This window comes from Artibeus jamaicensis, unplaced genomic scaffold (assembly GCF_021234435.1).
Source record: "Artibeus jamaicensis isolate MK-2021 breed Jamaican fruit bat unplaced genomic scaffold, CSHL_Jam_final scaffold_537, whole genome shotgun sequence".
NCBI lineage: Eukaryota > Metazoa > Chordata > Mammalia > Chiroptera > Phyllostomidae > Artibeus > Artibeus jamaicensis.
The window spans coordinates 33,183,077-34,307,339 of record NW_026522047.1 but is presented as its reverse complement, the minus strand read 5'-3'; the positions used below and the strand labels follow the sequence as shown (position 1 = coordinate 34,307,339).

The 1,124,263-nt window shown below is 37.2% G+C and overlaps 3 protein-coding genes and 3 long non-coding RNA genes across 13 annotated transcripts; 4 read left to right on the top strand and 2 right to left on the bottom strand.

The window, feature by feature from the left end:
• The first annotated feature begins 6,492 nt into the window (after window positions 1-6,492).
• On the top strand, window positions 6,493-9,787 carry HMGB2 (high mobility group box 2). 2 transcript variants are annotated; one of them, XM_037156381.2, is made up of 5 exons: window positions 6,493-6,627; window positions 7,221-7,389; window positions 7,594-7,739; window positions 7,821-7,995; window positions 8,741-9,787. In XM_037156381.2, exons 2-5 carry the CDS (start codon window positions 7,240-7,242, stop codon window positions 8,891-8,893), a joined length of 624 nt encoding a protein of 207 aa, XP_037012276.1. In that variant the 5' UTR covers window positions 6,493-6,627; window positions 7,221-7,239; the 3' UTR covers window positions 8,894-9,787. The 2 variants fall into 2 exon arrangements, with proteins under 2 accessions (XP_037012276.1, XP_037012278.1); XM_037156383.2 differs by lacking the exon at window positions 6,493-6,627 and adding an exon at window positions 6,672-6,949.
• Window positions 9,788-18,891: 9,104 nt separating this feature from the next.
• Window positions 18,892-140,627, bottom strand: GALNT7 (polypeptide N-acetylgalactosaminyltransferase 7). Of its 2 annotated transcripts, none has more exons than XM_053658491.1 (12): window positions 140,423-140,627; window positions 72,511-72,971; window positions 45,424-45,590; window positions 40,973-41,103; window positions 40,649-40,728; window positions 38,423-38,605; window positions 35,231-35,348; window positions 33,617-33,739; window positions 30,060-30,278; window positions 26,260-26,358; window positions 25,434-25,562; window positions 18,892-21,289 (listed from the first exon to the last, which is right to left on the bottom strand). In XM_053658491.1, the coding sequence occupies exons 1-12, from the start codon at window positions 140,546-140,548 to the stop codon at window positions 21,152-21,154; spliced, it is 1,974 nt and encodes a 657-aa protein (XP_053514466.1). In that variant the 5' UTR covers window positions 140,549-140,627; the 3' UTR covers window positions 18,892-21,151. The 2 variants fall into 2 exon arrangements, with proteins under 2 accessions (XP_053514466.1, XP_053514465.1); XM_053658490.1 differs by lacking the exon at window positions 38,423-38,605 and adding an exon at window positions 38,101-38,283 and having other exon boundaries at window positions 140,423-140,626.
• LOC119057559 (uncharacterized) lies at window positions 76,019-135,526 on the top strand. 6 transcript variants are annotated; one of them, XR_008390290.1, is made up of 4 exons: window positions 76,019-76,240; window positions 78,912-79,068; window positions 116,599-116,719; window positions 135,138-135,526. It is a non-coding gene; the product is annotated as an uncharacterized LOC119057559 (long non-coding RNA). The 6 variants fall into 6 exon arrangements; XR_005084113.2 differs by lacking the exon at window positions 135,138-135,526 and adding an exon at window positions 119,535-119,940; XR_005084112.2 differs by lacking the exon at window positions 135,138-135,526 and adding an exon at window positions 117,858-118,396.
• Window positions 140,450-171,114, top strand: LOC128626360 (uncharacterized). Its single transcript, XR_008390293.1, has 3 exons — window positions 140,450-140,520; window positions 168,540-168,746; window positions 169,368-171,114. It is a non-coding gene; the product is annotated as an uncharacterized LOC128626360 (long non-coding RNA).
• Window positions 171,115-223,840: 52,726 nt separating this feature from the next.
• Window positions 223,841-1,095,991, bottom strand: GALNTL6 (polypeptide N-acetylgalactosaminyltransferase like 6). The gene is made up of 12 exons (XM_037155041.2): window positions 1,095,854-1,095,991; window positions 777,351-777,459; window positions 728,188-728,326; window positions 717,104-717,270; window positions 389,410-389,595; window positions 385,496-385,679; window positions 313,671-313,788; window positions 297,537-297,644; window positions 272,425-272,646; window positions 248,187-248,303; window positions 239,751-239,900; window positions 223,841-224,008 (listed from the first exon to the last, which is right to left on the bottom strand). Exons 1-12 carry the CDS (start codon window positions 1,095,989-1,095,991, stop codon window positions 223,841-223,843), a joined length of 1,806 nt encoding a protein of 601 aa, XP_037010936.1.
• Window positions 261,961-290,194, top strand: LOC119056571 (uncharacterized). Its single transcript, XR_005083902.2, has 3 exons — window positions 261,961-262,126; window positions 281,117-281,231; window positions 290,122-290,194. It is a non-coding gene; the product is annotated as an uncharacterized LOC119056571 (long non-coding RNA).
• Window positions 1,095,992-1,124,263: the final 28,272 nt, after the last annotated feature.

Below are 1,124,263 nucleotides of genomic sequence, written 5' to 3'. Positions count from 1 at the left end.
CTACTCAAGAGTAGCATTCTGCCCTGGCTGGTGTAGCTCAGTGGATTGAGCGCGGGCCTGCGAACCACACGATCGCGGTTCGATTCCCAGTCAGGGCACATGCCTGGGTTGCAGGCCGGTTCCCTGCAGGCCAGTTCCCAGCAGGGGACACACAAAAGGCAACCATACATTGATGTTTCTCTCCCTCTCTCCTTCCCCCCTTCCCCTCTAAAGATAAATAAATAATAAAATATTTTTAAAAAAAAGAGTAGCATTCTCACAACTAGTTGGAACCAACAAAAATCTATCAATAACATTCCTAGTCAAGGTATTTTTTAAAATATTTTATTTATTTATTTTTCAAGAGAGGGGAAGGGAAGGAGAAAGAGTGGGAGAGAAGTATCAATGTATGGTTGCCTCTCATGGGTCCCCTGCTGGGAACTGGCCTGCAACCCAGGCATGTGCGCTTACTGGGAATCGAACCGTGATATTCTGGTTCACAGGCCCACACTCAATCCACTGAGCTACACCAGCCAGGGCGATTGTTAGTTTTTAAGTGTATGAAATACTCTTGTTATACTATATCATAATGTCATAGCATTATCCATAGTACTCAGGGCCAGGTGCTTGAGAATTAAACCTCACTTGCCAGTTGCTAGACTGTGCTGGTTATTTGTTGTCTTTCAGTTCCTTTCTCTTGCTCTTTCCTCTGTACTGCAAGGGTACTGGAATCCTTAAAAAAAAAAAAAAAATTCCCAGACTCACTTGTCAGTTGGTCTCACATTCAGTTTTGCTAATGGGAGATCAAAAAGCAAGAGGAGGACAAGAAGGCATTTTTCTTCTTCAGGCTCCAGTAGCCTCAGCAGCACTGAGCTTCTCTGCCTCCAAGAATAGGGAGCTGGCTGAAGTCAACTGGCTTCTTGAGAAGTAGGGAACAGTTTAATCATGCAACAGTTATGTTTTGAAAGCCTCAGAGGCACAGCATTTGTGGCTTTTGTATAACACCACTTTCTCTTTTGTCCCCCCCCCCCCCAGTGCTAGGATGGTAGTTTTTCTTGTACTTACCTCTAGATAACAATACCACCAACTTTTTGCTCCTTCAGCCCTTCTGTAAGGATTTCCTCAACAGTAAAGGTAATAACATTCCCTCTGAAATACCCAAAGTGTTCTTCTTTTCCTGACTGGACATTAAGTGATACTGTGACCATGGGCTATTCTCTTTGCCTAACTGACTTCTATCATATGAAATAGTATACCTCTTTCATTGGATTATTAGGAGGATTAAATGGATTAATATTTTTAGAGTACTTAGAACAGTGCCTGGCACAAAGCAGAGACTGTGTTTGTTAAATAAATGGTATTTTTCATACTCTATTTTAAAATACATATGGCATTAGCAATACAATTTATAAAAGCTAATGTCCTGTTCCATATAGCTATCCCTTCATGCAGCCAACTCAATAATCTTCTCTTGTTATCACTGCTTAACACTATCACTTCCCTACCTCTCATGCCTGTCTTATTCCTATTCATCTCTTCTTTCATAAAACAGTATATATGTTTTTCACAGTATCTGTCTCTCACTTGCTATAGATATTGACATTTTAGAGGTCTGTAGGATTCAATATTTTTATGAAATTATTGTATTTTAGGATGCTTCAGTGGTGAGAGGGATATGCTGGGTGGAAAGCAGTACTGAAAGTGGGACACAATAGGTTATATTAGAACCTGAAGATGAATCCAGAATCTTCACAGTGGGGTGTCAGTGCCCTCATGTAGAAGAAAGGCTTGAGAAATAGATTCTTTTGGTTAAATTGTGTCTCCATTAAGACTAATTGTGTCTACATTAAGACCATCTTACATTTGTATGGAGTTATTTCATTGACTTCTGTTTTCGGATATTGAAAATATACTTGATTTTGATCTCATACTCAGCAGGTAGAGCAGACTCAGATTTTAGAGCCACATTTACTCCATTCCCAAAATCCTGAAGACACCTCAACTCCCTGCCCTGAATAGTGGAAATGAGATAGGCCTAGTGATTACTGAATAGACAGAATTCTGCTGTCTGTACAAGAATAGAACCATTGTCCAGACAATTGGTTTCAGAAATTCCTAGAATTTCTGTTGAAGTTTTTAATAAAGATCAGTACTTCAACTTTTACTGTTCTTTAATCTTTCAGCTTGTCCTACAGTGTAAATACTTCTTTTTATTAATTAGTCCAGTCTTCAACTATGCATAAGTGTTATTTTTAATCTGATTAGACTAATTCTAGATTTTATATTTAGATATTTTCAAAGTACATCTGAAAATATATCATTCATGAACATATTTTAAAATACAATGAAACTAAGCATAATATGAAAATTAGGGGATAAAGTTGTAAATATGTTACCTTTATATTTATGTGTATTCACTTTTTTCTTTTAGAAGATTCTGGCACAATTCTCTATGCTCCCAGTGAGAATTCAGCCCATCTGTGTTGAAAATAGATCTTTATGTATGTTTAGGTGTCCTCTAGTTTCCAACTAATTGTGCTAACCCCACACAATTGCCAAAAACTTGCTAAATTCTCTTTCCCTTTCTAAAAGTCCTTATGCCTGGGCCTAGTGAGACTGATTCTCAGTTCCAGGCCTAAAATCTACAAATTGTTCCCCAAATCATCAGTACACCTATAAGGAGCCTTTCCCTGTCTGGAATTTTAGTCTGGATCACTTTCTGATTGCTTTAACAGATTTCCAATGTATGTAAAAACATGAATTTTGTAATTTGTCCTTTTTCCCCTAATTGTGGCAGTGGAGGCTTTTAGAAAGTATGTAAATAACTTTTTTGTGGACATTTTTTAGTATATACTGATTCACAAAAACAGTTATCAGCTTTTTTTTTAAGAAAAAACAAAAGTAACTTGGCTTACCATTTTTTCATTGAAAATGCTAGTGGTGGATGAAAGGTATTTTTTTGTTTGATGTTTCTTAACCTGAATTTTAATTTTTTTCACAAAAATATTGTTTAACTACATCATTAAGTTGAATATCCAAAGTGAGTATGCAGTTAGGTCTCAGAACCAGCGAGGCCTAAATGAATGTGCCCCATAAATGAATGTGCCTGTTTGATAATAATACTTCATTATGTTTGTCCTCTTCCTCTCATTGCCTTTAAAATAACTTGAAAATATTAAATTCCAACGTAAGATTTATCTTTGAGAAGCTAATGTGTCTGCAGAGTAATGGTTTCAGTTTTTTACATTAACTATGCAAATTGAGAGAACAATACTTATTTTATATGCAACTAATCTTATATGCAATACACTATATTTTGGCTATGAGTTAATAAAAATAATTATTGAGAATTTATTTACTGTTCTGTGGTGGGAGAATTTACAAAATATGTATAATGACATTTTCTTTCTCTCAGGGTTTTACAATCTGGTTTGATGATCAGGCTATGAAAAGTCCAAATTCTTAGACTGACAGAGTAAATGATATGAATTTCAGTAGCTAGCAAAATCCAGATGATTTCTACACAATCCTGCTAGAGATAAATTCCAATTTACAGAATAGGATAGGGGACCTACTTTGGAAACAGCTTCAAACCTAACTCATAATTAGTTTATTGATAAATATTTATGTTACAATCCATGAGATACTAAATTCAGGCAAAGTTTGGCAAATAAAGTGACATATCAGTATCATCTTGGGGGGAAAACTCTGGTAAGATCATTTTACTAAAAGACTAAGACGACTGACCAATATTGTGTATCCAAAGTTTGGTCTATTACATTTGGATAGCTATAAACTTTTATTTCATTAAATACTGTTTTGAAGTAACAGGGCTCATAACTAATTGGTATTCATAACCAAGGAATTTCCTAGAACCCAAGTTACCTTTTTAAATTTTAATTATCTCTTGAACACCTAACAATTGCAAAGTTAAAATATTCATTTCCCCATATTATGATCACATATTCACAGAATGATAGAATCATACACCTTAAACACTGAATGATATTTCAGAAATTATCCTCTGAATGTCATTTTACAATTTCTCAATCAAAAGCCTAGAAATATTAAGTATACTGTGCAAAATCACAAGCCTTTGCTGGATTTTAATTTATACATTTTTTAAATGAACACTTTCTTTTTTATCATCATTAAGATGTATCATTTTAATAAAAATAAAATTGGAAAATTATTTTTAGGATATATTAAGTTGATGTGTTTCTGAAAAGAAATGGTTCTAAAGTTGAGTTTTAGAAATACAATCTTATTTTCCAACTAGAAGCAACAAGATGAGAAACACCAGAAGAAATACCTTTAGTGTTGCTTCTTTATAGGACATTTCGGTTTTCCGATAGCTATAACAGTATGCCAAGTAATTCATAATAGTGAACTAGGCTTCTTGTGTATTTAATCCATCTTTTCAGAACAACATTTGGGATGAGATTTTTTTTGTTTGTGGTATCAGATTCTGTATATAATTGTTATTTTAAAAAGGGCTTATTCTATGACCAACAACTGTCTTTATCATACTTAAACCTTATTTCATTTATCTCTTCACTGTGTATCTCAGTGTTACTTCTAGGTCAGGAAGTACAGCATGAGAGTAAAGTCTTGACCTCAATGTTAAAAGCAGATTAAATATAGAAATGTTTTCCTGTCCTCTGCTGTGATGGAGTAAAGAATGTAAATTGTTGTTGTCTGGGTGGGCTGTAAGGGAAGGATCTATTCCAGGCCTTTCTCTTTCCCTTGTAGATGGCCACCTTCTCTTTGTGTGTTTTCACATCATCTTGCCTGTATGGCTGTATCTGTGCCCAAATTTTCCATTTTTATAAGGATACCAGTCATATTGGATTAGGGACCTCCCAGCTTCAGTATGACCTCAACTAATTACATCTGCAATGGCCCTATTCTCAAATAAAGTCAGTTCCAATTGTGCTATAAAAGCACATAAAATGCAAACTGACAAAATAAACCATACTACATTATTTAAATAGCAATAAAGAGATCGCCAATAATTACACCTTTCAAATTTATTTTTAAATTCAGTAGCATTAATTAGGTACAGGGATAATAGGGCCGTGCAACTAATATCTTTCAAAGAAAAATACATTTAAAAAATTGAGTTTTCCTCAGTAAACTTAGATTAATAGCTGCTGCTTCTGAGGTTCTATTGAGTACAATTACTGATTACAAAACAAGCAAGAATACACAGTCCAACAAAGCCAGTGAACTTATTGTGAAAATAACAGACTGTTATTTTCATATATACAACTAAATACAACTAAATACAACACAGAAATAGAGAACTGTCAGTGAAACTACTCCTACCCTGGAGAAAGCAGCTTGTGACTCTAGAAAACACTAAGTAGTTTTGGTGCCCTTCGATCGGCCACTAACACGAAGTTAACTTAGGCTTGGAGGAGTCTGTAAAATGCTGCTGCTTGGAGCTTGGTGAATACATGCAATTGGGGGTGCGGAGCAACGTCCACATTGCTTTGATCGGAGTCTCAAATGGATCTTTGACATTTACAACTTTTTAAGTACTGTCACATCAGAGGCACAAGACAGCGCAGAACGAGGCAGAACGAGGTGTCAGCTAGGCCACCAAAGGTGGCGAGGTCACCAGGGCTTCGACCCCTACCTGCTGCGGTCGGATGGGCGGGCCCCAGCCCTGCGGCCACAGCCGGGAATCCGGACCCGGACAGTAGGGGTGGGGCTGGGGGGAGGCCGCCCGCCTCCGCCCCACGGGGACCCCGTTGTTTACCTCTCAGTATTTGACACCGGGGACAAAGGGGTCAGGGAGGGAGGGACCTCCCAAGGGAAACATCAAGACAGAAAGCGCCTTACTTTTTCAGGTCGATTTGTAACAGCCCCGCAGAGGCGAGACCAGCTGTCCTCCCGCGCCCTTTCCCAGGTCCCCAGCCAGCTGACATCCTTTGGTTCCACCCCACCCTCAGCGACGACGGGTGGGCCTGGGCAACGGGTGCGCAGAGTAAGCTCCTCAGACCTTCCCCCTTTATTATTCTGTGCACGGGGCACGGGAGAAACAGGACGTGGACAATGCTCGGGGCAGGGCAGGCTGCTTCTGTTTTCTCAGCGACAGTAAACCGAGTCGCCCCCCGCCCCCACCTCCACCTTGAGAACGACCCCCGTGCTCGCGATTTGGTATTTTTAAATCTGGCGGGGCTTCTCCTCTCGGGCCAACCACTCCTCCACGTTTATTGCCCTAGCCAGTCAGCGTCAGGCCCGCCATTTTTCAAACCCTCTTCCTGCCGCCAATCAAGATGGAGCAGTACATTCCTCTCCCGACCGGTTCTAACGGGTCTGGGAGTTAACGACCTGGGCGACCCACCGAACCTGCTAGGCTGGGGGTGGAGGGACGGGCCCGGCGAGACACCCACCAATAGGAAACCTCCACTGAGAGGGGGCGGGGCTTATCAGAGTTTGAATACTCACCAGATCCAATCAGAGAGGTGCGGGTGTGGCCTGTGGTCCTGCTCGTCAAGTTGCCGTGGCGCGGAGAAGTCTGCAAAACAACAGCCTGAGGATTGGGTAAGCGATAAACCAGTTCACGCCGGAGCCCAGCGAGAGACGCGTCTCCGCCGGAACCTGCTACTTGGTGGGACGCTGAGGAAAACCGACCACCAGGCAAGAATCCCCTTCGACCCCGCTGGGGTTTGTGGGCCGGCTGCCCCCGTCCCGCACAGCCTTCCAGCCGTAGTGGGCGCTGGGCCCTCGGGGTTCGCCCCGGCGAGCGCAATCGGGGTTGCGGGCCGGTGAGGGCCCCAGGCTGTTGAGAGCGGGCGGGAAACTCGTCCGGGCCCGGTTCCGGGTTTGTTTTTTTTTTTTTTTAATGCCGGTCACGAGGCGACAGCTTTGAGTAGGGCTCGCGACGTGGAAGCCGGGGGACATTTCTGTCCGGAAGGGGTTTCGAGGGCGCCTGCGGCGTTCCCTTCCTCCGCGCGGGCCGGTGAGCGGGCGGCGGCGGCGACTCCGGCTTCGGAGAGGGACTTAACTCAGTCGCACGGGAGGCGTCTCAGCTGGGACTGTTTGGGTCGGGCCTCCTGCGCGGGAGCGTGTGCGCGGCGGGGGTGTCGCCGCGACCCCGGGGGCGGGCGGTCCGGCGGGGGAGCCGGGCTCCGGCGGCTGCTCGCGCGGAGGGGGGGCGACGCGGGCGGGCGCGGGTTTGGGCGGGAAGCCGAGCCCCGCCGGCGCCCACCCCCGGGCTTTGGTCCCTCCAGGTGGACGTCGTCTGTCACCATGGCTAAAGGCGACCCCAACAAGCCGAGGGGCAAGATGTCCTCGTACGCCTTCTTCGTGCAGACCTGCCGGGAAGAGCACAAGAAGAAGCACCCAGACTCCTCCGTCAACTTCTCCGAGTTCTCCAAGAAATGCTCGGAGAGATGGAAGGTGAGGCGGGCGGGCGCCGGGCCGAGCTTTGCAGGTGCGTCGGGGCTGGGCCGCGCGTGCAGCGGGCGGCGGGCTCGCAGCGTGCAGCTCCCCGTCCCGCCGGCTCGCTGAGTCTCTGAGTTTTAGGCAGACCGCCTTCGGTTTTTGTTGAGTTTAAGAGCTTTCAGTTCTGCTGCGTTTTGACTGCGCTTTTCATGCTCACAGACCATGTCTGCGAAGGAAAAGTCCAAGTTCGAAGATATGGCCAAGAGCGACAAAGCCCGCTATGACAGGGAGATGAAAAATTACGTGCCTCCCAAAGGCGATAAGAAAGGAAAGAAGAAAGATCCCAATGCTCCTAAAAGACCTCCGTAAGTTTCTTTATTTTTTTAAATCACTTGGAGTTGCTCTGGATTTTCACTCAGTTTATTAACTTTGTTACTTCCTTTCAGATCTGCCTTCTTCCTGTTTTGCTCTGAACATCGCCCAAAGATCAAAAGTGAACACCCTGGTTTATCCATTGGGGATACTGCAAAAAAATTGGGTGAAATGTGGTCTGAACAGTCAGCCAAAGATAAGCAACCATATGAACAAAAAGCAGCTAAACTGAAGGAGAAGTATGAAAAGGTACACTGTTTAAAGACAGGGTTGAAATTAGGTAGATAATTTCTGAGTAAGTATGTCAGAAGTAGATATAAACTGTAGAAAGTTGGGAAGTTTAGATAATCTTACATTAATGGTTATCAGCTGTTTTTGAAAAGGCCTGATGAAAATTGTACACTCAGGCAATACAAGCTAATTGAGAAATCTCCTTTCTTATATTTTTCTTTGCTACTTTATTGAATTTCTTGAGGCGACATTGGTTAATAATTATATAGGTTTCAGGTGTGTAATTCTGTAGTGCATTCTTTGCGATTGTATTGTGTGTTAACCACCTCAAATTAAGACCCCTCCTTTCACCATTTATCACCCCCATAACTCTCTCCTACTTAAACCAGTGTATGTAGCACTGGTGGGTTCTTGCATATAGACTCATTTGTGGTTATGTAGGTCCCTTAGTTTGAAAAGGTGGAAGACCAGATGTATTTTATGTAGGTGTGTCTAAATGTGAAGTTGAAGGGGCAGGGGATGCTAGTGTGGCACAAATAGGTGTTTGATAGAGTACTGACCTTGATCTAATACTACCCCATCATTTTACATCATTAGCTTTTTAAGGCCTAGAAGTATCAAGTGGTCTCAAAACTGAGACGAGATAAATTTTGAGACAGTCACAAGGATTATTGGTCAATAATCTTAGCTTGTTTACAACTTAGTGGTTTTCAGTTGAGAAATTACACCGGATGCTGATTGTATTTTCTTGACAATATTTCAGGATATTGCTGCATACCGTGCCAAAGGCAAAAGTGAAGTGGGAAAGAAGGGACCTGGCAGGCCAACAGGCTCAAAGAAGAAGAATGAACCGGAAGATGAGGAGGAGGAAGAAGAGGAAGAGGATGAGGAGGAAGAGGATGAAGATGAAGAATAAAAGGCTCCAGCAGTGATGCATGTGGAGTATGTGTGTGCTCAGGCAATTGTTTTGCTAAGAATGTGAATTCAAGTGCAGCTCAATATTAGCTTCAGTATAAAAACTGTACAGATTTTTGTATAGCTGGTAAGATTCTACGTAGAGAAAATACTTTTTTCAAAGTGCAGGTTGTAGCTTTTTGAGGGGGCTACTACATACAGTTAGATTTTAAGGCTTTGGATGTTAAATGTTTCTAAATATTTAATGGTTTCTTTAATTTCTTGACTTGTGTATGGTAGCACAGCAAACTTATAGGAATTAGTATCAATAAGTTTTGGGGTTTTTTTAGAATGTTGGCATTTTGTTTTATAAAAAATTTTGTAATAAAATTATGTATATTATTTCTATTGTGTTTGTCTTAATATGCTAACTTTTACTTTAAAAAATATTTAGGGTCTGGAACCATGTCCGCTTTTTTGTATTTCTGTCTAATAGTACTTAGACACACTTGAGTTAGTAAAATATTTGGCTAAAAGAAAATCAGTATGTTCATGTTCATATTTATAAAATGTTCTATAAAAATCAGTTCTGGAATTTAAAGAATTTGGAAAACTTACGCAGTTTTAAAAAATGAATGTTCTTGACATTTCTAATAATAGCTAACCTGTCCACCACTCGGTATTTTTGTTTTTGAACCTACAGTTTATTTTGAGGACAACTTTAATATGAGACAGAAACTAGTACAGTGAATCTATATCTAAAAACACAAAGTTAAAAAACAGACTACTGAGGTGAATTTTGAGATAAATCTAAAAATTAGTGGTCTTAAGCTTTAGATAGAATTCTGGGTCTCCTAAGAGCGATTGTGATGTCATAACAAATTTCATTAGACTTACACAAGGGGATGATTTTTTTTTTAAAGAAATGTTCATTTGAGGAAACGGTTGGCTTGTATTTAGATAACTTTTAAATAGTTATTGGAGTCTTAGTGAAAATTGACTATTTGTTGGTAGTTTCATAGTTAAACCTGACAATCTTTGTTACCTATGAAGTTTTAAAATAGCCAAAATTCTTACCCAACCATGGGAGTCTTGGTTGTATATTTTAAGCCATATTTGGAATAAGTATTCAGTGTAAATATATACCAATGTTTTAATTAGAAGTGAGGTATAATGACCAGAGCAAATTGACTCAAGTAAAATCTTCAGACCTTTTTATGATAGTTTGCTGTTAATCATATTCTAATGGTTACAGGTATAAAGAGGTATTTTTTGCTGATCATGAAACGAAAACTAATTTTATGTTTTTAAAAAATATTTTCTGGTGTTATGTGGCTTAACACTAAAAAATTGGTGGTGTTATTTTAGGGATATACCTAGGTCTGGATCCCAGTTCCCAGCTCTACCAAATACTAGCTGCATGAACTTTACCTTTGAGCTTGTTTCTCCCCATTTTTAATAATGGACTGAACTACTTCAGTGTTTTAATGATTAAATTAGAATGTTATAAAGTATTGAAAACAATACCTAGAACATAGAATGTTAAATAGGAGTTTGTAAAATTGAAATACAGTGAAAGTGTTTCCTTAAGGATTTTTATAGCTATGCATTAGATCAAGGAGGCAGACCTATCGGGTTCCTTGTCACTTTTGTTTGAGGTGGAAGGGGTTTGTAATGGCTTTCATTGTGTTCTTTATATAGACTCTTAAGTTTCCAAGCTAAGAATAACTTCTCTTGATCAAGAGCTGTTCCAGAATAAGCTCAGGATTTGAGATGAGTCTTCAAGTTTGATATTTTGTAAGTAAATCAAAATTTCAAATTCCTCTGAAAGATGATTAGACCAGTAAGTTTCCAAGACCAGGAGACTTCAAGTAGTATGATAGTTATGTTGGAAACATAATGAAATAGGGATTAGAATGAGGTTCTAGCCCAGACCAGCCTGTCTTGGTGGGTATGTTTATGAAAACACTTTTTAAAAATAGTTGATAATGGGACAAAATATAAAAGGGCTATGTATTGGATAGTTCATATTCTTGATTACCAGCTATCTGGTCGATTCAGGACAACTATTGCAATAACTTATCCTTCAACTTAAGTGTATGTACATCAGTGTTGCTTTGTTGCTTAAGTGGAAGCTTACTAGATGTACTCTTGTGCCCCTTATTCTCATCATTATAGAGATTGTTTTTACATTCATTTAATTAGCTGCATAGTACCCCATTGAACATTTATACATGTTAAAAAGTTAGGTTTTGGGGGTTTTTTGCTTTAAGGACAATATTGTGAACATCCTTGTATGTGGTTTCAAAAAACTTGGTTTGTACATTTTAAAATTTGCTAATTATGATAGAATCTGTACCTGCTATATGCTAGAAAACTGCCCTGATGCTTTTGTTAACTTACTGAAGCCTGCCAAAATTTCTCTCAGTAGAAGCTGTACCTCATACAAACTCCATAGCAGTGTTTTGGAGTGCCTATTTCCTCGTCTTGGCAACATAATAGTTCTCAAACCTAATCTTTGCTATTCTGGTATGTTAAAAGTGGTTCCTCCTATTAATTTAGCTTATTTTTGTTTAAAAGCCATTTGTATTTCCTGTGCTTTTTTTCTCTCATGGGTCTTTCTATTGGTAATCCGTGGGAATTAAGGAAAATGACCCTTTGTGACATACATTGGAAATATTTTTGTCTTTGATTTTTTTTTTTACTTTATGATGCTTTTGTCCTGCAAAGGTTTTTATGTAGGCAAATTCTTTATGGACCTTGGGAGGCCTTTCTCACTCAAAGATTATAAAAATAGTCTTCACTTTCAAAAATTGTTAAATTATTTGATCCTTTTGGAATTAATTTTGGTGTAAGGACTGAGGTAGGGGCTCAAATTTATTTCTAGATGGTAGCCATTACTTTTAGTCTAGTAATCCAGGGGTCCCGAACCTCCAGGCCATGGACCCACACTGGTCAGCCTGTTAGTAAAGGGGTGCACAGCAGGAGGTGACTTGAATGTAATATGCTTGAATTATCTCAGAACCATGCCTGCCCACCTCCCCTCCCTGGGTCCGAAGAAAAATTGTCTTCCATAAAATGGATCCCTGGTGCCAAAATGGTTGGGGACCTCTGCTGTAATCTATAAAAAATGGTGCTGATCCTTTGATATACATGGGCCCTAAGATCCTAAGGGCCCATGTATATCAAAGCAGTCACTTGCAGGCTTAATAGATGACAGTACACCTTTTAAGTATTTTTGCTTTGAACAACATTTATTCTAAGTAAATCAAGCTTAGCTTATGGTAGTACAAATAAAGCATTATCTGAAACCCTGCTTTCTATTATATATACTGCTGAAAATGTTTTACAAAGCAGCAATGATTTGATTTTTTGTGAAATAGAAGGAAACTAAAGGAGCTATGTCGCCACTGCGTAAGATTGAGTCCTTTTAAAATAAAACATATCTCTTAGAAATCAGCCATTTGTGGACTAATTCTCATGAGATTACTGCTGGAGACTGATTAGATGAGGTAAAGTGAGGAACATAACAACCAAGTAAGTTCTCTGAGGACAGTTAATTGTTTACTTTGCATACTGTGGTCTTTTACCTGTAGTTTCATTTCCCACTGTTTCAGTTACCTGTGGTCAAAAGCATTAAAAGGAAAATTCCAGATGATAATTTGTAAGTTTTAAAGTGCACTCCCATTCTGAGTAGCATAATGAAATCTCTTAAGCTACCCTCACCCCCATTCAGTCCCAGCTGGATGCCCAAATCATTCCTTTGTCCAGCGTATCAACTAGTACATGTTACCTGCTCATTAGTCACTTAGCTGTCAGAGAGAGAGACCACTTTCACATAACACCGTTACAACTTCTATTGTTAACCTCTTACTGTGTCTAATATGTAAACTCATAGGTATGCATTTACAGGAGAAAAAGACAGTATGTATAGGATTACTATCTATAGTTTAAGCCATCTGCTGGGGGTCTTGGAATATATCCTCCACATATAAGAGGGGACTGTGGTACTATATACCTAGTGCCAGAAACATTAGGTTTTCTGCAAATATTTGTAAACAAATGCTTGAAATAGAGCGGGACAGCCACTATTTAGCACAGTCCTATTTGGATGGAAATGTGGGTCTAGGATTCCTAAATCTCCAAATTTCCAAGTGGAGCTAGAAATGTAGAATTTAAAAATATAAAATCTGATTGTAAATATTAACAATGCATTCAAATGTCCAATGAAAGAAAACATGTCTATTGGTAAGATTCTGAACAAGGGTAACCAATTTGTCACTTCTATTCCAATATAAATAGCATAGGTGAGTATAAGATTATTAATATTTACCTGAGAGGATTGTTGAGAAAAGTTGTGTATACCTTCCAGCTAAACATTGTTTTTATTGTTTAAGAAACCCTTTCCCTGATTGGAAACTCATCTGTCTTTCCAATAGTAAACATATAGACATTGTTTCTGAGGTTGTAATGGAATTTCATTGTACTCCTAGGCCTTTGTTCTTCAGGATTTACAGTGCAGACTTCTCTCTTAAACTCATCCTGGGAGTTAATATCTGTAGAATATTGGTGTGGGAGCAGTTAAGTTGCCACATTAAAAAGGTTGAAAAATAACTTCTAAGTAATATGTAGCATCATATTTCAGAACTGGAAATGCTCTTTATATCAATTAGACCAGTCTCCCTTTTTCAGGAAGATGTGGTCAACCATGACAATGTCCTGGGGCAGTTTGTAAGAGATAATAACTCACATTTACAGGCTGTTTGATTCTCCACATTTTCCCATTAGAGATGGCTTAAAGAACAAATTAAAATACAAACATACAAAAGGAAAAACAAGGTTATGACAGAAATTAAGAGTAAGGTGATGAAGGCTTTTTTTTTTTTTTTAAGATCTTTATCTATCTTCAGAGGGGAAGGGAAGGAGAGAGGGAGATAAATATCAAGGTATGGTTGCCTCTCATGTGTCCCCTGCTGGGAACTGGCCTGCAACCCAGGCATGTGCCATGACTGGGAATGGAACCGCGATACTCTGGTTTGCAGGCCTGTGCTCAATCCACTGAGCTATACCAGCCAGGGCTGTGATGAAGGCTTTTTTATCTGGGAATCAGGTCAGAGTTGGGCTGCTGCTTTTTGGTTTAGTAACATCAGACAAGCTGTGTAACCTTTTACTTCCCTCATGTAAAAAAATTTTTTGAGGATTAAATAAGGCAATGAATTTAAGACACTTAAGACCAGAAATAGTAAATACCCAATAAATTGGCATGTTAAAAGTATACATGCCAATATAGTAAAAAGTATATATACCAACATACATGGATTAATAGTTTTTGTGATAAAAATAGCAGATTCAGTTTTGAAATTCTTTTTTTTTAAATTTATTTTCCTTTTAATTTAATTTCCTTCTCCTTTAGAGGAGAAGGAAAGGAGAGAAATTCAATGTATGGTTGGTTCTCGTGAGTCCCCTGTTGGGAACTGGCCTGCAACCCAGGCATGTGCCCTGACTGGGAATCGAACTGCGATTGTGTGGCAGGCCCACGCTCAATCCACTGAGCTATACCAGCCAGGGTTCAGTTTTGAAATTCTTGACAGTCAAGGAAGGGTGGGAAAATACAGTTACATAGAAAATGCATAGAAATTCCTCCCACGGGGTTCAGAGGATATTGAGTATTTGAATTGTATGTGACCTTGACTTCAATACTGAATTTGTGAACTTGGACAAATTATGTAACCCTCTCTAGCACATGTAAATGGGTTGACTTTGTTTAATTGTAGCTGCTTTTGATTTTAAAGAAAGTGCTGAGTACATTTAGAAATTGCCTTTGTCCTTCAGTAGTATCCTACTGACTTTATAACTAGTTCATTCGTGTTCATTGCAGTATAATAGTCCATTGTATGATTATACCACAGTTTATCACTTCTCCTGTTCATGGGTATTTAGGTTGTTCCAGGAGCTTTTGGTATTGTAAATGGCAGTGCTGTAAAAATTCCTGTGCAGGTCTTCTGGTATTCAAGTACATTTCCCTCCAGTAACCTGCCTGGTAAACTCCAGCTGTGTAAGCAGCCCCAAACTTCCCTTCTGCGTCCTTAGCAGTATCACTACTGTTTAAGCTCCACTTTCCTGTATCATGTTTGGCTGACGGACATGGTAAACCTGGGGTTCACCTTGTGTGCTTCCTTTTTCTCAAGTACCTTACTCTGTTTTGTCTATTTTACAACTGAAAATATCTACCCCATATATTTTGTCCAGTTTTACAGCTGTTTAGGGCAAGAGGGTAAGTCCAACACTATGTTATGTGTGGTCAGACACAGAAGTCTATTCATCTCTATTTTCTACCGAAAGTTTTTTGTTTGGGGCATTTAATCATTAATGCAGCTAGAATTTATTTGCTCATGTCAGAGCCCCAAGACAAATTTCATAATTTAAAAAACACATTTTCAAGATGCATTTAGTTCTATCCAAGGGTTAAATCGGTCCACTGCAAACTACATTCTACACATGCTATACAAATGGGGTGAAGTAGGTAACAGTTTATTCCCTTATGGATAACCACTTCAGCCTGAATTTAAGAAGAGGAAGTTTGACTTTTGAATGTCATTTCTTCACTTGTAAAGTGGGGGTAATATCTCACATATGAAGCACAGGTACACACAGCCTTTATAGAAGATGTGCAGTGTAGCTGTCCTGATTATTGACAGATGGTAGCTAATATTTACATTACCCTGACTATATGCAAGAACCATTCTAAGCATTTTATGTTGGTTAACTTAGTCCTAGTAAAAATCCCATGAAATAAGCACTATTATTACCCCCATTTTACAAAAGGGAAAACTGAGGCATAGAGGTTACATAACTTATCCAAAGTCAGACAAGTGAATTGAGGGCTAGCCTGCGAACCAAAGGGTCACTGGTCAATTCCTAGTCTAGGGCATGTGCCTGGATTGTGGGCCAGGTCTACAGTAGGGGGCGTACCAGGGGCAACCACACATTGCTGTTTCTCTCTTTCTCCTTCCCTTCTAAAATTAAAATCTTAAAAAAAGTCAGACAAGTAACTTGTTAGTGGAACAGGGTTTCTAATACAGATAAGTCTACCATATCATACTACTATTCAGATAATCAGATTATAACATCAGTCTATTTTGAAAATTACAGAATCCTTCATCCCACCTCTGTTCAGATGTGGGTGCCAGGCCTGATATACTTAGAAAACTGACATCCAACAACCTCAATTAGGGGCATTTCAAAAATTTAAAAAATGAGAACTCCAAAGCAATTACTGAATTTGGAGGCAGTCCTTCCTTTAATCTCTAATTCCAGGGACACTTTCTACCAGATCATTCTGACTCTTGTCCATTTTCTTACAACAGATCGATTCTAATAAATAATATACATTTTCATAATGTGCAATAGTTTTTAAGTGCTTTCACATGGGTCAATTTTCACATACCCAACTTGGCCTACTAGATATCTGGCTCAGGTCAGGTACTTGTCATATTTTTCATTGAATTATAAGTGGATTTTTTTCCCCAATTACATTCTGTCTATAAAAGAAAATTCATCCCAAGATTCCTGTGAGAGACTATCTTAAGAAATATGTGAGCCCTCATTTTCTCCAGTCTGGAGCTATGTCACTTTTTCATATTTCTTAGGCAAAGAAGCTGAGAAGTCAAAGACACAGCAGTAGCCTCGTCAGTTTAGAGTAAGCTTCCCAAATCAATGCAGTCACTTACTTGGATGTTAGTTGCCATAGCTTCTTGAGATCTCTTGTTGTGCCACAGTGTCCTATAGTCTATTTTTAACTTCATTTTGATAGGTTTCCCTTCTTTCTACCCACTGGGTCTTTAAGGAATTTTGACTTAAAAGAAATGTTTGCTTTCAACAGGCATTATATTGTAGAATACGCTGTCAAAAAAGATATATTTATGTTGGTGAGATTTTTAAAATCAGTAAGTGATGTTTAAAAATTTGCTATATGCAAAAAGAAAAATAAAATATCTGGGAATAAACCTAACCAAAGAGGTAAAAGACCTGTATACAGAAAACTACACAGCACTGAAGAAAGAAATCAGGGAAGACACAAACAAATGGAAACATATACCGTGTTCATGGATTGGAAGAATTAACATCATCAAAATGTCCATACTACCCAAAGCAATATACAGATTCAATGCAATACCTATTAAAGTACCAATGGCGTATTTCACAGACATAGAACAAACACTTCAAAAATTTATATGGAATCATAAACGAGCCCGAATAGCAGCTGCTCTTTTGAGAAAGAAAAAGTAGGAGGGATCACAATACCTGATATCAAACTGTATTACAAAGCCACTGTAATCAAAACAGCCTGGTACTGGCATAAAAACAGGCACATAGACCAATGGAACAGAACAGAGAGCCCAGAAATCAACCCAACTCTCTACAGTCAATTAATATTCGACAAAGGGGGCAGTAACATAAAATGGAGTAAAGATAGCCTCTTCAGCAAATGGTGTTGGGAGAACTGGACAGCTACGTGCAAAAAAATGAAACTTGAGCACCAACTTACACCATACACCAAAATAAATTCAAGGTGGATAAAAGACTTAAATATAAGCCATGACACCATTAAAGTCCTAGAGGAGAACATTGGCAAGAAAATCTCAGATATTCCAAGCAGCAACATTTTTACGGATATGTCCCCTAGAGCAAGGAATATAAAGGAAAGAATAAACAAATGGGATCTCATCAAAATAAAAAGCTTCTGCAGGGCTAAAGAAAACAGTATTAAATTAGCAAGACAACCAACTGTATGGGAAAACATATTTGCCAATGATACCTCGGACAAAGGTTTAATTTCCAAAATATACAAAGAACTTACACAACTCCACTCCAGGAAGACATCGAACCCAATTAAAAAATGGGAAAAGGACTTGAACAGACACTTCTCTAAAGAGGACATACAGAATATCCAGAGACACATGAAGAGATGCTCAATATCGTTAGCTATCAAAGAAATGCAAATTAAAACCACAATGAGATACCACTTTACACCAGTCAGGATGGCTATAATAGACAAAGCAACAAACAACAAATGTTGGAGAGGGTGTGGGGAAAAGGGGACCTTAGTTCACTATTGGTGGGATTGCAGACTGGTACAACCATTATGGAAAACAGTATGGAATTTTCTCAGAAAAATAAAAATCGACCTGCCTTTTGACCCAGCAATTCCACTGCTAGGATTATACCCCAAGAATCCTAAAACATCAATTTCAAAGAACCTATGCACCACAATGTTCATAGCAGCACAATTTACAATAGCCAAGAGTTGGAAGCAACCTAGGTGCCCATCAGTAAACGAATGGATCAAAAAATTGTGGTACATATACACAATGGAATTCTATGCAGCAGAGAGAAAGGAGCTACTACCCTTTGCAACAACATGGATGGAACTGGAAAGCATTATGCTGAGTGAAATAGGCCAGGCATTGAAGGACAAATACCATATGATCTCACCTTTGACAGGAAGCTAAAGAATAAAACAAACAAGCAAACAGAACAAAAACAAAGACGCTGAAATAGAGAACAAGTGGGCAGCGACCAGAGGGGAGAGGGAAGGGAACTGAAGGGGAAAAAGGGGGAGGGATTTTGAGGAACAAGTATGAAAGACACAGAGATGAGGACTGGGGGGGGAATGGGAGGGAGGGGGGAGACCGGGCGGGGGGGGGTGGGGTGGGATGGGAGAAATAGATTAAAAAAAAATGTACTTGAAAAGTAACTAAATAAAATTTATATTAAAAAATAAATAAATAAATAATAAAAATTTGCTATACATAGGGATCTTGAGATAGGTAAGCTCTGAGTATTTTACGCACAGTGTAAGTAGAATTCTAACCAACACTCAAGCACATATTCAACATTTAACTATGGTTAATGATATTCTAGCTATTATGTTAGTTTATCTTATGGACAATAAAATGAACTTATTTCAAATGTACAGTGTTTAGATTTAGAAATGATCACAAGTACTAAAAAACCCCATGAATTAAAATACAGTATTTTATTTTTTCTCACCTAAAAAACAAGCAACCCAGAATTAAGATATACATAAACCTCTCAAATTTATCCCTAATAAAATTTTGAATATTTATACAATTTCTACAGAAACATACAGTGTATCAAAATTTGCACAAATCAAATTTATAAAATGTGTAGAAATGCATAGTGATATTATCAACTTACAAAGCAAGGATATGGGAATTATTTCCAAAGCAGCCTACAGTAGAAAATAGTCATTATGGCAGCAGTTTCTGATGGTTTTTTGTTTGGTAAGGTTTCTGATTTCAATATAGAGAATCATTTTCATAGAGTATCTTAATGAATTGCACAAAATACCCATTTAAAATTTACATGCACATTTCATGTGCTACCTTTTTAGGCCTATGCATAGTTAACAAGGTTATAATCTATTCAACAAGAAAAATGGAGCCTATTTACCCATACAGGTAATTAAAGTACCAATTCTCTTACTTTCTTTTTTATAGTTGATTTATTTTGCAATTATATAAGCATATAAATGTTTTCCTTTTAAAACATCCCTAGAGGTGAATGAAAAGTTAAAATGATTGATCATAGATCAGTAGCAAAATACAAATTGACAATTCAAAATTATAAATAAAACTCTGTTTAGGGTGTTTAACTGATTCTCCAAATTTAAGGACTGAGCTTGAAGAAACAAATTTGTAGGCTTTTCTTTAACAAATGTAGGTTATTTTTTTCTTTTATGCCCTTTAATTAAAAATATTTCCCTCTGGCAGTAGTTTGTGAATTCCTTTCACTGTAACAATATCATGATTACAGGACCGAAAATGCTTAATTTACTTGCCATTTCCCACCTCATGTCATTTCCAACCCAAAATCAACATAGCATTTTAATATTTTGAGCAATAAAAGACTATTTAGAAATTAAAATCTAACTGACCATTTGAAATATTTGGTTTTCATAAACTTTTAATAAATGTTTAAATCCAAACAAGTCTCTTCACTGGAAAAATACTAATAGGAATATGCTTCCTAAAAAAAATTAAGAAATGCTAGGAAAATAACATCTAATCTAACAGAAAGTTTGTATTTGTTAATGAACTGTATTTTTAAATAGCCTTTTTTTAATTTTTAAAAATGTGAAGGGAATTTCATTTGGATGTAGATATAAATGAAACATCCACTCACTCTTGGCTTGAAAGGTTGCACAGCTTAGGTTATCATAATGCACAGGAACTTCGTAAGGCTTAATCTAATCTAACAAGGGCTTGGAAATTCTTACCTCAGTCCGAATGAATCTTTGATGTGTTTGTTGCTTTTGTTACTCCCATTTCAAGATTTCAAACAGGGTTATTTATCGTTTTCTATAATGACAGGTATTGGGGAAAAGTAAAGCCCAAATGTCAACAGGCAATTTTTCTCTGGTTGGTACACCCACTTACTTGCTCTCTTAGGAGTTGGTATCAGCAGAGGGCACTGGGAATGCCAGCAAGTAAGGGGCTTAATGCCACACAATCTCCAATCCTATGGACAAATCGCGGGATATTTCCTATTGTCATTTTTTCCCAAGCCATACAACATGCAATTTCAGAACAAAGGGTAGTACTTAAATTCATTTCTGAGTAGTAAAAGTATTCCTCATACCGGTGACAATTCCATTACTATCATCTTATAAATTTCATCGAAAGCTCTTGAAATATATACTGAGAAATGAAAGAGGCACTAAATGTGTTGAAATTCACCTTTCAAAAAAGCAGCATGACTGTGAAGGAAGGCCACCTTGGCTAATAACCTGTGGCAGTGCTTCAAAACAATGTAAAATTAAATAAAGACGAACAGGTTGATAATCACCAAGTCATATATGCAAGTCTGGTTACTCCAACCTTTTTTCAAGTGTGTTAAAAAAAAAAAAATCAAACTGCCTTTCAGACCCCTGAGTGTAATCCCAAAGAAGACAACAATGCTTTTAACTCTGTTCTAAACAGAGCTAAATGCACAAATTACCAACATCATCTTAAAACAAAACAAAAAAAGGATGTAAACATCTACAAAGTTTAAGGTAAAAGCAGTTTTGTAAACAGTAACTGCAGATGATAATGTTATTGTAAAATCACAGTTTCTCAATGTTCTTCGAACTGATCAGGAGGTTCTGGGTTTGGAGCTGTACAGAGTTAATAATAGTTGCAGCAGGTTTCAGGCGGTTTTCAGTCCTGTGATAATTTACGTGTCAGTAGGTAGGTTATTGGTTCCTTTGATTCTTCTACATACTATGGATGTTATTCATTTCCCACTTTTGAGTCATTTTACTGGAGTCACAACTGGCGAGGAATACTTGATGGAGGACGTCGGAACGGTCTAAGCACTTTCCTGAAGGAATGTGAGTAAATCTGTGCAGGCTCTGGAAAACACAGGAAAAGAAGTTTTAAATGTGTACTTTTTTGATGTCATTGAGATTAGAAGTCATTATTCGGCTTTCATATGAAGTTAATTCAAATCAGTAGGCTGTCTTTTCGTTTTGGTGATGGTTTCCTTTGCTCTGAAAAAACTTTTTGGTTCGATGGAGTCCCACTCATTTCTTTTTTCTTTTGTTTCCCTTACCTGAGGACACATACCCAAAAAAATACTATGAGCATGTCAGAGGGCTACTGCCTATGTTTTCTTTTAGGGGCTTCATGGTTTCAAGCCTTACATTTAAGTTTTTCATCTATTTTAAGTTTAGTCTTCTATATGGTGTAAGACAGTGACCTAGTTTTTTTTTCACATGTATCTGTTCAGTTTTCCCAACACAATTTACTTTAGAGACTCTTGACCCCATTGTATATTCTTGCCCCCCATCATAGATTAATTACCCAAATAGGTATGGGTATATTTCTGTTCCATTACAAAATAGTCATAGGGGATGTAAAGTACAGCCTAGGAAATACAGTCAATAATAACTATAATAACTATGTATGTATAGTACAAGGTGGGTACTAGACTTATGGGAGGGAATCACTTTGTAAGTTATATAAATGTCTAACCACTATGCTGTACAACTGAAACTAATATAATATTGAATGACAACCATACTTGAAAAATAAAAATAAAGAAGATGATGATACTGCAAGCAAAATGGACAGGCTTCAACCAACCAAACTTACATCTGACTTTGGATTTCTCAATTGCCAGTCTTCGAAGTGCTTTTATTGTTTATACAAGTGCATATGACTTACAAGTCACAGTGTACTGTTGGGACCTCAAATTCAGTGTAAACAAACCAAAATTCATTGTATTTTCCTCCAAATCTATTTCTCTAGTTCCTATTCTGACTAATACCATCAGCTTTTCCAGTCCTCAGGACAGAAGCATTCATGCTGCACTTTCTCTCCCTCTCCCCCTCCCTTCCTGTTAAGAAGTCATGATATTTGCAGTGTCTTTGGCAAGCATCCTCCCATCCCCGCCACACATGCCTCAGGATAACCCTCATCATCTGTCCTAGGTTTCTTCACATAGTTCAGGGCTTCTCAGATGGGGGTACTCAGACCATCTAAGATTCTGTCTGTAAGGTGAAAGCTACTTTCATAATACAAAGATCCCATTTGTCTTTTTCATTGTATTGACATTTATACGGATGGTGCAAAAGCAATGGTGGGTAAAAGTGCTGGCACCACAGCATAAATTAAGCAGTGACACAAAACTGCTAGTCACGTTCTTTGTGGCCACACGTGCACAGTTAAAAAAAAGTCAGTTTCACTTAAGAATGTCCTTGATGAAGCAGAAGTTATTCGTTTTATTAAAACTTGACCCTTGAGTATACTTAAAATATTCCATAAGATGAAATGGCAAATATGCATAAAACGCTTCTGTAGAGTGAAGTACTACCATGGTTATTCTGAAGGAAAGAACATCGCAATTATTTGACTTGAGAGTCCAACTAGCTGCTTTTTCCACAGTATGTTATTTTGGAAGTGAAAGGTCAACTCACAGACAAACTATAATTATTCAAACTTGGGACTCTGTAGACATTTTCTTGAATGAAGTGAGCCTGTCCCTTCAAGGAAAAAACACCCCACAAAAAACAAATCCACAAATCTGACAGTATTTGTTGCCATTTATACAATTTGAGTTTTCAAACAAAAATTAGGAATTTTTGAAAACTGTAACCACTACTGTGAACTTGATAGCTTCCTTATACTCATATTTTTTGAAATTGTACAATGAAATGTATCAACATTTGGAAAATCATAACTTAGTAGACCAATTTTCCAAATGAACAACATGATGTTTCAAGGGACGACATGGGTAAAGGAGTAATTCAAAGCGTAAGACAGACCAACAGATTTTATTTAACATTAGAAAGAATGTTGACTTATATGGTTTTAGATTCTACATTGCAAATAGCGTTTAAGAAACTATCACTTATTGACTTGTGTAGCATTGAAGAACAGTCACAATGACCTGAAAAGGCAATTAAATTACTCGTCTCTTTTCCAATTGCACGTGTATGTGAGGCTGGATTTTCCTCATATACATCAACTAAAAGAACAATATATATCAGTTGAATGCAGAAGCAGTATGAGAATTCAGCTGCCTTCTATTAAACCAGATATTAAAGGGATTTGCAGAACTATAAAACAATGTCATTCTTCTTACTATTTTTGGAAAAGTAGTTATTATTTATGAAAAGTGTTATTTATATTCACATGTAGTAGGGCTAGTGTGTTTTACATAAGTTATAAATTAATACATAAATATCTGTAAAATTTCTCAGACTTCATTTACAATTTAGGATAAATTGTTAGCTGTAATCTACATAAACAAAATCCTTGTGAGGAGAATCTCCACAATTTTTAGGAGTACACACGGAATCCAGAGACGGGGTGTTCGAGAACTTCTGATGATGCTTAAGAGTTCATACTTCACCATGTTTCCAGAATTATTCCCCTAAAAGTATCCACTGTTTCCTATCATTGAATTCCTCAAATAATGTCAACCGTTCTCCAAAACTTACAACATGAAGTACAATGTTCTTTCACGTGGAGGGCGATTTAGGGACACTATACTAAATGTGATTCCTAGAATTTCCTATGCACTTTCATGCCATGCTTTTGCTCATCCACTTTTCATATTTGTCCTCCGTAAAAAGCCTTTATAAACCTCAGTGATACTTCCTATATAAAACTCATCAGAAATAATTCCTCCTAATAATCTCTATTCTGCTGTGCTATGGTATTATGCTTATTTTTATTTCTGTATTTTTTCCTTCTCTCCTATTGTAGCATGATGTGCTTTAGCTATTTTTTGAAGTCATGACATCATCAGGCAACAGGGTACAGGGGTGGGCAAAAGTAGGTTTAAGTATCTACTTTCGTTGGTTATTGGTTAAATTACCAGACACCATTACTTAAAAGATAACGCATAATTAAGGATAATAAATAATAAGAAGACAAATAATATGAATAAATAATAATGCAAAAATAAGCTCTGTGTTTCACACTCACAACTGTAAACCTACTTTTGCCCACCCCTGTATATTTAGTAATGTTTGATAGCACAAATTTGGTCCTGCACCCTTTAAAATATCTAATCTATTACTTCTCAAAAGTAGTTTCTGATCTTTTAGCCTCCTTTTAGTACTTTATTCATATTGTTCTTACTGACCCGTATCACTTACTGTTATTATTCATTTCTTTGTGGAAATAAATGCTCTGTTCTTCAAAATTTATGTTGATTTTCTTTTTCCTAACTTGTTACTAAAAAAAAAATCACCTGACACATACTCACCTCTTCACAGTCATTACCTATGAATGCTGATGACTGGGAATATTAAGCTGGGTCATAATAACACCTGCATGGCAAACGCTTCCACAACAGAGTATTATAAAAATAGTAAATGAATAAATAAAGTTGAGGGTTGCCAGGTTCTTTCAGTTTGAGGCAGCGTTCCCAACTTTATGTTTTACAATAAATTTATTTTAGCCAAGTCTAGACTTTGAGAATTATAAAATGTATAAAGCCCTTAATATGTTGGAATTCTCAATTTGGCATAGGATGCTGAATATTCACAGCTAAAAGAGAAGAACTGTTCCCTCCCAGAGTGTCAGCTAAATAAGTAAATATGACCTTTAAAGCATGAAACAGGCAACATTTATCTAACTTCTGTATTTTCCCAAAAGCAATAAGGAAGTTGTGAAGGCCTAGCTTTAGGTGTTATTGGTCTGTCTCTAACTCCACCTGCTGGACAACATGAAATATAAACGCAGTATTTTTTATGTTACATCTATTTATCCTCACAGATTTCCCCGGGTTTCAGAAATTAGTGGGTCTTCGTGGACACCTTGTGACCTCATTACATGAAATACTGCACCAGAGAATAAAAGCGATGCTTCACTATGGAACAATGAGTCACTAGCATGCTGGAAAATAAAATGACTAAATGACAGTGGAATACAAGTCAATTTGAATGCTGGTTTTAAGATTTATACACCCAAATTCTACATGACAGCTGTTATTAAAACCAAATAGCATATACTTATTATTTCCTAAGTTGAAATGCAGAATACCTTGAAGTACTGCCATTCCTTAAATTCATTTAGGTTGCAGTGTGTAATCATGATTTTTGATCCATCAGGCCCCTTTGTCAAACACTGGTCATACTGCATGAGTTGATTAGCTTCATTGATTCGGAAAAGCTATTAAAAAAAGAAGTAAAAAAATAACAGGCACCTTCTCTGCTGATATACAAAAACGAATAAACTCAACAGCTATCCTATTTTTCTATAATTTTTTGTATGTTCAGAACTATAAGTCCAAAGACAGGAAATATATTCATTCTGATATGAGGCAAAACCTGCACTCACACCTGAAGGATTATGTTCGTTAGCCTTTCAGGTGTACAATGGGTCATTAACACACATCTATCATGTACCAGCAATGTGAGAATATAAAAAAGTGAAAACAGACCTGATGTTCACAATCTAAATTAAAGGCAAGAAAAATACATAAAGTAGGGAAATAGAATAGTAAAATATACACTATTGGCATAACATTCCAGCATATTGAGAGGAAATGTGTAATACTGAATAATGTTTGCAAATGAAATTGTTAGGGAGCTAGGCTTACATAGTTAGAGTCTCACGCAAGATTATAGTCTTAAGTCTTAGACAAAAATTCTAGATTCTGATTGCTTGTATGAAAAGCAATACTGCCATTATACCCTTGTTTAACAGAAAGATTTAGCATTGTTAGTTTCTTCACAGAATGTTTTTACTTTGTTACTTTCCCAAACAAACACTATCACCAAACTGAAAAGCAAAAGAAACCCCGTGCCCCATAAGCCTGGCAGTTCTCACTGAAGAAGCAATTTCAATGTGCGAGGAGGTTATTTACCTGATTCCCTCCCATCCGGTGGCAGGGTCCCAGCTCCACAAAGCCTCCGTTTGTCCTCCCCATGCTATCAATGCAGTAAACGGTTTCAAAGCCTCTGATCTAAAAAAATGAACCAAGAACAATAAGGCAGGCAACCATTTAGTTTTTACTAAGTCCTAACATGAGAGTAAAAGACTTTCACAGTGGAAATCTGGGTATGCGTAATGCCAGGTTATTACTGTATTGTCTGTCTCGGAGTAGTTTAGAGCACAGCACTCATCTTTCAAATAATTTATGGTCTTTAAGTCAATATTGGAACGAGCTCATTCTGACAAAGGGCATTGGACTATACAGATTTTGATAAAATACTACAGAAGAAATTAAAAGACACTATTGAATACAGTCTCAAATTCATGATAATTCATGTGAGTGAGAAGCGAACAGTTACCCAACTGCAGTGGTCAGAGACGCTGGCTCTGGACGTCCAGACCACAACTGAGTTTTTACGGTAACTCCCAAATGGCTACGTGGCACATTAGGCAGCTGTCTCCAGGAACCAGGGGGACAAAGTTACAAGAACTGGATAATGTAAGTGAAAAGCCAACACAGGTTTCCACCTTAGAAATGCATGTTTTGTATAAAAATAATCTTTCTCCTTTTTGGAAATATTATATATCTCAATTATAAATTACCATGGTATTTGGGTAAAATGTTTTATTCATCCAGTCAGTATATATTGACTGAGTACCTGGGACAATATAAGAGCTTTAGAAGATACAAAGAGAAGCAAGTCATGGTCCTGAGGACCCTCAGGTCTGTAGGGAAGCTGAGGGCTAAGTGTCAGTCCGGACGAAGGGGGGCATAAACATGTGGAGGAAGGAGCTTCTCCTGCCCCCATGGAGTAACTGGTGTGGGCTGACCCTGGAATGTGCAGGGAGGACAGAGAAGGGAAGTGCAAGGTGCTGGGGAGAGAATGGAAAGCGGTTAAAGTGAAGATATAGTCAGAGTGAGACTGCAAAGGGAAGACTGAAAATTCCACCTACTTGTTTACTTCTGCATTTATTTACTCATCAAATATTAAGGGAGTACTGTGTCAGGTATATTGTAGGCTCTGACATACTTGTGAACAAAATAAAGATCTTTGCCCAGTGAGCTTATATTCTAGGGAAGGAAAGACAGAATAGAAGGGAAAACCATAATGGATATGTTAGTTAGAAAGGGATGGGTTTTCCCTGGCTGGCGTGGCTCAGTGGATCGAGTGCCAGTCTGTGAACCAAAGGGCTGCAGATTTGATTCCCAGTTAGGGGGCCGTGTAAGAGGCAACCACACATTGATGTTTCTCTCCGTCTTTCTCTCCCTCCCTTCCCCACTCTCTAGAACTAAATAAGTAAAATCTTTTTTAAAAAAGTGAAAGGTGCCATGAAGAGAAAAGGACAAAAGCAAGTTAACGGGGTGTGTGTCTAGGAGTGTTTGGGGGATAGCAGGGGGGATCTCATTGAGAAAGTGACATTTAAGCAGACTTGAGGTATACGTATGAGTTAGCCACACATGCCCAGGGAAAGCACTCCAGGGAAAGGCTTCCCACATTAAGTAAGGAGGACAAAGGGGCTGCATTAAGTGAGGAGTAATGGTAGCAGGTGAGGCTAGAGAGGAATGGGACTGGACACGCTGGCCCGAGAGGGCGCTAGAAAGGACTCTGCCTCCCCCCCCCGGCCCCCCCGCCGAGGGCAAGGAGCTGTCACTGCAGGTTTCTAACAGAGGAGTAACAGGACCACTTCAAAAAGGTCACCCTGACTGCTGTGTTTAGAACAGGATGTAGGAAGGCAAAGGTAGCCTCAGTGAGATGTGGTGGCTTAGGCCAGAGTAAGAAAGGGTTGGAGCCTGCGTCTAAATGTAAAGTGAGAGGGAGGGAAAGGATTCAAAATAGACTGCACAGCTTTGGCCTGAGCAGTCAGCAAAGGCAGGCTGGAGAAGGGACACAGGAGGTCAGAGCTGGATAAGGCGAGTTTGAAATGTGTATCAGACATTCAAGTGGAGAAGCCAAGCAGGCAGTTGGATATACTTGTCCGAGCTCTGGGAGGGTGATTTAGGTTGAAGGTAGAAATTGGAGTCGTCTGCTTGTAGATGGTTTTAAAGCCATGAGACTGGACATGGTCACTGAGACAATTTTCTCCTTTTACACAGAAGGCAACTATACTAGTTAGGTGTTCTTGGAGGTTAAAAGATGACCAAAAATGGAGTCTGAACTGCCAGGGGCTATGGTCTAGTCGGGACATAACACACAGAGATGAAATAAGTGTACAGGAAAAAAGGCAGTAAAACAAGAGGTGCAGAGAGAGTAGCAGAGTGTCCTTTGTTGGCTTCTATTCCCAAGCTTGAGATGGTAGAGTTCTTTCAGAATGGATCTTGTCTTCCTTTTTCTATCTATATTTTTCTCATTCGGTCCCACAAAACAATCTGCCTGGTGGTGGCTGCAAACACACATCCTTAGACGTATATTTGGCGTGTGTCCCGGGTTTCAGTATCATCAATACGCAGCTTATCATCTATTTGACAGCCCCACTGGGCCATTCACAAGTCCAGAACTCCAAGAGAAAGCTTGCTATCCCCACCCCGAGCATAAATCAAATCATGCTACCTTTCTGTTTAAAACCTTCGTATGACTTTCCACGACACTTAGGATAGCAGGCCCCCTCCTCATCTGCCTGCCACTCCGCCTGATTTACTCTGCTCTTTTCTGCTTATCAAACATGCAAAGCATTTCCTGACTCAGAGCCTTTAAAGTCACCATTTTATTTACCTGGAACACTCTCCTGGCTCTCTCATTTCTGAGCTCTTCATTATTCAGATCTCAGGTTAAATGTTACCTCCTCAGAGAAGCCTTCTCTACCTGGTCCCTACATCGTCTTGGACATCACCTGCTTATTTCCATTATGGCCCTTACCTCCATCTATCATCATCATGAAAACATTTTCCCTGTTGCTTTGTTTTTGTCTCTCATCCACTGGCATGCAAGGTCCCTGAGGAAAATGACCTCATTCGTCTTGTTTTCTGTCTAGAAGAGTGACCGAGACATAGTAGGCCCTCAACCAATATTTGCTGGACACAAAATTAAACAAAAGAATGTAGAATAGAAATTTCATGGCATGTTTAGTATAGTTGTGAGGTAGCATCTGCAAGGGTGGATGAGTGAGAAATGCTCCCACTTACAAAGGCAAGTTTGAAGAAAGGACAACACAGATCAATGCCATTGATTTTAATCATTTTCAATCGCCATCCATTGACTCCTTTACTTGGCAAGCACTGTCTGAGTGCCTACTGTATATGGGGGCGTCTGCATTAGTTCACTGGAACACAGTGGTGAACAAGCACTTATAGACTGGCTGAGAGAGGGGCAGTTTTGTGTAATGAAAACTCATGAAAAATCGCAGGACTGAGACTTTCTGATGGGAGTGGGAAAGAATAAGAAAGGCTTTTCAGGACTGGTGATCTCTACATTGAGAGCAATAGGATAAGTTGGAATTAGCCAAGAAAGGGAGTCAGATGGAAGGAAAGAGAAGTGGCAGGAGCTAGAGAGAGGACGGCCTTTCTTTCCAACTAGAAAGACCCACATGCAAAGGATGAGAAGAGGAGACACGGGGCTGGGTATCAGGACAGTTGTAACTGCCTGGTGGAAAGGAGGGGGAAGTTACCAAATGGTTTTTACCCAAACTTTCCTCCAAGAATTCTTCTCTTTCATTCACTTCCATCTCTCTCTGCTTTCCCCCAAACTCGGTCTCCAAACACACACACTTTGAGATCTGAATATTGCTGATACTTACTTCTCCCCAGTCAACATTTTTGGGTGGCAAAGGGTAGTGTGAGGTGATATCATAAGCAATTTCTTCCATGAACCATTTGAAACTCTTGCAGTTGTGATCTTCTCGAAATTTTTTCAGCTCCGAGATGTCCCCGTACGCTAACGCCTTAGATTCAGGACGACTAGCATAGAAGTAGTCTTTATACTCATCCCACCAAACCTCTACAACTCTAACGTAATTCTGTAAAAAAGACAGTGACTACCATGAGACAAATAAAAATATCTGTAATATCATAAACAGCTTATCTTAGACATATGAAATATGACCAACATAAAACAAACTTATTTCAGTAAGACCTAATATTTAATTCGACAACGAATGCAGCTGAGCTAATGACTATAGTATGTCAACAGCCAAGGATAAAATCGTCATGCATGTTCAACTAAAAAGTGGTAGACACAGACTCTTCGCTGCGAGAGCACATATCTCAGTCTCAGAGAATATATTCTATCCTGCTTCTAATGGAAGAAATGGTTACCTAGAGAGGGTTTGTGAGAGGCTGACTAGATGCTGATACTCCTCCCAGAATTATCTCCATACTACTAGTACACGTAGGGAAAAATCCCATTTCAAAACCATCATGAAAAACAATAGCTCTGTTTAATAAAACACATTTTTGTAAGTGGCTTTGTTCATCTTCTTATAACCATAATAAGACCATTTCACCATAACCCAGAATCAACTGGGTATTTTCCGCACTTAGTGCAAATCAGTGGGCATTGTGATAACTGGCAAAGATTTAACTTGTAGGGTTTTACTGAAGGCTGCCTGTAGGCAAAAATATATATGACAGATTTAGTACATACTCAATCTAGCCCCTTGGCCTTCTCTATCATGCATAAGCAAACTTTGTGGATAAAGGGCCAGAGGGTAAGTATTTTGGGCTTAGTGGGCATACAGCTTCTGTTGCAACTACTCAACTTGCTGAAAAGGTAGCCACAGGCCATGTATAAACAAATGGGTGTGAGCTGTGCTCCAATACACCTTGATTTACTACAAAGGGCTGGATCTGGCCCATGGGCTATAGTAGTCGACCTTGTTTTACATCAGCAGTAGGAAAACCTAGCATTCTGTTACATTTTTTTTCTGGACTACGAGATAACTTTGAAAGGATGAATATGCTCTTGCAAAAGCCAGTGGCTTCAACAAAGTTTTAAGCAGCAGTATCCTAAAAGAGCGTGAGATATTATAGCTAAGTATTTTGAATCCTTGTAAACCCACCCAGAATTAGACATAATCCATGTTTTCTAGATACTAATGAATGTGAAAGATTAAGTATATATGCATAGGGTTATAGCATCAAAAAGAAGGAACATTTGTTCGGGGTGGAGAGGGCCAGAGAGGCACCATGGGGGGATGCTGGATGGCTCAATCGAGAAAGGTTAGTTAGGTGAGACTCAAATAGGGGGCAAGCAGAAATGCAAATGAAGAGTCACAAATCAAGGTGCATTTGGACTCCTCCAAGTGGTTTAGCATAAATGAAATACAGGGTTCAAAGGGAAAACATGCCTCACTTTCTTCACTTTAAGATGAGAATAACCAGAGTCTTTATCTTGTGGTGTGTTATAAAAATTTTAAAAACGTATGGAAAGCATTTAGATTTGTGCCTGGTACCTAGTAGGCAATCGACAAGGGTTAGAGATTATTAATATTATTTATATTTTATATGAGAGGCAGCAAAAGGTTTTAAGCAGGTAACAAACATCAGATTTAATTTTCAAGGGAATAACACTGGTGGTCTGTGGAGGATGGACGGAAGGACATGAAGCTGATGGCCACGTGGGAGGCTGTTTAATATCCGTGGGAGAGATTTGAAGACTGGCACTAAGCACAGTAAGCAATGGATTTAAGAGGTATGTGTGAGGTAGATTTATCAGAGTTTCGTAAGGTGAGAGGTGAGTTACACAACCCTAACATGCCCCCTAGGTTTCATTCATGGGAGAATAGAATTCATGGGAGAATAGAATTCATGGGAGAAAAGAATATGGGAAAAGGAATCATTTTGGAGAGAATTTTGGAGGAATCATTTTGGAATCATTTTGGAGGGAATAGAGAATTCATGGGAGAAAAGAATATGGGAAAAGGAATCATTTTGGAGGAAAAGTTTAAAAGTTTGACTATGCTGACACTGAAATATCTAGGAGGATAATTTTAGAAGACAACTGATCATGGTCTGAAGCTCCGAGAAGACAAGTGGGCTGGGGAAGTCGACCCGGGCCATTGGCGCCCTGGTGACGGAAGTGCCGGGCGCTAAAACTGGAGAAACGAAAGTGCCTGGCATGTTGGAGGCACTCGCTGAGGGCCTGCTGGACAGGACATCCCTGGGTAGTTTTCACGAGAGCTACCTCTAATTTTTAGAGTGGGTGAGTATTTCCTTCTCCTCTTTTCCTATCAGCATAGAATCATCTGCTTGAATCATCTGACTTTCATCAGCTCTTCACGTTGGGGGATCAGACTCAAAGGTCAGGTTCTTTTCCTGCATCGGCAGTCAGGTCTGGGGTTGATCTGGTGCATCCTGGTTTCCGTGTGGGGATGTTAACCTCACCCCCTGTTGTAGCTGGGACGCTAGTTCAGCACTTCTGAGATAATCTGGCCAGTTAGAAAGCTCTGCGTTTGTTCTTAAAGCCCAGCTATCTCCACCTCCATCACCTTTTGGAAACTGTCCCAAGTTGCATCTACAGCCAATAATCACCTTCCTTCCACCCTTGACTTGGCTGAGGACTCCAGACAAGGAAAGGCACCAGAGTTAGAGGGTCCCAGAACTTAGGACAACAGCCCCCCAAAGATACTTCAAAGTTGTGCTGTCAAGGCCAGGGGCCGGTGGCCTCCAGGCAAAGGGACATTTGGCCCCTCTCGGAAGGTTCCCTGGTTTGTCCCTGGTCTGAGGAACAAAAGACATGAATCTTTTGCAAGCACTGTTCAAAATTTGCTTGTTTACTACAAAAACTCAATATAATTAATTTTTTTAAGCTGAAAAAAAAAAAAACCCACCATCCAGCACAGTACATTTTGGGAAGATGTCTGTAGTACATGTTGCTGGGAAATTAGGTCTTGCAGGATACGGCTGTTTGTCATTTTGATGTATTTAAAATAAATACATACGTTAAAAGACATTTTACTCATTTGTGACTCATGGGAGCTCATGTTTTTTCCTTTCCACTGCCTTCCTACAGGGTGTCAGTGCTTTTTGAATTTACCTGCGTTGTCTTCTGGAGAACATTCAATACGGACTCCTTAATCCGAGTGAGATACAATGAATAATCTTTTTTTGTTGTTTTTTTAAAAAATATATTTGATTAATTATGCCATTACAGTTGTTCTAATCCCCCCTTCATAATCTCAAAGAACAATAAGATGTTTCAAGAATAAGTCTAGCCTAAGGTAAATGTGAGGCTGTGTTGGATTGCTTAAGAGATTTCCCCACTCAGTGAGCTGACATTCACTTGACTGCCGCAGCATGTGGTACGGACATGTCAGTTCCCTAGCCTTCTCCACTTCCAGCCAAAAGACTTACATACCTTCAGAGTTGGAGAAGACCCAACATAAATGGGTGGAGGGTTCCCTTGCCAGCCCTCAAGACGGTAGATATGTCCCACACGAGAACAGGGGACAAACAGTAATTTGCCACCACACTGCCATATCTGTCAAGGAAAACACATATGAAAGTTGTTTCAAATGCCAAAATAAATTGCAGCTGAAAATTCATCTTATAACTGTGAATCTAAAAGCTTAATTAGATATGGCGTCCACGGGGAATTTATTAACTACACAAATCTTAAAGTAACTCGCTTGTTTTCCAAACTCATATAACCCCAAAGCAGGCAGTAAGGAAGGCAGTATGCACGGCTGCTTACGGGCCTCCTCCTATGCGGTGGTGGCTCCAGCAAACTTCTTCCAGGGTAACCCTGCCAAACCATGCAGAGTCTCCATTCCTAACATCATTCGTCATTTCTATTGCTAGTATATTTCCCACCTGGGTGATTATTATAATAATCTCCTGCCTGGCTTCTTCACCTCTGGCTTCTCTCTCTTCAATGCTATCCTCATTTATAGCAAGCGATTATTCTAGCCGAAGAGCAGCTTTGGGTCATGTTATTCCCTTGCTTAATATCGTCAATGGGTTTCCATTGCTTATCAAATTAGGTAAAAATCTCTTAGCTCAGCAGGAAAGGCTCTCTTCAATGTGGTGCTAACGCACCTGCCCACTTTATCTTCTTGATGTCCCTGTCTCATTCATGCTGTCGGATTCTGCCCAAAATATGTTCCTTACTGTATCCTGAACACATCATGTTTCACCTTTGTACCTCTCCCTATTCTATTTGCTCGGAAGACTCCCTCCCCTGCTTTTATCTCTGCTTATTGATACCATGCCCATCTTTCTCGTTCTGCCTCAAACTCTACCTCCAGTAGGATGCTGTTTCTTAATCACACCAACCAAATGGCATTCTACCTTATCATCATACTATGAATTTGAATATAATGTTAATCTCTTACGGATTGTGAGTTCCTTGAGAGCAAAGCCCAAGTTATTCTCCTTCCTCACAGCACTAAGCACTGGACATTTAAGACAAGGTAATGCATATTTGTTTAACTCAAACTGTGACACACAGTAGGTTTTTGTCTCTCTTTTGGGAAATGGGCATGGAAGGTGTTAGTGCTCCAGTGATGGGGGAGCTGCAGAAAGGCAGCTCCAGGTCAGTCTGAGGACGCACAGTCGTTGTTGGGATCTGCTTCTGCCCGGAAGCATGTCCTACAGTAATAAAGCGTAACTATGTCAGGGGCTGGTCAAATGTGGCCCCAACACATGCAGATTCTCCAAAGGGCTTCTATAACAAAAGGCTCCAATGTACAGAAAGCCTCAGGCAGGGGAATGAGGAGGTGTTTTTTATTGCTGAAGCTTGCTGGCCTCAATTTTACAGTGGAGCCATGTAAACGTGTAGTAAGTCTGGAGCTTGCATTCTGCCTTATTGTCCTTCAAAGGCATACATTTTTGCTAGTCATTCCTTATAATTTAGAGAAATGCTTTAAATAGTTATTCCACTCCACCCCCCGCGAAGAACCCAGCCCTTATTTGAAAGTCACAAAAGTCAGCCACTACATAGAAAACATCATTTGTTTAAATGAACTGTTACCTTGTATGAGATCTCAAAGTTTTCTCCGCCCCAGATCTGGAGACCTGGATCATACAGACCCAATTCAAAGAAGAACTCTCGTTCAATGGCAAATAATCCACCAGCCATGGCTGGGGACCTAAAAAAAAGAAACACTTCAATAACTATTGAAGACAACCCCCTTCACCAACAGACAGCAAGCTTTTTTGGAATGCAATCTAACTAATGCATAGAAGAGACAGAACTGATGGCTAAACATTAAGAAATTATAAAGCCCTTGCGAAATGATCTTTTCATATTTCCTTAATGAATTTACCAAAATTTCTCATTGAAATAGAATTATATAGCTCATTAAAAATTAGAGCATCGCATCATTTCACCATTAGAGGGCGCCTTGGTTCTTTTGTTGATTTAAATATTAAGCCTTCAGATTTAGTAAACGTAGAATTTTCTCTTTCACTCCTAAAAATCCTGAGCCACACAAGTCCTGGTCTGCTAACTGCTCCCACAATGATTCATGAGTCATTATGGGATGAGCAAAACCATACACCATGGAAGCAGTCTGTCATTTTTTAATTTTATAGCTCTGGGGCTTGCCAAATAGGGTGTAATTCATCTCAGAACCGTCACAGTTCATTCAGAGTTTGCAAATGTAGTACAGAAATGACACGGAAGAAACAGACTGAGCTATTTACCAGGCCAGGAGGTAGGACTGCTGGCTGGTAATTTGTACAACTTCTTGACTGGAATCTTGAATTTGCTACTTTTTAGGGACAAGGGCAAAAACATTTGGTAGCTTTTTAGGGACAAGCCACTCCTATCATTAGAAGTGACAGGAAAATAATTTACATTCTGTTGCCTGCCTCCCCTACCTGAACAATTAATTATTAATTCATCATGATTCTTAAGGAGATGCCTCCATTAGAGTACCTTCTACATCATCACATCTAATATTCAATTTATCACTAATTCCTCTTAATTCTACCCTGAAGATATATTTTGAAACTGTCCACCTCTTTCCGACTTCACCACACTGCCACTGCTTGGACTGTTGCAGTAACTTTATAACTTGTGTCCTTAGTTCTATTCTGTCCACATCCAAGTCTACCTGCCCAGCAGGCAGAGGGGACCCGACATGGGTCCCCTGCTGCCAGCCTCTCTCCACTCTGAGGCTCAGCTGGCTCCCTTGTTCTGAGTTCTTTGCCGCTCTCCTGGTGCCTTGAACTTGCCAAACTCCTTTCTGTCTCAGGACCTTGATCTATGCTGTCCATTCTCCTGAAAGGTTCTTCCTCCTCCTCTACAGGGTTGACTCCTCATCCTTTGGGTCTCAGCTCTAATGACACTTTGGCAAGTGGGCCATTCTTGGTCCTCCAGGCTGGATGAGGCATTTTTCTTCACACCACTTGTTGCAGTTGCTATTCCAGAGTTATTTGTGTAGTTTTCTGTTTAATTTCTGTCTCACCCACTGTATTTTAAGTGCCACTAGGGAACTGATCTTTTAAAAACTTATTCCCAGGAAAGACTGCTTGGCACACAGTAAATGCTCATTAAATATTTGTCAAGTGGACAAATAATGAATCAAGTAATATATTCAATATTAAAGAAAAATCACATTGTGGCCAAGTTATTCTCTTGTTCCCTTTCTCCTTAAAGTATACTGTCTAACTCACAAAACATTAGCACTATTACATTTTTGGCTATATTTCTTTGTCACATTTCTTTAACTGCCATTTAAAATTATTATAACTTTGCCTGTTTGATCTTTAAATACATTCCCACTTACCTCAGTATATATTTGAAAATGCATCTTAACACGAAAACCAGTGAGTCTTTTAAAGAGAAATTTCTCTTAAAATTTTCTAGCCCACTGGAAAAAAATGTCTTTACTAGCCGATGGAATTGTCAGGAATAAAGAATACAATCATTACCTCTTTTTTTCTTCTTCTAGAATTATGTTAGTCGGGTAAGCAAGTAAGCAGTAAGTTCCTGCACCATTTTGAAAAATAACTTCAAAGAGAAATTTGGAAAATGTCAAATTAAACTTGAAGTTCTAGAATTTCTTTATGTTTGCCATCACGACATGCCCAAATCCCACCAGCATTTGCATGACATTGGAAACACCTTCCCCAAACAGAGTTCTAATATTATCAATAGTGTAACAGGGAAAGAGAGACCAAAAGCAGAACCATAAGATCGGAAAAATGAAATTAGACATATTTAGAAGCCTATACTAACATTTGACGAGCATTTCATTTGGAGTCACTCCTTTGGAACACAGTCAAATGTTCCCGATAAAGGACCCCAAAGAATACGACAGCATACATTGTTCTATTTGAAGAGCCCCACCAGGGGACAGAAGCTGATTCTGGAATACGGTTTCCTTTTAATCAAGAGCTCTTCTGAGAAGGAAGCAATAAAGGAGTCTAGGTAGCATTTGCCAAAGTCATGTATTTTTATTAATTAATATAACTGGTATAAAATTAGTATGTAAGAGTTAGCACATAAAATAAAAGGAAGAACCACCCCCCAAAATCTCTTGCTATTGCTTTTACTGCCAACATAATACCCAATGCATTAAAGTGGATATTAAACTTGAATTACGAGTAATTTATGCATTGTAAATGTACAGAACGATTGTTCTTTGTTCTCTTGCATTTGGAATTAATGCCTTATAATACCCCCCCTTCCCTCCAAAAAGTGGAACCTGCATTTAGGGAGAAAACAATCACAAAGAAGCTAATGTGAATTTCAACTGAAATAGCGCAAGGAAAGAAGTCCTCAGAATCTAAACAACATCTACAGTTTTAATAACAAGTGTTTTAGCTTAGCAAGAAGTTAATAGGTTAGCAGCAACAGGAGGAAAGAAAACATGTAAGTGATTTAGTGATTACCGATATGGTTCGGTTTTTGTCTTTCTCACTCTCTTCTCTTGAGGGGTCAGAGGCACCCGTTTCCAGAGCATACTCCAATCCCATGCTCCTCGGGCATACCCATCTTCGTCACCACCCCCTTGGGGCACAATTTCATATGTGTTGCCACTTATGACATCTATGATCGGCACAGTGCAAATGGTTCTGTATGGCAGCGACGATGGCGGCAAAGATGAAATGGAAGGGTGTGTATGGACCCACATGGGAATACAAGTGCATGGGGAAGGAAAAAAAAGTACTTAGATAAACATTCCACGGAAGAAAATAAAGGAGTAATGTTTACCGATAAGGTTCAGTTTTATGTTTTCTTTTGGCCTTTTCCTTGTGGCTTAGAGGAATACGTTTCCACAGTAAACTCCAGTCCCAGGCCCCTCTGGCAAAACCATCTTCATCCCCACCTTGCTGTGGTTCAATGGAATAATCATTCCCATCTATGTAATCTATTAGAGGCACAGTACATGTAGTTCTGAAACATTTACAGAAAATGAAAAAGCATTTAAGAACCCAACAACTGACTAGTGTGGCATGCCTCGCTATATTTTCTCTTTGTCATTGATTAAAAAAATTTTTTTTTGTTTTGGTTTGTTTTTTGCACCAGGGGACTTCAACATCTAATGGGAAGTCGAAGTAAATGAGTGTTCTACAAAAGTCAAGGAGCTGCTTTCATAAGGAAAAGACAGAGGAGACTTGTCCCTCAGCTTGCAGACAAATATCAGGGACAAAAAGCCATGTCTTTTAGCTTAATAGTGTCTTCTCATTTCCACGTTGGTCCTACAGGCAACTTTTTCTTGGCAGTTTTTTATTGTTTACAAGATTTTCCTGCTTACTACTTTTACTCCTTAACCCTCCGTTATAAAACAAGTTTGTGTGCGTGTGTGGGGTGTCCACCTTTATACATTTATCTGTATAAAAAAGATAATACCTGCTATATTTTTAGTACTTCTCCCAATTCTTTGTTGCTTTCCATTTCTTTGGGAGCAGTTATTATAAAAATCTGTTTCTGTACTTTTTCTTGATCTTTTTTTCATATCCTTTTCTATTGCAAAAAAAAAGCAGCTTTCATTACAAAAAAAGAATTCTGTATTGTATTCTCGGTTTTCAAAAAAAATGAGGGAAAAAAATCCCTTAAAACCTAAAGAACTCAGGTGTAGCTTGAGAATTTGGAGCAAAAAATAACATCCATTGTATTTGACTTCAGGAAAATGCTAGTACTGTACGACTAATTGGGTGCAGCGTCAACTCTGCAAAGATAATTTGGTCCCCTGCTTGTTCCAGAGATCGTCTTATCAAGGAGGATTTGAAAATGCATTTCCTAAAATGGAGGTTGCAGCGTTTCATAGTCATGTTGAGGTGCTTTTTAGATATTTAGAAACCAAGGATAAGGGGAAATGTACAGGGCTTAACATTTTGATATGGTAGAAGTGGATTTGAGAAAGCTGTGTTATTATTCCCTCTGGAGTAATTCCCACGGGACAGTGGACGGTCACTGTGGGGCATGTGGGACTCCCAGGAAATCCTGTGAAAAACCACTTCTTTCCCCAGAGGACAGCCAGTCTTCACCTGGAGAGGGGAAGGTTTATTCTCTTTCCTCACTTCTCATGAGTCTCAGATTTCTTAATGAATGGTACAGCATTAAGGTGTCCCAGAGAGATCTCGGTTTGACAGTTTATTAGCTGTCTGATTTGGGGCAAATTAATTAACTTCTCCAAGCCTCAGTATCCTCTTCAGTACAATAGAGATAATAATGCTATCTCACAGGAGTGCTGTGAGGATTACATCAGACATGTGAAAAATGTTTATTAGAGGCCTTCACAGTAAGTCCTCTGATGATTAAACCTTCCAAGGTCTTTCTTTGACACATGCCTTTCACCACAGGGTTATGTCTCATCTGCCTAGATTCTGAAATAGACAGAATTCTGGACTAAAAGCAAAGAAGGCTTTTGGAACTACGAGGGGAATACTGCCTTCCCTTGCTTCAGATATTTCTGCAAACTTAATGGGGATCACCACATTTCTATGGTATAGTTGCCTGTTTCCAAACTTTAAAGTTTCTAGGAACCCCAAACTTTGGCACAAGTAACAACTGGTCCTTGAAGTGATCATTAAAAAGGGCACTAAAAACCCCAATTGTTATAATTTCAAACATTGCTCCTTCAAATCTTTGAAACTGTTACTATGGCATTGAAGGAGCAATTAATAATTACTCTTAGCAAAAATAATTACGCTTAGCGTTCGCTTTTGGAGCTAGAAGAAGTCTCTAAACCACAGATCCTTCTTGAATCAGACACCCGAGGCTTATCCCGGATGTCCAACTGCCTGCATCTGAATTAGCCCCAAGTATCAGTCTAGCTCCACCCCAGGAAACAACTGGCTGAGGGATAACACTCAAAACAGAGCACTCGACAGACTGCGTGGACCTGGAATCCGAAGAATGAGAGTGTTATTTGTCCTTCTAGAACGAAGTTTACTTTTCAACCAGGAAAGCAAAAAAGCAAGGTGATGTTGTTACCTGTCCTTAGAAATGGGAGCTACAAGTGGGGCGTACCAGTTAACTGCCACCTCACAGTGGGCATCAAGGTATATCAAAACCTTAAAAAAAAAAGAGGCAAGGTGAAAGAGCACTTATATATGGTACATCATATATTATACACAATTTAAAATGAGATGCTATAAGTTAGCATTAGAGTCAATCTTGACATTAAAGTTTTTTCTGTTTAGACCCCCATTTTCATTTCAATCTAAAAAAAAAGGTACTTAAAATGCATATGATCATTTAGTTATCAAACCCAAAATGATGACATTGTAGATGTCAATAATATCAAATGTTTCCTACCTGTCCAAGTTTAGCCTTCTGGGCACCAATACTTCGTGCTTGAATTAAACCTTCCCTTCTCTCATTTCGAAATACCTTCACTAGGCCATTCCACAGCTTAATATAGTCATCTAATTTTTCTTTTAAGTGTTCTGTGAATAAAAATTCAATCAGCATTATAAATTTTATTTATATATATATAACCAATTAAACTATTATTTTTCTCAAGAAACAGAGCAAGGGAAAGGTAGTTCAGACAGTCAGTGATTTTACACAGACCAGAATAATCTAGAGGGAAGAAAGGTGAAGGTTATTTTTAAGTTAAATTTTGAGTTTAATATGCCTACAGAGAATTGGTGAGCCTGAGAATAATCAACCATCTCTCCAAACATTAAAATAAATTTTGACTATGTCAAATGACATACAAACAAAAATTTTTTTAACTTAAAAAAATTAAAAATTAAAATTCACACATTAGCCTCATATCTAAAAGCTTTCGGGCATATTTTGTTTGCTTTTGGCAGAAGCAAGAGTCCAGGATTTCTGAAGACACATTGTATGACTTCTGTGAAATCCACAAAGGGTATAGGTAAACACTGGCTTCTGGGCCATCTTTCAGAAGCACAGCCCGTGCCCAGGTTGTCGTCTTGGTGTGATAAATACACTTCCCATCATGCCGGCAAAAAACAACTCAGAGATCCCGTTTTCTTTGCATTTTAAGCATTGACAGGAATATGTGTGCAGGTGTATTTACGAATAAGTATTATTTGTATATATACAAATACTCATAAATATTCATATATAAATATAAATAATATTTATAACAAATAAATAGCTAGATAAATAAATAAATAAATAAATAAATATTTGCAATTTGGTAGAAAAAATTCGTGCCATAAAAACAAAATATGTTTGCCGAAGTTTCCATCTTGCCTTCCCGGCTGCAAGAGAACAGTTTTTGTTTGTATCCCTATGAGCCCTTGGTGTTTGGCTCATCGCAGCAGCTCCTGGGTCATTAAAGATGTTTCTTGTGGGCACAAAAATTATTTTTAAATTGTTTAAAATTTTGGCCCACAAATACAAAAGCATGGCTGTATTTAGTGACGAGTTAGTGGTTAAATGGGCAAATCAGACTGTACTTAACACTTTACTCATTTTTAGGGAACTTATAAATGACCAAGACACCCACACAGGATATTCAACGTTGAGAACAAAACAATTTTGCTTTTTCTATTCTGGCATCCAGTTTTAATGACAATTATAAAGAAAATCCTCATGATAATTATATTCCCTCCCCCCCAAATCTAAGTAATTTTCTCTTCACTTTCTTAAGAAGCTCTTACCTTCCTTATTTCATCCCAATATAGTCCAATTTTTTCTAAGCCCCTTCTGAATTGTACAAAGTGCTTTTTTGAATACACAATTTAAATAAATTGTTAACAAATTTTTATGGCCAGAAACAAGTTGATGGCCTGTTCTTCAAATTTAGATGTTTAGTAAAGGGAAGTTGGTGAATCAAATGACTTCTGGCTGCTCTGAAATCTCACACTGTGGCAGACTGTACTGTATTAATGTTCAGAATATTCACTGCCCTTCCCTGGGGGGTGATTATCCTCCCCAACCCACTGATGTCAGGCTGAGCCATGTGCCTTGCCCTGGCCAATGAGAAGGGGGTGGAGATGACTTGAGGTAGTACTTGTAAGCAGAACTGTTAAACTCCCACCAGTGCTTCGCCATGTCCTTCTTTCTCTCTGCCTCTTAGGCAGGTAATGTCTGAGATCAGGTTTCTGCTCTGCCAGCCTGGGCCCTGCAGTGACGATGTAGGATGGAGCAGAGCTGACCAGGAGAGAACATGTCGCATGAGCGAGAGGACCGCAGTATGAGCGAGAGAACCCAGTGTGAACGAGAGAACCGCAGTGTGAACAAGAGAACCGCAGTGTGAACGAGAGAACCGTACTATAGCCCTTTGTTGTTATATGAGAGTGTGGGATGCATTTTACCCTCACCCCACGCAGCCTCAGCTGTTGATGCACACACGAACGGGGGTGTGCTCTGTTAAAAGGCTCCAAACCTTGTTTTGAGAGGATGCTCTAATTTCTAGAAACCCAAAGGAGCAGCCAGCTCCTTTGTGAGGATTCATTGTACATGAGCAAATGAAAATTTATGACTCAAAGTTCTACTTTCTGAATCCATTAGGGGGGGAAAGCACACAAAATTTTCACTCCAGGCAGATTTACCAAAGACTATGTACTTTTACTGAGGATGGGGCTGACACATTGTAAAGTTGTTCTGAAAATGGGAAAATGAATGAAAGACCTCTGTATTTCTGTACTTATGAATGCCTGTAAGCTAAGCAGATCCTGCATGTGGTTGATTTTAAAATATGTTACAAGAGACTAAATATTAGAGGTACGTAACAACAAAAGGTCTGATCACCAAAACTCAAGTAAATTGGACAAAAAAATTAAATCCAAGATTCTGTTCATCTTTTCTAGGGCCAAGCAGTTATTTTTGGATGGCAGATACCTTTTGATGTATCTTCATATTTGTTTAGAATATGCTAAGATTTTACTTGTGTTAATAGGATAGGGCTTCTTAAAAATCAGGAAAATCACAGACATGGGAGTTTTCAGTCATTCTTATAGATTTAGGTTTTTCTAAATCTAAAATATTTTTGGTATCAACAGTATCATGTAAAACATTTTAAATATAAGATGGGGCAAAAGTAAGGTTACAGTTGTGAGTATATGAAACACAGAGTTTATGCTTTGCTAATTATTATTTTATTTTCCATATGAACAACTATAAACACACTTTTGCCCCCCTCTGTATTTATCTTGAGACAGGAAGTGTGTTATGTATTTTTTTTATTTTTAAAGATTTTTATTTATTTATTTTTAAAGAGAGGGGAAGGAAGAGAGAAGGAGAGGGAGAGAAACATCAATGTGTGAGAGAAACATTGATTGATTGAGCCCCAAATGGGGACCCGGCCACAACCCAGGCAAGTGCTCTGACCGAGAATCAAACAAGCAACCCTAGGCTTTGAGGCACAAGGCAGAACCAACTGGGCCATGCTAACTGGGGCAGGACTAGTGTTTTAATGAATACATTCCTGTCACAGAAAATTGCAACCCAGGTGAGATGTCTAAGCTAAAGGAACTTGATATGACTAAAAAAGTTAAAGTTATGCAATTTCTAGTGTAATTAAAAATGATCAGTTGAAAAGAAGTGACTAAGCTAAACAAAGACGAGGGGTAAAGGAAATAGACCATATTCCTATTTATTCTCCATGCTAACCGATGTGTACAAGTTCAAGACCTGGTCATGTCCTTGCATAAACAGTAGAGATTTATCCAGACTGCAAGAGTTCTAAATTAAGTTTTGGAGGAAACTTTTGTAAAGCCATTTCAAATGGTATTTTCATGCTTCCTATGTTCTGTTTTCTGACATATAGTCAGTGGCGTTACTAGTTGTACACAAAAATTGTCTGCAAACTTATTTGCAAAAAGCAAATATCCCGTCTTTAGTCAAGTTTCGAAGGATTCAATTCAGCTCTGTGACAAGCAAAGAAGAATAGATACCCAAATCTGGGTTTCAGCCTCACATTTTTATTCAGGATGCCGGTTTAGGGTCTGAGGTATAGCATTATCTGTCTTTTTATAATCATGTCATTAAGAAGATACCTTCAGCTTACAGTAATTTATCTATTTGAAGAAAAAATGTTAACTTAAACCTACTTATCTGGAGAATCAATGCCCAATTTCTTTCTTAACAAGTTGAACTAAGACTAACCAGTGCATCCCTACATGCGATAATAGCTACCTCCTTAAAGAAAATAAAAAATAAAATACAGTGTCCTTGTATGCAATACACGAAATCAAAGACAGAACAAAATAAACTTCAGCAGGTACTTTCTATTATAAATAAAAATAGTCCATGGTCTCTGGTCAAATTCAATACCGTATCATTGTTAAAAGGCAAACTGCAGGCTATTAAACAGGTATATGGACTTCTGTGACAAGTGTGGATGGAGTACCAGGTGCCATACAATATACATGCATACATTTTTTAAGTCTTTCAATAAATTACCTCCAAGACTAAATTTTTGCAAAATCCAAGGCCCCCAAAATTGGTATAGTATAAAAAAGTGGTTAAATACACAATTATTAGCCTGAAGCTTTGATTTGAGCCGTTAATTACCATCTCTGTAACTGCCGGTTAGTTACTTAACATTTCTGAGCCTCATGTAAAATGAGGGTAATAACAATATTCACTTATAAAGGTTCTATGGCCAGGATTAAATAAAATAATTCACATAAAATGCTTGGTACAGTACCAACTTGCTGATAAGAGATGCTACCAATAGATGCTAACTATTCATTTTTAAGGAGAAATTAGTTTGAAATCACATTTTGCAGTTAATCATGATTAGTTTATTTCATGGAAAAAAATGTCAATTCCATAGCTGTTACCTTTATTGCTGAAATCATCAATTAACACAATTTCTGCTAAATACTTCCTTGGAGTCCTTTTAATGACACTGTGGACTGTTCTCATGAGGGTCGACCAGCCCTCATTGTGGAAGACGATGACGACGCTGGAGGTGAGCAGGTTTTCGTCATAGTGCCAGTACCTGCACCTGCAAAAGGACATTTTCACCACATGTACTTAGAGGTCATCTACAATGCCTGCTTCTGAACTTGATGCGATTATGTTTTCTGATTGCAATAAACATTACTGACTTAACTAAGGTAAGTGAATGAAAATACAACATTTTATATTTTAACAGAAACACAAGGTAGAAGAGAGAAGCTGCCATCAGATGAAGTTGTTCACAGACAAAGCTACTTCCTAACCACTGGCACTTTTTCTGTGACTAGAGAACTAGTTTGTGAATTTATACTTCTCAGCTGGGATGCTTAACATATTACCTACAGATATCAGGTTTGTTTGTTTGTTTTTCATGATTTAGAGCTCAGTACAATTTCCTTTTTAAGACTTGAGCTTCTGATGCAAGGCATTTAATGTCACCTGCTGCTAATAAATTACTATATAACAGTGTTTGAAAACTATCCTATCAATAATATAGCTAAAATATTAAGAAAAAAAATGAAGGCTAAACAGTGGCATGTAGCAGGCATTCAAAAATTAACTTGAATAAATAAAGACCTTATATTATTGTAGAGTTACTAGATCCACTAAAGAAGGATCTTTAGCTATTCAACACAGAATTATCTGAGACTGTAACAGGGTTCAAGTTTCCAGAAGCCTTTTTCTACTTGGAAGGAAACTCAAAACAGGGCCTAAAGACTCAAGGAGCCAGGGAAGGCTCAGTGAGTTTCATAGAAGTGTGATGCATATATGCACATACATACACCTATATCTCTGTGTGTATATCTTATGTGTATGCATACCCACATATTTTGTATTTTTGTTTGGTAATGGGCAGAGAACAAGGTAGTAAGAACAAGAGGGACAAATGAGGAAAATTTGAGACCCATGTTCTTTTATAGAGGTTAATTTTGTACTTGGAGTCTATTACATTCTCCTTGATAAGTAGAAGGAAAAGCTTCCCCCCCTAGCCCTCAGCCAAAACTTTCCATGAATTAGTGGATAAGCTTATTCTCAAGATTAAATTTAAAACCATAAAAGCAGTCCTGGCTAGTGTGGCTCAGTGGATTGAGTGCTGGCCTGCGAACCAAAAGGTCGCTGGTTCAATGACCATGCCTGGGGCACATGCCTGGCTTGCAGGCCAGGTCCATAGCAGGGGCACCCCAGACGCAACCACACATTGATGTTTCTCTCCTATTTCTCCTTTCCCCTCTCTCTAAAAATAAATAAGTAAAATCTAAAAAAAACCCAGAAAAGCAATAATTCACATTATCAGCCTGATAACCTATACCACCATTTAGAATAGTAACTGTTACCTAAAATAGGGCCTGGCCCAAAACAGATGGAGACAACTTTTTCTCCAGGTCATTATTTACTTCTCAAAAGTGTTCTCAATTGTGTTCTTAGATGCTGTTCTAGAAGCACAGGCTGAATCTGGTAATGCATCTGCATTTTCTCACTGAATGAGTAAGTAATAGGTACCTACTCTGCCCATGCTCTGAGCTGAGCACCGGAGCCGCAACATCGAGGAAGACACTGCCCTTATGAAGCCAACAGTCCTATAGGAGTCACGTGACATGAAACAAATATTTGTACTTTCCCTGAATGTGTTGGTGGAAAAACCTGGGTGTACCTGACTGGTGGACCCCACTTGTCCTCAAGACATGGATCAGAAAGGCCTCCCGTAGCCAGTGCTGGACGGTGAAAACTGAAGGATGATAAACAAAGTTTCGAACCCAAAGAAGTAGGGAGGGAGTTGGGAGGAAAAGATAAAAAGCACAAGAATGAATTGTGTGCATATGATTCAGAAATTATAAGAACTTTAAAAATAAATAGATGGAAGATCTATATCTTCCATTCGACTATGAAAAATAAACATAAGTTAAAGAAAAAACATTGTAAGAAAGGGCATTTGCTGTATAACAGCAAATAACAGCAAATACTTATGTCCCAGGCACTATTCTATTTACTTTACTTTTATTAACTTATTTGATCTGCCAACACCACTATGAGGATACTGCTATTTTACAGATGAGGGAATGGAGGCTCAGAGATAATGACTTGCCTAAGATCAGACTATTAAATTATGAAGTCAGGAAATAAACTTTGGCCCATATCAAGTTTTTTAGAATTCTTGTTAAACATGAACAAGAGAAAAATAAAAAAATACTAGCTATGTCTATACGTAAGTGGTTAAAAATTGATCTAAGCACTGATACTGACACTGAATATCAGTTCCGTACCAGGCACCTGTAGAGCTTATTGTTATGTGACGAGAGTACTCTTCCTTCCACCTTTTCCTGCCTTTTTTCCCCAGGAGATACCCCAGGAGTGGGGAAGGAATGGTGGGCTATGTTACCCTTCAACAACCAGCTGAACAAAGAGGGCTTTTTAAAGCTGAGAGGGGCCAACTGGTCTTTCAGAATAACAAGTCAAAAATGTAGTAGTGGAGGAATTCAGATCAACTAACCTGGGCAGAGCAAGGTGTGTCTGATTTTTAGATGGGTAGGGCAATAATCCCCCTCCCTTCCAAACGATCTGTGACCCATACAGAGCCTCAGGCAGCATTTTTCTGATTTTCTGTTGTGAAATGAGGCCATTGGGTAGAGTACACAGTAGAGCTTATCACATACAAAACCTTGATGTTATTACGACTTAGTATGGAGAGAAGCACCCACAGCATTGAGGTAAAACCCCCTATTTCTCATCTTTTCTCTCACTTTACTGGCAGAGATTTATAATAGGTTCTATAAAGAAGGAAGACCAACTGAAAGTAGAATGCCACATTCAAACATATGGATTATGGTACAGACTTTTGACTAATTTCTGCTCTTTGGCACCTCATTTTCCAAGAGAGCTTCTAAATCCTCTAACATCAAGGGCAGTAGTGTCTTAGCTTTATTACAGAACTGTTCTGGTTGCAAACATCCACATTCAGGTTACAGGCTAGCAATGATTAAAGTCATAAAGCTATTCTTACAGTAATTTTACTGAACACTTTCATGGTAACTGTATGGGCCAGGTGCTTGGTATCAGAAAAAAAGATGAGAATAAAGAATTTTCCTAGTGACTTTTCTGTAACTGAACAAGTAGATTTCAAAACCAAAAATGAAATGCCTGTGAATAATTTACTTGCTTTCTGTCTGTGCCAGCTATATTTTTTATCATCTGTAGTTTGATCTAAAGCCTTGTTGTACTTAGACTTTATCAACAGATAATTCAGTAGACTATGAAAAGCAACATTTTTAGGTGGTAAGTTCCTGCACTCCATATGTACTATCACTAATCTACAGTAATGTGTGTGTGTGTACACACTTGCATATTTTTGTGTGGAAGCTACTCATCGTGCCCATTTTAAAGGCTGTATCTTCCTTCTAGATCATTCCCTGAGAGTCTCAATGAAGAGTCATTTGGGAGTCTTTTCTTTAATTCTGCTTCTATCATAAAGACTATTCTTTAGGCATAGGAGAGAATTTCTCAATCTGGGAAACACTGATTTATTTTTAAACTACCTGTTTTTATTTTGAAATAAACTGAAAATCTTTCCTGTGCCCATCTAAAAGCACTTTTACCTATTCTCATGATAAAAGGAAGTAGAAAATGCTTACAACTTATATGAAGCAGTGCTGACACCCAAGGGATTAATAAATCAGTAATATAGACTATAACATTTAACTTGGCATCCAGAAACCAATATATATATATGATCAATGAAAGGAGAATTACCACGGTTAAACCCATTCACTAAAGCTCAATGGACTGGGGGAGTGGATCTTACCCAAGTATTCAGTTCCTATGCACTTTGACCGGAATGATTCAAATTAAACTCCTTGAGAACACGCTTTGGTAGATTTTATTCCTTACGGTTCATTACACACAGCAAAATAAAGACTCTGAGCATCAGAAAAATGTATAAATTAATCTTCCTGATCACCTGGATGTGCTCCATTTTGTCAATGTATTTTCCAGAAAAGATTGTTATAATAACTCATAACATTGTCAACATAATAGGACAAACTATAACCATTAATTAGTCTGGCTATATATTCCTTTGAATATATAATTTAAAATTAAGTCAGCACTATATTGTTTTGCAAACATATTATATTGCTACTCACAAGTCCCTGGAACCTATCTCCTCAAAGTCTTATTAGGCCCAGTGTTTCTCCTTTTGTTCCTTTCAGTTGAATTCAGCACCATATACCATATTTACATTTATTTTTGGTTTAGGAGCACGTCTAGCATGGTTCTGCTCTCTTTGACAGTTTTGTCAAATTGCGAATATAACCACTCCTCCCAACTTTCTCTGTGTTCAAAATTGGATTAGTAAGATCGCTATCCCTGTATCTACTGTTTACATGAACAAATATGAGGTCAAATATAATGCTTTACAACGATGTGTAATCCATGAGCGTTTGCTATCACACCATTCTTCAATTTCGTCTCACTCCACTATCATTCACACAACATCTCTTTATCTGTCCACAGGGATCCGAAGACTGCTCAAATATCCTGCTAAATCAAGATGTAGTAGGTATCACACAGTGTCCTGATCCACTAACGTAAGCTCCTGTCTTTTTTTAGATACAGTTACTTAGTTTGGTTTGTCTCCTTTTCATAGACTGTGCTGGCACTACTTTTTAAGTATGTATTAGGTGATTCCCCCCTAGAATTGTAACAGTACATCAGTGTCAGGTTTCCAGGACCAAACTTTCTCTTTCCCCTTTGGAAAACATGAGGCAATATTTTCCCATCTCCAGTTTCCTAAAAGCTCTCCTCTTCCCCACAGTGCCTCTGGATTACTGACAGCACTTTCTCTCAAACACATCTGGTACGTTCCTCAATATCTAGTCCTATGAGAGGCTTTAAAGGTCTCAACAAATTTAATGTATTCGAGTGCTTTCTTATTCCGTGCCCATTATATCTGGATTTAACTCCCTCTTAGTCTGTTGGCTATAAAACTTTCAATATGGAGACCACTCCTGCAGAGCGCTAAGAAAGAAACAGAAGTATTTTACATAGCTGTTTTCTCTCATGTTAAAATATAACGTGCCCTAATAATCTGCCTACTCGGCCTTTTCTTTATTTTACTCCAAAGAGATTATTTTTAAATGTAAAAACTTTTGTTATCTTTGGCAGACACCACTTGGATGCATGTCTGGAATGCCTTCTGCTTCTCTGAAAGCTGCCCACCACTCGCGGTGCAGCCCAGGTCCCCTCCTATTTACACGAAGGTTACTGAGTGGAAGAGACCAACCGCATGTTGTCATCTCCAGTCCAGCAGGATGGACTAACAGGGAACACCTGCCCAAGCTGGGCCAATCGGAGGCCCTCTCCTTGGACTTGGGCCTGAGACTCTAGCTGGTTTCTATTGGGCTCTCTCTTTTTTTTTAGTTCTGTTTCACTTTATTTCTTATGGTTTTATTTTTTCACATTTTTTATTGTTTTTTATTATTGTTCAAGTACAGTGTCTGCCTTTTCCCCCTACCACTCCCTCCCACCCCAGCCATCTCCCCTCCTCCAATTCCATCCCACCCTTGGTTTTGTCCTTGTGTCCTTTATAGTTGTTCCTGAAAACCCTGCCCCCTTCCTCCCCCATTATCCCCTCCCACCTCCCCTCTATTTGGCTCTCTTGAATGATTGATCACATGAGGCAAGGATGGAGCAACTATTTTTATGGAGAAGCAGAGAAAGAGAGAAGTAGAGATGAGAGTTAATAAACTCTCAGAGAGGAAGAGCATATGACTTTGGTTCTCAATTTTCCATTTCCTGGTTCCTGATCTTGGGTTTTACGAGATACTCCTATATCCTTTCAGTTAGTTGTCCATAACCCTCACCCCAACCCTTTTCAACTAACTGAGTAGATTTGATTCTGGCACATAATCTATGTCTAGCATGCTACTTTTGATATTTTTGTAAATTTTAGTGTATTATGTGTATGTCCTCATAGAATTAAACAGAGCTTTTCATCATTTTTAATCAACAAATCTATTTAATGTATTAAATATTAACAAAAAGGAGAACAACAAGTCTTTCACTTCTGCTCTGCTGGGGTTGAAGTCAAAATCAATGAACACAGATTAATGGTTGGTTCTGCACAAGTTTTGCAGGTACACCACCTTTCAGGATATAACTAGGTAATGGACAGAGTACAGCTGTTTGCCACTCTTGTTTTGGAGTGTACTGGCTGGTGCTATGACTGGAAGGTAGGAAACCAGAACAGCTATGAATATATGGCCCACTGGTGGCTTTAGCTCACTATGCCCATAATCTTTATCAGTTCTACCCTCTCAATCAGCAAAATCTAAATTAAAACCAAACACATGCTTGCCACCTGCGCAACATTTTAAGACAAATGCCCTCCAGTTGCAACCAGGTAGCTGCACCTAAACTTCTCCTGGGATGGGTTTCATTGTCTGAGGCAGAGAGTTGAGGTCTAAAGGTTTATTTCATGTCCAAATAATCCATGTGTTGGAGGGAAGGGGGAAAGGAAATTCATAGCAGAGCAGAATGGCCAGGACCAGAAACTCTCTGGCCCACCCTGGCTGACTGCTAAGGGAAGAAACTACAAAAAGAACTTCAAAAAAACACTGCTTTATGTAACAAAGAATAACACAATTATCTGCCTAGACCATTTGTGGCTTCCTGTGACCTAAGGCTCTGTGAAAAGCTTTATACCTGTATTTATTTCCACTTTCTCTAGACTTCTCTGAGGTAGCCGTTTCCTAGCAGCTGCTCAGTAAGGGGGAGACAGCTGTCCAGTCATTAGCCAAGACAGCTCAGCTGTCAATGATCCTCAAACACAGACAGAGAACGGTTGGAATTCACAGCTCCAAACAGCCAGAGGCTTCCTAAAGGCTCACCCCATCCCTGGACCACTCCGCTTGCACTTTCCGCAGCAACCTTAAATAATGTGATAGAGTCTGGGGCAGAAAAATTCACAAACGGCTTTAGAGAACACCTCCATCTCAGCCGTCCTGCTGATGCTCCTTTCCATTTGGGGTCCCGCTAAGCCAACCAGGTACGGTTGGGGGGGATGTCTCTATCTTCAGCTACTAGACAGATGTAGGAGAGAACTTGACAGTTGACAGGTGTCAAGAGTGATTACACAGGGATGATTATATGTCCCTTTGGCGAGGACATTAGTGGCATCAGGGACCTGAGGCTGAGGAGTTAGTGAGCACCTGTGGTGTGGGCACAGTGAAAAGCCCACTGTAGTGAACCACAGAGAAGGAACCCAAATGCCTGCCCACGAGGAATCCATGAAGACAATGTGCTCCCAAGTCCATGTTCAACAATCCTGGCTGACTCCCAGAACGAGTTGGGGAAAACTTGAGGAAGCTAAAATTCTAGCACAGGGGAGCCAACTAAATGGTGTCTTTGCTATTATTCATTGTGTTATCATTTTATCCAAGTCTGGAGAAACAGGGTGCTAAGAGCTCTGAGAGTGTCCACAGCACTGCCACACACATCCGAGTTTCACGGTAACTCTGTGAGGCAGGTGGAACAGTCCTCAGTATTATTTATTCTGTATATAAGGAGACAGAGGCGACATCAGGTTATGATTTACTCAAAGCCACAGTGACAGAGGCGAGATTTAAAATTAAACCTTTAAATGCCTTCCCCTAAACCACTGTTTTACTAAGAATTAAATAACAAATAACGTGCTTCAATAGAATAGGAACATGAATTCCTTATTTTCACTCGGTGCCCAGGGAATACACGGCCACCAACACAGTAAATGCACACAGCTCTGTGGACTTCTGCCTGGCTTTAAGGATCAAGAATACTAAACACCTTGGGGCAAAATAAGAATGTCGAACTATGTCATTAGATTGCTGTCTTCAAATATCCTTTTTTTTTGAAAAGGAAAACACACTCAGACAGGTGCATCCACTTTATGATCTAAATGTCAAACCACAATTTAGAAAAAAATTCTGGCAGGGTATCCTAGAACCAGACATACGTTCTCACACATTTCTTCAAAACTCCCTGGGAAAGTAAAAGGAACATTTCATAGTATGAGCCATATGTTTATAGCTATATTGGACTCTCATTTCAAATGAGCTTCCATACCATAGTCTAGTTTTACCGAAGTACCAGACTATCAAACACCAATAAATTTCGGCTGAAACAACAACCGCTAACAGGATTAAGGATCAAAATGAGGTGCCATGGCATAGATAAAACAGAATGAATCACTATAGGTTTGCGTCTGCTACAGTTCTTAATTTATGTGGCACCTTATTCCATGAAGAACTTTAGGCAGTTTACAGAGACACACAGTATGGCACAATATTACAAAAAGTAAAAATAGGAGGGGAAATATGGGTAAAGAAAGCTTGAGGAAGAAAAGGTGGTAGCAAGAATGAGGTATTAAAAATGCACACCAGCCCTGGCTGGTGTGGCTTAGGAGACTGAGTGCCAGTCTGTGAGCCGAAAGGTCACTGGTTCTATTCCTGGTTAGGGCACATGCCTGGGTTGCAGGCCAGGTCCCTGGCTGGGGGTCTGTGAGAGGCAACTGATCACCATTTCTCTCCATCTCTTTCTTCCTCCTTTCCCCTCTAAAAAAAGAGAAATCTTTAAAAAATTAAAAATGCATACCAAAGAGCCAAGGCCTCTCGTGTGCAAACTCTGGGGCACCACTCACAACGACTACACCACGAACAGCACCATCCTGAATTGGGTGATATGGTGGCCTTGGGTGCCCTCTGCGTCCATATTTATTATGGGTAGGTCACAACTCGGCTTCAATTTTCTGACAGGAAAACCTGGTCAGGGCTGTATTTAAAAAATCAGTTGTTCAGAAGAAGTTCAATATTCTTGGTGTGAAAACCAGATGGGACTTTTTCCTAGGGGGCTTCCTTATGGTAAATGCAATAATGAGTTTCACGGGGCCTGTCTCTCATGGAGGCTGTCAATGGAGACCAATGGCATTATACCAAAGTATAAGTCAGCAAAAACACTTGTGCAGCAACCAAGTTGGGAATTTAAGTTCAACACAGATTTGAAAATCACACTTTGCAAACATTCCTTAAAATGTTTACTGAGTCATCTCCTATTCCCTGTTTCACCACTCAGTGAGAGATTATATGTCTTCTCAATGCACTCTAATTACAATAAGGAAATCATACTGACCATATGGAGAACTTGTATTTCCAAAAGCAAATTTTGACTTTGAAGAAAAGGTATAAACTTACAGTGGCAGCACAGTAAATTTAGCTTGGCGCTAGTAAATAATTTTCTAGCAGAGAATCACTAGATACTGAAGGTGTTACCAATATAAGCCGTATAATATTTACTTATGGAAGTCTTAAACATCGATACTCATGCTTCTACAAAATGAAGAGATGCATGAGATCATTTTTTGAAGGTTCTCCACTGTAAAACTCTGAATATAGATGTGGGAAAGACTACAAATCTGTAATAGTTAGCATTTACTAATTCACAGAATAGGCAATTTCTGGGGCTAATAAGAATACATTAACTATGTTTAGTAATTCATCTTATTAAAAGTGGTAGGAAGCCAGTTGTTCATTTAGCATTTAACCTAATGGATAGAGATGAGATGTTTAATAAATATTGCCGAGCAGAAAATATGGTGATAGCATTTCAAGAAATCATTAGTCTACCTTGTTTCTTACATTAATTGAATTATTTTTACTTCTCTCTTACACCTTTGCTTCATTGTAATTTTCCAGAAAATCAAATCCTCTTTAGGCTAATGAGTCACCAAAAGTGAGGTGGGGTTAGTTATCCAAAAGGTTATGACCCCAAAGTGGGACAGTACTATAAGGTAAGAAAAGAGTATGTTAATTCTTACACTGAAGAAGGCAGATGCCAGGAAATCTCACAGCACAATTTTGGAAAACATTTTAGTTCCTGAAATCTGGCAAGGAATGGAAGGACTGAACACATGAACATTCTAAGGGAGGTACAGTCCATTGTCAACTTGAGGCAGCATATTATCAATTTGTTACCTTTTCTCCACAGAGTCCCTGGGTTTCCAATGGGTCTACAGACACCCACGTGCAAGGGAGACTATTGTTTAAAAAAAGAGAGAAAAAGAAAAGAAAAAGGGCAAAACAAGTTGAAGGTGAAAGCTGATAGGCCAGGTGGACCAGGGAAATGGCGGACAGCAGAGGGCCTACTCCAGAGTCCAAAACATACCAAGTTAAACGAAACAGTTTTTCACCCTTTGATCTAGCAATTGCACTAGGAGTCTGTCCTGTTGAAATAAGCAATGGTGGTTGCAAAGACTGAGCCACCAGCTTGTTCATCACAGCACCATTTACAATAGTGAGGAACTAACTCAAATGTCAGGACTGGAGAAAGCAACTGTGGCCACTCATGCTGTGGAATATCTATGTGAAAAAAAAATCCTACTTTGGTGATAGGTGGTTTTTATTTTCGTCTTTAAAATGGTCTGCTAAACACAAAAATAAAATAAAAATAAAAATATAAAAGTAAAATAAAAATGCTACTCAAGTCTGCTACAGGTGAACAGAACATTACTTGGCAGCTTCATAATCAGTAAACCCCTGACACTTCCTTTCTTATTCAAACAATCACAGTAAGACTTTCCCTCGAACCAGAGCCTCACCTCATTCACAGAATTAGACCAAACTCTGGCATTCACTTTGTCGGTGACTTTGCTGGAAAGCATTTATTCTAAGAAGCTAAGGGCACATTTTCAAACAACATCACTATTTATACCCATTCTCATTTTGATTCAATAGCAGGCTATTTGACACATTTGCAAATTATAGAGACTGAAGGTCTCTGCATTTCATTTCTGCCAGTTTTTTCCCCTCCTGATACGAGCTTGTTATTCCGTCTAATTACATGACCCTTCCAGATAGTTGCCATGGTGTCACATTGACGGAGCCAGCGCCCGCACAGGCCAAGAATGCTGCGATTTCTCGGAGAGCTGAAGCAGCAAGAAGCAACGATAAATGTGCTCAAGTGGGAAAGGGAAACGCAAACAAAAATATAAGAGCTCTATTGGAAAGATCTTTTATGAGGGTCAGTTGCCAACTTTCAGAAGTTTATAAATCCAAATAGAAAAGCCAGCTCTTCTGGGCTCCAGTCAAATGTTTCCAATGCTATTATTGTGTTTAATTATCACCAGTTTAGAAATAAATAAAGTATTTCATGGAGTGGAAAAATTATACCTCTTGAAAACTTACCAAAAGCTATAGAAATCCTACATATTCTGAAGCAGCTTTTCAAAAATCTAGACATTCTGAAGCAATCAGGATATGTTCAATTATGTTTTTTAAGAGTAAAAGGTTTAAATTCCTTGAAATGGACATCATTACGTGACAATCTAAAACAACCACACAGAAGCCATACATTGAACTGACTTTTGGTCCCTCTGCTGCCATGTGCTCCTCTGCTTTGCCCCAGATTAGAGTCTGGGCAAGGACCCATATGCTTATTTTTATACTAAAGGCTTCAAGGAAAGAAGGAAGCTGTTCCTGCAGCTCCCTCATTACCGGAGACATTAGACAGTAGAACACTTAAAATTTTTATTCACAAAACACTGTCAACAACAACAATAAAAGGCTTTAAAAAATCAAGTTGCTAAACTCAAGACCTCAGGAACAATTTAATTGATCCCCTGGCAACCGCAAGCCTTGTTTTCTCGAGCTGGTATCAATTTGTTAAATCCTTGACCCTGGGGAGCACAGACAACTGAAAAGGTCACTGTTACAGGGGGAAGCGACTTTGCTTATATATAGTTACCTCCAACTATTCCCACTTTAGTTTTCAAGATTTCTCCATGAAATGACCCACATCCTTACACAGTGCCAATCATAGTACCTCTGTGCCTCTGCAGAAGTGTTAAAATTGTGGCTGTACTTTCAAGTACACTTTATTAGATTTTATATTTCCAGGTTCCAGAAATATGCACACATTTGTATTATCTTGCTCTTTTCCTCACAGGACTTCTGTAAACAACTTTCCCACAATCAGCTGCAGGGGAAGAATCTCTGGCTTTACAGATCCCAAGAGCATGTGAAACTCCCCAGTAGCATGCCTGCAAAAGTAGTAACTTTTGATCCTCAAACACCATTCATTTATTTTCCTGCATTATTCCAACTGGACTTTCTGGCCATGGTCTACTAGGCTTTGTTTTATGTTTCTTTGAGACCAAGATTGAAGTAAGAAACAGGTGTGGTAGTCTCTTGTTTATATGCTACCTGGGAAGAATTTAAATCACCCACCTTGAAAAGAATGCCACTCTAATTGTAATAACTTTGTGATTTGGCAAGATAAAAATAAACGCTAATGTGAAAATTAAAAATAAAAAACAAGGCAAAAAAATCACTTCTCTTGAGGGGGAGGCAAGATAGAATCTAAAGTAGTAAGGGTTTAGTAAGGAACTATTAACATAGTTAATACATTATTTTCAGATGAAAGTCTGGTCTAGTTAGCATGAAATTAAACAGATTCAATACAGCATCTAACCGTTTAGGTAAGGTGATGAACTTGAGGCCTGAGTATAAGGTACTATCACATTTACATGATCATCAGGACCTTTGAAATTCACATTAGGTCTGCTAATCAACAGAGACTATGTCAGCACTAAACTTAATAAATATTCCAACATAGCAGAAACCGCCTATGTTGCATCGGTCACACCACCGACTGCAGCAGCCTCTGCTGAGCACACCTTGGCTTGATTCCAACATCCTCCCCGAACCCATTTTAGCAGTAAGACATTGCAAAGGAGGCAGGGGGTGAGGCCGGGAAGGAGAAAGGAAAGACGAATTATGGGAGTACACTGAATAATAACTAGGCCAGTTTGTTTCTGTTCTTTGAATGGAAACACTTAAAAGTCTATGCTTTTGGGTCTTGATATTTCTAAAAGCCATTATCATATTTTTTGGCATAAATTAACAGGTAAAAATATCTTGTCTATTAGAATTACCATTTTAAGTGTTACTGAGATCTGCATTTACTATAATGAGGTACTGGACTATATAATGGGGAATTAATTATATACCAAATATTCCTGTGATTAATCTGCACTCCATATTCAAATATACAAAAATGCAGTGGATTATTATTCATGGATTCTCTATTTGTCTACTCCCTGAAATGTATCTGTCAGCCCGGAGTCAGTACTTGGGACAGTTCTGCAGTCATTTGAGAAGATGCACAGAGCAGAGGAAAATGAGAGCCATAATTTGAGTTGCCTGTGTGCAGGGACAAGATGATGCCCCTGCCTTCTTGCTTCCACTCTGATGCTATAAACAGTATCCTTTTCATAGTTGATTCAATGCCACATTTTTCTCATTTCTGTGCTTCTGGTTGTTGGTTTTGTGGCTCCAAGCCATAGTGCTGACGTGCAGCCAAGTGTTCCTCACCATCAGAAGGCTGTGATACGACTTATGGAGAAAACGGGTGTGTTATATAGGCTTCCCACAGGTGTGAGTTCTAGTACTGATGGCCAAGAGTTCAGTTACAACTCAACGATAAATACGGTGTTTAAACAGAAACACACATAAACCAGGGATGTGTGTTGATCAGTTGTCAAAGATGTGACCAGAGACTCACAGGAACCTAAGCCTGTACTTCCCCAAGGGGTAATGCTTCTGCACTCCTAATCTAGTGTTCATAATAACTTTATAGTCGTTACTGGTATTTCATCAATAAGAAAGGTCAGCTACAAAGTCTGCACCCTTTTGGACTCCCACTATCAAGGGTAAGCACGCTAGGGGGATGAATTTCTATTCCAGGGGCAAGGGCTTCCTGGTTTCCAATGTAACCTGCAAGATGTAAGAGAGAGACCATGGCATTTTCTCCACTAAAACAACTATGCCAGAAAATGAAACTTTAATCAATAAGGTCATAAAAAGTCAGGACAAGTCAGGAATATTCTGTCAAATATTCAGGGATGGCTTGTATAAAAATGTGTCTTGAAAACTACAGGAAGCTGTCAACCCCCACCCAGAAACCCCCAAACAAAGCAGTGAGAGTATGAGAGAGAACGCGTGCTTCACAACTGGGCAGCAGCAGTAACCAAGAGCGGGCCACAGGGAATGAGCCCGTTCCACTGACAAACTTCCCCTTTAAAGGACAATGTGGTCTCTCGCTTAGATGTCAGTCTAAGCTACAAAGCTTCTTAGAAGAAATGTAGGGTAAAACTGGAAAACAGATGTATATTTTTATAAATGACAAAGGTGTTTATTATTATAAAGTATTTGTTTACATACTAAACACTATAGCCCTAATGTATCTTAATTTTTCCTTTGCTTCCCTAAGTGATATGAATTATAGACTTAGTCCAGTGGGGCCCACATTCCCTACTATTTGGTGAATATTTGCTTTTATTCTCTTTATCACATTTCATATTCACAATAACTTTATGAGCCAAATATTACCCATATTTGTCAGAAGATGCAAGCAAAGCTCTCTACATGTTAGTTACCATTCTCTTTTCAGCTCTGTGTGAGATCCCAAGGTATACCTCATGTGCACTCAAGAACTCAGTACCCTCAGGTACCATGTAGTAGCCCTTTTTATTCTAACTCAGGCTCACCAAGGTGGCACCCTTGGGGTCAGCAAAGGGGTCTATGATGCTGCTCCCACTGTTGAGCCTATTCTAAGGCAAGGCCACTGCCCTGGTGCTTGCCAGTCTGTGCCATGGCCTTGCTTTCCTGTCATTGCCGAGCCCACGGGATGGTGATCTGCCACAAGTTTGACATATCCTCAAGTGTGGAAAATTGCCCTCCCCGAGTTCTACAGGCATTTTGGGAAAATCTCTTTCACAGCATCACCTTAGCATCCAAGTAAAAGTTTCTCATGCTGGCCTGGAGTATGACCTAAGTAACAGGCATAAATGGTAAAATGTGTCCACTTCCTTAACATCTGCCTTGGGAGAACACCTTGGTGTCTTTCTGCTCTCTTCTTACAATGGCTCTTTGCAACTTTGATTTTAGCAGTGGCCTTTGCTACAATACAAACAATTGGAATTTTAAGTGATCACATTTAAAGAGAGAGTCACTTTGGGATTGATTAACACACTTCTGGTGCTATGTAAAATTTTTATTACTATAAAAATGTTTCATGAATGCAAATATTACATTTAAAATGACTGCTCTGGTAAACAGACTCCCCTGATCCTTTCTCTGGTCTGATGCAAGGCCCTGGAAGGCAGGGACTCACTCCTGGCAGTCACGAATCCTGGAGAGTCACTACTCATTAGACTTGAGGTTCCGTATCTGCAGAATAAAGCCATAGCACTAAGTGACTGCTCTGGTCCCTTTTAGCTCTAAAATTCTAGGAGTCTAAGAAACATTTACTATATTATAAGTAAGGTTTGCAGTGTGTAAGCCATTCCCATGAAAATGGCCATGCAACTCCCAAAGTGCAATATTCCACCTCTGGCGCCCGTCCATCGGATCAGCCCTTTATCTACGCCATTTGAGGAGTGAGAGGAAAGCAAAGAACTGGACTCGGAGGATGGCAGTGGAAGAGGCGGAAACTAGGAATGGGACTGCAGGAAGAATTCAAGGCAGCTCTAGACTGAGGGAGAGAGGAAGCGGGAGAAGGGAGCAGAGAGGGGGAGAAGCGCCTCCACCACCGCCCCTGCTACACACAGCTGCATGGGCTTGCTGCTCGCCAGGTGCCAGCAGGGGCCATCCATGTCACAAGCCTTACAGCACTTAGAAAACAGAACAAATTCTTATGTTCTAAAACTCATGAATATGTGTATACAAAAGTATAGAGAAAGCACATGACAAATATTCACCACATAGTAGCTGCCCCTGGAAAGGGAGAAAGGGATCTTTGAATTCTTGGGTGACGTGGCCAGATGGGTTTCTTCCACCCTGTGCAGCTGGCATACATAAGGGACAACAGGAGACATTCTCACAACAGGATTACATCCCGAAGATGCTAGAAGGGTTGAGCTCGGCAATGTAAAATAGCTGGCTGTCTTCTAGATAATCCATCTTGGTCCCCTTCCTGCTTCTGAGAAATCAAAGAAGGCTGAGCCTGGTATCCTGGCAGCCAGTCTGCTGTTCTGTCTGCCAGGCCGGGCACAGGCGTCAGGGTTCAGGGTCTGGACTGGACACCAAGTACAAGTTTTGTTGCTGAAGAGCTGGAATCGAAGCGGGGCTTGCCTCTGCACGGACACTACATAGCGAAGTTAATAGACATCACACCTATTGTTACTTTCCAGGAAGAGCTGTCAGACCTGGCCCGGGCCCAGGGGCTGCCAGGCCTCTCAGTCCTTCCAGGAAGCAGGAAGAGGCAAAACCCAAACAGAAAGCAGTCCGCTGAGCCAGAGGGATAACAGCTGCACACCAGCTGCACGCTGGCTGCTTCTATTCAGCTTTTGTATCTAGATGAACATTGTGAAAGACCCAGGGGGTAAGACAGAAACATAGAAAAAATGAATTTTAAAATGAAAGAGACCTTGGAAGACATCTGGTCTAGTGTTTTCCAGCCTGGGTTGAGGAGCCAGGGAAGTGCAAAGAACCAAAGCATAGAGGTCGCCTAGGAAGTCACTTGAAGAAAGCTTTCTGGGGATTCTGTGGCTAAAACAAGTTAAAGACACTGATAAATCCCACCTCTGTTATTTATATTGTGTTACAACCCCTCCCCACAACATTACCTTAATTGAACTTTTAGAGCAGTGATTCTTCATTCATCAGGGGCGATTTTGCCCTACAGGGTGACATGTGACAAAGTCTGGAGACCTTTTGGGTGTCACGACCAGGGGCAGGGGGGGTGCATGTGTTACTGGTATCTGGTGGGTAGATTCCAGAGATGATGCTAAACAGCCTACATGTACAGTCATCATGACAAAGAACGCCAGTGCCGAGACTAAGAAATTCTGTCTTAGAGACAGGAAACAATTCTACAACAATGAGATATAAAGCCGTTGCCTGTTACATTTCCTACTTTTGATTTTCTCTTAAAAAATTAAGGTCCTGGAGTGTACTGGAGCGTACCCCTTAGACATCAGTCTGGCATCACTAAGGAGGCAATGCGGTGCGGGAGCCGCATTTGAACCCCCGTGTCGCCAGCTCCTACGTGAGCTTCAGGTCATCTACTGCTCTGAGCCTCGGTTCCACCATCTAAAAATATGATGAAAAAGATATATGCTGTTTCAATATGGATTAAATATTGGAGATAGTATATTACAGAACCCAGCACACTGCCAGACACACAGTAGGTGTTTACTGTCATTTACTGAGGACCTTCTGTCTTACGGGAGCCAAGCACCATCAGTGACAGAGCTAATTACACGGAAATGGAAGACACAGCTTTTCCCTCATTTACAGCAAGCGAGAAGTATTTCCCCCAAACCATATAAACAAGTGTAAAAGTTGCCCTAGGGCTGGAACCTGCCTTTCTGTGTCATTTTACATCTATAGGATAGTTCTGGTACAGCCTTAATTCCAGCCCTTCCTCTCCCCAGCCCTAATGCCTGGCTTATGACAGTGAAGACAGAGATCAGCACCACAATGACAGAATATGACAGAAGGTCAAGAAACAGCCAAACCCTAATCTAGGTGTTTTCATTTTCTGCTGAGAAAATAGATGACTCTTTGGTTTAAATGAGAACATCTGATGCTACTTTTCTAGTAAGTCATGTCTCATACAGACTTCAAACAAACAAACAAACAAACAAACAAACAAACAAACAAACAAAGCTTTCAGGAGTTTCTCTCCCACAGTCTCATTCAGAGAAGAAACCAGGACGGCTCCGTGCCAGCAGCTGAGCATGTTCTGGCTCTGGAGGGAGCTCCTGCCTCACAAACGGAGAGACGCAGCAGCACCCGCAGCAGCTGCGGTGGCTTGTTCACATTCTTGTTCACGGAAGACTTTACAACTCTTTCCTTTAAAGTGACAGCTGCGTATCTCTGGGGTCTTCAGAACTCATAGTTTAGATTCTCAAATCTTTCTCCAGAGCCCCTTATCCTGGGTTTTTGATTTGCTCACTGGGACTTGCTATTCTTGAGAAAGCATGGATGTTTTTCTTTTGATGAAAATAGCACAGCTTATTCTAAAATAAGTTACTAAGTTATTAAAAATGTGATTTTTCCTCCTACACATTAACTACCAGATTCAATGAAGAGGAAAAGTGAAACTATGACCCATTTCCCAGTGATACACTACAAGAAATTACTGTACTTTTTAGTGTGTTCACCTTATGTCATAAGAATGATGAGTTGTTTATTATATACTAAGTATGTTTTTTAAATATTCAGCTTAAAATGAGCAAAAGTAAGTATAAGTGCATTCAAGAAGTTTTACAACAAGTTATTCAAAATTACTACTTCTATAATCATTGGGTAAGAAGATCACTTGCACCGATGACCCTGTTTTACAGCTCCTTCCAAGGACTTGCCTTTCCCCTGGGGAAGCCACCCAACTGCCCCAGATGTGGAGGCGTGGGCATCAGTTAAAACGCACGTGGCTCCTGAGAGGAAGGATGGCTTTGACCTGGTTCATCCACATGTAAAGACTGTTCTCTCCACCTGCCCCCACCAATTCTACTCTTTGCTTTTCTCCAAAACTAGTCCTTCCACCAGATGTTCCAGAGAGAAACATCTACAAGTATCTCTGTGGAAGTGAGGAGGCTGCTGTCCCGGGTTTTTACAGCCTATTACAGCGGAAGTGAGGCCTGGCTCCAAACCGGTCGGTTTATTCTAGACATGAGGCCCAATGTGAGTTCTCACTTGCTGAGTGCTGTCTACATTTTAGAGTAGTTGCTGTGCTTCTAGAATACATGGAGAAGTTGGGGTTTTTCTTGTTCTTTAGTGTTTTTTTTAAAAGATTTTATTTATTTCTCTTTAGAGGGGAAGGGAAGGAGAGAGGGAGAGAAATATCAATGTATGGTTGCCTCTCATGCGTCCCCTGCTGGGAACTGGCCTGCAACCCAGGCATGTGCCCTGACTGCGAATCAGACCGTGATCCTTTGATTCGCAGGCCCGCGCTCAATCCGCTGAGCTACACCAGCCAGGGCTCTTTAGTGTTGCTTTATGCTTGGCTTAACAACTAACCAGCAAACCAGTTTCACACGACTTACTAATTTTTAAATGTGGAGAACAGCTTATATTACAATTTTGCAGTCATACTATGTCCAGTGCCCAGCAGTCTGGCTTCAGGTACCCTTTAGGTACAACACAGACACTTCGGCTACCATGCCATAAACAATTTTTGTTCCTGATAAACCTTCTCTTTTGTCAAATCATGCTTTTAAAAAAGGAAAGGAAGTAACCAGTAGGATTTAAAGGAAAGACAGTGAGCAAACCAGACCACTCAAAACTTAGGGAACTCTGGGGCCAGAGCCCTGAGGAGAATCAATCAACGTAGTTAAAATCACCACTGACATGTGCAGTCTGCACCGCAAACCTTTAAACCCAGGGATTTGTGTTTTCCTTTTTGTAGGTCCTTGGAGACATTCGCTTCTAATACTGAGTAAGTTTACCAAAATTAAGAGTATGATCTAGAAAGAGCCCTTTCCATCAATCAACTGCCTCTCTGCTTCTCCGGATGCTCTGGCAGCTCCCCCTACAGCTCAGCAGAGTGGCAAGTGCTGCATATCTTGAGGCCTCCAGACTCCTTCCATTTCCTGCACTAAAGAGAAATACTTCTGCAGGACCCTCAGCGTCTTTTCCTTAGTCTTCATAACTATATTGCTATGGGGGTCACTTTAACTGCAAGAAACCTGGCCCCTGACCACATATCACACACACTGACACCCAGGAGGAAATCCAGGAGCCACGAGGACTTCCACACTGACTTGATACCCTTTCCCTAGTCCCTGCACACAGGAGAGCCCGTGTGCACCAAGCAGACACACATCAGATAACAGGCTGTGTCTAGTGGCCCTGCCTGCATCTACTGGTCTAGGCTGAGTTACCAGAGGGGGTCATGCCAACCTCCTGCAGGAGGGGCTTGTGTTCGGACACCCACGTGGCACTGTGGTCTGTCTGGGTTTACTGGCAGAGGCTCTCTCTGGTGAGGAATTAACAACCTTTGAGCAGAGAGCAATGACTAAACACCCTGAGATGACTGTTCGCTCCGAAACCGAGATGCTCCAGTGAGAGAGGGCACAAAACCACACCCTTTAGTCTCTGTGTCAGTGCTCCCGAGGGCTGGGAAACTTAGCCCGAAAAAAAGTCAAGGTTTTCCTGAAATTGCCTGTCACTGGTGTGGGACTTCACAGGATAATCTCATTGTGCCCTCATAAATAGTTTTCTAACTAGCCTCCAGGGAATTCACTCTGAATTCCTAGCTGGGGGAGGGGGGTGGGGGCAGGACTGCTAAACAAGCAAAAAAACAAAAACAAAACCCAAAATAAACAACTTGAATTTCTCATTGTTCCAATCAGGCATACTTATATTTTTATAACACTGGTGGTGGGATTCAGGGGGTAGGGAGGAGAAAGGGAGGGGAAATGAAGCTAAGTGTCTTTTTAATACTGCAACTTGGAAGATGACTGGGGATGGGAAGGACCTTATCGACCACCACAGGAGGTCTCTGCATTAGAAGAATGTTTCCACCAAGGGACGTGAGCCGCCCTGAAACTCTATCAAGGAGAGAGGGGGATTTGAGATTGCTGCTACTTTCTAATGGTGGCTCAGAGGGACGAATGACCTCTAGTTCCATTTTTTAGAGGCTTACTCTATGAATGCGGCACCTCTATAAACCGCTGTGGAAACTGGTGTGACACAGTGCAATCCCGAAGTGTAATGTATGTGTGCGTGTGTTTGTGTCTATATGTGTGTTAAGAAGAAGGAAGAAAGGAGGCATCAGAACACAATTTTTCTTGAAAGTGAATCTGGAAAACCTCTGAACTCACAAAAAGTAGCTTCTAAGAGTAAAATTTTCAGGCCAGTTAGAAAATAATAATTTTTGGACATAAAAGAAGCAACATGTCCATTATGGGTCATCTGAAACCAATTTCAAGTGTGCTTCCTACAGATTACACCTAAGGCTACCAAACTGCAGTTTGAAAAATGAGACATTTTTTGGGATCTCTATGAGAGGAAAGGATCTCATGTCAGTAATTGTGACCAGTGTAGTTTGGATTATATAGAACCAGCATCTTTTTAAAAAGATTTTATTTATTTATTTTTGGAGAGATGGGGAAGAGAAGGAGAAAGAGGAGAGAAACATCAATGTGTGGTTGCCCCTCAAGTGCCCCCTACTGGGGGGACCTGGCCCACAACCCAGGCACATACCCTGACTGGGAATTGAACCGGCAACCCTTTGGTTCATAGGCTGATGTGCAATCCACTGAGCCACACTGGCCAGGGTTGAACAACCTTTTATTCTGATCATAGAAACTGGGACAAAGTACTGAAATATTTATGCATATATGTGATCCATATATGTATGTGTGTATATGATGTAGATATTATAATGACTTGTTTTAATCTTTTTGAGATGTTCCTTAGAGTTTCAATTAGCTTTACCTGAAACCCATGGGTTAGGATATGTAGAAACTGAAATTAAAAAAGAATCTATAGCATTTCAGTTAAATCAATGTTTTGAAAATAGCATCTATTCTATAATTGCAGCGTTATTTTCTAAACAAAGGAATCAAAGACAACCTTTAACATGGATAGAGAAAGTAAAAAGCTCATTACCATAATTCACCTTAAATAAAATTAGAATATGAAAATCAGTGTTTTGGAATCAGGTAAAAAGAGAATTACCTAGGGTATAAGCCGTAAGTGCAAATGTAAAATATCTTTTTTGTTTGTTTTTTATTTTGAAAATTTTTATTTATTTATTTTTAGAGAGAAGGGAAGGCAGGGAGAGAAACATCAGTGTGAGAGGAGACACCGATCAGCTGCCTCTCACACGTCCCCATATGGGGACCTGGCCCACAACCCAGGCACGTGCCCTGACCAGGAATCAAACTGGAAAACTTTCAGTTCACAGGCTGTTGCTCAGTCCACTGACCCACACCAGCCAGGGCTTAAATGTAAAATGTCTTTAAAAAAAAACCCCTCAATTTCCCATGGGCAACTTTAAGAAAGTTATTAATACTTAATCATGTTAATATCTGCATAGCTCTTAGATTTTTTGAAGCACCTTAATGTCTATTATTTCACTTTGAAAGTGCAACTAAGATAGTTTTCTACAAAATAGAAGTGTAACACATATGTAGGTAGGAGGGAAGGTTAAATATTAAAAGCAGGTGGGTTTTTTCAATAAGTCAAAATACTTAATTCATTTGTTTGAAACAAAATTGTTGGGATTATATACCTCTGATTGTCTTCTTGGGCCAAAAAAAGGCAAACATAATTTCCATGCGTTTGTATCAGCAGTTAGTTCACAGTAATGGAAATAAAATCCCAACCTTTATAAGAAAAACATCTAATATATTCGCTAATAGAACTTCCCACCTCTTCTCACGAACAAGCTCTGTGTGAATTCACCTAAAAGCCAGGGAACGAACTGATTCAGGGAACCAAATTTTGGGCAGAGAAGCCTGTTCCATTCCTTCCAGCCTATTTCTGTTAATGGCACCATTCTTCATGTCACTGTGCCTCAGAGCTTCGGATTGACCTTTAATTCCTCCCTCTTCTTGATCAGCTGCCAGGGCCTACTGATGCCAACCCTTCTGTTCTCTCATTTCTCTGGTCTGTAACCTTCACTGAAGTTTCTACTCTAATGCTGCCAACCCCCGATCCACTCGAGGCATCTCTACCACTCTGATAGGCCTAAAGTTCCCTTTATAAGGCTCCAGTGGGTCTTCCCTGACTACCAGATTCAGTTCAGGCTTTGTAAATGGAACTGCTGTCTCCTAAACATGATCCTACCTATCAGCTTTGTTTCTCTACACACACGTCCTGATCCAAAGAATTGATGCCACTTGCTTTCCTCTTAGTCAATGCCTATCTTCATGTCTTCGACACTTGTAAGCTCCTCCTGGGGGAACTCTACTCATCCTTCAGGGTCTGTCTCTAGTGTCCCCTCCATGAATCCTGTTCTGGCTCCCCTGTAACTCCATCTGGCTTCCCATTCTCCTGAACCATGCCATTTTGCTCATGCCTCTGCTATCGCTCTCATGTTATGGTAGTCTTTCCCTCCTCTCCAGGGGCAGATGACGAGGCCCTCAAAGGCAGGGAGTATTATCTTCTCATTGTTGCATCCGCTGATGGGCTAGCACAGTGTCTTTTGTATTGGACATACTCAATATCTGTTGAACTCCAAAGAAAATCATGTATGTTTTTTTTAATAGAAAATAAGTGTGAAGACAAGTGAAGTCATTCTTGGATCAAGTCTTTGAAAGAGAAGTAGGCCTCCAGTTCACTCAAAATACTGTTACTCACTCTTAACAAGTAATCAACAGCCAGTAAATTACTCAGCCAGAGACTGTAACTCAAAGCTGTAACACATATAACTATGAGTCACCCCAGCAGCTGGGAAGTTCTGTCCTGCTTGTAAGGAAGAGAACATTCATCTGAAAAGATGATGGAACAGCCACAAAAACGGACAAGTTAACCACAGTGTCAGATGTCACAGCTGGACCAACTGTCCACGGCAGTGGTTTCTAAGCATGGCAGGTGGCTCATTTACATGCCTGACAGAGGCAAGAGGACAAGGCTGGTAAGGCCTATATTCTACAGCTTCAGAAAGTCAGCAGCGCCAGGCCAGCCCCTGCTGGGCTCCTTGCAGCATATTCTCCGTGAGGGATGAGCAGGAGGGAGGCCGTGTGCCAGTGACATGGATGTAGGCTCCGCTGCCAACAAGTTGCCAGTAAAAGCAGAGAAGTGCTGATATGCATATTAGATAATGTGCAAAACTTAGAGGTGTTTTCTTTGTTGTTGGCTTTTTCTTTCAGAGAAAATTTTTATCATTGTCCACGTTCTAGTTTATGAATAACTCTCCATAGAAATTGTTCACTCATCTACACTGAATTTTAAGTGTTCAAAGAGGAATGAAGCCTGTTCCATTGTTTAAAGCGCAAGGAAGGATCAAGTTTAAAAAATAATCTGGATTCAGTTTTTGAAAAGTGTCTGGGGGGTTATTATGTTTGACTATGTTGAGGTATAAAATATTTTTTCTCCCTAGAACTTTAAAGGGGTTTAAGAGCATTTACTAAGATAGTCTTGGGTCCTTTTATTTGATTGGAGACACATACTTACAGGGATGATACCAAAAATATGCAATAACTCTATTTCTAGACACTGATCCAGTTGCACGAGAAAAAGGGGCATGGGGAATGCTTGGCAAGGCAGGGGAGAAGTAAGAAAGGCACAGAAAAGAAAAAAGGAGAGGAAGAGAAGAGAAGGGGGAAGGAAGAGAAAAAGAAAAAGGAAAGGAAGAGAAAAAAAGAAAGAGAAAAGGTGAAGAAAGCAGACATGCTACTACTCTCAGGAGCTTATCATCTAATAAGAAAGGTAGTCAATAAACAACTAAACAAACCAATATCTAATTATAAAACTTGATACATACTATGGAAGAAATGGCCAGAGGGCTATAACAGAAAACAAAGCAACACATTAGCAAATTAGCAGCATGGTTAGGGATGTGTGACTAGAACCTAAAGGATGGAAAGGAGCCAGCCTTAAGAAGGGAAAAACTGTTCACTGAGGAGGGCACAGCACGTGCAAGGAACCGGGAGAAGCCAACACAGCTAGAGCACTGTGGGCAAGGAGCATCTCGGTCGAGGAGATTGGCCAGGCAGGGAAGGGTCATGGCAAAGGGGCTGCTTCTGGTTAGGAGTCTGGGCTTTAGTCAAGTGCACTGGCAAGGCACAGTGGTTTTGGATAAGTTGCATTTGTGGGTTCAAACACGATACTGGCTTCTGTGTGAGTAAGGAAGCAAGCGTAGAGATAAAGAGACCAGAAAAAAGGCTCTTGTAGGATGCAGAGAGCGATGGTGGCATGGACTTGGGTGGCAGTGGTGGAGGTAAAAAGAAAAGGACGCTCAGAGATGATCTGAGACCTCTTTTGGTGGAAGGACCAAGAGGCCTTGTGGAGAGAATGGATGTGAGAGGCAAAGGAGAGAGAGGCACAGAGGATGACTCGAATCCTGTGCACGGCTCTGTCTTGAATGTCATTTCATTTTCTTGGCATAGTTCTTACATAGAAAAATAAGCTAGACTTATACTGGTGTTTTAAAAGACATATCTTTTATAAATAATTCATGTGCTAAAATCCCAGTTTCTACGTGAAGCTCACCCTGTGACTGTAACACTGCACTGAGGTGTGCTGACATACCTGGAGGTGTAGCACGGTGGAAAGGGAAGGGGCTCGCACAGCAGAGCCCCTTGGGTTGAATCACAGCTTTGCCATTCCGCTAGGCAAACACAAAGAAGGCACAGCTCTAAGCCTCAGACTTCACATACACAGGTAAGAACTCTCTCCCAGTTTGCTTGTGAGAATTAAATAAGATAACTTTATAGTTAATTCCTGGAGTGCAGTGGTAAGTCAGTAAGTGTTAAAATCCCCCTTTCCCTTCTGTTACAGTGATGAGAGCACCATCAATAGTTTCTCAGAGAGCCAGCCTTCTGTAGCCGAGATGAGTGCTGCGGCTGAGCGCTGTGTTTTAGGTAACTGGGACACATTCTGGAGGAGGGATGCAGACCCTGCTATGGGTCCCTAAGGATACCTGCTTGGCGATTCTAGCTGCATAATAACTATCCTCCCTCCCGCCCCCACCTAGAAGGGTTGCCAAAGAAAATACAGGACACCCAGTTAAATTTGGATTTAAGATAAACAAATTTTTTTTCAGTATAAATAGGTTCTACTGTAGACTATTGGGGACATACTTAAACTAAATAAATGTTTTTCATTGTTACCTGAAATTCAAACTTAACCAAGCAATTGCTACTTTTATTTGTGAATATGGCAGCTGTACAACTGGCCAAATGTCTACTTTGATTAGGAATAAATTGCTCCAAGGTTCTTCCTTCACAGTCCTTTGAGATGCTCTAACTCTTCTCCGTATAAGAGGTCACGCCTCCCACCATCATGGCTCTATACTTCTATGCCTTTTTTTTCATGTATTTCCTTCACCCCTCTCACTCTGACCAATAAAATATGCATGTCCAAAGGCTACTGAATAGCACTATATCAGGGACAAAGTCGACTGGATAACAGAATTTTACTCTGTGGTCATGAAGAATGCTCCTGCTGTGTGCACGCATGCACATGCTGTGTTAGCCTTTACAGTAAAGATTTCTTAATAATGTGTCATTAGGAATACATTTAGAGAGTTTTTCTAGTAGCAGTGAGTTAAATATGCACCCATGTTAATGGACACCATTTAGATCCTGGAAGAGTAGAATCGGTTATTGAATAAACTGAAAGAGCAAGGTTTTGAGTTCATTCAATAATCACCATCTATCCAAAGCTGAGATTTAGATATCCTACATTTTTAATTAAACTCTACCAGCACATGAAAAGAATTTGAAAAGTGTAGGCCATAGTTTTACCAGTCTGAGTACTCTTTTGCATACTCAGGAGTTTCAGTGTTGAGGCAAAAAATTAAAGGAAATCTAAATATCTAGTTAATTATATGAGATATCTAGAGCAATGTTGCTATTTGCTATTTGTCCACAACAAAAAAGGAGCTAGATCCAGAATGAAAAGCAATACACCAAGAAAATTTTGTTATGAAGAAATCATTAGTGGAACTAAACAATTTGACAGCCGATTTACTTCCTGGTGCAGCTCATGTTTTCACTGTGGACTAGTAGCAAAAAATTCACAACCTGGTGCCAGTCTGGGGGGCAGATTTTGAGTAGGGCTCAGGAGGAAGATCCCAGAATTTTATGCCATACGTTCAACATCACCGCACAAACAGAGAGATCTCTTCCTTCTGGTCATTTTGCAGACCAACGATCCTCTGATTTCCTTAAAATAAAGGCATAAATATTTTCTCCATTCTAAGCATCTAACTAAACATCTATCAAAACAATAGCTGCCCCAATTTTAGAAAGAATGTGTGCTTACTCTTCTTGTCGTAAGTCATTGACGCTGCGGTCCAGTGAGATCATGTCACTTGCCACCATGTTAAATCCAAACTCTTTAATGCTGGCTTGAACTGCATGTTTGAATTCTGGTCCCAAAACCAATGGCTTGGCTTTCTCTCCAGGGCCACCAACCACTCCAGGAGGCTCAGGTTCTTTGGGTTCAAAGTTACCAAGGATCCCTGGGCGGAGCACAGGATCACGGTAGGTGAATGTCTGAGGCTTAAAAGTGAGATACTGCCTCTGCATTATGTCTTTCTGGTTCTCTCCTCCAGCATGGCGCTCTTGTTCATTTTTGGCCTTGTTTTTTCTTCTAATAGACTCTAAGTCCACTTCTACTCCTTCAACATGAGGCCAGGGTACCACAGGTTTGAATCTGTCATCCCCAGGAACTAGTCCATTGCCTCCACGGTTAGGCATGGGGTTATTGACATCTCTGTCTTCCTATACAAAAGGGAGGGGGATATACAATGAGTACATGAAGGCAAACCACAGCAGAGTTTATTATGATATCAATTTTCATTCATGTTTTCAAAAAGGCGGAGGCAACAGTAAAATGGTTTAAAGCATCATACAGAAGCAGGCCAGTAATCAGGACTTCCCATTAGACGGTGTCTTTCAGGGAGGGAAGAGCATGCCAAGAAGTAGACTATTTCCCTGTCTCACCATTCCAAAACAAATGAATGGATGCGATTTTTCCTTCTCCCCTTCTAAACCTAACTCTCTACCAAAGACTCTTAATAAAGCACATTATTGTGCGCTAGAGCAATGAGGTTCTGGGACCTTTAACAAAAACAGACATTGAATAGGTCATGTTGCACAATATGTGGTTTCCCCAGCTTCCTGGTGTACAATAAATATAGCTTTGTGTCAGTGATGTAGCCATATGGTGGCAGTGGTCTTAGATGTCACCCATCACTAGGCTGGCTTCATGCCCCTAATGGCAGAGGAACGAGGCAGGGATATGCATTCAACGGTCCCAATTTATTATATTCTATTCGGTAAGACCTCAGCTGAATGGAGAGCTATTTTTAAAAAAGCTGTAATAACTGTAACCAAGTCAGTTTGGGCTTTTCAATCATACCCAAAACCTAATTTGCTCCATTCCAGAGGGAATCCAGGTAAAAACAGATTTTGTGTGTAAGGGGACTTGGTAAAGTCTGCCCTCTTTCCTGCTTGAAGCCTCTTCGTCACATAGCAGATCTTTTTGTCCGAGATCCAGAGCGCTTTTGCTTGTATGTGAAATTTTTGCTAAACCTGTACTATTCTCTGCTTGAAGCAGCACTGTCACCATAAACATCACCCCAGTGGCTTTAAAAAATAATGATGTCCCACCCCCAGACTTTGTGATGTAATTGGTCTGGGCATTCATATTTTTAAAAGCTCCCCTGGTGATTTCACCATGCATCCGAACCTGAGAACCTCTCTAGCTTATAGGGAGAGCTGCCATAATTAGAGAAGGGGATTACTGAGTATGCTTAGTCCAGCAAGAGGCAAGGTGAACTCAGAACTACTACAAAATAGGCTGATGGTCTGCCACCCCACTCCACACTAAGAAGATGGGATCCTTTAAAAGAGTCAAAAGAGAATTAGTGCCATCTGACCAAAATGCTTTTATAGTGATAGAGCTAGATTCAAAATAGAGTTTAAAACTCTGTTTTAAAAGGTACAGAAGTAAGGCTCTAGGTGTGATGCTAACAGTTTATTTAGGAATAAAAATTTCTTTTTAGAAAGTCAAGTTAGCTCAGAGGTGAATTTAGTTGATGTTGACATTTTGGTAAGGACTAGCCTAGAACTGATTCCAGAGAGTTCAGAAATGAAATTTAAAATTTTATCTCTTTATTTAGTTAATGTAAGCATATGATAAAAAATTCAAAGGATTCAAAAGGGCAGAGAGTACAAAGCAAATTGTCCTGCCTTCTCTTCTATAGAGGCCGTCATAGCCAGCAGTTTCTTGTAAGTCTTTCTAGATGTTATTAATATATGCTTATACAAACACACGTGTGTATATAACAAGAGAATTTTCTGTGGACATGGGACGTAGATTTTAATTGATGGGAATACATATGATGTGACAACTGGTCAAAAGGTAAATTCAAGGAACAGACAAATATATAAATGTCAAGAATATTGCAAAGAAGGAGTGTTCCTAACCACTTCCGGTCTGGTGCTGCCAGATTGGAATAGATGTTTGGTTAAGCAGAATCTTAAAATTAAAAAAAAATACTGCAAAGAATTAAAAATAGATGCAGAACTGGTAAAATTATTTGCTATCCAGAGGGCAGTAACCAATTGCATTCCCCAGTACACAGTTTCCTTTTCAATGGACAAGAACTTTTGCATTACTGTCAGTTTCTATTACTTACGGGATCGTAAAACAGTCAGAGGTGATAAAAGTGCAAGATAACCTAGAAAGCTGAGTCAGACAGAACACCCAGTACTCCCCTTGGTCCATTTCAAAGTTGTTCCACAATTTTCCTCCAATAACACATAATGAAATATAAAGTGCAACACTCAGCCTGATTCTTTAAATATGATGCCTTTCCCCAGCCGTGTGTTGTGAGTAGATAAGGCTTTTGGATCAGGACTTTCTGGTCTGCACACCCTCCAGGAGACACTTAGCTGGAAACTGACCTGTGAGCCCTACTAAGGGTCACAGGTGAAAAGGTACAAGGTAGTCCTGCCAGAAATTCTTGTAGTCATGAAGGACAGAAGGTTGTCATAAGCATTAACTCATACTAAGGTGTGGAAGCCAAGCACGACTGTAACAGAGAGGTAGGCACTGAAGCTGAGAAGTGATTGTAATGATGGAAAGAGTATCCATTTCTCCAATTTACCTCCTGGCTATTTCCAAAATTATAGTCACTTATGGCAGTGTTGTAAACCAATTAAAATAGAGAAATCATGATAAAACTCAAGATATTGGACCCAGGTTGTTGACTATGAATCAAATATAACACAAAAAAGAGAAACACATTCTCCTCAACTTCAATTTTTTTCATCAAGGCTGCAGTGTATCAGTAACTGGGGAGGTAAAAAATGAGGGAGGAAAAAATGGGGAGGAAAGAAATGGCAAAAAATATAGAAAAGTAGATCATCAGATGTCAGCATCCATAACCATGGCAATCCACCATGTAGCCTAATATTCCACAGGGAAAAAATTACATATTGGAAGGGTATGGAGTACGATAGTACATGAAATCAAGGTAGCCAAATTGTGAAATACACAGTATGGTGTAGGTTGGCCTATGCTAACACGGAAATTGCAAATGTAAGTATTTCTCAAATTCAGCCACCTCATTGAGACTATTTAATGGACTCAAACTTCAAGCGTATTGTCCTCCAAAATTGTTTTGATCTTTTTTTGACTTAAGGGTTCTTTGTCTAAATTTTAACTGTTGGTTAATATTCACAGTTCTGTTAAAAGTCTACCTGTTACTTTACCCTCATTCTGGGTTATCTCATTTTCTTCCAAACCAGGTGACCTGATTTGTACCCATCATTCCTATATCCATTTCCTCAGCCCACACCACACTTCTGTTCTTTGGACCTTACAGTCAACTGCTTCCTGAACATTTCTACTTATACCAAGCTGGTACCTCAATTTAAGGTACCCCAAACTGGACTTATCATCAACCCCACATCACAAACCTGTTTCAATTGCTGTCCTTCCTATGTTGGGGACTGGAGCCACCATCCACTCGACTGATCAGGTACAACCCTGCATTTCACCGTCACTTCTTGTTTCTCTTTTAACTGTCCTGCTGACATCCAACCACTCACTAACTCCTGCCGATTCTATCACCGGTGTAGCTCCTGAATCTGACCACTTCTCTCCGCCACCCTGACTGTGACTGCCTTAGTTCAGACCATGCTCATCTCTTAACGGGATTCCTACAACAACAATAATAATGATGATGATTACAAACTTACACTATGGTCTAAGTGCTTTGTATGTTAACTTATTTAATCCCACAAGTTAGGTTCCGTGATTACCATCCCTATTTTACAGACACAAAATCAGGCAGGAAAGTTACTAATATTGGAATCATTACATGGTAGGGTCAAAATTTGAATCCAGGCGGTCTGACTCAAGAGCCTGTGCGTTTAACCACTGTGTTTCAGTGCTTCTCCTTCTAACACATGTACTTACTATCTCTTTTCATTATTTTTTCTACTCAGCAGCAATGGTGACTTCTAAAATTGAAATACGAACATGTCACTCCCCCTGCTTACAATATGTCACCACTGGTCCTCTTTCCTATGGAGAATTTACCCTGCTTAACAAGGTTGATAAGGCTTTGCAGGCTCCAGCCTGCACTTACAGCTCCACCATATCCACTAGAGCAGGGATTGGTTAACTTTTCCTGTAAAGGGCCAAGTAGTAAACATTTGCAGGCCATAGGGTCTCTGTTGCAATGATTTAAGTCTTCCATTAGGTGCAAAAGCAGCCACAGACGATATGTAAATGAATGGATATGACTGCATTCCAATAACAGTTTATTTACAAGGACAGGCAGTAGGGATGATCTGGCCCCTAAGCCCTGCACTAGCCTCTAAGCCCTATAAAAGGGTAAGGATCATGCTTATCGCCGTTGCATTCCCGACGCTCACCCTGGCTTGCAAATTCTCAGTAAAAATTTAAGGAATAAATAAATGAATCCTAAACTTGCTTCTTTGGATATGAGAGAGATTCTCAGAAGAAAAGGGAAAGAGAGAATGAAGAATATGAAATGGGAAAGAAGGATTTAAAAAACCTTCCTGGCAAAATTATGAATTCAGTAAAGGAATGGGACATAACTTTACATTCTATGCACAGTACTGTACCCTTAATAATGCTATGCAATACTCACTAGAAAAACTGAATTTGCTCCCTTCTCAAAGCCTGTATGTCATTAAATTTGAAGGCAAAACCAAATATGAGAATTGTCTGTCTTGTCCCAAATCAATTAAGAATAATCATGTCAAATCTTAATGTTATATGATTTGAAGAATGGCTGTAAAGCGGTATAATCCCTCAACTCCCCTGAGAAGGAAAATTCCTCCTTCCTAAGAATGAATGAAAATGTGCAGATGCCTTTCTGACTCACTGGTACTGTGATACCTTCATAGGCACCAATGATTTACTGTGCAGTTTAAAATGAATGAGTCACTGGTGACTAGAAATGGAAAAGAGAATTGGCAGATAATCTTCTATGATCAGTATGTTCATAAAGGTGGAAATGTACTAAAAAATACAATCACTTACCACCAGGTGGAAATACGGGATTATCGGAAATTGGGTCAGACTACTCATTTTACATCTTACAATTTACTAAATTCCTCCCTCACCTCGTATCTTACTTATGACTGGTATTTGTCCAGGATGGCCATGCCTTGGTAGAAATGATACGAACATGAAGGGATTTTGAAAAACGCCTTTAGAGTAAATGAAAGCACTATAGGCTTGTTTGGATTTGACATTATAGGTAAACCCTGGAAAAATAAACTCTTAATGATAAGCTTCTGCAGTTACGTGACCTCTTCAATTAAAATTTAGCTTCAGCAAGTGGCCACTGCTAATAAGATGTACACTATTTGGTTATCATTCTGCATAAGTCACAGAATTTAAAAACCTTAGTCATATCTAATTCTATGACTTAAAAACTGCCTTGATAAAAAAAATAAAATCTTACTTAGAAAAATCACATCAGCACCCTTTCTCTAGCTGCACTTACTCACCTTGAAGGAGGAGAAGAAATGGGCAGAGGGAGCAGGGACGGAGACGGTAAAAACAAACAGGTGCTGGACAAGAAACCTCTTTGCTTCAGAAGAACCAGGGTTAGCATGTAGGCTGGGCCTCCCAGACTCTTACCAAACTGTGGCAGGATGTGGGTGGGAGCATGGGGTGCTCTAGCCTCAGTACCTTTGTTTCTCTCTGGTTACCTAGAGCTGGATTCTGAGCTGATTTGTCCCCTGCTGACTTTATGCTAAAAACTGTCTGAAGAGCTTCTTGCTCCTTTCAGAGGACTGAGCGTTGACTGCACTGGGAGTCAGTGGCCCTGTCCGGCATGGGAGGAGGGACACAGGTCCAGTAATTCCTCCCTGCTTAATCAGGGTTTAAAATGGATACACCTAAGATTAAACAGACGCCTTACCAGTCCTTGAATAGTTAGGATGTCTTCCCTCATGGAAAAGGACCCTATTTTCAGTACATTTAAAGACCCATAAACTAGGAAGAGATTTAAGGCCAGGGGCAATGTCTCTATTGGCAACTAGGGTAGAATTGAAAATAAAGGTGTGGGTTATCAGCAAGAAAAAATATTACACTCTCATAGAAGAATTATCTCCTGAAAGAAATAGACTCAGGATGAATTCCTATTCTTCTTCTCGTTCTTTTCCTAGGTACCAGACCAGCAGATAAGCCAAAGGGTAACAGAATGGAGAAAACAGCATGGTTGACATCACATTAACAGCTCCACCAAAGGAAATCAGGTCAGCAACTCCAGTGCTATATATTAGACTTTGGCAGAGGAACCACCAGTCCGAGGCGAAATACACAGTAAGTCTGCCTGACCCAGATTTACTCTAGGTACTGAAACAAACAGAGACTCTGGACTGCAGAGAGCTGCTATTACATAACAGCTAATCGTGACTCCTTTTATTATTTGTTTTCTTTAAAAACTTAGGATATACTATGGCAACCACAGTCACAAATGGATAAGTAAGTGGTGCATTTTTAAGCATCTACTGGAAACATTTTACCAGGTTCATAAAAGGGCACTTTGAATCAATTAAATGCCACCCCTCCTTAACCAAATAAGCAAAATGTAAAATACAGGGTATAATTCAGATCTATTCTGTACTATTGTGAATAAATGGATATTAATAGGTGTCTTCCTTAAAATTTGACTATATTTTGCCGCTTCAATTCCCAGTCAGGGCACATGCCTGGGTTGCCTGGCAGCTACTCAGTAGTGGGGATGTGAGAGTCAACCGACGGATGTTTTTCTCCTCTTTCTCTTGCCTGTCCACTCTAAGAAATAAAAACAATTAAAAAAAAAAAACAAAGAAATCCAAAAAAACCTTTTGAAGGTGATCTAAGGTTATCTACCCTTTCCGACGCCAGGAATGAGCCCTGCTGCCTGGAGTGGTGGTTTAGGCTGCTCCAGCCACCTCTTTGGGGCCTCTCCCTTGGGAGGCTGTGAATCCCTTGGAGCAGAAGGCAAAGGCCTGCGCTGTCAGCCCAGCAAGGCTTTTTCTTCCAGGTAAATGACAAAATCTGGAGGCTTGGAGTGAAACGCTGATTCCTTCCAAGCATTTAAAATCATCCAAGAAACCCAACAAGAGTTAAAAGGTTTCTTCCCACCAGGTTAACTTATTTTCAATTTAATATTTATTAAAATACTGAAACATGTTTCAAATGTTCTGTATTTTGACAATAATTATGCATTGATGGTATCTGAAGTTATAAATTAGTGAGTCTAATTTCTATGGTCATTTCTATGTTAAGCATATAGACATTACAGTAAGTTCTCGATATTTAATAGCATTCCTATTATTGAAGTTTATATGTATTAGTTTTCTTTTTATCTCTATGGGAAGGCATCTCTTTACTCAGGGTTCAGGAAAATTACTCAACTGACAGGAAATATTACCTTTATTTCACTAGAACCCATACTTAATGAGTACGTATGACTTTCTTCATAGCATGTACATTTACTTAAAATGCTTCAGAGATAAGAGGCTATACTAAAAATAAAAACTTCCAAAGTATAAAGATATTCTGGTTTTTATGTTTGATCTTTTATACTGAAGATTATTCCAGTGATTAGGTATAGTTTAAAAATGGTTTTGACATCATTAGTATGAGTAATGAAGTCCATTACATTTCCTCAGAAGAAACAGTATAATTTAAAACAAAATTTAGTTCACCCAACCTAAAGTGATCAAATTGCTTAAAATTATGATAAAATTAAAAATGTCTGAAAACCATGTTAATACACTGCATTTTTTAAAGGTATCAGGTTGTAAACTGCAAATTTCTTGGTAATAAAACCCCAATTTTCAACATATAAATTAAAATTACAACTGAAATAGGGGAGATTTCACACAAATTCCATCTCCGTTTAACACTATAATCTCGAATGTTCTATTTTCAACAGTCCAGTGAATATTTCTAGCACCATTCTTCCCACAATGCCTCAGTACCTGTTTACACACTTCTCCCCGGTTGGACTGAGGACTCTTTGAGATGGTGACAGTGTGTTACTTATCTGTGTGTCCCAAGCACCGAGCAGACAGTAGGTACTCAGAGTGTCTTTCTTCATGGACTAAGGCGATGGAGAATGCCCAGCTGGGGGTCATCTATTGTTACCTTGGGAATATAAACTGACTTTGGATCCACTGTCTTATGTCACTGCTTGGCTTGGTTTAAGTTAGCATTTTGGGAATCCAAATAAGATGACTAAAAAACATTATTCTCCCTACAAATCTAAAATTTGAATAATCCTTTTTTTAGTTTCTTCTCTTCTTCACATTTGGATAAAAGATGCGTGTCTGCAAGTGAAATTTAGAACATGAGCTCTTTATTTAAACATGAGAAAGTAAATCTTTGGGTGTTAGTCTTGGTCTTCTAGGCCAATTTATCTTGCAAATGTTTTTCTACTAAATTTGGTCCTTGTTATAAATGTTATAGGATAGAAATTCTAAGCCAGGTCAGAAAAATATCAGGTAATACTTATGGGAGAACAAATTAAAAGAAAAAATGGAAGGACCAAACTACAGGTTAATATCTACAGTAGGGAAAAACACCAACAAACTGATTATTATTTTACAAAAACTTTTATTTGTAAGATGGTATAATTGTCCAGATCAAAGTTACAGTATTATCATAGACAGCTAACCAAAAATATATGAAACACACGAAATTTGAACATATTTATCAAATCCAAATAATTTCTGTTTTACAGTTCATGCCACGGCTCATGCACTGAATCATGTATATACTTTACAGGTTGAAAAAGTCTTTCTTATTGCAAATATTTAATATTAAATCTTTAGCTGATGAGAAATGAGTTTTAAGAATCAAACATGAGGCCCTGGCTGGTGTCGCTCAGTGGATTAAGTGCAGGCCTGCAAACCAAAGGGTTGCCGGTTCGATTCCCAGTCAGAGCACATGCATGGGTTGTGGGCCAGGTCCCCAGTAGGGGGCACACGAGAGGCAACCACACACTGATGTTTCACTCCCCTCTTTCTCCCTCCCTTGCCCTCTCTCTAAAAATAAATAAAATCTTTAAAAAAATAAATCAAATATGAGTATAAAACAAATGATCAATAAATAATTTTGTAGTATATTTCAAAAGGTGATAAAGCTTATTTGTCAAACTGATGCCACTGTTATTTCAGTGGTGCGAGCACAGATGTTAAGACAGTGTTATATGTATAGGGTACACCAGTGTCATTTGCAAGCTCCATCTCCCACAGGAAGTAAAAGGCAGATTATAATACTTGTAAAATGTATGAAATATATCTAACATATATATTTTAACATATATCATAAAAAGATATAGTGGGTAGATCTTAACTTGCTCTGTTTGGGAGCTAAGGAATTACTGGATTTTTAAAAAGAAAGCTCTGGGTGTTATTTTCATTCTAAAAAAAACCCTGTAAGTTACAGAAACTATTTTAATAAAATTGTCAATATTTTGTAGTAAATACTTTATCTGGTTATTTCTACTAAATGACCTGTCTGACCATAAGAAAGGTATTGGAGAATAAGTGAGGAGAAGAAAATAGGAGAGCAAAGCAATGAAAGAAAGATTATAAAATAAAATCTGTGAAGATTTTTAAACACATGAATAATTTATATACGTATATATATTATGTATGCACAAGGAGAAAATATAGATTTTAAAACCAAAAAGCACTGTGGGATAAGAAATAAGAAACTAACCCTGCTGAATAAGAACAATCACAGCATTTCATCAGGTGAAGAAAGGAGGGACTACTTAAAAGCTGAAGTCATTGAAAATGAGGTCCCAGCTGCTCCTCTCCTGCCCACTCACATAACATTGTGGAACTTTCTCCCAGCTTGTGCCAATCAAGTCTACTTTCTTAAAAGCTAAAAATCTCCTTCTTTTCTAGATCATCTGTAAAATATTTTAAAAGAGCAATCCCAACATCTACCCTTGGGTCCAAAGTGTTAACATAAATACAAAAACAAAAACAAAAAAACCGGAGGAAGTGCTTATTGAGTCCTACCCTTTGAGTCTTGTTTCCAGTAACAATGCTTTTCATAATATCATCCCAGCCAAAGCCCAACTGTTCGATTCTAATTCTGCTTCACATCTGGCAATCCCAGTAAGATCTCATAATGATTTCCAAAGCTTCCTGAAAACTTTATCAGAAATTACATCACCAACAGAATCATCAATAATTGTTAGGATAGTAAGGAAAAAATGTTTTCCTGAGTGAGAGCAGAATGAGGTCAAATGTGGTATTTGTGTTGGGAGCGAATGTTTGTAATACCCTTTTGAAAGCTGAAAAAGCAATGTCCTATTATCCCTCTAGGGGAGAAATTCTACAATGAATACATCACTCACTCCCACATGAAATGTTACTCCTTTTTGCAGCTGGAAATGCATGAAACATCTTTTCCTCTAGTGCTTCTTTGCTTTGCCCTGAAGCTTTCATAACAGCTCATGAACAAGTATTGCAATGTGGGGCTTGGAACACATACATTTTGATTGGTTTAAGAATCCCTTGCCAATCTCAAAAGAAAAAAAAACTCACCTCAAAAAAAATTCCTCAAAGTTTTCAGGGCAGATTCATCAATTTTAAGTGTGGAGCAACATTTTACTACTGAGTCCTGACTAGAATCCCATTTTAGGAGGGTGTGACAAGGAAACATAACTATGTGAGACAGAAGAAACATATTCCGAGAAGATCAAGGTTATTTATGTAATAAACTTGACATTTTACTGCTCAACTATCAACACGCCTGATCTCTCTCTCAGGAGTGTGTGCTTAGCCAGCGACAGACACTGTAGTTTGTCAAGAGTGTTATTTGGCATTCAGGTTAGTATTTATATACATTATTAAAAGATAAATGTACTGTCCTTTTAGTCATCTGAATATCTATTACAGGTCTAATACCTGCCAGGTACTCTCCAAAGTACTGTTATATGAAAAGGCCCTGCTTCTAAGGGAGTCTCAGCCTGGGGGAAGAGATGCTCGAGGAGGCTGTGATATGATCTACATTTCAAAGCCAGCGACACTCCCCAGCACAGAGATGATGGGAAGGGTTGATAGGTAAGGACATGAGGATGGGGGTTTGGCAGCCATTCTGGACTGAGGCAAAGGCACAAAAGCATAAAAGAACATGTAATATTCAGAGAACTCCAAATGGTTTGGTGTAACAAGTACAGGGGACATATGGGGACGTGGCAGTAGATGAGACTCGAGATTCTGGCAGTGCCTCAGAGTGCCTCTTAAGAAATGCCAGGAGGTTCAGACTTTATCCTCTTAGAAATGGGAGCCGTGAAAGGGGAGCGTGCCAGATCAGGGCTGAATTTTGGAAGGAGTATTCTGATGGAGCAAATGAACAGAAAGAGGAGCTGAGATGTTTTCAGATGGATAAGAAAAATATTTGGAAATAAAATACTGGGAAAGCAATGTGGGAGAGAATTTCAAGAAAGGAGTGGTCAACAGGGCTAAAAATTGCAGGCATGTTGTTAAATTAATGAGAATTCCAAGGCCTGAAGGTGTAGGCAAGGCAAGTATTTTAGTCTCAGCTCTACAGCATGACTCACTCACCAGCTCTGTAATACACACACGCAGGAGGCCCTGAGAACATGGGCCTAGAGGGGCCTCGGGACTGCTCACAATTAACTCCCATCCAGCTGGAGAGAGAAATATTCTCCAATTCTCTATCATCTAGAATGCTACAGGCATTCTGAGATCCTCTTGTTCTGCCCTAGGCATTTGAAAGAAAAGTCTGACTGATGGATTAACAAACATGTATTGAATACTTCCTCTACCAGGCTTAGAGGGATGAGCCAATACACCTCTGCTCTCATGGAGCTCTCTGTCAGTGGGAGCAACAATAATCAAAGAATCACACAAATATGGCGCTGCGAAACCTGTTCAGGGGGTGCATCTCACCTAGGGATTCAGGGAAGGCTTCCTTGAGAATGAAGGATTACTGAGCAGAGATCTGAAGCTAAACTAGGCGGAGAGGGGAGGGAAGGTCCAGGTAGAGAATATTCTGTGCGAAGTCCCTACAGCAAGAAGGCCTATGGTAGGATTTCACTCCTGTGGAATATAAAACAAAAAAGGGATGAACAATTAAGAATAGAGTTTCCAAGTGACCCTGGAACCTCTAACCCCAGGTTTGAAAGCATCTATTTGCAAAGATATATGAAGCTCTGTGTTCACTGCAGCATTATTCATGGTGGTCAAGACCAAACAACCAACTGTCCTTCAATAGAAGACTGGATGAAGAAGATGTGGTCCATATATACAGTGGAATACTACTCAGCCGTAAGATGAAATATTGCTGTTTATGATGCTATGGATGGATCTTGAGAGTATCATGCTAACAGAACAAAATGAAACAAAATAAACTCAGAAATTCTGACAACAGAATGGTGGTTACTAGAGAGGGTGGAGGATGGGGGATGGCAAATTGGACAGGGGGGTCATATGCACGGTAATGAAAGGAAACCAGACTTTTGATTGTAAGCATGCAATGCAGAGATCAAACTGTAAAGTTGTTTTCTGAAATTTATATAATATTATTAACCATTGTCACCACAATACATTCCATTGAAAAGACATAAAGCTCTTGCTAAACAAGAACAAAAAAGGCCCATGGTAAGTAAGGACTAAATGTGGCTGGAGAGCAGTCAGGGTGACCCGGTGGGGGTAAGGCTGAGGCTAGGTGGCAGCCACACCACGCAGGGGCTGGTCTTCATGGTAATGCATGTGGTCTTAACAAGAACAATGAACAGCCACTTCATAGTTTTAATGCTCCTGGAAGGGAGGGGGCATTTTGAAAAGAGCCTACTGGCTGAGGAGTCAGAGAACACACTGGAAGGAGGCCAGAGTGGACGAGGGCTCATTAGGAAATGATGAAATTTAATAATGGACAGGATATGACTGGTGAAGGAGACGAAGGTGTCAAGAATGACTTTAAGGTTTCTAATTTGCACATCTGGATGCTATTTATGGAAAGAGAAAACACTGAAAAGGTCGGAATTGAAGATGACAAATTCCTTTTCCGATGCTGAATTTGAAGTGCTTCTGAAATGTTCAAGAGAAGATGGAAACGTATATTAGGTATCTCAGTGAAGTGGTCTGGACTGGAGAATAGAAATCTGGCAGACATCTTGGTAGCTAATAACTGACATAAGGACCTGGATGAGTCTATTTATGGAGAGATTATAAAGTGAGAAGAGGGGAGGACCGTGGACTCTGCCTTGAGGACGACAATGAGACTACCAAGGAGAGAGAGAACTGGTCCAACATGTTAGAAGAAAACCCCAAATTGAAACTGTGTGTTTAAGACAGAGGGAACAGTCAATAGTGTCCAGTGCTGTTGAGAAGCCAAGTGAGAGGACTGGACTTGTTTAGCGGATGCTGACTGCTAACTTCAGTGAGTGCTGTCTGATGGTGTAATGGGGTCAAGGGCCCAACAGGAGAGGGTGCAGGTGCAGAGTTAGGAGACGTGGTGCAAACAAAAATAAGCAGCGTTTGTGACAACTCTGCCTGTTGGGGGAAGAAGAGAAATGGAGAGGTACCTGGGGAAAATAAGGTGAAGTGAGGGAATTGTTTGTTTGTCTGTCATTAATGGGAAAGTCTTCATCATTTTTAAAGAAAGACAAGGGCTAGGTATTAAAATACACGTGAGAGAAGGAGTAATCAAAGGCAGAAAGTTCCTGAGAATGTGGGGTGGGAAGGAGCCAAAGCAGGCGTGGGAGTGGCCTGGCCAGGAGGAGGGCGGTCCCTCTCCTGAAACAGGAAGAAAGGGATCCAGTGCAGACACAGGTACTCTTCTCTTCCGTGGAACCCAGACTCTCACCACTGGTGTCTGAGCTACTCCAACAGTCTCCCCATTTCGACTACTCTCCACAACAGATTACAATCAGGCTTGCCTGTGTCAAACACTGCTTTCACAGTGTATGTTAGGGACTTCTTTGTTAAAAATTGACAGGCTCTACATCTTTTTTCTAACACATCAGACTTAAAATCCTTTGCGTGGCCTTTAATGTCACCCATTTTTATTCACTCAAGCTGTCCCCTGGACTCCAGTCAGGCAGACCCCTCAGGAGATCATAAAACAGCATTCTCTGGCTATTATCAACAAGACAAGAAATAACAAGTGTTGGAGAGGTTGTAGAGAAAAGGGACCTCTCATACATGGCTGGTGGGAATGCAGACTGGAACAACCACTATGGAAATGAGTACGGAGGTTTCTCAAAAAATTAAGGATAGAGTTTCCAAGTGACCCTGGAACCTCTAACCTCATGTTTGAAATCATCTATTTGCAAAGCTATATGCAGCTCTCGTGTTCACTGCAGCATTATTCATGGTGGCCAAGACCAAACAACCAAGTGTCCTTCAATAGAAGACTGGATGAAGATGTGGTCCATATATACAGTGGAATAAATACTACTCAGCCGTAAGATGAAATGTTGCCATTCATGACAATATGGATGGATCTTGAGAGTATCATGCTAAGTGAAATGAGTCAGAAAAGGTCAAAAACCATATGATTTCACTCATATATGTAAGATATAAAACTGAAAGCAATAAACAAACAAAACCTCATAGACACAGACAACAGTATGGTGGCTAGCAGAGGAAAGGAGAAGAGGTCAAAGGAACAAGGTCGAATATATGAAGACAAGGAGACTTGACTTTGAGTGGTAAATACATAATGCAATACTAAACAGATGATGTATTGTAGAACTGTACACTCGAAACCTCTGTAATTTTACTGTTACCCTGATAAATTTAATAAAACTTTAAAAACAGCATTCTCAGCTCTGCCTCTAGAGTTTGGCTCAGGTTGTCAACCTTGGCGCACAGCAATGCCCTGGCTTCCTCCTCTCTGTTCTTTCTAGGTTCAGGTCCAATTCCTTTGATAAAGACTCAGCCCCTGTCATCTGTTCTAGTTCCAGTGATATCTTCCTCTTTTATTAATTTCTCTTCCTTAATACTTTTATAATCCTCTAATCATCCTATGTGTTACTTTTTTCTTCCTCAACCAGATTAAAAGCTTTAGTTGAGGAGAGTTTTATACAGTCTTTTACTCCTTTAAGAGTTTCTAGTGTGTATCTTCTTTTCTACTAAATTCTCTGCCGTTTTGATTTCCCTTATTCCTACACCCATATACCAAACAGTCATACCTATTCATTACGAAACATGATGTTTCCTGGGCTCCCTATTTCCAAAGGGGCGTGTACTTTATGTTACTTTTTTATTTTTATCTCAGTTGTACCACTATGGCAGCTTTGGGTTGCTGAGGTCTGTTGGAATGTGTCAGAGCCACTAAACTTAGCACGTCTGATTGACTGGTTTCCCTCAGCTAATGGATAGAATTGCTTTCTGTTGCTACCCCGCTGCTATGGTTCCTTCTCCCAAAGTGCCAGAAAGAGGTTCTAGAAATGAAATGATCTCTCTGTTTATAAGGTATTCTAGAAGGAAAGTAATTATGAAACCAGTTGTTAACTATTTTCCTCTCTCCAGAGTGGGAGGCACCCATAAGTTTTTCATTACTTTTAGATGTAAAAGTGGTAACTATCCTGAAGATTTTTAAAATGCAAAAACCTAAATATATTCCTTATAATCCCTGTTAATTTCAGTAAGTTCATTTCAATAAAATCTGCTTTATTTTCAAATTGATACAATGCTATTAACTAGAATTAGTAATAAAATAGTTCAGAAAGGGCGAGTAATAAACCATTCAGAAATGGCTAAACTTCTGAAACTACTACATTTCCAATTAGGACTTCAAAAACTAGTAATAACTTACAAGGAAGCCCACTAGTCTAGGTAAATATCAGGATATAGGAAAATGTAATACCTTAGAATGGTATACTCATCTCACGATCTTATTTCTACAGAGCAAAATAGAAAGTTATTTTCAGTTAGTCAATTTAGCATATGTAAATGTTACGCTGAGCCACTATGCTGGTTATTCTTATTTCACAGAAACACTAAATGGTTTTCAAAAATCTCTTTGTCTGCCATTGACAAACGAAGTAGTAAAATAAAGTTTTCAAACTGACACTAAGAAAGAGGTACACCATTTCTGTTCCCTGAAGCACCTTGGTATTCCTGAAGGGCATTCTCAGTTGTGATCACAAATAGGTCTCATTACGGTCACATTTTCAACACATTTCTTGCTCTTACTGCAGGCTATGCTTGTTGCTAGGCTTATAAAAAGCTAAATGGCAGGATGACCTGAAGAAACATAAAAGCTCTTTTTATAAACACACATCAGTGGTTCTTAACCTTTTTAGAGTGACAACAATCTTGGACCCTCTCCTAGAAAAGAAAAGTACCAACAGTATAATGTTGATAGAGTCCTTTGTAGAACCATCTGGCTGTATGTATCCAAAGCCTCAAAAACGTTCATTCCTTCTGATTACACAATTTCAGACTAAATGGCAGAATGACCCCAAGAAACATAAAATCTTTTTATAACCACACATCAGTGGTTCTTAACCTTTTTAGCGTGACAACAATGTAGTGCCCTCTCCCAGAGGAAAAACAGACAAACAGCATAATGTTGGTAGAGTCCTTTGTAGAACCATCTGGCTGTATGTATCCAAAGCCTCGGAAACATCCATTCCTTCTGATTACACAAGTTTCCAAACTGGAAATATATGCTACAGAGATCATTCTAATTACAGAAAAGATATTATGCATAAATGTTCCCTGCAGTACACACTAGCAAATAAACTAGCTACAAACAAAAGGTCTATAGTAAGAGAACAGCCAAGAAACTTATCCCGTACTTACACAACTGAATATTACAGAGCTATACAAGTATTTAAGAAAAATAATTCTTGTGGAAAATCCTTATGATATAATGTTAGTTTTTAAAAAGCAGGACGCACACATTGACTACATATATTGATTATACTTTATGATTTCAAATATGAAAAAAGGCATAGATATGACTAGAAGGAAAGAAAGTTAAAAGTAGGACTTGCCTCTGGCGGTGAGATTTTAGATGATAGTTTTTCTTACCTCATGGTTTTCCTTATTTTCTATATTGAGGATAGTTATATGAAGTTTTTAAAAATTGTTAAGGTTCTTGTTTCAAAAATTATTTATTGAACCAAATGACTGTTTAGAAAGCAGTGTATGTAAGTGGAGTTTTTTTCCCCACAAGGTTCTACATCACAGTAAGCTATAAAGTTTGCTGACTGCCCAAGAGATCACAGTACACCATTAATGATAAAACAAAGAGAGAATACACATCAAGCGCAGCTGAGAGAAGGCTCTGAGAAATAATACTTATGATCACAGTGAATTGAACTGAGTGTTCACACACAGGGAAGAACTAGGAATATTCTTCATTTGAGGACATAACCAAACTTTAGGTAACATCAAAAAAAAAACAACTCCAGATTTTACTGAATTTTTTATAAAAGACACCCAAAAAAAGCCTACCCCCCAGAATGTAGTAAATTCAATTATTTCTTAAAGATTTTATTTATTTATCTTTAGAAGGGAAGGGAACGAGAGGAGAGAAACAGCAATGTATGGTTGCCTTTCGTGTGTGTCCCCCCCCCCCCCCAGAACTGGCCTGCAACCCAGGCATGTGCCCTGACTGGGAGTTGAACCTCGATCCCTTGGTTCCCAGGCCCGCGCTCAATCCACTGAGCTACACCAGCCAGGGCTGAATTCAATTAATCACTCAATTGCCAATTGTCAATCACTTAAAAGCAGAGTGAATTTCATCTAAAATAAGGCACTCCTGCAGTGAGGCACAAGTCCTACCTGGAATAGTCCTTTATGTGAAGATGATCTTTTCAAAAAACAACAAATTGATTATGATACTGTGTTCTCTATTGATCTCTCCTACTTATACCTGCTCCTGGTTCATCTTTGAGATACACCTTTAAAAGGAGTTAAATTTAAAAATTTTTAATTATATTAAAATATTAAAGAGGTTAAATTAAAAGTCCTTATCTTGATTTCTCTCCAAAGCAGGTAAGTATTCATGGCAAATTAGAAGAGGAAATTAAAAAGAATGGTTGGATTTTAGCATTAATTTTGAGGTCATTTAAAAAATTATATTGTCTTTTAACCACATTAAAATATATTTGACATGTACCTCATTTTAAAGCATTTCACTTCTAGTTTAGACAACGTTATAAAGCAAAAAAAGTATGTTGTTGGCTGCCAAAATTCAGTGCACTGAGAAATGATTAAGTGGGCTGGGATGGGAGTAAAAGACAGAAAACTGTACTTGAACAACAATGAAAACAAATAAATTAAAAAAAAACTATACAACACACATACTGGAAGTATTTCAAGATCTCCCAGGAAAAACAAAAGCCAGAGATATATCTTCAAAGTAAGACAATAGCAAGAGTATGTTAATGATACACGATTCAAATGGAAGAGAAGCAGGCATTGCTTTGCAGAGAGCACTCATCCCCTTACACAAGGCATGAGGGTCACCAGGCAGAAGGTATGTGGCATCCACAGATCCAAAGGGTGGAGTACATCTCTGTGAGCCAGGGTGTGGGGGGCAGGCATAACAGAGCAGGCATCCCTCTGCCTCCTCCTTCACAGAGAGGACAGACCGTTGGGACAAGCAGGGAGGAGGCCAAGAAAGCAAGGACCTTTCTTCCTCAGAGAATCACGGGATGAAGAATGGATGCTGAGTGTTAAAGAGTGTTTTAACAAAGAAGGGTTTGAAGTACAACAGTTCCCAAAAGTGATTTACAAGTGCTGAGGCTTGGATAAAATTTTCATTAAAGGATGATTCTCACTGTGAAAAAATATATATATTACTATTGTCAATAAAAGATCCAGAGCTAGGCCCTGGCTGGTGTAGCCTAGTGGTTGAGCTTAGGCGGAGAACCAAAGGGTCGCTGGTTCAATTCCCAGTCAGGGCACATGCCTGGGTTGCAGGCCAGGTCCCCAGTGGGGGCCATGTGAGAGGCAACTGCACACTGATGTTTCTCTCCCTCTCTGTCTTCCTCCCTTCCTCTCTCTCTAAAAATAAATAAATAAAATCTTTAAAAAAAAAAGATCCAGAGCTAGAAACTAGCAGTCTGGTGGTTCGACCTTAGTGGAGATTTTATTGAAAACACTGATGGACATTGTTCACAGCTCTAAAAGAGGAGTCCGGAATTCCAGTTCCAGCCCATGTCTTCCACTAATTAGCTCTAAAATCTCAGAGAAATCACAGTTCACTCCTTGGTAAAATGGGGGAAATAATAAGTATTCAACCTCACTGCTGTCAAGAGGATCAGGTGAGATAATGCCTGAGAGAGCATTTTACATGAAAAGACGAACTTAACTATAATAGATTTAGAAGGGGTAGGGGTAATTGAAAATTTCTAAAGAAGTGTTCAGCAGGTAAAAATTTTGACAGTTTCAGATCCATAATTTTAAAAAAAAATAGCTGACTTCAAAACAAACCAATACCAAACGTGAGTACGGGACACAGATTACTACAAAGTTGAGATCTTCCCTTGACACAAAGGCTGCATGCGGGCAGACGTTTACTGAGGGACTGCTAACCCCCTGCTGGTGCTGCCCAACGGCATGACTACAGAACCGTGTCACGCACACTGTCCTTCAGGAGGCCGATCCAGAAGGTAAAGGCAGCATTGAAAACCTTTAAAGCAATCCGATAGCCTAATTTTGTTTCTAAACCAAATGAGGGCTTATATTTTATATGTTTTTAACATGTCCATTTTTTCCTACTACTTCACTTGTGCAGAAGTACTAATTTGTGACTGGATAGAAATAAAAGAAGTAAACAAAAAAAAACTGTGGTTCCTCAGCACAGAGTTTGAGAACTGGTACTATAAAGCATGAAGCAATGAAAACAAAGTGTCTGCCCCTTTTATGACTCCTGGTAAAATTTAAGCATACCTCACACTAGAGCAATCTCTTTGCACAGTAGTAATTAAAGAGTGGGTGGAGCCAAAGAGTCTGAATGACAACACCGAGGAAACCACAATTAGTGTCCTTGCCTCTATGACAAAGTCTGATGCGACAGCAAAACTTGCCAGCATTTGAGTCACAGCTGTATTTTAAAACTGGTGTATGCCTCTTACCTTTTTCAAATAAAGCCAGTCAATTTAATAGCTATTTAATAGCTAATACTATTGGATCATTAATGAAATATTAAAGCTCTCATAAGTCAAATGCTAAGTAAGAAATCCCCCAAGTCTGAGTCTAGAAACTTCTTTAGAATGTAGTTTTGTTATTTCTATTTAAAGTTCTAAACTTCAATTAATCTCATAAAAATGAATTTTCTTACAAAAAAAATCACCTTTCTTACATACATAGAATGAGATATTACTCAGCCCTAAAAAGAATGACATTTTAGCATTTGCAACAGCATGGATGGACCTAGAGGGTATTATGCTAAGTGAAATAAGTCAGTCAAAGAAAAACAAATACTATTATGATTTCACTTGTAAGTGGAATCCAAAGAAAAATAAATAAACAAAATTGACATGAGCACATAAATACAAAGAACAGACTGATGGATGCCAGAGGGGACAGAAGTTGAGGGGCTGGGTGAACAAGGGAAAGAGATTAAGAAGTACAAATAGGTAGTTACAAAATATTCACAGGGATGTACACTACAGCGTAGGAAATACAGTCAATAATATTTTAATAACAATGCATGGTACCAGGTGGGCACTGGAAATACTGGGGGGAGCACTTTGTCTGACCACTGTGCCATACACCTGAAACTAGTACAAAATATTGAATATAAACTGTAATTTTTGAAAAGTCACCCTTCCCAATGGAAAAAACATGGGCTAAAGACCTTAACAGGCACCTCACCAAAGAAGGTATATAAATGAGAAAGAAGCACATGAAAAGATGCTCCACATCATACGTCATCAGGAAAATGCAAATTAGAACGAGATTCCACACCATACCTATTAGAATGATCAGAATCCAAACACTGACAACACCAAATGCTGGTGAGGATAAGGAACAACAGCAGCTCTTGCTCATTGCTGGTAGGAATGCAAAATGGTACAGACACTTTGGAAGATGGTTTGGTGTTTCTTTCTTCCTCCCTCCCTCCCTCCCTTCCTTCCTTTCTATCTAAGGTGGTTTCTTATAAAACTAAACATGTTCTTACCATGTGATCCAGCAGTCAGTCTTTGGCATTTACCCAGAGCAGCTGAAAATTTATGTCTACACAAAAACCTGCACACAGCTATTTATAGCAGCTATATTCACAATAATTGTCAAACTTGGAAGCAACCAAGATGTCCTTCAGTGGGTGGGTGAATGGATAAATAAACCGTGGTACATAAGGACAATGGAATATATTTAAGTACTAAAAAGAAATGAGCTTTCAAGTCATGAAAGAACATGGAGAAATCTTAAATGCATCTTACTAAGAGGCCAGTTGTAAAAGGCTGTGATTCCAACTATATGACATTTAGGAAAAGGCAAAACCATAGAGACAGTGAAATTGGTGGTTGCTGGGGCAGGAGTAGAAAGGAATGAATAGGTGGAGCACAGAGGATTTTTAGGGCTGTGAAAATATTCTGTATGATACTATAATGGCCGATAGGTGCCTAAAACTGCTCTAAAAATTTAAAGTCTAGTTTTTAAAAACCCTCTAATTTAATTTCATTTATTAATTAGCCTCTCACCAAAGGATTATGTCTCTGTACTAGTATGATTGGTAGCTCTACTCTACTTGAAAAGTTCAGCTCAGTATTGGTTGTTTCTTTACTATGTTTGTGTTATATTTTATTACTGGGCTAGAGAATAACTTCATAAAGGAAAACACTTTTTACATCTTTGTATTGCTATAACTGTAGGACCTAACAGATCTGTAGGAAGATAGATGTTGATGAAAAGAAGTAAAATATAACAACCAAAATGACCTAGCATTTGGAAGCCAGTGGCGCTTGGAGAGAAGGGACCATGCCTCACTATCTTTGACTACTGAGCACCTAGCATGGAGCAGTATCAGCAGGGGTCAGTGAATGCTTGTTGAATACAATGAGTGAGCGAAAGAATGAATGAGTAGGAGCACTGGGCAACTGCCAAAATTTAAAAGTATACATATTTACAACGAATTCTGAGCAGAAAAATGTTATTTTATTATTATTATTTGTACTGGATACTACCAGTCCAGAATCAAGACAACAGAATAATACAGCTCAACCTAAAAAGAAACAGGAAATATAAGTGGCTGAGAAACCTGTCCAATTGCTCTTTTTAAATTAAGTATATAGAATTTCCTTCAAATAGCCCTCCATTGAAACACACTCACATCCTTCTCAATGGCCATTGCTAGATGTTGTTTCTATAGCAAAGGAAACAAAATATTCCAGAAGTTTAAAGTATGATACTATCTTGTTGTCCATAATAAAGCTTTTTAGCTTATAGAAAACCTTTCTCACATTTAGTCAATTAGAGAAGTAGTGAGAATGAAACTATTCACTGAATGCCAAATCCCAACAATATTGTCTAAGCCTGGAGCAGTTGAATAAGATTCATTTTTTTTAAAATATCAGAAAACGTCTATGCTAAAACTTGGGGATAGACCAGAATCCATAATCTGTCTTTATTATAATTTAGACTTTTTAGGAAACTCTGCCAAGCCCAATGAATAGCACAAGTTATTGGAATTTAATTTGTCTTCCTACCATGTCTCTAGAAGCCAGGAGAAAATTTAATGAAGTGATTCAGTTAGAGAAATTAAGGTTATTATGAAACTTAATCAGAGAACTCTCAAGAGCCTGATGGCTTTATGATGGTATTTTATAAATGACTGTTACCACCCTTAGCCATTTCTTTTCCCTTTAAGATAGAGCATCTAAATAGTAGGGGCAAAGTTTATCAACAAAATCCTTAATGACAGAATAAAGCCCAGCTGCCAAACACCTGTGCCTCACCAAATCTGCACAGAAGTTCACTGTGTATTAAATTGCATCCTCGGTCCTGGCTGGTGTGGCTCAGTGGATTGAGTGCTGGCCTGGGGACCGAAAGTCATCGAATGGATCCACAGTCAGGGCACAGGCCTGGGTTGCAGGCCAAGTCCCCAGGTCGGGGCATATGAGAGGCAACTGATTGATGCTTCTCTCCCTCTCTTTTCCCCTTCCTTCTACTCTCTACAAATAAATAAATAAAATCTTAAAAAACACACAATTTCACTTAAAAAATTAATATGGCTGTGGGTCTTGAAGTACAGATGGGTAAGTACGGGTAGAAATGTTTAAGAAAAAAATACAAATGGCAAAACCACTTCCTTCTATCATTTAGGCAAAGAAACGTAGAAGACTACATTCAAAACTTTAGGAAATGCAGGTATTAAATCCAACTGAAATAAGAAGGCCATGCAAGGTAATCTTGGTAGTTTTTCTTTTTCTTTTAGAAAAATGGTTTTAAAATGTGTGGCCTAAAACATATTTTTCACTTCAATCTTACATCCTTGCAGATGTCAGATATTTACTAGTTAGTAGGGCAAATGAACAGATAATTGCCACAAGAAATAAAAACAATTTAAAAAATTAAAATAGGGTATACTGGGTCAGGCAAAGTAACATTACTGAGTGTGGTCGGCAGGGCACGCGAATGTCTCGCAGGAGATGGACAGTGATGGGCACACTTCACCTAAGATGCCATGTGGTGTGTTCCAGGGTGATACTGTTATGTCACAGAATTATATGCTCATGATTTTGTAACAAAAGATTTTTATGTAATAAAAAAGGGGTGTTGCTTGTGCTGGACTCTGTATAAAACTTCATTTATTTAAATTCTACTGATTTGGAATTGTTTATTACCTACGAGTTTTAAGTTTACCTTTGCGCTTTTTATAAAGTGTTTACTAAAGTAAATCAGTGGCTGGAAAAATATCATAGGAGGGAAAAGTTAACACACTAAAGCATCTCACTACATGGAAACAACATGTGGACATCATTCTCAGTAATCATTAAAGCCAGTCTCAAAAAACTGAATGTTTGTAAAAATGCAGTTGCTATTGTCTAGCCCAATCCTAATTACTACGAAAGAACTGTAGTAATTCTAGTTTCAAAAGAATGGTAGTTTTTATGTGGTTCTATAATTCTAACATTTCATTAACTAGACATGAGCTTCACAGGTTATGGTAATTCAAAGTGGGAGAGTTTGACTGTGTCACGTACCTGAAGAAGCCTTGAGAGTGGCGCCCTGTCGATGACAGTAAAACCTAAAGCACTATTCAATTTCTGTAATAAAATGACCTTGCTTCCTGATTTTTTATTAAGGATTTCATTTTCATGTCATTTTATCTTTCTCATAAGTAAAGACTGAAGGAATGTTTTAGTTTGATGCCTTTTGTAAGCTTGTCCAAACAGATTCATACAGGCTTTTTAAAATTGTTTTATTGTGCTTGTTGTTTTAAATACAAAATTATTGCCTTTATAGCTAGAGAAAGATACTAATATTACTGCTGCTGGAACTGTAATTCCAGCCCCTGCATCAACTCTAGAAATTCCTTTCTGGCCTCAAGTGTTGCGTGCCCACAGGATTGTCAGGATGTCCCCACAAAGGACTCTGTGAGCCCAATGAGGTGGCACATCCAGCACTGCACCGGTGTTGGAGCGGCAGTGGGCCCTCCCCCAGCTAGCAGCTCCGGTCCTCACTCAGTCCAGCTCCCCTAGGACTCGAGGGTATTAAACAGAAAAACTGGGATTTGCGGGGACTACTCAGAACCTCTTGGATAGATGGATTTGCTCCTGCAACCTGCCTTCTTTGTGCACCTGCCACATCCCTGGTGGACTTACTCTGGAGACAGCAGGGACAAAATCATAGCACCTGTCTCCTAGGAGCTAAGATTCTGGTCTGGGTGGGAAAAGAAAGCAGGCAATTAGGATAGGGTTTCAGAAAGGAATGGGTCCACGCGTCCAAACCACAAGTTGGCTGCGTGAACTGGCATCTGGCCATCACCGAGATAGCCAGTGTATTCCTGAAGTACGACTTTGGGCTCAGTGCCAGGATGTGCTAGTACTGCCTCTGGTATTAGAGAGGTGTTGAATAATATTTTGGAAAATGCTCTCCAACTACTGATGCTGGAAGGAATGTAATGAAAAAAAGTCCATGAAGCTGTAAGTTTGGAGCAAATGAAAGGTAAGGGTGACAGGTTATTACTTGATTCCGTTAAGGCATTCTACAAACACTCAGCTGCCAAGTGCCTGTAATCTGACTCTACCAGGTTTGAGAATCTGATTTGGATTCCTGGTTGGAACAGCTCTACTCAGAGTGTACAATAATGTGTACATGTACCAAGCATTTCACTTTTCCCAAGGGCTCATCTGGGTCTGTCTGACCCCTTTTTGTTTGAAGATTTCTAAAAATCTGGTATTTTCTTAGTGCCCTTGGCCTCCTGTAGAGTCAATTTAATCACACTGGAACTGTACTCTTTCTCCTGGCACAATACTTTGTGTCTCCAGGGAAAGGCTATTAGAGATAAGCCTGAAACTACTGTGACCTTACAGGGTGATCTGGGTCAAATCATAAGTTAATGACTTCTCAAAATAAAACTTCTTAGGTTATCAAAGTCCAAAGGCTGAAACACTTATCAGAACACGCACTCTTTTATTAAAGAGTTTTTAAAGAGCCTTGTATCCATCCTGTCTTTTGAAGTAAACTTTATTGTTTAAGGAAACAACCCTTGAACTTATACTAAAATATCAAGATTAAATATAGTCTAATGATCACATGTTAGTTACATCTCGCAACAACCCACTCCCCCCAAAAACACTGTGTTATATGTTACCGTCAGTGGCATCCTGATCGTTTTGCACACCAGATATTGTTTGAGAATTAGCAAATTTGCCTGGAGCAATAGAAAAGCCTCTAGATTAACTTTATACAGTCAAATATACAACATCGGGAAAGTGCAGGGGCCAACAATTCAGAATCCCATGGTGGAAGAATCCATTTCAACTTATCTAAGAGTCCTCAGACTAAAATCAAAGTTGCTTTAAAAAATTATGAAGAATCCTTTTCAATAGTAATAGGAGATAATATTTATGTAGTTCATTTAAGGAGAAAAAAAGGCTTTTAAAGCTAAAGTTGGTAAATACAACAGATTTGATGTGCTATATGCTTATTGGTGTTTTAGAATTTATTAGAACAGTTGCATTTTTGTAATTAATAAGAACTTTATTACAAAGTTTTTGGTTGACAGCCTTTTAAAAATTACTAACAGATAATCATCACATAGTTATCAAATGACAGTTTTCAGGATGTGTGAAAACTGGCCCCTCATTTGATTGTAAAGTACAATACATAAAAACATTAATCTGTAACTCTTCTAAAAAAATGTATAGTTATTCATATTTGTCCATCACAATCCAATTGCATTGCAGACTACTGCTCACTGCCTGGCCAGTTTTATAAACATTGCCGTAGAATCACGACTCTTTTTTTCTTGCCAGCTTTCAGCCTAGTCATCCTTGCCATTCTCAAATGGCAAATCCTCAGCGTCTCAAAAACTCCCAGGCATACGGGGAACCATTCCTCATGAGGGAAATCTTAATAGCACACAGAGTTGAGGATCAAGTTTATCAGTTTTAATTCTGCAATAAAACTATTGTCCTGCCCTTGCCAGTGTGGCTCAGCTGGTTGGAGTACCAGCCTGTAGACCAGAAGGTTGAGGGTTTGGTTTCCGGTCAGGGCAAGTTCGAGAAGGCAACCATTCAATGTTTTTCCCTCATATGGATGTTTCTGTCTGTCTGTCTGTCTCTCTCTCTCAAAGCAATGAAAAATATGTCTTCGGGTGAGTGGGAAAAACAAAATAAAACTGTCCAGCATGAAAAAAACCCCACTGGATTAGAAGAGAAATGATATTTGTTCTTGTTTAGATAAAATACTAAGACTACATCAGAGCATTCCCAATAAGAAGTCTTCTGTTCATCATTTGGTCAAGTTAAAATTATTAATGAAGTATGTACATGTTCTCATATATTTAATATATCAGAAGTCAACGAAGAACAACCTACATTACGTATATGATTATATCCATTTACCCAAAGGAGAATTTTCCCTGAAGTGATCAAGTATGTGGTGCCAAGTGTAGCATTTTCCATGAAAGGTGTTTTAAAAATTCAGCTACTATATTCAGTTATAAGGAACCAATTTTGAAGAAATAATTGTTCTCTATTTAATGCCCACTGACAGACAAACAGGAGGAAATACAGATAGTACTCTGAGACACTGGAGTTGGGCTGCTACTGTCCTTGTGCCGCTGCACTTATAAACCCAGCAGACACATCTCCGAGTATTTTTAAATCATTTTGTTATAGCCTATCACATCTTAATATGCAACACATTCCAACAGAGAAGTCAGTGCAGCCAGTGAGAAAGGAAAGTCAGCTCAGTGGGTCAGAAAGACAGTGGCAAACCAGAAGGAATCTCTATGTGACCTGGAGTTAATCCCTTGATCTCTCCGATCTCCGCCTTCATTTTTCATTTGTAGGAAAAGAATGACAAGCAAAACTGCAGAGACAGTAAAAAAGATCAGTGGCAGAGGGGATGAGAAGGTGGAACACAGAGGAGTTTGAGGGCTGTGAAAATACGATGTAAAATGCTAAATGATGAATACATGTCATTTTGTATGTGTCCAAACCTGTAGGGTGTGTAACACTGAGAGTGAATTCTAATGTAAACTTGCGACCCTTGTGTGATTACATCAATGCAGGTTCATCAGTTCTAACTAATACACCACCACGCTGGGAGGGGATGTTCATCACGGAGAGCCTGGGCGTGTTTGGAGGTGGTGAGCAGGAAGCATATGGGAAATCTGTGTACTCTTCTCAATTTTTCTGTGAACCTAAAACTACTGTAAAAAAGTTACCTTTAAAAAGAAAGATAATCTAGATAATCTAAACTCTAGAGTTAAATGGAAGGTACATAACCATCCTAATTATTGCTGAAAATCTGTTTAAACAGTCTAGAACTTTAAAATGCTTTTAAAAAGTGTAGTGGTTATTTGCAGAACACTGTGGGTGCCATTATTTTATTTAATAGGTCTTGTTAATTACTCACAATTTGTACTGACTTAAACTGACTTTTAAAAAGCAAGGATATCAATGAATGAACTATGAAAATATTTTGTTGTTAAATTCATTTGTCTTAATACTGTTGGATAATCCTTTAGTTTAGCCACTTTAGACAAAATTAGTGTTAAAAAGCAAACTTTTAAAATATATTTTATTGATTATGCCATTACAGTTGTGCCATTTCCCCCCTTCATTCCCCTCCACTCTGCACACCCCCCACCATTCCCCCCCTTTAGTTCATGACCACATGTCTCAAGATCTTTAGATTCTATATTTCCCCTACTATTCTTACCCTCCCCCTATCTACTTTCTACCTACCATCTATGCTACTTATTTTCTGTACCTTCTCCCCCCTTCTCCTCCTCCCACTCCCCTGTTGCTAACCCTCCATGTGATCTCCATTTCTATGGTTCCACTCCTGATCTAGCTGTCTGCTTAGTTTGCTTTTATTTTAGGTGTGGTTGCTAATAAAAAGCAAACATTTTTTAAAGAAAGCAAACATTTTTTCTCCATATCTTCAACTCATCTAAAATAATCCTGGCATTACCTTTGGGTGACCTTGCTGAGATTTATGACCTTTCAGTGCAGTACTGTGCAATGCTGCTCTTGTCAGCCCAGTGAGAGGGAGAAGCAATCCGTTGTGACTCACCCTATAAAGAATCCCCATAAAATTACAGAGCAGTCAACCATATTGCTGCTGATATCTGGCAGGCTTGTCATTAAAGATATGAAATTTTAACTTGAAAACTCGAGAGTTGAATGTGTTTTTCACACTTTAAAATTGACAGGTTGAAGAACTTTTATATTAGGTCATGATGTCCAGAGATACATTCAGATCAGCACAACAGACCTGACTGTTATTTCAATATAGATTTTTAGAAGCAGTTTCAAAATAGTAGCCCGGAATGTTACAGACTAATGCTAATGTCTTAAAAGACATCAAGAGAATGGAAGTACATACAAAGGCTACACAGTCATGCTCATCACAATGAAACGTCAGATAACAAGAGCATTCAGACAATGTGTATGAGCAGCATGAGCTTCTACACGCACCGTTACGGTATTTTACATTTGATTTTCTGGTAATCTAAAATTTCCTTTTGTTGCCAGTCCCTTTCTTGTTATTGAAAACCTATCTATAATACTAGCATTCTTTCTTACCGAGGATGTTAAAAAGTGATCATGAGCGTGATATAGCATAAAGGACGCCGGGTTTGTCACTGGAGGACTCAGATTTGTGTCACGGCTATCCACTACTGGAAGCATTCAGTCATACGTAAAATTAAAAATGAAAAAACTGGACTAGCTGTGGTTTTAATTGAAGGTATTTACTGGTCAGAATCACCTATCTACCTTCTTCAAAACACACAGGCACAGCCTTATACAGAGGATTTTTACCTCGGGAGACCCAGTGGGGATTCACACAGGAATGTGTATTTTGAAAAAGTTTCCAGGTGCTTTCATACAAGCATTCCTAGAGGTAAGAACTTCTAGAGATAGTTATTTTCGGTCCAAGGACAAAGTAAGATAATCCAAAACGTACAAGCAAGATCATCTCACAGGTGGCTCTGGAGCACTTGAAATGTGGCTGGTCCAGAGTGAGGTGGTGTAAGTATAAAATGCAAACCAGATTTCAAAGGAAAAATTTTAAAGTATTTCAATATTTTATATAGAATACAGATATTACTTTGGATACACTGAGTTAAATATTTTAAAAGTTAATTTTACCTGGGGTTTTTAAACTTCTTAACGTGGCTACTAGAATTTTTAAATCATATATGTGACCTGCATGTATTTTTTGTTGGAGAGCACCAGAATGGAGTTTTAGTAAAGTATCGTCTACAGAAAACATGCATTTTTGACATTTTAATTTTTTTGTTGGAGAATAAAAAAAAAGCACGTGACTAATACAGCAAATGCAAAAAAAAGAAACAATGTGAGTGATTTTCTGCTATTCTTGGCTTCCGATAGATTTGTGCAAAAGTGACTATTTTTCACTTCACTCTTAGTATGTTCACCAGGGAGTCCCTGCAGGTGAGTTTCCGATGGCTGAAACTCTACTCACCTCAAACATGGGATCCGTGCCCACAGAGACTCCAAAGCACAGGTCTCCTGGCACCCTTCCTGCCAGGAAACAAGGACTCATTCTTCTGGAGGGAATGAGTCATGTTCATGCTGCAGTGTCTCTGTGTAAATCTAACTAAATAAGTATTTCTCGAATTGCTAGATGCACCGTTCTGCCTGAGCACAGAGGTCAGGAGCTTTCTGTGCTCACGCCAGGGAAGGGAAGGCCAAGGATGGGTTGGCAGATGGGGTGGGAAGGAACCTTTGGTACTGGCCTCAAGGGCATCTACGCACTCTGAGGGAGGCAGTGTTGAAGGCTGGGGAGATTGCCAGAGATAAGGAAAGCAGATTAGGTACCCGGAGGTACTGGCAGGTGACAGGTGGAGGAAGCACACCTGCAGTGTTGTTAGTGAAATCTGGCTAAGTGACCACTTCCCTTTTGGCTCCAAGTCACTACACAAATATGTCAGTGAAGGTGTATGTTCACAAAATCAGAAAGGGCTACAGTTAATGGCAAGGTGTTGTGTTTTTTAAACTTAGTCTTGGGAGTGAGTGACATCAAAACCTAGACGGGAGAGGGAACCAGTGTAACATAGAAGTTCAACTCCTGCCCAGTGGGGAAAAAAATACTGAAAAAGAGCTAAGACATGGACTGACCTATTGCAACCTCATTCAAAATGTATAATAATGCAAAAAGAAATGTTTCTTGCAGAAGGGAAGCAAGAACACAATATCAGCTCAGGATATTTGGAAAAAGGAAGAGCATTGATAGGCAATGGAGGAGAGATCTGTCCTCCAGATATTAAAATAAATTCTGAAATCACAACAACTAAGTTTGCCAGCAGTGTAGATTAATGGCAGGTTAATGAAACAAAGTTCAGAAACAGACATGAATATTTGTATTGATAAGAGTTTAGTATTTAATAAAAGGCAGGACTTCAAAAGTTTGGATTACTTAATGAATGATATTGGAGCAACTGGCTAACCACTGGACAAAAAACAGATGTCTAACTATTCCACCTACCAAAATATATTCTGGAAGTTAACTAAGATTTAAATGTAAGAAAGAATTCATACAAGTACTGAAAGAAGACAATCTTAAATTAAAGGACTTTCTAAACACAGCACCAAAGGTAGAAGGCAAAAAAATCATTTGTAGGTTTTGATTGCAGAAAAAATTTTAAAGTCTGTACATCTAAAGCCACTATAAAGTTCAATTCCAAATCGCAGGCCAGGCACAGCTGCCTTTTGTCTTCCTGAGTACCCACTTAAAAGACAGGTATGGGGAGGAAAAACTGAACTAGAGAAGAGAAAGCCAGAGGGCAGAAAGGAGTCTTTCTGGAAGACAGGAAGCAGATGCGTGCTGGCTGGAAGATGAGCCAGGCTGAAAGAGAGGTCGTGGAGATGGGCGCTAGTCCTGTGCAGACTACAGAGGAGAGGGAAGCTTCTGGAAAAGCTCTGAACTCAAGAGCTTCCAGGTGCAGACTGACAAGAGAGAGAAGGGGAGCCGAAAGGGAAGAGGTGCTAATATTCTCATTTTATAAAATGGGGAGTCAAGAGATGCTGCTGAATGGTGATGAGATAAAGGATCAGGTGCCTTATTTCAAGTCCTGAACCTAAAATAAGAGAAGAACTTTTGTACAATTTCAACTATTAGTTTAATGAGAGGTTAACAGAAAAGGGTAGACCAAATTTGCACCTTTCATATCCCAGAGTAAATAGGAATTTTCTATTGTTAAATCAATGGTAAGAGTTGTGTATTTTCTAGCTATAGCATAGACTGTAGTTTTTCATTTTTAGTTTTTTAAATCTTCTGTAATCATGAATCATATTTTAATTTTAAAATACCACAAATAAAGACAAAAACGGAGGAAAATATTTGTAATGTCTATAGTTACCCGTGTTAATATTCTAAAATACTAGCCCCACCCCCCCCAAATTTCTTACAATTCAGTAGAAAAAAATAGGCATATCTATGAAAAATAAGGAAAAACAAATAGCATATTTACAAAAAATATTCAACTGGTTAATAAGTAAATTTTAAAAGTGTTTGACTTCACTAGTAATTAAAAATTTTAAAAACAATGAGATTTCTTTCTTTACCTATAAAATTAATAAATCTGAAATTATAATATCCAATATTGGTGACATTTTCAGTTACTGGTAGAAGAGTAAATTTATATAACTTTTCTAAAAAGCAAATTATTTATTAGAATTTTACATACCCTTTGACCCAAAAGGCCCATCCTAAGGAAATCATGAGGCTATCGATGATGGGATTAGAAGCAACTTAGTCATTCCTCTTGTGTTACTTTAAAAATAAAAAAGAAACCAGAAAGGGGCAAATGCAGTGTGTAAGAATGCGCACAAGGAATTAGCCACATCTCATCTCAGAAGTGTTTACAACAGCGGAGGTGGGAAGCAACCCAAATAGAGGTTTGGCTTCATAATTTTACTACTAAATGATGTGGAAAGTATTTAATGACATGGAAAATAGCTTTCAGAGGAAAACTCAGACTGCTAAACTATAGAGGTAAAATGAGCCTTCCCTTTAAAAAAGTATATATGAAAAATATACGCACAGATGTGGAAAAATGTTGGAAGTGACATATAACAAAATTTAGCAAGTTATCTTTAGGTGGTAATTGTTATTTTATTCATTTTTGTATTTTTAATAGAGTTTATTATTTTTGAATTCGGGAAATTGTTTATGATGGGCATTCTCATGGACCACTGACATTTTGGGGTAGCACTCTCATGAACAACCCGAGTGACAAGGAAACAGGCTCCCTCTGGAGAAAGTTCTGGAGTCCACTACACAGTCCTAGGTTCTGAAAATCGTTATAATTGGGACAGCAATGAGGAAGGAGTGAGGAAAAGGCAAATAATCCTATTCCAGATTCAAGTCAACATGTGAGGTAATACAGATAAAGACACGCCCACACAGACTCCACTGGAGGGAGGGGGAGGGTAGGCCCCAGCAGACGTGAGCAGGAGAGGCAAGTGGAGAAGCTGATGCTGGTCACAGTGACAGAAGCAAAGCCCCCTCCTTCCAGAGAAGGCCCAGGGAGCAACCGAGGCAGGTCTCCAAAGACAGTGGCAGCCAGAGACAGTGTCACATCTTGCCTGCAAGCCGAGTTCTGTAACTCCGAAATCACTCCTTTGGGAAGAAGGCTCCGGACTGGCTGCTAAGCACAGTCTTTCCTTGTCCCATCCCCCCACCCCCAGCCAGAGACCTCCAGGGAACAGTGCCCATTGTGCAGGTGAGAGGACAACTCCCCCTCATCCTCCGGTGTCCCCTTCTGTTTCCCACTTCTTAGAACATAGGAAGAGGGAGAACGCACCAGAAAACCCACACAGTGACCTAGGTTTGAAACCTGGCTGTATGACTTCACGGTTTTGTGACTGGAAAGACAGTGAAACTTTCTGAACCTCAGCTTCTTCATTTTGTACAGTTAGGATAATAATGGTACCTCCCTCAAGAGGCTGCTGTGAAATAAAAACAAACTCCTAGTGTGTATTCAACAAACTGATAGCTTTTATTAGGAAATATCAGACAGTATCCAACCAAGGGCCAGATTATGAGATGATACAAATGCTGTAAAAGGCCAGGAAAAGGAAAAAAATCATTGTGAGCCACAACAGAATGATTAGGCAAAGTTTCCTGGAACAAGCAGAGGATGTGAACTAGACTTTGACAGCCAAATAAGGATTGAAGAGGCAGGGAGAAAAGTGAAGAGAGTCATTGAAGAAAAAGCAACTGCGTGCAAGATCAAAGACTGGAGGACAGACCCTACCCGTAGCCACTGCAGACCACAGGAGGAACCAGCTCACAGGTTCTCCTCCCTCCCCTGTCCACCGAACTTGGGGAGGAGTCCGGTGCTTCCTGACTTCTGCCATGTCTGTTGCAGGGCTGGACTCAAAAGGATCTGTGCTTCCCTTTCAGAGAACTCTCATTTGCCCTGCATGTCTGAGTAGCTTTCTTAAATGCCAGGCCACATTCCTGACACTGGGAACAAACAAGAAAAAGCGCTTTAAATAATGTGTGCTTCCCAAGTTTTCAGAAATATAGAAGTGTTACCGTTTGACCAAAAAAAAGTATACAGTAACAAGTTTGCTATGACATGGCAATAATCATGATCAGATAGAAGAAAAAGCAATGAATATGAACAAAAAAATTAGATCTCCTAATAAACAATTCATAATGACAGAATTTTCTTTGTGTGTGTGTGTTTTTAAGAAAGATTTTCCTGTCTGCTTCTCTTTATAAGATCAGGCATCCATTTACAATAAAACTATCACTTTTCTCAAAACTTCCAAAGCCACTCGGAGACAAAGACGTCTGAAGGCTATCTTTCTATTAAGACAAGGCCACCAAATGGCATCCTACGGGGAATCCGTGAAAGGTGTTTTTGGGGTTCTGGACCACCCAGCTGAAGCACTGTAAGCCAATGACCATGGAAGGTTGGAACACACAATCAGTAATGACTAGAAAAAGGGTGCTTTTTCTAAGATGTCCTCTTTGATATCACATGTCGGTCATCAGCCTGAATGTGAGCTGGCAATTTCATTAAGTTAATACAATGTTAAACAAAATCCTATACACTATTCTAGTTTGGCTCAATATAGAAACAGAATATAACCCAATTCTCTCTTCTCAAAATAGACTATATTCTAGTCATACAAATAGCTGTGAACTCATTCAAAGTACTTAAGAGTTTTCTCTTTATTTTTATCTGGATTCCATAAGGCGGCAAGGTGCATTGGAAACAGCAAGTACTTTGCAATTAATCATATTTGGGTTTATATTAACACTTTTCTCTCCCATTCCCACCTGTGTGACTCTGACCAGATCTGTAATGAGTTAATTCATTAATATAATAATCCTAGCTAGAACTGTCAAGGATATGAGGTGGCCTACCTACAAACATATGGGAAAAATAAAAGATTTAAAATATCAGACAGAAAAGGGAAATAAGGCAGGAAATTGGGGAAAAGAAGACAACCACAAAATTCATTCTAAAAGGTATTATACAGTTACTACAAGTAAAAAATTGGGCTCTGATCTTTAAACAAAATAAAACAAAATCAAAATTAATTTACAAAACCATTAGGAAAATACTTAATCTGAACAAAGTTATTTGAGGTGGATAGTATCATAGATCTTGAAGATGTATTATAAGAATTAAGTCTTCTATGAAATCCCTACCACACAGCTGTCCCATAAATGTTCACTTTGTTCCTTTCCCTTAAGCTTTTCAGTGATACAACTCTCTATTTTCAGCTATAGCTCAAAAGTGATATTTGAGAAATGCTCCTCTAATCCTTTTATCATTCAGAATATTAATTTTATCTCGCTGAAATTAAAACCCAGATTCAATATACAATATGATTTAGAATCTCAGGATCATAGAATATTTGTACAAAAAGTGGAATTAACTATAGCCTGCAAAATAATTTGCTTCAACATCCTTTATGAGAATACACTCACCTCCCACTCTTTATCATACTCTAAAGACCAGATAGCCTTAAATTAAAAAAAAGAATAATAAAACTGCTATCAGCAAGCTGTGGAGAATATATGCCATTCAAGTAACTAGAATAACAGTCTTGCACATAGAATCCTAAAATAATATGTAGGAGGTTGTCAGCTCTCTGACATTAGTTTGTTAATTAGGGAGATCCTAATTAACACACTAATATGTCAAGTGAGATAATAATTTTTTCTTTTTTTTAAAGATTTTATTGATTTATTTTTAGAGAGGAAAGGAGAGGGAGCGAAACATCAATGTGTGGTTGCCTCTCACGCGACCCCTACTGGGGACCTGGCCTGCAATCCAGGCACGTGCCCTGACTAGGAATTGAACTAGTGGACCCTTTGGTTCACAGGCTGGCAATCAATCCACCGAGCCACATCAGCCAGGGCCCTTTTTCTTTTTTTCTTTTTAAAGTAGAAACCTACAGATTTTGGAAAGCAGCCTCCAAGAACAAATTAGTTTTACTACATGGCAACACATATGACACATAAGGATAACTGAAAATAACTTTAAAACAAATTAACCTCAGTGGCTTTCTTTCTGCCTTAAATAATCAACGAGCAATCTGGGTTGCTATAATGGAAAGACCTGACATTTCATTCTCTTGGCATAAAACTGTCATGTTACAAAAGGTGAGTGACTTTCGATAGAATGCAATTAGACTAATTTCCAAAGGGCTGTTGCATAAGTTACATATATAAATAATTAGCTAAATGGATTCTTCATGTACAAATAGTATTTTAATATTTTCTTCAGCTTTATAAAAATCTTATTGTATTTATCTAAATGGTCAGGAAAAGAGTTCTTCAGGTTTTCATTGTTTGCAGCAACGGAGACTTTCCTATTCTATATGTGGATTGCCAATTTTCTAAGAATTAGACATCTATAAAACGCTATAACTGTTCCAGATTAATTTTAACTGTTGTTGACTCCAAAGGAACTAAATGGTATGTCATTTAGTGCCTTAAGATCACTTGGAATAATCCATTATTATTGCAGAACCATGATCCTCATGTAACCTAATCCTGCCAGCAAATGGCTGGTTGCAGACCCTGATGTGGTCTACACCATCCTCAACCCTATCAGCACCTCTCTCTCCTTGCTGAAAACAGAAGATAATCAAACTTAAGACTTATAAATTCTCAAGGACTTTTTTTTAATTAAAAAAGTTAATTTGGGTAGAAAACAGATCAAGCAAGTTTTAATCTCCTTTGCTGGGTAAGGATAGTGTGTATATGGTGGGTGAGGATGTATGAGACAATCATAGGCAAACCTGGGCCCCCTTAAGAGAGAATGAAAGACAGCCAGGCATCTGGGCTGTGCCACGGCCCTAGGCAGTCTTCCATGATGAAGGTAACAGTGACCATGAAAATGATTGTGACGGAAGTAGCACACCACCATCATCTAGTTTAGCAAGTGGTGCTGTGTTCCAGGCACTGTTCTAAGGCTTTTCTACTCCCAGGGTCCCTAATATTTAGTCACAGAGGTTCAATAACTTTGCCCACAGTCATAAAGCAAGTATGCGTAGTTGGTCCGAAGGTTGCAGGTTATTGTTAAGCTGATAAAGCAAGTATGCGGCAGAGCCGGACTTGGGCAGTTTGGCTCTCGCCTCAATCACTGCAACTGGCCACCTCCATCCTGTAGCTGCTGGCTTGTCCCTGAAATGCTGCCTCTTTCTCCTCTGAATGATTCTGTTCTGTCAAATGGAACTGTGCTCTCAGTGTCTCTAGCACATAATGCTGAAAAAAGATGAACTCTATATAACATACACAAAATCCAGACGAGGAACTCCTTCCTATACCTGTGCTCTTTTTCCATATTTTTCCTCAGTATCCCCCAGAGAACACAAATTCCTTTTTTGGTTTCTTTTTCTTCCCAGAAGGCTCTACCCTTGGAGATTTTGGGAAGCGCAGTTCACTCGTACCAACTTGTACACTCCCAGTTTTTCACACTCCAACTCAGATATTACCCATCCAAGAGGCCTTTAATGATCCTTCAATTAAAATAGGTCTTACTTCTTACCTACACCATCACACTGATTTATGATAAAGTATTCATCACTGTCTGAAATCAGCACTGCAGTCTTTTTACCTCACCACCTCCCCCAGTTCTCCCTGAAGCAGCCTATAATACAGTCTATGACATATAGCAAATTTGCAAACATTGTTTACTAAACACAACAAGATTAAAGTTAAACCAATTTCTTCAAGACTTTATAGACTTGTGAATCCTTAAGACAGGGATGTAATAAGCAGTTTTCACCAAACTTATCTGGCAATTGCTTATCCTTTTAACAGATCCCCTCCCACTAGAACACTCTGAGGGGCCACACAGAGATGTATCTCCTCTATGAGTGATTCTGTGGGCACTCCTTTCAGAAGCAGTCTTCTCCCAACCCTTTCTTCTCTAAAGAGACAGGCTCAGTAAGATCACTGAAGCACATCACCAAACCACAGTGTTAGGAAGAGAATCCAGGGCCACAAGGCCCTGATTTGCATGGTAACTTATTTGCATGCCTCTCACTTGATAAACTTCCCACCTTCCCCCGACAAACTAAGCAAGACTCCTCTCCTTTTTCACATTTTTATGAGTCTAAAAACTTAAAATCAACCCTTCCCCCACACTGGCAAAAAAAGAGGAGAGCTTTTCCTTTAGATGTTTTTCTGAACAGGAGAACAGATAATAATAGACAAATGCAAGAAAGTGTTTTACTCTCAACTAAAAGTATTGGCTTGTATACGCTGCTTCTCTTCATTGTATCACTTTCCACAGTTGTGATGTTATGGAAATTGGGGTTTATATTCCTGGAGACCACGTCTCACTTTCCCCCTTTCCTTCCTCACATACAGAGTCCTCAGCTTCTGCTACACCAACTACATCTGCTTCCTTCTTCCTCTAACCACTCCCCAGAATGCAATGGGGGTGAGAGAGGTCAGGAATCTACCTTGTAAATGACTCATTAGACTCCACTTAATCCTCTTGGCAGCCCTGTGAAGGTGGCAAAATCTCCATTTTACATATGAGGGGAGGGTGAGGCTCTGGAAGGTTAGGTAACAGCATGCCCCAATTCACTAGGAGCTAAGAGCATACGTAGATCAGGGATTAAATTCAGAACTTTCTGGCTCCCAAACCTATCCTCCTCCCACTGTCGCACACTCCACTTCATCTCCCACCTCCTCTGTAACCAGAGCCAGGGCGTGGGGATGACCCCGAGTGAGGAGAGCGGTGTGGCTAGCCGTCCAGCACACCTCTCCCTCGTCTATTTGTGCTCACACTGCTGCTGGTACAATTCCCAGACGAGAAGAAACTATGGTGAGAGTTCTTGTTCTCTTTTTTAATATTTAAGAACTTGGACTTGGAATCTAAGCTCAAAACAAAATAAGAACATCTCTGATGACTAAGTTGTATAATCATTTTTCATCTCCTTACAGGAGAGATTTGAGAAATAAGAGAAAAGACTTTTTCACATTTCTGAGTTAGGAAATGAATTATTTTTACCATAAATGTCTGGTCCAGGGATCAAAGCCATCCCTAGCCCCTCTTTTTTCCTCATGTACATGAAATCTCTTTACTGTTCTAGGATAACCGCCTGCAGATGCAGTAGAAATTTATTAAAGCGTAGGTTACAGGAATCCTGCAGAGCAGTACTGTTTTGTTTAAGACAGGAATATCATTTCAGTGATAAGAGTCTAAAATTCTGGGGTTGTTTTCCAGAGTCTGCAAAAAAAAAAAAAACAGCCATTCATGATATTAGATCCCTGCTGCCTATATCTTGGATACTTCTAAATGGCAAAGTTCCTTCTGTTTCCCTGCAAAAACAAAAACAGAAAAAGACAATCTAAAAAAATTCACCTTCTCTGAAACACAAATGCCTCTCCAATGCACCTCTACATGTCTGGGCAAAGAACCCACTTTAAGACGCACTGATCTGGTGTTTAAACAACAGGAACGCAGGAAGAGTACAGCAGGAGGCAACGCAAAGTCTGCAACGTGGGGAGGGCTCTGCGCTTAGGCCCTTATTAGACTGCTGCACCACGGTCACCCAGCTAATTTGTTTTCATGACAACCAAACAATGACCTTCCAATTACCAACAAACGGTGCCTATCTCTGCTCCCAATTCCAAGTTCTTTTTAGGTCTTGGGGAACACATCCAAGCTTTCATTTTAAACAACTTCAGATTCTCTTTATTATAAAAATGTGAACTAGGAAACTATAATTTTGTTTTATGTAACGTAATGTAATGAATTGTCCAAGAGTTCATTTTTTCCTATTAGTTAGGGAATTATTAAATAACTATAAATATCTCATTCATGTCTGACAGCAAGTACAGGAAGCAACTGGGGCAATTAGTAATTTCCATATTAACTTGAAGGCAGCTATTCTTGGCACATTTTAGGTTTAGAGTTTAAATTAAAATGTCAACATAAGCCACATGGTGATGTGTTTTCTTTTCCCTCATTATTAAATCCCACATGATATTTTTGAAAGCTTCATTGGATTCCATGCCAGATCTAGTGTTATTGTCTAGGAGATTGATTATACATCTGAGTAAACCAAGCGTAGGTTCCTCTTCCTGTCATACAAGTCATCAACTTATTTGAATAGCTGTTTAAGAGGGACAACAATCATAGTAAGCACAGAATAAAACAGAAATTCTTAACAGTAATTACAGATTGTGCAAAGAGATTAATCGGGGTAAAGGCATGGGGAAGTGGAGGGTGTGTTTTCATGCCACTTTCGTTTCTTTGCTGGGTGATCCTAAGATCCTGGAGACCCACCTCAAGTATTTAAAGGTCTTCTGGAATGGAAAAACACTAGACTCAGAGAACTGCTCCAAATACGAAACTCACGTCAAAGTGAGCCTTGGACTAGAGCCAGTCACTCGGATCCCCTCCAACCTTTGGAAGATTGTTCATACACTTTAAGAAATAAATAAATTTAGTCACAACTACTTAGAGAAGAGGCAAATTTGAAAAGTACATTTTGTATTTCGGCCTTAACATTAAAGGAAGGAAATGACTTTATAAATACTTCATGTGTATGGGAAATAAAACCTTACGGATAAACTGAGTTTTTATGATTAAACCAGCACTGAAAATGAACATATGCCACTGATTCACTGGTTCTAGGTTGAAATTGAGCTGAGAAAATCTAAGCCACAAGTTCTCAGGCTTCAAGGCTCAGTCTGGGAGCTCCTACAGCTGAAAGCCAGACCACATTTATCTCCTGTAAGATAAAATCCTAATCAAAGACTCATAGGAAACCACCTCCAAAAAAGTGCTCAGATTGAAATACTAATATTAGTTTCATTTTATTATAGGCAGACATCATCTCTCCCTTGTTTCTGAACATAATACATTTTTAAATTTATGTTTGAAGCCACAGAATATCACTGTGATTGTGAAAGTGTTGGCAAAAAAAGTTGCCAACAGCTTTCCAAACTTTTATGTAAGTTGCGATGTGGTATATACTAACCTTGGAGCAGTGAGACAGGCTTTCCAAGTTGATAAGTAAATTGCCTTCTTTAAATTTAAACTGTCACTTCAAACAACCCAAGGCGTATATAAAACATGACTCTATAAATACTGTATATTAACATGTTACATTAAATATGACAATAAGAACTCCAATTAGTTTACATCATTAGTCTCCTTAATGCTTTGAACACTCTGTACCCTAAGTGAATACCACAAAATAAATAATAAAGTCATGAAGTAACCAGTTGAACCATTAAGGAAATATTTAGACGGTTCCTATATTATCAAAAAGAAATCCATTTACAAATAGGAAAGTTGAACACTAAGTCTAATTGTTTTCATTCTATAACTTCCTAAGCATATGAAGAACATTTATATTAACCAAAAACTCAGAGTAAATAAGGCAACAAATTTTAAGTATTGTTAACAACTAAGTATGTTTAGCCTTTTTAAAAACAAAAGCGTCTACAGTTTTTTGGTACAATCATCTATTTTATAAGACCCTCAGATAATCTCCTTTGTAAATGACAGAATTATATCTAACTCATTAAATTCATATTCTTTAGAAATCAAGTTAAAATACTTAACCAATTTTTTTTTAAGTTTTGGGTTTTTGGTTAAAGCAAATGTGCTACTCATGAACAAAAATGCCTACCGTTTGAGGTTAGTAATTCCTTTTCTCTATTTTGCTGCCTTCTGTGTTATCATTCATTTACATAAAAATTTCTACAAGTATCATATTTTATGTGCTATATAAGGTCATAATGCATATCACAGTTAATGATTCTATTTTTTAATTTTTTAAAATTATTTTAATGATTCTTTACTGTCAAGAAACCAGAAAGTCAGGCATCTTTAAAAATGATAGAAAAACCAAATTTGCTTATACAAAAACATGCTTCATCTTCTTTGAGGTGGGCAGAACAGACAGAGGTAGCAACAAGGAGACATAAAGGACTGGGCAGCAAATTCCTGTGTGTGATGTAAGGGCCCTGCTCAAAGATCATCCTCTCTGGTTCATATATGACATTTCCATGACAGTACTTCTTTTAAGCTAAAGCAGGAGATTATTTCTCTATGGTGTGTATGTTATTCTAAAACAATTTCAGTATTAAGTTACAGAAGCCCATTTAAGATAGCTTAAGCAAACTGGTATTTATTGTAAGAATTTTGCCAAACGTCATGAAACCTAACTTGCAAGAAGAACAGGTAAGCCTTATAAAAACTAGAAGGCCCCCCCAGGCTGAAGTAGAGTCTTTTTGTCTGTCTGTCCCTCTTCATAAACATCTTTCATTTCTGCTTTTGGAAAGAAAGACTACCTCATGCCTTTCTCTGATGATTGGTTTCTTTGGCAGGACTTTGAGATTCTCTTCCCCCATCATTTAGCCTGGTATGTAACTCTGATGCTTAGGAGCTGCCTGACCACAGTGCTCTGTCTACAGACCAACTGTACACCTGCCCTAGTGGTCAATGTCACCTAAACCAAAAATCCCAGGACCACAAATATGATTGACCTAGCTTAGACACCCCTGTTCCAATTAGCTGCATCCATGGGACAGGGTTATTCCTCCCAAACTACAGACCGGGAAGGAGAACTGAGACCAAGATGTGGCTTAAGATGTTACAAGGTCCCTTGAATTATAATGTTACACACAGGATAACATTAAACACTGGTACCAACAGGAAAACTAAGAGAGTAAAGCTAAGACAGTTGCATTTTTATTCTTTCCCTATCATTAACTATGCTGCCTTTCAAGGCAATGATGATAACTGAAGAATTCAACTATACATTTAAAGGAGTTCCCATCAGACTGTCAGTGGATTTCTCAAAAGAGACCTTACAGGCAAGAAGGGGCTGGAAAGAAATATTCCCAGTCATGAAATCCAAAGACCTACAACTAATATTGCTCTATCCAGCAAAGCTTTCATTGAGAATGGAAGGGCAGATAAAGTGCTTCTCAGATAAGATCAAATTCAAGGAGTTCATCATCACCAAGCCCTTATTATATGAAATGTTAAAGGGAATTATCTAAGAAAAAGAAGATAAAAAATATGAACAGTGAAAGGACAGCAAACTCACAGTTATTACCAACCACACCTAAAACAAAAGCAAACTAAAAGTACAGCTAGATCAGGAGCAGAAACATAGAAATGAAGATCTCATGGAGGGTTAGCAATAGGGGAGTGGGTGGAGGAGAAGGGGGGAGAAGGTACAGAAAATAAGTAGCATAGACGGTAGGTAGAAAATAGATGGGGGGGCAAGAATAGTATGGGAAATGTAGAATCTAAAGAACTTGAGACACGTGATCATAAACTAAAGCAGGGGAATGGTGGGGGCAGGGGAGTGCAGGGTGGAGGAGAGTGAAGGGGGGAATAGAACAACTGTAACGGCATAATCAATAAAATCAAATAAAATTTTAAAAATTTACTTTAAAAAAAGTGACATTACATGACCCCTTCTTGTGGTGTGGCAGCCAGGACATCTTTCACTGTGTGGCGATTCTCATACCGATCATGATAGCCTTTCATATAAGTAGTGTGGTGGTGCAGGGGGGGCCACATACAGAAACCAGAAATTGTTCTGTGAGGGACAACTAATATAAAAACAGGAATGAGGCAGCTTCAAATTAAAAATAAAGTAAAAAATAATAGTACTTATTTAACTTATAAAAGTGACTTATCTCAGCAAGCATATGCTTTCTATACTTTTCGAAAGTACAGAAAATCATACCAGACCAGAGTGGGAGGGAAGATGCTTAATTCCGAAACAAGAAGACTCCCATGAAGTCAAAAAACAGGACTTTTCAGGACAACTAAATCATCCTTTTTCCTACAGCAAATAGTAAATATATAGCATATGTCACCTTAATAATTATCTCCCTTCCTCTTAAATTTGTAGTTTCTACTTGCTCCCCTCCCCCACGATCCACACCTACACACATTCCTCCCTCAGACTGGCCAAGTCCGACTTTAGAAGAGGAGCCCAGAGTTAATTCTCCTCCCTGGGCCTGCTCTTTTCCACTTTGCAGGTACCGTTCATTCTGTTTTAGTACTTAACACATAACACCCTTCCTCATGTGCATCTTCTATCACGAACTAGGTGGTTATTTCCCCTGAGGACAGAGACTGCATCTTAGTCAGCTTTGTATCCTCAGGGCCCAACACAATGCAAGACACCAGAAAAGTCTAAGTGGCTTTTTTAAAAAAATGAATCACAGACACTAGAAATAAACAAATTCAAGAAAGGCTTGAAGAAATTTATGAAGGGTAGTTTCGGAATGGGTTTTGAGAAGAAAGGCAGGAAAATCCAAGCTGCATCCCTCACCTACGAGGATGAAAGAATGGAAGTCATGCTCTCATGCATAGAAATAGCCGTGGCACCGGTACAAGACAGAATGAATACAAGACCACTGGGCGGGCCACCGTTCTCTCACTGGACTGCCTGACTCTAAACCTTCCAACACAAACTTTCCAAAGGAAAACCTTATCTCCAGCACTGCATAGGGTATTAAACTGTCCTCTCTTACCTCCAAACCCACCCTTCTATTGTATATTCTACTCTATGGCCTGGAACTCTGCAGACATTTCTCCTTTGCCAACTACCTGCCAATAGGCTTTGCCAATAGGGGTTTCTAGAGGGAGACGGGCTGGCAGAAGAGATCATTGTTCTTTGCTTGCTGTCAAAGTCAAGGCACTTCACCATGGCAGTTGGAGTGGTTCTGGTTTCTAGCATTTATCTAACCCGGTTCCATCCCCCAAACAGCCTCATTACATTCTAGAGATGCAACTGGCGACTGGCTAGGGTCTTGCCAGTCCATCCCCGGTGACCTGACCCCCAACTTGCAGGGCCCTTCCTGTGAACTTCTAAACTCGAATTATCACAAGCTCTCCATTTTCCTACCTCCATCAACCTGAGGGTGGTAGCTCTTCTTGCAATCACTATCTCTGTTTCCCCAATCTTCCCCTTCTTGTTTTCTCAGATCTCCAATACATTCTGCCCACTGTGAGACCTACCTCTTACTGCAGCTATGCGAATCCAGACTTTTGCTACCTCCTCCAATGACCCATAACCCTTTCCATGGCCCCTTGACTGTCAAAGGTAAGGAGCCTGAGAATGACCTCGTGATACCACATCTTCACCAGCTGTGCAAATTCCACATCTTCTCTACAATTCTGAGAGAGGATAAGCATCTGATCCAGGGAGTAGGAACAGTTCCAGCTGGCAGAAAAAAAAACCCAAGAAACCACTGACTCTATCAACAGTTAAACAAAATAGGCAGAATTTTAATAATCCATCATAATTCCATGTGATATCAATTTAACAAATACCTTTCTAACAAACAGTTAGAAAGCACTGCTTGGTGATAATGGGTACATAAGAGAAACTTAAAACCTGGACCTGATGATGTGAATTCAGCAAACAAGTCCGAAAAGAGTTTTGGAACCACTGGTTAATAAAGTAATACAAAAATGAAGAAATTATATGTTTGGGCGAGGCTACAAATCCTACACCAGATACAAAGATTGTGCTGATCTTTATAGAGAAGTTAAGAGGAACAAAAATTTGAGCTAATGTGACTTTTGACTCCTGCTTTTTCAACTTCATCATTAAAAAACTTATATGCTATTACGTTGTGGCCAAGACTGCTAGTTCTCCAAATATCCTTTCTCTCCTTCTCGCTCTTTAATTAACCACCTCCTAACCACTGACTTTCAGCTTTGCACACAGCCACTCAGAATAAAGATACATTCTCAACTTCCCTCAGAATGACTATTTTTTGGCCAGTGGAATGAGACTGAAAGTGACATGTACAGAGGGAGGAAGCAAACACCCCCGTTTCCTTCCCACTGCGGAGTGTGGACAAGGTGTCGAAATCTCAGACCACACAAATGAGAGCAACTGTCTAGGAATAACAGAGTAACAATGGAGAAGGGGCGTGGATCCCTGATGATGCCATAGTCTGTAGGAGAAAAAAAAACCCTAACTTTTTAGATGTTTATTATAGAAGTGAAATTTATATTTTAATGATAGAAACCCCAAACATCTAGTTACCACCCCTTAACATTCACACAGAGCCAAAGAGCCCACTGATAATGGAACTATTGGCCTGCCCTTCCCGTGTTTCCCCAGGGAAAGCTGGGGTCGTGGTGAAAATCATCTGTGACCCAGCAGGTACCACACAAAGACTTCCAGAGGCATTGTGCACACACTGAAGGTGGCGTGGAAGCAGTCAAGACAGATGGTGTTAATTTTGTACACAGAAGTTCCTTTGAGCAAAGGAAGAATATCCATGATTACTGCAGGGAGTTTCCAGAAGAAAAGGTGGCACTTTCCCCGTAAACTTTATTAGACTCATATTTTAAGAAGCTTCACTTAATCCTGCCTATGCAGAAAAATGTATCCATGTAACATACAAGATACGGCTTTGGTGTTTTATGTGCCTGCAAAATGTTTATTTGGCTTGGCAGACATGTTTGGACATGAGTTTCCAGTACCCGAAATGCAATTTAAACACTGCATATCTGTCTATTTCTATATGAATATCAACCTAATAGCTACTCGAACCATCTGTCTCACCACCAAAGTCAAGGAACCACTTTGTGGTGATTCTCTGCGACAAGAGAAAAATTCTGAAGTGTCCTAAATTAAATTACAGCAGTCCAGAGAGTGAGAGAAAGAGACAAGATCTATGGACCAATTAACGACAGACTGATCACGTCCCCGGAAGTACTGGTGCCTTGAATCAACTTCAGGCAGCTCATCTAAAACAAGCGGTAGACCAACCACGGGATGCCACCATCCTACCTACGCATGAACCTGCAAAACTGACGCCTGCAACCGATCCAAAGCTGTAAATATTTCTTCCTAATGGACTGTGCTTCTTCTATCCTAGAACTGCTCCCGCTTCACCTTTTCCCACCCTCATGTGTAGTCAGTAGAAATTCTTTCAAAACTACTTACATCTGCCTTCCCAGAACATAGTGTATAAAAGAGTCCATAGACTCCAGGCAGGCAGACATGTTGCCTTCTTCATCTGGCCCTGCTGCTGCTGGTGGGCTACGCTGCGTGACCTTATTCAGGTTAGCATTTGGCTCAATAAAACTCTTCTTTCAGAAAAGCGTTTGGACTGTGAAAATTTTTGTTTAACACCTGTATAAAAGAAATTCCTAAATATAAAAGCATATTCAAGGGGGCAAGATGTAGGAGGCTGCCTAGCAGGGGCTGTTCTAAGAAACCTATTTTAACTGACCAGTAGGAACTTTCTATAATTGTGAAATACCATGTATGAGAATTTGCAACAGAACAGAAATCATTTTTGATGAATAATACAGCCAGATCAGAGACCTGTGTCCCACTGGAAAGCAATAGGGAGTGTGACTATTCATGTCAGTGTTTTGTTAATTGATTACATGAGTTGCTCAACTCTAAGGATTAAGAATGAACTGTAGGTCTCACTCTGGGGGGTCATGACCAAGAGACAATGGGTATTCGTCAACTGAACAAAAGCCACTAGAACTTGAACTGCTCTTCTCTAGGGTAGTAAGACCAGAGGCTAATCAGCAAGGGTCCAAGGGAGTAGTTAATATAGGGCCTGCCTTCAAGCAGCTTAGGGACCAACTGGGGAAGCAGCCAAGTGCTAAGGAGTATTATGGCTATTCATAATCATGCATCATAATGAGGAACCTTTCTGAGTCTGGAAATAATGGTGTGGTCTGAAGTTGTTAAAGAAAGCTTCAGAGAAGAGGAAACTTGGAAGGACATGGAAACGTGAGATTTAAGGGAGCTTGGTGATATGCCAAACAGGAACACAGAGTAATGGCCTCCAGGCAGAATTTGGCAAGCCCGGGCAGCCAGATGCCCGCCCTATCATCTATCCACATCTGTCCACAAAGCACAGCCAGTAACATCACCCAGGTCACTCCCTCACTTCCACTCAGCTCTTAGCAAACTCTTTTCTCGGGGCAACAGAATTCTTTTAAGTCTGAATCAGTGACCAGATTAGTTTGTGAAAGATGGGCTAAAATCTTAAAGTTTATTTTCCGTGGGACTATTCAGAGCTTTAACATACCAATATGCACTGTGAATCCTTGAGGGGTTGATACAGCACTCAACACTTCTCAACCTTATTGGCCCAAGAACCTTTTTTAAAGTAATTCCTGCTATGCATCTTGGTTCACAGAACACAGCTCAAGAAGTGCTATTGGGGTGACGAATCCTGGCTGAGAGAGGGGCTCTGAGGTCGGCCTAGGTTGGAACTCTGATTCCATTACCTACAAGGCCAAATGACCTCACGTGGCGGACCCTGGCCAACAGAGTCCACCTGTTGTGGCTGACGATGAGAATGAATGCACAGGCGACAACAATCCTGTGGAGAAAAAGTGAACGAACGACACAATTACTCCCTCAAGAGGGGAGCGCTCCGACCCTTGCCTAGACAGGCTTTTATTGTTTCCTGGGGTCTTACATCAGAGAAAGATTTATTATCTATCACATAGAATATTACTGTCTACATTCTAGGTACAATCAAGAAAATGAAAATAACATGCAGAGGGGAATGACAATGAGCTGATTAGCTCTGTCCTTGGGAGAACTCACACAGGCTTTGGAAATTACCTTGAAGACAGACAATACACATTTGTTGTTTTAGACCAGGGTGAGGGAGTTTTAGCAAGAGCAAGCCATACAATCTGTATGCATTTTCTAGGCCTGATTCCCACGGGAAAACTTGGTTTAAAGGTCTGGCTCCTGCCCACCACTTCGCTTCTGTAGGTTTTCCATACAGAGCTGAGTCACATTTGCCAGACTTAAACAAACCAGTCCCCTACAACCTCCGACAAGGCATTTAACTTTTCTAAGCTGCAAATTTCCTTATCTGTAAAATTGGCAGAAGATGAAATTGAGACTATAAATATGCCTCGTAGAAGGCACCATAAAAAGTCAATAGAAGTCCCTTCCTAGCATTTGATGCTTACCCATCAAATTTCAGACTAGAATTTGGCTCCCTTCATGGGTAGAAAGAAACAGTGCTGATCTGTTATATTATCCTATACATGTGTGTAAAATAATATGCAAACAAGATGTGTATGTGAATTTAAAGTAAGACTCGTGGACATAGAAAAGAAGTCACCTCATTGTGTAAACAGGTAGAGTCCAACCATGCAGTGACTAAAAGAAAAGGCGTAATTTTCATTTTTATTTTTTAAAATGTTTATAATATGGAGAAAAATATTTGAGAAAATACGAAGTAGTTGAGTTCAATAAGTAGAAAGAAAAATTCTTCACAAGAGTAGGAAAAAATGAATAAATAAAATTCACAGTGTGTTTACTGTGCAGCATAATTAACCCGTGGCAGTGACTTAGATATGTGGATACTTAGTCTCTAGGCAGTGATTCAAAAGCTTGGGAGTGTTCAGGAACCTGGTTAGGATAAGGAAGGCAAAGGATAAGGAAGAGATAGTGAAACAAGAAACAGCCAGGAAAAACTGCTCTTCCGGTGTAGCTCTCCCTTCACATCACTTCTGTTTTTCTCCACCTAAGTGTTGGCTTAGCCAGGAAGCACCCAAAATTAGTTCCAACAGCAACTTTTATAACCATCTTATAAAACTCAGAATCATACTGTGTGTTTTTTAAGAAGCAGGTGGAAAATTATTTTGCAAATGTGCTGTACACAACAATTTAAGATTTTTTTTCCTTAAACCACCCCAATGCTAAAATGGCCAGATATTAAAAGTTTACCAAACAGTATGTATTCTAGGAACAATATATAAATTAAAGTGTCTCTACGGTAAAATAAACAAGGCAATCCACAGAGTTTATGGGTAACTACATATACTTAATGACTACATATACTTAAATTTGGGCAAGTAACACGCCAAACAGATCATGATTATTAGCTTTAAATAAGATGGATAATAGCTGATTTTTAGTTTCTAATTTGCTTTCACTTTTTAATATTTTCTGCAATGAGCATACATTAAATTTAGAAAAACAATATATTTTTAAAGCAAATACACGACAGTGTTATCCTCTTACCTCCTTTTAGATTATTGGTGCAATAAAGAACATAACTTTTAAGGCAAATGCCTAAAAGTCCGGGAAAAAATATGCCACCCCTTTTTACTTATAATTCAAAATAATGAATGCATAACAAGTTTTCATGACTTAATTATTTTCTTTTTTTTAACCCTTCTTGAAATGCTGTACAAATTATCATGCTCACCCAAGAAGGGAAAACGACGTGTAAAACTGCAGGTGAAGGAGCCCGTCCCAGGAGCCCTGCCAGGCTGAGCCTGATGGAAGCACAGGGGCATCGCTAGGAAGTACATCTTGTGTCGACTTTGCGGGCAGGAAAAGGAGGCCTGGAGAAGTGAAGTCACCAGGTGAAGCTCCCTAAAGATATTAACAGTGTTTACACCAGGATTTTAGCCCGTGTCAGAGTCCACGTGTACTTGTACCCTGCAGTCATGTCAGCTTTTATTTTTAATCCACCAGGTTGTCCTTGGGGAGCCGCATATCACACTGCAAGAACATTAAACATCACGTAATTTCCTTGGGTTGTTTAGTGTTCATGCGGATTAATATTCAGAATTACCAACCCAGCTATTTTGAAAAAGAAGAAACATGTATGTGGTTTAGATACTCTCATCCTTCCTACTTCCCCGTACCCCCAACACAAATGGTTGGCCTAAACGATACCTTGTAATACAGCAACGCTCCGCCCTTTAGCGAGCACACCCTCTTCTTCCTACACTCAAGCCCTAGTAAAGAATACTACAGTCGACTTCAATGTACCTTCCCTAGGAATCTTTTTTATTAATTATGGCCTTATTTAGGTTTTTCAATTTCTCAATAAGACAGTGACCAAAAAAAGCCAACAAAAAAAACCCCACCACTAAAATATCAGATTATTCCAAAACCATGAGATCGCTGATCTCTTGAACTTCAACAGAGTGTATGTCTCTTACTTGACTAGCATATAATTTACATAACCACAGACATTATTAGCACTGACACAACAGCAGCAGAAGCAGGAGAAGGGTGGGCTCATAGCAACTTCCCCAGCGGTCTAGCTTCGACCTCTGCTACTTCCTGGTAACTAGCCCTCAGTGAAATCCTGAGTTTAGTATTCCGGAGCTGTAGCTTCTGTTACATATATAAAATATTTTAATTCATTACGCTGACTGGGACAGGAAGAATTTAAAGCAGCATCGCCAACTCATACAAATGTAGTACTTGTATTCATAGATGACCATGGAATTCACTCAGGAATTATAGTAATCCAAGTCCTAAATGATACTAGCTTTACCTCCTCAAAATTATTTTTTTCTCTTTTCTTTTTGCAACTTACTGATCTTCGCTCCTAGCAGCAGGTTAGGCATTTAATGACACTGTCCTTTCAAGATTCCAGGTGCCACTGGTGTACCAATCACCCCTTAAACATATTTAAATGAGGTCATGCCACACGCTGCTGCAGAGCAAATGAAGAGAATTCAATCAACCTAAGGCCTCTCTGGGCAGGAAGCTGATTTCCAAATGATAATAAGCAGATGGAAATGCAGAACAGTTCCCATGCCTTTTGCTTTACCACATCCCAGTTAAAGGACGACAGGTTTCGTTTTGTCATTTTATTTTCTTGGGTGTCAGTCATCTGCTACAAATATTTTGTTAGAAAATTTTAATTGAATTTATTGGGGTGACATTGGTTTATAAAATTATACAGATTTCAGGTGTACAATTCTATAACCCATCATCTGTTTACTGTGTTGCATGTTAAACACACCAAACCAATTTTCCTCCCATCACCATTTATGTTTTTAAATGTACATTTGTGATATCCTAAATGAAAATGGCTAGGAAGATCAGTACTGGCCCATGGATTCAGTACATCAAATAAGTAAATCAAATATATATCTAGGTGGAAGGCACTAGAAATAAATCAGAAACCTGACTTAATAAGGTCCTGTATCTTTTCTCATCAGTGTTACTCCTTTACTCTGAGGAGTGAACCAATGACAGTCACCTGATTAAGAGGTGGTGGAAACAGAGAGGAGATTAAAAGTTCCACTTTCAGAATTTTAACACTTCAAAGCAACAACACTTCTAAATCTGTTGCTCAGTTTTTAAAAAAAAAAGTTATCAGAAAAACTTTTTATTTAGTCATTTAAATTTGATTTGATTTTCATCATTGCATATATGAGGCAAAATTAATTTTAAGCTGTCTGTGCCAACCAAGGACAATCTGCAGTCCTCTGACAAAAGGAATCTCAGGCAAGGAAACCAAATCTTTCTTCCTTTCCTAGTCACTTCACAGGAAGCAACAGCTCCTTTAAAGCATTTTGTTTACAAAGTGAAGCATGTGGGAGGAGTTGTGGGGAGCGGACACACAGAAGTTACACAGAGAGCATCAAGTTTTTAAAAAGTTCATTATACCTACTCTTACAAACTAACTACTTTATTTCATCACAGAGTTATGGGTAGGACAGAGGACTGTGAAGCTCCAATTAACTGTACAGAAATGAATTGAAGTATATTCAGAAAATGCACCCTGTGTGTGTTAGAAAATTCTGAGTAAGCTGCTAGCCTCATCCTTCAAAAGCTACACGCTGTGTGTCCAAATAGCAGGCTTGGACGTCAGTTCACCCGGCTACATGACGGGCATTTTTAACCTTGAAGGAATCCTTCTCACATTTAGCACCCACTGGGACCCAAGGAAACTGACCATCCACTCCACAAATATCTCAGAATGGAATCCTCTGTCCAGAGGGAGAAAAAAAAAAGTTAAATAGATTGCAGTTATTTTCATGAAGTACTTAAGGCATAGAAGGAAAGGTATTGCAGTTCATTAGAAAACAAAAATACTGAAAAATTATCTATATATTATCCTTATAGTTGTTACCTTAAGTTTCTCATTTTCTACAGTATTAAAAACCTATTCCTTAATCGCCACAACAATTTCCTTTTAGCTACTTTCTGCATTTTATCAGCCCTTCCAAGTCATAAATCATCACACAAAACATTTTACTTTGAAACACAAGTACCTGATAGTATTTAAAATTAAAAGAAAAAAGTATGTGCAAATCAGAATACATGTTTCAAGCCATTCACTTAATCGCCAAAGTGACTTTTGTCAACATATAACGAAGATTCTAACATTTACTTTTCTCTTGGTGTTACCAGTTAATTGAGCAAGGGTCAAGGATGATAACTGCCTCTTAAGAAAGAAACATGATTGCACCACTGTGAAGCTATTAGACTGTCTGGCGGCGATTTTCTTCAATCTAGTCACCCATATAGGATGCTCAAACCAGACTGGCTGGCACTCTTCTTGTGGTAGTAATTTATGGAAAGTAAAATGAAGCCATATTCTTTCAAACATTCCTCAGATGTCAAAGAGGATGCTGGGAAAATAATCGCAGCAGACTGAGGTAGTATATGCATATTTTGACCTGTACTTTGGATGATAACAGTTCTTTCCTCGAGATCAGGAAATGGGAAAAAGTGTAGTACTTTGGGCCCTATTATCTTTGAAGTTTTGATAATTGCTCTTCAAAATTTCTTAACCACTGTGCTACATTTGTTTTAAAATGTGTGTCAGGTTTTAGAGTCTAAATGGTAACTAAGAAAGGAAGAGTAAGAGTTATCTTCATTTCACACAGAAGATATATTTCCATAAAATACCAAGCGATTTGGAAATCACCCTCTTTTAGCACAATTTTAGAAAGCAAGATTTTAGAAAACTATTTACTAAAAGTGTTTTTTCTCTTTACCACCCACTAGAACTTCTCTGGACTGTAAGCAAATTTATTTTAATTGACCACCATAGTAAAAACATTCTCCTCCAACCTGCTTTAACAAATACTGAACTTAGAATTTCCTCTGAGGACATCATGCAGAGAGCAACAGTTAATGAAACCGCATGCCTTTATTTCCAAACTCTACCAGTCTTTGCTTAAATGTTAAAATGTAATTATATATTTTAAGTGAACCAAATTTTCAATCTTGACAGTGATATTTCAGTTTAAAAATAAAACACCCCACCATAGGAGAAAAACCTACATATGTAAAGTAATAAGATTTCAGTCATTTCCAGACCATTACATTAAAAAGCACTTTATAGTCATTTATTCTGTACCATAATTGAGAGCTTATTTGCCAAAAAAATGTAATGGATTTTTTTATTCATTTTAAATCACCCTGGCAAGAGCTAGCAGACTTTTGAACAGTAGGTTTTAAACACTTTTTTTTTCAAAAGAAAAACCTGTAGTTGGTTAGAGCATCATTTCAATACTCCAAGGTTATAGGTTCAATCCCTGGTCAGGGCAGACACAAGGATTAACCTGACAGGTGTGGCTCAGTTGTTTGGATGTGGTCCCACAAAGTGAAAGGTCACCAGCTGGATTAACAGGACTCATGCCTGGGTTGCAGGTTCGGTCCCCAGGAGAGGCAACCAAGCGACGGATGTTTTTCTTCCACATCAATGTTCTGTTCCCTTTCTCTCTCCCTTCCCCTCTTTCTAAAAATAACAAAATCTTTAAAAAAAGGAGTTAACCAATGAATGCACATATAAGTAGAACAACAAATCAATGTTTCTCTTCCTCTTTCTCTCTCCAAAAAAAATCAAGAAAAAAAATTGTAGAACCTTGAAAACATTATAAAGACAACAAATACTGATAAGATGTGCATAGGACACCTTGCTATATTAAAGATTAAAAGACTAATTTTATGGGATTCATAAGAAAATAATGATCGGACTGTTTGATACAAATTTCCAGAAGAAATATTAAGGGAAGGTGTTGGATTTACATCATCTCCAAGTAAACATCATTATAAAATATACCTAATAAGCCAAGTACTTTAGAAAATGTCTAGGTTAGGTACATGGGGTGATATTGACAAAAGACTTCAGTATCATATATTGCATTGTAAGTTTTTGTTGGCAAATATTTTCCATCACAAATGCCTATTTTTATAGCAGCATTAAACAATCAAGCAAATTAAAATCTTTTTTTTAATTGTATTTTATTGATTATGCTATTATAGTTCTTCTGACTTTTCTCCCTTTGCCCCACAATCCTCACACCATTGTTCATGTCCATGGGTCATGCATGTAAGTTTTTTGGCTACTCTTTCCCATACTGTACTTTACATCCCCATGGCTGTTTTGTAAGCACCTATTTGTACTTCTTAATCCCCTCACCTCTTCACCTATTCCTCCACACCCTCCTCAAATCTAGCAACCATCAAAATGCTCTATATCCATGATTCTATTTGTTTTTCTCATTTGCCTAGTTTGTTTTTTTTAGATTCAATTGCTGATAGACTTGAATGTTTTGCTGTTTTATTGTTCATAGTTTTGATTTTTTTCTTAAATAAATCCAGTTAACATTTCATATAATAGTAGTTTGGTGATGACAAACTCCTTAATTTTTTCTTGTCTGGGAAGCTCTTTATCTGCCCTTCCATTCTAAGTGGTCTCTTTAGCTGGGTAGAGCAATCTTGGCTATCGGTCCCCGCTTTTCATGACTTTGAATATTTCTTGCTAATCCCTTCTAGCCTGCAAAGTTTCTTTTGAGAAATCAACTGACAGTCTGATGGGAACCTCTCTGTAGATAACTAACTTCTTTTGCTGCTCTTAAGAGTCTCATTTTATCTTTAACCTTTGCATTTTAACTATGATGTGTCTTAGAGTGAGCCTCTTTGCATCCATCTTGTTCGGGACTCTCTGTGCTTCCTGGCCTTGCATGTCTATTTCCTTCACCAAATTAGGGAAGAAGTTTTCTTTCATTATTTTTTCAAATAGATGTCCAATTCCTTGGTCTCTCTCCTCCATTTCTGGCCCCCCTATGATGCAAATGCTGGTTGTCCCAGAGGCTGCTTATATTACCCTCACTTTTTAAAAAATTCTTTTTTCTTCTTGTTATGATTAATTGTTCTTTGCTTCTTTATGTTTCTTATCATTGATTTGATTCTGGGCTTCGTTCACTCTACTGTTGTTTCCCGGTAAATTGCTCTTCATTTCAATTAGTGTGCCCTTAGTTTGTGACTGAATCTTTTTTTATGCTGCTGAGGTCCTCACTAAGTTCCTTGAGCATCCTTATAACCAGTGTTTTGAACTCTGCATCTGATAGATTGCTTACCTCCATTTTGTTTTGCTCTTTTTCTGGGGTTTTGACCTGTTCTTTCATTTGGGCTGTTTCTTATCTCCTCATTTTGGCAGCCTCCCTGTGTTTGTTTCTATGTATTAGGTAGAGCTGCTTTGACTCCGTGTCTTGGGAGTGTGGCCTAATATAGTGGATGTCCTATAGGATCCAGTGGCACGGCCTCCCTTATCACCCAAGCTGGATGCTCGAGGTAGAACCTTTGTGTGGGCTGAGTACACCCTCCTCTTATAGTTGCGCCTTGGTTGCTGATGGCAGCGAAGGGATTTTCCCAGGCCAGTCAGAAGCGAAGGTTGGCTGTGACTATTTACCATCAACCTCCGCCCTCCATGGAGGATCAGCTAGCTGTGCAGGAGCAGGATGGTGGTGTTCCAACATGGTCTGTAGTTGTCCACTGGGTGCACTGGCCTGGTCACTGGTGTTGCAGGCCAAGGTCAACTCCCACCTGTGTTTTGTCCAGGGCCACCTGGCCTGAGCTATAAAGCCATCTGAGATGGCTGCTACTTGTGCTGGGCTTGGAGTTTCCCAGGTGAAGCCAGGCTGAAAATCTAGGCTGGCTGCTGTGAGTGCTGGGCCTGGGACTCACAGAGGCCAGCTGTTACTTGTTTGATAGGATTTAGGAAGTTGTGAAGCATGAGCCAGACCAGCCATTCCTACTGAAAAGCAGCTTGGGTGGTCCCATAAGTTGGGTGGGATGGAGTCTCCGAGGATCTCCAGAGTGGGTTGAACTGTGTTAGCCAGGTTGATGGAGTCTCAGACATGGCACCAGCTTGCCAGCTCTGTGGGAGGAGGGTTTAGAACAGGAACAATGGCCTCTACTTGCCCTGATGCCAGACACTTCGGTTTCTCCCTGTTTACCACTGGTGCCTTTCGAGCTGCTACCCTGGTGCTGGAGCTGAGAGGGAGTGAGTCTGAGTGAGTCTGTGTGTGGGTTCTTTAAGAGGAACTGCTTAAGGCTCCAGCAGTTTCTTTCGGTGACTCAATCCCCGCTGGTTTTTGCAGAAGTTGTGGGGACTTACCTTCCTGGCACTGGAACCCTGGGCTGAGGGGTCTGGTGTGGAGCTAGGAGTCCTCGCTCCCAAGATATTCCTCCCAAATTTTTATCCACCACACGTGGGTGAGGGACCAGCCGGTTCTGCATCTGTACCACTCCTACCAGTCTGGATGGATGTGGTTTCTTTAATTCTGTAGTTGTCAGACTCCCATTCAACTCAATTTCTGATGGTTCTGAGTGATGACTGTTCTATATTTTAGCTGTAAGTTTGAAGCGGCTGTGTGAAGAGGTAAGCCATGTCTGCCTATATCACTGTCTTGACCAGACCTTCCAAAGAAAAATATCTTAATTGACTTAACCCCAATAAACTGTTCCTCAGTCATTTTGAAAGGTTTGTACAACTATTATACTATAAATCTAAATAGAAATATAACCTACATATCATGTTCCTCCCTTCCAGTTTTCTGTATCTGAATATCTTTGTCCAGATTATCTTTGACATATTCTGGCAAAATGAAATGTGTATGACTCACTTAAGTATACTGATCCTTTTGTTTTGTGCTAGAACCCTAGCACAAAAATAGTGAATTATTTTTCCATAATAGATGTTCATAAACTATAAATGAAATGTTTACTTCAAATTCCAACAGACTAGAATTATTTCAAGTGCAACAGTAAATGATGACAAGGAATGAATCTTCAGAGCACTTCAAACACCACGGCTCAGGATCTTCAGTTTTTATAACAGTACAATTGTATCTTATTGCTCTATTGTTTTCTACTTATCCCTTTTAAAGAATTTTTCAAAAAAAATTCTCACAGGAACCTAAAGATAGTGTGCTGATGTTACACTATTATTTCTTAGCAATTGTTCATCCTTAAAATTCTGTAAAATTGTTCAGAAGCATCTCATACTAAGATGCTTGAGAACCTAAGTCTACGGTTTCACTTTGATAGCAAAACTCAATGAGTCAGATTGAAACAAGGCTTCCAGCTGGAAAAGGGTTAGGCATTCACACAGTTGTGAAAGCAAGTTGTAAACCTTCCTCACATCAAAGAGAATACCTATCATGGTTTAAAAATTTTTTAATATTTGGTGTTTTTATTAAAAAGGACAACCAGGAGTCTAAGGATAATTACAGACCATTTAATAAACAGAAATGCTGGCATAGCCACCTTTTCTGTGACAAAAGTTTAGGCAGTTTCTCAGTTAATGTCTATTTAAGACACACTCTTTAATTAATTCCAAGTATTTTATAAAGTATACACATACTCGTGAATATATATTTTCACAGTAAGTACCTCCACAGTTAAGCACTAAACCATATTATGAAATATCTTACAAAGAACTACAAATGCTAAAATTATGTTTAAGCCAAATAATCATTAAGCATGTTAACTTTACTCTTGAAGAGAGTAGCAAACTTCTTGAGGCCCTGGTGTATTCTAAAACCCAGGGTCTCGATAAAAGATTAAAGATGAAAAAACTGATTAGGTCATCCATCTATTCTAGTCTCAAATAGAACTGCTCCCAATAGTATGTGATTTAATTTTAATTCATCCAGTTTAAAATATCCTTGGTAATAACCAATTCCAATTGCTTTGCTTGGAAGCCTATTAGCAAACGAGTCGGTATTGATGTAATTCTGCAGCTAATTGCACCTTCTAGGTTTGGGAAACCAGGGTGTTTTGCAGCAAGTCTATAAACCTAATTAGATAATGCAAAGTTAATTTTTTTCCTCAAGTTTCGCTGTACCAGTTCTTATACTCAGTGAACTCAATCAGGTCTCCCTGTTGACATGTGTTAAATATTTCTCAGAGAAAATGCTTAAAAATGCAAGGAAGACAGTGAGGCCCAGAAGAGGACTTATAATGGAGCAGACATGAGGACATTTCTCATTTTGAAATATTCAGGATTCTTAGCAACGGAAAGTTAGTTCTTTCCTCTCCAGAAAAGATTAAGCCCTGGGTAATTACAGCTTTGCTCGTCTCAGTGTTGCTTTCGGGATCACTGTTTGAACTAGACCTTGGTGGCAGACCTCATTCGTTAGCTCACATCACTATAGGGCTGAGCACATTGCTCTTCTCGTTTTTCTTTTCCAACTTCAAATATTAAAGTGTTGTTCTAATCACAGCTTTACAAGTTACTGGGTTTCAGACTAAAAGAATACAAAAATGCCTACTGTGTATTATAAGCATATTTTAATATAATGCCTACATGGCATATACTATATATTATCTATTATCACAACTACATGATTACGAGTCAACTTAAAATACACAGAGTGGGGCAAAAGTAGGTTTACAGTTGTGAGTATGAAAAACAAAGAGTTTATTCTTATATTATTATTTATTGTACTATTTTCCATACAATCGACTGTAAATCCACTTTCACCCCACCCTCTGTAACATAAGTATTTACTCACACACACAGAGCGGTGGGTGTGGGGAGGTGAAGGCAGGAAAGCTATAACCCCAAGTGGGTTACGTTCCTCTTCAATAATTACTGTTCCCTAATAAAACCCTTCCTTCACCATTTGAACTTCTTTTTCACGTGACCCAGTTTTCCTAGGTCCTCTTATTCCCTGAGATGCCAATGAAGATGCTACTGAGGGCCTTCTCAGGTACCATTGCTTAGTTTGGCAGGCAGGTAAACTTGCTTCCACAGGCACTTGCTGCATCTGAATTCTAATCAGATCTCACTCAAACACTGCAGTATCTGAAAGTGCTGATGGTCCCACCTTTAAATACCTTTTGCCCATGTTTCTTAGGGGGCGATACTCTCTACTGCACTTCGCTTCTGCCTGTGCCTTCTTCCATCTCTCCCTTCCCAGCACCTAAAGTAAGTCACTTTCCATGTTTCTTTTTTCCTGCCCCTGTATCTCTCCTCCATCTACATGCAAATTTTTTTGGTTTTGCAGCCTGCAAATCTATACATTTTCGACACCAGTGCTTCTCAAAGGGTGATCCCAGGACCACTAGCATCAGCATCACCCAGGAGCGAGTTAGATTTGCAAACTATCTGCCCCACCCAGGCCAGATGAATTGGAAAATCTGGGTTTGCGGCTGAGTAATCTGTGTCTTAACACATTCTCTAGGTGATTCTGATGACTGCTGAAGTTGAGACTCACTGCTTCAGACAGTTCTGGTGATTCTGACAGCAGCCTTCCCTTCCTACTCCATCCAGTAGGGTTCCTCCTCCCATCAGCTACACTGGGTAGTTCTACTTTTACACTCTCTCTCTGCCCATTCATTTTCTTGGTCCCTCTCCTAGGTTACTTAGGTCTCATCATCTCCTACAGACACTGCTCCCCTCACTACAATTTAGCCTGCACTGGATTCCAGATCATTCCTTGCTCCCTGGTTCTGTCCATTCACAGTGTTCAGATTCTATTATCCTTTCTAGGATCCTCTCCTCCACTCCCCTTTCCAATCTTCCAGCCTTGCAGTCCCGAGGACTGGCTTCAGTCTTTCATGCTTTTGCACGTAGCACTTTCTTCCTTCCCACCCGCCCTCAGACGAGCTCTCTGAGAGCACCGAGCCCTGCAGACTAGATGCTGCTTGCTCCATGATCCCGCAGGACCCAGTCGACTTCGTTAATATAGTTTTTGTCTCTTTATGTGCGCAACTGCTATGTGTGCATCTGGCCCACAAACCTGTGGCCAAAAGAACTTACTATCCAATTTGTTTATCTAATTTGTCATCCAACCCAAAGCCCTGCCTACACCTGCAAGCTCATCAAGTACTGTATTCCCTCCAAACTCAGGGTTCTCATCACTTTAGCCTTCTATCTGTTCCTCAAACATGACAGCCCCCGTTACAAACTCAGGGGCTTCTCACTTCGTGTTCCCTCTGCCTGAGCCACTCCTTCTCAGCACTGCACTGCAGGCTTATTCTCTTTAGGCCTCACTTTCCTTGACCTTCCCTGAGTGGTGCCTGCTGCCTCCTTCTCTTTCACATTATCCTGCATTGTCTTCAAGTGATTGTTGCTATTTGAAATGACCTCTCTATTGTTTCTATGTCTCCCTTTCAATGTAGTCCATGGGGTCTCATCTGTGTTGTTAAAAACCATAGGGTAGGGTCAGAGAGCAAAGCTCTGGAGTCAAAAAACATCTGAGACGACCCCTGGCTCTACCACTTCCTAAGTAAAGGACTTTGGGCAAAGACTCTACCTCTCTGTAACTCAATGGCCTCATCTATAAAGTGAGCAGTGTATCAGATTTGCATTAGGGGGTTACTGTTACAATTAAACAACATAATACATGTAGAACAGTCACTTCTTTCATAGCCTCAAGCTATGTTCATTGTATTCTAGAAATTTTAAATTCTCTACCACGTGGCAAAAGTAGGTTTACAGCTGTATGTGAGTTTATTCATTTATCATTATTGATTATTGTATTATTTTCCATACAATGACTGTAAATCTACTTTTGCCCCACCCTGTATTTAACTCTTTTTTCCTTCTTTCAGATTATACACACATTCTTCAAGAATGAAAATCAGCAAAATATAAACAAAGAAACGATCTTGGTTAAAATTGAAGATTACAATCTTTTTCCTACATTCAATAGCCATTCAAATCTTTTTATAACTCTGAAGTTAGAATTTACAAATACTCTGTTTACAAATGGCCTAAGTCAGAATTCTGATTTTATTCATGATGCATTATTTTCTCTCTCCGTTTCCAATTTACTATTAAATGATCTCATGCAGCTTATATTGAACCCAAATTGTTGCCCACACCTTATCTCCCATTCCACCCGGCTAGCCTAATCACAAAATAGTTACCACCCAAACTCGACTGTCCAACAGTTTTCATTCTTTCTTTGCCAGTTATTGTGTTCTCCCTGAGTGGATTTTCTAAATCACCAACTGGTTTGCCCGTCAATGTGCCATATCCTCGTGGTAGCTCTCACAGTATTTCCTTATACAGCCAGGATTGAGGAACAGGAAAAGGAACACAGGCCACATCACTATTGCATCTTTTTCTTCAACTGGGATGTAATCCCTTGAGAGCAGGGACTTTTACTGCAACAGAGTCTTACTGGAGGGAAAGGGGGAGCGGTGTGGTGGTTAACAGGTCTGTGCTTCATTTTTCAATCACCAGGTGGAAAAGAACTTCCACGGAATGGACAGACACAGCAATCTCAGGAATGTTTGCATTTTCAGGCATCCTGACCTATGAGAGTCCTGATTGAATGGTTCATCACCTTGGAGATGAGAGGGATACTCCATGAGCAGGAAACATGAATCCTGCTTCCAAACAGCTCAGTTTAGTGGTTTACAGGCATCTTTAAGAAACACAAAAGCTTTGAGTCTTAACTCAGAAGAATATATGTATATATAAAAGTCTTCATTAGGGGAGGGGTGGGGGAAAAGGCAGAAAACTGTACTTGAACAACAATAAAAAATGATGTTAAAAAAAGTCTGCATTAACTTCAGGGGGCTACAAATCTTGAATTTATTATACTTGGTAAGGGGGAGTTTTTTGTTTGTTTGGTGGCTTTTTTTGGTTTGTTTGGGTTTTTTTTTATTTGTTTGTTTTATTATGGGGTTAAGGGAGGACAGCAAAATAGAACAAGAACCAATCCCAGCCATTTTGCCTGGAGAACTGAGGCAAAAGTGACCACTTCAGACTTCAGACACTATATTCTTTTGCTAAGTGATAGCTCCATCCATAATAGTATAAATGGCACTTCCATTTGAAATAAAATCTCATGGTCAAGGGCAGAGTTTTTCAGGTTGCAACCAATCATTACTGAATTAAAATGGCTTTAATAGGGTGGAACTTGACTGTGGCAGGGTAATCATACACACCCTTGTTTAAGTAAGTGATGCTCCTTTCGACCCATCTTAGCTTGCCTGTCACGTAAAACTCCTCTGCTTAGGAATGATTCCGGAGTCAGTCCTACCATGTATGCTCTGGACCTAAGGGCTGCAATGGTTCGACTACAGTAGCGACAATGCAGAATCATCCGCTTGCATGCGGCTTCACACCAGAACTGAATCTGCAGGAACAGAACCACTAAAGATCTTTCAACATTTCCATCGCAAACCTTTATTTTCAGAGGCTTGTGATGTAACTTTGAACGCTCACTTATGGATAAATCTGGGATACATGGTCTGGGAGATACTATAATGTAGTTAATGAAAGAAACTTTTTGTACTTTGCAAGTGCTAAGCAGATGTTCTTAATAAATGCTGACCTTAAAATATCCAGAGGACGGAGCCTTAAAAAATAAACTTTCTCATAACCATAAAATATGACATAAGAATGTGTGAAATTTGTCTTCAGAGCTTTCAGTAATATAACAGGCAATCTATCATCCTAAGCCTCCTGAGACTTTCTTCTCCTTCACTCCCACATTCAATCACCTAGACCTGTTGACTTTGCATCTTTAAACTCTCGAATCAATTTACTTTTCTCACTTCCACTGTCACCCTGCCAATCCAAGCAACATCCCGTCCCGCCTGAACTATTATTACAACATCCAGCAGGACTCCTACTATCTGTTCTTGCTCCAAACCGATTCATACTTTCTCTAGGCAGCCAGAGCAATCATTTCAAGACACAAAGCTCATCACGTCTCTCTGCTCCTTAAAAATCCTTTAATGGCTTCTCCACTGCTCAGAGACCTCATCCTGAGGATGGTGTACAAGACCCGCACTTAGCTTTGCGTCCTCACTCAACCTCCCCTCTCACTTTCCACATTCTAAGTATGTTGATCTTCCAGGGCCTCCGTTCACCATGCTATCTCCACCTCGGGACCTTCTCACAACCCAAAACTCACTCTTTAGTGACCTTTAATGACCAAGCTCCTCCATTTTCTTAGCACTCTCCCCTGCCATGGTTTTTCTTCACAGCATGCAGCCCAGTTTTTACTGATTTGTAAGGTCTTGATTAGTGTCTCCCTGCCACCCCCCACCCCGACTAGACTGCTAGATCCTTAAGGTTAGGGGCAAAGAGGTTTCTTCAACAACTAGCACTGATACACAGTAGGCACTCAAAAATGTCTGGTGACTATAAAAATTGTACACAGCAGAGTACAACCTGAAGAGTAAAATCATTTTGTGCACCATTCATCTCAGTGAAACAGAAAGAGGCCCAGAGATAGAAGGAAGAAATGAAACATGTTTTTCTTGTCTTGACCATGAATAATGCATTTTGCAATAGTGACTGGACCAATCTACTGCAAGGAAGTAATCCAGGTAAAAAAAGGACCAGGCTGCAACAGACTTTAGTGTTGAGAACAATGAAAGCACAATAAAAGTGGCACAGGGTGGAACCATGAGTATACGTTTGCCAGAAGAGAGGCAGAACCTGTATTTGATAAACTGGATTTTCTATCCCATCTCAGGCCATTTATAGGAATCCAAAAAAAGTCCGTATGTGGATCAGCATTAAAGGAGAGGCAGGTGTCTCACAGAGGGTGGAGGACCTGCAATCATAATCAAAGGAAAAGAACCGGAGGGGTAAGGGAAACTGGGGAGTCAGAATCTCAGTACTGGTCAGAATGTTCCAGAAAGAAGATACTTTTCTACTCTTTTATCTCAGGAACTCTTAGTTTAGTTTTCATTAATGGGAGGCAATAGTTCTTTTATTTAAGCTCTTATGACTTACAATCTATATTCTATACCTTAGTTACTGCTGCCTGCGAAGTTGATAAAAGGGTTTGGCTCTTCTGATCTGTAAGCATCCTTTTCAATATTAATTATGTTTAAAAGTCTTACAGCTAGCTTGTCTTTGGCAAATGAAATTACATTGGATCCACTGACCAAGTTTATGAAGTAGAGCCTTGAACTGCTTAATGATGAATGAGGATAACTTCTGAGAAATGTTTCCATATTAGATTTCATCACTGTGCAAATATCACAGAGTGCACTCACACAAACTAGGTGGTACAGCCTATCGCACACCTCGGCTGTATGGGATAACCTGTTGCCCCTAGCCTACAGGCCCGCTCAGCATGTTACTGTACAAAACAACAGGAGATTAAATCAAGCCCAAGAGAAAATGATGTGATCAAGAGACGTGGTAAACAGGAGATGGATCCTGCTGCTGCCAGCATAACACCACCTAATGTTTTAGGGCACATTTTTTAAATAAGTCAAAATAGTACACTGTAAAATAATGATAAACAGTGTAGTACAGTAGTACAGAAACCAGTAGTACAGCTGTTTATTATCAAGTATTATGTACTGTATAGAATTTTATGTGCTATACTTTCATCTGACCAGCAGTGCAGGTTTGTTTACTCTGGGACCAAAATCACAGGAGTAATGTGGTGTGCTGTGAGGTTACCATGGCTGCCACGTCACTAGGTGACGGGCTCCATTATAATTTTGCAGGATCACTGTCCTACCTGGGGTCGGTGGTTGACTGCAATGCCATTATGCAGATGAGTGTAATTTGGACCAAAAATCAAGCTATCACCACCTCCCTACAGTTATTAAATAGGCACTATGGCTCAGTACTTACATATCAGCACAAATAAAATGTATTCAAGAGTTGGGTATTGGTGCTGATGCTCCACCACTGCTTTAGAAGACTTGCCATCTGAACATAGTTTTGACAGTTCTTCTCAATTTCTCTCTCAGAAAATGGGGTTTGAACATTTGTAAAAAGCCATTTTCCCACACAAAACAAACTCTCAACTAATTGTAATATTCAATATTTCTTGGTCAATAAATCATTTTTAAAGTAAAATCATAAAAAGGTCACCACCACTCCATGAGAGCTGAGAGGCTTAAAACCACAAACATGTCGAAAAGCAAACGTTGGTACTTTTTAATTAACTTGAACCTAGATGACTTCAATGGGAATCCACCCCCCAGATATTAAAAAATATTCCACTGCTGTAAAGACTTTAATACTAAAATGTAAGACTAAATCCAACGATCATACTGGCAGGAACTGATAAGGAAATTTCTTCCTGGGATTCCCATTCAAGAAAGGAAGTCTTCTCACTCAACTCCCTAAAGCTAACTTTCCAGAAGGAAAGTTAATCAAGATCACTCAGATGCAGTGCAGAAAATATCTGAGAAAGGCACTTCACAACTGAGCACAACTCTTCCAATGGCCCCTGGCCACTCGGTGGCCCTGCACTTCTCACGCCCTCCCTCACCCCCAAGGGCAGCGGGCCCAGGGGACGACCCCTTGGTCCCGAATTAGGAGGGAGGGGTGTGCAGTACATTTAAGGAGGTGCAGGTCAGGCTACTGGGACAGGCGGCACGCGGCCAACCTGCTGTGACCCAGCACAGTCACCACGAAGCCACAGTACCCGCGACCCCTTGTCGGGGCGGCTCCGGGTTAACCAATGTTCCGATTCCGAGAAGCCTGGCTAAACCCTTGAAAGCCAGAGTGTCGAGGCTAACACTCGCTCCTCGTGCAACAGACAAATGCGTCCCAGCGGAGCCGCGGGGAGCTCGGCGCCCCTCAGCGTCGGGCAGAGAGAGCAGGCAGCCGGCGCCGGCACAAGTTAGTTTTCGGGCCGAGCAGCCCCGCTGCAGCCCGGGAAGAAGAACCGGCTCACATCCCCGGGACAGGACGTAGCTCGCTGAACTAGGGCATCCCCAGGAGGGGTGGGGACTGGACCGGAGAGCCAGCCGGGGACGCCCTTCTGCCCGCCCCCCTCCCCGTCCCCAACGCATCAACCGCCCTCCCGCCGCCGGGAAACGAAAGGAAGGGCTAGTCCAGGGCGAGGCCTCGGCCGAACGCCGCACCCCGTCTACCGGCCACCGGAGTGGAGGGGGAGGCGGCGCCGACCGTAGGAGTCGGAGGCGGGGCACCATCTCCCTCCCACTGCCCAGCGGGCCGCAGGCTGGGGGAAACCCCGGGCTGCGGGCAACCTCGGACGGGCGGCGGCAGAAGGAAAGGCTGGACCCAGGGGCCTGGTCCGGACCTGTAGTGATGGCAGCGGCGACACATCTCGTCTCCTTTAGGCCTGCCCGTGCCACAGGCCGCAGCCTGGACCAACCCCGCGTCCCCCGGCCGTGACTGCAGCGGTCCCAGCCGGGTGGAGACCCGGGCTGGGCGGCCGCGCCCCCCGCCCGCCCCCAGGGACCCCGCTCTCTTCCCGCTCCGCCCAGCAGTCCCGGCGTGGAGCCAGCAGCCCGAGCGGCATCCGCAGCGCCGGGAGCAGCGGCGGAGCCCGGGGCGGGGAAGCGCGGGAGGAAGGGGCGGCGAGGGGGCGGGCCCGCGGCGGGCAGCCGGGACGGAGTGCGTGGGGCTCGGCGCCCCCGGTCCGCCCGCGCTGCGCCAGCACCACCTGCGGAGCTGCAGCGCCAACGCCGCGCCCGACCCCGCCGCCGCTCCCGGCTCCCGCCACTCGCGCGCGCAAACAAAACAAGTTGCTGGTCGCCGCCGCCGGAGGGGGCGGGCGGGTTACTCACCCTCATCCTGCTCTGCGGGCTCGGGTCGTCCAGCCTCGGGGACAGGGAAGACCAGAGGACCACTAGCCCCAGGAAGCTCCCCACCACCAGCAAACTGCGTAAGATGAATCCAATCTTCAGCCTCATCTTCCTCCGGCGGTTAGAGACACACAGCCGGGCGCAGCCGCCGCCACAGCTCTCCCCTCCCTCCTTCCCCCTCCTCCGGCTCTCCTCCTCCTTCCCCCACCCCTGCCGCTCAGGCTGCCGCCCTCTCCGCTGCCTGCCCTTTCCAGCTCTCGATCCGGAACTCCCCTCAGCTCTACCTTCCCCCGGGCCCTTCCGTCCCCCCCTTCCCTGCGGCCCCGCGCCTCGGACCGCGCTCCGCAGCCGCTTTACTCCCCCTCCTCCGGCGGCCTCCGCAGAGATCCAACCGACCCGTGCGTCTCGCTCTTCTAATCTTCCTTCTGTCTACCTGCCCTGGTGCAGATCCGCAGTCCCCTTCTTCTCTCTCTCACTGTGCACACGTATCTGCTTCGCAAGCCTCCGTTACCTTGTAACTAACTTAATACTTTCTCCAGGTCTGGTCCTCAGCTTTAGCCTTTGCCCACAGCTCAGCTCTTAAAGCTTCCAGATTGCCAAACTTTTATTGTAATTCTGGGCCATAACTCTGTCCTTAACGCCCGCGTCCTGCAGGATCCCCCAGCCTGCCGCCCCCCTCCCGCGGTCCGGGAGCTGCTAGGACTGCCCCTCTCTCTCCTACACCCTCTCCCCCAGCCTCCCGCCGCTCCGCTTGCAGGAAGCAAACCAGGAAGTCGGGGCTACCGCTGCTGCTGCTGCAGCAGCTCCACGTGGCTGATTTATAGCTGGAAGGATTTTTTTTTCCTTATTGATTGTTCTTGCTTTTTCACACGGCTCTTTAAGGAGGTGAATTTGTAACCAAAAGGCCCGAGTGGGATGTGCAAATATCACTGAAAAGGAGGAGCTCACTTGGAATGCTCTTTCTCTTGAGCTGATGACAAGAAAGCCAATATTTTGGCAATAAGCAATATCAACCTTGTTAATGGGCTTGTAAGTTTCTGTTCTGAGGACCTGCTTTTGCCACTTGATGGAGGTTCCTTGATTCCTGTTTTTCAAACCCTTTCTCTGCCTGAGACATCAGTTACAAAGGAAAGGATATTGACAAATGCTTAGCCAAATGCCGCACCCCAAAGAAATAACTCGTTCCCGAATCTCCCAATACAGATGTCTTTACTGTATGGCCAAGTGTATGTAATTACGTTGTTAGTGTGATATAACCTAAACTGCCTAATTTAAGTTAAACAGAATGTTTAATATCTTAAGCTTCAGGATGGTGAAAGTTGATCCTTTTTTCTAACATCTCATATTTGCAAGTACTTTAAAACAAGTAAATAATTTAACTTCTTTCAATGAAATAGATATTTTTTCCCTTTTTGTTGAATTTACTGGGGTGGCACTGGTTAACAAAATTACACAGGTTTCAGGTACAAAATTCCACAACCCATCATCTGTACACTGTATTGTGTGTTCACCACTCCAATCTCCATCCACCATTTATTCTCCCCAGACCCTCCTCCACCTCCCCCATCACTTCACTGTTGTTCATGACCATGAGTTTCTTCTCTCTTTTTTTTCTTCTTTGCTCTTGAATCATCAAGATGAATAAAGAATAGTACCAAACGAACCTCACCAGCTTCTTTGTTTGGGTTACACTACCTTGCATATTGGAGAATTCTGTAAATGCCATAATTTAAAAATTTCCACAAAATACTTGAGGCGATATTGTCATGAACAACATGGGGAAATGTAGAATGGGTGACATAATTAGATATAACCTTGGTTGGCTGAATAACTGTACATAGTATTTCATGAAAGCCCAGCATATAGAGAGCACCTGGGGGGGGAGGTCAGTGATCCAACACAAATCGTGGTCTGACTCAGCATTTATATCAACCACTAGTTAAAAAACAGTTACTTTTAAGTATGAGATAAGGGAGACTTTGATAACCTTTTTTTTTTCTGGAAAACGTCTGGAATGTTTTACTGATAAAGTGCTGGATAATATTAAAAACTCATGCCCCACTCCTGGATGATGGATGACTCATGTCCATGTCAGCACCCAAGAATCATCTGTTAATGAGCACTCTGGTGATTGGATCCAGGTAATGTGGACACCACCTTTGGAGAAACACTGTATGGAAGGGTTACTTGGGGAAAGATTATATAGATAACATTAGAAGGCAGGAATAAGGAGGACTCTGAAAAAGTACCTTGAACAGACTGGGCTTGAAACAGGAGACCTTCAAGAGATAGTATTCTGATAATATGAGGGAATAATTGCATTTGAAATCTGTAGACGAAGTCCGCTAGAAGTAATTAACATTTTGTGCCTTCATTTTCACAGAGAAGACAAATTTTCACTGGTAGAAAATAGGAAGCTTTATTTTTCCAATCGTGAGTGTGGTTGGGCAGGTATGAAAGGTCAAAGTGGTACTTATCACAACAGTGATTGGAATTGTTCTTGGGCAGAGAATAAATAGCATTTTGGGAAGATTCCGCCACCCCACTTAGTTTTACACAGAAAAGTTTTAAAATGTGTGATAGGACACAAGGTTAGATGCTGAGGGATGGTTATATAGTTGTACAACCCTATGCTTTTCTGAGTCCTAACAATGTTTAAAAGAAACCAAAAGTATAACAAAATTATGCCTGTTGCAGTGTTTTGCTAGGAGGCAGCCTCTGTAGAGTTGACACAACTTTGTTTAGAAAATGAGCTACATTCAAAACCCAGGTCAGGGTCAGTCACATAACCTCCAAGAAGCTATGACAGTTATCTATCACATAGTGATTGCAATACCCCAATACTGTCAAAAGGAATAATGGAGGTCAAATATAATACACATGCCAATATAAAGTACAGAAAATGTAATGAGCGAGTCTCATTTGCATGTGATATAATTTCTTTTTTCTTTATGAATGCCACAGTTATCCTATGACAGGGATTATGATGCCGGAATGCTTCTGGTTCTCTAGACCAGGGTTCATATAGGAAGAGGGGAGAGACTAGACCTGAACTGGAGGGACATAGGAGATGGCCAAGAGAGTGTTGTCTTCTGCCAGGTTATGGGGTCACATGTAGTGGTTGGTGTCAAGGTGCCTTCAGCTATGAGGCCAACTGTGGGTTCAGGAGCAAGATAATGGGAGAGAAGAGACTTAAGTGCCTAGGGCATGAAAGATGCTTTATATTTGTTATTTAATCTTTACATGACCTGTGTATTCCTTTTTTTCAAGCTGGAATTCAAAGCAGGCTTTTCTAACCTCAGAGTTCTTGCCACTACAAATAATACTCCTTGCCAAACTGTATTAGCTTTCTGGGCCGGGAATATAAATACATGTACTCAGGATGCAAAAGGTCAGGGCCTAAAGATTTTTTTTTAGTTTTTCATTCTTTCCTTCACCTGTTCTGTTGGAGCCCCACTGAAAGGAATTGTGCCCCTTCCTGGGTCGCAGCCCAAAGGTGTGGAACCCTCCCTGGATCTCTCGCCACTCTTTTCTCTCCGCTGCAGCCAAGCTGGACTTACAGGTTTCTGCGTCTTGAACTCCTTTGCCTTCAGACATTTGTACATGGGGGTTCTTTTTGCTTCAAGCGACACCTTAACAAAAAGCTTTTCCCACACCCCCTCCCCTGTCCTTATTCCCCATGTCTCTCCCCACCCATACACTGGGATAGTTACCATGCTGGGTGCTTCCCTCTCCTTCCCTAATAATCACCACAACCTTGTAATTGCTTAATTTTTTTCTTCTCCCAGATAAAAGTACATGGGGGTAGAGCCGTGTCCATCCAGTGTACCACTGCATCCCTATGTTTAGTGTATGCAGAGGTTCAATAAGTATTTTTTGATAAAATGCTGAATAAATAATTGGGTTGAGACTATAAAGAGAAGATGAAACTTCCAAGAGGAGTCAGGGCTGTTTCAACTATTGTTTCTCCTTACATGGAGGCTTTATTTAATTAGAAAATGGATTATTTTACATGTCTTCATCATCATTACCCTGTTGGCAGTTGTTTCTTATTCTGCATCCTACTATGGCGACTCAGGATTAAGAAGAAAGTGATTGTTAGATTTAAATTCAGATATTTGTATTTACTGAGGTCTCAAACCAAAGAAAGAAATGGAGTTATATTGAAATGGGAACGTGTAGCCCTGGGCAATTACTATCTGCAACCAAATATTCCTTTTAACTATGTCTGGTCACCAAGAACTCTGGTTAAAATAGAATTGGTGACATATAGTTTAACAGTTCAATATTCTATAAACCATTGAATCATGTCTTTTAGAGAACACCAGTAGTAGTATTTTCAAGCTAATGATGTATTTTACAGTTTAGAAAAGAATCACTATTTAGATATTTTTAAAAAGTGTTTGTAATTTAAGTTTGTTAAAAGATACATTGATTTGGGGATGATCACTTCATAATTTACATAAATGTCTAATCACTGTATTGCACACCTGAAACTAATATATGTCAACTAAAAAATTTTAAAAAACATATACTGATTTTATGTCGTGTTTGTTCATCGTATTACTGCATAACAAATTACCCCAGCACTTAGCACTTTAAAAAGTGACTTTTGTTATTTTACACAGTTTCTGAAGGTCAGGAATCCAGCACTGGCTTGGCTGGGTACTTCTGGCTCAGAGTCTCAGAGACCTTGTCATCTGGGTGTCAGCTGAATTACGATCATGTCATGGCTCAGCAAGCCTGGAGAACCTAATTCCAAGTTCATTTCCAAGGCTAACAGGCAAACCTCAGTTCCTCACTGGCTATTAGTGGGGAACTTTCTTGTCATGTGGGCTTTCCCAGGGCTGCTCATGACATGGCTGCTGGCTTTCTCCAGAGTGAAAGATCTGAGGTACGAGGCAGAGCAGAGGAGAATTCAAGACAGAAGACGTGGCCTGGTACAGTGTGGGAGGGAGTGCACAGGGTACGAATAAACCGAGGTGGGAGTCATTGGAGGCCATTGTCTGGGTCAGGAAACTCAGTTTTTAAAAAATTATTATTTGTAGTAATTCACTTAACATTATGATGTGGTCAAGTCTTTCAGTAAGAACCTCAATCTTAAATAATTCTTTCTGATTATCTTGCAAAAAAATATCACTCTGTATACTGTCTTCATCTGTAAAATGAAGGAGTTGGACCAAATGGTCTTTGACATGCCCTCCCATAGTGCAATTTTGAGATCGTCCTGTGATGTTAATATGTGGTTGGGACTTTTACATTTATACTCGTGTGGAACACAACAAAGTCAAATCCTGCCTTTGTATATTTTTTTCCTGACATGGGTGTCCATTTCTATCAAAAGCTTAAGGGATGGAGAATTCCCAAGTTGTGCTTATCTGGAATAAAAGACTTGTCACTTGGACTTCCATTTCATGTAATGTTTTGAAGACAAACAATTTATTTAAGAGTCCTCATAGATTTAACACTGTAGAACACTACCTCTTCATAATTCAGCACTGTTTTCAGACTCCCATAATTCAGAAGCGCTGTTCTGATTTAATCATTTAAGAGGTGATTGAAACAAATTTCATCTCTTACTACTCTTGTTTGGAACCTCTTCAGCAGCTTCCCAGTGCTCTTAAAATGAAATTCGAAGTCCTCTCGTTATTACAAAGACCTCTGTGAGTTTGCTGCTGCTTTGTTTCACAGCCTCATGGCTGGTCAGCCACCTCCCCTTTTCCAACTTAAACTATAGCTACCTTGGCCTCTCCATTTCTGGAACAGGCCAAATTCTCTCTCACTTCCAAGCATCCACGCACATTATAGTCATGTACAGTGTAGCATCTTGGTCAACAAGAGACCGCATGAACAAAGATGGTGCACTATGTACCCTCGGTGTGCAGTAGGCTGTCCCATCTGGGTCTACGTAATGCAGTCTGTGATGTTCCCACAAGCATAAAATCACCTAGTGATGCATTTCTCAGAAAATATCCCCATCATTTAGTGGCACATGACTATATTCCCTTACCTGGAATTTAGTTTCATCAAAAACTACCCCCTACTAAACTCTTGATCATGCTTCAGATTTCAATTTATGCATCAGTTCTTTCAGAAACCCCTGATTCTTTTCAGACCCCACCCTTTGCTGGTTTAGGAGCACCGGCTTCCCAGTCTCTCGTCGCCCTGTCTACACTTTTTCTCGGGGCCTGCAGAGCTCTACGTTGTAATTGCTTATTCAATAGTCTGCCACCTTCATTAGACCAAGTTTCTTAAGGGCAAGGACCATGTTCTCATTATTTGTCATGATATTCCTCGATATTCACAGCCTGCTCAGTATTTGAGAGTGAATGAGTGAAAATAAATTTTTTTATGTTTGCTCCATGTTTTAAGCATAGGCAAGCTTGGGAGGCATTTGTAATACAAGATGTATTGCATTTATGTAAATAAAGAGAAAATGTACATGTTCACTGTTTAGCTGTTAGAAAATAACTAAAGAAAAGGCGACATTCCTGGGAATCAGCAAGCTGATATATGATAATAGAAAGTATGATAATAGAAAATAGATAATAATAACTGTGATAATAGAAAAATAAAAGGTTTGGAATTACCCACTATCTACCCCCTGTCCAAGCTCTAATTCCTGAATCGTTTAAGATAATCTCTCTGCAGATCTCGCCACATTCTGTACCTCGTTTTATTTCTATGCAATTCTGTTTATTTCCTCTGAAATGTCTGAAAAGGCTTCTAGGCACAGTCCATTGCTAAAAATAACTCATCTTTTTTTTTTAAATAACAAATAAAAAAATGTCAGGTTGTCCTGTCACTAAAAACTAAAAGTCTTAGAAACTGAAGCTCCCTTCTCGCTACACAGTTGCCCCCACTCCATCCAAGACATGAAATTCTTTGCCTTGGTTCCCTAATCTTTCATTTTAATGTCTTTATAGAACTTGATCATGTGTATAGAAGGGGGATACTTTTTCTTCCCCATGCTTTAATAACTTCAAATTAACATATTAAAAGGCAATAATATCTAAATGGCTTACACAAGTATTTTAGGGGTAGATGGCTTTGCCCTTATTTAGTAGCTGGGAAAGGAAGGTACACTGTTCTGAGGTGTGATGTGGCCAACGTGAGTACTAGAATGTCTAGATAACAAACTAATAGCCAAAGCAGAGATTTATATATGCACCAATTGTAGTAGGATTTATAGTAATACCTTGACAAATTTCAGTTACAAAGATTTTTTTCAGGTCACTTAACCACACTCTGCTGAGAACTTGAGTCTTTCTTCAGTGAATTTCATACCTTAATTTCATGAAATTTCAGTACTGGAAGGGAAATTAGTATTCTGTTAGAGGCTAGTCACATCTCTCATTGTACATGTGCCAGGTTGCGGCCTCTGCCCCTCACCGACATAGCCTCTTTCCATTTAACCCCTGGTGCATCAAAGTTCTGCTCTAAGAGATTATCAGTATTCCCAAAAAAGACTAGCTTGTCTTGAAGGTATCAAGTTCCCACATTAAAGAATGTGAGATTCTGGGCGATGCATTTTGCTGAAGCTGCGGCATGACCACAATGAACAGAGCTGGATAAACAGGATCTGTGGAGGGGTGCGAAGATGCGTAGCCCAGAGGGAAGGAGCCAAGCTGGAGGGACATTCTCCTGCTTGTCCAAGGCCAACGCGACAGCCTAAAAGGCACGTGACAGGAACAACAGAGAAATACTTGCAGGTCTTCTAGATGTTCATTGGTTAGTTACAAATAATTTTATTTTTTATAAGGGTTATTTTTAGTAAGGGGCTATGCCTAGAGGCTCTTTCAGACACTTCAGAGGAGAGAAGCAAAGTTGCATACAAATGAAGTAACTGAGGTACAGGCTACCCAGAGATCTGCAGAGATTATTCTACATGATCCAGGAATTAGAGTACGTAGGGAGAACTAGTCAGGAACTAGGGAGAACTAGATAGGAACTAGGGAGAACTAGTCAGGAACTAGGGAGAACTAGTCAGGAACTAGGGAGAACTAGTCAGGAACTAGGGAGAACTAGAATCAGAAGTAGACAGGGAGTATGTAGCCAGTCATCTCAAACCTCAGATTTTCTAACATTGTCATACTTCATCTTGCTGATGCCTGGAAATTTTCCTTGGTGATTTTCTAATAGCTGAACAAGGAACAAGGACATGTGTCTATTTGAATGTGTGGCTCTATGTTAAATAACTATTTGGAGAGTTACACCAGGGAAATGTGCGCCAAGAGTGCTGCTCTTCAAAGGAGCTCAAAGTACTGTCGTTTAGATAAATGTACCTTTTGGGATGTTGCAGAGAGTTTTGAATTTGAATTTGAATTGCATTTATTTTCAGAGAATGGTCTTTGAGGACCTGGTTTTACGGGATGACTTCTATTTCTTAAACTACGTACAATGATTTTTAAAATGGAGTAATTTTCTATGATCTTTTATTGTATATAGATATTTCTATTTATTTAACATATTTTTTAAAACTAGAATTTTCTTTTTTTAAAGATTTTCTTTCTTTATTTTTAGAGAGGGGAGAAGGGAAGGAGAAAGAGAGGGAGAGAAACATCAATGTGTGGTTGCCTCTTGCACGCCCCCTGCTGGGGGCCTGGCCTGCAGCCCAGGCATGTGCCCTGACTGGGAATCAAACTGGTGACCCTTCAGTTTGCAGGCCGGCACTCAATCCACTGAGCCACACCAGCCAGGGCTTATTTGACATATTTTTGAACATGTGGCATCTGCTAGCTATTGTTTTATGTGATGGGATACAGAGGTAAACTGACAGCAGAAATTCCTGCCTTGATGGAGTCAGGCAGTAAACCACATATGTAAACTACTGTTATTGAATAAACAGGCGAATCACTTATATGCCAACCATTTTTCTGAATTTACAAAGATTAGTGCGTTTGTTTAGATAGCATTGTATAACGGGATAATGCCATGGGGTGAAATAAAGCAGGGGCATAGGATGCTAGGTAGAAGAGGGGGAAGGTTTCAATTTTAAATAATCTGAGAAATTCTCATTGAGAAGATGATATCTGAGTGAACCAGAAGGGATGATGGAACATCCAAATGGATTTCTGAGAGGAGACGGCTCCAAGCAGAAGGAGCAGCAAGAACAAGGGGTTTAACAAAAATCACTCCTGCTGATTTTAGGAAAAGCAAGGACAGTAAGGACAGCTATAGGTGCTAAAGTGAGGGGTGGAGGATCATTGGGGTGTAGTAATGACTGTGGCTTTAATTTCGACAGAGGTGGGAAACCACTGACAATGCACAGGGGAACAGTGTGCACGACCTAGCTTCTGTCTAAATAGGATCACAGCCTCTGGCTTCTTGGCTTGGTACAGAAAGGAGCAAAGGGAAAAGCAAGGGCTAGTTAGGAGCTTATTTTAATAGTTCAGATGGGCTACCGTGATAGCATGGTTGAGGGTTATGAGAGTGGAGGTGCTTATAATTGGTCAGAATACGGGTATATTTTGATTATTCTTCAACAATATGGTTCCAAATGATTGATCTTTTTGTTTTGCTTCCATACTCTCTGTAAGTAGTTAATAACCTATAGAACAAACACTTAGAATGCCCCGGCAGCACACATTATTTTAAGAAACCGTGTAAGTGATTATGCAGCAATTTGTTGTAGAGTATCACCTACAATAGATTTTCAAGTGGAACAACCTGTATTAGGAAATAAAGCCTCCCGTGCAACAATGGAAGGTTAGGTGCCAGGATCCACTGATCTGATGAAAAAAATTGAAAATGCCAGGGAAAACGTTTCAAATATTTCCGAACGCATCCCTGGGTAATAGGAAAATAAAGAATACTCATGTCAAAAGACAAAGTAAAGGAGTAAACCGATCTCTGAAGCTGGCTTTTGCTTTAAGGGCTTTGGCCAAACCTGAGGTACCTGAGGATCATTTATACTCTGACTTTAATGGTTTAGGAACAGAAAACAAATTCAGAGCCCACCCCAAAATGGGAAGTCTAATAGGACTTAACAATTCAGAATCTCTTAAAGGGCTCCAACCTGGAGGTGAGAGAGAATGCAAATGGACCCAGTTTCCTTATCTCCTGAAGAGAAACCTCCTTCTGCATGTACCCCACACCATCCAAGAAGTTAATGACCATAAATTGGCTGTCATGCTAGGTAGCAGCCAGAATTCACACAAGTCGGTTGGCTAGAAAACCATCCAACCAAGAATTTAGTTTAAAGCAGTTCCAGACCAATAGCGTCACCTCTGAAAAGCAAATACAAATCTTTTTAGAAAGAATCCTCAGCACTTCACACTTTAGAAAATGCTCCTGTGAACACTAAGTAAATGAGTAACTCACAGTTAAAAATTACTGAATACCCACGAGGGTACTACTGGCCCCCACGAGGGGTGGGGCAGCAGAAACAATATATTGCACATTTGCTGCATTAAAAAATGTGGCCATTAGAATTGTTAGACATGATATGAAATAATCATGGTTAATGCATTTCAAGATGTGAAGAACTCTGAAGAGCTAAGTAAAATTGAGAAAAGACCCAATTTCCAGAAATAAAAAATATAAATAATTTCTTAAATATTATGGATGGATTAAATAGCACATTAGAATTGTTATTGGAATTTTCTCATCTCTTGGCTTTTGGGAAGACAGGTTCCCTTCCTGTCTTTCAGGCCCCTCATTCTCAGTCTCTGTCACCGATTCACTGATTCTATTATCTAAAAAGACAGCATCATTTAAAATTCAGTTCCAGTTCTTTTTCTTCTCCTCTATTTTTATTCTTTGCCAGGATTAACCCATTTGCAAGGTTTTGACTGTGCTAGTAATTGCCACGCTTAAACTTCCAATGCAGAGTTGTTTTCTGAACATTGGACTGCAAGGTGTTTCCTTCGTAGATGTTCTATTGGTACTTCAAAGTCAGCATTTCCAGAGTGGAATTCATTTATTTTCCCACCAACTCTGCTATTCTTCCTAGGCTCCCGATTTAGCCATTGGCACTTAAAAAGAAATTTCTGTGATGTCTTCCATGATTTCTTCCACTTTTTTCTTCCGGATTTACTTATTAACAAGTCAGGGCCACTCCGTCGTGGACATTTCCTTTTGCACCAACTCCCCCTGCTATGATTCAGGGTCCCTTGCAATTTTCCCATCACATTCTCGCCTTCTACTCTCTGGTTTCTTAAAACTATTCTTACCACTACTAAAATTATTTTTCTACCATATAAGTCCAATTGTATCACTCCTGGAGGAAAAACCTTTAGTGGTTCACCCTTAAAGGTAGCAATTCATTGCATCCTGGAAAGTATAATCCCCTCAAATAAAGCTCTAAAGCACAATGTGAGTGACCTGCTGGGAGTCCATCTGCGGGTTGTAGGTTTCATGGACTTTTCTAACACTGAGTGTTAGAACACTAGGTAGGTGGTGAAGGAGAAGATTCTGCAGCACCTTAATAGGTATGTCCTTGATAGAAAATTTGTCTTATAAGACAAAATTATCCACAGCAACCTACCTCCCTGCTTTAGATTTGCAAAGTGGCTCTAAGTGAAATCAAGTACATCCATCCACACAACAGGTTGGTTGACCACTGGATAAAGACCTCATTGGAAATTAAGTAAACTAAAAAAAGTCAAAATCGGGCCCAGAGAAAAGTTGCTACAAAACAAGGGAACAGGAGCTTGGAAGTTTTTAAGACTTGGAGGAAGATCATAAATAAATTAAGGTAGTGTCAAAATAATTGCTGTGACAACTCCAAAACGTCAGGGGCTCAGTCAGTCCCTTACTCTCTGTGAGCAGGTTGAGGAGTTGGGAAGGGACTCGGCCCTGCATAGCCCTTTAGGGACCCAGGCCCTTCCCATTCAGTGTTTCTGCCATTCCCAGAGGAGTCCAAGTCCCCCACTGGATTCTTTGCACACAGCTGGCTATGTCAGGGAAAAAGAGCACTGTGTAGGATCTCCAAGGATGTGTTTTCAGGACTCAGCCACGTCTCTATTGGTAGGCGAATTGTTAAGTGGTAATTTGATTTTTCAAATCATGTTTTAGAAAATACTTGGTAAGATTGGCAAATGGAAATAATAGGATGTTAAATGGGGAAAAACAGATAGAAAAGTAAATGCCCTTTGTTTGTAACTCTGTTAATAAAAGAAGTAATATTTTCATTTTTAAAAGACTGTAAGGAAATAACCTATGAGCATCTTGATCTCTATTTGAATGGTGAGATTATTGGAAATATCAATATTTTCTTATCTAAATTACTAATAATGAAAGAGTTACTTATTAAGATGAATGTCATAAAAATTTTAAAAGAAAGTGATGCGTTTTTAAAGGATTTCTATGTTCCTGGATATTACCTATCAGAGGCCTTATACATAGTAGACATTTAATATATATTCAAGATTGAACCGTTATGACTGAATAAAATAATCAAATGGAAGAACTCTAAGAACAAAATGTTAAGAAACTATTATTTCCCTGTGATGCTATTTAAATGTGGTAGCTGACAAGCCATATTACCACACTTTATTTTTAGTACCTTGATTTTGATTTTTGTAACACTTAAATCCTATGGTAGGTGTGATAGCAATACTAATGAATTAAGTATATTAGTGTTTCCTAAACTTTATTCATCTTTCTATCATTTATACTGTTTTTAGTCATACCTAGAGGAATATGTATATTCTTGCTTCAATATTTTTATTAAAATTGTATACTTTTAGAAACTTAAATTTAGCTTTGCACTGAACAATGGTACTAGTAAAATCAGAGAATCGTGCTATTAATTTTTCTACACATATTAAAATAATTATCAAAATTGAAAGTATTTGCATTCTACTTAATCATCCATTCTAACCCCATGTTTACTACAGTTTTGAAATAACTGACCGTGTTATATTTACCTAATTTAATGTTTTAGATTCAAGCTTCTCTGTATGTTTGGGGACCATGAACTATGCAGGTTTTGCCTACTTGACAGAATATCTACTTTCATGATTTATGATATAGTTTTTTGATTTATGTTCACATACAGGTATCAAAAAGTGACTGTTAGTAGGTGCTATATATAGACTAAGATATTTTTTAACAATTAATTTTTTCAAACAATGATTACTCTCTCTCCCCACACCCACCCAGTTTCCCATGAAAGCCCACTCATATGACACAGAATTTTTTGTGGTAAAACATAGTAAGTTAGTTAATGTATGAAACTGTTTTAAATACCAGAATTTTTTTTGTTTGCACATAGCTTGAATGAGTAAAATAGAGAAGAAACTACTGTTTCTTGAGATCATAATCCTCTTTCCAGGGATGATAAGTATCAACAACAAAACCTGGTCATTAATGTTATTCTTGGATGAAGGCTTCTTAATGTATGACAAAGAAAAGACAGTTTTTGAGTTTTGTAATACTTAAAAAAATACAGAAGGAGGTGTAGAACTACCTCTGAGGAATTCCTTAAAATAGGGACCTGTCTGGGATGATTTACATGTTGGGTCAAAGGAGGGGTATGATTCCTTGGTTATTTCTGGCCTTGTGGTTATTATTCGTAAGTCTCCCATTTTTTTAAAAATCCAAGTATTAAAAAAGGGGTGGTGACAAAGCAAGACAAAGTGAAGTCAGCAAAATAATAAACGAGACCCAGGGACAAGCAGAATGGATTACATTAGCGAGGTTAGGGTGTAGAACCTACAAGATTTTCTTTTCCTAGGTTTTTAAAAGAAAACAAAAATCCTCAGAACAAATGCCATCTGCAAAAACTCTGAAGGCTCTACCTCCCAGAACAACAACTGAATGATGAACATTAGCATTCCTTGTGAGGCACGGCCTTTTGGAATGAGCCCTTTCCTGAATACTGATGACCATAAACACATTAGCTGAGCTATTTGTTATTATCACAAATTAGATGTGACTGAGTTTCTATTACATATGCTCATTCCATCATATGATTCATCCATTGGGTGGATTTTAATTATTGAACCAAGAAATGAATAATTGGAAAGGAGGACACTAAGAAAAAATATCAATCTCTCTGCATTGTCCTACTAGTGTGGAACTATGAATTGCCTTTCTTTTCCTTTTGATATCTCACAAGAAATATTCTTACATCTACAAGATAAAGGTAAAGAGGAAAGAAATAGAGGAATAAAACATTCAGGATTGAAGGCCCACAGGAAATCTTCTATTTATCCCTTCTATTTCACAGGCTTGAACTCTAACCCCTATCATATGTAGCTTCAGCGATCAAATACCCTGCTATCCTGTTCTCCCTCTCCTTTAAGAGTATCTGATCTTTTCTGTCCTTAATCTATGATTTAAACAGCCTGTTCATGTGCTCCTCTAAATGCCTCATCTTTTTTGAAGTTGCATATAACCTATAAATAATAAATGGTAAATTTGGTCTCAGTTTTGACCGACCTCATTAGACGTTAAATGGGAATCACAGAGACCCACAAATGTACATTTGAGTTGTTTGGGTGCTGAAGCATAATGGCTACAGTTCATAAATAAAATACTAGAAATGATTCTATCTTGCACGGACTGCCAGGGAAGCAACAGACAGATGCTCCCCTTGGCTCACTTTGGCCAGTAAGCTGGAGAAATCACTGGGCTGTGCAACCCCAAGAGGCAGAGGTACAGACTGGCCTGTTAACACTGTGACAGTTCCAGCTGCACAGCCCAGGGCAGTCCTTGCACTGCTGTGTGTGATGGCTATTGCTTTATTGTTGGTCTTTGCAGCTATGGTGCATAAATAACAGTCATCTTGAGGGGCACCAAAGTACCTCTCCTCAATTTATCATAGTGTAAGACTCTCTTACCTTCATAAACTATGATACGAGCACACTGAATTAAGCTATTTTCTTGTGTCATGGGAAGAGGGGTACCAGGACCAAGTGACTGTGCTTGTAATAAGATTTGAACCCATTTCTACACACTCCTAGTCCAGGCTTCCATTTACTCTGTGCAAGGTACTATTTCAGGAATCATGAAGGCATGATTCCTTTGATCAGTGTAATTAAGTAGCTGTAAACTGAGCACAGGCCCTGGAGATACAGTGGTGAACAAGAGAAAAAGCCTCTGCTTTCAGAAAGGTTATAGGCCCAGAGGGAAGGTAGACATTTAGTTATATGATATGTATTGTAAGAGACTCTTCAGATCCAGTACACAATGCCATGGACAGACCTAATCTAGATCATCGCAAAAGGCCTCCTGAAAGAAGTGGTGTTTAAGAGGAGAATGACAGACTGACAGACAAATAGGTGTTGCCCCATCAAGGAGGTAGCTGGGAAGGAGAACGTCCCGAATGCCTGAGAGGAGATAAAGGAATAGAAAAAAGTCCCTATGGCTGGTGTGAATGTTCCAGGGTGGGTACCAGGTAAACCAGGAATTTTAGAAGTAATCCTAGGGACAGTGGGAAAGGGTGACAGAAACCATTTCGGCTGTCAATGGGTGGATTTGAGAGCCACAGAGAGGCTTAGCATTGACCAGAGTATACATGGTTCAGCTTAGAGTCACACACCTCATCTTCTCTGATAATGCTAAGAATATACCTATATTTATTTTCCTAAAAGTAGAGTGGGAGAAAGAGAAGTCAGTACTCTCCTGCTGGTACCATCCTTCAATTTATTCAGTATCTTTCCATTGAATAGCTGCTATATTCAAGGGCATGTAACACCTTGTACCAGGCATTATTAAAGAATGAACCAGCAAGTGAACATGTAATGAGTGTCTGCTTAACCATTACACTCCTAGAGTTGCAGTTATTGCAGGGCCTTATTTGTAGTAATCTGATGGGAAGATAAGACAAAACAAAATTAAACAATGGAACCTGTCTACAAACATATTACACTTAATGTTTCAATAAACAACTACGTTGATATCAGGATTAAATCCAAGGATAAGAGAATTTTTGGTTTATTTAAAAAAAAAAAGATTCAAAAAAGCCCTGGCTGATGTAGCTCAGTGGATTGAGCACGGGCTGCGAACCAGTCAGGGCACATACCTGGGTTGCAGGCCAGTTTCCGGCAGGGGACTCATGAGAGGCAACCATTCATTGATATTTCTCTCCTTCTCTTCCTCCCTCTCCGAAAATCAATAAAATAAAACCTGAAAAAAGATTAAGAGTAAGTTTCAGTTTATGCTATCAAATTACTTTCTGCTTAAAAATATGAGTGCATATCACATGCCAGACATATGAGGGATACAAACTGAGGATATTGTTGTTGTCCTTGAGGAGCTTACAGACAAGAAAACAAATACTCTATTTGGACATATGAACTGTGCATCTCTGAGCTATAGGCAGATGAGCAAATACATCATCGTTAGATGTGCTGTGGAAAAGGAGTTAGAGCAAGGTGAGCAACTTTGTAAACCTATTTAATTTGATCCTTCACACTGCCAAAATGAGAGAAATGCTTTTCTTGCATTTTCCCCCCATTGACACAATTTTAAATAAAATGATTGAAATCCAACACATTCCTGTTTTCTTCTAAAATTTTCTAAATAGAATAAGAGGTCTAATAAAATTATAAAAGTGACCCATCATTTCTAGTTTGAGGAATTAACTTTTTTAATCAGAAAAGGAATAGGTAGAAAATGATACCCCCCAAAACTGTTTTAATCATCAGGTGACATGTTTAGTATAATGAGACAGTTTTCTATTAGCACAGATTAAGGAAAACCAACTAATGGATTAGGCCCTGGAAAACGTCATGAGAATGTCCAGTTTGCTTTCCTTTCTTTAAAAGACTTAAATAACCTATTTATAGTTTTAAAAGCATCTGTACAGCTTTCTTGAAATGGCTTCTGGTTGTATTTGGAACATGCAAAGGTATTATAAGTCTCATTATATATATGCTTTTATTGATGTATTCATTCAACAAATATTGAGCGACTAATTGCCAGACTGAGGAGACCCAGTCCTGCTCTTGGCAGATTACCACCTGGAAAATCTGAGTGGAATCATTAGTGGTAATTGAAAGTGTTTCTTTTGTCTGGCCAATTTCCTCACTACTAACTTTAACAAAAATTTAAGGTTACGTTTTGTAAGTATTTTAAAATATCCTTTTTTTTTCCTAGTGGAATTGTTTGAAAAGACTTTTTCTGAGTGTCTTCCTTTGAATCTTCTGCAGCAATGGCTCACATTATGACTTACCAAGGAGATACACTGCCATGGAATAAAGGAAGGAGGGAGGGAAGGAAGGAAATATCAATGAACCATAACTACCAACGAAGTTATAGATAATGTATAACAACCACCAAAAATTTGGGGGAGCAGCAATTTGAGAGAAAGAAGGAAAAGTGAGATTATATATAGAATTGTACAGCAAATCAGAATTGTTTTTTTAATGAGAGTTGGAAAAAGAGAAGTTTAATAATTCACCAGTGCAACCTAAGGAAAAATCCCCAATTACATAAGCTAAGAATTAAGATCTTAAATTGAATATGTTATCAAGAGGAAATAACTTACTGCAATTCCTTAATTCATCATTAAATGAAATTTCAGCCACCAATTGCCTTGTGAAGTATACCAAGTGACTAAGAACTGTGCCTTGCCAAGAAATAGGGCAATTAAAGAAATGATTACAAAAATATGTAATGTCTTATTTCATGAGTCATTCACTGCTTAATAACAAAACCAAAGAAAATCAAGGAAAAAGTAGTTTAAATCTATTGAACTAGAGGTTTTAGATTTATTTTGCTTCTCTAATTTTGAAATTTCAGCATTAGAAATCAGAATTTTTCATTATATTTCTGTTATTTTCAGTCTTGAGTGACAGATGATTGGATTCATTATATTGTATATGGAGATTTTAAAATGAAATTATTTTATTTCCTGCATTTTTATAATAAAATGGTGATTGCACAGATAGAAGGTGCTATGAATAAGAATTTACACCTGCGTACAAGTAGGCATTTTTAAAAACAGTACATCACTTTAAATATGCATTTTCCTACTTCAGCATCAGTGAGTTGAAAGAAGAGCTCTGCCATTTAGTGTTTCCATAACTTGCATTTACTGATCACTCAGAGTTTGAGCACAGGTGGTTTTTTTAGTACCACAGCCTCACTCGATGACTCACAACAGCTCCAAAGTAGTCCTTTTCCTCTCATCTACCACCCAGTTCAAAGCTTATTCCATAGTTTTAAGATTTAGTAAAGTCTCTTCTTATTTGTATGCGTTTAAAGAATAACTGTGTCATGGCATAAAAATGCAAGAAAATTATAAAGAGAGGAACTGAATACTAGAGTTTTGCAGGAGTGGTCATCAGAGCTCACACTCCTACTTTCCGGGGAGACTATTGGGGGTGCTTTGTATACACTACCGTGTGCTCACCATACTCCATCTGATTTTCTTCCTGGGCACATGGCTCTACTACATTACCCAGATTCTCTTATTGGGAGCATGTGGCTGATTCTGGAAATTATGCACACTACTTGTGGACGTGGACCCTAAATACCATTTTGCACAGTCCTTCAAGTTCTGTCTTCTTTTTTTTTTTTTTTTTAAAAAAAACCATCTTCAGAATTCAGGGGAAGACAAAAGTTAAGGGAATAGAAGAGGCACTCTGAGGAAGTATGTGGAATAGTTTCCCCTCCTCCCTCCCATTGTATTTACATTGCAGTGTGACTTGAACAAGAAATTAATCTATATTGTATTATACCCATAAGGTTTGGGGTCATTTATGATAATAGTTAATACACAATGAATAATTCAGTTGGTAAAAGAAGATGGTAGGTAGGAGAATGAGAAAGCAAATATTTTTGCTTTATAGTTTGCTACGAACGCCAATATTACTCCACATGGAATGAATATGGCAATGGCAAACCCACATAATATAAGTGTCAGATATAAACAAGAAGTGAGCAAACCAATGGAATAAGCTTTGCCCACACATACAGCTGCTAACTTCCCCTTGGGAACCAACTGTTCATCTCTGCCACTCAACATTTCCCTCTTGATTATCTAGTTTTACTACCCTGTGTTCCTGTTCCAAGTCATTAAAATCATTTTCTGCTTTTCATAAATTGTTGATAATCGCTTCTGTGAAATTAATGAATTTGCAAGGGTAGGAAGATAGAAGCTATTATTTCAACATAGAAATAAAAGCCAGCTTTAAAAATTGTAATTTTGTTATTATAAAAATTAACATTCCCTTCTGTCTTTTTTCTTACTAAATATTGCCGTGTTACAATGCTATGGTACTCAAAACCAAAACAGTGATGATGCCACAGTACAATGGTCGATGGATTGAAATAGAAGACCCAGAAGTATGTTCAAGAAGACTCAGAAGTATAGTGTATTCAAGTAACTATCATTTTTCATATCCTATGTTTTTATATATGTGTGCATGTATATCTACATATATATAGAGAGAGAGATATGGGTAGATTTCTGAGCCTTCTATATCAGTGAACATCTGCTCCCTATATTGTTTTATTCCCTCCTCTTTTTTTTTGAAATGCCATACTATGATAGCAATGCCTCCAAAGTGGCTCCCAGTGTTCCCCACCTCCTATGCCCTCCCTGTGTGGTCTCCTTCCACTTTGTTCTAGGGTCATGAGTAGTACAACGCAGCAGAAGTAACGGTGTCATTAGATTATAAAGACTGCGGTTTCCACCTTAGACTCTCACACCCTGTCCCTTGAATCACTCACTCTGGGGAAGCAGCAGGTATTGTGAGAGGGAGCTCAAGCTGCGCCACTCCGAGGGAGGCACGTGAGATAATGATTGTTCATTGTTTCAAGCTTTTCTGTTAAATTTTAGGTACTGTGTTCACAATAGATCATTAAAACACATAGCATATAAACAAAAGCAATAAAAGCAAGATAGGTCAATGATTAGTGGATTAGATGATTTGACAAGTTTTGACATTTCTGTTTCATCTTGTTTTTCTTAAATTAATTCCTATACTAAAGTGTGTTAAAAGTGGTTATCAGCAGGACATTAGAAAAATTAACAATTAACTTTAGGAACTAAAGTGTAACCACAGTATTATTTTTTGTTTTATTAGACTCATTAAACAGTATTACAGTGTATTTGTTTCTATAACAAAACATGTTATTGGACTCTTTGGGGAAAAAGCTACTTCAAATTAGTCTGAAAACTCTTTTTTTTTTAGCAGTGTGTAACAATTATAATTGCCTAGTAGAACTTCCTGTGAGATGGACTGACTTTAAAATATCCTTAAGCATAATATTATAAATAAACAAGTTTTTTTTCAGTACTTGAAGATAGTTTCAGATAGTTTCATCTTGTGAACATCCTCTTTTAGCTTACGAAGATTTACAATCTCTGCCATTATTCTTGGTATAAAAATAAATTTTAATAGCATACCTGTATGAGTTCCAACAATTTCTGAATTCGAGAAGCCCCAGATAAGAAAGCTTCATTATGTACAAAGGAACTGGAAAGGCTAAAACCCCAAATGATGAGTCAGGAGACAGTTTCCAGCGGTTGGTGTCCCAGCCAGGATGACACCTGCCATGTTCTCCATGTTCCACTGAGGTTGAAATCCAGCTTTTGGTCCCGAATTGTCTCCGTCTTGGCCATAGCAGCAATTTCACTCCCTCACTCATTTCCCCTCCCCTGGAAAGACTAGGGACAATGGATTTTTTTTTGGAAAAAGAATGAAAATGGATCCCTAGTTCACAACATTAAAACAAGAAATAAAATCTCAGATGAATTGAGAGTTTACATATGTAAGTCAAAACTCTAAGAATTTTAGATGTAAACATAGAGATTATTTGTATGACCCTGGGAGAATTTCTTCATCAAAACACAAAAATTGCAAATCATGAAGGAAAGGATCAGAAAATTTGACCACATTGTGAACTCTCTCTCTCTTGCTCTTAGATAATATGTCGCTAATAATTTTTAGAGAAAGCAATATGACTGGTAAGTTTCATTGTTTTTGCAATCTTTTAAAAGATTTTATTTATTTATTTTTAGAGAGAGGTGAAGGGAAGGAGGAAGAAAGGGAGAGAAACATTAATGTGTGGTTGCTTCTCACCCCACTGGGGACCTGGCCCACAACCCAGGCATGTGCTCTGACTGGGAATCAAGCTGATGACCCTTTGGTTCACAGGCCTGTGCTCAGTCCACTGAGCCACACCAGCCAGAGTGCTATTTTTGCAATTTTTGTATGAACTTTAGAAATACAAAATCAGAGATCTGGATCTAAATCAATTTTTTGTTTGTTTCTTGGTTTTAATGGTAGTCATACCCTTATTTTTCTCATTCATGTGTGTCTTATGTCCTGAATTGTCTCAATTATTTTTTGTACTATGGTATCTTTGTAAGTTACATCAAAACTAATAAAGTAGAGAATAAATAAATAAATGTTGGACAAACCTTTAGATTCAGTTTATGCTCCCAACAACTAAGTATTTATAACGCCAGCCTTCAAAAAATTATAAAAAATTTTGTAATAAACAACAAAGAATTTATGGGGACTTTATGACACTAATGAAGCAAATATGGGTAAATCTCTAACCAAATCTGTTCTGGAATATTTGAACATCCTACAGTCTCAGAGACAGAATACCAAGTCTATCAGGAAGAGAGAATATTTTCTAGTCATCTAAGGATTCAATTTGTCAAATTATCTTATTAATTTCTATCAGACTGTGCTTTATATTGCATGTGCTAAATTGGCAGAATAACGTACTCAGACTTTACCTGAGCTCTCTGGAAGCCCTTTCAGAATACTAAGGAGGCTAAGGGAACAGCTTTTGTTCTTCACAATTCAATTTTGTTTTACGATGCAGAAGTTACAAAGCTTTCATCAACAATTACTGACTACTTTCATTGTCGTCCCAATGTGGGAGTTCTGAAAGACTGTTTGAAATTCATTCAAGTAACAGGGAAGAGTGCACAGTGCAGCCTTCTGTGCTGAACAAAGAAATAAGAGAAAAATATTCACTTCTATCAAAGGTGCAAGCAATAAAGCATCAACACAAACAAGACAGGCAAAAACCAGAAAGCCTGTAGGAAGCCATGAAAGGAAGATCAAAATCAGGTTCTTCACAGGTGAATGTTATAAAGGAAATGCAATATTATTTGCAACAGAATTTTTTCTAAAAGAAAGATGAGCCTGAATAGGCGATTAGCCAGATCCTTCTCACCAACTGAGTTCCAGACAATGGTTTAATTGACAAAGACTCCAATGGCACCATGTAAGCACCGAGAAGAAGAGTCCCCAAAAGTGTTCTGCCACCGTCACATTCAGGTCAACCCAAACCATCCACAACCAACAAGTTCCTAAAACTTAATTTATTGAAAAGCCACGAGTGGCTCATATTTTTCCCATGAAAATATGGATGAGATGGATTGTGGGTGAAGGCACGTGGGAAATATTCCAAAGATTGCTTAATAACCACTTATTGCAGTTAATTAATGTCATCTTAGCAGCTGAGACAATTCCAACCCACGCCCACACCGTTATCGTCTTATTCATACCCTCAGAGGCCTAAGTACGTATTTTATGTCAATATCCCTCCATTACCAAAGCACAAAATGATGTATGTCTTTAAAATAGTGAAATGTCTAATTAGAGAATGTATTCAAGATTTATAATGACACCTGACAGATAATATAAAAACTTCCTAAATTGAATGCATTATCATAAGTTGTTCAATGGATCATATTAGCATAAATGTCAAAGTAAGATTCTGAACACCCGAAGGGAACATTGCTTTGGGAGGGGAAAATATAATTAGTGAATAGTGATCCTGTGGTAACCAGTAGGGTGGTTCACAAACACCAGGCTGTGTTTCTCCACATACAGTAGAGTTGAATTTACCTGTGCACTTGGAATTGGGTGTGGCAAGTAATTTCTCTGAGTAGAGAAAGTGAAAGAATGCATGTTTGGACATCAACATCAAGAATGAAATACAAACAGGTTTCCAGCCTCAATTTTGTTTTATGTAAATAAAATAGTACTAGTAGTTGCAAGGAGAAAGATACCCCAGACTGTGTAAATTTATTTGAATTTAAAAAGATGGAACTGGCAAAGCAGAAGGTGAGATGGTGCACATTCCAGTCCACAATCACTGGGAGAATGCTAGCCACGTCGGGCAGCCTTCAAGCATTATTCTGCATTTATTTCTATCAAATGAATAAGAAAAATATTAGGGAGTTTTTTTTAAAGTAATTTATTCCTTCTCCGTTTGGATTGTGATATTTATCCTCCTGACTAGAAATGAACCAGGGCAGCAACTTGGGAGTTCCTTAGTTTACTTATTATTCAAATTGAAATTCTTTTGTAGATACCACTGACTTTATTGAAAGTTTATTATTATTTTAATGTTATGAGGGAAAAAATCTTGTTGAGCCTGTTTAAAGCTATGTCGCGAGTATTTAGAATAGTGCCCAGAATAAGTAGACCGAAAATATTTTTTGAATGAATGAAAGAATTGATATTTTTGCTAGTGTTCATCAACTTCAAGGTCAGTGTTAGTTAACAGTCTGGTGTGGCCCTCCCAAAACCCCAATACCATTTTAAATTGCAATAACAGAAGTGTCAGGTCTAGGACAAATGAAGAATGTAATTCATTCTACCCTTCTTAACCTTCTGGAGGATAATATTTAGTTCATTCTAGTACCACACACCAAGCAGTCATTACTAAATTCTATTGCAGTGTTTCTCTAACTTTTTTTTATAGCATGGTAATCCCAAAAATAATACTTGTAGGATACAAGGGGGTAAAAAAAAAAAGCCTTGCTGGGCCAATTGTAGGGCTGAGGGACTGAGATGCTGTCATGTTTCTCATAGAGAATCCTTTATTTCTAACAAAAGTTGCTATTTAAATGCTGATAATGAAAAAATATTTATATGACAGAGAAGAGAGATTAAAAACAGAAAAACAACTCTAAAACCTGCTGCGGTCCACAGGAAAGAACATAAGAACCAATGCAGTGCTTTCGCACACCCTGAAAGCCATGACACCCACAGAAGATAATAACATTACAATTTGGCACACCTGTAACACACTTTTTGTGAAACTCTGGTCTGCTGCATCAGAAGAAAAATGCCTGGGATGGAAGGAGGGGGCTGGAAGCCACAGCATTCGTGATCATGCGAGTCACAAGTAACTCAGGACCTCCAAGGTCTGGCACCTTCATGCATGGAACTAATTCAATCCATTGAACAACCATATGGGATGGATGTTATTTCTTCTACTTTTTCCTTAAGAAAACTGAGGCTGCCCTGGCTGGTTGTAGCTCAGTGGATTGAGCGCCGGCCTGCAAACCAAAGGATCATGGTTTGATTGCCAGTCAGGGCTCATGCCTGGGTTGCAGGCCAGTTCCCAGCAGGGGACCCACGAGAGGCAACCATACATTGATATTTCTCTTCCTCTCTCCTTTTCTTCCCCTCTAAAGATAATAAAAAATGTAAAAACCAAACAAACTGAGGCTTAGGGACATTTCATGTTATATCCAGGTCTGTGGAAGAGGTAAATAGTAGAGCCAGATTTTGACGCTAAAACTGAAGCCAAAGCCCTTGTTGTTTCATCTGCAAACAGGAAGACATAAAGGGCTTATGTGTACAAAACTGTCTTCAAATGTTTAAGGGCCCCATGTGGCAGGGAGAGTGGAAATTTCTGATGCTTCAAGAGGTCAATCTAGGACTAAGAGAGGGATCACGAAGGAAGGCAGACAGACTTCATTTTTCAATATGGAAGAAATGATTATCTTATGAAGGTAGACTTTCCCACCCCAGATGGTATTCAGCAAGTGATTACATCTCAGGGAACTTTAGAGGAGACTCCTGCTTGGATGATCTCTTCTTTAATTCCAGCTTCAAGTTTATGTGATCTTATACTATGTAAAAAGCATGAGAGGATTTGGTTAGAAATACTGTTTCTCTTACACAAACTTTTCAAGGAAGGATTTGTATTTTATACTAACTGCATTTCCAAGAGAGCTGCTTCAATGGTTCTCCAAAGAATTTACAAGTGCCTTCTTAGAAGACTTCCCTCTTATTCTGGAGCTTCCAGGACCTGGTCAGTAATACGTCCATTCTGAAAAATCAAAATACAGCCTTAAACCTTACCCCATCAGCAGCACTGGAATAGGACAAAGAAGATTTATTACAGTCAGTCCTCAGTCCTTCCCAAAGAAGTGCATGGACATCAGTCAAGAAATCTCAGAATCTATGGATTGTCCTGTTTTGCAGAATCTTTTAAGTAACTTTTATTGTGAGATCATTGGGGGTTGTGTGTGTGCATGTGTGTAAGAGAAAACACTGTATTTATTTTCAGATTTCCTCCTCTGTTCTACTACTTTATTTAAGGGGAAAGAATACACCTTCATTTTCCCACCACCTCTTTGATAAATATACTCCCATTTTCTGCTTTGGAATAGCAACTATTCACATGAATTGAGGATTCCCTAAGAAGAATATTTTTGTCTTGAGAGAGCATGTGAGGATTAAAATAAAGCATTTTCCACTGACCAGTGTGGAGGAACTGCAGAGCCAGGCAGTGTTTCTGGGGCTGTTGGCCGTCGTCGTTCTCTCGGCCTTCACCCCCTTTCTTTCTCTCTTCCTCTTCTTCCTTTAGGTCAGGGCAGTTGGTGCCCCACTGAACTCCCAGCCCCGTGAGGCATCTGAGATGACTCTGGAACTACAGCTGTTATCCCCTTGATTCTTCCTTCCCCAAACTGAAGGTGACTGAGAGAAAAACCTAAACCATCACAGTGAAGGAACTTCTAGATAGGGACGTGATCTTTTTAATTACTTCCCAAGATCTCCCTTTTCCTTAGTTATAGGTATCTTTCATTTTAAGGAAGGAAGAATGATTGAAGCAGAGGGAAAATCTAGTGGATCTGAATTCGAGATAATTTTGTCACTGATAGCATTAATCACTTGTTTAATGGAGGTGAGGATATCAGTATCAATACAATTTGCAGAAAGATGTCTACCTAGGTAAAATATCTGTATAGTTTATCTTCTGTTCCATCTTTCTTATCATTTAGAAAAATCTAGGTACATAGGAGGTGATCAGTAAATGGTTCTTTAATAAAAAATTATATCATATGATGGGAGATCATTGTAATGTTACAATCTTTGATACTCATATATTGAGAGAAATGCTTCACAAGTGAAACCATCTTAAAACTGAAGTCCTTTCAGTTCATTCGATCCATTGGTAAGAATCTAAGAGAGACTCAACATGTACCTAATTTTATTTAATAACAAGAGGGCTAGTAATTTCTTCTTTGATGAAGCCAGAAAGTAACACAGCATTTAAGGGTATATATTTAGGATTCAGACTGCCAGACTCCAGCTCCTCACTTATCAGCTCTACCACATTGAACAAATTTCTTATCTAGTTTCCCTCATCTATCAAATGGGGATAACCCATAGGACTATTAGAAGGACTTAAAGGGATAAATCTTGTAAAGTACTTAGCATAGTGCCTGACACATAGTGAGTATCAAATAAATGTTAACTATTATTATTATCATCATTAATCTGTCATCTATAAAATAAAGGAAATAGATAATATAGGGAAGTGTAACACTTTTAAATGAGAAGGTAATTTGGCTGCCTTCCCTATGTCTGCACTTAATGGTTTTTGAGATTACTATGTATTTTTTTATATCTGTACATGCTTCAGTACATATAGGAAAATATTACCACTATAGAGAAATACACACAAAATGGTTAAATGCTTTGTAAAATATTGTAAAATCTTAAGGCTATTTCTTTTTTTTGTCCCTCAAAGTAGGTTTTCTATTGCAAACACATATGCTGTCTTTAGAAAGTACCATCACCGTCTTTTATTCAATACTGAAACCTCTGTTATTGTGAAGTCTGGAGGCATCACACCGTGGCAGTTTGTAAATGGATTGAGGTGTTTCTAAGAAGCATTGGCAGAGATCAGAATATTATCCTAGAAAGTAAGAAAAGAATACTATGTAAATAGAGTTGGAAATCTCTTTGTGTAGAACTGACAGTTCAGTACCTTCACATTAACAATCTTCCACATGCTGAAGTTGTTCAAGTTCAAGACAATCCCTGCTGAATTAGTTCAATTAGCATGATGTGGGCTGAAGAGCAAGGTTACATACATCCTCGTCGAGAAAGCAATGTCATTTTTTATTAGTTTTCAGATTCTTTCAGTTAGATTTCCACTGGGGTATTTTTTAAACAACATTTAAATTTAACTTCTTGTTCACCTTTCTCGCTACTTGTTTTTGTCTAGCATAATTTTATGTCTTCAGGTGCATATAAATTATGTATGTATCCATATGATTTTCTTTCTACATCTCCATGCTGTGTTTTAAGTGAAGAGTTATGAAGGAATATTAAATAAGTTGAGAACAAAACCAAGGGAAATGCAATATAGTTGTGTGTGTTTGATAATACCAACCATCAAGTATTACTGGACTCAGCTGAAAAAAATATGAGACATTCTGTATCTTCCTTCACCAGTTGCTTATTTCAAATCACCCTCTGGCAAGATTATTTCCTAGAAGATGTGGTTCTGTAATGTAACCTTTTCTCACCTCTAATCTCCCTGGCCCCCTTGCTCCCAATACTGGGTAATTTGACTAAATCATAACACAATTTGTTAGCAGGATGGAAACAGGACTAAACGAGTGTGGGATCGTCTCTTATGCCAGTGGATAAATTGCCAAGTGTGATTTCTCCATATCGAACACATTTGCAAATCAAAACCTGCAGCGGCTGCAGAAAAGTAGACATCACCAGACTCACGTTTTACATTCATTTTAAGCCACAAATCTTTTGAGTGTCTTTTAAGTCCACAGATACAATTATATATCTCATTCCATTCCATTCCAGAGAGTAAGAGAAACTGCCACACTTGCACTATTCTATCTAACAATTCATGTCTTCAGCACGCCTTTCTCAAAGGCCCACCTCACCCTTAATCTTCTCCAAAAGCCCTAAAACACATGCATTTTTTTTAGATGGAGAGAAGGTTTTAGTCTGAAATCCCCAACTTTGCATTTTTATCTTCAACATCTTCTCTCCATAGGGAGGAAACCCTTTCTTGGCATTCAACTAAAAAAAAATAGAAAAGGTATTTCAAGTCTAACTTCATCTTACATGTCTTTATATGACCCAACACCTGTTTCTTTTTTCTATCCTCACAGTTGGCCATATGACTTTTGTGTTAAAAATTATACCTCATTCATCACAGAGTTAGAGATAAGAAAAAGTGTCCATCAAGGGTGTTGTGAAGGAAACCATCTGCCGACTTGATTTGACTGGCTTCCAAGGAGGTGCAAAGGAATACATTTCAGTGGCCTGCAGCATTGACAGAACAAGACCACGGGGAATTAAGTCAACTGTAGAAAATGGTAAGTGCTTTTATTTCTCTCTAAGACCTAAACCTACTTCTGCACTTCTACTAGAATCTTTAATTTCTTTTGCTTTGGCAATGAAAGAAAACACGCTCTCATGTAACAATTACCTGTAGAACAACTGTTCAGTAATGTGGTTAAAATGGTGTGTTTGGAATCTGAAAATCAAGAATGGTTTTGCATTACAATCTTTAACAATTCTCTTATTCTCTTGGTGTCCTGTGAGTTGATTTATCTTTCTGTAAAATATACTCTACCTTACAGACCACTGCAGTAAGAATAGAAAAATGTCTTTGAGATGTCTCAGCATAGTGTTTTTTTGTATGAAAGTTTTAAAGGCTTTTTTTAAGGATCGAAATTTTATTTACTTGCAGTTATCTGATGTCCCTGTGTGTCCACAACCTCAGCTACGGACATGACTTCATACTATTTTTTGTCACCCATATGAAAAATTAGATCTTGAATAGCCATTGAGGGTCTTCCTGTTTTATTTTAATGTAATACTTCTATTACCAGCAGTTTCACTTCTTTCCTAGATTCTTTCCTAGAGTATACTGTCTAAACTCTTCTCCAGTGATGATAAAACAAGCTAGTGTTGATCAATCTTTCTTTATACAGATATGTTCAAGACTCTTAATGATCCCTGGTGCTTTCACAACAAAGAATTCAACCATCAGCTCTCCAAAAAGGCCACTTGAGCTCCAGGGCTTGAGGAGGCCGGCCAGCCGCTGGGTGGTGTGAGACAGCTCCCCTCTGCAGAAGACCAGTTATGCGCCCACTCGGGGACAGCAGCCTGAGCCAGTAACCGGTCTGAGACGGATGGAGCTCCGCAGGCCCTACAGGCCCCTGTGGCTAAAGCGTCCCGGTCACTCTCACGGAAGTCCTGCCACCAGCCCCACAGGTCTAGGGCTCCACACTGACCCAGTGGTCTGAGCAAAGGCATTTTTTTGGTCCCTCCAGAGACAGACAAGAAAGGAAAAGGAAAAGTTCAGTGTGTGTTCATAGCACAGCTATATTTCGGGACATATATTTAAATTGTTTTTTTAAATTTTCACCTAAGGAAATTTTTTTTCATTGCTTTCAGAGAGAGAGAGAGAGGGAGAAAAGGGAGAGAAAGAAACATCAATGCAAGAGAGAAACACCAATCAGAGTTGATTGGTTGCCTCCCATACGTGTTTGGACTGTGGATCAAACCCATGGCCTAGGAATGTGTCCTGACTGGGAATCAAACCCGAAACCTTTTGGTTATAGGACAACACTCCAATCCACTGAGCCACACCACCCGGGCCTGATTCATATGTTGTTAATACCATGATGTTAATACCAAGTTACTCTGGGCAAATAGTGTTTTGGCTTTGACAACTGAGGCTCTATGGTTAGATCCCATAGACCTTCCCTTCAATCAGCAGAGATCAAAATATTTTTGTAAATACTCTAAATCCATTCAATTTAAACCTGTTTATTTAAAGGCCACTGTTACTGTAGAGAAAGCACGGGGATGTGAAAAGGTGATTGTCAAGGGCTTTCTTATTATAAGCTGACCCCAGATCTGAAGGCAGTAGGATGAGATGAGGAGACGCGGGCAGGCAAGTGGCTTGCTTCTGCTTCCAGTGGCTCCACTTTCCCTGTCTCCTCCCCCGTGTGCCAGTCTATTCACAGGCATCAGGCTGGAAGCAACTTTAGCCACATAAGTAATGATGGGGAGCAGGTTTTTTAGGAAATGAGGAAGGTGTAGTGGCAACTGAGGTAAACCCTCTACCCTAGCAGAAAATTTCCATTTGAAAAACGTGGCTTTCTTCTCTTTTCAAGGTTTTAATGAAATTGTTTGAGGATTGACTGGATGAGTTTCTTAGTTATTTTTTGTTTGTTTTTATGAGTATTGACCTTAGGAGCTCAAAGAGCTGGTCTCTTCTGTAAAGCACTAAGAGATTATTCCCATTGTCTTGTGTGAAGTTAAGTATTTTGTAGCAAATGTATACACGCAGTGAACAGAAGGGATAGTCTCATTTTACATTTGCGTTGTCTCTTAATGCTAACAGTAAATGCAAAACAGGTACTGAAAAAAGCCTAAAGCACTTATAGCAGGGATGACACATCAGGAGTTGTTATAATGACTTAATAATTAAGGGTTGGCTGAGAATCGTGTTGAACTCAGGAGGACTGTTCAGCATCAGCACCTTTAAAAGTTCAACAGTTAAGCTGACTTGCTTTGTTACATCTTGTCCAGAACTGAAAACACTCTTTTAGTTCATGTTTCCTTGTTCCCAGCCTGCTCATTTTACCAAATGACATGATTAACGACTCTGGCAAGTTTTGACTTGCCTTCTGTTAAGAGGTTGTTTTTTATGTGTTTTCTATTAAATGTCTTTTGCCCCCATCTTAAGCTATCAATGATGTTACAAATTTTTTATAAAATAAAATGCTTAGGTCGTATAGGTCTTTATTTTATAAAGTTATATTGACCACATCTACTGTAATTCTTTTTATTATCAGCACTGAATTACCATTTGGGAGGAAGTTAACAAAACAGACTCAAACTAAGTTAAAAATCCTTCCAAAGACCCAAAATTACAAACCAATTTTTACCGATAAGAATTTGCAGAAGGGTAGAAGTTTAATTTCTTCTTCCCAAAGCTAAAATTTCAGTTCACTTCTTTTATTCTCTCCTCTCCACCTTTTAAAAAATTTGTCTTTGATACGATTTCCAAGCCACGTGTACTATTCTTGCTTGCACTTAAAGGCTATAATTAAGTCTTTTGTTTGTTCTGACTGCAATTCATTCCTGGCAATGGGTAAGAGCTAAGAGAGTGCTTCTGCCGTTCTTCCCGCAATGAAAGGTGAAGGTAACAGCAGAAAGATTACTAGCTTTTCTAATGTGAATCATAATACATATGACAAAACAAACTCACCTTAATATAAAATGGGATGTAGAATTTTATTTCATCAGCCACCTGTCAAGCTAACCCACTTATAAATTCTAAAATGTTATTGATGTTTCCATTTTCATTCTCAAAAAACATCACATTTTGAATGACACATTCTTTCTTGGGGTGCTGTGTACTTTCACTTTTATAATGCAATTACTAGACTGTGTTACAAATTGCTTCATTTCTTCCAGTCTGTTTTTTTTTAAGGTCAGAACTAGTGCTGGGAAAAACACCCTTCTTTCTGGTGACTTTCATGCAATGTCGAGTCATGTTTATTATGAAGGATTACATTCATCACTGGGAAAAATAAAACTGACCTCATTGTTTTAGGCTTAGTGCAAGATTAGGTGTCTAGTAAACATCTAAAAAAAAGTCCTTAGCCACCTGAAAAACAACCGAAAATCTTTAGATGAATGTTATTTATTATTAACTCTTCTGCAATTCGGCAACCAAGAACTAAACTTTGAGATGTTAGGATTATAAAGTGGGTCAGGAAGTGGGAATGAAAGCCAGCTCCAGACCCTTTGTCCTGCGTTTCACTGGCCAGATGAAAAAGCGGGTATAGCCTTTATCTTAAAGGACACAGTCTCTCCATTCAGTTTTTCTGGGATCGATCCCACAGACTTCACAGTTCTCTGCCTACTACTGAAGGCCCCTGCGATGTGCCCTTTTCTTATCTGAACTGATTTACTTCTACATGGCTCTACTTCCGTCAGCCCTTCGTGAATGCGCCTGCTTACTCCTGCGTCTTTGCCGATGCTCTGCCCTGTGCCCCCACATAACGCTGTCTGGAATTCTGCTCCCCACCCTTCTGTGTTCCTTCCTTTAGAGTTCAGCTCACATCAATCTCTTCCTCCTCTGAACTCCAAAACATGTATCTGTACTATTTTATATTTTTAAACTTGGTTTTAATATGACTTTATGTTACATACCCCTTATGAATGATATTTTATATTGATACTTTTATATCCACCAACAGCAACACAATTGTTTAAATGTCTTGTTTAGGTGAAAGGTCAAAAGTGGTAAATGAGCTTGTTTTGTTCCTTTGTCCATCACCCCAGTTCTGGTGATTCGAACTGGAGACTGTGGTGCCTCGCCCCACCTCCAATGCACATGCTGAAGCCCAAATCCCCAATGTATAGGGAGGTAAGCCCTATGGGAGGGAGGTAAATAGGTCATGAGGGTGGAGCCCTCATAAATGGGATTAGTGCTCTTATAGAAAATACAGGAGAGATGTTGCGCTCCACCAAGTGAGAATATTACAGGAAGGCGACTGTCCATCAACCAAGAAGAGCTCTCTCACCAGCGACCTGACCTTGCTGGCACTCTGATCTCAGACTTCCAGCTTCCAGAAGTATAAGAAATAAGTGTTTGTTGTTTAAGCCACCCAGTCTATGGTATTTTTGTTAGACAACCTGAACTGGCTAAGATACTAAGCAAATGAGTCAGGCATAGTACAGCCAGAGAACCTCAAGTAGGTGGTTTCATAGAAATGATTTAACGTGGGGAACTGTTTACAAAGGTGTCAAGAGAGAGAAAGGCAGACAGCAAATAGTGAAGTCACGTATTAGCAACAGCAAGAAGTTGCCAGTACCTCCAGGGCTGGAGGGACAAAAAGAGGAGGCCGTTTTACCAAAGTTTAGGTGCTGGGGGGTTTTTTTGGCCCAAACTGAGGCCACCAAGGGTAGGGGTGACCTGGGGAAAGCGGGACTGCAGAGGAGACAACCACCCCTGGAAACAATGGCCAAAGTGAGAAATGAAGGAGAAGCACAGTCTGTCTTCTTCCCACCTCCCTACTCCAAACTCCTGCCAGTGACTCTTAGTGGCCAAATTACCCAGAAGCCAATTGGCAGAGAAGCCAGGGCAAGGGCAAGGGCAAGGTGTTCTGCAGAAATCAACCCACTGCATTTCAGAACCATGCAGGGGAAGCAGAGGAAAGAGACGTAAGAGTAAATGATAACACATCATAGGCCAGAATTGAACAGATTAAAATCTGTTTTACATGTGGTGAAACTACAAAGAGTTCAAAATCAGTCATGATGTGTTTCCAATATCTTTACTAAAGCTATTATTTTGGAATGATTGCAATAATTTAGACTTCTTAAATCATAATTTCTAATTCATTTTATTTTATTATAAATGACTAAAAAACACCAAGTCTCCTTTCTATCTTTGGTCTGTTTCAAAAAGATTGCAACTATTCTGGCATCTGTTACCTCTAAAGTATAAATGACAAAATATAGCTCCTAAAAACCTAGTCCCCTAAATTCTAGCTGCTCCCCCACTTATATCTATTACATGAATTTTCCATCTGTTAACATGTTGAAAATTAATCTTTTTAAAAAGATTTTATTTATTTATCTTTAGAGGAGAAGGGAAGGAGAGAGGGAGAGAAACGTCAATGTATGGTTGCCTCTTGTGTGTCCCCTGCTGGGACCTGGCCTGCAATCCAGGCATGTGCCCTGACTGGGAATCAAATTGTGATCCTTTGGTTTGCAGGCCTGTGCTCAATCCACTCAGGTACACAAATCAGGGCTAATGTCATCCTTATTAGCAGAGATTTTTCTTGTGAAAGTAACAGAAATCCAACTCAAACTAGCTTAAGCAAGTAGGAAATGAACTGGCTTAATATAATGGGAAATCTAAATCTTATATTTCAGGTGTCGTTGGATCCAGGAGCTTAAAAGCACTTGAAATCTCTCTCTCTATGTGTGTGTGTGCATATATGTGTGTTTCGCTTGCCTTCATTTGATTTAATTTTTAGACAGGCTGCATGTGTGACTAGTGTAGAATTCTAGGAGGAACTCTGATTGATCTGCTGGGATCAAGTGCTCACCTGGACATCCATTCATTAAGGCTAAATCCACAGTGGGTTCTGATTCTCCAGATCTAGTTCAGGAAAATGCCTTTTGGGTGGAGTGGAGGGTGTGATCTTCTCCATCCAAACCACATTTGCAGTTTGAGGAGGTGGTTCTTTCCAAAGAAAGGGAGACTGAAAAGATAAAAACCTCCATTTACTATACTCTTTCTATCTCCTAATATCAACTTCTTTAAATGGTTTTAGTTTAGCTATTGTAATTTTGTCAATCATGCACGGTAAAAACTGCCTGCTCCCTATATCTTGCCTCCAGAGCTGATAAATCATCAAATCTTATTCCTTATTCTTTGACAATAATTCTGTTACCTTTGCTTTTATTTTCATGGTCACTACCTTAATTTAGACCAGATTTTCTCACCCAGGGCAGTGTTGACAATGTGGGCTGGATGATGCTTTGTTGTGTGGTGTTCTCCTGTGCACTGTAGGATGTTTCCTGCATCCCTGGTTGCTACCTAATGGATAGCATGAGCCTCACACTGTGTGACAACTCAAAATGTCTCCAGACATTGCAAATGTCACCTGGGAGGGCAGAATATCCTCTGGTTAGGACTTTTGATTTAGAAACTTGTTATATTACACTTGGGCTATTGTGATAGTCTTTTCACTAGCGTTCCTGATCCCATCATCTATCCTTTTACTTGTATGTTCATTCAGTATTGCCACAATAGTATTATTAAAGCACAACATTGATTATAAAAATCCTTCAAAAGTTTTCCTCTCAATTTGTCTTTACTGTTGGCTGAATAAAGACCAGATTCTGACTTACATAGTAAAATCTATGACCTATTACTACTCAGCTAAATGTAAGAGAGTATGTTCCACTCAAACTGGACTACCCATTGTTCTGTGCTGATGCTTGTGTCTTCGAAGTTGTCAGTCCTGCTGCTTTGTAGGCCAGCAGTGTCTTCTCTCAACTCGACTTGTCAAACTCTCAAATTCCTCTGTGTCCTATAAAACCCATCTCCAGTGCTACCTTCTCTTCTCCTCCAGGAAGTCCTCCTTGTATCTTCTTCCTTTGTCCCCAGTACAGCCTTATCCCCATCTGCTCTCACCTGTTACAACACTCATTGCATGTTGGCTTTTGTCACCCATTTGACTTACAGCATTGTTATTGTTTATGCTGATATCATTCCTGCTGAAGGAAGAAGATTGAAATATGTGATACTATCTTTGATATTACTACTTAGATGTGTCTTAGGGCAAGTTATACACGTTCCTGTGTGTGGTTCCCCGATAAGTTTAATGGAGATAGTCAAACTTTTCCAGCCTATCTCACTTGTTTTTTGAGAATAAAATAAATAAGATGAATTCATCTCATAGAGATAATACCAACGACTACATAGTCCTTATTGGAATTGTCATCAGATTCACTGCGACTTGCTGTATAGATGGTCAATATACATTTGGTAATGGGTGTGGAAGCGAGAAGAATTATTTGTGGATGGGACCAGCATAGAGACCATCCTGGTATTTTGTGTTTTCACTTAGATATTAAGCTGGTTGTCATAGTTATAAGGGTGGTAGAAAAAAATTGAAGGGGTTGTGGAAAGGTAAATAACGTGGGCACTTTAACAAGTAGTCTGGTAGTTTCTCAAATAGCTTAGCATACAATTACCAGATGACACAGTAATTTCACCCCTAGGCATTTACCCCAGTCCACACAAAAACTAGTCCAAAAGTTTTCACAGCAGTATTATTCATCTTAGCCAAAATGTGAAAACAACCCAAATGTCTATCAACTGATGACTGGATAGATAAAATGTGGTGTGTTCTCTCAACAAATCATTATTCTGCCACAGAAAGGAATGAAGCTCTTTATATGTGGCAGAATAGATCAACCTCATTATGCTAAGTGAAAGAAGACCGTCACAATAAATCTCATATTACTGGTTTGGGCCATTTATACGAAATGGCCCAAACAGGTAAATCCATATAGACCAAAACTAGGTTAGTGATTGTTAAGGTTGGGAAGGGTGAATATAAGGGACAAAGGAATGATATTTCAAGGGTATTGGAGTCTCTTTTTTGAGGTGACAAAAGTGTTCTAAAATCAACTGTGCTGATGGTTGCACATAAGTGTCCTATACTAACCCCTACTGAATTGGACACTTTAAATGGGAGTGGTATATGCTATATAAATTCTATTTCAATAAAGCTGTCATTTAACAAAGCAAAACTCTAGAACCAACCATCCAAAAAAGAGGAGCCCACAGCCTACCAACCTCTGTTCCAATTTTGCAAATCAAATCAGGTAAGTTAATCAAAGACTAAACGTTAAGCCCAGGGGTTGTGCTGGCTTTGGTATTTGTCCTTTGTTTGATCCCAGTTCATTCCTACCTGGCAAAATCTGTGTTCTGCTTTCTCTGCATCTGTCTTCCTATTTGATGATGAACTTTGTGACTTATAGATCCATAGAATCCTGTTAACTTGCCAATACCAATTCTCTGTTTTTAATTTAGCTATGTCTGGTTGTCAAAACAGTTTTACTATAAAGGACTATATTTATAGTAGGATACGACTATAGAAGAGAAAAACCCATGCTTCTAAAGCATAGGGAACACTTGAATGGCATTTATTTCTGCCAATGCACTTGAGCTGGGGCCAAAGAGTTATACACAAGAAAGTTATGCGGACCGTGAACTTTTGTTGTGAGAGTTATCCTCTCTGTGCATACTCAGACACATGCTAAGACTACCACTGAATTGCTGAAGAGATTTTATTCTCTGTGTAATGCATAGATTGTTCTACACAGATGCAATTTCATTTTTTTGGCTCATTTCTTTCTCTAAGTATAACAGGAATGTGTGAGCTTCCCAGCCTTTCCCTGTGGATGGATGTTCTAACCTACACAAGTCAATTAGGAAGTTTGGCCTTCCTGCCTCTTTTGTAAATATCCTCTCTGGGATTGCTGACATTCTAGATTTCTTGTCTGACACGCTGGTCTCTGTGTCTCAGCACTTCTTTCTCTGCTCTTCTTTCTCTTGGTGCCAGAGAGAATGGGAAGGAGAAGACTCCTTTACTTTTCCCCTTGCTCCCTTGACCCTTTAGCTTCTTCAGTCAGAAAACATCAGGTGACATGGCATATGTAATATTTATCAAAACACAGTAACAGCAATAACTGGAAAATTAATACCAACGTTTATTGAGCATGGTGATTCACCATTTATCACGTTGGCTGCCCTACTGGATCTCAGCAACTCTGTGAATATGTACCATTATTGTGCCTGTTTTCCAGGGAAGTAAACCAAGTTTGAGTTTGGTGAAGCCACTTGCTACAGGTAGAGCTAAGGGTTTAATTTGGGCAGCTTCACCAAATGCCTTTAGCTCCTGCCAAAGTTCAAGTTCTAAGTGGTTTGGGATTTTGTTTTTACGAATGAAGGAATGACCATATGAGGCAGTCTTTTACAACATTTGTGCCCACATGTTGGACTTCTGCTGATGCTCCAGACTGCTTCTACATTTCTCCACTCTGCTTTGTACACCCAGAGATTGACCTTGGACTAGGTCAATGGCTCCTTTACGCTTTGCCCTCAATGGCAGCATTAGCAGGAGATTGGATGGAGGAAGGGGAGAGGGGCCACCTCCCTCCTGCCTTATCACTGCCCACTGGCTGAGTCCCCATGTTTCAGGTGCCAAGCTCCTGTCAAATGGGTCTCTCCACTCAGCACTGTTGGTCTCTGGGTTATGGTACCATTTTCTCCTTTGCTTAGAGGTGGTAATACCTGTTGTACTCTTGTCAGCACTTATCTCTTGTGGTTTCCCTACACCCCACTCACACCTTTGCAAGTAGATTCTTTATTAAACTCTCCTTGAATATCCCTGTTAGGAGCAAGCCATTCGTTTTGGGATCCTAACTGATCCAGTCCCTATGGGCATTCCCCCATCCCTGACCTGGTTCCTCCTTCAGTCCACCACCCCTGCACCCTGTCACTTGGCCCCTGGGTAATCTCTGCTCTGAAGCTTCCACAGAAGGAGAATGTTCAACTCTTGTTCTTTCTTGAGTCCTGCAGTTTCAGCCATAAGCCTTATTAACTAATTACACCTCTCAAGGACATACAGTAATTATTAGCTCAGTGACAATATGGCCTCACTTAATCTGAAGAAAGATATTTCTCTTATTACCAAGGCCATGGCTCAGAAATGCAGAAATAGTGGGTCTTCATTATTGTGCCTAAAACCATCAGATTAAGATTGTTTTCTGCTCTCTTTTGGGCCCTAGAAATACAAACAGAAGCCTATAATACCTTTTAGTGGCTCCCTGGAGAATGTTACCAACTGTGATAAAACTATTTTGATTTAGAATTTGGAGGTGGGGATTTAGAGACATGCTTACCAGTTCTTTGTCATTCATAAGTAAATTGAGACGAGCAATTTGGCTTCTCTGGTAATGTCTTTTTGCTTTGTCTCCCCCCGCCAAATTCTGAATATAAGAGTAAATATGCAGTTCTAGGAAAGATCTTTAGAGATGTACCTAATTCATATTTGAAGGATCAAAAATCTTTTTTTTGCAGTAAGTCACAGGTGATGGCCAGGGGTTTCCCTGGTGGGGGGAAGAGTTTGTGCAAAGACACGGAGGCAGGAGAAAGCGTGGGAAGTGTGAGAAACCAAACATAGTCCTGCGCGAGTCCCAGGGCTTATGCCGTTCAAACATCCTCAGATAACAAGGGCGAGAGATCAGATATGGCGTCAGGAAGGCCACCTGGGTTGGGCACAGCTAACATCTGTTTTGGTTGGTTAGCGTCATCCCTGCACTGATATATATGCACACACAGTTAATGTATGCATATAGGTATTTTTGTTCCAGGGCCCTTGCTTTACAAGGTTATGTCTTTAATAGTACTCCTGCTCTTTGAGTTCTGGATTTCTACCTCGATTACTGTATTCTCACGAACCATTTAAGATGACCTCTTCTCCCCTGGCAGTCTAAAGTGATTTTTCCATCCACGTCATCTCTGAGACTTCTTGAACCTTCCTTTTCAGCTGTCAGAATCAGTTCCCCTTAAGGATCTTTGAAGAACTCTTCAGACTTTTCTGCTTGGAGGAAATTCCTTTTAAGTTTCAGAAGACGGCTGGCTGTATTAAAGGAAGCGCTGAAATGTTTGAAGACTGTTCCAGAATTTGTGAGTTCATTTTAGTTTTAATTTTAGCCCTTGAATTACGTCTGTAATATACACCAGTTTGCAAGACTAGCAGATATCCCAGCTGATTTCTGCGGCAGGCACCAGTGTTCTTCCTATCGGCTGCTCTCTGAGCCAAACAGCTGTGCTTTGAATCTGCTCAGCAGGCACCTGCTGTGTCTGCCGCCCCGCAGAACATGTTCCTGCCTCGGTGCCACACCTGGAAGCCCAGAGTGTCACTGGACAAGCCAAACTAGGTTGGTGCATACCACAGAAAGGTCTGGCATTGCCCCTTCCTGGGCACACCTGGAACTCACAGATTTCTGAAAGTGATTTGCCAAAATAAGTCTCTCTGTAGAGTTAGAGGTCTGAGACATGCCTTCTTAATGTGAAGATTTAGCTATGTTTGGAAAATTCTTTCTTTGTTACAGGCTGAAATACTCATTTATAAGTCTATGGAGGCTGCAAATTATCACTAAGCTTGTATCATCACCATCATCATCATTTTCTTTTTTTTAAACAAGATTTATTTATTTATTTTTAGAGAGAGGAGAAGAGAGAGAGAGAAACATTGATACGGGGGAGAAGCACTGACCAGTTGCCTTGCATAGGCTCCCTGGATTGCAATCCAGGCACGTGCCAATTGAACCAGCAACCTTTCACTTTGCAGGATGACACTCAGCCAATGGAACCGTAGCAGTCAGGGCCACCATTATTTTCATTTTGCTGGAAAATCAGCTTTGGAACCACTGCAGAATAAGCAATTGCCAAAGTTCATGTTCCAAAGAGTACCTTTCATGTTCCACTCTTGTTTCCAGAGTCACAATCTCTGTGACTTAGATTTTGCCAAATTCATACCAAGGAAAAAAGCTAGAAAGTTCACTCTGCTTTTGCCTAGTCTACCCGGTAAGCAACGATGAGTTAATTCAACAAGTATTTATTAAGCCCGTTCCAAGTGCCAGACACTGGCGATACAGTCCTGCCTGGGCTGTGACTAGTCTCAGGGCAGCTTGGGGGGATTCTGGAGAAGGTGTTGGTCCGCTGACTTTACAGATTTGTAAGTTTACCCCCTTTTCAGTGATTTGAGCAGAAGACTTACAGAGCACTTCAGGTCATGAAAAAACAAACAAACAAACAAAAAAAACGGCTACTTTCTTTCCATGGAGCTGTAGACATTGGGGGTTTGAAAGGGATTTGGCAATCCTGTGGTCATGCTTTTTCAGAACTGTCTCCTTTTTCTTTCATTCCCACGGACTTTTACATACCCGGGGTTAGATATACCCTCATCACAGTCTAAGTTCCTGGAAAGTGGGCTGGGACATATTGATTGTAGTATTTGGTTTAGTAGCAGATGTGCTATAAATGCTCAAAATGAGTTGGTAAATGATTGCCTGAAAGAATAGTTTCTGAGAAGTAAATGATTTGCTCAAGGTGAAACATCGGTCACAGATTAAGTCTCAGATTCAAATTCTCTGGCTGGTTGAATCCAGGGCCTTTTCTGTTCCATTATTTGTATTGCACTTAGAAATGGAATACTCAGGTGAGTCTGAGCTAGCGTAAGAGCCTACTTAGAAAGAGACTGGAGTGGGGGGAAGGCTGGGAAGCAGGTAACAGAGATAAAGTGAAACAAAAGGAAGCATGTTAAACTTTAAAGATATCCATTTAGAGACTAGGGTTGATAGTACCTAAATTTTATTCCTTATCAAATAGAGATTTATTTTCTCCTATAAGCTAGGCATGGGAGCTAATTACACTGCATTTCATTTTCAGTAATTTTCAGTAATTTCCAAAATGAGATATTTGATTAATTGTGATTTTCTATTACTTAATTTTTAATCAAATAATTATCTTTCTACCCTTCTATTGGAAGCCTCTGAGGTATGTTCTCAGGGTCTTTGCACTACTTAGAGCACAATGTGAAAACTCTAGTCCATCCGATCAGTTTTTGGTTCAGAAACTGAGACCCAGAGGTCCTTGTCACAAAGATTATAGAAAACAGAACTCAAGAAGACCCTGAATTTGGTCACCAGCCAAGTTCTTTTTCTGCAAATCTTAAGATACTATTTAAAATATACTTGCTGTGCAATTTCTGTGTGTACTGCATTAATATGTAATTAGGACCACTTAGGCCCAGTAATGAGAAAGCCCAAAGGGTAACAGGCAGGTCCAGGCAGACCAGCTGAATCACCGTGAATTACTGCCTCCTCATAATGAAAGCATGTAACAAATTGAGAATTTGTGGGTGAGGTCAAATAAAATTAAAAACAAATGCTTGGCACAATATGGGAAAGGCTCAGGAAGAATTTTGAAAAAAATAAAAACAATGTTCTAAATTTTTCTGGTGAGAAATTTAGGGAGAAGAATCTTGCTAATCTGATGAAAACGTTTCTGTTATGATGCCATTTTTGCAAAACACAATTAAAGACACACATACATTGTGAAAGAGTACATATACTGAATCCTTTATAGAGGTTGTCTTGGAGGGCAGAATTATAAGGCACTCTTGTTCACTATTTTTAATTCCTATTAATTCCTCTTTGAATGGTAAAGACCACAAAAGTTCCAGAAACGATCAACAAACAAGTGTTGGCGAGAATGTGGAGGAAAGGGAACCCTAGTGCACTGTTGGTGGGAATGCAGATTGGTGAAGCCACTGTGGGAAACAATACAGTTTCCTAAAAAAAATAATAATAACTGCACTATGACACAATGATTTCAATAAAGAAACCCACACACTAATTAAAAAGAATATATGTGCCCATATGGTCACTGCAGCATTATTTTCAATAGCCAACATATAGAAGTAGTCCAAGTGCCCATCAGTAAATGAGTAGATAAAAAAGCTTTGGTACTCCATTAACACAATGGAGTACTATTTGGCCATAAAAAAGAAGGAAAGTTCACCTTTTGTGACAGCATGAATAGATGTGGAGAGTATTATGCTAAGTGAAATAAGCTAGTCAGAGAAAGACAAGTACCATACAATTTCTCTTATATGTGGAATGTAATGAACAAAATAAACTAACAAAATAGAAGCAGACTCAGATACAGAGGACAGACTGTTGGCTGTCAGAGGGGAGGGGCTTGGAGGGCTGGCTGAAATAGGTGAAGGGAATGAGTGAAAAGCCCCCGCAAACTCACAGAGTCAGGCAACAGGACGACGACTGCAAGAGGGAAAGTGGAGTCGGGGACCAGGTAGCAGAGGGTAAAGAAGAGATAAATGGTGATAGAAGGAGATGGCTCTGGGTGGTGAACACAAAATGCAAGATACTGATGATGCATCATAGAACTGTAAACTTGAACCTACAAAATTGTATTAACCAATGTCACCTCAGTAAATTCAATAAAAGTTTTTTTTTAATTCCCCAAACAATAGATTTACCTAGTTTTTAAATTTTGTTGCAGAAACTTTAAAAATAACAACTTTCTAAGAATTCTATTTAAGCAAACACTCATTGGAGCACCTATTATGAGCATAAACTCAGGACAGTGTGTGAAGGAGAGTCGTTAAAACCTGTCATGTATGAAAGAGGTGTAAGTATTGTGCTGTGAGGATGGAGGGCCCGGTGATGGCTTTCAGCCAAAGGTAATATTGGAGCAAAGACTTGAAGCGTGAGGAGGATTTCCTGAAGAAGCGAGCAGAGGAGATTTCTCCTTTCAGCCTGAGAGAACAGCATGAGCCCCATGAACATGTGACGGCACCCAGTCTTCTGAGGACAGAATTGCTGATTCCTGTGCATGAAGCATATCCTCTTGAGTGAGAAAACGAGCACTTGATGTAAAGAGCTTGAACGTTACGCTAAAAAACCTGGCAGTTCGGTAGGGATCAGGAAGCCGTAGGAAGCTTCATGATGAAGGACAATGATACCATTTTACTTGTATGTTTGAAGAGTAATAATAATTATATATGTGTACCGTTTTGTAATAAGTCCTTTTAAGCAAATGTTTTCTAAAACCTAGAATTTTGACAATCGAGTATTCAAAGGGGAGGGGAAGACCAACTAAAATACTAGTTTTAAGTTTTAAATAACCTCCTCCATGTTTCTTGTCTTTTTAAAATTACTCCAAGTCTTTCTACCCCTCCTGAGTGATCTTACATTCCTGGTTGCTTTCCACAGCTCAGTGTTGTCAAATAGCTCAAATTTTGAGAGAAGAAAACCCTGCTGTATGTGGGGAGAAAATTATTTGATATCTTTGTATAGGTAAGTATGCAGTATTGACCAAGAGAAGGAGTTGGATATCTAAACATTGTTTCAGAAATCTCCATTTCTACTAAAGTAAAGGGCCCTGGAATGCTGTGTGTTAGGACTCAGTTAATTTAATCAACTCCTGAAGCCAAACTGCTTAGAGTTTTCCCAAAGTAGCCATTGATACCTGAGCAACCCAAACAGAAGGAGGAGGCTATATATATATATATATATATATATATATATATATATATATACACACACACACACATATATATATATATATAGTTTCTCTTTGTCTTATAACCTGTTTCTCCTTTCCGTTTCAGTATTTATTTTCAGGCTCAGGCACACAAGTACATGTAGTTTTCAAGATTTAAGTGCTCATATCCACTTCATACTGTTTTTAGAGTGTGACTCTCAATGTATGAATGCATTTAGAAGAATTACTTGTATGTGTGTATCAAGATCGTGAGGACATTAAATATAATACACACACGAACATGCCTGCCTTATTTTAACCTTGAGACGTTTCTCCTGCCTTATAAACAAGACAGGCTTCCTTCCTCTGAGTCTCCTTAACTTAAATATTTCAATGTGTTCTGAGGTTGTCTTATTCCCAGTACCTGTCACTGAGTGCTGAGCTCGAACTCTGCCTATTTTAAGCTCTAACTACTTTCACTTAAATTTGCAAGTCATTATTACCCCCTTGAACTTGAAATGCACATTTCTTTAAGTGAAAAAAATCACACTCAAGTGAGTCAACTTATGTATAAATATAAGCAACCTTACAGTCAAGGAAATCTAAACTAACCAATCTTGTATTAGCTCTAATCTGAACATATCACACATATATTTGAGGCTGCAACATTCCTACTATAACATAACAACTAAAAATACTACCTGTGTGCCTGAGGATAAGCGATGATTGTTGTAAGAACCATAATTTAAACTTTATGTTTGTGGACATAAATCTCAGCTCTGTTTCTGCCTAAGCCATAACTTCAACAGAAAAAAGTGTTGCATATTGTAATAATAGCATTTGACCTGATTCTGAGCTATTAAAGTCCCCATCTATTTTTCCAGATATAGTTGTGCATGAAAATGTCCCCAACATAGGACAGCAGCTAGACAGCGTGGCCTCTCAGCGTGAGCATTGTTTGACTGCAGCGTGAATACACAGAGAAAGACAGATCGAACCGTCACTGATGCATGAGGATTTTCAAGGAGAAAGAAATGAAGAAAGGAAAGGAATAACACTTGGAGGTGTCTGTGCACTCTGTGTATAAAAATGATATTTATCTTGAAAATAGCTATGAGCATAAACCGTGGTGGCTTTTTGTTCTTTTTTTTTCTTCAGAATTCAAAGCATCTGGCTCTGGCACTGAAAAAGGGGTTCAACTTCTCACAACACCAGAGTCCTGACCTGTGGAGTGAAGATAATGATGCCTTTCAGGGTTTTTGTGAAGACGGAAGGATATAATATGGGTAAGATCCTTAGCACACACCTGTGCATGCCACACGTAGGTACTTCATAAGGGGTGGTTAGTATTGTTGAAGAGACTGCATCAAAGCAAAAGAATAATGATTACAAAGAGACAGAAGCCTAGTTTGCACAGATCCCATGTGCCTGATACATTAGACAATGCTCTAAAGAATAATTCTGAGGCAAAATCACATTATATGTATATATGTGTGTGTTTGTGTGTATATAAATATATGTAATATATATAATATATATTAAAGGAAAAATCACATAAATATATGTATTATATATATAATCATTCTCTCTTCCCCCTCAGTATGTGTGTATGTATAGCTAACTATATAGATATAGATATAGATATAGATATAGATATAGATATAGATATAGATATAGATATATTACTTGAGCAGTCACTTTGTATTAAGCATTATCTTAGTATATTAGCTATCTACTGCTGTAGATACAAAACCTAATGGCTTAAAACATATTTATTATCCTATAGTTTCTGGGGGCTAGGAATCTGGGCAATGTTCAAGTGGGTCCTCTGCTTCAAGGTCTTTTACAGGCCACAGTCCAGGCATAGGCCAGAGCTGGAGCCTCATCTGAAGGCTCTGCTGTGGAAGGGTTTTCTTCTAAGCTCACAAGGTTATTGGCAAAATCCAATTCCTTGTGGGCTGCTGGACTGGGGATTTCAATTTCCAGCGGTTGCTGGCTGGCACTGCCCTCAATTCCCTGTGATGTAAGTCCTCCAGTGTGGCAGCTTGTGTGTGTGTGTGTGTGTGTGTGTGTGTGTGTGTGTTTAATTAACACATGCAAGCCAAGGAAGCAGTAGAGAAAGGCAGAAATCTCAGTTTCCTGTAACCTAATCGTAGGAGTGGCATCCATCACTTTTGCTGCACTTTATTGGTTAGAAGCAATAAACCAATTAGTTAAGTGACTCACAGGGCCCACACACACTCAAGGGGGAGAGATGGCACAAGGGTGTGAATACCAGGAAGTGGGAATTATGGAAGAGCATTTGGAGTCTGCCTGCTATGGTAGCTAACATGGAAATAACAGAAATTATAATTGAAGAAAAAATGAACATAGTACTTACCCTGTGCCATGCACTTCGACATTTATTGTTCATTAATCCTCCCAACAGCCCTATGAAGTAGAAGTATTATCCTTGTTTTCATAATAAAGATACTTGTCCAAGGTTACACAGCTGGTGAGTGGTGGTAGACCTGCGGTTTGACCCTTGACATTCTAATCCCAGTGTCATTATTCTTAACCATTATTCCACACTGCATATACTCTATAGCTGTATAACATAATTATAGTTAATGCTTTATTGACAAACATGGTCGATTTTAGTTTATTTCTCATTTTCTATATTTTTAAAGGAGTTGTCTGATTATTAATAATCTTACATGAAATGGAAATGTTCTGAGTAGAAGAGAGAATATTTGTGCCGTTCGGTCTGTGATACTTTCCTTCCCTCATTTTTGCAGCTGAGTTGAGCACAGCAGAATTAGGGTAGTATATATGGGGCAGTTGCTGAATGATTCAAGATTTAATTATGTTTCCATATTACTAGTTTCCTGAGAACCAAAAATGCTCAGAAATATTTGCTGGGAGCAGAACAACATCCCCAAGCTCCTGAGATGATATTAGAATTTTTGCTTTCAGAGTGGCACCCAGATACATTTGAATAAGCCATTGGTTTGGGGTGAATGGTTTTCAGTGACAGAGTTAAGCAGCATTTGTTTCAAGAGGGATTGTTTTGGTCCCTATTAGAGCTTAGTTACAATCCTCTGAGTTACCACTTGGTAAATTTTCTGTATTTAAGTCAACCTCTGCCTACTATTAAGAGTCCCCTTAGTTTTCTGCCAAGTCTACTTCTATTATTTTAAAGCCAGTTTCATATTTTTTGTTGTGTAACCTCTCCCTTTACTAAATAAAATAGCAATAGAATGGAGATGTCTGTATGACTCCAATAGAACATCTCTTCCTACTCAGTCAAAATTGTTTGGTTGTTCTGAATTATACTGTTTCTCCCCACAGGATGCTTGATTTATTAGAACAGACTGTTACAATAGTCCTCTTTATTTCTAGGTCCACTGTATATCTTCATTGGTTTTGATGCTGAGAATTGAATATACATGACCAGAGATTCTCCACCTGCATACACACATGAGACGCAAGCAAGGAAGAGAGGTCTCACCAGAAACAACACTGCTGGCACCTTGATCTTGAACTTCTAGCCCCTGGCACTGTGAGCAATAAGTGTCTATTGTTTAAGCCATACAGTCTGTGGTATTCTGTTATGGCAACCCTAACAGACTAATGCAGATGCCTGTCCAATTCATCTCTCCATCTCCTGTAACACTGTCCTCATTGCCCCTTTTCTCTAAGTTGGTAGCAAGTGTGCCATGAAACCCTGCCCCCTAAACACAGTCATATCCCTGCTGTTCGCACTTGATTCAAGCTTGTCCAACAGATTCACTCTTGTGGGAATTCGAAACAAGGACTCTGGAGCTCTGGCTAATTTTGATGAGATGACTTAACAGAGAGAGAATTTGACACTTAGGCTGTGGTGACCTTGTATACACTGACCCAGAGAAAGTAGGTCCTTTGGGAGAAAGAAAAAAATAAAGCTGATGTGAAGAGAGAAGAAATAAAAATTAAAGAGAGTGGTCTCAGAGAGAGAGGAGTGACCTTGTTTATGGACTTCATAGTTTTTGTCTTTCCGTTTCTTGAGAGATCCTGCTCAAGCTTTGTACTTGATTTTCATGAAATACTTTTGATGCCTTATAAAAATTCCTCTTTATTCATCTATTTCTAGGCAGTTTCTGTTTCTTACAACCTAAGGATTTCTTAATAAGACATATGGGAACATGTATAATTAAGGCCTAAAGCATGAATTAAGTACAAATCCCATAATAAACAGAAGGTCAGTTCATTAAATTTTCTAATCATTCTCCCTTGCTGTGAAAATAATAGGAATTTTATTTTTAATCCATGACAGTTATAGATCTCTATTTAGTTCAGTTATTTTGATTGCTTGTTCATTTTCTACATTATAAGTTTTTCTAAAGAAGAACCTCTCTGTGATCTATAACAAGGATGGGGAGAATATATTCCATTTATCCATTTTTTAAAAATTATTGAGTATGTACTTTGGAGAAGTTCTGGACTTAATCTTGGGCAAACAAATTTGAATTAGACCTTATTTCTATGTTAAGTATTTCATGATACCTGGTGGAGATAGACACAAGGCGCCCATGCAAACTGGTACTGCATGCAAACGGTTCATTATGTAACTCCAGTGGGCACATTCAAGATTACTATGAACAGTGCTCCCTGGGATATGTAATATGCACCATTCATAAGCAAATGTGGAGTTCTGAAACTGCTGAGCATAAGGTTAGGTGATTACTGCTATAAAATGTATGAACAAGTCATGTGGGTCATAAATTATTCTGCCTGGAAGGGGGAGAAGATAAAGAGGTCAATGAAGTTGATACTGAAGATGAGACATTTGACATCTGAATACAGCACAATCAGAGGCAAGAACATTTCTAGCGTAGGGGGTAACACGTATAAAGGCACAGTGGTGTCAAAAAATGCATGTTGGGAATAGTAGAGTAAGGATTTTTGAAAATTTGCTCAACCATAGAAGCAAAGAATGCCGGTAAAAACTAAATTAACTAAAAGCTTGTAACAAACCAAGGAGTGTTTAGTCAAGAAAAATGGTAGAATTTCAAAACAAAACCAGTAAGGCCTGTGACATTTTTACTTGCCATAATCCTACCTCCCTCTCCTAGCCTGCTGTAGCCTTTAAAACCAACAGCTTCTTAACTATTGTATCATAGCAACATCAGCAAACACTGGTGAGGTGGAGGGGGCGGAGCGGGGAGAACAGCTTTGGAACTGCCCAAAACTTCATCCCCAAAGAATTATCACTACTTGACTTGTCGGGCGGCTCACTGAAGAGCTCCATTTTCTGGGCTTGTTTTTATTTGATCTGATTCAGAGCACTCTCTCTGCATGACAATTCCTGCTTGCAAGGCAAGTTTAACTCACAGGATAAAAAATAGTCAATAGATGTTTAAACATGTGATATATATATATATATATATATATATATATATACACACACACACACACATATACACAAATACATACTACTCAGCCATAGAAGATGAAATACTGCAATTTGTGACAATATGGATGGTTCTTGAGGAATATAATACTAAGCAAAATAAGTCAGAGGGAAAAAGACAAGAACCATATGCTTTCACTCATATGTGGGATATAAAGCTGAAACTCATAGATACAGGCAACAGTGTCTATGGTGGCTATCAGAGGGGAGAAGGCGCGGAGGAGGGAGAAAAGGGTCAAACGAGGTTAAAACATCTGATGATGGAAGGACACTTGACTTTAGATGGTGAACACTCAATGCAGTATAGACATGATCTATTATAGAATCATATACTTAAAATTTTTATAATCGTATTAACCAATGTCACATCAATAAATTTAATACAATTTTTTTAAAAAGCAGTCAACAAAAATTACCCCTAGAATGCAGACTGGTGCAGCCACTGTGGAAAGCAGTATGGATATATCTCAAAATATTTAAAATTGATTTGCCTTTTGACCCAGCTATACCACTTCTGGGTATATATATGAAGAAACCCAAAACACTAATTTGAAAGAACATAAGCACCTCTACATTCATTGCAGCATTATTTACAATTGATATAGAAGCAGCCCAAGTGTCCATCAGTGGATGAGTGGATAAAACAGCTGCGGGACTTTTACATAATAGGATACTACTCAGCCATAAAAAAAAATAAATTTTACCCTTTGCAACAGTATGGATGGACCTGGAGAACCTTATACTAAGTGAGATAAGCCAGTCAGAGAAAGACAAGTACCATATGATTTCACTCATATGTGGAATCTAATGAACAGACTGAACCAACAAGGAAAATGGGGACAGACTCATAGATGGGGAGCAGGCTGACCACTGGATATGGGAGATGAGGGAGTAGGACTGAGCAAAAAGGAAAAAGGACTCATACATGTGGACAAAAGCATGGTGACTTCTGGGGGGGAGGGAGGTATAAGGGGACTAAATGGCAATGGAAAAAATACAATAAAGATTAAATTAAAAAGGAAAGAAATTGCCCCTAGTAAGTTCAGATGTTGGTCTTACTAGACAAATACTTTAAACCACCCATTATGAATGCAGAGTGAGGCAAAAGTAAGTTTATAGTGGTGAGTATGTGAAACATTAGAGTTTTTTCTTGTATTATTATTAATTTATTATATTATTTTTCATACAAACAACTATAAACCTACTTTTGCCCCACTCTGTATGTTCAAAGAATATCCCTCATTTAGGATGTTATGAATTATTATGAGAAACAAGAGGCCAAATAAATGGATGAAATAATAGGCTAAGAAATTTCTGTGTTGCAGGGCCTATTCGTACCCTTCCTGTGCTAAGAAACATTGTGACTGTGCAACAGTGGGACATTACAGGCATTTTCCAAACTTCTTTGACCGTAGGAACAAAATGTCAGAAAATACAGCTTATGAGAATGGTATTGATTCTTTACACATAGTTTAAGAAATATAGGTCTTGACTATGACCTCCTGTAATAGGGTAATTTCTAAGATAGCAATACTGTCTTACCTAATTTGCATGTTGCTAATACAATGTCCTGTGCATTGTACATGTTCTGTGATTGTTTACTGAAGGAATAAACCTAAGAAGAGAGGCGAGAGGGAAAGAACCAAGTTAGAGGAAGAGTCTTTAGCCTGCTTTAATAAAATTCTAAAGACAAGTGATAAAGACTCTTCCTTACCACCCTCTCTCCCCCTTACCCAGTCTGGCTATCCCATCTCCCTGCATCTGTATTAGTTGCCATATCCTTCCCACCTAGGACCCAACGCAGACCTCACAAAAGCACTTTGAATTTTAGCATCACCCTTCACTATTGCCTATCTTCTGCTGGTACCTCAGGTGAATCCAGATGCACTTGAAGGTCTTATTTAACTCTCAGGTGGGATCTGATGCACTGACATCTCAATTCAGGTTTCTAGTACTTTGCTAATCCCAACCCTGGAAGATCACCCTGAAGATGCAGGTTTCCCTCCACTTCTTTCCTCTCTGTGGTACTTCAGGGAAGGAGGAATTACTGTGCTTGGGCAACTCAAGCTGTGCCATAGAGACGCCTGTCTCAGCCTAATTGGAATATGTATTTCAAAGAGAGGTTTCTGAATTAAACTGACATACATAATATCTCTTCCAAACACTTGTACAATTGACTGTTGAACAATGCGGGGATTAAGGGTGTGAACCTCTCATGCAGTCAAAAACCCACGTACAATTTTTGACTTGCCCAAAACATCACGAATAGTCTAGTGATCAGAAGACTTACCAGTAACATAAACAGTCTATTAGCACATCATTTGTATATTGCATGCATTATATTCTGTACTCTTACAACAAAGTAAGGTAGAGAATATAAAATGTTATGAAAAAATTATAAAGAGGAGAAAATATATTCACAATATTTCTTTTAAAAAAATCTGTGTGTATGTGAACCTGTGTGGTTCAAAGCCATGCTATCCAGGACTTGACTGTGGTTTCAAGTTCGTGTCACCTGTACTCCGCACCCCTCTCCCTTTCTCCACTCTCCTGTGCAGCCGAAGGTTAAACTAAGTGGCAGAACAAGAGAGGGAATCTTTTAAAACAATAGTTAGTGTGAGTAGGATGAGACTCAGTAATGGAAGATATCCTAACTAGAGCAGGGCGCCCACCCTAGTTTTAGAAACAATGTAATATTATGTTTGAAAGACTTCATCCAAGTATTTTTGCTGACAAGGGGAGAGCGCTGAGGTTTTAAAGAATTCAGTGAAAAGAAAAGGGTAAGAAAGTAATGCTAAAAAGGAAAATATAAAGACATTGAAATCCTAATAGTTGTGATGCAAATCAACCTTATGTAAATGTAGAAACTTACTATAAGTTCTTTAGAGCTCTCTGATAAATGTGCATTTAAGCACAATAGTCAATTTTCTAGGAAACATCTTTATAGTCTATTTTGAAGCAGACCTTTTGAATAAGACAATCAAAAATGTTTGTTCTGATAATGAACAATAAGATTGCAACTTGAAGAAATCAGCAATTGAGAGAGAGAGCAACTTGACCAAATATGAAAAGATAAAGAGAATTCCAGTGGTTTGCTTTCACTGACAGAGTATCTGGAACATTTTAAGGGCGCTGTCAAGAGAGCTATTCTTGACATTTAATTCAACTTCTCAACAGGTGCCCCCCTCTCTTGGTTGCTCGGGAGAAACTCTCAAGGTCCAGAGAGTGGTTGGAGTGAAGTCATTGGAGAAGAGCGGAGAGTGGTCACTGATGATTGACAGGTCAGACAGCCCTTCTCCCACCAGTCAAGGGTGGCCCTTGGCTGTTCTTTGTCCTTCTGAGAAACAGGACAACACTGATCAACTTCAAGGGCAAAAAATACACCTCACAATGAAAAACAAGCATGTGGAGGGTCTCAAAACTCAGAGTTAGGGAAGGTGCCAAAAATACTGAGGCAACAATCACAATGCAGTGAAGATGGAGTAAGCAAGCACTGGGCAGGAAGGGCGGGGACAAAGTAAAATGAACCGAATCTGGTGAAAGAAGACAGGAAGGCTGAAGAAAAACATGATGATCATAAAGATAATACAGACCCATATGTATCCAATTCCCATTTCTGCATGTAAACATCAAATTTGACAGCTGTTTGCCGAACAGAAACTCAGTAAGGGATGTGTCAAGTCTGAAGGGTGCGATGTCCATCTGAGTTTAATTTGAGATTATAATTGTGCATTACTGTCTCTTTAAATCTGCATAGGATTGTGGACTTTAAGGACTTACTTACATTTAATCATCATAGGGTTATTAAGCTTAAAATGTTTGCATTGCTTTTCCTATCACTAAATGAAACAACACAATTTGCACTTCCTTTCTGCTATGTCCCAAACTGTGAGGGGTCTAAGCTTTTACTCTCCATAAAAGACAAGTTAGCCTGCCCCGGTTCTATATACGTGTATTAACAGGAGGGCACAAGACTCTGGGTCAGCAAAGGAGGCTGTTGGTTACAGCACAAACAGTGCTCAGAGAAGCATAGTCCCCAGATGATGATGTGAGGAAGGTCAGATGTTACCTGTGCATTCAGGGAGAGTACCTCATAAGAAAAGAACCCCAAATTAGCAAACTCTTAGCGAAAAGGAATTGTTGGGCCCTCTTTCCATTCTCCCCAATATGGAGACAGAGATTCGTTATACTGGAAAGTAAGCAAAGGGGTCTGAGTGGAAAAGCAAATGTCCCTGGGTGCCTCTGGCGAGGCACAAGTCTAAATCTCTCCAGATGCTCGCACTCTTTGTACCTCTCAGGCTGTCCTTTGTCCTTCTGAGAAACAGGACAACACTGATCAACTTCAAGGGCAAAAAATACACCTCACAATGAAAAACAAGCATGTGGAGGGTCTCAAAACTCAGAGTTAGGGAAGGTGCCAAAAATATTGAGGCAACAATCACAATGCAGAGAAGATGGAGTAAGCAAGCACTGGGCAGGAAGGGTGGGGACAAAGTAAAATGAAGGACAGCTCCTCACAGCTGTCCTTCACTCAGAAGGCTGGGGCCTTGCAGGAAAGCAAGAAATCCAGGGAGAATTGTCTCCCAACACGTTCAACTTCTCAATAACCAGGTTGAATTGTATGTTTTCCTTTTTAAAAAAAAGTTAAGATTTTCTTAACTTCTATTTCTTTTTGTCACCATTTTTGACAACTTCTTCTTTTCACACTTACAAGTTTTCATATTTTTATTGCACAGTTAAAGTCTTTCCCCAAGACTGACTCTTTTTGTGTGTTCTTTGATTTCATTATTTACTGACTATTAAAAACATTATATGATGCAATAGAACAGTCAACCAGTATAAAAGTATATAAAATATCCTTCAAAATCCCATTATCCAGTGATAACTGGGTACCTAAATGCACTTATGGAGATACAGTATTTTATGTCGACGAGGTCATTACCCAGCAGTGCTGAGATTTTTTTTTGTTATGCCATTGACTTATTTTCATGTCAGTTAATATAAAATGACAGCATGCTGTTTAATGTTTGAATTCAACTCCCCATTGATACCACACACTTTTAAAATGATAGTCAGAACCAACCCTGGAAGAGAAAGTGGGCATCAGAAGTTGCTTCTTCAGCCTAAAATTGTTTTGTAATAGTAAGTTACCTGCCCCGTCTTTAAGAACCAAAAAGCTCTTCTACAAAACCTGGTATCTCCCCAGGCCAGCGCAGGAGACTTTCCTCTTTGTAGGGCTTAAGCATAAACTGAAACTAATGACCTACATTTCACAAGGACTCAGCCTTCATCTTTCATCTTTGCTCCTCAAGACGGAACAGCTCATGGATTTAATAGAGCCCCCTGGCATATAATGTAGCCCCTTCCCTAGCTTGCTTCTTTGTTTCTCTTAATTCACTAGCAGCTCTGCTTCCTGCCCTGATGGCAGAACATGGTGCTTTGTCCATCATCTTTCTACCATACATATCAAGCTTTATACTATGATTTATATAAAAATTTATTAACAGTGTTAGTGGCCTCGAGTGCTTCTTTCCTTTCTCTCTTTAACACTTTATTTACAATATACTTGTTTCTTTAACTTATTGACTTTTCCAGCAAATGACATTAAAAACCAAAAGTTTTCTCAGAGAATTTTCGAAGTTTCCAAGTACAAAGCCATTAGGATATAAACACAGAATGTCTTCTGCTTAGTGTCTTATTTATACCATGTGCTATAGAGTGAATGTTTGTGTTCCCCCAAATTTCATGTGTTAGAACCTAATCCCCAATGTGATGCTACTTTGAGATGGGGTGTCTGGTAGGTAATTTGGTCCTGAAGGCAGATCCCTTCCGAATGGATTAGTCCCTTATAAAGGAGACCTGAGGGAGCTCCCTTGCCTCTTCCTTCCATGTGAGGTTATACCATTTGAGTCTGGGAAGACACCGTTTATGAGGAAGGTGGTCATTACCAGATACTGAATTCTCGTGTCTTGGTTATACACTTTCCAGGATCCAGAACTATAAAAAGTAAATTTCTGTTGTCTATAAGCAACTTAGTTTATAGTATTTTGTTATAGCAGCCCAAAGAGATTAAAACCACTCATTTTTAAGGTCTAAGGTTTCAAAAAATTCATTTGAATAAGCAAATAAATTTATATTGAATAAGCAAATTAATTTATATAAATAGGCCTACATGTTCATATAAGCTATTCATATAAATGAATCACCTTCCTTCACAAGTTGCATTCTCAGGAAAGCAGACTCTGTCATGGATTTTAGTGGGCAGGATATTAATGAAGAATTGTCCCTAGGATTGGTTCCTAAAGAGGGGAGAGAAAGAAGCAGAATAGGGTGATCAAGCTGTGATGCTGATCAATGGCAGTCTCAGTCTGTGGGGCACTATGGAACTAGAACGGTCCTTCAAAATTGTCCTCAGGTGTGTCAAGGCGGCTGGCCTTTCTTGCACTGAACTATCACTGGATATAGGCTGCAGGCTACCCTGGGTGTGACTGTGGGTAAGCCTCTCTTTCCAGCCGAGGCAGTCCCTGAAAAATCCATCAGCTGAAGACCCACAGCACTCCCAGCAGCTGAGGTTGCTTCACTGGCTGCCAGGGATGTGGGCAGCACATCATGAGATCCAGCACCACTCCCTTAGCATTAGTCCTCTCTACAACAGTACCCTCCTGGCCCATTCATGCTGTTGCAAATGGTAAGATTTCATTCTTTCCCATGGCCAAATAACATTCCATTGGATATCTGTACATAGCTTTTTTATCCACTTGTCTATTGATGGGCTCTTGGGCACAAATGCCACATGATTTCACTTATTTGTGGATCTAAAGAACAATATAAACAAACAAAACAGAAACAGACTCATAGATACAGAGAACAGACTGATGGTTGTTGGAGAGGAGGTGGGTTGAGGGTCTGGGTGGGAAAGGTGAAGGGATTGAGGAGTGCAGATTGGTAGTTTCGAAACAGTCATGGAGATGCAAAGTGCAGCATAGGAAACATATGCAGTAATATTGTAACAACTGTGTATGGTACGGCTGGGTACTGGAAACATCGAGGGGAACACTATAAAGTATATGATTGTCTAATACACTGTATACATTAAACACCAAATAATATTGAATATAAACTGTAACAAAAATTTGAAAAAGAATTACTTCTTTCTATACATTGTTCTGGAAACAATTCTTTGAAATGCTCCTTTTAAAAATGATTTTTTTTCCTTTTCTTGTGGAAAGGAAGAAATTTCAGTCTATCATTATTCCTATGCCTCCCATCACCCTTTATTCTCTGCTTGCATCCTTCAAATGTGCGTAGAAAATCCTTCCATCCTGCTTGATTTTTACCTTCTCATCAGTCTTGATTCTGTTGATAAAATTATTACTTGAGTGTTGTCCTTTAATGTTTTACTCCAGGACTTTACTTTTGTTTTTTCTAGCTTGTCCTTGAGGAATATCCTAGTGTCTGGGGATGTTTACTTTGCTCTTTAAACTCTTTGGCTCTGTGCTTTCTGTTGAGTGTTTTCTCCGTATCATGTTTTAGTAGGTCCCCTTGTCTCCTGGCACACTGACGGGATAGAGCCCCTCATTCCTTTATATCACTTCTCTTACATTTTCAGTTTCTTCCAGTCCTGACAAGGATTTTCTTGTTTTTCATTGATGAAACTCCCATTTCAGTAAGTTTAATAAATAAATGAAATAGAAGTCCTTATGTGAATATATTCTGGAATTCAGACCAGTCTGAACTCATGGGTTGGGCTGTAAGAAGTCCATCTGCATGGACTCCATCAACGTGATGTAGAGGCATTTTCCTTGGGAAAGGAATGGAGGGGGTGGCCAGGTCTGTGTCTTTGATTTGTTAGAGCGACCCACCCACGGCTGAATTTTACAGAGAGAAGGGCTCCTCCAAAGGGAAGCTGAAACAGCAGTAATCACAGGGACACTGCTGGCCCTCTCTGGGGCCAAGGTCCCAGTCCCCTCATCCCCTCAGAACGTGACCTTATTTGAAGCAGGGTCACTGCAGATGAAATCGGTTAAGTTAGATGAGGTCATCCTGGAATAGTGCGGTCCCCTCCGCCAATGTCACTGGGGATATTCTTCCACTGCAGACCTACAATACTTTTTTCTTCTTTTTTCCCTATGACTTCTTTGAATGTTCTCACCTCATTTCATTCTTCTTCTAGCAGTTTGCAAAGCTGTTTCTTTTGAAGTAAATATGTTTTGATTACTTTTCTTTGGTAAATATAGTGCTTGTTCATCTTTACCCATTTTATTCCTTTTCACACTTTCACAACCTCAAGTCCATTTAAAAATTGTAAATAATCTACATCTCCTCTGGAAATCCTTCCTTATGACTTTCTTCCCTTGGACACTGTTTGTTTCCATTCTCACCCTTGAATATGACAGTGTTTGGCTTGAGCCCTCCATCTCCCTTCTCCCCTCCCCCGACTTTTTAAATGACAAATTCACCAGCATTTTGCATGACATATCTTCTTTGTGATCAAAGTTTCTCATGAATATTCTCTTGCACTATTTCCCCCAATGAACTTAGTGAAAACAAATAGGCGAAAATCAGTAAAACTACGGCTTTGGGGGAAATCTTACAGTTTGAATTTTTCACTTTTCACTAAGTAGTATTAGTTTAATGCCAACACAGACTATCATGAAAGTCATACTGATTAGCCATAAATGCCATGTAGTAAAAACAAAATATTAAGACTTCATTATTTTTCAGTATGGTGCAGTAATATTCTTTAAAGTATTACTAATTTCACGGCCTCAATATTTATCTCCAGAGAAACTTTGTACTTCATGATGGTTTTTATTGTTAGTTTCCCCCTCATCTTGAAAAATTATCAAGCCACAGTGGAAAAACTAGCTTTAAAAACTTTTACTTTGATCTTACATTTTATTTTAATGATCTTAAAGTTTTTTGAAAGTTTTGCAGACATCACGGTAGAAACCAAAAAGCTTGGGAGGCTATTAATATTTTAGTGTCTCAAGTTCATGTGGGAATGTTAATTCCACTTACCAAAGAAATGTTCATTATGACTCATTATGATTAAGACCTTGTAACTGTGGAGATGTGCAAGTGAGAAAATATGCTATTATAGATATATTGAGAATCAAATCCAAATATACCAGCTGAATAGATGGTGATTATGAGTCTCTGAATAATTTCCCTTGAAAGTCTTATTTTAAACGTTAAACTTGGACATGGACTTTTTCAAAAAAAGTGGAATACTATCCAAATTTGCTTCTGAGATTATCTGGCCAGGTCTGTAACAGGTGCTTTAACTATCTTAGAATTTATTAAACAAAAATGTAATCTTTCAAACAGTACATTGACTTTGTGTTTTTGAAGGCATGATTATGTCATTTCAGAGGGTCTTGATGAAAGAAACAATAGATTCAGAAGAACAAGGGAAAAAGGCCTGGAAAGGTAGAAGCTGAGACTTTGGGGTTGCCTTGGGGATGGAGCTCTTGGGGGAGGAGGGGGTCAGTCACTTTTTCATACCTATGTACCTCTGGGGTAAGAGACAGAATTGATGTTTTCCTTTCACCTCATTCCTGTCTCTGTATCCACAGTCTTGTTGAAAATCATCCTTCATTGAGCCACACATCTTTTGGCTAGTCTAGCCTCGCAGGTAACTTCTTGAAAGATTTGTTGTCTACACTTACTTTAGCCACTCCCTTACTTCTCAATCAACACACTTTGAAGTTCTTTCTGCTCTTTTGTAAGGATGACTCTTATTACAATAAAAAATAACCTTTCATGTCTCTAATCCAGCAGGCTTATTTTAATCCTCTCTGAAACCTTGGCTTCTGTGAAGCCACTCTTTTGATTTTCCTCTTCTCTATCTTTGCTGACTTACTTCACATTCTCTCCTTAGATAATCTCATCCATTCTTAGGTCTTCACCACCAATATTCTGATTCAATACCATTATCTCACAAATCTCACTTACAGGATAAATATGCAATTTTCCAACCATTATATATACCCAGTCTCCAAAGTACCTCAGATTTAACATTTCTAAGCTAAACGCCACCAACATCACCACCACCAACACCAACACCCCAAGCCTGTTCACACTAGGGTTTTTCCTCCCTCAGTGACTATCATCACTATTTATCTATTTGTAGAAAGAAGCTTAAAATGAAGAACTCATCCTTGACACCTTCATCTTCTTTATTATCTGTAATCCAAAATAGAATTAAATCCTGTTAGTTTCATGTCTATTTTCTTCTACCTCCACTGCCAACATCCTAAATCTAGGCTATCCTTATGTCCCTCCTAAGCTATTACTGCAGCCCCATAACTATCTCTCTGCATCTACTCCTGCTCCTCTCTAACTTCTTCTCCAAGTTGCAGAAAATGTGATCTTTTAAAAATACATGTCTGTTGTCATTGCTTTCCTGCTAATTATCTTTGAATGATTCTCTATTGCTTTAAGAAAAAAATAAAATCATTTACATGCATGGCATCTAGCATTTCTTCAGCCTCACCTCTCACTCTGCTCTTGCTGCCATGACTTCTTCAGCTCCTCATATGCTCCACGATCCTCTACCCGAGGGCGTTTTTCATCTATATTTCTTGTTCCTTGGATGTTCTTCCCCATTCCTCATTCTGGCTGCCTTCATTAATAACTCATTGGGAAATGTCTCAGAATAACCCTTTCAGAGACCTGAAGGCCTTCCTTCTCTGCTATAAAAATATTTTCTTCTAATGAAAAACAGATGGGATCCAAAGTGTCCACTGTCCGTTGCTCTTAGCAAGTTATACCAAAATCTGTAATTCCTTTCCCCAGAAGAGAAAATGCAATACCTGAAGAATGTCTTGCTTAAAGACATTCTTTTGCTTATGTTCTTATTTTTTGTTTTAGAGATTTTGCTTGCTTGGGTTTTATTAGAGAAGGCAATAAAGAGAATCAAAATGCCTTTTCCATTTCTTCCTTTTGTATAGCCCATCAGCACTGCAGAGGTGCAAGCATTTGCAGTGATATCCAAAATCCTACAAATGATGGAAGTTTCTCACTTCCAGATAGAGAGCTGAAAGCAGTGGAAATAATATCATTTTTGTTTGAGAGGCTACAAAGGGATCATAAAACCCTTTTTACTGGTTCCTCTCTCTCTTAGGGCTTTGATACTTTCATCACCTTATCTTAATTTTTTAACATCATGCTTAAGCTGGCAGATCCTAAAAACACTTCCACTCACTTTTTGGCACTCAGATAAAATGCCATTTCTTTGAGAAAACCTTTCCTGAGTCTGTAGACAAGATCAGGTTCTCCAGTGCATGCTCCCATAGCACACAGTGGTTTTACTTTAAGGCAGTTATTCCATTTGTTGTTATAAAATTGTGAGGTTCTTTGATTGATACCTGACTTCTTTATAAGAATGCTAGTACCGAAAGAGTAGGAACCATATTTGCATGGCTCACCACTGTTCTTCCAGGGGCCAGAATAGTGTTGGCTAATGCTGGGATCTTGATAAATATTGCTTGAATGTATGAATAAGTGAATCAATGAATGTAAAAAATAGACTAGGCCTTTTGTTCATTATTTATCCGTCCAGGTGAGTAGTGTTAGAAATGTAGAATCATAATCTGAAAATCCTGTTATAATTTTTTATAATAGCTGATTTATACTTAAACATTTTAAATACACATTTTGGGGAAAGCTCCCCAAAGACAGAAAACAGCATTAAAATAGAGAAAATTTATTTGTGGCCTTAAAGCATAATTATTTAGAGACACTCTTTCTCTTTGGTTCTCTTTCTGTGTTATCTGTTAGAAGAACTGGACCCTCTGTGTTACGTGAACCTGTGCATGCTTCATGCAGTCCTTTCCAGAGTCCACCTATATGGACTGAGCTTTGTTGGTTGTGCTCTCTGTTTGTAAAACCTGCTGTTCTCTCTCTCTCTCTCTCTCTCTTCTCGTGACAAACATCTCCTGTATTCCCAATAATTCACTTTCTTCCAGGTGCTGCTATTACTTCCCAGCATGTCCCGTTATTGCCACATGGCCTGATTTTGTGCTCTTAATGTTCCTTCTGTGGATCTTGTTCTGTCTCTACTCTTTGTGTGACAAATGCCTGCTCAGCTGGCCTCCTCCTCAGAAGTGGGCTGCCTTCAGCATGACAGCAGGACTTCTGAACAAGCTGCATTCCAGACTGATGTCGAAGAGCTTGCCCTTCCATCTGCTTTAGGGAAGAAACGTACAAATGTGAACCCGACCTTGAATTCCAAAGTAGCATTTTGGAAGTAAACAAAATGACTAGGTATTTTTTGCAGCATAGTAACTCTCTCACTAATGCCACTGAGTGCATGCTAACAAGCAATTTATTTAATAAGCTTTTACATCATCTCATCCATTTTCACACCTTTCCCTCATTTGTGCAGCACTCAGCATTCCTCCTACATGATGAAGAATTCAATAAACTGCGCCTTCTTTTTTCTTCCTATGATTCTTGGTTATTCTCCCTTTTAAAAAATCTCACGTTTAGCCCCTGAACTTGACATACCTGTTTTTGTTGTTCTTGTACTAACAACTTGTATTTCCTCTTCTGAAAATTCTCTCTTCTGTTTTACGTGCTGGGTGATTAATGTCTTCGGTGACCTGCTTGGCTGCTGGAACAGATTCCACGGACTGCTGCTCCCACTGGCTGCTACCCATTCCCATCAACCAGGGGGATCCAGACACGGATCGAGCCAGATTAGTTTTATTTTTCTCCCAAGAAATTTCAAACCAAACTTTCATGGGGTTTGACATAGTTTGGAATGAGTAAGTTTTGAGTATGAGTAAATTTGGGATGTTTGTTGTGCAACGAAAGACTTTGATCTCTCATTATTTTATTTTTTAGAATAAGAAGGCCAATATTCAAACATTTATATGAAGATGTTCATTTTTAGGAAGATATTTTGTTTGCTATTTATATTACTATGGGTACTTGAACATCTCTCTGAACCCCTAGATGTTTTAATGGGTACTCTCTTTCTTTCTTTTTTTAATTTTAATTGTTGTTCAAGTACAGTTTTCTGTCTTTTACTCCCATCCCAGCCCACCCACCCAGCCCTCTCCCTCCCTCCCATTTCTACCTCTTCCTAGTTTTTGTCCATGTGTCCTTTATACTTGTTCCTGCAAACCTTTCCCCTTTTTCCCTGAAATTCCCTCCCCTCCCCACTCTGGTCACTTTTAGCCTGTTCTCAATATCAGTGTCTTTGATCATATTTTGCTTGTTTGTTTGTTTTGCCGATTAGGTTCATGTTAAAGGTGAGATCATGTGGCATTGCCATGATAAACAAAGCAACAAACAACAAGTGTTGGAGAGGTTGTGGAGAAATGGGAACCCTAGTGTATTGTTGGTGGGAATGCAGACTGGTACAACCACTATGGAAAACGGTATGGGATTTTCTCAGAAAACTAAAAATGGATCTTCCCAATGGATATTTTCTTAATGTCACATGATAAATTTAAAATTCTATAGCAGAATAAGAAAAATGGCAACCTGGTCTCCACCTAGCTGCAAATGAATAATTTGAATAATACATAGGTCCCAATGTTGCCTCACCTATGGCCTATTTGTGGCTGCTGTGGACCTGGTGGAATCTCTGACTCTCCCCCCACTCCTGTTGTAATTAAAGTGTGTGCAATGGCAGCTACTTCCCTTATTTCACCACTGAGTACATCCTCCTTCCCGCTTTCCTCCTCATACTACCATTCCCGTCAGCATTAAGGTACATCGAAGCAGAGGTTGTTTTGTAACAAGCAGAGTCTATATCTGATTGAGGCTATTTTGTTCCCTTGTAATATGTGAAATGTTCTCACAATTTTCCTGAAATGCCCCAATTCTTCAAATTTGATTTCTTTTATTGATTCTAGAGAGGGAGGGATGGAGGGGAAAAGAGAGAGAAGGAAACATTGATTATGAGAGAGACGCATAGATTAGTTCCTCCTTGCATATATGCCCCAACTGGCGGCTGAACTTGCAACCCAGGCATGTGCCCTGACCCAGAATCAATCCTGTGACCTTTTGGTTTGTGGGACAACACCCAATCAATGGAGCCATACCGGCTGGGGCAAAATGCCCTAATTCTTGTCATTCAGGTTTAGTAGGTAATCAGATTTGAGCTGCCCACTATTTCAGCTAAGGTATTGGGCTTATGAATTGTTTATCAAATTATTCAGTTGCAGCTAGGTGGAGACTGGGATGCCATTTTTCTTATTCTGCTATAGAATTTTAAATTTATCATGTGACATTAAAAAATACCCATTTAAAATATCTACCATGGATCTTTTAAATTTTACTGTGAACTATTGCTTACAAATGCACAGTAACATGTTTTCACAAAAGTATAGGTTTCAATTAGTCTGCTCCCCTTTAAATTCAGGGACAGCATAGTTGTACAAAACAGGAACGCAGCTACCCAGAAGTCTTCATCCACGATCCTCCAGATGTAGCAAACATATAATTCTACCTTGAAACATCCTCTAGATTGTGTAACCATGAACTTGGAACATTTTGTTTCAATTCAGTGAGGTTGGAGCTAAAGACAAATTGTAACATTTTCACTCTTTAATCAATTCAGAAACTGCATATTTTAGGTTCCTCTGGAGAATTAATTAAATATTCAGTCATTTTAAAACTGGATTGTTGAAGGGAAAATTGTGATTAAATAAGACTTTTGCTGTAAGAGACACTCCGAAACTTCAGTCTAGAATATATCATGTAGGAGGAAGTGTAACAAGCAGTCTCTCACCTTCGGGCTTCTGAGTTTCTCCAGATGTCTCCTGTGCTCATTTCCCCCCTGGTAATTATAGTAATGTTTGGGAAAAGATGATCCAGTGTCACCGACCTAGAGATGCAGTCAGCACAGCGACAGTGTCGGGGAGTGAGCACTTTGCAGATGAGACTGTGGCTCTGACTTTGCAAGGTAGTGTTGTGTGACCTCTATTGACAGCTCCCTTTCTCAGCTGGGATGCCTCTGTGAAGTGGATACATTCAGATAATTAGTAGCGATTTGTGAGAAGAAACAGAACCCTGGTAACCTATTGGACTGGACTAGTGAATTTTTATGCGAAGAGAAATGCTTGGAATTTTCTCATTTTATTTGATATCATAGACCTGTATTATTTTCCCCAGGTAATGTGTTAAAGAATGCATATGTGTGTGTGTGTGTGTTTCCATGAATTGGTTTTAAGATGCATAACTTTAATGCTAACAAGATGCCAAGTATATACCCAATTAATGTATTTATTCAGTACTCTTATTTTTTAAGTATGCAGACTCAACAAAAAACTGTATTTAATTTCACTTTCTTGCCCAAACATGTTGGCTCTTACCTGAGAATGTACTTGGCAACAATAGTGACTTAGATTTTAGGGTATTTATTCTGTCAGGCTCTGGATTAACTGCTTCAAATACTTATGCCATTTCACCCTGACAAGCTCCTAAAACCTACTTTACAACTGAGCAAACACGTTTGGCCTATGACTACTTTAATGAGGAGGAACAGTTCTGAGCTTGATTCACCAGCATGAAGCCCAGGCTGGCATGAACTGGAAGTGAATGGAGCACGCTGCCGCTGGAGCCCTACCCAGCCTGGCCTGCAGGGGCGTCGAAAGTAAGTCCTTCTGGTGGGAGGATTTCTTTCTTTTTAAAGATTTTATTTATTTATCTTTAGAGGGGAAGGAGAGAAGGAGAGAAACATCAATGTATGGTTGCCTTTCATGCATCCCCTGCTGGGAACTGGCCTGCAGGGAACCAGCCTGCAACCCAGGCATGTGCCCTGACTGGGAATTGAATGGTGGGAGGATTTCTGAGTAGCACTTGTTTGCTCTCTGGTAAGTCTGGAAAGGGGAAGGACCTTATGACAACATGTTTTACACAGGTCGTGATTAATGGATATTGGCTTGGGTTCCTAATAATCATGGATTTACGGAAGACCTTATACACAGCATCCCCTACAATTTGCTCTGAGAAAGGACTCCCTTTATACTAAGTTAACAAAGGTAATGAGTTCAAGGTTAGTCATTTGTTGAACTTTACATGTTCCCCATCATCCAGAAGCAGCTGGCTCTATTGAAAGGCCTACTGAGAATTTATTTATGTTGCTAGAGAGGATGTAACATCTGCTAAGGTGTTTCTGAAGCCTTTCACTATATGGCAATTAGAATCTTGAGAGAAAGAAATCTTTTTGTAATTCGCCTCATGATGGCTGAGCTCAGAGGGGATGGAGGCAGCTTCCATTGTCCAGCATAACCTTGCGTGTGGCTCAGAGCAACTCCCCTCTCTCAGTTCCCATCCATTTCATCACCTGGTTCTGCTGTTGACTCTCTGAGCTCTCTAATATCCTACAGTAAATTCCTTTTCTGCTTAAGTTTCCCAGTGTAATTCTTGCAACCAAGAATATTGGCTGCTAGAGGTAGATATGATTACCCCATCTTCAACTGGGGAGAGGGGTGGCCAGTCACTGAAAAGTTACATGAATTGGCTGGTGGGCACACAGAGAATATCAGGACTGAAATTTGAACCCAAATCTGCTTGCTGCTGAACTTGTACTGTGGGACACGACTCTTGTTAGTTAAAAATAGAAAATATTACTAAGACTAGTTTGTAATTACTATAGTTTTTAGGGAATTCTTAGCTTAAGGGCACAAAGGATTCATGTGGTAGGTTGACACCCAACGATTGAGGCTACGGGTAGAAAAAATCAAGTCATGTTGATGAATAAAAGATGTCTGTGCCGTTGCTTTCAACACACAATCATTGCTGAAGTTTGTTGTCAGTGAGAGGTCCATCGCCGTCCTTCCGAAGAGTCTAGAGCCGGTGGTGGTATCTTCCACTTCTCTGCTTACCAGTGACCTGCCTCTTTCCTGCACACGCCGCCTGTTTTCACCTCACTTCCTCTAGAACCAGCTTCTTGTGTTGATTCCCACCATAGACTTTTTCTTCTTCAACAGGAATGTTAGACAATTATTTCCTGCGAATCTTACTCTTTTACAAGGGGGTTTTCCCATCTAAAGAACTGGAGAAATTGGTTGGTGGTGAAGCCTGACACTTACAACCCTCCTGAAGAGATGTCTCATGGTTATTCCTGGGGAGTTGTTTCTCTATGTGGCAGCTCTTTCCATCAGAGACATTAAATTTAAATTTCTCTTTCCTGAATTTCACCCCGATTTATTGCTTCTTTTCAGCTCAGTAATGACTCTGACTGTTGTTTACACTCTGCGGACACTTTCAATGACAATCACGTCTTCTCTTGGTTGCTACTCAGCAGAACTAAGCATTTTAGAATTCTTTAATCATTTCTTTTCAGACGTCAGTCTCTTTTCATATGTCAGTCAGATTTTCGCTCTCCTCTTATCTTCCTTCAGCTTTAGCCCAAATGGAAGGATGATTAGCAGGATTTGTCCTGCTTCTGGGAAGATTTTACAAGGGGTTGCGAAAAAAAAATTATGAGGATTTTAGAAGACCAAAATCTAACCCATTAAATTCCACTATTGCCTGGGCCAAAATCCTTGTTCAAAAATCCCTTTTATACCAAGTTGGCTTGTGATAATGGTTAATTGCAAGGCATTGATACAAAACTGAGATGAAGTTTGTTTTTCCCTGCCTGCCGCTCTTTCCCTCAGGCTGTGAATCTCAAATGATAATGTAGAATCATAGTTTTTAGTTATCTTCTTGTGCTTAACTTCAGGCAATGCTACTTATCTTCAAATTCATGGTAGAATTCTTTAAATGTATCTGAAAGGGCTTATTGCTATTTTAATAAGCATCGCTCTTTTCAAACAGGTATCTCTCTTGCCAGAGATAGCCTCTGTGATCCTGAAATGTCTGTCTCCTCTGGGATCTAATGTTAATTTTTGCAGCTGGCTTGTTATCCAGTGCTGTTTTTTGCTTTGCTTTAAGGCAGCCACCCAGGACTATTTATCATGTACTGTACAGTTTAGCTGCCTGTAAAGATTGGGCCCAGACTATTTACTTACTGGATTGGAAAAAAATGGGCAGTTGTGAATAATAGTCTTCTTTTTTCAATCGCTGGTACAGCTGGCAGCTGACCCACCAGGTTGTAAAATATCAGTGAGCTTATACCTGCCCTACGTCTTTTTTAAGAGAAATTTAAAATAGTGAATGAAAAATGGGAGACTGCTTAGTGTGGGTGGAGTGATTGCCACCTGGTTAGTTAACATTTGATAATTAGGAGTTTGAATCTGGCTTTATTAAAAGCATTTCCCTGAGGAGACTAAACTGGATTCTTCACTGGGTTGCTTTTTTTCATCAGCATATTGGAATGGAATGACCAGACTCCCATTTTTCAATAGGCTGTGCACAGTTTTCTCAGGACTTTCCTTGGGATGAAAGCCAACCTGACTCTTTCTGTCCTTCTACTCTGCCACTAGAGCTCAGAGGTCCTAGAAGTAAAGCAGAGAAGGGCCGGGGACTAAATTCATGAGCAACTCCCTGAGGCAGCAGTCCCTAGTCTTTGTGCAGTGGTGACAATGACGGATAGCCTTCACAGGCCTGCTGTTTGCTTATTGTCAGAGTCAGGAATGTCCTCAATTCTCAGGACTGGCTGTAACTGTCTCCCTTTCTCACGCTACTCAGAAAGCATATCAGAACACAGTGAGTAAGGATGATTTTATTTTAGGAAAAACTTCAGAAATGTTGGAGCTTTATATATTATTAAAAATTAATAGGGATACCCGAAGAGACTCAACAATGATTTGATAACTTTCGCCTTTCCCTGCTTCCTTGTCAGAATTTCAAGGGTGAAAAGTTCTCTTTTATCAGCTGGCTGGGGCTAGAGGGCAATTTGGAGGAAAAGGAAAGAGAGATATTTTCCACTCCCATGGATATGTAATTCTAGTTTCCTCCCTATACTGAAGATAACCAGATATTTTTATATTGTAAAAAAGAAAGAGTTCAAAAGTACTTAGGATTTTCTTATGGAATAAAAGTGAAAGAGGTCAAAAGTACTCAATATCCTATTCTGTGAGCAATAACTAGTCATGTACTAAAAACAATAGTAAAAGACAGTGAGATTACTATTAAGAGCGATTTTCCTTTAAACATTACATCTGGCTGTAGTTTTGCAATCTGATAAGCAGATTTCCAGCCTGCCGGCAAGGTTTACAGAGTATATGACTAGACTCTCTGTGAATTTGATTATTTAAACAGCTTCCTAGGGGAAAAACTCTGCCATGAAGTGTTATTATAGAGTTTTGAGAACTTGTATGAGTGGTGTCTCTAGTGTAGTCACTCAATAAGTGTTTGATGAATGAGCAAATGTATTGATAGCTGATAGAATTAATATATTGCCAGTCACTTGTGGTATCTGAGAGTTCCCTGTAATTCATCACCTCATTTTTGTATGGTGTGTAGATAGTCTTACCTTCTCCAGAGTAACATCACCAATGACTACCCTATCCCAACCCTGCCAAAGAAGGGAAATGCATTCCACATTCTCCAGATTAAATTCTTACGACTTAGCATGGTTCACTTTTATACTTTATTTTTTATTATAAAATCACAGAATTTTCTTTTTATAGAGAACTTTAGAGTACAATATAACATAGTAATGAATATTCCAAATTATAGATATCAAGTCTTCTATCGGTGGTTAAATAGCTAATTAGTAACAAAGTTTAACTTCAATAAGATTAGGTTTGGTAGCTTTAGGAATTACAAACAAAAACAAAAATGGCTTTGCTACATGTCTGTTAAGCCTCATTCCTCTTGTGGTTATTTAGAAGAATAAGTAGAGTTGGCCAAATGTAATGTGCATTAAAGAAGTTTAAGATGTGAATTCACATCAGGTCGAAATGATGGCAACTAGGAAATTACCACATCCATTACTTTTGATTATTTTTCATTTGTGTGATTCAGTAGTATAAGCAAAATGTAGTCAAGTTTGCAGGTCAGGAACAGTCAGTAAATCTTCAGTTACTTCTGAAGCCTTTACTGATTGCGTTACAACCCAGTGTTTGCCTTGGACTTGCCTCCTGCTTCAGTGTCATTCATTTCTTGTCGCTTAATTAGTTTTAGAAATCACTCCAAAAAGCTCTCCAACCACAGATGCCTGCTGATAACGTACTCACATGGCTTCTCCTGTTTCATCCTCTCCCTGAGCTCCCGATGCCCCATGGCTCCCTGGAAATCATCAGTACTCATTCCAGTAACAACGCAGAGACCAAAAACTCTTGCACAATGGCACCTTTCTGCCTTAGCTTTTCTGAGGCTAAGTCAATAAGATACAGTCATGGATAATGTAACCATTAGGATATGTTCTAGAAATGTGTCATTAGTTGATTTCATTGTTATGCGAACATCGCAGAATTTACTTACACAAACCCAGATGATATAGCCTACTACACACCTAGGCTGCATGGTTTATATAGACTATTGCTCCTAGGCTACATGCCTATAGCACATGTTACTGTACAAAACGACATGCGATTAAGTAAGCACAAGAGACAATGATGTAGTCAAGAGATGCAGTAAACCCAGGATATATGAGGTTGCTGCTGGTGTAACAAGGCGTACTGCTTTACAGCAAACTTCTTTTCTGTAAGTAGGAAGAGTATAATCTAAAATAACAATAAAAATATTATAATAGTACAGATGGCTAACAGACATGTGAAAAGATGCTCAACATCTCTAGTCATCAGAGAAATTCAAATCAAAACCACAATGAGATACCACTTCATACCTGTCAGAATGGCTATTATCAACAAAACAAATGAGTGTTAGAGAGGGTGTGGAGAAAAGGGAACCTTCATGCACTATTGGTTGGGTTGTAAATTGGTGCAGTCACTGTGGAAAACAGTGTGGAAGTTTCTCAAACAAAAATAGAACTACTACGTGACCCAGCAATTCCACTTTTGGGTATTTATCCAAAGAAATCCAAAACAGTAATTTCAAAAGATATACACACCCTTATTTATGTTTATTGCAGTATTACTTACAAAATCCAAGATATGGAAGCAACCTAAATGTCCATCAATAGGTGAATGGATAAAGAAGATGTGAGATATATTTATATATATGATTTATACATCAGTATAAATCAGATACATACTGTATACACTGATTTATACATCAGTATATTTATATACATACATGTATATAAAAATATATAGTTTGTCACTGAGCATAACATCATGTGTATACACACACACACACACATATACACGCTGGTGTATAAATCAGTATAAAAAAGAATGAAATCTTGCCACTTGCTGCATCACAGATAGATCTAGAAGGTATCACGCTAAGTGAAAAAAGTCAGACAAGGAAGACAAATACCATATTATTTCACTTGCATGTGGAACCTAAAAAACAATAAATGAACAATCAAAACAGAAACAAATTCATAGGTACAGAAAACAAACTGATGGTTGCTAGATGAGAGGATGGTTGGGGGGATGGGAGAAAAAGGTGAAGGGATTAAGAACAAGATGTCAGTTGTAAAAGTGGGCACAGGGATGTAAAGTACAGCATAGGGAATATTGTAATAACTAAGTATGGTGTCAGATGTATACTAGACTTATTGGGGTAATCACTTCATAACTTATTTGAATATATAATCACTGGCCTGTACACCTGAAACTACTATAATATTGTATGTCAACTGTGACTGAAAATTAAACAATAAAAATATAAGAAAAAACATTTTGTATAGTAAATACGTAAACCAGTAGCATAGTTGTTTATCATCATTATCAAGTATTATGTACTGTACATAATTGTATGTGCTATACTCTTATACTATGGACAGAACAGTAGGTTTATTTACACTAACATTACCACGAACTCATGAGGAATGCTTTTGCCCTACAACCTTACAAAGGCTATGGCATCACTAAACGACAGAAATTTTTCAGCTTCATTATAATCCTACACTTGATCTTAGCCAAAAGGCTGAGAAGCGATCCATTACAATCCTAATCGGACCACCATTTTATATGTGGTTTGTCACTGAGTGTAACATCCGTTATATGGCACATGACTGTATGACATATCAATATTTGCCATTTCCACCAAAAAATAGAAATAGCATATATACCTTGTATACTTATCAGCTGGTACTGGATCTGCTTTTTCCTTCCTACATTCCTTTTTCTAACCAATGACACTGCCTGGTGAATGTCATTACCACATCCATTTAGAAAGGGGTAAAAACATCATCAGGAGCTGAGAAGGAGGACGGTAGTTTCTCTAAGATCTGTGCTCCTTCCACTGGGGAAACTGTGCAGGGGAGAGTTAAGGCGGTTCAGACTGTTAGAGATTCGGTGTAGTTAGTGATTTACTCTCTCCTTTGCAGACTTTTCCTGTCTATTGCCTAAGTGTCTATTTTGATGTCCTCTTTATTCCCCTTGGGGCAGCAATTATAAAACAACTCACCATATTACCCAAAATGTCCAGTGAAGGTGTACTTCTTATGCATTAGAGTGTGGGCTTCCATTTATATTACTTGTTTCCTTCTTTTGGTCTCTCTTGTTCTGTATCTTTTGTCCCCCCTTTGCTCTCCATTTTCAAGGTTGAGTAATGGCAAATACTGAGAGCAGTACAAGGAAATAGATGTTCTTCCTGCCATGTACTCATTCAACAAGAATTTTAAGCATATAAAATATATCCATATTTTAGGTAAACTGACTTTAGTCTCTATAGGTCTATTACTGGACTAGCATTTAGAAGCTGTATATTTGTTTGTTTGGCTTTGTTTGTTTCTTTGGCTGGTTTGTTTGTTATAAACCAGATGATTTATTGTCTCCTTGTTTTTGCTGGGGCTGCAATCTAGCTTGCCAGGAACAAACCCTGTAGAAAATAGCTTCATTTCATAGCAGCCTTCTCCTAATTCCGTTTGTCTCAGGATGCAGTAAAATTGAACAAATACAGCTCATCCCACATTCTGAAGATGGGGCACATTTATCAGGTAAGTCTGTCGGCATTATTACCACACTTTGGTAGAGGAATTAGCCCTGGTGCATTGCAAAACCAAGCAAGTAAATTAGCAATAAAAACTTAATGTCTTCTTCACTATTTTGCTCTATTGTTGAATTCCTGACAGCAGGCTCCTTCCAAAACCTTCATTCATCAAGACAACACAATTCTATTGGCAATCTACATAAAACAAACTAGAAAATAGCAATTTTAATATTGTGGGAGATATTAAATAATTCAATTGCTTTATAAGTTTTACTTTGCTTTTTAATTAAATGTACACAATTGCATATGAAAATGGAAGACTATGTTTCCTATTTAAAGCACTTGGTAAGATTTTGACTTATAGTTTCTAAATTAAGCTATTATGGTGTTATTTTGATAGCCTGATTTGACAAACCAATATTTTAGGGCCATTTTCAAGCAATAAATAGCCTAGATACTATAATTTGACAATAATAGAGCTTCATGCCTAAACTCAAAAAATAGCAAATAGAACCACATAGCCTGGATGACTTCCCAGTAAAAGAGTCTAAGAAACCCAAGTCCACTTTGTGAACCCTGAAGGAGCAGGATATGCCACCCCAAAATATGACACTTCTGGCCAAACAATTATTTTGAGCTAAGGCATTTGAGTACCTGAAATCCTTTTCCTGCCTAAATGCCCAGCCTCCCAAAAGAACTCAATTGTCATAACTCTCCACCCCTAGAAGAATTTTAATCTTCCTTTCTTGGAGACAGAAGTTGGCCCCACAGGCAGATTGTCACAGATTATTGTGTCTCCCATCTCTTCTCCTAAGGGCCCACTCCTGCTTCTAAAAAGTCATTTGGTTTTCCGTACATGCTCCTTCTCCCCTGCTCCCCTTCTAAGTCATTTGTTCTCTCAGAAGTGTCCCTCTGCCCATCTCTTCCCTGCTCAGATGGTATGTAAGCCCCAGATTCTAACTGCCTCTGTGACTCACTTTCTTTGTGAACTCCTGTGCATAATAAATAATTAAATCTGTTTTTTCTCTTGTTGCTCTCTTTCATCGGTTTAATTTGCAGGCCCCCCAAACTCAACTTTCTAAGAGTAGATGAAAAGTCTTCTTCTTCCTAACACAACTCCTAAATGTTAACTATGTGGGTCCCATCTTGATATTTTGTCTTACCTGCGACTCTTTTGTTTGTGTCTTTAAGAAGAGGATGAGTAGATGTCCCAGTTTTCTTAATTCTGGTTTTCATCTGTTTTCCCTCCATAACGACAACTCATTTCACTCTCAAAAATTATCTGGTTTGTATATGGTCACACTATCTAAGCATCTTTGCTAAACTAGAAGCTGCTTGAGGACAGATTTTCATGACATAGTAACACACTTAATTTACATTTTGTCTGCAAGTTACATGGCAATACTTTGTTCATGATCATATTTCACCATTACCACAATCCTTTGAGCGAGACTTACCCCATTAAAGATTTAGCTGGTTTCACCAACAGACACTGAAAAGACTCTCAACTTCACTATGAAGGAAATGCAAATCAAAACCACATTATCAATAAGACAAGTGCTGGAGAGGATGTGGAGATAAAGAAATCCTCACAGACTGCTGCTGAGAATATGAATTGGTGTAGCTGCTATGAAAAACAGTAGGGAGATTCCTCAACCAATTAAGAATAGAGCTACCATATGACCCAGCAATCCCTCTCCTGGGTATCCACCTCTAAAATTTGAAAACATTTATTTGTAAAGATATTTGTACCCATATGATCATTGTGGCATTATTTTTTAAAAGACTTTATTTATTTATTTTTAGAGAGAGGGGAAGGGAGGGAGAAAGAGAGGGAAACATCAGTGCGTGGTTGCCTCTTGTGTGCCCTCTACTGGGGACCTGGCCCACAACCTAGGCATGTACCCTGACTGGGATTTGAAATAGATTCTTTGGTTTCCAGGCCAGCACTCAATCCACTGAGCCACATCAGCCAGGGCATTGTGGCATTATCCATGGTAGCGAAGACATGGAAACAACCAAAGTATCCTTCGGTAGATGATTGGATAAAGAAGATGTAGAACATATATAAAATCGATTTCTACTCAGCCCGGAGAAGACATGAATTATTGCCATTTGCAACAACATGGGTGGATCATTAGAGTATTATAATAGGTGAATAAGTCAGAAAAGGATAAAAATCATATGATTTTACTTATATATGGGATGTGAAATTGAAAGCAACAAATGCACAAACAAACAAAAATAACTCAGACACGGACAGCAGTATGGCGGTTCCCAGAGAGTATGGTGGTTTGAGGTGAAGAGGGTCCCATACATGGTGACAGAAGGAGACTGGACTTTGGGTGGTGAACACACAGTGTACTTACAGATGATGAATGATAGAATTGTACTCTTGAAACTTACATAATCTTATGAACCAATGTCCCAAGGAATTTAATTCAAGAAAACATTTAGCCAGTTTCAAATGAGAGAGAAAGGATGCTACTAGGAAAAGAATCTCATTTTTTTTTTTTTGGCAACTAAACAGACATTTTTTTCTAGCTATTGTACCTTTTGGTCTAATGTGAAGCTTCACTTTTACGGGTACTCAACAAACATTTATTGAATTAAATTTAGAGAGAAAACGTTGAGTCCTTAGAGAAAGAGAACAACCTGCTGACATTGCCTGAAACAGTTTTTTCTCATTTGGAAGAAGAGACATAAAGAATGATGTCAAGGAAAATAAGGGATTTTGCTGTTCTAACATTTCTCTTTACCCTAGCAAGATGCTCTGACTTCCTCAAGTCACCAAAAGGATTACACTGATCTGATGTTCTATTGATAACTTCCTTTTTTTAGAGCGTTTACTCAGAACTCATGGAAATAGGGAGCAATTAAAAAGGAAAGAAGAGGTGCAGACTAATTTCTCAAGGAGCATTGCTAAGATCCTAGCATCTTGGCCAGTGACTCAGGTCTGGTAGCAGAGTGCAGTCTGTTGCCGAGCTCCAGCGCAGAGACATTTGTCCTCATGCTAAGAAGCTGCCACCCTAGCTGCAGCTCATTTTGTCCCTCTGCCTTTCTCCCTGGCCATCACTGCCTCGCCCCCACAGGCAGTGCTCTGGCAGCCCACCGATGTCTGAGGAATGCAGGAATAAGGTCATTAGCTCTCCTCCAGTTTAGACTTTCCTGTCATTCACAATAAAAGAACCTCGACTCTGTGCCCTTTCTCAAGCAGAGGCATTTATTACCCAGATGAATTGCCCCAGAGAGTGTTTTATTTTAAACATTTCAGTGATTCTGCATAGTTATTTAATCCCGGTTTGTGCTCCTATTCTTCACTAATCCTCGCCTTCCGAAGGCAAGCGGGCTGGAAGGATGTGTGTGTGCTGGTAGAGTCTGACCCTCGCCGGTCGCTCGAGGGTTGATATTGATGAGAAGTGGCACCTTGCTTCAAGTGCAGCATTTCTTTTGTGAGATTATTTCTTTGACAACTCAGTCTCTCTGACACTTCCCTGCTGCTTCCACCAGGACATTAACAAAATTATCTTCAGGAAAATAAAGCACGACCGTTTCTCCTCACTCTCTGCCGGGTTTCCATCTCCTCCAATTCCTTCTTTACCAGGATGGGGAGTGTTGTTTTCAGACTTCAGTTTCTGACTAGTTTTAACAAGAATTGCAATTCTCATGATAGAAGTTGACTCTTTCGATTTGGGACCCACGGTCTAGGTTTTGGCCCTAAGAGGACTTTTTGCATCTACTGTATATTTCTTCTCCACAAAATCCGAACACATTTAGTTTGGCTTATTGGCACATCACCACATTATACGCCCTTTCACAAATCGTTTGCTGGGTGATGGAAATCTGAAGAGCAAGCATCAGTAGAGCAAAATGCCTTTTATGCATCCTTAGTGTGCAGACACACATACGCAAAACCCTGAAAAACGGTTGAAAAAAAAACAAAAGGCAATTTGGAGGTGTTCCTCTGTGTGTCCTTAGAAGCTGAAATTCAAATAAACTGGAAAAAAAATCCCAATTAACTTTTATATTTGAATACAGAGGGAGAGGGAGGTAATATACTTTAAAAAAAACTTAGTATTTATTTTCAATGCAAAAAAGGTTACAAACCTGAGGGAACCACAGTTTCAACATGATAGAAATATGAAGCTTTTCTTTACTTTCTGAGACCATTTCTAATGCAGTTACTGAACTGAGTTGAACATAGTGAGATATTGTTCCACTTAAAAGGCTTTTAATTAAACTTGCAGCGGTCTTCAAATACGAGAGGAACTATAGCTCGGCCCCATTTGCACTATGTATTTGAAATGAGGTTGGCCATGTGTTTGCCACCAAAATGTGATGTTTCTTTTCTAAAGACCGAATTCAAGATAAAGCATAGTCTGGGCTAGGAGGGCTGAGATACTGAAGAACTATGTTTCATAAATTATTTAAAGATACCATACTCTCCTTTGATTTTCAGTACAATTCAATGGTAGTATGAATTTCACTAACAGCTGAGAGGAAGGAACAATAATAATTAAATTATTAATGTGATGTTCAATGCCAGGCACTTAATGGTAGGGATCTTGATCTATTCATTATACTTTAATTGGGAAAGGTCAGTGATTAAAAAGATATTCACTACGATACCATCATACTGCCTGTTCTTGGTCTTCCAGCTCTGTGATCCTGATTTGAAGAGCTTTGAAAGAGTAACTTTCTTCTGGCCATGAATATTTATTGAACTGAGTTACACTCATCTGGATTTTTAGTGAGTTGGGGTTTTATCATTTCCAATAGATAGCTTTTAAATATGATAAATGGTTTCTAAACACATTCAACATTAACAAGATTATCTTTAAAAAGGTTTTTTTTTCAAAATGGTGAGACTATTAATCCAAGTCAAAGCATGGATCCCAGATCATCAGAATTAGCACCACCGAGAAACTTGTTAGAAATGTGAATTCTTGGGCTCCATCCCAGATTGAATGGATAGAAACAGGGTGTGCGGCCCAGTGTGTTCACCACTTGTGCTGTAACCATCTCTCCAGGTGTTTGAATGCTAATGTTTAATAACCACTGGTCTAATAAGAGCTAGAAGGCTTCTGAAACAAAGTGCTCTTGTGTGCTTCTCTCAGTGTAAATTTACCTCTGGATTACAATGGACCATTCCTTTATGCATTTGCAATCCCTATATGTGAGCAAGATGACCATGGCAGAGAATGAACTTGGGTTTACTAGTGGTAAGACATTCAGAGTGGAGCAAAAAGCAATTTATTACCTCTTTCAATTGTAGAATAATCTGTACCTAGCAGCCTTATGAAGAAATTCGGATTTAGTAGCTATGGGGTAAGGCCTAGTTAGCTACCCATTTAGCAAGTGCCCCCAGAAGTAATAAACCTCCACAGAGAGAAGTCACATGAGTGCATTTAGAATCTCAAATGGCCAAGAGATGAACTGGGCAGGACAGGATGCAGAAATAAGACCACTGAAAGAAGGTCCATTTGGAGGCTTATTGCAAAGTTTTTGCTTGGTGGCTGTTTTTTGTCCCCGAAGGCTGAATCCATGAATAATCACAAAGGACACAATTTTCAGTTTAGGATTTGCCAACCAGAACTATGCATCTAGCTTTAGTTGATCACTTCTTTTCTTTAGAGTACCCTGAAGATCATCCTATTAAGAGAGAATTCAGTTTGTTGTTCTTACTTCAATGAAGTGATAGGAAAAACAGTGAAAACACGCAGGTATGGAAAAGAGCAAATGTGATTGAGGGGTTATGAACATGGCCCCCCAAGCAGTGACTGCTCATAGTACTTTGAAGTCACTCAATACATGTCATATTAGATTTTGCTGTGGACTAATGACCTTCTGGTGAGGTATGAAGTACCATGGAGAGTCTAAGGGGCTGAGAACTAAGTACCAAAAGGCCTGTATTCTTGTCCCGGCTCTGCTCTTAACATGTATGACATTGACCTGGTGAACCCCTTGGCTCTGAGTCCTCCAGTTTCTCCTTAAGGATAGTCATGTTATGAGCATCAGATAGAATGTCTGCCTATCTATCTATCATCTATCTATCTATCTATCTATCTATCTATCTATCTATCTATCTATCATCATCTATCTTTACCCCTTACCATAATACTGAGAATTAATAATATGGCTAATACTGAAGATCTGTTTTTAGGTTGAAAGAGTAAAAAAACTACATAGTTGATTCCAAATTAAGTTTTTAAATTGTGAATATTTTAGTTACAATTGTCTTAATTCAGCAAAGAGACTTAGATAGGTATAAGAACTCTTGTTAAAAGGGTTCCATTAGGCAACTTGCAACGAAACATGTGAATGCAATGGACAATTATGGATATGACTCGTTTGACCCGGTCCTGTGTGAAGGGAGGGGGTGAGACTGGCCAACTTCTTGGAGACTGCAGGCATTAATAAGTAAAGGACATTTTAACTTTCCCTAGAGGAACTGTGAAGTAGCAGGCTGGTGCATTATAGATAGAGCAACCGTATAATCTCCTGTCCAAACTAGGACATTTTTAAGAGTAAAATGGGGCACTACCATATTTGCTGTGTACAATGTGCACTTTTTTGTCCAAATTTTTGAGGGAAAAATAAAGATGCTCATTGTACATGGGAGTAATGATTACATGATGACCCCCTGTATAATGCACACAAAATGTGGGTGTGCATTGTACATGGCAAAAATATGGTATTAATAATTACAGAGGACAAAGCAGGAATGTCCTTGGTACACCAGGACCTATTTCACTTAGTTCTAAACAGCCCTCCCCAAGGTGAGTAAAAGGCCAGAACAAAATCACCTACAATACGATTATGAAATGTAGCCGGCCTTTCTGTACCGAGGTGGGAAACATCACTACGGGGCTGAGCAAATGGGGAGAGGGGCAGACTGTGGAAACCTTGGGAAGCTATTTTGGGGTGAGCTGTAGGGGGAAACCTCAGGCAGGAAGGACAGGAGAAATGCCCCCAGGCTTCTCCGAAGTACCATGTGCCTCAGCTGTTTTCTGCCGAGAAGCCACAGTACCAGACACACCAGCCTGTGCGTCAAATGGGGAGATGAGTGACTGCGAATAAAAGCTTCAGGCCAATGTCAAGTCTACCAAATAGAGCTGCAAACAGCTCCCAGTTCTGCAAGCAAAGGCTACGGACATAAATCAAAGAGCAATCTTCCAATGTCCGCAGTGTGGGGAAGACTGGCCACTTGTCACGCTTCAGTGTTCTCGCCACGGTTTCACACATGGACAGTAATTACAGTCAGCAGTGTCATCTGAGAGTTATGGTGGCAAGGGTAGAGCTTGTCAATGAGCTGAATGGAGAAGATTATGTGCACTCATGTCTAAAATACAATTTACCTCTCACCATTTATATCTACTCCCAGAATCATAGGGATCAGTTAAATGTACTTTCCCTTGGAGGTCTTCCTTCTCAAGAGGTACATAAAATGTCTTATTTCCATGTGTTATTTCCTTATCTCAGGCACCTGTTTATGAAAGCTTACTGCAGCCTTCCTAAACAATTTCCCAGGTATAAACCAAGGTTTATAATAATCACATAGTATTATCAGAATGGTTTTAAATTCCAAATAACATAACTTGGTAGCATTTGGAGACCAGAAGTGTCCATCGCTGGGAAAGATACTGTAACACTTTAGATGGGAAGTCAAAAGCTGCAGGTATGTCAAAGTCTTGCCATTAATTCTGTTCTGGTCATCAGGTGTGCAAAGTCCTGGGCAAGAAATGTCATACAGTGGTGGGTGTGGTCTTCCATGACTGGATTGTGGGCTTCATAATCAAAGTGTCATTGGCTCCTTTGATAGGTCTGACATAAACTTTAATAGTGCTGGTCTTTCCAACAAAATATTCATTTTTGCTATCCTTATGGAGATAGTTATAAAAGGATTAAAAATGTTTTTTATAAGATTTTATTTATTTATCTTTAGAGAGGAAGGGAAGGAGAGAGGGAGAGAAACATCAATGTATGGTTGCCGTTCATGTGTCCCCTGCTGGGAGCTGGCCTGCAGTGAACCGGCCTGCAACCCAGGCATCTGCCCTTACTGGGAATCAAACCGAAATTGTCTGGTTTGCAGGCCCGTGCTCAATCCACTGAGCTACACCAGCCAGGGCTGGATTACAAAATGTTTTTCATGTGAGGGCAAGAATCACAAGATAGCTATTTATATGATCTTTATTTACTTTTTGGCTGTTTTTGTGTACAAAATAAAACATATAATTGCCCCTAAAAAAATGGTGTCAGGTGTTGGCATTGGTTTTATGTTTTGCCAGAACATGAACAGAATGGGACTAACATTCTCCTTCATTGACTATAAACCCATTTTTAATATGTTTTGCATTTATTATATAAAGTTATATGTCATCAATTTGTAAAATATTCCTGCAACTTGCATTATTCACTGAGGCCTCTGTATACTGAATACATTTAAAAACAGTCAGTGATCATATTAATATTTTTAACTAACTAAAGTAACATAGATGCCAGTACATCGTTATTGCCATGGTACTAATCCAGCCTTGGAACAGAATATAAATCCCACAATTAGTCCACAACTGCTATCAGCACAGGCATTTCTCAGTAAACACATAAAAAGGATTTTTAAAATGAACTGTTTTCTAACTTCTGACAGGCCATTTCTTCTTTTGGGGAAGTAGCATTTTCTGAAGCCAGATTAACTTTATATCTTTCCTCCCATTTCGATAAAAGGGTTGGTCAGTCTTGTACTGTTCAACACTGAATCACGTTATTTCTAGGAAAGAGAATCTTTCTGAAAACTGTTCGGTCCTCATTGCCAAATCAATATACCAACACATGAAATTTTTTACTTTTCAGAATGGCAATAGTGGTAATTCAAGTAAGCAGAGCCCCGACCTTTGGTAGTATGGGAAATTTCTCCTGAAATGTGCTTATTGGCAGTGCCTTGCTCTTCAGCTTTTGGGTAGATTCTTTTGGTCTCATTTTATTCTATTGGGATGGTCCCCATTTGCAAACATTGAACAATTTCTTGGCAGTTGGCAGTTCAAAGTTTTGATTTTGGCTTTGATTATCTTATGCTCCTCTCCAGCTGTTTTCTTAATTTTGTTACTTTACATCCTTTGACTCTGAGATTAAATCCAAGAGATAGCCCCTCTGAAATCAGGACACCAATTTTTGTTGATCCTGGGGGTTACAGTAAAATGTGTAGCACCCGGGCTTTCTCCAAAGACAGCACCGAACATGTGTGGTTGGCTTCCAGCGATGAGAGCATCGTAACATACGGCCGTCTAGGGTGCAGAGCCCAAGGCTGGCTCTTGGGTGGAAGTGTAAATAGCAGTCAACTGTTTAATGATATAATGTGGATTTTTATAGGCTCATCTACTTCTAGGACCAGATCGCTCTCTGAACACTTGTGGTAAAGCTTTACCCCGTCTCCGGAACTGCACAACACACAGGTTAATTTCGTACTATTGATTTTCTCTACTATGCATCTTGAAAAGTTCAAGATCTCTTGACTGACTCAAAAAAAAAAAAAACCACCCCAAAACTGTGACTGTCAGTTTAAAGAGAAGAGTTCTTCAAAAGAATGCTTGAAAAATCAGTCAAGATAACAAAATAGCTCTTCCCCAACTATTAGCAGGGCAGTTCAACTGGACATTTTGATTAGATTTTAAGGAGAGGACAAAACCACGAATATTTACAGGGAGAGTTTCCATATATTAAAGTTTCTGAACATGAAGGCGTCCCCAGGGAGGCATGGTATTTCATCTAACAACTGAAAACTGCAGGTCAAATCAGAGTAATAATCAGAACCACCTCGGGCCACGGAGTAAGGCAACACAAAACAGGAGAAAGAGCACGGGAGTGGGGTCAGAAGACCCACCTCCCCTGCCAGGAGAGAGGACCACCCTCTCTGGGTTTTTGTTATTCATCTGTAAAAACAATTCTAGAATTCATATATCCATGATATGCATCCTCTAGATCCAAGACAATGTACACATTTTTATCAACAAGAAAACCAAAGTCAAAGAAAACAATGAAGGTAAAATAAAAACCTCTTTCTACCTGAAAAAACTTGAGAAATGTATAATAAACACGATTTTTGCCTCTAAAGAGCCATCTTGATTCCTATACATTCATCTCTCATTTCCATTATTGTTAAAAAGCGAAATAAAAATTATTTTAAGATGAAATGTCCCATTTAGTTTTTTTAATCATTTCTTTCTTTCCCCCTGAAATATTGTCTCATTTACAGAAAATGGCGTCAGATGCACTATTAATGGAAATTCCTCCTGCACACTTCCAAGTAAAACAAAAACATCATTAGTATCAATGCTATAATGCAAAAAAGTCTAAAACCATACAAATAAAACACTTCTATGTCTCAAGGACTGATCAAACAGAACTGAAGTGAACTAAGACATTTTCACACATTGCTTGGAGTGTAGATTTATTTGGGTTTAAGAATCTCCTTAAATAAATTACATCAATCTCACTCCCTTTCCTTCCTTAATAAAAATTATAACTGGACAAACATCAGACTTTTAAAATTCTAAAAAATAATAGAAAAGTAAAAATAGCTTTCCTAAGGAAATCCCTCTCCTAAAGTCTTACATGGTTTTGCTGCTTCTGGGAAATCTTTTTCTTTGGAGTAACTTGGAAGCATAGTGCTCTTTTTCTTGCTTTTAAACTGGAGTCATACAAGGGCACTGAATGAGAACTTCAGCTGATTGATGGAGCATGACTTCTTATAAACAATAACTTACTTCTGCTCTAAAAGGAAAATGGGCAATGCAAGAATAGAAACACTGGAAGTTCATTCCATGGTGTAATTTAAGTCTTGTATTATATAGCACACCTTCATTAAAAAACTAAATGAAACAAAACAAGAAAAGAGAATGGTGTGAGCACTCTAAAATCATCTGCAGCACTTTTAAGGGTTAAACCTGCTTAACCCATTCTTAGTTGGAGAATGGCACCAAAGAGTACAGCTCACCCCTTCAGCGTGGCTAGTCCTACACCGCGGTATCTTCAGGTTGTCAGAGCCATCATGCACTCTATTTCCACCCCCCTCCCACCCGAATGACAGGATCCATTCATAGCTACTCACTACTGCAGGGTTTGACCTGAGAAATGCTAGGATTTAATAACTCAGCAGTTGTTTTGAAAAGTCCCTAAATAATCCTCGCCCTTGGCCAGCAAGGGAACTGCTAGTCTCAAGTGCTCAGAAGCAGCTGGTGAGGTTCTCAGCCAAGTTCTTCCGATACAGGAAGTGCTCCAGGACAACCTACTTGGATGCGGCATTTACAAAACTTGAAACCAGGCTTCCTAGATCTAGGAAATGATATTCCTGACTCCTCGGACCCGGATGCTGGCAAAAATTCAGCTTTTAGAATCTGTAGGTAATCACTCTTTTTTTTTCTTCTTTCTTTCTAGGAGCTGGCATGATGGTTAAATTTTTCTAAAACAGTTGTATTGATATGTTCAAAAATCCACTGCTGAGTCTCAGATAGAGGGTCACATCTGGCCATGAAAATCTTCTTCTCTGCAGGGTTGCAATCCATGCAGCTGTTGCTCACAGGGTGGAACAGTGTTCTGTCCTGGAGAGATCAGAAAGAAACGGCTGACATAATACATGTTGAATGGTCAGAACCCAAAATACACAGAGGAAGTGAAATATTCCTGTTTATATTTCAGTCTATACCCATAGTGTGAAAAACAGACTATGTCCCAAAGCAAACAATAGCACGCTGAGTTGCCACATGGAACATGGTTTCTTGGAATCCATTGGTACTAGGTAAGGCCTCCAAACAGGTTCAATCAGATGCATTCATTCATTTATTGATTTTTTAAAAAAAGAAATCCATCATTTTCTACTCTGTGGTAGGCATTTTGCTTTTCTCCTTGGGTTTTGAAGATATAAGCACGTGAAGTTGCTTTTCAAGGAGTTAACAATAGTTAATAATCTAGTTATTGGGGAGAGGTGTATATACAAAAACGATCATTTTTGTCTAAAACAACAGCAGCACACACATGCAATCAGAAGAGTCATAATTTTTCTTGCCCTTGTTCTGAGCCTCTAACCAGAAAGAGAAATACAAAAGAATATAGGAAGTAAATCAGCAAGGTGCTCAGTTGCCCTAATTGGAAGATGAATATGGGTCAGGGGATAAGTGAGTGACACGCGGGCAATATTTCAATATGTGGCCTCAATTTACTAGCACTTGAACTTCAGTCTCTTCTCAATCTCTTTATTGCCATTCCTGTGGTGCAGTTCTCATTGTTTTCTGTAAAGTGGAGGAGGCAATGTCTACTTCTTTTAAGAAAAGGTCACTAAGTACAAGACAAAGATAACAGCTCTGTGAATGAAAGGTACAACAGGGGTACATGTGGGGAGCAAGCTCACTGTCTGAATAGGGTTTATTAACACACACCCCTTTTTATTGTGCAAAATGGAAAGAGAAAGTTAATGCCGAGAGAAAAAGACACTTTCTTAACTAGTTATAAAACATTGTCTCTTACAATGTCTATGCTAAAAAAGAAAAGTGCCAATAACATGTAAAAACTTCCCCAAGTTACTGCTTAAATTTTAGGATCCCATAATGCTTTATTATCTAGCTTGGGAAATGTTTAGAGGTTCTGATTATTTTCTGTAACTGGGGAATATTAGATTTGCAATGCTTTTAGAATTTAGGAGGTTTTCAGGTGCCTTGTGTAAACACTTCTGGATTGCTCCTGTATGTTAAAAGACTCCACTAGCTAATATTTAATGTCCTTTTAGAGCCCGGGTGTTTGCATAGTTATGCGCTATGTGAAGGAAGGAAGAAGAAAAGAAAATAGGCAGCTGCCAGCAATTTAGTTTTCACATTTCTATTTTCAGTGTAAACAAAGAGCTGTGCCTAAGACAAAGGCTCACTCTTCTGTTCTCTAACTTTTCCTGGGTTTATTGTGGATTTTACTTTCCTTACACAAAGAGGCCTCCTTCCCACTTTCTTCTCCCAACCTGCTTTGCTAGCTAACTGGCTGCTGCTCTTTGACTCTAGACGTTCTGAGGAGCTCTCTCCCACGCTGGACAGAAGGAGCAGATTCTGGGAGGAAGGAGAGTGCCCGGCAGCTCACCCCACACCCCGCCCTCTTGGGGTCTGTTCTTGCTATCACAGATCCCTTCTGTCTGACAGCCACCTGGCTCCTTGGGCAGCAGTATCCTTTACCTTGTTGCTTTCGTCCTTGCCAGCATCTCTCATGCTCTGTCTCCTACCAGGTTAGCTGCATGGGCCTAATGTATTTAGATGAGTTTTGAGCAGAGCATTCTTAAGCTGCTAAAATTCATGAAAATTAGTTCTATGGACCTGCTAAATTCTAATACACTCAGTTCCATGTATAAGTACTTCATTCCTCCCTTAACTGTCTGTATTCCTCCCTATTGTTACCTTTATCAATAGCTGACAATAGCTCCATGTGTTTGCAGTTTCCCTCCAAACACATATTTCCATGAAAGCTTAAAAAATGAGAAGAGGAGTAGAATATGTTTCTGTTCTCTTCCCTTCACCAGTTTGTGTACCTCAGTGTGAAAGCACAAGCTGAACCAGATTTTCTGAACATTTTATTTTTTCCAACCCTATTTTCGGAGCCATAAGGTGATCATATTTTTGCAAATCTCAACTTGGAACACATGCTCTGACAAATGCAGGTATACTAATGGGGCCAACGAGGCAGGGTATGCAAATTCACCCCTACCCTGAAAAGTCCAGAATGTGTTTGCTGTTACTGGACTTTATGTTCTCATTAAAGTGGAAAAGTTGAATTTCCTAAATCTATCTATGCCTGAGAAGCTTTATCAGAAAAGTGAGGGGGTAGGTGAGGTCAATGTCTAAAGTCTCTCCCAGCCATAAAATTGAATGATGCACATCTTATTCCCAAGTTCACTCGTGACAGAGACAAATGACGGAACATCCAACAAGAGACTATCAACATAAGCAGTGGACCAGCAGATTGATTGCTCTCTGGTTGCAGGCTGAATTCTGCTCACCCTAGTCTTTGCAGTAACCAGTTCATCCTAGAGGTGATGCTTCTGGAAATGTCTTCGGCCTTCCCCAGAGCATGCATTTTCCACTTTTGACCTTGGAGGTTACATAATTGTCATCTTTATGTTTTTACTCAGCTGAACTTTTCAATGATTAAATGTTTTTACTGATGCTTTTCCTGGCTGGAATTAAGTCAACGAATTGAGTAATCATTGGTGAATATGGTCTCTTGCTCTGTGACAGCTCCTTACTCCTCTGCCCTTCATGTCCCCGGTCATGACAGTAGTTGACTGTAACAGAACCAAACCCAGTTTTTCTTTGGAACAGACTTCTCAGTGCTTTGGCAAGTTGTCCATAACAATCCTCCTTAAAGGGCTCTTTTCACTGACTGTTCTTTGTTTAGTCCTGAGAGAAGGCATAGCATGTGCTCTGGCTGTTCAAAATGTAATTGCAATGAACTGCCTCTCCTGTACTCCTCCCACCTTCCCTGACAGCTTCCTCTCTTGTTTTTACTTGCTTTTGTTTTTGCCTAAGAAATTAGAAATCCTTGAGCAGGACATGAAAAAGTTCCAGGTTTATAAATCTGCCCTTCATGGTCAAATCAGGTCAGGCGAAGTGCCTGGGTGCTGGCCAAGCAGTCCACGCGTGAAAGGCGTGGGTGGGATTTTTCAGGTAGCTCCTTTGAAAGGGGTGCCTCTTCCAAGTGGGTCTGCGATTTGATTGGTTTCTGTGTTCTACTTTGTGGTGTTTGCAAGCCAGCATTAAATTTTATTAGACTCTATACTTTCATAGGGTCTGAACCCTGAAAGAATGAGCACAATGTAGGAAACCTTCCACACTGTGTTTAGAGTCATAAAAAACCAAACACCACAGATGCAAAGATGATAAAACAGGTGGGTGAGTTCCTGATGTATGGGAAGATGGTTCTGAAAGGACAACTTCACTCTGTGGGTGGGGAGGCAACCCAGTGCCGGGGAAAGGGCTGGACCTTGTTCCACAGGGAATGTGGGTCAAATTGCAGTCATGCCCCGTACTGTTGTGTGACCTTAAACAGTTACTTAATTCACTGAGCCTCAGCTTCCTCATCTGTAAAATATAGGCATCATATTGCTTCACAAATTTGTTGTGAGGATAAGAGTTAACATATGTAAAATCACCGGCGCAGTGTCCTACATAGAGTAAATAATAGTGATTCTGTTATTTACTCTATGTAGGTAATACTCTATTCTAGTCAGTAATAGTGATTCTACTCCCCACTTCTCTTAACTTATTTCTAGTCAGGGAGTATTTCCCAATTCTAAAAAAATCAGAGCGCACTCAGCACCTGGTCTGAGACTAGCCATTCAAGACCAAATTGAATTTTCTGAAATCCTGGCAAAATAGAATTTGCAAAAATTAGTACCTGCCTTTACTTGCTATCTAGTTTGATAAACCAGTGTCTTCTGTGTTAAGTGAAAGGGCTTATTGAGCAAAAGTCATTGATGGCTCTAGAACAAGCTCTTCTGCGTAATTTGATCAGTTTGTATATGATCTATGGATTTAAGCCAGTTCCTTGAAATATAACATTATTCAGGTCAGTTGAGTTGCCTCTTCTTTTCTGATATGTATTCAGAGTTAGACATAGAAAGGTAACACAAGATGTGTTTCCCCTGACTCAAGAAGTTGGGGAAACCAATAGGTAATCAAGAAATGTTTGAAGTAAAAAAGTATCAATACAAGGGGGACTAGAATGGATTAAGATGTTTCAGACATAGGGAAGAACCTGTGAAAAGAGAAATGTAAAATAACATGTACATCTATGCATTCAATTTATTCAACAAAAATTTGTTAAGTGCCTACTATTTCTCAGGCACTGTATTAGGTAGTTAGAATATATTGATGACCTTAATAAAACAAAATAATTCCCTTCTTTCTGGAACTTGCATGTTAGAGAGAGGGATATGGGGTGGAGTGGTAGGACAGTGAGGCACGGACAATAAATGATGAGCAGAATAGGTAAAATGTACAATCAGTGTGCAAATTTAAATAGGGTGGCAAGGGTAAACCTCAGTGAGAAGGTAACATCTGGGTAATCTTGAAGGAGGTGAAAAAATTAGCCATGCAAATATCTGGGGGAAGAGAGTTCCAGACACAGGTAGCAGCCAGTGCAAATGTTCTAAGCAAGAATACAGAGGCCTGGCAGGGGTGGCTCAGTAGACTGAGCACCAGCCTGTGAACCAAAAGGTCACCAGTTCGATTCCCAGTCAGGGTACATGCCTGGGTTTCAGGCTGTCCCCAGTTGGTAGCATGCGAGAGGCAACTGATCCAACTGATCTATGTATCTCTTGCATGTTGCTCTTTCTCTCCCTCTTTTTTCTCCTTTCCCCTCTTGCTAAAAGTAAATAAATAAAATATTAGAAAAAGAGAGAGAGGGTGCACAGGGATAGGTTAGAAGCAAGAAGGCCAGAGTGACGAAAACTTGCTGGGGGCGGCAAGTCACTTGGTATGGCTGGGACACAAGTCACTTGGTATGGCTGGGACACAAGGAGCAAGCTGGAGAGTCCCAGATAATGATATCATAAAGAGAATCATGGAGGGACTGGGGTACCAGACTAAAGTTTGGTTTTTCATGCAAGTGTGTGTAGGGGGTGGGCAGTGGTCATTGGAGGATTTAAAACATTGGAGTGGAGCCACAGGATGTATATTTTGGGGGGGTGGTGCTAGTGGGGGAGAGAAGAATGGGGCAGGAAGGAAGGCCTTGGAATATACCCATGAGAATAGTAGGTGGCTACAGCAATCATCTGTATTTAAGCTTAGGCAAAAGCAAAAGCAAGGAAGGATGAATTGGAGGCGATCCAAGAAATGATGTGAGAAATATTTGAGAAGCAATATATAGGGCTGTCTGATTAATGGGATATGGGGGTGGAGGGGAGGTGGAGGGAAGACGTGGATGATTAGAGGAAAAGCAGTGTTGAGGTAAGAAATGCCGAAAAAGGAACAGGATTGGGCTAGCAATGACAATGATTTCTGTTTGAGCTACAGGGAGTAGGAGACTTTTGGAAACATCCAGGTTTAGATGCTCCGTGAGCAGCTGGACATAGACTGGACCCCAGGATAGCTCCTCAGTGTAAAGGAGGTAGAACTGAACTGCTCCGTCCTATTGACTATTCTCTTCTGTGTACCATACATGAAAAAATAATGTTTTTGTGAGAGAGGACTCCTCAGATCCAATGCCGTTCGTCTCTAACACAAATGTGGGAGAATGAAGGTTTGGAATTATGAGACTAGTTTGAATCCTAGTTTATCTCTGACTATCCTCTTTGATGGTCACTTAGTTTGTGAGGGATTTAGGTTTTCTATCTGCAGAATGAATGGGGTGGGAGGAGGAAAGTGGGATGAGATAAGGGATAAAAATATCTGCCCTCCCACACCCTAGGGTTGTGGTAAAGGACAGGGTAGATATGTGAATATCCTGTGAGTTCTGGAAGAGAGACAAATTAGGTAGGTTTCGTCTGCCTGTTTGTACTGCTGGCATCTGGGAGAATGCAAATAACCCCTTGACAGGCATAACAAGGAGAAGGCAGTCTTATTATATATTTTTCCCATTTTTTATTTGACAGGTAGAATTCCCCACAGAGGAGAAAACTGGCCTTGCATCAGTGGCTAATTTGGCCAGTCATAGTTAACGTTTCTTTTTTTTTTTTTTTACAAGTTTTATTTTGTAGACTCTATTTTTTTTACATTTTATTTTATTTATTTATTTTTAGAGAGGGGAAGAGGGGAAGAGAGGGAGAGAAATATCAATGTGTGGTTGCCTCTCACATGGCCACCACTAGGGACCTGGCCTGTGCCCTGACTGGGAATTGAACCAGCAACCCTTTGGTTTGCAGCCCAAGCTCAATCCACTGAGCTATGCCAGCCGGGGCAGCTGTTAGTGTCTCGACAGAGCTCTGTGGCGTGTGCCCTGAGGCAGTGACAGCTGTGGTGGACCTCCTCTGCTCTTCCCACAGGCTCTTCCAGGATACAGGCAAGTGGTCTGCACGAGTGTGTCCTCAATTCTCCTCAGCAAAGCCAGGCTCATTTAAAAAAAAATTTATTCTGATTTATATTCCTGCCTTTCAGACCATTCAGAGACTACCTGGTTTCTTAGCTAAATTCTTAACATGGCCTACAAGGTCTTCTATGGCCCCACCCCTGGCCAGATGTCTGTCCTTCTAGTTCAAATTTTCCCTTACACTCCTAAATAGATTCTCTTTGACCTCCCAAGAAAACTGAAATGTTGCCTACCTCAGGATCTTTGCACAAACCGATCTTTTTTTCTAACACTTCTTCACTTTCTAATTCCTACTCATCTTTTAAGTCTCCCCTGAAAAGCTTGTCTGAGAAGCCTTGCTTACCTCTCTGACCTGAGTAGAGCCTGGTGTCTTGTGTTCTCATATTGTCCTGTACACTTAATGTATCTAATTATTTTGGTCTGCTTGCCCACTAGACTGAAAATTCCCAGTGTAGAGAAAGCCCATTTGTTCTATAGCTCATTTCCGTCTGTCCATAGCTTTTGATCTCTCCTTAGTAAACGTTCCGGGAGTCATGTGAACACCACAGTAGCTGCTATTTATTGAATATGTATCTGTGTGTGGCAGTGCTAAACCCAGGTCTTTTCATTGTTATCTACCTAAGCTGTTGAGCAATCTGAAGGACTAGCGAACGTGGACAAACGGGAGCTAGGTTCACTTACTCATCCCACAAATACTGATTAAGTACCTCCTATGTGCCAAGCAGTGTTTTAGGTTTTTCAGGAAAGAAAGCAGAGAAACATCCCTGGTCTCATGGAATTTACATTCTGATATTTAGTGATAGCTAAACTAGTATAGAAACATGATGAATCAACCCATCTCTTCTGTGTATGTAAATTTGGAGAGCTAAAATCAAATCAGAAGATAATTTGTTGAGCACATTGAATAGAATAGCTAACATTAATTGATCTCTTATTAAGTACCATGTCCTAGGTTCATTTCAATTTCGTATAATCATCACAATAATCTTCTAAGGTAGAAACTATTATTCCCATTTTTAAGTGAGGAATAAACACATAGTAATATCCCAAGACGCCAGAGTTAGTACCCACAGTAAAGCCAGAGCTCAAATCTCAGGTCCCCAGGACCCAGAGCTTGTGCTCCTGACCTTGGAGTTGCTTCATTCCTCTCCTTGCCTGAGCCAATTCACAGTCCTGCTCCAACCCCATACCTGCCCAGTAGGGAGAAATTGTTCTAATTAGCAAACTAATTTAATTTTTTATAGTTCCAGTTATTAAGGTCCTTTTGTTTGCCAGTCTAGATCTTGGCAGCCATTCAACTCAGGGAGCCTTTACCCTTATGTTAGAGGCTGCGCTGGTCTGTGATGAAGCTTTTTCTTCCCCTAGGGACCAGAGAATGGCAGCGGATCATGCTAGGTGAAATGGTAACCGGTATGGATATTGGCTAAGTTACCCAAAGATGGCAAAAGTTAAAAGTTCGTGATGACTAAGCGACTGCAGCTAGGTTAGACATACAGATGAAAACAATGGGGAGATTGTGTGATTGATTGAAAAGGGAGCTTCAGCGCCAGGATGAAAACGTTCCCCTCCTGGGAGTCATCCTCCCCCTTCTTTGACAAGGCGGTTGAATCATCAATTTGAATTGAAAATCATAATCTCGTAGGGTGTTATGACTGAAGCCTCCTACTGCAAATAGGGGTATGATGCAGACAGTGTGCATACGGTTTTCAACAAGGTGTTTGAAAAGACCATCTTTGTTTTCTTGTGGTCAAGCTAGAGAAATGTGGGCTGTAAGATATTGGTATTAGGTGAATTTGTATCTAGTTGAGTAACTTCTTCCAAATGATGCTCATGATGGATCCATGTCACCTCCATTATACAGGAGAGGGCTCAGTTCCAGGCCTTGTGCTTTGGGATCAACAGCTTATAGATCAGGGCCTGACTGCACGCTGTGATGGAGACCAAACTAGTTCGCTTGCTCATAAGTTGCAAAAAGACTCAAAATCCAGCTTGGGATAAATCTGGTGAGGTAGAACTTAATAGAAACAAATGAATAACTACACAAGTATGAAAGATGAACTATACAGGTATGATATCGCAGAGATGTGTCTGTGTTGCAAAATATGAGAAAAGGCTGTGGGTTACTGTAATACTGAAAGCTCATTAAGAAGCCAAGTATATAAAGTTAAGGCAGAAAATCAACCAACTCAAGCTAAATGAGGAGAAGTATACTGCTCATAACCCAAGGGTACTATGAGCTGTTGACAAAGGGTACTAGAAACTCTTTCTGCTTTTGGGGGGGTTAAAACACACCTAGAATATTGTATTCTGTTTTGAGTATCATCACTCTCTAGGACTATCTGGAGTATGTTAAGACTGAGTGCCCAGGAGGTTAATTGAAGTAGAACCAAATGAAGTCATAAAGAGCAGTGGCAAGAAACGGGGTCATTTAATCAGAAGTAAAGAGTAAAGATCAGGTAAGTGTAGTTCAAATATTTGGGAGCTGCCTTCAGCAAGATGGATTAAATTTAATCCTGTGTGGTCGCCAAGGGCAGGAACAAGCTTTTTAATTCTTGTGACTATCGGGAATGGGTGGGCTGGCCTCGGAGGACGTGGTTGCCTCAGTCCAGGACTTTGCAGTGAGGCTACATATATCAATACCAAAGTTGAATTATATGCCTTTTAATTAAACTCTTTGTATACATTTTCCTTGTTTTTTTTTTTCATCCAGAATCAATAGCTAACCAAAATGATTTAAAAATAACAAGCTTGCGGCCTTCCATCTGGTATCTCTGTTGACCAGCAGGATTTCATGGGCAGAGAGGCCAAAGCCTTGGCATGTATCATAAGCTACAACAAATCGTCAAATGCAGATACATGCCAAAAATTGCACCCACTCACTTTTTAAGCCAGTATGACTGGCACTGTTATCAACTTAGCCCGAAAGGTACATTTTTATCAGTGTTTCCTGTTTGTTGTTATTTTTAAGCTCTTTTTATGGAAGTTAAATGATAAGAACACCCTAGTTAGCAATGAAGAAAAATAATTTAAATCTTTCAGTTGGGGTCATTGGAGAGGCTGTGTTCGTGGTTCTAAGACAAAGAGATGTGTTAAGTTTTATCCAGCACAGCTTGGGGTTCATAAAAGAGAAAATTATTTCAATAATTGAATCCCGTGGTTCTTAAAGTTATTTAAAGAATACTTATTTAGGAACTTCTGCACATTAGATATTATGCAGGCCATATAGAAATGCAAGAGAAAGTTTCCATCCTTATGTAGTTAACTGACTGGGCAGGATACAATGTCATAGGTACACAGAAAGGAACAAAATGATATAGGAACACAGTGGAAGGCCCAACTCCACCCAGGGGCCAGGTGAAGAAAGTAGGGGGAAGTTAGAACTAGAAAAACGATTCTCCATCCAACCGCTCATTCAGACACATTTGGAGCTCTCCTAACATGCCAGAACCCAGGTCTCAGCCTCCAGGTTTCTCCAGCAGCACACTGCCTTAACAAGTATACTTTTGCACATCTTGGTCCCTGGTGCTTCCTATTGTTTGATACTTATTCTTTTCCTTCCTTAACATTTTCTTGGCCCTTTCATTTCCATATAAATTTCAGAATCAGTTGGTCGATTTCCACAAATAAACCTGTGGGATTTTATTAGTTTTGCATTAAATCATACACCCATGTGTGAACTGACATCTTCGCCATGACATCTTATTGTCCTAAATAGACTGCTTGGTCAAAGATGTTTTATATGTTTTAACTCGTTAAAAATTAAAAAAATTCTCTTAGTGATGGTTCCTGGTTTTCTGTGCAAAGGTCTTACACATGTATTGTGAGGTTTATTCCTATTTGATGCTTCTCGTGGTGATCAAATGGAATCATTTTTGAATTTCATTTTCTATTTTTTTTGTTGCCAGTATACAGACAACTGACTTTCTTTATCTTATTTGCAGGACTATGCTAAAGTGAACTTATTAATAGTTTAAATGTATAACTTTTTGGATGTTTTATATACCTAATATGTCAACTGTGACTGGTGTGTTTAATTTCTTCACTTCCAACTCATACATTTTAATTGCTTGATTTTGCCTGATTGCTTTAGGTAGGCTCTCCTGTGCAATGATAAATAAAATTGATGATAGCAGGCATCTCATTTTATCCCCAGACTCTGGAGGACAACTTTAACCTTCCACCACTGAGAGTGATGGCTGTTGTGGGTTTTTGGATATACCTCTGATTAGATCATGTTGATTAGATTATGTTAGTTTATCATTGTCAGTTTACTTTCTGTCTGTCTAAGACTATTGAGTCAGATGGTAAAAACTTGGGGACTCATAAACAGACCCATGGATATAAGGCCCCTTGGCTTATGAGAAAGGTGCTGCTTCTGTAGAGTGGGAAAAAGATGGTTTTAATAAATGGCAATTGATCTAATAAATATAAATTTAAAAAAGAATAAATCTCCTCTTACATTGTACACATAAAAATAGTTCATGAAACTATATACCAGAATGTACTAGAAGATTAAACAATGAAGCTTCCAAAGACAACTTAGAAGTCTATCTCTGTGGCTTTGGTGTGGGCAAAGATTTCCTAAACAGGACACAAAAAAACGCTAATTGTGAAGAACGACTCTTCATCAAGATATGCCACAGGAAAGAAAAGGGAAGACATTGATCAGAATAAGATGTTTACAATACATACATCTAACACAGAACTGGTATGGATGTGTATATGTGTCTATCTATCATCACAAAAATATGCAAAAGAAAAGCCAGACAACCAATGTTAAAAACAATCAGTAGGCTCACATTGTTCATGAAGATAACATTCAAAGCTGCTAACAAACACGTGACGCCACACTACAACCACAGAATGAAACGAGGAACTGAAATAGAAATTGATGCTGCCAAGTGCTGGTGAGGACTGTGGACCAATTGGGTTCTCAGGGAGAATCTGTGCGGCTCTTTAGGCCCCACCCATTTTCCCAGTACACACTCGCCCAACTTCCAGGAGTTGGCCACCCTCTCTGCTTGCCTCAGGGCTTTCTCTGATTTTAAGAATAGCTCTCTTTGTGACAGCAGTAGCCCAGAGGTATCAGAGAGTAAACTGCCCTTCCCCCAGGAATAATCCTAACCAAGAACTGTGTGGAGTGGTGTGTAAATGCCCTCACTCCCTTGTTCTCGATGTGTCTGCCATACCCTTTCCCGAGACCTTCAGCAGGCTTGAGCCCGGCTGCCTACAGTGATGCTTCCTAGACGGTGCATTTTTTTTGGATAGTCTACTTTTTATTGACTACCATAATGTCTCCATGTCACTTCCCCAGTTCCTACCAAGATTTTTGGGGGCCATCTCCAAAACAAGCCACTTGTACTCAAATTCTCAGTTCAGGGTATAAATCTGGGGAAACTAAATAAAAAAAATGTTCACTTAAAAATAAAGAGACATAGGTGATAACTCTGAATTTCCAGGGGGTATTACAAGAGTTGATTTCACTTAGGATGGGTTGTTGTAGTGAGACGGTGTATCAGGATATACCTCACTGCTACTTTCAATGCAAAAAGCACATTTGCCAAATACACAGATGTAAATTTGATCACGGCATCAGAAACGGTGTTGGAAATTTTACGTGGTTTATCTCACTTAATTATCTTCCCTATTATCGTTGATGAGGAAGTTGAAAATCATAAGTGCAAAATAACCTTTTCGAAATCACATTACAGTTTCAGGGTGAACCAGGATGTGTTAGGAGGTCTGATAGGCATGTCTTACGTTTACCAGATTGTGAAGGGTCAGGATAAGAAGTGAGAGTGAAGGTTCTGTATTTTTTATTCAATGGCAAACCAGGTGAAGTTGTGAAACACAAGAACACAAGGACCAGATGTTTTAGAAATTCCCTCTGACTTCAGGATGGAAGGGGGTCAGAGGGGAAAGGACAGGAGGCTGGGCGACCCTTTAGGGAGCTATTGCAACAACCCAGGGCGAAGCTGTGAAGGGCAGCAACAGGGGCAGGGCCTGAGGAAACCGCAAGGAGAGGATGGATTTTTCGGCTCTCAGCCGGGGGAGGGGATTGACAAGCTCACTGACCAAGTAGATGCAGGGGTGGAAGAAGAGGGAAGACAGTTTCTCGTTTCAGATGTTGGTGGATGATTTAAATATTTTTACTGAGGTCACTTCAACAGTTCCTTGTTCTTGTAACAGGGGTCCCCCTGGTGGTAAAAGAAAACCAAGAATGGGATTTCTTATTCTGGGGACCTGCTTGCATGGATGGCATCCAGTTGTGCAACTGAACCTGGGCACAAGACCCTTGTACAGGAATCCCCTTCTTGTTTTGTGTGTGGCAGCAAGGACCCACACACAAAGAGAACTGAAAGCTGGAGGTGGTGGCGGGGGCGGGGGTGGGGAGTGAAGGTGGTTAAAACATACAAACGCCCAGGCATGAGATGAGTAAGTTCTGAGGATGTAATGTACAGCAGGGTGATTATAGTTAACAATGCTGTATTGTATACTTGAAAGTTGCTGAGACAGTAGATCCTAAAACTTCTCATCACAAGAAAAACAAATTTGTAATTATGTGAGGTTATGGGTGTTTAACTAAACTTATGGTGGTAATCATGTTGTGATATATACATATATCCAATTGTTATGTTGTATACCTTAGAGACATACAATGTTTGGGGGGAAATCTTCCTGGACTAACAACTGAGAGCTGGTGGCTGCAGACGGGTCAGAAAGCGAGGCCTGACAACAACCTTCACCCACATAAGCTTCTGGCCAAGAAATCTCCATGTAGCCCAGGATGGGGCTGGCTGCTATGTGGTGCTGAATCCAACAGGCACTGGGAGCTCACTCATTACTGATCTGATTTCTTAAGAGCATGGCAGAGGAAAGTGAGGAAACTTTAAAGTCGGATACACCTGCCTCCGAATGTTGGCCCTGCCACAAATCTGCTAGTATGTTTCTTCCTCTCTGAATTATACCCGATGGTACCTGGGTGGTTGTGACGTTTGAAGGAACTTGTGTAAAGCACTGGCCCTATGCCTCCTTAACGGTTGGAGGTAATGATTACCTTAGGAGCTCAGGAATGATCCACTGAGGTCCTTTGGGACCTCAGGTAGGAGGGTCTTTGGGAATCCCGTTTATTCATGACTCTGCTAATAAAAATGAGGCAACTCCAAAGCTGACTCAAAATACTGCTAACCTGTCTGAAGCTCCCAGGGCCCAGTAGTGAATCTAAACACACAAGGCAGAATCCCAGAGACCTCTCTCTCTGTGTGGTTTCTCTCTAAATGCCTCGGGAATAGTCTTTGAAACAGACAAGAAGGTTTTTCTAAAACAGGTACATTGGAATAGGCCTGAGTCATCCACTAAGATGAGATATTTCAGAAAATTTCTATTTCGAGCCTGTGGCATGTTTCTGATTATGTATAAATACCTTGCTTGTTATATAAATACATGGTGAGTGTAACTTTTTGCTAAGCAATGCAAAGCAAATAGCCACAAGAAGGTCTGAGAAAAGAGCCACAGGGTAATTGCACCTAGTGGTCTCCTTTCACAGGTGCCTGAGGACCCTGGAAAAGTTTAAGTGTTACAGCTGTGAGTTACCTCTTGAAGTCAGCACAGCTACATTGTCTTCTCAGGAGCCCTGCGTGCATAGGTATTAGTTGGTCTTAGCCATACATAAGCTTTTGTAAGCTCTCTAATGAAAACAACTGCATTTTCTGGGTTTAACTGCACAGTATTGAGCATTCTGTCTCTTGTGCTATAAATGTACAGTCATGAGCAGCAGGTTGCTAATTAGGGACCACCAGCCTGTTAGGCAAATGCTGAATCAGGTATTTCACTGAGGTGCCCAGAAAGTGACTTCTCAAAGGTCAGACTTAAAAACACACACACACACACACACACACACACACACACACACACACACACATCCCCCAACAAACAACAACAAAAATTCTTTTCACACCACACATAGTTTGGGTCACAGTGAACAGTAAAGGGTTTGACAAGATTAATTATTGATGATGTACTTCATAAGGAAAACAGTGAAGTTCTCCTATTGTAGTAATTCCCCCATATCATGTCCAATGCCATATTCTTATTAGCTCCTTTGATTTTAAATTGTTTTGTAGAGAGGTATAACACCTGCCATTTCATATTTTTACTGGACATGTGACCATAACCTGCCAGATAACATGGTGGTATAACAGAGTGGAGTTTCAGGCACCAGAGAGCTTATTACATGAGGGAATAGGTATCAGAACCAGGGGTGGCTCCGTGTTGATTCTCTGCAGTTTTCCCATTTACTTTCTGTCATTTTAGGGAATGCTGATGTTACTTCGGCCACAGGACAGCCAAAGCTCCTGATTAAAGCGGTGGTTATGACATTTTTCCTATAGTCTGGGCTAAGGTTGGATTATGTCGGAGTGTGAAAGGCAAACAGAGGGCGGGCTGCTTCCGCCTGGCTCTGAAGGCTGCCTGCAGCTGTATGAACTTGAGGGGCCGGATGACGCTTCTGAAGTGTTTGCTAACTGGGACGTAAGTCCCACTTTAAAGAATTTAAAAAAATTGTACAGTATTCATAATAAAGATATTTTAAAATAAAAGTTTAATCCATCCTTATTTTATCAAGTCAATAAAATGTGATATTTGCTTTTGAACTATTTTTCCTATCATTAAATGTTAATTGTATCATTCTTTAAACTTCTACATTCTCCAAATAAGTTCTCCTTTGTGATACTTAGGCAGGATTTTGGCCAAATTACAAATAGCTCACTTTCTTTATAAGGGCTTCAACAATTACATCTACATAAATGTATAATTATTTATGTAAATGTACTTCTCTTAACCAAGACAGTTCCAAAGCATAGGAGTCTCAGCTATATAACAAATGAATAGATTTGTTAATCTCTCTGTGTGTATGTGAGAGAAAGAGAGAGAAAAAATTGGGATTCCTAAAAAGTACACATATATTCATGTGGTCATTGGGTTTGTGGTCCTTCCATTTGAGAGTTGTCTGGGTTATGACTTGTCCCTTCCCTGTAGTGCTAGCGTTCTGGTTCAAAGCCATTTTTCAGTCCAACCGGCTGTGATGGGTGTACGCATAACAAGCAAAGCCAAAAGCGTGTCACTTCCACACAATCTATCTTTCCCCTGATCTCCAAGTGTGTGAGCCAAATATGTGTATGCCCATGTCCAGGTAACAAGTTCCATCACACGGTGTGTTTTAAATGAAAACTTCGAGTTAGCATTAGCCTGGCACTTGGAGAACGCCCGCAGCGAGCTGACTCTTACCTTCCGGTGTCCCCAGAGCTGGTTCCCCTTCATGCCATGACAGTCATAGAGAGTGACGGAGCTGTGGTGTGAGATGGCATCAAAGCAGAACTTCCGGGTGTGCAGCGGCTCCCCAGGTCGAATATCTTCTCTCCATCCAAAAGTAAAGAGCTACCAAAGCGACGACAGCAGAAAAGCTGCAGTGAGTTTAATTTGGAGAGATTCGAGAACAAGGGGAGCAATTTAGATTTTATGACTTACAGAGAAAAACTGTCTCGTGATAACAGAGGTGTCGAGACAAGCATGTGTCACAAGGTGCTGGAGCAGTGAGAGCTGCACCTTTGGGTGCCAAAAATGCAAATGAAGAGTTTCCAGGTAGGTGCTAGAAATAACAGAGGAGTGTATGAAGACAGGGAAGAAGGAGGTAGAAGAAGAACTCTCTGATGAAGTTCTTTACATTCTTCGTCTTGATAAAATGCTACTGGGTAAAATGCTGCACAGTTAGCCTAAATGAGTAGATTAATTGAAAAAAGACCAGAAGTATGGTTGAGTTGTGTTGAAGCTAGCAACTTAAAAAGTTTGATTTAAATGAAAGCTAAGCTTGATGAAGTAAAGAATAGGCAAATTAATTTCTTTGGGTTCACATTCTGAACTGTACCTCACAATAAGTAGTTCACACACACACACACACACACACACACACACACACACACACACACACACACACTTCTCTTCCCCAAACTGAAACAAGTCTCATGAACTTATATTTATCTTTACTGCCTTTAATAGACTCTGATATTCCATCAGACCTTATCCTATCCTAGTCTATTCTACCATATTCAACCCATTCTATTATTTTTTAAATGCTGTTTAGGATGTACTACATTAATTATACAATGTATTAAGTTTCAACACCCCCCCCCCACATTCTTGTAGGGACATGGTTTTTTCTTGAGTTTGACCTGGACAATTGCTAGAGGGGTGCAGTAGAAATAAGTCTTTAAGTGGGAAAATAGACTAGATGAGACATGATTAATTCCAAGTTTAAGTTTATTGAGGTTATATGAATCTTACTGTAGGACTTAAGGCAGGCCTAGTTGTTTAAAGCCAAACTGGGAATTGCAAAGTAAAGAGGTGTCAAGGGGCCCCTGCTGACATACAAACAAGCACAACCAACAGGGCCCTCAGTATATTTCAGTTTTTAAGTCCTACCCAGGGAAGAAAACGTAGAGAATCTGGCAAAATTCTGGAGATGACTAACAAAAACAGTTCAATGGTGGGGAAACTGCAGAAAACTTGAAAGAACTGGGTAAGCGGTCTGAAGAAAATCAGAAAGAAATTCTCTAAATACAACATATGGAAGCTGGAAGCAGATTGAGTAGTGGCAAGTGGCTATAATTTGTTTCCCCAGAGACAGGACAGAGAGAATGTTTTGAATAGAAGGACAAAGGATTTTTAGGTTGGGCACTCAAAATTAATTCACAAAGAGGAGTTGTGTGGTCTCTTTTCCTTGAGCGTCTTTGTTTGTCTGTTTAAATATGATTATGGACTAAGGCAATTTTAGATTCATTCAAATTCTGTGCAGGAGAATGACTCCCCAAGGACAAATGTCTACTCAGCGCTTCTGATTTTGATCACTGCCCTCCACGCAGACCTCCAAGCTCCTGCTATCGTAGAACTCTATCCTGCCCACATCCTCTTTTACCTCTCTCTTCAACAGAGCTGTTGTCCGGGGCTCTCCTTGGACCACCCCCCTTGCACCTTTCCTGGCTGGTCTGAAATATTCTCAGTGGTTCAGCTCTTGACAATGTGCTAATAACTCATCCTCTGTATTACATCCAACTCCATGTAGGATTTTCCAACTGCATGTTCCAGGGACATCTCAGATGCAACACATCCTAAATTTAATTGATTTTCTTCCCTTGTTAGCCTCTTTATACTCTTATATTGTGTTTTAGCTGGTGGTCATATCATTCAATTTGTCAATCTGAGAGTCTTTCATCTTTAACCCTTTTGTCTCCCACTAATCATCATTTGTCTTCATCTAATCAATTCCCAAGCCTGGTCATTTTTGTCTTCTAAATATTGCTGAAAAGATGTCTTCCTTTCTATTTCCACTATCATTGCTCTCCAGATTTCTTGTCTGGACTACCAAAATGACCTCCTAAACAGTTTCATCCCTACCTTCCTTTTTAAATTCCTTCCTGTCTGTCCTCAGTAGCCTCCAGAGAATTCTGTTTGAAACGTCTATTTGGCCTTGTCACCTCTCAACCCCAAATCCCACGATATTTTTATATAAGCCTTAGAGAATAAAGTTCAAACTCTTTTTTTTAACTTTATTTATTTATTTTTTAGATTTTATTTATCTTTAGAAGGGAAGGGAAAGAGAGAGGGAGAGAAATATCAATGTATGGTTGCTTTTCATGTGTCCCCTGCTGGGAAATGACCCCTGCTGAGAACTGGCTTGCAACCCAGGCATGTGCCCTGACTGGGAATCGAACCGCGATCCTTTGGTTCGCAGGCTCGTGCTCAATCCACTGAGCCACACCAGCCAGGGCCCTCAAACTCTTTAACATGTAAAGAACTCTCCACAATCTGGTTTTGCCATTTTTTCCCCAGCTGCGTCTCTTCCCTTTTGTCTGTGTTCCAGCCACAAGAAAACATATAGTCCCTTGCACTAACTGGGCTATATTTTCCCTTCTGTGGCTCTGTTCAGGACAGTCCCTCTGGCTGGAAGGCCAACTTTCACCAGCCAACCTAGTGAAGGCTCATTGGTTTTATGACATTCGGTTCAGCTGTCCACTCATCCAAGCAGCCTTCCTCTTCGAACCCCTTACTTCTCGCCACTGCTTGCTTTTACTTCATCACGTTTGCCCATTTATGTTTCTGTTCATCTCACTAGACAGTGAGCTCTTTAATGGCAGGAAACATATCTTCTTTCATCTTTGCGTTCCCAGCAATCTGAACAACTCATGACACATAATAAATGTTCAATGCAATTTCTACCAAATAAATAAAAACTTGCACTTGTTATATCAACGGAGAGTGTATTGGGATAGCTGTCAAAATGAAGGAATTGATCCTTTTTTTGTCCCTCAGATTTCTTCTGTTTGTGTCTAATCACAACAATATCAAACACACTATTATTTGTCAAAATTTCATCTATAAGGATTCTAGGCTCAGTTACCGATTGTTTCCTGGCCTATAAGCGTGCCATTGGCATTGATTAAATCTTTATTTCATTTAAATATCAAGGTTCCTTGTTACTGCAAGCCAACCAAACAATGCAGGAACCAGTGGTCTTTACTGGTTTATCCAGTTCCCTCTCTGTTGCTGTCTCCTGCCTTTCTGATTATCCCATTTCGGTTTTTATACACCAAGTCTTCACTTAACATCATCAAAACCAACTTTACCATAGGCTAATTGATTAAAAAAGAGTTCCTACGGCAACTCATCCACATTATAGTCCAACCACGTTGAACAAAACAACGTGATTTGAGGACCTGTTGTTCCCTTAGAAGACCAGAGGCAAAAGGGACTGCAGTCATTTCCTAGCACAGTCTCATACAGTGGGCGAAAATCCATCCTGCAAAGGTCAAATGGGTTTACAGACAGTTTTTCTTGCTTATTACTTTCTGACATTTTACTTGTCTTACACTTAATAAATTGATCTGTTAGGTTCAAACGAATACCTATGTTAGGGCAGACTTACGCAGAATTGTCTCTGGCAAATTTATTCATGTTTTGTCACAATTATATATCAGGAAAATAAAAGTCTTAGGGGCCTTTTATTTCTAGCTTCTAGGTGTGTTATTATAGATTTGTAGACTGATTGTTAGCTTGTGCTCTTTGTAGATTTGTAGATTTGTAGACTGATTGTTAGCTTGTGCTCTTCTTCAGTGTTTTATGTATTATTGCTTTTGTTATTACCTGGTGATTACCTTCCTGCATCCCATGTGATATATCTTCAGATTATACCAATTGTTTTACTCTGCTGCCTCTACCATTAGCTAAATTTTTTCTCTTATGCTTTTGAAATGCATGCAATTGCCATTTATCTTGTCCTAATGGCCATGTCAAACCGATCAGGCAGCGAGCGTTTCATTCATTAGGCACACTTTTCTGTGTGCGCTCTTGTCACGGCAGAAACAAGCAGACATTATGAAAGCATTGTCACTGCTCACATTGGGTGGTGTTATTATGACATTCACAGTTTGTCTTCTACCCTTGGGCTGTTCCTTACACAAAGAAGAATTTAGATTTCCCAGAAAATAACTCCTGATTCTTTGTCAATCTCCAATCCTTCAATTTTAGGGCAAATCGATGTTAATTTCTCCACTTTCTTTCTTTTAATTGATACTTTTAAATATAGATTCAGAATGATACGTAACTCATATCTTTGCTTTAACGTTGATTTGGTATGTGTAATGCTGCCCGTGTCTGTGTTGTTTGACATGAATAAGCCCACTAGACTCAGTACTGCAAATAGGACGCTTATTATCGTAATCTTGTTACCTGATTTGGGAGGATTAAACATGTTTTTCTCTCTGTGGGTGGTATGACCGAGATCCAGTGTTGTGTGGTTGGCAGCTATCTGAGATCTGCAGCGTGCTCTGTCCAGAGAGTGAGACTATGTCCCAGAATCCATCCTTTGACCACGTGCAGGCACCTGCTTCCGCCCCGGTTTGCACATCGCCTTTCCAGGTCTTTGAAAGGGGACATTGGTCTGCTACCTCAGCAAGACCAAGGCCCGCTCCGCTCTGCCGCAGTCAGCGCTTCCTCCGCCCCCCCCCAAGGTATTACAGCCTGCTGCCTGGCCAGGGAGCCCCAGGGCCCCTCTGCTCCTCTGCCCCAGCCCCTCCCCTCCGCTTTCTTCTGGGGGATTCTTGCTATAATGGCAGTGGGGAGTATCCTTTCGGGACCTATGGTCTTAGTTTGGTCTCATTTGAGTTTTCTTTTTTGGTCTGCAGCACATGATGCTGCAGGGGTATCAAACGGCTAAACAGAGGGCCCTGAAAAATGAACCACGGACGTTTGCTTCCTTCACAGAAGCCAAATTAGTCATTAGTCACTGGTGCTCTGCAACAAAAGCAACTTTCTCATCTATCAACACTTGAATCTAAAAAACAAAATTAGTGAACGAGCAGAACAGAAACAGACTCATAGATACAGAGAACAGTTTGATGGTTGCCAGAGGGAGTGGGGTTGGGGGATGGGTGAGAAAGGTGAAGGGATTAAGAAGTACAAATTGGTTGTTACAGAACAGCCATGGGAATGTAAAGTGTAGCATAGGAAATATAGTCAATAATATTCTAATAACTGTGTATGGTGTCAGCTGGGTGTTAGATTTATCGGGAAGATCACTGAGTAAGGTACATGACGTCTAACCATTGATGTGCCCGCCTGGTCTTGTACGTCAACTATAATTGAAAAATAAAAAATGATTAATGGAAAAAATTAAAAACAAAAAGAATACTTCAGGACTGCTATTCTAACTGGTAGTTTCTCTGCCTTTGAACTTGATGTATTTCCAATGCAATGAATTCACTCAGCAGTTTTCTAAGGTCTTAGTAAGACTAATGACTGTGAGCTCAATGGGAGTGTTCCTCTGTCATGCATTTTTTGGCAGTGTTTTGCCAGTTACCCTTCATCCAATTGTTCTGCTTCGTGTGTGTCTGTGTTGCAGAGTAAAGTTTGAACTTGTCTTCACTGTTTGGACACAGTGGTAATAAATATTTTTTCCTCAACTAAAAAAAAATAGAGAAGTGCTTCAATAGATGCTTCTTTAGTTTCCCTGTGACCATTGCATGTATTTATTCATTTCTTTTATTTGTGCCATTCAAAAAGGATCATTTTAACTCTAATAAGTGTCCCTCTTGTGTTCTATAAATGCTTTTGAGTTAAAAAGACTACTATAAATTTCCTGTCCTGATACACTTCTTCTCTTATTCAGGAGTTGAAGTCTAAATATAAGTGAGTGAAACCTAATTCTTATGAATCATTGAGTAATATATCGAATAAAGCTTACGGTTAATCACTGGAAAACAAAGCAGCTTGTAATGTTTTCACATCCAAGTCAATATAGTGTGATACATATTTCAGATATGATTTATTTTCCACCTCCTGTAAACTTTGTTCAATCTTCCTGTAGCTCCGTTTGCAGTCTCTAGAGACTACAAATCTTTTTAAAGAGATTTATTAACTGGTCACCTCCACATCTTATGTCTGCTTGTCTAGTGCTTCCCTCTGCTGGTTATTTCTTGAATTACATGCCATAGATGTTCACAGTTTTGTCTGAGGGGTGAGGAAAATGAAACAATTTTAAAAGTGTATGCCACAGAGTTGGTTTTATATCAATTTATTTTCAGTAATTAAATAAAATCTGAATCCCAGGTCATATTTCATTCTAGAACATTTCAAGGGATGGAAATATTAATCCCGAGTTGGGCATTCAAGTGTGCATACCTGACATCAACCAGGTGCCTAGGTGTGTTTCCTGGTTGGGCTGAATAGAGATGACACAGCGGGATTAGCCCTTCAGACAAAGATTTTCTAATGGCATGCTCCTTTTTCTTTTCTCTTTTTAAAACATGACCTTTTCCTCTAAAGATGTCAGTCTTCCTGACATGCCTCTGAAGCCTTCTCTCTTGCTCTCAGGCTGAAGTCAGAAATGCATCTTGGAGGTAACAGGCCAACACTGTATCTCACATCCCTGGTAGCACCCCTGTGGTGCTCATAGAAAGAGACAGAAAAAGGAGAAGGCGAATCAGCTTGTACTGACATTTCATTCCTATCAGTGAGTCCTGGAGCTGCGGTCTTCTTTCAAGCCTGTCTGATACGCGTCCACGCGCTACAGGATGTGTATGAGGGAATGATGAATCAATCGTGTTCGGTATGTGGCAGCTGCCTTGGGCCTGAGAGAGAGTGCTACTTTGGTATTTTTCATAATGCTCTCCAGGGAGAGGCACTGGGAGAAGGCAAAGGGGAAAGTATATTTACTCTGTCCCTACCACAGGTGTGAGAGGCTATTATATCTTAGACATGATTTATTCTCATAATTACCCTGTTTGTGAGATGGGTTACTGTCTCTACTTAAAGATGGAGGAGTGACAGTTTTGAAAGATTTAATAACTTCACAAGGATACACAGGTCAAACCGGTTGACATCTACGTTGGCCTGATGGCAGGGCTCTTCTAGAACATCATGACCTTGTGGGACGAGTACAAGGACAAAATTACTGGCTAGGGCACGGGGGGGCATTGCTGGTTCAGTGACTGACTGCATTAGTTCTTGACTGTGCTGTGGACTTGATCCACTGATACTTTCCTGCTGCTCTGCACTGTCGTGCGGGCTAGAGGAGGGGCAGGAGGGGTCAGTGGGGAGGGTGCTGCCACCATGCTGAATCGCAGCACCCCTGAGCACTCTGCAAGGCCCTGGGCTGCACAGGGTGGGTCTTTACTAGTATAAACGTGATAGACACTTGAGGGAGATGGCAAACAGAACAGAACACAACAAATACTTCACTGGAAATTGCTTGTCTACTACTTTGGTTTCCAGAAGAGAGGCAGTATAGACAATTCCAAGAACGAGAATGCACAAGGAAGACATACTATCCTGAACTTGGAATATATTCTTTTCTAGAGGGAGAGAGGGGAGCAGCCTCCGGGGAAGAAGCTTTAACTGTACCTGTACATTGTGTTGTTTTAAAGAATATAGAAATGACTATACATACTTGTTAAACCTGCATGGGAAGTATATAAATGTCTACTATAATATTTTCGTGGTTTTCTATTTGAAATATTTCACAATTAAAAATTAAAGCGGTAGAAAGGGGCAGATATGAGTCTACCCCTGTCTTGTTTTCTTTTACAGATGACAGGGTGTGAGGAGAGCCCCTTCCAAGGGCTGTCATGTTTCAAAGTGGGTCAGATATCACACCCCACTTCATAAACTGAGTCGCACTGAAATGGTTTTTCAGTCGAAAGCAATAAATAGTCTTAAAAGATCCTATGAAGTTTATCTTGGGTGTTATTGCCTCAAAGTTAATCTTTCATGTGTAAGTTTACAAACTCCTACAACAACAAGAGGCATATGCAAAGTATTCTTTTCAATATACAGCTGGAGGGGAGGCACGAGATTAAAGTCACAGAAACTTACGGAATAACAAAGAGTCTTTCATTAAAACCATGAAATTTGGTTGGAAGAATCCCATAGCATTTTACATGCTTTTTACAGTTTGAAAACTGTCATTCTGGGGAAGGAAATACATTTCTAACATCCTTTCTATGATTTAAAGCACATTTTCATACCTTATCTCATTTGATTAGCACCACTGCTCCGACGAGGAACGGAAACCAAGAAGTGAAGCAAGATCCCATCTTGGATCCGTCCCCACTGACACCCGCCCCGCCTGCCGCAGCCCCACCCCCGGCGCATGACTTCTGGGAGCTGACGTACCTGTTCGTGCGACCACGTCCTCTCAGAACCGTCCTTGACACAGATGTCCAGCCTGAGCTCGGTGCCTGTGGCTCCGTGTTTGCTGTCCACGCAAAGGTTGGCTGCCACGTTTCGAATCTGCGGAGAGAAGGAACAGTGGGCCTGAGGCCATGTCTTTCTGCACCTCGACCTCCTGACCATTCTGGTATCGATGCAGTAGATGGGTTTTTGTGCGTGATTTTATGATTACTGAGCGATGCCTTAAATTTATGGCAATTTATGGAGAAAGCAAGGGAATAAAAATAGCATGGTCCAGTCTTTATGTAAAAGAACGTGAGCTGGAAGGACACGGAAACTGTGGCTGACTGCGGCGGGGGAATGTGTGATTGCAACATAGGGGGCAGCAGAGAGCTCATGACTTTCCTAAAATGGGAGCTTTTTCTTCTTCAGGTAGTCCTTGACGTGGGATGTAGCTTCTTGTTCAAAAGCATCTTCTACCATTTCCACCTTAACGAGGGAAGAGATCCGGAACGAGGCAGGTGATGCAGGTGAAGTGTGAACTGAAAAAGTGAATCACTGAGCGTGATTCTGAGCAGGACGTGGTGACCTTGAAATTGCAGTTTGCCCAGGATAGTCTCGGTCTATACCTAGGCCTGGCTGATATATTAAAAAATGTCACCCTAGAGGCTTAGCAAAACAGCGAATACAGTACTGTTGGTACAATGCTATGCTAGATAAAGATTCTGTACGTAAAGTTTGAACTTTGAAAAGTTGCAGAATTTTAAAAAAGACAGAAAATTCTTTACAATGATTATATTAACACTGATACAAGAAACTGAATTGTTAGGGGTGGGAAAAGGATGAACTATGAAAAGTAAGAACATTAGGCACAGCCACAGGAGGTGTGGACACAGGCGTGTCCTTCAGATCTTCCTTCCTGAATATCTCGCCCATTCTCCTATTAGCATCAGAACCACAGCCTGGAGCAGAGTTGAATAGTTTCTAGTTTGTTACTTAGGCCTGCTTGTTTAGATAAGCTTAAATGGTCTCAATCTTTTTTGTGCCTTTAGGTAGTCCTGGATTGTACTAATCCCTTTAGGTCCAGTTAAGAATAGAAACAAGAACAGAATGTACTCCTCTCTGCTGATGACTCCAGTGAAGGTTCTTTTGCCCAGAGTGTGTAGAGAGGGTAAAGAGTCTGCCCACAACAGAAGATGCCTGATCTGGGCCTGTTCTTATTGGGGCGGCAGAATGAGACAGAGAAAAGGTTGTTAGGAGACACACTGGCTACCATGAAGGGAATAAATGATGCTGGGACGAGGTGGGTGGAGAGGCCTGTTTCACACTTCACTTCTTTTAGGAGTAGATGTTGGTGTGATGTCATTCAGGAAGGGGTCACTGTGGGTACCGGTTTCCTTGTTCAGGGAATTTGGCCACTGTTTGGGTTCATCTTGCACTATTGGACCTCGATAACAGGGAAGGTGAAATAAGGTAGCGCACAGGGCAACAGCTCTCAACCTAGTTTGGCCTACAGACCTCTCTGAGAATCCGAGGAAAGCTAGGACCTGCTTGTAAAAACAAACGCACTGTAAGTAAACACACACAAGCACATTTACACTCATTTCCCTGGAAAGCATAGACTCCGAATTTGAACTCTGAATTAGGAAAAATGCTTGCCTTGCACGCCTTGCAGACTAACTGCATTCCTCCATTTAGCGGCATAGGAAATCCTGAAAGACAGCGAGTGAACTTGGCCCGTGTCAAGTGCCTTCAATTCTCTCTCACTCCTTTTACTTTTTCTTGCCTTCTTCAAACAAGTACTAGGGAAGAACTGCACTACAGAATTTGGGGAGCCAACGTTAAAACCTGCCTTTTGTAAAGCCAGTTGTCTTGGTGTGTGAGAGTTTCTTCAGTGAAATAGAGTCACCCAGCAGGTCAAAAGTCCGATTTTGCTGTTGCTGCCTTGGGCCCGGTGTGCTCTGTGAAGCTCCTATTTGATCTCATTGGAGTTAGCGCAGGGTGTCTATTTCTAAGGCTGTCTTTCAACCCGGGAGCCGCCTGACACAGAGCTCTGGGCCAGGCTGTGTTTTCACTCTTAGAACGTTTAACTCGCAGACACTTGTCTTAGAGAACCAGAATTAGCTTACGCCAAAGACATCTCTGGGTGCTCCTCTTCACTCTACTCGAGTCCAGGAGCTCTGAATGACATTTTGGAAAAAAGCAGCTGCTTACAGGTTTCTGGCAGTATGGCCACAGAGGTTTTGTGAACACAGATTTTGTTCCCCTTTATCACTGGAGGGGCTTTGCTCTTGGAAAAGGGGGATATAGGGAAGAAAAGGACAAACACAAGCCAGGGACACGGACTGGCAAATCTGCCAGATCTGCCTGTGAATTCACACCCAAACCTCTCGGAGACCTTGTTCTGTTTCTAAATGCTCTGAGCTGGGAAGATGCTCTGGCAGGAATGGAGGAGGCCCATTTTCTGACCATTTGCATTTTCTAAATTCTCACTCAAATGGCATCTGTGTAGACAATGGAATCAACCTGTTTGGAAACCAGATTTCAAGTTTCGAAGCCCTAATTGTCAACATCTGTGTAAATTCCAGAAAGTAGTGGTGCCAGAAAGGAGGTGCTGGGAGTTCAACACAGGACACAGTCTTGGATACAAGAGTAACATCAGGCAATTCCCACATGCTTCTCCCCCTTTTCTATTTGCAACTCCCCAGCACACATTCCTCTCCTCTCCTCTCGCTCACCAACACCACCCCCTCCTAATAAACAGCTAAATAAAATTCCGGTAGCACTGATTCTAATACATGTTTATTCCTTTGAAAAAAGTTTTAAAAGTGTAGACCAGAAAATTTAGGAACGTTTTATACTGTTTCAACACAGGCTCTGTGCCTGTGGCCAAACGTAAAACAGTTCACACACACACTCCAAAGCTAGGACACAGAGCTGAGTGCATCTATGTATGGCAAGTTAGGTCATTTTCAGTCTTTATTTCTTTGAATTCCTGCGTCAGGGTTCAGCATCATTAAAACTGCCAAGGAATCCGGAGAGACACCAAACATGATTAGAAAGCAAGGTAGTGCTTGACTAGGAGTGGGAGGAAAGAAGGAGAAACCTGGGAAAAAGGAATCAGGACTTGCGACAGGATTAGGAGATTATCTCCTCTCAGTGAGGATTAGGTCTGGCAGAGAGTCCAGGATTTCTTAGGTATGCAAGAGAAGTCAGGCTCAGCTGGAACATATTTGCTGTTTTTGTTTTTTCCTCCCGAACACAGGAGGTTTTCTGACATAGGTACAAGAGATGGGGACTGTGATATAAATGTCAAGGTGGCGAGTAGTAAGTGTTCGGTAGGCAATTTAAGTGGTTGTTAGAGGGACCAGCCTCTGTTCAGCAAATGGGAGAACACTGTTTGCTAATTTCCCAATAGTACTGGGGTCTTTTCACTAAGAAGTAGTGGGTTCATGATTCATTCAACAAACATTTAGCCTAGTCGCTGTGTTAGATACTGGGTATACAGTGAAAAATAAATAACTGGTTACCTACTTTGTAAAAGTTTTTGGTCCTGTGAGGACATTAGAGAGGAAGAAAGGTTTGAGACTACCAGTATTGCTGGCTGTGAATTTCTAATGCTGCCGAAGGAACCAAGAAGCTTCCCTTTGTGGACTGCAGTTGACTCTAGAACGCAAACTGATGTGCAGCTAGAAAGAAGGGAGATGCTAGTGCTATGGGGAGAGAGAATTGTGGAGGGGGGGCGGGGCAGGCCTGGGCTCTGCTCACCAGGCACAGATGAGTTTTCCTACAATCTAGCCACACAAGCCTTTTCAAACCTCAGTTCATCTATGTATCCACATTTAGGACGTCAGCACTTAAGGGGTGCTTCTGAATAAGAGGCACTTTCACAGGTACTGATGGAGATCCAAAGACAAAGCAAAAACAGTTTCTGCTCTCAAGGAGCCCACAGTTTTATTGGGCCACATCGCTTTGAAGGCATTTGATGAGATACTAAATTCGAAGTGAGAACTGACGAATTTTGAGCACTTGGAACACTCTACACAACTGATGACTTTGGAAGGGGCTCTGGAGGATGCACAGATCCGAATCTAGAGTGAAGTGACAGAAGGACAATGTAGCCTTAGGGGTGCAACAGATACATAAATCCGGAGATTTGACAGTGTCAGGCATTTTGAGGGGAACGGCTCATGCTTGGTATGGCTCAGAGGGTTTGTAAAATGAGGACAAGCATGCCTTGGTGGGTAGCTGGGGAGACTAAACTGGTATGTGCAAAGTGCTTGCACAGTGTTGGGTACTTTAGAAGTGGTCAGTAAATGTTAGCTACTATTTATTTGTTTGCTCATTTTTTCCAGTTGAATCAACCATACTGGTAATTGTGGTCATGTCATAGACAGATCACATTCCTATTGTACTATGAAATATCCCCCGAAGGCCTTCAAATTAAAAAAAAAAAAAAAGACTGCTACTAAACAAGCTGTGGCCTCAAACTCCAGATTTATTTTTCCATTTGGATCACCTGTTAATCTCAATAATGTCATAAACAGCCACTTAAGATCTCAGTCTGGCAACTTGGATGTCATGCTGGGTGTACCCATATCCCCCCTCTCTCCCAGTCAATTAGCTGACTCTGTCCTGAATGTCCCACTCCTTTCTTCTCCTTTCCACTCTCACACAGCTTCAACATCTCTTCATGGGCTTTGAAAGAATTCTAGTAAAATATATGTATTATATTTTGTTGTGTTTAATGAGCACCAATGTTTTTGTGAATATTATACATGAGATTATTATACCCGTTATTGTATCCATGGTATGTAATCATTATGCCCATGTATATTGCACATCCTTATTTTTCCCTCAAAAATTTGGGTAAAACTCTGCACATTATACATGGGAAAATATGGTAGCATGAATTTTGCCGTTTTAACCATTTTTAAGAGTAAAACTCAACCATATTAGGTACATTCAAAATTCTGTGTAACCATCACCATTACCTATTTTCAAGGTGTTTTCAGCACTTCAAACAGCAACTCTATAATCATTAAGCAATAACTTCCCCAGTTTCTCCGCTCCCAGTAACCTCTATTCTGCTGACTCTATGAATTTGACTGTTCTGGATACCTCAGTAAGTGGGCCCATGCATGTGCCATGCTTATTTCACTTAACAATGTTTTAAGGTACATCCACATTGTAGTGTGTATTAGAACTTTGTTCCTTTTTAAAGCTGAATAATATTTCATTGTATGTAATATCTCTATTTCTGTATCTACATCTGTCTATCTTTATATCTACATATCAGTCGCATTTGGTTTTTCAATTCATCCATTGATGGACACTTTCTCCCAGCTTTACTGAGGTATTATAACCTATGTACACTTTAGGTGTACAATGGGATGATTTGATACTCGTAAGTATTATGAAATGGTTACCACAATAAGATTAGTTAACACCTCCAACCTGTCATATAATTACCATTTTTTATGGAGATATCATTTAAGATTTACTGTCTTAACAACTTTCAAGTATTGTCAGTTATAATTACTATGTTGTGCATTACACCCCTAGAATAAATTCATCTTACAGTCTGTACCCTTTGGCCAACATTCTTTTATTATTTTTAACTCCCAGTCCTGGCAACCACCATTTTATTCTTTATTTCTATGCATTCCACATTTGTAGATTCTACATATAAATGAGATCATAAAGTGTTTGTCTTTTTCTGTCTGATTTGTTTCACTCGGCATAATGCTCTTAAGGTCCATCCATGTTGTCTCAAAAGGCAAAGATTTTCTTCTATTATATGGCTGAATAGTATTTCATTATATGTATGATATGTAATGTATATAGATGAATTTGATGTGAGGATAAATATGATTATATATAGCTTATATTAGTGTTTGACCCATATTAAATGCTCAATAAATGTTAGTTTCATAGTAATATTAGTTGTGGTAATTTTAGGATGCAGTGAGAAATGAGACTGGGACGTAGATTCATGCCATTCTGTGAAGGACCTTAGGGGTTGAGAAAAGGAATGTAGACCTTCTTTGTTGGCAAAGAGAATTATTAGAACTACTGGAAAGAAACACTTGTTTGAGATAGGACAGTCTGGTGTTAATGGGAAAGATGGATGAAGAGATGGGCAATTGTAAGCATGGGCAGTAGTAGCTCTAACTGAAAATGAGTATCTGGGGCATGGTAGTGACAGCGACAGAACATAGCCAAAGAACGTATGTATTCAAAGAAAGCCATGTGTTCCAGATGCATTTTTTAGATAGCATTTATAGGTCTGGACAACTCTTTACATGTAGATAATAAAGAAGACATGCTGGATTTGAGGTGTCTTCGTGACACCTGTAGGTAACACCTAGAAGTCTGGATTTTGGACAAGAGGTCAGGGTGAAAAATGTAGCACATTGCCTCTCAACTCCAAACCCGTCCCTCTTTACCTTGCTTTCTGCTACTTGGGATGGACCCTGCAGACATTTTTCCTAGTCAACAGCTCAGCTACAGTTTTAGATTTCAACAGTGGAGGGTGCTGCATCTTTTAACGAATGTCTTAACTTATAAAATTCCAGCCAGTTTTCTCCTGGAGTGCTATTTTATGAATATGAACACTTCTCCAGATGCTTAGATTCACCTATGAACTGCCAATAAATCTAAGATTTGCTTGAGTTCCAGTATAATCATGAAAAGCCACTTTCAACATTATCCCCGAAGCCAAGGTCAATAGCCCCAGGCATTAAAAATAAAGCAACTTTTTAGTATACTTGAAAAACTACTCACACAACAGTGTCCAGATAAAATAATTCTTTCGAGTTCAGGTCAGATCATTGAAATATGGGAAGGTTTAAAAGCTTGCCTAATAAGGAGATGTTAAGCTCTTGGGTAACATTTAAGGACCCTTAGTTAATGAAGATCTGCAGTTGAAATCATAGGGCTGATTCTGAGAAAGATGTAATTCTCTGACCCTGGACAAGATTGCAGCAAAATCCCTGAGATGCATGATAATTTGTGAGCTTTTAAAGTTTTTCAGAGAAGTAGATTCTCTTGAACTTATTCTTGAGTTTAATAGCCATCCTTCTAAGGAAGGTCAGCAAATTGTCCTTATTTTCAAGTAAGGTAATTCAGGGTCTGAGTTTTTAATTGTAAATTTTCATCACTGTTAAGCATAGTCAGCATATTAGAAGAGGTCCATTGGTTTTTTCAGGGAAAAATGTGGACATGCCAAGTGGCATTTCGGGATACTACATGGCCATGTAACATTTATGAGACCTTTTATGGTCTAACTACTTCCCTGAAATTTTTTCTGTGGGACTAAGGTTATGAAGCCATATCATTTCCATTTAGTAAAGAACACAGTAGTGATAAAATATATTTCCACCCTCCTTCTTACCTCCTGCCACAAAATCAAACACACAGGAAGGAGAGATAATGAGCTGTGAAAGTCTAGCCTTAAAATTCTGAGTCACATTGACCAGCATGCCGTCACTATGTCCCGTAGCAAGGGACATTCATGTAAAACTAGTGGTGAAAACAAATGAATATTCCCTATGAAAAAGCAAATGTACTGCCTTTGAACCTGTGATGATAGAAACTCCACCCTGCAGTACCACCTTATGTAAAAATAAGTCTAATAATTTCAAAATGCTTGAATGCTCTGGTTGGCTTTTTGAACAATAATCTCACATTTACTTCTAATCTAAGCATTTTACATAATTCCCTCTTCTCAAATTCTTAACTGTGAAAGTAGTTCATCATGCCAGACTCAATGGGTGAATAGTTCCGAGAATGAAGTGGTTGGGGTTTTATGAGATTGTGATATAAAAATGGTAGTTGCCAAAAGCAAGAGTTATTCTTCCTGTGGGAGAGAGGGGGGCTTTATGTCTCCCTGAAAATACAGCAGAACAAGACAAAAACAAAAAGTGGGACAGAAAAGGTCTTAAGGAAAGTCAACATTAGTCTAGTTCTGGTGTAGTGAATCTGGGTATATGTACAAGCTCAACAGCCAGTCCAGGCTGGTTCAAGTTACCTGACACCCTACAAACTTTGAGAGGCCAAGGGCTGTGTTCTGTGTCTGGCAGGGTCTTACAGGTTACTTCAAACCAGTGAAGCTTCTTGGGCAGAAGCCATGCCTTACTTAATTAGTTCTGGAGCTCCAGCTCCTGGCATAGATGTTAGTGTATAATGTAATCATCAGCAAGGGCTGCCATAGCAAAATGCCATTGACTGGGCGGGTTACACAACGGAAACTTCCTTCTCACTTCCGGAGGCTAGAAGTCTGCCATGGAAGTATCAGTAGGTTTGGTCTCCTCTGAGGCCTCTCTCCTTGGCTTTAAGATCTCAGCCTTGTCACTGTGTCCTCACATGGCTTGTTTTCTGTGCATCCACATGCCTTGTGCCTCTTCTTATTAAGAAAACTCCAATCCTGCTGGCTGAGGGCCCCATTTTTATGACGCTATTCAATGTTAGTTACCTCCTTAGAGGCCTTATGTCCAAGTATAGTTACATTGTTGAAAGGTTAAAGCTTCAACACACAAACTTTGGGTTGAAACAAGCCTATAATATATAATACTCAATAATTACCTTTTAAGTAAGCAAAAATGTTCACTATTTTTCTAGGTAGTTTCTCTGCTGATGAATGAGAGGGGTCACAAAAACAGCCATTTATTACTATGCTTGGAATTTATTTTAGGGTTTTATAAAGATGCTTCACCAAGCATTGGATTTTTCAAATGATTTTAAGAGAATTTATTGCTCAGTCCTTTTTTGGGGTGTGTTTAATATCCCCTCTCTGTTACTACACACATACCAGGCCTATTTGGGAGATTGCTAGAGTCTCAAAGCCTCTTGCTCACCTCATCTCCCAAATCCCTCACCCAAGTCCTGACTCATCTTCTCTTATTGCTGGAATTAGGTCATGGGCAAAGCTCCAGCAATGACTTTTGAGCCACCAGGAGTCCTCCAGCTGAATGTGATCCTTGTCTGCTTTATATTTTGAACCTGGTCTTAATTTTTTTCATTCAAGATTGTCAGTATCATTTTCTGTAAGTGATTTTTAACTTCTTTTGGGTCACAGACTGACTGTCTTAAAAAAATCTGATGAAATCTATGGACTCTCCAGAAAAATGTTCAAATATGCATATGCAAATTATTCTTTCTTTATATATCCGGTGGCCCGTAAACACTGTCTCATGTGTTAATTACACATGTAGCTTTTCCCCCATCCTTCCTTCAACACACAGACCCACACGAGTTTAGGGTTTGTGGTTTGGAATACATGATGCGATACCTTCTCTATACCCATGGACATTGGTAGACAAGAAAATGGCTGTAGTTTTTGCTTAAAAAATCGAAATAAAAGCTGAGAAGTATCTTATGCAAAAACAATTATCCTTTTAAACCAGGGCCTCCTGAATGATTTAGGTACAGTGTTGCCTCTTCCATCATTTGTAATGCAAATCAGGGTTTCCATAGCAGTAAATAATAGTACCCAACATTTAATGGAGAGCTTGCCCTTGGCTGTGTAAACCTTTCCATAAATCATTTCATTTAATCCTCACAACAACTCTATGAGGTTCAACTCTTATATTCTTATTTTGCAGTGAGGAAACCCAGGTGTGTTCATTTTCTGTATCTGCTGTAACAAATCAGCACAAACCTGGAGACTTGAAGCCAATGAAAGGTATTTCCCTCACAGTGTTGGAGGTCAAAGTCCAAAATTGGGGTGTTGGCTAGGCTGTACTGCCTTTGAAAAGTCTGAGGGAAATTTCATTCTGTGCTTCTTTCAGCTTCTCCTTAGCTAGTGGTCACTCACTCCAGTCTGCCTCAGTCTTCACATGGCCTTCTCCTCTTCTCTTTGCATTTCTTCTGTGCTTCTTATGAGGACTCTTATCACAGGACTTAGGGTCCACCTAGATAGTTCAGGATGATCTCATTTTGATGTTATTAACTCCATCAGCAAACTCCCCCCCCCCCTTTTTTCAAATAAAGTAACTTTCACGGGCTCTGGAAATTTTGATGTGGATAAATCTTGCTGGCCATCATTCAACCTGCTACATAAAGCATAGGCAGGTTATAGTACATCAGTGGTGAATCTGGGGTTCTTACTCTTATGCTGGAGCCTTAAGACCCTGTAATAACCTCACACTTGATAACTGTTGACTTCAGAACCTCTTCTGGGCTTACTCTCAGTCAGAGGGAGAGTGGTACCATGTGCTAACTGGCCACTTGCTGAGAGAGCTGGGCCCAGTTATGTATCAGTCCTAGTTCTAGAGGAACTATGAAACTGCAAAGAAATAAAGAGTCTGAAGCCAGGACAACAGAGCCAAATATTGCTTGAGGCACAGAGTGCCGAGATCTCGTGTCCCTCCTTGCTTTCTCCAGTAAGGGGCTCCATGGGAATCAAGAAGAGAAAGGACTTGGAAGCGTCTCGGAAGCCTGCTAGGCCGTGTCTGGGTCCTGCTTGGCCAGAAGGGCAGTGCTCCTGTAGAAATATTTGGCAAAAGTATCATGCATATTGAAAGAAGTTAAAGAACATAAATAAGTGGAAGCAAAGACATCCCATGTTCATATATTGGAAGACAATCTTATTAAGATATTAATACTACCTAAAGCAATCTATAGTTCATGCTTATCGAAATCTCAATAATATTTTTGCCAAAGTAAAAAGAAATAATTCTTACATTTATATGAATTCTCAAGAGATCTTGACTAGACAACACAATTTTGGGGAAAAAGAGAACAAAGTTGGAGAACCCACACTTTCTGATTTTAAAACTTACCCTAATGCTACAGTAATCAAAATAGTTGGTCCAAACCAATGGAATAGAAAGCCCAGAAATACACCCTCCCATATAAGGTCAAATGCTTTTCATTTTCCAGAAAGGTGGCAAGATCATTCTTTGGAAGAAAAGAGTCTTTTCAACAAATGGTTTTGGGAAAACTGAATATCCTCATGCAAAAGAATAAAGTTAGACCCTTACCTTACATCATGTACAAAACTTCACTTAAAATGGATCAAAGACCTGAATGTAAAAGGTAAAAAACTACACGACTTTTAGAAGAAACCATAAGAGAAAAAACTTCATGGCATTGAATTTGACAATGATTCTTGGGTGTGACACCAAAAGCACAAGTAACAGAAGAAAAGATTATAAGCGAACTTCATTAAAATGAAAAACTTTTGTGTATCAAAGAACACTCTTAGCAGTGTGTAAGGTACATAATAAGATAAAATACTTGCAAACCATTAATCTCATATCTTATAAGGAATTAATATCCAGAGTCTATACAGAGCTCCTAAAACTCAACAACAACAAAAAAGCAAACAATCCAAGTCAGAAATGGTCCAAAGACAGACACTTCTCCAGAGAAGACCCACGAATGGCCTATAAGCACATGGAATGATGTTCACCATCACTAATCATTAGGGAAATGAGAATCAAAACCAGGAATATTGAAATATCCCTTTACATTCATTAGGATTGTTATAAAACAAAACAGAAAACAACAAGTCTTGGTGAGGATGTGGAGAAACTGAACATTTGCGTATTGCTGGTGGGAATATAAAATGCACGGTGATTGTGGATGACAGTATGGCAGTGCCTAAGAGTTAAACATAGAATCGCCATGTCGTTTACAATCCTATTGTGTGGGTATATACACAACATAATTGATAGCTAAGGCTTGAACATTTATTTGTATTCATAGCAACATTATTCACAATATCCAAAACATGGAAATGAGCCAAGTATCCTTTAATGAATTAATGGGCAAACAAAATGTTGGGTATATACATATCATGGGATATTATTCAGACTTAAAAATAGATGAACTTCTCATACATGCTGTAACATAGATGAACCCTGAAGACATGCTAAGTGAAATAAGCCAGACCTGAAAGTACAGACATTGTATGATTCTACTTGTATGAGGTACCTGAAACAGTCAGATTCATAGAAACAGGAAAAAAAACCAACCCAGAGGTTACCAGAGGCTAGGGGGAGAGGGGTAGGGAATTACTTAATGGGCACAGAGTTCCAGCTTAGGGTGCTGAGAGGTTCTGGAGATGGATGTTGGTGACAGTTACATAACAACATAAATGTACTTAATGCCACTAAATTGTACACTTAAAATGGTTAAAAAGGTGAATTTTATGTTATGATTATTTTACCGTAATTTGAAGAAATGCAGTGTGTATTCAGTGGTGATGGGGACATTGCATTTGCTCTCTGTGAATCCATAAAGGAGAAGCAGCCAGGCTGCGGGGTCTGGAGGGGGTCGGGGGGTCATCCTAGGCAGGACCGGATTCCTTTGCATTGGAATAGGTCTTAGAGGAGCCTTGTCTCAATAGGGCTTCTGAGTAAATTCAATTTTCTCTATGTATTTAGAACATTACATCTCACACAAACAATGTATTTCACCTCCATTTTACACATAAGAAAAAGTTTCAAAAATACATAGTGTTATATATTCTATGATGGTGAATAGTTGTGTTAGGAGAGAGAACTGTCTAGAAATTCCCCCAAAAGACTGGGATTACTTCCGAGGACAGAGAGGAAGTTAAAAACAGATATGGGTAGTTGCAAGCGGTAGGTATTTTATTTTATTTTTATTCTGCCCCCTTCTAATCTTGCTTTACTTGAGATTAAATACCTTTAAATTCACACTATCTTCTTCAGAAACTAAATAAAATTGTTCTGTTTAAGGTACAACTCCAGCAGTCCCAGCCAAGCTTTCCAGCTGTATCACCCATGTTTTTAACCAAGAAGGGCAGCTCGAAGTGTTCCTAAAACCAGAAGACACTTTATGAAGCTGGAAGAGGCAAAATCTGTTTTTAAATTTGTCAGCAATTTTCTTTTTTTTTTTTTTAGTTTCTTTTTTTTTTAAATTTATTTAGTTATTTTTCAAGTACAGTTTTTTGTCTATTTTTCCCATCCCAGCCTCCCCTGCCCCTTTCTCCCCACCTCCCTCCCCTTTCCTCCCCCCCCTTAGTTCTCGTCCCTGTGTCCTTCCTATTTGTTCCTCCAAATCCCTCCCCCTTTTTCCCCTTAACACCCCTTCCTTCTCCCCTCTTGTCACTATCCCCTTGTTCTCTATTTCAGTGTCTTTGTTTTTTGGGGTTTTTTTTTTCTGCTTACTTGTTTGTTTTGTTGTTTAGCTTCCTGTTAAAGGTGAGATCATATGGTATTTGTCTTTCAGCACCTGGCCTATTTCACTCAGCATAATGCTTTTGGAGAAGGGGAGCTACAAAGAGAGAAGAAAGGAGTATTTGAAAAATGTGATTCTTACATACCTCTGCTCAGTGTAACCCAGGTGTAGGCTAGATATGAACTTGAATTCCTCACCCTCCCCATCTTTTGCTCATTTCACATGTCATGACTGAGCCTGACACTATTGCAAGAAATCGTTTTCATATTCAGCTTTTTAAGATTTAGTTTGCATCTTCTACCCAAAGTAGTTTTTTGCAAATTGAATCTTTGAGGGGAGACAGAAACAATTTTCTTTCGGGAGAAAATATTTACTCATTTCACTTTGGCAGGGAAGAGAATTAAATGTGACTTTTCTTTTTCTTTGGGTTACTTTAAATTTTAATTATCAATAACTATAACATGGACAAAAACTAAGGGGGTGGAAATGGGAGGGAGGTGGGGAGCACTGAGGGGTGGGCTGGGATGGGAGTAAAAGACAGAAAACTGTACTTGAACAACAATTAAATAAATAAAATTTAAAACTCTATGACATATATAGAATTATTATCTTTGGGCAGGTAATTTTTGAATCATTTGGCTTTGAGATGGCCAGAGGTGGTTAAAACCACAACAACTCCAGTGATGCTGTGAGCCATTAATTTCGATATGCAAGTTACAGCCAGTACCACCATCACTGTCCGCGCTGACAGGGAACTTCTGATGATGACTTGCCATATGCCAGACACTGAGGTAAGCACTTTACATGAATTACTACAGTTGAACCTCCTCAACAAATTCTGTGATGGGGGACTATTATTCTCATTTTACTGCTGAGGAAACAGAGATTAACTTGCCTGATTTCAACACATCCAGTAAATGTTAGAGCTGGAATTTGAACAAAGAGAGGTGCCAAGGAATTTGGTCAAACCAAGGGTGTGTACTGACCTATGGGAAATGGAGAACAATAGCCACTTTCTGTTTATCACTGTATTTGCCACAACGTTGCACATTGTGTTTTCTATGTGGTGGCATGAGCTAGATTTGAGTTCGTGTGAATGAGCAAAGCCTAAAGGATAGTTAGCACTGTGTTAAGTATTTCCCATTTTAATTTGTAAGTTGTTGCATTGTGGCATTTTATGGACTCATTTTCATGCACTTATATTAGGTAGCCTGTTAAAATAAGAGGGTGAGTTGTGGATTTTTGGTGAGCACTGCATTTTTGGGGCAGCGCACAAGCTACAGGACCTGGGAATACTGAAGAACAACATGTTCCAATTCTGCTTTGTCCTGCCATGACGTGGTCATGATGACGTGGTCATGATGATGTGGTCTCATTGGATGTTCTTCTACACATTACAGAGGGTTTCCAGAAAACTCCTTCAAGTGAGCTTTCTGTTCCTCAAAATGTTGACAGCAGTTCACCCTCATTATAGCACGATGCTATAGCCCTTCAGCCACGTGAAAGCAACAGCTGTGTCTGACGTGCTCACCTTTTATCCCTTGTGATGAGCATGGTGCCTGGCTCATTAGTATGTACTCATGGAAAAAGATGAATAAAAATGAACACCTGATAGATTGGATAATAGCTAAGTGAGGTCACATGAAGGGGGCAGGGTGGCCAGCAAAATTCTATAACAACCCATCCAATGGATCAGCAGAGAGGAACAGAAAGACTGTGGTGATTAGAAGAGGTTGTTATTCAGTAATGGGAGGACAGACAAGTGACTGAGAAGTAAGTGGGGGTGCCGTCCAAATGCCAACCACCTGCTGCACACATCCCCATCCCGAGGGCAGGGTTGTTCTTGGGATGGAGCTGAAGGTGGGAGGTTATGCCAACAGACTTTGAGTGTTGTTTCTTTTGGCCAACCAAACCATTGACATCCCTGGTATTATTAGTATTCTCTTCATCTTTCTTTTGATTGCAGGCTCATCAAACAACATTTTGACTCCTATCTAGTCTGTTTACACAGAGAGAATGTTCTGATATGGATTTCACAATTTCCCTTCACTGTTCTCCTTGAAAGTGATTTATCATACAAAATCAATAGAGAGATTTGCAATCAAACTTTGGTGCATGCATGGCATTCTGAGGCCAAATGTGCTGGTTTTATCCACAAGAGGATTTCTGAGCTCTGTGACAGGAGGTTTCTCAGAAAGACTCTTGGGAAAAGTAATCCCTGAGTTCTTGAATATTTATAACTTTTTCGATGGGCTTCATACTTGAAGCCTAGTTTGGTTGAATATAAAATCTTTGGCTCATACTTTATTGTCTGGAGCATATTTACAAGGTTGTTCCATTGTTTTCTGGCAAAAAATGTGCTTCAAAGTCTGACTTAGTTTTCAGGGTTTTTTTCTTGGATGCATAAAATTGTTTTTCTTCATTTAAAAATAGAACAGTTTTATTAGAAATGTTTCACTGTTGATGGTTCATAGTTGAACTTTTCAGATAACAGCCTTCTAACATGTAGATGTTAATCTTGTTGTGAAGATTTTCTGAATTATAGTCTTATATATTTCTTGTCTTTCACTGGGGCAACATTTTTCTTTGGGAATTTATGTTAGATTTTCTTTATATCTCCGTTCAATTCTTTGATAGAATCTTTTTATCCCTTTATTTATTTTTATTTTATTAATTTCACTCTTTTTCCTTCTGGCCTCAATACGGTGTCTTCCATGGTCTCTATTTGCTTCTTTGTTCTTAATTTGGTCTTCATTTGCAAAATATTTTTCTTTCTGTTCTTCTCTTTTTTTTCCATTTCTGAGTTTCCAGATCTTTTCTCACACCATCGTGTTTCATATCATCCTAGTCATCCCCTTTCTGAACTGTTCTAATTCTGACTGGTATGAATTACAGTTCTGATTGTTTTTAAGATTTTTTAGCTTATTTTGAAATCCTGTGTTATAATTTTCATCTTTGTGTCCACATTTGTAGTATGTTCTCATTATCTGTCGGAACTATTTGGTTCATTTTTATCTTTATTCTTGTCATACCCTGGTATGGGGTTTTATTGACATCTATTTTTATTTTCCACATATAAATGAAATAATTTTCTTGGATGACTAGAGGTAAATTTCTCTATAGGAATCTCTTCTTTGCTGTTACCATGACATAGTAAAAAAATACGGCCTCTTATAGATCACTTCTCTGTCTCTCAGGGCTATGGAGGATTCGCAAATGCTTCTTGCCTCTAACTCTGTGTTGCCTGTAAAGGGCTAAGAGTCCTTCTTTCCAGAGCAGCGCTGTTACCTTTAAATGCGTTTGTTGTTCAGGACTTTCTGGGCTCTGTCTCAGACACCTCCTTCTCTGGTATTCGAAGCTTTCGTCTCCCTGGAATCTGTAGTGTTTCATTTTGTCTTTATCGATCAGCAGGGCTTTTTTCCTCTTATTTTAAGGTAGAGGAAGGGAGGGAAAAAGAATGAGTCCTTGTCTTTCCAAAAGGGAGTATTTTGGAGTGTTTCTGAGTCACATGTGGGCTAAGCCTGCTTCAGCATAGTTTAAATTCTCATGGCCCCTACTGGCCTCCTATGCTTTCTTTGTACTTGTCCTCAGCATCAAGCCTGCGAGGACAGTCTTTGATTTTCACTGGTAATTTTCAGATTTGATTGCTTTAGGTTCTCTCCTGAAAAGGATCCTCTCCTTTAGGGGTGAATATTTGTTGATTTTGAGTTGTAGCTTGTGGAATTGTCAACATCCCTGTCCTCTGTTTTTCCCCTGCCAACTCCTCATCAGTGCTGATCCCATACCAAGCTTGCTGCTGTCTGCTGTTCAGGTTACATGAACTTATACTAAGGAGTTTTGGGGGATATGCATGTTGTATGTATTTTTTTTGCTATCCTATGTGTTCTGTCTGGTTTTCATGATTAAGCAAAAGCATACTGCTGCCATGCTTCCAGCATTGGAAATCCCAGTATATTTTAAAGCAAGTCTATAGTGGAAAATTTAGCTTTTTATTTCTGGTATCACACCATATGGATTTTTACTATTTCCAATAGAACGGCAGTATTGGAATGTTAGAATATGGAACAAAGCTGCTTGCTGCAAACTTGTATGTAATTCAGGCAAAAATCATAGGCAAAGAGCTTGGATGTGTGTAACTTGGGTTCAGAACAAGACTGGGAAAACTAATTTGTCTTCCTCATTTTAGGGATTGGTCTAGAGAGTTAAGCTCCTCCTGAGATTATCTTGTTACATTATTTTCTCTTTGTAATGAACCTAAAGGATAGGACACTTTATTTATAAGTTGAACAACAAATAGGCATCACATCAGGCAAATGGCTATGTAGGTCACCCCCAAAAAGGGCAGGAACTAAGCTGTGAGCTTGTTTAGCTAAATACCACTGGGTTGCTGATTAGACAAAAATAGAATTCTAGTAAATCTGAGCTGGTGAAAGTTAATTCCTATGTCTCAATTTCAATAGGAAGAAATCTAATCAAATAGATACAAATGAAAAAAAAAAGATAAGTGTGAGAAAACAAAACACAGAGAAAGAATTTGGCCATGGAGGCCACCTTTGACAGGAGGGCTTCTGTCACATCTTAAAGCAAACAGAGATAGTTATGTCCCAAGTCTCTCACTAAATCTAAGACCGACGGATGACCTTTGGTTTCCCCAAATGCATCTACTGTGGATTTAAGGGACAGCTCACCTTTAAGCAGTTGAGGCACTGTGCTTTCCAAGTTTGGAACAGGGCCAGTCAGGACCTACTAGTGCTAAAAGGACAGCTCAGTACATTGCAAGGACACTTAGAGGTATGTTGCTCTTGTTGTTAACTAGTGCCTGCCTGTAAGTGATTAAAGCCACATCTACGCCCAACGATGCATCCAGGGATCAGTCTGACTCACTTCGAATTGATTCCCAGCACTTTCTCACTTTTATTCCAGGACCCTAAGTATTTTTCTTATTTTTTTTTTCTGTGCTTATACTTGTCCTCCACCTGTGGGTGGTGACTGGATTTTTAAGGCAAACTGTGGGCCATCTCACAGAAGGCAACTGGGCATTTTGTTAAAGAGTGGGTAAGGCGGAGGTATTCTTATATCCATCACTGGAACAATTGTATTGAATTTGTTTATCAGTGCCGTCTCTCTGAGGCTGCAGATTAGATATCCTGCTGTGATAATGGAAGGATTCTCAAACTCTATTAATTTTGTATAATTTTTGGAAGTGGAAAGGTAGCAATTGTCACTGGAAATTAAACATTAAGGTGAATTCATGTAGGTTAACATGCACTTAAAATGTCACTTACTTCTGTCACCTGAACTCCAAAAGCTGTATAGTTATGTGTGTAAACATATGTCAATAGGAAACTATATTTTAAGGAAGACCAAAATAAATAGGAAAGACAAAGTTTTGTTTGAAATACAAAGGAAGAAAATTAAATCTGTGAGCTCCGAAATACCTCTGATTCCATTATGACTTGGGTCAAATTGCTACAGTTGAGAAGATGTCTAGTTTGCTCAGCTGGGAACGTGGAACTAAAATTGGGTTCATCATAAGATACTTAAGCTTGTCTTCAACTGTCTCAATTGTTGAGAACTCAGCAAACACATAGTAAAATCTGAAAGGATAATGTGAATCTTTATTTGTCCTTACCTTTTCTCAACCTTGTTGTTGAGCTCCAGAGAGATGAATTAGCATCGTGCAGTGGCATTGCCTCTGCCTGAGTACATAAATGACAGATTGAGACAGCTCTAATACAGCCAGAGAATGACAAAGCATCTCTGAATGAATGCTTAATTTAAAGATCCGGTTTAGATAAACAGCAGTTGAATGGCAAGGATAATCCCTGCATAGTTGACAGAGGAGTAGCAGGACAATCTGACTTTGCACCTTCCCGAGTTGCCAGACTAGGTTTCAGGGGAAGGTGGGAAAATGGCCATTGCTCTTCCAAGAGAATGTGAGAGAACCTCACTCATTGTGCAGAAGGTGCTGGCATTATACAGCAACAGACAAGATCACATCCTCAGATGGACTTTAAAATAATGCAGCTCCTAGTCTTGAACTTCCTTTCATGTAAGCTGATATGGAGAAATTTAAAGAGCCTGTGTATGGGAAGTACATTAGAAGAAAGGAAACAAATTAAAAGAAGATGAGAGCAGCCCAAACCAGAGGAGGCGACCAGCAGTTATTTAGGGTGCCTGTCTTTGTGAATGTTCCATAATTCAGGGTGACATTAATTTTGAGGAAGAAATTTAAATAGCAGCCGAAGTAGTTCGGTATTGAGATGAATTTTTAAAATAAAGATTTAAAAAAAGTTCTGCACAATTGCAAGATGACACGCGGATGGGCCAAGATTGGCACATTGAGGGCAGTAAGCAGACACCTCATAAAAGAATTTATGGCGCGGGTTGGAAAAGGCATGTTTGTCTATTGTACCACTTTTATTCACTCTTACACATGGTATTTGGGATTCTGCAGAAGTTTTCTTTTTTGACTATAAAAGAGTGCTAAAAATGACTTTGGCAAATTCATGAATTCTAAGGAGGGAAGGAGTAAGAAGAAAAAAATAATAAGAGATTCTATTTCTTTTATTTAGCATTTCGACTCAGAAAAAGATCTTCTACATGTGCATGATTTAAGAGAAGTTTTCCAATATAAATCTGCCCTTATCCTGTCCAACACAGCACCGTGGAAAAGCATATCAATTTTATTTGAATAGCACTAGGGGTGTTGGAATTATTACACAGCTCAGACTTTCATTTATTCTCTTTGGGGCCTGCATCCTTTCTACTCCACTCAGGACCCTTGTGCACCAGAGGGTGGAATGACTTCTGGAGAGAAATTCTCTATCAGATGTGACTTTAATATCTTCTTGTCTTTTAAGCAGGAAGCTAACCGGGAGAGTTTGGAAATTGTCAGAACAGAGAATTCTTACTTTTGGAGCTTTTCCTTTTCCCCAGTAGGACTTCCAAAGAGAGTATTCCATGTCTTGTTTGACTATCATGTGGACCATAGATCTGACAGTTGATCAGAATCAATCACCCAACATGCGTTATTTGAACCTGTCTTCCTGGCCAAGCTTTCCAGTGAGGTGGACTTTGTGAGGACAGGTATAGAAACTTTTTCCCGTGTAGTAAAGCACAGTGCACACTCAGCACGCCTGTTCTTTGAAAGTGTGTGAGCAGAGCAGTGAATGGGGAAGAGAACAATAGGGAGTCAGAACCCTTCATTCATTCATTCATTCAACAAATATTTATTGAGTACCTACTATAGGCCAAACACTTTTTTAAGCTGTTGGAGAGCAGTAGTAACTCCAGAAATCACCAAATTCCTGTACCATGGAGCTGGCTTTCTATTGGGTGAGAGAGAAGAGAAATACAGTAGATACATACATTAGCTAGCTTGTTATATAATGAGGAATGATGAGGAGAACAACGAAGCAGGGAAGGGGGATTGGAAGTGTGTCAGTGTGAGAATCCATGTGTTTGTGCATTGCTGCACACGATAGAGAGTGACCTTTACTGAGATGATGTTTTGAGTAAGAACCTGAAGGAAATGAGGAAAGGAGCCATATGATTTCTGAGACTCAAGGATTCTAAGAAGAAGAAATAGCGAGTGCAAAGGCCCTGGGGCAGAACTGTGCCTGGCCAGTTGGAGGACCAGTGATGAGACCAGTGTGCCTAGAAAAGAGTGAGCCAGAGGCGAATACTAAGAGATGAGGTTAGAGGGCTTACAATATGGGGTAGGTCATTTATGGTGTTGATAAGGGCTTTGGTTTTGACCATGAAAACGATTTGTGTTTTACCCCAAGAGAGAAGTAGCTATTGAAAGGTTTTAAATAGAGGAGGGGCCTTGTCTACCATTTTCAGTGGACTATGTTGAGACTAAACTGAAGGGGGAAAAGGGCAGAAGCAGAGAGGTAAGTTCGGAGGCCAGCACAGTAATGCAGCTGAACTTGTTAGGGAACTGAGTAGCGGTTTATAGGCTGTTTAAGGTCTATAACATATCCTTTACAAACCGAGTTTCAACTACAAGAGCCAAACATTGCCTAAGCACTTCTTTGTTTATCCAGAATCAGGCTGGCACAGAGAAGCAGGTGGAAAGCTGTTCTAAGTACCAATGCCTAAAACAGCAAGTTACCCTGCTTCTTGGCACAGGTCTCCCATAAAGAATTCTCATGTTTACTTTGCTGGACATTTGTGGTTCCTTCCTATAGCTGCTTTAAAAAACCCCCCACACGGTCTGCATTTCCTTTTTGACTTTCTTACTAAAACAACAATTGACATTTATTTAGGAGCTTTGCCCATTCTAACAATGAAAGTTTATAGGAAATTAAACAGTCCTCTCATATACTAGATTGGATCCCTGAACAGAAAAACAGGCATTAGTAAAACAACTGGTGAAATCTGAATAAAGTCTGTAGTTTAAGTAATAGTGTTTTACAAACGTTAATTACTTAGTTCAAATATACTGTGGCTAATGTGGCAAACATATGATGTTAACATTAGAAGAAGTGAAGTGAAGGGCATAGGTGAACTTTGCAACTTTTCTGTTAGTTTAAAATTATTAGAAAATAAAACATTTATTTTCTACAAAGCCCCGTCAGAGGGAAAAGAAAACACAGGAGTGAAACTTTGAAAGAAAATTTTTTTGAGATAAAATGGTCAACAAGTATACTCTGAACATTTAGTCATTTTTGTCCACTATTAAGAAGTAGGTGTTACCACCAATAAATAGTAAGAAAATAGTCTTTCTTTTCCATCATTTCACGTAGATTAAGCTGCATTTCAAACCCTTCACCTGTCTCTTGATTTAAATGTACATGCATTACATTCATTGCCAGGGATCTATTTTGCTTAGAAAATATCTAGTTTTCAAAACAAGTTACCAGGCAAACCCTTGTCACAGGCTGATTTCCTCTCATTCTGCCTCCCTTCATTCCCTGTCTTCATTCTGGCTCTGCAGCACACACGCCTTCGCTAAGCACACGTGACTCAATGCAGCTGGCCCCTGACCTAGCTCCCCATTTTCGGAAGTGCTGGGGAAGGAAATCTGCCATCACGTTAAAAAAAAAACCAAACAAACAAACCCTGATCTTCTCAATTTGAGTGCTTCGATCAGGAATGATGAATGCAAATATCCCTACAGGCCAGGCAAGCCAGGCGTAAGGTGTGAAGTAATCAAGAGCAGTGGATAAAAACAGTCTGGCATATGCTCCTTTGCCTTAGAATGGATCTTATTTTGATTCTCCCTGGGAAGTTGTGTCTTTCCAGAATGTCAATGGAAGCTCGAGTCTGTTTCCAAGTGAGGCGCTTTGGAAAGACTGGTTATAGTTTAAGTCAGGTAATGTGGAAAAATGTGGCCAGTTGCAGTTTAAAGTTGTGACCAGGAAGGAATAAAATTTTATATTTCCATATAAGGCAGAGAAAAGATGGATGAGATTTTAATCCAGCTGCAAATCACACAATAATGCTGTGGGGTTTTCACAAGTTTTTCTCAGTTACTAATGCAAGACCGTTCAAATTAGCGTAGAAACAGGACAGATGTAACTTTCATCAAAAAGCTCTAGAAAGGAACTGGCCTGCTTATCAGGTAACAAATTCCTTTGTTTTACAATGCGTTAGACCAGGGGTGGCAAACACGAGGCCTGCGGCCCCCATCCGGCCCTCCACCTCGTTTTATCCAGCCCGGCACCTTGTTTCTACCCGGCGGCAGAGCTGAGCTCTCGCTTGACTGTTAAGGAGTTGTTACATTTATACCATCCTAACATTACATTCAACCCTTTGAAGGCAACCGTGAAGCTGAAATGGCCTCCCCATGAAAATGAGTTTGATGCCCCTGTGTTAGACTGAGGAGTTCTTTCTGGAGTGTACTTTACGTTTCCACTGTTGTAAATTAAGCCCTGGATAAATAGCTAAAACTAATACCAGCAGATTAATATTACTAATATTCCAGGGAAGTTCTAATGACATGTTTAGGATGCAAAGGATTAGACCAAATTACTGATTTAAGTTTCCAGGATGAGGACCACACACATGTGAAAAAGATATTAGGAGGTCCATGGAGCGTGTGGGGATGGCCTTGACTCCTTTATGTCTGTGCTATCTGACTCAAATAAAGAACATCTTTTTGGACCCTCTCAGCAAAACAAGCAGTGCACATGTAACCTGATGAACACATTTTCTACAGGAGCTGGGAGAGTTCCCCCAGGAACGCTGCCTCAGTGCTCTGACCTCCTACTATGCCCTGGGGCCACCTGTTTCCAGGGCTCTGTCAGGCCACAGACACTAACTAGACAAAGGCATGACCTGCCCCACCCCACCAGACCAAGGACGATGCAGGAAAGGGTCCTCCAAAGCAAGCGCCAACAGTCAACACCTGACTTCATAACCTTCTGCTAAAAGCAGATTAAGTCGCTAGGATCCTACGCACCCTACCCAAATTCGGTTCTCGCTTTAGCACACTCTCTTCTATGGGGCCAAGGTGACAGTAAGAGTATTGAATGGAATCGAACCAGCACAACAGTCCTTTCTGTGCCAAAGAGGGACACGCAAAGGGCTCAGAGGTGGAGAGCTTAGTGCTTACTTAAGGAACGGACAGGGCTTCTGCACGTGTCCCAGTTGTCGGTGTTCTGGAAACGCATTTCCTCACAATTTTGCATAGCACACCCTGGTTAGGAAGATGGGTGAGCCCCTCTGTAACCATGTCCTTGTATATCCAAATAGCGACATGTGCATGGAGGTCAGTGAGGGATTGTATCACAGACCCTTGTATATGCAGTAGCATGACAGGTGTTTCCATTCTCCACAAACTCTTATGGTAATTTCAGTAATCTCAAGTAAAAACACTTTCCAGGTGTATTTAACAATCCATTTGGGGCATCAACAGTGGACAAGAATTCTAGGTGGGGTTATAGAGGCTGAAAGCTGAATGCTCACCCCCAACGATTTTTACAAAGGTTGAACATTCTTTTAGCCCAGGTAATTCAAGCTAATCTGACTTGGCTGCTGGGCAAAAGAGTGGAGGGTTTTAGCAGCCCCTCCCACCTCCTGAGGCTGGGAGAGATGGTCACACTAAAGTAAGAGCAGTGTTCACGCAGCTGATCCTCACCTCTCCCCAGGCGGCGGGTGGGGGCTCCACAGGAGGGTAGTACTTGGGCACATCCCAGGCCACTGCAGCCATGAACCATTTGAAGTCCTTGCACTTGAGCTGTTTGCGTAACTCCTTCTGGGCAGAGATGTCCCCTGTGGAGAGGTGCCTGTACTCTGGGCGTCGCTGGTAAATGTACTCAGCAAATTCATCCATCCAGGTCTCAGCCACTCGCTTCAAGTTCTGTGCAGCAGAAAAGATTGTCATTTATTGGTCTGTGCCCTCAAAGGGTGATTGTAGTTGTACTAGAAATCGAAAAAAGAAAAGTAAAAGAAATCACGCAAGCGCAGGTCACTCTAGTTGGCGGCTTACTAACAGTATGAGTTTTCGTAACTACAAAAGGTATGATATGATTAGTCCAAGGCTTTGCATGTATTTCTATTTCTGGCATAGAAGTGAGTTGCCAATTAGATAATTAATTAAAGCCAGGAAAAGTTCAGTTTGCAATTATACCAATTTTCTTACCCCTCCTGTTACTTCATAATTATAAAAATTATTTTTCACATAGAAATAAAGGGGTTGAAGCTGGAGATAATGAAGTTCCTGTTAGGTATGAAATTGCTTAAACTGTTTCAAGGAACAGTCAGGGATCTTGCTAAGAATGAGGACAAAGAAGCTGATATTATTTTCTCCCAATGACAGAGAGAACCCAGCATTGCTAAATTCAAGACCGTGTGTTCTGATGATACTTTATACATGGGACATGAATACCAAGCAGACTTAGTAATTTACTGCACAAGGAAGCTGAGTGAAAGGAAGCACCAAGTAGCTAGTCTTCTCCACAGGTGTTCCCAGGGGATGAAGGAAAAGGAGGGTTGATGGAAGGGAAACAATACACTCCTTAGGGGCATGAGAGTGCATGGTTTCAGGATGGAAAGTTCAGCCCCTTTGTCAGTTTTGAGATTCCTTGCATAAGAACAGTACATATGGTCATCTGTACCTGCATCACGGGAGTGGTTGTAGGATTAAATAGAGTAACAATGTTAAGTGCTTTAGAATAGTACCTGGCACAGAATAGGCAGTAAGCATATGAGAGCTATTATTATTATTAATAAGTGTGCGGCACTGGAAATCAAAGAGCTGGGTGTTGGGTTTGGCCGCAGATGAGCTGAGTTGTGCCTGCGGTCTGTGAGAAGGGCTTCAGAGGAGATGAGATGTTCTTGGACATTCCTTCAGCTCTATGATGCTAAGCAGTAGAGAAAACAACCGCATTGTCTTGAAGAGATCACTTCTCATGCCCCCAAGTTGCAGGTCAGTTTCATAGGCTGGTGTCCCATAGGCTATGGTTCTCCTCGTTTTGTGTTTAAAATTCCTTAAGTGCTCAGTTGGTGTGAACATTCACCCTGTCTGGTTTTTCATTTGCATTGGAAGAGAAAAAGAGCAGAAAGGCTGGGAACTTTAGGAAGATCCAGAGATGTATCTAAAGTAAAAACTAGTGATATTTAGGAAATCATTTTATCTTAAAAATTGCTGCAGAATCCTAATTAAGGCCTGGCACCATACCCAGAGGTCTGCTGGATTTGGAGACGAGGTCTCCAAATATTTTCTTTCTTATGGGATTGTGCTTCTTTCTTGTTCTGTCCCTCCAGCCCTCCCCCCAGGGTCCCCATGGGCCTCTCTCCCATTTGACCTCCTCACCTTCTGTGGATTCCTTCATTAGTTATGGTCAGCGGTGGGCACGAAGCAGGGCTCAATTAATATAGTAAGACGCAGAGAAGAGACAATGTTACAAAGACTACCCTGATTTCTTGGTTGCCTCTGCATTCCTTTTTTCCTAAGATTCCTAGCACCAAAAGTGTAAGACTTATTGTGTGAGAAAATGATTGCCTGATGGATACCCCATAGACATGGCTTTGCTCAAAATGCTTCCCATTCCTCTGACTTCAGTTTACCCTGACAGAAGCTCAGAGTCGATGTTGTTTTGTAATATTCTAGCCTTTGCCACAGATTCTGAACTGCCTGATTTGTTTGGGGAAAGAAAAGGAAACAAGTGATGTTTTGAGGCTCCTAGTCTGGGATGGTACCATGTACCACAGACTTATATAACATCTAAGTGTGTGTTTTCAGTACCATTTTGCCATTTACTTTTTATTCTGACAAGTATTCTAGATGAATGCACTTTATTTCCATTTGTCCTTGGAGAGAACATTTTTTATAATTAACAAAAGATTCAAAGATAGAATGAAAAATTAGTCAATAATAAAACTATATATGAAATTACGTTTTAGCTGTAGTTCTAACCTTTATCCTAAACTTTAATTATTATGTAAAGTAAAAATATTTAATTTTCACTTACTTTATTCTTCTCTGATAAACAAAAATGAATAAAGGAAGGGGGATAGCAAAAAGCATAGACAAAGAGATAAACTGTCCAGTAATAATGAGAAAGTGCCTTTATTAAGTAGAGGCACACATTTCCAAAAATGATTTGTCACTAAGATCCAACCTGACTTAAGTAAATAAGCACTTTAAGATTGTAAATGCTATTAACTTAGGAATAGATTTTTTTAAATTAAAAGGCCCAGCACCTCAAATGATTCCAAGCACAGGTGTGTATTCATCTGGGTGTGCTAATTGTTGGTTTAATAATAGATCATATTATAAAATGAATGTGAACAATTTTCTAGCATGGCCTGTATCTACCAACAAAGGCACTGAAACAGAAATATTTTTTAAAGCGCTGTTATTAAAGGATAGATATTGTTGCTTTGGGTTTTAGAAATAGAAATAGAAATTATTGTGAAACTCAAAGAGAAACTGACTAGTCCAGGTGCATTCACTTGGAAATGGTTTGAAGGGTCATGACAAATGTTAGCCAGAGTTAAGTGCCAACAACATTAGGGAAGCTGCAGTAGAGTTGATTGGGGACTAGCCAGGTAGCGTTTGCATCACGTTCTTTTCAAATTGAAATACAGTTGGTTATGGGTTAGGGTTGCTGACTTCTCAAACACTCCAAAGAATGCAGCAGGATCATGGGCATTTCCAGGGATAATGTGAAATTGTAGATTCCTTTTTTTGTAGCTTTTCAGGAGATAAGAGAAACAGCATAATAGTTGCAAAAACTGCAATAGCTAGTTTTCTTCCAGCAATGAGTGTTATATAAGCATTTAAACATAAATACAACATCCTGGCCATTCTCTAATATTCCTGATGCCCCATTAGGCATCTTCTATTATAGATACTCTACTTTTCTGAGTGGAATTTCCCATCAGGAGAAAATTTCTAAAGTGTCGATTGTGGTAGTCAAGGAATAGTCCTCACCCCAAAATATTCCAGCCAAATAATATCATTCTGAAGTCATCATTCTGGAAATAACAATACGCTGTGTTAATTTGCCAGTCTCATCGTGAGTCAACACTTAGGTTTTTGGAAAATATTGGAAACACAGCTGAGAAGTATTACAAGAAGTTGCAAGGAAAGTTTCATGGGTCTTTTCTTGATTATAGAATAAATCCACCCACTCCAGGAACTAGTATAGTATATTGTATACACATTTGAGTTCACTGAAGCATTTACATAGGAATACATATGTACACATTCAAATACATGGAGGTAATAGGGTAGGGGCAAAGCAATATTCCTCGCTTAAACATTCATAGCCGTGTACACGTTTACAGAATTATAAAACTGAGACTTCCCAATAACATCTCCTGCCAGAGACTGTAACAAAGAAAAATAAGTCAATCTGAGGTCTCCCTGATATTGAATGGACATTGATGGAGGCAGTAAGATGCCAAAAAATAGTTATCGAGAGGAAAGAAAGAGTAAAGTATGGGCCCTGGGAGATGGATACCCAAACTTGTTTACTCCCACACAGAAGCTGGATCCATAAAAGTTGCCTTGTATACACAGAGCCAGGTGTTATCTGGGATTCCTGTTTTTTTAGAGATTTAAATACAATTGTTTCACCCACAAGTCACACATTCTTATCTTCCCCAAGACATGTGTGGATTCCCAGGGGTGTGTGCTCACACATTCATCCACTATTTCCTGTTCTGGGATCCGCCCTTCCTCCTGGCACCTTGACCTGGGCTCTCTGGCTACTCTGTCCTGAAGAGCTGAGTGGGTGACAGGTGATTCTCCATGCTTCTCAAACACACCTAAGGTAGATCAAGCCACGCACAGTGAAGATTTTAAGGAAGCGGGAGAGACTAGGAGAGACAGCAGTGCAGCCGATGATGGAAGACGGCATATTTGACTTCTTTAATGGTCTTCGGTTGCTATAAAGAATTTCACAGAAGGGACCAAAATTCTGCCATCCGAAGGTGCTTTTGAGGGTGTTGATTTTAAGTGCATATATTCAACTTAGACTTTTCCCTGTTAATCTGTCTTTACTAATTTGGTTAGTAGCCCAGCCAGAAGAACTTAGAAGGTGGAGTGCTCCTAACCATGTACAGATTGATGCCTCGCAATTTGAATTGAGTTTTGCTTAAATAAACTCTTAAAATTTTTAATATGCATCAGTTGATCTCTTAACACATGGAACACGCTTATACTGCAAATATTGCTTATCCAAAATTCACATTTATCTGGGTGTCCTATATTTCTGTTTGCTAAATCTGGCAACCTGACTTCCAACGTACAATAAATGTGTACAGTATTGTGCTCCATGACTGTTTTTGAATTCACTACCTGACTGTATATGCAGAATCTGGCATATTTTGATGCTGTTGCCAACACCCAGTGAATATTTTGCTTCCGTGGAAATTACTCCAGGGATGTTTCAAGGGCTCTGCAGAGAAGGCTGCCATAACCCACCGTTGATCTCAATATGCTGCACACAGTCCCACTGATTTTCTGTTTAAATCAAGTGGGATCCTGCTGGCCCCTATCTGTGAAGCAAGCAGGGAAGCAGCCATGTCACATAAGATAACAGCAGTGCTAATTGGCAGCTAGAAGGGGGGGCTCTGCAAAGCCAGAAGGGGCAGTTTAGGGCTTACTGTTAACATCAGTCTGAACATAAGGAGGTGAAGGCTCCCTGTCTCCCCACCTCAGGCTGGGTTCCATTCGGGCTCTGAGTGTTGTGTGGACAGAGGAGACTGGGGGAAAAGGCCCAGTCCCATTCAAGGTGGACTCAGGAAATTTTACCTGCTGGGGTTATTCCCGGCATGGAAGTTCAAGAAAGACAGTTACTGAAGCTGACAAATACTTACAAAATATTTTTTGTACAGAAGATAAATAAAGAATTTCTCTATTTTTAAAAGCTATAGACTTTCATAATTTGGGAATCATAAGTTAAATGAAAACTGTTATTCTGAGCACCTTCTATGCACAAGACATTGCTAACATCCTCTGTTTTTATGACACTCATCTGTGGTTCCTTGTGTATCTGAACACATCCCACTATTCAACCCAAACTGATATTAATCTCTCATTTCTTTGTGTGGCTCTAACATTTATTAACACACTTAATTTAACACATTCAGCCTTGTATCAGAGATCTTTAGAGTTCAAGTCCTGTTTTCTCTGCACCATCCAACACTAAATCTTCCTTTACTGCTAATAATCATCAGGTCTTTGAATTGATATTTTACCAGGACAATTAAGTCACACTTTTGCTTCAGTTCATAAGAACAGATTTCCAGCTCTGACTGATCATCTTTATTGCGCAGCACGAGGAAAACAGATTGTTCCATTATACCTGCTTGTTCATGAAACTGCATAAATCGATCCACTAATTATTTTTTCTCCAGCAACATTTTAGATCCTACTGTTCGATCATTAAAAAAAAAAATACAATCCTCATTCAGTTTCTCGGCATTTTATTTGGGACTTGATTGTTTCTCGGGCTACGAGGCTGCCCCACGACGCCTGCGCATCACCTGGGCCATCTCGCCTCAGGAGCACGCTTCTGTTTCTCAGTGCAGGTGCAGTGCTGACCTGGGCACTGGCGTGACCCCAGTCCCCATGCTGTGCTGGTGTCAATATTAAGCTATTGTATTACAGTGGACTTAGTCATCTACTTCTCTTTCTTCAGCTCTCCCCTCCTCCCGCCCCTGCATTTTCTGTGTTGAGTTCCCCCCAGATACTGCTGATAGCTGGCAGAGCCAATGTCACCCAGAAAGGCTTTGTCACACTCTATCAAGGAATTGCATCACTCTCCCAAGACTTTAAAAATTCTGCTTTGATTTAAATGCATTTCTCTCCTCCTCTTTGAAGCCTGAGATTACTTTAGTAGCTCCAGAGCCCCCCCCCCCAAAGCGCTCTTATCATTGATAATGCGATAATGTCATCATGCATACAGCTCAAAAGAGAATCTCTTTAGGAAAGCCTCTACCTCACTGCAATTATTCAGCCCAGCGTTCTTCTCTGATCTGAAGACGCCTTTGAAGTCAGTGGGAAGCCTTCAGCAGAATCCAGCACTGAAAGAGAGGCTTCACTGACAGGCAGTTTCCTTTCTCTTTTTCCTCAAAGACTGTGTGAGCTGTTTGCTAGTGATTACCTGCTCTTGGCTGTTTTAATGTAACTTAATTATATCTCTATCACATTTTTTGGGCTAATATTTTGGATACTTATGGTAGTGTGTCTGATGGCATTTAATGCAGTCAAATTATATAACTATACACCTCATTTAAAAATGTATGTAAGCCTAATTTTAAAAATAGTTTCTTGAGGAATAATGATAGACAATAGACTGCTCATATTTAAAGTGTACAATTTGGTGCATTTTGACACATGTATTAGTGAAACCATGGCCATGATTGAGATAATGAATATATCCATCACCTCTAAATATTCCGGCCTGCCTCTTTGAAATCCCTTTTCAAATCTCCTTTCTTTGATACCTTTACAAATCCCAGGCAGCCACTGATCTACTAAACTTTTTAAAAATTTATATTAATGTTGGCAGTGATATCGACTCTTGGTTCAGCAGCCTTGGTTTTTGAGTTCATCAGAAAAGAATTCAGAGCCACAAACTCCTGCATGAGAGGAAAGTCACTGAGGCAGAAGCAGTGAGCCAATTGGGCTGCACGGACTCAGGAAACAAGTTTGAGAAGCAAAATAAGGGCCCTCAGAGCTTAGGAGAAGGAAAGCAAAGATACAAAGGAAAGAAGACCTTCCTTCTTGTGCCTGAAGAAGGAAGGTGTATGCTCTAGGGAGAGAGCATATGCTGGGTCTTTTGTCTCAAGGGTTTTTATCTGTTTTCGAAAGTCAGGTATTTTAGAGAATGTCTCAGGGGAGGATCTCAACAGAATATTCACCAGCTTTCTAGGTCTGAGACATCAAAATGAGCATATTGTGTCAGGGTCATGATCCCTACTGATTGGTTGGCACTAGGTATGAGGTCATTGGTCATTGCACCTTGTCCAGATGCCAGCCATGGCTGCTTTGTCTGGTTTTGCTGATTTTCTGGGCTTGGAGCTGAAAGAAAACTAAGGCCTAGATGTTATCTATAGTTTGACCAAAATCTGTCTCTGCGGTCAACAGATCCAAGGCTTTGTTGCTAAGGTTATATGATCTTGATCAGAAGAACCTCATTATCCTGAGGGCTTAATGCCTCATTGGTTGTACTAAGTACAACTTACTTACTTTTGCTAAGTAAGTTTTCTGGCTTCTTACTATCTTACCTCATTAAGACTAATTTTTAAAGATCGGTTTTAGGTTCACAGCAAAATTGAAGGGCAGGTATTGAAATTTTTTCATCTACTCTTAGCATCCACTCAGGCATAGGGTTAGAGTGAAGTATTTGTTATAATTTATGAACCTACACTGACATATCATAATTGCCCAGAGTTCATAGTTTATATGTGGGTGCACTCTGGGTGCTATATGCTGATTTACTTTTTGTCACTACAATTTAGTTTGCATTTTCTAAAATTTTGTATAAATGAATCACAGAGTATGTGGTCTTTTTGTCTGGCTCCTTTAACCAGAATAATTATTCTGAGGTTTATCCATGGAGTTGCATATATATTCCTATTTATTGGATTCCATACTATGGCTGTACCACAACTTCTTTAACCATGTACCACCTGAGAAACATCTGGGTTATTACTAGTATGGGGCTATTTCACATAATACTGCTGTAAACAATCTTGTGTACATCTTTGTGCACATACTGACTTCCACTTATGTTGGCTATGTATCTGAAATAGACTGGTTGGGTCATGTGTTCGGCAGTCTAACTCTAAGTGAAGATGCTAAACTGTTTTCCTAAGTGGTTGTATCATTTTACATTTCCATCAATATTCCAGTTCCATCACAACCTCTCCAGAAACTCAGTACGGTCAGTCTTTTTCATTTCTGTCATTTTAAAAGTGGGTGGTGGTATCTCATTATAATTTTAATTTACATTCCCTGATAAATAATTATGCTGTGCCTTTTCATGTAATTATTTACTACATATCTTATTTGGTGATGTATCTTTTTAAATATTTTTGTCCATTTAAAAACTTGAGCTTTTTTATTATTGGATTTTGACAACTCTTTATATATCTGAGATACAAGTTCTTTGTCAGAAATGTGATTTGTCAATATCTTCTCCAAGTTCATGTTTTGTCTTTTTATTGTCTTAACAATGCCCTTTAAAGGGAAGGAGGTCTTTATTTCAGTTAGCTCCAACTTACCAATTTTTATTTAGGGACAAGTGCTTATGGTGTCATATTTAAGAAATTTGCCCAACCTCACAATTTTTCTTCATATTTTTTTCTAGAAGTGTTTGACCAGATGCAAGAATCTCTTTCTGGACTCCATATTTTCTTCCACTTGTCCAATAGCTGCCAACCTATGGTTATGATTACCATAGATTTTTAATGTCTTCAAATCAGGTAATGTAAGCTCTATAAGATTTGTTCTTTATCAAAGCTGTTTTGGGTAGTATAGGTCCTTTGCATTTGTGGATGAATTTTAAAATCAGGTTGCCTAATTTTTATGTGGTAAAATGTATGATAGTATAAATTTGCCTTTTAACCATTTTAAATGTGCAGTTCGTTGGCATTAAGACGCTCCCAATAGCACAGTTCAGGTTTTAGTTACTATGATATATTAACTGTGAGTAACTGCATAAAGAATAAATGTTGCTGTTAGCTCCTCAGGGCACAAATCATTACATAAATTACAGATTAAAGGGAATCAAAGTTTAATCACTCTGAAGCTGTCCTTTTTGAGATAATGATTTTAAGCTGTTTATTAAAAAGCAAGACTCAGAAAGAAGTTTTGACACTCCCTCCCCAACCCCTACCCTTTCCTGTCCAAGAGATTCAGACAGAAAAGCCTGCATCAGGAAAGAAATATTAGGATGTTCTCCTTAGCCTACTTTGAATGAACTATGTTAGAAAGGACTTCAGGCAGGGGCCGCTGGCCAGATACTCTCTGTGTCCCATTGCTCCTGAGCTGCATAGCAAGAACTTTTTGCCATGTGTGACCTGCTCCACCTCAACTACCTATAAGTCTCCCATTTTCACTTCTGAAACTTAAGATCCCATTCCCCATACTTTTCTCCTTTGTCCAAAAATGTCTTATGTATCCAATGTTGCCTCACTGTCTTTGGAATTTTCACGCTTTTGTGGATCCCACCAATGTGCATGTATTAAAACTTGATTTTCTCCTGTTAATCTGTCTCTGTCCATTTCATTATTATAGCCCAGCCTAGCAGAATTTAGAAGGTGGAAAAATTATTAATGTTTTTGGTTCCCACAAGATGCACAGTATGATCAGTGATCAATTGCATCATATTCTTTCAAAGTCTGTTGGTGCTTGGTCATTGCCATCTGTTACCCAGCTCACATAGGCAGCAAAGCACATGGTGGTGTTGCATCCTTGATTCCCACCAAGAACCCTCACTACACTTCACAAACATGGATAACTGAAAAGGCAGAATTGGCCAACGAAGATGAAAGAGCAGCAAAAACCCAAAGTTGATAACGCTAAAAGTGAACTTCAAATAGGATTCCTAGAACAAGCGACTGACGATGAGAATGTTGACATTGCTGTTATTCGAGAGACTGTAGGTATGCAGCCAGGACACTTAGTGAGGGGGCATTCATTGCCATGAAGGAGGAATGGCTTGTGGTGCAAAGGATGAAGCTGTCTTCCTAAATTGAAACTGCAGACCCATTAAACACTAACACCCCATTCCGCCTTCCCTCAGCCCCTGGCAGCGACCATTCTACTTTATGTCTCTATGAATTTGACTGCTCTAGGTACCTCATGTGAGTAGAATTGTACAGTATCCATCCTTTTGTGACTGGCTTATTTCACTTAGCATAAGGTCTTCAAGTTTATCCATTTTGTAGTATCTTTCAGAATTTCTTTCCTTTATATGGCTGAATAATGATCCACCATATTTTGCTAATCCACTTATCTATCATTGGACACTTGGTTGCTTCTACACTTTAATAAATATTATACACACATGTGTACAAATATGTTTGAATTCTTGCTTTCAATTCTTTTTTTGTACACATCCAGAAGTGAAATTGCTGGGTTTTTAATTTTTTGAGCCACACAGTGGCTGCATCATTTAACAATTCCACCATGCACAAGGGTTTTAATTTCTCTATGTCCTTTCTAACATTTGTTTTATTAAAAAAAATAGTCATCCTAATGGGTCTGAGGTAGTATCTTATAATGAGTTTGTTTTGTATTTCCCTAAAGATTAGTGATGTTTAGCATCTTTTCATGTGCTTATTAACCATTTGTATATCTTCTTTGGAGATATGTCTATTCAAGTCCTTTGCCCATTTTAAAATCAGGTTTTTGTTGTTGTTGCTTTTGTTATTGAATGTAGGAGTTCTTTAAATTTCCTGGATATTAACCTTTTATCAGTTACTTGAGAATAATATTTCCATTCTGTGAACTGCATTTTCACTCTGTTGATAGTGACCTTGGATGCACAAGCTTGCCTAATATTTAAGCTTCAAATAGGCCACTTGACGTAGTCATGTTCCTCTGTAATAAAGTCAGGCTAAATGTTGCTGATGAAGGACGGTTAAACAGAAACAACTGTATTAGTTATCTATTGATATGCAATGAATTACCCAGAAATGGCATGGCTTAAAACAATAATAAGTATTTTTTAACTTTCACAGTTTCCATGTGGCAGGAACTTGATAGTGGTTTGGCAAGCAACCTGGCTTGGAATTTCAGTCAAACTCTGGTTGGGGAAGCAGTCATCTTAAGCTTTAAATGGGGCTGAAAGGTGTCCCCCATGTGACTCACACACATGTCTGACAAAACTGGTGCTTGCCATATTGGTAGAAGGACTCCCTTCTTCCTGCGTGGAGCTCCACATCAGGCTGCTTGGGTGTCGTCATGACATGATAGTCATCCAAGAATCATGATGGAATCTGTGATGCCTTATATGACTTAACCTCAGAAGCAAAAAAAAACAGGATGATTGGACAAAATTGAAAGTATGGGTTTTGTTTTGTTTTGCCTTGTTTTATTTGTTTTCATCCTTAAGATTATTATTTGGCTGAATTGAGGATCAGAAGGTGATGGAATTCTTTTTCATGACTGATTTCTTGATTTTCTGAGAACGTGGAGATAACCAGAAGCTCTTGGCATTATTAAAGGTGGGCCAAGGTAAACAGAGGTCTTTTGTGTTTAGGTGAGGGTGTATGGCCCACACCTAGGAGATCCTGTCTGAGTCTATCTAGGACTCAGAGAAGTTCTGGCACTTTGAGGACTGGTTTCTCCAGAGATAGCACCACAAGCTAGAAAGTGATGCTCTTACTAAGGGGTGTTGGGATGTGGCTTCTCCAATGGCTTCAGAGGCAAGAGACTGAGGCAAGTGAAGCAAGTAGAAGAAGCCAATTATAGGTGCTACAGAGTAGGTACTACATCTGACAAATGATGACAAAAGAGAATGTCAGCATGTGGATGGAAGCCTTTTGGGGATGTCTAGGGACCCCTGGGTGTCCACTACTGGCAACCCAGCTAATGGTATTCTCAGCTATCACAACTTGCATGTAAAAACAGTATGATCTTGAAGACTTCTGCCAAAATGGAGGCGTAGGTAGAAACACTCTGCCTTCTCTCACAACCAAGTTTAAAAACAACAAAGTTTTAGCAACAAAAATGCAGCCAAACCACAGAAAATTGAACTACATGGAAGTCTGACAACAACGAACCCTTCAGCCAAACTGGTAAGAGGGGCAGAGCCAGCAGCAGAGTGAGGTCGGGCAGGAAAGAGCTACCAGACTGACCGGCGCATGACCCAGTCGGGCAGGCAGTGGGTGGATCCCAGGTGTGGAGTAGCAGTGGGCAGACCCACTGAGGGCTGACTCCAGTCACACATTCGTGCACAGATATACCGGCGAAGGAGCCAGCAGTGAGACAGACCATGCAGGCCCCAGCGGTGGGAAGCAGCAGAGGGGACCACTATTGTCCCTCTCTGACCCCGCCCCTGCATACAGCATCACAAACCAGCGACCTGGGTGGCCCTGCCCTGGTGAACATCTAAGGCTACGCTCCTCATACCTAACAGGCGCAAACAGAGCAAAACATTATGGCTAAAGAAGAACAGCTCAAAGCCCCAGAGCCAATAACTCTAAGTGATGAAGAAATAGCCAAACTCTCAGATGCACAGTTTAAAACACTGGTGATCAGGATGCTCACAGAACTAGTTGATTTTAGTCACAAATTAGAGGAACATATGAAGGCTAAGCTAATTGAAATGAAGGGAAATGCATAGGAAACCAATAGTAATGGAAAGGAAACTGGGACTCAAATCAAGGGAGTAGACCAGAAGGAAGAAAAAAAATGACCAAATAGAAAAGGATGAAGACACAAGAATTCAAAAAAATGAGGAGAGGTTTAGGAACCTCCAGGACATCTTTAAATGTTCCAACATCCGAATTATAGGGGTACCAGAAGGGGAAGAGGAACAGCCATGAGTGGAAAATTTATTTGAACGAATAGTTAAGGAGAACTTCCCCAATCTGGCAAAGGAAATAGACTTCCAGGAAATCCAGGAAGCTTAGAGTCCCAAAGAAGTTGGACCCAAGAAGGAACACACCAAGGCACATCATCATTATATTAGCCAAGATGAAAATGAAGGAGAGAATCCTAGAAGCAGCAAGAGATAAGGGGACAGTCACCTACTGCTGCGGTCCAGCGGCAGCGGGTCTAAGGGTCCCCTCGAGGTGAAGGTAGGAGTCGGCGCGGAAATCAGGCAACTACACAGCTCAAGGCAGGTGATGCTCTGAAGACCTTTATTGAAAGTAAGGCTGAAGCTTTTATACTATTCTAGCTGGCAAGTGATTTCAGCTGGCAAGCGATTTCGGATTCATTGGCTTTTGCAGTTACTGTTACTATGCTTCTTGGTCTGAACAGGAACTTGGCTGTCTGCCTTGGTTAGGCTGTTGCAGGGGGCCTATTCTTATTCTGCGTTTTAGATATGTCTAAAATTGACTCGGGGGGGTGGGTAAACATGCCCTTCATGCCACGTCCACCAGGTTGGAAAATGCTTCTTTGAAGTCTTGGACCTCCCCTCCTGACTTTGTCAAGGAAGGGATCCAACTGTGGATGTGGCAACCTGCAAAGGAGTTCCCATCAGACTGTCAGCGGATTTCTCAAAAGAGACCTTACAGGCAAGAAGGGGCTGGAAAGAAGTATTCCAAGTCATGAAATCCAAAGACCTACAACCAAGATTAATCTATCCAGCAAAGCTTTCATTGAGAATGAAAGGGCAGATAAAGTGCTTCTCAGATAAGGTCAAATTCAAGGAGTTCATCATCACCAAGCCCTTATTATATGAAATGTTAAAGGGACTTATCTAAGAAAAAGAAGATTAAAAATGTGAACAGTGAAAGGACAGCAAACTCACAGTTATTAACAACCACACCTAAAACAAAAGCAAACTAAGAGGACAGCAGCAAACTAAGAGGACAGCTAGATCAGGAGCAGAACCATAAAAATGAAGATCACATGGAGGGTTAGCAACAGGGGAGTGGGAGAAGGAGAAGGGGGGAGAAGGTGCAGAAAATAAGTAGCATAGATGTTAGGTAGAAAATCGATAGTGGGAGGACAAGAATAGTAGGGGAAATATAGAATGTAAAGAACTTGAGACACATGTTCATGAACTAAAGGGGGGGGGGAATGGTGGGGGAGGGGGTGTGCAGGGTGGAGGGGAATGAAGGGGGGAATAGAACAACTATAATGGCGTAATCAGTAATATATATATAAACAGTATGGTATTATTTGTAGATGATTATTATTGACATATTGTCTATTTTTTTTCAAAATAAATCACAATCAGCATTTTCTAACCTTCAGGCAAAGAGAATACTAAGTATTTTATTCTTTCACAAGACCATCCCCAGCAAGTGTTCAAACTGTGGTTAAACCAAATGGTGCCAGAGTATTTATTCCATTTGTCATTAGGAGAGCCAGCTTGGCAGAAAATCCCTATGTTTTTAATAACTTATGCAGGGTCCTTAGATTGAAATTATATCTGTTCAAAATTTAGGCAACCTGTGACATTTTATTTTTATAAACCATTTTCAGAATTAAAATTGTGAAAGCTTCCAGACACCACAAAGCTGCCATTTGGTTTTAGACTATTTCTCGGTTTACAGAATAATGTTAAATGACATCAAAAAGGAGATATAGTTGGGCTGGAATTACAGTGGAAAATGGGATTCTTGCCAGGAACTAATAAACTATTAGAATCAAGGGTGATTAGAATGGAAGTGAAGTAGTGGAGGCCTCAAGCACAGTCTTGCTGTGCGTTTACACATCTCTTGGTAAGATGCTAATTCTCCTGAATGAGTCCCTCCTCTCCAGGTGCTTCTGTGGCTTACTGATCCAGTGGCAGTCCCAAAAGGCAAAGGTATAAAATGACCAGCACTGCTTCCTCATGCAAGGGTTGCATTTTTGGCTGAGATGATGGCATGCTAAAATATTTTAACTTGCTTAAGTTTCAATAGCTTAGGTTTATAGCAGCAGCAGGGACCTATTGTCTAAGTAAGCTTTCCTCCTTTCCCAGGCTCCACTGGGATCCTGACTATAGGGAAATGTTCACTTCTAATGAGAATAATGATAAGAATGCAATTATAATACCCCCTAGTCCACAAATAAGACTCACTGTGTAGTTTGTTGCCTAAGTGCTTTGAAAAAAGAAAGGTATAGAAATGCTGAATGCAACATAAAGTGCCAAGGTGTTCTGGGTAGGTAAAAAGTAACTAAAAGCAGTCTGGAAAAGGCACTGTAGGAAAGAAATCATGAATCTCATTAAGAATGAAGGGGCCTGAATAGACACTTCTCCAAAGAGGATGTACAAGACGGTCAATAGACATATGAAAAGATGATCAACATCACTAATCATCTGAGAAATGCAAATTAAAACTGCAATGAGATATCACCTTATACCTGTCAGAATGGCTATAATAAATAAATCAACAAAAAAGTACTTATGAAGATGTGGAGAAAGGGGAACCCTTTTGCGCTGTTGGTGGAAATGCAGACTGGTGCAGTCACTGTGGAAAGCAGTATGGAGATACTTCCATAAAAATAGATCTGCCTTTTGACCCAGCAATTCCACTTCTGGAAATATATCCAAAGGAACCCAACACTAATGTGAAAGAACGTAAGCACCCCTATGTTCATTGCAGTGTCATTTTCAATCACCAAGTAATGGAAACAACCCAAGTGTTCATCAGTAGATGAGTGGATAAAACAACTATGGGACATTTACACAATGGAATACTACTCAGCCATAAAAAAAAAGAAAATTTTACCCTTTGTGACAGTATGGGTGGACCTGGAGAATATTATGCTAAGTGAAATAAGCCAGTCAGAGAAAAACAAATACCATATGATTTATTCATATGTAGAATCTAATGAACAAACTGAACTAACAAGCGAAATAAAGACAGACTCATAGAGAGAGAGCAGGATAACAGCTAAGGGTGAGGGGAGATTAGGGGTGAAGGGATTGAGCAACAAGGGAAAAGGTCTCATGGGCATGGACAATAGTGTGGTGATTGTTGGGGAGAGGAAGGTGTAAGGGGACTAAATGATAATGGAAAAAATAAAAAAGTTAAGAAAAAAGAAAAAAGAAATAATTTTATTAAGAATGGCAAAATGAAAGTAATGATTAATTATGGCAACTAATTACCATGTAGGATTACCATTTAAATATTAAATTTATAAAAATCTTCCAATAGGCTTAACAAAGAAAATAATGTGAAATGTTGGTTTTCTCTAGATAGACAGCAAGTGCTAAAGACTATCCCCATAGCCTGGGAGTTAATTACCTGGCTCATTTACAACCTCTGCTTTGCACACTAGAAAGCATCAGATAACTGATTCATAAGTCATAGCTGAGCTGAAACTTGGGAAAGCACTGAGAAAGACTTGAAATAAACATACTGAGCAAAAGGCTTCAATATTGGAAGAAAGATATCATCTGTGGGAGTTTGAGGAGGGAAAAGCAAATAAATAGGAGAAAACCAAACTATTGAATAAAATTAGTTTTGAGAAGTTTTATAGGAAATTGCTGTGTTTTAAAGTAATGTTGTCCTAACCCCACATTTTTCAATGATGTTTCCAAATGGCAAGAGACTGAACCTGTCAGGGACTTGTTTCATTTTCTTTTTCAGTTTCTTATGTTTGGTGTGACAATTCTATGCTTTACCTCTATACTGTTCAAAAAATTTAAAGACAATGCGTGATTGTATTGTTATTTGTTAAGCAAACAGACAAAAAATAGATGGATACATACTTAAAAAAGATTCTAATGCTACTGAGAAATTATGGGAACAAAAGAGGGTCAAGCATTGGGAAATAAATGTGTGTTTCCTGTTTTTTCATCTCTTCTGTCTAGACCTGTTGGCAGAGAGAACAGTTTTACTTTGCCTTCTATTCCTCACATGCAAAACAAACATGAAATGCCCAGTATTCAAACAGGGAAAGCATTACAGGGTTGGTACATGTGCTTTGCCATGTACCAAGACATCTCTAATGTGGGCAACATCCTTAGGAGGTGAGGTGACATTCCATTACAAAGGGATGGCTTGATGTAAGTAGAAAGGTCCGATGTTTATCAGTTAAGGATGTATAACATGCTCTCTGCCAGCAATTTCCCACCTTTCCCATCTCATGGCACACAAACTAATTACTAGAATTCTGTGACATAGTAAAAAAAAATTTTTTTCCATCTGACAAAAAATATAGGTGTAATTTTGATTCATTCACACCATATGGCTATTGTTCAGTTGGCTGTTGTAATTTTTTTTAATTTGACAATTTAAAGGAAAAGAGGTCAGTGTCCCTGACAGAGAGTCAGGTATTGCAGGTTGTAAAAGTTCTCGTGACACACTAGTTGAAAATTGCTGCTCTGTGTAATTTCTGTTTGACACATAGTAGGCACTTGATATACATCTACTGAAGAATTTCTCCAGCCTGAGCCTTTGATGAGGTTAGAGATAAACTTGATCTTTATAGCATGCAATGGACTTATATATGAATGATTTATTAAATCATTATTGTTGTATAATAAACATGATTGATTTTTAGGGAGGCTGTCGTGAAGAATAATGAAGTGTTATTTATGGAAGACATTTAAATTTCTCAAGCAAAAAGTTCCATTTAAATAGATGATATTATATTTTAAAATGTGGCCAAAAGGGGAGAGAAATAACCACATGATTACAGTATGTGAATTATCTTTCATTCTTGTCACAATACTGAACAGTCTTATTTCTCTTGAAGGGGTTCAGGATAGGCCTCCTCAAGACGTGTGACTTTGGCATGTGGATTATTTCAAACTGAAGGCAACTGAGACTCTGTAAGCTCCTGAGACACTTTTATATCTTCCTTGAAGGATTTAAATCAGGGGCCCTGTCCATAATGAATTATCACTAGCAATAACCTTCAGTGACCAATCAGTAGGGTAGGACAAATGTCAAATTCCTGAATGTCTGCTCTTCTTTTCATCCTGAAAATGACCTCACTCTCCTCCGAAGTCCTTGAGGTGCCTTGCCTCATCTCTAGCTCAGAAGGCCATCCATCTGTATTTTCCCTTTCTGACACAGAACCACTCGTGCATGTGGGGTCTTCAACTCTCTCATGTATGTGGGGTTTCATATGTACATATATAATTAAATTGGGTTATTTTCTCCTGCTAATCTGTTACGTAGATTCATTTGTTAGGCTAGTCAAAAGAACCCTGAAGAATGGAGCCAAGTTGCTTTCTCCTCCGTAGCTTTTTTGTCATGTCATAAAAATAATTAGTAATAGTTATTGTTTTTAGAGGAATTGCTTCTGTACAGAAGTTCTAGCCATTTGGGCATACTAAGCCTTTGGAGAATTCATCATTTCCTGCTTTTGGGGAGGAAGTTTGTGATAGGCCACTGTGTCCCTGAACTCAAGGATCGTTTCCAATAAAGCATCTGAACTCTATAGTTTGAAGAGCAGCAGAAAGAAGTGCTGGCTGCTGGTGATGGCTAAGGTTGTTACGCTACAGCTCTTATTTGCTGGGCAGTTTTATGGGAGGAAACTGATTTACAATCATCAAGGGAGAAAGGTCAATTTGTAGGCTGTAGATTTACCATTCATCACTGCATTTTATAGCCTCATTGGTGATTTTATTTCCTGATATCAAACTAGTCACTTTGGTCTTATGAAGGCTTTTCCTCAACTGATACATTTTTCTGACATAAACAAGGGAGAGCTGCACATGTCGGAAAGTGTATTCTTCCATTTCAGCTACATGAGGCAGGGATAGCTGATTCCCTGTGAGCAGTGAGGAAGTACTCAATAATCAACTTGGGGTGGTGTGACTTTGACATTGAAATACCTGCCCTCCTGTTCCTCTTCCACCCCTTCTCTACACCTCCTTCCACTCCCACCAATTTCAAGACTCTGAGCTAATCCATGGAGTCAATAGGGCTGGATGCCAACATGAAGAAAGGCACTTTGGGAGAAGTAATCTCACAGTTGACAGAGGCAAAACCACCATTCTCCCTCAGACCTCAGATCTAACCTTGGTGTCCATGCAGTTTTAATAACTGTAGGAAATCTTCAAAGATCATTGCTTCCTGCCAAGAAACCCTAGGTAATTATATAAAGTCAAAACCATTTGCAACTTGCACACAGATCACACTGTAGTTTATAGGATCATTAAATATAATCTGATAAATAGAATAGATATTGCTGTACATATTAAAAATGCTGTGTTAGCTATGATATATACTTCCTCTTCCTTTGAATCACAATCCCAATGAGAACATTATAAACTACATATAAATAAATAAACTATATGAAATGCAGATCTAACTCCATAGTGAGTTGGATTATTTTTGTTTAACTCATCTCTCTGGCTCACGATGTTTGGATTATCATATAGAGATTGCTGGATTCGACCTTTCTGTCATAGTCAGTCACTAGTTATAAGAAGTTAAGGCTTGTGCTTATTTTTTTCATCATTTACATTTCCAGGGCCTGTCATGGTGCTTGGCATGATAAATATTTTCTTCAGGAATGAATTTTATTGGTAAAGAAAATCTGGCAAAATCTTTTTTTTTTTGTGGGCTCTCAAATTCTAGACGGGAAGTCTGCACGCGTCCCCTAGATCTGGCTCTCCCTGACGTCACGTAAAGCTGTCATGTGTAGCCCACTGTGTCTAAACCAGTCTCCCCATCTTCCCCTTTCCTCACACCCCTGTATTCGTCCTGATACTATGCACTCAGACACTGCCATGAAAACCTCATGGTCAAATTGGACATCTTTCTCCTTGCAAAATATGACAAGTCAATAAAAGTGCTCTAGGAAGTTTTGTTTACAAATGTTTCTTGCATTCGGAATGTTACTTAATTTAGTCTTTCTCCCATTTAGTATTTACTTGTTGGTTGATCTTCCCATTTTACTCCACTTTTATCCCGGCACTTCCTGTTCAAAAACCATGAGTCCCTTACTACATTCTGTTAGCAAAAGGTGTGCCCCTTGGTCTGCATGCAGGGTTCCCCAGGATGGGTCTCCAGTGCATGGCCCAATTTAACTCCAGGGGTCGCAAACACAACCCTTTGTCACTCTTCGTGCCTTCTCCTTCCTACCCGGGGTTTGGCTCATGTTGGAGCCCCTGCCCTATCTGTCCCAGCTGCTCCTGTTTATTCCAAACCTTCCTATACGAAACAATACTGCAGGTGGGTTGAGCCTTGGGCAGCCAGGCCTCAGTTTACAGTCCTAGCTCTACTCACTTAACATTTAACCCCTCTCCCTTTTAAAGTGAGTTACATTTCCAAGTACTATAGGTCATCCTGTACAACTGAATTCTTAAGGGATTTGACTTCTTTGGTTTTATAGCTCTTATCCTGAAGCTTGGATAACAGTTGCCATAAAATGCAAGATGAAATTTTAGAACATTAAATGTTATCAATACCACATTGGGTGCCAGTGGCAAAACACAGGATAATACAGTACCCTGGTTTACATTTTCTGGTGTTCCTTATACTCTTAGGGTGAAGCTGGGTCCAGTTTTGTCTCCTGTGCAGTCCTCCCTCCCCTTGGAGCTAAGGAGCACAGCAGTGTGAGCCCCCAGGACTGCCTCACTCACAGTCGGCAGGGCTGTCCTCTGCTGACTTGAGACCCTCCTGGGGACACTCCCACGGGTGAAGTCACTCCTGTGGGTGAAGTCACTCCCATGGGGACTGCTATTGTACTTCAGTTAGCTGGTATGGTTAGCCATGGGGTGACTGCTCAGCAGCTCTGTCACGTCCCTGCTGGTAGAGCCACCTGTCTCTAGTCCAGTAGCTTTAATTGTCCCCATACATGGGAGTCACAGAGTAGTCTGGGAGGTGTAATTGCTGTTCTTTCAGCAGAGTTCTTGGTTCATGCCACAACCTGTGAAATGAAGGGTCTCGTTAAAGAAGCTTCCACCCACTTGTCACTCAGCCACCTCTTTGGTTTTGCAAAGTGTTGCTCAGCAAAAGGCTCGATGTAAAGTCCATTTGCTGAGTAGCTGCTGACTCTTCAGTGACAAAGGGAAGTCAGTCCATCCCAAGGAAGAGATGACTGTCACTACAGTCCTGGGGACTTTCTGGTCCACCTACAACCTGAGGGGTGAGTACCCCTTCCCTTGGGGACTGGCTGTTTGTTCTGGTAATAAGATACCATGACTGTGTTGATGCTGGCCCCCTGCTGACTCAGCAATAACAGGCAGTTTTATTCATATTGGTGAACTCTGATTCTCAGATGAAGGTGAATCATAAATCATCTACCATGTCTCCGATTTTTGTGCTTTGTGGAAACAGACATAAGGATGTTAACTTTCACTTTTACCAAATAGGACATTAATAAAAATCTACTATCTTGTGTTCTTCAATAAAGCAGAAAAAACCTATAATCATCACATTAAAAAAGATGTTATTAAATGGAATAGATTTAGCTTTATGATTTCTATTTTTTTTTCAGTTCCCTAGGGCTGGATGAAAAATGGGCCAGGAACTGGCTCTGGTCATGGGTCATGAGTTTGGGAACCATTATTATATGAACCTTGTTGAAGGCCCTGTTTCTACGCATCAGCTCTGGTACTGGTCCCCTCCTCTTCCCTATACAGATCCATATATTTATAGTACAGTAAACAATTATTTATTGTCTAGTATTGTCCTCTAATGGTTTCATGTGTGAATACCTTCTTTTCCAACCAGACTGTAATGCTAGGTAAATAGAAGGCACTGAACAAGTAACTTTTTGAAATTTTTTTATGATACATACCTGTATGTTGTTTAGAGGACTGTCAGCTGTTCGAATACACATGTACACGTGTGTGTGTGTGTGTCTGCATGTTTTGGATTCTGCTGCAATTCTTAATTCACACAGGTGTATAAATGAAATGTGCACAGTTTTGAAGAATTAAACGGGCTTTTTAAAATAAGAAAACAATCTTTTGGAGTTAATGCTTCATCTTTGCCTACATTTCCTAATGAGGCTTTCTCATCCTAATGAGAAAGATGAACTATATATTGAGTAGACAAGGCCCTGCATTTGAACTATTTCTAAAGCCTCTCATCATTTTTGATGATTTAGTAATCAGGCAGGTTGGAACTGGTAGTTGAGCTCTCCCACAAAATATCAGATTTCTCTTTCATTTTCATGTACTTTTTAATTTAAAAAAACCATAAAAGTTTCCTTAGAGTGACAGTGAAGCTTCTAACATTTGTAACTTCCTAATTGCTCTCACTGTTTAGGAAAAAAATGAGTCCTCAAGTAAAACTTAAGTGGAAAAGATTAAAATTCAGAATTATAGACTTTTTATTTGAATGAATGCTCACTATTTGCAGGAAATTTTATCTGTCAGCTATAGCTTCCCTATATTTGTCAGTCCTTGAAAAAGTACTTAATTTCTTTCTCAAAAATATATGAAGAGTTTTATTATTTGAAAATAAGCCCTTTGGATTGGCATGACTCCCTCCACCCCCCCAACCCCTCAGTTTTACTCTGCTTTTGACTATAAGCTGAGCACACACCATCCATGTTACAAATGAATGATTCAGCCTGGGGACATGCTGGAGAACATATGAGTGAACAAAACGAATAAGTGACAGAGCATCATTATCTTCGGGAAATTTTTAACTGCTATGATTTATGATGTAATTTACATGGTTGATTTGTGATATGTGCTCAAGGCTGTTCAATTGTTTACCTTTTTGTGAATTCTTGTTGTTTTCCTGAATGAGTTCTCACATTCATATGTATCAAGTCTTCTGACTAAATAAAATCATCTTTTCTTACCCATGACACAGCTCTTTAATCACATTATAATTTTGTGTTTGGACTCTTTTCCTTAAATAATATATTTCTATTTCTACTTAGTGGAGTAAATTGTTAGTGCCTGATTAATATTTTGAGGGGGGAAGGATAATATGACTTTTTCCCTTCAAGGAGTATGCACTATGACTTCACTCTGTGAGAGAGATTATGAGTGCGGCTAAAGAAAAACAGATACTTTTGGTAAAAAAATCTCAGAATGGGAGTAAGGAAAGATCTTACTTCCCCCAAAACAATCACTATAAATGTAAATTTTATTATACCTAATTAAAATGTTTAAGTTTTAATAAACATTTCTAGTTGTAGTTTTCCTGATTAATAACTTCTGTCAACAAATATTTGTTGAGTGTCTACCAAGCCTTGTTCTACGTGCTGGGAGTATTGTACTACAGTCCCCTTTATTCGTGGGGGATACTTCCAAGACCCCCCGGGGATGTCCAAAATCATGGATGGTACAAAACCCTATATATATTATGTTTTTTTCTATACATACATATACTTTATGGCTTTTCTTTGGCACACCCAAATTGCAGTTCGGTGCCATTATTGAGTAAACCGATGGCTACTTGAACACAGGCACTGTGGTACTGTAACATAGACCTGGTAACGAAGACAGCTACCAAGTGAGTAACCCAGGGTAGGGTGTCGTGGTGGGGGTGGGTTAGCATATAGAGTGTAGACAAAATGAACTGTGCAAGATTTCATCACTGTACTTACGGTGATGAACAACTTAAAACTTATAAATTGTCCGTTTCTGGAATTTTTAATTTAATATTTTCCAACTAAGGTTGACCATGAGTAACTGAAACATTGGAGAATGAAACCATGGATAAGCGGGGGATGGAGGGTGGGGGAGTGGGGGTGGGGGTAGAGGGGTGGGGGGGACTGCTGTAGCAAAAAACAGAAAAAGCTCTGCCTTTGTGTGGTTGCTATTCTAATGAATCCCGATGAGCTAGTATATATTCTTAAAAAGCTTGTTATGTGAGTTTCCTGAGTTTTATACAAAAGACTCAGATATTTATATATTGCAGCCTAACTAGTAAAGGAACCAAAATGAATAATTTTGGGTTTGATTCTTAGGGCAGCATAGTGCACGGGGGGTGTGGAAAAACACCCTTTTAGTAGATTTGGCATCTGAGCAAGTAGCAGGTGTGTGCTATGGTGAGTAAAACTAATGCAGCTATGAAGAAAGAGTAGGAGACCATTCTGCGTGGCGTGGGCCCAGCCGCCAAAGGCAAACATTTACTGCAAAGTAACTAAAATCCATGCAAAATCTTCCGAGGATGAGTGCAACCGGTTCAACCACTTTTGACCTTTTCATTTGCAAATATCCCTCTTCTGTGATGTTATTAGTGGCATTGGCTCCTTTGTTTCCTGTGAAAGGCAATCACCTAAAGCAACCTGTACGTAGTAAATGAGGACCATCATGTCCAATGCCGAGAAACCCAATAAAGGCCAGTTCAGCAAGGGCCCTGGCTTTTGCTCCCCTTGAGAGAAAAGCCATGCTGTCCCTTTTCCTCCACCAGACTCAGTAGTCTGTGTGAATGTCTCATTTCATACATAATGACATGGACACTGCGGGCTGGTGTCCACATCGGAAAGTAACACGGAACACAGAAATGGTCAGGACTGTTTTCAGAAGACCTGTGACTATGTCTTCCCAGACATGTATGAAAACATTCTGAAAGGCCAGAGAGAAAAAGCGTCCTTGCCTTTGATTTAAGACAAAGGATTTTTCAAAACAATAACTGAAATAGAAAGTTGGACTTGGTCAGTTTTGGAGGTTTGAGGCTGGGATAAAACTTTAGGCGGAGCTGGTCCTAGTCACAGGTGAGAAGAAGGCAGAGTTGGGCATTCTCCTTTCCCCACCTCCTATTACCCCTTTCTCCCTCTGACTTATGATGTCTCCTGTTCTGCTCCAGGTGGCAGGAGGCAAGTACTGGACCTTCGTTCCAAAGGCCTGAGCTTAAACTCCTCCTCTGCTATTTATCCCTCAGGTGAGTGGGAACAAACCACTTTGTTAAGCCTCCGTTTTCTCATCTATAACATGAAGATAAGAATACCAACTTCAGATAGTAATTGTGAAGATTAAACAAACTGTATGCGAAAGTGCTTTGAAAGGATTAACAACAAGAATTAGCATAGTAGCTAATATATCCTCAAGGAATGGCAATGAAATGCTGAGAAACACAGAAACTCTACACTAAAGCCTGGAAATGGAATGGCAAGTGGTGGAAGTTTTATTTCAGTGAGGTGTTTCTGTCAGACTGGGTCCTAAATTATAGTACATGTGAAGCTTCTTCCTCTGCCTGCAAAAAAGGCTTATCCAGCCCTGTTTGCCCAGATCCCCAGTTACTCACTCTAGCCAGGCTGGTCCCGGATGGAACTTTATAAGGGACGTACTTCCTGTAGATATGGCCAACTCTAGAACATGGAACGTCGAACATTTCTCCTCCACACATCCAAACCTAAAGAGAGGAAGTTTAAATGTATAAAAAAATCCCCATAAAATTTCATGCAAAAAAGGAATTATCAGTAAGATTCAAAAACATCTTAAAAATCTCTTCAAGTTTCAAAATGAATATTTTCTATTTATTATAAATGGGTAAACAAGAAAGGGAACCGTATTAAAAAAACCCACATTCATAAAAGTATAGAACCAAAATACTAGCATAATAATTTAATTGCCATAGACATCTTGGCATTATTTTTATTCTAGTAGAATTTTATTATAATTATTACACTGAACTGAAATTTAATGTCTAGACATCTTATTTATATAGATACTTGTTTTGACACTCTTGTGAAATTATTTGAAGAACATTAGAATTTAAATGTCAATTAAAAAATTTAAATGATAAAAAATGGAATTTCTAAAATAGATGAATAAATTAAGGAACACAGATGTACCCATACTTGAAGTCACATCTAGATTCTGAAATTTTCAGTAAAGCTCATCTTAAAAATTATAGTTGTACTCTAATTTTCCCCACCATTGGTTTTTTCTTAGGTAGAGAAAATAATTGGTTAGTGATGTGGACACAGGAAATATTACGTTTGAGCTTTGTGTTAAAATGCTGTGCTTACTTAGTAACAAAAATTAATTGGTTATATTTTATCATGACTACGTACTTAAACACACACGTAATCATGGTTTTATATCTAACAGACTGCTTGCTATAAAAGGACAAATTATCAAAACAAAAATCGAGCTTCATATAGACTAGATTTTTAGCTATTTTCATTTTAAGAAAAAGATGAAAAAGAGTTAGTTACTACAATGGTTAGTTTTATATGTCAGGCTCACTACAGTGTCTAGATATTTGGTCAAACATTATTCAGGATATTTGTATAAGGGTGTTTTTTTAAATGAGATTAACATTTAAATTGGTGGATTTTGAGTAAAGCAGATTACAATGGAGATGGATCTCATCTAAATAGGTCAAGGACTTAATAGAACAAAGACTAAGCCCTTCCAAGGCAAGAAAGAACTCTGTCAGCTGTCTGCCTGGACTGGAGCTTTAGTTTTTCTTTGGGTCTTCAACCTGCTGGTCTACCTCACAGGTTTTGGACTTACAAATCTTCTCAATTGTGTGAGTTAATTCACTGAAATAAATCTCTTTCTTTCTATACACTTCTTGTTGACTCTGTTTCTCTGAAGAACACTGACTAATACAGATGCATAGATTGCTTTAAAGTAGAACACTGAAAGGAAGAAAGAGAATTGTATATATCTTAACTTAAACTTGCTTCCAATTTCTTTTGTTAAGAGAAATGACACCCCATGGAAGACTGGTGAACAAATAGTCATTAGACTGAATGGAAATCCAAGGGGAAAGCAATTCAGTTATTAAAACAACCCCCAGTTGCTCTAAATGAGTTCAGGACTACTCATGGTATCAATTTTAACTTGATGGGGTATTTATTAATGTTTTGGATCAAAACATCAGAAGTATGCATGCATGATATGAACCCTACCACAATCTCCAATAAATCAAAATTCATGTCTCCTATAGACTACGTACTTCTAAGTCTTAAAATTATTCCCATCAGAAGTTTTTTTTTTATACACAAGTCAAATTCAGGAACTTATGTCCAGATTTTTTAAAGATAAATTCAGTGTTAAAAGAACTATAGAATCTCGTAACTCATGACTTCATATTGTCATTATTATCACTTAAAACATAAATCTGAGTATTCATGCCTCCATTTAAAATCCTTCAGTGGTTTTCTATCGCTGTTAGGGTAAAGTTTCAGTTCCTCCATAAAAGTTTCCAAGGCTGTCTGTTACCTGGCCTTTGATTATGTAACTCTAAATTGCCCTCTCTTGTCCCTAACTCTCTCCCCTTCCTGGGATATTTTTAATTCCTTAGGAAGCACCAAATTTCCCTCCCCAGGGCTGACTGCCATAAATTTTTCTCTCCAAAGAAATTCTCCATCCCTATTCTCCCCCCTACCCTTCCTTCCTCTTGTCTTTCCTCTTTATTTTCCAGATTTCAGCTTCACTATCACAACCGAGCTCCTAGACTTGGTTAGGACTTCTACTTTATATACTTTGGCATCACATTTCTCTTTTACATAATTCACTGAGTCAACAAATAAACAGTGAATGCTTACGAGGTGCTTGGCCTTGTTCACCATGCTGGAGCTATGATGTGTGAGCACTTCAAAGTTATGAGCACATGGAGCTTTCTTTGAAGTGGAGATTTAAGACAATTGCAATTAAGCAATTTATTTGTGTGTTTGCATCATGATTTGTGGAGTGTTTGTCTTCCCTCACTAGGCTATAATTTCCATAAGTATTTTATTCATTATTATATCTTTAGCTACTCAACTTCAGCTACTCAAATAAAAATTTGTTGAGTAGTTGATATGATCACCTCTTGTTTCAACTATACTACCACTTATGCAAACATTTTATGGCCCTTCCAATGTAATGGTGCTTCTTACAACCTCGGGGCCAACTTGCTTTTCACTCTAAGCACACCGAATGCATTGTTTCTAATTGTAGAGTTATTTTGGTTTCTATACCGCAGATATCACCAGGCACATCTTTATTTTTTTGCAGTCTTACAACAACAGTGCCTATTTCGGTAGTGTCATCCTGACACATTAGAGCAGCAGTTTCAAATGGTGTTCCATGAGAGTTTTTAAAACACGCAATACTTGACTATTTAGTCAGGGCACAGACTTCTTTTCCTTTAGATCATCAAATAAAAAATTTATAACAGCCAACACAAGAGTCGTCTGGTGTGAATGAATCAAAATATACCTATTTTTTGTCAATAGGCAAGAAATATATTTTTGTGTGTGCTGCAGAATATTACTAATTAGTGCATGTGTGACATGAGATGAAAAAGGTCGACAATCACTGCAGTAGAGAGGCATGTTTAGGTAATTAGGTGGGAACCTTATTCCTTTGGAAAACACATCTATTGTGGCATTTATCAAATCCTATATTTATTATAAAAGATGTAGTTCATATTTTTAAAAGATTTCTTGTTAGTATAATGTGATGATATTCTGAAAAATGTCTATGGCATTGTCATACTTCAATATTCAGTTCTTGGAGAAATGTGTTAGATTTATAAATAACGTGTCTTATTTTGACAACATAAATATTTTAAAGCAATGTTATCTTACCCATGATTGAACACAAAGCATTTTTCCCCATAATGTAGTTAAAATTGACTAAATAATTGAATGCTTGCTTTAGTTTTTAAATCACTTTCATTATCAGCCACACATTGGAATTTAGACTTAGAGAATGTTAAATTGAATGGAATCATACAATTATACTGGTCACACAGAATATGAAATTACTTTCAGTAGGAAATTGATTGTCAGGAGGATAATAAGAAAACATTACTATCAGATATAAGATGAAACATAATATACTATATGGATACAATCTAAATTCTCAAAAAATGTGTTAATGTATTCACTTGCAAAATGTGCTGTCTCTCTCATTTTTTTTCATACTTTATACCCCTTTCTCTGCTCAAGCTACTATGTGATCTTATCTTTTCCTCCAACACGCCAGTTATTCCCCCACCTCAGGGCATTCGTACTGACTGTTCCCTCTATCTGGGATTCTTTTCCAGACACATGGCTAACTCCCCCATCTCCTTCAAGTCCTAAATCCTAAGGACTCCTCCAAGTCCTTTTGCCCTAAATACTCTCTCATCCTGCACTCAGTTCTCATGACCCTACTTTGAAAAACATCTTATGACTAGGTAAACAATTACTTTGCTATTTATCTAGAAATTAAAATATTAATTGTTAACCTAAAAAGCTTTGGACTGTATATACTGAAAAGGGCCACGTCTGTCATGACACTGTTTTTCCCACTAGATGTAGTAAAGCCGTTCCTTTTGGCCTGACTTCTACAAAATGGTAACAGTTGAACCCGCATACATCTTTGCTTTGCTTCACTCTCATAAACTTGGGTTTTCAGATTATTCTTTGAGATCAGGAGAAAAGAAAAGTTTATTTTGATCTTTCCTGACTTCCTTTTCTATTTGTTGATTGGCACATACTAAACACAGACATTGGGCAATGTACCCATAGTCTTTAATGAAGATATGGTAGTTGTTAATCTCAGGGAAAAGCTCTGGTTTCTTAAGCTATTTGCATAGGATTAAGCTATTTCCAAAGTCAGAAATGCTGTGTTATGTCAGTATAGAAGATATTGTGCCCAATCTATTTTGCATTTAATGAACTTCAAGAGGTCCGGGTGGGGAATAGCGGAGCTTCAGAGGGGACGCTGCACAGATGATCACTACTTTGACGATGCTGTGTTTGTATTGCAGCAACTCTAAACTGTCTTAAAAACAGTGATTCTAAAACAGCGATTAGTGTGGAGCCTGGAACAGAAAAACGGATAGGTCGCTTTTTGGTTCATTGGAAAATTAAGTCTTGGGAAGGGAAGAATGGATTTAAACATTTTAATAGTGCTTTTTCAGGTAAAATACTATGGTTAAGGACAGACTCCCTCATTTCCTTTCATTCATTATGCTACAGTTTAGAAGGTGCATTAGAGGAAATATGTTTGCTTTTTACCATTATTTCCATATGCCTCCAGATTTTGTATCTAATTGCTTAAATTTCTGGATTCACCATCTGCTAAAAACAAGAAAAAGTTTTTTAAAAAAACTTTTGTTTATGAGAGAAGGTGAAGGGATTAGCCAAAGAGCACATATGCATAATTCATAGACGTAGACAACAGTGGGAAGGGAGGGTGGGGAATGAGCGCAGGCAGGCAAAAGGGGGAAAAACGGGGACATCTATAATAGAGTCAACAACAAAATTAAAAAAAATTAAAAGCTTTAAAAAATTGGCTTTCTGTAACGGAACCACATTTCTGTTCTTTAGGGAAATTTGCAAACGGAATTCTGCTTTGCTCCTGAGTTGGGCTGTCAATCATACCAGCTTCCTAATGGCAGGAGTGGGAACATGACTCAGGCCAGTCTAATGAAGTCTTCCCTTGTGGTTTCATCGGATCGAAATGACCTTTCTGTTGGTAAATTAGGAAATAAAAGCCTGAGGGTGGAAGGAGAGTCTGTCAGGGGGAACAAAGCCGACACACCAGAGGCAGGGGAAGACATGCAGAGAAAGGGTCCTGGTAGCCTCTGGGGCCCACTCATTTCCTTGACTTCTTCACGGTTGTGCACGTGAGCGTCCTGTCCCATTTTCCCTTTTCCTCTACGTTAGGCAATTGGGTTTCTATCTTCCAGTGAGCTAGAGAATCCACAGTAAAAAAACTTTTTTTTAACAGTGAAAGTTTCAGTATTTAGGAGAACCAAGGGTGTATTTTGAAAAAGCACAGCAGTCAAAACTATTCAGCTGAATACCATTATGACAAAAACTTTAGGGGAGTGAAGGGTTTTTAAAGCTTCGGTTCACAGTCAATTATTATTTTTTTTAGCAATATTCAGTACAAAGAAATGGCATCCAAATAAAGAAATTGGAGCACTTTTCAAAGATCATAATGGCATTTACATGTTATTTTTTTATCTTGAGGAGAAGTTGATATACTTTTATGATGTGAAATAATGGAAAGAACACTTTGGACTGGGGTTTGAATTGGGAAAGTTACTGCCTTTTATGCATCTCTTTTTCTTTTTTTTTGTCATCTCAGTTTCACCTTCTGAAAAGTTGTAGAAATGTGGCTCCTTCATAAGGTGGTTGTAAACACTAGGTTACATAATGCACATAGCACACTCATGTGGCACTTAATAGATGCTCAAGAATGGTGGCCGTATGGACACCATTAGTGGACAACTTTCAGTTTCTGGGATGGTGGGGACCATAGAGAGTGGTTATTGTATATCCACATGTTGACCTCTATGAGAGGGGTCAGGTCTATGACAACAGGCAAGTTTGTGAATGTGTGTGGGGGGCGGAGAAGAGAAGGACTGTATCCTCAATTGTGGCTCTCACAGTCTGGGGAGGAGGAGGGAGTTGTGGACCTTGTCTAGTGTTGCTTGTTGACCTTGATGTAGAATGTAAAAATCAAATCCTTAGACCTCTACAGTTGATGTGTGTATATACTATGAGGTTTTCTATGGTATTGTCACTAAGATATGGGTGAGGGGCTTAAGAATTGTATAGAGGGTTTTTTGTAACTTTCTATACAATTTTGAGATGGGGGCAAGCTGACTTGCTTTATATAAACTTACACACCAGGAGCATTAGAGTAATTGTATTATATTTTATTTTTCTTGTTAGAAGAAAATAGCAACTAGAAAAATACAAAAATTTGAAGAAAATCTCACTATTGAAAAAAGATTTCAATAGGAAGTCACATTGACCTTAATACAGATACTGAATGCTGCGTAAATTGTTATATCTTGCTCACTTTACAACTATCTATAAAAACGAACATAAAATTAAACAGGGAATTAGGAGAATGCCATCAGACATAAAGGAAGTAACTACTGGGAGGGATTCAGACTTGCCGCTAGGCTTATGTCTAATGGACATAAAATTTAACTCGAAAATGCTCTGTTACACCTGAGGTACCTTTTGCTGGGTAATTGAAATGAATCTCAGACTAGCTGGTGAGACATTTAGCAGCTGTTTCTGTTTATCTTTGAGTTTCTGAATGAGTTTAGAGTCATTTTAATATTTTCTTTGGAAGATCAATTCTGGGCATGTTGAATTAAAATGGTTATTTTTATGTCACCTAGGTAAATACTGCAGGGGGAAAAACCCACAGGAACAACGTCAGATACTTCCTTGTGTGCCTGAAGGTGCGCGGTGTGCAGAGAAAGGCTCCTGTCACATTTCAGACGCAAATTCAACCACACTTTGAGGTACTCTGCATGCTCAAAAGTTAGAAGAGGTCTCTAATAAAGCTGTCTCAGAAAAGCAATGAGAAGGTATATAAAATATTTTAGAACCATTCTTAGCATAAAAAGGATTTCTAATGAGCACTTCTTATAAGGCTGAATTTATTTCTAACAAAACCATTTGTACTAACTATTATGATAGTTTATAGAGAGATGGAGAGAGGGGAAAAAATCTACTTGTAAAATGAGGTTGAGCTGTCTTTTTGGGGAGGCAAATAAACTATTTTAGAAGTTTGAATTAAACACCCTGTGAGGTTTTTGTATTTTTCAGACACCTATGGAGAAAGTGGAAAATGCTCATTAATTAAAGCTTGTTATTCTATTTATCTGTTTTGCCTTATGAACTAGAAGCACTTTGTTTGACTCCCACTCACTCCAGATTTCATGTTACCACTATTGGGATTGCATTAAATTTATGAGGATGCTTAGGGAGAATTATCTTTATAAATTTTCATGTGTTTAAGCCGTTTTGTGTGTGCCTCAGTAGCCTTATAACTGCACTTCATGACTAGTTATGTAGGATATTTCTTAAGTTTATTCCTAGTTTGTTTTTTCCCTACTATTGTGCATGGTGTCTTCTTTTGGGGTTGTTATTTGTGTATGTAAAGGCTATTCCTTTCTGCATATTTATCTTTACTACCCCACACCTGCACAGACTTTCTACCCAGGCAACTCAACTTCTTATTGGTCATAGTAGTTTTTCAGCAGGTTCCCTGTATTGTACAGGTAGGTATATGGTGATATTATTTGCAATTAATGAAAACTTTTTCTCCTCCTTTCCAGTTTTTATATCTTATATTATCTCTTGTCTAACTGAATTACCTACTACCTCCAGAATAATATTAAGTAATATTTTCATGGAAAAACCATATTTTTATTCAGCTGGCTGATGGCTTTTGAGTTGATAAGCACTATACACATGCATAGCAATATTTTATTTATTTTTCTAAATATTTTATTTATTTATTTTTAGACAGAGGGGAAGGGAAGGAGAAGGAGAGGGAGAGAAACATCAATGTGTGGTTGCCTTTCATGTGCCCCACTGGGGACCTGGCCTGCAACGCAGGCATGTGCCCTGACTGGGAATTGAACCAGTGACACTTTGGTTTGCAGGCTGGTGCTCAATCCAATGAGCCACACCAGCCAGGAGTATAGTAATATTTTAGTCATGATAAGTATTAAATATTCTGTTCAAAACAAATTTCGAGGTTTACCAAATGCCTTTACCTATGGAGGTGACTATATTCTTTCAAATGTATTATTAATGTGTATTACATTAATGTTGTGTTACGCAGTTCAGTACTGAAACACATCCATGAAAGCTGCACTAACTTTGGTGTATTAGTGTTTGGAAATCTTTTATTATTTTTTTAATTTTAGTATTTACAAGTAAAATATGTCTGCATTTTTGAAATTTTGTGCTATCTTGGCCAGAGTTTGCTATTAATATTATGCTAGTTTTATAACCGGTTCGGAAGACTTTTTTTCTTTTCTGACATGAGAGGAGCAGAGGAGATGGGATGCCCTCCTTTGTGTTGCTTTGACTATGACCTTCGCTTCAGTGATGGTACCTGTTTCTTCTTCATTATGTCCCGACTGCTACACTGTCTTTCTCACCTATTTGCCTTGTCTTTCGATGTTTTGCCTAATCTCATAAAGTTCAGCATTTCATATTATCTTATAGACTCAATGACTTCATTAATATTTTCCAAAAATTTCTAACCAGGTGTAGCAACATTGTTTTGGTGAGTTTTCTTCATTTCTCCTGGTCCTGTCTTCTTTTTTCTTGTATTTCTCTGTGCTACTTCCTTTAAAAATTATTATTATTCATCTTTGAATAGAGGGGATTATCCTTACCAATTATTCACCCAATGATGCAAAATTTGTGTATAATTGAATCATTTTAGGCTTTTATTTGTCTGCATCCAATAAAGATTGGCTGTTGCAAGGCTGCTATTGATACTGAGTATCTTGCCTCTGATCTGCCTCACTAACAGGCTGCTTCCTACACATATGGCTGGTCTGGTAACACCTCTTCTGGAACTGTCCCCAACCTCCCATTTGCTGCTTCTCTTGTGTACTAAACTCAATCCAGGGAAGCTCTGGCCATCAGCAATTGCACATGTTGCTATTATTTCAAACAAGTGATTATGGGTTTCCCCTTAGGATGTGCTGATTACTTGGAAAGTGGAGATATGCTGACTTCAAGTGAGAGTTGTAGCTGGGATCATTCCATCTTCCTGTCCCCTGTTGTAACATCATTGATTTTACCTTCACTTCCTTGATAACCTTCTTTATATATTTTGGATGGGGAATAAGACCTATGATAATTTGTCAAAGAAACAGGGTTTGGATTTTTTGTTGTTCTTCTTCTTTCTTATTCTCCTTTTTGTTTTGAGTGATCTCTAAGGGGAGATGCTTGTCCATTTTAAAACTGTAAATATATTATAATTATTTAACACTCAGTTGTTGAACTATAACTGCACTTAAATATTTTTTTGTTTGATGGCCATGTACCTTGTAGAAAAATGTTGAATTTAACTAATTTGTGGGCTTACTATTTTTGGTTTTCCAAGTACCAATAAATAAAATCCAGGTTCATTCTTGAGAAGCTCCAAGTGATGATGAGCTCTAGAATATCTGGTTTACTGAGCCATGGCAATCTTAGATTGTTGGATCTTTTCTCGTTTGATTAGGAACTGAGCATTCTGTACTCCATGATTAGTCCCTGTTGTGTATATTCAATTTTTGTTGAATAATTGGTGCATTTTGAAGATAGTAAAGTTTAAATTTTCCATTAAATCATAACAAGAGAAGTCGGCCTTCATATTTAATAAAAATCAGATAGGCAGAAACTACATTGCCTTTTTAAAGTAGTTTCATGATAGTGACAGTAGCCACTTTTTCACCAAGGGGGAAAAAACTCTATTTTTCCAGCTAAGGGAAATTAGGCTAATGGTTTTGAGAGAAAACCTGAATTCTAATTGTCACTTTGATATTAAGTAAAATCCTTTTACTTATAAAATAGAAATTATATTTTTTACCTTGCATTAGTGTTGAGTGGGATTAAAATTAAATTCAATGGTTTAAGTGCTAACTCATTACTTGTTCTTGTTAAGGGACCAGATAATATTATTACCACCAGAGGAAGAATAGAATGTCCAGAGCTTTGGGACACAGCTTCATGTAAGGATTTTATAAGTCATAAAGGAATAGAAATTATAATTCATAAATGGGTAGAAAGTAAACAATCTGTGTATTAAAATCTCAGATTTACTTGAGTCCCTTTAAGCTATATAGGCTTAATGGTGTGTGGCAGAATTATAACTTGAAACATTCACTTGGTTATGCTCAATGTGTTATCCACCTTCTATTTTTACTCCAGAAGCATTTTCTTTTCCAGTCACACCAACATAGAAGCAAATATTTAAAGAAACCCAGAGGCTTATTTTAAGATTGATTTTTTTTTCCTTTAGAGACTACATGAGATTGGGCCTGGGGAAGGAAAAAGATGTGACAAGTAGTGAAGAAAGGAAATGGTCTGTAGGACCAGGGTGCAGAGGAGACGAGACACCACAGCCAACTCTCTCCAGACTCATCACGCTAGACACTGGCCATTCAAAACCCATGGGTACCTACCTGTGAGCCTGCTGACACAGGTCAGGCCACTGGGACCCCTGGGTAGGGATGAAGCCCAGGAGGGACAGCTAAACCTAGACCAGATCCTGAATGAGGGGGAAATTTGCCTTTTTGACAACATAACAGTGAACTGCCTCTGAGCGTTTCCTATCTCTCTCTAGACAGAAGGTTTTTGACAGGAAGGACTGATCTCTGTTCAATCAATTTAATGTATTAACCATTACTCTCCATTCCTTCCATAAACATATTGAATTGCATTCATATTATAGTGAACCCATGCTGAATACATGTTCTGTCAAATACAATTGGAATTTTTTGTCTACAATAGTTAACTTACATGATTACTTCAAAGGCAGTGAGTTCATTTCTTTCCAAATGTGATTATGCTAGTTTTTCAAAAATGGTAATTATGTAATTTAATTAAATACCACTTAAACTGATGAAATATGGTTATGAAAAGAGAAGGAATTTTTGGTCATGTCAAAACTAATTCAAGTAGTTAGAAAGGTTTGAGTTGTTAAAAACTGCTGTCAAATTAGATGTGGGCAAAGTAACAATAAAAGGTTAAGTAAAAATCATTAAAAATTCAGAAGGATTTTATTATTGCATTAAGATAAACTCTTATTCTGATTTACAAGAACCCAAACTCGAACTCACAGATAACGCACTAGGGGTGTGGTTTATGCTCCCCGACTTCAGTGCAGTTGGTGGACCCACACAAAGAGGGGCTCTTCTGCATTAGAAAATTGGTGACTAAAAGTCCATTTTTCTGTTTTACTTTAGATGAAATTCTTAACATGTTTTTTTGCTTGAATTGCTCTTTATGTTTAATGGGTGAAATATTCATCTCAATTCTACTTGATCCAATGGCTTCTACCAGGTTTCCTTTGCATTTTTGTGCAGAATCTAGCTTGCATGGTTCATGGACTCCTGGTAAAGGTTGCTGATTAATATTTGTAGAGAAGATAAACAAATTTCTCAGCAACAGAGCGAAGTCTGACTGGTTAGTTAAAATTGCTGCAATAAATAGGCACAGAAGTGGAAGTATAAATTCCTATGTTCTGGGATATAAAGAGAGACACTATTTAAATTGGTTTGCAGTGTACATTGAGGCAGGAAGGTTAGGCATGTAATTGATGGAAGGTTTCATGGTGTATGGTTCAGCTTGTTCATTTGATTTGTGTGGTAATTAGGAACAATTGTGAACTTGTAGGAGGAGAGAATAAAGCAACTCAGGGAAAAATGAATGAAATGTGGAGGTAGATTAAAAGAGGAGAAAGAGTAGACAAAGGGAGGGTAACAAAGAGGCTCTCGTATATATCCTAAGTTATGACTGTGTGTATGGAAATAAAATATATTCCAAACAATACTGAGGACAAGTAATGGTGGCAAATTAATTCTCAAGCTGCTACTGAAGAGTAAGTTCCTTCACAGTGGGACTTTTCTTACATTTATCTTTGAATCTCAAGAGCTTAGTGCAGAATTGGCACATTGTAGTCAATAAATAAATGTCTGTTAAATGACTTAATGACCGAAGAGCTGAAAGATTGTGAGACATAAGTCAAAGTTTTCTTAAATGTCTGAACATTAAGCTCAGTGTGTGGGAAGGACAGCAGCAGAAGACAAAGGTGATCGTGGTGTGCAATACTTCACTAAGAGTGGTTTTTGAAATAGGCTGTGTGGGGCTGACAGGTTTGGTAGACTCACTCCAGGACATCTTGTCCCACATTAATCTCATCTGGAGCCATGAACAATTCTCTACAGCTAAGGTTGGTGATTAAGAACTCTTCCTAGACTATAAAATGGCCCAAGAAATATTGGATCATTGTGGAACCATACTGATAAGCTCCTGGGGCTGAAGAAGGGCAGCCCAAACCTAATTTAAGGCTCTTCTACACAGATCTAAACTTTATGTTCCATGCCAGAGAATTCTGTGGAATAGAGTCAGTCAGTCCATGGGCTTCATTCTAAATTTTGTGGTGCCTGATTGGTGTTTTTTGCTCACTTTTATTTTCTGAGAAGAGCTTTTAGCAATTGGCGGACAGATCTTTTGAAAATGCTAACATTTGGACTTTGATCTTTGGAAAATGGATATGAAAACACACTCTGGAAAATCAGAGACTCAATGATTTTAACATTATTTCAGCAACTTAAGTGGTACACAATATTTAAAGATGTGGGTTATCTCTTTTATGCCACACTGTGCTGGCTGTGTTGATTTCCAGGTGCCATTCTAAATTGAGTACCTGGACCAATGCCTGACACAAATTAGATGCTCCATAAAAGCTTGTTGAATGACTGACTAAATGTTTCTACTCCCAAGCAGTTGCTGGCTGACCTAGCAACATTTGGAAGGACAGCTGGATAATTCTGGGCGATCTAGGAGTTCAGATTCATACTAAACCATACTAACAATGGGGCACAGTGCAGACAGATTATTTTTCTGGAGAGATCTTTTCCTCAATGGACCCTTGAAAATTACACTGTTGGCTTTTATGCTGTGGTATTAAATTTACTCATTTAATTAGATGTTAGAAGAAGGAAGGAACAATTTTTAGAGAGGAAAAGAATTGAGGAACACTTTTAATCAAATACTGTTTGAACCAAAATTAAGCCCTTTATATAAAGCAGAGCTCTCTGGAAATACTTTTATACGGTGATGGAATATTGTCATCAATTCTGGTGCATTGATTCTTTGGTTGAAATGTGAAAAACTAGCAAAGATGTCTGATAAGGACCCTAGATGGAAATCTTTTGAATTAGAGCTTTTAAGTTCTAGACTTCAAATACTTTCTATATTATGGTATGAGATACACTAGTGAACTCTCAGTTATCCACACATTTCCCAAAGCTTAAGTGCTGACCAGTGTATATCTTGAAGTGTTTTATGCTGTAAAATTAATCACAATTTATGGAATATGTCCAAAAATGCAGACATTTGATTTTTCACTTTTATTTTAAATGGTATTGTGTAATACCATTTAACCCAGATTTTGTATATAATTCTTTTGATTCTTTTCACACAGAGAAAATTCTTATTACTCCAATGATAGTTCTATTAAGCTTGTTTAAGTTTGTCCTCCTTGTGTTACAAATGCTAATAAGGAGGGACAGGAACCCCAAGGTCATCACACAATAGTGAGAAGAATGAAGGGATATGTCTAAAACGAGACCCTGTACAACATGACATAGTTGTCACCGAAGAAGCTGCCTTCCCAACCAAGCAACCCAGGGCAATTTAGTCCTGAACTCACAGCACTGTTGCCATGGTTTCTAGACAAAGTCGACAGGGCTGCATTCCAATTATATCTGTCAGAATGACAGATAACTAAAATATTGAAAATGGGGTAATGAAATCTCAGGTCACCCAGAAGAGATGCGATAGTTACAAGTGACAGAGAAGTGAGAGATGCAAGTTTAGGTGGGTTCAGAAAATACCTTTGTGATTTCACATACAAATGTATATTCTGCAAACTCTCCTGCTGTTCAATGGCAAGTTTATCCACCATTCAGTTCATTATTCAAAACCAGGCATCATCTGCTTAATAGACATGTTCTTTACAATATTTTAAACTTAAAGAATTCATGCATTAAGAGAATTTAAGAAAAAATTTTCTTGAGCGGTGAAAATAAAAAGAATCCCTTGAATTCTGATGATAGTGCAGACACAGCAATGCTATTTTTATCTTTAATGCTTCCGGTTGAAGGCGTTATTGTAAACTTTGCACCCAGCTTTAGTCAATATCTGCTGACCAGCGGTATTTTGCCAGGGGCGTCAGGAAGTTGGTTGCTTTGCTATTAGACTACAATGGAGACACTTGCTTCTGTTCAATGAGAGGAGCAATTAGGTAGAGATCAGTGGATTTTAGAATGCTGTTGGTTGGTATGACTTGGGTGTCAGAGATTCACGTTTCTGCATCTCTGCAATTAAGCAGAAATGGAGCATTTTAATCCCTAAGTGACAATGGGTCATTTATTCAATCTTTAAAAGTTAAAAATAAGTTAATCTAAAATCTTTAAAACTTAAAAAATCTCAGTTTCTCCATCAGTAAGTAGAGTAATAACTAGGTCTCAGGGCTGTGATTCCAAATTAGATAATGCATATAAAACACTTAGCTCAGCATCTGGTTCATACCACAGGTAAAGGTAGCAGATACTATTTCTATCATTATTACTCTATTATTATTACCTCCTATTATAGATAATGTGACAGTGTGCATCTATAATGGAGAAACCCAAATGACACTGGTAAATGCAAGGATTTAAAACCATGTATTTATAAGAAGGTTAAGAAAAAAGGTAGTTTACGTGTGACATTAGATGTATCTGGAAGATGGTAAAGGAAAAGCACTAGATTGATAAATGGTATTTCAAGGATTACTGGCAGCATAGTGAGATAGAAAATTCTAGATGTCTTGAAGCCTCAGTCATGCCTCCTGAGTACCCCTTTGTGGGTATTTATTTTGTGACACTTTGAGGACAACATATCATTTCTGTTAACACATTGAGTATAGCTGTTACAATTCCATAAAAATCAGTTTTGATCATTTTTTATACATCAGTTCAAAAAGTTTAGCTGTGTTCCTAAGTTTGACTTATGCTATATTCAGAATACATTTTTTTTTGCTCAGCAAGAATTGATTTCATTTCACAATGGAAATAATTAGGAAAAGCTGATTTATTATACTTAATAAGAGATTTCTATAAGATAAATCTCGCAAGAATCAATGTTTCCTCTACATAAAGAGGAACAGTGATAATGTAAAAAGTGTTTTTTTCTGGTTTGAGACTGCTTTCAGGAAAAAATCTTTTGCAGGTTGGCAGTACAACCTTTTGCACAGTTTATTTTGCTCTGTTTATGTTGTCTTCACATGTTGTGGTAAAGTTTTCTCATTTATAAACCCTAAAATCTGATATTCTACCATAAACATATATGTGATCAAGTATATCATTTTACTGAGTGTTTATGACCAAAGCAAGTAGATACCTGGGCAATGTCAGATAAAAATAATTTAAAATGTTTGCTTATTTTGCAATTACATAAAAATAGCCTTCATTTGTGATTCATCATTTGAAAGTACTCTTTTGTTACTGAAATTTTGGAATAACTGGTTATGATAAAAATGTACAGTGCTATTTCTAGAACAAATAGAAAGGGCAAGAGCTCCAATAAATTTAACTTCTTTCATCTTTATTCTTCTATCCCTATTTTCTAAGCGCTTCAGAACAAATGCACTTGTCAGGGAGCAGCAGCTCTGAGGGTAAAAAGCAAGTTTCCAACCTGCAAATGGGATCTTGAATTATTTCTACTATGCATTTTTTAATGGCATGGCTCCGTCTCACTGAAACATCAGAAGGAACTAGCTTATCTCACCCCAAAGCTGGCTTGGGAAAGCAACATGTCTATTTTCATCCTGTCATCTCACAAAACGAAATAATGACATTCTATCGGGCTCATCAAAATTCTGTAGACATAGTGTGAAGAGGGTCTTGGCGGCTTACCTTAAAAGAGATTTCATACTGTTCTCCTCCCCAGATTTCTAAACCTGGATCATAGCCACCTAACTCCCAAAACCATTTTCGGTTCACAGCAAAGAGACCTCCAGCCATAACAGGAGACCTGGAAATGAATAAAATAATCTTTAAAGGATGATGAACATCAAGGGCAATGGTGTTTTGTTTGAAAAAAAAAAGAAGCAAATTCAAGGTATTTTCAGTGGTCAACTGCATCAAGTTTTTTGGCACTAGTTTTCTGTAAGTAGTTGTAAGGCTGGCTCTCGTATGGTCTGTAATTGCTCTTGGAATTCTCACAAGCTTTAAACTTGGCAGTTCAGGTTGTAATGCCACTAATGCCCTGTAGAGGCACACTTGCACCCTAGGTTTATCATTAGAGAGACATACATGATTATTAGTGACTGATATATTGAGAAATGTCACTCAATTTTATGGCTTTTCCTCAAAGTGAAAGGGACATTATTCTGTAAGACAGATAAAAGTATAGAAATTGTTGTAGACAATATGCCAAAGCTGGAATTTAAACTAGTTCCTTTCTGCTTAATTATATATATTTTTAAGGCTTTCTCTGCCTTTCCAAGAGATATTTCTTTTGGTCACAAAAAATAATTATTTAGCCCTGACTGGTAAAGCTCAGTGGATTGAGTGCGGGCCTGTGAACCAAAGGATCACAGTTTGATTCCCAGTCAGGGCACATTCCTGGGTTGCAGACCAATTCCCAGCAGGGAATGCACGAGAGGCAACTGTACATTGATATTTCTCTCCCTGTCTCCTTCCCTTCCCCTCTAAAGATAAATAAATAAAATCTTTTAAAAATTGTTCAGTATTCCATTTCTGCTAAGATGCATTGTATACATGTTCCTATATAATAAAATAATTTAAAATAGTTGGGCACAACTCTAAAAATTTGTAGTTCCAACATAGTTTTTGTTTTTTGAGAACTCACCATGGGCCGGGCTCTTGGCTAAGAGCTTCATCCTATTCCCTTGATTAATCCTCACAGCAACCCTATGAATATCATCCCTACGTTACTGTTTGAAGAAACAGGCAGAGGGAGGTTAAAAACTTCAACCCAAGGTTGAAGTCAGTGTGTGGTGACCTTGGGGCCCAGAACCTCTGAGTTCAAAGCCTTCGAGATCTTTCCCACACTGTTTCTCTTTCAGTGTTTGGGGGTGAAGAGAGGAAACCACAAACTGATGTAGTTGGATCCAAACTGATCAGTTTGGATATAAAGCAATTAGAGAACACCCTATGTGGAAAAAGCAGATCTATAAACACACACAGCACAGTGTTTGTGACAGTTTTGAAAAAGTTTTTGAAACAAAGGATATTGATAAATAAGGGTATAGGCATTAAAGCTTGAAGATACACATTTAAAAATATGTATAAACATATTAGACAGCAATTTACAGACCCACTGAAGACTTGCTCTTGGTAATGTTAAATATGGCACTTAAGCAATATGAACCTGAACTTAAGTGTATTGTATATTTCAATGACTTTATATGCTTAGCTGGTACTTGGCCTACTTCAGTGTAAGAGTCTTTTTTAGTATTCAGACTTTACGTAGATGGAAAGATGACATGGCAGAGGGAAAGAGGGATTGATTTTTCCCCTGGGAAAGTGAGCGGGATAAAAAAAAACCTCAGACAGGTTTTTAGTTTGAGAAAAAAAAAACAAATATACCTTCCTATATTTGGTAGAACCAAATATACCTTCCTTTATCCCTTTCTGAAGCACCCCAATCTTTTTCTATTTTCCATGCATTGAATTTCAAAGGTGAATTATAACTGTAGCTGGAACAAATTCAGATTGTCACATGTACTGGGTACAGCTCACAATGAACACATTGTTACAGTATAACCCTTGCTTCTGTAGGGTTTGGGCATAAGTGATCAGAAATTCTCAATCCTGTTTGACCTGAACCACAAACAGAAAGATCTTAAGTCATTCCAATATATTAATCGTGTAAAAAAATAAGTCCAAAGTGTATCAAAATTTTACTGTACAGAATTAATCTCAAAACTAGAAATATCATGGCTACAGAATTAATATAGATATTGGGAAAGAGAAAGTCCTACAGTGAATTTTTTTATTGTAGGTAATTTTTTTGGAAATATAATGTCTTGTTTTCTTAATGAGTTTGTGAAAAAAAACCAAACCATGTAGTATATTTTAGGCTAATTTTAGACAAAATATAATAAATTCAAATGGATCCTCTTACCTTTGTTGATGTTTTTACCAAGGCCCAAATAAATTAGTGTTTCCTATATTGATTAATGTGAATGACTGATAGAAATAAACTTTTGATTTATGTATGTATTTACTCATATTTGTTCACTGATCTTTTAAATAGTGTAATTGAAACACAGCTGATATACAATGAATTGCACACTTTTAAAGTGTACAATTTGGTAAGTTCTGACTTCAGTGTGTATACCCTTGGTTAGCCACCACCATTTTTAAGAAAAAGAACATATTCCCCATCCCAAAACTTTCCTGATTATAATCCCGCCCTCCTGACCCTCCCTTCGTGCCTTTCCGTTAGGCAACTGATGATCGCTATAAATTAATTTACATTTTCTTTATTTTTATATGAATGGAATCTTATAGTATCTACTTTTTCAGGGAGTCTTGTTTCTTATATTTGACATCATTGAAATTCATCAATGTTTTAGCATGTGTTACTAATTCATTCTGTTTTTTAATTGCTGAGTGGTAGTATTCTGTTTTCATGGATAAACCACAGTTTGATTATCCATTCACCTATTGATGAACGTTTGGCTTATCTCCAATTTTGAGATGCTATAAATGTTGTGTATGAATCTTGGTGTGGACATATTCTCTCATTTCTTCTATAAAAATGCCCAGGAGTGGAATGGCTAGATCATATATTTTTAACCTTTAAAGAAACTGGCAAACTGTTTTCCAAAGCATTAGTATCATTTTATATTTTCACCAGCAGTGTTTGAGTTGCAGTTGTTCTGTATCTTCTTCCATAGTTGATGTGGCCAGTCTTTTGAAATTCAGTATTGTAACAGGAATGTAATATTATCTTCTTATGGCTTATTTTTCATTTTCATAATGATTAATACTGTTGAGTATGTTTGTGTCATTTTTCTATTGCTTCATAGTCAGGCTGGCTACAGTTTTATCAATTTTATTGATCTGTTTAAAGAACTAGTTTTTGGTTTCATTGATTTTCCTTTGTTTTTCTGTTTTCTATTTCACTGGTTTCCCTTTGGTTTTATTATTTTAATTCATCTACTTACTTTGTATTTAATTTTCTCTTCCTTTCCTAGTTAGTTAAGTTGGCAGCTGAGATGATTGATTATAGTCTTTACTTTTATTCTAATATAGGTACTTAGTACTATAAATATCCCTTAAATTCTGCTGTAGCAGAATCCCCCCCCACAAAAATGAAATGAAATGAAATGTAAAAATTTACATTTTCATTATGTTCAAAATAATTCCTAATTTCTCTTTTTTGACCTTTGGTTTATACAGAAGTGTAAAATTTAATTTCCAAATATTTGGGCATTTGTTTGAGACCTTTCAGTTATTAATTCTCATTTAATTCCATTGTTGTTAGAGAATATACTTTGTATGACTTGAATCCTTTTATAATTGACTTTTTAATGGCTCAGAATATGGTCTCAGAATATGGTAAATGTTTCATGTGTGTTTGAAAAGAATATGTATTCTGTTGCTGTGGTCTACAAATATTTATTAGGTAAAGTTAGTTGATAGTGTTCAAGTCTTCTACATTCTTATTGATTTTCTGTCTCCTTGTTCCATCAATTATTGAGAGAAGGATTGAAATATATGACTATAATCCTGGATTTGCTTACTTCTTTTTGCTTTTCTATCAGTTTTTTTTTGTTTCATGTATTTTGTAGCTCTGTTAATAAGTGCATAAATATTTAGGATTTTCATATGCTCCTGATAAATTAACCTCATTATCATTCAAAGTACTTTTGTCATCCTTGGTAATATTCTTGGCTCTGACATCTACTTTGTCTTGATATTAATATAGCCACTTCTATGTTCTTTATCTATATTTTATTTTTCTTTCTTTTATTCTCTAATCACTAGCATTTATCTTTTCACTCTAGTTTTTAAACTAATTGTGTGTTTACAGTTAAAGTGGTTTTCTTCTAGGCAGCATATATTTGCACCTCGCTGTTCTACAGCCTTTGCCGTTGCGTTGGTTAGATCACTTGTACTACGCGGTTAGGCATGTGGCCAGCTGTAAATCTACCACTTTTGTTTCCTATTGGTCCTATTTATTGTTTCTTTTTTCTTATTTCTCTGTCTGCTTTTTGATTAACTGAATATTTTTCATGATTCCATTTGGCATTCTTTCTTTTTTTTAATAATTTTATTTATTTATCTTTAGAGGGGAAGGGAAGGAGAGAGGGAGAGAAACATCAATGTATGGTTGCCTTTCATGCGTTCCCTGCTGGGAACTGGCCTGCAGGGAACCGGCCTGCAACCCAGGTATGTGCCCTGATTGGGAATCAAACTGCGATTGTCTGGTTCGCAGGCCTGCACTCAATCCACTGAGCTACACCGGCCAGGGCTGGCATTCTTTCTTGACTTAACAAAAACTCCTTGCTTTGTTATTATAGTGGTTGCTGCAGGGTTTATATCACACATCTTTATTTTTATCACAGTTTACCTTCCAGTGACATTATGCCACTGCATATAGATTATAAGAACTTTATCATACATTTTATTTTGCATGTGCTACAAATCCCGTATTATATTATCTTTTTGTTTAAGTAGTCAATTGTCTTTTTAAAAGATTTAAATAATAACATTTCACATATGTAAAATTACAGTATGAACACCATTTCTTATTTCTTAATTCTTTTATTTAGACACATATTTCTGTCCAGTATTAATTCTCTTCTGCCTACAGAACTTCCTTTAATACAAGTTGTAGTGGGAGTGTGTTGTGAGGGGGGCTTTTATTTTTTGCATATCTGAAAACATCATTTTTGTGTCTACACTTTTAAAAGATACTTTCGTTGGCTATTGCTAAGTTCATAGCTTTTTTTCTTTCATTTGTCTAAATATGTTGTTCACTCTCTTCTCACTTGAGAAATGTGTTGTTATTTTTATTTTTATTTTTTTCTGTAGGTAAAGAGCCTTTACTCCTCTGGCTGTTTTGAAGATCTTCTCTATATTATTGAATTTTGTTAAGCCATGACTTAGCCCAGTTTCTTCTGCTTGTAAGTACTCGAGTTTCTTGGATTTGTAGACAGAGTTTTCATAGAATTTGGACAATTTTTTTACCATTATGTCTTCCAATATTCTTTTTTCTCTTTTCTTTCAGATCCTTCAGAAACTCCAATTACACATTTTGTCCATTTTTAAAATTTACTCTTTGTGTTTCTTTTTGGATAGTTTCTACTGCTCTATCTTCAAATTTACTAATCTTTTTTGCAATGTCCAATCTGCTGATCATCCCATCCAATGACTTTTTCATCTCACACATTATATTTTTACCTTGAGTATTTCATTTTTTAAAAATATTTTACACGTCTGTACTAAACTGAACATATAGTTTTAATGTTCTTGGCTCCTCATTCTTAGTCACTTCTTAGTTTCAATTGATTGAATTACCTACTCATCATGGGCCATATTTTGCTGCTTCTTTGCATACCTGGTAACTTTTTATGGGAGTCTAGAACTTTTAAATTTGGGGGTATTGAACATTTTGGTATTCTTTTAAAGACTTTTGAGCTTTGTTCTGGGATGCAGTTACATTACTTGGAAACAGTCTGACCCTTTCGGCTTTCCTCTTAAGATTTATTAGGTATGACCGAAGCAGTACACAATCTAGGGCAAATTACTCACTACCCATAAGGGAAGATCTGTCTTTTGTGTGTTGAGTTGCAAATCATCAGGTTTTTTAGTTTGGCTTGTGGGGACACCCACTACTCTCAGTCTGCATATGTCTTGTACACATGACTTCTAATTCTCTTGAGTGGTTCTTTTCCCAATCTTGGGTAATTTCTTCAACACATGTGCTCTTATCAGCACTCTGATGAGCATTCAGGGGATACCTTCGCAGATCTTCAAAGCACTCTCTGGGTCGCTCTCTTCTTGTGGTGTTCTGCCCTTGAAACTCTAGTTGTGCAATTGTGCCCAGACTCTCGGCTCCACGTCAACCCAGCCGGGGCCCTACCTACGTTCTTCTTCCTTACACCGCAACCTGGAAACTCCCTCAAGTTTATTCTTGAGAGAGAATTAACTCCAACCACCTCAATTGCTGGTGCGATTGTAGGGCTCGCTTTATTATTTTCCATCTCTCAGGGGTCAGTGTCCTTCATTGCCAGATGGTGAATGTCTTAAAAAGTGCTGTTTCATATATTTTACTTCTTTAGGTGGCAGGGTAAATTTGCCCTGTGTTATTCCATCTTGTTCAGATATGGAAGTCCACAGAACTATCATTATTTTTACTTTAAAACATTTAGAATATTAATTTATTTTGAATGGATAATACATTTACATGTTTATAAAATTCTTGCTTCTCTCTCTATCCCTTGCCACTCTATTTCTCTTGTTACAAATAACCATTTATATTTCTTGGGCATCCTTCCAGATATTTATGCTCACATAAGCAAAAAAACATATATCTTCTTTTTTCCTTTTCTAAACAGATTATTGCCTGCTATACACAGTATCCCTTACTTAATTTTAAAAATTTGCTTTATTTTTTAAAACTACCTAATATATTCTGACAATCATTTATGTTGAAAAGAGCTACCTTGTTCTATTTTTAAACACCTGCCCATTATTCCATTACATGCAGACATATATGTGTATACAATATATGCATATGTGTAATATGTACACATATACATATGTGGATAATGTATACATATATGTGAACATTTAAATTATTTTAAATATTTTGCTATTTTGGAATTCCTACAACAAATAGCTTTGTACAGACATAATTTCCACATGAGTGCAAGTATATCTTTAGGATAAACTCCTAGAAAGTGCTATTCTCAGTTGCTATAAAGAATAAAAGTATGAAATTGATTTACTTTTCCACCTCTGGAAATTAAAAGTTTATTATAAATTGTGTTCTAACCTGAAGCTTTAGTTTATGTTTCATACCAATCCAAGCCCAGTGATTTAGGGCCTGACAAAATAGGAGAAGAATTAAATAAAAGTAGCAAACCTACTGAGAAATTATAAATCTATCATAAAGTATTATGACACTTTGGAAAGTATATTTCAGTCTACAGATGACAACTGCCAGGGACATGTCATTATTATGACAATATTTGGAGAGGAATGGTTTAAAAGTTTCACAGGGTAAATGACTTTAAAAAATCAAAAGGAAGGGGAGTAAAGGGTGGGTTTGACATTCAAGGAAGGTTGTGTACCAAGGCCCTGACTTGGGAAGATTAGTGACAAGAAAGGGAAGCAGGCCAGTCCTGCTGAAGCCGGAGCATGAGGAGGGTACGCACGCGAAGTGCCCAGTGTCGTGTCCTCACTGAAAGTTCCCACTGGCGCATGAAAGAGGCATTGTCAGTGGAACACCACACATCATCAGTACATTAATCACGACTTGTTCTTTCCCTCTGACGGTCACCACCCTTCTCATTTCAAGCACAAAGCAAGCCAGGACATCAGCCTCAGTCATTTTTATAGTGTGGCAAGGAGAAGCTGCTGAAAGACTAATAGAAGGTGTTTCTTCTGTTGTAGGGGAATCTAAGCAGCCTGAAGAGACTGTGCAAGGTGTCTAAGAGGGGAAGGAGAGGAAGCAGTAGACTCCTCAACCAAAGGCTGTGAAGTCTTGAGTGATGGAGGTCCCACCTTGCTCCATGGAGGTGCCCTTGGAGAGGTCAAGTTCTCCTTGTGTAACACCTGAGGAGGCTATGACCCATGCACTGGGATACTTGGCCTTGACAAACTTTACTTTGCATGAAATTGTCATAATTGCTGAATGTGAATAAAGCCAGTGGCTTGGGCAGTGCCCAAGTGATGACAACCACTGTGAACTGACAACTTTGATCAGAATGACAACTCTGATAACTTGGCCTGAGTAGGATTGGGAACCATTGCCCTTCCTGAGAAGAAGGAATTGCCATGAGAAGACAGACTCAATTTCCTACTACTTTGCTGAAGGAGACTCAGAGTTGGATTTAAATTGCTCTGAAGACAATTTAATATTGTGCAATATCATGCACAACTGAGTTAAAATTCCTACCCCGCCACACAAATATGAGTTAACTATTGTGCAGTATTTCACTGAAGTCAAGAGAAGACAAATGACTGTATTTCCTCATACATTAAAGCAAAACATGTTAATGTGTCATGTTATTTTCCCCTCAGAGTAAGTGAAAAAGAGCAGTTTATTATTTTCAGCATGTTCTGCTGCTCTCTGTTTTCTATCTTAAATACAATATTAGGTGCTTGAAACCCTCCCTATTGGTTCTATTTCCCACACTCTCTCATTTATTTATCTTTATATCCCTAGTTTTGTTTTGTTTTTTGCCAAAAATATTCTTGCTGGTTTAGCCTGGGAATGTTAACACACTGTAGACATAGTTCATGTTGGCTCATTATCCATGAAACTTTCGACATATTAATGTACTTTATGAATAATGCTCCTAATGTGACAAATCAAGTTTTGAGTTTTGCTATTAAAAAATACCTGTCATCCTTGAGATGCCTTTTAAAATGAATGTAACCATAAAGCAACATATTCTTATGGAAGATTCTGTATTCTTCAGGCCATAGAAATATAACTTTTGTAATCCTTAATGGAAATCAATTTTTTCTATATTAAGCCTATTGAACTAGGTAATAAATATGCTTTCCTCTTTACTTATGGTAAACTAATTTACTTTTTTTACATCAATTTTTATATTTGAAACTTTGCTGACTTTAATTCACGATGCTATAATGTACAAGAGTACTAGAACCATTCTTTACTTGAAATACTCTTCACGTTCTCATTTGCAAAAGCACTTTTCAAAGAGTATATAGCTGGTTGTCTTTGGCAAATAAGAATGTAGTTTGTAATGCTTGTAGCCTCACCCTGTGATTCTCACAGCATTCTGAGGAGCTACTGATTTTCCTGAGACTCTCTACTGCACATGTTAACTATACTCACCCCCTATATGTGGGGAAAAAAAGTACTGGAGTTAAAAAAAAAATAAAAGCTTTCTCCAGGAGGTTTTTGCCTATTTTCATGCATTTTCAGAGATAAAGTATTATTTCAAATTTTATTGCAGCATATGCATGTGTCCTTTGTAGGTTAGAATAATTTTAAAAATCACACTGTGTGGCCAGTGGAGTCCTTCTGTTGTGGCTGACAATGAGAATGAATATATAGGCGACAACATTCCTGTGGAGAAAAAAGGAACTACTCTCTCAAGGGGAGAGTGCCTATGGATGCCTTGGCCACTCCCTCAAGAGGGGAGCGCTCCTATCCTTGCCTAGACAGGCTTTTATTGTTTTCCTCTGGTCTTACATCAGAGAAAGATTTATTATCTATTACATAGAATATTATTGTCTACATTTTAGGTACAATCAAGGAAATGAAAATATTATGCAGAGGGGAATGGTGATAAGCTGATTAGCTCTGTCCTTGGCAAAATTCACACAGGCTTTGGAAATTACCTTGAAGATAGACAATACACATCTATTGTTTTAGACCAGGGTGATGGAGTTTTAGCAAGAGCAAGCCATAACAGTCTGTATGCATTTTCTAGGCCTGATTCCCACGGGAAAACTCGGTTTGCAGGTCTGGCTCCTCCTGCCCACCACTTCGCTTCTGTAGGTTTTCCATACAGAGCTGAGTCACATTTGCCAAACCAAAACAAACTGGTCTCCTACAACACTGAAAGATAAATATACAAAAATATTTATTTAAAAAATTTACTAACAGTTAAAATTTTGGTACAGAAATCTGAAAGAAACTTCAATTTGGCCTCTTAGAAAATAACTTATCTCTCAATTTTCATTCAGATTAGTGGTATAGGGAGAATTCCAGACACGTGAGTTACAATATGAATTTGATCAGAAGTAAAATGGCACAATTCACTCAGCTCTGCATCAATGTAAGTCAATCAACATAAAGATGAACCACATAATTTTCAATTATGTAACTAGCAATTTTTATTGGGCCATGACTGAACAATTTCAGCTAAAATATAATTAATTAGGATTCAATTGTTGATTAAAATGGTAGTGTACATTAAAACATAATTTTTTTCTAAAAACTTTACTCTTTGAAGTACTAAATAATTACTTAATTAGAATTTTGAAACAGTGGGCTAAGTAGCTACTAATGAAGTCATTTATATTATTTCCTTTCCAAAATAATGCTTTTCTTTTTGGCATAATTTTCTGACTTTTTATTGTGTGATGAGGACTAGGGGGGTCAGGGAGGAATGTGAGCCTCTGTTATGCAAAGAGGTGGTCCCAGGAGGGGCCAAGAAGGAAGGAGGCCCTGGGCAGGGAGAAAGGGGTCCTCTTTGCCACACCAGGATGCGGAGTGGAGGGACCAAGGAGCTATGTTTTATCCTGACTCATCCACTTTGGGACTTTGGCTGTGTAAGAGGAGAAGTGGCCCTGATAACAGACAAACTGAAGAGAACTGGGTAAGGGGAAGAGGTTTAGCCCTGAGGATGCTGGCCTGTGCGTGGGGCCGGCAGAGCCAAGTAAACCAAGGCTTCTGCTCTCTGCTCTCTATGGTCTGAGGAGTCCTACCGGACATGTGACTGGGATCAATGGCTGAGAACAGTGATTTTCAACCTTTTCATCTCATGGCACGCATAAAGTAATTACTAAAATTCTGCAGCACACCAAATACTGTATTTGTTGCTTGTTTAGAAAAAAATAGGCATAGTTTTGATTCATTCCACTGGAAAACTGTTGTTGTGTTGGCTGTTGTCACTTTTTTTTTGGTGACAATCTAAGGGAAAAGAGGTCAGCACTCCTGACTATACCCAGGTATTGCATGTTTAAAAAATTCTTGTTTCACATCTATTGAAAATCATTGTCTTGGCATCATTGATCATTGCAGTTCTCACTTCATCTGCTAGGCTACACCAGACTGTGGAATTTATTTATTTATTTTTTATTTTTGAGAGAGGGACAGGAAGGAAAAGAGTGGAGAGAAGGGAGGTTTTTTAAACAGGAACAAGTGGCAGCAGCAAAAGTCACAATGGAGAGTTTTCTGCTTTTCTTGCTGAGAGGCAAAAGTTACTTGGACTGTATCCTAGAAATGAGGGATTGTTTGGCTTACCAAGTAGAAGAGAGTCTTTAAGTGTAACACAAGGAACAAAGGATCTCACATTTATGAAGTTTAAATATTAAAAGGCGTATGACCTTATGCTAGACTGGAACATTAGTGGTCCCAGTGAATCATGGCTTCTTGCATTCATGCCCTTGTATGCTACATTCCCACATTCATTTCCTCGGCCATGTGACTTGGTTTAGCTAATTCAACAAATGTGGTACAAAAGGAGGCCTAGTCCACTGGGACCTGCACTCTCTCCTATATCTAGATACCTGCTGCCTGTGAAGAAGGCTGGGCTAGCCTGTTGTAAATGCGTGGCCCAGGTGACAAAAAGCACCAGTGATATCAAGTGAGACTATCTTAGACCATCCGGCTCCAGGTGAGCCCCCAGATGACTACTGCCACGTTGTGACCCAGGTATAGGTTGACCATCTGTCTTGTTTTGCCTGAGACTGATGGGTTTCCTAAGAGGCTAGACTTTCTATGGGAAAACTGGACAGTCCCAGGCCAACCAAAGTCAGGTGTCCATCCCCTGAAGAACCATTCAGTAGAGCTTAGTAAATTTCAGAAGCTCAGAATTGTGAGCCAACAAAATGCTTGCTGTTTGAAGCCACTAAATTCTGGGATGGTCTGTTATACACACATGGACAGCTGATAACAGATCTCATTTTGAATCCCAAGCTCTTAAAGAGGATGTATTATAGCAATTTCATCATGTTACTGTTAAGTGATAACGATATTTGATAGAGACAGGATTTTTGTTAGTTTCCTAATTTCTAAGGTCTGACATAAACATTTTTTAGGCTTATTTAAAAAATTATGTTCACTAATAGCCTTGATATATTGCAATGTATAAGTGGTTTTTAGAGGTGCTCAAAATGAAAGGGAAAAAAGGCTTTCCTTTCAAAAATAACTTTATATTTTTCTAGATTTCCAAATGCAAATGTTAGTGTTTAGAAAAGCAATGGTAGAAAAGGAGTCAGGGCCAAGTAGTTATCCAAAAGCAGGTGGCAGGATTATGACTTGCCAGCTTTTTGAATGAAGTCAGGAGAAAAACAAAATGATAAATCATAGTACAAATTTTGGACTACTTTGTGACATGGATTGTAATTTTCTCAGAAACACATGAAATACTATGTAATGGTTTAAAGGGTTTTATAAAATTGCTTATGTTTTTCCTTGCTTACTTCATACTTAGCATAGTGTAGACTACCCTGGGAAAAGGTCATAGAGAGTTGATGGAGGAAGAAATCTTGTGGATGTACAAGTTTTATGGGGCATTAAACCATTTCTACTACAGCCATAAAAATAGTGTGATGGCCTTGGTTTCATATTCCACGGAAGCTGGTGGTTCTGATGTTTCTCAGAATATGGCTGCCTTCATGTCTCTGGGAGTTAGTTCTGTTCTAAAACAAGATGGAACAGAAAACTCTCGATGTCAAGGGCTATGCCACCAACTGTCTCAGTGGATACAGGGAAATGGAAAAAACGTGCTAATTATTCTTTCAGAGTTAGTCTATTATAGTTATGTGACTAACATGTTGCGTCCCTCAACTACTGTTCTGTGGCCAGAATGGTGTGTGTTATGCATGTGTTTGTGTACGTGCAAGTGGAGGACCTACCAAAAATGGGGACCAGGTTCATTGTTTCCAAACACCTTCCCTCACCCCTAATCCTGTGTGAATAGAGCTGGTATTTGCTGCTAAGTGTACCCTTTAAGTAGGTGCATGCTAAACAACATACTGGGAATGCTCATACCCCCCTCCTCAAAATGCAGAATATACCTGACCTCCCCAGTGAAACCTCTTCAAAGGTTTGGGATCATATAAAGTGTAAATGTGACAGCTTACTTTCCTAAATCACTTTCTGTCCATTTTGCTCTTTGAGCAGTAAGAGGGACAGGAAACTTGGCTCAAAGTTTCATTCTAGATTTCCTTTTATATTGCAAAATTCTGTCCCCAGTAAAATCACTCTGTAATTTATATTGAATTCATTCATTTCTAATTTCTAAATGCCTGCATATCAGAATAATGACCATAGTGATCGTTTCAATCGTTAATCCTTTCATTATATAGTCTAAACATTGCAAACTCTTTCTGCCCGAAGGGCCAAATAAAGTTACGTTAACACTAAATAATCAGATTACAATGGTCTTGCAAAAAGTCCTTGGGTCCTTCCGCCTTTATTCTCCTGCCCACAAGAATTTTTCAGTTGTCTAGGCCTCCCTAGGGGTATCGACAGTGTTCTCAGGAGCAAGTTTACTTACGCTTTTCTGGCCCAGCCCATGAAGTCAGCTGGCTGTCGTGCCTGGTGCCAGTCCCCTTCACGAGAAAGCTGTCCCACCAGCCCAGGTCATGCTTTGCTGGTGGTTCCCTTAAATGAGCCCGCCAAAGCAAAGTTGCCTTGGGGCTAGGCCTTGTGCCACGTAACCTGTCCTGCAGGTGAGCTCCAAAGCCACACCACTCATGCTCACAATTTCAGTCTTTTACCAACACAATTCTTTCTGCTTCTGAAACTAACCTCACTCTCCATGGGGCCACCATCCAGCTAACAGTAGGCAGATGCTAATTTATCACCTTGAGATTATATATATTCTCCTCTCTGTGTCCCAGAATCTTCAGCTATTTTCTGAATGTTTATATTCTCCACAAATTCCCGTGTTGAAACCTAACCCTTTCAGTGATGGTGTTAGGATGGAGGGTCTCTGGGAGGTGATTAGATCTCGAGGGCAGAGTCCTCATGAATGAGATTAGTGTCCTTGTAAAAGCAGTTTAAGAAAGCTCCCTTGCCCCTTCAACCATGTGAAAACACGGCAAGAAGACTGAAGTCTGCAGCCCAGGAGAGGGCCTTTCCCAGAGCATTGCCCATGCTCATGCTCTGATTTGGACTCCCAGCCTCCAAAACTCTGAGAAATAAGTTCTGTTGTGTATAAGCCATTCAGTCTATGGGATTTAGTTATAGCAGCCCTGATAGACTAAGACATCTTCCTCTCTTCTTTAGCTTAAAAAAATCTGCCAGCCCTATACTTATTATATTGCCAGCCTGCCTGTACAGTGACTCTCTGAATCCCAGTTTGGGCCCAGAAAAAACATCTTGCTTCTCTTACATACAATACAGGTTAGATTTCATAAAATTGTCAGGATGGAGACTTCGAAGCCTTCCTGTTTTCTGTTATTTGTTCTTCAATGTGACTTTTCCTCCTTCCCCAAATCCCTATTTTGCCACAGATGCACCCTCAGGTTCTCACGCACTGATGATGAGCGCCCATCCCTGATGCTCCTCATCTTGCATCTATTCTAGTCTATCAGGTTCCAGGTTCCCTTACACTCTGCCATCCACCCCTGGAATGACTCTTGTTCAGTGCTCTACCCCTCCTTGTCTAGGCTCTTATCGCTCATGTCAACACCAACAGCAGAAGGAACACAGTCGTACTGTGAAATGGCAGAGCAAACCACTTGTTTCATCAGCAAAGGGGACTGTTCAGAGCTAAAAATCTCAAGTGCATAGTAGGGAGCCTTTCTTCTTGGGTACAAATACAACTTTTCATTCCAGGGATAAATGCTGGCTATTAAAATCCAAGCCTGGATGAAACTGCAGGAAAACTTGTTTTATGCTTCATTTACTTAATAAACATTTGACAATTTCTTCTTGTGAAAACATTACCCCTTTGTCTTGGAAAGGAATGCAAAATATGCTTTTTCTCTTTGGCACTGATTGCAACTCAAAGGCAATTTTTGTCTCATTTCCTAGTATTTTATATCAATCTACAATTGACTGCAAGTGGCATGGATTTTTAATGCCTCTTATTAAACCATTACCTTTTAATAAATTCACACTGAATATCTACCCCCTATTTAATGGCCTTAATTCCTTAAAAAGAAAAATAAGCAAAAGAAAACAGATACTTAGGAAAAGAAATATTAAGAAAAAAGGCTGTTATCATAATTTATTTTTAAAAATGCAGATAAAAGCATTATCTTGTTTTCCCCTCCAGGCCAAGCCTATCCATAAAGAAGTTGTAGAACTTCTTTGGCAGGAGAGAAAAAGAACACCCTCAGTGTGTTCTGCACCTGAATCTATCCCTGCCTCTCGCACATTCTACAGCAGCTTTCAAACACATTGATGGATTCTTAGACCCTTTTATATTTGAGATGCGGAGCCTAGGACCCTGCCCCTGAACCTGGTTGGGATTATGACTAACCCATGGAGAATGGCAAGTTGACCCTTGTTGGCTTCCAGCGTGGTTTGTGAAAAACCACACACTTATCTTGTTCATTGGAATATCTGCTCATGGAGCTCTGAGCTGCCACATGAGAGTCCAGCCAACACTGCCACTCCCAAGGTGGGAGGAAGCACAGGAGGCATAGAGGAGCCATGTGGAGGTGCTCTGATCCCTTTCTTGCTTATGCAAGTTTGGAATGTCCTTTGGTCTTAACAAATACTCTCTTCCTTAACTTCCTAAGTGTGGGGGTGACTTTGCCCGCAATTCCCCTCGTCCGCCATGCGTGAAAGTAACACTACAAAGACATGATCCACTTGGGGAGGAGAGGTGGCCAATTTCTCAGGGGAAAAAGGCCAGGAGCCCCTTCCTCCAGAGGCTTTTATTGGGTTGTGATACACAGGAATATAGGCGGCAAGGATCAATGACATTTCAAAGAAATCTGAGGGCTTTGTCTGAGTCATTGTCTGTCCAGAAAGGGGGTTGCAGAAACTTTGGGAGACATACTCATTTCCTCCTCGGATCCTTATCATATGAATGAAAGCACTCTTAGCAAAGCAGGTTTCACAGGACTTTTAGGAATTCTTTCTTATGCCCGATCACCCCAGATCCCACTTTAGCCGGGCAAGGGGCTGCACCATCTCCCCCATCATAGGTTTTCAGGCTTAAGTGGATTAAAGCCAGGAAGTGCTTCTCCCAGAGGACATGGGGACTCAGGCTATGTCTGAATAGCTGGGGGTGGAGGGTAGGTCCATCACTCCCTCTTTGTTGCAGCCCCCCGAGTCCTTCCATGATGACCTCCCAAGTGATCATGTCTGGCTTAGGTTGCCCCTCTCTGTATGAGGAGTCTTACCTGTCTCTGACTAACCGACCAAGCTTTGGGGGCAGGGGAGGAAGCAGAGGCAGTGTTTGCTACCAGAGACAAGCTTTGTCTCCTTGTGACTTGCATTCCAGAGGTTGATCACTCAGCCTTAGCCATGGGGGGTAGTTACAATTCCCGAAACCAGGCAGAGCGGTTCCCAACACCTAAGTTATTATTATTATTTTTAGAATAGATCTTTAAAGAATTTATGTTCATTTTCTTAAACTAATAATTTAAAAAAATAGCAAAATATAAATTAATTCTTGGCACTAAATCTATGCTACATTATCCATTGCTATGTAACAAAGCACCTCAACATTCAATGATATAAAACATGCAATACTTGGGGGACATACTTACATTACAGTAGTATTTGTTATTTATCCGACTTTAACCAAGCATTCTACATTTCATCTGGCAACCCTAGGATACAGAAGCTCTCTTTTTTATAGTGCCCCTATGTCAATATCAGAAAAGGAATTTGCTTGGCTTTGCTTCTGCCTTTTACAAAGCATGATACGAAATACAGGCCATCTCTGTGGTCAGTGCAGCAGGGCTTGTTACCAGAAGCAGGGAATATGGGAAGACTTTCTGGGCTGCCTCAGCTATTACACACTCTCTAGTATCTCACCCTCCCTTTGAAAACTAGAAGAATAAAGCCACTTAAAACTGTGGGCTTATGTAACCACCAGATTTATTGGCTAACTTCTTTATAATTTTAGAGAATGAAGGTGATTATTTCTATTGGCTTTTTGGCATCAAGCTTATAAGATATTGCCTTAATCAGTGCAGGTTGCTATAATTAAGTGCTATAGACACGGTGGCTCATAAACAACAGAAAGTTATTTCTCATGATACTGGAGACAGAGGAGTCTGAGATCAGGCTGCCAGCATGGTTGGATTTTGGTGAGGATTCTCTTCTTGGTTGCAGACTGCTTACCTCTCGTTACATCCTCTCATTGCGGAAAGGAGGCTGGAGGGCTCTCTGGGGTCTTTTTTATAAAGGCATTGATTCTATTCATCAGGGTTCCATCTTCATAACCCAATTACCTCCCAAAGACTCCACCTCCTAATACTATCACACTGCAAGTTAAGATTTCAGCGTATGCCTTTTTGGGGAACACAGACATTCAGTCCATAACAGGTATTGAGATGTGCCGAGGACTTCTGTCATCAGTACTTAACAGATGGCCGAGGAGGAAGCTGAAAGAGTCTACTCCTTTGTAGTTCAGCACAACAATTACTGAGAACCTATGTTCAAGATACTGAATGCTGGAGGCAAAAATGGACCTTTCTGTCCCTGTGGTGCTGGGGTTAGTGGAGAAGACACATGGAATCAATATAATGCAGTGTGGAAAATGATGGAGTCTATAACACACTTTATGCTATTGCCAGAGGGCTGTGTACCTTAATGAGGGTGTGACAGTGGGATGCAAGAACATATGTAAAGCCCGTGACACATCCCTCACTGGTAAAATATAGAAAAAGCACAAAGGAAGGTGGGTCAGCATAACCCTATCTGGAGAACGTAGGTGTCGGGTTCACATCCTGCATGAGAATAATAAGTGAGACACAGGATGGCAACCTCCAGGAAGATGCCTAACCCTGGTCCAGTTGCCCCTCACTCACGGCGGAGTCTCCTGAACCAGGTAAGTACATGCTCAACTTCCTGACAGGCCAGTTGGAATGTTCAGGGACCTGGGGAAATCAGACACGGGCAGTTATCTCCAGAGGAAGGGAGAGAAGCTGGGAGTTGGACGGCTGAGTGGAGAAGACATTTGAGAAGGCCTTTCTGTGGTTTATGGCCAGGCAGCAGAAGAAATGAATGTTGAGGAAAACTCCATGGAGAGAGGGAGAAATTCTGTGAATAAAGGCAAATGCGCTCTTTTCTGCCAGATTTCTTTTTTTTTCTTTTCTTCCCCTTCCCTTTCTCTTCCCTTCCCTCCCCTTTCCTCTCCTTTATTTTTGTATCTGTGAGCCAGCAAATGAAACACTCTGGGACTGAACAAAAAGTTAAAATTAAAATCCAATATGCAAATATACCCCCAATTGTACTTGTGGGTTTTGAAATTTGGTTTTTATGGGTCCAGAGAATACCATACTTGTTCACATGGGATTTATTCCCTTATCCTTTCTGAGTAAGTGTTTTCTTGTCTTTGTTTTGGCTACATTTCTCTATTAACCCTAAGATTAATTTATCATGTACCTATAATCAGGTTAAAGACTTATTATCTATAAACCATACATTTTTTTGTCATGGTCTGGTCTGAATTGTTTAATTACCTTCACAAACCAGCAGGACCCAGTTTATTCTACAGTTCACACTTTCCTGTGACCTGTTCTGTTGCATCTAACACTTTGGGGAACAAACTTCTGATTTTGAATCTAACAACTGCCTATAAAACTCTCCCCATAAAAGGGACGAAAGAAGGCATGCACATAGGCCCCGAGACAAATGAAAGGATAGTGCCCATTATAGTCTAGTGCTGTAAAATACAGAAGAAATGGGTTCTTTACTCTGGTGTAATATAGATACTATAAAGTTTTAACTCCTCCTGTAATAAAAAATGCATAATTATAGCAGTTACAGGACAATATAGATATTGGTCCAAATTGTAGGGACTCTCTTTGATTGCTAGGGTTTTTATGGTCCTTAAACTTAACTATGGTTCCCAAAGAGAGGGATAGGGGACATTGGGATTTCTGTCTTTTTAGACAACTGGTTATAATGACAAGGGAGGTCACCTGGACATACATAATTCAGGACAAATACCAGGGTGTGTGGACTGAGGGAATAGAGAAGGAAAATTATGAAATAAGTCAGGAATAAGTCACTCTGCTCCGTGAGTGGCCCATGTCTGTCATTGTCTACCTGGATGGGTGTGTCCAGAGACTTTGAGGGGTGACTAACATGCTGTGAATGTATTGATAGGTACGCATAACTAGAGCAGAGTGCAGAGTCAGCTTCACAGACCTTATACAGTGAGAATGGAGGGGGAAGGTGTTTGTAGAGAACAATCGTAGTAGTTGTCAGTAGCTGATGGTAGGTGCATAGGCTGTCATGAAAACAGACACACATCGCAGGGTCTGCTCACATGCAATTGAAACTCAGATAACATCAAACATACATTTGAACTCTGTTCAAACCGAATGGTGCAGATTGGGCATAGAGTAATGGTTAAGAACATGGACTTGGGAGGCAGATTGCATGGGTTCAAGTCTTTTCTATTCAACAGAACTTGGGCAAGTTCCTTACTATCTCTGACTCGGTTTCCTTATCTGTAAAATTGTGCTGTTAGTGATAGATGACACCTATGTTGTGAGAACCAGTGTTTGTTCATTAAAGCACCTAGAATGTTGCACAGTGAGCTTTCAATGTTGACTATTGTGACAGTCTGTGGGGATATGAGGCTAGGTAAAAATTTCACAGAGCTCAGAGAGCCAGCTCATGTGAAATAATTTTTAAAAAGTTTTTATTAGGATTTCTAAAAATATTTTATTTATTTATCTTTAGAGGGGAAGGGAAGGAGAGAGGAAGAGAAATATCAATGTATGGTTGTCTCTGGTGAGTCCCCTGCCAGGAACTGGCCTGCAACCCAGGCATGTGCCCTGACCCAGAATGGAACCATGATCCTTTGGTTTGCAGACCCGTGCTCAATCCACTGAGCTACACCAGCCAGGGCTTGAAATATTTTTTTTTTGTTTCGACTTCATGTTGAAAGCAGAATTTGGAAAATTCTGTAACATTATATTTCTTTTTGAGGTGAGTGCTTTTCATACACAACTTTTATTCATTTTAAGGTGGTACCCATCACCAGATTTATCGAACTTGGCATAGCTGATCTTATACTTCATGCTCACCAACAGCCTGGTTTGGACGAACTATGTTTCCTTCCTCTCTCACAACTGGGGGTCCTTCCTGATGCCCAGAGCAACGCTACAATGATGGGCTTAAGCCAGTGGGGTTTTTGTCCTAAGCTGCAGCAATTTGTTTCATTCCATTTTGTTTTCACTGAAATGCTCTCATTCTTCTTTATGTTTTGGCCTAAATTCATAAATTTATTCAAAATGACTCAATGTGTTCTAAATCCTTAGCATAGTGGATGCATCAGTGTGGTTCCTGCACTATACTGTGTAGTTGCGCTTAGCATGTTTTCTGTGACGGGACGAATATCTAGTCTACATCCTTCCAAGAATTCCGGTTCATTTCACAGGACATGGTTCTACTCCATGTCATGCCATGCTACTCCTTTCCAATTCATGGCACACAACAGGTGTGGTAGAAACTACAAGATAAGCAAGCAGGGTCTCTTTTCAAAAGTTTATGATTTAGTATCAGATTTGGAATTTGGGTGACAAATACTAAAGATTTCAAAAAGTGCAGAGTAGATATTTCTAAGTTAGCTCCTCAGTGGTCTTTGCAATTACAATGAAACAGTCCACAGGAATTCAGCCTTAGAAGCAGCTTGTGCCCCATTGGGTAGGCCCCCTTTCCCGATGGAACACGCTTTCCATGGGCCCTGCAAGTGCTCTGAAATAGCTCCCGGCTGCTTCTCCTCTGCAGAATTGTCTTTGGCTGAAGGGAGCTGTCTTGTCTTGAGAGGCCTGAGAGGTTACACCCCCTTCTCAGGGATCGCCACTGGTAGGCTGACAAGTGGGTGAAAAAGCCCAGCCTCCTTATCTTGGGGGAGGGAGACCCTCCCTGACCCTCAGGGAAGGTCAGCTGTATGTGTGATTTATGCTTCCGACCCCTTGGGATCAGGCCACACCCTCCTTGGCTCTTTCTCCTGCCTTATCCATTTCCTCTGCTACCTCATAGGTTTTTCCTGAAGCAACCTCTGCAAGAAATGAAATGCACCCAAATCCATCTCAAGCTCTGCTTGTAGAAAATTCCATCTAAATCAGTTTCCTGTTTATTGTTCAGTTTAGGGATTTATAATAGGAAGCATTGATTTATATTCATTACATTAAGTTCCTAAAGATTTTATATTTTAAACTTACTTGTGGCTAGAAATTATTTATACTAGGGTAGGATTCTTTTCTCCCCTTGACTAAAACCCATTTTCTTATCCACATCTGATTTTTTGGGACAGGTCTATGCCTTCCAGCATAGAATGCCATCAAATTTACCAAAGGAATCAGTGAGCTCCATTTGGAATCCAGTCCAGTATTCAACGTCTGCACAGTCAGTAAAATAAACAAAGCATTCCTACAAATTAACAAGTTGTCAGGTAGCATGCCAACTGGATATGCTATGATGTTCCTGACATAGTGGCCAGAATACGTTTTAGAAGGAAGACTTGTGTTTCCCAAGTTCACACTCTTCAGTGCCCTGAGGTTGCAGAAATAAAAAAAGTACTCCATATTTTGGCTTTGTGTAATGCATGGATGGTCAGGTCTTCTATACATGATTTCACCTGATGCTTTAATTAGGGAGAACATACAAATGTTGTTTTTGTGCAGGAACTGGATCCACAAGTTTGCATCATTACATGCTTCAGATAGAAATTTCAGAGACAGGACCCAAGGCAGGCTGTCTGGTTCCCACTGATAAAATATATATTCTATCAGTGAAATAGTGAGAGAAAGTCACATTTTTATTTTCCCTACTAATTCTTAAAATATAAAGAGCTACCAAAGACCCACTGATACGTGGTTCCAAGGTAATATACATTTTAAAAGCAGGTTTTCTCTGTTATAAAAAAGGCAGAAAAATTAACATCTGTCTGCCTAGATTCTCTCTTCTTAGGAAATTTTTATATAATATATTCATAGCCTTTAAAAAAAATCTCCCTAAATGTTGTAATCTTTTCTTCTCCCTAGCTCACAAAGATGCTGAGAAGATGAAGTGTCAGAAGGATCTTCCAGGTGCTTTGACCTGCTTGGGGAGGCTTCTCCATTTTTGCTGGGTGGTATTAGCTCTAAGAGCCTGTGATTATTATGTAGTGTTGCTATAGAATTTCCCAGATTTGAATCATTGATCTGTTTATATATCCCTTCAGGGATGGTAAATTGTAGTCACCAGGTCAAGCTTGGTTTCTAAATATTCTGTTTGGGCTATAAATAGAACAGAAAATTGCTTGTAATTCCTTCTGTTCATTGCTATATTCTGATAACACAAAAAAGAGCTTGAACATCCTTTTTCTGGTCTTTGTAATATGGCATTTGTCAGACACACTGGGGGGGGGGATTAAATATACAGAGAGCGTGTGGAAGAAAAGACTCTGCCCCCAATTCCCTATGTGCACTAATTCCTATTAAGTATTGCTTAAACTTCATTGTGTGTTTCAAATGCCATTACTCTGTTGTCACCCCAATTGTAGGGTTCAGATAACCATAGTTTGAAGGCATGTTTACCTCTCTGTGTGGGCATCATGTTCTCTGTTTTCTGGAGCTAAAAAGAGAAAGCTATTCATTGCACTGGATGTCCTGGGTCACAGGTATACTTGTCTGTACACAAAGAGAGGAAGTCAGTCACATGACAGGGCCTGATAGAGTCTGGAAAATTAAAGCTTTGCTGACAGGCCTTAGTCAAACAAAGAAGGAAGTGGTCAGAATGTGTACCCTACTCTCATCTGTCCCCATCACACTCCTCAGGTGATATAGGCTGAGAATTAAATAGACAAACCAACAAAACCACTAAAGGGATGTTTAACTCAATGGCTGCTTAGGAGGCTCATTTCTCTGGCCTCATCCTGCTCACTGCTACTGTGTTCCTGATGGCCTGATGCATAAGATAAGCTCTTCTCCTTGGTCTGGAAATCCTTCACCCTCTGTGGTTTTCTAACTGTCCCTTGTGGTATACACCATCTCTGCCCTCTAAAACATTTATCTACCAAGCTAAATGTTTTTTACCCTGGCACCTACCAAGCTGTGTCAGGAACTGCACTCCATACTACAGGGGGTCAGTCACTTTATAACAGGGGAGGCAAACACATTCATTATAGGATATCTGTATGTAGGGTGGTTTTACATCCCATTTGTCCTGGGCAGTCTGAGTTTATGCCTATGGCCCATGGTGGTTATTAATAGCATCAACTTTTATGGTTACTATTTTTATCCTCACCTGAGGATATCATTTTCTTGCTTTTAGAGAAAAAGGAAGGGAAAGAAAGAAACATCAATTCGATGCCTCCCATATGCACCTGGACTGGAAGTAGAACCAGCAGTCTTTCTGTTATGGGATGGTATTCCAACAAACTGAGCCATCCTGGCCAGGGCCTCACTTTTATTCTTGAGTGCCTGTGTTTGGACAGTGAATTAATGTTATGTCAAATTTAGTATTCTCAGAAGATACTGGAAATTCCATTTCTTCCAGATAGCTATGTAACTCAGACCCTTAGAAGCAAGATTTTATGTATTCCCACGAAGCTTGGAAATACACCTGCTACAGCATCTCCTACCCAACTATTACCTGTACGCTACTTGAGAGCTAGGTCTTCATTCTCAGATGTCCATTTAGTCTTAATTGGTTTAGGACTAAGAAAGAGGGCCCTGAGTTTTTTATTGAAATGATTATTAAATATGTGGCACAGGCTGATAAAGGTGTGGGTTAATTAAGAAAAGTATTCCAGAGGAAGAAATTGTTGATCAGAGCCTTGAAGGGTGAGTAGGAATTGGCCAGGGAAAGAAGGACACACTTCGGACAGAGAACCAGCTTATTAACAGCAGGAGTTATAAGAAATCACAGTACTTTAGTTGCTATGGAAGAATGTTAGCGTGTAAAGGGTTTGGCCAAAGATGAGTTGGGAAGTAGTAAGTACAATATAGTAAGTAGTAAGTAAATTAGTGAGGGGAGGTTCTTTACATAACACTGAGAAATTTGGATTTTGTTAAGTAAGAGCAACAATAACTATAATTGATCAAATACTTAATTATATGTCAGGCACTAGGTTAAGTTCTTTGAATGCTCTATCTCAATTTGTCCTCACAGTTCCCAAGGGAGTTAGATACAGCTGTTATCCCCATTTCCCACATGAGAAGACCCAGGTTGGAGAAAGTTTACTGATCTGATTGATGCCACATGGTTGAATTTGGATTTGAACCAAGAGAATTTGACACTAAAGCCTAGCATATTCTTTTCCTCCATCTTTCTCTTCTTCTTTTAATCTCTCTTAGATATATAAATACAAACACCCCCCCATCACAGAGTTAAAAAAGAACCATTGAAAGAGTTAAAGCTGGAAAGTGAGATGATCAGATTGCTATTTTAGAAAGACAACCTTGGTGAGAGGGGAATGGAATTTGGATTTAGATAGCAGGAACAGGGGCATCCGGCTAGGAGGTTGTTCCAGGCATCCAGGTGGTAAGGATGTGAACCTGGTCCAAGGCAGATGCAGTGAAGATGTTGAACAGAGAATGGATCCAAGAGATTCTGAGGACATAGAATCAAGAGTATTTGAAATGGTGGTTGAAAAGTTTTGTTTCACTATTTTTGGACATGAGATGGTGCAAGTCCTTGAAACTGGGAATCAGGTTTGTAAACAGGTTTGATGATGAATTTAGTTTGGAGCATGTTTGGCTTGAGCTGTCTGTGCAATATCTACATAGATTTGTTAAGTAGGTAGTTGACTATGCGGGACTGAGACTCAAGAAAAAGACTGGGGATAGCGGTACAGATGTAGAACTCATCAGGGTGAAATCAGATGAAATGATCCAGGATGGAGCTACAGAGAAGAAAACAGGCAATAAAAATTCATACTAGAGGTTGCTGGGAAGGGGTAAAGGAAGGAGAAAAGCAGGAGGACAACCAAGATAAAATTATGTCACGAAACACAAGGCAGGAGATGTAAGTATATGATTATCTAACCACTATGCTCTACACTTGAAACTAATACTAAATAATATTGAATTTCAACTATAATTGGAACATACAATTAAAAAAAAACAAGGGAGAGGATATATAAAAAAGAGATGATGAATTAAGACAAAAGGTGGAAAGAGAGCAACATAATCTAGCTTCTACGAAAGGAAGAAAATTCTATTATTTATAAAAGTGAGCTAAGTATGTCTTAAAAATAATTAAACAGATTTTTATGAGTTTATTACAAAGCTAAATTGGTACTTCAGGACATCAGAATTATAGTTGCTATGCAGCTCCTCAGTCAACTCTAATGGTATGTGACTACTGATACTTACCTTACTTTAAACCTAGTAGTCCCACTGATTGAAAGTTTTTGCCTTTGGGAGGCAGAAAGACTTTGGCCAACATTTTTGCAAGTGTCATCCAAACTGGGTTTCACTTTTGACTCCACTGAGTGAGATTCTGCATGTTATCAGGAATATAGCTTCACAGTACTGGGCACTGGGGATTTCTGAGCAAATCGTGTTTATCTTGATGTCATAACCCCAGTTCATCTGGATGAAATAGTGCAGTGTTGGCATTTTCATGGAATGGGTCACGAGACCCAGATAAAGAAAAATTGAAGTTATTGTGCCCCAGTGTCCCAGTCCTTTTTCTATGACAGCAGTTTTGTCTTTGTCCTTGATATAGATACTTGAAACACTCAAGTCTAATGAATTTTCTGCTCTGTCTGGATATGTTCCCTTGGCAGCACATGGCAAACTTGAAAAAATATTGTGAAGGTTATCAGAGGTTAATAGCTTCTCAACTTTCTTTTTTCTAGGGAGATAACAAAACCCAAATCTTGTCATGCAAGGAGATCCAATCATGTCACTATAATTACAACAGTGACACTATATGGATATGGTCCCACTAAAAATTTGCCTTTAAGAGTTTTATTTTGTTTTTGTTGATACCAACTTCCTTCCAAAATTATTTGAAATATTTTAAATAAAGTATAAAGATGTAATAATACAAATATAGTTAAAATAGAAATAGAACATCAGAATAAAAGAAAATAAGTATTTATTCTATAATCTCAATTTAATATATGTGATATGCCTTAACATTACTTCTAGCTTTGAGATTCTTAGTAAACTAAGATAAACTTTATTCTCAGTATCTGAAAGTGTTATTGGTTAATAATTTCCCATTAACCTTGTAAAGTAAATAGATGACTTGGATGTATTTCATAGCTGAAGCTGAAATAGAGATATCATAGTTTTTCTGAGGGAAATACCACACTATAATAATGACAGAATGGACCCATATAAAATTACTTGTGTCACTTTTTAAATATGGATGGACTATTTGTATTTAATTTTGTATATCATTCTAATGCTTCTTAAATTGTTCCTTCCTCCTTCCTTAGGATGTCTCCAGCACTGTAAGCCATTCCTTAGCTTACTAGGTGGGCTCTAGCCTACTTATTTACAATTTGGCTGCTGTTGTCTGAATGTTTTTGACCCCACCCCAAATTCACATGTTGAAATCCTAACCTCCAAAAAGTATGGCGTTAGGAAGTAGGACCTTAGGGAGGGTTAACTCATGAGGGTGAAACCTTTATGAATGGAATTAGTACCTGCCACTATGTGAGGACACAGACAGAAGTATTCTGGCTTTCACGAGAAGGTGACCATGGTGGCACATTGACCTTTGACTTCACATCCTCTAGAACTGTGAGGAATAAGTTTCTACGGTTTATAAGCTCCCAGGTTTGTGGTAGTTTGTTATAGCAGCTTGAACTAAGACATTGGCTATGAGAAGGCAGAGAATATCGACGGACAATGCAGCTGGTTTACTATGTGCTCTTAGGAAGGAGGTATAGTACAGGCTGAGTAATAAAGAGTCAGAGAAGAGAAGAGAGTGCGGGGGGGGGAGGGTATTTCTAAGCCAGGAAGACAGAGCTTGTTGGTAGGGATGAACAAAAGTTCAAAATCCATAGCAGGCCTGCCACCTGGCTCACTCTTCCATGTAATCTATGGAAGATTACCTCTCTTCCTACACAATTTGAACACGTCATTGATTGCACCATGGTAACCATGGCTGGCTTATTTAGGCACTTAGAACTAACACTGAAACTATCTGGGAAGTGGAAGTCTCTGCTGAGTAGATGCTTTGAAATAGGCCCAAGTGACAGAAAAAACACATACAAAAAATAAATAAAGCCAAGCCATGCAATACACTCACAGGATGAATCTTGTCTGAGTGGCAGAACAGGTGAGTTTAGGCATATGCTATGGATAAAGTGGAAAGTGCATGTCTCACCAGGTTATCCTTAACTTTTCTCTAACAGTGCATTTCAGGGGATTCTAGAGTATTTTTCTCTGCTGAAAAAAGTTTATAAATATTAGTTTGTATGTCCTATCAATCATTTTTAAGAACATAGTCTTCATTTTTCATCTCTAAAGAAAATAACATCCAAGTTTCTGTTCTGCAAGCTAAATACAATGCCTTGAGCTACAGACAGTGTTTCCGTTGTTATCGATACTGTTTCTGTCAGAGCAACGTTTATATGTGAAGAGCCCATGTGGGATTTTGTATTTAATTAAGTACTGCATTCATGAAGCAAAAACAGTCAAAATCTTCAGGGAAAGATTATTTCCAAGTTGGTAAGTAAAGGTTGCTAAATAATAGTACAAAAATCATGTGTAGAAGCACAAATGCCTCGGTACATTACCAATGATTCAAGCCTCATTAATATGATTTGGTTTTCATTGCTATATTTTAATAACAATTTTGGGCATCATTTATATATCTCTGCTCCTCATAAATATAATTTAGGAGAATCTTCCCTTAATTCATTTATGAAAACTGGCATAACACTGAGCTTATATTCTACATACTAGTTATTAGTTTTTCTGGTTTCCATAGCACCTCTCTGGAGAACATCTTGTTGTTTAATAAGTACATTGCGAGACACGTCCACTTGATGTTCTCTTTTGAAACAAGGAACAGGTGTTCTGAGTCAGAAAGCCTGATTTTTTATTTTTATTTTTGTAAAAGGCTGGGGAAATTTAAATTGAGTAAATATGCTTTTTCATTTTGAAATGAAGATTAATCAACAGGGTCCAATTGTAGGCAATTGCTAAGGGGTCTTCTCATGATGTATTTGAAAGCAATTAGATGTTAGTTTTTTGGTTTTTTTTTGTCATTATCCTCTACTAGGTTTTCTTAAACATAAAAAGCTGTCTAATTTCACAGCACTTGAACAAATTAAAATATTAATGCTATATTATGTAGTAAAATATACTACAGTTTATAAGCATCTGAGAAAGAGGTTGTCTCTTGCTTCAGACTGGTTATAATCTTACAAGTGCACAAGATATGTACAAACAGAAATAGGTACAGAACTTATACAGAAGTGTGTAAGAGAATATACATCCTACAAATAACAGGATGAGCCCTCTAGGATTTAAAATCTGGTCTATTTCAAAGTATGTCTTTGAAGATGATAACAAAATTTTATTATCTTTATTATTATGACTTTATCCATTTGTGATATTTAAAGATAAGAAATAACTGGGCACTTCCGCCAAGATGGAGGCATAGGTGGAAGCACTGCACCTTCTCACACAACCAAGTTTAAAAACAACAAAGTTTTAGCAAAAAAATGCAGCCAAACCATAGAAAATTGAACTACATGGAAGTTTGACAATAACGAACCCTTCAGCCAAACTGGTAAGAGGGGCAGAGGCAGCAGCAGAGTGGAGTCGGGCAGGAAAGTTCCAACAGACTGACCTGGGTGCGTGACCCAGGTGCTCCAGCAACAGTGGGTGGATCCCAGGTGTGGAGAAGCGGGCGGACCCACTGAGGGCACAAAGCGGCGGTCTGAGGGCTGACCGTGGTCACACATTTGCGTGCAGATAAACCAGTGAAGGATCGAGTGGTGAGACAGACTGTCCAGGCCCCAGTGGCGGGAAGTAGCAGAGGGGACCACCACTGTCCCTCTCTGACCCGCCCCCATATACAATGTCACAAACTGGCGACCTGGGTGCCTCTCTCTGACCCGCCCCCACATACAGCGTCACAAACCAGAGACCTGGGTGGCCCTACCTTGGCGAACATCTAAGGCTACGCTCCTCATACCTAACAGGCACGAACAGATCAAAACATGGCTCAGGAACAACTCAGAGCCCCAGAGCTGATAAATCTAAGCAATGAAGAAATAGCCAAACTTTCAGATGCACAGTTCAAAACACTGGTGATCAGGATGCTTACAGAACTGGTCAATTTTAGTCACAAATTAGAGGAACATATGAAAGCTAAACTAATTGAAATGAAGGGACATACACAGGAAACCAATAGTAATGGAAAGAAAACTGGGACTCAAATCAAAGGAATGGACCAGAAGGGGGAAAAATGACCAAACAGAAAAGGATGAAGAAACAGGAAATCAAAAAAATGTGGAGAGGCTCAGGAACCTCCAGGACATCTTTAAATGCTCCAACATTCAAATTATAGGGTTACTGGAAAGGGAAGAAGAACAGCCATGAGTGGAAAACTTATTTGAACAAATAATAAAGGAGAACTTCCCCAATCTGGCAAAGGCAATAGACTTCCAGGAAATCCAGGAAGCTCAGAGAGTCCCAAAGAAGTTGGACCCAAGAAGGAACACACCAAGGCACATCATAATTACATTAGCGGAGACTAAAATGAAGGAGAGAATCCTAGAAGCAGCAAGAGATAAGGGGACAGTCACCTACAAAGGAGTTCCCATCAGACTGTCAGCAGATTTCTCAAAAGAGACCTTACAGGCAAGAAGGGGCTGGAAAGAAGTATTTCAAGTCATGAAATCCAAAGACCTACATCCAAGATTGATCTATCCAGCAAAGCTTTCATTTAGAATGGAAGGGCAGATAAAGTGCTTCTCAGATAAGATCAAATTTGAGGAGTTCATCATCACCAAGCCCTTATTATATGAAATGTTAAAGGGACTTATCTAAGAAAAAGAAGATAAAAAATATGAACAGTGAAAGGACTGCAAACTCACAGTTATCAACAACCACACTTAAAACAAAAGCAAACTAAGAGGACAGCTAGATCAGGAGCAGAACCATAGAAAAGAAGAACACATAGAGGGTTAGCAACAGGGGAGTGGGAGGAGGAGAAGGGGGGAGAAGGTACAGAAAATAAGTAGCATAGACGGTAGGTAGAAAATAGATAGGGGGGAGGGCAAGAATAGTATGGGAAATACAGAATGTAAAGAACTTGAGACACGTGGTCATAAACTAAAGGGGGGGTAATGGTGGGGGAGGGGGTGTGCATGGCGGAGGGGAATGAAGGGGGAATAGAACAACTGTAATGGCATAATCAATAAAATATATTTTAAAAACTTATAAAACTCAACAAAAAAATGAAGATAAGAAATAACTGATAACATTTATTAAACTACTCCAGACAAGGTACTGTTCTTACTGTCTTGTAAGATTTTATTTTATTTAATTCTTACTGTCTGGTTTTATCTTATTTAATTCTCATAATAACCCCAGGAAGAAAATAAAGCACAGAGCAGCTTTAAAGTTTTGGAGCCTCTGCTCTTGGCAGCTCTGGTACCTGAGAACGGTGAGACCTAGAGTTATCACTGCAGGGACACCTGTGCATGCGCCCAAACATGTCAAATTGTATACATTAAATACGTCAAGCTTTTTGTATATCTATTCGACTTCAATAAAACTGTTATAAAAATAAAAATAACAAGTAAAAAAAAAGGGATCAATTTGTCAAACATGGTCAGGTATTTTTCTTTCTTTTAAATCCTCATGCAAGGATATGCTTTTTTGATTTTAGAGAGAGAGGAAGGTGGGCAGGGGACAGAGAAACATCAATGAGAGAGAAAGAGAGAGAGATCAAGGTGAGCGAACCATCATTCGGATGCTCCCTTGTAGCCCCTGACCAGGGATCTAACCTGTCACTTAAGTATGTGCTCTAACCAGGGATTGAACCCACAAATCTTTTTTGGATGATGCTCTTACCAACTGAGCCACCCAGCCAGGGCCGTGTTGGGATATTTTGTTTTCATGTACACTTCCTCTAATAGGCTCCACACTTGTTTTAGGCTAAAACAGCCAGGGTGTCCTTGATCTAAGCTTGTCTGATGTTGTGATCAGATAACTGGTAATTCAACTACTTATATGATTCTCTTTTTCTATCTCAAATATTCAGACTAGTTGTCAACCCAACCCCACTTCCTCTGTGCTGTGTTGAACAGGCCATGGGCATGCCAATTTTTATTAAGCAGATACCACCATGTCTCCTGATTTCCCTCCTTGCGGGTTCCTTCAACTTAAAAAAAAATAGAAAACATAAAATTAAAAGCTATAAGTATTTGTCCTGCCAAGTTGCAATTTGAAATAGCAGCAGGCAACACATATTGCTGTCTACTTTCTCTTCAACTTTTGCAATCATATCAGCTCAGGAGCTCAGTATAATTCCTGTGTGGCTCAGGTGAGTATATGAAACTAATTGGCATGTTATAAATGAACTTAATCTAGCAAACAAAGAAAAACAACAGATAAGATATCAGTACCACTTTTTTTTTCTGGAGCCCTGTGTTATCAAGGAGTGTGCTGACCAGCTTTTTGAAATAAAATACCTTCATTGAAGTAAACGGAGAAAATCTCGTTCAGGCTATAGCATTACTATGCTTGTAATTATTGGAGGAGATTAGCTGGGAGTTTCTCACTACCTTTACCTGGATAGACTGCTGTGTATTGCTACTCTGACTTTTTCTCTGCTATACTTGACCCACATGAAATAGAATTGGAATGGCTGCTGAGATCTAGGGGATGTGGAAAAATGCCTTTATTGTTAAGCTTACTTTTTTTATGCTGAAGGAGTTGAAAGTAAATTATAGTTACCTTTCATTTTCATTCCTAAATATCTAGCTGTGCATCTTCAAAAAGAAAAAAATCCCTACAAAGTTAAAAATAGTATTGTTATTATTAACAAAATTTATAACAATTCCTTTCTAGACTCTAATACCCTGTCCCTATTCAAATATCCGCAGTTTTCCACAAATATCTTATGTGGATGCCTTGCTCAAACCAGAATTGAACCCAGAACCACACTTTTCCTCTGATCATTATGTTATTTTTTTTTAAATCGAATTCTTCCTTTTCCATTACACTGACCTGCTGAAGAGAGTGGATCTTTTGTTCTATAGAATTTCCCACCTAATGTGTTTGCCTGGTTGCAGCCTTTTGGTATTGTTTAGAATGTTCTTCTATTCCCTGGAAATTAGATTTAAACATTTTCAGTTAAAATACCCTCTGTATACTTCTCACTGCATCATACAAGGAGGTGCACAGAATCTGATTGTCTCATCGAGCTCAGTTTGACCTGTGTGTTAGGAAAGTGACAGCACGGTCTCTTAATTGTAGAGTTATGCCAGAAAGGCATCTGTGTACTGTTACTTTGGTACCAGACGAATAACCAGTCCTCCATCAATCATTCACCTGATAGCTAAACCAAAGGAGAACCTTGCTCGAATCAATAATTTCACTAGGGTTTACATAATAACTTTTGAAAGAGGACTCAGTCTATGCCTTCATCCTCTCTTGCAGCTGGTTACAGTGGCCTCCTGACTGGTTTTCAGCTGTTCTTCCTCACCCCTACAACTTACTGTTCACATGACAGCCAGCAGGTCTCCTGGAACGTCAGTCATATCATGTCACTCTTTTGCTGAAATCCTCCAATGGTCATGTCATGTCATGTCACACAAAGCCCCCAGCCTTCCCCCTGACTGGCCCACAAGGCTCCTTGTGTCTTGACTGCCAGCTCACTTTCTGGTTCCACCTGCCACCACCTCTGTTTTCTCCTCACTCTCTGTGCCAGCTACACTGGCCTCTATGCTGCTCCTAGAACACCCAGACTGGTCCCAGGCCACGGTTTCTTTTGAAATTGCTGTACCCTCTGTTATTTGTGTGGGTTGCTCCATCACTTCAGGTTTCTTCTCAAGTGACATCATAGAGAGAGGACTTCCTGAACACCCTGTTGAAAATAACTCCCCAACCCTTCTACCTATCCTTTCCATCTCCTTCCCTTGCTCATATCTCCTCATAACACTTATATTTTTAGCAGGTTATCTTCACTCCTCTGGATGGCTCCCACCTGAAGTATGAGCTCTGTGAGAGCAGGCACATTGCCCATTTCATTTACTTCTTTGTCCCCAGCTCAGAGCATAATGTCAAAGTTGGCACACAGTGAACAGTGATCGAACAAATGACTGTAGATTCAGTGAAAGTGGCCTTTTAAAATTGAGAATAGTTGCTTCTTTTTCAGAGGAGACACCTGGCTAAAGGGAATATCACCTCTCTTATATCATGCTTTTTCCTGAGCTGCTGAAAGGTGCATTTTGGGAAATTGCATTTATATAATTTCCATAAAGCACAACTCAAGAGATTCTTCTCAAGGACACAGGCTCTTTTTCCAGCTTAGAACTCTTCAGGAGGGAGGTAGGAATCAAGCGAACTCCATTTGTTTTATATTTTTAAAGAACTGCCTGCGGAGTAATCAGGGACAACAGGTCACTGGTGATTAGTCCCCAGTTACCCTGAGCCCATCCCTACCAAGGGCAAGTGAATCACAGTCAAGAGCAATTTCCTTCCTCAAAGTCAAGGTTTGCCTCATCAGGGGTTATTTTTATACTTCTTAGCAGGCTCATGAGTAGAACTTAAATTCAGAGAATTGGTTTTATCCCATTCAAGGTACATGATAAGGAACTCATGTACCTTATCAAAAATTCTGACCACCCATATATCTCAATGACATGACCCCAGCAAAATTTCTCAAAAAGAACAATAAACTATATGTATTTTTTGGATAGTCTGAAAATGCCCATTCTCTTTAAGCTCTGTCCCTTGCCTTCAAATCCTGATGCTTTGCATATCTATGTTGATATATGGATGTAATAGGTCTTTCCTCCAGGACCCTTCCCATGTGTCCCACAGCGATCCTGATTTAGACAGATGGGGGCTTACAGGTTGGTAAGTGAATGAGACATATGGCTAATGATGTGGCTGGCTTGTGTTTGGCCAAAAAGCTGGAGGTGAGACTGATTATTTCCCTTTGATCAGGCCATCAGTAATACTCTTAGAGACAGTCCCCCTCTCTTCTTCTGTGGACACACACTGCCCTACTCTAGGCTTCAGGGAAAAGGAAATAAAAGGTAATTATAATATTTCATTTACTTCCTGCCCACGGGGATTAACATGAAAGTCCAATGCAATTACATGGTGACAGCAATGAAGACTGAAGCCAGTGGAACTGCCTGTCTCTGCCACACAGAGCAGGTTATCCGGTTACCTCTGGACAGCAATTTCTAGAAAATCCCGTAATTAGGTTGTGAAATGGTGGCAAATGGGATGAACTGAAGAGGCAGATGTGTGGCCCAAAGTAATTTGGTTTCTACTAGAATGTGCTGCAACCCACATCCCTTCTATTTATTAAAGCCCTATAACATACCATGTTATGCTATTATGGAGGGTAATGGGGAGTCAGGCACTTAACTATAATGAAATTAGATTGCCCCTTGCCTGTACCAGAGGCACAGTGACATTTTCTTGTAAAAGCAGTGAAAGTGGTTTCTCAAAAATAGACTTCACAAAAAAACCCCCACTGAATCCACTTCACTATAAAGAATAAAAAAGCTAAAAGCTGATGAGGTTGGACATTTTATTGTCCCTCTGTATTATGTGCTCTTAATTCTAAGCCGTTGTAAAGCCAGGCGGGTAGAGAAGAAGAAGCCACAGTCAGTGAACTTTCATGTATCATCAGCCTATGAAGAGAAAGAGGCCTATTCCTAGGAAGCGAGCAACTGCAGACATTAGCAGTTCTGCTTTGCAATTATGGTCCTGACTTCAGATGTTTTCTTCAGTTTACATTGTCTTCTCAAATCCCCTGTTAAAGCGTGAATACAGAAGGACAAACAAGTGAAAAGACTAGAAAATAAGCACCTATGTAATTAATACAATATTTTAAATCATTTGAAAGACTTAGGGGATGTATGATCTCTGTGTTAGGTTATACAATACGAAAACAACTGATTTCCTTGTTTTATCCCATTTTTATTCCCCCTTTTGTCAAACTGATCTATCTGGAGCTTTTGAGCCATATCAGATTTCAGATGTGAGTTGGTCTAATCACTCACCGAATAAAGTAACAACATCAGGAATCATCAAGTGGTCAGAAGAAAGATAATACGTAATCATCCATTTAAAAATCAGTGGGACGGACAGGGTAGGCTGATTAGAAATTGACGCTAAGTGAGAGTAACAATACAGCTGATGAATCAGTTTTCAGTAAATGAAGCCAAATACAGTATTGTTTCAGGAACTATGGCCTTCGGAGAGGCAAATCAACTACCTGCCCTTGGCAAGTGGTATCACACAGCTTTGTGCAGGGCCACTGGGGAGGAGATGCTGGTGGGGACCGGGCCCACCAGAGACCGAGATTGAAAACCAGCTGACACACCATAATTGCACCATAGACAGTGGGAAGGTTGCTGCAAATCAGGATCCAGGCCTCTCAGAAGCAGAAGAGAAGCGCTTTAGCCACAACAAAGGAGCTGAATCGCCCAACCTGCAGAGTGAAGCCTGGGGATGTGGCCTTGGCAGAGCGGAGCTGTGGGAAAATGAAATGGTCCAGGTGGAGAAAATTCAAGAACGCAGGTAGAAATTGCATTATATGGCTGGTAATATAATGTGATGCAGTATCTTTTAAAAAGCAAATATCCCAGGGCTGAAAGCTCTTGAGAGAAATTTATAATTCACATTCAGAAACCCTTAGGAAGTGGACTCAGATCAGATGGCAGAACTGAGACATCAGGAGTTCCAGTGAGATTTCATGACCTTGAGTCTGGTTAGGACCAGGCACGGGTCCCTCTTTCTGAAGCCCTGGGCATTGGTGTAGTCTTCTCAGAATGTGTGCTATACTCCCTATTATTTAAACAATTTAATGTTTATTTATAATTTTTAAGTGAGAAAAATTTATTTTAATTTCTTTTTTAAATATATTTTATTGATTATGCCATTACAGTTGTCCTATTTCCCCCCTTCATTCCCCTCCACCCTGCACACCCCCTCCCCTACCATTACCCCCCCTTTAGTTTATAACCACGTGTCTCAAGTTCTTTACATTCTGTATTTCCCATACTATTCTTGCCCTCCCCCCTATCTATTTTCTACCTACCGTCTATGCTACTTATTTTCTGTACCTTCTCCCCCCTTCTCCTTCTCCCACTCCCCTGTTGCTAACCCTCTAGGGAGAAAGCAGGAAAGCAACAATGAGAAGAAGATATTAATTCTAATTAGGAAGGTCAGGGAAATTTTCATAGGGGGAGAAAGTTTAATTTGATGTTGAACACTGGAGAGGGTTTTTATAAGTGGTTATAGAATGGCGAGATACATTCAAGTTGAAAGGAGCAACTTGGAAGATTAAAACAATTAGGGTATTCTGATATGATGGGTGTAGAAGCAGTCCCTGTTAGGAGACAGCAAGTCGTAATGGTGTTTGAAGAATGGATAAGCCTCCCTAGGTCCTCTTCTGTAACCTGCGGTTTCCTGAAATTTATCATTCATTTTAGTCTTTTGGGGTTCTATCCACTTAATGAAGAATTTTTTTGACTTCATAATATTTATAATTATATTCTTGTAGGAGATAAAAAGATGCAGAAGGCATTTTCTGTGTTTAAAGAGCTTAAAATTCATTCAGAGACACTCAGAGGAAACTCATACAGTCCAAGCGCCAACTGAGTGTGCAGGTGAGTTTTTACAGCGTGTTAGGGTGGGATATAGGCTGGGGGAGATGGGAAGGCACCGTGCAGCTGGGGAGGCTTGTACTTGGCTTGAAGAAAGGTGGGAACCAGGAAACGCACTGAGGAAGAGGCAAAGCATTCTAGGAAGGAAGGCATATGGGATATTTGAATAAAAGTGTTTGACTTAAGTATAAGCGAATATATTTGAAAGAAAAATTTGGGCCAGGTTATGCAGGTTCTTAAATGGTTAGCTAGCAATTTTGGCAACTGCATTGTAAGAAATCATTGGAAGTTACTGAGGAAAGGCTAAAAGAAAAACATGAAAACAGAGAGCTAGAGAGGCTATTAGAGGTCATTCAATCTTCTCCCCTCATTTTATGAAGAGATGAAATCACTTTGCCAATGCTATAGAAGACATTTGGCAGAGTCTGCTTGGGAAACCAGGTTTCCATAAAGCAAAGACATAAAATTATATTAGGAATATAAATCCAGCATAAATTCATTCTCATAATGCTCTTTCACAATACAAAAATATATTACCTGAGTGGCAGAATGCAATACGCTATTAGCACTACTTGGTTTATTTTATTAGTTAGTCACCTTGTAAGGTCATAATATTAGGCAATTAGGTGAGTGGTTGTGGGAGAGTTAAAGCCATTAAACACAAGCTGCTGTCCTGGGAGATCGGATATTCACAACCATGGTAGGACGACTCATGATTTTCAGGAATTGGCGGGTGAGCCCTGGGTACTCAGAGAGATTACAAGATTCAAAAGAGGAGGTAGGAGTGAAATCTTTCACACAATTTTCTCTTCCTGTGTGTGGTGACACCACTGGGGTGTGTGGAGACAATTTGGCTGTGGGGTCAACCCAACTGAATTTTCCTGCTTTATCACTTATAAAATGTAGAGCAATAGACACAGTTAATTGACTTTTTCCAAACTTGACTGAGATTTTCACTCAGTAAACTGGGAATAATCATGCCTACCACAGGATTACTTAGTGTGGCAGACAGAGTCGCAGGTGGGTCCTATGAGCTCTGCCCCTGGTGTTCACACCCTTGTGTAACCAGCTCCCCGTGTGTGTGACAGGGTCAGTGTATTGGTCTGCTCAGGCTGCCGTAACAAGACACCATCTACAGGGTCGCTGAAACAGTGAACGGTAATTTCTCACAGTTCTGGAGACTGGGATGTCTCCAAGCACAGACGTAACACATCAAGCAAGAGTAATCCAGCTTCTCTTCTGAAGGATGCTCTCAGCATGAAGGAGAAAGGCTGTAGGAGGTAGCATTTTTCCAGCAAGGAGTTAAATGACATTTTTATTAAGCCCCTAAGACTGTAAACAACCTGAGTTAGTATAAGGCCTGCTTCTCCCTCACCGCACTCCAATCTATAGTGGTTGCACCTAATTTATTTTCTTAAAAAAATTTTAATGATTCTTCATCAGCAGTATAATTTAAATGGCTTTACAAAGTCTCTGCCATTCATGTTGAGATTTGTATGCAGACGAAAAACAAGAGAATTTATTGTTTTTCTACAAAACCACATAGTATCTTTTATTTTGGAGGAAAATATTACATACTATAAACATATATGCCTGTTCAACACATTTATTTTATTAATGTTTACTGAAAATAAATCATGTGTTCTATTCTTATTGAATATATTTTAAGATGAGTGGAAACTTTCCATTTGTCCATTCACCTATCTACTCTCCCATTTACTTATTCAGCCTTTTTTTGAACTGGGGACTATTGGGGCCATGTGGTGAATAAGACAGAGTCTTACATTTGTAAAACTAATGCTATTTAACCTTTTGCATCTCGTTTTGAATAGAAAACCTTTAATTTGTCTCATTATTTTCTGAAGTGTCCCTTTAACTGGGATTGTAAGAGCTAGTTCTTTGTTCCAAATCTCTAGTATACATCTAAGCCCTTCTCCAGGCACCACAATCCTCATCAATTTTTCTTGGAAAAACAGTTCTTTCTTTAAAAAGAGAGCAATGCACAATAGAGAAAAAGTAGGTTTATAGTTGTTGACATGAAAACTAGTGCAATAATTAAAGCATAATAATACAAGAATAAACTGCGTTTTGCATACTCACAACTGTAAATCTACTTTTACCACATGCTGTATACAGAACTGAAATCTTGCCCTACAGACCCACAGTACAATGCCCACTGGGATGTAAGATGTTTGTGGCTCCCTAGTCTCACCTTCTAAAGTTTCCTCCCATTAGTTGCTCTCAGGAGAGATGACACCAACAGTACGTCTCAGTAGTGATTCTCTTCAGCTGTGACTTCTGGAGCAGACTTTTGGTGACCATCCTAAGGATGATGAATATCATTGGCAAATACACTCAGTGGAGGCTGGTGGAAGAAAAATCCCATGGCTGGTCTGGTCACTGGCGATAACTGCTCTCAATTTGCACATTTTCTGCTGGAGTGGCAAACCACGGCAAGGGATTTCTACCCGAGGTTCCTGCTGGCAGCCAGGCAAGAATCCTCACTTCCTATTACTTTCAGTGACTTTTGCCTCTCAGAAAGGACCAGCCCAGAAAAGTTATCTGAATGGGCTATGCTATATCTTCTGAAGTCTGAGAAAATTTCAAAAACAGCCCTTATGATGTGCATTAGATAGTGTCACACTGGCGTATGAGCCCCTTAAGCTCCCTGGGTTGTGTCAAACTCTTTCATGACTCACAATGAGCTTGTACACCTGCTATGGGGGGTCACGAGAAGCCAGCAACTAATCTCCTTTTCCAGGAAACTAGGAAATTTCCAGTTCTATTCATTCTTTCATTTAACTCTTTTCTTTAGTGTCTACTCTAAGAACGATGAGGGCTATAATGGTATATTACTATAATAGTAATATAACTCTATTATAAAGTTTTCTAAGAGTAAAATATTAATATATTAGATTAAATATATTGGTATCCTCACAAAACTGTAACTATAACTTGTAGTAAAGACATTGTAATGAAAGGGAAACGGGATGCTATGACAGAAGAGAATGATAGGAAGACGGTTGAGATAAGGCTGCCTTGGGGAAGTGGCATTTAAGTCAGAACTGAAAGGCTTGCAGGCCAGTGGTATCTTTATTCAGGAACTGGAGCAATGCAAGAGGCCAGGTCAGGGTCATGGATACCAGACACAGGTCATGAATATTGAGATGATTTAAAGATATTCAATGGCAACTGGACAGATCAATTCTATCCAAAGAAATCTAGTTCAAAATAGAAATTTAGACCAAGATATAAATGTGAGTGTCATTTTTATGTACATGATAATTAAAACCATATGATATTTATAATAAAATTGCCCAGGGAGATGGTGAAGTATAAACAGATAGAGTGTTTCTCAGACTACACCTTAAGTAGTCCCAAACTTATGGCTAGTGAAGAAATTTGGAAAATGTAAAAACCCTATGTAGAGTTCCCCAATCATACATTTTCCATGGAAGATTTTCAATGGAAGATCTCCAAGGAGAACTCTAGATCTCCTATGGTACATATATTGGCAAATTGATTTATATAGACATCCTTATATCCTTACAAAAAGTGAGGGAAAATGAAATAATATTTATGTGAACATCAAGTTAATGTCTATCTTTTTTATTAGACTAAAAACTCAATGAAAGCAGAAAATGTCTCATTTCCTCATCTAATTTCTAACACTTATGAGAGTGGCTAGCCCATTTAGGAACCCAGTAAATATCTGCTAAAAAATCCATCCATCACAACCCCTGGGAATAATACAGTAATTCAAACAGATGAAGTAAGATTAAGTGACTCAGCAAAAAGAAATACTTAGAATAATCATAATACTTATATACACACACATGCAGACAAACACACACACAGGAAATTCATCTGTTCACAAAAAGTTTGGCACAAACTTTCACATTATTTTTATATTTTAATTTTGTCTATCTGGGCTGGGATAAATAGTTAAATATGAATATTTCATCATTGAAGGGTTCTATAATGAAATAGAATATATTGATAGATCCAAAAAGAGAAAAGAAAGGCAAAATATACATCTGGGGGCAAGATAATTGGTAAGAAGTTGTAAGCCCAGTAGAATCATCTTCAATAAATTCCTCAAGGTCAATGCAACACCATGTCTACATGTCTGCCCTCGAAACGACAGACCTCTTAGATAAAATTTGGTTTGTGGTTGCTACAGGTCAAGTGGCTGCTGGGAAGCTGCAGGCAAAAGGAAATGCAACCCCTTTGTTATTGTCCTTCCATGCCAAAGCATAAAAAAGTCGTTGTGACTTATATTTGCAGAACATTTTTTTTCACTGTGTATTTATCAGAAACCTAAGGCAACATGAAGAGAGAGAGAGGGAGAAAAGAGGAAGGAGAGGAGAAGGAGGAGAAGGAGGAGAAGGAGGAGAAGAAGGAGAAGAAGGAGAAGGAGAAGAGGAGGAGGAGGAGAGAGAAGGTGAGGAGAGAAATTCTATATATTGTAAGACAAAAAAAGTTATCATTTTATTTAGGAAATGGTTATATATGGAGCATAAAACCCCTTCAAATTGTTGTAGTATATGTTATATTTGAGGTTGGATTTATCAGAAATATTAATATTCAAAATTTCCTATTTATCAATGATTGAATCCCCACAGTATGCATGGCACTATCATAGGTAGATATAGTATGTGTTAACTGATCTGTACATTAGCAGTGATGATAGCAATAGTTTTAACTCCTTCATTATAAATGAAAGGTTTGTTGCAGAGCTTCACACATACTACTAGGTTAGTAATTTCACATGACAACTGTTATCACAACAACTGAAATTCACTATATTAGCATGGCCTCATTTCTCCTTCCTATATGACAGAAAAATGTCTCACTGTTACTGTTGAATAATACTCTTTGGGGGTTAAATTCACAATTGCCCTAATTGTTTTATGGGTTTCAGAATGTGAGCATTTATCCTGAAAATTGTATAACAGAAGATAGATAATAAACTGATTATGTTCTGATTCTGCTTGTCAGTTGTTTAGAACTCAAAATGTATTTTTTCATAGAATCATTATAGTATCAGATCTGATGATATTGAAGTAACACTATTATTATATTTTCTGAGGTTTATGTCTCTATTAAAGTTTTAAGGTTTGTGTTAAAGAGACTTCTAGTATTTGGCCTAGGGAACGCATTGGCTATCGTAATTTTTTTTCTAGGAAAGTGACAAATTTAAAGCAGAGATACTGGGAATATATACTCTCCCCTCTCTGGGTAGCATTAGTACTGGGGACCAGGGCCAGGAGTTTGAGCACTTATGACTGATAAATCTTTACAGGTGCAACAGAAAAATACCCTTTGGGGAGTTCAATCTCCAGGTATTCTTTTCGGGGACACAGAGAGCCTTCTCCCCCGCGGGCAAGAGGAACTTTATGCCTAGACTTCTACGGAGTCACAGCCTCAGAGAAGGTTCCCAACACCCCAGGTCTTGGTGGTCATGCTGCTGTGTGACACCGCCCCCTAGCGGACGCCTAGATTCAGTCAATGCCTCAATAACTAGATTGTGGTAGAGGAATGAAATGTCCCTTCTGAGACCAGGTAACAAGATTGTGGCTTCTTCCTTGGGTGCTTGCTCTCTTCCTCGCCCTTCTGAAAGACGCTGTCTGCCATATTATAAGACAACAAAAATAAAGTGGCAGTCTATTCTCTTCAGTTTTTAAGTGCACTTAGAAGTAAATCTAGAACAGTGGCCTGTCTTACATAAAAAAAAGCAAAATTTTCTTTTTAGGATAATTACAAAATTTTAAGAGACATTTTCCACTGTGGAAAACCAAAAAATAAAAAAATAAAAACAAAATACTAACCATTCACAAACTCACCCTCCAAAGATAATTGTTTTTAACATTTTTGAGTATTTCTGTCTAATCTTTTTCTTTTTGTTAAGTTGTTGAGAAGTAATACCATAAACAATATACTTTTAAAGACTGAACTTTCCATGAAAAGCATTTTCCATATTGTTTTAAACTCTTACGAGACATGAGACGTATTCTATTCCATCATTTGACTATATCATGATTTACTTATCCCCCTATTTCTGGAATTTAGACTGTTCCACAAGCTTTACTATTATAAACACACTTGTTTATAAATCTTTGTGCTGAGCCAAAGAGTGTGACTGTTTTGAAAACTTTCAATTTTCCAAATTTTAGAAGGATGAAAACTTTACACAAATTTACATCCCTACAGTCAATATATGAACTTACCTGTTTCCCTTGCACTGAAAATTAACAGAAAAACAAACCCTCTAATTTGATGGTCAAAAAACACTCATTGTGTTCACAAATCATTTTTCATAGGTTAAAGGTTCATTGCAGTCCACCGAAGGTCCCTGTTAATGAGGCTTTATTGTAGCTACAAATAGTGAGAGGCAGAAAGATCAAACTAAAAGCTAGTAAAATTAATAGTCACTAAATTGGTATCATGTCAATGATTTTTGAAGGTAGAACTTAATCATATATTACTGCTAATAATGTTCCTATTCAAAGCCAACATCAGGGAGAGTAACTTTGTCTTATTTTGCAAATTAAAAATTTCAGCTCTTATCTGGAAACCCACTTCCTCCCGTGCACCCCCCACACACACAGTCCAGTGTATTTCTAAGTGTGGTGAGCGAGGCATCCACATGAGAAAAGCACAGAAATGAAGTGCTCCTGGAGTCTACTTAAAATCTATTGGATTAATATCTCTGGGGCCTAGGATATATGCTTTTATTTTTAACAATCGATTCTTATGTGCATGTGAGTAAGGTTACTTTAATTTTAGTTTTATTTCATCTTTGCTTTAAATTTTACTTTCTGTGAGTGAAGACGTTACCTTCCATTTTACTTTTATGCAAAACCCATAGCTCTTCCCAGAAGTTAACAAGTCTCTGGTGAATCTAATGTAAACTGGCAATACGGAGCTGCCTATGAAATACTTACATAATTGACCTGTGGGAACTACAGTGAGAACATCACCATATTTGGCATCCTTTTGATTTAAACACGGTTTGCTAAATCAGCTTCTCATAGAAAAGAATGTTAATTGTCATACACTGAAATGCACACTATCGCCACTTTGCCTGACGAAGAAAAGAGACCTTCTCGTTTTAGACATTTTAAGGAAGGAGATTTAGGATAACCTAGGAAAAATAAATTTAATTTGAAACCCTCACCGACCCTGATATATCACTAAAATCCCGTGCAGAGACTCAAGAAACATTAGCTCTGGAAGGAGATTTGTGTTGGAGTTGTGGCTCTGCTGCTTGCTAGCTGTAAGGGACTGAGCAGTGAGTGTACGTCTGAGACTCAGTTGTTCCCCTGTGAAATGGGGATATAACAGCTGCCATACAACCCCACAAGGTGGTTGTGAAGATGAAGTGAGACAGCAGGTGACTGTGATTTTGAGTCTCAGCAGTTGTGATGACCAGTACTCCTGTCCTAGAAATCATGACTGGGCCTGGTGGAAGGTCAAGTCGTATAAGGCTCAATGTGTCCAGTATGAATGAACCAAGACCTTACTTTGTAAAATTTAAGCCGTCTCTTTTCTGTCATTTGTCTTTCCAAATTCAGGCTATCAACCATTATTTTTAAATGGCTTTTAACCTGCATAATTAGGAGTTACTTCAAGGATATTTGTCATTTCTTTTGTGATGCATCCCATGATTATTAGTATTTTGGAGATTTTTGAAAAGCAAGGCTGCTGCCGTTGAGGTTTCTGTGTTTAACTCTCCAGAGAAAGCCAAAAGGCGGTGATTTTTAAAACACCAGGTCATGGAAGAAGGTGCTGAATGAGTAACCCGACTTTCATAAGAAAGGAAAAGTAAACATTTTCTGGCTCTCGGAGGTCATGCTTTGCTTTCCCTGAGTGCAAGAGGCTGTTAGCTGTCATGTTAAAAGCAGAGTAAATGGACAATAAAGCAACACTTTGCAGGGTGTGTTCATGTTCGTTAGGGGTTGTTCACAGAAGGTCTTATAGCAGCTGTTTCTCAAGCCACTTTCAAGTACACAGCTGAGGGCTGGGATGCAGCAATCGCAGGGAAGGGCGATGCTGGAAAGAGACAGAAGAGAAGAGAAGAGAGTGGGAAGTGAGACAGGGCAGACGTTTTGGCTTATAATCAAGCACATCCATTTATAATGGCATTTTTCCCCTGGACCTGAACCTGCCGTTGAAATGAAAAAAGTAATAAAGTGAAAACGTAGTGTCCTTGTGAGGGCTGGGGGTCGAGGAGAGGGGTGTCAGTCACAGGGCACCTTTGACAAGGATCTCATTTATATTTGAACCCATTCCTGGAGGGTGAGCTTGCCCCTGGCTGGGGACAATTGTCAGGTAACAAATAATAGAGACAAAGAGTGAGTGCATTTGCCAAGTCAAGGAGTGAGCCCAGCAGGGGCCGTTATTCCCTGTCCTTTGCTCCTGTTGCCAAAAAGCTGGCATTGCCCCTCAATGTGAGAGTTGTTCTTGGTTATAGTAAAAACAACTCTGAGGTCCTTCTTTTTTTCTTTTTCACCAAGAATAATTTATAACCCTGTCTTTCCCCGTGACAAATTCGTATAATTTCACTGCCATGAAAAAGATGGCATAAAGGAAAACCTCTTACATCCTTCCCTGCAAAGTTCTGCAATCTTAGCCATAAAAGAGATGTCTGCTTGCTGAATTTAATCAATTATTCATGGGCTGAAGGCTTTAATCATTTTTTAGAAATTAAATTTGTCTTCAAAGAGCAGATTATGATATCACGATCATTGTACACTGTAAACTGGGGTTTCCTAGAATTGGCATCAAGGCTCTAAAAGTAGAATCAGATATATAATGGGATTCACTCATAACGTGTGGGCTTAAAACTGGAGAATATGATCTCTCTTTATTTGGACTGAAGCTCTTGTACACCCTCAGGGGCGCTCTAAAAGAATATCTCGGAGGAGGACAATGAGTCCCTTTAAGTCATGAAGGTTTATAAAAGAAAGTCCAAGATCATAGCTACAGCTGTGCTAATGGTCAGATGCTGCTTTTTATATTTCTGGGGATTTTGTAGACTGTCTAAGGTGGTACAATTGAAATCCATCCTAATTAACAATTAGGATGGATCCCAGTGAGGGTGATGTTAACCCATTTTAGGTTCAGTATAGTTTCTAGACTAAGCACATTTTAGATAGCTCTAAATATCTAAGTTAACTTTGAGATCATGTGTTTGGGAACACAGAAATACCACACTTGAGAATGTTTCTGTTACTTTTGAATTCTGACTTCGGGTGACTCACATAATTATGGAAGAACTAGTTTTCTCATTGGTAAAAGGGAATAAGTGAGCCTGGCCTAACTCACAGAGATGTCATGCAAAGATTTGAAGATATAAAAGGCCTAGAACAGTGCTTGGCACGCGGTGGGGGCTCATGAATGGTAGAGGGCATTTGTTATCTAAAAGTGCTTTGAATGTGTAATGCCAGGATAGTTACTAATGATGCAGTGAATTTACACTAAAGAATTAGAGAACTGGTAGCAGACAGTGGCTCAGAGATCACACTTTGATGCTGTACTGGGAAGTCATTTAGAAGGTATGTGACCTTGAGCAAGATATTTGACCTTATTGTCATTTCCTTTGTTCATCAGTTGAAAGGGATTAATAATAGTACTAATTTACAGAGTTACTATGAGGATTACGTGAGCTGATACATATAGAACCCCTGAGTCCATAAACCCTAGGTTGATCTTGGCTATTGTTATTATCATCATCATTGTTCTTCTCCTATTCAATACAGCAGTCTCCAGTATCATATTCCCCGGGACCACGGTCACCAGTGCAAGAAAGCTAAGGCCATGGCTCATTTAAAAAATTCACTCAAGAAATGCTGATTCTGGTACCACGTTTTTTAGGAAGTCCTTGGAATCACCCCTAGAGAAGGGAAGCAAAAGAAGCAGGATTGATTACAGGGAGAATTGGACTGCCTGAATGAATGGAGGTCAGTGTGCCCCACAGGGAACACGTGTTGGGCATACACAGTCATGCCTTTACTCAGCCATTGGCTGTGGGCCACCCTGGGAGGGGCAATGCTTGAGCAAGAGTGTCGAGTCGGTCGATGAGGGCATCCCTCCTAGCAGCTAGAGCAACATGTTTTTCCTTGAAGGGGAATCTGGGCAGCACATATCTTTGTCACGGAAATACTCATTTGCCAGGACTGAGACAGTTATGTTTGTACTATTTTAAACATCTGTATTTCTTTCATATAGTCTGCAATGCTGTATGAGTGGTGCTCTGTATTCATTGATCCATTCAATGAACTCTAAGCTGCTAGAGGGCAGGTATTGCATTTCAGTTCACCTTCATCTCCCAAGTTCCTAAGATAGTGCTCCGTGCTCAATAAATGTTATTGTGTGAATAAGTAAGTGATTGGCTAAATGGTGAAGGGCACAGAGGAAGGTTCAGGGGAATGACTAGTGGAACACAGAAGAGAATGATACATATGGTCTTACCTGATAGGAGTTATACTGTACAATGTAGGATATTGGGCGGGGGGTGTGGAGAAGGGAAATGCTTATTAACCTTGGTGCCAGAGTGTAAGGGCTTAAAATGGATTCAGCTGATGGAATTTAAAACTGAGCCTGAAGAAGAATTTGAACTTAGTATTTAGAGACTTACCATGTGATAACCAATGGATTAAGAATAAAAAAGTGCCTTAAAATAGCCACAAATTTTGGGTTAAAATACATTATTAACTGTACCTTCACTCCTTAAGAAATCAGGGTATTGTGGAAAACAAACACAAAAATTTGCTGTGATGTGTTTAGATTTATTTTATGGGCTGTTTGTATAGCTTACTTAATAAAAATATGCTTATGTTTACTACTAAGAATATTTAAAAATATGAAAGTATTTTGAAGCATTTGCCTCTGACTCTGGCACTTGAATTAAATTCATACCTAGAAAAAAATAAGACAACTAAATCTTGTTCAGAAATTTGTGTGTTAATATTATGTCTTTTGTTTAAAATGATCTTGAAAACTACAAATGTTCACATGAAAAGAATCTTTTGTTCACATGAAAAGAATCATAAAAAAGGTGTGAACCAAGAGAATCTTTTGCTACATGTCAAGAAATTATCCTTTCTAATTAAAAAAAGGAAAGAGTCGTATTTCTATGGGTAGAAGTTTTAAATTTTATGATGTTTAGACCATTCTCTCTTTGCCTCAAAGGTGATTCAACATTTTGAAACAGGAATCGTATTTTCAGGACCAGCTAAGCATGCTAAAACTTCACTGAAACATCAATTCTACCTCCTACAAGGATTGCGGGTTGTAGCAGCTCTGCAGTCCGGAAACAATAGGACCAATGACAAAAATCTGTCAGACCACAGCAACTCCAAAAATTGTGCTGAAATAGTTCACAGAAAAGAATTTTAAATACCATCTCAGATGTTACAGAAACATACACACACTTCACTATCTTCAGTTCTCTGTGCTCCTGTGACTCTATAATGGCTCATAGTTTAACCAAGACTCTTATAAGAGAATTTTTACTTAAATTAGGCTCTTAGCTGAAGGTCATGGTCATTAGCAGACACTAAAGGCATAGTATTTTAGGATTCTATACTGTCACTAGCATTACATAAATTTAATATTGTCTGGGAAATAGATTAGCACCTTGATCAGGTAGTCCTGATTCTTCAATACTTATGTCCTCCATGAAATATCAGAAGTAATGACTCTGGCCGTCACTTTTCTACACCTGCTGTGTCTCAGCTTAGACCTGTGTCCTGGGATCTCCCCTAAAGGGTGTGTGTTGCAGACCCTTCCTCTCAGTTCATTCACACCTTTCTATTGAAGTAAGAAATGAACTTTTATCTGCAATATTCTCTTTATTAAGAACTCTCTGGCCATTATAACAATTTGCAATAAATACCTCCAAATGAAAAAGCCAGTTACTCTTTTTGTAGCATGTATAATGAAGCAAACTCTAAATTAGTTAGGCTTTCCTCTTTTATTGATAGATTCTCTAGTTGGATAATCTAATTTGACATTCTTCCCTCGCCCCTATTCCCTCTGGGGACAGGTTAATGTAATTACCTGGAAATTTCTCTAAATCCCAAATTTAATGACTACCGTTTATTATAATCAGGCTCTCAAAGAGCATTTTTCAAAGTGTAAACAGGCTTCTAGTAGAGTCTTTGGTGACTGTAGAAATTATTCATATATGTCTGAGGAAATCACTGTCAGTAGAGAGGAGAAAGACATGAGAAATAATAAGGAATTTCCAAATACCGTGTCTCATACTTCTGTGTTTGACACTGCCTCACCTCCCAGAAATTTACACTCTTTAAGAATTGTATTTCATGCTCCTTACAAACCAGGGACTCTGGCTGCATACAAAAGAAACCCCTCTGTCTAACTTAAACAGTGGAGGAATTTTGTTAGAAGGACCTCAGGTGGTTCCAGAATTGTTCATGTGCAGAACAAGGTAGAAAATAAGAGAGTGCAGTTTTGGCTAAGACCCAGCCCCGTCCTCCCACCCCGCCCCCACCTTCCTGCCCCTCTGTCCCCCACCCCACCAGCTGACAGCTGGGAAGGACAGCCCCCATGGGCACATCCCTGAAAACACATTGCTGCATGCTGGACTCTGCCCACCTGGACACTTGTCCTGTCCTGGGCTCCTTACTCCTGACTCCTCCCCCTGTTGCTGCTGACACTGTGAATGATCTTTGTCTGCCCCTGAGCACATGATCCATTCTTTCAAGGCTCAAAATTCCCGTTGACCTCAACTAGACCACAAGTACAGCTGGGGAGGAGGCAAGAACTGAGAGCTTGCTCCCTCTGGCCCTACCAGTCCCCTACTTCCCTCCTTGAAATTTCCAAATATAGGAAGTATGTTACCATGCTGTGCAAACATACACTGACAAAAGTCTACTAGATCCAGTTGCAATTTTGGAGCCATTCCTTTCAAAAGTGGATGTAGAGAAAATAAGGGTAGTGGATCTCTATATCTAAAGGCAGATGCACTGAGTTCTGCTGTCATCGCTGGCTTGCAGAATCCATGTAGGACTACGATATCAAGAAGAGTGTTGATAATGATGATAATTACAGAGGGTGAAATCCTCAGAATTTCTTGACAAGTTAGTAACCCCCATGAAGGTAGTTTTAAACTATTGAGATTGATTATTCAATCAGTCAGTTGTCCTTTTCTTATTTATATTCTCTGGCTGTCATTAATCCAACAATATTGTACTTAGAATTATATTTGCCATAGGGAGTTGAATTAGTACAGGAAGAAGTTAAATTTCACAGTGAGTAAATGTTGCTCCTTTTTACTGGGAGTGTGAGCAACACCATTGGCCCCAAGTTGAAAATGTTTTTTTTCTTATTCCTCTCATCTTTTGTAGAGTTCCCACCCAGCAGATATTTGTAAAATGCTTCCTATATGTATGAAGAGAATCATCCTTTGAGTTTTTTCTTTTCCATTGCATGATCCTTATTTTTGTATTACTCACTTTTCCTCTCGTTCATAATATTTTTTACTTTGGTATTTTGGGTAAAATAGTAGAAATATAACAATAAATGTACATTATCAGTCACAAATGACCTATGGAAAAAGCATCAATTTATGATCTGCTATATATAGTCATTAAGACATTGACGTTGGCATCATGGGGATAGAGAGATGATGAGATATGATCCTAGACCATAAATATGTGAATATTTAAAGAAAATTGAAGCAATTTTTTCTACTAACCTCCTGGCAAAAACAAGAATTGGAGAGAGAGAGGCCCCAAATCCACCTACGCACAATTCGGCATAAAGCTGGCGGCGCTGTATGCCCAATAATTATTTTGCTTATTGCCTTTGGCACATAGGCCCTAGATAACTGAGGTTGATGGAAGATTTTATATCCTGTCTATGAAAGTCAAATGTATAATAGGTTAGAGGGTTTTTCCATGTTTGGATGGTTGGCAAAAGTCTTTTTTCACAAGGGTAACTTTCCTAAGTAAAATAATCAAGACACATGATTTGCTGATTGATGCAGAGGGAGGTGCTTTAATGAATTATTGAAGCACTGGGCTCAGGTCTGCTTCTCTGGGACCGAGCACAGATTTACTGCTTAGCAATTAGACCATCCATATTTCTGCCCAGTTGACCATAATTAAAATAATTTTATTCTTGGTTTGATACTGGGAATTAAAACTCACACCTCAGTTGCCTGGTAAAAGGTTTTCAAGGCTAATAGCACGAGACATGAGGGTTTTAAAATGCCAGTCTGTGTACTTCCTCTGAATATAGAATTCCTCAATCATTCATGTCTGATTAAAGTTGCATTTGGCTAATTGATAATGACTTTTCAATTAGGTAAAAGCATATTTTATTTAGAAATTACATTTATTTACATCGATTTTTCTCCTCTTCAGGATGTCTGGGCTTCTGTTTCCAATTTGATCTAATTGCCAAAACTCATAGGAAGCCTTTGCCAGGGCAACTGACAGCCGGTCCCCAGACACGGGCTGATAGAATCAGGCTTTGGAGCAAGGCATTGCATAAAATCACACAATTATTTTTGAGAAATACACAGTAAACTCTCCCAGTCCCCATAAGGATATCACGGTGACATTAAACTTGGTGTGAATGAGGGCAAATGAAAGCCAACAGCTTGTGGATCATGATCTTTGCTGGTTGGGCTGTTCACAAGAATTTCTCCAGGTAAGGAAAACTATCGCACAAGTTACATTCATTTTGATGATTTGTCTTTTCTGTGGATCACTGCAGAAGTAAGGAAGGGCCGTGTGGAATGAAGTGGACAGATGGATGAGCTGGGCAGCCTCCTACTGTCCACCTGCTAGGGACTGGAATAGAGATCTTTTCCCGTTCTTCTGGGGGCTCAAGGAAGGAGACAGAGCTGTTTCTGCCATTGGCCTTGCCAGGCGGGAGATGTGGCCCTGTTACTCCTGAGGAAACCGTGGCTCCAGCTGCCAAAGTGTCATCGGGTAGAAGTTGACTCTTCATTAGCCCAGCTGAGCATTGGGGAGTCAATGGCATAGCTGGCCTTCTGGGATCTGTATGTTTCTAGGACAAAAAGTGACTTCTGTGGAAGTCTTGTCAGCTCTATTTTAGAACGGCAATCATGTATTCAGGGAGATAATCCTGTGTGGGGAAGTAATGACCAGTCTTGTCTGTCTTACCTCTCTCTACCTTATCTCTTGCATCCGTCCTATTTTTCCCATTTCCAGAGCCACAATCATAATTGGCCTCATTCTGTACCCAGCATTCATTTCTTGACCAATCTAAGTGCCTTTAGTTTATTTCAATTCCACCTGTTCTGGACTTTGTACTCTGTTGCCAGAGTTTTCCTAAAAACACAAATGGGATCCTACAGCCTGCTGCTCAGTACTCTCCTATAATTTTATTTAAACAATAAATTCTAGAATTTTAGATTAAATTTAGATATACCACACACTTGTGGACTCCACCATTGTTCTGGCTTTAACACTGACAATAACAATTCCCCGGGCTGTCGATGATCCACTCAAACCAGGTCACTCATCTCTGCCTGAACCTAACTCCACATCTGCTCAGAATACTGCCTATAGCTGGCATGGCTTCATCCTTCCCCTCCACCCTTTCAACATCTCCTGGTCCTTCCAGGTCCAAATTAAGGCAGCCATCACCAGATGGAGGTTCCTAGCACCAGCTTATGTAAAGCAGTTGATCACATGTTATTTTGTGGGTTATCATCAGTGCATCTCTCACTTGCTCGCTCTGTTAATAATTCCCTCACCAGGGGAAGAGACTTTCAGTGCATCATTAGAGACGCAATGCAGCACAGGCGGTGTGTTGGCCGGTGAGAACCTGGCAGGGTGCGATCAGAAAACTGCTGTATGGCTCTCCCATCACTGCTGTCGAACACTTCTTGTCAGGCTACCCTTCCTGCCCCTTGGCGACCTCTTGAGCTGGTTCCAGATCTTTAGCTACAGATGAATCCAGCCAGGACAGTTTCCTCTATAGGTATTTTAAAAACCTCATTCAATCAGAAAGAAAAACTTTTAATTTTTCATCCAATTCAAACAAGTCCCACTTGTGGTCCTGACACAAACCATCAAGAAGTTAGAGAAAGATGTCTTTTTATTCTCCTTCTGCATTTTCTCTCTTCACTTTTCTCCTGGCTGCCCGGGATCAAAAGAGGAGGAATCAGAGGAAAGAGCCAAGGGCCACTTGACTCAGCTGGTCCTGGTTGTCCATCCCTCTTGGCTGTGGGGTTTCTTTGGTCACGAGAGAAGCCCAAGCGCTGGCTCTCTCTCAGTCAGGCTGTGAGTATGTGAATGTGAGCACGTGAGTGTGTGTGTGTAAGGGGTGTTACCGACCAGGACAAAGATGCTGACACTATGGATGCATTTCTCTGGCATGTTGGTCTCTTGGGACCACCTCCCGTAACTCCTGTCCCAGCAGTGCAACCCATCTCTTTATTTCCTACACTGAATGCTTCCAAGAAAGCACAAGCCTGGTTCTCTATCCACTTGGCCCACGAGGAATCTCCCTGTCTTTGTCCTGACAAAGGACAAAAGCAGCAAAAGTGCGGGCTTCTCCCTCAGTTTCCCATTCTTTTCTTGTCGTGAGCAGCTCAGCCACACTCCAGCCTCCAGACCCCCCCACACGACTGCCCCCACCAGGCCTGCTTCCCCGGCCTGGCCACTTTTGGGCCGCGTGATGCTCTCTGGGACACTCTTCCTTGCCCCTCCAAAGGGGACCCCCAATGGGCAGATGTTTTCCTGTAACCCAGCTGGCTAACCAGACTGAACAGAGAATAAAATGCCTCTCCCCTTGTAATCCCTCTTCTCAGTGCCTTTAAGAGGTCCTCGGGGCCGGGGGGGGGGGGGCTTTCTCTCTTAAACTGGGGTGGGGAGCGGAAGCAGACTCCTCCCGTCTCACAGATGTTCAGCGTTTCTCCAAAGAAAGAAAAAGGTTTTGCTATTTACTGATAATAAAAAATGCCTCCTGTTTTGAGGTTTAAACCATAATTTCTAGGTATCAGGAAAAGTCCTTTGTAACATTCCATTACTGCAGAATGGGACTCGTATTAGAGTCCTTCTTCAGGGGAGAGAGTAATGACCCTCATTCACACTAGATGTAAGTGACTGGTACTTGGTCAGATCAATCCTTCTGACTAATCTGGATGGGGCTCAAGTGTGAGGGAATGAGGAGCCTGAAAAGGACAGGGAGGCGGTGGGGGAGGAACGCCAGATGGCAGCGGGCTGCCTGACACGCTTCTCAGGTCATGGGGGCAGAGGTCACCTGCTCCGGTTTCCTTAGCCCCTGTCCTCTGGGACCTTACTGGGCGACGGGGAAAGATGCCTCCTCCAGTTTGTCTGCTGTGTCAAGGCTTCCTGGTATCTGCTGAGAGCAATATCTTCAGAATGACGAATGGTTATAATTTCTCCCTTAAATTACAGTTTTCCCACAAACTGTCAACCTAAGGTTTCCAGAATATTGAGAATCAAAAATATTGGGCACTTTAATTTTAAAACTTGACCTACTGAGGAACTTGTGTGAGCTGGATGTTATATATTCAGATGGGAGTCTGGTCTTGTGGCCAGGAATAACAGACACTAATTATAGTGTCGTAGTGGGTAACACTACACACACACACACACACACACACACACACACACATCCCTGTGATCTGTGGGGCCGCCTGTCGCAGCTTCTCTCGCCCTGGCAGTAATGCCTGGGGCAGGAGCAGCTGTGGTCCCAGCTGGGACAAGTCCAGTCTTTTGTGAGCTGGTGAGACCAGCACAGCCTGCAGCCATGGTTCTTTCCTGTTGGTCTTGGAAGAGGAAGCCATCCAGATGGGAGAAGCAGAGACTAGAGACACAAGTGAGTCCAGATGGTGTTCAAGGCTCAGGTCCAGCTGTTCCAGAAGCGAGGCCCTTGTCCTTTCTGCAACCAGGTTATGTGAACCCACATAAGGAAAGGAAAAGATCTCCTTTCCACCGAGATCTTTTGGGTTCTGGTCCTTTGAAAGGAAAAGGCCCTAAACCAAGCACACGGGACGCTGAGTTGGTTAGAAGGTGACTTTGGCTACAACTCATTTTCCTGTTTTTCTGGTTTTGAGCAACATATTTCACTTTCTAATTCTCCTGCTTTCTTTTTAGAACATTTTTAAATAGCATTTCCCACAAATGGGAAGAGCCTGGAGTCGGGAGTTCTGGGTTTAGGTTCTGCTTCAACAACTAGTTGACCACGTGACTTTGAACAAGACACTGAGATACCCATTTCCTCACACGTTAAATAGATATTATAGTACTTTAAAAGGGCTGCTCAGGAAACTGTTGGGGGTGTCCAATAGAAAATACAAGTAAAATTAATTTGCAAACTATACATTGCTAGACAAACGTGGGGTGTCACTATTCATGCTAGCGACAGCATTTTTCAATACTATTTTGAAGAAAAATTACATAGTTATTTGGTGGTGTTTGAAAAAACCATTTTGATACTTTGGAGAAAATACTATGAAAACATATATATCTTCTCTACACTTCCTGATAGGCTAAGAGAAATTCACTTGGGTAATTAAGCGTCCAGTTCTAGAAGGTAAAAGGTTGCTTTAGAGATACATATTTTAGTATGAATTTGTTTAAATGAAGACAATTTTTGAACATCATATATCTAGTTCAGCTCTAAAGGAATGGGTGTTTTCCTGGAGGAGGAGACAGGTGAACCCATGCTGAAATAACAGACATTTGGTGAGCAGTGTAGGTTGGGTGCTTTAGGGGTGGCTTTGAGTTTCATTTGCCAGGATATCAGTTGTTTTGTAGTGTGCGGACGAGGAAAACAGAATGTGAGAAGTGAATAAAGAAGAAGTGTCTCCTTAACATCCCAGCAAAGAGCTGGTCTTATTCTCACTTCTAAGGGATATAATAAGACATGCTTTCAATGGAAAGAAGGCCCCAGATTAAGCTCCACTCTAACTACCCACCCACACCCTCATCCAACTTTGGGAGCAGAGCTGGTGGGATGCAAGTCTGCCGAGGAGCGACACTCATCCGATCCTGTGCCTGGGTCACACACTTGCTGAGGACGGCGGGGACTGGCCCAAGGGACTGGCCCCAGTGAGGTCTGCTCTTCAGAGAGGCAGTTTTGAGTTCGTTCAACCACACATCTTACTAAATCAGGGCTTGCTACTGGTAGAGAGACAATACAAAGTCAATTGAAAGCCCTTTAGAATCTCCAAAAGCATTAGGGTGGTCCAATTCCAAATACAAAACATGTATTGGTGGAACTACATTCTAAGTCTGTTTAAAATCCCCATTCAGCTTTGTCAAAAACCTGGGAGTAAATAATGAACTTTCCACAAGCCCCACACAATGTTCTTTGAAGCAGGCAGAGTTTAGCATTATCAATTTCGTATTACAGATCTTGGTGCCTGAGAACCACCCCCGTTGCTGGGGAGTGGGGCCAGACAGGCCTGGGTGCAAATCTTGGTTCTGCCGCTTAACTGTGTGACCTTGAGTGTCCATGGGTCTTCATTTTTCTCACCAGTTAAATGAAGGTAATAATGATTAGCTGGAGGACTGTCTTGAGAATTAAAGTCGATGAAAGGAAAACACTTGGGATAGTAACTGGCAGTCAGAGGAAGCTCAACAAAGGACGGAAGCCGTTCTAGTCACTAGGATTAGTGGCTTTTTGACCTTTGGGGATGCAGTTGTGGGTCCCACAGCTGGGGAGATGGGCCACAGTAACACCTCCTCGGATACACATGCCCTCCCTCAGCGGTAAACAGCTCCTGGACAGACAGCCTCTGAGGTCACTTTAGACGATTTTAGTGCTTAGATACACACTTAGGACATTACCAACCATCAAGGTCAATACTGTTGTGTTTTATTGAGGAGGAGTCTAAGGCCAGAGAAGCAAAGTAATTTTCCAAGAGGACAAATTAAGCATGTGGCCAACCTGGGCCAGCAGTAATGGCCCCCGTGGCTGGCCCTTCACAACTGGCCAGAGCCTGATACTCTACTCCCATTTCACACCCATTGCCATTAGTGCTTTACACAGCTCCCTTCCCCTGGAAATCGTTTGTTCTCCTTTGTGTCCCCGACACTCACTCACCACCTTCCTTTTTTCATGCTAATCTTTGAAGGATCTCACTCCCTCCAGTTTGCTCTGCCCCAGGCCAGTGCAGAGTGCACATTGACTGCACACACATCAGCGTGTCCTGGGTGTGTGTGCCTGGGTCTCCACCAGCAGACCAGTGGAGAGAGGGGAGATAAGCCTTCCATTATTTCTTACCACGCTGGGTTCTAGATCACAGTGAATTAACAGCAACCCCAGGGTCCGCCCAGGAAACGCTCATTATTCCTGCGGCAAATCAGTGAACCCAGGCCTTTTGATTGCCACTTTTGTCTTCTCCCATTTACCTCTTTGTACCTCCCTGAAGTGTCCTTGAGCATTTCCGGATCTATCTCTTTCTGTCTCCTCATTCTTTCAGGAAAAGTTGCAAGCGGGGAGAGCAGAAAGAGCTTGCCACTGCAACTTACCTCTAAAGAATGCCACAGGGTGGCTGCTTGATAATTTTACAATCAAGGTTTATTTTGTCTTTTTTTTTAATTTGGGACACTTTAGACATTTGTCCTGGAAGCTATTTGTCTTGATTTACACAGTGCGCATCACCATTAAGAATCAAAACCTCTGCAAAAACAAGGATTTCCACTTTTTGTCTGTGCTTTCTTTCACAATGATTTACCTCTCTTACCAGCAGGTGGCGGTATAACACAAACAATCGTCAGAGCAAATTGTGGTTTGGACTGTTTTAGGCTCGGATTAGCATCACAGCAACAGGGGTCTCCTAGGTTCGATTTCTACAGTAATTCTAAGATAAAAAGATAGGGCCTCTCCAAGGGTTTGATCTGTCAGTCATCTCTACTGCCAATCCTCAGCTATTTCCTTAGGCGGGAACATTTAGCCCTGGTTACATGAGGATTCTACTACACCTGGCACTGGAAAACAAAATAAAGGAAGAACTTCAGGAAAAAATTCTCTTTAACTGTTTTAGTATATGCATTAGTCTTAATGAATTTTTCTCTATATTAGATTCGCTATATTTTGGTAGTTAAGGTGAAATTATTTGGGCTGTAGATGTGACTTCAGTTGAGAAGTCTCTAGTCTTCCCATGGAATTCATTAGAATGTGTGTAAGTTCTAGATAGCTTATGTAGAACAAAAATCAATATGTATCTCTATTGGGTCATGTGTCTTTCAGGGAATTCTTTCAGCTGCCCAGAATTTCAGTTCATTTTATGAACTTAGCACAGTCTATAGAATTAGATTTTTTAAATTTAGCTTTTAAGATTTTGTTTAGTTATCCATAACTTCTAGGGAATTTAAAAAATAAAACTGAGAGGAAATATTCATCAAGCCAAGAAGAATCATATGTTCAGGGAGCCAAGAAATAGTGTTCAGAGTGTGCTTAGGGGAAATTTTGGATGCCAAGAATGAAAGATTAGAGGCACGTGAGCACGTTGGAAATCTATTACATAAAGGACATGTCTATTATTTATTATTCTCTGAAAGGGCGAAGAATAGAAAATTGCCCAATTGTGATTAATAAAAGTCATTATTTATGGTATTCCAATTCACTTGGTATAAACATGCATTTTAATGTCTTTAGTGTATTTTCCCATTTTGGATGCAAAAAAAAATCTATCTATTGTGGATACAGCCCCTGTATCTCCACTTACTGCTAATACATATTTTAACACCTATTTCCATTGTGGGTCAGAAAGTAGGCAACAGGCACCAGAGCCTGACTAGCAACAAGGTCCCAAGAGATGAGCAGAAGGACTGATCCAGCCCAGAGCATCCCTGCAAATGCCAGCTCTTCACTTATGTCCTCAAACGGGCAAGACTCACTCAGTGTCTGTGTCAGCAGTCGCAGTGCGCAGTGGAAAAGACTCAGCCAGCCAGACAGGCAGACGGGCTCTCTGCTGACACCTCTGTAGACCGAGCTCTCTCTCTTTTTCTCCCTCTCTCTCTATCCCTCTCTCTCTCTCTCTCTCTCTCTCTCTCACACACACACACACACACACACACACACACACACACACATTTTCTTCTTGCAATACTACATTTAGAGGGATGGTGAATATCTTTGCATTCATGTCTTATTTTGTAACTTTTCTTTTCTGGGTTCCATGTCACGCACACACAGAGGGAGTACCCTGTGACGATGGAAGATTGGAGTGACTTACCTACAAACTGAAGAACACAGGAAGCTACTAGAAGCCAGGAGAGAGACTCTGACCAACAAAAGGCAGTTTATTAGAATGAATGGGTGGATGGTGTGCTTAGTCAGCCTGGGGGCACGAGAGTAGGCCTTCCAGGTGAGCCTGCACCTGTGTGGGCAAGAGCCAAATGTTCTTGCATTTTGTGGGAAAGGACAAGTGGTAGATAAGTGAGAGTTCAGATCTAGAGGACCAGACAGGGATAATCATAATGTAAGTGAAAAAGGACACGTCTCTGAGCTTTGGGGCTGGACCGACCAAAGCAAGACACCAGTTAGACAGTGCAACTGGGTGTCCAGGAGCAGCACTTAGCAAGAGCTCAGAACTCAGGGGTGAATCTGAGGAAGGGTGGCTGTACCACACCAAGGGACCAGACAGAGACGTGACAACCATGGACATTAAGGTAGGGGTCTAGTGAGAACAAAACCTCTTTTGAAAGATTTGCTACATTCAGTCTGAATCCAGCAGAAGCTGGCTGAGCCAGAGGAAACTCCAGATGACCCCTCTCCCCCACTGTGACCCTCTCAGTATTAAATACACCATCCTGGGGAGGAGGCGGGAAGATACTTGTGCTGAGCAACTTGGAAAGGAAAACAATCCTGGTGTGGGATTTGATTTTTGAATGGACTGACTTTGAATTGAAACTGACTGAAATTTACCTGTAAGGGACTGAGCTTGAGATCAAAAGGAGTTTACTTGGGAGAGGGAGGGTTCACTGCTGTCAGGAAAGAGGGGCTGTGCTCTGACCAACTGGGGATGTTCCCCTCCCCACAGGATGGGCAGTCCCTGGGGCTGACGGGATGTGCCCACTAGCCACTGCACACCTCTTGTAAATGGGCACTTGAGTTTGCACTATTCTCTAAGCAAATGATTCTGAGCCTGTGTCTAAGGCCTTTGGCTCTCTCTTTTCTGATTCTTTTTCCTTGGACTCCCCTCCAGGGGTTTGGAGTTTATATCTGAGGGCTGAGGGGTGGACAAAGAATGGCTATTTGGTGGATGGAGCATGTCCACAGGCTGTGGAGGGGCAGACAGGATGAGCGGGGAGGGAAAGGGATCAGCCATGGCGGGTGCATCACCGCCACTGCCAGAACGAGCTGTGGAGCTTCAAGGAGGAGTTCTACACGGAAACTGGACTTCCAGGTGCATTTGCAGGTGTATTTATCAATGTAGGAGGAGGGAACAAAATTCAGTAGTTGGCTAGTTTGATTAATGACTTCTGAATGGTCAGACACGTGCCCTCTTGCCCTGGGCCCTGCATGTGCCGGGAGCAGCAGGCCTGCTGCTCTGGGGAGACAGAGCTCAGGGGCTCCACTGAGCTGAGTCATAAGGAAGGTTCCCTGTGTGCACATTTGTGTTCTGTGTGTTTGAAACCAGTGATATATTCTAAGATTACTGTCTATGAAGTGATGTGTGCAACTGTAAAAAAGTACAATTTAATTTTTGGAGCTCTGTGAAGCAAAGGAGAAATACTGAGCAAGTGCACTCTCTTCTCTAACTTTTAAATTTGTGGAGTGGGGAGGGTCCGGTGGTGGGAAATATTGCCAGCTCCATGCCGACACCCCGTTGACGCAGACCCCGACTTTCTCCTACCAGCCACAGCCTTTCCCCTCCATTGCTGTCCTCAGCCCTGCTTCTTCTTTTTTGGCTTACCCTGTAGCCCTTCCTCTCATTTGCATTTCTACCTGGGCCTTGGTGGCTCAGTTTCTCCTCTGTGCACCACTTCTAGAAGTCCTGGGTGAGTCTTCCTCTGAGTCAACGGCAGCTGGGGGGACCCTCTGGCCTTGGGAATCTCCTGCCCCTCTGCCCTGGCTCCTCTGATTCCACAAGCAAGATCCGTGCCCTGTTCACTCCCCTCATCTCCCTTTATGCTTCTTACTGACGGAAGAACAAGCCAAAATGCAGAAGGAAAACAACCAACATCTGGGTGTCGCCACAGAGTTCCAGAACTGAAGATCTGGAAGGTGCCCTTGAGGTCAGTTGAGGTCAGACACTGCCGCCTGGACATGCAGAGTCCCCACGGCCCAGCCAGCACAAGGCCGTCCCTCATGACAGGTGGCTCGGATCTTTGTTTTCCCAACGGATTAGGCCACGTCCTCTCCCTTCTTCAAGAGTTCACTCTACCCAATTTTTACAGACACTCCAAGACATAGAAATACTCTTTTCTCCTTAACATATTTCCAGATGGATCTACCCTAAGAAATATTAGACCAAAAATGGTTCTCGTTCCTGCCATTTGCCATTATAACCATCACTTGAATACTTCTTCGAAGAAGGGAATGGGGGGGGGTCTTGCCTGAAATTAGTGCCTCTGAGGATGTGGCCTCACTGTAGACCCTGCCCCAGGACCTTGCATGACTGGGGTTCCTCCCTTATGAAAAAGGCCCCAGGAGCTCCCGTGCCCCTCCCGCCGGGTGAGGACACAGCAGGAAGACAGCTGTCTGTGAACCAGGAAGCGGGCTCCCAACAGACACCAAGTCTGCCAGCACCTTGACCTTGGACTTGCCATCCTCCAAAACTGTAAGAACCAACTTTCGGTTGTTTATAAACCACCCACTACGCAGTATTTCATTAGAGCAGCCTGAACAAAGACACTCACCCACGCCCCCACTTGGCCTGGAATGAAGACGGCCCATCTCAGCAGACATCCGAGGTTCTCTCTCTTTCTCACTCCTATTATTCACAGCTACCCACTTTTTTAGAAAAAGCAATTTAAAGAGATTTACAAGCAAGATTTATACAGTGATGCATCACTGATGACAGGAAGATGTGTTGAGAATTGGGTGGCTAGGCGATTGTTCCCAGAGGAAACCTCACAGAGGGCACGTACACAGACCTGGACGGCACAGCCCACGACACCCCAGGCCGCGCGGTGCAGCCTGGGCTACGAGCCTGTACAGCACGTCACTGCACCGAACGCCGGAGGCCACTGCAACACAGCGATACGCGCTTGTGAATCAAAACAAACCTAAACATAGGAAATTTATTGTAAAAATACATAATCAGTAACATAGTAGCTTATTATCAAGAATTATGTAATTGTATAAGGGGGGTGTCCCAAAACCCCTCTGGAATTGACTTATAAAACTTGTGTATTATTTATTCTTACATGTTTAAACTTCGGCCACCTTCAAAGTCCTCTCCATCTGATGCAATACCCCCACTGAGATGTTTTTTCCACTGCTCACAACAGTTTTCGAACTTGTCGAGTTTGGCGCCTTTTAGTGCTTCTGCTGGTTTTGGTTTCACCGTGTCCACATTGCTAAAGGGTTTCCCTCTTGAGGACTTTTTTCATTAGGGAAACAAAACAAAGCTGCTCGGGGCAAGATTGGGTGAATAGGAAGGGCGGGACGGGGCAGTCATGTCATTTTTTGTCAAAAACTGCTGAACGCTCAGCATGGTGTGGGCAGGTGCTCTCATCAGTCACCCCTCATGAAATAGGCAAATGTGTTGAATGAGTCTTCAAAAAAAATTCACTGAAGCTGAAGGCAGCCTCTCACAACAACGCCAGCTGGTACTCTGATACAGATGGGTTCCTAGAACACCCACCTAGTGGGGAGAAGCCTGTACTACAAGGGGCCCACCCTCCAGAAGATAATTCCAGTGTTTTGGGGTCCCCACTTGTAAGTACTAAAAAACATAGGTTTTTTAATGCCAGAATTACCACAAACATATGTGTAACACATGTAGACAGCGACGATGTCACTAAGTGATAAGACTTTTCAGCTCTGTTATAATTTTGTGAGACCATTGTATATGTGGTCCATCATTGACCAAAATGTTGTTATGTGGTACATGATTGTGTTATCTCCATATACATGATGATAACACAATCATCATCGCTGTAATTATCATAATAACATAAGATACCAATACAATGCGAATGATAATAAAATTATATCTACCTCTGTGGCAGAGAAATTCAGGACTGGAGACTTTCAGTTGGCCCGCAGTCCTGGCCTTTGGGTCACATTATAAACCTTTCTGTCCTCTGACTCTTTGCTTAGGTCAAGCCTCCCCTCAGCACCACCAGACCACTGACCACTGATTCCTGGATACAAATTGGAGTTTTTATCATTTCTCCTAATACAAACTTTCGAGGCTGCATCAGAAGACCCCCATGTACAGTTTAGGTTTCGTACTTGGACTTCCCGATCTGTACATGTTCTCCAAGCTTGTCATTACACTTATCCACCCTCCAGTTCTAAGATCATGACCTCCACCAAGTCCACTGGCCCATCACCGCCCTACCTTCACCATGGCCTTTCGGGTGCCTCCCTTGCAGCCCACTAACCACACTGGGTTCCAGCTGGTGTCTGTAGACAGACATCCCTAGACTCTTATCACATTTTGGTATTTGTTAGAAATAGGCAGAACTGAAAGATCAATGCCATCACCTAATTAAGAACTGGCTTCTTTTGTTAAAGATACCATTATCTCCTGAATTGTGGTCTTAAAAATGTTTTCGATTGTCAATTTCATGTAAATGATTCCAGGAAAGCCTTTTGCTACCAGATGGCTTTTTCTAAAACATTCCTTTATCATCTCCCTTCTACATGAAGAATAAAGGCTTTCTGAAGTTTGGTCTAATGCACAATTTTTTTTCTTTACTCTCTCACACTCCCCTTCGAGAAGCTCCACTGCATTCAAACCCGTCCGTGGTGGACTCCCACACATACCGTGCTCGGTAAGTGCCAGTGTGGTACTGCACCAGGGCAGTTTCCTTGGCTGGTATCCTTTCCCGGAAGGCTGTTACATCTTCTTCAAATAGATCTCCCTTCTTGGACCATTTCCACTCCTGAACTTCATATTTCTTTCATCCGTTCAGTAAAGATATTGAGTGTCTGTTGTGTGCAGGTACTAGGTACTAGCGATTCAGTGCTGAAGAAAGTAAATAAACCAGCCCCCCCTGCCTGTGTGGAGCTTCCATTTTAGTATCAATGCTAGCAATGATTAGAGGGGAGTAAAAAGGAGTTGACTTGAGGGGGGAAACAAAGGGGATAGCAGAGCTGCAGCAGAAACTTTAGCAATGGAGCCTCAGGTAGGAAAACAAAGCTGGACACTTCCTTCTCTGCTGGGAAGGAAGGTGGAAGTTGGTGAATGGCAGAGAATTCTGTTAAATTCTGCCGTGCTCCAGTACGGTGCATTTGGGGCAGAATATATGTTGTTGAACCTTGGATACTAGGAAGGGGAGTGGTGACAATATTTACATGGGATCACAGATGTTTCCTCTGTAGCTAAATACAAGCAGAACTTTGATGAAAGGAGGCTAAGGAGCCAGAGACAGGAGATCTGGACACGGTGTGATGATATTACAGAGCACAGAACCCAAAACCCAGTCCAGACGAGAGGGAATGTAGGTGGCTCTTGAGGGGCGGGGGAGGGGCACAGCAAACAGTCATTATACTTGTGATAGAAAGATGGACTCAGAAGATATTTGTGGGAAGCATAGGAAAGTGGTTAAGGTTGAAAGAACAGGTAAAGGGACACAAAAATTCATCACTCCAAGTTTGTGAACTTCAGGTCTTTGACACATAGGCAGCCATTGCTAAGTTTGAAGTGGTGCAAGTTTATCAATAATTACTGAATGGCACTGGAGGTCTCGAGGTGATGGGGGGATATTGCCCAGAGGGGCTTGGGGTGAAGGATTCAGTCCTAGCCCGGCTCTGGAGGAGCTGACAAACCTGGTATCAGTGAATGAGGACCAGGAATGAGAGTCAGAAGTCCAAGGTTGAAGAGAAGATGTTACCAAAGAAACAAAGATGGGGCAGTTAGAACAAAAGTCACAGTAAGAGTAAGGGTTCTACCTAGGCCACAGTCCTGAATGATGGGCAGACAGGGATAAAATTCTATCTCAGGTCAAAGGACTAGGTTTTACCTCCTTTTGAAATAGCATAACCTACCAGGTCTCCTGGGATGGGGTTAACCTTAAGGGCAGTAGGGGCAGAAATAAGGTTTGACAGTCCAAACACAGGGTTAGAAATCAGAAAGAGAGCACCTCAAAGTAGAGCCGCCCCAGGAAACCAGAGATCTTGAGAGAGCAAGGCAAAGAAAGACAAGTAGGACAGTGCCAGTGGAATGATGGCCGTGACCGTTATTAAGGGATTAATTTTGCTAGTGTGATGCTGGATGCTAAAAAAAGGAGAAAGCAATAGGGAGCACCTTGTCCACTGGGTGAAGGAGGAAAGAGTCATTTTGGGGGAATCTATATAGACAAGGCAAAAATATTCTCACAACCCCTGGGTGAAAATTGTTGATCAGATGGTCATTCCCCCAGAAAGCCAAAGAGCCTGGCCAGCCGGCACCGAGGAGGACTCTTCAAAGGGGAGAGATGGGTAACTAAGAAGTTCGCTTGGGAACATCTCTGCCTGCGATGCACAGTTAAACCCAAAAAGAAGTCTGCAACAGAGATGTGTTTGGGGCTTTTGAGGGAGGTTGGTTTTTTCAATGTTTTGATTAGTTTTTAAGACCCTTGAGCCATTTCTGTTATTCTCACCCTTTTGCAGATTAGAACAGCATTTAGAAACTTGACAAGATTTTTTTCCCTAAACATTTCGTCCTTTTGCAGTTGTCAAATATTGAATTAGATCTTGTTATAAACAGACTAGAAGCTGGCATTGTTGACATTTCCCTTCATTAGGCAGAAACTAAAAGCTGACATTTCAACCTATCGGCTCTGGGGTGGTCTACCAATGAGAACAACTGTAGGGAGAATGAGGCAATCTGTTTCCTTTCCTGCTCTCATTACAGGCTCACTAATGAAATATGAATTGATAAAACTATTTCACTTAATGGGTGTCGAAGCTTCTCTTCAAAAGGAGAGAAAAAATATTGATTAAGTGGAGGATTTAAAGTTTGAATGCTTTAAAGAAGGCATTGATTTGAATCTAATGAGATTATTGATTAGACCTAAGATTTGATATCTGAATGAGTGAATGAAGATGTTGATTGGAGTCCTGATTTTGCCTCTTAAATTTCTTTGATTCTCACTTTCTTTATTTGCAAATTTGGGAAAATAACAATAGCTTCTTTACCTACATCAAAATATTATTACAAGGGGTCACACAGTTAGTGCAGTGAAGTGCTTTCCATAATGTGGAGCACTCAACCAATGGGACTTGACAACATAGGATATTTGGTTAGATTAATTGAGAGACTTCTGGAATAACGTGAAGTTGAGGTGAGATCTGCGGTTGAGATTTTGGAAAACTGAAGTCCAATTTTCCTCTCCTGGAACTCATCACTAGACTAAATCAATGAGTATATTTTCTAACATAATGACCTCAAAAATTTGAAACTACATTTTCACAACCTTAGTAGAGAATCATCTGGTTGGGATTGAGGTAGCTCATACTCTGGTAATTTGGATGCATCAATTTGACCTTTTGAGGAAAAGTTTGGGAATAACTGCTTGAAGGTTGCAGCAACATTTGTAAGAACAATGGTGTAGTCTGAGTAGTAGAATATAAACAAAGTCCTCCCACTCTACCAAACTCATACTCCAAGCTTTAAAGGTGGCCCAGTAGGGCTGGGCAGAAATAAAAGAGAAGATGAGCAATACTCGGTTCAACTGAGAAGTGAAAATAGAGAAGACCTTAAAAGTGACCCTTTTTCTTTGCCTCCTACCCTACAGTCACAGTTTGACCAGCCTCTATTTCCATGGGGAATCACCTTCATTCCTTACTAATTGTGATTAAGTTCAGAATGACCAATATTAGGTCAAAATTCACACAGAAAAAGTTTTGAGTAAGAGATTATCTTAAGTTTGAAATTCTGAGTAAGCAAAGGTACAGTTCAATCCCCATCAGAATTTACTGTATTATCATTGATTTCATAGACTTGAGACAAATATTAAGTGAGTTAGTAACCTAAGCAAATTTCCTAGCCCAATGCCTGCCTCATAGTAGCAGCCCTTCAGCAACTCTTACTTTTCTCCCCACGACCATGGTGTGGAAGAAAGAATGCCACACAGAGTAGTGAGACAGCAACCCTAGGTTCTAGGAGGAGCTACTCAATTAATTAATTGTGACACTGGGTAAGTCCCTTAGGCTCTGTAGTAATGATTTGAATTGTCTCCAAAGTTTCTCCTCACTTGATAGACTTAGGACTATTTGCACTTTTTTCCTGATTCAATTCTACTCTAAACTTAAATTTAGCATAACATTATATTTGTTACCCAAGGGGCACTGACGTTGCCTACAGTGTTGGCCATACTCCTGTGTAGAAAAGAGACCTAGTTCCCAGGAATCTCTCTGCTCTCTGTCCCTTGAGAGAACAAGAGGAGACACTGGAAGGCATTCTATTTCCTTGTGACAGGGACATGATTCTCTGTAACAGAGAGGTCAAATTTTATCTCCTTTAGCATGGGCTGTGCTTCACATTCCTGAGTTGCAGAATCAGCCCATAAGGATTCTACACTTGGCCCTTACACCCTCAGGGGGTCTTCGGTTTTTGAAGTGCCAACCTTTAGGTGCCTTACAATAGGTCACGGACATTGCAATCCCTGTCCTCGGATGTTTCCGGGCCTACAGGAGGGGCCACTGAATCCAAACGGATGTGTGTGGGGACACGAGTTTCTGGGAAAATAAATGGGCATTTGTGGCCTCTGAGGTCCATGCCCCCATGGGTGGAAATACTTATGTCTAAAATTCTGGAAATCGGTTGGTGCTGCACAGAAATGGGAAACAGAGAATGTCTGTCCTCACTTATGGTGTGTGTACAAATTCTGTCCGTGATGATCAAAACTCTCAGATTTAGAAGTCCCAAGTAATTGTGAAGATCTGTCTGAGGGAGAGTGTGACAAAATAAAGGTAATTTCTCTACAATTCAAAGACAGGATGGGGTGAATTCTGAAAAACACGGCGAGCCTGCGAAATTGGATGGGCTGCTGAATTGACTACCTAGCAAAAGGAAGCATGATCGCTAGCAACAAGTACAAATTCCCTAGAAATTAACTTTATTTTGATGGTTGACAGACTCTTATATTAAGGCCTGAGTACTGGATATACTGGATGGACTATTTCACACTACCCCTGTAAATGAGTTGAGCAAACAAGGATGAAGAGTGCAGTAGTCAAGAGAGTTTACATTGGCTGAACGATGACATCAAAGCGCATGCTCTTTCTCCGGGTTCTGGAGGACCTGGGGATACAACTCGAGGTCCTTCGCTTGAGAGGAGGTAGTGTTTCTGTTTTCCCCCCTTCTTGGGAGGGGTAGGCATAGTAGCCATTTTCAAATTTTTGACAGCTTTATCATCAAAGAGGAATTAGACTTTCCCATGTCTCAAATAGGAATATTTGAGATTGAGGAGACAAATTTTTCTTAATACAAGAGAAAAGGGTTTCTCTGTCAGTTAGCCTAATGGCACACGCTGTCTTTGGAGGTAGCAAATGTTACATCCTGATGAATTTAAGAAGATGCTGGTCATCTCTCAGACATTGTCTGGTGCCTGCTTCCACTAAAGGGAAGTTGGACAAAGTAACTTCTTCTGGTCCCCTCTAAACTTTTAGGTACCAAGATACTGTTGGAGAAGTTAGTGGTCAGATGCAAATAAACATCTTCCCCTGTGTCATCACAACTGGAGGAACAGAGTAGGTTTTGTCATACAGAAAAAGCTTGCATTTCTAAGTGTCCGATTGAGAGACAAACCAGGAATAAGTCTTCTAAAAACCATGAATAACAAGAGTTTCCTAAAAGCATTACCCTGTAAAATAAGCCATCAGAGAAGGAGAATATTTTATTTTTTAAAAAAGACAATCGTTATCCAATGCACCCAATTCAATCAGAATTGTGTCTGCCACATAACAACTTGAACTATGAATATCGAGTTTTCTCCCATTTTCTGGGTGCAGTCTGTCTGAAAGAGCCCTTTGCAGATAAAAGTCATTCTTTTCTCCTGTTCAAAGGCATCTATGAGCCTTCCTTTTTCTTTCTAGTCAGAGCAATGAAGGTTTTGATTCTCAGTTACGAATTTAGTAGACTTTGAGCTCTGTTAATGAGCTATAATAAAAAGTACAGTTTATATCGTGACCCAGGATCATTTATGCATTGTAAATGAAATCAACTATTTGAGAAGTAATACTTATCCTTACATAATAGTATAATACTCTGAAACTTTCACCTCAGTAATGAAATACTGTCTGTGCCCCACTAATTTCACGGGCTTTGCAGGGTGAAAAACACAGCCGTAGTCAATAGTTACAGTCACTGAAAACCTCAAATAACAGCGGAATTAATGAGAGAATGCAGGTCTTGTCACTTAGGCCATCTGACCAACTTGCTACCAAGGGGTAATGTTTGCACAATTGCATGAAAAGTCCCAGGGTTTGCCGTTCATTTCTGTATTACTCTTGGGTTCCTTTGTTCCTATCATTTTCACCGCTTCTCCCCCTCCTCCCAGAGAAAACTTGTATATCCTTTGAAGCAGCCACTTGAAACATTAAATGCTGTGAGAGATAAATAGATAGACCGCATTCCTTCTGTGAATCTTAAAGCTTTACATCGAGAGAAGCAAATTTTAGCCTAAAGCGTATCTGTTTATGAGCACATGCAGGTGACTGCTGATAATGGAATTGCTTATATATCCCTCAGAGGTGTTTGGGTAACCATTATTTTATTATCAGGCAGGCAAAAACAGTCTTGAACATCAAAGTGGACACCTCCTGGAAGCTACATTTATTATAAAAGGCTAAAGTGTCCACATTCATAGGAATCAAAGGGACTTAAAACAGAAAGGCAGTTGGATTCAAAGCCGAATGCAGTTCTGGAGAGGACAGCAACCACCTAAGTAGGTGGCAGGAACAAGAGGTAATTTAATTCTGAGAAGTACCGATTCTGCCAGCCTCTGCCGCAGCAAGGTGCCTGATGTTGTGATAGCCACAACCAGGGTCTGCCCGACAAACATTCCAACTGTCAGTGCAGGGACTGAGAATGCTTTTAAAATGTTCACCATTGGAAATCTCCTTGAGCATTCTCTGAACTCTTTTGCAGAAGGGAGGAGCTCCTCTTAGAAGGACATTGCAACTCAGTCCCGCTGCAGTATTTGAAAAGCCATCCTGGATGAATTTGAGCCCTTAACCCATAGCAACCTCAGAAAGTAACAACTAGACAGGCTATTCTGTCCACTGCCACCCAATTACTGTTCCGCTGTATTTAAGGACCTTTTGTATCTTCCCCCAGTTTGGCTCTAAATCCTCCCATCAGCCCCTTTCCCAGGAAGATAGCCTGAAGAGTATCTCTCTGCTGGGCTGGTTTTGAGTGTTTAATAGAAACTCCTCCACTTAGATCACTAAACTTTTATAATAGTTTCAAATATCCTTGAAGTCTTGGCCAGAGCATTTGGAAAAGTAACAAAGGGCCTTCCTATTTCTTCTCAAAAACTCTCCAGCAGTTTGAGAGTCTGAAGAGACCTAACCTCAGGCATTTTGCTTAAAGAGAATACTTCATATTATTTTTATAAAAGATGACTTCTATCCCTTTTTTTCAGGCTAACATCTTCTGAAATCCCCTTTGCTTTCCGAACAGTTTATCTTCTGAGAGACTAGAAAATATTTTCCTGGTGTTTGTCAAATGATAGTTGCAATTTAAAGTATTACTGTTGCAGAAGTGGTATCGTACCTGGGAGCATCTCTACTGAAAACCTTCATGGCCAATATTATTAATGAAAAGACACTACTGATTGTAATGCTATAAAACGGACTCTTAGAGAGTGTGCAAAGCCTTGGTCACATTTTTCCTGCACTGAGAATAATAGGTCAATAGTAGTAAAATTATAAATGTTTTAATGAGATCAAAAGGTGTAGTAATAAGGATGAAATAACAGTATGCCTTGGGCAATCTGCAGGCTAGCTTTTGGAAAAATGTATTATTTACCATTAATGGTTCTAATAGTTTATCAAAATAAGCTCTGTGTTGTGCTGTTCTCTTTTTCTTGATATGCATGAATTTTTTACTAAAAAAAGGAAGAATTCAGCTTTATAGAAATCAATAGATTATTGTAAATTCTTATCTATGTGAGACTTAAATCAGTGGCAGGGTTATCAAAGACTATTTACTCTGGATACATCAATTTGATTGATTTCCCCACAGTAAGTTAGGAGATCACCTATTCAGAAGCACTGCTTTTCTTATAAAAGAGCAATTCCCAACAGGGTGAGAACATAGGCTTAAATAGTATAAAATACTATTTTGTATTTTACATCATATCCCCCCCAAAGAAGAGTGAAGTAGTTAATTTAAACAATCCTCTAGGGAAAAATAAAAAGAATAGAGAGAACTGAACTTATGAAGAAAACTAAGAGCATATCAAAAGGAAACTATGCATTCCTTTGCCATGCATTTTCCGTTAACCCTACATTTCCCTGATATTCACATCTGCACACTCTCTCACGCTCAGCAAAGGTCGAGAAGAGTCACCCATGCACCTAGGACTGCCTGTAATTTTTCTATAGCGTGTAGGTCTGCCCGTTCTCCAAGGCTTTGCACTGGTTGCCACCTGTTTCATCCCATTTTATCAGAGATCATTTTTCTCATGGGTCCCATGAGTTCCCTGCCATGAGTTCCCTGCCCTCTCTCCCTGGGCCCCTCCCTCAGCTGCTACTCACTCAAAAGGGTCGCTGGGATCTGCCCTCTGGAGCTCTGGAGGGATGGGGATTCTTTTGTAGTACATTTCCCAGTCGAAGGCGCCTCGCATGGCGTCCCCAGCTTGCGCCTCATACCCAAAGTGATTGTGGTCAATGACATCGATCATGGGGCACACGATGGTTTTGTGGTTTAGTGCAATTTGGTCTGAAAAATGAAAGCACAAAATAGGAAATGACACACCTGCCTGGGTCATCTATCATTTTTTCAGCAAAGAGAAGCCTATGGATCCCTCCTGATGCTTCATGCTTGCAGCCGGGTTTGAACGCAGTCCATTTGAACCCTGGACTCCCTGTGATGGGACAGCGACTAGGCAATACTGGTGTGTCGTTTTTTTTTTTTTCTTTTTGAGGAAGCTGTGTCCCAGGGAGACTTGCAGAAAGTCCATTTAGCTTTACCTCTGTCACATTTCTGCTCTGACCTGTCCCCAATCTGTCATTCTATGGTGCATCCAGCGTGTGTGGGATAGAAACAGAAACTTGTGTTCTTCCAAGCATAAGGCTACAGCCTGCTGAGAAAATATTGGCCTGCTTTCTGGAGGTTCCAAAATGTAAATATTTAACTTGATGGCTTTTTCAGGATCTAATCTTACAGTGGCTATTGCCCCTAAAACGCTGACAGTTCACATACACAATTCTTTGCTCTCAGGCTTACAGAGATTTTGCCAAGCCCTATCTTGCAAGTGTTTTTCTTTTATTTTTTTCATATAGACTCTGTTTATCAAAGCTATACATTTTCATCTTCTCTCATCATATCCAAAAATATTTTAGATGGCCTGATACTACTGCTACTATTCCTGCTACTATGACATTCTTGAACATCTATTAAGGGATTTGTGCTTATGCTATTTCTAATCCTCCTTAGCAATGCTGTAAAGTGGCTATTACTATCATTTCCAATTTATGTATAGGAGGGAGCTGACCTCAGAGAAGTTAAATAACTTGTCAGAGGTCACTTATCGTTTGAGAGCAAGAACCACGCTGCAGCTGCAGCTTAGCCCTCCCACCCTGAACACCGGGGTCTTTCCTGTTTGCCCTCATGCTTCTCATGCAGCAGAAAGGTCACATCTTCCTGAGTTCCAGCTCCTTTCTTTTCCACGTAGATTTTAGTATCACGAGACATTAACAGCTGGTACAGGGAGCTGGTGTTCGCTTACTCTGCTCACCTAATACAGCTACATGTAAAGTATTTTCTTCCCAAGAATGTGATTTAATCAAGATTTATTATAACAAACTAATTCTATCTGACGGGCAGAACTTTTAAGTTTGACCATCTGCTCTGTGGTTATATGGAAGACCTGATGTGGCATGTGGAATAAAACACACTTAAATATCTTTTAAAAAACCATACTGTGTAGAATTAATGAGGGCTGGCTCTTTCAGGATCATTCTTTTGCTGGCACTGATAAGCCAGGGTGCAGAAACCACAGAATCCTTTGGAAGATCTCCCCTCCACATCTGTCTGACTTTTCACTTATTCATTTGTTCGTCTGTTCATTCATTCATTCCTTCAAACTTGACAACTATTTATTAAATAGAAATTATTTGTCTGTCACTTTTCTAGGTTTTGAGACTATTGCAGTCAATAACAACCACAAAAATCCATGTCTTCTGGAGTGGAACAAAGAAAACAATATACATAATAAATAACTAAGTTATATTGTGTTCTAGAAGGTGACAAATGTGATGGAAAGGAAATAACACAGGGTAAGGGGAATGTGGAATGCTGACATGAGGAAAGGGTCACAGTTTTAGATAGCATAGTCTCAGGGAGCCTGGGGGTCACCTTCATCTTATTTTAGCCAATTGGAAGACAGAGGGGACCCCCCAGCACTATAAGTTAATCTTCACCAAGGGCTCTGTAAGTACCCATTTGCACCTGAGGGAGTCTTATCATGAACTTGAATCTTTATCTGAATGGTGCCCCCCCCCCCATGTGGCTTTGACAGAGGAGACTATGACTTGTGTGTCCAAAATATTTCTTCTAACACTGCTGCAGGTGTGTTAGTATTAAGGTTTCAGTGACTTTCTTCAGTCAAATTCAGAATCAGGTTGATTTACAAGTTCCTTGACCAGCAAGGAGTCCCAAGGTGACCCAAAGAGAATGAGTCTGTTAAATTAACTGTCAACCTTCCCTTCAAATTTCCTTTCAGTCCTCATCCAGCTGCACTAGCTTAGAGTGAAAGCAGCATGACTAATTTTTCATCTAAGACTTATGCCTACATTTCAATTTCCAGGGATCAAACAAACGGACTCTTAATGGGAAATTGAAATTCAGGTATAATCCCAAGGTGAAAAATGAACCAAAGATCCGTGTGACTCCGCCTGGTTTTTCATTTTGGAGGATGTGTCAGGGCACTGATAAAGGAAAATAAAAAAAGATAGTGATCCTGAACTGGAATCATTTCTTATCCATCAGGCCTACAGGAAATGAAATGCTTTAATGAGAAAAAGTGGGGTTTTTTTTCCTTTTCCTTTTTTCCCTTCTTTTTTTTTCTTGTTAGATTCATACAAACAATGAGAAGCTTGGTAACCGACGTTTAGGGATTTCTCTGATTCATAAATAAGTTAGGTCCTTGGCTGACTGGAGTATTCAACACCATATGGATCAGATTCAGTTTGGGGCATCTCACTGTTGCTGATGAAACTCTAAATTGCTCTGTCCTCGGACAAGGCATTTTTAATGAAAAGCTCAGAGGAGCCTGTGGCTGCGGGTGTACAGAGACGTTCCCCGCAATTAGGATGGCTGGGCAGTCGGTCGTCAGTGTAGGAGTGTGTGGGTCGGGTGGGCGATGCGGTTGGGGCGGTAGCGGGTTGTTGCCTACTCTTGCTCCTGTATAGTTTCATTGGGTTTTTTCTCCTGCGTCTCTTACTAATGGCTCTTTGCTGGTTCTAGCTGAAATCCTGCCCAGTAGCCCACAGCAAATCATTGTTTCTGATTGTGAAGGCAGTTCTTACCGGTTTTACCTCCGAAGTCAGGGATATACTCACAATAAAAGTTGAATTAGTGAAATCTGGAAAAATAGGAAGGAGTACAATATGTGCCTGGTGGGAATTTTTAGAAACATATATTTTTTTTCAGGCTTACAATTTGTTTCCTATCTGCTACTGGATTTCATATCTGACTTCACTGTGAAATTTAAAAACACAGTCAAGCTCAAACTGAGCCACACATTTGTTTCCTACCTTGAAGGACTTCTAGTTTTTTTTCTCTCTCATTCGTAATGGTTCAAGTGCGATGTGACAGAGAGAGTCTCTTTTCCTCCTTGTGTCATTGGTGAGCAGTCAAGAGGTATCATCCGGATGGCAGCCCTGAGTGTCGGAGGGACTGCTCTGATACGGGGCATTATGTATGTAGGGACCCAGGCTGGTGCCAGGAGTGGGACGTGCTGGAGTCGTAAGTCCTAGAAAAATGTCACTTACAATCCGACCATGTTCTGGTGCTGAATATTTTTTTCCTCCTATAATCCTGTAATAAACGCTAAACTGTGTGTGGGTGAATTTTTTTCTCTGTGTGTGAATTTTAATCTTACTGTATTTTTTTTGAATACCTTTTCCTTTTAGCATTTACCCAGTGGATACAGCTGCAATCAAAGAGCACATCTAAGATAAATGAAACCTTTTCAGACCTTAGGATAGATCGCAGATGGTATTATCTACAAATGTCAACTTTAATGCAGTTTTCTAATTACCTATTTGTCCTCAGCAGGGGTTAAGGCAAAATTCAAGGTTCCCATAGTACAAATTGAAGTGGGGGCGGTGGTCTCTAGCCTGTGTTGGTTGCAAACTAAGTAGAAGCAAACCACAGAGTCCCTGGGAAAGAAGGCAAATCCCGCGCCCTGCCGATCCCAGGAGGCTGCTGCGGAGTCTGTACTCACTGAGGAGCGGGGGCAGCCAGTTCACGTTGACCTCGCAGTGGGAGTCCAGGAACGTCAGGACTTCTCCCCTCGCCATCGAAGCCCCCAAGAGTCGGGTCCGGATGAGCCCTTCCCTTTTCTTGGTGCGAACAATCCTTACTTTGGAAAAGCGGGCCATGTATTCCTCTAACTTATCCTTCAAGTGTTCTAGGAAGGAAGTGGAGAATACACAGAGAGAACACGAAACGTTACTTGTAGCAGAATCACTCACAGGGGGTGTTATTATGCACGGAGGGTGTGTGAACAGTGAGTCGGAGCTTGTGTCCATTTTTTTTCCTCTTCATTTTGAAAGGAGATGCTAAGATTTTATGCTGAGAGGGTTTTGTATTTTAGTTGCCAAAATGCTCCACAAACCACACACACTGCCTGTTGAACACTGTGGTGGACGCTGACACACTGGCCAGCGGCCACTGTGCTGGACCCTGGCCAGCACTGGCAAAAAGGACACCATGACATCGCAACCCCCCACCCCCAGCCCCTGCAGATTCCAGTGAGATGAACATTACAGCTTATGGGCTCCTTTCAACAGAGGGCTCTTTCCAGCAAAGCCTTTGCCTAGTCATTTGTACTTTTGAAGAGAAATTGCATTTCCAGAATGAGGAATGCCTTTGAATGCTCAGCCTGAAAAATAATAAATTTTCCATTTTTTGGGTGAGATTTTGATAATCATCATCTTGTATTTATTGCAGATTTAAAGAAAAAAGGTTTTGACCAACAATAAACAAACACATATGGCTCTATAGTAGTATTCCTCTAGCTTATCCTTCCTTGCCTCTCTCGGCTTTGAGACGGGCAGCTGTGTACCTGTCTCAAATAGGTAACTAGAAGGCCCACCTCTGGCGCTCTCCCTTTGGCTTGCTTCTCCCCTATTATGCCCCTGCGTAAGCTACAAAGAAAGATTCCAGAGGGCTACACAACACAGCACCACCCGTGAAGATGCCTGCAGCTCTACTATCTCATAAGGAAAACAAAGCCGAGACCTGCCATCCAGTTGCTCAAAGTCAGTGACAGGGATGAGTGATGAAGAGCTCTGTGCGTGCCTGCCTTGGACGGCCTGCATTCCGTCAGGACCACCCACAGTAATAAATGTCTAAGAAACCTTCATCATCTCATCACTGTCATTTATTCAGGCACTGGAATCCTCTGTATCACCAATGAACAAACCAGTGTCATTTTATAAGTTTGTAAGATCAGTTGTTGGGACTGCAGAACGCATTGTATCATGAAAACAGTGTCTTGACAGTCATTGGGGACTGAAAATAGATCACAAACATTTGTTGAACCCATTAAGAGTTCTTTAAATCCTCATTGTTCCTTTTTCAAAGGTACTACTACGTACTCCTTTGACGGTCTGGGCACATTGCTTCTTCCTTCCTGAACCCTAAGGATGGATGGGGCCTTTCTTGGGGGAATAGGAGGAGGAAGGGGAGAGGAGGAGAAATTCCCTGGAGCTGCCTAAGAGGAAGCGGCCCCAGGTGACAGTCCCTTCCCAGGTGTTCTAAGTTGAGCATCGAGGGGCTCAGTCACCTGGGAGAGGTCATTCCAACTTTGGATTAGACTTCCACATGTTTTAGTTTTTAGGTAAGTCTCTGGCATTCCGTGGGGTCTATGTCCACCTTCCTTTCCCTCTATGCACATTTTCTGATTGTGCATATTTTTATTTTATCAAAGAGCATATGCACAAGGGGACTGACTCCAAACAGAGCCCGTGGAATGTTCAGATCAATTCCTCTAGTTTGAACTTCATGGTAACAATAATTGGGTTGCTTTGCTTCAGAATAATGACCTAGCTGACTGCCCTTTTGAGGGGTCCCCTTTCTCCTAGTAGTTCAGTTGTAACATCTAATTACCCATAACTCCCAGTGAAGACAGGGGTCATCAGTCTAATTACCAAATTAGATGCTCACACAAGGGAGCTGCTGGGCATGGTGGAGATGGTGTTCATCAAAAACACCGTGCGTTTCTTTTCTGTGAACAAGTTTTAGATTCATTTCTAAGATATATAACATTTTTCCAAGCATTTTATGATTTTTAAGTCATCATGAGAAGGCATCTGTGAATAAATGAAAATAACCTGAATATAATTTATAGTTTGCAATTATTCTGTTTATAGAATGGAGGGGGGGAATAGAACAAATGTAATGGCATAATCAATAAAATAAAAAAATAAAAATAAAGAAAATGTTTAAAAAAACTCAAAAAAAAGAAAACTATAGAATGAGAACTTAATATTTTCTAAGTAGAATCATACCTTACTTGTCTTTTTGTGATTGGCTTATAACATGGTGTCATGTGCATCAGAATTTCCTTGCTTTTTAAGGCTTAACGATATATTCCACTGTATGTATAGACCACATTTTGATGATCCATTCATCGTTAGTGGGCATTCAGGATGTTGCTACCTTTTGGCCGTTGTGAATCATGCTGTGAGGAACATTCATACACAAATATCCCTCCGAGACTCCACCTTCAATTCTCTTGCATATATTCTTTAGCTATATGTGCCCAGCAGTGGAATTGCGAGATCATATGGTAATTGTATTTTTATTTTTTTTAGGAACCCTGGTACTGTTTTCCACATTAGCTGTACCATTTACATTCCTACAGTGGTGTCATCAGTTCTGAAGTTCCTGTGAACCCTCTGTAAAATGTGCATTTTGGTTGAATGTGGAAAAAAAAAACAACTCTAGTAAGTGCCTTGAGAACTACAAAAAAAAATTTCCCAAAGTCACTCTTTCTAATTCACTAAACACCAGATTTTGTATAGAGAAAGGAAAGTCTGAGTACTGGCAATGACAAATAGTTTTAATATAGAAGAGCAGCTTTCAAAGCGGGAAAATAGCACAAATACCAAAGTTTCAGCACTAACACTGCATAGGAAAAGCCCCTCCAGAACTTGTTTCTTTTTGCCTCACTGCAAAGCAGAGGAATCGAGAACACCGTACTTTCCAGTCCGAATGGGCCCCGCGATGACAAGCAGAGTGGGTAACATCTGGTTTGCGCATGTCCGCGCCAACTCCGCTCTGCAAGCCTCGCCTCCTGTAACCTCAGGGGTGTGGCCTGCGGTCTGCACCCGGTGACCAGCCGTCTGGCCTCTGTCCACACTTAGCCTTCCTTCTTCATCATAAATTATATCAGGGAACCAAATGGCACTTTGTAATTAATTACCTTAATGAATTAATTATTCCCTCCACATTTACCAATATATTTTTAATTATCTTCTTTCACTCTTCCAAGAAAACTCAGTCCTTAACTTCTATAGTTCCCTTCATTTCTAAGTGTGTAAAAAATGTACATTGCATAAGATACTCTATCTTGAGATATGGGGTACATAAAATATAAATTATCTTCTGGAGGGTGGGCCCCTTGTAGGACAGGCTTCTCTGACTAGGTGAGTGTTCTAGGAACCCATCTGTATCAGTGTACCAGCTGGCAGTGTTGTGAGAGGCTGCATTTGGCCTCAGTGAATTTTTTTTTGAAGACTTTCAAAGCGTTTGCTCATTTCATGATGGGTGATTTCCAAACACACCTGTCCACAGTGCACTGAGTGTTCAGCAGTTTTCGACCAAAAAAAGAGCAGGACCCTCATGCCCAACCCTCCCTATTCACTCGATCTCGCACCAAGCAACTTGTTTTTTCTTTTGCTAGAGGAAAAAAGTCTCAAAGGGAAAAGTTTTGCTAATGTGAAAGAGGTGAAACAAAAAATGGCAGAAGCACTAAAAAGCATCAGAATCAATCAGTTTAAAAACAGTTTCGAGCAGTAGAAAAAATGTCTCAATAGGTGTATGGCATCAGATGGAGAGTACTTTGAAGTGACTGAAGCTTAAACATGTAAGAATAAAGATACATTTTTTATAAATAAAAAAGGTCGAAAGAACTAACATATTTATACTTTTACCCTCTGAAGTTTTAATGGTAAAAGTCCCATGTATAAATTTCATGATTCTATGAGTAATTCAATAGCTTCCTAGAGTATTTTGCTGAACACCCTGTTATGTGATTTTTACACTGATTCATATTCTGTCCTTAATACTACCATTAATTATTGAGTTTACTGTACATGCTCACACATTTATACTTGGATAAGTAGCATTTGATGAGCAAGTTTGACTCTTAATGACCGTCTCTAGAAATTAGAATTGAGTGAGTTTTCCCTATAAAAATAATAAATTTTCTGTAACTTGTTTTCTTAAGAAAAAAATCAGGATAAATGAAAACTCTGGGCAAAATAATTGCAGAGTAATTGCGAGCCACACTTGTGGGGCTGTTAATGAGGTGAAATCACAGCCTCCCAGTGAAACCAAATGCTGAATGGGACAAACTGGAAGATACAGGAAATCTACCTCTGAAATTAAGGGATTCATAAGTACATTGAACCATTTTTTAAAACTCAAAGTGAAGGGGAAAAAAGCCGGAATGCTTGAGAAAGGGATAAATTGATCTTTAGCATTAAAAAGAAAAGCACAAAATTTAGGCAGAGCAAAAACCAAAAACAAATACAAATGAGCTCTAAAATGCCATAGAACAGCACAGATATCAAATGAAGGCAATAAAATCTATGGCCTTTTGAAAGTACTTTCAATTCTGTGGGGTTTTTTTTTTTTCATTTTGGAAAGATGTTAGTGTAATTCACATTTACATGCTAAGGTCATTTGGTTCAGCTTCCTCCAAAGCATCCACGGGACTACAGGGTGGGAATGGTACATGGGTAGAGTAATAGGAACCTTCGTCTCAAATTAGCATGGATGTGAGTGACTGAATTATGTCCCTAGTGAGCATTGAAACAGCCATAAAGACTTTGGGGGTTTGACTTGGCTTCACAATAAATAAAGATAAATTGGTAAGAATTCTTCTAAACAGTTACTGTGAGAAAAATGCTGTGTCAAAATTCCAATTTAGATGAGATCAGAACTAAATTAAATATCTGGGAATTGGTCCTGTCCCCAAGGCTACCCAAAACTCTGAGTTTCTAATGATATTCTTGTACCGTGATATTGGAGGAGGCAGGTAGGAAATGGGCTGTCTGCCTTCGTTGAGGATAATGGACCTGCTAAAGGTCGGTTCTCTCAAGGCATTGCTCCATGTCTTGATAATGCTATTAAAGAATAAGAAGGAAGGGACCCTATAAAATCATTGTTTCAGTTTAATATTTAAAAAAATATTAAGAGTACTGAAAGTATGTCTTATGTTTTTTGAATGAAAAAAACCCTCGGTAGAATAAATAGCAAAATATGACAAAGTAATACATGAACATAATAACAATGATGATTATGTCCACAGGAGTTCTTGTAATATCTATTCTACTATATTTGTATATGAATTTATTAGGTTCTTATTTTACAAATGAGGAAAATGATACTCGCAAATGAGGAAGGTGGGGGCCAGAAAGGGTAAGAATTTGCCTTTGATTATACAATAAAAGAGTACCTGGAACACTGTAAGTACTCAATAAGTGTTAGCAATGATATATCAGGGGGAAAAAAAGTTTTATCCCAAGTGTACTTATCAAGAATCTTCTGAGTACAAGTGAATTTAATACAGGAAATAAAGTGCTTATAGTAATAATATACAACTATTATAGATGGCCCAAAACATTTAGGAAAGTGGAAAGAAGGGGAAAAAACTGCTGAGCTTTATCACTGAAAGTCAATCACTCTTCATAAGCCAGACAGAGAAAGACAAACACTGCATGGTTTCACTTACATGTGGAATCTTACAAAAAATGTCCAATTCTTTGAGACAGAGAGTAGAAAAGTGGTTGCCAGGAGCTGAGGAGGGGAGGCAATAGGGGAGAATTGGTGAAAGTTACACACTCTCAGCTGTAAGACAAATGAGGTCTCAGGATCAAATGTAAAACATGTGACTTTGGTTGGTAACATTGTATTTGTATAATTAAATTTTGCTCAGAGTGGAGGATGCTTCTGCCTGCCTGCCCCTCCCCACCAAAGGTAACTAACTATGTGAGGTGATGGACCTGTTTGTTAACCAGCCTGATGGAGAGAGTCCTTTTGCAATGTGGAACTACTGCATATCAAATCATCACATTGTACACTCTAAATATCTTGCAGTTTCGTGTCAATTATACCTCAGTGGAACTGAAAAAAAGGTCACTATTCATGTTTTCCTTTAATTTTTCTGCTAATACTTAGGGCCTACTTGTTCTTTAAATCAACATGACATATTCCATGTTGTTATCTGAAAATGCTGTTTTAAATGTGCCACCATTTGGCCTTATTTTTGATTCAGGTTGTTTACAGGACTACAGTTATTACTATAATAATGAACACATAATGAATATTTGGACAACTGTTTCCTGAATCCACATTATTCCTGAGGAGAAATTTCAAGAACTGAAACTACAGCATCACAGGGTACGTGCCCGTCTAAGGGAAAACATTGTACAACAGTATGTAATTAGAGAGACTGCGAACTCTGCCTTCACGCGCTGCAGGAGTCCAAGAATCTGGAGTGGCCGAGACCATCCATTCTCCTCTTTGCTGAGAGAGCACTGAGGCTGCTTCTCACACTGCCAACCTGCCAAACCGCTGGCACCTCTCCTCACTGCACGCTCTCCCTTCTCTCCTGAAGATGGAACAGACCGGCTGTGCCCCTCCTCAGGCCACCCTCTCATCTGTGCACTTGATCCCACCTGTTGTCATCTGCTCAAGAGCACGGGTCCTGTTGGTGTCCCATCTCTTCCCTGGACCATCCTCAGTTGTGGGCTTTTCACTGAGATGTCTTTCTTCAAGCACAAATGCGCAATTTTTCTGAAACAGAAAACCTTTGACCCCCACCCTCCTTCAGCGTCTGCCCCAGTCACCTACTCCAGTTTTCAGCAGGGTGTTTTGTGGAGGAGTGGTCTGGACTTGCAGTCTCCACTTCATCTCTTCTCATTCTCTTGTTGTTTGTTTGTTTTTCAATTATAGTTTGTATTCAACATTATTTTGTAATAGTTTCAGGCCTACAGCATGATGGTTAGATAACCACATACTTTATGAAGTGTTCCCCCCAATATTTCTAGTATTTCCCTGGCACCATACGCAGTTATTACAATATTATTGACTGTATTCCCTATGTTGTGCTTTACATCCCCATGGCTACTCTATTACTACCAGTTTGTAGTTCTCAAAATCTTCCTCATCTTTTTCGCTCAGTCCCCCAAACCCCTTTCACTTTGGCAACCATCAGTCTGTTCTCTGTACCTATGAGTTTGTGGCTGTTTTGTTTGTTTCTTTATATTGTTCTTTAGATTCCACATATAGTGGAAATCCCATGGTATTTGTCTTTCTCTGCCTGACTTATTTGCCTTCCCATAATACCCTGTAGGCCCATCTGTGCTGTCTCCAATGGCACGATTTCATTTGCTTAAGGCTATTCTCTCTCAAATCCATACCTTTTAATTCATTCATTCCAGACAGTCGGGTATCTGTACAAATACCATGATCATTTACCTTTAGAGACAGGCAGAAATTTTGTTCCAGGGGGACTCTTCTGCCAAGACATAGCTCTTGTTTAGACTCAGCGGGAAAGGGATGTGGTGTGAGAACTGAATGTGGAGCCGGAGTAGGAAAGGACAGGGGTCAACACGGAGGAAATGATTTTGACTTCACTGACAGAGAAGAGGAGACAGGTTCCGAGGCACATGGGTCTAATTGTGAGCTCAGAGCACTTTTGTGGTCCCTGCAGGGTTAATTCTATCCAAGACTCGTGCTTTGCAATATATCCAGGAAGGTGGGGGGTTATGAAGAAAGATATAGGTCCTGGAAAATGTCTCCAGTGGTGAAAGCCCCTCGCCTGAGTAATTGAAAGCTAAACTGGACCAAGCACTATGAAATATAATTTGGCCCTCTTCTCCAGGGAATGGAGAAAATGACCTAATAGGTCTTTTCCATCTCTGCTTCCCCTGACCTCTGGCTGTTAACATCACTTTTCCTCGTTATGTCAGAATGAATTGCCTATTTACCACTGAACTCTGGGAAGCATTTTTTTCCTCCCCCGGTAAGACAACAACCTGGCACTTGCTACATGCACTTCATTTCAACTTAATCAATGTGCCAAACGTCGTTCTGAAATAGGTATTATTATTTTCAGGAAATTTAGCTTACTTGCTGGGTATATGGTTCCTCTCCACTGTCAAGCTGGAGTGCTCCCAAGTTTCAGAAGAAATTCCCAAGAGAATGTAAAATATATTAGCAAAATGGGAATGAAAATGAAGCGATGTGGCCTTTAAATTGCCAGTAACCCGCATCGCAGGGTCATTTATTAGTGCTGAAGCCTCCTCAGCCCAGTTTGTTTGCCTCGAAAATAAAAACAGAGAAACCCTGATGCGGGGTGACGGCATTTATACGCTACAGTATTGCATGCATTTTTCTTTCTTGGGCAGAAAGAAGGAATGGAAGTCATTTAAATATCTTACCGAGAAATAAATGGTGTTTCCTGGAGATTTTATATATGTACACACACATATATCCATACATTGATACATATATGTATCTATCACTTTCATCACTAAGATTAAGGGAAAAGTGACAGTTTGTAATATACCAAAACAAAAACATTGTTTTCTGCACAGTCTTGATTAAATGAGGCAATAAATCATATGTCTAAAACATGCCAAGCATCTGCCAAAGCACGAGTTGTCTCACAAAATGACGAGAATAGAATTGCGGAGCAGTAGGCATTTTATAGGCTGTCACTGATGTGACAAGTAATGATAAAGGGCAGCATTGTGTCTCCTCTCCTGATAGTCCAGCCACATATTTTCTACTGCAATTCTTTTGTTTGGCCATCTTTATCTTCATTTGAATGGTCTGCATTTCCTTGAGCTGCAGCAAAGATATATATTTTCCCTGCTAATGATGTGTCTCCCAGTCCCGGGATGATTTTCGTGCTTGATGCAAGTCCTCCACAGAGGGGGCCCCCATCAGTCAGTGTCCTGCAAGTGGAGCCGGCCACGACATTGACTTTTCCTACGCTCGGCAGACAGACGAGCCCAGCATGCTAGTGTCTCATGGAGGCTCCCATCTCAGGAGAGATGTGTTTTCCCCATTACTGTGTACGGGTTGTTCAGCCTGTAAATTCTGCCTACCAACATCTGTGTTAGACCAAGTCCCTGTTTCTGATTCTGAGACAAGCCTTTCTGCTTATTTCATTAAGAGGAGAGTAGACAAATACAAATCTATTTAAATGAATCAGTAAAACTACAAATTACCAGGTTTAGCTCATTTCTGAAAATGCAGCGCCTCTCTTTGAACAACCAGCCTGTGACCAGTAACGTAATGCAAACTATGGGAGATGCAGTGGGAGAAGGCACACACCTCACAGCTGGGGAGTGCACGAACTCAGCAGGGGTATAGAGTGCATCTGCGGCTGTGAAAACAGTTCATACCTCAAAACAGGGTTCACTTATCTGAGATGTTCAGTGTAGGTACTATAAGGATTCTTCAGAAAGGGTGGGTCCTGGACCTTGAATTGATTAAGATTTATACAGAAGAAGAAAGAAAGGTGAAGCTTAAGAAATGAAATAATAAAGAGGCAGGAAGTAGCAGTCATGAAATGCACCCTTATTATAAAAACAAAAAGAAAACAAAATGACAGGTCAACCAACCAGCCAAACAACAAGAACCCCTGCTTGGGTATCACCTTAGAAATGGATGCTAAACTGTGCAACTATGTGACTCAGAAGGAAGCCAAAAACAATCTGTGATCTCCAACTCCACTTTTTTTTTTCCTTTAGAGACTATAATTTCTTATTCTTTCATTTTCAAATTGTTCTTCTTAGAGATAGGTAATACACCACACTGGCAAACTACTTAATACAAAAAGGTATATATTGAAAAATAAATCCTACCTCATACCTCCAGTACCCCATTGTTCTTCTTACCAGAATTAATCCCTTTTACTAGTTTTTTCTCTATATTTTTGGATATTTCAGGCATATAGAATTGCATATATATGTATTTTATGTATAATAGACACTTATTTGTATATATTATTATATTATGTATTCTTTATATAGAATTTCTCAATTATAAGAAATTCATTTGTATAGTATAATAAATAATATGATTTATATTTTATAAAAATCATTTGTATATAACATAGATACTATATACGTTTGTGTACAAACATATATACACATATACACACACATATATTATCTATATGCCTAAAACATCACTTAATACTATATACATTAATTTTTACCATAATATTTGAAATTCCAAGGGGTGTTCTTTTGAAAATCTGGTGCTTTATTATTCTACAGCTCATTTTGTACCAAGCAATAGTTTTAATTTTTAACATATGAGTCTGGTGAATTCTCACAAAATCTACCTAAAAATCATCACAGCAAGAATCATGAAATGTCTCAAATGGTCCGATACTGTCAGGTCGGCCTGTGAAAGGCACCGCCGGGGACAAGCCAAAGCAGCCCCTGGAGCTTGTCCCACCCAGGCCCCGTGACCTCTGTACCAGAGTTGCATGGGCGGGAGCTGGCCATGATTTTGAACAAAAGTTAACTCTTGGTAAGATGTCAAGAAGAGACACCAATATTGCAAATCCTAGGTGCCTTTTTATTTCTTTAAGTCCAGAGCTAAACCTGAACGGGGACAATAGAGGCAAGTCATGAAGAATTGAATTCAAATACTTTTGTCCATGTTACGTGAAATGCCACCTTCAGAAAGATGCCTGTAGATTACATCAGGAAGTTTTCTCTGATAATGAGTTTTGAATAAACTTTAGGGTCATGATTGAATATTAACTTTTCTCTTTTTGGACAAGGAACAGAGACAACTTAAACTAGCTCAAGCAAAAGACGTGTTTCATGGAACCCCAAAGCATGAAAGATTGCCCTAAGGTTTATCTTCATTTTACAGATTAGGAAACTTAGAATTATAGCGAATAAGCAACCAGTCCAAGGTTTTAGGTCTCTAGTCCACATAAAGCAGGCCGAGCCAGATAAAACAATCAAAGGACAAAATTTTGAAAACAAGTTTCCTTATTGATGAAAACAATAAACACATTATATTTCTCCAATATATAAAGTAGTACTTGTCAAATTTCTGCACTTTAATACAGTGTTTCAAAAGGAACACAAAAGCAATTCCTTATCTCTTGTCTGTCTCACTTTCCTCCCCTGTAAAACTGCTCTTGCCATATGGCATTTATTGGTTTAGAACAATTATTGAGTGGTTTACATTTACAGTGTACTTGCCGGATCATATGTCAGTCCTTCCCAACTAGTCTATGAGTACTTGGTATAATGCCTAGCAGATAGTAGGCACTTGGAGGATGATGGTTAATTGAGGTAAAGTTGAACTGCAGTAGCCCCTTGCACATCTAAGAGGCAAATACATATTTTTTCTTCCGTCTGAGCTAAGGTGTGGAATGGCATTGTGATTTGAAACAGGAGTTTGAGAAACACTGATGAGATTTCTAGAGTGGGCGCCTCCATAATTAGGCATTTCATTTGAAAAGCAGTCGAGGGCAAATTGTGGCAGACACTGAATGCCAGGTTAAATAAGGAATCTATCTAGCAGATAACAGGGAATCAGCAGTGAGTCATAGCAACATGCTCTGTAGTCTTACTGATAAAAGGTGATAAGGCCTTGAATTAGGGTGGTAATATTTTGAAAAAACAATCAGCAAATGTAATGAATCTGAAAATTTTCACTTAGGAAAGGACCCCATCTTCCTTATTTTTAGTAAAGGTAATGAGGACTAGAGAGAACAAGAAACTTGTCTGTAATCATGTAACTAGTAGTAGAACTGGGATTTTAATTCTAGTTTATTAGCTAGGTATGTCAGTGTTAAACTGAAGAGTCTGAGATAGTCTCCCTTCTAGAATTAGGTGCTCATCCTTGCTCTAAGGAATGAAACAGCTCTCTACGGAGAATAGCACTTATTGTCACCGCTGTAAACTTGCGGTACCGTTCTGCACATCTCTGAGGCCAGGCAAGTCATTGTCTGGCCCTTGGGCAAGTTCTGCTCCCCAAACAATCTGTGCCAGTCAATTCTACCATATTTCTCATTCATATATAATCTGTGGTCACTGAACAATACATATATGCCCAAATATATCTACTTTCTCTCTATCCCCTAGCTACTTAATGCATGCACTGTGTTTGTTTCTTCTCTTGAACACCCCTCTTCCCCATTGTTTCAGCTTCATCCTCATAGCCCTTGCTCTGTCATACATGAATCTCTACATGCTCAACATTACAAGACACCTCCTTAACCTCTCCCTCTGTTTCAGAGGATATAACTCACAATCGCCTTAGAAGACATCCTCAGAAGCAGCTACATTCCATGAAATATAAAATAATTTTACATTCCATGTCTTCAGGGACCAAGAAGGAGGCATTCTTTGTATTGCTGTCAAGTGCTTATTTTTCTAGTCCTGTCTTAGATAGCTCGGGCTGCTACAACAAAATACCATTGTTGGGGTGGCTTAAATAAACAAATTTATTTCTTATAGTTCTTGAGGCTGAAATATTTGAGATTAGGGTGCTGGCCATTTCTGTTTCTGGTGAGTCTCTTTCTGGGGTGCAGACACCCACCTCGCTCTGTGCTCACATGGCAGAGAGACACCTCTGGTCTCTCTTCCTCTTTTTACGTGAACACTAATCCCATAATCAGTGTCCCACACTTATAAATGAATCTAAAACTAATTACTTCCTGAAGACTCCACCTCCAAATATCATCACATTGGGAGTCAGGGCTTTGACATGTTAATTTTGGAATAACCCAAATGTTCAGTCCACAACAAGTCATAAACTGAACCTACAAAAAACTGACCAGCCTTTGACACTCAGCTATATATTTGATTTGTCTCCTTCACTGTTATTTATCAACTTATTGATTACTCTTCTCAACTGAGGATGCTGGGACCAGAATGACTTCAAAATCTGCCTAAATAATTCATCTCACAACTTCCTTTCCTGGACTTCAATAACACAGGTATTTGTTAAACTTATGCCACCACATCTGTGTCTTGCCCTCACTCCAATCTGCTCCATTACAGAAGAATAATAATTCTAGTGTCTGAATCTCAGACCACCTTCTTCTATGATCTGATTTGTCTTGTTTCTTGACCTTCTGCACCCATACCATTTTCTTCCAACCCAATTGTTTTTCTCCTGGTACCTAATCCTTTTCTATGCAGCATGAAGTCCATGGGTCACCACCTGAAGCAGCAGCATCTGCCCCCTTGGCCCCACATTTCCTCCACACACTTTGCCAGACAGACTTCAACTCTAGATAATAATTCTGTGTTTAGATGATACACCTAAACCCAGATGGCAGAGTTAATGCTAAAGAAAATGTAATGTCTGTGCTTATGGGAACCACAACCAATGGACATAGTTCAGTCTCAGATGGGCCCTGAGAAACAAAAGTCACACCTCTCTCATGCTGGTAGAGCTTCCTATTTGCTTTGATGAGTAACCTTCACTTGTCTCCTCAAGCATCTATTCAGTTACTATTCTTCACTCTACCCATCAAAATGTTGACTCCTAGTTTTCAGTGGAGGTTAAAATTGATTTCAGCTTCTCACTAGACTGTGAGCTCCTTGAAGTCAGGGAACCTGTTTTACTCATTTTTATACCCTTGTCACAGTGCTTGGCATATTTTACACTCTCAATAAATATTGAATAAATTTACCTTTTCCCTATGCATAAACTGATTGGCATCAACACCCAAACTTAGCCATTATTAGAAGATATGTTTATCTGCCTCATGGGACCAACTTATTTGCCTACACACAAAACCTCTTCTCTTGTTGTCTTCCAGACACCTTGTTCCATTAGTTACCACCTCTCTCTTATGCATTCAAGTTTTCCCTCTATTAGGTGTTTTGTTAGCTATAAATATTTTCAAATGTCTCTGGTATGAGATAAACTAATAAAAATATTCTTTTAAAATCTGAATTTCTCTTTAGTTAACACAAAATGTTCTACTTTCCATCAGCTCTAAAATCATTGATAAGATTATCTTTCCTCCTACTGTGACCTGGCTTCAACCTCAGCCTCTGTTTGGAAACTGTCACAATGACCTCCAGTTGTCAAAGCCACCACGCATGTTCAAGTCCTTGCCTCACTGAAATTTGGCACTTCCAAAATTTTTTCTTGGCCTCTATAATTTTATGTTTTAGGTCACTTCTCAGTTTCCATATGGGCTCCTCTTCTGCACTTCAACCTGTAAATGTCAGAGACGCCTCTTCTCACTCATCTCCCCGGTAGTTTCAGCTGACCCCAAACTATATCTAGAACTTAAGACTTTATATTACAACACATTGTCTTTGTGTTGTAATAGGTGCTAATGGTGGGGAATATTGCTTTAAAGACCAAACAACCGCTAAGTTTTGAGATGATCTATTTCAGGGTTTCTTAGTGTTTTTGGCATTTTGTGCTTGGTAAGCCTTTGTTATGGGGGCTGTTGTGATGCTTAGCACATCACTGACTTTTACCCACTAGATGCCAGTAGTACCTCTGTGTTGTGATAACCAAAATTAACTCCAGACATTGCCAAATGTCTCCTGCAGGGCAAAATTGCTCCCCTTGTTAAGAAACACTAATCTATCTGAAAGGGGCTAATAACAATGAGTAAAGGAGGAATGACTAGTTCATTGTATTGTTAGGTTCCAGAAATGGGCTCAAATTTCAAATTAGTCTGATCATGTTTTGAATTAAATCTGTATGTCTTGAAATTTGCACTTCTCTTTACCCTTGCTACTTCCATTGACTTTGCCACTTATTTGGCAACATTTCCTGGAAATTAAATTTTCCTCTCTTTGTTCTGTGATTTGTTTTCCATGGAATATAGGTAGCAGTGGTGGGAAACCTTAACAGCAGCCTGGAATAGATGGTACTTGTGGAAAAGGGGTGGGGATTGCTGATAGTTGACCAATCACAAAAGAAGGAAAATACAACTTTTCAGGGGGACAGCTGCAACTGAACCTAATTCACTTTTTTTTTGATAAATTACTGAAACTTGCAATGACTTGGTGTCTTGATGCATGTGAATTCAACTAATATGAAAATAGGATTTACCTTAGTAAAATTTTGAACCTTCACTACTTTTCATTGATATCTTCTTTAGATTAAATGCAAATTTAAGTCTTCCCCATATTAACAGACTGTGCATATCCCATAAGAACATGCCCTTCCAGAACACCTTGGCAAAGGTCCTCTCTCTGCCTGCTTTTAAGTTTGCTTCTTAAAAGCAAAGTTGACAGTGAACCAGTCATTGAGAGAAGGGACACACTTGTGAAAGTCTGGGAAAGAATCGATGTCTTTAGAGTCATACACATCAGCAATGCAGATTGAAGAGTTTGCCTATTTAGAATGAGTAGACAAAAACAAAATAAAATGTAAAATAAGAACAAAATACATCATCTCAGCCAAATATTTATTATATGAAAGAATCTTATAAATTAGAAATCCTTTTCCTTTCATGAGATGATGCTTAAGTAGGTTAAACAAATTCTTCAAAGAGAAGGTAAGAAATATATTGTACTCATCGGACCACAAAATGAATGGTGACAATTATTTGCTACTTAAAATTTGATGGAAACTTCACATTTTGCAAACCTCTGCATTGAGTGCTGTAGATACAGACAATAGGAAAATACTCACGTTTGAAAAAAAACCTTAGAGCTTTCTGTAAAGGATTTATGATTTTTGAGATTTCTTAAAGCAGCTCAGTTGCCATGGCTGGCAGACAGCCAGCTGATTAGAGAGAATTAGAGTTCACGTCTTTTTTTCCCCCCATGAGTGTTTCTAGTTTGCCCTAATTTAGAGTCATTGGATTTTTCTTCCTAGAAAATTCAAGGCACGCAATTCCCCCTTTCAATTCAACTATGAAGCTATTAACTGGGCAATAGTGGAACAAGGTTCCCCTTAAATGATTCTGACATTCTTCAGAAGCAAGACTACTGATCACCTTTAATCTTAATGGATTGGAACTAATTTCTGAAGACCCAAAGTTTCCTCAACTGGAAAGAAAATAAATTATAAGAAACAGCAACAAAAACCCACAAACAGTAAACATAAGCTCCAGAGACTAAAAGTCATGTCTTAACCAAACAGATGATCAGAGATGATTAATGCCTTGGACATACACTCTCTCTGGAAAACTATTTAGAAATTCTTTTGATGTAGCACTCACATGAATTCAACCTTAAAAAGGCAACTGTTTCCCATCACTCTGTGTTCTCCGTCCATTTTATTTTTTCTTACTGTTACGATCATCTGACATACACTGTAGCTTTTTTACTTTATAAACCTTTAAACTTTTTAACATTTAAATTTATTTATAGTAACACTTAAAACATAAACAAGTTTACATTTTTATAAAATATTTTTCTTTCTCTCCTTACTTTATAAGCATTTTGCTATTTTTAACATTATGTATTTACCTTTAAATACTTTTGTTGTTGTTAAAAATTAAGACACACACTGCTTAGGCCCACACAGAGTCGGGGTCTCCAGTGTCACCGTGTCCCACCTCCACATCTTGTCCCACAGGAGGGTCTTCAGGCGCAGTGACACACACAGAACTCCTATGATAGCACTGCCTTCCCCTGGACCACCTCCTGGGGGGCCTGCCTGCGGCCCCTCTTTTCAGTGATAGGTCCATGGTGTTTCTTTTCCTTCATCATAGATTTGCTCTGTATTAATGAAAACCTTTTGATGTTGAAGTTTATTATTTACAACCTTTTAAAGAGACCGTTAAGGTCTGGAAAACCTTCTGCCCTTCACTGTGAGTTTTCTTGGGGTTCTTTTTCTTCTGCAGTTTTTTTTTTGTGTTGCCTCTTCTTTAGCCATGTGTTCCTGTCCCAGTTCTAACAATTCTGCATTAGTCAGTTCCTCAGGAAGCACCTCTATGCTTCCCCAATGTCATCCTCATGCACGCTCAGGTTAAAGTTGTTGACCATGTCAACGACAGCCTTGTTGATTGTTGCAACCTCCTCGTCCTTGGCAAATCCTTTGCAGTCATGGATGAATCCCTTGTGTGTCTTCTTCCAGATGCCATTTATATATTCCTTTGTAACATCACCCCAAGCCCAAGCAAGGTCCTTGCTGCAATCATAGATGTTGTGATCCTTTCAGAATTGCACCTTTTCAGTGTCTTCCTCAGTGGCAACAATAGCCTGGGAAAAGGTCCTCCTCAGGTGGTGGGCCTTAAAGGATGCTATAACTCTTTGGTCCATTGGTTGGATCTAAGAGGTGGGATAGGAGGCAGAAACACCCCTTTGATATTGGGCTGAAGGTCACTAATAAAAGGAGGCTATCTAAGAGCATTATCAACAATAAGCAAATTAGTGAAAGGTATGTTATTCTCCAAACAGTACCTTTTTTCGTTTTGCTGGCATCACAATGTAGGAGGGCCTCTTGGAGGTTCCTGTAGGATGAGGACAGTGTGTGGTTGCTTGAAGGACCTGGGGTTCTCACCATGCCAGATCACAGAGGGTTTCCATTTGCAGACCGCACCACCACCCTCAAGCAAGGTTAACAACTCCAAACCTGGCTTTGGCTTGGCCTCGCTATGGGTAAAAGTCCTTTCAGGCATTTGTTTCCAGAATAGGGAGGCTTCATCTATAATGAATAGTTGCTCTGCCAAGTAATTCCTTCACAGGCAACTTATCTGGAGTTTCCAAAAATTCTTCAGCAGCCTTCCCATCAGCACTAGCAGACTTACCACTCATTTTCACATTGCTTAATGAATAGCAATTCTTGAATTATTTAAACCACCCAGAACTAGCAGTAAATTCAACACCTACTCTTGTCCAGCCTTTTCTCTTAACAACACCAAGAAACATTTGCTTTGGCCATGATCTTCATGGTGCTGAGAGGAACATGCTTCTGTGTGTGGTCTACAGTACAGGTTATCAGAACCTCTCCATGTCTGATACAGGCCCTTCTGGCATTTTTGTTAGTCTCGTTGCCTTCACTGGAAGAGATCCTTGGGCAGCTTCTGTCATTTTGCTCTCGTTTTTCCACATCACAGCTGTGGTGGAATGGGACATGCCTGGCCATCAGTGATTTTCCACCTTCGTGGTCCTTAATGACTTTAACTTCATATCCAGGTCCGCCACTTGATGTGGCCTCTTACTGGCCACATTTGCAGTAGATTCGGTATGCACAGGGTGATGATGAACAGAATAACAAGAGAGAAAATCAAGCAGAAGAGAAAATGACACAATCAAGAAACACGGTAAACATGGGATGTAGGAGTTTGCTGGTGCATAATATGGCCTCCTGTTCTAGAGCAAGCTGAGGTTTTACAAGCAGAAAGAGCATACTCTAAGATGATGATAAAAAGTATAGCAACACATCAGTCACTAACATGGTCATTTACTATCACTATCAAGTATTTTATACTGTATGTAATTGTATGTGTTATATACTTTTATTCGACTGGAAGTGCAGGTTCATTTATAGCAAAGTCATCACAAACATGTGAGCGATGCATTGTCCTATGACACTGACACTAAGATGGCTATGGTGTCACCACACGGTAAGAATTTTTCAGCCTTATTGTAATCTTAGGGACTACCATGGTGTATGGTCCATTATTGACAAAAACATCATTATGTAGTACATGACTGTAATAAAAAATTATAATGATATCTGAATGGTCTACTGAGTCAGTGATAATAAGTAAAAGGTGGTAAATAGTTGGAAAGTCTTATTATTTTTACTTGGTGATCAAATAGATACAATTTCAGCAAGTATGGTTGTACAACTATAATTATCCCTAAACTTTGCATGTTTCTCAGAGACTCCTCCAAATATTTAAAGGATAAGACAACTGGCATCCAGGATTGCCCTTGACTTTGTTTTCAGGTGGTTTCATGGAGCCATGGCCTTTTGGTAAAAACGTAGGTGACTTCATATACCTAAGAAGATATGTGAATATGTTATCTGAAATAGAATCACATCATGCTGAAGGCCAGTTTCCTCTTGGCTGAAGGTTGGGGTTGCCATGAATGCACTGTTGAGCCCAAACACAGAGCTTGTTCCATTGTGCAACACTGCACAAGGCAGGCATCCTTCACAACTTCCACACAGTGCCTGGATCTGCACCACGTTAAGTTCTCTATAGAAGGTCTACTTGGGAATTTCAGGGGTCCTTTCCACCCTAAATCTAAGATTTCTTGGTCTTAAAACCAATGCTTTAGGATGGACAAACCCTAGGGTGAAACCTCCTCCTCCCATAATTCTCACTCCCGGTGTTTGCGCCTTGTATTATCTCCTGCCTTTGAATGTGGGCACAACCTGTGATTTGCTTCTAACCACTAGACTACGGCAAAGGTGATGGATTGTCACTCATGGGATTAGGTTGCTTTACATGAGACCTCATTTTAGAATTGAGAGGGATGCTCCCAGCTAGCTGGCTTGTAAAGTATGTAACCATGTTGAGGAAGCCCATATGGAAAGGAACTTTAGGCGGACTCTAGTTACTAGGATTGCCTCCAGCTGATGGAGAGCAAGAAGTTGGGGTCCCCAACTCTAACAGCTGGAAGGAATGAATTCTGCCAATTACCCAAGTGAGCTTGGAAGAAGATTAATTCCCAGTCAACCCTCCAGATAAAAATTTAGCTTGCATATTGGTGCAGCCACAAGGGAAAACAATAGGGAAATTCTTTAAAAAATTAAAAATAGAACCATCATATGACTTAGCAGTTTCACTTCTGGGTATTTATCTCAATGAATTAAAATACTAATTTGAAAAGATACATGTACCCTTATTTATCATAGCCAAAATATGAAAGCTACTTAGGTGTCCATGTTCAGATGAGTGTATGAAAGAAGATGTGGTATATATGTACAGTGGATCATTATTCAGCCATAAAACATGGAATCCTAACCATTAGAAATAACCAATAGAAATAAACACAATAGAAAAAACTCACAGATACAGAGAACAAACTAATGGTCGTCAGATGGGGAGTTAGGGCGATGGGCTAAAAAAGTGAAAAGGACCAAGAGGTATACACTGCCAGTTACAAAGTAAGTCACAGTGATGTGAAGTGCTTCACACAGCACATAGTCAATACTATTGTAACAACTGCGCACAATGGTGACAGATGGTTCCTGGACGTATTGTGGTGACCACTTTGGAAGGCATTAAAAAATCTAATCCATGTGTTGTATACTTAAAATTAATATAATACATCAACTATAATGAAAACACAAAAATAAAGTAATAAATTAAATCTAAAAAGAAAGAATTGAGCTTGGCTGACACCTTCATCTCAGCCATGTAAGACCCTGGGTTCTGCCCCAGAACCCAGCTAAGTTGTGGATCCCTGAACAGCTGTGACAGGACTGGTGGGTGCTGCTTTAAGCTGCTCAGCTAAAGGTAATTCATCACGCAGCTAATGAAACTAATGTAAGAGTTTAAAACATCAACGTAAGGAACTAAGTGTTTAAATTTCAGAGTTGGGGGAGTATCCTGGTATTTTTACTACTCTGCTCCTGCCATGCATTCGGGAAAGAGACACCTGTACCTCGAAATTACCTGAGACTGGCTCACGTCTGCCGAAAATAGGAACACCAGCAGCTGCTGCCAGAGGGCTGTTATTTTTTTTTTCTAATAATTTGTAGCTTAAAAAGACAAGTGTCCGACCTTGCGCTGCATTGACTAGCTAAGTAAGCTGAAACGGAACTTGCTTGTTAGGGCCCAGTTAACATCTCTTATGCAGACTTTCTTACACCATCTGCCTTCAGCAGTTCAACTGTCTGTACGTCTGTATGTCTATAGGAATCTGACAGATTAATCTGAGATTAGCACTATATTTGATCAAGGGGTGTTGGGATATTGATAAAATGTTGTGGACTTGAGTGGACAGTAAAGACAAGGAAATGCAACAGAGGGATAAAGAAGAAATGTAGGGCAAGAGAGATTTCACAGATGACTTCCAGCCAAGGTGCCTGCAGATTCATGTGTGCTCAGTTACACTTGTTTCTCGTTATTTCCTCTGCTGCCTCTGGCTTTTCCTACATGAGTGCCCCCAAAAGAACCACTCCTAGTCAGCTGACAGATTTAGGTTGATTCCCTTGCTGTTCCATCACTCCTCCTCTGAGGTTCTGTTTCTCCAATTATACGTTGCCTATTTATGCTGTGCAACTTTATTAGAGTGGAGGGGGGTATAAATGGAAGAGAAAATTAAGAACTCACAATTCAATGAGGAGTAAAAATAAAAGTGTTCTCCCCAAATATCTGGGAATCAAGTGGGTAGTCTTAATGGGCATGGACAAATCATATGTAAATGTGTGATTCACTATAGTTACTTATCCTCTTCTAATCGCTCAAGAATTAGAAAAATCAAAGAATGATTTGGGGAGTTTATGACAGCATCTAAAAAAATATGTATACTTCATTACAAACACATGCTCAAGTCCCCCCCCCCCTTACCCGTTTGATCTCAGATACATCACTAGATATGGCTGGGTCTCTGTCTCCTAATCTGTAATTGAAGGCATTGCAAACCCAGTGCCCTGAAGTTGAACTGTGGTTCCATTGTGATTATAATGCAGAATTTACAGAGTTTTTTGAAGGCTGAAATGAGAAAACAGACTTTCCATTGTATCTGACCCACAGTAGGTGCTTAGCGAATTTATATAATAATACCTTTCCCGTTCCTTTCTCTTGCTTTCTAGTATAAATTGTAGATTTTCTATCTATGATTTGATAGGGAGGCAGAAAAACAACCCAGACATTATTTGAAAATAAGTTGAGATTTCCTAAGAAGGAAGTGATATTTTTCTCACAACTGAGCAGTTACATTTTATATATGTTTACAAATGGGTCTGTCTCTTTCTGAGCATCACAACCCATAACTGCAACATGCAGGCAATGAGACCCACATGGGTGATTCCCGAGGTGATAGTGCTACATTCAGTTCAGTTGGGACTTTGAACACACACATATGGCATAGTTAGTTCTCTTTATTTCCCAGGTTGTGACAATGACAGTGTTGTTTATTGCTTTCCATTGTCCTGTTATTTATTGTCACAACAATAAGGACACAGCCACTTTGTAATTATGTAGCAGAAGAGCTTAGCAAAAGGCATTGCATGAATACAAATTAGAATTCTCATATAAATTGTTTCCGACAGTAAGTGGTGTTGGCCTTTGATAGATTCAATTTATTGCGTTCTAAGTGCAGGATTGATTGTTAGTATCTAGATATCACTTATTTAATAGAGACATCCTTTCTGTATTATGAGTCATTCACACAATTCCAACAAACTGCCAAGCACATTCAAATGTCTACTGAAAAATGGGTGGCCCAGTGACATCTACCACAAAACACAGAATTATTTATTCTACCTGCCATAAATGTTATGTGAAGACAGAATAATGAAAGGTAGTTCTTGTAATCTAGGGACATATGATTTAAGTCTGGAGGTGCAATAATCCACATGTAGCCACAATATGTTCATGATATATAACAGCTAAATTGGTGGTTGAGACTGTAAATTCTGTTCGTGTCTAGAGGAGGTGAATTAATGATTAAAAACAGCTAGAGCAACAGTTTCATTGAGAAGCAGAACCCCAAAGAGTTTGTTTTTTTATAGGGAGAATAAAGTGCCAATGTGCAAAATATTTCTAAAGGTGACTTTTGACATTGCCATGCATGTTTAAATCCCTTGCAGTTTGCCACAGTTTGGGAATCTAGCCACCATATAAAACTTTAGGGGAAAGGCAAGGGCCACCACCCAAACTGGACAACTTCAGTGCATTGCAGGAGAGTAAAGCTGAGTTGTTCCCTTCCGTGCTGCTCGCTGCGAAGGACTAATGGTGCCAGGCACAGTCCTTTCTCTAACCCCTCAGTTACTCCAGTTCAAATTTTTAGAGACTACATTTCAGATACTACTCTCTGTAAAATTGCTTTCCCCATTCTTGTCCTACCTCCTGACTAGCCCTTGGCCTTGGTAGTTCTTTTTTTTTCTGTCCTCACCCAAGGATATGTCATTGATTTGAGAGAGAGAGAGAGAGAGAGAGAGAGACATCGATGTGAGAAACACCCATTGGTTGCCTCTCATATGCGGACAAGCAAGGATCAAACAAAACTATAACCTAGGTAGGTGCCCTGACTGGGAATTAAACCTGTAATCCTTTGATATACAGGACAACATTCCAATCCACTTAGCTACCCAGCCAGGCAGCCTTGGTAATACTTGTTGACCTTGTACTACTTGATAGTTCTCCTGAGATCGTATCATCATAACACACACACACACACACACACACACACACACCCCTTTCTAATTGTTTCCCTACTGGAATATGAGCTCCACATGGAGAAACATTTTGGTTTTTTTCACTACTATACCCAGATCCTAGAAGAACACCTTGGACATAATAAGTGCTCAAGAAGTATTTGTTTAGTGAATGAATACAGCATGAAATTAATGTTTCAAAAGGACATCAGAAGGACAGAGATGTCCTAAGAACACGGTGGTTTGCACATATGTACATATTAGTAATGCCTTTGTTCATGCTCTTCAGATGACTGAAACTTCACCTTCCAACATCTGGAAGTCTGATCTGGCATACGTGCCAGGCATACACATCGCCCTGGCACTGCCGGCGTGATGATTAGCAGAGGAGGAGTTTCTGCCACTAATCTGGCCTTGTAGATGGACCCACATCATCCTCAGGGCTTCTGGGAATGGCGGGGGATCCGGCCCATTGTACCGACTGAAGTGAGATCTCTGGGCTCATTGTTACTCCATTTGAATGTCCCTTTCCTATTAATACACAACTAGGCAACCGAACAAGTGAAAATCCCATTGTTCTCCATCCAACTGCCTTTGCCAGCACTATAAAAAGGCAAAGTATGTATATATTTTTGAATGATTACAAAAGACCCATAGTCCACAGTGGGTTAAAACTGCTGAAAGCCCATATGCAAAAAGCTACAATGACTAAGATTTACTGACAGCAGTTGTGACAATGGAGAATAATTTTCTTTAAGCTAATTCAAATGATCTTTGGAGTGGTCGTTTGTAGCAGTGAATAGTTTCCTGCTGCAGTCAAAGAGTGGACGAATTTTTCTCTCCATCATGGAGCTAAACCAAACACACATGGAAGCTTACTTGGGACAGCAGGAAAAGAAATGTGGGAGACACATATCTCATTAAAAGACACTCATTTCTCTGTTCTCGAACTAATGGGCCATGCTCTTACTTCACTGCATAATGAGGGAAACATCAGTGCATAATTAGGCATCACCTTATGACAGCATGAGCCATTAATCTAACAATAATTTTAAAGGTTGTCATGGAAGGCAGGCTCAGGTTTATTCTTGGATTTTTTCTTTTTAATAGTATAAGCTGCTAGGTAGTGAAACTCTGGAAAAAGAAGCATCAAGCCTAAAATATCAGAATATATCTTTTTGATGGAACTAATATGTCTATTCATCCTTACAGGTTGTCATTTCTATTCAGAATTGCCTTCAAGATTTTTTTTGGGGGGTGCATCTCAGTGCTGAAAGGATTTTTACCTACTGCAAAGAGATGAATGAAATTAGAAACTTTAAGCTATTGGTTAAGTCTGGGTAAAAATTTGGACAAGTAAATTTCACCACTTTTGGTTTATCTCTCCTCAATCATAATCTATATGAAGACTTAATGCATCGAACTCATTTGTATATAGTATTAAAATAGCTTGTAGATGTGAAGTTTTAAATCAATATTTTAATTCGGTCTAAAACATAAGAGATTTGGCTAGTTTAATTGTTTCACAATTTATTGCCTTGAAATTACTGAGAATTCTTTAGCCTAGAGATTTTCCTGAGCCGCTTTCCTGGAAGCTTTAAATTTTTAAAATTATTTCACTGTGGATGACTGCAATGTCTATTTCACTCCCACCAACAAAGCACCACTCTCACGCAGCCTCAGAACCTGCAATTTCAGTTCTCTGTGTCGTTGCCTTTACGAGTGGAACATTACTGCTCAACTGAGTGTTGAAGTCCCTCTGTGTTTAAAAGGAGCCCATTTGGTCGGCGTGATATGGCCACTGAGATGTCTGGGCTCTCTACAAACACATCAGCTCCTCAGGCTGTGAGCGGGGGAGCTACAACGCCGCTCACGCCCAGGACGGTTGATTTCTTCCTGCAGTACCAGTCTATTCCCCCAGGACGGCTAATGATCAATAGTCGCATCTTCAAAGAATGTGCTATTTGTCAGTAGAAAGACAGCTAAGGGGAGACTGGGGATCACTAAATGGAGAAAAATAAGTTTTATTTCCGTCAGTGATGAGATAGGTAGGCAGTTCAGCAAATGAAACAAGAGCGGCGGAACTGAGTGTGCCTAGGGCAGGGAAGTCGGCCGGCCCCACTGCACAGCCACTCACTGATCACAGCACCTCAAGGGCAACCTAGAAACTGACCGCAGTGTGCCAGCGGATAGCAAAACGACATGAAGGGACAACCATTAAGAGAGTCTTGAATGAAGGCTGATCTTTTCAAGGAGGAGTAAATATGAACTTCCAGCAGGTAGGGATCTCAGCCAACTCATTTGGACTAGTAAAATTAAAGCTAAAATGAAACTCAAGGAAAATGAAAACAGTAAGTCCGGATTATAGCTAAGAATAAAGAGAAACAAGTGTGATCCCTGTAAGTCCATTTTTACAAAACAAACTCACTAGATATTAAATTTTACATTATAGGGCATTAAAATATTTGTGGGTCAACACATTATCGTTCCCTTCTGTCTCAGGAACATCCCACACAGCAGACTGCAGGCGAGGCCATCAGTCTGATGGCAAGGCCGTCATTTTGCTGCAGAGTCACACTGATGGGTCATGCAGAAGTTGCCATGAGATGTGTATCTCGAACATTCCACATCTCGGCAGACAGTCACAGGGCATTCTTGAGTGATTTACCTTTCTAAAGACTTTAATCTCTGCAAGAGTGGTTGCTAGCAGAGGGGGAAACTGAGGCATTGGGAACAGCAGAGGGGAAGGACTCCTTTTTACCATTTAAGCCTTTGCACCTTTCGAAATGTGATTCGTGGGCATGCGTTGTTTGTTCCTATGCATGTTCTAAGATACGTATTTTCAAATTCACGTACATTCGAAGGTTTACATTATATGTTTCAAATAGTGTAATTTATCTCTTTCCAATATTTACAACCACTTCCTCCCTCAGGCCTGCATCTTTGGGATGTGCTTGCTTCTTTGGTCCTTAATCAATTCCAGACCCTAAAATGAGATGAAATCATGTGCCCCTAAAGACCCAGTAACTTGATGATAGCCATCTCTGATTTCTCCCTTATTTTTAAATCGACCTTGCCTTAACACACAGGCCACTTTAAAAGGAGGTTCTTCCTATTCCTGTAATCTCTCAGGAGAAGCATTCACAAGGTGAACACGCACATATGTGCATAAACACCGGCAGGTGATAACAGGTATATATGAAGTGCCGAACTTCTTTTTGAGAAAAGGATCGGTTAGCCTCCTGAAGACAGGCAGACAAGAACTGAATGTGGGGCCCTGAATATTGAGGGGAGAGTTTGATGAGGAAAGGTTTCTGCTGGCCTGTTGCTACCTGGCACCCCTGGAACTCTGCTGGAAAAACCTATGGCTACTTTCATGACTTTTTCGTAGAACCGAGTTAATAAATTCAATAGGTAGTCATAAAAGAGGAGAGTGAGTCCTTATGCTATGAGCACAGATGCCTGAGATTGGGGCTACATTATGTGTGTGATCTGTCTCATCCTCCCTGCCCACTTCCCTGCATCCTCCAAGCATCTTAAAAGAAAAAGGAAACAAAAAATATTTTCAGGGAGCTCAAAATCTGGGAAAAGGTATACTTACCCCAGTGTTCATGGGTGAAAACTAGCTTTCACATTAGTTCATTTGTTAAGTTGTCACAGAAAGAGTAATTCAGAAGGAGAAAAACAAAGCAATCTTCCAATGGGAAATTGAGGAAAATTGCATGCTTAATGAAAACAAAGAGCAGTGCTTACCCCTTTTTGTGATTTTAGAGGAAAACAAATGTGCAGTGATGAGGCACAATGACTTTTTAAAGCACTTGTTATGCATGAACTGCATCAGAATGTCACAAATGTTTCCCAAGACAGAATCCGAGACTCAGCGTGACTGGTAGCTACATATCGGTGGTGGTCAGTGAGAGTGTGCCATGTCGTGGAGAAGCCATCTCTTTTCAAATGCCTCAGATCACTGGCACCCGTACAGAGCCATAATTGCCAAGGTCCCTCTGGACTGGACCTGCTGAGTCGGCCTTAGGGCCACTCCAGGGCCCACCCGAAGGATTGCAGAGATGTGCCCATCTCTGTCTAAATCAGACCAGAAGCAGATGCTAGAACTGTCAAAGGTGTCAGGTGGGCAGGTGAACAGACTGGCTCCAAAGGCAGCAGGGGGACTAGAGTGCTCTGTTCCCAGTTACTCACATGTCAAACAATCCAAATTCCTGCATAAGTGGTGCCGAACTTCCTCATTCTATGTAGATAAAAAGTGATTTTTTTCGCTCTATAAAGAGGTTGAATTCCCTCTCCTCATCTCTCAGCCTATAGAATAATAATGATCAAACTTTAGTTTATTTAATAGTCATTCAGAGATTCATAAACTCAACCTGTAGAAATACACAGACATTGGTTTGGCAAGGGTCCAGAAACCTATCTTTTTAACAAATATCCCAAGATATTTCTGATGCAGGTAAGTCTCAGGGCCACTCTTTGGAGAATATGGCCATAGCAAAATACTGATTCCCCTAAGAAACTAACAATTCGAAGTAACTTCTGTTTCACCTGGTGAAAGCCTTTTCACTTCAGTTCCAAATTACTGCATTTCTCAATTACAAAACCACCGTCATTTGTTGTTTTCATTAGATTAGCTTGGGCAAATTTTTCACCTGGGCAAACAGAGTTCATGCAGGTGATTATGTCATAGTTTTTAAGAAATTTAATATGTTTGGAAATAAATTGTGCACATTTGCTCGATTCAAGTAACCTTTTAGATCATGTTAGTTGCTTTTGGAAATGCATACATCTGAATTTTCCAAACTACTTTTCCTATGAATATATAAGCTTTCCATCTTGGTCTGATATTGCAGCTAAGCTTTACAGAATTTTATTGAAAATACAAGTCAGTAGAACAGTGTTCCATCTCTCTGGTCAATGCCAATATTGTACACAGCCACGCGCCTCTCCAAGGATGGGGACACATTCTGAGAAATGAGCTGTTAAGCAGTTTCCTTGTGCAAACATCACAGAGTGCGCTTACACAAACCTAGACAGTGTAGCTACAACTACAGTTGTACGTGCTATACTTCCATACAACTGGAAGCACAGTTAGGTTGTGTACACCGGCATTACCGCAAACGCATGGGTAACACGTTGTACCATGACCTTATGATGGCTAGGAGGTCACGGGGTCACAGAACTATTTCAACTTCCTTGTGGTCCTAGGGATCGCTGTCATATATGCGCTTCATCGTTGACTGAAAGGCCCTCACGTGGTGCATTACTGTACACACTGAGAATCATTTTAACCTCAGAACATTGGAGTTAAACCGTTATCAACAGACAATTATCTGTGGCAAAGTTAAAATCTTAATCTTGTCATTGTGATGATACTATTCGCCAAAAGCAGTGCTGTCTGCTTGTAATTATAACAAGATCAGTGGTTCTACTTAGCTTACTTGGAAACGACAGGAACTTTATTCATGGAAGCAATTTACTACATCTTCATGGTATCAGAACAAATAGCATAGTCAGTATAAATGTCAACCATTTATTTGCAATTAAATGAGTAAAAACTTGACTGATTGTCATTTATTTGCAATTAGATGAATAAAACCTTGACTGAGAAAAAGCTCACTTTTGCTTTTTCACTAGTTGTTTGGGTATGTATCCCTAACTTTTCTTGGTAGAATTAAATAGTTTGTTAAGTATATCAAATATAAGTAGTTCTTTACCTGATAAAGGAGACTAAACATTCAAGCACACTTAGATTTTAACTATTGTTATTGATGATTACAACAAAACCCACAACAATAAAAGAATAAGAGCAACAGCTATCATTTATTAAGTAACTAATATGGGACAGGTACTATATTATATATTTTGTCCATAAAAACTCATTTATTTCTCATTATAGTTTTATGAGTATATGCTATACAAGTAAGAAAGTTAAGAATCAAAGAGGTTAAATAATTGTGTAAGAAGTCATACAGTCTGCAAGGTATTTGAATCTAAATTGGTCAATGATCCCTCTTCACTGCTTTCTATAATAGCAACACTGAAAATATTAATATAATAAGATGTTATTTTATTATAAGAAGTGAAAAGACAGATTATGGTGTAAACCTTCTCCTTATTTGAAAGATGATTCCTTACTGTGTCGGGATAAGGAAGATATAAAGACAGAAAGCAAAATTAAGCTTTAGCTCTCTTCTTTAAGCAGGCCACCTCAAATATCTGTATCTTGCTCTGACATTTCTTTGAAGCCACTGAAAATCTGTCCTTTAAGGAGTGGTCCCCAACCTTTTTGGCACCAGGGCCCAGTGTCAATTTTTCCATCGACTAAGGGTCAGGGGCATGGCTTCAGGATGATTCAAACACATTACATTCAAGTCCACCTCCTGCTGTGCGGCCCAGTCCCTAACAGGTCCACACTGGTCCTGGTCCGAGGCCCAGAGGTTGGGGACCGCTGCTGTAAGGCCCTCCCATTTCCTCAAGCTAAAAATGTCAGCAACTGAGCTCATTTCCTGAGCTCTCATGTCTCTTAATTTCTTTTTTATTTTGTGTTTTAAATTACATTTATTGGGGTAACATTGGTTAATACAATTATATAGGTTTCACATGTACATTTCTATGAAAACATTATCTGTATATTGCTTATGTGTCCACCACCCAAAGTAAAATCATCTCCTGTCACCATATGTTTCGCCCCCTTTACCCTTTTCCACCCCCCACCCCCTTCCCTCTGGTAACCACCACATGTGGTTTGTGTCTATGAGTTTCAGTTTTATATCCCACTTGTGAGTGAAATTATGGTTCTTCGCTTTTTTGGACTGACTTATTTTGCTTGGCATACTGTTCTCAAGGTCCATCCATGTTGTTGCAAATGGCAATATTTCATCTTTTCTTATGGCTGAGTAGCATTCCATGTTATAATATGTACCATATCTTCTTTATCCAATCATCTATCAAAAGACAGTTTGATTGTTTCCATGAATAAAAAGTAATGCTGCATTATTCATGAGTAATGAATAATGAATAGTGCTATGATGAACCCAGGGGTGCATACATATTTGCTAGTAAATGTTTTCAAAAATTTCAGGTAGATACCCAGAAAAGGGATTGTTGGATAATATGGTAACTATTCTTCTTAGTATTACATCAAGAAGACAATGCTTCTTAACATAAATATGCACCCAATCAGGGAGCACCGAAATATAGAGCAACTACTCACAGAATCAACGGAAGAAAAGGACAAAGACACAATCATAGCAGGGAACCTAAATACTCCATTCACAGCTCTAGATAAATCATCTAAACAGAAAATCAATAAAGAGATGTTGGCCTTAAATGACACATTAGACCTAATGGACATAATTGACATTTATAGAGCCTTTCATCCCAGAACATCAGGCTATCCCGCACACATGGAACATTCTCAAGGCTATACCACATATTGTCATAAACCTAACATCATGTTCCTTTATTTCCTGATTCGCTTTTGCCAGTGGCCTTGAACACTGGTGGTGGTTCCGAGTTCTTCCTCTCCCTCTCACTGTACATTTCTTAATTGCTAGGTCTTATTGACTCATCTTTCAAAACATCCCCTCATCTCTGATTTCACTGTTACCATGCTAGTTCAAGTTGCTTTGATTCTTTCCTGAAATATCTTCTTCCCTATATCCAGCTCACTGCTGGTTCGACTGCAATGTTTCTTAATCGCTGCCTTGATCACGCAGCTCGACTACTTAGAGTATGTCATGACTCCATAAACCAGAGGCTTCCCACTTACACTGGAATTTAATAACTGCAGGGGACCTACTTATAGGAAAAAATTACCTAAAATATAAATTTACTAAGTGTCCTGTGTTTTTGTGGCCACTTCTGGAAGCCCAGTTGTATTATTGGATATAAGCTCTGTAGTCTGTTGGCAATAAATGAGCCCAGCCACTGGCTCAGGTTTGCTCCATCAATGCTGTCCTTCCTGCAGCCCATTCTTTAGGCAAATGATGTTTCTCACGCATCCCACACAGGTTATCCTGCTGCTACAGACGGAATGTTTGTGCCCCGCCCCACATGTATATGGCGAAACCTAATATGATGACAGTTGTAGATGGGGTATCTGCGAATTGGTTAGTCACGAGGGAGGAGGACCCATGAATGGGATTAGACCCCTTATAAAGAGTGTCCATGGGGTACTGAACACACAATGCAATAGACTGATGATATATTATAGAATCCAAAGCTGAAAGAGAGAGACAGACAGACAGACACTCCAGAGAACCCCTTCTACCACATGACAACATAGTGCAAAGACGGTCATTTATGAACTAGGAAGCAAGCTCTAACCAGACATTGAACCTGTTGTCACCTTGATTTTGAACTTCCCAGCCTGTAGAAAAGTGAGAAATAATTTTGTGTTGTTTAAGCCACCAGTCTATGATGTTCTTGTTATAGCAGCCTGAATGGACTAAGATACCTACCCTGTTGCATTTATTGAACTACTTGTCTCTGGCCCAGCAAAAATGCTACACCCCTTGAAAGAATCCGTGATTCCTCTAAGAGTACCATGGCTCTTGATTTGTATTTTTCTTACTCTACTAATTTTATCCTAGTTTGCTTGATGGAAAGTTGTCCACATCTTCTCACTAGTTAATTGCAAGGCTCTTATTTTTATGTATCTCTAATTCTAATGCTGTGCTTTATATATAGTAAACACTCAGTATTTATTGAATACATTAAAGAAATAGTAGGCAACTTTTAACTCTAAAAGGGAATTTTTAATTTGTAAAAAGTATCTTTAAAAAGAAATGATCTTTTCTCATACACTCAGCAATTACCTCCCACAAGAGAGAGAAAAAATTACTTAGTGAGCACGTGTGTGAAACATGTGAACACTACTTGGCTCTATTGATATTTCATCACAATCTGGTAACACTAGTCAGTTCTTGGGTAGTCCCAAGGGAGAAAAAATATAAAAATTCTTTCTTCACTCTCTCCTTTTTTTTGGGGGGGGGGACCTGGGAAGGAATATTATATTTCTAGTTTTGCTAGCTCTCTAAACTACCCAAGATAATGCAGCAATAATTTTGAAACTCTCTTTGAGTTTCTATTAATTAGGAAAGAAAAAGGTGACACAGCCATGGAGTGACAGAGCCATGCGTGAGGTTGAGTGGCAGCAGCAGGGAAGCAGGTACACAGACAGCTCAGGCCTTTGAGAAGCCCCTTGTGAGAATTGTTAAGATCTGGATGTTGTGAACATGGGTTTTTATTTCTGCGAAGCCTGAATGTTACACTCCCTTCCTCGGGCACCTTGCTATCTCCAACAGGGATGTTTTATGAGAACATCTGGCCTCAGTGATGTATGTTCACTCATTTTCTATCAGTTGCCAGTGAGTATTCTGGTAAGTGTTGGCCCACTGCACTTACTCCAACACAGAAATTGCATCATTTTGGCTGTTTCTGATGTGACACAAATAGTAAACTGAAAGACAGCTGAGTTTATCTCCTTGTGTACAAGTTTCACATGGCTTCCAGATTCTTTGGCTTGGATATATTATCTATTTTTCAAGAACATATTTGCTAGCTGCACAGTGTTGGAAAAGCAATGCCTAGGAACAAAGTTCTGGATTCTCCCAGTCTTATCAGTATGTAAATCACCAAGGAGAATACAGATGCCCCACCAGCAAAGCAGTCTGAGTGGCCTTCCCACCACTGCATATGGATGAAGCCGTGCCGATAAATTTCTTCCCCAAATATGCTCTCTTCCTGCATTATTTATGGACTTAGAAAAGGCAGGTTGACTCCTGCAGTGATTCATTGTTACTATTCTCTTCCTAGTGGGGTCTGCAAGCTGTAACCTGATTCCCAGATACAAAGCATTTATCCTTTCCTTGACAGCAAAATTGTTACTCTGGACTAGCAACAATTACATTTAAGAAAGATTCTTTTTTGAGCCTTTACCACCATAGAAGTTGGAAGGACAGTTGAAGGTTTCTCTGCTTTGGCTGCCTTTATAGATCTAGACAAAATATTTAATATGCTTCTACATGGTCTTTTTTTAATTAGACTTGGAGCTTGGATTTTTAAGGCAGGTTATGTTAACTGAATGTTTAAATAAATATCCTCAATACCGTTTAGTTCAAGTTCTTCTTCCCTTAAGACTCATTTTCTTTTTTCATTCCGTTAGAGCTATTGAAAGCATCCACAGAGACAACAAAACTTGTTAAGCAAGTTTAATGTACAGACTTTCTCAGGGAGTCGCAAAAGGGAAAAGGGCTTTTTGCAACATACGCATGGAATGCATAAAATACTTCAAATAAGTGAAATAAAGTTTTCAGGGCAAAAGGGGTGGTCTATAAAATATCCAAACATTCTACCTGGGAATGAATACTTCTTTTTTTGGCCTAAACACCTGAAAATTCCCTTACAACGACAGTACATATTAAAATAAGCCCAGGGGCTGAAGGACTGTGCCCAGGCCAAGGAAACATCTAGTAAGCTGTGTAAGTAAGAGGCGTGGGAAGATAAAAATCTCTATCATCCCATCACGAGTTTTTCTGTTTCTTCCTTCTATCAATTCCTATCCGCCATCACCTTACCATGGAGGCTACTCTTTAGTATCTTCGTGGATGAGCTCCTCTCCCCGTCCCCTCTGAGATCTGTACTGAAATATGACTCTAAAATATGCCTTTGAAATGTGGGCCATTTCTCTTTTCCACACAGTTATTTTTCTTTTGTTTGTTTGTTTGCTTGAGCGAACATGTAGTTAGTTATTGGGAAAGTCTGAGTTTGGGGTAAAGAGTACCCTCAACTCTCTTCACTTAGTGTGTTTTGGTTGAGCATGGAGGGATGTCAAGAACAGTCCGTGTTCTCGGCTGAGTTGTGGGGAGAAGGCCGAAATTTGGGTAAGATGGGAAGAGGTATTTGGTCAGCAGATAAGCCATTTATGCAAAGCTGTCAAATTCCAAGTCATCTGAAGGCTATATTAGAAATATATAAAGTTTTATCATTCACCTAGTTTTTGGTACTTCTGGTATTTCATGTTGTGGTGAGTTTCATAATACTGAGCTAATTTTAGAACAAGTGATAAGCAAATGATGAGACTCCTTCAGAGTATGGAGAATAGTTTAGTAAATGATGTTGGAGCAGAATACCCCATCTTGTGTTCTCTGCAAGTGTTCCCGCATCTCAAGTGAAGAAACAGTCAATTCCATGACAATTATTTACACAACAAGGACTCAGAGGGGTCCTAGGATGCTTTAGATTCATACAGCACTTTTCTGCCAAGAAATTCCATTCATTCAAATGCTGGAGGATAATGTAAATGTGGAACTAAAATGTTCTTTTCCAATATATCACTTTAAGAAGTCGAAGACAAGTTTTACAAATATTTGCACATTTCATTCTATATTTTAGGGACATTGATTTCCTGTGAGTCACTATAGTTGATCTTTCTGCATTCTCTGTGTAATATAAGTGTATTTCTATCTGTATTGGTGGCTTCCTTTTCTTCATAATTGCCCCATCAGCACGGACTACAGAATCAAGCGTTACCAATTCTATGCTGTGCAATAGAAAAGCCAGCTGCAGTACCCTGAGTCAGCCCTCAAAGGAACCATTCAGAACGCATTCCTGGGTCACTGTTACACTTCTGACCCAGAGAATAGGACTGTGTTCCTCAAGAATCATCTTCTTCAATACATGTTCTTTGGTGAAAGAAAACCTATACCATCTTCATAAAATACTTCCTAAAATTCTCAATAACTCTCCTTTGGAATGTAATCTCATTTCAAGGTAACATATGTGAGCTTTGTTGCATTACCTACAGCTGTCTGCATAAGATAAACTATCTCTAAGTTACCCTTTTTATATCACCAAAGGGGATACATATAAGGTAATTTGGAAAGCAGAAAGAGGAAAATAACAGAAGAAAATGTATAAGGTTCTATTGTTTAGAAAGAACCAATATTCCCATTTTTACTTTCCTTTGTATATATATACACAAACAGTATACAAGGTATACTTTTTGAGTAAGGGTTGAACATTTAGTCATTTTTATAAAAATTCTCCAAAAGGATCATTTTTAAGAGATGTTATGTATTCTAAGGTTATAAAATATCCTTTTACTATTTTCACATTTAATTTTTCAAATATGTTTTTATTATAAAAAGTATTATCCACTTTCCTAAGATATATTCTGGTAGAAAAATAACACAAATACTTAGATAACTTCCCCAAGTTTGATGTATATATTTCCAAATGGTTTACCAAAAATGTTTTAATAATCGACTTTCTCACCTTATCAAATAAATTCTTTTCCCTTAGTATTTTAGGGGAAAAAATCATATCTCATTTGAAATTACTTGTCTCTGATTATTAGCAACATCAAACATTCTTAATTTGTTTACTGGTCACTTCTGGGTTTTTTTGTACATTTTCTGTTAGTGTAGCTTATATTTTTAAAGTATTGAAATGCTGATCATGACTCTCAGGTATTAATTTTAATTCTAGGGCTATACAAAAGAATTCACACACATTGTGTTTTGTAGAAAAACTAAGCCTCTTATTTGAGCACAGCTCTTTCTCTGATTCCAGAAGTCTGGCAAGGTCACCCTTCTGATTAAAGGCATTTGTCAAATGCTGGCCAATCTCCATGCTCAGCGCCAAACAAACTCAATAGCTTTGGTCCCTTCACTTCAGGCATTTAAGATGCTGAATATGAAAGCTTTGAAAAGATGTTTAGAAAGTAATTATTTGTCTACTTATTCTTATATAACTGTCTGTTCTAAGAAACTTTAATAGAAAAACTGGAATTTGAATAATAAGTTACAATGCAATAATTTTCAAACTGGTTCCCTTAATTCTGGTCTATAACCTAAGGTATATAAAATATCTGGAAGGGTACAGATCTTTCACTTCTTTTGTTAAATGATATAAAAACTATATGCCATTGAAGGAAGAAATAGAACAAAATACAAATGAATGGAAGGATATATGTGGCTCAAAATTTGAAGAATTAATATTGTTTAGATGACCTTACTACCTAAAGTAATAAACAGATTCAATGCAGTGCCTATTTAAATACCAGTAGTATTCTCAGAATTAGAGCAACTAATCCTACAACATATATATAGAACCACAAAAGATCCTGAGTAGTTGAAGCAATCTTGAGAAAGAACAAAGTAGGAGGTATCATGCTCCCTGATATCAAATTATACTACAAAACTACAATAACAAAAACAGTGTGGTACTGGCATAAAAACAGATATATAGATCAATGAAATGGAATAGAGAGCCCCCAAACAAATCCTTGCTTTTACAATATGATTGATTAAAATTATGACAAATGAGGCAAGGATATACAGTGGCATAAAGACAATCTCTTCATTAAGTGGTTTTGGCAAAACTGGAGAAATACATGCCAAAAAAATGAACTACTTTCTTATATCACACACACACAAATAAATTCAGAATCGGTTAAAGACTTAAATGTAAGACTTGAAATGATAGAAGTCCTAGATGAATACATAGGCAGCAAACTGACATCATTTTTAACAATGTCTTTTTGGTTATATTTCCCCAAGCAATGTCAGCAAAAGAAAAAAAACACACAAATAGGACTAGATCAGACTGGAAAGTTTTTGCACAATGAAGAGAACCATCAACAAAACGAAAAGACATCATGCTGAGTGAGAGAAGATATTTCCAAATGATACATCTGGTACATTTGGTTAACAGACAAAATAGATAGAAAACCCATACACCTTAACATCAAAAATAAAAAATAATAATAAAACAATCCAATAAAAATGGGAAGGGGACCTGAATAGACATTTCTTCCAAACTATCATACTAACAAACATATAAAGAGATGCTCTAATTCATTAATCATCAGAGAAATGCAAATTAAAACCACTATGAGTTACCATCTCACACCTGTCAGAATGGCTTCCATCAATAAACCCATAAACAAGTGCTGGCCAGGATGTAGAGAAGAGGGAACCTTGGTACACTGTTGGTGGGAATGTAAATCAGTGTAGCCACTATGGAAGAATGGTTATGGAGATTCCTCAAAGAGTAATACTGAGCTGACACACAATCCAGCAATTTCACTTTGGGGTGTTTATCTGAAGAAAATAAAAGACACAAAATCTACCTAGATGTCCATCAATAAATGAATGAATAAAGATGATATGGTATCAACATATACACACTGGAACGTTATTCAGCAATAAAAGAATGAAATCTTGCCATTTGCCACAACATGGATGGACCGAGGGAATATTATGCTAAGTGAATAAGTTAGACAAAGAAAGACAAACACCATGTGATCTTAGACGTGGAATTAAAAAAATATTACTAAGTGAATAAACCAAACCAAAGTAGAAACAGACCCACAGACATAAAGAAAAAGCTGATGGTTGCCAAAGGGGAGGGTAGGAATAAAAATAATTAAAACAAATTGAAACAAAAAATGGCAATGAAGATATGACCTTTAGAACATATGTACTATTACATGTGAGAGTGAGAAAGACTTTCATAACAAAGAGAGAGATTAGGACTGTACAAAGATTGTGTTGGAGAGAACTATAGTGCATCTGCCCTTCTCCAGTCAAAAGAAAGGGGCTTTGGGGAATCTCCCTAGAGAGCTGCACAGAGGTTTGGGGCAGTCGGAAATGGGGAGACGTGGTGGACTGGCATCCGAGAGCCACCAGAGAAACCTAAAGGATGAGAGATGGGTTCAACCTAAAGGATGAGCTTATTTGACAAGAAAAAGGAGGGGTGGCATGCTTGGACCAGCCTGCCCCAAATTCTTTAAAAAGTGTACCATCTATTGGGGTATTCAAAACAAAAGAATAGGCGAAGGTGAGCACGGTGGATAAGTAAATAATAGAGTACAAGTTGCAATTCCCCTTTTGGGGAATCAGGGAAGCTTCCAGAACAAATGATGGCTAAACTGAGGCACAGAAGGCACAACAAAAATATTGTATGTGCAAAAAACCTAGAAGAGATAGAAAATGAAATTATTCCAAATCTTCTTTTGATCATCAGTTGGAAAATGAATATAAAGCAAGGACATTGTAACACAAGAAAACACCAGATCTAGGTGAATAATGCAGATCCTAGGCTTGATGTACCCTTTACTTCACCTATTCTGATCACTTGTCAATTTAAATTGCAGCAGTGCCATTGCTTTGGCTTTCTAGTTTTTACAAAATTCATGGCACATGTCGCGCATCTCGACCGTCTTTAAATTGTAAGTCACTAAGCTGTTGCAACTTTTTCCTCTGTCACTGTACCAATCCTCTGTTTTCTCAGTGTCTACCTACCCCAGGGCTCTGTGCTTCATAAATGGTGGCTGACTAATGAGCTACTCAAGGGAACTATTCTGATCATTCATTTTTCTGCAGCAATTATGTCACTCACAGCTGTCAAATGGCAGACTTGAGAGTTTTTTGTTTAAGTAAAGAGGAAAACATTAAATTATGAAACTTCTTCTCATGTGTTTTGCTAAATATTTATCTTCCTTGCTGGGATAGTCTGTTTTTCTGATGTTTGAATATGTCAAATACTTGGACAAAAGCATAAATCAATGTATGTTTATCTAGTTTTTTGACTAAGTCTGCTTTTTGAAGGATAATTTTATCCAACCTGGTTTTTCTTGTGCTATAAGAGCTATTATCAGCAAAGCATATTACCATGCAGTAGTGCTTCTATATATCTGCTTAATCATGATTATTGTCACAAGATAAATTCAGCATGTCATGTTGAGAAAAATTTCATAATTTAAATCAACTGGAAAGAGCTAATAATGGAGGGTGTAGTTGAAGGACAGCAGTAAAGTAGTTTTGAAAAGGTGAAAAAGTAGTCTGGGACTATTCAAGTCTCATGTGGACTTACATCTCCATTAAAAAATAGTTTACCATAATTATTTTTCTTTGGTGTGTTTATTATTTTGGTCCCCCATCACTGGCAATTGTTTAACAGCTTTTTGAATAAAAGCTAAGTGAAAGGACATGAAGCCAGTTTTATTAATGGAGAGACATTTATACAGCTCAGGCCCCCCAAGAACTGAATATTCAAATTGTAGTCCTGGCCAGGTAGCTCAGGTGGTTAGAGCATTGTCCAATATGCCAAGGTTGAGATTCAATTCCCAGTCAGGGTACATACAAGAATCAACCAGTGAATGCATAAATAAGTGGAACAACAAGTTGGTCTTTCTGTCTCTCTAAAAAAAATCAATCAATAGAAAAATTTGCAAACTCCCTATATTTGACTTTTTTCTCATGGATTTCTGCAGGTGAATAAGCAGAAGCAGCATTGATGTTCAAACAGGCTTTCCCGCTTACTTGAGCATAAGAATCCTGAAGTGGACTCTACTGGTACCAGAGCCCTGCCAAAGTACCTCCCATTTTATGGGGTGGGCCCTGGACCACAGTGGTTGCAGCCAGTCCTTGAAGTAAATCGATCAAGGGGAAAATCCCTCCCATTAATGTGCCAACAGCAATCAAGGCTTTAATACAACAGGAGGGTGCACCTAGCTCAGGTGAACTGGAAGTCTGTGCCACTGGACCCTACAGAAAACCTATGACATAAAGCCCGTCTACAAATCCTGGGAGATCAGAAGCCCTACTTATCATACAGAAACAAACACAGAGAAGCTGCCAAAATGAGGAGACAAAAAAGTATGCTTCAAATGAAAAAAATCAGAATAAAACTCTAATAAAAGAACTAAAAAAAAACTGGAGAAAACCAGTCTACTAGAAGCAGACCTCAAAACATTAATTATAAGAATGCTCAATGAACTTAGGGGAAGAACTTAGTAGATGAAATTTAGTGAGAACTTCAAATAAGAGATAAGCAGCAGAAAAATGAAACTAGAAAGCAAAAAAAAGAACAAATCAGAAACCAAGAATACATGAATTGAAATGAAGAATATATTGCAGCAGATTGACAGTGGAGCAGATAAAGTAAATAACCAAATCAGAAATTTGGAAGATAAATAAGAAGAAAATACACAATCAGAACAGCAACCCCCCCAAATTAGGATAATATGAGGACCCTCTGGAACAACTTCAGTGTACCAAGATTTGCACAATAAGGGTGCCAGAAGGAGAAGAGAGAGAGAGAAAAAAGAATTGAAAACTAAAGTAAAGAAATAATGACAGAAAACTTCCCTAACCTAGTGAAGAAAATAGAGATGCAAATCCAGGAGGGGCAAAGAGTCCCAAAGATGAACCCAAAGAGGCCCACACCAAGACACATCATAATGAAAATGCCAAAGGTTACAGGCAAAGAGAAAATCTTAAACTCAGGAAGAGAAAAGCAATTGGCTATCTATAAGGGAGCTCCCATAAGACTGTCACCTGATTTCTCAACAGAAATTTTTCAGGCCAGAAGGGATTGGCAAGAAATATTTGAAGTGATGAAAAGCAAGGGCCTACTACCAAGACTATCCTACTCAGCAAAGCTATTACTTAGAATTGAAGGACAGATAAAGAAAAAGCTAAAGGAGTTCATCACCACCAAACCAGCATTACATGAAATATTGAAGGGTCTTCTTTAAGAAGAAGAAGAAAAAAAGAAAAGATAAAAAATATGAACAATAAAATGGAAATAATACTGAACTATCAACAACTGAATTTAAAAATAAGATAAATAATTAAGCAGAACAGAAAGTCTCATAGATACAGAGAACATTTTCACAGTTGCCAGATGGGAAGGCGGTTTGGGGAATGGGTAGAAAACTGGAAGGGATTATGAGCTACAAATGGGTAGTTACAGAATAGTCACAGGGATGCAAAGTGTAGCATAGAGGATATGGTCCATAATATTGTAATAAGTGTGTATGGTGTTAGATGGGGGCAAAATTGATCAGGATGACCTTGTGGTAACTTAGGTACTGATTAATCACTGGGTTGTACACCTGAAACTAATATAAATATTGTATGTCAACTGCAGTTGAAAAATAAATATTTAAAGTCAAAGAAAAAATTATGGCTCAAATTAAATATTGCAGGATTTTGTTTAGCTTCTCTAGACATTAAATTGATCCAGAGACTTAATTTTCATAAAAATTTATGATACAGCTGTAATTTATTCTGTGATAGACCCAGTATATTTCCAAACAGTAATCACCAAAGACTTTAGGAAGTCCAAATAGCCATAGCAACTTTCTCATGTGTTCACACTAAGTGTTGCAAGTCAGAAGGAAGTGTTTGGAAAAATAAATTGGTAAATATATTAAGAGTTTTAGAATGTTGATACTCTAATTTTCAAAGCCTAAGATCTGTTTTTCAAGTAATATTGTCAAAGATTCATGTGAGAAAACATTCATGACATAATCTTAGGTAATTGAAAATACTTTGAAATAACCAAAGTAGCCAATGTGAAAGGAGTGAGGACAAATAACACATGTATTTATATGTAGAATCAGTGATTACATTTTATTTTAAAAATATATTTTTTATTATAGTAGGAATATTCATGAAAAATTATAGAACACAGATGACTAAATTGAGTGTTATTTACCATCTTAATTTTGAAGAAAAAAGATACCATCACACATACACAAAAAAACCGGACTGATATGTGTCAAAATACGAAAAATGTTTAATTTGTGGGTTAAGATATTGTTGTTTTTTTTCTTTTCATAGTATATAAAATAAATAAAATTTTTATTCAAAATGAGCATGAATGCATAGTTTTTAGTCAGAAAATAATTAAAAATAAATTATGCAATGTATGTAAATTTAAAAAATCTTCATCACATTGAACACAATAATTCCACTTCTAGGAAAATTTCTGAATCAAATTTCAAGTTAATTTCTGAATCAAATTTACTCAGCCTATGAAAGAAATTGTGTTCATGAAGGACTGCAGTAAACATTCTCAAAGTATAATTGCAAAATTATAAATAATTTAAATGTGAAATTAAAGAATGGTTAAGCAAATTATATTACATTCCCTGAGTGGAATTGTAGCCATTATAAATAATGATTACTAGGGTCATATATGTATTTGGGATAATATTTACTTTATAATGTTAAGTAAATTTGTAGTGCGAAATTGAATGTACAGTTTTGGGAAAGAATAAAGAAAGTATATCAAAATGTTAACCATGTTGTTTTAGTGTGATGAATATTTTTATCACTTTTCTTTTTTCTATTTTTTAATCATAGTACTTTTATAATAACATTCAATTTTATCGAAAAACCTACAACCATTCAGGTTTCTTGTATAATCAGATAATTAGTTCTTTCTTCAACAAGACAGAGAATGATGAATATATATTAGATTTTCATTTTTTAGCAAACATCTATTAAACAAGCCTACCAAAAATTGATGTATTATTGACATCATTCACAATAGGGTTTTTGGCAAATTCTCACTCCTGGGCTTTATTTTTTTTTCTTTTTCTTTCAAGGTTGAGTTGATATGGCTTACTTAACATAATTACTTATTCCTCTTAGGGTCACTACACAGTCCATTAATCTAATAATACGGTTTTCCGTTGATTTTTTAATGAAAGAGTTCTTGCAGGGTCATGAGAAGTACAAGCATGTATGACCTTGTACCTTCCCCGTGAAACTCAGACAGAATAATTTAATCAGCTGAAGAGACAGTTGTTAGCAAAGTTGGTAGTGAGCATAGCTGCCCAGACTACAGGTGCTGCTATTAGTTGTTCTGGCTGCTTTCTGCAGTGATTCTAACAGACTAGAAGTCACACTGCATCAAACAGAGCACTGACCTTTGCATCTTATGGTTGTGACCAATGTTATCAATTTGGTAGCAATGTGCTGTGAAGCCTGAAAATGAGGGGCCAGCCTATACAGTTTTTATGACTTCAAAGTACTCAGGAACATTACCCCAGCATGTGTTGTCCCTTCCTAAAACTGTCATTGCTTCCTTTGTGGCTCACACAGGATGCAAAGATTCTCACATAAGCCTCGTTCTTGGTCCTTTCAGGGTCTCACCCAGTGACAGGGGAAACTAGGGAAATAGTTGCTAGTATCTTTAACATCATTATTGTTTCCAACTAGGGTATGGTGAGATTTTTTTTTCTTCGTACAACTTAAGGCCATAATTATTCACTACTTTAAACATTTAACTCTGAGCCTCAACCCCCTTCTGTCTTCTAAGCCAAATTCATTCTGTTTTGGTTACATTCATTCTGTTAAAATTACAATTTATTCTGTTGATAATTTCAATAACAATTGAAAGACTGAAGTTTCAGCAGCCTTTGAAAAGTGAGTTAGTAATGTCTCACCTTGCATTTCACTTTTAGTAAAATACTGTGCTAATTGACTTTCCGTCATTTGTACATGGTTAAAAGGTAAAGTCCTAACATGAAATCAGGTACCAAAGAACAGCATGTGACATGTGCATTACAGCCTATAATCAACGGACCAGGATATCTTTCAATAAAGCCCTTCATAATGCAGAATGCTTCTAAAAAGCTAGGAAGTGTGAGTTCTGGCATAATAAACCACCATTTGAGACAGGGCCATTTTACATTTTCTTTATCACAACCTTCGTAAAAGATTTGTAGTTGAAAGGGGATTCCTTTCCTGGAGGTATATTTCTAGGAACTGGACTACTTAGATAACATGTAAGCTCCAGATTCAACCAAGAGAATCTTTGCCAGCAAATCTACCCTAAAAGAATGGCTAAATGGAGTTTTCTAAACAGACAGGAAATGATAAAACAAGGGATCTGGTGACGTCACAAAGAGAAAGAAAAAAGAAAGCAAAGTATGGGAAAATACTATAGACTTTCCCTTTCTTAATTTTTTGGAAATATATTTGAAAGTTGAAGAAAGCATTATAACATGGTCTCAAAGTGTAGAAAAACATTTAAGACAACATACTATAAATGGGAGAAGGTAAAGGAGTGTAAACAGAGGAGCTGGTTTGCAAGAGTGAAGCAAATGGCTCGGTGAAACTGCCCTGTTGTGGTGGGATGGAGGGAGCATTTCCCTATAGCAGGCTAGCCTGGGGACACTAGCCTCAGACTAGCCTGAGTTCATGCCAGTTCAGGCATGAGCTCCTAGGCGCGTGCAGTGTCCCCTGAGAGGGTCTGCAAGCCACTTCCACACAATAACGCTGGTGGTATTGGAGGTGGTAGACTGGATGCCTACCTCCTGATTTTTTTTTGGATGAGTAGCTGAGCAAAAGGGAGGTTGCACAATTTTGGAAAGAAAGATGGGATTTTTGATTAAATGGAAAAACATCCTTTGGGAACCCAAAATTTTAATGCATATTATCTTGGATGTTATTTGATACAAATGTTTTTCCTAAAAAGTATGTATCTTTTACTGCAAAATCTTGTTGGGGGTTATGTTATTGAGGAGTAAGCTGAGGTGAATACATGGAAGTATTATTTAATAATGTTTTGTGCCAGAAATCTGAATATCTGAAGACAACATGTTATAAATGGGAGGAGGATTTGAAATTCTAACTCATGTTAAAACTTTTTTAAAAAGATTATAAAATTATCAAATGCCCATGAATCAGGGAACACCAACTAAATTATTTTATAATGGAGACATAATTTCAGTAGATTGATAATAAGAAAACTAAAAGTTTTCTTTTTTTAATACTAGCAATAACTATTCAAGGGTATAGTTGAAACAGAAAAAAATCTTATTCAAAAAATGACAAAAATATACCAAGAAATAACTGTCAACAAAAGGTTCTGGGTCTATAATAAGTACACCTTAGAAATATTATGGGAATTATAGAAGACATGAAAAATATATTATGTTCATGTAGGATAAGTTTAAATAATATTAAGGTACTTTTTTCCTGGATTAAAAGCTATAAAACCACCCAACATTTAATTTCCAATTTAATTGGAAATTGGATATTATCTCAGAGCCCAGTAAAATAATTGAAAATTTCAAAACAAATCCACAGAAGACTAAGGCAACTCATAAAAAGAGGGATTTTGGGGGAGATTAGAGACATGGGATCTGACCTCCCAGCCACTTAAAATGTAGTGATTTTAAGAACAGTGTGGAATTTTATAATTGTCAATATATCATGGTATAAAAAAGTTAGTAGTTAATAAAAAAAGAATCACACATAAATAGAAAAAGAAATGGATGTTTTTGAAACAAAGGGTATTGAGGAATTTGATTCATTGGAAAATTAAGGAAAGTAACTCACCTCTTATGATCAGTACACTAAATTCCACATTTTTGAAATATTCTGGCTGACAGATTGTAACTAACATAAAAATTAAAAGTAAAGGGAATATTTTATGTTGATATAAACATCAATGCTCTAAGGATAACAATAAGATGATCACAAGGGAAAACAATAATAGATATAATTAAATGTTTTTAAAAATCTATGTTCATAAAACCCATCATTAAGAAAATTAAGAGATTTAAAAGGTAGAAAAGAACTTAAAAATATTATTGTAAACAAAAGCTAATAAGAAAAAATTTAAATACATTAATAGAAAAACTAAAATCCTTATAAAAGCTGAGAAAAGGCTATTTATTTCTTGCACACTGTACAGAGTTAATATATCCAATTAGAATACTAAATAGTTCAGTGAACTTGACAAGAATATTTTAATTTTCATACTTTAGTGACTGAGTTTGAACAGATTACAATAATAATTATGATGATAAAGAACTGGAAGAAACTGATATCACTGGAATAACTTCTGTAGAGCCAGCATTGGAATATGCAATTTCTCATTGAATATTCAACTCCAATTTGGGTAGTCAATTAATTATGTCCATTTCATAAAAAAACTAGAGAAACTGAGGAGTCAATCAACTTGCCTAACAACACACAGCAAGCAATAATGATGTACATTAATATCTCACATTTATTACAGGTTCACTAAGCACTTGCTGTTCTACATGTATTATTTCCCTTACTACTCAAGCAGTGTTATCAGGCAGATATTACTATGTTGTTATTTTAATTTTATTGATAAGAAACTGAAGCTGACAGAAGTATTTGGTCCATGCCTTTTACATCATGATTGGTAAGTGGCAGCAGCAGGATTTAAACCCAGGAATGCTTAGTCCAAAGAACCATGACCTTTAACTCTGCCACACTCTCTCCATTGTTCAGCTTGACTTTTTAAGACACAGGTGGCAAATACAAGGCCCTCGGGCTGAATCCAGCTCTCCAACCTCTTTTATCTGACCCGGCACCTTGTTTCTGCTCATCTGCAGCACCGAGCTCCTTGCCCCTAGTTAAGGAGTACTTCCATTTATACAGTCCTAAAGTTACATTTGGCCCTTTGAAGGCAACCACAAGGCTGATGTGGCCCCTGGTGAAAATGAGTTTGACATCCCTGCTTTAAGATTTCTACATTGAGATCTCTCAGGCACCTGAAGCATGTGCCTAAAATTGCATGTTTTATCTTCTCCTTTAGGTGATCTTGCTGAAATTCATGGTTATCTAACCCTGTGCTCAAGTCAGAAACTTCTGCCTCTCATTTTTTTTTTTGCTGTTATCCCTGCCACTGCTCCAATCCGTCATGCAACAGGTATTATGGAGCACTTTCTGTCTCCCAAATATTCATTACCCTTTTCTCCTAGTGATTACCTTTGCCTTGGTTTAGGTCCCAGAAATGTCTCACCCAGCACTTTCTTTCTCAGGCTAATACGATTAACCCCAACCAGCTTCTGTAACTCTTAACTTGATAGGGATATCCACCTTCAACCCATTCTCTGCATTGCTGATGATTCTTTTGGTCCCTATGATTTAATGAGATATTTTTCTGATTATAAAAACAATAGAAGTAATGTGTATTTAAAATTTTTTAAAAACTAATTACTGTTAGTCTCTACAATCCCATCTGGTTACCATCTAGTTGCAATGACTACTAACACTTTGGTGGATTGTGTAGGTCTATTTCTGTGCATCTCTGGTTGGCTCCTTGTCCTATTTCCCACAGTAGGGAGTACACGGCTTGAACCTGCTCTTCCATTGTTGTCCAAATCTTTCGACCACATCCTCTGTCTCCTCTTTATTTTAACTAATAGAGAAACTTTACTATATGTTAGCTTTATCTTCTAGTTTTTAATCCCATTACTCTTTGTTCCTGCTATTGTTTAAGAGAAAAAGATGTTCTCTCTTCCATCCAATGTAAATTCTTTCAATGTTCTAAATCTAATTTCCTCCCATATCCTTTCCCATCTAGTTATTTCCATAATTACCTCCAAGCATTCTTAATCTTTGTAATATAAACATAATTACTCATTATACTAAAATTATATAACATGTTTTAACAATGCTGAATGGCATGGGAAAGTGCTCTGTAATACATGTTACATAAAACAGAAGAGTGCAAAATTGTGTGAATGTTATGATCTCAAACACACACATATTTTAAAAAACTCATCCTTTTGCACTTTGATTTAAATGAAACCTTTGAGACTAGCTTCTCAAAATCAATAAGGATAATGGGATTCTAGAATGGTCAAAGTCAAGGGTCAGTCCTTAACTACCAGAGATATGTGTAGAGAATCCTCATAACTATATAAGGGTTAGAGTAGAAATTGGAGTGTTCTGATACCCAGAAATGGTGAGAAGTTCTCAGGAATGAAATAAATTGGCAGCCTACTAACTTATTTCTTTATTTACATAGCAAGAAGTTCTCTAGATCTGATGGCGAAATCCTGACTTGAGTCATCATAAAGAAGAGTTTCAGTCTCTTACCTACTTTCTAGGCCTAAACAGCAGTGCACAGACCTAAATGTCCTTGATTGAAGGGGACTCCAATTCCCCATGAGAAAGAGCTATGCATCACCACCATGAGTCTTACAGTATTTTGTAAGACTTCCTTCAAGTCTTTTCCTAAAGCAGACATGTGGCCATTTATTATGATGACAACACACTTAGCAAAGGAAACTTACTAGACCTTTTATTGATAGCTGGTCACCAGCTCTGAAGTGACCTTAATTTCTGGGGACCCAAAAGGCCACTGTGGCCATCAATCAAAGTGGGTCTTTAGAGTGGTCAGAGGATAAATGGAATTTTAACTTATGTCTGTGCAACTGTCAGTTCAGGCGATCTCCAGGACTGAGCTTCTGAATGTATAATTGAAACAGGCATAATCAGCAGCCGGCAAAATCTCCACACTGACTCTCAGGTCTGTGGAATGAGGGTCAGAATCACTGGAAAGGCTAAGTGCCTAGAAACTTCTTCCATATTAGGGAAATAATACAAAAAATACTATATCCCATCTGGAACTGCAGAGATGAGTGCCAGGTCAAAAATCGGAAAGATGAAGGGTGGTGAATCCTATCACATTCCCGTTTAGCCTATTTGTTTTCTTGTTTGGGAGACAGATAGATGTTGTGACATGACCACAGATTATCATAAACTGAATGTTATCAATACAACCTCTGATACCTGATATATAGTTATTATCTGGCAACAATCTGTTTTCCATATAAATTTGCCAGGACTTCCATAAGCAATTTGCTTTCTCTTGATAGAGATGGTAGCCCAACATCCCATCTCATGCTCTGCTTTAATATATTAGTTATTTAATTTAGGCATATCTGGATCATCTTAACATCATTCTGAATATCACATTGGTTCACTACATTGATGACATCATAATAATTTGGGGGGATGAGCCAGAACCTGGAAATTACTTTATATATGTTAGTGAAGCACAGGTAGGCCAGAGAGTGTGAGATAAACTCCACAGAATTCAAGGACATCTTCTTAGTAAAGTTTCTGGGCGAGTTCTGTGACCTACATATGTTGGAATATCTTCTTTACAGTAAGAAATAAGTTAACAAACAACAAGTGCTGGTGAGGATGTAGAGAAAGGGGAACTCTTTCACACTGTTGGTGGGAATGCAGTTCAGTGCAGCCACTGTGGAAAACAGTATGGAGATACCTCACAAATTAAAAATGGATCTGCCTTTTCACCCAGCAATCCCACTTCTAAGAATATATCTGAAGGAACCCAAAACACTAGTTTGAAAGAACATAAACATCCCTATGTTCATTGCAGTGTTATTTACAATTGCCAAGATATGGAAGCAGCCCGAGTATCTATTAATAGATGAGTGGAAAAAACAACTATAGGGCTATTTACTCAATGGAATTCTACTCAGCCATAAAAAAGAAAATTTTACACTTTGAGACGGCAGTGTGGATGAACCTGGAGAACATAATGCTAAGTAAGATAAGCCAGTCAGAGAAAGGGAAATGCCATATGATTTCACTCATGTGTGGAATCTAATGAACAAACTGAACTAACAAGCAAAACAGAGACAGACTCATAGGTGGAGAGCAGATGACAGCTAGTATGGATGGGGGCAGGCATTATGGGGGCAGAGGGATTGAGCAAAAAGGCCAAAGGACTTACGGACATGGACGACAGTGTGGTGATTGCTGGGGAGGAGAGCGGGGTATAAAGGGACTAAATGGTAATAGAAAAAATAAAATGATAAAAAAAGAAACAAGTTAAAGTATCTTTTACATTTACTACTACAAACAGTCATAATCCTTGGTAGGCCTCTGGATTTTGGAAGTAATATATACTATATTGGAATACAATGTTCTGACCTATTTTGTGAGTAATAGGTTCCCATACAGTTGCCAATTTTGAGCAGAATCACAGAGGAAGCAAAAGATTGCGCAACATATCTCGGCTGCAGTATAGGCTGTTCTTTTCTGCTCCCTGGGAGAAAGCCATTCCCTCTCCTGCACATAACTGTTGTGCTTATGAGAAAAAGCTCATGAATTGGTACTAAACCTGTTAACAACTGAATGCCAAATAATGGGGCATCAAATTACTATGGGACCTGAGCTGACCATCATGAACTGGGACTTATGTGACCCATCAAGCCATATGTTTGGCAGGCATAACTATAATCAATTGTCAAGCAAAAGCAGGCCTATAAATTACAAGTAATTTGTGTAGAGATATGACCCAGATCTCTTCTCTAGACACAGGTCTGCAGGTGGTTCTGAGTAATTTACTCCACCAACCAATGGACTAAGGTTTAAAGCCTCAAAAAAATGGTGTCAGAGAAAAATGGTAGTGAAGGAAAAGTCTAACAGCAATCATGGAGAAGTTTATTTTGCTGTTCACTTAGCTTGACTGAAAAATGAACAAAAGTATAGCCATACACTAATTTATGTACAGTAGCTCATGGTTCGCCTGGATAATTAGAGATTGAAAGAATTGGAATGGAAGATTGGTGACAACTTCCAGGGTAAAGGTATGTGGGTAGACCTCTTAGAACAGACATTGAATTTGAAACTTTTCTATATCCTGTTTGAAATTTCACCAAAGGAAGCTCTAGTAATTCAATAAATAGGGTGGTGGTACATTGATTATAATGGACTCTGTGTTACAAGGCAGAAAAGGATTTTTTCCTCACTGGAATACACATGTATCTGGACTTACCTTTCTTTTCTACAGTGCTTCTTCCAGACCCATTATCCTTGTACTTACAGAATACCTTAATCACTATCATGGAATGCTACAAACTTTGGAACAAAGAATATCTTTTATAGCAAAAAAATGTGGCAATGGTTGAAGGACCTGTTTGCCTGAGACTGAGTAGTTTCTGGTAATGTGAGAATATTGGTGCTGAAACCAGGACTGAACTGAGCAAGATGGGATAGTGGGTCTTTCTAGATGTGTATAAGCCAATGGAATGAATGAGGCCTATTTCTGTCCCAGGGTCCAGAAGTGAGAAGACATCAAACATCCTGAGGAAAGAGCCAAATGCCTTATTGAAGACTCCTTTGTGGTGCCAGTTGGGTGACGTCACCCAGAAAGGTTGGGGCTCTGTGTTAGTGGAAGCAGTATATGCAGTGAATCACCGAATGCTATGGGCAGCCTCTCTCATAGCCAGAATACATGGGTCCTGAAACCGAGGTGTTTTAGTGCAAGTTGCTCCTTTTCATTGTTACCTGCTTGCCAGAATTTTACTACTCCATCCCTGCAACTCTGGGCTGTGTGAGTTTGAAGTTTGAGTTTGAAGTTCTCAAGGAGAATATTTTTGATGAAAGACATGATGATGATTCCATTCAGTAAGAAACTGAGATTACACGTGGCCACTTTGGTCCTCTTTGACCAAAGATCTGGCAGGCAAAGAAGGATGCTACTCTGCGGACTGGGCTGATTGATCCCCATCACGAAGGAAAAGCGTGTTGCTGCCATATATGGGGGGGTAGGTGGCACTGTGTTTGGGATTCTCAGGGCTCTTTGTGTGCTGCATAGTGCTTTGTGTTCAACAGTAAAATTTAATGGACCACTAAACTCCCAAAACTAACTTGAAAAAGCAGGTCCAGTTAGCATTGTTACCTTTCAGGAAGAAAGATTTTAATCATCTCATTAGCTAGATTCCCTTAACGAGCTCAACATAAGGACAGAGAGAACTGTAATGGGTATTATTGTTTAACTCTGTGATTCACAAAGTTGGTTATGATGACGGTTGGGACCCGATAACTTCATTTAGTTATTTATTTACCTGTCTACTTATCTATTATTTATATCAGTTAAGTATTTCTCTTTTAAATCTCTGTACTATATGTGGAATGCCTGTATTACATAGAAGTTCATAGGAAAGCCTGGGTGTGGGGGGGCATTCCTGAACTTCCGTTATGTCTCCTCTTGTTCGGAGGAGAATGAGAGTGCTTTTATGTGTTGTTCTTATGTAGAAATTCAAGTAGATGTATGAGGGTGCATATGGATGTTGAGAAGTCAAAAGTACGGGCTAGGGTGGCGAGTAAGTATCTCTCAGATCCAAATGTGGATCCCCTCTCAGATCCCTTCTAGGTAGTGGTGGACTTTACCATGTACATTATGTCCTATGTATATTTAGTTCTAGCTGGCTTTTAGATGCATTGGGCCAGTAAAGGATACTAGGGTTAGACTGGAAGGCAGAGGAAAGAGGGAATTCTTTCTTTGCTTGCATTTTCCCTCAGGATTACTCAGCAAAAACACTTCGCACTGGCAGCAATTGGTCTACATCTAGTGGGGATTTGAAAGCCCCAGGAAAACTTTGGCTTTTGTCATGAGTCAGCTGGGGAGCCATTAAGGTATTATATCATTTGTGTAGCCTCTAAAAATTAAAATGTGTAGCTATCCTTATGTTATTTTTTAAAATTTTTTTTACTTAAAAGTTTCCCTTCATCTCCAACCTTCCCCCAATTGAGAGGCATTATTAAAGTAAGCTTTTATTAAAAAATATATGTAGATACATCTACAATCTGTAACTAATGGCTGCTTTGTGTTCTTTGTGGGAGCTAAAGGAACTTCTGAGTGTATTACAAACCCTACAGATTGAGGAATTTTTGTTCAGAAGAGAGCCTTGCTAAGTGACAGAGCTAAAAGAAATTGCTTTAGGATTCTGAGTGCTATTGACAAAGTTTTTGAGAGTAATGTTTTATTCCAAGCTTGATGTAGATAGACTAATTTTAGAAAATTTACCAAAAATTAAGAATTGTTCTCGTTTAGTGATCAAAATAAGATCATATGAAACTCTCTAACTGTCTAAGACTTTGATTAAAGCTAAACAATGAAACAAACCCATCCACCAAGCAAACAAAACAGGTAGTGATCACTATTGTCCTTGTATCAACCTGTCTTCTTAACATCCAATGTTTTGAAGGAATCTTGAAAACCAGTGAGTCTGAACTTCCTCTCCTGAAGACAGGATGTGGTCTTGAGTTTGACAGTGGGTTCTAACCCATCGGAGCTCCTGTATGTCTTTCAAATATTGTGTCAAGTTTAGTAATTAATTCAAAACAAAATTTTATTAACATTATTTTTATATATTTTTTATAAATCCCATAACGATTTTCTAAATAATGAAAAGTGGCAAAGAAAAGCAGTCATCTAAAATCTCACTGATTTAATACATGCTATGTTTTCTTTCAGAACATGTTTAAAAATGTTTCATTTTTAATTATGTACTTTGTATTAAAAAAAAATTTAGCATGACATCCCTAACTCACTTTTTGTAATGAAGTGGAGTAAAAGTGATATGAAAATATATTAACAATTGTTCATGTTTTAGTAGTTAAATAATATGCCATGATTTATTAATAATTCTCTCACTATTTAAAATTTAAATTGTTTCTATTCTTATTAACATACATAATGGTGTGAGTAACAACTTCATGCATATGCTTTTGTTCAAGTTTAAGATAGATTCTAACAAACTGAGTCACTGGGTCAAAAAATATGAGAAAGTTAATAGCATATGATATACTTTGTCAGATTTTTTGCTCACAGGCCAATTAACACTGATATCAGCAACATGAGAGTGCCCATTTAACAGTTTCCTGACGGTGTCAGAAATTATCTTTACAAAAACAAAATTTATTTGTGCTGATTTGTTAGGTAAAAAGTACTTCATTATTTTAATTTGAATTTATTTGTTTAATGGTGAGGCTGGACATTTGCTGTGATTATTACTAGAGTCATCCAGTTTGTGAATAATTTCTTTTTGTTTAGATTTGGTGGCTCTTAAAAAGATAAAACTAGAATGATAGACAGTAGCTATGTGGTTTCCACTATGTGTTTTTCTTTAAAGATTTTATTTATTTACTTTCAGAGAGAGGAGAAGAGAGGAAGAGAAATGTTAATGTGTGGTTGCCTCTCACATGCCACCAACTGGGGACCTGGCTAGCAACCCAGGTATGCACCTGACTGGGAATTGAACAAGAAATCGTTTGGTTCACAGACCAGCACTCAATCCACTGAGCCACACCAGCCAGGGCTCAACTATATAACTTTTTGCAGACTAATTTAGATGAGAGAGACTCATGGATTACCACAAATTGTTTCTTAAAACAGCAGAGTGGCCAGGTTTTTCTCGGAGAACATAGGGAGTGTGGGTCAAAAGTCATAAATTGCAGTGATGCAGAATGGCATCTGAGAGATAGAGCTTTACTGTTAAGAAAGATACATATTCTTTCTGATTTAAATACTTTTAACTTCGTTTTACACATGTTTTATAATTTTCCATAGTTTGTCAAGTTTTTAACCTGTATGCCCGTGGTATTTCTTTGTCCTTTGATAGAATCACCTGTAGTTGTTTATGGGAAGTTTCTCTCTCTTGGAGAATTATTTCACCAAATGAATGTTGATAGAGATACTAAAAAATAATCTTTAATGAAGACGACCTGACATTTGATCATTGCTTGAAATTTCAGTTAAGGTCACAGAAATAGGGGCTATTACAGATGAAATAGAAAGCTTGTACAAAAAATAAGAGAAGTTTTTCTACAGTCCTATTTTTTTTCTTTCTTCATCACTTCTGTATCTCAAGCTCCTAGACCAGTACTTAGCATATAATACACTCTCAATAAATAGATATTGAGTGACTCAAGATGAGCTTCTATTATTCTTTCCTTTTGATGTCAAGAATTTCCCTATTCTTTGCTTCATTATTCTACTTTGATCATGTGTTTTCAGGCTATAATAGTCTGATAATAGTCATCACCTTCATCATTATGCTCATCATCATCAAAGTTCCAAGTATGCCAGGCAGTTTTCTAAGGGTATTTCATACATTTTGGTAATTTAGTCCTCAGAACAACCTTACAATGTAGGTACAGTTATTATCCCAACAAATATCTAAGCCTTATTAGGTTAAGCATTCGATCTCTCTGCATCTATATGCTTAGCATGTTGCATGACACATAGTGTAAAGTACAATAAATATTTGTGGAATAAATGAATAAATCTTTTTTCACTGATGAAGAAATTGATGATTATGAATCATCAACCAAAGCCTTTGAGACAGAACTAAAGATCTTTAAACATTTGTGAAGAATCTCTAAGCCTAGCCCTAAACTTTTTATAACCTATCCTAAACTTTGTGTACATTTTCGACCTAATCTTTATGGCAAACTAGGGATACAAGATACAGGAAATAAGAAGCATAAATGGTAGGTACAAAATAGACAGGGGAGGTTAAGAATAGTATAGAAAATGGAGAAGTCAAAGAACTTAAATGTATGACCCATGGACATGAACTAAGTAGGGGAATGCTGGTAGGAGGGGGGTGGAGGGGAATAAACAGGAGAAAAATGGGACAAGCGTAATACTATAATTAATAAAATATACATAAAAAAGAGAACGACCAATTATAGTCAGCTATGTTTCCCCCAATTAGGTTAATTTTTAATCTATAGCTAATAAGATAAATTCTTTGCTTTATTTCCATGGCTTCTCTATAAAAACCTCTGCCCTAGCTCCTGTGGGGAACCTTGCTTGAAAGGTATCCTGATTACTAGCAAGTGTCTTCAGCGTATTCCTCTTGGCCCTGTGTCCTTACCCTTCCTCCTGCCTTAAATGTGATTGGAATGCCAATAGGTGTGGCCACCACCTTGCAATATAAAGAGGAAAGCCATCCAATAAGAATGGGGGGAGCAGGAAAGTTGAAAGACTTGGGGGTTTTGGTAATCCTCGATTGCTCACTAGTCCTGAACTTCATCACCTCCAGATTTGCTGTTCCATGTGGAAAATAAATTCAATCTTATTTAAGGCATTCTTGGTTGAATTGTCTGTTTCTTAGCTTTAAGTAAATTCCAAATGGTACCTTGAGTAATAAAGAATAATGGCTTGAAATAAAGGAGTGATTATGTGAATAGGGAAGACAAGAAAAATAATTTAAATCAAGAGTCATTTCTAAACAGCATTCAAAGTGATTGATTTCATAGAGTGAAGTGGATCTGAGTGATCATGGAAGCTGGACTGGGGAGGTGGGGTGGGGGCCATTCACCCTACAGGACAGACAGCAGGTTGCTCCCACATGATGACATGTGACCTTAGCAACCAAATCCATTCTACTTCTCCAGTTTTTCAAATGGTTGCTTGGCCTGGTATTTGGCCAGACCCAGAGCTCTGTTGAAAAAATGTCTGACCCTGTTCACAGGTACTTTTGTGGTTCAAAAACAATAGCTCTTTTTCTGGAAGAAAAATTTATGTTAGGCTACTTATTTTCCATGAAAAGAATGAAACTTGCCATGTCACTCTTTGATATCTCAAGTGAATGGACTTTTCTGTTATCAATAATACATAATACTGACATATTGAGCATGTACCAGGGAGCTGAAACTGAATTGATTATTATTCAGTATCTGCCAGAAATGTGGTTCAGGCTATGGGTGTTTAAGAGAAGGCTTCTATGTAACTCATTAACCTTCAATTCTTCAAGAGACTCTAAAAGTTCTCTCCTGATGTTAAACAGTCAGAAAAAAGTGTGCTAGGAATACATAAGCTTAGGTCCTATTAGCTTTATCCTATTAGCTTTTACAAAGAATTGATAAGAATCAACAAAAACATAACCCCATGATTTATTGAGCTCTGTGCTAAGTATTTAACATAACTATTTTACATAACAATATCTTAGGTTCCATATTATAATTTCTTATCACCAGATGAGAAAACAGAGGGTCATGATGTTAATTAATTTCCCTGGGCCATGTAGCTAGTAATTATGGGAGGCAGTATTCAAACCCAAATCTAGGATTTGAGGTCCTCCATTATTTTAAAAATTATACCATACTCTGGTCACGAGAATAATGGCTGCCCAAAGATGTCCACATTTTCATCCACAGCAATTGTGAATATGTTGGTTTACAAGATTAAATAAAAGACATTGAGAAAAAAAGATTATCCTGGTTTATCTGGTGGGCCCAATCTAATTCCACAGGACTTTAGTAGAGGACAAATTCTTCCCTGGCTGTGGGGAGAGGGAAACATGACTATGCAGGAATGGTCAGAGAAAGACAACTTTGTCGGCTTTGAAGTTGGGGGAAGAGATACAGGAGTCAAAGAATGTCTGCAGCCTCTAGAAGTTGTCAAGGAGAGGAAATGGACTCCTTTAGAGTCTCCAAAAGCCACATATCCCTCCTGACACCTAGTCATCCCAGTGAGAACCATGGTAGACTTCTCGCCTATGGAATAGAGAGGTGATACACTAGTGTTTTAAGCCTCTCAGTCTAGGGTCATTTGTTAGGATAGCAATAGAGAACTAATGCAAATGCTGATTTCAATGTATTTGTTAAATTTCTTCTTAATTTTAATTCTAGGAAAAGTCTATATTCACTCATATTGGCATGAGATTTATTCAAGACACAATGATATTTTCTTTTTGCTTTGGCTGACCGGAAAAGGCCAGAACCAATTTTAGAGTATAATTATAATTATGGTAGAGGTGAAATCTTTTTTTCTGTTTTTTACATGGTTTCTGATCTCCTCTTAAATCTTTATTTTTCATCTTCCTGTGTATATTCAAACATATATTTGTATATGACTGTGTTGCAGAGAGAGAAACAGATGTAAGTATGAAGGAAAGTATGAAGGAAAGTATGAAGGTGGGATGGGGGTAGGGGAGGGAGAGGAAACCCACTCAAGTTGTTTACATAAGCGGAGAAATGATTTTATTCTGGAGCATCTCAGGGTAACCAAGGGACGTTTTGAGTGGTTGCTTTTAAAACTAGAAAAAATCATTCTGAAGTTTTGTCCAACTTATAAATGCTTTGTCATTGCTTATTCAGAGAAGAGGTATGACGTTGTCACTGCTATTCATTGCTCATAGGTACCTATCAGACCTGCTTATTTCTAGCCAAATGCAAGTTTTCTTTCAGAAATGCAGCCCCCTCCTTTTTGAGGGGGCTTCCATGCGATCAAACCTTGAACTGTGGTATTGCGGTGATGATTCTGCTTTCAGCTGAACCCATTTAAGACGAAGATTTCTAACACAAATGTGATTTGGTTTGCAAGTCGCTGGTGCACAGAAGACAGGCTGACCACATTGTCAGAAGGGAGCTACAGCATTAAGAAGAACCCCATTCTTGCAGAACTGAGAAGAAGTTTGGGAGTCATTATTCTGGGAAAAGAAAAACAGCTCTTTGCCACCTCCATGGCAATATTTGTGTTACTAAGCAACAAAATTCTCCTATTTAGCAAAGCCCTAATGATGCTGGCAGTTCAGTCTTGAAATAATGCTTAATACAACTTCATTATCCCCTCCACTATAGCTGCATTGCACTTGCACTGACTGATTAGGGATAACAAGGTTTAGAGTGAGTGCTGTTTGGTGCACCTGCGCTTAAAAGACCAAATAAAGTATTGACTCGGATAAATCTAATGACGGTCATTTAGTGTGTTCATCTCGTCACAGCATTCATTTGAGCTGACTAAGAATGCAGCATGACTCCAGAACTGTAACGCCTTAATGCATCTGTTCTGCCGGGTCAAACACACACAAATATTGTGACATTGGATGTTACCAGCTCCCTCGACGCTTGGTTCTGATATTTCTCTAGGGAAGATTTTGAGGAAAGCTGAAGAATTGAAATTACCCAATAGCTTTTGAAACTTGGAAAACCTCTATTCAAGGTTTCTGTTACTTGTGCAGAAAATCTAATTTTAATACTTGAGAAAGTTTGTTTCTTCTTTTCTGGTTTCCATGGTGAGAAGTTGCTTCAAAGGAAACTAATACCTTTGAAGATACTCTCTTCCTCTTTTATGCCCCCTCCCTTTACTCTTGCCCTTTCTTCCAAGTGTGTGGCTTCCAAAGGTTATCGTGTTGGAGCAGATGTTAAAGAAACGTGCTGAAAATAAAATTCTTGTCCATCCTGGGTCAGAATCCTTTCAAATGTTAAATAGAGTAAAAAGTGACATTTATGCCATAACATTTTACACTCACAAAGCAATTTAGAACATCCTTCCAGTTTTCAAACTATCTTAGCACCCTTTTTATTCACCTCTGTTACCAGACATATTTTCATAGCGCCTGAGCATAGAGACATAAAAAAGGAGAAATATTTAATACACACTCCTGCCATTTCTATGGTGAAATGCAACATGCAGAGCATATGGCACTAGATAATTCTCACTGGTGCTCATGTAGCATCTTTATTCATTTTCTACAACCTTTCAGTAGTACTCATTTTGACCAATACACGCAGTATTGCATATGGATGGCTGTAGCACGTTGACCACATCAAGTTCATTCTCTAGGATATGGCCTTTGGTTCAATTTAATGAGAATAAAATTTGAGCCAGATGTAGATAGAGCTTTTCTCTCGGTGCTATGATTATTAACTAGAATGCGTAAGTGGCCGGCTCTTTCTAGCACATTCCTTTTATTGGGATAAATCTGATGGCTAGTCTTATTGGACTATTTCAGAAGATGATTTAAAATTATAAAGTGTTCTTGATGAGGCATTATTTGGCTACGGAAAATTAAATGACATTGAATTTCTTGTAGCTTCATGTGTATGTATTTCCACACAATGCCATTAATGTTTAATGCTGGTAGAATATTTGTGCTAAGACTGAGCAATTTAATTATTAAAAATATTAAAATATAGAGGCACCCACAAAATTTTGCAATTAGTGTTTACATAAAACCATGATTTTCTAGTCAGTTATATCAGCAGTTATTGATCAGGTACTGTTTAATATATGAAAATTCATAGAATATAAAAATTAGATAAACTCAAAGCACTAATCCTATTCAAGGTATGTATAAGATAATTATGGAACACTTAAAAGATAATAAAATAAATTTTCTTTTCCATAGTAAAATTGACTGATATGTATGCACGTGCAGATTGCAAAAACCATGGCATAAATTTATAAAGTTGTACAAATCAAAATTATTTGAAAGAGAAGTAATGAGGGCAAAACGATGTATAATTTGGTAACTCTAAGATGGGTCCAAGACTTTTATGGTGATCACTTGGACATATAAATATCTCATAATTATGTTATGAGATATACTAATATATCTCATAATATATCTATAATTATGATGTACTACTATAAAATAGTATATCATTCATAGTTGAAAATTTTTTAAATAAAGTAAAATTTAAAAATGCCTCTTTTTATAAGGAAATTAATCATACGCTGAGTTGTTAGAAAAACATGAGCTTGACCAGTTGGTTTCTGAATATGAAGGACATGTTTGGTTTCTTCTGGTTACTTATAAATCATATCAGTAATAACTAACAAAATAGTGCTACTTCCTTGCACTTGGAGAGCCTGCTGTACTTCTCAAAATGCTCTGGCAATACTGGTTTCCTGAAAAGGAGACAGTGTCTCTGCCTGCAGCCTGCAGAACCATCGCTGTGTTAGCCTCGCACCTTCTGACAGGCACCTAGAGGTAGACATTACAGAAACACCGTAACATCTGCACACACGAGTACACAATGTAGCTTTCTCACTGCCCTCCTGAAGACCAGTGTTCATACCACTTTTGCTGAATTCTGCCTGACAAAGGAGCCAGTCTAAACCATAGCAGAGCTCAAAAAACTAAACTAAATATAATAAAGCCTGGCTTCATAAAGTGATGCCACAAATCTTTTTTGGTTGTAATAATGCAATAGTCTGGATAAGTCTGAAACTAGAAGGTTTTAATGGATCCCACTGACCTGTTATATAGGATTTTGTTAATTTCTCCCTTTGCTGGAACAAACGTCAGCCATGGGGTTGTCGGCTTTAGCCGTGGTGGAAAAAACGATGTTACTGGGAATCAGAAATATCAATAGCACCCTTCAATGTTCAGGCCCTTCAGATGCACCAAATTTTATATTTGAATCAGAGGTTTTTTAATATTAAAATGCATGATGTGGTAACTTTACGGTAATGTGTTTTAAGGTAGCATGACCCTTAAACTCACCCATGGCTATCAAGAGCCCCTCCCATACTTTCTCCCCATCTGTTTTGCTTGTTTCCCGATACTGAATTTCAAACCTGTGATTTAAAAAAGCCTCTGTATTGATTGAAGGGTCCTGTCTATGAACCACTGAACTGTAACCAAATTAATTGAATCTGCCTGGTTCCACTGGCCAGGCGGTTTTCAAAAAATCTGATTTTGTCCTGATCAGAGTTTCCCAGTCCTGTGTCCTCTCTACTTCATTTTGCTCGCCTTGTTTTCCATTTGAACACATTTTCTTTTATTCCTTCTTTGATAAATCGAAAGTTATGTATTGGATTAGAAACAATGGTGTAAAAGAAATTCAGGACACAGCACTGCAAAGACCCAGAAAAACCGAGGATCAAAATATTCCAGGTGTTTTATACTGTATGGTGCTGCATACTGCTTGGCTTTTGTCAGGTCATCTCTAATCCAGTGGCATCTGAATTTGTTCCAGAACCTTCACACTGCCAGGTGGCAGGGAGAAGACCATGTCTTGGAAGGTGTATCAGGCACCATAATCGTGACCCCATGCATTTCGTAGTGATTCCTCGTGGCTGCCTGAGCTACACCCCTGAGAAGCAGAAAGGGGACAGCATGTCACATGAGCTCTGGAGCGGCTGTAGACTCAGAAAAGAGATATAGCAAATGAGGTGAGTAGCCACGCACCCATGAAAACATACTCCTTGTTCTCAGCCTTCCGCTGGCCTGTGCCTGTTTACAGACAGATGCTAGTGCAGTGGAGTGGCAGGTGGCAGAGAACCATACCGGTGTTCTGGAGGCTGGTGCTCAGCTGCTTGGGTAATTAAGTTTCTGGCTTTTCTTTAATGAGTATATTTTAACAACCCATGTGAAAAATTCCAGGCCTTTTTAGAAAGATTATTACAACATAAATTTTATCTGTTTTTAAAAAAGCAGTTTTGAATTTCAAAGTTCCCATTTTTTCATATGTGGACTAAAACTTTGTCTCCTTTTATTCCCTCAATTAGACAAAAGCATCTTTTACATGCCTGACCCTGAGCTAAGTGCTGAGGGGAAATATGTTTGCCCTGGACTTAAGGGAACTCAGCACTGTAGCAAAGAGATCGAATTGACCCAGAGGCTGGTAATGTCACAAAAGACAGCTTTTTACTTTTAACCAGTTGTCCTCACATGTGGCCCTAAGGTAAAATTATCTCTTATTATTTAGAAATGCTGTGCCATGCGAGCGGAGCTGGAAGAGAAAGCCAAGCAGAGCCTTTTTTCTCTGTGGAGCTGAGTGAAGATGCGGTTGAAGCACACACTTGATCTCAGTGAAAGAACTGAGACCAAGGCGGGCAGTTGGCAGGAGGAGAGGAAAAGAGATGGGAAGAGGGGAAGGGTGATTTTAACAAAATATGGTCGCTGTTGCTCAGTTTGTCTCTGGAACAGCTTTCTCTACCCAGACTTGAGTTTAGCTGGAAAGAGATCTGCAGTTTAAAAAGCCAACCCTGAGGCATTAATTAGCAAAGGTAAGGGAGGATGACAGGTTTAACTAAGACAATGGGGCTGAGGTGGGAGATTGGATTGGAGACCCATTTAGGAGCACCAGACAAGCCTTGGTGGCTGTGGCTGACTAGAGATCATTGGTTCAGGCAGAATCCCTGGTATCTGGCTGAAGGCAATTTTATGGTCTGGTGAGTGTATTTTCATATTCCTTTTTTATAAAGAATTCCTTTTTTATAAAAAGAATTTGGTTGAGTTACAGTTCCCACTTACGAGGTTAAACATTATTCCAGATAATTTTGTGAGGGTGTCTTTTGGATGAGAGAAGCATTTAAATTGGTGAACTTTGAGTAAAGCAGATTGCTCTCCATAATGCGGGTGGGCCTCATCCAATCAGTTGGAGGCCTGGTTAGAACAACAGACTAATCTCCCTCAACAAGAAGGAATTCTGCCAATGACAGCCTTTGGACTTGACCTGCAACATCAACTCTTCCCTGGGTCTCCAGCCAGCCAAACCTCCCTGCAGATTTTGGACTTTCCAAAACCTGCACTATTGGTTTACACTATTATGGGGCTACTTTATGAAGGGAGATTGGAAATAAAAGAATTCATTTCTTCAGAAATCCACTAGAAGCTTCCATCTTTCCACTAAGCTTTTCCAAAATTTAATATGAAAGGTGGTATTCAAGCTGTATAGTTGGGAAGAATGAAATATCCATAATTTGGCATTACTTATCAAATCTACTTAGGTTTTGAAAATAACTTATAATACATATGTTTATAAATTATTTTGTTATAAGTTTTCCTGAAGACATGTTTTTGCTTACATGACAAATAATAGATATCCAATCACTGTTAAGACTGCGCTCCATACACTTCTCATCTCACACCCACCCAAACATCTCCACACCCTCTGCTACATATCTACTCAGGCATCTTCATGGATTGTGGAACCCAACGATCACTCTTAGTCCTCATCCTAATTGACAGAGTCCATCTCTTTCTCCTCTTCAGACACTGCTCTTGTGCATTCCAGCACCTCACACGCTCTGGCTTTTGTTCTGCTTTCTTGAGTGTTCCTGCTCCACGCTTCCTCCTCATCAATGTGACCTCTATGCATAGGACCGCCCCAGGGCTTAGCCATGGACTCCCCCCATCTTCTGCATTCAATCTTCAATGAATTCATCTGGCCAATGGCCTCAAACACCATTGACATGTTGATATGGCATAAATCTCCCGCTCAGACCTTGCCCTTGAAATCCAACCTAACACTTGTATATTCAACAGCCTGCTCAACATATCCACTCAGAAATCTAATAATGCCAAAATTTGGACCTTAACACGTTTGGAATAAAGTCCCTCCCAAACCTCTCCTCCTCAGGGAGTAGCAGCTCTGCTGTTCCTGTTACTCTAAACCCTTGGAATCCTGCTCGGACGCTCTGCTTTTGGTCGAGCATACGGCCATGTGTGCCCCCCTTCATTCCGTATTCAACCCTGAAGCCAGAGCGGTCTCTTGAAAATGCAAGGCCACTGAGTTAGTGCCGTTATGTCAGCTCAGAATCTTTTGAGGGCTCTCCATCCCATCACAGTAAAAAAAAAAAATTCCTTTCCAAGGGTTCTAGGGCTCTAAGAGATCTGCATATCCTCCTCTTCCCTCATCCACTCAGCTCTGGCCACAGGCCAGGCTGTGTCTGGAATCCATCAGAAAACTCTCCCCTAAGGCATTCGTTGCATCTGCCTGGAATGCTGCCCACCTGACCACAGGGTGTGTCCTCTCCCAACTGGTCAACCATGACGTCTTTGCCCAAATGTACACATTTTCCGATCACCCATTTTAAAATGCAGCCACATTCTCCCTGTCCCACTTACCCTATTTCTCCCTGCTTGCTTATTTCTCCCCATAGTGCTTACCAAAATTTGACATGCCCTTATTTTACACATTTGTTCATTAATAAGACTTTCTCTCTCTTCAGACTGCAAGCTAAATGCAGGTAGGTATTTCATTCTGATCCCCCCACCCCCCCACCATGTAACCCCTGTACCTATGAGTGCTTGGCTTATAACCAGGGCTTAGTGTTTGTTGAATGTTCAATGATTGCTGAATAAATATTTAACCTAATTGGAATTATAGCATATATACAGATTTTTATCTGGCTTTTTCTGTATTAGTATGAAGAAATTAAATATTTCCTCATATCAATAAAGAAATTTTGGAAAATAATTTTATTTTATAAAAAATGTCAATTTAATACATTTTATCAAACAGTATATATCAAATGGGTCAAATACTAATCTCATGTTCCAAATTGAAAGCATTTTTTCTCTAGAAGTAGACTACAAAAAGTGAATACACTATCCCACCCCAAAGTTGAATCAGATTTTATAAATTTAGAATCAAGGTAGAAGGAGATAGTTGGCTAATTTTAATTTATCAAGGTAAAATAGCTTAAAGCTTCTATATTCACTTTAGAGGTATTTTATTTTATTTTGAGTGTAAAAATACCATTTCACTATTGACACTGAATGAAACATGATTTATAATATCTCCATGATGCCTCATTACATATAAGATATAATGTATTTTACTTTCCTCTTTTCTTAAACATTTAGTGGTTTGCCAACTTCATACTATTACAAATAAAATTCTGATAAGAATCCTTGCGCTTATTTTAAAACTCATTTCTGATTTCCTTATGATAAGTGAATAGCTACAAATCAAAACATAAGATTATTTTTCAGACAGTTGTTACATTTTGCCAAATTGCTTTCCAAAAACTTTATTTTTCACTCCCTGACAGATAATTAGAGTCCTCTTTTCCCTCACACCCTGCCAACATCAGAAATTATCTTAGAAAAGCAATTATCATCGAATGTATGGGTTATAGTCTACCTGTTTAAATACTAATTATTACTGAAGTTTAATACTTTTTTCATCAGTTTATTAGTCATTTAAAATTTTCTTTTATTCTAAGAACATACATGGAGGACACATGGACAAAGCCCAGGGGGGTGGGTTTGAGGGTACATGGTGGAGTGGGTGGGGACAAATGGAGACAAATGTATTCGAACAACAATAAAAATTTTTTAAAAATTTTCTCTTGTGAAATGCCTTACCTCTTAGTGTTTGTTCTTTTTATCAGATACGAAGTGCCTTTAGTCACAAGTATATGAGTGCTTTGTTCATTTTATGTGGTGGAACCATTTCTTTTTCTGGTCAGTATCACTTAATTTTTGTCCCCTTAACTAGTATATACTAACTATTAATATCACGCTTTATTATTTCTTGGTTGACTTTCTCAGTTTTTTTTCCTCCAGTGGCCTCATTCCATTTTTTACTATTTAACTTCATAACTTGTCCTGATTTTGTTTTGTCACTGTGTACTGGCATTGTGTAAATTCATCACTGCGTTTCTGAGTTGTCTTAATAACCCATTTTGAGAATCTGCTGCAGAAGGGAGAGCATTTTCTGAGGCTGGGGTTGAGGCAATTGAGAAAGGGGAGGGGAGAGAAAGGGGAAGGAGAGGAGGGGTGATGTTGCCAACACCACAAGCACTTCAGAGAATTAACACATCAATAGCACAACTCGCCTGCCTGGAGTCTCCGAACAGGTTGCTTTATCCCCACTCTGAGCAGAGCCTAGCTGTTTCTCCTACAGGCCCCTCCACAGTGTCCTATTAAAGGAAGATTGTGGAAACGCAGGCTCATGAGACTGAAGACCTGTCACAGGAGATGCGCAATGGATTCTTTTGACTGGCTGAAAGGCACTGTGTTCTGGGACTTCTTAAGGACTCACTGCTATTGCTCTTTGTCACCTTTCCCTTTTCAGCATTGGTCAAGTCACTGACTAAGCCCTGAGTCCCTTCTTGTTTGAACAAGGGAGTAAGGGGATCATTGAGCCCCAGCAGACCTGGGACTCTCCCTGGAATTAGGTCCACTCGACTTCCTGAGATTCAACAATAAACTCACAAGAGAGAAAACCATGCATAACACAACAACTTTATACCCTGACGGGTTACAGATGTTGAAATGTTTAGGTAGTGAATGCTAAGTAGTACAGCATTAAGTGCATAAAGAAATAAGTAATATAATTTAAAAGACACTAGAAAAAACTTTCAGGAATAAAAAGACTTTTTTAAAGTAGAATATTAAGAAGTGAGAACAGTTGCTGACAGCAGACATTTAACACAGGTGAATAGACATGATGGACACTGTTGAAAGGGAATTAGTAAATAGGAAGAAATACCTAAATAACTTATCTACATGGTTGTAAATGAGACAGGACAGTAAGAGGCAAGTGAAATGAAGGAAACTGAGATAAGACAATGAAACAGGCCAAACAATGAACAGTTCGTTAATAAATTGCCAGATCTTGTCTTCCCTAACTAAAGACACTTCGTAGCAGATGGTTTATACCTCTCCTCACCAATCAGAGAGGGAGTAGCTTGAATCACCCAAGTCAGGGGGATAAATTACGAAAACCCAATTAGAGCCGGAAATCCAAGATAAAAGTAAAGCAGTGAAGCTGATCCGAAACCCACCTATTCACTCATTTTGATGCACCGACATGTTAAAGGACGCACCTCAAAAGGCATTGGATATTCTGTTAAGACCCTCCCCTGAGACCTCCCCTAAAACTCCCCCTTTTAGAAAACCAACTTTTAACTCTTGAGACAAAGGAACCTGTTCGGGCTCTTCTTGGAGCACCTCTACACCTTGCTTTTCTCAGGTGTGTATTTTTGCTTTCTTTCTCCTCAGCTGTAAGGGCCTCCACAAGACTTGCAACCAGGCAAGTGATGGGCGGCGGCAGCTCGCCCCAGGCTAACCCCTGAACTTGGCCGCAACGAGTCTCCTTTTGCTTCTGTAACTTCCTTTCCTGAGTCCAGACAGCCCAGTCTAGTCTCACTTCTGTTACTGAGATCTTGCCTCTTCTCTCTTAAGCTTTTCCTTTGTTTCACTGTCCCCCCAGCTTTAATAAATGTACTCTCAAAATCACCTGGACTCACATCCTGAAATCTTTCCTGCACAACATCAAGAAACCGCACATTCCAGACTGTGAAGGGGCAGACCAGCCCTGCCAGGTACCCATCTGGTGATGTAATGAGAGACAAGGAGATGAAAATCATTTAAGAAAGATTAAAAGGCTAGGAGGATAGAATGAGAAAAGAAAACTTAAATCTAATTTGAGGCCCAAAGCAAAATGACTGATAAAAAGAAGAGGAGGCATATTTTAAAAGGTAACAGCTGTGATATTTCAAAAAAAAATAATGTACCCTCAGATCTGAGGGGCATGATGTATTTCAAAGGGAACAAATAAAAAGAAATCCATGCCTAGACACACAGCAGTAAAACTGCAGAATGCCAAAGCCAAAAAGATTTCAAAATAGACAGAAAGAATAACAAATTGCAAGCAAAAACAAAAACAGAAGACAGTAGAATGAAAGGATCTTCACAGCAGCAAGTTTAGAAGCCAGAAGATGGTAGAGTAATATCCTTAAAATACTGACTGAAAATCCACATCACACTAGAATCTATATCTGCAAAACAGCCTTTCGAGGATGAGGATCATGAAATTTAATAGAAAAAAAAAGAAGCCCTGGCTGGCGTGGCTCAGTGGATTGAGCGCCAGCCTGCGAACCACGGAGTCTCTGGTTTGATTCCCAGTCAGGCCACGTGCCTCGGTTGCAGGCCAAGTCCCCAGTAGAGGGCATGTGAGAGGCAACCAATCCATGTATCTCTCACTCAGTGATGTTTCTCTCCCTCCTTTCCCCTCTCTCTGAAATTAAATAAATAAAATATTTTTTAAAGTTTCTTTATTTAAAAAAAGAAAATTCTTAATGGAATACATCAGCTTGAGACCTGCTCTAAAGAAAACTTTAAAAAGTAGAAAAATGATCCCCAAATAATGACTTGTTATGCAAAGAGAAATGGTAAATAAATAACACAATATAGCAAATATAAACTGTAAATTCCAACAAAAAAGTTCACTTTGAAATAACGAATAGTAGGAATTAAGAAGAGTTAGAGCTAAGAAAATTGGACAATGATGCTATGTGACTTGAAGAAGGATAGAAGCTAAAGTTGTCTTAACATTTTGTCTTCCTTGAGATAGAGGTCCAAATTATTTATTTTAGATTTTTTAAACCTTAAATAGAACATGGAGATTTCATGGATAACCACTAAAGGAACAAAATGTGTAAATTCAAAACAATAGGGAGAAAGGTAAAAAAACATACAAATAACTTTAAAAAGTTTCAAAAAGAGAAAATAAAAATATAGACAAAGCAAGAGAAAAGCAACAAAAAAGATGAAAGGAAGAAGTGTAAATATATCAATAACCATAATAAACATAAATAGACTAAACTTGCCATTTAAAGTACAAAAATTGTCAGATTAGATCTAACAATTGGCCAGATGCTGCCTATAGGAGATATACTTAAAGCGTAAGCGCAGGGTAATTGAAAAATATAGGACAGAAAAAGCCCTATCAGCCAAACACTCCCCACATGCACCCACCAAAATGTGCTGATACCTTTAAATTACTATTAGTCAAAGATAGGGATAAAGAAAGCTGTTCTGTTTTTGGGATTTGGGCAAATTCTTAGGAAAAAATAGCTTTTCTTAACAGCTCAAGAAGAAATATAGTCCTAATAATCCTATAGCTATTTAAAAATATCTCTTACAAATAAAACCTGGTTTTATGCATGAGTTCTACCACATTTTCAGAGACCAAATCATTTAAATTTCACAATCCACCACTCTAAAGAGGTAAGATTAAAAATATTAAAATCTACTTTAATCATTAAAATATATGCAAATTTCTTATATAAAATACTTATAGTCCAGATCTGAAAGTGTATAAAAGATAATGCATTATGATCAAATTGAGTATGTCCCAGGAATGTAAGAAGATTAATTTTGTAAATTCTATCATTTTTAAGAACCATATTGATTAAAACAGTGAAACTGTATGCTCATCTCAATAGAAAAAGCATTCAATTAAATTAAAAACTCGTTAATAATAAAAACAATAAACTTGTAATATGAACCAATTTTCTTAACCTAGCAATTTTTCTAAGCATTATTCTAAGTCCGTGATTATTAACTGGTGTGCCACAGCACACTGGTGCGCTGCAAGAATTTTTAAAACATGTAAAACCTGACTATTCAGTAAGGGGCCACAACTCTTTTCCTTTAAGTTGTCAAATTAAAAAATGACAACAGTCAACACAATAGACATCTAATGTGAATGAATCAAAGGTATAGATGCTTTTTGTCAGATTAGCAAAAAATGTAATTTTTGGTGTGTTTGTAGAATTTTAGTGATTAGGTTACATGTATTATGAGATGAAAAAGTTTAAAAATTACTGTTCTAAATGGAAAATTGTAAGCATTTAAAAAAAATTCAGGACAAGGCAAAGATACCTACTTTCACTGATTTATTGCTCCTAACATTGTCTTACATTGTACTTAGCATAATATTCTAGTCTTTGCAATAAAAATAAATTAAAGTGTAAGATTTTAAGACAGGAAATAAAGCTGTCATTCTTTGAAAATGATTTGGTTGCATACATAAAACGCCCAGGACTGCCTGGCTGGTGTGGCTTAGTGGATTGAGCAGCAGCCTGTGAACCAACAGGTCACCGATTTGATTCCCAGTCAGGGCACATGCCTGGGTTGTGGGCCAGGTCCCCAGTTGGGGGCACATGAGGGGCAACCACACACTGATGTTTCTCTCTTTCTCTTTCTCTCTCCATTCCCCCCTCTCTAAAAATAAATAAATAAAATCTTTTTAAAAATCCAGCACTATATAGACAAATAACTAGGAATGAAAGAATTTCACAAGATAGTTAACCATATGAAAGTCAATTGCATGTCTATGCACAAGTAACAAACAAAAAAAAACAAACAAAGAAAAACCACTTTATAAATAGCAACGCAAACTATAAACTGCCTTAGGAATAATTCTTAATAAATATTCTGCAAGGACCTCTATACGGAAAAGTATATACATTACAAAAGCATGTTAAAAAAAGGCGAGGGAGGGCAAACAGGATGAGATAGAATAAAAGATGGATTATTCAGGAGCAAGAAAATTAAGTCATTACATATATGTGGAGTCTTCTGAGAATGACCTATGGATTCAGTACAATAAAAGTGCCAATAGGCTGTGTGTTTGTGCATGCACACATATGTGACAGAGAAAGACAGAGGGGTTTTTAAAAAGCAATTTCCAATATAGATATGAAAGAAATGAAAACCTGCAATAGCTAAGATAAACTTGTAATTTGTGATTTAAGGAAGTGGTAAAGGGAGAAATAAATCAGGAGAATTTTCTGCCTGCTTGATTACCTCAATATTTATTGTACTGTTATCTGGAAACAAAAGTTAATAAATTGTCCTATGCAAAATTTAGCTGCTTAGTTTGGATTTTTCTGTCTGATGTTAGGGATAAACTTTAAATTTTGTATATTTTGTTTATTTATTTTTGTACCTGGTGTTTATAGTATATTAATCATAGCTGTTAATTCATAACTGTTATCATTGCTTTGTGCATACCTTTCTTTATTTATTTACTTTTTTCTTATTTACATATACCATGAAAAGTGAACACTGGTAGAACCATCACCCAGTACAAGAATTAGAATCTTATTAACATATAATATTCAAACTGTAAATGCAGCGAACCCAGTTTAAAGCACGCTTTTTGTAGTAGATATGTGTTATCACTGCTTGCTTCGTGTTCTTTATTCTTTCTTCTGGGAATGAGAACTGGCAACACTTTTCCTCTGTAGACCCTCCATTCTTCATGGCCCTGATTAGCTGTGGGTACAGCAGTCCCTACCGTTGGTGAGGTTTAAGCAATTAGATTTCTTTCCCAGGGATTGGAACTTGGGAATAGTCATCTAAGGACAGAAGGCTATCCTGATGACAAGGACTCCAAAGACACTGGCCACTACTTCCTGCTAATGAGGGTCCCAGATGTGACTTGGCTCCTGCCTTCTGAAGGGCTGGATGCTTTATTCTTCCATAGGTTCTGTGAGACACTTAATACCCTTTTAAGAAATCAGGTTCTTTCCCTTCCATTACTTTGAATCAATTTCAGTTGTTTGCATGCTACCAAGAATTATAGCAACTACTCTCTATATTGAATTTAAAAGTGTCTATATGACTAGTGACTCCTCTTCGTTAGACGTGTGACTATCTGAAATCTAAATTTGGGATCATCATAGCTTAGCTACTCTTATATGACATAATATCCCTCCAAAGAAATCTCTCCACTATTGAAAAGTCAATTTATTCAACCTGAATCAATGAACACGTTTTTAATCTTTCTTGAAAAGTTATCAATAAATATGATGAAAGATGTGAGAAAAAGACACCCATGGTGTCTCTAAAAGAAAATAAAATCTACTTACATAAGCCGTATTGCTGAATTTCTATTTCCTAGGAAAGGGTTTCGAGACATGTTCCATGAGGCCTCGGGCTTTTTGAGTCCTATATGTAACAATTTTTTCCTTCTTATGGGGAACAGATGGGATTAACAGACTGTTATATTGTCTGATAAAATGAAGCAGAGTCCCATCATTTCTACAGATAGAGTGCATGGCTGCAGCAAGGGAGAAGATCATATTGTATCTCCAACCTACATTCTAAAAATGTTTTGTTTAGAAATCATTTACTTGTTTTATATGCATTTGCAAATCTATAGGGAGAAAACCTGCTCTTCAAAGGGATGAGGGGCATGACCAAATGTCATCAGTGCTAACAATGTTTGCAGTGAACAGAGTAACAAGTAACGAGGATATTAGAATACCTTTTACGCCCACTATACAAGTGGGGGGAGGGCTGGGGGGAGGAGGTTGAAGAAGGAAAAATTTAGACATCTGTAACTACATAAACAATAAAACTTAAAAAAATTTAAAATAAAAAATAAGAAAAATAATAATTCTTGCCCATGATTTAGGAAAGAGTTACTTGGTTGCCTTCCAAAGGTTTGACTGTGAAAGCAGCTGACCTTGTTTCTACCCTCACCCCCAGGTAAACCATACCATTTCTGGAGTCTCAAACTGACTAAGCAATTGAGAAATCCTATGATCAGTAGAAAACTACCAAGAGCACATTCGGTACATGTTTGGTAAATAAATGAATGACTTTTCTCCAGTTGTCTCCAAATTAACACCTCTGGTCATTAGCCACTATACCAGTTAAAAATCCTCTTTAATTTTATTAATATCCTTCAATATCCCTACACGTAGATTGTAAGAATACTATGAAATATTTGTCTTGCTGAGATCTAGAAATGCCTATCATATTCTTGATCAGCCATAACCAAAGGCATATTTAAAGAACAAATTGAATTACTTTGGCCTAATAAGTCAGTGAGGCCATGTTGACTCCCTTTGGTTACCAATACTCTTTTGATATGGTTAAAAATCATTATTTTAAAAATATGTATTAAAATAAATAATGACCAATGTTTGGCAGGTTTTTTAGGACTTCACTTATTTGTTTCACACTTCCAGAATTTCTCCCATTTTGGATACATCCTTATGGACAGATCATGAACTGAAGTTGCCTGATGTCAACTGGAAATTTGTTCAGTAACCTTCTATGAAGTTTGTTTCAAAAGACTTGGACTTCTGTAGAACGTCTAGATGCTTGTGATCTGTTATAGGTCTCAACTGCTTCTTATCGTTGTTTGGTATACTTTTTTTCTGAAAAAAAATTCTTTACTGAGAAACAAAATTAAAAGTTCTTTTTTTCTCTTTGTAATGCATCAGTATTTGAACATTGGCCCAGAGCACGAAGCCTCTGTGTCAGAACACAATTTAAGATGTCCTTTTATGTGTTAATGGCAAACCTATTGCTATATTACTCTTTGTAGCTATGCCCTCTGTCATGATTATTATATCTGGTCATATTCCTCCTTTGGATTAGTTATGATTTGAGGATATGACATTTCAGGGCCCTTTACATGAGACCCTTACACAAGCTCTTTCTTTTTAGCTTGTTTTTACCCTGGATTTATTTCTAGGAGAAACTTGTTCACTTTTTTTCTTCTTTTCTGAAGACTCAGAGTAGTTAATTCATTAGATGAGCTCATTTCTCTTCCTGAACCACATAGCTGTGAATTAAGTCACTGTGATGGACTGGAGCTTCCATGTATATGTGTGTTTATATGTGATATCAAGAGAACTTATTTGTTTTCAAATTATATTGAAATGAAGTGCTAGCTGAAGTATCAAATAGTCCCCTGCAGAACTTGTTAAAAACAAGTTGGGGGAACTTGTTATATGACTTTATACTTCTCACCTCTATTGATGGCATAAAAAGGTCAGGTGTTGGAAATTAGGGAAGGAAACTTGAAGGTTGCTTTGATGTGTGTTGCCCTGCATGACTTACCTTGTTCCTTTTTAGGAAGAGGGGTGGGACTTCGTACTCCCTTAGAGCAATGTACTTCCTGGGGATGGACCACCTAGATAATTTGAGAGGTAACCCTTTTTCTCATTCCCCAAACACACACACTTTGGGTGACACAGTGCATTTGTGTCTGACTCACTTTTGAGAATTCCAAAGCTTGCCTGTGGTGGCAGAAGTTAAGACTGCATTTAGGTAAAAAATAAAATTTCCAGAGTTTGTCCAAGGAAAGGCATCAACGTGGCCAGGTGGGAGGCAAAGCCCATAATGGGAGGTATTAGGTTCTGTCCAAGGGGCTGACTGGAGAGAACTTGTGACATCACATGAAGAAAGTTGTCAGTGGCCTGCTACTGCTCAGAGGCTATAAGAGGAACCGCAGCTAGCTGGAATACTGACACAATTGCCCATGTCAAGGGAATACAGGTGGAAATTCGTGGGAGTTCCTCAAGGAACTCAGGTTAATGCTATGACAGAGACAACTCGAAACACTTGCCACACCCAAGAAAACACAAGATCACCAGCTGTACTTTAACCAGTCAACCCAGAAAAGCACAATAATCTGTTTTCATGATGGGGAGCAGCTTCTCAGGTATGGAGAAGGAGAAACTGACTATACCTCACTTCCGTATATGTAGGTGTTTCTTTTCCAATAGACCCAAACTGGTAAGATATCAACCTCAAATGCACTCAAAAGTTTTGACTGTCACATAGGAGTGAACAGCTGCATTATAGAATTGAGCCTATGATTTGCAACTTAGTGAATGATAGGACTTTTCATTGCTTTCAAGTGACCATATAGCTATGGGGTGGATTTCCATCCAGGTGCCTGGGAAGATAGAACTAGGGCACTGAGCAAGTTTGTACAGTGGTCACACTATTAACTTACTGTATGATCACTCTTTCTGAGTCATGTTTGTCACCCAGGAAAACCATGAAGATAGGTTGCAACATACGGATCCTGTTGTATGGCTGAATATCTGCTCTTTTAAGCACATTTTATTGATATTTGTATGATTGTCTCATGCTTTCTCCTAATTATCTTAAAAGTATTGCCTTCCTTCCTAGCTTTATTATTTCTCTGTGTAGATAGACTGAAGTAATACTAGAGTCCTTTACATTTTAATAAATCCTTCATTCAATGATAAGTTTTTCCTTCTTCATCTACTTATACTGCTATCCAATTCTTTCTTCCAATTAGCCACTTGTGACATATTACTTCAAATCACCAGGTTTAATATATTATTGGTTTCATTTAGGGGTTAGACACGGTCATGGCAGGAAGAGATGTGTTAACCATATGAAACCTATATTCGGATCTAGATTTTTTATAACCAAACCAAACTTGCAATCCCATTGCTGACTGTGCCTTTTGTGACCACCTTATTCCTACTGCTAACAGTGAAAGGGCACCAGCATGTTACTGGCAATTGGACTTTAATTTAGCAACCTCAGTACTTGAGTTCTGGCTAAGAAAAAATTTAGAGTCAAGATTCAAATTGAAAGAGAAAGGTTATTTAGAAAGTCACAGAGGTAGAGAGAAGTGAGCCAGCTGGGCTGTGTGGGATCAGGAAATAAGTTACAGGGGCAAAAGAAGGACTTTGGAGCTTAGGGGAAGGAAAGGCAAAGGTAATGTACCTTGGACAAGGTGGAAGGGTGTGGCCATGCTTCAGAAGGGGGTGGGGGAAAGGCTTAGGTGTACTCAAGAGAGAGAGTGTGTGCTGAATTCCCTGTCCTGAGGATTTTTATCTGCTCCCTAAAGGCAGCGGTATTAGGGGAGGTCTTCGGTTAGGATCTCAATAAAATATTCATCCGCCTGTGTCCTTGCAGAGACTGTGTCATAGTCTCTACTGATTGGTCAGTGCTAGGGAATGGGTCATTAATTTTCACAGCTGGTCCCAATGTCAGCCATGGTGTCATTCTGCATGGCCTTGATGCTTCTCTGGGCCTGAACCTAACCAAAACTCTGCCTTTGTGGTCAACAGACTTACAGCTTCAATCCTCAGATAATTTGATGCAGGTCAGAACCTCATTGTCCTGAGGGCTTAATGTCTAAGAGAGTGCTTGTGCAAGGGCTTATATGGGAGGCTATTCTCCCATATAAGGCTATTCTCCAGCTCCCTTCTTCGTCCCTAAGGGGATCTACCACAGGACAGTAATGTACTAGGAGAGGAAAGGTCAGGGGAGGGTTTGAACCATGTGACCAGGGATATGAAAGGTCAGGGGGTCTAAAATGCATGACTAGCAATATGCTAGGGGAGGGAAGTTAATCCTTAGGGTGAAATCCTTGTTTTCCCACTTTTGCCCATCGCCTGGTACCTGGGGCTTCCTGCATTGGTTACATTCCATACCTGGCCTGTCATTCCTACTGTGTTCATGCCTGTCCAACTGCCCACTATACTCCTAACTTACTATCACCTGCCAAAGAACATGCTGTGTGGCTTGTTTATTTAAGAAGCATTCAGAGAATATTTTGAAAGGCAAAGCAGAATGCATTATCAGAAATCATACTCTATGAAAAAATGGCTGTGCCAATCTTGTGGTTCTTAAGGGTGGCCAGGGGGTTTTGAAAACAAATTTACTTTTATTACAATATGAAAATGTTAGTTGCTTTTGCCCTTGCATTCCTTTATTAGTATATAGTAATGATTTCCAAAGGCAAGACGACATGTGGTGATGTTCTCATACCAGTAGATAGTTAAACATGTGCTTCTGTTCTTCTGCTTTTAAATGCTCATTCAAAATTTTTAGGTTGGTGAATTTTGATAAATGTTACCCACATAAACAAAATCTATTTAGGGCCCTTAGATATTTTGAAGGTCAGAAAGGTGTCCTGAGATCAAAGAGTCTGAGAATCTTTATTCTGAACTCTTTAAAAATATTTAATATAAAAGTAATTATAAAATTTAAAAAAGGAGTAAACCTGGTCTAACTGAATATACAATGATCAGAGTCCTAAGTGCGTGTGTGTGTGTGTGTGTGTGTGTGTGTGTGTGTGTGTGTGTGTGTGTGTGACGGTTTCTGGCCTCAGAAATTCCAAGGAGGGCCCATGTTATTTTTATCTCATTCCCATAGCTTGCTATGAAACAGGGCATTTAGAAATCTTAATTTTCTTGATAATCACTTTACCAAAATGGTCAGAGTCACACTTTTAATGATTTAGCATCCTGATATAAATATTTTTAAAGAATCATTTTTTTGTATGTTAAGCTAATTAGATATAGATTTATTTTAAATTGTTAGTTCAGAGGAAGCAAATGAAAAGTATAGTCATTGAATATATAATGTGCCAAATTAGTCATATATGATAAACTCAGTTTTTTCAGTTACTGTGAGGATAAATATTGACAAGCATTATCTCTCATTTTTCTGTTTCATGAAAACTAAAATGCATTTACAGAAGTGGAACTTTTCTCTCTCAATCTGTTGTGTAGAATCAGTCAGGGAAAAACAAAAAGCTAGGAATGCCTAAAGGTAGATGAAGTCTATGCCTTTTTCAGGCAAATAAAATTTTCAAATGCAAATATTTAAAATGATATGAAACAACAACAAAGGGAAACATTCTTTTCAGATTAATAAATATAGGATAGGAAAGATGAAGGGTAACTAGCTCAATGTCTGGGAGTAATCTGTAGCAAGAAAAATTAAAGCCCCAAATAGCCCTCTGAAGTCTTGCATATGAATAATAGGAAGATATCTTACTTAGTGATTGTGGAAGCATTAGGCAATCGGAAACTGAGAGGTATAATTAGGAAAGTTACACAAAGAGTTTTCTTAGTATTGATTGAGTCACACACATTATCATTGACCAAGGGACAACAAATGAATAATACATTATTTAGATGACAAAGGAGTGTTAATGCCCAGGGTAGCGGCCTTTAAAAAGTTTAATGACTTGGGGAAATCATCCAAAATTACAATCCCTTGAAGAGAAAAATATTGATAATAAAAATAAATTAGAAAGAAAATAGGCTTTATCAAGTATGAAAAATGGGACAAAAAGACCAGAATCCCTGGGAGACGAAAAATGAACTTCTGAAAAAGATGAGTTAATGAAAGCAGACCTCAGTGAAGCTGTGTGAAGGTTCTTAATCTGTTGGTGTTAGCATAGGTAGCTAGACACTAATAAAGGAAGGGCACAGAGGGAATCAGACATTATTAAGCATAATCAACTAGGGAGCTAAACTCGCTTTGCTAGGCAGTTACAGATTCACTCACTCCCTAGGGCATCCTCTGCCCAAAGGGAGCAGGAAGTATTGCCAGGGGAGAATTAACAACAGCAGGGAAATTCCTCTGCTGGGCACATGCCGGGCAGAAGCCAAGATGGTGAAAGAGGAGGTATTTCCACTTTGATGCATGTGCAGTAGGAACTACGATGGTGACCATCAAGGTCTGTCTGTTCAGCTTGGGCAAAGGATCAGATTGGATAAAGGAAGCTGAACCCCAGGAGGTCTAGGAAATAGATTGGTTTGGAGGTGGATCCAGAGCTAGGCCATGAAAACTTAGGAAGTTAATTGGTTTGCAGGTCACCTAGTCTTTCCCAACCTAGAGATAATATAACCCAAGCTTAACAAACATCTCTCACTAGGTGACACATGTTCCCCGTTTTTTCATGCATTTTATCTCCATAGAAGCCATGTGGGTGTAGCAGTCACTGGGCCAGTAGCCGCAGACTCCAAGTGTGGGTCTGCGCACAGCCAGCCAGAGCACAGCTGGGAACACGGACTAAGCTAGTTGGATGGTGACAAAGTCTGGACTGGACTGAACAAATGGCACAAAACTTGTGGACACTGGCCCTATTTCTGGGCCTGATGAAGGCACAGCTAGGCTTTTTCCATGGTGGGTGGATAGAGATAGCCCAGCAGGCACCTGGGAGCAGCCCCATATTTTCCTTCCAAATAAATGTTACCACCAGGCCTCATCCTGTTTTGTAGGTCCCCAAAATGCTTTCCTGGTGACCCTGCAAGAAGCCCACTTCGGCTGGCAACATTGGAACCTTTGGGCATATTTATACTATTGTTAAAAATGATCTCAAGATCTACGATAGGAAGATTAAAATAACTTAAAATAGGATAGATTAGCATCATGACAAGAAAAACTTCTGTGTTCAGGAAGTCATTAACCTAAGAAGATAAATCTCGACATTTATGAGATAATGATCAATGTAGACATAAGGATGAATCACTTACACAAAAGATATCCTACATCCATTTCTGTCATTGTTTATCTTTCCCGGTTGTTTCTGTTTATGTTGCCACTGGCTTGGAAATACCCTTCCTTGCCTCTGTCCTTCTTATCCCAACCATCCTTCAGGGCTCAGCTGGAATCTTGCCCTTCTCCATGGAAATCTTCCTGACTCACTGCTCATCCAGCATCTGTATGTTTTAGCCCTTTATTCAACCAAAATGTTTAGGCTAATATGAAGTGTGGCCACAGTCTAATCTCCCTTAAAGGATTGTATATCTAAAACACATCTCAGAATTCTGATACACACTAAGGACTGTGCGAGGCCCTCCTCAATAAATAAATTACTATAAGAAGTGTGAATGATTCACTCGTTTACTTAAAGAATAATCCAGTAGAAATTGTCAACCAGAAGTTTTGGAGAATGTTATGGTCAGGTTAATTAAAATTTCAGGTTAGCTAAGTGATATGTGGCAATCCCTTATCTACCTCAATGGAGAAAACTTCTTTAAAGTACACTTGCTTCCTTTCCCATCTAAGCAAATGCCTGAGTTATTTACACCGCTGGGATCTACTCACATGCCTTCTCAGTGAATGAAGCCTTCCACTTCGTTTGTGACTGGAAGTGATTTCGGCCTCTGAGTTCTCAGGGTACATGATGACCATCACCTGACTATTGTCCCATTTGTTTCTCTTTTTCTTGTAGTCTGTTTATTAGGCATACTTAACCCCGTTGATGGAAAATTGTCCTGGTGCAGAAGTGCCTCTCCTTACTTAACTTTTGTATTTCCCTCTGGGCCTGCCATGGCGTTGTGACATGGGGGGGGGGGTTTACACGTTAGTTAGGTACACCGAGGCTCAAAGAATGCAAAAAGTCATCATTTTGAATATCAAAATCAGAGGTATTTTTAAAAGAGACTATAGAACTTGAGGGTAAATTTGTAGTAAAGCAAGACAAATCAACATGAAGTTAATTTTTACATTAAAATGTGCTTATTTTAAATTATTTTGTGTACATCCTTAGAAAAATTAGCTAAATTAAATCCATTTAATTGAGTGTTTGTTTCCTGAGATTTTTATCATATTATTTCTAAACTTTCCTTCATGACGAAAACATGATTTTTAATTTTTAATATTTTGCCACTGTTAACTCTCAGTTTGAGCTCTCTTACAATTATTCCCAGCTATACTTAGTATCTTTGAAGATTTTGAAGAGAACTTGTAATATTTTTTTCAAATCTGGATATCTTAAAACCTTTATATGTAGTACATGCTGAATTTGATTGTTTTTAACAGCATGAGCTTTAGCTGATAGATACGCTGTCTAGATAAACTACTGCCTAGTTTTAATATTAAAAACATAAAAAGAAAATGTGAATTTGAAGTCATATATTATACTTTTCTTGGGATTTTTCATACTCCTCACTTTTCCTTCTAGGACGCCAGAAGTATTTGGTGTAAGGATGAGAGACAGCATAAAAAGGAAGGGCAGGAACCAGCAGGAGAATGAATGGCCATGGTATCAGTGAGCACGTGTCCCCAGAGGGAAAGTATTAGGAATTGGAAATCAGGCCTCTTCTTGACAGTATGTGAAATGGCAATAGTAATACCATATGACAAATTGGTGATTGAAAAATAAGAGACATGAACTCCTTGAAAATGTTAAAGTACCATATGAAGACAGACATTTGACATTTAAAATTTATTTCCAAAATGTTTTCACAGATGCTAGCGCATTTAAATCATAAGCTGAATCTCTGAGGGAGCTACAGTAAGCTTTGCACTTATTTCTTTCTTTATTGATGTGGGGCAAGTTAAATTACTCATCTAAGTTCCTTTGGAAATAGCAATTCAAAGAATAAAAAAAGTATTTTAACTCATTTAGTTCTCTTCCTGATATTTACACAGTCTAGCTTTTCCATGCTAATTCTAATTCTATTAGTAATACATATAAATAGTTCAAATCGCTTCTGCTACATAACCATATCCTGGCCCTACCTTGTTACCAGAGTGAGAATAGGAAGCATGGAATGGCAGAAGTGAGGTTGTGCACAGGTGCTGGTATACTGGCTCTTTGGAAAATGAAGCACTCTGCTTTGTAGTGTGTGCCAATTTCCATGGCATCAATATTCCCACCAGGGCTGATTCAAGCTGCCATTGTGGTGCCACATTGTGAACAGCGTATTGAGAAGAAATAAGATGCTCACAACTGATGTTCACATAGAAAATTAGGTCTGCTTTTGGAGGATATAAAAGGTTCTGCCCTTGGGGAGATTCATAGGACACAGGCATGTATGGGTAAATATAAAAAAGAGGAGGTGTCTTTCTAGGAAGAGAGCAGCTCTGGGACCTCACTAGCATCATGGATACTCTCAATGGAAGGAAAGCTCACCTAGATCCAGGCAGGGCACGAATCTTCCATGGGAGAGAGCTCCTTACACAGTAAAATGTGAGGGAGAGAGCCCTGCATGCAACGGGAGACAGAGATGCCAATGCCGGGACACAGACCAAAGAGATAAAGAGCGCTCTTACTGGAAGTACATTTTCTTCAGTTCAAACTTCATGCTCTGCCTCCAGTTTATTGATGTATAATTAACACATAAAATTGTATGTGTCTAAAGTGTGCAATGTGATGATTTCATATATGTATATGCGTATTTTGAAATGATCCCCTCCAATCAAGTTAATGCATTTATGATGAGCTCACATAGTTTTTTGAAGGGAGTGGGGTGAGGATGCTTAAAATTTATTCTCTTAGCACACTTCAAAATGCAACAATATTATTAACTATAGCCACCACGCTGTACATTAGATCTGCAGAACTTACTCATAACTAAAAGTTTGTAGACTTTGACCAATACTTGTTCCTAATTCTCCCACCTCCCACCAGCCCCCAGCAACCACTATTCTATTCTATGAGTAGAATGTGTTTCTATAAGTTTGACTTTTTTTGTTTTACATTCCATATAAAAATGATACCAGCCCTGGCTGGTGGGGCTTAGTGGGTTGAGTGCTGGCCTGTGAACAAAGTGTTGTCAGTTCAATTCCCGGTCAGGGCACATGCCTGGGTTGAGGGCCAGGTCCCCAGTTAGGGGATGCACAACAGGCAACCACACACTGGGGTTTCTCTCCTTCTCTTCCTCCCTTCCTCTCTGTCTAAAAAAAAAGATACCAAACAATATTTGTCTTTGGCTCACTTCACTTAGCATAATGCCATCAAGGTCCATCTATGTTGTTACTAATGACAGGATTTTCTTTTTATGGCTGAATAATATTCATAGATAATGCTGTAATAATCATGAGGATGCTAATACTGCATTCTTTGGATATAGTCCTAGACGTGGAATTGCTGGATCATATCATCATGGTTCTATTTTTATTTTTTGAGAAAGTTCCATACTGTTTTTTATAGTGGCTGTCCCAATTTACGATTCCACCAACAGTGCACAGGTCTCCTTTTCTCCGCATCCTTGCCAGTTCTTATTTCTTGTCCTCTTGATAAAAGCCATTCCAAGTGTGAGCTAATGCCTCATGGAAGTACATTTAGAATGCTATATGTATTAAATAATTACATATAGTCTCTCTACATACATTATGGCCAGAATGTTTAGAAAGGGGAATTTCTTTGTTGTCTAGAAGGTGAACTTCGAGTTCTTTGAGGGGAGGCCCAAGCCACACCAATGATGGTGATTTCTTCATCTGCTCCAGTAGAGAACTTGAACCTTTGTGGGGCAGGTTGGGTGGTATAATGGCTATAATGTGGCTCTGTATCCTGAGTGTGCTTTCTCCAGTCAGTACCACCACTTGCTGCACGTAGCACCTTGCTCGGTGGGGTGAGGTCAGACTGACCTCTCAAGGTCACTGTAAGGATAATGCTGCATGCGAAACATTTACCATAATGTCCATCACAATGAGGAGCACAGTAGAGCATCCACACTCTGTGCAAGAATTCTAATAAATTCTAAGATTGAATTTATGAGACAACATCTACCTTTTCAAATGATGGTAGATGTTGAAAACCTATTTTTTTTAATATCCCCAATTTCCTTCCAAAGTTCTGGTTGCTCACTTTGGATTATAGAAAGGAACCCATTGCCAAATTCATTAAAATAGAAACATCCCAACAGGCAAAGTAACAGAATTACATATGCTACCTAGTTGTTAATAATTTACCACAAATCTAAACTTATTCCTCAGATAGTTTTCCAAATGCATTATTGATGGGGTCCTTCCCCTTTGATGGACTACAGCTGTCATATTAATTTTTAATTAAATTATGAAATTTTATAAGTAATTCTTAAAGCCAGATGCATAAAAGGAGAAAGATCTCTAGGAAACACATGATAATATATTCTATTTCTAGGAACACATTTACCCTTTACTCTAAATAGCATATATCAAAATGACTCACAGGGGTATGGTTAGGGCATGTCACACAGCCGGCTTCTCTAAGTAAACTTAGCGCCTATTTATGGCTGTGAAACCTACTTTTTCTGCCTTTAAAGAAGCAGCCAGGAAATGAATAGTTATGGTCTTGATGCTGCCCCACGCTTTTTGTTTTCCTCAGGACTTTTCCCCCCAAAGAGAAAATGAAAACAGACATTCTCTGCAGTCTGCAAAGTGCTAAAACTGTTTTCACCCAAATGCAGTAAAAAAAATTATCTTAGCACTGAAATGCATAATTTAGAGGGATCATCAAATGAAAATTTTACTAGCTTCAAGGAATTATTAACAGGGCTAACTCTCCATTTACTCGCTTTTTACATGAAAGAACTCACTCATGCTCACACATAAACACCTTGTTATTAAAAAGAACTGCAGGAGGAAGTTTCAGGTATAAGTTCTCAGGAGTTGAATATTATTTCTGTGTTTGCCTATTTTTTTTATTTTTTGTAGACTAAAAGCAGAAAGCTGTGAAATACCCTTTAAAAAGTTTTGTTTTAGCAGATTCTATGTCTTGGTAGGAAGAAAAATCACTTATATATTGAATTAGAATCAATGAGAATGGACTTAAGTGCAGAGTATGTAATTTATTTACTGGTTTTATGATCTTGGATTGGTCATCAGCCTTCTCGAACCCTCAGCTCCTTTCCTGGAAAGTGACGATAGTGGTGTGATCTGCACCAAAGAGTTGGAAGAACCGAATGATAATGTGACAATGTGACGTTCCTGTAAGGGATTGTTATATGATTTTATTATGTGTGTGAGACTGAATTTAAAACAAATCACAAAAGGACAGCAGTTTGACCACAGAGGAGTAAGGGTCAGAAGGAAATGATACATGATTTAAAGTGCACTGGAAATCCATATAGAATTCGATCCTCTGAAGAAAATACTCATTCCTGCAGGAGCATGGAAACTCAATGGATAGCACAGAGCAATGGGTCCTATTCCCATATTTAGGAATAGGTATGATTCAGTCACTCAATCTTTCGATGCAAGGGTTTTAATAAAGTTAAAAAATAAAAATTTTTTCCATAGTGTTACCTCTAGTTTTGCCAAGTTTCTTTTACAGAAATTTGGTTGGTTGTACTGGCTGTTTCATTAAAATAATCGTATAGGTCACTTGCATTTTCACCTTTACATTTAACAAATATGTTGCCTGGATCTCATCTTTGTGTGCATATTCCCTAGGACAAAAAAGACAGGATCGCAGGACAAAGACCCTGAGCAGAGTACTTTATGTGCGTATCAGTCACTTGGGGAGGAGGCTGGCTAAAACGAAGGTTCTGAAGTATTCAGCTGGGTGGAATCGGAGGCTTGGCTCAGGTGGTGCTGATGTCGCAGAACTAACTGTATCAGACAGAGGAGGGAGGCACTCTAGAGGATGAGATTCTATCCTGCATGGTCCATCCACCCTAATGGGAGAGAATACTGTGGAGGTGGAGGGTGGTGGGTTGGGTAGTGGGTCCCCGAGAGCACAGGCAGGATGTACTCCATGAAGTTCCCTGAGCAAGGAGGATTAATTTGCTCACTGAAACGTAATCTCCACAGGCCGACTTTTTCAACAGAGTTGTCTAATTATTTTGAGTATTATCCAAGTGCCTAACATGGACATTGAGTTAGATTCCTCTCAAGTAATCTCTTTATGAAAGCTAAGCCAGGTATTGTTATGTTTAATATCAAACCCTGACATATGGCAAGGGGCATCTGGAGCCTGACAGGGGATAGCCTGTTGGCTGTTGGCTGCTTGTATCTCCAACTGGCCTGAAGATGAAGGGATGGAGAAAATATGATGCCAGCAATGGGATCCCCACCCAACCCCTTAAATATGCCATGAAAACAGCTGAATCAGTTTTTTATAAAGCTATCTAGCTAAGTTACAGAAAGGATTACTTTTCATTGAGTTGTAGGCTCCAAAGGGAATTCACCAGGCCTAGTATTTTAAAATATGAAACACAGGCAGATGGAAAATGCCTGGATGGAACACTTATAGCAAAATTAGTTTGAGAACGTAAAAGAAAGTGAATGAGGAGATGTTCAGTCCCTTTGCAGGACTGTGAAACATTCTGCAGAAAACAGCTGAGAGCCTTTATGTTTTGGTTACTCTGGTAAAATTGTTGCTCAGTCTTTTCTTTGTGTCCTTGCATATCACACTCATAGATACCCCCATAAACGTGAGTGAACAGATAAATGGATAAAAGAGGCTGAAACGGCACTGTGTTTTCCATGGATCTGTCTGGAGAGCCGTGTTGGCACAAGCTATACTTTTTAGCAATTAAGACATCTATGTAATTGAGCAGTAATGCCCATGAAAAGAATACATGAATGGATGCTGAAGATTAGTTGAATTTTCAACTAAGGAACATGATTTACTAAATGGCTTGCTTTGGTATTTCATTACCCAGCTATTAAAAAAAAAAAAAACCAGCACACTTACATTAATCTTGTTGAATGTTTTGTTTCCATTCTGCCCTTCCACATTTCTCCCCTTTTTTGCCTATTTATGCTAATTTTCTACAATATTTTCACTTACATGTCTGACATTTTTAATAACCCAGTTACTAGGTTGCATAAGGCATTCAAGAAAGTATCTTAGGTGCGATGGAGCTAAGGAGTCAGGGAACTGTAACACATGCACAGGTAACTGCGGTATTGATGAGTAAGTACCACCAGTTTAACAACTTGCTCTTTGAACAAAAATGAATTCATGTCAACCTAGAATGAGCCTATTTGTTTTCTAATAAAATATAATGCTCTCCATTAACTGGTAGAGGTTTTTTTGTGTGTGTGTGTGTATGTGAAAAAAAATCATCCAATATGCTTGGTGTGGCCAGTAAGTATTTCACTAATGGTTTCATTCTGTGCAAATTACATGTCAGTGGCTCAGCAGCTAACCAGATTGTTAACAAACAGAATCAGAGGGCAACACTTTCCCTTCCTATTTCTGACTGTAATATCTTTGGCTGGAAGTCATATACTATGCAGTTATGACAAACTGACAAAAGAAAATGACCTGCATCTTTTCTAGTAGAGCTGTGAGATTACTCTTTTCATGGATTTTCAGCAAAAATAAATACAAGTCTTTTAAAGCGTCAGAGTAAAAAGTGCTTTTAGTTAAGACTTAAAAGAATCGTACACACTCTGGCATGTTGATTTGACAGGTAAAAAAGTCATACTGAATGCAAACATTTCCAATCGCTACGGTATTTTCATATTGTCTTACAAGGGCATGATTAATCGTTTCTTATTATTAAGCAAAGCACATTGCATATAAAAATGAACAGGAATCTCTGCCAGCTCTGGAGATTGAAGGCTCCACCTGGCACCATGCATTTGATTATAGATTATTATCATCCAAGGAATAAAAGAGTCCGTTTGAGGTGGGGCAGACACCACAGTGTCTCACTCAGCTGCGTTTTTTTGGCTCTGAGCTTGTTTAGCTGGATTAGGTCTCTGTCTTTGGCTGGCATATCTGATGGAAGCTGAGCTAATGAAAGGAATAAGCACATAAAACTATTTATTTCCCTGCTTCACACTTTGGGAAATCAACTCTGTTTCTCTTTGAACCTCGTTTTCCTTGTCTGTAGAATGGATTAGAAATACCTTTCATATAGGTAGGTGTGTTATGAGAATGAAAGTCAATATAATGAATTCAAGCCCACTGTCTAGGAGGAGGTGATATTTCTTTTTCCTAATTTCCTTCTGTTAGGTTATAGGGAACACATTAAGGCAGGACACTGAGCTGAAATTTCTCCTTGCCAAACTTCATGGAATCGACCAGGTTAAGATTATTTTATTTTTTAATCATCATCCAAGGTCATGCTTATCAATTTTAGAGAGAAATGCTAAATCACTCATTCTTGTAAAGTGAGCTTAAGTGATCTAAAATGAGACCTTAATTTGTTTATCACCTTAAATAATGAAACAGAATAAATCTCTCAGTCAATATTCTGTCTAATGTCTGTTCATGTTTTATCTGTCTGGCTAGGTTATTACTTACCTGGCGACAGATTCCATTTTTCTGCCCAGCAAATGTTGATCGTTGTGTTACTATGTCTCTCCCATTGTCCTTTATCTCCTCGCCTTTTTCTATTGTTGTTCAAGTACAATTGTCTCCATTTCCCCCTCCCCCCAACTCTTCCCCATCCCAGCCATCCCCACTCCCCACCCTTGATCCTACCCACTTTGGTTTTGTCCATGTGTCCTCTGTACATGTTCCTGAAAACCCTTCTCTCCTTTCTCCCCATTATCCCCTCCCACCTCCCCTCTGGTTACTATCAGTTTGTTCTTAATTTCAATGTCTCTGGTTATCTCCCCCTTTTCACACCAAATTTATTTTGTTTATTCTGAGACTTTTAGTTTTGTGAAGTTGAATGATTTGTCCCATCATTTGCCTCTAGGACATAAACAGAAGAAGAGGTTCTACTCAGGAAATGCAATATATTGAAACATGAAAAGACACATATTCCATGTCTCAGAACTCTGAGGTGAACTGGAGGTATTCAGTCTGAAGGACACAGGGGGACTCCAAAGGCCTGGGTGTCCCAGAGTTATTTTCACTCTGAGACTGCTGTGGCCTAATGGAAAGAAGACAAATGGAAAGATCTGGACTTGTCATTAAAATCTCAACATTCGGGTCTTTGTCCTGAAGCCTAACAGTTATGCGTTCTTGCAATAATGACATGATGCTCTGAATTTCACCCTTTTCAGCTCTGGTGCAAGAAGAATAATATAGCTACAAAAATTGTTCTAAGGAATACAATGACATTCATGATAATGATTATACACTATAATGTATTAGGCCAACAAAGATATTAATCTGACTATATTAGATTATAATTTGTTATTTACAGGACATTGTTCAGAACTTATATGGGTATACTTTCATATGTACATTATGTGTACTAAACATTATTTACCTTCAGATATTGGTTTTGTAGGTTCTTCACAATTTTCTTTTTCATTCCTCTTGAATAAAGTGATATAAAACATCTGTCACAGGTATTGTTTTACCCATCTGTTAAATCAGTAAAACCCGATTCAGAATAAATTTTTGGAAGACAGTGAAATAACAAGGGCAAGAATATCATAAAGATCCTAGGAGCTGCAGGAGTACTGCTCACTCGTGCAGCAGAAAAAGAGAACAACCCTGAGGAAGGTTTCCCTCACCAGGCATTAATAATTGATTAATTCTGCTTGATTACCCGCCATCACCCTTCATGAACTATATTGGCAGAAGGCAAGCCTCCATTCAGAAGCTGGAGCAAGGACACCCGAAGGTCTCTTCAAACAGAAGGGAGATGATGCTGGGATGGGAGTGAGGCTAAAGTTCCCGTCGATAAGATGGAAACTTTGTGTCTACAGGCCCAGGGCCCCTTTTTTTGCTCTGCTTGTGGCTTTGCTGTGAAAGAGCTGGGCCGTGACAGATGAGAATTCTACAGTGAAATGCATTTATTCATCGGAAATCCCGTCTCAATCAATTTTGTAAACCTTTGTATTCTACAGGGAATTAATGCATTTCAATCCATGCTAGACATAAAGTATCTGTTTTGACAATCTTTGATTGTACTTAAATAGCACAGATTTTAAATAATCAAAGTTGGTGGTCTCTGAAGTGCTTTTCTGTCACTAAGGATGAGAAGAAAAGGGGAAGGCTTTTAAAAAAGAGAATCGTGGAATTACAGAACAAGATCTGATAAAGATCATCTTGACTCAAGGACTCAAATTACAGATGACAAAAGGGAAACAAAGGAGACAAAAGCTGAAGGGACTCGCCTCAATTTACATAGTTGGTTAGCAGCTATGGTTTAGATTTAAAATCCCAGCACATTTTTCTCTCCATTACAACTTTGAAAGCTTTGACATTTCCTCCCTTCCTTCAAGCCTTCCCTTCCTTCCTTCCTTCCTTCCTTCCTTCCTTCCTTCCTTCCTTCCTTCCTTCCTTCCTTCCTTCCTTCCTTCCTTCCCTCCTTCCTTCTTCTATAGTTATATACTTTTATTATTATTTTGTCTTATGAGCTTTAATAAAGTATAGGTTTGCAGTTAGATTGAACTTGTGTTCAAATTCTGGCTCTGTATCATTTACTACTTGTGGAATCTTAGGTAAGATACAGAGCTTCTCTGTGATTCAATTTTTTCATTTAAAAAATATAGACAATAATGCTATTCATCTCATAGGAATACTGAAGACTGAAAGGCAACAAAATTAAAACATGCATAAAGTCTCTTTCCTGAGCCTGGCTCAAAAATACAATATTTGCTATTATGATTGGTATTAAGATGATTTAATTAACATAGAATTTAAGAATTAAATTAATAAAATTAAAGTATACTACTTTATTCTTTAATTCTACATATTATAATGATTTGAGAGTTAATACATAGTTATAATAGGCAAATAGAACTAGTAGAAATTACCAGAATACAGCTCTAATGATCCTTGTAAACAGTAAAAATGAGGAGAAAAAGCAATCATAGATGGCTATGTTTGAGGGAAATCCTGGGAAAAAGAATTATTGGGAGAAAATACAGGAGCAATATGTATTTTTTCAAGAGATCCAGTATACAGTCCTCAGATGGATGTGTATTCTGCCTCTACCGCTTAAGAACTGTGTCATCTTGGGCAAATTTTTCAACCTTCTGTGTTGGTGTTCTTTTTCCCACCAGTGGTATTGAGTTATAATTGACAAAAAAATTACATACTTAAGGCATGCAATTTGATACATGTATCCATTGTAAAACAATTATAACCAAATGAATATAGCCATCACCTCATGTTTTTGTTATATATATTTTTTTGTTTTTGGTGGTAGAAACACTTCATATCTACTTCCTTAGCAAAATTCAAGTATGTAATACCAAATTATTAACTATCCTGTATTGATGTTATTATCTATGCCACATAGGATAGCTATCAAAATTAAATAAGACAACATACATAAACTATACAGGAGATACTAAAGATGATGACGATAACAGGTTAAGTAATAGAGGTGGAAGAATTAATAGTTGTAACTAGATCAACATCTAATGACAGAGAAAAGAGCACGTGCTCACAGATGTGCTCTTTGTGCTGTTTGTGCTTGCACAAGCCCAAGCACAAGCACTACCTAGAAAAGTATATGATGCTTTAGAAGCAACAGGTCTGCCTTGTCAACATTTTAGAGCTGTGATTGGCAAATGTCAGCTGTGGACCAAATCCTGTTCCTATGGCCCACAACTTTAGAATCAGTTTTATATTTTTCAGTTGGTTGAAAAACATCAAGAGATAAATAATATTTCATGACATGTGAACATTGTATAAAATTGACATTTTAGTGTCTGTAACTAAAGCTTCATTGGAATGCAGCCGTGCTCATCAATTCACGGTGTTCATGGCTGCATTCGGGTTATAGTGGCAGAGGGGGGTAGTTGTAACAGATCATGTTAGGTCCACAAGGCCTACAGTATTTACTCTCTGGCCTTTCACTGAAAACACTAGCAGGCCCCTGTTATTAGATGACCAAGTTATCTTTGAGAGAGTATATTCCGGTCCCAGTCCAGAAACCCTCAGAAATTAACTCAGGTAACTTGCAAGTAGAGAAGCGGTAGCACAGTTGAACACATAAGGAGAGAGGAAGACCTTTCCAACATCCACAAACAAACTTAAGCAGACAGATCAAGGAAAAGTTGAAGTTGGTTAGTTATGACAATGGCTGCTCCAAATGTATGGTAAAGAAGATTGGGGAGTAAAAGCATGAAGATTCTTTACAAAGAAAAGGCTAACAAATGAGCAAGAGAAGAAATTCTTTGTCTCAAGATATTCCTCTATCTTCACTACATCCTGTAGGTTAGGCTATTCTAGATCCTCTGCCCCAGATGCAGTACTACCAGGGAAGACAAGCAGCTCACAGCCAGTGTTGAATTGCCCTGTAGTCATGGGCTCCAGATGGAAAAGGCCATCTTTGGAAACTGTGTCTGAGGTTCTAGTATTAGGAGATTAAAAATATGTATGCTAGGGTTTGGTTGCTCTAAATGAAAAAATGTAAGTGCATTGGAGACAAAACATGTCATAAGACCACAGGTGACCACACATCGCTCTATTTCCATGTACCCCTTTTGATAACAGTTTTTCAAATGCTCTTTGAATTTCCCCTCTGGACACATTTGTTCCAGCTTTCCTCATTCAGAAATTTTATTCTTTGCTGTGGAAATTTTTTCCAGCCTTCAAATCCTGCCAATTTTCTCCTTTTCAAGAACATCCTCCTTTACTGCCAGTGAGAATCACTGCCTCCCCTTTTCGTCTCTCCACAACTTGTTAGATACACTTCTGTTTCACTCTTTATTCCATTCTTCCTGTTCCAGTAGTTTACGTGCAGTAGTGTCACCATTTTCGGACCATAAACTCCTTAAGGACAGGACTGTGATTATCTGTTTGCTGCCCCACCTCATACAGCTCAGTATTTCAAGCATGTTGGAGGCACCATGAAGAGCTGTTAAGTTGAATTGCTCCAGGGACTTCTCATTCCTTCCCTTTTAACCTTTCTGCAAGGCAGAGATTAAAAAAAAATGGCGGTAGGAGGGAGTAATGAGGGCTATTAAAAGTCAGGTAGTGTTGAACTGGTTCAGAGGTCAACATTGTCACTAGTCTCCATGTATAAAAAATATCGCACCATTAGTCCTAAATAATTAATATATATAACTCATGCTGAACTCATCAGGAAACATGAATATAGAAAATGTTTCTCTTTTGATAGCTGGTCATTTTATTAGAGCTGTAAACTCAGAAACTTTTTTTGTGTTAGTTACTTGTGAGAAAAATCAAGTTTTTCAGGGACAGAACACACAATTAGCTGGAATAGGTGGTAAGCTCCAAGAAAATAACAAAGTTGATCCCGTGAGCCTACCCGAAGCTGGTACAGATTGTGTTTAATGGTTCAGGTCTTTAAATCTACTCTGAAGTGGAACAAGAACAGGGCTGGCTATAAAAGCAAAAACATTGTGCTTGGCCTCATCTGTAGTAGCTTTCAAATCATTTCTCTTTAAACTCAGAAGCCTTCGAGAGGCCCCAAATAGCCTTATATTTTTTAACTTTGAAATGAAGGGTCACATTTGAGAGCCTATTTTTGATGCAAGCAGATCTTCATGACTAAATTTTAAGCAGTGGCTCAGATAGAAATCACTCAAGAGAAATCAGAGAGCAGCCAATGTTATAAGAAGGAAATGTGTGTGGATGTGTGAAATGAAATAGGCAGCCACCTCATCCTGTCCGTTTCAGTCTGAGGGCTGCCCATTGATTTTGTGAGTCATGTGCAGAACAGCAGCTGTTAGGATAATATAGGAAGGACCCGTAGTTTTAAGGGCCTGCTTTGTGTTTTACAAAGCGGAACCAAGTAGGAAATGGCTTGCTCAGTTTGCCTGAGACCAAAGTACGGTAGGATTCACTAACTATATTGGAAGTGGCAATTCAGTTAGCTGGGAGATGGCAATTTCAGTTAGACAGGAGAGTGGTGCCCATTTGAGTCTATGAAAGCGTATAGTCAGAGACACTTGCATTTTTGTATCCTCAGAGCAACAAATATTGTGACCATTTTGCGTTGCTTCATGAATTTTTTCCCTGGAGGTATAGGAGTGAGAAGTCATCTTTTTCCTCTCTCTGTGAGGGAAGTATATAATTTAAAGTAACATGGGAAAAAAGTCTTCTAGTTGGAAAGAACTTGAAGTTGCCTTTGTCCTTTTAAGTCTCTTCACATTTTATAAACGTCCTTGTATTCTTTTGTTAATTACTTGATTATACAGTCTTTTCAAAACTCAAATACTTTACATGGCTAAAGAGTAAAAGTTTAATTTAAAAGCATCAGACCATGACATAATTTTAACTTAAAATGAACCTCCTGGGCTAAGCAAATTACACTTCTTTTCTGGGTCACAAACTATCGTATACTTTCATTTTTAAGAACATTACTTTAGGCAACATCTAAAATCATTTCATTTTGCTCTTTCTCATGGTTAAGTATCTAACTTCAGATTTGAAACTTGCTCTTAAGGAATCCAGTTGGAGGGCTCTCTATCCATTTTCTGGGCGTATGTGCCTCAAGCATTCAGAGATGATATGAAGCACTAAATACTAGAAAATAGAACCGGAGAAGGTTCCTTCAGGGCACAGTGACTCTGTTCACATTTGACCCTGCCCAGTACTGAGCACAGGGCCTCGTACACATAATGAAAACTCAGTAAATATTTATTGAATTCAAAGAAATGGTAATTGCAGCATACGACTTTTAGTAGCTGTGTGTCCTTAGGCCACACATTTAACCTCTTTGGACTTCAGTTTTGACTTGTATTTTTAACCTGTAAAATGATGACATCTGAATCACATCATCTATTAAGTTCCTCCAAATTCCAAACTTCTGTAATTCTGTAATAACTTAACTTGGCCAAACAAAAAGAAGTGGCAAAACCAAACAAAAGCCTCACCTGGAAAATCTATTCTTTAACTACTATTATACCTGGTTTTCTCAAGCATCAGTGCAGGACGGGGCAAAAGTAGGTTTATAGTTGTGAGTATGCAGAACACTGAATAGACTACAAGAATGTGTGAATAATGAAGACCAGTGCTTTGAGCACTTACGAGGTTGTACCCAAGTGCGCTCTGCCATTGTGTCCTTCTTCTGACTTAATAAAGCTCCTATAGTAATCATAATCTGCATGTCTTTTCCCATACAAACAACTGTAAGCCTACTTTTTCCCACCCCTGGATATACCCTTCTGGACCTTGGCGGGCCGCCGCTCTAGTGAGCCCTCTGCTTAGTTACTTGAAGGAAACTTATTTACCAGGATATCTTGAGGTGAATTATCTTTGGTAATTCTTGAGGTGAATATTTTAGTTAAATAGGAAAAATACTATGTATCTTGGTAGATAAGAATATTACTGGGTAGGTTAGCCTTCAATAACAGGCTAAAAGTGAATGGATCTTTTCAACATACATTTGTACGATTGCTAAGGTACCCTGAACTGAATCCAACATGAAATCTGCAGCTTCTGGGGTTGAAAAGGAGCTCCAGTCAATAATGTTAACATTCATAATATTCTTTTTCTCTCCCTCCTTATCAGCTAAAGGTATACATCTTATCACTTATACCCTCAAGGAATATTTTGACAATAATTTGAATACTATAAGTGAAACATAATAAGAAAACTATCATTTTAAAAAAGTTGTTACTCTCTGTCTTGCTAGACATGGCAGAGAGATTACCTGGAATTCTATGACAACCTTGGATGATACGATCATTTTTCTCCTTAAAACTGAGTTTTTGAGAACTTTCTTCATACATAGTCATATGACCGTCAGTTCTAGGGTCATGGTTTGAACCAGGTCTATCTGTAGGACTCCAAATTCCATGCAGATTACAACTTTTAAAAATGAAAAGTACTTCATTTACTTTCAGGAACTGGGGTATTTGTAGGATGGGTGATGGTACCTTGCTGTGCCCAGAGAATCCCTTGGACGAGCACAGCATGACCTTGTTTGGCCCGCTAACTGAGGTTCAGAATTGTCCATATCCTCCTCAGAGGCTGAAGCAAGCAGCCAACATTGTAGAATGTTTTTGAAATTTTTATCCTTCTTCAATATTTCACCAGAGTAAAAGGAAGGTTAAGTTTGTTGCCTTCAGCCACACTTACGAAACAACAGAGGCTAAATGAAGTAAAGGAAAGAAAAAAGTGGCTGCAATTTTTAGCCTTGAACTCATGAAAACTTTCACAGTTTATACAAAGCTGGGTGCTATACCAGATAAAGATATCTGGTATCTATATCTTTACCAGATAAAGTTAATGTCTGGTTAATACCAGATTAAAGTTATTACCAGGTAATCCAATAATCCAAATGATAGATTTTTTGCAGTTAAAATCTTGAAATGTCTGAAACTTCACCATCAATCTTATGGACTTAAGTAACACAATAAAACTGGTTTCCTCTCCCCCAAATACTTCAGTGTTTAATATCACACTTTCTGGGTTTAAGAGTTCCCAAGTCCAGTACTCCAGTCCCATGCTGGCTGAACTTTCATCTTCTCTTCTGTCCTGAACTTGATCCACGTGGCACTGTGCCATTCAGAACCCCTCCTGTTGCAAACACAGCTGCTCTGCTTCCTGAGTCTTGTGCTTATTTCTCTTTGACACATGTAATGAACCCCTTGAAATGGGGTCAAATGGAAGAAAGGATATAGCCTTTGAGTGGGAGCTTTTTCAGTTACTTTGGTGGGCAGTTATGCTAATATCAAAAGAGAGAAAAGAGGCTTTTATGGCTGAGAGAGGCCAATAGATTATGAAGCTAATTTGAAGCTCTGCTGCTGATTAAGAATAAAACAAGTCAAGCCAGAGATAAATACTCTTTTTGCTTTGTTCCAGGGCTCTGCCAGAGAGGGAGTGGACCCAAAATCTCCTTATAATAATTAGGAAAGGACTGTGATTTTGCTCTTAGCTTTTTTTTTTTTTTTGGATGGATACACATAGTTTATTTAGCCAGCCAGGCCTTCATTGACAAACATTTGTTTCCAATTTTTGCTAATCAAACAATTCTCCAGTGAGTAACTTTGCACATTATGGAGCATGTATGCAATTCAATCTCTAGAAAAACAAAACTCCAGAAGTGGATTTGTTGCAAGAGTATATGCATTTGGTTATTTTTATAGCTATTGCTAAAGTGCAATGTCACTTTACATCCCCACTGAGAGCTCCTATAACCTCAGTAGTTTTGTCGACAGAATGTGTATCAAATTTTGGTGCCTTTTAAATTAAACTTCTTCATGGCTTAAACCCATCTTGGTCGCTTGAACTTTCTCTTATCAGGACTCTCAGTTAGGACACTTGCAGATTATATGACTTTTCTCTATAGTGTTCTCAAAAACTCTCTGAGACTTCACTGTTATGAGTCTTTCCCATTAGAGAGTTAGCTTAACATGTAAGATTTATAGAACCTTTGCTATTTTAAATTTGGCTCTTGGATTCTTGTGAACTGTCATTTCCAATTCAATGTTTTAGATAGAAGTCACTCAGCTCATTTCGGTCTAATTGCTCGTACAGGATTTTAGTATTACAGACCTGGGAGATATTGCCAGTTTAGTTCCAAACCACTCCAATAAAGCACGTATTGCAATAAAGAGCTATCACAGTAAAGTGAATTGAGTAGTAATCTTTTTGCTGGTGGAGGGTCTTGCCCTCCACTTGTAAGAAACACAGTATCTGTGAAGCACAGCAAAGAGAAGTGGAATTAAAAGACCATTGCTTGTAATGTGAAACTTATCACTGGTAATAATACTCAGGAGCAATACATTTTTCCCCCTAATATTTCCCCTCTCCCCTGGTTTCTAGATAGTGACTTGAACTAAAAAACTCATCTTAATTTTCCAAAATCCCATTTTATTCACCAAAGACACATTAGGGTCAAATCATCTATAGTTATTTTTGGACTCTAAGATGAACCTTTTTTACCACATTTTTTGCTTCAAAATTTTTCCCCCTATTTTCCTCCTCTAAAACCTAGGTGCATCTTATGGTGCAGACCCCAGACACACCTACATTTTAGAGGAGGAAAATAGAGGGAAAATTTTTGAAGCAAAAAAATGTGGTTAAAGAGTGCATCTCATAGTCTGAAAAATAGAGTAAGTCTTGGGCAAGAAGGACAGCTGCCATTAACAAATCCTAATCTTTGAGGCATTTTCTGTTTCAAATGAAGCAATTGTGATTTCAGGGGGAAAGGCTTGGTGAGAGGTGCTTGCTACTCAGTTCAGCACTGGCAAAGAAGGAGGTTTCCCAGGAAGTAAGAGAAAATGCTTTCTGAGAAGCCAGAAATCCGCTCAGTGATAAGCAGGTCTGAGAAAAACGGTCCACAGTGACTACTGAGCAAATTAGGTTCTCAAAATAAGAATTTGCAGATTCGTGCTAATGGCTAACTTAGAGGCTGCCCTTCAAAGATTCCTGCCCAGTGGTCAGTCAACCAAATGTTAATTAAGGTCCTGCTGTGAAGGGACTTTGCAGATGGGATTAGAGTTACTAAATCAGTTGACCCCCGGAGATTATAGTAGAAGTTCTGGTTGGGCCCCTGAGATTGCGAGTTTCTTAAAAGCAGAAGAGACAGTCAGAGAAATGGTGTGGAAGGGAGGGCAGGAGAGATTCAAAGTGTGCGAAGGGCTCACCCAGGCCCTGGCTTTGATGCTGGAGGAGGGCAGCCCTGACCCAGGAATATGGGTGTCCTCTGAAAACTGAGAAGGACCCCCACTGATAGCCAACAAGGACCAGAGGCCTCAGGCCTGCAACCATGTGAAACTGAACCCTGCCAACAAGCTGAGTGAACTTGGAAGGAGCTTCATCTCCTGATGACCCAGAAAGGAACGCGGCCCTGCTCTCACCTTGTGAAACCCAGAGCAGACAGCCATCTGTGCGGGGACTTCAGACCTACAGACTGCGACAGAACAAATGGGTGTTGTGTTAAGCCGCTAAATTCGTAAATTGTTACAGAACAGTAGAAAATGAATACAGCGGCTGACAGGTGCTTTGTATCACAGCATTTTTCTGGGTTCTTACGGTTTACCAAACCAAGTGGAAGATTTGCTGCAGGGAGCTCCTAACATGGGCAATGGAGCCAGAAAGCAAAAGTTACAGGGCTCAGTTAACTTCAGGCAGCAACACAAACCTGGAGGGCAAAATAAAGCAAATATACAAGAACTCACCCTACCAGTGAATCCCCTTAATTTTTAACTTTCTTCTATAAATCTTTTTCTAGTTCTTACTGGTAGCTATAACTCTAATCAAACACATACAGGGTCTAGCACAAATGATGCCCCCCTTTTTAAAATAACAAAACCTTTATTACAAAATCACAAACACGTGACTCTAACATAACAACATGGCACTCAGGCACACCATATGACATTTTAGGTGAGATGTTCAAATTAAAACTATAAATTATTACACCTATGTTATTACCCTACCAAACAGACTCATGCACTTCTGCCAGACCCTGTATTCTCTTAGGAGTCTCTCTCCCGACCCACGTGAGAGGATGGAGGAAGAAAGGTGTCAGCATAATGGAGGTTAGAAAGACATTATTAAAGGATCTGAGGAATGTGCCTTAAACTCCACACTCACACCATTTAGACTTATCATCCCCCAGACCTAACTGAGGACAGCTTTGGACATGAACATGGATGTTTAGGCTGAAGTGTCAACCAGTTGCCTCCTTTACTATATTCAAGATGATTCCCCCCTATCCTCTGGAGTACAGTGGGGATATCCCCGAAAGGCAACTCTTGCTTACACAATTTTGGGGAGAGTCCACAAGAGCTGCAAATACTAAATACCTAGACCCGTGTCTGAAGTGCATACACTGTGAAATAAACTGTGACTCCATTTCAATTGTCAAATGATCATTCATGTGAATGCAAAAGACTCTTCTTCTATCACTTAGAGGCTTGTGAAAGCAGTTTTTTTGGGTCAGAGCAGATGCATTTCTAGAAAGTTCCCACATAATGCTAATGGCGAAAGTTCAAGAAACACACCTTGACTCAGCACTGACCTGGCTCGTTACTTGGAAATACAAACACAGAATGACAACAAAAGTCATGGAGTATATGATGTGAACTGGCACTCCAAAAATCTGGACTAAGATGATGAATCAGAGAACAAGCCCTCTACCAAAAAAAAAAAAAAAAAAAAAAAGAATTAACTGGTCCTTTCAGCTGGAAGCACCTTCTTTCCGTAATTCACTAAAATGATTAATAGAAAAAGAAGGCATCTGCTATAGGTTTTCTCAGACTTTCAGAAAACATGGAGTTGTTCCTATGGCCACAAACACCCATATCTACAAGAAAGGTGATATTGTGGGCGTCAAGGGAATGGGCACTGTTCAAAAAGGCGTGCCCACAGATGTTCCCATGGAGAAATGGGAAGAGAGTGCAGTGGACCCAGCATGCTGTTGGCGTAAACAAACAAGGCAAGGGCAAATTTATTATTGCCAAGAGAATAATACATGTATTGAGCATATTAAACACTCTAAGAGCCAGGGTAGCTTCCTGAAATGTGTGAAGGAAAATGATCAGAAGAAGAAGGAATCCAAAGAGAAAGACACCTGGGTTCAACTGAGGCGCCAACCTGCTCCACCCAGAGAAGCCCAGCTTATGAGAACCAGGGGAAAGGGCATGGGCTGCTGGAGCCACTTCCCACGAGTTCACGGCATGATGAATGTAAAATAAAAACAAAAGACCTCGGTACTTTCTTAATTGAGTGTAAGTGTGGTGTCCACATCCCAAAGGAAATACTTAAAAAAAACTTTAAAAAATTGGAAAACAGAATGGAATGTAAAAAACTAACAATCACTATTTACCATGATAACATAAGAACTTACGAGAAAAAAGCAACTGGAGAGAAGAAATATTTTGAAATTAAGAAAAAGTGATTTCTAGAAAAAAATCCTTAGATTCACTGAGGGGGCAATAAACACTTTTCTAGTTTCAATTAATGTGAATGGGATGTTTAATCCAAGGTATATACTTAGAAGGCAGTAAATTAATGATAGAGATATTTTGAGAAAAATTACAAATAATAAACTCTGAAGAATTGAGCTAGGCATACCAAAATATACCTGGTACTATCAGAAAGAGGATAAACAAAGGAAAAATCTATAGTTACTTTTTTTAATTTCATTAATTAAAGTAAAAAATGGACTGTTTTGGATTTTAAAAATTCTTCTCATTTCACTTAAAATAGTAAAGAAAATATACACCTAGAAACAATACCCTTGTGAATTATAAGAATAAAGAAAAAAATCCAAACGCTTTCAGATGAGGAGGAGAACAAAACAAAACAAAACAATAAAACAAAAAACCAAGTCAACCATCCACATTGAGAAGAGAATCAACCTGGTAATAGATTTTTCGCTTCTAAAACTAAATTCTCGAAGGCAACAGAGCATTTGCGTGGATCTGAGGCATGTAGACTGTGACTTCATTTCAATAACCAAATGAACTATCATTCATGTGAATCCAAAAGAAGGTTATATTCGGACATGCGAAATTTCAGAAACACGTCATTATTTCACCATCTACTCTTTCCTAAAATAAAATTCTTGAGATATCACAAACAACAAATAAATGAGAAAAAGGAGCTCAAGAAAAGAGGAGAAGGCAATAGTGAGTAATGAACACATACAACATATAGAAGTCTAATTGTGGCTGGGTTTGTACATGCAAGCTTAATATGTTAAGAATGACTTCTAAAATTAAAAGAATTCTAAAGTAAAAAAAAATTTAAAAAAACTGAATATAAACTCTCATTTATTATAATAAAAAAATCAACAAGACCTGAGTATGTGGAACAGGGGCGGTGGTTAAAATTTTGTACTTAAATTCTTATCATAGCCTGGGAAGGGAAGGGAAGGGAAGGGAAGGGAAGGGAAGGGAAGGGAAGGGAAGGGGAGGGGAGGGGAGGGGAGGGGAGGGGGGAGGGGAGGAGGGGAGGGGAGGGGAGCGGGCTGTTTCTAATTTTTCACACTGACAGACAAAATATAGATCTGACTGTTTGTGAAAAACATAAGGAAAACTAGCAGAGCAAAAACAGAAACTTTCAGATCATGTGAAAATAATTATATCCACTCAGAAATATTGAATGTACCATATTCTGTGTGCTATATCTTATGGTAAGCAAAGTGGGCATGGACCTTGCCCTTAAGGAGGTTACCATCTACCATGAGCAAGGCGTCAGTTACTGTTTGGCTTTGATTAACCTTGACTGCATTTGTCATAGTGCTAATAAGACAATGTGTTCAGAAAAAAAAAAACTGTTCCATTGGTAGGAAGAAAGAGAATCAAGAGAGTCTCAAGTTTGGGGACTTGCAGAATGGAATCCCATCCATTATGAGATAAAGTAGTGGTTTTTGAGTTGATATTCTTGCAATGAGTATTAAATCAAGGGCAGGGCTGTCATTGCCACTGTCAAAACCTTTGACTGAGAGCAATGACCTAGTTCAGGGGTGGTGCCCACAGCCTTTCAATTGAACAAAATGGCTTTCCCATCTAACCTGGCTAGTCCAACATATTCCAGTGATGTCCAGAGAGAATTAAACAACAGACTTAGGGCATTAGAAAGTGAAGATAACAAAGGAAAGCATGCTGAGAAAAGAAATGTGGATGTTGAAAGAAGGAAACCAAGTTGTGGAGAGATTTGTACTGTCAAATAGATCACCAGCTGGGACTGAAAGGGGCAGTGACTGAGATTTCAAAATAAAGAATTGTGGCTGGGCAGAGAGTGGGCATACTCTGTATTGCGTGCTTCAGGTTGAAGTCAAAGAGAATATTATCAATGAAAGAACCTCTGAGGATGGAGCCAAGGATTCTAGAAAACCATAAATAAGGGAGCCCTGCTGAGGCATGAGAATCATAGCCTAATAAGGAAGCCTTCTCTGTCCCCCAGACAGGAAACCCTAAAAAAAACTGCCTGGTGGGATTGCAGAATTGCTATGACCAAGTGAACAAGTGCCTGCTTCCTGCTATTATTTTCTTTTCTGAATCTGAATCTTCAAAGAATTGGTCTGTTCTTATTCCACAATTACACTCTGGGTGTGGGTGTAGTAGGGTGGAAGGTGGGTGCATAAGATATCCTTTTAGTTCATAGATTTCTGGCTGAAAACAAGCCACATCTAAACCCAATATAGCAGCCACCAAACTTATCTCTGACACAGAGACCGCAGTTTATCACCTGGAGAGGCTGAATCCAGAGCTGACCCTCTGACTGGTGGGACTTTTGGGTTGTCTACCTCAGGGAGAAGCTGAGTCTACATATTACTGAGGAGAAGGAGGGGGAGCCAAATATTTGGTGAATAGCAGGGTGACTGTGTTAGTCATTAGTGCTGTTCACTATTTCCAATTCTCCATCCTTTTAGGCTAGTGGTAGGATGGCATTTTTCTGAACCTCTGAACACTGGCCTTTTAATTCTAATGTGCTGCCTTTCTCTTCACTACTAGGCTTCTGTGTCTGCTGAATACAGCACCCAGAGTGATGCTATTAAAACGTAATTGAGATCACATACTCCTATAAGACATGAACCTCTTCACAGACCTGAAAGCTCTGGGATCTGGCATCTTAAACACTCTCTCCTCCTTCACGTCCACTCCTGGGCTCCACAGGAGCTGTGCTTCTGCTGCTTTTTCAGGCCAAGTCTGTTGTTGCCTCAAGGACATTGCTCTTTTTCCCTGAGACTCTTATCCAGATGTTTAAGGGCCTGGGTCTTTCTCTTCATCCAGGTATCAGGTCACTTATCAGCTCCTTGGGGAGGGCAGGGGTCCCTGACCTGACCCCTGCACCTGAGGTTGCCCTACCACATCTTTCTGGACTCACCAACCCATTTTATCCTCTTTATCATACATAGTCCTACCAGAAGTTGCTGTTTCATTTTAGTTGCTTATTTATCCACCTTTCCCCAGAAAAAGAGAAGATCCTGCTGGGCCGTGTCTGGCTAATTCTATCACTGAGTCTCCAGAGCTTGGATCAGTATTGGACACCTTGTAGGCATTCGATAATTGTTAGCTGAATGAGTCCGTCAATGACTTACTATATTAGTTAGTTAGTTAGAAACACATCATCTGGGTGTATCTCAGGAGCTTAGTACAACCAAGTTCCATTTATCACTCATTCAAGGTACATGTTCATTCCAGGTAAGTTAAGGTTCTCTCATAGGTTTCCTGCCAACAGAGAAACCACTAACTATACACCAACAACCACTAACCATGGCAGAAGTGAAAAGAATGGCACACTATATAATATAAAAGTTTTTAAAAATTCTACTCCAAATGACACAGGTCCATCCTGATCATATCTCACCAGCCAGAGCAAGTCTCTAGGCCAGATAGGTCCCACTTCACAGGGACAGGGAAGGACAGTTTCCCGTCCTACAAAAGGCCTAGGAAGAGACTCAGAAATATTTGGTAATTAGTCACATGGCTTGCCTCATCAGAAGGGGTACCGCTTTGGATGGCTTCCCCCTTCCTTTCAGATCTCAGCTGGAGCACTCTACCTACAGTAAAGCAATTTTGTTTGTTTCTTAAGGCAGTTGCTTCCCAAATTTTAATACCTGGGGATCCTATTAATATGCAGGCCTGGGTGGGGCCTGAGATTCTGCCTTTTTAACTGGCTCCCAGGTGGTGCCCACACTGCTGGTTGTGGAGTAACAGGTGTCTGTCTACTCTGGATGCCTCTGCTACACTCTCAAGTAACCCGGCATCCATCTGTATAGCACTTAGCTGGTAATTAGACTTTTATTTGCATGACTATTTGAACAACAATCCATTCTTCCCACAGATTCTGAGCTCCAAGACATCAGGCACTATACTGCTGTTGTTCACCATTACTTCCTGGAGTTGAAGGTGCTCAGTGAATATTAACTGGATCAATATATTACTGAAGCCCTAGATTTCTAGCGATTGTTCATATTTCTAGGTAAGTCCCAAAGCCCTGAAATTTGCTGGAACTTGGCAGTTAGTGACCCCGAAATTGTGTGAACTCTTTGGACAATGCTATGCTTGGAAGGTTTGTGCCCCCACAGATTTATATGTTGAAATCTAATGGTCAATATGACCTTAGGAGGTGAGGCCTTTGGGAGGTTATTAGGTTGTGAGGGCAGAGCCCTCATAAATGGGGGTAGTGTCCTCATGAAAGAGACTCCAGAGAGACACAGTGACAGGCTGTGCCTGTCCCACAGACAGGCTCCTGTAGGACACAGTGAGAAGCAGCCAGTCCACAGCCCAGAAGTCCCTCAGCAGAACCCGACCATGCTCACACCTTTATCTTGGACTTCCTGCCTCCAGAACTGTGGGAAATAAATTCCTGTTGTTCATAAGCTGCTCAGTTTGTGGTATTTTGTTATAGCAGTCCAAATAGATTAAGACAGAAGGGACACTTTTGGCTATGGCTAGTCCATTGAGCCTTACCTATATGTTGAATATATATCAGCATACATCATAAGAATTTTTCCTTTTTGGACTTGGATAGTAAAATGGGATGATGTCAGCTCAGACTATTTAGTTAAAGTAGTAATTGGTCTATGAATGCAGCTGGGTTCTCATCTTTCCTATTCCTGAAGTTCATCTGGTTATTTCCAGCATAGTCCATTTACTCACTGTGTAGGTAAAGGTTTTCCAGAGAAACAGAACCTTCAGGATGTGTCAGGATGTGTGTGTGTGTGTGTGTGTGTGTGTATATGCTTATGATTTATTTTAAGAAATTGGCTCATGCATTTGTGGTGGCTTCGTGAGCTAAAATCTGATGTGGAAAGCTGGCAGGTTAGAGACTCAGGAATGAGTTGCAGTTGGAATCTGAAGGCAGTTTGCTGCCAGGGGACCTTCCTGCTCCCGGGAAGTCAGCCTTTGTTCCCTTAGGGCCTTCCCATGACTGCATGAGGCCTACTCACATTATGAAGGACCATCTGGTTTACTCTAAGTTCACTGATTGAAATGTTAATCTCACCCTCAAAATATCTTCACAGAAATACCCAGAAAGTTTGACCAAATATCTGGGCACTGGGACCCAGCCCAGCTGACACATAAAATTAGCCATCACACTCACTTTTCACATTTTTAGGAGTGATTTAAATCTCTTAAGTAGCAATAACTACCTTAATAAACTAGTTATAAAATCTGTAAATTTGGTCAGTTTAATATTCATTGCAATTTCAGTTAATTTTAGCAGGTATTAGGATTTATTTTAAAGAGCCAGAGTCAGCTCGGAGAGAAGAGGACAACTTAATTACCTCCTCATTTTAAGTAATATTCATATTTTCCTTTTCTGTAGCTCCTTTTAATTTTCTGCTATAATTTACAGCATTATAATTAGGAATTCTGGGGATATACTTGAGCGAAGTGTATATTTGTGGATAAGTAGACCATTAATAGACCAGGAACTTTGGGTCCTGACTGCTTTCTTCACATGACTTTGAAAGGTACAGATGCTCAGCTTTCAAAACATGAATGACAAGCAGCTGCTTTGACTCAGTCACTGTTACTGAGAACGAAAAAGGCCAGACAGCTGAGCAAAGCATTTGGAAATGAGGACAAGGGCAATGTGAACTTCTTTACAGAGGCCGGTTTCCCCTCTGGCTTGGCGTTTCACTTCCTTGAGGTACACCCCTCAGCTGACAGCTGTGAGGAGAAGTGCTAATGACCACGTGAGGGCAGCCAAGTTGATGTCTTTTGCCTCTGGAGGGAATGAAACAGATGCCTTGTCCTTCTTATGCTTCATTTTTATGATCTAATTAGAGCTATGGCCAGCATTAAATCTCGAGTATGCTCTGGTGGGTCTTTCTGCCCTGTGACACCCAGGGCAAGACAGTGGTGGCTATGCTGTGGAATGAATGGTGGTTAGGGGAGATGAGGGACAGGGATCGTTTTCATCATTCTCAAAAATGACAGCTTTACTTTGTTTAGATTTACGTCATCTTGGTGATCTTGGCTGAGCCAATCAAAAACATGCTTTGGTTTCCCTTTCTAATAAGCAACGCATTGCTGCCCACTCCTAACTATATTGAAGGAGAGAAAGAAAAAGAAGGTTGAGGTACAAGTGGTTTAAGATGGAATAGTCTAGTAGTGGTGAAGTTCATGGGCTTCATGTTTGTATCAGTCAGGGTTCAATCAGAGAAACAGAGCCAGGATGAGATTCTCTCCATTCTACCCCTACCTCGACCTCTATCACAATCTCTATCTCGTCAATAACTCATCTATAGCTGTGTCTGCATCTGTGTCTCTGCTTATATCTATATCTATATAGATATATTTTTAAAAAGACATACATTGCAAGAAATTGGCTTATGCAATTGTGAGCTCCAGCAAGAAAAATTGAAAATCCGTAAGGCAGGGCATCAGTAAAAGCAGGCTCTAGAACTCTTGGGGATTCAAAGCTGCTATCTACAGGTGAAACTTTTTCTTCACTGAAACCTCAGCTCTGCTATTAAGGCCTTTCAACAGATTTCATCAGCCCTACTCAGATTATTTAGGACAGATATTTTCAACCAGTGTGTTGCATGATTTTTAACACATGTAATACCTGACTAATCACAGGGGCACTGACCACTTTCCCTTAGATTGACAAATTTAAAAAATGACAACAGCCCACACAACATTGGTTTTCTGGTGTGAATAAATTGAAATTATACCTATTTTTTGGTCACATCAGCAAAACCTATATTATTTGGTGTGCCACAGAATTTTAGTAATTATGTGTGTCCTGAGATGAAAAAGATTGAAAATCACTGATTTGGGTTAATAGTTCTTATTTAAAGCCAGTTTATCACGGACTTGAATTGCATCTACAAAGTATGTTCACTGCAACATCTTAGATTAGTGTTTGATCACATATCTGAGGACTCCAGCTCAGCCCAGTTAACACTTCAAAAGAAAAAAAAAAATCAGTGACCAAAAAGCCTGACCCTTTTTACTGTCTATGAAATTCATGTTTTGTTGCTTCTGCCTTTGTAAAAGGAGAAACTTACAGTGTCTACCTCACAGGATTCTCATGTGCATGCAATGGGACTAAGTGATCCAGTACATGTGTGTTGATAGAATGCGGCACAAGGAAGTACTCAATAAATATTTGGCATCATTATTATTTGTTAGTTTATATTTTCCCACCATTTTCATGTTAAATATTGAATTTCATGATAACACCAACTCTTTCAGCAAGAGTTGTTTTTTTAACATTAAAAAAATTTTTATTTAGTTATTTTTCAAGTACAGTTTTCTGTCTATTTCTCCCATCCCAGCCCCCCGCCCCATGCTCCCCACCTCCCTCCCATTTCTACCCCCCTTAGTTATTGTCCCTGTGTACTTGTTCCTCTAAATCCCTCCCTTTTTTTCCCCCTTAAATTCCCTCCCCTCTCCCCTCTGGTCTCTGCCCTTGTTTTCTATTTCAGTGTCTTTGTTTTTATTTTGCTTGCTTGTTTGTTTTGTTGTTTAGCTTCCTGTTAAAGGTGAGATCATATGGTATTTGTCTTTCAACACCTGACTTATTTCACTCAGCATAATGTTCTCCAGTCCATCCATGTTGTTGCAAAGGGTAGTAGCTCCTTTTTTCTCTCTGCTGCATAGAATTCCATTGTGTATATGTACCACAATTTTTTGATCCATTCATTTACTGATGGGCACCTAGGTTGCTTCCAGCTCTTGGCTATTGTAAATTGTGCTGCTATGAACATTGTGGTGCATAGGTTCTTTGAAATTGATGTTCTAGGGTTCTTAGGATATAATCCCAGCAGTGGAATTGCTGAGTCAAAAGGCAGGTCAATTTTTATTTTTCTGAGAAAATTCCATACTGTTTTCCATAATGGCTGTACCAGTCTGCAATCCCACCAACAGTGAACTAAGGTCCCCTTTTCCCCACAACCTCGCCAACATCCGTTGTTCGTTGCTTTTTTTTTTTATGATAGCCATTCTGACCAGTATAAAGTGGTATCTCATTGTGGTTTTAATTTGCATCTCCCTGATAGCTAGCGATATTGAGCATCTCTTCATAAGAGTTGTTTTTTTTTTAAGATGAAAAACTGAAGTGGAGAAACTTTAAACAATTTGGCAGCAACATGGCTACTCAAGGCATTGCAGCCAGAACTAGAAACCTTGCTTGCTCTATTCTGTTGCTTTACATGGCTAGGGTGACTATGCCACCCTATGCCATCAGGATATCAACATTGGTTTTTTAAAGAAATTTAAAGCATTTATACGTAAACCAAAGTAAACAATGGTCAGTTATCTATATTACGAAACCAAAGTTTAGCTGGAGTGACGCCATGTTTTTAGATTTAAATGCAATTGGATTCAAATATCCATCCATCTATAGCAGAACACTCGGTATCTGCTCCTGCCTTTGACCAATACCACTGGTTTCTTTTTTGTGAGGCCATTTCTTGTCATTTTTTGGTTTTGACTTTCTCCTCCATACATTGTCTTTCTGTGTCCAGATCTGAAATGCAACCCCCTTTCCCTGGTGCCCACCAAAGCATTTCTGAGTGTGGCCAATTTGGTTGAATGGCAACAAAGGGGTTTTATACACAGCCACATTGTTCCTGAACCTCACTCCCCACAGAAACTAGTCTGGCAGTATTCTGTCAGCTGCTTGACTTTCACGTATGGCTTTGACTATTTCCCTGCTCCTCTGCTCACCTTCCTTGCTGCTGGTTCATACCCCCATATTCCAGTTAATATTTTTCAGGGTTTGGTTACCATGCCTTTGAGTGAGGTGAGAGTTGCATGCTAGGAGTGGGTTCACCCCTTTCCCATCCATATATTCACTAATTGCCTCATGATATATTTTCTAAGTAAAAACTTCAAGTCATCAAGGATCTTAAAACAACAAACAACCAACCTATTCTAATTATAAAGTAGCCAAAGGATTAGTGTTCAGACAATGCCTGTTTTCAATACATCCTTCAAAAGGAAAAAAAAAAAACCTCAGAAAGATTGATTGTTAAAAAATAGCGAACAGCTATGGGCTTATTTTAACTTCATGCTTCAACCCTTCTGTGACCTTTAGAAGATGAATTTCTTCTGTGCGTGTAACTGCTGTTCTGTGGATTCATCATTAATTATCAAGAGCCACAAACAAACCCGCCATGATGGATTGTCTGCAGGCCACACTGTAATTACTGACTCTGACCATGAACAGCTCTGGCACAGAGGTGCCAGGTATCAGGACAGTAACTTTCGCGTGTGTATTCCAAGAAAATATCATAAAGCCCGAAGAAGAGCACAGAGAAAGACTATTAGTACTCGTGGGGGTTGGTGGCCTGTCAGCTTCTGTTTTTGAGTAATGGTTAATAAATCCACCCTGAAGTCAGTAATAGTTGCAGTCTGTCTTTCTCTCTCCCTCTTCTCCCTTGTTTTGCTCTTCTTCAATGAAAGAAGGTTATTATAATTTTTTCACATAATAAACCATGAAACTAAATTCTGTATCCCATGCTTGTAATAGGGCAGAAAGGAAAAAATACTATTCTTTTCCTATAACACAATGAGTAGTTCATACTGAGCAAGTACAGTTTCCTCTCTCACAACAGAGCAAAGTACATTTGCTCCAGTTTTCAAACAGCAAACTATCTGCATGTCTCCCATTCAAGTTATTTCTTAGAGCTAAAGTGAAACTTTATGCTTAGGTCCCCAGGGTTGATCTTAAGAGATCTGTTATTTATGTAAACTCAGTACAGGGGCCTATCTGTATTAAGCAGCTTTACAAAGTAGTAAGGTATTTGTCTTCTTTTTAGAGACAGAATGTTTTTTTGGGTGCTGAGTGATGCTTACGAACTGGGTAGGTTGTATATTTAAAAGAGAGATGAGTATGCATCTTACCTGCTCTCTGAAAAGTTCATTCTTTTCATTAGCTTCATTGGTGTAGCTATTCCTTCCTCAGTTTTCACAAAGTAAAGACTCAGTGAAATCACACGTTGCATTTTTATGAATATGTGACCTGTCATGTATGTTTCTAACTACTGAATAACAAATTTACAGTAAAATCACCAGTGATTACAAGCTTTCTTTTTTCTTTTGTTTCCTTTTTTAAAAAATAAAACAATTTCAATATTTCATTTAATAAGATTTGAAAGAAAATGCTATTCAACATGAGAAAAATGTAGGTTGATCATGATGTACTTACTTTCCAAAAGTGCTTTGGTAAGAATAATATGTGCAGAAAGTGTGTGTTGAAAATGGAATTTCCATGGTATGTTTTGGGAATTAAATTTGTTTCCAAGGAAATAACGCTCTAAAATTATAATGCAGAAGATTTGACACACATATTTGGGATACTATTCTTGAAGTCACCTGGTTTTATTGGGAGGAGATAAAACATGTTTATGTATAATCTTGAACAAACTACCTACTCTCACCTCATCTGTAAAATCAGGAAGATAAATATGTTTAATCAAAGAATGGATGTGAGGCCCAAAGATCACATAAAGTGCTTATTATGTGCCTGATGGATAGTAAGTACTAAATAAATATTCACTATTCTGGTGAAAATAGCTTACAGTGGAAAGGGTCATTGGATTTGATGGCTATGAGTAGGATTCAAATTCATTGGTACAAAGTAGACCTATTGCTCTTAAAGAGTCGTTGTCTTAAAAATGCACACACTCAAACCCAACCACGACGACAACCCTGAAACCTATCAGCATAGTTGGAATAAGCTAAGGCGTTCTGAAGCTAATGGGAAGGAATTTGATAATACTATATAAAAATAAATCAAAATATGATTTTCTTCAAATTCCCATTATTAAATGAAATTAAATAATGGGATCTGAAATGTACCTATGATGTGCTTCATGTACTGACCATCATAGCATTCTGAAATATGTGCTTTCAAATGGAGACTGCCTGAGCTCATGTTCTGCCCCTTGCTGGCTATTTTACTTGGGCAAATTGCTTAACCTCTTAGTCCCATTTTTCATCTGTGTAAAGCGTATACTGTACAGAATTGTTATGAGGATTGAATGGTTACTAACTATAAAGTGTTTACAAAAGTAAAATACTCATGTTGTTATTATTATTAACTATAATTCTAGGTTACTTCTATTGCCATCATAGGCAATAGAAGGAAAAATATGTTGTGATTTTTCTTCCCTACTTTCCTTCTAAAACAAATGATTGAAGGGTTTGCTTGTTTTCTAAAGTAAATGACAGAACTGCTTGGCATAGTTGGCTGATCAGCAGAGGAAGACAGTAGTGACAGCTTACATCCGTGGGCTGTTCAGTTTGCAGTTCAGAATATTTTATTGCCTGATTGCCCAGGGAATTTTTGAAGTTCAAGGTGGGTGATGACACAGAGACTCTACTAGGGAAATTTATCATATAGTCCAACATTAGTAGAAACAATTTTATATCAATGAAATTTGACCTAAATAAGAAAAGGTACTTTAGTAAGATAGTATCTGTAGAAAAAATTAAATAGAGCAGTGGGGGCATCTTGGAAAAGACTAGTGAACTGAAGTTCAACTTGATTTCAGCATAAGAAATAGAACTCTAGGTTTTTGGGGCTTTTTTGCTTTTTTGTTTTTTTTGGATGGGGGTTCTTTATGAAGATAATGGTTCATTTGAAAACAAGTGCTTAAACCTGAAAACTAAACATAATTACATCCATGGTAAATCACTGCAGAACTACTGTGTAACCCAGAATAAAGCAGAGACTGAATGATCTGAGCCTCTCTGTTAAAAACGTGTATTTAATTTTGAATTATGTTGTTTCGATGTTTATAATTTATACTGATAAAGTCCACTCCTCAGAAGAAGGTTAATTCTCCTTGGTTAATCTGAAAATATTTTCAATAAAAATAGTTTAATGATAATCGGAACCAGTAAGCATATAAACATCTGGTGTGTGTATAGGACAGGGAGAGAGAGAGATGTGTGAATGTGTACATTTTCCCTTAATGTATGTAAACTTATGCCAGGGCAATTATGCATATTAAAATATCCACTAAGTGTCTACCCTACGGTTGAAAACAAGGTGCCAAGTGGCTAAGTTCTGTGACTACAACGATGAGTAACGCACACTCTGATCCTCAAAGGCATACAGTTCAGTGAGGAAACAAATGACGAGGGAGCAATCATACATTTTTGTAAAGTAGCCTGCGTAGGTTTTTTGAAAACACAGCACCTTTCTGGGCCCTGACACGGGGGCGGGCTGAAGGGTAGAAGCCATAGCTAACTCTGTTTTCCCTTCCCTGAATACCAATTGGACATTCCGAACAGATTCGGGGGTGGAGACCAGGAAGACTGAGCCCTTTCCTGTAGTGTGAAGATTGTCTGCAGGCCAGTTGGAAATATCATCATGGGAGTTTTGAGATTTCTATTATAAACTTTCTTTATTTATGCCAAATTTCTCTTCACAGAAAACATTTGACAAAACATAAATGCTTTAGAAATCGGAATGAAAAATTTCAATAAATAGTTAATGATAATCGGAACAGTAAGCATATATCTGGTGTGTATAGGGGAGGTGTGACCTCTCTGCCACATCACAGGCCAAATAACGTAAGGTCTGCCCAAATGTTTCGTCCTGAATAACATCTGAACCTAGTAAACTTTCACTAAATTCCTTTAATTTATAAAGTAAAAAATACATATAATACTCCCAAATATACTCCTGATAATAAGACAATCTCATTTTGTCAAATGAATGTTTCATTTGTTAACTTGAAAGCATAAATGTTTAGCAATAAATATGAAATGATCACAATCTACTCAGTATTTAGTTGACATTACATATACATGTATAAATCACGTTACATAAAATAATATTTTAAAAGAATGGCTTCATTTCTGAATATCTAGAAAACAATTTCACCAAAATTGAGATACCCATTCCATTTCAGTCCATCAGCTCTGAGAGGCATTTGTGAGTTGTCTATCACAGAAGTAAAAACACATCGTCACTGGATAATTATCTCAGCCATTTTTTTCACTAAGACAGTTTTAGTTTTAAAATTTATTCTGTGTCTTTGTTTCCTCAACATAATCAATCAGTGTAATGCTTTGAATGTTGCCTTTGAAGGTTTTATTTACAATAGCATTCAGCACTTAGAGTTGAGAGGCTGCACACCCAGTGATAATGGCTATAATCCGTGTGAAGTGTCTTTGCCCCCTGCCTTTTGGAAAAAAAAAATTTTCTTAAAGTGACATCTGAGCATCCCAAGCTGCCATTGACATAGGTTGTGTCAGGCTAATGTGCTTTTCCTTTTTGTTCAAAATTAACTACATTGAGAATGTGACTTTTAACATAAATAACTTGGTGGAAATTTGAATGTAAGTTAACTCTTGTTCAGTTTTTTCGGGAACATTTTCACCCTATAGTAAAGTACAGGGTAAAAATAATTTAGTTGGTATGCTTAAAAATGAGTGTCAAATTACTCTTAGAAAATGGTCAGTCATTAAGTTAGAGCTTGAAGCTACAGTTTCAGTCTCCTCTGGCCTTCTGAACTCAGTGTGGCTAATGAATGCAAATCTGATTTCTCAGAGCTGAGATGAAGAGTAAGGCTGGGCTCCAACAACAGACCCCAAATTAGTAACTTGGGTGGAGCGTTGGTCGGAAGACTTAGAGGACAGTGACCTAATCTAGCGTCAATTATTTACCAGATCACATCCTGAAATAGGCAAGAAAAAAGGCCTGGAACGAAAATATCAGCAAAAGGGAGCAAGGATGTGAGCTGGAAAGGAGAGGGCTTCTCCCTGCAGTGCACACGATGACATTCTCGGTGCCTACAGCTATGACCCGCCCTCTCTGATGAGTCAGCCTGCACTGCACTATTCACTGGATGAATAAGGACACAGGCTTTGGCTGAAACCTGATTCTCTTGGGGTTAAAATTGCTTCGATTTCTAGTTCTAAAGTTGTTCTAATATAATCCTAGTTCTAAAATTGTTCTGAATCCTTGTTCGTATTTTAGTCCCAGTTTTATGAGTCATGTGACTTTGGGCAAGCTAAACTTTAGTCTTCTCATGCGTAAATGCTAATGATGCATCCTCTTAAAGAACTCTCTGAAAGGCAAATTACATAATGCACGCACATAAGTGAAATACAACTTTTAGTGTCCTGAGACCAAAGGGTTCCCGTGTTCCCAGGCAAAGATTGTCCTTTGGCCATAGGAACAAAGTAATCACTGGAAACAGTTTTCCACCTGGCCTCAATGGTAAATGACAACTCATTTTAGTAACTGAACTTCTGAAGCTCGGCCAATCAGTGATAGTCTTATGATTCTAAACGTCGGCCAGTGAGCAACAACTAATAACTCAGTCACTCAGCTCCTAAAATTCAATGAGTCGGTCAGTCTAGCTCTAGTAACTCATATACACAGCTTAATTAGATCCACCCATGCTGGGAGCTGCACACTGCCCCATGCAAAGTAAGATGAGCTCCCTGTTCTGCTTCTAGAGACTGACATACGTAGTTCTCCCTCCCATGGCAAGCAGTAAACTCAGCCTTAATAGTTTGTTTCAGATATTGAACAGTGGGTGTTTCCTTGATGAATGTCTGACAAATGGGAAACATTCAACAAATTGAATAATACTGTCGCTGCTGCCGCTTCAAGTTATTAATAATGGCATTAGTGTTACAGAGTGTATTGAGACAGCCCTGCCCTCCTCAGTAATCAGGAAATAAAACTTATTTTTAAAAAAAGATTAGAAGGAAGTGATTTGGGATTATTTGCCAGTCAATTTGGGAAAAGTTTGTTATGTGACCCAGAACAGTGGTGGGAGAAGGGGGTGCTCAGCATTACGAGTTTTCAGGAGATGCGTTCAAAGTTATATAACTAGGAAGATTATGAAGCTCTGTGCAAATCAAATATGGGTTCTTGAGAAATTAATTTGTAAAATGAGAAAGATTGACTTTCAGCATATTAGAAGAGTGAGCCTCCACTGGGAGAGGAAGGCCCCCTGCCCACTTACGCCCTGGGGTGGAGAAAGTTTCATCTACGTCCACTCCTGCCCTGCCCACTTCTCAGCAATGAAGTGAACAGGAATATTTGAAAGTCAAGGGGCCTTTGCTTCGCACTTTTATTCCAGGTGACCTAATAAATGAAGCCTCATCAGTCACTTCATAATCAAAACTGGGATTGATCTCTCGTCTACTTCCTTTGTAATTCTACCTTTTAAGAAGCCTATTAAAAAGCCAGATATAATTTATGACTTTTGCTTAACCCTATCAAGCCCCTCACCAGACTAAAGCCCTACCTGGCACTCTAGATCTGGGTGGAAGAAGGTGGGGGTGGGCCTAATTGACAAGAATCACTGACCCTGGTGGCCCAGGGTCTTCCCTGAGATACCTTGTGTTGTGATTAAACAAAGGATCAGATCCTCCTAACTTTGCTCTATCTGGGAAACCTCTGCTGGGTGGGTTTAGAACTCCTACTTCAACTTTACATATAATCGTGCAATTAAGAGATCATTCAAATTTTCATTGTCCTCCTTACTGTCAAAGGGACAAGTTAACTTGAATTATTTTAAATGAATGCTTCTGGAGAACAATTTCTCCTCATAAGTTTCCAATGCCAAGATTTGTATTGACTAGAAAAATTATTTTCCTAGAACTCTAAAATGGCAATTTGAATTCCTATTAGCAATTAGCATATTGTTAAACAATACGATTGATTGAGGCCATCGACATAGTATTTCACAGCTTTAGTTAAAGAGCAATTTAAAAAATTTCTTTTTGTTCTAAAAAAAGTTCTGATACTTAAAATTTTATGTAAAGAAAACTTATAAAACAAAATTATTTTATTATGAGCATGTTAATGTAGTTTAGTAAGATAAACTATAATATCAATTAAATAGTGTATTATATAAAATTAAGTATAAAGGAAAAGAGGTAATACTTAATCATTATTAAAAACAAAGGCTGCTTATAAGGACAATATGTAAAAATCAATTGTGCTTCCATATAGTAGCAACAAACAATTAGAAAGTAAAAATAAACACCATTCCAAATATTGTTAAAATACAATTAAATATTGAGGAATAAATCCACAGAAGTTGTAAAGCCTCTACACTCAACTATAAAACACTGCTGAGAAAAGTAAAGAAGACATAAACATGTCATAGATAGGATGAGCCAACTATGTTCATAGATCAGAAAACTCAGTATTATTGAAATGACAGAAATCCCCAAACCCATCTATAGATTTAATACAACACCAATGAATATCTCAGTCTTTCATTTTGTGAAAAATGAAAAGTTGACTAAAATTTACATAGTAACATAAAATACCTAGAATGGCCATGACAGAAGAATGAAAACAAAGTTTGCAGGGCTTACACTACGAAATATAAAGACTTCCTATAAAGCAATGGTAATCAAGACAGTATGGTATTACAAAACAATAAGAAGAACAAACTACTGCAACATACAATACAAGGATGACTCTTGCAAACACAAAAAACTATGATTATATTTATTTAAAGTTCAAGAACAAGAAAAACTAATTTACAGTAAGAAATGTTGTAACCTCTTGGAGGGAATTACCTAGAAAGGGGTATATTCTGTGTCTTGAACCAGAGGGTGGTTACTGTGTGTGTTGTTATGTGTATAAAAATTTACCAAGCTCAATAAATATGTGTGCTTTACTGTATACATCTTATAATTCAATTTCAAAACCACACAAACACAGAGATGTCAAACCAATATGATATCACCACACATACTCTGGAAAAACTAAACTGAAGAAGACAAAAGATACCAAGTGTTGAGGAAGGCAAGAAACAACTGGAACTGCCTTATATTGAGAGTAGGAGCATAAATTGGAACAACTGCTCTGGGAAACCATGTGGTAATGTTTACTAAGACTGAACATAGCATACCTTATGACCATCAACACCTTATATCCATCAATAGTGCAAAATTAAATGGTGGTACATCCATTAGTGGGTTATATCAGATTTAAAAGAATGAATGAACTATAATTATACACAATGATATAAATAAATATTGCAAAGAATGTTAAATAAAAAAGCCAGACACTAAAGAGCACACACTATATACCATGATCATATTTATAAAATATTCAAGCACTGACAAAGGTAGGCTGTGGGTTTAGAGGTTTGGATAGTGGTTATTCTTGGGAGTGGGGGAGGCGGAAGCTACACAAGGACTTCGGGGAGATGTCTAGTGTGCTGGTTATATAAAGGTTCTTGAGCTGAGTGATAGTTACATGAATAGCTTGATCTTGTGAAAATGCACCAAGTAGTAAATATATAGCTTGTGCATTTTTCTGTATGAATGCATTCTTTAATAAAAAAAAGGTTTAACTAAAAAGACAAGGTCTTCTAAGGGACCATATTCTATTTAAATTCTGTTCTGATTTTTAACTTGATTAATGCAACAGATGTACCCCTATAATTAATTAAATCACAGTTGCAATCAAAGTCATTTGCTTATTGATTTATGTGATCATTTTCAAGGTACTTTATCTTCATTTGCCATTGACCTTCAATTGACAGAGACCTCAAACACTTCAGTTTGGGTGACTACTCTTTCCCATTTCTGCATCTTGAGACTCCCAATGACTATGTAATCATGCATTAGCAGTAGTTTGTTTTTTCAAAAAAGAATATTTGAAAAATTAAAAAATAACTAAATTTATCTACTGGGTAAACTTGGATTAATAAATATCTATTAATTTTTAAGAAAGATCTATAAAGTCATAAAAAAGAAATTTTGCTAGTTAGAGTAGACAATAGGGGGGTTGAGGGCTGGGTGAAAATGGTGAATGAATTAAGCAAAAAACCCCAAACAAACCTCATAGACACAACTGTATGATGATTACCAGAGGGAAAGGGGAAGCCGGGAGGGAGAAGAAAGTAAAGGGGAGAATGGTGATGGAAGGAGACTTGACTTGGGGTGAAGAACACACAATACAATACACACATGATGTATTATATAATTATACGCCTGAAACCTATATAATTTTAATAACCAATGTCAGTTCAATAAATTCAATTAAAAATAAAAAATTAAGGACATTATATAATTTACTTCTGTATTAAGAAATAAGTGACTGAAGCTTGAGAAAATAAATGACATGCACAAGGCTTGTTATTCATTCATTTATTTGTTCATGCCCTCAAATATTTATTGAGCACTTATATAGTCCTAGACATTGCCTTGGGTACTTTGGATATATCGGTGAAGAAGATGAATAAAGATTTCTGCAGTTTGGAACTTACCTTCCTTTTTGGAAGACAAATGATAAGAATATATATAATTAATGAGTGAATATATGTGATGATCAATGCCATAAACAATGGAAAAGTCCAGGTTGAAGGTGATGGGGTGGTACTGGCCCAGCTCAGAAGTACTATGAAGGTCTTATTAATATAATGAAATTTAAGCTATGTCTTGAAAAAAGCATGGGAACTAGTTGTGCAGGTAACTGAATGAAAAACATTCTGGACTGAGAGTAGGCAGCACAGTCACTAAAGCAGGATTGGAGTTCATTACCAGAAAGAGCAGTCCATGATTAGAGGTTTGAATTTTCAGCCCCATTCCCCATTCTCCAGAGAGAGGAGAAGGGCTGAAAATGAAGTTAATAATTGATCATGCCTGCATGAGAAAGCCTTCATAAAACCCTAAATATGGGGTTCAGAGAGCTTCCACATCGGTGAACATATCCCCAAACCAGGTAGGTGATGCAACCCAATTTCACAGGGATAGGAGCTACTGCACTTGGAACACTCCCAGACCTCACCCTCTTATCTCTTCATCTGGCTGTTCACCTGGATCCTTTATCATAGTTTACAATAAACTGGTAAATGTAAGCAAATGCATCTCTGAGTTCTGTGAGCTATTCTAGCAAATAATCACATCTAAGGGGGCGGGAGTCATGGGAACCTCTGAAAGGGAGCCAAATCAGACAGAAGTTGTGGGTAATCTACTTGCAATTGATACCTAAAGAGCAGGAGAGTCTTATGGGACTGAGCCCTTAACCTGTGGGATCTGATGCTATCTCCTGATGCTATCTACCTATCTCCAAGGTAGGCAGCGTTAGAATTGCCTTACATTGTAGGCCCCCCAGCTGGTATTGCAGATATGCTTGGTGTGGGATCCATCCATACCCCACTCCCCACTTTGGTGTCAGAAGTGTTGTGAGTATGGTGATAGTGTGCCAGTCAAGGAGGAACACAGGAGGGAAACTGAGTTTTTTCCTACATACTGATGTGCACAGAGATAAAGTCACAATTAGATTATTTCCAGTGGGTTTAGGAGTGTTTTTAGCGACAGAGCCAGATGTAGAATTTAAGCCTTCGGATTACACAGTAAATCAAGTTGCTTCCTGATCTATCCTTGAGATTAATGTTTATTCAGTCCACAGTGATGTTTAATTATGTTAAATGATTTTATTGTTTCACCACACTTTGTGGAATTTATAGTTTTGTTTTTAATTTGATATACATAAGAAAAATGAATATTTATGCTTTCATTAATAAACTAGAAATTGCTTAAGGATAATCAATGTGATTAATTTTGACTAGTGATGCAGTTATTTTCACAGTAATGAAAGGTAAACATACTGATTCTGATTCCTCAAATCAATTTTATTTACTAAATCCAAACAATTCCAGGAAATGGTTGAAATGTTCAGCTTACTGGTTTTCTATTTCTGTCTAAAACATTCATGGTCATTTAGAAATGCATTAACTCTATAGATAATGTCTTAAATAAATTTCTCATAGCATTTTATGGTATTTCCGAACAGTTATGTGATCCTTATTTGATACCATTCTATCATTGTAAACTAAGGTTTAAATCCTTTATCATTACTCAAATTCACTAAATCCAAAAGTTGTCATTTAGGGAGAGTTAATAATGTAATAAATGTTTCTGAGTATTTATTTAATAATTAATATTGAATGCATAAATTAGCAGTCAATCAATGGGGAGAGTAAGTCTTCTTAAGAACATTTCAAAGTGATTGTAAACTCAGTTTTTTGGTGTTACGAACTAACGGTTGTTTAGAAATATATTTTACTAGTTCAAGTGCCCTGGACAACACTTAAGAAAATCATGCTTATCATACTACTTTTCTACCTCATAACACACATAACATGTACCAGGGTTGGAAAAGTCAAAATATCGAAGCCACTATTAGGGAGAAGAAAAAAAGTCTCATGTTCTGTTGTAAATATGTTTCAAAGTAGGTAGAAGCTGTATTTTATTTCACTGCCAGGAAAGTCTATTAGATGGAACACACATTTTACCAGGAGAATTTGGCTAAGAAGTGTGTTAGTTTCCGATTGCTGCTGTAGCAAATTACCACAAATTTAATGACTTTAAGCAACACAAATTTATTTTATTTCATTTCTGGAATTCAGAAATGCAGGGTTGGCAAAAGCCGTGCCCTCCAGAGGCTGCAGGGTAGATTGTCTTCCTCACCTTTCCCAGCTTTTAGAGGCCACCTGCATTTCCTGTCTTGTGGCCTCACACTACTCCGATCTCTGCTTCCACTGTGACATTGACTCTGACGCTGGGACCTCCCTGTTATTAGGAGTGATTACATTGGGCCTACTGGACTCATCTAGGATAAACCCTTCAAGAGCCTTAGCTAAATCACACCTGCAGAGCTCTTTTACCCTTAACGGTAGCATAGTCACGAGTTCCATAAATTAGAACCTGAGCATTATTGGTGGTGGTGAGGAAGGTGTTCCATTTTTTGGTTTCATCAGTTTTAACAAATTTCTGTTACAATGGTTTATGGACACAGCAGTGTACAGTTATCAACAAAATAAATTTTGACATATTATTATTTAGATTTCACTCTTTGATATGGGGCAGAATTGTTATCTGTCACTTTCTTTTAGAGGGCATTTCTGCACTAGTGAATTTGATCTTGTGCTAAGATAATGTCTTTAAGTTCTGTATTTGAGCAAATGATGAGGTGATGAATTGTAAGTCTAGGACTCCTTAGTCTCTATCATGAAAAGGGTTGAGTATTGTGTGAATATTAGTTTGGGTAAAGACAGTGCTTCAAAGGTGGTTTGAAATATTCCTACAAGAAATATGAACTCCATGGTTTTTATGCTAATGCTTCTGTTAGAACTATAAGGTTATCACATATATATAATTATTACCTAATTATATCATATATCTGTCATGTCTAATCATTCTAAGTGTTGTATTTTACAGGAGCATTTACAAAATGGAAGGACATTCAGGGTGGGATGGGCATAAAAATGAGGTACTCACACCATATGAATGATTACAGGATACTTCCACATACAGAAAACTATTGAATAATTAATTATTGGTGAGGAAGCTGGGATAGTTCTTTTAAAATACTTGAAATTTGAAAAGGTATGGTTAAAGGAGAAAGACAGATTAATGGGCCAAAGTAGAGAAGAGGTAGATCTTGCCTTTATTAAATAAATTCCCAAAACTAAAGCTCAAATTTGTCTTTAGATTGATATGAGTTTGAATTGTAGCAATAATTCTTAAAGTTACCCTTAGGTTTTCAATGAGACATTTCCAAATAATTATTATTTGGAGTAAATCTTAAATAAACAGGTTGTGATATATTTTTTAAAAATTTCAAAACATTGTTACAGCTGTAACAATTGATTTATATAACATCTGTCAAATAGAAAAATTGATCCAAACATCCAAAATATTTCTTTGTGATAAGCAGATAAATAACAAGTTAGTAATAAAAAGGCTTTAATTATATTCTAAAATATGGTACTGATTTCTTAGTGTTTCATGATAATTAAAGCAAACATTTTACAATTCATTTAAAATTACAATTATGACTTTGAGGAATTTGCACCCTAAAATAATGACATAGATGTTTATAATACTCTCATTAAAACAAAACTAATATGGGCCATCTAGTCTGCCAGCCATTTATTAATAGTCTCTATGGAGAAGTTAACTCTTTGAATGTAATACCAGTGGCCAGAAATTTTTCTTTAGTGCCTTATGTATAATACCTGTTATTACATTGTGTTATAATAACTTGTTTAGATTTTGATTATATTAATTGTACTATAGACTCTTCTCTTAATCTACATTCCCTTATGTAATAATTGGTGCAATGTGGGATTCAAGAAATATGGATTGTGTTAAGTAATACAGATAATTAAATGTAGACAAACTTGGGCTGACTTTGTGTAGATTAAAAAGTGTTATCAAAGAGGATGTTGGGACTTTCCTCCTGAAAGGATATTCTACTTTCTGCTATTAGAACTTCATACCTTATGTCTGAGATGAAAAGTTGGAATGCCCTTAGTGACCTGATTTAAGAAACAGGAAGAAATGAAAACTGGACTACACCAAGGAGCACATATATACCCTGCCCCATCAAAGGGGTCCCTTGCCACTCAGCTTCAACAAATCACTGCCATGAAAAACAGTGTAATGAGGTATTCTGAGTTTCAATGTGAATATAGAAATCTGGATTCTCTATAAGCATTTCCAATGTTTAATTACTGGTTACCGTGTGGTCCATAAAAACCCATCTTCAAGCCATGTATCACTTGCGCTGCCAGTCAATCACTTTGCTTTTAGGTCTATAAGACTTTTCTTATTTGGTGGAGGGAAAATATTACAGATGAGAGGCACAAAGTGAATCAAGACTGTGCAATAATGTTTCAAGTACAGAGAACAGACATTTTATTTTTCTAAATGGAGGGGTCCATTGGAAAGAGGTGGAGGTGAATCTAGAGACTTGATGGCAAGAGCTGTGCTAGACATGCTGTGAGATTTAGGACTCGTTTGAGAAGAGAACTGGAATTGAATAATATAACATGCATGGAGGGGTGATGAAGCTGCTTAGTGGGACGTAGAAAAAGATGAGGGCTGAAGGGAAAGGAAAGAGGAATGATAGCTGTTCAATGAGAATACAATGGTGGGCATGAGATGGCTGTGGAGAGGCTGGTCTTAGGGGTCAGAAAGGAACAGGCAAGGATTCAGCTACTCTCCCAACCAGCAGGTGGATCATGGCAACTGTGGGCTTTGTCATTAGACTCTTGGAAAGGGCCTGGGCAAGCAAGCAATTGGCACAGGGCATGCTATGAATCCAGTAATAGTCATGGAGGTGAATTCAAGGACAATTCTCTAGCAAAAGTGGTAACATCCAAGCAGGCATTCGGTATGGGGCAACAAATCAGAGAATCACTGTTAGAGCTAGTGTAAAGAATTAAAAAACAACATGGATCAGAAGGAAAGTGTCATAAGCCTTTTTACCAGAGTAGCCACAAAAGAGCATAGTGGAAGTACCAGCAAGATGAGTAAATGCCAGGCTAAGGGATGACAAACTAGGCTCTTTTGATCCCCCAACTGATAACAGTAGTGTCTGAGCCTGAGGGAAAGATGGCCCCAGAAGTTTTTACTGGTTAGCTCTCTGGGCAGGAAAACAAGTAGGCTATTAAACACTTGGCAGCTGACATTTTTGTTGGTGAGGCAATTTTCCTTTGAGAAATTTCAGTGGCTGAATACAGCTAGTCAGCCATGTTGAAGGCTATTTATTAAACTATTTACTCAAGAGTTAGAAAAATACTTTTTTCCACAACTCTTTCCCCCCTTACACTGCAAACTAGATTTTCCATGGAAACCACATAGTGTGTAAGTTTTATGTCACTGAGAAGCAAAACATTCTATCACTATAAAAATTCTACTTGAGTTATTTTCCTTCCTTTTGTTAGTTCTGACTATACTACACAAAAACAAAAACAAAACAACATAATCATCTTGAAGGTGTTAGCTTTTAAAAACTTACTACCTATGAGATATGCTTTGTGTGTGTGTTGATCTTAAAATACAGGGCCAAACTGAACAAAGAAAACTCTGTACAGAATTATTTATGCCATCATTCATTCATTTTTTCTTATTTATTTACCAAAAATAGGAAATGCTTATCTGAAGTATAAGATAAATACTCAGTGTAATACTGTAAAGGAAATTTAAATAATTATTTAAAAGCATAAATGTTAGCATAATAATTATAACTAAATAAGTCTACAGAGATGGTATAGACCAAAGGCTATTAATGTCTGTATCAGGATGACAGAATACTAGGTGGTTCCTTTTTTTTGCCCTAAAAAGTAATAATGTTTATTAATGTTGGGGTGATAGGAAAAATTAAAAATCATGGTAGAAAATTTGGAAATTATGGAAACATTCAAAGCAGAAAAAAATCCTCTGAAAGCTAGAGAAAACCATTCCTATAATTTGATGTACTTTTTTCTGGTCCCATTTTGCTGTTTTCAGTTTGCTCACAGGCATGACCTTGGGTGTGTCTCCCAGTGATGGCTATACCAGGAACCCAGAGCGTGCATACTCCATATCAGTTTTTTTTTAATGCACTGATACAACATTTTTATGTCACTGAATGCTTTCAAAACTTGAATGTTAATGGCTACATAATTCTATCATGTGAATGTACTAAATTTATGGATCCTTAAAACCTCTGAAACATTGATTTAGATTTGTGGTAGAAGTCAATTATGAATTCAGATAAGTTTGGCTTCATCATTGTCATGAAGTTTTCAGTATCTTTTAAAAGATGTATTTCCTTCTCAAACTACCTATAGTTTCCATATTGAGGTATTTTATTTGTATGGTGCAGTAACAAAACCAGATTCCACTGAAGGAGTAGGAGATCTTGAAAGCAAATTACACTCATTTTGCTTTACAAAAACATCATTATGCACATTAAGTTTTAAAGGGAGAATTTTTCTGGAATTTTAATTTGATGATTGAATGATTAAACAGATACTGTTTGTTCTGAGCAGAACGTTAGGACTATATCATTCAGAGAAGAAAAGTTGACCTATGAAATTGATTGTTAGAGAAACAGAAAGGCTACTATTAATAGAATGGGAATTTTTTTTCTTTTCATAGATCTTCAAAACACTAGAAAATACTACACATTTAAAAATCAAAAGCTCTTTTTTATTCCAATCAGTACTTGTTTGAGTACTAAAGAATTTTCTTATTTCCCATTGGTTGATGTTTAATTTATATAATGACTCTTTGGAAAATCACATTTTGCATATAAGATTTATATATATTCTATCTATCTACATTATTGCAATTAGTACCTTTTAGTTTTCTAAAGAATTTCCTTTTCTTTTGGTTAATGTTTTCTATATAATTTCTCTACTCAAATATCAATGATATTTTCTATAATATATGCAGTATATGTATATATCTCCATGTTTGTACAGAAAACAATAATTAATAATAATACAAGAGTAAATTCTTATGCATACTTACAACAGTTAACCTACTTTTGACTACCCCTTATATAGATATATAGATATATATTTGTATTTACATACACATTTCCACAGGTATCTCTTGTTTCTATATAATTTGATGAAACCTGCCTTACTGAGTTGGCAAAATAAAGGAAAAGTGTTTAAAGAAAATACTTTTTCTCATAGAGCTACAGGAAAGCATAAACATAAACTAAAAAAGAAATAAAGATTTGATGACTGCCTTAAATATGGATTACCATAAAGATAATAGTTGTTTCACAGGCTTGGAGGCAAAACTGTGGTGAAGCCATGTTTTCTTTCCCCCGTTTCTGTGGCAAAGTGATTGGCAGAGACACAGGTATATTATCAGCTTGATGATGCTGCCCCAGAGTGACTGATGGATATAATTATGATTTTTAGTAGGAAAAGTGCTCTAGAGATGACATGTTATGGGAAGATAAAATGTATGTTTATGTTCTTACATGACATGACCTTGGTTTTGAAGTTTAGATTTCCTAGGCATGCTAAAACAAAACAGAGAGCAGATCTCCAAGTCCCCCAAGCAGCAAAACCACTTAAGTCATATAAGCAATGTGAAATTGAGCTCATTTCATGAATACAAGTGAAACTTAGGTTATTTCCTGTAAATGCCTCTGATAGTTATAATTACTTTTCACCAGTCTCCACCATCTGGAAATCCCTATTGGAATAACTGATCATTGTAAAGACTAGACAACTTCCTCATTTTCACTTTATAAGCCAGCCTGTGATGTCATGACTCTGAACTTCATACCAGCTTTGGGTTTGACGTCTCCCTGTTTGCAAACTGTTTTTCACTGAATACAATTTGCATGTCAAATAAAGCTCTCTGAATTTTTGTTTTCTGTATTTTGTTGTTGTTGTTGTTTTGCTGGAAACCTGAGTATTTCCTGGGTTTGGCCTCAAGTCCCAGGCTTCGTTTTTTTTATTTTATTTTGTTGAGGCTCTTTAGTTATTTAAATGTCTGACTTAAAAAAATTATTGTATTTTTCCATTACCAATTAACCCCTTTACATGCCCCTGCCCCCTGCAATCACCATACTGTTGTCAATGTCCATGGGTCCTCTTTTCTTTTTGCTCAGTCCCTCCACCCGCTAACCTACCTGCCACTAGCTGTCATCTGCTCTTTATCTATGAGTCTGTCCCCATTTTCATTGTTAGTTCAGTTTCTTCATTAGATTCCACATATGATTGAAATCATATGGTATTTGTCTTTCTCTAACTGGCTTATTTCACTTAGTATAATATTCTCCAGGTCTATCCATGCTGTTGCAAAAGATAAATTTTTCTTCTTTTTTTATACCTGAGTAGTATTCCACTGTGTAAATGTCCCTTAGTTGTTTTATCCATTCATCTACTGATGGGTATTTGGGCTGCTTCCTTATCTCAGCTACTGTAAATAACACTGCAATGAACACAGGGGTGCTTACGTTCTTTCAAATTAGTGTTTTGGGTTTTTGGATATATTCCCAGGAGTGGAATTTCTGGGTCAAAAGGCAGATCCACTTTAAATTTTTTAAAGAGATTTTTATTTATTTATTTTTAGGCAGTGGGGAAGGGAAGGAGAAAGAGGGAGAGGAAGAGGAAGAGAAACATCATTATGTGATTGCCTCTCGCATGCCCTCCTCTGGGAACCTGGACCGAAACCTAGGCATGTGCCCTGACTGGGAATTGAACCAGTGACCCTTTGGTTTGCAGGCTGGTCCTCAATCTACTGAGCCACACCAGCCAGGGCCATTTTAAATTTTTTAATGTATCCCCATACTTTTTTCCACAGTGGATGCAAATGGGATTACATAGAACTATAAAGTTTTTGCACAGCAAAGGGAATCAACAAAAAAATAAAAAGACAACCCTTGGAATGGGAGAACATATATGCCAATACATCTGATAAGGGGTTAATATCCAATATTTATAAAGAACTTATGAAACACAACACCAAAAAAAACAATCCAATTAAAACATGAGGAGAGGACCTGAATAAACACTTCTCCAAAAAGGATATACAGATAGCCAAGAAGCATATAAAAAGATGCTCAATATCACTAATCATCAGAAAAATGCAAATTAAAACCACAATGAGATATCAACTTACACCTGTTAGAATGGCTATCCTCAGTAAATCAACAAGGGACAAGTGCTGGCAAAAATGTGGAATAAAGGGAACCCTTTTGGTGGGAAAGTCAGGCTTTCTCTTTTTACAGATGCCTGAAAACATGCAGAAGACTGACAGGAAGTAAACTGGATTGAAAGAGAGTGAGGATGCTTGCAAATTATAAAAAAATAAGAACAACTTCCTATTTGGGGGGAAATTTCAGTGATAAAAGAAGTTAAGACTCAGGAAAATGTCCCAACAACAGTAACATTTCCCAACATTAAGTTCTCTAGTTCACCACAGAAAGTTGTGTTAGGTAAAGATAGGTTGGTCAGGGAAGGTGGGTTTTCAATATGTTGCTAATAACAGTCTCAGAAGGGAGTAATTATGAAAGATCATTTAATGAGACAAGTATATTTTAATGATTTTCTCATCCTGAATCAATAAAACAAAAGTCACAGGGTGTCATCATTAATACTGGCTGAGCTAAATTTTGATTTCCCAGGTGCACAGGGTTTTACTTAATAGGAAATATTTTATATCAGCAAAATCTCCACTGCTCATGCTTCACTCATGTCCACTCCTATGGGGAATAAAAGCAATCTCTTAACTGATATGGTTATCCATCACAGCACTGATGGTTTATAAGCAGCAGAGAACTTAATGACAAAATGCCCCAAGTTTAAGGGGCATTTTAAAGATTTAAATCTTTAAAGATTATTAATAATTTTTATTCTTATAACTAAAGTCAGTTCAGATGCTTGCATTGGAATGTCTGTGTTTTAACAGTCACAAAACTTGTGAAATCTGTTCATTTGTTAGTGATAAACAATGCATTGCCAATAAATGGCCCTGTTTGCCCTTTATTCTTTTAAAAATCTTCAGAGATCCTTCAAATTTTACTTTTGTAGGAAAGGAAATGAGTTATCCTCAAAAAGAATAATTTGCTTCTTGTGGCTCAATACAACTCAGAACAAAAGAAAATACACTCTTACACACATTAAAAAAAAAAGGATTAACAAACCTTCCATTATTTTCTAAAGTTAGCAAAACAGGTTTATATTCTCTACCTAGAAAGTTCACCTGGCTATGGATTCTTTGTTTGGAAATACTGTCTACAACAAAAAGCATCATTAATTGAATCAAGGTGTTCACATAGACCAAGACATGTATTTGGGGGAAGATGTAGCTCTTGTCTGGCCAGCATCTATGGAGGCCATCAATTACCCCACAAAGCATCATCTATCTGGTTCAAGAAAGATTCCAGGCAAGGTGCCAAGTTTTCGTTATGCCTTCTGTAGTAGACAGTGTGGTTTAAATATACTGAAAACAGAGGAAGCACCTATGTTTAATGATTCTAAATTATCTTTCTAGGGAGACTGGAGTGTTTTTGAAATTTTCATTAAATGGTCAGTTGACTAAAGACAGACTCTGGGTTTTTCTAAGCAAGCCAGTATTGGTTCTGGACCATAGCAGGTGCTACACAATCATTTTTGAAGCAGTAAATGTTCAGCTGACAGCACATTAACATTGATGTGGAAATGAGCACTTCAGAGTTTTACCTTAGAAAATGCTGACATGTATAACAAGTAAGCATAAAATCAGATGAGATTTGATAATTACCTCTATGAAGTCCTGATAGCTTTCACCAAGTTTGTATCTACATTAGAAAACACACAGAGGTGCACATACATACACACAATGAACACCAAATCCCCCTCCCCCAAATTTGCTTTATTGCTAATGCCATTGTGTACATATTTATAGAGTAACTCAGTATTCTCAAAATGGAAGCTCAACCTTGCCACTTCATTGATTAAAATGCTCCAATGGCTTCATGCTCAGTAGAATAAAATCTAGATTCCCACCCTGGCTCTCAGAAGTCAGGCCCCCACCTGCTTCTCCAACCTCATCACTATGAGTCTCTGCCATACCCCAGCTACCCAGGCCTTCCTCACGTTCCAGAAAAATGCAACTGTCTTCTAACAGGTCCTTTGCCTGCCTTTTGTCCAGCTCTGTGGTCTGCATGCAATGCGGACTTCTGATCTCAACATGGTTGGTCCTCTCTTTTCATTCAGATCTGATTATTCAGAAGTGACATTCAATCACTCGTAAAACATTATAGTATTTAATTATCAGTCTAGACATATCTCTATTCTATTGTTTATATGATTTGTTTGTTTACTGACCTGCTGTTGGTTTTTCTCACCACTGGAAATTAAGTTCTATGAAACACAGGATCTTGTCTCTGCTCTTTCTCTGTCTCTCAAAATGCAACCTCACATTAGAAATGTCAACAAATATTTTTGAATGAATGGGAACATGAATTAGGTAAAAGAAGAATTATAAGCAGCAGTATAAAATTAAAGGAATGAGTCAGGAAGTATTTGGGAAATAACCCTACAATGTAGCAGAGTAAATCAGAATGTATTTAGAAAACTACTTTACGGCAAAAGTCATAATGATGTGAATATTGCTTCCATATTATAAAATGTTAATTATTTTTAACATGAAAATTTAAATGGAACAATACATATAAAAGATTGCTCATATTGATATAACAATAAGCCAAATAAATCAGAAGAAATGGTTAAAAGGTCAGGGTAGTAAAAGAAAAGGATCAAAATCTATACTTTGTGGATTTCTGGCCCCACTGGATGAGATACTATCTCCTAGGGACTGGAAGCTGGGATTCCTAGAAGTAGTTATTCTCTGCAGACCCCTGATCACACAGTGCTGAAAAACTGTAGCTGGGTGTGTGGAAAGGCAGAGAGAGCTGGTCCATCAGGAGAAAAAATTAAGTCAGTTGCACCCTGAGAGATAGAAATGAGACATTATAAGATCCCGGAAGGGAAGAAGAAAAAAAGGTGCCTTTTCTCATAGTATTTGTGGATGCTTCTCCGCATCTGATTGTACATTCATGTTCTGGGTCCAAGAAAAAGTTCTGAATATTAATGTACTTACTTATTTACCTAACTATTTATTTATGCTTAAGCCAAAAATAAGTTTATATTCTTATAAATAAAGGGATGCTGGTTAATATGGTCATATATGTAAATTCTTTAGGTAAGAATCAAATTTTGTATTGGCTAATTCCTATAGCTATAAAGTATAGCATCTCCAGCCTGAACTTGAAAATTTTGACATTTTCCTAAACTCTGTAGACCCCATAATTAACTATACAAGGTGGGGAAAAAGTAGATTATGAGACTGACACGCTACCTACTGTGCTAATGAGGCACCTGGGAAAAAAGTAGATTTACAGTTGTTTGTATAGAAAATAATAAAATAATAAATAAATAATATAAAAATAAACTCTGTTTTGCATCCTCACAACTGTAAACCTACTTTTGCCACACCTTCCAAATGCACGTAATTTTGCAATCAATGGAAAAGAAAAATACATGAAAAAACATAACTGATAAGTAAAATATCTCATGAATAATATTTTTGAAATAGTAAAGTAAAAGGATCTGAAGAATTGACAAAATTAAAGACAGGCCTAAGCTGGACCTAGGTTCAACTTGAGATCATGAAGAAAATGCCTTCCAGACCCACATTCAGGTCACACTCCATGGCTGAACAATGACAAGGCTCTGTCTGAATGGACCAACCTCGAAGACATACTAGTTCATTCTGGTCGTGATGGAATGCCAGCCAAGAATTAAATTTATAATAAAAGAGTTAGAAATTTAGTTGGGCTTTCCCATAGTAAGGGGGACAAAAAAGCTCAATAAAATCATACTAATTGAATAGATCGCAAAATTTTACCTTAAATGTGCTCTTTCTAGTAATGATATTATATTATTCTGCATCCTGTTTGATATCTTTAACATTAAAATTCATATCATTTCACAAAACATGGACTTTCTGGCTTCCAGATATTTTCTATTTCCTTTTATCTCATTATTCTTTTTTTCTCTTCTCTCATCCTCTCCCCTCCCCTCTTCCCTCTACTTCCTTCCTTCTCCTCATTTTTCTTATGTTTTTATTTTTTATCAAAATCATATATACATATACCTGTGTACATGAAGGTTAAAGAGCAAATAGTTTTGTCAGATTGATTAAGAAAAACATCATTCAGAACCTCTCTATTCTCTTCCCCCTGAAGCAATTCTTCAGAATTCCTTTAGTAGATTCTTTGGGTACTTAGCTCCACAGCTCAATATAACCCGCTTGTATGGTTACTTCTTGATTTTTCAGTTTTGTGTATTGATTTCTGACATGAAAGATAAGAGTTTAGCTTTTATCCTCCTTGTCTCTCTTCCCCATTCCACACATTTCTTATTCCATCATCTTTTTAAATTAAGTTGCAGCATAATTTAGTGATAGCCCTTAAAGATATTTACATTATTATCATTGTTATAAATTAAATCTCATAGTAAATTAGGATTACTTTTCCTCTTTCTCACTTTGTTTTACTTAATATTAATTAAGTCACAGGGTTCTTTCCACTTCCATATACTTCTGGGGAGACAGAGGTGTCTTGTCTTTACATGGTGAGTTATTTAGATCTGGGCGAATTGTATGAATGGGTAGAAGGGAAGGAACAAAGGAAAAATGAAAACAAAAACTCAAAGCTGAAACTGAATACAGACTGGGTGAATGACACTGTACATTATTTTCTGCCTGTTCTGAGTTGAGGACAGAGAAATGAAATGGAGGTAATTTCACCATCTTGCCTTTAGAAGGTCCATTCTCTGGCCTATGTTAAAGACATTCTTAGTAATGAAAACCTAGATGAAGAAAACTGATAGATTTGCCCTAGCTTGCATTCTCTCAGAATGTTACCCAAATAACAAATGTTTAAAATAAATTACATAATTTATTTATTTTTCAGAACTAAACCAAAATGAAATCCTTCACTGTCCCCTATCCTAAGACTTCTTGGTCTATGCCTTCATAACCACACCAAAACCCTAGAGGTTGACTCAGGAGCCCAAAGTGGAGGACCTAGTCTTCAGATAAAGGGACTCAGGACGTCCTGGCATAGACACTGATATTTGTTGGTGACTTCAATATGGAGAAGCACCTCAGGAACGTGTGTGGAGTTTTCACTTAAAGGGCTGAAACTGGGAGAAACCTTTATTTCAGCATTCAAGTCTTTAATTTGCTTCCATTATGTAATTATGGAGGCAAAGTTAGGTAGAGAAAATATTTTATTTTTGTAACAGCCTTTAAAGTAATATTTAATTTTATTTGTTTGATAAACAAAATAATCAATATAATTTCCAGTCTTCTGTGTTTGGAAGATGTGAATGTGCATTGGGGGGTATTTGTGCCCTATGTTAGCATAAACAATATTTTCACACTTATAACTTACTAAGTGAAATAGTACAATCATAAAATTTATAATGTGCTCTATCAAGAACCAAACAAAAGCATGAAGTATCGGAAACATTTTAGGAAAATTCCAATAGTATGTACAGGGTGATTTATTTAAAACAATCTCCTTCCTTTCATTTTATTAATTTCATCTTATTGTTTTGGAACTTTTAAGATGTCTTAGTAACTTTAAAATATGCAGCACAGCCCTGGCTGGTGTGGCTCAGTGGATAGAGTGCCTGCCTGGGAATCTAAGGCTTGCTGGTTCGATGCCCACTGCAGGGCACATGTCCAGGTTGTGGGCCAGGTCCCAAGTAGGAGGCACACAAGGGACAACCACTGATGCTTTTCACCCTCTCTTTCTCCTTCCCTTTCCCCCTCTCTAACAAGAAATAAATAAAACCTTTAAAAAATAAAACAAAATATGCAGTACAATATTAATAACTATAGTCACCATGCTGTACATTACACTCTCATGACTTATATCATGTTTGTGCCCTTTGACCCTCAGAACCCATTTTATTCACTCCTGACTCCCTGCTTCTGGCAATTGTTTGTATTTATGAGCTTGTGTTTTTTTTTGTTTGTTTGTCTTTCTACCTGTGAGATCATGCAGCATTTGCCTTCCTTTGTCTGACTTATTTCACTGAGTATAATGTCTGTAAGGTCTGTCCAAAAACCTTGTAAGGTTTTTGCAAATGGCAAGATTTCATTCTTTTCTATGGCTAAATAATATTCTATTTTATATGCATACCACCTTTTCTTTATCCATTTATCCACTGATGGACACTTTGGTTGCTTCCATGTCTTGGCTCTTATACAAATAATGCTGCAGTGAACATAGAGGTGTATGTATTTTCACCCTTTTAAATTATACTATAGGCATTTACAAGTTCTGAAATAAATGTCTTACAGAAACGAGCAAGATCATATTAATGAATTACTCTGTATTATGGAAAAACAAAACCCTATTTATATGGGATTTTTTCCTTCCCTTCCTTTTCTATAATTATCTGTATGTGTTGCACATATATTATTATATAATTTTAGTTAATTTTAGCAAGTCTGCATGAACTTCTCTTCAGTAAATGTAGACTGAAAACATGAAATATTATAGTGCCTTTGGGGAAAAATGGACCCAAGGTAATGGCATGTCATTTTGAAGGAAAAAGGTGTAACTCTGAAGTCACATGTGAAATGTTTACAACTCCAGCTCAGATGACTCTTAGAAAGTAGTAATAATCGCCCACATATGGGAGAAAGGTTTCTTTGCTGTTTCAATGACATGGACATTTGAAGAAAAGATTTCCTTTGACATGTGCATTTTATAGTAATGGTAAATCAAAAATGAAAGGTGAAACTCACATGGCAAGCTTTATCCAAAGTGTGTGTGTATGTTTTCGTGTATTCTGGTATACTTTAGATTTATGGTAAGTCACATCTCAAAACTACACTTCAAGGATCAAATAACCAGACACTGGAAAACAAAGCTGACAGAAAATATCCAAAGCAACCTCAAGAAGTTCATGCCTCAATAACTAGTTTAAGGTTTCTGAGATATTATATTGAATTAGATTGAGATCTGAGACTTACATATTTTGAGGAAAAAAAAACTATGGCATAGTTGCCAGGGCTGTGAAGATATATTGCAAAAATGTAAAATTGGGTTATTGGTTTAAAAAATGTAGCGAACAGAGAGGAAATCAATACTAACTACACAAGTCATATTTTTTGAAAAAAACTCTCACCTTTGTTATTTTAGAAAAAAGGATTAGATTGACAAAATGAAAGAACATTTATTCGTGCAAATAAGTGACCAGGATAAACAGTGAAGGCTTTCAAGGCAGCACTGTGTGTGAGCTCATGCATATTTCTATGCACAGTTCATACTTAAGATGTACTGCCCATCAGCCTGTTGCCAAGGCTAGACAGAGAACATGCAGCATATAGGAATCTATTCCTACTGATGAGACTATTGAAGGGGGAAACTGCTGTCGTAATTTAGCCCTGATTTTTGTCTATCTCTAAGTCCTCTTGAAATATTTAATATGTCTAAATAATGATGCCACAAGCCTCACTTTCCCTGGCTCCTTATTTACAGCATGGAGGGAGGGAGAGTGGGAGACTGTTCAAAGATGGACCAATTGGTGATTTTTATGTTATTAAGTAACATGGATCAGAATGAAACTCCTTTTAGATAGAGAATATGGGGAAAAGCCCAATAGGATGTATAGATGCCAATGATGATGGTTCTATAAATATTATATCTAATAGTGTTAAATGATATCAGGAGTTCCACAAGGCCCCTTTGCTTGCCATGATTTTCATTGTCCTATAGAAAAAAAATTGGAGGGGTTTCTTCATCCCTAAACTTATTATCAAAGAAAACATCAAGGAATGGTTTCAGGGCATTCAGTGGGCCATGTCACCAGGCAGTGGAACATTAGTGAAAAGAATATAGATAGTTTTTGTGGAGGTGAACTATGCCTTGACTCCTTAGCATGTTACCTTTAGAATCATTTTTCTTCACCATCAGATATATGGCATTACCAATCCGGTACCTGTCATATCAATGGTAGAAAATGACAAAATTTTCTAGGCACTCAGCATCAATGACAGGGTGCTGCTGTCAGCTCCGCGTGCCTGGTCCTGGGGTGCTAACAACTCCATGACCAATTCTTTTGCTACCAGGACAGAAGGAATCAATATCTCCTTATACTAGCAACCCTTTCCAACTCCACTTGTCTGACAGGAGAGCAGAAATGAAGCTGCCTAACTCACAGAGGGAATGCAAGGAGACGTGATGTAAACACCTTATAACAACAAAGATCTTTTTGTTTATTCTTTCATTATTCTGTTTTCCCATTTGCCTAGCTGTATTCTGTGTATATATGTTTGAGTTGGGGATCTTTGGAGAAGGAGGAACAGATGTAAGACGGGGTTCCAGATGGAGGTGTGGATAATTTATCCTAGAGGTACATGTGGGAACAATTGATTCAGGAGATGAACGTCCAACATTATGGTAGTAGCAAAAGGGTAGTTAGGTAAAGATGGAAATACAAACTTCTGGTATTTTGTATATGCTTGGTTGCTTGTTTGTTGTTAAAAGATGCCTTAGTATTCCATTGCTCTCTGGAAAATTGCACCCACTTTGGAGGGTTTATTTAAATTTATTCACACACATATATTCTTTTGAGTATCTATTATGCTCTGAGTCTCAAAATAGTGTCTGTGGGATCAAGTATGAACTAGACAGTCACCTTAGCTTAAATATCACTCTTTAGTAGCCTTATTAGCTGATTTATTTCATTATTGAGATGCTGGTCTACCAAAGACCTTATTTTTCTGTCTCTTCATCAAGGACAGAATTCATACACACATGAATACCTACATACACCCCAACTACCACATAATGACATATGCATACATGTGTCTCGTTACCATCTATCTGCTCTATTTACCTATGTCTCAGTTTTTGACTATAGGCTCAGCACAAAGAATGAGAATAATTTTACCTTCCAGTCCACTGTAAAGCCAAGAGCTTTGAAGCCTGGAGGCCTGGAATATTCTTTACCTGGGAATGAATACTGAGAGGTCTCTACATTGAAACACTAGGATCTTGGGGAGGAAAGTGGGTTTTGTGGCAGAGTAGAGGGTTTCCTGAAAAGCTGGTCCTGCTCTGTGAAGAGAAACTTGTGAGAACCCTGGCCAGTTGGGTTGTGCTACCTGGTCATCAGGAACTGGACTCCAAGAACCTCTGTCTGAGGGGCACATGAAGCTTCCCAAATGACCATGTTTGGTTTAGAGCACGTGGACTTCATGATTTTCGGGCTGCCTACCTTCAAATGCATATTCAGGTTTTGATGAGGACAAGTAAGAATGAGAAATATGTCAGATTAAAGACCAGAGTATTCTTTTCCCAGTCTTTCTAGACTTTGTTGTTCTCTATATCTAATATAATTCAGAGAACAATAGGGAAAGAAAGCTTTGCAAAAAAATGAAGACTGGAGACTAGATTTTCTGTAAATTTTACTACTTGAGACTTGAGCTAAATCTAATTGAATTGGAAAGATAAAGGAACTTGATATTTCTCATACCAAAGTATCGTGAAACAAAGGTGTACCAAGTGGGCAAACATAGACACATATCATAGAACTGGCTCTTATGCTTTGTAGAATATTGGCAACATTCTGAGGAAGTTAGTCTGGCTCAAGGAAAAAGAAAAATAAATGTGTGCTTCAAATCAACAACAACAACAATTTCCACTTGGTTACAATAAAGAAGATTGAGTTTCAGATTAAATAAGGAACATTTTTTTCAACTGCCTGTATTAAATGAGATCTATTGCAGTCTGTCTCATAAAGGCTCATGTCCAAATTTTCAAATCCTTCTAAAGGGCCAAAAGTAGATGTTACCACTTATGGGCAGAGGATGGTAGCAGAGAGCTCTTTTTTTATTTAAATTTAATCCACATTCAGCCAAAAATTCAGGTACTTCATACATTTTTAAGCTGTGTCCGATACATAAACTCCTTTTCCGTAATTGCATATTGTTATGTATTTACTTTTTAAGGAAATTGAAAACAAGAGGCTAAGGGTCAGCCCGTGATATTTGTGAGTCTGTATTTAAGAAAAACAGAAATTGTCTGATTTTACTGAAGTATGAATAATTGTCTTACTTTGGGAAACACATTATTTTAGATCCCTGAATCTAGTCAAAAGGCCTGTAAAATGAATTTGAATGGAAGGGGTTAGTTTTTCAATGGAGATTATAAATCAGGCTGAGTTACTATATACACTGTATTTTTAATCTCACTCAAGGGCTTCATAACCATCAGTAGAAATGTAAGAGTTACAGACTAGATTTATAGTAAACACATTCTTGCCATACATAATAAAACTAATTGCAAAATGCAGTGTAATAAATGGAGTAATGGTCATTGCCTCCATTTTTAGGAGAATGCAATAGACAGAAAGAACATCTTCAGTTTATGAAATGAGCTTAATTTGTGCAGGATGATAAACTGGGGGGAGTAAACCGGCCAGTCGTTTAAAAGAAATCATGGCAAGGAAAGCAAAATCTTTTTCTTACTGTGTTGCCCCTGTCTTATCTTCATGAAAACATGGAGGAGAGAGCCACTATGAAGAGAGGAGAAACTGCATTATTGAAGACAGTGAAAGACGTTACTTTTTCTCTCTCTCTCTCTTTTTATTGTTGAAGTACAATTGTTTTCATTTTCCTTCCACCACTCCTACCACCCCAGCTATCCTCCCATGTGAATCCTTGATTGTACCCTTGACCCTTTCCCCCTTTCCCCCCATTATACCCTCCCCCCTCCCCTTTGGTCACTGTCAGTTTGTTCTTTATTTCCATGTCTCCGGTTCTATTCTGTTTGCTTGTTCGTTTTGTTGATTAGGTTCTACTTATAGGTGAGATCATATGGTATTTGTCTTTCACCCCCTGGCTTATTTCACTTAGCATAATGCTCTCCAGTTCTGTGCATGCTGTCACAAAGGGTAGGGATTCCTTCTTTATGCTGCATAGTATTCCATTGCGTAAATGTACCATAATTTTTTGATCCACTCATTTACTCGTCTTCTTGGAATGGAGCCATATGAGTTCTTGATATATTTTAGAGGAGAAGGGAAGGAGAGAGGGAGAGAAATATCAATGTATAATTGCCTCTCATGCGTCCCCTGTTGGGAACTGGCCTGCAACCCAGGCGTGTGCCCTGACTGGGAATCGAACTGTGGTAGTTTGGTTCGCAGGCCCACACTCAATCCACTGAGCTACACCAGCCAGGGCAGACGTTACTTTTTAACAAAGGAGTAAGACAATATAAGGTATAGAGGGTAAAAAGAACAGAAGCATGTTTCATCTTCTCTAGTGACAAAGAAGAACTTTTGGCATTGTAAGCTATTAACTGATAGCTCACAACAAACCAAAAAAAGTATTTTTTGGTTTGTTGTTGTTGGCTGTGAATCTGCTTTGTTAACACCGTGCTGTTTGGGGTCTTTGTTTTACCTAGACTAACACTTGCCTAGACTAGTGCTTTCAGCAGAAGCGCTAACACCCTAGCTTCAGAGACCATGCGCCCTGTGGCTGAAAGGTACCTCGAACAGCGAGGCCAAAAGGCTTCTCCAGGGTCACCTCGGTGAGGCAAAGTGTTGCACTGATAAAACCTGCCTAAGGAATGAACTCCTTCTCATTTGCAATTTGCAAAGCACACATTCCCTCTGGAATAAACTTTTTTTCCCTCTAATTTCTGTTCACAGTTGACCTCCCCTTTTTTGTTTGACCAAACCCATTAATCAAACACATCCCAGAGGTGGCTAATGATCTTCCAGAATTCTAATGGAAGCAGGGAGTCAAGGACAGTAAGAATTGATCCGCATCACCCGCCTGATTAGGTTTACAATGCTGCCAGTGCTTCTCTCATCTTTTACGACTAATGGCCTCTCTGGTCAGCAGAGGTCTGCTGTTGTAACAGTAAGGATTTGTATGTGCCTGTCTACAGGGTCAATAAAATTAGCTCCGCATTTCCTAGAGTAGTGTGGAGCAAATCTTTTGTGAATAGTTTATCATCAAATTTTTCTTTCTGATGTTGAAAAGGCTCATACACATCAAGCTATACAACCTATTTATATCATTGTGAAAAAAAAATTTTTCTGCAAGACCTCAGTTAATAGAAATTCATGCCTCTATTCTACATTGATTTTATTTTTAGATGGAAATTATTAGTTAAATCCCAAGAAAAATAACAAAAAATATAAATGATTAGAGAATGTATGAACTGCTCTGATGAACCACTGGCCTTACTTTAAGCTTCACAGCTGTGTATTTAGAGCCTTAGAATCTAGCTCTTCAACAGACACAAGCGAGATGAATGTGTGAGAGCGCAGAGGGATCATTTTTTCTACATAGACTTTATTAAAACCTTATTTGTAGACTGTAGTCTACCTATAATTTCATTTTTAGTTAAATAGGAGAGGGAGGGGGGAGAGAGAAAAGGCGGGAGAGAGAGACTGACAGAGAGAGAGAGAATGAATGAGCACACTCTGGGAGGAAAAAAAAGGTTCATGGTCCCACAAAAATAGGCCACTGAGGTTTCTGCCCAATATGGGAAATTCATTTTCAGTTTTAACCTAATCAAAGGGTAACTATTGGGAATAATCATAGGTTCTTTGCAGTTGGAACAAATTCCTTTAGAAAGAGTCCAGCTCACTTGAGAATAAATTCTGAAAACTTGCTGCAGGGACAAATTGATCTCAGACAGATGCCAGTTTTCTAGGAGAAGAGAGAAGTTGCTGTGCAAAGTAAAAAGGCAGAGGCAGAAGAATGGGGCCAGCATGAAGTCTGTTTCTGTCCAGGGCTGTACCATGCTGTTTTGGGCATGATGTTGACATGGTAATTATAAATTCTAAAAATATGTTTTGTCAACATGTCAATCATAGGCCTTTCCTTTTCCTACATTCCTATGGTCTTATTAAAATGTTAGATCACCTCTTAGGCTTTCTTTCAAAATTTTCTTCCTAGGGCTTCCACAGCTTTCCCAGGGCTTTCTGGGGCTTTCTAGGGCTTCCTAGAATAAAATCTAAGACTCTTCCTGTGTTTCTAAGGCCTTGTGGAACCTGGCCCTTGCCTGTCTCACCAACATGTCTCATCACCCCTGCTTCTTCAGGGGTGATGAGACCCCTGTTTCACTTGTTCTTTTTGGTAAGCTTTCCCTCTCCCCTACACTTCATATAGTTAGTACCTACTTAGTACCAAGTCTCTATTTATAAGGAGCATGCATCATTACTGTGTCCAAACAGGTTCTCCTGCTATGCTTTATCTGTGCCCCTTGGTTCTTTTCTTTAGAGAAATTACCCAACTTTGAAATAATTTCATTTTTTACCTATATCTATGTCTGCCTCTTATCCTGGTAAATAAGCCTCATATACATAGTGGACTCATCTGCCTTTTAAGTCGATTTCAGAGCCTAGCACAGTGCTTGGCATATGTGGAAGATCGATGAACACCTGTTGACTAGCACAAGGGCTATATTCCACTGGAGGTAGACTTGTGGCATTTTCAATAGCTGGGGAGAGAGAGTGACAATATTGACTGTAGAAGGCAAGTCAGTTTATATAAGTCAGGGCTCTGGGCCTGCAGCTTTCCTAGAGAAGCTCTGCTCTTTTTCATTTTACACATTGGGCTTCCTTGTAATTGCACAACTAAACAAAGTATTCTGAAGCTTAAAAATGTTTGAAAGCCACTAAACCAGATCAAGGATTCCACTCGCATTTGATTAAGCCCTCATAACTGCTGTCACTTTGTTATAAGTATATCCTCAACTAAGAGAAAAACTGAAAATGACAATTAAATTTTAGGGTAAATTTTTACATCAGAAGTCTCCTGTGTCATTGTGAAATACTGTATGTTGGCTACTCAATAACCATTGCAAGTAAGTCGTGAGGCTAAAAAAGTGAGGTAATCATTTTTCCAGATTCCTTTGCAGGTAGAGATGACAATAGACATAGTTCTACCCAATGGGACTCAAGAGTAGGTTTGCAGGAGGGCTTCTGCGAAAGCTTTTGCTCTTCTGATTTAACTGATGCCAACCCTTCCTCCTGCCTTTGATGTTATTCTGATGCTCAGGGCCCCGCCTTTCTTGTGCTCCAGTACTATCCTTGTACTTACTTCTAGACTTCATGCATGTTAGATAAATGCAACTTTTCTTAGGTCACTCTTCATCAGACCCTCTGCCTCTGGACACAAATTCATGCACATGCGCGCGTGAGCGCACACACACACACACACACACACACACTGTATTTTTTTTTCAGTTCTTTGAATATAATTATAATTAATTTATACACACACACATATCAAATTTCCTATTGTTCTTTTGAACAGCTTCTACAGTGTGTTGTATTTTTCCCCTTGTGTGGGTCATATTTTCCTCATCCTATTAATGTCTTATAAAGAAACTGAAGCCTGAAGCAGTTAAAATAAATTTTGATGAGCTTACCTCCAACTTTCTTAATCTTTACTGTTATCTTCTCATAACAAAACCATCATGGTGAGAGCCCATTATTAGCCAGGCATTCTACATACATCTGAACAAGGCTTCTTTGTGTTCTCATTTTTAAAAAACAGGTGATGAGACTGAGACTTTAGGGAGATTATGCAATTACATCAATTCTGCTCTGCTGGCAAAAGATGAAGTCAAGGTTGGAAAAGATGAAGTCAAGGTTTGAAGTCAAGGTTGGTCTGACCCCTAAACACATGCACTTTGCATCTAACTTCATATGCCTTATAGATGAGGAGTGAAAAACAAATACACTGTTACGAGCTATACCTGCCTTCATTGTTTGCCCTCTCTCTGCCAGAAGCTCTATCTCTACCACATACACACTTAAAAACTTCTTAAGGGGAAAAAGATGGTAAGAAATCTTCAGGGGCATAATTATAGAGGGATTAAAGAGTAGGTGCATAAATAGGTTGTTAATATTCCAACTAATTACTTGCTTTTCCATCTAATTCTTCTTTGAGTAATCAGAAATAAGGCTTCAAATGCATAAAAAGACTAGTGTTTCTCCGGTCCAATTCTCCAGCTAGGCTTTATCTCAATAGCTACAGACCCGTGCATTCTAATGACTACTAGATACCTTCACCAGATTGGCCACTGCTTTCTCAAACTCACTGTATACAAAGTCACATTCTATTGAAGTCTGCTCCTCCACCAAAATTCCCCAAAGGAATAATTAGGATCATAATCATGCTTCTGCCCAAGCTAAAGTCCTCTCCCAAGCCCTAAGAATTATCAGTTCAATCAAAGATTTCTGTTTGAACTCAATTCTCCTCTTTAATAAAAAAATACTGCCAATTAGTTCAGATCCTTATCATCTGTCACCATCTGGCAATAGCTGTGAATATCCTCCCTCTCTTCTCTGTATCCATGTTCTGCTCATTCTATTTACCCTTTCCACTCTTATCAATCAATTTTCTAAAATCTCTAAAACTATAATTTCTTAGCTTAAAAAACTACATTCATTTTGCATCCTTTATATACAGCTTACGTGGCCCATCACAACCTGGTCTTTCCCAGGTTCATAGCCTCAATTCTTTTTCCCCTTTTCAGCTTGTATTCTAGACATACCAAACTTCATGCCTTTTCTTGAACTCACCCTCCCTTTTTAATACCTGTGTCTTTGTTCAAACCATTGAACAAAGCATTCAAATTCCTTCTAGTATTTTGTTATTATGTCTTGCTATGTATGTTATTCATTCCACTATAAGTAGGTATATATTTATCCAGTTATCTTGATGTGTCCCATTAGTCTGATTCTTATGAAGGTAGTATCATTGTCTTCTTTGTTATCCATGCAAAATAACTAGCACAAGACAGGCATTCAATCAAGGTATGTCAAGTATTGAGTGAGAATATTTGGGATGAAGAATGTCTGCAGAAACACAAGACTAGAAAACTTTCTTAAAGGCATAAAGCGGCCACCATACTTTCCCTGTATCTTAGTAGCTCATTTTGACAACCTATGTTCAAGTGCACCATAAATGGTACCCAGAAAGGCACATATACTGAGCTGTTATGGTCAACAGCTTTGATGAAATGCATTTTGTCTATGAAATGCTTTTATCCAATTTCCTCAGCTTCACCCATGGTACTTTCTATCGTTTGTTCTTTTTTCTTTCATGCCATAGTTATGCTTTTATTGTTCCAAAGAGTAACTCTGCGCTTGCTCACTGTCACTGAATTTCCTGAAGGGGGGTATTTGGGAAAAAAGAGATGAGAATGCCCAGGCTCTGTGGTCACACTGGGAGCACCCCTGAAAGAGCGGACAGGGCCTGCTTCTCAGGAACTGGGAGGGAAGATTAATGCATGAGGTCCACAGTGAAAATGTTATTTTAAGTTTAAAAGATCTCAACAGCTACAGCTAATCACTCACATGGGTACTGAAGCTTTTAAGAACTCACAAATCCTAAGATGCGGAAAAGATTCCAAGTCCTTAAACTAGAGTGGAGGGGAAATAAGGAAAATAAATCTTTACCCGAAAATCCCAGGAACTGTTTGTTTGGACAATTGGGATTTTCAAAGGTTAAAGTATATGCAGCTGATATTTAATCATATTTTAATTTTGTTCCCTCTAAATTTAAGCACCTCTGGATGCTATCATGTAATAAAGGAGTTTCCAGTTTCAAAGGCCCTAGAGAGAAATATTTTACTCAGGACATAATTTTTCTTTATGTATCTTTGGCAAATATCCCTTATATGTTTGCTTAAATTCTTCTAAAACTATGGAGTTTGTTCCATTAGCCTATCCAAGTCTATTTCCTTCTTGGATAGCTTTCATTAGCATTTAATTTTTATTTTATTGATTTATTTTTTAAATTAAGTTTATTGGGGTGACATTGGTTCATAAGATTATATAGGGTTCAAGTGTATGAGTGTATAATACATCATCTGAGTGTTGCGCTGTGTGCCTACCACCCAAAGTCAAATGTTCTTCAGTCACCATGTATTTGTGTATTTGACACCCCCTTTATCCTTCGTCGCCCTCCTTTCCCCTCCCCTCTGGTAACCACCATACTGCTGACTGTGTCTGTGAGTTTTTGTTTGTTTTTCTTGTTCGTTTATTAAATAAATATTCCTCTTTGGTACTTCCACATTTTTTTCTAGTTCACTTTGTTACATATGTGCATATATGATGTATATGCTTTTTTGTGTAAATATATATTAAGCAACTTAAAGCTAGTCTGCTTTTTTCCTATAGCTCTTATACTTTTGAAAGAAACCTATCCTATCTCCCATTAATCTTCCCTTCTCTAGTTTACACACCTTTTATCCCAAAGCGGCATGAAGAATGATAAAAATCATATTATGTTACTTTTTCCTGACATGGCATTATGTTTACTAATGCACCACTCAGCAGGACCAGAAGTTTGCTTTTATTTCTAGGACTAATGAAGCACTCATCCTGAACATCTACAATGTCTGCTTATTCCTTCAAAGGGTGGCATATATTTAAACTTTTCAGTTAGCAGGAGCTGCTTTCTGTACCTGGAGAGCAGAGAAACACTAGCTGCTGCAAAATAGTTGAAGCCTACCTCTTCCCTTCATCCAGGTTCCTGGTGTGTCCTAACAGGCAGTCTAAGTCACACTGCACACTAATTAGAAACGTGAATAATGAGTAATGCCACCAAGATTAACATTCTGTGTGGAACCAAGCATTGATATTTAAAAATCAGATAAATGGTAAAAGTTATGCTTTCACAGTAAAACGACAAAGAGGCAAAGGTTCAATATGAGCAGTGTACAGTAAGGGAAAAAATCCTCTAAATATCACTGTTTTGTGTTTTCAATATTTTAATTTAATTAACTATAATTTGATTAATCCCTAAAGTGAAGTTTCCCACCTGTTACTTCTTTTTTGTCCCGCTACAAATTTTTTACTGTAGTAAGACCATTTAACATGAGATTAATTCTTTCAACAAAATTTTAAGTATGCAGTATTGTTCATTACAGACGCATTGATTATAATTTAATTCCTAGAGGAAAGCTTCCCTCCTGTTATTTCTTAAAGTGTTATTGTTGCTATTTATTTATTTATTGCTTATTTTTTAGAGCTCTTAGCAATGGCCAATATTGTCCAAAAAAATGATTGATTTAAAAAGTGGATATTACAGCTGTGGGCAAATGTACTCTGTCAACAGCCTTAGTACATAAAGTCAAGCAGGCACATGGATAGTTTTAGGTGAACAATGTCCAGACCTTCTAATTCTGCACATACTTATTTCCTAAAGCGAGTCTGTTTAGGAATGTCCTGCAGTGGCAGGTCTCTCTCCTTTCACAGGAGAGAGCAATTGTGCTTTTCAAAAAAAAGGTATGCCTCTGAACCCTGCCCAGTCTCACTGTGGTACATTATCCTAGAATTGGAAAAAAAACCTAATGTACATTGGGAAATATAATGAACAGTTTGCAATAAGGATAAAGTGAGTGGTGTTAATTGTTTGGTAATATATTTTGTTTCAGATGATAGGGTAAATACTAAGGATTAAAAGCAAAAATATTCTATAAGGATATTGAAATGAAAATATAATGTAAGTACAAGGAGAAGAAGAAATATTGTAAAATTTCTGGCTGGTTAAAACATTGCTCATGTGTTTGAATTTTAAATCAATGTCTGGTATCAAATTGCATTATTTAAAACTATTTAAACCCATTATGAAACTATAAATACAAACTTAGAAATATTTGTAGAGCACATAAATGCTGAGAGGTGCAGAAGGGAGAATGTTTTCTTCTTAATTGTTCACTTCTGTTGCCCTTACTGTTGGAAGGCCAAACTTGCAGTGATCTCAGCAAACTGCTCTTCTGGCTATTTACCGACATAATCAAAAGCCTGACGTGCACTGATACTGATGCTAATGACATGTTTCTAATGGTAGTTATCTTGCAGATTCTTGTTACATTTTGCTGTTGTATGAGCCACTTGGCATTTGGAAGCAAGAAATAATTATGAGGTCACTTGTTTCAAACAGCTAAAGAAAAAGACTGGTTCTCTTAGTTGATTTTCTAAGGAAAAAAGGACCACAGTCAATATGTAGACCATATACGCTTTAGGACTTTGCTGTGTTTTCAGATACTTCCATCCAGCCAAGGCAGATGGTCTTATCATTAAAAAATAAAAAGAAAATAAATAAAAAATTCTGTTGCTGTTGTTGTTAAATTATATGTAGTATAGCCAGAGATCATTTTGTGTGTGTGTGTGGAATTAGGTCAGGGAATTTGCTTCATGCTCCAAAATACCAGAGGTAGTGATGTCATAAATGATTCAATTATTTGACAATAGAAAAAAATGCTAGGGAGAGAGAACATCTGAAGCAGCAAAATTTTCTCCAACATTTACAATTGAAATCTGACCAAAATATCCCACCTTAAAAAAATAAAGGCAGCAGCATTCTAACTAGGATTCTGTTTGCCTGGGACTTCTTTAAGTTTCATGGAGAAAGTGATATAGAACATTAAAGAGTAATCAGATGCTTTCTGTGTGACTTGATTAACGTCCCTGAAGTAAACCAAGCTTATTGACTGTGCTGGTGTTTCTGAATACAGGCTGGAAGTTTTCAAAACCCTGTTCTAGTGCAGCATTGGTGACAAATTAAACCTGACTGATTTTGGGTGTTTCTTCATTTCGAGGTCTCTAAGGATATGGAATGTTAGTCCCTGGTCTGTCTATTTAGACTATCACATTCTACCTGACTAGAATTTCACATCTTAGAAAACTTGAACTCTTGCACTGACTATAATTGTTACATAGTTTTCCCCAAAGCAAAAAAAAAAAAAAAATGTAGGCTCCTTTTTACACCTGGGAAAGCACAAATAACTATTATTTAATGGCACAAAAGATGTTGAGCCTGAAGCATTTCCTAATATATTTCTGGAGAGGTTAGTAAGAAAGAAGACAAATAACTGTATTAGCTCGAGATAAGAATTTTAATTAGAGTATCATATCACAGGCTTTGGTATAGTAATTTGATATAATGTCACTTGTAATGTCACATGAAAAGTAATCATGTTGTGATAAAGACAGTGGGATGGGGTGTGCGGAGAACGGAGGCAGTATCACGCCCAGCTGATGTCCCTGGGTAGTGCATTTATTGGTTTTGTGACACCGGTCCATGAGAATGCATGCTAATATAGCAATACCTGAGGACATTAATTATGTCTGGTAATATTTGGGTAGAGAATATCCCCACATATATTAGTAAATAATAGGATTTGCTTAACTATTTAATTTTTAGAGTTTTCATGTAAAGTTAAATAAGGATAATTTTACAAATTATAATTTCCCCCAAAGCTGTATTTCAGTTTTATAAAAGAGCCATTTCAGTGTTAAATTCCCTGATTTGTTGATAAATATAAAAATTTCTACTCATATAGAATTATTCAAATTTAAAAATTCTACATAAGTTTGAATAATGATGTGTTCTATATATGTTAACTTGCTTTTTAAAAAATTTACACACACACAATGTGTGTATATATGTGTACATATATGTGTGTGTATATATATATATAGTATTGTCATTTTTGTGGAATGTAAAATAATTAATTGTTAATATTAATCATTATTAAAGACATTTATGAATATTTCTTTGTCACTTTCCTTTAATCTATCTATTAGTAAACCTAAATATACTCATACATTCTAAATATAACAGCATGTAATATTTTTCTCATTAACAAAGTTTTCCCTCCACTGGTCTGGATTAGAAGAATGTACATGTGGGGATCACACAGGTAAGATTCTCCTTGCGGCCTCTCTTGAGAATGGATTGGTTCAGTGACTCCAGGCTTAAGTCAATGGTGTGAGGGTAGGATACTCAAGGGTCGCAGGTGGAAGAAAATACGCAGGAATGGCTCAAGTCTCCTAAAAATGCTCATTTAAAATGCATTAAAGTAGATATTTCCAACATTAGTCCAAGATATTTTAAACTGCTCTTCTTGGAATTTTTTCCCCTTGGCCATAATGCACAAATAGTTCAAAAAGAATATTTCTCCAGAGGCATCAACTATGTAGGCATGCTTTAATTTATACTATAACTAAACTGAACTTATATCTAATTTTTAAAATTTGCATAATAGTAAATCATAATATGAGATTGTTTTGAAAAATATTCATGTTTTGAGACCCTTTGTCAAACAAAAATTATTCTTTAATATGTAAGGTATACTGAGTAAAAAGTGGAGAGGACATACAATTGAAATCTATAAAATTCTGAAGTACATATAGCTAATATTCATTTAATAGTATTAAAATATAGCCATGATTTAACAGTTTACACTTGAAAACCTACTTTTGAGCAAAAGGAAAGGACTACAATGTTGAGTTTTCCATGCCCTAAGGAAGTACTATAAAGTGCTAAGTACAAAATATACATATTTCATAAAGGCTTCAAGTTTTTTCCTGGAGGAAAATCACCATATTCTAGCAAATACCCTTTTGTGCAACAGTAGAGAGGATGTTTGCCTAATCCAGAACGGTGCTTATTCAGCTTCTCTAATGATATCTATCCCAAAGGTAGTGGAATCAAGCCAAGAATGTTTAGTGAGTACTCAGTGTGCTTGCCTTTTGATAAAAAATATAAGTTAATATCCACCAAGAGTCTCATGCTACATAATTTAGGTGTATGAGGTCTATCCAGAAGGTATCCAGCCATGTAATATGAAAAATAGAGACCTTTATTGAATAAAATACAAGATATAAGAAACATTGCACACAGAACATTGACATCTTAGTCCTTTTCAAAGTAAGCACCTTGGGACTTCACACAGCTCTCCCAGTTTCCATTAGCTGATCTGTTGTATTTTCCTGAATCTCACCAACAGTCTGAAATCTCTTCCCTTTCAAAGGTGATTTTAGTTTGGGGAAAAGCCAGAAGTCACAGGAAGATCTGGGGCTGAGTCATCTGAGTGATTTGATATTTTGCAAAAAACTCTGCAGGAAATGTGATGCATGAGTGGACACATTGTCGTGATGAAGCTGCCAGTCACCAGTTGCCCATATCTGTGGCATTCTGGGTCTTCTAAATAGCTTCCATGAAGGAATGTCGAAGCTTAATGCAAAATCTGATGGAGATTTGTTGCTCTACTTGCTCATTTTGAATGAGGTGGCTACACAGTAGACATGTTCACTCAATGGAGTCTGCTATCCCCACTGACTAGTACAGTGAAGTTATCATTGTTCACACAGGTGTATTTCAGTCCACTATTCTTGGCTGTCAAGTTACATTGATATCCAGCTCACCATTCTCATTATATTAATAATGGCTGGACTTTTTCCTGGACAGACCCTCTATTATGCAATACCTGCAGTGAATTTTGACCATCAATTGAGTGGTCAGTGAAACAATAATTTTCTCCCACCAACTTTGTTGTAGGTCAAATGTAGACAGAATCATTGATAATTCTAATATTTCCATTGCATATTCTAAATACTTAGTCAGCTGGTAGGTGCAGAGAATATATCTGACTATAGAAACTATGGGCCTAAGAGATAACAAATGTGTATATTTCCCAGTTGAAGAAAATAAAGCATTTAATAATAGAGAACAGGCTGTGTTGATAATGATGGAGTTTCTCAAGTTCAGAATACAATGTAAGAAGATGGCAAGCAAGAGTAGGAAAAAATAAAAGAATGAAATTCTACTGCATATTATATTTGAGATATCTGTAAAGGCTCTATCTAAACAGAGATATTAGATATCCAGCAGGTCATTACCAAGGTCAAAAAGAAAAGAAGAAGACCATTTTCTAGGACTCCCCTTTTTAGAATATGAACACCCTATGAATGGGGAGTTGTCTTTTTTCTAATTTGACATCATATATCCAATAACCTGGGGGCAAGCACTTAATGAGTATTATTCTAATTGGAATTGAATTAGACTCAAAATGCTCATATTTCAATTCCCTAGATAGAAAAGTTTGCCATATACACGAAAAATGCTTCTGGAGCAATTTGTCATTCAATTATTTTACAGAAGACAATGCATAGGAAATTAGTTATACATGCTCATTTTGTATTAATCATGAAGAAATATCAAAATGTCAAACTCAATAGCAAACACAGCTCCTTTGGATGTTTTATCAGCTTTATAATAGGCCAAGAGTGGGGCGAGGGGATCTCAGGAGATAGAGAGATCCCCTGTCTGTCTGTCTGTCTGTCTAGACTTTATTTTTTAGAGTAGTTTCAGGTTAATAGCAAAATTCAGCATAATGTACAGAAAATCCCCATAAAATATTTTTAAATGTCTTTTTATCATTTAAAAATACATTACGTGCCCTGACATTGGTTTGTAGGAGGGAGGGAGGTAGTGGTGATGGGAGGGCATTGGGAATAACATGTCAATTTCTTTCCACTGCTGAAACATTTCTACTAGTGTGATATGGACATGTGCTATAATTCTAATTTGATGGAGGATTAAGCAAATAAATAAAGTAGCTTACATCCCCCAGTACTGCCCAAGAAGGAGAAAACTAGGGTTGGAAAACTTCTTCCAATAGAAGAAGCAGCAGGATTGGGATGGGGCATGGAAACTGCCTGCAAAGACCCTGGTTTTCACTGGCTTATGAACCATGCTTCATGCTCTTCAGGAGGTCTTCCATAAACGTGAACCTTGGGGAAGAACTGAAGGCAAAGCTATGATGAAACTTGTTGAAGAGAGTGAATGTAAGAGATACTCTACATACAGGAAAATAAAAGCAAACAATAAAACTGCAATCTATAGTGCCAGTAGGGAGCCTGAGATGACATAATGAGCCTGAAAATTTTCCCTGAACTGAAAGAATGGCCGCTCCCATGGTGACCTTCTGAAAGACAAAGAAAGACTATTTCAGAGAGTTAAAAGCCAAGTCACGGGGACAAGAGGAAGAGCCACAAGATTCGAGGAGCATGGGTTCCAATAAACAAGATACCTGCCACTGGAAAGTGAGTTTTCTGCCCACAGAAAAACTTGTTTGGGACTTTCGATGAAGGAGAAATAAACTTCTATCAGCTTAGCTGTTCTATATTTGTGGATTTTAAAACAGTGGTAAATAGCAATATCCTAAATAGCATATCCATTTTTCAAGAGCGAAAAGGAAGTATTTAAACAAAGTGGGGTAGATTTTGATGGCCTTGCTCTATTAGGTAGGTAGACAATACTTTTAATCAAAATCTGTGAAATAATAATACTTAAAAGTTTCTGAGAAAACCTACCAATGGAGATATACCCAGCTGAGTGTTATTTTTTTAAGGTCTTTTAAAAATGTTTTATTTATTTTTAGAGAGAGGGGAAGAGAAGAGGAAGGAGAGGAAAACATCAATGTGTGCTTACCTCTTGGGTCCCCCCCTACCACGGACCTGGCCCGCAACCCAGGCATGCGCCCTGACTGGAATTGACCTGGAGAACTTTTGGTTCACAGGCTGGCACTCAATCCCCTGAGCCACACCAGCCATGGCGAGCTGAGTTTTAGTGCTAGTAACTACAAATGAAGGCATACCAGATTGTTTGAAAAGTCCATCATACCATTTTTATTTACAGACCTAGCAATGTTTAACTTCTATATATTAATAGTAATTTTTATACAAAGTTCTATTAGTGTGTGATCCTTTATATAACCATGAACTCAGAATAACTTCCTAAAAGTAAAGTACACTTTAATTTCTCCAAGGTAAATAAAGAATGAGGCTAAGTTCTGGTATAAAACTACTATAGCAGAAGTCTACCTACACCTTAATATTCCATGAGTAGTAGCAGAAACTACCTTTTCTGAAACAGTATTTAGTTTCTCAAATCTATTAACTGCTTTTATAAGCCAAGGGATTTCATAATTGTGGTAGCTGACTGTTTTCAGAGTACTGTGCTAAGTTGAATCTCCCCTCTTTCCTCAAATTCATGAAGCATTTTATAATGCAGTCATAACAAACAAGAGACCACAGATTTCCCCATACACGTATCATGCACGATTGTATCAAACGTCATTTATAATATTATTGGATTCTACAGGAGCTATTATTACTCCCTTTTGTCAGAAAAGTGTTGAATTTTCCCAAGCAGAAATAAATCTTGTAGCTCTTCATTTGAATTTCAGAAGCCTCATTTCTAGGCATTTACTCTTTGTAAATAAACAGATGGATTTTAAATATTAAAAACCCATTTGGTGTGACTGGAAACTTAACCGCCTACATTCCCATTACAGAATCTTTGGGTGTGAAATTGAAAAGTAAATTATACTATATTCACTGTGAACAGAGTTCATTCAGGGCTTTGTCTTTGCTAAATTGAAGGGGAGGTTTATTTAGGGCCAAAGACTGCAAAAGGAACTACTCACAAGCTGTATACTGACCCTGAGCTAACAAGAGGTAAGTGCAGTTGGTTTCAAAAGGTGTGATTTGGGTAGATCTGAGATAGTGCCTTTCTTTCAAATACCCAGTGAGTATACCACAGACAAGGAAATGCTAAGAACATGATGAACGAAGAGTGTAAGCTCCCGCAGAGTTGCATGTCCATCTGCTAGTGTTTCCCGTTGCCATTCCACCAAAAGTTTGCTCAGAAGCTTTTGATGGGAAGTCAGCCAATACTGATGCTTTGGTGCCTTCATAGTAAGCAGTGCATGGACAACTGGGATGTAATATTTCTCCCGTAAACCAACTGTTATGTCATCAAAGAGTGGGGAGTGATTTGAGGTAGAAAAGAATACGCAGCAGGAGTTGAGGCAGATTTGAAACAGAATGTCTGTTTTGTGCAAAGATGCATTAACAAGTAACAGGAAAGACAGGTGCCATGGGCCCCTGAATGCCCTTCTTCCACTGCTATTTGGCTTAGAAGCGCAGATTTGATTGCTCTATTAGTCTGTAGACATTTCATCTAGAGTTACACAGGGTAAAAAAATTGGTCCATTATATGCATTTTCAGGAGGAGTAAATTTTCCAAAAAAGACAGTACAATTAGAGAGGAAGAGAGAGAGAAAGACATTACTAACACGGAAAGTCATTCAGAGTTAATAAAATAGAACAGGAAACAGTATTGCACTAGGACATTCACTGAAGTGATCTGCAAATTATCTGGGAAAACAGCAGGGAGAGGTAGGAAAACGTTCTCTGTTGCAAACCACCGGAATCAAGAGCAGCATGCACTTAATTTTGAAGGCTGCAGAATTTAGACTCATAAACAGCTGCTTTTCCAGCATCATCAGCACTGCTCTTTCTGGGAGGTATAAGCACACACTGACATTAGATTCCTTGGTGGCTGGCTCAGTTTTTAACCTCCCTGTAATGATGACTACTTTTCTCTAAAAAATAAAAGAATTGTTGCGAGATATCTAAGAAGTACTGGGGACTCAATCAATACTTGATAGGTCTTTCCAATCATTTATTAATAAGACTTTCTCACTCAAAAAAAATTTCAAGCTGGAAGCATCAAGTTCTTCAGTTTTTAATAAGCGTTTATACAATTTATACAAGCATACAAGTTAAAGATCTGTTTCTAAAGGTCTGTATACTTTCTGAGGTCAAAATCTCAAATCATGTTGATTTGTCTGGTCTTGACAATTAGAAAAAAGGAGCCATTTTTCCCCCTTGAATTGGTAGGACTTTACTGTTCTACACTGTAAACCAATATATGGCAAACAAGGTGAGCTCGCTATTTTCCTCAACAATGGTTCCATGGGGAAGATTTTTCTTCAAATAGACCAGATGGAATGTATAATTTTCACTAATTAGATAAGAGAGCCAAATGCCTAGATATAATATCTAATGAATTACAAATCATACATATTTTAAATCATATACATGAAATATATGTTTGCTGAGAAATACTTTTTCCACATCTATATTTCCATAAAAATGTTTTCAACTCATAGACATTCTCTATATCACTGCCTTCATTATGCTTAGAGCTCTTTCTAGAGTTACCTAATAGTTCTCCAGAAATGCCCATCACAAGTGTGATTGACATACAGCCCTGTTAAGATCCATGTATAATGGCATAACTGGAAATTATATTCCCCTATTTTTGGAAAGTGGTCGTCCCTAACTTTTGTTACTATGCATTCATGCCTCACACATTATAATCATTATAATCACACATTATAATGTTATGCTTTCTAGAGAAGACTACTATAGAGACATTTAACTTGAAACCGACCGTGTAATTTTTACTGGCTCTATTGGGTGACCACTCCTAGATGCACAAAACCAGCCATGCCTGTGAGGTCCTTTAGTGTGTCTTTGACACGTGGTGTTTGGTTTTTAAAATAAACCAAATTTCAAGAGTGTACTATCGTGTTACACCCTTGGTGAGAACCAGAATAGACTATGTATCAACTTCCTTACTGGGGGAGGGGGAACAAGTGTTTTGCATTTGGACATAAGTAGCATCAGGAAACTTGAAAAACTGTACTCTTCTTTGCATAAGTATTTTCATGATGCCAAGGTCTATTCATATCAACTCTATCTTCAGTTCATTATTGAGTCTGCTACTCACTTAAATATTTAGGAGATACTTTTTGAGGATCTTCTATGTGTGAGATGAACAAGACCTCAAGGGCATCACATTCTGTAGGAAACAGAGAAGTCATAATAAATATATTTTAAAAAGTCCTCAGCCAGCCAAAGGCTTGGGATGATTTGGAATATCACTTATGCATATATACATGCATACTCAAACACATACATACATGCATACACATTATTGTGGGTGGTGAGTGTGGTACTATTTCACAAAAACCTCTTGGAGGAAGCATTGCCAGAGATAAGCCTTGAAGGATAAATAAGACATTGTGAGCTGGAGTGAAGCAGGCATGTGAAGTGTGGAGGCAAGGGGGAAGTACAGGCTATTTAGAAATTCAAGTGATGTTTTAGGATTGAGTATAGGGTACATGCTGGGTGGTAATAGGTGGTTAAATTAGAAAGGCTGGTGAGAGGCACATTGCAGAGAGACTTGCTTATGAGTCAAAGGAGTTTTGATTACATATTGAAGGGAAGGTGAGCCATCACTTTTTGTGATATGACCAGGACTGACATGATCAGATACATGTTGAACAAAGATACCCCTGGCAATATGGTGAACGAAGGATAGGAATGGAATGAAATCAAAGAGATCATCTAATAGATGAAGAATATAATGTGGCATTCAACCATAGTGATCTAGTCCATTTTATTATTTCTTGCAGGAATGTCAAAGCAGGAGTCCCTCATTTCATTTCCTATCTGTCATCTGTACAGCTAAGAGCAAGGCTCAGTAGTCTGAGGGGCCCTTTATATCTGTTTGCATTCTTTCTCATGAGAGCAGGGGACTGTGTAGCTTTTACATACAATTTTTTCTAGAACACAGATATTTTCACCTATGTATCCACACATACATTCTTCACATTCTTTTCACTTCTAAGCCTCTAGATATCATAGTCATTTTATTCTTGTAAGAAATAATCTTGTAGCTTTTCAAAATCAATAAATTTCTCTGCTATAACTTACATTGTAAAATGACTTGGTTTATTTCCATTCAAAATATTGTCAAGTCTGTTTTCCAAATTTGAAGGTCACATTTGGAACAAGCAATCAGGAGACATATTTAGGCCAACATTTGTTCTCCTCCTGCCAAGTGAAGTCCATTTGTGCCCTAGGAGGGGAGATTGGCTTTCATGTGCAAGTACTTTCTATTATGAGAATCATAAAAGATTTTGTAGAACAGCCAATACTATATGTATTCTTTCAGCAATAATCACTGAAACTTAATAATGCATTTCCCTTGCCCAAGCTAAGAATTTGGAATGAATTTAAATGTTTGAAGAACTTTTTGTACTAATCTCGCTGGTGTGTCCACCATTCCTGACACCTCAATCCTAAATTTTATTTATGTCTCATTCCCCTACCACTAGGAATGTCTTCCTAGCAGTTCTTCAAAGTGCCCCTGAAATTACTTCATCCTGAAATGCTCTATCCATTTGAATCCCCAGAGAAGCTATTGTTAGTAAATATTCATTTGGCAATAAATCATAAACTGTCTTGTGACACCTTTCCTATTTTATTCTTGAATTGCTGGGATGGAGAAATAATAGCAAACACTATCATTTCTGTAGGATTTATAATTTAGAACTGTTTCATGTAAGCTATTATCCAGAAAACATCCCATGGAGGGAGGGAAAATAGGTTTCTCTTTTTTATAGAGAAAGAAAATGAGATATGAATTAATTCATTGGACAAGGGGTGGCACTTGGGTGATAAAGAATATAAAGTGTTCCAAGTCTAATGGAGAGACAACAAAGAATTTAAGTTTCTCACAGAAAATAAAACACATCAGAAATAAGACCAGCAAGATTTAAGCTATCTCTTCCCCACCAGGCTTCATCAAAACTTCTTTTTCTAGCTCATCAATTATATCCATATTGGTCAATTCATCAGAGGCTCTTTAAGTACTTATCTTGCTGAGTTCCTGGCAGTATTGGAAACTGTATTTTTGTGGCATCCATTTGTTTGGATAAGTGCTTACGTCAAATCAGGACAGCTCAGGCTATTTTGCAGCATGTTCCAAAGAACTCAGTCCACATCCCTCTTCTCATTTTATTCCACGCACTTTAACTGGACAATGTCATTCACTTTTATGACTCAATTAATATCTCAATAATAATAATTCTCAAACCCCGATTCAGAGCCCAAATATACCTTCTGAGCACCTGCAATATAAACCCAACTATAGGCCTCACTGGGGTGGTTTCCTGCTCCTCAATCTCAACTTGTTCCAAACTGAATTCATTATTTGTCCTCTCAAACCAGCCCCACTTTAATGCTCCCTGTTTTCATAAACAGCTCCACATCAACCTACCATTAAAACCTGAAAGCTGGGAGGTGTTCTTGGCAACTATGTACATTTAATCACAATGAGTTTAATTTGTTACTATTCCTCAAATCTATCCCCATTCTCTTCAAATATAAGCACTGTCCTCTCATAACTTCCTAATTTGTCTCCGTGCACCTACTCTTTCCCCACCTTAGTTTGTTCTCAATGTAACAACCAGCAAAATTTCTTTAAAATATAAAGCAGATATGCCATTGTCCTGTTCAATGTCCTTATAGTTTCTCACTGTCCATTCCAGTTAATGTGATGTGACATCCAACTCTCTGAGATCGGTCCCTTGTCAGCTCTACAGCTTTATCTCTAATCTTTCATATTTTATAACTCTCTTCTGTAGTCTAATTAATTTTTTAAAACATTCTTTCTCTCATATGCAACTTTGCTCAGATCCTACCACTTTCTTGGAAATGTGCTTTCTTACCTTTTTACCTGGCTGGCCTCAGAACCACATTCTGCTTCTTTTTGAAAGTCTTTTCTAATTCCCTAATTTCCTGATGGTGCTTCCACAGATCCTTCATATTTTATTGTATTATTTACATTTTATTGTAATTATTTATTTGTCTATGTTCTCTACTAGCTCTGTCTGTATTTTTATAGGTGATGTCTTGTTTTTTCCTATATGTTTCCTTATCCAGAGTACCTCTTCAACAAATATTTAATTAAAAACTAGTGACTGCTATTAAGTAAATAAAATATATTAAAATTGTTACAAGAAATCAGGGAGAATAAAATTTCTCTTGTAGACAATAAAAGTTTTCCAGAAAGACATACACTTAAAAATAGATAAAAATGACACCTAACGTTTCAAAGGTAGATGAAAGAAATTTCAAAATGACAGAAAATTAAAACAACCATATAAATCAGACTTATAAAGGCTCGTAAATGAGATTATTGCAAAAAGATAGATATAAAAAGAGACATGGCAGTATTCTCCAAATGTAACATTTAATTAGAGAATTAAACATTTAAAAAACTCATTTCAGAAACAAAGACTAAATTTGAAGGAAACAGAATGAATAAACAAAAAAGTTTCTGTAAAAAATTTTCTATGTGATTGTCTGGTTTATGTTCTGGGTAATTTGTTCTACTCTATTATGTTATTTGCTTGCTAATTGGATTTTTATTTTTTAAAGATTTTATTTATTTATTTTTAGAGAGGGGGAAGGGAAGGAAAAGAAATGGAGAGAAACATCAATGTGTGGTTGCCTCTTGCATACTCCACACTGGGGACTTGGCCCATAACCCAGGTGTGTGCTCTGACTAGCAATGAACAAGCGAACCTTAGTTTCTCAGGCTGGTGCTCAATCCATTGAGCTACATCAGCCATGGCTGTTAATTGGATTTTTAATTTTAATTCTTTAATTTTCTAAACAGAAGTTGTTTGGCTCTCTTTTCAAATGTAGCTTATCAATTTTCATAGTTTTTTATTACATCTTAGGCTCTCATTTCCTGACTTTATTTTTCAAACGATCAAAGACTTGTCTTATGTGTTGAATCTGAGAATTGTATTTAATATCTGGGGTCTTTGTTGGCCTGATTGATACTTCCTTGTTTCCATGGATTTTGTGCACGGTGGCATGTTCTCTGCATGTGTTGGATTTATTGTATTGTTGAGGCCACGTTCCTCAGGAATGGATCTGTTAGACATCTTTGAGGCATTTGTCCAAATCCCATTTATTTAAGACATAGTCATGTTTACTTTTGCCAGATTCTTGGCTATTCTATCCACTTGGGACCATTTTCATCTACATTTGTTTGACTTGTGCTTTTCAGCCTATATACGTCATTTGTATTAGGGCTTCTTAGAGGAGATTGTTGATTTTTTTAAACTCCTGCTTCAGCTGAAGCAGAGGTAGTAAAATCTAGTTTTATGAGTTTAGTCCCCGACTAACTAACTACCTTCCTTCCTGTCTAATCACTAAAATTGTTGCCTCTTCAGGGACCTGGGATTGTGAAGAGGTGTCTCTAACTGCAAAGGCAGTTAATTACTCCAGGCTCTAGCAATTAATAACTTAATGACACATCAAGACCCAGGCTCTAGATAAGTAATTTCCAAATAAGGTGCTATTTTCATGTTTTGTTGTGTTGGGAATTATGTGGGAGAAAAATGGTCCTGAGGTGAATGACAGCCTTTGAGGAACATATAGTCTTGTAGAGTCTTGCCCTATAGTCTTGTAGAGTCTATAAAAGACCATCAGAATTGGCAAATGCCCCCCGCCCCCACCTGTTATGGCACTGGGCTGGCCATCATCCTATAAACCAAAAGGCTGCCTGTTGGATTCCCAGTCAGGGCACATGCCTGGATTGTGGGCCAGGTCCCTGGTTTGGGGCATGTGAGAGGCAACTGATTGATGTCTCTCTCCCTCTCTTGTCTCTTCCCCTCTCTCTTTAAAAATTAAAAAAAAAAATTGGCAAATGCCCTTGAGGCAAACTCTGCCTCCAGAACAAGTCTTACTAAATGTTGAAGTCTTACTTTACTTAATCAACTATGATATGAAAAAAAAACATATACACATTTTCAGTATTTTATGTGCAGTATACCAGCAAAGGTTTTCTGAATGGTTAGTCTATCACCAGAAGTGAAGAAAAAACTTATAAAGTTGAATAAAATTTGAATACATAGTGAGGCTATATTATGTAAAAAAAAAAAAGATAGTGTGAAGCTAAGACTCAAATGTGTTAGTTGCCACTAAATAGAAAATGTCAGTAAAACTTCTTAAAGTCAGTGGATAAACATAGAATTCTGTCTCTATTGCATATTACATAATTTACTGATGTTAAAATATTCTGCACTGAGGAAAAGTTCTATTTTTTAGTCAGTGTCTCTGAGAAAATGCTGGTGTTAGTGTTTATAAATCAGATTGTCACCACTTAAGTCAGCTGATTATGTGAAGTTGAATGTCAATCAACTCACCAGCAGATTCCTGAAGAACATGAATGTGGGTTTGTGTCAGTTCCCCATTAATCAAGGAGATAACTTGAGTCATTGTTTCAAAACTTCACTCATCATTTGCCTTAAATAAGAATACAGGCTCATGAAGATTCGCATTTCTTTGTCATTAATATAATAGCTATATCCTTAGGTGGAAACACAGGACTCACCCAACAAACATGTACTGTCTAAGTAAGAACATGAAAGTAGACTGGTTTATAATATATTTAACATTTTTAGTTGAAAATTTGACTGAGGGATTTTGTGAAGCCATGAAGTGTCAGAAGAAAATGACCATGTAATTAATTGGTTGATAAACGAGCTCTGGTTCAGAATAAATGAATAAATCTAATAGAAACAGTTCTTGTATAAACAAATACTAAGTTCTCTGAGCTTTTGGAAAAGTTGAGGAGATGGGTTTGAGGCAGTATCTGGAGATATTCCTCCTCTTTAGACATCTTGTATTCCATAATTAGAAAAGAGCAAAATAAACATAATAGCATTTAAACAAACATTGGATATTTTAATACCATACCATAAGCTTATTTTGAAGATAAGGAACCTAGGTTAAAGGACATGTGTTCTCTGTGTTTTTCTTACATTGTTTGATAGAACAATTCCCCACTTAGGTCAGCCTGGCAAATTTGAAATGTGGTGAAAAGAGCTCATAATTTAGCCACAGTACGGATATTTTTACTTTCATAAATAAGTAGATACTAGCAATAAAACCATCTTTAGCTCTTGTAAGATATCATACTTTTTTCCCTTATAAAAGACAAAATAAGCCATTCTATGACTTCAGGCAACTTTTTTTTCTACATATAGTATTGAATAACAGCAAAGATCTTTTATACTAGCATTGCATGTCTCAGTTTTAGTATCAATCTCTTCTGGAAGTTTGTGCTTAAAGGATTATTATATAGGAGGGTACTTAGAAAAGTATAAAGCTCCATAAAACTGCAAGGCATTGTTATCTTCATCTTCATTATCCCTATTTTATTTTCTCTTTTACTGGGGGCTAAGAAAGCAGTGTATTTTTTGTGATTTGCTAGGCTTGCACATTGTGGTTAATATAATTGGGGGGCATTGCACACATGGATCTTGATTAGGGCACTTTCTGACTCCCATATGTATCCAGTGACTTGGGAGAATCTGAAAGATGATGTGAGAGATGATGGAGATTACTGGCTGCCTAGGACCTTCACAGGATCTTCTTGTGAACTGACATGAGTACAGAGGCAGAGGCTGCTTGCTTTTGGTTGGGTTGCTTGGAGAGCAACAGGTGCCACCTAATGAGATAAATATCCTTGTGGGACTCTGTAAACAGCCATCAGAGAAACTGCCACAAGAGATGCTAACAGGCAAAAAACAAACAACAATCTGAGATAACACACAGTGGAAAAAGAGAGAAAGGCATCAGCTATTACAAAATCAAATTGTTGGAAGGAATGATCTGGGACCTCTTAATTCGGAAAAAATGTTAATATATTTTATGATTATATTATGTAGATCAATTTTATGAAAATACAAGTAAATTAGTGCAAAATGGGTTTCTACTTTGGACATAAAAAGAAACATATGAAAGAACAAAATAATAAATATGTAGTTTCAAGTGTTTTGGATTTTGAGGCTGCATCACTAAATTTTCTCAGCTCTTAATTTATTCTCCAAAAGCCATCGTAAAAAGTTTCTTATGGTGAAAGCCACCCGACATTACTTTTATTATGGCAGCAGTTCAGTGTTGCTTGGGCAGAGATTTTAAAATGTGCATTGAACAGTTCTTTAAGATGACTCAGAGGAATGAGTTCATCTGAATTGTCCAGCTGTTTGGAAAGGCTCCTCTGGAGACCAGCAAAGTGAGGTCTTATTCCTGCTGTGGGCAGCTCTGGTCCTGTTTGCCCCTCCAGCCCGTGACTAGAGGTAGAGACTGACTCACAGGGTCAACACCAGGGACTGGGAGATGTGATGCGGACTGTTCTCCACTTTGCTGAAGGTGTGCTCTCAAACCCCACCCCTCACCAGAGGTTCCCGCGGCAGGGAACCTCTGACCATCGAAACCTCTATAGTGACAGCCAACTACTCTCAATGTTGATGTAAAACAAGTTTCTCCTTACTGTCATGTTGGTGGTCATCCTGAACTTCTCAAAATCTCATGGGCCAATAGTTTCCTCCTTAAGCTTTTTCCTGATAATATTGATAATAGAGACCATTTACCAAGTGTAGAATGTATTGAGTAGTCTGCTTAGTGCTTTATGTGCATGGGTTTATCTCACCCTCTCACAAATTCTAGGAAGCAGATACTATTATTCACATTTGACAGAAAAGGATAAAATTCAGAGTAGTGAGGGAATCTATTTATAATCATAGAGCTTAATAAATGGCAAAAGTCAGGATTCTACTCAGGCTTTCCTGAATATAAGTTCTTTCCACCATGCTAGTCATGAGCTTCCATGTACAAATAATCACTAGATCCAAGATCACTCCATTCTTTATGAAATGTAAGATTGGGTAAATTACATACAATTTGAGTTATTCTATCCTCATTATAGTAAGGATTTTTTTGTGAGTAAGAATATCATCACATATTTGAAATACCTGTGGGAGCAGATGGCAACTCAAGGGCACTTCACAAATGGAAACGTCCCTTTGTAGATGAGGACCTAACTCTGTCTCCTGGGTGCCCCAGGTCTTCTTGTTCTGACCACATCATTCTGGGAGCAGCATGGATCAGGGCCATTAAAATTGGCAATGCTCACATCATGCAACTGATACCATCTTTAACATAGTTAAAGAGTTGCAGATCTACTGCTTTCTAGGAAGAATTTGAAACAGCCTCAAATAAAATTAAAGTAAGACTAATTAAAATATACTTAGAAAATGAAGTCTTTGAGCAGAGGAAATAAAATGCTAATAATCTGTGAATCTGAAAGTGTTTCAGAAGAGTTTATAATTTTTTAATCATTAGAGATTATATAGTTATTGTGAGAATATCAAATTGACACTGAACTTTTTGGCATGTATCTCTTTTAACATCTAAGGTATGAGTGATCTGATGGACCAAGTGAATGGAAACATTTGTCCTGATTATGTTAAACACTTAAAAGAAACCACAGTAAAGAACATTTGTTCTATTGAGTGGGTTTTGCTTTGAAAATAAGATTGTTTGTGGTGAATATGGATTATCTAGATATACTGTATACATTGATCAAATTCGATGAATCATAGCTGGACTTTTCCCTTTGCAGTAGTAATTGATCAATCTAAAGCACATTGGGTCCAGGGGACCCTTTAACTAAAAGCATCATACTAAGGCTTTGACAGTTGTAGGATAACAGAAAGTGTCATGGAGGTCAACACCCACGATACAGAATAAAACTTTGTAAAGGGAAAGCCAGAGCCAAATGAATAAATCCTTGAAAAAGGAACACTCAGCAGGTGACCTGAAAATCTTCCATAAACATCATTCTCCAGCTTTAGCAAAAGCAACATAAAGGAAAAAGTTTATTCAAGTTGTCAGGAGGTGGTAAAGGAAATCGTGAAAAACTGATACTAAAGAAAATGTTCTGAAGAAAAGTTTCTCCAAAACATTAGATTGATGAATAAAGTAACTGGAATACCCAATACTTTGTTACCTATTACTTACGAGCAAGCAGTTGAACCAGGTTTTAAATTACAAGATAATGGTGAGTAAAAGAATAATATTAGATGGAAGTAGAGAAATTCTATGATAATGTCCTACATTAGTTTTCATGTTCATTTAGCTAATTTCTTTTTGATTTCTAACATACTGATAGCATATTAACTTCAAGAGTTATTAAATCAAAAAGCTACTAGATACCCTGAAAAATAAATGGCTACAAATTATTGAAAGTACATAAAATTGGAATCACTTGACAGTACATTGCAATTTTAAAAACCTAACAATGTATTTTGCAAGGTAGCAATTCTAGGTATCAAGAGGTATATTAAATAATCTAGATGTTAGAACATATGATAATAGAGTTATTATAAAAGGGACAACAATTAGTAAAGTAACTTTAGAAGATTTTTTTAAATCTTCTAAAAGAGCAACATTTACTTAAATATCTAAGTAAAAAATTGGCCTTGAATAGAACTGCCACTAAAGGGTAACGTATTTCCTAATCCACTCTCTCTGTCTCTCCCGACTCCTTCTCTCTCTCCCCTGCCCATGCCCCTCGCCCCTTCTCTGTGTGTGTGTGTGTTTAGCGTTTTAAACTAGGGAGTCTAGCTGTATTCTATAGATTAATTGTACCCTAATCAAAACAGACAGGCATTATTTAACAGAGTTTGCAGACCTGGAAATCTTTGTTCTCCCAGACTGAAGTAGGTATGTACCTGATAATTGCATATACTTGCTAAAGGAACCCATGAGTGGTTAGGAAACATTAAAAATAGGTCAGCCTACGAAAGAATGTCCAGCCCTTTGGCCAAGTCCTTTGCAATAGTTTAATTCAACGGAGGTAACATGTTCCCAGCACCACAAAACTCATCTCCAGGCATCACACTTCATGTCAGCATTGAATGAATTTTGGTGTGTATTAGAAAAGAAAACCAGCTCTCTGAAATGGGGAAATAAAACAGAGGGTAGAGAGTAGACACAACGAAAGCCAGTAACTTCTGTGAAAATGCCAACCAACAACACTGCACCTTGAAACAGATTTTCATGACTACAGCGATGGAAATGATACAGTCAACACCCCACTTCTAACAGATCACAAGACTATAATCCAACAAAATCTGAAATGCTGAGTCGTTCTTTTCAGAAGCAATTTCTAAATTAAACATTGTCTTTAAAAGGTAGGGTGGCAAGCCAGGCTACCACTTCAACAGTTACAACAGAGAAATACACAGCTGGAAATTCCCTTCAGAAAACTATAAAAGTAGAACAAATCAAAATTTGACCATGGCGGCAATGCTGCAGCAATATTAGAAAGTGAAATCATAAGCTGAGGATTGTTTAAAAAAATAGATGTCTTAAAACAGATCCAGAATTCAAAGTAGAATAAGGCACTGTCATAGCAGCAAGGAGACAAGAAGAATGAGTGGAAGCACCTGGGTTTGGAGCCAAATAGCTCTGTTTTCAAATATCTCTGTTTCTTGCTGGCAGGTGAGGAAGGACAGTTTTCTTGACCTCTCTGAGCTGATATCCATACCTATACACATAGATCTGTATTACTTACCTAAAAAGGATGGTTGGAGGTGGATGTGAATTATCTATACAATATAGAGCCACTGGTTAAATTCCCTAGATAATAGTTTGACTTTTCACTATTATTATGAAATACTTGATATTTAATATAACAATAAAGATGAGCTATTATTAATTTAATAGAAAACAGTTGTAAGAAAAATGAATTAAAAATGGATAAACACTTGAAAGTAAAGAGTAAAGGTTATGCAGAATTTAATTACCACTTCAAAAATACTGCTGGAGTTAAGTCCGCACATGTGATAAACATGTCATGGATAAAGAGTTGTGTTGTGAAGGCTAGGGTTCCACTGGTGACTGTCTCCTGCCGACACGTGAGTCTATACTTGTCATAAGTGACGTCTGGGTATGTACAGGGTTGATGGGTTCCTGCTCCAAATATCCTTTCCTCTCATAGGTCCGCCTCATTAGAGAGCACAGGAACCTTTCTATTGAAGTGTATGTGCATGTGTGTGCTCATGCATCTTTAAGATTATACGTTATATTTTGGAACACATAAATAGAAAGTAGTGGAAACAGAAATATGATATGAATAGTTTTGTATATTTTAGATACAATACAAAGGAGGTAGGGATGTTTAAGCACTATTCTTGGGGTGTTCTGCTATAACATATCTGTTGAATATAACCTTAAGGATATGGCAAAGGAAATAGACTTCCAGGAAGTTCAGGAAGCTCAGCGTCCCAAAGAAGTTGGACCCGAGGAAGCATATGCCAAGGCACATCATAATTGCATTACCCAAGATTAAAGATAAGAGGAGAATCTTTTTATATATATATGTTTTTTCTTTTTAAAATATTTTATTTTATTTTTTTTTAGAGAGAGGGAAAGGGAGGAGAAAAGAGAGGGAAAGAAACATCATTGTATGGTTGTCTCTCACATGTCCCCCACTGGGGACCTGGACTGCAACCCAGGCATGTGTCCTGACTGGGAATCGAACTGGTGACCCTTTGGTTCACAGCCTGCACTCAATCCACTGAGCTACAACAGCCAGGGAAAGATAAGGAGAGAATCTTAAAAGCAGCAGGAGAAAAGGAGACAGTTCCCATAAGACTATCATAAGAAAAAGGAGATAAAATATATGAACAGTAAAATGACAACAAACTCAAAACTATCAACAGCTGAACCTAAATCAAAGAGAAAAACAAAAACAAACTAACAAACATGTAGAACAGGAACAAACTCGCAGACATAAAGATCACATGGAGGGGTTTCAGTAGGAGGTGGAGGGGGAGAATGGGAGGAAAGGTACAGGGTATAAGAAGCATAAATGTTTGGTACAAAATAGACAGGGGGAGGTGAAGAATAGTATGGGGAATGGGAGAAAAGGTACAGGGTATAAGAAGCATAAATGTTTGGTACAAAATAGACAGGGGGAGGTGAAGAATAGTATGGGGAATGGGAGAAAGGTACAGGGTATAAGAAGCATAAATGGTAGGTACAAAATAGACAGGGGGAGGTGAAGAATAGTATGGGAAATGGGGAAGCCAAAGAACTTTATATGTATGACCCATGGACATAAGCTAAGGTTGGGGAATGATGGTGGGAGGGTGGGTACAGGGCAAGGGGGAATAAGGGGGAGAAAAAAATGGGACAAAACTGTCGTAGCATAATCAATACAATATATTGAAAATAAATAAATAAATAATCTTAAAAAAATTAAAAAAAGAAACTTTAGCCTGTAGACTCTAATTTTTTTTTTAGTTATAAGCTTATGAAACTCTGGCTCTGGTGGCTCAGTTGGTTGAAGTGTCATCCAGTAGCCAAAGGGCTGCGGGGTTGATCCCCCCCAGGCAGGGTAGATACGGGAGGCAATCGATCGATCTTTCTCTCTCCCCCTTCCTCTCTCTCTAAAAGCAATGAAAAAATGTCCTCAGATGAGGCTTAAAAATGAATGAATGAATGAATGAATAAATAAATAAATAAATAAATAAATAAAATCTTATTAAATTTTGTTTTCATTGTTTGTTAGGTTTTCCTTCATTTACAACCATAATTCTCCTCAATCTTATTGTTACATATTCTATTTGTTTATTAGACCATCTCCCTTTTGCCTGTTATAAATTTCCTAATAAAAAGGAATTTCTGCTTATCTACTCTCTTATGGCAATAAACTTAAAAAAAATTGAAATGTAGTTGACATATAATATTACTTTCAGGTGCACAGCATAGTAATTCAACACTTATATACTCATGATTTAATCACCATAAATGTAGTTACTTTTTATTTTTTAAGAAAAGAGTGACAGACAGAGAGACAGAGAGATTTTACAGTCAAATAGTCACACTTCTGCCCTGGCTGGTGTAGCTCAGTGGATTGAGTGCAGGCCTGTGAACAAAAGGATCATGATTTGATTCCCAGTAAGGGCATATGGCTGGGTTGCAGGCCAGTTCCCAGCAGGGGACGCATGAGAGGCAACCATACATTGATATTTCTCTCCCTCTCTCCTTCCCTTCCCCTCTAAAGATAAATAAATAAAATCTTTAAAAAAATAATCACACTTCTGCATAAAATCTCATGACATTTTTCCCATCCGGTTCATTTTTTAGACTTGGAAGCTAGGATTACATTTACAAAACTAATTTAAAGTTAATTTAAACTTAACAAGATTGATGCATCAGTGTGGTTTTTTTTTTTTTTTACCTTTTCTTTAGCAATTTCTTCAAAGGCTCTCAGACTGTTGCAAATATGTTTCTCAGTCAACCTATTTTGGTTATAATCTGAGATCAACAGAAGACAAAATCTAAATCAAACTGAAAGGGGTAAGTTATGATATTTAAAAAAGGAAATATTTTTCCCCAGAGCTAATTCTAGTTCTGAATGTGACAGTGAGTTTAAGAGGTGGTGTTAATGGTGAGCAAGTGTGAGAACCCTACACTTCAGTGAATGGGAGGTTCTGTTTATTACTTTGGTTACTTAATTTCAGAAACATTAACTGTAATATTAATATCATTTGAACTAATCATGTTGGTTTACCCACATAATGTACTATTGAAAGAGGTTCTGAAATTGAGGTTGCTTTAACAGTGCTGAATCATGAACTGAATACAAGATTTTACATTCTTTATCAATCCTCCTCTCAGGATATGTTTATCGCTTTTTAGAAAGTGGGGAAGGGAAAGGGGGAGGAAAAAGAGAGAGAGAGAGACCGAGATAGATATTAGAGACAAACATCAATTTTTAGCCCCCCATTTGCACCCCGATCTGGTCAGCTTGGGCCCTGACCAGAAATGAAACTTGGAAGCTTTGTGTGTACAGAATGGCACTCCACCTAACTGGAGTGCCAGGGCGAGATTGTACATTCTCAAAAGTGTAATGCATATAGGCAAAACCCCCAGGCATTCTTCAGTACTGTGTATTATCCATTTAAGGGTTTTTGTTCTGAAATTTCTAGAAAGGTTCCACAAGGTCCTTTTCCTGAGACTGAATCAGGCCATTGCTCTGAAAAGGAATAGGTCGACCCTAAGTAGAGTGGGAAGATCAGCTAATGTTTCTTGCACATTATAATACCACTTAATTTTTTGTTATAACAAATTACCAGGGAATTCTTGTAAATGCCACAACTGCTTAAGCCCTTTAGCAGGGAGAAATTTAGCAATAATTCTCTCTGTAGCTGATAGAAATATGAATATACTTCTTTAAAAACCTAATTAAATATTTATGAGAATTAGTATTCTACAGTTTTTTGATAAGAAGGAAACCCAAACTTTCATTAAGCTCTAATGACCTTTATAAACTTTTTGGGGGGAAAAAGGAATCTTGACCTTAGCAACTAGCAAAACAATTTGAATATAGTTATTATTATTATTATTATTATTATTATTCCAGTTTGTCAACAATAAGGTATAGCAGTTTGATGAATGTGCATTCATCCAGTATAGGGAAAAGGCCACATTTGCATGGAAATTCAATTTATAATTGTTTTTATTTTATTATTGATGTTTAATGAATTGGATCTAAAAGCAGCCATTTAAAAAAAGAGAATCAAACTTGACAAATAATGTATCTGGGTAAACACTTGCAGTAATTTTAACAGTAATTACACTCTCTTCTAGATAGTGATACAGTGGAGTAAAAGGGAAGCATCAGGACTTCAGTGATCATAGGATATTTAGTAAATAAAGTCACAGGTTGTTTACTGCAACCTGTTACACTCTTTTTTTTAAAGATTTTATTTATTCATTTTTAGAGAGAGGTGAAGAGAAGGAGAATGAGAGGGAGAGGATCATCAGTGTGTGGCTGCCTCTCGTGCGTCCTGTACCAAGGACCTGGCCCTGGCCTGCAACACAGGCATGTGTCCTGACTGGGAAACGAACTGGCGACCCCTTGGTTCACAGCCCACACTCAGTCCACTGAGCTACACCAGCCAGGGCACAACCTGTTACACCCTTTAACTGGGGTTTGCGCAAAACACAATTAAAAAGATTAAATTTAAGAAACATAGAACTTAATTTATAAAGCAACAGTGGCAAATACCTTTCCTTTAGCAAGTTTTTGATTACATACTTAAATTCTTATCTATGAATCAGTAGGTAACATCGGAAATAACACCCCGGAGTCTTTCAGATAGAATAGCGGGAAGAACGGAGACAGGAGCATGTACAAGAGAAATAAATAGATCATTGCAAAAGAGTAATTGGTTTGATGAGGTTAGAACTTGGATTATACGAAGGCAGGGGAATTCAGGAGGTGACTGGAGGGCTTTGGGAGTCACGTGGAAAAGACTTTCTCTGACCTGTCTACCTAGACAACCAATGATGATTTTCAGGTCTCAGTGGGAGGATGTACAGCAGATTCGGCCCCGCAGGCTTTGGTGTCAGACTTCACTATCAGGTACATCACCTACTTGCTGTGTGTCTCTGGTTAAATTATATAACTACTTCGAATCTTAGCTCTTTATCCATGAAATGGGATTAATAACAGTTTGTGTTTTGGCATTAACATAATAATTCATGTAAGCCTCTCAGCACAAAGCCAGGCTGTGCAGCCTGCTTCTCCTCTCCTCCTCCTCCTCCTCCTCCTTATCTTTCAGAAAAATCACTTAGAAGCGGGTGTGGGGACTAAATACCAGGGAGGCTCCAGTGTGGACAGCAAGTGTGACAGATGGTGACAGTGAGGTGAATGTGCAGAGAACAGAGGTGACAGACTTGACAGCATAAGGGGACCTAATGACTTGTTGGCAGAGTATTGGTAATAATTGCCATGATCATCATTTTCATCCAGAGAGATATGAGTCCATACCAATTGGAAGGTATGTCTAGTATTTTGTAGAACAGAATTAGAACCCATAGAAATTGTGACAATATAGGAGAGAAGCAAGTTCCAGGAGGATCGGGCAGGGCGCCTGCAGGGCAAGCCACGTGAAGCAGAGAGAAACAATAATAAGACTGGGGCCTGCAAACACGGCTCAGATACCAGTGTCTAGGGGCTGAACAAAATGCCTGGTACAATGCTTTGAAGGAGCAGAAGATGACAGTGTTTTATTAGAAATAGTAGGGAGCTGTCATATACTTTTTTGTAGTGCTCTGAATTACTTAAACTAGGCCTTCAGAACTTATCAGGATAAAGAAAGGGTATGCTTTTTTTGTCTTCAGTCCAACCAGAATAATTGTTTCACCTTTCTCCTCAGTTACATTGAATTTCTTTTTCTTTAGTGTGACATAATTTTTAAAATATATTTAATTGATTATGCTATTGTAGTTGTCCCATTTTTCTCCCATTTAGTCCCCTCTGCCCTATACCTGCCCTCCCACCATCATTCCCCCACCTTAGTTCATGTCCATGGGTCATACATATGAGTTCTTTGGCTTCTCCATTTCCCATACTATTCTTCACCTCCCGTGTCTATTTTGTACCTACCATTTTGAAGACCAAGGCATTTAAATACTAAGAAGATACTGTCTTTGAGACTTACTCCTTCTGATCAGCCTAATATAGCATCCCTGCCTTCTATTAATGAGTATTTTAAAACCCACACTGAGAACATCTGGGCAGTCTTGGATCACATGTTTCCCCTGGGAAACCTTGTAGTTGAGATCACCTACGAAGTTTCCAAAGGGAAACATGTTGTGATCTAGAGTAGTTATGTGTCTTATACACAGCAAATAAATTGATGTAGCTATTGTATCATCCAAAGAGATAGTTATTGCATATTTTTCCTTTATGCTTGGGTATGTATTGGCCTTTTCTGTAAGCACAAGAGCAGCACAGCAACAGCTGATGCCAAGGGACCAGAATAATTATAGAGCAGCAGGCAGTAGCCCTTTGCCACACTTAAGGTGTAAGAGTTCAGAGCAGGTGAGGCCAGGGAGAAAAAAACCCCAAAACTTGTAAAATCAATAACATAAAATTGCAAAAAAGAAAAAAATTACAATGACAAAATCCCAACCCAGAAGATGTTAGCACAGGTGTAGTCTACAAAGACAGCAGACTAGATTCCCAGTTGATTCAGCCAAAAATGGAGAAGAAGAAAGAATGGAGCCAACACTGGGGACACCAGAGAGAAGCTGGTGACACTCCATCACTGCCATCCAAGTTTGCTGGGTTTTAAGACCCTAACTTGATAGAGGATTATGTATTTTTTCCATGGTTTTGATTATGTGAATGGAAATTGTGAATACTTTTATTTCAGAATCATCGCATGACTTCCCACCAAAACCCTTTTCACATTGTTTTACACAATTCCCTTTGGTGTGGTTCCTTCTATGTATAGGGAGGTGAGAATTATAACAGTAAATGTCATTTACTCACAAGGCTATCAAAGGTGTTCTCTCCAGGTGTGCAGTCTTTTTAAGAGAAGCCACCAGAGAAACCACTATCCAATTTGATTCAAAGAATCCTTGTTCTCCACTATTGCTTTGTTTTTGTGTTTGGTCACCAAGAACTGCACACGGATTTGGTTGCCCCCACAGGCCCGCTGTGTAACACTGTCACACTGAGGAGTTCGTGGTGGTAGCGTGAAGCTGATACTAAGTGGGGTACACATTTCAACTGGGTCCCTCTCAGCTTTTCTATCTTCTTTCATTCAACTTTCAATTTAACTAACTTATTTTTTAAATATCTTTGTAATTTGCCTTAATATCCTTAAAAAATTGTGGTGAATTCAATAAAACTTTAGAAAATAAATCATTTAGAATTTTGTTATTTGCATATCTTCATTCTTAAGTGGTCACATATGAGAAATCTTTTTTGCACTAGAAAGACTTCATAGGTGAATTAGAAGATTATGCTTTACAAGCTACTTCTATCTCTACATTGTCTCTCTTCACCATGATTGGCCTTTGTACAAGTCAAAATCAACCACTCAGAAGCATAGCACTGATTTCTTTGAGAATATGAGGTTAATTCCTTATTTTAGTACTAATTACTTGTATAGATTACCAACAGAACTGAACACAAAGGGAACAATTCAGAACTGTTCCCTCTGTAAAATTTTCTTAAAGAATAAAGATGTAATGGCTCCTTTAAAACATCAAAGGGTGATACACCATGTGGCTTAATAATAGAAAATAAAACTTAATGAGGCAGAGTTAAGCACAAGGGAATGTCAATACTGTCGGAGAATAACAAAGAGATTATGATATTAAGAACAGGATTATAATTACAAAACTATCATATTTGTAAATATTAAGAAAATCTTAAACCACGGGTATCTGTAAAGCCTTCTTTAATTTCTCTTATCATTTGGAGAATGTAGACTGCTTTCAATTTTTAAAGTTTCAAATGGTCAGGGATGAGGTAAATTAAACTTTAGGAACATATTCAGCAAAACCTTCTTCCATAAACGCCTCCCACATTATTTCATTATCCTCATCTGTTAATGACATATCTAGAACTCTACCTCATATATTTAGAATTACATTTTCTTCAAAAGTATCAAGGATGTAGGTCTGACTGATATAGTGGTCACCGAGTTAATACACAGAGGTATTTTGAGATTGACATTAGTCTATTTTAGATATGTACTTTCAAAATTTCAACACTATCTTTCTGGTGTGTCAAATGCACTGAACACTTAAGAACATAGAAACTAAGATATATCATAATAGTAAGAATCTTTAATATAATAATATTTTAAAGACTTCACAAATAACCAGAATATCTTGAAAGGTATGTTAGCTATAATATTTCTTAAAAGGTAGGAAGTACAAAATACAGTTAAATTTATAAATTCAAAGCCCTGGCTGGTGTAGCTCAGTGGATTGAGCACAGGCCTGCGAACCAGAGGATCAAGGTTTGATTCCCAGTCAGGGCATATTCCTGGGTTGCAAACCAGTTCCCTGCAGGCCAGTTCCCAGCACGAAAGACAACCATACATTGATGTTTCTCTCCCTCTCTCCTTCCCTTCCCCTCTAAAGATAAATAAATAAATAAATAAATATCTTTAAAAAATTTATAAATTCAAGATTTTTAGTGTTTACTTTCTAACACTGTAACACAAGTGATTATTAAGCCTAAAAATGTTTCATGGTAGATCAGTCATCCTATTATTTCTCACAGTGACTTTTTTAACATAAAGAATAGATTATGTTTTCATTTTAGAAAGACCATTCTAGAGTTTTTTCTCTATTATCTTCAATATGTAGTAAGTCAAGGAATTTATGAACTCATTATTTTTGGTAGCCAATTCCTCCTCCTCATTTGTTATTTACATAATGTATATTCTCATCATCACTTCCCAGGTGATTGTGGGAATATCCAGTAAGTATCCCAGTTTCCCATCTTGCAGCATGACAGTCTGTCTCCAGCTAAAGTCTAGAATGATCACTTGATCATCTTGAACTCATCCTATTATACACTCTTAGGCAATAACAGGGATTACTATGTTGATTAAGGTAATTGATCCTGGTTATCAAGTGGAAAATATGTTTCTGCCACACAATGAAACCCAAAAGTCCTTTGGGGTTCCTCCTCAAATCATCTGTCTAGCAGTTAAAATATTGAGCAATCTAATTCAGGTAGGATCATGTAGAGCTGAGACCCCTTAGAACTAAAGGTTTGGGTCACCTAGCAAAGTTATGAACCCCATCTGCTGAAGGGCCAGCTGTGGGCAATGGGAACCCAAAATAGAGAGTGGAAGAATGAAGTTATAAATATTAACTGTAGCCTCATGAACAGAGAAGCAAGGGTGGGATCAGCCTTGTCTGCTATTTTTGTTCCAATCTTCAGTTTTATTCTTTCCCTTTCCATTTCTATTTTATACAGATAGTCATGGTGATGGCAAACTGTGATTTACTGAAAATTTTGAAGTATATAAAAATATGTTTGTGGCTGAAATTGAAGAGAAATGTAGATGGCATTGAGATGGAGCCAGTGAATGATCAGTGATTACAAATCACGGAGCATTGTTTGTGGGAGCAGCGAGAATGGCTTGCAGGGAGAATTGATGCCTCCCGTCGGAAGAGAGAGTGGGACAGGGGGATGGGCAGAACTGAGTGCAGCTCCTTATGGGCTATTCAGGACCAAATGACATTGGTCATTTGACAAATGTGTCAAGGGTCATTTGACAAGACCCTTGACAAACGTGTTTCAATGTTTTGGGTAACAACACTACAACCCCGCACTGAAAAATCCATCCTCATGATATAGGGTAAGCTGGCCCTTTGTGCAAGGAGGCTAATGGAGAGCTAGACAGAAAAGAGGCCCAGTAAGGAACCTTCAGGTCAGGATGGGGCTTGCGAGCTCTAAACTCAATAACACACCTAATAGCCATTGTAGGCCAGTCCGTCACTTTAGAACCTCCAATAAATTCTTGTTGAATGTTGTAGCCTGTTCTCTGTGGTGCTGTTATGAATTTAGAAGGATAACTTGTCTCATATTGGAAATGGAGGCCAAACTGAGGCCAAGAGCAGTGACTGCCAGCAGAGGAGGTACTTTTCAAATGACAGATTGTATTGCTAATTGGCTGCAGGGGCTGCTTCTAGGAGCCAAGGACAGGTGGTAGGAAGGGAAATGCATAAGGAACTCTTATGAAGCACACATGAGAGGGTACCCTGAGAAATATTGGGGCTATTTTGATTTCAGAAAGAGATTAGGGATGTTTTGTCAGGGGATCAGCTTAGCAGGCACTTACGTCCAGTAATTAATGGCAACAAGTGCTGCAATTATAGGTCTGGGAAGACAGAACATTTTGGCTTCCCATTAGTTTTTCTATTTAATTCTTATACAGATTCAGAGAGGTAATAACTACCATACTCTACAGATCATAAAATCAAGCTTCATAAGCCGTGATTTTCCCACACTCACAAAGCTATGATATAGCAAAGTAAAGATGGGAGTCACCCTTTGACCTGGATGCTATAGAATCTTACCAGTTCCAACAATTTTAAGTTGTATTTCACAATACTATTCATGTTGATAATTGCACACTTGAGAATATTTTAGACAGTCTGTTAATTAAAAAAATACTTTAGCACACAGGTTGTCAAAGTTTGCTATACATTGAACTTTCTGGAGAGCCATAAAAATAGTGATGCCTGATCTTACCCCAGGAAATTTTCATTTAGTTGATGTGGGTGCAGCTTGGACACTGGACTTTTAAAAGGCTTCCCAGGTGATTCCAATATGCAGTGAGTTTTGAGAACCGGTGCATTAACACACCAGTGAAGGAACAGTAATAGCATTGCTCTTCCAGAATATTTTGCTGACCTAGCATCATGTCCACACAACCCGGAGAGGCAGTCCAAACTGCCGAGAAGAATGAGGGTGGTCTTGCTGAAGTGATTTATCACTAATAATTACTAAATGATCAGAAGAAATAGGACTTGACACACGGTAGGTGCTGCACACAAAATGTTGGTTGAGCAAATTCGTTGGTGGTGACAGAAGTCTACAACACGTGTGCCTTAACAGATAAAAATGAATCCAGTTAGGGAGCAAAGGGTCCAGCGAGGACTCCAGATTGAGGAGTCGGGTTGCCTACATTCTGATCTGGCTTCTTCTACTGATTAGCTCTGTGAACTTGGGCACATTTTTATCTTTCACCTTTGAGCTCTATTGTGCTTAAATTTTCTGATCCATAAAATGGAGGCAAAAATAGCATCCCCTCATGATGGGGAAATAAGTAGTATTTACTTCATTCCAATATTGTGAGAATAAAAGAGGTTAGGAATTCAGAAGAGAGTGGGGAGCACAGGAAGCATTGCATAGGGGCTCCTGTCATTTCAATTATTTTTATGTGAAATATTCTGGCAGCTCTGCTGCCATAAGGATTTGAAAATTCATAAGGATTTAAAATTTCCTATTTTATTTTTACTACTTTGTTACCACTTGATTCTGCCATGTGTACAATCATATCCATTAAAAATCTTCTACATCTATACACATTTAATAAAGTTATTGTCTACATCAACTTTGAAACATTGTAATCTGAAATATTGAATTACAAAATATTATTGTTGTGAAATATTAAAAAGAGACTTCTGAAACAAGACTTTTTTCCCACCGCAGTCTAAATTATAATTTCTCTGGCTTTATAAACACATAAAGAATATAAACTTCCCACTGATGAAGTATCAAAAATGTTGATGCATTTATTCAATCAAAAGTATGGAACATAGCAAAATCACTTATATTTGCAAAAAAGATAAAACCAGTTAAAATATTGAGACTTTCAAATTTTTCTTTCTTTCAATAATTTTTGAGCAGAAAAAGGTGAACCAAAACCAAAACAAAGAAAAACAGTAACAAAGGAACTCAGACTCCAATTCTCAAGTGTCGTCTGAGAAGATTCTGTGAGTGAATTCTGTAGACATAGGCTGGCCAAATGCAGATTTCGATTTCCTTAGCTCCGGTTCCCCTGTCCAACTCACGGCCTTTGACAAATGTTACCAAACGTAATTGTGCGTCTTTTAAAGCAGAAGTTTCAGGGTCAGCATTATCTCTTCAAGATGTCACAGACCTACTAACCTGAATCTGAAATTCTGATGACTTTGATTTTGCATCCAATTTTGATGACTAACTTTTCACCTCTTTTCCTAATATACACAAAGTTTGCTGATACCAAGATAGAAGTTGAATATTAATTGCAAATTAGAAAATATGGATTTGCTGATTCTGGATGAATCTAAAATGAATGTTTTATTTTACCATGTTTGTACATCAATATGTATTTCTTATGTAAAGCAAAATATATTTTTGAATAGTAAGCTGGCACCAACAAAAATGTAATATAATCTTACATTTTTGGAGTGGGTGAAGAAAGAAAGAAATTCCTATCATTGCTATCATTAATATGCTCAGTAAAATGCAGCATGGTTAAGTTTGGATAGAATTATAAAAAATTAGGTCATTTGTAATAAACACTTTTAGCCACTTAAAAAATCCCAATGTTAAAATATCTAAAAGAATTTTCAATAAATGGGAACCACGAGATTTAATAATAAAAAGTCTACTAACTTCCTAGAAAATGCAAAAACTTATTATTACTATTTTAAACTATAGACTATGAAGTAAATATTCAAAGCAACACTAATTTTAGTCACAAATATACTATGGGGCCTGATGGTAATATTATAGAAATTATAATCCAGATTGCTATGTTCTCATGAGAGGAATGAAAATATTTTAGCATGGTAACTTCCGAAAAACACTGGATTTTGGTACAGCAACAGCATTTACCTGCCTGTGTACCCATTTGAAAATTTAGCAGTGGCAACCATGGGAAAGTAGGAGTCTCCACAGAGTCCTATAGTTTAACCGTTACCTATGCTCTCAGACTGCGTCAAATTCCTCCTCCTCCTCCTCCTCACCCTCAGTAGAATATTAGGGAATTGTAGGTAATTTGTTTACTTCTAGATTCTCAAGTAAATTGTTTGAGATTATGCCACAGAAAAATTGTTGAAAAGACAAAAGGGTGAGATTCAGAAACACTTCCAACTCCTTCCCCAATTCTAAGTCTTATTAAAGTAGGGCACACGAGTGTGTGCAGTCCTTTTGATGATGTTATGTTTTTGTTCATTGAAACACGGGATGACAACTTCGAGTTTCCATTTATGTTTATATTCAAGTGTAATTTACAGAGGGTGGAATCCCTGATTTCATGTATAGAAGTTGATGAATTTGAACAAATAGATACCGTTATTTAATTCACATCTTTTTCCACACTGTAGATTTTCTTTGCTCTGGAAACTTCCTGCTTTCCCTTTCCTGTCATTCATTCTCAGACTGACTTTACCAAAAGGCAACAGCCATTCAGTTTTCTTGCATCATAGTTTAGTTTTTTCCTGCTGCAGGTCTTTGTGTGAATAAACTTTTGCTTGGCATAATGTCTGTAAAATACACGCATGCTGTTCTGTGTTTCAGTAGTCCTCTCTTATATATGATCCAGTACGATTGCTCTGTGTAAACATACTGTGTTTTCTTCATTCTTTGTCAGCCATCATTCTTCTGCTGATGGCCATTTGGGTTGTTTCTAGTTTGGGGTTTTCACGAATAAAGCTGCTAAAAACAACTTAGTGCAAGTTTTCTTTTTTCATGGAAATGTGATTATTCTTTTTGATAAGTATCTAGAAGTGAATTTTCTGGTTCACAGTTTAGCTATAGGCCTAACATTCTTTTAAAAAGTGCTAGATTTTTTTTCAATGTGTTTTTGCCATTTTATACTCCTACTAGCAATGTGGAAGATTGCCAGTTGGTCCAAATCACCATCAACATCAATGCAAATACTTATTAAAAATACTGTATTTCTTTTTTTTTTTAGTTTTTAGAGAGAAGGGAAGGGAAAGAGAAAGAGGGAGAGAAACATCAATGTGTGGTTGCCTCTCACACGGCTCCCACTGGGGACCTGGCCTGCAACACAGGCATGTGCCGTGACTGGGAATAGAACCTCGACCCTTTGGTTCACAGCCCGCACTCAATCCACTGAGTCACACCAGCCAGGGCTAATGTAAATATTTTTAATTTTGGATATCCTTGCACACATGTAGCAGAATCTCATTATTATTAAACTTGAAATTTTATGGCTACTAATGGTATTATACAAATTTGCATATGTATATTCACTATTCGTATATCTTTTCTAGTCTTTGGTCCATGATTCTTATTAATCTGTTCAAATTTTTAATCTTTCACTGAGTCAAAGAAATTCTGTATATATTCAGTATAAAAGCCTTAGTCTGATATAAGTATTGCAAGCATTTTTCTTTCAGTCTCTGCTTTGCTATTAACAGTACCTCTTGATAAATAGGCATGTTTAATTTTAATGAAACCCAACTGACCATTTTTTTTCTAATTTTTTTCTCTTAATTGACATAGTTCTTCTATGTCATAGCTAAGATATTTGTCAATCTCAAGGTCTAATGCCTTCTTCTAAAATATTCAGAAATGTATCTTATGAGGAAACTACTATAATTATTTTACTTGACAGATGAAGAAATTGAGGCATATGCTGGTTAGACCACTTGTCTGAAGTCTAACATAACTGGAACTAGGACTTGAATTTATGTAATTTGTACTTATCACCACTGGCTAGGCTCCCCTTGATTATGCTGCTAAAGGAAAAAGGTAACCAAAGATTATACCTTCTTTTTGACTTATAAGTACTTTTTCAAGGACCATCTAACATTATATTATTATGACATTTATGTTCTACAGAGAACAGTTTGGGGAAGATATGCCCCATAAACATTCATTGACTCAATTAAATTTCTATAAGAGAGAAGGAAATATAATATACTACTTCCTAATAGTCTTGTCCAATGGCTTTGTACTTTGGAAACATGTTAGAGCGTTTCATAGAACTTACAATTTTTTTTGTGTTTCCAGGTAAGAGAAGGGTCTATTGTCTCTTTATTGTTTATATTCTCTCCTTTAATCATCTTCATCTGTAGTTATCAGCAAGGTGGTTTTCTCACTATCCCTGAACCTGGTAGATATTACTAACCCTAAAATGTGGTGTTGATTTATGGCCATAAGTGCATTTTAGGAGAGTTGTAGCAGTAGTTGACTTCATGTTCCAACCTCTTCTCCTGAGCTGTTTTGCAGTTAGGTCTGCCAGATAGAAATACAAAATAGCCAGTCTCATTAGAATTTCAGATAAACACTTTTTTAGTATAAGTATGTTCTGTGAAGTATTCGGAATATACTTATGCTAAAAAAGTGTTATTTGAAATTCAAACAACTGGAGGTCTTGCATATTTATTTGTTAAATTGGGCAACCTTTGCTAGAGGTCTAGGTGTGTGCCTGGAATATGGGTAGAGAGCCTTCTCCTAACAGCCTCATGTCTTTCATAGGGGTGTGTGATGGCCTCCAGGTAGCTCCTGTGCTGGAGGGTGATTGTCAGAGCTATAAATTCAACGACCCATAAAAAGAAGAGTTTCTACCTAGGAGAATAACAGTGCATATTCGTAAAAATGTTTAAAGATGTTCTAAGTATATTTTGCACTCAAGTTGACCAGGAAGGGTAAAGTGCCCTGATATACTATGTTTCAGTATTATAACTGTCAGGAAGGAGGAGTGCAATGGAAGATGAAAATGACAAAATGTTCTATATTAAAGCACATTTAAGTTTAAAATCATGGGATGAAACTTAATTAAGTGCCAGAAGGTATACTAACATAATGTTGAGTTTGCAAATTTAAATATATAAAAGCAAGGCAATCTAGACACTAAAAGTTCCCTAGCAACATTAACTCATGCACATCATGCATTGTGCATAATAAAGTTAACATTTAACAACCAGAAATGTCACTCATAACACAAAATATGTGCTACTCAAGGTCATTAACATTTTCCATATTTTAAACTTATTTCAAAGGTTCAATATTCTCATTACACTAATGTAGAAAGAATTACTCAGTCTTAGAGTTAATATTCTTTAAAAACATATTTGTTTACCTCACAGACTTTCATTAAAGTCATAATTAACTTGCATTGCATTTTGTTTTAGTAATACATGAAAACCCGTTTTTACATTTAGAAAATGTTAAACACGGTGTAAATATTCAATTTGCCCTTCCCAAAATTGTTTCAGACTTGCCCTCTCCATAGTTATCATTCAGAAAAAATCATTATTTGTTATTCTAGAATACTCTCTGATATTATAGTAAAAACTGAGGAGGCTCGTGGCGTGGCAATACTGGCTGTGTCGCTTACTGAGTGGTCACAGGTAAATTGTTCCATGTCCCAGTGACTGAGTCCTGCATTTGTAGAATTGAGATCTTAATAGTACTTGACTCATAGGGGTGCCATGAAAATTAGACCATCAGTTAATATTTGTAAAATTCTTACTGTAATGCACTGCACCTGGTGAAGAGTTAGCTAAAAATTCTGTGTTCGCCAAATAGCAAGATTCCAAATGTATAGATACAAGGAGATTTTATGCTACCTTTCTTTAGACTTCTACAATTAGAATGTTAGCACAGCTGAAACAATTTTAGTGAGTCTATGATATTTTATTTTTTAAAGGTATGTTTTAAGTTTATAGATTTTTAAAGACTCTCTTATGAGTTTGTGCTTTTGACTACTAGAAATAGTAAAAAGTTGTTCAAATTTATTGTAAACATTAAAATTAAAAGTCAACATGACGTTTTAGTAGACAGCTGTAAAAGTAACCAAACTGAGTAAGACTGGCAATGACACATGCGAGTGAGGGTTTGGAGCAACTGGATTTTCAAATGTGGCTGGTGGGAATGCAAACTGCCACTACCATTTGGAACAACTATTTAGCAACTGTTACCTACTCAATTTGACACATATGTGCATATATATCCTATAATTTAGCAATTCCAGAAATGCATTTGCTTGTGCACCAAAAGAAATTGCAGGGTTTTCATAGCACCAGTATTCATAACACCCAAGAACTAGAATCACCCAAATTTCTATCAACAGTAGAGCAACTAAGGCAAATTGTGGTACGTTCATACAGTAGGTTACTCCAGAGCAATGAGAATGAAGGTGTTATACCTGCACTCAACAACTCGGATGATTCTTAAAAACAGTATTTAGTAAAACAGGTAATGCAAGAGCACACAGTATGATTCCAATTATGTAAAGCTCAATATCAGAAATTTTGGACTGTGGTATTAAAAGTAAAAGTAATTTTTTCTTTAAGGAGGAGGATGTTGGGTTTCTGTGGAGCTGCTGATGTTCTGTCTCTTTTCCTGGATTCTGGCTACCGAATGATTTCATTTAGATAAACGCTTATGACTTGGCCATTCTTTTGTATAGGACACATCTCAATTGAAACGCAATTAAAAAAAACTCATAGAATTTGAATTAGAGAAGCAAAAGAAAGAAAGTTTTATGGCTTGTATTGCCAATCCTTGTAGTTCCCAGTGGGATTTATTTAGAAACCAATGTCCACTTGGAAAGGAAAAAATGTCAGCCCAATACATACCCTTGCCATACCAATTTGACAAAATAATTCATTAGAATTGGGGAAAATACATGTAGTGCATTGATGGGAACTATACCAATGAGATAAACCTAATCGTAAACAGTTTTCAGTTTTAGAATGACCCAAGTGTCAATCAGAATACAGAATTGAGAATTAGAAATGGAAAGTTGTAAACTGGACAATAGTGACTAGAACAAGGGCAAAGCAGAGATAAGAAGCCAGCCTCAAGGTGGTCTGTTGATGAAGAAGACTAAGGCAAAAGCAAAATCTCTACAGATATGTAGCACATGTGTTGCAGTCTTCTGTACTATGTCTATTCTATTTACTGTTACATTGTGTGCTCAGGAAATGTTAAGACAATCATTTAATTTGTGTTAGTGACAAGTAATAATCATTAGATTTTTGTAGTTTAGCATACAATTAGAAAATATATGAACATGACTACTAATAATATAAGTACAAATTTTAAGGCAAATTTAATCCCTCATTTTAAGGGGAACAATTCTCTCCTTAAGAAAATAGAGTTCAAATGAGGGATCTACATATTTTAGGATCCCAAGAGAGTTTTGTGAACAACTGGCAGCTAAAATGAATCAGAAGTAGATAAGAACTTCCATTAAGGCACCAGAAATAGTTCACCATAGTTGAGGGATCCCAAGGCTGGCTTTTCCTAACCAGGTCCAGAGAGCAAAGGCTCCATTCTAACAGAGGTTGCTCACACTAAACTGAAGGAGATTAACATATTTTCATGGCCCAGGGTCAAGAAGTGAATTATTAATTTTCACCTCCCCAAAATATTAGATTGAACCACATAAAACTTTTATTTTTATAGGTCAAAGAAGCTGAACATTGGACATTTCATATGATTTAACTTAATATACACAGAAATGCAATTACTGTTACCAGTACGAAAGGATCCCCCCCCCCAAAAAAAACACACTATGGATACAAATGATGGCAGTCTACTCTTTGAGGGCAGCCCTGATGCCGATATATATATGTGAATAAAACACACTGGCCCCCCTATACTTTGCCAGTGTTCTGCATTTAATCCAACCAAAAAGAATAAAACTATAAGGAAAAAAGTTTCTTAGTGATTTCAGGACATCAAGAAGTTACAATGATATTTCTCTAACCACACTTGTGATCGACAATCCTCTAGAAAAAAAATAATATACTATAGATTTCTTTTAACTTTTGAAAATTGACTTTTTTATTACAAACATTTGTTTACTTATTTGACTTTTAAATATTTTATTGATGTACAATTACCTACAACAGAATGCAAAGACCTTAACTATTCCACTCAATAAATGCTGACAATTATATATACATTTTATCCATACCCAAAACAAAATATAGACCATTTTTATCATCTGAAAAAAGTTCCCTCATCTCCTCTCTACCCTTCCCAATTAAGTACTTTCTGATTTCTGATTACTCAGAATAATCCTTTGTACACGTTGGAAGTAAAGAAACAGAGAAAATAAGCAAAATTTTGTCATCTTTCTTTAGTTTGTAGTGGACAGTTAAAAATAACTTATACAACTGTGTAAACTAGGAAATTGGACTAAAAGATTTAAATACTTAAAAATTTTGGCATTTCCTCATTCCTCTTATATTAATGACAATGAACAAAAGTTTAAGGGGCATGTTGGAGTTCAAGAAAGTGAAACGAGGTCACAAGGCACATTGTAGTCAACAGCATGCCTCCTGGAGTGACTGGAGCTTGCAAGTTCAAACTGCATCACAGTGCAGTGTGGTGAGAGAGCTGGGAAAATCTAGGACACAGAAGTCATTTCCGTAATCTCCCTTTTGCTTCTTACCAGCCCTGCAATCTACTCCCACAATGCCTGATTTAATAATAAAAACATCAGTGCTTGCCAGGGACTGGGCTTTGGGAGAGAAAACTGACTGCAGAGCCGCCAAGAAACTTTCTGATATGATGAAAATATTCCACATTTTGATTTGGATAATGGTTATTACTGTGGGCATTTATTAAAATTCATAGAACTATACACTTAAAAATAGAGAATTACATTTTAAAAACTTGTTTTTTAAAATAAAACACAACATCAATAAGGAAAAAAACAAAATGACTACCTAGTAGTCTGAGATCTATTGTACTTAGAAAGTAAATTGGAATAATCTGTGAGAACAGAACATTACAATTTTATAGTATAGTATACTATAAAATTTTATTTTCAAAACAGTCTGCATAAATTCTCATCATCTTTAACAGAGAACTTCAGATACCCTTACTGTCCTCAGATGAACCATTCTATGATACTAGCTCCTGGGAACACTGAGCAGACAGTGTAAACTTGGACAAGAATATGAATAATATAGACTGTGTTGTTTTTAAAATTTGTTCTACTGTGTTAGCTGGACAGTATGAACTTTGGGTGGGATGTTATAAATATAAAGGCAGTCACTGGATTTTCATTTTTATCTATATTTGTAGAGACTGATATTGCAATTTCCTGGACAATAGTCTCAAGTATAACTAATATGTAATAAAAAATTTAGATTACTCCAATGTTCATATAACTGAAATTAAACCACATACCATATACTAGAAACTTTAACTTAGACCCTTTTGTTAACAGTGACAATGCCTGTTCCTCAGAAAATCTTGTTAATGTCATTTCCTGCCTTTCATTCTCTAAAATAAACAGGCGGTTCTTTTCCTAGTGGTTACATTTCACTATGTAAGTGTGCAGTGACCTCCTCCAACAGCCTTATGTCACCTCAGCAGGTAAGGTTTTGTACTTGCAGGTGTTATGTTTATCTTTTACAAAATGTATTGTTAAAAATCAAAGAGCTTCATACATATAAAAATAAATATTTCTCTAGGAAAGCAGTAAGGTACAGGCATAATTTTTTTGCTCCTTCACTGATGCTGACAAATTCTAAATCAAAACCAAAACCACACACATACACAACTTAGGTTAAAGAACTTCCTCAATATTGTTTAGAATTAATGTTACTTGGGATCCTCAACAGATTAATACAACACCCATTTTCCCTGTCCTCTGGGGCAGAGATGCAAAGTCATTGTTTCTAAGGCAATGGGACAAGCCCCAGCCCAAGTGGCTGTCAAACCCATGTAACCCGCACTACATAGGAGCTCTTTTCTGCTGAAGCACCAAACCAATTTCAGAAGCAAGGCCACTTGAGAATGACAGATTAGCTTCTGGGAAGGTTGACTTAGCACAGTGGGAGCTGGCTTAAACACTAAGAGGCAGAGCAGAAATATAGATTCCCTGAATGAAAAGTTATTTTTCTATCAGGATTGTGAAGGAGAGAAAAATCTACAGGGGCACAGCCATTAGCACTTGCCATTTTTATTGCTAAGTTTAATAAAAAATGTCATATAGAGATCAGATCACGTCATTAGTTCTAGAGAAAAAGACGGGGAAAGTATAAGTGAGATTGTCTCCGGGATGAAATAGGAAATGATAGAAGAAACCCGAGTTCCTCATAAACTTTTCATGGTGGTGTGGGTGTGGAAATAAAGAAAAATCAGTGAATCAATGTGTATACACACACACACACATACACACTCTGACCTTATGAGTTCCTCTCCCTCATATATTTTTTATTTAGGGAGGTACCTGTGACCTATAGAGAATAGCAGAGGACTAGTTTTTTGAAGAGTAAGCTGGATTTGTTCAAGAAAAGAATGGCCCAGCAGGTGAACACCCAGAGGGGCAGCATCTCTATTCTGGCATCATGAAGGGAGCTCTGACTCGGGCGTCAGCATGTGATGGGTCTGCATTTGAGTCTCATTCTATCACTATGGGTATCGAGATCGAGCGTGCGCTTTGGCGCTGTTGTGATGCCATTGCGTCCAGGGACCCATTCACAAAGCTTACAACTTCTGCTCACACCTCTCACCCATATGAGGCAATTGAATCCAAATGGGAAACGTGTTACTAAGTCAGCAAGAGTGAACCGCTTTCCTATAAAAGTGGAATTGATACCTAGAGTAGTCTAACTCATAAAGACGAAAAATAGAATGGTGGCTGCCAGGAGCTGGGCACAGGGAGAAAAGGGGGAGCTATTGTTTGATGGGGGTAGAGTTTCTGTTTTGAAAGGTGAGAGAGTTCTGGAGGTAGATGAGGCCACGGTTGTGCAGCAGTGCGCATGTGCGTGATCCCTCTAAAAGGTGCATTGAAAGATGGTTAAGGCGGTCAATTCTTTGTTATACACATTTTACCACAGTATAAAAAATAGCTTTAAAATGGCACTGAAATATTTATAAGGTCCTGTGTCTAAAATAAAGCCTCTTACTTCTAATACATTTGAATCGAAGGAACCAAGCTTCACAGAACAAATGTGTTTGTGGTGGCATATGTGAAAGAAATGGAAGAGAAGGAGACTCATGTGAGAGCTGTCCCCAGAAGGCAGTTCTCGACTAAGGTGACTTTGGGCGTGGACCGGGAAGGCAGGAAGACCCACTCGCGGCCATCTGGTCATCCTCAGGAGGAACGAATCTTACTGTTTGTCAGCATCCATCCCTCCAACTAGCACAGTTGCTGGCACATTGTCCAACCTCAATAAGATGTTGTTAAATAAATAAATAAATGTTTGCCTTTTAGTAAAACATAGCTCTTTCAATGGTCCCGTGGTCTTACTAATTTGATATTTTAAAAATTCTCCTTATTTTGAGTGGAGATGGGGAAGTAAGTTATTTAATGTCTTTGAGACTCAGTTTTACCATTCATACAATGCAGCCCCTGCCTAGACCTCTTGACATTGTCACACTATATATGTGTGCGTATGTGTTTGCATGTATATATCTATTGTAGATATATATATTTAAAATATACATTTTACTTTTTTAAAGATTTTATTTACTTGTTTTTAGAAAGAGGGGGAGGGAAGGAGAAAGACAGGGAAACATCAATGTGCGGTTGCATCTCGTGCGCCCCCTGCTGGGGACCTGTATGTGCCCCGCATATGCCCCAGGCATGTGCCCTGACTGGGAATGGTGCTGGGGATCCTTTGCTTCACAGGCCGGTACTCGATCCACTGGAGCCACACCAGCCAGGGCTAAAACATACACTTTAAATAATGCCTTACTTAGCATATTTTATGTATTTAATAAATAGTAACTATTTCTTTGTTATTGTTAATGTCATGTTTATTTTAAACAAGTATGATATAGATCTTGTCTAATTCTTTGGTTAGCTTGTTATGAAGAAGTTTGGTCCTTCTACCTACCACTCAATATATAATCTACAGGTATATTCTCAAGACAAAAACAATTTAGGAACAAAGCTTAATTATGAGCCTGTCGAGAGTTAATACAAGTCAGTATATTTTGATTAATTGATTTCTTCATTTATCAATCCACTATTCTTTCATCAAAGGTCTACTGTGTGCTGGACACCATGTTAGGATCAAAGAAGTCCCCACTTTCCAGGTATGTAAACTGAGGAAATAAACCCACGAGCAAATGATGTGGTAAAAGGCAGTACTTCAAGCTCTGGAATAAAGAGAAGGGCAAAGTTTTGGAATGTGTCCTGCTCCAGGCTTGTTTATGAGTTCATCGCACAGGCTGCAGAAGCCCACACAAGGCTTTTATGCCGGGATACAATAACTCTGTAGTGATTAATTAGGAAGAGAATTTATTTCCAAGTGGAAGATGAATTGGAGGAAGGAGAGGTTGGGTGATTTGAATTTCTGCCTTCTGGCACAACAGTAACAGTAAGGTTCACTTACTTTCTTACGCCCACGTATTTCTACCTTCTGTCTTCAGAGCTCCTGTGAACAGTGAGGGACATTATAAAGTGGTGAGCACAAGGCAGTGTGTTGGCTTAGGGCCCTCTGCACTGGCACAGCTGTCATGTGACCTAGCTGTGCCCTGGTCCACCCCCCCAATTGTACATTTAGTGATGGCTGTGTTGTTGATTTGGCCCATATTTCTTAGAACAAACCTCATTGTAAGTCCCATTACCAATATGCAAGAATTTAAAAAATTATGCACTGAAGGGGTAAATTATTAAAGACAGAAATATAAGTTTATTAAATATATACCATATGCATCTTACAGCAGATCATGGAAGCAGGTGTAAACTTCTAGTCTCCCTCTGTGACTCTACATTTATTGATATAAGTGTTGGAAAACATCTGGAACACCTTTTAGAAGTATCATTTACGATTTAGTAAGCATAAATCAAAGCCTCGAAAATGCAAAATATATCTCGAGTCTCGTATGGTGTAAAATACATGACTAGTTAGATTTCACGGGCCTCTGTGTATATGTGGCTGGGAATTTATTTCTTCACACATACAATTCAACTGGGAAATTATTTCTTCACACGTACAACTTTCACACAACACACACGATAGGGCTAAAATGTTTGAAGACTCACTAAGACCTATTCATGTTAGAGAAGCAAAAGTATCCTCATTTCATTTAAAATATCAGCACATTAAAAAAAGTAAAGGGTTCTCTGAGTAAAAAAAGACGTGCATTTTTCCATTAATCTTCTTTTCCTTAGAAGAAGAGGGAGATAATACATATGTTTGAGAGGAGAAGAAAAGGATGTAAATTGAGAGTGTTTTGATGGTTGCCGGATGGGAGGAGGGTTTGGAGGAGAATAGGTGAGAGGTGAGGGGATTAAGAAGTACAAATTGGTAGTCACTGAACAGCCACGGGGATGGAAAGTATAGCATAGGAAATGGAGTTGCCAAAGAACTTATAAGCATGACATAAATGAAGGTATGGGGATTGCCTGACAGAGTGGGGGGTGCTGGTTGCAGGGGGGCAAAGGGGGCAAATTGGGACAACTGTAATAGCATAGTCAATACAGTATAATTGAAAAAAATGACCCCAGTCATCCATTCAAGCTGTTCTGTTCTCAGGAGTAGTGCCATTGTGCAGGTCCACCAGGGTGTTTGAATGGGGACCGTAGTGCTGGTAGATGTGTGTATTTATAATGGGTGGGAAGTTTGGATGGGGAGAATCAAAGAAGATGAGGAGAACATTTGAAAACTGGAATCCAAATCAGAGATATGGAAACCAGAAGCCAGTGGCGTGTAGAAGCATAAATAACATGAAGATAGTACAGAATAACACAGAGCTCGAATTGAGTTCTGTGGTCAGGAAACCGGAGAGGGCAGAAAGGGTGAGGAGGCGTGGATATGGACATCTGTCTGCTTGAATCGTATCTAAATCTTTTTAAAAGGCTAAATAAGCTTCTCATCAGCTTTAAAACGCAGAAATGTCTTTGTCAAGGACTTGAAACTAGCTCTTTAAAATGGTCTGGTGTCCACACCATAAAATGCACCTAGGTTTTAGAAGAGGAAAATAGGAAAAAATTTTTGAAGCAAAAAATGCGGTTAAAAATTGCATCTTATAGTCCTAAAAATACAGTAATCATCAAGGAAGACAGGGCACCTCCCTCCTAGTTTAGCATCGGGGTAGGAGCCAAACTCTAAACTACCTTCTATGAGGAAGATATGAAAAGCTGATTGATATTTTGGATAAAACCAATTACCTAACACTGATGGTCACCTCAATGACCATGTAAATTTAGGACAAACTATATGTGACAAGTAGTGCTATTGCATCCTCTTGAAAACTAGTTATTGTTTATCCTGAGAACATGCATATAATGGATTGTATCTGCTTGACTATATAAAAAGGTAGAGTTTCTTTTTGTCTCTGAATATCTTTCAAGAATTACCTGTGATACATACCATATTCTGGTTTAATTGTTATTCAGTAACAAAACTGCTATTTCCCTTATACATTTGTGGAGAGGATTTCTGGGCTGGGAATCCATTTATCTATATATCTATATCTATTTATAGCTATATCATCTATATCATCTATATAACCTATATCATCTATATCTATATCTAATCTATCTATAGCTGTACCTATATCTATTTTGCTCAACTTTGAGCAAAAACGAATGGATTAATTACCTATTTCTTAAATTACTCCACTGTAACCTCAAAATGATCTTCAAGAGATGTCTCTACCTTTCATTCATTGTTTCATTATTGTTCTCCTTTTAAAAAAATACTGACTTTAGAGAGAGGGAGAGAAAAAACGTCAGCTGCTGCTCCACTTATTCATGCATTCATCAACTCGTGAGTGTAACTTGACCAGGTATCAAACCCAAGACCTTGGTGCATCGGGGTGATGTTCTAACCAACTAAGCACCCACCCAGGGCCATTATTGTTCTTCTTCTGAGAAAGTAGCATCTTCTGTTTATCATGGCTTGAAACACAGTGGTTCACTTTACCTCATTCTTCTTTTCTGGTGTCTAAATATAGCTAATTATAAAATCTTAATAATTTTCCCTTGTGATATCTGTAGCTTTTATATTTGTTCTCTCTTTATTTCTATTGCTGTCTCTCTGATCTTCATGGTCAATAATATGTGTCTCCTGCAAGTCTTTTTATTCATTTACTTGACTTTAACCTCTCCAGCTCTAAATGAGTTCATAGGGTACTTCCTAACCAATAGTTTTGTTGGGGCACTCTATGAAATGTCATATGAAATGTGCATGGCACCTTGTTGCTTACATGTGATCACTCTGTGGTAGTTGTCAAGGTCTTCGGTCATCTTGGTACCACTAAGTTTATATGTCCTGATTTCCATTATTCTCTAAGACACAACATCCTCAATATATTCAGACTCTTCTAATTATTTTTCTTTTTAGAGAAAAGAAAAAAATACATGCTCTAATACATGCTGATTATTACTAATCTCAAATCTTGTATGGCAACAACAACAACAACAAAAACACATAACCTATCACTGATACACTGAATTGTGACCTCACTGATTAGTCCAAATCAAATCAATTCATAGAGCCCAAACTGAATGCCAGCTCTAGGTGACGCCATCCATGGATGTTGAAGCTTTCCAAAAGCATTCTATGAAGTGTTCATGAGCTACACCTTTCCTAAGCTTTCCTAAGCTTTCCCAAGTTTGGTCTGTGATAATTTATTATTATACAATAACACTTTTAAATGGATATACTGAAATGTGTTTATCTTATTATGTATTGTCTAAAATGGTTCAGGAGGCTGGACTTTAATCACATGGCTATTGTTCAAATGCTTATCTTTTAAAATATTTTCAGTGATAAAAAAATCACTAAAGAAGAGATTAGATTTTTAGCCACAACAAAAATTAATTCATAGTTAAGTCTGAGGAAAATAGATGATCAACCTGGTAATTCAATGTTACAGTGAAAAACAAAGTGTGACTCTGAAGCAATGAGTTTATCTACATTTTTTTTTTTGCAGAAATCTTAGGCCAGTGTAAAAGATACATTCTGAATGTCAGAATCACTGGAATAAATAAACTGTGTTTTCACATTACTAACGTGAGGGTGCTTCTTAGGTGGTTGGCAGCACCACCGGGCATTTTGTGAGTGATTTGGCGAGGTAGAGCTCTCGCCACCCCAGACTCAGGTACTGAGTGCAACCTGCTGTGGAGGTTGCAATCCGTGAGAGTCATTCAACCTCTGGTTTCTGGAGGCGGCAAGACTGAAGGAAAGAAGGCTGGCTTGCTTTGCTCCCACTACTGGCTGGGTCACCAGGAACCTCCCCAGCAGTTGACCGCTGGCAAGTGAGTCAGGCTGGAGGACGCCTGGGCCAGTGGGTGTCAAGCACCAACTTGTAGGGCAGGGGACCCTGGTAGAGTCTGGACTTGTTTAGAAAGTTTCCCCATGCCTGAGGGATATGATTATCAAGCTAAAAAACCACCAGAGGCTGTGGAATGAAGAAAATGTTTCGTATTTTAATTCTAAAAAGTGTTTTAAGGGGCCTTGTGTTTTTGTTTTGCATTGAGTGAGACAAATGAGGTAGCTGGTTCTGCTTCAGGTCATTGCTACTCACTGGTTATCTTAGAAGCCATTATGGCTTTTATTGTTGTTATTATTATTTTTTTAGGGTTTTTCACTCTATTTGGACTGAATTTTAACTTGGTTGGACTTATCTTTGGCTCCCAGTTAAGCACCTGATTACTCATGGTAACATTTAAAAAATTAAATAGTAGTGAAATAATACAAAATTAATTGCAAATATATAAAACAAAACAATAACTGATCATGCAGGAAAATATTCTGCAATAAATTAGCAGACACAAATTAGGATTATCACTCATAGTAAGGCTTGCTTAAACTGTGTTAGCTGTCAAGAATACTTGAGGATGACCTCTAAGAAGAGAACAAATGAACAGGGTGCTTAACGTTGACAGAGAGGTTTATGCATAGATTAGATAGAAACTAGACTAATCCTTAAATCTTTGGTAAAATATCTATTTTGTAGAGATTTTTAAGAACTCATTTATGCTGACAGTAACCAGAGGGGCAGGATGAGGGGGGAGGGAAATAAGGCCCATCAAGGAACATGCATAAAGGACAAAGCCAAAGGGGGTGGGTTTGAGGGTGGGAGGCAGGGATGGGTGGAGTGGGGAGGGAAGACATGGTGGGGTGAAAATGGGGACAACTGTACTTGAACAACAATAAGAAAATTCAAAATGGAAAAAAAGAACCCATATATGCTGACATTAAAGAATTCTATTATATTATCTAAGACAAAAGTAGACAGTCACATATTCTCATAAGAGAACTAATAAAGACCAGCTGTCAAAATGAAGTTGCACCATAGTTCCAGTTTTCAGTCAATTCCCTATTCACTGGATGCTTTTAGTGAAATAAAATAAGAGTGCAATTTAATTTTTCTGGTAATATCTTTAAAAATTAACTATAAATATGAAAGCAACCTATAAGGTATTTGTCCTTATAGCTGATTGACTCTAGAAATCTTGAAGTGACTGTAGTTGCAAAGGTTTTATTTTTTATCTTTTTCTTGTATTATTTATTCATTAATTATTGTATTATTGTTTTTTTTTAAATATTATATTGCTATTCTATTAGAGTTGTCCTCACTTTTCTGCCTTTGCCCTTCTCTGCCCAGCCCATCTCCCGCTGCCCCAGTCAATCTATCAAGTAGGGTTCTGTGATGCTCCGTGGTCCTCTAGAAACTCAGAAAAAAGTCACATGACTTTAGCCTCACACCTGCTAATGAAAGCTTGAACAAAATTCTAGTTTATCATTCCATGCAGCACTCTTTCAGCTCTTTTGAGACAGCCCAGGCAAATTGCTTTAAGCCTTTTCATTTACTCTTTCATGACCCAGTTTTTGCCACATGCTATTTAACTCCCCACTGATCTAAAGAATGCATTAGCCATGGACTCTTACAATGAGTAGTGTTTTTCTGAGAAACGTTTAGAAGTCTCACTGATATATAATGAACTTTCTCAAAACCTATCAAGGTCTTAATACCATTTCTGGACTCTTCCAGTACTTCCACTCTACTGATGGTCATTGATATCATCTAAACACAAACCAGTTCCAGGGGCTGATGCAGACAAACCAAGGGCTTCCTGTGTCTAAAAGTGTGATGATTTTTTTTCTCATTTCAAAATTACATTCAGGTGATTCTTGTATATATCATACAACAAGTATAATCACAGATGGCTTGCTTTTCTACAAATATTGTTTACATTCAGAATAACTTTAATACGTTGTATAACAACTTATTTTTCTTTGAAAAGCTGAAAACTGTCATAACAGTAAAAAGTTTTTTATAAAATTGTCAATATTATTTCAAAGCTATTAAGAATTTTCTTTTGCTTTCATTGTATATTTACCTTTAAAAAGAAAAATATCATGAAGTCAGTGCAAGGTTATTATCAACAACAACAAACCACTTTTTATAATTGAAATAATTTAAGATTGCCTTAAATATTATTTAATCTTCTACACCATTATGAGGAAATGCTAATATAATATTCTTATTCATCAGGCTGAGATTCAGAGAAGTAACTTGTCAAAGAATGCAGAGATAACAAATGGAAGAGCAGGATGTAAAACCCATTTGTCCTATCAAAAACTGAGAATTGATTATTAGGTCAATTAATATTAATAAAGGTAAGATTAAATTTGAATGCTAAAGATATTATCAAAATGCTTTAGGACCAGAGGGGGTAGGCAGGTAAGTTTTCCCTCTAGTGCCTATATCGAATATTTTGCTTAAAAGAGAAGAATTTCATATGTAGAATCACCCGAAGAGGGCTGAGTCTTTGATGATGTATTTTGAAAGGAGGCATATATATCTGGACTGGGTGCCTTTGCCAAAGAGGTCTGTTTTAATTCTGGAATATCAGTTAGGACAGGCATAGAGGACTGTCTTAGAGGTTGGCTGCTTAAAATTGGCAGAAATCTCCGGCATTATGGGAGAGTTTTAAGTGTGAAATTCAAACTTCCTTCTAGCTTCTCTAACTCAGTAACCTAACATATAAAATGAACTGTATATTCTAATTTTGCATTTATGCTGTCTTTTCATCCTGAGACAATGCAGAGAAACAGAGAGAGAGAAATTGATCCTTGAATCTCATGATACAGGTATATATTTTTAGAAAGCTAATTACTTTTGGATGGCATATGCTGCAAGAAAAATGCTGTCAAAACATTCTCTGATATCTCACACACACATCTCATTTATTTATTTTGAAATGAACTTGTAAGCATCACACAAAATAGAAAGGAAACCAATAATTTCATCAACAGGTCTTACATTACTAATTATTATTTAGCAGTTTCATAATCTATAGTGGTATAGAGAATAACAATATTTATCAACCAGTTAACACATAAAAGGTTATTAAAATACCTAGACTAAACCAGTAAAATATAATTTCAAGTATATTTAAAATTAATTTAGAAATGCTATTGTTTTAGATTAATGATATTTCTAGGTAGAATATGTTATCTTTCCATTTCTTTATACAGTATTTGGCACACAGCAGTCACTTAAGAAATACTTGTTGAATTGAGTTACAGTTGTCTACATTAATAACCCAATGTAACATTGTTAAGAGGCCATTGTACTTAAAATTTTAAATATAGGTTCAAATTCTGTCTCTCCTGTTTGTGATGTATGAGTCTTTGGGCAAACACTTAAAATATCTGAGGTATAATTTCCCCTTTTAAAAATTAAGACTAAAAAAATATTTAGAATGCAGGGTTCTTATGATGATTAAGTATTACTATAATGTATGTGTAAGTGCCTAGCACAGTAAATGAAACATAAAAGGATTTGTATGAATTCACAGGATGAACACAGTAAAGTTGTGAAGCAAAAAAATTTTGTTTGCTTGAGAGTGAAAAAAGTCCTTAAATTTCAAAAACGTTTTCAATTCCAGAAATATTTCAGCTTCTAAAAGTAGATAACTTTTTCTTCCAGCTAGTCTGGTATACTTTTAGCATCATTTGTTTTTATTTTCTCACATTCTCAACCAGGAACTAAAAGCCAAATCTCAGAAATTATATCAAGTTCAAATTTAATTGTCTTAAAGGGCTGGTCTGTGAGTCAGAGATCAGAAATGGCTTTTGCTCTTCATGAACTGTGGAATTAAAAGATTTCTGGTAAAGAAAGACCAGACCTCTGAATACTGTAGCTGATTGAATACTTTCTACTTTCAGAATTACACTATACCTGTAAATTATTTAAATAATACATGCAAATTTAGTTTAAATTGACAATTAAAATCATATACAATTATAGAGAAAAGTTGTAAATCTTAGTAACTAACAAGAACCTTGAAATGTTTTTGTATTAACTGGAACTCTATGAACATTGAGTTTCCAAGCTAAACTGTCATTGACAGAAATATCAGTCCTGCCACCTAATGGCTGACACATCAAATTTGTGAAACATTACAGAACCATAATGTCTCAGCCCCATTTGAAGAGGCTGAAACTTGTTGAAATATACTGAAAAGTTATAAGTGAACTAGAAAAGAGATAATGAACTCTGTTTTGGGTTTGCCATAGAGTCATAACTCATGAAATCATACATGTACGTACCTTGCTCTTACGTGCCCGAGATCAAAGTATGACAATGGGCTTTTAAAGTCAAGAATGCCCTTGAAGCAATGCAAAACCTGGGTACACAGAAAGCAGTTTAAAACATGCAGTAACAGGAGAACAGTGCGTCAGCCACCTATGCTACGAGAAGGTGTAAGTGCTATTTCACTGAGGACATTTGGAGTCACCATGAGGTGTCACCATTCACCTGGCTAAGCAAGAATCTGTAATCTTCTCCTAGGACATAGCTACATATCTTTCATGGTCAACTAACTATCTTTCAAGCTTTTCCAAGTTAATTATGTAAATGCAATTTACAAGAATTTTAAGCCGCTTAGTCAATGTGCTGGTAGCAATCAAAATCTCCCCTCTCCTTGGAACCCAAGGTCAGGGTCCATAGCAGCCATTGCATCAGAGGAAGGAAAAGGCTCTGTAGGATCAGAATTCCAAATGAGATGTGTTGCCAGCAAAATCTACTTTGGATGCAATAGTATCCCTGTCAAGATCTTATTATGACTCTTCCCTTTACCTCCTCTACAAAGAAATTACTTTAAAATTACCTAATTTACCTTGCATGTCATTATTTTAATGCCATAAACCTCATTTGTAGTTATTTTGTATGTAATTATATAGTATCAAAAAGAAGGGTTAGACATATATCCAAACTTTCATAAAATAACTAAACTAAACGGAAATAGTGAAATTTTTCTCTAGTGACCACACCCATCGGGAAGCCACCACTGCCAGCACAACACAGTTCTGGCTGGGGACTCTGGTGACATTTTATAGTGAGTGAAGCCAAATATCTTCCCTTGTCAGATCAGCTCATAAAAACCATAACTACTGTATATGGATAAGGTGGTGGTCGGGCGGGGGTGAGTCTTATTGAGTGGAAGATAGGGGTTGCAAAGAAGAAAGTGAAAGTTGGTGAGGAAACATGGAAATGGAACCTACAGAAAGAGCAAAGGGCCTTATAATCGGACTGGGTGAAACCATCCCGTTAAAATTCTGTTCAGCTTTCACACTGGCCCCAGCTGTCATCTCACTACAGGATGGAAGGATGTTTGAGCTGATAGGCAGATTTAAAACATCGGTTTAAAGCAACAGTTTAAAGCTACACTTAGTAACATAGTATTTTCCCATAGCATTATATAGTTTACGTAGTGTTCTTTATGTAAATATATAGATGCCATATCTAAATGTAAAGTGGGCAACTTAAAAAAACATCCTGGTTTAAAAGAAAGAATCTTGCACCGGGGCCTGATTTCAGCTCCACTACTTAGAACTGTGATCATGGGGATATTCTCACACTTATGTGAGCCTGTTTCCTCAGTAGGCTTTGCTTCTCGGATGGTCCTATCACTATGTTCACCTCATAAAGTTATGAAGAAGAGGGAGAAGAAAACCTAGTAATGAGTGGGATTGAACCTGTCAATGACCTGGGTGAGTTGGTCAGGATTTTACTTAGGAATAAAGCACTGAGAAATAAGTATGATATTTCTTTTAACTCGAAATTTGTGGCACAATTCATACTTTTTGCAGAAATAAAAACACAAATGGACATTTACCATCCATGTAAGATCCATTTACAACTTACTACAAACTGTTATGAGTTATCGAGCAACTAGTTCTTGCCAGACAAGTACCACCAACTCACACACAACCGACCATCAGAGTGATATTTCTGTTCACTGTTGTCCTAGAGTGCCTAGGTCATGCAAAATACATAAGGAAAATATCAAAGTGTGTAAATATTGGAAAGGAACAACTAACACATTACTTTCATTATTTAATAAGTGGCATGGTTATATAAGCATAAAATCCCAAACAATCCTCAGGAAAATTCTTAAAATAATTAGAAGTAATATGCTTGATACAATCTCAATAGAGAAAAAATCAATTACCTATTTGCATTTTACAGACAAATAATTAAGAAACTAAAAAGTAAAATCAGACCATTTACAATAATATCAAATCAAACTAAAGAATGTAAAACTCTACACTCCCCCGACCAAAATAAATAAATAAAGGAGATATAAACATAAATGAATGCCCTATTTTACAGACTGGGAGACTCAATGTTATAAAGATGTTAAGTCTCCCCAAATAGGTTTTATAGAACTTGACAAGCTGACCCTCAAATATTTGAGTGAGGATGCAAATGGTCCATTTATACCTAAGATACTCGTTAAGGATAAAAGATAAAAAGATGAGAGGATTTGTTCTACCAAATAGCAACACTTATTGTAAATTATAATAATTAAAACAGTGTGCTACTGATACAAAGAAAGGCAAATGTGACAATGAAATAGAATAAAGAATTTAGAAACAGACAAATGATTTATGTAACAGGAAAGCAGTGGGGTAAATAGCCTTTAAAGTAATGGTCCCAGGAAAATTACATATTCATATTAAAAAATGGCACTTTCTTCCTATCTCACTCTGTACTCAAATGTCAGTTGCAGGTAGATTGTGGATCTAAGTATGAAAGGTAAAATAAGAATGCATATAAAGCATAACATAGGAAATTATTTTCTTGACATTGAGGTAATTAAAGTATCAAATGGGACAAATAAAACAATATTAGCCATAGAGGAAGAGATAGTTACTTAACCACACTGAAACTTAGAAAATTAAAATATACCATTAAGAGAGTGCCAAGAGAAGAGGAAGCTGAGGAAATATATTTGTACCATATGTAATAAAAAATGGTTCATCTCCAGAAGATATAATGCATTCCTACAAAGTCATATGTGCATCAGAAATGCACACATGTGTACACCAGCAGATCTCTACAAGTGTGCTCGCAGAAACAGTATTTCACTGTACATGGGATATATATGTCTACTGATGGGGGAGAGAGCAAATGAGTTATTTTATATTCATTCATTGGGATGTTGTGCAGTGATAAGAATGAATGACATATAACTAACTACTCACAAAAGCAAAGGTAAACCTCACAAACACATGTTGAGCAAAAGTATCCACAGACAGTAGAATACTTACTGCGTAATTTCCTTTATACAAATCTTTAAAATGGCAAAACTAAGTTATAGATTATAGGCATGTGTGCTTAGGTGGTAAAATTATAAATAAAATGAAGGATATAAACACCACAGAACTCAGGTTGCTTTTGGGAAGAGTGAGGGTTAGAATTTGAAGCAGTCATGAGTAGGCTGCCATGGTCCTGATGATGTCCTGAATCTTGACCGGGGTGATGTTGACCTTAGAATTCTTTTATGATAAATAATGAAATAGTATATTTGTTTTTTTTGCATACTGTTCTGTATATATACATATATGTGTGTGTGTATATACTTTCCAATAATAAAAAACTAAAAAGATAGTAAAGATAGAGACCCCACTAACAGAGGGCAGAGAGAAGATGGAGCTTGCTATGGGCTGAACTGCACCCCATACCCCCCAGTTCCTATGTTGACCTCTAACTTCCTAATATTTCATGGGATAGTACTGCAGAGGTGGCCTTGAGGAGGTAATGAGGTTGTGAGGGTGGGGCCCTCATGACAGAATTAGTGCTCTTATAAGAAAATACACCAGAGAGCTTGCGGCCCTCTCTCTCTACCATGTGAAGACACATCAAAAATGTGGCAATCTGAGAACCTGGATGAGAGCTCTTATCAAGAACTGAACCCTGTGGGAACCTTGATCTCAGACTTCTTAGCCCCCAGGCTGTGAGAAATCAATTTCTCATTGGGTGGTTTTAGCCATCCAGTCTATGGTATATCATTATGGCAGTCCAAGTTGACTAATATAGAATATGAGAAGGTAATTGCAGTGCTTAGAACTCACAAAAGGCTTGAATGCAGAAAATACAAAAAATTTTACAAAATCAGTAAGAAAGAGACAGACAATGCGCACTTAGAGTGAAGGAAGAGGCACTTCACCAAAGGAATATATAGATGGCCATGGACATGTAGAATGGCTCTTAAACTGATTGTTAATCATGGAAATATAAATTAAAACTATTGCATCATAGTACTGCATACTGGATGGCTAAAATAAAAAAAGGATTGGCAAGGATGGAGAAAAATAGCAACACTAATAACTATAGTGGGCATTTAAACTGGTTCAAATGTTTAAAAAATTGATTTGACAGTATATTCCTATTTTATAACTCAGCAATTTCCATCTTGTATATGTATCCAACAAACATACATGTACATGTGAACAAAGAGACAAGCACAAGATTATTGTCAACATCATTATTGATAGTAATCCCAAATGGGAAGCAACCATTACTAGTAACAGTTCCAACCTACAAAATTTGTGGGATTTGGGGCAAGAATACAAATGGAGCCAACATATACCTCATATCTAAACAATTAAAAGTTAAATGTTTAAAAAATATAAAATCAAGTTAAACTGTATTCATTTTCATTGCAGTGGGACATATTACCACAAAATTAGTGGCTTAAAATAAACCAGCTGGTTCAGCTATGTGAGTCAGAAGTCTGAAATGACATGGCTGGATTCTCTGCTCTGAGTCCTGCTGGCCTGAAATCAAGATGTCGGCTGTGATTATGCTTCTCATCTAGGGATCGGGCTTTTGAAAATTCCCTGGTTGTTGGGGAAAAAAGTTCTTGAGCTTACAAGGACCAAGGCTCTGTTTCTGTGCTGATTGGCAGTCAGGGCTGTTCTCAGCTCCTAGAAGCCACCGGCTGCCTTACCACAAGGCCCCCTCCATTTTCAAGTGGGTTCAAATGCTGACTGTGTTTTGAATTTCTGGCTTCTTTTCCTGTGACCAGCCAGAGAAAACGCTGTGCTTTCTAAGGCTTATGTGATTAGGTCAGGCCCACCTGGTTCATTTCCCAGTCTGAAGGTCAACTGGGCCATGCAACATAAACTAGTTTCAGATGTAAAATCTGTATGTACAGTCCCAGTCCCAGTCCCAGGGCTATGCAGGGCATGGACAGCAGAGGGAGGGAACAAACTGGGGGCCTCTCAGAAAATTGCCTACCACAGTCTGCTTTCTGGTTCCCGAAGACTCATGTACTTTTTAAATGCAACATTTATTTATTAGCTCCCAAGAATCCCAAAGTTTTCATCCTATTGCTGTATTACTGCAAGTCCAAAATTTCACCAGCTTTAAAGCCTAAAAAACTCATTATCTAAATCTAAACCAGGTGTGGATGGGGCTTCTGGGTATAATCTACTGTATTAACTGCAGCTCCTGGGACACAGTAACTCTCCATCTTTGTATGTGTAAAACTAAAGAGATAACTTACATTCCCATAATACTTCCCAGCTACAATGATGCAACCGGAATAGTTAAAAAGGGGGAAATAAAAATGAAAAGAATAATACATTGGTCCAATACAGTTTTAAAGTGCAGCCTGCTGAACTCCAGCCAGAGGACCTCACACGTCCTGGGAAGCTGCCTCCAGTCTCTGTCTCCAGATCTGTGAGACACACGCTTACTGTCTTACAGAAGTAACCTCTATGACTGAATGCTCCGATCTTTTCATTTTGCTCAAGTTGTAGCAAAAGGTCTGCCAGCTACAACCTCAGCTCTTTCTCTGTGCCATGTTTTCAGAATCAACTCATAGTTTTTGTCTCTTTTCCCATCTGAATAGGCTGGATTTTCCCACACCATCAAGCTCCCTATATGGTTCGGTATGCCATAAATAATACAATATAACCTAGTAATGGGAATAACACAGTCCCAAAGATTATGTCAGGCCTATATGTCCATAGGGTTAGGTGGGAAATATCGGGTTATCTTAGAATTCCCTCCATCCAATGAAGTGTTAACAATGTATTTCTATATCTTCACTTTGGCCCTGCCATCTCTGTGTAGCTCAAGGAGAGCCACCGCAGTCCCATTAAAACTCAGAGTCAGAGAGGCGCCATTTCTGCCCAGGTCTACGGGTGCTGCTGAACAGGAAGCACAAACACATTGTCATATGTTCCTACTTGAACATTGTTCAACGATGAGAATGAATGAAAAAACTTTATCATAGGTCTGACGAACAAATGTTGGACAAAAAATAATAGAAATCCTATTTATATAAATTCAGAAAGAGACATATATGCTTAGACGAAATTATAAATAAAAATGTATAGAGACAAAATTATAAATAAAAGCAAAAATGTATCATTACAAACAGGTTAGTAGTTCCTTCTGAAGTAGCGAAAGAAGAGTTGGCTATTGGGAGCAGTCAGGGAGGGATTCTGGATGTGCAATGTTTGATTTCTTGACCCAGGTAGAAGTTACCTGATCATTTGGTGTGTTATACATTTATTTAGCTGAACACAGAGCAAAACTTTTAAACTATTCTATATATACATTATATATGTCATAGTAAGCAAGGCAAAACAATATAATGAATTTAGAAATTCCTCTGTCTTGAAGGTGACAAGTGATTGGTAAAGAATCTGCACAGAATTAAAACTCTCATCCTCATCATTAGATGGATTATAGTAAAGCACGCTTTATATCTCTGGTAATTAGAGAATGAAGGAAAAGATAAATCTCTAAAGATTATAATAAATTAAGAGAATGCTGGTTTTAAAGTACTCTGACAAAATTACATTTGTGTTTTTAATAATACTTCTATCATGAAGATTAATTCATATGTCATTTGCTTAGTGTTTCTTTAAAGATCTTTCATTTTGGAAGTATATGAGATATCATTTTAATTATATTTCTTGATATATTTTGTCAAAATTTCAATTGCAATACAGAGAACTATTTTTTTTCCTTGAAAGATCTTTTATTTTAAGAGGAAGCAAAGGAAGCATTCTTTATGTTGGGCCCAACTGCATACATGAAAGATCTGAATTAAAGTAACATTTACAAATGAGTCTTTGGGACACTTCATTTGAGTCTTTGGGGGGAGGTATTAATGAAATGAAGTGCCAGTTTAAAATCAAGTTATATAGCACATGGTATAATTGTCGTCCTATAAAATGCTAATGAATAGGATCAGATAGAAAGAATTTCAGTGGAACCTTTTATCTTCTATTTCATTGACTGCTTCATATAATTTAATTTCACTGCATTTCAGTCCCACATAAAATGAAGAATTCCATTGTCTGCCTAGCTGCCATTTCTCTTGATATTTGAAATATATTTAATTATACAAGGTCACATCTGAAGAGATAAGACTCTCTGGAGAGAATGTAAATGAACTTTCCACTATCGGATCACTTATGAATTCTTTATTACCCTAGAATTACATGATATTATTCTAAAGTGACATGAAATGTCTTACTTCTTGTCTTGCCCATTCCTGGAAAGAAACTGGAATATTAAAGAAAACTAATGCTTCTGAGAATCGGCTGCTCCAAAGGGTACAGTTTTTCATTACTCATGCTTTGTAGTTGGCAGGCCATACCAGAAAGAGCAATAGGAATAAACTGGTTATATTTAGAGAATGGAGTTATGGATTTTCTTTTATGATGAGGAACTAAAACGAATAGCAACTTGTAACATCTGTTTGCAATGTGTTACAGATGACAATGCTCTGTCTATGATAAAATGTCTCATATTAACTGTTAATTAGAAGACTTTATCTATCACTTAACTGCTCAAAAGCTATTTGCAGACTGTCTTTGCAGAGTGTAGCAATGGCACCATAGAACAAAACAGAAGACCTCTCAAAGCTTAGTATTCCATTTTAAATAGTGAATGATTAATAAAATGTACATCCCATTTATGCTGTAGTCTGTACTATGGTGATGCTATCTCATTTTGGATATTATAATCTAATTTTGTATTCCTAGAAAACATCTATCTTAAAATTTTATAGACTCTGAGAAATTATATTTTTGCAACTATGAAGGCAACACCTTTTCAGTTTTTCATATAAATTTCTACAACTTTTATTTTTTATACCTGTTTGGGGAAAAAATTCCATTTTCAGCTAGAAATTTCTTGATACAAGTCTCACTCAAAGGGACATTTTTTTGAAAGTAGCTGCTTTGGTGGGTGTTTATATTTTTGTAGATATAGGTAAATAGTACATCTATAAAATATTTCAATTAAACAATAAGTTTGACTATTTCATAATAAAAAATAATAAATGAATCTATAACATGGCCAAGCATGAAAATACCATAGTTGCATTTCTAGACTAGAATACTGAGCTTTTACCCACCAAAATACTTCTTATTCCTAAGGGGAAAAGTGTAATTTTCAAATCAATATGAAACTGATTATCCACCTACATTTCTCAAAGAGGAAAATGAGAAATGCTTCCTATGGCAATATTGCTTTACATGTATCCAAGTATTTTTAATAAAGTTGAAACAGTTTTGACTCAACATGATTAGCTAACAGAATGAAAAAAGGGGAAATAAGCGAACAAACAAAATACAATCAGGCCAAAGAGTTTAACAGAGTTCCACCAAAGAAGATGCACAAACAGCAAATAAGCCTATGAAAGATGCTGCACATCCTACATAATCGAGGAAATGCAAATTAAACAGCAGTACCATTACATACCTATTAGAATAGCCAAAATCTGGAACCCTGACAGTACTGAATGCTGACAAGAATGTGAAGCAACAGTAATTCTTATTCATTGCTGGTGGGAATGCAAAATGATACAGACACTTTGGGAGATGCTTTCGCAGTTTCTTACAAAACTAAACGTACTCTTACCACGATCTAACAATCACACATGTTGATATTTTCCTAAACGAGTCAAAACTTATGTCAGCATAAAAACCTGCATATCAATGTTTATAGCAGATTTATTTATAACCACCAAAATTTTGAACCAGCCAAGATGTCCATCAGTAGGTGAATGAATAAATAAATATATTCCATGCCATAGAATATTGATTCAGAGTTAAATTAAATGAGCTATGGAGCCATGAAAAGACATGGAGGAAATGTAAGCATATACTGTATTGTTAAGTAAAAGAGACCAATCTAAAATGGTTATGCACTGTATGATTCCAACTGTAATATTCTGGAAAAGGAAAACAAGGGAGACAGTAAAAAGATCAGGGGTTGCCAGGGGCTGGAGTGAGGTCAGGTGGGTGGAGAGGTGAACAGGCAGGCAGGGCAGAGGGGACTTTTCGGGCAGTGAAAATACTCTGTATGATATACTATAGCGATGGCTGTATGTCATTATACATTTGTCAAAACTCATAGAATACACAACCTCAAGAGTGAACTCTAATATAAACTGTAGACTTGGGGAAATGGTGTGTCATTGTAGGTTCACTGACTGTAACAAATACACTACTCTGATGGGAGATGCTGATAACACCACTCTGATGGGAGATGCTTTTTCCTGAGGAAAAACTGAATCATAATAATTTAAAAAGAGAGAGGAAGAACATATATGCTTTGGGGTAGGGAGCATATGAAAAATCTCTGTATCTCCCCCTCAGCTTTGCTGTGAACCTAAAATTGCTCCAAAAAACTAAAATCTGAACAAAACAAAATCAACACCACAACCCTTGGATGTGGGGTAGTATGATGTTCTCAATATACAATCAGTTTATTTAATGGTAACTGGATGTAATTAATAATTCAAAGTTTATTGGTATTCAGGGTAATTTCCATGAACAATAATAACCCAGAGAGGACTGGATGCAAACAGAAAAAAAGTAAAATGAAGTGAAAAAATTTAATCTATTAGTTATGATTATTTCAAAATGTAAGCTATAATCCAACTAATAATGCTGCATGGCCCTTTGAAGAGTAGGCAGCTGTGGATGTCTGGTCCTTGTGGTGGCATTGACACATTCTCATTCTTCATCTGAAAATGAGAATAGCAAAGTCTGCCACGAGGGGTTGTTGTACAGTTTGAATGTGATGATGTTTTTATAATACTCCATATATATGTATACGTATATATATACATATATATAACATTATTATTAATAATGTATGTCTCGAAAATAAAATATTCATTTAAAGGGTTATAATTTAAGTTTTTATGAGCACACACTGTAATTATCAGCTAATCTTTTCTCTAAAATGTCTGGTTCAAGGAGAAGTCTTACCCTTGATATTCTTGTAATAACATAACAATTTAGGAGGACTATTACAATTAAGTTTCTATTTTCTAGATGCTATTAGATTTAGTAGTTTGTTTGGCAGGTCATAAAGAACTGGACCAGGTAGGAAAATTCACTTGAACAGGCAGGAAAACAAAGCAGATGAACGAGCAGTAGAGACAGAATATTCAAGATAAGCAAGAAACCTAGATTCACTTAGTCCAGTCTCTTTAACTCAGTATTTTTTAAATGAACTACATTACATATAGTTACACTATTGTGATTACATAAAATGTAGATCAGGACAGTGACCCAAATATCAAATGGAGGAGACTGTTCAATTCATTGGTAATTGTGGACTATGAGAAAGGAGTGGTCATTCATTATTTATTAAAGGCTAATTCACTTCCTTGTGAGAATACATAAGCGTTATTTAGCAATAAATTTTCACATTGATGGTCAAGAGGATTAGTTAATTGCTGGTTACGGAAAATTGTTATGTAGGATTTTATTCTGAGCTCTTTTGCTTTTTTACTTTTGCTAGAACCTATACCATCCCTGTTTACTTATCACTGCTACAAGGAAAGTAGCCATAATTTATCCAGTTTTTTGGAAGAGTCAGAAAAGTGGGTGCGTGGGTGTGTGGGTGTGCCTCTAAAACAGGGGTCCCTAACTTCTAGGCTGTGGACAGGTACCCCTCCAGGCCTTTTAGGAACTGGACCACACCACAGGAGGTGAGCTTGAATGTAAGGCACTCGAATCATCCAAATCCATGCTCCCCACCTCCTTGGTCCCTGGAATAGTGATCTTGCATGAAACTGGTCCCTGGTGACAAAAATGTTGGGGACTGCCCCCCTGAAATACACTATTGAAAACATGGGGTTAAAACTGTGAGATGTCTTGACAACTTGCTTATATTTCACCAAAATCAGCACTCTGTTTTAGTTAAGAGCATAGGTTCTTCTCCACACACTATAAATGCTTTTCAGTGGTCTTTCCCCAATGTCGTTAGTTTACAGATAGAAAAACAGTTAAACAAATGGACAGTAAGCACTTTCTTTCACCTTGCTAGTGCAAACTCACTTCTAACGTAATGCAACGCACCAGAATTTGGAAGCATACCAGAATGAATGTACTTTAACTACTTAATCTCTTATTATATTAGTCTCTTGAACAATAAGTACATCTATTTCTCTATGAATATTTAAGTTTCTTTCAAAAGACCTCAGAAGTTGTTTAGAAAATTACTTTGAAATTTTGCCTACTAGAAGTTATAATGAGTTATCAATTAAAATATATTTCATATATAAAAATCTGACCTGAAGATCTGAGACTAAAGAATGAAAAGGATATCCTGAAGAAAAATTGAATCATAATAATTAAAAAAGAGAGAGGGAGAATGCTTTCTTTAGACACTGCAGAAATTGCACATAATTCTATCATCATCACCTTCACCATTCTCCAGCTTTTAAGAAAATAAGGAAATGTTTTCATTATGTGTGAGAACATATTTAGTACAATAAAAGAGTGAGTCTCCAATAAACAATGCATGCTGTTTTTCTTAAAAACAGGTGATGCTTATGAATTTATTAAATTCAGGCCTGCACATTTTAGTTGAGACTAAATCATTTATCCAAGAAAGTTTCTTTCAGTTTGGCTTGCTATTTTTTAGACACTTCTGAATCATTTTCTTAAGAATTAAGAAGGGACATAGATAAAAATAAAATTAGCATGTTTTTCTGTTTATCATCATTTCTTTTAAGATTTTATGATCTTGTAGGCTAGAAACTAATAAATCTCCAGAGCCTTCTGTTGACCCTAATTTTATTATTAAAAAAGCAATATTTATAGTCTTATCAGCCTTTACTAGCATACAGGGACAGAATATTTGAATTGAAATTGTCCTGAATAATTCAGTAACTGTTGTCATCTTTGAGAATCACCTGTAGAACCCATGGCAATGCATATATATTTTTTAAAGGTATATAATCTACCAACTTCAACTTGGCAGATGTTTAGATTAATAGAAAGGCTGAAATGGTTGTCAGAAGTAGGGCTTTAGGTAAGTTGTGAATTCAATTTTTCATGTTGTCCCTATTCAACTTTAGCCCCCAAATAAATTGTATTAATAAATATTGTTATTAAGAATCCCTTTTGGATAGTTTTTTATTCACTTACATTGAACATGTGCTTATTAGTGCATCTATAAGTCTATATGATACAGTATATCATCAATTATCAAAATCTCTTTAATTTATTTACTACCTCAAAATTTTCAAATTTTATGAGCAAGTGTTAAAAACACAAGCTCTTTAGTTACCACGGTCATGCCAGTCATTTCAGCTAGGAGTGGAGCAATGCCTCATCCTGACCCACAACAGTAACCCACAACATCACCAATGTTCTAGATTAGTGTTTGCCTGGTATATTTAATGAGAAACATCACTATAGGTCTGTTATTTTATTACCACATTTCTTCACAAAGGATTTTTAAATTTTTTAATTTATTGATTTGAGAGAGAAGGAGAAAGGGCTAGAGGGATGAAGAGAGGGAGGGAGGGGGAGAGAGAAAGATTGATTTGTTGTTCTACTTATTTATATATTCATTGGTTTGATTCTTATATGTGCCCTGACAAAGGATTGAACCCACAACCTTGGCATGTCAGGATGACACTCTAGCCAACTGAGCCACCCAGCTAGGGCTACAAAGGACTTTTCTATACTTACTGCTTTCATTTTATTTTAAATAAAATTTATTTTAAATGTTTATTTTATAAACATTTATCTCCTGGTATAAATCATGTTTTTGGCCAGGAATTATTTTCAAAATACACAGATAAGGACTCCAGCCCAGGTCATGCTGGCCTGTACCTGTTATGTGTCGGTCTTGACCATTCCTCACTCTGCTGAAAGTACAGTCTGTGAGATCACCAAGGATCAACTAACTGTTTACTGAACACAAGTACTGCTGCATCATTTTCCAGATTCTTCAATACAATGTGGCTTGTATACTGATCTGATGAACATATACCGATAAAGCAAACTTTCCAACATCACATAGAAATGCTTTCCATGTACTGTTGCTCTTACTAAATAAACAAACACTTCACATCTATCCCTTTATTCATGTTACTATAGTTTTAATTTTTATCACTTCTTTCAGAACTATATCAGTAATTGTACAATGGGTTCCATACCTATAGTTTAAAAAATAATTATCTTCAAATGATCTTATTCACCAATTTAGCAAGTATTCATTGAGAAGCTGCTAATACTGAGATATAGGTGCTGGTATATAGCACATGTCTGGTGCCTGATAAACAGTGAAGAGCAAGACAGTGACCTTGCCTCTGCAGATCTTGCATTTTAGTTAGAGGTCTTATTTAATCAACAAACCAAAAAATGTAACAGCCTTGCAGAAAGTTAAAATAGGTGATAGACAGTGAGTTAATGATTATTTTAAGAGATGATGAGTAGAAATGCCTCTTGTGGGATGATAATGAAGCTGAGATCTGAAAGAATATAACCTAGTTACGCTCTTCAGGAGCCAACCAGAAGAGGCAACAGTGCATGCAAAGAAAAGCCCTAGAGAATGAAAGTCTGGCATGTGTGGGGAATGAGAAGGCTCATGAGTGATGGTGGGGTGGAAAGTGGAGGAAGACTTGATTAGCACAGATGGAGGAGCTGGAGAATGCAGTGGCTTAGGGACCAGGACCACAGCTTGGGTTTTAGTGCAACAGGAAGTTAGCGGATTGCTTTAGGCAGAAAAATGTATAGGAATATTTACTTATTAAAAGATGATTCTGGCTGCTGTGTGGAGAGATGATTGTAGAAGGGCATGAGGGAAATAGAGCTGGCCAGGAATCCATCAGAGTCATCGAGGACAGAGCTGTGACTTGGCATGGTGATAGTGATGGGGATAATGGAGAGAGCATTGGGTTTTTTTTTGCATGTTGAGTCAACAGAATTTCTGATAGTATAATTTTAAAGTGTAGCTCTGAACTTGTCTCTACCTGCTAAACTTTCATTGTGCTACCAAGTCCCTCCACTGTCTGGCCCAGATAGCTGTTTGAAACTGACCTAGAGTTACCTCACTCTGCCTTGCCTTAAATATAATACCATATTTCTCAAAACTTCTATTGCACTGCTATTCTTAGAATCCGAGCTCTGAAAGGCCGGGCTCAGCTCTTTCTCTGTAGTTCAAAGCATGTTAAAACATATACAGTATGAATGGGGACTCTAATTTTAGATGAGAGGAAGACGATTAAGGAAAAATAAAGCTGACTGGGCAGAAGAGTGATTTAAAGATTCTATGGCTGGGGTGGGAGGGTGGGGGGAAATGCAGACAACTGTGCTTGAACAATTAAATAAACAAACAAATAAATATAATCATTAAAAAAAGAAAAAAATTCATGGACTAATCTGGAAATACTTTTATTATCAGACAAAAATAACTTTATGTTCAAGTAAATTTTAAATGTGGAATAATGATACAGTTAAGAGAGATTGTTGCTTTGATAGATCAGATTGAATGAATCAGACATTTCTGCATCAAAATAGAAGTTTCTGGAAATATGTTTATTTATGAGTAATACCTGTACAGGGTGGGGCAAAAGCAGGTTAACAGTGGTGAGTATGCAAAACACAGAGTTTATTCTTATATTATTTATTAATTAGTGTATTATTTTCCATATGCACAACCGTAAGCCTCCTTTTGCCCCACCCTGCAGAACACACTCCTTTTGCCAAAGTCTTTTTGGGGAGTGGCGTTGGTTAAAGCAACCTGGTTGAGGCAGAGGTAGGTTTTTAATGGGATGGTTCTAATTCCCAGGGGGTGTGTCTGTGTCATTGCTCCTCATATACACGAATAAGTGAATCTTTGCCAATGTTGTCTTGAAATTATGGAACCTGGGTGGCTGCTCTGCCTGGGTATTGAGAACCCGAGTAATTGCCTATACATTATTGTGAATTAACGACTGAGAGCATTGGAGTAGCCATTTAGCAATTGTCTGTTCTAACCAAAGTTTCATGTTAATAGAATTATTTTTCAAATTATTCATGAATTTGAGCTATGAGGTATGTTATTGAATTAACCCAAAATGCAGTTTGAAAATGACATTATAACCATTTAGAAAGATTTTGTTTTTTTTACCTTTCCCAGAATGCTCATTTCCAGCACATCCCCCAGATGAAAATTTATGCCAGCTCTTTTTCAGCAAGATTCATTTAAAAATTGGAGCTAAAGATACATAAATTCAATTATTAACCTTAACAGGGATTAGTGTCATATGTCCAAAATCTCTGGTTCTCTGCATGAATATACACATTTAGAAGTCACATACAATGGGGTGAAACCTTACGTTAGTGAACGTAATTTGAATTGTGTGTGTAAAGCTCTGAGTCATGTGCTGTATTAGAAGGACAAACAGAAATGAAAAATAAGAGGGTAATTCTTCCTGTTATAACTAAAGGAAGAAACTTTACCCTCTTTTCTTAGGGCATTTCTTTTAGAAAAGTTGTAAATCCATGTAAGTCTCTCGATATGTATGCAAATCTTCTAAAAAACTAAATAAGCCTCTTGTCAGGATTATGACTCAGCAAAGTCTTTAAGGGTCCAGAGCTATCTCTTTGAATGTAATCTTCAAGGAAGATTCTCCAAGGACCCCTATCTCCCAGGTTCTATGGGATGATAAGCACCTAACTTTGGTGGGCATCTGCTCCAAAACTATCTTCTATACACTGAGTTATTGACATTGATGACTTGGCGGGTAGTGAGTGTATGCTGCCATTCCAAGGGAACGTGCTGTTAAGAGTTACCTGTGAAGAATTCTGGATTAGTTGAACGATGAGTTGTTGAATAGGACACGTTACTTAAAACACGACAGATCAATCCACATATTACCTATCCCCTGGAGTGGGGCCAGTACCAACAATTATGAGCAAGTTTTATAATTGTAATATTTTTGCTTTCTTTCTTCATTTTAATTACAACCTTTATGTTTCTTTAATATGTACTTTTTGTTGCTTTCATATTTATTCTTTTTTTTACATTTTATACTATCTAAGATTAAGATCTCAGGTTAATAGCATTATATATTTTGAGCAGAATAAAACAGATTCGATTTTGAAAGATTTGTATCTGTGCTTTGACTTACTTCAATATCCTTAAACCTATTTTCTTGTTAACAATAGAATTTTCCTTAGGCATTACTTGCCCATTCTTATGTACTCTTTGTTACCTCTAGTACTTAATTAAAGCTGCCTCTTGTTTTTTTCTGCTCAGAATACCATTTTTATTGTTGTTAAAGGTGAGGATAAAGTGTACCAAGTATAGATTGTTGAATTCACCTCAGATATTTTGGTAAGTTCCACAATAGTGCACAAGGTATTTTAAGTATCTATATTAATTTTGCACATTAAAAATTGCATGATGTGCAAACCAGAAGCACAAAAACCCTAATGCATATATAGTTTGAGCATGTACATGAAATAGTTTGTCATTTAAACGTACAGAATCTTAATCAGAAATTTTACTCACTCTGTCAGGGACTTAAGGTTTATTCTTCTGTTAGTAATTGTTGAAACCAGAAAAATAGGGAATAAAATAGGGACTGCCTTAAAGAGACTTGGCCTGGAGGAACAAGGAACTTAGAGCAGAAACCACAAGGAAGTTAAGAAAGAACATAGGGAGTAGAGAAGGCGGAACTACAAAACCAATGCGGTTGAAAAAGTAGAGGACCACCTGTTCAAGTGTCTAGGTGAAAATTTTTCCATTACTCAAAACCCAGAAAGCTTAGGTCATGCTCGCGCCACCCAAGTAGCCAGTAGCTAACAGCCACATTTGCTTCTACACAATGCTTGCTTGCTCACGTCTATAAAAAGACTTAGCTGTAAGCGCTTAAGGCGGCTCTCGTTTGCAGCTCTTATGAGCACCATGTCTCCGGACACTCTGAGGGTCCGCCCCTGCACAGGTTAAAACTTTGGCCAATAAAATAACATTTCTGAATCCTGAAAGTTTCTGACAATTTGTCTCTCACATTGGTGGATGCAACAGTAATATCAAACAATATTCCATGGTCTTGCGTTAAGTATGCTATATTCTCTAAGTATATCTTTTTTCTTTGTGGAACATTTTGTTTCTTATGAAATTTAAAGTCATTTATATAAACTATAATTTTAGAAAAGTTAGAGTTCCATAATCAAATTTGGGTACTCTAAAATGAACCCTTTGGGCTTCACTACCTCCATCTTATCACCATGAACACTGCTGTTATTAACACTACCATCATCAATACTGCCACCATCAATAACACTACCACCATCAGCACTACCACCATCAACATAACCACTGTCAGCATCACCACCACCATTTTTTCCACTACATATTTGATTCGAATTATTTTTTGCAGAAATGTGACTATTTATATTCTTTTCTTTTAGTCTGTTCTACTAACTGCCATGTTTTATAGCATACCTGGCTAATGTTTATCTTTTGCTAGTTCTTAAGAACTTTTGGTCTTGTATTGTTAATATTATTGAAAAATTATTTAAGAAAAAACATTTTATGATAAAACAATTGCTGAGAAAAATAAAACAGAAACCAAGTCAAATGAGCTGAATTCAGGTAAATAACTTTAAGTGTTATGAGGAACTTAATGGATTAACTTGCTATAATTAGTTTCTTTAAATTAAGCAATATGTGTACTGTGTCCCTATTAAATATTTAATAGGACATTTTGCTTCCATAGGTTTTACTTTAAGGCTAATGGCCAAGGAATTTTTCCCATGGTTAATCTAGTAAGTAAATAAGAACTTTAATAAATAGCCAGTCTTGGGGAGAGTTTTATCAGCTTTTGATGAACTCTTCCCACACAGTCATTTTGCTGCCACATCATGACAATGTGATTCGGGAACCTTTTTGCTCTTCCAACTGTTTGTTGCACAGTCTCCCATCTTTGGGATACAGGCAGCTTTTTTTTCAGGATGAGGGGTCCTGGTTTCATTTGTGTAGGTGGAAATTTTGAGCTTTAAAAATGTTAGCTAGAATTTCTGTAATATTTAATTTGCTATTACTTCATAAATATTTACAGGCTTTCTCCATTAAATCCTTTCCTCCAAGAAGATTAATCTGGGGTATGGTCTGAAAGAGTTGAAAGGCCCTCAGCTCCTGAGGTAACAGGCCTCCTCTGTGATCTGGAACAAAGACTCAACCTCTGCCTGAATTTCAGTTTGTAACTTAAGACAGATCCGGCGATTGACCCCCAAACACGTCTGAGTTCTTCTGAAACACTGTGTAAATGCTCACTAGTTGTTTATGTCTTTATTAAGAACAGTTTTTCCTCATTAAACCAACGTGATTTCTAGAAAGTCAGAGCGTTTAAAATCTCAGGACTTCCCATTCTTTAATATACAAATCTCAGCCTACATTAGTGGCGCTTCAGGGGAGAGAGTCTGTCTTGACCTGTAACTCACCATAGGAAAGGCATCCTTCCAACCTGTTTCATTATCCTTTGAATGTAGAATCACGTATGTGAGCTGAAGTGTTCTCACTTACGAATTAAAGCTGTGATATGAGAAATGACTTATTTTAATCAATGTACATTTAGTTATAATTTGATGTTGAAGTAAACCAAACACGGATATAATTCAAATAGTGAGATGGTTCATGAAAACTGTTAGAGCACTGAAATAAATGACCTGTTTGTTCCATCTCCCAGCAGTTCCTGAATATTCAAGGCAACCATAAAATGATCTTATGATTTTGAAAGGCACATCTAAATAAAAGACTTGTTAACAGTCAAGTGGTAGCTGTGAGGAGTTTTGCATTATTTGACTTCAACTCACTAGCCCACATTACAAGGGATTTATATAAAGTTATAAGTTGTGATACAAACAGTTTAACCAAATCAATGGTGTAAGTAGTTGGAAGGAGTATGCATGAGGTCTATTTACAAGGTGTCCATTATATTATATTGCACAGCTGACTTAAACACATGTACTTATTCATTATTCCCACAAAATAAATATATTTTAACAAGTAAAATAATTTTTATTAAGAAATATATGGTGTGAAAGTTATTTAAACATGAAGACATTTTTATGTTATTTATTGTATTGGATTTCTAAAAGTGCCATTTTGGAAGCCAACCATAAATATGAAAATTTGCAGCAAAATGGTCATCACAATTTTTAGCATAATTTACTTATAAATCAATATTTTCATAAAAAAATGCTTATCCTATGCCAAAATTTTTAAGACACATAGCCTTGAAAATCTATTCATCATGAACTGATTATGGAATTGAACTCCAAAAATGTGGGTTAGTCAAAATGTTTCCATTAAGCAACAATACCTTATATAATTATGCAATTTTCATCTTCAGTTATTTTTTTTAGCTTTTCAGGTAATATGAATTTATAAGTAGTTGCTTAGTAAATATAAAACTAAGATTTACCCTGAGCCTGAAAATTAAAATTGGATTGTCATCGAATATATTCATCTATAATGGGATATATTTTGCTTTGAAACTCACAAGTTAATAAATTATGCATACAAATGAGAAATTATAGAAAAGAAATGACATGTTTACATAATATTAAAGAATGTAAATTTCATAAAATTTTAAAGAATAATCACCTTTGTAAATATATCTGTAAGTCGATACAACTCTAAGGCAAGCAGTTTACTCAAACTTGTATAAATGTTTACTAAAACCAGAATAAAATATGACTCATCCTCCAAAGTCTGTAACTACTGAAGAAAGTATATACATGCTATAAATATACATATGCTATATTACAGCTTTTGAGGGTAGAGAAACTTTTCATGAATTCTACTAGTATAATTCTTACCAAAATTAATACCAGAGTTTGTCTTCCTGTGTTATGAGTTTGTCTTCATAAACCAGAAAGGTTAACTTAGAATGTGATATTTATTTCTTCCTTTGGTATTTGTTGGTATTTCAATACAAACAATATCTAAAAACAATTACTAAAAAGTAATTCTTTGGGTTCAAAGCCAAATGAGATTTTTAGGAAAATAACTTAAATGTGCCTGGAGACTTTTTAAATAATCCTAAAATCCTGACCTAACTACTCAATAGTCAGTGAGTCCACTTGAAAGTCTGTTCTGTTTCATTGGAAGATATGAAATAGGGGCTTAAGTTAAGGATTGATATTCTTCACCATACTTCATGGAGGAAAAAAATAATACCATGAAAGATGGTGCTGGGTATGACAAATTAAACAATGTATTAGAGAGTTTTACACGCTTTGTTGTGTATCTGAATTGTTGGAGGGTCACCAAACCTCGTACACAAGTGGTGGGTGGGGATGAGGTCTGGCATCTATATTCCTAACAAAATCATCAGGTGATTTTGATGCACGAAGAATTTTCCTCATTTTATGGGAACATGATGAGCATATAATTAAGATTATAAATCAGGGAGTAAAATCACTATACAGTTTCAGGAGTTGTGAAAAGCCATCACCAACACTCTTCATTGAATCCAATCACTATGGTCTTATTTATTCATTTACTAATTCATTTCAGAGTTAGGAATTTGTATTTTCTACTGTAAGTCCTACTTACAAGGATCAGCACATAAAAGAATCGGCAGCTTCAGTTAACTGCTCAGAAATTGTATGATTTCACTCATCTGTGGAATCTAATGAATGAATTGAACTAACAAGGAAAATAGAGATAGATTCATAGGTAGGGAGCAGGCTGGCAGCTTTGGGGTGGGGGTTTGGGGGTGGAGGGATCGAGCAAAGAAAAAGGACTCATGGACCAGAGAACAGGGTGGTGAGTGCAGGGCAGACAGGGTGGGTGAAGGTAGAAGAGGGAAAAAAGGGGATACATAATAATAGAAAAAGTACAATTAATTTTTTAAAAGTCATCTAATATAGTTACCTTGCTAGGGAGAATTTGGGGAGATTAACTGAAAAGTGCTTTACTATTTATTTATTTATTTATTTATTGTTGTTGTTATTATTGTTTAATATATTTTATTGATTATGCCATTACAGTTGTCCTATTTTCCCCCTTCATTCCTCTCCACCCTGCACACCCCTCCCTCACCATTCCCGCCCTTTAGCTTATGTCCATGTGTCACAAGTTCTTTAGATTCTACATTTCCCACACTACTCTTGCCCTCCCCCTATTTTCTCCCCACTGTCTATGCTACTTATTCTCTGTAACTTCTCCTCCCTTCTCTTCCTCCCACTCCCCTGTTGCTAACCCTCCATGTGATCTCCATTTCTATGGTTTCGCTCCTGATCTATCTGTCCTCTTAGTTTGCTTTTGTTTTAGGTGTGGTTGTTAATAACTGTGAGTTTGCTGTCCTTTCATTCTTCATATATTTTATCTTCTTTTTCTTAGGTAAGTCCCTTTAACATTTCATATACTAAGGGCTTGGTGATGATGAATTCCTTGAACTTGACCTTAACTGAGGAGCACTTTATCTGCCCTTCCATTCTAATTGAAATGAAGGGAAATGCACAGGAAACCAATAGTGATGGAAAGGAAACTGGGACTCAAATTGAGGGAGTGGACCAGAAGGAAGAAAAAAAATGACCAAACAGAAAAGAATGAAGAAACAAGAATTCAAAAAAATGAGGAGAGGCTTAGGAACCTCCAGGACATTTTTAAACGCTCCAACATCTGAATTATAGGGGTACCAGAAGGGGGAAAGGAACAGTCGCCAGTGGAAAACTTATTTGAACAAATAATAAAGGAGAATTTCCCCAATCTGGCAAAGGAAATAGACTTCCAGGAAATCCAGGAAGCTCAGAGAGTCCCAAAGAAGTTGGACCCAAGAAGAAACACACCAAGGCACATCATAATTACATTAGCCAAGATTAAAATGAAGGAGAGAATTCTAGAAGCAGCAAGAGATAAGGGGACAGTCACCTGCAAAGGAGTTCCCATCAGACTGTCAGCTGATTTCTCAAGAGACCTACCTTACAGTCAAGAAGGGGCTGGAAAGAAGTATTCCAAGTCATGAAATCCAAACATCCGAGATTGCTGTATTCAGCAAAAGTGCTTTACTTTTTAGATTAGATATTATCTTTTCAGAAGTCATTGTGATTTTACATTATACTTTCAAACTACAGTTTTAAGTTGAAGATAAATTGGACATGCTTTGAAAACTCTTTTTGATATCTGAATAATCGCAGAATTATAATGCTGGAAGGAATCATGGAATCCAAAACTACTGTTCTACACATGAGAGCAATGAGGCCCAGATGGGCCATAATTCTAGTCTTAGAGCCAGCAGTGGCAGAAATAGACTTCAGGCATGCTTCTTTCTGTAAGTGAGCAGTGTTACTACTATACTGAGTTACCATTTGTTATTAGATGTATTATCAAAAATACTTTCTGTATCATCAAATACAATATAAATGTAGTAATAAAATTGAAAAGGGTAATGTAATTTATACCCAGAAATCAAAAGAATAAACATTTACTCTTTAGCCAACTTTTCAGAAATTCACTTATTTTGTAAAATATATTATTCTTGAGTGAATGCTATGGGCTTTATATAAAACTTCCTAAACTAAATGCTTCAAAGCACACTTTGGAAGTGGGTAGCATAATAATTCTTTAAGGGGGAATTGGGAGTATAGGCTATCTGGATTTCGAACTTGAGCTTTCTATTTTCCACCTACATTTTCTTATTATCTATAGAATCATATTTTAAAAATGCAGGTATAATGGGAGAGATCAAACTCTACAGAAATTGTATACTGTATTAATTTTCTATTAGTTATTATAATCACAAAGATACACACACATACTACACACCAGCTCCATTTTATATAATTATTAGAAATGTTTTAGGCGCCCAGAGTATTGAAATAAGGCATAGTTATCTCTGTGGGGCCAATTTAAAGAGAAAGTTTTTTTTTCTTTTTTTAGAAACATTTTTTAATTCTTGTTCAAATACAGTTTCCTGCTTTTTCCCCCAACCCCTCCCCACCACCCTAACCCTCCCCCAACTCCCTGCCCTGTTTACACCCTCCCTTGTTACTGTCCATGTGTCCTTTATAGTTGTTCCTGCAAACCCTTTCCCCTTTTCCTGGAATTATTCCCTCCCCTCTCTCCTCTGGTCACTGTCAGCCTGTTTGCAATTTCGGTGTGTTTGGTTATATTTTGCTTGCTTGTTCATTTTGTTGAAAACTAAAAATGGAACTGCCTTTTGACCCAGCAATTCCACTGCTAGGATTATATCCTAAGAACCCCAAAACACCAATCCAAAAGAACCTATGCACTCCAATGTTCACAGCAGCACAATTTACAATAGCCAAATTATTCAATCAAAAAACTATGACATATTTACACAATGGAATTCTATGCAGCAGAAAGAAAGAAGGAGCTCCTACCCTTTTGTGACAGTATGGATGGAAATGAAAAGCATTATGCTCAGTGAAATAAGCCAGGGGGTGAAAGACAAATAGCATATGATCCTACCTTTAATAGGAACCTAAACAACAAAGAGTAAGTGTATTTTTAATTAGAAGTAGAACCTTCTTTAAGTTTTTTGACCCTTAAGTTTGAAACTCAAAATATGGTTTGCAAACCAGCAACCTTGGCATCACAAAGAACTTTATTAGAAATGCATACTTATTGGTCCCAGTTAAGACTGCTGATTAGTCTGCATATTAATATTTAAAAAATCAAGTATTAGGTGCATTTTCCCTCACCATCCCTTATCACTTTCAGGATCTGAGGCTCTACTTTTCTGTCCAAGAGAACTAAATAGTGTAGAAAGTGATGGATAAACAACACAGGAGACCAGGTCTGCCAGAGGACACTGGAGTAAGAGGTCTGGAATTACAAGGACCAAAAGCTGTGGTAGGAGGAAAAGAGTATGAAGGAGGGTTTGGTGGCCTCGCACAGTCTACAGTTCTACTTACTGAACTGGAAAGTCTGGTGTTAATCAGCTAACAGTAAAACTGTTTGGATGCTGATTGTGCTTCCTTGACTCAATGATAAGTGATGTAGAGTATGAGTAACACCTTGCCATCTGTACAAAGTTTCCTCCAAGCGACCACCCTACCTTATGACCAATGGTCTACAACTTTTCACTGACTTTCTTCTCTTTCTGCTTCCTCACCGATTTGACTTGTTTTACCTTTGCCTTTTCTTGATTTCTGGCTCTGACTCTTCACATGTCAACATGCTCAATTTTTTATGTTGTAAAAACCTGTCATGTATCTATTTTGACTGCACTCCATCTGTTTACCTGGGTTTCTTAAGCGCTCTCTGAACTCTGTGTTTTCATTTGGAATTCATTCCCAAGCTGCCCAGCTACTGGGACCCTCTACAAGGGATGTGTTCAGGGAAGGGGTAAGGACAGAGTGCCAAGAAGTGTTGGTTAATTATCTTAATATATTGTCAAAAGAAAATGTCATTTAGAATATGGAAGAGAAAATTGGGTTTGTGTCCTGACCCTATTAATCATAATCCTGGGTATGCTAATTTATTTCAATCTCACTTTTTACCTCTCTATAACAAAGCTAAAAGTATCTTCATGGAAAAACATTATATATATAACTTTAAAGACAATATATTTCAGGAGCTTTGTATTGTGCAGGGGGAAAAGGTGGTCCATAAATTTTATTTTTGCTCCCCAATCCTTTTGTGTAAAGATTATTGTCTTGCTCTACAAATAAGTGTTTCATTTTGTGGGATAAAAGATAATTAAAATATTTTCCTGTTAAAGATCTGTGGTACAAATATATACAGGGTATAAGTTAAAAAAATAGAGAGAGAGCTAAGTTTTTAGTGGGGAGAATTTTGGGAGAGGGGAGAAATTTGCAGATAATCCACGGAATAAACTGAGTGTTCCATTGAGAGTATTTGTCAAGAGGACTGAGCCTGGATAAGAGGGCACGAGAGGACGAGGCCTTGCTCTGAGAGATGGCATTTTAGCTGAGGAGTCTCAGCGTAACCTAAGAACTGTATTTCTGGCAGGACTTACACCAAGTTTCAAAACGGGGGTATTACTTATCAAAATGCAGCACATCGATCATTGTCTATTCAGCTAAACTTGCCGATAAGTCCCTTCTCAGAAGGGGTCATGGGCTTTTTTCAGAAAGTTTTCTCTAAGGTCAGTTCAGGTTGTGAGTAATCATTCGCTGTATGTCACATTATTCATACTTAAAGTTGGTACCAAGGAAGTGTCAGAAATACCGGTCATCCAGAGCCATCGGTGCAGGAAATGAATATGCAACCTTTGCAGAAGGGAGCTGGACTGCACAGGGCAATTGCCCTTCTCAGTAAAAGCACTTTTTCTCCTTGGAAACACATCTTTCTCCAACACAAAAATTGCTACCTTTTAGTTATTTTCCTTAGCCAAATTTCTGAGTTAGTATTTTTTAAACTTTTAAAGGATAAAAGGTTTTTTTTAAGGCTTTTAAAAGATTTTTGAGAAAATGGAGACTATACTTGAATAACAATAACAATAATAAAAATTAATTGTTATTCAAGTACAGTTATTGTCATTTCCCTCCCATTCCTCCCCCCTACTCTGCCTACCCCCACTCTCCACTTTAAAGTTTTAAAGATACTCTTTCTGTTAATGCAACAACCCATCTAAACTCTCAAATTACAGTTTACATTTGAGTTGGTAGGAAATAAAAATAATTTCTTGGTAAAATATTCAAGTTTCAATAACTCAAGACCTTCTTAAGACATCTTGATATCTTAGGAAATTTTCTAGGCTCTAAGCCAAAGAAAGGGAATCATATAATCATTATCTGTAAGTATATTTGACATTCTCTAAATAATATATTTGACATCCTTAAATAATACATATAAACATTACGCTGTTCATTAGCTCTCAACTATCAAATCTGAAATTAACATCATAATAGGAAGCCAGATAAATTCCTAAAGGGTGAACATAGTTCCTAAAACTTCATGTGGAAAGTCATTATATTTCAAAATAAAAATGCATGATGACATTTGAAAATATAAAAGCAATATATTGAATAATAATGGGTCAGCTGCAGATAAAAAGGGGAGAGAGATGAGTATTTGACAAGGTTTAGACAGACAGGGTTTTAGAATAAATGCCTTCACTCTGCATCTCTATGTATCACATTTTCAAAGAGGCTGCAGAACATGGCTTTGTTGGGGACTCTTAAAATATTTGATTCCACTGAACAAAAAAAGTGTTAACTAAATTAAATAATAAAGTCGTAACAATGAGAACAATCCCCAGCTTTACATGTATTAGAGTAAATACCAAATTTTAAAACACCAGAGACTAGTAATAGTACATTAACTTGTGCTACCCTGTCTTGTTTTCAAGGCTCCTGTCTTCAGCAACGTGTCTTTTTTCATGCTGCAATTTCAAATGCAGGGCATTCTTCTAGAACATTGACCCCAGTTGTCTAATTATTCCTCTGAGTAGTCTTCTGCACCACAGCTGACCTTATCTTCTCCTTTACTGAGAAAATAAAGCCTCAACATTCCCCCACGGTAAACCTTCAACTCTACCTTTTTATTATATTGGCATCTGTGAGTCCTCCTATGACTTAACGCCAATCTCCTCCCCATGCTTGGAGATACCTGTCCTCTTGCTTTATCAGGATATTGCTCCACTCATCCCCCCACTGCCTTCTGAGTGTTTTCTGCTATGTCTTTTCCAGTAGCATTTCATCTTCTCAGGTCTCTGATCTGAACTAAGAAATCAAAATCTCCTTGACCCTATTTTCTCCTCTAGGTATTTCCTACTTTCCTTACTTGCAGAAAGTATATCAAATACACCATTTACCTCTTTTCTTCACTTTCTATTTAGAACTCGACCCACCACAATATGGCTTCTTCTTTCACCTCACTGAAACTGCATTCAGACCATGTTATCCAGTGGACACATTTCAGAGTCTGTGGATGCAGTGTTCTAGAAGCAGTTCACCACAAGTTGACCTTTCTTCAGAAAATAGTGTCCCCTTGGCTTCTGTGCATTCTCATGCTTATAATTTTTTCTTATCCCCTTTTCCATCCCCTTCTAGTTTTCTTTGCCTGCTTCTTCTGCATCACAGCACCCCAGAGAGCAGTCAGACGGGCCTTCCTTCCAGCCTGCCTCTGGAGCTCATAGTTCTAGTCTCAGAAACTCTTGTTACTCAAATGACCAATCCCAGGGATGTGCTTATCCATTAGGCTACCTTGCCATATCTCCATATACAAATAGAGATTCACTCTACAATAGCAACACAATATTCAACTCAGGGCCACACAAGTAGTGCCAAGCAGGCAGAAGACACTGAAAGACAAACTGCTTTGTGTCTGTGTGTATGTGTGTGTGCGTTCCTGATGAAATTGTTGGTCTTTCTACCTTGAGGAGACTGTCAATCACAATTCCCAGTTTTTAAGAATCAGTCCCTAAAAGTGAGTTCTACAAATCTACTTTTTGTACTGGAAGTCCTCGCTATAGTTAAAATGAGTGTTTTATTTTTGTTCTTTTTGCAAGGTGTTCATTTTGCTCTTCCAAAACTCTCCCTTAGAAATTACTGTTAAAATAGTTTGAACGTGATAAGTTCCTGAGTCTTTTTCTTTTGTGATTCACACTGAAACATTGACAGAGAAAATCATAGGCTGTCTTGGATTTGTTTAAAGAGGATATGAAGAGAGAAGTACATAAGAATACTGATGAAATAAGTTGTCGAAGCTGAGTGATGGCTATGTGGGGAATTTTTCTTCTTTTGTACATATTTAAAATTTTTCATAATAAGGAAGTTAACATCAGAAGCTCCTTTGGCAAGTAACAGCAAACTTGCCCTCCGTCTGTTTCCTGTGGTCATTGACACTGTCACTGCTGAGAGACTGTTAGAGGGAACCTGTGGGGATTCTCCTGGCCCCATGTCCAACCCTCTGGAGTTCAGTAACAGTGGGGATTTCAATGTTTGGACATGCAATCAAATTTGCTTCAGATCTTATTTAGAGACAGTCAATTACATTTCTCAAGTGCAAAACCACAATCTCAAAATTTCTAACTCTTAAAAATGGTATTTTATTAAAGATGTATCTAATTTTTGACCATTGCAAATTGAGTAAGATAGAATTTGGATAGGAAAAAAAATAGTTTCCATGAATCCTGGGCTTTAGAGCTTTACTCCAAATGATTTTTTTTGGAAACTATAATTGGTCATCAATAATATAATTATTATTCCTCTACATCATTACCGACTCCCCCTTTCTTCTCATTAAATAAAGCATCAAAAACCAAACAAGGAATAAATGGAAGGGCAGACTATGGATAATTCATAAATTGTATTTGTATAGCCTAAATTGACAACCAGATTTTTAATTGTTTAATTAAATGTAATTCAATGATAATAATTCGTACTAAATAATACTGTGATTATTAGTGGAAGAACACTAAAACTACTCTAAAAATTAAGAGATCTGAGTTTGACTTTGTTGATGCTAATGTTAACATTTTTTCCTGTTATTATCGCATGTCAAATGCAGTAACAGTAGTTCAGCTAACTTCACAAGGAAGTTTTGTTTTTTTTTTTGCTTTCTTGCTTGTTTGTTTTAAAACATAAGGTTGCAAGTTACATGGGATTCTGGAAAACCCCTGCCTTGCTCACTGCTGTATCCCCAGCTTTCATCTCAGTGCTCGGCATATGGGGAAATACGTGCTTCACGAATGATTATGAACAAATAAATGAATGAATAAACTACTGATGTTCTTAGAAGGTACCCTCCAGGCATCTTACTTTTTGTACAAACTAAGTCCTCCAGCAAACACACATAAGATAGACTTTGTAAATTTCCCTGACGATATTGAATTTCTCAGGCCTCGTGCAGATTCTCAGTGCTTCTCTGAGCTTTAGTGTTCTTACTGGTAAAATGACAATAATAATGTATGTCAGAGAATATTGTGCTGTTAAAATTAAGTGAGATAATGAGTTTGAATATCCCGCTGTAACCTAGAAGGAACAATTTCCCTATGTAAACGGTGCTGCTGTTATTTTTGTAATTATTGTATTATATGAAATGTGATCACGGCGGTGAAGTAGAGTATCATAAACACCTGAATCTAGCATCCTCTCCGTTAATAGTGGTTTGTGGGCAAATTATTAAGCTTCTCAGCCCCCCCCCCCAACCGATGGAATGTGAAGAATCTGAAACAGACGATCTATGGGATACTCTGAGCTACATTAGGGCTATAACATACAGCAAATTTCTCCCATTCATTTAATATTACAATTTTTTACATAAGCCATTATCAAGTATGAATTGAGAGATTCGTTTTCCTGTCACATTTTTTTTTTCAGACTCAGGAAACAGCAGGAGCTTACACTGTTTTTTTCCCTCCTGTTCATTATGCCCTGTGTTGCAACCTTACAACCAACTACATATGTAAACATGGACGACTTTAGTTCCAGCTTCAAATTATTTCATTTTTAGTTCAACTCAAATACACTACTTCTTTTTGATGCTGCTCCAGTCTCTCTCAGTAGGATGTCATGAGGTTTATATATTATTCATCCATTTCAAAATGCTGAGGCAAGACTCCTGCGGAGAGTGTTCAGTAATTGGTCTCCAGATGCTGCTGATACGAGGCACTCAAAAACTCCTTAAAGATCCCAAGAACACAACTCCATCTGCTTCCCTGGTTGCATATGTTGAAAGCAATAGCAGTCGGCTTGCCCACTTTTTACTCCTTTCCTCAGTATCCGATTATTTTGTATCTAATACACAGCATGGTAAAATATATGTAAAGGCACAGTACAGCATCTTGCAAAACTGGTAATTACTGTATTATTTAATGAAAGTACAGTCTAACAAATGTTCCAACCAGCAAATCAATGGGTGTTAGCAATATCACAGCCGATGATTTTAATTCTTCTCTGACAAACATTTCCCTTGCTGAGTAGCATGTGTGGAGGGTGTATAGATGTTACTACATTGAAATAGTTCCATGTTAAACATAAAAATATAATTCTGGGAATTTTACTAAAATGAATGAGTAAGGATGTGCAAATTAATAGATAATGACACTCCTATTTTATAAAAAATGCTTACCAATAATAAAACACTTCTGAATTATAAAATGAAATGTGGGTAAATTTCTTTATTTTGTAGTCACATTTATTATTCTGTGTGTATGTGTTATATTTACACACACATACATATATATTTGTAACTATGCAGGTTTGTATGTTCATATACATGTATGTCCACATGTATTTTTATATAATACATATATAAACATATATTTACACACACAAGTATAATTCAATTTCAAATGAAGTAACTACCCTTTCTCTAAAATTTTGTATTCTGTTTTTCTCAAATGTTATTTATATTTACTCTTTGTGTCAGTGTTTGCTAGTGCTTGTTTAATGGTATATATATATATGTGTGTGTGTGTGTGTGTATATATACTATATATATATATATACTATATATATATATATATATTTGTGTGTATATGTATGTGTGTGTGTGTGTGTGCACCTGTACATGAATACCTTAAGGGCACAGTGATAATTTCAATTGCTTTTGGGAACTGCATTATCCAGGTGGGGATATTGGATGATGTTTTGCTCTGGATGAATTGTGAGGTCTCTGGAATGCTGACAGTAAGATTCTTAAATGCAAAAGGGTAGAACGCATTTTAGAGAGTTGAACTGTGAGTAAACTATTACATATAATAAAACGTTCTTGGATATACATGTAAACTGGAAAAGTTACGCACATCATTTCCCATTTTATTTGAAGCTCTTCACAACCATTTCTAATTTTGTTGTCTTGAGTAGAGGGATGGAATGGGTAGGGCACTAGGAATATTCAAAATGTCATTCTCGCTAGACTGTCTTAAATTTGTAATCCTGTAGGACAGAATGCTGCCTTGTTTCCTTTACCCACAGAGCTAGTACCCACCTCCGCTAGGACTGCTTTCAGAGGATGGAATACACAATTTCTCATCACCTGAGGTAGGAAGTGTTTACCCTTTCTGATGGCTAAATGTGCCTATGAATTTTTTGACACAGCTTTCATCAAATGGTGGGGTTAATGTCCCCTTCTCTGCATCTGGGCCAGGTTGTAACTGCTCCAGGCAATAAAGTACAAGGAAGAGATGCTATTTGACCTAGGGAGCTAATAAAATAAAGGTGATGTAGCTTCTTTCTGGTATCCTTGGGCACTTGCCTCTGGATTCCCCAGCTTTCCAGTAAGATGTTTGACTAGCCTGACTTTGCCATGTCATGAAGCTAGGTACCAACATGCTCTGTGGTACAGACAAAAGTCCAGAACTACCTCCTGATGTATGATACAAAGTATCTGTAAGACATTCAGCCCCCAGCTTCTTCTTCACTCCCAGGTACCATCTTCCCAAATAAAGTCATAGCCATCAAGTGGCAGAGAGAGGCCATCCTCACTGAGCTGTATGAATTCCTAATCCACAAACTCTACCAGAGTAATAAAATACATTTTGAGGCTTGTTTTGCAGTGATGGTAATTAAAACACATACTAGTCTTGAACTTTTTATATAGATTTTGTGTATTTGTTTTTAGAGACAATGAAGGGAGGGAGAAAGAGAGGGAGAGAAACATCAATGTATGGTTGTCTCTTGAGCGCCCCCAACTGGAGACCTGGCCTGCAACCCACGCATGTATCCTGTCTGGGAATCAAACTGATGACCTTTGGTTTGCAGACTGGTGCTTGATCCAGTGAGCCGTGCCAGCCAGGGCCCAGTCTTTGCTCTAATGAAACTAATCTTTGCTAAGTCTGTAACGAGGTAAGATGGGTTCTTAGATAAGACAACTCCTGCAATGTGCAGTGAGGTAGGTATATTGAGGGGTCTGCAAGAGCCCTCCATAGTTTCATTCTTTGTCTTGTTCTGTAGTTTTAGATTCCAAAAGTGCATGTTTATAACTCTAAGGATACAAGGATAGTTTGCATCATTATTCAAACTAGTAATTAAAGATGAGAATTTGGGACTAAGCAGAAGAATGCCTCTACACGTCAGCCTTACTCTATTTGTTCTCTGTTGTGCTTTTCAAATAATTCTATGGTAATAGCTAATTCTCCTGAACCTTAGGATGAAGACATTACAATGACATAGGGCTCAGCCATGAACATCTTCCAGGAAACTGTAGCCTTACAGATATTTATTATATTTGTTACATATGTTTCCCTGTTTCAATTTCCTAGTATCTGTCTAATACTAAGTTGATTCCTTATGCATTGGGGAATGAGCTATCAAAAAGGAGGCCACCAATTTTTTTAAAAGCACTAGGAAAGACCTCAGTTTTTAACTTTTACTACATTCTTTTATACTTATTTTCAAGTTTTATAACTTTTTTGCTATTACTTGAATCATTCTCTCTAACAACTTTTATTGGAAAATGCATTACTCACGCTGGACTCAGCTTCTCAAGGAAGCAATCGGACTGCTCATCATTAGGGGCAAAAGCCTTGCATTAAAGCAGGAATACATAGATAGTATTATGTTAGTTTTATTACCTTAAATTTTGTCAAAACAGATGATTTATACTGCTTGTCAATTTTATACAAATTTATATTTGAAATATTACTTTATATAGACTGAAACAAGTATTTCTTAGTCTATTGCAGTGTTCTGTTTATTCATGAGCATGTTGAATTTGCTTGAAGAAAGTTTGGATTAATTTGTTAAATGTTGTATGGATGATTTTGACAGGAAAAATTAAGGCATCTGTTTTTTTTTTTTATGCATAAGAGCACCTCAGCAGGTCTGCAGCAAGAAAGAAGGTTACTATTAAAGGAAAGATTGTGTGTGACAGAGGAAATATGAGGTGAATACATAATTGTTTGAATACAAAATCAGTCTAGCAGACAGCAAAAAGAAAATGCAGTCTGGTCTACAAAGTCATTATCATAGTGATCTACAGCGAAACTAGAGACAATCTAATCATCTATTGCAGAATGACATGGTCTATCTAGCAAGGCTGGCATTTATGAACATTTCTTATGCCCTGTTTTATCCTTCTCATGACAACACAATGGGAAGAGGTTACTAAGGAATGTGAAAATAAGATGCTAAGTGATATAAGTGTAAATTTTCCATTTTATGTTTATACTCAAGCTTATCTGACCCAGTAGTTTCCTCATATCTCACCTAAGTTAAATTAACTGAGGGTCAAGGAGATACCCTACAAGTTCTTCCTTGATTTTTTCACCCCTCTGCCCTTAGCTTCCTAGTTTTTTCCTATTACCCTATGGAACATTTGTTCACATACTGACCTGCACAAATGTTACAAAATGATTTTATATATAAGCCATTTTCCCCTCACTACTGGGAGCCTTCTCTTTATTCTCTATAAATTGAAGTCAGTCACAGAGGGAAATAAAATATTCCAGTCTCTTCTCTTAGACTGAAATCTTCATAGCACACCACTTATACTTATCATTTTACACAGAGCAGCTAATCCTAGCATTTAATCATTGTTGCAAAACTTGGTTTAAACATTGACATAGAACTTGCAGTTTCTTGCTTTGAATGTAAAGAGCTTGGATGTCACCACTTTTAACAATAAGTAAAAAGCTAACCAGACTGAAAAACGAACAATTCTCCTTGTATCCATAAGAGAGGGAAGGACCTGGGCAAACCGCTGCCCCAAAGACAGGGGAGACAGAGAGGCAAACACGGGGAGCTGCCACTTCAGGAAGTAGGGAGTCATGAGTGGGGATTGCAAGAACCAGTGTGGGGGTGGGAAACTGGAAAAACAATTGTTGAATTGGAGGAGTTTCAGTGTGGACAGTTCTGAGAGATAAAGACTCCAGGGGACCTAGTCACAGTGGGTGGGAACAGCACAGTATTGTGTGATTTACCTCCAAGATTCCCATCAGGTTTTTGTGGTAAATATCTGAGAAAAATCCCTCTAGTTTCTGGAAGGAGGAGGAGAAAAGGAATCATTTTCCAATACATGAGAGCACTGGGTTCTTAACAAGGTCTTCCCCCAGGGGAAATGAATTAACCAGAGCCTCGCCTACTGGAAGTAGTATTAGAAGGCCTCACTGGTTTGGAGGAAGGGGCACAGTCATCTCCATCTGACTATAGCCTCTCTGTCCCAGTGAAGGAGGGAGACAAAAGCTGAGAAACCATTGAGAAACTTAGGGTCCAGAGGAATAAGCACACCGGAGAAGTAATCAGAGGACTAAAGAGCACTTCCTCTCCCCTTGTATATACCAGCATATTAATAAAGACTTATTTATAGCAGTTCCTTTTGCCCAGCACGTCCTGTCCAGCTATCAGGAAAAAATTACAAGGCATACAAAAAAGACAAGACAAGAAAGAAAAGAAAAGAAAAGGAAAGAAAAAAGAAAAAAAAGAAAAGAAAAGAAAAAAGAAAAGAAAAAACCCCACAATTTGAAAGGACCAAGAGCCAACTTCAGAACCAGACATGGCAGGGATGTGGGGGCTTTAGGCATGGAATTGAAAACAACTATGACTAATATGCTATGGAGGCTAATGGAAAAAGTAGACAGCATGCAAGAACAGATGGGCAATTAAAGCGCAGAAATGGAAATCCTAAGAAATAACAAAAAAGAAATGCTAGAGATAAAATGTATTGTAACAGAAATGAAGAATGCCTTATGTGGGCTTATTATTTGACTAGACATGGCTGAGTAATGAATCCCTGAGCTTAAGAATATATCAATCCAAACTTTCAAAAGTGAAAAGCAGAGAACAAAGACTAAAAAATAAAATAGAATATTTAAGGAATGTGGAATGACTATAAAAGCTGTAACATATGCTTAATGGGCATATCAAAAGCAGAACAGAGAGAGAAAGAACATAAGAAATATTTGAAACATTAATGACTGAGAATTTTCTCAAATTAATGCCAGACATCAAACCACAGATTTGGGAAGATTAGAGAAGACAGGATAAATGCCAAAAAAATCACGTAGGCATATAATTTTAAATTATAGAAAATCAAATATAAAAAAAAATCTTGAAAGAAGCCAGAGTACAAAAAGTACTCCACCTGTAAAGAACAAAGAATTATCCAACTTTTCCTCAGAAATCATGCAAGCAAAAAGACAGTAAAGTGGAGAGAAAACTTTTTTAAAAATCTTTTTTAAGTAAATAAACTGAATTTATTTTTTAAAGACAATTGCACAAAAATCCAAAAGCACTTACCTTATTATTCAGATATATAAAAATTGTATAGGCAAGGAGAGATCATGGTCCCCAATTTCAAATGCACCCAGAAGCAAATCTGCAGCCCATTGATGCTGCAGGGACAGATACAATAAGCTCCCAGTGCATCACCGGCTCTGCCCTGTTCATCAGCCAACCAGGGCAGCTCCAGATGATCACCAACCCAGAATTCTGTACCTGTGAAACTAGCCTCAAGGTGAAGAAGAAATAAAGACTTTCTCAGGCAAACAAAACTTGGGAAAATTTGTTGCTAGTAGGCCGGCTTGGCAACAAATGTTAAAGAAAAATTTTTGGAAAAAAAGGAAAATAATATAGATCAGAAACTTGGATCTATATAAAGAAGGGAAGAGCACTAAGGAAGGAATAAGTGAAGGGGAAATAAAAGCTTGTATTTTTTTATTCTCAATTGAGCTAGAAGATAATTTATTCAAAATAATAACAGCAACAATATATTTTACTGTGTAACAGCTATGATACAAGGGACAGGAGGGAGCAATCTTACACTCACACTGTCCTGGAAGTGGCACAGTGTTAGTTTGAGAGTGAACCTGGTTTTACTGTAAATGAATGTTATAAACTCTATGGCAATGACTATCAAAAGTTAAAAAAGAAGTACAACTAAAATGCTGGGAAAGGAGAGAAAATGCACTCACACAAAATGCTTAATTCAAACCAAAAAATTCAGAAAAATAGTGGGAGACAACCATAGAAACACAGAATAAGGACAACTAATAGAAAACAGTAAACATATGATATCTATTCATCCAACTATGTCGATAATTACTTTGAACATCAACTATCTAAATGCATTGAGTAAAGACAGATTGTCAGAATGGATTAAAGAAATCAAGATCCTAATATATATTGTCTATAAGAAACTCACCTTAACTATTAAGACACAAAGGTTAAAATTAAATAAAGGAAAATGTAAACTATATTAATTTCAGCAGAAGAAGGCTTCAATGTAAGTTATCAGAGATAAAGAATGGCATTACATAATGACAAAGGGTGTCACTTCTCTAGAAAGACATAAAATTTTATTGTGTAAGTGCCTGAAAGCAGTGTCAGACTATGCGTGACTAATGTCTCCCATGAACACAGATGCAAAAATTCTCAACAAAGTATTAATAAATCAAATCAAAGAATGCATAAAAAGAATTCACTCCACTACTAAGTGGAGTTTATTCCAGGTATGCAAGTCTGGTTAAAAATTTGAAAATCAATTACTGTAATCTATCACATCAACAGACTAAAAAAGAAAAACTACATGATCATATCAACAGATGCAGGGAAAGCATTGGACAAGAATCCAACACCTGTTGACGATAAAAACTCTCAGTCAAGATATCAGTTCTTTCTAACTTGATCTAAGGATTCAATGTGATTCCAATAAAAATTCCAGCTCATTGTGTATGTGTGCATACTAACAAAATAACAGGTAGAAATACAGAAGAGCCAACTCAGTATTGAAGAGGGAGAACAAAGCTGGATGACAGATACTGCCTGACAAGACTTACTATAATGCTCTAGTAGCAGGGACAGTTAGGTATTGGTGGAAGAATAGACACATGGATCAATGGAACTGAATAGAGCACCCAGAAGTAGACCTCCTTTTATATAATGAATTTTGACAAAAGAACAAAGACAACACAAGGGAGCAAAGATAGTCTTTTCAACAAATGGAGCTGGAACAACTGAACATGCACAGTTCCCCCCCAAAAAAAAAATCAATGTAGACACAGATCTTGCACACTTCACAAAAATTAACTTAAAGTGGACCACAAACCTAAATGTAAAATGTAAAACTCTAAAATTCCTAGAATGTAATAGAGGAGAAAATCTAAATGACCTTGTGTATGGCAATGACTTTTTAGATACAACATCAAAGACATGACCCATAAAAGAAGTAACTGATCAATGGGAGCTCATTAAAATTAAATACTTCTGCTCTGTGACAGACAATATGAAAAGAATGAAATGACAAGTCAAGACTTGGAGAAAGCATTTCAGAAAGACCCGTAAGATAAAGTACTGTTATCCCAAATACACAAAGAACTCTTACAACCCAAGAGTAAGAAAACTAACTACTTGATTAATGTTTTAAAGGCCTGAACCAATGCCTCACCAAAGAAGATATGAAAATGGTAAATAATCATATGAAAAGATGCTCCACATTGTACATCATCAGGGGAATCCAAATGAAAACAATGAGATACCCACTATACGAGAATGGTCATGTCTGTGAATGGTCAAAGTATTGAACACTGACAGCAACAAATGCAGGTGAAGTTGTGGAGCAACGAGAACTCTCACTCATTGCTGGTGGAGGCTCGCAGTGGCGCAGCCACGTTAGAGGGCAGGTCAGTGGTTGCTACAACAGTAAACATGCTCTTGCCATACAATCTAGTAATTGTCTCCCTGTTATTTACCCAAAGAAGCTGAAGACAAATATCTGTGCCAACATTTGCACATGAGTGTTTATAACAGCTTTATTCATTACTGTCAAAACTTAGAGGCAACCACATGTCCTCCAGTAGGTGAACAGACAAATGAACTTTGGTATACCCAGACAATGGAATATTATTCAGCACTAAAAAGAAATGAGGTATCAATTGATTCTCAGCCTTTTGGCTAAGATGAAGTATAAACAGAAATGAGGTATCAAGTCATGAAACAACACAGAAAATCTTACATGCACATTACTAAGTGAAAGAAGCCAATATTGAAAGGTTATATACTGCGTTATTCCAACTATTTGACATCTGGGAACAGTCAAACTATGGAGACAGTAAAACTGTCAGTGGGGTGATTGTCAGGTATTGGTGCCTGTGGCAGGATGAACTGGGAAAATCCTGTGAGATACAGGATTTGGGGGCAGGGAAAGCACTGTGTAAGATGCTACAATTATGTGTACATGTCATTATATATTTGTTCCAAATCTATGGACTATGAAAAAAACAAGAATGAACTCTAAGACAAAACATGGACTTTGGGTGATAATGTGTCAATGTAGGTTCATCAGTTTTAACAAATGTACCACACTGGTGGGGATGGCGATAATGGAGGGGGCTTCATAGGGGAAATCTCTGTCTCTCCCATCAGTTTTTTTGGTGAAACTTAAATAGTTCTAAAAATAACTTGATAAGATAAAATGGAAATAAAGATTAAGACTGTGGCATTGCGGAGCCACCCGTATGGTTTAGCATGCACCCCTGAGAGTCATCCCATTGGAACAAAAAGACAAGGGAGAGCGTGGCTTCAGTGGGAGCTCCTTCACTGCTTCAAAACATTGCCACTACAACTTAAAAACATTAGAAACAATTCTGACATGGAAATAAATTATACTGGTATATAGTTTAAAGATCTAAAATTAAAAAAATGTTAATATTAAACAATACCCCAATGCACACTTGTTTTTCTATTTCTCTTTCTTGGGTACATATTTTTTCCTGAATGTCAACTCATTTATAATAGAGGTAAGTGATAGTCCTTTTGGTGCTTAATTTTTATAGACAGAGCAGGTATTTAATAATTAAAAATGAATTGCTAAAAACTAACTTGAGATAAAGAGATAATTTACAATAGTAATCTCTGAATTTGTCAGTAGCTCTAGCACTTCTACTTTTAAAAATACATACTATATTGAGACTTAGCACACATATGCCTACATGTATAAAACATATATAAAAAAGACATTTTATAGAACAAAGCCTAGTCACACTATATGAGATACACTGATATGTTTTCATTCTACTCCATTCTATTATTACTCCTGAATCATAAGTTGAGTCACAGGCTGTGACTCACAGTTTGACAACACTGTTCTATATAGTCAAAAACACCATTTGGTGAACAAATGGTGTGAACATAAAGTACACGTTGCCAAACAGAAAAAAAGGTGGGGTGAGGAGGGCAGGGGGCTAGGGACAATACAACAGCCTGAAATTATCTTCATTGTTTTTAAAAAATATTTTATTTATTTATTTTTTAATTGTTGACAAGTACAGTTTTCTGTCTTTTACTCCTACCCCAGGCCACCCCCCAGTGCTCCCCTTCCCTCCCATTTTTACCCCTCCTAGCTTTTGTCCATGTGTCCTTTATACTTCTTCTTGTAAACCTTTCCTCTTCTCCCCTGAAATTCCCTCCCCTCTCCCCTCTGGTCACTGTCATTCATTGTTTTATGTAGAACAAAAATTCTTATTTTTCCATTTTTCTATGTGCTGAACAAGATTTTTATTGCTACTAGGGTAATCATTTGGCATAGTATTTGTTCTAATAAATAAAAATACTGAAAAAATAAAACCTATTCCATAATATTTCCTTTCTAATTATACCACTTCATATTAAAAAAGCAGATCCTTTAAAAATAACACCAATCAGATTAAAAAATAAATTCATTAATAAAACATAGCCCTTAAAACCATATATACATGTAACATATATATGTATATGCAATTTTGATATGACACAAGTTCTAATATTATGCTTTAATCCCCAAACAAGTTTAAATTGAGTTCCATTTATAATTTTGTCACTAACTAAATGTGTTTTCAGAGAAAAACTGTGCGCCTGTTTTCTTTTGTATAAACTGAGACAATAAATTCTACTTTTTATAAGGAAGTAACATGCAACCACTAATAACTCTTTAGAGAAAACTTTGCTAGAAATATTTACTCTTCATATGGTGCGCTTAACAAGGTGCTATTGCTATTGACATCTCAACAAACCATCCTGAGCAATATCAAATCAATGTGGAGCCACCTTCTCATCCATATCATTTATTCAGCAACCTAGGAAAATTCATTAAGTAAAAATCCGTAGCACCAACATTTCCAACCAGCACTTTCCATTGATAGCATATTACTAATCATTACCTAAATATGCTTCTTGTACTAGTACCTTTACTCTAAGTCCAAACAGGTATGATTTACCTCAAGAAAACCAATCACAATCAGACTAAAAGGCATTTTCCTAATTTCTAGTCACTGTTTTTTTTTGTAATAATGAATGGCCAATAATTGTGGAACCATCGTACAAAGTCTTAGGAGTATTTCTAATTTTTTGCAAGGTTATCTAAGATCTTCCATACGGTATATCACACATCAACCACAACTAATTATTAATCTACGCAACATGAAAAGAGGAATTTGTTGTAAAACAAGGAGCATGTTCTAAATGAATGTCCTTTCTCAGAATTGTCTGTGAACCATTTCTCATTTCTTCCTTTTTTCCTCCTCAGAGGCCACCTTCATACCCAGGGTTTAATCCTTTCCTTCTATGAAGATATATATATATATATATATATATATATATATATATATATATATATATATATACTCTCTGAGCTCTGAACTCATAGTATAGATGTGCCCAGTTAGAAATTATGTGTTATGTAAATTCTTTATATCCCAATTATGCATTTTCATCTACTCTTCTAGCCTCAAAACCTTCTTTTCTTCTAACTTTTCAGTTTCACTTAATGAGCCCCCTCCTTCCTTCCAACTGGACAGTGTAGACTGTCATCCTCCCACCTCTTTTCATTTCCCTGCCCTTTGTTTTCTTCAAATCTCAAGTATTTTTCACTTCTCTTTCTTCCCTTTTCAGCTCACTGAACTCCATGCAAGATCCCCAAAACTTCAGAATTAAGCCCTGATGCTATTTTTCCAGTTCCTCTCCAAACCTATTACGTTCCAGTTGTAATTGGGCTAGACATGGTGGAGGAATGAGTTTTTCTATCAAGGAGCACAAACCATTATTGATGAAAAGACTGTTAATGATTATTTATGGTCTACTGAATTGCAAAGGCCAGTACAGACACATTTGAGACGGACTCCTTATACACCTGCCCAGGTTAACTTCCACTATTCTCCCAGTATACTGTTCCCCACTCAGGCTACACACCAGCCTTTCATTGCCAATCCTTTTACCCTCTCCTGACTTTCTTTATAATGTTTCCTTTTCCATGAAAACCCCATCCCATTTATGAAATTCTATTCCTCCTTTGAAGATGCATCTCAGACACTTTCTCTCTCATGAAGCCTCTCCTCCTCCCTTCCCCTGGTCTCCGCCTCTTCCAACCTCTCCATATCGGTTTGTAGAATATGTACTTCAAAGAGTGCTCTGAGAATTTTATAAATCCCCAAGTTCTAAGAAAAGATGTGGTGAGCAACCTTTCATATGATATTTTAAGTGCAATATTATAAAAATATTTGTGTGCACAACATACATGAATATATGTAATAGTTATGCAAAATACATGTAGTATTTTCCATTTGCTATTCACCCTTTGTTTTAAATATTTTATCAATATTAACTATTTTAATCTCTACCACTATTCTTTGAAGTAGTACTGATGCTATTTCCATTTACAAATGCAATAACCTTGTAATAGAAATTATAAAAATGTAAATTATCTCTTCACACCTATTATATATGAATTAATTCAGTCAACAAAGTGTTTAATGAGTGCTTGTTGCAGAGTACTCGGCAGACACAGAATGCAGTGATGAGTCAGACAAACGCCATGCTTCATTGGAGCTTTATATTTCATTGTGACAATAAACAATAAAGACACTGTCAAATAAAGAAGCATGTCACAGCTGCTACATGTCAAAGTGACACATGTTTTGAGGGGGCAGTCAAGTGATCACAAATTAAAAATTTTGAATCTTAAAGGTTGACTGTCTACTGTGCAGAATTTGCACTTTTTTATTACTTTGCAGTATAGTCTTTTAACTTGCCTTATTCTTCTGGAAGTAGATTAAACACATTTATGACCTCTATGAATATCCACCCGTATCATTGCCCTTTTCAATGTGCAGGGGTTCAGTGCAACTTGTCCCATCAAAAGGTGGCTGAACCTGGCCTGAACTTGTGACTTGCTCTGGCCTAAAGAGTAGAGTGGAAATATTAATAAGACAGTTTGAAGTCTAAGCCCAAGAAGCATTTTACACTCAAATTCTCTTGTCTGCACCCAGTCCTAGGCTAACCTGCTGGAGGACAAAGATCAAGTGGAGGAAAGCCTAGATATTGAGTCAATACCAGCCTAGACTATAGCTAACAACTCTGCCAACATGTGACAGAGTCAGCCAAGCCAGCATAGTGGCTGCCTGACCCAAATCTGACCACGGGCACATCAGTGAGCCCAGAAACACTGTTCCGCTGACCGAAAGACTCATGAATAACAACACATACTCATTGTTTTAAGCCACAGAACCTTGGCATGAGTTATTGTACAGCAACTGCTAATTGATACTCTCTAGGACAGAGTTTCTATTTCACTCATCATTGCTTCTCTGGGTAATTTCTAGCTCTTTGTGTTTTACATCAGTTACTTAAATGAGTTCAATTGATTTTATCTATTAAAGGATTTGACCATGAGTCCAATAAGGTAAGAACAGCTTTTAAAAGAGCAACAGTTTTTAAATCTAAATTAAGTCAGACTTTAATTGAGAGAGGCCACAAAGGAGGTCATCAGTGAGGATGAAATAGGGAAATGAACAGTAATCTGGCTAGGATGGTCAAAAGGGAAATGGAAGTGAGGAGCACCTTTACCAGAGTGACCCACTCTCTTGTTTTTTTAATACTGTATTTAGAGGTGTTTTTAGTTTCACAGTAAAATCGAAAGGAAGGTACAGAGATTTCTAATACATCCCCTGCCCCTAGACAGCCTCCCCCATTATCAATATCCCCCACCACAGTGGCACATTGTTACAGTGGATGAACCTATATTGACACGTTATTAACACCCCAAGTTCAAAGTTTACATTAGCATTCATTCTTGGTTTTGTACGTTGTATGGTCTTGCACAATTATAGAATCATACAGAATAGTTTGACTACCCTAAAAATACGCTGTGTTCTGCCTATTCTTTCCTTCCTCCTCCCTAACCCCTGGCAACCACTCATCTTTTCACTTTCTCCATTGTTCTACCTTTCCCAGAATGCCATTTGGAATCATGTAGTATATAGGCCTTTCATATTGCCTTCTGTGTTTTGCTTTACAAAGTGTGTCTAATAAAATACTCAGTAAACCAACATTTTCACGCTAAATAATTTTATCCAACTCTATGGAGTTTGAGAGCTATAAAACAGCCCTATGTTCTTTGTAGGAAAGCATGCAAACCCTTCATAACTCAGCTCTCCAATATGAATCAGATTTTTAAGTGTATTTTGTTAAAGTGGACCATACAAGTAAACACACGGAGAAGTGAGGGGAGCTGGTTCTCAGAACACCTGCTTCTTGTCTCATGGACTCCCCCGGTGGGGACACTCTGATGCAAAGGGCAAGCAGTTATGCAACAGGTAATTGCTGGCCCTGGATCACTGTCTTCTGGGCTAAACTGTGAGGCGTAGTAACTCAAAGAGAATGAAGTGCATAGTTTTTTGTTTGCTTGTTGTTTTTTCCAATAAGACCAGGTATTCCTTCATTTTCCCTACTGTGTACTCTATTTCTAGAATAGGAAACTTTGAGGGAAAGCATCACCTCTGATTGGTTTGTGCTGTTGGAAAGAGTCAAATGCAACCTCCCTTGAGATACATTTGATTTTTCAGGATAACCATGTTGCAACAAACCTCTAAATTTAAGCTAATAAAAAGCAGCCCACTGTCTGGTTTTGCTGTTAGGCAAATAACAAATCAGAGTATAGATTCGGACTCCCCTGCTGTCTGTTCTCATTATAAGCAGAGGGAGGGGGGGTTAAGGGGGAGAATGGGCACTAAGCAGCCAGTTTAGTCTTTCACCATCTCTTACATTTGTCTTGTTTCTGAGTGAATTTCTATTGTGACATAAGGAGAATAATCAAATGCAACTATGCAGACACTATCCCCTAGAACTTTTTTTACTTGTATTACTCCAGAATTTATTTTCTCTTTTAATTACATAGAGAGGCAGTCTCTCCTACTTCACCTTACCTTTTATAATATTCGTACAAGTGCTCTCTCCTCTAATATTTTATTTTATTTTTAAGTTTATTTTTATGGTTGACATATAATATTATGCTAGTTTCAGGGGTATAACATAGTGCTTAGACATTTATATAGTCTATGAAGTGATCACCACAGTCTAGTACCCATCTGGCACCACATATAGTTATTACAATATTATTGATTACATTCTCTATGTTGTACATTACATCCCTGTGACTAGTTTTATAATCGGTAGGTTGTATTGCTTAATCTCCTTCACCTTTTTCAGCCATCTCTCACCCATTGCCAATCTGGCAACTGTCAGTTTGTTCTCTGTGTGGGTTTGTTTTCATTTGTCTGTTTATTTTGTTTTTTAGATTCCACATATGAATGAAATCATACAGTCTTTGACTATCTCTGAGATTTTCTATATCAAACAGGCATATCTCAAAATCTCTTAAGCCATATTTATGTTTTCTTTCATATTTAAAAATAATAAAACAGCACTATTTTCTAAATGTTATACAATTAAGGCATTCCATCACTTGGAACTAGTACTCTACCTCATTAATTAAGTGGTACAGTGATATTTCTCTGTTTCTTTCTGATGGGGGAATCTAAGACCATATTTTCTGCTTGGCTGGACATCTCAAATACCTCCTCAGTTTTTACCTTTAAGGTGCCAAGTTCATGGGGAATTAATTATTCAGAGCTCCATGAGAGACACACAGAACACAAAGCATCTGGTTGGTCATATGATGATGACCAGGTTGCTTATAGGATGACAGAGAAAGCCTGTCCAATAAGGTGTCATAGCAGTGGAGACAGGAAATTTCTCCCTGTTGTAGGCAGCTTCAAGCCACATAAATACGTGAGTGACAAGTATAATTATGTCAATCACCTATTTATATTTAATACATACACATACATTGAATTCCCAATTCAACCGCATGTCAAATAGGCACAGTCTAAGGGAATCACTGCTGCTAAAAGAGCTGCTGCCACCCTTTTGGCACTGCAGTTATATTCTTAATTCATTAAAAAGTCACTGTAGTGGCTGGGTTCAAACAAACTCTGCCAAGAGCAAACTGGCATGGAGGAATATCTTCTTATAAAACACTATCTTCATAGAATAAACCTAAGGAGTGACTGTACCTATTTCCTAGAGTCCAAAATATAAAACTGCTCTGAATAAATCCCTTGATAAACACATAGTGGTATTTGATTACCTAGAATCATCTCAACTTCGATTTTTACTAATGTCTGGTTGTACTCTAAACTTAAACAGTATCTAAAATTCTAAGTTCAGGGTTAAATGAAATTCAAGCAAATTCTCCTATGAACACAGGGACTAAAGAGAATATATAAATATATTTCTTCCTCTAGCTTGAATATGCAGAAAAAGCAAACTCGATCACCAAACAATCCTCTGGAAAGATATCTGCCTGATTGCCTCTTTTGATTTTCAGTACTGAACCTACCAATTTTTCTTTCTCTGTGCCAGGCCTGTCTCTAACTGAATTACTTTATCTGAGAAATTAAAATGTATAAGAATCAAGATTGAAGGGAATCATGAGATACCTTCAGATCAATTATCTAATCATGCCTTTTATCATGGAGTCATAACATATAGCAGAAGTAAAACTCTATTTTCTTACAGAAAAAAGAAAAACAGTATTGAAAAGTGTCCTTGTAGTTATTTCTCAAATAAAAACACTGTTTGAAAACACATTAAGGACAAATAAGCAATTTTGTAGGTGTACAAAGAGATGTGACACATTTTTTCTATTAATAAATCTCAATAGTTTGATTTAACTGTTCCTCTCTTTGCCCTTCACCAACTCTAGAATGAAGGAAATCAATAAATAAGATTACACTCAGTACTTCATACAACTTTTTGCCAGTTGGGGATACAGCTATTCAATTATGGTTTGAGATTTGCTGAACATTTATTACCATTTTTTCCAATTTATTCAAAGGGAACTTTTGGAGTCTCATTTGGTAGAGGCAATTAGTAATGGATTAATGTAAACTGGTATTGATTGTGCTATGAAATGTACTAAAGAATACAGTGCACAAAACAGAATAGCTACATTTTTATTTTTCATTTAATGACAGACAAATGACCTAAGAAAAAAATTTCATTCAGTTGAGAACAACATAAAGCAATAAATATTTATGAAAAAATTTACAATTGCCATATCCTTTTCCCAATAATTATTTTTATAAAGATGATATAAAAAGTAGGTCAATATAAACTTATGGAAATGCCCATATTTCCTATAGAACTCTTCTATATTTGAAGTAAAAAAGTGTCTTAATATCAGTAGTAATATTCAGAAATGCAGACGTCACTTATTATAGTTTCTTCATTCAACAAATGCTTTCTGTGTATTTAGTATATGTGAGAGTCTGGGCATATACCAATATATATCAATGGGCAGAACAGTCTAGAAACATTGCTCCTGAAAAGCTATCATTTCAGCATAGAAAGATAGGGAAAAATAGAACTTAATAAATTATTAAATTGTACAGTATGTTAAATTCTTATGGCAGAAAGGAAATGTGGAGCAGGAAATCAGGGGCTTGGGGACCATGGCCGATGAGGCAGCTTATAGTATCAAATAAGGTGTCCAGTGGAAAACTTACTGAGTCAGTGAGAACTGAGTAAAGATTTTAGGGATGCGTGGGACTTAGCCAAGCAAAGATATGAAGAAAAAGCACTCCAGACTGAGGAAAAAGCCAGAGGAGAGCTCTAAATCCAGAGTATGGGAGACTCCATTCAAGGAGGAGCAAGTAAGGGAATGCAGGAGCAGAGTCACTGCAGGGTGAAAAAGATAATGGCAGATGGGTTCAGAGAATAAACGATTTCTAGGCTGTTTGGGAGATTTAGGTTTTACAGTGAATCGAACAGAAAGCCATTGCAGGGCGGTGTGTTGGGCAGTGGCACCCATCACTCTGGCTACTGTGCTGGGAATAGATGCTAAGAACACAGAGGTAGAAGCAGTTGATGTATATATAAATCTAGACCTTAGAAGAGAAGTTCAGAGTGAGAATATCAATTTGGGAGTCATAAGAATCTGAATGAAACTGGACAAGATAAGGAAGGGAGTATTTTAGACCCAGGGGGAAAAAAGAGCAAGAATGAGCCTGAGTCCTGAGACACTTCAACATAAAGAGGAACTGAAGAGAAAGAATTAAGTAGCAAGATACCAAGAAGTGACTAATGGCATAGGAGAAGACTAAGATGGTCTGATACTCTGGAAACTCTCTGAAGTGTATCTTGGAGAGTCTTCTCAGTGGTATGTGCCGTGGCTGTGACAACTGGTGAAGTGAGATGAGTGATGGGAAGTGGTCATTGGCTTGAGCACCATGGGAGCCACTGGCAGTCCCGATGGAGCAGTTTCACTGGAGTGCTGGTATAGCAGCAGTTCTGAGAGCAAGCAGTAATAAAAGGAGTTTTAAGAAGAAGAGTCCAGGTCAGTGACTATAATGCACTATAATACAAAGGGTGAAACAGAAGTAGGTTTACAGTTGTTATGGAAAATAACATAATAATTAATATATTACAGGACAAGAATGAACTCTGTTTCATGTGCTCACAACTGTAAATCTACTTTTGCCACACCCTATATAATACTTGAGCCATTTTTCTGAAAAAGGGAAAAAAGAGATGGAGCAGCGACTGGCACAAAAAAGTGCCATAAAAAGCAGTTGGGTATTATTAAATATAGGTAAATAACAGCATCCTTATAAGTTGAGAGAGCCAGCAGAGGGTAAATGAATGAGGATGTAAGGAGAAGATAGGAGAAAGGATATAATCAGGTCCTTGAGGGGGCAAGATGGTATGAGGCCTAGAAAACGAGCTTTAAAAAACAGCACGTATGAAACAGCTGTAAAAAACAGCATGGAACTTACATGACTCCACTTTAAGAAGACAACCAACCCAATTAAAAAATGGGAAAAGGACTTGAACAGACACTTCTCCAAGGAGGACATACAGAAGATCCAGAGACACATGAAGAAATGCTCGATATCATTAGCTATCAGAGAGATGCAAATTAAAACCACAATGAAATACCATTTTACACCAGTCAGAATGGCCATCATAAACAAAGCAACCAACAACAAATGTTGGAGAGGTTGTGGGGAAAAGGGGACCTTAGTTCACTGTTGGTGGGATTGCAGACTGGTACAACCATTATGGAAAACAGTATGGAATTTTCTCAGAAAAATAAAAATCAACCTGCCTTTTGATCCAGCGATTCCACTGCTAGGATTATATCCTAAAAACCCCAAAACATTAATTTCAAAGAACCTATGCACCACAATGTTCATAGCAGCACAATTTACAATAGCCAAGAGTTGGAAGCAACCTAGGTGCCTGTCAGTAAATGAATGGATCAAAAAATTGTGGTACATGTACACAATTGAGTTCTATGCAGCAGAGAGAAAGAAGGAACTACTGCCCTTTGCAACAACATGGATGGAACTGGAAAGCATTATGCTGAGTGAAATAGAACAGGTGTTGAAAGACAAATACCATATGATCTCACCTTTAACAAGAAGCTAAACAACAAAACAGACAAGCAAGCAAAATAAAAACAAATACGCTGAAATAGAGAACAAGGGGACAGTGACCAGAGGGGAGAGGGGAGGGAATTTAAGGGGAAAAAAATGGGAGGGATTTAGAGGAACAAGTATAAAGGACACAGGGACAATAACTAAGGGGGGTGGAAATGGGAGGGAGGTGGGGTGCATGGGGGAGGCGGTGGGCTGGGATGGGAGAAAAAAAACCGCATGTACAACTTATATATGGAAGTAGGTCACAACTTTTCTTTATGACCTATGTCTTTGAATATTTAGAGCCTAGTAAAAATAAATGTAGGTAGATGGACATGCCCTGAATGTCTTCACCTCTACTTCTCAATTTTTCTAAAAATATGAATGATAACATTGATTGGTTTAGGGGAGAGTGCGGGGAAAATAGGGTTAGTTTATCAAGGAAATGACTGATGTGAAAATTAAATGAGGCAAGAGAAATTTAGCCCATTTTCATCATTTTTGAAAACTGAATGACTGCACTTAAAGCCATACCATAATAAATAGTAAGCTGTTTCAAATACTTAGATTCTGAGCAATATACACAAAAGTTTATCATTCTATATCAAGTTAATTCTTCTTGAATTGCTGTTAGTTAAATTTTTAGTTTCAATAAATATTTGAGATAATATACAGAGAAGGAAAACTGGTTTAGACATGCAAGTCATTTAACTATGACTACAGGGTATAATTTGCAGATAATCGCATGGTTGTTAGGGAAGATACTGTCATAAAGAAAAAAGAAAAGAAAGAGCTACAGTTGAAAAAAATTAGAGAAATGTGGAAGAGGAGACAAAAATTTAAAGACAATAATAATGTGAAATAGAAGAGCGTTGGAATCACAGTGGCATTAATAAACTCTGCAATGAAGTAGAGAAAATGCTCCAACATAAACAGACTAAATTTTTTAAAAAATTAAGTATCTACAGGAGGGAGAAATGTTATTCTTAAAACATCTAACTCTAGTGTTTTGCAGCACAGATAAAGGACTATATTTGAATATCAATAAAAATACTAACATTTAGAAAAAGCAGAAAGTCAAACAAGGACAAACTCTGGATTTGGTACTGGAAACACAAAAAATATTGCTCAACCTGCTACATCATGAGTTCATTCTTTAGCTGATGGGTCCAGGCATCTTGAAATAAAAACTATGAGACTTGGTTGAAAGGTGGAGCTGGAGACCCTCAGAGACTAGAGGGAGTGACCGTGGTTATTGACTAGCTGCCTCTGTCCAGAGTGGTGCGGATCATCTGAATAACAGCCGGAGCTATGAACCAGCAGGGGGAAATACACAAAACTAAAGAATATGGATGAGAAGGTTCCAGTGGCCCTTTTCAGCTCTAACATCCTATGAGTCTGTGCACATATGTGTATATGTGTGTGTAAGTGTCTGCAGATGACTTCTTGAGTGTTATCTTTCATGTAGAGATACGTTTTTATTTTTACATTGACCTCAATTGTGAAATCAGTAGTTCCAATTAAGGAGAAGAATCCTTCTGCATCATTAATTGTGAGAAGCAGAATAACGTTTTTTTTTTTTTGCTATTTTCAAATAGTAAGACTTTCCCTAGAGCACTAAAGCATGATTTTCAAAATCCAAATGGCTCACAAGATCTTGTGTTGTGCTTTTATCAAAAGTTAAGGCACTATATGGGCACTAATAGCCTGTTCTCACCAACTATCAGTGCCTGAACTGATTTTTGAAAGTCCTGTGTATTTAAAGCATTATTTATCCCTGGTTTCAAGTGCATTGTGCTATGGTGAGATCAATATCTATGGAGGATAATGTAAAACATACATTAAGTAAGGGAAGAGCAAGACTTCTCCTACTGCATGTAATCATTCCATTAGTTTTTCAGTGGGTATTAATTAAAGCAGACTAGTTAAGAGTGAGCTCTGGCATCTATGGTTCTGAAAGTAGACATTACTAAATCTCACAGCCTCTTTTTCCTCTCTGTGACATGGGGACAATGATACCCCTCTCACAGGTTATCATGATGACAGAATTAAACACTCCACACAATACACATAGCATATGCCTGGCACTTAGTATATGTTTACTAACTGTTAGCTATTTCCTTCGTGTGCTGGCACTGTGTTACAACTGGGTGTCTCTGTGGTCTGGCACAGCTTCACAGTTCTTTAAATAGTGTGATTTCATTCGTCCTCATTATTACTTGACATTTTTTAAAAAAATAGACACCACTTGCCAGTATTCTACAGCTATTCCACATTTCTGCAGGGTGAGCCTTAAATAGCCTGACAATAGCAGTCAGTTCAGCTCTTCTCTACCTGTAGCAGGTGCCCAGTTAGCTTGTGATCATCAGTCTACCATTCACACCACTCCAGTGAAATTTAAAACCAGGGACTGAATTAGGGTTTATTGTTGTTGTTATTATAAAAATTATTTTTGCAGACAAAGAAAAGTAGAATACATGATAAGCAAATTAAAATTAAGCAACCATTGCAGGATCACCAAATATATTCTGCGTGTCCTTTAAAGTGGGAATGGTGACTTGTTGTTATCGTTATTAAGTAACGTACAGACAAGCTCTAATCTCAAAAATTTCTTCGCTATATCTCGGTGGCAGTGTTAGTCAAGCAGCGGCTCTGCCGGACTTCTAAGGTTTTCTGCCTTTATATCCATGCTTATCTCCCACTACTTCTCGGCGTTCGTCTTCCATTTAATTAGTCCAGTTTTAGAATCATGCCCTTTAATCTTCTCAAGCCATCTCCTGCCTTTATTTCTCCAGACTGGCTTTCCAAACACTAAACACTTCCCATTTTCAAGTGAATCCTGTCCTCTGCCAGCAGAGGGTCACAGGTGAACAGTACTGCTCTGCAGAGCAAAGGCGAATTGTTTGACTCCCTGCCATTCTCAGGCTGAAGTGTCACAGAAAGAAAAATTTTTTAAGTAGCTAAAATGATGGCCACACTAGTCTTTCCCAGAAGTGCCTAGTGCCTGCTCACACCTGCCAGCAATGGACTGATACCATATTGGTTCCTGAGCATGAACAACTTCATAAAAAATATGATCTAGAAAGGAATTTAACTTGGTAATGGAAAGGCTTAAGAGGTCTATCAGTTGCAAGGCACACCGTGGATCCGAGAGCAGCTTTCTGAAGAGGGGGAGCTAAGCAGTGGTGCTGGCATCTTGGAGCTCAGAGAGGTCATGAAGGCGACATCAGGCAGGTGATGCAGCTATCCCTGAGGGAGGGGGCAGTGACTCTTATGCCGCAAGTGCTGGAAAAATTGCAGACTGGGTCAGCTGCTGCTATGGAAAGACACTGTTGCCACCCGAAGTGCTTCTGTGATGACAGCCGTGTGTGCCACATGCCGCCGAGTGGATTCCAACTCATGGCAACCCTATGAATGAGTGATGTCCACAATGCTCTGTCCTCAACAGACCTGCTCAGCTCCTGTGATGCACACACCAGTTTGTATGGAGTCGGTCCATCTCATACATGGTCTTCCTTTTTTCCTGCTGACTTTCACTTTTTTCCAGCACTACTGTTTTTTTTCCCCCAAAGAGCCCTGCCTTCTCATGATGTGTTGGAAGTAGAATAGCTTCAATTTTCTTAAGAATAATTTTTTCTGTATTGAATTTATTGGGGCAGCATTGGTTAATAAAATCATATAGGTTTGAGATGTGCAGTTCTGTAATATATCATCTGTATATTGTATTCTCCGTTCGCCACCCCAATCAAGTCTCCATCACCATCTACTTGCCCCACTTGACCCTCTTCACCCCCACCCCACCGTATTCTCTGGTAACCACCATCCTGTTGCCTGCGTCTATCGGTTTTTATTTTGTCACCCAGCCCCCGACCTTTCTAACCCCACTCCCCTCTGGTAGCTGTCAGTCTGTTCTCTGTAACTATGAGTCTTTTTCTATTTTGTTTTTGTTCATGAAATTTCACTTATGATTAAATTCATATGTTACTTATTTTTCCTGACTGGCTTATTTCATTTAGCATAATACTCTCCAGGTCCATCCAAGTTTTGTCATTTTTTATTTATTTTTATTTTTATTTTTAAAATATATTTTATTGAGTATGCTATTACAGTTGTTGCATCCCCCACCTTTATTCCCTTCCACCCTGCACATACCAAGTTTTGCCATTTTTAGGGAGCAGAGCTGTTCTCTCTCCTGAGGCTTCTAGTCTCCCTCTAGTGCCCCCTACTGGCAGGGTCTGACAGGGAGCCAACTGCAAAGAAAAAATGGGTTCTCGAGTCCCAACTTGAACATCTTGAAGCCAAGTTTAGAAAGGTAGGTTTGGAACAGAGAGGCACAAACTTGAAAATTAGTACAACTAACAAGCCCTTTCAAGGTCCCAGATGCTCAGTGAATTTTCTCTGGCAGAGCTTGTTCAAATGTTTTTCTCTTAACTCTAATTCCTTTTGTGCCACACTTGCTTTACATCCTAATGATTTATGGACATCACGATGTTCTCAAGTTATATCAGGAAATATGAGACTAACACAGGAAGATATATTTGTATAAATATATAAATAGACATAATAGATTTCTTTTATTATTTAGGTGACAAATAATTTCATATACGCTAAACAAATGGTAGCATTTTTAACTACTAAGTGTTATGGTTCTTACATGGCAGCTAATTGGTACAGTCATGCTTGTGGTTTTAGAACAATTTGTAGGCATGATTCAGTCCAACTGCAGCCTGAAATCTGCTAATTTTAATTATCTTTACCCTTTACTTTTTATATTGCTAAACTTTACTTCACCTTAGCTTAGAAATAACATTTAATATTCCAGTGTATCTTTCAAACTTTCATGTCCTAAGGGCCCACTGTATTGGTTAAAAAGATATTTCAATGATGGAGTAATGTAGTTGAGTTCCAGACATGGTCCCAGATAATTAATAGCACAAAATGAAAGTCACTAAGCTAAAATCAGTATTACCAAGAAACTCTAGCACAATCTGCAACCAAGTAAAATGTAATTGCAAATTTCATTAGATTCAAGACCTTTTGAAGGAGGTCTGCAAACATACAGAGGTGGAGAAAAGAAATGAGACAATAGATGTACAGTATGAGATACTGTTTACCTAAAAACTCACAGCAAAAAAATTATTTATCCTCACCGGAGGAAATAATTATTGATTTTAGAGAGAGGAGAAGGGATGGAGTGAAATATAGAGAGAGGAAGAGAAACACTGTTGGTTACCTCTGGTTCTCACCCCAACTGGGGACAAAACCTGCCACCCAGGCAGGTGTCCTGACCGAAAATTAAACCCGTAGCCTTTTGGTTCACCCGATGATGCTCCAACCAATTGAACCATACCAACCACGGTTCGCAGAAAAAACTTAAATAAAAATTACCTAAGATAATGTTATTTGGATTTCCTGCTAGATTCGTTAACATTTTGAAAACAGTTCATAGTCCAATCTGAGCTCCTGTTAGTCTCGAGAAGCTTGATTTTTCTTCATATGTACCAACTGATAAGTCAGTGACACTTACAGGAGAACAGGCTTAATTTAATAATACGGTGCTTTTGACCTGTGAGAAAGTGTAAAATCTAAAGTAAAGACCAATGCTTTTCACAAAGCACCTGCCTAATTTCTAATCTTTGTATTCAGTAAACCTCAAATAACAGTGTGCTGGCCTTGTCAATGCCAGCCTAGCTGCAAATCATGATATGAAAAGCTGTAAAGAAAAGTGAATAAAAATATAGTCTTTCACTTGTTAATATTGCCTTTTTCAGAAATTAAAACTTTACCACTAACACAATAGCAGTTTTTAATTACTAGTGGAAGTTCATAGAATCAAATTGTGGAATTCAACTATCACCTTTTACGCATTTTCAAAAATAAATTCTAAGTTAATTCATATTTTATTTATCTCAAAGTAAGTGCTTTTTAGACTGTAGTGCCTTGGCTTTGTTTCAGCTATGGATTAATCCTTGTCACCTTTTGGGGGATTTTTCTAAACTAATGTAGGAAAATAGTAAAGGAATAGTAGTAATTTTGTTGTTCTTTCACAGTGTTTCTAAAAGTCATTAAAGATGCATTTTATGAAGTAATCACATCATGGTATAAATACACCCAATCTTAATTCTTGTGATAGAAGCATTTCAAGGAATGAAGAGCACCCTTGAAAATCAGGACCATTTTGAAAACAAAAACAAAAAACAAAACACTGACTTGTAAAATGACAAATCAATCTATAATAATTTATAAAGTGAAATCATGAATAAGAACAAACTTTTTAAAATTATACTAAGAACTATTATATATTACTAAATACAATAATCAAATATGTTACTTAAAAGCCATTGATATGATTCAGAAAAACATGTTTTTACTGAGTGAAGGTTGTTTGAAAAACTGAGTACTATAACGAATTTTCTTAATCTCAGGAGAAAACTATTATGTAACAAATACCAGGTGTGTCAGATTATTTTGTATATAAAATTCTGTTTTTATTGGAACTATATCTGGTACTTGGACATTATTACTTTTGGCAATTGGACATTATTAATTTTAATTATTTTTACATTTATGCCAGGATTCATATTCAATTTGGCTAAAGAAGAGTATCGAGTGTAAAAACACGCAATTTCTTACCAAATGCTATTATTTTTAGTGCCACATCTCAAAAGCATGGAGATGTTCAGAGAACAATCCACCATGGAAACATTCAGCATGTTGAATGCTCAGTAACAGCGAAAAGATGTCAAGAATCACACTAATAATGTGTTCAAGTCACAGAACCTCGCTAGAGAAAATAAAAACAAATATTGTTTTCTTAATTATGATGCCTCTAAATTTAAACACCTCTATATGTAAGTAAGGAAATAAATAAAAACAAAATAGTATGGCAGGATTTACCAGAGGCTCCTCATACAACCACCATGAAAGAGTCACCCGTAGATGGCTTGCGTGTATAATAGTGTTATCTCTTCAGGGAAGCCTTTCCTAATTTTGTTGACTAAGTCAGCATTTTCCAGTGAAACATTCCAATAGCACTCTGTAGTTCTCCTTCACAGCCCTTGTCACACTGTAACTGAATAGTTCATTGTGTAATTATTTATGTCGTCTGTGTCTGCACTCACTGGAGGAAGAGCTTGTGACCAGGGAGGGACCACTGCTGCCTGCCGTGTCCCTATACGCTAGTACAGGGCATGGCACCGAGTGGGGGAACCAATGAAGAGATGAATGAAATAGGCACGTACATTCACAAAGCGCAGAAGATTTCTTGCCTTTATCCAAAGTGCATCCCACTTAATTTTTATGCTGTCTACATACCAGCTTAGGCATTACATTTCTAAATAACCCTGCCACATTATCTAAAATGTCTGCCTACTCACTTTCCTTCAGATTTTTCTCAATCTCTTCCTAGGTTAATTTTTACGGTAGTCTTATAGTACCTTGGGAAGATGTTTGGTTTTTCTTCTCCTGATTTTATATTTCTCCCTCCTGCTCTGGAAAGAGCAATGCATTTTATTTTATGCTTTTTTTTTTTTAACTTCAGTCAATAACTGTATTTACAATCTTTTTCAGCTTTTCTGTTTTTTTTTAAACATCTCTTATTATTTACTTTCCTGAGAAGAAGGTATATAAAACAAACCACAGGGAAAATAAACAAACTATAACTACATAAGGTTTTAGGTTTCTTGAGCAAATATAACACAATAAAGAATATAACAAGATTGGTGTGTATAGTCAGTCCTACAACTTGGCACATGTGATACAGATAAGATTTCTCACTCTTCCCAAAACAGGGGTCCATTATGATCCCCAAACTTACAGGATTGTCTTTGTTTAAGATATTTTCCTTATCAGAGTACCCTCACTCTAACTTCTTCCTCCTGAAATCCTATCTGCTATTTAAGGCTGAAAAAAAAAACCTTCTCAACTTTTCCTTTTACATTACATATACAACTCCAGTTTCTTCAGCCAATCACCAAATATTTCTGAAACAGTCAGTTTCCCACTTACTGTATATGGTTTTAGTGATTCAGTAGTGAACAGAGTCTGATACTCATAAAGCTGGCAACTTAGAGATTACATGATACATTCAACACATGCTGTGGCAAAAGTAGATTTACGGTCATGAATATGAGAAACATAGAGTTTATTCTTGTATTATTTATTAATCATTGTATTATTTTTCACAGGGACAACTGTATAACTCCATTTGCCCTACCTTGTATTATGTTATTTTCAATAAGCACCTGAGCTGATGGAGCCGCACAGGTAAAATCATCCACCTGGCATGCCGGCTAACTGGCAAACGCTCCACTGAGGGTAACGTTGCATCTGGCTAAGTATTTACTAACACCAGATTCCCCAGAGGGATATATGAAATTTGGAGAGTTCGGATAGATGAGAGAGAGAGCTCCCAGTCCTTGTAGACAGCATCCTGCCCCTACAGGTAGACAGAGACCTGAGAAGCAGGTGCCCACACACCTCTGGGCTCGAAGTTTCCTTTTACCTGTCTACACTGGAGTGGTGCCCATGAAGCCTGGCTGGTAAGCTACGTAGTAACTCTGACTTTAGCCAAAACATTCACACTGAGTGTACTTTATGTGATAACTTCCCACTGACTCCCTTTTAAAAGTTAGGAAAGTACTAGTTTCTCTTGAAGAGAACCAAGGGAAGGGATTTTTATCTTTTTGGGGGTGGGAACGGAGTTAAATACTGTCTCCTTTGAAACATCATGGTGAGAGGAGCATCTATACCAGGGGGGAGTAGGAACTCAGATGGCAAAGATAAGGGTACCTAGTGAGTCGCCAAGTCTAACCAGGTATTTTGCCTGAGTAACTCTTGAACATTGTATGTTTTATGTCAGTGATAAATGTTGCCTTCCCTACTGAGAGAGAAACAATCATTTACAGCATGGCCTCCAGTGGAAGGGTTTCTGGTTTCTACTTGGTTCAGTGTGAGGGGGTTTAGTTTACAAATGGGACATATTTTCAGAAATGAAACTAGCAGTTTATGTTGTATTTCTTATTGTCGTTTAGTAGTCTGGATTTATGTGTCCCTGTCCTAAGAATGCTCTCATGGACTGTTAACTTTAACATAAAAAAAGTGATAAATGTATTCGGCATCTTTGCAAGATTGAGAAATAAAAAGAAAACTACTTTACTAAGTCATTAAATTATGGTGTATCATTCTGAAACTTCCCTGTTACCAATGCTAAAAACCTTTCAGATTTTAATCATGACCTTTTGCCCAGCTTGTGACAAATTTTGGGTGGTGAGAAATAGTCCAGCAAAGAGATTGAGTAGCCTGTAAATATATGTTAGGATCAGAGTTGGATGTGAAGCTCTTTTCCTCTCCCCTCAGGTCAACTGTGGAACTGTCATTTAAATCTCATTTAATTCATGGTAACTGTCAGTAAATCAGCTTAAAAACTAAATGGCTTCAAGGAGAGTCAATGGCATGACTTAGAGTTAAAATAATCACTATTTAAAGCACAGTACTTTCTTTGATAATGAAAAGTCCAGTCTTTCCCATAGATTTCATTTGAAACTCTGCCTTCCTTCTAGAGTAAATGTATGTTTCTTGACTAAAGGCATGCCTTCATTAGGTAGATTAGCATTCATAAGAGGTGGTAATTTCAGAGTGCTAATGGCCCCATAGCTCGCTTACCTTACGTAATCATCTAATTCCTGAGGAAAGTTTAGCTGCCAAAGCCTTTCACAATATTCTTTTTATTCTAGAAAATTTGGGCTTCTTAACAAAAATAAGAGATCTCAAATTTACGTATATAACATTTTAGAGATGATATCTGCACTAACCTGTCAGGAATTACTACACATCAGTAGCCACATTACATGTAATACAAATCTTCTTCATAGAATTTGCTTAAATAAATCCCGTTTTTATATTTAAAACACAAGTTCAGTTATTTAGAGAAAGGGACTTACCCACCAATTTTCAAAACCCGTGAGTAGCATTATCTGATATCCTGAATACAGAGCATGATTTTGTTTTCCTGGCAGAAGTTATTCATCCAAAGTTTCTCCCTGGTAATGCAGAGTACTGACTTTTTTGTTAGGGTGCTTATAAAAAACAGTTCGGACTTTACATCTTAGAGTGAAGAGCTCTGAGGTCCGAGTTGGCAGTATAGTCACAGGAACACAGCTTGTTAGGGGCGGAGCTGCGGGTAGGATGTGGTTACTCAATCTACCTAGTCTTCTTTTATTTTATTTCTCTTCGTTGTTTTATTTTCTCACCTTCATCTTAAAAATGTTTTTGTTTATGTAATTATATGGATGGATTTATCATTCATAAAGAGAGACTTTTCAGCCTCCCCCTTCCTCCCCAGTCACAGTCTGTGTAGAGTAGTTGCTGCAGCATTGGGTTCTAGTTACATCTGAGGACCCACGAGCAGTCAGATCTGCAATTCACGCATTCGTGGAGCACGTCTGCGGGTGTAGTTCTGGGGGACTCTGAGCTCAAAAGGCTTACGCCTATACGTTTTTAAGTTTACTTTTGATGACTTTATGTGATAAACATTTATGTGATAATTGATATGATTTAGGGTATATATTTATCTTTATATATGGTAGCTAATATAGATAATATTATTGGATCATAGCCTCTGTTTTACTACTTCCCCCGAAGTAGTGCTTCTGAAGTCTCACCCACCTTATACTTTTTAACCTAAAGTATCAGATACCCAACTTCTTCCTCCCTACTCTGCTCTTTGAGCCAGTCCTTACCTCTTCTTGTCAATCTCTAGATTATCTGCTGAGGACCCATTCTTTGCAAACTTTTCTATCCATGCAGAGATCCAAGGGTCTTGCTCACAAATGTTAAATGGAGCTCTGTGGTCTGCTATAAGAACCAAGAACTATTATAAATAATTGAATGTATGAACATTTGTTTTGAATTAGTGACTGCTCTGGGAAACATGTAGATTCTTAGTCAAATTCTTCACCATATCTCCCAGTTTAATTTAAAAAGAAAAAATTGAATTAGCAAATGGTGTCTCCTGTACTTATATCAGAATAAGAGCTCTATGTACTTTTTCCAAGAGATAATATTTAAGTAACATAAAATGGAACATGCAGTGATGGCTAAATCACCATGGGAAATCTTTCTAGACATTATGCTTGCTAGCTGATTTAATACTGTCAGTAGAGAATAGTGACCTGACTTTACAATCTGCTATGAGCCTTCACTGGGTGCTTGCTAGATGCCGAGCAGAGTCTGGGCAGTGGAGATGCTGTGGGAAACAAAGTCCCCGACATTCTGAATGCATGTTATCACAGAGGAAGACGGATGATAGCACATGAACAAATACATACAAAGCATTTCAGGGACGAATACATGCTATGTAAAAAAGATAAATTAAAAAATTAACGAGAGGGAGTAAGAGGAGTCTGTTTGCCTCTGTGAGGAGATAACATATGAATTGGGACTTGAACCATAAAAAACAGATAACTATGAGTATTTCATGGAAAAAGATCATTAAGTTTTCAATCTCTGAGGCAAGAATGAGCTTTTGCTTTGTCCAAAAGGACAAAAAGGAAGCCAGCACAGCATGTGCTACACCCAATGGTGGGAAGGGTGGAAGGAGATTGGAGAGAAAGGCCAGGAACTCCTAGGCAATGGCCGGGTTTTGCTCTTTAATCTGGTCACAACAGGAACCCTGGAGTTGTAACAGGGCTAATATGGTTTGATGAGTGTGTTACATACATCACTTGGCTCCTGTATACAGGACTGCAATGGAAGGGGCTGAAATAAAGGAGTTACATTGTGAAGGTATTATAATAATTCCATAAAATATGGAAATAGCTTGGAGATGGTGAGAGGCTACTTATGGACCACAAATGGTGGAAGGGTGAGAATGAAATCTAGGATTACTCTTAATTATTTGATCTCAGCAATTGGATGGTGACAGTTCTATTTAACAGGCTGAGGATGATTTCGGCAGAAGGGGCAGACTCAGTAGGTGGAAATTGAAATAAGTGCTTTAATCTTGGTCCCATTAGGTTTCAGTGTCTATTGGACATTTGAATTGAGACACTGATTGGACATTTAAATATATAAGTCTGTAATGTGGGAGGGTGTCTTGGAGTCAGAGATGTTAGTTTGAGACTCATCAGCGTATGCATGAAAAACAGTAGGAGGAAAAATTCTTGGTCATCACAAAATTCAGAGATCCGATAGGAGAAAAGAAAAGAAGACTAAGAGAGAAAGAGAGCAAAGCAGAAGGAAAAGCAAGAGATTGAAAATTCATGAATTCTAGAGGGAAAAAATGTTTTTGGCATTTAGGAGTTGTCAGTCATGTCAACTAGTGTTCAAGTCCAAGTATGTCAAGGATGAAAAATTGGCCATTCACTTTGGCAAGATACAGGGCATAGGTAACCTTAACAGAGGTATTTCATTTGGGGTGGTGAGAATGGGAATTTGTTTAGAGTTGTGTTGTTAGGAAGTAAAGAGGCATAGTATAATAAGCTAGTATTAATAACTTTTTTAGGGAATTTTCCTGTGAAAGTGAGCTCCATGCTTTCCATGTAATGGCATTTGTAGTAGTACATAAATATTTTTAATTAGATGATATTATTACATGTTTAGTATAGGATGGAATGACCTGGTAGAAAGGAAGAGACACTGGAAGTGGAAGAGCAATGCTGTAGGGATGTTTCTTCCACAAGAAAGAAGGAGTAGCATCCCCAGCACACGTAGAAGCATGGAACAAAGCGCTTCTCCCATCACTGAGAAAGAAGGGTTAGTGTTTGTTCAGACAGCACTGCTGCTCAGGTCGTAGTACCAGTGGTGAAGAAATTATGTGGTTCTTCTCTACAATTTTCTCTATGAAAAGGAAAGTTGATAAGCGGAGAGGTAAAGAGTTAAGAGGGCAAAAATAAGCAATTTAAGGAAAGATGAGAAAGTATGACATTATCTTTTCATTAAAAGGGAAAGTGAATTTATTAGGTGAGATTAGATTTTCTGGCATTGATAAATTAATAAAATTATTACTAGATGTTGTCATTTCTAACCATTTCTGCCCCAGAAGAGGTAATGCAAGAGGTCAGAAAAAGTCCCACCAATATGCCTTCTCCGCTTCATGGCGAGTTGTATAAAAAAACCCTGATGTCTGCTCTGCAAAACCAAATGAGCTGTGCCTTCTCAGATGGCTCTTAGACTGCTCAAAGTCTCAGTAATTCTATATTTATAGAAGACTAAAAGGAGTATGCATAATATCTAAGCTTTCCGTAGCATTCCCTGGGTAGAGAATAGAGGGGACAGTAGAATCCATGGGTCTTGATTTCCTGGAATGTATGACTTGTTTCTGTTTTACATCTAAAAATGCCTCATTTAGCACTGTGAGCAACCTCTGATGCAGCAGTGCCTAAACCAGTGAACACTGTGCAAGCTGATTCAAGGCAATAGGGTGAAGACAGTAAAGGCCAGGTTACATCTAAAGACGAGACATTCCAGAGGAAGTCACACAACTCCAAGTTTTCATGGGCAGTAACATGATCGCTGAAGAGCAAAACTTCCAATGTCCTCACAGACAAACCACAGAAATGTGTTTAAAATATGGGCTGTTGGAAATAACAAAAGAATTTCCTAGACTTTGCCACTGACACCATCACACAGAAGTGCTAGAACCTCCTATTGCAAATGCCAGTCCAGAGGCTTCTTTCTGAACATTGTCCACCTTTGCCCCTGGGGAACAATAACTGCATGTATGAATGAACTCGGGAGTAATAAGGCAGTGATTAGAGTAAATTATTCTATCACCCATGTTTTAGAAAAATAAAAAAAAATCAATCCCTTTTTAAAATCCTAACCTTCACATCGGGTATTATTTCTTTAAAATACCATCATTTATAATAATATCACTATAAATTAATATGTTCTCTTATACTTCTTTTCACTTATAGTTGTCCCCATTTTTCCCACATTACTCTCCCCTGCCCTACCCACCCCCCACCTTTTACATTCACTCCTTCCCCATGTCCTGTTGGCTTTGTCCATGGGTCCTTTATACATGTTCATTGACCTGATTCTTCTCTTTCTTCCCCTTAATTTCAAAATCACTAACTTGCAATTTGAACTTTTGGAAGACAACCTATTCCTAAGGCTAAGCTTGTCTTTAAAATAAAATGCATTTCCTTCTAAAAATCCTAAAATATTTATTTATCCCTAGCCCTGGTAATAAAATAGTATGTGCACTTTACATAAAGTGTAGGCTTTGACCCACATTAAGCAGTATATCATTTCCCTGGTTTTTATCAGGAAAAATCTATAAAATTACAATGCTTTCTGAACTCAAGACAGCCCAAAATATAGGACCATTTTCATTGAACTCTTGACACCAGCCATAAATGCATTAGTATCTCCATTTACTTCATAAAACTATCATTTACATATACATTAAGCCTTTTAAAGATATTTGTTATAATAAATGGGCTCTTCCCTTCTAGTTTTTGGCCAAGTACACCAACATTGAGCTTTTATACATACTGCTCTTTTACCCCTTCTCTACCTTCGAGGAAATGTAAAATTTAGACCTATAACCAATGTTAAATACAATGGCTACTTAATAAGTTGAACTAAAATTATAAATACAAATTGTTCTAAACTGTAAAACCACACAGCCCCAAGGAGTGACTCTTGATCCAGTTCAGCAGATTAGGAGAGGGTATAAGTGGAGGGATACTTAGAGCAGTAACTCCATGAGAACCAGAGTAGAGACACCATAGGCAGGCAGGGCAGAAAGAACATTTCTGTGAAATAGTGTCTCAAATGCGTTCTCTTCTGGAAAACCTTTTTCTGCTCTTTGAACCATGTACCTGACCTTTGTCATACAGCTTCATTTTTATGCTGCTATTTGCAGCACATTTGGCATTATGTTGGCATAATTTATTCATATTTTTTCTCTTCCTTAGAACTCTAAGATCCTCCAAGTTTAACACTAGGTTCCACTCATCTTTTTGTTTCCAAGAGCTAGCATACAGGAAAACACATAATGTGTGCTCAGTGCGTGTTGAATGGGGGAATGTAAAATATGCTACTTCAGGCAAGATGATATTGTTAAGAAAATAATAGCAGGTGAAATGAAGATATGTTTACTTCTCTGAGGTACTTGTAACATAAAATGAAATTATGCATATCAAACATATATACACGTGGATAAAACCCTGCTACATATAATTTGAATGGTTATTGTATTATTACTCCCGTTGTTTTTGCTTTCATTAAAATAGGATGTTTCAGAATGACAACAATTTTGACTTATTTTGTGCCTTTTACATTGAACTTGAAGGTAGGGAAAATGGGATAATGTCTTACTTTGTTTTTATCCTCGTGTCAAGTTCACTTGACATCTCACAGGTGCTCAATAAGCTTTTGCTGATTTAGTGAACACATTAAACTAACAACACTAAAGATGCACTTGGCCTTTTCGTCTCTTTTTTCTAAAATTTCTTTTTATGCTTTTAGTGATAAACAGAAAAAACCCCAAAACTATTCAGCAACTTTCCTATGGTTACCAATGGAGGAAGAGAGAAGGCATGTCCATGCTGATATTGACCTCCACTACAAGCTCCCAATAATCACAACAGCATGGTCTTGGCATGAAAACAAACATACGCATCAATGGAACAGAACCCAGAACCCAGAAATAAAGCCATGCCTTTATAGACAATTCATGTTTGACAAGAGGGTGGGGTAAATACAATGGGATGGGGTAAATAGAGTCTATTCAATAGATGGTGTTGGAAATATTGGACAGGCACATACGAAAAATAAAACTAGAACACCTTCTTATACCATACACAAGAATAAACTCGAAATGGATTAAAGACTTAAATGTTAGACTCCAAACTATAAAAATCCTAGAAGAAAACATAGGCAGTAAAAAGCACAGACATTTCTCACAGCAATATTTTTTCTGATATACCTCCTTGGGGAATCAGTAGGTGAGTGAGTAAAAACCTCTGGTACATTTATACAATAGAATACTACTCAGCCATAAAAAAGAAAATCTTTCCCTTTGCAACATCATGGATGGACCTGGATAGCATTATGCTAAGTGTAATAAGCCAGTAAGAAAAAGACAAATGCCATATGATTTCACTCAGATGTGGAATCTAATGAACAAAATAAACTAACAAGCAAAATAGAGACAGATTCATAGATACAGAGAACAGGCTGACAGCTGATGGGGGGGTGGGGCTTCAGTGTGGGGAGAAAGGGATTGAGCAGAAAAGAAAAAAGAGAGACAGAACTCAGGGACATGGAAATCAGAGTGGCGATTGCCAGGAGAAGAAGGTGGGAGGCGGGGAAGAGAGTATGGGGGGAAAAATGGTGATGGACAGAGACCTGACCTGGGGTGGCGAACACAGAACACAGGGCACAGATGATGTATTGCAGAACTGTCCACCTGAGACCTGTATAATTTTGTTAACCAGTATAACGCCAATAAATTCAATAAATTTTTTTAAAAAGAAAACATATCCATGTTTTGCAATAATTTATACTTTACTAAGTAAAGAATAAGGAACTAGGTACATTTAGCTCTTAGCAAAACTTATTTTATTTTATAAAGGGGGAAAGAAAGGAAGCAGGGACATCTCAAGAAATGACAGAACCACAAACCTTTTAGGAAAGAAAAGGTGCTTATTTCATAGACAATATTTCTAGACAGACAAAGGCCTATAGAAAAATAAAAATATCTTTCCAGTTTTATCTATTCCACTTATATTTTCTCCTACAAAAACATCTTTATGGTAATGAGCGTGTGTATCTTAAAAGGATATTTTACTTGTCGGGCAAGTGTGGAGATACTGAAATGTATTTAGATTTATAATGTAGTATTTTGAATAAATAATATGATAAAATTTTGCTCTTATCTGTAGATTTTCTTTTATTTTGATTCATGTGTTGCTAAATTTAAAGTCACTAGGCAAGATAAATTATTTAAACTACATAGAAATAGAAATGTTATTTTAATGTGCTCGCCTTAGACATAAATGACCCAATTAAAATGAGCTCCAGCTATGGTTGTTGCTACTTCAGTGAAGAGGAACCAGTGAACAGGAGGTTCCAATTTTGAGTATCTCAAGGGGAACAATAATTTTTACAAGGAAATTGTTCCCCGTTCACAGGCTGGGGCTTCTTTGGTTTACACACTGCTCATTTGGGTGATGTTTCTGACTGACTGGACTTGATGGCTTTTTCCTAAATTGGTGGCCCAGTGGCAGAGCCATAGTCATGGCTCAGTTTTCAGCTGTGTGTGTCTTGAGGCCACACTCTAGGATGTCAAGAGTATCCTGGCTTGGGAACAACAATAAAGGTTAAGAAGATGGATTTCTAGTGCCCTTCATTTTTTTTCTAAGACCCTCCTAATAAGTATGTTCAGAACTACATAGAAGCCATTAAAGATCCACTTTGCTGATGTGAGTGGATTAGGGGGGACTCAGGGGAAGAGTTTTTTTCAGCCTAATTTCTGTAGCTAGCTGAAAATTATGTCGAAGAATTTACTAGATTAGCACTTTCTTTTTCATACCTTTTCAACAAGGTTTTCCATTACTGTTTTTCGTCTAGGGCATCCAAGTAATTCCATTGCACAGCAACTTTGCAAAAATTATTACAGCCATAGGTACTGTTCTTAGTCTTTTCCCCCAGAAACAGCAAGGACTAAAGGCATAAATAGATCTCTATTTTACAACATATGGTTTACAACGTTGCAAACCACATGTTGTAAAATAAATTTCTCAACTTCCAAACAGACTTTCCAGCTCCAAAACAACCAATTTACAAAAAGTCATTTGCACTTCTTCAAGTTTCCAGACAGTGTGTCAGGGTCACAGCCACAGTCTTACCTTATATAATTACTGGTAGCGACAGAGCTGAGAACAAGGGAAACATGAAGTAGCACAATAAATAGAGTGCTGTTTATGCTGTCAACATTGGGGCTGACAAGTAGTGTTTTCTTCAGTTCATATTCTCAGGGAATGGAGACTGTTAGATCACTTAAAGAAGAAAAGATTGTTGGAGCTGAGAAGTCATAAACCTAAACATTCAGTCATTTAGCATTTCACAAATCACACTCGAGCACACATGAAGTGTGTTAGTCTTCAAGACTTTCACTTGCATAAAGTAGTTCTCATGTGTCTCTCTCTCCCTCACCATCTCCCTCACCACTTCTTAATTAGGTGATTGTCTCATACTGTTTCTTGTCCCAATTACCGAGCCAGCCTTCTAGCAGGTTTTGTCCTTCTGAAACCTGCTTTCACAGAGCTGCCAAAGTGATCTATCTACTCAAAAGTGAAAAAAAAAAACTGATTAGTGACTTAAATTTAAAACGCGAAACTATGAAACTCTTAAGAAAAAACAAAGGTGAGTTCCTTCACACTGGTCTTGGCAATGACTTTTTTTTTTACTTGACACCAAAAAGAAGGGAAGAAAAGCAAAAATAAATGAGAAAATAACATCAAGTTAAGTGGCTTGTGCATCACAGATGAAACCATAAACAGAATATAAAGGCAGCCTATGAAATGAGAAAAACATGTTTGCAAATTCTGTACCTTGATAAGGGATTATTATTCAAACTACATGTTAAAAACATGGGCAGAGGAACTGAATAGATATTTTTACAAAAAAGATATGTGGGTATCCAACAGGTACATAAAAAGGTGTCCAAGATCCCTAATCATTAGGGAAATAAAAATCAAAACCACAGTGAGATATTGCCCCACACCTGTTAGGATAGCTATCATCAACAAATCAAGAGATGGCATGTGTTGGCATGGACAAAGGGGGACCCTGATACATTCACTGTTGCTTAGAATGTACGTTGGTAAAAAAAGAAAAAAAAACCAGTATGGAGATTCTTCAAAAAATTAAAAGTAGCAACTACTATATAACCCAACAATCTTAATTCATGGTATATATCCAAAGGAAGTGAAAAGAGGATCTCAGTGAGATATATACACTGTCTTGTTCATTGCAACATTATTCACAATAGTCAAGGTATGAAAACAATCTAAGTGCCCATCAATGGATGAATGCATGAAGAAGATATACTGTGCATGAATACATACATCCATGCATATGATGGGATATTATTCAGCCACAAACAAAAAGGAAATCCATTTCCCTGTGTGATGACATGGATAGAACTTGAGGACATCGTGCTAGGGACACAGAGGAAGGAAAACACTGCATGGTATTATTTGTATAATTAATTTATTAATATATGTGAATCATTATTGGTGATTTTTTCCTCTCCATATTTCACAATGTTTACTTTAAGAATTTTCTCTGTTCAACATTGTACCACTTTAAAATCAGGAAAAAGACCAACACATTATTCTTTTAAAGTTAAATAAGTTAAAAATGTAAAGTCATTGACAGATAAAAAAACTTCATCTCTAATAGGAGTTAACCTTTCTATGATAAAATAAAAAATGATCTCAATCACGCACTATTAGGAAACTCAGTAGTTAATGTGGTTCCCTGTGACAGCTTCTAGTGTTAATGATTTTTTTCCTGTCATTAAAAATAGGTAGCTTACACTGAAACTCCCTGCCATCAACTATAGTAATATTTTTGCTGGTTCTTAACATCCAAAACCACATCAGATTGGTATTTGTATCCAGAGTATCCAACACAGTGCTTAATTTACAGAAGAATCTCAAGATGTATTTAGACTGAATGGATGAATGGATTTTCTGGCTGTTGTTTACTCCGAAGCAGGCAGGGCATCTGCTGAGCTGTGGCATCACTAGAGTATGATACACAGCGGTGAGATGGAGCGCTCCCAACTTTTACGTTGTCTTCTCTCCTGAGTTGTTAAAGGCCATAGAAAGTAAGGAATTTTCTGAGTGGCCCAAACACTTGATGAGCATTGTTTATGAAAGTTAAGTACATATTATTCCTACTACTTATGTATAAAGTTACTGTGGACACTGAATTAGTGGGCTCTGAACGATTGCCTCTAGGGCAAATACAAGGTTAGGTTCCCGTGAACCTCTGTGGTCACAACACTTCCATTACTGATCAATATGTGTTTCTGTTTAAAGATACCTTACATACTACAGAGGTGGTCAAAAGTAGGTTCACAGTTGTGAGTATGCAAAACACAGAGTTTATAAATGTATTCTAGTAATCATAACCTGTATGTCTTCTCTGTAAGAACAACTCTAAAACTTCTTTATCTTACCTCATTATATTTCATATGTATTTCTTACAAATAATTAATCATATGTAATATTTATAATAAAATACTTGCTGAGAAGAATTTACAATTTTCTTGATCCTGACACTTGACTGCTGACATTTTCAGCTTGACAGCATTACAAGATTTTTTTTGAACAGTTGTCTCATCATTCTACAAATTTAACCACTTTTTCACCTTTTCCATAGCTTCCTCTTGCACCATAAATATTAATTTAGTACTTTTTGGGACACACTCTACAAATCACTGAATTTCCTCCACCTTCTTCTGGATGCATATATTGTTCTTTCACTAACATTCACCAGCCAATGGCGAACACCAAACTGAAAGAATCTTATCTTACACTGCTCTTTTCTCCATAAGGCACTCAGCCCTCTGTGCTTAGGAAAACTAGAGGGCACTTTAGTGCTATGCTTGAGGCCACCAAAAGCTACAAAATCTCCAGGCAAAAGCACAACAAGGCACAAAAGTGGCATTAAATATGCCATAGGAAAGACATTTGCTCATGACATGACAGCTGAAGGTAGAACAGTACATTTTTGCACCCCAGGAAGAAGGGTGATTCATACTTTCCACAAAGGTGTATTTGTATCACACATGATGCAAAATCACCATGAGTATTGATTTTGGGGTTACAAATACACTTTGGTGACTAGATGAACTTGTAACTATGGAATCCACAAATAATGAAGGTTGACTGAATAATATTATGTTGATTTATGTGAACAGCAAAAATAGATAGCTTACAGTATTTTTCTATTATGTCCTCATTCACGTTTCTTATCTGTGAAAATGGAAGCACAAAGTATTACTAATAATGGTAGCTGATGCTTACTATGTACCATATGCCAAGTTACTGAGATTTATTATCTAATTTATTTCTAACAGCCAGTGTTATGAGATTATTAAAACTTTACCCTCATTTCACAGGTGATAAAAGAAGCTCAAAGAGGTTAAGGACTTACTCAAAATTACATAGCACGGAAATGTTCAATCTGCATTAGAAAACAGATCAATTGACTCAGAGTTAGCACTTTCTATATTTTTATATTTTTGGAGGCTCTATTTAGAATATTGGATATAAAGCAATTTTTCACCTACTGTTTTAACTTAAATAACATTAAGTCTTTGTACTTTTAGCTTGTTAAAATATGACAAGCTAATCTCAAACTCATTCCAAAAAATGTACTAGCTAAAATACCTTTGACAATTTTGGGCATGAATGATGAGTGAGTATTTGCTGTCCAGGATATTAAAACATATTTTAAGGCTTTATTAATTAAACCAATGTGTCATTGATTCAAGAATGAAGTTACAGTTTGGAAATTAACCAGTATACACAGAGATGATGGTAAAGGTCATATTTCCAATAAGTAGAGAAAAAAATGAATAAATGTTAATATCCTAGTTCTGTAGGAATCTAAATTCAAAATAAATTTAGATCCGAACATAATAGCCTATATGAAAATAAGTAAGAATGGAACAGATTATTAATTTTAAAAAATACACCATAAAATACAAGAAGAAAACTTGGAAGAATTTTTAGATTTCTAAAACTAATAAATATACTGATCAATTCAACTAAAAAGATAAAATTTTATGTATTAACATAATTCAAATGGCAAATAGATAAAATATTTTAATTCATAGCATATGAAGGCCTAGTTTTAATATAAAAGTCAATATAAATCAGTAAAGAGAGATCAATAACATTATATTTTTAGAGAATATGAATACTTGACAATTCACTTAAAATATCATTGACTCCTAATATAAAATTGTACTTGTCAAGACTCATATTAAGGGAAATGTAAACTTAAACAAATCGGTACTTTTAAAAAGTCTGTCTTCTTAAAGATCTCACTTTGATCAAATGTTTATTGAGGAGATTGTGGGAAGCAGGGCTCCCTCCTGTATTGCCATTGGGCCTTAACATTGATTGTCTAGGTGCTAAAGATAGAGCTTAAAAAATAACTCTGCCAAACCCATAACTTCTTGAACTTAGTACCTAAAGGATCTGACAAGTGAAATGATCAGTATGTCTGACATATTGTATATTTGACCGTCATAAGTACAGTGGAGAAAAATAAAGTTAGAAAAGAGAGTATTGAGTACCAAGGAGTGTGTGTGTGTATGTATACATGTATGCTTAACATCATATATTATTCAGGAACTGCAAATTAAAACAACTATGAGATACAATTATTCACCTATTATTAGAATGGTCAAAATTCAATGCACTGACACCAGCAGATGCCAAAGAGAATGTGGGACATCAGCAGCTCTCATTCATTGCTGGTGGGGGTGCAAAATAGTGCAGCCACTCTGAAAGAGAATTGACGGTTTCTCTTTCTTTGAAAGACAGTTGGTTTTACCTTGTGATCCCACATGTGTGCTCTTTGGTATTTACCAAGGGGATTAAAATTTACATCCACATGAAGACCTACACATGAATATTTATACCAGGTGTTTTCATCATTAGCAAAACATGGAAATAAGCAAGATGCCCTTCAGTAGGTGAGGAAAGTATTTATAATAAGGTGAGAGGATAGATTTGTAGATACAATGTCCTTAGGAGCAGAGAATATACAGTTGCAGGGTATACGGGGAGCACAGAGAAGACAGGGTACAGGAGTAGGGAGGTGGGGGGATGTGAGAACATGCAGAAATTCTTTACTTATCCCCCAAACTTACTCAGTGAAAGAAGGAACAGGTCTATGACAGTAAGTATAGGGAAAGTATAGCAGAGTGAGGAGAGAAAAAAAGGATATAAAGTAGTGGTAAAGGGAAAAAATTAGTGATTGCCTAATGCCAGGTAACCCTTATGTCCCATTTAAGGTAAGTGATCATGAATTTAAAATGAGACTTGTCAACATGGCTGTGAGGTTTCCTCTTGCCACTTTTAGCTGCACTGACAGAGGTGCGGAGTAAGCAAAAGTTGGATTTAACCAGCATTGGGGTTCTGTCATACATTAACTGAGAGAAGAATAGAGTGGTTGAGGGTATATGGAACAAAAATATATAATGATGGCGATGGCAGAAAGAATTTGAACAGGGAAATATGGGGGTGGGGACGTCATTAGGAAAAGGGTTATAAAAAGTGTTGGGATCCATGAATTCTAGGTTTTGCTGTGGCCCAAGTATTATTGGAATCAGTGGAAATGACCTGGAAAGTAGGAGTAGGATGCCTGAAAGGGGGGTTGCCCATGGTTTGCAGTGACAGATAATGTCAAGGTCTATTCTAAGAGTATGGTCATAAGGTTGAGTGGCTGAGGGAGACTGTAGGTCATGGTCACATGAGTGCAAAGGTCAGGGAACTTAGAAACCAGGACATTAAAGGAATTCAAAAAGACCATCCTTGCAGATATGAAAATTCCCAGAAAATCTGGCAGACATGCTATCAAAGGCATTGTCAGTAAATCATAAACTAGAATCTCTCAGGAAAGAAACAAATGATTTCAGGCCCAAACAAGTAAACCGTAAGTAGGGACAGTGGAAAATCCTTGGTAATGCAACATGCATTGCTGAGGGCTTTTATGCAGTATGAAGGGAGAGTTATTGAGAAACAGTGTCTCCTGAAGGTAGTGGCTCAGGTTGTGCTTTTAACAAAGATGGGTGGGGGAAGGTAAGGGAGGGAAGCAAGATGTGCGATACCATCCTTTCTGTTATTTGCATATCTGTTCCACCTGACAGTGCTGAAGCCATCAGATGGAAAACAAAACATGATGTGTAATGAGAATTCTGTGATTTAAACCAAGGCAGTGAAAGGAAGAGGTCACAAGATCCTAAAACACACAAATGTAAAATACTGGATAGGCTCAGATAAGAGACTGGGTGATTTAGTATGATAATACATACTATCTGGTGACTGACCCCTTTTTACACTGTCGGTTTCTTCTCTTTTTAAGATTTTATTTATTTTTAGAGAGAGGAGAAGGGAAAGAGACAAACATTAATATGTAGTTGCCTCTCAAACATTCCCTACTGGGGACCTGGCCCAAACCCAGGCATGTGCCCTGATTGGGAACCGAACCAGTGACCCCTTGCTTTTCAGGCAGGCACACCAGCCACTGAGCCACACCAGCCAGGACTAGATTGTTAGTTTCAACAGTTAGGAAAGTATGGCATGGCTACTAAAAATTAGAAGACACCTAGATTCCCTGGAACAGAGAGAGCTAGGCAAAGTCTTTGTCTAATGGGAGAAGACAGATTTTGTTTGGGTGTGGGAAGCAAATTTTGATTTACATTTTTATTTTTCTTTACCTTTCAACTTGCCTTTGAATACTTTCTGGGGTTAGAGCAAGCCTCTCTCTATTTTGGGTCCTACTGTTTCCTATTACCTTATACCGCCGAGCCTCACAATTACACAGTTTCACATATTCATGTTACTCCACTGCAAAATTTGGGTGACGACTCCCGCCCACTGCAGAGGACGAGCTAACCCACTGTTGTGCATGTTTCAGAACTCGCCTTGCTCTTTTCACTCAGTCGTTAAGCACCATAATTTAATAATCTCGAGCAAACTTAAAAAATACATGTGTTATATTCAGCTAAAGGGACCAGACACGAATGAGGACGAATCATGGAATGCCATTGCTATGAAGTGTCAGCACAGGTAATAGAAGTCATAATAATGGTTACCCATAGGAAAGAAGATGTATCTTGACTCGAGAGTCACAAATACCTGAATTGATAGAATCGCTCTATATCTTGGCTTGGGTGGTGGTACATGAGTGCATACATATGTAAAGTGTCAGCTTATTGTGTGTAGATAATGTACTGGGGAAAATTTTAAGTAGGTAAAAAACTGGGAAATACAGTCATAGGGAAACTAGATTGCAACTACACCAAATAAAGTCCACCCCCTTCCCATAACTTCCACACAAAACGAGTGTTAGCTGAATGAAAAAAGGAGGAGCCTGGGGAAAATAAGGTGGCAACAACTTGTCCAATGTTGGTGCAGTAACAACACTAATAAACCTGCCACGAGGAGGCGAGAGTCAGCCTGCTGTTCCTGTTCCTTACGGCCTCTGGGAAAGAAGTAAGATCAGTGGGAAAGAGCCAGAAGAGAAAGATTCCACCTCGTTGTAAGGAAGAAGGCCTAAACCTGTTACCTGTCCGTGGAAAACGGGGTTTTTCAGACAAGCATCACTATTCAGCTATTTCTCTGACAACCTTAAATTTGGAAACACTTATCTAAGAGAAAACTTACGTGGAAGGTCAATTTGTAGAAAACAGAAAGTTGCTGTGGCTGAAGTATGATCTAGGACAATGACACTTTCCTACCCCCAAATAACTACTGGGGACAACAAAGTACAAAAACTGGTAACTGTTTACTGTAATGCTACAGAGGAATTCAGACAAGCACAATTCTGATTTGTGCTTAAACTAGATGTTTCTTACTAGGTATTTTATCTCATATTCTATCATCTTAAAATTTGAAAATTAAAGGCTTTAACTAGGTCAAAACCTCTGGTGATCAATTTTTCCTTTTTTTTTTGGTGTGCATCTATATTTTCTACAGTATTAAAAAATAGCCTTCTACCCTGGCTGGTGTAGCCACTGAGCTACACCAGAGTGCGGGCCTGCGAACCAAAGGATAGCAGTTGGATTCCCAGTTAGGGCACATGCCTGGGTTGCAAGCCGGTTCCCAGCAGGGGACACATAAGAGCCAACCATACATTGATATTTCTCTCTCTCTCTCCTTCCCTTCCCCTCTAAGTGTAAATAAATAAAATCATTAAAAAACAGCCTTCTTATTTGTGATGTTTGTTTGCCTTAAAGAGAATGGGCCAAATACAATTATGCATATGATTTTAGACCTACTAGGAACTTCAGAGCCATAACAGAAAGAAATTGTCACCTATCTCCATGAATAACTAAACCCATGGCAAATAAATAACATGTAGATACAGAAAAAGACTGGGAGGGTCGCAGCCCCACTGCCGCAGTGAAACAGTCTGGCACTCAGGTGTGAGCTCCAGGCTTACTTACACAAACCAGAATGAGAAATTCAATTTCACACTCGAGGGGTTGAGGGAATCATCCTCAAGCCAAATACCAAATTGCAATGAAAACTTTGGTGCAACCATCATTTATTTTTATAGATAGTTCTTTAGTCTCCCAAAGCTCATACTTCTATCATTTCCTTTTTTTTTATTTTAAAATAATAGAATAGGATATTTGGTAGCTATATCATTAGATGTTTTTCTGAAAGAAAATCACTAGTTATATATCACACATAAAATAATTAATGTCACACATTGAAGCAAAAATAATAATTATGAATGACATGTTCTTGAGTCTATACCAGGTTCTTGGAAAAATCTTTTTTTCAAAGAGATGATAGTTTCATAGTGAGACAGTATCATTCACATTATGATAGAATGTGATAAAACTACAAGGCGATTGATCTCATAGCTTTAATTACCTACTATTTGTTGATGGTCCCTATTTTCTCTCTATTATAACTCATTTATGATACCTTACAAATTCTATTCTAGAACTGAAAGTGCCGGTAAACCCTATCTGGAATTTTTAACAGCATCTTCAAGAAGTGTGTCTTAACTAAGATCATGTTCTTTTTTTTCTCTCTCAGCTACTCTTCAGAAAATTATTTATTTGTTGCTGTTTTGTTTCTCAGTTGATGAATGATACCAGCAGACACCCAAACCAGTCAACTAGGTATCTCGTGGGCAACAGAGAACCCCCAAGGAGTTCTGAGCAGGGAGCCAATCTACACTGCACTGATATATAAAGATGTGTAAAGGAGACACTGAGTAGAGGTAGAAATTAATCAGGAACTTTTACAATAATTGATGCAATTTTAGAAAATATCAGGGAACAAGAAGAGTTGCCTATCCAAGAATCCAGTAATTAATTAATTAAATGCTAATCTCTTCTTATGAAAGAACAAATAAAAAAGTAAATATTTATTACATTTATAAAGAATATTTCTAAAGATGGACCTGCATATAGAGCTCTGGTATAATGAACATTTAAAAGGCAAACAGAACAACAGATAATTTGGAAGAGAAAATATTAAAGACCAGGGGATATGATGACACAGAAAGGAGATCCGAAATCACACAGAGGAAAACAGTGAAATTCGGTGTATTAAACCACTGGTACAATTTAACTCTTACTCTGAGTTTGGCTGTGTCGGTTCAGAAAGATCTTGTTACCAATAACCCTTTGTGTGTGTGTGTGACTACAAGTACCATCACTTGATATTAAGGAACTGCGCTGTTTTTGATTTGCATTTCTTTAGGTATTTCCTGAAACACAAAGGCAAATTGTCCTCGATGTTATTGAATTACGCTTGGGGAAAGAATAGAATTTCTTGCCCACAGAAAAGATATCTCTACATTTAGAAAATCCTAGACTTCTTGCATCTCTCATTTAGTCTTTCAAGAGTACATATATTTAATTTATTTAATAAATAAATAAAATATAAAATATAACGTTGAAGTAATTTAACTCTAGCACAAATATTCTCAGTTTGAAGAGAGATGGGTAATGTATCATCCTCATACTTTACTTGAGAGACTCAATTAGTGATGGATAACTAAGGAAACCATATCACTTTCTGATCAAATCGAATTTACCTTTGAAAGTAAAATGGAATGCCTAATTATGTCGGACAGTAAGTGAAACCAGAACTCTCCGGGCAAACGAAAAATTGGCATCCTATAATTAAAACATTTGCAGAGTGCTATTATATTTCAATCACAAAATGATAAAGGATACAAGAATCTAAGGAAATTTGCTACTTTACATATCGTATTACAGATAATAATATATTAATAATTGAAGTATAATACAATAATAGTATGAAATCCTATGCTTAAAATTCCAAGAGTGAAAAACTGCAATGAAGACTACAGAAATTAAGGTTATAGATTCACATATGAGTGAAATCATATGGTTTTTATCCTTTTCTGTCTAATAAGTGAAATATCATTTAGCATAATATCCTCAAGATCCATCCCTATTGTTCCAAATTACAATATTTCAACTCTGTCATTATTATTTTCTCTGCTCACATGTTACAGATGAGAAAACTGAATTCCAGAATAATCTTCAGAATAATCAAGAACATTTTTTTACAGGAACTAGTATAAAAAGGGGGTGGAAATGGGAAGGAGGTGGGGAGCACGGGGGGTGGTGGGCTGGGATGGAAGTAAAAGACAGAAAACTGTACTTGAAAAATAATTAAATTAAAAAATAAAAAATAAATAAATTTTAAAAAGAACATTTTCTAAACACTATACACAACTGCAGAACAAAGACGATCTCCTCACTCCTGGTGCAGCTTCTGTTGTAGCACTGGCCCACACTCACAAACCACTTGGAGTCTCAGTTTCCTCATTTATAAACTTAAGTTGTTGACAGGGACAGTCTTCATAATCCATTCAGCTTCAACACTCTGAGTTAAACTCATCTGTGTCTAACTACTATTGACTCAAGGACATCTTTGTAGATGTCATATAGATAGATGTGATGGCCTAGTTCAGTCATGATGTGCCCAGTTTGTAAGTGCAACTTCACACAGAAATCACATTTTGGGACTTGTAATGGGAGCCCTGCGTCTTGTGCGTTCTCCCTGAAACCGCCTACCAAAGTCACGCTGCTGCCCCGTCACTGAGGTTGCATGTCTGCAGTAGTGATGAAGAGTGCAGTGTGATCCTCACAGGAAAGAAAGCACAGGCCTGGAATGTTCTAAATGTTTTCCAGATATTAATAATATATTCTATTCAGTTGCAGAAACATTTTCATTTTATTTTATTTTTAATTATTTTATTGTTTAATCACAGTTGTCTGCATTTACCCCCCACCCTTCTCCCCACCCCAGCGAAACCTCCCTCCCTTGCTCCCACTCCCCACCTTGGTTTTGTCCGTGGTGGGGAGTCTATAAGGACACAACTATGTGTCCTTTATAGTTGTGGAGAAACATTTTTAGAAATGTGATGTTTGAGTTAAATATGTGGGCTATGGAATGTCGATCATCTAAATGTTTAGGGTAATCATAATTTTATTAACATTTATAGTATTTATCCATGTATACTTGTATGTATGTATATGTATCATAGGTATATCTTTATATGCTGATATAATTTTTCTAATTAGGAGGTTTAAATAATCATTTTGTGATATGTTAAAGATAATTATTGACTATAATATCATCAAAAGTAGAAAATAATTGCATAAATAAGTTAATTATTTTGATTACATTAAGTAGTCAACATCTTTAATTAGGAATTCCAGAACACTTTTCATCACATTACATTTATTCTCAGTGACATTTCAGATTGGAATGTATCATAAATAATGGCTCAACTTATCAGTCATTCATATACTTAAACCATAAAAATTTATTCAAATGAAAATAGCAGCATTTGGGGGATACATGAACGTGTAGAGTATGATTTAAAAACACCTCAAACCTTTACTGATTTAATTTTACCAATTTTGTAATCTAAACTTCAAGTCACAAGCAAAAAAGAAGGCAAGCAAAATGTAACAACTTTTTATGTATATATACACAGACACATACTTATATTTTATTTTCATAGTCCTAAGATGGTTCCCCATGCTTCTTTATAAAGTTATTTAATTAAACCCATTTGTAGTAGTAAGATAGCTAGAATAGTTTTACATTGTGAGGTGAATTTTAACAACAAAGTTCTGGTTTCAATACATTTTCCTGTTTAATCTCAAAAAATAATTCCCTATAATTTTCTAAGATACTATTTTCCATATTACTAAAGCTTAAAGATACTGGGGTATGCTGACGTATAAAAATGTGAACTGATTAATTTACTCGCTTTACTCTTCATTTCTGGTCATTATAGGAATTTAGATTATAGTTGACCTTATTTCCTTTCTTCTCTGAAATTAGAAAGAAAACTTTTATCACTTGATTTTTGGAATTTTAAGTGTCATTTCACTGTCATCAAGGACTCACAATCTCTCTCCCCTCAACCCCCCCGTCTTTCTCTGTGTCTCTTCCCACTTCCCTCCCTCCCTTCCCACTTCCCACCATGCTACGCCCTCTTTGTTTTCAACACCTGGAGTAGTTTTCTGTGTCAGGTTCATTACACAAATTCCTTTCTCAGTGCCGAGTTCCAAGTACTAGCTTTATAAAAAGATAATTTTATCACCAGCTGCCTTTGCTATTTTTTCTCCCTTACTTCTCAGACCCATATTTTATCATGAAAATCATATTAATATAAATTGTAAGAAAATCTATAAAATAAAATTATCTATCTGTTTTTCCACTAATACCTTACTTGTTTAAAAAATGTTTTCAGCAATTAAGCGAATGATATGGGCTTATGTGATAATCATATGCATATTACTCATCTAACACATTTGCAGTATTTATGGACAATTATTTAAGCATATGTTTTAAAAATACAATGTATTTTAGCAAGTATACTTATATTGTTCCTAGCTTTCCTAACTTTCTGTAGATTAGACTATTTTCAAACCTCACAAATCGAATCCATTTCTTTTCTTTTTGTCTTTCTTTCCTCTCCTTCCTAATAAAACCAAGGTAAAAATCTACACATTAACATGGGTCAAAATATACAATTCTAAGTTAAGCAAACCTGACCAGGGAAACTTGTTCAGGTGATTTTGATACAAAGACTGCACGCAGTGGTAAAGAATCAAAGCACTGGATCTGAAAGACCACGTCTACTTCCACTGATTCTGTGGCAAATGTATTTTAGTTTCCATTTACTGATGGTGTACTTCGGGTTAGGGGGCAACTGTCCTGAATTCTGAGTCTTTGGTACTATCCCTGTATCTCCATTTCAGTTTTTCAGACTAAACCGAGGGCAGATTCTGCAGAGCCTGCATTACAGACGATATGCTATGAGGATAAAGGGAGGTCAAGTAATGCAAATGCATTTTGAAAAAGATAAAATGACATCTACATTTTCCAGGATCAATGGAACAAATAATCCTTTAAGAGATTAGGCTGCTATTAACCTCTCCTTGCTCTTTGCTGGGGCATATTTGTGGATGGATTGCAGTATACATATGGGTGGATGCTTGTCAGAAGATCTGTGAAAATGGTAATAAATTCCATAGTATTTATTTTATTTCTAGTTCATATTTCAATCTCCCCAATTTAAAGGAGAATTTATAGGCTAATTAAGCAGTCTTCTAATGCTTTTTTACTTTTTGTGTTTTTATAAACATTTGCAAATGATAATTTTAACATGCAGTCACTGATTTTCACAAAAACATCTACCTACTTAATATACATATTTTTTAATTCTTACCTAAAAGCTATTAAGGAAATAATTACTAAACTGTGGACACATATAAAAAGTTTGATATTTTCATGTCTCAGAAAGTAATTATATTGATAAGTTGATTTTAACAATCTATGGTGACTAAAAGCATCATCATATCATAAATAAGGTATGTTTAAGTAATTTACCATAGAGCATTTATCTGGGAGACTTTCTCAACTTCTTTAATAAGCTTTTGCCAAATCAAGGCAAGACAACAAATACAATTTGCAGGGTAAATGGTTCTGCTTTCTACATTCTTGATGAAACATTCACTTTTCTCTTTTCAAAAGGACCTGAAATTATTGCTAGATAAAAACCCTTTTTCTCACAAAGCATGCATAAATAGCACAGCATGTCACCTTTTCCCAGGACCATTTACGTGTTAAGGTGATATCCTTCTCTTTAATTCAAAATGACATGATGTGTTAACACTGAGAAAGATGAACAGTATTGTCACAGTATAAATGTAAAGATATAGAGAAGTCTGAATATTGCTTCAACAATCATTGTGAAACTTACTGTTCCAATCCATTTTGGGGGCTTTAACTTAAGCAAACCCTTCTTCATTGTCAAGTTTTATGAAAATAATAAATGATTCTTAAAGTTTTAAAGCTTTTTAAAAAAAGATTTTATTTATTTATTTTTAGAGAGGGAGAAAGAGAGGTAGAGAAACATCAATGTGTGGTTGCCTCTCTTGTGCGCCTTAATGAGGAGCTACAACTCAGGCACGTGCCCTGACTGGGAATTGAACATGACCCCTCAGTTTGCGGTCCAGTGTTCAATCCACTGAGCCACACCAGCTAGGGCTTAGCCTATCCTTTCTTACCTCAGAGACATATACTCTCAGAGTATACAATGGTACAGTATATAAAGTTTATGATTTAATTAAGGACATATTAAAATACACATCTGTTTTTTATACAAAATTATAAACTTAAGAGCAGAGCCACTGTGTTATTCATATAAATGTCTGGAATCAAATAGAATCATACAATTAATGTTTTCTTAAAGAAATTCTTAAACTTCTCTGCAGTCAGTGATGATATAAACAAAGTCCACAGACACAATAAATATGCCGTATGCCATAAAGAATAAACAGTTAAACCTTGACCCAATAAACAGGAGGCTCAGCTTGAGGTCACACTTTACCTGGACAAAGAATTGTCCCTTTGCCACATTACTAAGACTTCATGCATGGGAAGGAGCTAGAGACACACAAAACTCCCTCCAATACCCTTTGTTTTGTGGAGCATAATGATGTCTATTGAAATGTATACTGTTCTCGTTTCTAAATGTAATTTTAGCCCAAACTCTCATTATGTATAAACTCTCATTTTGTTGACTTCATAAAGCCTTAATTCAAGAGTCTCTTTTGAAATTTTTATACACATCAGCTTAAATTTATGGGATGTTCACATTATGATGAAAAGCCAGCTTTGCAAGCCTCAGAATAACACAAAATTTATTAAATGTTGGAATGATATTACAAAATTACATCTTTAAAATAAAAAAACCTTAATGACCCAATAAATCATAACAAAAATAACCTGTGTGCTAAGCACTGTGCTCAATGCCTTTCATACATGATCACATGTCATCTTTACAACAAACCTATCAGCTAAGTTTTAATGTCACTGAATTACACAGCTACCAAAAAAGCTGGATCCCGGACTGGGTCCCAGGGCCATCTGATTTCAAAGCCTGATTTTTAATCAATTGGATATCAGATAAAATATTAGGGTTTTTAAAAACCCTCATTGTATACAGAGTTCACACATCTTTGAGAAACATCCATAACCACAGAATTATTGTATAAAAAATACATACGCCTCCAAACACGTGAGTCCAATTTGCAGGTATACCATTCTTATTAAACGTACCACATTGGCAACAAATCCTCAAGGCAGAAAAGGACAATTGATTTTATAGTAAAACCCATGACATGGGAACAAATCAAATAATAAAATTTGTCTGTTGATATTTAACCTTGTAGAAAATCTTTTCAGCTATTAAATTGGATATAATCATGAAAAAAATCACCCTGAATTTAAAGTGCTGATAAATTTAGATGAGGTTGAGAATTAATTTACCTCATTTTACAGAGTAAAGCAAACATAATTTAAATATTGACTAATTTAGAATCCTGGTTAGTGATTGTAGCAAATATCTTTAAATATTATTTAGTCCCATATAACAATTTACAGGTGAAGAAATTGAGAACAAACCCATTAGCTGACTTTCCTAAGGAGCAGATACGTTTTAGGAAAATCCAGAACATGAATCCTGAAATTCAGACTTTAATTTTACTATTTTTTTAAACTTCAGTAAAAGATATAACTGTCAGCTTCTGCTTTGCAGAAATTTTTCAGTATGTGTTTTCCAGCACATAATGGCAATATACCGAGTCTCATTATTCAACACAAGTTCCTGGAACTCAAATTAAATGTACACACTAAAATCAAATGACATTGTTTAAACATTTACCCTGCTAGAATTAAAGTACCAGGGTTTAAAAGATTCCCAGAAATTTCTTAAAATTGATACGCTGATTCTGCTTTTTTGAAATAAGAAAGGTATATGAATGTACTTTCTTGTGTCATTTGGGACAGCACCTGCTATAGAGACAAAGTGAATTTATGGAATTGGGAAATCAACGCTAAATTAACAGCACAGAAATAGGGTGCAACAGGGGACACAATCTAAATGGTCAAAGTAGCTGCAAGTCTTGGAAAAGGGAGTGGAGGGGAGGGCATGGGGGTGGGGCTTTATAGGAACAACCTAAGAATGAATCCTATTTTGCAAGTTTAGGCAATTCTGGAAGTTCCGCATGAGTGGTATGTCTATAATCTGAGGACAGTACCTAAGTGACAGATAAGGAATCTAAACAATGACTAGACCTGGAGGAAGAAGCATCATCTATTCCAAGAAGTAAAATAAATTGGAGTCCAGAAAATTTCTTTATCTTTTTAAACGTTATTAACCAGAGAACTAGCAACAAACTTAACTCTCATGCTTGAATGCTGTGCACATTTTTCCTTGGGGAATAAGTGCCACACATGGTTATCATCGGATAGTCAAGTGGGCCTTTAAAACAAACTGAAATGAACTGCAATATTGTAAAAAATAATTTTTCTACTAGAAAAGGAGATTAAACCACAAAAAAAGCAAACAACACAAACAGCAACGACCAAATTTTTACACACTATTTCCTAGTTGTCTCGTTTTGTTAGATACTACACATAGATGGGAAATTATGATGTTATATTTATACAATGTCTATTGATTAATTACCTGAGTCAATTTTTGCTCATGAAATTACAGTCACAGGTGACAAATAATTATAATCTTATAAACCATGGATTGAGACCTTTAAGAGGGAATGTAAAGCAGAAGCTTATTAATTTTTTGGAAACAATTGTCCTGTTTTCACTGAAGTCTTTAATTTCAGTGAAACAAGACAATGAGAAAAGGAAACTAAATGTAGAAGGAGACTCATTTCTAAATTAAATGTTTCATGTCTCAGGTGGCATGAGCTGCTCTTTACACCACATTTACATTACCATAATGATCTCCACTTGTAAAAGTTTATTACCTTATCAAAATATTCATTAGAAGGAGGAATCTTCAAAGTAAAATCTTGCATGCATTTTTTACATATTTAAGTCCAACATGAATTAAAATTCTTTATATTTATAGCAATAACAACTATTGGTAAAAATTTAAAATGTCCTTGACACATATGTCCTTGATTTTCTTATTATTATGAAAAAATTTGGGACTTTCACTCAGTTTACAAATATGTATCATTAGATACATAGAGAGTGAAAAATAGTACATGATGATTATTGTATTTATTTCTCTTTCCTAAAACCACATTAAATTTAAAGTCTTGTTGTACTACTTTTATATAGTACATATGACAGACCCAAATATGTCTAGATGTAAATCAGAACTATTTAAAAATTTAGACTCCATTTGAGTCAGTTTTGTAGACTGTTACTCTTTGATCCTTCAGAAATTTAATGATCTTTTCTTAATTTTAAATTAATTGAAGCTAGAAGTGTTAGTGGGACCTACTCTAATTTAAAGATTATTTATTCACTTACTCCTAATGTTCTGTTATCTGACACTATATCCTAAACATCTGAAAATAAATTTTTAAAAAACTCTTGGAGTTTTTACAGAATTTTATTCCTATGTATTTGCAGAGCCTCATACAAATTGTGATTTTGATGAGTATGGCCAAGACAAAAATGCTCAAAAATTATTTATTCTATGAATGTCCCTTTCTTCACAGAGTGCCTTTTACGCTGAGGCCATGTCACCAGTTCTGGGCAATACGCCATGAGCATTGAAGCCAGATGTACCACACAATGATGGCACCTTTGTCAGACTGGATCTCTGAGGATCATGTGGAATAGCATCCCTCAGTGGGATGTGCTGAACATGTAACATCAGGTGAGACAAACTTCTGGTGTGATGTGCTATTGAGATTCAGGGCTAATTGTATAACTGGTGTTGGAGCCAGGTATGGAAATAAAATAACAAGCAGACAGAATTCCTGAACACAGTGCTGCCTGGGCAGGTGGGCCGTGGCTGCGGATAAAATTGCTTTTGTATCCTGAGACGTTGGTCAGCTATGTGGGCCAATGGCAGGTGGTTGGTGCAAGCACTGGCATTACTTTGAAGGTGGAATGTTCATTTTGGAGGGAAGAGGCTAGAAACAGAATCTTAGTAGTATATAAAAGTTGTTACTGATGACGTTCTTTAAGGTATTATATGAAATAATTAGTCAATAAGTTTACATGAAAGGAAATACAAAGATCAGAAATTTGGGATCAAGGTTGAAAAAGGGATAGATTTTAAAAGGCTTCAGTGCACAAAGCCCCTACATGGTCTTCACATTTTAAACTATCTCAAGTAACAGGTCAGTTTTAATGCTATGGCACACAATTTAAAAAATCAGCACGAACTCTCAACTGATTAAAATGCTTCAGGGTAAAACAAGATTATGGATAAGCCTTTCTACCTTAACCTGGGAGCTTCACCATAGCTTCGGTAAGTGAGAGAGCTTTGAAGTAACAAAAAAGTAAAGATTTGAGAACTTCTAAGAAAGGACTCCGGATACGATCCCTGGCAATTGGACTTGTCCAACATCAGGTGAAATGGAGGTCTACTGAGCTTCTGAGCAATTTGTTTTGCAAAGAAACCAAGTAGCATGTTAAAGCAGACAGTGACTATCCCTGACCCTGCATGACCCATTTCAGAGCTGGGAACTCCCAGGTGATCGAGGGGCATACTAAGATGTGGAGACTCGTCTAGAATGTGGAGATAGGGGCCAGGAAGAGTAATGGGCACAGACCTTCATCCCAGAGAATAAATTCAGGGGGTAATTCAGATTTTTTACCACTCCAGGGTAGGGGATCTCTACAGTGCCTAGTCAGTATTTAATATTTTTACAGACCGTCAACTAACATCTCTCTCATTATCCCCCTTTCTACTTAAGAGTATTGTACTTATTTAGCTCTCCTGTCTTGTTTCCACCATTGCATACCGTGTTTGTGTATGTGAGTTTGCATATTTTTGTGGGGATATTTTGTCTTGTTTAATTCTTATACTCTCTACCCAGAAGAACAGTACATCTAAAGCTCATGGGGAAAAACAATGCGTTACACAAAGATCTTAAGCTTTGAGCTAGGTATGCTGGCTGGGTATTGCTTTGGAATATCTTCTTTGAGGACATAGTGAAAGCTTCCCATGTGTAGGAGAAGAGGAGTAAATGGATATTTGTTACGTAGAAGCATAGACTATGGCAGTAATCAGAGTGTTCACTAAATATTCTCTGGGTTTTTCTGTAGTCTCTAGCTTATTATGTGGCTAGGACCAATAGTCTGTGAGGAGAAATAAAATTTTTAGAGACTTAATACTCCAAAAAGCATACTGCAAAAAGAAAATATTTTCTTCTAGTCATCTATCCTGAATACCTGCTACATTATTCATAGATGCTCTATAGTGCCTTGGAATAAGAATTCAAAGGGCAGGGGGAAGGTATTCTCTCTATTCCATGCTGTCTTCTGCAGTTATGCCGGTCTGCTCTTTCAAACTGGGCAATGAGGATGGATCTCCCAGGAAGTGTTTCTAAACCAGACCTGAACCCTGCATGAGAATAAAGTAAACCAGGGAATGTTCTCTTATTTTTAGTTATGGAGTTGAATTCTCTACGTTCCTGAGTTTTTAATAAATATATAACTCCAAACAGTTTACTATGCTTATAGATCAATCAAAATACAATAAAAAACCCAAACCAAATTATATTTTAACTTCTATATTGAAAGAAAGTCTATAATAAATATTTAGCATCCCCAGATCAAAGTCTTTTATTACATGGTAGATATTAAGTTTAGAGGTATACACCATTTTATAATTATATCAAATATGCATCCTTACATATTATAAGCTGGAAATATATGCAATTTTGGAACTCTACTGACATATCTTAGACTATGGCAATTCTGCGTGCATAGCAGGGATGATAGCATCATCCATATTTTTCTAAATGAGTAAGCTGAGGTCCAGAGATTTTTAAGTGACTTTCTAAGTTTAAAGAACTAATATAATTTTCACTATGAAAAGGTACTATTAAGTCTACATATCATGACCACTAGTTTGGGTGTCTGTTATTACACTATACCTTACTTTTTCATCAGGGGAGAAAGTAGAAATTTAGATAAATTTTGGGAAAATAATGAATCAAAAGAAAATAAACATTTTTAACATACACTATAAACTGAAATATTTTTGTAAGATACAGAACTTTCCTGGGATTCGGCATCTAAACAAACAGGTTCATAAAGTTCCTTCACAGCTCAGAAAATTTATGGAGATAAAGTCTCTTGGTTTTGAGCAGGAGATAAAAATAAAAGACTGTTTATACTGTTAGAAAGTTGTGGAAAGATCAGGAAATAAAGAGAAATTAAAAGGGAACCTTAAAAAAAATACCATTTGAAATATTCTGATGTGCCCAACAAACCAAAAGCAATTTAATGCATGCGATTTACTAAGCACTTTGGAGACATAGAGCAGTTTTTCTTTGCAAGTAATCTATATAATCTAAGAGTAGAAAGCTATTCCACTTTCACAGACAGCAAGAAAAACGAATGCAAAGAAAATAAATTACTCCCTTTCATGTCACGCAGAGTGTTTAGCATGTGCATTTTTGGTCTCAGTAAAAGCCCTAATTCCTATCACTAATCTCGGTCATGCTTCCATCTGAAAATACACTTGGTTGTAAAACAGCTCTGTCTCTATCTCTTCTTATTTGTTCTGAAAACCTACAGAGGAATACATGTTATCATGGCATATGCTTACAAACAATTGCTTTCAAGAGTTACACATTGCTGGACACAACCTTTAAGTCAGCATCGCCCCCAGGAAAGTGGTAGAATATCAGTTGCCAGCCTGTAAATGTAATGCAGAGTCAGGATGCTGCGAACCAGGGAGAAGCTGCGTCTGCTGCAGAGGATCTACTCTGGCGGACACTCTTCGTTGCCTGCCCAGTATGTTTTCTCTCCTTTTCTTTAAAAGAACTTACTCTTCTTTGACGTGGCATAAACTTAGCCCCAGGTTTTAATAAACTGTTTAAATCCATCAGGATTCCCCTGCTTTTCCTTTGCCCGGCTGCCTCAGGACTGAATAGCTATGTGACTCAGTCCAGGCTAATGAGACGTAAATGGGAGTCTCCCGAGGTCGGGTTGGGCAGACTTCTGAAGAGCATTTCTTTCCCTGACAAAAGTGTTGAAATGACAGGCACAGCTTTTTTCTTCTCCATCTCCCTGCAGTGAATGTGACTATTTCTAGAGCTAGACGGGGCACTTTGTGACCTTCAGAAAGCCAGCATTAGGCAAAGGCCGGAAAAGTCGACAGATATCAGCTTAATATTATTGGTCCACTTGCCTTCTGATTTTGTTACATGATCAAAAAACACATTTAAAAGGATGAGGTTGGATTTTGTTACTTGTGGTCAAAAACAATGGTAACTAATGTATTTTCCAAAGTATGTCTTTAACAATCATGAGGTCATTGAAGAGTTGATTTAGGGAATTCACAAGTGAAAAAGAATTTTGTGCCTAACACTAAAGATTTAAACTGTTGTAACATATCCTGGTATTATTACTATTAATTCTACATTGTGCCTTGTATATGGTTTCATTCTGGGAAAGGAAAGTTTAGCTGCTAAGGCATGTTAAAGCTATGCTGTAGAATACCACTGGAAAGCTCGTGAATATCTGGAATTCATATTCCTAGATTTTACTATATCATCATTTCCTAATGCCAGGTAATTTTATGGTAATTTGAAGTGTATCACATATTCAATTATGTCAATGACTTCTTTGTAATGGACTGTGTTTCAGAACCTGCATTTGCATTCTTTTTGTAATTAAGAGATATCCACCGATGCCTTGAAATGTTTTCATTTAACATCTTATGTGTTGGCAAACATGTCTGGTTACTTTCAGATTGTCATACCTCAAGATAAAAATGGAATATTTCTGCTGCTTTGTTCATATTTCATTTACTTCAACTTCCTATAAAAAGATGGGTGTGCAGGGTGGAGGGGAATAGAACAACTGTAATGGCATAATCAATAAAATATATTTAAAAATTAAAAAAAGGAGAAAGGACTCATGGATATGGACAACAGTGTGGTGATTGCTGGGGGGTGGCAGGATTAGGGGACTAAAGGATTATGAAAAAATACAACAAATATTAAATTAAACAATGAAAAAAAACCCAGATTTACAAGTAGGAGGAGAGAAACCAGCCTGGACAGTTGGGAAGCAAAGAAATAAAATTATTCACAGCTGAGTTAATTACAGGACTACCCTTCACTCTGTAAAATTCAGGTCATAGACCAAATAGACAAGATATTAAAGAATGAAGGCAGAAGATCAAGTCAATCTATATAATGAGGAGCTAAGAGAGAAGCAGGGAAAACAGAAAATGAAAAATAGTCTGGGCTGGGTTTCAGGGAACATTTGAAGGCGGGACTTGGCAAATAAAAGGCTCTGAGATGCAAAATATGTTGTGTAGGGTGTGAATTGAAACTCTTTTAATGTAATAAAATATTGGAAATATTTTTTAAAAGATCTTTTTACTTGAATATACTGGGTCCAGCACAAATAGCATCCTGTTTTGTTACAAAATCCTAAGCATGTAATTCTGTAACATAACAATACCACACTCATGCACACCATATAACATTTTAGGTGAAGTGTTCAAATTAAAACTATAAATTATTGCACCCATATTATCACCCTGCCAACCACACTCAGGCAGGTGTTACCTCTGTCGGACCCTGGATTTCTTCATTACAAGACGATTTCACGACATGACGACACAGCCTGTGTACCAGGTGCTGAGAAACTGCCAAAACCCTGCCAGAGACACCTTCTCAGATTGCTCAGATGCCACCTTGCTGGCTACTAATTTTGTCACAACTTGTTAGTAATAAAGATAACAGAGATAATGATACAGCTTCACCATTCCCCTTTGCATTTAGCTAGGGTCCCATTACTGAGGTCTATGGATGGTGGGCAGAGGAAATTTATGCCATTTCCAAGCCGGTCACCAAAGTGCATTTCTCCATTCACTGTCTTGCACTAGTCTTCCATTGTTCGCCTCAGGTGACTTTAAAGCCACAAGATGGTGGCATCACTAGATGTGAGTAGCCTGAATCCTTCCATCACCACTGGGGCCGCAGCTACTAAGGAGCTGCCCAGCTGGAAATGAGTCGGCAATGAACATTGTGTGAACGAGGAATAAACTTTTTTTTAATGTGAAGCCACTGATACTAGAGGTTAATTTTTACAGTAACTGATTGCATTAAGTCTCTATTGCTGCATAAGACACTATTCCAAAATTTAGAAGCACAAAACAACAAACACTTATTATGTCCTATATCAGGTGGTTTCTCTGGGTAGTTTTGGCTCAGAGACTCTCATCAGGTTGAAACTGAAACATCGTCTGGGGGTATAAATCATCAGTGGCTTCCCTGGGGGTAAAAGCACCCACTTCCAAAACCACTCACATGTGTGTTGGCTGGAGATTTCAGTTTCTCCCCATGTTGGCTTCAATATAGGGCTGCTCCCAGCATGAAGCTGAGTTCTCCCAGAGTGAATGGGGGGGTGTGTGTGTGGTGTGTGTGTGTGTGTGTGTGTGTGTGTGTGTGTGTGAGAGAGAGAGAGAGAGAGAGAGAGAGAGCGAGAGGGCACAGGCACTCATGATGGAACCCAAAATCTTTTTAATTTTATCTCCAGGTGACGCATTATAACTTCTGCTCTGTACTACTATTCACACAGACCAATCCTGGCCCCCAGGTGTGGCAGGACTTCTCAATTCAAGGCCCAGGCAGGTTGCCAGTGTGCCAAGATTTTGTCCCTTCAGTCCTCATGACAATTGATGTCTCTATCTGAAAAAAAAAAGCCTCCTCTTCTACTTGTGCTGTATATTTTTTCAATATGTGCTTTATGTTAAAAAATTAGGAAGCACTGGTACATTTTTTAGCTTATCCCATCATCATTTGTTTTCAAATCTGTGCTCTCATATAGAATATATGAAAGACAACTTTACTGAAAACCTTTTTTCAGATGGGGGAATTTAGCCACTATTATCATTACCTCAGGTCAAATAAATGACCCATTTAGAGTTTTTTTTTGAAGGTCCCAACTAGATTCCAACTGCATACTAATGTGGTAATCACATTAACAGCTTCCTCTGATATTTATAAACTACTCAAATTCTGCATTAGTGGTTTATGACATCAGCCATACCAGCTGATTTAATCATGAGTTTTTCTTCTTTAGTAAAGAGTCATGTATCATTTTCCATAATAAGATCATACCCCATAATGACCGTATAAATCTTCTCCAGTTCCTGACTCCATTAAAATTCCTGTGGTCCTATAGTAACTGCTTCATCAGCAGATACACATTTATGTTTGCTGACTAACCATAATTCATATTCACATATTAAAGATGAATAATTAGAGATAAAAAGCATAATATACTTTTAATTTTAGGAAGTTTTAGGATGACATAGTTCATTTAATCAGGATTATTTTGTAAATGTACACATTCGCTGACCTTTCAAACCCCAGGGTCTCTGCAAACGTGGCTCTGTGTGTCTAAAATAAAAAGCCACTCTTCAGTTTATTCCATTCTGAAATAAATGAGATGGCTGCGGTGCAGTTATACTACAATAAAGATATTTTATTTCCCATAGACTTTGTTGGTATAAGAGGCAGGAGGGAAAAATCAATGTGTCACAACATCATAAAGCAACCCAGAAAATAAAGTGAGAAATAAAAGAGCCAATAAAAAACCCATATAATTAACTGATGATGTTTGAGTTTCTATACGAACAAAAGTAAACTTAAAAACAAGATGCATTTGTCTGATTTTTTTCTTGTTTTTTGAGGTCACTTTAGGGGACCAAACAAGCAAATTTAAACTTCTAATAACGTTCCATTAGGAAATTATTCCACTGACTAACTTTTCAGACAATAGGACATGTCTGGCTCATGCATTCCTGAAGGCAGTTAGCTAATTAGCAAGTCACATTTTCTATGTCATGTCAATGTCACAGAGGAAATCTCCTTCCAGTACACACAGCTATTGTGTCCTTTGCCTCATCTGGAGATCTAAAATATTTTAAGGGTCTTTTTTTAGTAATACTAAGAGTTAATTTTTGTCTGTTTTATTTCCCAAACTTATTTCTATTCCGGTATTGAATTTTTAAAAATTACATAGTGAAGTTCTGGAGATTAATTGTGCAAAAATATGCATATACTTAACACTACTGAATTGTACACTTAAAATGGGAAAGATGTTATATATAACTTATTAAAATTGGAAAAATAAAAAGATGTTATAGGTATAATTAGATAATAAAATAAGCTTTATGTTATAAGCTATTTAATATTCAACAAAAAGTACAATGTTGCTAATGAAGATATAAAGTTTACGAAGATAGATTTTATTTTAATTTTGAAAGTCATTGTACTTTATTTTTTAATGCATAGACATTTATTCTTGTGAATATTCTAGAATAATTAGCATATTATGTGAAAGAAACATTTGAAAACTTTTACCTCCTCAGATTTATAACCTTGATTGTCTTGAACAAGGTATGACATCTTTTTAAATTTTGGATTCCACCAGTTTTAAGCATGTGGGCTCGTCAAGATAATCTATAAGAAAGCATCTTAGCACATAATAGATGTTCATCAATTGTGAGTTCCTTTAGACATCAAATACTAACGCATGTAATGTTAGACATTATAGGATAAAGCTTAATAATCTCTAAAGTCCAACTATTGTTTGATATAAGTAACATGCAAGTATGTCTGTAAAAAGAAATTTGACATTTGATGACCAAGTCTAATAATTATTTCTATTTATTTTAATTTTTTAGAGTCATGTATTGATAATGAAGACCCTATAAAATTTATTACTGAACTTTGTGCAACTATTAACTATTGTAGTTAATAGTAGTATTATGTCTCAGTTGGGATCTCAATTGCCTGTTGGCCTCCTCTATCCTGTGAAATATTGTCTTAGACTTCAACGGAAAGACATTGTTTTTTAAAGAGAATTACTGAGAATTTTAGCTGATAATCACATAAGGTTATTTATAACCATTAGTATTTTCAAGCATTATTTTTTTTCAACTAGAGATACCAGGATGGAAAGAATCCTTCTCTCAATAAAATATTTTAGAGCTGAAAATACACAATACTTTTTTTTTGTTATTTGTGGACCTCATTCTTCCATTCCTCTATACATTTTTTTTGCACAGTAAATGATTTTTCATGTTTGTTTTTATAAATGCAATGTTTAGTCCCTGAAGATTCTTACTGGTAAATTTCTGGATTAGAAAAATTTTCCATGTGGGTCTTATATAAACTCATATTCTAATTGAGCTGCAACCGTAGGGAATTTGGACAAGCCAATGGTAACAGCCCGCCACTTGAAGAATAGTTCCTATCACATCAACCCACCAGCGGTTTCCACTGAAGCAACGCAGAGTAACATTTCCTGATACTGTCAATGTAATTCAAGAAAACATTAGCATTTGCATCAGATATTTGTGGTTCCAGGTTAAACAATGCTGCAATCCATGAAAAACTAAAAGAAAAACAGAGGGAAGGAAAGTGGGTGTGTATGTGTAGAGCACTTTTATTCTGACATGAAGAATACACTTATATGCACTTTATATCCATAAATCACACCCATAAAACTGTTATACAATATTTGTACTTGTGTACACATATACACATTTTTGAAAATTTATATGTTAATTTTGGTTGGGACTCATTCAAAGCCCAAGGATAGGGCTTTTCATTCTCAACATATCCATCTTATGCCATACTCTGTATCTGTACAGACATAAGTGTTGGTACAGGGATAACAATGACAGACTAAGTGTGCTATCATTCCTATTTTAGATGAAAATTCATACAGAAGAAACATGACTGCTGAAATGGATTCTGAATACACAGTTTTTGTTCTAATGGAATACATTTCCACTATTCACACATAATAATATTTCATGATAGACTTTTAAGTTCATGGTTCAATAAAAATAAAGGATGCCAAAAAACATTCTCAAGGTGGCATTTTACCTAAATCCCCAAATGCTATGGAAAAAGGAGAAAAAACTGGCTATAATTTATATATTAACAAGAAGTAGCATTTCCTAACTTGGCTCCCTATATATTTTGCACAATTTCAATAATATCTTTAAAAATGTTGGGCAAACTAATATATTTTCAAATTATTGTTCACAGAATGAAGACTTGATTCTTTATTCTACATAGTAACCTTGAACAAAAACAAATTCTTATGCTACCTGCTGCCAGTAAATTATAGGGTAGTAAAGCTATTGTTTAGAGTTTGGCTAAATATTAAATTCCATTTTCTCTTTATTGAGGCTAATTCTACATAGAACAAATGCAACACATGTCTTAATAATGGATATGGTTACTTTAGACTCTTAATAAAGTTAAGTATAATCATTCAGCCCATAAAGTCAATGGACCTTGTGCCTAAATCATCAAATAAAGCAAATTCTCATCTTATGTTTTGTTGTGTAGACATAATCCAAAAGTGAACTCATTATACAATGATTGATCCATTTCCCCAATGTGAAGTTCAATATCTTACGAAGAGTTATTCAAATATATTCTAAACAAATTGAAGCAGTGAAGCATTGATATAGGAAATGACAGCAATGCCCATGAAAGAAATGCTACATTTGCACATAGTAGATATTAATATAAGTTTGTGGCATTGTTGCCACAGAATCTGTCAAATGCCTGAATAGTTTTGCATCCTCATGAATTTTTATCACTTAGTTCAGCTTTGTTGCCAGGATTTTGCATAAACATTTTCTATGTGGACCGAAGCATTCATCATTGGTCAGCGGTCACTCACTAGGTTTTCCTTGTTATAACTTAAATTGGAATATTTATCTTATAAAGTTCATACTGGATAATATTGTGAGTAATCATAATCATAGAAATCAAAAGGCTGACCTGAACCATGACTATAGAGCAATTATATAGTGTGATCATGAATAGAATAGGGCCTACATGTGTAGAATCAGTTTACATGCATTTCATTCAGATGACTCATAAAGATCTCGAAAACCCCATAGATTTGGCTGTAATGAACATGCAATGATGAAAATGTACACTGAAATTATACAGAAAACCGACCTACTGAAAGTGAATTTCGGAAATGGTAATGACAGGTATCAGATGATTCTGTAAGCTAGTTATTGGGAGAGGATAGGCACAATGCCATGTTTATCTACATACATTCACAAAAAAGCCTTTAATTCTTGAAAATGTGACCAGGCTTTTGAAATTTAAGACCATGAAAATAAGAAAATATTCTTTTAGGTATAAAATTTGAGAAGTGTTCAGGCCTGCGAAACAAAGGATCATGGTTCGATTCCCAGTCAGGGCACATGCCTGGGTTGCAGGCCAGTTCCCAGCAGGGGACGCATGACAGAAACATCAACCATACATTGATATTTCTCTCCCTCTCTCTTTCCCTTTCCTTCTAAAGATAAATAAAATCTTTTAAAAATTTTGAGAAGTGTTGATGTTTACTCTGGGAGTAATTTAAGATGTAGAATTGGGCAGGGGCCAAAATATATGCTGAAGTGAGCTTAGTAAATTAAGAGTAGTAGACTCACCAATAATAAATATTTCCAGTCTGCTCTGTCATTTACTTAGTAATAAGAACTCAGGAATCTAACTTTTCCTCCTTGTTTCTTGGCTTTATCATCTATAAAACTTCCTAAGGTTCTGATCTATAATTTTAAATAAAAATGTTTTCTAGTGAGGACTTAAGAAATAGGTAATGTGATTCTGGGAATGTGAATTTATTTACCTCTTTTACTTTTTCTCTTGATTTTTAATGTTTTATTGTTGATGCTGTTACAGTTGTCCCAGTTTTCTGCCTTCACTCCCTTCTGCTCATCCCACTCCCCACTTCCACAGGCAACCCCCACGCCATTTTTCATTTCAATGGTGCTGGGATTAGTCAAGGAACATATATGAAAGACATATGTTTTTCTCTTGAAGACAGTATTTTTTTGTGTTGCTAATGAACTAAAGTCATTAATTCCCAGCTTGAATGAGAAAATGAGTATAATTTAAATTTGTACATACAAATATCATTCACCTATGTTTTACCTAAATTTTCTAGTTAGCATGAACATATATTTTTATAATTTGTCTACTAAAATCTATTTCTGACTTAATCTTAGTTCTTTAAAATATGAATTCTTATATTAAGGTATAAGAATTTGCACTATGTATTTGCCTATATTTGCACTACATTTGTTTATTATTTCCTTTATTAGAAAATAGAATAAATTTTTTAGAGGTAAGTAAAACTAGATTTAAATTTACTGAGAGCATTTTATTTATAGCAACTGTAAAGTCTATAACACCAATGTAGGGAATATAGGTGACAGTGCTTTAAAAAGGCATTGCTTGTAGAGGGAGTGCTATCATCATCTCTGGGAGGGGGGTTTCCATGAGTGGGATAGTCAAAATTCCTGAAGTGATGTACTGAATTGTTAGGGATTTTAGAAAATCTACATCTTCAAGCTCCATTTTAGAATAAGAACAGAAAAAGACAACTCTGTGATAGTCAATGAAATCAATAAAAAGAAGAGGTGAATGAACAGCTGGGGGTATTCTGAAGGTAATAGTGTTCTGGGATTGTGGAAATGACACAAGGACCATCTTAAGAACAATTAGGAGAAGAAATCTTGTCTAGATATCACTGACTGCTGTTATTCAACTTGCAACAGCTTTATTTACTCAGGTCACTTCAGTGCAAGGGAAGGAAATATACATACACACATACATACATATACATGTGCATATATGTATGTGTATATATGTGTATAGGGGTATATATGTCTGTATATATGAGTATGTACACAGTGCTGGCAAAAGTAGGTTCACATCTATTTGTATGGAAAATAATACAATAATTTAAAAATAATACAAGACTAAACTCTGAGTTTTGGGCACTCACAAGCATAAACCTACTTTTGCCCCACCCTATATATGTATGCATGTATATGTGTATATGGTGCACACATGTTTTTTTATTTCTAAAGGCAAGGATTCCATTTGGATGGTGAAATCTTGGAATTCAATTGTCAAAAAAAGGCCTAGAGTCTAAAAGAGCTTCTTGTTAAATGAGGTTTGAGGTTTCCAGGGCACACCTGGTATAATGAAGCACACATTAAGCTTGACAAGAAGGCTTTCCAAAACCATTTCATTTTGCTCTAAAAAAAAGTCTTTTAGTTCGTTTTTAAAATTTGCCAAAACCTAAATCAAATGCCATTTTCTTAGTAATTATATGTGGAAGGATATAATCACTGCAGCCTCTGAAATGGAGAGACCAGTAGCCCAGCGCTGGGCACTTTTCCACAGTTGCCTTTGTTAATATACTAATGAGCCATTGTCACAATGGAGCCAACCTGGCATTAGCACTTACAATAAATTTGCTGCAAGAACACTGCTGTTTGTAATTAGCTCTTCATTACACAATCAGGCTGATTTAGGGAAACTCTCATATGATTTGCTCAGCAAATGAAGCAATATAATTACACCTCACTTGAAATCAACAAATTAGACTGCTGTTTGCAATTGGCTATATTATGTACTATTAGTGCCCAGGCAATTGCAGGCCTGTTGCTTCCTTTAACACTTAAGTAAAGTAAGTTTAATTAAAGCACTGAATATTTTGTATATGTAAGATCAGCTACATAATGGTCAGGATTTTTATAATTAAAGAGGCAACCCAAGATATTTGTGTAAAATATTTTATATTAAACTCAAGTGTTGGCCATTTAAAGTTCTAATGATAGAAATCAGAAGCTAACATCTGAACAGGATGTAATAAAACATATCTTTTTGAACCAAATACTTTCTAGCCAGGACACATGAGAACTGACCAAGATTCAAATTAGGGTAAAGCAGAATAATGAGTAATTCATCCAGTTATATGTTTCTCAGCACTAGATATTCAGTGCCTGTCAGGTGAAAAAAATGGCTCATGTGAGGTCTTTCTTCTTATCGGGTGTTGACTCTGGAGAACTTTACCCACTAGTGAGAATCACTGGGAGAGGTAGTTGGTAGGAGATTTAGAGAAGTGTTGACAGATTTACCAATAAAAATATGAGATGGTTACATTCAGATCCTGTATTTTATCTGGCAACCTTATTATAGGATATTTAGGATATGTTCCTCAGTGTTAAATTCAGAAATATTTATTGCATGCACACATAAAAATTAATTGCCCCTTAAATGATGAATTAAGAAAATAATTGTCAATCAGTCAATGAGCTTTGGTTAGGATTGTGCTTCTCCATCAGCACCATACACTTCTTTAACAAAAAGACTATCTCGCTTCTTTTTTATATTCCAAATAGTTGACACTTCAGATGAGTATTTGTGATGTCGGCATCACTGAAAAGACTCTTTGTATCTCCCCTTAAATCTACAACTCTTTGCGCATCTATCACCCAAAAAGCATTGCTTTACTCAACACACTGGTCCCCCTGAGATCCACACATCAGTATGTCTGAAAGTGGACCTACTGAAACATGCAGAGGAAGCAGCACAGAAGGAAGCACTGGGAAGATACCCACAGATGTGGTTCCTGTAGGCTGTGCCTGAGCCCACAGCCCCAGCTCACAAGTGAGCAGTAAGAGAGTCGGAGTGGGATCCCACACTAAAGACTAATGTAGGCGAAGAAGCAGTATTAAAGCCTAGGAATCCAGCACCCCCCCTACCAATTGCAGAAGCCTGGTAGCAGTAACAGAAACAAGACAATGGTCTGCTGGCTACAGCACCGGGTGCTAGTGGCCATATGGAACTAGGTAACAGCATGGCAGGCCCATGAACCTGGTTCCCCACAAACTACCACATCCTTCCACCACAGAGATGGTGCCCAGAAACCCACAGGAAAGAGACACAGTAGGGAGACTCACCACCACAGGCACCCAGGTGGTGACTCCCACCAGGACTCCAGAAGAGCAGGTAGCTCAGGCAAGAAAAAACAAAAACTTGAACTATACCACCATCTACTGGAAAACAAAAGAAGACCTCTAATGATCAACATGCTGAATTGTAAAATCAAGTGTTCAAATAAAACAAAGGTTCACTACTTCAAATGCACCAGTAGAGAACAAACCATCAAGCACCATGAACAGCCAAGGAAACATGGTAACACAGAAAGAAAAATGATTATTTTTCAGAAACCAAACTCAAGGTCATGGAAGATTGTAATCTAAATGATAGAAAATTCAAAACAGCAGTCATGAAGAAATTCAATGAAATACAAGAAAACTCAGAAAGACAGTTCGACAAACTCAGGAATAAAATGAGTTAACAAAAGATGTGCTTTTCTAAAAAGATTAAAACTATAAAAAAGAACCAGAAAGACATTCTGGAGCCAAAGAATGCAATAAATAAGACAAAGAATCCACTACAAAGCAATGGAAATAGGACCAAAAAGAAGAGAGAATTAGCAAGCTCAAAGATAGATATCTAGAAATTATTTAGGTGGGAGAGAGAAATAAGATTTAAATAAAGGAAAGAACTCTGCAAGAACTATCAGACTTTATTAGAATGGGCAACATAATAAAAATGGGTAACTCAGAAGAGAATAGAGGGAGAACAGAGAGCCTATTCAAGAAAATAATTGATAATAATCTCCTAAGTCTAGAGAAGAAACTATACATTTAAGTATAGAAAGCTAACATAACACATAATTATGTCAACAGAAAAAGATCTCTCCAAGACACATTGTATTAAGATAGTCCAGAGTTAATGACAAAGAATGAATTCTCAAGGCAGCCAGGGGAAAAAAAAACAGAAAACTACAAAGAAAACCTCATCAGATTACCATCATATTTTCTTTCAGCAGAAACCCTGCAGGTCAGGACACCATGGAATGTTACATTTTAAATATTAAAAGATGTAAATCATCAGCCAAGAATAACTCATCCAGCAAACTTATTCTTTAGATATGAAGGAGAAATAAAGGCTTTCACAGACAAACAAAAGCTGAAGGAATTTACTACCATGAGATGTGCATTTCAGGAAATTTCGAAAGTAGTGTTTCCACATGAACTAAAAAGACAAAGCTACACAAAAGTTTGAGTTAGGTGACAAACATACAGACAGATGCAGAAAATTGCAACTCTATTTCAGAATAGTGTTAAACATTTAATTAAAGTACACTGCTTTAAAAAGCATTAAAACAACCATAATTACTATAATTTGCTAAAAATGCCCCTAATAATTTTGACAACAAAATCATAAAAGGAGATGCAGAAAAGGACAGAACATATACAGGCAAATGAGGAAATGATGATAAAAGAATTTGTAGAAGAAAAAGAAAACCTCATCAATAGAAAACTGCATGCAAACCTCATGGGAACCACAATAATACAATAATACAATAATTCATAGCTGAGTCACAAAACATATAAAAAAGAGGCAACATAAAGGCATCATAGAAAACCACTGAACTAAAATAGTGTACAGAATCACAAGGGGAACTCCCCCCAAACAATGAAGATAGAAAACAAAGATGATATGGCGTATGAAAAAATGTTCAACATCACTAATTATTAGTGAAATGCAAATCAAAACCACAATAAAAACTCACCTGGCACCTGGCACCTGGTTATTATAAAAAATACAAGATATATCAAGTGTTGGAAAGGATGTGGAGAAAAGGGAATCCTCATACCCTATTGGTAAATTGGAGCAACCACAGTGGAAAACAGTATGGGGATTCATTTAAAGAATTAAGAATAGAACTATCATATGACCCAGCAGTTCTTCTGGATATTTATGCAAAGAATATTAAAATGCTAATTCATAAAGATAGGTGTACTCCTATGTTCATTGTAATCTCATTTACGATAGCCAAGATATAAAAACAACCCAGGTGTTCATAGGTGGATGAATGAATAAAGCAGATGGGATACAGACACACAAAGGCAGACTACTCAGACATGGCTACACTAACGGTATTATACTAAGAGAAATAAGTCAGATGGAAAAGGACAAAAACCATGGAACTTCACTCATACGTAGAATATACAAAAAAGTAAACTAAAAAAATGAAAGAAAAAAACAAACTCATAGATATAGACATCAAAATGGTTACATTAGGGGAAGAGGGTGGGGCAGGGAGAAACTGGTAAAGTAATTCACATATATGGTGATGGAAAGAAACAAGACTTTTGGTGGTGGGCCCACAATAGAGTATACAGACATTAAATTATAATGTTGTATACCTGAAATTTATACAATGTTATTAACCAATGGTACCTCAATAAAATTTCTTATTTGGGAGAAAGGAAGAGTACCAAGAATAGTTATTGAATAAATCAGTAAACAAAAGAAGATTCAGTGACTACTATTTAATAGTAGACCGAAAGAGTCTTATTTTTTTTTCAGATTTTATTTATTTATTTTTAAATAAAGGGAGAAGGGAGGCAAAAAGAAAGGGACAGAAACATCAATGTGTGGTTAGCTCTCGAGCGCCCCCCTAGTTGGGGACCTGGTCTGCAATGCAGGCATGTGCCCTGATTGGGAATCAAACTGGCAGCCCTTTGGTTTGCAGGCCCGTGCTCAATCCACTGAGCTACACCAGCGAGGGCTGAAAGAGTCTCCTGTGGTAGAACATTGCTATTCAAAGGTCCATTGCTTTAGAACCTAATGTCGATTCCTCTTTCTATAAATATGTGTAGCTTTTTAAACAAGTGGCATGTGCATATGTGCAGGTTGTGCATGTCCAATTTATACATATATATAACCTTTGAAGGAACAGGGTACATTGTGCATTCATTATACTCACTTCTATCATAGTTTCATGACATCTAGTTGTTTCATGACAATTTTTGGTTAAAGTTAGGAAGAGACTGATATCTTTGCTGAGTTGCTGAGGCATGAACAAATTGTTTTATTTTTTAATTGTGTTCATTGAGGTAGTTCATGACATATTTAGAACTCGTTAAACATGCTCAATGAGTTCTGCTCATGGTGCATATGATCACATATATTTGTGTTCTATGCCATCCACCACCTGCATGGTTCCTCATTCTCAAGGGAGCAGCCATGATGAGATTGACGCCTCGTTTGTATGGCCTACAGCCAATGTTCCCGAATCAGGGCTCAAATTGAGCTGTACAGGAGGGCCACATTCTATTGTTTCTTGATACCCTTTCCTTTGAAGTGATGAGGAAGTTTGAAAGTCAATTCAGACCACAAATCCATCCTGGATGGTGCTGGTTCTGAGATGTGCTCCCTGAGCAGAGACAGTGAAATAAGCAGTGAATGCCATGTCTGTGAACAACTTATTAGACTTTAACTTTATAATTTTTAATTTGAAGAGTATTGCATCTTCTGGTTCCTTTTTAAAAAATCATTTAAAGATGTCGACATTAGAGAGTTAATCCCCCTCCAAAAAAAATGTCCAAGTTAAAATGTTGGAGAATTAGGTTGTACTATGAAGTATAAGATCTGCGATCCGAGGTTATTTTTCCACGTAGAAACTATCATGTACATGTACTTTCATTTGTCTCTTCCCCCCCTAACTTGTACATTTAAGAAGAGTATTGACAATAATTATTCATTAATGGATATGTTTTAATGATTTGTTAAAAGGAATGAGACAATGTATTACTCTTCAAAACAAAAATTGTAAAGCTGAAGTCTAGTAAGTTGTTCACTTGAACATTATATCAAATTAAATGCCAAAGCAGTTCAGTGTTAGTGGATGTGTTTCTTTTGTTTTATGGAAGCTTTTGTGTTCATTTGTATTCATACAGTGTTATGGAAAAGTGATTTTTTTCATGAGGTTATCCAGAAATCTTTTTATAAATTAAAAAAGAACTGTCTGGTTGAAATCTTTCTTATCCCTGGTGGCGCATTACTTTCCAATGCAATAGTAGTGTTTTATCAAAGAAGCTTGATAACATTTAGAAAAATGGAATATTTCTCTTGAAAATTCTACTTTTTACTTTCCAACAATGGCAGTTAACTGCTTTGGATTTTAAATTATGCTGTAAATGTATTTCATTAGTAGAAATTATGTTCCTGAAAGGTACAGTGCTACTGACTTCATTGAAAGACTTCCCAAGTTATCTTTTAAAATGACAGGTTTATAAATCATTCTGCAGAGAGTGCTGAGCCTACCAGCTGAACACAGATTCAATTTCAAGAATGTAAGGGAAGATCATTGTGGGAGTCATAGGGATGGCATCACAATGCTAAGTACGATGCACTAAGCCAGGCAAGCAACACAGAACAAAGCCTGGAGCTGCCCAAATAGAGGAGAGAATATAAAGTTTCATCCTTCCTGTATGCTCACAGACCACAACGAAATGGCACATTTTAAGAAAAAAAATTCATGTAAATAGAAGTGCCATCAAAATTATTCTTATTGAACTAGATAAGGAGTATGGAGAAGAGAATTTAACATCTGATTTTTTTTTTTTTTGCAGGGGGACTGGGGATTCTGTGTCTGTTTATAAGAATTGGTCTCTGCTCTCCGCAAACCCCAATACTGTTTACCAGTACAGTATTGTTACCATTACCAGTACTGGTAGTACTGCTAATACTAAGTAGCTTTAAAAAATTGTTAACTGGATTTTACCTTCACAACTAAATAAAAATTCGGCTGCATATCTCCCTTTCTGTATGTTGATTTCTAAAGTTTGTATGTCATATCTACAGTATGATTTAAATCAGACATAAATGTAAAGAAACAACTTATAAGAAGCAGTTTAGGGTGGAGGAGGTGATGCGGGGGGTAGGGGGGAGTCATGGGGGTAAAATGGAGACAACTATAGTTGAACAACAATATAAAAAAGAAAAAAGAGCTGGCTACAGTATATTGTGAAACTGAGAAATGTACATTGCAAATTATTATATAACACATAACATCATCTGAGGAAAACCAAAGGAAAAAGAAGCAGTTTTAAATAATAAAAGATAAAGAAAAAACACAATTTTTGTCAAGGTGTGCTAAAAGAGTATGTGTATAATTTCATATGCATACAATAAGTTTATAGGGAGACAGTGAAAGATAAAATGGACTTCAAAGTTATTTTGAAAACCAACTGAAAGCATAAAAAGAAATAAACTATTTTCTAATTTAAAAACATTCACAATGGATAGGAAATTTTACATACCATGAAATATGCTTTGGGGCTTAAAATAAAGTGCAGTTTATCGCTTATACAGGAGGCCATCACCAAGCTAACTCCTTAAAGATTACATTCTGAATGCCATGAGGAATATTGAAATGAGCTTTATTTTTTTCTGATTTCAGAATGAAAATTAGCTTTAAAAATAAAATCAGATAACATTATAATTCACTAATTATGAATTTCAAGCAGCAAAACTATATAGAAACCAGAATTATGTGTAAGAAAGGTAAAGCTGCATGTGAATTTCATACATTTTCCACAGTTGTGTGTGTGCAGAAGAATTTGTTTCTAAGTGTCCATGTTTCATATAGAGGAAATGAAAAACTAAGAGTTAATATGGAATATAGCAATTAAAATATGAACTTTTCAAAAAAGACAAGAAAATTGCCTTGAGTAGAATCTCCTTTCTGCATGTCTCTAACACAGTGAAGATTAGTTTTGCTTTCTCTCCATCTTCTTCATTCATTGTGAAATGCTTTGCACTTTTGTTTCACTTCACAAAAGGAATAGCTCTCCTGTGAAATGTATGTCTGTCACCCTTCCTAAACAGAAATGCAGTCAAGGTTGTTGATAGCAGTGTGGGTACATCTAGTAGACACGTTCACTAAAGGCTTCATTTCTCAAGGCCATTCCTTCAGAAGTGAACCCTGTCAGTTTTGAAGAAAGTAATCTTTCTTCTCCAACATTTTCCCCCAACACTAAACTCCACTGGCCCTTTCTTTGTGCCTGGCTCTCTCCTCATCTCTGTACCTTGGTTCAAGCTTGTCTACCATTTAGGGAAGGCCACACAAGCCACAATTCTAAATGTGACACAACCTTCAAGGAGGGATTATAAATTCTAGGTTCCCCACAAAGTTCTTTGCATCCTCTACTCTGTTTCTGGAGCCTCCTGTGGTGTTTATAGTCTGACGTTATGTATTCTTAAGAGATGTTCTATTGTTGGGCTTTGTTCATCCACAAGACCACACGTTTCTCAGGGATAACAAATTTTGTCCCCTACCTATCATTGTATTATAGTGTATAAGCTGGAGATTCATCATTTATCAATGTGTTTTGATTGTTTCCTAATAGATCTTTGCCCATATTTATAGAATTTTGTTAGGAAATCTGTTCTGTAAAATTAAAATGGACTCAAATTCTTTCTTATGAAAGGTTACTAATATTATATTAATGTGATTAAATACTAGGTAGGTGCCAGAGAAACTTTAGCCAAATGTTGAACTTTACCTAGTACTTACTGATTCTTTCAATCCTTACCAAGACACCGGATCCCATGTAAACATTTGTTAGACTCAACAGACACAAAGAAAGCAGGTAGGTAGGTGATAACTGAGGACTGGAAGTTCTAAATTAGCACAATTAATTTTTTTCCTCTAAAATTTTTAAAAGGCACAAATTTAGGGCTTTTAAAAACCTGGTTGATACTGTTTAGGCCTTCATAACTTTCAGAAAAAGTAAACGACGGAGCCTTCCAAATGGCTTATTCTCATAAATCTGATGACAAATGGTAATAGGCATAAATAAGAAAAGCAAATTTTTAATAACTCTTTGCAGATAAAAGAAAAGCTTGTTGATCAAAACGAATAAAACTGGTATTGTAAATAGTAGGTTTAGGACAAAAATTTTTTTGTTTAAAAAGCAAGTGTAATAAATTAAGTCTTCATTTAAGTGTCTATCATGTTTTGATTTTTCAGGTGTAGTCTGGAATGTTTAACTGGTGAGTGAAAAAAAGTCACTGATTTAGCCCAAAAGTTTTACTTTTCTAAAAAGTTAATGAAGTAGGATAACATTTCATATGGCTAGATAAGTGACACATACCTAACATCTTTTCCTTGTGAAGTAGAAATGGACAAGAATAATATTTACTTAAAATACCTTAAGAAAAACACATTTATTTAACTTAGATTTTTAGAATATAGCGTGGAGATCTGAAAATGATTTCTTACATCTCTGAGTTGCTAATATGAATATACACTACTCAGCAGTTTCTGGAAAACTTGTGAAATTGAGGAATAAATACAAAATTTCTGAAATCAAAGTTATAATACTGAAGTTCAACTTGTACTAAAATCATACATCATGCAAATTAGAGTTCCATGTTTACATGGCATACAGAGTTATTTTTAGTTGTTTTCTCAATAAAAATAGAAAAAATAATTATAAAAGTTTTAAAAAAGAGACTTGCCAAAAATAAAAATCCATGACATCTTTGACCAAACACTATTCATGCTTTATAATATATACTTGTAGTTATGTATATAATACATCTAGTATATATAAAATATAAAAATAAAATATATTTTGGTTTACTATAAATACAAATATATACATACATTGATATTTTATTGCTAGAACTGATTAATTTGTGATGACATAAATAATTATTCCATATTGAATCCACATGCAAAACAATATCTACTTCAATTGCTTTTCTACTCAGTGGGTAGATTAATCATATGTTTAGGTCATTTAAAGAATAGTTGCAACAAAATATGTGTTTTTAATAATAATTAATACTTGTTTTTTAAAAAAGCAAGAGAACTATCATGATGAGAAAATTTAAAACTTGGATTTTCTTATACTAATTTTAGTATTGCTTATTTCGAATAGGTGAAGTGTAATAACCTTTTCAGTACTTAACGTTTCTAAATAGGTCAATTTGGCTTCTCCATAAATAAAAACAGAAAAGTTGGCAATGGTATAAGAACCTCAGTGCAAATATTTATAAAACCAAGCTGAAAAACCTCAAATTTACATAATTATACTTCTATATCATTAGATACACTTTTCAAAATTCTTTTTAGGGATTGAATACACTTGTTGACTTGCTATGCCATGATTTGTTTAACTGATTCCTAAGTATTGGGATGTCAGATTGCTTCCAGTCATCACTGTTATAGAAAATTCCAATATATTTTTTATGGTTTACTTTATTACAGTAAATAGTACAGAATCTTTGCTTTACTACTCTGCCTTACTTTTCATCTCAACACATCACTCAAGCAATAAACAGATTGCTAAAGGCTAATCTCTTTTGGAAAGGACAGTGCCAGCCTCTAATGGATTAAATCTAATCATGTGTTCCCCAAATTGGATGAGGGTGCTCTGAACAGGATATGAAAAAGGATAACTCTCAATTCATCATCTGCCATTTCTTCCATAAATTCCATTTAAATATTTATTCCTTTTATTAATAAAGTATCAGTATCCCTGATATCTTGTAAATTCGACAACTCATTTTAACATGAGTCAGTCAGGCTCATTTCTTAAGAACACACTGACTCATTATATTCAATAAGTATTAACTTATTGACTCCTTTTGTTCCTGTTCTATTATCCTAAGTTAAGACTGTTTAATTACTTTCCTAAATTTCTCTCCATAAAAAGTAAATGCTGAGAAAATTCCATACTGTTTTCCATAATGGTTGTACCAGTCTGCAATCCCACCAACAGTGAACTAAGGACCCCTTTTCCCCATAACCTCTCCAACATTTGTTGTTTGTTGCTTTGTTTATGATAGCCATCCTGACTGGTTTAAAGTGGTATCTCATTGTGGTTTTAATTTGCATCTCTCTGATAGCTAACGATATTGAGTATCTCTTCATGTGTCTCTGAATGTTCTGTATGTCCTCCTTGGAGAAGTGTTTGTTCAAGTCCTTTTCCCAGCTGGGATTATATCCTAAGAATCCTAAAACATCAATATCAAAGAACCTATGCACCACAATGTTCATAGCAGCACAATTTACAATAGCCAAGAGTTGGAAGCAACCTAGGTGCCCATCAGTAAATGAATGGATCAAAAAATTGTGGTACATATACACAATGGAATTCTATGCAGCAGAGAGAAAGAAGGAGCTACTACCTTTTGCAACAACATGGATGGAACTGGAAAGCATTATGCTGAGTGAAATAGGCCAGGATGTGAAGGACAAATACCATATGATCTCACCTTTGACAGGAAGCTAAAGAATAAAACAAACAAGCAAGCAGAAAAAAAAAACAAAGACACTGAAATAGAGAACAAGGGGCAGTGACCAGAGGGGAGAAGGAAGGGAAATTAAGGGGAAAAAGGGGGAGGGATTTTGAGGAACAAGTATGAAAGACACAGGGATGAGGACTGGGGGGGGAAATGGGAGGGAGGGGGGAGCACTGGGCGGGGGGGCTGGGATGGGAGAAATAGATAAAAAAAATGTACTTGAAAAATAACTAAATAAAATTTAATATTAAAAAAAAAGAGTTAAGGACAATGAACACTCCACAGAGGAACAGAACAATACAAAAGTAACAGAAGACAGCCTATGCTATACTAAACACTATTATATTGGAAAAGAAAAGACAGAATTAAAAATACTTATTTTTTGAACAGCTCATTCATTTTTATTCCAAAGAAATGTAGAACTCATGTGGGACAATCCATTTGAACTACTATATGCATATAATAACTCAAAAGTTCTCAGACTTGTAAGATTGGCATGGGGCTCTCACTGCTTCAAAGATTCTGCACCTTAACGTTACAATTACATGTCAGAGGAAAATACTGTCCTCTCAATTAGCTCTCACATTCTAGTTTTACCTTTACTTGTCTTAACCCTTTCATGGATGTCAAGGAGATCAACTAATTTCTATTACATCTAATATAAACTCTAATGTGAAGGAATTAATATTAATATACAAAAATGAGCTCACATGTGCTATGGTCTGAATGTGTTCTCTGAAAGTTAATAAACTGAAAACTGAACAGGTAGTGGTAAGTATTGAGAATGGGGGCATTTGAAGGTTGAATAGGTCATAAGGGCGATGCCCTCGTAAGTGAGATCACTGCCCTGATTTAAAAAGCCTCAGAGAGAGCTAGTCTGTTGCTTCTGCTTGTGAGGACACAATAAAGCTGAAATCTGGAGGAGGGCCCCCATTCAAATGCATGGGCACTCTGACTTTGGACTTCTCAGCCTCCAGAAGTCTGAGAAATAAATTTCTGCTGTTTATTAGCCACCTGGTTTATGGTATTTTTGTGATAGCAGCCCAAGTGGACTAGGGAATGTATAAATATGAATACTTCCAAAGAGTTCATACCAACTGTCACAAACTCTTGAATATAATAATTTTTAATAATCACACGGGTCTATAGAATCCATCTTACATAGACACACAGACACATAAAAATACCTATAGATGCTTCCTTCATACATTAATTACATCTCAAGTTTCATATCATTATGCCTATCAAACTTTTTACTTTTATTATTAGTAATTGTATGATAGATATAATTACTTTTACATGGCAGAAAAAGTCAGCATTAAAACTATGATGCCGAAAGACATATTGTGCATTATTTTTAAATTAAGAAAGAACATTTCTAAATTCCAAAAGGATGAGTCTTAATGTTTCTGATTCTGAATGTAAGCAGACAAAATTCACTGGATTACCTATTTCACCATAGCATTATACAGTGCTCAAGGGGAAATGTTCTTGTAATTGAAACACTCTAACAATTATATAAATATAAAGTAGCATTCATGCAATTCTGTGACTACTTTCTATTTTTGCATTTAAGCCATAACAATACAGGATGAAGCAAAAGTAGGTTTACAGTGGAGAATATGGAAAACACATCGTTAATTCCTGTAATGTTATTTACTAATTATTGTGTTATTTTCCATATGAATAACTGTAAACCTACTTTTGCCCCACTCTATATATTCCCATTATAAAACCTCACATTTCCCAGAAGTTGGGACCCCAATTTCATTGAAGCTGAACTAGGACCATAGTCAAAGTTGTCATAAACATAATTCTTCAGGGGAGTGGTTTTATTGAGAATTAGTTTTAAGAAAGGAATAAATTATCATTGGGCTTGGGCTCTGAATTGGAACTATGTCTTATTTTCAGAAATCCATCATTTGGTTGGTAGTTGTATATAAACTATTGGAGGCTATAGCTATTCTCCGGAGTTGTTAGTCAAGAAAAACAGTATAAACTCAAAAACAGTACATCAAAACCAGTAGGATGTAGAGGCTTAAGACCTAATAAAATAGTAATTGTGGTTACACAAGCTTTAGACTGAAAGGCTCAGATCTCCTAGCTATATGGAGCAAGCACTAAGGGAAAAGACCCTTCGTTACTCAGCATCAATAAAGGAGGGATTGGGGTCAAGGTGGAAGAGGAAGCTTGATGAGAGTGTTGGCTTGATGAGAGGACAGCTTCACCCCCTTCTGCTTCTGTAAAGGTTGATCAGGCCTCTGCAGCTACTTGACATTTGCGTGGAGTCAGAAAACAAAGCAGTTAATTCCCAGTGTTCATAGATTCATTTCCACATCAGGGAAGCAGTTGCAGCGTGTGTATTAATAGTTAATGATGTAGGCTGATTTTCAGGAGATTTATATCAATGATTATATCTCTTTAAATTTTTTTCCCATTTCATAGGACACTGTGCTATTTACTGCTTTTTAAATTTATAATACCTCACTTCTATCAGTAACTTCCTTGGGAAACTGGGGGGGGGGGATTCTTCCCTTTATTATTTATTAACCACATCAAGGCATCTTGCTTATCTCTCTACAGGAAACAAAATATTCATGATCATCACTCTTTTCAAAGCTCTGATATTTCACAATATATTTTACTTTAGGAAAAAATTATAAAATTGTTCAGTGACACTGATGCCGTTAGCTCAAACAGTAACGAGGTGGAGAGAAAATTACCATGTTACGGAGAATAATATGGGATTTTACTAACTGTCACATAGCAATGAAAGTATAATATGAATTAATATCTAAATAATTCTGATAAAAATAAACATGTAAATATTAAAAATAAGCTATAAACTTCTTTGCTATTTATCCTTATTAAGTAAAATAATTTTTTTCAGTCTTTGCACATATTTATTAATATCCATGAAAACAAAACTACTAATCATCTTTTAAAGCTGCAACACATCTCAGTACTTATAATTATTGTACTAAACTTTGCATCATGGAAAATGTGGACTTATTAATGTAACTATTGAACAAGAGAAGGTGGTGATGTCCTCTTTGGACTTACAATTCATTTGTAAATACAGAATGTTTCCAGAGAGAGTGAAAGCCTACTAGTGTGAGTTTCTCTTGGGAAGATTCTAATGTCAGATGCTTTGTACTACCAATAATTTCGATAACACAAATTTAAGTAGTTTAAATGTGGGAAGAAACTGCTATGTATCCTAATACCTTCTTCTGTATTTAAAGAGACTTGAAACACAGATGGTGAGCATACCTTAAAATATAAATGATATCAACAGCTGTCATTCCAGCATGGCAGGTACCACTACATAAGCAGGCTGAACAAACCAACTGTACTCTGCGCCAATCATTTCATATATAAGGACTCTCTTTTAGTAACCTCATTGTGCATTTGTCAGGGATGTGGTTACTAGGATGCTTAGAAGGTAATGTAACTGGTGCAACCTGCTTTCTTTCCCAAGTGAAAAAAGAGAAAATTGATTGAAGGCCTACTGCTAATTTCCACATACAGTGCCTTTTATAAAAAATAGAGACACATGATCTTATATCACATAAATCTATGGCCCTCATATTATCGTGTGCAAATAAAAATAGTAATCATTATAGTTATAATACACTTTCATTAAAACGTATGAAAATATTTTTCAACAAAATTGTGGAAGATGTTAATGAATTATAGGGTTAACATAAAATTGTGGCCAAAAGAAATTCGATAAATTTTAGAAATTCCTATAACTTCTAAGAATCAGATTAACCCTATTTTGATTTTTTTATCATATTAACCATGAACCATCTTTATCTCTTTAATCTGATAAAGTTTTTCACTGAATTTTACATATAGTTTCCTTTACACTAAAAACAAACGAATAATGTATACCTACTCATCAAATTCTTTATATCTACTAAATGAGCAACTGCATTAAAATTAAATTATAACCTCAAGGTAGAGATAATATAAAATTCTCACCACTTTTTGGGTTTTTTGGCAGAGCCTTGAATAAATTAGCATTAACAGATAAGTTGAATAATTAAGGACATTCCAAGAGTGAAAATCAAGTCCCTTATGAGTGTGGTTAAATCAAACCAAGTCGGTCAGGCATTCATTATCATATTTAATTGAGTATAACAGGATCACTGATGGGGCTGTCACAGGAAAATCTTGTAGACAATATATCTGTCATCTTTGCACCCCAAATATTTTTGTATGCAACCTAAGAATTTTTGCATATTATACATTTTCAATTAAGATAAAGATAAGATTTTTAAAAACAGATACTATGCTGCATCATTCCATGTATCTTTTTAAAAATAAAATGTTCATTTTGGAAAAGTCTTACAAAGACTGAGATAAAAGAGAAAGGGAAACAGAGAACAATTATTTATTGAGTATCTAGGTGTCACAAGGATCACCTTATTTAACCCCCACACAAACTCTGCCTGGTCTGTCCTAACCTAGTTGCCACTCACAGATGAGGAAAGGGGTTTAGGGCAGTTTAATGCTTCGCTCAAGTTCTCAGAGCTAGTTAAGCCACTCAACCTCGTTTTCTTATGTGATCTTCACAGAAAACTAGAAGATGATTTGGAAAGACCATGGTTTTCACTTGCTTTATCTAAATTACACAAGTCACCTGGATAATTGAGTTTTCTCTAATGGAAATTTGGCAGGGCTGCTGAGAAACTGGAATTTTTAGTATTTCTCCAGAAGTTCCTTGATTATTAATGTATCTTCAAGAACAATGATGTTCCCTGAAAATGAAACTGAACTTGATAATCTGCTACTCAGAGTTGTTGGAGTCTCTCTGTTACCTATTTTGTTTATAAATTTGAGAATAGCTATGCATGGGCTCCCAAGAACCCCGAGAGACAGGTCAGAAAGTTGCAGTGATAAGACAGTCAGAGAAAGAGAAATATCATAAATTCTCACTTATATGGGGAATCTAATAAACAAATAAACCAAGGAACACAATAGAAAAAGAGGCATGGATATGTGGAACAGACTAATAGCTGTCAGAGGGGAGAAGAAAGCTGGGACTGCATGAAAGCAGGTGAAGGGCTTAGACAGAGAATAGATATGCATCACCCAACAGTGTTTCAATGGCCAGAAGGAAGAGGGGTTGAGGCTGCGGGGGGGAGGGGAGGAAATGGGGACATGTGTAATAGTATCAACAATAAAAATAAAGTTAAGCCCTGGCTGGTGTAGCTCAGTGGATTGAGCATGGACCTGCATGGGTTGTTGCTTTCAATTCCCAGTCTAGGGCACATGCCTGGGTTGTGGGCCTGGTCCCCAGTAGGGGACCTCTGAGAGGCAACCATATATTGATGTTTCATTTCTCTCTCTGTCTTTCTCCTTTCCTTCCCCTCTCTCTAAGAATAAATAAATAAAATCTTTAAAAAAATAAAGTTAAAAAAAAAAAGGAGCAGAGGAGGCAATTTTCAACAGCCTTGGGACAGATATGTGGAGGAGGGATGTGGCCCAGTTTTTAGAAGTGCTCTTCTTGTTCTCACTTTATTAATTTTTTCCTCTTAGGAGCCAGACACTTTACATGTTCTATTACAAAATTGTCATAATAATCATCTTCATAAGATACATGAGAAAGCAGAAGTGGAGGAAACTTGTGCCCCTTCTCGAAGGTCAATGAAGCCAATAAGCAAAAAATAGATATTCAAATACACATAATCTGACCCTAGAGTCAGGGTTATTTTCATATAGAATTTTGGTCTTGCAAGAGCTGGAGACACAGATATTTTACACAAATCCCTTCATGATCCAGGTGTGTTATTTTTTTCTCCGAGAAAAACTTTCAGCTAGAGCAAAACTTTTATTCACTGAATATTTCTAAAGGACTTTTTTTTACCCCTTCCCAACAGAAATTGAGAATCTCAAGTTTCACTTATTTTCAATTCTTAATATCTCTTCAGAGTATAGTTAAAATGTCCCTTGAAATTCTGATACAAGTAAAGAATATTTTTAATGAAACAAATTGTTTTAAATTTTATAAGAAAATATTTGTTCATTAGTGTTTGTTTTTCTTTTCCATCAACATTGGAAATCAATTGGGAAGGAAATGTGTTCTATGTCCTTTAGGACCTTCTTGGGTAACATTATTGAAATCACTGCACTTTGAATCTCCCCAATAATCAGAAATGCACACTATCTGATGACTCAGGGTACAGCCTTCCTTACTTTTCCACGTGGTTGGCTACAAATACACAGCTACAAACTAGGGGCATGTGAGAGCAGGTGCTTAGACATTATGTTTGTTAGATATGTTCCCATTGCATGCCAGTAGCTTCTTATTTTGTTCATCTAACACCAATATCAAGCTTCTTAAAATCTGAGAAATAGGATGGTTCCTGTTCATGTAGTCTAAAGTAGTTTCTTTCACATTGTAATAATTTATGTATTTAAAATTCTAAAATAACATCGACTTATTTGATACCATTAATTGCTCTTCCTCTGCACTTCTCCATTCAAGTCTTTTACCTTCCCATATGGATTTTATCTTTCCATTATGACTTATTTAAGAATGCCAAAATTTCTGGTTTACATACCTATTTGTAATCAAAGCTGCTAAGGGTCTCATTATAAAATGTTTTGGCATTTTCTGTTTTTCTGTGTTAATTGAACATGATTACTTACTTTCTACTTTACCTCTCTCACTTAACAGAGTATTACACTTTAAGTCATCATTAGGTATATTTATTCTTTTCTGTAAGTAATACTGTTTTTGTCCTGGTGCTCTCAATTCTAAACAGTTCATGGATGCTCTATAGATAATCCATGAAAATCTGAGAGTACACCAAAAGCATTATTTAGAAACAGATATTATGGAGTCAGAAAGATAAATTAAAATTTCACTTCTAATAAATACTTCATGCTGGTTTTTAAAATATATAGTAAAATAAACTCAAAACAGCAAACAGTGCTTTCATCAGCAGTTTCCAGCATTCACCCACAATACAAGTGTTAGGAAGAACATCGGTCGACCCTGCCTAGCAATCCACCATACCCTGGGAATGTGTCACTAATCTAAATTCAAATGGTGAAATGGGAAGATAGAAAGCAGTATTTTTAAAAGAAAACTGACATTTCATTTTTTTCAAATTGTAAACTAAAAAGATGTTTTTCTCTTTTAGTAATACTTTACTTTTTAATGCCTCCGCTGACCCTTTACTCAATTAAATGTATATTTTTGTGGTAAATTATAAAATATAAAAAATAGCCATACACCCATCATCCAGCTGTGTCAGATCCTGTTATTTAAGCCACAAGTAGTTTTTCTCTTTAAGAAATGAAACTTTTGAGATTAAGCTGAAAACTGCCATGAAACTCTCACTGGTGTCAACCAAACCCTCTTCCTCAGAAGCACCCAACAGACTGAGATGATATTTCAGCATTAACTCATGTGTTATACATGTCCATTCATTTTGTTTTCTCCATAAACAGAATTGATTAGTTTTCTATTTTTTAATTTTTCTATTTTTAACCTTTTAATAAATATGTGTATTCTTCATTTTGGCAGTAAATCTTGTGAGAATTTGTCATTAAGCAGACTTTAAAAAGGAAACAATTATTCTGCTAATATGCACCATTATATACATTTTTTACTATCTTAATGATTTCTACTCATTTTCATTATATTCTTTTTACTCTTTTTTTGTAGTTAATTTTTAAGTATTTTAGATTGGTCATAAGTAATTAATTTTATCTTTCTTGAGAAAGTTTTAAACATTTCTTTCTTATTCATTTTTATTATTAATAGTTTTAGGAGAATAAACATATTAAAACACCAATAAATTAGACATAAATATACTATCCCATATTACCCTCAGGGATTTCATATGAACGCAAAATGTAGGTCATGTCCTGAAATCATGTCTAATGTAATCATACATTTTTGAATTTTGAATTTGGAGGATGATTAACAGTCTTTAAAGCACTAGAAATTAGGAAAAAATGTTTTCAGGGAAAAATATTACATATGTCCATTGCAAACTGGACCTTTCTGGTTGATTATTTTTAAATGGTTAATTCTAGAGATAATAAACTCCTTCTTGTGTGTAGTTTGCCACTTACGTATGCTATGATTGATTTTTTTTCCTTAGAGCAGGTAGCTAAGGAGCAGGTAACACTATATCCAGTATTTATAAAACTAATTAGGCGTTCAATATGAGATGTAAGTAATTTTCTCACAAGTTGTTTTAGTCAATATAATGGTCATATTAATAATATAAGGAATAGAGCACCTCTTCTAGTAGGCTGAACATGAATTCCAAAAGCTGCTGAGATGGGGACGTATAAGCCAATCCAGCAAACTGTAGCTCAGACTGAAGCAAATAAAATCCTAAGGCCAAATCTCATTAATATAAACTAGTTTCATTGGTCAGGATTGCCTTTTGAATGTGTGATGTCTTGCACTTTGAAGTAGTAACTTCACAAAAAGGTTACTCTCAATATTTTACATACAACCTTTTAAATGTCTTTATTCTTTCACGTAAAGTCTTTCGATGACATACATATACATGCATATAGGTATATATGAAACTTATCCCTTTACATTATATTATAAAGAATTACCAAAGCGGAGTGCTAGCAATTTGGAAGTGAAAACACCAATTGATTAAAATATCCAGGACACCAGCGTGGTACATTCTTTCACTTCGATCAGTCAAGCAGAGGACATAAAAGGCATTCAGATTTAAAAAGAAGTAAAACAACCTCTAATAACAGATGACATGATCTTGTATATAGAAAATCTTGAGAAATACACATAAAAAATTAGAGCAAATGATTTCAGCAAGGTTGTAGTGTATGTCAATATACAAAATAAGTTGCATCTATATATACTAGCAATGAGCAATCTGAAAGGGGAATTGAAACAATTTAATTTCTAATAGCATCAAAAATAATAAAAAAGAGGGAAATTTAACAAAAATTCAAGAGTTGTACTCTGAAAACTACAAAACATTATTGAAGAAATTAAAGGAACCTAAAATAATGGAAAGATACCCATGTTTATGGGTCAGAAGACTCCATGCTGTTTTTGGATGGCCATACCTTCTCATTTGATCTACGGATGCAGTGAATTCCCTACCAAAAATTCAGCTGAATGTTTGTAGAAATTGACTCAGCTGATCTTAAACTCTGTTTATGAAAGAATAATAGATCCAGAATAGCCAAACTAATAATTTTTTAAAAGTCTACAACTGTTTGCCCACGGTCCTCAGTCTGCTTTTCATTCTCTGAAAGCTAATAAGAGGGTGTTCAAACCCTCTTAATTTTAACTCATACCAAGTTAGACTAGAGAAGAGGTACTGGCACAGGACACAGTTCTTAAATACAATCTCTTCTCACTGTGTCATGAGCATTTTTGACTTTATACATGATAAAAGGTATTGTTTTGAAAGATATTTCCTAGTACATAAAATATGATAAAAGAGATCAAAGCTGGAAGAATCACAACTTCCTAATGTCAAAATTTATTACAAAAATGCAGCAATCTGTATAGTATGTAAAGCATAAAGATAAAAAAATAGATCAGTGGACTCACTTCTAACTGGGAGCCCAGAAATATGCCCTTACTTTAATGACCATTTGAATTTAGATATGGATGCATAGACAATTCAACAAAGAAAGAATAGTCTTTTCAACAAATTGTACAGGGACAACTGGGTATTCATGTACAGTAATGAATCCGGACTTCTACTGCACACGGTATAAAAAAAATTAACAAGAGTCAAAACTTAAATGTAAAAACTAATATTATAAAACTTTAGAAGCAAGAACATAGGAGTAACTTTCTATAACCTTCTGCTAGGCAATGGTTTTTAGATTTGACACCAAAGCACAAGAGACAAAAGAGGGGAAAAACATTAGAAAGTCCCTGCATAAGCCTTAACAGCCACCAAAATGCATGCTGTCAAATTATCTATTTCAAATCCTCCACAAGCTGGTTTCAAGTTGAAATGAATGCAGATGAATTGCCACTTTTTTTCACAGTGATATAAGGCTTACCTTAGTTTTTTGACGGTCCTGCACATAACAAGCTCTTAATGGAAGCTGAAATTGTCTTCAATTATACCCAGTGTCTAAAGATGGGTCAGCTCTTAAAATGTTTCTGATTCTTTGTCAGGGTTACCAAATTAATAGGACTCCAGGAACTTTTGTCCTTACTTAAAAGTTAAAACTCGGAGGAGTGCACCACATGCATTATGATTTGTTTTAACCATTTCCCATATTTGGCTTGGATGTGAACTCAGAAGTTTATGCAGAAAAGGGAATCTGAAGAAGAGTAAGACAAGGATTGGAAGTGAGGTTTGTTGCAACCGTGGAAACTGTTTTCATTTATGATTTATTAATTCATTTAAGAAATGTTAATCAAGAATCTACTGCTTTATATTCTAGACATTGGGAACACAGCAGTGACTAATAAGGCCTCACAAAGATGGTAGTCTAATGTAGGCTATACATATGTTAGTTTGAATAAAACTTGTTTTGAGAATATTTTTCTGCTTTCTTTATACATGAATTATTATTTTAGATATAACATATATTATATATAAAACTATGTACATTTATATACAAAAATATATCTAACCCTGTTCATTAGTTGAATATTTTTACTGTTTATTTTTGTTTCACTCTGATTAGGGATAATCAGGTAGGAAATATATTCTTCTGCACACTTTTTATTTAAAATTCTGAATCTTTGTGTATAACATAGGATCAAATGTATTCAAGAAATATTTCTTTTACTATCCCATGCCATCCTGTATTGAGACAGTGTGAAACAAAGAACTGCTATCTTTTTTTCCAACTATTAACAGAAATTAACAATGTTCTTGAAATTAAAAAAAAATTAAAGAATTTCTCTGTCAAAATTAATAGAATTTATTTCTATTTAACATAAGACTCTTCTAACATTGATCATGAAGAAGTTATGACCCTAATTTGATTAAACCTATCCTATTCTGATTTCTTAAAATTCTCTTTTCCTGGAAAAATCAAATAACATGCTTGAAATAATTAATACCATACCTTATATTATGTATAACCTCTCTCAGATGGGGATAACCTAATAGATCATGAGTTTGTAACATTTGAAAATAATTGTTGCAAAGAAGCATTCCTGGAAGTTCCATTATCTCTGGCGTATGTCATTAATGTACATGGGGAAAGTTTTCTATTTTGTGAAGTCTCTCACCTACTTTAATTAATTAAAAAGAAATGAAGAAACTATAATAGCTGAAACCTATTTTTATACATTAAATTTTAAAGAAGTGAATGATTTCTATTTCTAGGATAAGTAAATAAATAAATGCACAGATTGGTTCAACTCACAATAATTGTGTGACTATGACCCCAAATCAGAATATATGTTGTAGAACAGAACTTCAAGAGAGAATGGCTTAAAAAGTATTCAGGAGGTAACTTTGGTAAGATTTGTCCATTAACCAGATAAGGGATGTGAGGAAAAGGAAACAACAGGGATAATTCTCAGGTATCTAATTTGGATGAATGATGATGTCATCCAAAGTGGGAGTGAAATTAGGAGGAAGAAATAGTTTAAATGGAAGCATTTAGACACATTAAGTTTGAAATATCAGTGCAGCATTTAAGCCCAGAAATTCAGTAGTCTGCTGATTATTCAGGTCAGAAGCAAGAGAAGAGTTTAATTGTACAGAAAGCAAGAACGGATGACTCAAAGATAATGTGCCCGGTAACATGATCTGTGGGTGGTGAGAGGAACCCTGAGAAGCACCAACATTCAGGGAGAAGGAAGAGGAAGAGAAGCCCATGAAAGGCCAGAGAAAGAATGATTGTAAAATTATACCCTGAATAATGAGAAGGGTTGCAAGCAATGTCAAATAGAGGTGTAATATTAAATTATTATTAAATGATTTAATTAAATAGATTTATTTTTATTTCCTAAAAACAATTAAACATTTAATGAAAAGATAGATTAATTATATTATGAATTAGCTGTTTAACTATTTAATTAATTATGAAACCCTCATATAAAGAACTCACCAGATTCTGCAGTATTCACAATTATAATTTTTACTAGTAGTCTTACAAGTTCAGAAGGAATGTGGTGAGACCTTAGGAACACCAAAGGTCTCTGGATGTAGTGGGCTGGCCCTTTGTAAGTGTATACGGGGTCTTCCTACCACTGTGCTGCAACTATTCAAAGGCAATAGCCTTGAAAGAAAGAAACAGCTATTTGTTCAATAATTTTTATATCCTATAAAGCATAGATATTAATGTGTACTCAAAGTTGTTGGAGATAGAATTAGAAGTCATCTAGTTCAATTCCAGCTCGTTATACCAAGAACAGTAATGGCCAAAATTAATTGAGTGCTTACTATTTACCCAGCCTAGTTCTCACTGTTTTACATGTAAATACCTAATGTCTCAATGAATGCATGACAAATGAGATAAATAACTTCTTCATGGTAACACAACCAGTAAAGATAAAGCCAGATTCAAACCTAGGATGATGTCTACATCATCTATTTAACCCCCACCGCTCATTGCAGGTAAAGAAAGGCACTCATTGCTTATATGTTTACTTGGTGATTAGAGTGAAGCATCATCACCCAGTATCCCTTTCTCAAACATCCTGCCCCGTTTTCTGCCTATTCCAAGTCACTCTTAATCAAATAAGAGAATTAACCACATTTCTGACATTGAAATGAATGGGAGTGAATAGAACAGGCTGATATTATTACTCATTATGCCCTGTCTTGGTGAAAGCCCATCCTAGGTTAAATGTTCAGGCCAAGAACAGAACTATAATCCATAAGCATTGTCTAAATCCTAGTGGGTATGAAGCCCAGTGGTCATGTGAGGTGTGGTGGTAACTTTTGCACTGCGCACATTGGACTTCAGCTCCCTTGTAGACCTTTGCTGACCCTATGGAAAGTGACTTCAATAATTTGAAAATATCATTTGCTCTATCTCTTACTGGTGTTGCTTTAATAATTTCTCTCACCAGAAAACAGGCTTTCCAATAACAAATCATCAGAAACAATATCAACCTTTGAGTCTGCCATACAATATAACTATTTTGCACTATAGGTTAAGAGAGAGTTTTCCTTCAAATTAGCAAAATAGATTACCCTTCTGAATTCTGAAATAGGTAAAAATAAACTGTAGCTGTATTAAGTGGCCATTGCTTCTGAAACTTGAAATGTGTTTGGCTTGATACACGTATTTGCTGGCCTAGTTTATACTCTAGCCCAATTACCAGGTGTCAATACATTAAACCATAGAGCACATCCATGCTTTTCCATTACAGAGAAAGAGGAAGAAAATGCATGAACTAGCTAATGAAAACAAATGCAGGCTTTGATACAGAGCTTGAAAGTAACTGTTTCCGGACTGCAAGAGGCTTTAGTCTTTGATACCTAGACGTGGGCTGTATTGTTTCACACATCGGATTTGCCTTTTGGATGACAGTCTGGTACAGAAGAGTTATATCATCACTGAAAGTATCCATTGTTATTTTCTTTGAAATTCTACCTACCAATAATATCATATAATTTCTAAGAGCATTTCAATCACAAACAAAGCCTACAAACCACAAACCTTCTGGAGTAGGTTACTCAGTCAGGTGTGGTAGTCTTTTCTCTGATTCTAGTCCCCTCCTCTTCATATCCTAAGTGAAGCATATCCCAGGATGCCCCTGTGCTAATGATTCAAGTCTGGGAATCTATCATCAGTTTCCTGATCACCAGTAAGTGGAGACATAGCAACAACTCAGTGTCAGGTTATCCATTTAGAAGGAAGAAGTCATCTGTGCCCTAAAAATTAAAAGAGTGGGCATGGGCTCCTTTAAAATGTTTTATTTACTATACAGAACTACAAGATCTTTTTGTCATGTCACTGTAGAAAATGTAGTTTGCTAGATATGCTATGGGCAACTCGAAAGCATTCATCACTACCTGGACCTTATTTACTGGTACCACATGCCAGCTATAAGAAAGCACCCTCATAAGAAGGAAGTATATGCATAAGGATGTAAACATCATCATGTGCTTATAACTTTCAGTATCTCCAGTTAGGCTTATTGTCTGCTGCTTAGAAGCTGGATCTGGGGATTATACCTTCCTTACTTTTTGCCCATTAGTATAACTTCCCCTTTGGATTCAAAAATCCTTCTGCACTGAGGGACCTATGTGGTTTTAGAAAACAACTGTGTCACCTATGCTCTTAGATAAGTCACTAGGATTGCCATGCCATTTGGCTTTCTTCAGGGCCTTATACTGAAGCATAGGGATCTTAAGTAAAGGAAAACATATTTGGCAATGACCAGCAAAATCAATATGCTTAGGGATTCCCCCAGTGACTTATCATACCACAGAATGTCATCTTGCTAGGGCATATTTTGGACTCAGCCTGGATTCTATGTTAGTAGAGGTACCTTGACCCATACCACGCATGTCTCACCTTTCAGACAGATGTGTGACAAAGTGTTTTAGTCAGTAGCAAGTATGGATTGCTTGGTGCTATGCAATCTGGAGTAATCTAAGATGTTTATAGGAGTAGTCGGGGATCTAAGAGCCAGTTTGTTATAGTAGGTCCTATAGGCTATTATACCAAGGTCACTCCGGCAATAGAATGCCTCAGTTCTAAGTGAACCTGAGTTTGCAAGTCATACCTCTCTATACTGTCATGTCATATTAGAATTTAACAAAACTGTACTGACTCACAGTACTTAATGTTTTTTGTTTATTACTTAGAAAACACAGATGCAATTACTTTAAATTTTTTCCAAAGATCAAAACAAGTGCATTAAATATTGCAAGCTGAAATTTGCCTCTTTGTATATACATACAGACACTATTTACGTGACTCCAGTTCTGGGAAGTCATCTCCATCATCATTTCATGAAAGTTATTTATGATTAAAATATAAATTTTGCAATTTCTCTAAACATGTGGCAATGGTAGACCTTCAAGCAGTGTAAATGTATATTCCATATGTAGTTCTTTATTTGGATTTTAGGAGTTCTTTATTTGGATTTTAGGAGAAGCAGAAAAAAAATAAAAAACAAAGAATGCATATTAAATTACTATCCAATCTAATGCTGGATGTTTGCTCAGTCCCTTTCCCCTTTCCCCCCCAACCCAGCTTGTCTCTGTCCCAGAACAACTATCATCGTCTGGGACGTTTTATACCAGCGTGCCTCTGGGCAATATAAAAACTGGCTTGGTTTCTATGAAATGAAGCAGCCTACTCTGGAATGATACACCTGTAACAAAGACAGAATCAGATGGCCTACACGGGGCTAGTCTAAAATCCATTCACTTATTTCCATAAATTCTACTTTACATCAGCCTGTAAAGCTACATAAACATGTTTAACTATGTTTTATAACCCATTTTATAACTTGGTGAGCCTTTCAGAATGTTAGAAACACTGTTTTCTACAGAAGGAAGGCTCTGATTGGCCCCCTACAGTCTTGGAAGGTCATTATGGATAACTGGAATTTGCATGTTCAAATCATCATAATTCTCAAGAGTCCTCCATCCCAATACTTGTATGTACAAAGTAAAATGCTGGCTTCCATTATAATCCTTATCCTAAGGCAAAAAATGGGTAGTGAATTAGATTTATTATTATCTATGTATTTGTAGTACAGTTTTATTAAATTCAAGATAGTTATCAGAGTGGTTCCAATTTCTCAGAACGAGACATATGAGAGAATTACAGAAAAGAACCCTGTATTCCTAAATATAAAAACTGTATGTTTTAGACTCAGCTGGTGTGGTTCAGTGGACTGAGCACCAACCTGAGAACCAAAGGGTCACTGGATTGATTCTAGTCAGTGCACATGCCTGGGTTTTGGGCCAAGTCCCCAGATGGTGGCATGTGAGAGGCAACCACACATTTATGTTTCTCTCTCTCTCTATCTACCTTACCCTCTCTCTTAGAATAAATAAAATCTTTTAAAAAACCTGTATGTTTTAGTCCAATCTAACATTTATTTAAGCATGTAAATTGACCCAGGGTGTGACTAGGAAGGTCACCTTTCTTAATCTCTATTCATCTACAAAGGTGACAAATATACCATGTCACCTACAAATTCATTCACCTCACAGATACTACCATTCTACTGTGGAACTGTTACTCAGTTGTCATAAATCTTATAATTCTTGCTAGGAGAACTTTGTTAAAATATGTTCCATAAACACAAAAAAATTTGATGTTTAAAACTTATCAAAAATCTTGACTGGTGAGAGATCTATAATTTTCTAAGTGTTATAATTCAGGATAAAGGGAAATTTTTGTTGTGTATTGTGCAATGCAATCAGTTTTCAAAAATTAAGATCAGATGGATCTTTAGACATCAAAAAGAGCTGCTTGAAATACTGAACACTATATTATTACTGCTAACCAGTGGACGTCTGCTGATGAAAGGAATAATCATAAAACATAACCTTTTATTTCATCGGAGAAAGTTATGCCTGCCCAAGATATGAAGTCCAACATCCATCAAACGATTTCATACAAATGACACCCCACTCAAAACAGCTGTCCTCAAGGAAATAAATAGAATTTAATCTGCCATAAAATACATCACACACTTTATTTTTCTTGAGTAAGTCATGCCTTTGTGGCATTGGTGAACTGTTACAGTTCTGCTTTGAAAAGAAGCATACCCTTCATGCCAAACCCAAACCCTTCTGTTTTTAAAGGGACCTTCAAAACGTTAGCCCTAAATGATGATTCAGGGTTAATGTTTTATCCAAATGTTCTATCCAAATGATGTTCTATCCAAAGATAAACAGGTACTAAGATGATTGTTATGAAGAATACATGAGTGTCATATATTGTCAGCCATTTAATGTTATAAGAAAAATGACAGTTTTATCTTAGTTAGAAACTAATATTTAGAACTGCAAAAGAGAGGTATGCTAGTTAGAAAACTGAACATAAGATGACATTCACCATCTACACAAAATTAAAATATTAGAAAAAAACTTTAATAGTAACTCCTAGAGATAATATAAATATTCATAATCTCCAAAATACCTACTTTATATGGTCATTTAAAAATATCTCACAATACAGGAATGCTATGTTTTAATTTGATTTCATTCATTTAAGTATGCAAAATGAATTACAAAGCAAAATAAAGCAATAATAAAATTTTCCAACTGTGAAATTTGTTTTCTTGTTACATATATTTAAAATACAGCCAAGCTAGATGATGGAATTTAGGTTTGACTCTGTTCTACTACACATTTTCCAAAATATGTATATTTTGTGTTCAAAATTAGCCTAGAAGCATTTCAGTCTGATGATTACATTCTCTCAAACTACAAACTCATATTCTACATTACAACATTTAAAAATATTTTTTGTTAAATCAAACTACATAAAAATGTCTATTTGTATGGAAGTTGAAACAAATGTATATTTGTACACTGAAAATAACTTCTACTGCATCTTAACTGAAACTTAATTTCACCAAGTTTAGATATATTACTGCTTTCATTAGAAGAAGGAACGACATATTAATAATTTCTTTAAGAATCTTTGGCAATGCTCTGAACCTACCAATGTCAGTGTTATGAAGGCTAATTTATAAAATTATTCATTAGAATACATAAATGTTTATGGTATTTCAAGATTCTTTAACCCAATCTGTAGAATAAGCATCTACTTAAAATAGGTTTCTACTAGAATAAATAGAACATTCTGGCGTTAATCATGAGAATTGTCAATGTGTGTGTAACCCTCAGAAACACTCCTGAAAGCTGGAGAGATTATCCACGTTATCTCTGCAGAATAACACAGACAGAACAAAATGCTACTCCAACCATTAAGGCAAAGCAAAGGCTCATTAAGCATATAACTCTCAAGGTTATTGTCAGATAAATGCTTCTGTTCACATAGCCATTGACATCATGTGAGATTAAATTTTTAATATAAAAAATCAAGAGAAGTCTGAAAGTGCTTTTCCTTCTGGGATAGATTCTACTTGATATATATTCTGTCACCTACAGTTAATAGTCACATTTTATAAATGCAAAGAGACTTTTTATGAGTTAATTTTGTAACTTCCAAAACTTACTCTTGGAGGTGGTAGGCTTGTTTTCCAGCGATCTTAAGAACATATACTGCTTTACACTCATATTTATGACCCCAGGAAATAGTGCCACTCAATGTCTTAGACTCCCTTTCAATCACGAATGCTAACCTAATTGGTAAAACTCAACCATTTCATTAAAACTCTCCATTTGACCATTATGCAACATGAATACAAATGTATCATTAAAAAATACAATAGCTTTCTTTCAATTCTTTAGCAGATGATGCTAAATTCTTAAACAGGAAAGTATACAGTTGTATTTTCTTAGTTTAATTAGTATTTAACATTATCTTTTGATTTTAAAATTATAATTTAAAATATGAATATTAAATCTAAATAATTCCAAGATTTATTTACAGTGACTAGCTCTCAATAAGCATGACATAAAAATTGCACGTCTGGCCGTCCAGTGGAGCATCCGATGAAATCCCAGCACTAAAGTATTTATGTTGACTGCCGTCTCAGAATCTTTATGTGCACTTTAGTGTTGGTATTTTATCATATAGAATAAAAACACACTACCATTCTTCTGTTTTACAACCTTTTACACTGATGACATCCTCCAACTCTGAAAGCTGTAAAATTTGTGCTGATTTGTCTGCTTATGAAAACTTCCCTCAGTGTAGACTCAGAGACTATTTGAGTAAAATAGGACCTGAAATTCAAGACTCAGTTTCATTTGCGAATTGATTTAAAAGAATTCCTACTATTTTAAAAGTTTAAATACTTGACCATGTCTATGATTTTGATAATATAGCTCTTTAGAGAAACTGCTTTGATATGTATGTGTGTGTGTAAATTTCTCTTTCTGAACTTGACATGAAAATTATTGAATGATTCCAGAGCAAAATAGATCTATAAATATGGAAATGGTGGCAGCCTGAAATTAAACATAAAATGCTACAAAATGACTTCCTAAGAAATCAGAGCAAATGTCTACAAATTAGTATGACAAATTCTATCAAAGAAATGTAATAATAAATAGAAAATACATAAAATAATATAGATAATGCTATAGGAATTCTACCTTGACCTTCCTTTACAGATTTATAAATACAGTATTAATTATACCCTAAACAATAGAAACACTTATTTCATAACAATATGTAAGAAACCATGTTTTGAAGTTATGATGTTTATGTAGTTGAATGACTCATTGATGCATAAACTCAATTTTGAAACATATGACAGTTATTCTGAAACTTTGATTTGTGTAAAAATTTCATATAAATCCTGTTCAAATGCAGATTCTGAGATATCTGGATAGGGACTGAGATTGTGCACTTTTTAATAAGCTTCAGTGTGATGCTGGTGCTGTAGGTCTGTGGACAAGACTATGGGCAGCAGTGAACAATGCCACCTGCAGAAAAGTAAACTGGATGTTTAGAAATTGTTCGCTTTGCTAAGTTGGGAGGATAGTTTCGATTCTCTGATTTTTCCCCTCTACCTAGTACCTAGACATTAATTGGTCTTTCTGAAACTCAAATACTTAACTACCTACCTTTCCTGACTAGGAAGTTTGAAACAAGCAGGGGCAGTAGAGTGAATGAACTAGTGGGTGTGAACGTGCCTGTGAGCATGTGTGTGAGCATGTGTGTGGAAGTACCCTGTGCTCAGTAGTACTTCCACACTGGCCTTTAGGGAAGTGTGTCAGCAACTCTCTTGTGACTATCCTCAATTTGAACTCACATTCATCTAGGCATACAGAGTTTAGAGAATTGTCAAGTTCAAATATATCCTATGTCTGAGGTTAAGTCCCAGCTTATTTCACACATTTCGACATTTTCCATGTGGATGCTGTTTAAGGGTTGCCTGGAATTTGGAGATAAGCCCAGGATTAGTCCTGCTTTAAAGTCATCATGAAGCCTTGTTATAGGCTTCAAGTGAAGTTGTTAAATGTACTTCTGAGAGCTCACTAAAAAAAATAATCACATCCACTAACTTTGGTAAGCTTCAGATAGCGAAAACACAGTGCTGTTGTTGAAAACTCACCTGCAGGCATGCATCTTCATGTATTTATAGACAGTAGGCTTATGTTCTGAGGCTGGAACAACATCTGGTTTACCAAGCTTGCTCAAGGAAGAATATCTAAATTGAGAATTGCTCGATGAAATGCTCACTTTTTTTCCCTAAAGCATTTTGATAACTGGATGAATCCTACTCAGGCAGATTTTTAAAAATCACTTTCCAAAGTTCATAATTATTCAATAATTGTGAAATTATTGTCATGTTTTTTTTCTCTATTGCTATGAAACCAGCTACTCCAGAATTTTTCAATCACAACATTGCTTACACTTTTGGAATGATGAATTCCAAGTGGTATTAACCTTGTGTTATGAACACAGCTAACGTTGAGTCATTCTTCTTTTTTTTTCTTTCTTCATGTATAGCTATTCTATTGACATAGAGTACATAAACTATAAACTTAATATTCGATTAAGTCTTGTTGAAATTTGTTGCCCTTGGCCAAAGGATATTGCAGAACATTCAGGAGAGCTATAGCTCATATTGAACAGACTTGGAATTGAAATATATTTGTAAAAATAAATATAAAGTGTAGCATTACATAAATAATCTCCTAAAGGAAACCAAAACCTCTCTATATTTTTTCATTCTTTAAAATTTGTCTAGCCTATTGAATTTGATTTTTAAAGAATTAGTGAGAGAGTTTATATATTAAAGGCTTAAGATTTCTGGAGTGTCAAAAAGTATACCTTATAGTATACACTACAATACTTTTTAACAGCATGGCTATAGATAACATAAAAATAAAAAGGAGCAGAAAAAACTCCTCTTCTTAGAGGCCCTATAAACAAGAGATGCCTTAGAATAGCATCCTTGTCTTGTAATGGTGAAAATAATTTTGAAAGTAATAAACACTTGTAAGATCACTCATAAATTTTTATGTAACATGCTTTATCATCCCTTTGCTGAAAGTCTAAATTTAATTTTTCTTTAATACAGGCTGTAAATTACCCACTTATTGGTAAATTTAGAGATTTTAAAACTGTTAATATAGTTCTCATTTTTCCAACAGTTACGAATTTCCACAATTTGTCTTCACGTGCCCCCTGACTTTTCTTGCATCTGGAGATAACAAGTAGATAGGTGGATTGATGAATAGATAGATAGAGAGATAGATAAATTCCTGGAGACTACATTTGATTAAATTGAGAGCATCTTCTTAGTCAGGAGATTATCTATGTATAGTAGTAGGGGAGTATTTTGTGAGTATAAATTTGTAACTGAGAGTGACTACTACCCTGTATAGTGTACTATGCACTCAACCGTCTGAGGTAGCTCTCCATGATAACCTAAGAGGAGTTACTGAAATAACTAAGGGGTTACCTATTCTCATATTGATAAAAAAAATCCAAGACATAGGAAAGTTATTTAATTTATCCAATATCATACAGTTAATAGTTAGTGATTAGATTCTAACCTAAGATTAGATTAATTTTTTATCTTCCCCATTTTTCACAAAGCAGGAGTGATATCTCTTATGTCCACCTAAATCCTAATTATAAAATCTCTTGGATACATACTTGAAAGGATACTCTTTCCTAGTCCATGCAACTTGAAAATTACAATGTATTCTAAAATATAATAGAAGCACTTTTATCAAATATTTCTTTCAGGGTTTACTTTTATATATATTGATATATTAACTCAATGAAATGCAGTATTCAAGAAGATTTAACCTTTAAAAATGTAATGATGATAAAGTAATACTTTTAACTTGAGAGTTCATAGAAATTGAATATCTAAGACTTACCAAAGCATTAAAATAACTTATTCATAAAAATGTCCATAGGAAATGTCACCCTAAGTATTTCAAATAACCCCCTTTCTGTTGTCCTGCTTTACAAACGTCAATTGCATGGGCAGCTTTCTGGAACTCACTTCCCAGGTAACACTACGTACAGAAGAGTCGGGAATCTGTTACTACTGTACCAAAGATGACAGTGATTTGAAGTCAAGGCAAATGTATATGCTACTACCTTCTTCCTCTTTAAAGACTTTCAATAAAAAATACCTCTGAGAAATATTCAGCAAAAAATGTTGTACGAACCAAAATTGTCTGCTCCCAAGTTTTTCCTACTATATTACCCCCAAGTCATAACTGTGCCATGCCAATTGTACCACGCCAGCCAGAGCCATATATATTAATATCAGGCAGGTCCTGAATCAGTGTTTGCAGTGAATCATTGAAGACCAGAACGCTCTCAAAGAAACCTGAAAATTAACACGCCAGGCAGTTCTACAGAATTTTTGAATACTATGAAGAAAATGATGTTACTGCTGCAAATGAAATTTCCCAAACTTCAATGAACTCATATTACTTCAAGATGTATCCTCTTCTGAGGCATAAGAATAATATACAATCACACCATTTCATTGCCGTTCTTTCTTACAGATATACAACACTGCTAAGCAGAGCTCCTTCATGAAATGAAATATAAGGTAGAAACTTACCTCCCTCAAAGACATAAATATCATTAGAAAAGGTTTCCTACCCTCCATTCACACCAGCCAAGAAAGACAGAATTATTTTTCCTGAAGTATCAATTATCCCCACATTTAGACCAAATATAACTAATGAAGTTCTAATCTCAGGAAACTTTCTATATTTTACTCTCCTGTCTTTGTTACTTTTTTTGTTACTGTTCAGGTATGATAACTGGAATTGCCATGTAAAAATATTTGCACTTCACTATAATTCTTAGTATTTATGAAATAACATAAGCACAGCCTGAAGAATGGGTCATACTTGTAAATAATAGAGTAGATACTTTTCAGAAACAGACGTAGATTTTATAGTTGTACTACAATATTTCGCCACTCATGTGTACTTACAATAGCATATTTTGTAGTGTTTGCGCTGAAGCTGCAAGTAGAATTTGAGTCGTTTCGCCAACACTTGTCTAATTTACAACGGGGATGTAATGCAAATTTCTTAAAGTTCCCCAAATGCAGCAACAACTTCTTATTGTTTCTTTGGCCTTTGGCCAACATTTTATGAAGTCACGACATAGACAAAAGTTCATAAACATCTTTCAGATAGGATCAAAGAGAAGCACTGTGAAAATCTTCTGCCTTTTTTAAGCCCATGATGTTTGTGTAGGTGACAACAGAATCAGGTAAAATATTATTAACTGTATCTTACCTCTATCACTGAAGTCATCTACCAGGATGATTTCTGCTATCAGACTCTCTGGGGTTCGGTTAATTATACTGTGTATGGTACGCAGGAGTGAAGTCCAACCTTCATTGTGAAATGGGATAATGATGCTGGTGTTTGGCAGTCTTTCCAGGTACATCTTGTGCTTACAACTAGGGATGATAAAGAAAGAAAAAAGCTGGGTCAAACTCAAAACTATACTATTTGTTATATCGCTATATATGCATTATGTTGTCAGACAGATTTGCAAACTGAACTCTGTCCAATAATTCTCCAGATTCTCCAGCCAGAGCTTGTACATCACAGTATTTACTCTACTTATTCATGGATTTCATTAATAATTTTTTTCAAACACATTCTTAATAAAAATAATTATTTAATACTTTTTAGTATCCTCAAATATTAGGTATGAATTGTATGAAAATGTGTTCTTATGAACTTATTATAATGGGTAAGTTATTCAACTTCTGTAAGAGTAGTCTCTTAAATAGGGCATTGTAGGGACAAAAAATAACCTTTTTCATAATATTAACAAGAATTAAGGTAGCTAATCCATGCAAACACACATGATAATAGCAAGGGTTAGATAAATACTACCATAATTTTTGTTGTGATTATGTTGTTATTTTGTGATTATTTTACCTGTCAAGTTGCCTATGGAAGGAGGTAGGGAACTAGGAGAGAGAGGAACTGCATGAGGAAAAAAGCAGACGCACTTAGAATCCCATAATGAATAAACTAGGATTTCTTCCCTTAAGGATTCACAGACCAGTGGACAGATACGTAAAATGATTAGACTTAAATGAGACAAGTGACATAATAGATGGCACAGAGAGCCCAAAGGAAGTATGACTGACTTTGCTGAAAGAATTAGGGATGTCTTTATACATGAGTCTGTATGTTGAGAAGAAGCTCATGTAGGATCTTGAAAGCTATACTAAGGAATTTGGACGTTAGCCTGCAGTGAAGTAGTTCACGAATTGTCAGTGATGAGGAAGACAGGACCGTGTTTACACATTCCCCTGGCAGCAGGCAGACGATGCACAGAAGGCAGCAGGGACTACAGGCAAAACAGAAATTTCCAAAGTTCTGGCAAAAAAAATAATGAGGGTGCTGATCTGATTTTTACTCTAAAGAAAAGCAACATCTTTGTGACAAGTGTTTAATCTGATTGAATTATATTTCAGCGTTCTAGCTCTTAACCTGCTCCAAAGGATGTTGAATTCACTACCGAAGGGAGCCATTGGAGTCCTGAGGCTGTGCGTCCAGGTTACTGCTTCTCGGTATTTCTAGAAATACTGAAGCACGCCCAGGGCTTTACTAAGAATCTGAAAACTGTATTTTAGGGTTAATTTCAAGTCACGTTGAGAATGGAAATTTGTTAAATATGAGGACAAAGTAGTAATATGGAACCGTGTTGAATAAGCAAAATAAAAACCAATTTATATGTTTATGGTTACAGATATGTACCAAAATTACAAAGAGAAATAGAGATACATCAAAACATTTGTTGCATTGTTTACAGAAGTATGAATGGAAATGCCTATAAGTATTGTGTTTCATATTGCTGTATTATTTAAAAATGAGCATCTGCATAAAATTAATGTGGAATTTTGGAATGGTTCAGAGATGAGGACATCTCTTAGTTAAGCAACGATTTATTTCAGTGGATAAAAAGAGCTTCAAATTTTAAATGAACAAGAAAGACAAAACAAGTAATTTACATTCTTAAAAAAAGTTACTTGAGAGAAATGACAAATCATGCAGACATTTAAAAGTTGACAAAAACCCTCCACAAATTAATATGTAAACATTCTCTAAACCATTCACAATAATGAAAATAAATTCAATAGAAAATTTCTCATATCTTCTATGTTTTCCCAAAACAATGCACACACATTTTCCAACAGTCTTTATTGGCATTTACTAAACTGAGGGATTTAAAATATATTTAGTTTAACAGCATTGTTTATTTTAAACCTACTTTACTGTCATGCCTTTCATAGTTAATCTCTATAAATGTCATTGGTTTCACACACAAAAATAAGTGGTTCTTTTAACAATAGGAATAAGCTAAAAATAAATTTCAATTATAGATGTATAAAATAAGTACAAGACTTATTTGTGAGATATTTTATTATTCATGGTACAATGTCAACATTTACACTGTGGGCATTTAGGTAAAATTGCATTTGAGGTTCTTAAGACCTTCATATTCTTACCATCACTAAAACATTCTTTCTCACTGTGTGAGGCTGAATTTAGTTTTAAGTACAATGTCAAAACCCACATTTATAAAACTGAAACTCTTGGACTGCAAGATTGGAGTAAAATGTTTGGATGAAAGTATTTGCATATATTAATCCTTAGGTCATTTTGTTAATTTACCTAACATATGGCTTTATTTTTTGTTTTACTGAGTTTTGTATCTACTTGTATTAAGTATATCAGTCAGGATATTATGCTGTACTTCTAACCAACGCCCAATGGCTCAACACAACAAGTATTCTTTAATTTTTCTGCTTATTCACCACTGGTCAGCAAGAAGATCTGTGTTCACTATAGTCAGCGCAAACAGCCAAAATTTTGACCTGTCAATCACTCTGCCATAGGTAAATAAGGATGCTGGTCGGTCTCTCTAGCTGGCAATTAAATGGCCTCTCCCTAACATGGCATAATGCTTTCTGCTTGCAATGCATTGGTCAGAATTCGTCACACAACACAGGGGCCCAGGGAGTGCTCTCCTATATGATCCAGAAGGAACATCAGAAACATTTGGCAAGCAAGACTAGTGAACACAGCCATTTCAGTCTTCTGCCTTCTTTCAAATAAAAAAGGAAGCTGCTAGGCGGCACTTAATGAAAAAAAATAATGACTTGATGTTTTGTAGACAAAAAAATTGTAATACTTTAAGGTTTTACATCTATAGAAGTTCATTTCATAATAAAGAGATCAATTCATCAAAAAGACTGCAAAACCAAATGTTTTATGCACCTAATAACAGCTTTCAAATATATGAAGCAAAAGTTTATAGAAAAAAGCAAGGAAATAAAGATATCTCCAGTCACAGTAAGAAACTGGCTCTTTATTTTGCTCTTCTTTTTCCAGTTTCATAAGGTAAAGACTTATAATATTGATTTGAGGCCTTTGTTCTTTATTTTTACAAGTGGCAAATGATAGATTAGAATGATTTCATTGGATGCATTGCTTGAAATATATAATTAAAAAAAATTTTGTTCAAAATATGTTCAAATTTCCCTTAAACTTCATTTTGAAACATTCGTTGCTTAAAATAGGTTTTAAATTTCCGAGTGTTTAGTGATCACCTTGTTATTTTTCTGTCATTTTCTAATTCCATTGTATTATGGTAAGAGAATATACTTTGTAAGATTTTGATTTTTTTAAATCTGTACTGTTTGTTTTATCCTGCAGGTTATGGTCTACCTTGACAGAATGTTTCATGCATACTTAAGAATACATACACGGCTGTTGCTAGGTAGAGTCCTTTCTTTTTGTTCTCTTTGTCATTTCTTCTTTCCAAACAAACAAATGAAATTTGGAACATATTTCAGATAATGCTGAATACGTTAAAATGTTACTACACAGTAATGGTGATAATAAACAGGGAGGAAGTTATATTTTGTGTTTGCATGAGAATCCACATTGTAAATGGTTGTGGTTTTATGACATCTTATAATAATCATTATAATTCTCTGAAATGCTGATGAAGAAAGGGACAATTCAGTTCCAGTCGGTCTCGGGCTATATGTGAGAGGAAAACCAATTTTTTAAAAGATTTTATTTATTTATCTTTTAGAGGGGAAGGGAAGGAGAGAAGGAGAGAAATATCTTATGGTTGCCTCTCATGAGTCCCTGCTGGGAACTGGCCTGCAACCCAGGCATGTGCCCTGACTGGGTATCAAACCTCAATCCTTTGGTTCACAGGCTTGAACTCAATCCACTGAGCTAGACCAGCCAGGGTGGAAACCAATTTAAAAACTACAATTAGTTTGATTGCATGGCTACAGCAAAAATTATATTTGGGGGTACAATCAGACCACCTTTTGATACATTTACAAGTAGCAGTGTTAGCACCTTGGATACTCTGCAAATTAATTAATTAGTTAAGTGATTAATTTATTGTCTTCCAATTTATGAAAAGACTTATGAAGTAGCTTTACTAAAAGAGATGACAGTGAAGGTAGTGGAGTTCTATGAAGTCTGTTATTAAAAATATTCCTAAATAAGATGATCAGAATAGCTATGTCTATAATAAAGTTAGTAAACCAAAAAAAAGTTCTTTTTTTAACCTCAAGAGAATGACTTATGTTCGGAAAGGGGAGAAAACTTCTTCACTTTCTTTGACTTTTTCTTCATTATATGATTTTTTTGCAAAACTACTGTGGTTCAGCTAACGTTCTCTTGGCCCCATTTCCCCATAGTAGCAGCATAAAATGTCAACTTGGCATCTGGTTACTGACAGTCATACTATAGAGCCTATCTGTATAAGTCACTTCCAAGCACCAATTTACATAATTGTTTTAATGTCAGCGCATTCAATTTTCAATGGCTGGTTTTAGTCACACTGCTTTTCTGTTCTAATCTGGCCTTGTCAGTTGGGTTTGATAGAGCGGTGGTAACTGGTAATTTATTTTGCTTTGACAGGCTTGATCAATTAGTTGGGACTTCTGTGTATATGTGAGTGTGCTTGAGTGTGCGTGCCTGTTGGGGGTTGGTAATCACTATTTATTTGGTCACATAGTACATAGGAACTTATCTGTAGACTAATATTTCATATGGAAATAGAATTAACACTTTAATGTGCTATGATATTTTGTGTCTGTCCTAAGGGACAAGAGCGTGTGTTGACTTCATACAGCTGTGTGTTCATTATGACATTACGGTAGAAACATAGTAAACACAGGGAAGGGCCAAAGTGGGAGTTGACAGAGGCGAGGATCAGAACATGGAGGTCGGAGTTGGTGTTTTCCGAACTATTATTTTTAAGGCAGCAGGGAGTCTTTTAAATATTTCAGATGGGGGGATACAATGATCTGCCTTAGCGCTTAACACTCACTATGACTCACTCTGGAAAATGTAAGAAAGAATGTGTGAGGTCCAATTATGAGGTTATTTTAAAATTGCAATTAAGAGATAATAGTGGATATAGTTGAGATTAAGGGAACTGCATGCACTTGAGACACATTTTGGCATTACATTTAGAGAAAGATTTAATAATAGGCAAGGAAAGAGACCGTAGTAACATACTAATGTACTGATGGCTGTATTAATTTGCATAAAGTAGCTCATAAAAATTATTGAAGGGTACTCACTTGAATAACAGTTTTGAAGAATTGTTTCCTATCTGTTGTTTCTGATTTCCCTCCCCCATCTGTGGCTAATGATATAACTTTTTAAAAATCTTATTTAGACATACCTTAGGGTGGCAGAGCATTTGACCCAAAGAAAATGTTTCCCATCTCCCTCTGTCATTTTAGCTTAATTTCCTTCAAAATTCACTTGTAAACATAGTGAAAGAAGATACCTCATCAACTTCACAAGTAAATCACAATAAAAACATAAAAGGAAGCCAGTGCCTCCCAAAGTTCTGTGTAGTTCTTGCAACAGAGATTTAAAAAATGCACATTTTAGGGTGGTTACATTCAAATATTTCTGTGAATGCATCCCAGCATTCAATAGACAGGTGTCAAACAGTTAAATAACACTTTTGTATTTTGCATAAAATCTTTAAAAAATATTCTAAATATACTCACTAATTCATAGTTCAAAGAATTATTTTCCTCAATGTCAAAATTGACTAAAAAAACTTGTTTTCACAATGTAAAATTTAGAATTATAGTTTAGTTTATCTTCTTAAATTTTATGTCTTCATGATACAATTGGAAAAGAAGGAAGGCAATCAGAAGGATCATCATCAGAAAGAAAAGAGATAACTGAATACACCATGCTGTAACTTATTTGGTAAACTTGGTCTCAACACCAATAATCTCAGTACATGAACAGAGACACAAATAAAGGGAGACTCCCCACTTCAAAGTGGGTAAATAAAATTTCAAAATGAAAATTGACTTGTTCAGCACTATAGTGCTAGTCAAGGGAGTCAACATTTTTAGAGTTATTATTTGACACTATTTCCAGAAAGCAGAAATGTTTAGACAATAAGGCACTGAAATTTTAAAAATTGACTCAAAAGCCTGTGTATGTTGAGAAATGCTTTTTCCCCTTATATACAAAGACATTAGGCACCGTTCACCCAGGGAGGAGACGCCCTTCCTCTCGTTGGAGATTCCCATGCAGAGGAGCAGGGGCTAGATTTACACTGCTGGCCTCGCTCTATCTGCACAGACGTTCTTTCCAGGGGAAAGGATGGGTTTGAGTTAGAGAGCTTGCCGTGCTTGGCGCTGCTCCTCCTTCATTTTTCTGCTTTGGAATCTGCTTTCCTGCAGAGATCAGACATCCACCTCTGCCCTCCATGCCTTATACTCTACATTTGTCCTTGTGTCATCGGTGATGTCTATGACTTGAGGCTGAGTGTGATTCACTGTGGAGTTTACTATTAGAAATCGCACTCGGCCCACATCTAAACTATGGCCACCAATGGAATATTACCAAAAAGAAAGTAATATTTTAATCCCAAATCATCTCTGGCACAGCACAGATTTGAAATTCCTGGGTTTAATATATGCAGACTTTTTTTCAATAAATATGTTCAGTGTTGTAAATGTATATTTCTCTTATGATTTTCTTAATGACAATTTTTCTTTAGCTTACTTTATTATGAGTACAGTTATAGTACATAGAACATATGAATTATATGTTAACTGACTTTTTATGTTATATGTAAGGTTTCCAATCAACAATAGGCTATTAGTAGTTAAGTTCTGGGGGAGTCAAAAGTTTCATGTGGGTTTTCAACAGCAAGGAGGGGTCAGACCGCTAACCTGTACACTGTTAAGGGTGAAGTATATTGGTCTAATATAACTAACACTGCTGAAAGCAATCATGTAATCCAAGAGGTTGTAAACATTCTCCTACATTTGCTCAAGACTAGAGATATCACAGACATTTCTCTCAACACTCAATATCTTACTTATTGTCAAAGTCACAAAGCTAAAACTATTCATATCTTAGGGATATAAGTAAAATGTAAAGGAAAGTTAAATGAAAAGTTAATTCAGAAATATCCCAGCTACTCAACCACCTTATAAGTGCATTTTAATCAATGCATAGGTGCATCAATTGTACCTGTATAAATATATGCTCTCTTATAACAGCAAAATGTTAACCTGTTATTAATGATGCATTTACCTGAATCTTCTGCAGAGCCTACACCAACTCTCCTTTACACATGGTTCTGTGGTGTCTGAATCTCATGCATTTTCTCTTTTTATAGATATAATTTCATCTTACACGCATTATTCATACAATGTTCAAGGAAATATGTGTGGTGATTGCTGATACAGAGTGATAAATTTCAAATATTATCCTGCTAACCATATATTCATGCAGAATCTTATCCATTTGCAGGCCATCCGTCCATCATTGTTTTCTGTTTCCCTATTTTATACTGATTTTTTACTCTAAATATATGTTTTATAATTCTTATGTAGAACTGGAGGTGAAAATAGGATGTTTTATAGCATACAAAGATGTAGCACCCCAGATGGTTGACTATGTACAGAAAGAATGCACAATCAATATACAGGTGGGGAAATTCTGAAGTTGATAGAGTGAATCCAGGCCAGCCTGGTATCTACTAACTGGACATTTCTCATGCAGAAGCTCTTATAGTGACATTCTTATCAATACTGCATTAAATAGAATGTAAAGGTAATATGTTCGAAGGCCAGATATCACATTGAGCCCAGGTACTATGGATATAGATATAATTAGGCAGTGACTAAAAAGGGGAGTACTTAAAGTGTGTAGATATAGCTTCAAAAATATGCAAAAGTCAATGAAAATGTAGAGTTAATATTATGGGAAAAAGGTGGAAAGTTTGATAATATCAAGGCATAGATAATATGAAAAAATAAAATATAATTTACAAAACTGGGAACTGAAAAACATATTTGTAAAAATACAAAAATGTAAAATGTAAATGAAAAGCTTAGGATTTATTGTTAGGATGTAAGTGATAAAGATCAAGTCATTGTACACATGTCAATGGATTTTCCTTCATCTATGGTTACTTAATGGGAATCTATTAGTAACTCAATGAAATAATAAAGCCAAAAGGAAGCAGTTTGCTTTTATGATAGTGAAGAAGAAAACAAACAAGTAAAAAATTTTTTTCTGGATTGGGATTTCTAAAATCATTTTCTAAAAATTCTTCATGGGGAACTAATATATGAATTAAGCAAAACAAAACACCCAAATACAGGATTTCAGGGAGAGGATTTGGAGATATATATTTTTTCAAATATAGTTTGCATTTGATACCATTCTGTTTTAGTCCAGTTGCACAACATAGTTGTTTAGAAATCACATACTTTACCCAGTGGTTCCCCTGATATATCAAGTACTCGTTTGACCCCATACACAGTCCTTACAATATTATTGACTATATTCCCTATGCTGTAATTTACACTCCTGTGGCTTCTGTAACTAACAATTTGTACTTGATTCTTTCAGCCTTTGCAACCAGCTCCCACACCTCTACCCCTCTGTTAATTGTCGGTCTGTTCTTTGTATCTGTGAGTCTGTTTATATTTTGTTTATTTTGTTCTTCAGTTTCCACATGTAAGGGAAGTCATATGGTATTTGTCTTTCTCTGACTTATTTCAGAGTGTTATATGATCTAGGTCCATCCATGCTGTCGCAAGAAGTATGGTTTAATTCTTTAATTCTGTTTTAGAACAATGATTTTTTTTTTTACGAAATGTGAAGATATGAATGGTCACTTACAAGCCACACAAATTTTCCATTCTCTTCCATAAAGTCCATCAGTATAAACAAGCTATGGTCCATCACCTGCAGCCTGTTAAATTGATATTACTGGAATAGGTATCAATTGCTTTTATATGTCAAGTACCGCTTACAGAAAGCTGCACACTCATCTAGTTATTTGTGCCCATATTTTGGGACACACAGATGAGGTCAAAATGATAGGACTTTAAGCAATGGGATCCCTGCAAGACTTTTCTTTGGCTCTTGGTTCCTGCTTGTAGAATCCTGACAAAATCACAGGCAACACCAGATCTACCTGCATCGCTGAGAGTCAGGTACTGGACTAACCAGGTTAAACGATCATTCTGGTATCTCACACTTAAGTTATTGTCTTCCAAACCCCTCAGTTAAGGCTGTTTTTATGTTTTGTTTTGTTTTGTTGGTATCATTCTACTAGGTGACTACCTGTCCTACTAGATTCCCACCCTCAGTAAAGTAAAAAAATAGTCACAAAACATATTTTAGCCAAATTGTATTCCCTAATATTTAGAATAATGCCCTCTGATACTGTAAACTCGGTGACTCTAATACAATTTTAAAGTATTTTTTTCTTCCATTTAAAATTTTTCTTTTCCCTTATTGCCTAAGAGTATCTTCTTAAAAGGTGGTAGTCACACTAAAAATGCACTCTGAGAAGAATGGAAATATAAATTGCCTTTTGACATCAGTGATTTTCTGCACCGTCTCCATCTGCAATTCTTTCCACTTGAATCCATATTAAAAGATTGGAAGTGTGGGGGTGGGAGAGGAGGTGGATGGAAATTATTCTCTGAGCATATTTATTATGCCAACAATGCAATTAATTCATCTTTGATGGTATGCAATTAGGTATTAAAATTCCTCATAACTAGATATGTTCTCGGTCAGTTGGAATTACTGTAGATAATTTCAGGTAACTTGGGAATAATTTGGCTAGCTGGAAGGCCTAAACTCACATATAAAGCATTCAGTTTAGGGAAAAATTGGTATGTTCTTCACATTAATTCTCTGCTTAACTATGTTGGAAAATGCAAGTTCCCATAAAACCTGAGGAGGAAACCAGTAATTCTTTTATATTTTAAAGTAAATTTGTGAAGGCACTATAGGGTAATTAAAAATGGCCCCCCAAATTATAGTTTTTCCAAGGGTTAATTATTCTTGCACAAAATTATGAGATTTTATTTATTATACATTATTGGTTTAATTTAGATTCCTATTCCTATTTTTATTAGTTGTCCTTATTTTATTTTCTCTGATTTTCTTTCTCTTATAACAGTGTTGCCAAAGGAAAAGGGAGTTGGGGAAGAAGTAAACATGTTCATATAGTTGGATAGATTTCTCAAACATGTATGGCAATTCCACAATTCAAATTCTGATCATAGTCTATGTTTCTGGAGCACTTTTGGCATTGTATATGCTATCAAGAAAACTGTAACAGACTAGGGGGAAAATATATCAAACCATGTTAGGAGTAGATAGGTGTGGACAGAGAAAAGAGGAATTTCAGGGAGCAAAATGTCACGTCATTTTTGTTTCCATTTCCGCTATAGTATTTTGCTATAACTCAGTAAAAACTGCACTCACTGTCAATTGACAAGCCACAAGCAATTCATAAAGTGACAGATAATTGGGCAACAACCATTTCCTTTGAATTATGGATACACTTATTGTAGGCATTCTTCATGGGAGATATAACTATAATGGCAGTGAATATGGCTGGTGTGAGAAGGAAGTTGATAGAAAGCATACAGTATATAATATATGTAGACATTCTGTTAACACTAATCACTGGAAAAATGTTTGCTTCAAAAGCTATGTGATCCAATGTAATACTATGGATATTCTCTTAAAATATGTCCTTTTAAAATGGAAATAATACAGTCAACTCAATAACAAAAGCATATTTTAAGTTTTAGAGAGTCACTAGTTATTCTTTGGAGTTTTAAAGAATATTCCATTGTCAATCAAACAATAAAACATATAAAAGTTTTCCCATAAAATTATTAGGGAAACAATTTTAGTGACATGACTTACTCTGAACTGCGATACACATTAAACATAATAAAACAGAATCAACGAGAGAAAACCAATCAATCACACACAGGCTTGCTGATACTCACTTAGCATGACGAATATCGGGCAGTGATCTCTCTAGAGCAATATTGTTGCTGACAAAGATATTGAAGCCATTTTCCCTGTAAGCTGAGTCGTCATGGTCCTCTTCAGTGAGGGGGTAGGGTTTCCCGTGTTCACCTTTCCCTAACAGGAGAAAAGAAGATAGGATCGTCATCTGCATAAAAACCACTTCATCTGCTAACACAGATGATATGACTTGAAAGTATATCTTTAGTCACCTGCTGTATGCTCCACAGAAGGTTCTAGTATTAAGGTTTTGTTATACTATATCATTTTATTTATGAAGAAGAGATATACTCACAATAGGCTTTCAGTGTATGTTTCCTAATATTTTCATTCTGATTATAATATTTATACAGCTTTATAATTTGATTTTATACAAAATATGTGTGAAAAATTGATCTTTTCACTTACTTTCAATGGCTAATATCATTTCAATGGCTAATATCATTGTATCCCAACTTATACCATTCCACTGAAAATACACTTTACTTTTAATTTTTGCTATTATATGCAATGTTTAAATGAATATCTTTTTATATGTTCCTAATTATGTATTTTGGAGAAGGAAGGATAACTTCTACAAATAGAATTGCTAGTTTTCACTCATCCTTAGAAGCACTGAATAATATTTTGAAATGTACTGGTGAAATATATGTTATTCATACTTTAATATGCCTTTTCTTGATTACTAATGAAATTAATAATTATATATATATTTATCATTTCTATTTCTTACATTGCTAAATTATTGTTCAGTTTTGTGTGTTTTTAGAAAAATAATTTACTTTGCTTACTAAAATTCTGTTTAATTCATATGTTACAAATATTTTTAAGTTTATTAAATCGAAATCTAATTTAAGACTTCTCCTTTCTCATTCTGCATACCAGGGACTTGATATTCTGTCCTAACAAGCTGCACAGACTGAGCGACGAACTGCTCTGGGGTCTGAAAGAGAGGAGAGAACACAATACAAACCGCTGCCCCCCAAGTTCGAAGGGCAGGCAGGTGATTACAGGAAGTTGAGGCTTATCAGACACACTCGGGAGTGACAATGGCTGGGGAACTGGTGCCAGGATAGAAAACCCTGAACTGTAATTGATGTCGCTGGCCGCTCAGTGCAGGCAAGTCTGAGAGTTAAACACTCCAAAGGGAGGAACCTAGTGTGAGGAACCCCAATAATTTTGTGAGACTTACCTCCAGAAGCTCAACCAGACTCTGAGAGTAAATATTGAAGAAAAACCCTTTGTGCTTCCAGCAAGGGAAGGAGAAAAGGAGCCATTTTGAAGTAGGTCCAAAACCACTCTTCCTCTTAATAAGGCCTCTCCTCAGGAGAAACTAGTTAAGCAGAGTCTCACCTGTTGGGCCTTTATCAGAACATAACTAAGCTGGGAGACGAGAAAAGTCCAGACTAAGCACACCTGAGCTATCCCAGACAACCAAAGATGGAAGAAAAAAAAAAACCCTGAGAAAATGCTATGAAGTTCACAGTCCAGAGGCATAGGTGCGCTAAAAGCCTGATTATAACACTGTAGAACACTGCCCCTCCCACACCTCACCCTCACATTAATAAAGGCCTATCTACAGCAATTCATTGCACTCAGCACATCCTGTGCAACTGTCAAGAAAAAGTTACGAGGCATACCAAACATGACGAACATGATTTGAAGACACAGAGCAAGCATCAGAACTAGGCATGGCGGGACATGGGAATTAACAAACTGGGAGTGGAAGACAATTATGATTAATGTGCTAAGGGTTCTTTGAAAAAGTATATAGCAGGCAGAAATGGATCAGCAATGTAAATAGAAAGATGGAAATTTGATGAAACAACAAAAAACAAATAACCCCCAAATAAACAAGAAATGCTAGTGATAAAAACATTGTGACAGAAATAAAGAATGCTTTTGATAGGCTTATTAGTAGACTGGACACAGCTATCTAAATGACCTCTGACCTTGAGGATATACTATTAGAAGCCCAAAACAAAAAGCAAATAGAAAAAAAGACTATTTGGAGCAGAGTATTGAAGGACTTCAGGACAACTACAAAAGGTGTAACGTACATGTAATGTATGTTACATGTAATGTAATGTATGTATGTCTCCTTCCAGAAGAGGAAGGAAAAGAAAGGGACAGAAGAAATGTTGGAAACAACAATGATGGAAAAGTTATCCAAATTAATGTCAGATACCAAGCCACATATCCAAGAAGTTTATAGAACACCAAGTAGGATAAAGGCCAAATAACAACAAAAATATACCTACACATGTCATTTTCAAAGTAAAGAAAATCAAAGATAAAGAAAAATCCTGATAGAAGTCAAAAAAACAAACATCTAACCTACAGAGGAACAAAGAATTCTACCAGACTTCTCCCCAGAAACCATGCAAGCAAGAGGAAAATGAACAGAAATAAATACTTCAGAGAGAAAAACCACCAACTTATAATTCTGTACCCAACAAAATTATCCTTACAGAGTAAAGAAGTAAAGACTTTCTCAGACAAACAAATACAGAGGGAACTTGTTGCCGGCAGACCTGCTTTGTAAGGGTTATTAAAAGAAATCTTTGGAGAGAATGAAAATGATAGAGATCAGAATCTTGGGTCCACATAAAGAAGGAAAAGTACTGAAGAAGGAATAAGGGAAAATAAAATAAAAACAGAAACCTTTTTATTTTTCTTACCCTTAAATGCTATTATAGTTTGTTCAAAATTAATACTAAAAAAAAAAAAAAAGAAGGGGTTTTTGGGGGGCTTTTTTGGAGGGGAGGGGGGGGGGGTCAAACATGTATTTGATTATATATGCTTATGTATATAGCATGTATAGTATATACACACTTATGTATGCTTATATAAAAGTGAAACAAATGACAACAGTGAGGCAGGAACTTGGAGAAAGGAATTGAACTTATTTTGTTATTCAGTATTATAAGGTATTCATTCATACTGCCCATGAAGTAATATAGTGTTACTTGGAAATAGACTTGGATTAGTTGAAAATGTATGTTGCAAATTCTAGGGCAACCATTTAAAAAGGTTTTTTTTAAAAAAGGGTAACCAGTATGCTAAGAAAAAAGAGAAAATCATATAAAATTCCCAATTAAAACAATATAAGGCAGAAAAATAATAAAAAACAAAACCAGAACAGGAACGAGGGCCACAAATAGAAAAGAGTAACAAAATATGGTGGATATTAGCCAGTATCAATAATCACTTTGAATGCCGGTGGTCTAAATTTAGCACCAATTAAAAGACAGAATGTGTCAGAATTGATCAAGAAAAATCGAAGATTTTTTTCCCTCCACATGATTGTATTTTTTCTTTCATTGCTTCTCATTTACATATTTATAATAAGTTCTTTTTTATTCCAATATTATTTTTTTAATTTCATTCATGAATTCAGGGTTTAAAATTTTATTTTTATTTAATCCATGACAATTTTTGAACCATCTGAAACTTATTTTTCTGTGAGAAATAAGGAAACTCTCACATTTTTTTCCACCAATGGTTAGGTAGGTGTAGGAAAGGCATTTAATGAATAACTTGCCTTTTTCTTTCCTGCCTTTAAATGCCACACACAAGAGTTTTGTACCATTTCTGTGCCCATTTAGGAACATCCATAAGGAGCTGCTTCCGTTTCCTGTCAGTTCTTTCACTGTGATGCTGTGGCACAAATTCAGTTTGACAATTTGCCACCATGAACTCACCATATTCTTTTTCAGACTCTTATTGCACACTTATTGTTCTAGGTAAACTTTAGACTCATTTTACTGTTTAATTAAATCACCGCTGAATTTTTTAAATTTTATTTAGTTATTTTTCAAGTACATTTTTTTGTCTATTTCTCCCATCCCAGCCCCCCCGCCCTGTGCTCCCCTCCTAGTCCTCATCCCTGTGTCTTTCATACTTGTTCCTCAAAATCCCTCCCCTTTTTCCCCCTTAAATTCCCTTCCCTCTCCCCTCTGGTCACTGCCCACTTGTCCTCTATTTCAGTGTCTTTGTTTTTATTCTGCTTGCTTGTTTGTTTTGTTGTTTAGCTTCCTGTTAAAGGTGAGATTTTATTTTGGGATTATATTCATATATTAGTTCACCCTTGGAAAAGTGTTATTTTTATATATCTCAATTTTTCAAGGCTCTTTACCTTGCATGTGAGTGGAATTTTACAGTTTTCTTTATTTAAATCTTATGCATTTTTGTTAACTTTTACTAGGGATGTGTTTTTCTTCGCTGTCCTTTCTTTCACACACAGAAGCTACTCATATTTACATTTATTTGTCAACCAGTCACTTTATTGAACTCATTTTTTCTAATATATATATTTATCTCGGGTATTTTCAAGGTACACATAATTTTATTTCAAATAATAATACTTCTTTCCTCCTCTTTTCTTCCTGAGTGCCAGGTGTGAGCTTTCTTGTTTAATTCTATAGTTTACAGTAAATACCACTGGTGTTAGCAGGCATTGCTTGGGTAATGACTTTAAAGAGATTCCTGTGAAACGTTGCAAATGAACATTGTGTGCTGAGTATGTGTTTCTAAGTGTGTGTGTGTGTGTGTGTGTGTGTGTGTGTGTGTGTGTGTGTGTGGTACCAGTGTAAAAAAATCCTTTTAGCACCTGTTAACTGAAGGTTTATCATATATAGAACACATTTTACCAAATTCTTTTTCAAGAACTTTAGAGACTTACACGTTTCACTTGATTAAGCTTTGATTTTGCCATATTTTGTTTTTAATTACTGAGATTCATTTCAATGTTGTTAGTAAATTTGGCTTCTGTAGCCATATTCTCCCATATATGAAAGCTCTTCTTTCCCTCTGCCCCCTGACCAAATGACATTAACCTCAGTGAAGCTGACGGCCAAGATCAAACATCGAGGGACTGATAAGAGATTATACGCTCCAGAAGCACACAAACAATCTCTCCAATTTAAATGGAGAAAAACAAACAAAAACTTAAGTGTTTCACTTTGGACATCAAAAAGGGAAATAGTGGAACTTACCTGTTTCCTTGTTTTGATTTCTTAGAAAAAAATGCCACTTATTTTTACAAATTAAATATAAAATAAATAAGTCTGAAAATTTTCATTTGCATAACAGCTAATTTTTGAGCATCTATTATGTACAAAGTACCACGTTAAATGATTTTATTATATTTTTGGTTCAACACTTGTAAACAAACATGGTTCTATGCATGGAAGTAAACAAAAGAGAGACTGACATTTTCAGCAAGAATTTTCCCTATCATTTCCACTAGCCATCAAACATGGAGACTTGTAAAGACCTGTCTCTCTCTTCCACAGTGGCCAAATTAGCTAAAGACCTTACATATTACTGGTGTGAACTGGATTGATGGGCCACATCAATCCTATTTAATAAAAAAAAGTCATATTGCATAGTAATCTTTACTTTCTTCAAAAATTTTTATGTTGAAATTTATGTGTCCTAAGTGAAATGAATACAAACATTCGAGGCTTTGTTTCAATAGTGTTTGTAGAGATGTGTTTAATGCTGAGCTTTCAGATTCACCTACTTTTAAGGCAACAAACATAAAATTTTAAAGCTATGCATCCATTAAAACATCTATCACTCAAAGGGAAATTCATTTTCACAGTTTATAGTCTTCAGATTGATAAATCTCCTGAGACAAGACCTTTCAAATGAATGAGTGATTCTCTACAGTTATAAAACCAACTGTGTGAGTCACCAATGATGACATAATAGAAATTTCTTCATTGCAGTTGTGAAAATAAATGGGCTTTAAAATTTTGTGTTCTTATGTACAAGGCCTGCAGTATTTACTGTAAATGCTACCAATCTTCTTAAAGGTTGGTATGCAGAAATTCAGACCTAGAAAATATAATGAACTTTGGCATTTCTTTTGTAAAATAACAAAGCAAATAAAAAAATCCAAAGAAAACATGTATGTTGGAAAAATGATATATTCAAAGGTCTTTAGAGTGATTGTTAGTCTACAGATTTGCCTATCTAAAATTTAAAACATTATAATATAACTAACTGTTATCAATTATAAATTCAAATCAGTCGTTTAAATCTAAGAAATAGTACACTGTGTGCTGTTTGAAATAGTAAGAGAGGTAAAGTGAGCCATTTTAAAGAATCAAAATATTAAAATTAAATACTATATCTAAATGTATGTATAGGCATTAAGGAGAAAATTGCAAAGTCCTATAAGTTTGTCTCTGATATTATATATATTCAAGAATATACTACAACTTAACATGGAAATTAATTTTTTCAAAGTACACCTGATATTCATTCTACAAATAAGATGACTATTTACATAAACTGGTAATCTTATAGATTGTTATTATTTTCATTTTTTAATGTATGTTGATTGTCTACTATACATACCACTTGATAGTAAAAGTGCAAAGTGCGCAGTTTGAACCCAGGCCTGAAGAAGCTAGAAGTAGACTCCGATTAAGAATATATGGGGATTATAGGCTGAATGTTTTTATCACTGCAAAATCGACATGTTGAAATCCTAATTCCCAATAGAAGGGTGTTTGCAGATGGGGGCTTTGGGAGGTGACTAGGCCATGAGGGATCAGAACTCATGAACATGAATGGGGTTAGTGCCTATGAAAGAGACCCCAGAAAGCTCTCTGGGGCCTTCTACCATGAGAGAAAATAGTGAGAAGTCAGTCTTCTATGAATCAGGAAGCAGGACCCTATCAGAAACCAGATCGGCCAGTGCCCTGAACTTGGACTCCCCTGTCTCCATAACTGTGAGATATAAATTTCTGTTGTTTATATACCACCTAGTCTGTATTTGATTATAGCAGCCCATGTGGAATAAGACATGGCAAACCTGTAAAACGGTTGTGAAAAAGAAACATGGTGATTATGGAAGCAAATAAACTAAACAATAAATCCTTAAGAGTTTCAAAATTATAACAAACTGATGAACTTGGTATGGCTTGAAAACTCCAACTAGAAAAAGTGAATTTTCAGCTCAGAGTTGAAGGATAGTGAGAGATGTACATTACTTTGAAGAACCTTGGGCTGAGGAAACTATATAAGAAAGAATTGAGGTGAATGAATTTGTACCAGTAAGAATTTTGAAATAGGCTCTTTGGAAAATAATTAATAAATCTATCTACACAGATTGAGATCTTATAAAATGGAGTTCTGAGAGATAAAAGAGGTTTTTGTTAGAGGGAAAAAATCTAGTTACAGACAATTTAAGGTAATTGAACTTTCTTTGAAGTAATTAAAGTATAAGAATAACATAGGGAAATCAGTGTTTTAACACTTTTCCTGAGGGTTCTTGATTAAAAAACCATTGGAACAGTCAAGAATCTATATAGTTAGGCCTTTTCTGTAATGTAATTTTCTTGGAGAGATTTTCCCTGATCAACCCATTTTAAACCAGCACACCTGCCACTGTTTCATTTCCCAAATCTACTCCATTTTCACCATGTATTGCTTATGATTCTCATTTTACATATTAATTACCTATCTCCCCATTAGGATGTAAGCTGCATAAAAGCAGGAATTTTTTGCTATTCCTCAGAACCTAAAGAAGTGCCTGCCACATAGTAAATACTTAACGAACATTTGAGTGGTATTCAAATAAGAAGTGATAGGATTTGGGCATATTACCACCTGGAAATAAAGATACTCATTTATTTATTCAAACTCATATAGCATTCCTCTGAGACATAGGGGCAGGAGATTCAATGATGAATAACACAGTTACTGCCTTTGGTATCATGTTTAAGAGAAAAAAGTTAAAAAAGATCATTGTGCTTTAAAACACAAATATAATAATCTATAAGGTCATTGGGGAATGAGATTACGTATCAAAAACTTTGGGTCAGGACCCTTTAGCATAGTACTCATCCCACGGGTTGTCCCCCAAAGTACCTGTGACATGAGTGAGTGGATAACTGAAATGAGTGCACTGGCCGCTGTGAGGAGGACAGAGGATGTCTCAATGATACGGGACTTGCCAGCAGACGTGGGAAAGCATCAGGTGGGCAGGCAGAAAAGAACTGTCACGGGAATGGCACGGGGAGGTGAGAGCATAAGTTGTGATTATGAATCCCAACTATCGTTTGGTATGCTTGGAGTATGATTTTTATAAGGTGGAACAGGAAGGCATGGCTGGAAAAGCAGTATATTGTTGGTTTTGCATTGTTCTAGAAGTGATTAAAGTCACTGAAGTGAATAATAACTCTGTAATCCATACCGAAATCTCTATGGTAACAACAGAAATCACACAAGAATGTATAATACAAAAGCCGATAAAGAAAAAACATGTAATAAGAAAAAGTTCTATTTGTGTAACAACAAAGCGGTCAAGGATGGATTAAGGATTATGTAAGTAATGACACGTGTGGAAAACATATAGTAAAGTTTAAGTGAAATAGGTTCTTTAAAAATCTTACCAAAATTAACAACAAATATTTAACATCAAAATTGGCCCTGTATCTATTTAAAAATTTTTAAAAAAAATATCTTATTTGTGTATTTATTTTTTGAAAGAGTGGAAGGGAAGGAGAAAGAAACAGAAAGAAACATCAATGTGTGGTCGCCTCTCATGCGCCCCTCACTGGGGACCTGGCCCCACAACCTAGGCTTGTGCCCTGACTGGGAATTGAACTGGTGACCCTGTGGTTTGCAGGCTGGCATTCAATCCACTGAGCCACACCAGCCAGGGCTAAATTTTATTTTTTTTAATTGTTTTATTAAATATTTACTGAATATACAAACATCTAGCTTATTAAATATATTTTTCCAAATTGATGAAGAAAGATACAGTTCACACGTAACACTGTATAAGTTCAGGGTGTACATGTGTTGATTTGATACACTTATATAACAAGAAATTACTACCACTGTAGTAATAGCTACCACCTCCATCGCCCCACGTAATTATGATTGCTTTTTCTTGGCAAAAACATTTAGCAACTTTCAAATATATAAGTCAACATTGTTCACTATAATCACCATGCTGTACATTAGCCGCCCAGACTTATTCATCTTATTAACTGGTAGTTTGTAGCCTTTGACCAACGTGTCACCATTTCCCTCTGTCCCCAGCCCCTGGTAATCACCATTCTACTGTTTCCATGAGTTTTTATATTCAATATGTAAGTGATATCACACAGTATTTGTCCTTCTCTGTCTGACTTATTTCACTTCGAATATGCAATATATTGTTATTCAGCCACAAGGAAAAAAGGACATTCTTGTATTTGCTACAACGTGGATGAACCTTGAGGCCATTATTTTTTTTAATTGAAAACTCCAGGCCCACATGGATTTACTGATAATTTTTCCAAACATTAAAGTGAGAAATAATATTATGTTTACACAAATACGTTAGCAAAGAAAGAAATATTTGTTGTGATACCAGCACGAGACTGATATCAAAACTAGGTACGGGCATTACAAGACAGGAATATATCGGGCCGATGTTGCTTACAAGTATAGATAGAAAAATCCTTAATGAAATTTGGCAAATTGAATCTATTGATATTTTAAAAGATACCTTGCGACCACCTGGAATTTATTCCAGAAAGGCAAAGTTGGCTTAACATTCAAAGTCAAGTATTAAAGAGGTTGTATGGCTGCCTCAATATAGGCAAAAATCATTTGATAAAACAGCAACACATTCAAAATGAAAATTTTCAGTAACCTTGGAATAGAACAGAACTATTTTTAATGTGACATGGGGTATCCACAATAAAAATGCAATATATGTCATATACCATCACTGGTAAAATAATAAACACCTTTGCCCTGAGGTTGGAGACACAGTAATAATGTCAAGTATCACCACCTCTGTCCACCTTGACCCTGTGTATTGGGCCTATCAGGTGAAATAAGTCATGAAGAAGAAGTAAAAGCTATAAAGACTATAAAGTAAAACTAAAAACTCATATTATTTTTAATAACCTAATTGAGCACAAAAACAACAAAATTTAAAAACTATAAAAATTGATGTTAATTTGTCAAATTTTTTACTGATAAAGGTCAATAGATAATCAGCTCTCTATATACTAATAAAAAGATTGAAATATAATATTCAAAGTGGCTTTTAAAATAACACAAAAATATAAAATGTAGTACTAAATCTAACAAAATATAGATAAGGCCATTCTGCATACTAAAAATATAAGAAACACTGCTTTTAAAAATGAATGAAGACCCAAATAACTGAAGTGATATATCATGACCTTAGATTGGAAAGGTATATTAAGACCAGCTATGATGCAATCTAAATTAAAATCCCAGGAGATTTGCTGGGTGGCAGCGGTGTTGTTGTTCTTGGTGTGTGTTTGAGGGGGAGGAGGTGTCAGTGAGACTGAGGACCTGAATAATAATACATTTGGAAATGCCAAATACCCAGCATACCCACCACAGTATTAATGAAGAAGACCATAGTTGAGAAAATTAAAACTATACACATTTGGCTATAGTGCAAACCAGATCTGATCTGGTTATGTAAAATTGACATGCAATATGTAGTGATAGTAACCAACCATTCAGGAACAATGATAACAATGAGGATGATATTGTCTCCACTTTCTGAGCATGAAAACTTCACTTAAAAAAAGTTATCTATTTTATGTATCATGTAGAGATAGGGGTCATTTTTATACTAAAAAATTATGTATTTTTTGATTTAGTAATAAGGAATTAAATAACAAGAATTGTTTACATTCCTGCTGAGCACATCTCTTTAAAGTGGAGATAACTTATTTATGTGTACAAACGGATGTTGTTAATAAGTTTGCTATGAAAGATTGAGAATTGACTTTGTTTAAAATAGACATTTGTATAGAAATCTTAGTGTTCTATCATTTTTCAGATTTCAGTGTGGGCTCATAAAAAGTTTTTATTTTCTAATTGTATAGTTATTCTCCACATTATGGTAAAATGTTTGTTATCTGCGGCTAATGCAGGGGAAATCTTCTTGTTAAGATATATTTCACATCGATGTCCCAAACATTTTAAATCTTATTTTGCTTCATTTATCATTGGTGCATCAGGGATCTACTTACACAGAGAGAGGTACAAGGTTTTATCAGTCATGAAGTGATAACGAGCATTTTTAAATCTTATTTAAAAAGGTACTGGGATTTATATATTCAAGGATTTCTACATTTTCTCTCTCCTCCTTGTATTCTCGCTTCTTCTTAAGGAGAAATGCTCCATTTGAGTTCCATGCAGTGCATTTCCTGTTAAGTGATGACTTTTTTGTTGTTGTCGAACTCAGAATAAATGGAACATTACTGTCAAATGTGTCAAATTACTGACCTGGTATGCTTAGCCCCTCCCTTTGTGTAAAAATCATAAATGCTCAGGGGGTCATAAATTGGGCAGTTTACCATTTCTAAAAATGAGGCAACATAAAGTATTACATATTTCATTGAAGGGTATAGAGAAGTTGGGATTAAAAACTATCAAACAAGTAGAAAGCAATAGAAATAAAATTAAAAGGCCGCTTATAAAGTGGCAAAATAGAATAAAATCTGCAAAAGAAAAAAGATTAGGAAAGAAAGCTATAAATAAAAAGACAAGACTTGAGGGCGGTACACTCTCCAACAGATTTTGAATGAAGGAGTAAAAGTTTGACTAATAAAATAATAATTTTATAATGTTATCAATAACATTGTGCATAGATGGAAAGGGCAACTAAAATTCTATTTTACTGTTGATGAGGGAAATATAGAGGCTTTTGTCCTAAATAAGTTCAAGAAAAAATTATGTTAGTTAAATATTAAGAGGGACATTGAAATAAATGTGGTTTAAAAAAGTGATATATAATATATATCAGAGGTAAAATAGTTTCTATGTAACATCCTCATATGATATTTTGATTATGGGGAAAAAAACCAATGGCTTATTAAAGTATATGCCATTTATGCTAAAATTTTAACATGATGCTGAAGGACAAATGAATTCTTATTCAATAGATTATAAAGAAAGATGGATGCATGAAAATAGATAAAGGAATGAAAAAATGTTCTTTTATATAGTCATTCAAGAATAAGAACACCGCAAACATCACATTTTTTTGTCAGCATCGTGGTGGTTGGTGGTTGGTGGTTGGTGGTTGGTGGTTGGTGGTTGGTGGTTGGTGGTTGGTGGTTGGTGGTTGGTAGTTGGTGGTTGGTAAAGAACTGAGACCCAGAGACAGTGGGCCTTGTTGGGCAAGTCCGATGCTGGCTACCCGAGCTCTGGCTGAGTGGTGTGAAGCCAAGATCGAAATGCAGCCAAACTGCTGGAACGGATCATTGCCATACCATGGCCACAGTACCTCATTTAGCAATAAATGGGTACAGCAATTTGGAGTTGGAGGTTAAGCATCTAGGTCCTGAATTTTACATGATAATTTCCTCCTAAGAGGCTGTGTAACTCAGGTTGGTGCTCCATATTTCCACCTCAGTTGCTCTATCTACCAAGACCAGAAGCGTGGCTCAACATTATGCTCCAACTAATGTTTAATGCTACCCATCGTTCAATTTTCTTTTTTTATAAATGGCCACATATCACCAGGCATTTAATTTGGGCTTAAAGGTTGAACTTGACAAATATTATCTGAAGTTTGAGTACTTTACAATAATAATTTCTTGAAAGCAATTATCAATAATTACAAAGAAAAACTATATGATTTAGCCAGTCTGTTAGAAGACATGGGGATTCGCTGTGCAAGTAGGCTATGAGACCCTTAAGGACAGATTGAGGACATAGCAATATTCAATATACACTTGCTATCTGACTGATTAAAACACAGCACATACTTAAAATAAAAAAGCAAGGATAAACTAGATTAAAATGTACAAGGTTATTTGACACAATTTTCCACCAAAAGACTTATTATACTCTTTGTTTTTTATCAAAATATACACAGATAAAACGAAATGCAATTCCATCAAAATACTGTTAAAGATGACATTACTGTGTGATATAAATACAAATTAAAAGTTTTTTCATGAAAATTACTATTCATAATGTTTCAATTAAAATTGTCTCTATTCCTCAATCTCAGAGGAACTCATTAAATTTACTCTCTCTAGTTCAAGCGAACTGATTCCAAAGCAGAAATCAAAGACACTGAAGTCTGCAGACTACATTTGCCAGTTTTCTTTCCCAAATAAAGCAGATATAATAATTAAGGAAAGAGCCAACTGGAAAAGAAATAGATTTATGACAAAATAAGCTGAATCTTATGAGAGGAACCCAATGCTTTCCAGTATAATTTAGATAAGAAGGCAGAGGCTTACCAGTGATAAATTATAAGATCACTCCTTATTAACTACATGAGTAATTACTGAGAAGTATTAAGAAGAGGTGGTCTCTTGCCAGAATGAGCTTAAGCATCTGGGAGTGGAGAGATTCTTTTATCTTTTAGGAGAGTTGCTGCCCCGTACACCTATGAATTCATTGAGTGTTAGCTGTGAGGAGATTGGAGAAATCTAAGTTCATGGTTCTCTGTTCTGTCTCACTTAGTGACTCCCGGGGCTCAGATGGTCTTTGTTGCACAGGCCTCCCTGAGAGTGAATCCCTGGCCAGGTGTGCGCCCGCCCAGAGCGGCTGCAGTATCTCAGGTCTTTTTAAATCAATTTTGAGAATGTCAGTCTGAAACGCTTATTGTCATGGAGAACAAAATGCAATATGAGTAGAATATATTTTTAAAACAATCAGGAAGGTAAATAATGATAATCATTAGAAATCATGAAATAACAAAATAATAATTAGAACAGTGTGATATTATCAAATGTGAGGAGGAAATGATCCTTAACAGAGAAACTCATTATAGAAGGTCACTTGGAGTGCAGTTGGGAGAAAATTAAAGACCGATGAGGAAGAGCCAATCACAAGGCCACTGCGTAATGAGAGAGAGAGAGAGAGAGAGAGAGAGAGAGAGAGAGTATCACAACACATCTCATCCTCTTGTCAAAAGAATTTTAATTTTTCAGTTCTGATGACTGAGAGAAAAGGCATCCAAAACAATAAAACCATGCAATATAGAATCATTAATAATTCCAAAGCATATTTATTTATGGCAATATTTTGACATAAATATGATAATTTAAATATTCATAAAAGATTACTGCAGGGCCATTACAAAATAGCTATAGCCTCTGCCTTCTAGAAGGCTTTAACTAAGTGCCTATGGCAAGTTTTCCCCAGGCAGGTGGCGAGCAGGACAGAGAAATAAAAGAAAATGTAAAAAGGGGTTGAAATGGACATTTTAATTATTGCTGATACAATCTTGGATTTTTTACAGTTTGACCAATTAAAGTTTGAATGAACAATAATTTTTAAGAGTTCTATGTCTAATAAAGCCAATACTTGAGTTATAATTTGCTATAAAAACACTAGCCTCTCTATATTCTGGAAATTAACCCCTCGTCGGAGCTGTTTTCAGGTATCTTCTGCCCTTCAGTCAGTTGGTTGCCTTTTTGTTTTGTTGGCAGTTTCTTTTGTTGTGCAAAAAGCAACTTTTCAGTTTGATATAGTTCTTTCTTTTTACTTACTACTTTTGCGTTTGAGGTCGAATTCATAAAATCCTAACATCATGGTCTCTGAGTTTATTACCTATGTTTTCTTCTATGTAATTTATTTTTTCAGGTTTATATTTAGGTCTTCAATCTATTTTGAGTTAATTTTTGTAGATGGGGACAAACAGTGTTCTAGTTTTATTCTTTTTTATGTGGCTTTCCAATTTTCCCAGAACCTTTACGCGAAAAGCATTTCTTTTCTCCATTGTATGTTTTTGGTTCCTTTGCTGAACACTATAGTGGTTATCAGAGGAAAATGAGGTTGTAGTCAAGGGTAGAAGGGGTCAAGTGCATGATGACAGAAGAAGATCTTACTTTGGGTAGCAGGCACACACTAAAATACACACATGATGTATCACAGAACTGCACGCTTGGAATTAAACTCTGCCATTTTACTAACCAACGTCACCTAATAAATTTAATAAAAAATAAAATAAATGAAACAACAGATAAAAAACACCAGTTTCAAATAATGTTCTCATCAAAAGTTGTCCTGTTATAAGCTAGAAACTGTGTTAGGACATGGAAAACAGACAAAAAAAAAACACAAAAAACTCATGGTTCCAACCCCTGTAGACTTTGTATAACTAGGGAAATAGATTAAGGTAAGGTGTTCAAGTATTAAAAGGTCCTAATAAATAAATGTTTCCTCTTCTAAAAAGTTTTAAATATCTTTATATATTTTTAAAATATTTTATTTATTTATTTAGAGAGAGGGGAAGGGAAGGAGAAAGAGAGGGAGAGAAACATCAATGTGTAGTTGCCTGTCATGTGGTCCTCACTGGGGACCTGGCCTGCAATCCAGGCATGTGCCCTGACTGGGAATAGAACTGGGGACCCTTTGGTTCACAGCCCACACTCAGTTCACTGAGCTATACCAGCCAGGGCTATTTTTTATATTTTATCTGGGTGATTAATTCTATTTAAAGAATCATAGTTAGTTTGCTATTTCTTTATTCATTTTTAGTTGGAAAAAAGTCTGTTTTTAAGTAGGTGGTTCTGTTAAGCCTTATTATCATGTATACATCTGGAAAGGACAGACTAATTCAGGATCTAGCGTTTCTCCTTTTTCTCTGACTTAGTCTTGAGGTCATTTCTGTGCCCTGAGAGCAAATCCGCTCTTTTTGCTCTTTAAGACTGGACTGGAGTCCTACCTGCCTGCAGTGCTTGGGAATGTTGATCCTTCTTCATTCCCAATGTCCCAGAAGCTTCCATAAATGTCTCAAGTTCCCATTCATTCCCACTACAGAAAAGAAGTTCATCTTCTGGCCTATACTCAGAGACCATTTCAGGTATATATTTAAGAGCACATACCATTCTACCCTGACCAGGAAAAAGATGCAATCTAAGTATAAATATAATCACTTGGTAATTAAGATTTTGAAAGTACTCTTTTCTTTATTGATGTAGTAGATATTTCTTAGGTCAATAAGACATCCTATAACAGCTAATTTTTGTGACAATTTTGTTATAAATTATAATGTGCGTATGTATCTATAGGTATAGGTAGTGATATATAAAACGATCTAAATACCTATTTTCTAGACATCCTCAAGCAACCAGTCAAGTATTTGTTAAGTAAAAAATGCTTTAATTAATGGTTTAGATCAGAAGTTCGGAAGCCTGTGTACTGTGGGCATGCACACAGTGTGAGGCCCATGGGCTGTGGCTGGCGGCCTGGTTTCATGGCCAGGGGCCAGGGAGAGTGGGGCAGAGTCCCGGATGCTGTCAGGGTTTCATCCAAAGAGCCAGATGGCAATTATTCCTCTGCCGTTTTGTCCTCAAAAAATATAAGCTCTTCGAATGCAAAATAACAGAGAAAAAGGAAGTGCTCTCCACACTGCATCATATCATCATCTTTTAAGAATATTCTATTCTGAAGTAAAAGGACTGAACTAAAAAGCTCGATAAGCTTTATCTAAAGGCAATGGTGGGAACTAAAGAAAGGCTGCTCCCTCTGCGTCTGGGGCACGGACCCCCAAGGCGACCAGCCAGATGGTCCAGGATTGTGTTATGCAGGAAGCATCTCTGGGATAAAGTCAGAGAAGAAAAGGAACAGCTGCGGATTGCTGTCACCCCATTCCTGCAGGCTCGGACATTCCCAGATGCCTGGCTTCCTTCCAACTTGCAGTTGGATCTGGTGAGATCTGGGTGCTTGGAAATGCTGCTAAGGATGATCAGGGACAACCCACCAAGTCCTCATGTCTTCAGGCAAAATGACAAATCTCCCTTGGCCTCATCTCATACCACTCTGCGGTTCTGCTCCCCTCAATCTTATAATTATACCATTTTCCAACCCAGACTATTCTCATTATATGTCCCGTGCCATAATTAACACAATTCTCCACATCCTTGTTCTGTTCATTGTGTGCTCAGAGAAAAGGTGTTTGTCCCCTGAATATGCCTCTTTAGTGACAGCTCTCCTTCCTTTCAAGCTCTGAAAGTCTATGTAAAAGCCTTTGCCTCTGGTCAGAAAGTGAATGTTTGCACACCTTGGACAATGTTACTATCCAAACTCTTTGGCTGTAAAACCCTATTATTATCCTTGTTGCTGTCATCTTTTGATTTCATTTCTAATTCCCAATAATTCAATAGATATTTTAGCACACAACCAATAGTTGCCCAGTTGAATAGAGTCCTACCATTCTCCTTTGTGATTTCATTTTCCACATGGATGGCTCGCCAATGTACTGTTCTTTCCAAATGGCCTTCTTGTTCTATCTCAGTCACCGGTTCATAGTCACATGTTGGCACTGCTGTTACCCAAAACGAATCCACCACAAAAGTCATTAGTGGCAAAACAACCGCCTGTTCGTCTGGTTTGCTTATTGACTTATGTCCCCTATGCCTGTCCTTGCACCCCGCTAAGATCCTCCCTGCACTCACAGTCTTCTGTCCGTCATCTCCCTGCTGTTTCTTTCTGTCCATTACCCCCCTTCTGTTGTCACTTCTTTTTCCAAATAGTAAAAATAATACAGGGTGGGGCAAAATTAGGTTCATAGTTGCTTGCATGAAAAATAATACAATAATTAGTAAGTAATAACACAAGAATAAATGCTGTGTTTCTCATACTCACAACCTACTTTTGTCCTACTTTGTAAACCTACTTTTGCCCCACCCTGTATGAACAGAGCCACTTCCAAATGGAGTTGGAGCTGTTTTCTAGAGGAACTTCCTTGCATGTCTTACTCCTTAAATTTGGCATGTTAAAACTGGGTGAAATTGCTTTTGGCCCAGGCCTAAAGCAGAGCTGTATTCTAAACAACCATTTGCAAACTAACAGGGAAGCAGACATTGTGACCACATGACCGAAAATTATTAAAGACAGTCTTTAGAATTAGAATTGTTATGTTAGCTTATCTGCACCTATAGAAATTCCTTCCTTAGCTTATTGTCATTCATAGAAAGTCCTTCTTTATATTGTTGTAATTATAATCCTCCCCTTGCTGATAGATACCCCTTGCTTTCACCTCCCAATGAGAACTCTATTTGGATTACTGCCTTAATCAGTGCTTCTAGGATAGTTATTCTTTTGGATCCAAACACATGCTTGTTACCTCTCATTTGTCCTTTAATTTTTAGCTTACCAAAACCAACACTGGGTCCTTCTGCCATTTCTTCCCCTTCCACTCATACTTAAATACACAATCTGGCTTGTATTTTCTATTTCCAGTGTTATGAACCATTATCCCCAGACTTCCTCATCTGATGGATTTATTTGAATCTTTTTCTTGCTTTGACTGAACCCTATTTGTACTGACCTTCCTTCCTTCCCTCCCTCCCTCCCTACAATGCTTCCTTTCTTCTTAAAATTGTGTCTTCTGTAGCTTTCTTAGAAATCAAACTTTCTTGGCCTTCTTCCTTTTTTCCAGCCATGCTTTCTTTTTATCCTTGTAGGCTCCTTCTTCTCACGTGGTCATTGATGTTTCTTTGGCTTCTACCCTGGATATTCTTCTCTTCTTACATGTCTTTCTGTGTGACCTGATTCATTTTTATGCCCTTTATCATGATCTATCACATTAGGACAATCAAATACATTTCTCTCGTGCAGATTTCTCAAAGTCAAAGCCTGCTTAGCATCTCCACTTGTATGTCTCATTCATACTTGATATTGAATATGTCTAAACCTAACTTCCCAGTACGAGTATTTTTGCACTTGAACGACTGCCATAGCTTCTTGAGCGGGCATCCTGAAGCCAGCCCACCTCCCCCAACCACCAGTCTCTTCCTTTCTCCATTTTTTTTTTCTCCTCACTTAGTTATCTTTTAGAAAATACATCTCTGGTTTTGTCACATCCTTTATAAAATTCTTTAGCCCTTTAAGGAACTTTCTCCAAAATCCGTATGAAAAAAACTGAATTTTTTATATTGGTCTATAAGGCTGTTGAAGATTTGCTCTATTAGACTTTTAACTCTTGGGAAGGCCCATGAACTGTCTTGGCCTTTAAATTTATTCTTTCCTCTGCCTGGCACACTAGCCTTCCATCGTCTACCCAACATCCCATTTACCTGGTTGACGCCTACCTATTCTTCAGCTCTCAGTTCACATTATTTTCTTCAAGTAACCACAGTGTGTCCTCTCTCCACAGTGTCACCATCACCTGCAGGTAAGAGCTGTGTTTGCCACACTGCTGGATAGCACCCAGCTTATAATAGATGCTCAGCAGAATTACTGAATAGATGAATTAATTGTCAATGTAAGAAACATTCAAGCCTGTGGAGAATTTTTGGTGAGTTTTTTTCAGCCAAATTGACAATAACTGCAGGGAAGCAACTTCTCGACAGATTGAGAAGTGCTTGGGAGACCGGCAGTTTAGCGCCTTATTTTATGCACTAGGATCAAAGGAGGAGCCACGAGGGAGTTTATATGGAGTCTGTTGGTGATGGATTAGAGGAGGCAGAAGAAGGTAAAGCAGGGAGAAACCTCTGGGACCGGATAAAAGGTAAAGTGATGGACACATACTTCTTTTAAGTACGTGGGTATAGGATAGTTAACAATCAACCATTTACATAATAACAATGAGAGGATTTGTGGTCTCCGTTTGTGCCCCAGGGGTTTGGGGGGAAAAGGGAAGTTACTTTGACATTTCAAAGATATGTTATCAGAGATGCAAAAAGACAATAGAGAGGCTTAGTTAAGGCAAAGATCAACCTTTGTTAGGGAAAAATACTGGTGTAGGGCAGGACTTCTCGCCCAGAATGCTTTTAGTTAGTACCTTTTAACTTTAGACCATCCTTTGTGTTTACTTGAGGTCTCTGAGTTTGTAAGGCTGCCTCACAGGCCTGTCCTGAGCTTGTCATGTTAATTGGTGGCCCCTTTTCTTCCACTTAATCTGTTTATAAAGATGACAGAAGTCAAAGACATTTCTTCAGCTTATTTTAAAGAGTAAGTAAAATAGTAGCTTATTTATTTATTTTTACATTTCTTCAAGGTAGAACACACGCTGAACTATTCTGCGCAGATAATCAGGTCAACAGCGGAATGTGAGAGCTGTTCAGCATGTTTTCCCTGGGTTACAAACTAGAAAGAGAACTAAAACCAGTTAGAAGGACATATATTAATCTACAAGTACTGATTGATTGAGAAAAAAATTCACAAAATAATAAAGTAAAAAAAATTATACTTTATTTATGAAGCTAAAGTTCTAATGCTTTTGACTCATAACATGAGGCATTTATAATTCATTTTGTTTTTCTTTTTCATAATTGGAAAAATAATTTTTGAGGTGCTCATTTGTTATCTGTGCTTGGTATTTTCCATGTAGGCACACAGTCCCTTTGAAGTTTTTGCCCCCAGGGACCTTAACAAATGTATGGGCAGGATCTGGCTAATGTCTTTGTAACCTGAAGCTCCAGGACAGGTAAGAAAGTAGCAAGCAAGCTCCATTTAGGAGTAAGAGGGAGAGAAAGGAGGGTCCGGAATCACTGCTAGAAGGAAAGGGACCAGAGTTCTGCAGAGATAAGGAAGAGGTCAGAGCTCTCAGCACATCCAGTGCCCGTCAGGACAATGACAAAGGTTTGGAGGGCACAGTGGCAGTGTGAATTTGGGGAGACTGCTTGAATAAGCAGGGGCTCCCACCTTATCAACTAGCTCTATGATTTAGCATAGCCACAGAGCCAAGGATCCTCTAAACCTTTTAGATTTGAGATACTTAAAAATCCTGCTGGTTTGAACCAAGGGCCCAACTATCACAAGAATGGACAACAGAAGAGAGGGCTCTGTAGGGTATTTAACGCTACAAAAGACAGACTTTTGCTGGATGCTTCGTTATGCTTCTGAGAGGAGGGGTCAGTGACTATAACCAAGTTTCTTGTCAATTTTGGGGGTGGAGATTAGGTATTAATTTATTTTAGACAAGAATATATATTACATGCATACTTGAACCTGTAGATGAATATTCAAACCTTGTATACATATTTAACTTTATTATCCAAAATTTCAGGATATAAAAAACTTCTATAAATTCCCTTCCAAACATGTTAGCAATATAGGACTGCAGGAAAGAACTTTGCAATAAGAAATCCCAACAAATGTAAAGTTGTTCCAGAAAACAACTCAGCCGCTTTCGGGTGTACGGAGTGGAAGTTTATTCTCATGTGCGAGGACTCAGAGGAGTCAATCTCCAAATTCTGGGCCCTAATCAGTGGGGAGTAATGGCTTATATAGGGTGAGGGGGCAGTCTGGCACTCCGACCCTTACTCTGGCTCGAAATCGGGAAGCAGCTTACAGAAGCAAGAAAGCGGAACTGCTGATAGGAGTTAATACGAATTTCTTTGTTCTTACTCCTCAGTTACTTAGTTACTTGCTCTCCCTGATCCTGTTGACTCACCGGCCAGCTCCCTTCCTGGGCAGGCCACTACAAAGTAATATCATTAAGAAAATTGTTGCTTTCCTTGTTAACTATTTCTAAAATATGGGTGGGGTGGGTGGCATATATAGAAAATTAATTTCACTAATACAAATTCTTAGCCTGTTTTCTTGATTTTTAACTTCTACAATAGCTAGAAATAATCCTAGAGGATAGATGAATAACATTTTTCATCTCAAAGTCAGCCTTTTTTTAAACTAAGAAATCTACTTTCAAGCAGTCAAAAGTAAGCATAAAAATAGTTTAAGACAAAATTTCAGAAATTTACCACTCAAACACTCAGGGAGTTACTGGAAGAGCTCCTTAACCGAAATATGGAGGTAAACTCAATAGATAAGATGAGATTCAGGAAACAGCTGATCTAATAGAGGACAAAGGCAAAGGGAATTCCCAGGATGACAATGAAGAGGGAACCCGAGGAGATACAGCAGGTCTAAAAAATAATCAGATCATTTTGGAAGTGGGCAAGAGGCTCTAGTAAGGACAAAAAGATTATACTATCAGACAGGATAGGTGTGGTGAAGTCGTTCTGCTGTGCAATTTACAATGATTAAAAAGGGTACATGAAAGCTGAGTCAGAGGTGCAAAGAAAACTACACAAATGAAAGACAAAAGAGGCTGTTACTAACTCCAGCTCAAATACAAAGTTTCATAAGAAAGGATATATTATATGATTAAACCATTTGGATCAACTTAAAAAATTAAATTATTATAATAGTGAAAAAATGTGATAAAAATAGAAAACAGAAAGATGGAGAGGACAAAAGAGATAAAAATCTGATCTGCAATAATAGGGAATTAATGGATAATAGTATAGTTGAATCAAGGAATAGAAGTATTCACTGGTTATTTTTAAAAATATGGAGATAAGCTGCAGCAGAAAAGATTAAAGAGTTGCAAGTGTTACCTCTGAAAACTGAGAAAGGGAGAAAGTGATATTTTATTCTGTTTTAATGTTAAATATTTACACATACAAGTATGATTTATATTTCAATTATGTACTGTGTCCCATGTACAATTAGGAAACCTTAAAATATTCTAGAGTTGTGTTTCCATATTTTGACACTAAAGTTAATAAAGACTGATAAATAGCAGCATGTGTAAGTAGGGTTTAACAAATTCACCACAGTCAAGGTTAGATTTCCATCTTCCCACATTCAGGAAATAAGACAGTTTACCAAGGAGCAAACCAAATACCACAGTGACTTTGCTTGAGGCAGGTACAGCCATACAGAGCAAACATTAACATTTGTCAGAGTGAAGAATTATGCAAAAGAAACTTGGCTGGTTTAGTGGTTGGTGATGTTATTATGGGACAAAGAAGTCAATTCTCAGTTTATCACGGTCTATTTCCTCTGCAAGACTGAATTATACAATACAAAAAAAAAGTGGTGTTTACTTGTGGACTCCAGATTATTTCATTGCTTATATGTTTTTCATTTATTGATTGTTATTTTTTCCCCAAACATACAGGGAAAAAAATCTTGTAAAACCATTCTTGTGGCTGCCAAGTGTAACTAAGATTGAACTTGCTTCCATAGCAACAGATCCATTACCAGGACAGCTCCCAGACACAGGTAACAATGGCTTGAACCACTAGCGGGAACTTGCAGGCATGATTTCACATAAACTTGCACTGTTGCAAAATATTTGTGTTTATTTTGCCATGTTTTGTTTTTTAATCCTCAGGAACCACGAATACATGTTCTGCTTCCATTTACATTTCTCACCGATAACAAAGTCTTTCTTTTTAAAATTTCATGTAAATGCCCTGAAGATTCATTTAACAGATCAATATTGTGAAAATAAAAAAGTTACACAAAACCACATACATACATTCTTTATTATGTATTGTTGTTTGGACATCTTAAAGATCTTACTCATGTTTACTATATTTTTTGTATAGTTGCTATTTATAAATGGATTCATTTTTAATTTCCATGTCCATATTAAGAGGAAAAAATTGTAATGCATTAGATATTTTTGCTCAAAACCGAAAAAACTTTATTGTATTCTTAAAGTGTGGGAGAGTGGGAGATCTCAGTCCCTACAAAATAAAACAAAAATGTAATAGCCACCATTTATTGAATAACTGCTGGGTAATATAAGCTATTAGGTAAATTATTTAAAAATATTCACAATATATTACTTATTAGTCCCATTATAAGAAAAATCTATTGTAAACCTCTGACCTAGGGAGAAAGAGATCGAGAGAGGGGCAGGGGTGGAGGATAGGATGGGTTGAAATCTTGTACTGTCTTTACTATATTTGAAAACAGATAGCTAAAACATTATGGAAATAGAAAGTTAAAAAAAAATATTGCCATAACATTGAAATAGCTAAGTCACCTTAAAATAACCCTAGGGAAAGAGATTAAAAATAAAACATTTATATATTTATTATAATAATATTTGTACCCGTTTTAGAAAACAGGCACTAATTAATAATTGGCAAACTAGTACTTAATGTATACTAGACTATTTTAATGAATGCTTTACAGCTACAATGTTTTGTAGCTCTTGTACTTGGGCATTATATAATAAGAATTATTTAATCTACTCATAAATATTTTCTACTTTTTAGTCAATTTTTAAGTTGCTGAAATACGGGGGGAATCAATTTACTATATGTATATAAACTCAATCATCAGCTGCTTCTAAGAAGTAAACCTGAGAGAATTAAGAACACTGTAAATGTAACTTGAAGCATTCATTTCCTCAGACAAATCTCCCAAATGCTTCATCAAGAGCAAGTAAGCTCCATGAGTACCATAGACAGTCTTCCTCCAGCTACTCCAGTCCCCCGAGAAGCCTCCCTGCTTCTGTGCAGGTTCAGAACCCCTGCTCCTCTGCTCACGGCCAGAACAGGTCCCTGCAGTACTCCTCCCAGCCACCCAGTAAAATCATCTGGGGGATGTTTAAAATCATATCAATTCTTGGCCTCCAATCATACATTTTTAAATAAATTTATTGAGGTGACATTGGTTGCTAAAATTGTATAGGTTTCGAGTGTGCAATTCTATGATACAGTATCTAATATTGCATTGTGTGCCCACCACTCAAAGTCAAATCTTGTTTCATCACCATGTATTTGACCCCCTTTCCCCTTGACTTCCCCCAGCCCCCTTTACTATACATTATACGTTGTCTGTGTCTATGACTTTTTGTTTATCAGTTGGTTTCACTCATATGTGGGATATAAAACTGAAAGCAGGAAGAGAACAAGCAAAAAAAACAGACATTCTGTTTTAACTGCTCTGGAGTGGAAGCCAGCCATCACTTATTATTATTATTTTTAAGTTCTCTCAAATGACCCTAAGCTATTGCCATGACTGAGAAATACCAGCAGAAGAGACATTTTAAGGTGGGAAATGATATACAAGAATATAAATTGTACCTGATGTTAAAAGTTAAAACTTCCCCCAATTTTGAGAACTAAGTCATAATACAGTCACTAATATTCAGTGACTAATCATATAGTACCTTAATATTCTTTGGTCTGGATAAAAAAAGATATATACCTGTACGAAGTTTTGATTAACCTATATAATATTTATTGTGTTTAAACTAAAAGAAGCAAACTATCCTGTTTTATTCTAAATGCTTTATCTGTTCTTTTTTGCTACTACAGTGATTATGAAGTCTCTGTACTTGTATCTTTTGTTCAAGGTTTGAAGAAAAAAATGGAGTCTCTTTCTTTAGAAAAATGTCTACAGATTCTGAATTCCAAGCAACATGTCATAAAATTGCTGATGTGTGACATTAAGAAGTTTCTGTTTTAGGTCTTACATCAGTTGAGTGTGACAAGACAACCCGAAGATGAATTCTTGAATTATGTGAAAGCGGTACTCAATATCTTGTACAGAGTAAAGCTTTAATAAATATTTTTATTGATGTAATAGTCTGACAAACCCATTTTAATGCTTACTCTATTTTTTCCACTTTCTGCTCATGTAAATTTGAAAACTAGGAGCTCACATTAGAGTGCCCATCACAAGACTCTCTTCTCCTGTGATTGCTTATTGCACCAATAAGAAAGATAAAACGGAGCATTAACAGTCAAATTCCCCATCTATCGTGTAATTTCATTCTGTAACACCTCTCACATTTGCCCTGTGTTGGACTGATGATAACTGATGATAACTATAGACTTGTGGTTGTTCCTTGATGTCAACAGCCTATGTTACCAGCCCCTTCTCATTTATTAAAATTGTATAAGAGACGGAAGCACCTCTTACACCAAGGGAACTGTTTGCTTGCTTGTTTGTTTATCACGCCACTAAAAGTGGTAATTCCCTGTTCACAAAAGAAATAAACAGGAATTGTCACTAATGACAATATCAGCTTTATGTGGTTACTTTGTTTCAGCACTGTCTGGACGTTATGTGATTGTCACTGTGGTAGCCTCCATTTCCCCTTCCTGACTGCTGTATACATGTGGTAACAGAACAGGGAAAACCATGCAGAGTTTTCAGAGCCAGAAATTGTTGGGTATATTACACAACCAGTTTTGAAAATGTACACCTGAGATTTAATGTTCCAGAGACCTTAAGGAACAAAATTAAGTCAACTGGAAAGCAGGCTGGTGAGATTCTGCACTTGTCAGTATAATGGCTGAAGGATAATAGGTGGATGGGTTTTAAACAACAAATGAAAGCTTGGGCTCAAGAAGTGGGAGTGGAAATGAGACTCCTGTATGAAGCTGAGAACCATATCAAATCAAAACCTCTGGTAAATAATAAAGAGGAGGAAAAAGTCTTCCCATGTCTCACTAGAATGACTAGGATGTTTTTGTGGTCTTAGTCTTGGATAAAGTTGCAGAAAAACATGTCTCCCCTGAGATTTCACATCTCCAGGCCTTCTCTGTTTGTCTGTTACCTGGATGCACGTTTGCACTTCCTAACATAGACAACAAAACACCAAGAAATTAACGTTAAAAAGCCCAGGGCCATTGCTTCTGCATGGCTACACGGAAGAAGCAAAAGTAAAAATAGTCTGGAGGAGTATACTCTCAGTCCAACTCCCATAGAATTCCCACAGATAAATCCCCATCAAACAAGAGTTTGCAAACAAATTTACAAACTATACGAAGAAATATCTGACCATTAGTTGAGGCAGTGCACATGCATAGAGGAGAGTGTGCTCACCCACAGGCACACACATGCACATGTCTACACACACAAGGACTACACTCCAAAGAAATTCAGTTAGTAAAATTATTCAATAGGGACTATCAAATAAAAAATTAAAATGATCAAAATCATGCAACTAAGGAATTTAAGTGTAGAAAAGAAACACTCTATATAAACATGAATAATGAATATTTGGGAAAAAAGAACTTCCAGAAATAAAAATTCTCATTGAAATTTGAATTTAGGCAGGTAAAATAAAAAGCAGATTGCAAATAATGTATAATCCCATTTATAAGAAAGAATATAGGTAAATTGAAGTTCCAGAAGAAGGGGAACAAGGAGAGATATTTGAAGTGATGATAAATGTCGGATTTACAGAATTGATGAAAAATATAATCCTCAGATTCAGGAACACCAGCTCAAAAAGAATAGACAAAACTGTATTCATACCTAGATATATTTGTGTGAAACTTTGGAAGCCAAAGAGAAATTTAACAAGTAACCAAAAAACAATACTTGGAATGAAGGCATAGTTCCCAGCAGCTACAATAAAAAGAAAAGGCAAATTTTGTTTTCGGCATCACAGGTAATTCTAGCCATAGTGTCAAATAAATCATTTGAATGAAGATGTCCTAAATGACTATATTAAGTCAATAAAATATTTTAAAATTAATTTTTGTCCAGCATATTCTTGAAACAAAAAGCATACGTTAATTCAAAGCTAAAATGATTTTAGCATTTTTCAATTCTAAAGCTCCTTGAAGGTAGAAATGGTCTTATTTACAATTGAACACTGAACTTATTGCACAAGGCCTGGATCTAAGTAGGTGGTCAGCAAATAATTGCTGAGTAAATGAATGTATGAATGAATGATGTATAAGCTATACAAATAGATTTCATATTAGGCATAATCTTATGAAGAAATCAATAGGACATATTATTACATAATCTAAGATAAGTTCCAATTCAAACTTCATTATGTATAAGTTAGTTCACAGTGATGTCTAGCAGAGCAGGCTTTCTGCTAGGCTGTATATTTCAGGCTGAATAGGAGATCTGAAGGAGCTAAGTTCTTGTGTATCATTTTTTTTAATCCACTATACTGAACCTCAAGCATTTGACAAGTGAACACTATTAAGTATCAAAGATTTCTATTCAGCCATAGAAAAGATGAAATACTGACATTTGCAACAACATGGATGAATCTTGAGACTTTCATAGGAAGTGAAATAAAACAGACAGAAAAAAAAATCAAGAACCATATGATTTCACTCATATGTGGGAAATAAAAACTGAAAGCAAAAAATGAACAAACAAGAAAAGCAAACAAAAACTCAGACACAGGGAACAGTATGGTTGTTCCCAGAAGGGAAGGGAGTGAGGGTGGTAGTACGGGGTGAAGGAGTCAAATACACATGTATGGTGACAGAGGAAGGTTGGACTTTGGGTAGAGGCACACAGAGCAGTACATACATGATGTATTACATAACTGCACACTTGAAACCTATATAATTTTATGAACCAATATCACCCCGATAAACTTAATCTAAGAAAAAGGATCAACAACAGAATGACCTCCCTCATAAAAATACTGCCACAGTTAAGTCACCACCACCAAGTGTACCTAGAAACAGTCAGTTCTTAGGAGGCTTAAATCCTGGAACTCACCCTTCCTCCTTCAAAATGTGTATTCTTAGGGACAGTTATGGAAATTGAGACTAATTTTATGAAAAGTAAAGATCTAAGTAAGAGCAAAGATGTTTTTCACTAATATTTCTTTAAGGTTGGAGGAGTGGTGTGGAAATGGATTTGCAGCTGCTTCAGGAGCACCCTTTCAGGTTATAGTCACCAGAGCACAAGGCGCAGCAGCTGAGGTCCCCAACCATGCCACTTTCGGGAATGGAGCAGGGTACTTCTGTGGGACGTTATTTTTTTTTAAAGATTTTATTTATTTATTTTTAGAGGGGAAGGGAAGGAGAGAGGGAGAGAAATATCAATGTGTGGTTGCCTCTTGTCCGTCCCCTGCAGGGAACTGGCCTGCAACCCAGGCATGTGCCCTGACTGGGAATCCAACTTGTGTTGTCTGGTTCACAGGCCCGGGCTCAATCAACTGAGCTAAACCAGCCAGGGTGGGACATTATTTATTTTGGGGGGGACATTATTTTTAATTAAGGAGTTCAGACATTGTCTAGGCTCTCTTTTTAATTTTGGGAAAAGTTTCCCTGATCAATTAAAGTATTAGTCTTGTGGGGATGTTGAATAAATTGGCAACTTCTGCATTACCCAAACATCATTTCCCTTTTTACCAAATACAAGTGACCCAGTCTGTGTTAAGAAAAACAAAACTTTAAAATTTGGCAGCATAGCAACACAGAGGGTGCTTGATGATATTTCCTCAGTCTCAGCGTGAGAACAGTGGTTTCTCTCCTGGCACTATAGAGGTGAGTGAGGTCCATAAAGCACTAGCTTCACAGAGTTTATGTGGGGAAACGGTCAACCAATCAATCTAATCCATCTATCAACTTGTACCTACCAGAAAAGTATCAGATGGCAACAAGTCCTCTACAAAGAATTCGGGTGTCAGTGACATTTTGTCTACAAGCTGAATGACAACATTTAGCCAGGCAGGAAGATGGAGGGGAAGTATTCTGGTTAGATAAAACACCCAGTGAGAAGACCAAAAAGTGGGAAAGAACAATGAGAGTGTAAGAAGTCAAACAGGTTTGTGAGGCTAGAATTCAGTGCAATGGGGTGGAGAGAGGGAGTGGTAACACGCATGTTCAGAGAGAAGGCAGGGCCGGATTTTGTGGGGCTTTGTAAACCAGCTTAAGAAGCTTGGATTTTATATACATCTATACTGATTACATGCTAATTGGCAGGGTTTAAGTGGGGAAGTGACATTGTTTGATTTATGGTTTAAAAATATCTCCCTGGTTAGTATGAGGATAATGGACTGTAGCGGAAAGAGTGAAATACATGAAGACAGTTAGAAAGGTATTCTAGAAATTCAGATGAAAGATGATGGACGTTTGGACAAGGGAGGACGTTTGGGCTGGTGCAGACAGAGGAAAATGGATAGATTCATAAGCAGAGGTGGAGATGCCAGTCATTGCTGATGGATTGCATTGGTTGGAGTGGTACTGGAAGGAAGTGAAATCAGGAGTAACTAAGGCTTAGGCCTGAGAACTCAGGGAGGCAATGGTGCCTTTTGCTGAAACAGGAGACTGTGGCATTTGTGAAATAGTAAAATGGGTTGATTTGTCAAGATACATTGTTAAGTAAAAGCACTTTGTAAATTGACACGGACTTTATAATTTCAAAGGTGTTTTAAAAATATTGCAGATAAATGCATATGCATAGAACTGGAAGAATAGGCTCTAAAATAATCTAACAAAATGCCTACCACATGAATAAAAGGATGTCATTCAATCTTAATTGCCTGAGTTCTCATTTTTTCACTTCACTTTATTTTAAACATATACATAATATATGTATAATTTCAGTGGTAAAAGCAAAACATAGTCATTGTAGAATACCTGAAAATATCAAAATACAAAAACTAAAAAAAATTGCCCACAATTTCACAATCATGCTAAAGGTACTCATGGTTTTATGTATCTGTACATGCATGCATCAATTTAGAGTGGAAATGATTGTAATGTGCGCCAAGTTTGTGGCTAGAAATAGGATTAAAAAAAGGGGGTGTTAATCATTAGATATAGCACATATTTAGAAGTAAATAATTTCTTTAGTGGAAATAAAGCCAAAGTCATAGTCTATTTGGAGATCAATAGCATTAGTTTCCTACTGTTAAAAATAGAATATTTATGCATAATCCATGGATGGGGCAAAGGCATGGGATTGACTTAGGGAGGGGAGAGGGTGGGGTTGGGTAGAGATGGGAAAAGGGAGGAAAACCAGGAACAACTGTAATTCCATAAACAATACAAAATAGCATATATTTGAAAATATTTACTCTCCATCTTTAACATATTAGCAAACCACTATCGTCTTTATCTCTTTCAACCAACTGAACAGACTCGATAATAATTTTTTCATTTACTGCAGTACAACGATTTAAAAAGTAAGTGGCAATGAAACCATTTCCACGCACTGCAGATCGAATCGTGATGGCTGTGATGATTTGAAGCATTGGAGGGCTGTAAAGTCCATGAGGAAGAAATTGAGCAGTGTTTTAAAACTTTTGTCAGAGATAGCAGAATGGTCTGTTCGTAGGAATTCTGTGATTCAAATACAAACTCTCTGAGGGAGACTGATCTCACAGTCTCCTGTGACATTAAACAATTGTTTAAAATACAGAATTACCTCTTAAGGACATAAGACACTGTAGCCATTTGGGGATGTCTTACATAAACAAATTTCTGTGATGTTTTTATTTCTGTAAACCACTTTTTTTATCATTTATCTTAATAAATTTTATGAAATCATTAATTCCTCAAACAATGGAGAATGTAGATACAGAAATAAAAGGAAAGTTAATATAAAATCCCATCTAAACAGGAGGAAAGTCCAAAATCGAAGTTGATGTAAGAAAATATCTCAATTGATAATTAAGCCATTTGAATAATTTAGGACAAGTTGGTATGAAGCTGGTAATATTGGTTTCTTGTTGAAACTGAAAACCAGTGTACTCTGAAATATACGATTTTCTATTAAAAAATGAACTATTAGACTAAACAGGTTTTAAACCCTTTAGACCATGGTTGCTCCTTTCCTGACCTCTTTATTCTTCTTTAGTTCTGTAAGATGGTATAAAATATTGTTCATAGGAAACATTATTTTGTAATGTATGGGAGAAGTGAAAATGTTTGGTGGGTGATTAAAAGCACACATTTGTAGATTATATATGTAGGCAAATATTTTCTACAGCAGGATAGAGAAAAAAGAGAGAGAACCAGACAAGGCAAAATTGCTTTTGTAGCATTAGAATTTCAAGTGCAGAGGTGAGTTAATAGACAGCCTCATTTTTTACTTAATTTATCATACACGATATTTGGTGTTTCTATTATTATATTTAGGAATGAATACCCTTTTCCTTTTAGTGTAAAATGGTCTAAGTTTGGCACTTTTCATATTGACATTTTTCAGTACAAATTAAAGAGGTGCCCCATCAAGAGGTGGCATTCCTTTCTGTGGGACTACATCTAAGGTCCTGTATAAATTGATAGAAGCTATTTTTAGCAGAATGTTGATTTCTTATCATAAAGAAGTCTCACAGCATCAGTAGTAATAAATCAGGTTCTTGATTAACCTTTGTTTTGCAATTCTAATCATTGATTTTTTGATTGATAGGTCACTTAAAAGCTTCAGGTAGGAAATGCACAGATTTAATAATAATTTAATGTGTCCATCAGTGATTTTGGGGGGTTCATCAATAAAGACCCATCAAAATAACTGAAGTTTTCTTCACCAATAAAGCCTATCTTCATTTTAATGCCTATAGATATCCTTTCTACCAGCTTCTACAACACAAGGATTCAAAGTAAGCCAGAAAGTAAGATTTGTTCAGTGACATGAATTTCACCGGTAACTATGCTTCATGGAGTGACATATGTGAAACAGATGTGTTTATTGTATTACATTCTCGAATTCTCTGAGAAAGTGAATGGATGTATCTATTATGATCACAATGTGACCTCCAAGTTACACACAAACTTGAAGAATGATGTGCGATGTCTCACTTGAAAATGCTATTTCAGCATTTGATATTGAGTATTATCTCAGCCATGTTTAAAAGAATGGTCGTTTCCTCTTTTTAGACTGCCTAAATGCTAGTTACTGTGAAGTGAACTAGCTTAATTTAAACCAGATTTTCATATGTTAATTACATATCTTACTAGTCTACGACATTCATCTATCTATCTCTCTCTATATGTATGATACATATATATACATACATATACACACATACACACATATCTATATGTCTGTATTATATATCTATATAATAATATAAACAGATAACCTCTCTCTTTTAATTTCTAGAGTTGTAGATGATAATTTTAATGCCAGACTGATTATCTTTCCTTAATATATAATTCCCCATTTCTGCCAGACACCTTAAAAGAGAGTATCCATCTGTATTCAAACTTCAAACACATCACTAGCATACATTTTAGATGTGGCTTTTGTCATCAGTGGTGCTTGTCATGCTTTCAGTCTTTGGACTAAAATATTTCTTGAGATCCATGATGATACTTTCTTTTGATATTTATTCATTATTGTCTTTTTTCATTTGTTTAAATTCATGCATCTGTCCATAGTTTTAAACTTTCTGCCCATAATTTCTGTTTATTAATTTATGTTGTTTTGATATACTTTTATATTTAATCTTCCTGTCCACTAATATGTGTCTCAAAATCATCATCCACTCCTTATATACTTGCATTAAATATTTTAACTTAAAAGTCACATTCTTAGTTCTAGAAAGTCTTTTCATAGTGGAATTGATACCAAGTGAATGCTTTTTCTCACTGTTGGTGATTTCAGGTTGCCTTCTGTACCCCCCTGGAGTTCTATTTAACTAGATTTCAAATATCCATCCAAGTGTCCCTCTGTGTTCCTTTCTCTGGCTGTTGGCCCCGTTGAGTGACTATTACATTCTTTTTACTCTTAGATTTTTTTGTCTCTCCATCTAGGTTCACTTGTTATTTCTTGATAGCTCATACCTGAATTGGTGAGATGTCATTAAATCCCCTGTCCTTTACTGAGATATCAGAACATGGGGGGGGAAGGTTGTTCTTAGAATTGTCAATTTCTCTCACATTACTCAGTGTAGGAAAGAATCATTTCACTTGTTCAGGACCCTCCAGCCTAGTTTGTAGACTTTCTCTGGCCCATTTAGCATTAATTCCTGTGTCCATTCAGGCCTGGTTGAGCCTTGTGATGTTTGATTTTATGTGCCAATATGGCTGGACACTGGTACTCAGATATTTGCTCAAACATTATTCTGGGTGTTTCTGGGTGATCTTTTTATTTCTGATGAGATTAACATTTAAAATGGACTTCCATTTAATCTACAATAAAGGAACTAAGAATATACTGTGGGGTAAAGATAGTCTCTTTAATAAATGGCGCTAGGAAAAGGAGAAAGATACATGTACAAAAAAATAGACCACTTTCTTACACCATATACAAAAATAAACTCACAATGGATTAGACTTAAATGATCAACCTGAAACCACAAAATTCCTAGAAAATAAGTGGGTTATAAACTCTTTGACACTGGTCCTAGCAATACCTTTTTGGATGTATTTCCTTGGGCAAAGGCAAAACAAGCAAAAACAAACAAAGGGAACTATGCAAATTAAAAAATTTCTTCACATGAAGGGATCCATCAATAAAATAAAAAATTACCTACCAATGGCAGAAGATATTCACAAATGATGTATCTGATAGGGGATTAATATCAGTTAATATCCAATATAAATAAGAAACAGCTTAATACAAAAAATAAATTTAATTAAAAAAGAGCAGAGGACATGAATAGACAGTTCTCCAAAGGAGACATACAAATGACCAATGGATATATTAAATAATGGTCAACATCTCTAATCATCAGAGAAATGAATATCAAAATTTCAAGGAGATACTACCTCACACTTGAGAAGATGGTTATTAAAAATTCAAATTATTATACATGCCGGTGAGGATGTAGAAAAGGGAACTCTCCTACACTCTTGATGGGACTGTAAGTTTGTGCAGCCACTATGCAACAATGAAATAAAGATTCCTAAAAAGTTAAATAAATAAAAATAGCCCTGGCTAGTGTGACTCAGTGGATTGAGTGCTGGTCTGCAAACCAATGGGTCACCAGTTCAACTCCCAGTCAGGGCACATGCCTGGGTTGCAGCTAACGTCCCCAGTGAGGGGTGCATAAGATATAACCACACATTGATGTTTAATTTATTCTTTTTCTCTTTTCCTTCCCCTGTCTCTAAAAACAAATAAGTAAAATCTTTTAAAAAATGAAAAATAGACTTGCTATGTGACCTAGCAATAGCACTTTTGGGTATTTACTAATCTGAATAAAACAAAAACACTAATTCAAAAAAGATACACACCCCTATGTTCATTTCAACACTATTTATAATAGCCAAGATATGGAACAACTTTAAAATATATAAATTTCACTCAGCGATAAAAAGGAATAAAATCTACAACCACATGAATGGACCTAGAGGGCATTGGGCTAAGTGAAATAGGTTGGACAGAGAAAGAAAAAATGCCATACGATTTCACTTCTATGTGGAACCTAGGAAAACAAATTAACTAGCAAAACAGAATAGTAACAGAATTACAGATGCTGAGAACAGGTTGCTGATTGCCAAAAGGGATGGGGTAGGGAAATGGGTGGAAAAAGAAAGATGGAGTTCATTTCTGTTCCCTTGCTTATAGCCCTAAATCCCGGCTAGTACATAACCCTCCTCCTAGAAGACCCCCAGACAATTCTGTAGAAGGATGATGGTGGCAAGGAGCACAGTTTAAAGTCTGCTGCTTTAGGATAACCCCCTTGGAAAGAAATGAAGAAATAAAGGTACAAATAGTTAAAAGAATTTGGTAATTATTGCCAAGTTGCCAGAGTGGGTATAAATAAAGAAATAATATATCTATATCTACGTATGTTATGGTATTTAGCACATACCATGTAAAGTGAGGAAAACATGACTATCAGGCACAAAATGAAACAAAATAAAATGGTAGACTCTAAGTAAGGGAGAATACCCATCATAATAGAGGTGGGCTACATCCAAATCAGTTGAAGGCCTTGAAAGAATAAAGGTCACCTCTGTCAAACATGAAGCCTTCGGACTCAAATTGTAATTCTTTCCTGAATCTTCAGCCCATCAGGCTTTGCCATCAGATTTGGAACAATTACATGAACCAAAGTTTCCACAATTACATGAACCAAATCCTTAAAATAAATCTCTCTTTAGCTATAACGAGCATCCTGCTGGTTTTGTTTCCCTGGAGAACCCTGATACAAGCCTTGATCACGTCACCCTAGCCACTAACTGTTTTCATTTCAGGAGAGACACCTGCTATTTAGAATAATCAGAAGAACATAAAAATCCACTAGATTGCACTGTATGCTTCAAGCATCTGCTGTGTTTATTGATCCCTTCTGAATAATGACCAAATGTGATCCATAAGGCAAGACCTGCTGAGTTCTACGCCAAATTCCTGTGTTACTCTGGCCAAGGTTGTCAACCATGGGTTACTGCCTGAGCCACATGAAAGCATGTAATGCCAAGCTGTCTCGCTGCGTTTGAGGAAGTCAGCCACACGTGCTCTGTATCAGAGCGACAACCGAAATTGGCGACTGTGGTAACCAGTCACATCCTCACTTTCAGGGCATGTTGGCCTGGAGATACAATGAGTTAGTCATCAGAGGAAGGAGGAACAGAAGCAGCAGAAGCCGAGTAAGGTGCAAAAGAGAGAGCTCCATGCCAGGCAGGGAAAAGGAGTGAGCGCTTCTCAGGAACTGCTCCCTGCTCAGCATCTGTAAGATGCTGGGAGGTTACTAATGCCACGGCGTCACCCGCTCACTTTCATATCTCCTAGGGTCCAGGAAGGTCGCTTATGAGAGTAGTTTCTGCTTTTCTTAAATAAATTTCCTTTAGCTGACTGAAACAATCTGTGTGCCCATTCCTCTCAAAATGAGGGAATATTACTGTATTTAAAGCAAATATTAAGTTATTGAGCAATATTACAAAAAACGACCATATTTAAAGAATTATTCAGAACTACTTAAAGGCATCTTTAAATAGTGAAAAACCTTACAGGAAATGTGTGTTTCATTTTTAAAAGGTATTGCATGGTGCTTTGTCAAATATGTTTTGTTCGTTGTTAGAAGAAACTGGCTACCAGTCTCTTTCATAAAAAGAGGTAGCAATACTCTTTTTTAGTACTTAAAAGAAATATTTTCTATACCATTGTTTCTGAAGCTGAATATGTTCTGTAAGCATTAGTTTACTAATGCTTTCAAAACATTATAATTTTGATTAAAGTAAGTTAAACACAATTTATGGTTTATATTGCTGACTTGGAGTTTATGCATGTCTGCTCATTTTAATACAGAGCATAACTAAAAGGAACATATTAAGAGTCATGTAACTTATATTTATAGCTACAATTATATCTACTGAGTTTGGAGTCCCTTGTACTGAGATTTAACTCATCGGATGAACCAGCTTAGAATGTATCTGTTGGCTTAAGTTCATTTTCCTGAGGATTTTCACCACCCACCTCCTAATAGATTTTCATTGTTTCCAGGCAAGCCTGAAACATGGGTAAGGAGAAACAAGTGTGCAGAACAGCCAATTGGTGTCTATCTGATACTGGATTATGGTCTAGTTTTAGAAACTTAGACCTGACCTCTTTTGGCAGAAGAACTGTTTGAAGAAGCTGTTTCATGTGAGGACCTCTGGGAGAATGGAAACTGCAATGCAATTGTATTAATACCTAGACAACAGACTGCAATACAGTGGAAGAGAGGGGCTTTCTCCCCACCCACTTCCCTAGGGAACCAACCATGAGGTGGAGGGCTGTGAAAACGCAGAATGATGTATTAGGGACACAGTGATGTGCAGTTTGGGGAGCACTGGAGATAGGATCCCAGTGCCAGTGGCACTGAGATGCTGAACTGGAATAGCTGTCAACAGTAGTCAGTGCAGTGGCTGGAGTGAAGAAAGAGACTCCAGTACTTGGTAAACTTGCAGGCCTCCAAGGATCTCAGATACATGGTAAGGTTTTGTAGAGAGGAGGTTCGGGGGTCTGTATATTGTGGAGAGCATTGTCAGAGAAATTCAGTCATCATTATTATGGTTTTTATTAAACACGCAAGCAGAGGCACAGGGCGATACAAGTTACACATGTTATAAATGGCGAAGAGTCAAAGAAATTCAATAGAGATAAGAGTAAGTAGTATATAAAGACAGGGTTGTCTCAGAATTTACTGGAGTAAAGGTATTAATCTGAATATATATATGTGTGTGGGAGCATCTATAATCACTTGATAAGTATATATATATAGTCACTTGATATATATATTCTACATGTATATATATGCACATGTATAAAATCACACAAGTGTATATATAAAATCAATTTTCAAAATTTGTTTCTTTTATATATTATTTTATATACTAATATATGCAAACACTATTGATAATATTTGACTGTCCTTTATTTGATAGGATTGTTGTGAGAAACATTGAGGCAATGTACAATAAATAAAATCACTGTACTCATATTAAAGCACAATGTATATGGAAAAATTACTCAGTAGCTCAGTGGATTGAGTGCAGACTGTGACCCAAAGGGTTGCTAGTTCAATTCCCATTTAGGGCATATTCCTCAGTTGCAGGCCAGGTCCCTGGGGGCGGGAGGGGGGCATGTGAGAGGCAACCACACATTGATGTTTCTCTCTCCCTCTCTTTCTCCCTCCCTTCCCCTCTTTCTAAAAATAAATTTAAAAAAGAAAAGTTAAAATGAGAGAAAATGTGGCATAAAGAATAATATAGGACTTATAGTAAAAAATACTGGGTTATTTGTCATAAGTATGACACTGAATTTCCAAATTTGGATAATACATTTAAGCCTTTGTTCTATTTATAAAAATACTTGAGGCACATATATGAGAGGCTAATAAAATATTTAATTGTTACACAAAATATTGCCATTATTACAAGGCAAGAAATAAACATACCTATAAATCTAATGATGTCTTTTGTATATAAGACATTTGCTAAAACCTCAAAAGTTATTTCTTAATGATTGTTATTCCTTAAAGCACAACAATTTTACATGCATGAGTTGACTCTACTACTAATATATATATCCCAATTAGAGCATAGTACCAAATGTTATTAGATTGTTAATTAGGTCAATGCCTATTAGGTTCATTTAGTCATTCTAGCTCAATAATGAGTTTGTATCCCTAAGGCCCAGTTGGTCACCATGGAAATTCAGATCATTACTAAATCCCTGATAATGCTAATTCCCTTGTGGTCTCTGGTCACTTCATGTTAGTAAGCCAAACACTGAAATAAATTAAATTCTTTATATATTAAATGTTATTTTTCAATTGTTATAATGTCTATGTCAGGTTTCTGATGCACATCTTGGGGCAGAGATATCTTTCTTTAAAATTAAATAAGCCTTGTTAAGCTTCTAGCATTCCTAAGGACCATTATGTCATGTTTCTGTGACTACAAACGATCAGAAAGCACGGTTGCTTTAATGTGGCTTGAAGGCTGCACAGGGACCGCTGTGACTCACTCAAAGAGCATCAGGTCAAGCCGGCATTTATGGTGCTGAAGTCAGTGTCTTCCGGGTGTTGTCACCTGTGTACGGTGCTGGCAGGCCACCTTCCCTAGTGGGGAACATACATGGTTCCTCTATAGTGCTCATTACGTAATGGAGCCAAGCTGGCCCAGGGCTCTTTCCTAATCAATGTGTGCCAGATCCCGGATACGCATTTTGGAGGAGGTTCAAATAATTATTTGAATCTTTAAAAATTATGACTAAAATACAATGCCTTAATGGTAATTGGGCCCAAATGGTTTAGAGTCCCCCCAATCATGGGAAACTCATGACACGTGGCGAAAACTGTGTTAACATCATAATGGTAACATCAGAGTTCCAAGTCATCAAAACTGTATTCTCCTCTATGAACATATACAAGAGTTCTCCACTCTTCTTTACCAAATATACAAGAGTCATCGTACTCTTCTTCCTAAAACTTATACAAAGGTGGCAAAAGTAGGTTAATAATAATGAATAATACGCTGAACAAATAATAAAAGAATGAACTCTGTTTCACATACAACCGCGAACCTGATTTTGCGCACCACTACGTAATGCTGCATAACTACATAAACGGTTTAACACTAAATGCAAGGGTGGCTTTAATGTCAAGTAAAAGGTCAAATCTAACCTCCTGGAGTTTGAAGATAGTGCTGCTATAAGCGGAAATATCACCAGGGATGTCGAGCTACAAGGATTAGACACAGTGGCTATTAGACTTTTCTGTGTGGCAAGCTGCTAGAAAATATAGATTTATAATTCACGCTCACTTAAAATCTGTGCAGAAAGTGCTTAAAATTGGAAAGAATAAAATTGCATATAAGACTTCAGGAAAACAAATGGCAGATTTGAAGTCAATTTAACTTTAGTCTACTTAATCCATTTAGATTCCACTCCTTTGCTTTACTAGATATTTCTCATCTTTTTCTTCTTATCAGGCACCATCTTGGTTCAGCAGAACATTTTACTACTTTTTCCAATGATGAAGAGTTATCTACTCATAGGACTCCTCCCAAATGTGTGATATTTATAGCCAGAAAACATTTGACAATATTCACAACTACCATGTGAAAAAAAGATATCTGACAAAGCATAAATATATAATACTTAGAGGGAAACAATTTTGGGCAAATGCTCACACAATGTTTGGCCTGTAATAATAAATCCTAAAGTCAAGTCAGATAACTCTACTTGAAGTTCAAGTAAATATGAACAGCATAGTGAAAATTTTTGAGAGAGTTAATGTCAACTGGCTAGATTTGAAGGCATGAGAAATATTATGAGAGGCGACTCATGTTATTACCATATAGACATATCATATAGACATAGAAATTGTTATGAGACTATACAAATAACAATTTGTTGAGCACATACTACAGTCCACATGGTTTAATTATATAATTTATTTAACACTTAAAGTAACTGTATGTAATAGGTGCTATACTAGTGAGGAAATAAAGTTAATTAATCTCATGCACACTTGCCCATGAAAATGGATATTTCTAAAGAGAGGTATTTTAAGTTTGCAATAAATAGTTAAACTGAATTATTCTAAAATTAACTTTACCTTATTTTTGAATAAAAATGGTTTCAGTTTCATAAATCTTCTGAGATACATCTCCACTGCTATTTTCATATTGTAATACTGAAGGGATTGGACCCTGGGTAATTGTAACTCAATTCAGTTTCAGCTAAATTTTATTTTATTATTAAACATATAATTGAGACATATTTAACAGAATGCTCATAATCTTTTCATTTCCAATTTACATTTTCATTGTTAAACAATGACTGCCAAAAAAAATATTTCATTAAAAGTTAATTGTAAGCTAATGAATAATAATGAGTGTATTTTGGTAATATTTTCTGAAGTTGACCATCTATCTCCCAACAAATCCCATTATAAAGTTTATTGAGAGGTCTTCATAGATGGATAAATTGAACCAAACTATCAACAAAATGTAGTGTTCATTGTGGGTAGAAATGAAAAATATGCTAGACCCTGTTTTTAAGAGACACAAGACATTAGTAAAAGGCAGCCAGGAGTCATTGTAATTACAGCAAAAATGACATTTTTCACTTTCTGAGAGCAAAGTAGTTGTAGTCTTTTCCAAATGGGGCGTATTTCTGTTTCTCATTCTGTTTGGTGGGTGATCTTGTTCAATTATGCAAAATAAAGACATTTAAGAACAAAATGAGTCCCTGATCAGCACTAAAGTGAGCTGTTTAAGGAACTTAGAAAAGCTTACATTTAATCATTTTAACACACAGTATATTCCTAACTCTCATATAGCGTTTTACTTCATACGCTTTAGATGTATTGCTACGTAAATTCACAGCAATCAGTCTGAACTCTCAGTAACTTAGACCATGATGTGTAAGGGGGCCTGAGAAGCAATCTCTAGACAAGAGGAAAAGCAGCCACGTTGTGTCAGGTTTCCACGTCCCTTTCCTAATGCAGCAGTGTTGATACTCAGAAGCCCAGATACTCAGTGATGCCAGAGAAGATGTGACTCAGAGCCCGTGGGCAAGTGATTATATTTGGGGGAATCATAAAACTTTTCACTCAGTAAATAAATGTATACGTGTATAAATGTAGACAGAAAGATAATTGCTGTAAAAACTAAGTAGGGAATGAAGTGATAGAGAATGAAGGAAAGGAGCTATATCTGTGTATGATATTATGGTGACTGAAGGCATGTCTAAGCAGGTGATACATGGTCTGGTGACCTTAATGAAGGTAAGAGTGGGCTGTGAAGATATGGATTACAAGTGGTCCAGGCCATGAAAGCAGCTTAGTGGAAAGTCCTGGGACATGTTTAGCACTCTTCAGGGAAAACAAAGGGGACCGCATAATCATGGAATGAACTTGGATTTAATTTTGAAAATGATGACTAGCCTTTGTAGGGTTTTGAGAAGAGGAGTGAAGTGACCTTATGTTTAAATTTTAGAAGACCGCTCTCATTGCTATTTGAAGAGATGAAGATGGGCACAAAGATCAGTTAATTGGCTACTGAAATCCTTTAGACAAGAAAGATTAATGGTTTGGATCCAAAAGGCCATTGTGTGATTAACAGTGAAAGTTCCCCCATTATGCTGCATGTTTTTCAAAAGCCATGGTGATTTATTTTATTTCTTTTCTCCCAGAGTGTGGTGCAGCATTTAAAAAACAGTGGCATAAGCCCTGGCTAGTGTGGCTCAGTGGATTGAGCATTGGCCTGTGAACCAAATGGTTGCAGGTTCTATAACCAATCAGGGCACATGCATGGATTGTGGGCCAGGCCCCCAGTGGTGGTCATGTGAGGGGCAACCACACATTGATGTTCTCTCCCTCTCTTTCTCCCCCCTTCCCCTCTAAAAATAAGGAAATAAAATACAGCGGCATACAAGTATTTGTTGGATGAGTGAATAAATGAATGAATTATAAAATAATAAAACCTTATATATTCAAATTTATGAGTGTGATTAAGATGAATGCAAGTAGTGAAGAGTTAGATATAATTTCATATAATTCCTAAGGTATATAGTGGAATGCATCATTCGATTATAATTATCTGAGGGCATAACATATTTCAAAGAAAAACATCAAAGATAAGAGTTGAAAACAGCTTTTTTCCATGTTCAGTTCACCCATACTGAAATCTAAAAGCTGTGGTAAACACAGTGGGAATCTGAGTTAGAATAAAAGAAAATTTAAAAAAATTTTAAATTTGAAAACTAAAAGTAGGTGCTTTCTAGAAATCTGAAAGGTTTTTATACATCACACATGCACAGGTCCACGTGACACCCACGCCTGCCCCAGCTTGTATGGATGACTTAAACAGAGTGTGTTTACAACTTGGAAAAGGATGCGGTAAGAAGTAGGTAATATCACATGTCAAAGAACAGCTATCTAAACTAATTGCATTTCTTTTCAGAATCTGGCACATGTTATTAGATCCATAATTCAGGAAAATTCCATAGCCAGAGTTTATTTTTATTTCAGAAATATATTGGCTTTTTTCTCAAATTATGAATAGACAAAAATGTCAGCTGCATAGCTCTTTAGTTGCTCACTATAATAATTATTCCCAATGTGTGTTGAATAATAGATCAATATCAATTTATACATCATTTTTCATATTATATCAAAGAAATCATATTTTAATTCTTTTCATCCAATTTTATAAATTATTTAAATAATGATTATTAATTTTGTGATACAGTAAAATTCAAAAGGATAGCTAAACAATTCACAGCTGAAATCTTGTGTTGATAAATTCTCAAATGATGTAAAGCTAACTAAATGAAATGTAGTGGATTACATATAATAAAAAATGCCTAAAAGATGACTGTGACAGTAGCAAATTATAGGGAAGAGAAATCAGAAAATTAACTGAATAAAAGCAAAAGCTTGTTGGATGTAAGAATATGTGTTGTCCTTGAGAATCTGGTTGACCTCTTCCAGGAAGGCCCCCTCCCCTGAAATGCTACACTGGGTACACTTCTTCTATAGCTAATGGGTTCGGTGAATGGTAATCTCCCAACAAAGAAGTGTACGATTATAACATAACAAAAACTCTGGGTTTCTCTGAATATTAGGATTCTTCTAACAAATTGACACAATCCTAACAATTTACTGTAACTGTAAGGGTGTATATGTACCTGAAAGAACCCTGTTGCTACGCCTAAGCTCTTTAGGTCTATCCTTCAATTGTTTTTTTTAAACACTTTTTAATTTAAAAAAAAATCTCTCATTTCCTCATTGGTGAAAGCAGTTATCTTCTTTTTACTTTTTTTTCCTCTCTCTCCCCATATACCACTTATTTATTTTAAAGGTTATTTAAGATTCTGGTATTTCCGAACTTACCAAATATGCCACAAGAATGTAACTGACTAAACAAAATATAAACTATCAACATTAAAAAATATTAACAAAGACATTTAATAAAATGCATGCTGCTTATTATGCTAATTATTTTTATAAAGATTGTTAAAATTTCATTAGAAAGTAGTTTTTAGATTGTCATATTTTTAAGATAATTTCAGTGTTACGTAGGCCATGCAGTTCAAAACATAACTACAAAATAATATAACTAAAACATGACAGATGAATATAAAATATTGGACCACAGAGCAGTGATACACTTTAAGTGGTAATTTAAAAGAGTTAATTTAAAGGACAAAATTCAGAGCCCTAAATGCTTATTCTATAATAGAAAAGGTTAAAATTACTAAGTCTATGAATCAAATTTTTAAATTTTTGAAAGTCAAAAAAAAAGAAATAAGACTAAGTCAGTGAGAAAATACAACAGATAAAATGATAAGATCAAAAATTACATTTTTAAATGATTAATAAAATTGATAAATTTTCAGTATAATACTTTATGAAAAAATAAAAAGACATAAATAAACAATATTCGGAAGAGGAATAAATGTAAATACCATAGACATTATGAAACCTTTCAGAGGACATTATAAATAAATTTGTTAAAAAATATGAGCATTTAAACCCAGGAGTTAAAAATCTTTGCTCAAGTAAAGTCCAGGTCCATATACTTCACCCACAAGATTTCTATAATTATTAATAAATAAATAATTCAAATACACAATGAATAATTACAAAGTATAGAAAATAGGAAGCATTACTGAAGTCATGTTATGAAGCTATCATTACATTTTCACCAAAATGTATAAGGACTCCATGAGAAAAAAATTATTCATGACCAATGATTCACTCATGAATAAGGATTCAAAAATGATAAACAAAATATTAGTAAACCAACTAAAACAATAGATTTTGTCCAGAATTGCAAATATGATTTCCATTAGAAAATCAATAGATATAATTCACTCAAATAAAGGATTAAATAATAATCATCATATGTATTTCAACAAATGTAATAGAAGAAAAACACCTTTAGTAAATTAACATTCATTTAGGTTAAAAATAAAATAAAACTCATAATTTTTCAGCCAATCAGATCCAAAAAGCTTAGCAAAAATGGTAAAATGCCTTTTCATTAAATAGATAGCTAGAAAAAAATCTGAACAAGAGTGTTTAATTTGCTATTGTCAGAAAAATCCCAAGTCAAGACTAGCCACCAATACCCACTGTTCAGTATTACACAGAATTCCTAGCACCTACAATGTCAGAACAAAAAGAACTAAAACTATAAGGTACAGAATGAAAGTAAACAAAAGAAAAACACTGTCATTATTTGTAGTATCACATTGTAGATATCACAATGTAGATATCTACATTAAAAATTTAAAAAACCCTATAGGTAAATGATTATAATCCATAGAAGAACTTAGACTTCTAAATTCAGATCAATATTAAAACTAATATTTCCATATACCACCAACAATGTGGGATTTCAATGAAATCAACATGCACAATATCCACATTAATTTTCCAGGGATAGCACTGGAAGTATCTGAGAATAAAATTACAAATACATCCCTAAAGATAGTGAAAAAGCAGCAAATAAATACAATGTATACCATAGAATTGATGGTTTGTTATTGAATAATGTCACTTATCTCCTAGTGTATAAAGATAATATTATTCTAAAATTTAAATAACTTGGTTTACCTATGGATTTGTGTGTCAAATTTGACAAGCTGAGTGGAAATTTTAAAGAAAGGCATAATGTTAGGAATGGCTGTACATTCTCAAGGAAGAAGAGCAAATAAAGTAGAAGGAACTTTATCATATATCAGTAATCATTATACAAACATAGTACACATAAGATACGCTATTAGCTTAGGGGTTTTTACCCATAGAACAGAATTAAGGACCAGAGAAAAAACACAAATATGAAAACTTCATATATAACTGAGTCAGCACTGCTGAGTGATGAAGGTACACTTTCCAATAAATGGCACTGTTTTAGTTTGTCTAAATGGATGAGAAGTAAATAAATATTGAATCCCCCCTCTTACATCAATAAATTGTGGACTAATTGGGTTTAAAACCTAGATATAAAAGATAATGTTCTCTAACTTTTAAAAGATAATATAGAATATCAGTATGACCTATCCTTTAAAACATAATTTCCAAATTTGACTACATTAAAAGTAAGAGCTTCTAGAAATTTTATAAAAATAGTGTACAAAATATGTAACATGGTATTTTCACCACATATAACCACTAAAGGATATTTACAATAAATTAAGAGCACTTTGTGGATCAATAAGAGAAATAAATTCAAAAATTAAAAGTAGAAATGGGAATTTGACCAAGAAGAAGGCACGAACAGCTCATAAGAATAACAAAGATATCAACTACATTAGACCTTAGTAAATTTAAGTGACTATGCAAAGTTAAGTGACTGTGAGAGATTACATCATACCACTAATTTAAGGGAAAAACGTCGGGCACTCCTAAGTGTTCACTTGGATTTAGAGCAGTGGGAATTCCATCCACTACTGAGTAGAGTGAAATCAGTATATCAACTTTGGAAAACAGTTTGTCCTGGACTACATGACATACCTGAAATGTGCATTCCTTAGACACACAAAATTCACTATTCAATATGTACCCTATGAAAATACTGTCTCTTCCCCAGAACCACACACATGAATATGTATAACAACATTGTATATAATAACCAAAACCTGGGAACCCCCCAAGTGTCTGTGAAGAGAAGAATGTTGTAGAAAATTAAACAATAGTAAAAATGAATCAGTAGAATTCCATGCATTGTCATGGGTGAATCTCAAACATAACTTGACTGGGGAGGACAAGGAGGGTGTAGGGGATAAATGGTGATGGAAGGAGACTTGACTTGGGTGGTGAGCACGCAATACAGTGTACAGATGATGTGTCATGGAATCGTGCACTCAAAACCTGTATAATTTTGTTAACCAATGTCATCCTCAATAAGTTCAGTAAAAAGGAAAACATTTAAAAATAATAATAATTTTGAGAGAAGAGAATCATAGAGTATAATCAATTTTCCAATAAAGATCCATCACAGGCAAAATGCAACCATATTTATTTAGGACTAAATATATAGGTGGGAGGAAAAGCTACTACAGAGAAAAATAAGAGTAAATACAAACCTCAAGACTTGGAGGGGACAGAATGGAACAAATGATCCTTTTTCTGGACCTGGATATTGAGAATGGGGAGGATTATTTTGACTCTGTACTCTGTGTGTTGTATGTGTTTACTTCTTTTGTTTATATTTCATGATATTTAAAGAATGATGATTATAGTCTACTGCATTTGTAATATATCTTCGAGTGACTCATACAACATACTAATATTTAAAAACTTTTTAATTGCAATGAAAACTTACATTTTAGGATACTTAATAATTACCAAATTTCTTTGAGGCCAATTTCCCTTGCCTCACTTGACAATGAGGATGTAAAGGCACATTCATCCAGGAAGCAGAAAAGGTAGTATGAAGAGGAAATAAATGTGATGTTCTGAATTTGTATCTAAAAGTCCTCAGTACAGTGAAGGGTAAGCACCTCAAATCAAGTGAAAGTAACTTCAGTGAATTAACAATGACAGCTATCATTAGCTGAGCTTATAATATGTCCAAATAAGTGGCCAATTACTTAGGGTATATTATCTTTAATCCACACAGTAATTCTGCTAAGTAGAGTATAAGAAAGATAAATTGACTTCCTGCTTAACCTAGCTCGTGCATGGAAAAGCCAGGATCTGATCCCAGGCAGGTCTCTCATACGTCCGCAGGTCATTACTTAATATTGCCCAGATATTATTGAAGGTCAGATAGTGGTGTGTAATGGAGCATGATAAGACCTGACTTTTAATCTAGCTCTGCAAATTATTAGCTGTTTGACCTTGGATAAAATTTAATAAATACATTAGAATTTAGCCTTTAAAAAAAAACTCCTTGAGGATAACAAAACCTATCTATTAGCTTTATGTTGAGATTTAAATAAAACACATACGTAAACCACCAGCACAAAACATCTATGCAAAAAAATTTTAGCTTATTCTATTATTATTATTATTATTATTATTAACACTTTGCAACTTCAATTAATTAGATTATATAAAATCTCCAAAATTTTTCAGCATTCTTTGGTTCAAAAGGGGAATTGATGGTTGAATGAATACAGGGCTAATCAAGCAAATAGAGAAAAAAAGATAAGAGAGCTCCCAAAGTGAGAATGCTGGTAACGAATGCGTGCCCATGATTGTTTCTAAGGTAAGGCCAAGGTAGAAAGACAATGAAACTTAGAGGAGAAAGATTCTCTGAGGAATAGAGAATATCCTTGAGAATAGCAGCTCTAATGAAGGCCGGGGAAAGTGAAGGGGGTGCTTTGGGGAAAAGGAATTAAAGAAGACTATAATTAGATCATCCACACCTGACTCAGAGCTCAGAACATTTCACCGCCTTGAACAATTTCATAAATACTAAAATACCATCATGCCAGACTTCCCAACAGGGTGAGTTATGAGGAAGGTTGGGCAGCAGGACCTCACGTTGTGGCTGGTCATGGTTCTGCTGCCGAATCACCCGGAATGCAGTACCTCAGGGCTGCTCAGATGTCTTTACCAAATAATAGCTTCTCTATTTCTGTGACATCCTCACTATGAAAAAAAAACTAGAGCCAGAGCTCCTTTGGTCAAATAATAGAATATGGACTTCCCATGACTCACTTTTATCAATTTCTATGTACGGAGCCTTCTGTGTCCCTGTGTCCAGCATCCCGATTTTTCAGTTCTAAAAAACTTGCTCTTCCCCATTAATTTTTCCAACAAGTAAAACATGTCCTCTACCTCTAACCCAAGAGTAGAATTCTGCTGCACATGTACAGACCCACTTGACTAAGGTTAACTGCCTTTCTGTTTGTCCAGGTTTTGCCAACCTGAGATCCACGGCTCATGTAATTCATCCACCTCTTGTATCCCTGCCAGTGTCTAGAACGTGGTTCTCCTTTCATACATTGTATTACCAGTGAGTCATCCCCCAGCCCTGAGGAGTCAATCTAGTTCAAGATACACATCCATCAATTCTTACTGATAAATCCCAAGATCCCCCAGAAATTATTAAAAAGCAGTTTGGAAATACAAAGCGCTATAGATTTCTAAAAATTTAACAACTTCTTCAGCTAATATTGTAAGGGCTATTATTTGGTTTCTCTCTGAAATATGAAATTGTTTTAGCTCTGTCCCCTGTGGACCTCCAATATCCCCATGAGACATACCTTACTGGGCAGAAGGAATGCTAATTAGAGATGCTTTAAGTGGCACATGAGACACTGCAGTAAGTGAAGTAGCTCACACTGAACTCCATACCTGAGCGCATAGCCTCTTTCTGAATGCTTTCATAGTCATGCCAGTCTTTTCTTCTCAAACCATCTGTCCATGCATAGAATTGCCCATCTCCCAGGCCCAGTGGAAATGTCTGTGGAAAAGGAAAGTATTCAGAGTATAAAAAGGAGGTATTTTCCTTTTGCATGGTAGGTAAACACAGCCAGGCACATAATAGGCAATCAAAGAATATTTGTTGAATGAGTGATTCTTCCAAGTTCACTGAAAAGAAAGCTATTGCTAGTGACCAGATGAACACATATTTAAAACCTGGTTTCAGCTCTTAAAGCAGGAGCATGCATCAACCACAGTCCCTATCATTGCCTGTTTTATTCCATCCTGAGACAATAATCATAACTCAGTATACCACCTTCTCTGGGCACAGCAGCCTAGCTGTTTTCACTTGCCCAAAATGTAAATACTAGTAATGCTGCCAAATTTGGTATTAAACGAAATGAATTTTGTTTGCAATTTGTTCAGTTTCATTAATTTTGCTCAAGTATAGTTGAATGGCCTGATAATAACATTAGCAACTATTCACTGAATGCTCACTATGTGCCAGGTACTGTGTTAAATAGTCTGTATATAGAAGAGTTTTGAATCTTTATTATAATCTTCAGTTGTAAATCTCCATTTTTTTCTGCCAATTAAATTAAGGCCCAGAGAACTAAAATAAGTTGAATTAAACCAAAGTGGCAAAGTCGGGACTTGGACCCATTCTTTAGACCAAAACTGTGGTCTTGAAAACTAGCAAATATGGTCTCCTATTTAGATTGCTGTTAATGTATGGTACCCGGTTATGCTTAGAGTTGATACTATCATCCACCCAACAACTATAGTCACAACATTGTGTTTCATAAAACCCAGTATGTTCTAACTGAAAAAATAATTCTGGGTACACTGCTGAAGCTACTTAAAAAAAGATTTTATTTACTTAGTTTTGGAAAGAGAGGAAGGGAGAGAGAAAGAGAGAGAGAGGGACATCAATCAGTTTCCTCTCCTACATAGACCAGGACTGAACTTACAACCCAGGCATATGCTCTGACCAGGAATTGAACCAGTGACCTCTGGCTTTGCTGGATGATACCCAACCAACTGAGCCACACTGGTCAGGGCTGAAGCTACCTTTTTAATAGTGTTTAATTTTGGTAATGAAACTGTTTTAAATGAATATCATTTTTCACAACCTTAATAGTTAAGAAAATGTAAAATAGTTTCATATTTATATATCATTTTCCTTTTATTTGGTTTATGCTTAAAATAAATAATACATCTAGAAAATAAAGTAAAGAAACATTTTTTTAAATTTCTATTTAGGTAAAAGAAAAGATGAATAATTCTTGGGAGGAAATTTTATTATATGAGTGTATTGGTGGCAAATGAAATGTCTTATTAGTTTAAAATAGTGTAACTACTGTGCTTATGAAAACTTATCGACCTTCAGACCGTATTTATAGCTCTTAAAAGACTCACTTGTTTTTGACAGAATGAAATGGAGCTAATAAAGAAAAAAAATTAAAGAAGAGATTTTCCAAACCTGGTGACTATTATCTACATGTTTAAAGAAATTTGGTTGTAAAAGCGGTGATTTCAGGAAAAACACACAACGTTACTGGTGACTCTGTATAAAATTAAGGATATATAAAAATAAGGCTAGATTTTAAAAGGAGGTTGACAAGAAAGAAAAGCTATGGAAAAACTAACAGAAAATAATAAAATTTTAAAAAAAAGAAGGAAATGGGCAAAAACCATTGGGGTATGATGTCATGCATATTTTCTAATTGATAATGACTTTATAATTAGATATTTTCAAAAATTTATCTATGAATTAAAATTTTAAATAATCAAGTAACTTACAGTACAAAACCCATGTTTTGTCATAGCCATGAATTTACAATGGGAAGTACTAAGCTATAATGAAAATCTCTCACATCGACTCGGATAATACCAATTTATAAACATCACTTTAGAATTAAAATAGTTTCAAAATAAGCTTTGACATAAACCATGGAGATACAGTGTATAAGTCCAAATATGCAAAGCTGTCTCTGGTTACCTATTGGTTCACACACTGGACCCCTTACACAGAGGGAGAAATCAAAGAGAGACACGGACCACTCCAGTTGGTAGGTGGCAGGTTCAATACACAACGAAACTACATAACAAGCCTTGTCTTAGTCTGCCGCTGGGAGATGAGTAGATCCCTGAACCCACTTGCCAGAATCTTAAAAGCTTATAAGCGAGGCCTTAACTGGGTTCAGTGACATGTCGAGTCCAGGCAGTCCAAAACACCCTCCTCTCAAAACTACACCCTTGAAAAGAGCTCCAGCATGGGAATGGTGGGTGGAGCATACATTCCAAGGTCAAGAGGAGGGTGGGAGGAGCCTCTGATTGCCCAGTGTCTACCTCAAGGGACAACCAGCGGTCACATCCTCTTAACGACTTCCTCCAACATTCCACCCCTCCACTGGCTCTTCCTGTGTTCCACATCCAACTTCTCCTCAATGGGCCCTGTGTGTCAACAAGGTGTCTTACTAGTATCAAGGTGGCTCATTTGGCAGCAATCTGGCTGCACCCTGGCTGCGCCATAAACAGAGGCCTCAGTAACAATTTAGACACATGCAAGTGAAACACAGATTAAGATAATGATTCCCAAAATAAATAACAGTTTTTTCCACCAAGACCCCATAATCTGAACCATTGATTTATTAAGTTCCCTAGGCTGGTGGTCAGATCACTCCCTGTGTTTACTTGTGCCTTCATATGATTTACTAAAGATGACTCATGAGCAGACTCATTATGTATGAACACAAAACGTTCTCTTTAGATAGTGGCACAGGTGCCTCCTTGCGAGGCAGTAACCATGCCCAGGGACATTCTGTTTGGAGGACCAGTTTTTTCATTAGAGACATTTAAACCAGTCAGTAAAGACAGGCTATGTCAGTTACCATTCAAGTCTTGCTGGGTGAATACAGTGAGAACTTCAATATGTGCTATAATGTCCACCAGGCAGTGGAGGAGACAAATATGGTGGCCAAATGATTGTACAGGTGGAAAATAGAACATGCCCACCTGGTCTTAAGGAGAAGAGACCTGGTTGTGCACAGTGTCCACGTTGGCCGGGGGAGGCAGCACCGCCAGGGTGAGGCGATGGGCCGGGGGCAGGATGTGCCAGACCAGACTGCTGGCTTCTCCCTTGTCTCCATGATGCGTGTCCCATTTGAAGTAAAGAGCATGTGAATATGCCCGGTTTGCCACAGAACAGTGGGATTCCAGGCACTACTGAGGCATTCCCTCTTACCCAGGGATAACTCACTCATCTCTGGGGGCTGTCCCACTGAAAATCCCAGCATAAAACACCATCCCCAGGCCCAGCGAGACTTGGTGTTTTCAGCAGCATAGCTCCTCAATCCACAAATAAGAGGGGCATTGGCTCTTTGACCTCCATGTCTTTTTGGTGTTGCATGTGTTGGCAGCCTCCCTGGGCTGGCAAGGGGACCACAGGCCCTACTGGCTGATCATTCAAATGTAGTGAAGTCTGAGACAGTCCTTTAATCCAGTTGGCCGAGCTGTTTTATCTGTTACCAATTTAATCTGCTGCTTTAACTTTTTATTTTTCCTTTCTACAAAACCTGCTGTTTGCAGGTAACAGCTGAGATGGGACCACCATTCATTGTCATGTTCTTTTGTCCAGCTTGGCACATCATGACTTTTAAAATGTGACCCCCAACTAAATGTCTATTTGAGGGTATCCGTAGATGGCGCTCAGTTCTCTCACCCCCTCATGGTGGCTGCCTGGTTTGCTTAAGGACAGGGGAAGATTACATTAGGGCAGACACAGTCTCCTCCCACTCCAAGCTATATCTAGAACCCCTCACTCAGAGGGAAGGGGCCTATCATTTGCCAATCCAGCACCTTTGGGAACTTTTGTGGATGGCCCCAGACACCTGTGGCAGTTATCTTGATTGTTGTTTAGAACATATAAGACACTCTGTTAATACATTAACCTCATAACTGCAGGTCAAGGGCAATCCAACATCCTTGGCAATGTGCCATCCCCATCCCACTGGGCTATTACATTGGCCACTCCTTTGATGCATACAATCTGTCATATCTACTGAAGGGTCGGTTGCTAGGGCTTGCATTTGAGCTAAGATATCAGTTTCCTGATTACCAGGGGGTGCTAGTGCCTGTGAGCCTGGACTTGGAAGGCAGTGAGGACTGCCTCAGGCTCTCATAGACATGCTAAAATGTCTTTCCACATTCCTGACCCCATAGGGCTTATTAATGGTCATCCACCCCTTGGCTTTCAATTACCCAAGCCAGAGGGCTGATCCCTTTAGAACAGCCCAATTGTCAGTGCAAAGGATGAACGATGAGTGATTCATTCCACTTGCTGCTGCAGCTCATTCCTCTTTATATCCAGATGGTGTCAGTGTTAGGCTGATTAGAGACTGCAGTCCCTGTGGGCTGGTTGCCCTGACCAGACTCATCTTAGGTTGAAACAGCACAACTAATGTGCTAATGAAAAATCATCTACCTTCAGTCCATTTGTATAGCTTATAAAATATCTACTTGTTTTGAAAGAAGAGAAATGGAGCAGAGCATTTACTCACAAATACTAGTGAGCATTTCTTCCACTCTCTCTCTACAGGCTGCAGGGGTTGCCACAGATATAGGAGCAGAGCATTTGGGACATCTACACAATCTATAGGGTCTAGTATCTAGAGACTCTGGGCTGGTGGACAGGTTGCTCTTCTGCTGCAAACAGGCAGAGGTGAGTTGATGGAACAGATTCTCAATCCACTCTTGAAAGGAAAGGACATTCTTACCATGACATGCTGTTTCTTTGGGAGAGGATCTACTTGAAGGAGTGTTGTGTACATGGACATACCGGGTCTCTAACCCATTCCAGAATGGGGACCAAAATCCTAGGGGCACTCTCTTCTCCTGTTGTCTCTGCCACAGTGCCCAACCCACACTTTCTGGAGTCACAGACACAACTGACTCAAATGGTAGCCGTGCTTGGGAGATGCCCAGAGCTTTAACCTACTTCACTAGTACTTTTGCCTTCTCAAAGGTGGCTTGCTGCTCTGATGCCCAGTCCCACACTTGCCCTTTCTCTACCAAGGTGTATAAAGGATGGAGGTACTATGCTGGGCGGGGGGATTAAAGTTCTCCAAAATCCAAAAATGTTTACAAAAGCTTGTACCTCTTTCCTGTTCTTAGGGGTTGGATAGGCTTGCACCTTACCAATCACAGCTTCTTGGAAAAAAATGAGTCTTAATCAACAAATGACTCCCCAGAACTTTACAGCACTGCCTGGGTCTTGAATTTTCTGTGGGTTCCCTGCCTATGGTTCCCTTCATACTTATTCCAGCAGAGTCTGCAGTGCTCTGCAGCAGAGGCAAGTCCTCATGTTAACACGGTATCATCAACAGAGTGAGCCCATTTTACTGATGTGGGAAAGGAGGACAGAGACCACTCTCAGGCTACCATGCCCTGACATATCGTGGGACTGTGAAGGTAATCTCAGACATTTGAAATGTCTGTTAATGCCCCTCACACATGAAGGCAATTTAATCTTGTGACTCAGCAGCAGGGTGTACTGAAAAAAAATTTGCTAGGATCAACCCAGCATGGTAACACTCCTATGACTGAGGCCAAGGCATCTAAGTTGATGGCAATGTTGGGTACGACTTCATGGAGGGGGGTCACTACCTTGTTCAATTCTCAGGAGTCCACGGTCATTCACCATGAGCCATTTGGCTTTCTTAACAACCACACTGGGCTATAGAAAACATGGTAGGCAGGGTGTACAATACCCACTCAGTGTAGTTCTTGGACAGTTTTTCCTATTTCCTTATGGCCCTCATCAGGCAATTTATGTTGCTTGACTGTTACTCTTCTTCATGGTGGTAGACCTGCTGGTTTCTAGTGGATGTTTCCCCTCAGAACTAGTTTGATTATTGTAACTTGGAGGCAGGTTTCACCCGTAGAGGTTTTCAGAGTTTGACCTTGTAGGATATCAGTGGCCAGTATATTCTCTGATATTCAAGAGACAAAAACCTTGTGTTCTCCTGGGGACGAACTAATCTTCAGTATCAAAGGAACCTTCCTGACCTTGCTGTTTTCTTCCATAACCATGACTGAAGGAGCCAGAAAACTTCTGAGGATTACTATGTATTAGAGTATAATATTTGGCTCCAATATCAACAAGAACCATCATTTTTGCATGTTTCTGGAAACCACTGAATACTGAGCTCAAAAGGAGACTTTGATCAACTTCATTGGCCCTCCTTGGAGGCAATCTTGGCCTGCATTCTATACTCAGGTGTGGGAACTACCTACCCCAACAGAACTGTATCCCTGAGGCCTCTAATGGAGCAGGCAGGGCATGAGAGATGGTAGGGGCAGGTAGGGAAAGTCTGAACTGTTGGTCAGGTTTTAAGGCTTTTTACACAACAACCAACACAGCAGTGGGTTGCTAGTCTATTTCTTCAGGTGGGATCACATCACAGCAATGAAGTAAAAACATATTTGCTTTAAGGTTATTTTCACTGGGCCCTGTATCACAATAAATTCAGCAGAAGAATGTTCCTGGGTCAGAGGCTGCCTTACTGGCTGGGGTTATCGTTGCGTTCCTTTGTATTGGGAGTCAGACAGCATGGGGCATCTAATTCTTTTTATTGTCAACCACCACAACATCCTCCCCTTCACTCTCCTCAGTTCCTCCTCATTTAGCTCTCAGCATCCCAAACAGGCTCTGTCACAAGCACTTGGACTTTAATCTGCAGCAGCTTGCACTCTCCTAGCTTTATAAAATAGCATGCTAAAGTCTCCAATGTATTATCCCACTCTTTTACTTCTTCCAGCCCTGAAGCTAGCAGAGTAGTACAAACGCACAAGTCTTCCTCTAAGCCACAGGTGGCAAACACAAGGCCTGCGGGCCAAATCTGGCCTTCCACCTTGTTTTATCCAGCCCAGCACCTTGTTTCTACCCGTTGGCAGCGCTGAGCTCTTTGCCCCTAGTTAAGGAGTAGTTACATTTATACAGTCCTAAAATTACATTCGGCCCTTTGAAGGCAACCGTGAGGCTGATGTGGCCCCTGGTGAAAATGAGTGTGACACCTTTGCTCTAAGCTCAGCTCTTTGTACAACTTTCTCACTCAAGCTTCAGCTTCTGGTAGGGTATCAGTAGTGGAGAGCTGCCCACAGCTGAGGCCAGTCCACTGCACAGCCATGTATTTCTCTTCTTTGCTAATGAGAGCTACATGCAGTTCCTCCAGCATGCATTAAACCAGCTGGCATTTTTAGGGTATCCCTCCTCTCATTTACCCTGCTCTCATTACACACTACCCTGCCCCACACAGATGTCAAAGGCCAAACTTTCCTCTATGATGTCTCTTTCCTAAGACCCATTTCTTACATCTCCTGGCTGGCTCACAAATTGTTGGTTTGCAAACTGATCCCCCCAGCCCTCCCAGCACACAGGGGAAAAGAGTGGACCACAGCAAGTGGCAGGCCACTCCAGATTCATAGGTGGCAGGTTAAATAAGCAAGGGAATATACCTACTTACCAGGCTTGTCTTGGGCAGCTGGGAGACAAGCAGATCTCTGTACCTGCCCACCATTTTAAGTTTATATTGAAGACTTAAGTGGGCTGAGTCCCATACTCAAGTGCTACAACATCTTACTTTCTCTAGGCTACCTACTTGGACAGCTCCTAGTATGGAAATGGTGGGCCAGATGTAGATTCCAGGGTCAGGAGGGAGGATGAGGAGCTTCTGACTTGCCTGAGTTGAGCTCACAGGTCAACCAGAGGCCAAGTCCTTTCCAAGACTTCCTCCAACATTACCAGGCACATTAATTTCCCTTATTTTGGCATATTTAATTTAGAGAACCCAGTCATTTGTAATACAGAGCAGAAGGAACACAAGAACTAATCTTTGCTTTCTCTAGAAACCCTATAAAATTACAGCAAGGCATCAGATTTATCAAGAAAACAGATAGTTGAATTAATATAAATTTTTTAAACGGCTGAGAAGTACTGGTATGAAAGCATACGTTTTTATGCCAATGAACTTTGAAAATACTTCAAATCAGAGGCAATGGGTATTTCTGAGGGCAAGGTTAGAAAGACTGACAATTTTTATTTTTCATTTTTATTTTTTTACTCTTTGTAATTTGATAGCTAACAAACTTTGTGTGCACAGAGAATATACTTTCTTTTTTAAATTCCATAGAAAATTTACAAAAATTTTTTAAATTAAAAAAAGTTGAACCTTTATTGTATTTTTCCATTACTCTTTAGTCCCCTATACCCCACTTTGCCCATCAATCACCACACTGTTGTCCATATCCATGAGTCCTTTATACTTTTTAGATGGGGCAGTTAGACTCTCCAGGGTTAGTTCAATTCCAACACCAGCTGATTTCTATGACTTCCTCACCATTGTGCTCCCCACCTATAGAGGATTGGAGTTTGAATGATAGAAGTGTCTTGAGAATACGAGAAACAGGTGAGAACAAGGATGCCAAACTCTTGTGAAAATCAGGGTTCCACGTATTATTAACCAAAGCTATCTTCTCTCACTAGGCTTCCAGGAGACTCCTAGCTTTTTTGTACCCCTTATTCAAGAGATAGATGATTTCTACCTGAAATCTGTAAGAAAGATGTGGGAACCAGCTCCCAGGTACACACCCATAACTGCATGAGAAGTCCTCCTCTGTGCAGAGAATTTCAGAGTAGAATTTGCTTCACTCACACATATAGTTGGGTACCCAAGGATTACCAGACATTTGAGGGAGATTTTAATGTAAAATTCAGAGGCCAAAATAAACAAAAGTTACAATAAACTGCAAGGGAACAAAGGCAATGTAATCCAGAGAAGAAAAATTCCCCCAAATCTAAATTTAATTTCTTCAAGAAACTTTAAGAAAAAGTTCTTGCATAGAATCAGAAATTTAAAAAGAAATGAGCATTTAGAAAAATCTAACAACAACTCAAAAGAGAAACAGCTCTTAGGAAATGAAAATGGAATAGTAGGCAAAAAATAATTAGAGGCAATTTGAAAATAAAGGTCAAAGCAACCTGACTCATTCACAAAGCATGTGCCAAGACCTACTGAAGAAGCGGTTTCACAGTGAGGGCTGTTGACCAATATAAAGATTAGAAGTGCCCGCAACCTTTTCACCTGCCAGAAAGGTAGGTGAATAAACACAAATCAATCCCAGTCCAATTGAATAGAACTACCAGTGTTCTGAAATATCAACCATCCATTAAATTAACTAGAAAAAATATAAAAAGGGGAAGAAACAAGAGTGTCAGAGGCAAAAATACAAAAACAAACAACAACAAAAATTCTTAGTCATTGCCTGTCTTTCAACTATGTATTAAAGAAAGAGCTACAGTTCTTCCAAGGAGATTAGGATAAATTACTGCTGCACACAGGGTGTGGCAAAAGTAGGAACATAGTTATAAATATGCAAAACACAGAATTTTTTATATTACTTATTAACCATTGTACTATTTTCCATATAAATAACTCTAACCTACTTTTTCTCCACCCTGTATACAAAATTTTAAACAAACAAAAACTAGGGCAATTAATTAGGTTGGAGGGGAAAAATATATAAAAAAGAAAGTATATAGAACACTATGATTGAGATACAAATACTCTTACCTAAATATTCATTTAACAAAAATTGGTGCTAAAACTATACTGGAAGTTGAGCAAAAGAGTGAAAGAATACTTTTAAATACACATTTACGTAACAGAAAAGCAATCGATAAAACAATAGAGACAAAAAAAACCCCTCAGAGAACAATAATATGCACATGGTATCTGCAACTATGGAAGCATATAACTAAATAAAGGTCCAAAATTGACATGGTTGACTCTGGGTATCAGAAACTGCAAGTAGGAGGATGTGAGCCAGGTGGAATTGTGCTTTAATAATAGAGGCCATCTGAGAATTTGCTACACTAATACCTTTTCTTACTTGTATCAATGCTACTCACAGATCAGCATCCTCAGCATCACCTGGGAACCTGTTAGAAATACAATTTCCCAGTCCCAACTCATACCTGCTAAATAAGAGAGGAGAGACACAAGAAATCTATGTTGTCACTACTTCTGCAAGTAACTCTGAGGCTTACTAATGTACAAGAACCACTCATTCATATGAGTAGGAAAGTGATACAATTATCACATGAAAAGAAAACATAGCAGACTCATCAGCAAAGCATATGCCACAATTTACGGAAGGATCCTTTTCACATATATAATAAAAAATTTGGTATCTTTGCATCATCTTTCCTGGCCAGAAAAGTGAGTGAATAAACCTAAATTAATCCCCACCTGTTTGTGTAGAACTACGTTGGTTCTGAAAGCTTAACCACCCATCAAATGGCCCATTGATGTTCTAACCTTTTCTTTCGTATAAGCAGTCTCCAGTGTCAGATCTATTTGCTTCTCTTTTGGAGTATATCATATGTCCTCTGTGTGATTATAGTTGTGCAGAACCATTATCTATGACCTTGTAAAATACATGTAAAAAGTATTGTACTCCATGAGGCATATATTTCAGACCCATCGTTAGGTCAGCCATTTATTTGTGAGCACTCTGCCTATTTTTCACCTGGTACACTTCTAAGTCACCGTAATGTCACTACAAATAATTAACTTGAAAAAATACCAGGAGTAGAAGAGATAATCCATTAAGTATAAGCCATATCTAACAGTTAAAGCTGAGTTCCAAGAACCTATGGAAAAATAATATACTGAAGAATAGGTCATGAGAAAAGAGGTCCAAGGGTAAAACATCACTCATAGACAGTGTGCTTACTGGAGATAGCAAACTCAAACACCTGGGGTCAGATATATGACACAAATAGGTCAAAGTCAAGGGTGTGCCCCCCTAAGTAATGACAGACTCCTGGGCTATCTGACCACCATCATTAACTTTGAAATAATGTTCAAACAGTTCCCAGGGGCTGTCAGTCTGAACACCCCAGGAGGATAAAAATATTTGTCCCTTGCCTCAATTAGAGCAGTTTTATTCATCACAATATTTACTACAGACACTGATGACACTTAAAAAACACACTGTGTGAGTCTCCATAAAGAAAACATTGTGTTCAGAACCTATCTTAGGGTTTATAAATCAACAGCCAATGGACTTTTATTCTTGCCATCAACCGTGTACCTACCACTATACATATTCTTTAGAAGACAACATGATGTAGTAGAAGTACTCTGGACTCAGGGCCAGAAGAAATAAATTAAAGTTTAGACTATATGCAGGAAATACATATTTTCTCTAGGTCCCTCAGTTAACTCATATATGAAATTAGGGTAATAAAAATAAGACCTACCTTACCCACCTCCCAAGGATTTTTTGAGTACTAAATCAAATAAAGTATGTGAAAGCCCTTGGCTTATCATAAAGTGATATATAATACCAGTTGTTTCCCCATCTCTGCTATTTTTACCTATATATTTGAGTTACTTCCATTGTCCTTGAAAAGCTACAGCATCATTGCAGAGACAAAACTTATATACATTAAACAAGTAATAAATTATGTAGGCCAAACTCTATGGCTGAGACATTAATAGGATATACTGATGGGTGTGAATTCTTATATTAGGTGTGATTAAGTTTCTTACATATCGAAGCCATTTGGGAGATGTTCTAAGCAAATGGAACACTGCTAAAAAGGTAATATAATGTGTGATACTGATAGAAAAAAGAACACAACTAACATATTTATTCTTATACAATTTCATCCTCATAAGAGCTGGATGATGAACTAGAGTTCAGAAATAATAAAGTCACATAATTAATAAATAAAGTCTTCAAGACCACATAACTAATAAGTGGCAAGCTAGAATTTGGACTAAGCTGATCTGCCTTTAATTATTATGAATTACAAAAAACAAAGTGAAAATGTAAAGACTTTCTATGATTCTCTCATTATTCACTTACTCAAACCCTATACTGTCATTTTTTAAATGTTAGGAAACAAACTAAAGAGATAAGTTGAAGCCAAAAAATTACTACGCAGGACTTTAGACTTTAGCCACTGAGCATTAAGGAGTCACAAACAGCTTTCTAACTGGAGAGTAATATATTGAATGTTATGTGGAAATTAGTTTTGTTGGTTTTGTTCTAACATCCTTCTTCTGAAGAAGTTTGAACCCAATTACAGAGCATGCAATGGGTCAAGAGAAATCTGCAGAGAAGATTCTGCTTTTAAAAAATATTTTTTATTTTTATTTTTTAATTTATTTAAGTTGTTCTTCAAGTACAGTTTTCTGTCTTTTACTCCCATCCCAGCCCACTCCCACCCAGTGCTCTCCACCTCCCTCCTGTTTCCACCCCCTGCTCCTGTTTTTGTCCATGTGTCCTTTATACTTGTTCCTGTAAATCCTTCCCCTTTTCCCCTGAAATTCCCTCCCCTCTCCCTTCTGGTCACTGTCAGCCTGTTCTCTATTTCAGTGTATTTGGTTATATTTTGCTTGCTTGTTTGTCTTATTGCTTAGGTTCTTGCCAAAGGTGAGATCGTATGGTATTTGTCTTTCATTTTTGCATACTCCCAAAACATATTCGTAAGTTAGGGTCACACTATAAAATCCCTTTTTAAGTGAGTAGAAGTGTCTTGTTCTTCACATTCTGTTTAAATTCTTTTTTTAATTTATTTTTTTAAGATTTTATTTATTTATCTTTAGAGGGGAAGGGAAGGAGACAGGGAGAGAAACATCAGTGTATGGTTGCCTTTCATGCGTCTCCTGCTGGGAACTGGCCTGCAGGGAACTGACCTGCAACCCCAGTATGTGCCCTGACTGGGAATCTAACCGCGATTGTCTGGTTTGCAGGCCCGCGCTCAATCCACTGAGCTACACCAGCCAGGGCCATTCTGTTTAAATTCTTAAATGGGAGATTATTAACAAAATAAATCTTTTTTCACTGTTGCCCCAATTTTCCCATGGTGCTCACCCCTGCCCGGCACCCCCCTCCACAGTCAATCCGCACCCTGTTGTCTATGTCCATGGGTCATTTATACCTGTTAGTTTATTAGTCCCTTCTCCTTCCAACATTATCCCTCCCCCCTCCCTTCTGGATGAAACTGGAGAGTGTTATGCTAAGTGAAATAAGCCAGGCGGTGAAAGACAAATATCATATGATCTCACCTATAAGAAAGACCTAATGAACAAAACAAACAAGCAAACAAGCAAAAGAGAACCAGAGGCATAGAAACGAGGAAATGAAATAAGTCTTGAGGTGGTTTTGATCACTGAAACTTCCAGTCCAGCCTGTTGACTTTGTAAACACAGTATCTGAAGTAGGGCTGAAAACACAGATGTGCGAAAGCCAGCAGAGGGGTGTGTAGAAGAGTTTAGCTCTTATTTTCAGATCTTAAAATGTTTCAGCAGAATCTGGGTTGCAATGTAAAATATCTAGATTTTATAATCTTAAACAAATTCAAACATTTATAACTATAGCACAGGATGGCGTGTTTGGGGTGTCGATGCAGTCACCATTCCTGAACCGATGGCCAGGCTTGGGTCACAAACTTAATCAGGACCTCACTCAGCTTGTCTCAGAAACTGACAGCACTATCTTTTATCTGGTGTAAACCTGACTGACATCACCAAAACCCTGAGCTTATACATTTATCCTCTGTATCTGTGTCACTGTCTCAACTCCTGAGAGCACTGCACGATTTTTCACGGATCATTTTAATGAACCTCACACAGTATCTCTACAAGGAGGCTGTGTAGATCAGGAAAATCCGTTAAAGACAAACACCGAGGCAGTGTTGGTAAGTGGAGCCGTAAAGGGGAGACAGTCCAAGCAAGACTCGGCGCTGGTCACCAGCTGCATAGTGCTCTGGTTTTTATTTTGAGCATAAAAAAGACAAAACCATTTGAGTGGCTGGACGCTCAGAATCCCAGATTAAAGGTCATGGGCTCCTGATGGCTCAGTTACACTGACGAGGCACCGGCAGCATAGAATGCAGTAATGGTAACTTTTATCACACATGTTTCTCTTTGGGACTTATCTGCACACAGAAAAGGCTGCCATCACACGCGTATTATAAGAATATTATTTTATGTGGAACGACTGTATGCATGTAGTACAAGGAACACTCAGTTGAGAGTTCTACTGACATCTCTCTTTCTGCTCCAAATTATTTAAACATCATTTATTTGCATAGGCGAAGGTCACGTGACCCTCCTTTTATGATTTCCTGGGTGTTTGTGAAGAATTTCTGAAGATGCTTCTCTGTTTATATTGAATACATGTCTGGGTGGCTGAAAAAATAAAGAAAAACGTGGCTTCGATTCTCTCTTTTTTTTTTCTATTTTGTTACTTCATAAAGTTCGCCAACATTGTAACAAAAATTATTGTCAGGAAACAGGAGTTTCTGTTAATAGATAATCAGAAAGATCAGTAGCAAACTATTCTCTTGCAAATAAAGTATGACATTATTATTTTTTAAAATACAATGTAATGAAAGCACCTGGCAGAAAACTTTCCCAATATTAAATAGGGGTAAGAACTCAGCAGCAGCCGTAACCCGGCAGACACGCTGTGTTTCCATTTAAGTGTGTGATGTGGAAGACTTGTGCTACTGACCCTCAGAATTATGACAGTGTTTGCTTTTATCCAGCACAAGGAAACACGCCGACTCAGCAGAAAGCCCCCAGGCCCTTGCTTGCTACTCAGTCGCATACCTTGTAGAAATATTCGGAAGATCAGCATGTTACAAAAATAACACATTTTCTGAGGGGTATTCCCATTTCAAAGTACTCTTTGTGATCCCTAAAGGAAAAAAATAAAAAAATAATAACGAAAACTTAGTATAGAAGTGCACAAGATTTCTGTGAAAATTTGAAAGCAAAGAATGATCATGTCAAAACAAACAAACAAATAAACAAATTATATTAACCTTCAGGAATCACCAGGCCCCCTGGTGACAGAGATGCACTCTTGCAGTTTTCTGTGGGTATTAAGTCTGGGCTTCCTGACCCCCTGAAACTTCTTCAGAAGGACATCCTATGGTGCCTCTAGAATTCCACCCTATCAGTTCTTCAAGGGGAAGAACATAGCATTTTGGGGTGCTCTGCAGAATCAACATTGTTTTAAAATGTGACTGTGTTTTGTTACTAATCTGAGCTTCCTGTGCTTTGTCCAAAGGGAAACATATGACATAGAAACGTGAAATGAGGATTAGAGAGAAAATGCAGAGAGATCCTCTATTGTAAGTGTAATAGTGTCAAAAATAAATAAAACAAGTGTCAGTTCTTCCCCAGGTGCTTTTATATATCTACTAACAAAATAAACAGCACAACAGACCTAGGCCTAGAATTAAAACTGAGAATACGGGATTAGTTTATAATTAAAAAATGATCAGACGACAGCATGCCTCCGTCACTGGCTTCAAACCCCTAAAATGTTACTGTGCGTGTAAACATATGTTCAGTCTGGCTACAGCTATTATCATTTTCATAATAACTATAATCATCATTGCCTCAGCTATACGAACACAAACAGATGAGACCTCAATGTTACCTTTGATGAGATTTTTCTACCTTTAGTATTGTTACAAGTTAAAAATGGTTTTTACAGTGATAATTTAAAATCTTTATCTGAAGGAAACTGTTCTAAATTATGAAGACAATTGAATATGCAAATTTTATACTTGACAGGCTCAAACAGTGTTTTTTAGCCTGTCTGTCTTCCTGGCTGAATTTGTGTTTTAAGCTAATTCAATCTTCAGGAAAATTGAGTCAAAAGGTAATGCAGTCATTGTAAGTCATCACAAGTTTACCAAACATTTACTTCCAGAAGTACCACAACTTAACCCATAAATGTATATAAAATGTGCCTTAGTAGTAGATACATTGCTTAGAGATGGAGAACGGAGTATTTATACCACGTTTTCATCTACTACAAGTATTTTAATACTGGCATAATTTTATTCAGTGTACCTTTCAGCTGATCCATCAACAGATATTTATGGAATGTCCGCTCTGACACTGGAAATGTTATTGTCAGCCAGACAAATGTGCAGCCCTTAGGGACTTTATTTTCTAGTTGAAGGAGGTACACATTCATTGAACCAATATTGAGTTAGCATCAACTATGTGCCTGGCACTGTTCAAGGTTCTTGGGATTTTTCAGTGACTAAGGCAGAGAAGATACATGCCTCCCAGGAGTTTACATAGCTTACATTCTAAAACTGTAATATTAAAAAAAATACAATAAACAAGTAAAGTATATAGTATTAATTTCAATGAAGTTTTTTTGCTTTATTAATTTAAGTATTGTAGGGAGAAAGAGCAGGGGAAGAGGTGAGTTGAATTTGGAACATATTGAATTTAAGGTGCCTAAGACCTAGAAGGAGTGATAATATTTTTTCCACTGGAAACTTTTCCTTTAAAAACTACTTAAACTAAGAATTTTATTTGAATATAAAGACCTGTTTTCATGTGGGTGAGCAAACATTTTTTGGGCAGAAGCGTCAATGCTTTGACTATGCAAACCAGCTTGCTTTTAATAGTATTGATTATTTAGCACAAATATAATTTATCTATGGTATTCGTGGGGAGGAGGTTAATCTTCACTTCTTAAATACCAAATGATAAAATGTCAAGACTTGACAAGTAGAAGAGAAAGCACTTAAAACCTAAATCTTAAAAGGGTCTCGGACCATGACTTTCACAGCTAATTATTTCACATACCAGCGGAACACTTTCCAAGCTCTTAATTTAGAGTATTTGGTTCAACAAACTGTAGACATGAAAGACAATAGATCGCTGTGCTTTCCTGGTATCTATGCTGTACTTCTGTAAGTAAGTGATTTACTTACGGGAAAGCAACTTTGATTATTATAATTATAGTTTACAGTCAAATAGTTTTTCAAAAACTAGAACAAAGTTTAAAACAGCCTATTTTATTGACCATTGATATGAGATTGAGTAATATATTGGTAGATGTTCAAAAAGATTTCTCTGCATTTGGTGATGGTACCAAACAAATAAAGTTCTATGCAGTGTTTTTCATTTCTAGGTTAAGGATGTCAACCGCACAACAATGCAACTTATTCTCCTTTTCTGTCTTTGATGTCTTTAAAACTATCAGCAAAGGAGATATTTCATATTAATAATAAGTATAGATACCAAGGGGTAAAAATACAATGAACTATTTCACTTTTACTACCCAGGTTACTCTTTTATCTGTATGCTCTAAGACAGATGTCCAGGTCATCCTTCTGCAATCTGAGATACTATTTCTGACTGTATAGCCATCTAATCTAAACATTTGACTTCAGCTAAACTCTTTAACCTACATCTTTCTGCCATCCCAAATAGACAGGTAGTTTCCAGTGAATTAGAGAAAGAAAATAATTAGTGGTTAAAAGCACAAATTTCAGTGTCTTTCTTAATTTATAAAATGGGAATAATAAAATTTATCTCAAATTGGTTTGAGATTTATTTGTAAAATATCAATTATAGTACTTAACACACAGTGAATATATATCAATGCACACACACAGTAAATGAATGAGTGAATGAATGAATGAATAAATAAATAAATAACAGGCCAAGATGGAATCTCTTTTACTAAGCCACATTGTCAATAATTGACTGTTAAAGAGAAAACCAGTCCCGAAATGGAGTCAATTGTGCTAATCAAACCTAGATTTAATATCTTACCTAACTGCTGTTTCAACCTCTCCCAAAACCAACAATCTTAATCAAGCAATGTGGAACTTTCTGGCAAACTGAAGTGAGGTGCTCTGTCCATACAGGTTCTCTTCTTCCCCCACAGAAAGAAGAGGCAATCTGCATAATGAACACTGCCATCATTCTCTTCCTTCTCAAAAGAACACGTGGTGGTCTAAAATAATCCTTTCTTTTCTGTTGATAGTGGCTTGCCCCACCCTCTCCCAATGAAAACCTTCCATTTGCACAACTCCTCAGCAACTTCTAATTGATAAGTGGGATGGCATCTAATTCATCAGTGGCTTAATAAAGCCAATCATGTCTTCAAATTTACTCAGTTGGATTTTCTTTTTTTAATACCATGAAAGGAAGAACAGAGTGAAGTGAAACGCTAAAAGTATTGAAAGAAAATATCATCAATTTATAATTAAATACACCATTAAATTATTTTATAAAAAAGAAGAAATGGAAGAACATCAGAATAGAAATAAATGGGGATAAAATTTTTATTTTTTATTCTTAATTAATTTAAATGTAATGGTTTAAAATAAAAGTAATGTATTGGGTGAATATAGCATATAAATTGAAACAACTAACAGTAATATCAAAAAAGGAAAAAGGGAAGAAATGGAAATAGACTCATAGGGCTACTACAGTACACACAAATCAGTATACTGTCATTTAATGGTGGATATAAATTTAAAGAATTAATAATTCAAACTGTAGAACAACCAATAAAAATGTAAAAAGAAGTAGAATTCATATCTAAGAAGCAAATGGAATTATATAAAATAATTAAAACTATAGAAGGTAGAAAGAAAAGAGAAAAAACCAAAAACTACTCTGGCAGAAAAGTTACAAACATGGTATACATACCAACATTCATTTTAAATGTTAATGGTCTGAATACACCAATTAAATGACAGAGATCGTTAGAGTAGGAAATCTCTGTTCCTTCCTGTCAATTTTGGTGCACATGTAACACTACGATAAAAAGATAATGCCTATGAATAAAATAATGAATGAATGAATAGATAAGCAAACCAACCAACCAATGAAAGAAACAAACAAAAACAACAACAAATACAATCGATGATGGAGATAATTCAAAGGGCCAAAGAACCAACTGAGAGAGCATCTAAATAGCCAAGGCTGAAACAATTTGAACAACAAAATAAAACAGATACTATTTTATTATAATACTTTATTAAGTAAATGTCCATGAGACCACACTGATATAACTAAATGATTGAATAAGTAAATAAGTGGGAAGAGACAAATACTTCATATAAACAAAATAATTTCAAATAATTTATGTAGATAACCCACCCACTGGGAAGTAGGTGAAACCCAATTATATATTCCTTAGGTGTTGGCAGAGTGACTTTGTTTCAAAGAGTTTAGTATGAAGTGGGGCCGGAGGTAAGGATTTTGCAGTGGAGAAACCTGCCTGGCAAGATTTTAGCCAGATGATCAAGGTCAACATTAATATTGGTAAGAAACATTGCTATATACCTCTGATATGATACCATGGAAATGGCACTTTACCATAGTAGTCTTCCCTTCCAAAATCCATAACAGCTGACAAATCTTTTTTTAAAGATTTTATTTAGTTTTATTTTTAGAGAGAGTGGAAGGGAGGGAGAAAGAGAAGGAGAGAAACATCTATATGTGATTGCCTCTCATGTGCCACATCCTGGGGACTTGGCCTGAAACCCAGGCATGTGCCTTTACTGGGAATTGAAGCAGCGGCCGTTTGCTTTGCAGCCTGGTGTTCAATCAACTGAGCTACATCTGCCAGGGCACAGCAGACAAATCTTAATAAAGGAGCCTTTTACAAAATACCTAACCAGTACTTTCTAAAACCGTCAAGATTATCAATAACAAAAGAAGTGTGAGAAATTGTCACAGGTAGAGGAGCCTAGGAAAATATAATGACTAAATGCAATATCATTTTCTAAAATGCATGCTGGAATAGAAAAAAAGACATTAGGTAAAAATTAAGAAAATATTAACATAGTATGGACTTTAGTGAATAACAATATATCAGTATTGCTTCATTAATTGTAATAAGTGAATGCTGTGAATATAGATGTTAATAACAGGACAAACTGTATTCTGGGTTTATGAGAACTCTCTACTCTCTTTACAATATATTTTTTGCAAATCTAAAACTTATAAAAGTAAAGTTTATTTAAAAAGTGACCACACTATTTTTAGCAATAATTTTGGAATTTTAACAATACTTATGCTTAATACACTATGGTATCCATCCATATGTGGAAGCTCATACTTGTCTTTTCAATTCACAGTGCTCTTGTCAACATTTCTTGCTGTTTATTATGATGTATATTCACATAATTAATAACTGTGAAGTAAATAATGGGGGAAGATGGCATTGGTTTTCTATGTGTAGCACTAGTTTGCATTTAGATGATGATAAACTATTCACTTTAATTATCTTTATTTACTTACTTGACTTGATACCATTTAAAACTCTAATGCACCAAGGAGTCCTTTTATCAGCTTGACCAGGAAAACTAAATTCACTCAGCAAAATGAATTTGTGGAAGGACAGATACAAATTTGAATTAAATAAAAATGAAACAAGCTCTAACCTCTATTTATTAAACCTGTGAGTAAGTAAATGAATGAGACTTACTAATATAATTCCTTATTTTGATCCCATGCTATTATTCCTATAATAAAAAAAGAGTGAAATATGTTTATTTCATTGAGTTACAATTATGGTCATTTGTTAAAAGATTGAAGGCTGATGCCGGTTTATCCTTGTTTTTCCTTGTGTGACACACCTGTTATGAATCAATAAAGTGTAGCATTAAAATGAATAATGACTTTTTTTAAATGTTTGGTTTTCTAGGATCATTTTAGTTTTTTGACCAACGATCATGCATCCTCCCTCCTTAGGAAGAGTCAAAATGAATGCATAATTTTTAAAATAGAGTCTCTTAAATTATACCATGCTGATGCTTTTGGGGGAAGTAAATAAGATCCATCTCTCCATGAGCTAATTGTGCTAAAAATTGTGCTCATTGAGAGATGAGTACATCTCTCATCTCAACCAGCTATACATTCTGAGTTTGCAATGGCTAGTTTCCAGAATGCTGAAACATCTCATGGTTAAGCTTTGTGAGAAATTGCTAGGTCAGGATTTATATGCAATTTTGCAACATGTAAGATTGTGAGATCATTTATGAATTTTGAGACATGAATAAAATATTAAGTCACCTCAAAACTTTGAGCAAATATTCTTTTGTAACTAGACATCCTTGTAACACAGCATTTCCATAGAATAGATAGAACAACCAAGGAGGGAGAGAACTTGAGAATTTCTATAGTTTAATCATTCTGACGATTTGAGCAATTATTTATGCTTAAAAAACCTTTCCTTTTGTGCTTTCCTATAATTTTCATCCAAAGCTGAAAGAGTAAGTCCCTTCTTCTACATAACAACCCTCTAATTATGTGAAGGTAATGTTCTTTAGTTTCTCACACTAAACATGATCATAGCGATTTCATCATCCTTCTCAATCTCTGTTAACAGTCGTACTCACACTGATTTTCAGATGGAGTTCAACCAAACCACAGAAGGCAGTTTCATTCTCTTGTTCTGAAACCAATATTTCTATAGAAGCAGTTACCTAGACACTCTATGTTCCACCTATAAAATTTGTTTTTAAATATATGATTGTGTTTTGTGGTTTCCTGGGTGAAATAATTCACAAAGCTCCCAGCTTTGTGGAGTATAAACAGTATAGCATCAAAATTCTTCCTGTTTTTAAGAAAGATACCAAATAGTGCAAATATTAGAAAGCCTGTTCAGCGGCTCTGGGTCTGCTGTTCAGTTATGCCTTGTCTAGTGATGTCTCTATCATGTTTTCAGCTTCATAAGATAGGATTTTGTTTCTTGTAGGTATGCTTTAGGAACTCAGTATCTTTAGTAATGCATTGGTTATATATCTTTTTTATAGTTTACAAATTTTAGTTCTGTTAATAATTCTGATTTCACATTTAGAGTGATAGTTGATTTACAAAAGAAATAAAAATAGAAAGAAAATAATACAAAAGAATGTTTTTAAAAATTATCTTACACTTACTGAGAAAAAAAAGAGTATCATTTTAAGATCAGAGTCATCAATGACAACTGGCTTCCAACATGTGCAGGTCAGGGGTCCTCCTTTTAGTGCTCTTGACTTCACTGCATGGCTCCCAAATGATATTCACAGGGATTCCATAAAGAACCAATCTGTTGTAATTCAACTGTCTAATTATAGCCTCCCCCTAATACTTGGTTTCTCACTCTGTTTTCTTCCATTCACTTAAGCAGTGATTGTCCCCTTTAATAACCAGGGAAAGCTCTTCACACGCATGGCATACAGGGGGAAGTTTATTAATTATGTATAATGAATATGTATTCTAAAAGACAATGGATTTTAAAAGATAACACTGATGTTTAGGAATAGCCAAAAGAAAATTAATGTGTACCATTCACTACTATGTGTCCATGTCCAGCCCTATTACAAGGCCTTTGCATTATTATTTAATCTTTAAAAACTCTATTACAGAGAATATAATTAGTATCCTTTCTTTCGTGGAAGGATACTGAGGGACAGAGAATTCAAGTAGGTGTTCAAGGTTGCACAGCTACTAACAGGCAGAGCCAGAGTTTACAGGCCAGTAGTCTGGCTTCAGAACCCGGTGTTAACAACGACATAAGGGATCTCCTTGGAAAGAGGTGTTGTACTGGCTCTGGCCAAAGGTTTATTTAGGAAAGGGAAGCAAATGCTTAACCTCATCAGAAAAGGCTGCCTGTTTCCAAAGAGAACTCTGGAATCCTCCTCCACCTGCTGGAATCAATTTCCTCTTGTTCACTCAGAGAAAGGCACTCCCAGCCCCCCCCCCCCCTTCACTGTCCGTCCTCACAGTGGCAAAGGAAACCCCACCTGGTTCCCAGGTGCTCCCTCTGGTCCTTCTAATATCTATTCTGCACAAAGATCCAAAGTAGGCTTTCCAAAACAGAACTCAAATCCTGCACTATTTATTTAAGACACTTAGTGAATTAATTCATTACACTTAACATAAAATCTAATGTGCTTACCAAAGCTTAGGAGACCCTGTATGAGTCAGATTTGTACACCACTAAGACTCTCCCACTTAGAAGACATGTTTTGTCTGCTCTGATATACATTCTACTCCACAAACATACAACACTTCTCCCAGTCCTGGAATCTGTACATCTGCTACCCCTCTTTCTGGAATGCTCTTTTTCCAACTGTTTAAAAGGCTGGCTTTTTCTCATCATTCAAGTCTCATTTTAAATATCACTTATTGCCCACCTACCCTCAATCTTATCTGGAGTTGCTTCCCTGGATCACTACCAATCATATCATTTTGTTTTATCTTCTTTCTATCACAAAAAACTACCTGAAACAGCTTGTTTTCCTGGTATTAACAGTGTAAATTCAAATTATTAATACAGTTATAAAGAAAATATTTTATCTACTCAGGGACTGCTGAGGGCATTCATTATAAAGGAACATGTTCTATCAGTAAACACCTTGAGCATCTAGGGAGCAGCTTGTGTTCTCTTTTCCTCACTGGGTCCTACTTCCATTATGGTCCGTGATCTCCTGCTCTCTCCTGGCACCCACATCACTCAGACAGTGTTGTCTTTGATTATCGTTGTTGACAAGTTGAGCCCAGGAGGCTGACCTTGTGGTGGGCTAGAGCATTCACAAGGGCTTGTCCAAGCAGAATCAGGATGCACTTCTGCTAACACACAGCTGCAACATTAAAGGATGCTTAAATGTTTTCTTGTTAGAAATTCAGTTCAGATTTTTCTCTTTACATAATACCAGTGATAGCCCCATATTTGTAGGTGGGAAACAAATCCATTTTTCACATATCTCATCAATTTAATCCATTGATGGCAGGCCTGGTAGAGGTGCAAAGGCAGCAAGATGTAGAGCTGTTGAGACCTCCTAAGGAGATGTGAAAAAATCTCTAGAACAAAGACACCCTGCAAAGAATGAACATCAAAGAGGCAGAGTGACCTGTCCGATAACATTGCCTAACCCTTCAGAGTGTACTCCTGAGTTTGGGGTAGGACTGGAAGTTGGAAGAGATAAGAAACAAAAGATGAGAGTCTTCCCTTTGTCAGAACGGTCCTTTGACCTAGTCTCAATCTCACAACTCTGGGTTAGCCAAATGTCACGAAGCTCTTACGGTCTTTTAAGTCACCCAGGACATGAAAAGGTCATAACTATCCCCAAACACTAGGCTCTAGTCCAAATATCAGTTTATGTAAGGTCCATCTTTGTTTTGACATTATTATATATCACGTGACTAGGCAAAGCCTGCATCTGGAAGTTTTTCTATACTATGGTGCTATTACGCAATTTTTCTGATTAATTTTTCACACCCTCGATTTTTTCATTGACTTTATTATTCATGCCTGCACATATCCATTTATTAAGCATGTATAATGTGTTATACTTTACATTTATTACTAAAGATACAAGAAAAAAATAGTTTGTGAGCTTAAGGAGATCAATTCTAGTCCCGGAGAATATACATGTACCAGCAATGCACTGTAGGTAGTGGTTCTCAAATAGTGGATGTGTGATTTGGGGGTTAGAAGAAAATAGACCTTAATTTTTAAAGAAATGAAAATCGGCATATCCTTTAAGCATAAATGTAGGCCATGAACTACAGAATTAGTAGGATTTACAACTTCTTAATCAATAGAAATGGCAAATATTTTTATCTCACATTCCAATTGATGCAGCTATGTTGAAATATTCTTTGATCCACTCTTCCTTAAAGTATAGTGGTTGCTAAGTTCATCACTAGATATTGGTATTTAGTGAGTCAGTCAAGGAGCGCAATAATTACTACATCACAAATTTTATTTTAAAATATTTTGATAACTCTATTTTAATGTTTGCTTCCTTTTGTAATTTTATGTATTTTATCCTATCCATTTTAGAGCATTATTCTCAAAAGAACCCACGAGTTTTACTGGCCACCGTGTCTTTGTCTACCCACTTGTAGTTTATAGTGACGTCACAATTTGTTTTTCTCACCACATGACATTGTTTTCTTGCTTTTAGAGAGGGGGTGGAGGAGAGGGAGAGAGAGAGACTGGTGTAAGGGGGAAAACAATGACTGGTTGCCTCCTACATGTGCCCTGACTGGGGATCAAACCCTCAACCTAGTCATGTGCCCTGATTGGGAATCAAACACACAACCTTTCAGTTTAAGGGACGATGATCCAATTAACCGAGTCTCACTGGCCAGGGCCAACAATGTAGTTTATTGTCCCAATGAGGACCCTTTTAAAAATCAGGGGGTAATAATAATTATGCCCTTAGTAATTATTAATTCATATATTAGTCTAACTATTAATAATTATGCTAGCTGAGACTATCAAGATATTTTTTAAGTTTACCTATCTTAACTCCAAAATAGGTGATAACATAAAAACCATGGTTACCAACCAACAACCAGGAGGAACCAGGAACAGGCATACATGGGCACTGAGTGAGCCCGCCACGCACTCTCTGCGCTCACTCGCCGCCTGCCTCTCCCGGAGCACCGGGCAGGTGGGTTCCTGCGGCACCACTTCCTGTGTAGTGGTAGAACAGGGGGTCACAGCTCTACCACGCAGTGAGCATTGTAACAACGCAAACCTCAGCTATGACAGCGCTTTAATTTTTAAAAAAGGATTATTACATATAAATATAGATTTTTCTGTATTTTTATTTTGCTCTTTTTAGGTTTCTATTTCAGGACAAATATATCCTATTGATATAGAAGATAATGGAGTAAACGTCACACTTTCTGAATTGTAATTATGTAGAATTTTATATAATGTTTAATAGAGAGAGATATATACTGCAGAACCGTCACACTAACTTAGTTTAAAAAAAGTATCTGTCAAGGTATTTAGCACCTGAAAAAGGTTCACAGAGAAGAGAACAGAGTGTATAGTTTCAGAATCACATGGGTTTGGGGTCGAATGCCAGTGGCACCACATGTTGGCTATAACGTCTTGGGACAATGACAGAATTTATATGGACCTGACTCCTGCCAAGGTGACCTTAAAAATGGAGGAATGGCTGAGAAGATTACGTGACAGAATGTAGAATAACTCTTTAGAATTCTGTCCAAATCTGATGAGATTGATATCCTATTACAAGTGTCTGTAATAATTATCTTTAATTTCCCTAGTACTTTAAAAAACATCATCATTTTCCTAGTTCTTCATGCTCAAACCTTTGAGAGGCCTTTGGTTTATCTCTTCCACCAAATTTGTCATGTACTTGTACCTCTTTCTTGACAAAGCTTAGATTCCTCCCCCCACTTTTTTGCCATTTTCCCAATGATCACTCAAATGAAAGTACTCATGTCTCACAAATTATTGCAAACAGTCCCCCATGTATGTTCTCCCAGGATAATATACCGACTATCCACATTTTTGAATTATTGTATCATGTAAAACTGTACCATCCTTATTCCTTATCACAGAGTAATGATATTCAATCTGACCTTCAAATCTTAACAACTTAACGGATCTCTCATTTAATAAAACTTGTAAATTTTAGTATTGGAAAACTCTCTTGCCAAACTCTGTGCAGCACTTTTTTCCTGTTTGCATGTCCTATCAGTTGTAATTTAATTCAACTTGAACAGACTGTTTTCTTCTCAGCCAATTTTGATTTTAACTAATGTCTTTCCCAATTGGCCTATTCAAATCAGTGGTTTTTCATGCAAAAACCACCAATTTTTTTGGCAAAAATTTTATAAGATATGTGTTTGTAGTTGATTATATTATGTCGTAGTTAATATATGTGACATACGCGTCAATAAAATGGGTTGATGCAGCTCAATAAACCCCCTTAGACTCTCCATTAGCACCAAACTTTTGCAGTTTGAGGACATGGCCACTAGATGGTAATCACAGACCATGCTGGTTTCACAAGTAAATAATCTGTACGCCTATTTCAAAGATAATGTATTGCATGAAGCTATTTTTTAAATCTCTCTACCCCAAATAATATTTATCTATGTATTTATCATCCATGTATAAATCAAAATAATATCTAAGTGATATCTATATTAAACATGTATCTGTATCTATACACACATTTGGATAATACATGAAATTGTTATTTCAGTGCTTATGTGATTATTTCATAAGTATAATGAAATAATTAATTGTGTTAAATATTTCTATTTTCCATTTTCTTATTTATTTACCTAATAACAAATATAATTCAAAAGACATTTAAAACTCACTGCACTAATTTCTAGCTTTTTTTAAAAAGGATTTATTTATTTATTTTTAGAGAGAGGGAAAGAGAGGGAGAGAAACATCAGTGTGTGGTTGCCTCTTGCGTGGCCCTCATTGGGGACCTGGCCCGCAACCCAGGCATGTGTCCTGACTTGGAATGGAACTGAGGACCCTTTGGTTCACAGGCTGGCACTCAATCCACTGAGCTACACCAGCCAGGGCTCTAGCTTTTTCTATTAGAAATTATTTGCCTTCTTGGGATACAACCTCAAATTGTCTGCTCATCATATATGCAGACTGAAGTCCACACAGTTGCAAAGATACTGGCAAAATTTTTAAACATTGGTTTTGTTGCCAATGATGCTTTGAGGGAACTGTAAGTAGAAGAAGCATTAAAGCTTTAAGTGAGATATTTACATTATAGAGGAGACAGCATATCTTACTAATGCCTCACTCTGCCTTAGGGTTCAAACTACATTTAGGTGTTTGCCCATATGACAGTGGCCATGCCTTTAAATTCTGGAAGGGGAGGCAAGGCACCAGATCAAAGTTTGGCGCCACCAGGTCTGCTACTTTTTCCTCCACCTATTTCTTGGCACAAAATCTCTTGTTCCAGCCAAGGCCGAACCAGCGACAAGTGAGAGCTGGCCACACCCCTCTGCTTTTGTGTGGGAATGGGACTAACAGTCAAACAGACAGACTGACAATACAGTTAGAACTCTTAATGTCATAGTTTATCTTTACATTCATTATCACTTCATGCACATTATTTCATTGGTCAACTAGCTTTCAAATTCCAGAATGAAGATTCTATCTTCTAGCTCATGTAGTAACTAGATGAATGTGCAAGAATTGATCTGTGTTTTGTTTAGGGACAAGAATATCAGTAGGGACTGTTATTGGTTCAGCCAATTATTCTCAAGTTTTTAACAAATAAAGTAGGCCATTAGGAGGTCATTTTATCCATGTAATATCACAAAATCTTAATTTCTTATATTCTCCATAATTGACAGACGTTTTTTCCTTTTTTTATTCATCTCTTTTCTGGGGGTGGGGAGGGGTGGGAGAAGAATGTAATGAGACAAAAGAGGCGAGTTCAGCTTCTCTTTCATAAAACGTTCTAGTGATTCACATCAGTGAAGCTTGCTTTCTATTGGTAAAGACAAATAATAACCACCATTTGATTGAGTACACACTGTATCCAGCATTATGTGATACCTTACTGAATACAATGACACTTTAGGATGGCTGTCGTAATTGCAGATTGTCAACTTTTATAGTGTTCCTCACTCAGCAACAATTCTAATGGTATTGCTATCATTTTCTTCTTGCCAAAAGAAAAAAAAAGAACAATCACTTAAATACTATGGTTGACTGGAAAAACAAAAAGATAAATAAGTTATATATTATCACAGAGTTACATTTGTATTTATGTGTCTATTCAAATATACTTCTCTGAAATAAAATGAAGCAAAAATAAAATTATATTATTTAACACATCATGCCAACATTATGTTGTCATTTCCATCCATTTCAAATGGCAGTAGGTACCGAAAGACACAATGGATTAGGCAAGCAATTTTAAAATATTTTCTGGTACCATTTATTCCATTTCAAAACATTCTTTTTATGTTGTTGACATTTACATTCATGATAGTAATTAGTTCCAAATAAAAAGAAGCATCATTTGTGATTTACAGGTATATATAAATGACTCAAGGTAATCAGATTTCTTCAATGCAAGTGAAATCAATGTGCAGTCATGAATAGCACTTCTAAACTCTAACTTTAAATTAAAGATAATTAAACTGGAGTCTTTTAACAACATGGGAAAAAAGTTCAAGTTTGGGAAAGATTTTGTTGTGTTCACTGCAGCACAGATTAGTGAAACATCAATATAATTGAATATAATTCAAGCAGACATTCAATTTAGCCCCTACTGCATCTAGAATATATTGAATTGACAGTTTCATCTAAATTACTGATACTTCTGAAGTCATTAACTATATGGATAAATAGCTAGTGATTACATTTCCCCAAATCCTTTACTGACTGTTAGAATTTCAAAGTTGTTTAACTGCTCAGTATTTTTTTCATATTTAAAAAGAGGTTTGAACTAGTGCTTTTTAAGGTCTTTTTAAAGTCATAAATGTTTTTTTATCATCTGTTATTGAAAGCGGGAAGCATTTGAAGGCATGTGGCTAGTTCCCTTATAAATGAAAGGAGCGGTCTATCCAGAGAAGGTCAGCACAGGCTAAAGGTAGTTTTTTATTTCAAAATGCATTAGGGCTTTCTTACTGTTAAAACAAGCAAACAAACCAAAACAGGCATCTGTAAATTGTGGTCTGCAGAACGAAAGATGAAGGACATACAGGAAGGGGACAAGATTCATTTTAGGCACTTTATGTAGCAATTGTTTCTGTCTTTTTCTTTCCACTTCATTTCTACAAATTATCTACACACCAACTTACGGATTCACTTTCATGGACAACTGGAGACCAATCTGTCTTATGAACTCATGATAAATTTGCTATTTGTGGATCCAAAACTACAGAAATATAGTTTTTAAAATTTATATTATTGGAGAGTGTTGGCACACTTCTAGAGTTAAGATTTATACTGAGGGCAATGTAAAATATTAAAGAATTTTAATTTCTTTTTATTAATTTATTTTTCATTGAAGTATCACAGAGAATATTATATTGGTTTCAGGTGTACAATATAATGATTCAATACTTGTATACTTTGTGACATTATTGCCACATTAAACCTAGTTACTGTCTGTCACTATACCAACTTACTTATTTTTTTTGTGATGAGAACTTATAAGATCTAGTCCCTTAGTGTTATCATAAGTAGTTACAAGTTATTAATAAGAAAGAAAAAAGAGGGAATTAGACAGTGCTCCCTTTCTTATTAATAATTAGTTAACTATCTATGGTAACATCAGCAAACTTTGAGATATGCAATACAATATTATTGATTGTGGTCATTGGGCTGTACTTTATATCCCCATGACTTACTTTATAAGTGGAAATTTGTATCTCTTGATCCCTACTCATTAACCACCCCTACCTGCCCTCCTACCACACATACATTTTAAGGGATTTTTAGAATAATCACTTGGAAACAATTTAGTAACTGGATAGTGAGGAGCTTGTAGTTTAGAATCTCAGTGATAAAGGACTTAACTAAGATAGTGGGAACAGAAAGAAATACAGTGATTACATTTAGATGATAGTATAAATAGGAAACACTGCAAGGTTGCAGAAGAATGTGATTTTGCACTCACTCTAGATTGTCTCCACAGACTAGACTGTGACCCAGCACCACCCAGGCTCAGAGGCTACTGCCTTGGTTCAGTAGTCCATTCAAGAGCATGAGGAGGATATTATCATCTTTGCTTTGTAACTCACAGGTAGGAGTTTTCAGCTGCATAAATTGGCCATCCATAGCCATTTAATTTCAAGGTTTCATTCACTCTCCTTAGTATTCCTGCAAAAATATATAGATAAATTTTTAAATTCTGATTTTAATTAATGCAGTCCACTGTTAAATACAGAATTACTAGCTGGTAACGAATTTAATTATATTTATGTGCCATCTATTGATGTGTAATTCAAAAACTTAATTGCCAGCCTTTATAAAAGAAGTGTTTCTATATGTGTATGTGTGTGTTCTGATTACCTTTTAAATCAGTTCTTCATTGTTATATATTATATCTACTATAACTTTTTGGTATTACTTGTCCTGTTACGTCATGATGACTTAACATGTCCTAATTTTTCCTCGATCCTTCCACAGAGTTCAAATGCATGTGTACCAGCTCTCTCACCAGAACATTTAATCAGAAGGAGTATAACTCTTGGTGTGGCTCCTTATTTATGACCTCCTTCTCCATTGCTTTCATGATATAGGGTTATCAACAAACAGCGCTAACCCTTTCCTGCTGTAGAGGTTCTAAGGTATTTTGCAAACTGATTGGCTCTTAATGTCTGCAGTCTGTTCTTTTCCCAAAGTATATAACTGCTCCTCTAGTTTTTTTCAATGAGTGTTGTAATGCCCCAGAGTCTTTTCCTTGACCTTGCATAAATCCACTGCTCAGTTGCTTGTAAATATTACTTATGTATATTTACAAAAGCACAGCTTTAAAAATAGGCCCTTGTAGACTCACTTTACTCCATAGATTGTGAAGTTAATTTTGCTACATGAAAACCTGAGTTAACAGAAATTCAATGATCACTTTAGTAAAGAAAGTGTGTTAGTGCAACAGACCTTTAAGCTAGGTTTGCCACCATAGCATAATTTTATTAGCCATTCATTTTCTTATTGTGCTGTATGTAAGATAGTCTAAGTGGAAGAGTATAGCAATTTAAAGCTTGGAGCTTGGGAGTTAGAGGGCGGGTCTGTCTCAGCATGGCCACTTACCATCTGCGTAATTATGGGCAAAGTGCTTGAGTCTGTTTTTAGGTGGCTTATTACATATTAAGGATTTTTCATGCTATAGATTTGTATGTAACTCTGTATCATCCTTAAAACTATATCTAGCACATAATAAGTCTGAATAAATGGGAGCGAAGAAATTATTTCTTTTTTATTTAGCTACTCAACTAATGTGAGTGTAAAAATTTTCTGATCTGGGTATTTTGACAGTCTTTTGACTAAATAAATATTTCAGGCTTCAAAAACATAATTAAAGTAAGTTAAATTTTTGTGAGCTTCTAGTTCATATTATTTACTTCTTTCTTTGACTTACCAAAGATAGGCAGTTTTCCATTTGGTTTTAAATCTCTATGTGTATTTAGTGGCTCTGTTATTTTCAACAGTTGAATTTTAAGGTAAATGGTAAAACCAACTTTATAGTATAGTAAATACTTCTTTAATCCATTGTCTGGAGGTCAATTATATTACAAATTTTAGCATTTACCTCCCCAAATAGCACTGGGTCCATTAGAACAGATGATTTAGAATGCATCAAGCAGGACAGTGACCATATCTCAAGGATGTGCTTAGATGATGCAGCTAGTGACCATGACGAACCTCTGCAGTTCAGGTTCAGTTAACTAGGGTGTCTGAAACATATCCAAAATCAGAAGTAACAAAGAACCACCCAGAAACTGAGAAATAATAAAATTCATCCTGATTGTACTAAGGGCACTGAAAAAGATAAATTCATTTTTGCCTTTGTTTTTTATCAACATACTAATTCTATGATAGCTTAATTATGGGTCACTTATATTTAAAAAAATCAAAATCATTTTATCCTTCCTTCTCTCTTTCAACATTTATCAAACCTTTCTGTGTGGAACACACTGAATTCAGATAGTAATAAGACATGAACCAGAACTCATAACAATAATATGCTAATTAGAAGGGTGCACAAAGATAAATTCAGTACAATACAATGAAAATACCTTTCAGCTATGTAGAGATGACTGTAACATTCTATTGTGGAGGCATGGGAGAAGAGAGCGGGAGTTCAATTTGAGTGGCAAATCTTAAATAATTAAGAATAGTTTCTGAGAAAGACGATTCTCGAATTAAATTTAAGAAGAGAAAAGGACATGTGAAATAATGCAGTGAAAGGAAGTGGAAGTAAAGAGGAGGTGAGTGTGGACTTGAGGACAGAGTTGAGAGCTATTTAACAGGTAAAAATGGAAATGCGGTCCTGCTCATACATGACATAAATATTTACTTGCCCATAAACTTAGTACAAAAAGTGCTAGAATGAAAGCCTTGTAATGATGCTACTTATAGTTGATTCTGGTTAAATAAGATTTGTATAACATATATATTTCAGAAAGACCTACAATCAAGATTGCTCTATCCAGCAAAACTTTCATTTAGAATGGAAGGACAGATAAAGTGCTTCTCAGATAAGATCAAATTCAAGGAGTTCATCATCACCAAGCCCTTATTATATGAAATGTTAAAGGGACTTACCTAAGAAAAAGAAGTTAAAAAAACATGAACAGTGAAAGGACAACAAATTCACAGTTATTAACAACCACACCTAAAACGAAAGCAAACTAAAAGGACAGCTAGATCAGGAGTGGAAACATAGAAATGAAGGTCTCAAGGAGGGTTAGCAACAGGGGAGTGGGAGGAGGAGAAGGGGGGAGAAGGTACAGAAAATAAGTAGCATAGACAGTAGATAGAAAATAGATGGGGGGGCAAGAATAGCATGGGAAATATAGAATCTAAAGGACTTGAGACACGTGGTCATAAACTAAAGGGGGGAAAATGGTGGGGATGGGGGTAGGGTGGAGGGGAATGAAGGGGGGAATAGAACAACTGTAACAGCATAATCAATAAAAAATTTAAAAAAAATTCTTACTTTAAACAGATTATCTGTATACTGTGTAAATATAAATTTATTTTTCAGATAACTATGGTTTGAAATCGATGATTTGTTTCAGGCATTTTTTAAATCCTTATATTGTCTACCAAAGATTTTACATCTAGAAACCATTAGATAGTTTTTCTTAGTTTAATTCTTGAAACTGTTTGTTTTGTCATATGTTAAGAAGTTATGATAACTCTAGAAGAATTCTGTTTGTAGAATAAGTTATGACTTATAAAATTTTATAATATGTTATATAACTTCTTTGGTAAGTACGATTAACAACATTTTACTGTTTTTAAATTTGCAAATAGGTATTTGATTTAATAAACATTTTTCTGAACATTTATTATTTGCTTAGCTCTGTACTGAGAAGTGGTTATAAATATTTTTAAAACTTTCTATATATATATAATGTTTATTTTAACCAGAAATTGATAAGAATGCAAGTTATTTATTAATTGGATAATCCTTTGTTGTACCACTATATGAGTTATATACTTATGATAATAGCTAATAAAACACTGGATAATACAGACATAACCTTTAAAGCTTTATAGCCTGTGGCTTCCAGAGGATAAATATGACCAAATACACAAATGTCATATGGGAGAAGCCAATATTTTAAGTATTATGAAAACACTCCTGGGGGCAGGCAGTATATACCTGGATATTGAGTTTAGCTGTCATAGACAGAGGGTTTTTTTTTAATTTTTTTAAATTTTATTTAGTTATTTTTCAAGTACAGTTTTCTGTCTATTTCTCCCATCCCAGCCCCCCCTGCCCCGTGCCCCCCACCTCCCTCCCATTTTCTCCCCCCATAGTCCTCATCCCTGTGTCCTTCATACTTTTTCCTCCAAATCCCTCCCCCTTTTCCCCCTTAAATTCCCTTCCCTCTTCCCTCTGGTCACTGTCCCCTTGTTCTCAAGTTTTTGAATGAATGTGATAAACAACAAGAACAGTTTATTTCAAGGCCAAAGACTTGAAAGAAAATCATGTTTGGGGGGAACACACAGACATTCATTTCTGTATGACTAAAGTGTAGGTTATGGATGGCAAGCAATGTCACTGCAGAGATGAGGAAGGGCCTTCCCATGAGTCAGGAAGTTGAGGTTCTGCGGCAGAGGAAGTTATTTGGGCCTTAAATAGAGGACACCTTGTGATTCTCTTTGTCCCCCAGGGAGTCCTATAATTAGTATTTGCAGAACAGTTTCCAGAAGGATCACAGTCAAGAACAGTATGCTCTCTGGTGATGTTAACTGAAAAGGTGATGGTGGGCCAAAAGTTACACACAGTGAAGCTGGGGGAGGTGGGAGGTTTTGAGAGAGAATTAAGGAGTGGAATGGATGTTGAAGGTTATTGATTAGATGTGGGATGAGTGGCTTCAAGAATAATTCTGCTTTATGTGAACAATGAAGTCATTCGAAGATAGGAGAGTCAGAAACAGCATTGACATTGAGACGGAAGTTTGTGGTTCAATTTGGAACATAATGTGTTTGAAATGCACTTGGGAAGGGCATTTCTTCTGGGGATATATTTTTCACAGTCATCAGCACATCAAGGGAAGATGAAGCCACAAGATAAGTGAAATCTTTGAGAGGGAGTAGAATAACCATGGAAGCAGCTCTAGGAAAGAATCAAGAGGAAGACAAGCACTGTTCCAGTAACACCAAGAGTGTGATGTTTCCTTTGCATTTCATAAAGAGAACTTAGCCAATTCCCTAGGCAAGAGCTGTTGTAGACAATGGTACAGATTATCCCTAGCCCACCAAACAATCTTTCTTCACGGTGTGGACCAAGTTATTCCTTCACAGTGAAAATAAAATCATGCTCCCAGGGTTCTTAAAGGACACAAACAAAGCATCTTAATTGCATTAGGGAATAAGAGAAAAATGCCTAACCCAGCTTATGAGGCTTGCATGACCTGGTTCCAATATACCACTATAGATCCCTGTCCCCCAACGCCTCTCAACATTAACCACCCCATCTTTGTACTATGCACATTCCATGTTTATTTTTGTAATTAGTTTCTTCTTCAAATAAACCTTCTGTCACTACGTTCATGAATATTCCTTTTATATTCAGTATTCTTTCTTACTGATGATATCCCCTAAATCCCAGACAGGTCAAATACTGCTGTTCGAGTTGAAAATATTTATTCTTTTCCTTGTAATGTGCATGTTATATCCAAGTCCCTATAGATGGAGTTCCATGGGATCAGGCAACATATTGGACTTCATTCATCACTGAATCTTCAGCCCATAGTAAATTGTGTGGGTTCCACGAACATTTTTAAAGGAACAATGGATGAAGTACAATAGGTACTAAAGAATAAGACAGGCGAGAAGTTCAAAGTTCCTTTTCAACTTTTTTGGCCAAGAAATGTGTCTGTAAGGGAGAATATAGAAAAAGGGAAATCAGCAGGAAAAAATATGGGGCGGAGGATATTGTAAATTAAGTGGGATTCAACACATTTAAATGATGAGGATGAGGCCAGACAGCACACTGTATGCCAACACACACACAAGCACACTCATGCACACACCCATGTAAGAAGACAAAACTCTTCTTCAGGAAATGTTGCCAAACATCATCTGCCAGCCTCTCTTTTCTTACTTGAATCCTTTAAAATAGTGGATTTACTTTAATCATTGTTGAATTGACTATAAATGGCCCCAAACTCTATGTGCATAACATCTTTTCACTGTGCTGTCTTTCTCAACTTTTCAATATAATGGTTTGTTGCTCTTGAGACAATAGTTTGAAAAATCATACAAGCTGTTGGAATATTTGCATAGTGATTATATGCTGAACAGCAGCTTGGATTTTCTATTTCCATCTGCTTCAACTGTGTGAGCATAAGTGGTATTATTATTATTATTATCATCATTGTTATTATCATTTAATTATCTGAATTCCAAATTAGGAAACAGACAAACTGCACATAATCTTTTGATAGATAAAAATAACTATGTTAAAAGGAAATTTTTGTTTCATATAAAAGTCTTTTGAATTTAATTCCCTTCTCGATTTTAAAAGGGCAAGTTTATTCAAGTGTAAATAATATGCTCATGTCTGTGACTAATGAAACCATTTAAAAATAATAAATTAGTCTGCAAAGCTTTCAGCGTGTATTCTCTTTAACATTTTGCCCTTCAATCTCCTTCAACAATGAAGGTAACCCTATCTCTGCTTATAATCATCAGTTATTTCTAAAAATAGGAATACTTCACTGATCTGAAACTCCCTATTTGTTACAGGGCTAGAAACCGTGACAAAATAGAAGGAACTAGGGATTTTGAGAATCTAAGGCAGGTTTAATAAAATATAAACAAATGGCCTCCTAGATACTCAGTGCTTTCCGGTTTTCCACGGGGTCTGTATGCTCTTTACTTATGCATTCTACAGTACAATTGATCCTTATTATTTGTTATATTCTAGTAGAACTGCAGAGAGTTTAATAAATTATTTGTTTATCTATGGCTTAAATTAGTTCAGGGGTATTTCTGTTGTGCATTGTTGCCCCCCTGTCTATTATATCCATATAAGCTCATATTAGTCTTTCATAAGGTAAAGTGTATATATTACATTTTTTCCAAAATAGGTAAAATTATAAAGTATCTTGAAATGAGGAAAATTCCAGCCATCCTGAAAACATGGCCAGTAAGAAGACTTTGATGTGGCTTTTAGTACTAACACCAACAACTTGGATCTGTGCATTCATGTCAAACTTTCACTGACATGTAAGGCTAGACCTACGAAGATGAAAATTTGCTTTTCAAAAGCATAGAACGTTCTAGTTCTCTAAACTCCTGTGCACCACTCGTGTCCTGTCTTGTGGTGCTCATTACACTCTGGAGATGTTGCTTTCTTTCATTTCTTCAAAAGGACCTCCAGTTTGCAAACGTGTGTTCCTTCACTAGAGTTCCTGCCTGCTGCTCCCTCACCTCTGCTGAGGAGGCTGCGTCCTCCATCTTCCACCTCTGTGAGTTCTGTTAGAGTGCCATGGATATTGCCTTATCGCACGCCCTGTAATTTGCCTTCTGATATATATATATGCACATGCACTATTTAGTGCAAATAGTGTTGGATGTCTTCGTCATCATTTCCCCTTAAGCTTCAAGAGCATCTTATTTCTTGCTGTGCATTGTATCCCTATTGCTGCCGACAGTGCTTGTGGCCTGGGGGTTGCTCAACACACATTCACTGAATAAATAAATGATCCAATATGAGGCTGCATGCTTTTTAAAGTGGAAAGTTCTGTGCAGGGTGGACAAATATAATGACTCTATCCTCTGTTAAATATTTTCCTTTTCTATTTTATTTTGGAAAGCATTAGGGAACTTATTTTTTTCTTCTCTTAGAAATCATGAAATGATTTGTCAATATGATTTGGCTTCATGTTGCGCTGGTTTCTGGAATCTCTATGCTTCCTTTTTAGCTGCAGTTCCTGACTCATAGGCACTTACAAGTATTACTTCCCCAATGAATGCTCAATGATTGAAGTGATATCACTATGAATTCAGTGTCAGAACCTGGCACTTATTTCACTGATCATGCAGAAAAAAATAGAAGCTTTAAGTTTTGATGGGTGAACTGGCCCATCTCTATCCTGACTGCAGATGGCGAAGAAAATAAAGAATCAACGTGTTCTAAAGAGTAGCCGGTGAAGGAGAAGTACTTGAAGCAGCTTACCTTGGTGACAGTAAAAATATGAGCTTAATAGGAAAAACTCCACCAGTGTAAGTAAGCAAAACTGGATAAACAATCTCTAACACTTTAAATTGAGATTTTTCATCCACAGTAAATAAATGGCCTAAAAGTACTCAGTGATTCATCATTCATATTAATGTCACATAATTGTCAAAGGCTATCAGTGATATCCATTATCCTTAGCAAATGTGCCCACAATGAACTTTTGGTCCCTAAACTGTGCCTGAACTAGATAGATAAAGTTTTTTTTTTCCATTTGAAATTGTCACTGTAAAGGTTAAGGGGAACAGAAACTGCATGCCTTTGATAGCAACTCTCATCAAAAACAGAATTTCTTAGGAGACAACTGCACAAAATGTTCTTAAATCAGGAATTTATCTCTTTTCGAATATGGCTATATGTATTAAAAATATGTATTGATATAAATGAATTTCAGTCATTTTGATTACTTGTCTTGAAAGAGAAATTGGACAAGAAAATATTTAATATTTGCAAAAAAAAGCACATTTCAAGCAATACTACTTCACTGGAAACAGACTAAGTGAATCTGGGAGATGAAGTTTCAATATAATTTTGAAATACATAGTCTTTTTTTTGCTTTTATTTTTTAAAATTATTTTTCAACTACAGTATTCTGTTTTTTACTCCCATCCCAGCCCACCCCCCGTGCCCCCCACCTCCCTCCCATTTCCACCCTCTTAGTTGTTGCCCATGTGTCCTTTATACTAGTTCCTGTAAATCCTTCCCCCTTTTTCCCCTGAAATACATATTCTTATATACAGATTAAGCAACAGACACTCCAAAACTTCCTTTCCAGAAATTAAATATTTACCCTGAAATAGCCTGAAATCTTATGTTCACATTGGATTTTTTTCCTTCCTTAGCATGACATAAAAAAGAGGTCTGTCCAGAAAAAGTCGAGCCATTATTAATATGATGAGAATGGTTTGAATGACATTGATATAACCTGGTAGCCAAGGAGAGTGCGCTGAAATGTACATGCTTGAACAATGATGACTTCCAGTACTAGTCAATGGGGATCGTAGACACCACTGACTGAGCATGTGTACTGTGTAGCCATTGGATTCCAAATGACTGAGTGAGTAGAGCAACAGATCTGCATCAAATTTTGTGTTAAGCTTGAACATTCCTCTGTGGAAACTATTTAGGTGATTCAGAAGGCTTTTCGGGACTCTCCAATGGGTGCGATGCAAATAACAGTGTGGGGCAAATGCTTCAAAGGTGGTTGAGAATCTGTTGACAGTGATCCATGTTCTGGAAGGTCTGCAACAAGCAGAACACCTGAGAATGTTGCATGTGTGCAGTCTGCAATCAACAAATATTGGTAACTGACAGTGTGAGAATTAGAAGCTGATCTGGGGATTCTAAAAGCTACTGTGTCCAAGATTTTGATGCAGGATCTTGGTCTGAAACATGTCATGATGAAATTCATTCTATGGCTTCTGCTACCAAAGCAGAAGGAACATTGCGTTGCAGTTGATATTTGATCCAAACCACTATCAATGAGCCAGATTTCATCAAGAAAGTCATAACTGGAGATGAATTGTGGGTCTATGGCTATGATCTGGAAATGAAGGCACAGTCATCCCAGTGGAAGTTCTCTAGTTCTTCAAGCCCAAAGAAGGTGGGGCAAAGTCACAGCAAGATCAAGACCATGTTAACTGTGGTTTTTGATTGGGAAGGTGTTGTCCATCACAAGTATGCCCCTTCAGCCCATAATTAATAAAGAGTACCACCTTCATCAGTATATTCTTCATTGTTTGAGACATGCAATGCAATGAAAATGATCACAGCTATGAGCAACTGGTGAATGGCAGCTCTGTCAGGATAATGCATTATGCATCAAGTCTCAAGCAGAGCTTTTTTGTAAAACATCAAATCACCCAGGTGACTCAATCTCAATATAGCCCAGATTTTGAGCCCTTCAACTTCTGGCTTTTCCCAAAACTAAAATCATCTTTGAAAGGAAGAGATTTCAGACTGTTGATGAGGTTCAGGAAGATACCATGGGGTACTAATTATATAAAAGAATTGAGCATTAGGGTATAATAATCAGCATATTTCCTTAAAATAGGTTTTATTAACTGGCTTAGAACACACAGAACAACATTCTTTTGGGGGCTTGTCTTGCAAGCCAAATTCCTATCATAGTAAAAATAGCCTTAACCCCTAAATCTTTCTTAAAATCTTTCTCGATGGCATCATTATTTGGGTGTAAAACTCTAGGTTAACATTTTGTTTGAAACTTCAAATTCTAACCCATTCTTCAATCTATTGAATAACAGAACATCTATCTACAGTTTGAGAATTGGCTTCAGCTCAAGGCATGGGGCTGCTATTTCTAATCGTAGTTCACTCTTGCTGTTGGCAATTGGTTTGGGAACAACATGCAACCCAATTTTGTCTAATTTCCTGGGTAAAAAAAGTTTGATAGAAATGTTTTCAGAATTTGAAAAGAACTGGGAAATGTCTGAGATTTTATTTTACTTGTAATTTAAAAGTTAGCCTGCCACAGGTTTTGGGGTGTTTTTTTTTTTTAATTCCCAAAACACACATATGGGTCAAAGGCAAAATAATGTCAAAACACGTGTGGGTCAAAGGCAAAAAAAATATTCATTTATTCAAATATTTTTTTATTCATCTATTTTTAAACAGAGGCAAGGGGAGGGAGAAAAAGATGGAGAGAAACATCAATCAGGTTGCTTCTCGTGTGCCCCCAACTGTCCCTGACCTGGAATCAAACTAGCAATCTTTTGGTTTGCAGGATGACAATCAGCCCACTGAGCCTCACCAGCCTGGGCAGACATTTTTTACTCATGACACAGCAGACAGCATTTGTGTTCACATCTGTCCCTCTTGCACACTAAAACCCACGGGAGACATGTGCTGCTGGGCTCAGGTTATGGCCACATGCACGGTGGGTCTGCATCACAGCTGAGACGTGCTGTTTTAGGAAACCCATAATCTAGAAAGGGACCACCAGCAATCTTGCCACTCTCTTTGCCCTGGTGGAAATATGATATTCGTTATCCTGGTCAGTAGACAAATCACCCCTCTGCTCAGAAAGACCCAGTCTCTGTCCCCCAAAGTTGTTCGCTATACAAACAACATTAAAAAATAATCTTCAACAACAACAGATTAATGGTTAATGCCTCTTTCTCAGAAAATGTGCAAAACCATGAGAGACTCATGGAGCATTGCCTTTGAACTGAGATTTACTCGTTACTATTCAGAGTATGGGCAGTTGCATGTTGCCATGGGGTTTCTTCAAGGGCTCAGGCAGCCCGGATGGCTCCTGGAAGTCACCTCATGTTAATGAGGCAGAATGAAGTGAATAGATGCTATTGATCCCAGAACGAGAGGATAAAAATAAGCTTTGCTTACACTGTTCAACCAGTGTATCCAGTAATCCCGGGGCCCATTTTTCATTTGGACTCCAACTATGTCAGTAATAAATTACATTAAAGCAATTTGAGTTACTCATGTCAAAAAGCATCCTCACTGATAGACTCTGGCAGCTAAATTCACTCTGTTCCCTCTCAGCACTTCCCTAGGGACTTCCCTACATCCACAAATAATGCCTTAGGAATGGCTCTGAAACAGACAGGGATATGGCGGGACTATAATATGATTCATTATTTTTTGTACCTTCTGCTGTTTTTTAAAGTTTGAAAGAAAATGGAAGATAAAATAGAAAAACAAGTTGGAGATTTTCTAAACTGGCCCTAGTTTTGTTTGATAAATATTTATTGATTGAATGAAAATCGTTTTTAGAATATCCTGATATAGACATTTTGGTTGTCACAAAACAAACTAAAACAAATATCTATTAAATTAATATTAGATCTTAAAAGACTAGGTTTTATAGCAAATCAGATTGCCCTTTATCAAGAAAATAATAATAAAATGGACCAGTCTTTTAGTGTGAACACTCAGGAAGCCAGATACCAACTTTCCAAAGATGTATTGGAAAATACAAAGATGTATTTTCTTTTGAATTTCATGTAGTCCTATTCAATGTACTTACAAAACAGGTAGTATTAAAAGAATGAGAAAAGGCTTCATGATATGATTACTTTTATAAAGTAATGATGGATGCATTTTGGTAAAAACATAATATACAAATTTGTAGTTTATCATAATGCAATTGGTATGTAAATAAAATAACATTTCAAAATATATTTATACATATCGACAGATATCATAGTTTTGTGGGACTTACTTTTTCTCACTTTTCTCACCATAAAACTGGTTGATTTAGTCGATCAGTAGATATTCTCTAAAGGGGTGGAACATTCCATGAATGCAACCATCCCTGTTTATCATTTCCGGTGTTTTACCATTTGGAACTATTTAAATGCTTTCTTTTGTGAATATTGATCAGTCCTTTTTATATGAGTTAAAACTGAGTCCTTAAATTTTGAGTCTACGTGATACAGTGGTTCCCTGGATACATCTACAGAAAGCACAACTCAAATAGCAAGTGTCTACTTAATGCCTATGATGCATTTGTCAGGCACACTTCAAAGAACTATTATCTTTAATCCTTAGAGCAATTATTGTTAAGCCCTGCTTTTCTCATTAAGAGATGAGGAAACTAAAGCTCAGAGCCAAATATTATGAAGCTAGTAAGTCACAGTGCCAGGTTAAGCATTTTGCTCCAAAGTCTATTCACTTCCTATTACACCAACTAATACTTCAATTGAAATCAATTTTTAAAAACTCAGCATCAAGTTCTTTTTAGCACTAATGTAGTAATTTATATAACTTAACGACATACTCATGATGATTTCAAAGGGCACTCTGAAGGTCTCCCAAGTGAATTATGAGTCATTTGATGAAACAGAAACAATTTCTTCATGACTGGATGGTAGCTTACTTAGCTACAGCCTATAACCCACATGCACAATGTATGTGTATGTGCATTTTACTATTAGTCTTGGGTATTATGTAAATATAAGAACACAAATGTCTAGTTGAGAATATGAAATTACATCTATTTTTATTCTTTCTATACTTAGTTGAACTAGTTGATAAACTAAGTAGTACATAGTAAGCAAATGTGTCATGCAACTAAAACACATTCTCATCTGTTTAAATAATATGCTGCCAGTGTGTAAGCAGAGACATAGAACTGCTGTCCATGCAGGTGACTAAAATATGTAAAGCACTTGACAAATTCTTATAATAGTCTTTATAAATGGGTTAGTAATATAACACAAATAATTTCTTCTCTCTAAAGAGAGTATCCATCTATTTTCTAAGAAAAATTCTAGAAAAGTTCCAACATGAATTTCTGTCATTTATTTTTTTAAATTATTTTAAAATAAATTTTATTTAGTTATTTTTCAAGTATATTTTTTTACCTATTTCTCCCATCCCACCCCCTGTGTCATTTATCATTAATCAATTATTTTATTTCTGTTACTACACACTTCAGCCTCTGAATTTTTATTACATTTTATTCAAAGTAGTATGTTTGTTTAATAATTATTAAAGCAAATATAAATAAATTTAATTCCCTATTAGAGAAAAGAAAATTTCTCATCCCACATATGTACTTTGAGTTTCAGTATTTATTATCTCTCTATAGCCTGACTGTTTGCTTCCTTTTGCCTCAGGAATTATTAATTCAAACAATGGGGGGGAATAGAAATTGAATTCCAACTTGGAGGGTCTTAACAATAAGCGGATTCTAGAAGCTGCTAAATGATAGCATTTAAGATTTCACCTAGGAAATATCACATCAACAATTCACCAGGAAGGTATAATGAAAAATGCATAAGAAAATTAGTGATCAATAAGCTTTTTGGAGATTATTAAGTCAGGAGCAGACAGTAAAAGGAAGAAAAGATTCAACTAAATTTTCCAATAACAAAAATAACTGCATTATTTTATCTGCTTTTTAAATACTATTTAAGTGTTTATTTTTAAAATAATCCATCTACCAAGTCAATTAGCTGTAAATATTATTTTAATTTGATTTGTTAAAAAAATATACTGGATATACTTTATATAACCTTTCTAGTTTGCTGCATGCTATACTAATTCCTTTAAAGTTTCCTAGCAGCTACTTGAAAGCAAAAGTAAATCCATCATTTAGTCATATTGATTTCTATATCATCTGTAATTATTCAACTATATTGAGTTTTATCTAACACATAATTTTTATCCTAAACTGTATGTCTGAGAGAAATAGAAAAACAAAGTGAAATAAGAGAAAGAACACTGAAGTAAAAAAGATGATATATTACAACACTGTGGGTGGAACAATAGAAAATTGGGAAATAGAAAATGTATGCAAGAGATAGAAGACAAGGAAATACCCATTTCCAATCTATAACCACTGAAAAGAAATATTTCAAAAATGTCTTGAGTTGCTCCAAAACCTTCAATGAGTAATTATTGCATTTAACATAGGGCCAAAATTCTTAGCATTATGGTAGTATGTTCTCCATGTGGACTCAAAATTCATCCCTAAAATCATCCCATGGTACAGCCAAAATGGAATGCTTATAACATAAACAAAGCATTCACTTTTTAAAATATCTTTATTAATTTTATTTAGAGAGAGGGGAAGAGAAGGAGAAAAAGGAAGAGGTAAGCCCTGATATGAGAGAGAAACACAGAACATTGACTGATCACCTGCTGCTGATGCCCGGAGTGGCAGTGGAGTACCGAGCATGGGGCTCCCAACCCAGACATGTGACCCGACTGGGAATGAAAATGAAATGGGACCTCTGCATTTGTGGAACAACGTCCAGCCAACTACACCACACCAGCCAGGGCATAACCTCCACTTTTTTAAATTTTAAGCTATCATCCATCTGTTTCTTTAACTGCCCCTTCTCTTATCCCTACCTGATAATCAAGCAAATACCTTATGCACTTCTTCAAATGCCAATACCTCTGTTGAAGCATCTTGTTTGTCTAAATTGTGATGTTTATCTATTCTTTGAAAATCAGTGACAGTTTGCACTTTCTCAGGGCGTGGGTGTTTTTCTACATTGAATGTTGCTTATCTGTTGTGCATCTCTTTCTAGACATGTGTCCTCAAGTGCAAAACTTTCATGCCTTAGAATGAGCCCTTGTCAGTGCAGGCAAGTACTGTAGACTTATGATGGTTAGAAAACTCAGTTGCCTTACAGTTATGAAATATATCTATGTGAACTCTTTCAAATAAAATGTGAAATAGTAATGATTTGTGTAATGTTACTCCTTTCTTTCTTTCACTATTAAATGGGCAAGACCATTCCACCCATAAAGTCATTTCTCCATTTTTTGCAGGGGATACATAAGATAGATGCTATTCTGTATTTCAGCATCAACTACTTTGGAAAGCGGAGGGAAGACAAAGCACCCAGTGCCCCATGAAGCCAGAATCAGGCAATGCATAGCAAGGATTTCCATTACTTCTAAAACATCAGCCAAAAATTAAAAGTCTGCACTTCACCAAGACTAGCCCATTTCATGACATGACAGCAATTCACAAATTGTTCAATCAAGAACATTAGTTTAAATATTTATTCTCTTTTTCTCACCTTACAGTTTCTTCATGAAAACCTCAGAGTAACTTCTGATTATTCTAATTCCAAATATGTCTTGGATCTGTCCCCCTTTCTCCATCTCTGCAGCTGCAACCAGAGGTCAAGCTACTGTAACGTCTCAGTGTCTGACTGAGGAAGAGCCTCTCAACTGGTCCCTCAATGGTCATCCCTAAAATCTTTCTATCAATTTTTTATATGTCAGCAGGAGTAATTTTTAAAGGAAAAAAAAAGTTATCTCCCTGCCTAAAAGTCTTCAATTACTTGTACTTGAAGTAAAATCCAAACACAAGGCCTTGCCAATCTGCCCACCCATCCAAACTTGTGCCTTGTTTACTGTGCTCCGGATACACAGGCTGCCTTCAGTGCCTTCCCGCATCACGTGTGCATTCAGTGCTTCTTTTCATCATGGCCTCTGTATCACATACATAAAGTGGTTTCCAGTGGAGGAGAATTTTCCCAAATGCCTGAAGTTTATAAATGAAATTCTGTATGCCAAATTGTTATCCGCAAAGAATTATTTTGAAACAAAGTTTTCACTTTCTAGTGATATCATGGACTATATGTTAGCATGTTAGCATGAACTATACAACCATGTTGTGATCTACAAAGACACAGATTTTTACATACTTTTAAAAAAATATCCAAAAAAGTTACACATAATAGAAAGGGATGATAAGTGTAAAGCACAGACAAGTGTTCTATTGTTGTATCTAATAGCATGTCCCCTCTCTTATGTTTTGCTGTGATAGGACCTCTATGGTCAATGTGAAAACATGAGTTGTCCTCATCATCTTTGACCATCACTATTACCATTACCGGCATCGTCATGAGGATCATTGTTCATATCACTTGTCCATGGATAGATAGACCCAGGGGTCCTTAAGTCAGTCAATGTATAAAGGGAACAGCTACATGATTTAAATAAATTTTATAGCAAGATCATCATGGTATTTCAAACTAGGGGCTCTTTATATGTCTTCAAATGGTACCTGGGGTCTTTTGTGGATTTCACCAAATTAAAAATAAGCCACAGAGGCCTAAAACTAATTAGGGTTGGCTCATACATTGCAGATAATTTACAGATGATGGCTAATAGATTTCTCACCAAATGTGAAAAATATGTATTGCAGAAGGTAGAATGGGGTATTTACTGGAAAAGCACCAATAAAACACAGAGTCATTGGATTTGTCCTCAAAAAATATTTCTTATTTCTTTCATATAATATATCAGGACAAAAAAGAGAAAAACTCACTTAAATGTATAATCTCTGCTCCATTTAAAGGTGACATAATATTATATATAGATTGTTATTTTCTATTTGGTAAGTCTTTTATCACTGAATTAAATCTTTTACATTTTACATGTAGTTCACAGTGACTCATCAAAATTATCCTTTTGTTCTAAGCAGGTAAGGACCAAATATTTTAAAAAATTGGTTTTAACAAAAATTCTTTTGGCTGAGATGTGCTACTCATGACACAGTGTTCTTGGGAATAGTTATAGCATCTTCTAAAGTGTTCTTGTACTTTTGGACACTCAGAAATCTTATGGGCTCAGTGTAGTCATACTCAGAACATCAAAACTAATGAGCCTGTCTCTAAAAGTGGTGGTTTTTATTCAAGTCTGCACATTGAATCACCTAAGATAATTTTTTCTTCTCCTTCTCTCTTCCTCTTCTACCTTTTCTTCTTCTCTTTCTCTTCCTCCTCCTCCTTCTTCTTTCTTTTCCTTTTTTTTTTTAGCAATACCACTGCATTTGTCTCAAATTCTGATTTTATATATCTGGAGTATGACAGGCACAGGGAGTTTTTTTTCTTTTTTAAGCTTCTCAAGTAACTTATGGTCAGGTAATATACAGCCAGAATTGAAAATAAACATGATCCTTTGAAAGTTAATTTTTGAGCCAAGAAAACTATAGTTCTATGAGATGAATTGTCCTTCCTTGGGACACACACTATTTATTGGTTAGATCCCTCTCTGGAACCAGGAGTGCTGATCCCTACATCAATACCCTTTTCTCAACAGTGTGTCATTTCCTCAAATATTGGCAAAATAAGAATGAAAACCAATGTAATACATTCATAGCTGTAATAAACTGTAACAGAAGCATAAATATAAATTGAGGTAATTCATCTTGTTTGTATTAGAATATAAAAACATACATTTTGATGCAGATTGTGTACAAATCCAAATTGAAGTGATTTACAGTCTTGGAGATATAGAAATCTAATCAATCAATTGGTTTGTAAATCCTCACAGATTTAGGAAGATCAAGGTCAATAGTGGTTTTGTAGGAAAATGGAAACACTGGTAAGGATTTGATTACACCAAGGTGATGTGCCTCTTTGGCTCAGGTCAAATGATCTTGCCCAGCCTTTTTGTTCATTGTCATTCTTTTAGTTACCAGTTTTCAGTTGCTACACTTATTTGGTCAAGTGATATTATTTAATAATGTCTCATATTGTAAAATTAAGTTTCATCTTTTATCACAATATTCTACTCTCATGATGAAGCCAGTGAAGTGCATAATATCTGTGTTTACACAGAAATTGTATTGTGGATCTTCTATCATGGCATGAGACTATTTATTTAATTTTGTGTACTCAATCTAGTTCATTTATAAATTTTAATATAATTTATTGCCGTTTGCATGCAGTGGAGTTTTATTTGTGTTTATGTTACATTTTTCTTTATTCCTGTTTTTCTGAAGATCCGCACTGTGCTCAGGAACCACTAGCCCACCTGCAGGTGTGGCAGTTTCTTCCTAGACTCCAACACATAGATGGTGTTAAGCAGCAGCATGTGTTCACAAGCAATCAGAAAAACAGTGCAGTGAATCTGGGTTGACACTGTTCTTCTTAACCTGACGATTATTTCCCAAGGGCATTCAGAAATAGTCATACTGTTAAAAACATGATGTTTCGATCCCTGTATATTATTTTATGCCCTGTATATTTAAACTTTTCATTTTAGATACAAATGTCATAACTAATCACCTTGGGATACATCCAGGTAACAGAGTTCCAATTTCAATTAATAATATTAACATATTTATTATAAAAGAGTGAAATAAAGCAGCAATTCTATACTTAAACTATGTTTGTAAAGAAAATATATTTACATTTTAAATTTGTCATGAGGGTCATTCTTCATTCTTTAAACTGCCAAGAGGTTTTTCTTTTCCAAAGTCACTGGGAAGTGTTTTAAGAATAGTTATGCTTAAAGGCAGCAAGGGAGAAAAAAGAAGTAACATACAAGGGAGCCCCAATAAGGTTAGCCACTGACTTCTCAATGGAAACACTCTAAGCAAGAAGAGAATGGCAAGAAATATTCCAAGTAATGAGAAACAGAGGCCTACGACCAAGGCTACTTTACCCAGCAAGGCTCTCAATCAAGATAGAAGGCCAAATAAAGAGCTTCCAAGACAAAAGAAGTCTAAAAGAATATGCTGCCACCAAGCCAGCTCTACAAGAAATACTAAAAGGACTGCTTTAAGGAAAGGAAGGAAAAGAGACAGTCAGAGAGGAACACAGGTACAAAAATGGCAATGAATAAGTACCTATCAATAATAACCTTAAACGTAAATGGATTAAATGCTCCAATCAAAAGACACAGAATAGCTGCATGGATAAGAAAGCATCTCCCACACATATGCTGCCTACAAGAGACCCACCTCAGGACAAAAGACCATCACAGACTAAAAGTGAAAGGCTGGAAACAAATTTTCCAAGCAAATGGACAAGAAAAAAAAGCTGGGGTAGCAATTCTCATATCAGACAAAATAGACTTCAAAAAAAGAGCCATAAAGAGAGACCCAGAAGGTCACTTCATAATACTCAAGGGAAGAATCCACCAAGAAGACATTAACATCATAAATATATATGCACCCAACATAGGAGCACCCAAATATATAAAGAAAATCTTAGAGGAATTCAAGAAAGGTATAGACAGCAACACAGTTATAGTGGGGGATTTTAACACCCCACTATCAAAAATGGACAGATCTTCCAAACAAAACATCAGCAAAGGCATTGCAGCATTAAACAACACCCTTGATGAAATAGACCTAACATACATACAGAGCTCTTCACCCCAAAGAAGCTAAATGTACACTCTTTTCAAATGCACATGCAACATTCTCAAAGATAGACCACATGATAGGACACAAAATGAGCCTCAACAAATTCAAGAATATTGAAATCATACCAAGCATTTTCTCTGACCACAAGGGACTGAAACTGGAAACCAACCCCAAAGGAAAAAACCCAAAACACCCAAAATCATGGAGACTGAATGGTATGCTATTAAACAACGAATGGGTCAAGAATGAAATTAGGGAAGAAATCAAAATGTTTCTGGAAACAAATGAAAACGATCTCACAATAACCCAAAACTTATGGGACACAGCCAAGGCAGTCCTGAGAGGGCAGTTTATCGCAATACAGGCCTACCTAAAGAAGATAGAAACATTTCAAACAAACAACCTTACTCTACGTCTGCAAGAACTCGAGGAACAACAACAAAAACAGCCCAAAGCAAGTAGAAGGAAGGAAATAACCAAGATCAGAGCAGAACTAAATGACATAGAGACTAAAAGCACAATCCTAAGGATCAATGAATCCAGGAGTTGGTTCTTTGAGAAGATAAACAAAATAGACAAGCCTTTAAGTAGGCTCATCAAGAAAAGAAGGGAACAGACTCAAATAAACACAATCAGAAATGAAAGATGAGAGATTACAACTGATACCACAGAAATAGAAAGAATTGTAAGAAATTACTATGAAGAACTGTATGCCAAGAAATATAAGAACCTAGGGGAAATGGACACATTTCTAGAAAAATATAATCTCCCAAAATTCAATGAAAAAGAAGTAGAAAACCTGAATAGACCAATAACAGCAAAAGAAATTAAAGCAGTATTTAAAAAACTCCCATCACACAAAAGCCCCAGACCAGATGGGTTCACAGAAGAATTCTACAAAGCATTTAAGGAAGAGCTAACCCCTATTCTTCACAGACTATTCCAAAAAATCCAAAAGGATGGAAAACTCCAAAACTCCTTTTATGAAGCCAGCATCATCCTAATTTCAAAACCAGGTAGAGATACAACAAAGAAAGAAAACTTCAGGCCAATATCACTAATGAACATAGATGCTAAAATCCTCAACAAAATATTGGCAAATCGCAACCAATAATATATCCAAAAGATTATACACCATGACCAAGTGGGATTCATCCCAGGGATGCAAGGATGGTTCAACATTCGTAAATCAGTAAATGTAATTCATCACATAAACAAAAGTAAAGACAAAAATCACATGATCATATCAATAGACTTGTAAAAAGCTTTTGATAAGGTACAACACCCATTTATGATAAAAACACGCAGCAAAGTGGGAATAGAGGAAGCATTCCTCAATAAAATAAAGGCCATATATGAGAGACCTATAGCCAATATCATACTCAATGGGCAAAAACTAAAAGTGTTTCCACTAAGATCAGGAACGAGACAAGGATGTCCACTTTCACCACTTTTATTCAATATAGTTTTGGAAGTTTTAGGCACAGTGATCAGGTAGGAAAAGGAAATAAAAGGCATCCAAATAGGAAAGGAGGAAACAAAACTGTCACTGTTTGCAGATGACATGATAGTGTACATGGAAAATCCTATAGACTCTACCAAAAAACTGCTCGAACTAATTAATGAATTTGGCAAAACAGCAGGATACAAAGTCAATATCCAGAAATCAAAGGCATTTTTGTATACTAACAATGAATCAGCAGAAGCAGAAGTCAAGAAAAAAATCCCATTTGATATAGCAAAAACAAAAATAAAATATCTGGGAATAAACCTACCCAAGGAGGTAAAAGACTTGTATACAGGAAACTACACAGCGCTGAAGAAAGAAATCAGGGAAGACACAAACAAATGGAAACATATACCGTGTTCATGGATTGGAAGAATTAACATCATCAAAATGTCCATACTACCCAAAGCAATATACAGATTCAATGCAATACCTATTAAAGTACCAATGGCGTATTTCACAGACATAGAACAAACACTTCAAAAATTTATATGGAACCATAAACGAGCCCGGATAGCAGCTGCACTTTTGAGAAAGAAGAACAAAGTAGGAGGGATCACAATACCTGATATCAAACTGTATTACAAGGCCACTATAATCAAAACAGCCTGGTATTGGCATGAAAACAGGCACATAGACCAATGGAACAGAACAGAGAGCCCAGAAATCAAGCCAACTCTCTACAGTCAATTAATATTTGACAAAGGGGGCAGTAACATAAAATGGAGTAAAAATAGCCTCTTCAACAAATGGTGTTGGGAGAACTGGACAGCTACATGCAAAAAAATGAAACTTGAGCACCAACTTACACCATACACCAAAATAAATTCAAGATGGATAAAAGACTTAAATATAAGCCGTGACACCATTAAAGTCCTAGAGGAGAACATTGGCAAGAAAATCTCAGATATTCCAAGCAGCAACATTTTTACGGATATGTCCCCTAGAGCAAGGAATATAAAGGAAAGAATAAACAAATGGGATCTCATCAAAATAAAAAGCTTCTGCATGGCTAAAGAAAACAGTATTAAATTAACAAGACAACCAGCTGTATGGGAAAACATATTTGCCAATGATACCTCAGACAAAGGTTTAATCTCCAAAATATACAAAGAACTTACACGGCTCCACTCTAAGAAGACATCTAACCCAATTAAAAAATGGGAAAAGGACTTGAATAGACACTTCTCCAAGGAGGACATACAGAAGATCCAGAGACACATGAAGAGATGCTCAATATTGTTAGCTATCAGAGAGATGCAAATTAAAACCACAATGAGATACCACTTTATACCAGTCAGGATGGCTATCATAAACAAAGCAACAAACAACAAATGTTGGAGAGGGTGTGGGGGAAAGGGGTCCTTAGTTCCCTGTTGGTGGGATTGCAGACTGGTACAACCATTATGGAAAACAGTATGGAATTTTCTCAGAAAAATAAAAATTGACCTGCCTTTTGACCCAGCAATTCCATTGCTAGGCTTATATCCTAAGAATCCTAAAACATCAATTTCAAAGAACCCATGCACCACAATGTTCATAGCAGCACAATTTACAATAGCCAAGAGTTGGAAGCAACCTAGGTTCCCATCAGTAAATGAATGGATCCAAAAATTGTGGTACATATACACAATGGAATTCTATGCAGCAGAGAGAAAGAGGGAGCTCCTACCCTTTGCAACAACATGGATGGAACTGGAAAGCATTATGCTGAGTGAAATGGACCAGGTGTTGAAAGACAAATACCATATGATCTCACCTTTAACAGGAAGCTAAACAACAAAACAAACAAGCAAGAAGAATAAAAACAAAGACACTGAAATAGAGAACAATTGGGCAGTGACCAGAGGGGAGAGGGAAGGGAATTTAAGGGGGAAAAAGGGGAGGGATTTTGAGGAACAAGTATGAAGGACACAGGGATAAGGACTAGGGGGGGAGGAAATGGGAGGGAGGTGGGGAGCACTGGGGCGGGGGGGGCTGGGATGGGAGAAATAGACAGAAAAATGTACTTGAAAAATAACTAAATAAAATTTTTAAAAAAGGAAAAATAAATATTTTTAGAGGAACAACAACAACAAAAAGAATAGTTATGCTTTGATGGGAAAGAAAAGAACTTAAAATTACAAAAACAACAACAACGAACTTTGTTCTGCTTCTATGCTACTTCCTATGAACTATGTAATGCTAGACAACTTTGTACCTCTTTGAGCTTCAGTTTTGCTTGCATAAAGTTGTAGGAGCTATTAATTGGCCTTCTATTCTTCATCTCACAATATCAAAATTGGTTGCTAGGGGGATCAATTTCAAGCAAGTATAGAAAATACATTGTGACCCCTCAAATCCAATGCAAATGGAGTATAAAATAAAAATGACACAACAAGAGATCACCATAAAAATTTAGCACACCAACTATTCTACCTTAAAAATCTAGGATGCTTGGAACTATATTTTGAAAAACTCTGACAAACAGTCCATATTTTCCTTAATTTTCTTGAAACTCTACTTGGCAGCAAGAGTTATAGACTCTGCATTGGAGTTTATGGTGAGCAAGTGAATGTCAATGAGCTCCTTAAATGGGATACAGAACAAAACACATGCCTTGCTGTACTATAGAGATGAGCATATATATTTTCATTTTTTTCTTGGAAGATGACTTTTAAAGAGCCTAACTAAAATAGTAGCTAATATTTGCATAACACTTTGCAGTTTACAGAACACGTACATAGTAATTACAAGAAGAAGGAAAATCAACCACTTGGAAATCTATAAATATTCTCAGCAATTTTGCCAAGTACTTGAACAGAGTTTAATTTTGGGGACATGTAACTGAAAATAGAAATACATAACTCAATCTATTTTACAGAGTATTGAGGATTAAATAAAGAATTATAATAATAATACTATAAACTAATTATCCATATCTATATTTGGTTGTAGCTTTGAATAATACATTTTAAAGGTAACTAATAAAATATATTAAAACTTTTCTTTAAAAACCATAGTTTTCAATTTCAGAAGTCTTAAAAAGTCAAATGTTTTTACTTTCTGGATTAACACTTTATGAAATCCATAAAATACATTACAATGATGAAAATTTGAACTACTTACTATTTACTTATTCTAAATATTATCCATTTAGTATTTTAACTGAGAGTTAGTTTTAGAATATGTTTGGTTAGATTGTATAAAAGGAGACATTAGAAATAGGAAAAATTAAATGGGTAGATTACTTAATTCATTGTTACCCTTCATTGTATTTCATGGCTGTAGGTAGTCTGTTTTTTGTTTGAGATATAAATTCAAAAGCAATTGAGGTGAGTGAAAATAGCTTTGTACTTCTAAAGAATAGTCACTTTCTCATGTTTTAAAAGTTTTTCCTTTGTCATAGTTTTATCATCTTGTTTTATGCCCCAGAATTTCTATTTATCCTCCATCATTACTAAATCCTGCCCAAAACTCCATTTCTTGAAGTAAGGTTAAATCCTCAAAGTAATTTCAATGAATGAAATTTTCTCTAATAACTAATGTGAATAGACCAGGTAAATGACTTCATGCTTTCTAATTTATACCCAACATACTTTATAGGTGTGTATGTATGTGTGTGTGTTGTTGCCCCCAAATCAAAGATCTGGGGAGTTTCTGAAAATGAACAATTTCCACTGAGACTTACATTTCTGAATTTATAGCTACAGATGGCTCTCAGAAGATGTGTGTTCACCTGGGAGATTCTGCCTGACTAACTTCCAAAGTTTAATGTACAAAAATTACCTTCTTTCATGTAATGTACATATGATAAATTTTAAAGGTCTGTATTTCTTATACATTTATAAACAACTAATATGTCAGGCAAATTGATAGAAACTGAGGTGAAACAAATAACTTTTGTTTACTTTGAAGAAAACTATTTTCAAGAACAGGAATTGCATTTTAAGCTTATTACATACCACTTGCTTGTTTTATTAGAACCTCATGTAATATAGATTACTTTTATTTACCAAGTGTATACATAGTAAAATGATGACTATCATTGATTAACTGTTATCTATGTTGAAATGGTTTATCATTAGGATAATGAGAAGAACTCCAAGCTAAAATAACTGTAGCAGTTACTCATTTCCAAAATGAGGCACCCAAAATGTAAAAATCTAGTAAATGTTAACCAGTTTAATTGCATTTAAAACTAGAGAGGAAGGAGTAATTTCTTAAAAAGGTGTTTAAGGCATTTCTCAAAGTTTATATTATGTTTCATGCTAATTTGCATAGATCTAACTAAATAATCCCGCAATTTCTATAACAGCCAAGCACTGTAGAAATTGTAGAGCACAGCACTAGTAAAGTCAGACCTTGTGTAGATAGCTCACTAGGGCAGGGTCGGAAACCAACATAAAATTTTCATCAGGACATTCCCAGAGGAAATGATTTCTGTGGCTCTGTGCTGATTACCAGGCATGTCTGCTAAATAGCTCAGCTACTACTTTATCCTTCATGGTCACTCACAGCAGTATTGCACAGAATACTGTATTCAACATTGATTATCTTTAATGTGCTTTCAGATATAGAATTTTATCTAGTGCCAGCAGAATTAAAAGTCATGCTTAATTATTCAACATAGCTTACTCATTTATTCTTGACATCTTAATATTTACTAATTCTTTATGAAGGATCATCAGACGTATGAAAAGCCAATCTACTTGGTTACTTATTAACCACTGCTTTTTACTATCTTAAATGAAAAGGAAAAGAGCCAGGAAATATGCTCAAACTGAGAATGTAATCCGCAAAAGTGTTTACAGCCACAAGACCTTCTTTAAACTTATCTTCCTGATCTTATTAGAAACTTGACCCTTTCTTCTTCCTTTGTAGCTATTTCCTCTTTTTTTCTGTTTTCTGTTCCATCCAGTAAATACTTGTGTTTGGAAGTTTCTCAGTGACATTCTTGGAACACAGAAACACAGACACACCTTTATTTTACAATATGAATGAACAAGTAAACAAGTAACTAAAAAACTTCTTTTTTCAACATTTCTTTGAGAAACAAACCCTGACGCCCACTTTCCTTTCACTCATACCCCAGAGGCTTCTGGCATCCTGTAAAGACCTGCTGCTACCCCCATTTCTGCTAATTCCATAGGTAATATTGATGTCCCTGTGGACAATGAGTCTCACCCTGTGGTCCCTCAGTTTCATCATCTCCTTCATCAGAGTTCTCTCATTGTCTCACCAATGAATCTTTACCACTCACCATGGCTTACGGTGACCTTCTCTTTCTTTGTTCCCTCTGCTAAATGGAGAGAAACACTCATCTTTATAACAAAGGCTCATTTTCCAGATCATTCCTGAAACTTCCTTTTTTTCAGGAATTCAGGGATGTTCCTCTATGGATTATCCATTCTTTCTTTTGCCTTTAAATATATCTGCCTGTATTGACTCCTCCCCATGAATCCAGTCCAAGATGGTTTACTTCCAGGACTGCTTACTAGCACTGATCCCTGGTACAGGACCAGAACCTCCTGGAGCTGTGCCATTTCTAGCTGGATCAAAGGCACCATATGGACGGATGCTGGCCCTTATAGGTAATTAATAAATGATGGCTGAAATAAGAAATACATATTTATGACAACTTTAAAAGTAATTGCATTTAAACAAATTAACTTTCTAAATTTATTTTTGTAATGTTTACTCTAATTATCGGCAGAATATGAACAAATAATTTTAGTTGCATCCACACTGATTCATTTATATGCCTGAAAGTGTTTCTTCTTAATTACAGAATGTTAAGAACAATATACAAAACTAATTCCTTTGTCTTGCTTAGAGACAATTCTATGTTTCAAAGCCTTTGTAGAGAAACAACCCCCATTAAAAGTGTTCATAAAATAATTAATTGCCTATTTGACATATTATGCCATCTACTCAAGTTATCTACTTGATACAAATTGGACTTCATAAAATTCTTTCATATAAATGGACCCTGTGTAACTTTGCTACTTGATCCAGGCATCTGTCTCATAAAATTCTGTTCATGATCATGACGATAATAGAAAGGATCTGAGTGGATTAGTGACTGGAAATTAAAAATGCAACCCATACCGTGTCCCTCACTACCATATTGAAATAAAAGGATGGTTACATATCACCACTTAACATAGCACAAAACTGAGTGGAAAAGTAAGAAAATGTTTGTTAGCTTTTTAAAAAATACGAGTAATGTCTGAGCATGCGGAAGAAAAAGGTATAATACAGAAAAGCAGCTGGGCACAGAAGAGAAGGGCGTTTGATTAGCTTAACTCACATTTTAATAATATACTCTTTATTTTGCTGGAATTTTATTTAAAAAAACTATTTCATAATACAAAAACACGCCCAATGGGTAGTCTGGGGTGGAGGAGTAAGGGAACCGCATCTTTATTTTTAGACTCATTAATTGATGGGAAGTGCTGCCATATAGAGATATCAAAATATTTGATAGTTATATGTCTTTGCAACAGATTTTTAATCACCTAGGAAGTGACCCCAGAGAGGGCCATCTGCTTGTGCTGATTACTTTCTCAGTAGAATCAAACGCCTGAGGTGAATCAAATCTGGTCAACAGCATATTGAGGTCAATTTTCAAGGAATTTTTCAGCTTTTCCTGGATGAACCGGAGGTTGCCACAAATGAACAAGATCGTTTTTCCATCTGTTTCTGGTGAAAGTTTGCTGTTCAGTGTGTTAGAAACACAATGTGAATCATTTATAAGCAAAAGATCATGCTACAAAGGCTGCAATGTGCTCAAGTACTTCAATGTCCTTGAGGAGAAGTGCTAGGAGACATAGCTTTCTATCTGGTATCATGTTGATGCAGCAATCCAATCACATAAAACATTTAAAAACTCAGAGGATGCCTTTTGCAGAGACTGAAAAATTTATAATAATAAACTCTAATGAAACACAAAATATGATTTCAAAAAAGGTTTGTTGATTTATTGATCAAAGAGGATCGGATAGACTGAGCAAAGTTGTGATGGAACAGAGGACACTTAGGCTGGGACGTAGTGCCACAGAAAACAAGAGAGCCTGCCCAATCCCAGATCATGGTTGGGATCCTTAACACTACCTGGAAGATCTTCTGTGCCCCCTTTTCTCAGTATGGTCCTTCCCAATTAAGATCAAATGATGCTTCCTCCATAAATAATACTTCAATGACTAGCTGAGACAGATCTAATAGTTCTTCTCTCTGTCTGTCTGTCTATCCGCCTTACCTTTCCAAAGAATCATTTTAATTTTGGTTCAATTATGACACCAAAATGTCATGACTCCTCAACTTGATTGTATTTTTCTAAAAGATGCAACAATTAGACACTTCTCATTTTCACATCTTTGTATAGTTAGTAACTGAGTGAAATTATATAGAGATCAAAAGAAATATAATTATCGTCAGATATACATATATGTGCATGTGGATCAATGTATATACATATATGTGTTCATGTATATATTATATAATGTATATGTTTTATGTATCTGTGTGTATAATTATGTGTTATGTGTATGTGCACATATATGTATATAATATGTTTGTGTATATGTGTTTATGTATATATGTGAATATGTAATTTACATTCTATTTGAAGCCAACTTAAATAGTCCTATGTGCAGTAAAACATGGCACTTGATCTAAATGTTCTATAGCTTTCTAGAGAAAACTGCAGAATCAAATGAGAATTGAACAGAAAAAGTTTAATTACATAGAAATTTAAATGATAATTTTTTCAAGATATTTCAAAGGCAAAAAATCTTATATATTAAGATTTTTTATATGAAATCTCTATATATTAACTTTCTAAAAATATATGCTCACATACCTTTTTGGGGCTTATTTTTTATTTTGAAAATATATTAGTTAAGAACAAAGAGAAAAGAAAAAGAAGTTAAAAATTGAGAGGCTTGCCAGGATTCTATTTACTTTTACAGTTAGAAAAGTCAACAAAAATATGTGAATCACAAAATGTCTCAATAATCCCTACTAATTGGGCCATATTAATTTCCTGGCTTAGTAGAATTCCAAAGCATATAGAGATAGTTATTGAATACCATTTACAGATAAAAATACACTTAAAATCCATTGCATAAATAGTACTAATATTGGCCAACATTTATTTATTTTTATTGTTGTTCAAGTACAGTTGTCTCCATTTCCCCCCACCACACTGCCTACCGCCCAACCCATTCCTGCCTCCCACCCTCGATCCTACCCCCTTTGGTTTTGTCCATGGGTCCTTTATACATCTTCCTTGATGGCCCTCCCCTTATTTTTCCCCATTATCCCTCTCCCTTCTACCTTCTGATTACTGTAAGTTTTTTCTTTATTTCAATTTCTCTGGTTATATTTTGCTTGCTTATTAGTTTGGTTAATTAGACTCTATTTACAGGTGAGATTATATGGTATTCGTTTTTCACTGCCTGGCTTACTTCACTCAGCGTAATGCTCTCCAGTTCCATCCATGCTGTTGTTGCAAAGAGTAGGGGCTCTTACGACATTTAATTTAATGCAATAGTTTGCATTTGAAGTAGTAGTCATTAAAACCTGATAGCCAATATCTATAAATATAGATGATCATGTGTTCAGAATTGTATCAAACATTTACTGAATTAATAGAACTTATAAAAATTATTCCTCAAATGGTTCAGCTTTACACTAGGCCACTCAGGACACTTCATATTATAAATGCCTGATGAATGGCACCTGCAGAACCCTGCCCTCTTAGTTTGTTTTTAAGTAGAAGCATACTTGTCAGTTGTGAGTATAGAACATATGAGGGAAAGCATATTCATTTTATGGCTTGTGGCTTTAAGACACAGTGAAAACTTCCCTTTAGGTGAACTACACACTCCACAAACCAGCATGTTATTACTCAAAAGACAGTATTAAATAGCAGCAAGATCTAATTCTCTTTATAGTGTTCATTTTTAGCTATCATATGTGAATAAATCTTTTACTCTTGATCATTCTTTGTGTAAAATGAATATGACTACTTAACACAAGAAGCAGGGAACAGTGATTTCTTAATGGTAATAAAGTACTCTAAAAACTAAAAGAAAAGAAACAAGCTACTTAATTGCTGAGTGCCAGATAATAAAGAAATAATCTCATAACATTAGGTTAATTCTACATCAAAATGTCAATGTAAATGTTAGTTGGCAGCCTTAGCCTCCTTCGGCAACATCTCCATGAGGGGTCAAGAGGCCTGGCTGGGCACCATTGTACTTTGAAGGGTCTGCATGAATATTTCATTCTTAGGTCACACAGCATTCTCAGGCGCTCTTTTTGTCAACATTTGCTGTGTCAGAATTTAGTTACTGTGAATGTGGGACAACCTTTGTCATCTGTGTGAACAACGTGTAACAAACAACCCACAGCACCATGATGAGCCAGCCTGGTAATTCTTGTGGAATTAAGAGTAAACATAATATTATCAACTAAATTTTAGTAACAGTTTTCAAACAAAGTGGTTTTAAAATTAGAATTTTAGTAATGGTTGCTTCTGTGAGAGAACACTAACTTTATTTTTCTTTGCTAACTACATCTAAAAAAGAAGTTATAAATATTGACTGAAAGATATCTTAAAAACATATAAAAATATACCTGTAATAGACATTCAAATTAAAATGGTTAATACTTAGGCCACTGGTTTAGAAATATAATGGACACTAATTATTCATTTGTGAATAAAATTTTGATTAATTACCAATAATTTTCTTTGAGCCCACGGATGCAATTTTATAGTTAATGTAAATGCTTTCAAAAGGCCTTCTTAAAAGGGATGAGCTTAAATAGTAAAGTTTTTTACTATTGGTTCTCCCTTTTTTTCCCAAAGCCTCAGTAAATGTCAGTATTCTTTAAAGTTCTAAAATAAAGTGATACACAGCGCAGTGATGCATCTCTGCACAGTGAGGAAAATTGTCAGCACCACGCTGATGGCTTCGGGCTGATAGGAGGACATGAACTAGCATTATAAATCAACAAACATTAATTTTCATATATAACTTTTACAGTCCATTCCTTTGCAGGCAAATGGTCTTATTTAAAAAAAATTCTACTCACATATCCTAAGAACCCTGAAACACCAATCCAAAAGAACCTATGCACCCCAATGTTCATAACAGCACAATTTACAATAGCCAAGAGTTGGAAGCAACCTAGGTGCCCATCAGTACATGAATGGATCCAAAACCTATGGCACATTTACACAATGGAATACTACACAACAGAAAGAAAGAAGGAGCTCCTACCCTTTGCAACAGCATGGATGGAACTGGAAAGCATTATGCTGAGTGAAATAGGCCAGGTGTTGAAAGACAAATACCATATGATCTCACCTTTAACAGGAAGCTAAACAACAAAACAAACAAGCAAGCAAAATATAACCAAAGACACTGAAATAGAGAACAGGCTGACAGGGACCAGAGGGGAGAGGGGAGAGAATTTCAGGGGAAAAGGGGAAGGGTTTACAGGAACAAGTATAAAGGACACATGGACAACAACTAAGGGGGGTGGAAATGGAAGGGAGGTGGGAAGCACTGAGGGGGTGGGCTGGGCTGGAAGTAAAAGACTGAAAACTGTACTTGAACAACAATTAAATTTAAAAATTTTTGCATCTCAAAAAAAAATTCCACTCACTATAATGTCTCCATTCTCTAATTCCTACCTGCTAGCAACCCTTATAGCTTCTCTATTACACTTTTATTAAATACTTGCCCTTTCTGTAAATTCTTTCCTAAACTATTTTTTCTTAGTTACTGATTCCCATGTAAATGAAAGTGAGCTCAAAATATTTAAGACAAATGTGGCAAATCTCACCTCCCTCATGAACAGAGATGTCCCCAAAGTTGTTGGCTTATGGCTGCCTGTGGGCACAACAGCTATGGAGCACCAAAGAGGACGCCTGGGAAAAGTTCGACAAATGTATATGAACTTTATGCCCATAATTTTATTATTTTAACACTAAAAACTTCTGACTCCTACTCCTTGTCCAACAAAAATGACACATTCATTACTCTTCAATTAATAAAAGAAATAGCTTGTAAGCATAAGAGAGAGTTTCACAGCCCTTTCCTTTCAATGTTCTCCGGACCTTGCTACCAAATGGAGTGAAAAACAGCAGCCTCAGCACCACCTGGGAGCTTGTTAGAGACACAGGATCTCAGGCTCCGCCCAGACATATTGAATCAGAATTTGCTTTTAACAAGATCTCAAGGTGATTCATAAGGACTTTAAAGTTTGAAAGCATTGCCCTAGAAGTATAAGCCACACTGCCTGATTTTTTAAAGTACTCTTTCAAAGACTCTTGAATTGCTGCAAATCTCTCACTGTTTCACTTTTCTTCTGAAACTATTTTACAAACTTCTGAAACATTCTCCTGATGTTGGTAACTAATCCTTAAGGACCTCCAGTCTTGCTGATCTCTATGTGTAAATCTATGCACATACCTTATTATCTTGGATGGCTGTTTAGAAATATATTTTTATGGTTCATGACATAAATTATAAACCTACAATCTAAAGATGGTTTAAAATACAAGTCAAAGGATAAGAAAAGGTATCCTGACAGCTTGCAGAATTATATTTTCAGAACTTAAAAAATATGGTTTAATTTGCTTTTCTTTACTAGTGAGTTGGAGATATTAAAAATAATCTTATTAGTTATTTATATTCCCTTTTGTGATTTAACTCATTATTTCTCTTAGGCATTCCACAATGAAGTCTTAAAATTTTCATCATCTTGTATTTTCAATATATGTCATTTCTATACGTAGGATGCTAATTAGATGCCAAAATTGTGTCTATCATAGCAAGAATTCATGCTCATTTGAGAGATGTATCTGTAATAAAATAAATTTGTTAATTAGGTAGTTCACAGAGTTATATATTGGGTCCAATTAACACATATTTTAATGTCACATGTGAAATAATAAACTGAGAATGACTAAATATAAAAATGGAATTAGACACTATTCATTTTAAAATATAGCTTAAGTATATAAAACAACTGCAAATTCTTTTCTGAGCAGTCTTTTTTTTAATTTTAATATACAATCATTCTACATTTGACTCCAACAAATTGTTTTAAAATTCTAAGGAAAAGAGACAGAAGACCCACAACAGCAAATGCCGTACTGAAGCAAAGAACACAATTGGGGAACTGACACTGGCCTGACTTCAAGACTTAGTGGAAAGCTGCAGTAATCAAGACAATGTAGTATTTACTGAGAGAATAGACAAATAGATTGATGGAGCAGGATCGAGAGCCCCAAAATAAACCCACACAACTATAGTCAACTGCTCTTGGACAAAGAAGCAAAGGCAATACAATAGAACAAAGACAGTCTTTTCAACAAATGGTGTTAGAACAACTAGCATTCACATGCAAAAAGCATGAATCTATAGGCAAAACCTATGCCCTTTACACACACGCACAAATAATCCAAAATGGATCACAGAGAAAAACATAAAACACGAAACTCCAGAACTCCGAGGAGGTATCATGAGAGAAAAACCTAGACGACCATTCAAAAGGCAATGACTTTTTAGATATAACGATAAGCGAATATTTCGTGAAGAAATAATTGATAATCTGGATTTAATTAAGTTAAAAACTTTTGGTCTGAGAAGGACAATGTCAGGAGAATTAGAATACAAGCCACAGACTTAAAGAAAAATATAAAAATATTTGCAAAAAACATGTCTGATATGACTCATCCAAAATATACAAAGAGCTCTTAAAACTCAACAATATACAAACAAACCAATTTAAAAATGGACCAAAGACCTTAACAGACATTTCATGAGAGAAGATAGAAGGGAAATAAGTATATGAAAATGTGCTTCACATCATATATCATCAAATCAAGGAAATGTAAATTAAGACAGAAATTATGAAAGAATGACCAAAATCCAGAACACCAATAACTATAAATGCTGACAAGGATATGAAGCAACAATAAGTCTCACCCATTGCTAGTAAAAATGCAAAATGGTACAGCCACTTTGAAGGATGTTTTGTTAGTTTTGCACAAATTCATCACAATATTACTATATGACCAACAAATCACAATCTCTGGTATTTATCCAAAGTAGTTAAAAACTTATATCCATAGTAAATCCTGTATCCAATATATATATAACAGTTGTTTTTATAATTGTCAGAATCTGAAAGCACACAAGATGCTATGCCTATTGTGGTACATCCAGACAGTGGAATATTATTTAGGACTAAAAATTTTTGTTAACCAATGTAATCCCAATAAACTCAATAAAAATAAAAATAAAAAGGTTCTTGCAATGTGGAGAAAAGAAATGTTATTAAACAATGGAGAAACCTAAAAGCACAGTGAAAGAAATATATCTGATAAGGTTATAAACTATATAATTCCAAATGTTTGGAATTCTGAAAAGAGCAAAACTATGGACACAATAAAAATCCCTGGCAATCAGCGATTGCCAGGGATTAAGGGCTGGGGGAAGGAAAGATGAATATACAGTAATGATGGATACAGGTCTTGATGCATTTGTCCAAACCCATGGAATGTGCAATGCCCAGTGTGAACTGTGCTGCAAACTGTGGACTTTGGGCGACTATGATGTGTCAATGTGTGTTCATTTACTTTAACGAATGCTTCCCTCTGGTGGGGGGTGTTGACCTTGGGTGAGGCTGTGCATGAGCCAGAGGAGGATCAGGAGTATCTGGGAAAGCTCAGCACCCTCCCCTCAATTTTGCTGTGAACATAAGACTGTTTTAAAACACAAAATCTTAGTTAAAATATTCATAGGTAAACTGAGTTAAAATGTGTTCTATTTTCTTCCAGTTACATCACTGATGATCTTCTGAACCAACATTGTGCCCTTTCATGCATTTGGCTTTAGCCACTTATCTATTATTTCAATCCTTTAAGTAAGCCAAAGGTTTTATTGTACTCACAGATATTTATACATTATTTCCTGCAGCTGGATAATTGTTGCTTCACTCTTCACTGACTAGAGGGGACTAGATCCCCAAAGACCCCACTTTCTCAAAGAGGCCTCCTCTGCCTCTGCTGAACATCAAAAATACGCACCCCCCTCATCACCATTCTTTCCATGGAACACATGCCTCTTCTGTCACAGTGCTCATCAGAATTCATGTGAAAAATCATTATACACTCTGCTGGTAAACTTGACAAGTCAATCTCCAGTTTACTCATTGCTCATTAAAGAATCTGTCTCTTAGAGAATGGCATGGCAACTGTGCATGTATATGACAATTATAACTTTAAAAAATAATTATGCTTTTAGCAGACATTGTGCATGCCACTTGGCACTCCCTCTCTTGAAGGCCAGGGTCCACTGCTTTATGCAGGATTGAGGAAAACCTCAAAGGGAGCATTCAGGGGAGGTGACTAGATGAGACTGACACAGAGGACAACAGCCTCACGGGGGTATTGGTGGTAGGTCTCCAAGGGTACGAGGGTGAGGGGTACAGGCCAAAGGAAATTCCTGATATGATAATCTAATTATAGAACCGGAGTCTGAGAGCCTAACCAAAGAAATAGTCCTGTTTATAGCGTATGGCTGTTCCTTGTTTTCTCCCGCCTCAACCACCCTCGTAGAATCGAAACTTGAGATAAATCATTGTATGTATCTTTTTTTAAATTGAGGTATGATTGGCATATAACATTATATTCATTTCAGGTGAACAACAAATGGTTCGAGATTTGTACACACTGTGAAATGATCATCACGGAGTCACCGTACAAAGTTACAAAAATGTATTTTCTAGTGATGAGAACTTTCAGGTTTTGCTGTCTGAGCTACTTAAGGGTGTGAAATCTACAGTCCATGAGTACAGTAGGAACAGCTCTATTCTTTCAGATTAATGGAAAGGAACACTGGGTTCTTGGAGCAGCACCATGTTTGCTGGTGACCTGTGGAGAGCAGCACCCTGTGGAGTGACGCAGAGGTAGTTCCGGAGCAGTTTCGAGAGGGTGGCCTGAGACTGTAGAGGGAGGTAGTACCTGCAGAAGGACTAGGAGGTGCAGAAGGGGCGGCAAGCCTGGGGCACTCGGATGAAAACCAGAACTTGGCCGTGGCAGTAGCTTTAACGTTACACCACACCAAAGCCCAAAGATAAGGATGTCTGTGCAAAAGAGCAAGCATGAGGAAAGGACACTCGAGTAGTTTGTGAATGCAGGCACACACCTCTCAAGGAGCTCCACCAGCCACAGGAGAGAAGGCACCTCCAGAGAGGGGAGAGATTGGTGCCATACGTCATGGCTGGAATATTTTAACTGGGGAAATCACGGCATAACCAGTGTGTCATTCCTGTTGTACTTATTTCTAACCACCCAAAGGCTCGGTCACCCGGGGGTTAGTGGACACAAATTAGAAGATGGTATTTAAGGAGGAAAAAAGTGGTCTGATGTGTGGATGACAATGAAGAACAGTATTATATGCATATGGGTATGTGTATGTTGTTAATAATTTCTATTATTATATGTAGTTCTCCTAATAACAGATATTTCTGTTTGAATCCATTCCTGTTTAGTTGGCTGACACTTTTAACTGTTTTACGGGCCAGTTCTATTGCACATAAACGATCTGGTGTGAGGGGCACAAAGATACATGGGGAGATGATGTTGACTATGTACGGACGAGGCTTGACTGTGGAGACACCATTGTGTTAATTAGCAATCAAATTTAAGCCACAGTAACAGAAAAAAATATTTTAAAATCAGTTATAACAACTTCTGGCAGGGGTGCGTACCATAGCCTTCTAGATAGTTACTATAAAGTGATGATGAGAAATTACAAGACATAATCAGTAAAGCACCTCAATAGGTTGGAAGGATCAAGAGATATCAGAAGAGACAGCATGTTCATATTTCTGCGAGAGAACAGTTCCGCAAAAGGCAGGCCTTCGTGCAGGCAGTTAAGGCATTCAGATAACAGCCATCTATAGTTCTAGTCATTTAGGATTAGTGAGAAGGACAAGGATATATCATTTAGGACAGGTGAGATATAATGTGTATAAGAAATTGTAAAAACATCTAAGTAGTTGACAGACCCAAGAAGGACAAGGATATATCATTTAGGACAGGTGAGATATAACCTGTATAAGAAATTGTAAAAACATCTAAGTAATTGACAGCCCCTGTAATAAGGTTTGTTAAATTCTTAGGAACCAAGATTTGCTGTGAGGAACGTCTTCCCTTTGCTCTCATTTATTCAACAACATTTTCAGATTGCCAAACAACTTTTCTTACCAAACTGAGGTTGCTAACTTGTGGTTAACATTCTATTTCTGGTTTCTGTTAATTTGTAGTCTCGTTTCTAAGCTGTAGTTTACAATTCTCTAGATAATGTCATTTGTCAATTTGAGTGCTGTTTCATAAACAGATGAAACATAAAGATAGAACGGTTCTCTAAAGTTTAATACCAAAATGTCTGTAAAAGCAAACCGATAGAGAATACCCACCTACATGCCAGTAAATTAAGAAATTCCTCAAATCAAATATATTATGTTTTAAGAAACAGAGTATATTTAATGATGAAAATAATAAAATTAACAACTTTTAGAAACAATGTAAATTGTCAGTTTGATTTACACTTTAATGTAATAATATTGTTTTCAAGGCGTAGCTTGTGATCCTTGGAGTCATAATGTATTATAATTTAAAGAGAGTAAATGATGCCTTTAGTTAATAATGCATTTATTATGGAAAACATATGCACATACACACAGACAAATTCATGATTCATATTAATAAAGATCAGAATTGGACCTTCAGCCAGTAGGTGGAGAAGTTGATCTTACAGGAGATTCACAGTGCTATTAAAAGTCTCTTTGTAAATTGCAGAAACATAGACTAAAATTGCTGCTGATTTGGGTTTTTGGGGGCTGTTTTCATGGTTATTTCCTGGCTGCTCTGCAAAAGGAACTCCTCTAGCTACTCTCTGGCGTCACCCAAGGGATGGGTCTTGTCTCTTGCAGACCATCCTGGACCACAGTCCTCCTGTGCTTTGTTTAGAGGCTTTCATTTTACTACCCATTCTATTTCCTAACAAATTGGGGATCTTTTTTTTCTCATAAATTTTAATGAAATTTTGTATAGTACATCTTTTTAGCAGCTACAAAATGTTTACAAGTGAAGGGTGAAATCAGCATCTCTCAGGCAGGATGAAGACAGTTCCTGAGAGTGTAAACTGGCTTTCTGAAGTATGCACACACATGATGTATGTTGTTAGCATGCTTTCAGATACTATGCACATCCCCATCCACCAGGGATGAGTTGGTAAATAGATAAGTCAATGAACAATCTATCTTTTTTAAATTTTTAAAAACATTTTATTTTAGAATGAGGATGAAGGAGGGAGACAAAGATGGAGAGAAACATTGATGTGAGAAACACTGATTGGTTGTCTTTCAAATGCACCCCGAGCAAGGACCAAACTGGAAACCTAGGCATGTGCCCTGACTGGGAATTGAACTGGTGACCTTCTGCTTTTCAGGAGGACACCCGCTCAGCTGAGCCACACTGGCCAGGGCAACAGATTTTCTTGAACAAATTCTAAGACCCAACCCATGGTCATTTGTTTAGCACATTGACAGTTTTTCTGTACCTTAAAATATATTAAGAATCCTGAAAATTATGTATAACTGGCATTGGGTGTTTTTCCTTTACGCTGGCATTTTGCTTATAAAAATGTTTATGTTTAGATAGCCAAATATACATAATGAAGAAATTATTTAAAAGCAAGAAAACTACATGAGACTGTAATTAAGCTCTATATTCTGAGGGCAGTCTAATATTTTAATAAAATTGGCAATAAGTAAATTCTAAGAAAATAATCAAAGTGGAAATATAGAAAATGGGTACTATAACAAAATTATAATACCAAGTGGCAATTTGAAAATCTATATCCTCTATTAGAGTTGTCAAAATAACTTACCTGTAACTTGCTTTGGCAGTTTATTTCAACAATTCCCAGTATCTAAAAAAAAATGCATGCTTAACTCTTGCTATGTTTAAATTATGTTAAAACCCATATAAGTAAAACTAATGACTTTTATAAAGATGGGTTGTAGCTAACCCATCTTTATTTTAATAGATGTGCTCATTTATTAAAATATAAATCTATTTTTACTTTATACAATTGGGAATCTCAAATTATATTAATATATTAATGTGTTATTTAATTTAAAAACATTTATGAAAACTGACAATTTGTCAGCAGTGAAGAAGAAAGACACACTAGGTCTTTGCTGTCAAAGAACTTATGTTTTTGCTGGTAAGCTACACAATAGAATAGGATTATATAGATACAGACCATTACAGATTGTTTTTGTGATCTTGAAACAAGCTAACTTTTTGCTGTATTCTTTCCATTACCATTTCACTCCTTCTACCCCCTCCCTGCTGCAGTCACCACAGTGTTGTCCATGAGTCCTTTTTCCTTTTGCTCCTACCCTCCCCCCTCCCCCCAACCCCGAGTTGCCACTGTGCTCTCTATCTGTGTCTCAGACCATTACAGATTGATGGTGAAAAGTCTTAGGATATTAATTTTAAAAATCTCAGCAGTACTTTTGCCATTCGGTCATTTGAAAAACAGTTGTTTAGAAAAATAAATGTGTACATCTCATACACAAATTCACATACATGTCTAGTCTTTGTACAAATAAATGCATATCCAAAGAAAGTGAGAGAATCTCTGAATGTAAGAATACTTTGTGAATTATGTTTTTGTTCTTGTATTTATTTATTTAGATATCCATTTACTTTTCTATGCCTCACACTTCTTATGAAGCAGGATATTTTAAAAGTGTTATATTGTGAAGGTCAGACCCATGTGCAGAGAAAAGCAGAGGGGAAGGAAACTGCTACATCAGACCCTCACAGTGGCCTCGTGAGGTCAGCGGTAACAGCCACAGGCAAAGTACCCAAGGTCTTGCATTGTTTGGAGGCAGGTAAAAACACCAAATACTTTAACCTTTTCAGATACACCCTGCAAAGCAAAATAGTTGAAATAGAGCATTCAACTTCTGAATTCAAATAGTGCAAAAGAGATAAAAGGAAAATTCAAACCTACAATAGGGAGAGATGAAGGCAAAGAAACAGAGGGGGTTAGTCTCATAGGCAAATTGATGATCAGCCCAAAGGCAAAGAAATTAAATAAAAAGCTTACAATGCCATTTTAAAGTTTAAATACTTAAATAAAGACTTTAAAACATATTTTCATTTTAAAAGAAATAAACAGATTAACAGATAGATTTCTAGTAAGCACATATAACCCATGCGCTAATTGTATTTAATTTAACCTTACTCAAAAAATTGAAAGGAAAGAAAAGGAAAATAATTATTCCAGGGAAGTATTAATAGTCACTAACCAACCGTTTATGTGGGTACACACACGAAAGCTCCCTGAACACAGAGACTTGGTTTTTTGCTATTTTTACCCAACATACAATAAAGAGCCAATAAATATTTGTTGAACAAATCATATTTTCACTAAATACATAAATATCTGGGTTGGATATGTCTATATCTGGTTCATGAAAATAGTTGTTTCTCAGGAGATATGAGAACAGAACAATAGAAAGGAAAGGAAACTCTCCATTATATTCAATAACTTCATATTAATAAATATCAAACTCCATTTTGTTAGATATCCAACTTCTTGTTCATTCAGATAGTTATTATCAAGACTAGTAAGGAATATGAAGTCATGGTTACCTCCTATTGTGTTCTTTAATACCTTAGAATTAAAATTCTAGAAATGTTGAATGGAACAACAAATTTTTTTAAATGATTACTTATTTGCATGAATAATGCAAGGGAAGTTTGAGAAATCATGCCCTGAAAATAGTTCCCCACACAAGTTATCTTGAAGAAAGTTTTAGTTCTGATCTAGTTCGGAACCAACCGAGCAATTTAGATTCAAATTGAACATTAGAAAAATGAAAATTTATGTTCAATGGGCCAGTGACCACAGATGCAGCACACAGCTATGCTAGAAAGGCTGATGAAACATTTGACGTTTTATAATTAGACTGCGTTTGTAACATGCTGATTGCAATCAAGTGCAATGTGGTGGAGGAAGCAGTGACTTTTATGTTTATCCAACCCTCCATCATACACCATGACGTGCGTGCTGATCTTCCTGAGATCAGAGAGTCTGAGTGTCTCAGGAATGCAGAGAACTTTGAAACACACAGTGAGCAGCACTGTCTGTGGCCACACTTAAGTTGTTCCTCATCATATGAAGCATTTTGTATTATATACTTACCTTAAATAACCATGATCTTCTAAAAGGCAGATAAAGGATATTGCAATATTCTTTTTTATAACTTAGTATATGGACAGTAAAAAAAAACCAATGATATACTGAGAACTATAGGAAAAAAATCCCCCATTCTAGTTTTTCTGAGGAATAAATTTGGGACTTGTGTCACTAGAAATCACAAAATAAAAAAATATGTTTTTTTTATTTCCATTGATTCCTTCAATATAGCAATGAAGTTTTATTTGTAACAGCTTTGCTTTGTTTATTCTATCTTATTTTGCACACACCCTGGGTTCATGTCGTTAGTCCTCACAGTCGCTGCTGATCTCAGCTAGCAGATGAAAGTGGCAAATAGCAAGTTATTACTTCCTATCAACCTCCCGTCCCCAAATCTCAGCTCACACATCCTATCTTCACTGCCTTTATTGAAGTCACATTTTTCATTCTTCAGTCTTTTCTTCAAATTCAAATTATTTCTGATTCGCTCTGGGACTTAATTCTACCATACTCTTTTGTTACCTTTCTATACTGGAATACATCTTTTCTTAGCTTAGCACTATTTTTTAAATTGACAATGAGCTTAAAATATTGACACTAAATTATTCTTATTTACTTAACTAGATATTTCTTTTACTTATATTAACTTGTTTGAAACTATTATATATCGTGCTTAAAATAATCAACCCTATTAAAATAAAGTATGAAGCCAGGCAAGCTTTTCACTGAAGTTGAACTAATACCACCTGACAAGTGATGGATTGATTAGGCATACAGAGTGTACATCAGGTTGTTCTGTACATAATACACTATTTTTGTATTTTGATTGCTTTTTGTATTTTGATTGCCTTCCTTACTAAATTGAGAGATACTTGAAAGACACAGGTTGTGTGTATGCTGCTTCTATTTTCCAAAAGCGAATACAGTGCTTGCTTCAAATTGATCGAAAATTCTGAGAACCTAAATGTGCTTTTGCCGACACTTAAACAATTACCACCCAGACATAACAAAAATACGTTTCTGCTCTCTCTGCTATTTCTATCCATATCTGCCTCGGCAGTAAGGCATCAAAGTAACCCTCTCTAAGACCATTTTCCTTTGGTTCCATAAAGCTAATTTACTCACACAAGGGGCAGAGATCAATCAAATTAAAGTTATGAATAAGTTTTTAATAAATGGTACATAACTGATATGGAATCCAGAAGCACTTTTATTCTGCACCTTTATGCTTTCATAACTTTAAAGGAGGCAATTAGACCTCTTTTATACTTTTGTAAAGGCATGCAACATTTAAAAGTCACTTTTCAATGTAGCCCTTTTCTTCTTTTAATGCAGAGGGTCAGTGATTATTGATAGAAAACAAACAAACCAAATTTATACACCATATTTCTTGCCAAAAATCCCTCTGATGATGTTTGGTTTTGATTCAATTTCTTGATTTTATTCATTAAACGTCCAATCTACTGAATGAACATAAATTTGAGGGCAGGCTCTTTACATAGTTGTAGAGGGAGTAAACTTTGCACAGAAGTTGGAAGAATAAATTCTGGAGGCAGTTCTCCTGAACTCGAACCCTGTACCTGCCCTTTACTAATTGTGACCTTGATAAAATTATTTAACCTCTCTTAGGTGCAGCATTCCTTCCAGTAAAATGGAGAAAATAATGGCACCTACAACATAGGATTATATGATGGTTAAATGAGTTGATATTTATAAAATTCTTAGAATAATGACTGTTACAGAGTAAATGCTATATGCATGTTTGTTAATGAAAACAAGTAAGACTTTTGATGATTGCCAGATGGGAGGGAGGTTGGAGAGAATGGGTTAAGAGGTGAGGGGATTAAGAAGTACAAATAACGTAGCTACAGAATAACCATGGGGATGTAAAGTAAAGTATGGGAAATGGAGTAGCCTAAGAACTTATAGGCATGACCCATGGACATGAACAATCATGTGGAGCATTGCCTGAGGGAGTGGGGGACATTGGACGAGGGGGGGCCAGGGGGAAAACCAGGACAACTGTAATAGCATAATCGATAAAATATAGTTTCAAAAAGAAAAAACAAGAACCTTCCCCATTGGCGGCCGCTAGAACCTGGAAAAGGCAAATAGACAAACTTTCTCTTTGAGACACTAGCATGGAAGGAATACAGTCTTGCCAAAACCTTGGTGTGAGTCCAAGTGAAACCTGGGTGGGACTTCTGACCTTCAAAACTATAAGTGAATAAACTTGTGAGGTTTTAATCCACTAAAAATAAACAAACAAGCAAACAAACAAATAAATGTGAGACTTTTGTAGACTGGTGGAGTTCCTAGTATTATCTGTAACGTAAATTTCATAGTATACTATTGTACATTTCCAGGTGCCTTAACAAGTACCGTATATCTATTTCTCAGGGTTTCGTATTTCATAAATTCATTTTAGCTTAATTTAGCTGAAGGTAAAACTTGTTCATGATTTTTTTCTTGCAACATGTAGCTGTTGAAAGGCTATATAATTTTAAGTTTGGAAATATTCACTGATGGAGAAATGTAATACATTTCCTGAATTTACTCTTATTTTGACTTAACGAGTTGGGACTGGTTGCCTGAGATTGTGAGCACAGAAATTTGTGCTGAACACCCTCAGAATACACACTATGGCATTAATACCTTATAATCCAAGTTTACAATTTGAGTAGAAATTACAGGAAATAAAAAATACTGTTTAAGCAATATTAATAAGTATTTGCTGGACACCTAATATAAAATTCAACAGAAAAGGCCAGTATTAGCATAATAAAGAAATGCAAATTTTTTGAGTAATCAGAGTAAAAACAAAATGGCTTTAAAAATTGAGTCTTGGAAATGGCTTTTGAAAAACTGGATGAAAACCTGTTGGTAGAAAGAACAGGGTATTGGTTCTCTTGAGGTAAAAAGTAATAATAATTCTGAGGGAACAGAACTGTACCATATGAAGGAATATGCTTACTGGAAATTTCTAATTTGCCTGTGAAGTATGACGTGTCCTTCCTGAGCCTACTAGAAAAGAGCAGGGTTGCAGATTGTTCAACTTTAAGTTTATACCCTTGACTTCTTCACATGCGAGCAATTACACTGTAGAAAAGAAAGGATTTGATCCTGGGTTGATGATTATCTAAGGCATACGTGGGTCTACACTCTGTAAGGTTGTAGTATTTTCTCCCTTTATCTGTGATATATTCCATCCCTGCCCTGACTGGCTTAAGCTTTTGCTTTTCAACAATTCTGTTAAAATTCTGGAATTCTATAAACACCCAGATGTTTGTCAAATTATTTGAAGAGGTTGACGTTTTTATGATAAGTCCATTTGTTTGAAGTTTTAATTTTTCTACTAGTAGATAAAAACATTAGCTAGTTCAAATACCCCTTTTCTTTAAATAGTAAACACTTCAAAGTGTTTCAGGACATCAGCAATGAGAAGTCACAAAATTCAAATTATTAGGGCGCAAAAGGTGCTGTATGATCTAGCCCAGTGTGATGTTCCAAATTCACTATGCGCTCTTCTCGACCTGCCCATGAAGTTATAGGCACACATGCCTTTTTCAGTTCCCAGAACACATCAGGCTGGTCCTCAGAAAATGGTGTTCAGTGTTTTTGTTCCTTCTGTCTATAATATTTTCTGTCTAATTTAGTGTTGATACTATTTATTACTCATCGGGTCACCTTAGTAGAGAAAGAAGTAATTTCTAAAATTTTCTTAAAAATGAAGGTAGCATAGAAATTAAGTATAATATAGCACAATAACTAAGAGGAAATATATTAATTAAAAATACAAAAAAGTTAAAGTTAATTAGTATAGCTAAATACCAATTTTGACACTGAAATAGCTGGCATAAGAACAAAAAAGAGAAATGATGAAAAACATTATACTAAGAAATCTCCATAAGATAAAAAGTAAACTGACTGAATGCCAAAGGGACACATTTAATAATACATAATACCCAAAATATCAAGTGTGATAAAGGCACTTAGAGACCGATTTGAATATTCCTGTGGGTCTATGTCATTCACAATAATCTGCAGAGTAGACCATCAAGCTTCAATTTATAAATCAAATATACAGAGAACTACATTGAAAAGCCATAACTTTTTAACCAATCATAATGCAAGTTCATTTGGGAGGCTTCAGAATGGTTTGTGCTGCGAAGGCAGATATTTTCAAATGCTTTTAGAGCCTATTTCATCAACATAATATTGCAAAATAAGTAATCATCGTTATCAGGACTACGTGCAGCTCAGGTGCTCATGGCAACACCCCCAAATCACCACAAGTTGGCTCTTTCCCAGTTGCTGAGGCTCTTAGTAGTTATTACTCTGTACAGCATGCAGCTGGCTTACTGTGTGGTAACCCCAAAATAAAAATGCCAGTCTTCGCACAATTATCAGGTTTCCTATTCTATGGTATAGTGATTTCAAAAACCAGATTCTTTCACAACTTCCAGGTGCCTCCTTGCTCTTGTTGCGGCACAAACTTATTCATCAATCAGAATGAGGAATAGAGTCTCATTCAACTCTGGGGGGGAAATCAGAGAGAGAGCTCAAATATCTAACAACACAGATACTCCTTTCTGCTTTCCCTCCTATCCCGCATATGTTTCCCTGTGGCTTCTTCCCTCCCTTCCTCCCTCCCTCCCTTCCTTTCTTCCTTTATACTTTACAAATATGTATTTTTACCAACAGGGAAATTATATTCCTCACATTCATTAGATGCTCTCCTATTAGGCCTATTAAATCTTATTCTTCTGATTTCTTTCCTAAATGTAGGTCATGGTATGGCTCAGGCAAAAGCCCTTCAAAGGAAATTTTAGTCACTTTTTCTGTCAACTGTTGAGAGTAAGAAATTATTACCTTATTTTTTATGATAACCACATATACTTTTGTGAGATTAAAATTATTGTTCATGTCATTGATGATATAACAAATAAAATTTCCCCTCAATTTATTGAGAGAATGTAAGTTTGAACTTATGCATATAAGTTCAAAGTAGAATTTTAAAGTTACTAATTTTGTCCTCCCAAAGTCAGAATCTCTTTTTACCAAACCATATAGAAGAAAATATAATCACAATTGAAGTTCTTTTAAGGTAATAGAAGAGGTGATTATTACTGATATGTATCAACAATGAAAATAATAATGGTCAATACTGACACATGAATTATTACTTCCCAGTTCATTCTCTGGCTTCTAGGGCTCTAGGTACCAGCTCTGTGTGGAAGAAAGATCCAGATGGAATAAGCAAAGACACTTGCTAACACATCCATAGCAAAATTCCATGTCCATTAAAGTAGATTAAAGCATGAGTTAGACAATTTTAGAAAGAAAATAAGTCCAGGCTTAATGAAAAAAGTTGGAATAAACAGATTTCATTTTTCAAAAACTGATTATTTACATTTAATTACTTCGGAGGTTTTGTTGTTTCATATACTGAACACTCTGCTTTGACCCTATTTTTTTTAATAATTGGTACTGTAGTATTTTTGGGGGTGAAAATGACCAAAACTATTATGAAAATGCTATTGATCATTCCACAATTGCTTACTTTGTACCATCTGTATGTAAAAGAACCACACATTTTATTCAAGTAATTCATTTGATTAGAGTCTCTCCACAATTATAAAGTAATAAAATACAAAACAAATTAAATTAGCCTTTTCAATATTCAAAATACATATTCCTAAAAAATCTGATGTTGGAAACACACCATTTCAAAACAAACACATTTTAGTATTTTTCTGATCTTTAGACCACTTCCGACATTGTGGATAAAATCAAGTACTGAATTCTGAGTTTGCGTAGTAGAGAGATCACTGAGAGTATAAAGACCAGACTGTATTTTGCATATACAAGGAGACTAATATGCAGAAAAAAACTTAAAACGTTGAATACAGACACAGAACCAATAAATAAAGGAAGAATACAAATCACCCCTCCACAGACATATTTCTTCTTTAATACAAATCATACACACACACATATTTCTTCTTTGATGTGACTTAGATTAGAAGCAATTATAAAATAACATACAAAACAAAAAAGTAAGTGAATCTATTGCTTCAGCAATGTGAGATTTGTTTGAATTATAAAAGAAACAAGCTAAACTATGAAACTTAGAGAGTTCAATGAAGTAAAACTTTAATGAAACTTCTGCATGAGAGATATGTGTATCAGGAATTAGATTCTTCCCCAGTTAAAAACAAACAAACAAACAAACAAACAAACAAACTAACTAAATAGCCTAGGGAAAGCCCCAATCCATTTGAGGTTGATTCATCATTTTAAAAATAAGAATTAGTATGTCTTTCAAAATTTTTTGAAGAAGAAAGAATTAAAGATTTAAACTCACATAATTAAAGCCAGTGTTCAACGTCTCTCTCCCATTCAAACATGCACAGACTCACACTCAGAGCACATGCATTTTACAAGTGTGTAAGAAGTAAAGAGAAAAGTTTTCTTTTTAACTCACAGGTTTTATGCAAGACACTTGAATGTTTTATTTTAAAAACAAAAATTTCACAATTTTGAAAGTATAGATTTATTTTTAATTCTACAGAATCTGCACCTGAGAATAAACATTATTAAATCGCCTTGGTCATTTTCATTTGACAATTTTCCATAATTATTCCATTAACTCTTCATTTATACTGACTTTTATGTGATCCAGTTACTGTAAGTTCAGAGAAATTCTTACCTGCCAAACAGTTGGCTTTATTACCTACAATTATAATTATTACCTCCTCACCCCTCATTGCTCACACATGTTCAATACCTTTGATGCGGCACCAAAAGCTGTGAGGGGACACACAAAACTCTGCAGGCTGATTTTCAGCAGTGTTTTGTGATTTTTGTGCTAGGTTATTTTGCCCATACAAATGATTTATTTCTTATAGACTGGAATTATGTTTTATTTTTTTAAAAAATACCTATATCATTAGAATGACACCCGTAAAAAAATCCTTGATATTTGCAGAATTATGCCAGAAAGCATTCACATACATAAAATGATGAAATTGTTGCAAGTCCATTGACACATTGAAGGATGTTAGCTCTAAATTAGTGAAAATTTGCTGACTTCAATCAGTAGCGGATGTTTATTATTGATTTGATTTCAAGTTAAGAGCAAAGGTGTAGAGAGCAGGACCAATAATATGTCATTGGTCCATTCAAGTTAGCATAAAGTATACAGAACAAAATGGAGCCACTCACGCCAACCAAAATGGCCATCAGCCAGCCATGACACTTTGGTTCATAGGGAAACTACCTATGTCAGAGCAGACACATCTGACAAAAAACACACTTAAGATATTCTGTACGTGTGGTCAGAATACCATGTTTGTGAGACCATAGATAGGCTCCTGGGAAAATTCCACACTTGGCATCAGGGGTGTGAAGACATTTATCAAAAAGACCTAGAAAAGTGCAGTACTCCACTTTCTAGGTATAACAGAGGTAGTAGGCTCCAGACCACTGCTGAGACACCAAGCTCTACACACCAGAGTGCTGCTCCATGCCATGCTGATCTCCCTTGGCATTGGCCACCAGAGGCTCTGCCCCACTGGACTAAAGATTTCGCCTGCCCTGCTCTCCACCTGGCTCCAGAGATTCTTTCTTGCAAGACACTGATGACTCCCTTGCCTGTTGTGCTGTCTCCTGGACTTGCAGACTGAGACTCTCGGACTCAGGTTTGTTATCCTCCATTGATTGCTGTGTGTGTGTGTGTGTGTGTGTGTGTGTGTGTGTGTATTATATTCCTCTTAGATTGTGAATGTGTGAATTCACACATTCACACATTGTATGTGAATTGTGATTGTGAATTGTGAATATTCCTCTTAGAGTGTGAATAAGATATTAATGTATGTTGATGTATGTTAATGGTTTTCATTGAGTGACCCTGCATTCAATAAAAGCTGAGTGAACAGCATAGTTACTGTGCGTGACTCTTGTCTATCCCTTAGTGCCAGGCCGCTCAGCAGGCAGCTGACGGAGCAGGTGCCCGGCTGACTTCTCATGAACCTACATTCATGAAAAAAGGTTGTATGACAGCTTTCTCTCTCTTCCTTTCTCTCTCTCACACAGAGGTCCTTTTATAGCTTCTGAATATGCTATCATCATCTTGAGGATGAATCTAGTCCAACACCATGGACTGGAGACTCTGAATTTTAAGAAACCTCCATTCTGCACAATTACTTTATTTGAATCAAGAATTAAAAATAGCCTGGAATATTTTTAATCAGAAGATTGAGTAACTGAAATGATATGTGCCCTTAAAATACTTATTTTTAATTAAATTTATTGGGATGACATTGGTTAATAATAATAATCAACTATACAATTCTATAATACACTATCTGTATATTTCACTGTCTAGTCTCCATATATATTTGACCCCCTCCCAGCCTCTTCCTCTCTGGTAAACTTTATACTGTTGTCTGTGTCCATGACTTTGTCTATTATTGCTTTCTGTTTCATTTGCCACATGTCAGTTCCTGTCCTTTTCCATATGACTTATTTCACATAGTATGATACTCTCAGGACATATCCATGTTGTCACAAATGGCAGTACTTCATCAATAACTGAGTAGTATTCCATTGTATATGTATCACACCTTTTTCATCCTGTCATCTATCAAAGAACACTTATATTGCTTCCATGTCTTGGCTACTGTGAATAATGCTGCAGTGAACATAGGGGTACCTATATCTTTATTAATAAATGTTCACAATATGTTTGTGGTTGATACCCAGAAGAGAGATTGCTGGGTCATATGGTATTCTATTAATTTTCTTAGGACCTCCATACTCTCTTCCATAGTGGCTATACCAATTTATACTCCAACCAGAATTGTATAAAAATTCTCTTTCTTCCGTATTTTCTCCAACACTTATTATTTCTTGCTAATTACTTAAGCTATTTTAATTAAACTATAAGATATCCCTAATATCTGTTTTTCTTCCTAGAATGGTTGATACTAAGGATTCTGTCAGTCTCAAGAGAATGTCTGTTGAGAAGCAGTGTGTGGAAGAATTAGAAGACTGACTGCAGAGGCCACATCGTAGATGACCTCACTATGAATAAGAAAATGGATGCATGTGTAGCGTGCATTTCCTAACTTCCTTTGTGGATGTGTGTAGCCATGTAACTGAGTTGTAATAAGGGATGTGAGCAAATGTGATTCTCCAGCATGCCCTTTGTGTTTCTTTCCCCCATCCCTTGACCAAAGTGAAGAGAGTCCAAGTGTATAACAAGGACAGGCACATGATGAAAGAAACCTTTGTCCTATTTCATCCTTACAGGACAGCTGAGTAGGAATATCTATGCTGTACCATTGCATGAGATGTGATAAATTTAACTAGATTATATCACTGAATATGGGGATTTGTTATAGCAGCTAGTCTCTCTTGACTAATGCAGTTGTTCTCTGTTTCTATTCACTCTGACCCCAATACTCCAAATTCTAATATTTCTTGAATTCGTCATATACTTCAAATTCAACATGAGCAAAATTTAATTCTTTATACTTTCAAATAATTCTTCCAATTGCCTATTTCTTGTTTGATAAAGTACCCTCTTTCTACCCTTTTGTTCAGTATGCAGGCTGAAATCATTCTAAGTTCTTTGATTCTCCTCATGTTCTTTATCCAATAATCCATCATGATAAATAAACCATACATAATTTCTTAATGCAACTTATTCTATCTTTGTTCCTCATCACTATCTTAATCCATGCCTCCATAATTGTTTGCAAACTATTACAACAGTCTCTTACTTTGAATCTCATCCTCCAGTTAACCAATTTTCCAAAGTCTTATCAAAACTCCCTTTCTTGAAAAGGCACTGGATATGTTGGACTTTCTGGTAGCGGATAAGAATCGGCCAGTGAGTGGGAGGGTGGCAGCATCTGGGTTGAATATGCAAATCAGCTGTAGTTCTCATGTGTTCAAGTTGGCAAATAGGATGAAACCAGTATCTCCAATGCAGTGTGGTCATTCAGGATTGCTTGTAAAGCTGCTGTGTGCCACTGTTTTCTTTAAAATTGCTGACTGTCTTTGTATTTTCTTTCAGAGAAATCTGAATTCACTGTAGGGACTAAGGCCATTTATGTGATATGATCTTTGAGACATTTTCTAAAGATACTCTTTTCTACTTCTCAATAGCCACTGTGTATGGCTGTGTTAGTTTCTCCTAAATGCTTGCATTTATCTGCTCCTGTAGCTTTGAAAATGCTCACTTTATGAACTAGAATAGCTGCCTCTCTGTGAAATAGCCTTGGCTAAATAAGTGTTGGCTGTCTAATGCTCAGTTGGGGTATCACTTTTGCTGCAAAGTCATTTGTGCATACCTGCCCTAACCCTACAGAATCAAACTGAGTAGGGGTCATGCTTTCATATTCACTGACCATCCATTCTACGTTAAACAAAAACTTAAGAGAGTGTATCATAGATATTTGTATACCTGTCTTTTTACTTACCAGTAGACAGAATGCTTGCCATTAGGCTATGCTTTAAATGAATGTTCTTCACTCAATGTAGATATTGAATGTGTTGAAGTGAATGGACAGTGAATTATCCAGTACTTTCAAATCTCAGTAATCTAACTTTCTATGTAAATAAAACAACAAGTTGAAATATGCAACTCCATAAACAGTTTTATACTGATATACACACAACCACTTCTGAATCCTGTCCCTAGATAACAATCTCATTATCTTTCACCAATTACCACGTCAGCCATGCACTTAAAATATAAAAACCAGAGTTCAGGCTGATTTATATATTGTGGGTATTGCTGTGCTAAACTAATCATTTGGTGGATGGCTCAAAATTGCTGAAGATTTAAGCAAATAGGCACATTAATGTTCTTTCTGCTATTTTTGTTTAGTTCATTAGTCATTGCAAGTGCATGTCTTGAATAAGTCATTCATTTGCAATTTTCAGTGGGAAATAATGTAAGTAGCTTCTATCATGCACACACAAATTGGATGAATTAAGCATTCACTAAGTAGGTACTGATATATATATATATATATATATATATATATATATATATATATATATATTCATAAATAAAGGCAGGAAAGGTTCTGGTTTCTGGATTTTATTGCTGCTGAATGACTTTTGAAACAAGATTAAAAATCAAAAGGGTATTTAAAGGATCAAAAGGCAATGTCATATGAGTGATAGATTTATGAGAGTAGGCTTTTCATTCTACATATCAAGTAGGTACAATTTTTTTAGTGGTTCAGCTGTTTTAATAGCTTCATTCATAACAACACAGAAGTTTGAATAAGATCACCTGAAGAATGTGACTTATATCTAGAAAACCAACACAGATTTTTGGCTTTGTGTGTGAGACAAATTCAACAAAAAATAATCATACATATATTTCGGCAATTGATATGAGACAAAGAGAACAAATGCATGCAAGCACACACTACACATTAAAAGTCTCTGAAATTACACACACAAAAATGAGCCTATTGGGAGAAAAATAAGAGCCTAAATTGATAATACTAAAGTTTAAAGTACTTTAGATCTCACTCAGAGTTTAATTCCTCTTATAAAAGATGGTTGTTTGGTGGTAGATACAAAATGCTTTTTAAACATTTTGGAAATTAAATATTAATATGTTAAAATATCTTAAAAGTAAAGATGTTGAATAGGTTGCTTTAAAACTATATCATATCACTGATATAAGAATAAAATTAATCATAGTCAAGGAAATGCAATATCAACATTTAGCAATGCAAAGACTATCAAGGATAAAGCAAATTTAATGAGGAAACTGCTTGCTTTTTTCTGTAACCAGAAGGACAAGTTAATCCCTGTGTGGATTAAGATAAAAATGAAATATCTCTTCCAAGATTTCAGGTTTCCCCCTAAAAGCATACTTTGTTTTCCCTTGTCTACCTGTCTCAGAGAAATTTTAAGTGTTCAATTAATACTGTCAAGAATGACATATTATTTTATAGGAGGTTGCTTTATAAAACAGGAGACCTCCCTTGCGGATTCTTTGACATGAGATAAACAGTACCTATTTATCACTCATGATACCGGCTGTTGATACTACATGAATTTAATCTTCCAGTGCGTACAATGAACAGGGTAGTAGCCAGTGTTCTTGACAATGCATCGGGATTGTGCACATTCTCTCCACCCAGGATATTTATCATTTACTCTGGAGGACATCATAATACAATGAAATAAAAAATGAACAACTAAATATAAGCTCAGTGTGACACAGATGAACTTCAAGGTTCTATGGTAGAAATAAAGGAGACGTGTGAACTCTAATAGGAAAACTTTGAAGGACAGAAGAAAATAAGAACACGAGTGTCCCCGTATGAAGAAAAGTTGTGAGAAGTGGTCACAGAGAGATAGATGAAGGAGCCGGTCTGGGCTTCGAGGGCCAGCACTAATGAAGTGGGTATGCAGTGCTCTTGTCTTTTCTCTGGCTTTATTTATACTTCATTGACATATAGTATGTATGTTTAAGACATACAACTGGTTGATTTGACACACATGTATGTTGGCTTTTTTTAGATTCCACACATGAATAATATCATGCAGTATCTATCTTTATCTTATTTCAGTTAGCATAATCTCCTCAAAGTCTAACCGTTCTATTAATAGCAGATTTTTCTTATTTTTCATGGTTGAATGAAAAATATCCTTATCCATTCATCCTTTGATGGAAGCTTAAGGTGTTTCTGTATCTTGCCTATTGCGAAGAGTGTTGCAGTGAACCTGGGTGTAGAGATATTTTTGAAACCTTTTCTCTTCCCTTTGAATATATATAACTGGGAGTAGGATTGCTGAACCATATGGTAATTTTATTTTTAATTTTTTGGAGGAACCTCCACACTGTTTTCTGTGGTGGATGCATCGATTTACATTCCCACCAACAGTGTAAACGCGTTCACTTTACTCCACATCCTTGCCAACACCCATGTCTTCTTATTTTGATGACAACCATTCTAACAGGTGTGAGGTGATATTTCATTGAGATTTTTATGTGCATTTTCCTGGTGCTCTGTGATGTGGAGCACCTCTTCATGTATACAGTGGTCTGAATATATATATATATATATATATATATATATATATATATTCATATATATATGGCTGCAATACCCAGCTGAGCAGCCTCCTTAGTGTGATTTGATATGAAACTTATTAGACTGAAGGACTGACTGTATCATATGGTGGATAACTGAAGGCATAGGATTCTGATAAAAGACTGTCCAATTTAAGTAATAAAGAGATTAGGAGATAAGACTTATTAATGACTGAAGGATTTTTGAAATAAAGGAATACTTGTGTTTACTGAGCGCTTACTATATGCCAGGCACCAGGTTAGGCCTTGATTCTAAGAAGCATTACAAGGAAAAAGCTAGCAGAATTGGAAGCTGTGAAGAAAAAAATGTGCAAGTGGTTATACTGCAACTGATATCATGAGACCTAACAGATCTTTGTGTTGTGGTTGTATAAGCTTGGGAGGGATTGAGACCAAGTATGTAAAGACTAAAAATGTAACAGGTGAAACCTCAACATGGCCACACTGTCACAGACACAGCAAGAGTTAGAAGAAATATAATATCAGGCTTCTGTAAAATTATTTTGGATCTATTTATATCAAATTTGATAACATATTACCTTTCTTAGTTTGAAATCCAGGATATATACTAAAAACAAAGTTCAATGTTCTAAAAAGGACCCCCAGTAAGTTCTGCTGTAATACAAAAATATATATGAAATGGCATGGGAACATGATGATGAAATTATAGAAACAAAATGAATCATAAGTAAATAGCGTTTCTTCTATTTTAAATATGGTCCTAGTCTTTTCTGTCAATCAGTTGAATCATTTATTATAGTAGATACAATTATTCGCACAAAGAAATGATTATTTGTTTTACTGTGATGACACATTTTCTTAAAAATGAAATATTTGACAAAGACCTTAAGACTATTTATTTTTGAAAATTGTTTCTACAGTGAAATAGAGCAGTTGATAGAACCATCAAATAAAAATTATCTACTCATCTCCAAGATATCAAGACAAAGTAAACAGTGTAGTTTCAACTTAAAATACTAAATAAAGCATAGTAGCATACTCATGGAAGGGAACAAACATATAAACAGTACATAGATATATAAAAATAGTATCAGAATCTTCACATATGCTACATTTCTTATTAATTTTATTATTTGTTGTAGATTTTATTTATTTATCTTTAGAAGGGAAGGAAAGGAGAGATGGAATGATCAATGTATGGTTGCTTCTTGTGCATTCCCTGCTGGGAACTGGCCTGCAACTCAGGCATGTGCCCTGACTGGGAATTGAACTGTGATACTTTGGTTCTTAGGCCCATGCTCAATCCACTGAGCTATACCAGCCAGGGCACATATGCTATATGTTTTTGCTAAATATATAATAAAATATTTCTTCACGGAGGTCAATATCTTAGTTTTCTAAATTTAATCACATCATCTTTCAGTTTGGGAATGATTTGTTTTAAATAAAGAGCACTAATGCATTTACTCCATATTTTACATTTCTATCCTGTAAAACTGCAGCTATTTTTATGTTAATAATGGGATGATGTTAAGTTCATTTTAAAACCAACAGTTTATAAATGTAAATGACACCACAATTTACTATTTATATTGCCAATTCTTGTACTCAAATAACAGCTTGTTAATTTTGTATGTTAACTTTTAAAATATTTTAAGTTGTTAATTTATTTTAGAATTTTACTTAAAATACATAGATAATTTATTTTATTTTACTTAAAATAAATAATTTATCTTATTTACTTAAGATAAATAGAGATTATCTTACAATTAGAAATCAATGTATCATAAATCTTGATTACATACCATTTCTTTTAATGTATTTTTTATTATTTATTTTAATTTTAAGCCATAAATTTTATTAATGAGAAACCATTATAAAAATAAATGTTTTCAATTATCTTCCTAAGGATTAACTTTAAAAAAAGCTAAAAATGAGTCTTGGCCTAAATCATAAAATGATGGTATTCAAATTTTATGATAGATGTATAGATTCCATATGTCATATTTGAAATATTAAATCATGTAAACATCTGGTAGTATGTTTTTTAGTTGATACCTTTTACTTTGGAGCTTTCTACAAATTGTACTAAATGTGGATACTAGCATATTTATCAAACTCAAGATACATTGTGCTTTCAGAAGATGAAAATAAATATAATTTAATATCAGCCATTATAATTTCAAATTTAACTTTTTTCCAATTCTCACTATTGTCTCCTTATAAAAATTATATTAAATGGAGGTTGGATTATACAATGTTTGCTCACTTTCATATTTTGTGTTTTTTTATCTGACCAATCTTTAATCTAAATAATGACCTCAGATTTATCTTCTCATTTACTAATTTTCTTTTCAGCAAGTTAATTGCTGTTTAAAATATCTGTTGGTTTTTAATTTTTAATAACATTATATTTTTATATTTGATCTTTTAATGAATTCTTTCTCAAATGTAACTGATGATGTATGATTTCATTTTAAGTCTATATCTTAAATATTTATTTTATAGTTTAAAACAGATCATTATTTATAATGCGAGGCTTATTTATTTTCTATATTATTTCTGCTGATTTTATTTCATGCTGAAATACTTTCTCATACGATTTTATTACATTTAACTCATCACTAGAATGGCTTAACTTACAAGAATACATTTGATGCTATTGAGGACATTTCTCTCCATATTGGGCTTTTTTTTCTGTTACTCAAGGACAAATTTTTCATTTCATGTTTTCATGATGGCGGGTAGGATGGACCTTTGTTTTTGTCGTTGTTGAGGTATTTGGATCTTTTTCTGGTTCAAATCTGAGTTCCAGTTCTATGTGGAGTGAAGACCTTTGGTTACATATATTCTATGAAGTTGATTTTGCTTGTGTCCCTCCGATAATTGAGTGCAAAACACGGACACAACAAAGCCTTCTCTTGTGTTTCTCTTTACTAGGAAGCATTTTGTTTTCTAAGTCCATTTTTTCTCTGAAAGTATAGTTTATCAAGGATGTCAAATCAAAGTTGATAACACATTTCCAGCTTCACTTAAATTAAGGAACTCCAGGACCAATCTTTGGAATGCCACGGCTGGAACTCCACAAACCACTTCTTTCCTTTGCCAGCTGACTTCTTGTTAGACTCAGCCAAGAGCAGGGATTCCAGCAGGAGGAAAACCAGAAGGCTAGAGAAGGAAGAAGTATCTGCTCTCTCTTACTGTTTTTGATTTTCCATCCTTTTTTATCCTCTTCTAGAAACAAACCCTTCTCTGCACTATTAGAAGAAGCTTGTTTCAGCAGCATCAATTTATTGGAGTCTGCAGTGTGTTCGGTCCTGTCATAACACCTCAGCAACTCCTGCTCAAGGAAGTACGCTATCTCTTCCCAGAGACATGAGCCCCAGCTTTTTCAGAGCTCAGCATCCTAAGCTCTCTATCTGAGCCTCCTGCCAGCCTTCTGAGTCACCATCATTCCAACCTCTCATCTTGGTTCTACCACCACTAGGGATGAGGGTTGTTTTCTGCAGTTTCTACCTTCATGATATCTTAATGTTCTCTTTTTACTTTTTCCATTATTTCATATGTAGCTAACATTTTTAAATATTAATATTTTTTGTTCAAATTACTGTCTTGACTGGACTTCAGTGGCTAAGTTCCTTAAAGAGAAGGATCCATCAACATAGACGGGTCAAGGAGAAGGACATTTTTGGACCCAATGTCATGAGCATTTTATTTTAGTTTTCATTTCATCTCTTTGAAACCTCTGATGCTATTCCTTTCCTGCTAAAAGCTTTAATAGTAAGATAAGCTGGGGCAATTCCATATGGGAAAATTGTTTTTTTTCTCTAGAAACATTAAGACTGAATTGAAAAGTCAAACTACTGAAGACTTAAAGAAAACTCCAGAACCTCTCCCACTCCACCCTACCTTTCTTTTTCTAAAACCTTTGGTCATAATCAGAGGACTAAAATACAGAGAAACAAATTGCAATGTCGGCTTCTGGGAAAAGGAAGCTAAAGGGTTCTTTGGCCATGTTGTAACAGATGATTTAGGCCTTCCTATAGCTGAAGTAAAGGCTTGGTGAGATTAGCTAGGTTTATCTCACTGGGGTACTTTTTGATCACATTTGGACAAAGCCTCCTAGTAAGAAAGAATGCCTAATCCCCTTTCTTTAGGGATCCTAAAAGGTGGTAAGTCCAGGAAGGAAGGTTTCAGGATTCTGTGCCCTGTGTCTTAATCAGTCTCTTTCCACTGGAAACTCAGTCCATATTTTGTTACTTTGTTAATGCCCTAATGTTCTAGGATGAATAATGGCCCTCAAAGATGTGCATATACTAGTTCTCAGAACCTGTGAATTTGTTACCTTACTAGGTAAGACAATTTAATAGATATGATCAAGTTTAACAGATAAGACCTTGAGATGGAAATTACCCTGAATTTTCCAGGTGGGCTCAATGTATGTACAGAGGATCCTTAAGAGAGAAAGGCGGATAGGAAATAAAAGGTGATGTGATATGGCGCCCTGATTCAGGGAGAAATGATAGCTTCTTGAATCCGCACAAGGCAGGTAGGGAACAGACTCTCTCCTAGAAGCCTCCAGAAGGAACCAGTGCTGCTGACACCTTGGTTTCAATCCCTTAAGACAAATTTCAGATGTCTGACCTCCAGAACAGTAAGCCAACAAATTTTTTTTTATTGAAGCTACTAAGTTTGTGGTTATTTGTTACAGCAACAATAGGAGAATGATACATTAAAAAGCTTTTGATAACTGTGGCATAGGGTATCTAAAGTAGACTCTAATGTGGGTCTATTATAGCTTACATATATAGAATGGGGAAACAGTAGATCAACAGGTGAGCAAAACCCCTCACCAAAGTGTCTTAATAATGCTTGTTTCTGTCTACTACATATTAAAGTTCACATACATTATTCTACTTGATCTTCATTACAAGCATGCAAAGCAGCTAGAGAAGATATTTTTATAGCTATAGAAGTTGAGCTACAGAATACTTCATTCACAGAGTTAAATTCAGATCACAAACCAATTTAAAACTCCAATTCTTGGGCTCCACCCCAGATCTACTGAATCAGAATCTCTATAGGAAATTTTTGCGCACAGTGATGTCTGAAAAGCACTAGTCAAGAGCAGTGGTTGACAAACTAGCGTGTGCCAGTTGACTTTGTACATGAAATATCGGAGCACAGCCATGCCCCTTTTCTCATGTATTGTCTATGAGCACTTTTGTTAGAATGGCAATTGAGTAGATGCAAAAGAGGCTTTATTCTGCAAAGTCTGAAATATTTATTTTCTGATCCTGTGCAGCAACAATTTGCTAGCCTCTAGCTAAAACACAACACAGTCTAAAATTAGGTACTAAATAGGTAATTCATTTTTTCAGGATGTTATGACAAGTGGCCATGAAAATTGTTATAACACATTAGTCAACTAGTTGTTTCTAATATATCCCTCTCTGCTGAATTTCCAAATGTACTAGGGCACATGCCATGAAAGCCATTGGAATTCAGAATTGTAACTTGATAATGACCAAATGAGTCCATTTAGTTTTCTAAAATGTGTTAGAATAAAATCTCATTTTTGTTACTATGATGAGTGCACCGAAATACATCTAAAATGCAATGTTAGGAGGAGATAAACCCTTTTTAATGGAAAAATACAGCTTTTATAGCTTTAAACTGATGTGAGCCACAAATGCCTGATAAAAATGACCCCGCACATTATTTTATCCAGTTTATGAATACATTGTAAATTACATTTTCTCAAGCATCATCAAGAAATGTAATAGTTTAATATTGAAATCGATATTCAGATACTATTTACACAACCCACACTGTGCTTTTATAACATGATTCTTATTAAGGCCATGGACCAAGCATGAAAATGACTTTATTGTGAATAGGAAATTTGATGGGATCATTGCTGAAAAAGACTTTCTCAATGTATCTCATACATAAAGGAAATTTCCATTCATATAAGAATCCAAAAGTATGGAGTAAAGCTATAACATTGTCTGTTTTCATTTCATAAGTAGGCTCTGTTCATAAAATGAAAAAAAAATCATTCTTTATTGGAAACTTACAATCAAGAAAAACAGCCCACCTCCTCCACCACTCTCCCCTCTCAAGCTACTTTTATCTTAGTTTTTATTTCCCTCCCAGACTGCCTCCAATAATCTAAGACTTCATATTTATGATTATTATGAAGACTAATTTCCATATTATTCAAGTTTTGATACCAAGGTCTGGAGCCTTGGGGAAAACATTTTATCAGGCTTTATCTTTTTAGATTTATATAATGAAAATATGAAATATATACAAATGTGTTGGCATAGTAAAATGAACCTCCATACCCATCACCCAAATTCCACTATTATCAACATTATCTATTCAAGTTATCATCTATACTTCCATCCCTAATAATTACTGCTGTAATTATTTTTACTATTCTATTTTTTTTGGTAAAATAACCTACATTTTTCATGTATAAAACTTAGCCTTACAGTTCTGACAAATGGATGCACTCAGGTAAACAATACCCCCATCATAAACAGTTCTTTGTCACCAGACTATTTCTGTGTTTCCATTCTGGTAAATTCCACCATTACCCATCCCACTGCAGCCCTCTAGAGGAAAACATTCTTCTGATCAAAATCTTTTTCTGGATGAGTTTTGCCCATTTTAAAACTTTTTTTAATCAATGAAAGCATACAATATGGTTTTTTACACTAACTTCCTGTACCCTGCCATAGTGAGATTCATCCATGTAATGTATCTAATTAATGCATTTAATTTGTGCTTTTTTAGTGCCAAGTAGTATTTTAGTGCATGGAAATGTTGCCGTTTGTTTTTCCATTCACCTGTAGACAGAGAGTTGAGTCAATTCATAATATAATTTTTGAAACCAAAAATTTATATTATATTCAGAAATTAATCTGGGAAGTTGACAATATAAACAATAATAATGATAATAAGATAAATATATGGCAGTGTGAAATAAAGTATGTTATAAAATTAATTTGTATGTGCTTAGGTTCCTCACCTTGCTAGACTCTCTAATAAAGAAAGAGTAATAGTTTCTACCTCATGATGTGCTATTGCATTGGGTCATAATTTATTAATTTAATTTTCTATAAGTCTTCAGCTAGGAGAGAAAACATGGCTGAAAATGGGGATTGCAGATCAGACACCTGTGTACATATGAACAGTAGATTAGGCAACGGTTTGTAATGATTTTGTTACATTGCTTTTTGGCTGTGATATTTTGTTACATTGCTTTTTGCTCTGTGAAGTTCACTTTAAAATTAAAAATATCATTATTCTATTTATAATAGTGGTTTAGTGGAATCATATTAACAGAAACAATTTCTCTAGGAGGGATAAATTACCTCAGAAATTATATTCACACACATATATGATACCTTAAGTTAAAATATAGAGAAAACAATCCTCTTGGAAAATAATCAAATCCATTTAATCTATTTAAAATAATTTAATACTTGAGTTGATGTAAAAAACACTAAGCACTACTTTAAAATTATGTTATGGTTTACTTATTCCTGTTTAAGTCAAGTTTTAGGAAAAAACACATATAGTTACTTTATTATTACTAATTAAAACTTCAAGTATGACAATTTCATTATATTTTCTAAACATATTTTATTTTTACTTCATTTAGTGTTAAAAAAGTATAACATACTTTGCAGTTAAAAATAATAAAGTAGTGCTTTGAAACCACATTTTAACTAGGTAACATCTATAAACTAAAGTGTGTTTACATGTTGATCTAGGCTTAGCTTTTTCCTTTTTACCCACCCTTACCACACATAAGCTTTCTGGCGATAAGGAGAAAAAAGTAATACGATTGTGAGGAAGAAAATGAAGCAAGCAGCCTAGAAAATAAGGCACTTCTAAGCAGAAAAGAGAAATAATCTCACACCCTCTTCCTCTACCCTAAAATGGACTTACTGCAAACACCTCCTCGCTCAGTGCTCTGCCAAATGCACAAGGGTGGGGCTTAGAAAACCTCTAATTTGTATCCTCAGGGGAATCAATTAAACACCATTTCTGAGAAAGACATCAATCTGAAATCAGTAAAGACATGGTTTATATCAGTGTCCCCCAGAAATAAAGTGTGAACCACATATGTAAAGCCTTCATGTTGTCACACAAACATGGTAAAAACTAATAAGTGAAATTAATTTTAATGTTATACATATCCCAATATGTACTCAATATTATCATTACAAAATGTAATGAATGTTAACAATCACTATTTTACCATATTTTTGTACTGTCTTCAAAATCCAACGTGTATTTTACAGTTGCAACACCACTAGATTTGGACCTCCCAGGTGTTAGGAGCTCAACTGTTACATGTGGCCCGGGGCTGCCTTACTGGACAAGGCAGTTTTCAATGTAAAAACTATTGATTTCATAATAAAAACAATAGAACATTATTTGTCATTTCTGTATTTACTGTCATGCTCAAAAGTGTCTTCCCTAGCTTAAGAACATCCCAGTTTTTCCTGAGTAATTTTGTTTATTCTTTTATAACATTTTCATTTTATGCTATTTATATAACATTTAGTTTATATATATTGTTTACTGGTTTATATTATCTTTTAAATTATTTTACATTTCTGTTTTATGTTGTATTTTAGATATGTTTACTGTTTACATACTTGTTTACTGTCCTATTTAACCCTTATTATACCTGTAGTATCTTTGAAGTAAGGTATTAGACATAGAGGAAGATTTTTATTGGGTGTCCAACCACTTGCCCCTAGACTATTTCATTAATTAAATTAATCGTTTATCTGCTAATTGGAAATTACTGAAACATTAAATATATATATATATATATATATATATATATATATATATATATGTATGTATCAGTCAGCTTTCTAGCCATCATGTTCTATTTCACTGGCATTTTTTCTAGTTCTGTGCCAAAATTAAACTATTTCATTTTTTGCATCTTTATAATTTAATATCTCTGTGAGAATGCTCTCACCATTTGAGACATATTCTACTTGCATGTTGGTTGCAGAAGAGAATGGTGATGATGCTATGTGTCATGTTCTAGATTTGCATTTCATATTATGTTTGTCTTTGTGTTGATTTGTTATAATAAAGTCACAACACAAGCTTTTCACATGTGGACTGCAGTTTTGCCAAGTTTCCTTTAGTTGTGAAATTTTAAAAAAATTATTGCAGGAAAATATATTCTTTGATACTAAACTATCTTGTAGATGATTATTTGATTCTTTGAAAATCTAATATTAATGTGTATCTAATGCTTTAGCTGTTTGTCTAAACTGTGTCTCAGCAAAAGTTTCAGTGAGTCACTGAATGTACTTTGACATGATAAACAAATCATGAGACAACCGGGAACTGAGCACACAAGGTCCAAGTTGGCCACCTATACAGTGTGACAGTTGACATTTATATTGCCTCCATGTAGATATCAGCACATTAAAAAAGGTCCTTTCAGTTCTTTACAATAAATTAATGCCTACTGTCATATAATTCATATATTTTATTCAATAATATCTGAAACAGTCAAAGACTTAGAGGCTTAGCTGAAATCCTGAACACTTTTTGTCATTGCTTTGATCTAATTATTTAAGAAAATCCTCCACAAAAAAGAAAATGAAATTAATTGGACATTGACATTCTTCATTTAGACATTCTTATTCCTCATTATCATTTCTTATCTGTCTTCAGACTTTTTTTGTAGCATATCTTAAAATTTTCTAAGATATTTATTTCAAGCTGACTGTTTCTTGGTTCATTTGTATTTTCTACCATTTAAAAATGCCACATAAATTCTATGTTATCTCCATTATTACTCAAAGATTAATGTTAATTCTTCTGTTTTCACATTTCATAAAATATTTTAGAATCCTGAAAAGGAGATAATACAAACCTGGAAACTTGTTCCTTTTTATAGAATTATTAGTTTCTTACTATTTGCTCATCCAACCAGTATTTAAGACTCTTAACTCATATTTGCACTAATAGTTTAAGTTTTAAGAAAATGGAAGATTAAAGGTGAATTTTGTTTGCTCTGTATAACCTATCAATTTTGTACTCTCTCCATTAAGTTCTTCTCAAGGTATTTGAAGTAAAAATAAATCCTCAAAATTCTTTTGATCGCTTTTGTTGTTTTCCGGGAATATCAGTTCTGTGCCTTCTTAATGTCATTCTAAAAGGTTTTCCTCAGAATGTTTATTCCTCCTTTTTAGATACTCTTATATTAACAGCCATAAGCAGGAAACTCCACTTAGAGAACTATAATTTCTGGGCGGGGGATACTCTCTAACAAGGGATTGGGTATTGAGTGGGAGACACAAATGATCCTGAGCTTGGGCAGAAGTTTTCTATGTAACATAAGGTGATAACCTGAGTTAATCCCAAAAAGGAAGAAAAACTAAGAGATAGTAGAAATAAAAGTTACAGGGCCCCCAAAACAGTTGGCAATATAACCTCACCGTGTCAAGCACATAAATCTGCAAAACATCAGTAAAATTATTAAATTAACAGACAAGCTGGTGGGGGTGTTTAGCGGAGGGCGGGGGGGGGGTGGCAACTGGTGAGAATAAGCCACACTGATAAAGAGAAGCTTGTTCTCAGTAAACTGGAAATCACAGACATGTTGAGACAGTCCCTCAGCACTAACATGCTGTAACATTGTGTGGTCCAAACAAAGTTTATCCAAATCTCCACCAGGCAAGTCTTACCTAACATCTAAGTTTCATATTAGTTATATATTAAAAAGAGTCATATATTTAAACATTAGAGCAGCAATGTTCATTATTTATTTAAGCTTCTTAGAGAATTATCTAACCATTAAGTATTTATCTGCTTTTTAAAAATCAATGTTACTAATCCTAGTTAAATTACCCATCTCTGGGTTTATGAATTATACAAGGTCTGTCCAGAAAAAGTCCAGCCATTATTAATCAATGAGAACAGTTTGCATGGCATCCATGTACGCTGGCAGGCAAGGAAGGGGACTGGAATTCACCTGCATGAACAATGTCGACCTCACTGAGTTAGTCAGCGGGAGAGATAGACGCCATTGAGTAAGCATGTATACTGTGTGGCCATCGTATTTAAAATGACTGAGGCAGTAGAGGAAGGAATCTGCATCAGATTTTGCACTAAGCTTGAATGTTTCTCTGCAGAAAGTACTTGGGTGATTCAGAAGGCTTCAGCTGTGGGCAACTGGTGACTGGCAGCTTCATCATGACAATGTGCCTGCTCATGTAGCTCATCTTGTGCAGAGATTTTTGGCAAAAGGTCAAATCACCCAGGTGACTCGGCCCCACTATAGCCCAGATTTGGCGCCCTGTGACTTCTGGCTTTTCCCCAAATTAAAATCACCTATGAAAGGGAAGAGATTTCAGGCTGTCAATGAGATTGAGGAAAATACAATGGGGCAGCTGATGGCGATTGGGAGAACTATCAGTGAAGTCCCCAGGTGCCTGCTTTGAAGGGCACTGAGGTGTCATTATCCTATGTACAATGTTTCTTGTATCTTCTTCAGTAAATTTCTCTATTTTTCATACTAAAAGGCTGGATACCTTCTGGATAGACCTCGTAACTTGTTCTGACATGAGGTACCTCAAAATCCTAAACTCTTAGTGGTTACAATATCTGTGACTCAATAATTAGACTGAGTAGTGGTCATTTCATAGTTTAAACAAATAAAAAATTTAAAAAACCCTTGATGAAGAAAATACAATCATGTTGCTTAAATATCAACACACAGGTATTTGTTTATCATAAAAAGCTTCAAAAAGAGAGGGCCCTAAAAGGGTCTTGCCAGTGCTCGCCAACTCCTCATCTGAAGTGAGCTTTAAATGTCAGTCCGTCTCATGAAGGGTTTAGGCATAAATACAGGGTTCAGCACAAACAACACCCCCTTTTGTTATAAAATTATAAGCACACAATTCCGTAACATAACAATCTCACACCCAAGCACACCATAGGATATTAGGTGAAATGTTCAAATTAAAACTATATATTATTACAAGCATACTATTACCCTTCCAACCACACCCAAGCAGGCGTTTCTCCTGCCAGACCCGGTATGTAGACCATTACATCTTTGCAAGAGGATTCATACTGCAAACTGTTGCAGCTTCCCTTGTAAAAGTATCTCTTCAATTTTTGTTGTCTTATCTGATTCAGAGCAGCATTCACAGTGCTGGGGAAAATGTCAACTGTTTAATGAAAATAAAATAAAACATATTTCTGAATTCAGTTTCTCAGGTCTCCTTTAACATTTCAGATAGTCATTGTACTGTCTGTACAAAACAGATCGAAGTGAAATGTCACATGTTGGAGAACTGTATTTCTCTAGTACTCTATATTCTTCCTGATACTACATTTGTCTATACTTCACAAGTTGTTCACATGGTCATTCTCTCATGTATGATTTTCACTGAGTGTATATGCATTGTGCTGCTGAGTAACCCTAAGTAAGATAAATGCCACCCACAGATGGATTTACCAAGACAAAAATGACCTTTAGAATGTTTGCAAGCCATGCAGTTTAAGTGAAGAAGTTACCTAAGAGTAAATGGCCCACAAGAAACAGAAATACATTCCAGAAAAATTTTAGGTAACATATTCAATAACATTAAATAAAATCTTACATATATAACGTTTCAGCATAAATTCATTAAGTGAAGAAAATGAGACCAGAATATAAAACAGATTTAAAAAAATGCTTGCTGAATCTAAAATCATGCCTTAATGCACTGCATGGCAGATCCGGCCACACTCAAATGAAACAAAAGAACCTTAAAAAGGTGAAGACCCTTAACAAATCACTCATATGTATTCTAGCTAAACCATGAACTATAATAAAAAATTTAAGAATGTATGTAAGTAGGAGTCAAAGATAGACAGTGAGAAGAAACTCTAAATTAGAAAGTTACCCACCTCAAATCATCTTATTGTAGTTTAAAAAATCCCATTTCAAAATAATTACTTTTAAAATAAAATTTCAAAATGTATAAAGTTTTGTAAGATAAATTTGAAATCTCAAATTATAATTTATAGTGAGAATTACAGCAAGAAAGAGAAATTCTATATTCTTTACTACTAAACAGAAAAATAATAAATTTTTTAATTAAATTCATACTTCTTTGTACTTTCATGTTTAATAAAATTTCAAAATGAATTAAAACTAAAAACAATCCATCATAAATGTAAAAACCAGTGTATTTTGATAAATAAATAAAGATACAAACCTGACTTAATCGTGAGCTTTTTAACATGAAATAGTGGCTGCTTGTATCATCTCTACCTTGGACAAAGGTAAATTGTTAAGATCAAGCTGACTAGCCTGCTTTGGTTTATTGCCAGAAAGTGAAGGAAAGTTCTTCCATATACGTTTCTAGGAAGATAAAAATTCGACACAACAAAATTTTACTCCAGAATTCTCCAAGGTAATTCTCCTTGGAGATTTTTTTGGTCACTGAATCCAAACTCCCTTGAGTGAGCATCTATCTAATGAGGTTGATTCCCTATGAGGGGGAGTGGGCTCTTCCAGCTTCCAAATGGGATTTCCAACCATAATGGAGGAATCCTGGGAAATGTCAAGCCTAGAAAATAATTTAATTATTAGTCCCATTTCCTTTTCTCTTGGGTGGTTTTACTCCAGAAGGTTATTAGCTGCATCATAATGAACAGAGGCCCTATGTTTCTACTTCAGGAGTTGTCAGAATATTCAGAGATTCAAACAAAACAGCACAATTTGCAAACTTTTATGGAAGACAATCATTTCTGTAGATCTGCAGGAATCAGAACAAACACGCATAATCCCTTTTTATCAAGCATGGAATTTAGGGCAGAAGCACTTGGTAATCTGGATTCCATTCTTTGCAATCCAAGGTCAAATTTGAACCACTGTTTTATAGATAATTGGGTGCTCTGGTCTGGTTGGATTGCTCCCATAGCTCTCTAGGAAGGTTTTGGCAGAAAACACTTGCTGACTCATGTAGCACATCCAAAAATAGAGGTACTTTTTCCTTACCAACTAACTAAATATTGTGGAAGTACTGCCATCACTTTAGATGATTTTTTCACAGTTCATCCCATTTTCTTTTCTTTTTTCCCCACTTTATTTATTTACTTATATATTTTTAATATATTTTATTAATTATGCCATTACAGTTGTTCTATTTCCCCCTTCATTCCCCTCCACCCTGCACACCTCTCCCCCACCATTCCCCCCTTTAGTTTATGACCATGTGTCTCAAGTTCTTTAGATTCTTTATTTCCCATACTATTCTTGCCCTCCCCCTATCTATTTTCTATCTACTGTCTATGCTACTTATTTTCTGTACCTTCTCCCCTCTTCTCCTTCTCCCACTCCCCTGTTGCTAACCCTCCATGTGATCTTCATTTCTATGGTTCTGCTCCTGATCTAGCTGTCCTCTTAGTTTGCTTTTGTTTTAGGTGTGGTTGTTAATAACTGTGAGTTTGCTGTCCTTTCACTGTTCATCTTTTTTATTTTCTTTTTTTTAGATAAGTCCCTTTAACATTTCATATAATAAGTGCTTGGTGATGATGAACTCCTTGAATTTGATCTTATCTGAGAAGCACTTTATCTGCCCTTCCATTCTAAATTCCGCCAAGATGGAGGTGTAGGTGGGAGCACTATACCTTCTCACACAACTAAGTTTAAAAACAGTAAAGTTTTAGCAACAAAAACGCAGCCAAACCACAGAAAATTGAAATACACGGAAGTCTGATAAAAACGAACCCTTTAGCCAAACCAATAAACCGGCGAAGGAGCTAGCAGTGAGACAGACCGTGCGCTCAGGCCCCAGCGGCAGGAAATGGCAGAGGGAACCGCCACTGTCCCTCTCTGACCCCGTCCCCACATACGTCACAAACCATTTTCTTTAATGAATTTTGCCACATTAAGTATAATGACAGGTCTCTTAACGACCTCTAATAATTTTCCAGGTATTTTTTATTTCCTTGATTCAATATGATCAACCATTGTGGATGACTGATTTCTTCAGTAGATTATTCAAAAGAGAGAAAATAAAATTTAACATTTTAAATCTTAGCCTACTCCTGTCCGACACTGAATGGATCACATAACATACCTTAAAAAAACTTTGTATTATTAAAAGTTTTGCATGCCGAAAATAACAAAAAAGGGGAAAACAAGAGAAACCTCCTGGAAGGCCTATATTTCAAGACTAGCCATGGAAAAGAGGGAACATTCTGTTTCATGATTGCACAGAAGCATCTAACCATTTCATGGTCAAACTTCAACTATACATGTGTCTTTTTTCTCCTTATTTAACTGATACTTCCTTTCAGAACTATTTAATGAAAGTAAAAGCTTTTATTCATCACACTAAAACAGTTGTGAGTTTCAATTTTCTTTTGACCCTTCTCTTGAGGTCACACCAAAACCTGCACACTTGGTCTCACCCAGTGAAGCTAGTGCCCTGACTTCAACAGCCGGGAGGGCTCGGGCTTCCGTGCAGGACTCCGGGCCTCGGCAGCCTTAGGCCAGTGTAGCCAGGCAGGTCAAGTCTCCTGATTCCCAGACATATGACTCATTTCAAGTTTCGCTATTATTTGAACTGTTTTTGTTCTGAGCTACCGAGTCTTCACTAATGAGAAGTATTGCTGAGAAGTTGACATCTGTGTCTCTTAAGTGCTTTGTCTGCAAGATCACAAAAATTTTGAGCAACAAAGGTCCCCACTGGTTCACAACTAGATCACTGGACTGCTGATTGCAAGGTGTTAGCCACACTTCAGCCAAATGGTTTACAAGTAGCCTTGTAGCACATGCTATGCTATGACATCTTGATTCTCCTGTTGAAGACATCTTCGTATTGTCTTTTCTGTGTCTGTCTTATGCAATTCTAGGACTACCAGTTCTAGGACCATTCCCAGGACTCTCCACAAAATCTTGTCATTACATATATATTCATTTTGGTCACAATACTTATAGCATTTGGCCAAGTGAAATGCTTTCATTAAAAATGACCCAAATTTATGTTGGCCTGGGATGTGCCATTTTTAGAGGTATCTTTCTGTTTTTAGTAGGAGGGTTCAACAATATAGTTTAACATTCCAAGACTTCATGGCATTTTACTTTATTTCTGTTAGCATTTAACACTAACATAAAATTTAATTTTCCAGGGGTTCAGCATTCATCCAGTACATAGATAATGTGCTATTATTTTCACCGAATTTTGTTAGTTTTCAAGAGAATTCTATAGCTCTCTTGATATGTTAGTTTTAATAATAAGTTGTGGGGTATTGGAGGTATTTCTGGGCATAATTCAATCTTTATTTGCCTGGCCTTTTGGTTTTTAATAGTCTGAGCCTGTTTATGCAATTTCTTACCATGGGCTTCCCACGTATCAAGGTTGTATAAATTTTCATGCTCAGGTTACACATTCTGATTTTTCACAAAGGAGTTTTTCTATTTATTAGCTAAGACTGTCAAGCCACTTCTGTGATTAATATCTGTCAACATTTATAGAATATAGGCAGAATTTCAAACTAGATAAGGTTGGGAATCATAAACACAAAATTCAGATAACAATGAAGAGCAGAGCCAGATAGCAATAATGATGATTAAAATTCTACCTATTTGAGGTTGTTTGAATAGTACATATAGTAGGAAACAAAGCCATGGACCTCTGTCTGAATTGATTTATTTTTGTAAGACACATATGAGGAATGTATCTTTCTGGACAACTTTGCTGTTTGCTATTCCTTGCTACCTTCTGACTAAATCCTTACCTAACGTACTACTTTGTTTGCTAGCCTCCCATTCAATACAACCTTTTTTCCTCCTGGATTTCCAGCTCCTCAACTTCTGATTTATCCCTTCATCTTTCACAAGCAGTTTTCATCCTAGAATTTAGCTGAACGGATATTGAATTGAGTACCAGGTATTTTTTATTTTATTTTATTTTTTATTTTTAGAGAGAGGGGACAGAGGAGAAAGAGTGGGAGAGAAACATCAGTGTGTGATTGCTTCTCATGTGGCCCCCACTGGGGACCTGGCCTGCAACCCAGGCATGTGTCCTGACTGGGAATCACACCGGCAACCCTTTGCTTCATAGGCCGGTGCTCAATCCACTGAGCTACACCAGCCAGGGAGTACCAGGTATTTTTACCTTTATGGTTTGTTAGGGTCTCATACTATGGTCTGGATGAATAAATATTCTCAGAAACTTTCTCTACCAATGGCTCTGGTTGAACTTCAAAAATCATGTTCCAGTTCCTTGGTCTAGCCCCAAAGTATCTGCTTTTGGATAAATGAGGTATGGCAGCTAAGGCAACCGGGCTAAGAATATCAGCAGGTCTCCCTTCTGGAATGGGACCTCTAGATCAGCTCAGTGTAATTCTGGACACTACTGTTCTCTGGAAAGGGGGATCCTTGTCCTCTTGCACAGATATTAAAGAGGTGTTGCTAACCCCACAGGCTTCAGAGGAGCTCTGCCTTTATATGAATTCTACTGGTCATCAGGGCAGAGACAGAACTATGCATAGTTCCCTAGCTGGCTGCAGGACAAGGCAGAGTTGTCTATATAAATAATTTGTGTATATTCCAAATAACTGAAATAGGACTTCTTCAAGGCTAAGGTAACTGGAAAAAAGGCAACAAATAAATGTAAACCCTTTTGTAAGTATAAAACACTAAATATATATATAGTTCCGTTATGATAATATTCATCATAACAGGCTTATGATTTGCGAATGCCTTTAGACTTGCATAGTTTCTTGTATTAACCCATCTTCTTTAATATATGCACAAGTAATTAAACCAATGTTTAGATTAACAGGATATATAATTTTCTGCTTCAGCAAGTAAGAGCAATAGCTTCATCCTGAGGAGTACAGTTTCTGGTTAAAACCTGTGTGTGATGAAGGGTAAAGGGTATGAAATATATGATGATGCAAGAGGATCTGACCTCAGATGGAGGGCACACAATGCAAAATATAGGTGATGTATCATAGAAACATATAACTTTATTAACCAATATCATCCCAATAAATTTAATTTAAAAAATTTATGTGTGATTTCCTAAGCCTGACCATAAAGCAAAGCCTTTAGCTGGCAGGTCTCTCATGGAAAGCTGCCCTCCCACTGGGACATGATACAGTTCTACTGTGCCTGGTCAGTAGTTTCTAAGAGGACCTGTAGCCAAGGACTCGGGGACCCCAGGCCAGCCATGTTCTTGTCTGTATGTATATTCCTAGGCCAGATGACTTCATTCCTGGGTCTCTTTATTGGAGGCCTTGAATGGAAGCTGCTCCTAGCCTTGCAACCTCTCCCTTCTTCTGGCCCTCAGGTCCACAAAACCACTGGGACCTTTCGTCCGAGGTTCTTTCACAATGAGATGACCCCCATGTTGATGCAACCTTCAACCTAAAGCTCATTCAAAGGAGAAAGAATTGAACAAAGAAGAGAATGGGAGGTTTCTCAGGTGTAGAGCCTTTGAATATTCTATAGCAGTAAGTGATTAGTCTTCACTGTTCCATTCATTTTGGCTCTGGTTTGCTAATTAATTACTCCCAACCCCAGCAGCTCAGTTCTGTCTCCAGTTCAGCTCTGTCTCCAACTCGGGATCCTGATGCTTAATCTTAGCAAAACACCTGACACTACCCTTACTTACCCTGAAATGTTATAACCAGATATTCTTCAGAATTAAGTGGGCAATCAGAGCAACTTCATTCTAGAGTTACTGCTCTTGGCTTAGAGAACAGCTGATCACTTCTTTTATTTGAACAATTTTCTTGTATAAAGTCATATTAAATGGATTTTTCATGTCTGGACTATATTACTTTATAATTAATATTGCTGTTATATTGAAGATGAAATAAAAGAGTTAATGAGCTTCTTTCTGTAGCTCTGAGAAGCTGCTAGTGAAAACCTGTTCCAGCTAACTATTTTTAAAAATATAAATATTAGAATTAATTCAATAAATACCCATTGGGATACATATCCCCTAAGACCATCTAGAAACTCTTCCATAATTATTTTGAAAACCATTGCCTACAGCCAAAATTGTCACAAAGATATTTCATTAATAGTTTCAAGAGTCAGGACTTTTTTTCAACTTATAAAAGACAAATTTGTTTCCTTTAATTAAATGACAAGAAATGTGTAGTTTGTAATGCTTCCTCTTTACCATAACTTCAATGGCATCTGTTCTTTTTAACTTGATTTTTGTTTTTAACCACAGTTTTGACTTTTGTATTTTTTCAACTCACTTTAAAATAGTTTTTAAATTAGGCAGGATATAAAAAGTGAACAATGAATTGTTACTAATATTTAATCATCAGTCAATAAACACTTATTGATTTGATTTAAAATACAGATAATATTCAAAGAACAATCGCAAATTAAAGTAAACTTCTTTCTAAATAATACCAACATGATTATAAAGAAAAGGAAAATTAATGGTTTTATTAATTGGTAAATCTTTTCTTTAAAGATTTTATTTATTTACCTTTAAAGGGGAAGGGAAGGAGAAAGGGAGAGAAATATCAATGTATGGTTGCCTCTTGTGCATCCCCTGCTGGGAACTGACCTGCAACCTAGGCATGTGCCCTGACTGGGAATCAAACCATGATCCTTTGGTTCACAGGCCTGCGCTCAATCCACCGAGCTACACCAGCCAGGGCTAATTGGTAGATCTTAATGGATTAGATCCAAATGTCATATCCATTGCTGACCTTGGAGAAATAAAATATAGGTGATTTTGGAGAAATGCAGAAGATGATACCAGATGACATTTATTTTTTGTACTTCCTTATAAATCTCTTCTTCTAAACAGTTGGCAGTACCCAAATATCCTGGATGAAAATTTGGATACTGGAACAGGAATGCAAAAAAAAAGAACAGGTGAGTTTTAGTTTTAGACTTCCTAATAATTGTTTGGTAATCAAAAAGTAGGCCCTGCCAGAAGCTGAATTTATAGTGTACTCTATTGTTGCAAATTGGAAAGTGCTTGAGGAGAGATTAAATTACTCAGGCAGGATTTCTGGAGTCTCCATGAAAGTAACCTGGGTTAAAGTTGTAAGGAAGGAAAATGAGGCATTTCCTTGCAGTAGACGAGGAAGAGGGTGACGAAGAGGAGATATGATTTGGAAGTACCACACTGAAGAAGTGATAAAACCACACGAGACTGCAGCACATTACTCCAGGAAGGTAGGCCAGGGAATGAAATCCATTCCTTTCTTTTTCAATAAGATTTTTAGGAACGTGTATAAAGGACACATGAACACAACCAAAGTGGGGTAGGATCAAAGGTGGAGATTGGGGATGGCTGGGGTGGGGAGAAAAATGGAGACAACTGTATTTGAGCAACAATAAAAACAAAGAGAGATTATCAATTTGCTTTTACTGAGATGCTGGCTTAGATCTTTTCAACAGCTGGGTGTGTATCTCCCATGGATTGACCAGTTTAGGAACACTCACTTGTGCAGTGAGATTTTAACGAGTTCTATCAAACTGCCCAGACTCTCCACCCCGCCTGCCCATTCAATTTACTCTACGCACATGAGCTAGAACTGTGTCTCTGACTTACCAAGAGGGAGTCATATGGAAGGGAAAGCCCAGGTCTTTATTCGGGATGACTTGGAAACACTAAAACTCCTTTCTCTGACATGTGAAGTTTACCTTCGAAACCTGTTTTGTTATTTATAAAATGGAGTTCTAATGCCAACCTGAAAGATTACTGAGGGGCTTTCAATGATGTAAATCACACTATGCTATTCCTGGAACACAGCAGACATTCAATTCACTACAGCTAATAATTACTCTTGTTTAATAAAATACAACCTTGTATATGGCTTTATTATTTCATTTTGGTACAATCATTATGTTTTTCATTTGAAAATAATTCATTATTTAAAAAATAGTTATATTTTTCAAAACTACTATGTATTTGTATGCTCTTTAACCTGTATCTTCAATTTTATTTTTACCATTATCTTTCTTCCTATTTCTTTTACAGATTGAGGGGCTCATATTCTAAAAATGAGAGACAAATGAATTTATGCTCTCGTTAAAAGTTAAACTACACAATTTAAAATTGCTTTAATTAAAAATCTGAAAGTTAGTCCACTAGGAAATACCTAATTATATCAAGCCAAATATATACAGGTAACTTACTTCCATTCTGACAATAAACTTCATATATTTAAAAAATAGATATTTTAATTTTTGCCAACATTCCCCAAATAAATGAGAATGTGAAAAGCACTACTGTGCTATATAAAGCATTAAAGTTTGAAAATATTAATAAGAAATGAAAAACAATGTAAGTCCAAAATAGTTATTTTTCTAGAAAAATTTTAGCTTACTCACAACAAATCCTATAGTAAAGAATACATTTTTTTAAAAAGTTGTGTTAAACAAAGCAACATAAGAACATATTTATAGTAATGTCATTGCAGCAAATACATAAAATTAATTGTCTATATTTCAAATAGCGGCTACAAAGTATTAAGACAATCTAAGGATAAGAAGTGGGTCCTGCAGTCGCACTGCGAGAATTTCTGTCCCTACTACACCGTTTGCCAGTTTTGTCCACGTAAAAGGTCCCTTCCCAGTTTCTTTATCTGTGAGTATCAATAATAGTGCTAACTCAGGTATTTCATGACAGAGTTCCTTGGCACACAGTAAATTAATGAATTTTGGCTGTGGTTTTCCATTTGTTTATTCATTCACTCAATCCACTATCATTTACTGATCACCTACCCGCTATGTGACAGGAACGGAGTTAGTGAGGAACAAAAGAGAGAGGTCCCTGATATCTGGAGCTTACATTCAAGTGAGAACTTATGTTCAATAATAAGATTATGATAATTAAGCACCAGCCATGTATACATCAGGCACCAACCACATTAAACCCTTGCATATGACATCATATTAAATTAATATACATGTTTGTTATAAAATTTTAAAAAACATAATCATGCCAGAAATAAACTTATTCATCAACATAGTTGCATGGTGAAGAGTCAGGTTAGCAATTGTAATGCTAGTTTCTAGTATAAACTCTTTTAAAAATACTTTAAATATGTAATAAATAATAATAAAACAGTGAGGACTCCGAGGTTCAGTGAGTTAATGTAGTTTGTCTTTTATGTGGCTGTAATGTTCTTGAGGGAAGATAAGAATGGCTTATAATATAACCTGTATCTTCCAGCAGTGCTAGTAGTATATGCACCTGTGTGATCCCCTGTGATGGTCACTGGGATATATTTTGAGGATGGGATCAGTGGTGTAGAGAGAAACCAGGAAATGACCATGGGTTCTTATAAGGACCAAACTTGTAGAATACTTGACGATCATGTTCTAATCAACTTAGCAAATAACCATAAATAAGTTAGAGACCCCAATTACTAGGTACGTTCAGCATGCAGTGGGAATTCATTTTTCTCTCATATACCATATTTTCTCAGACCATAATATGCACCTAGGTTCTAGAGAAGGAAAATAAAAAAAATTTTTTGAAGCAAAAAAGTGTGGCAAAATATTTAATAACATAGACAACATAATATTTCACCAATATAAATGTAAAGAGAGCTCAACAGCAGCATTAACAACCATTATTCCTCCCAAATTTGAGGAGGGGCAAAAAATAGTCTGAAAAACACTGTATTATGTGGAGTTACCATCAACTAGATAAGAGCAGGGCTAGATGAAAAGTCAGAAGGAAATTGAGTCTGGGTGAAGAATACAAAAGATCCTTTTACTTCAGGACTTTTGTTGTTTTCTTTCCCTGAAATGAAAGAGTCACATTGTTTCTTTCTTCAATTATTTCTGGTCTTCCTTTGAACACCAAATGACTTCTCTAATCATACCAAACAGCCTCCACCCAACATGTTGCTTAGAATAGTGGTGATCGTATGAAAGGAGGTGGCAACACGGTGACCCCTGTGGGGTATCCTTGGATAGTAAATCATGACTCATCACTTATTTTGATCTTAATCTCAGCTGTGTTCATGCATATTAGAGCATGGAGAAATGCATTTCATAATTAAAATAATTATAACTATTTTATATTTAAGTTTAGAGCCTAAATATTTAAAGCTATTCAACAAAGGTGGTTTGCATGAAAATAAATTTTAATGTAAATGATTATTGAAAAAATGAATTATAAATGAAATGATTATAGAAATGTTAGCCTTATTGAATGTACTAGAAAACTAATGTTTAAGACAAGGTGTTTTGCTCAACGTGTTAAATATGAACATATTGCAAAATAGATCTTCAGTATAATTATATTACTCATTAAAAATAACAGTGATAATTTCCCCCCAGTTTAATTATAGCTGACATGTATACCTAAGCAGAAAGTTTAATAAATTATTTTCTCTATTATTTGACCTTACTAAATCCCTCAAGACAATTTATTCAAGACGTGATGCCAGCAAAGAGAATATTAATGTTTTTCTCCATCAGAACCAATGTAAACAAAGGAAAACTCTGTGTGGCCCTGTGTGTAATAACTAGCAGAGGTGACTGAATTTGGGGACAAAGGCTGCCGTTCTCAGAGTATGCACCAAGTTCATCAAAAAGTATTTGTTAAGGGCTCAGAGGCTAAAATGCTAATCTAGATATTTGAGTGAGAGGTCGGTCAGTCAGGCTGGAGGAGCCATAAAGTGAAAAGTGTGACAAAGCATAAAATAAAGAAATTATAAACCTGAAAGTGACTTTAGAAGATGCATTAGAGCAGGGGTTTTTTTTGCATCAATCCACGAGGACAATCTTTTTGTTCCAAACATCAATATTATCAATACATCACAATATATTTCATTTGAGAAATATATATAGATTTTAAAATAATTTCAATATATACTTTATTTTCTATTTTTAATTTTAAATTAAAAATATTAATGAGAGAATTTCAAGGGAAAGGGGGAAGGATTCACAGGAACAAGTATAAAGGACACATGGACAACAACTAAGGGGGGTGGAAATGGGAGGGAGGTGGGGAGCACTGGGGGGGGTGGGCTGGGATGGGAGTAAAAGACAGAAAACTGTACTTGAACACTAATTAAATTAAAAAATGCTTAAAAAATTCTCTATTAAGCTAGTAGTTATTTCACTCCTAATGTATGACTTTTAGTATTCCTTTCATTTTCCCAGTATCCATTACGTATGTAGATATATATTTCTATATCTGTGTATATATATATATTACTTTATTGAGGTGTACTTGTATGAAAATGCTGTGTATAATGTACACAACTGAATTTTGAGATAAGTATATCTCCACAAAACCACTACCATTAAGGTAATAGACACATCTACTATCTCCCAAAGATTTTTACCAACTCTTTTATTATAATTATTACTAGTATTATTATTTATTAATGTGTTAAGAACACAATGTAAGATCTACCCTCTTAGCAAACCTTCAGTATGAGATACAGTATTGTTAGCTATAGGCACCAGGCTGCATAGTAAATCTCTAGGGCTTATTTACCTACAAGTAAGTATGTGTATGTATAACTATAAGTTTGTGCCCTTTGACCATCACTTCCCATTTCTCCCTCCATTCAGTGCCTGGTGGCCACCATTCTATTCTGTGCTACCAGGAGTTTGACTATTTTAGATTCCACTTATAAGTGAAATGATACAGTATTTGCATTTCTGTGTCTGGCTTACTTCACTTGTCATAATGTCCTCTAGATCCATCCATGCTGTTGCAATATATCTTCAATTTTGATTTCAGTTCTTTCCATGATACATTTTTTAATCACATAATAAAATTCTTTGACTCTTACATTGATTCTTGACCATTTATGTTGCACCAAATTGTTTTGGGGCTACTATGTTGCCTCATTTTCTTTTCCTTTCCTTGAAAAATCTGCTAATTTATAATTTCTTGAATGGGGTACTCATATATTCTCCCCTTCAGGAGTTTCAACAACTTTTGTGTATTTTCAATAACTGAGTGCACCCAATTAAGTATTCCCACAATTTTTACTGAATCACACTTTGCATTCACTGATTACTACATACTTAGATTTTTTCCAGTTTGAATTATGTATATGTATTCTTTATTTGCTTAGAATTTCTTTCATTGAAATTCTCTACAAATAAATAAAACTCCAATCTTTTACGGTGATACCACTTCATATGTTCCATGGCTTTTTTAAAAAGTCAGTTCTCCCTGATGTCTTATTGAGATTTAAATGAGACTCTCACATTGCTGGTTGAGTTTTCAGGAAGGATCCTGGTAAACTATTTTACATGAAGATGAGTGTGATATCCTTTAATGGCAAGGCTCCTAGCTATGCTTATTCTATTGCTTATTTTCATATTAGTGTAAATGTAGATTTTACCTAAAAATCGATATCTGTGTATGGTTCATTACACTGGTGAACTAACACTGAGTTACTGACAAAAAATGCAGCACATGGTATGGCAAACTGAGCGATGCACTATCTATAAATTCAGAGGTCAGGTTAATAAGTCCAATTTTTAGACACCTATTGGGTTAAACTGTGTACATTCAAGCCACTTAAAAAAAGAAAACAAAAACACAACACTGCCATAGTTAACTTTGTCTCAAGATTAGAAAGATGCATAGAGGGGAAATAATATGTATTTGGAAAAAATCACATTGTAAACTTGCATGTAGATTTACAGACTATGTACTAGATTGCACAACAAAGCAAATAATAATTGTTTCTAAATTGAGGAAAACCCAGGAGAGGGTTTGAGATTGGTGCTGGCTGAGGTTCAAAAGTGGTAGCCTAGTCCTCAGTACTAGGAGTTGATGTATGGTATTGGAAGCACCGGCTACGAAGGTCTATGGTGTCAGGACCTTCTGGAAGAAGCCAGGAGTAATACTGCAATGCTGCTCATTGAGCTCTTGGACCCAGTGCTTACGAGATGCTGCTACTTGACTCTTTTTGAAAAATAACTATTACTCTTAATCTCTTTCTGGATGCAAACTGAACCATATCTACTACTTAAGGAAATCAAATAATTGCAGCCCAGAGGTTCCAATTTCCTTAGTATTCTCAGAAAAGCATAAAAATTAGAATGAGACAGCACAGAAACAACAATAAAAAAGACTACAAATATGTAAAGGCAAAGGCAAGTACACCCATTTGGTTAAATAATATACAGAGTTCATGAATACACACACTCTCCTCATACATATAGTTCTTTTTAAACTGCAGAGTGATGTCTTATTGTATATTTTATTTTATATCCTTATTCTTATTTTGCTGGACATTTAGGACATTTTCTTTCCCATTTTTGCTATTACTAATAATTCTGCAATGAGTATAGTATGTTTCCCTAGTCAGATGTGTAATAATTTTTGTAGGACAAGTATCTCTACTATTTTCACAGCACTGGTTACATAAAAATGTTAATGAGTGCACCGTTCAGTGTTGTAACCGTATGAATCTGCTCTTGACTGAAGGGGACTGGTCTGAGCTGGAAGAGATACCTTCGGCTTGACAATCCAGTTGCAGAATAGCAGCTGTACCCGTAGATCTGTTTTATGGCACAACAAAAGCTGGGTTATAACATGGAATTTTTTTCTTCTTTTAGTTCTATTAGTTCCTATCTCAGAGCAGAGACAAATGGTAAATTTACATTTTTTTCTCTTACCACAAATTCCCTACTTATTAGCACTCAGCCTTTCCTTCATTCATTTCTCCATTTTCTCATATATTATTTTTTTCTCAGCCTATTGTAATCTAGGCCCCACACTTATATTTCACCAACTATAAATAGTTCTTTTCAATGTTTTCAATAATGCTCTTATTAGACAAATTCGTAGATAATTATTCAGTTCTCCTTTGTTTTAATGGTTTACAAACTTTGGCTTAAATAAATACTCCATGAACTTCAAACTTCCTCTTGTTTTCTATGACATCAGCCTCTGCAATATTCTTCATACCTTGTGGTCACTCATTGATCCTTTTTAATTGGACCCTGTTCTTCAGCCACTGCTTAAGTGAAAGGCTCCCCTGGGTTCCACACCTAGTCTCACACTCTCGCTCTGCATCTCTTCGGAGTGTGTCCATCCCCCAGTTTTCTTCATTTCTTCAATAAATATTAAGTGAGCACCTATAATGTATGAAGTGTTCATTGTAGATGAACAGTAACAAATCAGTCAATAACTCCTTCCCTACTGCGGCTTATGCTATGATAGAGAGAGGTATTTGGTAAAAAATTAAATGAGTAAATATATACTTGCCTGAAAGGTGCCATGGAAGAAAAAAAAGAGGAAAAACAGATGTTATTGGATTCAGAAGAAAGGGAAATGTTATTATTTTGAGAAATGTTACCTCACGAGGTCTGACTGATAAGAAAACTTGAGTAAACAGTGCAAAAAGGTAAGGAAGTGAGCCAAGCAAATATATAGAAAAAAATCTGTTTCCAAAAGAAAATATAGCAAGTGTGAAGGCCCTGAGCCAAGAACATTCTTGGAGTGAGGTCGTGTGTTTGAACAACAAAAAAATGATAATTTTGGAGCCTGTAGGATTTAGAATGTCATTGCAAAGACTGAGCTAGGATTCCAGTAGAGGGGTTAATGCATTCTGTTACAGACTCTAGCCTACATATTAACAGGATCCATCTGGCTGTGCTGTTGAGAACAAAGTTGAGATGGGGCAAGAGTAGAGCAGCAAATAAGTTAAGGAAATTTTGCAATATTTAGATAAATTATGAGAAATTATAGAGTTTTCTGTGGGAGTGAGGAAAACATTCATATTCTGAATACATTTTGATAGATACAATCAACAGGATTTACTCACAAATTCTTTGTTAGGCATAAGATAAGAGATGAATTAAAGATACCACTAAGATATTTGCCCTTCCAAAATGTTTAAGATGTAATGAAGAAATTCCAGACAGAGAAATCTTTTGTGAAATAGTTGATTTTAAACATTAAACACCAAAAGACAGAGCACCTATAGAAAAAATATCTAGAGTTATGAGAGGTATTCAGCAAATGAAATCAATCTCTTCTCATTCATGGTAAAAAATAAATAAGTAAATAAAGCCCTGTCATCTCTCCTAGCCAGCTCCCTCTTCTCATCTTGCATTACATCACCAACCCAAACTAGCCCAGGTTCGCCCTGATTCAGTGGGTGTGTTAGTTCCTGAAGTCACATGTGACTTCCATTATAACACAGTCTGAGATATTTTCTTCATTTTTTTACTTAACTTCTTTTTAAAGGAATTATTTTATTGTTGTTCAAGTAGAGTTGTCTGCATTTACTCCCTCCTGTTCCCCCACACCCAGCCATTACCAGCTCCCTGCCCTGCTTCCACCCCCCTTGGTTTTGTCCATGTGTCCTTTATAGTTGCTCCTCAAAACGCTTCCTACTTTTCCCCCCATTATCCCCTCCCACCTCCCCTCTGGTTTCTTCCAGATTGTCTTTAATTTCAATGTCTCTGCTTATTTAACTTCTTATCAGCACTCAAGAATGATGACCACTGGTTCTCGTAATATTCTTTTCACTAGGCTTTGTCAATACAATCTTCTTTCGGTTTTCCTCCTCTTTATTTTGGATGCTCCTTCTCTTTCAGCTATTAAACCCCAAGTCTTTGCCCCTTTTCAATCTCAGCCTTTCTCGCTCCCTTGGTGTTTTCACACACAAACATAAATTCAAAGCAATCTCACAGGTTTCATCTTTGTCCCAGTCAAGGCTTTTGTGCTTCAATCGCCTGTTTGATTTCTCCTTTTGGACATCTGAAAGGCACTACTAATTCAATCTGTTTTCAACCACATGACTTTCCCTCTGCAGAACTTGGCATCTGCTATTCAGTTATAGAAGTTATAGGAAAGAGCTTTCTTTAGAAATGTATCCAGAGTAATTCCCTTTTATTCTCTATCTATATGTAATTTCTCATTTATATGATGGCTTTACTGTGGAAATATCCCTTGACTCACTCTACTGCTTTCCATCCAGCTCCGTCTAGTCTGACCTCTCACCCCGTCCTGCTAGGGCTCCTGTGTAAGCCTCCGGGTTGCTGTTTCTGCATCAGCACTACCTCCTCTCACCTTTTCCTGAAACCCCACCTCCCCTCCGCAAGCATTTTCCCAACATTCTTTTAACAGCCAACATTTTACATGTACTTGTGTTATTATTTGATTAATGCATGTTTCTCCCACTAAATTTTATAATCCATAATCCTGTACAGTGTTAAAAACTATTTAAAATGCATATGCAAAAATGTTCTTATATGTTCATATGTTCTGAGTATCAACTTTCTAATATTAATATATTAATATATTAATATATTTCCTATTTTACAGAGCTGTGTTGTCAATGGGGTAATTATGTTCAAAAACTTAATTTTCTTTGTTTATTATTAACCTGTGTTTTTCTTAACACTTTGATTTTTAGAATTTATATTAATGAGTGCTATACATTTAACTTTATGTATTTAGGCATTTTGCTTGAAATATTAAAATGTAGGTTTTAAATTCTTAGAATATTTAAGTGAGATGGGATTTACATTTGCTTGTGACAGATAAGAAGACTTAAACAAATGAGAATATCTGTGCTTTGTCTAAGCATGACAAAGGCCATGCTTATTCTGTATGGTAAAGTCATGAGACTAAGTCAGGTCTTCCTGATTTCAAAGCCTCTGTTTGTTTCATTACATAGGGCTTTTTTTTTTTCATCTTGAAAAGTCATGTAGACTTTAATAAATAACAGAAGCATGGACATTTGCTAAGCTAAATATAATCTGTGGGTCAATTCAGTAACCTCTTCTCAATAGAGAAAATAAAGAGAAAGCATGCCTGGTAGATCCTACGTTAGTGACAACCTGGGGTACATCCAGTTGTTTCAATAAACTCACTTGACTGTCTTTGCTGGTTGACTGTTCTGGTAAAACAATGGGTATGAAACAGGAGACAAATGCCATGAAAAGCATACATGTCAAATACATAGCACTAAAAGTTTACCGTATACACTACCATATAAATTTGGGGGGCTCATAATATATAAATATTAAAAGCAATAGAAAACAATAGAGAGCTATCAACATTTTACTTATTAAAGACAAAAAATTTTCATCATAGTATAATCTGTATTATAAAAAAGTGGTAGGGATAAAAGTAGGACAACATTGCTGGAGTCAACTGAGTAATATGTGTAAATATTTTAAACCTTCATACTTTATAACTGATCAGTAAATCAATATTAGTTGGAGAGATTTAAGGACATAATAAACCAAGTAATCAAAGATGCACATAAAGGCATTATTTATAATACTGAAGTTTCTAAAATAATCTATACAATCAATGATGCCACATTGTTTAAATAGTATGAAATGCTAGGTGATACAGTGTAGTTAACAAAATAATAATCTAGATCTATCTATTTATAATATATTTTACATGTAGACAGATACATTATATTTTGTGAATCTAATGACTAAAAAAATACCTATGACATAGTCCTGTAAAAAAGTCAGGATTTTAGCAGAATCTCATTTTTGATAGATGTATAATTTGATACAGATACTAATGTAGTGATATAAATATGGATTTGTATCCAAAGACATAGTATGAATACAGATTTAAATATACATATTGAATTATATATTTGCTTGCACATGTGTGTACACATACATTTGTAGATAACTCTCAAATTGATAATAATGCTATTGAAACAGCAATATGAGTATGCTTGTCTAGTGACCAATGAGTTTGTTGTAACAGTCTTTCCAATGAACATATTAAATAAAATCTCTGATTTTATTTATTTATTTTTAGAGAGGGAAAGGGAGGAAGAAAAGATGGAGAGAAACATCAATGTGTGGTTGCCTCTCAAGTGCCCCCTAATGGGGACTTGGCCCACAACCCAGACATGTGCTCTGACTGGGAACCAAACTGGAGAACCTTTGATTCTCAGAATAGCACTCAATCCACCAAGTCACACCAGCCAGGGTGAAAACCTCTATTTTTTAATTCAGATATTGTCTATCATAAATTCTAAAGTGCAATCTAAACTACACACAAAATTAGAAAAGCTTGTCAGTTCCCTATAAAAATATATAAATAACCATTTTTTCCACCAAAGACAGCAAAGAGACCATGAATTCACAAGGACTCTACTAGCTTATTATGGAATCCAGATAGTATGGAATCCAAAATACTAGTTCTGCGTACATATGGATCCTTACCTTTACTGGGAGCAAGGTGAAGTAGACTATTCATTTTCATTTCCTGTTGAATACTTAAGATATTTCCATGTGCATCATTAACATTTAATTAGGGCGGGTTAAATTTAATTAACTAGTTACCAATGGACATAACATAGCAGTAACTTAATTGCTTGCCTTCCATTTAAATTTTTGCATAATCCCTCAATATTATAATAGAATTTGTAAAATGATATTATCATAGATTATGAGGTACCACATGAAAGCATTTTAGGAATAAACCTTAAAAACTTTTTATGAGCTTTAGTTAAATTGAACATAAATGAATAATAGGAAAATATGAATATAAAAGCACAGCAGCCCTGGCGGGGGGGGGGACTTGGTTTCTCTTTTTTCTTGCACAGCAAACTTTGAGTAGTTGGTGAGCTTGTTTATAAGCAGTATGTTTTTGTCTTGTTTGTTTTTACCTAAATATTACTGGACATCTAAATTAAATGTAATGTTTGCTTTTCTTAATAAATTCATATCTTTGTTTTATTTGTACTTTGGACAAGACAATTTAGTACACATATTACCATTATTGAATTGGAAGAATGTTAAGACATTAGAGTTATCAAGACTGGCATATGAAATGAAAGCAGAAGTACAACACTTTTACCCTCCTGATGGGCTGGATGCAGAAGTCATGCTATTTTCTAATTATGTAAATTGTGTTCTGTGAAAAGAGAAGCTGAATAGGACCAGCAGCAATAAAGTGGCATTAGCTATCAATGTTTAATATGCAGTGGAGGCTAATTTAGCAAATAAAAGCCACCAGAGAAACAAATTCTCAATAATGAAGACTTTCTTGGGCATCTAGGTCAATGCCCAACCTGGAATGCTATTAGAGTAAAAACACACAACCTGGTGCATGTTGCTAACAATGGTTCTTTCTCATCCGAAGGAATTTTTCCCTTTGCCCAACATGCCCCTCTGCAAACAGCCTGACCAATTAAGCCAAAGTCAACCATCTGTGTAAACTGAGTAAATAGCTTTATACAACTTACTAGAATTCAAATATCTTAGAAATTGAAGAATATACAATGTATTTTTTAAAGTATACATTAGTCATCAAAATAAAAATATTTTAGGAATATTTAATTTGCTTAGTAGTGTGACATTCGTATTGTTCTGCACAATTGCCCAATTTTTTAACACAGTGAGCACACCTCTGTCTCTGTTTCTCTCTCTCTCTGTCTTTCTTTTTTAAATATATTTTATTAATTATGCCATTACAGTTGTTCTATTTCCCCCCTTCATTCCCCTCAACCCTGCACACCCCTCCCCCACCATTCCCACCTTTAGTTTATGACCATGTGTCTCAAGTTCTTTAGATTCTATATTTCCCCTACTATTCTTGCCCTCCCCCCTATCTATTTTAGACCTACCGTCTATGCTACTTATTTTCTGTACCTTCTCCCCCCTTCTCCTCCTCCCACTCCCCTGTTGCTAACCCTCCATGTGATCTTCATTTCTATGGTTCACTCCTGATCTAGCTGTCCTCTTAGTTTGCTTTTGTTTTAGGTGTGGTTCTTAATAACTGAGTTTGCTGTCCTTTCACTGTTCATATTTTTTATCTTCTTTTTCTTAGGTAAGTCCCTTTAACATTTCATATAATAAGGGCTTGGTGATGATGAACTCCTTGAACTTGATCTTATCTGAGAAGCACTTTATCTGCCCTTCCATTCTAAATGAAAGTTTTGCTGGATAGAGTAATCTTGGTTGTAGGTCTTTGGATTTCATGACTTGGAATACGTCTTTCCAGCTCCTTCTTGCCTGTAGGGTCTCTTTTGAGAAATCCTATGACAGTCTGATGGAAGGCCTTTGTAGGTGACTGTCCCCTTATCTCTTGCTACTTCTAGGATTCTCTCCTTCCTTTTAATCTTGGCTAATATAATGATGATGTGCCTTGGTGTGTTCCTTCTTGGGTCCAACTTCTGTGGGACTCTCTGAGCTTCCTGGATTTCCTGGAAGTCTATTTCCTTTGCCAGATTGGGGAAGTTCTCCTTTATTATTTGTTCAAATAAGTTTTCCACTGATGGCTGTTCCTTTCCCCCTTCTGGTACCCCTATAATTCAGATGTTGGAGTGTTTAAAGATGTCCTGGAGGTTCCTAAGTCCTCATTTTTTTGAATTCTTGTTTCTTCATATTTTCCTGTTTGGCCATTATTTTCTTCCTTTTGTTTCACTCCCTTGATTTGAGTCCATTTCCTCTTTATCACTCTTGGTTTCCTGTGCAATTCCCTTCATTTCAATTAGTTTAGCCTTCATATGTTCCTCTAATTTGTGACTAAAATCAACCAGTTCTGTGAGCATCCTGATCACCAGTGTTTTGAACTGTGCATCTGAAAGTTTTGCTATTTCTTCGTCGCTTAGATTTATGGGCTCTGGGGCTTTGAGGTCTTCTCGAGCCACTTTTGATCTGTTCATGCCCGTTAATTATGAGGAGCGGAGCCTTAAATGTTTACCAGGGTGGGGCCACCCAGGTCACTGGGTTGGTACACTGTATGTGGGGGCGGGGCCAGAGTGGGGAAATGGCGGCTCCCTCTGCTGCCTCTCTCTGCTGGGGCCTGCTTGGTCCCGTCCTCTCACTGCCCACTCCCTCACTGGTCTATCTGAACACGAATGTGGGACCACAGTCAACCCGCTGCCCTGCACCCTCGCTGGGTACGCCGGTCACTCACTTGGTCCACCTGTTCCAATCCCATGCCTGGGATCTGCACGCCTGAGTCTGTCTGACGGAGTTTTCCTGTGCTACCCTGCTCTGCCAGCTGCTGGTTTCGCCCCTCTTACCAGTCAGGCTGAAGAATTTGTTGTTATCAGACTTCCAAAAAGTTCAATTTTCTGTGTTCTGGCTGTGTTTTCTATTGCTAATATTTTGTTTTCTCAACTTGGTTGTGGGAGAAAGCACGGTGTCCCCACCTATGCCTCCATCTTGGCGAAAGTCCTCTCTGTGTCTTTCATTCTGCTTCCCCACACACACCTACACATGCACACACTTCTGTCAATGTTTTGGAGCAAAAAGGGGACATGAGGGTTATTTTGACTGTTGTAAAAACTACAGGCAAACTTGACCACATGATTTGTTTCTTAAGTAACATACAAGTTCAGCTTTAAAAAAATCTTTGTAAAGAAAGGAAATATAAATAACCAGTTGACAAGGTATATTCCATAGCATTTGACTTAAGAGGAAAAATCAGAGTTTAGATGGATAGGCCACAATTAAATCATATGATATGCTTACTCAAAGATCATGGTAAGAGAAGTAAAAAGAAAAATGTAAAATTTTCTAAATATAAAGGTGACAGAAGTCAAATACTGTGTTTTAAAAGTAACAATACTATCACATAATAGTCCTAAAATGCAAACACTAATTATAATACTTATAACAAGTGATAATAAAAAGTAATACTGGAAACATTCAGGGCTGTCTATAATATGGATATCATTATTCCATTATATGAAGAGAATGTTTTAAGAGTAGTGCATGATTAGGTAAAAACCACTAAAAAATGAAAAGTTCCCCAAAATTACATAGAATATTTGGGAAGTTAACATTCATGCAAAGTAACCGCCCCTCCCCACCACATCCAACCAGCTGGGGAACATGCCCCCAGTGCACCTGACCATCAGAGGGAGCTTATCCTTAGGTGCCCTTGCCACAGTCACAACTGCACTCCTTGCAACTGGAAAATGTCAGGTGCCTAATTTAAGCTTTGTGTTTGCTGCTGCATTATATGCCTTATAAGATGTGTGGTTTAAAAACACTACCACCTTATATTTCGTCATAATAAACTATGAGTCAGATGTTACCACCTCAGTTCTATAGGTGAGGAAGTAGAAGCTAAGAGAAGCAGAAACCTTGTTCAGGTAAGAAGTGAAAACTTAAGACTCTGAGTCTGATCTTTTGAGGTTACGATCAATGCTCTTTTAATTATACCAAAATGTCATCCTTAACATTAGGCCTGATTCTATTGGCAGCTGCTCCAACTTACACAGTCTCTACCTGCCCTCAGTTGATACCATCCAATCAAAGAGCTCATCCCTCAGCTACATTTCACAACTCATTCAAAGCCCTTTGTGGTTTAGAGCTCTGGTGCTCACCCCTCACCCATCTCTATCCCTGCTGCTATGCTCTAGCTCAGGCAATAGATTATCTGTACTTAAATTTTAGTTCCTTAATTAATTACTGCTGCTTCAGAACCGCTAGTCAATGGCAGAATCAATCAAAATTCCTTGACCTTTGTTTATTTCCCCAGGTGAAACTCTGGAGGGAAAGAAGTATCTACAGTTATCTCCTTTTCCCTGATGATCCATGAATGTTTTATAGGCAGTCAACATCACAGCGCCAGCTGTTATATCCAGAAGGCACTCTGGCCTTCCACATTCCAAAGAAAACTTGATACTGCTTCTCTTTCACCATTTCAATAATTAGCACTATTCCAGCTCTAGTTGCTTCTAAAAATTCAGCAGATATTTATTCGGTATCTGCTATGAGCCTGGTGTCTCTTCTCAGGACTGTGGCTATGTTAATGAGTCAGAAAAATGAATTCACTGTCTCAAGAAGTTTACATCTACTGGAGAAACCATTTCAAGGGCTTGCATGTGTTATGATGAAGATATAATAGGATGAAGTGGTAGAGAATCTATGAATCTCATAGCTAGGAAAGTCCATTTTGAAAAAACAATATCTGAATGTAGATTTCAAGGTGAAAAGTAGTTTTGTAATGACCTGGGAAAAGGGGGCATCAAGGAGAATAACAGCAAATGCCACTGTGCCCGGAGAGGAATCATCACTTCTGGCAGAGAACTGTGTTTACTGCAAACAGGAAAGAGGAGGGCCTGTGATATCTAAGAGATGGGCAGGAATAAGGGCTTGTAGTGTCACAGGCCATAGGAATAACCATATTTGTCCATGTGCAATGGGAGTAGAGAAGTTATGATATTTTACATTTTGAAGAAGAAAAAATCTCTGAAGCTGTGTAAAAGATGGACCGTACAGGGAGCAGAATGAGAGGGTACTGGCAGTCAGGAAGCTGTGGGGGTTTAGACTGCCATTTTAGTTACAGAAATGTTGGATGTGGAATACATTGTAGACATAGAGATCATAGTACCTACCAAGAGACTGAATATGTGATGCAAATGAAGAATAAAGGCTCCTATGTGTTGGCCTGAGCGACTGAGTGAATAGCAGTGTCACTTAGTGGGCTGTTGCTATGGACTGAACTGTGTCCCTCCTTACCCCAAATTCATTATGTCAAAGCCCATGCCCACAATGTGATGGTATTTGCACATGAGGCCAATCACCCATATGAGTTTGAAGCCCCAATGGGGGCATCAATGGGGCCTTTAGGAGGTAATTAGGTTTAGATGAAGTCATGGGGTTAGGGTCCTCATAATGTAATTAGTGCCCTAATATAAAAAGGAAGAGAGAAATTAGTCTGCACACTCATTCAGGAAAAACCATGTGAGCACGCTGCAGGAAAAAGGCAGTCTACGGGCCAGGAAGAGAGCTCTCACTAAAAGTCAACCACTCAGGCACGCTGACCTCAGATTCCTGGCCTCCAGAACTGGGAGAAGATAGAGTTCTGTTGTTCAAACCCCCAGTCCACGGTATTTTGTTCTGGTAGCCCAAGCTGACTAAGACAGATGTTTAAGGGTTAGGGCTGGTCACTGTATCGTGATAAGGATCTTAATAGCTCTATGGTATCCTTAGAAGTTTGAGATGCTTTCTAGATATGAAAGTGGAGATATCAAGTATCAGGTTTATTTTATAAATATGTAGTTCAAGGGGAAGTGTTATTTAAAGGTATGGTCCTTAGAGTCATCTGTGTATAGAATGCATGTGAAATTGTGAAACCAGACAAATTGCTAGGGAAAGAATTTAGAGAAAGGTGAAATGAAGGGAAGCAGAAGGAGAGAGGAGAAGAGGGAAAAGGAGAGAAGGGAAGGGAATGGAGGGGAGGGAAAGGTGGGAAAGGAGAGGAGAGGTGGGAGAAGCAGAAGAAAAAACATCTGAGGACAAATCCTTAGTCACTACAAAATTTAGAGATTCAGTAAAAGACCAAAAAAAGAGAACTAAGAAACAGCAACCAGTTGGATAGTTGTGAAACAAGCCAAGTGTGGTACCATCAAGTCCAGGAGAAAAAGAGCTTTTTAAGGATGAGACAGTGGTGGGAGTTTTCCTCCGCCACAATGGTGATTCAAATTCCCTGAGCAAACCATCTGTGGCAACAATCAAAATGGCTTAATTAAAAGGGAAAAGAAGGAACAAATGAGCTAACAAACAGACAAGAAACTGAACATACAAATGGATAATGACCAGGCTATATCTAAAAACAGAACTCTGCCCCAAAAGCTGCAGCCACCTGCCCAGGAATCCCTTTCCCACCAGAACCCAGCTCAGGAAGCCAACTGGCCTTCTAAGTCAGATGTGTAGAGACCGCCATCTCTAGGGAAGGTCCAGGAAGCCGAACTGGAGCTTCTGTAGCAGACAGTCCCAAACGCCCAGGACTTGATTAGTAGCAAGCAGCTTCCCTAATTTTTGTTACTGCTTCCAATTTAGGGCCAACCAGAGTAAGCTAAACACAGTAAGCCCTCATTATCATTGATAGGCTCTGTGACTTTAAGCTTAACAGCATGTAAAGAGACCAATTCTACCACAGGCTAATTGATACAAACTAGAGTTAAATTCCTGCAGCATACCATCAATGCTGTAATGAAACAAATTGAATGAAATTATTGTATTTGAAGACCTGCTTGTGGACCTCAAGCCACAGGATGGATGCCCAGCTTCTAGTTGGTTGGCCTGTCTCCAGCTTTCTCATATCAGTGATGCCCAATCAGGGCACACCTCAAGCCTTCCTTTTCTGCATTAGAAAACTCCCCCGCTTCTCTGCCTGCCTTTGAATCTTTGCCCAAATGCAAGGGATGGTGGCTTACCCCCCTGCACGCTCTGAATAAACAGCTTTTGTTTATTCACATTTGGCAGGTTTATATTTGTTTGCATACAAACACTATCTTAATTGCATCAATAGGCTGACCAGAAATAAGTGGAAAGAACAAACTAAGGTACTGAACCAAGTGCCTTGGTAAGTAGAACACCAAGTAGGCTATTTACCTAGAGGAAATTGCCAGAATTAATGACCTTGAGATTTAGTTTTTATTTTTTTGACATCATGAGGTAGAGAAGAAAGGAGGCAGGCTAAGTTTCAGGGGGCATGAACATCCTAATAGGATGAAAGATTGTATTCTTTATCATTAATGTATAATTGAACTACAATTGTACTTATATTCTAGCACACAGCAAAGAAGAATACCTGACTTTTGAGCCCCGACTGAAAGGTATGAGAACTACAGCACTCCTCCAAAGACTTGTGTTGAAGCTGATAGAGGTGCTCATCCTCCACCCTTGACCCACCCATGACCCCCACACTATCCTTGGTACCTGGCTGGCTTCACGTTACCACGTCCACTTGTGCGTCATTATCTCTGAGCTCCTACACTTTGGAGCCTACTTTCTGCACACCTCCACCCTTACTGGGCAGTCTTTATTTCATCACAACAGATCTGACTCGTTTCTAATGCAATTATTTTAACAAGGGCATCACATGAACAAAAAAGTCTGCCACTAAGTAAGTTTCCAGGATCCTGGCATCAACACAACGGAGTGCCTTCGATACAGGTCTCATATACTTGGATATACTATGAAATAACAATATTTTATAGTTTCCAAGACAGCATTATCAAAGTTATTTTCCCATCAAATATTTTGAAGGGACATTATCACAGGACTGGTGTTTAGTGTAATAAACTTTTAAAAAATGTTTTATTTATTTATCTTTAGAGGGGAAGGGAAGGAGAGAGGGAGAGAAATATCAATGTATGGTTGCCTCTCATGCATCCATGCTGGGAACTGGCCTGCAACCCAGGCATGTGCCCTGACTGGGAATCGAACCTCGATCCTTTGGTTTGCAGGCCTGTGCTCAATCCACTGAACTGCACCAGCCAGGGCTAGTGTGATAAAGTTTTTAAAGCACACTTTGTATTGTACATCCTCAAAGACAGTAAATTAATAGTGATCTTATTTACTATCGAAGCATATTCCACCACTTAGTTCTGCTCTTTATTGAATTCTATTTCATTCCTTTTTCATCTTATTTTTAACCTTTTCCTAAATTTGCCAACAAGTATCTCAACCATTTCCAAATCTAAGATGTCAATAAGCCACTATGAATAATAGTACAATTTAAAAACAAAATTGCTCTGTCATCTATTCTTTCCAGCCACACAGCTTTCTGTTTTCATAATACAAAACTCCTAAAATAGCAAGAGTGTACACCTGCAATTTCCCATCCAGGAACACTCCTCTGTGGATGACCCCAAGCCCAGCACCTTTAAATCTTTGTCCCCATTGCCACCTCATCTCAGAGACAGGAGCAGCAACCCACTGAGAATATAACTGTGGGTTGCTATTATCTCCTCACCCAGCTGATTTTCCTTCACAAGGCTTACGATTGGAATGAACATATGTGTTCCTGGATATTTCCTTATTGTCTTCCCCCCCACAAATAAGAATGTATGCTCAAGGAGGCAGGTGTGTTTTCTGGCCTGTTTATGACATATTCAAGTACCCAGAACTGGGCCTGGACTGAGCAGTTTTTCACCTATTAGTTGTGGGATGACTAAATCAGCCAAGGCAAATATTGAATTCACTATATGGGCTTTGTGGATAAGGCGTCCTACATACGACACTGTTTATAGCGTACTTGTTCCTGCTGAAGGTACATATTTGTTGGCAGATACTATACATGGGGAAATTTAAGAGCAATATATATGTATACACTGTGTGGATTTGTGACTAATTTGTTAATTCTGAAGAATCTCTTTTATGCTGAATAGTGGCTGAATAATTTTAGCACCACTATTAACCGTGATTTGAAGAACTATTCCTGAATGCTGATGGGATGTAGCTGACATTAATCATCTCTACTAACCCAGCTTATAAACTACACAGAAAAATCTGCATATTCAGAGTATAAGTCCAACTATATAGTTATAATATTGGGGGCGATTTCTCCTTATATTTGAGCATCTTTTGGGTCTCCAGCTGGAAAGCAAAATTTCTGCATCTCTTTAGGAGGCCCATTAGCCCATCTGTGTATGCTGGCATGAATCAAAATCTGTGGATGGCAACCAGACCAGAACTGACATTTGTGCATGAAGAGACCAGGGAGCCCCTGTCTCTGGTTTGTTCTGCCAAGTGGGATGAATGAACAAAGTCAGAATGAGAATGCAGATGCCAAAATGCTTATGCAGCTCCCTAGAAAGTGCTCCTTATAAAATATCCATGATAGAGAGTAAGTTAGGAAAACTTAAATGAGGCCTGCATAGTCCGGAGTAAAGCAATTTCATTCATTCTTTCACAAAAGGGTCTTTACTAACTCCTGTGATACATGCTGAGCAAGTTTGACAAGCTGCTGCTCCAATGGAGACGATATGGTAAAGGGAAGGGAAATTATAAAACATAATAAGTGAAAAAGACTAAAAGAGAGGGATGGGATAAAGAATGGCTGGTAGAGAAGAATTATTGAGAATTATGTGGGGAAAGTCTTTTCCTTTTCCAGAAGGTAAAGGACTTCACAGGACTAAAAAGACACACACACACACACACACACACGCACACACACACACACAAATAGTCTAATCTAGAGAGAGAGAGAACTACTTCAGACTCCAACATGTGGGGGTAAGTTTATTATGTGCTAATGAAAAAGACTATGTAACTGTTCAGTATATTTTCTAGGAGGTGATTAAAACATAGAACTTGAGAGGGAGGTTAGGAGATAAGCGAGAGCAGGCAGAAGGCAGATCATGAAGCAAAATACGGCATTTAAGTTTCATTTGAGAGTGAAAGGAGGAGCTTGGAGTATATGAAGCACCACGCTTAGCTATTATCATCAGTTAAGAAACTATTAGAGAAAACTGAGCAATAGAGGTAGATTGAGCTAGGATGGTGGTAACAGAGAAAGCAACCAGTAGACATGTTCTGAATGTCTCTGTGATGGTGTTGGTGAGCTTTCCAGTTTCATATGTAGGTGAAAGATAAATACAAGATAAAAGTTGAAAAGAATTTCTATATTTTAGGTGTGAATGACTTTGGTAAGGACAAGAGTGGGGATGGGCACATATCAGGACATCTGCTTTACATAGCACTTACAAATCTCAGATTTTCAAATGCACAGGTTGAGTAGATCGGCTAGGCTTAGAGAGAGTTTTGCTGAGAAATCTGAGCTAAAATGCAAATTTGAGTCATTCTGTATAGATGGAATTTGAGAAACACAGCTCAGATGGAGCACACAGAGCAAAGAAACAGAAAAAGGTGAAGGAAAGAGAAGAGTAATGGAGAGAAGTAGACCGTGAGCAGAACCTTGGGCACTTCAACATTCTGAAGTCTGACAGATAAGGATGGACCAGCCAAAGAGACTAAAAGACAGAATTTGTGTACACTAACATTAATTACTTGTTTTATTCTACCCTTTAAAGTAGACGGCACTAGAGAAGGGAGTGGTCTTCTCTAGAAGATGAAGTGGAAAGAAAGAGGATAATTGCAAGGCCGAATCTTTAAGAACAGGTCACGAGGGAGAGATTAACCACTGATAAATTCTGAAACACTCCATCCTTTGTAAGGAGAAGGCAGGCAGGGGTATAGCACATGTAAATCTACATGGATAGATTTCCTAGGGAGAAGGCCAAGGGGTTTTCATTCAGTAGTTTCTCTTTTGTTTGGACAGTATGAGGCAGGTCAGCAGCTGAGAATGTAAGTAAAGGTTAGGGTGAAGGAAATGCTTTGCATTTGTGAGAGTGGATGGAAGAAAAGCTAAAGTGGTGGAAAGGTGATTCAGAGAGAAAACACTGAGCACTGTATTGTAGGATTATCAGGCAGTGGGAAAGGCCCAAATGTTATGATCTGTCAGAACAATCAGTGTGATCTTTAGGGACAACGGGATGACACCAACTATGGAAGATTCCAGAGAACAGAGGCCCTGCTGCTCTGCGAGGGGGAATATGGGGGATCAGTTCATTTATCACTAAAATTCAGTACCATCCTTGGGCTGAGCTAAAGCTCCTCTACAGTCAGATAAATCCACAGAAACATATAATCTTCAAATACAAAACCAGGAGGAAACAAAATATCAACAAACAGATTACTAGACACAAAGTTGTATTGGTAATCAAAAACTTCCAGTACACAGAAGTCTGGCACCAGAATTCTTCACAGGCAAATTCTACCAAACGTTAAAAGAACTAATGCCAGTCCTTCTGAAACACTTCCAAAAACTTGAAGAGAGGGGACGCCTCCAAACTCATTTTATGAGGCCAACATTACCCTGATACTAAAGAGACAAAGACATTACAAAAAACAAATAAAAAATTAGAGGTCAGTATCCTTGATGAGGCTAGATTTTATATATTAAGTAAGACATTTATCTCAAAAAAGAGGAATTTTTCCTATGGTCAAGGTCAAAAGGTCAGCTATGGATGCTGATGGGACCACCTGGAGTTGAGGTACATACCTTCTGGTGTTGTCCTGGCTTGTTAAATTAACCACTGTGGCAAGAAGTTATTAATTTAAACCTCATTTTGTTTCCAACCACATCCTGAAGTTGGAGAGGGAGGTGGTATTACCCCCACTCAGGTTATGCAGCAGTGAGCAAATAGCTACATATCCACATGCCATGATTTCCCACTTGAGTTTAAATTGTTACAATTTTATTTTATCCGCCCCTCACTCATCTCTGGACATCTTACCCATTCTAGGTCATAAAATCGCTTTCAGAATTTAAAAACATATTCAGAAGCATTACTAACCACACCCACCCACACACCAACAGTATAAAATAGGCGAATTTGTTCCCACTATCAAATCTGTTCCCACTGCCAATGACCTACAATACACTTTAGAAAACCAATTTGTTTCAAAGTTCTAAAGTTGGCTGACCTCGAGTTTACATAATCAGTCATTAACTATAATGGTTTAGGTCAAAGTTTATTTGGATACGAAGGTTAAAGGCATCAGGAGCCAAATAATCAAAATTGTGACTTGGTTGTCACTGTTTTTAAACAAGTAAGGAAAAAAATCTGATTGAGGCCAATGCAATTAGCATAAAATGTTCTTGAATGATTTGGCTGCAATAGCTACAAAATTTAATACAGCTAATATTTGTATCCAGAGTTAGTGTTTAGCATTTGAGTTACCAAGCATCCTGCAAAAGATCTGCATCCAGAGTATGTTTCAAAGAGGAATGAGTTCATTTAGAGAGAACAGACCCTGGAACAATGGAGAAAATGAAATAACACTACAGAAAAGGACTTTGGAGAGGGAGCCACTCATTCAACACGAACGTGCAATGTCATACTTCAGGCAAAGGGCATATTTGGGTGTATAATAGAGGTATTACATAAAAAGAGGAGACTATTTTATTTTCAGAAAAGCATTATTGTGTGTGATTCTCAGCCGCATATTTAAAAAAATGTTTTGTTACATTGGAGGAAATATAAATAAGGAAAATTAAAAAAGATAAAAAGTTCAGAAAAGCCAAACTACAAGTAAATCTAAGCAGCATGCCCTGGAGCCCCCAGGAGCAACGCTGGGTGGCCCTAGGAAGTGTCTGCCGTTCTCTGAGAACAGGGCGTCACGTGGGGGAGGGCCTGCTGGTGGGGAGCCGCTTTGGGTCCTTGAGCAATTGTGTGGAATGACAGGGCAGGGGGCGTGTCTTGTAAGACACCCTTGTATTACCTTCAAGGGAACACGGGGTTTGCAAATGCTTTATTCAGAGTCATATATCTTTAGGTAAAAAACAAAACAAAACCAAAAAAACAAGATAGAAAGTGTGTGGTTATAAGAAAATGACAAAAATAATTCTGTTATAGGGGAAATGTCTGTGATAGTTCCTAAACGTTTTAAATATAGACATCTTTAACTTAGAAAGAAAAGAGAAGTCACTCCTGACTTGGCTAATGACGGTTTCCTTTAATCTGATAAGTGTGATAAAGCATGCCGTATTGAAATGGTGAATAAAAGATCACACCGAGACCCAAAAGTGACCCCTGGGACTTTTGGGAAGCCAACTCGGGAGTGCAAAGGAAGTGCCGTGTTTGCCCGCACCCCCACAGATACTCAGCTACATTGCCCTTCCCCTGTGGAGCACCCCACGGGGTGAAGGTGCTAAGATGCATAAAAGGACTTCACGGCAGCGTGAAGCAAAATGAAATTTTGGCTGCTAAAGAACTTCTTAAACATATTCTGGTGCCAACAACCATTAGGCAGGAGTTTGGTATTACACAGCTCCTAGTAATCGAAAGCACTTTACAAGGCACCCTGCCAGGATTCATACGGACAGGGGGAGAAATAACTTTTATTCAACTTATTAAATTTCACATTGCTTCTCCCCAGTAGCAAAGGAAGCAGAAAGAACACAGAGTGATGAATTATGATCTCAGGCAGGGAGGGGTTACCCCGTGGTCTTTGTGATAGAGGGACTTGGCAGGAGAGGCAGAAGCCCAGAGCAGGCTTCTATTTTTTCCACCCTCTGTACACATCTCCACCGCCTCATGGAGTGCAGGGCAAAAGGCCAAGTGATTTCACTCGTTTGAAAAATGTGGCTATCTCCTAGAAATGCATTTTCAAAATGTGTGGCATGCTTTGTTAAAATGTATTTTGGAATGCTGACTTTGGATGTGGCCACAATAGGTTATTTGTTGCTCTGAAAATTTATTGATAGCATTTAATTCATAGCCAACCGTCTTTCATGATATTTTTTACTTTGCAGAGATAGGACTTTCTACCCAGGGAGAAAATGAATGTGTTTTGAGGGCGTGATGGGGAGCAGGCAGAGCAGTAAGAAACAGTAGTCACATAAAAATATAAATGTGACCACAGTTTAACCCATTGTGTAACAAAAGAATCTTGGTTAGTGAGTCAGAATTTTTTAGAGGATAGGCTCTATAGAGAGACAGACAAGAATTTGAGTCATGTTTTAGATTTTTATAGGTATATGACACTAAGCAAATTGTGAAATTTCTCACACAGAGTTGTTCCCTGTAAAAGGGTGATACAAACACCAATTTCCAATGTGGAGAATAAGTAGGAAACAATAGTGAAAGACCCTTAGAGTGAAATCCCTGGCACATGGTAAATTCTCAGAAATGTTAACTGTCATCTGTGTTATTATTATTATTAATATTTACAATTAAGACCGTTCAAGCTATATGTCTCTGGAATCAGGAAATTTATTAATTCCAGTGCTTTGAATGGTCTGAAATAAATCATGTCATTTTCTGAAGAGATCTAACTTAAAACCATAGAGTCGACTTGTTAGAGAAGTTAACTTTAAGTAAGAGAAAAAACTCAAAGGTTATACTAAGGAAGTAGAATATTAAATTTCAATATATTAAACATTGAATAACTAACAAAAATAGAGTTTTGGACTTTCTGTGAAATTTCCAACTCCTTTTATCATGATTCCAGGCTGCCAAGCAGACTTTCCAGACCACATGATCAAAAAGAGTCATCTTTGACAGATGAAGGATGTTGACCTGAAGGGCAGAGCTGAACAGCACCAGCCGAGTCAGAGGGGCTGCTCAGCAGGTCCCGCTCACGCAGCACGCAGGACGGGGAACTTCTCAGTGCAGCCCAGGCTCCTCCATGATCCCACTGTCTTGTCTGCCCCAGAAGCAGAAAAGGACGACTTTATTTTTAAATAGAATGTTTAAATTATTATTTACTTATATTAAAAGGTGGGCAAGGACAGAGAAGCAAAGACAGAGAGAGAGAGAGAGAAGGAGAGGTCTGATAACTATTTTAAAAAGATTTTATTTATTTATTTTTAGAGAGCAGGGATTGGAGGGAGAAAGAGAGGGAGAGAAATATCACCATGTAGTAGGCTTTCACGCAGCCCAGGCATGTGCCCTGACTGGGAATCCAACCGGTGACCCTTTGGTTCTCAGGCCAGTGCTCAATATACTGAGCCACATCAACCAGGGTTGATAACTTTCTGAAGTACTAAAAATAACCCTTCAGAAAAGAAACTTTTTCTAGCTGCACAGATTTGTGAAATTACTGGTGTCAAATAGTTCTCAGTGACTCATGGGTCTCCAGCGTACTTGTATGCATGTGCATTTCTCTCAGGGCTAAATTGAAACATTCTTCCCTTTCGACAGCCACATTCGTACCAAAATGTTTCTAATGGAGGCTATGCATAGCAATTTGCATTTGTCCTTTTCCTTAGAGCCCAAGTGATGTGGTATTAGTTTTATTTACATAATAGAATAAGTTATGCAGAATTAACCCAAAGACCTTGAAAATCTTTGCAAAATAAGTCTATTCCCTTGTATATATCAGCAACTGATCCAAAAGCTCTGCAGAAAAATGCTGTCTCTACAAAGTCAAATAAAATGGGATCCACAGTGTGTGAATTCCTGATGTCTGTCTGGAATACTGGCCTACAGGGTAGGGAGTGCATTTGGAGGACCTCATACATGTAGAAAACCACCCCAACCCTGTAATTAAATGTGTCTCTATGACTTTCTCCAAAAGACAATGAGACATACACATTCTGATTCCAAAATACTGTATCACTTTTGTGTTTTTTAATAAACTTCTTTTGTCTTCCTAGAAAATATAACTTTCAATTCTTCATGCAGGTTCAGATAATATAAGGTACTGCTAATAAATCAGGGGCCAAACACATTAGAACTCATTCAGGAAATCTGGGACCTCTCTCCGAGGCATGCACCAGGAAGTGTGTCCGCTCCCAGAAGCAGCTGCAAGAGGAGGGCTCCGACCAGTACTAAAACCGCTCCCTCTTGTTCTAGGAGTCAGGGGGAACGGCCAGATTCCCACAATAGAGAAATCAGTGAATGAGCAGGAGGAAGCCTACTCCTTTTTCCAAAGGATGCCTTCTCCCAGGACAGCTGACCTCCTTGGGAGGCAACCCAATTGTCTACAGACAACTCTTTACAAGCTCCCAGGTTCTTGATCCTCTCTCAGTTGCAAGCCAAGAAGCACACACACCTGCACCCTGTCTTTGAAGTGTCAGATGTGGTAGAAATCTGTCCATATTTCAATAGGAGATTGGAGCTATTTTGGTGTTAGGGACACAAAAACAGCGCATTAGAAGAGAGAAAGATCCAAAATAAATGCTTAAGATATCATCTTCTAGCTGTTTCCTTTTCTGGTCTTAGAAAATATGTTCAAAGCACGCAGGGTGAACAAAGTGGTCTTAAGGAACCTGAGGAGAGGGAGGGATGTAAGACTGCTATTTGATCATTAAATCATAAAAAGCAACTACTCAATAGGAGAAAAAGTGTCTTTAAGTAAACAGAATGAAAATGAAGTGGTGGTAATTAGGAGTAGTTGGTAATAAAAGGAGTAAGGCTACTGCTACTGGAAAATTATACAAAACAACTTGAGAAAATAAAGTAGAAAAAGGGGCTTGAGTAAATAAAATTGAATAAAACATATGTACATACACAAGTGCATTCATATATCCACACACAAGCATATGCAAAACACACCCCATGTGCAAGAAAAAATTAACTTGAAAATAAAATATATCCAAGGTAACTGCAAAACTTTACTAAAATAAATGAAAGTAAAATAGAATTAAAGGAGACAAGTATTCTGTTGCTGGATGAGAAGCATGTCTAAATACGTTAAATGTGAGAGTTAGAAAGAAATCTTTACTGGACTCTAGAAGTCAGCCTTTACTTTGTTGAAATTTTATTTCCTTCGGTTTTTAAACTATTCTTAGATTATTATTTGTTTTTTTAAGTATACCTACGCACTTTATTTTTGAAACTCAAACTTTGCGGTTATGTTAATTTTTACTTGGCCCATGATACATTTTATTTATTGTAGTAAGTTTTAGAGAATTTCAAAGGTGAACTTAAAGGTCTTGCCTCTGTTGCCAGGATACGTATCTCCATGGAAAAATGGCCCAAGCTCATGCCTGAGGATCTGAATACACACACACAGCCCATTAGTTCTACTCTGATGGAATTATAATGGACCCTTTCATTAGCAGCTATAGAATTTTCCCTCAATAACTGAGAGATTATTTTGATATTAACATTGTACTTGAGTTGTAGTGCAGTAAGTGTGAAGGTACTTCAGAATCCTTTGTTTGTCTCCCCAGAACACATGGTTCTGTCTTTTCCGGCAGTCCACTCGGAAAAAAATTAGTTCCAAGCAGCTTTGAGCTTATTCATGCCAACACCACAGGCACTAAAGGAAGCAGCTTTTAAGGGAATGGCTATCTCTAGCCTCATCCTAATGATATTCCTTTTGAATCAGTGTTCCTTGGTTTTGGATGTCTGTATGTTGAGTACTGGTTAAGCAGACTAATGACTGGAGAAGCACCTGCTTGGTCTGTTGATCACCTGTATTAACGTGCAAAAATATACCATCTCTGATTTCAAAAAGCTTTCAACATTAACTACTTCTTAGAAACTGCCTGATTCACACCACTAAGATTTGGCCTTTAGATTCTCATTCTAGGTATAAATTTATTTAGGTTGCTCATGAAATGGTAATTAAACTTGAGTTGATATATTTTAAAAATTCAGCTTAGTTTTATTTATTATTTTTATTTTATTTGCTTCATTTACATGTCCCTGCACTGGGAGTCATGAGTCTTGAATATTATTTAGTAAATTGAGTGAAGCTTCTTTCATTGTACTTTTTGGTTCCCATTGCCCTTTTCCTAATATTCAAACAGCAACATCAGACTGATGTAAGCACTGTTTTAAAGGGAAAAGGTAGGTATACTTAGACTTAATGAAAAAGGAGCAAATGAAATTGAGTGTGTAAGTGCATGTGTGTGTGAGCATGCTTGTGTGTTAGCAGAGACAATTAGGTGACTAAACTTTGAGAAAAAACTTTTTCTGAATACTAAAAGTTTGACTTTAAATATTAAGAGTTAAAACCTTGCAGGAAGCTAGGTTGAATATATTCTAAGTATAAGGAGATAGAAAAGCTAACCGTGCCTGCTCTCTATGGCAGTGATCACTAAGTGATGGTAGTGAGAGTGTGTCACTTTGACTGTGCAAAGTCCTCATCAAGCATGCATGAGATGAACTAGCCTATTTTGTCTCAGTCATCACTGCTGCCATGTACTTTTTTGTGGGGTATCTGGTAAGCCAGTTCACATGCTGTATATTCCTTTGCCCTGACACTTGACCCCTCAGGCTGGCCAGCGTAAGCTCTCTCTATCTGTCTATCTCAGCTTCCTTGCCCTCTGATGGAGGTGGACAGCACATCTAAAGTTTAGGGTTACTAATGAGGATGTTGAGGTGTGCATTGGTCTTTAATGATGTGCCTATGCCCATCTGTAAAAGAGTTTCCAGTGTCCTCAGCTCCTCTCAGAAAGAGGCGCATATCTTGTAACACCTCTGCTTTGGAGATCTAAACACTCTAAAATTTAAATGCTCCCCTTCCAGAACTGGGACCTACAGTCATGGCTTGGGGCCTGCTAAAGTAGTGCCTCTCAAAATATATATAGTGAGTTAGTTTTTAATGTTTTAGTTTGATTTTAATATCTGAGCAATCACAGATGGGTACCTATGTGAAATAAAAATGAGTTATGAGTATTATAAAATTAATGAACAATTTGCATCTCGTGAATATCTGCAGAAGTCAGGATCAGCCTCGTAACCTATCTGCAATGGTGATAAGGAAGAGGCTGGACGTGTGTGCCCATAGCTCCTGAAGTCTTACCAGGGTTCGAGTGGTTGACTCCCTTCTGCATCCCCTCTGCCGGAGGCCTTTCCCTGACCTGACAGTCCCTCTGTCAGAAAGCCAGCGTTCCCTTCACCTTCACCCGGTGGTCTTAATCAGAAGTGGATGATAGTTCCTGCACCACAAATCCTCCTTCCCTTATGTTTCGGGAGGAAACAATAGATGTGCATGGTTACAAATTCCCAGAATTCCCAAGCAGGAATAAATCCCTTCCTTGCATTGTGACCTGCTTGATAACCATACTTGATTGGCCACCTTTCCCTCTCTGCCCTCCCTCCTCACTGCCCTCCCTCCTCTCTGCCCTCCCTCCTCAATGCCCTCCCTCCTCTCTGCCCTCCCTCCTCACTGCCCTCCCACTATGCCCTGACTTCCTTTTCCGAATACACATTTGTGCTTCACTGTTCACCCAAGGGACTGATTCTGAGGAAACAAAACCTAAGACATCAATACTAATGGTAAACCTTCCATCCAGAAGCATGAGACAAAGTAAGAGTGGGGACCTGCATTTGACTAAGAATTTACTCAACGGAGCAAGCATTTTTGATTGGAAATACCTATGTTATCTTAACTCAAAAGATTATATGTTTGACTATTGAAAGAAAATGTGATCTTGAGAGTTTAAGTAAAATAACATTGAATCTTTCCACTCACTAGTTATGAAGCTTGTATATACTTCTCTGTGACTGTATGGATTGTGACTGAGAATGTGAACATTGTATTTAATCATTTAAATAAGAATATCTAAGGGAGACAAAAAAGAAACACGTAAAGGCACTGGCAATGACTATTTTGTGTAAGGTAGAAGGAAAATCTAATAACGTGTGAGCAGGAGTTTAATGAATATAAGAAATGGGTAAAACGTCTCTTTTGCCTCTTTTCTCATGAATCTCCCTCCAGCTGAGTACATACAGGTAAAGAAACCACCATCAACAAGCTAACTGAAGTTAAATTCTTATTAGTTCTTTGTTCATAAAAATAAAATGATGTTTTATGAAGTTTCAGTATTCAAAAAACCAAATTAGGCCTACATAGAAATAAATTATGATTATATATGAAATAACCTAAAAGTGATTCACCATTTGCATAAAGGTGGAAAAAACAAGTTCTCCAAAATAATCACTGCAAAACCCACCACTTTCTTGTCCATGAGGAATAATTCCATTTCTCTTTAGACACAAATTATGCTGCTGCTAGAGTTGCTACAATATCGGTGGAAACAACTCTATCAGTCTTCCTATAATAAACTATAATTCTAGGCTTTATAGCTTGACTCTTTCAAAGTAAAGTATGCTGGGCAGAGACTAAGCATACAAATTGCCAGCCAAAATACATTAAATCCGGTCGAGCTGTCCTTTTTTGGAGAATGCAAATTGGAACATTCTGCTCTGCCTGCAGTTAATGCTTGGCATGGGCCTACAAGAATGCCTTCTGGTATTGGGACCAAAAAAAAGTGTAAGTGGCAAGTTTTGAAACAGATTGGTTATCATTTCAAAATGTACAAATTTTGAGTAGTTGTGGTTAGGCAGGACTTCAGTTCATAAAAAAGTATTTTAACACCATGTAACATAACACACATAACCGTTTAGTCCAAGCTTATGGATCGATGTCCACCTGATGGTGTCCCTGTCAGGAAAGTACTAAGAGTCGCGTTGACTCTGGCTGTGCCTGGGACCACTGTCTTCTGTGGCAAGTGAGGGCAGAGGCTTAGATTTGCAGACATGTCATATCTAAAAGGTCTGCTTATGGTTTTTGCTTCAGAGATGCAGGAAAAGAATAAGCATCTCAACATGAAAGAGTTATGGATGCATCAGCACGTTTAAGTCTTGTCTTTGGTTATCCCATATCTACAAATCCCTTTAAAAGAGTGTATGGAGGTGGATGGATTCCTTACGTGCTGTGGCATAGGAATGGGTTACTACTGTAACAGGTATTAGTCTGGGGTAGGAGTCGGTTGACCCGAGAGGGTACTGGTAAGTTGATGATGCTCAGTCTTCCCCAAATTACACTAGGACTTGTCAATCCTTCATTCATTCAAGAATATTTATTGATTTATTTTGTATGCTGGTCACTGTGGAAACAGAGATGAACAAGGTTTCTATCTTTGTGGAGCTGATTTAAAGTTTTAGTTTTATTAGCAATATTTCTGTTGGGTTGTCAGATAGCTTAACAGACCAGAAGAACAACTTTAGAAAACATAAATTGGTAAAAATCAAGTGGAAAAATGTTTATTCACTCTTGCCTCACTTTAAAATTTTATTTTAATACTCTATAGAATACATTTTAAAAAATGAACATTTTACACTATTTCATAAAATCTATATCTTTTAATAACTGTGGAAACTTTTTTTAAATTTTACTTTTCAACTATAGTTTACATTGGTATTATTTTATATTAGTTTCAGGTGTACAGCACATTGGTTAGACAATCATATACTTCACAAAGTGGTCCACCTAATATTTCCATTACCCATATGGCACCATTTATACTCATTACAACATTATTCACTTATTCCCTATGTAGCGCTTTACATCCCCATGACTATTTTGTAACTACCAATCTGTACTTCTCAGTGCCTTCACCCTTTCACCCAGTACCCCCAACCCTGGACCCCTCTGGCAACTATCAGTCTGTTCTTTGTATCTATGAGTCTGTCTCTATTTTGTTTGTTTGTTTTGCTCTTTAGATTCCTCATTAAGGGAAATTATTTGGCATTTGTCCCTCTCTGTCTGAGTCACCTCACTTAGAATAATAGCCTCTGGCTCCATCCACACTGTTGCAAATGATAAGATTTCATTCTTTTCAAGGCTGAGTAATATTCCATTATATACGCAGTGTGATAAAAGTAGGTTTACAGTTTTTTGTATGGAATATAATATAATAAAATGAAAGTAATAATATAAGAATAAACTCTGTGTTTTGTGTATTCACCCTGTATGTATCAATACCTTGTTAAAATATATTTATTGATTATGCTATTACAGTTGTCCCATTTCACCCCCTTCATTCCCCTCTACCCTGTACACCCCCTCCCCCACATTCCCCCCTTTAGTTCATGTCCATGTGTCAGTTATTTAGCTTCTACATTTCCCATATTATTCTTGACCTCCACCTGTCTACTTTCTACCTGCCATCTATACTTCTTCTCTGTAACTTTCCCCCCTCTCTCCTCCTCCCATTCCCCTGTTGCTGACCCTCCATGCGATCTCCATTCCTGCAGTTCTGTTCCTGTTCTAGTTGTTTGCTTAGTTTGCTTTTGTTTTTCTTTTAGGTGTGGTTGTTAATAACTGTGAGTTTGCTGTCCTTTCACTGTTCATCTTTTTTATCTTCTTTTTCCTAGATAAGTCCCTTTAACATTTTATATAATAAGGGCTTGGTGATGATGAACTCCTTGAACTTGTCCTTATCTGAGAAGCATTTTATCTGCCCTTCCATTCTAAATGAAAGCTTTGCTGGATAGAGCAATCTTGGATGTAGGTCCTTGCCTTTCATGATTTGGACTACTTCTTTCCAGCCTCTTCTTGCCTGTAAGGTCTCTTTTGAGAAATCGCTGACAGTCTGATGGGAAGTCCTTTGTAGGTAACTGTCTCCTTATCTCTTGCTGCTTCTAGGATTCTATCTTTCATTTTAATCTTGGGTAATGTAATTATGATGTGCTTTGGTGTGTTCCTCCTTGGGTCCACCTTCTTTGGAACTCTCTGGGCTTCCTGGACTTCCTGGAAGTCTATTTTCTTTGCAAGATTGGGGAAGTTCTCCTTTATTATTTGTTCAGATAAGTTTTCCACTTGTTGCTCTTCCTCTTCCACTTCTGGTACCCCTATAATTTGGATGTGGGAATGTTTAAAGATGTCCTGGAGGTTCCTAAGCCTCTCCTCATTTTTTTTTGAATTCTTGTTTCTTCATTCTTTTCTGTTTGGTTGTTTCCTTCTTCCTTCTGGTCCACTCCATTGATTTGAGTCCCAGTTTCCTTCCCATCACTATTGGTTCCCTGTGCATTTTGCTTTATTTCACTTAGTGTAGCCTTCATTTTTTCATCTAATTTGCACCCATATTCTACCAATTCTGTAAGCATCCTGATCATCAGTGCTTTAAATTGTGCATGTGATAGGTTTGCTAGCTGTTCATTACTTAGTTGTATTTGCTGTCCATTGGGGCTGTTCTTTTTGGGCCATTTTTTTTTGGTCTGTAGGGCCTGTTACATAATGAGGGGCTGAGCCTTAGGTGTTCACCAGGGCAGGGCAACCCAGTTTCTGGGTTGTGATGCTGTATATGGGGAAGGGGTCCAAGAGGGAACAATGGCTCTTGCTCCACTCTCTGTCAGGTTTCAGTCTCTTCCCCAGCTACCCCCAAGCAAACTGGGCTCTTCTGGTGCTGGTTCCCTGGTGGGTGGGCTCATGTACATTCTAGGACCCTGTGGGTCTCTCCAGCGAACTCTCCTGTAAGGCTGGGAGTCTCTCCTGGTACCTCAACCCCCACAGGTGTTTTCAATGGGTGTTTTGAGGCTTTATTTCCCATTGCTGGGGCTCTGGGTTGCACGTCTGTCTCGCTGCCCTTTTTTTTTGCCTGGTTTATGTGTGTGTGAATGTGTGACTGTGGTCAGCCAGCTGCTCTGAGCACCTTGCTGGGTCTGTCCACTGCCACCCTGTGCCCAGGGTCTGCCAGCTGCCACCTGAGTGCCTGGGGTCCATCAGCTACTGCCTTGCATGCTCGGGTCCTCAAGCCACCACTTTTTTTTTGCCATGACCCCTCTCGGCCACCCTTTCTACTGATCAGGATGAATGTGTCTAGTTTAACTCCTTGGTTGTCGGACTTCTGTACAGTTCAATTTCCTCTCAGTTCTGGTCGTTTTTTGTTTTTAAATTTTTGTTGTCCTTATTTTGGTTGTGTGGGGAAGCATAGTGCATCTACCTATGCCTCCATCTTGGCTGGAACTCAGAAAACTTTTTTTTTAAGTTGACTGTGAGTTCTTTGTTCTTTGATATTTGTTGATGAGTATAATATTTCCTCAGATATAAAATTACCCTGACTTTGTCTATCCTTTCAAATCAGATTTAGGAACTTCATAATACATTCTTTCTCCACCAGCTAATAATAATATTGGCCTCTAGAAATCAATAAACATGAAAAGTAATGACCTCTAACAATTTATTTTTATTAGATCTGCAGAGTTTTGATACCTTTTTCCCTGCAACTCAGTTTCCAACTTCATTTTATTTTATTTTTTAAAATCACTGTCTTGTTTTTTTTTTCATTTTCAGGTACAAAAGGAAGAGGAAAGTCAGGCAAAATTCAAGTAATGCATCATTTTGACACATTTGTTGATCCATTGTTTGGTCAGTGGCGTGCAGGCTGCCATTTCTGATATAATAAATGTTTACAGTGCTTCTAGTTTAATGAATGCCGTAGGCTCCAGGACTTGTCTGTGGACTTCCCTAGCATATATCTTTAGCGAGAAAAAGATGGTGCTGTCTTTTTAAACTAATAGAAAGTAAGGCTCAATGGAAAAATTAGATTCTAGAGCAGCGGCCTCAATGCCGTGTCCCAGAGAATCAACAGGAACCAGGGGGAGCCATCAGGCCTGGAGTGGCAGCTCAGGAGTCAGTCCATTAGAGCCAAGGAAGTGAGCAGAAGGGTCTGAGGGAAAGCAGGTTTCGCTTGAGTTAGTGAGGGTCATTTTTCCAATAACCGAGAATTTTCCCCTTCAGTTTGCAAGAACTACATAGAAATTTTCTCAAAGTGTAACAACATAGCACCTCATTCTCTGCCTACCGAAGGGGACATGTTTTAGAAAAATGGCAAGATTAATAAAGGCATGTGTGGCAAAATAAATGTATAACACAAAATAGAGGGTTCAAGGTAAAACAATTAATGTGATGTATTTTTAAAAACTTAATTAAGAAAGGACTAAAAAATCTAGAAGGTGGGTGTGTCTACAGCAGATCCACTGTTGTAAATCGAAGGTAAACTTTCTCCCCCGAGACCCTGTCTTCACTTGTTCTGTAGATGCTGTGGGAGGGTGTGATCTGCTGAGGCAGGTTCCATGCAAAGTATTCCTCTTTTAAACATTTTTAATGTCTGTAAGTAAAATGAGGTTTCAAAATAAGTGTTTTCTGTCACCACCCTAAGTAAACATGGAAACGGGATCTGAGTGCAAACCTCAGTGACTTCTGGGCCTTCAAAGCTAAATGCAGGCCATGCCAGCAGCATCTCCCGAAATCCAATCCTCACTCCTCTTAAAAAGCCTTAAAGATGCATCCATGTACATGTATCTGTATGTGTGAAAGAACACTTTCTCAAGTTTAAAGTATATCTTAAACCCAAATCAAGGCTCCTGATTAAAATGGAAAGTTATTCTTATATCACAGAATAAGAATGGCTCATTATTGCTAGTATCACAAGTTATTCAGAGAGAGGTCAGTGGAATTCAGACACTGACCAGCTACCACCTTGTTGCAATTCTCGCTGAAGTTCCCAGGACTCCTACCGGCTGGTCATTTAAAGTTCCTACTCCTCAATCATTTATTATTATCATTATTAATCCTGCTAAGGTACAGTCTTACCTGTGCTTTTGTCTCTTTTCTACATACACACTCTTATGGAAAGATCTTACTCAGCCTCTAGCTCTTAGTACCATATCTATCCTAACAGCTCTCAAAGTAATAACTCTAGTCTTCACTTCCCCTTGAGTTCCATGCTTTTTCAAATGTAAATTATTATCTTTACTTAGCCATCTAAAGGGAAACCAAATTGATATATATTAACATACAAAATTTTTCTCGATCTCAACACCTTACCAAACAAAGCAAAAGGAGCAAAAACAAACACAGGGGAACACGACCCCCAAGCAAACCAACTCTAATTTGCTCATTTTTTCAACTGAGGAAAAATACACCTTTTTCTACCTGAAACAGAGGACTAGTTTTACTCTGTTCTAGCTAATTATCACTCTCCCACATCTAACATCTAAATCATTAACAACTATGCCTCTAAAGTCAATCCTAACTCTATCTATTTTCATATTCCATTAATATAGCCCAAATTAAAACTACTTAGCCCTGGCTGGCGTAGCTCAGTGGATTGAGCACGGGCCTGCGAACCAGACAATCACAGTTCGATTCCCAGTCAGGGCACATGCTGGGGTTGCAGGCCGGTTCCCTGCAGGCCAATTCCCAGCAGGGGACGCATGAAAGGCAACCATACATTGATGTTTCTCTCCCTCTCTCCTTCCCTTCCCCTCTAAAGATAAATAAATAAAATCTTAAAAAAAATAAATAAAACTACTTAAATCTCTCATTTGGATTATAAAATAGCCATTTGAATGGCCTTCCTGTTTGTATTCTTGCTTCTTACAATCCATTTTCCTCCCTGTGGACAGAATTATTATTATATTTATATTACATAATATACATAAGATCCCCTCACGCTTTCTTTTTTCTCTGATTTACCTATTGCATTAGAATAAAGTCTAAACTCCTCCACTAAATTCTATAAAGCTACACATGATCAGGGTAGCCTTGTCTGCTGGGCCAAGCCCAAAATTACTCAGTTCTTGTTCTGCTGGCCTTCATTCTATTTCCAAAATATTCCAAGCCATTTTAGGACTTCTGGATGAGGCTGAATCTTTCTTTAGATCTGAACTTAAATATTTAAAAAAAGAGAATATAAAGTAAATCAAGGTATATACAAGTAATGAAATAAATATAATGTGGCTATAAACACTTTAAATATGTTCAATGTTAATGAAATTTATAATAAAAATAAAATAAAGAAACTATTTGTATAACCATTATTATAATACTAGGCAGAAGTCAGAAATTAGGAGGAAGAGGATGGATGAGAAGGGGTCCATTGTTCTTAACAGAAAAAAAAGCTCAAAATAATTTTGACTAACTGCTTCTGGTCACATAGCTGTTTCAAAACGGGTGATCGGATGCTGCCTGGAGAGAAAGATAAGGAACCTGGAAACAGACCCCCACCCATATCTATGCTTAGGTGGCCATGTCTTCTGTGGGACAACATGAACAGCCAGCAACACCATTACCTGCCAATCCATCTGAATCTCCCATCTCCCAACATCATCAATCTTCACTCCACCCCACAAATCAGGTATAAGTCCTCAGGACAGGGGACCTGATGTCTGGGACTGTGCCTTTCTAGCCACCCGAGCCAGGCCCACTCTCTTCCTTGATAAATTCTGCTTGCACGCTAATCGATCTGCTCAACTGTAAATCTTTACTCTGTTGGCAAGAAGAACTAAGTTTTCAACATTAGTACTATAAATATACTGGATTTTATTAATAAATATGTATAAAATATCCAGGAGAATATGCCCAAACTTTCAGTGTTTAGTTTTTTTTTAAGTTGTGGGGGAAATAATAAGGAACATTAATTTCCTTTATGTTTATAATATTTCAAATTCCCTTCCATTTTTATGCATATTAAAAAGGATGTTTTGCTTAAAGTTCATCTCTAAAATTGTATCATATTAAAAATTTAATGTGAATTTCCTAATAACTCACATTTTATTTATTAATGGCCTATAAATATGGAGGCGTTTGCCTGTTGAGAAAATTGTCAAATATCAATGCACTTGCCTAAATGTACATAAGTTTTGTATCTTGTATAATATTTGTTTTTATGTGCATACTGAGGTATGAAGTGTTTGGAAAACACTTAATACTATGCTGTAACAGAAAATTATTTTTAATCATGTGCTTTGAAATGACCTCAATAATGCCAGAACCAGACTTATAATTTTGATAGTGTTTCCAAATTAAATTAGGAAAAACCCAAAAGACTTTAATCATGGGGAGAGTACATATTGGTTTTTAATCTATAAATTCTCAAACATGCAACTATCAGGTAAACTTTTCCACATGAAATGTGAATAGAGGTTTTAAATTACTGATTGCATTAGAATGAAATGCAAACCCATCTGTTCCACCCTACAAAGTATTTGCACAACTTTGGAAACAACATGTTGTTCCTTTCTCCTAGTAGTAGATTATAAAGGTCTGTGAATTACACAAGCTGAGACTCAAAATGAAAGGTCTTTCATATTCTGCTTGAAGCTTCTAATATTGGACATGTCCTCTTCAAATATTCTCATTGACTGAATGAATTAGAGTAGTGTGCAGAGCTTTTCCTCAATGTAATTGATAGCTGGTTGCCCACTGAATGTTAAAAAACTCAGCAGTAAGATGACTTTGCCTTTGGCAAAGAGCAAACTCCACGTAGAGAATAACACCATTCTCAGTGAACCAGTGCCTCTGCTCTTGTGATTGACAGCGTTCTAATTCATGGGGATGAATAAACCAAATCAGAAGTGTTCTCATCTCATGCAATCACCAACATTATGTGAAATGATGAAATGGCTTTGATTAGCAATCAGAAATATAAAACAATCAGATATTGGGCTTCAATTCTCTTTTGCTCCTCAGAATTTTTAAGAATAACATTTTATATTGTTTAACTTCTTTACAAATGATTTTACAAAAAAATTAAAATTAATGTTGAATCAGTATGTAATAGCACTGTCAATTAAGAAAAATAGTAGGCATTGAATTAACACTGATTCTTACAGAATAATGACATATAGTTGCAAGTCATCAATAGACATACAACTTATAAAAGAGAATAAAAGTTTAGTTATTCTGATGTATTTGATAATAACGCTCATGGTGAGGAAGTACTGCAGGTTAAAAAAGCGTGGTGGGCATTACAGTTGGGATTCTGGCTCTTTCAGTTTCTTATCCAGGAATCTGGCCAAGCAAGTCACACAGTCTCTCTGGGTCTCAGAGCTATCAGTTGTATGTTAAACATACGGCTGCTCATATGAAGGAGTTAAGTGTTTAATTTTAAGAACGTGAAAGAAAGAGCAAGGGTATAAGATGGTTAAAAATAATTTATTTGGAAAAATAAAAGATGAGAATATGCAAGAAATATTTTTCCAGAAAAAGCCTTCAATACAATGTAACATTATTTTCCAGATATTTAAATTATTCATTATTAATGTTATGTAAAGTGTGTCTTTTATGTGCAAGAGTATGTAAATGTAATGATTCTTTTTTTTAAATATTTTATTTATTTATCTTTAGAGGGAAAGGGAAGGAGAGGGGGAGCCGGCGTTTCTAATGCCTTATGCTTTCCTCTCCACTCATCCCCACTTCCAATGTACCTTTTCTGTAGAAAAGGAAACATTCCAGAGACCTTGAGAGATCTTGTCTGCGTATTTATTTTCTTTGCTTTTTATAACAGCCAAATTGCCACTCCATAGAGATGTGTTATCCAAAACACTAATATTTTTGTTGGCCATCTTAATCAAACTTAGAGTTTGCAAATATTTTTATCATTTAAAATCCAAACTAGGATTTCTTTTGTAGCCCTGAAATTGTCTTTCGCACAGCAAGAATTAACTTCATCTCAATTAAATTACTCTGGAAAAAAACATGTTAAAATTAGAGACAACCCAATCCTTTTTTATAGCACAATTTGTCTTAAGCTTCATCCTCCTATGGGGAATGCCGATTACATGTTTATTTACCTTAATAAAAGCAGGTCTTCCCCTCCCCACTCCCTATGTTGTGCGTCTTTGAGAGTCGCCAGGAGATATTCTCCCTCCCTTTATTTCTCTCTCTTAAATATTTTCTCAGCTGCACTGCTGTGTACTGTCTGCTGTAGGCTCTTGCCTCTACTGTACACACACCTGCATGACCGTCACTGCCGGAGAAGCTGCCTGGTGAAAGGAGCCACCTCATTGCGACAGTTGCTAATGTACCCAAAGGTTCAGGAAAAATACACAAATGTGGAACAGTTTTCTACCCTCACCATCTGTCTCCTGGACACCACAGGGTGCTACATGTCCCATTTCTGAAACTTCCTCATTAAAAAGCTTCCCAGCTTCTCTCATTGTCTTTCTCTTTCCAGTCCATATAAACGAACATTAGGAGATTTTAAAATGTGAAATAGGTAATAGTGCATCCTCCCTATTGAAAATGTGTTAGAGTCAGGTAAGAATACTCTGTGTGTCTGGGAAACTGGATTCTGGTAGGCCTGCCAGACCGTTCATATATATGTACAACTAATGTTAACTCTTCTTTGGAACCGCAGTAGATTTGCTGTCATTTAGCCATAGAAACAATTTTCTTCCAAAAGTGTAGATCTCTAAAGCTAGAAAGTCATTTATCCTCTTAATTAAAACACAATAATTACTATAAATGCTACATATTTTTTGCTTCTTACAAATTGAGTCAAATATAATGAACCCTATGGTGAGCCTATATAAATGCTCCTTTTGAAAAAGAGCACTTATTAGCAGTTAAAATTAATATTGATGTTTTCTACATTAAATCATGAAAAATTTTGTTTCTAAATGAAATATACAGGTTTATACATTTATTTATTTATTTATTTTTAGAGAGAGAGAAAGGAGGGAAAGAAACATCAATGTGTATTTACCTCTCATGTGCCCCCCCCCCCCCCCCCCACTGGGGACCTGGCCTGCAACCCAGGCATCTGCCCAGATTGGGAATCAAACCAGCAAACCTTTGGTTCATAGGCCGGTGCTCAAACCACTGAGCCACATCAGCCAGAGCTGTATTTTCTAATTCAATATTGTTGCAAAATACTAAAGTACAAGATGATTATCACCTTAGTGGTTTATTGTCTAAGTTAAATGAGAAAAAGATTGAATACCTATAAAAATCAACTCTCTACTTATTTTACACATAATCTTACAGAAAAGTTATTACTCTAAATAATTATATGCTAGCAGTTTATTTGTACATAATGAAGTTTAGCAGTAATTTTTGTGAAAGTATTTATAAAGCTAGAAAATAATAAAGGTGAAGATAATACAGGGTAATGTATTTATACCCACAGGTATGCCTTTAATTATAAGCAGTGTTCATCATAGATTTAACAGTGTAATGAAAACATTTAATTTCATGTCTTAAATCAAAATAGTATAATATTTTATTAGAAGTGTATATTAGCATTGTGTCTGTATGATAAACTCTTGTTTCCCTAAGTTGGATTGGTAATGTACATATGAGATATTCAACAAATACTTATTAAGAATCTTCTATGTGCCAGATAATTGTGTCCAGCCGAGTATTAGAAATAAAATATGCTATGAGATTTCTTATAAGGGGTACTTTAATAAGAATTGGGATATGTGAGAAATCCTTCTACAAAAATATTAGCTATAAAAGAAGGTCTATAAGATAATTAGTGAATAATTCAAGCAAAAAAAGGAGTTCTGGGTAGAGAAAATAATGTATAACAGTGTTTGGGGACAAGAAGAGAATGAAGTAACTGAGTGAGAGTGAACCACGGAGTATGAGAATAGGAGTGGTTAGACACGAATGAAACTTGACATTTAAAAGTAAAAAGAGCAAGACAGGTTTCTGGTTTTGGTAATAACACATGGGCTGCTATTGACAAAAAGAACAAAGAAAACCCCATAAAATCTGTGTAAAATACAACGACGCAAAATTCCAAACAACGAAAAACTGTTAAGTACTGGAGAGTGACCAAAGAGAACAGCACTGAGTGAGTTTTCTTTCATTAAAACTTCTAGCTTAGGGGTGGATGCTAGTCTACACCGGGTGGGGAGGTACGGCATTGATAGAGAGCCTCAGTCCTTCTGGCCAGAAGAACCATAGAGCAGAGGAGCCACAGGCTTGCTCTGGACAACTGCAGCCCCTGGAGGTTGAGGGGGCATTGCCAGAAGAAGAAAGTTAGACAGCAGAAATCCCAAATTCTCTGTACAAACTCTGCCGTTAAAGAGTCTGAAGTTTAAGTCCAACCAGATTAATTGTTGCTAGGAAAGAAGGAAGAAAAAAATCAAGACTTGGAGAATATAACAGCATTTACAACAATGCATCCACAATATCCAAGATAAAGTTTAAAAAATTAGTTGATATAGGAAGAACAATAGAAATATGACCCATATTCAGTAGAAAGGGGAATTAGTGACTCTTGACCATGAGATGTCCCAGTTGTTCAGATGAAAAGAAAATAATTATGAAGTAACCTTTCTAACCAGGCTCAGTGACATGAGGACTATATTCTTGTAGTCAATGAAAAGACAAATCATCTCAGCAGAGAACTCTCTGGAGCCACGCAGATGGCGGCAGTGGCAATAGTCCCTGGGCAGCTCTTTTTTCTGTAACTCCATTTTATGTTCCATTTAAATTTCATGTCAGCATGTAACACTTTCTGTTTCCCTACTACTGTTTTATATTCCTCAACCAATTCTCTTTTGATTATCTGTTTTTATTCTCTTTTAAAATGTCACCTGGGTTTTTTCACTGGGAGACAAGAAAGCAACATAACCGCAGCCTTTGGTGAACTGAATAATGAATGTGCAGTGAGCACCCACCAGCAAACTGTGAAAGAGGTGATGCAATTGCTCACCAGTCATGATGCATACCTATTATTTACACAGTGACTTGTGGACTAATGAGCTAGGAGGAAGTTTATACTTCCTAATTGCTCACAGTGAGTGTGTAGGGGTAACTGAAATTTTAATGGTGTTGTTTGAGATTCGGTATTACTTAACTAACCTAGGATAACCAAAATCCATGTATGTAAGAACTATGTAAAGAAAGGATTTTTTGAGTATATTGATTAGATGATAAAGAAGATACAAAACTTGCTTTAGAAAATTTTACCTTAGTTTAGAGAAAAGATGCAATATTTAACTGCAAAAGAAGTACTTAAAATCTTGATGAATACCAATATTAAGGATTATATTAAAAGGTAAGTCTAAAGGTGACTAAAAATAGAAGACCAAAAAATTATATGTGTATCCCCCCCTCAAAAAAAAAAAACAAACAAGGCAGAGTTTCATGGGTGGTGCACAGTTAGAATTTGCAAATAAAGCTAAAAAATGGGAAAAGAAGAGTATGATTACACAGAAAATTTTAAAAAATGAAGTCATCAGTGCCTTTTATGATTATGTTTAGAAAGTAAATTAATTTTAAGAACAGAATGAGAGGGAATAGGTGGGCTGGGATGGGAGTAAAAAACAGAAAACTGTGCGTGAACAACAATTAAATAAATTAAATTTCAAAAAAAGAATGGGAGGTAATAGTATGGATTAAGCAATGCATTTCATGACTTCTAGATGATGGTAAGTTTGTTTATTTCCGCATGGTCTACCCCATCCTTAGTGATACAGGATCTGAAAATCTAGAAGAGAAAAAGATAACTACAAGTGTTATGATGTTGAGGCAGTGTAATGCAGTAGCACTCAGAGCACAGGCAGAGTTATTAAGCTCTTACAGCGTGAGAGTGGGTAAAAGGAAAGGAGAGAAATGTGGACAACGCTTCATGTTTTCACATGAGCAAGGTGAAGGAGTTACAGCCTCTTTGTTTCTAGTTTTCCTGGGAAGTAATAGGCATGGGCATCTCTTGAAAGTGATGGGAAGAGTGAGGATTATCTATTATTTTTTAAGAAGAATGTCCAAATAGATACTATGAAGAATAAGAGGAAGAACTAAGCTTCAGTGGAATTTGTTAGTTATAGTTTAGGTTATTTTCTAACCATCCGAAATGATCCATGCATAAACACAGATAAGATAAACTGTTAAACTGGTCCATGTTCAGTCAAGCACAAATACTCGAAGAAAAGTCAGCTACTCTGGAGTCCATTTTCTCAGCAAACTCTTAACTATTAACCATTTAGACTTTGCTATTTTTAAACATATATATTTAAAAGTCAAATACTGGCTATTAGGAAACTCACAATTCTATAAATGAATGTATGATTTGAATTCAAAGCATCATTCTACCTGCTGCCTTTATTGCTTCTATTGCCTTTTTGAGTGCATATAACTTAGAGAAGGAGAAAAGAATAAATAAAAAAGAAAAGGAGAAAAAATTGAGAATTCACATTATCCTAAGGGAAACTTTCAATGCTGAAAGGATAAAAATCACAAAAAGAGCTATTTCAGGACTCAGTTCAATGCAGTAAAGATATTAGTAAGAATGACCCTTGTGTGAAGAAAGAACAAAAACAACTCTCAGATGAGAATGTCACAGGGCTTCTCATTATAGATTAAATTTTAACAGTTCAGCATTTTATGGGAGCCCCAGCTATGGGGCAAAAACTGCCTGTCTCCTCATCAGGGTTCTGCCATTTACAAAAAGTAATATATACTGCACGTTACTCGATCTGTTCCATCTACAAAAAGGTTAACAATAGTACCTAAATTAATTCAGCTAATATAAATATATCATATTTTATACATAATATCATGTGTTACATGCATAGATACACACGGTGCCTGACATGTAATAAATATTCAATAACTGTTAAAAATTATTATCAATCCAATGGTGATTATTCTATCAGTTCTCCCAACTCATAAGAGTTATGGAGAATACAATGAGATAACATAGATAATAAATTCTTGAAACACTTTTGTTTGTTTATAATTTATGCAATGTATTATTATCTGACATTACTGAAACTTTTATAGATTTTTAATGATAGCAATGAACTCTATCATGGGCAAATTTTCATTCTCATTTTATTTCTAGTGTGTGAAATGCTAATAAGAGACACAAGCACTAGAATCTGCACTCTTGGGGCTAAAGAGAAATGTATATTTTTCCCTTAAAATGAGTTACTTAATGTGTTTTTGAATTACACACACAAAAATAAATTTCCCACACAGATGTGTGATTTATGCTGTGATGACTTTGAGGATACTTACTGGGCTTGAGGATACTTCCTTTCCAACTATGTCTGGAATTAACAAAATTCCCTGAAATGCTAAGTATATATCCAAATAAGATTTGAAAATGACTTACTGTTACATAAGGTTTTATATCTCTATAATTTTCATAAAAGAGAGCTATGCAGAGTTCCTGTAAAGTAGAATGCATGTGTGAATGTCTCCATGATTTTATGTGTACGCCGAAAATCATAAGTCAGAGTCTTTCCTGGTGAAGCCATTTCTCTAGTTGACAACTGTCAAAGCCACCTCAAAAACCCATGAATATTAAAGTACTATTCACTGGCACATTTGGCATTTTGAAGTCAGGCGAATAGAACTCATGAAATATGAAAGGGGTGCTCCACATCGCTTTGCAGAAAATGCTGCCATTAAGATGATGTAGGAGGAAATTCACACCATCATCTCCTGGGCGTGCTCAATTGTATTTTCAATCAATGGCATTACTTTGCTTTGATAGCGTTACCATTGGATAATATTCTTCTGGTTTTAGGAGCTCCTGGAGCTAAGATTAAGTGGGAAATTTTAAATTATTTGCATGCATAATGTACGTTTTCAACACAAGTGCATTGTTTTGTTAGCTGCATTCACACACTTAATATAGTCTAAAGTCTTTCTGTTTTAGCTACTAGTATGAGGTCAGAAGTGTTCCTGGGCACAACAGCCACTGCCAATTTTTATTCTTATATTACTGTTTTGTGGGGTTCAAGTTTAATAGAAAGTGTGATGTGTTTTTTTTCATATTATAGCCTCAGAAATCTTGCCCTGTCTACACTTTTACATGCTCAGTGACATTATAGACTTGCCTATTAACTCTAAAACTGTAACTTTTTCTTGACATAAGGATTTTTATTTTGTAATTATTTAAAACAAAATAATCATTTTCTTTTACTTAGTCTATACTATTTTGAAACCGAAAAATAGACAATATTCACTTCCGTTCTAGGCAAGAACAGATATAGATTTACCACAGACAAAAAGTCTTAAAAATTATTTTTTGTTAAAGTGGAAAATTAATATATTTTAATATATAATATGCAATATATATTTATCACTATAAAATATATAACCAATTAATACAGAAGTTCAGGAATTGTACATATTACAATGATGCATAAAGATACTTTGTATCAAATTTTCTATAGAGATTAACTCTGCAACTCTTTACATTTAACAACATAAAGCCTTAAAATTACTTTTCTTAGAGCATGTTCATGGCTCTTGCATAATAAGAGGCCTAAGGTGTTATACACATCAGAGTTATAGAGAAGCTAACCTGAAAGATTTCGGTGCTTACTTTATAGAAGGCCCAGGAGTTACCATCCAATTAGTAGTAGGCAGTCATGTGGGGTTGTTCACAATTTTGACATACTATAGTTTTAAAGCTTTTTTCTAAATCTTTGGTTTCTACAATCAAATTATTTTTTAACTAGAGGAAATTCAAGCACTCAGTAATACGTTGGTCATTAAATGGTGATTAAACCCCACTGTAAAATACTAATAAAAACCCACAAAACAAACCCTTTCTGCCAGTAGACATTTGTTTTGTCCTCACCTGACACCATGTGTATCATAATTTCATCTATTTCTGTATTTCAAATACAATATACCCAAAAGTTGTGATTCAAAGACAAAGTAGTAATGCTAAGTCAACACTGTAACACCCCGTAAACATTAAAAGATACTTTGCTGTTTATACCACAGAGCACCTAGGGCAGACGTTAGGAGTGTAGGTTCCGAGAATTTCATTTGTTAGATAGGGTTATGTAGGGAAATTTTTTAACAACAGATAAGAATTAAATATTCACTTAGTACTCACACTTCATCTCAGTTATATTACAATTAATGATAACATTTTCATTAGAGCTTGCATATTAATTTCAAGACTGGTCTAGTACTATGCAATGAAATACAATGGTTCCCTTTTATCTTCCCTGCAATAAAAAATACTGATAAAATTTTAATGATTCTTAATTTATTATGACTGACTATCACATCATAGATATTCTGATGCATTGATAATCATCACACTTACTTTGTCTCTTTAAAATTATAAATAAAAATTTGTGATTAATTTTTATACAAATCTCAGTCACCAAGTTGAGTTTTCTCCAGGCTTTTCTTTTTAGGGTAATATAATATATAAAACTGTATGAACCAAAATACTTTCTTCTGTACTTATTTTAATTAATTCATTTGTTAAAATAAGGTATTTTATGTTCACTCAATCTTGTCTGTTGGTTGAATATTTTGCTTACTTATTTGCTCATATTACAGTAAAATCAACTTTGTGGATGATTCCATTTGAGGAGGGAGCAATGTTGACTTAGGTCCTCTTTTGGGAGAAGATGGGGGGGCACTTCTACAGAACTGAAAGATGGGATATATAGTAACCTTCAATGATTCATCTCTGTTTTAATATCAAGAAGCTCTAATTCCATTTTCAGATAAGTTTTCAAGTTATTATATCTAATGTAAACACCCATCCATGATATTTCATATATAAATTATTTCTCTAAAAAGAAATGAAATTAAGATTTTACCTTGCTTGAACAGAATCTCATTTCCTGGAAATATGGTAGGAACAGATTTCAAGGAAATAAGATTGATTTTCACACTGAGGCAGAGGACTCGAATAACAGATGACTTGCTGCCTACAGAATGGTAGAGATAGCTTGATATATGCAAAATATTAAAGGAAGGCAGACTTCCTAATGAAAATAATGTTTTTTAATACTTCCCTGTCACTCAGTAAGGATAACCTTGACTGACTTCATGTGATTTTATCTTTCTAGCCACAAAACAATGACAAATACCTTCATAAAGCAGGTACTGCTTAAAATTGTACTGTATGGTATATTTTACATTGCCACTATCAATGATAAACTTTTTTGGACCACACTCCTCATGTTTAAACTAAAACTGTTCCCATGGTATTCCATTTGGTGTTTGTTTTTAATTCTTCCCTATAAGCATTTCCAAAGGTGCTGGAAGTTTGTTCAAAGACCATATTGGTCTTTAGAGTAAAGAAGGCATAAACATATTTCTTGTCATTTTTGTTTGGCACTTCTCAGGTACTTTAGGCACAGAGAATTACATGTGGATCCTCTCCCATCAGATGAAAATTCTCAACTTGTCACGTTGATACATGGCTGGAGTCATAGATGAACCAGAGTCATAGAGATAAATCAGGTATTTCCCTGATGATCTTGGACATGATTACAGATCTTGCCTTCATCAGACTTAGCAAGGAAATGGGCAACATAAATCTGAGACAGCTCACATAGGTACTCTCACCAACACTGTTTTAGCAAAGTGATCCTCTGTTTGCTGTCAATAGGGAACTTTCAGACTGCCAGTGTTTACGCAAACTTTATTTCTAGGTTGTATAATAATAAAACACATGAAAATACATGTGTATTTTAATGTGTGTGTGTGTATATATGTATACACACACACATACATATATATATACACACACACACTCATCTTTTTCTTCTCTGTTTTTAAGTTTCTTACAATATTTCTTTAATTCCAGTACAGGAAGCTACTAGATACCCTCACGCTGCTCTTGGTTGCTTGACAAGCATCATGATTCTTTGCCAAGGGTAACACTTTAAGAAATGGACAACAATTTGTTGATTGCAAAGGGGTGGGTGGAGGTGGAAGAGGCTAGAAGAGGCATAAATGGTAATGGTGAAAAATACAATAAGTTAAAAATGATTCTATTCAGTAAGTAAGCAATTGACCTGACTCATGTATGCTTCACTGAAAAACATGTACTGGGAAAAGCATTCTGTAATTTCTTATACTTTTTAATATTTGCTTTCATTGAAGATTAAGAAATTGAGTTCCCGATTCTCTCTTAAATGCCTTGTAAACTTAGATCCCACAATGTCCTGACCACTAAAGCTTGGCCCTGAAACTTGTGTTCCTGGCCTGGTGATAGTGCCAAGTCTGTATTCTGTTCTAGAAGATAGGATTTAATTAAGAAGAGGCTAATATTTGTTTCTTTGTCTCACTGATTTTCTCCTGAGAATTTAAAATGTTTTCCTGAAACTTTTATAAATAGTCCACCCACACATGAAAAAAGCCTGGCCATTTATTTAGGACAATTCTGTTGTGATTCTGCATAAACCAAGGTTTCATAGTCCAACGAAAAGATATCATACTGAACCAATATTTAGCAGTCAGGTTATGAATTCTTATTGCTTAACTAGAATATTGATTTCAAGTTGACAGCAAATAAAAACACAAAATTTAAAATTTCATGTTAAAAATAAGTTTTAACTAGACCCTCATGTGCTGGTTGGTTCTCAATCACTTGCATGCTTTTTTATGACAAAACTTTCTTTAATAAATATTTTCCCATTTCTCCATCTTTTAATATTTCCCTTTGAAAGGCCAACAATTTCTCCAGGTAGTCATCTACCATGATTAATGACAGTAGCAGTGACCTTTGTGTTATAATGTTGTACCGTTACTAGAAGTTTCCAAGGTCACTATTTCCTTCTGAAAAGTTCAAAGGAAGTTGAATATTCATAAAACATGACCTGATTTTATGAGAGGTGCCATATTGGTTGTTTTATGGCAGTCAATTTTAATGAAAATAAATGCAAAGTAATTTTCCTTCTAACTATTTGACTATTCAACTGGGAATGTTATTGAAAAGCTTTTTATGACTGAGGAAAATAAAAACATTCTTTATGTGCTCCTTATTACAGAAACATTATTTCCTTTCCCAACATAATCTACAAAAGTGAGAGGTTTCTTAACCTATTTAAATGATGGTCTATTGGTATCAGATCTAATAAAAATCAAGCTGTGAAGCATTGAGGGTCACTTCTAATTGAATCACATTCATTGGAAAGATTTGTCTTGAATGAAGAATATTTTGTTCTCACACTATAGTTACTTAGCAGAAATCTGATGGATACCAAGGGATGGGGTAGAGTGGGAGGAACTCTACCAAAGCTAAAGTTTGTTAATTTAGACAAGGAGAAAGGAAGGAAGAATGGGACGGAGGGAGGGTGGAAGGAAGGGAAGAAGAGAACACAGCTAGCATCTCTCTATGCTTTTTATCTTATCTATATGGATGTGTTTCTTCTATTTATTTTGGTGTTATAGCCTACTTCTGAAGTACTTCCAAATGTTTCTAACTTTATAATGATCACTCCAAATAACAAAGACTTACTGCACAATTTTATGATAAAATGTCATTCCAAACGATATAATAGAAAAGCAATTGGCACTAACCACCCAAGTTTTGATTAAAACTCATTAAATACAAATGATGTTATCATTTGTATTTAATAACTTTAATAAAAAGTTATGTAAGCCAAGTAGTTTTTTTGTCATATACTGAAATTGAAAACATGTTTAATCTCCATATAGAATTCTTCTTTAATTGACTATATCTCAGGAAAAACCTGCCAATTTCTTAATCATGTATTGTTCCTTTACCTTAAAAAACTGCTACTATTCCATAAAGAATCACTTAAATTGAAAAATTTACTAATTAAATTAGACTAGAGACAAAACCTTTAAAATAGTAATAATTCTTTCAATAGAAATATATGTGCATACTGAACTATATAAGCATAAGAAAGATGAATAAAGTATGGCTCTTGCTTTCAAGGACAGTATGCTAATGTGTTGGTATATATGTACAATGATGAGATACGAAACTGTCCTCTTATATAATACTAAATTAGAACAAAGTTTAATGGAAGCATAGAGGAAAAATCTCTAATAAAATAAAGAATTCATTCATACATTGGCATTTACTATTAACACAAAAATCTAAGCAGAATGGAATAGGTTATTTAGAATATAAAAATAGTAATAATGAGCCTATTATAGGCTGACTTTATCCTCGTAGTTCAATTATAATTTTTATGAATATTTGTCCCAGTAAAGGGCAAGTAATTTTCTTAGAAAACAAATGCCTTGAGACTTTTACCAATTTCCTAAGAAATTTGATCTTTAAATTTTATCTAACTGGAAGTCACCAAGGGCTCTAAGCACATTTGCATTAAACATGAAAATTCCATGAGTTTATGTATGTTATCAAAGCAGAGAGGGTAGGATATAGAACTTCCAAGAATGTAAAGAATGGCTAAAGCTATTTTAAAAATATTATTTGTCACACATGAAACTCAACAATTTATGTCAAGTGTATGAGTGTATGAGTATTCATTTGATTTTAAATGCTAAAAATATAATGATTGCTATGGATAAGTTTAAAAAACTTATAGGCTAGGTTGTAGTAAAGAAAAATGTACTGAATGGGTGGATGAGACATCTAAAGACAAAGACAAGAGTTGAAATAGGAAAGGTATTACTAATAATTAATTTTATACTTATAAGTTATAATAAATATGTAAACATTAAGAGTTAGAAAAGTTGGGGTTTTTTAGTTATTTTTGTTTGGCTTACAAAAAAATATTCAACATGCTAAAAATGCATACTTTTCCCTTGGTAATTACATAGCAATTATGAAGAAATTAAATATGGGTATGGGTAAAAAGAGTTTTGAGTTATTTATCATAAAAGTATATCTTATGTTAGCCTGATGACATTCAATACTTATCAACCAAAACATATAAATACCTATTCAATAAAATGAATTAGAAGGCATGAACAAAGGTAAAGGCATTACATTTTTTTCATATTTATTACCTCCAGTTTATAGTTAGATGAAACATATTTATTGAATGTTATTATATGCTAGTCACACTTCACATATATCATTTTGTTTAAACTGTAAAATGTTCATAGCAAATCCATGAGATTTATTCAAAAATCTATTTTTAATTGAATTATTTGTGTTATTTTTTGTGCTTTCATTTTATTAATTGATTTTGGTAGAGCAGTAAGAAACTAGCTGTGGTCCTTATTTTGTGAAGTTTATATTCCAGTAAAGAAAACAGACATTATATATGAACTATATTGTAAATATGTTATGGAGCAGAGAGTCCTAATCTAGAACAGGGTCCATGAATCATGAAGGAAGAAATATTAAAGCTGAGACACGAAAGATGAGTGAGAACATGTTTGGCAAAAGGGCATAAAAAGGAAATGAGGGAAGGAGAATTTGGCTAGAGAGGCAAATAGACTGAAAAATAACACATCTCAAAACCTGCATGACAGAAAGAAACAAGTCCATGGTACCTGGAGTGTATCATTCAAGATAAAAGATGGCCAAGAATGAGGCTAAAAAGGTTGCGTGGGGAGAAATCATGGGGATGTCACCTCTACCATGTGAAAGGTTATAGACATTGACAAGATTTTAGGCATCATTTCTAAGAGGTTGACTCTAGGTATAATGCAGAAATCAAGTGGATAATAGGAGAAAAACTCAGAGGCTATAAAATAATCTGTAAAAAAAAAGATGAGACTGTCATAAGGTGTTGGTAGTAGAATTATAGTACATTGAGTACATCTGTCTCTTAAATAAATTTAATTATTTTTTTCTTGATTAGATGTAGGTAATCAAAAGGGGTAAAACATAATATTCAAGTTGTGGGCTTAGAACATGTTGCATATTGACACAGATGTGAGAGACTGAGACAGAACTCAATTTTGGACTTTGATTAGAGGATGGGAGATGATGAGTTTCTTTTGTACATATTGAGTTAGTTGTGACAGTGAACATTTATCACTGAGTTCACACAAGCCAATTATGTACAAGAGAGAGAATGAGGCAAAAAAATTTGTATTTGTCATAATGTAGATGGTTATTGGCGCTAATACATTAGATGAAATCTTATAAAGAAAATGTGTAGACAGAGTAGAGGAATGAGCTAATGCTATAGCCCTTGTTTTGGAGCATCTACACTTGAGATAAGGGTGGAGAAGAAAAGATTAACAGAAATGGTAAAATTAACAAAATATAATTTTATATTTTGCAAATTAAGAACTGAAATACCCATTGTAATTAGAAACCCGAAGACAATGGAAAGAACAGCTTTGTTAGAACTTTGGAAGCAGAAAAAAATGGAACAGTTTTTTAAGAGCCAGTGATAGGTAAAGAAGTATGATGTAAATTTGCCAGTAGAAAAGAAAGAGATATACCAAGTCTAGGAAAGTTTTTTGTTTGTTTTCTGACTGATTGGTTAGCAAGCTACTTATTTGGTTGATTTTTAAGATGGAGAAGAGTTGACCAAGTTTAATTGTTCTTCGGGACTTTATTGTCAGCAATCCATAGAAATTATCTTTAATTAAGATAAGGGACACCTCTTCAATTGCACCAGAAGAGAAGGGGGGTAGAAACAAACAAAGATTTGAGTGTAGGTTGTTGCATTTGGTAGTAGGAGGCTGAATGACTTCTGTTTAAAGATACTACTATATTCTCTGTAAGATAAAAAGTTATTTAAAATCAGTGAGTGAACGTAGGGGGAGTCAATGGTTTGACTAGTAGAGTTAGAGTAGAATTATGGAAAATGGGTGAATGAAGTAGTTCATTAGGTTGTTGCTGTGCTAAAAACCTAACTAATGTTTCTGGGTATAAATTTATTGGGTGTCCGGTTTTCTGATTTCTACAGTAGCACTTTGTGAGGAAGCATAGGACCAGGGTGAAGGCAGACTCCTGGATTCACCAAGGACTGAAGTTTTCATTTTTGTTTCCTAAATGGGGCTTTAGAAAGACTATTAGACAAGGCACTATAGGATACTGGCAAGGTATCAGATAACACAATTCACCGTGAAATCTAAGGTGAATAGGGAAAATGTAGACTGTGTGATTTTACAGCAGTCAAAGATCACGAAAAACTGAGGGAGTGGTGTTACTGAAACAGATACGTGGCTGGTTGGAGTCAGAAAGTGAACCGGCCACATTGGTGATTTCTAGTGACATACGGGAGTTTTGGAAGAAGATAGCATATGGTTCTCCAAGTGCTTGCCTGATGTGCTAGGGAGTAATATTCAGTGGAAATTGGGAAGTGGAGGATTCTGATGCAATGCAAAATGTTCAAAAGGCCAGTGTAGAGAAAATAATTAGTCCATTAGTTAAAAGTGTCAGCTACTGTGAGGAACATATTTGAAATGCTATCAGAGATGGCAGTAGAGAAGGAAGATAAGTGGCATCACATTCAAATGGTAAGAGCCTCCTTAATTTAAAAAAAAAAAACAGGCAGAGGAGACTATAGGACAGCAGAGAAGTGCCGATGAAGCCACAGTGGTGGGGAGTGAGGAAAACAGTGATCTGCACCCACCCACACCAAAGGGCCAGCAGTGGCCACACAGCATGGTCAGACCTCAGGAGAGAACTGGTTTTCTGTCACCTCTCAAGTGCACTGGGAAATTTCCCTGAAGAAATCAGAAGCTGAAAAGTGTTCCTGTGTCCCAGAATAGGAATTCCTAAGGGAACAAGAAGATGGCATTAAGACAGAGAAGATTAAGATGTAAGATTGCAAAGAAAGTAGAGAAAACCTGAGAAGGAGGGTTTCATCCTAGAAAAATAGTGGTGTGGGGCGTGGCACTATAGACAGCAGCCCCTGCAATATGGGCTTCACTTAAGCCACTCCTGATCAGCTACAGTGAAAAGGAGCTCTCGGGGGTGACAGGTGGTCGGACGTGATTTTTCCCTTATGGTGATGTTGCCTGGGTGGCAGCAAATATGCTTTCATTCCATCTTGTGACTACAGCAGAAGACAATTGAGCCAGTCCCTCTCTGGTGGCTGGGGTGGGTGTCAGAGAGCAGCAACTTTTCTGGCTTTAAATGGGTGGCAGTTTCACAGTTTAGGGATTCTGGAATTACTGAGTTTATATAACTTGATGAAAGTACTGTAGCAATCGATCGATGATGCCTTTTCTAATCCTTGTTACCCAGCTTCTGTGGTGTGTCAGTAAACACATGCTGAAGATACAAAGCCTTTTCATTACTTTTTAAAATGTACTTAGTTAGGCCTCACTTCCCAATTAAATAAGCATGGATCATCCATCTCTCCCGCTCTGCTGCACTGTGAAAAATTCATTAATTCTTGAAAGTCCAATATAAATCCATCTATCTTCTTGATTTTCTCTTTGTTCCCAAAGTAAGATTTAATGTTTCTCATGTATTTTTAGAATGATTTTTTACTTTCCTATTGTAGAATAGATTTTATTCCTTGTAATGACCTAAATTCTAATAAAGACATCATTTATTATAAGATATAACATTGTTTCTTTTTCCAATAGTGGTTTTAGGAAAAAAATATATAGGGAAATATTTCTCAGACTTCTGGAATAATATTATTTATATAGTAAAACTTCCTTATGATTTATGTTCATCCCAAGATAGTAAAGCCTGATTTTACTCACAGGCACAAATTAATCCTTGGTTCAGCACAATGCCTATTCTCAAGGATTACTAAAATAAGAAGCAAGTTAGCCTTTCCAAGTAATACCTGCCTCTGAAGGAAATAGACAACTTTTAAATTAATAAGTTAGCATAAAGATCTCCAAAGCCTGGTCTTAAACAACTTGCTTCCTCCACAAATTTCAGTTTCCAGACAAATCCTTGGGTTTTCCTTTTGAGGCATAACATCCTTTTGTGTAGCAGTTTGGAGCCAGAAACTTGTGGTTCTTGAATACTTAGTTATTTGCTGGTGGGCCCTTGCCGAGTTCACAGAGACTACCTCTATCTCTACCGTTTGTAACTTTACACTGGAGATAATCAGATTAAGTAACCTGTATATTTACTGTGTTGATTAAAATATCTTATTGTGGTATTTATTCACCAAATATTTGAGTCCTGACCAAGAATTAGGCTCTAAATTGCATATTCTCTATTAGTTGAGGCTTCCATAAATTTGTTCACAATATGGGGAATTTTTGTCCCTATCTTATAAGATCCATCTCAAGTGTTACTTTTTCTCTGAAAAACAACCCTTATAACCCTGTCAGATTGTTTCTGAACTTTTGGAAGGTGTTATCTGTGCCAAACGTTTTCCAGAGTCATTCTTCTGACATTACTAAGTGTCAGTCAGCACGCACGTGGGTTTCAGCTCTTGCACATAGACCAGTAGGGGCACTGACAGTGTTTTCTCTTCCGTGCAGACCCTGCTCTTACTACTCCCTTACTGAAAAGTACAGTAATGACTTGATTTTGCAGATCCTGAAAGAGTGCCCTTTTTTTATATTTCAGAAGTTTTATTGTAAGATAGATAGTCTGTTTTTATGGACAAGAAATTCATATATAATCTTCCATTCAGTAAATGCATTTCTACTGGGCTCTTTTTAAAAATCGTATATATTAGTTGGAAATAGAACAGAATTTGGAAAAATGAAATAGGAATGTATGTAATTTGGGGAGGGTACAAAGGCACTCTCCCCTTCCATTTTCCATTATTATTTTCCTCTATTCTATTCACTTTAGAGTTGAGGTATTTGGAGGTACTACTTAAATGTAGCTTTCCTAAGGAAGCTTGTCTATAGCTATTTATAGTCCCAGTAGTGTTTAGGGTTAGGAAAAAACCTAGGCTTTAATGAACACTTTTCTTCAAAAAAATACAACAAATGTACTCATAGTACTCATTGCTTGTCTTTAGCTGTCTCAAAAGGCAGTTGGTGCTTTTATGACTGTATAAAATATCTGACTGCTCTTGTAATAAAGAAGCTAAAGATCCCACTGCTCTCTTCCTAGGCAAAGGGAGCAATAAAAGTGCCATTTAGTGAACTCTATCCTTTCTAGTTAATAAAATACACCATGTAGGAAGTGAAAGAATCAGAGTTGGTTTGATCCTCAGAGTCTCCTAAAAAACCCAGAAAAACTGTATTGTCTCCCTAATTGTTTGATAGGTCTGTATGTGTTCCAGAATAGAAAATGATTCATCCCTAGCTCTCATCTTTAGCACTGCAAGGTGCATGCAGTCTTTTTGCTATGAGTGAGAGTGATATCCACACTGGCTTGTGAAGTTGCTCAGGCTGCTTGAATTGTGAAACACCTGAGTTAATGGCGCAGTTATTTAACTCCCTGTTGGAATTCTGAAGAATATATGTACCAAAGACTTGCCAGGATGAGAAAATAAACCACACATTTACCTGCCCAGGTTCTGCAAAAGTCATGATAAAAAAGAGAAATCAGTAGTAATCTTAATGAAAGTAGGAGTGTTAAACAATACAATGTACCACAAAATCACATTTGTACAGTCATCATATATTTGGAATTCATGATAATTCATATAGGCTTAAAGTGAAGTTTCTTTGTCCTCCCTTTGAGAAAAGGGTTTTCTTTTTTTTAAAGATTTTACTTATTTATTTTTACAGAGAGGGAAAGGCAGGGAGAAGGGGAGGGAGAGAAGCATCAATGTGTGGTTGCCTATTGTGCATCTCCTAATGGGGACCTGGTCTGCAACTGAGGCATGTGCCCTGACTGGGAATGTAACCCACAGCCCTTTGGTTTGAAGACCTGTGCTCACTCCACTGAGCTACACCAGTCAGGGCAAGAAAAGGGTCTTCTAAGTAAGTCAAAGCATAACCATGGATTCAAATTTGCTTAAAAGACAAAGTGAGGCTTTGCCTGTGTCAAAGTGTCAATTTCTATAAAACAAATGCTAATTGCCAGAGACACACACCATTTAAATATCTTCATTATCTAAGTTGCATGCAGGATTTTGAAACATCTGCTTATATCAGGCCAGGCTGAAACATTTCACAAGCCAATTGAGCTATAGCAAAGTATTCATGAAAACATGCCCTCTGGAATCAGACTACCTGGGTGCAAATCATAACTCCATCCTCACCAGCCAGGCAAAGATGAGCACTTCCCTTATTACTCCATCTGTAAAATGGGAATAAGAATAGATCCTATCTTACACATTTGAATGGTGATTAATGAAAAAAAGGGATCAGTATACGTAACTAAGCTTTACAAGTGCTTGGTATTTAAGAGAGATATATATCATATACGATACATGTATATGATATTGAGTTATTACTATAATTCAGATATTCCTGTACAGGTTCTAATAGAAATACATATAGACACACACATTAAATTTTGTGCACGTTATTTAAATATGTATATAAGTATATGTGTATATCTATATACATTTTTCTACCAAGATCTTTAAATAAATGGCTGAAATGTAGTGATAATTCAATATGTTTTTTATATTTATATAAGTCTATCTCTCCTTTAGTGAAAAATAGTAATGACATTTTACTATATTTGCCTATCTTTTAAAGCTTCCTCTTATATGTGATGCCCAGTATAACTTAGATTGGAGAGGAAACTAAGAAGTGGACTAGTAGGTACAGCCTTGTGCTTCCTAACACAAATAAACTGATGAAAATCAATGGAAAATAATAGGATTTACTAGATATATAAAGGAAATGTCAAAAACTGTGGAGTCATAAATACTTTAAAGGATATATATAAAATCAAATCAATACATCAAATATATCTGAGAATTAGTGGCATGTAATATTTCTAATGATGATAGACATGCCAGAAATATGTTCAGTTCTCTTCCTCTCTTTCCCTTCCTTCTTTCCTTCCCTTCCTTCCATCCTTTTTTTCTTTTTCAGAAGATAGCTTAAACATATTATAAATCTTCATGTAACTTTTTGTTTATCTTTTTAAATTCACTACTTCCCCACCTCTACTACCATTCAAAAACACAGCAACCCTTACCCTCTAAGGGATGGATGTAAATTTGCAAGGTTAGAGGTTGAAGCTGGGACTAAGCCGAATTGTTCTGCATAAGAATATAGAAAACATCCCAAGACTGCTATAGGGATGGATGCAAAATCTAGGTGCCTTGAGGCTGGCTGAGAAGTAAGACAGCAAGAGGAGATAGGGCAGGAAAAGGTCCTTGCCTGTGCCTTACGGGTGGAAAAGAAAATACTTTTGAGCATGGTTATTAGTTTGCTCTTGGTGGTTTGATGTAAAATCTTCACCCACTAATGTAAAATCTGAACCTCCAGAGCTCATTGATATTCTTAGTATGAGTGGCTAATTTTCTGAAAACGAAAAGAGGTGCTGAGTTAAGGTAAGATAAAAATAAGCCCTTGAATTAAAACATGCAAAAAAAAGAATGAAAAAGAAAAAGTGGATACAGAAACAAATGAAACCAATCATTGGAGATCTACTGTGAGAGAAGACCCGGGGACCACGCACTAGATTCGTTTTCTCTTTACAAATAGTGACATTTTAGAGCTCTTAAATGTAAAGATATGGAAGAAAGATATGGTTGTCTAATCAGTCATTGGAGCTATTACGCACTCATGTACAAACACCTACGGATAATTTGAAACCATGAAGCAGACTCATATTTAGAAAATGTGATTATGTTTTGGTTTACATTTTAAATCATTTGGATTACATTACAGAATTTAAACCTTTTTGTTTGTAATTTGCATGTGTTTGTACATGTACTTGTGTGAAAGCCATGAGAATGCACTCACCAACTTAAAATATAACTCGATTCTTTTTAGTACACACAGCTGAAAATTGGTCACACAATGTAATTATTCTCTTTTACAAAGCCTAATTTTATGACTACATTGAAAATAATAATTTATAAAGGTCTAGACACAGCAGGGGGAAAAAAAAAGAAATCTCAGCCCAGGTGTAAGGAAATGGCAAGAGTCCAAAGCTCTAGCATTTTGAAAAAAAGCTAATACAAAGATCACAGAGTTATAATTTGACCTTATTTTACTAAAAAGCTGCTATCTTTTCTGATGCTCCTGGAAAGGGGGTTGGTATTTAATTTAAGTACAGATCAGAAGAGCTATCTTAAAATGATAAAAGGAATGCCAATGCTTTTGCTAGATGGGCTGTGTGTCCATTAATAATATGTAATAACCTACATTTAAATGCCGAGAATGAGGTTTTATGAGGTTAATGTTTCATTGAAATTTTAATTAAATAATTAGCCTAAATTCTCAACTAGGCACTGAAATGATGATCTTGTTCAAACAAAATAACTAAGGGCATTGGATAATTTTAATTAGATTGTTAATTGATTTTACTCTTTAATTTTTATGAATGATTGATTATAATACATTTAATTTCAGTGGATGTTAATTGTTCCTGTTATGACTTGGTTCCATATACTAAAGCTCATTTTCTTCCTACTCTATTGTCCTATTTACTTTCATCATTGTTGATAGTTTTGTAATACTAATTAGTCCGTTTTGTTGGTCTAGATTAACAGTTGCTTCATCTACACTAAATATGTTTCTCCATGTGTCAGCTATACTTTATGATCTTTTTGAATCCCACATAGTTTTCAATAAATATTTTAATGAATTTCACAAACACATGAAATATTTTTGATTATTCTTGTTATCAAAGAAAATATAGTCTTCATGAATATTATGGAACTGGTGTAATGCAAATCATAATAGCTGGTATCAATGAGTTAATTACATGTTCTCAGGCTTTCTCTATGGGGTGCTCTTATCTTCAGCCAAACAGACGCAAAATATGATTGTGCTTAAGGAATTGAAAATAACCACAGTGGCAATTTATTTATCTTTCATCACTGGAAAATGAAAGGTTTTCCTTAATAAAGTTTTGCACATAGATGGCTTCTCCAGAAAACTGAATTTTATGCCTTTAAATACTAACTTTAAAGTTCTTAACTGGTTTTGTGGATGTATGAATAATGTTTCATCTATTTTCTTGCCCTTTAACCAGAGGATACTTAACAAATTTAAAATTTTCTTGATGACTGAAGGTCAAAAACGGAGTAAAAAATATTTTAACCTCCTGCAATTCAATGACCTCAGAGGCTGGAAAAATTTAGACTGTTTAGGCTGTGATGGACTGGGCTGTGTAGCTAAGGAATTTATGCAATGCTACACCGTACTTAACTGGATAGTCAGATTTTTCCACCACAGGCTTTCGTTTTTAAATTCAATTGGTGTAGCAAGTTTTTTAAAATCATTTTTTATTGTTACTCTATTGCAGTTATCTCAATTTTTCCCTCTTTGCCCTCCTCTGCCCATCCCATCCCCCACTCCCACAGTCAATTCCTACACTGTTGTCCATGTTCATGGGTCATTCATACATGTTCCTCATCCATTCCCTTCCCCTTCTTTCCATCATTATCTCCCTCCCTTCTCCCCCCTGGTCTTTTTCAGTCTGTTCCATGTTTCCATACCTGTGGCTCTGTTTTGTTCATTAGTCTATTTTGTTCATTAGATTCCTCTTATAGTGAGATCATATGGTATTTGTCTTTCAACCAACTGGCTTATTTAACTTAGTACAATGTCCTCCAGTTCCATACAATAAAAATAAGTGGATCAAAAAACTGTGATGCATTTACATGATGGACTACTACGCAGAAATTGTTGCAGGAAGTTTTGATAGGGAATGTCATTAAACCCTAAAGCGCATTACAAGAGTGGGCATCTGCAAGTAGGGAAACATCTCTTATCCTTCCTGAAGTAGTAGAGGCTTACTAAGTCCACGCTAGAGCATCAGTTGTAAGTAGCCCTCAGCGAAGTTTTGCATTTCAGCAGTGCATCATTTATAGAAGCTCTCAAACTTCATGGATAAAAGAAATAGGAAGACATATAGCATGACTCATAAACAGATGTTAAATTCAGATTGCCAAAGAAAGCTTCTGGGTCTTTAAACAGTTGTAGCAAGAAAAGCTAAATTCTCTCTGCAATTAAAATACAAGATCTGATCATTGAAAGTTAATAGGATTTGTGAAAGCAAATCAGTATATTACAGAGATGTGGGCCCTGTGGCAGATAGAGCCACGGTAATGAAAGAAAGATATACCAGATCACTGCTGGCCCTTCAGCAGCCATTTAACTGTAGGCTTTCACTATTTCCCTAGTGAAGGTAAATTTGAATAAAACACTAGGGATATAATGTATGGTTTTCTGTGTCTTATTATTCACCCTACCTCTTTTTTTATTTCACTGTGTTGTGGTATCTCAGGTTAGAACATTCTCCCTGTTTCAGGATTTTAAACATACTATCAGACATGTGCATGTGTGTATTTCATAGTATACATGAGGTGTAATGGGGTGTATTGCCAGTGGGAATGTGTTTGTGCTATGTAGTTAGTAAATGCTATCTTGTTCTGCAGTATGGGCCTTGCTGGATCTTAACTTCTTAATTTTCTCCCTTTAATATCTTTACTTAAAAGTTTCCCTTGAGGAATTTTTAAGAAAAAGTATTTTTTTCTTAAAGTAGTTCTTAGAAAAAGAACTCCATCTTATATAGTAAATTGAAAGTACAATTTGTGTTTGACGTAATTACTTTATAACACATAGATTAATTTTCAATGAAAAGTTTCACATGTGAAGACATTTTTTCTTAACTAACTTTCTTTATTAAACCATTTTTTAGATTTTGTCCTTCTGAAACTAGCCTTTAGAAATCTCTCTGCTTCATCAAATCCCAATGTCTTTCTAAATCCCACTATAAGTCATCATTTCTCCTCTCCCTGGGAATCTGCATTTCTGTCTTCTTTTGTAATTTCCTGGCCAAAGGTCTGATACAATTTATTTCACCTTTAAAATACTCTTCTGACCACAATCTATACCAAAAGCAGATGCATTATGTAAGTAGGCTCATTGTTTCATGAAAAAAATTAATACTCGTCCAAGGATATGTTTATTGGTTTTAGAGAGGGGGAGAGAAGGAGGGAAGGGGGGGGAGAGGGAGAAGGAAGAGAAGGGAAGAGAGAAAGAATCAATGTAAGAAGAGAAAAGCATGGATTGATTGTCTCCAGCATGCACCCCAAGCAGGAATTGAACTGGTAAACTAGGTGTGTGCCCTGACTGGGAATCAAACCCACAACTTTTTGGCATATGGGATAACACTCCAACCAGCCAAACCATGTGTCCAGGGCCTTCTTGTGAAAAATGTATGAGAACTTATGCAAAAATTATATCTGATTCCAAATATAAATTAGCTATTCAGAAAAGAGTTAAATTCATCTATGTGCTCTACTATTTCATTATTTTTATTTTGTCCAAGAAAATACAAAGTAAATTTGATAAAGAGGTTTAAGTTAAAAAATATTTGGAGAAGAGGGTGATTTCTGAAGAAGACAAAATCTGCTTTTTCAACAATGTTTTAGTCATCTCCTATTGGACATAATAACTTTTCATATCTGCACAAATAATAAGTGATATTTTTAACTCCTAAGCTTTAACTAGATATTTTACTCTAATCTCCCTTTGGGACATAAAATTAGAGCATACTTTAGAGATTAATCTGGATGCATCAGCTCCTCAGCTATACTTACTTTCCCACTCATGTTATTATGTGTGCTGAATTTCCTTAAAAATACTTCCAACATTTTCAGCTTCCATAAAATAAAAAATTAGTACAATTGAGCAGACCAAATAATTAAATATGAAGTGCTTTATCCAATGGATCAAATGTGGGTAATACAGGTGCAGAATTTGAGAGGACCTGGAAAGGTAGAGACAGAATAGTTTAAAACTTCCTTAAGAAATTGCCATGGCAACAGATAATAGATTTTTTTGGATTCCATCATTTTAATGATATTTTGTAACACTTATCATTTTATCTTATTAGCTCTACTAATAGTTCCACAAAATATAACAATTAATTAAAGCTTGATTCATATTTTTTGATTATTAATAGTCATTATATGCCAAGGCCAGAACTTGAGTGAAGACAGTCTTATAAATTCAGTGCTGGAGTCATTACCTCTAGAAGTGCTACTTTACACTGATTTGGTTGTATTTTTCTTTCAGTGCAAATACCTATGGCACTGCAATTACTGGGCTTCTTAGACCTTCTCTTGATTAGAAACATACAACCTCAACAATACAATGGAAATTGCTCAACACCCCTAAGCCCTAATGGGAAGAGAGCTGAAGGCTCCGTGACTGAGGATATTAACTGAGGACATATGTAATCATTTTAGAACAGAATTAATCTTTCTTAGGGGGGATAAAATAAAAGCAATCAACTGTGAAGTCTTAAAGAATTATCTGACATAGAAAATTGAATTAAAGATTGAGTGAGTATTTTGGTGACACGAATAGCTTTTGAATATATGAAGGCTTAAGAAATAAAACTGCCCTTGACTAAAACTGAGAGAAGACTCAAAATGTATGACTACTACCAGTAGATAATATAATTAAGAGGGAGATGTTAGGGATGGCATTATGACTTACAGCAAACATAAAGTGGAAAAATTATACCTTAAAATTTATGAAAGAATAAAAATTATCATTTTATTATAACTGTACTTTGAAGTTTATTTAAAATAATTATGTGATGCTCTTTTTTTCCTTTTTTTAGAAGGTACTAGAAATCTAGATTCAGAATGTCTTAAAGAAATAAATCCTTGATATATCTGTCTAAATGATTCTATTATGCTAACAATTTCAAATATTAATCAGTCAAGAGAGTTTTCAAGCACCTAAAAAAAGTGCAAAATTATGTATTCTTTATTAAAACAATGACATATTAATCCAAATAACAAGGTGGAAGCTGCCGGAAGTCACCAGAGAACCAAAAGCTGTAGACGGAACAAGTGACAAGGGAACCTTTGACGATATAGGGGAGAAACAGGCCTGTTAACCACTTTGCCTTCTTCTTGCCTTGTTTTATTCCTTTTGGTTCACAGGCCAACAGTCCACTGAGCCACACTAGTCAGTGTTTTGTTCCTTTTATGACCCACAAAAACAACAATCGATGGACTAGCCAAAATGATACAGATTTTAAGACATCTTTAACTCTGTTACCTCTAGCCTAACAAGACCCTCAACTGCCTCCCTCATGGTCTAGTTTATGCTACAAGTTTGTGAGAAGGAATCTATTATTTTTGCCTCCAGATTTCCCATGGAAGAACCTCTTACATCATGTGCTCTGTAGGAGTGCTACGTTTTGGCTTAGATGGGAGGTCAATCCAAGCATGGCATTTTCTTGGGACTATTTTAGGGATGGTTACATGATTCAATCAATATCAGTAAGACTTTTGCTGAGGCACTGGGAAAATAACTCTTCTTTTAGCTGGATTTGAACTGAAGAAACATGGTTTTGACTAAGACTCAAGAGAAAAACAGATTAGTGAAATGTAGGGTGGGACAAAAGCAAGTGTACAATTGTGAGTGTGCAAAACTCAGTTTATTCTAATATTATTTATTATGTATTATTTATTTCCATGTAAACAATAATAAACCCACTTTTATCCCACCCTATACAATACCTAGTAGAACTCGGATATAATAAGCATTTCAAATCATTAACTAACTCCAGTTCCCTATTCTGTTGATAATATAAAAAGGTTTATTTGTGAAATTTTGCAGAATGATTTATGATGAGGTTTTTCTCGTATAACCAAGAACACTGTTCCAGAGAAAAAATGAAAAGTGTCCACTAGAAAAAGTCAAAGGAAGAAGCTTATATGTCCAGAAAGCAAACATTGTTTTAAAACAGACTCCAGAAACATATTACTTTCCTATGGGGTCACATAAAGAGTAGTGCTTGTATGTCTCAGGGTAGCAGAAAGAGAGGTGAGGGAAAATGAACATGTTATACTTAAAAGAAGGCCTTGGAGATTGACTTTCAGGGATTTGCCAAAATTGGTGAGACTAAAAATGTATGGGGATGTTTAGTGAAGAGGTTGAGAGTATAATAGAATTTGTTTTTGTATCTTGAACATGAGTTTCAGAAGAAGAAATAGAAAGATTAAGCTGGGAGGAGAGAGGTGGGTGGTCTGGAACCGCAGGGGACTATGAAGACTGGAAAGGTCTGGATGTGAGGAGTTGGCCCAGACAGCACAAAGGCACAATGTTATAGTACTGAGTTCCTTAAGAATGGCACAAACTTATGAATACAAACAAGAACGAAAACAAAAGCTAAAATTAAAAGCATGCCACCTTTATACCTCTCCCTGTTTCTTCTAGGTCAGTGGGGACAGGAGGAGGTGGCAAAACAGTTGAAGGTATGTTCAGCCAGAATTCTCTGCTGTTGAGGGCAGTCGAGGGGATAGGACAAGGAGACTCTGAATGGGAGCCACAAGTCACAGTAATTGGGTTGGTAGAAGCACAGCACATTTTTTTTTACCAGACCTAGTGCAAGGCTAATGCTGAGTCTGTTGTTCCTTTGTATAATCAACGGGCACTAAGGATTCTGACTGAGAAGAACTCATTTTCCATACCACCAGACCTAATTAGTCATAGTTTTAGAAAGAGGTCTCTTTTTTTATGCATAATTAAGAGTATGACAAAATGATTTTCTCATTTTATGGCTCTGCAAGGAATATATTAAACTCTAAAAGTTCAGGTTAAGTCACTGAATACAGGAATTTCTTCCTGGTTGCTGCTTTCTGTTCTTTTCCCTGAAGGTCATAAACATTTATTACTCTAGACATTCACACTCTTTAGATACTCAGGCTTCCATAGGTGCAGGATATCACAATGTAAATAATTCTCCCAAAGAAGGGAGAAGGCTTTTCCTTACTCATCATATTCTATAAACAAATAAGTAGGTTGTTCTTAGTATGATGAAAATACAAATCTGTTACATATTTAGAGTTTCATTGTTAAGGTAGGTTACTAATGGAGACCTTTGAGAATATATTCAAGTACAAAATTAAGAGCTATAACTTTTTCTTCAAACTACAGAAAACATTTGCCAACATAATAAACAGTTCATAGCACAATTAAAGAAGACCTCAGTAGGGCTTACAAACAATTTTCAGTTTTCTGAGAATTTGTCATGTTTTTATCAGACATGTAAGAACCTGTAAAGTAAAAATAAAAAAATATATGTTGTCACACATGGGAGTCAGTGCTTCCCGACTTATAATGGTAGCAGAGGGATGGATGTTTTTGATATTTTTTAGGCACTGGAAATGAAATTAAACTCTCTTTGCTCTCAGTTACAACGCAACACTATGCTCAGAAAACAAACACTCCATGTCGACGGAGCTGATATTTATCTAACATATTTTCTTGTGGTTTAAAGACATTGTAGTCACTGGACTATAATTTAATACGGACAGCAGAACAAATATTAGCCCTTCCATTTCTGGCTTTTCAACTTCTCCAGAAAAAGCACACATTTGAGAGAACTGCTCTTCTTTTTGTGCAATATAGTCTTTATTTACATATTCTCATGCTCAAATGTAGACTGAGTTACATTTCCTTTTCACAGGCCGTTACCGGGGTCACCATGGTGTTATCCCCCAAATCTCTTCTGCCTCTCCACCACCATGTTTTTTTGTGAATCTGGGGGATGGACCCATGCTGTATTCAACAAATTGTGGAGGTTCGATTCCATGAGATGGTAAAGCAGGGAAGCATGGGACTGGGGAAGCTGCCTACTTTCAGGGAGTCCTGAAACAGGTCACCAAGTACGGTTCCCTCTGTGGGGCTGCAGGTTCTCTTGAGAGTCACTTGCACACATGATCAAATATGTTTTCCAAAGCACACACTTAAATGAGCTAGAAGAGGTCCATTCAGTCTCCCTATTTCTTGAGACAATCAAGGGTAATCTGCAGATAGATGGACCTCTGTTTCCGTTGCCCTTCCCCATCCTAGCCCTTGGACAGCCACAGAACCAGAGTTACTAATATATACAGCCAGCAAGGAGTGATGCTTTCTATGCTTCTGTCTAGCCAAGCACATGTTTCTAAATCAAGTTGTAGTTCTGTGAATCAGACTAGTAATCATTCCAGAGAAATGTATCCTGATGCTCATTAAACTCAAACTATTACATGGAAGAATAAAATAATAATAACACATTGTTAATAATACTAACACTAGCAATATCTCTTTAATATTCTTTTCTTGCACACACACTTTAAGTTTTGCTTTTAATGATAAATTTAGCACATCTACTAGGAAGCAAAAACATATTGCACATATTAATAAAACTGAGCAGTTGTTGAGTGAAAGCACTAACACAACTTAGGTCCAAAATATATTGGGAATCTGGCTTGCAGAATCATGGCCCAGGAAATAACACATTGATACAAAGCAAAGTAGATCAAGGGCAAACAGAATTGTTATTACTCAGGTTCAAAACTCGGAGAAGGGATCTACTAGTTTGAAATGCATATTAGATAATAACAAATGTATTTAGAAATTGCTTCCACTTTACAGAATTTTCCATATGCCAAATAGAGCATAACATTAAATGATAAATATCTTTATAGTTCTTAATAAAGATGCATATTACTATTGCAGGGAAGCACCCACTTAGTGTTAAAAGTACTGATTCGCGTATATGGGTTGTTAATCTTCTGTTTATGTAAGCAAGCTGGGAGGGTGAGCACAGGAATGAGTTTGTGGAAGGCTATTTAAAGGGCCCAACTGAAATGAATCTTAATCGAAAATGAAAATGTCATGCACCAATTGCAGGTAATATGTCTTTATTGGTTGTGTTGTGCTTTTTTTTCCTGTACGAAAAACTTATGATCATAAGTGCAATGTTCTCAATCTTTTCAACATTATTAAAGATACTTGAGAAAATAGAATGCATAGTACATGATACATCGCTTTTCTAAACTGGTATGTTACTACTTTAAATGAGTTCATCAGCTTCCACTTTTCTATCTCCTTTCTTTTTCTCACTGTAACAGTGACAGAGTGTTACTTCATATTAATTAAAGCATTTAAAGTAAATAGCAACTTGAAACCCCTGTATGATTGCACCTGACAAAGGAAACCACTCTAAAGTCTGTATGTTTCTGTATTTCTCCACTCATACGCCAATAGGTTTTCTCCCGCACATACTCTTTTTCCACTGACTCTTGCCACATGTGTGCCTATATTATTTTTCTGTGTCAGCACATTTAAAAATATATCACTTGTCATCACAGTGCAGGGCTATAGCTATAGTTTATGTGACTAATTAATTCTCTACAGAATAACCTATTTTAGATTTTCTTCGGTTTTGGGCAAAACAAACAACACTGCATTGAACCTAATCAGACGTGCTTTTAATTCCAGGAGTGAAAATGACAGGTGAAAATAAATAAGTATTTAAACCTTCACATTGCAAAATTTCCATCCAAAGGTAGCAAATATTATAATCTGACCTCAAATCTAGTCAATCTCTCATCATTGATATTCTGATACACTCCTTAATTATATACATTTTGACCCCTAGAAACAAGATGCCCCACAATTTTTCCTGATTACATTCCTATTAGTGCACATATGAAAAGTATTTGCCATTCCTTTAATGAAAATGTATATTATCATTCTCTAAAATTATACTAATTTGGAAAAAATTTTTTTAGAGTTTAAAAAAAAATTTTAATCTCTGGATTTTCTGGAGAATAAAATGATTTTCATGTCATTTTGGCCAGTTGTAATTTTTAATTAACTGATTGTTTAGATTGTCAACTTTTTCTATGAGGTAGGTTGTTACTTTGAAAATATTTTCCCCAGTATATTTTCATTTTCATTACTGGTGCTATTTTTCTCCATTGCAATTTTGTTCACTCTAATTCAGTCTAATACTGACACTAATTTATTAGTTTCCACCTATATATTTTGCCTCTCCTTCCACTCCTGAATTCTTTGGTGGTCAATTAATCATTTTCATTACTGATTTAGATATTCTGTCTCCTTTTGCTCCTTTTTTTTGAAATAGCAACAAAATAAAACAGAAGTCTTTTTAAATATGCTTGTGAACTCCCTAGTATATTAACTAACATGCAGCCCTAGTCTAGCCATGAATGGATAGGACACCCTAACTACTCAGATAAACAGCCACTTAAATATTTACCTGGCCAATGGATTTTTGAATGGATTTGACATGATCTGTGCAAATTCCAGGATGGCTCGTTTACTTGCCAATTAAGATCATTTAGAGCTCTCTGTTCTGGTACCTAGCACTATTTGAGTGGCCACTCCATTCGTATGGGTATAGTTTATTTATTTATTTTGTGTGTGTGTGTTTTATTTATTTTATTTTATTTTTTTATTAATTAATTTTATTTAGTTATTTTTCAAGTACAGTTTTTTTTTGTCTATTTCTCCCATCCCATCCTCCCCCACCCCTTGCTCCCCAACTCCCTCCCATTTCCACCCCCCTTAGTTCTCATCCCTGTGTCCATATGGGTATAGTTTAAAATCCCTGTAGTGTTGCAGTTGTTTGTAGCACTAGGATGTCCTAGCCTATTCTAATTAATGGAAGTGATTCCAATCATCAGACATTTTAAAATCCATTGCAAAAAATAAAGGGGCAATACACTTTTCATTTGCTGTTCATTCCGTGGGACAGCCGATGAAACAGCAGTGTACAGGGACAAAGAAACCATTTTTCTTTCTTCTCGATCTAGCCACCTCACTAGCATCCCCCAACCTTAGTACCAAAATTTCATGAGGCTTAAATTATACAATTTTCACATCCACTCTAACTATGTTTTTGTTTCTTTAATACTATGGTTTTTAGAGCTCTTTCCCTTATAGCTTTATGTATAATTACAAATTATATTAGATAATGTATAGAATTTACACTATCATAGTTAAATATATAACTATATAATTTAACGCAATATAATTATATAACATATAACTGTATAATATATAATATATAATATAGTAATTTTATATTATATACTAATATTATAACTGGTTTGTATATTATATATAATTATACAAACTATATATAATTAGTTTGTATAATCATACAATATATGATTATATATAATTATATCATATAACATATACCATTATATAATGTATTATATAATATATGATTATATACAATAATTATATATATATTTCCTCAAGTTTTCCATCCTCCTATCACTTCCCTTTTTGCCTCCTTACATTTGGTATGAGTCTTTTTTTCTATATGTATCATCCCCTGTTGATAATATATATATATGAATATATATGTATATATATATATATATATACTTCTTGAGAAAATAATCTTTCTTATTTTCCAAACCTCTACCTAAAATTCGTACTTCTATCAACCTTGAATGGATTCTCTCTCAATTAACCATCCAGCTAGATAAGGCAAAAACTGCATGGCTACAAATTAATCAGTTATTGTCAATTTTCCTGTGCTTCTCGGGTATTCATTAATGATAAGTTACATTTCACAGTACTCAGTGATTCCTTAGCATTATGTAGTTCTGTGTACCTAATCTGTTCACTGTGTTGCAAGACAGTTCAGTTTGGAAGTTCTTCAAATAGTTGAACTAAAATATGTGCTCCCAGCAAGATATCCTATTTACAGGAACTAGTATAAAGGACACATGGAAAATAACTAAGAGGGGTGGAAATGGGAGGGAGGTGGGGAGCACTGTGGGGGTAGGCTGGGATGGGAATAAAAGACAGAAAATTGTACTTGAACAACCATTAAATAAATTATTTTTTTAAAAAGATATCCTATTCCATCTCCTGAACCACAGAATGGATAAATCATTTTATTACATAATAAATCTTTAGACATTAGGATAGCTCAGCTTTCCATGTTCTGACACTACACATATGGGTAATAGCTTCACATATATGAGATTATATATAGGCATGCACATGCATATACACATACATATGATTTGCACACGTCACACACAAACACACATCATGCACCTACATGTGTATATGTGCACACATGTATGTGCATAAAACACATATGCATGTGTACATTTTACACAGTGAATACGCGTCTCATACATGCATGCATATAACAGATATCATATGCATATATCATCTCCCCTATTGTGACTCTGATGTGTTTATCCATTCAAGCTGTGAGTCTTGCAATATAAAGTTAACTATGCCTCCTCAAGTGACAAATATTCTGTGGGCTGGGGGTGTGTAGGCAAAACAACACTATTATTCTTTTCAGAGGAATTTAGAGGGGATGAAGAATATAAACAAACTATATGGGTCAGCACAATACAAAAGAGCAAGGAAGTGACTGTAAATAATTTAGCACAGGCTTGAAAGGACAATGGCATGTTAGAAAGTAGCTGAAAGTAAAAATAAATGAGTGTCTGAAGCCACTGTATAGGACAGCTGGTCCCCATCATTATTTTAAGACACTCCTGAAAACACAGATATTCACCAACATAATCTATTAGGAATGTTCTATCAGTCTGTGTTCATTTACATGTACATAAGTGCATTTCAAGTAGTTTTTATGAAACTATAGACTATCTGATACACTTTTTAGTTTTTTTAAGGTGGATTTTTCTAAAAAATATGATGTAAACTCCCTTAGGAAACTGTTACTTTCAGCAAGGTTTTGTTTGAAAAAGAAATAGCTGTCCTTTCAAAAATCATTATAGTAGCTTACAAGAAGCACAAAATCTGCATTACAAACTAAAATCCTACTTCTCCCTTTATCAAAGGTCAATATGCCAGCCCTCAGACAGAATAAGGGGTTCTTCTAAAAGGGGCAATGTGATCACAAGCATATGTATTCAAATATTACTATTATCTGTTCTGCACCGATCCCCTAAGAAGTTTATTGAGTTGGGAATTTAAAGAAAAGCAACTTTTGTTTATATAAGGGTATATTCCATGGTTAATATGAATGTAATTAACTGAATAACCTCTGTAATTTGGGGTTGAACAAATCTAAATCTATGCCTAGTCAAAAAACCTACTCCCCATTGGGGAACACAATTTATAATGAATAATAATTTTAAAAAGCCAACGTTATGGATCAGGTTCTTTTGTTAGCAGGTTGAATTGAAGCCTTTTAGGATTATTTCAGGAACATGCACGCAGTTTGAAATAGCATCAACTTAATTGGCAGCCAATTGAGTGTTTTCCATTAGATAGATATCCAAGTCATGAATTGTAATGAGAATTACATTTGCTTTCAGAGCCAGTAATATCTGATGTAAAAAGCTATAATGCATAAAGTATAATAGCACCTGCAAAAGGAAAATACTTAGTCACAATTGTTGACTTTTCACACTTCCTTGGCTACTGGAGAGGTAGCCTTGACTAGTTGCTAATAAATGCTTTTTTCCCTCTTATTATTTAATCAATAGCATTTTTACCATATTTTTCAGACCATAAGATGCACCTAGGTTTTAGAGGAAAATAGAAATAAATTTTTGAAGCAAAAAATATAATAAAATACTTAATAACACAAATAACATAATATTTCACCAATATAAATGTAAACAGAACTCAACAGCAGCATTAACAACCATTGCATCTCCAAAATTTGGGTGTGTTTGTGTCTTATAATCTGAAAATATGGTATTTAAAAGTTTTTAATTGCTTTTTAAATTAAATTTATTGGGGTGACCTAGGTTAATAAACTTATATAAGTTTCAAGTGTACATATATGGATGATGTGTCATAAAATTGTATATCTGAATGTTTATTTATATAGATAGGTTTTTCTCTTTGCCAATTACATAGTTATTTATTGATATAATATCGTACTAGCATTTTCTTGCCTTTTAATTTTTTTAAAGATTTTATTTATTTATTTTTAGAGAGAGCAGAAGAGAAGGAGAAAGAGAGGGAGAGACACGTCAGTGTGTCGTTGCCTCTTGCATGCCCCCTACTGGGGACCTGGCTCACAATCCAGGCATGTGCCCTGACTAGGAATGGAACAGGCAAACTTTTGGTTCACAGGCTGGCACTCAATCCACTGAGCCACAAAAGCCAGGGTGTCTTTTAATTCTTTATATCATCAAATATTTACTAAAATATAAATTACAGTAGAAACATGCTAAAATGTGAATACCAATTGAGAAAATGTCAAATCCAACTTTTGCCTCAGAGATAAATTACAAATAGCTAAAATACTAGGCATTGATACCCAATACTGTCACATACTAATTCCTCATCTACTTTTTGGTCTCCATTTGAGATTTTAAATGATAACTCACTGATGAAATGACTTCTTAGTACACCATTGTTGTACTCTCAATTAGACTAACTTTGTAAAGAATCATTTTTTAGGTTGAGTCACATCTTCTGTTTCTCAGATTCCTCTTGACTATTTTATGTACTTTTTGTGGAAGACATTTAAAATCAAACAAAAATATGATAAAATATCCCAATAAGAATTTGATTGCAGCTGTATTGAACAGTGAAATCTGAAAATATTTGAGAAATAATTTAAGAAACAAATTTTGGAAAACTGACATTACTTTTTGGGGGGTATTCTTTTTTTATTGTTGTTCAAGTATAATTATCTCCATTTCCCACCACAACTCTGCCCTGCCCCACCCACCCCTACCTTCCACCCTCAATCCTGTCCCCCTTTGGCTTTGTCAACAGGTCCTTTATTCATGCTCCTTGTTAGGGATATTCTTTTAAAATTTTCAGTAAGCCACATAGCTCTTCACATCTTTTCTTAAAATGTCTATGAGTATCTCCTGTTTTTGTTAGTTTTTCATGAGATAAATCTATCTTTCTACTATATATCTCAATTGTTTTGTGTTGCTGCTTAGGAAAGTTATTCATTTTTGCATATGGCTCTTACACATAGCAACATTGGTGAAGCCTTTTATCTTTATGAATGCAAATGAGAAATGTATGGTCTTCCAAATAGGTAATCAGAGGGTTGGCAAGTGAAAGTAGCACTACCTCCTTCCAGTCCTTATATCTCTTACTCCTTTTCATTTGTGTATTGCAAAGGGTAAGGCACCCAGTGCATGTGAAACAGAAGCTGTATAATGAATGTCTTTTTTTTACATTTACAGTAATATTTGCCTTAAAATTTTCAGCACAGATTATTTTTCAAGTTTAGTGAATTCTCTTTATAATTTCTGAAGTTGTAATGTTGGATGCTTTAAATATATATACATATTGTTTTCTTATTTTAACTTTTACCTCTGTGTACTATACTCCTTGACTTTTTTCTGCATATGATAATTTCATTTCATAATTTTACCTAGACTTTTTTGTACCCATGTTAATAATTGAAATAAGTTATTAATTTTCTTTACTTTTAACTATACTTGTATACTATAGGATTCTAGGTTGAATTGAACACATAAGACAATTAAGGTACCTTTCTCTTTTCCTACATTCTCTGATAAGCCATTAGGATGATTACTAAGAAGGGAAATAACAGATTAAGAGTACAGCTCTAAAATTCACTATTCAAGTTCAAATAGTGGTTCTGCTTCTTATTATCTATATGATTGGGTAGCTTACTTAATTTCTCTGGAGTTCTGTTTCTTCATCTACAAAATCATAAAAGTGATAATAAAAGTTTCCACCCTAAAGGGTACTGTAATGATTCATTGAGTTAATATATGTACTTAGAAGAGTGTCCAGCACAAAGTATGCACTCAGTTACTCTTTAACTAATTTTTAAATAAATGTTGAAAGTTATAAACAAAGGACAAATAAGTATACAGTCAGGGTTAAAGGGTTACATTCCATGTAGATATGTTGTGAAAAATAGAAAAGTTATATTAGATCAAAATAAAAAGTGAGTGATAGAAAGTACCCTCTTGTAAGGAAATATCGCTATTTCTGGTGACCTTGTTAAGAGGAGGCAAATTCCAAGAACAACTCACTCATGGAGTATGGTTACGTGAAGGGGAGACACATTTACAAATTATCCATATCTTGGAGAAATGGACATTCAGTGAAGGTGTGCATTTTATTGAATTTGAAGCTGGGAGATAGTTGATCATAAATGATTCAGGTAGCGAACTTTTAGACTGAAAGATGGAACATGGAGGATAGAGCACGGGTAAGGGAGGACTCTGGAAGGTGGCTGGGCATCTGATCCAGACAGAAAAAGAGAAATTCATAAAAAACAAAAAAGGGAAAACAATTGAGACAGATTAGAAAGGTCTGCTGATTTCATGGCTGATTTTTATTTACATCCTACTGACGGCTCCTTCTGTAAAGTTGTGAAGTATCAGAAAAGAGCAATTATCAAGAGTGAGGGGAAGATAGGGCCCTAGAAGTTTAATAAAAACAAAGATGCATGGAATATGTATTTTTAAAGTGCCAACTTAATTTATATATTCTTTTTAAAAATATTATCTAATTTCACATGGCCCCACTGAAAGTTTGGGACTTGAACAACTGCCTATTAAGCATGTTTTGAAAATAGAGGTTCAGGTTCACTCGTGACAGAAGACATACACTAGAGACAAATAAGATGCCACGATAAAATGACAAATCATTTGTTGCTTTCAGTTTTATATCCCACATATGAGTGAAATCACATGGTTTTTAAGTTTTTCTGTTTGGTTTAAATGAACAAACAAGAAAAACAAACAAACAAAAACTCAAGGACACAGCCAACATTATGGTGGTTACCAGAGAGAAGGGGGCTGAGGGTAGGAGGGGATAAAGGGCACCAAATATGTGGTGACAGAAGATGATTCCACTTTGGATGGTGGGCACACAATGCTATTTATAGATCACACCCCCCTCCCCCCAGCAATCACCACACTGTTGTCTATGTCCATGAAATTATATTCAAAAGGAGAAAAACTATCTCTCCTATTTTATAATACTAATATGCTAAGTATAAATCAGTAAGATGGTATATGAAATACTCTTGTCATTTAAAATATAAGCTGGGACAGGTACTCAATTCTCTTCCTATTGTATTTGTATTCTTTTCCTATTTTAAGTGAAAGAGAGAAATTAAATGTGGTCATATTTTTACTTCATTGCAAAAGTTGTTTTAAAGCACAACATTTTGGGAATTATATCTACATTCCATAACACTATTTCTACAATAGTTACTTTAAATCTCCCATGATGATAGATCACAGACACTTTGAATGAACAATTTCTGACTCATTTAAAACCAATGCACTTTCAGTTTAGAAAATTAATCTTTCTGATGTTACTTTGACTGAGTACAGATTAACCTATGATTAACTTATCTAAGTGAATCAAAGAATTTTATGCATTTCATTGTAAATGTCTGCCAAAAAATGTAGTTCTCTTATCCTTGATGTTAAGCCATAATTACAGCTATTGTGTTTGCTATAACAATTTGATTGCCAGAGATAAATATTTTCAACTTTAATTATTTTATCTAGTTTTAGAAAATAAATATACTAATTTAAACATATTCATCATTTCAAAAAATTTGCTCGGAATGAACAAACCAACTAATCACCCACTTGCCTCATAGGTTTGGGGTTTTGTTTTGCATACTCTTCTTGAGAGAGCATTTCCCGTCCTTGACCTTGACCCTCTCTCTTCCCCTTTCCTTTCCCTCATTCCTCTGTCTTTAACCCTTGCTATCTAGATGTTCTATAGCTTCTTCCCTCTGTTTCTTTTCCTCAGGTGTAAAGTTAGTATTTATACTGGCAGGTTGAGAATTCTATCCAATAGCGACTACAGGAATATAGTTTATCTACCTACCTGCCAGAGAGAGGCTTGTCCCAGAACCCGGCCTCGAGGCCCTGTTTGTCCCCTTGGGAGGCTGCACTCTCCCCTGCTCCTGTGCTGTGCTGCAGCTGCCGCCTCCTGCTCCTAGCACAGGCCACCGAGTCCCCATCGGAGACAACTGCCGTCTCCCACCCCAGAGGCATCGTCTGCCCTGGGAAGACGGTGACCTTTCGGCCTCCTTTAGGGTCAGGGAAACTCTGCCTCTGGCTTGTTTTCTAGCGGTAAACCTGACTCAGGTCCCCAAATAAACAGGGACTACTTCTAGATCCCATTATTCTTGAATATTGATTCCTCGGTACCTGAAACTGTGTTTCCCCGGAGCACACGGGCCCACAGCTTCAGCTCCATTTGCTGAGTTGTGTTTTTATTCAGTTTCTGGACCTGGAAGATGTCTGTTTTATTTTTGGTTTGGGCTATTTCAATATTATATGTTTTTATATTTTGTATGCTATCGTGACCTGTTTTGAAAGGGGTAGGGAGCAAAGTAATTACCCTCACACTGTAGTATTATGGTACTTTCTATACATCGAAGAATTGAAGATTACTAAGTGGGACAATAAAGATAAATTATTTGCTGTAATGTTAAAAATGCTAATAATGACTTTAAGAAAATACCACCATTTATGTGGGTAGCCATGGTACAGCGCCCACTGACCTGGGTGGAATTCAGACATTGTGACATTTGAATCATATGTAAACTTTGTGATGTTCTTACAGCTATCTCCATTTTATAGTTGAGGAAAACTAGGCAAATAGGCTTAAAGTGACTTGTTTGATGTGCAAAACTGAGAAGAGACAGAGCAGAAATTGAAGAAATTGAAGATTTACTTGATTCTAAAACTGGCACATTCTATTATATCAAACCACCTCCCTAAGTGTTAATTAAAAACTAAAAGATGTATACCATAACTATATTTCAATGAAATATTCTTTATTTTGATTTCATGGTTGTTCCAGATGTTATTTTCTGAGCCCCCAAACTGCCCTCTATTTTGCAATATGAAGAAGCTGGGAAATACTTTTGTGTGAGTGTGTGTTAAATAATGCTATTTATGCCGCGGAAGTGTCAGTTATGATATCAAGTGACAGTTTAAGTTATCCTTCATTGTCAGAATAACTGTATAACTTAAAAAAGTTCTTTTTTCTTTTTAAAGGTTGTTTTATTTTGGTTTCCTGACTTGAAATAATTTAGAAAACAATGTAATGAACTGTTTTTTTATTTTATTGATTATGCCATTACAGTTGTTCTATTCCCCCCTTCAGTCCCCTCCACCCTGCACACCCCTCCCCCACCATTCCCCCCTTTAGTTTATGACCATGTGGCTCAAGTTCTTTAGATTCTATATTTCCCATACTATTCTTACCCTCCCCCTATCTATTTTCTACCTACAGTCTATGCGACTTATTTTCTGTACCTTCTCCCCCCTTCTCCTCCTCCCACTCCCCTGTTGCTAACCCTCCATGTGATCTTCATTTGTATGTTTCTGCTCCTGATCTCGCTGTCCTCTTGGTTTGCTTTTGTTTTAGGTGTGGTTGTTAATAACTGTGAGTTTGCTGTCCTTTCACTATTCATCCTTTTTATCTTCTTTTTCTTAGATAAGTCCCTTTAACATTTCATATAATAAGGGCTTGGTGATGATGAACTCCTTGAGTTTGATCTTATCTGAGAAGCACTTTATCTGCCCTTCCATTCTAAATGAAAGCTTTGCCGGATAGAGCAATCTTGGTTGTAGGTCTTTGGATTTCATGACTTGGAATACCTCTTTCCAGCCCCTTCTTGCCTGGAAGGTCTCTTTTGAGAAATCTGCTGACAGTCTGATGGAAACTCCTTTGTAGGTGACTGTCTCCTCTCTTGCTGCTTCTAGGATTCTCTCCTTCATTTTAATCTTGGCTAATGTAATGATGATGTGCCTTGGTGTGTTCCTTCTTGGGTCCAACTTCTTTGGGACTCTCTGAGCTTCCTGGATTTCCTGGAAGTCTATTTTCTTTGCCAGATTGGGGAAGTTCTCCTTTATTATTTGTTCAAATAAGGTTTCTCCTCATACATAACAGGCACAAACAGATCAAAACAAGGCTCAAGAAGAGATCAGAGCCCCAGAACCCATAAATCTAAGCGAACAAGAAATTGCAACTTATCAGAGGCACAGTTCAAAACACTGGTGGTCAGGATCCTCACAGAATTGGTTGATTTTAGCCACAAATTAGAGGAACATATGAAGGCTAAACTAATTGAAATGAAGGGAAATGCACAGGAAAGCAATAGTGTTGGAAAGGAAACTGGGGTGCAAATCAAGGGAGTGGACCAGAAGGAAGAAAAAAATGACCAAACAGAAAAATATGAAGAAATAAGAATTCAAAAAAAATGAGGAGAGGCTAAGGAACCTCCAGGACATCTTTAAACACTCCAACATCTGAATTATAGGGGTACCAGAAGGGGAAGAAGAACAGTTTTTAAGAGTTCAGCTAAAACTCAGCCATGATTCTATCTGAGGCATAGGTCAAATAAATGCTCATGAAACGTGTTTCCTTCCATGCACAACTGAACTACCATGATCAGCCCCTAACGTGGCGATGCGATCCTGTCTGCACTTGAAATGTGAGCGAGCAGATGGGGTCTGAGGCAGTTTAGAACTGATGTGCCTTCCCATGCTCTCTTCTTGCTCGCTGGCTGTTTGATTATATCCAGGCCACAGAATGAGTGGAGCCTGAATCGTTGAGCCAATTCTTGGAGCAGATCTGCAAGAGACTCAGTCACCTAGAACACCACTGAATTCACTTCGATGAAAGTAAAGTTTTTAAACTTTGAGATTTTTAGGAATGTTGTAACAGCAAATATTAATTAGCACACATGACTGATCACATCTTCCTCAAATTTTTAAGATGGTAAATGTGTAATTATTTTTCAATGTTTTATATTAATCATCTAACTTTAAATGTACACTTCACTAAAAAAATATTCATTTCCTGTAGGTTTTCTAATTAGATGCCCCAGATTATAACATAGATTGCAAACGGTATGTTCAAAACATAAAACAATAGACTAATATTTTTCTAATATAGATTTTGTCTTGCTAATATAGATTTTTAAAGGTGTACTATAATCCAGGAATATGTCATAAGAGCTATATCCAATCACTATGTTGAGTTTATTCCAGAACATCAAAAGTAGTTTAATATTGGAAAATTTACCAATAAGCAACAAATGACTCATGAGAAAACTGCCACTTTTTACCTGTTATTGGCTGGGTGTGCCCTCTCAAAATGTGACTGCATTTGGAGACAGGGTCTTTAAAGAGGCATTTTAGTTAAAATGAGGTCATTAGGGTGGGTCAGGATGCAGTAGGACTGGTGTTGGTAAGAGAAGATCAGGACACACACACATAAGACCATGTGACGGCACAGGAGGAAGACAGCCATCTACACACTATGCAGAGTTTTCATAGGAAAACAACCCTGCTGACACCTTTATCTGGGACTTCTAACCCCCAGAATTGTGAGAGAGAAAAGAAATTTTTGTTGTTTAATTCATTCAGTCTGTAGCATTTCATTATGGCAGCCTGACCAAACTAACACCCTCCCCTCCCGTCTTTAATATTTATACATTCAGGGTAATAATTCCATAAAAAATTGGGCACATAATTAACTTTTCTGTTCTTTCTTGAGTAATAAATTGTTCAGCAATTACTTTAAGTCGCAACACAAAGTCTGGATTAAATAATGAGTCCGACATATTCATCAACTTGCTGCTTCTGCCATTTGAAGGAAAACTCCCACTCCCTCTTCCGAATGCCCAGAGCCGTAACTGTCAGCCGTCTTAATTAGGGAAAAGAAATTCAGCTGGCCCTGCTCTCTCTCCACGTCACCTATTTCCTTAGTTCCCAGCTTTTGAACATTTTGGGAAGAGTGGTCAGATGGTAGAGTACTTCTGACTGCTTTGGGCAGATTTCATGCTCTTTGGGTCTGGGACATGGTGAAAAGTGATTTTTCTCTCATAAGTATATTTCTTGTTCTTTAAGATTTTCTGTTCCTGAGAACTTTTCACCTACACCTTTCATGTTATAGATGAAACACTCCATTTCCAAAGCCCTTGATTCATGTATGGCCCACATCACACAGACTCATGCTATTGAAGTCTTTCCTAAATAGCCCACACCTATTTCACTGAAAATACTTACACATTTAATGCCCCTCCCACAAAAACCCATAACATGTAAACTTATCCTGATACAGTCACTGTATCCTGCTAACAAAACCATGTGCTATATGGTAAGCTTGAGAAATGCTGCATGTTAAATACTTGTCTTGTGAACATCACATCACCCATTTTTGTTAGCATGTTAAGAGGGTTAGTAAACCCATCAGACAGAAATGTATTTAATTTTCAAACACCTACACCAAATGTTTTTTGCTTTTGTTATCCTTTACTAATGTCCTGTAGAAGTAGCATTCCATGATGTAGCACAGATACCTGAATATCTGTGTGCTCCTCAATTTATAAGCCCACTTAGAATTAGAAAGGGCCAGTGTAGTCACTTGTTAGGTTATCAGTTTTGGTGAAATGGCTATGAGTGGGTATGATGTAGGTCACCTCTGGGCCAAGTGATTAATCCCAAATGCACAAACCTTCCTTTCCTCTTCTTAGAAACAGTGGAACAATGAGCAGAAATGGTGGAGTTACAAGAAAAACACCCTGGATTTTGTGTCATTGCTCGGAAGTGATTTTGTGTGAATGGGAAATTAATTTACACATAATTGCAAACACTGGAATTTTGATTCCAGCAAAATTTGACCTCATCTGATCAACCCATAATTTAGGGAACTATATTAGCTCGTACATTTTGACTTCATTGCAGATGCTCTGGTCTTTGTTTTCACATCTTCTATGGGCAGCCCATACATCAGAATTATGTAACAATATTCATTTTCTATTAAGTCCATTTTATAGCTGTTTGTTAAATTTTTGCGTTTTGCCTACACTTCACATAGATTTTGTACTTTGTAAACTGACAATCCATTAAACTCCTTCGGTTTCTAAGAACTCAAAATTTTGAAACTTTGAATTGCTTTCCAAAAATACCAGAGACATCATAATTATAGTTACTTATACTTGTTTTCTGTTGTTGGATTTTCCCTATTCCAAAACTGAACAGTGACAAATATACTACGTAAAATAGAGTAAATACTCTTTAAAAGAGTATCTCTTTCAGTCACTGAAAGTTCCAATTGCTTTCCTCATTCTTCTCAGGTCAGGCCCTTGCCTCTTGTCCTCCCAGAGTGCCTTTCTTTTTCATTTCTCTAACATGCCTTTCAAGTTCCAATTCGATAAAAACCCTGCCTCAGTTCAGCTCACTCTCTCTAATATATTTTCAGGAAAGAAATTCCGCACATTTTCTCCAGATATTGCTTAATAATTAATTTTAAGAGTTTCATTTATGTATGTCTTCTCTTCCCTAAAGGAAAGAACACCACCTTTTATTTTTTCTTTTTTAGGCGATTCAGTAATAGGCTTACAGATGAGTGTATAGTAGCCCCATAATGATCTTCCATGATTATGATAAGTATAGTATAATTCTTAAGAGGTCATATTCTGGAGTCGGATGCCCTGAGATCTCAGCCCTACCACCTAACAGTGGTTTGACTCACAGAAAATTATGTGCTGAGCCTCATAGTCCTCAAAAGGATGCTAATCATACCTACAACAAAGGCTTATTGAGAAGCATATGTGGAATAATGTATGCACAATACTTAGTGCAGTGCTTAATACCCAGGGTTGAATTGGTGATTAGGACCGGCATTTCCTACTTTGTCATCCATTTTCATAAAATATAAGCAATCTAATGGTCACTAAGAAATGTCAGTAGCAATAATGGACTCCCATGATATTATAAAGCCTACAAAAAGCTACATGCAGCAACCTTGGAATAAGAGACTATTAGTGCAATTTTTAAAATGTCATTAAGGAAGCATTATGGAGAAAGTCACTATTAAAACCATGACATTTTATAGAATTGTGTTGCTAGTAAAATTCATAAATAACTATTATAAATGTTATATAATTTTCTTTCTTTGTTTTAAATATTAAAAATTTGAAGACTATTTGTCTCTAAGACAGCAAATAAAATATTTTATTAATTTGATTAGTTAAATGTATATATAAATCACTATTTCCTATAATTGGGTATTGATGCATACTTTTAGTTTTATGAGTAAAATGTGAAAACTTGTTTATAATTTAGTGTCTTAGAGATTTTTGTAAGGTAAAAATTAAATTCAGACACAACCAGTACATATCCAATATGTGGAAAATTATTCTTTTTAATGTTTCTAATTTACAAATAACTTTATCATTACTTGGGAATGTATTTTTCACTTTTGCATTTATGCTCCAGTGAATTGAGGGAAATATGACTTGGGACCAGTTGTGGTAATGCGGTAATTAAGGCTTGAACAAATGTCATCATTAATAAGTGACTCAAATGAGGTGTACGTAATAAATAGTAGCCTTCGGCTGCTATGGCAGCCTGGTTTCGGTGGTAATTGTATCTGGAACTGGTTCAACTCCTAATAATGAACTAACAAAAAAGTTTAAATAGACTGAGAAATTTGTAAACTACTATTCTGTTCTGCAAGTCAAAACTTCATAGGCATTGAAGACTTTAAGGATGCATGATGTAATTAAAACAAAAAATAATACAATTACAAAAACAAAACGCCTAGTTTTAAGAATGCCATTTTAAAATCTAGAACAGAATTTGCTTATCAAGATATCATTACTTCAGGATAAGACTCATGGATTCTCATTTCAGTTCAATAACTGAATTAATATTTGTAGTGCATTTAAAATTCTGGTATATCATAGGCACTATATATATATGTTTTCCATAATAACAATAGTAGTATTTTCTATTTGTATTATATAATTTATACCATAAATAAAATATATTATTTTTGAGTACTTATAATAACTAATTAAAGCAAAAGCACTAATTAAAACTTATAGCACTGTTCCCCCTGAAGTCTGTTACAAGTTGAATTGTCCCCCCCACACTTAAAAGACAGGCTGAGGTTCCTAAGCTTTGGGTGTCCAGACATTCATTTCAGAGGCACCACTCCCAAGACTATCTCCAGTCAACATACTGCCAACAAAGAGGCTGGATAAAGAGCGAGACCATCTCCTTGCACTGAGCTGCCTTTGTTTCAGAAATCTTGGTTGATTTAAAAAAACTGACCATTTGGGCTACTTATTTGTTTTCTGTCCCACTCTTGTTTCAAATTCACCAATAAAGAGCGAGCTTGTAACCCTGGGACTTACTATCTAGACCCAGTAAAAGTAGGACCCCAGGCACATGCTCACCTGCTCTCTCTTTTTACATGACACCTTGCCTGGTGGCCGCAGGTATGCTGTGTAAATTCCAGGTCTTCTACGTATCAAGCCTCTATCTTTTCAGTTTCCTGATGATTACTGCTGAAGGACATCTTGCAAACATGAGAACCACAAAGGCTGGCTTCAGCCACAGTGTTGGTTATTGATAGGCTGAGACCAGTCAAAGTAAATGGCATTCTCATTTCCCCCAATTACGGTACATGTTAGAGATCTTTGCACATGTTCAATGCACAGTTTAAACTCCTGATATGCCAGAAGACTAATTACCTAATTCTTCTGCTACTAAAAAGTAAAAGCCTGAGACTTCCCATGCCTTCCATGCAGGAGCTTGTTTACACTCATGGGCCCGCAGTTTAGTCCCTCTCAAAAGTCTTCTTAAATAAATGAGAAATGGAGGTACAAAATTCAGTTTCATTTTTTCTAATTTTATTTATTTATTTACTTATTTTTTAATATATTTTATTGATTATGCCATTAAAGTTTTTCTATTCCCCCCTTCATTCCCCTTTACCCTACACAACCCCTTCCCCACCATTTCCCCCTTTAGTTTATGACCATGTGTCTCAAGTTTTTTAGATTCTACATTTCCCATACTATTCTTGCCCTCCCCCCATCTATTTTCTACTTACCGTCTATGCTACTTATTTTCTGTACCTTCTTTTTCTAATTTTATTTTAATCAGTTGAATTTACTCTCAAATTCAAACATTAGAGGTTAACTTCAACAAATGATTGATTGATCATTAGCTGACAGACTTTAAAAATAAATGTTATTTTTTTACACTGTTGCTCATTTCATTCTCTGTATTAAACCTTATCTATCCTCCTTACACCAAGGATTATATCTGTGCTCATTTCTACAATTCTTTCTGAATTCAAAATAATGCAACATATTTTTGACTTTTTAAAAAATTTAATAGTTTTATCCATAATAATATTATTAGCAATTGTGAAATACACAAAAGCTTGGCTAACTTGTTCAAAACATGTAAATGTTGGACACGTCCAATTCACTAGGATCAAAAATGAAAAAAGCATGCATTATTACCTTGTTTTAATTAAAAATAAAACTTTTATCCTGAATACTGATATAAATTTTAAGAAATAAATATAGGAGATAATATGCCCATAGCAACCACCTTCCTAATACATATTTGTATGTGTTCAGTGAATATTTAAGTATGTTCAGAGACCCATCACAAATTCTCCTTTTAAATCTTGTGATGCCACCACAAAAGCACAAAGTACTTATTTCTGGTGTCATATTAAGAAAAGTTTTTCACAAAGTGCTTGGCCTCGCCTCCGATCTGAACATTCTGATGGACAAGATCAATTTCAAATTTATGCTAGGAATTACTCAGAATTTTTCTCTAGTTTACAGGATCTTCAGATCTCCTGGCCATTATGAGAGTTGGTATGGTAATTTTGGGCCATTTTATAGGAATAGGAAATATGTTGGGTTAAAACATATTTCATATGTTGAGTTCAACCCCTCCCCTCAATTTATATCCAGATCCAAGTAGAATTAGTAATTTTCACTTGTCCTTTCAAGGTGACTCGGGATTGTTCTCACATGTTTATATAGATCGTATCTGTCTCCATTTAATTTCATAAATTTGAAGTTTATGCCAGGCAATATTTTTTTGGTAAACATGCAAGTGTTTACTTTTTTAATTGAAATATATGACATACATTATTGTGTAAATTTAAGGTATTCAACGTGGTGATTTGATGAATTTATATATTGTAATATAATTGCCATCGTAGTGATAGTTAACACCTCTATCAAGTCACGTACTTTTCTTTTTTGTGGTGGGAATAATTAAGATCTAACCTCTTATCAAGTTTGATCATTATGATATTGTCTATATTCACTACTCTGTGCATTAGATCCCCTAGACTTATTTATCTGATAGTTGCCAAGTTCTTACCCTTAAACAACATCTCTCCTATTCCCCCAGCCCCCAGACTCTGATAACCACCATTTTAGTCTGTTTTTACAAGTTTGGCATTTTGTGATTCCACATATAGGTGATATCATATAGTATTTGTCTTTCTCTGACTTCTCTCCCTTAGCATAATGTCCTTAAGTCCCTTTTCTGTTGTTGCAAATATCATGATTTCCTTCTTTCTCATGGCTGACTAATACTTCATTGTATATTTATACCACATTTTTTTATCCATCAATTCTTTGATGGCAGGTTGTTTTCATACATTGACGGTTGTGGATACTGCTGCAATAAACATGGAAGTGTGCATATCTCTTTGACGCCCAGAAGGGAAATTGCTGAATCCCATGGTAGATCTATTTTAAATTGAAGATCCTCTGTCTTGTTTTTCATAGTGACTGAACCTATTTACATTCCTGCTAAGAGTGCACAAGAGTTCCCTTACTTCCACATTCTCAAAAGCCCTTCTTAGTTTTGGTCTTCATCATAATAGACAGTCTAATACTGCCTATTAGACAGATATTACGTCTGAGGTAATTATCTGATTGTGGTTTTGATTTGAATTCCCCTAATGATTAGTGGTATTGAGCACCTTTTCGTATACATGATGACCATTTGTATATCTTTGGGAAAATGTCTATTTAAGATCTTTGGCCATTTCTTTTTCTTTTTTTCTTCTCTACTTTATTTGTTTAATTGTTTGTTCTATTACAGTTGTCCCAATTTTTTTCCCTTTCCCCACCATCAACACAGCCCATGCCTCTCACCCATAGTCAGTCCCCTCTCTGTTGTCCATGTCCATGAGACATTCATACATGTTCTTTGACTAATCCCTTCCTTCTCCTGCCACCATTCCCTGCCCTTCCTCCCTTCCTCCAGTTATCAGTCTGTTCCATGTTTCCAGGTCTCTGGGTCTATTTTCTAATTAGTTTATTTTGTTCATTAGATTCCAGTTATAAGTGAGGTTATCTGGTATTTGTCTTTCACCAAGTGGCTTCTTTCACTTAGCATAATGCTCTCCAGTTCCATCCATGCTAGTGCAAAGGTTTGGGCCTTATTCATTCTTTCTGCTGTGTAGTATTCCATTATATAAATGTGTCACTTTGGCTGTTTCCAACACTTGACTATTTTAATATCATGGTTATGTCAAGCATTATTAATATTCATAAGGCAATGATGAATCTCATCTAGAATAGTCCTAATTTTTAATGAAATTCTTGAAAATATAGTGCTATTTTTTATAATAAATTATTTCAAAAAACATACCAAGTTAAGCCCTGACTGGTGTGGCCCAGTGGATTGAGTGCTGGCCTCTGAACCAAAGAGTCACTGGTTCAATTCCCAGTCAGGGCACATACCTGGGTTGCACACCTGGTCCCCAGAAGGGGGTGTGCAGGAGGCAACCACACACTGATGTTTCTTTCCCTCTCTTTCTCCCTCCCTTCCTCTCTCTCTAAGAATAAATAATTAAAAATAATAATAAAATGCATACCAAGTTAAAAGTAAAGACACAAAGAAGGATTTCAATGTAGAATTACTACAGCAACTGCTCTTGAATAATCATGTACCAATAAATTGCTAAAGCAGTCCCCATGGCATCATGATGCAGCTTTAACTAGTTTCTTAATTAGCACAGAGTATGTGTAATGGTCTATAGATACATGGTGATATAATCCATGGTTATTATGCCCCATCATTTGACATAGTGCCCAGCAGCGACAGGCTACAGATACACACTCTGGAAGTACAGTAGAAGGACAGCTGTACTAAACAGAGTCTTACAGAATAATCAAGACAGTGATTTTTAACCAGAGACTGGAAGATTGTGTAGAAAACTGCCAGGGTGAAGGAGGAGGAGGAGTATAGTGTGAGACCATTTCAGGCACAAAGTGATAGCACCTGTGAAGGTGGACCAGCATAACTAAAAGAAGTCTGACCCAGACCCCAGGTTTCAGCGACCGAGAGAGGAGGCCAACAAGAATCTGAGGGAAAAACTGAGCAGTTCCTCATCGTAGGAGGCCGTCTAAACCATAATGAGCACTGTGGACTTCAGCTGAAGACCAGTGGGCACTGCAGTGACTTAAATAGTGTCCCTCCAAATTCATGTGCTCCTGGAACCATGCAGTATGACCTTATTTGAAAAGAGGGTCTTTGGAGATATAATTAAACAATGAGATGAGAGCATATTACATGAGGGGTGACATTGAATCTAGTGCAAGTGTCCTTATAAGAGACAGAAAAAACAAGAACCCAGAGAAGATGTTGTGAAGACAGAAGCAGAGACTGGAGTGATGTGCCTATAAGCCAAGAGATGCCGAGGACTGTCAGCAGTCTTCCAAAACTTGGGAAAAAGCCGAGGGTGCCTTCTTCCTTAGAGCCCCCAGGAGGAAATGGCCCTGCCAAGTCCGCAGTTTGGTTTGTTGGCATCCAAACCTATGAAAGAACTAATTACTGTTGTTTTAAGCCACTGAAGCTGAAATAATCTATTACAGCAGCCCTAGAAAATTAATACAGATATCACAGAACTATTTTTAGCAGGGGAGTTCTGTCACTTATAAGATTAATAAGGTTAGAATGGTGAGAGTCCACCGTGGGTGAGAACAGAGTAAGTAGAAGAAGTTGCTGTATTAACTTTTGCTATAACTAGTAATAAAGATTGGAATCGGAGGCAAAGTAAGAAAATGGAGCAGCACTCTTCCCCCCGTGAGGTGACTGGAAATGGGTGGAGGAAATTTGGGTTGTCACAGTGACGAGGGGAAGCTAGGGCCTTGACTGCCTGGTCTCAGGGTACTACTGTCCTATCATTTGTTGAAATATTGTGTTCGACTAAGAGTTGTTTCATCTGAAATCCCAGAAGTGCCTGCAATGAGAAACAGTGAAAAAATCAGCAAAAAATCAAATCTTATATACTTGTTTTGTGTCAAGTCTCACCTAGCTGTTGGTATCATGCTTTTAGATTATGCTTTCCTTACTTTTAATAGGAGAAAAAAAGCAAATCCAAATTTTTCCTAAGAAATACGTATTGTATTTGAAAAGAAGAAAAGTTTTCATATGAAAGACTATTTTTGTTTTTATATTTGAAAAAAATGCCAATGCAAAAGCAGCCATATAGTATTGCTTAATCATAATAAATTAGTGTCTAATAAAAATAATTTAGACAAGAAATGAACAGAGTAATAATTAGACAGTAACCATGGCCAATAACTGACTTCTTTCAGCTTATTTTTCCTAGGGATGACATTTCAAGTAGAAGTAATGTATCAGAAAAAAACACTGAAGGGGAAAAAAATACAATCAAATTCACAAAGTTTTTATTCTTGATGTGAAGAGCCAACAAATTGAAGACTCGGCTGGGAAAATACGATATATAAGCTAAAAGATTAAGGATTCTTTTAATGGAAGGCCATAATTCATAATTTACTGCAAAGCCCAAACAAGACACAAGTATACCTGTTGACATTTAATAAGCATTCAATATACCCAAGAGCACACACTTGTTTATAATCTAGTAGCATTTTACCAAGCTGAAAATACATTTTATAAATATAATACCAGTTACCTAAAGCTTTCTAGTGCTTGAAAGAGTAATCAGAAAATATAAGTGTGCTGGTGGAGGTTATTGTTGAAATGAGCTTGGAGCTTCTGATACAAATGGTTGTTTTCAACTCCTACTAGCAAATCGTTGCTGTAACATCTATTTTCCTAGAACTATTTGGGGTATCTTAGACTTTTCTATTATTTTGAAGTTTCTTTAAAATTTCAAGAGTGATTTTTCAACATTGTTTTTTGAGTGGAAGCCTACAGTCACTCTCACCAAAAGGACAAATTGAAACTATTCGTATGTGGCTTTACACATACCAAGTCTACTATTCCATTTTGCTGTTTAAGCCACTGGTATCATTCATGAAAGTAAAATTTATGTAAATAAAAGTTCTTCTCCTTTTCTCTGATTTCTTCTTCATTATCTTCCCTTAATTTATTTTAGACAAGTACAACTGGATTTCCTTTTAGATGGGAAATATAAGATTTATTAGATAACCAGGCAGTGTTTTCTAGGTATGATTCAAATGGTGCTATCACTTTGACCCTTCAATTAGCAAGGTCTTTTTAATTGATTCTGGATCTTTAATACATTCATTATTTCTTATTCACTTCTTCCTCAGGATCGTGCTAGCTAGTACCATATTATATATGTGTGTGTGTATGTGTATATATATATATATATATATTTTTAGATTTTACTTATTTATCTTTAAGAGGAAGGGAAGGAGAGAGGGAGAGAAATATCAATGTATGGTTGCCTCCTGTGCATCCCCCACTGGGAACTGGCCTGCAACCCAGGCATGTGCCCTGACTGGGAATCGAACAGCAATTGTCTAGTTTGCAGGCCTGCGCTCAATCATATTCTATATTTTTTAAATGCTGATGATAAAAATGCAAGATTAACTTCTCCACTCCACTCAGTTCAATTATAATTAACAAGTATTAATTGAGTAGCTATTACTAGAGGTACCTGACATAGGTACAATACAAATGAGGAAAAGCAGGTCCTTCCTCTGCTCTGTAATCAAGAAGATTACATTCTACATGGAATAATAACTGTTGCAGGCTGGGCTTCCCCAAGAAGAAGATTCTGATACAGAGATCTGTGTGCAGGAAGTTTATGAACAATTAAAAAAATACCTGGATTGTGATGCAGTCACAAGAACACATCACCCAAACAAGCTTTCAGAGTTGCCCCAATTTTGAGCTGAGCTTTAGCGTTCCATCGCTGGGCAGTTGCTGGACATGGGCTGCCTCTGGGAAGGAGGCCTGACCTTGGGCAAGGAAGCTCTGGGTGCCCAAGAGAACTGCCAGAACAGAAACAAACGGAGGGCCACCAGCTGACAGCACCTCCCACAGCTCTGAGAACGTCACTCCCTCTAGAAAGAGGATCGGGATGGTGCCCCAGGACCACCGCCACAACTGTTAAACTTTACATGAGTTAGAGTGCCCTTGAAAGACCATGACAGAAATGGGAGAAAAGATACGTGAAAGGTTATGGTATTGGGAAAATGAGGTATGTTCGGGGGGCAAGAAATAAGATAGAAAAGATGGATTGTTGCTACGTAATGAAATGCTTTTAATTTCTTGGTGAGAGTCTACATTTAATTGGAACCATATAAAGATGGGTTCCAATTAAATTCCTTTTAAGAATCTGTACTTAACTGAAAACAACTGGAGAGTTTTGATAGATACATGATAAAATGGGAAATGTGCTTTATAAATGTGAATCTGATAGAAGTATACAGAATGAACTGTAGGGAAAGGAAAGATGATAATTTTAGGAATTGTTAAGACCTGAGATTTTACTCTATCAGCAAATTTACAAGATTCTCAGACACTGGCAGTAGATGAGAAGCACCTGGCTCAGGGAAAATAGAAACTTCATTGTTCGCAGCAATAACAACAGCCAGCATTGTTATTTATGTCTGTTCCCGAATTCTCGCCGGGCTAAGAAAAGCGACATCAGAACATGTAGTGAATGACATTAGGAGATGGAAAACCCAACTTTAGGAAACCTGAAAAATCTAATAGACTATCCTGCCTACCTTTGCCTCAGATGGACAAATTTCTTTACTAGCGGAACAAGGCACCCAACATATCTTTACTTCCTTGGCTATTTGCTGTAAAACGTCTTTGTAGGACTTCTGCCAAGATGGAGGCATAGGTGGAGACGCTGTGCCTTCTCACACAACCAAGTTTAGAGACAACAAAATTTTAGCAACAGGAAACTGGAACCCAATCAAGGGAGTGAAACAGAAGGAAGAAAAAAATGACCAAAAGAAAAATATGAAGAAACAAGAATTCAGAAATAAGAGGAGACACTTAGGAACCTCCAGGACATCTTTAAATGCTCCAACATCCAAATTATAGAGGTACCAGAAGGGGAAGAGGAACAGCCACCAGTGGAAAACTTATTTGAACAAATAATAAAGGAGAACTTCCCCAATCTGGCAAAGGAAACAGACTTCCAGGAAATCCAGGAAGCTCAGAGAGTCCCAAAGAAGGTGGACCCAAGAAGGAACACACCAAGGAACATCATCATTACATTAGCCAAGATTAAAATGAAGGAGAGAATCCTAGAAGCAGCAAGAGATAAGGGGATAGTCACCTACAAAGGACTTCCCATCAGACTGTCAGCTGATTTCTCAAAAGAAACCTTCCAGGCAAGAAGGGGCTGGAAAGAGGTATTTCAAGTCATGAAATCCAAAGACCTACATCCAAGATTGCTCTATCCAGCAAAGCTTTCATTTCGAATGGAAGGACAGATAAAGTGCTTCTCAGATAAGATCTAACTCAAGGAGTTCATCATCACCAAGCCCTTATTATATGAAATGTTAAAGGGACTTACCTAAGAAAAAGAAGATAAAAAAGATGAACAGTGAAAGGACAGCAAACTCACAGTTATTAACAACCACACCTAAAACAAAAGCAAACTAAAAGGACAGCTAGATCAGGAGAGGAAACATAGAAATGAAGATCTCATGGAGGGTTAGCAACAGGGGAGTGGGAGAAGGAGAAGGGGGGAGAAGGTACAGAAAATAAGTAGCATAGACAGTAGGTAGAAAATAGGGGTGAGGACAAGAATAGTATGGGAAATATAGAATCTAAAGAACTTGAGCCACATGGTCATAAACTAAAGGGGGGGAATGGTGGGGGTGGGCAGGTGCAGGGTGGAGGGGAATGAAGGGGGGAATAGAACAACTGTAATGGCATAATCAATAAAATCAAATAAAATTTTTTTAAAAAATGAAAAGAAAAAATAAGTCTTTGTAAAGACAGTCCAGAACAAGGGTATTCAGTGCCTCTGCTTCAAAGAGGTGCAGAAATACAGGAAATCTGTGGAGAGTTTTCCCCCATTGGAAATACTGTTGAATTTCCTACCTACATAGTAATAGGTTGAAGGAAGATTTTTTACATCCTTCTGTCAAAATGGATTGTTGAGTATCATTGGGTCTAAAATTGCCTCATCAAGATGGAAGTAGATCCTGTTCAAGTAAGAAATGATTTACAGCGATTTGTGGCTAGGTTGGCACTAGTCTTTAGGGTCAACTGAGATTATAATTTTTACTATAATTTTTACTCTGTATACACAAGTAAAAGTAGCTTAAAAATGACTTTGTGCTACAAATTTAACTGTGTATATATAAACAATTTATACCATTCACATCTCTTTTTTATTCCTAACCTATTTTCCTTTTGGGATTAAGTAAATCATACTATTTAAAGCACCATATAAGCTATTTTTTTATATTCTGAAAGTATAAATGAGAAAAATTAAGACCCTTTAAAAAATTCTCTGTGTAAAAATATAGACTGTAAAATGTCACTTCATTAAAAACAAAACAAAAAAAGTCCTATTACCTGGATCTACTTACTCCTAGCCATATCACTTACTATGTTTTTGAACATATTGGACACTTACATCACAGCAGTATGAGACTTCCAGTCTCTTTGATATCTATTATCTTACTCAAATTTAATATACAGAAGGTAATACACATCCTCAACTGTAGCTTGCAATTTTCCTTCTCTTAGTAACTTCTCTGGAAAATGGAAGAGACAGAAGGCACCACTAGATCAATGCTGCCAGTACAGTGTCTCTGTCTCCCAGGCGCTCTCAAGGCTCACAATTGCTCAACACCACATGCCCCATGTTCCAGAGATGAAGTATTCCTGACCTCCTGAGTGAGGTTCTAAAAGCCCTGCAATTATATACAGCTTTGCCTTTTTCCATTTTCAAATACAAAAAAAGCAGTCATTCCCTTATTTAAAAAATTTAGTATATGTTTTATTTGTTGTCACACAGAAGCAGTTCTCTTAAATATTCTCATTGAAAAGCAATTTTCCTCCCCAGTGTTGTAATGAGTAACCCAATCCGAGAACAGAGGATACAGATGAGAAGGCTGTGACAACTGAATGAAGACACTCGCAGAAACCTGGTACAGGGGGGCTCCCTTGTCTCCAAAATAATTACCCCCCACGTTAGTTGGTTTTTCATCCTATCATAAAAAGGGTAAGAAAAGATAAGAGGACAGGGAAAAGAGAGCCAAACCACTTCCTTTGCTTTCTGTTCTGTTGAAATTACAAAGAAGAAAAAGAGGAAAGGGCATGGTGATCGCCAGAGGGAAAGGGGGTGAGGAGGTAGAAGAGGGGACACCTGACTTGGGTGGTAAACACACAATGTGATATACTGATGATATTTTATAGAATTGTACACCAGAAACCTATATAATTTTATTAAGCAATGTCACCCCAATAGATTCAATATTTTTTACAGATGAAATAAGAAGGTTTTAAAAAATGAACTTTGTTTTTTCTTTTATGTTTTTGACATTTCATTGTTTTTGTTGCTGTTGTTGTTTTGTTTTTGTGGCAGGGTGACTTTTTTATTTTACTTCAGGAAACCAGGTGCCTTACTTCCATTTCTCTGTTCGGTGTCATCACTGGGGCACCTGCTTGTTCTGGGAAGCTATTTGACCTCACATTGCCAAGTGCTCTGTGGGATGAAGTGATTACCATGAATGAATGTTTAAAGAAAGTTTTCTAAAAGGACACAACTCCAGTTCTCATAAAAATATTCATTATGAGAAGTAATATCCAGTGCAGTGGGTATAACTGTCATTGAAAGTATAACAGCAAATTTTAGGATTACCTTACAGAACTCTTATTTTAAAATAGCAGCTCTTGGTCTACAGTGGTGAACACAACACCGTGTACAGACGATGTGCTGTGGAACTGAGTGCCAGAAACCTGTATAACTTTGTTAACCGGTGTCACTCCAATATATTCGATGAGGAGGAAAAAATAAAATAATAGCTTTGATTAATCTCTCAGATGATGAGATTTTTTATTATTTTTATTTTTCAATTACAGTTTACCTAAATATTTTATTAGTCTCACAGGTATACCCCAGTGGTTAGACATTATATAACTTATTAAGTGATCATCCTGGTAAATATAATTTCCCTCTGATACCATACATTGTTATTAGAATATTATTGACCATATTCTGTATGCTGCACTTTACTATGCTGCCCATGACTATTCTATAAAAACCAGTTTGATGATGAGATCTTTTAAATTCCTTGGCTCTGCCCTGGCTGGTGTGGATTGAGTGCTGGCCTGTGAACCCAAAGGTTGCTGGTTCCATTCCCAGTCAGGGCACATGCCTGTGTTGCAGGCCAGGTCCCCAATGAGGGGCATGTGAGAGGCAACGGCACACTGATGTTTCTCTCCCTCTCTTTCTCTCTCCCTTCCCTCTCTAAAATAAATAAATAAGATCTTAAAAAACCTTTAAAAAAACAAAATAAATTCAATGGCTCAGACTTAGTATCTTACTTTTGGGAACATTGCCTAATTATTAATTCATTAAAATGTTTGTATTCACCTTAGGTAACAATTTCCCAACTTTATTATAATTTTGTCAAATGTTAGACCATGTCTAATTGGTTACATTACTTAATATGCCATTAATTATAAAGTTTGATCTTCAAATTATTCTTTAATCCAAATACAATATTTTCTATTTATTTAGTAAAAATAATCTCACATATATACTGATTATTGTATATTTCCTAGGCTAAGGCATATTTTATAATACTTCTTTCAAAATTACTTTAGATGCCGTAGATGAGAGAAGAAATTACAAGTTTTTGTAATGAAAGAACATAGATTTTGTAAAAAATTTGTATTTCTTTTATTATTTATTTATTTTTTAATCAATTAATTTATTTTTTTAAATTATTTTTCAACTACAGTATTCTTTCTTTTACTCCCTTCCTGGTCCACCCCCCCCATACCCCCCCTCCCTCCCATTTCCACCCCCCTTAGTTGTTGTCCATGTGTCCTTTATACTTGTTCCTGTAAATCCTTCCCCTTTTCCCCTGAAATTCCCTCCCCTCTCCCCTCTGGTCGCTGTCCCCCTGTTCTCAATTTCAGTGTCATTGTTTTTATGCTTGCTTGTTTGTTTTGTTGTCTAGCTTCCTGTTAATGGTGAGATCATATGGTATTTGTCTTTCACTGCCTGGCTTATTTCACTCAGCATAATGCTTTCCAGTTCCATCCAAGCTGTTGCAAAAGGTAGGAGCTCCTTCTTTCTTTCTGCTGCATAGAATTCCATTGTGTATATGTACCATAATTTTTGGATCCATTCATTTACTGATGGGCAACTAGGTTGCTTCCAGCTCTTGGCTATTGTAAATTGTGCTGCTATGAACATTGGGGTGCATAGGATCTTTTGAATTGGTATCTTAGGGTTCTTAGGATATAGTCCCAGCAATGGAATTGCTGGGTCATAAGGCAGGTCCATTTTTAGTTTTCTGAGAAAATTCCATACTGTTTTCCAGAGTGGTTGTATGAGTCTGCATTCCCACCAACAGTGAACTAGGGACCCCTTTTCCCTACAACCTCTCCAACATTTGTTGGTTGTTGCTTTGTTTATGATGGCCATTCTGACTGGTGTAAGGTGATATCTCATTGTGGTTTTAATTTGCATCTCTCTGATGGCTAGCGATATTGAGCATCTTTTCATATGTCTCTGGATCCTCTGTATGTCCTCCTTGGAGAAGTGTCTGTTCAGGTCCTTTTCCCTTTTTTTAATTGGGTTATTTGTCTCCTAGAGTGGAGTCATGTAAGTTCTTTGTGTATTCTGGAGACTAAACCTTTGTCTGAGGTATCATTGGCAATTATGTTTTCCCATACAGTTGGTTGTCTTTTTATTTTAATACTGTTTTCTTTAGCCATGCAAAAGCCTTTTATTTTGATGAGATCGTATTTGTTTATTCTTTCCTTTATGTCCCTTGCTCTAGGGGACATATCAGTAAAAATGTTGCTGCGTGAAATATCTGAGATTACCCTGCCAATGTTCTCCTCTAGGACTTTAATGATGTCACGGCTTATATTTAAGCCTTTTATCCACCTTGAATTTACTTTGATGTATGGTGTAAGTTGATGCTCAAGTTTAATTTTTTTGCACGTAGCTGTCCAGTTCTCCCAACTCCATTTGTTGAAGAGGCTATTTTTACTCCATTTTATGTTACTGCCCCCTTTGTCAAATATTAATTGACTGTAGAGAGTTGGGTTGATTTCTGGGCTCTGTGTTCTGTTCCATTAGTCTATGTGCCTGTTTTTGTGCCAGTACCAGGCTGTTTTGATTACAAGTATTTCTTTCACTTAGCAAATTTTTAGTTATTAAAATATTGAAGATAAAAATTTTCTTTCAAAAACTAAATATAAAAACCACAATATATTTTTGAATCAAAGAAATATAGGTTATACTGTGAAAAACTGAAATTCATCAATATAGCATATTTTTACCCTTGTTCCTAGAATTTATATTTGTACCTAATGGCAGTAGATTAACTGTACTACATAGTAGTAGTTGAAATGGGAGTAATGCAAGATACAACACTAGAGGATATCCAAATGTTTCTATTTAGCCATTGGCAGTGAACTATGACCTTTGACACTACAGAAAATTGATAGATCCAATAATAATCTAGGACTGATATCATTTTCAATGTTTAATTGTCTGCTATATATAGCTATAGCCCATTTATTTCTGATTTTTAAAATATATTTTGGATACATGTTACAAAAAAACAAAAAACATTGCTCATGTATGAAAATTTATTCTCAACATATGTGCTGCCCAGTCTAAAAGCTTTAATTTGGTTTTTAGATGATATATTCCATGACTTTAATACAAATAAAGCCTCCCCATATTTGTTTAACAGCTTGTATCTTTCATTGTGGAATTAACATGGTCTCATTTTACTCTCACAATCAACCTTTTGATGTATGTGAATACTGCACAAAAGATTATATTGCCAAATCAGACTCAAGTGAACCACAGATCTTTAGATCTTCACCAGTTTCAGGCTTTAGTAATAATTTTGAGGATCCCAGTAATCACTAGGGCGGGCAAAGCAGGGAGAGGTCCCGTCTCCAACATTACATCCACATTTTCATTCTTGCAAACTAGGACAGGCTCTGGCCCCAAGTAACGTGCAATGTGCGGGGTTTTTAGAGATGCCTGGGCCTTATCACTGACACAGAAAGTGCTCTTTAGGTGGTAAAATGGCAACATTGTTTACTCAGACAGTTTCGCTGTTTATATGCTCCTTTTTTGTCAGTAGACTCCTGTTTTGTTTACCAAAAACTATCTAATACAACTAAATTCATCCAGCTAAAAGCGTGCCATAGATGAGAACCCCCATTAGAAAATCCATTGGTTTTTGCTAAATAAGTTAGCGTGCTTACAAGAGTGTTGGAATAGCACGATGCTTTCTTGAGACTTTTTAAGGACTGTAGAACTGCTGTTTAACTATTGACTTCCCATGGGTCAGAAAGGTCACTTCATCCTCAGCTGATGAAAGAGACTAAGGCAGATGAAAGTTAAAATTAACTTGCATGATCTCACTCCTATGCATAATCTACAATAATAAAACTCACAGAAGTAGAGAGCACAGAGGTGGTTACCAGGGGCTGGGCGGGGAGGGCAATAGAGAGATGCTGGTCTGTCGATTTTGAATAACTTCTGGAGATCTAACAAACAATAGTGTGATAATTGTTAACAATTTTGTGTATATACTTGAAATTTTCTAACAGATCTTAAATGTCCTCACCACACAATGAGAAAATAAAAAAAGAAAAGCAATGGTAATGGTGTGAGGTGATTATATGTCATTTAGCTTGCTTGTGGTAATCATAGCACAATGCATACGTACAGGGTGAGGCGAAAGTAGGTTTACAGTTATATATCAAATCACTAAGTTCTATACCTTAATATAAATAATTTTGAATTGTTAACTCTACCTCAGTAAAGCTGGAGGGAAAGATAAATTTATGGGTTAAAATTTGTAATTAATTTAATGCTGTTGAAATGCAGAGTTATCTTGATAATCAGACAGCAATTTTATGGTTAGACTTGCGGAATATAGAAGAGTAAACACATATTTCTCCACATATTTAATCAAGATCACTCTCTCTGCTCATATTTCTACTACTTTTTAAAAACAATTGTCACCAGAGAGATTGGCTGTCAATACGTTTTAGTTACTAAAAGATAGGGCACAGCTTTTATCAGGGTGAGTAAAGTTTCCTTGGCTTTTAAAACTTTCCAGACTGAATACAGAAATTTTACAGACCTAAATTATAAGCAAATAGATAGATAGATAGATGATAGATAGATAGATTACAGGCATAAATTATAAGCAAATAGATAGATAAATTTTTTGACCGAAATTGCTTCTGGAAAAACCTACATTGTAAGAGCAATAGTATACTTCACTATTCATTCATTTATTAATTCAACTAATCTGTATTAATTACCTATATGTTCATCATTGCACTAGGACCTCAGGTTACAAGGATAAAGGGCAGATGTTACCCAGTGTGTAACATCCTTATATGCTTTGAGAAGTCTCTCCTGAGAAAACTTGGGCAGGGCCCTGAAGGATGAGCAGCAGTTATGTACATTAACAATTGGGAGGCAGAGCATTGCAGGTAGTGAGAACATCATGCGCAGAGACCTTGAGTCAAGAGGCAGGAAAATGCCTGTAATATTCAGAGACCTAAGAAAAGCCATGCTAATTAAAGCAGAGAGGGCGCTGAAGAGAGAGGGAAGAGGTGAACCCTGGCAGGAGGCTAAATTTTACATCTTAGAGATCTTAAAGCTATGAGAACAGTTTTGGATTTTATCCCAATGTCAACCCGAAAGTATTAGATGGTGTTCAGTGGGAGATCTAAACAGAAGTAGCTGATGCTATGTGTGTGAATGGATTGCAAGAAGGGTTACTTCAACAGCTTATGCAAAAGAGTCTAACTGCTTTACAAACAGGGATGGGAAAAATTCAACATTTATTTGGAAGATATAACTGAAATAGGATTAAATGATCGACTGGTTATGAAGAATATGAGAGAAGATGTCAGCAATGATACATAAGATAGTTTTCAGTTTCAAGCAATACAATCTAATGTAGCTAATTTAAGCAGGAAATTTGAAGTAAAATTACAATGGGAAGCTAACAGTATCAGTGAGAGATCTGAGAAACTCGGCTCAGGCATTATCAGTTGGAAACAGCATCCCCAACCAGAACTGTTTTTGTAAAGAAAGATAAGCAGTGGGCTCTGGATGTAGTCACAGCAACACAGCCGCAGCTGCTCTTGATAATGTTTGTTGTTCCAACATCTATCATTGTCATCTGCTACTGCCTACAATTCTTTGCCTGATTCCTTATTAAAAACTCAATGTGGCTTCCAAGCCTGAGTTAATATGCATAAAATTTAGCTGCAAGGGAGACTAGGGGAGGGGATACCTACTTTTGTTAAATTCACAGGAAATTAGAGCTTATTTTTCACCAAAGAGAAACACTTTCCAAACATTGGAAAGAGTTAAAATACTAAAAAAACACCCACTGCCACACACACACACACACACACACACACACACACACACACACACGGAAGAAGGAAAGAAAGTAGGAAAAAGTCTCCTAAAATCGCTATGGCCAGGATCAAAATATAGATGTATGTTGCATATTGATACTAAACAATGGTCTAGTTAATTATTATGGAAATTTTCTAAATGTGCAGACAAAGGGAAAATTTGTAAGCAAGAAGATAAAAGATATGTTACCTTCCCTGGTGCAGCAATACATCAGTAGTTGATGTGTCATAGACATGATGGACATCCGAAGGCAATGGCACGGCATTTAATGTTGAAAGAAAACTGCCTGCTCAGCTTCTACAACCACATAAAGAACCTTCAATTTCTGGAAGATATTAAGATGTTATAAATGCCAATAATTTTAACAGGGATTAAAGAGACAACCTAGTTAAAAAGGTATTATGCTAAATGAAGTAAGTGAGACAGAGAAAGACAAGTATTGTATGATTTCACTTATATGTGGGATCTAAAGAACAAAATAAACAAACAAAATAGAAACAGGCTCATAGATACAGGGAACAGACTGTCAGTTGCCAGAGAGGAGGTAGCTGGGGGCTGAGTGAGAAAGGTGGAGGGATTGAGCAGTATAAAAACTGGTAGTGACAGAATAGCCACATAAATGTGGATTATAGCACAAGGAACATAGTCAATAATATTGTAATGGGGCCAGATGGGTACTTGAAACAACAGAGGGGGGGACCACTCTATAGAGTACATAATTTTCTAACTACAAAATTATATTGGATGTAAACTGTAATTGAAAAATAATAGCACCAAACCGAGAGCAGAAGAGTTAGAAGCCTGAAATCATCTATTAAAATATTTATTTTATTATTGCATATCATGTTCTCACTCCCAGTGCCTCCAAGCCCAAACCGTTTTTGAGGTCAGTTCCTCCAAATACTTACAGAAAAAGATAATCCCAAATAAAGTTAGAGAATGGGATAAAAGAAAAATTTTATAGCATAATTTAAGAAGCTATAACTTTAATACCAAATCTTGACCAAAAAAATGAGAAAGAATGCACAAATCTCTATTATGAACACAAATGTATAAATTCCACTAAAATAATACTAAATTGAATCTATTTATATATAAATTAAGGAATATTTAATAGCCAATAGAATTTATTCCAGGAATGCAAGGTTGATTTAACTTTTAAAATTCAATAAATGTTTTATCATATAAACAGAAAAAAAGAAGAAAATTATATAATTATACTGTAAGATGGAGAAAATCATTTGATAAAATAGAACATATAATAATGATAAAAAACTATCAATAAAATAAAATCATGAATAAAATTAAGAATACATAAAGGTAGTTTCCTCAATATGATACCATTTCAATGTGTTTACATTTTTAGTGTTTCATATTTTTACTAGTACACACTTGTTTTGAGCTCTAAATTGTCAAAATTTATTAAAATTTCCCATTTTATTGTTGGATTTATCAGTTTTTCCTCATAGTATATCAATGTCATCTTAACATAATTGGAGACATTTCATTATATTGTATGCTGCATGGCTTACAATATTAGAATACTTATATATTCCTAGTTAATTTAAATATATATCATTTATGAATAAATTTCATTACTTATGGTAATGCTTTTTGTCTTAATGTCTATCTGTCAAATATTAATATTTTAGCATCTTTTTTCTTCCTTCTTTCAAGATTTATATTTTCTGTTTTAAGGAACACCTGTTATATTTTTCAGTCTAACATATCAATTTGTTCCTTAAAAATAGAGTTTATTCTTAATGCACTTAAGAGGTTGAGTGATGCTTTTGGATATTTTGCTATAATTTTATTTTATACTTTCCATTTGCCCTGCTCTTTCTAAGTTTCGTCTTTTTTCCTTTTTCCTTGATGTCTTAGATTTTTCTTCCTTTTTCCATTACTTTCTGTAAGTTTGAAATTATGTATACTCTTAAAATCATATGTGTCTTAGAAATATTAACATACACTAACCTACCTCAGCAATTTTAAAATGATTACTATACCATTTTCTCCTTTGAACAATTTAACTTTTATCACCCACCCCATTGTTTTCAGAACTTCGGTTCTTGCTATTTTCTTTTTTACCACATTCACTAATTTTTTTGTTCAATATTCCTTCTCATGATTCAGACCTTTATTTTCCTATTTCCATAAATATATTCTTTTAAAACTGTAACACTGAAGTTCTTGTATTTCTCTAAGATTTTTTCAAAATGACTGTTGAATTTGTATTTTAATGACATTTTGATAAATATGCAATCCAAACTTCACAGCTAATAATAAAGTTATGATGAAGATAACATTAGAAAATGTATGGCTTTTTATCTTTAATAATCTACAATCAGCTCTCAATATAGTTGTTCCTTCTTTGAAAACAGTATTTCCTCTCCAGCTGTTCTTCAGATCTTCATTATTCTGCTCTGTCATTCTGATGGTTCTAGCAAACTTTATTTTATTTTTCCAACTTGCAATTATTCTGAAGCTATAGATTCTTGTCTTTCATCATTTATCTCTTTATAGTGTCTCTTCCCATCCCCCCTTTCTGTATTACTCCTTCTTATATCTTGTTTCCTCTCCCTACCTCTTGGCTTCTCTTTCATAAAGATGTAATTCACCTCTTTATCTCCCCACACTTTTTCCAGGTAATTTCTTCAGATTCTATTTCATTTTATTCAATCACTCTTCAGCTGTTTATATCAGCTGCTTAACCTACTCATTACATTAACCATTCATTATTGTATGTGCTTTGGTCATTTTTTACAGAGTATTTTTACTTACTCTTCTTTTTACACCAATCTTTTATTCCATAGGTGTGTTGTCCTACTTACTTTATAATTTGTGTCTGAAAATTCCGACATCTGGGATTTTTTTCTACCCATCCTCACCCTCCTGTCCTGCACTGTGCTTTTCATTCTCACACCTGATGGTTTTTCCATTGCTAATTATACTCAGAGAAGCTTTTCTGCTGGGAGTCTCTGAGGCCTGCATTTTAGTTGCTTTGCTTCACAGATAATTTGCCTTTATTCTTTCCCTGGCCTGGAAACTAAGAATATAAACTTCTAAATGTAGTGTTTTTGGACCATGCAAGCAAGAGGCAAGGTAAGAACAGGTATTATTCCTTGTTATCTCTATGTAAGATTTGTTTCTTTCCTGATTTACCTTCAAAGTAAATTGATGACGTAGCCCTTTGGTAGTAGGGCTCTTCTACCAGGTAGACAGACCCTGGACACTGTGCATGGTCTCCATTTTTCCCCAAGGCCACCAGAGTGAAAGGTCAAGTTCACTAGGGATTCACACATGACCCTACTTCTGTGGGTGCTCACTGGGTTGATCTGGACACTTGCTCTCACTTTCATTTCAGACTATGAAGATTTTTTTATACTGTCTTGCCAGCTAAGATATATACTCCTAACATATAATTTAGCATTTTTATGTATTTCAAAATATATGGTTTTCTAGTCTGCCTTATTATTGGAAAAACTGCTTTTCATATTGTTGCAAAATTGAATTCCTTTTCGTATATGGCATATGTGAAATGCAAAGAATCATTTTCTGGAGATCATTTGCTAAAGTAAATTGCATTGAGATACTGCATATATTTTAGAAAATGTGTTAACAGTTTATATCACTAGTTCAAAAGTGACCAAAGGGAAATAATCACTCACGAAACAGAAAATACTTAGAATTTTAAAGGTAAGAGAAAAAAAATATTATTAGCATAATATCACATTAACTTAAATAACATAAATTGATAAGAGCAAGTCATTATCAGTTAATATCTTTGCTATTTCATAGATATGTGTGGTGATTATATATATATTTGTGTATTTATTTAGTTATTAATTAACAAGGGCAGAGTACTTTCACAGAGTATTAACACACACATACACACAGCTCAACAACTCATAAAACCTCAAATAATTTAACAAAAGCCCAAGATTCTATAAAACTTCACCTCTGGCAAATTTACCTTAGCTTTATTTATTAACATAGTATGAATTTAGATCCAGGGCTATAGCCACTGGCATATCTAAGTTACTTGATGTACTACTGATTGCTGTTTAGAATTGAGTTTTCTCATATTGTCAAAGCTAATGAAACCTCAACTTCAAGTCCTTTCACTCCTTCAACATGAACCATAGGCTCACACCCCAAAGGGCTTTTCTTTTCCTGACTCTGACAGCTTTGAGAGAAGTAAGCAGACTGTGCCATTCCCTGTCATTCCCCCTCCCAGAAATTACTTTTGCTTTCAAAGATATTCTCTTTCTAAATCATTCACAAATGAAACAGGGACCAAAGTGCACTGCCTTTGCCGCTGTTGTATATTACATTACTTGATATTACTTTATTCCCCCTGCGTCTCATTATTATACAAAAGAAGCCTAGAGCTTTGGTGAAATGGGTAGAAAATAGTGCTGTGTGGAAATATGTTACATTAAATACAAATTTCCCAAGAGTCAGTTATTAGAGTCTTCTAATGCGGTGGCAAACTTGCAGAGTTGAATGTGTACAATCAGAATTAATCAGCTCAACTGAAATTGATTACCAGCGGCATTTTAAAGAATGTCTCTATTCTTATATCCTATGGTAGTATAAAGCATCTATATGTTGAAAGGAGCTAGCCTATGACACATAATAAGGCTACTGGTGAAGGTGAGTTGATCAACTAATACATCTGTTTGTTCCGCCCCTTCTCCCCGGATTGTAACTGAACTGAACTGGGTCAGAGGAGGCTCAATCATTAGAAGGTGACTTAAGCAGTCACCCATCTTCCTACATTTATTTCGTTCTTTGAGTGTTGTTGTTTTGATAATCTACAGCTCTCAGCACTCCAAAGTGAATACAGGTGGTGAAAACACTCAAGTCCTTCATGCAGTGTATCTAAAAGAGAAGTGAGTGAGGTGTCTGATTAAAGGAGCAGCCATTGCCCTGCGACCTATGCATACTACTGAGGTGACCGTGACCATGCTCAGTGCACACATTTCTTTACCCATAACCTACAATTCATACATTTGGCTCCAGAGGAAGTGCCTGAACTCTGTCTGGTGCAAGCAGGTGGTGTACGAGGTTTCTTTTCCAAAAGTGTATTAGCATCATCGTGTTAAAAAATAATTGAGAAATGGTAGGCAGTGGATGACATAAGAGGTAATAGAGAAATGAGCATTTTTTGATGCACATGGAAATAGTGAAAATGGATAAGGATTGAAAGAGGAGGTTGGCTACATGTATATGTGTCAAAATATTCAGTAGGGACAACAATTTTGAAGAACAGGGGGTGGGACAATAGACAGTTACTCTCTGTAATCTACTTTTATATCTCCCAACAACTGCTCCATTATCCACATCATGGCCATAGCAATTTATAAAATATAAATAAGACTGCTCACTCCCTTGCTTAGGAGGAGCTTTTATTTGTTCCCCCCTTACTTAGTGAAACATCCTGACTCCTTCCCAGGGGTGCCCTGTCCCAGCCCAAAATCCATGGTCATCCTGGACCATCTCTCCACAGCCTCTGTTGTGTCCCTCAAACATGCTCAGTCCCCTGGCTGCGCTAAATCTTAACCCTGCTATGAAAGTTTTTCTCACGATTCTTGCATAGCTGCCCCACCCAACTCCTGACATTTAAGAGGTCTTCTGACCATCCTATCCAAGTAAATTATCTGCCTGGCTCGTTTATTCCCCCCATAACATGAATCACAATCCGCAAAGTTATTTTCCTCTCATTCTTCTGCCAAGTTTTTGAATATCCCACAAGAATACAAGCTCTGCGAAGACTCCTGATGTCTACTGTATAACACTGTTCTTAGAGTTAGGGACAGAAACATGAATAAGATACACCAAAATATTTGTGTCTCATGATGTGTATCTGCTGGGAAGGATGAATTAAATAGCTCTCACCATAAAGGTCTTAAGGAAAAAAAATAGCAGATTATATAAAAGCGATAGCTAGACAAAGCACCCAACCATTTTTGTTTACACTTCTTGTTTTAGTTATAGTCTGAGTTATTTAACTTTCATTTATTACATTTTTTAAAAAAGATAATAATGCGACATTTTGATTTTATAAATATACATTGTCTGGGTATAATGAGAGTTCTGGACTCTAAAGATTAAAGCAAATAGTAGATATTAGGTCAATTCTGACATACTATGAAATTCTATTTGAAGTACACTATTTTGCAGTGACATTTCCCTACTTGCTAATACTATTTTTTCAATTGTCTGAATATATAATAATTTCCTTTTATTATTACGTTAATACAACAAAGACATCAGCGAATTTGTTTTCCTCAATAAGTTCTTTATAAAAATAATATAACATTTATTAATATGTCATTTTTACCACTACAATGTCCAATCACCTGTGATTTCCTCAAGATTTATCCAAAGTATTTTAGATATTGACTATAATGAAAAGCAAAAGTTTTACATGTATATGCCCCTCAAAGCAAAATGTCTTTAAATCCAAAAGCAAAGTTTGAACCAAAAGCAAACTTTGAACCAGAAATGACGAGTTACAAAAATAATAAAATGTGGATTATTTTAGTTTTTATTATGTTCTTCATTCTGTTTATAATAATATATTTACATATTATGAGCTCTTTCTAAAAATCTAGGAAAAGTATCATTTTACATATGTCATGCTATTACTTTAAGTTCTTTAAGAACATAGAGAGTCTCAAGAGAGGAGGAAATGTTATTTCTGTTATATATATCAATAAAATACTCACATCAGTATCTATGTACTTTATAGAGACTGCATGGAAATGAATACATGGATCAGTAGACACTGATTTTCAACTTGGATTTTATTTGCAACTCGGGAGTCGTATCAAGTGTGTATATCTCACAATACTCTTCAGTGCACTGCTGTTCTTCTTTTCAGTTTTGTCTAGCAACTATTAATCTTCTCTTATATTTTAAAACCTTACAAAAAGAAATAAGAATTCTAAACAGATCAGAATATGCCCACAAGTAGCTTCTTATTGGACATATGAATGCTTAAGTGCACACTCAAGAGTCCTCTTTAATGCAAATTCTTAGCCAATATTATGAGCATCTGTTTCCATGATGCTTTTTGATACACTAAATTTTAGAGCCTAAATGTCAACACATTGAGTGTCTGTAGTTGTAAAGGGATAGTTTTATGTTCTTCAAACATTTTGTTCAAATAAACACTTTGAGTTCAGCTACTTACTGAAATTTAACAGTCTGAGTAAGAGAGCTCATTCTTGCCATCTTCTCAAGAGGTATATATCCAGGTATTACTTTTGATTTAGCAAACGTCCTACCACTGATATTTACTAACCCTTCTTATATTTCTGATTCAAAGAGGACTCTGAACAGGCAGTAGTGGAAAAACAAACAAACATAAGACTTTCTAAGAGATCAAACTGCCAGGAACTTAACTGACATAGTTGTTTATTAATTAAGTTCAACAAAAGACAAATTATTAGGCACACGTGATTATAATTTCTTGAATATTCTTGTATGATAAAAGACTAAATTTCATTTGAGGATTAAACCAATTATAACTTAGATCTCAGTGAGGAGATGGATAAAGGATATTTTAGAATCCTGTACCATGACACACTGCCTTCTCACACCCAAAAGAAAACTTAAATGTAAGTCTTCTACCTGTCTAAGAAAGATTAAAACTTTATTTTATGATTTACATTAAATCAATAAATACATGTAATAGCATCTCGAGGTCATAAGCTTTGGACCAAGATTCAGGATTAAAGAATAATACTTTTTTTCTCTGAATGACCATTAGAAATCAACCATTAGAATGGCAGTGCTCTCATTTTACTGTGAATGATATGGAGGCCTACACCTATAAGTATATTGCTGAAGATCACCTAAGAAAACCTAAAATTAATGTCATTCAACAATTTAGATTTTGAGGTCCTGACATAGATCTCTTTCTCTTCACATTTTTAGCAAACCATCCTGAGTATAGCAGACACTTAATAGTTTTTGAAATCGATTTCTTCTAACCCCACCATAATTTTTCACCTGAATGTTTTCCCTAAAAATTTAGAAATCTAATATTAACAATGGGGTAAAGTTATAAATCATACACATCTGTGGATATCTTGCCTATTATAAATTAAAAATTAGTCACATATGAATCCCATGGATTGAGCATCTGATCTATCACTTCTTTTGTCCTAAGAATCCTGAAGTCAAGTCTGGAGCATTCTTCCTAAACACCCACCACCATGGACACTTGTGGCCACTGACCCATTTATAATCAAATGTAAGTCTCTATATCCTGTCTGGGGTATAGGTCCTGGGATGGCTATGTGCAAAAAACTTCCTCAATATCTCAAATAGCTAGAACATTGGCTTTTAGATGCAACTTATATTGCCCATATATACCCTTCAGGTAAAAACAAACAAAACACTCTATCTTCATTCTGCTAACTAACTTAGAGCCATTTGGTAGATGGTGGATGAGCAGACTTAGGAGTGAAATACTTCAGAGGATGCAGCGTGTTTTTTAAACAAGGCATTCTGACTAACAAATTCTGTTTGTTACCATTATCACAACAGACTAAAGCACATTAATAGTAATTTTAAATTTATCATGCAACTGTTTTTTTTTTAAGAGCGAGGTAGAGTAGATATTACTGAGTGACAAACATGAACAAACACACAATAAAACTGCATGGCAGAGCACGTGCCATTCAAGTGTCTGACAGCAGGCTTCTTGTCATACAGACACTGGATGCCCTACTCTCATTTTCTCTCTTTAGAGTTCTATAAGTTACGTACGACTTTTGCTCTACTGTTACATATGTGTTAAAATTGTTATAGCATAAGTCAAGAAATGAAATGACACTAAAGGCTTCAAATATTTTCTGAGTAGCTTTGAGGATGAAAGTTAATAACTATGAACAGTTAGAATGCAGCCCTTATAAATTGGGTAATGTGTATATTCGAATATATGTTAACTTTTTCAACTCCATTCAATAGATAGCTCCTTCCCATATTCTCCTTCTTTTTTCCCTGATTAACTGCCTCTTTCTGTCTAAATGTTTGCTAAATATACTCTATGTAAAAGTTACAGAAGTTTCACACAATTTTCTCAAGAACTCATAAATAAAACCGTATACATCTCTCTGTAGATTTTTGCTTAGAATGGTCTACAGTGAAAAAAAGACCTGCCTGCTTGAAGTAAGAAAGTCAGTGAATTCTTTTGAGACAGTGGAGAGAACTCAAAGCAGTAGGGATGAGGCGTGCACTGGTCTGCAGTGCCCATGGCGTTATGGATGGAAAATCAAGACAAATTCACATGGACTACCAAGTCCTGTAGAGGAAAAGGGATAGCATGGCTACTCCCCCCAAAGGTAAGGGGGAAGTGCCCTTACCCTTGCCTAGACAAGCTTTTATTGTTTTTTTTGTGCAAGAGCTCAGGCACAACTTATTAATCATTGTCAGGCAATAAACAGTAGATAGCATACAAAGAACTATTAGGACTTCTTCTAAGTCAGGGTCTATCACCTAAAACTCTACAAAAATTTGGGAAAACAAACTCATTTTTTGCTCAGGCCTTTATCATTTAACTAAGAGCATTCTTAGCAAAGCAGGCTTCACAGGATTTTACATATCCTTTCTCAGGCCTGATCACCCAGGGAGCCCGCCCTTTCCATCACAGAACTGCACCACCCTCTGTCATTGTTTCAGGCTTAAGTCAGGCAGAGGAGGCAGATAGCAAAGGAATTCTCAGAGATTTCTTCATGACAGACTGAGGACTCAGGCTTCATCAAAGGGGGGCGGGGGAGGGAAGGGTCTATCACCCCCTTTCTCTATAGCCCCCCAAGTCCTTCCCTGGGGCCTCCACGTGATCATGCCTGTCTTAAGTCGTCCCCTCTTGGGAAATATTACCCATTATTGGCTAACTGATCAAGCATTGGGGGCCAGTACTGAAAAAAAGGAGCAGAAGCGGTGCTCCTGCCAGGGAGATAAGCTTTGTCTCCTTAGTGGCTTATGGTCTGAAGTTTGCTCACTCAGCCTTAGCCATGAAGGGTTACAGCTCCTGAAATCAGGCAGGGGGGTTCCCAACATAGGGAGGCTGTTGAATCAAGTTCTTATTTCAAAGGTAGAAAAACCTGCCAATTTACAGTGCAAGTAACCTGGCCATCTGCAGGATCCATGGAAAAAAAACTTCCTCTCAGCTGTCAAGGAGACTCAAACCATGGTGACTGTATAGTTTGTATTTACCCCCAAAATAAAAATATAAACACTGCTTGGCTTTAAAATACTCTCCTATTGTGAAAGATGCAAAAGGATTTTTTTCCCTATATATCTGGCACCTTATAGAAAATTAAAACTCAGTGGGCTTAAAAGGGAGAACTATGTCCTATTTCAAGGGAAGAGCGTTTGGAGAGAGCTGGCTTTATTGCAAGGTTAACCATTTCCTAAGTACCACATATGCTAGATTTTTAAAGACAGAATGAAGAGTAAACAGTACTTCTGGGGAAACAAAATGCAACGCCTATTTGACCAAGAGCTCCACAATGAACTCTTTCAACAAAGAGCCACATTTTACTCTCAGTACCGATGCATTACTATGCATGCCCATTATACTTAACCATTCCTGGCAATTCTGGCCAAGTCCTTATTGGTTTCCTGATTGATATACAGATGTACCTATTATTAATTCTCTTATTACAATAAAGTAAATATGGGTTGTGATTTACCCTGAGTGGCTGTAGATTATTAAGACTGCTGATACTGAGTCCTGAGTTTTGAAGTTTTTCCTTTTAAATTTTCTTCTATAATCAACCACTAACAATTTCCTTGAGTTTTTAAAAACATTTTATATTCTATAAGATAATATTACAATTGGTTATAAATTTCCTTATGAGGCATAGCATAAATCCCTTGGCTTTATGCAGTTGTGTTATGGTTATTTGACTGTTTTCCTCTCTACTGTGATACCTTCTGCCTAATCCTGTAAGATGACACCTTTCCTTTTACCTGGATAGATTTTCCAGGGCTTGTGAATATCAATAGTGCTTGATATTCACTGGGAACTAAGTTTATGCAGTCAACCTAATTTCCTATTTTCCTGATTCATTTATTGGTATGCCATTCATTCAACAACCACAGTATCTACTGTGAGGTACAGTGAGGCTCCTAATACGAATCAGGTTCGGATGCTGCTCCTAACGCCACAGTCTTATTTCCATCCCCTCTCCACATCTACCTTCATGCTCACTGTCAGTAGTTTTGGGAACTGCATTAATGTTCTTCTTTTTCTTTTGCCTTTTTCAAGGACACCATTTGAGGTTCCCTTTATATTTATTCTGGTTAATAATGAGATATTTATCAAACATACTGTATGTGACTAGTAATTGTGCTTTTCATAAAATTTCTTAATCTATTCTCATAACAAACAATATAAATGGAATCTTCCCTATTTTATACATAGAGTAAAAATGATTTAGACATGTAAAGAGACTTTTCTGAGGCCACAAAGAATAAACCAGAAAATCCAGACACATACATGAGATGGTACAACTCTGAAATTCACAGCTTTCTTACTGGATGTCTACTAAGAACTTTATTGTATTCCTCCATATTCACCCTGTTACTAGTAAATATGTCATTCACTTCTCTCTATTTATTGTCTCATGGATTTAATGTGCATTTCAGTTAGATTTACAGATTCTTATTACTTATCTGTGCCCTGCACAATCTAGCTTAGAGCTTGACAATGTTTTCTGTTAAATATTTCTTTTTAATTAAGCACTTCTCTTTTTAATAAGTAATAACTCTAAATATATACAGTACATAGACCCTTTTCTTATTCTATCTCAGTAATGCAGTAGCACAATAATTAAACACAGTTTTATGACATTGGGCCTTACAAATAGGAAATTTGTATCTAGTAAATTGCTGAGATTGAAAATAGACTCTGCCGCTGTTTCACAGGACGCATTTTCTCATGTGCAACAATTTTCTGAATATAATGATATTTAGATGAACAATTAAAATAATTAGTTCACACATTTTATTAGTATACATAGCGATGAGTAATAAAAGCGGTTGCAGTGCCCCTCTGATACACCAGAACCGCAGCTGTTTTCTAACGGGGCAATTTCTTTGTTACAGAAAAGAAGGGTATTGATAGCTCATCTTAAAAAGCAATACATTAATTAGCACTTGGGAAAATAATCAGTGCAAGAGTCAATAGCTAATGTCAATATAACACCAAATTAACATTGATTATATACATTTGATTATGAGTGAATTTTATAGAATCAAGCAAGCAGAATAGCCACTATAGAACTTCTTTTGTTCAACTAGAATTATGAGGTTGCACTGTATTCTTATTAATCCTTTCAGTTCTAAAGTATCTGGTTCCCTTAGTGAGAAAAACCAGTTTTTTGTTTGTGGTTGAACACATTATTGAATTTGTCTAGAATCCACTGATTTGGTATATTTTGTTAATTATATGGTGATTGAAGTCAAGTTAAAGTGCCCCTCCCCATACTATTGTGAAATAGCAATCTTCTGTGGGAATAATTTATTTACCTGTATAAATCAGTCAACTGTCTGTAGGAACAAAAGGGTGTAAACCCTTGATTAAAAATGTTATCAGTCCCCATTTTGGTAGCGAATCTGTAGCCTGCACATCCATAATAAGCCATGGATGTTCAAAGGTATTATGATGTTCATTTCTTCTTCCACTTTCATTACAAAGGAAGACAGCCCCAGCTTTCCCATATGGAAAACTCCACCGGTCCTCTCACTGTGATCCACACTAATAATATTTGTGTTATTTGTTTTATTGTCATTTTCCAGTTCTTGAATCTAAGAACTCTTCTTAAGTCTGAATATAAGTGCCTTATATCAGCTTAGTCACAAATTCAGTTCTCACTTTTGAAATTAAGTTATAATGCAATGTGCAGGTTGTATTTATTCTACGTTTCTTCTAATTCACACCTACACTGAGGGTTTCTTCTGCGAATTCCAAAGCAATATCCTTATGGTAGCATACTGGGTAAAAATCGGAACTGGTGCTTCCTAGACTTTTTGTGCCAACAAGAAGATACCACAATCTTGTGGGGGGGGGGCAGGGAACTGCCTAGTCATATGCAGCAAGGAAATGCCAGGTGGGGGCTACGGGGGACACTGAAATGCAGTAGAAAAGCTGGATGAAGTGTTAGCACTCCAAAGTTATGAGGCAGAGACTATTATAGAAAGTTCGAACTCAGCTGCTGGTGCCAGAGGTGTGGTCCGAGAGGAGCCTGACGTATTTCGCCCTCACATTGCCTTGGACTGGTGACTGAGAAGTAACTAAGTCGCCTTCAGAAAATTACTAAAGTGGTGACCTTCACTGGATATTGAAAGAAAATACACAGGCTTCAAAAACTTGAACAAATGAGCAAAATAGAACAACAAAACCCCAACAACCTCTTTTCAATGTCTTTGTTGCATTTTGAATTTTCCACATTGAAAAAGTGTCCTTTGTTCTGGAGATAATGTGTAGGTTTGTAGAAACGTGGAACATGGCAGAACAGTGAGAAAAATGCAAGTATCTGAAAAGGAACCTGTCAGAGTTACTTGTGAAAATGTATCTATTTTAAAGACTCACAAACATACTGTTGTTTAATAATCAATGAGTGCTTTTATCATTAAAGAAGCGGGGGGTGGGGTGGAAGGAGGTTCAATGGTAATGAAAACATACAATTTTGAAAAAAAGGAAACAAGAAAAGAAGCAGATTTGATATTTTCCTATATTTAGTCATGAGAAAACAATTCCAGGAAAACATTAAAATTGGGACCCTTCCTATCTGTCATGGGACAGAAGCAGAACTCTATTTATTTCCCCCTTTTCTTATGCCTATGCAGGCATTCTTTATTTAGGCACATTTTCCTGGAAAAAATCTTGGTTAAAAGTTATGACACTGCTTGACCTACAAGCTAATTCTCTAGCTCTATTTTACTGATTCAGTGGTAGCTGACGAAAGTGATGAAGGAGACTGAGTAAGAAAGCCACAATTTTAATGTCTAGAAAACTCCAGTTCGCACAATTAGGGCCGAGATACATAAGAGAAGGAGTAATTCTGGTGTGAACACACACCAACCAGCCTTCTGCAACTGCGTACACATTTCAAAGCTGTGTGATTTTCTAGAAATTAATAATTCATGGAGTCCATAGGTCTTTATTGATATCTTTTATTTATTAAATTTTAAAGAAATCAGAAGCTGTGTAGTATAGAATAACTAAATGAAAAAAAAGGTAAGCAAGAAAGTTTTGAAATTTAACTCTAAAATGCTATGAAAAATAGGAATAGTGATTCTTATAAAAAAATTCAATGCCATTTTCCTCTGCTCATTTTTAAACAATGAATTGTTTTGCCCAAAGTCAAATTCTTATTTCAGAAATTAAGTTAAATTTTAATAATTCAGTAAATGCTCTTTGAGGTAAGTTTTCCCCAGTGCCCTCGTTTGGTGTGACTCAAATAGAACGGAGGAGAGAAAATTCTTCCTAACCCAGTGTTATCCGAAGTAGTGGAATTTTCCCTCCAAAGCTGAACAGTGTGTCTAGAAGGTGCTGTTGATCTTTGAAAGTCTTATCAGATACCTATATTTTAAAGTGTGACATTGCAGGGTCAAGTGCAAGCTTTCACCTTGCTAGAGATGTGGTGTTACATACCTGGAGTGATAGCTACTTTTGGATGCTACCCACCTCAGTAGCTGTTATTATTTTCTTCAACAGTCTTAGCAAATTAGAAGCTCAATATTTATTTATTTTTAATTCATCATTTGAATATGCTTTCTTCTCAAGTGCAAGAGTGAAGAAACTCAAATTTACTAAAAACTGCCTCTGCAGATGAATCAATTGAATGCATGCTCTGGTTCAATATATTTTGGTTTTATATAACTATAAGTTTTAAATATTTCTTGTTATTTTTATATAATTGCTCTGGGTTTCAACAAGTTTAGGTCATAATAGCCCTTTTATGACAAGGATGGTATTGTTAACTCACAGGCATAAATGAATGTTTCACATAGTGATTTATTACCATGCCCAGAAATAATTTCTTGGGACTAATTGATTTGTCTTAACACTTTAGATGTTTTTGTTTTGGAAATAAAAGGAAATGAACCACATCTTAAAAGAATGCTCTTTGCGTCACAAAAGTTAAGTTTGTACAAATTTTCCACTTTTTAAATTATAGCAACCTAAGAGGAAAAACAAATCAACTGTTGAAGTGGAAAAAAAATATCCAAAATTTAGCATCTAGGGCACCTACAATTAAGTCAGTGAACCAAAGCTTTCCATTTTGAACAGATGTTCCACACCTTTTCCAAGTACTGAACAGATTTTTATACCCACTTGGTCTATTTATATTGTACTTGGCTCGTCTTCAAGCTTCTATTAAATGACAGCTTTTGAATGAAAAGGGACATTTGATTATGTCAACATCAGGAGACACATCACTACACACATCACTTCGTTCATGAAAGCAAGCTCCTTACTGATCAAGGAAACTGGTATTTGGACCTGGAGATCATGAGTGATTTTTTCTGACTTTTCTATGTAATTATGCTAGATTATCTACAGACAGAACAATTACCGAGGTTTAGGTGTGGTAAATCCTTTTTTAAATTAACATTATCTTTTCATTTACTGCGTGAGATGAAGCCCGCCTTTGGCATAAATGGTATCATTTTTTACTCCTGACTAGGTGTTGGTAAAAAAAAAATCCTCACTTTCAGTTACCAAAACAATAAAGCAGCCACACACTGTTAGTCACGAATTTATCTACACACCTGCTCAGGAAATTTTTAACCTAGTAGACTGCAAATCTCATGGAGGCACGCTTATTCAGGAGTCTACTTATGTCTCTTTCCAAAGCAGTGATGCATAAAATAAAATGTCATCAAAAATAAAGAATCAGTGTATATCATCATTCAACCTTGTAAGTGTAGTTTTATTATTTCATTGGAATTAATACTGCAGGTCTGTTTATCAGCCACAAATAGTCTGCTTGCTCTAGCCTTGTGGATTTTCTTGCTGTTTATTCCTCCTCTTTATCATTACCTACATATGACTTGGCTGTGCCTCCGCACAGGGCTAACTCCAGACTCCTACTCACATGACACGATTTGATAGTACAACACTTAAATATATTCTTTCTTTTTTGGCCTCACTAGGATCTTGAAAAGAGAAGTCAGCTACAAATGTAACCTGAAACCTCTCCTTCAGGACTTTCTGTAACGCTCAAAAAGCACATTGTATTTACTATTGGCCTCTTAGAGCTGAAGATAATAAAAAAAAAAAGACACAGAGCTACTGTTGCAAACAAGGAAGAACATGGCAGCAATCTCTCTTGAATTTTGAGAGACCAGATGATGCTGTGGAGCTCAAGAGGGTTTGTCAGGATTTGGGAGCGTAGAGGTGTTGTGAACATGTTTACGGAAGAAGTGTTAGGTCGAGAAAATAAAAAAAAATAAGTCCAATCTCAACATCACAGTTTGCACAGTTTCTACCAGGCAGATTGAAAGGGTAACTGGTTATTATTCACAGGCAAAAGAAAGAAAAAAATGGTTACTATAAATAGGCCAAAGAAAGAAAAAAAATAGCGAAACTGGTCTCAAAGTCTTTTATCTTTAAGGCTTATAAATGAAGTCTTTTGTTGGTGAAAATCTAAAAGAGAGGTCTTTTTTACTCATAATTACTTTCTAGTTTCAGCAAAAAGGTAATGTATCATTAGTCTCAACTGTTCTGTCCATGTGCCTTCCCTGTTCCAGTGTTTTGAAAAATTCCTTTCTAGGCATCTTCTAAATTTTAACATAATTTTTTAGGCATTTTAACGATGTCACAGATCAGAGCAATGCAGTGATCACATTTCCATCCACCTTGTCTCTCACCCACTGGCATGCGGAACCCTCTAGTCCTGTGACTGCCCTACTCTGTTTATCCCAATGGGTCTCCGTCTTCAGACAGACAACAACTTGAAGAGGCTGTTAAAATACAGGTTCTTCTGAACCAATGAAGAGTTAGCAGATCTTAATCTGAGCTGTAGCAAAAGACTGCTTATTTTTAAAAGTTTCCTAGTGATTAAAAAATTTGAAAACTCCCTACTTAGATAAAATGAATATCATGTACATCATCTTTAAGGTGTTTCAAAATTGCATGACTAAAACAAGAAGAACAGACTGTTTTGAATGTAATTGGCTATGCAATCTTGAGTAACTATTAATAAGAACTGCCTCTAAAATCACAAATTCTATGTCCAGGAACATGATGAAGAGACAGACAGTAAATTTGATGTTTATACATTGTGTGGCTGCTATTGGCTAACCCTGAGTCAATATTTATGACTAGGAAAGATTATTGGTAAAATACTCGAGGCAATGTTCACATTTTATCTTCAATGAAAATCACTTATTAACTACCATACTTGAGTAAGCTAACATACAATGCATATTATTTCAGTTTGTAAGATCTTATACAAAATAAAACAGTCTAAATTAACCTCTCCTCAACTATCTAGCACAGTGCCTAATGTGTAACATACATTCCACTATTACACATTGACTCAGTTAACAATAAATTTCATTATAACTATTTCCCATTTGTAGACACTTGACTAATTTTAATGTTTTTAATAGAAAATAAAATAAACATTTATGTTTTATGAACATGTTTTATGAACTCTAATAATCAAAATATTTTATTAAAATCAGTGTATTTTAAGGATCAGAAATTAAAAGTTGTAACAGTACCCAGACATTTCTACAAAGTTCAAATTATACTTATTGTAAAACAGGAATGTTCTTATTTATCCAAAATTTTAAATTACCATAAGAGAGGGGAATATTTAAAAATCAAACAAGTGGATATTTTTAACAATAGAATGGGGTAAAAATAAAAATGAATGAATGATTGAAGAACTTTTTCTTCATTATATATGCTGTGCAATTTTCCATCTTTGTCACTCACACTATCACTCATAAGCATGTTCTTCTTAATGAGTTAACACAGTATACATGTCACACATGGGGAATCTCGCTGAAATGCAGGTTCTAGTTCCTAGGTCTATGAAGGAGTCTGAGTCAACATCTCTAGCACACTAACAGATGATCTCATGCTGCTGGTCTGCAGACCGCATTTTGAGTAGCAAGGATTTAATATACTTGGAGGTGCGGGACATGGACCCTGGAAATTTAGATAAAAATTATAGACGTCTGGTGACCTAACTGTATGATCTGATGCAATTTATTTACTCTCTCTGGATATCTGTGTTCTTAGCTGTAACACAAGGGGTTTGATGTATATCACCAAGGTGTCTTGCAGTTCTAAACTTAGATGTGTATAGCATTCTATTACATGCTATTACTTACTTGTCTTATTTCCCTTTACTCATTTTAAAAATAATATACACAAAGGAACAGGCCTATGAAATTGTGCCAAGAACTCTGGAAGGACTTTCTGTCTGTAAAGTCCTTTGCCCATTCCTTGAAGAGCTATGCAGTGACCCCTGCTGACTAAACAAGACACCTCAACCACCAGCTGCTTGCAACCTGGCTTCAAATGGCTTTCATCTCAGATAGGTGCTCAGCAGGCACATGGCTTTCAGCTTCTCTCTGCAGCTGTTCACAGTTGATAATGAACAGAGTCAATAATCTTTTTCTTTCTCTCTCTCTCTCAGCTCCACCTTCCCAGCCCTCTCTGCAACACAGGGTTTTTACCAAGCACAACTGATTCACCTTTTGGCTGTTGAATGTGGAAAAGAGGTATGTACCTTGTTATATATTGCAACTTCATCTGCGAAGCTTTCAAACTGGTATAGTAACTTTCATAAGGAGTAGTAACTTGCAAGAACATAAATGCCTGAACAGTTACTATATTGTTATTTATATGATAGAAAAGTAAGTGTAGTTTCCACACATACAGCCACATTTTTCCTAAATATTATTTTAAGTGTCCAGACATAAGTATCTTTAATTGTATTGAAGTATAAATATCCTCCAAGAACTAGTTCTATGCTGTGTTCTCCTGCAACAAGCTTATTAAGTGAAAGACTGAATAAGGCTCTATCATGCATTATTATGAGCAAACAATTTATGAAAGTAATTCTTACAAGATTCAGTAAGATATTCTGTAACAAATGCATTAATTAAAAATTTCTGTCAGGTATCATTTTCCATTTAGTAATAACGCTGATAAATTTTACAATAACAATATAAATAGACTTTTCTAAAATAGAGTTTTTTCTATAACACTTTCATTAGCTAACAACATACAACTGTGAAAAGTTGCACTGAACAGATGCAGCTACATCATGCTGCACACAGTAGGGAAGTTATTCAGAAATGGATAAGCCACAATTCTTCTCACCCTCCCCCTCTCCCTCATTTTACTATGTCCAGTTGAGATTCAAGTTTGACTAACATCAAACAAAATGATAAAATATCTGATTTTTTCATATGCAACATGGGTGAATGCAATCCTTAAACCTAAAACTCATCTATGCATTGGAATTTCAGTCAGTAAAAGTTGGATACTTTGCAGTATTTTTAAAATCAGCATTATATCAATTACATAGGACTATGAATACCACCTGAGACATCTATCACTTCATCTGTAAATCCAATTATCAGTAAACCCAGAGTAGGACTGTAAACAGGAATGTCCTGGAACACCTTCCTATGTGAGTGAAATCAAGGATATTCAATGGCACTCTGCTGGGCAGACCCATACTCAGAATGAAAGCTGGCAGGATGTGCAGTCACTGATAAATAGCGAGATGTTGTTGAATAACCACCTACAGATAGGGCTGAAGAACTTCTTTGTGAGCATAATCTATGAGCAATGCAGACAAACTGGCATTGCTAAGGGATCCCAGGAAGATATAATAGCTCGCAAACGACTCTGATGTGCCCTTCTCAAGGGACTTCTCCACTAAAGACATAAGCAAAATCATCACCACAAGAAATGCTGACAAGCACTGAGGAAAGAGGCTTCTCTTGACCAAATCAAAGTTTAGCATCTGGCACAGTGTCATATTTAGTTGTATATTTACCGCATATCTCTCTTTTTGGTGTGAAAAGAATCTAATCTATACACACCATTATATCAAAGATATGCATAAAATTACTTATAAACAATTTTTTTAATGACACAAAATGGAGAAACTATATATAAACCCTATCACCAACAAAGGGTTAGTGGCCAGAAAATAAAAAATTGCACTTGCAAGTCAGAAAGAAAAATTATACATTTCAATAGAAATATAAGCAAATGCAGACATGAAATTCACAAAGTAAGAAATCAAAAGGGTCAAGGTATACATCAAAAGGTGTTTTGTCTTATAAGTTGTAATATAAAAATAAATTATAAATTTATTTGAAATTCAAATAAATTATAAATTATATGAAATGCTATTTCACATTTATAACATAGCAAAACATTTATGAGCTGATAATAAAAGGCATTAGTAAACATGTGGAAGACAAGAACTGATTTATAATCATGGAGATTAGGTAAAATGTTATGAATTTCCAGTAAATGTGAAAATGTACATATTCCACAATGCAGAAATTCCGTGACTAGAAGTGTAACTTCAAAAATTCTAACACATGCACAGAGAAGACACAAAGACATAGTGTAAAAAAACTAAGTTATCTGTAGTTAATAAATAAGTAAATGTAAAATGAACACACGATGCCATTCTGAATCAGAATCTACACTAAACAACTAAATTTTGATATATGTGACTCATAATGTTAAATGTTACATTAAAAATAATGAGTGTTTCATCATACTATTTATAATTTTAAAATAGAAAATTTAAGCTTTATGGTGATGAAATGAATGGACAGTTAATAGCAGTATATAAGAATAATTAGGTGTGATATGCAGGAATTTGATCATAAACGTTAACTCTGGGGAACGAGCAATGAAAGAGGGAGGAGGGTTGAGACAAGTGTAAGTATTTCAATAAAGAAATGATGTAAAGTAAATAAAGAATAATGTTAACATCTGCTTAATCTTACTTATGGGCACATGTGTGCCAGTGATGCTACGGTGTGTAAAATTTCAGAGGCTTCTTAATTAAAAATTTAAAAGGTGTATGTTAAAGGACACATCTTTGGCTACATAAATGCGGGAAGTATATTACATGAGAGTTGTATCAAAAATACTTTTATGCTACTATTCATTTCACTAATCAAGATCACATCTCTACAAAAACAATCATTTATTTTAAGTGAAAGTAACCATGCATCTTTTCTTTTAGATACCTATATATCAATGCAAAGAAAAACAAAATGCTTCTCCCGTGTTAATTTTTAAGATGTATGCCTTCTGTGTTGATAGGAAAAGCTCCAAATTAAGCAGATTGCTTTGTTACAAAGGGGGATTTTTCCCAACCCTGATCACAGAAGGCAGTCCTAAAACACAGCAGTAGTAACAGAAATTGGCATAAAGAGAAAACATTAAAATAAAAATAAGAAGCATCCCTGTTGTACTGCTCTGTCAATCCGCCCTGGATAAAAGCCAGAAACCTGGAGGGCAGACTTAGACGCCTTGTTTTCCCTAAATTCTGATTGAAGTTTAATCCCCACATTTTGACTTGTTGTTACCGTTCCAATAAAGGTTATTCCACTCTCTTCCTTTTCTGCTAGTCCCACTGCCCTGGACCTATTTCAGGCCATTATCTCTGACAGTGTCACTGAAATATCCTCCTAATTGACTCTGATTGTTACAGATGTATCACTTTTCATATTTTAGTCAGTCTTCTATTTAAAAAGCAGATCTCAGGGAAGGCCTCGTCTGTCCTGCAGTAAAATCTTTCCTTGCATTCCAGCGATTCAGAACACCATCCTTAGTTCTTTCTTCCTCAATCCCTAGCTTCCTCCTGAGCCACTTCTCACCATTCACTTGCGGCTGCATGACTTGACCCTGTTTGTGCTTCAGCACTTTCACTCCAGCTCTTGTTTCCTTCACCCATGTGTCCTTCGTTTCCTTTAGGAAACTTTCTTTCAGTCTGGGCTCAGTGCCCAGAGAGCTTTACAAATCCTGAGATACGGCATGTACACGTGGCCTCATGACTGCCACCTCCTGGTGCGCACGCCTTTGTGTGAACCTCTACCCCTGAGTGCAATACAACCTGCGACTTGTTCTAGCCAATACAATATGGCAAGGGTAATGCAATGTCACCCCTGGAATGATGCTTTCTGGTACAAAATGTTGTCTTGCTGGCATATTCCTTTATCTCCAGTGCTAGCTTCGGGGGGTAAGCTACCATAAAATAAGTGAGTAGACTGAAGTAGCCCACTTAGCAAGAAACTCCGGGTGTTCTCTAGATGCTGAGGGGCTCTCTCTAGTAAGAAATGGAAACTCGCAGTCCTGTGACCACAAAGAAACAGATTCTGCCACAACCTGAGGACACCTGAAGTGGATCTTCCCCAGTTGAGCCTCTGATCAGAGTGTATCGCAGCCAACACCTGAAGTATATCCTGTGGTAGACCCTGAGCCAGAAAACCCAGAAGATCTGTTCCCTGATTTCCAACCTAGAAATCAGTAAAATAACAGTCATCCACACACATGCACTAGTGGACAGCTTTTAATACTCAATATGTGCTAGTTTGTTACTATTAAAAGATACACCGAGACATACTAAAATGTATGAGTTAATTTGAACAAAAATATACACCATTTTGACAGTGCACAACCAGACGCAGTTAGGCAGGCTCCAGTGGCCGGAGCCAGCAGCCAGATGTGCAACATTAGGCAAAAGCAGGCTTACAGTTGTACGAGAAACAGAGATTGCCCTTGTGCTATTTGTTACTTACTGTACATGAACAACTGTAAACCTACTCTTGTCCCACCCTGCTTAGAGAGAAGCTGCAAAAACAAACACAGAAAATGGATTGGCTGTAGCTTAAAGCATCATTGGCTGTTTGTGAATGGTTGACCTTAGATTTTGGTTCCATACTTTTGAGGCATTTCTAGGCTTAGATTTTGGGTTGCTTCTGCAGTTTCCATGGCATTAGAGTGATCTCAGTCTAATGGCCTTCTTGTTTAAATAATTTAACACTACCCAGCCCTAGATAACCGATATACTGTGTTATGTGGAAGTTATAATTACATCAGTCTTCCTGGTTACCTAACCCCATAAATTACTTGAGATGTACTCTTAGCACAGTTCCTGAAACACACTAGTTTTGTAATTAATGCTCATTGACTTAAAAAAGTAGATTTCATGTAAAAGTTGAAATCCTAGACATTACAGCAAAATCTCAAACTCGAAACCCTTATAATTTATTTAGGGGACTGAAGAGGAGGAGACATTGTCTCGGATCTTCCTGAGACATGATGTGTGAGCCACTAGACTCTAGTGAAAATGCTTCTGGAAGCTTCTCCTCTATTTTTTCACAGTGCTCTACTCATGTCTGTTACTAAGGTACATGTATAAATCTTTGATATGTTCTCCTAGTGCTCAGTATACTTTGATGGTTGCCACTAGATTTTTAGTCTTGCTACTCCCAGTTCATAATGTATGACATAGCACAGATATTGAACTTAATGCTGCCAGGAAAATAAATTACTGATTGAAAGCTGATTAGATTGCTGGCTCTCCAACTGCTCCAAAGGTTACTTACTGACAAGCTTTTCAGTGATGCAAGACTGATATATTCCCATGATTCCTGGATTATTTCAGAATCCTCAGTCAGGGTGGAGTACATCAGTGAACTCACCAAAGGACATTCTCTTGAAGTTCACTAAAAATTGTGTTTTGAAACATCTGGGACCATAAGGATTCCAGCCCCAGCCTCAGTTAATACATATATTCATTCTCTTCATATCTTTACCCCAATGCAAGTCATTTTTATCAGCATTCATGCTACTTAACCCTTTTTCTACTTGGTAAAATTTATTTGAATTGTTATAAAACTAAAGATAAAGATAAATAAAGTAGTAAAGAATAACATTTTGTGTGAGGAAGGACAATGTTTATTTTTATCTTTTTAAATAAGATATTATTAAATATTTATATAATATGACACGTTATATCAATTTGGATTTTTATATAATAATATCACATATTATATCCATTGATTTCAATAACAATAATTTATAAGATATCATAATGAATTGCTACTGAGACAACTCAGCAAAAATATTTTGTATTTCAAAAATTTTTCTTAATGCAGCTCTATGTTATAACCATAATTTCCAGGCCATCCTTTTCATTTGATAATTACAGTAAGATTTTCCACATATGAGTAAGCAACTTTGGGAACAAAAGATGATCAGAATTTGTTGATGGTCTGAGGTCAGCATGAGTTATTCTGACCTTACTTGATTTTTAACTTCAAACTGATTAAGGCACGCTAAAAAATTCATAACACCCCAGCCAATTTGTTAAAAACTTAAAAGCACTGTATTGCATTTTTACAATGAAAAGAAGTAGATTAGAAATGTTTTGGAATTGATGGTAATGCTCTAAAGGCCGTATTTTATTTTGTCCAAAACTAGTATATAATCAAAAGAACTAATTCACTGATGGAAAAAGCTCCATTCTTAAAGAATGTCTTCATTTTGAATAAAAAGCTCATTTTACAGAGATTTCACATGTAACAAACCCAGTACCATTAATTGGTGAGTGTAGTGAGGCAACTGTCATTAACAAAGCAGCTCGATTTTTGAAGATTACCGAAATTAATGAAGATAACACTGAAATGGAAACAAAGCAGTGTAATGGAAAGTCATTCAAGTATAATGAAAGCAAATGGCAGTGCAACTTAACAGTAACAAGCACTAAAATGCTAAATCCCCAAACCAGAACTGACCAACCAAAATCAGGACTTGATGGGTAGCTGCAGACCTCTGCCAAACTCGCACCCCCATGGGAACGATTCAGTGTAACAACAATGAGCAATCATAGATGAAAAGGGACGATTGCAATGTTTTTCCAGAGAGCATTTCATCTCAGAACATTCTTTTCCAAAGATACATCACTGAGAATTATACAAACTTCTCTAATGGCACCCTAAGTCCCATAGCCTCTGAGGGTCATCACAGGGACACTGCTTCATGGTTTTTGATGAGCACATACTGAGCGATAACAGATTAATGGACCACTAAAAGTTCACTTGATGAGCTTGGATATAATCAACACAAAAACTTTTCTAAACTAAACTGTAACGTGTCAGAGATACTGAGAGCTTTATTCAAGTAACAGCAGTGAAGCTGCTTGAAGCAGCAAGGCCAGCATGAAGCAATGTGGATAAAGAAGCAGTTGTGCCAGTCAAATGGGCAGAACCTGGATGGTGTGCAATGCAGCGGAATGCCCCACACTGTTTAGCCTTTGAGTGTAGCCTACCCTGTATTCCTAACCATTATTAATTAAGTTTAACCTTCCACTGATCCCAGCAAGTCAGGATTGATACTACACCCGCTGCCCTGGGACCAGAGTCTGCTATAACTAAATGACCGAGGTAATATTCTGTTCTACCTTAAGAACTTTGTTCTATTTCTTGGCACATAGCTAAACTGTATTACGTCTTCCGCAAAGCTATGTATATAATTAGATAAAATGTAAGCGAAATGATATATACTATTTCTAGACCGGATGCCCTAAATATCTCGAGCAACCTTCCCTACTCTGCCTTACTTTCCATTTACAGCCTGGATACTGAAGACCATGGTGATCCTGGGTATTATGTTTTGAAGGTGGCAGAGTATCTCTCAGCCCGAGTCCTAAATAACTGTATGGAGCAGGGCAGGACCACCTTCAGCCACACACATTGGAGTTATTTAAGAAACAAGATTCACGTGAGATCATGGTGCTGAGGTTTGAAAGCATGTGCTATAGCAATCGAGACAAGCTGTGCATTTCTACTTGCTTCCAATCTTCCACATCTTTTAGCTTGCATAGGTTGCATGACAAGACTTCTCCATTAACTTCCTGCACAAAAACCATGATTCATCTGAGAATCAAGGCCATGTTTATCCCAGTCAGGTTGACCAGGGCCCTATTCTCATGTCTGTGTCTTCCCAGGTCAGACTGAACAGTAGAACATTCTTTCCAAAGAGATGCCCCTTTCACACAGAAACCCCTACCTGAAGACTTCTATTATTGCGCCCATAGTGGGTTAAATGATGGCCTTGAAAAAAAAATACAGCCGTGTCTTAATCCCTGGGATTTGTGAATATTACCTTACCAGGCAAAAGTGTGAAAGTTACCACGTTTGGCAAAAGATGAGATTAAGTTAAGGATCTTGAGGGGGGTAGTTTATCCTGGATCTGTCAGATGGGTTCTAGATGCTCTCCATGTGTCCTTATAAGAGGCAGACAGAGGGACTGTTGGGACACAGTGACATACCAAGCAGAGCCTCGCAGGGAAGAAGAGGTAATGTGACCTTGGAGACAGAAGTTGAAGTGATGTGACCCCCTGCCAGGAGACACATGGAGGCACCAGACGTTGGAAGAAGTGAGGAGTAGCTCCAGCAGCAGAGCCTTCAGAGGGCGTGCAGCCCCGGGAATGCCTTCATTTCAGATTTGTGGGCTCCAGAATCGGAAGGGAACAAATGCTGCTTGTTTCAAGCTGTCTACTTTATGGTGATTTGCTACAGCAGCCATGGCAATCTGACACAGTGCAGCCACCCAACAAAGCGCAGTCCTTGGAGACGAGCATCACTCCTTGTTTGTGTTCCACAAGATATGGCAGTTTGGAGTTTTCAAGATCCAAGTCTCACTTGAAGTCAAGAGAATACTTCTCGCATAACAGACACTAGACCAGACTCTGCTGGTACAAACACAAATATGACTCAATTATGCTTTTCTAGAACTCAAGAGTGAAAAGGGGAGAGGGTGTGTACATAAGTGGTTATAATATAATGGGATATGGGACCAGAACTTCTCTACAGGATCCCTAGAGTATCTGTGTAAATACTCTAAATAGTCACTCCATTCAGGGCTCCGAGGTCTTCTTGCACTTCCCCAAATACGCCCAGCATGGGCCCTCCTCAGATAGTCATATTTTCCACACAGCTGTCCCCTTGTCTCTTCAAGTTTTAGCACAAACATCCCGTCCCAGCTAATCTTTCATGGATCACCCTGTGTGGTCACACTTTTCACTGGTCCCTCCCCAGCCCATTGAAAAGGCTCACTCCTCCTCCCTGATCTATTTTTTATAGCAATCATCATTGCCTCACAAACTTTTATACACATATACAACTATATGATTTTAACACATGTATGTGTGTATTTCCTGTATCCTCCAGAGGCAAGTAAAGGCACCATTTTACCTGTTTTGTCTACTGTTACATCCTTAGTACCCGCAAGTATTTCTGGTACAAAGGTATTCAAAAATAAGAGTTATTTCCAACCAACACTTTGCTTCTATTTAATAAAAAATAATCCTAATTAAATGAACTCCTTCAAGCATGAGTAGATTCTCATCACCTAACTGTAATATCCTGTTTCTGAGACAGGGTAAAAAGTAGAGAAGCAGCATCTAAAATGAATTTGAGCAAGCTTATTCTTAAATTGTCAGTGTTTGTAAAACTTTAATATAAGCAAAAATAATTAAAGAAAATAATAGAAGACACCATATTACCCTGGTAGTTTAAGGCAGAAAAGTTGCAAATGGCAAATGAGCTATAACTTCTATCAGCCTCATAAAAATGTCAGGGTCAGGAGAAGCACAGGTCAGTGGTTATATTTAGATGAACTTAGCCTTTTCTTATGGTCTGCAGCACTCTAACAAGAATATTTTACTGACATGGTGCTATAGTACATTCTGCAGAACTGGGAGTCCACTCTCACGCCAGCCAGTAGCCAAGAAAAACAATTACTGCGAAGCACTGGCTCATGAACAGGGTGGAAAACACCTGCTTCAAAGGCTGTTTTCATCACCAACATTTTAAACTTGGTGCTTCTCCATACCCACATGTTAACGAACCTATGCTCCACACACTTTCCTTCTTATCTTCTATATAAATATTTTTTATACTTGTATAATTTCTTTATTCTTTAAATGCTACTAGGTCCGAAAGACTTTTAAACAATAAATAGAATTTCAATGCTAAAATAATTAATTTGGAGTTTTGGGGTGAGTAAATATACATGACTATGTACTCTGAGAAGAAAAACTTTTAAGTTAAATATGCTTTTCATAAGTCTTCACTAGTATCATTTCTCACATTAATTATAATAAAAGATATAATAATACTTAATATTAGCATTAAAATAGAGGTCTGTATTAATATCATCAGCAGCCAATGAAAGTAAATTTTAAGTGGGAAAAACATATCATAAAATCACACCAGCAATGGCCACAACCCAAGAACTCTGTGCATCCTGCTCACAGGGCTCCGGTCTGTGCACAGCACCGGGAAGTGCAGCTAGTCCCTCCGTGCCCCCAACTGCCACCCTCAATTATTCTGGAGAATTCGGAGACACAATTACAATTAATAACCGAACAGGTAACTCAACTAATGCATTATTCTAAAGTAAGCAATGTGGGAAAATAGACCCCAGAAAGAATGTGTCATTATTTCATGAATCCTTTAGCCAAGACATTTAGTAATAAACATCGTATCAGCCCTACTTTTTACAACCAGAATTTTTAAAAGGTGAAGCAGGTTGCTCTCAAATACTACTAGCAATGACTCTGGAGTTTATTACACAAGATAAATTATTTTGTCAGACGTACAAAAAGAGAACTACTGAGAACTAAGAGCAATAGAGAGTTTCAATGATGGAGTATTATAAAAAATAACTTATCAAAAGCTATCTGTAAGTAAATTCAAAGTGCATATTATGACTTTTATTAGGCACAGTAGCATTCAGGAAAGGGCAGCAGACGACTCAATTGCTTTTATTTATATGCATTTGCATTATGTCTTTCCACAAGGCCTCCTGCTGGTGCTGATACCTGCTAAAAGTCTGAGAACCCTAGGCCAGAGTGATCGTTTTAAAAATGGTCACACGTCACAAAAGGATTAGTGAGTGTCAGCCCTGAAACTTCTGGTGGAACAGATCAAAAAAGTCACTCTTTGTTCTTATGTGGCTGAGATACAAGAGCCAGAAGTGTCTCTGTCCTGAGCTGCTAAGTGACCATCTCGTCCTCATTTAAGTGCTTGGCAGAAAGCCAGACACAGGGAATCAGAGTTGAAGGAAGGTGAAGGGACCAGGTCACACTTTTTAAGCACCTGGTTTCACTAACTGAAAACTTATCATAATTCTTTTACCTCATGAAAGCCTTTTTCTTTCTTAAGTCAATTTGGGTTGCATTCCTATCAGTCAGAAGAAAACACATCATAGAAATATGAGGTTGTGTTCAAATAAAGAACTACAGTTAGAAAAACAAGACTGTTGCATCTGAGAATTTTATATGACATCAGCACACAAAGCAAATTTAGACAAACTCTTCTTGAAGTTCTGTTAGATCCAGGCCCTGAGGACTTCCCTGTGGCTTGAGAGAAGGAGGGTCCAGCACAAATAACGCCCCTCTTTTATTACAAATTCTATTACTATCAATCATAAGCATGTAATTCTGTGGCATAACAATATGACACTCAAGCACCCCATATGCCATTTTAGGTGAAACGTTCAAATTAAAGCTTTAGACTTGTAAATAATTATTACACCCATATTATTAGCCTACCGACCACACTCATGCAGGCATTACTTCTGCCGGGCCTCCATAGGAAGACATAATGCATCATCAACAACAATGATGAAAATAGGTTTGGATGTTGATGGCAGTATAAGAAAATGTGCTACAGAAGCAAATATTAACAAGACTTAGGAAGCACTTTCTGAGAAGAGGAACTTTGGTATAGCTTCAATGGTGCTGACAGGTGGCAGGAATGTCTCTATTGTAAGTATGGGGGTAGCTAACTGAATATAATGTCATTAATATATTAAAAGCATGTAATAAATCCCACTTGCTTTGACTGTTTCTATACATAATTATATAAAAGCCTTCTATTTATAACTTGCCTGCCCAAGAGTTGAATTAATGAACATACTAGTTAACATAGAAATATGAAAGAAAAAGTTTGAGGATTCCCAGATTCTGTTAATATTAAAATGTACAAACATGAGTCTGCTCTTAGTAGAAAACTAATTAGTAAAGGAAATAATTGGTAACATTTAAAAAAATTAAAATAAAAGAAATAAGTAATAGCTTTCTAATAATCTCTAAACCTAACTTTTCATATTTACATTATTAGATCCAAATGAAATATTAGCACTCCCCAAGCTGATAAATGTCCCCCAGCAAAGAAATAATTCATCTAACTCACATGGTTTCTCTGATATAAGTGTTCTATTAAAAGACCTTAATTATATCTGAATTAAGGCCTTATTATGGAGCCTTAATTATATGTGAAAGTTCCATTATAATACTTGGCAAATTAGCAGACTGTTTAAGTCAGTCCAGAACTACCCGTGAAGTCTGTCTTCTTTCATTATTTTTGCTTAGCTCCTAGAACTACAGAAGTAGGTGGGTGGGAGAGGGGTTTAGGCATATCAAGAATAAGGAACCACATATGCCTGTAATTATTCTATGTAAGAATTGTCAACTTTGTTATTCATATACTCTCTTTTAGGAATTTGCTTCTGAGGAAGGAACTGTGTGAACTCAGTCTTGATGATTTGGTTTAGAAATGCAAATCACAAAAATGAAAAACCCTGAGGCTCTGTTGAGATTTTTCTGGATAAAAAGGCTGTCACCTAATTTACTCATCTCCTGCATTAATACTCCATCTTCCTCATCAGTGCTGGTTCTGATATCCCCACCTGCTCCCTGGTGGGTGGTATGGAAAGAAGACTACCTTCCATTCTTCCACCCAATCTTTATCCAAAGGTTCTTTTGGAGATTTGGGGTGCAGAGAGAATACTGAGGGTCTCTGGGTCAGTAAAGAGGTGTCTCTACAGCACAGAAATAAGGAACTGAAATGTTAATCCAAACAATATTGAAAAGAAAATGAAAATTGTTTCCCCTAAAGTAATTTTTCAAGTAAAGAGTTTGGAAATAAAAATACCTTCAAAATATACATGTGCAAGTGAATGGATTCATTTTCTTACAACGTTGACTTGGGAATTAAGTCCTAGGTCAAAATATGAAAGGGAGCCAGTGTTATAAAACATAGCAAAGGTAGCAAACTTATCTTTGTAATAAGATGCAAAGTTAGAGTACATGTCAAGTTCATGTCTTGAAACTCTTATATTCTTGATATTCTCATCATTCAAGGAGAATGATTGATTTCAATGCATATCCGACAGTTTAGATGAAAGAACATATAAGTCTTTGAAGTTATTATTGTGCACAAATAGCATTTCCAAAGATGAAGCTAAGAGAATTTCTCCCATGTCATTAGAAGTACAGTTATTATAACAGTAAAATATGACAGCTTCTATATAGAGAAAATAAAAAATGCAAATATCTGAAAAGAAAGTTTTATTTTAATATTTTCATTGATAATTTTGCCCAAATTTTTAGACCCCTAAACTAATTAGTTTGCTTATCCATAATCAATAAATAAATATTTTTTTTAAAAAGAAGTGATTTCAAATATAAAATTCAGATGAAAAATTCTTAGAAGATTGTGTCCATGCACATTTACATGTTTTTTGTCCAGTTCTTTTTAAGTTTATAATCTATTCTAAGGAGAAGGAAATACCCATTCCTTCACATATCTATTTTCTCTTCTAGTTCATTACTCTATTCACCAGTTGTGATAGATGCATCTGGTTTCAAGGAATCACAAAGTTTACAAATATCAAAATTATGTGAAAACTGAGAAGTGCAACTACCCTGGAAATTCTCAGCACCTATTTTCAAAAACCTGTTGTGAAGGATCCTTTCTCATCTGTGGAATTTCAATGATGAATCAAGTTAACTGGTTACTTTCTGTGACACTAAACTAAGGAAAGATGAAATGATCTGTGTAAATGCCTGCTGCTTGGCAATCGCTTCAGTCACTTGAACACAGTCCTGTAGCACAGGTGTAGAAACAGTCAAATAATAGCACATTCAGGGAAAGAAAGTGCAGTGAAAAATGTTGTTCACTATCAGCTGTTGATAGCTCTTGGGTGTTAGACGAATGATCTAGTTTTCACTGAAGTGTTTATTTACAAATTGAGGTGAAAGATAAAAGATAAAGAGCATTTTGTTTAGACTCACTCTTCCTGTCTTTAGTATTCTCAGTACCAGAGAGTCAGGGAAAAGCCAGAACATTCTGAGACACCACTCTACCTTTCTGCACAGGTAGATTCAGGTTCACTCATCTATGAAAGGCATACATTGGATAAGGGTCGTTTAAAGAGGTGAACTACAAACAATTATGTATAGACATATGCATTTATTTAATCAATAAGACTTGATTAACTGTAAATTCTCACTTATGCCAGGCAGGAGCAAAGCTAGAGTCTCTTGTCTTCCAGTGCTCAAGTATCACATAAAATGATGCCATTAAATAATTACACTAATGAATAAGGAGATATATGAACATGGATTTTGGTGAAAAATTCATCTCGATGTTACAGTGAAATGAGGGGCCAGAGGGGAAATAAAGGTGGGGCCCTCACTGTTGCAATCTAACAAAAAACTAAATACAGGAGGCCGAAAGCAAAAACTCACCTGTTGCCCAGTACCCCTGAGCCTGGTCCGATAAGGCTTCTAGGCATTCTGAATAAGAGAAACTGACAGTGCAGGAGAGGGGGGAGGCCCTAAAGTCTGTGTGTAGCACCTCCACCAGCTGGGAAAAGGAAGGCCTTGAGACTGTGTATTCATTTCAAGACCTGGAAGGTAAAAAGGGAAGGAACAACTACAGTGCCCAAAGAGAAGCCCCTGAGACAACTTTGGTTAACTGCCTGCCTCCCATCACGTGTGCAAAATGAACAAATAGAGTCTGGAGTAAGATAAGGATTCAGGCTAACAGATCCTCCACGTACCTACCTTTGGGTATCGTGTCTTCCTGGGGAAAGCTGACACCACCTTTACCCATCAATCAAAATGTAGCTTCATCACCTCCACCCCACCAACTGCATAAGTCCTCAGAACAAAGGAATCTGTCTCTTCTCTTGGCCCCTTAGCTACACGGGGGACCCTGTCCAGCTGGCCTTTTGCCACCCTTGGTTTTTCTCTCCCATTAGAACTTAGCATTAATGATAATAAACTTTGCTTCCATGCTAGTAGGCTTGCTGACCTGTGATTCTTCCCTGTGTCAGTAAGGAGAACCAAGTTTCTGGGAGTTTATCCTCTAACATCAAAACAATTAAATTATGAAGTACATTAAATTATAAAGTTTTACAATTTTTTTATCTTTTAAAATTTGTATTGAAATCCTGTCAATGTTAGTTTTGCAGCAAATAACATATATATATATATATATATATATATATATATATATATCCAGATGAATAGATCAATAAACCTAAACATATAAGCAGATATTCATGGCACAAAATTAATATAGCAAAATAAGCTGTGAGGATGCCTAGACTTCATATTACAAGTTTAAAGTAAAAGATCCTATTAGGCCATGTAAAAATTCTCGAAAGTCGGGGACTTGGCCAAGATGGAGGCGTAGGTGGAAACACTGCACCTTCTCACACAACCAAGTTTAAAGACAACAAAATTTTAGTAACAAAAAACGCAGCCAAAACGCAGAAAAATGAACTGTACGGAAGTAAGAGGGGCACAGTCAGCAACTGGTGGAGCAGGGTTGGGCAGGAAAACTCAACCAGACTGACCCAGGTGAGGGGGACGGTTTGCGGATCCCAGGAGTGGGGTTGCAACAGGCAGACCTAGTGAGGGCACAAGGCAGCAGGCTGACTGAGGTCACACATTCGAGCGCAGATAAACCAGCAAAGGAGTGAGCATTGAGACAGACCACGCAGGCCCCAGTGGCAGGAAGCAGCAGAGGGGACTGCTATTGCCCCTCTCCAACCCCGCCCCCACATACAGCATCACAAACCAGTGACCTGGGTGGCCCCACCCTGGTGAACACCTAAGGCTCTGCTACTCATACTTAACAGGCTCAAACAGACCAAAATATGGCTCAAGAACTCAGAGCCCCAGAGCCCATAACTTTAAGCGACCAAGAAATAGCCAAACTTTCAGATGCACAGTTCAAAACACTGGTGATCAGGATGCTCACAGAACTGGTTGATTTTAGTCACAAATTAGAGGAATACATGAAGGCTAATCTAATTGAAATGAAGGGAAATGCACAAGAAACCAATAGTGATGGAAAGGAAACTGGGATTCAAATCAAGGGAGTAGACCAAAAGGAAGAAAAAAATGACCAAACAGAAAAATATGAAAAAACAAGAATTCAAAAAAATGAGAAGAGGCTTAGGAACCTCCAAGACATCTTTAAATGCTCCAACATACGAATTATAGGGGTACCAGAAGGGGAAGAGGAACAGCCACAAGTGAAAAACTTATTTGAAAAAATAATAAAGGAGAACTTCCCCAATCCAGCAAAGGAATAGACTTCCGGGAAGTCCAGGAAGCTCAAAGAGTCCCAAAGAAGTTGGACCCAAGAAGGAACACACCAAGGCACATCATCATTACATTAGCCAAGATTCAAATGAAGGAGAGAATCCTAGAAGCAGCAAGAGATAAGGGGACAGTCACCTACAAAGGACTTCCCATCAGACTGTCAGCAGATTTCTCAAAAGAGACATTACAGGCAAGAAGGGGCTGGAAAGAAGTATTCCCAGTCATGAAATCCAAAGACCTACATCCAAGATTGCTCTATCCAGCAAAGCTTTCATTTAGAATGGAAAGGCAGAAAAAGTGCTTCTCAGATAAGATCAAATTCAAGGAGTTCATCATCACCAAGCCCTTATTATATGAAATGTTAAAGGGACTTATCTAAGAAAAAGAAGATAAAAAAGTTGAACAGTGAAAGGACAGCAAACTCACAGTTATTAACAACCACACCTAAAACAAAAGAAAATTAAGAGGACAGCTAGATCAGGAGCAGAACCATAGAAATGAGGATCTCATGGAGGGTTAACAACAGGGGAGTCGGAGAAGGAGAAGGGGGGAGAAGGTACAGAAAATAAGTAGCATAGACAGTAGGTAGAGAATAGATGGGGTGAGGGCAAGAATAGTAGGGGAAATATAGAATCTAAAGAACTTGAGACATGTGTTCATGAACTAAAGGGGGGAATGGTGGGGGAGGGGTGTGCAGGGTGGAGGGGAATGAAGGGGGAAATAGAACAACTGTAATGTCATAATCAATAAAAATTTTTTTAATTTTAAAAATTCTCTAAAGTCTTAGGTACAAAATTTGGGGTGAATTTGTAAAAGCACAATTATAGCTTTTATCATAATTTTCACTATTCTAGCACTTAGTATATTATGTATTACTTTGTTCATGAGTGTGAAAGTTTCCTTTCTTACTATCATATAATTTTTTAGTATCTTCAGTTTACATCATTATTGCTATTAAATAGTTTTCCCTTTTTCACTGTTGACACTGGCTATTCTACTCAACAAGTGGAACATAGCTCTTTGCTTTTTTCATCCAATAAGTAGATGTTTCATATGAAATAATCAGGAAATCTCAGTGGGAGATTATTTTGTACAACCATTATCCCTGACTAAACACTGTGAAGTGTTTTTTTAAAAAACAATGCTCTATTTACCTATGTCAACGTGTGCTGCCATGAAAGGCTTTTTGGTCTATGGTGTTTCGATTATTATGCTAGTGTTTGGTTTCTTTTGTTATTTTTTATTATTATTTGATTTTCATTTTACATACCTTTAAATCCATTACAAGAATTGTACCAAAGAAAATAAACCTGAATTCAGTTCTTTTAATCACTCTAAGTGCCACTCTAGAGGCTTTAATTAATATGAATTTTTACACTTCAATTTTGAATGGTTAAAAAGAAAAGCTGAGACATTTAATCAGCAACGTAATTCCTGAACATTGTGTTGGGAAGAAATTGCTGATGAAGAGGACGTGCCACATCATCAGCTTTCTCACTGTGCTCAATTCACACTTTTTCAAATATAATACACACTATTTAATTAGCTAAATTATATAAACTAGAAATGTAGAATCTTCATTACTTGAAGTCTGGAAAAATGTTGCTTTAGTGAAAGTTACATGTTTGCGGAAAGTAAGGTTCATCTGTCTTTTGATGTTGATTAACATTTTCCTTATTGATTTTATACTGTTAATTTTTTTTATTTAATTATTCTTCCAGTTCAGTTTTCTGTCTTTTACTCCCATCCCAGCCCACCCCCTCCCATTTCCACCCCCCTTAGTTTTTGTCAATGTGTCCTTTATACTTGTTCCTGTGAATCCTTCCCCTTTCCCCTGAAATTCCCTCCCCTCTCTCCTCTGGTCCCTGTCAGCCTGTTCTCTATTTCAGTGCCTTCGGTTATATTTTACTTGCTTGCTTGTTTGTTTTGTTGTTTAGTTTCCTGTTAAAGGTGAGATCATATGGTATTTGTCTTTCATCACCTGGTTTATTTCACTCAGCGTAACGCTTTCCACTTCCATCCATGCTTTTGCAAAGAGTAGGAGCTCCTTCCTTCTTTCTGCTGCATAGAATTCCATTGTGTAAATGTACCATAGATTTTTGATCCATTCATTTACTGATGGGCACCTAGGTTGCTTCCAAATCTTGGCTATTGTAAATTGTGCTGCTATGAACATTGGGGTGCGTAGGTTCTTTTGGATTTGTGTTTCAGGGTTCTTAGGATATACTCCTAACAGTAAAATTGCTGGCTCAAAAGGCATATTCATTTTTAGTTTTCTTAGAAAATTTCATACTCTTTTCCATAATGGTTGTAACAGTCTGCAATCCCACCAACAGTGAACTAGGGTCCCCTTTTTCCCACAACCTCTCCAACATTTGTTGTCTGTTGCTTTGTTTATGATTGTTAAGTTTTTACTCTTTATTTTCATTTTTTAAAGCCAACATAGAATTATATAACACGCGGTTTGCTTTAAACATTTCTAAAAAGATCAGTCATGAGAATTGAAATTGTTCAGTGTGGACTCTGTTATTAATTACATAACTATTAATTAGTGAGAGGTATTTATATTTGTAAAACAGGTGGAACCTGACCGTGAGATGTAATATTTTTGACAGATTTTTGCATTATAGACCATTCTCATATCTACAGGGCACTTTTCACTGACTGAATGATGAAAATAACTATAATACATATTTATAAATTGTTTTCTTTCTGTGTGAGCTGTGCAGTCAGGTCCTGCAATTAGTGCCTCTCTCCAGAATAGTGGCCTGAATGCTCTGGATAGCTCCCCTTTCCTTTCTCTATCCTGAGCATCTTGGTACAGTTTCAATTTCCATTTAAGGAAATGCATCTGGTTCCTCAACAGTTACTTTAATCTACTTTGGAACTTTACCTTGTGTCTGTTAATGGCTTCTGAGCATAAGAATAAGAAAATTTGCATGAGACATGAGTGCAAGTCAACTGTCACCTCTTACCTCACTAAATATTTTACAATCTCTCAAATTAAAAAAAATGGGGCCACATCATATTTCTACTGCAAGAAAAATGACAAAAGTAAATTTGACAAATGCTGTTTTACTTTTAGTTCCAGAAGAAACATATTCAGAACAAGTCTAGGACCTTAAACCATTAACATAGAACATCTATTTTAGCAACTTAGAAAAAACCAGTTATTGATTCTCCTATTAATAAATATTATATGTTGAGTTTTTCATGGTTTTATGAAAATGCATGTCTAATAATATTTTTAAGATTAAGCTCAATGATTCAAAGTAGAATTAGTAATCTCATCAACAAATTGATTTATCAAAAATCTATTATTCAATGACTGATAAGAACTGATTAAATTAAAATGGCACATTTCTTTTCTCAAATACCAATAATTTAAAATGTCAAAGAATAAAACATTTTGAAATATATGGATTTCTGCATCGATCATCAAAGAGATTGTTAAAAAAGCAGTAAAATAGCTAAATTACAATGTTTCAAAAATCAAGTTTTGTAATATAAAAATAACTCACAATCTCTATAAAAATGAGATTGTTCAATTAATCATCATTCTATACCATGAAATGTCATATGCATAGATCTTAAAACTGAGAATAGGGAAGTCTATTTCAGATTTTTCACAACTCTTTCCTTATACCCTTCCCCCTATGATATCCCTAGATGTGAAAATAATTTTCAGGACTGGAATCAACACATATAGAGCAAAGTAACTCTATGCACTAAACTTACTTCTTTTGTCCATTTCTCATTTAAATGTTCCTTCTGGGGTCTCATTATTTCAGGCTGAGGATTGTGAGGAATCTTACTTCCCGATGCCCAGTAAGACTATCAATGACTGAATATGTTGTTTACTTCCTTCCACAATCAGTGGTGTTTTATAAAAATGGCATTTCTTGCTAACTGATAGAATTAGAGTAACTACGATGATTCAGTGGAAGCATAGGGACTCATATTGCACCTGAGCATTACAGACATGTGTTAGGAATGACTTGTTAAGGAACGTGCATGACTCAAGAACTCGAACAATGGCTAAGTGAAAATTTTGAATGACTAAAGTTGTTTACAGTGCTGGCATAAAAGATAATCACTGAATAATTTTAGTACAAATAGTACCTTTTAAAAATTAATATGGCATATAAATATTAAGATTGGATGCCAACCCAGTGATTAAAGAAAATTCAATAATTCTAAAAAAAGAGGATATTATCTAAATGTCACTTCAAATGGATATAATTAATTAAGGGATAAACTAGAAATATGGATTGCTGTTAATCATAATTATGTATAAATATAATATCAATGTTTAAATAATTTTTCACTGTTTGTAAGCTTCAGCCTTATTAGTTCACTCAAAATGTATAAAACGGTGAATATATTCATATTCACCATACATATATATATGTATATATATATATATATATATATACACACACACACACACATACACGCATATACGTTTGGGGTTTTTTGGTTTTGTTTTGCTTTAGATTGTAAATTTCTGTTAAAGCCTGGATTTTACCATTTAATTTTTCAAGGTGTTTCAAGCTAATCAGGTGTTCGAGTGATCACTGAATACTTTTTGATGAGTAAAAGGAGAACATTTCCAGGTAAGTGTAATTTCAAATTTTAAAACCCATAAATTCACATAGAGACAACAGATAAGTTGGTTATGTCTCCCATGGCTCTGTGTTTTTGTGTCTATTTTTCATGCCATCATGTGTTTTCTTTCATATTCTTTGTCTGCATTTTGCTTTACAACTTATGATTAATTTCCACCTGTAGTACAAAGCCATTTTGTAAAACACTAAACAAAAATCCATGCAAATGGATTAGCAGTGAGCACAACTCAGAACACTGAAAAAAGAAAATAAATACGGTAATGGAAGAGTAGTACAGAAGACAAATCACTTAGCAAAAAATGGTATCTATTTGTGATAAATGACTGTGAAGCTCTAGGCATGTTCATTATTTCTAAGAAAGGTTGTTTTAAAAGGGAAAGAACTATTGATTTGTAATAAAGTTTCCAGAAGACATTTACTCATACATTGCTATTTCTTGATTTTTTACTGGTATGTTAGGAATCATCATATATATTTTCAATATTCTAATAATCAAAGTCAGTGCCATTTCAAAATCATAAATAAATAGACCAAACAAATTCTTTGTCTGGATATTTCAACTACTCCTTTTTTAAACTTCAATTTTATTATTTACATTATTACAGATGTCCCCATCCCCCCACCCCATTTTGCCCATCTCCACTCAGCCCTCACCTACCCTTCTCTCAGGCCATCACCACACTGTGTGTGTCTGTGTCTATGGGTTAAGAATGTATATTCTCTTAATCTGTGCCAAACATTAGTCTACTTCAATACTGAATACTTGCAAGATAATGTTGTAGTTTATAATGCAATCAACACCCATTAAAGATTTAACAAATAGAAAATATTTTAATATAATATATAATGTAATTAATCCATACATGTTAAAACCCTTCTTAAAAGATCCATTCCTAATTATTTACTTGCCTATACTTTTCCTTTTCAAAATGTCTAATTCAAACCTTAAAGATAAATGTTTGTAAAATAACATTGACAAGTTTTTTATGCATAGATTTCTGACTTTAGTTACATGAGGCCTTTGGGGATGCAAAAATGCTTTAAGAATAATTTACTATGTTTTATAAAGTTATGTGCAAGAGCTTAGCAAGTAAACTCATTGTGTTTACTTTTTATATTGGATGAAGTCTTGAAAATAGAAGTAAGGTGATTTTTCACAGATCATATTTCAAGTTGAAAGATAGCACAACATTGTAGAATATTTTATCACAAGACTTGATTGCTGAGTTTCTATCTTTTTAAAAAACTGAATAAATCTATCATTTAAACAAGATACAGCAGTTTCAAGTATAATTTCTACTCTTTATAAACTTCAAAATATGATCATAGTCATTATACATGCATAAAACAATCCTAAATATTTGGCAAAATTTTGCTCCTTGGTTAACTATTTCCACTTCAGTTTGAACAATAAGTGCTTCCAATGGATTGTATTAGAATCTCTGCTCATTTTTTATTGCATGGGCAGCTCTAATGATTGTAATGCAGAATGACATAATGCAGCAACTCTTTCTGAATTCTCTCTTCTGTACTCTGGGAAAAGGTACAATTCAAAGAAACTAACAAGCTATATCATACACACACACACACACATATATATATACATATATATAACATATATCCTATTCAAAGTGTTCTTTCCTCTTTGTGTTCTTCTAAAAGTATCTAATTCATGTCCACATCTAGATGCCTTTCCTGCTGCTGTACTACTGAATAATAGTCCTATAATGGAATATATGCTAAAACTAAAAGCTTGTACCCTGTCCACCAATTGGCCTTTCAATGACCAACCTGCCTACTTCTACACCCTGTAACTTAACTCACTTGCTGTAATAGTGACTGGCAGCTTGTCTGTTTTGTTTCACTCTCTCCACACATCCTCTGTCTCGATTCTTGTGTCCTTTCAAAACACTTTTGTAGATTATTCCTGCTTTTATACTCAGCCTCCTTGATGAAATTACTGCATGTCCTCACTGGCCATCAAATCATCAGTGTTGCTTCCAGTCTCCTTCATGTAATGAATCTGCTCTTAGACACGATGATGAAATCCAGCATTTATCATGCTTCTTGACTTTTACTGCACTTCCAAATTTATAGACACCTGAATTCCTAATACTCTCCGCTTATTCTCTGTGATAATGCGCCCTCCTACATTTCTCTTATATTTTATCTCCGGAAGAAGAAAGGGCTCTGTTAGAACTTCCCTTAGCATTCCCGGCATTTGTTACCTCACACAACTCATTCCTCCCGAGACTTCAACTAACTTACTAGAACATGGAAACCAGATCTCCAGCCCAGACCTCTCCGTTCTGAGTTACGCATTTCTTGCTGCCCATGTAACGCTGCCCCTGAAGTTCAATCCACATCTTCACACTTCAATAAAACTCCACTGGTCTGTTTTACCTCTATCAGTTTGTGTAGCAAGGCCATCTTACAGATCTATAAGATGGTAAGCTTGTCAGCATGTTTTAGCTTTACTTTTTTAGATTCAAAATCCAAATTTTGATTTGGATTCTTTTTTTCCCCCCAAAGTAATCTGTTTCTTGAAGACTATAAAACTTTGTGTTGGATGATTTTAAGGTTCTTTTCCCCAAATATAATTTCCATATTGTTTTATCAAATATCTCCTTTGCTAGTTAGCAGCTACCTCGGATAATATCTCCAATGAATTCCAGTTTAGAATTGCAAAATAAATTCTGATTTAAGAAGGCCCCTTTCTACCATCATTGGTCAGGTTTGGAGCTCCAGGAATAACTTCCCTGATTACATTGGAGGGGTAGCAGGAAAGAGTAAAGAAAAATATCTATTTCACTAACTTCAGTTTACATGATCTCTCTGCTGGTTTCGTGGCCTTCCTGGCCAGCTTCTTAAGGTGCAGAAGGCCTTTTGAGGAGGAAATTCTGTGCTGGCTCTGGTGAGGCACACATGCATTCTTCATAAGGCCCCAGTGGGGGCCAACATTCCCACTCCATGACAGAGAGGGTAGTGCAGTCATCTTCCTTAGCTCTTGTTCCCTGTTCCTGTGTAGTTTCTTGCCCACAGGATTTAACTGCCTATCTCTCCTTCCCAGCTTTCCTGCATATAGGTCTGCAGGGTGTGGGACTTGCTGGCTTAAGCAGGAACATTACCACTTTCTATTGGCCCAGTACAACTACTAATTCTCCAAATCTTTGTTGTTCTCTGGGCCCGAATTCAAGCCGTAATTGCCAATTTGCTGTTACAGCACTCTGTAACAATCATGTTTCAGAATTCTTCTATGTTTTCTTTGCTTCATTTCTATCTTTCTGGTCTGCTTCAGAAATTTTGTACTCTGAAATCCTATTCCATTATTTCACTTTCATTTTTACATTATTCAATTTTGTTTTATTGTCTCTTTAATCAAGTTAATAGTTTTTAAATAAATTCAAATCTTTTAATCATTAGTCTTTTTTAAATCATATAATATATGAAATTCACATGGTATAATCTATCTATGGAATATTATTCCTATATTTTGAACTCCTGCCCTGGCTGGTGTGGCTCAATAGATTGAGCACCAGCCTGCAAACCAAAGGTCACTGGTTCAATACCCAGGCAGGGCACATGCCTGAGTTGCAGGCCAGATCCCTGGTAGAGGGTGCACCAGAGGCAACCACACATTGATGTTTCTCTCCCTTTTTTTCTCCCTCCTTTTCCCCCTCTCTAAAAATAAATAAATAAAGTCTTTAAAAAAAGAAAGTCCTACACTTTTTGTAATTTCTAAACTAATTTCAGTGTCAAATGATTATTTCATTGTATTACTCAAGGGTATATTTACCTCTAATAATGACCTAATTATTTTCATTTATAGGTTTTACAACTTTAACAAGCTTATGAAATTCTCAAGCAAAAGGGAATATGTTTTCTGTTTTAAAATTACACCAACCATAAGACTTGAGAATAATTTTCAGTAATTGAAAGTTTTAGCAGGTATTACACATTATGAAGAAGTTGGTGACCATGGACAATGTTCTTCAAATTAAATGCATATGATAAGCTGCAGTTCTTTTTTACTATAGATTTTTTTATGTACTGAATATGACATGAGTATTTGAAGGATGAAAATATTCATTTCATTCAATAATTACTATTATGGTGATAATATATTCCATAGTCATTATTTAGCCTGATAATTTTATAGAATATCTGATACATTCAGAGTACTAGTCCAACAATTAAATGGTTCTTCTGGTCTTCTTATGCATCCACAGTTCAAGGGCAGGTGTTGCTTAATCAATGAAAATATTAGAAGGTAGTAGGATGTGGAAGAAAATAGTTATTGTAATGAGAAATAATGAGAGAAATTCTTGAAGCAGTACTATGAAAAATGAATTCATTTGAAATAACTATCTTAATGAAGATGATGCAATAAATAAAACAATGTAAGCACAAATTGTCCATATTTTCATAATAGGTTCTTTCTGAATATAACTTCCAATTTCTGAATATAAATATATCTAAATAATAACAGATGTTATTTAAACAAGAGTTCTCAAATGTAAATATCTCATATTTGGTTTTTCCTCTTCATTCTGTGTGTATGCCATACATAAATATATGCTTTAACTACATGAGTAAAGACTAATGTGCTAATTTCTAATTGGTAAATTTTGGGAAAAAATGTGACTGAGCTATATTTTCTCAAAATGGAATCTGTAATACAAATTTTAGCACCTATTTTCAAATCCACAGGGCTAGACTATGGTACATCAAATGAAGAACATTCCTTCTGCTAGAAAAATGGCAAGAGCCCTGACATCTCCACTTTTATTAGTTTTCTAATTTTATTTCCAGGCCCATAGCTTATTTGATAGAAAGTAGATTTCTGGTTCACTGATAGAGGAAAAACTCTGTAAATACACAGAGCCATATGGTAACCAAAAGATTTAAAAAGTTTGACACTTTAAAAAATTACTTCTCATTCTCGAGTAACTAACTTTGGAAGCTTTTACCTAATGCTGTGGGGTAATATGAAGGGTAACTCTTCACTGCTAATTATATTGGAATGCAGTTTCAGAGCATATGTAATCTGCTGGGAAGTGTTTCATTTCTTAAATGATTTAAAAATTGTGTTCATCATGAAATGGAAATATACTTATTACAAATATTTAAATATTAGTAACAGGAAAATGTACACTTTCCCTTTGTAAAAAAATACCAGAAATTAAAAGGGATATAAATTTCTTATATATATTACCTATATTTATAATGTTTGACTACAAAAACAAAGGTATATTGAGACTCAATTGCTTGTTTTATTTATTCAAAGAAGCAATTGGGGTTCCTGAACATAAGAACACTTGTTCTTAAGTCCTAGAATATGTGTTCTAGGTTCCTGTATATAAGACATTCAGGAACAATTTATTAATATTACTGATGTCAGTTGTTCATGCAAAGTCCATCATGGTATTATTTGATTGCTGGGCAAGATTGATTCTGAAGGAATACATTTATTTCATGGCTAAACATATGATGTGATGTGGTTAATTGTAATATTTTAAATTCAAACATACCTTTATTTGAAAACTTTAAGATTATTAGATGAAATGTAGAAATACATCAATGAAATGAGATCATACTGAAAAAAAAAAAAAAACAACAGAAAGAAACCTCCATAACTGGACCACACATGGTGAGGAATAGCATGTGCGCCATTCCTTCCTTTTCCGACTTTTGCTCTCTGCTGCCCATTGTTCCTGCTGCTCCAATAAAGTACTTTGACCAGTGAAGAAAAAAATCCTGCATCAATTTAATCACTTTCTCTCCTAAGAGCCTTATTTATTTTGTAATTTTATTTTCTTTATTTATTTTTCTTCATTAATATATTGTAATAGAATCCATATACAATACTATTTACTCTTAAGTGAATAGTTTTGGTAACTGTAATTATCATATAATACCACCATAATTAAGATATTGAGCCTTTCTAGAACCACCCCCCTAAATTTCTTTGAGCATTTTGCACTCAATTCTCTCTCCCAACTCCCAGCTGCAGACAAGCACTGATTTCATTTCTGTACTTCTAATTTTGCCTTTTCTAAAAAACTCATGTAAGTAGACATGAACAACAGGATGGTGATTGCTGGGGGGAAAAGGGTATAAGGGAACTAAATGGTAATGAAAACAATATATTAAAGATTATATATATTTTTAAAAAATCATATAAGTGTAATCACAGAGTAATCTTTCTTTGTGTTTGTTTACATGGGTTAATGCCTTTCAGATATCTGATGTTGTCCATGTATCACACTTTGTTTCTTTTTATTGGTGATTAGTATTCAATAATATAAATATAATAAAACTTCTTATCATTCAATAGATGATGGATATTTTTGTCTCCAGTTGTTAGTTACTACGAATAATGGTCCTAGGGACATTCACATACATCTTTCCATAGATATATATTTTCCTTTATCTTCAGTGAGTACCTGGTGGGATTTTTGGATCATAGGGCAAGTGTGTGTTTATCTGCTAAACAAGACTTTACTGTGGCTGTATCACTTTGTATCCCCACCACCAATATGTGAGAGTTCCATTTTCTTTCCATTCTCACCAGCACTTAGTCTGGTCTTTGTATTTGAGCAATTCTGGTATATGTTATTGTAATTTAATATTAATTTCTCTGATAAATAGTGATAGTGAGCAGCTTTTCAGATGTTTATTTGCCTTTCTATATCTTTTTGGTAAAGGGTCTTTCCAAACACTTTTCCTATTTCTTAATTGGGTTATCCTCTTACTGTTTAGCTGTTATTATTGATTACATATTTGAAAAGAAGCCTTTTGGAAGGCATAGTTTTCAAAACATTTTTCTTAGTTTGTGACTTGCTTTTTAATTTTGAACTGAATTATCAAACAGTATATTTCAACTTTGATAAAATCCTTTTCATCATTGCTTTTATGTTGTGCATCTATGTTCTATTCAAAGAAATCCTGACTAATCCAATGTCACGAAGAGTTTTCACTCTGTGTTCTTGAAATTTTATAGTTTTTGATTCTATACTCTATTTCAAGTTATTTTTGTGTGTAAATAAGATAAAGGTAAGGTTCCTTATGTTCCACATGAGTATCAGTTTTCTAATGACCATTTGTTGAAAAAATTCTCCACACCATACTGAATTAACTTGGCAGCTTTGATAAAAGTTAATTAAACCTATAAATATTTCATAGATTTTTATATTGCTCTCTGTTCTCAATTTCTTTTCCCTATTCATCCTGCTTTTTTTCTTTTAATCTAGTCACATGATCTCTCTGGAATATCTATGCTACCCCCAGTAATTTATGCACCCTACTTTATTCTTAAAAGTCTTTTACAGATTCATCCTAAATAAGCACACATCTCTTGGAACCCTTTCACCTCACGGTTTGACAATGTGTTCGTTTGCATTCACTTGCATAAGATTTTATTAAATTATCTGATTCAATGTATTCACTCCAATTTATTTTGGGGTAACCCAGTACCAACTTTGCCCGTTGAATCAATAAGCTTGGGCTTATTCATATTTAAAAGGGGGATTTAGGTACAGGAATCTCCATAGGTATTTCTTCATTTACATTAGAAAATCTTCCATAAATGTGAGTAAACAATTTTCTCTGCCTATCATAATTACCCCTGAATGATTATTAAAAGGGAAGCCCTTCCATTGCTCTACATTTTAAAAAGAATAATTATTTTAGAAATGCTCACCAGCTACTTCTCATGTCTTCACACACGGGGAAAGAACACCTTGACTAAGACCCCTGCCTACCTCCACACAGCTGTTTGTTTATCATGTTCTCTGGAGTGACAGTAAATCAAGAGGCAGCACATGGGAATGTAAATCACAGTCTAATTTAGTTGTCACTGTGTTGTGACACTTGGTTAAAAATGCTTTTTAATTGTGACTATAAATTATACATGAACAATTCTTAGTGACAGTCTTAATATCCATCAGATTGTTTCACCCAAGGGGGAGTAGCGAGCATCATCAACATGAAGCAAGTGTATGTCTGAAACTTTCATAAGAGCGATTTGGGGAAAGATAATCATGATAATGTGTTCTGGTCTAGTTTCAACCCAAAACTCTTTGAGTAGAAAGAGAGGGAAAGGAAAAGGGAGAGAGGAGAGGAAACTGAAGGGAAAGAGGGTGAGAGACAGAGCGATAAAGAGAGTAGATAGTGCTCCTGCAGCAGAAATTCCAGTCTTTAATGGATGTAGATAAATTCTTGAAGCAGTGGGCATGTTCCCATACTACTATAGGTAGTTAGCAGATACCTTAAGGTCTTCCAAATAACCCATAAGCAAAAGAACTGTAATCTGAGACTGCATACACTGCATTCCCAGAAAAGGCTCTGAAATTCAGAAACAAAGTACAACAGATGAAAAAAGAAGTGTTCCATCATGTTTAATAATAACATTAAAGCAAGTAAAGGATTAAACACTGCCTAGTTTAAAAATGACAATACACAGTGTAGCCTGTAATATTTGAGCTAATGAGAAAAAAGTTCAATGGCCTAGATGACTAAGAAAGGTAAGAAATTGCCATCTTGGCTGTGTGTTCTAGAAAGGAATAGTGTAACTATGATGACACCCGTAGAGAGAATGAGCGGCACATACTAACAACAGACATACACTAATTGGCTGGTCAACATTTATCAATACATCTATTCGGCATCTACTGTGTCAGTAAAACACTTTTTGCTGACAGTTGACAACAGAGGGTAAGATAAATAGGGTTCTGGTAAGGAAAAGGTTTCAGAAACAGGAGTAGCTGGTTAGAAGGAGCTGAAGAAGTAGAACCAAAGAGTGGGTTTTATAGTAATGATGACAAATGAAGTTACTTAGCAGCAAAAAAATCTAAGAGGAAGGGGTTAACTCTCTTCCTAGAAGAGAGTTAACACATAACTTTAATTCTATTAAAACAGACAGGAAAATGGAAATATAGGAGCATACATGTCATTTGCCTTACATAAAAATCAGTGTTAATGTTGATAATGTTCAAAATATAACAAACACTATTTTTAGGATTAAATAAAACAAAGTTTTAATTTTCTATTAGAGCTGGCATAATTAGAGTGGAGAGAGCTAAACCAATGAAATACATACATGGTTTTTGTGAGCACCAGATGACTTTGCTGGCCTGGAAAGTTATGGTATGTATATATAGATAAAGGCTTGAAAATTGCATCCAGGCTACTAATTGTGATTACCTCTGAATAAAGCCATGGGGTTGGAGCTAAACAAGGGGAAGATGAACACAGAAGCTTTAACTTTTGTTTTAGAATAGTTCTACCTTTTCGTAATTTAAAAATAGCAATTACACATTACTTTTTAAATTAATTTTAAATGAATCAAAGTGTTCCTCCTGGACTTTCCATTGGCTTTAACAGCTGGGTGCTCTATGCTAGCTGTCAAAATATCGGGAAGCACTTAGTACATTTATTCCTCTACTTTGCCAACAGTGGTGTAATATTTGCAAAACACAGTGTATTTGAGCAACAGAAAATGACTTGACTTTTATATCACACCTGTTCACTGCAACGGCTCTGCTACACTTTCGTGATGATAACTTATTCAAACTCATTACTGGCAACTACTTCATTAATATGTTGACATAGCAATGATACCAGAAGCAAATGTCATTTTTTCTTCACCGTGACTCATTTTTTTCTCACCACTTTTGACACCCAAATGTAGTGACAGCAAAACCAAAATCATTATAATAAGGCAATATCAGAGTAATGTGATGGGAATCCAGACATAGTAATTTAGTAATCTGATCTCCCAGAAAACAAATTTTATTCAATGGGATGATTGTCTTGCAGACTCAGTCTGGATTGCTTTGATATATACCATTATCTGCATGAAGGTCTCTAACCTTCCAGGCTCTTTGCTAATCTTTTGAATTTGCATAGTTAGCACAAATACACAACTTCCTGGAAAATAATAATATAAATCCAAAGATAGAAACTTGATTATTCTACAGCTTTGTCAATAAGAGACTGGAGCAATGCTTACCACAACTTGTCTTTCATGGCTGATACCTTTTATTTACTTCATGATCTCAAATATTTTCCTGACCTTAAACTATTTTGCTGAACAGAGAAATTGTCATTACTTTCTTAGCTATAAAAAATTCATACCCCTATGATGTAGATCAAAGTCCATGCTTATTTTTTTCATCATCTTTGTTAGGTTGGTTTCTAATTGAGTAGTCTACGGACATCTATTAAAATTTAACACCTACCAAATTCTAAAGACCCAATTAAGTTTGGACCAATTTTTTTTTGATCAAATGAAGTACCAAAGCTTTGAAGTATGGATCAAGGAGAAACTTCTTTGTTTCATGCTTCAGACTGTACAACTCATTTCTTGGCAAATAACTGAATAATAAGTCACAGAAATTGGTCTAAAGAATAAGGGAAGTACTGGCATATTTTAGCTTAAATAAACTCCTGTCCAAAGGAGTGAAAAATACCTGTGGTCATTTTCACAGACATGCATAGACTTCTTTGGTAGATATTCAGTTTGTATCAAGAAGTTTTTTAAATAATTTTATTTATTTATTTTTAAAGAGAGGGGAAGGAAGGGAGAGAGAGAGAGGAATGTTGATGTGAGAGAAAAAGGTCAATTGGTTGCCTCTTGCATCCACCCTGACTGGAGATGGAACCCACATATGGAGCATGCTCTCTGACAGGCATTGAACCAGTGACCCGTCCCTTGAGTGTGGAACACTCAATCAACTGAGCCACTCAGGTCAGAGAGCTTTATTTCTTTTTGTGACTATCTGGTATCCATGTTTTCCTTTTTCAAAGAAGGGCTGGATTTTTTTAGGACACTGCATATATCCTCTTCACTCAGCTTTATTTACACTTAGGTGAGGCTTCACTGGTTTTGGTGGGGCAGGACTGGATCATAACAATGAGCACTTCCCATCCACCTGCCTCACCTTAGTCCTCCTTGATGATTCCAGAAGGGGGCAATCAATTCAACCACTTTTTGAAAGCTGAGATATTTGCCAGGCTTCCAAGAAAGAGCTGAGCTAAGGAGTCTCCTTCCTCTGGATTATCTTGTGCATGAATATAACTATTAAAACTCCCTTATGACAATAAAGGATTGCCATGCAACTATGTGTTGAGATGAAGAGATACCCATTTCCCAAGATATGAATCAGTGAATGAAAACTCACCTAAAGCTATCACCGTCATTAAACTTTACAGTTATATAAGTCCATACTTCCAAGTAACAGTATTTTTTCTTATACTTTTTTTTTTACTTTGAAATATAAGCAAAGATTATGAAGGCAGTATCTTACTATAATAATAGAAGCACTTAGGGAAAACACTGATAAATCCTCACAAAGGTTGAGGTTTAGATGCAGAGGCTATAATCCTAAGAAAGTCATGGCAACACAGTCACTAAACATTATTCTGACAAAAACAATCTGCAATAGATATTGACTTGACAAACAAATCTGTATTAATTTAGAAAGTAAGCTAGCTAATGAAAATAATCTGAACTTTCAATCCTGTAGAGAATCTTTATCAGTAGATCTATAAGATCTATATCCCTAGAAATGCATGTCATTCACCAACCTACTACTACCCATGGGTGCCACCATGACCTTATCTGTGATTAAGTAAAAAGTAGTAGTGAGTAATTATGCCTTCCCCATTTTAAAAGGAGTAAAATCTTAAGTGAGGGAAAAACAAGCTATCTTGGGTAAAAACAGTATATGTTATTCTCCTTTCAAGTGACCTCTGGTACACAATAAGAAGAACCTATTCAAAGTTCAGGATACACCAGCTCCATAGAAGACAGTCTCTAGGCAAATGGTATTTGGAATAATTTTTACCAAAATCAGAACAATATTATGGTAATATGCTAGTAATTTGAGCATTTTAAATTTTGGAAGTATGTTACATCTATAGCATAGGGTGATAATGGGCACTGTAAAGCTAGGCTACTTGGCAGATTGTCTGTAAGCATTTCTGGGAGATCCAGAAGGACTGGAGCGGAAGTTGTTTTGGTGAAGAGACCCAAGTGGTCCATAAATATGGTGATCTAAATTAGCCAATCAAGAGGATTGTTAGAAAATACCACTGGCAAAAAAAAAAAAGAGACTGCAGTAACAAAATTTTCTGGAATATTCTATGATAAATCTAGGAGAATTCAGATACCATGATCCTTCCTTGTACATTGCAGGTGACAGGAAGGTTATAGAGATGTGATTTCCCTCAAAGGATATACAGGTGGTGTTAAGGCAAAAAGTAGGAGAAACAGTCATTTAGCATTTACTGTATTCTAGGCACGTCAGTGAGCTGAGAAAAGGCATGTTCTCTCAAAGGCATTAAAATGTAGTTTTAAAGTTTTTTTTTAAGTACATGACAGTTTAAACACATCTAAGGTTGAACTCGAGTAGTTGAACTGACAAGTAGCATTCTAGGACTGATCCCAAAGCTAACACTTTTGAAAAATGGCAAGAGGCATTACCAATTTACTCTTAGAATTGATGCCATAGCCCCACTTCTTGAAGCTTCTTCTATAACCAACACCTGACACAATTTTATTTTCTATTTGCATGTTGGTCCTAGTTTAACTATTAGTCCTAGTTTTGTTAAATGTGAGTGAGATCAGACAAAGTATGTTGTAAATAATAAAGTTGGAGGACACATGGATTTGGTGAAGAGAGAAATTATGGTCAAAATTCCATATTCATAGAATTTGAATATATAAAAATAATATTCAATTTATTTATTGAAGCTTAGCAAAAGCACCCAAGGAAATAGATGTCTAACATATTTACAATAAAAGAGACAAAGTCAAATGGGAAAAAAAACAACAGATAGTATCAAGAGTGTAAGAGGGTAAAACAAAGGAGATTAGGAAAAGTAATTCGCAAAAGTCAGATTTATATTGTTAGGGATTTGTTTTCCAGGGAAAGAAAGCAATTACAGAAAGCATTTACATTTTATTAGTTTTGGTTCTACATGTGGACCAAGTGAATGTGATTACATATATACTAAATAAACATATTTCCCCTTATTTTAGGCTCCTTTGTAACTAGTCACCTCTAGGACAGAACCATGGAGCTTTTTGCCACACAAAAGTAGAAATGGATCAAAAAAGACCACAGATAAATTGAGCAACATTAAACTACCTCTTTGACCTCTTCAGAAAAAGAGAAACCTGGAAAGAGAGGCATTGTCCATAGAGAAAAAGTATTTTCTAAATTCCTTAAGCGTCCACTTAATATAGGCACAGCTCAGCCTACTAGCTCATACAGCATTATCCACAGGATTTGGACCTTCCTCCCAGATACACAGAGAGCTTCCTTTGATGGGAGTTCAAGGGGAAGACGAAGGACGTGAAGGAGACAGAGACAGAATCTAACTCCCCACCAAAGAATTGGGGTTGGGGAGAAGGTGTTAGAGACAGTGGAGGAGTTATGAGTATGGATTTCTCGCAAACTCCCTCTACAATGTGTGTGTGCGCGTGTGTGTATTTAACCTCATTGGACTTTTAATCTACATTTAGTAGTAATTCCTATATTTTGTTTTTATGATTAATGCCTTCATCAGAGTTTGAAGACTTGTCACACTCTGGTACCACCAAACCTTATGCTGCTGTTCCACCCTCCCATAACAAAAATCTGTTCACTTTTGTATCTTTGATTGTATTCATCTGTTCTTTCTTCTTATTGCCACCTACCATAATTAAAGCCTTTAGTGCGCAACTCTCAGCTTAGTATTTTAAGTAGTTTTGGTCTATCAATACAATCCCCATTGATCTCTTTTTTCTCTGAATTAATAGGGTTTTGTGTATAAACAGCAAAAATTACTAGGAACCAACTGCCTTGTGTTATCTGTAACTGCTGTTTGTTAAGTACTTCCCTAAATCAATTGTAAACTATTCAAATACACAAGTTACAGCTTAAACCTTTGTGTTATTAACCTAACTAACTCAAGAATAAGTATTTGATCAGTGAAATGTTATGGGTATAACTTATTACACACCTTTAAGTAAGAAATTTTTGTCAATAAGAAATGAGGAATACATATCCCTTATCATTATATAACACTGTATTCTTTTCTAAAGAAACATTTTTAGATTATTCAAAACACAGCATTTTTCATTTTAATTTCTCTAGATAAAAACTCCAGAATTAGAAACAATATTTCTTCCATTTGTAATTATTGTCTAGGTCAACTGTTTAGAGATGGAGATAATGAGATTGATATATTGAATTCAGTCTTCTTATGAGATAATTCCTTTGCAGAGAACTGTACCCCATCAAACAGTTTGCCTGCAAGGCTGAAGTCATCTGTCAGGAGGGTGACTGGTTAAGAATGAAGATTGTTTACAACTTCTAACAACTATAAAGATATTTAGCCTTGGTTGGTGTGACTCGGTGGATTGAGTGCTGGCCTGTGAACCAAAGGGCCACTTGTTTCATTCCCAGTCAGGGCACGGGCGCAGGTCCTCAGTAGGGGGTGTGCAAGAGGCAACCACACACTGACTTTTTTCTCCCTCTCTTTCTTCCTCCCTCCCCCTCTCTGTGAAGATAAGTAAATAAAATCTGTAAAAAAGGATATTTAAAAGTTCTTAGAAGATCGAGCCCTGGCTGGCATAGCTCAGTGGATTGAGTGTGGGCTGTGAGCCAAAGTGTCGCTGGTTCGACTCCCAGTCAGGGCACATGCCTGGGTTGCAGACCAGGTCCCACTTGGGGGCACACAATAGGCAACCACACATTGATGTTTCTCTCCTTCCCTTCCTCTCTCTCTAAATATAAATAAAAATAAAATCTTTTTTAAAAAGTTCTTAGAAGATCGGTTTATACACATGCAGAACTATTTTGGCTTGTTCATATTATTTACTTGAGATAAAAAAAATTAAAAACATGAGCCTTTATTGTCAGCTTAGTTCAGGGTAGTTCCGATGATCTAGTTTATATGGACTTAAAAGTATGAAGTTGGATCTAAGAAGAAATACACCAAGACACATCATGATTAAGTTATCCAAGATTACAGATCAGGAGAGAATCTTAAAAGCAATAAGAGAAAAAAGGAGAGAGTTCCCTACAAAGGAGTTGCCACAAGACTGTCAGCTAATTTCTCGAAACAAACTTTACAGGCAAGAAGAGGCTGGAAAGAAGTATTCAAAGACATGAAAGGCAAGGACCTCCATCCAAGATTTCTCCATCTAGCAAAGCTTTCATTTAGAATGAAAGGGCAGATAAAATGCTTCCCAAATAAGGTCAAGTTAAAGGAGTTCATCATCACCAAGCTCTCGTTATATAAAATGTTAAAGGGACTTATGTAAGAAGAAGAAGAGGATCAAAAACTATGAACAGTAAAATGATAACAAACCCACAATTATCAACAGCTGAAACTAAAAAACAAAAATAAAAACTAAGCAAACAACTAGAACAGGAACAGAATCACAGAAATGGAGATCACATGGAGGGTTATCAGTGGGGAGGGGAAGGGGGGAGAGTGGGGGAAAAGGTGCACAGAATAAGAAGCATAATTGGTAGGTACAAAAGTAGACTGGGGGAGGTTAAGACCAGTATAGGAGATGGAGAAGCTAAAGAAATTATGTGTACAACACGTGGACATGAACTACACGGGGCCGGGGGAATGATGGAGGGAAGGAATGTAGTGCAGAGGGAGATAAAGGGGAGAAAAAATAGGACAACAGTAATAGCATAATCAATAAAGTATACTTAAAAAGTATGTTGTGAAAATGCTGTTAAATTGGACAAAGGCACTTTGAACTGTTGTTTTTCATTTTTAGGTAACAAATAACTATTATTTTATCCTTGGTAGGCAAAGAAGCTCTCTCTACTTTTTACTAGTTCTTTGTTATAATAACTGCATTTCTTTTCACCTAAACATCCTGTTCTCTAGGGACTGAGCTTTTACTTCTGCTCTGCCCTTTCCAATTCCTCTTTCATCTGAAGCTCTTCCCACTCTAAAATTTGTCATTGCCCTTGTTACTGTGTGCCTGCTTCAGCACGAAACTGAAGTTTTTAGACACAGTGTTCTCACTGTTCCAATTAATCTGCTCACCTCCCCTTTACATGACCGTTTCTCAGGTCTCGTGTATTAATTAACACCCCTTCCTCCAAATTGTTTCTTACCATGTAATGGCACCATGAGAACAGCATAAGCAGTGACGAACATCTGATTCATAAGGTGTAAAGACAGGTGTATGATCATCCTTTTCAGGCCTCAGCCACCTCAAGCACGACAGTCTCAGGAAGCAACAAGAAACAGAACTCTGTGATCTGAATCCCATTACTGGCGAACCTGGAGATCTGCTTAGTGAAGGCAGCTGGTTATTTGTACAAAGTAACCTTATTTTAGTTCAGTAATTAATAGGGTATAACTAAGAAGGGAAAGAGCAGGCTGAATAATGGAGGTCCACAGTCAGAAATACAAAATCCAATGATCCAAGGTAAACAAGGGAATGTTTGTAAGAAGAACAACTCAGATCTCATAAACAAAGCAGCTAAGCCTTTCTATTTTATAATTTTTTTCTCTTGGATGCATGACATCCACAATTTGAGGGTGGCTTTGGAAGGTGTTGCTGATTCTTCACTACAACAGTGAGTTCCTAATAAATGAACTGCTCTATGGATAGAGCTCAATAGCCTTTGTTAATTATTACTGTGAGATGAATAAGAAATAATGATACATTAGTATTTCTTCAGGACGAAATGATGCTTGACATGAAGAAAATAATTGACAAAATATTTGTCTGAAAATAATACTAATCTCTTCCATGCTAAGTTGAGATTTGAAGTAGAATTTTTTGTTGTCTTTCTAGCTACCAAAGCTTGCATACTTAGGTTTTATTATGCATTGGTATTAACTGAAATAGATGATATTGTTTTTAAAATTCCTGAGAAATCTTGAGACTGAAGCCAACACTTAAGAAAGATAACTTGCCCATACTACCTCACCAGCTTGTGGTTTCTATAACAGGAAGCTCAGTGTGTTAAAGTGTGGATATTAAGCTATCATTAAGTAATTGTTGAAAAAATAAACAATATTTTGTCTGATTGATGATTTTTTAAAAATTATGTTCTACTGTATTATAATAAGTTCCATCTCTAAATTATAGCTTAATGAACATATTTATAACACAATTATGTTTAAGGCTATTTTCAATATAATTAGAGTTCTTATGCCATCACTAATTTTATTTTATTTAGAGGTAGCTATATAGAACATACAGACAACTTATACAACAATATTGTACAAAATGCAGTTATGAGGAACAGAACCTGGTTTTATATCCCAGTGCTAGTTCTGAAAAACTCTGTGATCTTGGACAACTTTTTTTGTAATTCAGGTTTTCATAATAAAATTAAGATGATACATATTTATTTCAAAGCATCACTTAGAGAACTAAATTAGATAAATACATACAAGTTATTGGCTTAGTGAATGCACATAATTCTCAATATATACTGGATTTGTTAATCAATTCTTATCCTCCAATTCTCTTCATGAGCCATCAACTATTTCTTTTATGTATTTGAATCAACACTTCAATGAAATCAACAATTAAAAAGCAAGCAGAGACATAAACTAGAAAACATTTTGTTTCTATATTGATAAAGCTATTCTGCAAAATAAAATTTTATTATAATATATCATAATGTAGTAATATTATATAGTAATATATTGTAATATAGTAATGTTACTATATTATGATATATATTGGAGTGAGTGATTTTGTGTTATGGGCATCAAAAAGCAGTGCTAAGAAAAAGGATTTTATGCCAAAAGAATTCCAAATTCTGAAATTTGACAACAGAAGCAGTGGAAAAGACAGGGTAAAAACTGCAGACTGCCTTTGAAGCTCCATAATTGTTCCATCTTTGCATAAATTTTTAAAAAAATAACAAAACTATTAAAACAGAGGTAGCTCAACACAATAAAGCCTCATTATACAATGCTTTAAGGTGACCATCTTCCCAGTTTATCAAGATGCAGGTTCACATCTGTTGCCCCACCTAATAAGTACTACCCTCCTTCACTCTCAAAAGTGCCCTGGTTTAAGTGATGAATTACATGTTTACTTAATCATGTATAATGTACCTTGGAGTCATAGTGATGTAGCAATGACACCTGTGACTGATATCACACAAATGTTTAGCCTGTATGACGATAGTCCTATTACAAATGGTAGCCAAGAACTATAAATAGTTCTCCTCTATGCCATTGCTTTGCATATAAACTTGTTTAATGTTATGAGTATTATAAGAATGCCAAGAGATGGTGGCAATTAATGTGAACATTTCATTTTGAAACTAAAACGTCTCATTTCACTTGTTTATCTTGTCTGACAATGTAATTTGCAGTGGTTTAATTAGCGCATTTCCAACATCAGAAGTCGTAGGCAAAATTAGCTGGGTATTTTATTATTTTGTTCTCATTTAACATTAGTTACTCCTGATTCATTATCCTTTGCTTTTTTTTAAAAAAAAAAAGAAAAGAGGTCACACAGTTCATTTGTAGTAAAGCATCACCACTAATAACAGCACTTAAAAGGCAGCCAAACTTAGTTAAGAGTTAGTGAGTTTATCCTGATTATTTCACTTGAGTCAGACATTATATTATTTCAAAGGCTTCTGCTTCTACTCTATGAAAGAAGGTAAAAAAGCAAAGCAAAGCAAAATATGTTTTAACTCTGCCGCAGTTCTGTAGAGAGTGTAGCAGTGATGGGCCTGCTGGCTACAGCTGCTCCCTTTCTGTGAACGTCTGCCACCAACTGATCCATGTTTGACATACTCTGAACTTCACTTAACATCATGTGGTAGCTGATATGTGAAATATGTTCTGCTGTCCCAAGTCAATATGCTGCAGCAGCCCATTGCTTCCGATGGCATTTGTGACAGGGCAGCTTCTGCTGAGAAGGGACACTGAAAAGACCAATCTTATTTTTTATTTTGATTATCAAGGGAAGGTGGAATTTACAGTTACCCTCCAATGAGCTCCGTGAGAATCCTGTGTGTGCAAGTAGTCCAAGGATCCCTGGGGAAAATTGTGAAGGAAACTGGAATGAAAGAAAAACTGAATGCCCTCTGCAAACACGGGCATGGGAGTTTTGAAAGTGGAGGAACAGAGGCCACTTCGTTTTAAGTCGGCAGCTGAACTGTAAGCAAGTAAAGACTCTCAGCCCAATGAGGGCAATGGGGTGGTTCGGTGGGATTTGGGGGACCAGGGGGACCACAGCAGGCATAAAACTTAATCAAGCAGGACACAAGATTAGAGAATTGAGATTAATGCAAAACTGAAGAGCCTGTGGACTATTTTGGAAGATCCTTCCAAATTCCGTTAAAACTTGGAATCCAATCAAACTATAGTCTCATGAAAGCTCATCGTTGCCTCCAAAGGCCTTGGGGCCTGAGGAAATATGTGGTTCACAAAAGTAATCCCCTGCTTGCTGAGCAAAAATTTATTTATCGATACCAGATGTTAACAAGGACAGTTCTTATTCACTGCTCAGAAAACGTATGCTGTTTTGCATTAAATTAAACAATTTTAACTAAAAAACTACCCGAGCGGAATCAGTGAAACTGATTATCTTTTCAGTAGTGAATAGCTCTGCTCATGTTTTCAAATTAAACTTTACAGAACACGTGACTCAGAGTTTGATGGAATATTATATTTTACTAACTTTATTTGTTGATACATTATTTCAACTACTAAGGTTACTTAAACACTGTATCAATATAAATAAATCTGTAATGACAAAATAAATTATTAAAATAATTATCTAGTTAATTCAAACTAATGTAGATGAGACATGTCACCTTTTATCAATTTATAGCATTGATCTGATTGCAATAGGTTTATATAATTCTGTATTTTATTTTGCCTCAATGTAGCTTCAGTACAGCCTTAGAAATAAACCATATGTTATCATTTACTAAGAATTTTTATGAAATTGGTTTTGAGACATTTTCCTGCAACATAATACTAAGTTGATCCAAATATCAAAGCCAGCATTCTTTGACAAATCTCAGTGCCATGTCTACTTTTAAAGTGATTAAAAGAGAATCATAGCCTTTTCTAAGAAGTACTTTATTAATCAAAAATTAAACATATTTCTGAAACCTATTTTCCCATCTCTATATCTATGTCATGTATATATCATCCATATCCTCCTATAATAAAATTACAGTCTTTCTCTTTTCTTATTAAAAATGCTGAAATATAACTTTAAACTGTTTTTCTACTTTTAATTTGTCTCACTGACCAAGCTCTTCTGGATAACTCATTGTTGCCACGGTTTCTGACCAGCAAGTTTCTGTCCATTTTATCATCTTTATCAAAGACATGGTACCCACTCTTAAAGACTCAAATTAAAGACTACCTTCTCCATAAGACCTTTCTTTTTTTCTATAACAGATATGAATCTCTTTCCTGCGAATCCACCTAACATTTTACTTGTATTCTTCTGATAACTTACATATTTGGTCTGTGAATTAGATTCAAGCCTGGATTCAAATCTAGTCCCACACTGGATAGGTGTATGAAACCAGACACTTCATTTAAACTTCCTGGGTATTACTTTAGTTACTTGGAACATAGTTTTGTTTTGTTTTTTTTTAAACACCTTTCAGCAGGGCTATTTTAAGAATCTGAGAAGACATGTCCTTGGAATGCTATAGACATTTGGTAACTATGTTTGGTTTTCTCTCTCACTGAAATTTCACAAAAGGTGGTATAGCATTTGATGTTAGAAGCTTTGATACTTAGTATTCTGTTTCCTGAGGTATAATTCAAGGACTTACATAATGAGAGGTTTTTTAAAGTTGAGTATATTTATTTGTTTTTGTGAGAGTCACCTTTTATTTTGGTTCTCAATTCCTTTTCTTCCTATGAAGGAAGATCACAGTAACTTTTGTTGCAAACCCCCATTCTACCAACTTCCCATGGATGCACCAGGGTCATCAAGTCTTTGCCTGACCCCACCTCTGTGCACAGGCGATGGACCAGGAGCAAGTTCCTAGCCCAATCCTGCTCAATAAAAAAAGTTCCCTAGGAAATTTGTAAAGAAGAAATTTCATTTGTAAAAATGAAAATGAAAGTCCGTCCTTGATTTGTGTTTGATGAGAATTGTGGAAGGTTAGGATCAAAGCCTGGAGTGAACCATGTTTATGTCCTGTGAGGGAAACCAGACGTGATGCAAAAGAATGACACTAGTGCACAGGCTCAAACAGTACAGTCACGAAGATGAACAGAGGGCCCTGCTGGTATCAGCGCCCGGGTCAGGTATTTCCTAAACCTGGCTGAAGGCCCACCTTCCTCATCACTTGTTCATTCAAGTTATTTTATTTTTCCTCAGACCGGAAGACCCTTGACTTTTCCATAACTGATAACAACGTCACATTCCTACTTTAACCCCATACCCCATGAATTACCAAGGAGAAGGGGAAATATACACAGACACACTCATCCTTTGCTAACTGGCACCGGTAAGGTTATAAGATAGTCTGAAATGTGGACATATTTACTAACTTGTAGAATTAGTACACCACTGGATATAATGTAAGTTACATATGGGTAGAACCCATCTTTTCTCTGTGGAAAACTGGAATGATAGATTATAAAAGGAGTAAGCAGATTATTAAATCACTACTATACAAGGATTTAATGGGCATTAAAAATCAGCCCAAAAGAAATATGGCTGTTTGGGATTGTAGCAATGGAAGGAGCTCATCAAATTACACCCTGGACTCAAGGCAGGATTCTGAGGGAGGCAGATACACAGCTATACTCTCTGCGGCTGTCGCCCCTAAATTTTGTCCAAATTTAAAGCAAACTATGCTTGATTCAAATCTGGAAGTATAACTTTATCTATATAGTGTGTTTATGTATGCACTCGACTGGGCCATGGGGTGTCCAGATATTTGGTTAAACATTATCTCTAGCTATGTCTGCAACTGCGTTTCCAGATGAGATAAGCATTTGGTAAACTGAGTAAATCTCCGTACTGTGGGTGGGCATCACCCAAACCACTGCAGGCCTGGAGAGGACAAAAGGATGGAGAAAGGGAGTATTTGTTATCTCTGCTTGAGTGATTGAGCTGGGCCAGCTGTCTTCCCTTAGACCGAAACTTACACCACTGGCTGTCCTGGCACTCGGGCCTTTGAAAACTTATAACATTAGCTCTACTGTGCCGCCAGCTTTGCAAAAGTTCCCGAACTCCATAATCTTGCAACCCAGTTCCTTATCACAGTTTTATCTATCTATCTATCTATCTATCTATCTATCTATCTATCTATCTATCTATCTATCCATCCTATGGTTTCCATTTCTCCAAAAGACATGAATTAATACACCAAACCTGTATTTCATTCACAAAATTCTATACCTTCCACAAATAGTGTGGATAAATACAAAAGAGCTTATAGTAGATTCAAATGTGGGTACAATCATAAGCTGAAAAAGTATAACACAGTAGAAAACAATGAATGCAAATCAATTGAATATCCTATGGTGAATTCTGCCAAGATCGAATACAGCATTTTTCTGGTGATCAAGGGGAGAACAGCATGCTCTTAAAATTGAGAAGAAATGAAAATAAAAACTGGCTGCTACCCCTAAATTTGTCTACTGTTTTCTGTACCCAATATTCAATATTCACCCTGAACACATGCACGTACACACACACACACACACACACACACATTTCTGCCTATTCTACCTATTTCTACCCATGATAGTAATAATCATCTCGGGATTCATGATTTCAGTGTGAGCTTCAATTATCTTCCCACTTTTACTTTTTAAAACATCTATTAACAACTGTTTACTGAATATCAGTTATGTGCCAATTACTGTGGCTCATATGAAGAAGGGTATGGGTTGAATTACTCCCTCCCAGAATAACATGCATGTGTTCTCACCTCCAGGACCTCAGGATGTGAACTTCCATAGAAACAGGATCTTTACAGAGGAAATCAAGTTCCATAAGTTATTAAAGGGACTCCTAACTCAGTGTGTCTGGTATCCTCACAAAAAGGGGAAATTTGCAGAGACTGATACTCATCAGAGAGCAGCAGGTGAAGACGTGGAGGGAGGCGTGGAAGAGAGTGACCCCAGTACCGCAGATAGCAGATGGCCCTGCCATCAATATTTCCAGCCTCTAGAGCTGCGGGACAATAAATTTCTGTTGTTTAAGTCACTTTGTTTGTGCTACTTTATTATGGCAGTCTTATGGTACTAATACAGGAAACAAAAAGAAAAAAGTAAAGTTCTTCCTATTATTAAATTAGTGATTCATTGAAATTAGGACCTTAAACATCTTAGCTCAAATACTATTTTTCCTAGAAATGCTTGATATACTCATATATATATACACATATAAATGTGTGATAAACTCAGCCTTATAGCCTTATTACTAATATATTTGAACAATAGATAGAGCCACTTGGTTTCAACCATAGTTCATATATGGCTTCAATCATTATTCAAGGAAAAATTTGTCAGATGTAACATGAAATGTCACACTTGGCAAGAAATGCAAATATTTCTGCTATATGGCATCAAGTGACATATTATAATTGCTCTGTGCATAAAAACAAATATGCACTTAAATATATTTAGCAATTATATTCAATAAAATTGCAACAAAATGTATATAAACATACTTAAGATGACTTCTGGCTTGGAACCATATCCGTTTTGACAGTCTAATAATTTCAAAGGTCACATCCATCACTGTGAAGGACACAGCATTAGATTACTCCCAACACAGTTAACTTTCATGAGTACACTCATTTCTCTCTCCTATATTTCTAGATCACAAGACAATAGGAACTCTGTACATCTCGTTTGCTGGCTCAGGGTGATTACGTTGTTCTCAAATTTTAGTGCCAACTTGATTATTACGAGATGTGATAAAACTAATATAATGATTAGAACATATTTTAGTAATCTTAGCTAGAGCTCCAGAATCCTGGTGGTATTTTTTCTGGATCTGGATACAATTTACTTATGCATTATTATTCTATTCATAAAATGCACTTGGCTACTACTTTCTTAAATTTCCTATGAAATGTTGTCTAACTTATTATTATTCAGTCATTCTAGGTAGGGTGCAGGCCAGACAAATAATGCCATGCTTAGGGATGATGAAGGGTAAAGGGAATGAAGGGAAATCTTTTTCCAATTGTTTGAGATATTTCTATATTCTTAATGTATGCATTTACTGCCATAACATTCCCTCTTAAAACTGATTTTGCAGCATCCCATAGATTTCTATATGTTGTGTTTCCTTCTTTATTTCTTTCAAGATATTTTTATTTATCTTTTGATTTCTTTTACATAGTGGTTGTTGAGGGGCATACTGTTTAATTTCTCACATATTTATAAATTTTCCAGCTTCCTTCTTGTTATTTAATAAGTTTCATATCACCATGGTCAGAAATGATACTTGATATGATTTCATTTTTTTTTTAAATTTGCTACAATATATTCTGTAACCTATCATATTATCTTTTCTGGGGACTATTCCATGTGCACCTGAGAAGAATGTGTATTCTGCTGCTGTTAGATGGAAAGGTCTGTAAATCTGTTAGTCCATTTGGTCTGAAGTACAATTTAAGTCCAAGGTTTCCTTGTTGATTTTCTGCCTGATTCACTCATTGTTGAAGAGAGTCTCTTGGAGGCAGAATATAGTTGTTTTAACTCCACCCAGCCACTCTGTTTAATCTATTAAATTTAGAATAATTATTATTAATAGGTAAGAACTTACTTACATTCATCTTATGAATTGTTTCCTTGTTATTTTCCTTTAGCTCCCTCTCTTTTCTTCCTCTCTTGCTGCTTTTTTCCACTGTGAACTGATGATTTTCTATGGTGGTTACACTTTGTTTCTCTTCCTTAATATTTTGGGAATCCACTGTAGTTTTTGCCATGTGGTTACCATAAGGCTTACATAAAACATCTTATAGGCATAAGTCTATTTTATACTATGATTGTTTAACTTTGACCACATAAAAACTCATCTTTCAACTCCCTCTGCTTTTATGTCTTTGGCTGTTACAACTGCAGTCTATTAACAATGCATTGTAGCTATATTTTTAAAACTTTTGTTCTTTAACCTTTATAATACAGTTAAGGGCTGACACAGCACCCTATTACAGTATTAGAGTGTTCTGAATTTGTATACTCATTTTTAGCAGTGTATTATATATTTTCATGTCATTACTTGGTATTCTTTCACTTCAGCCTAAAACCCCCTTTCAGCATTTGTTGTAAGGCAGGTCTAATTGTGATGAGCTTTTGTTTTTTCTGAGGTTTTTATCTCACCTTCTTTTACGAAGGACAATTTTTCTGGGCAGAAGATTCCTAATTGGCAGTTTCTTTCAGCACTTTAAATAAACAGCTTTCTGCTGAGAAAGCTGTTGATAGCTGTATGAGGGTTCCCTTGAATGAAATAATTGTTTTTATTTTTTTCCTGCTGTTTATAAAAATCTCCCTTTGTCTTTGATGTTAGACAGCTGTATCACAGTATGTCTTGTAGAAGATCATTTTGGATCGAAATTTGGGGGCGACCTGTTAAATTTGTAACTTTGGATGCCAGATCTCTCCAGATTTTAGAAGTTCTCAGCCATTATTTCTTTAGATAAAATTCCTATCCCCTTTCCCTCTCTTTTCTTTATGAAATCCCAACATTGTTTTACCTAATGACATACCCTAATGTCCTGTAGGCTTTAATCACTACTTTTCATTTTATTTTTTCTCTTCTGGTGGAATTATTTTAAATCATCTGTCTTCAAGCTCACTGATTCTTCTGATTGTCCACTCTCTGAGCATCTTTGGAAAATTTATTTTGATTTTTTCTCAGGAAATTCCTGTATCACCATATATTTGGAGCTAGTTCCTAGAGATTAACTATATTCATTTGGTGAATAAATTCTCAGATTTTAGACACAACCTTAGGATCTCTGGATAGACAGAGATTAAATTTCCTTGCTCTCAGAATAAGTGCTAAAGACAGATTATTTCATGTTGAAAATACAAAGTTACTTTTTTCTTTCGTATCTGACATTCCCAGTTGGAATTTTTATATGGTTGGCAGGACATTAAAGTAACAAGTAAATTACCAAATATTTTTTTTGTAATCTTGGAAGCACAGAGAACACACAGAAGGAAGAATAATACAAATATGTGGAATCAAAAGTAAGCTCTTTGAAATAAGACTGTTCTGGGATTAAACCTAATATTTAAACAAGGGTTTTAACAAAGGTACAGATAGCAAAAGTGAAGACCCTCAAATGAGAGTCTCTGAGGAAATGCAAGAATTTCACTATGAATAAGGCAAAATTCTGAGAATAGTAATGAGATGCCAGGAAGACAAGCAGAACCAAGATCATACATGATTTTGCAATCTACTAATGTCAATATATAGCCAACTTTAAGGCATGTTACTTATTGGGCACTATATCCATAGACTTGTGTTGGATCCACACAGGATTTTAAACAGACAAGAGACACCAAGTGAACTGATTTTTACGAAGCATCACTCTGCCTACTGTGCAGAGAAACAGATCAGGGCGAGGACACTGACGGCCAGCTGTGCATCCATGTCAGTGAAAGGTCCCAGGGGACCGATGTATAGTGAAGGGAGAGAAGAGGGAAACGAGTGAAAATCTGGAGTCACTGTGCACGCAGAATGGAAGAGTGATCAGAAAGATGTGAGGCACGAGGGAGAGAGAAACACTGGGGATTCCTGGGTTTCCCGATGGCGTTTGGGAGAATAGTGGTCCTGTCTACTGGGGTTAGAAAGACTGCGCTAATTGTAGTCTGGCAGAATTTTTCTGGTACCTTTTAATAACATTTATTATGCAAGGTAATCTTAATGTCCTTTGTCAGCTAAATTGGGGCACATTTAATTTATAGGTTTTAGATTAAGAAACCTATACTGCCATGAAGAGAACAAACATTGGACTTAACAGAATTTCTCATCCATGGAAATAATTTATCTCTAAATACTATGTTTTTTATTTGACATTTATTGTTTTTTCCACTTTTCTATATAGTTTTATGGGTTTTGTCATTAGGCCCTATACAGTTTTCTAAAATTATATCTTATATATCATAAAATCATTTGGCTAAGATAAAAATAAACTATTTTCTTAAATGTTTTAACTGGTAATTATTGGTTTATAAAAAAGGTAAATAAAAATAATTTTATTTAAAATAATTTTAGTTAAATCTCATTTTTCTAGACAGTGATGACCACTAAAAAAGAAAAAAGAAACTTTTGCTCATATATTTGTACCTTTCAGTTTTGTCTTAGTAATTGTATCATTTATCTCTTCCCCTTCCAAATGTTAAATAATAGTGGTTATAACTAGCTTTTAAATATCTTTTTCTCATTTTAATAGTCACTTTTCAGTATAATATTGACTTATAGATTGTGAAAAATATCATCTTTAAGAAGTAGTTCTGCATTCTAAAATAAGAAAAAAAGTCATTTATTTGCTTAACTGATGTTGAATTTTCTTTTTTCATTAATTAATAGAGACAGATTTAGAAACAACTCAGATTTGTGTTTTAAGACTTGAATCTTTCCATTTCTGCTTTGATGCCTATAAAATCATTTTGCCCTTAAAAAACAGTACATTCTCTAAACTGTCTAGATGTCTATCTATATAGTTGACAAAATCATAAAATGTAAGGCTGTCTTCAGCTTTAAAAATATATTACAAACCTCCTTTAATATTGTTCTTGTTACACTAATTCTGGTTTGCTAAGAAAACCAATTATAGATGTTTATAATCAATATTTTATAAGCTTGAAATCTATCATTTTATCCTGATCATTTTTTCTATTGTTTTCTTTATAATCTAGGAGATTCTCCTAAGTTGTCTCACATGTTCCTGCCTGTAGTTTTTGTACTTCATTCTATTTCATCTCATGTCTTTCTGCTGATCTTTCAGCCAGCTCTTGCTTGTATGTCTGCCCTTTGCCTTATTTCACAATTTACTGCAGTTCCTAGTTCATAGAAACAAGGTTCTTAAAGTTACTGAGAGAAGCCAGCAGACACCTAACATTTATTTATATTCTGAAGTTAAATCCCTTGCACAGCAATATTATACCCACCTCTTAAGTGTTTCTCATTCTTTATGTTTAATTCTTTCACTACCTCCCATTTTCTCCAATTTTAGAAAAATTTCTCTTCTACTTAATTATTTTGAAGTACTTAGAATTTTGTTTAAATTTGGTATACGTAGCCGAGGCAAAGTTAGTAGGTTTCTGAATCTCATCTGTCTCTAATTGGATTTTCACAGAGCAGAGGGAGCAACTTAAGTGCCTTCAATATTCTGTAGGTGAGATAAACTATGAGTGGGCCTCACAGGAAATGTTATTAAATATCTTATTTTTTTAAGATAAAGCTGAAACCTAGCTTTATTATACAAATATAAACCAAACATATTATAACCCATGTATTCTAAATAAATTAGATTTTATATAATTTGAGGATTTGAATGTGCTACTATACAGAAAGAGTTGGTGGGAAATATGTAGCTGTCAGTGTTATGCTGTTACATTATAGTCATATCTTCTTGTTGAATGTATGTGTAATGAAAAATGAAATTAATGTCTATATAACATATTCCGATATCCTACTTCTTTTAATTCCTGGAAAATTCAGTCACTCTACCTCATATTTGAACATATTTATTATATACTGAATTAGTACTGCATTTTCTCAACTTTTCCCCCCAAATAATCATGAACATACAGATTAATTGCACTAGTTATCATAGCTTGATCACATCTAAAACCTAAATTGGTGATATCAACTTAGAAGTTACTCAGTAGACAATTACTTCCTTTAGAGATGAGGTCATAAATTTGATCATAGGAATAAAACTCATAAAGAATACTTATAAAATGTTATATTTTCACTAGTAATTAATAAAACTTAACATACAGTAGATATAGGTACTTTATCCTAGAAATAGAATATTATTTTCTATTATTTACATACATGCCCTTTGTCTTACCAGGAACTTTCACTTTGGGAGACTTAGTCTGATGTGTAAATTTAAAAATTCCTTTAAACTAATGATGAATATCATTTTCTGTGTTACATTTAATAATCTATTGGAGATTTTACAAAAACTTTACAACAACTATTGTAATAAATTACCTTGGCACACAATTATAGAAAGATGTAACACGATCAAGAAGGTGAAGAGAACAGATCAAAAAGTAAATCAAAAAGTTTGAAGGCAAAAATAGAGGTAAAATATCAGTTACTTTAAAGAAGACAGGGAGGCAGACACCAAGAATGCATGAACTGAAGTTACCTCCTTTCAGAAAATCTAAATCCTTTCTGTTATTTACAAAAATACAATTCTTTAGTCATTATATATAAAATAATAGAAAACCATACAGTTAACTTACAAGTTGAACACAAAGGTCTGCAATAAATTCCAAACAGGCAACTGACATTGATCCTAAAAAGACATACTTATTAGTTATTCTGCAGTCAGTCTAAGTAAAAATGAATTCTCCATATTCATCACCACTTTTCATCCTAGTGCCTTATAACCCCTTCAGGGATAGTATTCCTTTCAATTTTCAAATTGAACTTGTGTTCCATTGAACTTCAAGTCTTCCCTGAAGTACATCTATAATCCAGTGGTAGGGAGTTTAGAGAGAACTACGTACTTAGCTTTTCTCGTTACAAAATTCTTTGAAATTACAGTTTTTAAAGTAAAACATCTTTTCTTTAGCTGACAAATTACACCATATTTCTGGTGTTTAAAATATGTAGTTTTTAACAATATCACTCACTCTAAAGTGATCACTTAGAATCTACAGATTTTAATTCAAAATCCACTTGTACTGGTCCTAAGAAAAACTCAAACAATGTCTGGGTTAACAGAACCAAATGTCATGCAGACATTTAAGACCTTTTATGTTATCACATTTGGGTAACTGACTCAAGTCACACCACGGACAAATACAATTTAATGAAATATTTAAGAAGGAAAAAAATCAGTATTACTAACCATAATCAAGGTATTTGAAATTTCATTATTTCATGGAATGTGACTCTCTTTATAAAATGCTATTATCCTCTTCAGAAACCTTGATTTCAATATAAGTAATTTACATTCAGAAATCCTTGGTCTAGTTTATTAATCTGTTTCTTCTTAAGTAAAATGTTAATTTCTGCATACTTATATTCTCAAATATGATCATTAAAAATATTTTTCAAATTCTAAAAATGTTTTTTATACATTCTGAATTTAATTAATTAAAATGCATTTGGAATATTTCAGACTTTGAATATATTTTACTAAGTGATTAATCTAATTTTTACTTCACATTGAATTTTGTTTTTCTTCATACTTGTAAAGTCCCATCCCAAATCAATTGTGTGATAGTACTTTTCCCTTAAGAGTAAAAAATTAAGCCCAAAGAAAAATCACCTTCATTCAAATTCTCTTTTTTAATAATTCCACATATGGATATGCTAATAAGGAAATGTGACACTTCAAAAATTACCTTTTAAATAAAATTCTAACTTGCCTCTGTAGACCTCTGACTTACATAAATCACCATACTATATAGATAACATCAGTGCATTGGACAAATGTAGGTTGAAATAGTGGTTCTGCCACTTAATTGTTGAGTGATTGTTCTTTACTCAGGGTTTACTTGTATGTCTCAACTCTACAACAGAGAGAGTGTACAACCTACCAAATGAGGGCATTGGAAAAAATGCTTGAAATAATTCAAGCAAAGCACTTAACAAAGCTGATCATACTAAGAACTCACGGTAGTTAATGACCATTATTAATAGTGCTAACAATTAAATAATAGCATCAGACAATGATATACCCTATTTTGTATATTACACTGACAAAAAAAATGATAAAATATAGTAAATGCTACTAAACAGAAACAAAGGAAATCTTTCCCCTTAAAGATCTTATAATTATTTTGGAAGGCAGATTTACACAGAAATACTTGTAAAACTTGTGAAGTTCCATGGATGACATAGATAAATGATGCGGAATTTTAGTGAGAGAGGTTGGAAGCAGCTTTACAGTTAGCATTTTACTTTGGCCTTGAAAACTAAATAAGATTATTCCTATAGAAGAAAGGTGAAAACTTACCAAACGAACAAAATTGCCTTATCATCAACTCCAAAATAACAGCCTCATCAAAATGGACCTGTTTACTTCTCTACCCCTTACAAAAGAAACAATTTTATCCCCGCAATCACATCATTAATCATTTAATTTTTCTCTCATGTTGATATCTGCATTCCAGGACTCGCCAGTGGATTAATCCAACACTAGTTTTCCATATGTTAAATCTTAACATCACAAAAATGGTTCTCCTTCTATTGTTGAAGCTTATCAGCCATTCCTTTTGGTTTTCCTGAGATTAAGGCCCAAAATCCCCCCTGTTAATTTGACCCTCACAATACCCCGACCATTTGTTCTTACATTGCATTCTTACGGACAACCTTCCTACTATTTTGCTGTATGAAAATCTTTTCTAATCATTCATTCTACAGTAAATTTCTTTGTAGGTTATATCCCACACTGGAACTGTATCAACACCTTCTTCATAAATAAATACTGAGAAATCCAGGAAAAACTAGAATTGCAAAAAAGATCATTGTTAGTGTCCATTACAAAATTGTGTTTGGTAATGAATCCTTTGGTGTTACACTCAAGATACTTAGTTTGTCCACTCTTATATACATGGCTCCATGCACAGGCGTGTGTTATTATTTGCTAACATTCAACCAGGAGCTTTATAATATGTGATGTTTGTCCACTTATTTACTTTCACATATGCCTTCCTCAATTAAACACCAATAGTCTATGTCTGTATACATATTCAGGATACCTGCTAGAAGTTAATCAAAACAATGTGCATGAAGAAAAGAACAGGCGAATTCATCAATAGAATAGAACAGAAATTCCACAGATATACCTGCACACATGTAGTCAACTGATCTCTGACAGAGGAGCAAAGGCAATCCAGTGGAGAAAGGATAAGGGTACTCTTTAAAATAAGCGATGCTCAAACAAACGAACAGCCTCATTTAAAAAAATGAATCTAAGCACACTCTTTATACATTTCACAAGTATTAACTTAAAATGGATTATAGACCTAAATGTAAAATGCAAAACAATAAAGCTCCTACATGGAAAGAATCTAGGTGACCCTGGGTTTGGCGGTGATTTTTTAGCTAAAACATCAAAAGCATGATGATTATTCATGAAAGAAAAAATTCATAAGTTGGAAATCATTAAAATTAAAGACTTCTGTTCTATGAATGGCACTAAGAGATTTTTTTAAATGAGAAGCCATAGACTGAGAGAAAATATTTGCAAAATACATATCTGGTAAGGGGCTAGTATCCAAAATATTTAAAGAATGTGGAAAATTTTAAAAAAGCAAACAACTCAATTAAAAAAAGGACAAAAGGTCTGAACATCCACCTCACCAAAAACATTAGCAGATGGCAGGTTACATGAAAAGATGTTCAACATCACATGTCATCAGAGAATTGCTAATTAAAATAAGATACCATTTCTATAATATTGTAATAATTACGTATGGTGCTAGTTAGGTACTTGAATTATCAAAGGAATCACTTTGTAAATTATATAATTCTCTAACTACTATGCTGTATACCTCCAACTAATATAAAATAATATTGAGTGTTGATTGCAACTGAAAAATGAAATTAAAAAATAAAACAGCCCTGGCTGGGTAGCTCACTTGGTTGCAGCATCATCTTCGTATTCCAAAGTTGTGAGTTTGAGCCCCACAACTCAAGAATCACATTCAAGAATCAACCAAGGAATGTATACATAAATGGAACAATAAATCAATGTTTCTCCCTCTCTCTTTCTTTTTCTCTCTCTTTCTCTCCCTCCCTTTCTTTTTCTAAAATCAATAAGCAAAAAAAATGTTTTTAAACAAAATAAAAATAATTAGATATGCCAAATGCCCATTAGAATGGCTAAAATTCAATCCACTGATGACAATAAGTGTTAGCAAAGAAGCAGAGCCGCAGGAATTGTCATTCACTGCTGATGGGAATGCAAAACTGTGCACTTTGGAAAAGAATTTGGACGTTTCCCACAAAGCTAAACATACTGTTATGATATGATTCAGCAATCGTACTCCTCGGTATGTATTCAAATGAGCTGAAAACCTACACCCACACAAAAACCTGCACGGAGAATATTTATAGCATTTTCATTTATAATTGTTGAAATGTGGAAGCAACCAAGATGTCTTTCAGTATATGAATGAATAAAAAATGGCAGTACATCCATACAACGGAATATTATTCAGCAACAGAAAGAAATGATTTATCAAGTCCCAGTAAGACTTGGACAAACCTTAAACTTGGGTTGCTAAGTGAAAGAGACAATCTGAAAAGACTACATACAGTGTATGATTCCAATGACATAACGTTCTGGAAAAGGTGAACAGTGAACAGAAAAAATATCAGTGGTTGCCTGGGATCAGAAGGGAGGAGGAAGGAATGAATAGGTGGAATACAGGGCATTGATAGGTGGTGAAACTATTCTGTATGTAGCACTAATCAAAACTAATAGGACATACAGCAGGAGAGTGAACACTAATGTAAAGTATGGACTTAATAATAATGTATTGATACTGTCTCACTAATAGTAAAATATATATAACACTAATGCAGGATGCTAATAATAGGAAAGCCTTTGGAAGGAAGAGAAGGGTAGAGATATAGGAACTCACTGTACTTTCCACTCAACTTTTGTGTAACTTAAAACTGCTAAAACTGTTAATCTTATTAATTATTTTTAAAAGAGAAAATGTATTGTAGACTTATTGAAATAGCTTTACTGGCTCAGTTATTTTTTAATACAAGTGAGAAAAAAGGAAAATAGACCTGATAGGAAAACACACCCAGTTTGAAGAGCTCTCTGAGGCTTTCTCTAATCCGTCTTATTTTATATGAGGCCTCATTTATTTTGTGAAACTATACAATAAAACAGTGATTTTTCAACCTTTTGCATGTCATAGAACATGTAAACCAATTACTTAAACTCTGTAGCACACCAAAAAATGTATTTTTGTCAATCTGACAAAAATAGGTATAATTTTGATTCACTCACACAGGGCAGTTACTATGTTGACTATTGTCATTGTTTTATTTGACAATCTAAGGGGGAAAGGTCAGTACCTCTGACTAAATAGTCAAGTATCACATGTTTTAAAAATCTTTGCAACACACCAGTGTGCCATGGCATATTGGTTGAAAATTGCAAGTATATAGAATTGACTTTGTTACTATTTTTATGCAATGTCACTTGCTAAAAGTACATACAGTATATAAATGAAGTTGACATTTAAATTAAACCTATAATAAGTGCTATTAGAATGATTGAAGAATACTATTTAGGGGAGTTTAAAACAAGACACGTGCCCAAAATGGAGTGGCTTATGCTAAGTCTCACATGATGAGCCCAAGCCTTAATTACAGTTCAGACTCTTCTGGAAAAGGAATCTTAAAGCAGTTAGTCAGGAGTTGCCAATCAACTCTAGTGAATGAGGTAATCTATGTGATGGACTCCAGTCATTCTCTAAAGAAAAGTAACCTTGCAATAACCAAACTATTTTTTTTTGCCTACTGTAATTCTTTTATTCATGTTCTTTTCTGCCTATCAAAGACTTTCATTTTCCACAGCTCCTTGGAGCTCCTTTCTATCTGCAAGCTTGGATGCTGCCTGATTTGAATTGCTTTTTGCTCAGGTGAACATTTACAACTGTTAATATGCCTCAGTTTATCTTTTAAGAGGGGATACAAACTCTGTTTTTCACAAAGCACACGCTCTCAGTTCACAAGGGTCAGAGAACTGTACCAGTGAGGCAGAAGGCAAGAAGCTTTCATAGGATAAATGATAAAAAGAAAGAAAAATAGAAAATGAATAAGAAATAAGGAAATAAGTGTAGATCTAGAGTTGGCTTGGCATTTGGGGATTGGCTGCCTGGTCAGCAGGAGCATTTGGAGGGACTTGAGAGCTACCCATTTTGGTTTGCTGACCTGTCATCTCAGGGAGGAATGGCTCCATCTAGGTCCTAGAAATTTATTTCATCAATGCCTTGAATAACAAATAAACATAATATTTTATATCTTTGTGTGCATCCTGTAGTTTTCCTATATCCTACATCCGAATATTTAGTTTTCAACTTTCTTTACACTATATACACCTGACTGCCATGACCCCCACCCCTCCCAGCCAAGCCCCCATTTTCTTCCCACAACATCCACTCTAGAATAGCTGCCGCTTAGATGCAAAAGAGGGTACCAGTTGCTTTGAATGAGAGACAAGAACCCATTAATAGGAAGCAGATCATAGTGATGCAATGAGACCAGGAAAAGTGGTGCAGAGAGTAGATAAGTGAAAGAGAAGCAGGTGTTTGTCATTCACAAAAACCAATTTGCAACTTGAACTTGGATTCTATATGCATCTAATTCCAATAATTTTAATATCATTTAGATATTTTCTAATATATTACTATTTGATATGTTGAAATGTTCTTTACCTTGTGCATCTGGTCACTGGAAGGTAATATCATACTCTGCTTTTTTAGCACAAATTTGCTTTGTAAAGCAAAACAAAAGTTGTTGAGTGAAATCCCATGCTTACCTTTTTCCCCATAATATACTTTCAAAGGAATGCAAAGGATGTACAGTCAAGAGTGCATGCTCTAAGTGTTTACCTCTGAAGGGGATGTTGGATATTTTAAGCTCTTTAGAAATATGTATTTATACAGAGAGTAAAACAGTTGACTTGATCAATTTTATTTAAAAAAACTGCAAGTCTTTCTGCTACTTGAAAATATGAATAAAACATAGTCAGCCTTGCTTTATTAAGACATATTATTAATTAAAAGAGCAAGTGCATCCGTAGTCCCAAAACATCTGATAATTTTTTCTGTGCTAGTTCTGAAGAAATCTGTCCTCAGAGAAGAATAGGACAGCACCTTCTAATACGAAGAAATAACTCAGCTCATTCACACAAAACTTAAGAGCTCTGCAAAACTGTTATTGCTTTCTTCATCCTGTAATCTAACTGAAAAGAAATTGGTTGGCTCTAAAAATAAACATAATATATACCTATCTCTCAGGCATTGTCAAAAGCAATATAGAGAGACTGATGAGAGTTCTTCTACAGATTTTTTAATGAACCTCCTTTTTTCTTGATTCAGTTCTAGTATCATTTATTTTCAAAGCAATCAGTCACATCTCTCTGCTGGGATGAGGATCTTCTGACTAATTCTGCCAAAATATAGAATAGAGAACGACAAGTCCAAACTAGACCAGTGATGAGCTAAGTTTGTTGTGGTAAGTTAAAAACATGAGATAGAAAAGTGGAGCATGGACTTAGTTCTATAATTTAAAATCCTTATGACCTTGAGAATCAAACAGAAAGAGTAAATAAATAAAAATGCTCTTACTTTTACATTCAAGTTTATTCCCATCTATTACTTCAATTATCAGGCAAACCTTGTGAATTACACATGACCAGAAATGCCTTAAGCCTTTTTATTGAAAGGCTAATCCTGTTCACAAACATAGAAATATGAAATTAAAGTTCTGTGATGTAAGCATTCACCTACATGGCATTGTTTAAGAAAAAACATTGCCTAGTCATCCAGGCGCCTAAGAAACTTAGAACTAACCCTTGGGGTAGATCCTGGAATGGTGTCTGGCACTCAATAGTACTAATTAAGTCTATATATGTAAAATTATGTTTTGGTGACATTTTGTGGTATTTACACATTTCTCAAGAATATCACCCCAATAAATTCATTTTTAAAGCACAATACTCCATGCAAGTCATCCTGAATGGGAATGAGGAGAGTGGGAATGGATGTGAGAAGGTGTGCAGGACCTCACAGGCACCCATCCCCTATAGTATGGAACGGTAGTTATTTAAGAATAAAATAAAGGATTGTTTTCCTTTCCAAGACAAAGAGCTGATTGCCTGGCTTTCTTTGCTTTTATTTTAAATATGCATGGCTTAAAGCAGATTTAAGATGAAATTGGAATGCCATGCAAACGGGAGACACTCACCGGCTCCGTGAGAGGACAAGGGACCATTCTCAGTACTGGTGTTCTCAGACTCTGTGAATGACCCAACAGTCCCCATCATTACCTGTTTCTTTGTTTCTCATGGACACTTAGCTGTGGCGAATGTTCCCACTTCTTTTGGTGTTATTCCATTTTTGAAGTCTGTCCTATATGGATACTTCTAATTTTTTAAAACAAATGATAGATGTGTTCTGAATCATCCACACTTAGTCTTTTTTTTAAAAGAGAGATTTTTTTCTTTAAAAAAGATTTATTTATTTATTTATTTTTAGAGAGAAGGGGAGGGAGGGAAAAAAAGAGAGAGAGAAAGATCAAGGTGTGGTTGCATCTCATGCACATTCAACTGGGGACCTGACTGGCAACCCAGGCATGTGCCCTGACTGGGAATCCTTTTGTGCACAGGCCAGCGTTCAATCCATTAAGCCACACCAGCCAGGGCCACATTTAGTCTTTTAAACCAATGTGTATGACTGTCCACACTCAGTTTTTTAAACCAATACATATGCCTAGAGCTATTAAACTGCCTTATTATGTCTATGTCTATGTCTATGAATATCTAGCTAACTGCAAACTACCTACTGCTACTTGAAAAAAAGCAATATGCTGTTGAGCAACTCCCATCAACCTCTTCACCGAAAATATTTGAAATTATATCTTAACATCTTTATTTTATTGTTGGCACTATTACAGGTGACCTCACCCGCCAATCCCTATGCCCACCTCCATGTGCCCCTACCCCTGCTCCCTTTCCTCTGGCCATCACCACACCGTTGTGTCTGTCGATGGGTTATATAAGGATATATATATTTTTTTTTTATTTTATATATATATATACTTATATATATATAAGGATATTATATGTACTTTGCCTAAGCCCTTCACCTTCTTTCACCCAGTCCCTCCCCCGCCTCCCCTCTGACAGCTGTCAGTCTATTTCATGTACACATTATTAGCCCAATGTAAGATTAATACTTATTAGAATTATTAATTATTGTTTCAATACAGGAAGAGTTATATTAATCCAAAGAATAAATCAACACAGATACTAACAGAAACTAAGAAGCACAAGATACACTATCCTCACTATTGGAGGGAATTGTGTGCTATAAAGTCATGAATGCTGAATTAGCAGTGCTGATCCACTGCTTCTAGGGACAGAAGTGTTAAGTAGCTTGACTGAGGCCATTCCACTAACAGGCACTAGGTTTGGGGTCCAAACCCAAACAACTGTCTGCAAGGCAGGGGCTCCGTGCCCTCCACTGTTCTTCCTCTGGGTGCTTCTACCCTCTGGTCATCCTGGTTTAACAGCTGAATAAGAAAACACAGCATCGCCTGGTTCCACTCGACCTGGGAACGTGTGAATCCGGTAACAACCTTTTCTCCACTTTGCACATATCTGAAAATTACCAAGAAAGTCCTTCAAGTATTGATTTTGGGATGAAAAATACATTTTAGTGAGTAGATGAAACCTCAAATACGGAATACACAAATATTGAGAATAACTGTAATATCAAAAGTCAAGGTAGATGGAAAAAATATAAAAAACTCTGAGGAAGTTACTACAGAATAAGTAACAAGTAATTTTAAAATTTCAGACTATCATATTAATCAAAAACAAAAGGGAAAAGTACTATGATGGGTATCAAAGACTGCACTAGAAAGTAAAGAAAACTGAAAACTTATCTACAGACAATGACAACATCTGGTCCTGCAGAAATATTAGGCAGTGAATATTAATACTACTGGGCAGCCATGATACTACGTGTGCCCACAATTTATGGGAGAAGAATTGCACAGCGGAATACTCTGCCCGCATTAATGAGGTTACTCGGGGCTAATGTCACATATAAAGCTCGAATGCTAGCTCTTCAATGGATACAAGTGTTTTTTCTCATTACCATAAAAGCTCAAGGCAGGTGTCCTGCTTGATAATTTCCTTCCTACAATAATTCAGGGACTTGGGCCCTTCCACCTTGTGGCACTGCCCTTAGGACCTTCTGGTCCTTCGTATCCCTCTGGATGAAGAGAAACAGAGGACTTATTTATTATTTTTTAATCCTATGCTTTATTTTTAAAGTATTTCTTTAAGGATTTTATTTAATCATTTTTAGACAGAGGAGAAGAGAAGGGGAAAGACAGGGAGAGAAACATTAGTGTGCAGTTGCCTTTTGAGCTCCCCATACTGGAACCTGGCCTGCAACCCAGGCAGGTGCTCTGACTGGAATTGAACCAGCAATCCTTTGGTTAGAAGCTCATGCTCAGTCCACTGAGCTACACCAGTCAGAGCAGAAATAGAGGTTTTAGAGAGCACATCTACCTCGTAAAATCTTTGGTTGGGAATTATGTATGTGACTTATGCTCACATCCTACTAGTAAGCATCAGCTCATGACCATAAATGCAAGGGGGTTGGAAAATAAATCTGCCAATCAGGATGACTGCTTCCCAGTACCAGTATGATGATATGGAAGAGGAAGTATCCATTTTGAATTTAACATTGACATTAAACCAGACATAAAGTTCATATTTATGATATCTACAGTTTAATATTCTTAATGACATTTTAATGTTCTTTTTTTCTGGTCCAGAATTCCAGTCCAGGATTATATACAACCATCATTTTCCTGTAGCCACCTTTATTCCAGCAGTGGTTAGTTTGACTCTGCCAGATTTTCTCTCAAACAGAGAGATGAGCAAGCATTTTGTCTTCCAGATGCAAATAACCCAACCAAACAGGATACTTTTGGATGGAAAAATAAAAACAATTAAGACACATCAGTTTCATGCAGAATTGAAAGTTTGTCAAAGTATCTTCATTTTGTTAATGAGTTATTGCTAGGCAAAAGGATTCATTAATGCATGAACCAGTTAGCGGCTGAATAAGTACGTTGGTAAGTAACTCTAACATTTGGATATTGAAGGTCACCAAGTATTATTTTATTCATAGACCAGAGAAGATTAATGTTTACAGCTTGAAGACAAGAAAACTTGCAGATATGCAGGTTCTGCTTTTTCACATTGATTGTAATGGAGCAGAAGAAAGGCAGTGGACTGCAGAGATCTCAATCAGCGGCAGACAAGCTGGTCCAAAGAAAACCCTTGTCACAGCAATCATTTCCGACTAAATTGCTTGTTATCCTTGCAAAGCAACCCTCCTGGTGCCCTTTATTTATATGCTTCTTTTATCCTGAGTACAATTCTCAGTGTTCTATGATGTCCTGGGGCATCATTTTTCCAAAACAGTAATCACTACGTCCTCCGAACTTACACTGCCAGGGCCCCACATCCAACACTCAAGTGCAAAGTGCTGGATGGTGTTCGCTGCTCTACTTCCACAACCTGTCCTATCAATGAACTGCCTCAGGTTATAGCCTGTTTAATCTAAAGTTCCTCCAAACTTCATATCTAAAAACAAAACCTGCCATACTAACTGACAGTTTAAAAAAGAAAATGTATAAAGGACACATGGATAAAGCCAAAGAGGGGTAGGATCAAGGGTGGGATGTGGGGATGAGTGGGGTGGGGAGGAGTGGGGGGCAAAATGGAGACAACTGTGCTTGAACAAGGACAAAAAATAAAAAACAGGAAAATGCAATTTAAAATACCTCAAAGAGTTCTATAGTCTATTCAGAAACTTGACAGGTGTCAAAACATGCAAGGTTTCCCAAGAAGAGAATATTTGTGCTCGTGTTAGTAAACACAAAAGTGGCAATGAAGGAAATTTAGTTAATCTAGGAAAAACATAAACCTCAGATATACATTACAAAAAGTAGCAGAGCTAACCAAAAGATGAAGATGAGGGTAAAGTGAATATTTATTTTTAAATAACAGTAACCCTGATCTTCATCTTCCAAGTTGAGAACTGACTCCACATGTTGCAACAGGCAAATGACTTAGCAGCACCCCAGACCTTAAGAGGTAACGTTAACAAATATTAATGAACACAAAGGTAACCCATCCTTTGGGTACCTGAAACTGCATTGCCTCATTGCACAGTAGCCTGCATACTTGTGTAAGAGCATCTGTACACACACAGAGCTTGTTTTTAATTATACCTACTATGAAGTTGGCATTTTTTCAATATTAACTTCTAGAAGTAGTTTAAAGAAAGGTGTTTCCCACTCCATGAGATGGATAGTTTTTACATCAGTATTGACTGACTAACAATTCTACTGTTGATTTTCAAAGGATGAAAAAGGATTCTGATAAATGTAAGGCATATTTCTTTACAATATTTTATGTGGATTTCAAAAATATTTAGATTTTTGTTTACTTGTTTTATATAATAAATTTTCACACACAATATAGTAATCCTCTTACAGCAAAACGTACTATACTCAAACCCACACACACATCATGAGCAGGAACTAGCCTCACTGGACAGTGCAAAATCACAACAAATATCAAGTTTACTCATGTGGGATTATAAACACAAACCTCCAAAGTATGAGCAAACTATCAAAACACTTAACAAGCCTCTGCTATGATGTATCAGCTGGTCTTATCAATATAACTTTTGATATCAATAAAATGTACCTTTTTTCAATGAGCCATAGATTTTATGTATTAGCATTCTAACCATTATGCATTATACATGATAAACTATTATTTTCCAGAAAATATTACAAATTATTTTAATTTACTCCTAAATTTACTATGTCCTATGTCATAATTTGTATTATTTTTAAAGCAATATCTAGTTTGACACACTATTTCTTAATTTCTTCTAACAAAACTCTCTTCAATCAAGGCTACATCTTGATCTACAGTGGCCAGAAATTAGTCTAAAAATTAGTTGGTATATTTGTCTGCGAATCACATCAGTCATGTTCATATTTTTAGTGTCTTGTTCTGATCCACTTCCATTTTATTGGGATATTACTTTTGTAGTGTATTTTACATTAGGTTGCTTACCATTTAAAAGTATTATTTTTTAAAGTTTTTAACCATAATCATTTTTAGCCAATCTTGGATCGGTTTGAGATTTTCTGTAAATTTTTGCTAGAATCATTTTGATAATGAGCCATGAATCTGTTAAATAGCTTAGGCTAGTAGAAATACAAAATTAGTTTAGTGTTTGCTTTGCCCAAATCATCACTCATTCTTTATAGTTTATAATTATTATTCCTAATATGTGTGTGAGAGTGTTAGATCAAGTTTAAAATGTATTTTATCAAGATGTTTCATTTTATGGCATATCAAAAATTGTTGTATGGCAGATTTGACATGTTTAAAATAATAGCATTGCTGTGGACACAAGTGATGTAGCTCAGTAATAAATTCAAACTGTGCCTCACAATTGGCACAAAGAATCCATATGTGTGGGGCTAAAAATATGGATTGTACACACTTTTGTTTATCAACATATTAGCTCCATTTTCACAAAAACATCTCTAATAATCTTTTGAAACAATGCAGGGAATCAAAAGTTGGTTTTTGAGTGACTCTCTTAATCCAATGCTCTACTTGTTATAAAACATCACAAACATTCCTTAATTTCAACTTGTATTCTGCGCTATTTCACCACTAACTCTATTAAACATTAATTGTTCTACCTAACTTTTGTCACTGACACAAACTGAGCTGAATGCTATTCACTTTGATAACTTCATTTATGTTCCCTTTTCTCATTTTATCAACTACTAAATAGCAATCCCATGTTTAGTTCTTTATCCTGCGTCATTGTTTTTTTAACTCGTATATATTTTAACTCATATATTAATTGAAAGTACAAAATCTGGAGGAGGAAATACTTGCTTTGTAATTGATATATGGTAGGGAAGTCAGCCAGCAAAGAAACTGCTTTCGAAGATTCAACAGAAGAAATCTCACAGAGTGGTCCAAGCCACTCTGAGGCCCAGGAGCAGAGGATCTTAAAAGGGAATCTGCAAAGCTTCCAGCATTCCAGCAGGGAAGTTTTCACTAAAATATGATACAGATTGCTGGGGTCATAAACAAAAAGGCCCTTGAGCTTTCTTAAGAAAAGTTCTGAAAGTTACTTCTCAGACACTGTTTTCAATGAAGATCACAGACTTTTTCAGCTAGACTGAAGGGGGTCGCGGGAAAACATTATGATAAAAGAAGGATTCAAGATAGCTCAGAAGTATACAATTTATTGTTTGTTTGTTTGTTTGCTTGAAGACATGAACTGCAATATGATGAGAACCGAGAGAACAAATGCTTGGCTCAACATCCCTAGAAAATTATACTTTGTCACATAGGAAACAATATTGCATTTGTGAGCAGATCCATGCATGAGAAAGAACATTCCAAAAATATTTGAGGCATTGGTTTTTTTCTCTCACCTGAGAGATCTTCAATTCAAAAGTTTTTTCCACATTGCTTAGCAGTGTCTAGTGCAAAACTGTGCAGCACAAACCACAGGATGTCCCGGCCTTCCGAGTGTGGCCTTTTGTTGAAAAGAGGTAAGGCAGGAGATGTGGAAAAGCTTTTGGGGTGGGGCTTGAAGGGTGAATGTCACAAGACTGGCTGTGCACTGCCACATGCTGAACTCCAAGTGATAAAAGTGACCATGATTTCTTTAATACACTTCTCTTCGCGTGTGTGATTGTAAGATACATAGCCCTTGACTATGGAGCCGAGGTCTGAGGATTTCCTGGTTACACGACTTTTCAAAACTATACCATTAACAGTTAAGATAAAATTACTCAATCTTAGTAAAAAATAAAATTGCATGTTGCCCAAAATAAGGTCAAGAGTCTAAAGTTATTTTCCTCTTAATAAAATTCGTTTACAACTCACATAGAATATATTTTATACCAGCCAGCCAGCTCCATTGTGTGCCACGTGGTTAACCAGGAGAGTGAAAGCTTGGTGCCATCAAATAAATATCCCTGGCTGGCATTACTTCAGTAATTTACCTAGCCTAAGGTCATTCTAAAGCAGTTTAAATGCATCATTAATCCACAATCCTCCAAAATACTAAAATACTTAAATAAATTACAATGGAGTAGGATGAGCCTGAAGAGAGGAAAAAACTGTCAAGATATGATACATTTAAATGATGCCAAAAAAGTCTCTAAGACTCATGAATAAATTATTGCTAAAATGAAAGGCATAATAAGAGCCTAAAGGACATGATATATCCAGCTTTACATGGTCCAGAGAGATTAAGAAAATTAATCTTGAATTTCATTTTTTGCTTGTGCATTTTCATTCATTTAATATTAACCTTAGTGATTCAAAATTTACGTGTTCATTTTTATTACCTTCTTTTTCTTATTCCAATCCTTTTTATTCCTCTGATTGCTGTCCTTTTATTACTAGCAATATGTAGTAAACATAAATCATCCCCCTGTGTGTGTGTGTGTGTGTGTGTGTGTGTGTGCCTTGAAAGTGGGGGGGCATAAGTTGGGTTAGCATGATCGGAGCTGACATATATGTGGAATTAAAGAAAGATAAAGTAAATGTATGCCATGGAGGCATAAATTCAAGATATATAATTTAGATCATCCAGGACTTCATTTTTCCTTAAATAAACAGGTACCCACAAAATAAGATCTTACGATGTCTTGCCTATCAGATAAGCTTCCTGACCAATCAAGAAGGCACTTAAAATAATCAGAAATTGTAGAATCAAATGCAAATCAATGAACGAGCTTAAATATTCATCAAGGCATGAATTCGGAGGAGGCAGATTCTAACAGGACTAGAAACATGCAGTAGTGAAAGCTTTTCTCCTCACTCATTCCTGTGTGACAATGCCATGACTGGCAGCCTTGTTCCATTGTTATATGAGCCTCCCTGCAGCCCCAAAGCTGTAAGCCTTCCTATTAATTATGTTGTCTGAACTGCTCTGTGCAAGAATTCTATACTTTTATTTCTTATGTTCAAGGTCCATCAGTTATATTGGTAAGTCATGGCCAGGTCTTCTGCAGGCCTGAAAACTCAGTATACAGTAGGGAAACCCAAGCCTAGGGGGAAAAGAGTGCCTTTAGGTAGCACAGGGTGAATCCCAGAGTCCTGATGCAGTTCCACACAGCACAGCAGTGCAGAGAGCTGAATGGGAGGTGCCAGAGGTTAGTGGAAGAGGGCATGGAGAGTTATTATTCAATGGGGATCAAATTTCCATTTTGCAAGATGATGTGCTATGCAATGATATTGCACCCACAGTTAACGAAGTTCCATTGAGCACTTAAAAATTTATGAGGATAGATCTCATAGTCATAGTAATAGTAATAGTAATTAATAGTAATAGTAATAGTAATAGTAGTAGTAGTAGTAATAGTAGTAGTAGTAGTAGTAATAATAAAGAAATTGTGCCTATGCTTTCTTTACTCCTGTTATTACTACCATATTTCTTACTGCTGACCGCCAATCTCTGGCATTCTGTATAAAAAACTAGGGATTAAAGACATGTGTCTATTTATGCACATTTCATGTTTATCCTTTTTATTAATTACTTTCTTGCCCTGGCCAGTGTAGCTCAGTGGATTGAGTGTTGGCATACAAACCAAAGGGTCGCTGGCTCCATTCCCAGTCAGGGCACATGCCTGGGTTGCAGGCCAGGTCCCCAGTAGGGGGCACATGAGAGGCAACCACACATTGATGTTTCTCTCCCTCTCTTTTTTCTCCCTTCCCCTCTCCAAAAATAAATAAATAAAATCTTTTTTAAAAAAAATTATTGCCTAGGCTAACTTCTTTATACCTTATAAAGTTGGAAAAATACACACAAAAGAAATTCACACCTATAACTAGTGTTAAAACTCATGTTTTTATGAATAATGCACTATTCATAACTGCATATATTCATGTGATTTGTCATAAGGTAAAAAAAATAGGACATATTTAACTCCACAACCATTTGTTCTGTGTGTGTATATATATATATATATACACATATATGTATATGTATGTATATATACATATACACATACATATACATATGTATGTGCATGGCACTGGGAAGAAAGAACAGAAAAGAAAAACAAAATTATATTTATTGTTAAATGCCTTTGTAGCTTCTCAGTAAATATATATATGTATTGAAATAAAGATAAAGATGATAAATTTAAAACTTCTTAACCCATACGAAAAACCTATACAAAACACTTGATAAGAAAGTTATACCAAATTAACCCAGCATTTATCTTGGAACTTCAAAGGGAAAAAAGTCTTTCCTAGCCTTGGAGAGCAATTTCTCAGATATGATTTATGGGAGAGTTGGGTAAACATTTCTAAATGGGGAATGCAGTACAGAATTAATAATATGCTCATGGACATTTCTTGTTCTTTATGTTATTTTGAAACAATCTTAAACTTTGGAACATTTGCAAGTACTTTACAATTTTTTTCCTTCTGAACCATTTGGTAAGTTTCAAACTTGATGTCCCATGACCTTGAATATTGACATGCTTCTATATAATCGCTATAAAATCATTAAAATCAGGACACTAATACTGATTCATTATCACCATTTAAACCACAGGTCCCAACAAATTGCATCAATTGTCACCCATAATATCCTTTGTAGATAATCTAGTCCCAAAACCATGCATTACATTTAGTTGCCATGTTTCTTCATCTCTTATGGTCTGAATTATGTCTAGACTTCTTGACTTTTATGATGCTGACTCTTAAGATTATAGGGCAGTTATTTCACATTATTCTTGATTTCTCTACTGGTTTATATGCTTCAGTTCAGGTTATTCACTTTGGCAGAAATGCCACAGAAGTGATACTATGTTCTTCCCATGGCATCTTATCAGCTGGCCCACAAGTCGAATTTGCTTCATTACTGGGGGCCATTTTAATCACTAACTGTGGTGTCTGCCAGTTTTCTTCACGGTCGCATTGCTCATTTCCCCCTTTGTAATTATGAAAGTTTTACATGCACACAATCACACCTAAATTCATTTATCTTTGTATTACAAAACACAAGTTCACATTGATAGCTTCAGTTCCAACCTAACGTCTCAGGATTCATTCTAGCTGTTCTCCCTTTCCACATAAACTTCTTTCACTTAGCTTCCCTTTTCCTTAATAAATTTATTTGTTTCCTTCCCTTTTATTTAAACAATCTTCCATCATAGCCTCTACCTAATATTACTGTGCAAATGCCTCTGTGCAAATGCACCTCGGTGAGGTCCGGACAAGTCAAGCCAGGTGGTCCCAAGCAGGATGTCCCAGTCATTTGCTTGGCCTCTGACATCCTGTTCCAGGCAGAACTAAGCAGACACCTGTACCACCCTGCTTGGACTACAAGAGCCTGCACTGGCCATATTCATACCTGGGAGAACACCCCCTTGATGCTGCTTGGTATATAACCCCTGTGCCTAATTTCAATGTGTCTGGTTATAGTCTGCTTGCTTGTTTGTTTTGTTGATTAGGTTCCACTTATAGGTGACATCATATGGTATCTGTCTTTCACTGCCTGGCTTATTTCACTTAGTATAATGCTCTCCAGTTCCATCCATGCTGTTGCAAAAGGAAATTAAGAACAAACTGACAGTAACCAGAGGGGAGGTGGGACGGGATAATGGGGGGGGAGGGGAAAGGGTTTTCAACAGTATGTATAAATAAATGACACATGGACAAAACCAAAGGTGGGTAGGATCAAGGGTGGGAAGCAGAGATGACTGGGGTGGGGAGTGTAAAATGGAGACAACTGTACTTGAACAGCAATTAAATTTTAAAAAATTTAAATAACCCCTGTGCCTAGCTCTATGTCCTCTTATAGGAGTGGGGCACCCTTCCCACCCTGGTAGGCCTCTAGCATTCCACTGTGTACCTGGCTGCCCCTCCACCTCAGTGTGACGCCTCCACACCAGGCCCTGTCAGTGCCTCCAGACCTAAATTGTTCGAGAATGAAAAGAGGAAAGGAAGGAGGGGAGTTCTTGTTAGGATTTTAAGGAAATAAAGATGTTCTATTTTTGTTCTTTTTTCCTATGATTTAACCTCAGTACATTTTAAAGGGATTATACTATACTGTAAATAATCAGAGTTTCAGAGTGGTATGATCTAGGTGTGCTCTCTCCTGGTTGTGCAATAAAGCATTTAACTGGCTTTAATTATTATTGTTGTTGTTATTGTTTTCCCCTGGGATACAGCCTCTAAAGTCTTTGACTTTCCGAAGTGATAGGAGGGTCTCTGTTACTCGTGGTGAGCCCCAATAGATTGCTAACTAGGTGACTCATGGGGCCTTTGGATAGTTTAAACTAGAGAGACAACTCAGGATGGCTACTGTCACACCAGAGGAAATCACCATGTGCTTAAAGGTTTTGAGACACATGATAGTAGCCTGACATTTATGGAAGGAAGGGGGCTTGTGGGGCTGGAGATTGAGTTCAACCTCATTATCATGTCCTGGTGGCCAATGATTCACTCAATCATTCCTATGCAATGAAAACTCAGTGAAATCTCTGGACACCAAGCTTGGGTGAATTTCCTTACTGGGTCCTGAAATCCACAGCAAAGCACTAAATATGCATGTCTTTTGTGCAAATTTCTTAATATTGCATTGTTTTATATAGTAATTGGCTTCATAGATTTTAAAAATATGGTGCAAATCTCTGATTTTTTACTAACTTAATTAAAAACCATATAGGAATTAATATGATTTGCAAGTGTCCTTTGGGAACAGAGCCCAGTACATGTTGAGGGATTGCACATATTGGTACATGACATAAAGAGTTGTCTTATAGATTCAGGGCAATACCCCTAAACCCTGAATACAACTTAGAATGACCTTGGGAGTTAAGCAATAAAATGTCATCGACAGCATCCTGCACCTAGATACTCTAAACTGGTTGACTTAAGTGAGGCCCTGGATGTTGCTGTTATTTAAAAGGCTACCTAGGTGATTGTGATCCACTTACAGGATCGAGAGGCATGGCTCTACAGAAGAATACTTCCTGTAACTTCTATGATATAAATATTACTATAGCAAAATTATCCTCCTTAAGGATCACACATGCTCACAGCCTATCTCATGATTAGTGACTGAATTTTAAATTCATTATTTTGTAGGTACCAGATTCAGTCTTTAATTATATCAGTAATCCAGAGGAGCTACAAAGGAAGCAGAAAAGTGATAAGAAATGGGCAGTCAGACCTGTGAAAAGATGTAAGTCCACAAAAATATAGATCTAATAAAAGATGATAGTACAAAATGAAAGGATAATGAGTTAATGATCTGAAAACTATAAAAATGTCTCTTGAAAATTCCATCAAAATTAGAAAGCTTTTATAATGTAATCAAGTGATTATGACATAATTATCCCAGGTTTTCATTCCAATTCAACCTCTTTCTAGAATATAAAAATTTTATATGGAATTCTTACTTAAGAAAAATTCTGCCCTAGTTACTTTTATGATAGGATAACAAAGTCTTGGCTATGTTTTAGCAGATGCATTACATCAACACTATAATTTATGCTGAGGTAAAACTTACATGAACCTCAAATTTTACTCACTGGATAAAAGTATAATTTATAAGCGAGATTCTTTATTAATATATAATTACATATGTATACATATATACATAAATATCTCAGAACTATGGTTAAATATTACCTGAATTATTAGAGGTATTTGGACATTCACACTCTATAATGTTAAAACATTTTATATGAAAATATGTAGCATAATTTTTGAAGTCTTTATTATATTCTCGCTGTAACACAAATAGAAAACCCTGGAAAATTAAATAGAAAATGTGTTTGTGACCTCATAAATCCTTTCTAACTTATCCCTAATCTCTAAGTTATGTGTTTGTCAAATTTTTTTCCAATATCTAATCACAGAATGAAGATGCTAAGAGGAACATGCAGAATGTTCTTTGTAAACTAGGTGGTATTAATAAGGGGTAAAATTAGATATTGCCTTTGGTTCTGATGACTCATTCTCTTTGTTAAACTATGATACAGATATTGCAGCTTGAAGTCCTTGTCCTCTCTACAAGGTCCTCCAGTTGGAATAACTCTACTGCCACACTCTGCAGAAAAATGGAAAGAAACAACAACGCATTCCCTCTCTCAGACTCATCAATTTCCTCTATAGACACCAGCCCAAATGTTTTACCTAAACACATCCATCTCATGCCTCTTGTCCTTATCCATTCTTGCCTGTGCCAATAAAAGAGGACACTTTTCATGATTTTCTGGGGAGACATCTTTAAAGGGTACATCTGCACTTTCCCAGCACTAGTGTTTGCCTCCCTCTTCCTAAAATCTACTAACCATCACAGATTATAAATGTGCGTAAGTCTAAAATCTATTAACCATGACTTATGGTGTGCTCTCAACAAGTAAATGTAAAAGAAAACGCCGCATATCTTTATTACATTTATTTCTCTACAAAGGAAGGATTATGGAGAGTTTACTAGGGTTGGGATCCTAAATTTCCCAAGAGAAGTTCAAGCTCCAGTGTCACATTGTCACATTTCCAAATGACAGAAGAACCAGTGACACCTTATAACTAGTTATAACAATACTAGTTGTTACAGGGAAAACTTCATTACACCAGGAAAATTAAGATGAATTAAGCTCATAACTCACTGTATGGCTTGGCCAAATACTGTTTAATTTCCTCATATGATTTATGAAATAGACAAGATTATTTTATCCATCTTGAATTGAAAATCAACCACATTTGACAGGTAAGAAAGTAACATTTGGTTTAATATACTTTTGCTCAGAATCCCCTGGTATATGAACACTATTTTTTTTTTTTGTACTATAGAACCTGCAGATGGAGGTTCATGCTTCCCTGTTGATGGTTGCTGACTGATCAGGGTGGTGGCTGCTGAATGCTGAGGTGACTGGGGCAATTTCTTATAAAAGGACAACAGTGAAGTTTGTCACATCAATTGATTTTTCCTTTCACGAATGATCTCTCTGCAGCATGCAATGATGTTTGACAGCACTTTACCCAGAGAACGTCTTTCAAAATATGAGTTAACCCTCTCGAACCATGCCAATGTTTATCAACTAAATTTTTGTGATATTCTAAATCCTTTGTTGTCTTTTCAACAATTATTTGGAGCATCTTCACTAGGAGTAGATTCTGTATCAAGAAACCACTTTCTTCACTCATGCATAAGAAGCAATCCCTCATCCACAGAAGTCTGATCATGACATTGCAGAAATTCAGTCACCTCTTCAGGCTCCACTTCTAATTCTTGCTCTCTTGTTATTTCTACCATATCTGCCATTACTTCCTCCACTGGATTCATAAACTTCTCAAAGTCACCCAGGAGGGTTGGAATCACCCTCTTCAAGAATCCTGCTAATGTTTATATTTTTACCTCTTTCCATGTAATGCAAATATTTTTAATGGCACATAAAATGGGTAATCCTTTCCAGGATGTTTTCAATTAACTTTGCCTAAATCCATTAGAGGATCCCTATCTAGGGCAGCTATAGCCTTAAAAAATATATTTCTCAAATGATTTGAAAGCCAAAGTACTCCCTTGATCCATGGACTGCAGGATGAATGTTGCATTAGCAGGCACGAACCATGAATATTGTTGAGTGCCTAGGTGCAATGTCAGTGAGTACTAATATTTTGAAAGACATTACATATATCTGTATATATATTATATATGCACATATTTACATATATATGTATACGTATATATGTATGAGCGTGTAGTCTGTCCAGAAAGTATCCCACCATGTTATACTCACACAGTTCTCCCAATTGCCATTAGCTACCCCACTGTATTTTCCTCAATCTCATCAACAGTCTGAAATCTCGTACTTTTCAAAGGTGATTTCTGTTTAGGGAAAAGCCAGAAGTTACAGAGCATCAAATCTGGACTGTATGGGGGCTGAGTCACCTGGATGATTTGATGCTTCAGAAAAAAACTCTATATGAGATGTGATGCATGAGTGAGCGTGTTGTTGTAATGAAGTTGCCAGTCACCAGTTGCCTATAACTGTGGCCTTCTGAATCATCCAAGTAGTTTCCACAGAGGGGTGTTCAAGTTTAATATAAAATTTTATGCAGATTTGCTGCTCTACTCAGCCATTTTGAATGCAATGGCCACACAGTACACATGCTCACTCAATGGTGCCTACTCCCCCCAGTGACTAGTACAGTGAAGGCATGATTGTTCACACATACACATTCCAGTCCACTCTCCTTGGCTGCCAGGTTACATCGACGTCATGCAAACAATTATATTATATTATATTATATTAACAATGGCTGGATTTTTTCCAAACGAACAGACTATATATATATATACACATTTATACATATAAATATATAGCTATATCTAGACATAGCTACAGGTATCTTTCTGTCTATATCTAACTCTCTATCTATATTTATCTCTATGTCTATAGATATAGAAACCTATAGATATCAACAGATATAGATATATATAGAGAGAGAGAGAGAGCGGGAGAGAGAAGCAGGTCTTTAGAGTTAACAAAAGTAAATTGTATTGTAAACAGATGTGCTGCATCCATGCTTGGTGGTTCCATTCATGCAGCACAGGCAGAGTAAATTTAGCATAATTCTTTAGAGACCTAGGATTTTTGAAATGGTAACTGAACACCAGCTTCAGCTAAAAGTCACCAGCTGTGTTTGCCCCCAACAAGACAGTTTGCATGTCCTTTGAAACTCCTTTCCAGCTATGGAAGTCCTAGATGGCATCTTCTTCCAATATAAGTCTATTTCCCCAACATTGAAAATCTGTTCTTTAGTGTAACCAACTTCATTAATTATCTTAGCTACATCTGGATAACTTGCTGCAGCTTCCAACACGGGTATGGCTTGTGGCACCCCACCCCAAAACAATTAAACTATCATCAAAGATCACCGATCACAGATTACCATAACAAACATGATAATGAAAAAGTTTGAAATATTGTGTCAATTACCAAAATATGACACAGAGATACAAAGTAAACAAATGTTGTTAAAAAATAGTACCCGTGTACTATTTTTTTAATATAAAAGCAGGGTTGCCACAAGTCACCAACCTGTAAAAAAATACAGAATCTACCAAGCACAACAAAGTGAAGTGTAATAAATCAAGGTACGCCTGTATTAGTAGTTAATGGCAGAATAAAATTTTTTTTCGTCTAATTTTATTTTGTTCTTAGTGACAGCAATTTCAACAAATCCTGGCTAAATGTAATGCATATTTAACAAACTGATCAAATTTGCAATAAGATACTTGAAAAGTCTAAGAATCTACTCACAGATGACATTCATTATTAAGCACTAAATATTTTAATGAATGGCACATAAATTTATGAAAAATATGTCACCAGTCAACTGCAATTCAATGTCTCCACTATACACTGTGATAAAAAATTCATAACATACTTTCAACCATACAAAAGGAAAGCTACTTTTAATATTACATTCTAGATTTAAAATCCTATTTTTGTGCACTTACCCCACCCTAATACTGCTCAGCATACCACTATTCAGGCTACATGGAATAGAATTTAGGAGAGAATCATCAAGATAAGATTTGGACATCCTGTGGTATTTTATATTGATTAAAGTGAGCATTTAGGGCAATTTTAAATTTTGAAAAAATAATCCCAAAACCTGTACCTTCATTGATGTGATAAGTAAACTTAAATATTTTGCTTTGGTGATGGTAGAACTTAGAAGCTTATTTCTGTTTATGTTTTTCTAGAAATACACATATGTCAGCCTCAAATACTCACCACAAGCTAGTGGAGAGACCTACTTACCTTTTATGCTTTGTTTTATGACTCATGGCCCATGGTGAAAAGAATAAAATCATTCTTATTCACTATCCCTAAGTGATGTTTTTGATAGTCACAGCTCAGTATTTTATATTTACTCAAACTTAATAAACCAGAGAACAGAATTCCATTGCCTAAAATGAGAAATGAAACATTATTCAATACTTCCTGTCAATGTACTCACGTGTCTATCAATCCTGACAAGGGCAAAATTCACATATATATAAAAATACATATATATGTATGTATACACATACATATTCAATGTCACATTTGGTGGAAGAAAATCACAATCTAAAACTAGCCTTAAAAATTAAAATATATGTGGAAAATAAAAGAAATATATTGTTTTTATAAGGCAATGTAACAGGATTATCCTGCCTAAATAAAAAATTGCATTGCAAAAACTTGTACAAAGAATGAGAAGAATCTAACAAACATATACAAACTATTATGTTACATTAAAAGGGGCAAATATACTTGGATTGAAATATATTAATATTCACTTTAAATGATCATCAGAATTAATATATTGCATCCATGAAATCAAAATAAAAATATTTGCTAAGTGAAACTATCACCTAAATTAGTAAATATATTTGTGTGTGTGTATGTATATATATATGAAAAAGAACTGGTGAATTATTCATAGTAAATATATTATCATGAAAAAGATGAAAAAGATAAAATATGTCTTAAAGTATCAGAAATATGGAACTAAAAATACTCAAAGAAACAAGGTAAAAATCATATTAAGTGTTATAAATAAAAATAATAATAATTTTAGTGTTCAGATCAGACAAGTTGCTTAAAATGTATGCCCACAGTCACCCACCCATGGACACATATTTGTTAGGTGACAGCACCTAGAAATTTAAATTTTAACTTTCTAAATATCATGAAACAAATGACTGTATAATATCATGTATTATTTTTGTCCATTTGTAAGAACATTTTAAAATGGTATTTCAACTAATTAGATGCCATCGTGTAGATAATATTAAGGGAGATGACCCTATTCAAACAACTTCTAATATTTCTTCACATCTTTTAAAAGCTGAATGTAGCCAATAAACCTTCTTTTATCAAAAATCATGTTAATATACTGCTGAGATGAACACAATAGCAACTGAAATGAAAGAAGGTCGGAACTAGGTGAGCAGTCAATAGAAGTGTCAGAAAGAAAAGTTCAAAACTGTAAAGTCGACTGTAATATTACTACAAACAAGACGAAGATAATTAATGTACTTGGAGTAAGTAACTTAGTATTATGAAGAATGAAAAACCACCTCATCAAACACAATGCTATTTAATTATCAGAACAGTTAGACCTTTTCCCCCAAGACACAGAATTAAGTCTGCCTCTACCAACTAAAGCTTGTCATATCTTTTTTAGCTCTTATCATTTTCCCCTTATCTCTTTAATTAGTTATGGCCTTGAATTTTTCCCTTTCTCTCCTTTCTTCAAAATCCTTGCTACTTGACCACTAATTAAAGGGAACATAGGTAAACCAAGGTAGATGTTTTAAAAAGGGGAGGAGCTGTTCAAAGGAGGACCTGTGCTAGGGAATCAAACCAATGGAAGTTTAAGGTCTGCAGCATTCAAATGAAAATCAGCCCCTTGAAGTATATCAACCTGTACTTCCAAAATGATTTATATTATGAATTGTGCATTTAGTGCTCCCTGTAGGTTGTATTAACTCAACCATAAGCTCTTTTTAAATAAGTTAGTCAAGTTTTAAAAATAATTCTCATCTAAACTATCATAACAGCTACTTGAATGTGAATACATGTTGGGTCTAGACATTAAGTGGATGAAAGTTCTACTGCAGGTAGTGTTATCATTACAGAAAGAGTAGATTCAATGACTACATTTTGTTCTCTATCTTACAGATTTTTTTGAACACAGCTACCTTCTTTTCATTTAAGTTAACTGGAGTTTTACATGTTTTCTATAGCACACCCAGTTACATGTTAGAAGAAATCTCGTAGTGATGTCAGTATCAGAATCAGTCAAGTCTTTCATAGTAACATATTTACTCTGGGAGAGATTGACAGAAAAACACGCCTATGAACAGAACCTTAATTCATGAGTATGACAATAGTTTACCTTTTATAGTCATAGCTTTTTGATAATACCTACATAATATTTATACATACATACTGAGTTAAGCATGGTTATTTTTTGTATAGATATAGCAAAGCTCAAATGAGTTCAAATATAGAAAACAACTTATATCACCACTCATTCATTCAAGAAATATTTACTGATACCTATGTTGTGGTTGGGTAATGCTGGGCTTTACACTAGAAACAAAAAGTGTTAAGATAGGCAATTCTTAACTGTATTGGCTTCCTGAGTCTGTCATAACAAATTGCCACAAATTAGGTGGCTTAATACAACAGAAATGTATTCCCCCACAGCTCTGGAGGCTATAAAACCAAAATCAAGGTGTTGGCAGGGCTGCACTGCTTCTGGAGGCTCTTGGAAAGAACCTTTTCTTGCCTCTTCCAGGTTCTGGTGGCTGCTGGCATTCCCTCACTCCCTTTGGTTTGTGGCCATGTTACTTGAATCTCTGCCTCCATCTTCACACTGCATCTCCCTCTTTTGTTTGTGTCTCCTTCCCTTCTTCTCTTCTACCATCAAATATCTCCTGTGTGTCTCTTATTGGATTTAGGGCCCAACAGGATGATCCAGAATGATAGCTGTATTTCAAGACCCTTAATATAATTGCATCTGCCAAAAACATTTTTCCAAATAAGGTCATTTACAAGGTCAAGGTATTAGTACATGAACATATTTTGGGAAGAGGGGCATCAATTCAATTTACTACTGAGTTTTTAAAACTTACTGATAATGGGAAATAAATTACCTAAACAGATAGTTAATATATGAATGGATTAATTCCATCGTAAGGAGAGATGGGGAGGAGGTTTTTCTTAGGAAATGCTTAGGGAAGCTACCAAAAATGAGCATGGAAGTTCAGGTAATGTTTCCCAGTAAGAACTTGAAAGAAAGCAAAAATTATCGAGGCAAGAATAAAAATAAAATATATGCAAAATCCTGGAGGTGTAAGAACATGATATTCTCAGGAGCCTAAAAGAAGTTCAAAGCAGTTGGAGCTTAGGTCGTCTTGGCAGTGAAGTAATGAGCAGTTGGACTCAAGAACTGAAAAATCCACAAAGACATGAAGTCTAAATAACATGGTACTAAACATGAATGGGTTAATGATGAGCTCAAAGGGACAAATCAAGAGATACCTGCAACAAGCGAAAATGAACATATGAAAAAGTTAATATAGTCCAAAAAGGAAATCTATGATAAAATTAATGAAAAATGTATGAAAAAGATTAATGTAGTCCAAAATCTATGAAAAAGTTAATGTAGTCCAAAGAGGAAAATTCATAGCATGACAGGCTTAACTCAAGAAACAAAAAATAAAAACAAACAACCTAACTTTATTCATAAAGGAACTAGAGAAGGAACAACTAACAAAGCCCAAGTGAGTAGAAGGAAATGATGAAGATAACAGCAAAATAAATAAAATAGAGTCTAAAAAATATAAAAGATCAATGAAACCAAATACTGGTTCTTTGAAAAAATTAACAAGATTGACAGACCTTTATCCAGACTCATCAAGAAAAAAGAGAGGACTTAAATTAATAAAATATGAAACCAAAGAGGAGAAGTAACAAGGGATTCCACAGAAATACAAAGGATTGTAAAAATTATTATGAACAACTACATGCCAACAAATTGGACAATCTAGATGAAATACATAAATTCCTGGAAACATCCAATCTTCTTTAATCAGAAAGAATCAGAAAATCTGAATACATAGATTGCAACTAATGAAACTGAAGCAGTAATCAAAAAACTGTCAACAAACAAGAGTCCTAGACTAGATAGTGTCACAGGTGAATTTCTCAAACTATTCCAAAAATTTCAATAGGAGGGAAGACTCCTAAACTCATTTTATGAGGCCAACATTACCTTAATTCCAAAACCAGATAAACACACTACGATAAAAGAAAATTATAGGACAATATCCCTGATGAACATAGATTTTAAAATCCTCAACTAAATATTAGCAAACTAGATCCAGCAATACATTAAAAAGATTGTAGACCATGATCAAATAGGATTTATTCTGGGAATGCACAATATCCACAAATCAATAAATGTGATACACCACATAAACAAAATGATGAATAAAAAAAATCACATGATTATATCAATAGATGTGAAAAAATTCATAATATTCAGCACCCACTGATGCTAAAAAACTCTCATTAAAGTGGGAAAAGAGGGAACATACCTCAACATGATAAAAGCCATATATGACAAACCCACATCTAACATCATACTCAATGGACAGAAACTACAAGCGTTTTTCTAATGATAACGAACAGAACAGGGATGTCCACTTTCATCTTTCTTATTCAACATCATAGTGGAAGTCCTAGGCACAGTAATCAGATGAGAAGAAGAAATAAAAGGCCTCCACACTGGGTAGGAGGAAGTAATGCTGTCATTATTTGCAAATTATATAATACTGTATATAGAAAACTCTAAAGATTCCACCAAAAATCTACTAGAACTGACAAATAGATTCAGTAAAGTAGCAGGATACAACATAAATTATCTAGAAATTTGGTTGCATTTTATACACAATCAATGAACTATCAAAAGGAGAAACTAAGAAAATAATACCAATTACTACTGCATCAAAAAAATCAAATAAAACACCTAGGAATCAATTTAACCAAAGATGTGAAAGACCTGTACTTGGAAAATTATAAGACACTGAAGAAAGAAACTAAAGGAGTTACGAATAAGTGGAAACACATCCTGTCTTCTTAGACAGTAAAAATTAACATCATTAAAATGTTCGTATTACCCAAAGCAATCTATAGATTAAAACCAATTTCTATCAAGACACCAATGGTATATTTCACAGACTAAAATAAATATTCCAAAAATTTACATGGAACTCAAAAAAAAAACCAAAATAGCCACAGAAATTTTGAGGAAAAAGAACAAAACTTGGAGGAATCTTGCTATCTCATATTAAACTAAAATATAGGGCCATAGTAATAAAAACAGTATCATATATAGATCAGTGGAACAGAATAGAAAGCCCAAAAGTAAATCCATGCTTTTATGGTCAATTAATATTTGACAAAGTAGGCAAGACATATAATGAGATTTAAGATACTCTATTTAATAAATGGTGTTAGGAAAATTGGACAGGCATGTGCAAAAAATGAAATTAAACCACCCACTTATACAATGCACAAAAATAAACTCAAAAGGGATGAAAGACCTACATATAAGACTTGAAACCATAAAAATCCTAGGAGAAAACACAGGCAGTAAAATCTCAAACATTTTTCACAACAATATTTTTATTCTCATATATCTCCCCAGGCAAGGGAAACAAAGGAAAAATAAACAAATGAGACTACATCAAACTAAAAAGTTTCTGCAGTGAAGGAAACCATCAACAAAATGAAAGAACAATCCACTGCAATGGAGAACATATTTGCCAAGAAGTTAATATCCAAAATTTATAAAGAAATTCTACAACTCAACACCAACAAAAGAAATCCAATTAAAAAATGGGCAAAGGACCTAAACAGGCATTTCTCCAGAGAGGACATACAGATGGCTGATACACATGAAAAGAGCTTAATGTCACTAATCATCAGAGAAAAGAAAATTAAAAACACAATGAAATATCTCCTCGCACATGTCCAAATGGCTACCATCAATTAATCAACAAACAACAAGGGTTAGTGAGGATGTAGAAAAAAGGGGACCCTCCTGCACTGTTGGTAGAAATGCAGATTGGTGTAGCCACTGCGGAAAACAGAATGGAGTTTCCACAACAAACTAAATATGGAACTGCCTTACGATCCAGTGTTCCCACTTCTGGGATTATATCCTAAGAATGTGAACTACTGGTTCGAAAGAACATATGTGTCCCTATATTCATTGCAGCATTATTTATAATACCCAAGATTTGGAAGCAGCTCAAATGTCCATCAACAACTGAGTGTATAAAAAAAATCTGTGGTACATTTACACAATGGAATACTACTCAGCTGTAAAGAAAAAAAAGAAAATCTCATCTTTTTTTTTGACAGCAGGGATGGACCTGGAGAGTATTACGCTAAGTGAAATAAGCCAGTCAGAGAAAGTCAAATATCATATGATGTTACTTACATCTGGAATCTAATGAACAAAATAAGCTAAAAAAAAAAAAAAAACCAGAAACAGATCCATAGAAAGAGAGAACAGACTGATAGCTGTTAGAGGGGATGGGACAGGGAGGCTGGGTTAAAAAAGGTGAAGGGATTAAGCAAAAAAAGAGAGAAAGAAGGAAAGAAAGGAAGGGAGGGAGGGAGGGAGGGAGGGAGGGAGGAAGTCAGTCCTAGACAGGGACAACAATATGGTGATTACCACAGGGAAGGAAAGTAGTGGGAACTAGGAGAGAGTAAAAGGGGGATAAATGTTGATTCATTGATTGAAGGAGCCTTGCTTGGGGTGGTAAACACACAATACGATATAACAGATGATGTATTACAGAATTGTACATCTGAAACCTATATAATTTTATTAACTGATGTCACCCAAATTAATTTAATAAAATTTATTTTAAATCTAAAACAAAGAAGAGCTTAAAGCCACATTAAAGAATTTGAACTTCAATCTAAATGTGTGGGAGGCCAATGAATTAATTTAGGAAGGGCAGCAGGTTGTTTCAATGAAGCACTAAGAATATCAACCCTGGCTACTGTGAGGGTGGAGTAAAGGACAAAGCAGGAGGCAGGAGCAATAAGACGAGGGTGTTGTACATTGTCTGGTCCGAACTACGTGAGAAACAAGGGGGATTAAAGAGAAGTGGATAGTTCCAAGAGAGCTGTTTTAGGAAGCATTGCTACCGCTTAGCAATCAACTGAGTTTTAGTGTAAAGATAATGAAAATCCAAATATAATGAACCCCTGACAGATGATGGTATACTTCATTAAGATAAGAAACACAAAAGAAGAACAGGTGTAGGGAGTGGAAGAAAAAGATGAACTTCACTTTAGATATTTATTTACATTATCTGTTTCTAGCGTCCAGGCTGGTATGCGGATTATAGGCTCAGAGGGAAATATGGATTAGACACACTGATTTGGGAGCCACTGACTTATATATGATAGCTGAAATTATGAGTGGCTGAGTGAGATGCCCCTGTGGAGACCACAGACCAAGAAGTGATTGTACAGACCTCTGGAGAATATCCCATTTTAAGGAAAAGGACAGAAGTAGGAGTCTATAAAGGAGTCTCTAAATGTGTTTATGTATGGGTGGTAGGAGGATGGGCAGGGGGAATAGCAGAATTAAATCAGAGTTTGCACAGTCTGACACACTCCAAGCTTACCTATTCAGCCTTCTGTCCTGCTTTCCACAGTTACTTTTTCCAATTTCTTCAGTCTCCCACCCCTTCACCTCTTAGCTTCAAATGAAGAAGATTGTTTCAAGAGAGAGAGCTTAGTTCAATTCCATCAAGTACTGTAACTGATGAGAAGCCCTCTGGGGAATGAACTGCCAACCGGTTTCTGGCGACACTGGTCAAAGCAGTTAACGTGGAGGAGAGGAGTTGGACCTGGCCAGAGGTGGGCAGAGTGGGAAGTAAGGAATCAGGGGCATCAGGTTTGGTGATTAGGAGGAGGGAGTCCAGGAAGCTGCACAAGGGCAGAGTCACACTTCGGGCATTTGATTTTTGCTCTGCTCTCTTGCTCCCCACACCTCTACAATAGCGGGAGAAACTTGAGCAAGTTCAAACACTGTTTTGAAGGATAGATCAGAAAGCAAAAGGCTGACAATAATAAATAAGAAGATAAAAATCAATATGCAAAATCCTTTTTTAAAAAGTTGTGATCACAGTCTGGATAGAAGTACCATATTTGTCCTAAAAACAAGGGACATTTTTCCATAGTATCAGGAGGCAAATAGAGAACTGGTAAATAAATGCAGTTCCTTTTTTTTTTTTTAATTTTATGGCATGAAGTCTTGGCTCTCCCAATTTGCAAATTCTACATTCACTGAGGAATGAGGCCAAGCTATCTGCTGAGCTTGATCGGAGAGGTGGTGACAAGAGAGATTTGAGAAGAGAAGGTTGGAAAAAAGCAGCTTTGGAAAACACAGATGAAAAGCTAAACAGAAAAGCATAGAATGGCTCTTTACTGGTAGTTTTGGCTTTGCTGTGTCAGATTTTACTTTTAACTTAAAAAAGATTTTTTTCCCTTCAGGAGACAATACTAAGCAGACAATGCTTAGGAGACAATGCTCCCAGCATTACAAACAAAACAATAGCAACAAAGACCAACAGCAAAAGCCTCGAGCTAAAACATATTTCACATACACACATTCCAATAACTGGAAGTATGTTTAGGTTCAACAAAACCTTTTTTATAATGCAAGAAACTCAAGTGTTTAAAATGTTTCAAGTCTTTTATCTATTCATAGGGTTAATAATTGATCAAATCAATCCCTATGTGAAACTTACCTTCAATAAAAGTTTCAAAGGGAAAGAGTGGGGAGAGAAGACTCTGAGCAGGAAAAAGCAGAGAAGAGGGGTTTGGGTGATACACTGGCTTATATTTCTAGCCTTTTCTGAATATTAACCCTTTTGGCCTCCTTGATCTTTATTGTTCCTTCTACATTTCACATAGTGTTAGAACTCAACATGTTTGCCTCAAAATGCTGAGGATCTTGCAGAAAATGTAAGTCCTTCAGCTCAAGAAAGAGGAATTGAAAGTTTCTACAGAAGTTAAGACAGGAGACAATCCCATTATGTAGTTATTGATCTGCCACCCCTCTGTTAGGCTAGTTAAAAATAATACTATTCAATCAGCCAGGGGAGTTTTCCAAGCACTTCATGCATATTAGCTAATTTAACCACTACATCAACTCAGTTGAAGTAGGCACTAATTTTATACTTATTTAGAAATGGTTAACCTGAGGCACAGAGTGGATAAGTGACCTACCCAGGATCTCTCAGCAAGTAATAGAACTGAAACTAAAAATAGACATCCTGGATGAGTGTCCACACTCTTCACCACTGGGTGTATTTCCCTTTAGAATTAGTATTTCATTTCTCATGATGCTGTGGTCTCGGATACTTCCAATGCAGTTTATTATATGGTAAATGATATATAGTCTAACACTAATATTGGTAGAATCATCCCTATATGATGAAAACTTTTGAGAAAAAAATCATTGCTTTTGCAATAGAGGATAATAATATTACATCTATCGTGATTTCCTGAGCCTACTTAAGAACATCTTGACATGGTGTCTGGCGCATGGAAACAAATAAATAAATATTACCTTAACTTTATTAGTATATTATCTTTTATTACTCTTATTCTTATTGTTTTATCATAATGATTTTATTACTTTTATTATTCATATATTATCTTAAATTATTGGCAACTTAATACCGCTATCTCCTTATTCTTGTAATAACACTGCCCCCATCCCATTACCTATACTTAATTGAATTGCTATTCCTTTGCTCTGTATATCTATTTGGTCATTTTCTAAATTCATTTTGACAGGTATATTGTTATCTTGTTGAGTGGGTCGCCACCTGGTTTCTTAACATTTACATTCAGCATTACAGTCTTTAATCCTTATTGTAGGATTATACATACTATGAAAAACATCTAATTACCTATGTATCATCTACATACATATTATAGCCACACTATACCTATATGGTTTCATACTTTACAGAACATTTCACAAATGTTTAATTACCTCTCCAAATTAGTAAGGTAATTTCAGAGGGAAAATCTCAGACCTCTCTGCCTGGAGGTGCTCCAACCATTAAAACTCTGTTTTCATAACAACCTTTGCCACTTCCCCGACCCTCCCCGCTTTTCCTTGTCTATCTGCACTCCCACAGGACTGGCGCCTCATTCTCTTCTGGCTTCTTTTGTCTCCGACCAACCAAGGCCACACATCCAGCTGTTTATGTCCATACTGACCCTACCAATACCTCTTAACTGTCTTAAAATATACAATATCTTAGTTGTGTATTTAGTCTTACCAGTTAATGTTTGACAATTTTGTTTACCCCTCCACAAGTGTTAACTACAGTCAAGAGAGTACCGGGGGCTAATTAGCAAGCCCATTGACCTTTTGAAAGTCCTCACTTGCTTTAACTGTGGCTGTTACCACTGCTCATCATCTCCTCTTTTTTATGAATCCACAGTGCATTGACTCAAGTTTTGCCTTTGTGCCTTACTCAGCTGTGGAGGATGAAGTCAGTACATGTGTAAGAAACACTCAGGGCAATGTAAATACCATATCATGCGATAACTGATGTTTTCTCTACCTCTTCCAAACTCCAAATAGTTAGAGCAAGTATTTCTTACAAAATGATAAAATCAATCCCTGTATTATAAGTGTGTACATGTCTTTTCTTAATGAACAAATCATAAAATAATTAAAAACAGATTTATCTCTTCATCACTTGTTTGCATCAGGGTCTAGCACAGTATCACATACGTATTCAATAAATACCTATTTTATCAACAATAGACAAGTTGATGGAGGCATGTTTTCCTATTATATCTTTATTACAGTTACACAACACTAAGTTTACTTATTACCTTCAAGGAATATTCTAAATACTCAGAAAAAAGTAGCACCGCTCTTTGTTAAGCTTCTCTTAACTGAATATTTACTATGTAACAGGCAATCTACATATATTAATCCAATTACTTCTCTCTGCTACTGTTTTATGAGGTAATGTCTGTGGTAACATATGAAGAACATAGGTTTAAAGATATTAAGATGCCCACCCTGGCTGGTGTAGCTCAGTGGATTGAGCACGGGCCTGCGAACCAAAAGATCATGGTTCAATTCCCCATCAGGGCACATGCCTGGGTTGCAGGCCAGTTCCCAGCAGGGGCCAGTTCCCAGCAGGGGATGCACCAGAAGCAACCATACATTGATATTTCTCCCCTTCTCTCCTTCCCTTCCCTTCTAAAGATAAATAAATAAAAATTTAAAAAAAGATATTAAGATGCCCCAGCTGATGTATTTCAGCAAGTGGTAACACCAACATAGGAACTTGAAGTATCCGCCCTTTTCTCGGTCTAATCCCAAGGCCGTCTCATTTTGATAACAACTTGGGGCTCACTATTCACCTACTGTACTAATGAAGCTCTAATGGATCCCAAAACCTCATTATTCTCTTCTTTTTCTAAATGCCAATGATCCACATAGACCATTCTACTACAAACTGCTTGTTTCTTTGTTCATGAATATCACTTTTATCTCTCCAACTCACTACTGAGAAAATTAAGAGAGGGCACAATGCGATACACTTTTTCTGTAGCTCCTCACTCTAACTGAAGGGCATAGTAATTACATAAAGTAGCTACCTAATTTTTGATCGTTTCTACTTTGCTTTTTAACTTTTTTTTCCAGAATAATCCAATTCCTCTTATGAGCAAGATTTGAACAACAGAAATAGTTCTCAAGTGCTTGCTTGTAATCATGCAGAGAAAAAAAAAGCCCACTTGTGATCTTGGGCTTAGTTTTTGCTATAGGAAAGGAAGATAGTTATTACAAAGAAACATTGTTGGAATTCTAAAAATTATATTAAAACTTCAATTTTTGAATAACTTTAAATGCAATGTACCTAAATATTATTTTTGCAACAAGTGATTACATAAAAATCAAAATTGATGACCTGCTAAGGATTGGACCAAAATCACACAGAAAGCCCTTTTGTTTTCTAGACCCTATTTATTTGTTTATTCAACAGTCTTCCCTCCCAGATTTAACACATCAATGGCAATCCTGTACGATATCCACCGTTCTGTGGTGCTGTCTGGACATTGCCTGGCAAAGAGAGCCATCTGTAAGTATTTATTAAACAAGTACTAATTGCCATGCTAAAGGCAGTTATACATGCATATACTATATATAACAATAATCCAGGTCCATTAACCCTATGTCGTTAAAGATACTAAACATTCAGCCCTCACTATAGCCCTATGGGAAAGTATTATCATTTCCATTTTACTAAAGAGAAAACTGACCTGGGGAAGAGCAGTGACTTGCTAAACAAGTGACACAGAGTGCTAAGTACTGGAACCGGAATTTGAATACTGGCCATTTGATGCTAAAGCCCACACACTTACACACTAAAAGAGAACACGACAGTATAGAAACTCCGATATTTCAAATTAAGATCAGCCGAATTCTCTTGCTGTAGAGGCATGCCCAAAATACAAAGAAAGAAAACCCCAAACTTACGCAATCTTGGTGGCACCCCTGATCATTTGGTCATTTTTAATGTGATAAAAGTTTTTGAAGTCATTTTTAATAAAATGCACTGTTTCTCGCTTCCTTGACTTTATGTAGTGAACTAATACTGCTTAAGCATTTCAATACTTGAAACACATTCAAAATTAGCCTTCTCTGCCCTCACTGAGACACTACCTCTCCTTGCAACAAAAAACTGATAGGCACCTGCCGGGAGTCTATAACAGCTGCAACTCTGTTGATTATACACCAGATAACAGCCGAGTGCTCTGGGTATAATCGGTGCAACTCTAACAGGCTAGGTCCTTAATGTGATTCCCACATTTGCTAAATAGATGTGAGTACTTCCAGAGACTGATGCATTTCTCTTTATCTCTCCCTGTACTTTCCTAGAATTATATTAATAACATTTAAATGATGCTTCCAGCTCAATTGACTAACAGGTTTTTGTGCATTCAAAGCAATGGAAAAAGCAAGAAGTTACAAAAGTAAGAAAAAGTGTAGAAAATGAAACAGTTGGGTGACTTTATTTTCTTTTATAAGTGAGACCACATTGCGGGGACATATGTATGTGTGTGTCGCTAAATGAATATGTGAAATGAATACATTTCATTTGAGGGTACTGTTAATCCAGTTCACCTTTTTCTTCTCGCCACACTGGAAGTAGAAATGCTGGAGAAAACACTGTTGTGATTAGCCTTTACTCTAAATATAACTTTATTTTTAACCATTTTCTGGCCACCTAATTGAAGGTTGGTAGTAACACATACCAGCGTATGAGTGAGGAATAGTGGTGGTAAGCATGCCTTACATGTTTATGTATGTATGAGGTCTTCTCCTCAACCATTGAATAAACTCATTATATCTACATGTGTATATGCACATGTGTGTAAATATATGTATATATTATATATAGAGAGAGACACACACACACACACTGGTAATGTGTGTACGTGTATAATTTCCAGTATGTGTGTGTGTATGTGTACACACATTGGTCCTGTCAAAATACATATTCTCAGTGGCATGTTATTGTTTCATTGTTGTTGTTCACTCAAGCATTACAGATGCATTTTGAGATAACTTAAGAACTGTAAGCTTTATGGAGTGACAGACAGAGGTCATAAGGACAGCAAGTATCTAATCTAGCTTATGAGTGCCTTTATCTTCACTGTCATCTTCAGAACCTTCTGTTTCTTTGTGCGTTTGGGCCTTTGATTCCATAAAGATATTTTTGTAAACATATAGGTAAATATGAAGGACAGAGAAAAACAGTGTGAATGTGCCCAACGGTTTTAAGAGTCTAAGTACCCAGTACTCGCCTCTTCATCGTAAGCAAGTCAAGCAAAGGAGAATGGAGAGTGACTGCTGGACAGAACAGAACCAAATCTGATACTCTATGCTATGCACATCACATGACTTTTCCTTGTTTTAATTATTATTCCCTTCTTTAAAGCAACTCTTGATGTTGTATCTTACCTGACTTCCATCTGTATGAAAGTGTTACAAGAGAAGACCCAGTTGCAAACTTCCATAAAGGTTGTCATTGTTTCTTTATAAAACTTACCAAACAAAATTCCATTCTCTTCTCTACACCATTTAAATTGTCCAAACTTTCTCACCCCTTTACCTGTATATTCCACCCTTGATCTACTTTCTTTTACACAAAACACACACATGTGGGAGGTTAATTGATTCAGCACAGCTTGTCCAACCCAGCAATGAGCAGGTGGAAAAAGAACACTACCTTATTTTTTTTTACCAGATCATGAATGAAATTTACCAGAACTGATGTTTCACACTGTCTCCCATGGGGGCAAGGTGATGAACTAATCATGTTTTGATTTACTAGGTCACAGCAAATAATTAAGACACGTGTTACAGTCATCTGTGTGGTGTGATCCTATAACAAGTCAGAATGAATTTTCCATAAATTCAAGAAAAGGTCTTTAAAGCCCTAATTTAAAATCTACACCTGAGCTAATTAAGAACAGTACGGCTCAAATTAATGCATCCTTTTACATCTAAGGTGTTGATAATGTACAATCCTAAGTACAGGAGGAGAGGAAATCTTAATTTTTCTCCCGTACTTAGTTCTTCCAATATCTAAGGTGTTTGCTAAAAAAGGACACAGACACACTCTACAGGTTTGGGGATCACCATGACAAAGGAAAGCATGTGTGCTTACGTTGGGTACTGGTCATCTGACATCTCCCCATCAAAAAACAAGTTTCAAGTACCACAAAAAAAAAAGTTCTTAGCCGAAAGGAAGAAAAGTTCTTACCCAAAGTGGAGCTAACATTAGAAGAGCTGGACAAAGATGCTGAGAAAAATCTATCAGGAACTATAAATACATGGCTTACATGTGGATCTACCTACAAACAATATATTATAATATTTTCAATATCCAAAGTGTGATATCAGGACTTTATGTCCCTTCTTATGAGGCAGGCATGATTAGCCCTATTTAATAAACAGAAATTTTGATGTACAAACAAACAAGTAGGTTCTACAATGTAATTTTTCAAATCTTCACCAGAGGACATTTTTTTTCCCACTGCTTTTGGAGAGAGAGGAGGAGAGGGAGGAAGGGAAAGAAAGAAATATCGATTACTTGCCTCTCATATGAACCCAGACCAGATATCAGAAGCACATGGACTGGGGATTGAACCCTCAACATAGGTATGTGCCTTGACTTAAGACTCAAACCACAGCCCTTTGGTTACAGGATGACACTCTGACCACCGAGTCACACCAGCTGGAAAGTTCTACAATTTAAAAGTGACTTGAGTATCTAGTTTTTGTTTCTTTGTTTTTTTTAATGTGGCAAAAAAAAATCTAGGCCAAAGATGTTTCTAAAATCATTCTGTACAATTCTGAAAATGTCTGATTTAAAACTCTCAGATTTTCATCCTAGTTTTTATTTCAAATATTGTAAACACCTCTTCATACAATGAATATTCTTTAATTATTTGTACAGCTCATATTATTTGCAACTTAATTGATAAACTAGTTTACACCTACATTTTCATCAGTCTTTTCAATGTGTTCAAGAAATAAGTTTTGGAGTAGTTTTAATTTACTTATATTTGCATAAATGATTAGGAAAAGATGTATACTAATAGGGGATGAAGTAGGTTTGCTCTAAAATGTCACTTTTTTCTAATTATTCTAATGCACAGCTTGATGAAAATCTAAATACTTAACTTTAATTCAATTGCAGCTAAAACCAAAGAATATTTGTTGGTTTCAAATTTTTTTAAATGAAATTAAGAATTATTGTACAATAATCACATAATAATCATCCTAAGCTAAACATCATATTCATTATCAATAAATTCTTTTCAAACATATGTATATATTTCTAAATAACATAAAGGGGATAATTATATCATGTCAATCACAAAAAAATGTGGCAAAATTAATTCAAATAAAAATAACATATAACAATTATGATTCATGATTTAATAACATCCAAACAAGAACTACAAAATATTTTTATATTTTTATAAAAGCATACAAATTTCAAAAGATCAATATTATTTATCTCAGTAATCTGATTCCAATTTTGCAGAAACCAAGCAACAAATACTTTTAATTATTGCATGATCAAAACTATTTTTTCAATCCTTTTTGGTTTTATGAAAAAACACTTTTAAATAAATAATTTGGGAATTTTATTTCATATTTTTTCTTTTTTGTATAATAGATGGGACAAATGTTTAAATATTATGAGACTTATAAATTACTTTTAATGTAAAATAATAATAAATAGAAGTAATTAATTTGTAATCATATAGAAGACTTGAGAAATTTGTAAAATACTAAACAACCTGAAAAGTAATACTCAGTTTTCATCAGTATTTACTATTTACCTTCCTTTAATTTACCTCAGATAAATTATTATGTAAATTACTATTAACATAATAAACACTATACCTAATAGCAGATAGACAAACTGATAGTAATGTGCTCTGATAAAATACAAATTGAAGTATTTTAAAAGTATTACCCATTCTATGATTTTGAATTTTTATGAAGTTAAAATATTTCCCTAAAACCCCCGGTAATAATTAAAGTCCATAAAACAGTGGAAGTTTTCACCTCCTGTGAGAACTGCCACACCACACTTAAAGCCACAGCTGCTATTTTACACAAAACTGCTGTAAAAATAGACTTGTTATTTGGACATGTGACTTGCTTTGAATAGCTTCAGTACTTATTGCTTTCAATGCCCCAATCAGCACATAATCCTTAACCTCCGCATTTTACAACTTGGTGATAAACACAGTAAAAAATGGCTTTTGTAGAAAATTCAGTGATCACCAAGGAAATGTATTTTTAACATAAATTTGCTAAACTTAATTAACACATTACCCAGTAGTCAAATCATATGCCTCAATTGAAAACGTTTGTATTTAGCTGACTTGCTAATATGGAAATAAAGATTCATTAGCAAACTATTACATCACAGTGTTAAGCATGTTTAATTCATCATCACAAGCCACTTTTTACCTGGTCAATTGCACGTGTGTAAAACTGAACTGTTACTTATCTGATAGTTGTATCATGTCAACATACCCCAATTTTCATTCAAATTATATTTAGTAATATAAGGAAACCAATAAAAGCTTGCCTTTCCCTGTTTTATAATGAATTCTGTCTTTCAGTAAGTGTTTAATTACTACTTTTTTAAAACTTTACTTTGTATCTATAAGAAAGTATTCATTTTAAAACCATTAGTTAGGCTAAAAATACTAAACTACATGATTGACATTCATTTTGTGACATTTTACTTCTATCTGTCTTTATCCTTGGCTTCAACACTGTTGCATACGATTAGTAAACTGGAATGTAACAAGATACTCATCTTCTTACTCTACAGCATGTGAAACTGAGATACAGCTCATTCTCTTGCCACTCTCTGCCTTTATACTCATTAACTTATTATCTGATATTAAGTATCATTTTCTGAAAACAAGGAAACCATTTTTGAAGATTATAACAAGTCAGAGTTGATTTGCTCTATTTTGTATGTATATGCCATCGGAAATACAAATTTCTCATTAAGGGTCAAAATCAATAGAACCATGCAAAGATCGAGTTAATGAGATTAATTAGCATTTGATGTTAGCTACGATAGCAAATATTTCAGTTGGTTATTAATTGAATGATCAAAATTCAAGAAAAAAATCGTTTTCTGTTTGTTATTTTACCAATATTGGATGGAAATTTTACATAATAGTGTATTAACTACTAATGTTAATAACTTGAATGTTCATATCAAGGGTTGGAGAAATAAGTGATCTAAATAGAGAAGAAAGTTTAATATCCAAAGTGCCCATGTTCTTTTTTCTCCCAGTGGAATGAAAGAACAGAATATACTTTAACTCAGAGTTACTTCCCTATTAGAGAGCATGAGAGACCAACAACTAAATACAAATATGTCAGCATTTTCCCTCAATATGCCAATCCACCAAAAACCCATAAGCAACTAGTTATCTTTAAAGTTTAGCAACTGGTACTGATTACTTGTCATGATGATAAAGCAGATTACTGCCACATACTTCACAATTAACCACTCGAAGTGTAAAAAGAAACTAAACTTTAAATAGAAGAACAAATATTTAATTGCCATTACTCTGTACTGTTGCTGTCCACAAATGGACAACCTAAGCACTTTTTATGTGGAAGGTACATAGTGTACATGGGTGATGATGTTCGGAATTAAGAATAGTAGTAATATTCCAAGGTGAGGCGCAGGAATAACTGAAAAAGTGTTAAATCAACATCATGAAGAAGGCTGTATTCTATTGTCCAAAGGGTGATTACAGAAACTGTTTTATTTATTAATAAACAAGGAATGCAACAGTATTCAATTTCATCAATGTTTCATGAAGGATGTTTTTCATTATTGCTCACTAAGGAAGAGTTACTTTGACCCATGTTAAGTCCTGAGCGGTGGCTGTGCACTAAGTAAGCAGAAAACATACCACACTGCATGGTGTTTCTGAGTCAACACCAGGGAAGCTTTCAACAGCGGACTGTTATCCCAGACTGTGGCACTGAATGGCCATGCTTGACTCTGCATGTACACCCCGCCACACCACCTTAGCAACAGGGAGGAAGAAACTGAGACTTTTAAGTTTCCACAGGGCAAAAAGCTGTTGCTAAGCAAAAACAACAACCCCAAATTTAGAAAACTGTAGCTTATTGTTTTTGATAACTAGTTCAACTACTTCACAAGTTTAGTGATTTCATTTGCCCAATTTAATATATATACACAAAGCAGATGAAAGGCAAAAACAAGTCTGTGAGGAACTTGTACCAAACCCCCACTTTCCACAAAGAAGCAGTCACCTTCTACCCAGCTCAAGACAAAAATCAACCTGAAGACCAATTGTGAGAGATTATCTTTTCTTCTCGACCTCTTAGCCTCCTTTTCTAGTTTATTTTATATTTCATGATGTCATTGACTGCGATCTTCAAAGGATACTTGCTCAAACCCCAAAGTCTCTAGAGCCGTGTAGTGTCAGCTCTGTAAAGACTTGGGAGCAAAACCAAGCCTATCCCCCACCTGCTTCCTGTGTCCCCACGAGGTCCAGTGTCTTACCAGCTTTCCTGTGACCTTTCTCTGGGGAGTACTTACCTGCTGCTCCCCGGGCTCCGTAGATTTCACCAGATGCTTATCCTTGTACAGAGACCAGAGGCCAATGTTGGGCAGGAATATTAAAGCCACCATGAATACCAAAGTCATCTGCAGAAATCTCTTCTGCTTCCTCTTCATTGCAAATTGTAACAGGTACGAAAAGTTACAGGAGATGGTTCCCTGACTGCTTCTCGCGTTTAATGCCAGAGTCCTTTCCTCTCCCCCGCGAAGCACCAGAGACTGAGGAGAAGCTAAAAACTTTTGTTGCGTGCTCAGCACCAATCTGCAGGATTCAGAGGGAGTTGAGCGTCTGCAGAACAAACACACAGTTACTTTCCCCCCAGAAAACTATGACGAAGGCAGTATCTATTGGCTTAGAAGTAAATGACTTGACTGAGGTAATCACTAAGCCTATTGACCTCCATTAATACAAAGCAGATGGAGTAAGTATCATTGTTTTATACACTAATCATAAGTTATAAAAAGTCAATGGCGTGCTAGATACTTAGGGAAACGGGATTTTGGGTACCCCCCCCCCACCCCCATTGCGGAGGGCTGGGTTGGGGAGGGGCGGGGAAGTAGCTAGAACTGCTGGGAGGAGAGCGCTCAGCCGCGGCAAGTGTAAGGCAGGAAAGTGCCTGCTTTTGACATTGGAGCATCACATCACCTTCCTTGTCTTCCCTAAACATCTCTTGCTACGTTCCTCTTGGGATAACCCACCTGAACTCAAGTTCAACTCCCTCCGAAGCCAGCGTTCAGGTGAGCGCAGTGGGGATGCAGGGATGAACTCCCCTTTGGTAGAGGTCCACCAACTCCTGGCTGCCCAGGCGCGGTCAGCACCGGTCCGCAGGCGGAGACTGGGCGGCCCGGGAACCTGGGAGAACGGAGGCTACAGATGTCAGCGGAGTGCGGCCGGGAGGTGGGAGCGCCGACGTTTCCCCTGCGCAGCCCTCGGAAAGTGATCCTCCTGGAAGTAGCCACTCTGCCCATCAATCTCTTCCCTTCCTCTGGGGACGCTCTCACGCTCCGCTGTTCATGTTACCATTATTTTCCGGCAACTGAATGAACCCAGAGAAACGTCAGGAACACCTAAAGGGCACTGTCTTCAATCTCCCCTCCGGGGAAGGAGTCGGAGGTGGCGAAACCGAGTCTCAGTGAGTGAGGGCGTTGGGGAGGGCGAGCAGACAGTAAGGATGCGCCAGGCTCGCCCCCAGCCGCTGCTCCTGGCTCGCTGGTGGTCTCCCGACTTCCCAGGAGACTGGGAGACTGTGCTGCTGTGGACCACGTGTGGGGAGCCCGAACCGGGAAGGGAGGGCAGCTGCCTGCAGGGTGGGCAGTTTCTCCCGGCTTCCAGATTCTATATAAACAAACCCAGGGCGAGGGAAAAGAAGAGGCAAAGACACAGCTGGAGAAGGACTTGGAGCTTTCAGCCTACGCGGATATTCTCTTTTTCTACCAGGCCTTTTCGGGGCAACTTCGGACCGGCGGAGATACCAGCTTCCCCGCTCATCTCACCCACAAGGCTCATCTCACCCACAAGGCGCTGGGCCAGATTCTGGAGGAAAAGTCACCAGCTGCTCGTGGGTTTGCTCCGGATTCCTCCTCGGTGCCCGAGGGAGCGCAGGGAGCTGGGGCGCGGCGGTGGGAGGTGGAGGCGAACCCAGCTGGGCAGGTCCCACGGAGAGGGGTTCCTGCGCCCCGCTGCTCAGGCCAGGTACGTGGTGAGAAAGGGTCGGAAAGAACCCCGAAAGGAGGCAAGGCTGAGGCTCAGGGTTCTCAGGCAGCAGCTTCTGAAGCGGCACCGTGGAGACCCAGGGCGGCTGTACTGGGGTCTGCAAACACCCAGGGCCCCAGTTAGGATTTGGCAGTGCCACCCCCACCTCCCCCCGCTCTGCTCATCTGCACCTCCCACTCCTTGTGAAAGGGCTACCTGTCCCCCTGACCTCACACACTCCTCCTACGATACCCGGAAAATGTGGGGATCAAGGTAAGTCTGGCAGAAGGGACTCATCCTTCTCCCCAGCGTAAAGATACACCAACACCCCTGACCGCACACCCACAAACCTGTGGCAGCCTCTCCAAGAGACTTGCGCGCCTAGCACAGTGCGCTGGGTCCTCTTGGGATCGGGAGCTCATAACTCCTGAAGGAATGGGGACTTTGATGAGGCGACAGATATGCATGCAGTGCCCGCTGTGTCAGCCTGTCTAGAACTAAAAAGAAACAACATGGTCATCTCTTTGTCACAACCCAGATGTGATGCTCGTGAGCTTGTGATAGATAAGACTGTGAGATCCAGAATGAACGGTATTTTCTCTCTTCATTCCTCCCTCCCTTTTCTTCGTGTGTCTCCCTCCCTCCATACCCGCTCCCCCTCCCTGTTCCTCTCACTTCTACTCTCTCCCTGTCTCACTTGAGGGAGACAGCGATTTGAGTGCGTTATGCCTTCACCTACTAATGCTGTAATTTGCAAATGTGCAATAATTGAACAATATGTATCGACAGTGTGACTGCATGAATAAAGCTTTGTGCAGAAAGATTTGTTATTGTGCATCACTTACGTTTCAAAAGAATACATAAACATATGTACTAAATGTTTTTGAATGTGCCCTTCAGGTAAAGACCAATTGCATTTGAATTGTACAAGTGCAAACTTCAGAATCTAGAGAGCACCACCGTCACAACACACACACACACATGCAAACACACAACCCTTTTTTTTTTTTTTTTGTACTCTGCATTATTTTCCCATCTCCTTTTTTTCTCTTAGCAAGTGCAGTTCGGAGACAGGAATATGAATCCTGGGAATCAATGTAACTGGGAGAGGTCTGTTGATAAGATTGTCTGGTTTTCAATCAAAGGTTTTTGGGGAATTGTTTAAATATATGGGATATGTTCTCTCTTACAGATAATGATTAACAATTGAAAAGCAAAGGAACTCAAAAGTGGTCTTGGAATTAAAAAGTTAAAAATCCCTCACATTTTAAATAATATCAGTTTCTTTAAATCTTAAAAAAAGGTCTTGGTTTAAAAAAAAAAAAAGACATATTATGATTCTTGCTAAATCCAGATTCTGACCTGAATTGTGCTTCATTACTGTTACAGAAGTAAATGTTCTTACATGTGATTCCCATTCCCAGAACATTACGTTACAGGCAATGGATATAACTATTATTTCTCACATCAAGTACATGCAGAATACATGGTCAACACTGGAAGGAGGAAAGTATTATGTTCACCTTTGCTTTTACAGTGTAGACAATTGTTTTGTGTGTTAAATTTATCTATTTGTTTCTTTGAGATCATCATTTTCCTTCAATCTGGTCTCCTACAATACTACAGGTAAACCTCCAACATATGACAATACTTCTAACTAAAACTGATATTTTAAGTTAAGTTTACACACAATAACAACAAAAAAAACCCGTTAATTCCATTGTTTGAAAATTTCAGATTGGATGCACACACGCACACACACTATCTCTTTCTTTAAAATGGTTTGATCAAAATCCTGTTTTTAAAATTCATCTTATATCCAGAGATGCCCTTTTATCCCCAACTGCTCCTTTACTTTGTTATAATTCAAAGGGAAACCTCAGGTAGTGAATCCCACGTGCCTAGCAATGTGTTAAGATCTCTACAGGGACACATGGAAAGAAAAAGAACGGTGTCTGTGACCTTGAATAACTTACAGCCCAGTTGAAAATCTAACATGAAGACAATTGGAATAAAGTGCACAAGCTTAGGTCTTTGTAGGAACCTTTAATTGAGCCATGATTAAGCCCTACCTTGAAAGAAGCAGAAAAATATCACTTCAGTTATGGCTCTACTACAAAATTTCATGACTTTAAATGACTATTTTACTCTTTGTCATGATTCTGTGCATTTGAATAGGATCTGCGGTTGGGGGAGGGGCCCTGCTTCATGTGATATAGGTTGGGACCTGTGGGTTGATCTGGCTGGGCCAAGGTGACTCCCTCCTGGACAGTAGTTGACACTGAATATCAGCCATTAAGTTCATCAGAGGCAGCTGGTTGCAGCCTCTCAGGTCTCTTCCAACAATTTGGTGTGGCCATGGCCCCTTCTACAGCCTGAGCTTCTCACCACATGGTGGTTAATGCCCAAAAGGGAGCTTCCCAAGGACCTGTGTTCCAGGAGGGAGAAAACAAAAACTGCCCTGTTCTTTTAAAGGCCTGTTACTGGTACAGCCTCACTTCTGCGATTGACACAGGACTAGCCCTGATTCAAGGCCAGAGGTCAAGGATAAAACTGACATCTCAGTGAGAGACTTGAGAAAGAATGTGTAGCCATTTTTAATCTACCATGGATATTCAAAGGCACATAGCTAGGAATCCACAATGAAAGCTTAACCAGTTAGACAGTGGATGATGGGGAGAGGTTTTCACAGATTATTCAATTACTACAAAGATAGTAAACTGAATTTGTTTTAGTTTAAAAATAGGCTTATTACCTCATTTTCAAGTTGTAAGCTAAAATAGTACTAGGGATGCGATGTACAATCTGATGACTATAGTTAATAACCCTGCTGTGTAATACACAGGGAAAGTCATTAGGAGCATGCATCCCAAGAGTTCTCATCATGAGGATAATTTTTCTTCTCTTTTTATTGTATGCATATGGGATGATGGGTATTAACTAAACCTGTTGTGGTCATCATTTTACAATATATGTAAATTAAACTACTGTGCGGCAAACGTGTACATGTGTCCAGAAATGAAGATACATTTCATTCTTCTTTTATCCAATAATAATGTCTAGAATATGAAAGTTTCCACTGAATAAACTACTAGACTTTTAATGTCTGTCTCTACAAAATAGGAAAAAAAGAGTCAACTTAAATATTAAAATGTAATATTATCCAGTCTGCATCATTGCTGAAATTCTTCACCAAAAACCCCTGAGGGAGCCTTGGCTGGTGTAGCTCAGTGGGTTGAGCGCAGGCCTGTGAAACAAAGGATTGCTGGTTTGATTCCTAGTCTAGGGCAAATGCCTGGGTTGCAGGACATTGTGGGTCGGGTCCCCAGTAGGGCCTGCCTGAGAGGCAACCACACATTGATGTTTCTCTCCCTCTCTTTCTCCTTCCCTTCCCCTCTGTCTAAGTATAAAGAAATAAAGTCTTAAAAAAAAACAAACAAAAAAAAAAACCCTGAGGGTGCAAGTGCTGTTGGCCAGAGAAAGCAAAGGCAAAGAATTCTTACAGAACTCTCAACACCATAAGGAGTTAAAAGGTGTGCACAATTAAATGTGCTGTGAATTTAAAAAGTGAAGAAGGTTAATTCTTCTTGGACTAAATATTTTCTAAGTAGACAAGATCTTTACTTTATGGCGCTTAAACTCTTAGTAATTAAATTTACTCCTAAATGTTTTTATTTCTACACTAATAGAATATGCCATGATTCACACGCATTTTCTTTCCCTGTATATTTAGTTGTAAAACATTTATTTAGTACTTACTGTAAGCCAGGCATGTTTATGAGTATTTCTTAAGTACTGTCATTTAATTCTAAAAATAATCCTATTGTATAGGTTCTATTACTGTCTCCACTTAGTAGCTTAGAAAAATAAAGCAAGGAGATGGTAAGCATCTTGCCCAAGTAAGTATAAGTGCCAAGGTAGATATTTAAATCAGGCATTTTGCTCCTTCAAACTGCAAGATCTAAACCACTGCATCATATTTTCCTAAACTTTTACCTTTTATTCTGGACAAAGGTGTTAAATTTTTTTTCTGTCTCTTTTTCTCATATTTTACTTTTACCTTGTGAGAAGGGGCTAAATCACAAAAAAAGCTTAGTTTTGGGTAGGTGACAGTCACATTTCATAAACACAAAGCTTCTCTGTCCTATTTTATTAGTCTGTTTTGATGTATAAAAAGAAAGTTGCACTAAAGGTAAAGTTATATAATCAACTCTTTTTATGCATTACATAAATGCAACTATACTTTAGTTTGTATGGTTATAATTTTATATAGATCACCCATCAAATTTTGAGGTTAGAATTGACATTTATCATCTCATATACAATATTTGCACCTTGCACCCTTTAAAAGAGGGCTTTAAACTATATTATGCCTTTGAAATATTTGCTTTAAACAAATAAACTACAGCCATTTATTTCAGTGAAAATTCTGCATTATATTTGGAATGATCAAATAAAGAGGCAATAAAGTAATTAAATTTGAAGGAAAGATTTCTTCTAACAACTCAATACAAAATACTATAAATGTTAAAATTTTAAAGATGCAATTAATAGGATAAGTGAAGTCAGTGAAACATTACTAAGAAGTCATTGAGTGATATATGGCATGTTCCACTTTCTACTTTTGGAAAAAGAAAAAAAGAATGTCATACATATGTTTTGTATTAAATATCAAAATTTTTCTGAAACAAATCTATGGGCATAAAATAAATACATTAATTTATTTTAAGTTATTTCATTTTACAATATAGTGATATCAATTGCAGACATTTACAAGTATTTTTTATGGCCCAGGGATTGGGGACACCATAGTGAACTACAACTTCATTCAATTGACAACAGAAAAAGCCGAGTGTAGAGCCTGGTGACTATAATTAAGACATAAAGAAAAAATGAAGCCGGGAAGAGCAATAAGGAAAGCCAGAAGGGGGAGTTTTTAACAACATCATCCTGGCTACTGTGTTGATCATAGATTGTTGGGTAGGGAGAAAGCAACTAGTTGTAGTAATTTAAATAAGACTGTATTTTGTCTGAGGGTGATAGCAGTGAATACAACAAAAAGTGGTTAGACTTAGATTATCTTATATTCTATAAAACTGCACTGAATAGTTGTTGGAATAAACGTGGTGTGTAAGAGAAAGAGTCCGAGATGGTCCAAGTTTTTTTGTCCAAACTCTTACAAGACTAGCTTTGTCTTTTATTGAGACAGGAAGACCTTGAGAGAAACAGGCTTGAGGGAGAAGACTGAGTGTTTGGTTAGACTTAGGAAATCAACAAGGGCTAATGGTGTAGATGTTAAGTGTTTGGATATAAGGCTTTGAAATTTGACAGGGGTGGAAGGGCGTGGAATCTATGTGGGAGGTATAAATCTAGAATTCCTTAGAGTATGTAAGGCCATCAAATGTAATGAGATTACCCAGGGAGTGAGCACAGACAGACCATAGAACAAGCAAAACTTCTCCAACAGCAAGAGCCCAGGGACAAGGCCTTGACAGACCGTGGGCAGTGTGGCTTGAGGAAACCTGGACAGTCAAAGGAAGGACCTGTCTCAATAAATGGGAGCGACCACCTCCATTAAATAAAATAAAAAAAAGATAGAGTTGGAAAGTGACTAGTGGACTTAGCAATTGTAAAATTTCCTTGTCCCATTAGGAAGGAGGAGAGGGAGCAGCATCAAGTGCAGTTAAAAGTAGCAGTGTGGACTCTAGAGGGAGGATCTTCATAGAAAAATCTGATAAGAAAGGATGATCTCTACAGAAAATCTGATAATAAAGTTTTAATTAACATAATTATGCTAAGCAGTTAATGACCAAAGCAGGGAATACATTTAATTTTGTGCTATACAAGCGTATTTATCTTTGAAAGCAATTATCAAAAGAAAATGAAAAGATTCTGAACATTACTAGTTTATGAGAATTTCAATTATTTTCTTCCTAATTGAGAAACTAAGACAAAATGGATTTTAAATTCACTGCATACAATCCTCCCAAACTCCTAGTCAGAACATTAAAGCAAGGCCAAAAAGTCAATGACTTAGCTATTCTTGCCTTCTGAACCTCTGATTAACTTGAGGATTGATAGTTAGCTACTCATTAATGTGCTCAACAAATCTTATTGCAAAATTACTCTTTACAAAACCTGTGCTGGACTATTTTCCTACCATCCAAACAAACCCAGACCTTGGAATAATTCAGGTTTCATATCTTTCTTCCCCCTTACCTTCTGGAACTCTTTGAGTATCTAATTTAATCCTATATACACATGCACAATTTCTATCAGCATATTATGCAGCAAGAATTTTAACTAATAAACCCTAATACTATTAAAATAACATTTTATTAAATAAGAGAGCTATTATTGCATTTGAATAAATATATTGAAGCACTGTTGGGGGTGCAAGGAAAGAGAAGTAGAGAGAGAGACTAACCAAGGACAAATGAAAATTGACATGCACTGTATTCCTTAAATCCTTTACATATTTTGTAAATTCATCACTGTGTATCAGTATCAAATTCTGTTCAGTAGCCTCTCTTTACTCTTTTCCTTTCATTATGTGATGCTGTCTGAACATTTCAGTTCTGATTTTATTTATCTATCGTCCTATTTAAAAAAAAGAACCCTTAAGTGAAAGAGGGCTCAGGTCAATTGGATCTGACATGCTTACGAATCACACCAACAGTTCTGGTGTCCTGAATGACTGGAACCCTATCAGTTGGGATCTGTGATATCATCTCCAGACAAGCAACTGTCTTTTTTTAGATCTCCCTTTGAGAAGCTATAAAAGATATCTGGATGGTAGCGAAAAGAGCAAAGAGAACAGGGGAGTCTTGTGTTTAAACCTCATTTACGTTACTTACCATCTGAGTGAACTGGAAAGACATTTACTATCCTAAGTCTCATTTCATGAAAAGTGTGAAATGGGAAAAGCAAACCTATTTCAAGGATTTTATTGTGATAATCAAAACAAATAACATGCAGATAAAAGTATTTCCTAAAATATTAAGGTTTTTTTCTAACATAGTTTCATTTATAGAAGCAGAATAGAATCAAAATAAGCACATAAATAACAGGCTTTCATTGGATAGTTAATCCCTTAACATTACATTGCTCTTTCCTTAATAAATCGCAGTGAAAACTGCTTTTTATTAAAAAGTCAGTCTACTTCTAAAAACAGAGGAGAGGAATCTTTCCTGACTTTTGCTAAACTTCATGTTTCTGATTAAGACAAGGAATCTTTTAGGACACCACTAAGTAGTTAATGATTGAAGTTTTAACAATATATTGTTATCATAACTAATACATACATATACAATTTTGTAATTAGTTATGCTATCAATAATTCTGCTTGGGAAGTACTTTTTATGTGTCAGACATATTGTTCAGTATATTTTACATGTATTATTTAATTCAATAGTTAGAAAACCTCTGTTTCATTGCTACTATTAGTAAGAATACCTTCATTTTAAAGACAGGTTACCAAAGCTCAGGAACATAAAAGAACTTTGAAGAAGTCGTTCCGCTAATATACGACAAAGCCAGGAACTGAGTGGGTATCCATGATGCTAACATCTCAATTCATTAGAGTAAATCAAATGCATAAGATTTTTGCTAAAATTCATTAATTGACTTTTAACCATTTGTAAAATGATACAATCTTCATGAAATGTAAAATCCTAGGTTATATTCCTTTAAAATAATATTTGATTTGATGAGGTAAACTTTCAAAATAAATCTTCCCATCCCCTAATGAAAACTTCAAAAGTAGTTTCAGGGGAGAAATATTTAAACTGTATTGAACAGGGTTCAGAGATGTACCAAATATTTTTTTGCTGATGAAGTCCCAATTATTTGTCTGGGATTTCATTAGAAATTGGTTACAAGGATTCAAAGACTGTATTTTGTCTGTTTTAATCCATGAAAGATGCTAAAACATTGGCATTCTGTCATAAAACTGCTAAAGATGGGACCGCACACAGATATAAACTATGCGAAGACACACCCCCTTTTGAATCCCATCATTAGAACCCACCAAATTCAAATAGGAATATTTTTAATTAATTTGTTTTTCACTAGTACCTCAGCTTTAAAAAAGTTTTATTTATGACCCCTTTTCAGCTTATGTCAAGTAATTTAAATATATATTTTACAATAGTAAACGCTTACTACATGTGCCGAAACACAAACGTGTCTGCATAGTAACACTGAAGGTACAAAGGCACTTCCGTGCTTGAAAGTATGATGCATTTCCCACATACTGGATCATCCAAGGAAACAAAATTAAGAAATTTTATTCCTAACATACTATGAAGGCTTAACGTAGTTTTTGAATGAATGAATGAATATATGAACATCATTATTATATATAGCAAGTCTATTACATTTCTATAATCTCAGTATTGGAAATATCCTTGAAAATTACACAAAATATTATTCTTCAGCCTGCACCACAACTACGTGCTCAAAAGGTTGTCAAACTCTTGTTAAAATACTTGTAATATCAGGCTATGATCTACCTCCCAACTGCCCATTCTATGCTTGTACAACTCAGCTACAGAATATTTCCATGTACTGAAATCTCTCTGGATGCTGGTCTTGATCCTTTGTTACTCTTCACTCAGTATCAGTACAATCCCTTTCCCACATGACAATATCTCAATATTTGATGATGATCTCTTTAGTAAAGATAAGTAATTTTATTTGATAATGTGTCCAGTCTCTTTTAATTTTGTTTGAGATCAAATTGTTTACTTGTTTTTATTAATATAACAAAATAATTGTTCTAAACTCAAATAGATATATCTCAGGTATATAATATGCGGCCATGAACCTGGTAACACATTTTCCAGTCCTCATCAGGAATAAAAGAAGTAGAAGTTCACATTCACATGAGAAGCAGAATAGCATACATTTACATTTTTGCTTCAGGGTGATGTTAATTCTTCCATGCTCTGTGACAACATGGCCCAAAGGAAACTGCCCCACCTGTATTTCTTCAGTCATATATTGGTCCACTTGACTATTGCAGTAATATCATGCTAATTGATATGAGTAAGCAAGTGGCTAGCTTCTTGGAGATATTATAAAACATGTAATTCAAAAGATGGGAGACAAAAAATCCCACAAAGTTTCTACCACATTAGGAAGATTCTCAAGGATTCAATGTTCTGGGAATGTCAGGACAAAGAGCTAATTATATGTCACATGCCCAAAGTAAAGAGCAAATGATTGAATCACATATCTGTTACCACTCAAAAGGAGACAACTGTACTGGAACCACAATTTAAAAATGTGGAGAAAAAAGGAAGCACGATGGCTGGTAGGCTTCCTGGATTCTAGAGACAGCATGTCTCACTTGGGGATATTGGCCCATGTATTACCAACTGACAAGGAAGGACACCAGCTTTCAGCAGGGCCCAGAGCAGGAACAGGCTCTGGGAAAGGCTCGGGCCCTTGTGCGAGCACCCTGTCGTTGAGGCCACATAATGTGTTGGATGCTATAGTTTAAGAAGTATCCATGATGGGAAAACTGATGTCCAGTTTCCATGACAAGTTCTGTTAGGAGAATCACGAGATAGTACCTATGCTTTGGAGCAAAGATATGCATTCTGAATCAGAAAAGAATATTCCTCTTGACAAAAATGCCTGGTGGCTAGTAGGTCCTGGTAGAGGCAGCACTTTGAGCATGACCAACAAATGACCATGCTGTCAGAGCTTCCCCACAAAACCTGGATTTGGTCAGGTCCACCCCTTCACAGGATTAGGTAAGTTTGGTAGAAACCCTTCAAAGCATGAACATGCTGCATCTGGGATTGGGCACAATCAAGTCCAAGTAAACACAAGTGAACTACACAAACATGTGGCCAAGACATCCATACCACCCCCCATTGTGGCACCAGTACCTCCACACCTCTGGCCTCACCTATCTGATAGAGAAGGAAAAGTCCACCTTTGGTTTTTGAAGGGACCAGTTTGGGACATGGATAGTAGCAAAAATCAACTGCTGTTGTATATATAACCCTAGTCAATCTCAAACTAAAATTCAGCAGTGTGGACAAATATTCTCCATCAGTATAACTTCAGGCAATGCAGTAGGTCATCCACCTTTTTTAGAAAAAGAATAGCCTGAGGTAAACTATAGCTATATTTATATCTATCTATCTATATCTATATCTATGTCTATGTGTGTATATATGGATATGTATGTATATATGATACAATATATAATATATAAAAATATAATATTTATATGCAGGCAGACATGCCATCAGTAGAAAATGGCTTGGCTGTTAGGGATCCAGATACAGAGATATTGAAAGATAAGAAATGGAGTACTCCAGAGATTAGACACATGCATGGATTAATAATAGTGAAGACAAGTTATGATCATATTTATATTATGTGGCATAGCAATTCCCACCAGAAAATATCCACTATGGAATCAGCACTTTAGACTGCAAGCAGATTCAAAGACCTGAGCAGCTGATGTAGCCAGAAGCTGTCTTTGGTCACACCAGGACAGGCGTAATGGGCTAATTTAATGGTGTAGCTGTGTTTGTATGGAGTCTATGCAGGAGTATCCTGTTAGGACTTCTGAACTAGTTACTGTCACTGCCAAATGTCCAACCTACCAGCAACAAGGATTTAGATATAAGTAATTACACTGCACTCCTTCTACCCTGGAAGGAGCAGCAGTTTACTTAGACTAGAATCAGATAAAAGTATGGGTTTTCCTTTCTTTCTTTTAACATCTCAGATGGCACCACTATCTGAAGACTTGCTGAGTAACCCTCAGTAAGTAGTTAGTCAATCAACACATTACCCCATATAATATCCCTTTGGTCCTAAAGACCTACTTTAAACAGAAAGATTGTGGCAATGGCCACAGGGCTGTGGCATCCATATAGCCCGATACCTTCTTCCACACTGTATAGAAGCTACTGGCTTAGCAGAGAAATGGAACCACCTTTTATAGACAAGTTTGAGAGGTACCACCTTGGAGATGATATACTATGAAGGGTGGGTACAATTATTAAACTAATTTGGTTGCATGGTTCTGAAAAACAAGTGGGAGAAGAAGGAGGGGTTCACCTGAAGAATTTGTGATCCACACCCCTATACCTCTAGTTTCTGCAAGCCTAGAAGTGCTGGCTCTCAGCAGGAAGCACTTCCAACAGAGCACGTGTGCAAGGCCTATTAAACTTTAAGCTATTGTTGCTGCCCAGTCGCTCTGTGCTTCTTGAGCCAAGAATGTAACAGTCAAAAAAAAAAAAAAAGAATGAACTATTCTTCTAGTAATTGACCCCAATTTTCAAAAGCAGGAAGAATATTTTTGGCACCCTGATAATTCACAGAGTATTTCTTCATATACTTCTGTCCAATTATGACAATGAATAAACAAGAGCACCAGTCATAGCCTAAGAAATATAGCATAACCAGGACTCAGACCCCTTAAGGATGAGGTCTAGATAACTCCACCAAGTGAATCACTTAGCCTAGCAGGAGTACTAGCCACAGATGAGGAAAGTCCAGAATAGGTAGTAGAGGAGGGAGGTGACAAATGCTAAGTTATGGCCTCAAGACCCTTGCCAGCATCATGGGGTTCAGTTTGACTCACTGAATTTCCTTTTCTATGTTTTCTCTGGAATCAGGACCAACCTGAACAATGGGCTAGTTATTTTCAAATGGGTGAGCCCACTATTTGAATAAATAGGTCCATGGTGGTAAGCTGTGGTGTGCCTGCCAGATCCCACTTGAGAATGGGATTCATCTCTCCACCTGTAAGAAGTATTGGCTACTGGTGGCTAAGTCGCTCTCTGGGAGTTGCCCTTGGCCAAAGGGAGCTATCTCCTGTGAGGTTATACACACCATAACCTTACAGGAGATAACCTCAATTCAGAATGTATAGAATCATTTGTTCTCTACTCATCTGTTACATTCTACAGTGACTATGGTATTTCCTTCAGATTACAAGCATATATCAAGTAGTATTATAAAACCCCTTTGAAGACATTTTCTAAAAATGACTTAAGGACTTTTTATGGTCCCTGTTTAATTAACATTGATAACATACTTTACAGAAAGGATTACCTGGGGAGGTATAAAAACAATTTGTTCAACAGCTATAATGACTGCATTTAATGCCAAAACATGGAAATAAAATACCCTTAGTGTTATGTCTATAGTATTAAAACCTCACATATTACCATTAAATCAGCAGTTGAATGATTGGCCTTTTCCCCAATATTCATTTGGATAATCTGGCAAAAGGTGAGCCAGGGAAGGACAGTCTTAACAATTAAAAGTATGCAGTTTAGATTCACAGGATACAAGTAACAGAAAATGAAAACACAATATTCTTTCTCTCTTATTTTAGGTTTCCTTTTAACTTGCCTTTTTGCTAGGTAAGATCTACCTTGTCAAGATAATGGCCCACTGTCTGTCACTCACCTATCATGTTAGAGGGTGGACTTAAGAAAACTGACAGTTTCTATGAATAACAATCATGCATCCAAAGGTTCCTTGAGAGAAGGGCATTTTATTGATGTAAAAGAGACCAGAGCTCTTTACCTTTTCCCCTTGCCTTGCTCTCATGCAAGTCGCAATATAGATGAGATTATGTTCACCTTCATCTATCTTCCTCACTGTTCAGAGGGCATCAGTTTAAGATCAGAGATCCATGAGAGATTGTGTGAATATCTTCTGGGACAATTTTGGATTTTACCATTCCTCAAAAAATGCCAAATATTCACTGAATAACCAAAAATAGGTACTTGAATATAACAATAATTTATTATTATAATTATTATTTATTGACTATATCTTCAGCCTCAGATTTCTTAAAATAGATGTACACTAATTTTAAAATACTCTATGTAAATGAAAGGCCTATTTATAAAGTCCTACCCCATTTCTCAAGTTTCTAAATGTCAATCAATCAAGATCCCTACATATGATGTGAGATATTAATGTCATTAATATTATTTTATTCAAATAACTAAAGATGTCTATTTATTTTAAGTAAAATAATCATAATCATTCTTTCATTCTTTGCATATAATTCTTAAGCTTCTTCAACATGTAAGCCAGTTTTTAAGGCAGTGTGGATGCAGCTGTAAAAACAAAGTTCTCTGTTGAGATGGATCTTACATTCTAGTGTGGGATACAAGAAAATAAATTAAAACAATACTGTATGTAGAAAGCATGTTTGCTTATATTAAGCAATCATAATAGAAAGTGACTAATACAGTAGAGAAAAAAGTGCAGCAGGGTATCAGAGTGCTGAGGCATTGCATTCAGGAACAGCATGGCTAGGCAAAGCCTCATGGAAGACAACAGGGTGTCTTAGAAGGAGTAGACAGAATAACCAGGGATTCATGTAGGAAAAAGCATTTCAAGGGACAGGAATAGCAAATTCAAATGCCTTGATGTGGGATGATGCCTGATATGTTATCTAGGAATAATATTGTAATTCCTCTTACTTTAGATGAGCCATTTCTTCCTTCCCCCACAAACAAATACTTTGGTACAGGTAATCATTTTCAGTTAAATATTAACTGTGTCAGGAAGTAGAATAATTAACCACTGTTTTCTCTGGTGGCAAAAGCAATTTCTCTATATAAATATAGTTATATATTTATGTGTGCATAGACACATTTATGTGTATTATTTACTTTATATATAAATTAATATATAAATAAACACACGCATATATAAATTAATATATAAATTAATATACACATATATTTATAGCTATGTATGTAAATACCTTCTCTTTTACACATGGTAGTGGGAAATATTATATAAAATATATTGTTCTTGATTTTCTTCTCAATATGGAGGATATCAGAGACTTCTATAGATATGGTAAAAATATAAGAATGATGAAACAGCTAACATTTTTAAAAGAGCTTGTCATGTGTTAGGCACTCCTCTAAATAATTTACACATATGTACACAATTAATTTTTATAACCATCTTATTATTCTCATTTTGACAATTAGAAAACTGAGCCATAAGAATGTTAATTAACCCACACTACATACTGTAAGAAGTAACACACATCCAGTAATTCACACAGCTGGGAAAATAATGAGTGTTATATACTGTCCATGTCCCAAGTGGTGCACACCATCCCTTCAAACTGTAAACGTCTTTGCTTAAGTAGATACATCCATACATGTTCCATTGGAAAATATTGAGAAGATAGTTTCTCCTCTATTGGAACTGTTCTTAAACTCTACGTGCAGAAAGTCCCCATTTCTACCCCTATTGCAGACATCACTAATCAATTATACTTGCTCACTAATTCTGAAAACTTTCACAATTACTTTCCACACAGTAATCCAAGTAAGCCAGACAGTAGACTGGAAATGGCAGTAATTACAGAACCTATATGCCATCCTGCAAGTAGGCAATACAAAGTCATCTAAAGGCATCAGAGATGGAGTCCTGGCTGGTATGGCTCACTGGATTGAGTGGTGGCCTGTGAACCGAGGGGTTGCTGGTTCAATTCCCAGTCAGGGCACATGCCTGGGTTGTGGACCAGGTCCCCAGAGGTGGGAGTGTGAAAAGCCACAGCACATTAATGTTTCCCTCTTTTTTCCCTCCTTTTCCCTATCTAAAAATGAATAAAATCTTTACCAAAAAAATTAAAAGCATCAAAATGGAATTAACACACACAATGATATATCTTGGAGAACTCCAAGACTGGCTTATAGAGAACAGCTTCCCTTGTGAAAACCGAAAATAAGGACACCAAGCAAGAGGCTATGGAAGAGGTAAGTCATGAGATGGTAAGACCCTATGGTAAGATGTTAGTAGTAAGGAGGAAAAAGAGGGGCCAGAGAAAGGACAGGTTGTGAAGGGGAAGTCGAGATTTGGTAAAAACTGAGTCTTATGGAAGGACAGGAGTTGATAAAAACTGTCCTCACAGAGAAAGTCTTTGAAGATTAGATCATGTTTTCTACAAGACCAGTGCTCTAACCCTTGAGCTATGGAGCCTAAATAATGCTTCTTAAAAAACAAAGGTAAGTTCATATTAATGTATTTTCCAAACAGCTTCTAAAAAATCCAATTTTAAGATAAAGTAGTAGCTCCTTATAACTCTACCAATCCATTCCTCTTTTTCTCCTATGTTTACTTTTGAAATAAGAGTATAAAGACTAACTTCTACATAGCATGCCTTTTTGAAGAGATACATACCTGTGTTTACCATATTGTCAGAAATATTGCACTACCTGTGTAGTAGGGAAAGAAAAACTATAAACTAGGCTGTTCTTTCTGATTCAATTCACATTACATAAGCCATCAATTCTAAAGCTTGCAGTTACTTGTCTCAGCTCCATGGTGGAGCCAAAAGCATGATCTTCACATTTTCCCTTGAACTGAAAGCAGCATCTATATAAATCTTGAGAACTTGCACTTAATTATAATACTTAATATCTCATAAAATATGTTTACAAATAATGCATTTCTCCTGTAAATCTATTATTAATGGAGTGACAATTTAAAGAGACAATTTGATTCACCATTTGGTTACTTAATTAATGCCATCAGCGATATTGCAATGATACTGCAAAATACACATACTGGGAAATAGAGAAAACAAAAGAAAAGCATACTGATGGGAAAATTTTCATAAATTTTTAGGTGGCATTCTTTATAAAAAAAATAAAAGTGAGCGATGAGAGCACTTTAAAGAGGGCTGACTGGCTTCATTTGGGAGGATGTAAAAATTATTTTTCTAAAATCCACATGGCAATATACATTATGAAGTCCATGATCTCTCCACGGGGAAGGGTGCACCTCACCCTTCCCGAGGCACTCCTCTGGGCACATCTAGGTTTTGAAGGCAGCTGGCTGCAGTCAAACCCCAACCAAGAAGCCCTGGCCCAGAGGAGGTGAGTGCACCCCACATGGAAAATATGTACAAAAGAGATTTCTAAAGAAAAACATTTATAATTTGGTATTTTGTTTAAAGAGTGACTAGGTGTTTCCAAGTAAAAGAAAATTGCTGAATCTGGTATTCACTGATTAATATACTTTGCATTTAAATGGGACCTTTCACATCGAAAGTGCCTCTCAAGTCTAAAATAATTAAGTCTCGAAATATGGCAAGGAGGCCAATCAACCCTCTTTTCAAGGATGGAGAAAGGCAGGCTTGGATGGTTGAGTAGCACTTTTTTTCTTTTTCACTAGTAGGGATTTTACATCAAAATAGAAGAGATTATTGAGAACAACTTGATATTTAAAAAAATCAAACCTCAGCATACTGTTTCAAAATAAAAAAGATGTAATCTTGCTACAACTTTTTATACTTTGGGACTCACTTCTCCTTACAATATTGGACGCTGTAAATAAGAGTGATAATTCTGAGTTCACTTTAATGTCTGTCACCATGATTTGCTCAACAGCTTAAATATGTGAATTTATACCTGAGTTATAGGGATAAAGCATGATGCAAATAAAACTGGTAAGACAGTTTTCTGTATAAAATGTTCATGACATAGTTGGAAATCAAAAAAGTATAGCTTTATTATCAAAGAAACAATGTTTGACAAAAATACTAAAAAGCATATAATTGCTACAATCCAACTTTGGGTGAAAACGTGTAGCGCAGGAAAAGTACTGCAGTGTTGTAGAATTCTGATGTGATTGATCTCTTGACCATATAATAAGGCTGGACCATTGTAAAGAAGGTGAGAGTTTTTCCCTGTAGAAGACAGAAGTTTTAAGTTTTGGCATATGTCATAAGGAGCATAAGTGATCCTAAGAAAAGGTAAATTTTCAAAAAGAAAATGAGAGTTGGGGGAGAAAAGAAAGATCCTGCTTCTCTAAGCCTCCATTTCTTGCATGTAGACACCAGAGACAAGGCTGAGCCCGGGCACTGAGAGTGATAATGCACAGAAGACGGAAAGAGGGCAAGAGCAGACTGGGGACTCTGATTCCAAAACGAAAATCACATTATTTGAATCAGATTTCCTAGTTTTATGTTACCCTCTGTATTTTTACTAATTCATTCTGTTACCCCTTTTTTTCAGTTATTGTTGAAATGATCCACTACTATCCATTAGTGACATGAAGAATTAACAAAAGAACAGTATTTTCACCTTTGAATATTAAAGAAACAGCATCCCTCCTCTCGACCATTGTAGTGGTTACAACACAAACATGCAAAGGTCCAGAGGAGCCTCCTTCTTCCACATTGCGATTCTTCATTAGCATCCATTATTATTTTTAGAGAACCACCCTTGGTTGTTACCATGGCAAAGAGTAAATTTTTCTGCTGGAGCAATTTGAAAGGCTGAATGATTTGAAGAGCTTGATTTAAAAGTACAATGAGTGCAACAATGCACAGGACAATAATGTGCCGTATGCTATAACTGGGTGCTTTAGGGTTTTGAATGGACGTTTGATGTAAATGTGCTGCCCTGTCCTTACAAACACAGAATGTGTGCATTATGAGAGGCTTGATCTGAAAGAATTCAGAGTAGGTGTACAGGGGACAGACTGAGTTGTCCAAGATTTAGACATAGTTACTTCTTTCTTTTTAATGCTCACCCCAGGACATTACTTATTGACTTGAGAGAGAGGGGGAGAGAGGGAGAATTAGAGGGAGAGAAATATCAATGTCAGAGAAGAAAATTCATTGGTTGTCACTTGTATGTGCCCCAATCGAGGACCAAACTTGCAACCTAAGCATGTGTCCTAACTGGGAATTGAACCCACAACCCTTCGGTTTAAGTGACAATGCTCTAACCAACTAAGCCACACTAGCCAATGTAAAATTCAGTTCATTCTTGAATAAGGTAGCTGGATATAGATTAATTGAATCTCCAAGAAATCAGACAATGGGATCACTTAATTCCTAAACATCTAAATCCACGTAGAGAAAGCTAATAAGAGGAAGAGCTCAGATATCTCAGTTGTAATTAAAAATAAATACTTAATTAAATGTCAGATAAACTACACAGAATGATTTCAAGGATTTTGTTTTCTTCTTTTTTTCCCTCCTATGCCACATTTTTATTCCCATGAGGCCCTCCCACCAACCATTCCACTCTTCTCTCAACTTCCCCCACATTGGAAACAGCACCCCCGAGAGGACTGGTGGTTCACGCAGCCCCGTGAGTGTGAGTGGTGCCTGTTGGTGCAGTTTAAATCACCAAGGCTTCATATGCTCTGGGTGTGTGACTGTGGCAAGTGGCTGGCTCATCATGTTGTTTTATGCCAGTATGTGATGTCTGCCATCATTTGACGCAGTTCTTGAGGCATCACAGAAATTCATTATGTTGCATAAGCCATAAACATAGGACAATACTGTGATTGCTTAATTCAGACAGAAGGTTTAATAATATACTACATAATTTCTGAAGAAATAAAACTGTCTTCATTCAAGTTATATGTGTGGGAATTAAAGGAAAAAAACAGTAAGACTACTTAATCGGCCAATACTATCTTCGTACTGAAATAACCATTACTGTGTGCGCAGAGATAAGCTTTCTGACATCCATTCTGCTGTGCTGTGTATTGGGCATGATCATGAACTTGGGAAGCACAGGCATGTAGAGCTTAAAGATTTCCCAGCTTTACAGATATTTACTCCTGTCAAACTTGCTTATGACACAATCTAATTTTCAGACCAAAGACTAAATGACATACACAGCCATATGTAAAATTCATATTTAGCGATCTTTCTAAAGTTACTCACAATCATCATTAAATTTTTTATATGTGAATTGACATCAGAGTATAGAACATATAAGCTTCTCTCAGTGTACATTAAGGTCAGTCAAAGCAAAGAGAAGTTGATTATTATTTTTATATGTTTTCTATTCTCCTATGTCTATAATCACTATAGGAAAAGATGTACAAAATTGTTTCTATATATATATATAGAAATAAAAAAATTAAAAAGAGGGTTTCAGTTGAAAAAAACTTTCAATTATGCTATTTGCTATGAATATATCCAATAATTTATGGAAATTTTTCTATTAATTTAACTGCTTTTTAATTTCATTACTCATTATGAACATTAATATCACTTTCATGTATTCCAGTGATGAACTTAATTATGTTAGGATGTATGAAAACCACATTAAATACTAACTAAATAAGTGAAAAATGAAATAATGTTTGTAACAATGGTTTAAGCTATTTTTAATGTGTATAGATACTGAAACAAAGACACCAAAAATAGAAACTCAAACAGAAGAAAAAACACACACACACACAAAAGCACTTTAACCAGTCTTTTTCAACATACTACAGGTTTTCTAATCTCTTCAGAAATTAATAAGTTTAGCTTTCAGCTACATACATTACTAGGATATAAATGCACAAATAAAACAAACAGAAAAAAATCAAGTCCTAATTCTGTTATATGACTGAGAACCAGTCTGATAAAATGTTGGAGGCTTAGAGTACATTATTGGAACATTTCATGGAAACATACCAAGAAGTACGCATTTGATAGGTATGATTCTTGACTAAATAAAATGGTATTAGAATAATCTGATTACTAAGTTATACAGTCAAACTTAAGGACAGACATTAACTTTGTGGCATATTTGGTCATTTTCATATTTGGTCTCTGCATTTTGCTTTACAAATTCTATTAAGTCACTGCAACATGACTTTATTGTTGTTTTTGACAACACTGAAGTATCTGACAGAGTTAAAACCTCAATAACATAATTTGATGGAGATTAGTATAGGTAGTGAACATAGAATTATCCACATAGGTACTCAACATTATACTGACATCTATGATGCTATTACATCAGATAATTAGATATCAGAATTATAGTGATATCTAAGGCTAAAAAATTCACAGGAAAGAGCCACTTTCAAATAAAAGCTGATTGCTATAAATATCAGCAATTTTCCAAATATTCATTGCTGGTTCTTGGAATAATTTTTTAGAACATACTGTAGGTCAGTCACTGTGCTAAAAGTCAGTAGTTTCTCTGATCCTGAACTTTAAAGTATGATGTTAACTCACAGGTATCAACAAGTGTTTTGGATGCTCAAAGGAAAAACTAATAGAGGGAAGCTGGAATTTGGAGGATACTTCATAAAGATAATTGAATGAGAGACAAGCTTTGAAAGTAGGTCAGAACTTACACCACAGGCTTGAAAATCACCGATGTTAGTCCACCAGAAATAAAGCATTTACTTCTTACTACAATGACTGCTGACGGCTACCCAGAGTTAAGCCAAACCCTATAGATGAAAAGGACAGTTCCCCATGAGACTGCCCTCATTTCAGACGCCAGCTGCCAGTTCAGAGGTCACCAGGTCGTTTTCACTTATTTCCCAGGGTTCTCACTTCCCCCTCACTTTCAGTAATGTTCTGGTATGACTTACAGAACTCAGGAGAGCACTATATACTTAAAATGATACTTTTATTATAATAAAGCAATACCAATCAGAACTATCCAAAGACAGAGACATAGGGCAATGTCTGGGATGGTCCCCAAGGCAAAGTTTTTATTGTTCTCTCCAGTGGAGTCAGGATGCATTACCTACTTGCTGGTACACCGATGTACGACAATATACAGAGTACTACCAACCCAGGAAGCTCCCCTGACTTTGGTTCTCATAATTGTTACTGGAATGTATTTATGTAGTCATCATTGTTTGGACTCCCATAATGTGACTTAGTCTCCATCCCTCCTTCCATCCCTGGAGTTTAGGCTAACACTACCATCACATGGCTCAAATCCCTAACCTTTTAATCACAACACTGGTCTTCCTGGCTTGACCAACCCTCATCCTGAGTCATCTCCTTAGAATAAACTATCTAGAGTCCTAGCAGGAGTCACTTGTTAATATAAACTATCAGGTGTGGTTGTAGTGGAGGGTTGCCGTAAATAAGAAAGGCATGCCTCAGAACATTTCAAGGTTTTAGAAGCTGATCCCCCAGTATCTGAAGATACACACCAATCAAGGTGGTGTTTGTTTGTTTGTTTTTGCTTTTAATGCACTCACTCTCTGTTAGCCTTTACAATTCAGTTAAAGACAGACCATTATTTGTTCCTTTCATTTGGTGTTTGGAGCAAGGCTCCAATACTTCTGATCAACAGGGTTACTAATATAATAACAGTGGTAGGAATCAGTTCTAACAATTTCCTTGTATGGAATGATGAGGGGCACCATGGGGCTGGGGAAGGAGTGAGGTGAGGAATGCTTTGGCTTCAATTGCAGTATTTTAGAGGATGCCAAAAACTCAGTCATCAAGATAAATCACATTCAATGTGATATTTTAAAGTCAAAATTAATGTGAATAAATCTACAGTGAGTAAAATATGAAAACTGAAATAAAAGCAATATTGGCATTAGTTTATTTTCATTTGCCTCTAACACCAATATGGCCTGGCACAGCCCCGGGACTCTGGTTAGTTAGGAGATACGCAGGTATCCAAAGGAGTCAGTCTGGACTTCCTAGATCACCCAGGACAGTAAATACTGCCAGACTCCTTGAAATGAAGACAGGAGTCCTGATGCATCTGCTATCTTCGCCATGATGAACCTGAGATGGGGGTGGGTGAGTCAGTGGGTTCTGATCCTCGTGTCTTCAGGGAGTAAAATCAAGGGAGGTAGGCTTTTTAAAAGAAGAGTGCTGTGTTTTCATAGAAGATAGGCTTTAGAGAGAGTATCATACCTGAACCACTCAAACGACTTTCTCCCCTAGGTTTTCATAAGAGCTGTGGGTGAGGGTAAGTCCTTCTTCACCAGACCCACCCAATTCCTTCCCTGTCCAGAATTTCTCCTTAATTCTGGTATGTTCGCTGTTAACTCTTTTGTCTTTTCTTCTTTATCTCTTCCTTTAGTAGCTTTTAACTATGCCTCACTCTTGGCCCCTGGTCCATTTTGTCCCCTATTGCTTTACTTACCATCAATATTATCATAATTCTTCTAGTACAATGTTTATTTTATCACTTCAGTTCTTTCTCTCTTCTATCTCCTTTCTCTTTGGCTGTTTCCCACTCCCCCACATCTCCCTCGATTTCTGTTCCTTTCTCCTTTTCAGTTACATGATTTTCTCTTTGATACAAATTTATGAATGAAAACAAGCACATATATTGAAATGTTTGCTATGTCTCTCCTGCTGTAAATTCAAAAGCATGAAGAAAACCTCTTTCTGTTCATTCACTTCTTCTTGAAATGGAAAACATTACAAAGACATATATATCTTATAGTATTGGAAAAACAATTTTAAACAGGGGACTAAATTCTTAAAATCAGACATCACTGAAATTAATTTTATAAATGAAACAAACTTTTATCTTGTCTCATGGTACCACTTTCGATCAGTATCAATCTTCCCTGATATAATGGTCTATTTTAATCATCAAACAAAACCTGATATTCGATATGTTAAAATATTACCTTGGCCACCACCCTCCACCAGTTTGTTTCTCTTACCTATTTCTTTTTGTCTAAAATTTCTTGAATAAAAAACAGAAAGAACACCTTCTTCTAAAAAATAAAAGATGAAGTTTTCAAGAACACAAGCACTTGAAATAGTCAATACAAAAACAAAAAAGATATCATTGTTAGTAAAATGAGCAAGATCAGATAAAAATAATAATCTAGAATTAAAATATTTGACATAACTTAGTGGTTTTAAAAGCAATGAAAAACAGCTTCATTAAGAACACCATACTTGATGTTGTGATTGCTAGGGGTGGGGGTATAAGGGGACTAAATGGTAATGGAAAAAATACAATAAAGATTAAATTAACACACTGAAATAGAGAACAGGCAGACTGAGCAGAGGGGAGAGGGGAGGGAATTTCAGGGGGAAAAAGGAAGGATTCACAGGAACAAGTATAAAGGACACATGGATAACAACCAAGGGGGTGGAAATGGGAGGGAGGTGGGGAGCACTGGGGGGGTGGTGAACTGGGATGGGAGTAAAAGACAAAAAACTGTACTTGAACAACAATTAAAAAACAACATTGATTTTTAATTAACCAAAAAAGATTGAATGAACAAATTTTAATCAAAATTATATGTTCATAAGAATGCCATATCTGAGATATTGCAAGTAATAATTTTCAAAATAAAGTCTTACCAAAATATTTTTAGCCTATGAAATATTGTCAAAAATAAATCTCAAATGTTTCCTCCCCTGTGCATGAAATATTTGATTATTCTGAAAGTATTTGTTTGGCAGTAGATTCTATGGGAGCTGATATTGCAAATTGAAAATAATAAAAAGAGAATATATCAAGACAGAAGGTTCCTATAAGTTTATTCTGCTTAGATAATACACTGACATTCTCAAGAGAATAGTTTTAATTAGTTAAAATAATTACTTCCTTAGTTTAGTGAAAGATACAGGCAGCCTTTGTCTTGCACTGTACTGTGCTAACTGAAACTCTTGTACCTTAAAAGTGTGTCTTCTTTGGCTGGTTAGCTGGTGTAGTAGCTAACTGGCTGGTGTAGCTCAGTGGATTGAGCTTAGGCTGTGAACCAAAGGGTCACCAGTTAGATTCCCAGTCAGGGCACATGCCTGGGTTGCAGGCCAGGTCCCCATTGGGGGCCATGTAAGAGGCAGCCACACATTGATGTTTCTCTCCCTCTCTTTCTCCCTCCCTTCCCTTCTCTCTAAATAAATAAATAAATAAAATCTTTTTTTTTTAAATCTCAGGAAAAAAAGAATTGTTTCCTCTTTGTACTGTTATGATACACACACCTTTCTGTTAACATGGTATCATGCAAAGTGAGGAATGACTTTATTCTAAATATAGTGTTCTAGAGAAATAGAGGTTTTTAACCATGAGTTTTAACAAAAACTCTTTATGTATTTACTTTTTCCCCAAAGACCACACAGTTTTATAAGTTTAATTTACTAAAAATGTTATAACTCTAACATCCAGTAGATGAATAAAGAGCTATGTCTGAATTACTGAAAAGCTTGACTTCCTTCAGCAAATATTATTTCATTACATTTTAGTGTAAACTTGGTCAAAGTGTTTTCTAGTAGGCTTTCTGCTTTAAGAAATATTAAAACTCCAAAGTAAATAAATCATGCCATCACTTACATTGGAAGTACATTTTTAGCAGTAAATGAATAACCAAGATAATTTCAAATTTCACTTTTCAAAGGTAAAGTACCCTGTATTTTGGAAATAAATCCAAATGTCAATAAATGAAGTATCTATATCTATTTACACTAAATATCTTTTTTCTTCACAGGAAAACTTAGATATCTAACCTCTCATTAAATGAATGTTGACTAATTTCAAGAAAATAAATCTAAGAGTTTTAGACTTACAAAATATGCCTGACTTTTTAATGGTATGAACATAAATAAAACATTTTTATTGTAAGTTAGCAAAGATTTCAAACACTCTAAATCCATTTATAGCTCATTGTTAGCTACTCCTTGTCAGATTTGAAAATAAATTAAGATTCATTTAAATAATTAAAAGTTATTATATCTGTGATCATACAAAAAGAAAATCAATAACAACAATAAATATTTGCTCCAATAAGGAAAAATCATAAAAAATTTATCTATCTTTCCAATTTAACAAAACCATTTCCTAATGTGCAAGTATTTAAAAAGTAAATACAAATCAGTGTTTGTATTTTGTGTAATAGAATGCAATTTTAGGGAAGTTCACTTTAGATTAATAAGAAGTACATTTTAAAGTGTCTATTAAACTGCCCTTAACAACTTGGGTAGTCATAGTAGGTGCACTCACTGATAATGCCATTGCAGATGGCACATTTATTGTAAGTGAGAAACGAAAGAAGAACATACAGAAAGGCAGGCATCCAGTGACTTTCTACCTCCTTCCGAAGAGTGTTTATGTTATGTTTTTGATAATAATATATACTTGCAAAAGAAAAACAAACAAAAGAAGCCAAAAAATTAGAAAAAAAAGAAGCAAATACAAAAAAGTAAAATGGGCATTCTAAATATTTATGTATGTTTCATTTATTAGTAAAGACCTCGTGACAAGTGCTCAAATGTGCAGTTTCAAGAACTGGCCTCGGGTGTGAGTGAACAGCGCACGAAAGAGATCTCAACCACAAAGAAGATCTCCGTCAACACTGCAAACGGCTGAGACTCCCAGCGTGGTGGCCAGGTCTCAGTGGTGTGTATCCATCTTTTGTTTCCTGCGGAGCTAATGTAGCTCTCAATTAGTATTTGAAAATCATTTAGCAATCCTTCATTAAAATGCTCAATTTCAGCAATCTAAAATCATATCTGCTTAAAACGTGTTTCAATAAATAAAGCATGTTGCTCCTGGTTTGATGATCCCTATAAGTGGTCTACTTGCTTCTCTCTTCTGGAGCAGATACACAATTCTAGAGTGTTCTGTTTATTAACAGTGTGTTACATATAAAATTAAAATTGAATTTTATATATTAAAATTTTCCCTCTGTCACAAATAATCTGATTTGTTTGCAAATAAAATTATCAGATAAATTACAGATTTGATATTAGTAGCAGATATCAGTATTAGAAAGCATTGAAAAATGGCAATTTTTTTCAGAAAAAATAAGAATGAATGAGTAATCTATCATGACATAAAGAAATACATAAAGCTAAAACAGATAATGGATATTCTATTAGGGTGAGAATTAAACAGAAAAGTAATGTCAAGACCACAATATTTCTGCTACTTTGCTCCATCAATCCTACTAACATTGATCGGGTAAGATAACACATAGCATCTCCAGAATTTCTGTAATAGTGGTCCTCAAACTGCTATACTAATGTCACAGATGGCATACAATGATATTCAGGGGAAGGACAGGAACAATTTTAAGAGGATGAATTTATAGATTTTCACCTTCCATCTGTACTACAGCCCACAACAGATTTTCATAAACTTGTCATTGACTTTTCCAGTTTACAAAGAAAGCCTCTTCCCTTACAGATCACAAGTGTTACTCAGATGCATTGCCCTGAGTTGTGAACATGTCCAGACACAAAGGTACGGGAGTCTTTCTTAGCAATCAGTCAACACACCATAAGCCCATAAGTTCCCTAGGTTTCCCTTGATCATGCATATTTCTGTGAAGGATAATGTATCCTCCTAGAAGGTATTGCTTTGCTCACATTGGATAAGCTGAATTCATAGATATGAAGACCAGTATTGGTTGAGTCCTGGAGTATTTTTTAATCACTTCTCACCAGAGCAATGACATAGAATGTACAGGAAAAACTGTGTCTCATTTGTGTTACTATTTCAATTTATTTTAGGTTTGAATGAAATCTGATTACTTCAGAAAGTTATTAAGATATTTGCCCAGTTTATAAATTTACAGAAAAGTTCTTTATAACATTTTTATTTCCAGGCAGTAGAGTTTTACCATCATATAAAAACAGAGATTAAAAGTTAGTTGACTGTTCAGTGAAGTTATAATTTTAATAATGTGGTGCCTAGAGCTAGTAGAGATGTCTGCTTGTAATGAATGAGTGTGTTTATGGATCATGCAAGAAATTTTACCAGGGGCATAGTAAAGTAGAACAGTACTAATGTTTTACCATGTAATGAGTAATACTTTATTTAGCTTTCAAATACTATTTCATACACGCTATGACATCCAAAGGATACATTCATTTCTACTGATGGTGTGTGTGTGTGTGTGTATTCAGTTTAACTAGATTCAATTAAATTAATTAAAATATGTTCAATTTAACCATAGATATAGCAATTTAAAAAACA

What these genes read in the sequence shown, in the direction of transcription:
- HMGB2 (XM_037156381.2), top strand. Translation starts at nt 7,240, where the DNA reads ATGGCTAAAGGCGACCCCAACAAGCCGAGGGGCAAGATGTCCTCGTAC. An exon ending in AATGCTCCTAAAAGACCTCC is followed by an intron (nt 7,740 to 7,820) that starts GTAAGTTTCTTT and finishes ACTTCCTTTCAG; the next exon opens with ATCTGCCTTCTTCCTGTTTT. An exon ending in TGAAGGAGAAGTATGAAAAG is followed by an intron (nt 7,996 to 8,740) that starts GTACACTGTTTA and finishes ACAATATTTCAG; the next exon opens with GATATTGCTGCATACCGTGC.
- GALNT7 (XM_053658491.1), bottom strand. Translation starts at nt 140,548, where the DNA reads ATGAGGCTGAAGATTGGATTCATCTTACGCAGTTTGCTGGTGGTGGGG. An exon ending in GCTCCCATTTCTAAGGACAG is followed by an intron (nt 38,606 to 40,648) that starts GTAACAACATCA and finishes TAAATGTTTCAG; the next exon opens with AACTACATGTACTGTGCCTC. An exon ending in AGGAATGGCAGTACTTCAAG is followed by an intron (nt 21,290 to 25,433) that starts GTATTCTGCATT and finishes TGTGTTTTCCAG; the next exon opens with AGCCTGCACAGATTTACTCA.
- GALNTL6 (XM_037155041.2), bottom strand. Translation starts at nt 1,095,991, where the DNA reads ATGAAGAGGAAGCAGAAGAGATTTCTGCAGATGACTTTGGTATTCATG. An exon ending in AGTATGAAATCTCTTTTAAG is followed by an intron (nt 297,645 to 313,670) that starts GTAAGCCGCCAA and finishes TCCTCTCTTTAG; the next exon opens with GTTTGGATGTGTGGAGGAGA. An exon ending in CCGGGACCAGCCTGGCTAGA is followed by an intron (nt 272,647 to 297,536) that starts GTGAGTAACTGG and finishes TCTGCTGCACAG; the next exon opens with AACTTGAAGCGAGTGGCTGA.